This window comes from Carcharodon carcharias, chromosome 7, assembly GCF_017639515.1.
Source record: "Carcharodon carcharias isolate sCarCar2 chromosome 7, sCarCar2.pri, whole genome shotgun sequence".
In the NCBI taxonomy this organism is placed as follows: Eukaryota; Metazoa; Chordata; class Chondrichthyes; order Lamniformes; family Lamnidae; genus Carcharodon; species Carcharodon carcharias.
Window position 1 is genome coordinate 155,260,080 of NC_054473.1, and position 1,153,433 is coordinate 156,413,512.

General features: G+C 42.5%; 1 long non-coding RNA gene across 1 annotated transcript; it reads left to right on the forward strand.

The window, feature by feature from the left end:
- The first annotated feature begins 15,568 nt into the window (after window positions 1-15,568).
- Window positions 15,569-919,017, forward strand: LOC121280191. Its single transcript, XR_005943559.1, has 7 exons — window positions 15,569-15,677; window positions 55,541-55,607; window positions 204,789-204,848; window positions 319,189-319,331; window positions 414,084-414,229; window positions 777,002-777,095; window positions 918,713-919,017. It is a non-coding gene; the product is annotated as an uncharacterized LOC121280191 (long non-coding RNA).
- The last annotated feature ends 234,416 nt before the right edge of the window (window positions 919,018-1,153,433 follow it).

Consider the following 1,153,433-nt stretch of genomic DNA (forward strand, 5'->3'; position numbering starts at 1 on the left):
GCACTGCAGCAACTCATCAAGGCTCCTTTGACAGCACCTTTCAAACCTTCAACCTCTACCACCTGGAAGGACAAGGACAGCAGCTGCATGGCACTACCACCAGCTGCAAGTTCCCCTCCAAACCTCACACCATCCTGACTTGGAACTATATCACCTTTCCTTCATTGTTGCTGGGTCAAAATCCTGGAACTGCCTTCCTAACAGCACTGTGGACGTATCTACACCACATGGACTGCAGCAGTTCAAAAAATTGGTTCATCACCATCTTTTCAAGGGCAATTAGGGATGGGAAATAAATGAATGCCTAGCCAGCACCACCCACATCCCATGAACAAACACATTTTAAAAAGTCATATTATTTCCAGATATATATATTGAGATGTTGCATAGTTTCACGTATTTCAATAGAGTTATATGCTGAGAGTTGGTAGGTTTGTTGTGATTCCTTGATACAAAGACTTAAAGACTGATGAGGGGCAATGGGTCAGTATTCTCACTACCCACTGGTTATGGCTATGAAAAGGAAATATTATTTTTCTTAATATTACTGTGGGATACTGAAGCAGGCTTCTGTGTGTATGTTTGTGTGTGTGAGACTAATTTAATCAAACTAAAAACAGTAAGACTGCAAGGTTTAAATCAGTAAATGGGGTTAAGTGTAAAACAGGCATTTTGAAATGGAGGTGGGTGAGCTAAGATGAAGTCTCAGCAGATACAGCGTGAATGGAATTTGAATTTTGTAGATAAGTTGAGAGGTTGTTTGATTTTTCAAAGGTATTTTAAGAGGTTTTACAACTGGCAAGATAAATAAGTTATTCATTTTTTTCCCCGAAAATGCTGGCCATAAGGATAACATGAAAGATTTTTATATTCTGGGAAAAGTAACTTCCAAAGCAAGGGGCAAAACAATGGGATTTACTGATCAAAAGGAAGAAAATATACTTTCAGAAAGATGGAAAGTTGTGTGGGGGGGTGGCCCTGTGAGGTCTTATATAGTAAAGTTTATTTTTGCTTGTTCAAAACCCATGGAATCTTGTGGTTTATTCTCTTAGCAAGTGTCTTGAATCTCAACTTTGTCTACTTTAAACAAGAAGTTATGGGTCCGTAACCAGATCTTACCAAAAATTTGGGATTCTGGCCCAGGATCATGGGGAGAATTTGCCCCATGTAGGGCTGGCTGTGCGGTAACGGGTGCGGATCCGATTGCCGCCCATGATTGAGTCTGTGCCTCCATTTTACACAGGCAGGCCAATTAAGGCCTACCAGCGTACTTAACAAGTCCCGTGGAAGCGGGAGTGGGGGGTGGCGGCGGGCGTGCTCAGACCACCGGGTCCAATGGCGACCCAGCGGCCTGTTTAAATGAAGGCCTGGCAGCCTTTGTAAGGCTGCTCACAATGGCTGGGAGAAGAGCACATCAGAGGGGCAATGTGCCTGATGCAAGTCCAAGGGTAGGCCAGCGGGGCAGGCCAGGCCGGAGGGTAGACCAGCGGGGCAGGCCAGGCCGGAGGGTAGGCCAGCGGGGCAGGCCAGGCCGGAGGGTAGGCCATCGGGGCAGGCCAGGCTGGAGGGTAGGCCAGCGGGCCAGGCCAGGCCGTCGGGGCAATGTCCCACTCTGGCTGGGTTGGCAGGGATGCGATGGGAATTCAGGTGCAGACTGGACTAATCAATGGTCCTCTCTCCTTTTCACACAATGCCTCTGAACGAATGCACGCTAGCAGAGTATATTTGGCGAGCACACAGGTCACTCTAAGTGCCACAGAAGCCATGGCACTGCTGAATGCTCAGTGATTGAAGTTAGCAACATGGGTTGACCATTGATTATAGAAGGATGAGTGTATAATGATCCAGGGGAGCAGCATGCAAGTTGACATTGTCTGCACTGTAACTAATCAAATGTCCTTTTTCTTCCTTTCAGCATCACCGGAGCAGGACCAGGAGGAGGAGGCAGAGGGTCCACCTCTCACCCCTGAAGCCCCAGAGCAAATCCACTCATCAGCGTCACACTGTCTCAGCCAGGCAGACACCAGCGCAGATACTAGCACCTCAGTGCGAATTAGATATTCGGTTAGTGTCCTGGGGCACGGCAGTAAAGGCACTTCACACTCGCTTGAGGTGCAGGCAGAGACGGAGAGTGCCTAGGGTGCCGGCGTTTGGCAGACTGCTAGGGACCAAGTACTTGCTTGGTCAGTGGCTGATGATGTGCCTCTGGAGTTGTCCATGAGGCAGCGAATGCTAGAAGTGCAGTAGGGTGTGCGGGATGATCTAGCGGAGATACATGAGGCTATGCGTGGCATGGTGCCCATACTTGATGAGTCCACGCGGAGCATCACTGATGCAGTGAGCCTCATGGCTGAGGGCCATGCTTCCTCCATGGAGACAGTGGCGACTCTCGTGGAGAGGTTCCTCCAGGAGAACAATCAGAGTCTCCGGGGGTTGCGCTCCGACCTGCAAGCCCTCGCAGCGGCATTGGCCTCAGCTGGTCAGTGCCAGTGTGGGAGATGGTTTGGGCACCAAGTATCCCAGCTCAGGGCCCATCCATCTACAGTGAGCAGAGAGGTCTGAAGCGACCTCACATTGGCGCAGCAGCTGCTTGTCGTCTCTGCGGGCTCCTCTCAGGGTTCTCCAGATGAGGGCAGCAGCTCGTCCGTTTCTTTGCCAGTGACCATGGCATCCGATGAGGCTGCGGCGACTGGGGAGATGCCAGCTGTGGAACTGGCTGCTCCCTCCCAGGCGGGTCTATCAAATGCTCCACGGGCCAGAGGAAGTCCGCCAAGGTCATCAAGGCCAACAGGACAGCACAATGAGCAGACTATCTCAGATGCCAGTGCCAGCGAGGGGATAGCACCTAGACGTAGCACCTGTAAGTGTAAATTTAAGGCATCTTAGGCACACCATGGGTTTCTCACTGGTGCTTTTATGTTGGCTCATAGTGTTTTCTGGAAGACTTGGTGTGATGTCCAACACCGTTGTTTTTTTGCTTTATTATGTTACATTTGTTCACCCAATAAATTTTGAAATATTGCCATGCCTCAGGGTGATTCCTTACTTCTGCAAGTAGACGGGAAGCCGTAATGTTATGAGTGAGTTGTTTGACATTGAGATTTATTGACAAGGGTCTTAGTTAATATTAGTATCCAGGCAGATTTAGCACTCAGGTATCGAGTGTGGAGCCTGCAACCCTGACGTGTGTTGAAGGTCCATCTGTGGTGGGCTAGCTGAAGGTTCTTTGGATTAAAGCCTCCTGGGTGTCCTTGCCTCCCTGGAGTATGCCCGGGTCAGCATCTACCCCCTCAGCGTTCTCCTGTGCGTCTCATCCTCGGATTCACTGCTGGACTCATCATGTGCATCCGGAGCAACTGCGTCTACATCTTCCTCGTCCACTGCGTCATCCTTTCCAGTGCCAGATTGTGGAGAATGCTGCATGCAACCACTATCAGCGACACACGAACTGGTGGGTACTAGAGTGTACCCCCTGATCGGTCCAGGCATCGGAAGCGCATCTTGAGAAGACCGATGGTTCTCTCCACCACAGGCCTTGTGGAGGCTTGGCTCCTATTGTACTGCTGCTCAGCCTCTGTTCTTGGATGGTGGAGAGGCGTCATGAGCCATGTTTTGAGGGGATAGCCCTTATCACCCAGCGGCCATCCATCCAGCCGAGCCGGAACACTGAAGAGCCCCAGCACCTGGGAGTGTCTGAGGATATAAGCATCATGGGGGCTGCCTGGGTACCTTGCACACACTTGAGAATCAGCATCCCGTGATCACACACTACCTGCACATTCATGGAGTGGAAGCCCTTCCTGTTGACGAAGGCACTGGGCTCACCTGCTGGTGCCTTGATGGCCATATATGTGCAGTCTATTGCACCCTGGATGCGGGGGAAGCCAGCAAGGCTGCGAAGCCTCTGGCTCACTGTGTCCGGCTGGCATCGTCCCAGCGGTAGTGGATGAAAGTTAATGCACACCTGAATAGAGCATCTGTCACCTGCTTGACACAAGTGTCAACAGCTGATTTTGAAGACTCCGCAGAGAATATCCACCGACCCCTGGAAAAAGCCGGAGGCATGGAAGTTGAGAGCAGCTGTGACCTTTAGAGCCAATGGCATGAGGTCCCCACTCACACAGTTTGCGGAGATCTCAGGGCCTATCATCTGACAGATGGAGATGACTGTCTCCCTTGAGAGACAGAGCCTCCTTCGGCATTGGACCTCAGACATATTGAGGTAGCTGCTGCGCCGCCTGTATACCCTGGCAGCAGGATATTGATACCTCTGTGGCCCCTTCCGCCATGGACTTCCTGTTGGCCCTTTGCCTCTCCTCCCAAAGGTGGCTCCCCTAGAGTCTGAATATGGACTCCTGGCCTTCTCCCCCTTCTGGCCCTCCCTTCCTCCTCAGAGGAGGTGCCTCCAGTGGAGAGCACAACTCCTATTCCCAGGCTAAGGGAAGGCTCCCTGAAAGCTGCAGGCCCCAAAAATGATCTTTACTGTAGAGTCCTGACCAAGGCTTTTATTCCTGTCCAAGCAGCTGGTATGAGTTTTGAAGTATTCCTGTTTACTGTCAGTCATAAGTTAACTGGTGCATTCGCCATGGCATGCCTCTACCAATCAGAGTCCACTTGCCAACCAATCAGCACTCTTCTTATGAAGTATAAATTGTTATTCCCTTTACATTTGGTATTCTTGCAAATTGTCCTGATAAGTGCAAGATGAAAAGCTTCGACAACATGTGTCTTTTTTCAGCAATACTCAAGTATCAGTAACTTTCACACTTAAATACCTGAAAGATCACATTCGCGACCCCACTCACCCCCCTTATTCTGCCCGTGGATGAGGTTTATACAAATGTCTCCTATCCACCTGCCCGTTGCGCCCATGTGATGTCCTGAAGATCGCATGGGCTGCGAAAAATCAAATTCAGTTGCTGCCTCAAGGGCCTTAGCTGGTCCGTTAATTGATGGCGGGCACACAACCGAACCTATAGCGTGCCCGCCTTCCCAAATACCACGATGGCACGCGGTGATGTCAGGACGCACGCCTGACGTCACCACGCGTCATTTTACACGTCAGTGTGCGGGGCCGACCCCCGCATGTCCACGGAAAAATTCTGCCCCATATGTTACTATGCCACTATGTTAACTATATGTTACTTGCCACTTATCAGCCCCAGCCTGAATCTTGTCCAGATCGTGCTGCATACAGGCACAGACTGCATCAGTATCTGAAGAGCTGCAAATGATCCTGAACATTGTACAAACATCCCCATTTTTTAACCTTATAATGGCGGGATGGTCATTGATGAAGCAATTGAAAATAGCTGGTCCTTGGACATGACCCTGAGGAACTCCTGCAGCAATGTCCTGGGACTGAGATGATTGACGTCCAACAACTACAACCGTAGTCGTTTGATAGTACAGAACTTGAGTATTGCTGAAAAAAGACACATGTTGTCAAAGATTTTCATCTTGCATTCATCAGGACAATTTGCAAGAATACCAAATGTAAAGGGAATAACAATTTATACTTTATAAGAAGAGTGCTAATTGGTTGGCAAGTGGACTCTGATTGGTAGAGGCATGCCATGGTGAATGCACCAGTTAACTTATGACTGACAGTAAACAGATATTTTGTATTACAAACAGATAGAACTATAGGGTGCTTTAGTATTACAGCTGCTGCCTAGCTGTAATACTAAAGCTAATGAAGTTGACTGCTCTACTATATGGGGCACCAGTGACCTGGCATATACATGCCCTTATTGTCTCCGCTTTTGTTGCAAAGATCTCTCGTGACTGCATCAAAGGAGCCTGATGCATAAAAGTTGAGGACAGTGGTGTGGTGACCATCATCACCAGAGAGAAAGAGCAGTGCTTGCAGATGATCATGGCCTGATTACTTCATGTTGCAGTTCGCAGAAATGCCCAATTGCAACTTTTGAGAAGCAACATCTTCCGATGCAGAGATTCTCAAAGAGGTCCTCTTATAACTGTGCTCCATGATTGCAGGGGGTGGTGGTTATGGTGGACTCCATTCTTATCCCATGCTACCTGATTCTCCAACCTGTACTGTTCTTCCACCTTCATAATAATGGCATAGATTGACTGCCCAAGAAAAACATCATACTTGTTCCTGGATATTTAGTTCCAGTACCCTTCCTGAGGATTGCAGATAGAGATAAAAGCTGATGAAGGGATGGAGCTATGAAACTAATCTTAGCAAGTACATGATCAAACACAAGAAGTGAAAGAGACAACAATGAAGTTAAACTGGGTAAAAGAAACAAATGGATATCATATTGAAGAGAGGAGCAGAACTTTAAGGTTGGCATTCCTAGAAGAGAAGTGATAATTAATTAAAGGAAGGGTCTTGACCTAGAATGTTGACTGATTGATTTGCATTTCTCTATAGACACTGCCTGACTAGTTAAGTATATACAGTCTTTTCTATTTCTTTGTTCAGATTTCAAGCATTTTCAGTCATGTGCTTCCTGCTGCGCATTTGCTCTGGTTATTTGCAGGTGGTGGAGGGAAGGCAGGTGAAGTTGGGTCCAAAAATTACTCTAGGTCGCTTGACCCAGTGATAGGCATTGAAAATCAAATTCAGGTCTCAGTAGATAAAAGCAAAGTTAAGATTGAGGAAAAGTCAGAAGACAAAGTTTTAAGACTACTAAAAGCTCTTCAGTCTACCTTGATCACATAGCACAGTCAGCCACTGTGCCTCACATATATAGGTCTAACTTTACCCAGAGTGTAATAGTGGTAAATCCAGGAAACTTGTGTTTACAGTGCCACTGATTGACATGCTTAAGTCTGCAAATGCAGATTATTTAGGTTTGAATGTATAAAGCCTTGCAGACCTTATCTTCCATGGTTACCAACTATGGTTACTTCCCATTATAACATTAACAAAAGTAGATAGAATCTCGATTTAACATCTTGTTCAAAAAACAACAATTCAGGACACTCTTAGTGCTTCATTGGAGTGTCAGCCCAATTTATATAACTAATGTTTTGGTGTGGGCTTCTGACCTGCAACAACTGCAACACTTTCCTGCTCAACTTTATAATCTACAGTATTTGTTCAAGATGTGAGCCTTCAAAGCAAGAACAGCTAATGCAGAATGAAGTGAGTAAAATTCCTGTGGTCAATATTTTACTTGAAAAAATTGAAAATTCCATTTTGTGCTCACACTGATTTATTTTTCAAAAATTAATCAGCAAGAGAAATTGAAGTCTTTCCAAAAAAAAGTGGCAAAAATGATAATTAGTGCAGTAAAGAAATGTGAGATGTTGAAATTCAGTAATTCTTGGTATTTCAATTCCAAATATTCAAAGTTAAATAAAGCACTGGAAATTATCATTCATGTGTAACCGGACAATGAAAAACTGACACATTGCAGTCAAAATATGTTGTTTTTTTGAGTGTAAGATTAGTATAAGCTTGAAGGAATTTCAATTAAATTGAGGTTGCACAAAAATATGTCTCAGGGTGTGTTTTAAAGTTTTAAGTGAATATTCGTGGTTATTTGAAGATGGGCTAAATTTTGGTGGGTTAAGAAAATGCTTTTCCTACTTTTGAATGTGGATACAAATGGCATACAGTCACAAAATGGTTGGATATGCACAAACTTTGTGAACTGATTGTGGTTTCAAGGAGCTTGTTACTTCTCCAATGGGAAGGAAGGGAAAATTGGCCTTGCTTGGACCTGCCGTTCTTTTACAGAGTGGAGTTTGCACAGAGTGGGGTTGGTTTCCGAGTTTGCAAGAATTTGAATATGTGGAAAATGGAATAAATGAGGACATCAACCTGAAAATTACTGGGTTAGATAATTGTGTAGATCAGCAATTACATCTTGTGGGGTCAGAAATTTCTTTTGAGGCTGATGTACACCTAGATTTGGCTAGAGGTTCATCGTAAGTCCCTTTTAGATTCAGAACTTGCTGATGAAGTATCTGCCTTCTCAGTGATAAATGCAGTTGATAGCCTTAGGTTAGGATGACATCGCTAAATTCCAGAACTTCTGCCTCCCAATGCAAACTTGAAAATATGCTCCATGGAATAAAAGATACACCCAGCAGGATCAATTCATCAAGGTAAAAGTAGTTGATTTATTGGACACTGTTCAATTAGAGACTTTTGACCTCGAGACTCACTGTGGGTATTGCAAGAATGTTTTCACTCATATGGTCAGGGCTTACCCTACATTCTGCATTTCCATTGGAAAACATTCCATTGCAAGACAATTACTGAGCTTGGATCTGAGAGTTTCAAAATGGGAACACCACTTTACAAGACCTCTGTACTGGAGGAAGAGAAACAGCAAAAGGATGTAAAGAAAGCCAGATTAACCAGGTGACACCAGAGGAGAGTGAGATAATCTCAGCCCTATCCATCCACCAGGTCTATAGATGTAAGGTCTTTTTGAAACCTTTGTCTCAGGAAGTTCCAGTACCATCATGAAACAAAAGGTCCTCAGCACATACACTCTAGACAGTGGCAGAGAAAGTAACCACAGCTCTCAAATTTCATTCAGTAAGCTCATTCAGTCAGCCACAGGAGACTTTTGTCTGATCAGTCAGTGTGCTGTTCATTCCTGTACAAAACAAGTCACCAATTTACTCTTTGCCAGAGCTGCTCAATTTATGGATTGAGACAATGCTTCCAGGCAGATGATTGAGAAGACCAACAAACTTCTCAGAATTACCAGATTTCCTGGGGTTTTTAGGGGCCATTGATTGCATCCAATAGTAATTATGTGCCCCAAATATAATAAACCCCTATAATTGAGTGAACTGCTGCTGCTTGTAGCTACTTCTACCAGGAGATCCGGTGTTATGTATGCTAAGCTTGTCTGTCTTGCCTTACACTGTAGTTCATCTGCAATCACTCTATTACACCTGTCATCCAACTACACCTGGGTGGGCCCGTCTTTCTGCTGACCTCCACTTTGCCCTTTAGAATAGATAACTGCAGCTTTTCAGCTCTGATCAAATGGCTGAAGTACTGATTTTGTATTTTCTGGATGTCATTTTATAGAGTTCTTTTTGTGAACAGCAAAGATTGAAGTCCCTAGATGTGCAGCTTACTTTTGATGACAGACACAGCTTTTTGTATCTGAGTTAAAGGAATGCTATCATATTTTTGAGAGCACAGTCTCACAAGTTGGGCCAAGAGCCAAGATTGCCAAGAAGTGACAAACGATACCTGCTACACCCATGATTCATAACATCTTTTTAGGGAAGCATGCAGACCAAGAATAAGAATTGAAAAAAAGCATTGGAATGCTCAAAGAAAGTCATGGCTGGAATTTTATTGCCCCATGCCCACACACACACACACACACACACACACAAACCCCAGGGACAAGGATGGCTGTTGGGGGGAAGGGAGGTCATAGAATTACTGTAGAACAGTGGTGCTGTACCTGGTGCATTCCCGCCCACCCCCGCTGCAACTTTACCAGTGGCAGAGAAGGCATTGGGAGACCTGCTCACCCGTGGGCCAACTGAGGCTCTTAAATGGCCAATTAATGGCCACTTAAGGGCCGCCTTCTGTCTCCACTGGAATTTTACCTGCAATGCCAAGTGTCCAGCCTACTAGGTGAGAGTTGGCAGACTGGTGGCCAGGCAAGGAAGGGGTGCCACCTTTCTGGGTCATCTGTGCCAATGAGGGCACCCCCCAAGGTACACCCCTCTCCTTATGTTTTCCCTCCTTCCCTGAGCTGTCCATCCCAGCCCACCATCCATCTCACCAGCCTGCCTGACCCCGGCAAGATCTCCAATCTACCTTCAAGTCCAGGTTCCATCACAGCATGCTTCCCTTCAGGACTCCCAGCAGTCGCTAAATGGCTGCACAGCAAGCTAGCCAAGCGGGGCCAAAATTGACCCTCCTTCCCTAACGTAAAATTTAGCTCAATGTTTCGATATTCCAAGAATGTGCTGTTGTATATGCCCCTCATTGTTTCACAAATTGAGGTAGCATGTTATGTGCTTCACAACTTTGCAATCAGAAAAGGATGGGTGGTAGACCAAGAGGATGCCAAAGAACCTGATCATAACATTGCAAGTACAGGTGATATATATGATGGCCCCATAGCTGGATTATATAGCAGCACCCCTCTTGAGATGTCTAAACAGCAATCACTATTGTAATATCACAGGATGATAGACTGAATACTAACTGACCCACAACTGACTATCATCTTCCTCCACAAAATTTTCCATTGCTATGGTAGACCTGGACAAAGGAAAGCATAACCTCCTTGAGGTGAAGGAAACTGTGGAATGTGAATTGTGAGACCAGGCTTCCCAGAAACACCCTAACAGGAAACAGCAGCAAGAAGATGAGAGTCACCTCAGTCTTAAGATCCTTCTTTACAGCATGAACATCCAGCCATTTCTCGTATTCCAGGTCCTCAGTTGACATTTAGAAGTACTAGAGTAGGCAATAGAAAGACACGTAGGTACCCAAGGGGAGCATTTTGTTTGCAAAGAGTAGGGGAGTTCTTTGAAACTGTTAAAGTAAACTGTACTGATCTGAAACATTGTTTACTCATGAGGGATCATTATCATACAGGAAAGGGTGCACTCATATGGAAGCCCTCAACATCGACATTGACCCCCATGAAGTCTCATAGCATCAGGTCAAACCTGGGCAAGGAAAACATCCTGCTGATTATCACATACCAACCCCGCCCCTCTCCCCCCACCCGCCCCTCAGCTGATGAATCAGTACTCCTCCATGTTGAACACCACTTAGAGGAAGAACTGAGGGTGCCAAGGATGCAGAATGTACTCTGGGTGGGGGACTTCAATGTCCATCACCAACAGTGACTTATAGCTGCTAGACTGGGTCTGCAGCAGGTGCTGAGGTAACCAGCAAGAGGGAAAAACATGATTTCATCCTCACCAACCTGCCTGCTGCAGATGCATCTGTGCCTGACAGAATTGGTCGGAATGATCACCACAAGGTCCTTGTGGAGATGGAGTCCCATCTTCACACTGAGGAATACTCTCCATCGTGTTGTGTGGCACTATCACTGTGTTAATTGGGGATAGATTTCGACAAACCTAGCAATTCAAGATTGGGCATCCCTGAGGTGCTATGGGCCATCAGCAGCAGCAGAATTGTACTCAAACACAATCTGTAACCTCATGGCCTGGCATATCCCCCCACTCTACCATTACCATCAAGCCAGGGGATCAACCCCGGTTCAATGAAGAGTGCTGGAGGGCATACCAGGAGCAGAACCAGGCATACCTAAAAATGAGGTGTCAACCTGATGAAGCTGCAACACAGGACTACTTGCATGCTAAACAGCATAAGCAGCAAGAGATACACAGAATTAAGCAATTCCACAACCAGTGGATCAGATCTAAGCTCTGCAGTCCTGCCACATCCAGTCATGAATGGTGGTGTTCAATTAAACAACTCACTGGAGGAGGCTCCACAAATATCCCCATCCTTAATGATGGAGGAGCCCAGAACATCATTGCAAAAGATAAGGCTAAAGCATTCATATCAATCTTCAGCCAGAAGGGCCGAGTGGATTATCTATCTTGGCCTCCTCCAGATGCCAGTCTTCAGGCAAATTGATTCAGAAGGCACGAGATAGTGCAAAGGCTATGCTCCCTGGCAATATTCTGGTGATAGGCCTGAAGACTTGTGCTCCACAATTTGAGCCCCCAGCCAAGCTGTTCCAGTACAGCTACAACACTGGCATCTAACCGGCCATGTGGAAAATTGCCCAAGTATGTCCTGCACACAAAAAGCAGGACAAACCCAACCTGGCTAATTACCGCCCCCATCAGTCAACTCTTGACCATCAGTAATGTCATGGAAGGGATCATCAAAAGTGCTATCAAGCATCATTTGCTTAGCAATAAACTGCTCTCTGACGCTCTGCTTCGGTTCCGCCAGGGTCACTCAGCTTCTGACCTCATTACAGCCTTGATTCAAACATGGACAAAAGAGCTGAACTCCAGAGGTGAGGTGAGAGTGACTGCCCTTGACATCAAGGCAGCATTTGACCAAATGTGGCGTCAAGGAGCCCAAGCAAAACTGAAGTCAAAGGGAATCAGGGGGAAAACTCTCCGCTGGTTGGAGTCATACCTAGCACAAAGGAAGTTGGTTGTGGTTGTTGGAGACCAATCATCTCAATTCCAGGACATCACTGCAGGAGTTCCTCAGGGTAGCGTCCTAGGTCCAACCATCTTCAGCGATGATCTTCCTTCCATCATAAGGTCAGAAGTGGTGATGTTTGCTGATAATTGCACAATGTTCAGCGCTATTTGCGACCCTTCAGATGCTGCATTTAGACATGGACTGTTTCAGTAAGACCTAGACAATATCCAAGCTTGGGCTCACAAGTGGCAAGTAATATTTGCACCACACAAGTGCCAGGCAATGCCCATCTCCAACAAGAGAGAATCTAACCATTGCCCTTTGACATTCAATGACATTACCAGCACTGAATCCCTCACTATCAAATTCCTGGGGGGAACTGAACTGGACTAGCCGTATAAATACTGTGGCCACAAGAGCAGGTCAGAGACTAGGGATCCTACAGCAGGTAACTCTCCTCCTGACTCCCCAAACCCTTTCCCCCATCTACAAGGCACAAGACAGGATTGTGATGGAGCCTGGATGAGTACAGTTCCAACAACACTCAAGAAGCTTAACACCATCCAGGACAAAGCAGCCCACTTGTTTGGCACCCCTTCCACAAACATTCACTCTCTCCACCACTGATGAACAGTGGCAGCAGTGTGTACCATCTGCAAGATGCACTGCAGAAACTCACCAAGACTCTATAGGCAGTGCCTTCCAAATTCATGACTGCTACCACCTAGAAGGACAAGGGCAGCAGACACATGGGAAAACCACCACCTGGAAGTTCCCCTCCAAGCCACTCACCGTCCTGACTTGGAAATATATCGCTGCTCCTTCACTGTTGCTGGGTCAAAATTCTGGAACTCCCTCCCTAACAGCACTGTAGGTGTACCTACATGACAGGGACTGCAGTGGTTCAAGAAAGCAGCTTACCATCACCTTCCGAAGGGCAATTAGGGATGGCAATAAATGCTGGCATAGCCAACAATGCCCACATCCCTATAATGAATATTTTAAAAAATTGGCAAGACAAAGAGAGCTGATGAGTTATCATGGGAGACGATGAATAGTGGATTGAGGGAATGTCTCCTTAGTTGCAAGTGGAGGAGGAGCGGTCAAACTGTGTCAAATTCAATCTTTTTACAAAAACAGAAAAGATTGCTTGAGTTCAGTTCAGTCCAGTTACTGCCGCCACTCTTTTCTATTTATGTTCTTTATTCTTTCTTCCATCCTTGAAAAAGAAATGCCACATTAGTGAAGATTTCTCTGAATACATGCCATCCTGATTATCTGCTCCATATTGTTGAAGATCCATTGGACCAGGGATGTATCCTCAGTTACATCAAGATGTAGCCCTATCTGAATGGCAAAGTAGTGAAGGGCACATCATCAGTATTCTGGATATCTAATTTGGAGCATACGGGAAATCCTCACCCAACCTTTCCAAGCAACAAAAGTGCACTTTGAACATAAGAAATAGGACCAGGAGTAGGTCATTTGGTTCTTTGAGCCTACTCCATCATTCAATATGATCATGGTTGGTCTTCTACCTCAATTCTATCTTCCTGCGCTATCCACATATCCCTTAATATTTGCACTTCCAAATTCCCGCTTGATCACTGGCCTGGTCTTGGTAGTATTTGGTCACAGTCTCCATTTTCTGAAGTAGGCTTCCAGAGAACATAGATCTTCAGTGAGTGTTTTCTCAATGTCCTGGAATTCTTTAGCCTAGAAAGCCAGAACCAAGTCATCAGCATATGCCAAGAACTGTCACTTGCTTGTATTTGAAGAGGGCCTGTGTAAGGATTGATCCAGGAAATGTTGTTGTTTTTGCATGGTGGCTGATTTGATCTCCAAGTAGCACAGAGAATTATTGTTTCAGCATCCTACCTGAACAACTTGAAGGGCAGGGAAGAACTTCAAGTCCATAGTGCCAAGCAGAGAATGGCGGTACTGGCACATGCACCAGTAGCAATCCTGGTTAGTGCCAGTGTTGCTCTGTTACTGGTAAATGTGCCAGTGCAGCCATTTCCTGCTTGGCACTCCGCCACCAGTCAGCACTGCCCTTGTCTACTCGAGCTTTGCGAATTCAACAACTAATTACAGTAACACAAAATATTGTGGATGCTGGAAATTTGAAACAAAGGCATCATTATCTGTTTCATCCATGAATCACTCCCACCCTTCACCCTATCATAGACCCTTTCATTCTTTCTGCACTCCATTCCTCTGATCTCCACCCACCCATCTCCACTTCCCCTGACTGTGCACTTGCTTAACAACTGTTCATTCCCTAACATCTTCCAGTTCTGATGAAAAGTCATTGATTGAAACATTACCTCTGATTCTCTCTCCACAGATGCTGCCTGGCTTGCTGAACATTGGCAGCATTTTCTGTTTTTATTTCAGATTTCCACCATCTGCAATATCCTGCTTTTTGATGAAAACAAGGAATCTTTGACTTTTTTTTATTATTTCAAGTGATGTGGGTTTCGCTGGTTAGGCCAGCATTTATTGCCCATCAGGCATATAAATCACCATGTGGTATCATGGACTATTTGGGTATTGAAGGAATTGAACAATTTCCTGTTCATATAACTGGGTGCTCTTTGAGCACCACCAATGCAATGTAGACATTATTGATAGCAGCACAAACCTTAAGGAAATTAACTATTCTATAAAACTGTATGACCCTCCACACGGCACTTAGCAGCCTTTCTATTTCAGCATTTCACCCAGGCGTGATGAATGGTTGTCTCCTTAAAATGTTGTGTTCTTTTTTGCATCTTTCCAATGCTCTATTCCTTTTTCTGGATCCCTCTGCCTGCTTCTCCAATATTCGTTATAAGTGCCATAACATCTCATAAGCTATCAATAACAGTGGCCCCTCTTACGAAAAAGTTCACCACTGTACTAACCCAAAACTTCCATAAACTTCTTGGGAAATTTTCAACCACTTCTTGTCATGGGAAGACTGTAGCAGTAGCTCCCACCTTTGCCACAGCATAACTTTGATGTTACAGGTAATTGCAGGAAAGAAACGCCAAAGGATACAATATTTAAATCAGCAGATTCCCACGTATTCTGGTCATGGATGGTGGAGGATGGGGTCCTCCCGTTTTAGAGTGCAACACCGGGATGAATGGCCCCGTGTACTTTCGGAGCCATAATTATAGCTTAAGCTGAGCACAACCACTTGATATGGTCTGTGGGATGATGGCTGTTTCAACAATCTACCAAGTTGAAACTTGAGAATATGGACGTTTCAATATTTCGGGCAATATTTAAAAAATAATAGCATGCAAGAAACTGCAGGTGAATAAAATGTTCGAATTGACACCAAAACGGAAGAGGACAAAAGCTCTTTGGCACACAGAGAGTTAACAAAGTGTGAGGGCGGAGAGATTTCTCTGAGTTTTAGTGAAGTGCTGCTGCGGAGAACGACAATGCAGGATCTTCTCACATAATTTGCAAAGAAGATAGATACATCCATCCATCCATCCATAGCTCCACATGTTACTTTAACCTCTCGAATCGTTCTTCACTGAGAACCATTCTGGGTTGCGAGAGGGTGAGTGATTGATAACTATTGTAAACATTACTGTATTGTGCAATTTCATAAGAGAATCAGAAATCGAACTAGCTTGGCTTAGAATTTGGAAAAGTTAGGAGTTCATTGCTGACCATAAACTTGAGAAAATTAAATAATGCACAAATTTTATTTTACACACTTTTACACTCTGAAATCTTTAGAATTAGGGATATTACAAAATTAAGACGTTTACTGTTGATCCATCACTATTTTGAGAGCAGTTAACGCTCAGACGAAACACAATTTTCAGTTATTTGGACCAGGCATCTATTTTCAGTTAAACGCGTTCTAGCAGCCCTATTGAACTTGTTAGTTTCAATACATTATTATTGGTGAAACATGCACAACGTTCTGAATCGGCAGCTACATAGAGAATTGTGTTGAAAAATATGAATGAATTGGTGTCAGCACGTCTTTAAACATCAGCAGTCCATTAATGCAACTGGAGAGCTTTGAAATAGTTTTCCCTTTTTCTATGGCTGGAAGCCGTCAGTATCTGTTTCTTATTAGGAGATCTTGGAACTTTGCTGAGCACTCTCCCCATCGCATTTTCTTGGGTCGAAAAAGGATGCATTTCTTTGAAAATTGCAAGATTTATTTTACGATTAAAAAAAAACCCAAGTTCAAGTAACTTTGAAGTGATTGTATTTGTTAACAATAATGCCAAGGTTTTTGGTCTTGGAGGAATTTGTCGGTCGTCTCGTTATGACTGTGGTCTACAAAATTGAGAGGCGACCTCACCTTGACAGCTCGTGCAAATTGACACCTGGTACCGGCAGCCGAGAGACATAGAAGTTTAGAATTTAAGTGATGAGGCATGAACATTAATCTAGCATATTTATCTCGTTGCACACATCTCATAGTTTATTTCGCTCCCATTCTGTGTTGACGAATCAAGGTTTGAGACCGAAAAACTCCTTTTGGGAGCGAGCAGGTCGGTGGCGCGCGCTGCGGTCGCGGGTGTACGCGCACGCCCCCCCCCCCCCCCCGCCCCCTGGTGAGCAAGAAGTCGAAACAAGACCGGTCTTGTGCAGAGCTCCTGCACTTTGTTGTGTTCTGATCGACACAGAACCATTTATTCAGTGACAACAGTGGCAGGGCAGGTAAACATGTTGATGTGTTTTCTAACTGTTCTCCCTATTCCTGGCAACTTAAACGCCTGGTAAAAGTAGTGGAGAAAAGGGTAGTTAGGGAGAGTGGCCGAATGTGGGAAGAGGTGCTCCGCAAGAGTCAGTGCTGGCACTACTGCTGTTCACAATTTATATTAATAATTTGGACTTGGGAATCAAAAGTGTTTTCTAAATTTGCAGATGACAACAAATTGGGGCCGATAGTCATCGCTGAGGAGGACTACAAACAATTAGAATGGGCAAACAGTTGGCAAATAAAATTCACACAAAAATCTGAGGTAGTACATTTAGGTAGAAAGAATAGGGAGGTCACTTTTATTACTTGGAAGATGCAAGTCTGGGGGGGGTGGTGGGTAGAGGAACAAAGGGATCTTGAAGTACAAACACACCAATCATTAAAAGCTGTGCCACTGGTTAGTAAGGCCATTAAAAGAAATAACTAGGAGCTTGGAATGCCTAGAATTGAAAAGTAGGGAAGTTATGTCAAACCCATATTGAACCTTGGTCAGACCACACTTAGAGTGTTGTATGCAGCTCTGGTCACTATATTATAGAAAGCATAGAAAGCATATAGAGGATGCAGAGAATATTTACAAGGATGATATCAGAAATGCATGGGTATATATTTTCGGTAAAGGATTGATAGGCTGGGCCTCTTTTCTCCTAAAAAAAGAAGGCTGAGGGGCAACCTAATAGAGGTTTTTAAAATCGTGAAAGGATTTGATCGAGTGGATACTGAGAGAATGTTTCCACTTGTTGGAAAAGTGTAACTAGAGACCATCAATGTTATGTAGTCACCAAGAAAGGTACTTCTTTATCCAAAGAGTGCTGAGAATGTGGAACTCACTATCGTAGGGAATGGTTGAAGCAAGGCAAGCATATGAGGAAGGAGAGAATACAGTGTTATGATGGTAGATTTAGATCAGGAAAGATGGGAAGAGGCTCGAGTGGAGCATAAACATGGGCATGCACTGGATGGCCTGTTTCAGTGCCATATATCTTTTGCAGGCTGACTGCCCAAAAAGAACCCAGAATATAAGCCTGCAATAGTGAAAATAAGCAATGATATTGAAAGTGTGGAGGGTATTATAACTAAGTTGTAGGTATGCCTAACGTTCCTTTATTCCTTTCCTGAGAAATCAGTGGAAGAGGGAAATATTTATTTTTTAGGGGAACTCTTGAGTATTACCTCTTTCCTATCCTAGAAAACTCCACAACCACCCCCCCCGCCCCCCAGCCCAAATTTTACTCCCAAATTCTTTGCTGCATTTTTGGGCTGTAACTTCTGATAGAGTGGCAATTGATTCGGATTGCCACTCTGCGCAAAATTACTTACCTGGAAATCCAGGCGATCCTAACTTGTGCAACCTTCCAACTCAGGCCAAGCAAGGTCTGGGTAGTGCAGCGCACTCCTGCAGCATATAGATGAGGGCAGCTCAGTTGAAGGTGGGTAAGCCACAACCCCTTTTATATGGCGCAGGTAAGTTTAAAGGTCGAGCCGAGTTTAAAGGCCTTTGACAAGTCAGGGAGAATGTAAATGTATAAGTTAAGTGGATAGGCTTTTGGTGGGGTAGGGGTAGTTGGGAGGTGGGCCTATGGGCAGGTAATCAAGAAGCGGGCCTGGGAGGGTTAGGGGATAGTTGGAAAGTGGGCCTGGAAAGGTGTGGGAGATGGTTGGGAGTCGGGCCGGGGGGTGGGGGAGGTGCATTCGGGCTGGGGGGTTGGGGGGAGCGTAGGGTGGGGTGGGTTGGGGGAGTGGGGTGCGGTGGGCAGTGGATCCTGGGCCCTGGGGTTGGGGTAGTCATGTATCGGCCTTTGGTGGGTGGAGTCGGGAGTCCTGTGGGGGGTCATGGGGTATAGACTCAGGGTGGGGGGTGGGAGTGTGCAGTGGTGGAGGGAGTCCCAGAAGGGTAGTCCAGAGGGGAGAGGGTGTAGTCCCGGGAGGTGGGGTGGGGTCTCAAGGGATTCCTGTGGGGGAGCCGGGTAGGTCAGTGCTATAGTTACCCAGAAGCCAGATGGTTTTAATTCTTTTATCTATTTCTGGATAACTATTGCTGCAATGCAGTCAGAAGCAATCGAAGTTTGTGATTTAAATCGCATTTTCGGATGGTTCCCAGTGCAGGGAAATTGCCCATCAGAAGTTTGAATTTCCCGGACAAATGCTGTACACTCCTTATCTGGGAACTTCTGGGGGGTTTCCCTAGCGCATCTTTGGGGTACACCCAGACACACTGCTATCCGTGTGTTTTTCTCTTTTGAACTGAAATAGTATAGTCTTTGCTCTCTCAGGGGTGTACATTTGCGAGATGTACATCGGTTGCAAGTGTGCAGTATCTGAATGATAAGATTTCTCATGTGATTTATCAGGTGATTCTTTGGTTCTCTCTCTCCCTTCTGAGAGATTTGTTGAGCAGCAAACACTTATAGCTTCTAGAAATTACTCTCTTTACTTCTCATTTTTTATATGTAATAAAATATTGATACTTATGGCTATGCCTACTGTTTAAAGAGGTGTCGACACAATAGTCCTTTCAGTTGAGATGGAGGCTGATGCTATCTTCCAGATCTGCAATTGGTGAATGATTCTTAACTACCAGGTTTTGTAGTTTTTTTTAGAAACTGTAGAAGAGGACCACTGGGGTCCTACCTTTCAAAAGCATCCTTAATCTTAGGAGTTTTGCTTACAGCTGCTTCATCAACATAAGTCAACTGACAGTGATTTTTGCGATCTGCTGAGGTCCTTGCCTTGTACATTATTTAACCTCTAAGACCCCCATATGTGTGCCTGTTCCGGCACACAGACACTCCAGGCACGGAGCTTCATCTGCACACGTCACCAGTATATTTCATGAAATAGCTTAGCGTTTCTGTCATGGTCATACTGCTCACATTGTTTCATACCAGCAAACACATGGATGTCTTCCTCAATTGAATATCTAGGTTGGAGGATGAAAATAAATCACTGCAGATGCTGGAAATCTGAGATAAAAAACAGAAAGTGCTGGAAATACTCAGCAAGTCTGGCAGCATCTGCAGAGAGAGAAGTAAAGTTAATGCATTCGGTTTATATGTAGGCTGTAGGAATGTTCCCACTACAGGAAGAAGTGTCTCACCTATGACCCAAGTCACTGTGCAGCGCTTGTACCTATACCTTCACATGGCTTCTTGCGCCAATCTAACAGATCTAGAAACTTTAACCGAACTCCTTGCGTTTACATAACGTCAATTCACAGTCTTGCCAGCATTCTCAGCTTTGCCATTGGACCTTGAGCAGTGAGCCAGTGAGGCCCAGACCTTGGTAAACTCTGCAAATGGTGAACCATTATCCATACAACTAACCACCCACCTAATTGGGTGCAGTGCTACAGGGATTTTTTTTTTGATCCAAGTGCCATTTATTTTTCAACCTTGACAGCGATAGCCAGTGGCTTATTCAAATGGAGGAGGGAGGGGTGCGTGGGAGGGTTGAGTGTGTCTCAACTGAGCCTTGTCTTTTACTTATCTGGTATTCATATGTGCTCATACAGCAGCCACTGCTTCATAGTGATTATGGGCAGGAACAAGAACCTTACCTAATGCAGGGGCACTGAGGCCAATTGAAGCAACTCTGTTACCAAGCAGCTAATTCACTAAAGATTAGGAAATTTTATTTTACTGAGCTCAGCTGCTTAATAGGTAAATTTACTGACCCATTGGGAGATGGTTCCATCATTTGTCTAAGAAATTAACAGGTGTGAAATCATAAGATATGCTTTGTAGTTTCAACATTTGATGCTAGACTGCATCCTAGGACTTGTTAAGGCTGTTTCCTTAATTACCTGTGGTAATCAAGTTGAAATGTAAAAAAGAGAAAAACAGTCAGTGGAAAAAGAGTGCTCAGATGTGCAACTTCAATTGAAAAGAGGAGAATGCATTCTTATTGCTTCTCTGCTCATCTGCTGTTAGTAAATAGCAGTTTCCTGTATATCTGTCTGCTTCTCTCTGATCACTGTACAATGGACCAATTTGGAGAGGTTTGCCGGAGTCATGGAGTTAAAATACTGGGAGGTGTTTTAAGTATGTTATGACTGACATAAGATGGAAATTTGTGGGTAAAACCGGTGCAGGGGTAGGGGTCTGTGCTTGGCTAATACTGTTGAAAGAGGTAAGCATGGCTGAGTAGCAAAGAAGGGGATGTACGTTAGGATGTTTATGAGCAGGAGTAAGAGGATTGCTAAAGAAGGAGTAGAACCACTTGGAGACAAAGGGGACATCTTCTATTTGTGACAGAATTCTAGAGAGTCTTAAAAATATTTTGCTTTTGAAGATGGTGAAAATGCAACAGGAATACCTGAGAAGAATATATAGAAACAGGTTATTAGCCTTACTGGTCTCTGTCAATTATAATGTTCCACCTGATGCTTCGTCCAAGTCTACATGCACCACCTCCTATTCCTTTCTCCCTTCCTCTTATTTAGCTTCTCCTTAAAGGCATCTATGCTGTTCACCTCAACTGTTCCATGTGGTAGTAAGTTCCACTTTCAAACCACTTCTTGGGTCAAGAATTTTTTCCTGAATCCCCTTTTGGATTATTAGTGACTATTTTCTTTATGGTCCCTAGTTTTGAACTTCCCAACAAGTGAACCATCTTTACTATGTCTATTAAACACTACTATTAAGTCACCCTCATCCCTCTCTTCTGGAAAAAAGAACCCAATCTATTCAGTCTATCCTGAGAGTTACAAACTCCCAGTTCTGGTCTCATTTTTCTAAATCTTTGCACCTTCCCAACTGCCTCTGTATTCTTTTAATAATATAGACCAGAACTGTGCATAGTACTGTAGATCATGGTGCTAACTTTACCCATATAAGACTATCCCTTTTTTTGGTGCCAAAATGCAAATTTAGGTCTATATTCTGCATTTAATTAGGCCTTCCACTTTTCAGCTAATAAATGCATTAGGAGCCGGCCTCAGTTTTTCAGCACCCTTACCTGTTTAGGGTTAGACTTACCTTATAAGTTGGTGCATGGGATCAAGCAGGTGATACGGGCTGCATTGCCAAAAAGATGCGTGGAAGTTGAAGACATGTCCACACATAGCACACTGCATGTTGTGACCGAAATAGATCCTCCTGCCAAAAGAATGAAGTATTGGGCTGTTTTCAAGCTAAAGGTCATAATGTTTGCTAACTCATCAAATAACTGTGCTGCAGCAAGGGAATTCAGTGTTCGTGAAAAACTAGCACGTGAATGGAAGAATAAGGAATCTGCTCTAACGAATATGCCCAAGACGAAATGTGTGATGAGAACAGGAACCAGCCACCGGCCTGATCTTGAGATGCATGTATCAGAATGGGTCCTCGAATAGTTAGGATGGTTACCTTGTCACCAGAAATTCAATGCATATATATGCACTTAAGTGGCCCAAATCAAATCCTGAGTGCAGCAAAGATTTCAGAACAACAGCTAGTTGTCACAGCTGCTTTATGGTACACAAATGTCCAGTATGGCGACAGAATACTGAGATCTCTCAAAGACTACCAGGAGACCTTGATGCGAAAATTACCAGTTTCCAGTGATTCATCATCAGTGGCAAAAACACAAGTACCCATAAGTCACATTGGCAACATGGATGAAAAGCCTGTCAATTTCAATATGCGCAGCAACCAAACTCTGGAGTGGAAAAGTTCAAAAGGAGTTTTAGTGAAAACCATAGGACATGAGAAGACAAGATTCATGATTGTACAAGGCTGCATGACTGACAGAATGAAATTAAAGCTTATGGTAATTTTCACATGTAAAACCATATCATAAATCAGGTTCCCTGCAGGAGTTTTTTTACATGTCCATGACAATGGTTGGATGGACGAGGTTGGTGTAAAGCTTTGGATTAATCACGTGCGGAATAGGTGTCCTTCACAAAGATTGCAGTTTATTAGTGTGGGACATGTGCAGATCCCATATAACCAATGAGATCAAGAGCCATTTGCGACAAAATAACACCCAAGTTGCAGTTATAATGGTGGGGTCTAATGTCTGTCATTCAACCTTTGGGTGTATGCCTCAACAAGACATTTAAGGATCAAGTTTGTGCTGAATTGAATAGGTGAACGGTTGATGGAGAAGGAAACATTCAGAAGGAATGGAAATATGAAAATACCCTGCTTGATGTTTTGTGGTTTTGACATCAATTAATGCATAAACTGTCATCAGATCATTCAAAAAATGCGGCATATCCAAGTCAATGGATGGAGGGGAGATGATTTGTTGTGTAAGGATGATTATGAAATCGAAAGCACCACATCTGATCCAGAATGGAATCCTTATGATGATGCTATAGCCAAAGAGACTCAGGATGAATCCAGTGAACTCTTTGCATCGGATGCTGAAAACTATGAATTTGATGGTTTTTAAAATGTTATGGTTGTGGTTCGAACTATCCTTTGTAGAAATATTTCATTAAATAAAGTATAAAGCGTTGATTTAATTTGAATAATCTTTTTTTTTCACATACCAAAATGGTAATCACCTACACCAACATCAGTGGTTCACGTTTTATATTTAAATTAGTGAACACTTAGGAATCATGGGCCAGTTGAGCTGGCAAATTTGATTAATTGAACTCGATTTCATATAACTAGACCCTGGAGTTTCGTGGAGTAATAGTTTTAATGTGTAAGTTTGCTTTACTTTAACAATTTTTAGTTATAACGCTTAGGAAATTGAACTTTTCAAGTACAGGTTTTTCATGTTTTCCCTTTTGATTTGTGTCTTCTAAAATAGCACCTGTTTCTGATATTAAAAATAAGTATTTTGTCATAGATTGCTGTGAACTTTCAACTCGGATCCCATAATTCATCTTCGACATTTTTTGGATCACTTGGAGAAACAATCTTTTTTTTAAATTCTTTTACGGGATGTGGATGTCGCTGGCTAGGCCAGCACTTATTGCCCATGCCTAATTGCCCTTAAGGTGGTGGTGAGCTTCCTTCTTGAACTGCTGCAGTCCCTCTGGTGAAGGTACACCCACAGTGCTGTTAGGGAGTTCCAGGATTTTCACCCAGAGACAGTGAAGGAACAGCGATATATTTCCAAGTCAGGATGGTGAGTGGCTTGGACGGGAACTTCCAGGTGGTGGTGTTCCCATGTATCTGCTGCCCTTGTCCTTCTAGATGGCAGTGGTCGTGGATTTGAAAAGTGCTGTCTAAGGAGCCTTGGTAAGTTTCTGCAGTGCATTTTGTAGATAGTACACACTGGTACCACTGTTCGTCAGTGGTGGAGGGAGTGAATGTTTGTAGAAGAGGTGCCAATCAAGCAGGCTAGCTTTGCCCTGGATGGTGTCAAACTTTGAGTGTTGTTGGGGCTGCACTCATCCAGGCAAGTGGAGAGTTTTCCATCGCACTCATGACTTGTGCCTTGTAGATCGTGGACAGGATTTGGGGAGTCAGGAAGTGAGATACTTGCTGCAGGGTTCCTAGCCTCTGACCTGCTGTTATATCCGCAGTATTTATATGGCTATGGCTAGTTCAGTTTCTGGTCAGTGGTGTTATAACATGGCAAATGATATGTGCCAGGTGGACCAAATCCACAAAGGAAACTTGGTCGCCCAGTCACAACGGTTTTCAATTTGTATTTATTATGGGAAGATGTGTGCACTGAATTCAGAAGTAATAAGTCCACCAAGACCTTTATAGATTTTAAAAATTAAATTAAAATATTTAATAAAATATAAAATACTTCAAGCACATATATAAGACTACAATTACTTACTACTATGATAACTCCTAAAATTCCTAATTAACCTGACCCCCAGTTACACCCCCTTTAAGGCAATGGTCCAAAATAAAATTTAGATTTAAAACAGGACCAGCAAGTTAACACAATACCCACTTGACAGTGGAATTCCAAATGGCTTTTGCGTAACTTCAGTTTCGTTACATAGCAGACTCAAGCACACATGGCTCAAGGCTTCGTTTAAGGCTTTCTCACACACACCTGTTAGATCTTACTTGGCCTACCTCCCTTATAGGCTTTCATTCTCCTTTATATATGCTTCTCTCTTTATAATATGTAAATTCTATTGTTTCATATGCTGTTGAGACTGTATCTTCCTCATAATATAAAAACTTAAATGTTGGCAATAATATCAGTAACCTTTGGGAGAAATAAACATATTCATTAGCCCTGCTTATCTGGCTAGTTGTAAACAGACTAAGATCCCTTTGAAATCCAAAAATCCCTTCATTTATCTAAAAATGCCAATCCCCTTCACACCTTACATGCTAAGCCACCACCCATGTTTACTCATTAGCATGCCAAGCACCAAGCTTCTTTTGATGACTTCAAATGTAATTAAATCACACAGATCCATCTATACTTACCCCCATAAACCTACTTCACAATAAACCAGAAAAATAGTGTGAAAATTATTGTACTTTAGTCACAATGGTAACCTCCAGGATGCTGGTACTAGGGGATTCAGCGATGGTTATGCCATTGAATGTCAAAGGTTGATGGTTAGATTCTGTCTTGTTGGAGATGGTCATCACCTGGCATTTGTATGGCACTAATGTTACTTGCCACTTGCCAATATCCAAGCCTGGATATTATCCAGGTCTTGCTGCATTTGGGCATGGACAGCTTCAGCCTCTGAGGAATCGTGAATGGTGCAGAAGATTGTGCAATCATCAGCGAACATCCCCACTTCTGACCTTATGATGGAAATAAGATCATTTGATGAAGCAGCTGAAGATGGTTGGGCCTCCTGCAGTGATGACCTGGAACTGAGATGATTTACCTCCAGTAACCACAACCACCTTCCTTTGTGCTAGGTATGACTCCAACCAGCAGAGCATTTACCCCCTGATTCCTAGTGGCTCTAGTTTTGCTAGGGCTTCTTGATGCCAGACTCGGTCAAATGCGGCCTGGATGTCAAGGGAGTCACTGTCACCTCACCTCTGGAGTTCAGCTCTTTTGTACATGTTTGAACCAAGGCTGTGATGAGGTCAGAAATTGAGTGACCCTGGCGGATCCCAAAGTGAGCGTCAGTGAGCAGGTCACTGCTAAGCAAGTGCCGTTTGATAACACTGTTGATGACACCTTCCATCACTTTACTAATGTTTGAGAGTAGATTGATGGGTCAGTAATTGGCTGGGTTGGATTTGTCCTATTTTTTGTGTACAGGACATACCTGGGCAATTTTCCACATTGCTGGGTAAATGCCTGTGTTGTAGCTATGGCAAGTTCTGGAGTACAAGTCTTCAGTACTATTGCCGGAATATTGCCAGGGCCCATGGCCTTTGCAGTATTCAGTACCTTCAGCCGTTTCTTCATCATATATGGAGTGAATTGAATTGGCTGAAGACTGGCATCCATGATGCTGGGGACCTCCTGGAGGAGGCCGAGATGGATCATCCACTCGGCACTTTTGGCTAAAGATTACTGTGAATGCGTCAGCCTTATCTTTGCACTGGTGTGCTGGGCTCACCCATCATTGAGGATGGGGATATTTGTGAATCCTCCTCCTCCAGTGAGTTGTTTAATTGCCCACCACCATTCGCAGCTGGATGTGGCAGGACTGCAGAGCTTAGATCTGATCTTAGTTCTGTCGAAGGGTCATGAGGACTCGAAACGTCAACTCTTTTCTTCTCCGCCGATGCTGCCAGACCTGCTGAGTTTTTCCAGGTAATTCTGTTTTTGTTTTAGATCTGATCTGTTGGTTGTGGAATTGCTTAGCTCTGTCTATCACTTGTTGCTTATGCTGTTTGGTACATAAGTAGTCCTGTCTTGTAGCTTCACCAGGTTGACACCTCATTTTTAAGAATGCCTGGTGTTGCTCCTGGCATGCCCTCCTGTTCTCTTCATTGAACCAGAGTTGATCCCCTGCCTTGGTGTTAATGATAGAGTGGGGAAAATGCTGGGCCATGAGTTTACAGTTTATGTTCGAGTACAATTCTGTTGTTGCTGATGGCTCACAGCACCACATGGGTACCCAATTTTGATTTGCTAGATCTGTTTGAAATCTATCCCATTTAGCCTGCTGGTAGTGCCACACAACATGATGGACGGTATCCTCAATGTGAAAATGGGACTTCGTCTCCACAAGGACTGTGCGGTGGTCACTCCTACCGATACTGTCATGGACAGATGCATCTGCAGCAGGCAGATTAGTGAGGATGAGGCCAAGCATGTTTTTCCCTCCTGTTGGTTCCCTCACCACCTGCCGCAGACCCAGTCTAGCAGCTATGTCCTTTAGGACTATGCCAGCTCTATCTGTAGTGGTGCTACCGAGCCACCCTTCGTGATGGACATTGAAGTCCCTCACCCAGAGTTCATTCTGTGCCCCTGTCACCCTCCATGCTTACTCCAAGTGTTCAACATGGGGGAGTACTTATTCATCAACTGAGCGGGGGAGGGGAATGGGCAGAACGTGGTTATCACTCCGAGGTTACCTTGCCCATGTTTGACCTGATGCCATGAGATTTCATGGAGGTTGGAGTTGATGTTGAGAACCCCCAGGGTAACTCCTCTTGACTATTATTTGAGAAAATGATTTGTCCAGACATGACACAAATTTTAAGATTAGCTTTTCAGGATCACAGAGGGTAATCTCAAGTAACTGTGAAGTTAGTTCACAGTTTATAAACCCAGTTACATCTCATTCAACAAGTGTAACTTTTGCAAGAGTTTTTACAGCAAGGTAAGAGTCATGTTCTTGTCAGTTCATAGATAAACAGTTAGCTATGTGGGTACTTAATGGTTTAAATTACATCACTTATCGATACTGTGATTCTTTCTTCTCTTCTCGTCCGATCGCTGTAGTTCTGACACAGGTTTTTCCGGCTCCTCCTTCCCCAGCTAATGAACTATTGATTGTTGACATGGAGAGAGTTTTTTTAAAATATGGGGGCCGCACCTTTGCCTCCTATGAGAGTTTTCGTGGGCACTGGGATACAGTATGTTGTTCCACACCAAGAAAATTGCTTCCTGCAGTATATTCTGTCCTGAAACATGCCATGTATATTGTAAGTAACGACTCAGTTTGAATATCATACTTGCTCTTTCCTATCTAATATGATCTGACAATGCATAATTTTTGGTATAAGTAGTTTGCTTCATAAGTAAGTATGCCCTGTGATGTTACTTCACAGTAATATTCTTCTTTTCCCTTGACATTTTCACACTCCATTGTTGGACAATGAATTTTTTAACAGTTCCAATGGCTAAGTGACTTGCTAGCTGTTTGGCAAATATAAAATGAAGTCACACAGTTGAAAACCACATGTCCCCGCATTTCATTAGGGCTTAGTCATTATGAAAAATCTAGCTTTCTCTTTTCTTTAGAAAAATAGTAAGGTTGGCTCTGTTGTTACCTAAAAATTCTGTTTCAAAGAATTGTTTTTGATTGAATTTCAGGGAATGGTTAATTGGTCTGTGGTGTAAAAAATCAGTCATTTTTATCTTGAATTGATGGAAATTATCCCAGCAGATGATTCTAGTTATCAGCACTCCACTGTGATTTGAATGTTTGTAGAGCATCGTATTTGAAGCACACAGCTAGAGAAATAAACTCTTTCATTACCAGCTGGCAAGGTGGTAACAGCTGAAATATTTCTGCCTCAATGATGAATTACTGTTCTGATTATAACTTTAAACTCTCCCTGTCTATAAATCAGAGATTTTGAACATTACAACCCTGCAGCTTTGGGGCCCCCATTATCAAAAAATGACCCAGAAACTTTATAATTCAATTTATGTATTTTTTCCCCTTAATTTGGCATGGGGTAAGCATTTGGATCTTATGTAGTTACTGAACTGACAGACACAGACACAGTTTTAGATGTAGCAGAGTAGCTGGCACTAAAGAGGAGTTGTGGCCTGGGGCAGATCAGCCATGATTTTATTGAATGGCGGGGCAGGCTTGAGGGGCTAAATGGCCTACTCCTGCTCCTACTTCTTATGTTCTTAACAATTATTAGGTGTAGAAATAAACCTTCCAAAAGCCAAGAATTTACATACCAAAATAAACTACATTCGGAATCATATCAATTGATGTTATCTTTCACAAATGATGGAAAGCTATCTTTTCAAAGGCTAATATTTTCTACATATCAGAGAATGCATTGCAAAGGGTATCAGTAGGAGGGAAGTGGATGGGAGTGAAATAGAGAATTTAATGGGAATAAATAGCAATAGATAGAAGAAGGAATCAATGATGAATGGAAGGGAGAAAGGGGTAGAAGTTGGAAAGGCACTTTCAGCAACCAAGTGGGGAGACATTGGTACTGCTTTGTAGTGAGGAAGAAGAGTGCAGTATTGCCTGAGGAGGGCGAGAGCATGCCACTGTGAACTGGGATGTGGGGTCATGGCAAAGAATGCCAGGATAAATCCTGGAGGGGAGGAAACAATACTAGTTTTAACAATGGGAGATGATTGGAAGGAGAATGCCAGCTTTACTGAGTTGGAGGGGGAAAGAGGAATGCCAGGCTGAATTGAAGAGGGAAGGAGATAAAAATGTCAGTATGATTAGGAAGAGATGAAAGGAGAGCTGGGACACGAGCTGCTCACTACTTTCCCAGATAGAAATCCTAAGCAACGTGTGCCTGACAGTGCAATAATTATTCCCATTCTTGTACCTTGTTGTTGAAAAGGGTCAAAGTTGAATGAAGTGTAGGTGGTTGGAATAGGTATGAGGGGAGTTGAAAAACTAGAAAACAACAAGGGAAGGAAGATTGTGCATAAAATGTGTTAAAAATCCAAAGTAACTACCTGTCTTGACATGTCATTTGGTTCTTGATAGGTCCACTTGTTAAGAACATTGTCAATTTCTTTTGACATTGGCCATCTTTTGATACTTTTCCATCTTGCCGTTTGTGTCCCCCTTTCAAGTTACTCAACCTTATAAAAAGGACATTTCAATTTCCCACCTTCCAGTTCTGATGAAAAGGTACATCCAAATCATTAACCCATCTTTTCTGTATATAGTGGCGTTGTACACCGTAATTTTCAGTTTTTATTTCAAATTTGCTGCAGTCTTTTTCTTATTGTTAGCCAATGATTAATAGCTGTGATGCAAAGGTTTTTAAAAAATCTAGTCAGTTTCACTTAATTTTGAAGTGCGCAATTTCTCAGCAAGACTCATTCTAATCTGCATCATTACTTACAATCCAATTCAATTGTTTACTGTACGCACATTCAGAGTTGCGGTGAATTAAATACCAATTTGTTTTATTGCTGTTATGCCAGTTGAGTTATGATGTTTCAATTTATTTGGAATACGATCATGATTTTTCCATTTTGAATATAAACGCTTAGTTTTGGAAATACTGTGCTCTGCCTGAAACTCTAACCGTACTTATGTCTTGAATGAATAATTTGCTTGAAGAAAGTATAACAAGTTTAAGTTATAAAGCAAACTGAACATAAGTGAACTCCATTTTCTGCTCAACACGCATCACGGAGCCAAATTCCTTTAATTTACTTGGTAAAATATAGTTGTCTCTCTTGAAGATAACTGATGGAGGAAATAATTGCACGTAGAAACATCTGGGTATCATGGAGAAAAATTTCATCTTACATCACCATTAATTATTACGCTGAACAGAAGAAAAGGTAAATCACTAGAATGAAAATATATCAGTGCAGGTTTAAGTAATAAAAAGTAAAAGTTAAAACTCATGGCTTTGTCTTAAAGCTCCGACCTATGTAAGAGAAAATATCCACAAGTAGCGCGTGGAGCATGTTGTGTTGCCAGCTTTTGACATTTATTGTGTGAGTCGTGTGCATACCCTAATCCTGTGCATTTTTGTCCTGCAACATGTGACATCTATTATGTTTCACAGTTCGCTGTGTGTGCATAACATTATCTGCATTTAAGCTGGCAGAAATAAAATTATTTTTACTAATATACAGTCTAATTAAATGGCAGAATTAGTAGTGGAGCTTTTGGATTGTGAATCCCTAACAAGACATGACAGCTGCAATGGAAATTGGTGAAGATTTAATAGAGATACAAGGCTATTTTTAATTACTTTTAATTAGCATTTATTCTGGTGGAAATTTAACAACAATTAATAATTTTGTCTAGGGGATATGCAGAAAGTGTCTGATTTAAACATTGTTACATTTAAAGAGGCAGTTGTCTGGACCTATTGGTAGGTCGTAGCACTGCATTCATCTATCCAGTTCACTGTCAAGGAGGAGTGGACACTTTTCTTGAATTTGCAAAATGATTAGAAGAAATTTGTGGCTCAATTTTAACTGTTACTTTCAAGGAATTGGTGTTTAAGGTTGCAACAATGGAGACCATAGAATGGACTTTTTCTGGGAATGTATATGTCTGCATTATAGGGAATAGGTGACTCAATGACCATTTTACATAAGGTTCAATGCTTATAAAGGAACAGGTATAGGCCAGTCAGCCCTTTGTAACTGTTCCTGTCATTCAGTTATTTATGGATAATCTATATCTTAACTAAATTGAAGGGCCATGGATCCGGTTACAATTGGGATGTGGTCATTCACTAGATCCTCCTCCTCCTAATGTTCATTGGCTCTTTTTTTTAAGGGTTGTGTGCTTTTTTCAGATATTGGATAATATTGGGTAATGGAGAAATCCTAAATTCACTGTGGTCTCATGACTGTGTATTGCTCCTTATAAGTGACTGGTATATGTAGGGCACCAATGTTATTTCATAATGGTATTCACAATGCTGGTAAATATCATTTCCACCCTAGACACAGTTTAGAGTTCTTAGGTGAAAAATGCTTTGATCTGTCTTCCCTTTTGTCAAAGATTGGAGAACCTCTGTACAGGTTAATCCTGTGATGTTAAGACGTGGCATCTACACTGTTCTCTTCAATGTTATAGAGCACTTTGGGCATGAAACCAAAGGTTGTTCCCTGGAAAATCTGAAAAATTCAGGAGCAAGCAATGAAATTAATTACTCTTTGATAAGGTTTGCTTTGCGAATGAATGCTGTGGCCCGACATTGAGTACCTGAAAGGAGAAAGCAGCTTCATGTGATTAGGTTTTTCTGCTGAAACCCCTTGTGAGAACCTAGATTTATCAGTTAATGAATGAGTCAGGCTATTGTGTGACATTGGACTTAAATGTCTGGAATATCCAGTAGGGTTGCCAACTCTGGCTGTACATAATTCTGGAAGACCTTGGTGAGAGTGATGTCATGGAAAGCTGGTGGCCTGACAAGAACAGATGAATTTCTTCACTGGCCCAATTTCTCATCTACCCCATCATCTCATCCCACTTCCCTCGGCCATTCTCAGTTTCAGCTTTTAGACATTTATTTCTCTTTTTGATTTCTCCTTTCTCTCCCCACAACAATCACCTCAGGGTCTTTTAAATACTTAATTCTGGCTTCCAACACGAGTTGTATTCAATGTCCCAAGATTAGAAAAAAACTAATAAAACAACACGATACTGATCGAGTTAATAGTGCATCAAATATGGCAACAACTGCAACTGATGGGCAGTTAACTTTTTTTAAAAATTCCTCTGACTGCCTTCCCAGTTCAGTGATATGAATAATTAAACCAGCGCCTTTAACTGTCAGACAGACCCTAGCATGGATAGAGAAAACTCCATCCGTCTATCTCAGCTCCAACAAATCTACTTAGAACTGAGATGTGTTTGAAATGTTGATATTTAACTGTTTTAACCTTGGGCATAAACTGCCAGAGCCATGCCCTCCACCCTACACCATTTGCAGAACCTGGAAGTGTTCAGTGCACGAACCAAGTCCACAGTACAACAGCACCTCAGAACTGAGATTTTGCCCTGTCAGCTTGGCCTGGGTCTGCCCCTGTTGGTAAATTTGCTCACTATTGCTGTGGAACCTTGAATCTTGGTCACGTTTACCGATCTAATTACCAAATGAGGTGAATTATATAATTTCAGAAATGTGTTTTTCCCAAGGTAATTTAGGGAAACAATCCTATCAACCTGGATTTCTGTTTATGTGATCAATTTGTTCGTTCTTTTCCCAGTGACAAGTGCAAGGAGGGGTAAAAGTGAACCCTTTGCCTTTTAATATCTCCCAGGTTTCTTTTAAAAGCCATTGGGAGATTGATGCCAATTCCAGGAGACTTCTGGCCTAATATCCAGGTAGTTGGCATAACACGATATGTCCTGTGTAGGGCCTTCCACAAAGCGAAACACGTATTTCTGTTATGTTAATAGTCATTTGGCTGTACAGAATTTGAGTATTGCTGGAAAAAAAGACATGCTATGGAAACTTTTCATCTTGCACTCATCAGGATAGCTTGCAAGATAAACTAACAGTAAAGGGAGCAACAGTTTATACTGCTGGTTATAATCCTGTTTGTGCTAAGAATTACACTGAAAACAATTTAAGATTATTAGTTGGGCTTGCAATGTGGCTCATTTACATGTGCTAGAAGCCACATATATTCACACAAAGGCCCCTGTCCTTAGCAGACAGAAGGAGCATGTCCACACTTTGTGCCTTTTCCAACTAAACAAAAGTTTGGGGCACAGCCATTCCCTGGTTCATTCCCCATGGCAATGCTTTGACCAATCAGAGCCAACTTCCTGGTGTGAATTTGAACAAAAGCTTGGCAGTTAACTGTTCTCTGCTGCATTTTCCATGGCAATGCCTTTACCAATCAGAGTCCACTTGTCAACCAATCGACACTTTCTGCTCATGCAGTATGAATTGTTGTTACCTTTACTGCTGGCTTATTTTGTGCGCTGTCCTGATGAAAAGCTTTGATAGCATGCCCCCTTTTTTCAACAATACTTAAGTCCTGTTATGTAGTTCTGTGATAAAATCTAGAATTAAGACAACAGCTACTGGAGGTCAGATGTAAGAGCAAGCAATTGTATATTGAAGGTTCAGAGCGATGATTGAATTGAGGAAAACTAGACAGCTGCCCTTTTCCATTGCCTGATCACCAATTTATAACTGTTAATGAGATAAATTGAGGTTGAGATGGTTCCAAGGTGAAGCACCCTTGTGGTGGAAACTTGGAACTAAGCAGACGTGGCAATCTTAACCTTGTACTGCCGGTAGTTCCCCAGTAACCAGTTGACAAGCCAGCCTGACTGATTAATGCAACCATGAGGGTGGACCTAGCCAGATGAGCTTCTTGGGATTAAATGTTTGTTTAGACTCCAGCAGCCCTGTGCTGACATGGATCTTCAAGGCTCAGCTTTGTTAATCTTGAACCCAAGGCTCTCAATCTTAGATGGCATATTCTTTATAGGGAATGTACTATGTACTGTACAAACAGGAAACACTGGGTTGATTTTTCAGTAGCTTGATTTGAAGACTCTTAAACTGATAGTGGATTTCTGAAGATGTTGGATACCAAGCTGAAGAAAAGAAAATTGTTTGCAAAAGTGGAAATACTAGTCATGCTATTCCCATCAAGCACACTTTCTAAGAATATAGAGAAAGATATCACAAATTGAGACATGATCTGCAGCACAGCAAATGTAAACAGTTCCTATAAAACAGATCACTCTCAGCTGGAGTACAGTGTCTAGTTCTGGGGACCATAATTTAGAAAGAATGTGAAGCCATTAGTGTGCAGATAAGATGAACGAGATTGGTCCCAGGGATCAGGAACATCAGTTATATGGATAGGTTGGAGAAGCTAGGATTGTTCTCCTTGGAGAAGAGAAAATTAAGAGGGGAATTGATAGAGGTATTCAAAATCATTAGGGATCTGGAGAGAGTACATAGGGAGAAACTGTTGCAATTGGTGCAAGGACCCAGAGCCACAGAACACTGATTTAAGGTGATTGGCAAAAGAATCAACGATGATGAGGAAAACATGGTTACGATCTGGAATGCATTGCTTTAGAATGTGGTGGAGGCAGATTCAATTGAGGCCTTGAAACGAGAATTAGCTAATTACCTGAAAAGAAAAAAATTGCAGGATTAGGGGAAAAAGATGGGTAAGTGGGACTGAGCCAGCATGAACACACATGGGTGGAATGGCCTCGCCAGTCTGTGATTCAACGATTCTATGAAATGTTTTCTAAGATTTCTCTCTTTCCCTGATGTCAAAATTATAAAGAGAAAGAACACTAGCATTTATTTAGTACTTAGTAGGATCGTGGTACAGCTTCCACTGGCTAAAAGCAGAAACGTGAGCCAATTACCTTAATTTCTAACTTGTGAGAAATCCTTTCACAACCAATCCAATTGTTAACATTCAGAATGGCCACAGATTGTTTTATGCAACATTTCTCTTGGTGCATGATCTTGACCAGCAGCCCAAATAAGAGGATTTTGTGTGCTAAATCCTTTTGAGTGCAGTCAAAGGGTGAGTGAAGAATGTTGACTAAAGGAGTGGAATGCGTTAGAAAATATGGAGTAGCACTTGGAGGGGGTGGGGAAAGACTGAAGCATTTGTGAGAAAGAGCTAACAACGTTATAAATGAAGGTCTAGATAGGTTCATTGCCATCCAACATTTTGCAAGCAGTTGCTGGAGCAACCTGATAGTCGCCCAACCTCGGACGGCCCACTTCTATCTCCTACCCAAAATCCACAAACAGAACTGCCCGGGTAGACCGATCGTCTCAGCTTGCTCCTGCCCCACAGAACTCATTTCTCGTTATCTTGACTCCTTTCTCTCTCCCCTTGTCCAGTCCCTTCCCACCTACATCCGTGATTCCTCTGACACCTTACGTCACATCAACAATTTCCAGTTCCCTGGCCCCAACCGTTTCCTCTTCACCATTGACGTCCAATCCCTCTACACCTCCATCCCCCACCAGGATGGTCTGAGGGCCCTTAGCTTCTTCCTTGAACAGAGGCCCGAACAATCCCCATCCACCACTACTCTCCTCCGTCTGGCTGAACTTGTTCTCACGCTGAACAATTTCTCCTTCAACTCCTCTCACTTCCTCCAAATAAAAGGTGTGGCTATGGGTACCCGCATGGGCCCCAGCTATGCCTGTCTCTTTATGGGGTATGTGGAACATTCCTTGTTCCAGTCCTACTCCGGCCCCCTTCCACAACTCTTTCTCCGGTACATCGATGATTACTTCGGTGCCGCTTCATGCTCTCGTCGGGACTTGGAAAAATTTATTAATTTTGCTTCCAATCTCCACCCCTCCATCATTTTCACTTGGTCCATCTCTGACACTTCCCTTCCCTTCCTTGACCTCTCTGTCTCAATCTCTGATGATAGACTGTCCACCAATATCCATTACAAACCCACCGACTCCCACAGCTATCTCGACTACAGCTCCTCACACCCCGCTTCCTGTAAGGACTCCATCCCATTCTCTCAGTTCCTTTGCCTCTGTCGCATCTGTTCCGATGATGCTACCTTCAAAAACAGTTCCTCTGACATGTCCTCCTTCTTCCTTAACCGAGGTTTTCCACCCACGGTCGTTGACAGGGCCCTCAACCGTGTCCGGCCCATCTCCCGCGCATCCGCCCTCACGCCTTCTCCTCCCTCCCAGAAACATGATAGGGTCCCCCTTGTCCTCACTTATCACCCCACCAGCCGCCGCATTCAAAGGATCATCCTCCGCCATTTCCCCCAACTCCAGCATGATGCCACCACCAAACACATCTTCCCTTCACCCCCACTATCGGCATTCCGTAGGGATCGCTCCCACCGAGACACCCTGGTCCAATCCTCCATCAGCCCCTACTCCTCAACCCCCTCCTATGGCACCACCCCATGCCCACGCAACAGATGCAACACCTGCCCCTTCACTTCCCCTCTCCTCACCGTCCAAGGACCCAAACACTCCTTTCAAGTGAAGCAGCATTTCACTTGCATTTCCCCCAACTTAGTCTACTGCATTCGTTGCTCCCAGTGTGGTCTCCTCTACATTGGAGAGACCAAACGTAAACTGAGCGACCGCTTTGCAGAACACCTGCGGTCTGTCCGCAAGAATGACCCAAACCTCCCTGTCGCTTGCCATTTTAACACTCCACCCTGCTCTCTTGCCCACATGTCTGTCCTTGGCTTGCTGCATTGTTCCAGTGAAGCCCAACGCAAACTGGAGGAACAACACCTCATCTTCCGACTAGGCACTTTACAGCCATCCGGACTGAATATTGAATTCAACAACTTTAGGTCGTGAGCTCCCTCCCCCATCCCCACCCCCTTTCTGTTTCCCCCTTCCTTTTCTTTTTTTTCCAATAAATTATATAGATTTTCCTTTTCCCACCTATTTCCATTATGAAAAAAAAAATTTTTTTTACATCTTTTATGCTCTCCCCACCCCCACTAGAGCTATATCTTGAGTGCCCTACCATCCATTCTTAATTAGCACATTCGTTTAGATAATATCACCAACTTTAACTTTAACACCTATGTGTTCTTTTGTTCTATTGTTGTTGACATCTTTTGATGATCTGCTTCTATCACTGCTTGTTTGTCCCTACAACCACACCCCCACTCCACCTCTCTCTCTCTCTCTCTCTCTCTCCGCCCCCCACACACACATCTTAAACCAGCTAATATTTCAACTCTTTCTTGGACTCGAACTCAAGTTCTGTCGAAGGGTCATGAGGACTCGAAATGTCAACTCTTTTCTTCTCCGCCGATGCTGCCAGACCTGCTGAGTTTTTCCAGGTAATTCTGTTTTTGTTTTTGTTTTGGATTTCCAGCATCCGCAGTTTTTTTGTTTTTATCGCTGGAAAAGGGGATGTTGGTGCTCCCATGACTAGTATTTCCAACATTCCAAGTCTCAACAGAGTTATTGCATGGCTGGTGTTCACAGAATTGATGTTTTTACCCTAGCACCATGGTTCAGTTTTATAATCATTCTGGAGACTATTACTGTGGATCATGAGGATATTTCTTTGAGAGCAGAATAGCGATAGAAAGGCAGAGAGAACAAAGGAAATGGGTGGAAGAGAAAAACATCTGCTTTGGGTGACTCTAGGAAAGTTGGGATAATGCTTTCAATTGTAGGGAACAAAAACCAGTTGTAGACATCTCTAAGCTCTTTGCCAGCAGGTCCATGGTAGGTAGGCCTTCTCAAGATGTCTGCAGTACAAAAGCAAGATCATGGGGCAGGACTCTCTTCAAACCTTAATGTCCCAATACTTAGGCTGGACATGGACCTGGCATTTCAGTCTATGCGTACATGCGAGGAGAGATGTACTAACTTCCATATGGTTGCATGTAAACTGCAACGGACAGTTCAGTGCAGTTAACTGACCCAAACCTCCAATAGTGGATCGGCCCACCAGCAAAGGAGACTGAGGAAAAAACATGTGGAGGACATGGGAACCCTTTTTCTCATCCCTCCCTTCGCCAACCACTAATGGTAGGGCAGAGGTGGCATTAGTAGCAGATGTGGTAGGTGGGTTTCAGAGATGCACTTGAAGTGGTAGTATAATGGAATCCAGGGTTTTCAAAATTGTGTTTTTGGAGACAGCCCCTTAATGAAAAGGAGAACCGAGAAAGGAAACTGATCCTTCCAGTTTCTAAGGGAACCAAATCTGAAACTAAAACTTCTGGGCAGACTGAAACTGGTCGAGGCTATACAAAGGGGCCCAAGGCCATCTAAGCTCTTCTAAGTGAATCCAAGTTGATGAGTCCAGTGGTGCAGTACTGGCAAGCTGAAAAAGACAGAAGCCAGATCCAGAAGCTGAGCACAAGTAACTGCATAGTTGATGCAATAAAAGCAAAATACTGCGGATGCTGGAAATCTGAAATAATAACAGAAATTGCTGGGCTAAGATTTTTAGCTTGGCGTGTGGGTGGTACCCGACATGCACGCTTGTGAAATAGCACACGATGACACGGGCAAGCGTCCTGACATCATCGTGCATTCGAGCAATATTTTGGGTGGCAGGCTCATGTGGGAGTCGGCAGCATGACTGTCAACAATTAAGAGGGCCGTTAAGCCCGTAAATTAATTAATTCAAGTGAGATTTTCTCTACCTGTCCAACCTTATGGTTGGCGGGCGGGCAAATAGGCCAAGTGGCCTTTGCATTTTTGCGAAACCTCATTCACGGGCGGAATGAGGTTTCGAACAGTGACGTTTAAAAAAATTAAAATTTTTAAAACTCATTTTTAACATGCCCCTGCTAATGTGATAGAGTTTTTAAAAAAATGTTGGATTATTTAATGTTAGAAATCTTCAGCTCCCTGAGGTAGCTGTGTGCCTTCAGGGAGCTTTCACTGAGTATGTGCAAACTTCAGCGCTTGTGCTCCTCCTGCCCCCACCCCGGCAGCGCTGAGGTTATCAGCATGCGTTTCACACTGGCTGGCTGCTAATTGGGCAGCCAGTGTGAAAATGCAGTCAGGGCCAGATTGCGGGCGGTGGTCTGTTGCGCGGCCACTCCCAGACCCGCTCTCTGCGCCCACTGGACAAGGTAAAAATTCTGCCCCTGGAAAAACTCAGCAGGTCTGGCAGCATCTGTGGAGAGAGAAACAGAGTTAACATTTCGAGTGCATTTGACTCTTCTTCAGATGCTGTGTTCTTCCAGCATTTTCTGTTTTTATTGCATACTTGATGCAGCTGCTTCTATTGCTTGAAGGTAACATTGGTGGATCTATACCATCCAGACCAAGTTGCAGACGTGTGCCATTTTTGGTGAAGACGTGGTGCAAGGAATTTGGATTGGTTGTGCATTGCTGTTGGCTGGGGATTAGTTCCTAGAAGGAGAGGAGCTGAAATTCTTCATCAGGAAGACAAAGTTTTTAAGGACCTTGTAACTGAATTTGATAACCTATATGCTGAGGAGACTACTGAGCCTTAGTTGTTTCTGCCATTTAATGTGTAATTTATGGTTTATATTCACCACAATTTACCTGTTAATTCATGTTTAACTTATGTTGATTCTGGGTGTTGGAGTATATGTGGTTAGCTAAGATAATGTTTAGTGTTTGCATTTCCTGATTGTTGTGTAATAAAAATTATTTTGTCTTAAACCATGGAATCTTGTGGCTTCCTTCTTTCAGTGAATAATGATTATTTCAGATTTCTTGTTTTATAAAAAAAAGTTACTGGTCTCTATCAAGGTCGTGACAGTGATACCTTTCTGGCCCACATAAGTGAGGTACCATCTCACTGATTCCACGAACTCTAGCAGGCTCATCTCTGAAGCACGCTTTTGGGCATGAGCATCAGGATTGCAACTCGTGACTTTTATGACTTTAGTTTTTTTTAGTTCTAATACATAATCAATGGGTGGGGTGGCCAAGTTAAAATAATTTTCCATGACCCTTTTCCTGTGCAGAAGAAAATTACCCAGACTTCTTATTTAAAACCACACAAAGAGTTTTTTAAGTACATTTTAAGTAGTTGATTGGAAGTACACAATAATTTTAAGATCCTTTCATCAAGTGCAAATAATTTTCTCAAACTTTTAATCCAGTACAGTATCCACACTAATCTCTTTTTCCTGTGGAAAATTTATTTTAATTGTTCCCATAGGCTTCAAATTGTCACTAGTACAATTATGTAAGTGAACTAAATAAGACTCAACACATGGTATGCTTTTAGCCCTCCTTTTTAAAAAAATTAGTACTACTGTCACAGCAATAGCTTCCACTATGAATGTATATGTTTCCACTATGTATGTATACACATCCACTATGTACGTACACGTATCACAAAACACTTCAAAACATGGATTGGAGGGGCAGTACTGTTAACCATCTTTAAAGGGTGCAGTGTTTTGGAAAATTACTTAATTGTGTCAGTAATGGAATACAGTTCAAGCCTGTAACTCTTGATGTGCTGAACTATGATTTCAGTCATGTCACAATGAGAAGTTACTGAATTGGGTGGGGGTGTGGAGTGCGGGCAAATGGAAGGGAGTTGAATAACTTCTCCACTGGGATGGAAGGAAAGTATAAGGGAAAAACAAATTGGAGTTCTTGTGCATACTTTTCTGTGGCCAACTTAAGGATAACATTGGCAAAGCCCTGTGAGCTGACCCACATCATTTTCAAATTTAGGTAGTGCGTGTTCTTTTTATGTTCTTGGGATTTGGGCAAAATTGACAAGGCTTTAGTTATTAACTATCCTTGTGGGAGGGGATTAAGGGTCAATTATATAGTCACATATCCGCCACGTCATGTAGCGGGGTAGGAATTTGAACGAGTCCAACAACTAGGCAACCATTCAATTTATTTTGCAAAGTGAGGATTAAACAATATCTTAAAGGAATATATCAACCCAAACTCAATAGTAACCCATTTCTGGATAATAGTATTATCAAGATGGAAACTCATTTCTGAACAACAGTATGATATATTTTGTAATGTTCAGGACGAATATGTAATTACTTAAAATGCCTATTCTTGAGATTGATCTCTGCTGTCAAAACATGAATATCTTCATAGTTGATGACTTTCATGAATATTTACATGATATGTATTATCACATAATGAGAATTATCTATCAAAGCCAATAGCAATTTTGCTGTAATGCCAAGTCTGCATATAGAAGTTTCACAGAACTCAAAGGAATGTGAACCTATCTGGCTTTTGTAAAGATGATTTGTGTCATAATCTTTTAGGCTTTATAAGCTTTCTTTGGTACAGTACTGAAGGGTACAAGTAGAAAAATCTGCCTCAAATTATATTTGTTTACAAGAATCTTTACTCAAGACTTCAACAAAAGCAGTTGAAAAAAGACAGAGAATTAAGTAGTTAAGAATGGAATTAGAGGTTATAAGGACAACATTAGGTATTGATGAAATATTCCATGGGACCAAATGGTTCCTGTGAGAGTGTGACTATCGAAGAGTTCCAGTCTCTTCAAAGGAGCATTATCCAACAAAATTGGACACACAACCACATAAAGAGCTATTGGGACAGATGACCAAATGCTTATTCAAACAGTAGGTTTTATGGAGTGTCTTAAAGAAGGAAAGTTAGGTAGAGAGGTGCATGGGTTTAGGGAAATAATTCCTGATCTGAGGACTTAGGCAACCAAAGGCACAGCTGCCAAGGATAGCATGATTAAAACTGGAGTTACACAAGAGGCCAGAATTCAAGGAACGTGAGATCACAAAGACTTTTAGGGCTGGAGGAAGCTGTGGAGGAGTTTGAAAACATGAATGAGAATTTTAAGATTGAGGTGTTGCCCAATTGGGAGCCAGTGTAGGTCGGCAAGCACAGGGATGGTGGGTGAAGGGGGCTTGGCGTGCATTAGGATAAGCAGATCAGATTATTGTTTGAGTTCAAGTTTATGTAGGGTGGAAGATGGGAGACAGACCAAAAGAGCATTGAAATAACCAAGTCTAGAGACAAAATCCTCATCCATGAGTTTGTTTAATAGCTGATGAGCCGAGGCAGGGCAAGATTTGAGCGATGCTAAAGAGAAAGAAGTAACTCTTTCGAGTACAAACCCGTTTCCATCTGTTTCAGATGAAATTACATTGTTTCATAGTTTGCCATTGTGAGATTTGAACTCTTGATCTTGGGGTTACAAGCCCAGTACCATAACCACTTGGCTATTTAGGCCAAGCCTAAAGAGAAAGAAGTAACTCTTTCCAGTACAAACACGATTCCATCTGTTCCTATTCAGATGAGGTTACGTTGTTTCATAGTTTGCCATTGTGAGATTTGAACTCTTGATACTCTTTTGAGTAAACCTGTTTCCATCTGTTTCAGATGAAGTTACATTGTTTCATAGTTTGCCATTGGGAGATTTGAACTCTTGATCTTGGGGTTACAAACCCAGTACCATAACCACTTGGCCATTTAGGCCAAGCCTAAAGAGAAAGAAGTAACTCTTTCGAGTACAAACCTGTTTCCATCTGTTTCAGATGAAGTTACATTGTTTTCATAGTTTGCCATGGTGAGATTTGAACTCTTGATCTTGGGGTTACAAACCCAGTACCATAACCACTTGGCCATTTAGGCCAAGCCTAAAGAGAAAGAAGTAGGTAGCATCAATGATGGAGCATGTTAATTATATATTAATTATATTTAATTGTATGCAGTTGATGGGTATTAACTGGGGATTCACTTGTGCTTTTATAATAAGGTGCAAAGTGAAGCTGGGTTTTGGGTGTTGGGCCTGGAGGTGCACGTTTGGAGAGTGTGTTGTTTTGATCCCTGTGGAGACCAATAACTTTAAAAAAAGATATTTGAATTCCAATGACCAACAGAAAAGATCACATGATAAGATTTCAAGTTTTAAGACTTTTACTGTGCAAAGTAAAAGCAACATAGTCGAAATAATATTTCAGTAGGCAACTTATACTCAACTGCGGAAAGTTTCCCTGCTTAACTTTTAAAATGACTAAAAATCTCCCTCCATAGTTATAGAATACTCTGTCCCTTAAGTGGACGTTTCATTCTCCAGGAACCAGCCCAAAGTTTTTCTCAGCTTCCGATGGCTTGCTTCCTTTTTCGTTTTCCAGCTGAATAACCTTTCCCCCAACTGACTTTCACGTGTGGGTCACCCTGGAGGTCCCTCCCTCTAGCCAAAGTTCGGTGAATCTTCCCGCCTAATTTAAATCCTCACAAATTTGGACTCTTCAATCTGAGCATGAGTTCCAACCCACGTTCTGTGTGGTGCACAATAGAGACTGGCTGTCTCTATCTCTCTGTTCTTTCTCAGATTCTTGGAGACTAAGTTGTCCACGAGATTCAGGGATATCCTTAAAAAAAAACCCTGTAAGAAGGCGCTACTATCACTTTCTATCGTCTGTTCCCCTCTAAAAGCCCATTTCCATGGTAACGTGAATCACATGGGCCTTGAATGCAGTTAGAAATGCTATTTATCTATCCTTTCGACCCCAACTTCATTCTATCCTGAAATTAAATAGTTTAAAGTATAACCGTTTAGAAAACCTAACATTCCTAACACCTCCTGTGACTTAGAAACTAGCATTCTATCCATTGTCAGCACAGCTGCCGTGGCCATTGTTTGTAGTTTCTACTTCATACTTCTAACTGTATCACTGTAAATTGATGCAAATAAAGTGTGTAAAGATTGGCACCTGTTCTATTCTTCGCCCCCTGGCTTATTGGGGTATCTATGGTTGGAAACTCATTCCAAAATCAGTTATGACATCAAGGTTGTGAATTGCCTAGTTCAGTTTCAGGCAGTTGCCAGGAGAGAGATGGAATTAGTGGCTGGGGAACTGTGTTTGTGGCAGGGATGGAAGGTAATGACTGGTCTTCCCAATGTTTAGTTGGAGAAAATTTTACACTCCTCCATTGCTAGATGTCAAGCAAGTAATGTCACAAATCAAACACCATTGAGGGATCAAGAGGTGATGGTGAAATAGAACTTTTTTTGTCGTAATCATTCATGGGATGTGGGCATCGCTGTCCAGGCCAGCATTTATTGCCCATCCCTAATTGCCCTTGAGAAGGTGGTGGTGAGCTGCCTTCTTGAACCGCTGCAATCTATGTGGTGTAGATACACCCGCAGTACTGTTAGGGAGGGAATTCCAGGATTTTGACCTAGCGACAGTGAAGGAATGGAAATATATTTCCAAGTGGGAATGGTGAGTGGCTTGGAGGAGAACTTGCAGGTGGTGGTGTCCCCATGTGTCTGCTGCCCTTGTCCTTCTTGATGGTAGCAGTCGTGGGTTTGGAAGATGCTGTCTAAGGATCCTTGGTGAGTTCCTGCGTGCATCTTATAGATGCTGCCATTGTTCATCAGTGGTGGAGGGAGTGAATGTTTGTGGAAACGGTGCCAAACAAGTGGGCTGCTTTGTCCTGGTTGATGTCGAGTTTCTTGTGTGTTGTTCGAGCTGCACTCATCCAGGCATGTGGCGATATTCCATCATACTCCTGACTTCTGTCTTGTAGGTGGGGGACAGGATTTGGGGAGACAGGAGGTGAGTTACTTGCCACAGGATTCCTCGCTTCTGACCTGCTCTTGTAGCCATAGTATTTATATGGCTTGTTCAGTTCAGTTTCTGGTCAGTGGTAATCCCAGGATGTTGATAGTGGGGAATTCAGTGAAGGTAATGCCATTAACTATCAAGGGGAGATGGTTAGATTCTCTCTTGTTGGAGATGGTCATTGCCTGGCAATGTGGTAAGTAACATTTGTGTCACACTTGTCAGCACAAGCCTGGATGTTGTCCAGGTCTTACTGCATTTGGAAATGGACTTCTACAGTTTCTGAGGATTCGCAAATGGTGCTGAAGATTGTGAAGTTATCAGCGAACATCTCCATTTCTGACCTTATGATGGAAGGAAGGTCATTGATGAAGTTGCTGAAGTTGTTTCAGTCACTACCAAGGACACTACCCTGAAAAACTCTTGTAGTGATGTCCTGGAACTTAGATGATTGACCCCCAACAATCACAACCATCTTCCTTTGTGCTAGCTGTGACTCCAACCAGTGGAGAGCTTTCACCCTGATTCCCATTGACTCAGTTTTGCTAGCAGTCGTTGATGCCAGACTCAGTCAAACGCTGCCTTGATGTCAAGGGTAGTCACTCTTGCCTCACCTCTGGAGTTCAGCTCTTTTGGCTATGTTTGAACCAAGGCTGTAATGAGGTCAGGAGCTGAGTGGCCCTGGTAGAACCCAAACTGGGCATCAGTGACCAGATTATTGCTAAGCAAGTGCCATTTGATAGCACTGTTGATGACCCCTCCCATGACTTTATTGATGATGGAGAGTAGGCTGTTGGGGCGGGAATTGGCTGGGTTGGATTTGTCCTGCTTTTTGTGTACAGGACATACCTGGGCAATATTCCACGTAGTTGGGTAGATGCCACTGTCATAGCTGTACTGGAACAGCTTGGCTAGGGGTGCAGCACGTTCTGGAGCACAAGTCTTCAGTACTATTGCTGTAAATTGTCAGGGCCCGTAGCCTTTGCAGTATCCAGTGTCTTCAGCAGTTTCTTGATATCACATGGAATTAATTGAATTAGCTGAAGACTGGCACCTATGATGCTGGGGACATCTGGAGGAGGCCGAGATGGATAATCCACTCAGCACTTCTGGCTAAAGATGGCTGCGCATGCTTCAGTCTTATCTTTTGCACTGATATGCTGGGGTCCCCCGTCATTGAGGATGGGGATATTTGTGGAGCCTCGTCCTCCAGTGATTTGTTTAATTTTCCACCACCATTCACAGCTGGATGTGGCAGGACAGAAGAGCTTAAATCTGATCCATTGGTTGTGGGACTACTTAGCTCTATCACTTGCTGCTTATGCTGTTTGGCATGCAAGTAGTCCTGTGTTGTAGCTTCACCAGGTTGACACCTCATTTTTAAGTATGCCTGGTGCTGCTCTGGCATGCCCCCCTGCACTCTTCATTGAACCAGGGTTGTGCCCCAACTTGGTGGTAATGGCAGAGTGGGGTGTACGTTGGGCCTGTGGTTACAGATTGTGGTTGAGTACAATTCTGCTGATGACCCACAGAACCTCATGGATGTCCAGTCTTGAGCTGCTAGATCTGTTCAAAATCCATCGCATTTGGCATGGTGGTAGTGCCACCACTGAACATAGTGAGAACATGTATGGAAGTTGATGCACTTTTAGATGATGTTGCTAAGGGCCAGCATGCAGGTAAAAAATAGGAGGGAACCAAGGCTAGATTCCTGGGGGATTCCAGAGGCCACAGTGTGGGAGTGTGAAGAAAAACCACTGCAAGTGATTCTCTGGCTACAACTGGATGGATAAGAATGGAACCGGGCGAGGTCAGTCCCACACAACTGGACAACAGAGGAAGATGTTGTATCAAAAATGGCAGACAGTTCAAGAAGGGTGAGGAGAGATAGTTTACCTTTGTCACAGTTATATAGGATGTCATTTGAAACTTCAATCATGGTTGTTTCGATACATTAGCAGGGATAGAAATTTAATTAGGCAAGATTCAACCGTACCATTGCAGGAAAGATATTGAGTGAATAGGGAAGTAGCAATGCATTCAACGACGTTAGAGAGGAAGGATCTGTGACAAGCAACTTGTACATTGTCTTTGGATTGATGTGACAATTGGCTATTCTGTTTGTGTGTTTTTTTTTGTCAGTGTATCTCCCTCCACGCTGCAGAGTAGTCTTTGGATGTTGAAAGCTTGCCAACAATGTTAGTCAACCCTTAGCATGCTGTTAATGTTAAAATTCATGTTCTAAAAATGCTTCAACGTTTCACATAGTTGAGTCACTGACAAGCCCAGGTCAGAATTTATTGTTCTGAGCCTCCACTAATTGAAAAATTAGTCTGTTGATTTGGCTTTAATGGAATCAGAAGGCATATTTTCTGATGTGGTTCATCTCCTCCCACACCAAATATGAACAATTGGACTGCAGAAACAGAGGAAAATTTTGAGTGTACTCAAAGTAATTGACAAATATTATAACAGAGCATATTAGTTGAAAATTAAGTTGCATGGTTTTAAAAAGTAAAAGCCAAGTTCAAAAAGAATGGGAGTAGAGTAGAAAACAAATAGATGAAGATTATATTTGAGCAGGATGTTTTGCATAACGAAGTATGCTGACATAATGGATACTATTTCTTGAGGCCTGCGAAGTCTTGTTGTTTGGGCACGGCTTGAAGATCTTTTCTTCAAGTTGTGCAGAACGCTTACTGCAAAGCTGAGCTCCGCACAAGTTCAAGGGGTCACCAATTTCTTGGAGATGGGTGAACTATTATTGCAGGCTTCTGCTGAAACACTTCAGTTAAAATATATATTGATTCCTATGCAGCAAGGTTTAATATTCCAGAGTCTTAAAGGTTCCATTGAGTGAGCTATGATGGTCTGCTGGGGAACTGACAGTCATGCTGCTATTCATAGAGGTTAGGAAAACAGAAAGGTATGCTAGGTTTGGCATGCACAGAGGCTCAAGATATCTTGAGGAAAGGCCTAATAGAAGAAAGCAACTTGTGTCTGATTTACCCAACCGTTTTAACCATGCACAGTATACACCCAAATTTCTGACATCACTATTTGTGGGTAAGTGTCCTTGTTGAGAACACAAAATGAAAAATTGGCCCCATTGGACTGTTTTGCAATAGCATAATGTTTTCTTCAATAATTGGTAATCTTAGGTGAACATTATTGGCTAACTGAGAAAGCATCATGGCCACTGAAATAAAACCAAAATTGTTTGAAAGATTTGGCTGGTTTATTCCGTGCAAGTTATCGAATCTTGATTGGTAACTGGAGGGAATGAAGAGTAGTTTAATAAATTATTTTTTCTCTGTGGCTCTTTACTTCATGGTTAGTGGTTTCTCTTGCTTGTCTAAATATTAGTACAGGTCAACTTGGTGGGTGTAGAAACCCATATTAAGCATGATATATAATTTGCAAGTGACACTTTGAAGTTAAGACAATTTGTTTATGTACTGTGCACACTGAATGTAGGATCTTTTAAGTTAGGATCTGTCAAATCAGTATCATTCAGCAGGAATTGCTGACTACAGATGAGGCTACAGCTGCACTTTTTTATCCACACTCCCTAATTTTAGTAGACAATGGCATGTACAGGCCCCTTTCCTCACAAGTCCTTGTGCCTGTTGTTGCCTCTCAAACCTGTCCACACCTTTCCTGCAAATGCACTTTTTAATCCCTCCAATCAGGTTTCCACACTGTCACAGTAGTGAAACATCTTGTATCAAAATCACAAATGATATCCCATGTGATTGTGACCATGGTGAACTATTCCTCCTCATCCTTCTCGACCTTTCTATAACGTTTCACGTGGTTGACCACAATCTTGACTCCAAAGCCTCTCCTCTGATATCTAGTTGGGTAAGACAGCCCTTTCCTTCTTCCTTAACTATCTATCCGGTCATAGCCAGCGAATCTCATGCAATTTCTTCTCTCCCCATCTCTGTAATGCTAACTCTGGATTCCCTCAAGGATCTATGCTTAGCTTCCCCCTATTCCACAACCATATGTTGCCCCTCAGCGACATCTGAAAACATAATGCCAGATTCTTTGTATGCTGATAACACACAGCCCATCTCACCACCACTGCCTCTCTTGATCTATTCACTGCCTCTGATTTGTGATGTAGCTTGGCTGCCATTCAGTATTGGATGAGTAGAAATTACCCCCAATTTAATACTGGGGAGACTGAAACCATTGCCTTCAATACCAAACTTTTTTTCCCCTAGCCACCTGTTCCATCCTCTTCCCTGGCCACTGTCTTGAGGCTGAACCAGACTGTTCACAACCTTGACTCTGAGATAAGCTTCCAAACTCATATCCTCTCCATTAACAAGACCACCTGCTTCTACCTCCATAGCATTAAATTGCCTGTCTGCACCCATGCTTCAGCTGATCTGCTGCTTAAAATCCTCAAATACGCTTTTGTTACTTTCAGAATCCATTTATACCAACCCAGAAGGAAAAAACGGTTTGGACCAGTATTCTTATTTCCCAGTTTTTACTGTTTTTTCCTCCTGCAGGCCTCTCACCCACCCTGTGTAAACTTGAGCTCATCCAAAACTTTGTTCTCTATATTTTAAATCAAACATGTCTTGCTAACCCATCACCCCTATGCTCCATGACCTACATTGGTTTGCAGTTCAACATCTCAATTTTAAAATTCACATTCTTGTGTTCAGATCCCACCATGGCCTCATTCTCCCTCTTTCTCCATAACTTCCTCAGCTCAATGACTCTTTAAAATCTCTGTGCTCCTCCCATTCTCATTTCTTGTGCATCCCTGATTTCATTCACTGTACCATTGGCGGCCATACGTCCAGCTACCCTAAGTCCTCCTCTTTGGAAACCACTCCCTAAACTACTTTACCTCTCACCATCTTTAAGTTGCACTGTAAATCCTTCCTTTTTAACCAGGCTTTTAATTACCTATCCCAATATTTCTTTTTGTGTGGTTCAAATTTTATTTCATAACCCTCCTGTGAAGTACCTTGGGACATTTTACTGCATTATAGGTGTTGTATTAAATGCAAATTGCAAATATACTCCATGTCTATATATTCCCCAAATTCATTGTGAAGCTTTGTAGTACCTTGTCCAGTAAAGTTTGCAGTCCTGGTCTGAATTTATGAGATGCATCTTAGTATATCTAGGTTTTTGTCTATCCATTGTGAGTGGTCCTTTTTCTTCATCAGACTGTTTGCTGAGAATATTGACTTGCTCAATGAGCTGCGTCAACCTTAGTCTGCTGCTTGTCCTTTGACAAAAGCTGTTGATGTCGCTTATTGTTGGTTGACATTGTATTCCCCTGTTTGCCTGGAGCGATTATATGGAATTGTTGCGCTGGCCACAATTACCACTTACCTCTCCATACAATGTTGCTGGTGTTTTCAGCTATATTGCAGACTATCTCAGTACATAACCAATGGGTAATAACAAAAGAAGGAAAGAACATACAAAGATCATTAAAAAATCTGCATGTAAGGCAGCATATGCCACAATGGTCCTCACCATCATCTTTTTATTAGTTTCTAGTGCAATTGTCTTGTTCTTCTCTGGTGAAGTGTGTTTTTTTAGAATGTACTCTTGCACTGTTGGATATAAAATTGTATGCATAGAATTATGGAATCATTATGGCACAGAGGGAGGCCTTTCAGTACATTTGAGTCTGTACTGGCTCCCTGTAGAGCAATCCTAGTGTTCTCATTCCTCCTCTGTTTCTGAGGCCTGTATGTTTACTTTGCTCAAGTGCCCATCAGACTTCATTTTGAAATCATTAATCATCTTGGCTTCCACCACCCTCATAGACAGTATGTTCTAGATCGTTCCCAGTCACTGCGTAAAAAGAAAAAAGTTCTTCCTCACATCCCTCCTGCATCTCTTGCCAAAAATCATAAATCTGTGTCCACTAATCCTTGTACCCTCAGTTAAGGGAACAGCTTTTCTTTGTCCAGTTTAGATCCTTGAGAGGATACAGAGGGGATTTAACAGAATGTTTACAAGGATGAGGGTACTTAGCTACAAAGTTAGGTTGGAGAAGCTGCGGTTGTTCTCCTTGCAGCAAAGGAAATTGAGGAGAGATTTGATAAAGGTCTACAAGATTATGACAGGATTAGATACATCCTTCCTAAATTGTGGTGATTAGAACTGGATGCAATACTTGAGTTGTGGCCTAACCAGAGTTTATAAAGGTTGATGATAACTTCCCTGCATGTGTACTCAACATCTCTATTTATGATGATGTTTACAGAAATGCCTGTTGGTGTCCCTAACCATGAAATCTCCTGTACTGACTGCATTTCTAATCTGTGCTGTTTCCCCTTGTACCCATTGTGCCATGGTCTGGACTGCGTTCTTTCAAGGTGTCATCATTCCCAGCAGTCCCCAATGCTGAGCTCTGGTTTGAGAGTGGCACACACCCCAAAGACTCCCCAGATTCTTAATTCCCTTACTGCTATACTTACCCCAATTGAAATATTTGATTTTCCACATCCCAGTTTAAACGAATGCCCTAGTTTCAAGAAATACCAACCAAGTATTTGCCTATATTCCTCTGATATCATGCTGATTTTTTTCCTTCCTTTTGAAAGTGCTGGCCCTGTCTCTCATCGACTCCCTGCCACTGCTTTTAACTTTGGATCTCCAACCGTTTTCCCTCAGTCTCGCTCGCGCCCTCAGGCTCGCTCGCGCTTTCAGGCTCGCTCGCGCCCTCAGGCTCGCTCTCTTCAGTGAATTTGTTCAGAAAAACTTGTGGCAAGTCAGTCCTGTTGACTTATGTCCCGTTTAAACAATCATTAGAGGTTATTTACAGAAGGGTTAGTGATAAATTCCTTACCTAGTATGTTGGGAAATGTTATATTCTGTCATTTTTCTGACCTGGAATTTCAGCAGATCTTAAAACAAATATGGTGCTGTAAAGATCTTCTGCAGAGATGTGGCTTCACACTTCCTAAGACAAATAATGCTAGGCTTGAATCTGATAGTAGAAACATGCCTGTGGAGCCAAAAAACTGTGTGGAGGACGGAGGTGCTCCTGGAATTGTATGTGACGGGTGATGAGAGAATCTTTTTATGTTAGGAATTCCTATGGAAATGTGCTTCTTTGCTGACCTATCCTATATACCTTTTGTGAGCTTTATAGATGAAATTACGGCACAATTTTTTTTAACTTAAAACAGAACTTCGATGTTTATCTATTTTGACAGGATATGATGGTCTGATGTTTCATGCATAATATGCTTAACCTGAGCCCAGGTTAAGTTTAGGGGCTGAATTTTGCCATTGGCGAGCAGGGGGCGGGGCCTGCTTGCCGACGTGTAAAATGACGTGGGATGATGTCGGGCGGAACCCCTGATGCCATCCCACCCCATTTAAATATTTAGGAAGGCAGGGGCACAGCAAAATCAGCTGTGTGCCCGCCGACCTGTCAATGACCAATTGAGGCCATTGACAGGATCATTAAAACAATTAAAGGACCTGCCCGTCCAACCTTAAGGCTGGTGGGCAGGCCAGGAGCCCCGGCGGCAACTAGAAAAAACATGAAGCCTCATCCACCAGCAGGATGAGGTTTCATGTTGGGTTTTAAAAAGTTTAAGAAAGTTTTAGTGTAATTTATGAACATGTCCCATCTCATGTGACATTGTCACATGAGGGGGACATGTTAAGGATTTTTTTTTCTATTTTTAATGTTTGTACAGGTGTCAGCGATCTCCCTGAGGCAGCGCTTAGCCCCAGGGAGATGTGCGCTCTTTCGTGCGCATGCGCGAGAGCGCACTCTCGCTTTTGGGGAACCCCCACCCCCACCCCGCCCGCACAGGAAGTGCATAGCGCTTCCCGCCGGACGTCATGCTGGGCGGGCCTTAATTGGCCACCGACGTAAAATGGCGGTGAGGCCCGCTTCTCCGGCGGAGATTGGCTCCCCGCCCACTGGAGATTGTGTTGGGCCCGCCCGCCCGACAGGCAGATAATTCTGCCCTAGATCTTTATATTGATAACTGAGATGTCAGTCAGTTTAGAAGAAGACTTTCTGGCACTCCTGCCATTGAATTGCTCAAACAATGAAACCCTTTATTTTCTTTGCAAGATTCAAATTGAGGACAATTGGTTGTAATGGGCTTTCACTTCGATTTTTAAAAAATTATTTGTTAGATTCATTCTTGTTGGAGATAATGATTTGCCTTGTACTTGTGGTACTTACCGCCCTCAGCCTGAATGTTGTCCAGGCCTTGCTGCAGGCTGGCATGGATTATTTCAGTATCTGAGGAGCGAATGGTACTGAACACTATGATAGAGTGAAGGTCATTGATGAAGCAGCTGAAGATGGCTGGGCCTAGGACACTAGCCTGAGGAACTCCTGTTGTGATGCCTTGTGGCCGAGATGATTGGCCTCCAATAACTACAGCCACCTTCCTTTGTGCTGGGTATGGCTCCAACCCATGGAGGTTTTTCTTCTGATTCCCATTGATTCCAGTTTTGCTAGGGCTGCTTGATGACACACTCTGTCATATGCTGCCTTTATGTCAAGGGCAGTCACTCTTAATTTACCTCTGGAATTAAGCTTTTTCTGTCCACGTTTGGACCAAAACTGTAATGTGGTCAGGAGCCAAGTGTCCTGGCGAATCTAAACTAGCATCTGTGAGCAGGTTGTTACTGAGTAAATGTCGCTTGATAACACTGTCATTGACACCTTCCATAACTTTGCTGTTAAGTGAAAGCAGGCCGATGGGGCAGCATTTAGTCAGATTAGATTTGTCTTCCTTTCTATGAACAGGACATAACTGGGCAATTTTGCACAATGTCAGGCAAGTGTCAGTGTTGTGGTTGTACTGGAACAGCTTCGTTAGGGGCACAGCTAGTTCCAGAGCAGAATCTTCAGCACCACAGCTGGAATGTTGTCAGGGCCCATAGCCTTTGCAGTTTCCAATGTCTTCAGCAGCTTCTTGATATCACATGGAGTGAATCGCATTGGCTGAAGACTGGCATCTGTGATGCTGGGGACCCCAGGAGGAGTCCTGAGATGAATCATTTACTTGGCACTCCTGGTTGAAGATGGTTGCAAATGCTACAGCTGCCTGTTTGCACTGGTATGTTGGGGTCCTCCATCGTTGAGAATGGAATGATGTTGGAGCTTCCTCCTTCGGTTAGTTGTTTAATTGTCTACCACCATTCAAGAGGACCATGCAAAGTTTAAATCTGATCCATTGATTGTGGGATTGCTTAGCACAGTCAACAGCATGCTGTTTGTATTATTTAGCATGTAGCCCTGTATTGTAGCTTCATCATGAGGATTCATCCTCATTTTTAGGTATGCCTGATGCTGCTTCTGGCATGCTCTCCTGCATTCCTTACTGAACCAGGGTTGATCCCCTGGCTTGATGGTAATGGTAGAGTGAGGGATATACTGGGAAATGAAGTTACAGACTATGGTTGAATACAATTCTGCTGCTATTGATGACCCAGTTTTGAGCTGAAAGATCTGTTCTGATTCCATCATATTTAGCTCACTGGCAGTGCCACGCAACATGATGGAGGGTCTCCTCAGTGTGAAGATGGGACTTTGTCTATACAAGGAATGTGTGGTGATCACTTCTACTGTCATAGAATCTTACAGTGCAGAATAAGACCATTCAAATAACCATTTGTGTGCTGGCTCTTTGAAAGAGCTGTCTAGTTTAGTCCCACATGTCAGCCTCTTCCCCATAATTTTGTAAATTAGTCTGCGGCAATTATGTCCAATTGCCTTTTGCAATTTTCTCTGAAATTTGATTCCACCACCCTTTCAGGTAGTGCATTTCAGATCTTAAAACTTTGAAAACATGTTTCCTTCTTTCCCTTCTCATTATTTTGCCAATTATTTTAAACTTATGATCTTTGTTTGTCAATCCACTTGGCAGAGGAAACAGTTTCTCCCTAATACTCCATCAAAAATTGTTCATAATTTTGAATATCTCTATTAGGCTTCTCACTAACCTGAGGTCTGCTCTAGCCTCTCCATGTAACTGAAATCCCTCGTCACTTCTGGCACCTGGGCTTGTATTGCTAATGTGATGAAAGTGCACTTTTTGTGCTGTCCGTAAGAGGTAAATCCAAAACAAAGTAGAATGGTCTCAAGGGTCAGTTTGTAGGGCTCTGTGCTCGGCACAGAACTGCTATAATATTACTAATTGGCAATTACGGTTAGAAGCCATGAAGTTAGAAGCTATTGTGGAAAGCTGAGGGATATGGGGAGTGGACAGTAGAGTTGAAGCCCAGGATCAGCCATGATCATATTGAATGGTCTAGTACGCTCGATGGGTCATATGGTGGTCTTCTGCTCCTATTTATGTTCTTATGTTCCGCATTAGTTCAAAGCAGTGTGACCTGAGGTTGAGAGTAAGTCATATTATAAAAGTCATACCTGAGCTGGATGTTTGCGTGCCCTCTGAACTGTTATTTCTGCAAACACAAAAGAACTACCGATAAACATATGGTACAAGTGATGCTTTTTTTCTGTGTTTCATCTTTCTGTTGTTTGTGTAGTATAAGGGTTTCAGGCATAGCAAGGGTTAATGTGGGACTGGGAAACAGTACCGCCCACGGTGTGATGTAAAGAGACACATGAGCTGAGACTAGGGTCAGTTGCGGGCTGGACAGAGACCTATATAGAAGCAAGCATGGAGTTAACTCATAGCTTGGGCTGTACCTTGTAAATATGTACATAGTTATTTGTTACCAATAAACACTTAATGTTCAGCCATACAAGACTCAGAATTTCTTTGTGAGACCTACTGAACATAGAACAGTTCAGAAGTGACAAAATCCTGCTATTTTTCAACCCCACCTTTTTGAATTGTGATCAATGTTGGATATCACTTTCATTTTTGAGCAATGATTTCAAGTCTTGCTATTAAGTGGAAACATATATTGATTTTATGTGAATAATGGTGGACTGCTTTGTTTTCAGGAAGTAAGATCCCCGAGGTGGGCCAGTTGATGTGACAGGGAAGTGATGGAAAGGAGATATCTGAAAGGTATTTGAATTCTTGCATCCAATTTCAGGTTTACAAATGGTTTCCCTGTGGCTTAAAGCTAAACATATTTAATTTTTTATTTAAATACATGCAAACAGTTAAGTGTGCAGTATATTTATCTCTTATTAATGGTGAACATTTTTTTAATCTTCAGCCTTACAGTTTATATTAAAATTATGTTGCCATAGCACTATTATCAAGACCACTACTAAGGAGGCAGACAGATATGATAGTCTTGTTCCGGGATACATTCCAGTTAGTTAGTTGTATAAAAATCTCCACTTCAGGTTACAGTGCAGCTTGTGAGTACTTTGCATTTTTTAACCTATATTTATACGGCTTTTCGGGCCAAATGCTTTTTTTTAAAAAAATGTGTTTTCCATTAAAGCCTTTATTCATTTTATTTTATACACTCAAATCAGCATGGTGATGCTCATGATGAGTTGGGCCAAAAGCTTTATCCCATGTAAAGCATAATATAAGGCTACTCATTTATGGTGATTCAGAAAGTCAAATTGCATTTTTGTTCAAATATATCACCTCCATTTCTAAACACAAAATTTCTAGGCTTTCTTTGGGTGGAACTGTTCTGGGTTTCGTAATGAATATTGATATGTTGTTTGGAGGGTCTTGATGACTATTAATTTTATCTCTTGATTTGCATGAAAGATTAGGATTTAGAGAAAATGGGAGGAGACATATTTCACATAGCAGCAGGGAGTGCCTATGTACATTGGTGGTGTTCGGACGGTTGTGTGATATGGGAAAGGGTCATGGATCTGGGAGCAATGACATGAGCTTGTGAGGGTCTGGGAGAGCCAGTGGAGAAGTTGGAGGTGTTTCCATTGGAGGGGAGGCAGTGGGATGCTTTTAGGAGTTTTCCCATGATTGGGTTAGTCATTGGAAACAGGCATGGGTGATGGTTGAGTGGGTGGAGAGAATTGTGAAGCAGAAGAAAGGGTGTGCAGTGGGTTCGAATGGATTTCCTACTATAGATAGATGCTGTGTTCTCACTATTCCTGATACCTACCATTCCCCATACTATTACCACGTTCCCCCCCCCCCCCCACCGCCGATACATGAAACATTATGCTGCTTTCTTCATCCCATATTGTGAGGGCCCATACTTCTCTCCCACAGTCAGTTGAATTTTGAGGGAAAACCCCATCACAGCTTTTGTAAGCAGCACTCTCAACCCCCACCCCATTCTGGTGGAGGAAGGTCAAGTCCTGATTGAAGATAGGTCAGGAACTTGCACAATTCCAAAGTAATTTAGGAAGTTGATATTTATTTTGGAGCATTTATTTGAAACATAATATAAGTTTCCCCAGGCCACCCACTGCCTCATCCAGAGATGAGGACCAGTTTAAATTGATGGGGAAAGTAATGCCAGCGGAACTGGGGATAGAGGGGTGCATGTAAATTGTTAGTCGAGAAGAAAAGTCCACTCTGACCTGGGGCCGGAAGGGGAGAGAAAAAATAAATTGATCACCATGAAAGATGAACAATTTTAAAACAATTTGGTGCAGTTGACAACAAAGAATACCAATTAATTTCCACACAGCCCAGCATTTCTTTGCAGGAAAGGAGAGTAAGACCCCACATGCAATGGAAATTTGGCTGGACGCGCTATGTAGTTACATGCGACAGGCATGAGCTTGGCCTACATTTGGGGCTCTTTTAAAATTGTCGGTTATTTTGAATCTGATCCACATTTGTGCATTTTCGCATTGCCATATATAGGGGTGGGCCAGTTGCAGACAGTACAAGATTTCCCTCTCAAAGCCAGCATGTTTGCTAATTCCCTGTTCAATAGTCAGTGATTGTCTCCTGTACTAGGTCTCAAATAAGGTGTACTAAAAGCAGTCCTAATGCCGTACATAGTCAATTTGTTTTGGATTTTAAACTGTTCCTTCTGGGACACAGGTTAAGAAAAAACTGGGCATGTTTAGTCTCTTCAAAAAAATGAAACAGATGAATGTGATTTTGAAGAATTAGTTTAACTGTGATTACCTATCTTAATTATGGAAACGCATTGATATCTAGATTCAACTACATGTGGTCAGAATTGGTCCCTGCACAATATGTTGGGAAACTGGGTTGGACTGGGAGCTGAAGATTCCTTGAACCCTATCCTGGTTCTTTTCTGTAGGGTTAATTTCCTATGTTTGGGAACTTGAATTTTTTTGGAACAAGAGTTTGCTAGAGATGGTTAGCAATAGATTGATTACACTAATTAATCAACAGAGTTAATAAATGTACCTGGCCTTGGAAACAAGCTCTCAGTTTTTTCATTGATAGAGAAATTGGAAATTGTGAAAAGAATTATGTAATTAGCATTTTCTCATTGACTTCTTAGTTTTTACTGTAATTTCCTTACAATAATTGACCTGCTTGAATGACTGATTTTCAACTCTTCTGTGTGGGATTTAGGGCCATATCTGGGAATCTTGATGAATATGAAAGCTAGAAAACATTGGCTTATTCAGCAATTTAGGTTTTATACATTTTAAAATGTGTAATCAATAGAATTTTTACCTTCAAAGAAAAACTGTGGTTACATTAAAACAGTATTTTTGGGGGACTGGGGGAGTAATGCTCACAATTCTAAGGATTATGTAAGAGTTAACAGCAAGATCTTGCATTTTAATCATGAATAGCAAAATTAACTTGGTCCTGTAATTATTCAATAATACACAAGGTAGTAGTGTCTCAGACCAGTTGGGCTAAATTGGCTGTTTCTGTGCTGTATATTCCATGTAATAGCTTTTAAATACTTAGTAAACATATGAATAAACTTTTTATCCTTCCCCGCACCAACCCCACCCCCACCCCCACCCCACCAACTCATCATTATCATGGCTAAGCTGTTATTCAGAAGGATCTTGTACTTGGTCAAATGAAATTATTGTCATAACTATACTGTAATTCAAAACTGGGAAGTTCTGCATCAGCTAATTAAGTTTTCAGATGGTTGACTTGATATGGGTTCCCAGCATTTACAATTTTCCAGGCATTCAATATTTCTGTTTATCTTCCATTGGCAAGAGCAAGACTTTGAATCAGTTTCAACCCTTCCTGGAAGATAGTGGTTTACTGAATTCACGCATTTGAAAAATTGTGCAGGGGCCGGCAATGTGGTTGAAATTTCTCCCCTTTTACATTGTGGGTGGGATTTACCTTTTTGAGCAGAGTGGCAGTGAGGTGGGACTTTCTGCTCTGCTGGCCCTACATTAACCTTCACCCATTTTCATGGAATAGGGCTGCTTGGGTATAAAGGGATTTCCACCAACTGGTGGGCGTCTACCATTGCAAATGAGGAAAATTAGAAAAGCTGCACCACTGGAAGATAATATGTGCATTTCAACATGGGAATATTTACATGGCATCCATTTACATCCCTCTGTAGAGACTGAGGTTTGCCCAGATTTCCACATGTTTTTTAACTTGTCTTGTCTCCTTCAGAGATTTTTGCAAAGATCTGTCCTTGAAATTGTACTATTTAGCTGTATTGTCTCTTCCCATTCTTATTGTTATTCATCTGCCATGAGTCCATCCATTCCACCAACCTGTCTTGGAGTCTATTAAAATCTTCCTCGCTGTTTACCATGCTTCCAAGTTTTATGTCATCTGCAGATTTGGAAATTGTGCTCTCTATTCTAAATCCAAGTAATTAATAAACTCTCAAAATGCTAGAAATACCCAGCCAGTCAGACAGCACCTGTGTAAAAGAAAGCGTCATCATTTCAGGTCGATGAACTTTCATTAGAACTGGAAAAAATTCGAGGTGTAATAGGTTGTAAGCAGGGTTGGGGGAAGGACAGGAAATAACAAAATGCAATGCCTGTGCTAGGATGGAAAGCGGGTGAGATTAAATGGCAAAACAGATGATGCTGCAAGACTAAAATGGGGGTAATGAAACAAGTAAAGAAGCAAATTATTCATCTAGAGGAGCTATAAGTGGCAATGTTGGAATCATTACCAACGACTGCTGACTGAAAAAATAAGAACAATTGTTGCGATCTGAAATTGTTGAACTCATTGTTGAGTTTCAAAGGATGTAAAATGCCTAATCAAAATATGAGTGCTATTCCTTGAACTTAAGTTGAGCTGATGTTGAGATGTTAAGTTGAGATGTTGAATCAGCATAGGTGGCGAAGAATAGAGAGGTCAGAGTGTGAGTGGGGCAAAGAATTAAAATGACAGATGACTGGAAGGATTAATCTTGCAGACCGAATGGAGGTGTTCCTCAATGCTACCACTCAACCCTCTGTTTAGCCTCCTTGATGTAAAGGAGACCTGCACACTGAGCAGTGAATATGGTATACAAAATTGAAGAAGTACAAGTAAATCACCATTTCACCTAGAAGGAGGGTTTGATATCATAAATGTATATGAGTATATTTTTCAATAGTGGAGAGATTTTAGTGGTTAAGTTTATAATTGACCAGGGTAATTAGAATTGTTTTATCTATTGTTAGGAAAAATATGGTAGAGATAACAGAGATAACATTGTGCACATCAAAACAATATTCTCTTTGTGATGATTCAATTACATTCTAGTTTCCATCAAAGATGGACACCAATGTGTGACTTTTGAAAATGAACATCAGTGCAATTAAGATAATTCATTAGAAGGCAGTTGAAACATACAATCTGATAGGAAAATAACGTGATCAGAGTGTAACCAATAACCCTGAAAAAGATAAGGATGTGTCACAGAGGACTGGCAAGATTCAATGTTCGAAAAACCATGTTGACAGTTGTCATGGTTGGTGTCCTGGAGCGGAACAGCTGTTATCAGGATCAGCTGGAAACAAAAGTGAATTCCAGACTGTTCCTAAAATAAAAACAAAAAATGCTGGAAATACTTAGCCGGCGAGGCAGCAACTGTGGAGAAAAACAGAGTTAACATTTCAGGTACTTGTCTTCACCTTCCACCCCACCAACCTCCATATTCAATGGGTTATCCTATGCTATTTCTGCCAGCTCCAGCATAATGCCACCACCAAACCCACCTTCCCCTGCCTTCCCCTTTCAGCATTCCGAAGGGACTGTTCCCTCCACGAAATGCTGGTCCACTTCTCAGTCATCCCTAACAGCCCTCCTTTTGGCATCTTTCCGTGCAAGCGCATGAGATGCAGTACTCATTCATTCATCTCCATCCTTCTCACTGTTCAAGGTCCCACACACTTCTTCCAAGTGAAACAGTGATTTACTTATACTTCTTTCAATTTAATATACTATATTCTCTGTTCACAGTGTGATCTCTACATTGCGGAGACCAAACACAGACTGGGTGATCGCTTTGTGGAACACCTCGATTCAGTCTGCAAGCATGACACCGAGCTTCTGGTTGTTTGTTGTTTTAATTCTCCACCTTCCTCGCACTCTGATCTTTCTGTCCATGTCCTGGTCTGAATTCTTGGGATGGTTAGTGTTGCATTCATTAATAAATTTCAGTGGTTTCAGGGCCCCATTGTTCTCGCAGATGTGTTGTCTCCTTTGGCCAGAGCTCTGCCTTACAAATGTAAAGGGTCTTTGTGCATACATTTATGGCACACTGCTAATATTTCATCGAAGGTGGTTGGGCCTTTTATGGACTGCGTGAGGATTATGTGGGCAGCAGGTTCACCCAAGGAGTGTAAAAAGGTGCTAACCTGGAATTTTTCTGATTTCTCACTAAGACCTAATGTGCTCCAGTAATTTAGAAACTTTCTTCTCCAGGACTCCCAGTCTTGGGCCTGGTTTTGACCTTGCCTTAGCAGAAATGGGTCAGGGAGTTTAAGTTTCCCATCCATGGCTGCATTTCCTTTATTTCCTACAACATGAAGGGTCATTGCCCTTTTAAGAGAATCTACAGGTCGCTGCCCTTTTAAGAGGGAGGAGGATTTCAAAATGGCACATTGGTGTTGCCAAGGAGAAGATTTTCACATGTTTTCGACCTTTTGGTGCTACTTTTAAAATGGCAGTGATGATCTGCGATGAGGAGGGGGCTTCAAAATGGCGGCGGGTCAGGTTGTGACTGCGGGCCGTGCAATGCTGTTGGCTTGTTGTGGATCGGGTCCGGGTCAAGGGAGCAAAGGTCTCCCAGGAGGCCAATTTGTGAGGTACTTGGGCTTTTGATTAAATGGGGTTTCCCTGTGTTCGATGTTTTCTTTTCCTTTTGTTCCTTAGGTGCGCTCTGGACTCAGCAGGGAGGGGGACACATGAAGAGGGTGCTGAGCCACCATTGGACTAGCGATGAACATGCAACTAAATTTTCTGTCTGTCTGGTTTTCAAAGAAACAGTTCACAGGACTGGCTTTCCTGGAACCCTTTTTATGAAAAATTTGATCTCAACAAGCAGGCCCCTGGGTATTAGCTCTGCTGTGTTGAAGCTGCTTCCATAGGGATTCAATGGAGACTTTAGCTTGAGCTCAACTTTAGTTCTGCTGCCAGGATCTTCTTTCTCTGGAGTTTTTCAGCTGAGTCTTTTCAGTTCCTTCATTCTTGGGTGAGGATTTGAGCAGAAATTCATTTATGGCATCCTTTTCCTGAATTCTTTGTCCAGAGGACGTGGATTTTTATCCCTGTTGCTCATCATGGTATACTGGGTTGTCGCTACCCGTGGTGTGTGCTGCTTAGACACCATTAAGCAGTCTTGTAGAAATGACCAAGAGGTCTTTATTAACATTACTGAACTATGTACATATTTACAGTTGAGGCTACAGGTATTGAGAACTCCATGGTATGTCCTTACATGTTGCTGCCGAGCTGTAGACTGCTGACCTAAGCGCTAGGTCAGTTGCCTTCTTACATCACTGGTCATGTACTCAGTCCCAAGTTAACCCTTAATGTACCGGATCCTTCTACAATTGCCATTCTCTTTGACTGCTGCATCATAAAATCTCTTGTTATTTAATCTCTCCTGCTCTCCGCCCTATCCCGGAACTTCCCTTTTGTTGTTCTTGCTACCTCCACCCCCTCCCCCCCTTCCACTGGCTTAAAACTCTTATATTCCTACCTTTCTTCAGTTCTAATGGAAGGTCACCTCGAGGTGAAACAGTAACTCTGTTTCTCCCTGAAGACACTGCCTGACTTGCTGAGTATTTCCAGCATTTTTGTTTTTATTTCAGTTTTCCATTACCTGAGGCATTTTGCTTTCCAGATTGTTCCTGCTTATTTCCCTTTTCCTGCTTATTTCTTTTTTGAAGTAGTAGCTGGTCATCCTTTTGATAGCATTTCGATTCAGATGATTACAATGGGATATGATTGCGTTCAGTTAATTTTATATTTTTTTGCATGGTGTCCTGAATGTCTCAAACATTTGTTGCATTTTCAATGCAAGCTTTGAGGTTAATTTATGGGAATTTGTTTTTTAAAAATGGAAAATCTGGCACTGTTCTCAGGCTCTTTCTCCCCGTCTCCTGCTGTTGTTGTTAAGGAATGAAATAAAGTTCTTGCCTGCTTGTTTTAATGAATTTGAATTTTGATCTTCTTTGTCACAATATTGTATGCCAGAATTGTGAAAGTACTTGTATTAAAAGCATCAGTGGCCCTAGTACTGAGCCTTGGGAAGACTCCATTACATACCTACCTTCAGTCCAAAAAACAGCCATTCACCACAACCCTATTTTCTATCCCTTAGCCAATTTTTTATCAACGCTGCTACTTCCCCTTTTATCCCATGGGCTTCAACTTTTCAAACTATCCTGTGGGTTCAGTTTTGCTAACCTTGCACGCTGAATGTGTGTCTTTGGTTGAATATTAGTTGCTGGTTCTCTCTTTTCCAACTAAAGTCTTTGCCTTACCTGTGTACAATTGTTAAAAATTTGGGGTACATGTACTTCTGGTCAACTTTTTCCCATATAAATTCCAATGTCTTGATAGAGAATGAAAGCTGTTTGTTTACATAATCCTTTGTCTGGCAACTCCCCCTCCGACCGCTGGAGATGATGCAGCATCACCATGAGCAGGACAGTGTAATTCAGGACAAATTTATGTTGACAGTTACATTATAAATGTGCAATTTACAATGGAAATATAAAAATAAGGGAATAATTTTTTAAAATGAAATATGTTTGTGCACCTTGATCCAATTTCTCTCTCACCCAGCAGTCATCACCCCACCGCCTGCAAAACTCCCATTTTATCCGTTGGCTATATTCAGTCTTGACTCCCTGTCTGCAAAATGACGTGATCGAGTTTTGTTTATTGCAAGATATTATAGTACCTATCGTTTTTGTTGAACTAATCATGACATTCCTTGTAGCTGAACACTGCTGAGTTTTTCCAGGTATTTTTGTTTTTGTTCTAGATTTCCAGCATCCGCAGTATTTTGCTTTTATCTTAGTGTTTAATTTGACTGCTACCTCTCCTCTTGAACAAGTATTGCTCTTCTCTCCTACAGGATTTCCGCCTATCTCTTTTGCCCTGTGCACCTTCATTGCTTTCCATTTCTCTCCTGGTGTTTGACAAGGTGTTTACTCTAATATCACCACCGTCAACACCTCTTTGTCCTTTTGTCTATGACATCTTTTGGCAATCTCCGCCTATCACAGGCCCTCTATCCAGCTCTACTGTCCCACCCCCCCCCACCCCCCCCTTAAGCCAGCTTATATTTCACCTCTTTTCTATTTTTTCTTAGTGCTGATGAAGAGTCATTCGGACTCGAAACGTTAACTGTATCCCTCTCCGCAGATGCTGTCAGACCTGCTGAGTTTTTCCAGGTATTTTTGTTTTTGTTCTAGAATTAGATGTTGACTGGTTTAGCATCTTTGAATACAGTTTTGAGAAGGCATGTATCAATTTAGATAATGTTTTGTTTGGTGATTGTAGTATAAGGATATCTGGCATAGCAAGGGCTAATGTGGGCTTGGAAATAGTACCACCCACAGTGTGATATAAAGAGACACATGACCTGAGACTAGAGTCAATTGTGGATTGGACAGAGACCTGTATAGGAGCAAGAATGGAGTTACCTCATAGCTTGGGCTATACCCTGTATATTTGTACATAGTTATGTGTTATCAAAAAGCGCTTAATGTTTAACCATACAAGACTCAGAACCTCTTCATGAGTCCTACTGAACATGCAACATGGTGGCAACGAATGAAAAAACCCAGAAGCTCAGAGAAGCTGGAGCAGAAATTCAAATGCTGGAAAATAAAAGGAGTAGCATTCTGACCTGACTGAAAGCACTTGAAGTAAAGACACAGAGGGAGATCGCCTGAAAGAAACTCCATTGCGGAATTGGAAGCAGAAAGGCAGAAGGAAAAACTCCACTGTGCAGCTGCGGACTCCACAAGATCTTGTAGAGGTCCACTGTGAATGCCCACAGAGTGCCGAGTCAAAGGATTTAGCAGCGGTGAGTAAAAACATTCATTTCTAAGCCAGGACTAGTTTAAAAACCTCAGCACTGTAAAAATGTCAGAGCAGCCCGTTTCTGAAGTAACCGTGACCAGCCTGGGCTCAGGGTCGGTATCATACCATGTGGCGGCTGAGCTCATTGTCAGGGAAAAAAAAGGAAGCCAAAGCTGGGAATTGATTGTAAAATGCCAAAAAATCCTCTGATATCACAGGGAAGGCCCCAAATTGCTGATTTAACAAATCACTGCAAAAACTAAACCCACAACACAGCTGTACAGAGCAGACAGCATCAAGCTCCTAGTTAAAGGCGCATTGCAGGCAACATGTTAATACAGGGATAAATAAACACTGGGGACATTATTTGTAGTCCAGAATAAAGGATTTCCCCTTTCAAGCAAGAAGTTGATCTCAACCTCCTTCAGAAAACTGATGAGGTCAACCAGCAACGGTCTAGTTCCAAATTAAAAAAAGAGTTTTCCAATTCTTCACAGGATTGGGGCGACTGAAGACTGCATTCAGTATTACATTAAGGTTGTAAGCCAAGTTCGTGTGGCTGCTCACACCATGGAAAATACCACACCCACTCATTAAGCAAGTGCAGCAACAACTGGACGAGATGACCAAACTGGGGGTCATCTCCACTGTCACTCAGCCGACCAAATGGTGTTCCGCCACGGTCCCAGTTCTGAAGCCAAATGAGCCTATCCATATCTGTGTGACCTGACACAGTTCAACAAGGCAGTGACGAGAGAGCTGCACCCAACATCCTCGGTGAATGACAGTCTGACCAAGCTTTCCAAAAGCACAGTATTTTTAAAGCTCGATGCTAACAGCTGCTTCTGGCAACTTCAGCTAGACAGGAAATCAAGATTGCTGACTACGTTTATCACCACTTTTGGCAGATCCTGTTTCAACCAATTGCTATTTGGCATTACCTCAACACCAGAGATTTTTCAACACAAAATTTCAGCCATTTTGCAAGGCCCGGAGGGTGTCATTTGCCATATGGATGATGTTTTGGTCCATGGCATAACTGTGGAGGAACACGGCTCGCTAGCTGTCCTAGAATGCTTGCAGGAAGCAGTGTTGACACTAAACGAGAAATGTGAATTCACCGAGACCTATATTCAGTTGTTAGGATACATTGTCAGCAGGAAAGGCATCATGGCAGACCCACAAAAAACAAAAAGCTATCAGCAAGTTCCCAACTCTTTCACCTATTGCAGACCCCCAGACATTCCTAGGCATGGTGAACCAGTTGGCGAATTTCTATCCAATCTGGCGTAGTTCACAAAAGCTCTGCAACACTTTCTCAAAAAAGGACAGATATGGTGCTGGGATGCACACCAGGAGCAGGCATTTGGGCACATCAAAGCTATGCTGCTTTCACCCAATATCCTGGCTCATTGTGACCTATCCCTGCCCACTACTATAACAACAGATGTGGAGCCACAGGCCAAGGGGCTGTTTTATTTCAGGAACAACTGAATGAATGTTGCACTGGTGTATTATGCATCCAGAGAAGTGTCAGACATAGAGAAACATAATGGCATTATTGAAAAAGAAGTTCTCACAGTCACGTGGGTTTACAAGAAGTTCTCTGACTACATTATCGACTTGAAAGCCATAAACTGATCATAAACCACTGGTTTCACTGTTAGACGAGAAAGAACTTGCAAAGATAGCCCCCAAAATTCAGAGATTCCGTTTCCATCTCATGAGATTCACATATGAGATGGTGTATGTCAAGGGAAACATCAAATGACTGCAGACACGCTATCCAGGATCCTGGTTGACTTTACTGTGAAAATGTCAACCTGGCTGAGTAGTTCAAGTCATGCTCCAAATTGGTGAAGAGCCAATTGCTGGCTCCCTCAAGGGAACTTCAGTAAATACGCTAGGAGTAGATGCAGGATGAGTGTGTCCACATCAGCCATTACTGTTGGCAAGGGTGGCCACAGCAGAGGGCTGGTGGCAGCGTCAGGAGAACTTGGTTTGAACAGCAGAAACACTTCAACATGATAGGTGATCTGCTAGTATAGAACAAGTGACTGGTCATTCCAGTCTCCCTTCAGGTGGAGATTCTCCAAAACATTCACCAAGGCCACCTGGGCATTATTAAGTGAAAATTGCATGCCCAATCTACAGTATGGTGGCCAGACATAGCCAGGATCATTTAAGAAATGACCGCCAATGGCCAGGTCTGTGCGCTGCACAGGCCTGACCAAAAAGAGCCCCTCATCCCCACACAGTTCCCTACCAGGTCATGTGAACAGTTGCAAGTCGATTTATTCATCATTAATGACAAGTCCTTCCTCATTGTAATTGACTACTTCTCCTGATAGATTTGAGGTGAAGCAATTACACACGACGACCATTGAGGCGGTTGTGAGATTCTTGAAGGAGATGTTTGCGAGCCATGGCATCCTGGACCAGGTGGTGTCCGATAATTCATAAGTTAATACTTCACCCAATTTGTCATCAGTGAAGGATTTCAACACTGTACCAGCACCCCAAGGTGTCTACAATTGAATGGTGAGGCGGAAAGGGGCGTCCATTAAAGCTGTCTGAGAAAGAACAATGACTTCCCTACAGCGATATTAACTTATAGATCCATCCCGCTGCAATGTGGATTAGCCTCATCAGAGCCCCTGATGGGCAGAGAACTCAGCACCCAGCTCCCAATGCTGCCAAAGAAACTAAACCCAGGGTTGGCAGTAAAGGACTACTGAAACATTCAGAATTGAGAATAGTCCTACAGGCAGCAGCCAGCTTCCTCCTACAAAAGAAGGTATCGTGCTGGAAACCTGCCACAGTTACACAAAGAGGACAGGGTGTTGAGCAGGGACCTTGAAAGAGGCTTGATATTTCTTTTAGTGGAAAGGGCCTGAGGAACAGCCATAGGTAGTTATCCACTTTTGTCAAGAAGCTGTACTGAACATGAAAACATTCCCGTTCAGCTTTGCAAAATCAAAATGTAAGTGGGGGTGTGGAATGCACAAAGAGGCTACAAAGAGAGATAGACGGATTAAGTGAATGGGCAACAAGTTGGCAATTGGAGTATAATATGGGGAAGTGTATGGTTATTCACTTTGGCTGGAAGAATAGAAAAGCAGAATATTTTTTAAAGGCACGGAACTTGTAACTGTTGATGTTCAGAAGGACTTGGGTATACTTGTATAGGGAACACCATGTTAGCATGTAGGCACAGCAAACAATTAGGAAGACAAATGGCAGGTTACCCTTTATCGCAAGGGAATTGGAGTACAAGAATAGAGAAATCTTACTACAATTGTACAGACTTTTGGCGAGAGCACACCTGAAGTAGTGTGTGCAGTTTTGGTTTCTGTATTTAAGGGCAGTACTTGCTTTGGAGCAAGTGTAGTGAAGATTCACTAGATTGCAATGACAGGTTGGTTCCTGGGATGAGAAGGCTGTCCTTTGATGAGAGGCTGTGTAAATTGTCCCTTTGCTAAAGACCTAGGCAAATGTACTGGGACATGGGTTCAAAATCCCACCCACTCAGCTGGTAGAATTTGAATTCAATCGATAAATCTGGATTAAAATGCTAGTCCCATTAATGGCGACCATGAAACTATTGTCGATTGTTGTAAAAACCCATCTGGTTCACTAATGTCCTTTAGGGAAGGAAAGCTGCTGTCCTTACCTTGTGGGTCTGGAGTCACATGTACGCCAGACAACAATGTGGTTTACTCTTAAACTACACCTGAAATGGCCAAACAAGCCATTTAGTTCAAGGGCGATTATGGATGGATGACAAAGGCTGGTATTGCCAGTGATGCTCACATCTCATGAAAGAATAAAGAAAAAATACACTCTCTGGAGTTTAGAAGAATGACTGGTAATCTCACTGAAACATACAGGAAGGGGCTTGACAAAGTAGACACTGAGAGGTTGTTTCCCATGGCTGGGGAATCTAGAACATGGAGCACAGTCTCAAGTAAGAGACTGATCATTCAAGACTGAGATGAGGAGAAATTTCTTCACTCAAGGAGTTGAGAACCTTTGGAATTCTTGACCCCAGAAGATGTGGAATAGACAGACTTTTGGTGTCCCAGAGAACCAAGGGATATGGGAAGTAGGCGGGAAAATGGAGATTAGATAGAAGATCAGCTATGATCGTATTGAGCAGGCTTGAGGGGCCAAATAGTCTATCAGGTTTATTTCTCCTTGGGGAAGCAAACTTAGTAAATTTATTAAAATATTCATTGTGCTATTTTCTGATCAGAGCTGGTGGGTGATCAAGTTACTGTTTTGTAACATGGATAGAAGACTGGATCAACGAAACCATTTACATGGATCAAGGACCTAATTTCCTGCTTATTGAAGGGCTTAAGTATGATAATCACTGGTCTCAACTAATTATGTGACTAGACACTAGAAGCAAGTTAAATCCAGTAAAGCCAAAAGAAAATGTGATTGATTTGGCAACAACCTTGTGTGATTACTGCCACAAAACTGTCCAAAGTTCTTTAATTGATACCAGTCTTAATGTATTATTTGCCCTATCAAGTGTGCTTATTTTGAGTTATAGTTTTAGGTCAAAAAGTATTTTGATAAATCTTACTCTGTAACATAAACACAACTTCATATGTTTAAATGATTTTGCAATCATTTGTTTTTTTTAAATCATTAATCTCCATTGTAACATGTCCCGGCTGTTGATAGTTCTACATTACTTGAAAAAAAAAATCTTTTCTGCACTTGAACTTTGAAAGGAATGACACATAAGGACATAAGAAATAGTAGCAGACCCCTTTGAATGCTCTGCCATTCAGTAAGGTCATTGTTGAACTTCTACATTAACTCTTCTTCCCATCCTATTCCCATATAACATGACTCCTATAGTGCCTCAAAATTTATTGATTTCAGTCTTGAATATACTCACCTACCGAGCATCCACATACACATGTTTATTTTGCTGCTTAGAAAGATTCATTTTCAGAATGGAAAAGATATTATGTATAAAACCATATAGGAGTTTACTAAAAGAATGAATTCTCAGGATGTTGACATCACTGGCAAAGCTGCACTGTCAGAGGAACTGCAAATGGATCTAACACTGTGCTGTCATTAGCCAACCTATTTCTGACCACCTGATGGAAGAAAGATCATTGTGAAACAGCAGAAGATAGATGGGCCTAGGTCATTGCCCTGAGCCTGCAACAATGTTCTGGAGCTGAAATGATTGACTTCCAACAACCACAGCCGTCTTCCTTTGTGCTAGGTATGACTCCGGAGAGTGAAGTGATTTCCCTCAATCCCCAGTGACATCAGTTGCACTAGGACTCCTTTGTGCCACACTCAGTCAAACACTGTCTTAATGTCAAGGGCAAGCGCTCTCCCTTCACCTTCAAGATCAGATAATGTATGCTGGATTAAGGCTATAATGAATCTGGGTGGTGTTGCCCTGGCAGAACACCAACTGAACACCTATGAGCAGCTTTTTGGGAATTAGTGCTGTTTGATAACACTGTTGGTGACTTCTTCCTTCACTTTGCTGAGGTTTGGGGAGGGGGGTTGTGTGGGTAATTAGCAAGGTTGATTTGCTTTGCTTTTTATAGACTGGCAATAACTGGGCAATTTTTCACATTGTCAGATGGATGTGAGCCTGATACCTCTTAGGTGGCTGGTAGATGAGGTAAATTACAGTGGACCAGAATAAGGGGGGATACTCAGGTTGAGTGGGTAGTTTGAAGGCTATGAAATGAGGATAACTTTAGGATAAAATCATCAAGTATGATGAATTGTTTAGAATTCATATCATATTTTGTCACAAATGAGAAATCAGTTCTGATTGTGAAGCAATTCCCTGCTATCCTATAGGATAAAGCCATTGGATTGTGCAGCATTGAGAGATGCATCAAAGTTCTTGGCTTTAATTCCAGTTAAATGACTGTAGCATGCTGAAGTAGCAGTTGAGCCTGCAATTGACCTTTGTGCTGCTGGTTTAGGAAGAGCAGAAACCAAGTCAAGCTACCCACTCCTAATTGCTATGCAGTAACTCCAGTGGCCAAGTAATTCTCACAATAGCACTTAATGCCTAACACCACACACTAGCCACCCATTTGAACCATTGGATGTTGTCTGGTTCGTTAATGTCCTTTAGGGAAGGAAATCTGTTCACCTTACCCAGTCTGGCCTATATGCGACCCCAAACTCACAACAATGTGTTTGATCCTTAACTGCTCTCTGAAATAGCCTAACAAACCATTCTGTTATACCTACCCCTACATAAAATGAAAATAATAAGAGGTTGGACCTTCCGACATTGACTTAGGCACCAGGCATGACAAAGGCTGAGCCAGCCCAATCAAACCTGCAATGCCCTCCTCACTAATGTTTGGGGACTTGTGCCAAAATTGGGAGAGCTGTCCCACTGGTCAAACAGCAGCCTAACATAGGTATAATTCTGATTCATTAGTTGATAGTCATACGAACAGAGTCCCCCATCACCATCCCTGGGCATATCCTGTCCCACCAGCAGGATGGACTCAGCAGAGGCAACGGCACAGTGATTTACAGTCTGAACAAGCTGGCTGAATCTTGAAGGACATGATGGTTCCCTCATCACCTATGAGTGAAAAACCTACTTGGCCTTGCTCTCACCAATCTACTTGTCACAGATACATCTGTTCATGCAGCATTGGTAGGAGTGACTACCACGTAGTCCTGTGGAGGCAAATTTTCACAGAGGATGGATATCTTCCATTGTGTTGTGTAGCACTGCCACCATGCTAAATGGAATTGATTCAGAACAGATTTAGCAGCTCAAAACTAGGCATCCATGAGGCTCTTGTGGGCCATCAGCAGAGCAGAATTCTATTCCACCAAAATCTCTAATCTCATGATCTGGCATATCCCTCGACCGAACCATTACCATCAAGCTAGCTGACCAACTCTGGTTCAGTGAGGATTGGAGAAGAGCATGCCAGAATCAACATCAAGCATAACTAAAAATGAGGCGTCAATCTTGTGAAACTGCAACACAAGACTACATGCATGCTAAGTAGCAGAAGCAGCATGTCATAGACACTTTGGTGTACAGTGCACAATTTCAAAACTTTCGTATGACATGGAACTTAGAAGTATTGTGAGGAGGATAGTGTTAAACGTCAGAAGGACGTAAGCAGGTTGGTGGAATGGGTGAACAAGTAGCAGATGAAATACAGTGCAGAGAAATGCAAAGTGATTCATTTTGTTAGGAAGAACATGGAAAGACAATATAACGTAAAGGGATACAATTGTAAAAGATGGTGCAGAAGCAGATCTGGGGTCTATGTGTACAAATCATTGAATGTGTAGGACTGGCTGAGAGAGTGCTTAATAAAGCATATGGAGTTTGTTTTTATTCTTTCATGGGACATGGGCGTTGCTGGCTAGGCCAGCATTTATATTGCCTATCCTTAATTGCTCTTGAACTATCTCTTCTTGAACTGCTGCATTCCATGTGGTGTTGATACACCCACAGTGCTATTAGGGTGGGAGGTCCAGGATTTTGACCCAGTGACAATGAAGGAACGGCGATATAGTTCAAAGTCAGGATGGTGTGTGGCTTGGAGAGGAACTTGCAGGTAGTGGTATTGCCATGCATCTGCTGCCCTTGTACTTCTAGGTGGTGGAGGTTGTGGGTTAGGAAGATGCTGTCGAAGGAGCCTTGGTGAGTTGTTGCAGTCCATCTTGTAGATAGTATACACTGCTGCCACTGTGCTTTAGTGGTTGAGGGAGTGGATGTTCAAGGTGATGGGTGGTGTGCCCATCTAGTGGGCTGCTTTGTCCTGGATGTTGTCGAGTTTCTTGTGTGTTGTTGGAGCTCCACTTATCCAGCCACAATATTTAAGTGCCTGGTCCAGTTCAGTTCCTGGCCGATGGATGTTGGTAGTGGGGCATTCAGCGATGGTAATGCCATTGAATATCAAGGGGAGATGGTTAGATTCTGTCTTGTTGGAGATGGTTGTTCCCTGGCACTTGTGTAGGGCAAGTGTTACATACACTTATAAACACAAGCTTGGATTTTATCCAGATCTTGCTGCATTTGGACATGGACCACTTCAGTATCTGAGCAGTCGCAAATGGTGCTGAACGTTTTGCAATCATTAGCGAACGTCTGACTTCCCCACTTCTGACCTTACAATGGAGGCTGTTATGAGACAGCCTTTTGGTAAAGCTGAGATATTTAAAAACCCCAGAGGGAAACTTTAAACAACTGTCATAACCTATATTTTTAAGTGGTATGTCTGAGATGCAACTCTAAATTCAGAAATCAGACCACCAGTTCTCGAGAGGTTTTATATTAAACTAAATAAAACATTTTATTAATTTTCACAAATTAAATACATATTCATGGCTATGAATTACTACTATCATAACTTTTAACAAACTCCTAAACTAATCTTCATTAAGACAACAGCAACCCATAGATTTTTAAGCAGACACCGGGCAAAACATTTTCACCTTATGAACTTAAATGAGGTTCCTTTCACTTTGATTCCTGTGGAGACAGTTGTAGGCTTACAGCTACTTTGATCATACATTGCCTCTGCCCCACACACACAAAGCGGCTGAAGTTATACCTAGCACCGATCATTGAATGTAAGTTCTCATTGTATCACCAGCCTTTTTGAATCCACCTGTTCTAACAATAAAACCTCTTTCATAGTACCAATTTTATTAGCAATATAAACATATTGCTTGGTTTCTGCTCGCTAGGTGCCAGATTTCACCCCACTTCTTGAATGTTCTATTCAGAAAATGCCTCTTACATCTCAAAACTAGTACACATCAAAGCACCCGGTCTAGCTAGTTTTAATCCAGTTAGGGCACACCCACAGACTAAGCCTCTATTTTAAAAGAAAAATATTTTCCAATAATATTATATATTACATTAATAGCTTCATGTCAGAGGCAAGGTCATTGATGAAACAGCTGAAGATGGTTGGGCCTAGGGCACTACCCTGAGAAACTCCTGCTGTGATACCCTGGAACTGAGATGATTGACCTCCAACAACCACAACCACCTTCCTTTGTGCTAGGTATGACTCCAACCAGTGGAGAGATTTCCCCCTGATTCCCATTGACTCCAGTTTTGTTAGGGCTCCTTGATGCCAAACTCAATCAAATGCAGCTTTGATGTCAAGGGCAGTCACTCTTACCTCACCTCTGGAGTTCAGCTCTTTTGTCCATATTTGAACCAAGGCTGTAATGAGGTCAGGAGCTGAGTGACCCTGGAGGAACACAGACTGAGTACCAGTGAACAGATTATTGCTGAGTAAGTGCTGCTTGATAGTACTGTCGATGACCCCTTCCATCACTTTGCTGATGATTGAGAATAAACTGCTGGGGCGCTAATTAGCTGGGTTGGATTTGTTCTGCTTTTTGTGGACAGGATATACCTGGGCAGCTTTCCACGTTACCAGGTACTGGTTGTAGCGATATTGGAACAGCTTGGCTAAGGGTGCATCTAGTTCTGGAGCATGAGTCTTCAGTACTATTGCTGGGTCCAGGGCTTTATAAATAGGGGCATAGAGTACAAAAATAAAGAAGTTATGATAAATTTGTATAAATCACTGGTTCATCCTCAACTGCAGCATTGCATCCAGCTCTGGGCATCCCACTTTAAGAAGGATGTGAAGTGATTTGAGAGAGTGCAGAAAAGATTCACGAGAACGGTCACAGGGATGAGGAACTTAAGTTATGTGGGTAGATTGGGACTGCTTTCCTTGGAGAAAAGAAGACTGAGAGGCGATTTGATAGAGATATTCAAAATCATGAGGGATCTGGACAGAGTCGATGGGGAGAAACTGTTCCCATTGGTGGAAGGATCAAGAACCAGAGGGCACAGATTGAAGATAATTGCCAAAAGAAGCAAAGTCGACAATGAGAAAAATCTATTTTAACGCAACGAGTGGTTAGCATCTGTAATGTACTGCCTGAGAGTGTGGTGGAGGCAGATTTGATCATGCATTCAAAAGGGAATTGGGTCATTATCTGAAAAGGAAAAAATTGCAAGGCTATGGGGAAAAGGCAGGGGAGTGAGACTTGGTGAATTGCTCTTGCAGAGAGTCATCACAGACATGACAGCTGAATGGCTTCCTCCTGCACTGTAATTATTCTAATCTTCAGAACTGGTCCTGCAACCAGTGGATCAGACTAAACACTGCAGTCCAGCCCCATTCAGCCTTGAATCGTGGTGGACAATTAAACAAAATGAAAATATGGCTCCATGAGCATCCCCGTCCTCAGTGAATGAGTGCAAAGGACAAGGCTGAAGCATTTACAATCATCTTCAACCAAAAATGCCACTGAATGATCCATCTCGGCAGTCTTCTGATGCTTGGGACAGCATCACAGATGCCAATCTTCAACCAATTCAATTCAATCCATCTGATATCAAGAAATTGGGCGCAACAAAGGCTATATAATCTCTGACAATATTCCAGCTGTTGAGCTGTAGACTTAAACTGCAGATCTAGTTGTGACTGTAGCCAGGTTGTTTAGTACAACCGCAACACAGGCATATACCTAACAAAGTGAAATATTGCCCAGTTATGTCCTGATGACAAATGACAGGATAAATCCACAACGATCAGTACTCTCAAAACATTAGCGAAGTGATGGAAGGTATTATTGATGATGCCATCAAGTGGCACTTACTCACCAATAACCTGCTTTCCAATGTTCAGTTTGGATTCTGCTAGGATGACTCAGTTCCAGACATGATTGCAGCCTTGTTCTGAACATGAGCAAAAGAGCTGCATTCTAGAGTTGAGGTGAAAAGTGACTGCTCTTGACCTTAAGGCATTACTTGACTGAGTGTGGCATCAAGCAGCTCTGGAAAAATTGAAGTCAATGGGAATCAGTGGTGGGAAAGCTCTCCACTGGTTGGAATAATACCGAGCACGAAGGAAGGTGGTCATGGTTGTTGGAAGCCAATCATTTCAGTCCCAGGACATCACTGCAGAAGTTCCTCAGAGCACTGTCCTAGGCCTAACGATCTTGAACTGCTTCATCAATGGCCTTCCCATCATTATTATACCTGCTGCCCAAAAAAATGGGGGCACTTGTTATATCTGAAATTGCTGAACTCAGTGTTGAGTCTGGAAGGCAGTAAACTGCTGCTTAACTGAAAGATGGGGTGCTGTTCCTCAAGCTTACGTTGAGGTTCATTGGAACAGTTCAGGAGACAGAGGTCAGTGATGGGAGTGGTACAGAGAATTCAAGTGGCAAGTGACTGGAAGCTCAGGGTCATGCTTGCAGACAGAGTGGAGGTTTTCTGCAAAGCTGTCACCCAATCTGCATTTAGTCTTTACAGTGTAAAGGAGACAACATTTTGAGTAGGGAATACAGTATACTAAATTGAAATATGTACCAGTAAATTGCTGTTTTGCCTGGAAGTTGTGTTTGGTGCTCTGGACAGTAGAAAGGGGTGTGATGAAAGAGCAGGCTTTGCATCCCCTGCACCTCTATCGGAAGGGGAGCGAGTGGTGAAGGTGATCAAAGAGTGCACCTGGGTTGTAGATGGAATGATCCCTTCAGAATATTGGGAGATGAGAAGAATAACTTGGTGGGAACATTATACAGGTGGTGGCAGAATTGATAGGATAGTTCATTGATTGTGGAGGATGGTGAGATTGAAAGCGAGGACAAGGAGAATCCTCTTTTGGAGTGGAGGGAAGGGTTGAGACCAGATCTTTAGGAAACCACAATTAGAGGGGAAAAATCATTGGTTAAGGTAAAAAGACCCATTGAAGCACTGGAATGGAAGCTTGCATTGTTAGAACAGAAGTGATGGCAATGCAAAAACTTGGTAAACGGAATAGGGGCAGGGAGAAATGCAATCAGGATCGCTGTGGGACTTAGTGGACTTAGAATAGTATAATACTTCCTTGGGGTAATTTGTTGTGTCACCAGCTGAAATTGAGCCTTTCTGATGCGTAAATTTTGGCGATCCTGTGGAACAGTAGGCCAAGAATCTTGGTGCATCTTGAACCATAGTTTCATTGCTGTGAAGCTCTGTGGCAGGCATTCAGTTCTAGTGTCATGACAACTTTGTTTGATGTAGGAAAGCATCAAGTATGCAATGTGATTTAAAATTTAGTTGGTATTTCCATGTCTGTGTATTTCTGTGACATGATGGTTAATTTTTATAAAAGTTTAAAGTATAATCCTAAAATTCTCCTCTAGCAGAGAGCAAAAGCAGAAACTTAAACTTGGGGTCAGGGAGAAATTTTCTAAAGTTTTATTTTCATGGAGGTATTTCCTTTTGGTTCAGCCTTTTTCCCTTAGGAGGTTAAATAGTTGGCGTAGAGTCCATACTATGGTGAACTGCAAGGTTTGTTCAGTGAGGGAGCTTGGAAAACAGAATAGATTATTTTTCTTTCTTATGGGTTTATTGTATAGGAACATGCATATTTTTAAAAAAGCACAGTGAAGTGCTGTGTTTCTGGTAAGATCATAGTTCAGTATAAAGTGTTTTCACAAGACAGTGTGGTACGCTTTGTATCCTGCTGTAGCATATCAACATCCCCTGTTCGTTTTGCTGTCTGTCTACATGATAAGATTATAGTTCCATATAAAGTGTATTCACATGGCACTGGTGTATGCTTTAGCGTTGTGGTAATGGTTTTATGTAACGTGTAGTATACCTTTAAGAAGGATGTTATCAAGGAAGATCACATGATCTTATGTGACTAATAGAGGAGTAATGGGGGCTACCTCTGTAGTGAGTAGTCTGAGTTAGTAGTCAGAAGTATGGAGACAGGTCAAAAACAAAAATACCTGGAAAAACTCAGAAGGTCTGGCAGCATCTGTGGAGAGGAACACAGTTAACGTTTCGAGTCCGAATGACTCTTCAAACAGAACTAAGTAAGAATAGAAAAGAGGTGAAGTATAAGCTGGTTTAAGGGGGGTTGGCGGGGGGGTGGAGGGGGGACAAGTAGAGCTGGATAGAGGGCCAGTGATAGGTGGAGATAACCAAAAGATATCACAGACAAAAGGACAAAGAGGTGTTGAAGATGGTGATATTATCGAAAGGAATGTGCTAATTAAGGGTAGAAAGCAGGATGAGCAATGTACAGATAGCCCTAGTGGGGGTGGGGGAAGGGATCGAAATAGGCTAAAAGCTAGAGATAAAACAATGGATGGAAATACACTTCCGCCAACTCCAGCATGATGCCACCATCAAACACATCTTCCCTTCACCTCCCTGGCGGCATTCCGCAGGGATCGTTCCCTCCAAGACACCCTGGTCCACTCCTCCATCACCCCCTACACCTCAACCCCCTCCCACGGCACTTTCCCGTGCAACCGCAGAAGGTGCAACACCTGCCCCTTTACTTCCCTTCTCCGCACCGTCCAAGGGCCCAAACACTTCTTTCAAGTGAAGCAGCATTTCACTTGCACTTCCCTCAATTTAGTCTACTGCATTCGTTGCTCCCAATGCGGTTTCCTCTACATTGGCGAGACCAAACGTAGACTGGGTGACCACTTTGCAGAACACCTTCGGTCTGTCTGCAAGCATGACCCAGACCTCCCTGTCACTCACCATTTCAACACTCCACCCTGTTTTCATGCCCACATGTCCGTCCTTGTCTTGCTGCATTGTTCCAGTGAAGCTCAACGCAAACTGGAGGAACAGTACCTCATCTTCCGACTAGGCACTTTACAGCCTTCCGGACTGAATATTGAATTCAACAATTTTAGATCGTGAACTCTCTCCTCCATCCCCACCCCCTTTCCGAGTTTCCCCCTCCTTGTTGTTTTTTCCAATAATTTATATAGATTTTTCTTTTCCCACCTACTTCCATTATTTTTAAGTGTATTTCCATCCATTGTTTTATCTCTACCTTTTAGCCTATTTTGATCCCTACCCCCACTAGGGCTATCTGTAACTCTTTTGAGTACAAACCCGTTTCCATCTGTTTCAGTTGAAGTTACATTGTTTCATAATTTGCCATTGTGAGATTTGAACTCTTGATCCTGGGGTTACAAACCCAGTACCATAACCACTTGGCTATTTAGGCCAAGCTAGGGCTATCTGTACCTTGCTTGTCCTGCTTTCTACCCTTAATTAGCACATTCCTTTCAATAATATCACCACCTTTAACACCTCTTTGTCCTTTTGTCTGTTAAATTTTTTGGTTATCTCCATCTATCACTGGCCCTCTATCCAGCTCTACTTGTCCCACACAGCCCCCCCCCCCTTTCACCAACTTATATTTCACCTCTTTTCTATTTTTACTTAGTTCTGTTGAAGGGTCATTCGGACTCGAAATGTTAACTGTGTTCCTCTCCACAGATGCTGCCAGACCTGCTGAGTTTTTCCAGGTATTTTTGTTTTTGTTTTGGATTTCCAGCATCTGCAGTTTTTTGCTTTTATCTTAGTATGGAGACAGGGTTTGATTTGAAAACACAAAAGTGTAGCTGCTGAGTACCTTTGTAAATCAGCAGAACATATTCCATCTAAGAATTGTCTACTGATCAACCCTGTCTATTGTACCAACTCGGCCATCCCAAAACAGACGTGCGACCCAGATCCCTGAATCCCAGTAAACTGGTGATCAGGACGCAGCAAGCGTATTAACCTCGACTTTATCACAAACTATATAGCAGTTGATAATTATTCCAATCTAGTTAACTGGTCTCAGAGTACGGTGTAAATCTAGGTTGTCCTGTACTTAGTGCTTTATTCTTGTAGGTAACTAATTTTGCAGCTGAGTACCACTAAAGTTGTAAAACTAACACCTGTGATTGCATGCTGAGTCTCTGATTGCAAACGGGTTTTGTCCTTTGGTTGAAAATGCCCAACAGTATAAATACTGAGTGAAATTGACCTTTATTCTTTGCTGCTTTGAAATTGGTGTTTCCAAATGTATTATGAATTTGGAAAGTGCTTCATACGGTGTCACAAACAAGTGCATTCTCTTCAACAAGTTGTATTTTAAAACTTATCACAAAATTGGAACCAGCAGATCATGCTATGCTGGGGCAAACAAGAATAGCTTTCCTTCAACAGTATAATGCATGCATGCACCCTTCCTAAAAGGATGTCTAAGACTTAATTTTAAATTTGCATCCTGTTAGGGGAAACAACCTTTAAACTGTTGGTGGCTTCCTAGATTTCTACTGGAGGAGTGCATTTATATTTTACTATAGCTGTGTACATGCATGCGGCTGCCTGATTTTTAATTGTGTGGACAAATTAAACACGTGTTTTAACTGGTGGGAGGAGGGTTGGCATATTTGTTCCCTTCTTAGTAGGAGTGTGGATTCACCAAAGGTAAAACTATTGATTTTTCAGATCATCTGTTTTTAACAATTAACTGTTGATACTTTTAGTGGCATTTCACATTTAGTCTTCCTATTTTACATTGCTGACATTCTAGTTTACATGCAAGTCAAAAGTACTCAATTCCAGCTAAATTGTTTCAAATTCTGAAATGATCACTTTTTTGTCACATGACCATAATGAAAACTGCGCCAAATTAAAATGATTCACTGCCTCGAATTGCTCCATTTGTGTCCTGGGTTTTGTGATTTATTTGTAAATTGCAACTTTGGAGCACAGTCTGTTGGGTTTGTGTTGATGTCAGCTTGGTAGTAACTCAGCAGTTTATGGAATTAAGTCCAACTCCAGAACTTCAGCATATAATCTATCTGACAACATCGAGCACTGAGGGAGTGCTGCATTAATAGTGATCCTGCCCTTTTGGAAACGTAAAGTTCACTTGTCTATTCTAGGAGACTTTAAAGATCACAGGGCAAATTCTCTGTGAGAATGCCATAGAACATCAAGTAATTAATTGTATCTGAAGGTTTTTCTGATGTTTCTTTGAAACTTGATTAGGTAACTATTTATGCAAGTTCTCTCGCTTGCGCGGGTGTGCGCACTTATTAGCGTGGGCACACTTGCTCACACATGGGCTCTCTCACACGTGCTCTCTCTCTACGTTCTCGCTCTCTCCTTGCACACGCTCTCGCTCACTGGCTATCGCTGTCTCTCAGCGTGCTCTCTCTCCCCATGCAAATGTCCTCTCTCTCACTCCATGCGTGCACCCTCTCTCCACGTGCTTCCCCCTCTCTGTCTGTGCCCGCCCCCTCTCTGTCTGTGCCCGCCCCCTCTCTGTCTGAGCCCGCCCCCTCTCTGTCTGTGCCCAACCCCTCTCTGTCCACGCCCACCCCCCTGTCCGCGCCCATCCCCGTCTGCACCCGTCCCCCGTCCGCGCCCGCCCCCGTCCGCGTCCGCCCGCCCTGTCCGCACCCGCTTGCACGCTTGCTCTCTACACATGCACCCGCTCGCACGCTCGCTCTCTACACACGTACCCGCTCGCACACTCGCTCTCTACACGTGCCTGCTCGCACGCTCGCTCTCTACACACGTGCCCACCCGCACGCTCGCTCTCTACACATGTGCCCGCCCGCACGCTCGCTCTCTACACACGTACCCGCCCGCACGTTCGCCCTTCACATGTGCCTGCTCGCGTGCTCGCTCTCTACACATGTGCCCGCTCGCACACTCGCTCTCTACACATGTGCCCGCTCGCACGCTCGCTCTCTACACATGTGCCCGCTCGCACGCTCGCTCTCTACACATGTACCCGCCCGCACGCTCGCTCTCTACACATGTACCCGCCCGCACGCTCGTTCTCTACACATATGCCCGCTCGCACGCTCGCCCTTCACATGTACCCGCCCGCACGCTCGCTCTCTACACATGTGCCCACTCACCGCTCGCTCTCTACACATGTGCCCGCTTGCACGCTCACTCTCTACACATGTGCCCGCTTGCACGCTCGCTCTCTACACATGTGCCCGCCCGCACGCTCGCTCTCTACACATGTACCCGCCCGCACGCTCACTCTCTACACATGTGCCCGCTCGCAAGTTCGTCCTTCACATATGCCCGCCCGCACGCTCGCTCTCTACACATGTGCCCGCTCGCACGCTCGCCCTTCACATGTACCCGCCCGCACGCTCGCTCTCTACACATGTGCCCACCCGCACGCTCGCTCTCTACACATGTGCCTGCCCGCACGCTTGCTCTCTACACATGTGCCCGCCCGCACGCTCGCTCTCTACACATGTACCCACACGCTTGCTCTCTACACATGTGCCCGCTCACTGCTCGCTCTCTACACATGTGCCCGCTCGCACGCTCACTCACTACACGTGCCCGCTTGCACGCTCTCTCCTTGTGCGCTGGCTGGGTCTCTCTCTCTATCCCACTCTCTGCGTGCTCTCTCTGTCTCCCCCTCTTTGCGTGCGCGCTCTCTCTCCCCCTCTCTGCGCGCATGCTCTCTTTCCCTTTCTCTCTGAGCGTGCTCTCTTTCCCTCTCTCTGTGCGTGTGCTCTCTTTCCCTCTCTCTCTGAGCGTGCTCTCTTTCCCTCTCGCTGCACACGCGCTCTCTTTCCCTTTCGCTGCACTCTCTCACCCTCGCTCTGCACGCGCTCTTCCTCTCTCTGTGCGCGCTGTCTCTCCCTCTCTCTGCGGGTGCTCTCTCTCCCTCTCTGCATGTGCTCTCTCTCCCTCTCTGCACGTGCTCTCTCTCCCTCTCCTTGCACGCGCGCCCGCGCTCTCCCTGCACGCGCGCCCTCTTGCTCTGTCCTCGCTTGATCTCTCTCTCTGCGTGCGCTCACTTTCCCTGTGTACACTCTCTCCCTGTGCACGTGCTCTCTGTCTCTCCATGTGCACGTGCTCCCTCCCTCCCTGTGCATGTGCTCTCTCTCTTTCTCCTTGCGCATATGCTTTCTCTCCCTGCGTGCTCTTTCCCCTGCGTGCACACTCTCCCTCTCCCCCTGCATGTGCTCTCCCTCTCCTTGTGCATGCTCTCTATACCTCAACCTGCATGTGCTCTCTCCCTGCACATGCTCTCCGTCTCCCTGTGCACGCTCTCTCCCTCAGCATACGCGCTCTCTGTCTGTGCACACATGCCCTCTCTGCATTCTCCCTCCCTCCGTACACGGGCTTTCTCCCTAACCACACGTGTTCCCTCTCTCTTCACATGCATGCTCCCTCTGCGCTCTCTCTTCCTCTCTCCATGGGTGCGCGCTCTCTTGCTCTCTGTGCGCATGCTCCCCTCTCACTCCATTTGAACTCTCCCTCTCTCTGCACGAGCTCTCACTCTCTCTGCGTGAGCTCCCTCTCTCCATGTGCGTGAGCACTCTCTCCTTCTCTGCACGCTCTCTCCATGTGCTCTCTCTCTGTCTCTCTCCATGTGCTCTCGCTCTCTCTCTTCGTGTGCTCTCTCCCTCTCTCTCCGTGTGTATTCTCTCTCTCCACATGCTCTCTATCCCTGTGCAAGCTCCATTCGCATGTGACTGCTCTCTCCCTGCACTGCTCGCTCTCTCCCTGCGCTGTGCTTTCTCTACCTGTAAGCACTCTCTCTCTCTGTGTGCATGGGCTCTCTCTTTCCCCCTGCATGCGCTCTCTCTCTCTCCCTGCATGTGCTCTCTCTCTCCCTGCATGCGCTCTCTCTCTCCCCCTGCATGCGTTCTCTCTCTCCCCCTGCATGCGTTCTCTCTCTCTCCCCCTGCATGCGCTCTCTCTCTCCCTCAGCAAGCGCACTCTCTCTTCACCTGCACGTGCTCTCTCTCTCTCTCCTTCTCCCTGCACGTGCTCTCTCTCCCTCTCCCTGTGTGCTCTATCTCTCCCTGAGTGAGTGCTTTCTCTTTCCGTGCGCTCTCTACCTCCACGTACCCGCTCTCCCTATGCACATGCGTGCTGTCTCTTCCCCTGAAAGCACACTGTTTCTCCCTGTGCATGCACGCAGTCTCTATGCGTGCGCTCTCTCTCCTTGCTTGCGCACTTTCTCTCTCCTTGTGTGCTCACTCTCTCCACGCGTGCTCTCTCTCTCCGCGCACATGCTCTATCTCCGCACGTGCTCTCTCTCCCTGCGTGTGCTCGCTCTCTCTCCCTGCGTGTGCTCGCTCTCTCTCCCTGCGTGTGCTCGCTCTCTCTCCCTGCGTGGGCTCGCTCTCTCTCCCTGCGTGGGCTCGCTCTCTCTCCCTGCGTGGGCTCGCTCTCTCTCCCTGCGGGCGCTCGCTCTCTCTCCCTGCGGGCGCTCGCTCTCTCTCCCTGCGGGCGCTCACTCTCTCTTCCTGTGTGCGTGTGGGTGCTCTTTCTCCCTGCGCATGTGATCTTTCCCTCTCCCTGCGCGCGCACTCTCACCCTTTGTGCTCGCTTCCTCTCTCTGCATGCTCTCTCTCTCCCTCTGCGTACACGCTCTCCCTGTGGATGGTGTCTCTCCTTTTACGCAAGTGCTATTTGTGCACGCTCTCTCTCCCTGCGCGCGTGCCCTCTCTCTCCTGGCGAGCCCTCTCTCTCCTGGCGCGCCCTCTCTCTCCCTGCGCGCACCCTCGTCCCCTGATTCAGGAATCTAAAACCCTCCCTCCTGAACCAACTCTTAAGCTACGTATTCATCTGTCCTATTCTCCTATTTCTAGCTCGCTAGCACGTGGCACTGGGATTAATCCAGAGATTACAACCTGAGATCTCCTGCTTTTTAGTCTACTGCATAACTCCCTGAATTCTTGATGCAAGGCCTCATCCCTCTTTCTACCTATGTCATTGGTACCAACATGTACCATGACCTCTGCCTTATCACCTGCAGCCGTTCAGTGATATCCCGGACCCTGGCACCAGGGAGGCAACACACCATCCTGGAGTCACGCTGACGGCCTCAGTAGTGCCTATCTGTTCCCCTAACTATAGAATCCCCTATTACTATTGCTCTTCCTCTCTTCCTCCCCTCCTGTACAGACAGGCTGCTTATTGGTGCCAGAAGCTTGGCTCTGCCTGCACTCCCTGGAGGAACTAGCATCCTCATCACCCTCCAAAATGGAATACCGATTTGCGAGCGGGACCCCAGGGGACTCCTGTTTCTCTTGGACTGCCTGGTGGCCACCCATTCCCTTCCTTCCTCAAGTCCCTTCAGCTGCGGTGTGACCACCTCTCCAAATGTGCTATCCGCGATGCTCTCAGACTCATTGTGGCTGCATCTGAACTGTTTTGGCTGCAGAGGAATGGTCACTTTGTACAAGGTTTACCTAATGTGTGGCCGTTTCCCTCCCTCCCCCCCACCCACCCGTTCGTTCGTACATCTGCCACCCTGCACGTGCTTGTGCACTACCATCAACCGCAGTGCAGCCCTTGCACCCCCCTTCAGCTCGCCTGAACCACAGAGCATCCTGTGCCTCGGCACCACACTCAGCCAGCCAGGAAAATATGACTTGCCTGAATGTGTGACACCTCAAACTTTGAAATCCAACAGTCGATCCTGGCGAGTGCTGCAGTTACTGTGCACTCACCCCTGAGTTCCTCTTGAAGTGCAGCACACCAAGTTCACGCCATATAAATGCTGTAGTGAAACGCATACCAGTTTGCTCGGATGATCCAGCGTAGGGGGATGATTCCAGTTGGTTGGACTTATAATGACATGCAGATGTATTACAATGAGGTTCCCAATATCCAATGGTGGGAAATGTGGCCCGCCACTAACAGGCAGAGGTGACGATTACAAACTGGTTTCACGATGTCGTGAAACTGATTTTTTGACCCTCTCATTATATTGTCTGCTCACGCCACCAAACACAGCCAGCATTAGCAGGCTTGGAAAATTCTACCTTCTGTCTGTCTCTCTTTCTCTCTCTTTCTTTCTTTCTCTCTCTCTTTCTCTCTCTCTCTTTCTCTCTTTCTCTTTCTGTCTCTCTCTTTCTGTCTCTCCATCTCCCTCTCTCTCTGTCTTTCTGTCTGCCTGTCTGTCTGTCTGTCTCTCTCTCTTTGCCTCTCTCTCTCTTCCTCTCGCTCTGTGTGTCTCTCTCTCTTTCTGTATCCAGTTTGAGTTTCTGAGTCAGTAAGCAAGGCCAGCTGCTCCTTTCTTCTATGTCCAGTTGTGAAAACTGGCAATTGAGTTTTAATAGGACTTGACCTGGGCCCACAGCCCCCATGGCAACAAGGTCACATAGGCTTATCCTTGGACAGAACTAGTAGGAGATCACATGCACTCCATTTTTCCAAAACATAACCATCCTGTAAAACCTCACACTTGCAACAACAGGAATAGAACTGTTGGACTGAATGGCCTGTTTCTGTGCTGTAAATGCTTTGAAGTGGTTTAAATTAATAATTTTTAAATTGTGTAGATTAATTTGAGTTGTGAGTTCCATCATGCAGGCGTATCAAGCATTTAGGCATGGAAAGCTGTGATTGTGTCTGTTGAATATTTTGAAAGAGAGAGGAAGACTTTTTATGCTGTATTACTCAGCACTTAATCAGCCCCAAGCCCTGGCAATTCAAACCGAGCCACGTAATTTTTACTTGTAGTCGATTTTTCTTTCTTTCTTTCTTCATTTTGAGTTTCGTGTAGTATTTGAAAATAACTGTTCACATTGTGGAAGAATCCTAAATCAGGACCCATGGATCTGGTGCTACCCATAGCATGTTTGCAAACTAATAGGAAGATCAGGATAACCTGATCTTTAACTTATAGGGTTTTGATGGTATGCAAGTGACACATTAAGCCAAATGGCTTCTGAGAAAATTATTTAGAATTTCGGGTAGTTAATATTAGAGGTGTTTTTGCAAGCTTCAGCGTAGCAGTTGATTTTTCTGGCATAAATATAAATATTACCCATTATGGTAATTGTTAACTGGTAGCCTGCTACTTCGGAATATCTGCTGTATATTCAAATGGTTTTTCAGGTTTTCATTAACCTAGATGTTACGATTGACTTAGTTTGGAGATATGTTTTATTTCAGCTAAAAAAGAGAAAGTACAACATCACTGTGTGTTTTAATGAGGAACTCCATGTGCAGTTATTGAATTATTTGGTTCCCTGTATTCACAACATGCCATGAAAGGAAATCAGCTCTGCAGTACATGGCACTTAAGGTTTTACTATGACATGTTGATAAAACTGTACTACATTTAGTATGAATCATTAGATTTGGAGCGTGCCTAACAGTTTGATGACGTTTAAGGGATCCCTTTTGTTTAATAGCTGGGGACTGTAGTTTACTTTAGTTATGAGAGTTGGGAATTAATATGTTTTGAGTATCTGTCTTGTTCCACTGTTATTGAACACTTATTTTAATGTTTAACATTTTAGTACAAGTAAAAATCTTGTTTAGCATCAATTTTTTTTTTGTTACAATGTTCTCATGCCAATAATTAATCAATCAGGAAGCTGACATTTCTGAAAACCACACTTTCCAACTTTATTCCATCTTTTTTCCACTTCACAATTTTTAAATGTGTTCTTTTTTTTGCAACGTGATGTGATAATACGTGCACATAAGATTAGAGTTGCTGAAAATAACCAGAAACCAAAAATATTCACCATATGGTACAGAATTGGGAGAGGGACTAGAAACCTAGGGTGCATTCAGAGTACAAATTTAACATCTGCATAATGCGGTTTTGGCTTCCAATTGATGCTAAACTGTGAAAGAATTGGGAGTTCAGGTCTGACTGAGTTTAAAGTGGAGTGAGACTGCCTAGTCTAGGGAATTTTACTCCACTTTGCTCAGATTCAAGGGGGGAATTTAGTTCTGGTGACACAAGCCCCCCTCCCCACCAGTAGAGGACCAGCTGGAATCAAAAACTCCAACCCTGATGCTGCAGTCCTCATGCTATTTAAGGCACTTAGGCACTTAACTAGTCATTGTTGGGTCTCCGTCACAATTAAAGCCCCGGCGAGCAGAATCCTTACCCTGAGAGCTGCCAGCCGGTCAGTGACCAGCAGCGCTCCATTGCTAGCAGTTCCACCCAGAAGGAAAAACTGTTCGGACTAGTATTCTTATTTCCTAGTTTTTACTGGTGTTCCATTTTAAGGTATGCAAGACCAGTTCAGACCAGTATTCTTATTTTCCAGCTTTTACTGTTTTTTTTGTCCTGGGGTACCCGGAGTGGTGGCTGCTGCTGGTAGCCAGAAGGCCTAGCTAGATCATTGACGTGGATCCCTGGCTATAGGTGAATGTGGGTGCGATAGGGATCATGGGGAGGGGGTCACTGGTGAGGTGGGGTAGCGGGGTTGGATGCATGGGCACAGGTGGCTTTCAACGGTCCCCTCTACCTGATGCTGGGTCCTTTGATCAGGCACTGAATGCCTGTCAATGAGTGACTCCCCTACCAAGTTGCAGACAAACCTGATAGGGTTTACAGGGCAGCTTTTGGGAGCCACAGGAGACCTGTGTGAGCCCCTTTTAAACCCCTAAATTCTGGTGGGCTCAGGGATGATTGGCCTTGAGCAGTCCATTTATGAGCCTAATTGGCATCCTGACACTAGCAGGTGGGATTCCTGCATTGAGCCCTTCCTGTCCCTGACTAAATTGGGGACAGTTTCCTGATGTCAGGAATTGGACAAGGATACCCCCGCCTGATTCTCCTGGCCTCCTTACCTCAATCGTCGTGCCAGCTCTGACGGGCTCCATAAAATTCAGAGTGGGATTTGGATAAATTTACACTCTATAAATGTAGTGATAGTGCAGGTTAAACTGTTTAGCACCCATGCTACAGTTAAAGTGTAAGTGCAGCTTTAGATACCCTGATAGGTAGATTGGAAGCAGAGTGAATGAGAGGAGGTTCTTGCTATAGCCAGCAGTAATTTCAGTTTATACATTTTAATGTAACTATTTTCAATTTGTTTTGCAAATCTCAGAACTTCGATACATAGCAAAATTGTTGTTTTCAAATGAATTTTCTCTTAATGAAGAAGACACGGGCTAGACCTTCCGTTCTGGAGTCTATGTCCAGTGGTGGGCATGGAAGTGGGAGTGATTTTTCATGGGGGGTGGGAGTAGGGTTGCCAGGGCGATGGCTGACCAAATGCAATCCTGCGCTTTTCACCTCATTACATATGCATCCGCATGGAGCTCAACGATTCTATTGGTGGGGGTGAGCAGGAAGTTGCCATCCCTGCTGTTACCTCATAGGGTTAAAAGCCCAGGTGCCATATCTAAAGGGCACCCAGACAGCCTGGATTACTCCTTCCACCTTTGCCTGGCCACCGCTCCACCCTTCCCGCTCTCCCTTCCTCCCTTCTTTGATCACCTTCTACACAACTTGCATTTTCGCCACTTGGTCTCGAGCATAATCTGGCAGTTACAGACGCTCTGCAAAGGGGACAATGCAGCGGTAACACTCAGTTGATAATGGAAGAAGGCAGCCTTGCCAAGTGCACGCCACTTATATGCAGTTGTAAAAATGAACATTCTAGTTTCACACTGGTGGCGAGCTTACTTGGAGGGGGACTTGATACTGATGAGCTGGCCTTTTAATGAGCATGTACCATATGTGAAGGTAGGATAAAATTGTTTCCCTTGGTGGAGAATTCTAGAACCAGGGGATAGATTCAAGATAAGTGGCAGAAGGTGTAGGGGGGACATGAGGAAGAACTTTTTTACACAGAGGGTAGTGGGTGTCTGGAATTCGTTGCCCAATTTGGTGGTAGAGGCAAAAACTCTAAATTCTTTTAAAAATGTACCTGCATCTGCACCTAAAGTGCTGTAAGCTGCAGGGCTATGGGCCGGGTGCAGGAACATGGGATTAGAAATGGCACCTGGGTGCCTGCGGGCTGGCATGGACAAGATGGGCCGAATGGCCTCCTTCTGTGCTGTAACTTTTCTATGGTTCTATATGCAGAATAGCCTCCCGATATTGTTGGTTGGGAAGTTCCATCTGCTTTTAATGTCCCAAGAACTTAATTCCAAAATTTCGTCCTGCTATCGGAAAACTGATTTTTGGCCTCCTGCCAAAATAAGTTCCCCTGCCCGCCAAACCTTCCTCTGCTAGCGGGACCAGAAGATTCTGCCCATGGTATCAGTTATTTGCTAGCTTTATTGAGAGTAAACTGGCTTTGTTCATGAGAGATCCTGCAACCCTAAGAGTCAATTTACAAACTGAAAAGATTCAAAACAAAGGAAAAGTCCTGGTTGCTTCGTGGGCTTGACGAATGTGTTCAGCTGTTTGACTATTTACGTTGTTGGGTTTTGTAGTGAGCCTGGAGAAATCATAACCGATATGGATATTGAAAACTACCTGATGTGGTTTAGCTTTGGCATTATAGTTATGAGAAAAGCATGCAAAACAAGCTATGGAGGAAGTGGCTGCTGAGATAATTGTAACCCCAGATGTTGTACTCCTTAAAAGCTACACAGATCAACAAGTTATCACATTGACCTGACTGTGCAAATTTACAGTAGGGGCATTGGTAGACTGGAGTAGCTGGCATAAATATTAGATCAGAAGCCTTTGTTTGATCAACTTGTTGCATTCAATGATGAGGCCTCATTTTAAGCTCAAAGCCTAGGAAGAAAAAAATGGACACCAAAAAGACAGGTAAATTCAGAGAAAATTGGTTAGAGAAGGGGTTTTTATTTGGAACACCAATACCCATAAAATAATATTTTCCAATGGCCCATCATACATTTTACTCAGCCTGCGTGATGACTTCAAGACTGTGACGCATGGACATTGGGACTGCACTTTTAGCACAATAGTTGAAGTATTGGACACTAAATTAGTGTAAGAATTGCTTTTTACTGAAAAGCCACATTTTCAATTGCAGATATTTTTGAACAAATGTTTTAATATTTATTAATTCCTGTAATTTTAAGTGGGTAGGTAGAACATTTGCCATATTCTTTCTTTAAAACTCCTTGCACAGCATATTTCTGATATTTGAGATATATTCTGCAAGAATAGACATAATAAAAATTAGAAGATTTGGTAAAGAAAATTGTGACTTGTATCCTAGTTTTTCCAAATGGGAAGCCTTTTTGCTGCTAATATCCCAATGTCTAGCTGTTTCACTGCCAGCAATGGCACTTCTTTATCTTCACTGCTGATAGTGTTGGCTCGCCAAGACGGTAATTGTTATTTACTTCCTTGCATTTTTAACAGAAATTGTATCAGTTCAACATCGCTCAGCTGTTGTTTTTAAAAAGGCAAAATGGGTGTGTTTGTGGGAAATTGGACAATTTTATGGTGCTGGTTACATTTCAAAAGCTAAGTCTCCCTGCCTGTTAAGTCTGACCCAGTGAAGGAAAATAGTAATCCGCTCTAAAATTTATTCCTCTTGGTCTAATGGATTCCGGTGTCAGCACATTTTCACATGTGCATCTAGCTTCTTGCTTTAGATTTTTGCAAACCGGCGCAAGGATGTCCAGTAAGTAAGTTCTACCTCTTTTAATTTGGTGGAGCTATATATGGAAGGGAAAAGTTTTTGTCAGGTATTGCTTCATTTGTGCAGTTTTCCATTGTTTTGGATTTCATCCCTGATGAATAAGGTATTTTGTTTCCACCTTTAAGACAATTTCTTGGAAACTGCAAAAATCAAAACCAAATAATGGTTCTAGGGAAAATATGAAAAACTTATCAAAGTCTTTTGTAGTCTTGATTTTACTGCAGGTAACTGGTTTGTGACTGATGCAAGTACACACCACGGAATTGAACTTTTACATGGAATTACATAGAATATACAACATAGAAACTGGCGATTTGGCCCAATACATATCATCGTGGATTAACAATACAGGGAATGTGCCCCCAACATACACATTCCATTGTTGTCTTTCTGGTGGTGAGCTTTGTGGTGTCGGTGGGCTTTGTGACATTGGTGCCCTGTCCCCGGTGTTGGGGCACTTCCTGAAGTCAGGCTCCCATTGTGCATATGGAGCTTGATTTAAGTTTGTCAATAGCTGCATGAGTTTCCTAAGGGTCAGGAAACCAGCCAGTGAATGGGAGGCAGGGGTTGTCATCTGCAAGGTAAACAGCACTCCTTGTACCATGGAGTAACAGGAGTGCTCTCCACCTCGACCCCTTAAGGAAGCCTCTGCCAAACTTTCCTTTTATGTTGATCTCCCCATTTCAACCCCCTCCACACTTTCCCCATCCTGTGACTGCAGCTGACTCTTCACCATGTGTTTAAATTCCTTCACTGCCTAATGCCTCCCTACCTTGGTCGAGCTTTCCAGCCTTCCAACCCCCTCAGAACTGTGCGATGCTTGAATTCAAGTCTATAATGCATACCTAGTTTCCTTCACCCTACCATTAGTAGCCATGCCTACAGCAGTCTTGGGCCTAATACACTCCCTAAACCTCTGTCTCTCTACACCCTTTTCTTCTGTTAAGGCACTGCTTAAAAAGCACCATTGACCAAACTTTTTTAGTTGATCCTCCTAATATTCATTTTTGGCTTGGTGTTATTATTTTGTTCTGTTTATACAGCTGTGAAGTCTTGGTATTTTTTTCTGTGTTAAAGTTGTTATAGAAATACAAGTTATTGTTGCTAGAATTCATTGTTCATTTTTTTTAAAAAAAAGGATGTCTCTTGTGCATATGTCTCTCTGCAGAATCAGATTCTTGACTGTGGAATACTGTCCCAAGATTGTTATACTGCAATAAATAAATAAATATACCACTGTGGTGTTTATTTTTCATGTAAGTCATTATTTGATGAAGATATTTATGCATTATTTCTATCATCATCATTTATTTTCTGACTGCATTTCATCGCTTAATTTTGAAACATTTGTTCCTGTACTATTCCTGTTCTAGCAAGTGAAAAATAAACAGTTGATAGTAATCATGTTTTTTTTTAATTTTTAATGCACAGATAGCTTTCATATGAATTTATGTGAGAGTTCCTTTATTGTCTCGTATGTTTTCATCCCACATTAAACATAATTTAGATTTCTGTGATCTGATATCTTCAGTCCATAAAGATAAAATAAAGCAAACTTTTTGGAAAGGTCAATTTTTTTTGGTTTACCTTCTGAGTGCCAACTGACGGTGTGATTGATGAATTTGCTACTTTTTGGGCACTTTTGTACAGCCTTAGAAGAGGCATTATTGTTAGTTGCTGCCATTAAATTCTGAAGTCACTTGTCATGAAGAGATATTAATGTCTCTTATGTTATTGGAAATTATTGTTTAATTGGAATTGTAGTAGGGCCTGTGTCTATGTGTATGTCTGTGAGTGGCTTAATTGGATTAAAGCCAGCTAGTCTGGGTGCTTTGATATATATTAGTTTGAGATGGTAATTAGGTAAACAGTAAGTGAGGATAGAAGGTAAAGAGTACATTTACATTTGCTGAATAAACCATTCAAAAGAATGGTTAAAATCTTGCTCCTAGCTGACAGACACCAAGCAATGTGCTAATATTATTAATAAAATTGGGGGAATGAAAGGATTATTGTTAGTATAGATAAAATTTAAAAACTTAGTAATACAATGGGAAATTTACATTCAAAGAGGAAGCTAGGTATAAACAGAAAGGGAGTTTGTGTGTGTAAGTTAGAGGCATTTAAGATCTAACCAGCCTGCAAGCCTACAACTGTCTGCAAAATAACCAAATTGCAAGAGATCTCATTTTGAATTTGTAAGGTCGAATCTGCTTTGTCTGGTATTGTTCAAAGTCTTTGGGTTATTGTTACCTTGGTGAAGATTTACCTGGGATTGATTAATTTGGGGATTTGTTTAAAAGATATTATGGTAGTAATTTGTAGACATATATATGTGTTTAATTTGTTAAATTAATAAATGTTTAATTTAGTTTTATATAAAAAACCTCTTGAGGCTCAGTGGTCTTATTCTTGAATTCAGAGCTGCATCTCAAACATACCAATTGAAAATATAGGTTATGACAGTTGTTCAAGTTTCCCCCTGGGATTTAAACAACCCAGCTTTTACCAACTGCTGTGTCATAACACCGCTAGAAATATGCAAAGCACTCTTGTTGTGACAAGTGTAATATTAGGCGTTTAACAACAATAGGCAGTTCTTCATTTTTTTTCCCTTTGTACCTCCACAGCTTCAGTTATTGCATTCTGTCTAGCTGCAGTGGATAGCAGATGAAGATGGCTTTTACTCCATTTTCTGTTCATCCAATTTGTTTCCACCTAATAGATTACCCAAACATAAAATATATCAATAAAGTATCTGGAGTGCTCTTATTAAATAGCATGAATGTTTTAGACTTTGGAGATGAACAGTCTGTGTAATTTTTTAATAATTCATTGGACGTCGCTGGCTAGGCTAGCATTTACTGCCCATCCCTAATTGTCCTTGAGAATGTGGTGGTGAGCTGCCTTTTTGAACTGCTGCAGTTCATGTGGTGTAGGTAACACCTACAGTGCTTTAGGGAGAGAGTTCCAGGATTTTGACCCAGCGACAGTGAAGGAATGGCAATATATTTCCAAATCAGGATGGTAAGTGGCTTGGCGGGGAACTTCCAGGTGGTGGTGTTCCCATGAGTCTGCTACCTTTGTCCTTCTAGATGGTAGTGGTCATGGATTTGGAAGGTGCTGCCTAAGGAGTCTTGGTGAGTTCCTTCAGTGCATCTTGTAGATGGTACACACCGTTGCCACTACTTGTATGGTGGAGGGAGTGAATGTTTGTGATTGGAGGGCCAATCAAGCAGGCTGCTTTATCCTGGACCGTGTCAAGCTTCTTGAGTGTTATTGGAGCTGTACTCATCCAGGCAAGTGGGGAGTATTCCATCACACTCTTGACTTGTGTAGATGGTGGACGGGCTTTGGGAAGTCAGGAGGCGAGTTATTTGCTGCAGGATTCCAAGCCTCTAAGTTGCTCTTGTAGCCACAGTGTTTATACGGCTTGTGCAATTTAATTGATACTGAAATGGTAACTTGAGTAGTGCAGTTTATTGCTGCAGATACTAAACAATTTTTTAAAACTCAAAAACAGCACTTGAGCATATTTTGCTTTGGTGGCTTTTTTGTCAGATATTTATATCTTTTCAGTCCATTCCTAAAAAAATGACAATATCAGAGCACACAGAACCATACATGATTAAACAGGGAAATAAGTTTTTTAGCGGAAATTAACATGTTTTAATAAAATTGTAAAGGCTTTTTTTTAACGTGAACTACAGTCGCCATCACTGGGAACTGGAGAAGGTGAACTAGTATGCTGAAGCAACCAGTAGTTAGCTTAGATGAAAGACAACTAACTGCAGTTGCTGTAAATCTGAAATAAAATGAAAATTCTGAAGACATTCAGTGGAGAACGGAAAGCTAACATTTTTCAGGTAGATGAAACCCTTTATCGGAACAAGAAAAAAAATTACAGATGAGCAGCATTGTGAAAAAAATCGGACGGTAGGAAAAGGCAGGGGAAAATCATATGTTCACACAAGGAAGTCGAATGACCTATAAAGTGCTTATATGGAAAATGGGTGAAATTACTGAAGTAATATTAATATGAGATGATAAGTAGAACCACAATGAATGGAATTAAAATAATTTAAGAAACACAGTATGTGCGAAGCTTAAACAAGAGGATAGGCTTATGGAGATGTGAAATAGAAACAAGCAAAGTAGCTAATGCAAAAGTCTGAAGTTAGTAAGGTCAGTTTCAAGGTCAGAGGGCTGTAAAGCGCAAAACGGAAAGAAAAGATGCTGTTCATCAAACTTGAATCGCACTTCTGGATATAGAATGTTTCTGGAATTGTGGATCATGGAACAACTTTGAGTGGAATAAATGTAGTAAGATGAGGTATTATGTCACCTTGTTACTATAGTAAAGTCTGCTTTATTTCCACATTTTGATCTTTCAAATATCCATTCTGGTATTCAGTTCTAGCATTGAAGATGAGCCTACACATAAAAAAAAATTCAACTCCAAAAACTGTGTAAAGAAAAAATTCTAATTAAGGTGAAATGGTGATTTGGCACATTCCTGGAGAGATGGAGAGGAAATTGAAAGCATAGTTACTCCAACTTTCTGTATATTTCCTAATAACTTGAGTAAGAAGAGCATTCATGGAAGCTTTTTCACCTCACACATGCTAGGATTTAGTTAGCAATTCATGATAGTAAATACTGCAAAAACTGGTTCTTAATCATCTCCAGCACAATTTCTATTCAGTTTCTGTAGCAACTTATATAACACATCTATTATATTGTACTGGAGCTTTCTTCATGCCCGTCCCAAAAGTGCATTTTTACATGTCATAAAAGCCTAAGCTTGTGTGCATGTGTGTGTCTGTATATGTATTTATCTTATAGTTAGAATAGCTCAAGGGAATAATTTTACATTTAGTTTTCTTTGAGTTGGCTAGAGTGCAATTCCAGCTAGCAGAACACTCATGCATTTATTGGTTTTAAAAAATGTTGCCTGTGCTCCTATTTTGGTTTAATTTCTTTTCTTTTTATTCAGAAGATGACGGATTTTCAGCATTATTTTCATGCTAGGTGCAGCCTCCCTATATATAAACCTCTGTAATCACTAAAGCAGCATGAAGAAAGAAGTGCAATGGAGGTAAAATGCTACAGCAAGCATAAGCCCAAATTTTCACAAGATGAAAGTGGATCTATAAAAATTGAAACAGAAAATACTCAACAGATCTGGCAGCGACTGTGGGGAGAAATATAGGCCAGAATTTTCTGTTTGGCAGCCCCGCACGCTGATCAGTAAAATGACACACGGGGACGTTGGCCGTGTGTCCCAACGTCACCGCATGTCCTTCCAATCTACTGTTTGGCGAGCATGCACTGGAGTTGGCTGCATGCCTGCCGAACTGTCAAAGGCCTGTTAAGGCCCTGAATAAACTAATGAAGCAATTGGACAGGGCTGCCCGTCCAGCCTTAAGGTGGCCTTTGCATTTTTCATGAAAACTCATCCGCGGGTGAAATGAGGTTTCATGAAAGGTTTATTAAATTAATAAAATTTTTAAAAATATTTCATAAACGTCCCAGCTCATGTGATGCTGTCACATGATTTTCAGCTTTCTTTATTTTAAAATTTTAAAACTGAACTTAATCTCCCTGAGGCAGCTCCGTGCCTCAGGGAGATTTCTGCGCTTTGCGCGAAAGAGTGCAGGCCTCCTCTCTCCCTCCTCCCTCCGCCCACACAGGTAGTGCTGAGTGTTTCTAGGCATGCGTCATACTGGGCCACCCACATAAAATGGCAGCGATCGGCCTAGCGCCCACTCCCGCTCCCAACCAGCCTGCCTGATGGGGAGAAAATTCTCCCCATAGTGTTTACGCTTCAGATTGATGACCTTTAATCAGGAAAGTATGAGTATTTCCAGTATTTTCTGTTTTTATTTCAAATTTTGCTTTTCTGTCAAAATGAATTCATTCCTGAGGCATGAATAACTTTAAGTAAGGAAACATAGAAATGACTACTGCTTTTGGCATTTCATATCTGAAACAAACTAGTGAATAAAACTTTCTCCAGGTCACCCTTATATTCTCTCATCCTGGATAAAGAAACCTTTTTTAAGATATGACTTTAACTCAAAACTTAAGTAAGATTTGAATAGTTATGTATAGGAATTGTAAATGGAACAAAACCAGAACTGCTTGCAAAAGATCTGAGACAGAAAATTGCCAGAAATCCCAGAGAAATGGCTTAAATAGCTTAAAATGGCTATTTTTATAGACGTTACCGTAAGATTGGAAGAAATCTGATGGAAATTCCAGGGGCACCTGGTTTTATTTCATGTCATTCCACTGCAGTTGGTTTGCTTTTTTGGTTCTGGCGTGTTTAGTATTCAAGTATTAATGCAAGATTTTGATTATGCCAGAGAATATAATGCTTTTAGGCAGATGTTCCTCACAGTAATCAATTTCAAGAAGAATTTTTGTATGAGGATGCTTGGGTAATTTGCCTAATACTGCTGGATTTTTTAAAAATGTATTCACTGGACATGAGTATCACTGGCCAGGCCAGCATTCAGTGGCCATCTGTAATTGCCCTTGATTAAGTGGTGAGTCCGTTGACTTGAACCACGATAGTCTGCGTGGTGAAGGTACTCCCAAGGTGCTATTAGGGAAGAAGTTCCAGGATTTTGATCCAGGGATAATGAAGGAACAGTGATATATTTTCAAGTTAAGATGATGCATGACTTGGATTGGAACTTGCGCTGGGAGTTTTCCCAATGTGCCTGTTGCCCTTATCCTTCTAGAGGTAATGGATTTGGGAAGTGCTACAATAAGAGCCTTAGTGAGTTGCTGCAGTTTTAGATGATGCACACTATAGCCAAGGTGCGCCGCTGGTGGTGGAAATGAATGTTTAAGAAGGTGAATGGGGTGTCAGTCAATGGGCTGCTTTATCCTGGGCAGTGTTAAGCTTCTTGAGTGTTGTGGAGCTGCACTCATCCAGTAAAGTGGCGCGTTTTTCAAAACATTTCTAACTCCTGACTTGTGCATTGTGGATGGTCGAAAGACTTTGGGGTGTCAGGAGGTTAGTCGTTTACTGCGGGAATGCTCAACATATGACCTGCTTTGTAGCAATACTTATGTGGCTGTTCTAGTTAATGGCTGCAAAATTGTACTCGTGTTCCTGAATTTTAATGTGCATTGCTGGTGAGTGGGGCTGCTGTTCAGCTCATAAATTTTCCAATTTTAAAGCTTTGCACCAGCTGTACTTGAACTGCAATTTGTTTGAAGTTGAATTGCTATGAGATTAACTTTCCAGGTGGCCACACACTCACCGCAAAACAGCCATCTGACATTAGTTTAGCTGCGGGTATACCGCACTGATCATCTTGTTTGCATATATTATCATATTAATATTATCATATTGAAATGATGTAACAATATTATTTGATCTGTTGCAGTTGCAATGGTTTCTTATCTTTCCAGCAAGTTGCTTTTCTTATTGAATTTTACTTTTGCAGCAAATACTGTAAATCTGCAATAATTTTGCTGGAAGTCTTAAGTCAGATATGTAGGTGATGTTTTTGGCGTCAATCGTCAGATTTTCTTACAATTTGCTTACAGTTGTTCCTGAATTTATAGAAGCTGCACAGTTCTTTGAGCAGATATATCATTGGATTTTGATGTTCCTGTTCAGTCAGTCCATTACCGACTGGATTGGTTGCAACTTTTCACCAATGATTTGATCCCTAGCTTGAAGTTAAAGAGCCCATGTTAAGTTATCATTTGGTTGCTTAATTTACTTACCAAAGCTACATAACTGCCACATTAGGTAAGATCATAAGTTTTTCAGAATTTTTAGTTAAGTATGAAGGATTGTTCCTAATTTTATTTAGATTTTTTCAAAGTGGGGCTGGGTGATTTTATTTCACATTTTTAATTCAGGCTGGTTTCTTTGTTTCCATCTTTTCAGTCTTCTGAAGTCACGCTGTGAAATAAATATAAGTCAAAACCCAGAAAGAGTGTCCCTCCCTTTTTACACTGGGATTACATACAAATTCTGGAAATACAGGTGTAATTACCTTTTATACATAGTTGCTTATTCCCATCCATCTCCTTCACTAACACATTCCCGAACTCCCAATCCCACCTCCATGACCTTTGCCCTCCATTAACACTTTGTCTCTGTCAATTTACTGAACAGGTCCTCCATCTCTGGCACCATCAACCCTATCCCCATCTTTTCCTTCACACTGTTTCCATTGCTGAACCTTCCAGTCTGAGGGAGGGCTATACCTGATGCATGATTGGTCTGAATGCTGCCAGGTCTTGTTGGGCCACCACAAGCAATGTTCTCCATGGCTAAAGTTTCAGACTATGCCTGGGTCATAAAGGATGTTAAAGGCCTTCCCTTTCCCATTGACCATTCACTTCTGACCCATTTCAAGTGCTATGAGGAGTTTTTAAACATTTTTTTTATCACATGCATCTTTCCCTTTTACTTGTCTTTTATTCTTGGTCATCTCTTTATCTGCTTCTCCTACTTTGTATCACTCTGTATCTCTTTGCCCACTCATTCTTCTCTCTCCTTTTCTGCTCACCCGATTCCCTTGCATTCCTTACCCCCACACTCTCTTGCATCATTCACCCCTTCCCTGTTTTTCATTATTCACCCCTTTCCTCTTTCACATTCCTGACCCCCATTTCTCGCTTTCCTCTCTTTACATCCCTCATTTTAATTTTGTTACTATCCTTCTCCTTCACAATTTTTCCTTATCTTTCAATCATGTCCCATGTAGTATACTCTTTTCCTCTATATCCTCATATCATTGTAACTTCTCTTCCTTCTACATCAATCTGTATAGGCTGTTCTTTTTATCATTCTGTCATTTTCCTCTTTGCCCTCAAGCCCGGTAATTATTCTTCAGTTTCTTTTCTTACTTCATGACCTCACATGGATCTTGCTATCTTTAATCCCTTCAAATTATTATTAAGCTTTTCTCCATCTCCTTACTAACTTGTCTCTATAACTCACTTTTTGCTTCTACCAGTACAGCTCTTGACCACGCACCTATTTTACATCTCATTGTGTATGGGTATAGTTAACAGCCCCACCTTCCACCAGTGTTTTACCCTTATCTTCTAAACTCCTGTCATTATCAAGCTTCAAAGGGCCCACACTAAAGCTCTGCATCATCTTCATTCCTATTGTCCTGTGTATAATGCCCCTTTTTCTCCATAATGACCTTGAATGCATAATTACTGCCTTTACTCATTTATCACGATTATCCATTTAAATTCCTTACATATGTTAGATTTTATTGGTGAATGAAAGAATAGGGATTGCATGGATACGGGAACAGAGTGGGTAAATTGAGATTAAAAGTTTTGGTTTGAATGGAGGCTGGATGACTGTGGGATGGTTGAGTCAAATAGCCTGCCCTCACATTGTAATTTGTATGTATTTCTGTATTTGGCATTTGCCCCATCCACAGCAGCAAGACCACATTTGTTCATAGGTACCACTGATATGATTTGTCCTCCTTTAATTCTCCATTGCATTCCATATGGCTTCACTCAATACTCTTCCTCCACCTGCCCTCCACAATTCACCTCTGCAGGGTTCCTCCCTTTTTGTTCTCCTCCGAGCTGTCTCAGCATACATTTTATCTAGTTCTGTTGAAGGGTTATGAGGACTCGAAACGTCAACTCTTTTCTTCTCTGCCGATGCTGCCAGACCTGCTGAGTTTTTCCAGGTAATTCTGTTTTTGTTTTACATTTTATAGCACTGGCTGTTCCTCAGAGATTGAGGAGGGACATGATTGAGGTGCGTAAAATTCTAAGGGGCATAGATAGGGTAGACAGGAAGGAACTTTTCCCCTTGGTGGAGGGATCAATAACAAGGGGCATAGATTTAAGGTAAAGGGCAGAAGGTTTAGAGGGGATGTGAGGAAGAACTTTTTCACCCAGAGGGTGGTGGGAACCTGGAACTCACTGCCTGAAAGGGTGGTTGAGGCAGAAACCCTCATAACATTTAAGAAGTATTTGGATGTGCACTTGCGATGCCATGGCATACAAGGCTATGGGCCTAGTGCTGGAAAATGGGATTAGAATAGTTAGGTACTTGTTTGATCGGCGCAGACTTGATGGGCCAAAGGGCCTTTTTCTGTGCCGTAGACCTTTACGATTCTAGACAAGTACCCCATTCCAAGGATAGACGACTTATATGCGAAGCTGGCTGGAGGCAAGTCCAATACGAAATTGGGTATGAACCATGCCTACCAGCAATTAGAACTGGATAGCACCTTGAGAGAATGCGTGACTATTAACACACACAAGGGTCTTTATCAGTACACTTGCCTATCCTTTAGAGTATTGTCTGCAAGCGCTATCTTCCAGAGAACAATGGAGAGTCTTTTGCAAAGACTTCCCCGACTAGTAGTATACCTAGATAATGTTCTGATAACAGTGTCAACCAAGACGGAATACTTGGCCCAACCTGGAGGAGGTGCTAAAAAGTTTCATGGAAGCTGGCATATGGTTAAAGAAGGAAAAATGCACATTTCAAGTGCCAGAAGTTACTTACCTGGGTCACAGGGTGGATGCCATGGGTTTGCATTTGGTAGAAGAGAAAGTTCGGGCAATAAAAGATGCACCCTCACTGCCCAATGTAATTGAACCCAAGCCCTTCCTGGGTATGATTAACGACTATGGCCGCTTCTTGCCTAACTTATCAACTGTGTTTGCACCATTACACTTGTTAAAAAAGGATCATTGTTTGTCATGGACTTCACAACAGGAAGAAGCTTCTGCGAAAGTAAAAAAAACTTGCATTTGTCACGTTTATTGGTAAACTACGACCCTTCGAATGAGTTGGTATTAACATGTGATGCCTCTTTTTATGGTATAGGAGCCGGGTTATCACATAAAATGGAAAATGGATCACAAAGGCCCATTAGCTATGCCTTGAGAACTCTCTCCACAGCTAAGAAGGGTTATTTCCAGCTAGAAAAGGAAGGTTTGTCAGTGGTATTCGGAGTGAAAAAACTCCACCTGTGCCTACATGGACAACATTTCACCATTGTGTCAAGCCATAAAGTATTAATAGGTTTATTCAGTGAGGATAAGGCCAGTGTTCGCTGTGGGGGTGGGGACAGGAAGAAGGCAACTGACGATCTCACTGCCGGAGTGGGTGGCCACTTCAAGAGAGCTCCCTGAAGGCAGACAGATGCCTCAGGGAGCTGCAGACCTGCAAATAATAAAGTAGAACATAAAAAAGCTGCAAAAAATGTCCATGCAGCACAATCAAGCAGCTGAAAGCCTACCTAATAAAAATGCTGTCCCCAGGTATTTCCTCTTATTTTATTTCCTTACGGAGATTTCATCCCTCATCCCTGGATGAGGTTTTATGAAAAATGTAAAGGCCGCCTGGCCGATTGGCCCATTTGCCAGCCATAAAGTTGGATGGGCCATGTAAAAATGCATTCAATTGCACCATTGATGGGCTTAATTACTTGCTTAATTGTCAGCAGGTGTGCTTTTGACTGCTGCGCACGCCTGCCAAATGAAATATCGCGCGAGTGTGCACAATTTTGTGCCCGATCTGGTCGGGTGCCGCCTGCCCGTGGAACATAAAATTTTGACCTTGATCTTTAATCACCTGAAGTTGCATATAAGTATATGTTGTTGGATATTCAACTGTTTCACTGTAATTAGAAATTGTAAAACAAACTAAAGGGGGAGGAAATGTAGTAACTGAAGGGATAGACTCTCCTGCTCTCTGTCAGGGATCACGTGATGTTCTTGGAGGCTCCGACCAATGAGCCCTAAGCGCGGGCAATCCGGGGGTGGGGCTTCCTGACGAGTCCTGATCGAGCAGGTAGCACCCGAAAAGCTCTCTGTGATAAAGTTTATCTGTTTCTTGTTGGAGTCTGTCCACTCCGTTGAGTCATTACAATTACCATGTAAAATTCACTTGAACTTCCCTTAACCACCCCCAGCCACATTTGCAGTTCAGCCCCCACCAAACTCTTATGAACTGATATATTTGGTTCCATTGCAAACTTGTTCTTATAATTATTCCACAGCCATGTGGGAAAAGCATGAGCTGGCTTGTGTTTTTCTCTGTTTACAATTCATCACTGCTTGTATTGCAGCCTGCTCACCACTACCTCCTAGTAGTGCTTTCCACATTGCAGCTGTAACATCCACCCACTCCTGCTTGCCTTCCTGTATGCCTCCAGCTGAGGCTACAGGCGTTTTATGTAATTTGAACCTTCTCTCTCTCTCGTCACAGTTGCTTAATTCCACATTTTGCTTTATTGCTGATATTGAAGCTCCTGCACCTTTTCTTACTATTATTTTAGGAATAGATTTTACTAATTCTTGTCATTGCATGTCTGTATAGAGGGGCAGTATGATCTGCATCGCATACCCTGCAGCATTCTCTGCACTGCACTCTGGTGGCTGCACTCCTTCCTGTGTCAAAATTCTTCTGATCTCTCATTTGACTAAATGTATGGGGGCCCTTCTGTGTATGATGAAAATCCTTATTCACTTCGCTGACTCGGTAATGCTCTGCCCTTTGTGCGAGGTCAGTCCAGTTTGTATCTTGGTCTGATGTGTCACTCTCCCCTGTTACACTCATTGTACTGACCTACAATGTGAATCATTCCCCAGTGGGATTTAGTTGTTTAAGCTTTTCCATCTCCTTGTTACAGTTATTGTGATGAGTTCACTTTTCATATGGTTGGCCACTGTAGCAGTGGCAGTCTAGTCCTTGCTCTTAATCTTCATTTATCTAGCTTGTATTTAAGTTCTTCTGACTCTTCCTGTCTTTGAATAGATTCATGGGTTTTGCTTATTACTTGCGTCTGCTGAAACATGCAACACATTTGCATATTATTTATTTTCATTCTTATACTTGATGTGGTCTTCCTCATCCCTTTATGCCTTATTTGATCCTTAGCTTCAGCTATCTCTAACTGGTCTTTTTAATCTTACCACCTCCTGAAGTTGAAACATTAGCACTCCTGCTTTCCAATCATTACCCCGGATTTTCTCTTCCTTAGTTAACTATCTTTTAGATAGCAACCTCATTCAAACTTAGACAATTTTAACTAAAAGACATTGACCCAATTCCTCCGGTCTCCAGATCGCTGTGGAAGTCCTGACACGTGGACATTTGTCAGAATTGCCCAGTATGTTCAAACTTCCAATGGGCAATTCCCCTGCTCCCTGGGACCCTATGCAAATATCTCTGACTCTGAGCTAGAGTAGAAGACTTCAGACAGATCCATGGTAACTTGAACAGTTACCCAGGAAATATTGGACAGATTAAAACCTGGGGCAGGATCTTCCAGTCGGCAAGCGAGTGCAGAGCCCACTCGCCGGCGTGTAAACTGACACAGGGTGAGGTTGGGTGGAACTCCTGACGTCACCCCGTGTCATCTCAATTTTCAGGTCGGCGGGGGCACAGTTGAGTCAGCTGCGCGCCCGCCAACTCATCAATGGCCTCTTGGGGTCATTGAAAAACCAATTAGGACAATTAATGGACCTACCCATCCAACCTTAAGGTTGGCGGGCAGACCGGGAGTCCCGGTGGGCTTCAGAAAAAGCATGAAACCTCATCCACGGGCGGGATGAGGTTTCATGAGTGTATTTAAATTTTTATCAAATCTTTCAATAAAAGTTATGGATGTGTCCCAACTCATGTGACAGTGTCACATGAGGAGACGTGGCAGGGGATTTTTTTAATCATTTCTATTAAAAATTTTAAGTCCAAGCTGATCTCCCTGAGGCAGCACTTAGCCTCAGGGAGATCTGTGTGTACTTTTACGCACATGCGTGCAAGAGTGCACTCCCGGCTGAAGGAATCCTGCCCCGCCCACACAGAGAGTGCATAGCGCTTCCTGGCGGACGTCACGCTGGGTGGGCCTTGGCCCGCCCATGTAAAATGGCGGTTGGGGGCACCAATCAGAGGCATGCCCGCTCCTGTACACTCTCTCTCTCTCTCTCTCCCCCCCCGCAACACTGGGGGGCATATTTTTCTCCTGGTCTAGCATCTGGACAACTCCACAACTGACCACCAAAATCTCCCACCCCCATCAGCCCCTCCCCTACTGCACCCTACTAGCCCTGGAACCAACTATCCGCCCCCCTCCACATCCACATGACTGGACTCTGTTAATGCCCCACCCAACCACCAGACCTACGCCCCCCCACCCCATCCGACCACGAGACTACCCACCCCCACCCCGACCCAACAATTGTCTGACCGTCCGACTAAACCGAACTACCCCTTTCCCTGGCTCACTTCCCTCAATTACTCATCTTGCCCATCTTACCCACTTACCTGTTCACCCATGCTCAAAAGACTGGACCTTTAAACTTTGAAGATAGAATACGCCAGCTGGTGCCATGAAAAAGGGCACATCCACTTTTTCCTCCCAATTCTAGTCCATTCACTGGAGTTAGAGGGGAGACGCTCCGCTGTGTATTTCTGTGAGAGCTGGAATGGGTGATGCTGGAAGAAATGCGCAGCAGCATCAGGTCGGGAGAACCTTCACACGAGGTGGCAATGCGCACAGCATTACTGCTGTTTGAAAGTTTTGGAGGCATAAATTCCTTGCCTCTCCTGGATATATTTCTTTGTTTTATCTACCAGAGTTATTACTATCTCACCCCCCTATCTATACCTGGATTCTGTCACTACTTTTAGTACCGAACAAAGCAAATTGTTGCAGATATGCAGTAAACTATTGAGATCTTGCAGAGTTACTGAGATGATCCATAAACTTGATGCGCTATTCAGAAAGGTAAGGTTAGAACTTTAAATTGTCTCCATCTGCTCAGGAGCAGTGTTGTTTAATAAAAACTCAAAATCATGCAAAGAACTGTTTAAATCTTTTATTAAATACTATTTTCCCTAGGCGCTATGATCGATAAAATGCTATTCACTTTGTGTAAAGGTTTCAAAAGTTTCAAAGGTTTCATGTCTGGTGCAATCTCCACTGTTGTCTTAATATACATCATCTGATACAGTTCAAGAAAAAAAGTGGAAAATCTGATCACTTCTTGCAAATGAAAGGAAAGTTGGGACTAGGTCCACCAAATCATTTATATGTTCTTACTGCCAGGTCGAAAATATTCACTTGTAAATCTGATTGCTTTGGCAAAAAGTTGAGAAACTTTAATTTGATCTATTAAATGCGCAACACTATTTTCCTTTTGTCGCTGAATTCCTAATTGTATGAATGCAGCATTTATTTATTGTTTTAAAAACCGCCTTTGCACTGATGTTTTATATATAAAAAGTCAGTGTGCAACAGTGCAACACTGATTTATATTTTTGTTATGGGTAACCCCATAACTTGGATGTGAAGACCAGTGATTTATGTAGTTCAGCCACAACAGTATTCTTTTGATGCTACATATTTTTTGTTTGTTTAAATAATATTTTACTTGGCATATGTTGGATGCACTGTCTATTTTGAAAGTTGAAGGGACAAAAGGTTTTATATTTTATTTTTTCCATGAGCATAGAATTTTATAACACAGAAGCAGATCATTTGTCCAAACAGATCTTTGCTAGTGTGCTGCAGATGATCCTCCCCCTTCCTTTCTTCATCTTGTTCTTCTAACATATCCTTCTATTCCTTTCTTTCTCATAGATTTGTCTATATTCCTTTAACATGCATCAATGATATTCACCTCAACCACTCCATGAGGTAGCAGGTTTCACTTTCTCACCACTCTGAGTGAAGAGCTTTGTCCTGAATTTGATATTGGATTTATTGAGTACCTTATATTTTTGGTCTTCAGTTTTGACTCTCCGAGGAGTGGAAACGTCTTCTCCATATTTACCATGTCCAATCACTTCAGAATTTTAACGATCTTGATCAGGTCACCACCTTCTCTAGAGAGAACCCCAATCTCTTTAGCCTTTGTGATAGGTACACCCTCTCGGTTCTGGTATCACTCTTGTAAATCTTTTTGCTTTTTCTCCAGTGCTTCCATATCCTTAATGTAAGATGGAGTCCAGAATTGTTCCCAGGACTATTAATTGTGTTCTAATTAAGGTTTTATATAAGTTTAACACAGTCTCTCTGCCGTTCCTCAAAATGAATCTCAGTGCTTTCCTTTTTCTGGCTTTGTTAAATTGTGTTACTTCTTTCAATGCTTTGTGAATCTGTGCCCTATATGCTTTTTCTCCTTTTATCCTATTTAGACTCATAAATAAGTCTCCATATTATTCTTTTTGTAGGGTGTTGTATGCTGTTTGGTAGGTCTTAATAAAGGTTTTGTAACCTTAAGTTGGTTAACCGTATGTATTTATTAACTACAATAACCATGTACATTTACACAGTAAAGGGTTCAAGTTAGGAGCTGTCTCCATGCCTGCTTGTGCACATGACTCTGTCCAAAATTAGATTGACACCTAGGTGTGGGCCATGTGTTCCTTACATCACTGTGTGGGCAGTACAGTATTCAGTTTCACCTTAACCCTAAATGTGCCAGACCCTTATACTACATTTCTTAGCAAAATGACCCATTTAACTACATTAAAATTAGTTTGCCACTTACATGTCTGTTCTGCAAGCTTGTTAATGTTGTCTTGTATCTGTCATAGTCCTCTTGGTATTAATGATACTTCCCAATTTCTGATTTTGTACTCCCTATTCCCAAGACAAGATTACTTATGGACCCAAAATCCTTTTCCTCCTTATAACTTGGATGGTGACTTCTGCTTCTTTCCAATATTTTGCGCCCTCTCTATGATGTCCCTTATTTTGACATCAGGGAGGCAACATACCATATGGGGCTCAGGTCAGCAGTAGCGGAACTGCCTGACCATTGAGTCTCTAATTATTACTGTATTCCTGCACTTTACTGTATATACTTGCACATAGCTGAATTTGGCTCAACTGGAATGTGATTTTAAATGTGGGTACAATGTTAAACATTGTTTTCAGTGTCCTTTTATTTTTCCTTTAACATAGAAAGGGTCAGAATGTTCCATTGTATAGGCAGAGATCAATATTGCATCCTACCTTTTACAATTGCTAATAATGGTGGTGCCAATTTGGACAATGGAAAGGATTCTGGGGAATGGAGAGATTCATATGAAAGATTCATTGAGTTGAACATTTTTTCATCAAAAAAAGGCTGAGAGTGGATATGACCTGGTTCTCTGAAATTTAATAGGTAATACAGATGCAAGCTATTTATCTTTCATTGAGAGACTAAAATATAAAAGGATTATTTTCCTTTGAGCATAAGTGTGGGGACAGACTTTGAACAAAAGCGATTAATGCTTCATTGGTGACTTTGAACCAGAACTGGTTAAATGCCTTGTTGAAATAGTTTGTAGGGTAAAGTGTGGACTGATATGATTTAAAAATATGCCATGTAATATGATTTCTGTACTGCTAGAAAAGCTGTTAGTTGAAAGCAGCTTGTCAGTTTGAGAATGGAAATTTAAGTGTAGACAGATTCTGTGGAGTTTTCCCCAAATTGTTGAGGGTTTGGGGGGCAGGGAGAAATTTTGGAGAATTTACCATCAAGTAATAAAATAAATGGGGTAGAATCAACAGATTGCATGTACATTACTGGCAGGAACAGAGCTAGACGTGTCTCTTTCCTTGTTCCATTTTTAAAATATGTGCATACTTTAACCTACTCAAGGCTATATTCGTACTTGACACAGATTTGTCTCTTTCAAATTTTGGAATTCCTCCTGTGAAGGAAAAAGTTAAATTCCAACAATAGTTGATGATGGTAAATATGACAACAAATACCTCAGGGAAGATCCTTCTCCTATCTCGCTTCTGTAGCTACAACAACAAAATTAGCTATTATTATTTAATGCTGTATTACCAATTTAAATTATCTGGACTACTGTCTTTAGCTTCAGACATTGGAACATCTGAGGCAGAATACAAGTTCCTGTCACATTTTTATTAGACCAGTTTTTTAGGTTCTGTAACTATGATCCTTATAGCACCAAGAGAATAAAGTTAGTATCATCCTCATGTTGAACACTATCACAAGTTTCAGTTTAAAAATAACAATTGCATCTATGCCTTTTACTCGATAACATCAAAATAATTAAAGGTATTGTCAAGTACATGACTGTAGGTTTTGGAAGCATGTTTAATGCATTGTGAAGTGTTATGTTTGAAATCTTGATGGATCCAATTTTTGAGCCATCTAACAAAAACAGAGTAGTTTCAAGTTTTCGAAGGTACTGAACCAGTAAGTTTTCTTTAAATGTAATATTATCAACAGATCAAAAACAATGGGGTGCCACCTAATATTAACTGACAGCCAGAATGCGATCTGAAGCTGGCCAGAAATCATCAAATGATCAACAACCAAAGAAATCAGAAAAGCATGTTAGGACTTAAACATTGATGGTAACTGTACCTTCCCTTGCTGAGACAAAGATTCAATTCTTGCAAACCATACACCCTGCCCCAATCCCAGATAAATAAACATCCACTCCTTAATTCTGCCCCTCTTCTCCCAATCCCTTTCTCTTTCCATTCCTCCACATCAACTCCCATCCTCCATAACTCCACCAATCTCTTTTCAACTCCTTTTCCAACCTGCTTCCTGACGACTCTGTCACAAATGTTTTGTAGTTACTTAAAAACGTAGTTTAATTATTTCCAACCAGGTTACTTGCTACCTAATCAGCTTTCCTCATGAATTCTTCTCCTACGCTTATCACCCTGAAATGTATCAGAGAACATTGCATCCTTTGCTTTATGTTTCCAGAAAATTCTTACATATGTGTCTTCTGAGATTGAATTTCTCACTATGTTTTTTGCTGCTAGTATCACTGGGTCCCTTCAATAACCTATCGTCAATGTGATCATTGGAGCTCTAGAGCTAATCTTTCCTCACTATTCTTTCCACCTTCTTGAGCCAAATCTCCTCCAACTACAAGTCTCATGTGCCTTTCAGTCTTCTTCTTATCCAACTGTCTCTAGTTTTCTGCCTTTTCTGTGAATTCAACAATGAAACACAGGAAGCACCCGGGAAGATGAGGATGTAGTTTTTTTTTGCCCATGAACAGTCCACATAAAATCAACTTGCATCATACTGGGGATAAATCTCCAGTGTTGAATTTTCACAAACTTGCTGGTGAGCTGATTAGCCTCAGATGCAGCACAGCAGGAATAGTGGCGAATTACAAGTGGTACAACCACTATATGACTGTTTGCTGTCAAAGCCATTTTGATGAAAGAACAACTTTGGATGTTTCAATTGCTGTGCAATTGCTTTTTCTTTATTGCATTTAAATTGTCCTCGCTCTTTAGCATGAACCTACAAAGTCTGGCCTAGGAAGGCACAAATTTTACAGGAGGAATTTGATTTCAGTTTTTATCCTTAATGGGCCATTGAAGAAACAAAGCTATTGAGGCCTTACTAAAATAGTGCAAAACCAAGACAAGGGCTGGATTTAATGTACATGGTGGCCGGGCCCACTTAATCATAGGAAAGTCTGCGTGTTAGTCTCCTGGCGGCAGCAAAATCTCTCCCGATTATGTCAGATGGTGGAATGAACTAGCGGGATTTCTGGCCGCCAGCAATGGTCTGTCAAATAGACTCATTGATTAATCAGTTAACACTCATTATCCCTGAGTCCGCTGCATTTTGGTGATGGGTCAGGGGTTGAATGGGGGCCGCGCAATTTTCTCCAACCTTTGGAAGGCCACCCAGCACCAGCAGCTTCCTAGGTGTGGGGACCCCTTGTAGTTAGGCATTCTGTGCCCGATCAAGAGATCCAGCATTTGGAAGTGGAGTGGTGCCAAAGGATGCCCCTGCCCTTGCCTCTGGCTCCTTGGCCACACATCCTGTGACCCCACACCGCCTTCACTCACCTTCGGTCTTAGGGTCCCATGATGATTCTGGACCTCTGGTGGGTGCATTGCCACTATTCCTGCTGGCAACAGTGAAGACCTGCCAGTCTGTGATTGGCTCCCATTGGGTTAGACTTCTGCCACCAGGGTCCTTAGTTGCGGGGAAGGCCGGACGGAATCCTGGCCCTTGTACCTGAAAATTACACCTTGCTTAAATTATCATTAAATCTGTTGCATTCAGCAATGTGTTCTGCAATACACTGGCAGCATTTACTCATTTTACAACGACAGCATTGACGTTTTATCAAGACTCCATCATAAATATTCAAAAATGCAAGGGGATTGCCACCCAATAGTCAATTCTGGTGATAGCATTGGTATCAAAAATTAATTATAATTTGGAATAATATTTGTTGCAATGATCATTGTTTGATTTAAAGTTGTTCTGTTATTACTATTTATGCAGCAAATAAAATCTGCACAGTATTTTGTTCTCTATTAACAGTTACATATTAAAGTGATAAAGTTACCTATAGATTTGAAGTGCCAATTAGTCTATAAAGCTAATTGATGAAATGAATATGCCAGAAAGGTACAGATTACATTAATAATCCAGTATGTTATGGTATTCAACCTTTAAATCATAATAGATTTTGTCGATCATATTTCAAACAGAACAATGGACACCATAAAATATTTTTTGACAGTTAAAATCCCATGCACATTTCTTTCATGTGCCTCTGGTGTTCCTTTGAGAAGTAAATTTGGGTTTTGTAGCAGCTTATGGATGGAGCAGCCAAAAGTCCCAGGAAATTATGGCGTGGAGTAAACAATGGCGTAGGCCATTTATTCAGAGGTTTCCTGGTACTTTTGCACTATAATAATGGCCAATGCCATGGATGCTCCTTTACAGTGGCTCAAGTTTTAGGCAACTATTTATTACTGAATTCTCAAATACTATATAACACACTGCAAAACAGTGTACCCTCTGGCTCACCATGAACTATATCACACTGTTGCACTTATTCAGTTCTTCAGCATATATATGACATTATGAACTCAGAAATGGAAGATGTAGTTCCTTATGGCGATCACCTTATTGGGATTTGAGTAAATCAGCCTCCTGATTGAAACTTGGTCACAGAGAAAAGCACATTATCGCCAGGTTAAAAATGCTGCCTTGTAACATTTAATACTTGTTGAGAATTTACTATTGAAAAGCATGCATGCCGAAATAATTTGAAAGTGACTGTCATTTTAAGTTCATGCCAGTTGCTATATGTTTAAAGCCAATAGCTCTTTACATAAAGGAGCATACCCCAGACAGCAGCTCTGAAGCAATACAAAGTCATCTTCCATCAGTCAGATGATAACCCAACTTAGTCTACTGCATTCGTTGCTCCCAATGTGGTCTCCTCTACATTGGAGAGACCAAACGTAAACTGGGCGACCGCTTTGCAGAACACCTGCGGTCTGTCCGCAAGAATGACCCAAACCTCCCTGTCGCTTGCCATTTTAACACTCCACCCTGCTCTCTTGCCCACATGTCTGTCCTTGGCTTGCTGCATTGTTCCAGTGAAGCCCAACGCAAACTGGAGGAACAACACCTCATCTTCCGACTAGGGACTTTACAGCCTTCCGGACTGAATATTGAATTCAACAACTTGAGGTCGTGAGCTCCCTCCCCCATCCCCACCCCCTTTCTGTTTCCCCCTTCCCTTTTTTTTCCAATAAATTATAAAGATTTTCCTTTTCCCACCTATTTCCATTATAAAAAAAACAAAAAAAACACCCCCACTAGAGCTATACCTTGAGTGCCCTACCATCCATTCTTAATTAGCACATTCGTTTAGATAATATCACCAACTTTAACTTTAACACCTATGTGTTCTATTGTACTATTGTCGTTGACATCTTTTGATGATCTGCTTCTATCACTGCTTGTTTGTCCCTACAACCACAACCCCCCACCTCCACCTCTCTGTCTCTCTATCTCTCCACCCCCCACACACACACCTTAAACCAGCTTATATTTCAACTCTTTCTTGGATTCAAACTCAAGTTCTGTCGAAGGGTCATGAGGACTCGAAACGTCAACTCTTTTCTTCTCCGCCGATGCTGCCAGACCTGCTGAGTTTTTCCAGGTAATTCTGTTTTTGTTGTAGATGATAACTGTGTGTGTTGGCTTTGCGTCAAATAGTGAGGAATTTTTTCCGCTAATTTAATTTCCAAGCCTTGCGAGTTATAAAATCGTTTATAATCAAAGCATGGAGGCATTGGACCCTGTGAAAATACTAGATACTTGGAAGGGATTGCTGGTAGGCTATGGTTATCCATGTTTTTCTTGCTTAGCTTTAGCTCTTCAGTCAGTTGGGGAGCTTCTGCATTTCACATGCAATAATCACTGGAAGTGGAAGAAGATAAGTCGCAGATTAGGAAATGGTGTTGTTAGGAACTAGAGATAGTTTAAGTTATTTGTGTGTGTTAGGAATAAGGTATATCTTTAAGTTTAATTTACATTTCTGTATTTGTGTGTTAAGAAAGGGAGAACATGAGTTTTAGTTTAACTTTAAAAGATGCCTGCATTTTAATGAGATTTACGACTCCTGAAGGGGAATTAAAACAAACAATGTATAAAGACTAAAACAAAAATACCTGGAAAAACTCAGCAGGTCTGGCAGCATTGGCGAAGAAGAACAAAGTTGACGTTTCGAGTCCTCATGACCCTTCAACAGAACTAAGTAAAAATAGGAGAGGGGTGAAATATAAGCTGGTTGGGGGGGGGGGGGGGGGGGGGGGCGTGGTGTAGAAGGTGGGGGGTGGTGGTTATAGGGACAAGCAAGCAGTGATAGGAGCAGATAACCAAAAGATGTCACAGACAAAAGAACAAAGAGGTGTTGAATGTGGTGATATAATCTAAAAGAACGTGCTAATTAAGAATGGATAGGAGGACAAGCAAGGTACAGATAGCTCTAGTGGGAGTGGGGTGAAATAAGACTAAAAGGGCATGAAAGGTATAGATTTAAAAATAATGGAAATAGGTGGGAAAAGAAAAATCTATATAAATTATTGGAAAAACAAAAGGGAGGGGGCAGAAACGGAAAGGGGGTGGGGATAGAGGAGGGAGTTCAAAATCTAAAGTTGTTGAACTCAATATTCAATCCAAAAGGCTGTAAAGTGCCTAGTCAGAAGATGAGGTGCTGTTCCTCCAGTTTGCGTTGAGCTTCACTGGAACAATGCAGCAAGCCAAGGACAGACATGTGGGCAAGAGAGCAAGGTGGAGTGTTAAAATGGCAAGCGACAGGGAGGTCTGGGTCATTCTTACAAATATAGTATAGTATTGATATTATGGAATATTTGGAAAACCTGTATTTTTCTCTATTAAACTGATTGTTCTGAATATTTGTTTTTAAAAATGGGTTTCAATTTATATAACTTTTAGTGATGTGGAATTAAGAATATTCACCAGGACATTAATAGATTCAAAGTTTCAAATTTGTTGTAGCTTGCTATGATAATTAGCGCATTTCACAAGTTTACTCTTTTTGTTAAATATTGTTACGTTTTCCCGCTTCTCTTCCTGAAATGCAATATAATACAGCTGAATGGGAACATAGCCAGTCTTGTCTCTGACACTATAATCAGGCATCAAGGAAGTTAAGTATAAGGTGACTGTGTCTGTGATATAATTTGTGGCGTTTACCTCATTGTCATCCTGTTTAGGGGACGTGCCAAGTTCCACTCATGTTTCTTATCTGACACACATAGTGCAGCTGCTGTGATTGGCATTCCTTATAGATTCTAGAGTTCTGCAAATAAGCAAGCTGAACTTCTGGAAAATTGCATGTTGTCAACCACAAAACTCAGTTTTAATTTTTGTAATTTAAAGTACATGTGTTCCCCTGAAAAGATCCCGAGGCAGGTACACCCTAGGAAGTAATTCTGTAATTTAAGTGTAAAGATGGTTTCTATGAACAAGTTTTCCTTCTTTTTCTAAGGAGTTTGCTGCAATTTCTGGGATGTAGTCATCATTGGCCGGGCCAGCATTTATTGTCCATCCCTAGTTACCATTGAGAAGGCAGTGGTGAGCCGTTGCCTTGAATTGCTGCTGTCCATGTGGTGTAGGTACACCCATGGTGCTGTTAGGGAGGGAGTTCCAGGATATTGACCCAGTGCCAGTGACGAAAAGGTGACATATTTCCAAGTTAGGATGGCACGTGCCTTGGAGGGGAACTTGCAAATGGTGGTGTTCGCGTGTATCTGCTGCCCTTGTCTTTCTAGATGGTAGTGGTTTGTAAGATGCTGCCTAAGGAGCCTTGGTGAATTGCTGCAGTGCACCTTGTAGATGGCATGCACTGCTGCCACTCTGCGTTGATGGTAGAGGGAGTGAATGTTTAAGGTGTGGACAGGGTGCCATTTAAGTGGGTGGCTTTGACCTGGATGGTGTCCAGCTTCTTGATTGTTGTTGGAGCTGCACTCATCCAGGCATATGGAGACATTCCTTCACACTTCTGACTTGTGCCTTATAGATGGTGGACAGGCTTTGGGGAGTTAGGAGATGAATTACTCTCTACAGATTATCCAGCCTCTGACCTGCTCTTGTAGCCACAGTATTTATATGGCTAGTCCAGTTCCATTTCTGGTCAATAATAACTCCCAGGATATTGATAGTGCGGGAAATTCAGCGATGCTAATGCCATTGAATGTCAAGGGAAGATCTTGGTTCTCTCTTGTTGGAGCTCATCGTTACTTGACACTTGTGTGGCGCGAATATTACTTGCCACTTATCAGCCCAAGTTTGAATGTTGTCCAGGTCTTGCTGCATTGGGCATGGACTGCATCAGTATTTGAGGAGTCACGAATGGTGCTGAACATAGTGCAACCATCAGCAAACATCCCCACTTCTGACCTTATGATGGAGGGAAGGTCATTGATAAAGCAGCTGAAGATGTTTGGGCCTAGGACACTACCCTGAGGAGCTCCTGCAGAGATGTCCTGGGACTGAGATGATTGACCTTCAAAAATTGCAGCCTTCCTTTGTGCTAGATATGACTTCAACCAGTGGAGATTTTTCCCCCTTATTCCCATTGACTCCAGTTTTGCTAGGGCTCCTTGATGCCACACTTGGTCAAATGCTGCCTTGGTTTCAAAGGCAGTCATTCTCACCTCACATCTTGAGTTAAGCTCTTTTGACCATGTTTGGATCAAGGCAGTACTGAGGTAAGGAGCTGAGTGGCTCTGATGGAACCAAAACTGAATGCCAGCGAGCAGGTTATTGTTGACTAAGTGCTGCTTGAAAGCATTCTTGACCACATCTTCTATTACTTTGCTGATGATCAAGAGTAAGCTAATAGGGTGATAATTGGCTGTGTTGATTTTGTCCTGCTTTTTGTCGACAAGACATACCTGGGCAATTTTCCACATTGCCGGGTAGATGCCAGTGTTGTAGCTATACTGGAACAGCTTGGCTAAGGCCATGGCAAGTTTTGGGGCAAAAGCCTTAAGTACTATTGCTGGAATATTTTCAGGCCCCGTAGCCTTTGCAGTGTCCACTGCCTTCAGCCATTTCTTGATGTCATGTGAGGCGAATTGAATTGGCTGAAGACTGGGGACGTCGGGAAAGGTCAAGATGGATCACCCACTCAGCACTTCTTGCTGAAGATGTTTCCAACTGCTTCAGCCTTGTCTTTTGCACTGATGTGCTGTGCTCCCCCATCATTGAGGATGGGGGATATTTGTGGAGCCGCCTCCTTCAGAGAATTGTTTAATTGAACACCACCATTCACGACTGGATGTGGCAGGAATGCAGAGCTTAGATCTGATCTGCTGGCTGTGGAATTGCTTAGCTCTGTCTATCTCTTATTGCTTATGCTGTTTAGCATGCAAGTAATCCTCTGTTGCAGCTTCAGCAGGTTGACACCTCATTTTTAGGTATGCCTGGTGCTGCTCCTGATATGCCCTCCAGCACTCTTCATTGAACCAGGGTTGATCCCCTGGCTTGATGGTAATGATAGAGTGGGGGATATGCCAGGCCATGAGGTTACAGATTGTGGTTGAGTACAATTCTGCTGCTGCTGACCCATAGCGCCTCATGGATGCCTAGTTTTAAGTTGCTAGATCTGTTCGAAATTGATCCCATTTAGCACAGTGATGGTGTCACACAACATGATGGAAGATATCCTCAGTGTGAAGGATGGGACTTCATCTCTACAAGGACTGTGCGGTGGTCACTTTTACCAATACTGCCATGGACAGATGCATCTGTGACAGGTAGATTGCTGAGGACAAATTGAGATAGGCTTTTCCCTCTTGTTGGTTCCTTTACCACCTGCTGCAGACCCAATCTGGCAGCTGTGTCCTTTAGGACTTGGCCAGTTCGGTCAGTAGTGGTGCTACTGAGCCACTCTTGGTGATGGACATTGAAGCCCCCCTTGCCACCCTCAGTGCTTCTTCCAAGTGGTGTTCGTTATGGAGGAGCACTGATTTATCAGCTGAAGTGGTGGAGGTGGGGGAGTAGGTGATAACCAGCAAGAGGTTTCCTTGCCCATGTTTGACCTGATGCTATGAGACTTCATGGGGTCCAGAGTTGAGTTGTTGAGGACTCCCAGGGCAACCTCCTCCTGACCATATACCACTGCACCACCATCTCTGGTGGGTCTGCCCTGCTGGTGGGAGAGGACATACCCCGAGATGCTGATGGTGGCATCTGGGACATTATCTCTAAGATATGATTCCATGAGTATGACTATGTCAGGCTGTTGCTTGAGTATTTTGTGAGACAGCTCTCCCAATTTTGGCACAAACCCCCAGATGTTAGTAAGGAGGACTTCGCAGGGTCGGAAGGGTTGAGTGTGCTCTTGTCATTTCCGATGCCTGTGTCAACGTTGGGTGGTCCGTCTGACTTCATTCCTTTCAGACTTTGTAGCAGTTTGATACATGCTGAGCCATTTCAGAGGGGATTTATAGAGTCAACACATTGCTGTGGGTCTGGAGTCACATGTAGGCCAGACGTTCCTTCCCTAAACGACATTAATGAACCAGATGGGTTTTTACGATGATCAGCAAAAGTTTCATGGTCACTGTTACCCAGGCTAGTTTTTAAAATTTATTAAGTGAATTTAAATTCCACCAGCTGCTGTGGTGGGATTTGAACTCATGTCCCCAGACCATTAGCCTGGGTCTCTGGATTGTTTGTTGAATGACATTACCAGTACGTCATTGCCTCCCCAAGCATTGTTTGCAGACCCCTGTCACCTTTCTTCTGAAACTCCTCTGTACCCTAAATACCTTTCATCTCTTTTGAAAAAGGTACTCAGGCCTTGCCCCCAAAATTGTTAAGTTTAATTGTGGCTTATTTGAAGATCACAACTGGCTTTTTGAAGTGAATATCAGCCTACACTGATGCATACTGAAGTAACAGCTGTTACTTACATAGCAGGTTTCCAAAAATGCTTATTTTTGTCAAGGAAAAACCTTATCTAACAAAGAGCTTCAATGGATCTAAAAGTTATTTCATTCTAATTTAAAAAAATGTTACATGATCCCATTGCTTTCTACTGTTTATAGCCATTCTGCAATGCCATGATATGAATGAGGTAAAATCTGCTGTTGCACATGAGAAACAGTGTCATTCTGAATTTCAATCATACAGCAAGATCAACCTTCATACCAGCATAATAAATTGGACTATCATTTCCAGGCATACAGGATGATTGCTGTGCTGTCATTCAGGTTGGCAGCAATTATTAGTAGGATTCAGCGGTCGCGTGATATTCTTAAATTTTAAGAATTCTCCGACTCGTTTGATTGTCAATAATTGTATTTTCAGCATGTCAGAATGGAAGTAATTTGAAAGGAATTGCTGAAAAGCAATGTGGCTTTTGTGGGGAGAGCTAAGGTGAGGTGTAAAGTGCAGTCAAAATCTCCATTTATTGATAACATGCAATGTTATGACAGACAAGGAAATGAGTTGTTCAATTACATTGCTGCAGCAGAGCAGTTGCTTATTACTTGCAGCTGAAATAACTAGTTTAACATGGCAGTTTGCTTTGCAAAACAGTCTTGTTATAATGACATTTTCGACTTGAATCATTTATATGTCTTCAACTTCTAGATAAAAATGGTTTTTCAACATTACTGGATTTCTTTTATCTTGCATATTCTGCCCCCAATTAATTTATAACTACTGCCACCAAGCGTAAATGATCAAAAAATATAAGCGGTTAGATAAACAATAGCTAGTGTTAGATTTATATTAAAAATAATCCATTTCTATCTACTGCATTTATTGGCTCACTGTAATACAACAGCAAATGAGGTCCAAAATGTAATAGAAAAATTGAGGGATATGATTAAAAAGCTACCAATGAGAAACTATCCAGGCCCTATGAAAACTATAGTTCAGGAAAACTGTGAGAAATCCATGAAAATTATTTTTGACAATTTCTCCTTTCTCAATAATTGAAACTTCTGCAGTTCAGTACAAGTTTGCGAACAAAATAAAAAGATCAAAATATGATGAATTTAGCAATAATAATTAAATGTATTTATTGATTGCCTGTGTGCCATTCAGTGCGTTTGTTATCATTTTTCCTTGAAAGACCTCAGGCTAACTCAAAACTATGGTCTTGGCTGCTCAGGAGCAGTTGTCAATAATATCTGTCTGCTTTGAGAATGTGTAGCTTGGAAAATCTCCATGTCCTGTTTTATCCTTGCGATATAGACAGTGTTGGCAACGGTGCATACGATATACATCTGTGGTTACCTGTGAGGCAATGGTTGACTAATTGAACCACTGCAATGCTTATGGCTTTTTTTGTAGGAATTGTTTGCTCTAAATTGCTTTCTAGGCTATTTCAGAGAGCATTAGGAGTCAGACATGTATTGTGCTAGACAGGGTAAGTGTAGCAGTTTCCCTTCCCACAAGTGTGTTAGTGAATCAGTTGGATTTTTGGCAGCTTAAATTGGCATTTTTGTCCCTCGTGCCAGTTTACAAATTATTGGGTTTGTTGAATTCAATTTCATATCTAGCTTTGGTGCTTTTTTTTAAAACTCAGAACCCCTGGGGTTTGTTGGCCCACCTGTGATTAACAGGACACTTATGTCGCTTTTTCAATTTAGAAAGCAAAAACAGGATTGTTTATTGCTCATGTATTTATTTTTCTCGATGGTAAGTCAAACACTCATTCACTTAGTTTTACATCACTTGGAAAAATTACTTGGGAGATGAATTTGAATTGTTAGTGTCCTCCTACTTGACTGTTGTCCACATCAAAGGCCCTCACCACTTCACCTTGGATCTAAATTCAGCTGATGACCTTTCTCTCCACGGAATCTGTTTTGGGGTTTAATGTTAATTTTTTTGTATATGCAAATTTTGAAATTGTGTAGCACATAATGAAAGAGCAATTTATGTTATTTTTGGTTAATAAAAACTTTTGTTAGGTTGACATTTTGTCATTTTAGAAATGCTTTGATTTTTTCCACAGCAAAGTTCTATGTAAGAAAAAGTATTACCTTTCAAAGTTGTTTGTTTGGAAATTTCAGTTAATTTAAATATTCAGAGAGTATATGACATTAGATATGCTTTGCAATGACTCAATTGTAATATAAAATGTACCCATGAACATATAATTTGATTAGCCCTTTGTTCAGTCATTCATGTACCTTGGATCGTATTTTTCCTGGAATTTTCACTTTTCGCCATGGTCTGTCTGCTGGTTTCTCTACTCTTGAGTTGTACAATTGTTTCTCTTCTCAAACATATAGATGCTGCCGCATTAAAGACACCGAATCATATTTTAGAGTTATTGCCAGGGCTCGTTTGCTGCTGTACAATTCTTTTCATTGTTTAATTACTGTTAAAATTAATGAAACACAAGGTAGCAAGTTGAAAATTATGTTTTTAGGACATTTTTAGACCTCTGGTACAAATTGATTATCTCTTGGGTTTCAATCTCGTGGAGAAAATCTACCACTTTTGTGACCTTGAGCTTCATTCCCATTCAAAATATTGATGCTCAAGATCATGTCAGGATTACATCTCACACAAAATTTCATCCTCCTTCCAATTAAAATTTTGTCCTGTTATCTTAGCATAGAAGCAGATCAAATACTGGCATATAAGAATATCAGGACTGGAGGACAAAAAAGAAACAAGGTTTCCTGAAAATAAAATCACTACACTAGTAGTAAAAAAAAATCTGAGTGCCCATCTTTCCCTTGAGGCAAATGCTGTTGTTTATGGGTTATAATGGGCTGGGATATTATTCTGGGTATTCACTCATTCACTTCATGATCCAGCCTCTTGAATTTTTTTCATTGGATCTGTAAATTGGTCTGTTTTTCATTGACCTTTTGTAACTCTTACAGAGTCAAAATAATTAAGCTAAATTAACAAAATTGGGATAAAATTGACCTTTTGTATTCACACATGTTCAGCAAAAGAGTAAATATGCATCCTTCCCTTTATGTATTTGCTTCAACGCAAGTTCTTTCATCTGTAACCCAAGTGACTGGCTTCTACTGCAGTACCTGCTTTCCCATTAGTGGAGATAAGTTCGCTGCTCCCCCGGAATCCCTGGCTGGCATCCCCTTTGCTGTTACCCTCCCAAGTTGACATCCTCACCATTGCCATTTTCCCTGTCTGGTGGCTCACTGATTTCTTGAATAAGGGAAGAAAATGCTCCCTTATAATATGATGAGCAATTTTGATGCTGTTGTCATGCCTAGAACAGGCATGTCATTTTATGAACTTCTAGTTAATACTTTTAAAAATTGGACACAACAAGCTATCAAGATGGCTGCTACAAATCATATGACTTTTGGCATTTGGACTGCAGACTGTACCAGGTCTCCAGCGAATACCTAATTAAAGATGGACAACAGTGAGGGTACCTCACAGCTATTTCTGAAATTCGTCCATCTCCTTATTTAAGGCGGGACCAACACCTGAAAACTATGGAGTTTCCAGAATGTCTGTATCCATGTTTCATGTTGGACAAAAAGGAAAATTGAAACTCAATGGTCAATATTACCTTCCAATTGTATCACAATGTCTCCCTCATGCAAAACTGATTGGGTAGTTCTCAGAAGTGTTAAACCAGCAGTCATGTGATTGCAGCTGGTTTCAGGGACTGCACCCTTATTACCCCAGGACCCAGCAGATCCATCAGAACCATCAGTTGTCAGCCTGTCTGAAACTAGCTGAAAGTCATCAAGAAGCCAAAGTAGTTAACCTGTTCCAGTTTCAAAGCTCACCTGAGAATCAATTTCCTAGATATTCAAATGCAAGAAACCTCCCAACCTGCTGTGTATCCTTTGCTTTACAAGGCCCTCACTTCAACTTTAAAATCATTGAATCCATTCAAGAAACCACAGGCCTGCCACATGAGAGACCAGAAATTATAAGTGAGATACTGAAATATCTGCAATCTATAAAAGTTCACTACCTTTATCAGTATCCAATCTTTCTGTGTGTGTGTCTGTGTGTGCGTGTGTGAGACCGAGTATGTGGCATAGTGTTAATTCGAGGTAATTGTGTGAGAATAAATAACCTTTATTTAAAATTCTAGGAAGCTTGCTGCTGAATTATTTAATTGGAATACAAGAAAGTACACACCTCTTTCCATACAAAACATACTGATTAGAGGCAGCCAGGGAGCACACACATTCTGTCCGTGACAGAATTGGATGTTGCATCTTGGATTCAAACCTATTAGAGCAAACAAGCCAAATCTGACTTCCAAGGAAAATTGGCAGAATGGAAAAGTGACATAGCAGAAATTGTTGAAACAAAAACAAAAGGGATTACTGCAGTAACTTTGTGGATACTAACGATAGAAAGTAAGATGGCTGACTTTGACGTAAAAGCATTTATACAACAGAAGGATTTAACTTGGCCTAATTAGCATTCCTAACCATAGAGCAGCTGAAAACCATAACTAAGCAGGTAGAACTTGACATACTCTTGGCCTAAATAGCCAAGTGGTTATGGTACTGGGTTTGTAACCCCAAGATCAAGAGTTCAAATCTCACAATAGCAAACTATGAAACAATGTAACTTCATCTGAATAGGAACAGATGGAAACGTGTTTGTACTCGAAAGAGTTATGAGCGGAGGCCAGAGTTAGAATTTCAGGCAACAGAGAAAGAGAGGAAGGGGAATTCCAGGAACGAGAGTGGGATCGAGGCTTCCAGCTGGAGAGAGAATTACAAGCACAAAAAGGTAGAGAACTAAGGCCAATTGAATCAGCTATGGAGAACTTGCCTTTACCGAGTGGAAGAGGCTGGTAATTCTACTACCCCTAGGTCAGAAACAAGATTGGCTTCTTGAAGTATTCCCAACTAGTGCCCAAGATTGAAGAAGAGGATGGGGAAACCTTCTCCACAGCCTTTGAGAAGCTAGCAGATCAGTTAAAGTGACCAACAGAGTCTTTGACTTTCTTAATGTAGGGTCAGCTAGTAGGAAAAGGCTGCAATATATACTCTCTATTGCTGAAGACAGCTCTGCAAGTTATGAACAGATAAAGGCTGCTATCCTAAGTGCCTGTGAACTTGTACTGGAGGCATATTGCCAGTAATTCTGGAGCTCTCATAAAAGCCCACTGAATCTTCCCCAAATTTGAACAAGTTAACATTTGACTGGTGAGTGCAAGTGCCCAAGATTGACCACCCATATGAAGGATTAAGGGAAATAATTTTGTTGGAGGAGTTCAAAAACTGCTCTCATACAACCTTGAAACCCATGTGGAGAACCAAGCAGTTTCCAAAGGCAGGGATGCAACTATCCTGGAAAAGACAGTGGGCGGAATCGTTCCAGATTTGCACTAAGTGCAGTAGTGGGCGGAAAAAGCAACGCTTTACCTGCCGGCCGCAATGGCGGCTTTTCACACCGTATCATCCCAAACCTGACACATTAATTATGCATTCTCGGGATACATGCCCTTTTGATGTCGGGTGGGCTCCGATTCACCTGCCAAACCATCACCTCGCTGCTTCATCACACCAGGCACCACGTTTAAAGTACAGCCGCACTCAGTGCTTCCAGCCCAGGACTGCTGCAAAGAAGACTCCGGCCCTCGAGCACCTTTTGGACACCATGGAGGCCCGCTGTGATGTCCTCTACCCCGCTCTACCACTGTGGCTTGGTAGGCTATGGCAGTGGTGATCAGTGCCAATACTGCACAGAAGGGATTGGCCACCCAATGCAGATAGAGGATGAATAATCTCATCCATGCAGCCAGGGTAAGGTAACCATCTCATCACTCTGAACTCACACACTCAAGCCCATCAGACATTCACTGGCATCTCACTCACCATCAGCTCAAGAAACATCACCACCCATTCTCACACACATACCCTCACGTGTCCACCTGGTCTCATCTCACCTGGAGACTGCCTCCTCAGCCCTCACCATCTTGAGGCCACTTGCACAGATCAACATGTGCCCCCATACACACACCCTGGGTTACCCTCCTCCTCCAGTACAGCCCTCATCCTGCAGCCTCTTCCCTTGCCTGAGGCAACTTTTCCCCCTTCCACAAGCAAGACCTTGCCCTGCAGCCATTGAAACGCCACCTACGTGTGGCTAATCTGGTAGGTAGAGACCTGCCTGTGAGCCCCCGTAAAAGTGATGTGGTGCTATCTGTGAAGCCTGGCACTGATGACTGTGAGTGCTGACCGAAGCAAGATAGGCAAACAAACCTTGAAGTCCCGAGTGAAGTGCAGCCCGGCAGGTGCACACCTTATATATGCTGCTGTGAAACATGTCAGCGTGTTTTCCCGCCAATGTGGGTGGACTATCCAGTGGGGCCAGTGGGGTATGATTCCGGCGTGCTGGCCTAATAATGATATATAGTTGTGTTACAATGAGGTTCCCAACGTCCAATGGAGGGACACGCAGCCCACCATTGGCGGGCTGAACGGATGATCGCAAACTGGTTTCATGCCATGGTGAAACTGATTGTGCCATATTGTCCACTCATGCCACCGAACACGCCTGACGCCTGTGGGCACGGAAAATCCCAACCAATGAATTGACTTACACCCCTAACTCAGAAAAAACCTGAGTTTAGTAACTCCTACAAGCTAGGGAGAGATAGGGTGGAGGTACACGCAACAGGAACAAGCTCCAGAGAAAACAAGTGTAGGGAAGGAAAAGCAGATTATTCTTCGACTTTTAAAAGAAAGAACCTGGATGGTAAACCAGCAGGAGGCCACCCTGCATGTTTTCACTGTGGGAAACCTGGGCATGTTAAAGAAAATTGTTGGCATGCCAAGAAACCAACAGGGGTCACTTCAGTCTGGATAGTATCTGTAGCCATGAGGGTAGTGAACCTGAGCTCAGCTGTAGCTGGGGAGGAGCAGGATTACCTACCAGAGAGTTTCAAACATGGGGAAAATGACTCCATTTGTGTCCCAGGCCCAAAAAAGGAGATAACTATCCTCAGGCACATTGGCTATCTTCAAACCCGTGTTGTAGCAAAGATTGCAGAGATACCACCTGAAAACAGAGAATTACCACAGTGTTGGTAAAAGTGCTTAATGACAAATGCCTCAGTTAAAATTTTACCTACAGAGTCAGTTGGCTACTGGCATATTGATGGTTGGGATGATATCGAGCTTACCAGTGCAAGGGGTGGATCTATTGCAAGGCAATGACTCAACTGAAAGTGCAGTCTTGTGTCCAGATGGTCCAGAGCAGTCCATGGAGACTGGTGAAAATGATGGGAATGAGCAAAATGCTGCTCAACTGGAGCAGCTGAGGAAACCCGTAAGATCCTGCTGGGGTACAGTAGAGCCAGGAAGGATGAAAGAGGCTAAAGAAAAGCTAGCAGAATTTACAGGGGCTAGGTTAGAGTCTGGGGAATTTAAAGCAGCCAAATTTACAGGGGCCAGAGTAGGGCCAATGGAATTTAAAAGCTAAAATAGGACCACAGGAGGGCAAAAGTACTAGGATTAAAGCAGCAAGGGTGGGAGGAAATACACTCAAGCTGTGGATAGCAGAAACTTCCTTCTAGGATTTAAGTAAGGACCAAGAGAGTTCCCAAGCATGCAGACAGAAAGTGAGGGAGATGCCTCACCTAGTTAAAGTACCACAGAGGAGTGCAGCAGAAGTTGGATCACAGGTTAAGTATAGAAGCTGGACCTGAGGGCAGTGGTGCCCCAGAGGATATCGGACAGCTTGGGGAAAAAATTCATCCCACGGTAAGTGGAAAGGGGAGAGAAGACACTAGAGCCCTGAATAAAAGCCTTCTTCAAGCCAGACCTCAACACACAAAGAAAATTCAATTATATTTTAGCCTCATCCTGAGGGAGATGACGAGGAACCCAAACTTGAAAAGAATACTGTTGTCGACAATTACAGTACAAGATTAACATGTGGATGGTAGAATGAGTGATCCTATTTCTCTTGCTTTCCTGGGAAAGCAATATAAAAGAAAAATAATCTGAATTCAAATTTTTCCTCATGCAGCGGAGGCGTGTCATGCCCAGTACAGGTATGTCATTTATGAACTTTGAGTCAATACTTTTAAAAATTGGACACAACCAAGCTGTTCAGATGGCTGCTGCAAATCGGGACTTTTGGCACTTGGACTACAGACAGTACCAAGTCTCTGATGAACACCTAATTAAATATGGACACAGATGAGGGCACCTTGCAGCAATTTGTGAAATTCGCACATCGCTTTAAGGATGGGTCAACACCTGAAGACTGTGGAGTTTCCAAACTGCCTATCTCCATGTTTCATACTGGGTGCAAGGGAAGATGAAAACTCGATGGTCACCATCAACTTACCTTATATCATGATGGCCTCCTCCACCCAAACTAGACTGGTCCTCAGAAGTGCTAACCCAGCGGTCACGTGATTGAAGCTGGTTTCAGGAACTGCACCCTTATTAACCCAGGACCCAGCAGATCCAATAGAACCATCAGTTATCAGCCAGTCTGAGAACCAGAATTTGCAACTAGCTGCAAATTATCAAGCAGCCAAAGTTTTTTTATATTCATTTGCTGGGTGTGAGCATCACTGGCTAGATCAGCATTTATTGCCCATCCCTAATTGCCATTGAGAAAGTGGTGGTGAGCTGCCTTCTTGAATGGCTATAGTCCCTATGGTGTAGGTACACCCACAATGCTGTTAAGGAGGGAGTTCCACCATTTTGAATCAGTGACAGTGAAGGAATGGTGATATATTTCCAAGTCAGGATGGTGAGTGGCTTGGAAGGGAACTTCCATATGGTGGTGTTCCCATGTGTCTGCTGCCCTTGTCCTTTTAGATTGTAGCAGTCGTGGGTTTGAAAGGTGCTGTCTAAGGAGCCTTGATGAGTTTCTGCAATGTATCTTGTAGATGGTGCACATTACTGCCACTGTTCGTTGGTGGTGGAGGGAGTGAATGTTTGTGGAAGGGGTGCCAAACATGCAGGCTGCTTTGCCCTAGATGGTGTCAAGTTTCTTGAGTGCTGTTGGAGCTGCACTCGTCCAAGCAAATGGAGAGTATTCCATCATACTCCGAACTTGTGCCTTGTGGATGGTGGACAAGCTTTGGCGACTCAGGTGTTGAGTTACTCGCCACAGGATTCCCAGCCTCTGACCTGCTTTTGTAGCCACAGTTTTTATGTAGCTAACCCAGTTCAGTTTCTGGTCAATGGTAACCCCTAGGATGTTGATACTAGAGGATTCAGCAATGGTAATGCCATTAAATGTCAAGGGGTGATGGTTAGATTCTCTCTTGTTGCCTGGCACTTGAGTGGCATGATTATTACTTGCCACTTGTCAGCCCAAGTCTGGATATTGTCCAAGTCTTGCTGTATTTGGACATGGGCTGCTTCAGTACCTGAGTCATTGCGAATGGTGCCAAATATTGTGTAATTATCAGTGAAAATACCACTTCTGACCTTATGATGGAAGAAAGGTCATTGATGAAGCAGCTGAAGATGGTTGGGCCTAGGACACTACCATGAGGAACTCCTGCAGTGATGTCCTGTAACTGAAATGATTGGTCTGCAACAACCACAGCAGTTTTCCTTTGTGCCATGTATGACTCCAACCAGTGGAGAGTTTTCCCCTGATTGCCATTGACTCCAGTTTTGCTAAGGCTCCCTGATGTCACACTCAGCAAAATGCTGATTTAATGTCAAGGGCAGTTACTATCACCCCACATCTGGAGTTCAGCTCTTTTTTCCTTGTTTGAACCAAGGTTGTAATGTGGTCAGAAGCTGAGCGACCCTGACGGAACCCAAACTGAGTGCCAGTGAGCAGGTTATTGCTAAGCAAGTGCTGCTTGATAGCACTTCCATCACTTCCATCACTTTACTGATGCTCAAGAGTAGACTAACGGGGCTGTAATTGGCCGGGTTGGATTTGTCCTACTTTTTGTGTACAGGACATACAATTTTCCATGTTGCCGGGTAGATGCCAGTGTTGTAGCTGTACTGGAACAACTTGGCTAGGGGGTGCAGCAAGTTCTGGAGCACAAGTCTTCAGTAATATTGCCGGAATATTGTCAGGGCCCGTAGCCTTTGCACTATCCAGTGCCTCCAGCCATTTCTTGATATCATGCGAAGTGAATTGAATTAGCTGAAGGCTGGTATCTGTGACGCTGGGGATCTCCAGAGGAGGCTGAGATGGATTATCTACTTGGCACTTCTGGCTGAAGATTGTTGCAAATGCTTCAGCCTTGTCTTTTGCACTGATGTGCTGGGCCCCTCCATCATTGAGGCTGGGGATATTTGTGGCGCTTTCTCCTCTAATGAGTTGTTTAATTGTCCACCACCATTCACAACTGGATGTGACAGGAGTGCAGAGCTTAAATCTGATCTATTGGTTGTGGAATTGCTCAGCTTTGTTTATCATTTGCTAATTGGCATGCAAATAATCCGGTGTTGCAGCTCATTTATATGTATACTTGATGCTGCTCCGGGCATGCCCTCTGCACTCTTCATTGAATCAGGGTTGATCCCCTGGCTTGATGGTAATGGTAGTGTTGGGCCATGAGGTGACCGATTGTGGTTGAGCACAATTCTGCTGTTGCTGATGGCCCACAGAGCCTCATGGATGCCCAGTCTTGAGTTGATAGACCTGTTCTATCCTATTTAGCACGGTGGTAGTGCCACACAACACGATGGAGGATATCCTCAATGTGAAGACAAGACTTTGTCTCCACAAGTTCTGTGTGGTGGTCACTCCTACCAGTCAGATGTATCTGCGGTAGGCATGTTGGTGACGTTGTGGTCAAGTATGTTTCTCCCTTTTGTTGGTTCCCTCACCATCTGCCGTGGACCCAGTTTAGCAGCCATGGAACTATGCCAGCTTGGACTGTGTTGGTGCTTCCAAGTTACTTTTGTGATGGACACAAGTCCCTCACCCAGAGCAGGTTCTGCATCCTTGCCACCCTCAGTGCTTCCTTCTAAGTGGTGTTCACTATGGATGATTCTGAGGTGGCAGGTGGGGAAGTATGTGGTAATCAGCAGGAAGTATCCTTGCCATGTTTAACCTGATCCAGTGAGACTTCATGGGGGCTGGAGTCGATGTTGAGGACTCCCAGGGCAACTCCCTCCCGACTGTGTACCACTGTGCCGCCACCTCTGCAGGGGCTGTCCTGCTGGTGGGATGGTGATGGTAGTTCTGGGACATGACCTGTAAGGTATGATTCCGTGAGTATGACTATGTTAGTCTGTGAGACATATCTCCCAGTTTTGGCACAAGCTCCCAGTTTTGGCACAAGCTCCCAGTAAGGAGGACTTTACAGGGTCGGCAGGGCTAGGTTTGCCATTGCCATTTTCAGTGCCTAGGTCGATACTGGGTGGTCCGTCCGGTTTCATTCCTTTTTTGAGACTTTGTAGCAGTTTGATACAACTAAATGGCTTGCTAGGCCATTTCAGAGGGCATTTAAGTGTCAACCACATTACTGCGGACCTGGAGTCACCTGTAGGAAGATTTCCTTCCTTAAAGGACATTAGTGAACCAGATTGGTTTTTACAACAATCAACATGATCATCTTTAGACTTTTAATTTCAGATTTTTATTGAATTCAAATTCCACCATCTGCTGTGGCGGGATTTGAGCCCAGGTCGCCAGAGCATTACCCTGGATCTCTGGATTACCAGTCCAGTTACAATACTACCACGCCACCGCCTCCCCTTAACCTGTTCCAGTTTTAAAGTTCACCTGAAAAATCAGTCTCCGAGATATTCAACTACAAGAAACTTTGCAACCTGTTGTGTACTCACGTGGGCCACAACAACTGGATCCTTCTCTTCCCACCCCAAGTTCCTTTCAAGTCCAGAGGAAATGTCTTTAATCCTGGCACCAGGCTCCCTAATTATACTGCCCACCAGTACAAAGCCATTACTTGGATCTACCAGGGTGTAGAAGCGGCTTGGGTAGAGATGGGAAATTATAAGAGCCAGAAGTCATTTGTGTTGGTGGTGTACAGGACCCTAACAGTAACAAGGTAGGATGGAATATGAGGGAAGAAATAATGGGAGCTTGTAAGAAAGGTATGGCAAAAATCATGGGGGATTTTAATCCCCATGTCGGCTGAAAAAAATCAGATGGGCAAAGGTAGCCTAGATGAGGAATTCATAGAATGTTTTCGGGATAGTTTCTTAGAACAGCATGTTTTGGCGCCAACCAGAGAGCAGGCTATACTAGGTGTGGTATTGTGCAACGAGATAGGATTAATAATGACTTCATCGGGAAGGTGTCCCCAAGTAACAGTGATCATAATTTTACATTCAGTTTGCAGGAGAGAAGAGTTGATTTAAGACTCGTATTTTGAACTGAAATAAGGTCAATTATGAGGACATGAAAGGAGAGCTAGCTAAAGTGAACTGCCAAATTAGGTTATGGGATAGGTCAATATTGATTCTGTGGCAGACATTGAAGGGGATATTTCAAAATACACAGAATAGATACATTCCAATCAGTGATTAGTTAAAAAAATTAAAGATAGTATCAAAATTAAAGAAAAAGTATATAATTGCAGACAGATGGATGGCAGGACAGGAGATTGGACAGGATATACAGCAAAGATTGACCAAAAGATTAATACGGAAGGAAAACTTAGAGCACAAGAGAAAACTAGCTAGAAATAGAAAGACAGATAGTAAGAGCTTCTCTTGCTATTTAAAGAAGAATTAACAAAGTGAGCGTTGGTCCTATAAAAAGTTAGTTTGGGGCATTAATAATAGAAACTAAGGAGATAGCAGATGAATTGAACAGGTATTTTGCATCGGTCTTCACTATAGAGGGTAGAAGTAATATCCCAGAAATAGTTGTAAATCAGTAAATGGAAGGGAGGGAGGAACAAGTTGGTTCATCTCAAACAAAGGCAAGCCCTGTTTTATCTTTACACTACCTTCAAATTACGATTTTTTCCAGAAATCTCAACTCAAACCTTATACTCAAAACTTTGGAATCTTTGAATAAACTTTTCCTTTAATCTAATATGGGGCTTTTGACTCTAAAGTGCTCAACTACACACACACAAGACAATTCAGGGAAGAAAACACATTAAAGCTCACATACAAGTGCTTCATTGCACACAAACAAACACATAGATAAACACTGCCAGACCTGCTGAGTTTTTCCAGGTAATTCTGTTTTTGTTTTTGACATAGATAAAGGTATGTATCGATACTCCTATAATATTGAACTTAACTCTAACGAATCTTTGAGTAGCAGTGGGGGAGTAAAGGGATCTTGAAGGCTGTACCTATAGGGACCTTCAAACTGATGAAAGCTCACATTTTCTTTGCTGCTGCTTGTCAATTGCTCATTAACCCCCTAGGGGTACCCTTTCTCTCTCTCTCTTCAGCACAAACAGTTCTTGTAACTTAGATAAATTCATTTTTTTTAAGTTACGGAAAATTCAGTAGCGGACTATCTACCTCCCTTAAAACATGTTATAAGCACTCAATTCTGTCCCGATTAAAAGTTCCAACTGGTGGGAAGCTCTCTCCTTTACTTTGAGTCCATTTAACCCAATCAGAAACATATTGGACAATTTCAGGACCGTAATGGACATACATATAAGCATTTGGGGTTCCCTTCAAAGGGGGAACCTGGGGTTTCTTTGATGTCATGTTTCCCATTTTACTTAATAATATACACAAAATAAAACACAGAAATTACTTACTTTTCACCTCCGGGGACTCGAACCCCTGGGTATACTACTACCACTTTTTATCGTTTTCTTACCCATCTTCAAAGTTCCTGATTTAAGCTCTGGTTTCGCCGGTTTTGGTTTGTTCTTAGAACTTTGAGAAGCGGGGGGAGTGGCAGAGCCCGCTCTGCTGTTGCGACCTCCCATCTTTCTGAAAAGAAAACACAATTAACAGCGCGGCGTGTTTCCTACCCTATGCGCTCACCAGTGTTTAAGAGTTCCTTAACAAATCCTCCAGTTCCTTGGGTGTTTTGAGTCTGGTCGGTAGCTACTCTTTTTCAAGCACTCCCCCTTTCAGCTAGGATGCTTTTCTAGCCGTCCCCCTTTCAATCACCTCTCCAACTTAAGAGGTCATCTCTCCAACTTAAGAGGTAGCTGGGATGCTAATTCACTGCACACCCCCTTTCAGCTAGGATGCAGTTCATACTCTTCCCAACATGGGAGAGTAGTTCCTCCCTGTCTCCGTGAGGTTTCTTTTTCAGAGATCCGACAGCCCAGAATGTCAGTTACCTCTCCAACTTAAGAGGCTACTGGACTTCAGTCGGATCCCATCCTCGTCGCCAATTTGTCGCGGAAAACGGAGTGAACGCTCAGACCCAGGAGGTTTGTCTCGGAAGTCTTTATTAAATCATGATATCATGGAGAGCCCAGCAGCATACAATGGTGCTAGCTGGCACTCTGAGGAAGCACCAGAGTACACGCATAGTTATAGCAAAAGCGTGCGTAACAGAGGTCATGCAAATTACAAAGTTGCTTGACCTTTAGTAATTAATAACATTGAAATTTTATCTTTGGCATGCATACAATTGTTCTATCTTAGCTTATAATTACACAGAACCTTGAGTAGTTTTGCAAAAACCTTGAGTAGCCCATCTGGCGATTAGTCATCTGGACAGACAACAGATAGCACGACTAGGCCTTGTCTCATGTGCTTGTTTTCATTCCTCCACAATAGCTGACAGAGCGGGTTTGTCTATTACTTGGTGTACTGGTGCAAGGACACTTCGTTGTAGTATTCCACTATAGTTTAACCACTTAACCCTTTGTTAATCTGTGTATGTATTTTATTCTCCCACAGGCATTAATAATGGAAAATAAGGAGATAGCAGATGAATTGAACAAGTATTTTGCATTGGTCTTCACTATAGAGGGTAGAAGTAATATCCCAAAAATAGTTGTAAATCAGGAAATGGAAGGCAGGGAGGAACTTAAGAAAATTGCAGTCACCAGGGAATTGGTAATGAGCAAATTTTTGGAGCTGTGGGCTGTCAAGTCCCTGGATCCTGATGGACTTCACCCTAGAGTCTTAAAAGAAGTGGCTAGTGAGATAGTTGATGTGTTGATTTTAATTTTCCAAAATTCCCTAGATTGGAAAATAGCGAACGTATCTCCTTTTTTCAACAAGGGCGGGAGGCAGAAAGCAGGAAACCACAGGCCAGTTAGCTTAACATATATCATAGGGAAAATGTTAGAAGCTATTATTAAAGACATTATTGCAGGGCACTTAGAAAAATTCAAGGTAATCAGCTAGAGTCAACACGGTTTTGTGAAAGGAAAATCATGTTTGACCAATTTATTAGAGTTCTTTGAAGAAGTAACATATGCTGCGGATAAAGGTAGATGTACTGTACTTAGATTTCCAGAAGGAATTTGATATGGTGCCACATCCAAGGTTTATTGCAGAAAATAAAAGCTCATGGTGTTAGATGTAACATATCGGCATGGATAGATTAGCTAGCCAACAGGAAACACAGAGTAGGCATAAATGGGTCATTTTCTGGTGGGTAGGATATAATGAGTGGTGTGCCACAAGGATCAGTGCTGGGGCCTCAGATTTTTTAAATTCAATAAATGAATTGGATGAAGGGACCAAAGATACAATTGCTAAATTTGCAGATGACACAAAAACAGGTAGGAAAGTAAGTTGTACAGTGGACATAAGGAGGCTACAAAGAGATATAGATCAGTTAAGTGAGTGGGCAAAGATCTGGCAAATGGAGTAAAATGTGGGAAAATGTGAAATTGTCTATTTTGGCGGGAAGAATAAAAAAGAAGCATGTTATTTAAACGGTGAGAAATTGTAGAGCTCTGAGAAGGAGAGGGATCTGCGTGTCCTAGTGCATGAATCACAAAAGGTTAATATACAGGTACAGCAATTAATTAGGGAAGCTAATAGAATGTTATTGTTTTAGGCAAAGGGAATTGAATACAAAAATAGCGAGGTTATCCTTCAGTTATACAGGGCTTTGATGAGACCACATCTGGAGTACTGTGTGCAATATTGGTCTCCCCATTTAAGGAATGATGTAAATGCATTGCAAGCAATTCAGATAAGGTTCACGAGTCTAATACCTGGAATGAGAGGGCTGTATTATGAAGAAAGGCTGGACAGGGTTGGCTTGTATCTTCTGGAGTTGGAAGAGTAAGAGGTGACTTGATTGAAACATATAAGATCCTGAGGGGTCTTGACTGTAGGGGGTGGTGGTGTGTGTCAGCTTCACCTCTAACTTCTGAGCGGTCCGAATCGCTCCCATTCCCTGGGTTCTAGACCTTGGACTTATTTGGGGGTTGTGACAAAGTGCAGCAGACAACTGGTTTTGGTGCAAGTAAAAAAAAAAATTGGGTTTATTGAAGTCACAAATGAACTTCGAACATTAGGATTATACTGAGATTATACAGACCTACAAAGTTCACTTAGTTAAGAATGGGGAACACATGGCATAACGAGGGAAAATCACGCTACTAATCCCCTTATCCTTGTCCCTTCTCCAAAACCTAACTAAATTGAACTAGGCAAGGTCAGGAATCATGCTCACCAACCAGGGTTCCTTGACAGTTCAAAATCCAGCCAGGTAAACCAGTTGCAGTTTTGGGGCATGCTCTTTGTGTCCTCTGGGACCCGCCATCCCCACGTGGTCCTGGTCTGTGGACTCTGCGAAGATTCTTCAGTTGGGTGGAGGGCGTGGTTGTGGGTGGTCGATCCTCGTGGAGGGCTGCGGTTGTGGCCTTGTCCTCGGTTGACCCTGCCACCCCGTGCCCCTCGCCATGATGTTGCCTGCGGGCTTACAAGCCTCCAGACCTCCTTTGTCCGCTTGGCTCAGCTCTCTGCTTAAACTCTGCTTCAACCGCTCCAAAATTGCTCCCTCCTCCTTCATAACTGGTGGCCCAGTTATACTGTTTTTCGAATTTCTTATCTGAATCCAAATCAAGGTTAGTTCTTTGTTTCATTTTGGTGGGCTTCTTCAGGTGATTGTGGTCTCGTTGTTTTTAATGGTCTCACATGATGTTTATTGTTGTTTTCCTGCCCCCGTAACTACTCTTGAACTCAAAGTCATTGTATATGTGGAGTATTAAGAGTTCGCATAAGTGCATTGATTGCTGCCTTCCTGCCTTAGTAGTTAGTGATTATTTATGCAAGATTTTGATGGGCTTTGGTTTTGTGTAAGATGAAGACTTTCTCTGGGTCAATTGTTTTAAAGGGAAGGATGTGTATTCTGTCTCCTCTCATTGTCTGGTTCCAGGCAACAATCCACACTGCACTCAACAAGCCTGGGCATGTCCAGTCCCAGGACTTCATGGGCCTAGCCTTCTGTCTGTAGCGTTCCACACTTAACTCAGCAGTTGGGTCCTCTGCCATAAAAGTCCAAAAATCATATCCTTGTTGATGATATGAAAAATGTGGGAATTTTGAGAACCCTTCAGACAAGGTGGATGTGGAAAGATGTTTCCTCTTATGGGAGGATCTAGAACTAGGGGTCACTGTTTAAAAATAAGGGGTCATTCATTTAAGACAGAGATGAGGAGAAATTTTTTTCTCTGAGGGTCATGAGTTTTCCAAACTCTCTTCCTCAAAAGATGGTGGAAGCAGAGTCTTTGAATATTTTTAAGGCAGAGCTAGATAGATTCTTGATAAACAAGGGAGTGAAAAGTGATGGAGGTAGGTGAGAACACGGAGTTGAGGTTACAATCAGATCATCCATGACCTTATTGGATGGTGGAGCAGGCTCGAGGGGCTGAGTGGCCTACTCCTCCTATTTCGTATGTTTGTGTATTGTTACTCCTCCCACTGGAATGTCCCCCTACATCACAATGCTGTGGCTAGTTTGCCCATCCTACCTGCAGCCCCTGCTCTTTCCCCCACAAACTGCAAGAACCTCAAACTTGGACATTTGCAAGAACTGAGGCTCCTCCATTGCCACCTTTTGGATTTCCATACCAGCCTCACTCTACTGTCACACCCTCCTGTCCCTCACCATGGGCTAAACCCATTTTACCGCACCTATGGGGCATGGCTATCTCCTGGAATAAAGTGTTCAGGTAACTTTCCTCCTCCCTGATGCACTGCAGTGTCCAAAGCTCAGACTCCACCTCATCAACTCTGAGCCAAAGTTCCTCATGCTGCAGATGTTAATGTTGATGTGGCTGCTGTGACTCTCACTGGTGTCCACCAGCCCTAAAGTCACAGCTGGAACACATCACCTGCTCTTCCATATTTCTTGTATTTTATTTAGTTAGGGTTTCAAGTTTCAATATAGTATTGAATGATAGTTTGCAGTTATATTTAGTATTTTAACTAGTGTTACAATATCTAATTTTATAATACGTATGCTTTGAGTATAATTTTTAGATCGGGGATTGAAATTTTTAAATGTAAAATAAATGAAAACACCTGGTTTAACAAATTTTTGAACAGTCCTAAAACGATTGCGGATCAAAGTGTGGCCTATGTTTATTTTATAAGGCTACAGTGGGAAATATTGGAAACTAAACAATGGGCTATCACTCTGATATCTTAGTGGAGTCAGCATGTCTACAGATGTCTCAATAAGGCATTTAAATTATGCATAATGTTTCCCAGACAAACGGAAGGCTTGGGAATTGAAAATAATTAGTTTAAATCTCTATCTGGGACGTTGCAGGTGTGCCATGTTGCTATGGGGATAGATTGGCAGTGAGTTTTTTTTTGTTTTGCTTTTTGTCTGCTTGACTTCTCACAGAAACAGGCAGTTGAAGTCTGGATCTGGAGCAGTTTGGAAGAGGCAGAGAAAATCTTCCAGGAGCTGTAAAACATCAATGGACTAGTAGCTAGGGCTATCAGGCACCAAGGACGTCTTCTGATTTGTAATCACTAAACAAGGCTGAAGTGAAGTCCATGCTTGAGCTGGGCAGTCCACAGTTGTGAGGTATTGAAGGAGAGTTGTAGGGTTTGCTTAACCAGATGCCAGTGGAAAAAACCCAAGAAATTTCATACTTCGGAGAATAGCGGGAATACTGAGGAGAATCAATGTTGAAGGTCTAATACAGGCAGGATTTATACAGTTAATGGCAAAGCCCTTAAGTGCATTGATGGACAGAGGGATCTGGGTGTACAGGTCCACAGGTCACTGAAAGTGGCAATGCAGGTGGATAAGGTAGTCAGGAAGGCATATGGCATGCTTGCCTTCATTGGCAGGGGTATTGAGTATAAAAGCTGGGAAGTCATGCTGCAGCTGTATAGAACCTTGGTTAGGCCACACTTGGAATATTGCATGCAATTCTGATCGCCACATTACCAGAAGGATATGGAGGTGTTGGAGAGGGTGCAGAGGAGGTTTACCAGGATGCTGCCTGGTCTGGAGGTTACTAGCTATGAGGAGAAGTTGGAGAAACTCAGCTTGTTCTCACTAGAGCGACGGAGATTGAGGGGCGACTTGATAGAAGTCTACAAAATTATGAGTGGCATGGACAGAGTAGATAGTCAGAAGCTTTTTCCCAAGGTAGAAGAGTCAATTACTAGGGGACATAGATTTAAGGTGAGAGGAAAAAACTATAGATGTGCAGGGCAAGTTTTTTAAGCAGAAGCTAGTGAGTGTCTGGAATTCACTGCCAGAGGAGGTGGTGGAAGCAGGTACGATAGTGGTGTTTAAGAGGCAGCTTGACAAATGCATGAATAGGATTGAATAGACGGATACGGACCCCGGAAGTGCAAAATGTTTTAGGCAAATGATCGGCGCAGGCTTGGAGGGTCGAAGGGCCTGTTCCTGTGCTGTACTTTTCTTTGTTTCTTTGTTTCTTTTCTTTGAATTCTTGAGAGCTTTGGCACACCTTGGTTTGGTCTCAGGAGAAGTGAAGGAACCCTCGAGATCCTGTGAAATACAGGAGAATTCTTGGGGGGTAGAAATAATAATGGAACAGGGAGTTTTCTGTTGAGATTTTTGGTTTAAGATACAAGTTTTTATGAAATATAATGATAAGTTAGTAATACTTGCTTTGTTTAACTCTTGTACAGTAGAAGTTTATTCTTGTTTAAATCATCATACCTTGTGGCATAATTCTTTCAGTTGATAACTGGGAGTTTTAATTTCTTTTAAAAAGTTACTGGTCTGTACCAAGATTGTAATACTAGTTAAGCTATACATTCAATACAGTACTAATATATCCCCAGTGCTATTTCAAACTCCTGTCCTAGTTTAGAGAAAAAAAGAAACCTTAAAACTCATCAACCAACCACTTAGTTGCTTACCTAATTAATGCTTCTAGACTTTAGCTCTAAGGTTTCGTTGTCTCTCATTCCCCCTCTTGGACCACTCCTTGTTCTGTAAAAGACAAGAACAGCACCTCTTCCTTAACACACTTAGAAGTCACTCACTCACAGAATTACCAAGTTGAGTACTTTGAATAGTAACACTCTGTTGAACTGGCCTCCATGCTATTTCTGTTCAAACCATGAAAAAATTAACATTATAATATAAGATTAAATACAAAGGATTTACATTTGATGGTAATGATGGTGGCACAATTATTGCTGGTCAAGCTAATTTATTAAATAATGGAATTTGAGAGCATGAATTTCTGAGATTCCTAGAGAAAGATGCTAAATGATCATGTGTCAGAGAGAAAGTGAGAGGGAAGTTCTGAGATGCATGTTTTTTCCCTATTACTTGCATTTCCACTTCTACCCTACCTTCTGCCAGATTTCATCATACCTTGCTGCTGTCATGCTTGCAATGTCATAATACAGCACCCAGGGCCAAAGTTGATATAAGTATCCGCACCTCATAACAGTGGTGAAAGAAGGAGGAAAAATGAGTTTAAATAATTATTTTATAAAACATAAACAGACATGTTTACTGGAGATGGGGTGCAGTCAAAAGCTAAATACACTTTCTTAAATCCTATTTTAATTACATTCATTGAAACTAGGATCGCCACCAGATATGTTTGATTTACGATTCACAGAAGTATAACCTAGGATTATTAATTGAATCCACACAGGGGTAGCATGTGTGTTGGGCCCCAAGGCCCAACAGACCCCCCACCACCCTTACACCCCCCTCACCACCCCCCAGATCCTACCTACTTAACTTATACACCTACCTTGCCAAAGATCTTTAAAGCTGCCTGGACCTTTAAACTTACCTGGTTTATGGCAGCAAGTGCCCAGATCTCACTGGGCCTGAGTCGGAAGATTTGGCGAGATAGGATCTGCTGGATTTCAAGGTAAGAACTTTTGAGCAGAGTGGCAATCTGACTCAATGGCTACTTCATCAGAAGTTCCGGCCCATTGTCTTCAGTCCCCACTGTTAGCTCTGATCTCATGACTACTGACTCCATCCTTCTTGTTGACACCTCACTGATGCTGAATTAGTCTATTTGCAACCTTATTGTAATATTTGACCATGAGATAAACTTATGACCACGTAGCCATGCCATCGTTATGACTGCCTGTTTCCATCTCTGTACCATTGCTTGACTCTGCCTCTGCCTTAACTCAGCTCCTGTTGAAACCTTCTTCCATGTCTTTGTTACCACTAGACTTGCGTTTTCCAATGCATTCCTGGCTGGCCTCCCACATTCTACCCCCTGTTACAGACAGGGCTGGGAGGGAACTGAAACCCTTGTACCCTTTCCCCTACTGTTCGTAATCAATGTGATTTTCTGGAGAGGAAGATGTGGCTGGCTTTCGTGGGTTTAAATGAAGAGGATTATTTATTCACGTATTTACCCCAAACATCTAAATGCTACATCAATCACTCAGCACTCACACGCTTGAGGAAAAAATAGAATTAAACAGCATAGGGAACTTTTACAAGTTGTAAACAAAAGAATAGTTCGTAGTTCACGTGTCTGGCTCATTGTCAGAGAACAATCATTGTGGGCCTGGTAAAGAAAGGAGTCCTTTCTGTTCTTCAGATGTGGTTTAGCTGAGTATTTGGGGTTACTTGTCTCCATAAGGCCAACTAGAAACTCTGAAGGAAGGGCTTGGCCTGATTTAGCTGAGACCCAACTGGATTTAAGGCTCTTTCGCTCGAGTTCCAGTCAGAGTTCTGGGAGAAGTGTGCTGCAGCAGCTGAAGATTTATGGCATTTTCCTGGAATTCTTTTTTAAGAACGCTTGAATGTAAAAACAAGCAACAAAATTGGTTACAATGAATAATAATTGAAAACAAATTTTCAAGTTTTTGCAAAACTTCCTGAATGCAAAGTAAATAGTATTGCATTTACTTGATAGCCAACATAGACATCCCTTAATGTAAGCATTTTCTCAGCAGTTATTAACCTGCTAGAAACATTAATATTCTGAGAATAAATTCCAATAGATGAGTGATTTATAATATCTATTAAATAGTTACAAAAGGAAATGATTGGATGACTTGGGCATTAAATGAAACAACCATATGTGACTTCTACCTCAAGATTTTGGAATTTTCTGTTTATTTTACTTTCTGTATATGGATTTTGGCACTTTTAAGATGTGGCTAAATGTTACATGCCTGTGGTCAGATTAAAATAATGGCACCAAAAAGAGGGAGTAAAGCAACAGCCTTCAATGTATTCCTCATAGTGAACAAAATAATGAAAACTGCTTAAAATAGTTCATTTATGGGGCAGGGTCAGTTTAATTATTGATCATGATTGGAAAAAGATTTAGACACATTTGACATTCGTAACATTAGTGAGGAAGTAACTTAGTCATCTGGGATAACAATTATTTGCATCTTTAGATCTGTAAGCATTGTAAACTTGTGCGTCCAAAGGGATTCTCAAAAAACACAGAAACTCTTCATAGGTATCACTGACACGCGCATCTGTAGATGGGAGAAGGAAGTCGACTATTCCTGATCCATTTCAGTAGAGTTGAGCATGCGTGGTGTTTCCTGAACTAGGAGATTTTAAGCTCCAATCATTTTGTCCCTGCATTTAGCATTACGAACACCTGAACTTAGACTATCTGAAGCTGAAAGTATATGGATCTTGATTCTTCTGTAGGTCATTTAAATCTTTATAAGTCTTGCTTTTAATGGTAAAATTACTTTCCTGGGTAATATAAGTAAGCAATAAAAAAAATTGTGAGTTCAACTTTCAAGAATGTCTGTGAATTGCTGTGTCTTCCTATTTGAGAGGCAATAAATTGCTACCTCCTTTTCTCTCAGAAATATTTAGATGGCTGCCACCCAAAATTTACTTCCCAAAATAAAACTTCCCTCACCCATATTTGGGAGGAGGCTGTCATCCTCAGAGGCAGTTAGGAAGAAGGAAATGCTATTTTTCTCCCCTAAATGTAGCCTCTGTGGAAAGAAGATTCGGAGAATGGCTTTGTCCAAAAATCACAGTAGCTACCCACCTTTCTGAAATGCTAACTCTGTTTCTCTCACCACAGCTGCTGCCTGATCTGCTGAGGATTTCCAGCATTTAGTGTTTTTATTCCAGATTTCCAGCATCTGCAGCATTTTATTTTTGTGTAAGTACTAGTGCTACTTGCCTGCACCTGTGAGACAGATCCTAATTTCCGTTACCTATGTGAGACCACATGAGTGAGACAGGCAAGCAGGTGTAAACAGAGAGAAAGGCCTGCAGCATGTTTTCTTTGTTCTAATTTGATCCTTGGTCAAAAAAACAGAATTGAATTGAAAAGAGAAATAAAGCCTTTTTGAGCATAACAGATTAGAAAGAAAGGGAGGAGAGATACTAGTCGAAGGGGCAGATTCTCTGCGGCTTTTCCTGTCCTGGGGAAGAGATGCTGTTAAAATAGACTCAGATATGGAGTATTAACAACAGCACCTTATTCTTAAGGGTCTCTGAAATAACAAAAGTTCAGCCTGTTCATTGCAGACTGTCTGCTGCCTGTAATAGTGCCATCTTGTGACCATTCATGTGTATAAGAAAAAAAACCAGATTAAACCAATCTCTTTACCTGACCTCCCTGTTGTGCACACAAGTGATGTTGTCAGGAAAGATGTGACCAAATTTGGTGACGACAGTGGGATCGCAGATTTCCTAGCTGAATTGATTTGGGGTTGGAGGAGTTCCCAGCTAACCAACTAATGGACCTTTGGGCGTTCTGTGTTTGGAAAAAAAGGCTTAAAATCTGGTCTAAAGTTTGGGTTGTGGATGGACTGACCCTCCAGGTTGGTTGTACCAAACAGCAATTATTGGGCAACTGGAGGAGCAACTGAGACCTGTGGAGCAGCTAGAGATGTTTTTCACTGCTAACAACATCCTCAAAGATCCTGATAATCCAGCTGTCAACTAGCTAGCATGGAAAAGGAAAAGGGCAATATTTTTGACCGAAGCAGGCCTGGAAGCGTATGAGAAGCTCAAGAATTTGCTGGCCCCTGCAAAGCTAAAGACATGTTGCTGAAGGACATTTCGATGAAGGTCGAGCAGCACCACAATCCTAAGCCTTTTGAAGATTGCACCAAAGGAACAAGGAGCCAGCCTCTCAGTGAGGACACTGGGGAGTTTATTGTGGCCTTGAAAAATCCATCAATTCGTTGCAATTTTGTAGAACTTCAATATAGAGCGCTGCATTACAGATTTGTTTACAGCTTAAAAAGTGAGTGTATTGGCAACAAGTTGATGACATTACCAAAGTTGACATTTGAAATAGCTAGTCAAACAACATTGTCCATGGACAAAACATGGCTGAACTTGACTTGAGAGAAGTTAGAGTTAACAACCGACAGTCATTTGCTGAAGTAAATAAGCTGCAGATGAGTAGGCAGAAGGCCCCAACAACGGCATCTGGTGGTGGTCACGTGGGTATTATTAGTAAGAGAAAGGGAGGAGGCCAACTGGGTAGTAGCAGTGGTGCAACAAAGTTTTGTTACCAGTGCTTAGGTCAATATTGGGCACAGAATTGTTCATTTGTGAAGGCAGAGTGCTACAGTTGCAAGAAGATAGGTGGTCTTACCAAGGCATGATGCAAGAAGGTCAACTGAGAGAATGCTGGCAGGAGGAAACATCAAGTTGCTGTGTAAAGTTGTCAAAATAAGAGTTAGGAGCAGGAGTAGGCCGAACAGCAGCAGGTTGATGAGTGTTCGTTCGAGATCCATAGAATCAGAAGTATAAGGATGTCCAATGAACATTCGTAGGGCATAGTGGTCCAAGTAGAGTTGAATGGAGCTCTAGTAAACATGGAGGTTGACGCAGGTGCATCAGTTAGCATGATTTCTGAGTTGCTGTATCGTGAAAAGTTGAGTCAACATCAGCTGGAAAAATCACGGGTTGAGTGTTGCAGTTATGGTGGAGAGAGAATTCCCATAATTGGAAGTGTCGGTTCCAGTCACGTACAATAAGTAATGTGCAAAATTGCCCATAATTGTTGTGAAAAGTATAAATCAGCTTTGTTAGAAGAAACTGGTTAGCAGCCCTTAAGCTAGATTGGAGTGAGCCTTTTCATGTTGAAGCAAAATTCACATCACAAGACAATATAGTTGACAAGTGCCCTAAGGTGTTCAGTGAAACCGACAAAACAATTCAAGGGTACAAGGCGAATGTATGGGTTCAGAGGAATGCAAGGCCAGTTTGTTGCAGGTGGCATGCTGTACCCTAAGCTCTAAGAAGGTTGAGCAAGAACTGAAAAGACTTGAGACTGAGAGCTGAGTAATTGGGTTTCTCCCATCATGGTAGTACCTAAGTCAGATGGTAGTGTAAGAGCATGTGGTGACTATAAGGCAAATGAGTTTAACTCATAAATCATACTTGACTAGTAAGGTACACATGGGCCTATTTCAGTTTCATAGGCTGCCATTTGATGTTTTTCCTGTCCCTGGAGTGATGAACCAAACTTTGCAAGGAATTGAGGGAGTAGCGTGCTATTTGGATGACATGCTTAGATCAGCTCTAATCAAGCAGACCTGTGATGATAGACTGAAAGAGGTGCTGTAATGTTTGGAAAAGCATGGAGCTCAGGTGACAGCACACACATGTGAAATGCTTCAAAACTCTGCAGACTACTTAGTTCACAGGGTAGACAAGCTTGGGTAACATATTACCAATAGTAAGGTTAAAGCAATAAGAAATGTGCCACACCCTTAGAACGTCTCTGAACTCAGATCTTTTTTGGGCCTTATCTCATGGTCAAATTTGGCAACATTATTGCATCAGTTGAATTAACTTTTGAGGAATGGTGTTCTGTGAAATTGGACAAAGGGGTGTGACATTTCATTCAAATTGCGTAGAACTCTGCAGGGTACGATACTTGTGCAATATGTACAATTTGTTCAAAAGGATTAAGCTAGCATGTAATGACTCTTTATAAGGAGTAGGTGCTGTGATAGAACCATAGAACACTACAGCACAGAAAAACAGGCCATTCGGCCCTTCTAGTCTGTGCCGAAATATTATTCTGCTAGTCCCATTGACCTGCAGCCAGTCCATAACCCTCCAGACCGCTCCCATCCATGTATCTATCCAATTTATTCTTAAAACTTAAGAGTGAGCCCGCATTTACTATGTCAGATGGCAGCTCGTTCCGCACTCTCATCAATCTCTGAGTGAAGAAGTTCCCCCTAATGTTCCCCCTAAACCTTTCCCCTTTCACCCTAAAGCCATGATCTCTCGTGTTGGAGAATGATGAGGGGAGACTGATTGCATTTGCCCCTCACACCTTCAGTTTGTGTGGGCGAAATTATACTCAGAATGTGCAGCATTGCTTTTTATTTTTGGAGTAAGAAGATTTCATAAGTACTTGAGTAGTCATAGTTTCACGATCGAAACTGATCATGAACTGATGGCTATTGTGAACCTGAAACCTACTGTACCTACTTCAGCTGCAGCCCGAATGCAGAGGTGGGCTTTGTTTGATTTTGCCTGCTAATTAGTACCAAATTAAGTACAGACAATCAGAAGATCATTGTAATGTCAATGCAATGTTAAGATTACTGTCCCCATCAGAGATAGAGCCCTACAGATAAGGTGTATTTTTCTTTTCACACATAGATGAGATTAGTCACAGCAGGTGACATTGGTAGAACAACACAATGGGCCCCTGTATTGGCAAGGGTATATATCTACATCATAAATGGGTGGCCAACATAAATGCTGGACTTAGAAATTAGGGTGTTTTTTTATGTGTAAGAATAAGTTAGCAGTTGATAAAGGTTGCATCATGTGGGAAGCCAGAGTTGTCATTCCTGGAAAGTACAGATCGCATTGCTATGTGATTGTCAAACACATTCTGAAATGTTGATCATGAAGAAGACTCTAGCAAGGAGCTGTCTTTGGTGGACAGGGTTAGACAAGGACGTAGAAAACACAGTAAAACAGTGTAATGCATGTCAAACAGTAAAAAATAAACCACCATTTGCAACCATGGAAATAGCTAGCTAGAGTGTGGCAGAGGCTGCACATGGATTTTGCAGAATTAGGAGAACAACAGCTATTCATTGTGATAGATAGCCATTTGAAGTGGGTTGAGTAGCTTCCGATGAATCAAACAACGAGCAAAACTCTAGATGTTTTGTGTAATTTGTTTGCAGCTCATGGGTTCCCAGAGGAAATTGTGTCCTACAACAGACCTCGGTTCTAAAGAGAAGAATTTGTAACATTTATGAGAATGAACGGTGTAAAACACCCGAGTTCCACCATTTCACCCTGCTTCAAATAAAGCAGAGGAGTGCCCAGTGCAAATCCTACAGTTTGTTACTAGATACAAAGCGGGTGAAACATCAGTTTTCATTGGATCACAGGCTGGCAAACTTTCTATTTACCTAATGTAACACCCCTCACACTACTGCCAGCAGAACACCAGCTGAATTATTTCTTAGGAGACGGCCCAGAAAGAGTTTTTCGTTGCTGAAGCTACGCTTAGTGCTGTCAGTAGAAGACAATCAGGACAGAAAGAGAGTCATGATAGGAGCAGAGTGAGAGAAAAGTCTGAAGTTGAACCAGAAGGTCAGAGTAAAGAATCATCATCACAAGTGGTTGGAGCAGCTACCAGAAAGAGTCATGAAAATATCTGGCCAAGATGTTTGGTGGTGGAAAGGTTGAGAGGTTCACGAGGAAGAAAGAAGTTGGAAAAAATCAAATAAATCTGATGAGTCAGATAGTTTGAGTTGAGTACAATAATTACTCCAACACAACTCATGCCAGAAGCTAGTGCAATAGAAAATCAGAGTTCAGATCCAAGTCAGAGTCAGACAGACATGTCTGATGAAGTGGAAAATTCAATTGTAGGTCAAGGTTAAAATCAGTCTTTGTTGGAGTAAACTTCTACTCAGACTCTGTCAAAATGAGTCAAGGTCTTTCCACAAGTTCTGAAAGTTTGGGTCAGGGAAGGAGGGTATCCTCTTGGGAACAGGAAACCAATGATTACATTTGATTTTTTGTTTTATTCATTCATGGGATATGGGCATAGCTGGCTAGGCCAGCATTTATTGCCCATCCCTAATTGTCCTTGTTCAGAGGGCATTTAAGAGTCAACCACATTGCTGTGGGTGTGGCGTCACATGTAGGCCAGACCAGGTAAGGACAGTAAATTCCCTTCCCTAAAGGACATTGGTGAACCAGATGGGTTTTTACAACAATTGACAAATTGCTTCATGGTCATCATTAGACTTTTAATTCCAGATTTTTATTGATCTCAAATTCCACCATCTGCTGTAGCAGGATTCGAACCTGGGTCCCCAGAGCATTACCCTGGGTCTCTGGACTACTGGTTCAATGACAATACCACCATGCCATTGCCTCCCCCTAAGAGTCCACAACCCAATGCCTCCAATAAAGCCCCATAGAAACCTCTGAAGAAGAATCTGAAAGCACCCTCCCTGAAGTTCTGTCACAGCACTCACCCTAACCCTGCACCAGCACAGAGACACATAACTTGGTGGGACCTAGCTTTAGAGTAGCCCTGGGATCACAATCTGTTGAGCAAATTTCACTGTCTGATCCACAGGAGGCAGAGGCTGGAGGCCAGAACTTTGCTGAGTCCGAGTCAGATGATGAGCCTCTGGACTCGATCATGTAACAGTTGCTGGAGCTGCAAAGGCAGGCTTGGGAACATCAGGAAGGGATGTCCACTGCAGTCCTCAGATTGCAAGGAATCTGTCTGCCTTCATTCTGAGGTGATAGCACTGGAATGCCAAAGCACAGAGGTCAACACTAGTAGGATGGCAGCCACCATGGAGACCTAGGTCCAGGACATCGCTCCTGCACTGCTGTGCAGGCTCAACTCCATTACTGATGCTATCCGTTGGCCTCCAACAGCATGTACGCAAGAGGGGTTTGGGCAGCTCAATCTCATTCCAGCTACCCTTCAAGAAGTCAGCCTGGGACCCCTGGGCACCCATAGGGAGGAGGATCAGCAGATGCACACTCCATCCCATTTATCCAGGTGACTCCGAGAGTGTCCAGCCCACCTGACTCCCCTCTTCCCTTGACGTCTGCAGCTCCAGCTCCACATGCTGAGGAGGGTGCCACTGCCTCGCAGCAGGATCTTGAAAGAAGACTGGGGCCCCCCAGGTCTCGGCCCTCCAGAGCATTCCCGCCAAAGTCATCACAGACAGGGCGTCGCAGTCAGCAGGCTGCCTCTACCTCTGCTGTGGATATCCGGGGAGCACCAAGACAGTAATGGCAGGGTTAGGAAAGTTAAGGAGAATCAGTTGTACAGCCTAGGCATGGGTGTTAACCACTTGTACACAATGTTCACTTTTGTAAATAAACTCCCACATTCAGCGAATGGAATCCCTTGCAGTTGATGTGGTTCACCATGTGTAGCAATGGAGATCTTAGCGCCACATGGTGCAATCAATTGCACCCTGCACCTGTAGGAAACCGAGATCTGGGTGAATCCAATTGCTCTTGCATCCTGGCTGTCCTGGTCCCGGGCAAACTGCACAAAGTTGTGTCCCCTCGCAAAATGGCATCCATGAGCTGATGGATGCATTTGTGGATGGAGGTTTGTGAGACCCCACAGATTCATCTGTGAAGCCCTGAAAGGAGCCACTGGCTTAGAAATTGAGTGTCCTTGTCACTTTCACGGCCACTGGCAGTGGATGACCTCCATGCCCCCGTGACGTCAAGTCCTGCAGTAAGTGGCAGATGTGACCGACCAGTTCCCTGCCACTTAATGCTAGACATGCACAGCCTTCAGTGACACTGATTCTCAGTCATCTGCAGGAATGAAAGTCATTGTCTATCGACCCTGGGTGTCGCTATGCATCAGCCTGCAACATCTCGCTGTCGCTCCTGGGCACTGTGTGCAGGAGCCCCAGCTGCCCCTTCTTCCTGAGGTTGCAGCCCCTCTATCTGCATAGCCAGGAGCCTCAGTTGCTCTCTCCTCCATCATCTTCGCGCTCTGTAGGCCATCAGGCATACAGCTAGTTCACCACGTGCCATGATCCTGATGTTGTACTCCACAGGATGAAAGAAAGACATGTGATTAGGATGGGTGTACTAAGAACCTGCCCTGGATAAGTGTGATGGCCCCTTAACGATTCTCAGAGAGTGCTGGCCACCACATGGATGGCCAGAGATTAGTGCGCTGCATAGCTGCCCTGTTAACTTGAACCATGGGGGAGACTAGTTCAAACCAGGATGCTGACATTGCAAGGGGCTGTGAGCACCTCCAGCAGTGACTGCTCCATGGCCAGCTTTAGCGAGGAGATTGTACAACGTGTGCAGTCATACAGCTGTTCCACAGACCACTAAAGTGTTGATGAATTTGCAGTCTGTGCCAGGGTGGGGGTTGGCAGGAAGCTTTGGAGCACTTGGTGGCAGTTTGATGCCTCTGTGTTGCTTGAGTGGGCAGATAAGCAAGGAGCCCACCCCCAATCGTATCACTGTGGCTGTGCCTGAACTGTCTCTGTTGCACAGGAGTAGTCACTTTATGAAGGTTTCCTGAATGCATGGCCAGTTCTCTCACCCACCCTACCTCCCCACCCCGAATACTCTATATTCAACAGCAGGTCTGCCCTTGCCCATCCCCCCGGCCACCAGTCACCTCAGCGGCAAGGCCACCTTTAACCCCAACCCCCCAATGCCCTGAATCTTGAAGTCCAACAGGCGACCCTGGTAGGCGCTGCACAATGTCACTGTGTACTCATCTCCGAGTTACCCTTGAAGCACAGGCCGCCAGATGCACGTTGCTTATGTGCTGTTGTGAAACACGTTGGCATGCTTTCCCGCCACCTTGGATGGACGATCCACCAGGAAGGGAGGTGGGAGAACGATTCCAACGGGCTGGCCTGATAATGGTATGCTGATGTATTACAATGAGGTTCCCAACATCTGATGGCGGAAAACGTGGCCCGCTGTTGGCGGGCTGAACAGACGATCACTCCATATTGTCCACTCATTCCACCAATTACACCTGACACCAGGAGGCACAGAAAATTCTGTCCAGGGCCTTGAATATTCTTGTCATATAGGGTGAGCTGTGCTTGTGAAAGATGAATGGGTTTATCTTTTGTTTCTTTAGGGGTTAATATAGAGGTGGGATTAGAACAGTCAAGGCAGCTATTTCTTGCACAATTTATTTTGGTAGAATATTTGGTGGAGAATGATTGAGGAGATGGATTTTTCATAACACAATTGGTAAATACCAAAAGGCAAGCACGAGGAATCAAGGGTGTCGTGATAGAAGAGCATACTAAAATGTGGTTGCATAGTTACCCAGACTTGCGCTTGCACGCTTTTTCATTTTCATCTGGGAGCTCATCAGTACAGACCAGGACTTCTCTACACCATGGAGCAGTATGGTTTTATGGTTTTATTTTTTTACTTTTGTTCATGAGCTGTGAGCTTCTATTTGTTTGATCAGATAGTTGAAGGAGCTCACAACATTGTTTCATTCACTGAAAGTGGGACTTTGTGCACAGCAAATACTATTCTCTTGGGCAAGGTGCATGTTTTTGTGACTGCCGTGTTCTTAATGTTTTGGATGAAAATGCGTCAGGGAATATGGCTACCCTTTATAGAAAGTTAGAATTTTCAAGTTTCTTTTGAACCTTGTCTGAACTAATTCTTGCAGCTAATTTTTCTTGGTGGAAAGGACAGACTGGGCACGGGGCTCGCTGATTTGTAGAGCGTGAGCCAGACAAACTGCTAAATTTTTTTAAAAATTGGAAACCTAATCCAATACCTGAAATTTTCTGGCAATGGATAAAGGGCTCTGCAGCCTGTGTGGGCTAAAGGATGTCAATCAAATTAGCGTTTGCTTCGACAAATAAACATACAGTTACAAACAGTGACACAACTGTTTGACTAAAAGCCTACAATAATATGACCAAGCAAACAAAAACTGTACTGACATCTGAATATAATTTCTGACTATGGGCTGAGTTCAATTACGGTAACAATCTTGTAACTGAGTTTGACTTATCCAAGTTCAAAACCAGTTATTGTATCGCAGAAATGTTAATTATTTTCAGCTTTTCTTAAATAGTTGATTCAGATTTTTTTAACTCCACAGTGAATGCTGTGTTGATCTCTGTTCTTATGGACTTCAGTATTCTGAAGCATCCAAGTGAACATTGGCATTTTGAACCTTAGTACATTGCCATAAATTCCATCAGATTCTAATAACTGAATCCGTTTGTAAAGTGTTCATCTAATATAACCAGAGCAGCAGAAGACACTGCTTTTGGAGTATTTGGTTGTGAAGCATGATGAGGTGCCCTGTAAAAGATGCTGGACAATTCCATTCTTCCCCAGTTATCCTGCATGTTTGGTTTTGGTGGGATGCAGTGTTTTGTATCATAATGTTGCTCATTCCTGAGAAATTAATTTAGTATTGGTGGCAAAGTTGGTTTCACACTGCTACTGCTGGTGCAAAGTAAAATTTGAAGTTTAAAACAAATACAGGTAACCTACTTTGGGTAGTTTCTAATTGTAAAAATTTCAGGCAGCACACAGACACGACCATGTTTAAACATACATTTCCAGATTTCTCCTATTTTGTGAGTAATGTGAGCAGTTTGCAAAATAAGTTTGAATAAATAATATCCTTCATCCCATGTGATCTTAGCCTTCCTGAATACTAATCCCACCATCTTCTCATTACAGCTTTCAGCATTAATTTGGAAGGTCTTAGTTTAATGTCTCTTCTTAAGAATGGCTTTTCTGACCATGTAGCACACTCTGAGGTGCTTTGGAGTATCAGCCGAAATTATACGTCGAAGTCCTGGTGTGAGATTAGCAGTTTTGATGGTGAAAGTTCTCCTCTGGCTCTATTACACAAACCTTTTTTTTTAAGAAAAGAGAAGTCTCTGCAATTGTAGACTTATTGTAACCTGGCTCTGCAGGTGAGGATGACTGTTAAAAAAAAACTCCCTCTGTAACCTCTCTGAATAGAAACCATTGATATTCATTGCTAAAAGTGATATCACTATCTTGAACAGGATCAGAAGCAAACATTTACAGAAAATCATTCTTCATACCAAATTCAAAAATGACCCATCAAAGAAAAATGCCTACATTTTGAGCCTTCTCCTCTTTTAAATGTACATCAGTTCTGTGTGCTAATCCTACACTGACCTAAGACTTTGAATGGAAAGCATGCCTAGAATGCACTGAGAAGTTCCTAATCTGCAAACAATCCTTCTCCACAATTCAAGGAAGTACAGCAAATGGTCTCCTCCACTCCCACCTCCACCATGTACTGGGCTCCAAGTATTAGTATAAAATTGCCTCCCCAACTCCACCATGCAGTACAAATGCACCAATAAATAAGAAGTTCTCGATCCTTATGTTCAACACTCCCCCATCTATTTCCAGAAAATGACAGTTGTTGAGTGAAAGGTTCTCCTTTAACCTTCCCTTTCCACCACCCCCACCCCACGCTCCATCATCACCACACATTGAATTGCTGGTGGTCAGACAGAGGATTAATGGTCCTAGAGTCCTACGGCATGTTAGTAAATCACTTAGTCCCGCTGAGCAGAAATCTGGAGCTTGAGAAAACCCTCAACCTTTCCTCCCCCCTTAAAAATAAGGAACAAGTCAAAGTGAAAGAAACATTATTGATTTATCCACCCTGTCCAACTGAGTACATAGCTGACCATGGATAATATCCCTTCCTCCTTCCACCCATGACCCCAACAACAGCAGAACTTTCTGTCCCCTACTGACCAGAAGATCAGGCCTAGATGAATGAAAAGCAGTTTGACCATTGCCTTTTGCAAGTAGAGCTCTTCTTTCCATCTTTTCTTTTCTCTTCTATTTCCCTCCGCACTCTTCTTTTCCCCATAGCCTTTCCATTCCAAATCCACCTTCCCTCCTGTCTGCCTTCACTCTCTCCTCCCCCTCTTGTCTCCTCCTCCTTTACCCCTCTCTAGTCTGATACTTTAACCCTGGTTGCCCTGAGCACTGCACTTGGCCTTAACTCAGTGAGTTATAATAAACTTCAGAATGCTTAGCCGCTTAAACATGTAAGATGAATCAGATATTTAGAATGGCAGTGCCAATGCTGAATTATTGGGCACAATTGTAAGCTAACTTGGATCTAAAACTCAATAGTCTTGGAAACAGCTGATTGCAGCAGTCATATAGCATGATTAAAAAGTTGGATGATATCTTGACAAAACTGTTTCTTTTGATTATAGTAATCTGCCTTGCAGATAAAACATCTGGTGAAAGGTCTTCTGGCTTCTTGAGATGAGGGGGTGGGGGAAGTGCTGGCTTTGGACAAATTTTTATGAGCTGGCAGATAAAATACACAACTGTAAGCAATTCATCAGCTTGTCTGGGAAAATGTAGTGTGCCACTTCAAAGAACATTCAGATCCAAAAACTGGCAACTAAGTGTTGTCATCCTGCTGACTTAACACTGTTTTGTCATGCCAAGTTAGAATCTGTAGTATAACTGTGGTTTATTGCAGCAACTGAGTATGAATTGGGTTTAGAAAGCACACAAGAAGTACTCTGGAATTTCTAATTCCAGTAAGAAACAGGCTGCTAGTTCAGCAACATTTATTAGCCTTCCATATCTGCTCGAAAAACATTGCATTTATATATCACCCTTACACTGTAAACATCTCAAGACACTTCACAGGAATATTATCAAACAAAATTTTAAAAAGCCGGACAGGTGACAAAAAGAATGGTCAAAGAGAAAGGTTTTAGGCATCTTTCAGGAGGAAAGGGAGGGCTGGAGGTTTCCGGAGGGAGTTCTAGGGCCCAGGTGACTGGAGGTTGTCAGTGGTGGAGTGGTGAAAATCAGTAAGGCACAAATATGTAGTGTGCCACTTCAAAGAACATTCAGATCCAAAAACTGGCAACTAAGTGTTGTCATCCTGCTGACTTAACACTGTTTTGTCATACCTGAATTGGAGGTTCTCAAAGGTCTTGAAGGGTGTTAGGAGATTACAGAGATAGGGAGTTGCAAAAACAAGGATGGGAATTTTAAAATTGAGATGCTGGCAGACATCAGTAGGTCAGTGAGCATAGGGGTGAATGGGACTTGTTACAAGTTAGAGCACAAGGGCAGTTAGGGATGGACAATAAATACTGGCCTTGCCAGCAGTGCCCACATCCCTGTAAATGAATAAAAAAACAATTTGAATGAGTTTTGGATGAGTTCAGGTTTGTGGAGGGCCAGCCAGGAGAGCATTAAAATTGTCAAGCCCAGAGGTAATAGAGGTCAAGGTAAAGGTTTTCAGCAGCTGATAGTGCCAGAGATTGACAATGTTACGAAGGTAGAAGTAGGCGGTCTTGGTGATGGAGCAGGTATGGGTTTGAAATTCATCCTAGGGTCATTTAGGGTGCCGAGGTTGTGAATGGCTGGCTTAGCATCACTGACTAGCATGACGGATGAAATTGGTGTTAATTTGTGGTAGGGTCTAAAGAAAGTGGCTTCCATCTTCCTAGTAATGAGATGGAGGAAATTTCTGCTCATCTGGCACTGGATGTTGAACAAAACCAAGACAATGAAGAGGTCAGGCAGCAGACAAATCAGAGACATTGTTGGAGATTGACAGAGATGGTTATGAAGCAGAGCTGGGTGTCCTCAGCAAATCTGTGGAACCTTAAGGCGTGTTTTCAGATGGTGCCCCTGAAGGGCTGCATATAGGTGAAAAATAGGAGGGAATCATGGATAGACCATTGTGGTACTCCAGAGTTAATGGTGCAGGAAGGGAAACCTTTGAAGGTAATTTTCTGGCTATTACTGGATAGAATTGCTATCCTTTGTAATGCCCTATCTCTATCCTTTGTTCCTAGCTTACGTGCCCTGTCCCGATCCTCTTCTTCTTACCCCCTCTCCTTTCCTCTCTTTTTGCTTTCCCACCTGAAGAAATGAGGCCTGGCCTAGTACAATAGATCTTTTCATCGCCTTCCGTTTTTCCCTCTTCCTGTGTTGTCTCACTCCCTAACCACCTCCCCATCCTTCTTAATCCATTTCAGCTTCCTAATCTACTTGGCCTTGATTTCCTCTGTGAAATACCATGGGATGCTGACTGATGTATTATGTAAATAGAGGAAGTACGTATTTTCCCTGAGCAGTTGGAATATGTTTTGCAAATCTGAGTTGTTAGAAAGAAAGAAGATGATGAACATCGCCATAGACAAATGTCGTACATAAACAGATATGTTTCCACTTCGGCTTGTACAGTGAATCCAAAGTTCAGTCGGCTTGTAAGTTAAAACTGTCAAACGTTATTGGTGTGCAAAGGTAGATTGAAATAGTTGGGGATGGAGAAGAAAGAAACAGCTGGATCTGTAACCATATTTAACCTTATTGCTGTGTTCATTTCATTGAAGGTTTCAATTTACTTACAGTGGCATTTGGAAATGCTTAATTTTGTACAACACTAATGGAGAACAGAATAATGCTACGAAAAGATTAAAAACTCCCAAAATCTTTCCTTGTGACTTTAAAAAAAACTTTTCTGTAAATTAAAAGTTAAGAAGCAAAACCATGCCATCCCATTTCATAGTCAGTGTTGCTCCATGGTGTAAATTTTAATTTCATTTACAAAGTTGTCACCAACCTGTTCATGTGTGAATCAGTTTTTGGCTTTCATATGTTCAGATGCGTCAAAGGAAACAACAGTGCTCCCGGGTGTGGAAGTTGTTTAATTTAGTTAAGAAGCTGGAGAAACATGAATGTAGCTGCAAACCAATTCAACAAATTAATCTGTAATTTAAAATCAATATTCTTAAACACTTTTAATTCTACACTTGGCATTTAAAAAAACAAACTCCACACAACAAATTCCCAAGATTCCCATCTTCATTATATATAATTTTATTAGAAACAGAAAATGCTGGAAATGCTCAGCAGGTCTAACATCATCTATGGAGGGAGAAAAAGAGCTAACCTTTCAGGTCTCTGGCCTTTCATCAATATAGCTTTGTTGAATTTCCAGCATTTTCTGTTTTATTTCAGATTTCCAGCATCTGCAGTATTTTTCTTTTTTAAAATCTATCTCTCAACTTTTTTGTTCAATGTTCACTTTAGTGCCACAGCCCATAATTTCCTCTTTTCTACTCAAGACAACAGGCCAATAATGTGTTCACCAGCACAAAATTCTGTGAAACTCCCTATTCCTTTCCTCCTGTAATGTTTGCATCAATTAGGCATTACCCTCCAACCTACCACCCAACCATCAGATCCCAATGAAAACTAGAAAAACGAACACATTAAAATATATATGTTACATGTATAGTATAGATTGTTATGCAAGTTATGTATTTCACATTCGTTTATTTTTACTTTTTAAAAATATTACCTATTCCTGATCACTAACTAGTGACTTCTGCTGAAAAGTGTGTGGATATGAAGATGTTGAGGACAGAATGATGTTTGGCAAACATAACAAAAAAGACAAGGATGCAGGCATTAGGGCATATTGCCACAAGGAAGGCCCGTTCTATTTTTGGAAGTCCACTATCTATAATGTGTTAAAATTCTATAGTTGGGTGCCCATCCCATTGAAACACGTCTTGCACACCTTGCTAGTGAGAATTTCAACATAAATGTCTCAACTTTTAAGCGTTGCCATTAGATGTTGCTTTAATGGGAATTCCAATGTGAAGTGACAGTAGACATTCCAGAACATTATCCGGTGATGCCACTAGGTGGTGGTGCATTATCCTTCTCCTCACACATCACTCAAAATACTTTCAGAAAAAATTTCATTCACAAATTTTTCCTCAGTGAATGAAATTTGTAGGGGGTGAAACTGGTCTACACCAGCAGCATGAAATAGGCTTGTAGTAAATCGGCAATAACCAATTTCTCAAAATGGCAGTTGTTATTTTCCATTGTCTTGGAAAAAAATTGGCAAGGGTTTTAGTTTCAAACCAAGAAAAAGCAACATTGTGAATAGGAAATGAATCTCCAAAAGGAGTTTGGACTATTGTTCTGCGAACTCAGCGGAAGGAGGTTAGGTGCAGTGAAAAATCAACACACTATGAGCCGGTTTTGTGCTGATGACATAGATTAATTTCATTCTTGTCACGCCCAAAATTAGATTTCAAACAAAGAAAAACATATGTTTCACAATAATAGGGTTAAGCTTGCTTACTAAGTTATCTTTTGATTTTGTTTTTATTTTAAGGCATTAGTTGCCTCAAAGGTCCTGAACTTGGACTTGGCTGAGAAATTCCTTGGGATGCAATCCGGATCGTACACACTGATGAGTTCTGTTGCTGACCTTGCTGAAATTCCTGGGTCTATATGCAGATTGGGGTCATATTTGTCAGAGATACTGATCGAAGGCTGCTGGCCTGGCATGAGTAAGAATTTCTGCCCTAACTGGTTGCACCACACATTTGCCTCTTCTACTGGTTCTGCATATGTGTATGTGTGTTGCACCCTTTCCTGCACTATAATATTACAGTGAGAAATTAATAAATGAAAACCCTAAAGGAAACTTAATTTCAGTCAGTAAAAATAAAAAAAAAGACACAAAAAATGCATTTGATACATAGGCAACGGGGTGCTAATTGAAGAACTGTTCCTTATTAGGCAGAGAAATGGTTTTGTGAAATTAGTTGTTTCCTTATTTTTCAACCTATTTTCCAAAACTAATCAAAAAACTTCTACTACCGTGCATCTGAGAATATCTGTTACAAACCTGTTCTCAAACTCTTTGAATGGAGGTGTTCATCCTACTTCATTTCTACTTCCAAGAGTTCCCCTCATCCTCAGAATCACTCGGAATACCACTGCTAGTTTTCTGAAGGAACTTTTTTCTCATGGTATTTTTGGAACTCATTGTACCTGCTAGCATCAATCTTGACTGCAGGAGCAAAGGATCTGTCTGATAAACTTAACTTACCTCTTCAGCCTTCTGCTTCTAGATTTATTGGAGTTTCATTGTTAATTTGACTTCTGGATTTTTTTTTCTTCTTTCTTTTAGCTTTTTGAGAATTCTTTCATTTTTGTTCTTTCCCTCCCTAGATCTGGGAAAAATGAAGAATTCTGCTGGAAAATCTGTGCCTCCTAATGCCTACTGCAGTGATAGCCACTTTCTTACCTTTTGATAGATAACTTTCAACTAGAATACTACTTTATTATGTATTTTAATTTATTTACTCATAAGCAAACTACCTAGTCATATGATAAATCGATTCTTGAAGATTTATCACTCCATGACAGAAATCGGGGTTTCATACTTTTAAGTGCCTCTGAAGGATTCTTTTTATTCATAATTCATTTTTGGAAAGAATTTCAGAAATTTCAAGGTGTAACAAGGAAAGGAGCAAAAACAAACTAGCAATTTTGCTACAGTCGAAAGGTGTATAGTCATAAACTAATTGTATTTCCTTCCTTCATACCCAAGTTTTAATTATGTTAGAAATTTGTAAGAAAATGCATTGATTTCTTCAGAGTACTTTGTGCGTTATAAGTGATGCCAGCCTCCTTACGATCACAACACAGGGAATAGAACTTCTTAATTATTGACAACTTTCCAGCAGAACATTCTATGCTATCATTCTACTGGGGATTCCCAAAACTTGGCATGACAGATTGTTACATCATGCCAATCTCACTGGAGAGAGTACAGAGGAGATTCACTAGAATGATTCCTGGGATGAAGAACTGTAGCTATGTTGGAGAGGCTGGGACTGTTTTCCTTGGAGAAAAGAAGGCTGAAAGGAGACTTGATAGAGGTATTCAAGATCCTGAGGGGTATGGACAGGGTAAATAGTGAGAAACTGTTCCCACTCAAGAGAACATCGAGAATTAGAGGGCACAGATTCAGAATAGTTGGCAAAACGAGTAAATGTGATGTGAGGAAAAATGTTTTTCACCCAGAGGGTGGTTGGAGACTGGAACAAACTTCCTGAAAGTCTGGTGGAGGCAGGTTCGATCGAGGCATTCAAAAGGGAATTGGATTGCTACCTAAAATGAGAGAATGTGCAAGGTTTCGCGGATAAGGCAGGGGATTGGGACCAGGTGGATTGCTCCTTCAGAGAACCAGTGCCAACTCAATGGGATGAATAGCCTCCTTCTGCACTGTAAAGATACTATGATACTTTGTTAAAACTGTTAACTAAAGTTACATCAATTGTCAATTGTATTCTGCCATCAATAGACAGGAACTGACCTTGACCATGCTGTGTTTTAAGTTCTGCTTCACTAAAACACATTGCCACATGTTTTCTATCATTAATTGGATGAGACAACTTGTCATAGAGTCATTTACGGCACAAAAGGAGGCCATTTGACCCATTGAGTCCATGCTGGCGCCCAGCAGAGCAATCCAGTCAGCCCCACTACCCCAGTCTGTACTGCGGCAATCCTGAACTCTGTGGTGTATTTTTAAAAATCTTCTCATATTAGTAGTTTACTAAAAATCCAATTACTGATCAAATAATTGTATTATGGAGAGGTGAGCAGGAAAAAAATGATTACAGCAGCACTGCCTAGTTTAAATGTTTCACATTAATCCCAAACTTATCTTCTGTATTTCATTTCAAATAATTTTGTTACATATAAATTGTATCAGTGAGCATTTTGTCAGTTTGCTGATATCCAAAAATCAGTGAGCTTTTCTAAGGGGGAGTGGATTAAGTGAATTTTCTCTCAGCCATTCTTCAAGTGCCAGCCATGGCTCATTTGGTAACAAATTGTCTTTGCAAGAGCCACTCAACGACTTGAGCACAGAAATCCAGGCTAACGCTCCAGTGCTTTACTGAGGAAATGCTGTGCTGTCAGAGGGTCTGTCTTTTGGATGAGATTTAAACTGCAGCCTTGTCGGCCCTTTCAGGTAGATGTGAAAGGTCCCATAGAACTATTTCGAAGTAGAGCAGGCGAGTTATCTCTGGTGTTCTAGCCAATATTTAATGCCTCAATTAACGTTACTGGAGCAGATTATCTGGCATTATCACAAGGCAGTGGGAGTTTGCGATACACAAATCGGCTGTCACATTTTCTACATTGCAGTAGTGACTACAATTCAAAAGCGTTCATTGGCTGTACAGTGCTTTGGGTTGTCCTATGGTCATGAAAGGTGCTATATGAATGCAGTTTTTTTTTGTTTTTTAAAAAATTACTTTAAATAATGGATGGGATCTTCTGCTCCTGCTGCAAGTCAATGGACTTCTGGCTGGGGCACCACCTCGCCCGCGGTGGGTCATGTCCGCAATGGGGCTGGGAAATCCCGGCCTATGGAGAGTGTTAATGTTATGTTGTGTCCAGTAACTGAATAGCTTATAACAGAGGTGACTTTATTCTCCTCAGGTTCACTACAGAATTAATGCTGACCACATTGAGACTCACAGGGAGATACTACACTTTGGTCACAAGGTAGATTATTTTCAAAAGATGGTTTTAATATGAGTGTTAATGTAGAATTAATTTCTGAGCAGAGTTTGTCAAATATTTTGAATTTGCTGGTACATCTGATAGTTTTGGATTGGAATATTTCTTGAGGCAGATCCAGAGAGTTGAAAATGTGCCATTTTTGCTTCCGTCTTAACAAGCTCACGATGGAAACATTCAAAGCTGTTTTTCAGTTCAACTATAGTTACCTCAGAGAAAGAAGAAACTGCTTTGAGGATGCATCTTTGTTGAAATTAACACAGCACCCCATGTGGAGTACTGAAATTCCATTTGGGCACCAAACCTCTGGAAAAATATATTAAACTTGGACAGAATACAGCGCAGATTCACCAGAATGAGGCTAGAATTTAAAGGGTTAAATCATGACAGGGGGATGTATAAATGACTCCTAGTCTTTGCTGAACCCAAAGGTCAGTTATTGCATGTAGGCTCACTCCTCTAATGTATCTAAATTCACTTTGCAATATGTGTGTTTGCTTCTAAATCCAAAAATCCAGGTGCATGTTTGTATTATTTGCAAACTTGAATAGTTTCATTACTCTTTTCATCTAAGTCATTAGCATTGACACTGAACAGCAGTAGTCCCAACACAAAATCTTGCAGAACTGTGCTTATGACCTGCCCCTTGGAGATCTTTTGATCCCTCTGCCAACAACCATCTCTGCAGCACTTCATTAAAGGCTTCCAGGAAATCAAAGTATACACCATCCAGACCACCATCATTTGGCACTTCCTCAACAAATTCAATTAGGCAGCTAAAACAGGAATTCTGTTTCCAAAATCTATGCTTGGATTCTCTAATAACCGCAAACTTCTCCAGGCGATGACCTAGGATTTTTATTCTTCCTGATGAATAAAAATTGAGACATCCCAGTTGGATCATTTTCTGTCAGCACTGGCTTAACTTGTTAGGCCATGTTAGGCATCCCTTAACAAAGAGGTCAGTCATCATGGAGTATTGATTTAGAGTATTTGGCAGGATTAGTGGAGATTGGAGAAGATTTTTCACCTAGATGGTGGTAGGGATCTGGAACCCCATGCCTGGAAGGGTGGTAGAAGCAGAAGCCCTTATTTCATGTAAACCATACTTGAAATGCCATAGCAATATTATGGACCAAGAGCTGGAAGTTGGGATTAGGCTGGATAGCTCTTTCGGTAGGCAGACATGATGGGCTGAATGATCTCCTTTGTGTTATAAATTTTCTATATTTTTTGTTGATTTCTTGAAACACATTGTGATTACAGAAATAAGGATTGTTTTATGGTCCTCTCTTCTGTTGAAGTCCTCCTCTGTTCAGAGATGTATCCTTCTAGATGAGCGTTTTCTTTCACCAGTGCAGGAAGGGGAAGATTAGCTGAGTAAATGCAACATGAAGTATTTGTGCAGTTCGCTGCAGCAGTTGTTTGTGATAAAAAGTTAATCAAGTTTCAGGAAGCTTTTAACCTGAACACACACCACTTTATGAGGCAATCTTGTTACAATACGGCTAACATTTGATCAAATAACATTTAGATCTTCTGTGGCATTGCTCATGGTGAGTTGTAGAACATGTTTTACGGCAGGAGTGTTCTGTCATGCACACTTTATTTCCTGTGAAATTGCTGTTAAACAAAAACTGCCACTTTTTCCATTCTGTAATTCTGTTCATGTCACTCTGACTTCCAATCATTTTCTTTCTCGTTTTTCTTTGTGCCATTTTATTATTATGTCCATATCTTCTCGCTATTCCTGACTCACTCTTTGAGTACGCCTCAGCTCATCTCTCTTGTATGTGTCCAGCATCTGTGTGTGGGGCTTACACATTCTTGCTTTTCAGTGTGTCAGTAGCTCTGTTGTACTTTGGCCACTGGCAACTTGCACCATGGGGCACTAAGACCTCCAAATTCCATGGGTGTGAAATTGGACATGGATGTGGACTCAAAGTACTCAGTATCATATTGGTTGCTTGTTATATGCTGCAGCACACCCCACACCCAATTCTGTTGACTGCAAGAACATTATATATTGGGTGTGTTGTCTAACAAGAGGCAAAATCAACTCCACCTGTTATGCACCCCCAGCCATGTCCTAGTACATCCTCTTTACTCCTTACTGGCATGAATTTTATCCAAATTTGGGAATCTCTGAAAAAGTAGGGTGCAAAGTTTTAGCTACCGGCTGCTTGAGAGACACATTTAAAGAACTGATGGGCTGAATAATATAAGTGTAGCTTTAAACTGTTAAAGTTTCAACTCAGACAAGTTTAAGAGATTTTTTTTCGTATTTTTCAAAGAACCTTGCTTTGGCAGTTGAGTACAAAATTTAAAGAACAAGTAAGCATTATCAAAGTAGAAGTGCACAATTAAATTTTAACATAGTTCTCAGGGTAGAACCTTAGTTCTATAACCATTTTCTTTCCTCAAAGTTTATTCTAATCTCTATTTTCTCCTGGTCAGAGCCCTAACTCCATGGTTGTGAAGCACAGATCAAAAGATAATTGTGGATGAGGAAGGCCATTTAGCTCGTCCTTGTTGATACAACCATACCATGAAGGGTGGCGATCAGGTGTTTCTTAATTTATTTCTGGGTTTCCTCTACTACTGCTAGATTACATTACGTAGATTGATCATTTTATGATGACGAATTTCCTGATAACCCAAAGTTTACTTTTTATTACTGTGAACCACTATACACATTGTTAAATGTAAGTTTCTAGGTTTTATTTCATCAATTTTTTGCTATTTTACTATCATGCCCATAGAAAATCAATTCAGGTTTGTACAACCAAATTTTATATTGTCTTTCCTCATAACTCAACCTCTAAGGATGTTAGGCTTGCGGCTTTTAGCTTTGCCAACCTCATGTTCGTGCTATCGCTAACACTGCCTATTTCCAACTCTGTAACATCGCTCAATGTTGTACCTGTGTCAGCTCATCTGCTGCTGGAACCCTGATTCATGCCTCCATTATCCCTAGACTCGACTATTTCAACACATTCCTGGCTGATCTCCCAAAATCTACTCTTTGTAAACTTGAGGTCAGTCAAAGCTTGCTTTCTGTGCCTTAACTCATATCAAGTCCCATTCTCCTTTCATTCATGTGCTTGCTAACCTACATTGGCTCCCTGTTAAGCAACATTTTGATTTTAACGTTGTTACCGCTGTTTTCAAACCCTTCTTTGGCCTCACCCTCCTCCATTTCTGTAACCTCCTCCAACCCCACAACCTTCCAGGATACCTGTGCTCCTCTAATTCTGACCTTTTGTGTATTCCTGATTATAATTTCTCCACTGCTGGTGGTCATGCCTTCAGTTGCCACGGCACCAAGCTCTGGAGTTCCCTCCCTACATCTCTCTGCCTCTCTACTTTTCTTTCCTCCTTTAAGATACTCCTTAAAACCTCCCTGATTGACTAAGCTTTTGGTCATCTGACCCAATATCTCCTTATCTGGCCTGGTGTCACACTTGTTTTATAATACTCCTGTGCTGCACCTTGGGATGTCTCATAAAAGTGTTCTGTAAATATAATTTGTTGTTGTTGTTGCCTCCAGTGCTTCAATATATTCCCTGTATATTGGTGAATAATTTGATCATCAATAATTTGCCATTTTAAAGATGATAAAGTTCCAGAATACTAATTTCAAATGAGTCCTAATGTCACCCTGGCCATGGACCAATGCTCACGATTTTTAACACCTACCAACAGCAAAGTCTGCCAGATTATGCTACTGGGGGAGGAGTGGGGCTTGCAGTGTAGAAAAATGGATCTGTACAAATTTCACAATGTAGTGGTAAATGGTTAAAGTAAAATGGTTTGAAAAAATATTTCCATGTAAAATAATCAACCAATCATCGGAAAATACTAGTAAGTTATTGTCACTTTCATTACTTTGTTATATCAGTCACTTTCGAGTCTGTTTTTAATTTTCATATACATAAATACTTTGTTTCATGAAAATAAATTACATCCTTTGATGTATTAAATTTTATGTCCATAAACATTGTGAAACTTGATCCAAATGCCGATTTGATTTTAATTTTAGTACCTCCTTTATTTAGCTGCAATAGCTAATTTACAATGGAGCACTACTGGAAAGATGAGACAAACAGCACTCAAAACACTACAAAAATATGACATTATATCTATGGAAGTTTCTTAAGTTACACTGTTAGGCTCTCAGTGTGTTTAATTTGGCAAGATAAGTTCCAACAAAAATATTTGTGTCTTGGAGGTACAATTAGAAGTCTGTAATTTGATTTTGAATAAAATGAAGTGTACACTTTTCAGAATGAGTTACTTTCAGAAACTTTTCAGACACCCCTGCTGGTGCTTTTATAATTTCAACACATCTTGATGAATAAAACTATGAAAACATATTGATTGATAAAATGAGGATATTTGTTGAAGCCTGCTTATTTACTGAGATTTCAATACAAATGTTTCCACTTTTAGATCTTCCATATAAGGCATGACAGTCTATTTAAAAGAGAAAAATTGTCTTATAAACAATGGCCAAAATTATTTAGTTAAAGAAGTTACTGGAGAGCCTCTTGGCTGATGCTTTGACAATAGTGAGTGTATAAATTCAACTTTTCATTTACAGATGCATGTTGAATATTATATTGTACTTGAGTTTTTAGATTGATAATTCACAAAGAAGAAATGGCTTGTAAAAGTGCTGCAGCAAACAATTCAGTGGTATAATTGATTACTCTCTCTTTAGGCCATTTGAAGTCTGATAACACACCACAGAAACAACTTTGGTGGAATTAAATATACAAATTCCTGGTTCAATTCGATGAAGCGCCTCAGCGTGAAATTTGAATCTGCCCTTGCTTTTTCAAATATGGCGCATTTTCAGCATTTAAGATAATACAATGTTGAAAATGCTACCATTTTCATATTTTACCCACATATATGTAAACTAGTGTCCTGACCTAGTTAGCTCAGTCATGACCTTGACATGAAGCCAAGCACTTGTTGAATATTTTTTCTATATTGTGGTGCAGAATATCACAAAGACTGATGAGCATAAAAGGCAAAATCAGGTGAACTTGAAAATAGTGGTTAGGTGTTATAAACCTATAATTTTAAAAGTATTAAGTGCCAGAGAAGAAAATAACTTAGGGAGTCAGATAGTTCCCAGGAAAGAATGCACTGGAGTAGGAGACTGCATAATGAGTCTCAACACAGTAGGGCTTTAGAGAAAAGGAACAGAAGATATGTTGGAACATAGAACAAGATAAGAAATTTAGAGTAATGCTGACAATAGTAATACTTATAAAATAAAGAAATGAGAAGGGTTGCAGTGATGGAAGAGGGGCAAGAGAAACAGAGCAAGTAATTAAGAAGGCTAATGGAATCTATTCTTTATTAGGAGAGGAATTGAACATAGCTAGGATGAAAAACAGAAAATATTGGAAAAACTCAGCAGATCTAACAGCATCTGTGGAGAAAAAAACAGAGTTAACGTTTCGAGTCCTTATGACTCTTAGGATGTTATGTTTCAAGTCTATAAGGCATTGGTGAGATCACATCTCGAATTCTGTGTGCAGGTTTGGTCTCCTTATTTAAGGAAGGATGTAAATACTTTGGAGGCGGTTCAGAGGAACTTTACTGGATTGATACCTGGAATGAGCGGATTGTTTTATGAGGAAAGGTTGGACAGACTGTGCTTGTTTCTGCTGGAGTTTAGAAGAGTGAGGGGTGACTTGACTGAATGGTATTGACACGGTGGAAGTGGAAAGAATGTTTCCTCTTGTGGACGAGTCCATAACGAGACACATTGTTTTAAAACTAGGGGGTCTGCCTTTTAGGACAGAGATGAGGAGAAATTTTTTCTCTGAGATTTGTGTGACTTTGGAACCCTCTGCTTCAGAAGGAGGTGGAGGTGAGGTCATTGAATATTTTTAAAGTGGAGGTAGATTGATTCACTTGCCTAACAATAATCTAAGGTTATTGGGGGTAGGTGGGAATGTGGAATTCAAAACACAAACAGATCAGTCATGATCTAATTGAATGGTGAAGCAGGCTCAAGAGGCCGAATGGCCTACCTCTGCTCCTATTTTGTGTGTTTATAGATACAATCACAATTCTGTTGCTGGCCAATTGATGAATCATCTATTAAACAAGTCATTTTCTTGTACCTTACTCGGGTATGGAGGAGAGGTGTTAACAAAACCTGTGTAGATCAGGGAGTAGTAGTCGAGCCTTTGACAGATCTGGCTTCCATCTGTTGGTCTATGGTTATGCTTGGCAAGGTTCTGCAGTGGTTTGCCATTGCCTTCTGCAGTTTTTGTTCGACCAGGAGACTCTGCCACTTTTTCCACTGGGCATTGGTGTATTGCAAGGATTTGCAGGTTGATACTCAACCTATTTGGCCACATTATGAACACACCTCCTTTGGCCATCAAGTCCTGGAGTGCGACTTGAACTCGGAGCCTTTGGCTCAGAGATAGGGATGCCCAGACATCCACACTGTAATGATCAAACTTGCATAATTAAAATAATCTTCACGAAGTAATGCAAAATAAAGAGCACATCATACAATCCCATACCAATGGGTCACCTTAATTGACTCAAGCAAGATCTTGGTGAATTTTGATTTTTTGTTCATATGGCAATCATAAATCTCAGCCATGTACTTCAAGCTTCAGCTGATTAATTTGTTAATCAGCCATTCAGTTGGTAGATCTCAGATGTACTACATTTAACATATTTTGTGCATTGGGTAATTCAGACTGTAACCCAAAACATTATATTCTGAAAGAAATCTAATCAATTTACATTTGAATGAATTAATATTTCTTGCTACTATTGCCTGCCACATAGATTCATCAGTTACTCACTGAAATAAGGGCGGAATTTTCCATTTTGGAGACTAAGTGCGGTGGTGGGTGGGTTTCGTGGCACGTTTCCCATTGGGCGGTGTGGCAGGAATTCAAGTCCGATTTCACACCTGGATGCTAATTAGTTATATGCAACGAGTAGCTCTTTGAATCTCATGGCAGGGCAGGAACTGATTCATCCGCCGCGCGGTTACCTAATGGGGGTCGAAGGTCCAGGCACCACATTTAAACGCCACCCGGACACATGCATTCACTCTCTCCAGCTGTGTGGAGGAAACGTTTCGATATGGCTGCGCCCAAGAAAAAACCTTGAGGCCCTCACCTGTGGATTCCACCAGCACTGGGATGTCCTCTACCTGAGGGTTGGCTCCAGTCCCACCAGCCTCACCTCGCCAGTCTGGGAGGTCAGCTCGATGGGCACCCACCTGAGAAATGCCATCCAGTGCAGGAAGAGGATGAATGATCTCATCCGCTCTGCCAGGGTAAGCCAACCTTCAGCTCAGTCCAATATGTCACTCTCATAATGGCATCATGCACTGCTCACAGATCTCACACAATATTAGCGGGGGAGACATCAGCACTGATTGTCTCATGGACACTTCAACATCACCAACATCTCATTCACCAAACTCCATCCTCGGCCCTCACTGCGGAGGGCTCAGCACACACACAGGAGGTATGCACGCTTCCCAGCCTCTGTTCCATCCCTCCTCATCACATTCAATTCATTTTTCTTCATGCAGGCCAAGCTTGCCCACAACAAGAAGGAGAGATCCCAGACTGGAAGAGGGACAGCTGTCATACAGGAGATCTCCAGATTCAAGGAGGATGCTGCCGAGTTGGCAGGGGAGGACAGAGATTGCTCCTGTGTGAAAGGTGAGATTGGCCTCTCCCAGCAAACCAGTACGGATGAGCCCCCCTTGAGTTGATAACATCCTGACATTGTCAATGAGTACCATGCAATGTTGTATTCAGCCTGTTCATGAACCAAATCTCTCTAATTAGCAGCAACAGGTCCAGAGAGAACAGCACAGCCAACATAAGCCCCAGCCCATCTCAGAGGAGGATGCTGAAGATCCATTCAAAGAACACATCACTGCATTCACCTGCACCCCCAACAGTGCAGAGACACACACCCCAGGGGGTCATAGCTCTTGATTAGGCTTGGGGTTACTTTCTGTGTAATACCTAACTGACACGTCTCCACAGCAGTCGGAGGCAGTGACAGCGCAGGTCTCTGGCACTCAGGACTGCTGGAGATCAGGCACCCACTGTATCCAGATCAGGTGATACGCCTTTGGAAACGGCCATCTCACACATGCTGGAGATGCAGACAGGTGGTGAAAAATCAGGTAGAGTTGCGAGAGGCAGTCAACACACTAGAGTGAAAGATTTGGAGTCCAGCTGCGTTCTGCTTAATGTCGTGGCTCTGATATGCAAGCACCTCGAGGTCTCCATGGGGAAGGTGGCAGCTGCCTTGGAGACCTTGCTCCAGCAGATCCTCCTGGAGTCTTCTGGTTATCATTGTGGCATGGGCATGGGCATGTCTTCCATGTCATGCTTCTCCGTTGGCATCCTCATGTGGAAGCTGATCCTCATCTCCCTCTTCAGTTTCTTGTCCTTCCTGTTCTTTGTCTTCTGAGGAGCTCTCAGCCTTCTCCCTGCCTCCCTCTGGAAAGTGATGCCCCCTTTGAAGCACCAGGTTGTGAAGGGCACAACAGACCACGATAATGCAGGACCCCCTCTCTGAATGCAGGACCCCCTTTCAGCCTCCTCCCTGCCTTCTTGATGGCAGTAATCCGACTGAGGTGGAGAAGGGCCCAGTGCTGCCAAGCACAGCTTCAAGAGGAGGCCCAGCCTGAGGTCCATGGTACAGGGGGGCCCCAGCTCTCTGGAGAGTACTGCAGAGTGCCAGCTGAGCAGTCCAAACATCAGAAGCCCATTTTCAGGATGCCAACGGTTTGCTCAATGATTGATTGTGTGGAGATATGTACCGCGTTGTATCTCTCCTCTGAGGCACCCTAAGGATGATGCATGGGTGACATGAGCTGTCATTTGAGTGGGTACCCTTTTTCCCCAAGTAGCCAGCCCTGTAATTGCTCAGGTCCTTCGAATATGTGAGGCACCTGGGAGTGACTCAGGATGTATTAATCATGGGAACCCCAAGGGTACCCGTCACAAATGTGTATTATGTGCTTCTGATTATCCTACACCAGTTGAATGTCAGGGAGTGGAACACTTTCCTGTTTTTAAACATCAGGGGCTGCTGCCATGGAGCCCTCAAGGTGACAAGTGTGCAATCGATTGCGCCCTATACTCTAGGGAAGCCTGAGCTAGCCGAAAACCCCAGAAATCTAGCAGCCTGGCTAGTTTTATCAAGTGTGAACTTCATGTAATGATTAGCCTTATTGTAGAGGGCAGCTGTCACCTCCTTGATACATTTATGCGCTGAGGACTGATGCCACGTCAGCACCCTGTGGATTTCTGGAATGATTCGCAGGCCAAAACAATTGAGCATGGTGGTGACCTTCAAGGTCACTGACAGTGGATGTCTTCCCAATCCACGGGGCGTTTGATACTTCTGCAGAATGTGACAGATATGATCTATCACATCTCTTGACAAGTGCAGATGTGTGTGGCATTGTCTTTCACTCATCTCCAGATAGGAAAGTCTTTCTCGGTAGACCCCGTTGGATGGGTCTAACCTCTTCATCTTCTGGTTATTGTAGGGGGTCCCCTGGACCATGGCCCTCAGGCTGGGCCTCCTCTCAATGCATTAGCTGTCACTGGGCCCTTCTCCTCAGCCGGATCACAGCCATCAGGAAGGCAGCAATGAGCACAGGCTCCATTATTTAATCCTCCTTCTCCCTTTAGACTAATAGATCCAACAGATGAATGAACACTGGGCAAATATAGTAGGCCTCCCATTTGCAAACAGAAAGCCATTGTCATGCGCGTCTTTGCTACTAGCTTGTCGCTGATACAGCCTTGTAGCTGAGGTACAAACTCACAGATCTAGGTGACCAAGATGCCAACCCTGATATTTGACATCTCAATCCCACAAAGGAAGAGGTTTGGATGCATTTATGAAATGTGCTACCTTACCAAAGGCACTCCTGCAATCTCTGATCTAGTACACTGGTCAAGCTCAACTTGCACTTCAGCAGTGACTGGATGCCCTTTGGCCCACTATTCAAGCCAATTGGTGAAAGCACATTGGAATCTTCCATTGATAATCTAACAGGTATGCATCAGCTGTGCTTCCTTAACGGTTGCCTGCATTTCCATTCTCACATACAGCTTTGTTAATGCTCAATGAATAACTGTGTTGTGGAGCCAATGACTCCTTCAGTCTCTTGTTAATGTGCACCAAAAAGCATGGGTTTCAATTGCACCTTCTCATGAAAATCTTCTTCTTTCGCTCAGCTCTGACTTTATTTCGATGTTGTGACTCTAAGGGCAGAAATTTTCACTCGGGCGTGTCCCCGACCTGCTTGAGCGTGAAATGACGCGCGTGATGTTGGCCGTGTGTGCCGACGTCAGCGTGCAGTCGCGTGATAGTTTGGTTGGCGGGCGCGTGCCAGAGCTGGCAGCGTGCCCGCCGACAATCAGAAGGCCTGTTAAGGCCATTATATTATCAATTAACGTGAAATTCTCGCTGTCTGTCCAACCTAATGGTTGGTGGGCAAGTGAAAAGACCAAGCAACCTTGGCATTTTTTTTTGGAAATCTCATCCATGGGCAGGCGGAGGTTTCCAAAAGCAAATAAAAATAAAAGAAAAACTTTAATTTTTCATTAATAACATGTCCCTGCTCATGTGGCAGAATCACATGAGGGGACATGTTTTATTACATTTTTATTCTTTTAATTATTTTTTTATATATCTTTATCCCCCTGAGGCAGATCCATGCCTCAGGGAGGTTATGCAGTGCTCACTGGCTTGCATATGCGAAATTTGCACTCGGCCGGCTCGTCTTTCTCCTCCCGCACAGGCAGCGCTAAGCGCTGCCACTTGCGTTTCACGCTGGGCAGGCCTTAATTGGCCCATCAGCGTGAAATTGCCTTCTGGGCCTGATCATGGGCGGCAGCCGGCTTCCTGACTGCCCTGCCCACGCCCGCCGAGTACCCCTGCCAAAGGCAAAATTCTGCCCTAAGAGTTTGAGGATGCCCCCGAAAGGGCCCCTTAGTCTAGCCATGGGCTCCTCCCACATTGCCTCAGACCTGTCCCATGTATATTCTTTTCCAGTTTCGATTTTAAACTGCGCAATAACTTTGGGGCTTCAGGATGGTGCTGCATTTTTATTTTATTTGGAGTCCAGCTTTGACCCTCCACCTGTTAGTGTTTGGATTCCTCCAATTTTACTGGAACCTCACAATGTGCAAGTAGACATCCCTCCTGTTCTTCTCCCGCCTCCCCAATAACCCTGGATCGTTGTGGTGGGCATTCCAGGTCTCCCCACGAACCCATCACTGTTGATGTTCCCATGCCTCGTGTGCACCTTGCCTCTTCCCATCTCGAGGCTGTATGTGTGCACGGTCACATACAGAGGAGAGCCCCCAGGAGAGCTTCAAGAACATTTATTATGTTTACCCCATTTACAGGCGGCAGATGCCTCCCCTAACCCTGACCATCACATCTGCAGCCCAGTACCGAGCCAGACATCGCCACTGACAGTAAGATGATGAACACCCTCTGCACACCAAGCTGTGCCTTATCTCAATTGAGCATACAGGCCTTGCCCCTCCTTAGAGTGGGACTACGACGTGCGTACCATGCATTGCCCTGTAGCATGGCCCACAAGACCCCAGGACTGCCTTTAATCCCTCACTCTGACTGTGAGGTCCATAAAGCCCCAAGCACTGCCTTTAATCCCTCACCCTGACTGTGAGGTCCATAAAGCCTTTAATCTCTTACTCAGACCTCTTGACCCCAGACCAGGGACTAAGAATGTCTTTCAGTGAGCTCTCCTGTTTCCTCATGACTGAATACAACAGTCTCCCTACCCTCATTCCCTCCCCTCCCATGAGTCTCTGTGCAACCCATCCCACTTGTGCCACACAAACACAACCCTCCCCCACCATGCCTCCATTTTCTAGTCTTCCATGTTGGGCTTCAGTTCCCCACCCTCAGTCTCTCCTCTGCCGGCCACCGTCCCTGCCCCCCTCCAACCCCACCGTACCCCTTTGAGCCCCCATGTCTCCGTCATTCTTGCCCCCGCCCCCTCCCACTGGTTACAATGTTGGTCTCTGTTTCAGAGTGCAGCCCTGCCTGAGAATTGCTGCACGTGCTGAGCGCTGCCCTTCCAGAGGACAGAGGACCCACCATGAGCAGACCGACCCTACACCCCCACCCGTGTAGTGTCACACTGCCATTGCTGAGAAACCAGAGCAGCGCTGCTGCAGGCAGGCTTTGAATGTTGCACTCACCTTGAAGTCACAAGCGAAGTGAGGGCGGACAGCTGCATACCACTCATTTCCAAACCTGATTTAGACCGATCTAATTTCCTAGTAAGATTGGGAGGGGAAGCATGATTACAGCAAGTAGCGCTTTTAATGAGCATTCATGACGTGGCAGTGCATGTAAATGGTGTCCTGACATGGATCAGCGGGAAACCCGAACCGCCATCAGTCCACCGTGAAAGTGGTGAGTGGAAAATTCTGAACTGATTTCCTGCTGGCAGGAATCCAATTTTTGGTTTCTGTTCCAAATTTTCCACTCCTGCCCACCACGAAACCTGCAGACAGTAGGACCAGAAAATTCCACCCAATATTTCTGCAGATTCATTTTGAATTTACTCCCTTTCAGGCCTCTAGTGCTTCAGTTTCAAGATTAAACATGTTGTCATGATCTACATTATCTTGTCCCTTTGGAATTTTGAAAACCTCAATCTAGTGAGAAAATGATCAGTCTACATTAATGCTCCTCATAATCCAGTCCCTCCATCCCCTCAATCATTCTGGCTGCACTATTCTGTATCCTTTTCATTGCCACAATATCCCTCTTTGGTACAGTGATGAACTGCAACAGTATGTGTGGTTGTTGTAGCTATGTATAAAGTGGCAGGGTTGCTTCACAATTATAGCTTCATGTTGACCTTTAATGTACCCCAACCTATTTGCTTTCCTGCCACTTGGTATTCTGTTGACTCCCAGAGGTCTTATATCCTCTGTACGTTTTATTTTCCTTCTATTTAAATAATAAACCCTTCCTGGATTTGTTGTCCCCATGTGAACTACTTTGCATTTCTCTGCTCTGAATCTCATTTGCCATCTGTCTATCCAACTCTCAAGTATGTTCACATACTGTTTTTCAGTCTATTTCCTTCATTTGTTTTAAATTATCTGCAAATTTGGCCATTGCACTTGTGACTCATCCACTGCCTTACTCACATGGTTGCTTCCTGGGACGAACGGGTTGTCTTATCAGGTTGAGAAGGTTGGGCCCATATTCATTGGCGTTTAGAAGAATGAGAAGTGATCTTATTGAAATGTAATGGATTCTGCGGGGGCTTGACAGGGTAGATGCTGAGAGGATGTTTTTCCCCTCTTGGGGGAATCTGGAATTAGGAGGCACAGTTTAAAAGTAAGGGGGTCTCCCATTTAAGGCAGAGATGAGGAATTTCTTTTCTCAAGAGAGTGATTAGTCTTTGGAATTCTCTTCCACAGAGAGCAGTGGAGACTTGGTCATTGAATATCTTCAAGGCTGATTTAGACAGATATTTGATTGACAAAGTAGTTAAAGATTATGGGAGTCAGGTAGGAAAGTGGAGTTAAGGCCACAATCAGATCAGCCATGATCTTATTGGATGGCGGAGCAGACTCGATGGACTGAATAGCCTACTCTTGCTCCTATTTCTTATTGTCTTATCAGGCCCCTTGATCACACCTTCAAAGAAAAACAGTAGACTTAATTGATAAGACCTTTTCATCAACTCACATTAACTACATTTTATAATTTTATTTAGCATTTTATGAGCAGGTGCTAAGTGTTCTTCCCTTTAAATGAGTCTCCATAACTTTATCCACAATAGACATCAAACTAACTGGTTTGTAGTTTCCTTGGTCATTTGTGTTACCCTTTTTAGAAACAATAGCAACATCGGTAATTTCTCCAGTAACCAGTGACGTCAGGAAGAAATGTGCCAGAGTTCCTACAATTTCCTCTCTTAGTTCCTCAAGCTCTTGTAACTCTTTCGAGTACAAACACGTTTCCATCTGTTTCAGATGAAGTTACATTGTTTCATAGTTTGCCATTGTGAGATTTGAACTCTTGATCTGGGGGTTACAAATCCAGTACCATAACCACTTGACCATTTAGGCCAAGCCTTCAAGGCTCCTTGAATGCATCTTATCTGGCTCCTGAGATTTATTTACCTTAACTGTGCACAGCTGTTCAGCAACCATGCTGGTACTAATGTGCATAGCATCACAACTTAACCCCCGTAAATTTCACTCATTCTCTTTCCTGATTAAATAGTTACATGTCGTCTCCTTGTCCTCTCCTTCATAAAAATTAAGGCAAAAAACTTAGTTCATGCTTATGCAATCCATGTAATATTATTTGCCACGCTTTCAACAGATCCCTGTTTCAGAGGTCCCACTCCATCCCTTGTTTTTCTGTCTGTTAATGTAACAAAAATGCTTTTTATCCAATAATTCCCTTGCCATGCTCACTTTAAAAATGTTCTTTGCCATTTAATGCCTTTTTAACAATTCTGATACGCATTTTGGTATGAAATTTATCTTAAATTTTATACCATGTTTCCTTCATGGCCTTAAATGCTGTTTTTCCTCTTTATAAGTTGCTCTGTTTGACCAGGTAGCAGGGTTGATACTTGATTTGTATCGGTACATGTTGATCCATTGTATTTAGATTCACCTCCCTGAAGGGACTTCATAGTTCTTCCACAATGCCTCTTCCAGTCACGCTCTGACAAGACTTCTCCATTGAATTCAACGTTTTCTTTTAAGTGGTGAAGAGCAATTAACTAAGAAATTTGTTTCGTTTCTCCTCTTTTCCTTTTGCCCTGGAGATGCAACAAGTAACTATTACAGTTTTTTGCATGGCTTCTTTTTGACTAATGGGATTGCTATGGCCCCTGAAATCTGGGCTAGTGGGGTAATGTCATGCATGACTGCCAAACAATAGAGGTTTAAGTGCAACGTTTGACCCCAAGGATACCTTGGTACTTTTTTGCTCCATTGTAAATTGGATTACAAACAATTTTTAAAAACTTATTTCCAGCACATGACTGGCAGTTTAAAAGTAAAACACTGTTGAAGTGGCATTTGGAAATGTTTGGGGCCCATATGTGTTTAATTGTCAGAAATGTTTCAAAGGAGCTCCCACCAAAATTATTGCAACATTACGTTAAATTATATTTAACCCATTTACATTAAAATATTACATGCACTGAATTTCGGTAAGCATTATTTTAAAATAAATTAGTAACACCTGCCTTAAAAATAAAACTAAAGAAATTTGGTATCAGATCTTAAGCTGAATAGTATTTCAAGAAACTAAGTTGTTGAGGTCCCCGTGTTCTTCTGCATTCCCTAATGACTTCCATACAAAAGCGCTAATCAAAGCCTGCAAGCATTTTACATATTTGGTGCAAAATTGGATAGCCCCCGAAAACAAGCGTAGGGATCACAACCCACACCCATTGTTTCCGGTGCAGACGTTATGCCAACTTTGTGCTGCCTGCTAATTTACATGATTCCAGCATGCAGTCCAGTTTTTGAGTGGCTGAATGCCTCAGCAGGGGGGGGGTCCAAGTTTGGCTGAGGCATGTACCACTTAAAGATAGCCCATTCTGCTTAAAGTTAGCCTGCACTCTTAAAGGAAGCAAGCATTCTGGCTGGAGCAGGTGCTGGAAGTGGATTGCCTGACCTGTAAGTGGAGTGACAGTGGTGCAAACAGTGAGAGAGAGCGTACTTCATAACATAAGAACCAGGAGCAGGAGTAGGCAATTCAGCCCCTTGAGCCTGCCCTGCCATTCAGTACAATCATGGCAGATCTCATTTCGGCCTCAACTCCAATTTCCAGCCCTCTCCCCGTAACCTTTCAGCCTGTTACTAATTAAAAATCTGTTTATCTCCTCCTTAAATTTATTCAGCGTCCTGGCATCCACTGCACTCTGAGGTAGTGAATTCCAAAGGTTCACGATCCTTTGAGAAAAATAATTCCTCCTCATTTCTGATTTAAATCTACCACCCCTAAGCCTAAAGCAATAGCCTCTCGTTCTAGAATGCCTCACAAGGGGAAACATCCGCTCCACATCTATTTTGTCTATCCCCTTTAGCATCTTATATACCTCAATTAGATCTCCTCTCATCCTTCTAAACTCCAGCGAATATAGGCCTAAACTGCTCAAGCTCTCCTCATAAGACAAGCCCTGCTTCTCTGGAATCAATCTAGTGAACCTCCTCTGAACCGCCTCCAGTGCAACTACATCCTTCCTCAAGTAAGGGGACCAAAACTGTGCACAGTACGCCAGGTGTGGTCTCACCAATGCCTTGTACAGTTACAACAACACTTCCCTATTTTTATACTCTATTCCTTTAGCAATATATGCCAACATTCCATTTGCCTTCCTTATTACCTGCTGTACCTGTGTACTAGCTTTCAGCGATTCATGCACGAGGACACCCATTTAAATAATAAGTCGCCATTTTATTCTTCTGACCAAAGTGGATAACCTCACACTTATCCATGCTAAACTCCATCTGCAAAGGTTCTCAGACACTGCACCGGGAGGTCTTGGTGCAGGAGGTAGAGTGAAGAAGCGATGTCCTCTATCCACGGGGGAGTGGAGAGGGGGGTGGGCGGCAGGCAGCCCTTTGGAAAGACATTGCAATAACAGTGGGACTAGATAGCCGTTGTGATTAATGCAAGCAGTCTGACCCGAGGACCTGGATGCAATGCCACAAGACCTTCAGTGACCTCTTATGAACGTTCACGGTCAGTGAATACATCTTCAAATGGCATTGTCTATCAACTGAAGCATAGTTTAACAAAATGGCTTTGTTAGGAAACAATGTTGAAATTGGTATAGTTATTAATCTTATAACCATGCTTTTGAAATTTGAGTAATAAAAATGTGCTCTCCCCTTTGAACTTTCTACTATTAATATCTTTGATAATGATGCTACCACAAATCATTAAAAGTTAGGCACAATCTTGAAGTAACTTTATTTTACTTTTTTGTAGTTCATATCTGTAGTTCTAATAGCTCACTGTAGCCCAATCCTTTTATGTCTACTGCTTTGTAATCTGTTGAGTTTCATTAATTATCTAGCCAATTATCTCAACAACTTTCAGCTTGCTTTTGCATATGATTTACCAGATTAAATCCAAAGAGTTCATAATAAATTTTAACCTGCTTTTTAAAAATATCAATTAACCATGTTTGATTTTTAAATGATATAAAGTAAGTGCACTTGCTAATCTGCTTATAAGGACGTTCTTCAAAATTTCCCATAGGAGTATTTTATGAAGGTCACTATACGCTGTATACCAGGAATCACAACAAGAAGAGAATGATCAAACAAATTGCTAAATCAACAAAATATGTCACTGGATGTTATGTTGAAACTTTATGGTACCTTTCAAAACTGTTTCCAAGAGATGCAAGGGAAATATTCAAGCCTTGCTGGGAATGTAAAGAACCCCAAAGCTGACCCCCAGTGGCAGGAACTGGGGTCCTTACCCATGTGAGAAGGGGACTAAACAGGGATACTAAAGAAGTGCAAGCAGTTAGGGGCTAAATTACAAAGCAGAACCTCAAGGTAATGATCTCTTGATTATTACCTGAGCCACAAGCAAATTGGAGTAGAGTAGATAAGATTAGAGTGTTAAATGCATGGCTCAAAGATTGGTGTGGGAGAAATGGGTTTTGATTCATGGGGTGCTAGCACCAGCACTGGTGGAAGTGGGAGCTGTACTGTTGGGATGGTCTTCACTTGAACCATGTTGGAACCGGTGCTGTGGCAAGTTGTATAACTCGGGTGGTAGAGAGGGCTTTAAAATAAATAATGGGGGTGAGGCATTAGGTGAGGAAAGATATTGCAAATTGGAGAGAGGACAAGGCAAGAGATCAAGGTGGCAAGAAGGGAATTGATAGTTTGAATGTAGCAGAAAGAGACAGAGTGTAGAAACTTAAGAGCGCACCAGTAGACAAGACTAGAGGTTGCAAAAAATGATAATATAGAATTAAAGGCACTCTATCTGAATGCACACAGCATTCACAACAAGGTAGATGAATTGATGGCATAAATGAAAGTAAACAGGTACAATCTAATTGCCGTTACAGAGGCTACAGGTTGACCAAGGCTGGGAACTGAATGTTCAAAGATATTTGAGATTTAGGAAGGATAGAGAGAAAGGAAAGGGGGGGGCGGGGCGCATAAGCCTACCAATAAAAGGTGAGATCAGTAAATTAGTGAGAGAGGATCTTAGATTGGAAGATCAAGGTGTAGAATCAGTTTGGGTGGAGCTAAGAGACAGCAAACATTGATAGGATAAAAGCAAAAAACTGCGGATGCTGGAAATCCAAAACAAAAACAAAAATACCTGGAAAAACCCAGCAGGTCTGGCAGCATCTGCGGAGAGGAACACAGTTAATATTTCGAGTCTGAATGACCCTTCAACAGAACTTAGTAAAAATAGAGAAGACCAATACTTCTTCAAGATAGGCATTCCTTGAAGAGAAGTGGCAGTCAATTAAACACTAAGATAAAAGCAAAAAACTGCGGATGCTGGAAACCCAAAACAAAAACAAAAATACCTGGAAAAACTCAGCAGGTCTGGCAGCATCTGCAAGTTGTTTATAGGCCGCCAAACAGTAGTGTTAATGTAGGGCACAGTATAAATTAGAGGTGCGTGTAACAAAGGGAATACAATAATCATGGGGGACTTGGATCGGGTGAACCTAATTAGCACTAATGCTATACAGTATGAATTCCAGGAATGTATACGAGATGGTTTTCTAGAACAGTATATTGAGGAACCAACTAGAGAACAGGCTACTTTATATCTAGTATTGTGCAATGAGAAAGGGCTCATTGGGGCACAATAATCTCATTGTAATGGAGCCTGTAGGGAAGAGTGACCGTAATATGATGGAATTTTATGTTAAGTTTGAAAGTGATGTAGTTGAATTTGAAACTAGGATCTTAAATCTAAACAAAGGAAACTACGAAGCTATGAGGGGGAAATTGGCTGTAGTAATTTGGGAAACTACAATGATGGTGGAAATGCAATGACTAGCAGAAAGAATTAATACATGGTTTACAACAAATATACATTCCTCTGAGGCACAAAAACCCAGCTGGTAATATGATACAACTATGGCTTAAAAGAGAAGTAAAGATTGTATTAGATCAAAGGAAGAGACTTATAAAACTTCCAAAAAAATAAGTAAGCCTGAGGATTGGCAGCATTTTAGAATTCAGCAAAGGAGGACCAAGAAACTGATAAAGGAAAAATAGAATATGAAAGTAAACTAGCGAGAAATATAAAAAAAAGGGCTGTAAAAGCTTCTCTTGGTATGTAAAAAATAAATCAGATTAGCATAGACAAATGTGGGCCCATAGGAGAACTTATAATGGGGAATAAGGAAATGGCAGAGAAACTAAACAAATACTTCATGACTGCCTTCATGAAGGAAGACACAAAAAAATCTCTCATTAACACTAGAGAACTGAGGGACAAGCAAGAGTTAAGAAATTAGTATTAGTAAAATAGTAGTACTGGAGAAATAATGGGACTGAAGGTTGATAAATCTCTTGGACTGGATGATCCTCATCCCAGAGTGTTGAAAGAGGCAGCTGTAGAGATAGTGGATGCATTAGTGGTAATTTTCCAAAATTCTATCAATTCAGGAACGGGTCCTGCAGATTGTAAGGTAGAAAATGTAGCCCACTACTTTAAAAAAAAGAGAGAAAAGAGGGAACTACAGACCTGTTACCCTGACATCCGTAGTAGGGAAAATACTAGGATCTTTTATAAAGGCTAGAAAATAAAGGTAGGATTGGGCAGAGTCAACATGGATTTATGAAAGGAAAATTATGTTGCCAAAACTGCTAGAGTTTTTTTAGGATGTATCTAGTGGAATGGGGAGTGGTAGTGCTCCTACCTCTGAGCTAGGAGCTCTGCGTTCAAGTCCCACTTCAGGGCCTGATGGCCACAGAAGGTGCATTCATAGCAAGGCTGAACAGATTGATTATCAGCCTGTAAATCCTTCCAATATGCCTGATGGCAGGTGGTAAGAGCGGGAGAGTTTCCTGGTCAGCCACTCTGCAGGAGACCACAGCAAACCACTGCAGTACTTTGCAAGCATAATCATGGACCAATCCAATGGATGTCCATGGTTGCCAACACCCTCTTAGGGTATGGTACCTAAAGGAGGAGGAGAAACTAGCAGAATTGATAAGGGGGAACCAGTGGATGTTATGTATTTGGATCTTCAGAAGACTTTCAGTAAGATGCCACACAGAAGGTTAGTAAGCAAAATTAGAGCACATGGGATTGGGGGTAATATACTGGCATGGTTTGAGAATTGGTTAATGGAAAGAAAACAGAAAGTAGGAATAAACAGGTCATTCAAATGTTGTCGGGCTGTGACTAGTGGGGTACTGCAAAGATCAGTGCTTGGCCCCCAGATAGTAACAATCTATCAATGATTTTGATGTTAGGACCAAATGTAATATTTCCAAGTTTGCTGATGACACAAAATTAGGTGGGAATGTGAGTTGTGAGGAGAATGCAAAGAGGCTTCAAGGAAATTTAGATAGACTAAGTGACTGGGCAAGAACATGACAGGATGGAATACAATGTGGAAAAAAGTGTAGTTATCCACTTTAGTGGGAAAAACAGAAAGGCTATGTATTTCTAAATTGGTGAGAGATTGGGAAGTGTTGATGTCCAAAGGGACCTGGATGTTCGGCTCATAAGTGACTGAAAGCTAACATGGAAGTGCAACAAGCAATTGGGAAGACAAATGGTAGGTTGTCCTTTATTGCAAGATGATCTGAGTACAAGAGTAAAGACATCTTGCTGCACTTGGTGAGACACACCAGGAGTGTTATGTATGGTTTTGGTCTCCTTACCTAAGGAAGGATATACTTGCCATCGAGGAAGTGCAACAAAGGTTCACAGAGATCTTTTGTGGCGGATTGTCTCGGAGGAGAGATTGAGGCGACTAGTCCTATACTCTCCAAAGTTTAGAAGAATGTGAGGTGATCTCATTGAAAGGTATGTAATTCTTACAGGGCTCAGTCGGATAGATGCAGGAAGGATGTTTCCCATGGCAATGGGGTCTAGAACCAGGGGACACAATCTCGGAATAAGAGGTAGGCCATTTAGGACTGAGATGTGGTATAATTTCTTCAATCAGAGGATGGTGAACCTTTAGAATACTCTAGCCCAGAGGGCTGTGAAGGCTTAGTCATTGAGTATGTCAAGACAGAGATTGATAGAATCTTAGGTATTAAGGATATCAAGGGATATGGGGATAGCATTGGAAAATGCAGTTGAGGTAGATCATTAGCTGTGATCTAGTTGAATGGTGGAGTAGGCTGAAGGGGCTGAATGGCTTACTCCTCCTATTTCCAATGTTCCTATAAGAAAGAAAGAGCTTCAAAAAATATTGACAAAGGCTAGGATCTTTAGGTTGGTGAGCAGGGGGTGGAGCCAACACGTAAAATGACGTTGGGTGGAACTCCCAACGTCACCCCGCATCATTTCAGGTCGGCGGGGGCACTGCCGAATCAGCTGTGCACCCACCGACCTGTCAATGGTCTATTGAGGACATTTAAAAAGTAATTGAGATACTTAATGGACCTGCCCGTCCAACCTTAAGCTCTGTAAGGGCTTCAGAAAAAGCATGAAACCTCATCCACGGGTGGGATGAGGTTTCATGAGGGTTTTTAAAATTTTAATAAATGTATGCTTTAAAGTGATGGACACGTCCCAACTCATCTGACAGTGTCAGGGAAATTTTATTTTTGCCCCTTCATTTTTAAATTTGGCGTTGATCTCCCTGAGGCAGCACTTAGTGCACGAAAGAGCGCACTGTCAGCTGAGGGAATACCCCCCCACCCGCAGAGGGAGTGCATAGCGCTCCCTGGCGGATATTACGCTGGGTGGGTCTTAATTGGCCTGCCCACGTAAAATGGCGGGATGCCCCCAATTGGGGGTGTCGATCGGAGGCGTGCCCACCGGCGCCTGCTCTTGCAGTTCCCCCCCGACGGGGGAAGAATTCTTCCCAAGGTTAATCTGGTACACAGTTTCAGGAAATGCTAAATTGTATGAATAGGCAAAAGTTCAATTTGGTGAAAGCCAAGTTAGGACAGATGCCAAGAATAATTGCCTTGCACAAAGAGTAATGAACACTTGGGTAGACTTCAGAATTGTGTACTGGAAGCAAAATCTTAAAGCATTCAAAGGCCACCTAGATGCTTGAATGAGGGGATGACTTTTTTTTGGATGTGGAGTTGAATACCTTTGCTCATCCTGTGAAGCTTATGATGCAATTGCACATTTATTTGGCTGTGTGCAAAATAACTTTAATTTGACAATTGTGCCATAAGGTACTGGTTTTTAATTTATAGTTTCTTAACTTTATTATCTGCTTTCACTAAAGTGAAAGGTATATGTTTCTTAAATGTTTACACGTCTCTATAATACTACTTGTGGAAAGTTTATTCCTTATTTGCTGCAAATCTCATCCCAAAAGATGAAGTACAGACTTGATATTTTTGTTTATGTGACAAATATTAGAAAATTGTTTTAACAAGTTGAAATTTCAAATTCTTTCATGAAGATTGAGTTGTATTACTAGTTTTATTTTCAATATTTATTTGGGCAAATTTTATGCTGAACTAGGGACATATCAGTAACATCAGCATTTAGCGCTTTCAGTGCTGATATAGGGGGTGGCACAGTGGTAATCGCTGCTGCCTCAGCTCCAGGGACCCGGGTTCAATTGTGACCCCAGGTGTCTGCCTTTGTGGAGTTTGTATGTTCTCCCCATCTCCATGTGGGTTTCTGCTGGGCGCTCTGGTCCAAAGATGTGCTGGTTAGGTGGATTGGTTGTGGTTAAATTGCCCCTTAGTGTGTGTGTGTGTGTGCCCTGTGATGGAGTGGCATCCTGTCCTGGGTGTGCCCTGCCTAGCGCCCATTGCCTGTTGGGATAAGCTCTGACTTCCCGCGACCCTGAATCGGAAAAAGTGGGTCTGGAAAAGTGAGTGCTGATATAGTACGGGTTAAATATTTCTAATGCACCCGAACCCATTTTTTCTTCGCTCCACACCAGCATAATTATTGCATTTCGTACAATTGTCATTCTCTGGCTTCGGGAGAAAGTAGCAGCTAATATTGATTAATGCACAGTTATGTGCTGTGGGTTCCTCCTGCTCACCAGGAACTGGCTCAAAACCACCAAAGCTTTTTAGTTAGGCCACATGGAACCAGCTAAGAGGGAACATTTATTCCATCAGCACAGGCTCAAAGCAAACTGATTTTCCAGAAACAAGATTTTTTTAACTTAACGCATTTGCCTTGCATTCCTTAAATTTATCCGTCTCAAATTTATCGGTCTCAAGTTAAGTATAATTTAAAGAAAAACATATTTTTATTGGGTTTCCCCATAAAATATACATTTTTGTTCAACATTTTAATGGCTCAACTTACTAAATCATCTCAACATGTAGACTTTTCCTCTCCCTCCTCTAGTTTTCAGGATCCAAAATTACCAAAGTTTCCTGGTTTTGTTTTTCTCTACCTTCTCCTTAGCTGTTCTTCCCTGCTGTCTTCAACATGTTCTGCTTGTAATGTAGAACAGTGGAGAAATTGATGACTAGCAACAAAGCCAACTAATTGTCAAAAATATCAGCAAAAATAACAGTTATCCGTTCTTTGTGAATTTATGTGTTGTACTTCACATAGGGGTGTGTAGTGAAAAGACAAGCAGTTGCACAACGTTTTGATGGCAGACTTTTCTCAAGGGGAGCCGATAGGGAAAGAAAAGTTAGCTACAGCATGTTATTTAACAATAACCTTTGATCACTTGATATTTAACCCTCGTTATCAGATTGTCCATTTTGACTTGCAGTAATTGTTTTTCCCATGCATTAGTCTATGAAATGTTACATGCTGCAGAATGTTCCATAAAGGGAGAGCGTTAGCTAGTATTACACATGAACAGTTTACGGCATGAACACAGGCCATTCACCCCAAAAAATCAATGCTGGTATTTCTGCTCCACATCAGCCTCCTCCCACCCTTCTTCATGTACTCTATCAACATATCATTATATCCCTTTCTTCCTCAAATGTTCATCTAGCTTTCCCTTAAATGTATTTAGGCTAGCCACATTTACTACTCTGTGGTAGTGGGTTCCACATTCTAACCATTCTTGGGGGTAAAGAAATAAGCCTATCTTGTACTTTTGTCCCTACTTGTGGTCTCTTCTGCAAGTCGAAACATCTACTCTGTGTACTTTCCCTACCAGAAAGTTTTAACATCATATCTGCATCCAAATGCACTCAAAAATGATCAGTGATTATTTCACAATATCACAGTACCTTTACAGTGCAGTAGGAGGCCATTCAGCCCATCGAATCTGCACTGGCTGTCTGAAAGAGCATTCCAACTGGTACCACTCCCCTGCCTTATCCCAATAACCTTGCACATTCTCTCTTTTCAGGTAGCAATGCCATTCCCTTTTAAATAACTTGATCTTGCCTGCCTCCACCCTTTTAGGAAGTTTGTTCCAGAATCCAACCACCCCCGGGTAAAAAATTTTTCCTCACATAACATTCACTCCTTTTGCCAATTATTTTGAATCTGTGCCCTCCAGTTCTTGATGTGCTCTTGAGTGGCAATAGTTTCTCACTATTTACTATGTCCATATCCCTCAGGATCTTGAATACCTCTATCAAGTCTCCTCTCAGCCTTCTTTTCTCCAAGGAAAACAGTTCCAACCTCTCCAATCTATCCTCATAGCTAGTTCTTCATCTTGGGGATCATTATTGTGAATCAGATATTCTAATTTGGAATGAGGTTTTCATGTAATCAGCAGGATTTTGCCATCTTTGATATCAAATGTGCTCAAAGGCAGAAGGCGGTTGAAAGCATAGAGTTAAATATGATGTTTGAAGATGAACACATCAGGATTTAATGGGCTGGAGCAGGCCAGCATGTGATGCTAGCAAAGGGACTTGTCTGAAATTTTAGATCTAGCCTCTTGACAGATTGTTAGGCCTCCAATTTTTCACAGAAGTTGGGCAATTTATGAATACATCTTTTTTTGCAAAATTTTAATGTTGTAATTTGTTAGTTATGATATTAATTGTGTGTTTTTAGTCACATTGTTTGAGGCAAGTGAGTCATGGTTTAACATCTGATCCAAATAAACAGAATTTCCATTAAGTACTCCCTCCACACTGCATCAAAACCTCGGCCTAGGTTATGTTAATTCCTCAAGTGGAATTTAACCCCGAAATTTTCTGATTGAGATATGAGAATGCTAACCTGTCATTTGAGCAAAAAATGGTGAAAGGCATTTTCAGAAAATATCTTGAATAGCTTGATTCAGTTTCTGTTCCATTGGTAAATTATGCCTAATGTTGCCAGTAAATTTCTGATTGGTTATTGCCAAAGGGATTTGGTTAATTCATGCTCAGTTTTGCTTTAGTGATATATTTTTGTTTCATTTCTTATCTATTGAGCTGTGATATGTTGAAAATTGATGGATTAGTTGAAAATCAAAACTCTGATGCCATCAAAACAAGAAATATGATGAGGCAAAAAAGCAGGATACACCTGGGGGAGGTGATGGCATAGTGGTAATGTTGCTGGACTAGTAATCCAGAGACCTAAGCTAATACTGTGGGGGCATGGATTCAAATCCCGCCATGACATCTGGTGACATTTAAATTAAGCTAATAAATCTGGAATTGAAAGCTAGTCTCAGTTGTTATAGCCACCATTCCTGTCACAAAAATCCATCTCGTCCACTATCCTCCTTTAGGAGAGGCAATTTGCCATTCTTACCTGGTCTGATCTACTGCTCTCTGAAATGCTCAGTTCAAGGGCAATCAGGAACAGCAATAAATTCTGGTCTTTCCTGTGACACCTGCATCCCATGAAAGAAAAAAAATGCCATTATACCATTTTTAACAATGTCACATTATGTGAGAATCATTTTGCAAATTTGATGAAGCAATAAACTGTTTAATAAATGATTGTGCTTAATACATTTCAGCTCCAACTGTCTGTGATGTTGAACACCTTCCAGATCCGGTAATCTCTGATAAATAACCTTTACCTAGATGAGTTATGATCATGACTATTTATTAACTTAAAGTGACTCAGATCTCTGCATCTTTATTGGCTATAAGTGGGTCTGTCACCTCAAAACAACAGATGAAATATTTTCCTTAAATAAAATAAGAACAAAGAAAAGTACAGCACAGGAACAGGCCCTTCGGCCCTCCAAGCCTGCGCCAATCATATTGCCCGTCAACTAAAACATTTTGCACTTCCGGGGTCCGTATCACTCTATTCCCATCCTATTCATGTTGTCAAATATTGTAAACATGTTGGAATGTTGCTTTTGTTGGTATTGTTTCCGTACAGTTGCACACTCAGATTTCAGGCCAGTTCAATTGAATTCTGACTGTTTTTGGGAACTTGGCAAGATTTCAGAGTTTCAATTCGTTGCAGTATCAAATTGAAGGATATTTAAAAAAAACATCAAGTCAGTAAAATTATAGTTCTAACCTCCAGGAGGGTGCTAGAGACAATTTACAGATGTGTTTTTTTACCATGACTGTAAAATCTAATGAAGCTAAACAACTGGCCCCTTGGTTCCCATACTGATGAATAAATCACTCCATTCCTGGGTCACCATTGGGCCATAACCCCTGATGGAGTGACAATTGAGTCAGATTGCCACTCTGCTCAAAAGTACTTAAGTGGAAGTCGGGCATTTAAATTTCGCCTGACCACCTGACTCAGACCGGGCAAGATCTGTGCAGTGCAGCTTGCTCCCAGGGCCTGCCGTTGAGTCACAGGTAAGTAACCCATGCCCCCTTTTTATGGCAATGGCTGCTGTAAACCAGGTAAGTATAAAGGTCCAACCAGGTTTAAAGGTCTTTGACAAGCCAGGGAGAAGCTAAGTGGGTAGGATTTGGGAGAGAGGGTTTGGGTCGATGGGGGTGGGGAGATCGGCAGTCAGGCCGGGTGTGGAGGGGGAGGGGAGTTGGGTTCGGCCAGTGGTGGAGTGGAGTTGGGCTTGGTTGGGTTCTGGGGGGGTGGTGCAGTAGAGTCGGGAGTCAGGCCTTGGGGGTTCAGGGTAATGTCCAGAGCCAGACGTTGTGGGGGAGGGGGGACAGTAATCAAAACGTTGGGGAGTCCTGTGGAGGCAGGAGGAATGTCATGGTGGATTGTCCCACGGGGATGGGGAGTCCCGTGGTGTGGTGGAGGGGAGATGTCGATGTGGATCTGTACAATAGTTGCCCAGAAACTAGAACTTTTTAAAATTCTTCTAACTTTTTTGGGTAATGTTAATGTAACACAATCAGAACCATACGAAATTTGAGATTTAAATCGCATTTTTGGATGGTTCCCAGTGCAGGGCAATTGCCCATCTGAAGTTTGTACTTACCTGGGAACTTCCAGGGGTGTTTCCCCAGTGCATCTTTCAGGTGCCCCCCCCGCCCAGTTACACTGCCTTGGAGCTTGGAAGTTAAAGCCCGTTATTTCTGAGACTTAAGTTGAATTGGTGAGAAATCAAAGTTACTTGCATCATCATTTTCTGCTGGCAAAAAAGTAGGCGTGGTGGGCTAAATAGCATACTCTTGTTCCAACATGCTGACATATCAATCTGATTGAGAGATAACAAAAGAACCCTTTGGATTTTAATCCTGTTCTGAGCATATTTATAGCAGAACTATTGGAGCCACGTGTTCATTTAATCTCTAAATTGTTGCATCTAAATGAAGAAGTGACAGTAGGGCCTGACCTTTCAACCATAATCATGCCAGGTTCCAAAGTATCTAATTGAAACTGGTTTGTCATTGGCAATGACAGAGGTTTGACAGGGCATCATTCACCTATCGCTTGACTGGAGATAATGCAGGTTGACACAAGAAACAGCAATGAGAGCAGATATCTTTGAATTGAAATCTATTCAAAAGTGAAGAATGGATTTTTTTTAAGGTAAAATGACATAAGAATAAATTCCTCAGAGTAATACTCACCTGCAAATTAAATCCATTACTGTGTGGGCTGTAAAGAAATTGTAAATTCTGTAGTTTTTTGAAAATGTTTTTATTCTTTCACTGGATATGGGCGATCCTGGCAGGCCATCCAACCCTAATTGCCAGTGAGAAGGTGATGGTGAGCTGCCTTCTTGAACCGCTGCAGTCTGTGTGCTGATGGCCCTCCCACAGTGCTGTTAGGTAAGGAGTCCCAGGGTTTTGCACCAGTGAAGGAATAGCAATGTATTTCCAAGTCAGGATGGTGTGATTTTTGACTAAAGTGTTTGAGGGAATGAATTATTTTATCAAAAAATGTCATTCTTTGTAATGCTGCAAAGATCTTGGTAATTATTTCATTGCTTTGAAAGAAAGCAATATCATTGAGCTATCAGTAAATGACATTGCATTGTTCGTAGCTTGATCACTTCATACCGTTTATCAAAATTGGTTTTGCATAGTGAGCACGTTGGCCGGAATCTCCCAAGGAGTGGCAGTCACTGATGGATTGCCATGCTGCTTCTACTTTTCTGTGCCACATTGGAGCTCTGCATTTCTGGCCAGGACTTCAGATCCCGGCTTCTCCAGAAACATGGAGCGTACCTGAAACGGAACTGCTTCTTCGTCGTGCTGGATTTTCAGGAGAAGACAAGCAGGTCTGGCAGATCTGTGGAGAAAGAAAGAGAGTTAACGTTTCGTCCCGTATAACTCTTCTTCAGAGTGGAGGCGAGCCATGCCCTCTTTTTCCAGTACTAGCTGCCGTATTCTGGTAGCTGTTCAATAACACACTGAAAGGCTGGGACATTTAAACAGTTTTTCAGTGTGTTTGCGTACGAGTGTCTGAGTGATTGGGTGAATGTGTAGTTGGGTAAGGGGGTGGGGGGGGGGAGTAGGATGGTCAAGGTAAGTGGGTAGGGTGGCAAGTGGACAACTGGGTTGAGTGGCAGGTGGGAAGTGTGTTAGAGTGGAAAGTCAGTGGTGTGGCAGTTAGGTAGGGTGGTGACAAAAACAGAAACAGAAATACCTGGAAAAACTCAGCAGGTCTGGCAGCATCGGCGAAGAGCACAGTTGATATTTCGAGTCCTCGTGACCCTTCAACAGGTGGTGAGATCAGGTAAGGGGAGTTGTGGGGTTGGGAGGGGGAGTCGGATAGTGAGGTTGGGTCAGGTCGGGCAGGGGGGTAGTCAGGAGGTCAAGGGGGGAATCAGGAGTGTCAGTTGTATAGTTACCCAGGAGTTAGACTAGGATTTTTCTGTTTATCCTGGATAACTATCCAGATAAGTAAGTCGGAGCAGTCCAAAGTCTCTGACTCTTAACTCAGAATTGGAGACTTTTTCAGAGGGCCCCATGGAGCAGAGGAATTGTTCATTGGAAGTTCAAACTTCCCAGGAAATCCCATGCGTTAGGACTTCCCTGGGGTTCCAACGCATACCTTGGGGGGTACATCTGGTCCCTGATCATCCGGAGGCCGGAAGATCTGGGCCATTGTGTACGTCATTTTCTTATGGTTTACTTTACAATATATTCTCCAAACGTGAATCACCACTGAAAAGATTCAACAGCTGTTACCTGGGCTGCCCTGTGTCCATGGGCAGCTGAAGAAATCTGAGCCAGTTTGGCTGTTTTTCAGACAATGTTTTATATTTTCCTGTAGGGTAAAATGTCAAAGTGAGGATCATATACTTATATACTTAACTACTTAGTTGGAAAATATACCCACAGTGTTTTTGAGATTCTTGTTTCTATTTTATCAACCAAAAGAAATGTTTTTAAAAAAATTATTTTGAAGAGGATTTCTTTGATCAAATTTCCTTCAGAGGTCAATAACTGCATATTCTTACCTAACCCGGTTATATTGATTTCTAAGATGATTCTGTGCAGCTGGCTCTACTGCTTATCTTCAGAGGGTTATAGTATTTTGCATCTGACTAGTTATATACACTCTTCTCAGGCAGTCCCTTGGGATTGAGGATGACTTACTTCCACTCAGGTTTGACGAGTCCTTAGATGGCTGATAAGTCCAATGTGTAATCTGCGGACATGCACAACATGCAAATTGAATGCCAAGAAATATCTAGTTGTGAATTTAAGTGCTGTACTTACAATATGAATGGTCTAATAGTGTGCACAAAAAACATAAATATACTGAACAATTTTAAGCTTGAGATGCATTAATAAGCAAGAATCTGTTTACTGATCTGTACAAATATATTTTGCATGTTCAGGTTGCCATCTGGTGGCAGAATTTGCAAACAATTGATTCCACTATTTACCAGCCCACAACAAGGCTAAATAATCACAAAACAGACAACAATGCAAATAAAAGAAGAAAGCCTCTTAGCGTGAAAACAAGCCTGTGGCTCCTTGAAGAGCTCAGCAAGTAGGTCAGCCTTTTACCCAACCTGGCGCCATAAGGAACTTCCTAGAGGACTAACCCTAACTAAACTCAAAGCCTGACACAAAAAAAATCAAACAGATTAAGTCGGCTCTTCTGAGAATTTGAGTATGTCCAGTGCAAGCTCAGTCATGCCCTGAATGTGTTGGTGTATTTCTTCCACAAGCACCGTGCAATCATACCATACACTATTTCAAAATTATGTAGAAATTACTTGGACAAGTATGGAGTAATGAAGGAGAGGCAGCATGGATTTCTTAAGGGTAGTGTTTGACTAAATTGAGTTTTTTGATTAAATAACAAAGGAGTGGATGAAGGCAGTTGAGTTGATATTGTGAATGTGGACTTTCAAAAGACTTTTGATAAAATACTACATATTAGACTTGTTGGCAAAATTGAAGCCCATGAAATAAAAGGGGCGGTAGCAGCATGGATAAAAAATTGGCTTTGGACAGGGAAGAGTACAGTGATGTCAATATATTGTACCAGCACCACTGCTATTTTTGATATACATTAATGTTTTGGTCTTGAGGGTAGGGCAGTATTTCAAAATTTGCAGATGACACAAACTTGGCAGTGTATTAAACAATAAGGAAGAAAGTAATAGACTTGAAGTAGGCATAGACAGGCTGGTGGAATGGGAAAACACATGGCAGATAAAATTCAGTGCAGAAAAGTGTGAGGTGATGCATTTTGGTAGAAGGAACAAGGCAAGTACAATTTTAATGTGGGGGTTGGTAAGAGGAAAAAGGCTTGGAGTGTTATGTGCGCAAATCTTTGAAGATGGTAACAATGTGAAACAAAAGTCCAAAAACCAGAAAGTAATGAGAAATTTCTTATAAAATACTATTTCTGCCCCAGCTGGAATATTGCACCCAATTTTGGGAACCACACATTGGGAAGGTCAAAAAGACTTTGGAGAGAGCGTGGAAAGACTTACCACAATGGTTCCATGTGGATAGGTGGGAGAAGCTGAGGTTGTCCTCCTAAGAGCAGAGGAGGTTAAGAAGAGATTTGGTAGAGGCGTTTAAAATCATAATGGGTTTACACAGAGTAAATAAATCCAATTGCTGAAATATTGATAATCAGAGGCCACATCTTTAAAGTGATCAGCAAAAGAACCAGAGGTAACACATCGATTGGTTACGATTTGGAATGCGCTACCTAATAGGCTGGTAGATACAGAATCAAAAGTAGCTTTCAAAATGAAATTGGGTAAATACTTGAAAGAGAACAAATTATAGGGCTATAGGAAAAGAGCCAGGGAGTGGGACTAACTGAATTGCTCTTCAAAAGAGCGGTACAGGTTGTATGGACCAAGTGGCCTCCTGTGCTGTATGTATATCTAAATGTACAATATCCTTAAAGAACACAGGTGAAATGCACATTTGAATTTAAAATGGCTTTGTCAATTAAGTGTGAATATACACCTACATGCACAAGAACTTCATAATATGCAACATTACATTCATGAGTGTGCAACTGAAGCAAAAAAGAAACACACTTGTACATGTACTTCATTTTTTCTCAGAAATGAGCCGAAGTGCTTCGCACACCATGACCATATAAGTTTACAGTATGGAAGGAGGCCGCTTGACTTAGTGTCTGTAGTGGTTCTTTACTTGTGGTAATAATGGTTTTATGTAATGTGTAGTATACTTTTAAGAAGGATGTTATATAGGAAGATCACATGATCTAATGTAACCAATAGAGGAGTAGCGTGGACTACCTCTGTAGTCAGTAGTATGGAGACAGAGTTTGAGTTGAAAGCACACAAGTGTAGCTGCTGAGTACCTTTGTAAATAAACAGAATGTGTTCCACTTAAGAAGTGTCTGCTGATCAACTCTACCTACTGTACCAACTCGGCCATCCGACAAGTGTGCAACCAGGATCCATAAGTCCCAACAAACTGGTGACTAGCATCCAGCATTACTAGGTTTAAATTATTTCAAACAACATTCAGCATTGTTAATTAGGCAAACATAGCAACCATTTTGTACAGGGGAAAATCCCACAAATAACAATGAGATGAATGATCAATTAATTTTTTTAATGGTATTGATTGAGGAAAGACTGACAGTCAGGATTCTGTGAGAGCTCCCTGCTCTTCGAAATTGTGCCATGGATCTTGAACATCCATCTGAACCATTGATGCAGGCAGACATGACCTTAGCTTGAATACCTGTCCGAAAGATAACATCTTCAACAGAACACCGTACTCTCAGTGCAATGTAACCCTATACTGATGTGCTTCAGTTGTAGAGCTCAGGCATTGTTATGTCAACTGGTTAAAATAGCAAAATTTACTTTTCTTTATTATTAGTAATGTGCAAAAATCTTTTTGGCACCTCATTTTAACTAAAATAAAGTTTCTAAATATGTGCTTAAATTTGATCTCCCTGACAATTAATGTGGTATTATTTGAAGTTCTGATGCCACTGATGTCTTTTGATGCAACTGTTTATGCCTCAACTGTATTCCAATGACATTAGGCGAGTATCAGTATTACAAGCCTTTGCATTGATATTGTTAGACTTGCATTTTAATGTAGTCTTTATGGCTGTGTCTTTTATTTATATGTTATGTGAAATGACAAAAATGAGGATAGGTGAGAAGACTGTAATGCAGTGGGTTACACTCTGCTACCAAGAAATTCAGTAGCATCCAATATTGGGCAGCTTATTAGCAGAGTACTGACAGCCGAACTCAAATAGGGAAGTCCAAGGAGCCCTGAATTTTGTGCATTGGACCTAGGATGGCCAACACTTGAGGCTACCAAAGGTAGACACCTCGTGAGGCGCATTGGGTGAGGTTAGCCCATACGATGTGATGTCATCACATTTAGAGATTCTGTGCTGTTGGAGAGACAGGGTGCGGGATTAAAAAAAGTATGAAAACAAATCTGACTTTTGAATCCTTTTGCATCAGGGTTGCTGCAGTTGGGGAAAGAAGCAGGCACAGGCCCCTGCCAGTGCTTTACTAAAATAAGTGGATGAAGGGTCAAAACACCGGACAAATAGCCGTCTGGTACTGGACAGTGGCCAGACTGTCCAAAAACCAGACTGTCTGGTCAAAATCAGATGTCTGAGTGTGATGTCAGGAATGTGATGGAATACTCCCCACTAGCCTGGATGAGTGCAGCTCCCACAACACTCAAGAAGCTTGACAAAGTCCAGGATAAAGCAGCCCATTTGATTGGCACCACATCCACAAACATTCACTCCCTCCACCACCAACATACAGCAGCAGCAGTGTGTACCATCTACAAGATGCACTGCAGGAATTCACCAAAGCTTCTTCAACAGCACCTTCCAAACCCACGACCATTACCATCTAGGAGGACAAGGGCAGCAGATAGATGGGAACATCACCACCTGGAAGTTCCCCTCCAAATTACCCACCATCCTGACTTGGAAGTGTATTGCCGACCCTTTGCTGGGTCAAAATCCTGGAACTCCCTTCCTAACAGTGCTGTGGGTGTACCTACACCACATGGACTGCAGTGGTTCAAGAAGGCAGCTCACCATCACCTTCTCAAGGGCAACTAGGGATGGGCAATAAATGCTGGCCCTGCCAGCGAAGCCCACATGCTGTGAATGAATTTTTAAAAATTGGACCTCATTATCATGTGGATTGGGAGGCAGTACCTTCATGCATCAATGTTTGTATAAGTGATTGGATAACAGATGGGGCTCTCACTGTGGAACAGTGAGGTCTCAAAGTATGTTCAGAGGGCTGGTGAGAAAGAAGATGGCAGAGGTCTGAAGTAATGTTGGAGGGTTGCGGGCTGAGGGAGATCAATGAGGGGAATGTGTGTGGTTTTGGGGGCGTGAAGGTTGTAATCACAAGTGAGGCTGGGGATCTTAGGACGGGAGTGATTGTGGTACTGCTTACCTCTTTTTATTTCGTGCTGCTTGGCGTTAGTTCTTCCAGTGGCAATCAGCATGTGTGCTTGCTGCCTTAGGCACAAGCCCAAGTTGCAAGAGGGAGTAGAAGCAGGCATTAGTCCCCTGTTTTTCACATGTTAATGCCAGCCTCTGACATGGATAAAGGATCCCTCTTGTTTGGCCTTTAGCATAATGGCATATCCTGTATCAATACATTTGATCACAAAATGGTGCCTATAGTACTGAAACCCAGGCACTTATGGAGCTAAATTTCTCGTCCTGCACCTCTGAGCTGAAACTGAAAAACAAAAGACTTGAAAACATGCAGAGCTATAACTGAAACAGTTTTCAAAATGATGGGTAGTATTTAATCCATGGAATGGGGTCTTGCCCACTGGCTGAAGAGCCAGCAAGAGCTCTGCATTCCTCATTTGGGGAAGGTCCATCCTATCATGTGCCAATAAGGCACTTAAGTGGTCAACAGGAGTTCTCCCCCAGGATCAAAGACGTTGGGGGTAGAAATTCCACTCCCTGAGAGCTGCTGGCAAATCAGAGTAAAGCTTCAACTTGCATCACTGAACATTGTCTCATGTTTAAGACGCACTGTAGAGTGCTTGCAGTATGGGGCCTGTCTATCGAGATAGTACATTGGAAAAGCAGTGCTGCATGTGTAAACATGGGAGCATGTTTGCAGAATGTGTCTGTTAAAGAAGTCTTTGTAGTCTTCTGAATGTTAACAGCAAGTCTTTATTAAGTACTTGTAACTATATATGAACATACAGTAAAGGGTACAGGCATGGAGCTATCTCCATCCTAGTCTTAACACATCTTTGGCCAACACCACACTGACCCTAGGTCTGGGTCATATCCCTTTTTAGATCACTGTGTGGGTGGTACTGTACTCAGTCCCACATTAACTCCACGTACCAGACCCTTCTACTACTTAAGTTTCAGGCAAATATATCCTTGTATTTCATAGAAATCTCACAAGGATTCTGAGGATGAATTTTTCAAAACTGAGGTTCAAATATTCCTTTGATCTCTGGCCCAGACAGGCTGACTCAAAAGCAAAGTATAACTTTAAAATTTTTAGAATAGATGAAATGCTTGCTTTATATGGTCAAGTTGTGGATGGTGAAGATCTGGATAGCGCTTTCTGATGCATACTGATTTGACATTTCAAATATTTTCCTTAAGATAACAACAGCATTTATGTTTTTCTTTAATGTCAGATGAAAGCACACAAGTACTTTGTTATAGAGTTGATTGTCCAGGCAACTTTTCTTGGTGGAAAATTTAAACTTTATTTACAAGACAGCAGCAACAGCTACATGTGTGCATCTAACTCTATAACTAAAGAAGAACTCCCTCCTAGAGCACTGCAAACTGATTGGTTTACACAGATCATGTGATCTTACAACACAAGGTTATTCTTAAAGCTCCAGTCCTATGTTTATCAAAACTATAATTACTACATTCCACCCTCTTTAACTTTTCTGTACATTTTGTATTTACAAGGATATTTATCTCATGACATTACAGGTCATGAAGTTATAAGTTCAGTCTTTCAGGTGGTTTCCTGATCCGTGTGGAAAATTGTAGCTCCACGACTTCCTATTCTTTGGCAGGAACCACAGTTTCTGAAACCACAATAACATCACGTACCTCATTAGGCACAGACAGTTCAGTGTCGACTCTGCCAGATATCGGGCATGTCTGTCCTTGGTTGAACAACTTCGAACCACAGGTTCAGCAATGGTTACAGATGGAACATCATTTTGTTGGGTTATCTCCCTTCTTCTTAAATGATCCCCGTGCTTACGGGTGATCCAGGCCCTCCACTTCTACATGGTACGACAATGGTCCAGTCACAGAACTTACTTTACCAGGCAACCTATCAGTCCCCCGCCGAAATTCCTTACATATACTGCTTCACCAACAGTAAATTTGTCGCCCATGACTATGCAAAACATGAGTCGCTGTTTGATTCCCTTGACTTTTCTCCACCTTACTGTCCAAAGTGGGAAGTATCATGCTTAGCCTTGTCCAAAGACTTCACCTTATCAGTAATTCTGCAAATGTTGCACCTGTAGTAGTGTGTGGGGGAGGGGGAGGGGTGTGGGGGGGGTGGTCAATCTGTAGTGAAACAGGAAACAAGCAAGTTTAGTTTCCAACTATTCACCTGTTAACTTTTTTATTCCCACCTTAAAAGTTTGTACTGCTCTTTCCGCCAGTCCGTTTGATGATGGATGGTACGGTGCAGTCTTCACATGGTTGATACTATTTTGGCTGACAAAGCTTTGTAATTCAGAGCCAGTAAATGCAATACCATTATCTGAGACAATTACTTCTGGCAATCCATGGATAGAAAAGCTTTGGTATAATTTTTCTATAGCAGCGCCTGATGTTGGTGACTTAACCTCATAAACATCTAATCACTTGAAGTGAGCACCTATAATTAGTAGAAACATGATTCCAAGAAAAGGACCAATGTAATCTATGTGCAGTCTCACCCAGGGCTTAACAGGCCACTCCCATGGGTGTAATGAGGCTGCTACCGGCTGTTGGCTTGCACACTGTGTTTAACCACCTTCTCAATATCGCCGTCCATTCCCAGCCACCAAAGATAACTTTGAGCAATCATCTTCATTCTTGAGATTCCCAGATGGGCACTGTGTAATTCTACCACCTGCGCACCCCATAATAGAATATCATCTTGACTGCTCATTTCATGTCTTTGGTTGAAAAATGGCTTCAATTCATCAGGGCCTAGTTCCTGGGTCCAACCATTTAACACTTGGTCTCTCACTCGAGACTGGACTGGATTATGATAAATCCAGTTTCATATCTGCCTAGCACAGACTGGAAATTCATCGCTGAAATGATCTCTTGGGGAATTGGAACATGTTCATTATTCTCTTGCGAAGGAAAGCAATTTAGGACATCAGCATTGGCTATATGAATCCTGGTCTGTGCACAAAAGTGTATTCATATGTCGCTAAAATTAGGGCCCATCTTTGAATTCATGCAGAAGCTATGGGAGGGATAGCCTTTTCTTTGCTAAATCGACCCAAGAGTGGTTTGTGGTCTGATACTATTGTGAAGTGTCACCCATGCATGTATTGCTGGAATTTGTTTGCACCAAAAATAATTGGCAGACCTTCCTTTTCGATGTGAGAATATCCTATTTCAGCTGTGGTAAGTGTGGACATATAGCCTATTGGCCTCTCTGTACCGTGGTCCCTCTGGTGAGATAGTACTGCTCCCACTCTATAGGGGAATGCATCGCAGGCTAACACCAATTCCTTTGTTGGACCGTTGATGCTAACAAATTTGAAAAATGCAAGAGCTGTTTGACTTTCATGAAGTCTTCTTTTTGGGGTGACTTCCAAACCCAATGCTGGTTTTCCTTTAGCAGTGTATGTCGAGGGGCTAGAATCGTTGATAAATTTGGTAGAAATCGGCCATAATAATTTACCATCCCTAAAAATGATTTAAATTCAGAGACGTTCTTAGGTCTAGGTGCCTCTCTGATTGTTTTAACCTTCTCTTCAACAGGGTGTAACCCTTGGGCATCTATCCGGTGGCCCAAATAAATGACCTCATTTGCCTGAAAAGTACATTTTTCCTTCTTTAGGTGCACTCCTGCTTCTAAAAATCATTTAAGGATTTCCTCCAGATTAGCCAAGTGTTCCGTTTCCGTGAATCCAGTTATTAATACATCATCCAGGTAGACCACAACTTGAGGTAGTCCATAAGGCCATAAGACATAGGAGCATAAGTGGTTCATTCGGCCCATTGAATCTGCTCCGCTATTCAATGAGATCATGGCTGATCTGATAATCCTCAAATCCATCTTCCCACCCCTTCCCCATAACCCCTGACTCCCCTGCTGATCAAAAATCCATCTACCTCAGCCTTGAATATACCCAACAACCCAGCCTCCACAGCCCTCTGTGGTAGTCCTTATAGCGAGCTCTCCATTGTCCTCTGGAAAATGGCTCAGATCGAAGGAATACCAAGGGACAGGCATGTGTATTGCTATAATCCTTTGTGGGCATTTATGGTCACAAATTCTATGGAGGCATCGCCCAGCCAGTTGCTGATATGAGTGAGTATATGTTGTCCCTCCTGCTAGTTTAGCATAGTGGTCTCCAATTTTGGGAATTGGGTACCTGTCCAGTTTACTGTTTTGTTGACCGTTAGTTTATAGTCCCCACAGATCCGGACGGTCTGAACCGGTTTTAGGGCAGGGACTATGGATGGTGCCCACTCTTGAGAACTAAACCGCCCTTATGACACTCAGCCTCTTTAGCTAGTTCAACAGCGTCAACCTTCTCTCTCAGAGCATATGGCACCAGCCTTGCTTTTCAGAAGTGAGGAGTTGCTTCTGAGCCCATGTAAATCTTGGCCTGTAGGTCTTTGATTTTCCCCAGTTCATCCTGGAAGATGACGTCTTTTATTTTTTAGCAGCTCTGGCAGTTCACCGACTTTCAACTGGAAGATTTTGGACCAGAGTAACTTGATGTCTTTCAACCAATCACAACCTAGAAGGCTTGGCCCTTCATCTTCTACCACCATCACTGGCATGGGTATACATGATGAATGTAGGACCCTTGGAAGTACCTAGGATCAGAGAGGCCTTGGTGTACATGTCCACTGGTCCATTAAGATAGTGGGACAGGTAGATAAGGTGGTTAAGAAGTCATATGGGATACTTGCCTATATTAGCCGAGGCATAGAATATAAGAGCAGGGAGGTTATGCTGGAACTGTATAAAACACTGGTTAGGCCACAGCTAGAGTATTGCAAGCAGTTCTGGAATCCGCATTATAGGAAGGATGTGATTGCACAGTGAGAGAATGCAGAGGAGATTTACCAGGATGTTGCCTGGGTTGGAGAATTTTGGTTATGAGGAGAGATTGGATAGACTGGGGTTATTTTCTCTGAAGCAGAGGAGATTGAGGGGGGATGAGATTGAGATATACAAAATGATGACGGGCATAGAAATGGGAGACTGGAAGGAACTTTTCCCCTTGTTGGAGGGATCAATAACCAGTGGGCATAGATTTAGTGGGCATAGAGGGGCAGGAGGTTTAGTGGGGATATGAGGAAGAATTTTTTCACCCAGAGGGTGGTGGGAATCTGGAACTCACAGCCTGAAAGGGTGGTTGAGGCAGAAACCCATACCATTTAAGAAGTATTTGGATGTGCACTTGCGATGCCACAGCATACAAGGCTATGGGCCTAGTGCTGGAAAATGGGATTAGAATAGTTAGGTACTTCTTTGACTGGTGCAGACTTGATGGGCTGAAGGGCCTTTTTCTGTGCTGTAGACCTTTTTTGATAGTTGTGCTGTTTGGTGCCTATAATAGACAGGTACACAGGTAATACCCTTTACTTGGATTTCTTTGCCTGTATACATTTTCAACTTGGCAGAAGTCTGTTCCAAATTTAATTGTTGAGTACCTTTATTTAAATATCTGAAAGTGTGCTTTCCTACTACAGTGGAAGAAGCACCAGAGTCTGCGTCCATTTTTAAGGGTTTTCCATTCACCGGTAAGGTGACAGTGATTGGCTCTGTTCCTGCTTTCATGTTGAATAAGAAAAAAATGTCAGAATTGGTTGTTTCTGGTTCTTCCACATTATATATTTCATTTGACGTTGTTTGTTAGCTGGAAGCCTGTTTTAATCTCACTTTGCAGTGTTTTAATATGCGCCCTCTTGTGTGACAAAAATAGCACTCCACCACTTTTAGTTGGCAATTGTTGGGAGTACGATTGTTTCCACGTCGATAACAATTAGTTTTTGAATTTGCAGCTGAGCTGTTTTCTCTAAATTTTCGGGTAGCGGGGGTTGCTTCCTGCTTTGTGGCGGAGTCCCAGCTTTTCGCACCACTTTTGGTTGACCATTCCCACCCAACTAGGATAACTAGGAATCGCTTGTGAATCCTTTACAGTGCTTTCCATCGTAAGCATTATTTCGAACACTGCCTTAAAATCAAGATCCACTTCAGCCAGCAATCTTCGCTGAATAGCATCATTATGCACACCACAGACCAAACGATCCTGGAACATATCATTCAGGGTTTCACCAAAATTACAATATTCTGTTAGTTGTTTTAATTTCATCACGTAGGTAGCAATTGTCTCCCCCGGGGCTCTATTCTGTGAATTGAACCTAAACCCCTGCATTGTGACTGAGGGCTTGGAATGAAAATGTCTCTTAATGAGGTCTACTAATTCACTGAAAGTCTTTGAATCAGGGGCACTGGGGGCTGTCAAGCTTCGAATTAAACTGTAGTTCTTGCTCCCACAAATACTTAGGAGAATCACTCTCCTCTTTTCCTCTCCCGTAATTTCATTGGCTTGAAAATAGAACCTAAGACATTCTATATATTGAGACCAGTCGTCTGTTGCTAGCCTGAAGGGATCGATTCTGCCAAACTGTGACATGTCGGATGAGTATATCTTCCTTTCTTTTTAATTATCATCAAGCCACAAAGTATCATTACACACCTTGGAGGCCATTTCACTCCAATGTAGGGAGTTCATCGTTGCATTCAAACATTACTCCAGGTTTAGTCAGTCCAGGTGACTGGGATAAAATCAGTAAATAGAAGTTTGGAAATTACTGCAGTCCACTTGTTTGAGGCCCCAAAAGTTAATTAATAATCCTGTATTGTCACTACAATGTAATGCAGTACCATACTAGCAGATTTTACATTGGTTGTTGAAAAAGATAAAAATTGCTTTTTGTAATATATGCCTGATATGCATTTCAAAAATTAATTGAAGACATATTTTCTGACTGTGGACATAATTTCCTTCCTCATGCCATTTTTATTGTTAGAATTTTGGTTGTACCTCATTGTGTTAACTGTGCAATCTTAATCACCTTCAAAAGATCTTTTTGATGCATTATTCACTCAGTTCTTTTGAAGCAAAAGTGTAACAAAGGTATTTTGCATAACAGTTTCAATTAGAGATGGTTAAGCCTTAACTGATAAATAGTAATGTGTAATGTTTCAGTGTGGGCTCTTTAATGGTGATACCACATCTGAAAGTAGTCACCTACTGGCCTTCTCAGTGTGTGACATTTCACGAAGTGCACAGTTTAAATCCTTAGTTGTGATGCTATTTTGATGTAGCACCCTTTACTGGCTAACTGGATTCATGTGGAAAAAAGCTGAATTGCCTAATTGCAAAGTGTCCAAGTGCCTGATGCACAAAAAAGTTAATAGCATTTGCACTTTACTTGGCATTTGTACTTTGGCATAATTAATATGTCTCACCTGGAATCAGTATATTAATACATAATTACAAGTGCAAATATTCCCTTTAATACTACCTAGCCAATTGGAGAAAGGTTTGGTAAATTAGAAAAATAATGTTGTGGGAATGGAGCCAGAAACATGCATTTCGACAAATGTGGAAGGGAAAAAAATATGTCAGAAACTACACAGAAAAAGGAAGCAAAACTACCCAACTTCATTCATGTAGAGCAAAGTACGTTTTACCAGCTTTGGTAATTGCCATTTATTTTAGTTTGAATCATTTACACAAAAAAATGTTTGAACAATATTGTTGTTCATAGTATTGCCATTTTGCCCAGATTGTATTTCAAGGTGAAGAAAAATTGAAGTGCAGTATTCTTAGTTGGATTTCAGCATAATGTTGCACCAGCTTGAAAGAAGATGATATTATGAGTAAACTTGACACTTTTAAAAAAATTCATTCAGGGGATGTGGGCTTCGCTGGCTGGGCCAGCATTTATTGTCCATCCCTAATTTCCCTTGAGAAGGTGGTGGTGAGCAGCCTTCTTGAACTGCTGCAATCCATGTGGTTTAGGTACACCCACAGTGCTGTTAGAAAGGGAGTTCCAGGATTTCAACCCAGCGACAGTGAAGGAATGGCAATATATTTTCAAGTCAGGATGGTGAGTGACTTGGAGAGGTACCTTCAGGTGGTGGTGTTCCCATCTATCTGCTGCCCTTGTCCTTCTAGGTGGTAGTGGTCGTGGGTTTGGAAGGTGCTGTCTAAGGAGCCTCGGTGAATTCACTTTCAAATGAACTTTCAAATGGGAAAAAGTACAGACAGAAATGTGAAAAAAAATTCCGAAGGCTTAGACAGTAAAGGAGCACCAAGGTAACATGGAGTTAAAATTAAATGGGGACTTTATTGGAAAGATTAAGGCATGAGAAAATTCTCAGTCCAGCTGAAGTAGTCTGTACCTGCGTGTTTGTGAATTGTTTTGTACAAGTCAATCACTGCAATTCTACACACTAATTTTAAGGTGGGGCAGACTGCTTCAGGAGCTTGGATAATTTGCAGATTTGTACAATTTTACTGGAATTTCACAAAATTGTTGCCTGAAAATTTTGTAAACAGGAAAGAATGGAATAATAAGGTGTTGGCTGATCTGGCTGCAAAATCTGACAACCCATTAGTTGGCTGGCTGGGCCCCTCCTGAAACATAGCATAGGATTTTCTTGTTGCAAATCCACTCAAAATTAAAGGATAATTTGAATTAAGTGACAGTGACATACCAAATATATGCTTACTCAGTGGGCTAAAGGGAAGGGACATTTGCAAGTTCTCTTAGATAGTAGTCAAAACAGAAATTCTGTCTTGAAACTCGGATTGATGCAGACTACAAGTGCAAAAGGTTTGGTTGCAGAAAACAACTAAATTTGATACACTGAAGTTTCAAGTGTTTGAAATTGTTAAGAAGAGTTCTTGTTCTGTGAATCAGCAGTTGACGTTTGAGGCTGTAACTGAAGTTAAAATGCAAAGATTAAGGTACATGCCAGAGGTGGAGCAGTTATAGGGGAACAGTAGCAGGTTTAATTTGTGTCAGTTGAATCCTGGAATCACTTAATGCTTTGTACTTCGTATTAATGGAAGGTCTGAGTCGTTTCCCTTGCATTTCCTGATCTAAACTCATAATTTCTTCCTGGACTGTTTCAACATGTTCAGTGGTGGTGCTGGCTGATGATGCAGGTGGCCATTTCCTCCTTTACCTTGGGGCTGACGACAACACTAAAGATGTCTACTCCTGATCCCAACCCACCCCCCCGCCCCCCACCATCTCAGTCAGACTTCTAGAGGAACTTCTACAGTCCTATCATAAAATCTGAATAGTAGTAATGGTAATGGAAATGGTACTCTGCATTAAAAATTCTGACTTGGAATGCAGGTGCTATTCTCCAAGAGCTACAATGGGAACAAATCCAAACCTGCTGTATTCTCTACAACAGATCTCCCATACAAAATTGCACAATAGAGGAGAGAGTGCTGCTTCTATCCATCCCTGTCATATTCAAGGGCAACATTATTGGTGTTCCTAGGTTATTTTGGGATTTTTGCCTGCCTTGCTCCTGCTAGGCCCGATGGGACTTGCACTTCCTGAGAGCAGAAATAGGTCCTATCCTGAGCCTGGGAAGGGAAACACAAAATAGTAAGAAAATAGCAATTGTTCCTTACAGATCGTTTTCCTTCAACAAATGGGCTGCTCGATGGGGCAAGATTTTATTTCTTTCTCTTTAATCTTTTAGGGTGGTATGATGATTTAACTTCTGCTTCCTCTTTGAGGTGGGTGCTTCTGATGTGCCATTACAGGTGCTGGTTCCCGTCCAGAATATGTAAATAACCCCATTGCCACTATCACTTTCAGAACAAAATGCTGGGCAGAGACCCACAAAAACACCCTTCTACTTCTTCAGTGGGCTCTGCAGACATCTGTTTTTTTTTGTCTGAAAAGCAATGAGCTTTGTTCAAATGCTGATCCACAGTCATTGTCAGTATGACTACCTGTGTAACAGTAGAAAAGTTACAGAACCATACAGACACACGGGAGCACCACCATCTGGAAGTTCCCCTCCAAGTCACTCACCATCCTGACTTGGAAATATATTGCCATTCCTTCACTGACGCTGGGTCAAAATCCTGGAACTCCCTCCCTAACAGCAAAGTGGATGTACCTACACCACATAGACTGCAGCGGTTCAAGAGGGCTTACCATCACCGTCTTAAGGGCAATTAGGGATGGGCAATAAATGTTGGCCTAGCCAGCAAAGCCCACATCCTGCGAGTGAATTAAAAAAAAATTCACATCTAAATCAAATGTACGTCCTGTTTCAAAAATCAAGAGTCATTAAAACCTTCTTCATAGGATTGTAGCAGTTGCCCCTGTATAAATGATTGTTCTCTTTTGGCTTCTTTTTAAAGGCCTCGATGATTTTCTTAAAACAAATGTTGCTTCACTTTCTCATTACAGCTGGTAGGGATAAGTCGAAGTAGCAGCATCTGATTGCAGCGATGGCGTGCTGTTATTGGGGTAAGCCTATGTTTGCATTGGCAAAAGCATTTCCTCAACCAAAGCCTCAAGGCTATTGAAGTCTATAACTTTCTTTGAACCTTTTTTTTAATGGGAAGGTGTACCATAACCCTCTAATGGATTGGACTATGATGAAATAGTGTGTATTTCTGTATTTAAGTGACATTCCAGATTTAGGCTGATGTGAAAAAGAACTATTGAGACTAAGTCTGCATTGAGTTGACAGGAAATGAGGGACAAGGAGCTCCTTTTTAGTTGCAAGAATTCTTTCATTCCAGTGAAGAAATGTGAAGATTCATAAGTTCAGGTTTCAAATAACTAGAAAATGAACTTTTAATGTCAAGAGCAGTTTGTCTTTTTCAAAGGAACTTTGCATGAACCAGTATTTAATCAAAGCTTTTGACTGTCAAAGGACTTGAAATGTTGTTGCAACTACAATACTGAATTTCAAATACTTCAATGGATTTTGCTTAGAACCACTTTTTCTCTCCTTTTTGTAATGAATGGGAAATACGGTTTACTCCAAACAGTGACAACTTGCCATTTATATAGTGTTTCTAATGTAGAACATGACCAAAAGCGCTTCACAGAGGTGTCATCAGACAAATATGACATGGAACCTAAGAAGGAAATATTAGAAGAGGTAATCAAAAGCTGAACAAAGAGGTTGGTGTTTCATGGAATGTCTTAAATCAGGATGGAGAGATTTAGGAAAGAATTTATGGAGCATAACGCCTAAGTGGATGAAGATACAGCTGCCAAAGAAAGGATGAAAGCATAGTGAAATGCACAAAAGGCCAGAGTTGGAGGAATACAGAATTTTTACGTTTTTGTAGAGTTAGGGCTGGATTTTTGTGGACTCAGAAACACTGTGTACCTTTAAAAATTGTGGGTGGGTTCTGGGTGCAGAGGCCCTGTTCCCGTCTCTGACACATCCAATTTTTGTTGGCATGGGGAAGGGGGTGGGGTGTTATTCAGCAGCTGGGAAACCTGAATTCAGCAGGGCCATTTGAACTTAGTGCTGACTTTAAGCTGACCCCATTTTGATGGTACTAAGTGCTTTAAACTGCAATGCAGGAGCCACAAATTGATGGAGTAGATGTAAACCCTCTTGAAGGGTGGCAATGGATGTTTAAGTGTCATGACCTAAGTTTTTTTAAATTCCCCTGCTCTATAAATTTGAAAAAAGCAACAAGCTTAAGCTGTCAGTGAGAGTTAAAACAATCTACTCTACTGCTTTGATTGACAGGCCATCTGGTGTTGGTTTGAAAAAACATGACACCTGTTCCAAAGTTGACATTTTCCAAGGGCTGTTATTATGCAGTTATGAATGTTTGGCTGAGTTTCAAAATCTACAATTACCTCAGCAAGGTGTCTGAGTTCACAGTTTGATTGACAGCTTAAAAAGGATTAGCTGTTTTTGATATTTGAGTAAAATTGTGATTTTAACCAATTAAGATTTAAAAAGTTTGAATGGGCTTTATGAACACGAGTTTTTTTTCACTATCGTGTGTGTATGAGTGAGAGCTGTATTACATTTTTAGAAGTTTATTTTTACATCTCTATGTGGCTCCTCAGGTCTGCCCATAGTAGATACTGGCTGAATGGCTATGAGGTACCATGGGGGTGGGCAGGGGGCAATATTGGCATTGATGTGGAATGGAGCTATGACAGGTATATGGGATGTGACGGATGATGGCTAGATGGCCTAACAGCTTCTAAAACAATTGGGGCCAAGTCCCAATTAACCAAGGCTGGCCTTCTATCCAGCCTGCCTCAGCACTTGTCCACCTCCGTGGCTGCCTACAATCTGCTTCTGGAGTTGGCAGGCTGATTCTATTCTGCCCCTGCCTCCCTGGAATGAAACTTGAAAGTAATGGGGCCTTTCAAACCGAGGTGGGTCTGCCAAGTTGGGGTATTTCCTGACTCGAGCTACCCACCTTGGTAGTGAAAATCTAGCCACTAGTTAGTTCCGAGATCAAGATGCTGAAGGGATTGAAACATGATGAGAATTTTAAACCTTGATGTTTTGTAAACTGAGAGTCAATGTAATCGTGTAGCAAGGATGGGATTGAGGAATAAACAGGACTGGATGTGGAATAGCAAATGAGCAGCAGATGTTTGGATGATTTGAAATTTAAGGAAGGGGGTGAAGGATGGATTTGGCAGGAAAGTATTGGAATGGTCAACTCTAAAGGTGACAAAAGCATTGAAGAAGGTTTCAGCACAGATGAGCTAAGGCAAGAATGCAAGTGCGTAATGTTATGGCTGTGTAAGTCTTTATGATTGCGAAGATATAGGTCAGTAGATCAACTTGATATTGAATAGCTTGCAAAAAGTTCAACTTGAGACAATGCCTAAGAGGAATGGAATCAGAGGCAAGGGTATTTTTTTTGTTTATGTTTTCATTAGTTGTTAGTTGTCCATCCCTAAATTCCCTTGAAAAGGTGGTAGTGTGTCACTTTCTTGAACTGCTGCAGTCCATGAATTGTATGTACACCCACAGTGCTGTACTGGAGGGTGTTCCAGGATTTTGAGAAAGAGCTGTGGCATAGTTACAAAAGATACTCTTTAAAACCTACCTTTTTGACCAAGCTTTCAGTCATCTGACAATGTTTTCTTATGTAGCTTGGTGTTATGTTTTGTTTTATGAGGTTCCATTGAAGTGCATTGGGCTGTTTTATTATGTTAAAGGTGATATGTAAATATAAGTTGTTGTTGTGAGACTTGGAGGGTAACTTGCAGGTGATTGTGATCCCATGTGTCTGTTGCCCTTATTCTTCTAGGCATTAGAGATCGTAGGCTTCGAAGGTGCTGTCAAAGGAAGCTTGGCAAGCTCCTGCGGTGCGTTTTGTAGACAGTAAACTCTGCTGCCACTGTGCATTGGTGGTGGAAGGAGTGGAAAGGGTGTCGATCAAATGAACTGCTTTGTCCTGGATAGTGTCGAGCTTTTTGAGTGATGTTAGAGCCACATTAACCCAGGCAAGTGGAGAGTATTCCATCACACTCCTGATTTGTGCCATGTAGATGATGAACAAGATTGGGAATCAGGAGGTGAGTTACTCACCAGGATTTCTACCTGCTGACCTGCTCTTGTAGCCACAGTATTTATATGGCTAGTCCAGTTCAGTTTCTGGCCCAGGTGTTGATGGTAATGTCATTGAACATTAAGAGAAAATGGCAAGACTCGTTGGTGATGGTCATTGCCTGGCACTTGCCTGGCACAAATGTTACTGGCCACTTACCAGCTGAAGCCTGAATATTGTAGGTCTTCCTGCAAGCAAGCATGGATGGCTTTAGTATCTGAGGAGTTGCAAACAGGACAGACCACTATGCAATTGAGTGAACCTCTCCACTTTTGACCTTATGATGGAGTGGTGACCATTGATGAAGCAGCTGAAGATGATTATGTCTAGGACAATACCCTGAGGAACTCCTATAGCGATGTTTTGTGGCTATGTTGGTTGGCCTCCAACAATCACAACCACCTTCACTTGTGCAAGGTATGACTCCAACCAGTGGAGAGTTTTCCCCGATTCCCTTTGACTTCAGTTTTAGCAGGATACTTTGATGCCACACTTGGTCAAATGCTGCCTTGATGTCAAGTAGGTTTTCCCCTCTTGTTGGTTCTTTCACCACCTGCCACAGGCCCAGCCTGACAAATATATCCTTCATGTCAACTCAATCTCTAACAGTGCTACCGAGCCACTCTGGCAATGGATATTGAAATTCCCCACCAAGAATACATTCACATATGTGATTTGTGGTGGGGCTGAAGATAGTGGCTTTGTTTTCCCCAATTTTACTGGAGGAAATTCTTCTCCATCCCAGACTGTCAGAGACGCAGTCTGACAACACAGAGGCACTGGAGGGGTTGAGAGAGATAGTGGACGGATGGAGTTGTATGTTGTCAGTATATATTGTGTGGCAGTTGACTCCTCGCCTTTGGACAATGTCGACGAAAAGAATCATATAAATGAGCTGGAGGTGGGATGGGTGGTGAAGGTAGATCCTTGAGAGACTTCAGATAATGGTTTGGGGTAGGAGCTAAGGGAAAGGATTGCTGGAGATACTCTGGCTATGATTGAATGGATAAAAGTGGAAAATAAACGAGGGCACTCGTTGGTCAATGAGTTGGACAATGGGGGAGAAGCATTGAAGGAGGATAGTTTGTTCCTTCTTGTCTAAGGTTGAGAGAGGTAAAGTTGAATAATGCATCATAGTCATTGTGACAGACAATGTCATTTGTGATTTTGAATAGGTTTGTGGCCTGCGGTTAATATTTACTGTGTATCAAAGTTCTGTCAACATCAGTTTTGTTCAAACTTGATTGTTGCACAATTTTATCCCTGTTGTTTTGGATCTAAATCACTTGCTGCAGAATTTAAAAATGGTATTTGGGGGCGTGTTTTCCATTGTGTATTACTGATATGAAAGATGAAGGTTCTTAATTAAGTTTTTCTATGGGGCATAATGATTCCTTTCCACAGCTTTGATTGGGATTTATGTTTTCCCTTCTCCTGGTGAACCTGGTGTCAAGCCAAGGGGATTGCCAGGTAATGAGCAACAGTGAAGTCAGCAAGCAGGGTAAACCAATCGCATTGAAGTATTTTCACAAACCAGGGAGTAAAGTTCAGCGATCACCCTTCACTTTTAGTTGCACTGTACAGAGAGCTAAGTGAATGATATGAACATGCACAGGACGTTAGAGTAAAAGCCGAAATATTCTGATCATTTTTTATTTATGTTTTTAAAAAAAATGTCTTTTTTAATCGCAATGGAGAAATGTTAAGTTCCACAAATAAAAATTAGTTTTTCAAGGCATCAAAAACTGGGCCAGTTTTTTTAAAAAAACCCTGTTCAGGCTACGATACATAAAACAATTGTCTATTCTCAATTCATGGAAATCTATACATTATCCATTGTTGCATGAGGTTTACCAAAATGAATTTACACATCTGGACAACATGTTATTTGTGGTCACAATACTCAACATCTAGGTCCAATACATAACCTTCATATATTTATTTTATTATTGTTTTAAGTCTTGGCAACTTCACATGTTTGACTTGGGTTTAGCAACTTGCTGTGTTTCAATAACTTTCCCTAAAATAGATTTTCCTTGTAGAGTAATCTCAAAATTGCAAACAGATACAAATAAGCACTATTATTTTCTTTTGATGTATTGCCAAAGAAGTTAAGTGCATTTTCTTTTCACTTGACCTCCATGACTAGTAATACAACAAAAAACTTTTATTTGGCAATTTGAACATTGCATTGAGGTGAAATATGTTTAAAATGGATATGTTGTGAGAAGTTATTGAGGCGTTAGTGATCATTGATCAATGCATGCAAAGTTGTAATTATTCCACTGTTGTGCAAGGCTGGTTGGTTACAACAATGGATAGTATTTGGCTCAGACTTAGGGGGTAGTCTGTGATGGTTAGATTCTTAATTTGTCATTACACTCCTTCTTTAGTTTAAAAAAAAACAGGCTTTGGGAAGTTGAGCCCCATGGATTGGTGAAAAGTGGCTTTTATCCTTTTTTCATTTGAAATCAACTTTTTCATCTGAACTGTAATATCATAGGAGGCAGCTGCTTCCCTGACGGGGAAAGGAAGTTGGAGGTTGCACACCTTAGAACTGCAGACTAAGTTGCATCAGAAGCGATCTGAAAACTTGTGTTGGAATTTGGCACAAGGAGCCGAAACAATGTAACGTCTGAACCAGTTAGAAAATAGCATTGGCTATTTTCCCTTTTTGAGTTTGATGAAAACAAATGTTCTATTCTCCCTCAAATATCTATGATTCAAATGCTTTGTGAATTGAGCATTTGGTAATTGTCCCAGTGTGAGGTATTATAAGGTGATTATGTTCTGAACTATCCCTTCAATTCAAGGTAAAATAATGAATAGAGTCATGTGATCTGCTGCGAGATCTGTCCCACAAGGAGCCTATTTGGCTTAGTTACCATGGAGACCAGGGACCCAGGATGTGTGTTTTGAAATGCATGTGCGAGGTTTAACACTTAAAAATAAAGACAGAAGCAGATGTTCTTACTTTCTGTCTCAGAGACTTTGGACGGGGCCAGAGAGAGACAGAGCAGCAGTTACTGAGAAAGGAGGCTGTTTTTGTGTAGACAAAATGCAGGGGTACACTTCAAGGTGAAGGAACCCATAGCGATTTAAGAATACCGGAGGATTTGCCCTGGCTGGGAGAAGAAATCACTGGACTGGACCTTAGTGCTGAAAGCCAGTTTGGGAATTCTCAGAGGAATGAGGGAGAGAGGATCTTTGATGGTTGCTGGATGTTGTGACTCAGTGAAACAGGGAAGTGTGAACCCATTGGAAGCTGGGAGCGATTCTGGGCTGTTTCCTGAAAAGACTGCAATTTTGTGGAAAACCTACCATAATCTATGGTAGTATTTGTGGAAAACCTACCATATCTGTCTATGTGTATAAGATGCCCGAAAACCATCCTCCGACAGGTCCTGTTTTCTTAACTCTCAAAATGGCTAATGTTTCGGGGGAAGACAAAGAAAATGCTTTGATACTCTGACGTGCTCCTTGATGTACAGCAGCATTCTATTAATGACTGGGAGAAGGTTGCTACCAATGGTTCAGAATGGTGACAACTTGTCCATCAAACTTTGAGTCAGAATGCCTTAATAATGAGGTAGAGCAGCAGCAGAGAAGGGAAGAAAAGGAAGTAAATCCTGCATTTCAGATCCCACTACCTCATAGGACATCCTGCTCCATGTTCCCAAAGATATGTGAGTTGAAAATTAACCCGTTCAGTCACATGAAGACCCATGGCAGAAATTCATGACCCTGAGTAGACGCCATCCTCAAATTGAGGGACAGCAGACGATATGCGGCTTGGGGTTATTGGTCTTGTTAAGACATTAATAGGGATTATCTTTTCTGTAGTTTAGTGTTAGTTGATGACTAAGTAGTATTAATCGATGTTGATTTTAATTTGTTTCTTACAGTAAAAAGTCTTGAAACCTGAAATCTTGTGGTGCAAATGGCAATTCCATTAAGTTGCTCACTGGGAATTCAAATATCTTTTTAAAAATTATCAGTCTCTATAGGGATCGTGTCAAAATTGCAAAGGTCATTCTTTGCTTTGTTACAAATTTAAAGTCCTATTACTCCTTCACCCATCACTTTTACATACGAAATAGGAGCAGAAGTAAGGCCCCCTCAAGCATGCTCTGCCATTCAGTAAGATCATAGCTGATCTTTCTTGAGTTCCTCATTCTCATCTACCCCCAATAACCTTTGATCCCTTGCCTAACAAAAATCTGTCACCCTCTGCCTTAAAAAAATATTCATTGACCCCGCCTCCACCGCCTCCTGAGGCAAAGTGTTCCAAAGTCACACAATCCTCTGGGAGAAAAAATTTCTCCACATCTCTGTCCTTTAAGGGTGACTCCTAATTTTAAATCAGTGCACCTAGTTCTCAACTCACCCACAAGAGGAAATATCCTTTCCATGTCCACCTTGTCAAAACCATTCAGGATCTTGTATACTTCAACCAAATCACTCCTCACTCTTCTAAACTCCAGTGGAAACAAGCTCAGCCTGTCCAACCTATCCTTATATGACAACCCGCTCATTCCAGGTATCAATCTAATAAACTTCCTCTGAACTGCCTCCAACGCATTTGCATCCTTCCTTAAATAAGGAGACCAAAACTGCATACAGTATTCAAAATGCAATCTCACCAATGCCCTATATAACTGAAGCATAGTATTCTTACTTTTATGTTCAATTCCTCTAGTAATAAAGGATAGCATTCCATTAGCCATCTCGATTACATGCTGTATCTGCACACTAACTTTTTGCGACTCATGCACCAGAACACCTAGATCTCTCTGCACCTTGGAATTCTGCCGTTGTTCTCTGTTTAAGTAATATCTGCTTTTTTATTCTTCCTGCCAAAGAGAACAACTTTACATTTTCCCACATTATACTCCATCTGCCAGATTTTTGTCCACTCATTCAACTTATCTATATCTGTCTGCAAACCCCTTATGTCTTCACAACATACTGTCCAACCTATCTTTGTGTCATCTGCAAATTTAGCTACCATGCCTTTGCTCCACTCATCTAAGTCAGTGATATAAATTGTAAAAAGTTGGGGCCCCAGCACAGATCCCTGTGAGACTCTACTCATCACATCCTGCCAATCAGACAAAGGCCCATTTATGCAAACTCTATGGTCAGTTAGCCAACCTACTATCCAGGCTAATATTCTAACCCCTACATTATAAGCTTTTATTTTCTGCAGTAAACTTTGATGTGGCGCTTAAATGCTTTCTGGAAATTCAAGTACAGTAATCCTACAGGCTCCCTTCTATGCACCGTACATGTCACTCCTTCAAAGAACTCTAATAATTGGTTAACCATGATTTCCCTTTCACAAAGCCATGCTGGCTCTTCCTGATTACCTTGAGCTTTCTAAGTACCCAGCTATAAACTCTTTAAGGATCGACTCTAACACATTCCCCATGACAAACGTCAAGCTAACTGGCCTATAATTTCCTGTTTACTGCCTCCCTCCCTTCTTGAATAGAGGGGTTATATTTGCTACTTTCCTGTCAGATGGAACCTTTCCAGAATGTAGGGAATTTTGGAAAATTAACACCAATGCATCTACTACCTCATTAGTCACCGCTTTTAAAACCCTTGGATAAAGTCCATCCAGACCCGGAGACTTGTCAGCCTGCAGTTCCATCAGTTTGCTCAGTACTGCTTCCCTAGTGATTGTAATTTCACCAAATTCCCTCTCCCTTCCACCTCCAGATTTACAGTTATTACTGGAATGTTTTTGTATCTCTATAGTGAAGACAGAAGCAAAATATTTGTTAATTTCATCTGCCGTTTCCTTATTATCTCCTAATAACTCCCCATTGTCACTCTCTAGAGGACCAACACTTTACCTACCCTTTTCCTGTTTAAGTACCTGTAGGAACTCTTGCCATCTATTTTTACATTTGTAGCTAACCTCCTGTCATACCCCAATTTCTTTCTCCCAATTAACCTTTTAGTCATTCTGACGTTCTTTATGTTCTGACCAATCATCTGACCTGCCACTCATCTTTGCAAAATGATATGCTTTTTCCTTAAGTTTGATGCTTTCCCTAACTTCTTTAGTTAATTATGGATGGTGGGCCCTCCTTTAGAATTTTTATTTATAGCAGGAATATACTTTTTCCGAGTATTCTGAAATATCTCTTCAAATGTCTGCCGCTGCTTCTCTATTGATTTACCCCCTAGTCTAGTATCCCAATTCACTTCAGCTAGCTCAGCTTTCATGCCCATGTAGTTGTCCTTACTTAAGTTGAAAATACTAGTCTTAAACCCACTCTTCTCCCTTTCAAACTGGATGTAAAATTAAATCATATTGTGGTCGCTGCTACCCAAGGATGCCTCCACTCTGAGGTCATTAATTAATCCTGTCACATTACACAATACTAAGTCTAATATAATCTGCTCTCTGGTTGGTTCCAGAACATGCTGCTCTAAGAAACCATCTTGAAAGCATTCTATGAACTGCTCGTCCAGGCTACTACTGCCAATCTGATTTTTCCAGTTTATATGTAGATTGAAGTCACCCATGATTATTGCCGTCTCTTTATCACAAGCACCCAACATTTCTACCATACAGTGGCCACAAAACTAAGGATAATGTATTACCACGAAAATATGAAATTGTGCAATGGCATTTCCAATATTGTGCTCACCCTGTCAATAGCAGACCGATGAGATCTAGCCTTATCTCTTAGTGTTAAATTTTATTAGTACTATGCCTCATCAGAAATAAATTTAGTCCAATATTATTTTGAGCAACTATAAAATTAAACTCAGATTTCAACCCATTTTTAAATTTAAATTTTTGTTTTTAATAAAGAAAAAACACCAATTCTGGGCAGAAAGAAATCCAGAAGTAACTGCATACTCAGCTCTATGTGGGGTGCAGATTGCAATCCAATTGAAGTTAGTTCCAGCTGTGAGATTATTTTATGGGTTAGGTTTTTGGCTATGAATCATGTTTCTAAACAATTGGACCCAGTACTGCCCTTCTTCCCATTGCTCTACATTCCAAGTTGGAGTACCATTCCCTCATCAAAGCTGATGGACAAGTGAAATACCTGTGGGGAATTATTGCTGTATATGCTAACTTTAGCATTAGAAATACAAGCAATATGAGCATGAACACAATATGACAATGGCGCCTTTGCACATTAATTTTTGCAGAAGAACTTGTTTATCACTTTTGATTAATTCATGGGATGTGGACATCACTGTCTAGGCTAGCATTTATTGCCCATTACTAATTGTCCTTGAGAAGGTGATGGTGAGCTGCCTTCTTGAACTGCTGCAGCTCACATGGTGTAGGTACACCCACAGTACTGTTAGGGAGGGAGTTCCAGGATCTTGACCCAGCAACAGTGAAGGAATGGAGATATATTTCCAGGTCAGGATGATGTGTGGCTTGGAGGGGACCTTCCAGGTGGTGGTATTTCTATGCATCTGCTGCCCTTGTCCTTCTAGGTGGTAGTGGTCATGGGTTTGGAAGTGCTTCTAAGGAACCTTGGTGAGTTCCTGCAGTAGATGGTAAGACTGCTGCCACTGTGCGGAGGTGGAGGGAGTGAATGTTTGTGGATGGGGTGCCAATCAAGCAGACTGCTTTGTCCTGAATGGTGTTGAGCTTCTTGAGTGTTGTTTGAGCTGCACTTATCTAGTCAAGTGGGGAGTATTCCATTACACTCCTGACTTGTATCTTGTAGATGGTGGACAGGCTTTGAGGAATTGGGAGGTGAATTACTCTCTGCAGGATTACTAACCTCTGACCTGCTCTTGTAGCCACAGTATTTATATGGCAAGTCCAGTTCAGTCTCTGGTCGATGATAACCCGCAAGGTGTTGATAGTCGGAGATTCAGTGATGGTAATGCCATTGAACATCAAGGGGCGATGGTTAGATTCTCTCTTGTAGGAGGTGATCATTGCCTGACACTTGTGTGGCATGCATGTTACTTGTCAGCCCAAGCCTGGATATTGTCCAGGTCTTGATACATTTGGACATGGACTGCATCAGTATCTGAGGAATCGCGAATGGTGCTGAACATTGTGCAATCATCAGTGAACATCCCCACTTCTGAACTTATGGTGGAAGGAATGTCATTGATGAAGCAGCTGAAGATGGTTAGGTCAAGGACACTACCGTGAGGAACTCCTGCAGTGATGTCCTGGAACTGAGATGATTGACCTCCAACAACCACAACCGTCTCCCTTTCTGCTTGGTATGATTCCAACCAGTGAAGAGTTTTCCCCCTGATTCCCATTGACTCCAGTTTTGCAAGGGCCCCTTGATGCCACACTTGGTCAAATGTTACCTTGATGTCAAGGCCACTCTCGCCTCGCCTCTGGAGTTCAGGTCTTTAGGCGATGTTTGAATCAAGGCTATAATGAGGTTAGGAGCAGAGTGGCCCTAACGGACGCCAATATGAGCGTCGGTGAGCATTTTATTGCCAAGGAGGGGCCGCTTGATGGCACTGTTGATGACCCCTTCCATTAATAATTGAGAGTAGACTGATGGGGCAGCACTTGGTCAAGTTGGATTTGTCCTGCTTTTTGTACACAAGACATACCTGGGCAATTTCCCACATTGCTGGGTAGATGCCAGTGTTGTAGCTGTACTAGAACAGCTTGGCTAGGAGCGTCCCAAGTTCTGGAGTATAAGCCTTCAGTACTATTGCTGAAATATTGTCAAGGCCTAACATAACTAAATCTGACATAATGGTTATACTTATTTGGTGGAAGTAAGTTATTAGACCAATGGTTTGAAATGGTGTAGGTAGTTTACTTAAAAATCCTTTTGAAATTATTTTAACTTTTTTTTCCCATTTAAAAAAAATCCCCCTGGCTGCTGTTCACAATTTCCCCAATTTTTGTTTGGGCCATATTAGGCAAATTAGTAGCATAAGACGACATAATGAGTGTTCGGAAGATAATGTGTTAGGTTTCATTTGTTGAAAAAGTGCATAACTTTAAGAAATCCTGGTGCAAGTAAATCAACAGGATATTACAGCTGGCTCCAGCCTGAGGTCATTGAACACATTTGGCTGGAATACATGAACATCAAAAGCACAAAGGAAAGGTTTTTATGTTGAAGAGAATGGATACATTATGCTTTTAAATACAAATGTTTTTGATGGTTTGTTTTCCTATCGGCCTCAACAAAGAGTATATTTAATATATTCTATGGCATTCGCTACTACTGTGTTGAATTATCTATGATTGCATTTATTGCAATAAGTGGCCATGAACTGTGCACAGGATGTTTGAGTTTTTGAACAAACTTTTGCCTTGGACCTCAAGTTCTAAGGTTCTTCTGTTACCTGATGGTTGTACATCAAGCAATGTAATTCGGTATTCAATGACAATATTCTAATGGCCCATTTTATTTTTTCATATGCAATCTGGGGGAAGGATTTCCTCTCCTCTACTACCTGTAGCACATTACTTACACGTTTGCCCTGACAAAGGACCATCAGTCAGGAACAGTCAATGGCTTTTTTTGGCAGTCAAATAATTTGAAATTATATGGAGCATTTAATGAATGAGGGGAAAAAATTGAGATTATTTTTGATGTCTGCGTTTTTAAATGTAGCTTGTTTTTCTCTTAATTCTTTCCTCCCCCCACCCCCACTTTCCCACCATTTTAGCTGACCTGGGAGTTGCAACTATTTCAATTAAATGCTTTCTTTACTACGCAAATTTAATCTATGCCATCCCCATCCATCAAAAATGAACAGAAGAACTGGAGCATGGTATAACTTTTGAGTGTGAAAGAACATTGATTCTGCAAGGTTTCAGACTTCAAAATTCCTAGGGCAGAATTTTTCAGTCGGCATGCTGGGATGGGTGCGACATGCCGACGCGCAAAATGATGTGTGATGACATCGGACATGTGTCCTGACGCCATCGCGCAATCCTGCGATATTTCGTTTGGCAGGCACATGCCGGAGTCAGCTACATGCCCGCTGATATGTAAACGGCCCTTTAAGGCCATTAAGAAATTAATTAAAATACTTGTTAATGCTGCCCATCCAACCTTACGGTTGGCAGGCAGGCGAAAAGGCCAAGCGGCCATCGCGTTTTTAGGATACTTCATCCACAAGCGGGATGGGGTTTCCTAAAGCTTTTATTCAATAAATAAATTATTTTTCATAAATATAAAAAAATATGTCCCATCTCATCTGTCACATGAGGGGACATGTTTAAATAAATTTATAAACATTTTATTTAATTAGTTCAGAAGCCCTTCAATGTCCCTGAGGCAGCCCTGTGCCTCAGGGAGATTTTAGCGCTCTTTTGTGCGCATGCGCAAAAGAGCACTGGCCACGACTCTCCCTCCTCCCGTATAGGTAGCGCCGTTACCGGTCATGTCTCACGCTGGGAAGGCCCACTCACGTAAAATGGCAGTGCGGAACTGATTGCAGGCGGTGATCGGCCTGCCGAGCCCACCCACCGCCGACAAATTCCTGCTCTAGAGATACTAACATTGGTGATTTTTGTCCAGTGCATCGTGCACCAATTCTGAGAAAACCTTACCTTTTCAGTGAACTCACAACCTACTTATCTATTTTTTTCTGCTTTCATATCATGGTCAGTCTACATTATAAGATGAAGGCAGGTTCTCCATGCAGGGGTGTGGGGCATGCTTACACAAAACCTTGAAGAAAACTTAGCAAGCTGCTTCAAGTTGAGTGCACAACTAAATTTTTCCATCTGGCTACCCTGTCCCCAAACTGCACACCGGACCCACGCATAACACAATCTTGGGTCAACTATTTAAAGGGCTTTTTCAAAGATGGAGTTGAGAGGAACTAGGTAATTTGGAAAAGTGACGGTATGAAGCACTTAACATAAATTCAGGACAAGCAAGGTCAGCAGCATAACTTTCCCGATGGTGGGAGGAAGAAACCTGCTACTCTCATCAAAAAGGTATGGTTGGAGCTGGCTGGTGGTGAGCAGCAGAAGCATTGTGCCCAGTCTTGATGCAGTACGCCAAGTGGTTTAATGACCTGACCAGGTCATGAAAGCTGAGTATAATCACTGATTCACCTACATCCTGTATTGTACAACCCCTGCGGCACCCCATCCCCACTCTTGGCAAAGTGTATTCCATCAGTCCACTCCTCATATTGACTTAATTATACCCATCATTCACTTTCTTTGCAATTTCTCAGCTCCCCATCCACTGCTGCCACTCACCCCAATCCTTATGTAATGTGATGCATCTGTCTGAGAGTCATTTTCAGTAAATGTATTGCACCCATCGAGTGGACACCTGATCTTCAGACACTCGCAGTTCTGTTCTTTCACACCCCTTGTTTGAGAAGAGAATGAAAAATGCAAGAGAAAGGACAGGAGGTGGCCTGCCCACAAATTTTGCAGCTTACAGAGGCAGAAGAAACATGCACGGAGATGCGCATCTGCATGCAACTCAACTGCCTGCTCATGTTGTCAAAGGGGAAAGTGTCATAATTGATCCCTTGACATACAGCCCATTCATCATCTACCTCATACATTTATGTGTAAGTGACTGAGATGCCTCCCCGGCACAAGGAAGAAGCCAGAGTTAAAGAAATTGAGCACAATGGTGACGTTGACAGTGATGGGCAACATGTGGCCAACAGGGAGCAACACTTTAAGGAGGCTGCAAATGTCCACGACTTCCTACCGTATCAGCCCATGGTGTTCCCCCAATCCTGAAGTCGTCCATTTGAAAGCACCCAGTTTTTTCAGAAATGCCTTTGTCAATGAGAAAGTTCTGAAAATGTTTGTCAGAGGAATTAGGAATGCAGCTGTAAGCATATTGGGACTTCAATTAGACTGATAAATATCCCATTTAAGTGTCACTGAGTCTTGCCTCTGTTTCACTGCCAGTTTCCCACGCCCCGGGAGCCCCATGCTGAAGGTGTTAATTTCAAATCCCTGTTGAAATCTTCAGCAAATAGGCAACTCTCACGTGGCCAAATACACAACTTTTAAACTCAAGTGGGCGTGTTGGAGGTGAGTGGGATCAGTTTTGAGAATTTTCGAATTTTCACCTCCCTCTGCCCACAACCCACCTGTCCTGGGGGTTAAAATTTCTCCTGGTGTCTCCTATTCTGTGGAGATGTGAGTTGTTCTTGACCCCTGGCAGTCTAGTTGCTGTATTTATATATTTCTTCCTTGGAAGGTATACATGTTGTCTACCTGTCTAAAATATGTTTGCACTGGTTTCAGATATTTTGGCAGGTCTGTCTATGAAGGAAACTGAATTATGGGTTGAAAAACCTGAATGTTCATCCCCAGCTGTTATGCAAAAGTCACTGTGTTGGAGAAGGGGGTAAATGCAGAGGGCAGAAATGGTCAACGTAAGATGGTAGAGATTCCACTTTTGGTGCAGTTGATAATCGGGCCGAGAGCTATGTGGATTGCACATTCAGAGAGGTGGTCACACTGCAGCTTAAGGGCCTGGAGACAGAGAGGGAATGGGTGACCACCAGACAGTGCAAGAGAAGCAGGCAGGTAGTGCAGGAGCACCCTGGGGTTCCGCTCATGAATCGGTTTTCCATTTTGGAATCTGGTGAGGGTGTTGGTTCGTTAGAGGAGTGCAGTCAAAGCTAAGTTTGTGGCACCACGAGCAGCTCGGCTGTACAGAGGGGAGGAAGAGGAAAGGAAAAGCAATAGTGATAGGTGATTCATTGTTTATGGGAACAGGCAGGTGTTTCAGTGGTTGCAGACGTGACTCCAGGATGGTATGTTGCTTCCCTGGTGCCAGGGTCAAGGATGTCACAGGACATTCTTCAGGGGGAGGATGATCAGCCAGAGATCGTGGTCCACATTGGTTCCAATGACTTAGGTAGGAAGGGGATGTAGTCTTGCAATCAGAATTTAGGGAGCTAGTAGAAAACTAGCAAGCAGGATCTCAAATGTAACAATCCCTCGATTATCCCAGTGCCACATGACAGTGAATACAGCAATAGGAGGATAAGGCAGATGAATGCGTGGCTGGAAAGATGGTGCAGGAGGGAGGGCTTTAGATTCCTGGGACACTGGGATTAGCTCTGGGGGAGATGACACCTGTACAAACCGGACCGGTTGCACCTGAACAGAGCGGGACTGAGGTCCCTGTGGGGCGTATTGCTAGTGCTGTTGGGAGGGCTTTAAACTAACTCAGCAGTGGTGTAGGAACCAAGAGAAAATAATAGAGAGGAATACCAGGATTCACCAAATACAGAAAGGGACAGATAGCATTAGTATAGAGAATAGTAGCCAATTGGTAAAGCTGGGGCAAGGGAGAAAGTAACAAAATCTAAATCTGGGTTATTATGCATGTATCTGAATGCACGGAGTATAGTAAATAAGATTGGGGAGTTACAGGTGCAGATTGCCATGTGGAAATATGATGTTGTGGCGATAATAGAGACATGGCTCAAGGAAGGGCGGAACTGGGTGTTAAATATTCCTGGGTACAAGGTGTTCAGAAGAGATAGGAAAGGAGGAGGGGTGGCAGTATTGGTTAAGGAGGGCATTGCAGTGCTAGAGAAAGAGGATGTCCCAGAGAGTTCAAGGACAGAATCAATTTGGCTAGAGCTAAGGACAAAAACAGTGCAGTTACATTGCTCGGTGTAGTCTATAGACCGCCACATAGTGAGAAGGACGTAGAAGAACAAATCTGCAGGGAAATTACAGAGAGACGCAAGCATTAGTTATAATGGGGGACTTTAATTGCCCAAATGTAGACTGGGACAGTGGTAGTGTAAAGAGTGGAGAGAGGCAAAAGTTCCTAGATTGTGTTCAGGAAACTTTTCTACAGCAGTATGTGTCCAGTACAACAAGAAAAGATGTACTGTTGTACCTGGTTCTTGGAAATGAGGTGGGCCAAGTAGACCAAGTATCAATGGGAGAACATTTAGGAGTCAGTGATCACTAAGTGTACGTTTTAGGATGATGATAGAAAAGGATGATAGGCAATCCAGAGTAAGAATAATTAACTGGGCAAGAGCTGACTTTGATGGGGCAAGAACGGAACTGAGCCAGATAGACAAAAGATTCGCAGGAAAAGCTGGAGCTGAACAATGGGCTACCTTCAAAAAAAAAATTGGTTTGGGCACAGTCAAGGTATATTCCATCGAAAGGGAAAGGTAGGGCAAAGAAATCCAGAGCTCCTTGGATGAAAAAGGAAATAGAAATTAAGATAAAGAAGAAAAAGTGTGCTTATGACAGGTGTCAGATAGAAAATACAATTGAGAATCTAGAAGAATACAGAAGGTTCAGAGGGGAGGTGAAAAAACATATTAGAGAAGTGGAGAGAGATTATGAGAAAAGACTGGCAGAGTGTCTTTCACCGAGTGGATGATCCTGCAGCTGCAGTTGATGTTTGTCTCGATGTGTGTCCCTGGGAAGAGATCGTAGAGCACAGAGTCCTGTGTCACAGAACTGCTCAGGATGAATCTCAACAAAAGCCATTGTATCTCTCTCAAGAACTTCTTTGCAAAGGTACATTCCACAAGGAGGTGCCCAAAACCTCTTGGTCTTCCAGTGCAAAGTGTTGTCCCTAACTGAGTGTTGCAGACTGGCAATTTCCAAGGTCCAGGACTATGTGCTAAGGGATGCACTAAAGCTTGGGGCAGCTGCCGCAGAGGTGCAATAGGGAAAGTTCACTGTCTAAGACCTTTCAGCATAGTGTACGGAGAGGCTGAGAATGGTATAGGCCACTCGAGCTGTATGATTCACATTGAATGTATACAGTGAATATTACATGTATCACAATTGTTTTGAAGTGCCAAAGAGTGCAACATGACCTATGGAGACAACTTAAATACCATTGCACGGTCTGTTATGACCATTTTGAACTGTCAGTAATGTTCCTTTGATTGTATAGAAGCACCTCAGGGTGCAACATGATTCTACGTAAAAATCTTGAATATTGTTGCGTTTTCTGTGATGGCCAGTTTGAATTGTTTTGTAATGTTCTTTCAGATGTTTTATGAATGAAGTATATTTTGGCAAAAAAAAATGTGGCCAGGGGACATGCTCGTCTCCAAATAAGGATGATGGGCAGGCTTTCGAAGCTGAAGAGCCAAAAGGTAAACTGCAGGCTCTCCTGTTTGCTGCCGGGAGGCCACCATCAAGCATTTGCTGGACTCTAGGTGCTGTGGTGATCTGTAGCCCAACTAGAAAATTCCAGCCGGTCCACCCGCCAATGGCCTTAAGTGGCCTCTTAATAGGGCTAACAAGCTACCTGTCGCTTGCAGGCAGGGTAGCCACTCAGCACCTGAACTGGCTTCTAGAAAAATGGCCGTGAGTCAGGACAGTGGCAGGTAATCAACATACCAACCAATGTCGGAAACTTCCATGTTTGCCTGCCTCTGTTCCTGCTGCCATATCGGAACTGAAATTCTGCCTAAAGTTTCATGGTTTCGTCAGACTTTCCCCTGCCTCTCACTCTCACCTGTTCTCTCTTCTCTTTTCGCCGTCGCTGTCTGCTCACCTCAGCCTATCTCCAAGTTTATTGATCAATACTTCATTATAAAATGTAGGGATGACTTCTGGAGATCTCTGACCCAAGACATAGATTTGGCTAACACTGAGTGAAATTCCCCTGTGTTCATAATCAGTTGTAATTCTGGGAAAAAACAATTCCTATACGATAATATTTTATGCTGGGAGATCTGTTTTGCTTTAGAGTTACCTCAGTCATTTTTTTCAGCTTTGTGGATTCACTTTACTCCAGCACTGCATATCGTTCATCAAGGTTGTTGCTGTGACCATATTTCAAAGACCATTTTGCTGCATTTTATGTAATAAAGCATTGGAATAAATAAAACCTTATAAACATATAATAAAACACTGGCATTAAATTCTTTAAATTGCATTTTTATGTCTCAAGATCATTTCTCATTCCATTTGTTTGACTTAAACCCATTTTGTAGGTATCACTTTGAACCTATTTTATATTTGTTGAGTTTGCTAAATATTCTCAAGCAAAATAGAAACTGTGCTATCCTTTGTAATTAAATAAATGTTGCATCTTACAATATATTTGAATCTTGTAAACTATTCATGTTAGATTCCTTGCCCTACGAAAAAATAATTTGCTTTTACATGCTCTGTCGAGAAGGATACTGTGAACTGAGGCACATTACTCATTCAGTAAATCTTCCAAATTTTGTAAGCTAACCTGGTGAATCAATGTGGTATAATATAGGTTTTGGGCAAAGATTTCCCATGTTGTGCGCTTTCGGTCTTGGCTGTGTTGTCATTGAGAGTGTTTCCCTATGATGGCAAAAGAAAGAGGAAGAGGTTACTGGTGGGTGTGTCATCCTCTGCTGAATGGCATTAGCAGAAGTAGGCAAATTGGTTAGTTAGCAGGTATCTTTTTGCCTAAGGAATAGTGCATGATAAAACAAGTCTCTGAAGGAGGAAAGAGCAATCCATTATTAAAAAAAGGAGAAAACAATAATTGGAAGATAAATCCTCTGAAAAATGTGAGTATGTTTTATTCATGTTATTCTAATTAATTAGGAAAGGTTTGTTTGAGGGTCTGATATTTTGATAGCTGCACCAACAGTCAAAGTTAGATTTAAAATGGTCATTAACAATGTCCAAATGAATACAGGTAATCGGAGTTGTTGTTTTGAGTTGGTGAAAGTTAAACAGATGTGCTTCAAAGATCTAGGATATGAGATTGTGTTTTTTAATGCAAATGATGAACCCATCATGATTTTTACATTTTTATTTTTGTTTTTGTAAAGCAAGGGTTATCATCAAATAAGACTTGGTTGTGAAAACATTCACCTAGACAAGAAAGAAATACAATCTTAAAACATGACTAAGCAAAAATAGCCCAAGTTTACATCAATGTGCATTGTTAGAATTTTGTCTAAGACTTATAAGAGGCATTAGCAGAACACTTTTTTGTTTCAAATTCTAATGGCAGAGGTTGCATTAAGTACAAATGGCTTCTGAATTTGCTTTTTCCAAAGCTTGAAAACAAAAATACCTCCTTTCTCCAAACTTGAAATGGAGTAAGTAATGTACTTTTCAGTTTCTCAACACAATGTTCATCAGCATTGGAAAAGTCAGTCCTGAACAGATGTTAACTGTGGGAGGGCCATGCTGAAGCTCAAACTGAGGTACTGCAAATTACCCAGAGCTAGAGGCATTCGTCCAGGACTGACTTACTTGAAGTATTAGTAGATGAATGCTTAACGCACCCCCCTCCCCTCCCCCCAAAACAACCCTTTGCTTGAAATTTATTGGAGCCCTTATACACATTTAAAGCATTCATGTGCTAATATTAGCAGTGGTTATTTCCAGGCTGAAGCAAGTTTCATTGTCAAATTTGTGGCATGAACTGCAAATATTTCTTGTAAGAGGCAATTAGGTCGCAATTTACTCGGGAACATGTCAGATTACAACTATGTTCACAGTTGAGTATAATTCGTCCAGTCACAAGCATTAGCAAATCAAAAGATATGTATAAAGTAGGTTTCCCAATGTCTCTTAAGCTGTTTAATTGCTGTGTAAATCATATGATTAAAGTGGAACGGAAATTAAGAGGGAGTAAGTCGTGCTCAGAATTTATCTGAAAATGTTTTGGTAATGTATGCATTTGTTAGCTCTGACAATCTTCACTTTTTACCCTCAGAATTTTCTGAATCCCTCCTTAGCTAGTCCAGTGACATTAGGTGTGAACATGCTCCAGAGCAGCTCCATTCTTTGTATGGCATTTGAAACTTTGGACAAGTCTAAGAGTTGTCACAGAAATGTGCTTTTATGTCAAATACTGATTTTTAATCCACTGGCTAGAAACCCAAATTGAACTTTCTAAAAACAGAGGCTAAAGGTGACGAGCTTGCAGCCACATATGGCTATCCAATTTGCATTGCTATACCTTACACACTCCAATCCATTGAGATGAAAATACAATGTTTGTAAAGACACATAAAGGGCAATAACCAAGGGATTATGATATCCTGTCCCTATTAACAAGGCATCAGGGCAATCACCTGAGATATTCAACTGGTGGAGATGAACCATTAAACATAATTGCTATGACAGTGGGATTCCAGCAGATAGGGGCTTCCCAGACAGGAACTCACCAAGCTACAATAGGAATGTCTTAAATCCAGTCACTTGAACAATGGTTCCCTGGCTGGTGGATACCCCCATATGAACATGTTATAAGGGGGAATACGCTAGTAATGACCATGATTGAATCACTGGGTGACGGTCTTGTGACAGGCCCACCCTTTGTGTGTTTAAGCTTCTGCTTTCTCTGCAGTAAGAGGGCAAGCAGCTGAGACACTGGCAAGAGAAGACCCAAATTGGGTCCCTCCTTCCTCCTTCCCTCTCTAACCTACTTTTGCAAGCTTTCAAGCTCTGTGATTACACAGGGAAACCCCTGCAGCAGACATAGACTTCTTGAAGGAAATCAACCCTGCACTACTGTCTCTAGAAGGACAGCCAAATCAGCTGACTACATCTTTAAATCGCATCCATGAGAGAAAAAGCAGGACCACCAAATTCATCCTGAAGCCAGCCAAGGCACCAAGCTAACTGTTAACCCCTTCTATTTCTCTGAACTCTAATTCAGTTAATCGATCTGCCCGCACTCTCTAATCTATTTGTGTTTGTGTATAAACTTTGTGCATGTGTGCGCAAGTCAGAATGTATTTTATTATTTTTACTTACAATGAAGCTAACCTCTTAAACTCAAGAAAACCTGTCCAATTGGTTCTTTTATGATCACAGGGCATGAACAGTTAAAGATTCACTCAATTAGAGCCTTTTTACAAAAACCCTGTTATGATCAAATAAGGAATGGCAAAAAAGGGGAGCCATTCACGTTTCCTTACCTGATCATATCAAAGTTAATCCAGAGTCACCCCTTTCCTTATAGTTCAAAACATTGGTCCTAATGGCACTAACCCATTCCGATATTGGTCAGTGCTAGTAACTTTCATGTTACTGAAGAGTAGGAAATAACCAAGTCACCTAAGACAAGTAGCTATAAAACTTAAAACAAACTTTCCCCAACTTTGGCAAGATGAGCAATAGAGGCACATAAATGGGAAATAGATTTCATTTTTGGAAGTTCCCTTGAGTTATGCCGGAAGGGGACATGCTGAATGTGGTCTCTCAGTTTGCATCTCTTTTTTTGATGAGGCTAATGTAAAGGTTGCCTCTCCCAGTATCCACTGGACCAAGTAAGCAAGTTGTATTGTAAACAGAAAATGCTGGAAATGCTCAACAGATCAAGCAGCATCTGTGGTGAGAGAAACAGAGTTAACAATTCAGGTCTCAGAGCCTTGATTAAAACTGGATAATGTTCATTCATAAAACCAGCCAAAAAAATTAAATCCCCTCAGGTGGTCAATCGTTATAAAAACAAACATCTATTTCACTAACCATGTCAAAGACAGGTGATCCTTTAATAACCTCTTAAAACTGTCAATCAAATGTAAACACAGGCCCTTGCTGAGATAAGGTTCTGAGATTCTGGACCTTTTGAAACTCAACAAAACTGGCATATTAGACTCAGTTGAAGAAACTAAAAAATCAGTTTCAATGAAGTCCGTTGAAACTGAAAGCCAGATTTCTTTCCCCTAAACTACACAAGATATCCTGACAATCACAGCAGTCCAGGAGCAGGTGTCTTTTCTTTTTTCTCTAAGTGAAAGTTGCTGAAAGCTTTTTTTTCTCAATTTAAAAAGTACTTTGGGCATTTAAATTAGCCCAGATTCTTATACTAGAGATTTAGTTTTGAATGCATTAGAGCACATTTTCCAATGGGGAAAGAACTCTACTGCAACTCAACACTTACACAATACTCAACTCACCTTGGCAGGGCAGAGCCCAATAGTCAGTCACTGGATTAAAAACGCATACAACTTACAACATAGCACTTAACTATTGAAGCTCAAAAAAGATTTTTTCTTTGTATTTCCCCACTTGGCACTGGGATCCCCGTGGCTTTGAGAGGCTGTGAACCATATCTATTTGCAGAAGGGGCACATCTCCACTAAAATTGCTGGGGGTGGTTTAAAATGCCCAATCCCACATGACGCCGGCAAAGGTGGTTGCCCACACCCTTATCCTGTGCTAGGATTAATTAATGGAAAGAGAAATGGAGATGGGAGTCCATTCTTAAAGGGCTGCTGAGTCAGCCCGCCCCAGCGAATATCTGGGACAATGTCGGGAAGAGTGTAATGCGAGGCCACTAATATAAGCTAGTCACCAAAAAATCCAATAGGGAATTCAGAATTAACTTTTTCAGCCAAAGAATGGTGAGAATGTAGAACTCAATACTACAGGGAATAGTTGAAGTGAATAGTATAGATGCATTTAAGGGAAATCTAGACAGGCATCTGAGGGAGAAGGGAATAGAGTGTTATGGTGCTGAATTTAGATGGGGAAAGATGGGAGGAGGCTCAAATGGAGCATAAGTGCCGACATGGACTGGCTGTTTTTTGTGGCGCATATCCTATGTAATTTCTAGAATAGATTTTGCCAGCCTTTCAAGATAGATCTTGAATATCATTTATGCTTTATTTGTAAAAGTTCTGCTTAAATTCCTTTGTTTAATTTCTAAATTTTAAATCTATTCCCCGAGTTTTTAGTAACATAATTAATCTCCTGCATAATCTTTAAAACATTAAATAAGTCACTTTGATGTTTCCTCCATTCTGCGTTATAGCTATTTAACTTTATAACATGACAATACACTTTGTCAGAGGCCATAATTTCTTCTATAAAGTATGCTAACCTGTGTTACATTCAGTGTCCCAAACTCAGTCTAACCTTTGTCTTGCACAATGACAGCACTTGTTTGCCAACCGAGATTTATCATTTGCTTTGTGGAATGGACATTCTATTTTATTTCAGTTCTGCTATAACATTGCAGGCCTCGTAGTAGCATATCCCATGGTGTTACCTGCAGAATTGGGTTGTAGGGTCAGATTTGTACAAATGTTGTGGCGTGTTACTAGGCCTCAAGCTTTATTTAGAATTGTAGAAATTTACAGCATGGAAAAAGGCCCTTCAGTCCATCTTGTCTGCTCCAACAAATAACCATCCAGCCTAATTCCACTTTCTGCTTTTGGTCTTTAGCCTGCCAGTTGATGGCATTTCAAGTGCATATTCAAGTGCTTTTTAAATGTTAAGAGAGTTTCTGCCTCTACCATCCTTTCTGGCCATGAGTTCCGGAACCCCACAGCCTTTGGATAAAAACCCTTATAAATCCCCTCTCAACCTCCTACCTCTTACTCAGATACCTAAAGGTATTCTGCAAGATTTTCAACAGGATTATTTTTCTATTAAACTATGCTTTTTTTTTTGGTTAGGAGTTATTATTCTTTATGGAATGTGGGTGTTGCTGGTAGGGCCAGCATTTGTTCCCCATCCCTAATTGCCCTGGAGAAGGTTGTAGTGAGATGCATCCTTGAACCGCTGCAGTCCATGTGGCATAGGTACACCCACAGTGCTGTTGGGAAGGGATTTTGACCCAGCAACAATAATGGAATGGTGATATAGTTCCAAGTCAGGATGATGTGTGGCTTGGAGGGGAACTTGCAGATTGTGGTGTTCTTATGTACCTGTTGCCCTTGTCCTTATAGGCAGTCGAGGTTGTGAGTTTGGAAGTTGCTGTCGAAGGAGGCTTGGTGAGCTCCTGCAGTGCACCTTGTAGATGGTATACACTGCTGCTACTGTGTGTCAGTTGTGGAGGGAGTGAATGTTTGCGGTGGCTGATGGGGTATTGATCAAGCGGGCTGCTTTATTTTGGATGTTGTCGTGTTCCTAGAACCATACTCAATCAGTGGAGTGTTTTCTATCACACTTCTGACTTGTGCCTTGTAGATGCTGGAAAGGTTTTGTGGAGTCAGGAGGCGAATTACTTGCCACAGACTTGCAAGCTTCTGATTTGCTCTTGTAGCTACGGTATTTAAATGGCAGGTCCAGTTCAGTTTCTGGTCAATGGTAACCCCTAAAATATTGATAATGGGAGATTCAGCAATTGTAATGCCATTGAATATCAAGGGAAGATGCTTAAATCCTCTCTCACTAGTCCTGGCACTTTAATGGCATGAATATTACTTGGTATTTATCAGCCAAAGCCTGAATATTGTCCAGGTGTTGCTGCCAATGGACACACTGGGGTACTGAGTACTGCTCAGTTTCTGAAGTCATCAGCAAACATCCCCACTTCTGACCTTATGTTACAGGGAAGGTTATTAATAAAGCAGCTGAAGGTGGGTAGGCCGAGGACACTAATCCTGAAGAACTCCTGTAGTGATGTGCTGGGACTGTAATGATTGGCCTTCACCAACCACAGCCATCTTCTTTTGTGTTCGGTATGATTCCAACCAGTGGAGAGTTTTCTCCCTGATAGCAATTGACTTCAATTTTCCATTTGGTCAAGTGCCACCTTGATTGCAAGGGCAGTCGCTCTCACCTCACCTCTTGAGTTCAGCTCCTTTGTCCATGTTTGGACCAAAGCCGCAAAGCGGTTAGGGGCTAAGTGGCCCTGATGGAACCCAAATTCAGGCCTTGAGAGGATGGCAGATTGTCTTCTCTAAACGATATTAGTGAACCAGATAGGTTTTTACATTAGTCCGCTAGTTTCACATCCACCATGATGGAGACTTTTTAATTCCAGGTTTATCAATTCATGAATTTAAATTCCACCAGTTCTTGTGGTGGCATTTGAATTCCTGTCTCCAGGGCATGAGCCTGGGCCTCTGGATTACTAGTCCTGCAAAATTACCACTACGCCACCCTCCCAGAGAAGATTTGAAGAGCACAGATGATTTTGATAGCTTTGATGACTTGCCCCTTTTTTATTCCTAAGCTCTACCCACAAAGCTTCATTCGATGCCCCCTCCAAGATATCATCTCTCCTTCCTGCAGTAACTGACTCCTTAATTAATAATGCAATGCCTCCTCCTCTTTTACCCCCTGAGGGGACATAGAATGTTAGCAGAATAGGGATGCATCATAATACGGTTCCCATTTCAACAATGGTATCTTCATTCCCATTTGTTTAACAACTTTAGCGAAATTTTTAATTACTTCTTTTCATTCAACTCAGCAACAACTCTGGTAAATTGAGTTGTTTTTTGTTTCAGAGTTAGCTGTGGGACTCGTATAAATTTAACAACTTTGCCTGGGCCTTCAGTTCTTTTCAGAATCTTTCTTGCATGGTCACTGACTGCTCCTTGTACTCTTTCAATTCATGAACTAGATCTTCAATCTGTTCCATAGAATTCACATTTTTGCTTTTGAAGCCTGGATTTGTTCTTCCACAATGCATGCCTCATCCTTTATGTTGTTCAGATTGGACCAAAGTTCATAAGTTTTGGTTGTTAATTCTGCTTTCAAGCAACTGTTCTGATTCATCAGCAATTCCTCTTGTTCCCGGCATCTTGTATGATGCTGACTAGAGATTTCTGATGCTTGAAGTTCTTCAGGTTTTAATTGAAGATCCATTTTTGTTGAATTTGTTTCTGCAGGTTCACTTAGGAGTTTTAAGCCCTTTTTCATGAGTTCTATTTCCTGCAAGTGACATTTCAATGTTCTCATTAGTTCTCATTTTTGCTTATCAAATGCATCTTTTGTTCTTGAAAGTTGATTCTCTACACTAATCAGCTTTTCCTCAGCAGATTATAATTCCTCTGTGTTATTGTGCAAGCTCGCGTTCTGTAATTGTTGTTGAGACTCCTTACGCTCTTTTGTGAGAACTTCTACTTCCTCTTGCCATTCTAGGTTCTTGATTTTCATCTCCTCATACATCTGCTTGGAAATGTAATGTTTTTCTAAATTCCCTTCCAAATGTCGAGCTTGATGACTTCAACTCTGTAGTATCTTTTTTGTACTTTTATGACACCTCAAAATTTTGTTTGTTCGGATCTTGAACAGTTTGGCTCATTGATAACTTTAGTGTCTCGTTTTCAAGAGTATATACTCAGCTTGAATTTTGAGTTTCAAATCTTCCAATTCATTCTGATACTGATGTTTTCCAATCTTATTTATTTTCATTTTTCAATGTTTGTTTATTTTGCATTTCATCAGTTGGCTTCCCTTCATTCACAGCCAACTGCTCACTCCACCCTGTCACCTGCTGTCGCACTTCAGGTAATGTGTTGGGGTTTCTGTAAAGGTACATTTTTGAGACTTTCGGAAGCTCCCTGTTTCTCTGGTGCCCTCATGTGGTTTACTTAAGCACTGTACTTTTTTGGCACTTTAATGGAGGTTTTCTGTGCCTCTTTTTAAGCTCCTTCTGCTCCAAAACTTGAAGATTAAAATATTTGTCAAAGGCTTTTAATATTTCATAAAAGCTGATTGTGGATTCATCAATGACCTCATCAGCAAGTTCACCATACCAGTATAAAATGTTTTAATCTGGACCTTTTCCGGCTTTCTACTTAGATCTAATATACTCAGTATTTTAAACATTCTACAGAATTACCTGGAAAAACTCAGAAGGTCTGGCAGCATCGGCGGAGAAGAAAAGAGTTGACGTTTTGAGTCCTCATGACCCTTCAACAGAACTAGGTGAATCCAAGGAAGGGGTGAAATCCCGCTGACAAGGGTAGTGCTGTTGTTGTCTGGCGCACTGACCTCTACCTCGCGGAGGCTGAGCGTCAACTCGCAGACACTTCCTCCTACCTCTCCCTGGACCATGACCCCACCATTGAACATAAAGCCATTGTTTCTAGGACTGTCACTGACCTCATTTCCTCTGGGGATCTTCCTCCCACAGCTTCCAACCTGATAGTCGCCCAACCTCGGTCAGCCTGCTTCGACCTCCTACCCAAAATCCACAAACAAAACTGACCTGGTAGACCGATTGTGTCAGCTTGCTCCTGCCCCACAGAACTCATTTCTCGTTATCTTGACTCCCTTCTCTGTCCCCTTGTCCAGTCCCTTCCCACCAACATCTGTGATTCCTCTGACACCTTACGTCACATTAACAATTTCCAGTTCCCTGGCCCCAACCGCTTCCTCTTCACCATGGACATCCAATCCCTCTACACCTCCATTCCCCACCAGCAAGGTCTGAGGGCCCTTAGCTTCTTCCTCGAACAAAGGCCCGAACAATCCCCATCCACCACTACTCTTCACCGTCTGGCTGAACTTGTTCTCACACTGAACAATTTCTCCTTCAACTCCTCTCACTTCCTCCAAATAAAAGGTGTGGCTATGGGTACCCGCTTGGGCCCCAGCTATGCCTGTCTCTTTATGGGTTATGTGGAACATTCCTTGTTCCAGTCCTACTCTGGCCCCCTTCCACAACTCTTTCTCCGATACATCGATGATTACTTCGGTGCTGCTTCATGCTCTCGTCGGGACTTGGAAAAATTTATTAATTTTGCTTCTAATCTCCACCCCTCCATCATTTTCATGTGGTCCATCTCTGACACTTCCCTTCCCTTCCTTGACCTCTCTGTCTCAATCTCTGGTGATAGACTGTCCACCAATATCCATTACAAGCCTACCGACTCCCACAGCTACCTCGACTACAGCTCCTCACACCCCGCTTCCTGTAAGGACTCCATCCCATTCTCTCAGTCCCTTCGCCTCCGTCGCATCTGTTCCGATGATGCTACCTTCAAAAACAGTTCCTCTGACATGTCCTCCTTCTTCCTTAACCGAGGTTTTCCACCCACGGTCGTTGACAGGGCCCTCAACTGTGTCTGGCCCATCTCCCTCGCATCCGCCCTCACTCCTTCTCCTCCCTGCCAGAAACATGATAGGGTCCCCCTTGTCCTCACTTATCACCCCACCAGCCTCCGCATTCAAAGGATCATCCTCTGCCATTTCCGCCAACTCCAGCATGATGCCACCACACATCTTCCCTTCACCACCCCCCTATCGGCATTCCGTAGGGATCGTTCCCTCCGGGACACCCTGGTCCACTCCTCCATCACCCCCTACTCCTCAACCCCCACCTATGGTACCTCCCCATGCCCACGCAAAAGATGTAACACCTGCCCCTTCACTTCCTCTCTCCTCACCGTCCAACGGCCCAAACACTCCTTTCAAGTGAAGCAGCATTTCACTTGCATTTCCCCCAACTTAGTCTACTGTATTTGTTGCTCTCACTGGGGTCTCCTCTACATTGGAGAGACCAAACGTAAACTGGGCGACCACTTTGCAGAACACCTGCGGTCTGACAACAAGAATGACCCAAACCTCCCTGTCGCTTGCCATTTCAACACTCCACCCTGCTCTCTTGCCCACATGTTTGTCCTTGGCTTGCTGCATTGTTCCAGTGAAGCCCAATGCAAAGTGGAGGAACAGCACCTCATCTTCCGACTAGGCACTTTACAGCCTTCCGGACTGAATATTGAATTCAACAACTTTAGGTCTTGACCTCCCTCCTCCATCCCCACCCCCTTTCTGTTTCTTCCCCATTCCTTTTGTTTTTTTCCAATAAATTATATAGATTTTTCTTTTCCCACCTATTTCCATTATTTTTAAATATTTTAAACTCTTTTATGCGCCCCCCCCCACCACCACTAGAGATATACCTTGAGTGCCCTACCATCCATTCTTAATTAGCACATTCGTTTAGATAATATCACCAACTTCAACACCTATGTGTTCTTTTGTTCTTTTGTCTGTGACATCTTTTGATGATCTGCTTTTATCACTGCTTGCTTGTCCCTACAACCACACCACCCCCCTCCACTTCTCTCCCCCAACCCAACGCCCCCCCCCCCCCCCCCCCCCCCCACACACACACACACACACACACACACACACACACACACACACACACACCTTAAGCCAGCTTATATTTCACCCCTTCCTCGGATTCACCTAGTTCTGTTGAAGGATCATGAGGACTCGAAACGTCAACTCTTTTCTTCTCCGCCGATGCTGCCAGACCTGCTGAGTTTTTCTAGGTAATTCTGTTTTTGTTTTGGATTTCCAGCATCCGCAGTTTTTTGTTTTTATCTCTGTTTTAAATGTTCTGTTCTCCATGCGACCCAATTTTCCATTAGGTTTGGCTGTTAAAAAATGTTAAGTGCAGTTTCAGCTTTAAGAAGTTGCTGAAATTCAGATGACACTGTTGTTCATTTGAAGACTAACGGTTTACCTGTGCTTGCTGGTTTTGGTGAGCTCCCACTGCAATGGTGCTCGTGTTCAGCCTTAAAAATTTCTAAACACTGCTGCTTGGATCAACGAACTGCAGACACCTCCACTTTAGTGCTGTGCTTTAGGTTCACAGAAGTGGGGAACCCTGGCTTTTGCTGATCATTAAAGCTGATTCTTTAGTCGTGATTCTGCCAAATCAATTTATATATTTGCTTCTTGGAGTGAGTTCAAATGCCACGTGTTCAGGTGCCAACTCGTTAATTAGGTTTCTTCAATTGAGTTTTTAAACAGCAATTTCAGACCATTTAACTATTCAAAAGTTTCTCAGGATTTTCTTTGTTCTGGAATTTAAATGCTTTAGCTCACCCCTGCTAGGTCTGCTGACTCTGCAGTCTGGAATTGAAGCTGGACTTCCTGGAGATCTGCTGCAGTGAGGAATTTTAAACTTCTGTCTCCAGCTTCCAGGCCTTTCTTTGGAGCTTTTCCATGGCAATTTTCCTCTGTGTGTCTGCTTCTCAAGCTCACCACCACCTTCTCAAGGGCAATTAGGGATGGGCAATAAATGCTGGCCTCGCCAGCAATGTCCGCATCCTGTAAATTAATTTTTAAAAAATGCTTCTTCAAATTTTTCTTTTGCGTTGCAGGATCTTATTTTTTCTCTGCATTTTTTGCAAGGTTTATAGTTTATCCATTCACTGCCACATGTTGTAGGGTGCTAGATATCATTCGGTAGGTGTTACTGAAGTTGTCTTAGTCTTAAATAGGCTAGCTGTATATATTTATTACCTACAAGAACTATACATAGATACAGTAAAGAGTTCAAGCTAGCTGTCTCCATGCTTGCTTGTACACACTGCTTTGTCCAACACTAGACTGACCCTTTGGTATGAGTCATGTGTTCTCTTACATCACTGTGTGGACAGTACTGTACACAGTCCCATGTTAGTTCTATACGTGCCAAGAGTGAGACACCTGGGGCACAGACCTCCCAGATCGCCTCTCCTGTGGTTGCTGCAACTAACAGAATCCATGTCCTGTTAATTAGGAATCCTTCTTTTGACAGATTTGGTCATCCTGCTTTGATCACTTGAGGAACCTGGAAACGGGATGCTAACACTATTTTTAGTTGAAGAGTCACAACAGAGGCCATGTAAGCAGCAATCAGATTTCCAACCTGCTACAGCTCTCACTGTTTCGCCAGGGACTGAGTTGAAAATTCCACCCTGTCTGCAAACATTGCTTGAAAAATACTTCATCAGTACCACATAAGTTCATTATTAATTTCTCTATGTGGTGCAGCAGCAGTTGGGCCTTTGTAGTAATCGTTCGCATTAGACTTTTCACTGGTGATGATGGGGGTTGCTCTTTTTCTTCTTGTGCATTGCCTAAAGATGTGCGTGGAAGTCTTTGGTAAAACTGCGTATCATTATTATTATTTCTTTTGGCATAATTAGCATAAGGTGAGCAGATTTTTTTCAAAAGTATTATGAAATTCTTTCTGATTGCTATTTATCAAATAAAACGGTTAGAGCCTTTTAACAACCTTCTAAATATCTTTTGCCATACATATTTTACCATGTTCAGTTTACATTTGACAGCCTTTGAACCTGGATTAGCCGTCACAGCTGTGAATAGTTTTGTAAATGCACTAGCTGCACCTCTGCTTCTTTCTTTGTCTCTTTGACTTCCACCTGGAATCTGCACCAGCTTTGTTCAGCAACAAAGTCACACAGTAGCAATCGTGTATTGCAAAAGAAAGTTTGATCATGTCTGAAGTGCTGTTGCCTTTGATATTAGTATCACGTCACTTTTGTAGTCCCAAAATCTGTGGGTTTGAGGGCTGATAAATTGACTGCGATGCCTAAGATTTGGGATTGTACAAATGTTGCAGAGCACCTTTTACCAGATAGAGCAGTATTGGCGGCGTGTTGGGAACAGATTAACTGATGCTAGAGTTCAAAGGATTAAATTAGAAGGACAAGTTGCATAAACTTTTATGCCCTTAAGAATAGGTTGTGGAGTCACCTAATTAAGGTGTTTAAAGTGGTGAAGGGATTGATAGGATTAATGCAGATAAATTATTTCTCTGGTTTGGGGATCTAGAACAAGAGGGTATAATCTTAAAAATTAGAGCTAGACCATTTAGGAGTAAAATGGGGAAACAATTTTTCATATAAAGCGGCCATGAAAATCTGGTACTCATATTCCCCCCACCCCCACCCAAGAAAGATTGTGAATGTTGGGCCATTTGAAACTTTCAAGACAGATCAATAGATTTTTTGGAGGTATGTGTATCAAGGGATATGGAACGAAGATGGGTGAGAGGTACAGATCAGCTGCGGTGTAACAGAACAATTGAACAGGCATGAGGGATTGAATTCCTATTCATTGGCCTAACTTCAGTATACATAACCTAAAACTGAAGTTCATAGTATTGCAGACATCGTCCTACAAGATTGCCAATGCTCACTATGCTATAAGGGAAATTTGTCCGAACTTCAAAAATTCTGCAGCATTGCTATAGATGTAAACATTATGGTGACGCACACGTCAAAAAATTAAATTTTTTTCAAATTTTGCAGTGGGATTCATTATTGACAATATTTGCTTTTTCATTTTGCTAGGCCACAATGCTGTATGGAACCTAGATTTTATTTTTATTACATCCTAAGTGTGTTGGAAATTTCTCTTATGAGCAATTTTTCAGTTGATTTTAACTTGTTAAATTGTGTGATGATTGAGATTACAGATATTAATAAGAAACTTCTAAAATATTTTCCAGAAACAAATACTTAAAACGTGAAATAAAACTTTGGTATGATTTAATACTGGAAATTTATGATATCATATCCCAAGCCAACAAAGAACTTAAACTGGTATTGGAATATTCATTCCTTGAAGAATTAAACCACTTTCCATGATGTGTTGGGGAAATTCTTATTCCCAAAAGGAGGTTCCCAGTGTTACTACTATGATTTAATGATAGTAAGTAAATGTGAACCATGGAAGAAAAGGCATTTCCTGAAGTTAAAATGCACACAACACGTGTATTAAAAAAAAACCTGGCAGCTAAATTAGAAATGAAATGAAAATCATTTTAGGTAAGAGCAGAAGAAAAAGTCTTGCATTTATATAGTGTCTTTCACAACCACTGGATGCCCCCAAAGCATTTTGCAGCCAATGACATACTTTTGAAGTGTGGCCACTGTTGTAATGCAGGAAACACAGCAGCCATTATGTGCACAGTAGGCACTCAAAAACAGCAATGTGACTTTGATCAGATTACCTGTTTTTGTGATGTCGATCAAGGGATAAATATTGAGCAGAACACCAGGATAACTCCCCTGCTGTTCTTCAAAACAATGCTATGGGAATGTTTACCTCCATCTGAGAAGGCAGACAGAGCCTTGATTTATTATCTCATCTGAAAAATGGCACCTCCAACACTGCAGCACACGTTCAGTACTATATTAGATTGTCAGCCTTTGTTTCTGTGCACAAGTTCTCGAATTCAGACTTGAGTGCTACTGACTGAGCTATTTAAGCTGACACTCAAAAAGGAAAGTGAGTTAGCAAAGAGGAGCTAAATTTTGTTCAACATATTTTTAAACTGTTGAAACTTTTACAAATGTGGCTGCACCCCTTTTTTAGAACAGGATTCTGCTATCTTGCAATACTTGAATTTGCTTCTTTTGTCTGATTGGAAAGATATAAATTGCAGGCCATGGGTGTGCAGAGTCATAAAATGTATATATTCCATGGAACTCTTCATGGTATAAGTCAAGGATGGGGAACCCCTGGCCCGGGGGCTGGACCCGGCCTGTTGCACTTTTTCATCCTGCCCGTGGAGAGATTTTGAAATCTGGCCCCACCCACTGCGTGTTGCACTCTGGCCCAGCCGCTGCCATGTTCTGATACCGGACCCTCGGCCACAGCCACCAGAGGCCCACGCTCTGGGGAGAGAGTGAGGCCCGAGATCCAGGAGCAGGAGGGCAGGGATGCGAAGCTGCCGATTGAGCGGTAAAGTGTGAGTAACCTGGGGCGGGGAAAATATGGAGCAAGACACCCGTCTCCATCGGTGGCTGACCAACACCCTATTCCCCCTCCCACTTCCATTACTGTCCCAGCACAGGGGCTCAGCCCCTGCAGACTAAGGAAGAAGCACATGCTCCAGGCCCAGGTGCAGCCTCAGACCGGGAGTTGGCCAGAGCCTGGGTTGTTGAGTCACTGCCCTGAGCTGGTTTCGGGGTGAGACAGAGTGGGAAATGAGAGGGAGACAGACAAAATGGGAAAGGGGAGAGAGGGACAGAGAGAATAGGAAAGCAAGTAAGAAGTTGAGCTGAATTTCAGGGGTATCAAAGGACAAAGAACAAAGAAAAGTACAGCACAGGAACAGGCCCTTTGGCCCTCCAAGCCTGCGCCGATCATATTGCACGTGAACTAAACATTTTGCACTTCCAGGGTCCGTATCCCTCTATTCCCATCCTATTCATGTATTTGTCAAGCTGCCTCTTAAACACCACTATCGTACCTGCTTCCACCACCTCCTCTGGCAGCGAATTCCAGACACTCACTACCCTCTGTGTAAAAAACTTGCCCCGTATATCATCTCTATAGTTTTCTTCTCTCACCTTAAATCTATGTCCCCTAGTAATTGACTCTTCCACCCTGGGAAAAAGCTTCTGACTATCTACTCTGTCCATGCCACTCATAATTTTGTAAACTTCTATCAAGTTGCCCCTCAATCTCCGTCGTTCTAGTGAGAACAATCTGAGTTTCTCCAACCTCTTCTCATAGCTAATAACCTCCAGACCAGGCAGCATCCTGGTAAACCTCCTCTGCACCCTCTCCAACGCCTCCATATCCTTCTGGTAATGTGGTGACCAGAATTGCACGCAATATTCCAAGTGTGGCCTAACCAAGGTTCTATACAGCTGCAGCATGACTTCCCAGCTTTTATACTTAATACCCCTGCCAATGAAGGCAAGCATGCCATATGCCTTCCTGACTACCTTATCCGCCTGCGTTGCCACTTTCAGTGACCTGTAGACCTGTACACCCAGATCCCTCTGCCCGTCAATGCACTTAAGGGTTCTGCCATTTACTGTATAATTCCTGCCTGTATTAGACCTTCCAAAATGCATTACCTCGCATTTGTCCGGATTAAACTCCATCTGCCATTTCTCCGCCCAAATCTCCAACCGATCTATATCCCGTTGTATCCTTTGACAGTCCTTTTCACTATCTGCCACTCCTCCAACCTTAGTGTCGTCTGCAAACTTACTAATTAGCCCAGTTACATTTTCCTCCAAATTATTTATGTATACTACAAACAGCGAAGGTCCCAGCATTGATCCATGTGGAACTCCACTAGTCACAGCTCTCCATTCAGAAAAGCACCCTTCCTCTGCTACCCTCTGTCTTCTATGACCATGCCAATTCTGTATCCATCTTACCAGCTTACCTCTGATCCCGTGCGACTTTACCTTCTGTACCAGTCTGCCATGAGGGACCTTGTCAAAGGCCTTACTGAAATCCATGTATATAACATCTACTGCCCTTCCATTGTCAATCATCTTTGTCATTTCCTCGAAAAACTCGATCAAGTTAGTGGGACATGACCTCCCTTCACAAAATCATGCTGCCTCTCACTAATACACCCATTTGCTTCCAAATGGTAGTAAATCCTGCCATGAAGAATCTTCTCCAATAATTTCCCTACCCACTGACGTAAGGTTCACCGGCCAGTAATTTCCTGGATTATCCCTGCTACCTTTCTTAAACAATGGAACAACATTGGCCATTCTCCAGTCCTCTGGGACCTCACCCATAGCCAGTGAGGATACAAAGATTTCTGTCAAGGCCCCAGCAATCTCCTCCCTTGTCTCCCTCAGTACTCTGGTGTAGATCCCATCTGGCCCTGGGGACTTATCCACCTTAATATTCTTCAAGATGCCTAACACCTCTTTTTTGATCTCAACATGATCCAGGCTATCTACACACACTTCCCTAGACAAATCGACCGCTAAGTCATTCTCTTTGGTGAATACTGGTGAGAAGTATCCAGTTAGTATCTCTGCCATTTCTTCTGGCTCCACACACAGATTCCCATCTCTGTCCCTGAGCGGGCCTACCCGTTCCCTGGCTACCCTCTTGCTTTTTACATATGTATAAAAGGCCTTGGGATTTTCCTTAATCCTAGTTGCCAGTGACTTTTCATGACCCCTTTTAGCCCTCCTGACTTCTTGTTTAAGTTTCTTCCTACTTTATATTCTCCACGGGCTTCATTGTTCCCAGCCTTCTAGCCCTTATGAATGCTTCCCTTTTTTTGACTCATCTCACAATATCCTTTGTTATCCAAGGTTCCTGAAACTTGCCATGCTTATCCTTCATCCTAACAGGAACATGCCGGTCCTGAATTTTTATCAACTGACGTTTGAAATTCCTCCACGTCAGTTGTTGATTTGCCCTCAAGCATCCGCCTCCAGTCTAGATTCCTCAGTTCCTGCCTAATGTTGTTATAATTAGCCTTCCCTCAATTAAGCACCTTAACTCGAGGACTCCTGTTATCTTTATCCACCAGTACCTTGAAACTTACTGAATTATGGTCACTTTTCCCGAAATGCTCCCCTATTGAAACTTCTACCACTTGTCACGGAAGGAAATCACGGAACGGTACAGGGCATCCTGTAGCGGGAGGGTGAATAGCCAGAGGTCATGGTCCATGTTCAGACCAATTACTCAGGAAGAAAGAGAAATGAGGTCCTGTAAGCAGACTTTAGGAAGTTAGGTAGGAAATTAAAAAGCAGGACTTCAAAGGTAGTAATTTCTGGATTACTCCCAGTACCACGCAGTGATGAGTATAGGAACAGAAGGTTAAAGCAGATGACTCCATGGCTGGAGAGATGGTGCAGGAGGGAGGGCTTTAAATTCTTGGGGCATTGGGACTGTTTCTGGGAGAGATGGGACCTGTACAAGTTGGACGGGTTACATCTGAACAGGAACGGGACCAACATCCTTGCGGGGAGGTTTGCTAATGCTCTTGGGGAGGATTTAAACTAAATTGGCAGGGGGGTGGGGTCCTGAAACATAGTTCAGAAGGGAGAGAAGCTGAGATGGAATTAGAAGTTAAAACGCTAGTAAGTGAGTCTGGAAGGCAGAGGAAACATAGGCTAGATAAGAAAGAAGTGAGTTTAGCAAGGCTAAATGGAATATATTTTAATGCAAGTAGCTTGAGGAATAAGACAGATGAGCTAAGGGCACAGATAAGAACGTGGGAGTATGATATCATAGTTATGACCGAGACTTCGCTAAAAGAAGGGCATGATTGGCAGCTCAACATTCCTGGTTATGGGGTATTCAGACAAGATGGAGAAGGGGATAGAAGAGGAGGGTGGGGGCTCGCAATATTGATCAAGGATTCAATTATAGCAGTGAGGAGGCTTGATATCTTGGAAGGATCATCAAATGAGTCTCTGTGGGTAGAAGTCAAAAACACAAAAGGGGCAAACTCACTTGTTATAGATCCCCAAATAATCAGGGAGAGATAGAGGATCAAATATGTAATCAAATTTCAGAGAAGTGTAAGAGTAATGCAGTAACAGTAGGGGATTTTAACTACCCAAAATATTAACTGGGATAGTTTTAGTGTGCAAGGTAGGGAGGGAGCAAAATTCTCAAGTTGCATTCAGAGAACTTTTTTAGCCAGTATGTAGAAAGCCCCACAAGGGAGGGGGCAGTTCTGGACCTAATATTTGGAAATGAGCCCAGGCAGCTGGAAGGCAAATCAGTAGGGGAGCATTTTGGAGATGGTGACCATAACTCAGTTAGATTTAGGATAGTTATGGAAAAGGATAAGGGTGGGCTGGGAATAAAAGTTCTAAACTGGGGAAAGGCTACATTTACTAAGATGAGATATGATTTGGCCCAAGTGGACTGGGAGCAGTTACTTGCAGATAAAACTGTGTCAGAGCAGTGGGAGGCATTCATGGAGGAAATAGCGAGAGTACAGGGCAAATATGTTCTTGTAAAGACAAAATTGGGAACCAAGTCTGGAGAACCCTTGATGTCAAGGGACTATAGAGGCAACCTGTGTGTGGACCCGGAAGACGTGGTAAAGTCCCCAAAGAATACTTTGCGTCAGTCTTCACAATGGAAAAGGATGACGTAGGTATTGATATCAGGGTGGAGGATTGTGAAATATTACAGGAAATTAATATAGAAAGAGAGGAGGTACTAGTGGGTTTAGTAGCCTTAAAGGTGGATAGGTCTGCAGGCCCAGATGAAATGTTTCCCAGGCTGTTGAAGGAGGCAAGGGAAGAGGTATCAGGGGCCCTGGCAATAATTTTCAAAACCTCTCTGGCCACAGGTAAGGTGCCAGAGGACTGGCAGACTGCTAATGTTGTCCCATTATTAAAAAAGGGAGAAAGGGATAGACCAGGAAGTTATAGGCCAGTCAGTCTAATCTAGGTGGTGGGGAAGTTACAAGAAATAATTCTGAGGGACAGGGTATATCTGCACATGGAGAGACACGGATTAATCCGGAATAGTCAACATGGATTTGTTAATGGAAGGTCGTGTTTGACAAATTTGATCGATTTTTTTGAGGAGGTAACCAAGAGTATTGATAAGGGCAATGCTTTTGATGTGGTTTACATGGACTTTAGCAAGGCTTTTGATGAGGTCCCTCATGGCAGGCTGGTCAAGAAAATAAGAGCCTATGGGATCCAAGGCAAAGCGGCACTTTGGATCCAAAATCGCTGAGAGGCAGGAAGCAGAGAGTTAAGGTAGAGGGATGTTTCTGTGACTGGAAGTCTGTTTCCAGTGAGATTCCACAGGACTCAGTGCTGAGGCCTTTGCTGTTTGTGGTGTACATAAATGATTTGGACTTAAATGTAGAGGGTATGATCAAAAAGTTCGTGGATGACATGAAAATTGGTGGGGTGGTAAATAGTGAGGAGGATAACCAGAAACTGTAGGAGGATATCAATAGACTGGTCAGGGTGGGCAGAGCAGTGGACAATGGAATTCAACCTGGAAAGGTGTGAGGTAATGCACTTGGGGAGGGCTAGCAAGACAAGGGATTACACTATGAATGATAGGACCCTGGAAAGTACTGAAGATCAGAGGGACCTTGGTGAGCATATCCCTGATCTCTGAAGGTAGCAGGGCAGGTAGTTAAGGTGGTTAAAAAGGCATATGGGATACTTGCCTTTATTAGCCGAGGCATAGAATACAAAAGCAGGGAGGTTATGCTGGAATTGTACAAAATGCTGGTGAGGCCACAGCTGGAGTACTGCGTGCCATTCTGGTCACCACATTATAGGAAGGATGTGATTGTACTGGAGAGGGTGCAGAGGAGATTTACCAGGATGCTGCCTGAGCTGGAGGGTCTGAGCTATGAAGAAAGATTGGATAGGCTGGGTTGTTTTCCTTGGAGCAGTGAAGGTTGGGAGGGAACCTGACAGAGGTGTATACGATTATGAGGGGCATGGATAGGGTGGATAGAAAGGCACCTTTTCCATTATTAGAGGGGTCAATAACCAGGGGGCATAGATTTAAGGTAAGTGGTAGAAGGCTATGAGGAGATTTGAGGAGAAATTTTTTCCCCCAGAGGGCGGTAGGAGTCTGGAACTCGCTGCCTGAAGGGGTGGTTAAGTCAGAAACACTTGTAACGTTTAAGAAGTATTTAGATATTCACTTGCGTTGCCCTAGCCTCCAAGGCTATGGGCCAAGCGCTGGAAAATGGGATTAGTGTAGTCAGACCTTTGTTGGCCGGCACAAACATGATGGGCTGAATGGCCTCCTTCTGTGCTGTGATTGAGACACAGAAGCTGTGCTACTCATTAAGGAAAAGCAAACTTAGCCATCGTGTTAAAGTAGTGGATGAGTTGAACATTTCTGTATTCTCTCTAAAAATATAAATTAAATTGGTTTTTATGCGTTTGTGTGGCCTGTGACTGATTTTGTCTGTATGAGTAGCCCTTGATAAGAAAAGGGTTCCCTCCCCCTGTCATAAGTACAAGATGCTAAATTGAAGTTGGGCCAAGAGTTTCACTTTTCCCTACTAATCAATCCAGGTCAACCCAATTCAGATTGATTCGAAAACAAGACAGAAAATGCTGGAAATACACTGCTGGCCAGTTGACCGTGAAAAAGAAAGGCCAATATTTATGTTTGGCTTTCAAAGTTCTGATCAAAGACTGCACCTGAATGTTTTTATTTCAGATTTGCAATATTGATATTTCTTCTTATGATTAGACTTTTTTTTAGCTTTTCTCCCAGCATATCTCTTGTTTATCCTTCAAGGCAAAGATGACAATGTTCATCATCTGGGGCTATTGGTAGGGTTCCAATGGATACATACTTGACTACAAAGGCCAATCTGCGCTAGAAGAGCCTGCTGCAAATAGGATCGGATGCCACAGACAAATGAGTTTTTGACGAGTTATTGGTTTGGGGTTTCCTCTCCTTGCATTTTTTTCTGTGCCCCTGACACGCGCTTGCTTTCTGAGAAGGTTGCATCGTTTTTATTTGGTTGCACCAAGTGCAGCAATCCTTAGCGAACTTCTTACAGAACTTAGTCAATATCAAAGCTCCTAAGTGAAGCCTTCAAAGTGTCCTTGTAGAGTTTTATTTCATTGCTGTGAGAGCACATCCTAGAATCAAGCTCTCCATAGAAGATTCATTTTGGTAAGCAAGTATCAGGCATTCTGGCTACATGACTCAGCCCAACTCAGCAGCCTTTAGAATCCCCTTCACGATATTCTAATATGTCTAAAAAAGAGAAAAGTTAACACTCTTAAACCTCTAATATGCATTTCTGCCAGCAAGAGCTATGGGGAGCTTCATCCTCCACTACCACCCCCCACCCCTCCTTTACCGGTTGCTTATAGGAATGAATCTCAGCCAAGATTAGAAATCCTTGCATGGTGAATATTGGGCACAGTGTTATGAACTGTCATTTTGCATGCTATGCAATTGGATAAGATTGCAAGAATTGATTCTTGTTTTATATTTGATTTATCGTTTTTCCCAATGGTTGCCATTGCAATACTTTTCTGTTTTGCTAAGCATCATGTGCCCTATATATAACAACATAACTTGTCTTTTCTGCTATGACTGCCTCTGATGATGAAAACATTTTCAGCTTCCAAATTGCAAATAAGTTTGCACATGATCATAAAACAGCTGAGAATTTTGACAGTCGGGTACAATTCGAACTTCGTATTTTTTGGACCAACCCTGACTGGAATGCACAATTGCATAGGTATGAAATGTGTTTTAATCTCTGGTTGGTAGAATCTGGGCAATGAGTTTGAAAAAACAAATCTTCTGAATGAGCATTAAACATCTTATGCAAGCGTAAAAGAAACTTCCGTGCGGGAATCCCATGTGAATAGACAGCATTCGAGCCTGGGAATTGAGTTGTAAGATATGGCAGAGTTTAACTTTTGGGTCCCACTTTAATACGACTGGTTAGTTCCATGCCCTTATGGACAGAAAGCAGCTAGTGAGCAAGGGATGAAGATTGCTCAGCCTAGAAGCTGCCCAATAGCACTAAGAGAAAGCTGCTGGCAGCCGGTTGAGTTGCTGGGAGGTGGGGCAGATGGGTGGAAGGGGGCACAAATGGGGTAAGGGAGAGAGACCTGGAACTTGAGGCAGCAGAGTTTTAGAATTTGCTTGTGCAGCCCAGTGTAGCATACCTGCTCCTCCTGGCCCCAGTGAGAAAAATACTTTTTTCTTAGTAGCAGTGGCCTTGTTGGCGTCCCAACAGCTTTACCTGGGAAAGATCTGGAAAACCCTGCTCAGCACTGAGTTAAAACAAAAACAGAATTACCCTTTGAAGGGTCATGAGGACTTGAAACGTCAAGTCTTTTCTTCTCCGCCAATGCTGCCAGACCTGCTGAGTTTTTCCAGGTAATTCTGTTTTTGTTTTGGATTTCCAGCATCCGCAGTTTTTTTGTTTTTATCACTGAGTTAAAATGTCAATGGATTCCTATGTACAAAATGTGACTGCGATTATCAGTTATTAATGAGCCAATTAATTTTAATGATTTCAACAATTTTTCTTTTAAATCGAAGTAGACATTTGGAGTATTGCTGTAAAAAGAAACATATCGAAGCTTTTTGTCTTGTACTCATCAGGACACCTCGCAAGAATGCCAATATAAGGGGAAAACAACAATTTATACTGTATATGAAGACAGTGCTGATTGGTTGGCAAGTAGACTCTGATTGATAGTCATTTCCATGGAGAATGCACCAGTGATGCTGACTGACCGTTAACTACCAAGCATTGTTTAAAATTTAAACCAGGCAGCTTGACCCTGTTTGGTCAAGGCATTGCCGTGAGGAATGAGTCAGCAAATGGCTGTTACTTATTTTGTTTAGCTGAAGCAGGCACAATGTGTGTGCATGTTCTTTATGTCTGCAAAGAGCAGGACCCTGTGTATCAATATATATAGCTTCCAGTGCACACAAATGTGCCTTAAACTGGTTGTCAGTGTAATTGTTAGCGCACTGAGGATTATTTAGCAAATGTTGTCCAATTACGGAATCACATCAAATATTGGACACTGTGTTTTGAGTTTTGCAAGCATGGGTTGTTTGGGTATGGTGTCTTGATGCATGCAAGACAAAAAGCTTTGATATGTCTCTTTCAGCAATATTCAAGTTCTGTACAACCAAATGACCATAGATACTTAGAATCTGTACCATAAAACAGCATAGTACGAGCTTCCAATACGTCTTGCTCGCATTCGCAGCACCATACCCTAAGAGTGTGCTGGTGACCATGGACCTTCATGTTTTCTTGCTCTTGGAACGTGCACCATTTTTGATGGTGGTACACTCATCCAGTTTGAAAGGCACATTTGAAAGATAATTCTTTGCCTCAATCTCTTTTACCATCGACCATTCCTATCAGCATCAGGCTTTCTAAATCATGATTTCTTATTACATGCCCAAGAAATTCCAACCGTCTCTTCCTGACCTTGGTCAGCAGAGCTCTTTTGGTTTCAGATTTTACTAATTTTCATTGGTAGTGTGACTTTTCCAAGATATCTTCATGATTTGGCTCAAAAACCACAACTCTGCAGCATCAATTCTTCTCTGCATTGCTTCATTGATCGTCCAACGCTCACTTCTGGATGTCAAAATTCATGTAGTGTAGCATTCCAGGATTGTCAGCTTTGTTTTCATGACTCATTTTGAGTTGATCAGAGTCTTTTTCATTTTTAGAGATGCATCTTTGGCTATTCCAATCCTTCATCTTGTTTCTTGGCTGCATTTTCTGTCCAATGTTCATCCTTCACTGCGATCTTACACTCTGGTCTGATTTTCTTTTTGGACACCACTAAACCATTTTATTTTCTTACAACTAATGCTCAGCCCTTTCTTTTTGCTACTCTATCCAAAATCTTTTGCAGTTTGTCATCAAATCATTTTTCTTTTGTCCCTGTGTGCTTTGTAAGCTAGCACCTATGAAGACTGTAACATTCAGGGCACAGGATGTTCCAATACTTGTTACATTTGACCCTGCCTAGTAACAAGGGTGAGACCCTCTTGGAGGGTTTTGATAGATCCCCTGAATCAGTTCAAGGGTCAGTGAAGAACAGTCAATTTTTTGATCAGTCAGAAAGCCAGGAGCAGGGGGAGAAGCTCCATGAAGCGGAAGTGCTGCTCTTAGCTCTGAGGAGCTGGGCTGGGGGCTCAGTAAAGCCCTGGGAGCCATTTGGTAGCTCTGTGCAGTTGGGGCTCAGAAGAAGCTGATTCCATGCTGCTGAGAGAGTTCGGGCTTAGAAGAAGCCTTGGGTGCCATTGATAGCTTGGTTCAGGCGAGAGGTGGGACTGAAGAAATCCCAGGTGACTGGGTGTGTTCAGAAGCAGGGAGAGGAGACTTCAAGCAGCAGAGGTGCTGTGATTAGCTGTCTTCAGGCAGTCAGGATGCAGGAGAAGCCCTGAGGATCTGAGAAGGTGGCAGAAGGTTGCTGGTTCCATGCTAGAAAGGGTTAAGGCTTAGAAGCAACCTTGGGAGCCTTTTATTGCTTAGTGTAGCTGTGAGACTGGAATTTGGAGAAACCCAGGGAGAAAGATCATGGGTAGGAACCACTGGGGAGAAGAGCAAAGAAAGAGGCTTCAAGTAGCCAAATTGCTGTGGTTGGCAGGCTTCAAGTAGTGAGGGCTCAGGAGAAGCCGTGGAGAGATGATAAGGCAGTGGAAGGTTGATGGCTCTGTGTTGTGGGCCATTGGAGCAGTGGTGTTCTGCTCAGCATTGGTGAAGAGCTGGCATTATGCGAGTGAGTTGTTGCTGGAGTGCTGCTTTGGGAAACCAGTGGAACTAATCTCAGGAGAAGAGATTAAACCATCAGGATGTGTACAGTCATTGAGGCAGCCTGAGTTGGAGTGACTTTTGGAGAGAATCCAGCGGCTAGATCTTTGAAGGTGAAGACTAGAAATCCCTCGTGAGGGAGACAGAGTTTTAACGAGATTGTGTAACTCTCAGTGGACACTGATGCAGGAAAATCTGTGGGATCTATCTTGGTTGTATCTGCTATTTAATGTGCAGTGTAGTGTGCTCAACCATAGTTTGCCTATTAATTCACATGTATGTCATGTTAATTCTGAGTATATGATAGATATTGTAAATTGTTTTACTTTTCTGACTTTGTATAGTAAAGTTTTTTTGTTCAAAAGCCATGGAATCTTGTGGCTTTATTTTCTCAGTAAGTACCTGGGATCACAAACTTTGTCTACATTAAACAAAAAGTTACTATTCCCTAACCGGATTGTACCAAAAATTTGGGCGTCTGGTCCAGGATCATAAGTTTCTCCTCAGAGTTGGCAATAAGAATGGTGTCATCAGCATATCTTATTATGGTTGTAGCTTAATCCAGGAAGGCCTTCAATCTTTCTGAGAATATTTTCACTATACAAGCTGAATAAATATGGGGAGAAAACACACCCACAGAATCACAGAATTGTCACTGTGCAGAAGGAGGCAATTTGGCCCATCACATCTACACTGGCAGAATGAGCAACTCACCCAGTCTTATTCTCTCACTTTCTCCCTGTAACCCTGCACATTCTTGCTTTACAAATAACAAGTCTAATTCCCTTTTGAATGCTTCAATTGAACCTACCTCCACCACACACTTGGGCAAAGCATTCTAGACCCTAACCCCTCCCTGTATGAAAAAGTTTTTCCTCATATCATTATTGCTTCTTTTACTAATTACTTTAAATCTGTGCCATCCTGTTCTCGATCCTTTCACGAGTGGGAATAGTTTCTCCCTATCTACTCTGTCCAGATCCCTCATAATTTTGAATACCTGTATCAAACTTCCTCTCAGCCTTATGTTTTCCAAGGAAAACTGTCCTAATTTCACCAATCTGTCTTCATAGCTAAAGTTCCTCACCTTGGAATGGCTGGGTTGTCTTATGAAGAAAGTTAGACAGGCAAGGCTTGTATCTGCTGGAGTTTAGAAGAGTAAGAGGTGACTTGATTGAAAGATATAAGATCCTGAGGGGTCTTTGACAGAGTCGATATGGAGAGGATGTTTCCTCCTTGTAGGAAAATGTAGAACTAGGGGCCACTAAAAATAAAGGATTACCTATTTAAGACAGTGATGAGGAGAATTTTTTTCTGTCAGTAGGTCGTGAGTCTTTGGAACTCTTCCTCAAAAGGCAGTGGAAGCAGTCTTTGAATATTTTTAAGTCAGAGGTAGATAGATTCTTGATAAGCAAGGGGATGAAAGGTTATTGGGGGTAGGCGGAAATGTGAAGTTGAGATTCCAATCAGATCAGCCATAATCTTATTGATTGGCGGAGCAGGCTTATGGGGCCGAGTGGCCTACTCCTCCCAATTCATTTGGTCATATCCTTGAAACCATTCTCGTGAATCTTTTCTACACTTTCTCCAATGCCTCACATCCTTCCTAAAGTGTGGCGCCCAGAGCTGGATGCAATACTCCAGCTGAGGCTGAACTAATGACTTATACAAGTTCAACATAATCTCCTTGCTCTTGTACTCTGTGCCCCTATTAATAAATCCTAGAATGCTGTGTGCTTTATTTATCGCACACTCAACCTGTCTGCCACCTTCAATGACTTAGGCACATATACATCCAGGTCCCACCTAAAATAGGATGTACTCCCTTTAGAGTTGAGCACCCTATTTTATATTGTCTCCCCATGTCCTTTCTACCAAAGTGAATCACTTCACATTCCTCTGCATTAAACTTCATCTGCTACCTGTCCACCCATGCCATCAAATTCTCTAAATTCACAATGCTTCCGAATTTTGTATCATCTGCAATCTTTGCAATTGTGGCTTGTAAGCCAAGGTCAAGGTCATTAATATATAATCAGTAAAGCAAGGGTCCCAACACTGACCCCTGGGAAACTCCACGACAAACCTCCCTCCGGCCCGAAAAACACCACTCTCTGTTTCCTGAAACTCAGCCAATTCCGTATCCATGTTGCCACTGTCCCTTTTATTTCATGAGCAATAACTTTGCTCACAAATTTGTTGTGTGGCATTGTATCAAATGCCTTTTGGAAGTCCATCACAACCCTCTCTTGTTACCTTTTGAAAATAAATTGTCCCAGTTTCTCCATATCTTTTTTCACCTCTATAGCTCTTTCTGATAGCATGCGTACCATAAAGATAGCATTTCTCAATCCTCGATCTTCTACAAAACCATACAGAGGAGCTGAAATTCCTGTCTTTATCTTGCTCCTGGCCCTATTCATCAGTAGTGGAAGAAGGATCTTGTAATGTGACTCATCAGACTGATAGTGGGATGGGGTTCACACTGTATTGCTCAGGACCTTTTAGGGAACGCAACAAATAAATACATTTTTAAAAACCCCACAGACCCCTAGACACCCCAGCTAAACCATCTACATGGCACAGGAAATCAATTGCCTTTGCTACACAGTCCATCCTCTGCTTGTAGCCACTTACAAAATTAATTTTGTTCTTGAAGCTGAAGTTTCTAAAAGAAGACAGAAAAGGACGAAACTAAGTAATGTACTTAAAATGTAGTGAGAAAATAAACTTTTACCTAATTTCGTACTTGAAGCAAATCTACTTTCAGTTTTGCAATCAAATGTTTAACTAAGGATCAGCCTGATTAATCATCAGCAAAGCATTAAAAATACATTTGCGCAAACATGGCGATAATTTGCTTTCTTAGTCACCCAACTTTCATTTTCCAGCTGTTAGTTCTGCAAAAACTGCGTTTTTAACTTCCTTGACTTAGAGTTTGTAATAAAGGTTTGCACTTAATATTGGAAAGTTGGTAACATTCCAACCTTGGCCGATTGCTTAAAATTAAAGAGGAAATCATCAGCTTTTGAATTTGCATCAAACAGAAAAAATTTAGTAGAAACATGTGCTCTTTGCATCATTTAAATATAATAGTTGAGCTATTGTTGCTGACTGAAAGTGAAATTGATTCCAGATACATAACTTGGCGACTTATTTTGGAAGAGAGTTTATCAATAAGGATGTAGTTAAAGTTTGGCAATCTTGATGTATTTGGCTAAAATTGCACTGCATGCAAAGCAGAAAGTCTGTGGTCAAATCCCTCAATGCTTAGAATCACTGCAACTTCAGATTGCATGGTTTATTGTCGAGATGCCATTGTACAGTAGCTGCTCTAAAATGGCAGAACACTTTGTTAAGCTTTTGCCAACCACAAGTCCCCTGATGCTTTCTTGGAGTGTGGGACTCGTATATGGTAATGTATTGATGCCAGAATAAACACATTCTGTTGTTTCACCCTCATGTAATCTGTTAAGGAGTCAAAAATATTTTATGTATTGCTGGCCCTGAAGCATGTTGATAACAAACTCTTAGTCCTAATGTCAAATTCAGTAGCCCAGTAACGGTAATTGAATATTGCTGGATTACTATCGACAATGTTCCCCGTTTTCCACTCCTGTTCCTTGGAACATTTCTAAATTTCATTCTTTTAACTTTTTTTCTTTATTTCATTGCGAGGATGTGTACTTCCGCCTCTTCACAGAACTACGGAATCTTTACAGTGCTGAAGGAGGCCATTCAGCCCATTGAGTCTGCACTGGCTCTCCGAAAGAGCATTCTACCTAGTCCCACTCCTCTGCCTTATCCCCATAACCTTGTACATTTATTCTTTTCAGATAGCAATCCAATTCCCTTTTGAATACATCGATCAAACCTGCCTCCACCACTCTTTAAAACAATTTTTCTCATTCTCTGGGAAAGTCTTGCACCCCATAATGCCTCCTCTCCATGGCAAAGCATTGATCAGAAATTTAACATAAGGAACTTTTACATGAACACTTGTTTCATAATTTCCTTTTACAGACTGTCGAATTAATGATATATTGCTATTTATTCCATATATGGAAGAAATGGGATAGTTTATTGTTTTTAATCTGGTAGAACAGATCCAGAGCCCCTATGGATCCTCCCTGATCTTCAGCACAAATCACTGCCCAATAGGTTAAGATAAAAATTCAGCCCACCATTTGTTTCGGCTAGAAAGGAAAAGAGTTTTTATTTTTAACTTTTAGAATAAAACATTTTGTCAAACTTCTATCACTACAGATAATTCTTTTAACAAGAAAAAGGAATGCAAGTTACTTAAGATTAAGTGCCAGCTTTAGTCTTTGTTATCTTCCTAATAAGCCTATCTGCCCCATCTATAGATAGCCAATCAATTCAAGTCTGAATTCCGAGTGACTCAAGTTTGTTATATAAAAGTGCACTGCTGGTTCCTACATTACAATAGGGGAAAAGTGTTCAAGATACTTATTACATCCATTACTAATTGCCATACGTTACATAACTGCCCTTTTCCGTACTTCACTCAGCACTTCTATGTAATCCATTATCAGTTTGTTTTGATCTTTGATGTTCGCTTCTATTGTTTGAAACAAAGATTTTGCTTCAGTTTTCCTTTGTTAGATTTATTTTATTTTACCTCTTCCATATGTATTGGAACAGAAAAATAATTCTTCTCAATAAACAGCAACCCAAAGAGCATGGCAATAATAAGGTTTGTATGGGGAAAATGTGTTTTTATGTTCCTTTATATATGAATAATTTGCTCCTCTACCTTTATTGTCCATGATAATAACCATGGTTAATTCTGTAAAAGTAGTATCTCTTGGGAAGAATCTCTTGAGGGAAGATCTATACACTTTAGCTAATATTGCCTCACTAAAATCGATGCCCTCACTTTTAACGATCTCTTCAAAGCATGAAATAGTCAATATAGATGTTTTATCGTCCTCTACCTGCCATAAGATTTTAGAAGTGGTAAAGCTGTATTGATAACAAGAATTGATACATTCATAACTGTCTCTGCAGCTGTTATGTTTAGTGGCCCAGCCTAATCTTGGTGGGACACTCTATCCCTGAAAGAGTCAGTGAAAGTTAAATCCATGCTGCTCCACATTATATTTTAATTCACTTCTCATTCACATGCAAGACTACGTGAATTGTACTTCAATTTTTGGATAGGACATATTTTAGAAAATGTTTCCTTCCTTAAGGTAAATGATTGGCATGATTTTAAGGTTAGTGATGAAGCAACAGTGCTTGCCATGGACCTTGAAGAAAGCTGCCCACAAATATCTAGCAATCTTTGTGGCACGGACTTTCCTTTTCTTGATGAAAGTTTAAGTCTGGAACCGAGTCAAGGGGATCTCCAGGTATGTAGCAGCAGTGACGTCTGTAAACAGGGTAAGCCGTCACTCACATTGAAATATTCTCATCGGCCACAAACCAGGAAGTTAAGAGCACTTCATCCTTCACTTGAAATTTAAATTTTCAGATAAATTATTATGATTAGACTAAGGTAGAAACTAAAATAAAGACGTTTAAACAAACCTTACATCATTTTTTTTATCTCTTGGGGAAATTTAACACTCCCCAAATTTAAATTTGTGTTCAGGTCCAGAGGATGTTTAGCAGTAATTATGAAGTTACTTCACCATTTAAAAACTCAGTTACATCTCATTCAACACGATACGTCCTTTTCAAGGGGGTTTTTACAGCGAGACCAAAAATGTAAGAGTTCCTGTCAGTTCGTAGATTTCCTGTTGATTGCACTCTGCGGGGACTGCAACAGCACACCCTCTGGAGAAGCATAGAATCACTGACAGCAACTTCAGAACTTCCGCGTTATTGTACTTCCTGTGCAGATTCCCAAAGTTGCTGCCAGTTTCACTGGTGTAATGATGGCGAACGCTGACAATTTCACCATTATCGCCATTCTAAAATTTGGACAATTATAGTGGGACATGATCAAGCACCATTCATTAGCTACATGTAAAATTAACAAAGCTTTAAAGTCCTTCTAAATGGTGTTATACTACTGTTACAGGTCAAGTTTGTCAGCTATAAGGAACATAGATAATCAATACTGACTCTTGTGTATTGAATGCTTACTAAATAGATTAAAGGGGAAGATAAAGTTTTGCACGGTCACAACAGTGACTTGTTTAAGTACTGTATAATTTGAGATACTTCCAAAAAAAATTATTTTGGGAAATATTTCTGCATCAAAGCTCTCAAGCAGAGAAAAGATAAAATATTGTTATTCCGGGAGGAATGACAGGTTGGATTGGCACAGATTCTAACTGAGGGAAGGATTCTTGTACAGAGCAAGCTATAATTTGAAAATAAACAGAAAAAATACTTGAACAAGTGATTTCTTGATTTTTTTTAATTATAGAATTGCATGGTAGAAGATATTTTGGTGCATTTGCCTGTGCCAAATATCTGAAAGAATTATCCACCGTCACATTCCCTGCCCTTTAGCCAAGCCTTCTGATTTTTTTCTACAAATTTATCCATGTCCTTTTTAAAAACTATTATGGATTTGGTTTTCACTTATGTTTCTGGTGGTGTTTCCATGTACTAGCAACCCTCTTTATACATATGAATTGTTTCTTTATCTCTCCCTTTGTGTTTTTGGCATACTCTTAAATTTAAGCCCTGTGGTTAACAATTTTCAGTTTTCTGTCCTTTGACCGACCTCCTATTCTACGCTGCCATTCTGCCTTTAATACTGTGGCCAGATTTTGTAGTCCGTGGCGAAGCAACAGGATTTGCTGCTGACTGCACAAAGGATTATGACCTTACCTAGTTCGCAGGCTGCATTGAGAACTTGAACTTCTTGCTGCAGCATGATTCAACATGGGGCGTCAGTGAGACCTCGTAGTGAAGCATATTGCTGGTGAAGACACGCACCCCCTGGTGATGTTAGGAGTTGAAGATTTGCCCCATGTGGTCAGTCTTCAGCTCATTGGCAGGTTATACAGATATCTGGTCAGAACACAACTTGCCAAGTGAAAGGGACACCTGAACTACTGCTTTTTGAAGAATGAAATTACATTGTTCACAATTGTGAAAGCGCAAGTGAAAAGTCTGGAAAAACATGAAAGAGCCTCAGAGACGTTTTGCAAGTGTAAGACACAAAAGAAATGTGTGTTGTGAGTGATTAAAGGGAAGCAGATTTGTAGAGTACCCCCTGGCCTGAGTTCTCCCAGCATGGGCAAAGAGGCAAAATGAGGTTAATAGATAAGAACCATTGCTTACAGTCTGTGAAACGGAGCACTTTCCTGACAGGAGGCATCATTACAATAGGGCTTCCAGAGGGGGAAAAACTTCTATTGCTAGTCTCAGCAACAGCTGTACAATGCAAACCTACCCTGGCAATAAAGTTTTATATTTTAGACAAACATTTCCCAAAATGTTCTTCATGTGAACTGCTTTTGGCCTAAGTCACTCTATGGCTTAGTTAGATACATATGAGTTTGGAAATTTGTTTCTGTACTATGCAAATTTGATGGCATTAACTAACCTAAAGCACTAATACACGACATGTGGATTCCCGATTCTTGGTATATTTCTCAAAGCGAATATTGTATCAGTTATTTATTTAAAACTTAATTGAAGCACAAACTAATTTGAAATACTATTTATCCAATTCAATGTATGTTTATTTTGTGATTAATAATTATGAAGGTATGGCTTTATTTAATAAATCTATCTTCGAGTTGTTACAATGTAACATTTTGCCTGATATTGTTCCCAGATTCCTGAAAATATTTCAGTTAGCATGTTACCTCATGTTAACTGTTATAGAGTTGATCTTCAGACAACTTTTCTTAATGGAAATGTTTAACTTTATTTACAAGGCAGCAACAGCAACTACATGTGTGCATCAAACTCCATAACTAAAGAAGAACTCCCCCTGTAGAGGTTACTCGCACTATTAACCATTGGTTTACATGGATCATGTGACCTTACAACACGGGATTATTCTTAAAGCTACAGTCCTATGTTTCCCAAAACTATAATTACTACATTCCTTCCCCTTTAACTTTTCTGTATGTTTTGTATTTCAAAGATATTTATCTCATGACACTATAATACTTACACAGGTCATGAAATTACAAGTTCCGTCTTTCAGGTGGTTTCTTGATCTGTGTGGAACATCACAGCTCCATGACTTCAGATTCTTTTGTAGGAAACACATTCTCTGGAATAGCATTAACATCAGGTACCTCATTAGGCACATGCAGTTCAGTGTCTTCCACTCCGACAGAGATATCGGGCATGTCTGTCCTTGGTTGATTAACTTCAACTGGAACCACTAGTTCAGGAATGATTACAGGTGGAACTTCAATTTGTTGGGGTATTTTCTTTTTCTTAAATGATTCGCATGCTTACGGATGATCCGGTCCTCCACTTCCATGTGGTACGACAATGGTCCAGCCACAGAACTCACTTAAACCAGGTAACCACTTCAATCCTCCACTGAAATTCTTTACATATACTGCTCCTCCAATAGTAAATTGGTGCTCATGGCTATGCAAATCATGACTCCTGTTTTCTTAACCTTCCCCTTCAAATTGGGAAGTATTAGGCTTAGTCTTGTTCGAAGATGGCGCCTTATCAGTAATACTGCAGGTGTTGCTCCTGTCGTAGTGAGGGGGGTTGCTCTGTAGTGAAATAGAAAACGAGCAAGTTTGCTCTCCAATAAATCACCTGTTAACTTTTTCATTCCAGCCTAAAAAGTTTGTACTGTCCTTTCCGCCAGTCTGTTTGATAATGGATGGTACGGTGCAGTCTTCACGTGGCTGATACCTTTGAGGCTGATAAATTGTTGGAACTCAGCGCTCGTAAATGCAGCACCATTATCTGAGACGATTACCTCTGGCAATCCGTGGGCTGTGAAGCTCTGGTGTAGTTTTTCTATGGTAGCACTGGACGTTGGCGACTTTACCTCATAAATGTCTAACCACTTGGAATGAGCATCTATAATCAGTAGAAACATGGTTACAAGGAAAGGACTGACATAGTCAATGTGCAATCGCACCCACGGTCTACCAGGCTATTCCCATGGGTGTAATACGGCTGCCTCTGGCAATTTTTGTAGGTGTTGACATTGTGCAGTTTTTTACCACATTTTCAATATTGCTGTCTATTCACTGCCGCTAAAGATTGTCTTCATTTAGGAGATCCCTGGATGGGTACTGTGTAGCTCTACTAAAAGTGGTTCCCTTCCTTGTGCAGGAACTACTACCCGTGTGCCCCATAATAGAATACCATCTTGACTGCTCATCTCATGTCCTCAGTTGAAAAACTGCTTCAATTCATCAGAGACTGGTTCCTGGGATCAATCATGTAACACTTGGTCTCTCACTAGAGACAGGACTGGATCACGATTTGTCCAGTTTCTTATCTGCCTGGCACAAACTGGTGAGGAATCTAGAAAATTCATCACTAATATAAGTTCCTATGGGACTGGGACATGTTCATCATCCTCTTGCAAAGGAAGGTGACTTAGGGCATCAGCATTTGTTAAATGAATCCCTGGGCTATGTACAAAGATGTATTCATATGCTGCCAAAATTGGGGCCCATCTTTGTTAACTTGCAGGGGCTATGGGACGTATAGCCTTTTCCTCACTAAACAGACCCAAAAGTGGTTTGTGGTGTGATACCATTGTGAAATGTCACCTGTCCACGTATTGGTGGAATTCTTTTACACCAAAAATAATCAACAGACATTCCTTTTTGATCTGAGTATATATTTTTTTAGCTGTGCTACGTGTCTTGGATACGTAGCCTATCGGCCTCTCTATGTCATCGTCCATTTTGTGAGATAGTATCGCTCCCACTCCATAGGGTGACGCATCACAGATTAGCACCAGTTCCTTTGGCTGGTCATAATGCACTAACAAATTTGAAGAGTGTAAGAGCTGTTTTACTTTCATGAAAGCTTCTTTTTGGGGTGCCTCCCAAAACTAGTGCTGGGTTTTTCTTAGCAGTGAATGTAGAGGGGCTAGAACTGTGGATAAATTTGGTAGAAATTGCCCATGATAATTTATCATCCCTAAAAATTTAAATTTAGAGGTGTTCTTGGGTGCAGGTGCTTCTCTTATTGCTTTAACTTTCTCTTTAACCAAATGTAACCCTCAGACATCTACCCGGTCGCCTAAATAAATGATTTCATTTGCTTGAAAAGTGCAGTTTTCCTTCTTCAGGTGCACTTCTGCTTCTAAGAATTGTTTCAAGACTTCCTCTAGCTGAGTCAAGTGTTCCTTTTCTGTGAATCCAGTTATCAGTACATCGTCCAGATAGACCACAACCTGAGGTAGTCCTCATTGTCCTCTGAAAAATGGCACAGGCTGAGGAAACACTGAAGGGCAGGTGTGTATATTGGTATAACCCTTTGTGGGTATTTATGGTTACGAATTCCCGGGAAGTGTCATCCAACTCCAGCTGCTGATATGCATGACGCATGTCAAGCTTTGTATGCGTTGTCCCGCTTGCTACTTTGGCATATAGGTCTTCAATCATGGGAATAGGGTACCTGTTCAGTTTGGCTGGTCTGTTGACCGTTAGTTTATAGTCCCCACAGATCTGGTTGGTTTAGTCTGGTCTGGTTTATGAACAGGTGCTACCCACTCTGAGAGCTGAACCACTTTTATGACACCCAGCCTCTCTAGCCGGTTCAGCTCAGCGTCATCCTCTCTTGGTGTATGGCACCAGTCTTGCTTTCAAGAAGCGAGGGGGTCCACGTAAATCTTGGCCTATAGGCCTTGGATTTTTCCCAGTTCATCCTTGAAGATGGTTTTTTTTGGCAGCCCTGGTAATCCACCTGCTCGCAGCTGGAAGATTTCGGGCCAGTTTAATTTAATCTCCTTCAATCAATCACCCCTAGAAGGCTTGGCCCTTCACCTCTACCACCATCACTGGTAGCTGTGCCAATTAGTATCTATAATGAACTGTCTCTCTGGTGACACATTTTACTAGGATTTCTTCACCTGTGTACGTTTTCAACCTGGCAGATCTTTGTTCCAAATGTAATTGTTGATCACCTTTATTTAAATATCAAAGTATTAAAGTGGTAGGAACACCAGTGTCTACTCCATTTTTAATGTTTTATCATTCACTTGCACTGTAACAAATATTGGCTCTGTCTTCCCAACTTTCAGGTTGAATAATGAATAAATGTCAGAATTTGTTGTTTCTGGCTCTTCTACACTATAGACTTCATTGGACTTTGTTTGTTATTTGGAGGCCTGTTTAAATCTCGCTTTGCACTGTCTCATTATGTGTCCACTTCTGTGACAAAAATAACATTCTACTTTTTTAAATTGCCAATTGCTGGAAGACTGATTGTTTCCACGTTGATGAAAATGATTTTTGATTTAGTTGCTAAACTGTTTCCTCTCATTTTTCGGTTAGCGGGGGCTGTTTCTGGCTTCGCAGCAGAGTGCCGGCTTTTTGCACTACTTTTGCCTAACTTTCGCCGACCAGGAGAATGGTGCCATTCTGCGTCCCTTGAATTGCTTGTGAATCCCATACAGTGCTTTCCATCGCTAAGGCTATTTCTAATGCTTTCTTAAAATCAAGATTCACTTCAGCCAGCAATCTTCGCTGAATAGTGTCTTCCTGCAGGCTACATACTAAACGACCTCTGAGCATGTCAATCAGGCTTTCACTGAAATCACAATATTTCTGTAGTTGTTTTAATGTCATCACATAGGTAGCAATTGTCTCCCCTGGGGCTCTAATCCGTGAATTGAACCTGGACCTCTGCATTGTGACTGAGGGTTTGGGTTGAAAATGTCCCATAATGAGGTCTACAAATTCACTGAAAGTCATCGAATCTGGGGCACTGTGGACTGTCAAGCTTCAAATTAAACTGTAGGTCCTGCTCCCACAAATACTCAGGAGAATCACTCTCTTCTTCTGCTGTGATTTAGCTTGAAAGAAGAACGCAAGACGTTCTATATATTGAGACCAATCATCTGTGGTTGGCTCAAAAGGATCAATTCTGCCAAACTATGGCATTTTGAACGAGTATATCTTCTTTTATTTTTAACAAACTTAGATACTCACAATCGCTGGGCGAGGTAAAGCACTGAACCTGATCCCATCCTCATTGCCAGTTTGTTATAGAGTTGATCTTCAGTCAACTTTTCTTAGTGGAAACATTTAACTTTATTTACAAGATAGCAGCAGCAGCTGATACACGTGTGCATCAAACTCCATAACTAAAGAAGAACTCCTCCTGTCGAGGTTCCTCGCGCTGTTAACCATTGGTTTACACAGATCATGTGCTCTTACAACACATGAATATTCTTAAGTTACAGTCCTACCTTACCCAAAACTATAATTACTACATCAACAAAGAATGACCTGGTACTACCTTAGTTTGAAAGTAACATAATGTAGTGCAGGAACACAGAATAATTCATCTGTTTAGAGTTTTGTCCTCGAAGAATTATATTGCTTTCACATTTATAAGCTTATGGTGAATCAGAGACTATATTTGTAACATCTAAATTATTTACATTTTAAAATGAAACATTGTCAGTATACCCCAGCTTATTGCTTTGATTGAAAATAAAATGGAACAAAAATCCTGTTGATCTCAATGGTCCCATGTAATAAATGTTTTATTTATTAAAAGCTCTTGAGAATTTTAACATTTCAATATATGTGGCTTGAAGACATATTTATGATCGAGAGAAGGCAACAAAAAACTGCAACAAATTTATGTTTATGTAAAGTATCGTTTTGCAGATTTGTTTATTGTACAAATTTGTATAAAATCCAAGAATAAGGCATGGTTTCCAGTATACTTTTACAGGACCTCAAGCGAACTGCAAGTATACGGTTTGTCTTACCATTGGTCTGGATTACAGTTGTGGAAGCGATCCTGAGATCTAAATAAATCTGTGTGAGAATCAGTGTATCTGATGGGCAATCAGCCCAAATTGTTAAATTACCAGTCCCTGCAGCTTTACAAAGCAGCGTAGTAGGACCATCACCATTCACTTCGCTGGAGTCCATTGAGGTGAAGCGCTACTTCGGGTTTTCACTGCAAATGCAATTGCCAGAAGTGATGGTGCCATCTGGCTTGCAATTGTGGCAATATCTCAGCATTCACCGCTATTGGAACCGCAAAATCAGGGCCTTTGTACATTTATCAAAAACCCATTGAAAATTCTGGTGCACAATATCTCCTTTATTAATTCCTCAAATAGCTTCTATCAGTTTGTCAACTATTGTATCTGTTCAGTTATATTTCATAAATTTTTACTCCTTGGAAAACAGAAGTTTTGTATCTGTGATGGGGGTGGTGTGTTGTGTAATAGTTATTTTAACTGGCTAACAATCCTGGGGATGCAAATTCAAATCCCTTCATCACAGCTGTATCATTTGAATTCACTTTAAACATTTTTTTAAAAATTCATTCATGGAATGTGGGCTTTGCTGGCTGGGCCAGCATTTATTGCCCATCCCTAATTGCCCTTGAGAAGGTGCTGATGAGCTCCCTTCTTGAACCGCTGCAGTCCATGTGGTGTAGGTACACCCACAGTGCTGTGAGGGAGGGAGTTCTAGGATTTTGATCCAACGACAGTGAAGGAATGGTGATATGTTTCCAAGTCAGGGTGGTGAGTGACTTGGAGGGGAATTTGTAGGTGGTGGCATTCCCACCTATCTGCTGTCCTTGTCCTTCTAGACGGTTGTGGGTTTGGAAGGTGCTGTTGAAGGAGCCTTGGTGAACTCCTGCAGTGCATCTTGTAGATGGTACGCACTGCTGCTACTGTGCGTCGGTGGTGGAGGAGTGAATGTTTGTGGATGTGGTGCCAATCAAGCAGGCTGTTTTAACTTGGATGGTGTCAAGCTTCTTGAGTGTTGTAGGAGCTGCACTCATCCAGGCAAGTAGGGAGTATTCCATCACACTCCTCTCTTGTGTATTGTAGATGCTGGACAGGCTTTGGAGAGTCAGGAGGTGAGTTACTTATTGTAGGATTCCTAGTCTCTGTCCTGCTCTTGTAGCTACAGTATTTATATGGCTAGTCCAATTCAGTTTCTGGTCAATGGTAACCCCAGGATGTTCATTTTGGGTATTCAGTGATGGTAATGCCATTGAACATCAAGGGGCGATAGTTAGATAATCTCTTGTTGGAGATGGTCATTGCCTGACACTAGTGTGGTGTGAATGTTACTTGCCACTTGTCAGCCCAATCCTGGATATTGTCCAGGTCTTGCTGCATTTGGACATGGGCTGCTTCAGTATCTGAGGAGTCGCGAATGGTGCTGAACATTGTGCAATCGTCAGCGAACATCCCCACTTCTAACCTTATGATGGAAGGAATGATGAAGCAACTTAAGATGGTGGAGCTGAGGACACTACCCTGAGGAACTCCTTCTGTGATGTCCTGTGACTGAGATGGTTGACCTCCAACAACTACAACCATCTTCCTTTGTGCTAGATATGACTATTTAACTCTGGAAATAAAAAACTGGCAAAAGTAAAAGTGATCACAAAGCTGTCGGATTGTAATTAAACACTCAAGTCACACAGATTTGCATTTAAACAGCGTGTTTCACAACCACAGGCCATCTTAGGTGCTTTATAGCCAATCAACTACTTTTGAAAAGTAATCAGGAAATGTGGCAGCCAATTTGTGCAAAGCAGGTTCCCACAAACAGCAGTGTGATGATAATTAGATAATCTGTTTTTGTTCTGTTTATTGAAGGATTAATATTGGCCAGAACACCAGCATAACTCCCCTGCTGTTCTTCAAAATAGTGCCTTGAGGTCTTTTACATCCCCCTGAATAATGGGGCTCAGTTTAATATCTTCCTAATGTCCTTTAGCAAAGAAAATTGCTATCTTAAAGTAGTTTAGGAAGCCACTCAGTTACACCCAATTGTCCCAAAAATTGTAGTGGTTCAAGTTCTGAGGGTAACTTAGGCTTGGGCACTAAATGTCAGCCTTGCCTGTGACACCCATATCTCATTAGTGAATACTTTCTTAAACAATGATTGAACAAGTCAATTTCATGTATTGGCAAATGAGTTTGAACGGTCCAATTTGTCATTTCTAGTTAGCAGTATCATTTAGTCATATTCTTGTATCTGTCATTATGTAGCTTCTGTGCTGTAAAAAGGGACATGTCAAAGCTTTTTGTCATGCACTCATTGGGACACTTCGCAAAAATACCAATATAAGGGGAAAACAACAATTTATTCTGTATGAGAAGAGAGTGCTGATTGGTTGGCAAGTGGACTCTGATGGAGACATAGCCATGGAGAATGCACCAATTGATGGTGACTGACAGTTAACTGCTGAGAATTGTTTGAAATTGAAACCTGGCAGCTTGACCCGGATTGGTCAAGGCATTGCCCTGAGGAATGAATCAGCAAATGGCTGTCACTTAATCTGTTTAGCTGAAACAGGCACAATGTGTGTACACCCTGTGTATGTCGTTTCCAGTACACGCAAATATACCACACTGCAAGCCTGAATGAGGATCTTAAATTGGTTGTCAGCATAATTCTTAGCACTCTGAGGAACATTTAACAAATGTTGTCCCATCACAGAATCACATCAAATGTTGGATACTGTGTTTTGAGTTTTGCAAACATGGGCTAATTGGGTACAGTCTGTACCTTGCCCGTTGCGAACAGTGGTTGGGACATGCTGTTTGATATGATCTGCCAGTCTTTTGGATATACAGCCTCCATAACTAGCATCACACAGGCAGTGAAATTCATTTACCACATTATTTATTTGTATGATAGGCAGAACATCTTTTTGGCTTGACAGCAACATCCTGTTCTTGGTGAATACCACTCGCATTGCTACTGCGTAGTAGCAGCGTGAAACAGCTAGCTTCACCTGTTGCTCAAATTTTTGAGATACCTTGCCCTTGCAGGGTAATCGGACATAGACTGGGCACCTCTCAGGGCCAAAAGTGATTACCTTAGGCCCATTCGTGAGTTTGCGTGATACACAGCGCAAAATTATCTGATCAGGTAGCCATTATCCTGCAGGATGCCTTTTGATGCACCCTATTTCAGCATCAAGCTTGCATGGTGAACAAATTACTTGGGCCCTACTTACAAGGCTGTCGATAAGACCAAATTCACCTTATATGTCTTAATGGGCTCCATCCTGCTCTCAAATTCACCTTTGAAATGGATCAATCAAATGAACTTCCCTTCCTGGATGTAGTAGTTGAGAACTCTGCCGAAGGCTCTCTACCATGGTTTACCACAAGCCTCCCTTCACCGGTCAGTATACATGTTGGGATTCTTACAGTTTCACGTGCTATATGATTGGTCTTATTGGCAACCTGGCTAGCTAGCTGTTCCACACTATTACTACGCAGTAGCAACACAAGTGGTATTCACTATTAACAGGATGCTGCTGTCAAGGCAAAAAGACATTCTGCCTATCATAAAAATGAGTAATGTGGTAAATAAATTTCACTGCCATTGTGATGCTAGATATGTAGGCCGTATGTTCCAAAGACTGGTGGATCGTTTCAAACTGCATGTCCTAGCCGCTGTTCACAACAGACAGGGTACAGACCGTACCTAATCAGCCCGTGCTTGCAAAACTCAAAACGCAGTGTCCAACATTAGTCGTGATTCAGTGATGGGACAATATTTGCTGAATAATCCTCAGTGTGCTAAGAATTACGCTGACAACCAATTAAAGATTGTCATTCGGGCTTGCAGTTTGGCGCGTTTGTGTGTATTGGAAGCTACATATATTTATACACGGGGTCCTGTTCTTTGCAGACAGAAAGAACATGCACACACATTGTGCCTGCTTCAGCTAAACAAAATTAGTAACGGCCATCCGCTGACCCATTCCTCAGGGCAATGCCTTGACCAATCAGGGTCAAGCTGCCTGGTTTAAATTTCAAACAATGCTTAGCAGTTAACTGTCAGTCACCATCACTGGTGCGTTCTCCATGGCAATGTCTCTACCAATCAGAGTCTACGTGCCAACCAATCAACACTGTCTTCTCCTACGGTATAAATGTTGTTTTCCCCTTATAATGGTATTCTTGCGAAGTGCCCTGATGAGTGCAAGACAAAAAGCTTTGACACTTCTTTTTTCAGCAATAGTCAAGTTCTATACTACCAAACGACTATATGTAGCTTCATGAAACCCAAAAATATTTTTGTTAGTACTCCTATATGTTTTGCAGATTACTTTTTTAACAAAAGAATACATTTTAAAGAGAAAATTTAAATTCTTCCAATAAATCTATTAATGAAAAGAATGTGAATTTTCTTAATGTTGATGAATATCTTCAGCTGTTTTCAATTCAGTGTAGTGTTTTGATTCTGTGGCTGGCGCAACAATGAATACAATATGTTTTCTATTAAAGACTGATTCTTGAAGATTGTGGAGAATGTAGACAGAATCTGTAGGAAGGTACAGATGCTGATATGAAAAATAAGCTGTCCAAATACTGTAATGTCATTTTCTTCCAGCTAATAGTTTTTGACTGAAATGTACCTGTTGAGATGGTTAGCGGAGCTAATTTTAATTTTCATATATGCAACTGATAAATTGCCCATTTCATTTATATTGTTTACAGTTAAGGGCAAAGAAAATTCAACATTTAGGGAACACAGTCTCCTTCTGTATTTTAAGTAAAGTATAAAATGTTCATTAATACGGAGACCCTCATGAATCATGTGTTAGATTCTTATAGTGGAACACTGGGTGCAGTAGATTCTAATTAACTACAACACAGATAGAGGTGGCGATACCTGCAGTTGTAATCACAGCTCAAAGAAACTATTTAAGCAAGCTTAATGTATACTTTATGTAGCTTATATATACATATATATATATATATATATTTATAGTTTACGATATACTTATTGTTTATTCAGTCTGTACGAATTATCAAGATCATGTAAGCCAACCTTGATCACCTGATGCATGTTTACTCAAGGGTCAATAATTCAGTGCTAGGCTTTTGCAGTGTATTGCTTTGGGATTCTCTGTGACTCGTGGCCCTATTGAAAGAGCAGTATTGCCGCTGTACAAGAAATTTGTCTGACCCTATTTGAAGCTCTAGGTGCTTTTCTTGCCACCTAATAAATAATAAGATGGATATCACTGCCTTTGAGAGTATACAGGACTAAACAGTGAATATGATTCTGGCAATTAGACATGAAAGATATGAAAAATAGTTTGGGAACTTGGACTAATTTTCTTTCAAATAGACTTAGGATCATGAAGGCTATTAAAGCTGATTGAAACAAGCACTGGTGCAGGACTCAAATACTAGTGAACACCAATTAGAAACAGGAGTGTAAAATAATTTTGGAGGGAACTTTTTCACCAACTTTTGGAGAAACAGAATTATGAAACAAATTATCAGGAGAGGTTGTTGAACAGGGTAAGTGGATCCTAGATACGATTAAATTACTGTTACACTCACTTGTGTAACAGCACCTATGGGGAGAACCGCCTCAATCAGCCACTCTCCCGCATTCATTTTAGTCAAAGCCCGTCTCATGAATCCATTTTGCAATGGAGACCAGATTACTGATAAAGTTCTTTCTGTTTAATGCACATCCTCAAATAATAAATAAGCACCTGAATCTACAGAGTCAAACTGTGGGCCTATTGCGGCACCCATGAATCTTCTACTTTTTGCCTTATGCCAACTATAATGATTTGTGAGCAGAATGTTTGGAATTAGGTCAATAACAGGTTTGCTCTTTTTACTATCCATCTGTGTAAATCTTTTTGAGAAAACAACTTTCTATTTACTTTGATTCTTTAGTGGGCTTGCTACTTGCACAGTCTCGCTCCTCGTATTTACTGAAACGGGTATCTGAACTTGACAGCATATTTGTAGACCTACATTTTTGTTGGTGCTGTCAGACGAGGCATATATATCGTGGTGAAGTTAACAAAGAGATTCTTAAACTTGCCCTGACTGTTGTCTTGTGCTACAAAACAGGAGCATTTCTGGAGAGAGAAGGTGTTAATTGAAAGGGCTGAAGTGAGAACAGAAGCAGATGAGGCTGACCTGAAGAAACATGATGGATTTGCAATGCTTGGTGGCCTTTTCCTGTTCTTAAGAGTTCTTGATGTCTGATCCTCCTCAGGCTTTAAGTCTCCTCTTTCCTCCTTCCATTCACCACCACTATCATATGCTGCTTTTATATTAGTATCATTTAATTTGTCAACAAACAAGGAGTTTATTATGCTAAATCTGGTTCCCTAACCTAGAAACAGCCTCATAAACCCAAGGAAATCTATTGTGAATAAAAGCAGTTTTATAGAATATTGATAGCTGTGGTTATATGTAAGAGAGAATTGAATGGAGAAAGGGTGCAGGATCACTTCTTGTATTGCTTCTTCTCCCTTCTGTGACTGAGGTCTGCTCTTACAGTGATCTTTACAGGGTCTGGAGGTACAAAACATTTCAGGCTTCAAGAAGTCATTTTATATTGGGACGTGGGAGATTCCCCGTGCTTTCTGGTGGTCACATTTTGAACTCAATTTGTAAGGTGACACACTCAATGTAATTATTATGGCTTTATTAAACACTAAATTACATATTATTTTCCAAGGAAAATGTTATTTTTGGCCTTTTTGCTCCTTTACAGACCTCTACATCAAATCATAATGGAGCCACATGAATTTTTGGCACTACTTCGTTGCACTCCTGAGATGTAATTGAGATGAATGAATGAGAAATAAAAACAAAAAAAGTAAATTAGCATTTGCCTACCTTTGGTACGGTCTCTGAATTTGAATGTAGATTCTTGGTTTCCGTCCACCTTCCATACTATTTTTCTAACCCTGACTTTGGTGTGTTTGGCCTTCAATTTTGACATTTTTTCCTTTGCTGTGTAACTCTAGGCTGTCTCTGGAGTGTGTCTGTGAGTGAGTCTTTTCTGAACTATGAGTTGAGGAAGATCATGTTTCAAGAATTTTCAAAGCATAAAAACACTGAAGCAGACATTTGCTCAATGATTTGTTTTACTCAGTTTGATTGTTTGACATGTGACTCATAGACTACTTTTAAAAGAACAATACTGTGGATAAGCAATTTTGCTGTTTTATTAACCCAAGTGGCCTCCTTTTGTGCCATAAACCTTCCTGTTGTTCTGTGCAATCCATGATAAAATAGGGAGGCCATTTGCCTCACTGTCTTCCAAGTGGTTTCCTGAAAATAATAGTTCTATTAAGTAAAAAATAGTGAACATGTGAATCTATTCTTAAATTGAATAATTACATCAAAGACACCATATTTTTGAAGTATTGATACTGGCAACAGAGAATTTTTAGAAGCGTTCAACAAAAGTTAAGTTGATTAGAGAGGTTGTGCCATCCAAGGACAATGGAAGAAGATGTAAACATTTAGTGGTGTAATCTTCAACTCCAATTTTCCTTTGCGGTATAGAGGAACTTCTGATTATCTGAGTACACAGGTGCTAACTGCTGATTTTGCTGAGATTAGTGAGCTAACCTTAGCAACATGTTTTTGATCTAGAACATGCTTGTTTGGGCTAGTAAATGGCATCCTGCTGTTGGACTCAAAATACCTGCAGTGCTTTAAAGGATGAGGCAATGTCTCAAGATGTTTTGGTTGCAAGCAGGAGTTAAATTCGACTCACAGTGTCACACAGTTCTCCTGAATGTTGCAGAGCACCAGATTTCGGCAGGCAGCAGCAGAAATGCTGCTGATCCAACTATGAAAGAGGAGGGAGGTCATGTTTGGGACCAAATGAAACTGGCTCTGGTCCAGTGGAAGAAGTTAGCCAGAGCATTGTGCATTTAAAAAAGGTGTTTTGATCAAATTAGACTTGATTTGATTTAGCTGTGCATGGCCTAATGACTGGATCTCAAATTAACCCTCTAAACTGTTTTAGTTTGGGAGAGATACAACCATCATGCAAAGACTCAGACACTGAATTAGCAAATAATATAAAATTTTATTGAACAAAGGATAAAATGAAACAACAATGCACTTAGAAAGTAACTAAAGGAACAAAAGAACAGAAAGTTATACTTATCAACAATACAGTACTGACTTCTCGACTTCAAATGGATATAATCAAAAAGAAGCAGAAAATAACCTCAACCCATCTTGCCAAAGGAATTCTGCCACTGTCTTGGAAGAAAACTGCACTATCCAGGGTCCATGCCAACAGTAATTCTGCCTCTGAACCTGGGTCCAGTGCTACACCCCCTCCCTTTCTCGCGCTAGCAGGAATTCTGCCTCTGTTCCTAAGAAAACACAACACAGGGTCCCTTTACTTTGTGTACACAAACAAAATGGTTCCTGAAGTCCTCTTTTATACCTAATTCTGGTTTCATCCAACGTTGATGTTAATAGCCAGTTGGTCAATAATACTTTAAGGGTTAATTTTATTGGATTTGTCCATTTGTGCACATTGTCTTAGACATAAGACAATGGATTATTTCAAATAGTAATGCCTTATTCATTAGGCCCAGTACTAAACCTGTCAAGGACAGTATGTTCTGATAGGGTCTTCCACCGGACAGTGTAGGTTCCTTTCTCACAACGTGGTGTCACTGCATGTTTAAGTCTCAGAGTTCAATTCTAACATAGGAATGTTAGTAGAAAAATACAGAAATGGATATAATCCAACTTTCATTAACTATTTGATTAATTACTTCTTTTACTTCAAATAATCGTCTTTTGCTGATCAGATGCTACTTTACAATACTAGTGATCAGTGGTACTAAAATATTGCATGGTTTGGAAGTAGGTGTTCAAATCACAAAATGGCCTATTACTGCTTGCTTGTCCCTACAACCACACCCCCCCTTCCACTTCTCTCCCCCCCCTCCACCCCCCCAACACACACACCTTAAACCAGCTTATATTTCACCCCTTCCTTGGATTCACCTAGTTCTGTTGAAGGGTCATGAGGACTCGAAATGTCAACTCTTTTTTTCTCCGCCGATGCTGCCAGACCTGCTGAGTTTTTCCAAGTAATTCTGTTTTTGTCTTTTATATAAGGTGTTAGTACAAAATGGCAGTTTGACCTTGTTAGCCTGTTGCAGAATAAAGCCTCTCAAAATGGTCATGTTAAGCAAACAAACTAAATCCTACTAAAATAAAATCTAAAACTTCAGGCCTGCTTACGGAACTCAGTGTCAACTTGACAGCTACATGCAATGTCTACATTACAACAGTGACTACACTTCAAAAGCACTTTATTGGTTGTAAAGTGCTTAGAGAAATCCTGAATATGCAAGTCTTTCTTTATTCTTTCTCAAGAAAAGCAATGACCATGTCAGGAATGACAAGGAGACAGGCACAACTTTCAAGAATGCACTGAACTAAAGATGTCTGACACCAACAACAACCCTCCCTGTCCCCCTGCTCATTGCATTAAAGTGCTCATCATTACTATCATGGAGGCAGACAAGGTCCCTTGCTTTGAAACCCTTCACTGGGAAGTGCTTTTCCTTACAACTTTGTATAGGTGCAAAAACAGAATTACCTGGATGGTTGTAGGGACAAACAAGCAGCGTTAGAAGCAGATCATCAAAAGATGTCTGCTTGTTTGTCCCTGCAACCACACCAACCCCCTCCACTTCTCTCCCACCATCCAAACCACCCCCCCTCCCTCCCTCCCCCCCACACACCTTAAACCAGCTTATATTTCACCCCTTCCTTGGATTCATTCAGTTCTGTTGAAGGGTCATGAGGACTCGAAACGTCAACTCTTTTCTTCTCCGCCGATGCTGCCAGACCTGCTGAGTTTTTCCAGGTAATTCTGTTTTTGTCTTGGATTTCCAGCATCCGCAGTTTTTTTGTTTTTATCTTTGTATAGGTGCAGCTCACTGAAGATCTGACACCTGCCACACCCCCATATTTGGTTTAGTTTCAAGTAGAAGCTATCTTCACTGATCATGCTGGGAGTGGTTTCAGACAATGGTGATCAATTAACTAATCCATTACATGCATCTGCAATATCCTTCTGGAATGTTCTGTAGCACTATAGTCAACCTTAATTGAGATAGGTGATAGCTGCAGGATGAACTGCAATGCAGGCCGTCTCAGTAGAGATTCTGAGGATGGCCTGTGCTTCTGCTATGATTCTCACATACTTGCCATAGAGGCCTGAGTGCCAGATTGGAAGGCACTGTTCCTTCCAGTCTCAGAGACATTAGGGTTGAAATCCAGACAAGTATCTCTCGAGGCTTTGTTGATCTAATTGATACCATGGTCAATGCAGAGCCTGTGCCCAGTATTGGTGAAATGACAGAAATATGCTTAGATGCTGGTCCTGTCTCTCAGATTAGCCACACGTGTGCCCACATGCCAGTTTCTCTTGTGTATATAGCAGCTGGGTTTCAGGGTAGACTTGTTTCAGGTTGCACCTTTCACACTGCAACATGGGCCACATTCCACATAATTCCACCAAGGGGGGAGGTATAGTGGAAGTGCTCTCTTGTCACACACACTGTGACTTTTAATTAGAACTGTGGTTGTATTAAAGTTGTCCTGCATGCAGAGATTGTTTTTGACAAGATTTGGTAATGACATCAATGAGATAGCATGAGTTTGTGAGTTGATATGCACTGAAATGTCTGGATGTGTCCATCTTTGTGGTGGGATGGGGTTAGATGTAACAGGACTATTATGTAATCATCAAATGTAGTAATCAAGATAAGAGCTCCCACATTAAATTTATGTAAACATTTTGTACATGTATTGTCTTCTGCATCTTCTTCAGGCCGTTGCTACTCCCCTGGCAAGACTCTTTTGCTCCTCTGAGTATTTGCCTCCTCCAGAGCCTCCATGTTGCACAGTTGTGTTACAGGAATCACACCATTGTGCTTGAGATGCTAAGTGGACTATATTATAGAGCACCTCACACTGACCCAGGTAGTTAATATGTGCCTTCAGGTTTCCAGTTCTATGCTTTATGATGACTTTTTTTAGATGATTAGAACTTGTTACAGTGCTGTTCAGCTTGTATCCTGTGGTGTTTTAGTTTCGTTCACTGATGGACTGTACATGGCATCTTTTATCTCCCAAAAACCACTGGCGTGTGTTGGGTTTTATTTAAAAAGAAGACATCATGGCTGTTACTAGGGAATCAAGCATTTGCTTGCATAATACAGTGCACCTGGTCATGAACAATTTGTTTTTTTTAAGCAAGCAGAATCCTTTTACATTGAAGTTGGTCATGACACTAATGAAGGAAGCATTGATGGGCAAGTGGTACAATCTATGACTCATTGGACCTTAAAAAATGCATCGCAATTTTTGTCGTCTTTCATCCATCCTCGTTCTGAGGGTTGGTCACACAATGAACAATCTTTCTCCACTGATTTCTGTTTTCCACTGCCCTCACTTCCTGTCTCAGTGAGGGCCAACCCTCAGAATGGATGGATGAAAGACAAGACAAAAATTGCATTGCACTGTCTGTTTTGGAATGTGGGCATCACTGGCCAGTGTGGCATTTATTGCCCATCGTTAGCAATTTGATACATCTGAGTGGCCTGCCATCTCAAAAGACAATTAAGCGTCCACTACCTTGGTGTGATACTGGAGTCACATATAAGCCATAGCAGGAGTCCTTCCCTAAAGGTCATTGATGAACCAGTCAAGTTGTTTTGACAATTGTACAACTCAATGGTCAGTTTTACCAATACCAGCTTTTTATTTCCACAGTTTCTTTAACTGAACTCAAGTTTACTAAATGCCATGGCTGTTGTTTTTCCATGGTGACAGGGATGCATTGGATTGCGGAAGCTAACAATGCATCTGTGTCTTGCTTTAAGTAGTTGTATAGTTCATTGTTACCATATCACCAATGTTCCCAGTGACATCCTGCAGTGTCAGGGTTCAGGGTGGCTGTGATCTTCATAGCCATTGGCAATACGATCCTGGAGGTGGGGATGGACTGAAGCTCAAATAGTGGTATGTGGCATAACTTATTTTCTTGTGTGAAGTGCAGCCTTTCCAAGCACTGCTCTTGGTTCTCCTGGAGGTATGAAGACCTTGGACTGTTTATTTTTGAAGAAGGGGTACTGGTGGGTGATCTGTCCCTCCTGTGCTATCTAACTGCCTATCTTTCCTTCCATTGCTCACTCTGCTTTCATCCAAAGAACAAATAGCAGGAATATTCTCCATGGACAGCCATTTTAACCCTTCAAAATAAGATTGAGAAATGGGAACCCCAAGGCAAAAGGACAGTTGTCAACAACCAAATCTTTATGATTCCTTTTGTAATAGTTGCCAGGCCCTTCTTTCACCAGTTGCCTTGGAATACTAGGTATTATCTGGGTATTAATGTGACAGCAATGGGCATGTGGAACTTAGAACTATTGTCAGAATTGCATTGTTGCATCATTTAAATGCACCCAATCAAATAATGCCAGAAAATTGAATGGGCCATGGATGGGAATATAAAATGGATGAGAAACTGACATAACAGATCCTTATCCCATTTCACAGTCCCTTCATCACCAGTTAGAAAATTGCTTTGTTTCTGTTAACAATGGTAAAGAATTAAAAAATGTCTGTGGGTCACTTCTAAATGTAGGACTCAAATGTAGTTTTCAATATTGATTCAATAACATTGATTACATTTATATGTTTTCTTGGGGTTAGAATTTGGGAGAGATAGTAAAGTCTGGAATCCAGTCGGTCATCTTGGGTCACATCTCAAAATTTTAGCACAATTATCTACATTATGCCTATTATCTTCATTTGGACATTGAAAGATCCATCCAGTAGGCTTAATGGTGATGTCCAATATCAAGGATCTTTCCTAGTTATTTAGTGAATAAATGAAGCACATAATAAATATTGAGCCACTTAGACTCAAAATAATCTTTTTATCCTTTGCAGAGTCATAGATTATACATCTCAGAAATAAGTGATTTGGCCTGAGGTATTTGTGCCAGCTCTTGGAGCTATCCAGTTAGTTACACTCATTCACTCTTTCCCCACAGTTCTGCAGATGTTTTCCTTTTCCAGTATATGTTCAATTCCCTTTTGAAAGTTTTTATTGAATCTGCTTTCACAACCCTTTCAGGTAGTGGAATTCCAGATCACCATAGCTTGCAGCATAAAAAAGCATTCTTCTACCCTTGGCTATGTTGAATTAGTTGACATGCATTAAGGTAGCAGCAGGATGCTCCAATTGAGTTCAGTATGCCTGGGAAGTAAAAAAGTTGGCTAAGATTATTAATATCTCTGGTGAATCCTAATGATCTTGTGTGTGGACATTGGCTCGCAGGAACAGAATTAAGCTCAACTATGATACCCCACGGTATCATAACTCATCAAAAGTTAATTTCCAAACTCTCATATGAAAAGCAGCCAATACAGGTGGCTGAAGAAATTATGCACCAGCATTGTTCACCTTCAAGAGGAAAAGACATTGGAAAGAAAATTCCTCTCGGGTGTAGGAATATTTCCTTTTAACATTCATCATGAGTTTGTAGCCAACTTTCCAATATGAACTTGTGGTGCAACTGCAAACTTTTGCCAAGCTACTGGTAGAGGTACATTTGGTCCAAATGATATTACAGTCTCAATGCAAAATTCTTCAAAACATCTCTCATGACATTGCTTTGTTTTTTTATAATATTCTTATCAAGCAGCTTTCAATTTCTAAAACTGCATCATTTTCAAGCAGTCTCTTAAACCAATCCTTTTTCAAGTTGCAATGGAATTAAAAGTCGTAGATGTCATATAAGGTCATGCAACTGTTTAGAGGTAGATTCCTTATAAGTATCCATTTATACAGTGTCTAATGATTGGATGCTTTTGTGGTGAGTTGCATAAAATATAAGATAAAAATAAACATTTATAGTCATAAAAATATGATGTATGTAACTGCAAAGATAGTTAAAACTGCTTTTCTTGGAAGGTATGAAATCTTTGCAATTCCTCTTTGGATCACTTAGATGTCCCAGACTTTTACTGATAGCAGTTGATGGAGCAAACACATTTGCTGTGAGATCTCTGTTTATGATATTTTGAGCTAAGGTTTGGAGATAGAACAAGGTAGCTGTATATTTGAGACTGGTACATTAACTGGAGAAGGGAAATTATATCTGCTTTCAACATTCTATGTCTCCATATATTGGTGCTCCAGTGGAAATTGTCACCATGTTTCTTTATTAAAGAATTTTAGGCACTTCAGGGAATGATTCTGTTGCCCCATTCCCTTCATACTGCAAGGACTGAAGAAATTTGATAATGCTCAATAGGGTCAGCAACAGCTGTAACAAATAGCTCTTACGTAAACATAGGTTGAGATTTTGCGGTAAAACTAACCATGAGGCTAATAGTGCATGCTGTTATTAAAGTGTAAATCAGTCAGCAACTTACAGCAACCACACGTGCAAATCAGACAGTTGCTCTGCTCTTCTTGAATCTTTGCCACACTGTATCTCAACTGCCATTGAAACACATGGAATGTATGAAGTTGCGGTACTTAACTGCTAAACTGGGCAGTAAAAGTTAAAGCTTGTCCATTCCAGTGTAAGTGGAATTCTAAGAGCATATTAAGTTTTAATTTCTGTCAAAACTTCTCTCCACCACTAAAAGTTTATTTTTGTGGAGTCTCATTTCTTTAGATTCTAGTTATCACAGTACCTTTACAATGCAGAAGGAGGCCATTCAGCCCATCGAGTCTGCACTGGCTCTCTGAAAGAACATTCCACCTGGTCCCACTCCCTTGCCTTATCCTCGTAACCTTGCACATTCTCTCTTTTCAGGTAGCAATTCCATTCCTTTTTAGGTACCTCAGTCGAACCTGCCTCCAACACCCTTTCAGGAAGTTTGTTCCAGACTCCAACCACCCTCTGGGTGAAATTTTTTTCCTAGTTTTAGAGTTATTAAAAATAAATACTTTTTTCTGTCCCTGTTCTCTCTTCCTTTTAATCCTATCTTTCTTTCCCTCTCTTTAGTTCACATTACTCCTCTTTTCTACTTCTATATGCTTGTGCCCATCCCCCAGCCGGTTTAGTTTAAACTCTCCCTAGCCACACTTGTCAACTTCCCTGTGAGGTCATTTGTCCCTGCCCTGTTGAGGTGTACTCTGTCCTTTTGAATAGATGCCTCCTGCCCAATTGTTCCCAATGACCCAAGAATCTGACTCCATCCTTCCTGGACCGTGCTTCAAGTGTTGCATTGATCAACCTACCGTCTTATTTCTACTGACTTCGAGGGCCCACTTTTCAGCTTCCTCCCTAGGCCCTGGAAGTTTCACCGTTAGGACCTCAATGCCTGCCCTCTCCAAGTCATTTGTACCAATGTGTACCACAACTTGTGGTTCACTTCCTCTACCGCAGAATATATACCTTACCCCGCGATGTCCTTTACCCTTGCACCAGGAAAACAACACACCATGCAGGGCTGAGGATAACAGTTAGTCAAGGGGACAGGCAAGTATTTCTTGATGGAATCTCCTTAAAGAATGTATTTCTACGCTGTTCCCTCTTGAGCAGTCCCTTGCTCATTGGCACCATGGTCTGGACTGAATTGTTTCAAGGGCCATCACTTTCAGCTGTCTCCAATACTGAGCTCCCGATTGACAGTTGGACATATCCCAAAGGCTGTTGCACTTCCTATCCCCTCCTACTTTTCTGGATAGCCACCCAGCTACTATCCTGAACTCTCACTGCCAGTGGGTTGTCCACTCCTTGGAACTTCCAGGAAACTCTGTCTCCCTGATGCTCTGCAGTGTCTCCAGTTCTTGCTGTCTCCCTCTCACTCTGCAGTGTCTCCAGCTCTTGCTGTCTCCCGCTCCCTCTGTAGTGTCTCCAGCTCTGCTGTCTCCCGCTCCCTCTGTAGTGTCTCCAGCTCTTGCTGTCTCCCGCTCCCTCTGTAGTGTCTCCAGTTCTTGCTGTCTCCCGCTCCCTCTGTAGTGTCTCCAGCTCTTGCTGTCTCCCGCTCCCTCTGTAGTGTCTCCAGCTCTGCTGTCTCCCGCTCCCTCTGCAGTGCCTCCAGCTCTTGCTGTCTCCCTCTCACTCTGCAGTGTCTCCAGCTCTTGCTGTCTCCCACTCCCTCTGTTTGGATTACTCCTTTGTTTGTACTTTAAAATACCAGAAAAGTACCTCTTCCCTCACTGCACAAAAATTCCCCCACTCACCAAATTCTCTGAGTTAAGTACTCCATAGAAATGGATTGTATGCCATGTTAACAAAAACCTCCTGCATTTATACTGGCAAAAATACTTTGGGCAATATTTACTGGAGGTGACGGGGTCTTGCCTGCTGGCGAGGGCCCCACGTAATTTCCTTTGGGGGAGGTGCACACATTAAAATGAGTAGGTGGTGGAAGTCCCACCTGCTGAGAGCCGCTGGCCAATCAGAGACAGGCAGCTCTTCATTGATTAGCAGTGCCTCTGGGAGGCTGTGGCTGCTGCTGGTGGGGGATTCCAGAGCAAGGACAGGGGGTGTCGCTCAGCATCCTTCCCCCTTCCTGTTGCCGAGTCCCTCCATCAGGCACTGAGTGCCTTTGAACAGAGACCTCCACCTGGGAGCCCACAACATTAACTGTCTACTTTAGGGCCTCAATTGCCAGCGGGCCAGGAAGACTGTCCATGAGCCTTCCTGCCACAGACTGAAGCAGGCCAGTGGTGGGGAAGTGGCCGGGTCCCTATCTTGTCACCAAACTCACCTTGAGTGCATTTAATTCACCCTTTGTGTTCATATTTTACATTAAAAGTCATGTGTTTCCCCAGGGGATGGCACTCGGACCACTGCTTTCCTTGATATATATTAATGGCTTACACTTGATTGTTCAGGGCACAATTTCAGACGGCACAAAAGCTGGGACTACGGTAAACTTTGAGACGATAGTGAAAGACTTCAAGAGAACATAAGAAATGCTGGTGGAATAGACAGTGGCAGATGAAATTAAAGACAGAGCTGTGTGGCTGGTGCATTTGTGGTAGGAAGGACAAGGAGAAGCAGTATAAAGGGTACAATTCCAAAGGTGGTGCAGGAACAGAGAAATATGTGCACATCATTGAAGTTGGCAGGGCATCTTGAGAAAGGAGTTTAAATGGCATGCGGGATCCTGAGCTTTATAAATTGCAGCATTGAGTACAAAAGCAAGCAAGTTATGATGTGTCTTTATAAAAGATTGGTTTGACCTCAACTGGAGTATTGTGTCCAATTCTGGTTACTGCATTTTAGGAAGGATGTCAAAGCTTCAGAGAGGCTGTAAAAGAGTATGTCTCCAGGGATGAGGGACTTCAGCTACATGGATAAATTGAATAAGTGAGGGCTGTTCTCCTTAGAAGATGAAGTTGAGGGGAAATATGAGAGAGGTGTTCAAAATGAGAGCCCTAGACAGAATAGATAGAGAGAAACTGTTCTTGTTGGCAGAAGGGTTGAGAACCAGAGGACTCAAGTTGAAAGTGATTGGCCAAAGAACCAAAGGTGACGTGAGGAAAAAGTTTATGCAACAAGCGGTTAGGATCTGGAATGCACTGCTTTGGAGGTGGAGGTGGATTCAATTTTGGCTTTCGAAAGGGAATTGGATAAGCACCTGATGGGGAAAAAAATTGCAGGGCTATGGGAAAAGAATGGGGTGTTGGGACTAGCTGAGTTGCTCTTGTAAAGAGCCAGCATGGGCCGAATGAGCTGCCTTCTTTGATTCTATGATTCATATGTCAATGTTTATAATGGGAAACCCTATCTAAACACTTAAATTGTTCTTCTGTAAAAATTTTACTATCACTCTTGATAAACCAATTCAATCCTTTTGACAAAATAAGCCATCTGATATTTTCAGCCTCACCATTAAGGGTATACTTTCATTTCTTGTTTGTTATCCATTCTCACCTATCAGGCATATCCACATTAAATTGCATATGTCACCTTTCTGCTCATTTTGCTAATTCTACACTCCAGTTTTCTGAAATTTAGTGTTAAGTGTGCTGCCCTCGGATGCACTGAATATCTGTGACAGCATTCCACATGCATCAAGAGGGTTCCTTGACCACCATCCCTTTAGTGTCAAATTTAAAAAGGCACTTAGGTTTGACCCAACCCATGCAAGGATCAAGCTCTTCTTCACACAAGTGTAAATTTTTGAAAGCGATTCCTGTCAAATTGCACCATGGGCTGAGCACCTTCTAAGGCTTTTGTGTCCTGCTGAGGCTAAACTTCATACTTTTCTGGCTTTTCACAGTCCACAGGTCTCTCAAACCCTTGAGTTGGTAACGTTGAAACACTCCCGAGTGATTGGAAATCAGTGGGCAATGGTATTGCTAATACATGCTATTCTTACTGTTTCCAGAGGATGGCACTCTTTCCTCAGTTTAAAAAACATCAAGGCACCTGTCGTTTCTCGTGCTTCATGTGGCACTATAACATCTTTTAGCCTGTTATTACAAACATAAGTGAAGGACATGACACTTCCAACTAACTGTGAGCAAGACCATAAAAAAAGACTAATTTCAAGTATTAATCAAATTACTTTTTGTTTCTTCCAAATAGCATTTGACACAGTTGACAGAAGTTCTGAGTCAAATATTGAAATGGAAAATTCAGGACAATTCTGAGTACTCCTGATGAATTTCTCCTCAATGTTAATGACAATTTCAGGTTTCCTTAAACAGCTGGGCCACATTATGACACTACAAAAATGACACACATTTCAGTTGGCATAAAGAAAGTAGACACAGCTAAATAAATGCACTAATCATTTTTCCTGGAATACTACCAGTGTTCACCGGAAGGCTGGTGCCAATTTTATTGAAGCAGAAGAATTGAAGAATGACTTCTAAATTTATTTACACCTTCAGGCAGTTTGTTGATCAAGATGCAGAGTTACCTCTTAACCAGAAATTTGAGGGCTCAGATCTCACTTAAGGTGTTTGTCACCTTAACTTACTTAACTCAAAAAATAGTCAGCACTCAAATTTTATGCGTATAAAAATCTGTGCACCAGCTTGCAAGACAATTTAATAAAGGTTTATTTTTTGCCATGTGATGCTGTTATTTTTCACAATAAAATCCTGTGAAATATAAAAGAGACTGACACATTTGACCTGATGTAGTAATTGAAGATAGGCCTTTCCTACTGCCTATCAGGGGGTCACGTGATTGTTCTTGGAGGCTTCAATGAGCCCGAAGCGTGGATAGTCTGGGCGGGGCAGGGCTTCTTGTTGTGGACCTGGTTCAAACATGTAGCATCTGAAAAGCTCTCTGCAATAAATTTTATCTGTTTCTTGTTGAAACCTGTCCACCCCGTCAAGTCATTACATTTGGCGACGAGGGTAAAAATAGCTCCGATGCTGCACCTCACCTTGTGAACGTGAGTACATCAAATCTTAAAAAAAATGATAAGTATACTGACCAGTCATGCCACCCTTTGGCAGAATCAACCCTTATGACACATCTATGGAAGGCTGGAGCCAGCATGTAGAGCGCCTTGGTTTTTATTTTGCAGCAAACAAAATTACCACAGAGAAGCAGAAAGCAATCTTTTTTGAGTGTATGTGGTAGCAAGACATACAATCTCATCTGCAGTCCAACAGCCTTGAATGCACCCAATTCTAAGTCCTTTAATGAGTTAGTAGTCCTCTCAAAAACGCATTATCGGCTGAAGCTACCCGTAATAATGCAGAGGTTCAGGTTTAATTCTAGAGTAAGGGCCCCGGGAGAATCCATCGCAACATATATAGCGAAGTTGAAGCAGTCGGCTGAGCACTGCGACTTCGGAGACACACTCAGTGATATGCTGCGGCACCGATTAATTTGTGGAGTTCAGGACGATGCCATTTAGCGCTGTTTACTCACAGAAGTCAACATCAATTGAAGTGCGATGGAAATAGCAGTAGCCATGGAAAGTGCAATGAGAGACTCACAGGCTTTAAAACACGTACTACATGGTGCTGTTATTCACGTGGGGTGGAACCTACTGCCATGCTTGGTGCAAAATACATTGACAAAGCAGGGAAGCACGAGGCAATGCCCGCTGTTAGAAAAACAAAAAGAACAAGTAGAAACATTTCAGCAGCGACTCCAAGGTTAACCTGTTATAGATGCGGGGGTGACCATGTACCTGCAGATTGAAGGAGGCAGAATTCCATTACTGCCATAAGAAAGGTCATGTAATAAAGCAATGCAGGGCGAAATCAAAACAGCCCATAAGGCAGCAAACCAATATGATGGAATTGAATAATACAACAGAACCTGAAGCTGCCAATACTGACATCAATTCCCTGTATAACGTCACCACGGTAAAAATCAAACATATTACTGTCACAATCCAAATTAATGGGAAGCCACTAATAATAGAGGTAGATACGGGAGCCTCAACTAGTGGCGGGACAGTACACATTTAAATACGTAAATGAAGGTACCCAACCACTGAATCTGGAGCAGACAATGTCTCAATTGAAGACATACACGAAGAATGCATACAAGTAAAGGGCATCGCCGCAGTACCTGTGTCCTATAGGCAACAGACAGCTCAGCTTCCAGTGATCATAGTGACATATGAAGGACCTAGTCTTCTGGACTGAGACTGGTTACAAAAAATCAAGCTCAACTGGTCTGAAATATTTTGCCTGAGAACAGGAAGATTTCCTGTGTTGGTAAGGGAATATGACAGTGTATTTTGAAATGAGTTAGGAGAATTGAAGGACCTTCACATGCTGCAAGGATCCCTAAGGTCAGAGTTGGTTCCTCTGGAAAATCATAAAGAGAAACAAAATGAATTTAGTGTCACTCTGAACAAACTGAAGAAATAGCTCGCAGGGAAGACTCAACAATGTTCCAGGAGGAAGCCAAGAGATACAAGAAAGAGCCTGAAGAGCTGAAGAATCAGCTGAATGAAACAGAAGAGGCATTAGAAGGAAAAGTCGTAGAACTTTCCAAGATGCGTGTGGATAGTGAAACTAATGGTAGCTCAACTACTGAACTGAACCAAGTTAAGATTTCACCAGAGAGAAATTTGGCCCACTGTGAAATCAAAATGGCGGATGAGACAGAACTCTGCAGCAAACAGAAAAGGAAAAGTCAGAAATCGGATCAGAAAGGCCCCTTGGCCATGTGTCCAGAACCCTCTCAATGGCCGAGAAGAGTTATTCCCAACTAGAAAAGAGAGGCTTATTGGTGGCACTCGGATTGAAGAAATTCCACCAGTACTCAACATGGATGACATTTGACCATTGTGTCAGACCGTAAACCATTAATGTGTTTATTCAGTGACGATAAAGCCATTCTGCCAAAAGCACCATCAAGAACATAACGTAGGGCTTTGATATTATCTGTGTAAGCATATACCTTCATGCATCGTCCTCGCTTCCATATTGCAAATGCGGATCCACTCAGTCGTCTCCCATTACCAGATAGCATTGTACATGCTCCAGTGCCACAAGAAGTTGTACTGGTGCTGAATTTCTTGGATCTCGCCTGTGTGTGCAAAGCAAATAAAAAATTAGTCAAACAGTGATCCAATTTTGTCGCAAGTCAGAGACCTTGTATTGCAAGGGTGGTCAAATTCACCAGTGTCTGAAGAGATAAGACCATTTCATGCCTGAAAAACAGAGATAAGTTGTCAAGATGGAATCTTGTTGTGGAGATTAATAGTTGTTGTCCCCTTGCAAGGAAGAGAACCACTCTTGGCAGTGTGCATCCAGGCATTTTGAAGATGAAGATGCTTGTGCGGAGCTGTATCTGTTGGCCCGGCGTTGACAGTGACTTTGAAAGCATGGTCAAGCATTGTCTCCATTGTAGCAACAACAGAAGTTGCCTGTTTCAGCTCCACGGCATCCGTGGGAGTGGCCTGGTTGACCCTAGGTTAGACTACATAATGCTTATGCAGGACTGTTCTTGGGCATCATGTTTTTATTGATCGTAGATGTGCATTTTAGATGGATGGATGTGTTTGAAGTCAGATCACCAGCATCGAGTGCAACCATCAAAAAGCTGCGTCAATCTTTTAGTATACATGGCCCACCGGAAGCCATCATTTCGGATAATGGTACAGTCTTTACCACAACAAAGTTTCAGAGATTCATGAGTTCAAATGGAATCAGACATATTAAAACAGCACCATATCATCCCTCGTGAAAAGGTTAGCTGAAAAAGCTGTGAAAACTTTCATATCAGGAATGAAGAGGTTATCAGACGATACTCTAGAAACACGATTTTTCCACTTTCTTCTCAATTATTGTACGTCGCCTCATTCAACTACAGGTTCAATGTCGTCTGAGTTATTGATGAAACACTGCCTATGTACAAGGTTAAGTCTGGTGTTTCCAAACTTAGAGGGGAAGGTAGAGAAGAATCAGAGTAATCAAAAATTGAATCGCAATAATCATAGCAAAGCTTGAAGATTTACTGTAGGAGATGCAGTTTTCGTGCAGAATTTTGGAAGTGGAGCTTGTGGGTTTCTGGTACAATTGTCTCAAAAACTGGTCCCTTGTCCTTTCAGGTGGAATTGGAAGACCGAATTGTTCGAAAACATGTGGATCATTTTTGGAATAGAGAAACATTCCAAGAACCAGCTATTCTGCCTGTGATTAACGTTGAACCATTAACCCCTGAAGTGACAGATTGACCTAGAATAGACATGCCTGATGTCTCTGTAGAGTTGCCAAAACCTGAACTGCCACTTTCTAATGATGTATCTGGTGCTACAGTTCCTGATCCTGTCAATCCATTGGAAGAACCTCAAGTGGTAGAGCTACACTGCTCTGACCAAATAAGGAAATCACCTCAGAGACTTGATCTTTAATCACCTGAGTTGTATATATGTATATGTTTTGGGATATTCAAATGTTCTCTGAAAATAGAAACTGTAGAAAAAAACTAAAGGGGGAGGAAATGTAGAAATTGAAGGTATAACCTTTCCGACTGCCTATCAGGAATCATGTGATTTTTCTTGGAGGCTCTGACCAATGAGCCCTAAGCGTTGGGGGGGGGGAGGTGGTGGGGGTGCTTCTTGTTCTGATTCAAGCATGTAGCATCTGAAAAGCTCTTTGTAATAAAGTTATCTGTTTCTAGTTGAAACTTGTCCAGTGCTTCAAGTCATTGCACCTAGAGTTCATCATATAGGTTTCAATGATATACTCACAAATGCAACTCACTGTTAAGTATACTAAACCATGTGCAGTGTACTAAAGTAAAATAAGATTTGGGTTGGAAACTACAAACTGCCTTTGCCTGTCCCAGTCCTCTCCATAAACTGAAATTATGCATGTATTGCATTTTAATGGTCTTCCTCTTGAAGTCCAAAACCATATAATTGTTTATTGTCACATGATCAACCATGTTTTCGATGAATGCTGTCTTTGCTTTTTATCACAGAATTTAAACAGCTCTTGGGGGGCATAAAATGAAGCCAGTTCATGGTATGTTATATAATTCTCTTTTTGTGTCGCCTTAAATTGTTTTTGTTATGCATTAATGATACACAGATGTAAACAGTGCAAGAAAGTATGTCATACAGTTTACATACAAACAAAAGTATGGCTATTATGTAACAATGGAATGGCATGTGGAGAGGAATTCTAACTGAGAATATGTTATAATAAAATGAGAGGGACAGAAGGCTTTATCCTGTTAAGCCGAAAACATCATCAGTTCTATCCTATTGCTTGAATGTTACGTACATGACCTGTTCCTAAAATACATCACTGGCGAGAAGCTGTAATGGAACGTGATGGATGGAATCATTCACCTCACGCTAAAGTGATTTTACTTATGTCTTTCCTTGAGCATGCTACCTCGAAAGCCAGGCAAAAGCTCTGGAAAAAGTGTGGAAATAGACTTTGTCGCAAAGGGACTACCCAAAGGGACTACCTATCAGGAGGTGTCTAGTCAGGGTATGTGGAGGATGGTGAAATCAGGGCAGAAATAATGTATTCTTCATCTTTTAGAGGAATCTAAAATGTGTGCAGTTGCATATGGTATTTCGTGCTTTTTCAACTGACTTCTAATGTCTTTCACTAATGCTATACTGAGTCCAAAACATTAAATGTGGTTTGAAAGGTGGCCTGCGGTTTAGTTATTTATTAAGGGGGTCACTTTTGTTGTAGCATTAGATTGTGAAATGCCTAACATTTCAGATAGCACTTGTGGTTATGAAGGGTGGAAGACATGAATAAAAATATATCTTATTAAGACTAATTTAGGATAACGCACTCAAACAAATATTTAATCCTTACTCTTTTGCATTTTCTTTTAAATGTACCAAGAACAAAGAACAAAGAAAAGTACAGCACAGGAACAGGCCTTTCGGCCCTCCAAGCCTGCGCCGATCATATTGCCCGTCAATAAAACATTTTGCACTTCCGGGGTCCGTATCCCTCTATTCCCATCCTATTCATGTATTTGTCAAGCTGCTTCTTAAACACCACTATCGTACCTGCTTCCACTACCTCCTCTGGCAGCGAATTCCAGACACTCAGTACCCTCTGTGTAAAAAACTTGCCCCGCACATCTCCTCTATAGTTTTCTTCTCTCACCTCAAATCTATGTCCCCTAGTAATTGACTCTTCCACCCTGGGAAAAAGCTTCTGACTATCTACTCTGTCCATGCCACTCATAATTTTGTAAACTTCTATCAAGTTGCCCCTCAATCTCCGTCACTGTAGTGAGAACAATCCGAGTTTCTCCAACATCTTCTCATAGCTAATAACCTCCAGACCAGGCAGAATCCTGGTAAACCTCCTCTGCACCCTCTCCAATGCCTCCATATCCTTCTGGTAATATGGCGACCAGAATTGCACGCAATATTCCAAGTGTGGCCTAACCAAGGTTCTATACAGCTGCAGCATGACTTCCCAGCTTTTATACTCAATACCCCTGTCAATGAAGGCAAGCATGCCATTTGCCTTTCTGACTACCTTATCCACCTGCGTTGCCACTTTCAGTGACCTGTGGACTTGTACACCCAGATTCCTCTGCCCGTCGATGCACTTAAGGGTTCTGCCATTTACTGTATAATTCTTGCCTGTTTTAGACCTTCCAAAATGCATTACCTCGCATTTGTCCGGATTAAACTCCATCTGCCATTTCTCCGCCCAAGTCTCCAACCGATCTATATCCCGTTGTATCCTTTGACAATCCTTTTCACCACCTGCAGCTCCTCCAACCTTAGTGTCATCTGCAAACTTACTAATTAGCCCAGTTACATTTTCCTCCAAATCATTTATGTATACTACAAACAGCAAAGGTCCCAGCACTGATCCCTGCGGATCAGTTCTCCATTCAGAAAAGCACCCTTCCACTGCTACCCTCTGTCTTCTATGACCAAGCCAATTCTGTATCCATCTTGCCAGCTCACCTCTGATCCCATGCGACTTTATCTTCTGTACCAGTCTGCCATGAGGGACCTTGTCAAAGGCCTTACTGAAATCCATGTATATAACATCCACTGCCCTTCCATCGTCGATCATCTTTGTCACTTCCTTGAAAAACTCGATCAAGTTAGTGAGACACGACCTCCCCTTCACAAAACCATGCTGCCTCTCACTAATACACCCGTTTGCTTCCAAATGGTAGTAAATCCTGTCACGAAGAATTTTCTCCAGTAATTTCCCTACCACTGACGTAAGACCGGCCAGTAATTTCCTGGATTATCCCTGCTACCTTTCTTAAACATTGGAACAACATTGGCCATTCTCCAGTCCTCTGGGACCTCACCCATAGCCAGTGAGGATAAAAAGATTTCTGTCAAGGCCCCAGCAATCTCCTCCCTTGTCTCCCTCATTACTCTGGGGTAGATCCTATCTGGCCCTGGGGACTTATCCACCTTAATATTCTTCAAGACACCTAACACCTCTTTTTTTGATCTCAACATGATCTAGGCTATCTATACACACTTCCCTAGACAAATTGACCACTAAGTCGTTCTCTTTGGTGAATACTGATGAGAAGTATTCATTTAGTATCTCTCCCATTTCTTCTGGCTCCACACACAGATTCCCACCTCTGTCCCTGAGTGGGCCTACCCTTTCCCTGGCTACCCTCTTGCTTTTTACATATGTATAAAAGGCCTTGGGATTTTCCTTAATCCTGGTTGCCAGTGACTTTTCATGACCCCTTTTAGCCCTCCTGACTCCTTGCTTAAATTTCTTCCTACTTACTTTATAATCTCCACGAGCTTGATCTGTTCCCAGCCTTCTAGCCCTTATTAATGCTTCCCTTTTCTTTTTGACTAATCTCACAATATCCTTCGTTATCCAAGGTTCCTGAAACTTGCCATACTTATCCTTCATCCTAGCAGGAACATGCCAGTCCTGAATTCTTATCAACTGACCCTTGAAATTCCCCCAAATGTCAGTTGTTGATTTGCCCTCAAACATCTGCCTCCAGTCTAGATTCCTCAGTTCCTGCCTAATATTATAATTAGCCTTCCCTCAATTAAGCACCTTAACTCGAGGACTCCTGTTATCTTTATCCACCAGTACCTTGAAACTTACTGAATTATGGTCACTTTTCCCGAAATGCTCCCCTACTGAAACTTCTACCATCTGGCCAGGTTCATTCCCTAATACCAGGTCCAGTATTGCCCCTTCCCTAGTTGGACTATCTACATATTGTCTCAGGAAGCCCTCCTGGATGCACCTTACAAATTCTGCACCATCCAAACCCCTAGCACTAAGTGATTCCCAGTCAATATAGGGAAAGTTAAAATTACCCACCACAACAACCCTATTGCTTTTACATCTTTCCAAAATCTGCCTACATAACTGTTCCTCAATCTCCCCCCGGCAATTAAGAGGCCTATAGTAAATCCCCAACATTGTGACTGCATCCTTCCTATTCCGGAGCTCTACCCATATTGCCTTGCTGCATGAGCCCACCGACGTGTCCTCCTGTTGTACAGCTGTGATATTCCCCTTAACCAGCAGTGCAACTCCCTTACCTCTTCTACATCCATCTCTATCCTGCCTGAAACATCTAAATCCTGGAACGTTTATCTGCCAATCCTGTCCATTCTTCAACCAAGTCTCTGTAATAGCAATAACATCATAGTCCCAAGTACTAATCCAAGCTCTAAGCTCATGTGCCTTGCCTGTTATACTTCTCTCATTGAAACAAATGCATTTCAGACCCCCAGTCCCACTGTGTTCAGTAATTTCTCCCTGCCTGCCCTTCCTCTTAGTCCTACTGGCCATATTCACTGGTTCCCGGTCATTTATTTCACCTGCTGACCTATTGCTCTGGTTCCCACCCCCCTGCCATACTAGTTTAAACCCTCCCGAGTGACACTAGCAAACCTTGCAGCCAGGATATTGGTGCCCCTCCAGTTTAGATGCAACACTTCCTTCTTGTACAGGTCCCACCTGCCCCGGAAGAGATCCCACTGATCCAGATATCGGAAACCCTCCCTTCTGCACCATCTGTTCAGTCACGTGTTTAGCTGCACTATCTTCCTATTTCTAGCCTCACTGGCAGGTGGCACAGGGATTAATCCTGAGATTACAACCCTACAGGTCCTGTTTTTTTAACTTTCTGCTTAACTCCCTGAACTCCCACTGCAGGACCTCGTCACTCTTCCTGCCTATGTCGTTAATATCAATATGTACCACGACCTCTGGCTGTTCTCCCTCCCCCTTCAGAATGTCCTGTACCTGATCAGAGACATCCTGGACCGTGGCACCAGGGAGGCAACATACCATCCTGGTGTCTCTTTCATGACCACAGAAGCGCCTATCTGAGCCCTTGACTATAGAGTTCCCTATGACAATTGCTTTGACTCCCCCTGCTGAACAGCAGAGACAGCCGTGGTGCCACTGCTCTGGCTACTGCTGTTGTTTTCCCCTGATAGGCCATCCCTCCCACCAACATTATCTAAAATGGCATACCTGTTAGAGAGGGGGACAGCCACGGGGGATTCCTGCACTGACTGCCTGCCCCTTCTAGTGGTCACCCATTTATCTGTCTGTACCTTGGGTGTGGCCACGTCTGCAAAACTCCTGTCTATGACGTTTTCTGCCACCTGAATGCTCCTAAGTGCGTCCAACTGCTGCTCCAACCGATCCAAGCGGTCTCTGAGGAGCTGCAATTGGGTACACTTCCTGCAGATGAAGTTGTCCAGGACACTTGAAGCATCACAGATTTCCCACATCCCACACGTGAAGCACTTCACCCCAGCAACTGCCATTTCTAGAACAATTTAATAAATTAATTTAAATCTAATAACTGCTTATTGACTCCTTATTAACTATACGTTCCCTAGGGCTAGATTTCTACTATAAATGCTAAATTCTAAGAACAGTAATCCCCTAAGGACATATTTTAAATTTTACTTTTTTCATCATTTTCTTTTGGTTTTGAATTTAACTCCCCTCGATAAAGTGAGTGGAAACTGCCAATGATTACTCAATGGAGCTAAGCAATTCCACAACCAATGGATCAGCTCTAAGCTCTGCAGTCCTGCCACATCCAGTCATGAATGGTGGTGGACAATTAAACAGCTCACTGGAGGAGGAGGCTCCACAAATATCCCCATCCTCCATGATGGGGGAGCCCAGCACATCAGTGCAAAAGATAAGGCTGAAGTATTCGCAACAATCTTCAGCCAGAAGTGCCAAGTGGAGATCCATCTCAGACACCTCTGGAAGTCCCCAACATCACAGATGCCAGTCTTCAGTCAATCCGATTCATTACATGTGATATCAAGAAATGGCCGAAGGCACTGGATACTGCAAAGGCCATGAACCCTGACAACATTCTGGCAATAGTACTGAAGGCCTGTGCTCCAGAACTTGTCGCGCCCCTAGCCAAGCTGTTCCAGTACAGTTGCAACATTGGCATCTACCCGGCTATGTGGAAAATTGCCCACATATGTCCCATCCACAAAAAGCAGGACAAATCCAACAGATCCAAATACCGCCCCATCAGTCATGAAGCAGTTCATGTCCAACTGTGGCAAGACCTGAACGATATCCAGGCTTGGACTGAGAAGTGGCAAGTAACATTCACACCACATAACTGCCAGGCAATGACCATCTCCAACAATAGAGAATCTGACCATCACCCCTTGACATTCAATGGCATTACCATTGCTGAATCCCTTAATATCAACATCTTGGGGGTTACCATTGACCAGAAACTGAACTGGGCCAGCCATATAAATACTGTGGCTCCAAGAGCAGGTCAGAATCCAGTGGCAAGTAACTCTCCTCCTGACTCCCAAAAGCCTGTTCATAGTCTACAAGGCACAGGTCAGGAGTGTGATGGAATACTCTCCACTTGCCTGAATGAGTGCAGTTCTAACAACACTCGAGAAGCTTGACACCATCCAAGACAAAGCAGCCCACTTGATTGGCACCTCATCCACAAATATTCACTCTCTCAGATACTAACGCACAGTAGCAGCAGTGTGTACCATCTACAAGATGCTCTGCAGGAGCTCACCATGGCTCCTCCGGCAGCACCTTCCAAACCCACCACTGCTACCGTTTAAAAGGACAAGGGCAGCAGACACATGGGAACACCACCACCTTTAAGTTCCCCTCCAAGCCACTCACCATCCTGACTTGGAACTTTTTCGCCATTCCTTCACTGTCACTGCGTCAAAATCCTGGAACTCCCCTGCCGTAACAGCACTATGATTGCAGTGGTTCAAGAAGTCAGCTCACCACCATCTTCTCAAGGGCAACTAGGAAGGGCAATAAATGCTGGCCTAGCCAGTGAAGCCCACATCCCATGAATGATTAAAAAAAAAGTTGTGTATCAGCAAAACTCAGTGCATTGAATAGTCAAACAACTCAATTGTTTTGTACTAGTGTTGAGTCAATACTCATGGTTTATAATGAATTGTTACTTTCACAAAAATAGATAAAAATTAAAGGATCCTCAGTCTGGTGTTGGCTTTAAGTCGCTCATTTTTTAAAATAAATTTTGATATTTTGATGAACAATTTAAGATTTTAATACTTGGGTTTGTGAAGTGTGCAGACATTTCAGGCTTGCATTCATGTAACTCTAAATTGAAGTCTAAGGAAAACATTTTAAAATTTGGAAATGCTTCTCCACAGTGATTTGGGAGGGGTGTAGACAGAAGAACTAACAAATTTTGAATGCTGTATTTTGTTACTAGTTATGTTACTTGGCTAACTGCCCCCAAACTGTTCTGTATACTGTCTGCAAGTGCAACAAAGGTTACATTGGCACAATCTTAGTCATCCAGTCAAGAAGCTATGAATAAATGAAACTCTCTAATGTATGAGGGATTGGCAATAAGTGTTGCCCTTGCCAAATAAACCCACATCTCACGAATGAATAAGACAAAGGACAAGGTGCCAAAAGATAGAAATTAAATATTTAAATAGCCAAAAAGATGACTTTGGGGTGAAAAGTAAACCTAAGCTTTGGATATGGTGAAATTTAGACTGGTAGGAAATCCCAGCCTGACATCAACTTGCTTAGCTGCAGTGTTATTTTACATTTACACTACAAGCTTACCATTGATGTAAAGCAGCTTTGGCCTCCTTCACAGGATGTTACTCCGCCTGGAATTTTACTCTGGTAGGTTTGAAGCAGGGGCGCTCATAAAATGCAACATGCGGCTGGCACGCTGCCTACCTACCTGCCAGACCTGTTTCTGTTTTACGAGGAGGGGCAGGCGGGCAGCCCCCATCCCTGGGCATATGAGGTCCAAGTGCCTCATCCCATCCCACAACTATTTTACCCACGTCAGCAGGAGGCCCGTGCCAGCTGGGTAGCCTGGCAACCTTTACTGGGTAAGCTGGTGTTGGGCAAGAGTAGAGCAACCTCCTTTGGAGGTTCCCAGTGTCCACTGGAGGTACACCCCTCCCCACAAGGTCATCTTTAACCCTGCCTGCTGGCCTCTCAAACCTGGCCCCCAACCTCCTCCCTTCCTGGCGCCTGCTAGCCAGGCCCTGCCAATACCCCTGACTTGTCTTCAGTCTCAACTCCATTAGCATCATCTCTTCAAGAACTGCCTGTAGTCCCAGCTGTGGCCACCACTCAAACCTGGTGTTGCTAGGACTACAGAGCTGCCAACCAATCAAGAGGTGGGATTTCCTCCTGAGTGAGGGGCAGAAGGCCTGTCTCCATGGAGCATTAAATAGCTGCAAGGCATCCAATATCTGTAGAGTAAAGGGTTTAACATCAGAAACACATGATGCTGATGATATGATGATGTAACTTCGCATGATTGAGTAACAGGGATCTGGAGGGAGCAGAAGCTCCAACCTCTTCTCAAAGTCCGAATATCTATATAATAACTGTAAATAAATATTTTAACAAACTACAGTCTCGAGCAGCTTACTTTGGGAGAATAGGCAGGCTCCAAAGAACCCAACCTAGACCCCGAACATACGAAGAAACATGGTGGTAGCGGACAGCACGTAAAAGACCCAGAAAACTTTAAGAAGCAGCTGCAGACCTGGCAAGTCAAGAGATCCTTGAAAGGAGGAGGGAAGGAACAGATTCAAAACTCACCAAAAAGTCAGAGGTTGTGGGTACAGCAGATACAAGAGACTCAGAGTGCGGACAGCAGTGAGCACAGACCCGAAGAAACAAGCAGCACCAGTGAAGCAGCAACAATTCCAGGGCTCAGAAGGAGCAAGGAATCCACACTATCACTCCCGAAACCATTTTGCAGTGATGAAGGCTCGCAATAGCCCCAGAACTGGAACAACTGAAGAAAGAGGTTTACAAGTTGTAGAACTGTTTCTAGTTTGCACAAAAAAGATCAAAAGGATCAGTACATTACTTAATGCTGTTGGGTCTATTGCTGATGATATGATAGCAAAGCAGGGAGTTAATGAGACTTCAACTTCTTATGAAGAAATCCTGCAAGCATTTGATTCATATTTCAGCATTTGCAGAAATTTAAATATAGGGCAAAATTTAACAAGAGAAAACAAAGATCAGGCAAAAGCATGGATTCGTTCATCACAGATCTAAACAGACTGGCAGGGAACTATGATTATGGAATCTTGAGAGGAACTGATTCATGATTGAATAGGAGTTGGGGTCCTAGATGAAGCATAATGCCATCTCTCACACACAAGTGAGGAGTTTACATTAACAAAAGCAGTACAAAGAGTGAGGCAAACAGCTTAGAAAACAAAATTAGGTGCCTGTTCATTGAGAAGGTGAGTTCATGTGGAGAATATTGAGTTAGACCACTCAGTATGTAGGCCATAAGAAAGGAAGTGCGCCAAAGTTTAAGACATCATAAAGGGTGAAAGTGTGCCAGCCACCATCTTGAAATGTCATCGATGTGGGGGGAACAAGCTGCACAAGTGGGAAGAATGGAGGAGGTGGAGCAGAGTGCCTCAACTGTGGAAACGTAGGCCACTTCAAAACTGTCTGTCTTTCAAAACTGCTATCAACTTGTAAAAAGGAGAAAATTTTACATCAAAGCCACTTATAAGTGGAAGAACTAGAAACAAAGGAAATAATCTTCCCAGGAGAGAGAAATGATTCTGCAAATACTGGCGTGTCAAACTCAAGTGATGGACACCCCATAAGAGTTTAAACTAGACACAAGCAGGTGTTTCTGTTTTATCAAATGAAGTAAAATGGCTGAAGCAGTTTGCATCTATCAAATTACATCATTCTGGTGGGACTACATTGAAAGTCTAAGTCCAACCCATGGCAAAGTTGATGTATAAAGATAGAGATGTCTTAGAACTTCTCTATATCATACAAAATCAAGAATGCTCTTTGCTAAGCAGAAAGGCATGCTTAAAATTGAAGTTAATCTATAAAGTGGATGAAGTTGCTGATGAGCATTACAGCAGTACATTCAGGAATGAATTTCCAAAATTATTTACAGGCCTAGGGAAACAAAAGATTGAGCACCATATCACCCTACAAGCTCATGCTACACCGATCTGCCTCTATACACTGAGGAACGTCCTCACCCACTCTTGGACAAAATCCAGGGTGAAATTGAGAAGAAGAGAAAAGGCAACAGCAACAAGTTATATCATTGATCACTATGCCAACAAAATGGTGTTCAGGAATGGATGTATAGAATCTGCATGGATTTAACGCAACTAAACAAATCAGTGGAACATGGGGAGAATTTTCCCACTGTCGGGGGGTTGTGTGGGGGTGGGCATGAACACGGTCGGCGCCCCCAATTAGCAGTGCACTGCCATTTTATGTAGGCGGGGCAATTAAGGCCTTCCCAGCGTGACGTGCGCCCGGAAGCGCTGTGTGCTCCCTGTGTGAGCAGGGGGGGATTCTGCGAAAGAGCGCATAAATTTCCCTATGGCACAGAGGTGCTGCATGGAGTTTAGTTTCAGTTTTAAAAAGCTGAATAAAGAAAAGAAAACATTTGAAGACATGTTCCCTCATGTGACAGTGTCAATGAATTTTTAAAAAATTTTTTATTCAATTTATAAACACTTCATGAAACCTCATTCCGCCCGCAGATGAACTTTCATGAAAAATGTGAAGGCCACCTGGGCTCTTCGCCTGCCTGCCAACCTTAAGGTTGGACAGGCAGCTCAGTTTATTGGTTTAATTAGTTGTTAAATGGCCTTAATAGGCTGTTGACAGGTCAGCAGGCACATAGCCAACTCGGCTGTGCGCCCGCTGAACTGAAAATCTAAATGACGCATGGTGACATTGGGATGCGCGCCCGACATCACTGCAAGTCATTTTACGCGTCAGTGAGTGGGCCCCGCCCCTGCTCACCGACCCGAAAATTCTGCCCATGAGATCCACCTGATGGTGTCAGTGAATGAGAATCTCGCCAAGCTAGCCAAGAGTACTCTATTCACCAAATTAGATTGTCATGAAACTATAATAATTTTCATAATATTATTGGGATTTATTGTAAAAGTGGGTTAATAGTGGGATTTGGATTAATTTCACTGTATGTATGTGTGGGGGAGGGATTTAACTGAATTTGAGACAGCTGACCCGGAGATTTTCAGTTACCAACAAGCTGAAGTTTTAGGGTGTGAGGAAAATTTGCATTTATAGATAAATTAGGGTAGTTTGAATTTCAGAGAGATGTTACACCTTACCAGAAGAAGCTAAGCCAAACAGTGTGTTTATTTTTCCCAAAGGTTACTGATAAAATTAGTACTATCAAAGATTTATATTATGAGAAAAACGAAGATGCAAAGACCATATTAGAACAATGGAATTTGCATTAAAAAGGGAGAAGCATGTATAAAGGAGATGAGGCTGTGTATAAGAAGAGAGGGCCTTCTAAGATCTAACACAAGTGTGAAAAGCCTCCAGACTCTGCACATCAAGTTGCTGTCTATGGGAACTGAAGCTGAGAAAACTCATTTTGAAAGCGACTGTCCAGGGTATTGTGCTGCTTTGCCTGGGTCTGTTTAAATCTATTTGTTTGTACTGTTGCCTTAATGGAGGTGTAACTGGGAGCCAGATTAATTAGGGGTTTTGGGAGTGATTATATTAGTAATTTGTAGACCTATGTATACAGCCAAGATTATAACAGGATTGAGACAGACCAGGGCACCATAAGGAAAAACCATAGCACCTTAAGATCCTTGGAAAGAAAGCCAATAGAAACTTGGGCTTACTACTCAGATCCTGAAGGTAAAAAAGAAGTAAGACAAAACTCTATAGCCATCCAGGAGAAGAACACTCACACTAAAAGAAGGGACAGTAAGAATAATCGTGACCTCAGAAGGAGGTTAGAACAAGATCAGGGAGATTGATCAAGGCACCTCAGAGACTAAGCCAGTGAAGTCTGAGTCTTTGAGGGGGAGGTGCAGGAGGATGTAAATATTATAGGGATAAATAAAGACTTGGGGGGAGATGTAAAGAGTTAACATCAGAAGCACGTGATGCTGATGTAATAATGGTGTAACATCACATGACTGAGTAACAGAAATCTGGAGGGAGCAAAAGTTCCAACCTCATGCAGAGGTCCCAATATGCATGTAGTAGCTGTAAAGAGTAATGGTTTTAACAAACTGCAGTCTCGAGCAGCTTATTTTGGGAGAATAGACAAGCCCCAAAGAACCTGTTTACACCCTGAATATGCAACAGAACAGTATTGGCCAGGATATGTTTCCCGCTGACTCTTCGGGTGGCAGGGCGGGAAACATCTCAAAAACCCTGCCCTGTTTCATACCCATTGTCAATTTGAGCCATGACTCCAAATTCAGGCTTCAACTGTGAATTTGGTGCAAGAAAAACTGATTCTATGTCAGTTCCACTTTAAACCACAGGAGTAGAGATTTTCCACAGCAGTTTTCACAGTGCCATGATATTTGAGTTGTAAGAGTTACCCTTAACAGGGGTTGTGGGGGAATGGACATTAGTTCAGATTATTAAAATGAACTCTCCAAATTGGCAATAGCTTTAAATTTGAAAATTTTGCAAGACTGCCGGATTCATTTCAGAGTTAGTTACCTTTTTGATACCTTTACAGAATATTGTGGATGATGGAAATTTGAAATAAAAACAGATAATTCTGGAAATACTCAGCGGGTCTGGCAGCATCTATGGAGTTAGAAACAGAGTTAACATCTCAGGCCGATGACCTGGCATCAAATATCAATCTGAAGCATCAACCTCTCAATGGGAAAACAAAAACAGAATTACCTGGAAAAACTCAGCAGGTCTGGCAGCATCGGCGGAGAAGAAAAGAGTTGACGTTTCGAGTCCTCATGACCCTTCGACAGAACTTGCGTAACGCAAGTTCTGTCGAAGGGTCATGAGGACTCGAAACGTCAACTCTTTTCTTCTCCGCCGATGCTGCCAGACCTGCTGAGTTTTTCCAGGTAATTCTGTTTTTGTTTTGGATTTCCAGCATCCGCAGTTTTTTTGTTTTTAACCTCTCAATGGGACCCAGTGTAGGAAGATCAAGAATAATGACCTCTGTGTCTAAAAACAGGAGCGGACAAATGTTTAGCTCCTGGTGTCAACCAGGACTAGGCAGCTCCCAATACAATGAATGTGACGTATGATGTGTTTCTCAATGATTGAACCAAACTGGTGAATTGCTTATTATTTCCAGTTTTGTGGATAACAGCTTCAATGTCTAGCCCATCAGCATGTTCAACTACTTTTTGTCTCAATGCCTTAACTTGAGTGAATACAGTTTGTGAATAAAAACCCAGTGTGAAAGGATGTCATCTCTTTGTTTGTTGGGAGCACTAATGGCAGTGGGAATTTAGCAGTGTCAGAGTATAAACACAGCATTCTCTGATTTGACCGTGTGATAAATTGACCATTTATCTTTCTGATCTGTTGCTGGACGATTGTGCATTGAGACACCAGTTTTTCTGTAATCTTCATTGGTACCAGTATCAAGAGAAGGGCACCCTGCCCATTACACTATTGTAATAATGTACCTGTGTGCCAGTTTTAGAAAATCTGATTCCATTCTGACCAATCCATACAATCACCTATTTACATGAAAAACTGCAAAGATCCCTTTATATACAAAGAATGTTAGACTTGCTATCATGTTAATTTAAATAATTAACCTGAGGCTCTGTACAGGTGATATCACACTCTAAATGATGAATGCGCTATGTAAAGCAGCAAACTGTGAATCTTCAACTTGAAGGACCCAAGGCCAGATTATTCTCCTGAGGGAATTTGGTTGCCATTTTTAAAATCCTCAATAATTAACTAGAGCATGTACAAGTGCCCTCACCAAATGTTTCCATCAACAGGCTGCAGATGGAGAGAGGTGAGGAATTTTGCTTTGCTGTATACTTGAGATTAGTTAATTGTTTTAAAATATTTATTTAATATATTTATTTATCTTTTCAAGGTTTTTAGAAGTAAAGCAACACAGATAGCATCGCTGCATTTAATTGGTGTACCAGTTTTAAAATATTTGTTTATTGCAATGAAGAAAAATATGCTTGGTTAGTTAGATACTATTTCAGGTTTGCTGGACCTTGGGTCATAAGAACCTGACACGTGTTCATGGTCATTAAGTCTGTAATAAATGGTAATCAGTTCCAGTGTGCTTCCATCATGCCTACAAGTTGACAGGGTGGAGATTTTCTTGATTTTAAATGTTATCTTGACTCAATTCTTCTGCTTGCTATCCGGAGCAAAATGTAGCAACTACCACACCAAGCAGACCTTCCCTTCTCTTTCCACTCCTCACCACAACTGCAGATGCTTCTTGAAGTCCAAAGTTAATACTGGGATTTCTTTATATCTGTAAATAAATGTGTTTTGAAAATAATTTTAGCGATTACAAGAAACCGATTTGCTCCACAGAAATGTGAGGCTTTCTGATAAACATCAGAAATTATTAAAGTAGAATTATGGAGAGAATTTGATGAAAACAGACCCACTCGCAATGGGCTAGATGGAGTGGAGGGATGTAGCAGTGGGTTGGGAACCTGTTTGGCAGAGAAGCAGACTTTTCCATGCCCATTTAACTCTGCTTTCAGGTTTTCTGATCAGTCACAGATTGTGGGTGTGATGATGACTCATAGATAAAAACAAAAAAACTGCGGATGCTGGAAATCCAAAACAAAAACAGAATTACCTGGAAAAACTCAGCAGGTCTGGCAGCATCGGCGGAGAAGAAAAGAGTTGACGTTTCGAGTCCTCATGACCCTTCGACAGAACTTGAGTTCGAGTCCAGGAAAGAGCTGAAATATAAGCTGGTTTAAGGTGTGTGTGTGGGGGGCGGAGAGATAGAGAGACAGAGAGGTGGAGGGGGTTGGTGTGGTTGTAGCGACAAACAAGCAGTGATAGAAGCAGATCATCAAAAGATGTCAACAACAATAGTACAATAGAACACATAGGTGTTAAAGTTAAAGTTGGTGATATTATCTAAACGAATGTGCTAATTAAGAATGGATGGTAGGGCACTCAAGGTATAGCTCTAGTGGGTTTTTTTTTATATTTTATATAATGGAAATAGGTGGGAAAAGGAAAATCTTTATAATTTATTGGGAAAAAAAAAAAGAAGGGGGTAACAGAAAGGGGGTGGGGATGGGGGAGGGGACTCACGACCTAAAGTTGTTGAATTCAATATTCAGTCCGGAAGGCTGTAAAGTCCCTAGTCGGAAGATGAGGTGTTGTTCCTCCAGTTTGCGTTGGGCTTCACTGGAACAATGCAGCAAGCCAAGGACAGACATGTGGGCAAGAGAGCAGGGTGGAGTGTTAAAATGGCAAGCGACAGGGAGGTTTGGGTCATTCTTGCGGACAGACCGCAGGTGTTCTGCAAAGCGGTCGCCCAGTTTACGTTTGGTCTCTCCAATGTAGAGGAGACCACATTGGGAGCAACGAATGCAGTAGACTAAGTTGGGGGAAATGCAAGTGAAATGCTGCTTCACTTGAAAGGAGTGTTTGGGTCCTTGGACGGTGAGGAGAGAGGAAGTGAAGGGGCAGGTGTTGCATCTTTTGCGTGGGCAAGGGGTTGTGCCATAGGAGGGGGTTGAGGAGTAGGGGGTGGTGGAGGAGTGGACCAGGGTGTCCCGGAGGGAGCGATCCCTACGGAATGCCGATAAGGGGGGTGAAGGGAAGATGTGTTTGGTAGTGGCATCATGCTGGAGTTGGCGGAAATGGCGGAGGATGATCCTTTGAATGCGGAGGCTGGTGGGGTGATAAGTGAGGACAAGGGGGACCCTATCATGTTTCTGGGAGGGAGGAGAAGGAGTGAGGGCGGATGCGTGGGAGATGGGCCGGACACGGTTGAGGGCCCTGTCAACGACCGTGGGTGGAAAACCTCGGTTAAGGAAGAAGGAGGACATGTCAGAGGAACTGTTTTTGAATGTAGCATCATCGGAACAGATGCGACGGAGGCGAAGGAACTGAGAGAATGGGATGGAGTCCTTACAGGAAGTGGGGTGTGAGGAGCTGTAGTCGAGATAGCTGTGGGTGTCGGTGGGTTTGTAATGGATATTGGTGGACAGTCTATCACCAGAGATTGAGACAGAGAGGTCAAGGAAGGGAAGGGAAGTGTCAGAGATGGACCACGTGAAAATGATGGAGGGGTGGAGATTGGAAGCAAAATTAATAAATTAATAAACCCCTCTCCGATGCTGAACGTTCAGTGCTCAGCAAAGGACTTAGTTTCATACCCTTACGCCCTCACCTCAATGAATTTCGGGCTCGGCATGATACTGAACTCTTCTTCCGCCGTCTTCGTCTCCGGGCTCACTTCTTTGGGCAGGAGTCCTCTCCCAGTTCAACGGATCCTTTTACCCATCTTCAATATTCTCCCTCCACCTGGACCCCTCCCTCTGGATTCTTACCTTCTCTCGATCTTTTCATTGAGAACTGTCGGCGCGACATTAGTCGTCTCAATTTCTCTGCTCCTCTCACCCATTCTAACCTGTCTCTCTCTGAACTTACTGCACTCCATTCTCTCAGGTCCAACCCTGACATTGTCATCAAACCCGCTGACAAGGGTGGTGCTGTTGTTGTCTGGCGCACTGACCTCTACCACGCGGAGGCTGAGCGTCAACTCGCAGACACTTCCTCCTACCTCTCCCTGGACCATGACCCCACCACTGAACATCAAGCCATTGTTTCCAGGACTGTCACTGACCTCATCTCCTCTGGGGATCTCCCTCCCACAGCTTCCAACCTGATAGTTGCCCAACCTCGGACGGCCCGCTTCTATCTCCTACCCAAAATCCACAAACAGAACTGCCCCGGTAGACCGATCGTCTCAGCTTGCTCCTGCCCCACAGAACTCATTTCTCGTTATCTTGACTCCCTTCTCTCTCCCCTTGTCCAGTCCCTTCCCACCTACATCCGTGATTCCTCTGACACCTTACGTCACATCAACAATTTCCAGTTCCCTGGCCCCTACCGCTTCCTCTTCACCATGGACGTCCAATCCCTCTACACCTCCATCCCCCACCAGGATGGTCTGAGGGCCCTTAGCTTCTTCCTCGAACAGAGGCCCGAACAATCCCCATCCACCACTACTCTCCTCCGTCTGGCTGAACTTGTTCTCACGCTGAACAATTTCTCCTTCAACTCCTCTCACTTCCTCCAAATAAAAGGTGTGGCTATGGGTACCCGCATGGGCCCCAGCTATGCCTGTCTCTTTATGGGGTATGTGGAACATTCCTTGTTGCAGTCCTACTCCGGCCCCCTTCCACAACTCTTTCTCCGGTACATCGATGATTATTTCGGTGCTGCTTCATGCTCTCGTCAGTACTTGGAAAAATTTATTAATTTTGCTTCCAATCTCCACCCCTCCATCATTTTCACGTGGTCCATCTCTGACACTTCCCTTCCCTTCCTTGACCTCTCTGTCTCAATCTCTGGTGATAGACTGTCCACCAATATCCATTACAAACCCACCGACACCCACAGCTATCTCGACTACAGCTCCTCACACCCCACTTCCTGTAAGGACTCCATCCCATTCTCTCAGTTCCTTCGCCTCCGTCGCATCTGTTCCGATGATGCTACATTCAAAAACAGTTCCTCTGACATGTCCTCCTTCTTCCTTAACCGAGGTTTTCCACCCACGGTCGTTGACAGGGCCCTCAACCGTGTCCGGCCCATCTCCCGCGCATCCGCCCTCACTCCTTCTCCTCCCTCCCAGAAACATGATAGGGTCCCCCTTGTCCTCACTTATCACCCCACCAGCCTCCGCATTCAAAGGATCATCCTCCGCCATTTCCGCCAACTCCAGCATGATGCCACTACCAAACACATCTTCCCTTCACCCCCCTTATCGGCATTCCGTAGGGATCGCTCCCTCCGGGACACCCTGGTCCACTCCTCCACCACCCCCTACTCCTCAACCCCCTCCTATGGCACAACCCCTTGCCCACGCAAAAGATGCAACACCTGCCCCTTCACTTCCTCTCTCCTCACCGTCCAAGGACCCAAACACTCCTTTCAAGTGAAGCAGCATTTCACTTGCATTTCCCCCAACTTAGTCTACTGCATTCGTTGCTCCCAATGTGGTCTCCTCTACATTGGAGAGACCAAACGTAAACTGGGCGACCGCTTTGCAGAACACCTGCGGTCTGTCCGCAAGAATGACCCAAACCTCCCTGTCGCTTGCCATTTTAACACTCCACCCTGCTCTCTTGCCCACATGTCTGTCCTTGGCTTGCTGCATTGTTCCAGTGAAGCCCAACGCAAACTGGAGGAACAACACCTCATCTTCCGACTAGGGACTTTACAGCCTTCCGGACTGAATATTGAATTCAACAACTTTAGGTCGTGAGTCCCCTCCCCCATCCCCACCCCCTTTCTGTTACCCCCTTCTTTTTGTTTTTCCCAATAAATTATAAAGATTTTCCTTTTCCCACCTATTTCCATTATATAAAATATAAAAAAAAACCCACTAGAGCTATACCTTGAGTGCCCTACCATCCATTCTTAATTAGCACATTCGTTTAGATAATATCACCAACTTTAACTTTAACACCTATGTGTTCTATTGTACTATTGTTGTTGACATCTTTTGATGATCTGCTTCTATCACTGCTTGTTTGTCGCTACAACCACACCAACCCCCTCCACCTCTCTGTCTCTCTATCTCTCCGCCCCCCACACACACACCTTAAACCAGCTTATATTTCAGCTCTTTCCTGGACTCGAACTCAAGTTCTGTCGAAGGGTCATGAGGACTCGAAACGTCAACTCTTTTCTTCTCCGCCGATGCTGCCAGACCTGCTGAGTTTTTCCAGGTAATTCTGTTTTTGTTTTATGATGACTCATACTCTGTCAAAAAAACGGTTCCTACTTAAAGGGACATAAACAGGGGTCAGAGTGGCTGAATTCCACATTATTTCCTGAGGATTCATCAACCACAGGAATGGGCTGATCCTTGGGTCTCCTGCCTCTATCCTGGAGGTCCTGCTGTGGAACCTGAGGAACTGAGTGAAGTGCTGCTTCCTACAGTTGGCTAGAAGAAGCCAGCCTCTTAAAACAAACAATATGGAAGTGGCCGAGGAAGTGGCCAGCAGGAATATGGTCCTGTGAAGCTGGGTTCAGTGACCTCATGAGTGCAGGAAAGGTGATTGGCATAATGACAGCCAACCCCCACATTTTGACTTCTCCAGCATTTTCCTAAACGATTACTCTGACCAACACATCTTGCAGCTCCACAACACCTTATATCCCCATTTGAACAGCTAACACTCACCCTCATCTTATTGACACCTCGTACATATGCCTCACTGTCATCTTCCACAATTGGTTTCATTTCCTCCTTTCCACACAACCTATTTCTCAGACATACTTCCAAGCACTCTCTCATTGCAGGAGACAACAGTGCACAAGAGGCAGAGACCCAGGGGCCCCTCAAATGATAGCCACCTTGACTGCCACCGGCAATGCATGCTCCCTTGGTCCACTGTAAAGGAGGTCTTGTTCCATGAGACTGCAGGTATCAACAACAACCTGCTGTGCAAAGCAGAGCCTCCTGAGGCACTGGTGCTCAGGCATGTTGAGAAAGCCTATCCTCTGCCTGTGGACCTAGTATTGGAAGTCTTGCCTCCTTCCAGCTGGACCTCTATGCCCATTCTCTCTGTCCTGTGGAGTAGCATGTGGCTTAGGGAGAAACAGCTGTTGCCCATGATGCCCTTGGTGCTGTTGGTGTTGCTGGTCCTGCTCATCTTGTTCCTCATCAGAGGTCCAAGGTAGAGCTAAATAAGCTGCTGCTTCCATACTGCAATGAAGGTTGACAGCAGGGAAGTGAAGATCCAGGTGAGTAAAGTCCAAGGTAGGTGAAATGACTTCCAAAGATTGTAAGCCACCTATGAAGCAGTGGAAGCACATTCTCAGAATAAGTGCTGTGAGTAGAAACCTTTCACATTGGCCAGCTAGTTGCTTTTTGTTTCACTCTTTAAAGGCTTTCAAGCCTGTCAGTTCCTTGCTGTGCTCTCACCTTGTTGACCCTAGTAAGTTCCACACAGCTCGGCGAACCCATTTACTGGCTGTTAAAACCAGAATTAAGGTTAAATATTTAAATGACTGTCCTGACTGTTTCTCAGGGGATTCCCACTCGCCTCCAAACGTGGCCCAGGGATTTAGCTTCCCACCCGCACCTAACCTACCCACCTTGACAGATAAAATTCTGGCCTATATTTCTGTGGCTTGCTTATAATTAAATCTGGAATAAATTGTAACAACTTCCAGTATGACAACATCAGGTTGGAAAGATGCAATTTTTCCAGACTTTTTGGATGTCACTTTGACTCAGTTGGTTGTCAAAAGGTTGCAGTGTTCAATTCTCACTTCAGAGTTTGATCACAAAATATAGCACTGCATTATTAGAGAGAGCCAAGGTTTAGTTTGCCTGTTCCTGTGGATGATAAAGAAGTGCAAATTAGCCCCCCACCCACCCAAGTCATGACTAATATCTCTTCCTCAATCAAGTCCGTCAAACCAGTCATTCATTTCACTGCTATTTGTGGAAGCCTTTGTATGTTGCAATATTCTGCTACATTCACACTGCAAAATCATTCATTGTATGCAAAACATTTCGGGAAGATTGGGGGATGTGATTGGCCACTAGAAAAACATGAGTCTTTTTTTAGCTTGTATCTGGACCTGTAGCAGAGCTGAAGTTGACAGGAGTATAATTTTCAGGAGCAAACTGTAATTTTTTTACACATAAGAAATAAGATGCTGGATTTTTTTTATTAATAAACTCGTAATTTGGATGTAAACTTACATCCAGGTGACGGAATTGTGTGATAGGTTGTTATGTTCCATCAGTTTAAAAATATATTTGGAAATTCATTTAAACTTAAAATTCTCAAGCTTGGTTTTCTTTAAATGTATTATGAAAATACTAACAACAATCAGTGACTCTGAGATGGAAGATGTTTAGTTACCAGAATAGACAAAAGTTTCAGTGACCTGCTCATCGTTTTCATGGCCAGAAAGTATATTGTTTACTGCACAAAAAAGCCAAAATCTCCAAAACATGTCTTGTTAATTTAACACTTACTTATAAATGTTAGGACCGTCACATTGCCCAGGAGCAACCTTAAGAGCCAAGACTACTTTTAAAAAAAAATTGGTGTTGAGCCACATAGTGAGTCTTACAGGTTATTATGAGTCAAGGAGTTGGCAACATCGAGAGGAGAGATTTTCGATGCCAAAAGCTTTCTTTAAAAAAGTGAGCTCCCTGGTGGCTCAGTATGTTCACCCATACATAGCTGAGCCATGCAAACCAAGAAGATTTCGTGTTTGATTCATGCACTGTGCTGAACTAGCTGATCTCGGGTAGGGTGAAGAAAATTAATGAGGAAGAAAAGAATGAGTCACGAGGGAAAAAAAGACTCATATTTTGTGATCTCAGGATGTCCCAAAGCATTTTACAGCCAGGGATTAACTTTTAAAGTGTAATGAAATGCAATTACTGTTGTAATGTAGGGAAAACAACAGCCAATTTGCATACAGCAAGATCCCACAAACAGCAGTGAATAACCAGAAAATCTTTTTAAATTATGTTGTTTAAGGGATGAATATTGGCTAATACTGTAGGGAGAACTTATCTGAGGTTTTGGGAGGGTCTCTCAACTGGGAAGAACAGGATTCTAGGGCAGGAGAGGCCTACATTTTCCTTGTTGGTTGTGGAGGAGCACTCTTGCTCTTCTCATTTGTACAAGGAATATACAAAATAGTTAAACCTATCTCTTTGGGCCTCATCGAGCCCTGACTCCTCTTTCTGCTAATTTCCCCATGAGAATACCATACCAGCATCTAGTTCAGGCTATTGGTTAAAACAGCATTTGGCCCATGATGTCAGAAAGAAGGTTTCAGTCATTATCCTTTCCTCCTGCTTAGAAGAGTAGATTAAAATACCAGACGAGGAACAGAGCCGGACAGCGGCCACCAGACCGATTTTGACTGGCCACCTGTCTGGCTTCTACCTCCAGGTTCAACAATTTCCATTATAGATAATATTCAGAACGTTAAGCCGGACTTGTGTTACTAGGTTATGCACTGATGGTTAGGAGGCTAAATTCCTGTTACTGATAGAGATGTGGAGAATGGTAGCTGTTTAGAGGAATCTACATATAGAGAGAGCTGTTCCTGGATCTGACTTTTAGAAAACTCTATATGGCACAGGGATTTTATTTCTCCCATCAGAAGATTGAAAAGTAAATTCTTTTACGATTACTGTAAAACTGTCCACTCACAGAATCTATCAAAGCTTCTTGTTTGGAGTCAATCCTCAGTTTAACTGAATATAGCAATTTAAAGCTGCTACATTAGAGCAATCATTCTGCACTGTGGTGACAGTTAATTCCAACGTTGTAGTCTGCTACCAGGCTGAGCCCCCATATTAACAAGTTCTAAGCATTGTGGAATTTGAATTTCAGTCCCTAGAGAAGGCACTGGCCTATAATGGGAAACATTGCAATGTTTAAAACATTGTATAATTTTAAAGGCAATTCTGAGGGTAAGTTCAATGCTTCTGTTACTTTATTTTTAATGTATTATATTTAGAATTTTCTTCAATGCTGTTTCCTCAGGTTACTTTGAAGAAACATTTTAAAGTGATTTTATCCACTTTATTCTCCTTCATGCAGTTTTTTCCAATTTTTTTTAATTGCTGGTGCTTATTCCTCATCAGCCATTTTTCTACCTCTTACAGTAATATTGAGGCAGTTAGTATCATTTAATTGATATTGATTTTTTTTACTTTTATGTGCATGATATTTGAAGGAATCAAGTGAGTGGTAGCTTTTCATTTGCATGTGGGATATGTTGAAACATGATGGATATGTGCCAGACTTAAGACTTTTAACATTCTACTTAAGACACCACGTAGTTGTGTGCCTTGTCCAGAATGCACTGACTGTGTATATGCAATGTATTGCTGTTATTTGTTCAATGAATTGCATTTTGGAAGAAGATGTCTCTTGAATCTGGTGAGGAAAAATTGGTTTTGAGAAAACCTGATTTATTTATTTTAAGATAGGCAGTTCAAAGTTCACTGCAGTTTATTATTGCTTTATACCATTGGCATTGCTTTTGGAAAAATTGAACTTGCAAGAGTTTGAACAAGAATTGAATAAAACGTGTTACTGATCTGTCTAGCTATGTATCACAAAGGAAGTAAGAAGATTAAAGGAATGACAAAAATGTAACAACACAAATGTTGCAATAGAAGCGTAAGACAGAAGGGTTAGAAGTTGGTCAAGATAAATTGGTCGAACAGACTCAGCGGAGACTGACCAGGGAGGGAAAATAGCGTGATGTTTGTAAAGGAAAAAGATCTCTGGAAAGAGAAACCCACCTATTCTTGGAAAACATTACACATAGGCAAGAAATTTTGCATTATACAGTATGCAGTTTAAACTTTTAAAAAATATTTTAATCCATTGCACTTTACAAACTTTTGACTTTTTCACCAAATTCTGTTTTATGTGAAATTAATTTGCACTCATTCACAGTGGTATCTCAGGTTAGTAACATTGTATTAGGTTAAATGTATAATCTGCTTGTACTATTTGCTGCCCTCATACAGGAAAGAAGGTACGAAGTTGGCCATCACCTTCCCACTTCATTAGTAATGATAATTCCTGGGAGGAGAAAATAACCTGTGGCTAATGTCTGGAAAAACTCTGGGAATTTATTTTCCAAATCACTAATGAAAGCAACCTGCTGAAAACCACATTTCCCTTGCTGCATCACTAGACATCCATCTTCTCTTAGAAATGTGGACCAATAAAGTGAATTGTTTTCCATATCATTCAATCACTTCTTGAATAGCTAACATTCTCAGCTTTCACATTCTCACAGATAGGTCATTCACTACATACTTTGGGGACAAAAGTTATATTTTCACTGTATATTCACTTTTCTAAGTTTGTATCCATTTATTTTTATCCTGGAACCTGTATTATTATATATCACTGCTATACTGCAAGCCAGCCCTGTGAAGTATGGGTTTGATCAAATAGAAATGATCATTAACAGCAGCATGATTCACTGTGTTATAATGTGATGTACATAAATACAGAAAACCAGTTTGCTTCAGCCACAAAACAGCTTTTTATCATTCCTTGACTTATGTGAACAAGATTTACATATTTTTTCCCTAGATTAACCTTGCAGATGACCTGGTAAGAGTTGACAATATCTCAAGAATCGAAAATAAAGAAAAAGAGCTTGGGATCTATCAGAAATATCACCATTACCTTCACTGACTAAATCTGATCACAATTTATGGAACTCATTCCTGTTCTACTCTTGGTGGTGGTTCCACATGTATGCTGAGAATCATTTTGATCAAAGTTGTATGTTTCATGATAAGTGTACATAATTCCTTTGCGCATATTGGACTGAGTCATTGAAGTTATTTTTATCTTTGTGTCAGTACTGCTCTGGAAACAATTGCTGGAGCAACATTAAAAAAGTTATTACCCAGACTCTTCTGTTTGGCTGGAAATCTTGATTTGAAGCCTTTAAACTAATTGTGCACTTCATCATGTAATGACAGTTGATGATGAATAAATTTATCTACTTGTTTCTCTTCTCTGCCACCTACTTTACCTAAAGTTGATAACTCATTCTGGTATAAAGTCCTGTTGACTGTAATTGTCATGTCTTTCCTCACAGTCACAAACACTGCACCCCAGCCACCAACTCCATTCTCCTCCCTGGCAACTGTCTGTGGCTGGACCAGAATGGATGCAACTTTGGTGTCATATATGACCCTTAAATAAGACCATAAGAGCAGAAGTAGTCCATTCGCTCCATCAAGTCTGCTCTGCCATTCAATGCGATCATGGCTGATCTGATAATCTTCAACTCTACCTTCTTGCCTTTTCCCCATTACCCCTGATTCCCTTGCTGATTAAAAATCTGTCCAACTCTTCCTTGAATATACCTAATGACCCAGCTTCTACAGCCCTCTGCGCTAAGGAATTCCATAGTTTAACAACCTCTGAGAGAAGAAATTCCTCCTCATCTCTGTCTTAAATGGGCGTCCCCTTACTCTCAGATTATGCCCTCTGGTCCTAGACTTTCCCACAAGGGTAAACAATCTCTCAGCATCTACCCTGTCAAGCCCCCTGAGAATCTTATATGTTTCAATAAGATCGCCTCTCATTTTTCTAAACTCCAATGAGTACAGGCCCAACCTACTCAACCTCTCTTCATAAAATCCGTCCATACCCGGAATCAACCCTAGTGAACCTTCTCTGAACTGGCTCCAATGCCGTCATATCTTTCTTTGATAAGGGGACCAAAACTGTTCATAGTATTTTTGGTGTTGGTCTAACTACTGCCTTGTATAGTTTTAGAAGACTTCCTATTTTGATACTCCATTCCCTTTTAAATAAAGGCCAACACTCCATGTGCCTTTCCTATTACCTGTTGAACTCTTATGTTAGCTTTTTGGGATTCATGCACAAGAACTCCCAAATCTCTCTGTGCTGCAGCCTTCTACAGTCTTTCTCCATTTAAGTAATATTCAGCTCCTCTATTCTTCCTGCCAAAGTGCATAGCCTCACATTTTCCCACATTATATTCCACCTGCCACTTTTTTGCTCACTCACTGAACCTGTCTGCATCCCTCTGTAAACTCCTTGTGTCATCCTCACCACTTACCTTCCCACCTATTTTTGTATCATCCACAAACTTGGCGATAGTACATCCAATTCCCTCATCTAAGTTATTAATATATATTGTAAATAATTGAGGCCCAAGCACTGATCCCCGTGGCACTCTACTAATTGCAGGTTGCCATCCTGAAAATGCCCCCTTTATCCCAGCTCTCTATCTTCTATTAGTTAGCCAATCCTCCATCCATGCTAATATGCTACCCCCAAAACCATGGGCTCTCATCTTATTAAGCAGTCTTACGTGCGGTACCTTATCGAACACCTTTTGGATATCTAAACATGTTACAACTACTGGTCCCCTTTTATCTATCCCGCTAATTACCTCTTCAAAAAATTCTAATAAATCTGTCAGGCATGATTTCCCCTTCTTGACGCCATGCTGATTCTGCTTGATTAGATTATGTATTTCTAAATTCTCTGCTGTTACATCCTTTATAATAGACTCTAATATTTTCACAATGACAGATGTTAAGCTAACTGGCCTATAGTTACCTGTTTTTTGTCTTCCTCCCTTTTTGAATAAGGGTGTTACATTGACAGTTTTCCAAATCTCTGGGACTTTTCCAGAATCTAAAGATTCTTGGAAGATTACTACCAGTGCATCCACCATCTCTGTAGCTACTTCCTTTAATATCCGAGGATGCAACCCATCAGGTCCAGGGGATTTATTGGCCTTTAGCCTCATTTAGTTTCCCTAGTACTTTTTCTCTAGTGATAGTTATTGTATTTATTTCTTCCCCCTCTTTTGCCCCTTGATTATTCAGTATTGGAATGCTATTAGTGTCTTCTATCATGAAGACTGAAGGAAAGTATTTATTCAACTCCTCTGCCATTTCCTGGTTCCCCATTAGTTTTCCCCCAGCCTTATTCTGTAAGGGGCCTATGTTCACTTTGGTTTCTCTCTTCCTTCTTATATATTTAAATAAGTTCTTATTTTCCATTTTTATATTACTTGCTAGTATACCCTCAGTTTATTTTCTCCCTCTTTTTTTTGGTCACCTTTTGTTGGTTTTTAAAACTTTCCTAATCCTCTGGCTTACCACTAATCTTTGCTACATCATACGTCTTTTCTTTCAATTTGATACTATCCTTAACTTCCTTGGTTAACCATGGTTGGTTTATCCCCTTCCTTGAATCCTTCTTCCTCACTGGGATGTATCTTTGTTGTGAATCATAAACTATTTTCTTAAATGTCTTCCATTGTTCATCAACCATTTTTTCTGCTAAAATCCTATCCCAATGCATTCCAGCCAACTCTGCTCTCATTCCTTTGTAATTACCCTTATTTAAGTTTAGCATAGTTGTTTCCGACCCAAGTTTCTCACTCTCAAACTGAATACTAAATTCTACCATGTTACGGTCACTGTTTCCTAGGGGATCTTTTACTCTGAGATAATTTATTAAACCTGCCTCATTACACATTACCAGATCCAAAATAACCTGATCCCTGGTTGGATCCATAACATTTTGTTCTTGGAAACAGTCCTGAATACACTCCATGACTTCTTGCTCGTGGCTATCTCTGCCAATTTGATTTTCCCAACCTACACGAAGATTAAAGTCATGATTAATGTACTGCCTTTTTTACATGGCCTCATTATCTCCTGATTTATTCTCTGTCCAACAATATAGTTACTGTTCGGGGGCCTATAGATTACTCCCACCAGTGTCGTCTTCCCCTTGTTATTTCTTACTCCATCCATATGGATTCTACATCTTCCGATCCAACATCCTTTCTTGATATCGTACTTATTCCATCTCATACTGACAAAGTTACTGCACCACCCTTTCCTTCCTGCCTGTCCTTTTGAAAACTCACATACCCCTGAATATTTAGTTCCTAGCTTTGATCTCCTTGTAACCACATCTCCATAATGGCTATGAGATCATACCCATTAACCTCTATTTGTGCTATTAATTCATTTATTTTGCTTCAAATACTACATGCAATTAAATAAAGAGCCATTAATTTTGCCTTTTGACCATTTTTTACCCCTGTGATCCTATTTGCTGCTGTTTTTTTTTAATGTTTTTATACTCTGTCCCTTCCTGTCACACTCTGGGTATCATTACCTAAATAGCTGCTTGAAAGGCTGACATATCTTTTTGCTTTATCAGCCTACGTATCCCCTTTCCAGAACTCTCCCCCCACTCTATTTAGTTTAAAGCCCTCTCTTTGTATATATAAGCTCAAGAAATGAGCTTCCAACCACATATGCACATGATCCCAAGACTGCTTATTTCCATCTCCGTAGTATTACCTAATTCTGTCCCTGTCTCAGTTTATCTGTTGTTGAAATCCTCATTTATGCCTTTGTCACCTCTAGACACGACTATTCCAGTGCATACCTGGCAGGCCTCCCATCTTTCACTCTGTATAAACTTGAGCTCATTCAAAACTCTGCTTCCTACATCCTACCTTGCACGTAGTCCTGTTCACCATTGTATTCACTGACCTTCATTGGCTGACAACACCTCAATTTTAAAGTTCTCAGCCTTGTTTTCAAGTTCTTCCACGATCTCGCCTCTTCCTATCTCTGTAGCCTCCTCTAGCTCTTCACCCCTTCAACCCTCCAAGATCTCCACATTGCTCCAATTCTAACCTCTTGAGCATCTCTGATTTTAATCGCTCCACCATTGCTGTTCGTGCCTTCAACATAGGCCCTAAGCTCTGGAATTCCCTCCTTAAATTTGCTCTCCTTTCTACCCTTCTCTTCTCCTTTAAGATGCTCATTAAAACCTATCTCTTTTCATCTGTCCTGTTTTCTCTTCCTGTGACTTTCTGTCAAATTCTGTTTGATGACGCTCCTGTAAAGGAAATTTGGGACATTAATACTACATTACTAGTGCTATGGAAATGAAAGTTGGTGACTTTCATTTAAAGAACCATAGAATTGACAGTCCAGAAGGAGACTAATCTGGCCATTGTACTCATGCCATTTCTAGCTCTTCAACTAGACTTCAACTTCAACAATATTTAAAACAAAAACAGAATTACCTGGAAAAACTCAGCAGGTCTGGCAGCATTAGCGGAGAAGAAAAGAGTTGACGTTTCGAGTCCTCATGACCCTTCGACAGAACTTGAGTTTGAGTCCAGGAAAGAGCTGAAATATAAGCTGGTTTAAGGTGTGTGTGTGGGGGGCAGAGAGATAGAGAGACAGAGAGGTGGAGGGGGGGGTGTGGTTGTAGGGACAAACAAGCAGTGATGTTTGTCCCTACAACCACACCCCCCCCTCCACCTCTCTGTCTCTCTATCTCTCCGCCCCCCACACACACACCTTAAACCAGCTTGTATTTCAGCTCTTTCCTGGACTCGAACTCAAGTTCTGTCGAAGGGTCATGAGGACTCGAAACGTCAACTCTTTTCCTCTCCGCCGATGCTGCCAGACCTGCTGAGTTTTTCCAGGTAATTCTGTTTATGTTTTGGATTTCCAGCATCCGCAGTTTTTTTGTTTTTTTCAACAATATTTCTCTGCCCTTTCTTATATATTCTTTTATATTTTTTGATACCCTTATCTAATTCCAATTTAAATGATGTTCTAGGATCTGCCTCAACTGCCACTTGTAGCAAAGTACTCCATGTTCTCAGCTTTCTGTATGAAAAACTATCTTGCGATTTCATTCATCTATTGATAATCCTGAGTTTATGTTCCTTGTTATTCATCTAGCAACAATGTTTTGCTATTATCCTTCAAAACAATCTTCTAACCTTGCATGTCTTTGGTTGATATCTTGTCTGTTTCAATGGTGGGGGTGGGTGGGAGAGGTGGGGTGAAGAGCGGGGAAGTGCTAAAGTGCTAAGAACCCATTTCTGTTTTGAAGGCAGTCATTCATTTTATCGCAACTACTTCCATTCAAGTCCCTCTGTAGTAATTATAGTTTTATTTAGTGTGTGATGTATCTTTAAGAATAATACTTGTTAGGTAAGATCACATGATCTGTAGTAACCAATAGGAGAGTAGCACATGCTGCCTCTGCAGTCAGTGTAGAGAGTTGGAGTTGAAAACAGACATGTAGTTGCTGCTGAGTATATTGTACATAAACTTAATGTTTCCACCAAACAAGTGTCTGCAGATCAACTCTATCATTAATAGTACAACCCTGCCCCCGCAACTCCCTTATTTGTCATTAAGTTTTAAAGCTAGGAATGCTTAATTACAAGTTCCATTCCAGTTGAAAATAAGTTTCCATCAAGCCTATGTTTTATCTCTCTAATCAAGTTAGTACCTCTAGTTGTTTGATTTTATTTTTAATAGTGGGTGTGGTGGTTATGTTTCGCATAGCCCTGACCCATTTTCCCTATTGTCCTCCGCAGCATATTTTTCCTTTTTTATTTAACACCCTTTCCTTCTCTATCCTACTATTTTGTCTGTAATAAGGTATCTGTCTTCATACTCCACTTTGAGCTGAATGTCTTAAGCTGCTTGTCCTCATCTGTGAAGCTTCCGCTGACACTATTACTTGTCTAATTCCCTGCACATTTTAAGTCTGCTTTTTGACACGAACTTTCAAACTGAGCAATGATATGACATATTTTGTAATGCTTTATTAAATAAAGCACCCCAGAATGCTTCATGTGATCATTTGAAATGTTTACACTGTAATTTCACCATAGTTATATTTTATAGTGACATTTTATGTACTATTTGACATACTCACATGGACAAAAATGATTTTAAACCATCTCGATTTGGTTTTCTGGGATTTCCTACCTCCCAATATGTCTCCTGGGTACATCATAATTTGAAGTGATCACATATATATAGTCCAGTGGTCAGCTGTAGATGCTCTAAATGACTGACTGGCTAGGTTCTTAGCAAGGGTTTGGATTTTGCTCCTCTTAATAAGTGCTAACAGTTGGCTCTGTTGTTGTTGAAAATTTCTATTTGACTTGAATTTTTTCTTGAATGCTAGCCATGTGGCCTGGAGTAAGAGAGTTTGGAGTTTAGTGGCGTAGCAAAGCCTTGCTTCAATTGTATAGAACCTTGTTTAGACTGCACCTGGAGTACTTTGTGCAGTTTTGGTCTCCTTACCTTAGGAAGGGTATTATTGCCATAGAGGGAGTGCAACAAATGTTCATCAGACTTGTTCCCAGGATGGCGAGGCTGCCCTATGAAGAGAGATTAGGGAAGCTGGGTCTGCATTCTCTAAGGTTTTGAAGAGCGAGAGGTGATCTAATTGAAGCTGACAAAATACTTAAAGGGATAGACAGGGTAGATGCAGGTAAGATGTTTCCCCTAGCTAGGGAGTCTAAAACCAGCTCTCACAATTTCTAAATAAAGGGAAAGTCACTTAGGACCGAGATGCAGAGAAAATATTTACTCAAAAGGGTTGTGAATCTTTAGAATTCTCTACAGCAGGGGGCTGTGGAAGCTCAGTCATTGAGTATGTTTAAAGCAGAGATTGACAGGTTTCTAAATAGCAATGACATAAAGGGATGTGGGGATAGTGTGGGAAAAAGGCATTGAAGTGAATTATCAGCCATGATCGTATTGAATGGCAGAGCAGGCTCGATAGGCTGAATGGCCTACTCCTGTCCCTAAGTTCTGGAATACAGTGGATGACTTTGTACAAATATAAGTTATATCTATTTAGGTTCAACATGGGAACATGGATCATTTATTTGCAAAAGTATATCAATGTAAAAGCCGACGAGTAATATAAATGTAACTACTTGTTTTTATTTTAATCACACAGTGAAGTCTGCATTTTGATGTATTTTTCATCATTGCATATAATTCTGCCTTGATCCGCTTCATTTTAAAAGATATTCAAAATCTCTTTATAAAACACGCATCACAGAATTGATAATACTTCCTGAAAAGCTAGCTTGAGCCCAGAAATGATAATTATTTAACTACATTACTTCCTTTTGTCAATTTAAAAAAAAATTTTGCTTGTTGCTTTCCCCCCATTTTATAAGCTTACGACCCTCTTCCAAAACAGAGAGTGGGATAGTATAGATGGTTAACTTCTTCATGGGCAAAATTTTTACCTTGGCGGCCTGACATGTGCGCAACCCACTCGAGCATAAAATGACGCTGACGTGCATCCTGACATCAGCGTACAATCGCGTGATATTTCAGTCGACAGAGCGCATGCCAAAAGTCAAAAGGCCTATTAAGGGCACTTAAAAGTTTCAATTAACTTACATTTTTTGCTGCCTGTCCGACTTTATGGTTGGCGAGAAGGCAAAAAGGCCAAGCCACCTTTGCACTTTTGAGGAAACCTCATCCATGGGCAGAATGAGGTTTCCAAAAGCAAATAAAAATGAAATTAAAATTTTAAAATGTAATTAATAAGATGTCCCTGCTCATATGACAGAATCACATGAGGGGACATGTTTTATTACATTTTTCAATTCTTTATTATTTTTCTTGAAAACTCTTCATCTCTCTGAGTCAGCTCTATGCCTCAGGGAGATTCTCAAGTGCGTCTAGTTTGCGCCTGTCCCGCTTGGCCTCCTCCTCCCGCCCGCACAGGCAGTGCTGAGCACTGCTGCTTGCATTTCACAGTGGGTGGGCCTTAATTGGCCCACCAGCGTAAAATCGTCTTCCAGCCTTGATCGCGGGCGGCGGTCGGCTTCCCAACCTCCCTTGCTGAGCCCGCCTGACAGGGCTTAATTCTGCCCCATATCTCTACTCAGTAATAATCTGTGGCTATCTAGTAAGAAGTGCAGTCGAAGCAGGTTATCCTAACCTTTGTCTTTTTCAAATGAATGTCTTCGTCCTCCTTCTGTTTGGAATATCATGTGTGTCATTGCAGGGAAGTAACAAAATTCTTAAAATGGAGGTGATTAAGGTAGACTGACCCAGAATCTGAAACTTAAATTTACCAAATCACTAATCTTTCTTACTTGAATTATCATTCTATGCCTGAACTGGAGTCTAATCCAAATTGTTGATGAAATTAAATTCAAAATAAGTAACCTATTAATTTTTCATTTTCTCTGTTGTCTTAAAATTGCAGTAGGTTGAGGAATGTTTTAAATTGTTTTATGGGATTATCTATCCTGTACGGTAAAAATAAGTTTACAATTTCTGAGTGACTATTTTCAGAAATAGTAGTGGTCTGTTCTTGTATGATGTTCTGCCTGAAAAATAGAACCTCTGTGAAACAACCTTGGAAAAGACTGGAGTTTTGTCTTTAAGTCTAAGAGAGGAGGGAATAAGGGGAGAAAATCACACGGAAAAATGAAAAAAATTATTATTCGTAAAATCACTATTGCAAGCAACAAGGTTTTAAGACATGCTGCACTTGTAGTTTGGAAAAGTAACTGTACAAATTAAGTAGCTTTGATAAATTACCCCTTTTACCTAGTTTAGATGAGTCATTTGGGACCAATAAACGTTTCCTGCTCAGTGAAACCTAAGTTCATTTTTGCCTCATAATAGAATCAAGAATAGAGATGACAGCAATGTTGCCCAGATTTCGCTGGAGTGGCATGTCACAGCCTACCCTGTTAATTAGATTTTCCCTTAAGCCCTTGGTGGATTTGCTCAGTATATGAGAGCAGTAAGACATCCAGACCTTTGGTGAACACAGATCAGACGGTCTATCTCCTTAAGAAATGAGATTTAAAAGATGGGAAAGAAACAGAGGATTGATGGAGATGTGAGAAGGGTAAATTAGAGTCAAATCAGATACAAAAAGAAGAATAAAGTGAGGGAAGGAAAATTTGGATTAAGGGGGAAAGAAAAAAGGAAGGAAAAGTAGGGGAAAAAAAATCAAAATCTTAAATTTAAACTACAATGCACAGGAATGAGACGTCATAATTTCAGTTGTCCTTTTTGAGCTGGAGGTGTTAAGTGGTATTGCAGAAATATAAACCTCATCTTTAAAAAGGTACTTATGTGGTTATGTGCTAGCCCTACTTTTCTGTGAAGAGTTTCATTGGCAATGTGCAAATGCAACAATTTCTTGAAATTCATAGGAAGGTTGAAGCTAAGCTACTACTTACGAGAGGTCAATAGAGGAACAATACAAATCGACTAGCATCTGGAGCGATTCATAAGGCATGGGATATCTCTTCCTCACCACAAGCTGCTGGGTATTTTGCACATTAATAACAGTTTGTGCCATAACTCACCGTTATTTTGACAGCAAAATCTAGGCTGTAGTGTTACCGGTCCAAAGATTAGGTTAAGGCTTTATTGTTGTGCTGACTGTGTTATTGCTACATGCACTAACTCAGATGAGAGGAGAAACGTTCTCTGCGCTGTTATAAGTTTCACAACCAAAATAAAAAGATAAAGACATGTTTTCTTTGTTTTACTTTCCTCAAATGATTTTTACTATTAGTGTCCATTTTATTACTGCTGGGGTGTCATTCAACTTTTTTGACTTTGCAGAATTGTGAATTCCATGGACCCTTGTATCTTCAGAAATAAATCAAAAACATCCCAATCAAACCAAAGATCTATTGTTTAGCTGAAGCCCAGATCAAAGTGGGACTGTGGATCCTGATATTGGCTAAAGAAGACATCTACAACAGGTGAGTGAATGGATTTGCATGTATCATGGGATTTGCTGGAACACTGTTCCAATGTGAGCTTTAATGCTCAGCAGCATCACTGTATTCCAGATTAGCGCTTAGCACTATTGAGAATGATGAAAGAAATGAATCTCAACAATAAAATATCCAAAGAGTTTCATAGAATGAATTACTTTTGGACTGCAGTGACCATTGTTATGTCGGCAAGCTCAACACCGATTCTGCATTATAAAAGTCCCACAAATTGGATTAATACCAGGGAATACACACTTGAATACTATTAACTGAGAGGGGCATAGTGGTCAGAAAATGGAAACTTCCTTGGCTCCTCTAAATAATTCAATGGTACCTTTAACACACACTTGATGAGATTGTGGGACCTCAGTTTAATGTCACGTCCAAAAGAATTTTCTGGTGGCGCCACATGTTACTATTGTGAGCAGTGGCAGGAGCCACTCCTATTTTAAATTAGTGCACTCTGTGATCTTACTTGTGACCTTATATGCACAATATCTGGCAACATAGCAGTGTCCAAGGCTGGACAGAGAACCCATGCTACATACTGTTTTCTGCTTACTGGAGATGCTACTAGCCCTCTTGCGTCCTTCCAGTTTTTGGATGGTGGAGGAATATACAACCCGTGAAATCATGAAACTTCGGCTATCATCCACGAATTGGGTTCCTTTAATAGTGAAAAATTAAAGAGCAGCAAAAGATCAATACTGCAGAGTCTATTGACAATTTAAGTTACAACTCTGGATCTTGTATTGAATTAGTTTGCCAAATAACTCAGTGTGGAATCATCCCAGATTTGCACTAATTGCAGCAGCAGGCGGGAAAAAAATAATTTTACCCGCTGACTGCAATGGTGGGTTTTTACACTGTATTGTCCCATTCCCAGTGCGTCCTGTCCCATTAATAATGCAATCCCGGAAAACACACCAGATCGCTGGCAGGGTGGCCTCTGATTCGCCCACCTCAACGTCACCGCAGGCCTTCAGTAATCCAGGTGCCATATTTAAAGGGCGCTCCTGCACAGAGCTAGCATTCTGTAAGGCATTGGAAGCTGCTGGAGAGTCACGGCTCTCAAAGGAAGGAAACATGCTGATCCCAAATTTAGCGATGCCTCCCTTGGCCACCTACTGGAGACAGTGGAGACCCGCTATGAATTCCTCTACCCCACTCTGGGCAAAGGCCAGCAAGCAATGTCACCAGTCCAGCATGGGAGGTGGTGGCAGCGGTGGTCAGTGCCAACGCCCTGCAAAAGAGGGCAGCCACCCAGTGCAGAAAGAGGATGAATGATCTCTGTTCCACCAGGGTAAGTCACCCTTCCCATCACTCGAAACTCACAAACCCATCATACATTGATAGGGATATCACTCACTGCCAGTTCCAGGGACATCGCCATTCACTCTCTCACACACACCTTCATCTGCCCTACGGATGACGTCCTCATCCCATCTATGGCACCACTCACCACCCACACATCCTTCTTTTCTGGCCTGGCAGGCGTCCTACTTACACTCCCTCTATCTGTATTCATGCAGGTCAAGCTGGCACACAACAAAAGGGAGAGGTTGCATGACATGAGCCTTATCACTGAGGTATGTGCACTGCCATCACCCACACAGGAATCAAACTTTCACAGATGCAAGGTTAGAATGTCGAGACTGAAGTCATTGCATCTCATCATCATCCTCCATGAACCTTGCGGCCATGAGTGCCTCCATAGTGCGTGTGCCTCATCTGGCCATTATGATGGTCTCATCACTGGCATCCTCACCTTTGAAGACCTCATCATTGTCATTCCCTTCAACGTCCTCCTTGTCGGAGGAGACGTGCCGTTCCTCCATCTCCTCCTCAGCCAGGTCCTCACACCATTGCAGTGCCAGGTTGTGGAGTGCGCAGTAAGTGACGATGATGCATAACATTCTCTGGGGACTGCATTGCAATGCTCCACCGGACCTGTCGAAGCACCGGAACCTAATTTTCAAAATGCCTTATCATTTGCTCCACCAAGTCTGGGTTGCAGCATGAGCCTTGTTATACTGTCACTCGGCTGCAGCCTGAGGCTGCTGCACCAGCATCATCAGCCATGTCCTGTGTAGGTAGTCCTTGTCCACCAGGAGCCAACCCTGCAGCCTCTTTGGACCCTGGAATGGGATTGAAAACTGCTAAGGATGTAGGAGTCATGGACACTGCCTGAGAATCATGCGCAGACCTGTGGGATGTGTTTGAGGTGGTTGCAGACCAGTTGAACATTCAGTGAGTGGAAGCTCTTACGGTTAATGTAGTTGATTGCTTGTTGCCACAGAGACCTAAGCACCAGTTTTTGGATGGTGGAGGAATACACATCCCATGTGCAGCTGATAGTACTCTGCACCTGTGGAAAACCTGAGATCTACGCAAATCCCAGCATTCTTGCTTCCTGGCTTTCCTGATCCCGGGCAAAATGCACAATATTCTCTCTCTTTGCAATGATGGTGTCCATGACCTCCTGGGTACACTTTGCTGCAGCCTTGCGAGATCGCGCACAGGTCACCTGTGGAGCCCTGGAATGAGCCACTAGCGTAAAAATTGAGCATCGTGGTCACTTTGATGGCCACTGGCAGTGGATGCCCTCCATGTCCCTGTGGTGCTAAATCCTGCAGCAGGTGGCATATGTTCCCTAGACATGTGCAGTCTTTGGTGACAGTGGTTCTCGGTCATCTGCAGGAATGATAAGTGCTATCTATAGACCCTGAATCAAGTGAGGTGCCTACGAGTGACAGCTCACTGTGGGATTTCAGCTGCATGAACAGCAGGCCTGCCCCCCCCTTAATCTTGAGGGAGGTGCTCCCCTCGAAGTTCAGGTCACCAGGTGCACACCTTTTAAAGGCAGTCGTGAAGCATGCCATTCGGAAGTCACGCTGATGTGGGCTGTAAATTTCACGTGGGGGATGATTCCGGCAAGCAGGGCTTATAATGAGATGCTAGAATATTGAAATTAGATTCCCGACGTGCAGCGATGGGAAACACGGCCCCCAATTGACGGGTGGAGCGGACGATCGCAAACTGGTTTTACAATGGTGTGTAAACGAGTTTTGGCTTACTCATCACATTGTCCCCTCTCACCCTTCATGATGCCTGGTGCCAACAGGGCCGGAAAATTCTGTACAGAATTTGGACTATATATTGTATGAATATATCGGTTAAATTGAACCTCTCATGAAGCCTTTGCAGTGCCATGTCTGCACAGGGTGGCAGAACAGCAAGTACTGCTGAACCGACAGAAAGTTGCTGAATACATTTTTAAGCCCTGAAAAGGAGCTGTCACAATTGCTTCCCACAGAGGCAAGGGATATCAAAAATCAACTTTTGCAATTAAACCAATGGCCAATCACCGATAGAACTTAAAACATAGATTGCCTTTTACAACAGCCTCAGCCCTTGGTCTCCACCTGGGATCTCATCCGCTCCTTTCATGACAACAGGCACTGCACTGTACAGTTTGATGGCTCCACTTCCAATAGTTTCAGAGTGAAGAATGGAGTGAAACAGGGCCGTGTCCTCGTTCCCGCTCTGTTGGTATCATCTTCCCCAAGCTCCTGACCTTTGCCTTCTCTCCAGATATGAAAAGAGTCTACTAGGTCAAACAGCAAGCTCTACAATCTATCAAGGCTGAAAGCCAAGTCAAAAGCACATTGCGTCCTGATCAGAAAATTTGTCTTTGCTGATGATGCTGCATTAGTCACGCACATGGAAACTCAGCGACAAAGGATGGAAGATGGTCACATACTCAAGGACATTCTGTATGATGAGATCACCAGAGCCAGATGACCAGTTGGCCCTCTTCAGCAGAGAAGGTGGTCATAAATGTAGGACGTCCAAAGCTAAGCTTCAAGGATGCTTGCAAGCATGACATGAAGGCCCTAAACATTGACTATCACACCTGGGAGTCACTAGAGGAAAATGGCAACAGCTCCTGTGAATCGGCGTTCACCCCACTATGATGACCTGTGACTACAGCTGCTTGTTAACAGATGTCAATGCTGAAAATAACAATCCACAATGACACTTGGTAACTTTATGTGTGACACTTGTGGCAGAATCTGCATCTCAAAGATTGGCCTCTTCAGCCATCAGCAGAGGTGCACCATGTGAAGAGCCTCGATCTGAAAAGGATTCTTTGCTGCATGTCCATCATCTTCCATAGATAGAAGGAGCTGACGATGGGCTACCTCCCCTAAATAGATATTTTAAAACAATACTTATGATTTAAAAAATGTTGTGAAACTCCTTATTCATTACCATATTGCCATTGCAGAAAACATTCTTAACTAGCTTACAGCAACAGAAATAATGTCCTAATAACTTATCAAATTCTTGTGTTTTCTTTATTTGCTAAGTTTGCAGACCTTTCAGGTTTCATTGTTACAGCCTGCAAATCTAAGGTTTTCATCAAGCTCTTTCTTCCCTTCATGGGCTCTACAGATGCATACCATAGTCTTGAGGAGCCACGTAAAATTTAATCCATATTCCCATTAATTTGCATCTTGAGTTGCTGACGCTAACAGGTCTAGACAATCTGATTTGGGATTTATCTGCCAATGGAGCTACAACCTTTTCCAACATTTAAGTCCACAAAATTCAAACAGGATGAGCTATCACATAAAAGAAAAATGTGCAAAAAGAGCTAAATTGCCCAGACCTAAATGGTTAATTGTCTGGGTTAGACATCTATGTGTGGCCTTAGGGCCACTGGTTAGACGTTTCTAGCCTAGATCAAGGGTTCTTACTTTTTTTTGTTACTGAGGCCCCTCTCTGGTGTTTTAAAAATCAGTGGAACCCCAGTAACACAAGTATTTTTTCCTGTATAAATATCAGTTATGCCAATAAATATATATTATTATTTTTGCTTTACTTAATGTGACGAGAAATTGATTGCGTAGCCTGCAGTACAGTATTGAACAAGTGCTGCATTGACAGAAGTTGAAACTAGAGAAAAGAAATGAATTATGAGTTTTTGCCTCCTGTCAGCAGGGTGAACAAAGTCTTAAAAAAACCTTCCTCATTGTGCGCCATTTGACACACTGGTGTTTGAGAATAAAGGGGTATTCCTCTTTACAGATTCTCAATTTGGTGGGTTTCAATACTGTTTAGGGTCTGATTAACTTTAGGTAGCAGGAATTCTGAGATAAAGCATCAGTGTTGGGGCATTCAGCAAGTTCTTCCATGAGTGTGAAAAACCTCACAATGCTTACGACATTTAGAATTATATTTTCGAATAAGCACAATTACCTCTAAGATATACATAGTCATTAAGTCAATTTATTACACAGATGAGTTAAAATTCAATCATATATTTAACCCCTTTAATCAACAGCTGGAAATTAGATACAATTTTAGTTTCCTATGACCATCAAGTCAGTAATACTGGATATGACATGAATCAAACCCTAAATCTTGGCACCCACCAGAGTCATTGTGTGTAAAGAGGAAATTTTCCTTTGGTTACTCTCTTGCTTGTTATTTATTATTCATTGGCTAATTCTCTTTACCAAATGAATTGAGGAAATCCACAATCTTTTTGATGTTTCTGTGATAACCCCAGTGCACTAAATATTGAAACTATCCAAATCCAACAATACAATAATATAGTTTTTGCACAATTTATAAATTTCCATTTGTTCCACCTATGAACAAATAACACGGTTAAATATTACTGTTTTGGGAAATGTGCCTTTTTTCCAATAGAGGTTCTTGAATATTCAGCACAAGTTATTTGAATTATGATGGAGACGCGTGGAGAAGAAAAATATAGCAAACAAAGGTAGAAAATGTATTCGGGTTTACTACTGCAGCAGTCCTTGATTTGTGCAGTTGCATGATATGGAGAAAGGTGGTTACTGCGAGGTACTGTGAAGCACAGCCAGGAGGCAGACATATTAATTGATCCGTATATGTTCTGAACAAATGGGAATCAGATATGTTGCACCAGAATTGTGTTTTGAAAATGCATTGCCATTATACTTGGTGGTTGTTTTCTCATTAAATTTGTGTGCCTCCAAAATTTGTTCCTATATTATCAAGCTTTAAAGTTTGAAAAGGATGATAAATAAAGCTGATAAATCAGGGATCAACACCGCACCTGACCAGACCAAATATATGTCTAAAGAATACTAGCCTCTGTGAGTGAACTTCTATCTCTTAACTCAATGATTCATGCTGATATTTTGATGATGTGTTGTCATTTTTACCATTGTCGAGAAGAGACGGTTTGTCCAAATGCAATGATATAGATTAGAATCTTAGCTAGGGCTCAGGTAAATGGCTTGGGCTGAACATTTCTGGTCCCTTCAATGCACGTGGAAGGTTGTACATATTAGGCAGGATCTTTGTTGTGTTGACTCTCAACCTTCCCTGGGAGTTGCCTGTTGGGGGTAGAGCTTCCACCTGCTCCAAAGATCATCAATACAGGAGGGGTCCAGAAGACTTGCTCCTCTCCCTAGCTCGGAGGGAACTGTTATTTCATTGGTGTGGTGCATCAGTGAGATGAGGCATACCGGCCCAGCAGAAGATGCAAAATGGGCCCCATCCTTTTGGGTTCTGCTGGATTCCCGATGGAAGCACACTAGAAACCAATGGAACACCTTCAGAATTACAGTGCTCTTCCCTGTTAGACTGAGCAAACCAATCTAAATGAAAAGCTAATGTTCATCACTACGATGGTGGGAATTTTTTTTAGGAAAAGTTCCAACTGAAATTATAAATCCTTGCCATGTTATTTTTGGTTATACGATAACTTGCTGAACGTACCTCATTATTAAGAAGACCACATATGTAGTACAAATTAGCGTCAGTGAAGTTATTCAAAAAACATTAATTAATAAAGAAATTGATTTTTTTTGTCTTTCATCTTGAACATTGCTGTCATGAATGGCAATTGTTTTAATAGAAGACATTTGTAAACTGCTTTCTAATTACAACAGGAAAAGAAGGAGCAAAGCATGTGTTTGAAGTTGATAGTTCTGGAATTATACTGTAATTATTCTGAAATGCAATCAAGTTGTCAGTGATATGTGCTTTGGCAGGATATTCTCAGGTATTCAATTCAAGCATAAATACTGACGACATGATAAATGTAGTTTGGGATTTTCCATGTTAATTCTGTGAGTCATCTTGTTGGCACCTTCTAAGTAGATGAAAGGAATTTTGCCAAGAGCAAGAATAGTGCTTGTGCGTGAACTGTGCCGTGGTGTTTTTATTTTGACTTGAAATGTTATATATGTAGAAACAATTATTATCGTATCTATTTTGTGTATCACTTTGTAAAGTTACTACTGGATATTGGCAGTATAAATAAATGACATTAGACATCTGCAATGCACTAAACTTTCCACAATTCTGACCTATTGTGTACACAAGATACATTTACTGCAGACATTATAGCAAAATTACAGTGCTGCATCCTTCTACAAAATTTTAATTTAGCATGAACTACTTGGTGATATGGGGTGCAAGTTAAACAGCTTTATTTATTTGTGCATACTGCATAACAATGTATTTTAGCTTCTTTCTACACTGAGACTGCAAGCTGCCCATTGGGGCTGGGATGAGTGGCCAGGGTCACAAAAGTACTACTGTGCTTTAAATGATCTGTCTAATTATTTATGAAGAATGTAAAGTCAACAGACTCTCAAAAAAAGCAAATTGCCACCAACGGTTCTAAACCAGTTCAGTATAACCCTCCTATAATTAGATTTTGAAATGCAATGGGATTTGCTCCAAAAGATTTAAATAAATATAATTTTGGAAAGCATTATGCAATCTTGAGTAATTTGGAATATATTAAAATGACCTGGACTGGAAATGAGAATGTAATTGAATATTTCAATATGAATAACAGCAGCTCCATCATATTTTAATAAGAAGTATAAACACAAAGATTAATGTCTATTGAAACAGCTAAGCTGGCTCTGCTTTTCCTCTTGAGCCACACCTAGCCATTATTGCAAAAGTACTTAGGAATAAAATGTTAAATTCATGAGATCACCTTGGCCTCTATATTACTACTCAGGAGTGAGTCAAGGAGCTAATGCAAATATTTAGTTCCATGGTTATGTACAAAAATAAGGTCTAGAATAGCTGGTCAATGAACATGTCTGCAGTTGTGTGGCATAAAACTGAATTTTTGCCACTTCGATGGCAGCTCAGTACTACTTGTGCAAAACATTTCAAGATGATAAACATTGTGCTGATGTAAAATTGCTCCAGTTACAGATATTGGTATCAGACTGCAGTGTAATAATAGCAGTTTATTTTATCATCCAATGTGAAAATATAAATATTCAAATTAGCTAAGTTTTCGCATTTGCAATACAGTCTCTGTAAAACTTGAATTTTAATTCAATCTGATATAGGAAATAGGCAAACCTGAAGAGTAGCCAAGATTTTTGATGGTTATAAAAGGGCCTAATGAACTCCAAGGGAGCTGGAGTCATTAGAATATATGTTTATTACTAAAATTTATAAATGAAAAATTTTAAAGAATGCAACATCCAGTCAAAATTCCAACTCTTTTTCAGTTACCTCGTCTTTTGTAGAATCTGTTAGTAAATATGCAGGGGAAATGTCATGTTGTTTAGTTTATAGTGTAACCTAGAAAATTCCAAAAAGTTGTACTTTCCTTTGTAAGCCAAATGTGAATATAGCACATAATGGCTAACACATTCCGTGGACAGGATCCTGCAGATAGGCAGTTACATTGAATTGATGATTGGTTTGGAGTATGCCGTTACAACAGGCTGTATTGGACATTACATAAGTTTTTGCAGTTCAACTGCTGGTCACACCAAACAGATGTTTTTCCTAACAGGTGGATTTGATTTGCAGTAGGTCACATCAGCGAGCTGGCATTGATACCTTCAATGCTATATGGTATTAGTAACAAAAAAATTAGAACATAAATTTGATTACTATTGCATTCCAATATATTTATTTATAAAATTAATAATACTTCAGTCTGCTCTTTGACCAAACATTTGGTCACGCCTCCTAATGCCTCTTTTTGGCTCCATCTATGTTTTCCTCATACCTCTGTGAAACGTTTTGGGATGTTTTTGTATGTTAAGGGCACTGTATAAATGCAAGTTGTTGGTTTGCATGAAGGCCTCGAACTCCCTTAAAAGCATTGAACTGAGTAACCTCAAGGCTTCTCCAGCTCTTTGTAACTTTGGCAGAAATTCAGCACAAGCACTACTTTCCAGAAATTTCACCCACTGGTCTTGAAGTAGATATTTTCACATCTATAGAGGTACAGTGTCTCAAAACGGCAACTTCAGGAGTGAGACTGTGCCGATTTTCGAATCTTGCCGGATTTTGAGTTGGGTGGTTCAGGCCATGGGTGGTGTTACAACCAGGTGAGAAGGACTGAACTGGCTCCCATTTATTCAACGTACTTGGGTTGGTCACAACACAGGTTTAAGTTTCTTTTTTACAAGGATGTGCCTTTTCCAAATCAGAATGTATTTAACTATTTAAGCTGTGAGCAGCAAGGAGCCAATCAAACAAGGTTTTCTTTAGTCAAAGAGCAACTTTATTAACCACTAAAACCATGAAAAATAATGAAAATGTGACGTCAAACATTTGGCCCTCAGTCATTTGGGTGTATAGACACACACACAGACCCACAGGCATATCAGAAATAAGGGGAATTAGAATCCAATAAAAAAGGTAAAAGAATATACAGTTAATTGCCCTTGAGGCGTACATTTTAAACATTGCGATTGATTTATTAGGATAGCTAGTTTCTTGGATATGGTCAGATGTAGAAGGTGTTGCAATTATCATGAGATCTCGGTCGCTGGTAGGTTTCTGGTAGAATTGGCTTCTCGAACCGTGTGACACACTTATTCCAAAAGAGAGAGGGGGAGAGATTGAGCAGACCTCAGCTTGTTTCTCCTGATGAAGGCTTTCTGGACACCACCTATGTCACTTGCAATCTCTCCCTATTGGCTGGCAGCCTTGCTTTGAAATACTTCGCTCATTGTGCACTTCCAAGAGGTTTTGGGTGTCTGTGGTAGACTTTGTTTCAATATCCATTATCTTGCATTTTTAATGTCTCTTCCTTAAACAGTTATGAGTTTCGATGGGTGTCTGATTTATAGGAAATGCCTCTCTCTTCACACTCCCCTGAGGGTGATTTGTTGGTTTCTCACCTTCACCTTAGAATGTGGCCTTGCATTTCTAAGCAGTTTTGCTCTGTATCAGTTCAAATTGCAGAAGTTCCAGTCAGTTGAAAGTTGAAAATTAATAGGTCATAACTTCCTAGCTCCAGGGCAGTGTAACTGGGGGGATCTCTAAAGATGTCCTGGGGAGATTCCACCCTCTGCCTAAGTTCCCAGGTAAGGCTTGCACGGCAATTGCCCAGGAAGTGCAAACTTCCGATGGACAATTGCCCTGCACTGGGAACCATCTGAAAATGTGACATAAATCGTAAACTTCAGATGGTTCTGACTGTGTTACATCAATAGTTGTCAGAAAATGTTAGAATAATTGAAACCATTTCTAGCTTCTGAGTAACTATTGTACAGAACCTACACCGACCCCCCACAGGACTCCCCCAAATCACCCCCTCCCCCTGATCCTTCAGGGGAGTGTCCCCAGACCCCATATTGCTCCTAATTGTCCTCCCCTTTCCCTGACTGTCTAAGACCCCCCCCTTAGACTGTCCTACCCCTCCGCCGAATGCCCTACCCCCACTCCTGCATGACCCGTGAGTGCCTGGCCGACTGCCTGACCCTCCCCCCACCCACTCTGACTGCCTGACCCCCCACCAACCGCTGTAGTAAAGGGGTTGCGGCCTCCTTATGCCCGACTTTCAAGCCCTCAACAGAAGGTCCCAGGAATGTGCTGCCCTGCACAGTTCTCACTCAGCCAAAGTCAGATGGTCGGGCAAGAAAGGATCAGAAAGATTTCGAGGTAAAGTAGAAGTGGAGTGTTAATCCGACACTGATTGTCACTGCAGAAGCTCAGGCCCAGTTTTTAAAAAAATAAAGAGGCACAGCCTCGTAACAGTTATTTGGGCCAAGCCGTGTTGGGTGGGGTCAAGAATCGCCTGGAGTGTGGGAATAGGCTGGCACATAAGTGGCGAAGCGGATCACTAGTCCGGTGCCACACATGCCAATGCAATGCCTACCCAAATTGCCCACATAAGTATTTTTTGTTACTCAATTAAAATTGATGCATGGCACGTTATAAAAATGTTCGGTGTCAGCCAACTCCAGTTTTTGGACATCTGGATTTGCCTGTAGTTGGAAAAAACTTTCAACCGTTCCTGTGCAACCTAAGTTGGGTTATTTCACAAGTTGAATATTTAAGTGCTATATACCTCTAATTTGAAAACTTGGAATCTGAATAAGTAATAAATTATTCTCTATTTCATGAAATAATTTATGTTAATGTAGATTTGTTAACTAAGGCCTGTATAAGTTGACAATCTCGCTGACACTGCGCTAAATAACCTCAGACAAATATGCAGGTTTATGAACAAGGATGAGAAAGAACCAAGTTCCCAATTCCCTTACTGTCCATAATCAATGTGTTATTTGGAAAGGAAGGTGTGAGTGTTTCTCAACCCCTGAGTGTGTTGTCAATTTTTGAATAATTAGAAACAGTGGGTTTAAATAAAGAGAATCACTTAATCTTGCATTCATCCCGAAAGTCTAACACTATGTCAATCACTCAGCACTCACGTATACAAATACTCACGACAAAGGTAAATAAGATAGTGCACTTCTACAAGTTGTAGGCAAAAGAATAGTTTATAGTTCATGTGTTTGGCTTGCTATAGGAGAAGCAATTGCTGCAGGCCCATTGAAGAAGGCATTTTCACTCCTGAAGATAGTCTGGGTGGTTTCAATAGCTGGAGTGGTACATCAGGATTATTGCAGGATTCCCTCGAAGAGACAGATGTTCAGCAGTTCACAAAGTAAGTCAATGGTAGTTTCCTTACCAGGAGTTCAAGTTTCTGTATTGGTGGACTTTGAAAAGGAACGGCTGGGAGACTTCAAGATGTAGCCTTTAAAAGGCGTGGATGTTACTGCCTTTTTCTGTAGTTGCTGTTTCTTGCTGTGTTCTCTGCAGACTGAACAGTTTGTGTCTGTTTCTTGGGATAATTGATTGTTTTTTAATCGGAAGACAGATTTGATCAGACGATCAACCGATCAAATAATTCTATTGTCCACCCAGAATGGTTTAAAGCTAGAAGACATTGTTATACAATGACAATGGATGGGCTGGGAGGTGGGGTGGGGGGAGGGCTTGTTGCACACCTACTTGTAATGAACTGGCTTCTTGGCAGCTCCCTTTGTTGAGTTTGAAACTTGGAGCCAGGGAATCTTGGGGTCTATAGATTTTAAACTTTGGGTTAGGCCTCAAACAGTAGCAGGTGTAAACTCCGCCGATGGGTTTTTTTTGGGTATATACACTCAAAGGGGACCACTGCGCATGGTATTTCAATGAGGAATTTTCTAGAGACTTGAGGTAGTCTATGTGGAAATTGCAAAAGTCATGACCATTTTAGCAAACTTGTTAGTGTCCATTTTTAAATAAAAGGCAGTTCCAGAAAATTATATACTGAGTGCAGTCTATGTTTAAAATTATGAATAGGGTATGCCTTCACTAGGCATGACGCAGGTAATCAGAAAAATGGTGAGGGTGACTGCTGCAAACGGAGCTGCAGACAGAACAGGAGATAGGCCATTAGATTGGACTGTGGTGCGTGTGATACCATTCTCCCGGGCAGTTGTCCCTCACAATGTTATCATATTCTACCATATCCCATCTCATCAGTGCCAGCTACTGGACTCCATTTCCAGTGTATCCAGAATGCAGTGCCTAATTATTATCTGCCTGATATAACATTAGTGCCATCAGTCATGTTGATAGCTTGGAGAAACAATAAAGAATAGATGTTCAGCATTAAAATGTACAGGCTGTCTCTTTTTGTGTGGTCTAAATGGACCTGGACAACTTTCCACATAGTCAATAGATATTGATGTCCTAGATGTACTGCAAAAGCTTTATCATATGGACAGCCAGACCTGGTGCACAGGCCTTCAGCACTACCATTGGAACGTTGCCAGGGCCCATAGGCCACAAAAATTGGCTTCACGCTGCCAAAGTTTTCAGTGCCATGGATGCCATTTTGGGTGCAATATGGAGTCAGTGCCCCATGCACACACTTCCGGTACTGCACCGGACACTATTTTGGTGAAGGCGTTACCCATGGGTATAAGCATGTGCTACGTATACAAAGAATGAGCAGATTTTAACCTTAGTCAGTGCATAACACTGATTTGATGCCCAGCAATGCCATTTTCAACCTCAATGTTCCCACTAACATCCTCAAAAATGCTTTTCTGAACATGCATTCAGCAGTAGACAAGGCCACCAATCCAGTGCTATTTCCAGGTTAGCCGCTAATCGATCACCTACTTTAAGATTAGTCACTATTAGACCTTTTTGCTGGTTCTTGCTCAGTTTGTAAAGGTGCTATGAGTTTTATACTACTGTTTAAAATGGGTGATGTCTGCAGGGAGTGGTGCATGTAATGAAACCCTTGGTTCTTGACTTTAAGGGTTCAGCTTTGACTACTTGCTCCCAGTCATTAGTGCTGTTGTTACTGTTTCCCATGGCCTGCAGCATGTTGGGTAGATTGAGCAAAGGTGACGCAGGGGACGACAAGCTGTTAACAGAGGGAAGAGGAGTGGGAGAAGGGTGCTCAGCAGGAGGCTTTGTCCACCCAGGGTTTTCAGCGAGAATGTCCCTTACCTGAACCTCACCGAGGAATATGTGACATCTCAGTTTACGAAGGAACTGCTTACTGAAATTCGTCATCTATAGCAGGCAGATCTACAGCCTCAGAGCAGGGCAAGTATGGTACTGTGAAGGTGACCGTGGCCATGAATGTTTTTGCTTTGGGAGTCCTTCATGATGCTGAACACATGTTCACCTCTTCATCTCAGGTGTTAAGTGGAGCAGGAAACTTCCAGTTTGTTATTTACTGCTGTATAAAGGAGGTGACAGACACTGTCTGCTGAAAGAGGGGAATACATTGTGTCCACTCTGACCAGAGCGAAACAGGCAGAGCGTTTGTGTGGCTTTGCCAGGATAGTGGGCTTCTCCATGGTGCAAGTTGCCATTGAGTGCATATTTGTGTTTTTGCCGCATCGTTAAGGTGGATACATGGTATCCTTGCAGCAGTCATGGTGCATTTATTATGTGCCTGTCTGCTGCCCCCTTTGTATTTGGGGCACCACACCAAACCAAAAGCTGGCTGTGGGCAACAAGGGCTATTTACTAACTACCTTGTTTGTGATTCTGGTGCTCTACCCAAACACACATGGGCAGCATGTGTCTGACGAAAGCTATTCTGTCATGCATATTGTGATTAAGCAGACCATTAGGGTGCTTCAGCAATGATTCTGCTGCCTGGGCCACATTGAAAGAGCCCTGCAGTACTCTACAGAGTATGTGGCATATTTCATCATGGTCTGCTGCATTTTGCACAACCTCATTATCATGAAGGCACAGCCCTTACCGCAGCATGAGGAGCAACTGAGGTGAAGGAGCAAGAGGAGGAAGGGAGGCAACAACCAATACATCCCTTTTCCAGCTGGGCTATCTGTGATCAGCTCATCTGACTGTGATACCAGTGAACACAACTCCAATTTCTCATTCACCAACACCTTTGTTACTTTTCCTCTGTAACTGGCCATCATGGCATTCTTTTGGTCACAATGCTGAAATAAGGCCACCTCAAAACAATAATTCGAAAGCAACTTTCTCAAACAAATGATCCAATATTTCATTCAAAAGTCAACAAATCGCCCTTGTGCATTACCTTACGCCTGTATTCTGGATACCTTTGCCTGTCCTAATACTCTGGAATGACAGACAGAAGTCTGCTGACTTTCAGTGAGGGAGACTGCAGATGGCCTCATAGGAAGACCCCAAGCTGCCCTGGGCCTTGAAGGCCTGGTTTTGGACTGCACCACCTTGGCAAGCATAGCAGCAGCCTGAGTTGGCTGGCAGGCATCAGCAAGGGCATTGAGGGAGTGGGAATTGTGGGAGCATAAATGCTGTCCTTCTGAGGGAGGACAGCAGGTTTATGATCCACTGCTGCTCCCTTGGCGCCTCAGCAGTCCTAGCAGTCCGTTTGAGGACAGATTGCTGGACTGCTCTGAGATCCTGCAAGCCTTTTGAAACTGGCATCTGCAGCCATGATAGCAGAAGTCTGAGCATCCAGTGCAGCACTCTGATGTTGGGTAACTTCTGCTTGTGCTGCAATGAAAGCTGAAATGTTAGCTATCAGATACTGCATCCTAGATGGGTCCTCAGGTGTGGTCATTGCATTGGCCACCACTTCCATGCTGGAAAGGATGGGCTCCAAGCTCTGTACAAAGCTCTATGCCAAGTTGGTGCCAGTCTCCTGCATGCTCCTCGACTGTGTCATTAGGATTTGCTGGCAGGCTTGCCAATGCACCAAGCATTTCATTGTGCCTGCCCATCAACCTTTCTCTGTATGTTGTCCCATCAAAGTCCTCATCTGAGTCCTCTGCAGCAGAACCTTTACAGTCTTCCACTCTGGGGCACTGCACCTGTGCAATGCTCTTCCCTCTGCCCTGGCTGCAGGTCATTCGTACCCAATGTCTCACCACATTGCAGATCCCACCTCTATGCCACTCTTTAAATTATGCGCACTGCCAGTATCTGAGCTGGTAGCTGCAAGTGTGAGATAGCATAAATGTTTCACCATCCTTAGTTTCCTCCTCCCTCTTGCCCTTCACACTCCTGCGCTACTGCTTGACCACATGAATTTTATTTGCTTATCCGAAGGGAAAAAGGCACAAGAGTAAGGTTGTAGTAATGTAAGGGGTAGGGGGAAGCAAGAGGTGCATTCTAAGGCACATACAGCTTGGGAATCAAATTAGATTGTGGAATGAAAGAGAAATAGGATGTGAAAAGAAAGAAAAGACATGTACATATAACACTTTTCATGACCACTAGACCTCTCAAAGTGCTTTACAGTCAACAAAGTGTAGTTGTTGTTGTAATGTAGGAAATGGCAAATGGCTGTTTCAGCTCTGCTGCTGGCCATGGCCTTAGTCATGGCCACTTCAATGATGCGAGGACCCTGTGAATAGAGCATCTGTCTCCCACTGTCCACTTACTGTACCAAGGCATGCAGTGCTCCATCAGAGAACATTGGAGCCTGCTCTTTGCCATGTGTGCCATCCCTTTGTCCTTCCCAGGTCCTTCTCCAGCCATTTCCAGCACCTGGTAAAGCCAAAATGCACCTGCCCACATTGTAAATAGTACAAACTAGCTGGAACTCATACTAGCCTCTCAAGATTTTGCACTTTCTTACTCAAGGGTATAGCCACTCGACAGTACACTTAGCTGGCCCACTGCAATTATTTTAATGAACAGGTACTACAAAGTTTGCGTGGTGCCTGCGTCGCACTGAATGGACATGAGTTAGTTACGCATCATGATTGCTGTGCCTATTGTCAGCCCTTTTCTAATTTCTTCCTCATAGTTTTTCTGTTCAACACGTTTAGACATTCCTTAATGTCATATTGAGTGAACAAAATTTGCTGGATACTGTATATGATGAAGACAGTGGGAGGAAGTAAAATAGTATCATCCACCTGGCACTTTTGGCTGGAGGCAGTTGCGAACAATTCAGCCTTTTCTTACTTATGCTGGGCTCCTCCATTCTTGAAAATGGGAATGTTCCTGGAGCCTCTTAGTTGTCCACCATGATTGCGCTACAGAGCAGAGCCGAGACTTTGGTTTTTCCAAGGCCTATGAGGTGGTAAGTTCTACCTGAGCAATAATGGATAGACAAATCGGCTGATGATGATGAGGTCAAGACTACTTCCTCATGTTGCCTGCGCCAAGCCATGTGGGCTCAGTCTCACAGCTGTGTCCTTCAGGACTTGACCAGTTTGATCAGTGTGTGTGCTGCTGAGTCATATCTGGTTGTGGGTATTTGAAGTCCCTACCCAGAGTGCTTTCTGTGCCATGGTTATTTTCAGAACTTCTTTCAAGTGATGTTCAACATGGAAGAATACTGATTTGTTTGTTCATGGAATAATAAGTGGCATTGTGGTTTCATTGACCTTGTTTGATCTGAAACCTTTGAGTATGGCATCCATATTAAAGACTTCCATGACTATTCCAATATGACCGTATAATACTTTGCGACCACCTTAATTGAGACAGGATGCATCCACAGATGGTGATGGAGCCTGTGAAATTGGCTGATAGATATGATATTTTAAGGTTAAGCTTGTCAGGCTGTTGCATGACTGGCCTATGGAACAACTATTTCAACTTGGAATATGAGATATTAGTGAGAAAAGATTTATAGGATCAACTGGCCTAAGGTTGCTGTAGTCTTATCCTGATAGAATGGGCTGGATTTAATGCAACACTTGGCAGTGGGAGCCATGTTGGCTGGGCCCACATAATCATGGGATAAGTTCAGCGTCAGTCTCCCGGCAGTGACAAGACCTCCCTGTATTGTGATGACTCTTGCGCTTTGGGGAAAGCCTGTATTTCCTTTTGTAAAGGTCTCTTTAAGACTAAAATGAAACTAGGATAATTCCAAAAAGTGTGATAATTGGTTTTTGTGGCTGAGGTCATTAGACTAATGAGAAGTGCCCATGTGACCTGAGGTTGTGATGGGGATGAAAGTTAAAAAGCAGTGAGTGAATAGACAGTTAATTGAATAGTGAATTACAGCTGGTCTTAGAATCTGCAGTTTAGAAGAGTTTTTAGTGAAAAGCAGGGAGAAGACTCTGAGAGTAGAGCAGTGACTGTGCATATTTTGAAAGGATAGAGAGTTGAAGACAGGGAGAGCAAGATTGTGAATTGGGCAAGACCCCCATTACTGCTGTTTCACTTTTGCTATACTGTTTAAAGAGATCCGAGAAGAGAGTCTTTGGGGATGCTGTTGTGAGTCAAGAGGGCGAGGTTCTGCAGGGGTGTGTTGTTTGGGTGCTGACTGTATCTGGAAACTTCAGATGGAATTCAGCTGCTTGGTGAAAGCAGCTTGAAGGCCAAATATATTGATGGAAAGTGAGAAGTCCTATGTACCAGAGGCTAAGTTGGAAAGGCTGAGACCTCCCATAGTGCCACATTTGGGTGGGAAGTGATCAAAGCTTATAATTATGAGAGACTTATCTTTGTTGTGTCAACTATTTAATGTGAAATTTATTTTTTTATTTGAACTATCATTCACCTGCTAATGTTTGAAATATGGTTTTAGTTGGTTTGTTAGAGTGAAAGTTTTAATAAGTGAAATTTTGCCCATTAATTTTCTTTCCATTGGTGTTGTGGGGATTTCTTTATTTTTAAAAGCTGTGGGCTATTAATGAGCCAGTTGACTCCCATTATCCCTAAGCCCACTGCAGTTCAGTGGTGGCTCAGGCATTAAATGGGAGCCATACAGCTTTCCCATCCTTGTCAGATTTGCCAGCGGCTACTAGGGGTTCCCTCGTTATCAGGCAATGATTGAGGGACCAGGCATTGGGAAGTGGCAGGGGTGGAAGGTGGGGACGGTGGGGTGTTGCCATGGATGGGATGCTGAAAGCCACCCTTCAGCCCTTGCATCCGACCCTCTGACATTGTCTCTCCCCAAACTACCATCCCACGATCCCCATCCTGCCTTTGCTCACATTTGGCCTAGGTCCTTTGGTGATACTGGGCCATAGCTGGCAACTGGGACTTTCATTGCTGGGGTCCTGAATCCTTGGCAAGGGCTGACCTTGGCCACCCAAGTGCCTAAAGGGCACTTAATACTGTCAGACCTCTCCCATGAAACTGACAGGAGTTCTCTACTGCTTCTCTGACTGGTGAGGAAGATTCCATTTGAGCCAATTATATCCAGCCAATCTGTGGGTCTTTGCCAATAAGTCTGAATAATATTATTATTGAACTTTGTGGCTGGAGGGTGCTTGGTGCTTCATATTCAAAATTCAACCCCATGGTAAGTGACATGTAGATCAGCTGGGAGTGTCATTCATTCTTCCCTGAAGGATATAGGTGAGCTAGTTGGGTGTCATGGTTATTATTATGATGTTAGGCCACAAATTATCAGATTTATTGAATTCAATTTAACTGACATGCTGTGGTGGTATGTAAACTGATTACTTATGTGTTATCAATTGTGTAACATAATGTAGTAATTATGGTTTTGTTTAATGGTAATGTACCTTTAAGATAATACTGGTTAAGGACAATCACATGATCTGTAGTAACCAATAAAGCGTGGGCTACCTCAGCAAGCAGTGTAGGGTTAGAGTTGGAGTTGAAAGCACACATGTAGTTGCTGCTGAGTATATTGTAAATAAACTTAATGTTTCCACCCAAGATGTGTCTGCAGATCGACTCTATCATTAATAGTACAACTCAGCTAACCTAGAACACATAACACTTGGCTACCGGATAAACCATCAGACTGCAGAAAACTGACTTGCACCTATTTAAAATGTGCATATGGTTTCTTTTGAAAGTGCTGAAAACCGTAAGTATGTAAATAATACTCTTTCCAAGAATAACAATTGACATGAGCAAGCATCATTTTCCATTGTTTTACAATTCAGTAAGGTTGAGTTGGAAACTTTTGAAGAAAAATGTGAAGAGATGAACATTTGTTGAAAAATAGTTTAAATACTGTTATTTGAAATTATTTAGATCAGACCACACGAGTGTCACTTTTTGCATAAAAATGTTGGCAGCAGTACATGCTTGTAAACACAAATTTGGCACAGTAGAAGATATTTTGAATCTTGCAAATGAAAACAAACCACAAGTGGCTATCTTAGAATCATGCAGCACAAAAGGAGGCCTACCAGTTCTTCCAACCTGTGCCAGCTCTTTGAAAGAGTGATCCAACTCTGACACAAACCCTATTTTATTTTTCTCCGAAACTATATAAATTAATCCTGTTCAGCTATATGTCAGATTTCCTTTTGGAAGTTACTATGGAATCTGATTTCACCACCTTTCCAGGATGTTAATGACCCCATTTCTCCTCTAGTTCTTTTCCAATTATTTTAAATCTATCACTCCTGGTTGCTGACCCATTTGCCAGAGTAGACAGAGTAACTAGAAAGAAATTATCAAAATTTTTCATAATTTTGAATACCTTTATTAACTCTCCCCATAGCTTTGCCTGCTGTAAGGAGAACAGTCCCGGGTTCTCTAACCTCTCTACATAATTGAACTCTCTTATCCCTGATATCATCATGGTAAGCCTTCTCTGCACCCTTTTCAGGGCTTTGAAATCCTTCCTAAACTGTGGTGCTCAGAGTAGTACACAATACAGCAAGTAAGATGTAACTTGTTAATTGTAAAGGTTTGGCATTGTTTGTATTTAATGCCTCTATTTACAAAGCCAAGTATCCCATATGGTTTCTTAGCTACCTTACCGTTTGTCCCAGCCTCTTCAGGGTTTTGTGAATATAGTACTATTTAGGTTATACTTCCTCCCCAAGTGTTTTTCCTAAAGTGCACCAATTCACACTTAGTACAACAAATTGAATCTCTCTCGTTTCCTACCCTCCGTTCTCTATTTCTGTGAATTATATACATTCCTCCATTACAGCAGTGAATACAATTCAGAAGTACTTCACTAGTCGTAAGATACTTTGAGATGTCTGGTGGTCATGAAAAATGTTATATAAATACAAGTCTTTATTTAATGCAATGGTGTAAAATCAACAGAATGTTGACATTACCGTATTCGTTCCAATTTATTTCCTAGTTGACTTTGGCTAATGCTATACTTGAGTGTTCCACTGGGATGTATACAAGAGAGTAACCTGGGGTGACTTGCTTGCCAGTTTTCCAGTACCTGTATCAGTAACGACTAATGACAGAGTATATAGACATATACTTGCTTGGCAATAGGTGTAACCCAATGATCAATTCAAGAATTTCCTAAAATTGCAGCTTGTTGCCTGTAACTTATGGCACTAAAGTCTGGAAATGGTATAATTTAGGATTCTGTAGTAACTGAACAAATAATGTAGCTCCTAATTATGAATGATTCCTTTTACACAGTTGAAAGTTCAGTCTCGAATTGTTCAATTATTTTCATTTTAAGGTTTCTTGTGTTTTTGTTAAATAGATATTTTCTTTAAGTTCTAATCCAGTACATTGTTTTTAACCAAAGGAAAATGATAGTACATCAATTCAGCTATCAGTGATAAAAATGCATTTTAAACCGAATTGAGATTTTTTTTTCTGAGGAGTAAGACTGACTAGAACTTACTGCAGAATAGTTTCTATAAGAACGTTCTAACTGGAAAGTGCAGGTAGATAAAAGCTATAAAATGCAAGTCGTACTTTGAGTTTTATTAATAAGGACATAGATGATGAGATCGAAGAGGCTTTTGATTAATTTGTACAATATAATTATGAGAGTACTGTGTGTAGTTTTGTGGCCCATGGTAGAAAATAAATTTTAGCCATAGAAATAGAAAATGTAGATTCATCAGCATGATTTTAGAGCAGCTATAGTTATCAGGAGCAACATGTGATATTGAGAATGTTTAAAAGTGATCTGAAAACACTAAAGGGATAATAATTAAACAGCTAAAAGCAGTCTTAATTTTTTGAAAGGCTGAATAGGGAGAACTATTTAGCTGTCAGTTATTAAGAGCTATCAATTTAAAATAGTCACCAAGGAGATACATTTCTCTTCATGAATGGAGTTTTTCAAGAATGCTTTGTCATACAGAGCAGTTGTGGTAGAAACGATGGCATATTTTATGGAAAGATTAGTTATATAAGTGAAACAGAGGAAGAGAAGGGGTGACGGAGAGGGAGTGGAATCATAGGCTGGGATTTTCTGGTGATGGTAGGGGTCAGGGCAACCTCACTTCAGCAGGTAGTGGAACACAAGTTGCAATTTATGGCCGGGGGATTGGGTGGACACTTGAGTGGTTGATGACCCACCCTCCCAAGAGTTGCCAACTAGGTGTGAGACTTTGGGCGCTGGAGCCAGTTAGATGAGTGGGGGTGTTTTGGTTGTTGCTATGGGCATGGTCATTGCCACTGGTGTTGGGGGTGGGGGGTGGAGAGCCGGGGTGGGGAGGGGGTGTCCATGCTCCAAAGAAGAGGCCCCCCAGCCCCTTGGCAGGAGCCAGCTAGGAGGACCTGGCAGTTTCATTGTGTGACAAAGGGCCTTAGCCCCTGCTCCTGGCCACTGGTGAAAATGCCAGCAGTGGTGGGAAGAAGCTCTTAATTGGCCACATAAGTGACACACTTTGGCTCTGGGTATTATTAAGGTTCTATGTGTAGTTTTATGGCCCCATGATAGAAAATACACTTGAGCAATAGAAAATGTGGATTCATCAGCAGGCAGGCTGCCTGTCATCTTTCCTGCTGCTGGCATGATGGTGGGAAGATGATGGACACGACACCAACCCCTCCCCAGCCTTCTCGCACCCTTTTAGCCTCCAACTCCACCACAGACTTCCAACCTTGCTCTGAATGGCACAGTAAAATCAAGGTAATTACGTTGCAATGAAACCAATCAAGTTTATTTTGTAAACCAAAATATAAATGGATCGTTGCAAGTCAATTGTCAGATTATTTCACAAAAGAAACTTGTTGGATATCCTCAAAGGGAGAATGCCTTGTGTTATAATTGATTATAAGAACACGGAAATTTTCATATTGTAACTTTATCAATATTTTTTTGCTTTCAAGACGAGAATATGGAGTATGTTAAAGGTTGATTGTATAATAACAATGTGTTATCATTTTGTATTTTTTCTTATGATTAGTATTTGTTTGCACATCAGTTTAATTTAAAAAAGAGGGGAATCTGTTGGTATCTAATAGGTTCTGTTGATGGATTTTAAATACCTAGTATTTTAAGGTAATAAGGTGGAACAGGTGTTGAGTATTGATTAGTTAATCATACTTAGATGTATATATAAAGAGTCATCCAGCACTGGGCGCTGGCTTTACAGTGTAAATGTAAGCTCTGTGGCAAGCAATAAACAGTCTTCACCAAAGCACCCGATTCTGTATTTCTTCACAACCAGGCTTAGGAATTCCACTGACAAACAGCAGGCACATATATTAAAATTGCATGGTAGTGAGAGAGGAAGGTTCTCATGTTACCTCCTAACCTATATTTCTGTGGGTTAGATGTCCATTTAGACGAGGACCCAAAGAAGTTGCCCCTCAGAATTAATAGCCTCAGAGTGGCAGCTGCAAGGTCAAGGAGGTCTAAAAAGTAAGTAGCCTTATTTCATACAAGTACCAATCAGACAATTACCAGAAAGATTTTTCAGCTGGTGACCTGCACTAGGCTTAACTTCCCACCTGTGTGCGCTGGGGCACACTGAGGCTAATAATCTAAACTTGTAAGGCCCAAGTATCATCAGGAGAGAAACTTTGGCCATATCATCAGAGAATGAAGAGGCAGAGAGCCAAAGGTCATCAAAGGTCGATGGAGACGAGTGGGTGGGGATAGTGTGGTCAACAGAGTTCAGAACAATTTGGAATGAATAGAGGCAGGGGATTTCTGATGAGGATGAAGCTAGAGAAATTGAATTTAGCAGTGACAAAGGCATGGATAAGGCATTGACAGTAGGAGAGTAAGATATGGGCAGAGATTAGGAAATCTCAAGCACTGGTTTTCTATGCTATTCTGCTGTGAGATATTTTGGACAGGCTGTTAAATGCTTTCCGTTCCCTGTGGGGAGGAACTTGACCTCCACTCAAGATGCTCAAAACGTGCCATGTGAAGGATTGCTTGTAAACCTGTATCTCAACATTTCATGTGAATTGTATTCAAACCTTGTGCACTGCCAATCATTGAGCCATGACTTTTTTGAAACTCATATCTATTTTTTCCTGTTGACATTGATGCTTTTCTTGGGTAATAGTTCTTCAGGTAACTGTTGCTGCCTGCTACCTTATAAGGATGATCATTCTACCTTATCAGTGTGATCATTCGTAACAAATGAAGCTATGTAGTTGAATGTTATTATGCTATTTAATATAAGGAGCACCAAACTGACCAGAATCTGTTCTCAAGACCAATACAAGTTCACAAAATATAACAGCTTTGAATCCTTTTAGATATGAGCAACATTTCTATTCCCTTTATACACCCATTAAATAGCAAGAGTGTTTAACCTCTAGGAGAATCAAGAGGAAATTTTATGATGTAGTATTCTAGGGCACAGCTTTGCGAAGGGAAGTACATGCAAAAAAAAAAAAAAAATTGGGGTTGGATTCAGCATGTCTAAATCATAATCTGCTCAATTTTCCATTCATTATAAGGATGGAAAATTACATAACCTATAAAGATGGATCTCCTTGTCCAAATACGCAAAATACATTCCTGTCTCATGAAGCTCTCCATCATGAGTACTGGATTTTTCATCCAGTTTGAAAGGGAGAAGAATGGGCCCAAGACTAGTATTTTAAAGATAAAGTTAAATAAGGGCAGCGATTTGGGTATAAAAACTGAGCTAGCTGAAGTGAACTGGAATAGGAGGCTAGAGGATGGAATCAGTAGAGAAGCAGTGCAGACATTTAAGGGGATATTTCAGAATACACAGAATAAGTATATTCCTACTGTAAAGAAACATTCTAAGGGGAGGACTCACCATCCTTGGTTAATTAAAGGAGTTAAGGAAAGCATTAAACTTAAGGAAAAAGCTGATAACTACGCAAAAATGAGTGACAGGTCAGATAGTTGGTCAGAATATAAATTATATCAGAGAATGACTAAAAGGTTAATCAGGAGAAAGAAATTAGAGAGGAAGCTGGCTAGAAATGTAAAAATTGATAGCAAGAGTTTCTACAGGTATTTAAAAAGGAAAGGAGTAAGTAAAGTGAATGTTGGTCCTCTAGAGAGTGACAACGGAGGGGTAATTGTAGATAATAAGGAAATAGTGGATGGAACTGCCAAATATTTTGCTTCTGTCTTCAATATAGAGGATATAAAAAACATTCCAGCAATAACTGTAAATCAGGAGGTGGAAGGGAGAGAGGAACTTGGTGAAATTACAATCACTAAGGAAGCAGTACTGAGCAAACTGATGGAGCTGCAGGCTGACACGTCTTTAGGTCCCGATGGACTTCATCCTAGGGTCTTATAAGAAGTGCTTAATGAGGTAGTAGATGCATTGGTGTTAGTTTTCCAAAATTTGCTAGTTTCTGGAAAGGCTCCATAAGACTGGAAAGTAGCAAATATAACCTCACTATTCAAGAAGGGAGGGAGGCAGAAAATAGGAAACTATAGGCCAGTTAGCTTGACGTCTGTCATAGGGAAGGTTTATTTTCGTTCATGGGTGCGGGCATCACTGGCTAGCCCAGCATTTATTGCCTATCCCTAATTGTCCTTGTCCAGAGGGCATTTTTTTTTTTGTCGACCACATTACTGTGGGCCTGGATTTGATCATTAAAGAGCTTATAACTGGGCACTTAGAAAAGCTCAAGTTAATCGGGAAGAGTCAGCATGGTTTTGTCAAAGGGAAGTGAATTTTAACCAATTTATTAGAGTTCTTTGAAGGAATAACATGCATTGAGGATAAAGGGGGAGCTGTATGCATACTGTACTTGGATTTCCAGAAAGCATTTGATAAGGTGCCACATCAAGGGTTATTGTGGAAAATAAAAGCTCATGGTGTAGGGATAATATTTAGCATGGACAGAAGATTGGCAGGCTGGCAGAAAACAGAGTATGCATAAATAGGTTTTTTTCTGATTGGCAGGATGCAACGAGTGGAGTCCCACAGGGGTCTGTGCTGGGGCCTCAACTTCTTGCAATTTATATCAATGATTTAGATGAACGGAATTAAGGCATGGTAGCTAAAATTGCAGATGACACAAAGATAGAAAGTAGGTTGTGAAGAAGACATAAGGAGGTTACAGATGGATATAGGTAGGTTGAGTGAGTGGGCAAAAATCTAGTTGATGGAATATAATGTGGCAAAATGTGAAGTTGTTCACTTTGGTAAGAAGAATAAAAAAGCAGAATATTATTTAAATGGAGAACAACTGCAGAATTCTGAGGTGCAGAGGTGTTCTAGTGCATGAGCCACAATAAATTAATATGCAGGCACAGCAAGTAATTAAGAAGGTCAATGGAATGCTATCCTTTATTATGAGAGGAATTGAACATAAAAGTAAGGATGTTATGCTTCAGTTATGCAGGGCAACGGTGAGACCACATCTTGAATACCATGTGCAATTTTGACCTCCTTATTTAAGTGCATTGGAGATGGTTCAGAGGTGGTTTACTTGGACTGAGTGGGTTGCAGATGAGGAAAGGTCGGACAGACTGAGCTTGTTTCCATTGGAATTTAGAAGAGTGAGGGGCGACTTGATTGAAGTATTTAAGATCATGAACGGTCTTGACAAGGTGGACATGGAAAGGGTGTTTCCTGTTCGTGGCACTGTTTTCAAATTAGGGGTCACCCTTTTAGGACAGAGATGAGAATTTTTTTCTGAGGGTTGTGTAACCTTGGAACTCTTTGCCTCAGAAGGCAGTGGAGGTGGGGTCATTGAATATTTTTAAGTCAGAGGTAGATAGATTCTTGTTAGACAAGGGAATCAAAGGTTATCGGGGATAGATGGGAAACACAAATAGATCAGCCATGGCCTTATTGAATGGTGGGGCAGGCTCGATGGGCTGAATGGCCTACTTCTTCTGTTTCATATGATCATTATTTTGCAACCTCTTTACCAGTTTTCCCTTTCTCCTCTTAAGTACTAAAAGTAAAACATTGACAGACTAAAGTAATGTATTTATTCATTCTGAGAAATGCCCTAATGTTTGAATACTCATGGCAAAATTCTGGCAAATGTGTCATTCTTGGTGACATTTGTGATAAATACATTATCACATTTGTGATAAATTACATGCATGGATCTGCTGTAGATAGCCACTTGAGTTAGGTGGTCAGTTAGTTCCTTATGTGGCCTGGTTGCTAGCATCTAATGGAGGGACAGACTAATGTTCACGTCCCACCCAGATATGGGCCTCTGAACAAATTTGTTTCATTTCCTTAATTATTAATGTAGCATGTAAACATTCTATGCATCTATTTCTTTATGATTTTATTACATTTGTCTTTTAATGGATTCGAAGGGAGTTGTGTGTGAAGTATGTGAATGGTCCCTGAACGTCCTTGGAGCCTAGGCCTCAAATTTTGAGTGTAGCAGTATCAAGACTCAGGACCATAACAATTAAACTCCCTTGTGTTCTGGACTAGAACTCCAGCTCTTAGTCATCTGCTTTCTAATTTCGTCAAAGTTAACACTAGACCAGATGATGATTGGTTTTGATTTGTGAACTGTTTTATTGCATAATAGGCAAAACATAGAGAACACTGAATATGGGAGAAACATTGCTTATTTTTGTAATTGTAGTATAGCAATGTGAGCACATGCCCATCTACCTTAACAACACGATCTCTCTGAAACCAAGATGGTGGTTCATTCCTTTTGCAGATTTTTGCTACTTAATTGATTCTTGGTTTCTATTTTCTGATTTTTGAAAGCCTCCTTCACAGCCTCTAGAGAGATCAGAAAAGTTCATTGTTTGGTCCTCTGATAGAAAATTTACCGTCATAATTTAAAATTCTAACGTACGTACATTCAATTCACTCTAAAATGTTTAGAAACTTGTGCCAGGCTCAACAGAAGTTTGCTGATTGCATGCAATTTTCTATGGTCAGCTTATTATCATAATTATCCATAGTTGCATTGGTGTAGATTTGAACGTGTGGGAGGAAGTGACTGAGTAGTGGGACCAGACAATTGCAGGGTGGGTGAAAGTTTAATTAATGTGGACATTTAGAGGAAGTGAGAAAACTGAAACCAAGGGCTGGATTTTCGTCATGGAGGTGGGAAATAGGAGCCGGGTCTGTTTCTGTGTCAGAAACTAGCCTCCTGTGGAAAACTGACTTAAATTTGAGATTTTCGCAGGGCTGAGCCCCTATTTCATATACAATTAGAGCCAGTGGGGGCAAGAATGGAGGTGGGTCAGATGAAGAGAGGGAGGACTCATTTAGATACCCATGGCAGACCCAAATTGCCTCTGAAAAGGTAGTAGTGAAATGCCTTCTTGGCTGCAGTTCATGTGGTGTAGGTACACCTACATTGCTGTTAGGAAGGGAGTTCCAGATTCTTGACCCATTGACAATGAAGGAAAAGTGATAAAGCTCCAAGTCTGGATGGAAATGGTTTAGAGGGGAATTTGCAGGTGGTGGCATTTCTATGCATCTGTAGCCTTTGACCTTCCAGATAGTATAGGTTTGGAAGGTGCTGTCAAAGGAGGCTTGGAGAGTTGCTGCAGTGCATTTTGTAGATAGTATATACTGCTGCCACTATGTGTGGTGATGGAGAAAATGAATGGTTAAGGTGAAAGGTGGGATGCCATCAAAGCAGGCTACTTTGTCCTGGACGGTATCAATCTTCTTGAGTGTTATTGGAGCTGCACTCATCCAGGTAAATGGAGACTGTTCCATCACATCCCAACTGGATTGATGACTAAGAAGTGACAAGGAAAGATGAAGTGAAAAGTAACCCACACTTTGAGTCTAGTGACAAAGCATACCGGCACCTAATTTTCTGTTGGTGAATGGTGAGGCATAGATGACGCTGTGAGATAGTTGGGGGGAGGATAGCTACGGTTTCTACTTCAGGACATCGTCCCCACAGTTCAAACATACAGAATGCCTGGAAGGAGGGGCATACAGGATTGAGTCGCAGCTAACTGTTACTATCACTGCAGTGTGTTCATGCAATGGATGGGACATCCCTCTCTGTGGCTGCTTCCTGACCTGGAGTCTATGCAGGCAGTTCTCCACAGTCATTGCTAGGAAGCATGCGAGAGCCTGTAGGTATAGTTGGTGACATTTGGCAATCGGATTTTGTTGCTCTTGAAAACCTGGAATTCACTATTTCATACTGTGCATCTTAAAGTGTAGTATACTCCTAATTTAAGGTACTTCTGAGGAACCATTATTGTTAGGCAGTTTATCTGCAGCAAGTAAGTTCAGATAGAGGGTGATTCCCAAGGATGGTACACCAAAGAGCTGTTGTGGGTGAGGAAAGGAAGCAGCAAATACTCACTGCAGAAAGAGAAAACCATGAAGGATCTTAAAACTGCTCACTGATCCCCTAACATGCCAGATTTCATTAGATGTGAACATCACTCCATGTGCTGCATTCTGGAACTTGGAGAAATACCATTCTGGAGCAAATTATGGCATTCCCCCAATTTCTGTACTAAAATGAGTCATTTGTTCCAAGTGGGAAACTCCTTTCCTGTTTTTTTGGCCTCCAGAAATTAATGGAAAACACACAGGGCGGAATCATCCCAGATTTGCACTAAGTGTGGTAGTGGGTGGTAGAACAACATTTTACTCGCTTGCTGCAATAATGGCTTTTCATGCCGTCTTGTCCCAAATCTGCAGCATTAATTATGCATTCCGAAGAAACATGCTGTTTCAATGGCAGATGGGCTCTCATTCACCCACCAGCTATCACCTTGCTGCTTCATCACACTGGGCGCCATATTTAAAGTCCAGTCACGCGTGCACCTCTGTGCTTCCAGCCCATGACTAGTGCACGGAAGACATGGCTCCGAAAGGCAAAAAGATTGCAGCTCCCAGGTTTAGTGACGTGTCTCTCGAGCGTCTTTTGGACACCATGGAGGCCTGCTGGAATGTCCTCTACCCCTGCTCTGGCTGCAGGATGGGCAGCAAAATCACCAATCCATCTTGGGAGGCTGTGGCAGTGGTGGTCAGCGCCAAGCCCTGCAAAGGAGGACAGCCACTCAGTGCCACAAGAGGATGAATGAACTCTCCCGTTCCGCCAAGGTAAGTCACTCTTCTCATCACTCATCCACAGGGCCCTCATTCATTACCAGTTCAAGGGACATCACTGTTCACTTTCTTGCACACATCTTCATTGTCCTCATCTCATCCATGGGACCACTCACCAGCTACACATGCCAGGCATAATTATCATCTGACCTGGCAGGCAATCTGCTTACACTCTCTCCATATCTGACACACAACAAAAGATAGAGGTTGCAGACTGGTGGAGGAAGCCTGAAATCAAGGTCCTCATGGACTTTGAAACAGAACCATTCAGCTGGCCAGTGAGGGTCTGGACCATTCCTGTGCTGCCAGCGAGGTCAGCAAGTGAGGATCCAGCAGTGCAGCATCATCAGACAAGCATGGTATCAGTAATGTGTCCTCTTTCACAGGCCACTGCACTAATTATCTCTCCTTGCTTTTGCAAAGAAAAACAGCCGACTGAGTCTACGACCTGGGGCCTCCAATCAAGCCCCGAAGAAGCCTCCGAAGAGGAATCTGAAGGTACCCTCTTTGAAGTCCTGTCACAACGCTCACCCACACCCTCCACCAGCGCAGAGACGCACACCTTGGTGGGACCTAGCTTTAGAGTAGCCTCGGGATCACAATCTGATGAGCAGATTGGACTTTCTGATCCACTGCAGACGGCGACAGGGACTTCCAGGTGTCTGGCATTCAGAGGTTTGCTGGAGACCAGAACATTGCTGAGTCCAAGTCCGATGTTGAGGCTCTGGACTCGGTCATGTTACAGTTGCTAGAGCTATAAAAGTAGGGAACATCAGAAAGGGATTTTCACTGCACTCCTCAGATTAGAAGGCATGATGGAGGAGTCCATCCGCCTTCAGGCTGAGGTGATAATGCTGGAATGCCAATGCACAGAGATCAACACTCATAGGACCTAGGTCCAGACTGTTGCTCTTGCACTGCTACACGGGTTTAACTCCATCGCTGGCGCCAGAGTTGGCCTCCAATAGTGTGTACATGAGAGGGGTGTGAGGCAGCTCGATCTCACTGCAGCTGTCCCTTCTCATCAAGGAGTAGGCCAGGGGCCCCTGGGCACCCATAGGGAGGAGAATCAGCAGGTGCACACTCTAGGGCCATCCACCCACGTGACACAAGGAGTGTCCGGCCCATCCGACTCCCCTCTTCCTGTGACCCCAGCAGCTATAGCTCCACAGGCCAAGGAGGGTGCCAGTGCCACACAGCAGGACTCTGAAAGCAGACCGGGGTCCTCCAGGTCTTGGCCCTCCAGAGGATACCCGCCAAGGTCATCACAGACAGCAGGCTGCCTCCACCTCCGCTGTGGATATCAGGGGAGCTCCAAGACATAGTGGCAGGGTTAGGAAAGTTAAGAAGATGTAGTTGCACAGCCTGGCACAGGTGTTAATCACTTGTACATAATGTTCATTATTGTCAATAAACCTTCAAGAATGTCTCCCTGCCTATGGCTCCTTGTTCTGATGAGCAGTGTTCATGTCACTAAGATGTGAAACCTTTCTGCACAAGATAAAAGCAGGTGTCTTAGTCCAGGCCCTCTTCCCTGTGCCTTGCGCAGCCTTCAGACTAAAGTGATGATCTGGCTTCACACTCATTGGACAAATTACTGATGCCTGCACCTCGATGGTGCTTGTCATTGCTGCCAGAAAGCCGTGGGCAAGTGTCACAGAGTTCGGTCATTCTCTCTGTTTGCTCTCAGCACCTTTAAGGCGGGGCTGGCCCCCATCTCTTCAGCATCTCAAGACAGTAGCATAGTGGCATTGTCACTGGACTAGTATTCCAGAGACCCAGGGTAATGCTCTGGGGACCTGGGTTCAAATCCCACCATGGTAGATGGTGGAATTAAGTCCAAGTCTGGAATTAAGTTCGTAAAAACCCATCTGGTTCATTAGTGTCCTTTAGGGAAGGAAATCTGCTGTCCTTACCTGGTCTGGCCTACAAACAACTTCAGATCCGCAATAATGTGGTTGACTCTTAAATTAGGGATGGGTAATAAATGCTGGCCGAGCCAACGACGCCCACACGCAGGGCTTGTCATTGCTGCTAGAATGTTGTGACAGAATGGCATTATAGAGTACTATCATTCTCTCTGTGCGGGTCTGGCCTCCATCTCTTCAGCATCTGTGACCAGTGATGCTGTGCCCTTGAAGGGATCGGGTGTTGAAGGCAGACAAAGGATCAGATGCTCTTAAAGCTTCATGGCAACGTCTCTATGATATGACCCTGATCACAGAGCTCAAGTGAGCTGCCCTCAGCAGTCTGTGTGAAGATCTAAGGCGTGTCCTCACAGCATGTTGTCATCATTCTTCTGCAATCGAGCAACAATTAGGGCCTCCACTGTGGGACAGGAGCATTATCACAGAGGGTATGTGCGCTGCCATAAGCCAGACTGGACTGAAAAGTTCATAGGTGCAATGTGAGGATCTTATGGCGTTGCCTCACTGCATGTCGTCATCGTCATCCTCCACAAATCTAGCAGCGATGAGAGCCTCCCGACCGTGCCTGCCTTGCCTGGCCAGTGTAAGGGCTTCTTCATCCTCGCCTTTGAGGACCTCAACACCGTCAACATTGCCCTCATTGGAGGAGACCTCCAGCTCCTGCATCGCCTCCTCAGCCAGCGCCTCTCCCCATTTCAGCACTAGGTTGTAGAGTGTGCAGCAGGCAACAACGATGTGTGACACCCTCTATGGACTATATTGCAGGGTTCCACCAGGCCGGTCCAGACACCAGAACCTCATTTTCAGCATCTCGATGATTTTGCTCCACTAAGTTTCAAGTTGGAGTATGAGTCTCTTTATACCCTCGCTCTGCTGCAGTCTGAGGCCACCGCATGGGTGTGTTAGGAAATACAGACAGTTTAAGTAAGTAATATATTTTTTTGTGGGTATTAGGAATGAGTTTTAGCTTTAATGTTTAAGGTTGATTTGTATTTCTGCATTTGTGTGTTAAGAAAGTTAATAGAGTTTTAGTTTCACTTTAAAAGGTGCTTGCATTTCTAATGAGAGTTTCATGACTGTTGCAGCTAAGGCAAACAACTAAGAGTAGAAGAACCTAGCAACAGGGGTCCAGAGAGGCAGGTCCCTCCCACAGACGCACACAGAAAAACTAAAGAAACTGTAGTGTAGCAGTTTTAAGTTCAGTTTGAAGCCAGGACTCCAGGGAGATTGGAGACTGGGAGAGGGAGCTGCAGATTTCTGAAAAGAACCAAAAGGTCCCAAGGCCAAAAGAGTGAGACAGAAACAGGGGAACATCCCAAGCAGACCTTCTAGCCAAAGGAAGGGCAAGAATCTGGAAAAAGATCCTGTTAATTAAGTTAAGAGTGAGGGGCAGAGAGAAAGGCTCCAAGCTTCAGATTTAAAGAGACAAAAGGTGCAGAAAGCATATTTTAAAGCAAGCACAGCTTTCAAGAGGCAAGAGGGTCCAAAGAGAGGGCTGAAAGTCTGTAACTCTTTGCTATGGGCACGTGAAGCAGTGGTACTGTTGACAGCTGAGCCGGTGAGAGAGAGTGTATGGAAAACAGCTTGAATGTATGTGATGACCCGAGGAAAGAACATTGGAAGGAGATTTTGAAACACTGAAGGTGAACCCTTGTGGAAGGCGTCAGAGAGAAAGCGTTGTTTGGGAGAAGATTCCAAGATGAGTTTTTGGAAAGTGGAGATTGGAAGCCCTCGTGTGAAAGACTGAGTGCAGTGAGACTGGTTGGCTCATGGTGTGACAAGCATCTGGATGGAGTTGAGGAGAGATCCATAGCATCTGGTTGAGGTGGCGTCTGTCGCTTGGTTTCAGAGTGTGGTGTGTCTGACCACAGAGTGCCTATTGGTTTACATGGACTGTGTACTTACTGTGAATATGAGAGTATAAGATAGCTTTTGTAACTTGTGCTATCCTTACAAATCTGTATATATCTGTAAAGGAATAGTTGTGGGTGAAGGAGTATTGTAATATAGTTAATCTTTTCTTGTTTAATACATGTTTTATTCTTTTGTTGAAAATTCAGCAGCTGACTGTGGTGACTCTGTTCAATAGCCAATCTCCACATACCTAAACAAACAAAAAAATTGGGATCTATCGAACTGGGTCCGCTCTGGCAACAGGCTTGTCCAGGGGTAACCTCAGCTTGGATCATAACAGGGTGTCATCAGCCAAATCCTCTGTGGGTAGCCCTCCCCGAGGAGCCATCCCTGCAGCCTCTGTGGACCCTGGAAGACTTCAGAGATCTGTGACTGACTGAGAATGTAGGAGTCCTGCACACTCCCTGGAAACCGTGCACACGCCTGCAGGATGTGCTTGTGGTGGTTGCACACCAGCTGCACATTTAGTGAATGGAAGCCCTTGCGGTTGACATTGTTGACCACATATTGCAACGGACCGCCATGTGAGTGCATCGATGGCACCCTGCACCTGTGGGAAACCTGAGATCTGGGCAAATCCAATTGCTCTTGCATCCTGCTCTCCTGGTCCTGGGCGAAATGCATAAAGTTGTGTGCCCTTGTGAAAATAGCATCTGAGACCTCATGGATGCATTTGTGGCTGGAGGCTTGTGATATCCCACAGAGATCACCTGTCGAGTCCTGAAAGGATCCACTGGCCTAGAAGTTGAAACTGTCACATTCACGGCCACTGGCAGTGGATGCCCTCCATGTTCCCGTGGCGTCAAATCCTGCAGCAGGGAGCAGGTGTGACCGACCAGTTCCCTAGACATGCACAAGCTTCAGTGATACTGGTTCTCAGTCATCTGCAGGAACTAAAGGCGGCTTCTATAGACCCTGCATCTAGCTACGCACCAACCAGCGACAGCTCACTGTGATTCTTCAGCAGATTGTGCAGGTTCCCCAGCTACCCTTTCTTCCTGAGGGTGCTGCTCCTCCCTCTGTGCAGCCAGGCGCCTCAGTCGCTCTCTTCTCCTTTGTCTTCGCTGTCTGTATGCCATGAGCATACAGCTAGTTCACCAGGCTCCATGATCCTGACGTTGTCTCCCTCTTTCATCCTGCAGGAGTACACATGGCTTAGCATGGATGCTAAGAACCCTTCTTGGTTAAGTGTGAAGGCCCCTTAACGCATCCCGGAGAACGCTGGCCACCACTTGGATGGCCAGACATTAGTGCGCTGCATGGCTTCCCGAAACCCCACCTTCCTCTGCCCCACTCCACCTGACCAATTGGCGGCAGCTTTGCCCATCGGACTGCATGCTGTACTCTCAGTTCAGGTGCAGGCATTCCCCTAACCCATGTTACAAGGCTGCACTATTAACTTAAACCGTAGGGGAGGCTGGTCCAAACCGGGATGTCGACATTAAAAGGGACTGTGAAGTATTTTTTTCTTAAATATATTGTAAATCAGCTTTTCACAAATTCAAATCCATGTCTTGCATTGTATCAGTTAGAATTTTGCTTTAAGATTAATCAATGTTCACCTTATCCATGCTTTTAATATTTAATATTCTTCTGCCCTTTACCCTCCCTGATATGAAGTTGATGGATTCTGCAATTGTGTATTGATTAGATAAGGAAATCTCTGAAACTTGAGGTTAACAAATGTTTTTAATTATTACAACAGTAGCTTCTTCTTTCTTGCATAGATATACAGGTCGGTCTTAAGTTTCTGACCTTGCAAGAAAAAGAGTAATTAAGGCCTCTAACTTAATGGCTGAAACCAATTAAATGTAGCCACATTGCAGTTTACATATACTTAAATCGACTACACATATAGCAGTTAAAATTTGAGCTGAGAGCTGTTTATTATTCAACAATTAACTGTACCAAATTGAAGAAAGGTCAATGGCATGGATTTAGTTCTATTGCATCAGCTTTCATCGTTTCTCCTGAGGTGAACATCCTGTGCAATAATGAGAACTTCATAGATCAGTCTACTTATGCCAAATCACAACTGTTGACCATGTGAATTGTTGCAAATTGTTGTACATAATAGTTTGAGGATAAATAAAACGTCTGCCATGTGGCTTGCATTTCACTTTTGTTGCAGTTATTTGTATTAACTAAAATTAGTGTTGTCTTATTGTTTAGTCAGATGTAATAAACCACTGATGGTGATTTAGAGAAACCATGTTTATGAATGCTTTTTGGTCTATCAGCTGTGTCATTCTCACCCTATAGCCAGGGATATGTGGAGGGCATTATGTGCTTCTGGCAGCAGCACAACTGAGCAAAAACAAAAACAGAATTACCTGGAAAAACTCAGCAGGTCTGGCAGCATCGGCGGAGAAGAAAAGAGTTGACGTTTCGAGTCCTCATGACCCTTCGACAGAACTTGAGTTCGAGTCCAAGAAAGAGTTGAAATATAAGCTGGTTTAAGGTGTGTGTGTGTGGGGGACGGAGAGATAGAGAGAGAGAGGTGGGGGGGGTGTGGTTGTAGGGACAAACAAGCAGTGATAGAAGCAGATCATCAAAAGATGTCAACAACAATAGAACAAAAAAACACATAGGTGTTAAAGTTGGTGATATTATCTAAACGAATGTGCTAATTAAGAATGGATGGCAGGGCACTCAAGGTATAGCTCTAGTGGGGGTGGGGAGAGCATAAAAGATTAAAAAAAAATAATTGTTAAAAAAAATAATGGAAATAGGTGGGAAAAGGAAAATCTATATAATTTATTGGAAAAAAAAAAGGAAGGGGGAAACAGAAAGGGGGTGGGGATGGGGGAGGGAGCTCACGACCTAAAGTTGTTGAATTCAATATTCAGTCCGGAAGGCTGTCAAGTGCCTAGTCGGAAGATGAGGTGTTGTTCCTCCAGTTTGCGTTGGGCTTCACTGGAACAATGCAGCAAGCCAAGGACAGACATGTGGGCAAGAGAGCAGGGTGGAGTGTTAAAATGGCAAGCGACAGGGAGGTTTGGGTCATTCTTGCAGACAGACCGCAGGTGTTCTGCAAAGCGGTCGCCCAGTTTACGTTTGGTCTCTCCAATGTAGAGGAGACCACATTGAGAGTAAAAAAAAAACCCCCCCCACTAGAGCTATACCTTGAGTGCCCTACCATCCATTCTTAATTAGCACATTCGTTTAGATAATATCACCAACTTTAACTTTAACACCTATGTGTACTATTGTCGTTGACATCTTTTGATGATCTGCTTCTATCACTGCTTGTTTGTCCCTACAACCACACCCCCCCCCCCTCCACCCCTCTCTCTCTCTCTCTCTCTCTCTCTCTATCTCTCTCTCTCTCTCCGACCCCCCCACACACACACCTTAAACCAGCTTATATTTCAACTCTTTCTTGGACTCGAACTCAAGTTCTGTCGAAGGGTCATGAGGACTCGAAACGTCAACTCTTTTCTTTTCCGCTGATGCTGCCAGACCTGCTGAGTTTTTCCAGGTAATTCTGTTCTTGTTTTTGTTTTGGATTTCCAGCATCCACAGTTTTTTTTGTTTTTATCTCTGTACAACTGAGCATTTGTTTCTCTAGGCATGATTACTTTTTTCTAAAGGAACAATCGAGATGGTATCTTTACCTTGGTGATTATCTTAGTAGATGCTTGCTTTCTGGCAGGTAGATTGTGGGGGGTGGGGGGGATAGCTTCAAGTCACTTATAGTGTTGTTTGTGTACATAGCCATAAGAATTGATCCCTGGTGTTGAAGGCCTGAGTTATGATAAAAGAATGGAGAGGCTTGAGCTTTGGGCCTTGAAAGGAAATGTCTGATAAATAAATTTCATTTATTTATGATAGTCTATGGCAAAGGTAAAGCTGGAAACACATTTCATATTATATTGCAAGAGTAGGGCATAGAGCCAAAGGTTCAAACCTGTAAAAGGCAAAAGTAATTTATGCATGGAATGATCTTTCAAATGAAATTGTGGAGATGAAAACTCATTTTAAGAACCAAATGGATGCTGCAATGTTGGAACTTATCCTGAATGTATGAACTAAAATGTGCTGAATGACCTGCCTCATTGATCTTCTGAACGTTATCCTTTTGTCTCGTACACTTGGTTAACTTCTAGTGCACTTTTGTGAGATGAAGCTATTACACTTCCAATCAACTGTCAGCATTACTGGATAGTTCATTCCTTTTAGGGCCAATAAATTGATTTCCTATTGGTTAAAGTACTGTTAGGGCTGAAGTTTTGGGTGGTTTAAGTTGGCAAACAGTGGGTATCAAGTGCAACTGACAGGAAATATACATCCAAATGTTTAATAAGTGAGATGCTTTAAAAAAAAATAGACTGCGGTGTTAAAGGTTCAAACATCAAGCAACTTGCATCTGAAATGTCCTTTGCATTTTTGCACGATTTCTGGAAAATTGTTCCCAGCTGCTTCTCAATTTCTCTGTGCATCTTAAGCAGCAACTCTCAACTGTCCACTGTTTCAGCAGATGCTGCCAGCAGCTACTCCTTCTTCCCAACTCATCTCCACTGTATTATGAGCATAAAATCAAGAAATTCAGAGCTGCAGCATTATTAGGTGAACAGAGACTTGAGTAGCAGTAGTGGGACCAAAAATTGTGTTTGGAAATGAATTGAATTTGAGGCAGAAAACTAGTAGCTGCTCCACTTTATTGTCCAATCAGAAACTATGTTACAATTTTACAAGGGAATTGGATTTTGGGGTGCTATATTATTTAGATCAGGACATCATTGTTTAATTCATCAGATTTGGACTTTTAATTATTTGTACTTTGATATTTTGCTGCACTTAGGTGAAGGCTTGGAAGAAGTAATGGTATATAGTTTACTGTTATATTTCAAAATTCTAATGATTTCATTGGGTGTTCTAAGTTTATAGTCTTACTCAATTCCTTCCTTCAAAACTGTGCAGTAGAACCACACTCAATTGATTTCATTAGTTTTTTTTTAACTTCAGGGTCTCCACACATTATGTGCCTGTTTCTGTCCCCTAAACCCATAAAGATAATTGATTGTCCGACTCTTTGCATATTTATTTAGGTGCAGAATTGCTATCTCACTGGATTTGTGTAACTTACAGAAAACTAGAGGCTGGGTGGGAACAGAAAACTGTGTACATTTCAAGGGATGGGGACAATTGAAGGGGGACAACAGTTTGAACATTTTTAGAAAAGCTTAAAGGGCATTCCAACCATGAACAGTTTTTCTTAAGGTTAAAGGGACAGGGGGTTAAGAAGTACCAGACAAAAATGAACAAAAAGGAAACCCTATGTGCAGATTTGAGAACATGGCTGTCAATAACTATGCTAGCTCCTGGTGCATCTGAGCAATAAGTCCAAGAGTAGATGGTGCAACCTGCATCTCCTTTAACTCTGACCTATACTTCCCTACAAATGTTGGCTGATAGGTACAAGTATGACAGGTGGTATCTTGGTGCTGTGTTGAATCAGAATTTGCTGGCTGATTTCTGGTCTCTAAAGGTGTCAAGGGGTATGGGGAGAGTGCGGGCATGCAGTGTTGAGATAGAGGATCAGTCATGATCATATTGATCATTAACAGGCTCTAAGGGCCAAATGACCTATTCCTACTCCTTTTTTCTATGTTTCCATGTTTCTGCCTTCATTCTCACAGTTTCTAGTATTACAGACTTCTGCTCCTAATCTATTTCCTGCCTATAAAATGTTGCGGGCAGAAAAATCTGTCCCTTTTTTTTTTAAGCTAAGTCAGTTCTAATTTATTACTGACTCAACTAAATTCCATATGGTGTCAGAATTGGAAGAAACTCACTCTGAGTCTACTATAATGTTGTAATGAGATATGGGAAAAAAACTACAGTTTCTTTTAAACTAGAAAAGCCAACTTCCTAAAGCTCCATTCTACTTTCCAGCTAAGTTTCTTAAACAGACCAAACACTCTTTTCGCTCAACTGCATCATGCTGTGGGTGAAAAGCCCATTTAAAACACAAAACGTTACACACAGTAGACACAGCCATCGTTTAGTTCTGTGAATCTATTATTCAAAGCATATTCTCAGCAAAACTATGGATGTCATTAAATGTAGCCAACAATTGGAAGAACTTCAAGGGAACATCAGACAATTGAGGTTGTCTCACATTTCATTAAGAAACCAGTGGATGTCAGAACTGATGCAGCAATCATCTCTAGAGTAGTGAGGCACCTAAAATATTTGGCAGTCTTCAATTTGAAGTAGATGAAAACAAGAGAGGAACAAAATCCTTAGCAAGTTAGAAGCAACTTAGTAATGAATAAAAGACTAATAAAATCTATATGAAATTTATGAAATCTCAAGAAATAGATGGTACACATTATGGAAAGTGTCATGTGAGAAAGAAAGAACCACAACCTCTTTGGTGTCAAGTGTCCAAAGTCCAAAAATTGGAACATAAACAAAAATAGCTACAGCCTGTAGGTGAAGCTAATTGTGATTCATATGAACCTTCTCTTACTAAAATACTCTTATTAAATTCAAGACTCTTATAATTTCATCTGGTTCACTAATGTCCATTAGGGAAGGAAATCTATTGTCCTTGCCTGGTCTAGCCTACATGTGATCCCAGATCCACAGCAATGTGGTTGACTCTTAAATGCCCTCTGAACAAGGGCACTTAAGGATGGGCAATAAGTGCTGGCCTAGCCAGTGATGCGCACATCCTGTGAACTAATATTAAAAAAACTTGATCCACTAACCCCTCATTGACCAAGTGACTCCTCTGACAGACCCTCCTCTCCCCTCAGCTGACCACCTTGGCAACCCCCAACTGACCTCTCCCAAATGACCCACCCCTGACTACCTGACCCCACCTCCCACTCCTACCCACATACCTTACAAACTTACCTTTTCTCTGGCTTCTGAAAGCTTTAAACTTACCTGCTTTATGTGCTGTAAAAAGTGGGGTGTAGCTTCGTAACCTTTGACTCTCCAGCCCTCAACTGAACGCCTCAGGAGAGTGCTTGTACTAGGCAGTTCTCGCCCAAGCCTGAGTCGGAAGATCGGGTGTGAAAAGAGCGGCTGGATTTACAGATAAGAACTGGGTGAGGAGTGGCAATTCGATTCTGATTGCCACTCTGCGAAAGTTTAGGCCCATTGTAACTTGCATCTGAAATGTCTCTTCTCGCCAACCAACTCTCTTCTCATACAGCATAAATTGTTTTCCCCTTATATTGGTATTCTTGTGAAGTGTCCTGATGAGTGCAAGACGAAAAGACATGTCTCTTCTTCTCAGCAATACTCAGACTCTGTATTACTAAACGACTAAATGTCCCTTCAGAAAAAGTTTGCACTATTTCCTAAAAATCATTTCCAGCTGCTCCTCAAACATTCCTAAACATGTGTTGAATCTTGGTTAGATTACCCTTCTAGTACCCCATGCAGTTCTGGTCGTCATAATATAAAAAGGATATTGAGGCATTGGAGAGGTTACAGAGAAGATTTACAAGGGTGATACCAGAAGTACATGGGTATACATATCAGGAAAAGATGAACTGGCTCGGGGTCTCTTTTTTCTTGAAAATAAAAAGCTCAGTGGAGACCTAATAGAGTTCTTTAAATTTATTAAAGGAGTGTCCCTTCTTGTGGGAAAGAACGTAACTAAAGAAGAATGTATTTGGGATAGTTTCTTAGAACAGCATGTTCTGGACCCAACCAGACAGCAGGCTAGACTAGACCTGGTATTGAGCAATGAGATAGGATTAATTAATGACCTCTTAGTGAAGGCACCCATAGGTAGTGCTGATCATAATATGATTTAATTTTACATTCAGTTTGAGGGAGAGAAGAATGGGTCCAAGGCAAGTAATTTAAACCTAAATAAGGGCAATTATGGGGGCATGAATGCAGAGCTAGCTAAAGTGAACTGGCAAATTAGTTTAAGAGCTAGACATTTAAAGGGATATTTGAGAATGCACAGAATAGATACATTCCAAAGAAAAGGAAAAATTCCAAGGGGAGGACCCACCATTTTTAGTAAACTAAAAAAAGTTAAAGACATATCAAACTTAAAGAAAAAGCATATAATTGCGCAAGGATGGGTGGCAGGTCAGAAGTTTGGATAGAATATAAAAACAGTAAAGAATGACTAAACCATTAATAAGGGAAAAATTAGAGAATGAGAGGAAGCTAGCTAGAAAGCAGAGTCTTTAAATATTTTAAGGTAGAGATGGAGAAATTTTTAATAAGCAAAGGGGTGAAAGGTTATTGGGGGTAGGTGGGAATGTGGAGTTGAAGTGATTATCTGATCAGCCATGATCTTATTGAATGGGGGAGCAGGTTTGAGGGGCCAGTGGCCTACTGCTACTAATTCGTATGCAAGATAGTCACTAAGAAAATCAATAGGGAACTCAGAAGAAACTTCATTACTCAAAGAATGGTGAGAATTGGGAACTTGCTACCATGAGAAGTGGTTGAAACAAATAGTATAGATGCATTTAAGCAGAAGCAAGGCAAGTATGTAAGAGAGAAAGGATTTGAAGTTACAATCATAGCCTTAGATGAGAAAAGCTGGGAAGAGGTTCAAGTAGAGCATCAAATCCACATGGACTGGTTGGGCCAAATAACCCGTTTCTGTGCCCAAATTCTATGTAATGCCATGTAATTTACCTTTTTCTTAACTAAGCTGCAACAATTGTGAAGCAAAACAAAGAATCAGCAACACAGAGATGATTCTTTAGTACTGTCATATCAGAAGAATTTTTCTCTTTTATTGTTCTTTGAAGAGATTGTATTTAGCAACCTAGTGGTGCAGGGCATTGTTGCGGTTCTGTACAAAATCCTGAAGGAGGTGAGTAATTTTTACCAAACTCCAGCTGGTTAGTCTTAGGAACCCACTGAATGGAGGGGACTAGATGGTGAGTCACCCTGCAACACTCTTGTTCAAGAGGTGGTTCAAAAGCAAAGGCCTGCTTTTTTTTAGATGGTGTTTGTATAGTGAAGCGCTCGAAAGACAGAAGAAAGTAAATTCTTAAATGTGGGAATAATCTTTCGTATCTAGTCATTCTCTTTTCTAATATGGATAGCATATTTTTGAATGAAGACGCCAAGAATGAATAAATTTCTGTTAAAATAAAAGATAAATGAAAATTCATGCAATTGAAATAGCTAATACGCACCAGCCTCTTGAAGTTGTGTTTAATTTTTCAGACCTTTAGTTAATGGAAGAAAATTATTAAAAAAAAATAAACACAATAAAAAACACTTTGAAAATGAGTGATGAATGCAGTGAACATTGTTGCATTTGACATTGTATTTACCAAAATTAAACTACTGTGGAATGATATGTAGACAAAGATGTTTGTTATTCCCTGGGAAATCTACGTTGAAAAATATATATAAAGGTCTTCCACAAAGAACTTGTTGTAATTCTTTGAACTCTGTAAAGATCTTTGAGTTTATTGTTTTTTCAGGGCAAAGTTGAATCTCATATATTGTTTTCTGCAGCTGAGTTCTGTCCTGCAGAGATTCTTTGGCGATTGCCAAATACTGTCATTTTTTTTAGGGATCGTGAATTACAGACTAGAACTTACAGTTACATTGGTCTTCCAATCGACAAAATACCTTTGGTTCATTGCACTGAATGAACATAAAATGTTTCAACCCCTCATCAGGTGGTTATATAATTTTATTTAGTTCACATAAGTTGGACACCCCAAATATAATAGTTACCATAAAAACATTCATAATCTTTTTCTATTTAAATTTATTAATGCATTTTCTCCCTAGATCTTTTTGCAAATACTACCTGACATTAAGGGGGAATTTTAACTTGCAGAAGGGTACTGGGGTGGGGGTGGGCGGGGTGGTGTTGGTTAAAGAGGGCTGTCGGAAGCTCACAAGGATCAACAAGGCAAGAACACTGTAGGAATTGATGGAGCAGTGAAATTGACAGTTGGAAAACCTTTAAATATTGATCCAGGACAGCTGCGTCTTTGTTCACAGGGCTTTTGCTCACAGGACTTATTCTAAGAATGTTTTTTTTACTGCTTAGGAAGTTATTTCCAAGAATTTGGAGGTCATTTCTGCTATGTTGCACTTTTTTGACTTTGACCTAACTTCCCAGCTGCCAGTCTTCACAGCAGCATGGGAGCTACTTATTGAGTTCAACTTGGATCTCTGATGAGGCGCAAGAGGAGCAACAGCAGCAGGAGCAGCATCTGCCTTCTCTTCGGCCACCTGCTGTGCCATAAAGCAGAGGGGATGAACACAGAGCTCCAGCTCACTGGAGGCAATACCCTTAACACAGGGTTTACCAACATCAGAATAGTTTTTTTGACATGAGCGAGCAACAGTGTGTTGCTGACATCTGCTACCTCCTGGAAGAAGACCTCCTGCACCAGGAACCAGGGTGGGCACACATTGCCACTGACAGTCAAAGTCACCACAGCCTTGAATGTCTTCGTCTTCAGCTCCTTCTAGGAGACAGCTGTGGGATTTCACAATCTGCTGTGCAAAGGTGTATCTCCCAGGTGACGGATTTCATGTTTTCCAGAGCTGCCACTTAAGTCCACTTTGCAAGTGATGAGGCCAGTCAGAACAAGAGAGCCCGTGGACTTACTGCAGTGGCTGGATTGCAATTCCTAAAAATTAAGATAGTTAAGATGATTAATTGACCAGTTTAAATTTGATGTCAGTGGTTATGTTGTACAGAATTGTAGTTTGGTGGCATTGCATTGGTGCCATAGTTTGCTGCATCATGAAGGGGTAAGTTCTCACACCTGTAGTTCTTATAAACAGAGACATCCTCGTTACAGCCAGGCTGATTAAAAAGTCAGAGTTCAAAAGAGACCCATCCCTAGATAGTGAGGCCCGGTTAATGTGAGCCAGTTTTTCCACACTTCCTAGGTAAATGTTACATAGATCTAGATCAGAGAGGAACCTTCCAATCTCTATGCTCACTGATTCCCTATGAGGAAAGCATCCTCCAGATTTTGGAGCAGGAAGCATTGAAGAGTAGATCAGAAGCTTTTTTTTTTTGATGTAGTACCATCTTTTTCTCATTACTCCTTCTTCCCCATTCACTGTTTTATGAATAGACAACCAAGCATGCACTGCATTGCAGCAACATTAGATATTAGAGCCCTGATATTGCCCTGAAGCCTCCTTGCATCCTCCTCACAGCCCTGCCCAGTTTTGTGTCATCAGCAAACTTGGAAATATTGCATTTGGTTTCTTCATCCAAGTCATTTATATATATCATGCATAGCTGGGGCCCAAGCACTGATCGCTGTGGTACACCACTAGTCACCACCTGCCACCCAGAAAAAGACCCATTTATTCCCACTCTCCGTTTCCAGTCTGTCAACCAATTCTCAATCCATGCCAGCGTATTACCCCTAATTCTTGGGGTTTAATTTTACCCACTAGCCTCTTATGTGGACCTTATCAAAAGCCTTCTTGAAATCCAAATACACCACAGCCACTGGTTCTCCCTTATCTATTCTACTAGTTACATCTACTTGTTAAAACTCCAATAGATTGGTTAAGCATGATTTCCCTTTCATAAATCCATGCTGACTTTGTCTCATCCTGTTAATGCTTTCCAAGTGTTTTGTTACCATGTCTTTTATAATAGACTCTTGCATTTTCCCCACTGCTGATGTTAGGCTAAGCGGTCTGTAATTCTCTGTTTTTCCTTTGCATCATTTTTTAAATAGTGGGGTTACATTTGCCACCCCCCAATCTGTAGGAACTGCTCCAGAGTTTTTACATTCCCTGCAAGTTTACTCTCATACTCCATTTTCCCCTTCTTGATCAATCTCTTTGTCCACTTTTGCTGATCAGCACTGGTTTAATCAAGAGTGCAGGAGGGCATGATAGGAGCAGGCATACCTAAAAGTGAGGTGTCAACCTTGTGAAGCTATAACACAGGATTACTTGCATGCCATACAGCATAAGCAGCAAGTGATAGACAGAGCTAAGCGATCCCTCAACCAACGGATCAGATCTAAGCTCTGCAGTCCTGCCACATCCAGCCATGAATGGTGATGGGCAATTAAACAACTCACTGGGGGAGGAGGCTCCACAAATATCACCAGCTTCAATGATGGGGGAGCCCAGCACATCAGTGCAAAAGATAAGGCTGAAGCATTTGCTACAATCTTCAGCCAGAAGTGCCGAGTGGATGATCCATCTCGGCCTCCTCCAGAGGTCTCCAGCATCACAGATGCCAGTCTTCAGGTAATTCAATTCACTCCACATGATATCAAGAAATGGCTGAAGGCACTGGATACTGCAAAGGCTCTGGGCCCTGATAATAGACCATAAGACATAGGAGCAGAAATTAGGCCATTTGGCCCATCGAGTCTGCTCCACCATTCAATCATGGCTGATAAGTTTCTCAGCCCCATTCTCCCGCCTTCTCCCGGAAACCTTTGTTCCCCTTACCAATCAAGAGCCTATCTATCTCGCTCTTAAATACACTCAATGATCTGGCCTCCACAGCCTTCTGTGGCAATGAACTCCATAGATTCACCACTCTCTGCTAAAGAAGCTTCTCCTCATCTCTGTTTTAAAAGGTCTTCCCTTTACTCCGAGGCTGTGTCCTTGGGCCCTAGTCTGTCCTACTAATGGAAACATCTTCCCCAGGTCCACTCTATCCAGGCCTTTCAGTATTCTGTAAGTTTCAATCAGATCCCCCCTCTTCCTTCTAAACTCCATCGAGTATAGACCCAGAGTCCTCAAATGTTCCTCATATGTTAAGCAATAAGCAATATTCCAGCAATAGTACTGCAGACTTGTGCTCCAGAACTTGCCATGCTCCTAGCTAAGCTATTCCAGTACAGCTACAACACTGGCATCTACCTGGCTATGTGGAAAATTGCCCAGGTATGTCCTCTACACAAAAAGCAGGATAAATTCAACCTGGCCAATCACCACCCCACCAGCCTACTTTCGATCATCAGTAAAGTAATGGAAGGGGTCATCAACAGTGCTATCAAGCAGCACTTGCTTAGCAATAACCTGCTCACTGGCACTCAGTTTGGGTTCAGTCAGGGCACTCAGCTTCTGAATTAATTGCAGCTTTGGTTCAAACATAGACAAAAGAGCTGAGCTCCCGAAGTGAGGTGAGAGTGACTGTCCTTGGCATCAAGGCTGCATTTGACCGAGTGTGGCATCAAGGAGCCCTAGCAAAACTGGAGTCAATGGGAATCGGGGGAAAACTGGCCACTTGTTGGAATCATACCTAGCACAAAGGATGATGGTGGTGGTGGTTGTTGGAGGTCAGTCATCTCAGCTCCAGGACATCACTGCAAGAGTTCCTCAGGGTAATGTTCTTGGCCCAACCATTTTCAGTTGCTTCATCAATTACATTCCTTCACTATAAGGTCAGAAGTGGGGATGTTCGCTGATGATTGCACAATGTTCAGCACCATTCGCGACTCCTCAATACTGAAGCAGTCCATGTCCAAATGTAGCAAGACATGGATAATATCCAGGCTTGGACTGACAAGTGGCAAGCAACAATTGCAGCATGCAGTGCCAAGCTATGACCATCCCCAACAAGAGATAATCTAACCATCCCCCACTTTCAACATCCTGGGGGTTACTATTGACCAGAAACTGAACAGGACTAGCCATATAAATACTGTGGCTACAAGAGCAGGTTGGAGGTTAGGAATCCTGCGACGAGTAAGTCACCTCCTGACTCCCCAAAGCCTGTTCACCTGACTGGGCACAAGTCAGGAGTGTGATGGAATATACTTGCCTGGATGAGTGCAGCCCCTACAACACTCAAGAAGATTGACACCATTCAGGACAAAACAGCCCACTTGATCGGCACTACATCCACAAACATTCACACCCTCCACTACCGATGCACAGTAGCAGCAGTTTGTGCCATCGATAAGGTGCACTGCAGAAACTCACCAAGGCTCCTTAGGCAGCACTTTCCAAACCCATGACTGCTACCCTCTAGAAGAAGGGCAGCAGATAGATGGGAACACCACCTGGAAGTTCCCCTCCAAGTCTCTCACCATCCCGACTTGGATATATATCGCAGTTCCTTCCCTGTCGCTGGGTCAAAACCCTGGAACTCCCACCCTGTCAGCACTGTGGGTGTACCTATAGCACATGGACTGCAGCGGTTCAAGAAGGCAGTCACCACCACCTTCTCAAGGGCAACTAGGAATGGGCAATATATGCTGTCCCAGCCAGCAAAGCCCACATCCCGTGAATTAAATTATGAAAGAGAAATCGTGTTTGGCAAACATGTTGGAGCTTTTTGAGGCTGTAATTAACAGAGTAGATAAAGAGGTGTATTTGAATTTTCAGAAGGTTTTCGATAAGGTCCTACACAGGAGGTTAGTAAGCAAATTTAGAGCACATGGAATTGGAGATAATATACTGGCATGGATTGGGGATTGGTTAACAGACAGAAAACAGAATCGGAATATGCAGGTCATTCTCAGATTGGCAAGCTGTGACTAACGGGGTACTGCAAGGATCAGTGCTTGGGCCCAGCTATTCACAACCTATATCAACGATTTGATGTGGGAACCAAATGTAATGTTTCTCTGGTAATCTGATGTGTAATATACCTTTAAGAAGAATGCTATAATGGAAGATCACATGATCTTAGTACCCAATAGATGAGTAGCATGGGCTACCTCTTTAGTTAGTAGCCCAAAGTTAGAGTCTGTTACGTAGACAAAGGGTTTGAGTTGAAAGCCACACAAGCGTAGATGCTAAGTACCTTTGTAAATAAACAGAATGTGTTCCACCCAAGAATTGTCTACTGACCAATCTGTCCATTGTACCAACTCGGCTATCCCAAATCAAGTGTGCAACCCGGATCCGTAAGTCCCAACAAACTGGTGACCAGGATCTAACAGTTTCCAAGTTTGCTGATGACACAAAACTATGTGGGAATGTAATTTGTGAGGAGGACGCAAAGAAGCTTCAAGGAGATTTAGACAGGCTAAGTGAGTGGACAAGAACATGGCAGATGGAATATAATGTGGAAAAATGTGAAGTTATCCACTTTATAAAACAGACCACTAAACAGAAATGCAGAGTACTTCTTAAATGGTGAGAGATTGGGAAGTGTTGACATCCATAGGGACCTGGGTGTCCTTGTTCATAAGTGACTGAAAGCTAACATGCAGTTGCAGCAAGCAATTAGGAAGGCAAATGGTATGTTGATCTTGATTGCAAGAGGATTTGAGTAAGAGTAAAGAAGCTTTTCTGCTATTATACAGAGCCTTGGTGAGATCGCACCTGGAGTATTGTGTGCAGTTTTGGTCCCCTTATCTAAGGAAGGATATACTGGCTTTAGAGTGATCCCTGGGATGGAGGGATTGAGGAGATTGGGCTTATATTCTCTAGAGTTTAGGGGATTGAGAGGTGATTTCATTGAAGTGTATGAAATCTTTACAGGCTCGATAGGGTTGATGCGGGAAGAATTTTTCTCCTGGTTGCGGAGTCTAGAACCAGGGGATACGGTCTCAGAATAAAAGGTTGGCCTTTTAGGACTGAGATGAGGAGGGATTTCTTCAATCAGAATCTTTGGAATACCTTAACTCAGAGGGCTTGGAGGCTCAGTCATTGAATCTATTCAGGACAGAGATCGATAGATTTCTAGATATTAAAGATATCAAGGGCCAGATGGATTGTTTCCGAGGCTGCTGAAGGAAGATGGAGGAAATAGCAGATGCTCTGAGGATGATTTTCCAATCTTCACTAGATACATGGGAGGCATCAGAGGACTGGAGAAATGCAAAAGTAGTTCCATTGTTTAAAAAGGGAGCAAAGGAAATGCCAAACAATTATTGGCCAGTTAGTCTTTCATCAGTGGTGAGCAAATTAGTAGAATCAATCCTGAGAGATAGGATTAACTGTCATGTGGAAAGGCATGGACTAGTCAGGGATGGTCAGCATGGATTTGTTATAGGAAGGTCTTGCCTCACAAATTTGATTGAATTCTTTGAGGAAGTGACAAGAAGGGTTGATGAAGGTAGTGCAGTGGATGTTGTGTACATGGATTTTAGCAAGGCATTTGACAAGGTTCCACATGGCAGATTGGTCAGGCAAGTAAAAGCCCAAGGGATTCAGGGTAATGTGGCAAACTGGATAAAAGATTGGCTTTGTAACAGGAAACAAAGGGTAATGGTCAATGGATGCCCTTGCGAATGGAAAATTATCTTAAGTGGTGTTCCACAGGGCTCGGTATTGGGACCCTTGCTGTTTGTGTTATATATTAACGATTTGGATGTGAATGTGAGGGGCACGATTGGGAAATTTGCAGATGACACAAAGACTGGCTGAGTAGTGGATAGTGTAGAGGATAGCCATAATCTCCAAAATGATATAGATGGGTTGGTGGAGTGGGTGGTAAAGTGGCTGATGGATTTTAACATAGAGAAGTGTGAGGTCATACATTTAGGGAGGTCAAACAGTTACAGGGATTACACAATAAATGGGAATATACTAAGAGGGGTAGATGAAGTGAGAGATCTTGGCAAACAAGTACACAGGTCCCTGAAGGCAGCTGTTCAAGTAGACAAGGTTGTAAAGAAGGCATATGGAATGCTCTCCTTCATTGGCAGAGATATAGAATATAAAAGTCAGGATATAATGTTGGAATTGTATAAAATACTGGTGAGGCCACAACTGGAGTATTGTGTGCAGTTCTGGTCACCACATTTCAGGAAGGATGTAATAGCTCTGGAGAGAGTGCAGAGGAGGCTTACAAGAATGTTGCCAGGGGTAGAAAAGTGTAGCTACGAGGAGAGATTGGATAGGTTGGGGTTATTTTCCTTAGAACAAAGAAGGCTGAGAGGTGACTTGACTGAGGTGTACAAAATTACGAGGGGAATAGATAAGGTGGACAGATTAAAATTGTTTCCCTTGGTGGAGAATTCTAGAACCAAGGGACATAGATTTAAGCTAAGTGGCAGAAGGTGTAGGGGGGACATGAGGAAGAACTTTTTTATGCAGAGGGTAGTGGGTGTCTGGAATTCGCTGCCCAAGTTGGTGGTAGAAGCAGAAACTCTAAACTCTTTTAAAAAGTACCTGGATCTGCACCTTAATTGCTGTAAGTTGCAGGGCTATGGGCCGGGTGCAGGAAGGTGGGATTAGAAAGAGCACCTGGATGTCCTTGGGCAGGCATGGACAAGATGGGCCGAATGGCCTCCTTCTGTTTTGTAACTTTTTTTATGGTTTTCTATAAGGTAGTGCAGGATAATGGCATTGAGATAGAAGATCAGCCTTGATAGAGTTGAAAGACTTACTTTTGCTCCAATTTCCTACGGTCCAATGTTCTTTTGGGCCCATCAAACATGGGACAAATCTAAGTTTGGAACTGTTCACTCTCTGGAAGGTAGCATCTGAAGCATTGTACATAAACATTACAGTTTGGTGCACACTGTTCCATTGCATCCAATTTGCATGACACGCTCTTCTCGAAGGTGGAGTAGCCCATCAAAGTACTCTGCTTGTGGATGCAGAGGGATATTCTCAGCAGGATCAAGAACAAATTGCGCATGAAAATGTGAAATAAAAACAAAGTAAGATTAACTTCATGGAAATTCATAAAAATTGCTGGCATCAGCAACCAGGTCCTATGACCCCTTGCAACCAGTTTTATAGGCAAGGTCAAATGAGACACCTCTCAGTGTTATTAAAAGAAAAAGAAAAGAAGATTGATGTGTTGGCAATCCAGTCAAAGTATTTACTCTCCAAATCCCCTGTTGGAAAATCAGATTGCCCGTCATTTAGGGTGGAATCGTCCCAGATTTGCACCAAGTGTGGTAGCAGGTATGTAAAACGATGTTTTACCCGTCGGCCGCAATGGCAGCCTCTCACGCCATATCATTTCAAACCCGCTGTATTAATTATGCACTCCCATAAAATGCACCGTTTTGATGGCAGGCAGGCTGCAATTTGCCTGTCACGCCATCACCTTGCCATATCATCATGCCGGGTGCCACATTTAAAGTATAGGCATGCGCGCACTTCTTAGTGCTTCCAGCCCAGGGCAGCTGCAAATAAGACATGGCCCTGAAAGGCAAGAAAACTGCAGCCCCCAGGCTTAATGGCGCACCCTCAAGCACCTTTCAGACTCTGTGGAGGCCCGCTGTGATGTCCTCTACTACTGCTCTGGCCACAGGAGGGGCAGCAGCATTACCACTCCGGCTTGGTAGGCGATGGCAGTAATGTTCAGTGTCAATGCTGCACAGAAGAGATTGGTTATCCAGTGCAGATAGAGGATAAATGATCTCATTCATGCCCGCCAGGGTAAGGCAACCATCTCATCACTCTAAACTCACACACTCAACCCATCACACATTCGCTGGCATCTCACTCACTGCCAGCTCAAGGAACATCACCACTCACTCCTTCACACACACCCTCACATCTCCCATCTGGCCTCACCTGCTCTGGATACCAGCTCCTCAGTCCTCATCATCTTGAGGCCACTTGCACAGATCAACTTGTGCCCCCACACAAACCCTGGGATACCCCCTTCCCCAGTATATCCTCACCCTGCAGCCTCTTCCATTGCCTGAGGCCACTTCTCCCCCTTCCCCAAGCTAGCCCTAACCCTGCAGCCATACAAAACCACCCCCACCTTATGGCTGGCCTGGTAGGTAGAGACCTGCCCGTGAGGCCCGCTAAAAGTGATAAGGTGCTGTCTGCGAAGCCTGGCTCTGATGACTGCGAGTGCTGCCCGAAGCAAGATAGGCAAACAAATCTCGAAATCCCGAGCGAAGTGCAGCTCGTCACATGCGTGTCGCTTATGTGCAGTTGCACGCTGAAGTGGGCGGACGATCTATCGTGTGGGGGATGAGTCCAGCAGTTTAGCCTTATAACGATATGCAAATGTATTACAATGAGGTTCCCAATGTCCGATGGTGGGAAACGCAGCCTGCCCTCGATGGGCCAAGTGGACGATGGCAAACTGGTTTCGTGATGTTGTGAAACCAATTTTTGACCTTCTCACCGTATTGTCTGCTCATGCCGCTAAGCACACCCAATGCCAGCAGGCATGGAAAATTCCGCCCTTAGTCTCCCAATTTCCCCATCCATGTTCACTGCCTCAAAGTTCCCCTCCACTGATGAAATCATGCAAAATCAGGGCTAATAGCTTGGCAATTAAACTGTGCCTGAAAAATGTCTTCTAGCAGCATTGTAAAATCTGTTTCTCTGTTGATCCTTTAAGCGCCGACTAAAGCCATTGTTTTCCCTCCCTCAAGCACCTCACACAAGCTGACATCAGCCAAACACTGGAAAGTACAAGCATGGTTGCAACCGTTCCAGGAGTTTGGTTGGTGAGCTCCTAGAGGAGAACTGGCTGAACCAAAGAACTCGAGTGCAAATGAGTGAGAAAAAGTGGCATTGGAGGAATATAATCCTGCTGGCTGGTGCTCAGCTTGAATGATCTCTCAGATTCTGAGCCCAGTGATTCAGATCTGGAAGGTCTTGGATACGACAATTCTCCGAGCCATTTCAGGACGTGACAAGCAGCCTGCAAAGTTTGGGGGCGATTATGGAGGAGCCCAATACTCACACCTGTGTATTGCGGCATGACTGTCTGCAAGCTTGACAATTCAACTGTTAAAAATCCAGGGACTCATTTTCATGTGGGCTTCTAAGTTTTATTTTTTGACCTATCCTGTTTGAATTTGTGGATGCTGTTGCACTGTGGATGGATAAATCCTGTCAGATGCCAAAAATCTGTTATCCATAGCTTCAGATGTATGAAATTTATGAAAAAAAGGAATGTGGAAATCATTTTGTGTGGTCCCTTGAGGCTTCCATCTGGCCCACAAAGGTAAAAGCCTGTGAATCCTTGCCCTAAGTTGTAAATATCCTCTCCTTCCCTACCTCTTCTAATGCTGCTCTCCCCCTTCTAGACCTAACAAATGCATCTCGTAGATCATGCAGCTGGGAAATGGGGCTTGGATGGAAATTGACCAGCAAAGCAGGCAAAAGGTGAAGAAGTGAACTAATGCAGGCTGCAACAAAATTTATCAGGCATGCCTTTGAGACACCGAGCCGCTGTTTTGTATTTCCGATAAATGATGGAAAACATTCCACTGTTGAAGCTGCATTATGATGAGACTACCTCACCCTGTAGATGTTTCGACAGTCCTTATTGAGGGAAGTGCAAGTGTGAATGTTCTGGCATCCTGTGACCGCCATTATAACTTAGGCGAGCCGCAGGTCAAAATTCTGTGTGATCAGGGAGACCCCCAAGCGTACAATGAGCACCAGTGCAATGGATTGCAGCATCGGGCTGTACTGCTAGTCTCACTTTTACTTATCGAGTGAAAACAAGCTAAGCTATGTGAGTGCCTGTTTACAACCTACTCCTGTACATTTATAACAGTCTCCCGCTTTTTTGTGCTACTCACACAGTTGCCTGTCAGAAAAATGGCGTATTGCTTTTGAATATTAAGAGTTACAGCTCATAAAAACCTGGTTTTAACTTGATAAAACTTCACATAAATGCAAACGGGCATTTTGATATTCTTTGACCTAGTGATAACACTGGTTTTCTGTATGTGACTGCTCCAGCAACTGCTATCAGGCTCTACAGAAATATGGGGGATTTACTTAGCGGAAGTAGCCTGCAGCTGGATGCAGGATCATAAATTTGAACAATATTCTCATGCAGCTGCTGAAATATTTTATAGATGAGATGGTACATTAGATGTGGCCACGGGCTATAAAACACATCGATCTGAGGGGAAAGCTGCACTGAAGAGCTTTTCTAAAAACTACTGAGATGCAGATGGAAGATAAAGCGCATTGATATGCAGAGCCATGCGTTTATTTATGTCTGCTTTATATCTAATCAGGGATGTTATAACAACTGCAGATGTAAAAAAATTACTGGCAGTGAATTTTGGTTGGTCTATCATAGTATTCATCAATTAATGCATCTATTACATTGGAACATAGAAAATGTCATTGTTGCGATTTTTAAATTTTATTAACTGCCTTCTGGCTGAAATGAACAATAGTCACTTTCGTGTTTTCTTTGTTGTTTGATTTGTTTGTAAACAGATAATATTGAGGATTATTTGTCCCTCTGACGGTACTCAAATTGAATAGTTCCTCAATTATCAGATTTTGCTTGTATCCCTATTACTCAGAGCAGAATATTATGGCACATTTCGGTGGGTAGGACTGGCACCCAGAAGTGGGTGGATTGCTGATTCCCGCCCCTGCGGTGGTAACACGCTGCGTAACACAGCAACCATCCGGCTGATGGCAGCATGGTGGGTTTTCAGCCCGCGACGTCACTGGACTCTCGTGCCCCCCCGCCCGATCGGAGATGGAGAGCAGGATGTCCGGTGGTGGAATTCGCAGGCTTTGACAGGGAAGGAGGTTACGGCCTCTGATTTGAAGGAGCACCTGGCATGGGACAGCGTCAAGTTCCCCTGCAATTTACTGCAGTCCAAAGCCAGAAGGAAGTTTTTGATTTCTGCAAGATTCTCAGGCATTGCCTGAAGTAAGTATTATTAATTTGAATAATGTTAGAAATTCTTCAGTCTTAGAACGACTTTTTATTCTTTCACGGGATGTGGGCATTGCTGGTTAGGCCTGCATTTTTATTGCCTATCCCTAATTGCCCATGAGAAGATGGTGGTGAGCTGCCTTTTTGAACTGCTGCAGCCTATGTGTTTTTGGCAGGTGGCACATATGACATGCATTCTGGTCACCTACGTAATGTTAAGATCTGAATATTGAACAAGTGATTTGTACTAACATGTTTTCCTCCATGCCTGACCGAGAGATGGGAGCAGTGGGGGAGGGGGGTACAAGGTCCAGAATCGCCCCACGTTTCAATGATGACTCACTTTCTCTGAGCCCTCCTCCAGGTTGTGTTCACTGGGCGTGAGGTCCTGATGCCAGCGAATGAGAAGAGGAGACTTCCTTCAATCACCTGGATGGAGGTGGCCACAGAGGACAGCAGCGTTGGTGTGATGCCTCGAAATGGGAGGCAACGTAGGAAGAGGCTAAGTGACCTTTTGAGATCCTTAGCTTGCATAGAAGATACAAGAAAGGCTTGATAATGCTCCAGTGTTGTGAGTACATCTGATGTTCGAGGTAGCATTTTACACCAATGACACTGATCGTGGCCCCGATGCCTCTGTGGTGGTGTCGTTGTGGTTCCAGGGCATGAGGTTGGCCTTAGACTTGAGGAAGGTACACAGCATATCGGCTGCCAATCATTGTACAGACTATACATTCTTCACAGAGCTTGGACATGTGTTGAAATTAAGGTACCTGAGAGTAAACATCATAGCAATGCCACATCTTATTTTCGGAAAAGCGGGCCCACAATGCCCTGGAGAGAAACAGGACTGGAGGTGGGTGTCCGAAAGGCAATCCTCATGCTGCTGGAAGAGGAGGTTCTGTTGTTGTCCTCCTCGGAATGGAGCCACCCGATTGGTAGAGGTGAAATTGGAGGAAGACCTTGGGCTGGTGAGTTTGCAAAAGGCTTAATCCAGATGTGGGGCACAGATGGGGAGAAGGCTACGGGAAGGGTGACTGAGGCCTGGCACTGTGTCATGAATTTTGTTTGTGTCGTTAATGCGTTTAAATGCTGGGAAGCTTCCTGGTAGAGTCCTTGTGAGTTTGTTATAAGTGGTTTAATGTTTGCAAGATGTCATATCTCATAATCCATATGGTGCTAATGGTGTTAAACCTGTGTCCTTGCACACCCCATGTCGGCTTTGAAACACCAGTTAATGCTCTTCTTCTTTGTGCCTTGCGCAGGCGAACCATCATCTGCTGACCCTGCCAGCCCTGAGGGACTGACACTGGTCTCCAAGGAGGAAGAGGAAGCCTGGGAGGGTGCAGCATTACATCTTGTCCCTGCACCAAGCACCAGCACAAATACTGGCACCTCAGCAGGGATTAATGCAGTGGGACGAGGGCAAGCGCAGTCTGGTGAAGGCACTTCACATTCGCACGTGCAGCTGCCGGAAAGTGTGGTGGAGCTGGACTCGGACAGTCGGAAGAGTGCTCAAGGTGATCCAGAGACTGAGTCTGCGTTGGATGATGAGCCCCTGGAGTCATCCATAAGGGGGCAGATGCTGCATGTTCAGCATGAGGTGCATGGAGATTTGGCAGATATACCACAGGGGTTATGTGTTCTGACCTGGACTGTGGAGATCATGTTGCACCATGATCATTCAATCCTCAGAGCACCAAGCTTCCTCCATGGACAGACTGTCCTGGAGGGGCAAATCCATCCGATTGCAAAAGCAATCATTGGTATATGCGCTGATCAGTACACCATCTCCCTGGCTCTGAGCTCGCACCCGTAGCCAGGGGGACTGGGAGTATGAGCACTGAGCCAGCTCCTAGGACCTCATGGGAAGGTAGGGAAGACAATCAGCAGCAGCTGCCACCATCTGGAAGCACCTCTCAGGGCACTTTTGATAAGGGTAGCCTCGCCTCTGCCCATCCCAATTGTCGTGGCGACAGAAGGTCCTCCTGCCAATCAGTAGGAGCCTTCTAACGTGGCAGGGCCCTGAAGGCCTCAATCGCACAAAGGGCACCCACCAAAGTCATCCAGGGCAAAGGGGACAAGCAAATCAGCAGCTCTGTCCAGTGCAGCAGCAAGTGAATGGGGAGCACTATGCTGCAACACACAGAAAAGAATTAAGAAAACTCCACAAAAGTAAAAAAAGGGTCACATAGGTGTGTTTTGTAGATGTTATCATTAGATGGCCATTTCTCATTTGTTAATAAATCTTCTGTATATTATCCATCATGCAGAGATTGATTTTATCTGTAAGTGATTTATCAAATGTCTGGGAAAAGATTCATGCATTTTCAGTGTTGAACGTTGGTTAAGATTCAATAATGCCTAAGGTATAGAGCAGTTGTGTGCTGACAGGACTTTCTCAGTGAGCTCACAGTGCAGATGGAATGACGTTGAGACACAGGCAGTGCATGCATCTCAGAGGCCAATAATGCTTCAAGTACTGGAACTCTGCCTTTTTAAAGCCTTCTGTGTGTCACAGCCATACATGCGCTCCTATGCAGGCCTTGCACTTCTCTGGTGGGATGTCCTCTCACCTCATCAACTTCATCATCAGAGGAGTCCTCTATCTGGCCTCTCCTCTTCCTCCAGGGCACCCCCTCTCTGAATGGTGATGTTATGGAGCGCGCAGTGCACAATGACCATCAGTGACACCCTGGATGGTACGTAATGCAATGGTGCTCCTGATCTATCCAGGTATCAGAACTCCATCTGCAGCAGCCCAATTGCTCGGTGATGGCTGAAGGTTCTGTGGCTGTCGTTATAGCTCCTATCTGCATTTGTTCTAGGGCCCCCACTCAGAAGCCAACCATCCAGGGCATCAGGTCCATTAAACATGTCTGGCACCTGGGAGCTCCAGAGAATGTAGGAGTCGTGCTGCTGCCCAGATACCTAGCGCAGACCTGCATAATTCTTCGATTGTGGTCACAGGCCAACTGGATATTTCAGGAGTGCTAGCCCTTCCTGTTAATGAATGTACAGGGCTGGCCTGCTGGAGCGTTTATGGGGTTGTGAGTGCAGTCTATACTCCTGGAATCCTGCGATTGTGCAAAGCCCCTGGCTCGTTCAAGTTGACTGTGGCAGTCCATGTAAAATGCAATGTACTGACCTGCCATTTGGAACATTGCTTCAGTAAAGGCATTTATGCAGTGGTGTGCAGCAGGCTGCGCAATGCCACTGAGGTCTCCACAGGCAGCCTGGAAGGATCCAGTGGCAAAGAAATTCAGTGCAACAGTCACCTTGACGGCCATTGGCATTGGGTGACCACCAATGCAGTTGGAAGCTCTCTCCTCTGCCAGAATCTCACAGAGTGTGGTCATGTAGCTCTAAAGAGCCTGAGTCTCCTCTGGTGCTGTGTCTCAGACTTCTGAAGGTAAATCATTTCTACCTATATACTCAATTGGCAGCATAAGCCTTTCTGTGCCTCCTTGGTTGTAGCACCCTGCCTCCGTCAGCCACTTGCTCTGGTGCAGGTCTGCCGTCCTCATGTATTACCAGTGCTTCCTGCCCCCAATCATCTGGCCTTCTCCCTCTCCCTCTCAGTCTCCTCCCCCTCCTTACTGGAGGACGTATCTCCCACAGAGACCACCATCCCCAATTTCTTAAAACCAAGCAGGCTGTGGTGCAGAAGTGGCATTCACTGCACTTTTTGCAGGCTCATTGAAGCCTTAAAACAGCAAAGGGGTCCTCTTGAAACACAGCTTCCAATAGCAAATGATAGTAGCACTCACAGCAGCCTGAAATGCTGAGGTCAAACAAACCTAGCCTTACAATCATTCAGTGCAAAAAACGAGACCCCCACCCGGTGTACTTCACACTCTAAACATTTTATTGCTCCCAGCACATATTATTCCAGCCACTTTAACAAACTTAAACCACTTTGAATAAGGTGGGCGGTCTCTCAATTTTTGGGCACGCTCGCCTACCATATTATTGTGTTCTGGCAAGATGATGTTGGGAACATGACTGAATGTCATTATGCCTAATAATTACTTTGGCATGTGCGCTGTACAGGCCCATTTTTGCTGTGTACTATTCAGCCCTTAGATCATATCATTTTTCTGAAACATTCTATGTGTAAAGAAGCCCAAAAGCTGTGAAGGAAGAAAACAAAAACTAAAAAAATCTAAGAGAGTGGTGCTGACAAACATCAAAACTGCTGATACTTTGATCCAATGTTATACTACAAAAGTTATAACTTACTGTTCCTTGTGAAAGATGAGAAATAAATGAATAACATTACGACGGATTATGACCTCACACTGTATTTTTTATAAAATATATGCTCATTGCTACTTCTAAATTTTAAAACTGGACCTTGGCTGAACGTGATCCTTAAAATGGCTGAACCTTTGTCTATCTGTGACCCCAAAACAAAAGAAGCCACTTTGAAGTTTCAGGAAAACTCACACCTCATTATCTCTGATCACCAGGGACTGCACAGCCCAACTTCAAAGAGAACTTTGCAAAGGCCATTTGCATTTGATTCCCAGGCTTGCTAGCAGGAAACAGAGGGCCTGCTAAGACCAACAGTCCCCTCAAGCATTCCTTTCAACTCATAATGACCGGGACATTCAGCAGTCTTTGAGGCCCAGCTGAATTCCAGATGATGGATACATCCTTTGTTGAAGACCTGGTGGAGAGGTGGGGGTCATATGACCTAGGCCTCTGGCTTGAGGGACAAGTATTATTGCCAGGCTGAACTGTGTAGCTCAGTCTGCTGCTTGAACATCTGACTGGCAAGTCACACAGAGGGAGCTCTGCCCAGGTTGGGCACCTGGACCCATCTACCCTGCTTCTGCTGGAAGTGCTGTACCATCACCTACAAAACTGATTCATCTCTGAGTGCCTATCTCATCTTGTGAAATCAACATCACTGGAAAAGTGAATTCTGCAACAATGGTTTTCAGCTGGTCGAGCTCTGTGAAGGAGTACCTCACTGGACTTTGATCCTGGACTCTGGAACTCCTGTATTTATTTTTCTCTGTGGTGTCTGTTCTGTAAAATCTTTATTTTTTCTCTATTCCTCCTTTTACTCTATGAGTGTGGAAGGGAATGTGAACCCTTCTTTTCGCATTTTGTAAGTGTGTAACCCCTTTAAGTTCATCCTGCCTTGAGTTGTGGGATTATTAGTAGAAAGTGGATCGAAGAAAAAACTGAGGGGTTGGGAAATACGCCACTGCTTATTAAAAAGAGGCAACTCAAACACCTTTCTGTCCATAAACAGGTGGCGAGAGGAACAATTTGTGCTGTTTGAATGGAACCCCCCTCCACCTCTTATCCATAACAATATGCTACACATAACACAATACCACAGGTAATCATAGAGACAAGGCAGAAATATTAAATAATTATTTTCCCTCCATATTTACCAGGGAGATAGAACAGGTAAACATGACATTGAATAATGAGATGGGCAATGAGATAAGTACAGTCGAATTAAAAAGGGGGATGTATTGAATAAACAAAACAAACTCATAGGCCTGAACTTTCCCCTCGTTGGGCACATGCGATCGGCGGGCCCAGGAGCAGCTGGGAAATGGGCCCCTGACCATGATCGGCCCCCGACTGCGATTTCATGCTGGCTGGGCCAATTAACGGGCAGCCAGCGTGAAACGTGCGCTGAAGAGCTCAGCGCTGCCGGGGTGGGGGTGGGAAGAGGCCGGACGATGACGACATTGCAGGTGAGCTCTGCGAGAGAGCTCCTTGAAAGCAGGCAGCTGCCTCAAGGGAGCTGCAGACCTGCAAATAATGAAATAAAGCACTGAAAAGCTACAAAAACAATTGCCCATGCATCACAATCAAGCACCTGACAGCATACCTCATCAAAATGCTGTCCCGAGATATTTCTTTTTATTTTATTTCCTAATGGAGATTTAATCCCATCCTTGGATGAGGTTTCCTGAAAAACGTAAAGGCCGCCGGGCCAGTTCGCTCGTCCGCCAACCCTAAGGTTGGACGGAGCACACAAAATTGCTGACAACTGCACCATTAATGCTTAACTGCCTGCTTAATTTTGGTGGGCCCGCTTCTGGCTGTTGCGCGCACCTGACGAGCGAAGTATCGCAAGAGTGCACGATGATGTCGGGATGCTCGCCCAGCGTCAACTCACGCAATTCGGTCGGGCACGTGCCCACCCCCGGGACATAAAATTCTGCCCATAGGGAATAAGTCCCTGGTCCAGATGAATTGCATCCATGAATTTTAGAAGAACCTAGGGAAGGGATAGCAGAGGTATTGCTGCTCATAATTAATAATTTGTTAGAAAAGATCTAGTGCCAAAGGAGTGGTGGATAGCTAATATAATTTTCATATTTACAAAGGGGTCAGAACATGTCCAGGGAATTATAAACAATGTTAAGAAAAATTATGAAATTCCCACTAAAGGAGAGAATAGAAGAACATCTAGAAATGAGAATATAATAATGAATCGTCAGCTGGGATTTCAAAAGGGAAATTCTTGCCTGATCAACATTATTGAATTTTTTGAGGAAGTAATAGAGTAGATATGGCAATGCGGTAGATGTGGGGCAATATTTTCCCCCCATTGGAGGGAAGTACAGGAGCTGGCGGGGGTGGGTGGGTTTCCGATCACTGCCATTTTACGTTGGCCCGCCCAGCGTGATGTCCGCCAGAAAGCGCTATGCGCCCCCTGTGCGGGCAGGGGGGGGATTCCCTCAGCCGGGAGTGTGCTCTTTTGCGCGAAAATGCTGCCGCAGGGAGATTGGCTCCGATTTAAAACTTTCAAAACAAAAAATTTTCCTGCCATGTCCCCTCATGTGACACTGTCACATGAGTTGGGACATGTCCATAACTTTTATTTAAACATTTAATTAAAAATTTAAACACCCTCATGAAACCTCATCCCACCCGTGGATGAGGTTTGATGCTTTTTCCAAAGCCTGCCAGGGCTCCCGGCCTGCCCGCCAACCTTAAGGTTGGACGGGCAGATCCATCAATCATGTTAATTAGTTTTTTAATGGCCTTGATAGGCCGTTGACAGTTCTCCAGCAAACTGAAAATCTGAATGATGCGGGGTGACGTTGGGAAGGACACCCGATGTATCCCCGCATCATTTTACGTGTCGGAGAGCGGGCCCTGCAAGAAAACCCTGCCCGTGGTTTACCTGGAACAAAGGGACCGCGGAGGACAAATCAGCTAAAAGTTGCGCCACGGGTTAGAAAAGCCTTAAAAAGTCATACCCCACGCTCTAGGCTTTGTTTCTAAAGGGATAGAAATTAAAAACAGGGAAGCTATACTAAATCTGTATTGAACCTTGATTAGACCACACTTAGAGTACTGCACACAGCCTCGTTTCCATATTATAGGAAAGGGCAATGAGGGAGTGAAGAGAGTGCAAAGAATATTTACAATGATGATACAATAAATAAATGGATATACACATCAGGAAAGGATTGACAGGCTGGTTCTCTATTCTTTATAAAAGAAGCCTGAGGGGTGACTTACTAAAGGTCTTTAAAATTATTAAATGTTTTGATAGCGTGGATATTGTGAGAATATTTCCTCTTTTGGGGAAAAGCGTAACTAGAGGCTATCAATATAAGGTAGTCACCAAGAAATCAAATATGGAATTCAAAATAAACTTCTTTAGCCAAAGAGTTGTAAGACTATGGAACTCACTACCACATGAGTGGTTGAAACGAATAGTAAAAATGCATTTAAGGAGAAGCTAGACAAGCATTTGAGAAAGAAGGGAATAGATGGTTATGATGGTAGATTTAGATGAGAAAAGATGGGAGGGAGCACAAGTGGAGCATAACACAAGCATAGGCTGGTTGGGCTAAATGGCTTGTTTCAGTGCCATATATCTTGTGTAATCCCATGTTATACACAAAGTGTTCCATTTCAGTCACATTTGAACTATGACCCATGAGTAATATTTGATGCCATCATGACAGTAAACATTTCTGCTTTTCGGCTTTTCTGATCACCAGGTGAGATGTTATGGATATCAGAAGATATATCATAGGGTTAGGCATTTACAGTGCTTTCTGCAGCAATAGAAAGATTCCATTCATAAGCCATCCAATTCCACTGTGTCAGGAAACAGGTGCTCTATTTCTTGCACATCTGCATACACAAATTCAGCACTGGGATACTATAATACCTAGAGTATCAGATCCATTTCTTTCAAAATATTTCACATTGGCATGGTACAATGTGTCATTGATTGCACTTCTTTTGTCATTTGTAGAAAGATTTATTGGATATTTTGCCAAGAAATGTGTATTTTGCAGCAGCGTGCATATTATTAGGGACAGTAGAGTGACATTTCAATAATTTTATAAGCTGGCCAAATTATTTCTTCAATATTGTTCATTACTATAATCTACAACGTTACATATTTCCCTTTCTGGCCTATCCTTTAATATTTTCAAATGTTCTGATTATCTCTTATTTCCATTTTCACTGCATTACTGGATAAATTAAAGCTAATGTACACGCAGTGACAATCTCTGCTATTGTGTTGCCTTGTTTTATATTTGTATCTTGTCAAACGTCTTCTGAAAGTAAATTTAAGTTATTAGATATGAGATATAAAATAAACCCTATATTGTCCTCCATTCTGTTAGATCTTTTAAGAATTGCAATGGTTGTGAGATATGACTGGCATAAGTACATACTGGCTTCTAATAATTCCCTAATTAATTGCACTTGGTACAGGTGTCAAGCTAATGAACATTTAATTCCAAAGACCATGTTTTTAACTCTCTTCCTGCTTTAAATTGGAACAGCATTAGTATCTGATATCACTGCTTCTGTATGTAACTTACTTAAAAAAAAAAATCAGAGTGCCCCCCTGCTTCTGTCTCCATTTCTCTAAGGACCCTTGGATGCATACCATCTAATCCTGTTTCCTTCAAAATATTCAAGGCCCCATTATTTTTTAGTTTTCTTCAAGTTAACCTCATATTTATTTTCTCCATGATTTCAAATGTAATTCAGCATTGAAAAAAATACTGTTACTGGCTAACAGAATAAAATTTTATTACTACAGTAGCCTTTAGATCTTAGAATATTGAATTATCTTTTTAGTCATTGTATTCCTTTTTATTTTCTCATCAATTGTCACCTAGGCCGGGATTATCCGTGCCTGCTGGCATCGGGTGTGTTTGGTGGTGTGAGCGGACAATATGGTGCAATCGGTTTCATGATGGCGTGAAGCCAGTTCACGATCGTCGGCTCAGCCTGCCAATGGCGGGCCACGATCTCCGCCATCAAATGTTGGGAACTTCGTTGTAATACTGCAGCATATCATTATAAAGCCAGCCCACCGGACTCATCTCCCCGCACCCCCCCCCCCCTCCGGATCGTCCACCCACTTCAGCGGGAAAACACGCCGACGTGTTTCACAATAGCACATAGGTGATGTGCACCTGGCCGGCTGCACTTCACTCAGGACTTTAAGGTTTGTTTGCCTACCTTACTTCGGTCAGCTCTTGCAGTCATCAGTGCTTCACAGACAGCACATTGTCACTTTTAGGGGGGGCTCCATGGGTAGGTCTCTACCTACCAGATCAGCCATATGTGGGTGGCTTTTCAATGGCTGCAGGGCGAGGGCTTGCTTGGGGAAGGGGAAAAGTGGCCTCAGGCGAGGGAAGAGGCTGCAGAACAAGAACTGTACTGGGGAAGGAGAGTAACCCAGGGTGTGTGTGGGGGCACATGTTGATCTGCGCAAGTGGCCTCAAGATGGTGAGGGCTGAGGAGGCAGTCTCCAGAGGAAATGAGGCCAGATGGACATGTGAGAGTACGTGCGAGAGAATGGGTGGTGTTGTCCCTTGAGCTGGCAGTGAGTGAGATGCCAGTGAATGTTTGATGGGCTTGTGAGTGTGTGAGTTTAGAGTGATGAGATCAGTGCCTTACCCTGGTTGCATGGATGAGATCATTCATCCTCTATCTGCATTGGATAGCCAGCCTCTTTTTGCAGCATTGGCATTGATCACCAATGCCATCGCCTATCAAGCCGGAGTGGTAATGCTGTTGCCCCTCCTGCGGCCTGAGCGGGAGTAGAGGACGTCACAGTGGGTCTCAAAGGTGTCCAAAGGGCACTCGAGCCTGCTTGCCTTTTGCGACCATGCCTTCTTTGCAGCAGCCCTGGGCTGGAAGCACTGAGCAGGACTGCCTGGTGCCTGGCGTGATGGAGCGGTGAGGTGACGGCATGGCAGGCGAATCGGAGCCTGCCCGCCATGGAAATGGCATGATTCCTGGGAATGCATTATTAATGCAGTGGGTTTGGGATGATACAGTGTGAAAAGCCGCCATTGCGACTGGCGGGTAAAACGTCATTTTACCCGTCCGCTACCGAATTTAGTGCAAAACTGGGATGCTTCTGCCCCTAGTCTCTATGGCTCAGCAAGTCAATGAACCATGATGGAACTGGGTTTTAATTAGTTTTGCATGTTTTACAGTTCCCTGTTCTCTTACGACTTTTTCACGTTGCTTGGATTTTCCTTGTCCTACTTTTAACTTTTGTATTATAGTCATTTAGACCCAAATGTTTACAGTAATTTTATATTCCTTTATGACGTATACTTAATTAGTCCTCTCTTAAATGACACTGATAAAGGCCATCAAGCCCTCCTGTTTGAAGGAGTTATTTGAGTATAGGATTTACAGTTGGATGGATAATATAAAATGAGAATCAAAGAAGACTACAAAGATAGTTCAGTAATGCAGCATATTTGTGCTTCATCTAAGCTGTAATCTCAGAAGGATGCCGTTTTGGGAACACTATAGATTAAGCTACTTCAGGTTCACCATGAGTCTTGATTCACCTTTTATAATTTGGGCAAGATCTGGTGGTTTGGAACTAGAATCTAAGCTTTATGATCCCAGTGAAGTTCAAGACAGATACATTCCAGATGCATTTGACCAAAAGTGGAGTGTGATGATTGGATGTAAATTCATGTGGTCATATCATTAGATTTATTATTTACAGCTTCCTGTGCAGCTTTGGACTTGTGCAAGGTGATTGCCTAATTAGGCATGTGGGGAACTGGAAAATTGTGGCTCAGGTAAAATTCAAAGGGTGCAGGAACTTTAAGGTAACCGGCATGAATCAGAGTGAACATGTAAGTAATGTGTACTATACGCCAGTTTGATAACTGATGAACTGAAGATGTAGATGAATGGCTCTCCACTGGCTTGGCATCCATGAAGCTTGTTTCTCAAGATTGATGGCAGGTAAGGTGCCAGGGCCACAAAATATCATTGATGGCTTCTTGGGAACTGCAGAAGATCAGGTCCTTTGAGCTGTTGATGACCCTGGCATTCCTTCTTTCATACCATAGCATTGTAAAGCATGAAATCCTGTCACTTATATTCTCTGACACAACATCCGGCATTACTGTTAGTCAGGCCTTTGCAGATTACTTTCACACCATCAGGCCTACTGTGGCTTTCCTTGCAAACTGGAGTCTTCCTGTGTACCAATTCTCTGACAAAACAAGGCATGTTTTCCTCTGATGACAGCTATATGTTTGTCTGCACCGGTGACTGAGTGAAGAACATTTCCTGTGCAGTCTGACTGTCTGACAACTAACTTTTGCCATCCTCTTCTTCCTCCAAAAACATTAAGTAAAGGGAGATTTCCATTGGGAAGTCTACTATGTTGCAACTGGGATGGGTGGAGTGTGCAGTTTACCTAGCCCGACTACTCCAAAGGTCATACCATTAGTGTAAATGTTTAATCACTTACCAAAATGGCCAATCTTTGCTACTGTTAGACCCAGAATAAAAGAGTCTTAAACCAGGCTCCTTTCAATAAACTCAGAATGATTGATTTATTATAAAATGAAACTTTTTTTAACAAGTTGCAAGAACTGGTTAACACAATTTGTAATGTTGAAGTATAACTATCTATCCTTTTTAAAGTTCTCCAACACACACATACAAATACACACACACACAAACAAAAAAGGACAAACGGATAGTGTCTCTGCAGGGTGGTTGAAGAAAAGATTTAGTAAAACAAAGGATTAAGTTCACAGGGTTTCAACGCTGTTGATCTGGAGCTCCTTCGTGTGGAGACAGATTGCTAATCCCAGTAGATGCTTGGAGGTTCTCATCAATGAAGCTTCGGCATGGAGGAAAATAGAGCTGGGATCAATCCTTCTCATCTCAGCCTTTCGGGTTTCCAAAGACAGAACAATTCCACTGAGATGAGGATTCCTAGCTGGATACTGATAACCACTCTATTTCAGACAAGGCAAGGAGAGTGCAAGCTGGGCAGCTTCACTTTCTCAGTTGATTCTTAACTGAGTTTTTAAAAAAAAGTTCAAAACTTAAAGCTCCTCTGTCAGGTGATTTCCAGTAAATCACCAGGCCTTTGCCTTTAAAACAGTTTTTTTCCCATCAATTAAAGTGATTGCAGTTCAAATAGGCAAACAGCTCTCCTTCTCAGGTACCATGCTGGTCAGGTGATTTCTTGGAAAAAGCATGCTTTCTCCCAGTCCAAAGGTGAGCTTATGACCTTTTATTAAAAAAACCCAAGTGTCCAAATAATTCAATGTCTTCCAAATTTTAAAAGAAAATATTGTCCTGGAAGATATGGCTCGAACAACTTGACAAATTGGCAAATAATTGCCACATTGTCTTTTGACCACCTCAGTCAGAACTGCAGGAAGAGAAAGTTGAAAAATATAGTAATCACAAGGAAGGACTTTTGAAATTCATGTTCTGCTCTATCTGCGACTAGCAACCTGAGGCGACCACTTTAAATTGGCAGGAACATGATAAAACTATGAATGTGAATACTGGAAAATCCTATTTCTATGAAAATGACATTTCATTTCAATATTACGATTAAACTCTAGGACCACCATCTACATTGGGTTCAGTGGAAGCTTAATTTTGAATCTGTTTTTTTGTTGGGAGTCTGTTTCAGTGGGAAAGCTGATGAATCTGCCACACTTTGAACATAACACAACTCAAATTTCAGTGAGCAACAGTGATGTGGGCGCCCATGCTGTGCAGGGAAATCACCAGGGCCGCCTCATGAGTTGAAGCACTGATCAGGATGACACAGACACTGTAGCTAATCTGATCCAGGTGTGTTTCATCTGTATGCTAATGATCCACCAGGACTACACGCTCTGGTATTCACTTTGATCTGAATATGAGAATGTATCCGCCATGCACACACCTTTGAATGGTTCCATTCTTATCACAAATGTTCATGATTGTATCTGCTGGCATTGCATTGCACTCGACAGCCACTAGTTTGATCTAACCTGCCATTAACTCACTGTGCAAACTTGACTTTCTTTATATGAGTTTTATAGTTCAATAAACAGAGTGTTTTAGCATTGGTCTGTTTAATCTACATTAGCTAATGACTAGCACATTAATTTGCAGAATGTCGACATTTCAATTGGCCTAATCATTTTGGCTTAGCAATGCATGAAATTTAAACTTCATAAATGCAGTGGTACTTCAAGTTATCATATTTTGACAGATCCTTGAATGAGCTGATCATACATACACAGAAGTAAAACTACTGTACTTTTCAGTATACTTGCCAGGAAAAAGCTTTAATATCAAAATCTCCATTGCCTCGAGCATTGGCAACCATCAAATTAATTAGCAAACACTTGGCAGTGCTGTAATGCATCATCATTTTACATTGAGCTGTCACATTCTGACATATGCAAAATAGATAATTACTTGTTCCAATGGGCACTGTATCAAATATTATTCACAAAACTGTCAAAGGTGTTCCAGTACAAAGTTGATGTTATTGTTCATAGCGTCAAAGCATTAAGTCACTAATAGTCAAAATGTTTTTCAGAACACTATCAAAAGCTGATTGGAAGTTGGAAGACATATGTATCTGCACAGCCAAACCTTACATTTGATAGTTACAACCCAAGCCGTCATAAGTAATTTAGTCAGGAGACTGGTGCTGAGATTACAAATTGAATCTTTGCCGATTTAAGTTTTTAGCAACAGAGGCAAATAAGCCAAAATCATTTTCCTTCCCCAAAATGATTTGTAGGTGATGGGATGGGAAGTATGGAAGCTATTGAAGGACAAGTAATGTTTTTTATTCTAACCAGAGAACCACTATGAGTTACCTTGGTATTAGGGATGTGTGACTATTAAAATACTACTGTCATAGAAGCATTATTCAGAGCAGAAAATAAACAAAAAAGTAGTGTAGAATAGTTCATAGACATAAAGTTGTGATGCTAGATGGATTAGTTGTATTGGTAGGGGAAAATATATAACGGAAGAGAACAATATGAGTAGAAACTAATAATAGCAAGAGCAATAACTGAAAAATTATCAGCAACTATCAACCATTAATTAAAAGTGAACATGCAGATAGAAAATGTACAAAAAATTAACATAGGTGAGTTGTAGCAATAATAGGTAATTAAATGTAAATTTTAACAATCACAGTTATGGTAATAGAAAAGAAAGACAAACTTGTAGTGAATTCAGCTAATCATGGACTCCTCCATTCCACTCCCTTGCAGACAGGAGCTGGCAAACTAAAAGTGGACAGTTTGGAAATCCATCCTTCCAAGATCCATCTCCAATCTAAAAGTTTGTTTGCTTTTGATAATTTTCTTTAGAATTTTCTGACAAGATTTAAAACTTTCATGCATTTATTGCAAATGAGTCGGCCAAGGAGACAAGCTGCCAGTTTACCAGATTACATGGGTAGAATTTTCCCTCTGAGGCCAGGAACCCGATGTGGGGAGAATTTCAGGGTTCGATCCACACCATGTCGCAAATTGATGCCTGACGTGATTATTGTGAGTTTTCCCATTAAATTGGCTTGAGGCCCTGTTTACTGTCAAATAAGAGGTGGCAGACACAAGTTGAGACAAGACTGTCGTTGTGCAGGCAGGATTTAAAGAGACAATGGCAGTCATTTTGTTGGTGTCAGTTCAGCCAGCAATAGGAGAGAAAAGAGAGGAGCTGGAACGCAACAGGTCACCTGTGTCAGAGCAGCCCCAGGGTTTAATGGAGCCTCCCTTGTGATGCTTTTGGAAGCAGTGGGAGGTGGGAAAAAGTGCTGCTCCCAGAAAGTGGAAGGGGAAGGCCATACAGCTAGACCAAGCAGACCTGGCTGGAAGTGATAAACCAAGACAGCACTGTGGTAAGAAGAACCTAAGGTCAGTGCCCTAAGTGGTTCAATGACCGTCATTCTGGCATGGTGGTTGTGGTATGACACCCATATGAAAGGCCTTCCGGTCTGTAGTCAGCAGCTGACAAGCAAACTGAATGATCTGAGGGCATTTAATGGCACATATATAAGGCACATAGGAGAGATGTGTGCCCAGGAACATTACTGACCCATTGGCAAGGTTTGAAATTTAAACACTCTTGAGCAGCATCCAGTTACTGAAGAATGCAGCCTCTCATACATTGTATATGAGGCACTGGAATAGCTGAGGAGGGCCAGCATTGTCTTGTCTCTTGTTTTTTCTTGCAGGAGAAGATTGCTGTCTGAGCCCTCTCTTGGGCTTTGTGTGGTGTAGAGGGTAGTGGTGTGTGTGTCAGCTCTACCTCTGACTTCTGAGTGGTTCGAATTGCTCCCACTCCCTGGGTTCTAGACCTTGGACTTATTTGGGGATTGTGACAAAGTGCAGCAGACAACTGGTTTTGGTGGAAGAAAAAAAAAAACTGGGTTTATTGAAGTCACAAATGAACTTATAACATTAGGATTACACTGATATTATATAGACTTACAAAGTACACTTAATTAAGAATGGGGAACACACGGCATAATGAGGGAAAATCATGCTACTAGTCCCCTTACCCTTGAGCCACCCCCAAAACCTAACTAAATTGAACTAGGAGAGGTCAGGGATCATGCTCACCAACCCAGGGTTCCTTGACAGTTTGAAATCCAGCTAGGTAAGCAGGCTGCAGTTTTGGGGTACCCTCTTTGTGTCCTCTGGGGCCTGCCATCCCCACGTTGTCCTGATCTGTGGAATCTGCAAAGGTTCTTCAGTTGAGTGGAGGACGCGGTTGTGGGTGGTCGATCTTCGTGGAGGGCTGCGGTTGCGGCCTTGATTTCGGTTGAGCCTGCCACCCCGTGCCCCTCACCGTGATGTTGCCTGTGGGCCTGCAAACCTCCAGATCTTCCTGCTTAACCTCTGTTTCAATCATTTCAAAACTGCCCACCCTCCTGCTAGCTGGTTTCTCTCTCTCTCTCCTTTGTAATTGACTGGGCCAGTTATACTGTCTTTCGAATTTCTTCTTGCAATCCAAGTCAAGGTTAGTTCTTTGTTTGATTTTGGTGGGCTTCCCCCAGTAGTTGTTGTCTCGTTGTTCTTAATGGGCTCACATGATGTTTATCATTGTCTTCCTGCCCCCGCAACTAGGTTTGAACTGAAAGCCATTGTATATGTGGAGTATTGATGGGTTCACATAATTGCATTGATTGTGCCTTCCTGCCTTAGTAGTTAGTAGCGATTATTTTTGCAAGATTTTGATGGGCTTTAGTTTTGTGTAACATGAAGTCTTTCTCTGGTTTAATTGTTTCAAAGGGAAGAATGCGTATTCTGTCTCCTCTCGTTGTCTGGTCTCAGGCAAAAAAAACCCACACTGCACTCAACAAGCCCGGGCATGTCCAGTTCCAGGCCTTCATGGGCCTAGCCTCCTGTCTGCAGGGTTTTACACTTAACTCAGCAGTCTAATAGTCCAAAAGTCATATCCTTGTTGATGATATGAAAAATGTGGGAATTTTGAGAACCCTTCAGTGGTAGTAGGAGCCTCAGCTCACTATCCTGAGAAGAATGGAGGCAGGCCTGCAAACCTCCAGATCTTCCTGCTTAACCTCTGTTTCAACCATTTCAAATCTGCCCTTGAGATGGCCAGGGTCGCAATGCATGAGGAAGTGAACAATGGAGCGATGGGAATCAATGCTGAACAGGGTGAAAAGATCTAAAAAATCTCCAGGGGAAGGATATTGGATGTACTTAGAGCTGATCTGCAGTATTGTGTCTCAGCCCTGCAGAGGTGAATTCTCATGACTACCTTCTTAAGTCGCTCACATGGTAACTTTTGGAAGGGAGGCTGCCAGTGACACATTGATGTTACTGGAGTCCTTGGGCTAAGAATGCAAAGGAGGCTACACAATCACAGCATGTAAACGCACCCTCCACCAGGACAGATACGCTCACAGCTTTGGATCTTCAAATACAATTAGAAAAGGCGAATCGCATGATAAAAGTGAGTAGGAGGAGGTGAGGGAGGTAGTGGCAGCTGTAGGCTGCCCCATGGAGGACTGGCACAGCCATTTTCATATAAAAGTGGATCCTGGAAATCTGAGATAAAAACAGAAAATGCTGGAAATACTCAGCAGCTTTGGCAACACATGTGGAGAGAGAAACAGGAATAATGTTTTGAATTGAATATGGCTTCTTCAGATTTATGCCGTTCATGCTGGGGGGGGTGGGGAAGAACAAAAGTGAAGCTCTGGAATAGGGCAGAAGGCGGGAAAGATTAAATGACAAAGGTGTCATGGAACAAAGGCAAAGTGAGTGGTAATTGTTGTAATAAAGAAACAAAGCATTTGGCTAGAGAGAGTGTGATACTGAACAGCTCTGTCCAAAAGGAAAGGAAAAACATGAAAGACAAGATTCAGACTTGCTCACGGCAAAAATACAGGAAGGAAAATGGGGGACAGAGTTAATAGTCTGAAATTGTTGAACTCACAGTTGAGTCCAGAAGCTGTTAACTGGCTCATCGGAAGGTGAAGTGTTGTTCCTCAAGCTTGTATGAACTTCCCTGGAAACAGTGCAGCAGGCCAAGGGCAAAAATTAGTTCTGCCTCAGCTGTTAGTTTCCTCTAGCGATCAAGCACTCGATGGAAAGACTGAGGCAGTCACAGCTGGTGAGGAAGGGACTACACCTCACAGGGTGCTGCCATCATCATCTACCTTCAGTCTGCCCCCTGTCAGTGCAACAGCTTTCATGATGAGGACAAGCATCACGGGCGTAACAAATGCATGTCAGCAGGATGCCTGCACCTCATCTGAGGCCATGAGGGGAGCACCCCATAGGAGTGGCCGAGATTGAAGACCACCATGTCATTAATAGCACTGAGTGGGTCACTTAGCTGTCTTTTATTTGAGGAATTGCCATATTGTTGCGTGAACCCAGACTTGTTGCTTCCATTTTTTGATGAAAGAAGAGGGAAAAATTGGACAAGCAATGGGCTGTGAATGTGGACACTGTGACCATTGGAGGCATGTTTTCCATAACATTTGTGGTAAGAATGGAACCATTCAAAGGTGTGTGCATGGCGGATATGTTCTCATATTCAGAACAAAATGAATACCAGAGTGTGTAGTCCTGGTGGATCATTAGCATACAGATGAAACACACCTGGATCAGATTAGCTACAGTGTCTGTGTCATCCTGATCAGTGTTTCAACTCATGAGGCGGCCCTGGTGATTTCCCTGCACAGCATGGGCGCTGCTCTGCTCTGCATCTTCCTCTTTCTCCTCTGATGAACTGTGCTGCTCCAAAATTTCACCTACTTCAGGTACATGTCTCTCCCTGGGGCTGTATTATGGAGATCACTGCAGACCAGCACAATGCATGAGACCTTTGAGGGAGTGTACTGGAGGACTCTAACCAGCCGGTCAAGACTGGCACCACATCTTCAGAAGCCCCATTGGCCTGCTCGATGGTGGTCCCTGTAAGCAGATGGCTTCGGTTGAATGGCATTGAGATGTGGCTAACATCCATGGTAAAAAAAAACTTGCAGACCAGCCCTTAATGAGCAGTAAACTAGTTCATTAAAATCTGCAATTGATTGTATGCGATATTCGGGGGAGCTTTTGCTGGGTCCCGCTTCCCGACCTTGGTTCCAAAATCTGAGAGTTGGAACTGCATCGGGAACCTGCTGGCTGGTGCAAAATTGTGATGTCGTCTGCCTCTGTTCCCATCCCCATTTCACAATGAAAATCCTGCCCATCACTGATTGGTATTAATGCAACTACATACAGGAAGTGCCCTGATGGACATCAACACAATGAATTTTGTAATTAAAATATTAGTATATTGAGACCACTTTAGGATAAATGTCTTCATTTGGTATTATAACAAAAACTACTTATATTTATAGAGTGCCTTTAACATAATGACATGTCCCAAGGTGCTTCACAGGAGCATTATAAAACAAAGTATAACTCCAAGCCACATAAGTAAATATTAGGTCAAATAACCAAACCCTTGGTCAAAAAGGTGGGTTTTAAGAAGTGTCTTACAGGAGGAAAGCGAAGCAGAGAGGTGTAGGTAAGGAAAGTATTGGTATAGTTGGATGTTGCCTATTCATGAACTGACACTGTCTGATCTTGGTGGGTTAGGTTCACATGCATAATGTGGCTGAACTTCCTGGGCTATTGGCATTAATAGTGTGCCAGAGGGTATGAAGAATGTCATGTAAGCAAAGTTAAATGGCTGCTCTCAGGAGGTGATAGATAAATTTAAAGTAACACAGCACTTAGAGGTAAGTGGCCAGATATGGGTTAAACATATTAGTAGCCTTCGCAAAGCTTCTAATATTTTTAATGCATATACATTTTAATATTTTCAAAGGCTGATTGGTTGACAGAAATGGCTAACTCACATTATTGAGGCAGAAAACCTAAGGCAGGATTTCTGTTTGGGCTTCAGGATCCCACCAGCTCAAATGTGGATCAGAAGTTCACACTGTGTGGAAAACAGACACTCACCTGTGATTTTCCCCAAATTGACCAATTATTGACCAGAGGGAAGGTTTGTCGTCCATGGCAGGTGGGCTTTCAAAGCTGGAGGGCCAATAGGAGATGCTCCTGTTTGAAAGCAGCGGCAGGATGTCGTGGCAAGTAGGAGAGGGAGGGGAGGCCCCAAAATGGAGGTATATATTTTCTCCAATGCTTAGAAATAAAAAAAGGTCCTTGCAGCCAGGCCACTACATACTGTAGTGGAGGAAGCTGCTGTACAGGGTGGCCTGCGGCTGCTGCTGAATCCAGGCAGGCAAAAAGGGCCTCTGTCTACCTTGAGCACAAGAACCCTCGTTCCCTGCTGGCTGGCTGCCTCCAGACAGCTAAACTGTACCCTGCTGTCTGTAACGAGCTGGAGGATGACTGGAAAATCCCTGTTGACCTCCTACACTTAGGCCTTAATAGGCTTTCAATTAGATCAAAGCTAAAAGCAAAATACTGCTGGAAATTTGAAATAATAACAGAAAATGCAGGAAAAACTCAGCAGGTCTGGCAGCATCTGTGGAGAGAGAAACAGCATTAATGTTTCAAGTCCGTATGATTCTTCTTAAGAGCTAAAGAGAAATAGAAATATGATGGATTTTACACTGTTTAAAAGGAGATGGAGCAAAATAGAAGGTCAGGGATAGGTGGGAGCTAAGGAGAAATTTGACAAAGATATCATCGACACAGGACAAAGGGAGTGTTAATGGTAATGTTAAAGACTAAAAAAGGTGTTGATAGCGGCATAAAGGTAAGATTGCAAAATGTGTTAACAGCAGAACAAGGGTCAGCACCCTGTGAAAGCAAAGCATAAAAACAAGTGACAGATGTCCTGTTTGGGGGGAGGGGGATAAAAATTAATAAATCTATAAATGAAATAAATAGATAAATAAATAATTGGATTTAAAAAGGGGTAAATATGGAGGAAGGAGTTCATGGTCTGAAGTTATTGAACTCAATGTTAAGTCTGGAAGGCTGTAAAGTGCCTAATCAGAAGATGAGGTGCTGTTCCTCCATTTTGTGTTGGGCTCCACTGGAAAATTGCAGCAGGCCAAGGACGGACATGTGAACATAAGAGCAGGATGGTGTGTTGAAATGGCAAGCAACAGGAAGGTCTGGGTCATGCATGTGAACAGACTGAAGGTGTTCTGCAAAGCAGCCTCTCCAGTGTAGAGGAAATCACATTGAGAGCAGCAAATACAATAAACCGAAATGAAGGAGGTACAAGTGAAGCACTGCTTCACCTGAAAGGAGTGTTTGGGGTTTTGACGGTGAGGGGTGTTGCACCTTCTTTGATTACATGGGAATGTGCCATGGGAAGGGGGTGAGGAATTTGAGTCGATGGAGGAATGGACCAGTGTGTCACGGAGGGAACCGTCCCTTTGGAATGCTGACAGGGGGTGAGGGGAAGATGTGTTTGGTGATGGCATCATGCTGGAGTTGGTGGAAGACGATCCTTTGATGTGGAGGCTGGTGGGGTGAAAAGTGAGGACGGGGCACCCTATCATGGTTTTGGGAGGGAGGGGAATGGGTGAGGACAGAGAGGCAGGAGATCAGTTGGCCTCACCCCCATCCTGTCTCCAGGAAAATAGCTTGTGGCGGGATGAAGCCAGCAAACCAGCACTCAGGCTGGTGGGGCGAAATTTCGCTCTTGCCTGCCTCTGTTCTCACCCTTGGTGGGAGCTAAAAATCTAGCCCCAAGTCGTTTATCAGGACTTGGATTGATGTAATACACAAATCCAATGTTTGATGGCTGTGAAAATGGTAATAAATGAGCTGATGATCAGGAGGGTGGGCCTATGCTGTTCTCTGCAATGGACAACATTGCAGCGTGTATAGAAGGAGATGAAAGTAGAAAACCTGAAAGTAAAACTGATTGTTACAGGCATTGGTAGGTGTAAAATACATGTTACAAGTTTCCTTGTAGCAGTACAAAGCTCTGCCAATATCTTCTTTTTGATGCTGAACATCCTTTGGCAAAACTCTTGACATGCCTTTGCTTGTAAATATATTACCTATAAATGAACATGCCAGTGTGGTGGTACAGCTCACCTTGACACATGCCGTCTTGTTCGACATTACTGTTACTGCCTTCTTTCTAAGAAAAATATCAGGATTTATGGTGCTTATAAATAAAATATATTTACAATGATTCAAACAGGCATCATTGCTGACTGTTACATATCTTAGGTAGGCAGCATTAGGGGCAATTGACTTCAGTTCTCTTGATCTAGGGAGCAGAAAAATCAGCTCGGGTTTGTGCTGAAGTTTGCTATCCAACAACAGCTGGAAAGCTTACATGTGAGCGTAAATAGAAACATATTTGGATATGCCTGTGGTGTCCCTGCACAATCAAATATTCCGAATCACTGTCTGGGATCACTCATGAATCCTTGCTATTTTGTTGGGAGTATTGAATGTCTATGGTTACTCATAAAACTAGTCCTTAGTCAGAGATTGTGCTTTCAGAGAAAGGAGAAAATTGGCAGAAATTTTGTTGCCTGTTCCCAAATATAATTAACTGATTCAAGTCATAGATATACATTGGCTGTAATGCAACAAGATCATCATTTGGTCAATGATTAACTTGAATGACATTTACTGTGCAACCACAGAGTATAGAGAAATATCTTTTCACTCACTCGTCTCGTGTTATAATATGGGGTAAACATTTGTTACAAGGTGGCACAAAATGGGTGACATCTGATCAGCTGCTCGTTATATTGCAGCACCTGAAATTCAGTTCCATTGACTGCAATGAATTTCCACCCCAGTGTGTCTAAAATCAATGCTTTATGCAGGTTGTTTTCTGTGTAGCTATAGTTAAGCACCATATGTTTCACAAGAGCACAGCTGTGAAAACAGAAGTTTTCCCAATTGCAGTTGCATTGGGAAAAAATGCCTGCTGTTTGATGGTGTCAGTTGTCACCTGTCTTCTAATCTCCACCGATTTGCAGCTCTACAATGCTCATGTCATTGCACTTCCATAACAGGAGAAGTATACAAGGTAAAAACTACATGACGATTTTGTAATCTCACTGATCCTAGTGCTGGCTTGGCTGAAGCTTAGGACTGAATTTTATCATGGGCCTCTTGATCCTGACATCGCGACTAAACAGAAGTCCCAAGCACACACTTGCCTGCAGCAGGACGAGCTAGGTGTTTATACAGGAGGCAGTCTCCTAAATGACTGTCTCTGGGCCCATTGCCCAGGTAAGGATGGTAGGCGAGCACCTGATAATACTGGCCCAATCAGCGGGCCAGCTGCTCTGAAACCTCAGCAGTGCCACCCAGAGAGGTGGGCACTGCTCAGGCATGTAGGTACATCGAGAAAACCTCAAAATGGATGCACATTCAGACAGGTCAGTAGAAATAATTTATTCAGGATGGCAGTGGACAATAGGCCCCACTGATCGGAAGGGAAAACCTGCTATTTTACAGGCCCCCCCTGCCCACATGTCTGCCGCCAAAGTGTGTAAAATTCTGACCTTTGAGTCTATTGTGAAAAGTGTGGGGACTAATAAACTGTCAATCACCTGACACCATTCAGATTCAGAGCACCACGTATTGGTACAACAGCTATTACCAGTATTGCTTGCTACATGAGGCTGAATTTTACACTGGCGGTGCATCCCCAGCCTAAAAGTTGGCCAACTCACCTGTGGCCATTGGGCCATTAATTCACCTGAGGCTAGACTTTCATCCCCATCGGGGAGAAAGTCCCACCTTAGAGAGCTCCCGGCCAATTAAATGACATTTGCTTCTCTGACTGCAGCGAGTCCGAGAGGGAAGTGTGCTGTGATGGAGCCGGACTTGAAGGTGAGTCCAGGGCCTCACCAGGACCAAACTGGCAGGCCCCAGCAAGAGGGGTGGTGGGCCAAGGTGAGCAGGACAGGGTTGGGGTGGTGGTAGGGAGGAATATCTTGAAGGACAGGCCTTTGATCAACATAGGGAGCCCTAAATGGGGGTATGCACCCCTCCTTGATTGGCCACCTGCCTGCCAGATTTCATTGGGTGGACACTTGGCACTGGCCTCCTCCCACCATGGGTAAAATCCCAGCAGTGGCAGGAGGATGCCCTTAAGTGGCCATTATTTGGTCATTTAAGAGCCTCAATTGGCTGATGGGTGGGTGGGCCTCCTGATGCCTCCTCCGCTGCTGGTATAATTACAACTAGAATAGGGAATGGTTAGATAGGCACTGGAAATTTCGCCAGTGCCATGGTGCCCACATTTACTGTTCTCCCCTTCGTCTGACATTCTGCATATGGGAATTGGGATAAATTCAGCCCGTGTTGTCTGACTAAACGAAGAGATGGGCCAACTAACAGTTAAATGACAGCTGCTCTATAAATAAGATAGCACATGCATAGGAACAAAGACCAAGCAATGTCTACATTGGAGCATATTATATCCAGACAAAACATTAGTGCTATTTTATAGTATTTAAAAACCATTATGGTGAAATTCTCAAACCCTGTGTAGAATTTCTATTCTCAGTCCTCAGAATTTGATTGGGCGCCATGCAGAAACTGACCCAAGATGCTACAGAATTCTAAGGACCCTGATTTGAGTTGTATAGTTGTGCAAATTCAACAGACTCTTAGGCCAAGATTTTTCCCTTGTCGGGTGGGCTTGGGAGGGTGGGGGGGCCGGCAGGAGCGGTCAGGAAGCTGACCGCTGGCCACGATTGTGGCTGGACTTTGGCTTCATGCTGGCAGGCCAATTAAGGCCCGCCCAGCATGAAACACGCACGGTAGCGCTCAGCACTGCCTGTGTGGGGCAAGCGGGAAACTTTGCACGTGCGCACGGGTGCACGCTGGAAAAGCTCCCTGAGGCACAAAGCTGCCTTAGAGAGATGAAGAGTTTTGAACATTAAAAATAAAGACTTTTAAAATGTCCCCTCACGTGACTCTGTCACGTGAGCAGAGACATGTTATTAATGAAATGTTAGAATTTTTATTTTATTTTTATTTGCTTTAGGAAACCTCATCCCGCCCGTGGATGAGGTTTCCTAAAAAATGCAAAGGCAGCTTGGCCTTTTAGTCTGCCCGCCAACCATAGAGTTGGACGGGCAGCAATAAATTTCTTTCAATTATGACTTTAATGGCCTTAATAGGTCTTTTAATTGTTGGTGGGGGCGCTGCTGACTCTGGCGTGCGCCCGCCAGCTGAAATATCGCATGAGTGCTTGATGACGTCGGGATATCGCCTGATGTCATCGCGTGTCATATTACGCTCGGTCAGTCAAGCGCACGCCCAGTCAACGAGCATTATATTCTGGCCTTAGAGTATGACTGATTCTTTCATCCTTCCTAATTCTTTTTGTACAGTTGGTGCTATTTTTACACTCTGCTTTGGCCTCAATCCATTTGGCTGTTCCTGTTATTCCCTAAAATGAATTGGATGTACACCCATTGTACATGTCTGCCTCACTTTAGAAATTCATAAATTTGGAATTGAGGCACTCAATTATTGTTCTAAGTCTTTTTAATACCTGTAATAAATGTGCTTTCTGACATGTCTGATTTTAAAGTGGATATTTCTTGTATTTTGGGAAGCAGCTTTGTTGGTAATTTAATTCTTAAAAATCTTTTAGAAATGTCCCATCGGTCAGAATTTTCCACACTACTTCTTCCAGGCTGAGGAAGAGGAGAGGGCCAAGAATGGATCATTCTGGAGTTGGGCTAGTAGGGTGATGGTGTAATGGTACACGATGGGAAGAGAGACAATTCCTATAGGTACAGAGATACTCTAACAAATGGGTAGTTATGAGTGGAACCAAGTGAGGTAAACCTCGCTAAGTTGGGCAAGAGAAGAAAGGCGTTGGAGGAGAATAGTGTGATCGACTAGGCTGCAAACTGCAGTGAGGATAGGGAGAGTTAATGCAATTTTGTCAAAGTTAGAGGCATTTTTTGGCATTTTGAGTATAGTCTACAGGTGTAGTTGAGTTAGTGGATGTGCAAATGTATTCAGTCCCCATTTCAAAAAAATGTGTTTTGTGCTTATTTTATACAATACTTAGATTTTGTATTGTTGTGGAGAGTTAGATTGCAAAACTGAAGTCAATTTCAGAAGAGGGAATTGGAGTTGGTTAGAGCTTAAAGAGTTTAGCATTGTTACTAAAGGGAAGGTATGAGAGGTTTAGGTAGGCCTTTTCCATGGGAAATATGTGCACTGAAATTTATAATGTAGTTATAATGTAGGGACTGCGACAGGGACTGTGTGCAAATCATACAATTTGAATTAATTTTGGATAGTAACCTCTTAACCTCACAGATAAGGAATATGCCCTGATGGATTAAGAAATAGCAATGTCTCAACTCATCACATAATATGGAATGTTGAGAGTATTATGATCTCCTTAGGACCGTTAACATTAAAACAGGAATCCGAACACCTAGTAATTAACTGACACAACAATGCCACCAAGTTTCACATTTTAAAACAAAAGCAAACTTTTGTCTATAGAGATAATTAAACAGAATCAGAATCACAGAATTGTTATGGTGTAGAAGGAAGCCATTCGGCCCATCCTGTTTGTACTGGCTCTCTGAGCATTTTAACTTGGTGCCAATCTCCTGCCTGTTCCCTGTAACCCTGCACATTGTTTCTATTTAAATAATCATCCAATGTCCTCTTGAATGCCTAAAAAGAAAATTTAAAAAAACACTACAGTTTATAAAGACTTAGGCTATTAATCAGCTCTACTTCTTACTTTCCCCCAAGAGTTCCCTTATCTTATGAAATCTTTAAGGTTCATTCACTTTTCCTGGGACCAATCCAAAGGCATGCCACAGCCATCCAGATGTCACTTTGATTTCTCCTCAGTGTTCCAGCTATTCTCCAAGGTATGAAATTTCATGAGGATCCTTTCATTAGCTTTTGGCTAAGCAATCCTCCAATTTTCTTTAAAGACCTCATGACTATAGACTCCTCAGTCCAAGTGTGGGCTTCACTGCCTTCTTGATTAGGAATTTAAACAACAGGAACACCCCCTGTTTCCTAATGGCCCTCTCGGCTCCCACAGCTTCTGGTCCCACAGCTGATCCCCAGCTCCTGGCAGATGGTTTCTGTCTGCCTGTTCCAAGCTGACTGCCGGCTGATGTAAGGCTAACTGTCTTTCACTGTGAAGACCACTGTAGATTTGTTCTCTAGCTTCAAGCTAGGCAAGCTTTGTTTCCTCTCACATGAACTGCAAGTCTCCGAACTGAGCTAAAGCCCCAATGTGCATTCTGCGCAGAGAATGATAAATTAATATTTTCTCTGCTTAAGCTGCAGGCCTGAATAACATTTATCTCCTTTTGCTCCTTTGACTCAGTGAGCCGCAACCTACCAAATCAACCTTTCAAGACCAAATCCACAACAGCCTTCTGTGAGAAGCACCCAGATAAATTAATCAAATAACCTTCTGCCCGACAGCCCATCTCCATGAAAATATGGCATGCTTTGGGACGTCCCAAACAGAAATTTAAATGAACAAATTTACCTTCAACACAATCTTTGATTCTGTAACTCATGTGAATAATTGATGTCGCTAATGGATATGATTGCCCTCTCTCCAGACTTGCTGGGTCCTTTTAAGGAGCCCCCATGTTTATAAACTGTTCCCAGCTTCTTTTCACCTGGGGCCTACATGAATAATTTAAATATTTTATTGAGACAAGGGTAGATCTTCTGGCTCCATTTCAAACCCAAAAATGGGCCATGCATTGTTTATGTTTTACACTTCTTCTCTGACCTAGTGAGATAAATAAAAGTTATATTTTAAATGTAATTAACTCAAGCTTGTTTGATTTCCGTCTACATCAATGTATACCAGTTTCTTCACCAAGTGTTTCCATTTATTTTGCATTGAATGCTTTATTTCCTAAAACTAAAAGTTATATTCCATAAGACCATAAGATGTAGGAGCAGAAGTAGGCCATTCGGCCCATCAAGTCTGGTCCACCATTCAATGAGGTCATGACTGATCTGATAATCCTCAACTCCACTTTCCTGCCTTTTACCCATAACCCCTGATTCCCTTACTGATTAAAAATCTGTCTATCTCAGCCTTGAATGTACTTAATGACCCAGCCTCTACAGCCCTCTGCGGTAAATAATTCCACAGATTGACTACCCTCTGAGAGAAGAAATTCCTCCTCACCTCTGTCTTAAATGGGTGACCCCTTACTCTGAGATTATGCCCTTTGGACCTGGACTCTCCCACAAGGGGAAGCAACCTCTCAGCATCTACCCTGTCAAGTCCCCTAAGAATTTTATATGTTTCAATATGGTCACCTTTCATTCTTCTAAACTCCAATGAGTACAAGCCCAACCTACTCAACCTCTCCTCATATGAAAATCCCTCTATAGCCAGGATCAACCTAGTGAAGCTTCCCTGAACTGCCTGCAATGCAAGTATATCTTTCCTTAGATAAGGGGACCAAAATTATTCACAGTATTCTAGGTGTGGTCTAACTAGTGCCTTTTATAGTTTTAGCAAGACTTTCATATTTTTATACTCCATTCCATTTGCCTTCCCTATTACCTGTTGAACTTGCATGTTAGCTTTTTGGGATTCATGTACAAGGACTCTCACATCCCTCTGTGCTGCAGCCTTCTGCAGTTTTTCTCCATTTAATTAATATTCAGTTCCTCTATTCTTCCTGCCAAAGTGCATAGCCTCACATTTTCCCACATTATATTTCGTCTGCCAAGTTTTTGCCCACTCACTTAACCTGCCTGTACTTCTCTGCAGACTCCTTGTGTCTTCCTCACCACTTGCCTTCCCACCTATTTTTGTGTCATCCACAAATTTGGCAATAGTACATTCACTTCCCTCATCTAAATCCTTAATATATATTGTAAATAATTGAGGCCCCAGCGCTGATCCCTATGGCACTCCACCAGTTACAGGTTGCCATCCCAAAAATGACCTTTATCCCAATTCTCGGTCTTCTATTAGTTAGTCAATCCGCTATCCATGCTAATACACTACCCCCAACACCATGGACCCTTATCTTATTAAGTAGCCTTATGTGTGGTAACTTATCAAACACCTTTTGGAAATCCAAATATATTACATCTACTGGCTCCCCTTTTTCTATCCTGTCTGTTACCTCCTCAAAGAATTCCAATAAATTTGTTAGGCATGACTTCCCCTTCATAAAGCCATGCTGACTGTGCTTGATTATATTATATATTTCTAAATGCTCTGCTATTGCATCCTTTATAATTGACTCCAACATTTTCTCAATGACAGACATTAAGCTAACTGGCCTATTGTTACCTGTTTTCTGTCTCCCTCCCTTTTTGAATAAAGGTGTTACATTTGCAGTTCTCCAATCCTCTGGGAAGTTTCCAGAATCTAAGGATTCTTGGAAGATTACTACCAGTGCATCCACTATCTCTGTTCCTTTAATATCCGAGGATGCAACCCATCAGGTCCAGGGGACTTATTGGCATTTAGCCTCATTAGTTTCCCAAGTACATTTTCTTTGGTGATAGTTATTATATTTATTTCCTCACCCACTTTTGCCCCTTGATTATTTAATATTTTTGGAATGCTAGTTGTATCTTCTATCATGAAGACTGATACAAAGTATTTATTCAACTACTCTGCCATTTCCTGGTTCCCCATTATTATTTCCCCAGCTTCATTCTCTAAGGGGCCTATGTTCACTTTGGCCTCTCTCTTTCTTTTTATATATTTAAAGAAGCTCTTACTGACCATTTTTATATTAATTGCTAGTTTACCTTCAAAGTTTATTTTCTCCCTCTTTATTTTTTTTGGTCATCTTTTGTTGGTCTTTAAAAATTTCTCAATCCTCTGGCTTATTACTAATCTTTGCCACATTGAATGTTTTTTTCTTTCAATTTGATACTGTCCTTAACTTCCTTGGTTAACCATGGTTAGTTTATTCCCTTCCTTGAATCCTCCTTCCTCGCTGGGATGTATCTTTGTCGAGAGTCATGAACTATTTTCTTAAACGTTTGCCATTGTTCATCAATTGTTTCTGCTAAGCTGCTTTTCCAGTCTACTCCGGCCAACTGTGCCCTCATTCCATTGTAATTCTAAAACAATTATTGTAGTAATCTAAGATGTAATATACCTTTAAGACAAGTATTGTAATGTAAGGTCATATGATCTTAATGCCCAACAGCTGAGTAGCGCGGTCTACCTCTATGTGAGAGAACCTTGAGTTAGTCACTGATGAATAAAAACTGAGTTTTATGTTATGAATACACAGGTATAGTTGCAGAGTTTAGTTTGTAAATAAACAGCATGTGTTTATTCTAACAATGATCTCCTGATGTTCTCTGTCTCTGTACTGACTTGGTCACTCCAAACAAAATGTGCAACCCGGATCCTTTAGCCCCAGCAAACCAAGAGCACTGGGTTCAACAATTATGAACTAGATACTCACAAGTGGCAACCCAAAACCTAAATTAAAATATTGAAAAATATATATTGATCTATGGAACTTAGCACAACAACAGATAAAACTAGCCTGCTTTGGTTATATGGGTGGTTGACAAACAAGAAACTTGGAAACTACCCACCAATCATAACTGGGATAGATTTTCAATGGAGAGCAAGAGGGAATTCAGATGTGAAGGATTGCACACCCCAAAGTTATTTAAATTAATGGAAGAGGAAACAAAATTGAGCAATACATTAAGAACATGCAATTCTCTCTATTCAGTTTACCTATCTGTGTTGTAGGGCTTATATTTTTCTACTATGGAATACACCTTCCCTCAAGTCTAGTGACTTGCATGTAATTTGGATAGAAACCTCATATGTAGACATATCTGCTTGAATGTAACTAATATAAACCATGAAGGTTACTGGCAACTTTCCCATAGTACCCTGCTACCCATTAGATATTTGGCCTCCATTTTAGCTGGAGTTCAGTGAGAAGAATCCCAGCATTGGTAGGTCTGTTCCTGCTACTCCAATGAGTGAGCCAAGTTCTTTTATATAGTACGTTTAACTTAATGAAAGGCCCCAAGATGCTTCACAGAAGCATTATTAAACAAAGTAGGACATCGAGCCACATAAAGAGGTATTAGTTCAGATGACCAAAAGCTTGGCCAAAGAATTTGAAGGAGTGTCTTAAGGAGGGAAGTGAGAGAGAGGTATAGGGAGGAAATTCCAGAGCTTGGGCCTATGAAACTGAAGGCACGGCCACCAATGTTGCAGCAGTTATAATTTGGAATGCAAAAGAGGCCAGAATTAGAGGAGCATAGATATCTTGGAGGTTTGTGGAGCTGGAGGAATTCATAGAGAGGGATTCAGAAAAAAGGATGTGTATTTTAAAGTCTAGAAGTTGCTTGACTGGAAGTGTAAATCAGCAAGAACGGGGATGATAGGGGAAACAGGACTTGCTGCAAGTTAAGACACGGGCAGCAGAGTTTTGGTTGACCTCAAATTCACGGAGGATAGAATGTGGGAGGCCAACCAGAAATGCATTGGAATAGTCGAGTCTAGAGGCAATGAAGCATAGATGAGGGTTTCACCAGTAGATGATCTGAGACAGGAGTGAGGTTGGTTGATGTTATGGAGGTGGAAGTAGGTGGTCTTAATGATGGCATGAGTATGAAGAATCAAAGTGGCATCAAGATTGTGAACAGACTTGGGTAATCTCAGACTGTTACCAGGGAGAGAGATGGTAGCCAGGGAACAGAGTTTGGTGCGGGGATTGAAAATACTGGCTTCAGTCTTGGCAATATTTAATTAACTTATCTAGTATTAGATGTCGGACAAACAATCTGATAATTTAGCAACAGTGGAGGAATCAAGAGAGGTGATGGTGAGCTAAAGCTGGGTGCCTTCAGCGAACTGTGAATGCTAACACTGTGCCTTCAGGTGATGTCGCCTGGGGAGAAGCATGTAGATGAGAAGTGGTCGGGGTGGGGGGGGTGGGGGTGGTGGTGTGGGTAGGAGCAAGGATAGATGAGAAATAGGAGGAGCCAAGGATAGATCCTTAGAGAATGCTAGGAGTAAAGGTGTAGGTGCAAGAAGGGAAGCCTCTGGGATTCTCTGGCTAAGGTTCAATAGATAAGAATGGAACCACATGAGAGCAGTCCCACCCAGCGGGACGACAGTGGAGAGGCATTGGTCAAGGTTGATATGGTCAATCATGTCAAAAGCTACAGACAGGACGAGGAGGGAAAGTTTACCTTTGTCATAGTCACATAGGATGCATTTTGTGACTTTGCCAAGAGTTGTATTTGTACTGTTACAGGGGCAGCAAAACAATGACAGGGATTCAAACATGGAGTTCCAGGAAAAATGGGAATAGACTTAGAGGTGACAGCATGTTCAGGGACTTGGGAGAGGAAAGGGAGTTTGAAGATGAGACTTTAGTTTGCAAGGATTGCAGAGTCAAGGGTTTTCTTTGAGGAGAGGAGTGATAACAAAAGATTTAATGAAGAGAGGGTCAACACCTGAAGAGAGAGAACCATTTACAATATCGGCTGACATGGAGGCCAGGTGTTCAGATTAATGGGAAAAGGTTTGAGGGAACAGGAAATGGGTCTCATGGGCAAGATGAACTCAGAGACGGTATGAAGGGAGATAGGAGAAAAACTAGAGAAGTATGTGAGTTCAGGGCTAGGGCAGGGAAGCTTAAATTAAAGGAAGCTTAAAGCAAATATTAAAGGAAGCTTAGCCGGAGTATTGAAAGGGTGGGACATGGCGGAGGCAGATGATTGAATTTCCTCAATCTTAGTGATGAAGAAGTCCATGAGCTCTTCACACTTGTTGGAGGTGAGGGTGAAGGAGACATGGGAGAAGGGTTACCCTAGCTTGCTGTCGAACCACCTGGCTTAAAGTGGAAACCTGTATCAAATACAATCAGTAGCTTTTGGGATTAACTAATCTTGCCTTTGTCTTATTGTTTCAGATCCAATCTGAAATCCTTGCAATCCAAGCAATTGATTTTTTTCTATTTATACATACTGTAACAGATGTTGATATAAGAATTTGATTCTGACCATGTTAGCACTTATGATTATCAGTGTGCGATTTGCTATAACTGAAAGTTGGTAGTTTGCAGAGTTTCTTTTCTTTCTGATGTGTGATGGTGCAATTACAGTGCTAAAGCGCCATAGCTCATAACTGAAATTGATGATCTCAAAAGCACCAAGGCCAGGATTTTTCGCTGAGCGAGCATGCACGTGCCCGATCCGCTCAAGCATAAAATGCGTAAAATGATGCACAATGACATCGGGTGAGTGTCCCGATGTCATTGCGCACTCGCGGGATATTTCGGTTGCGTGTGCAGGAGCTGGCAGCATGCCTGCCGACAATTAAAAGGCCTCATTAAGGCCATTAACAATCCGGTTCATTTAAATTTTTCACTGCCCGTCCAACCTTATGGCTGGCGGGCAGGCGAAAAGGCCAGGCAGCCTTTGCATTTTTGCAAAATCTCATCCACAGGCGGGATGAGGTTTCGATCCGTCATTAAAAAAAAATCATCCTAATTTCTAACATTTCCCTGCTCATGTGACAACACGTGAGGGGACATGTTTTTTTACACCATAAAGCACTTTTATTTTTTATTTTGAAAACTGTTCATCTCTCTGAGGCAGCCCTGTGCCTCAGGAAACTTTTACAGCATGCACCCACGCACATGTGCGAAGCTCGCACTTGCCCCCCCTCCCCCCCCACAACAGGGTCAGCGCTAAGTGCTGCAGCATGTGGTTCACAATGGGCGGGCCTTAATTAGCCCGCCAGCGTGAAATCGCGGTCTGGTTCCGATCACGGGCAGCAGTCGGCTTCCCGCCCGCCCCCACCGATGAGGGCAAGGTGCTGCCCCAATTTTACAAATGGACACTGAAAGAAGTACCAACAATGGTAGATGTTTGTCACTCAGTGGATGGCAATATTCCTTCCCTGGTACTATTTCTTTGCAACAAATTTAAAAGATTACCATCAATATTGAAATGAATCTTCGGATTGCACCATTTTCTTCATGATAGGTCTCTTGTGTTATTGAAGTTGCATTTGAAGGTTGTGTTACAGTGGAGCTGAGGGTTGTCTGTGAGGGTATTCAAATGGACTGGCATGTGTGGAAAAGTGGGATAGCAGCGTGCTGGGAGCTTGGCATGAGCAACTTTACTGGCATTGTAGCTGTGAATGATACTTTGAGTATATGCAGTGTTTGCTGGGTATAAGGCTTTATTTTTAATATCATGGAATGATTCACACTGAAGGAATTGATTTTGCATGATGAGAGTAGAAAAACGGTCAGAATTGGAAATAAATTAAGTATACACATCTGCAATGAAAGATTTTGGAAAGAAGTTGTCGGGGATCATCACAGATACAGTGAAGTAAATATTTTTGAATAATCCCTAGAAAGTAAATGAATCTGTTTCTTCTTCATCTACTGTGGTCCCAGCTGCATAAATAAACCTATTTACATGAACTGACATTGATCCGCTACCCTTGTAAACCACTGAGAAATTTTTAAGTGTACTGAGTGCTATGTGAACATGAGTTATTTGACTCTACCTGCTTATTTTATTGATGGATTATAGATGTGTGGTGGCTCTCCCATGGCATGAATTAGGGTAGACCAAGATTTTGAGTTTATTTCCTGATGGCTGCAGCAATGTGTCCTGGGCTGCAGATACCCAGATTTTCTTAATAAATGACTGTCATGTGATACAAATATTGTACACTTCAGGGATTCTGAAATTTACAGCTATAAATGGTAGGTCAATAATATTACAAATCTGAGAGTATTACAGCACTTGCTTAAAAGGCAACTAATTTGATATTGTCCCTAACCCAATTTTCTGCTGTTATATCATGAAGCAATTGCAGGATTGCGATGAAGCTTCTTGAACATCCAAATCTTTGGAGCGCAATCCACAGAGCCTCATGATTTACTGAGTCAGATGCTTTGGTCAGGTCGATGAATGCAATGAAGACTCCCTTGTGATGTTCTTGAGATTTTTATTGGATTTGTCTGGCAAAAAAGACCATGCCTGAGATTCCTCTGGAAGGACAAAAGCAACACTGTATCTCTGGGAGGGTTTCCTAAACCATAGGAAGTAGGCGATTCAGAATGCTTATCAGGACTTTGTCAGCTATAGACAAGAGGGAAATACTTTAAGATAAAAGTAAAAAAATGCGGATGCTGGAAATCCAAAACAAAAACAAAAATACCTGGAAAAATTCACTAGGTCTGGCAGCATCTGCGGAGAGGAACCCAGTTAACGTTTCAAGTCCGAATGACCCTTCAACTGAACTAAGTAAAAATAGAAGAGAAATGAAATATAAGCTAGTTTAGGGGGGAGGGGTGGGTGGACAAGAGAGCTGGATAGAGGGCCAGTGATAGGTGGAGATAACCAAAAGATGTCACAGACAAAAGGACAAAGAGGTGTTGAACGTGGTGATATTATCTAAGGAATGTGCAAATTAAGTGTACAAAGCAGGACAAGCAAGGTACGGAGAGCCCTAGTGGGGGTGGGGTGGGGTGAAGGAATCAAAAAAGGTTAAATGTAGAGATAAAACAATGGATGGAAATACATTTAAAAATAATGGAAGTAGGTGGGAAAAGAAAAATCTATATAAATTATTGGAAAAAAAAGGGGGGGAATCGGAAAGGGGGTGGGGATGGAGGAGAGAGTTCATGATCTAAAATTGTTGAACTCAATATTCAATCCGGAAGGCTGTGAAGTGCCTAGTCAGAATATGAGGTGCTGCTCCTCCAGTTTGCGTTGAGCTTCACTGGCGTTGAGCTTCACTGGAACAATATAGCAAGTCAAGGACGGACATGTGGGCACGAGAGCAGGGTGGAGTGTTGAAGTGGCAAGCGACAGGGAGGTCTGGGTAATGCTTGCGGACAGACTGAAGGTGTTCTGCAAAGCGGTCACCCAGTCTGCGTTTGGTCTCTCCAATGTAGAGGAAACTGCATTGGGAGCAATGAATGCAGTAGACTAAATTGAGGGAAGTGCAAGTGAAATGCTGCTTCACTTGAAAGGAGTGTTTGAGCCCTTGGATGGTGAACAGAGGGGAAGTAAAGGGGCAGGTATTGCACCTTCTGCGGTTGCATGGGAAGGTGCCCTGGGAGGGGTTGAGGTGTAGGGGGTGATAGAGGAGTGGACCAGCGTGTCCCAGAGGGAACGATCCCTGCGGAATGCCGCCAGGAGGGGTGAAGGGGGTGTGTGTGTGTGTGTGTGTGTCTGGAGTAGGACTGAAACAAGGAATGTTCCACATACCCCAGAAAGAGACAGGCATAGCTGGGGCCCATGCAGGTACCCATAACCACATCATCAAACCTGTTGACAAGGGTGGTGCTGTTGTCTGGCGCACTCACCTCTACCTCGCAGAGGCTGAGCGTCAACTCGCAGACACTTCCCCCTACTTCCCCCTGGACCATGACCCCACCACTGAACATCAAGCCATTGTTTCCAGGACTGTTACTGACCTCATCTCCTCTGGAGATCTTCCTTCCACAGTTTCCAACCTGATAGTCTCCCAAGCTTGGACGGCCCGCTTCTACCTCCTACCCAAAATCCACAAGCAGGACTGTCCCGGCAGACCGATCATGTCAGCCTGTTCCTGCCCCACGGAACTCATTTCTTGCTATCTTGACTCCATTCTCTCTCCCCTTGTCCAGTCCCTTCCCACCGATATCCATGATTCCTTTGACACCTTACGTCACATCAACAATTTCCAGTTCCCTGGCCCAACCGCCTCCTCTTCACCATGGACGTCCAATCCCTCTACACCTCTATCCCCCACCGGGATGGTCTGATGGCTCTCCGCTTCTTCCTCGAACAGAGGCCCAGACAAACCCCATCCAGCACTACTCTCCTTCGTCTGGCTGAACTTGTTCTCACACTGAACAATTTCTCCTTAAACTCCTCTCACTTCCTCCGATTAAAAGTGTGGCTATGGGTACCCGCATGGGCCCCAGCTATGCCTGTCTCTTTATGGGGTATGTGGAACATTCCTTGTTCCAGTCCTACTCCAGCCCCCTCCCACAACTCCTTCTCCAGTACATCGATGATTACTTCGGTGCTGCTTCATGCTCTCGTCTAGACCTGGAAAAATTTATTAATTTTTCTTCCAATTTCCACCCCTCCATCATTTTCACATGGTCCATCTCTGACACTTCCCTTCCCTTCCTTGACCTCTCTGTCTCAATTTCTGGTGATAGACTGTCCACCAATATCCATTACAAGCCTACCGACTCCCACAGCTACCTCCACCACAGCTCCTCACACCCCGCTTTCTGTAAGGACTCCATCCCATTCTCTCAGTCCCTTCGCCTCCGTCGCATCTGTTCTGATGATGCTACTTTCAAAAACAGTTCCTCTGACATGGTCTCCTTCCTTAACCGAGGTTTTCCACCAACGGTGGTCGACAGGGCCCTCAACTGTGTCCGGCCCATCTCCCGTGCATCGGCCCTCACACCTTCTCTTCCTTCCCAGAAACATAATAGGGTCCCCCTTGTCCTCACTTATCACCCCACCAGCCTCCACATTGAAAGGATTATCCTTCATCATTTCCGCCAACTCCAGCATGATGCCACCACCAAACACATCTTCCCTTCACCCCCCCCCCCGGTGGCATTCCGCAGGGATCATTCCCTCCGGGTCACCCTGGTCCACTCCTCCATCATTCCCTACACCTCAACCCCTCCCAGGGCACCTTCCCATGCAACCGCAGAAGGTGCAACACCTGCCCCTTTACTTCCCCTCTGCTCACCGTCCAAGGGCCCAAACACTCCTTTCAAGTGAAGCAGCATTTCATTTGCACTTCCCTCAATTTAGACTACTGCATTCGTTGCTCCCAATGCAGTTTCCTCTACATTGGAGAGACCAAACGCAGACTGGGTGACCGCTTTGCAGAACACCTTCGGTCTGTCCGCAAGCGTTACCCAGACCTCCCTGTCGCTTGCCATTTCAACACTCCACCCTGCTCTCACGCCCACATGTCCGTCCCTGGCTTGCTGCATTGTTCCTGTGAAGCTCAACGCATACTGGAGGAACAGCACCTCATCTTCCGACTAGGCACTTTACAGCCTTCCGGACTGAATATTGAGTTCAACAATTTTAGATAATGAACTCTCTCCTCCATCCCCACCCCCTTTCCGATTCCCCCCCTTTTTTTTCCAATGATTTATATAGATTTTTCTTTTCCAACCTACTTCCATTATTTTTAAATGTATTTCCATCCATTGTTTTATCTCTACCTTTTAGCCTTTTTTGATTCCTTCACCCCACCCCACCCCTACTAGGGCTTTCTGTACCTTGCTTGTCCTTTTCTACCCTTATTTAGCTCATTCCTTAGATAATATCGCCACCTTCAACACCTCATTTTCCTTTTGTCTGTGACATCTTTTGGTTATCTCCACCTATCACTTGCCCTCTATCCAGCTGTACCTGTCCCACCCCCCTTAAACCAGCTTATATTTCACCTCTCTTCTATTTTTACTTAGTTCTGTTGAAGGGTCATTCAGACTCGAAATGTTAACTGTGCTCCTCTCCGCAGATGCTGCCAGACCTGCTGAGTTTTTCCAGGGATATATCTTGATACTCTTCACAGCATCATTTATCTCCCTCCTTGAAGATAATTACAATTGTTCCATTCCTGAAGTGGGCGGGGGAGGGGGGTGAGGTTTTCTTATCTCTCGGAGAATGAGTACATAGATATAAGCAGCAGTTCACCAGCTATAAAGACTTCCATTAAAATGTCATCAGCACTACAGGCTTTGTTTTTTTCATGCATTTGATTGCTTGCTACAGCTCTCCCATCATTGGTGGTTCACCCGTAGATTCTACAGGGTACTGAGGGATAGCCTGGAGAGCATGAGGTGCCACTGTGGATTCACAGTTGAGTTGTTCAAATATTCTTTCCAGCTTTGATGGGTGGAAATGTCATTCTTAAGAACACAGGAAGGTTTGCCCTCGAGAGGCCAGAAAAGAAATCACCGGAGTGGGCCTTACTGCTGGAAGTGGTTCGGGAATTCTCAGAGGACTGAGGGAAAGGACCTTCGACGGTTGCTGGACATTACGACTTGACAAAATGGGAAGAGATTGAAAGCTACGAGTGACTTCAGACTGTTTCCTGAAAAAGGCTGCAATTCTGTGGAAAACACGCTGTTATGTATATATATGCCACATCTGGATGGCTGAAAACCGTCCTCCACCAGGTCCTGTTTTCTTAACTCTCAAATGGCCAAGATTCCAGGGGAGGACAAAGAAAACGCTTTGACACTTTGGAACTCTTCTCGAAGCATAGGGTTCCCCATTATTTCTGGAAATTTCTTGTGTCTGCTCCTGAGGAGATGGACACAAAATATTTGTTAACAAGAATGCCATTTCCTTATTCCCTATTATAATTTTTGCTTTCTCTGCCTCTAAGGGCACATTTAGCCATGTTTACTTCATAATTATTCCACAATTTATAAGAACAGTGTAAAAATGTCTCCACATTGCAAATTCAGTAACATAAACACCATATCCCAAGTAAAAGGAATGAATTTATATGTAATGACTTAAACTGTGTAGAAGGGCGAGAAATAAATATTTTAATGTTGCTATCATTTGTAGCTTACAAGTGCCTGTAGATTTTTTGCCTGGTTATTGCAGTGCACTCTTGAGTATTGTAACTCCACATGAGCAATTTGAAAACTGCAATCTGGATATTACAGTTCCACAGAAAAGAGGATAAAAATTTCAATTTTTGTGATGCATTTATTTCTCTCATACAGATTGAGTTCATCTACATCATTCACAAATCACCAGCATCTAAGACCCCAATGAATATTCTAACTCAAGATCCAACCCACAAACTGAAAGCCAAACCAACTTAAGGGAAACGGACAGAGATTTCTGAAATTAAGCAACAATCTTTTTGGTAAGTTGAGTGCTTTTCTTCTTCAGAATTGTGTAATTATTTGGCGTTATTTAGATGGTATTTTTTGCTGTGCAGTTACCTGCGTAAGAAAGAGAGTGATGATTGAAAATAGTGTGCAGCAAAAAGTCTGAACAAATGAACAATTTGGTTATTGTTTTTGTATTTACTGGCCTGTGAATAATCACTTTTAAAAAGAAAATGAGGGATTTAATCCCTCAATCTTCAGTCCTATTTCATTGATATTTGTTCTTTTTGATTTATTTGGTCCATTTGGTTATTTGATTGTTAACATAACAAGTGTGAGCTGGTCACATTTATTTTGCCTTATGGGTATGTAGGGGTGAAATTGGTCTTCACCAACACCACAAAGTGGGTGAGTGAATTGACAGCCTTCTTTACACCCCACCAGAAATGCTTTTCCACTATAAGTAAAAATGTAGAGTTTGGTGTTAAAATAGATTGCTGGATTATTATTTCCCATTTTACACTAAGACACATCTCACCCCATGCTGTTTTGTAGGCATGGCACCTCTTAGGCTACACACTTTGAAAGATGTGGCATGATGGACATACACTAGATATAATAAGCTTGAATATTGAAATTGTGGTGAAATTTGTAAGTTATTCTTACAACTAAAATTCCTTACAGTACAAAAGATGGTTGGTGCCAAATTGGCAATCTCACCAGATGTTAACCCACAATGCTGACGGTTAATTTGACAGACTTTATTCTGAAGATGTTAGAGCAGCAAAGAGGGAGAATGCTTTGTTTTTTAATTTGTTCTTGTCATGTGAGTGACGCTGGTGTTTGTTATCCATCAGTGCAGTACTGAGGGAATACTGTTGTCAGAGCTACTGTCTTTTGGATGACACATTAAAGCAAAGTCTTGACTGACCTGTCATGTGGACATTAATAATCCCATGCCATTACTCGAAGAAGAGAGGCGGAGTTCTTCCCATATCCTAGTCAATATTTATCTCTAAATTAATATTTATAAATACAAGTTGCTGTTTGTGAGACCTGAGCCCAGATTGACTACCAAATTGCCCTAAATTACAACAGTGGCTACACTTCAAAAGTATTTCATGGGTTAGCACTGTGAGATAACCTAGTATGGTGACAGACACTACATGCATGAAAAAGTCTTTTTTATTCATCGTTATGACATGAAAACGTGGTATGAGTTTTCTTTTTGAACTGTTGCTGCCCTTCTGATGATGGCTTCTCCAAATAGTGTTATAATTCTATGATATTAAGAGCAACATTTTCCCCCTGTCGGGGTTGGTGGGGGGGGAAATGTGGGGGTGGGCGCAGGCGGGCTTCTGATCGGTGCCCCCAGTTTATGTGGGTGGACCAATTAAGGCCTGTCCAGCATGATGTCTGCCAGGAAGCGCTATGCGCTCCATATGCGGGCGGGGGGGGTGGATTCCCTCAGCCAGGAGTGCACTCTTTCGCGCATGCGTGCGGAAGAGTGCACAGATCTGCCTGAGGCAAAGTGCTGCCTCAGGGAGATCGGCTCACATTTTAAACTTTAAATAAAGCTGAGAAAAAAATTTCCCTGCCATGTCCCCTCATGTGACACTGTCATATGTATTGGGACATGTCCATAACTTTTATTTTAAAATATTGTGAGATTTTTAAATCCGCATGAAACCTCATGGATGGACTTTTTCTGAAGCCTGCCAGGGCTCCCGGCCTGCCAGCCAACCTTAAGGTTGGACGGGCAGGTCCATTAATTAGTTACTTTGTTATAATAGGCTGTTGACAGGTCGGCGGGCAGGCAGCCGACTCAGGTGCGTGCCCGCCAAACTGAAAGTTTGAATGACGCGCCGTGATGTCAGGACGCATGCCCGATGTCACTGCGCGATATTTTACACGTTGCCATGCGACTCGCAGACAGAAAATTTCTGCCCTAACTCAGTAGTGCTTAAGGATGCATGACATATAGTTCAGTTAAAATGGCAGAGTGGTATGTGACTTGGAGAGGGACTTGGTTGGGATAGTTTTCTTGTGATATTGCTGCCGCAGTGGAGGGAATTGCTGTTGAAGTAATCTTGTTGAGTTGATGCAATGAACCTTGTAGATTTTGCATACTGGTGTAGTTATTGAGGTCAGTAATGGTGGCATTGATTAGGCAAACTGCTCTCACCTGCATGATTTCTTGAGTGTTGTGGCTGCACCCGTTCAGGTGAGTGAGGATTCCATCATATTCCTGAGTTGAGACAGTGAGAGGGGCATGATATGTGAACTGCAAGTTTTTCCAAGGTCTGTATCAACTATAGGGGTACAGCTTTAAGAATTTTATGAAATGTCAGAATGACCAAGTCAAGGCTGTATAATCTTAAGAAATCTTTAAAGGCAATTAAGGTCAATCAGGAACAACTCCCAGCCTAAAACGATAAAAAGAAGGGAAATAGTTCATTTGGAAGAGACTGGAGCAGAAAGAACTAAAGGCAGTATCTTCCATTCTGGAGTATAAGTTAGGTGGAGGGAGCGGAAATGAGAGCGACTTTTGCTTGGCGGGGTTGTGATGGTTGACCACTCGCAATCTCGTGCTGTTCAGCTTATTACATATTCATGCACAAGGAGCTTGGCGAATCCTGGGTCAGGCAGGAAGTAGCTATCCCCACCCTTACCTCATGGGGGTCAAAGGTCCTGGCACCATATTTAAGGAACATCCGGACAGCCATCCACTCACTGCAAGCCTGGGACTCTAGGTTATTCATCCAGAATGTCCCAGAGCAGATAAAGTGCGGACTCATGGTTCAATGATGCCTCCCTGCAGGTTCTCCTCCAAGCCGTCCAGGAAAGATGGAGATGGCAGCAGGAGGCCCTCCCATCTGACCACAGCGGCATGGACGGAGGTCGCAACAGAGACTACTAGTGAACACTTGCCAAAGTCCACACAGTCAACAGCGCAGTCAGCAGGCTGCCTCCAACTCAACTGGTGGATGCTGGGGCTGCACCTAGACATAGTGTTCGAAACAGAAAGATAAAGAAACATTAAGGGCACAAAGGTGGCACAGGTGTAGAATCATTGTAAATATCAATCACAGTTATAAATATATGCACTATGATTACGCTTGTTGTATTTTCATTGTGCTGCAAACGATTGCATGCATTTAATGGCATTGCACTTTACTCCCGAGCATCCAAGGATGATGTGAGCCTATGCATTTTTGTTCCATATATTGTATAAGGAACCTGAACTGAGTAGGACACACCCTAAGGCATCACTGTTGAAGTTGAGGCCTTGGTACGAATTTGGCTGCCCAGCAGGTACTAGTAACCCTATCTGGATCACTCTAAGAATGCTCTTTGAGCAGCCACTGCCTCTTGCTGCTGTGGCTGTTGCTGTTCCTGTTCCTGGCACTCCGCTAATTCCTTCTCAGTTGCACCTTGGCTAGCAAAATGGCAAGGTTGCCTTCAGCCATCATCCAGGATGCCTGAGGCACTCTGCGAATACATTGCAGTGACCAATGTAGTCATCACATTGTTTGAAACTTTCCCAGCATCCCTGAACAATTCAGCCAATGAGAAAGCGTGTACTTATAATCAGCCTAGCCCTACAAACCCTCCCACCCCCACACCACAGGATAACTACAGCTGAGTGCTCCTCTCGTTCAGACACCCATGTGCATGGATACATGCTGTCTGGACTGGGGTCATGAAAGCCATGTCTGCGCACCCTCCCTCAGATTATTGAGCTTCCCTTAAAACCCCTTGAGAACCATTTTGGTTGGCCCTATCCTACTGGTAACACCTACCCCCTTATCTGCCATTATTATTCTATCCAATACCATGTGGTTCCAACCCAGGACATTGGGGTGATTCCCCCACCAGGGCCCCATGGAACTCCACTTCCCTTGCCCACCCTGGCTGTCTCTCCCTTGGTCATGAAGAGATGGCCTTCAGCTCAAGCTTTACTGTTGCTCCAGACCTTGCCAGAATGATGCTGCAATGAGGCCCACGAGTTATGGAGGAATGCAGCTGTCCTGGGAATTTGACCATAGAGATGAGAATGAACTTGGTTATCCAACCAATTTACATATGATTATTAGGGCGCCCCTTTAGTTGGCCCACAAAGCACACCAGTAAATGCACCCAGTGCCTTCCTCCCACTTCAAATCCAGGCTCTCACCGCAAGACTGTATTGGACATTGCAAGTAAAACAATGGTGTGCATTTGTATCAACAAAGGTCCAGCAAATTCTACCCTCCCCCTGAGACCCGCCAAGTTCCCGCCCGTTTTCCTTCATTGACACCATATTAATCTTTATCTCCACGCCCCCCTCCCCTCGTTCGCCATGGACCGCTCCCGTTACTCTTGACCCTATAATACTTTATGCCTTTATCTCTGCTCTCCCCACTGAATCATTACTGTCCAAACACACATGCCCATGCTGAGCCTGACCCTTCCTGTCCTTGAGGCCATCATTAACCTGACTTTCCAGGACCATCCCATGAAACTCTAAAGTACCCAACCGTGACTCCCACCCTATCAGATAGAACTCTCCGCTGCCACTGTCACTGTACCCTCTGTTCCCAGTACCCTAATCCTAACCCTCAGTACCCAAACCACGATATTCACAGCCCCACCCTTTAAACACTTTTCTCTGCCACCATTACCACCCAGACAACCCTTCCTTCAACAAAAACCATGATCAATGAGCATATTAGCCTGCAGTCCAAGCCATGGACAGCCTGCACCATCCTTCCCCGGACAGCCCGCACTCTCCCTCCCCGGACAGCCGGCACTCTCCCTCCCCGGACAGCCCGCACTCTCCCTCCCCGGACAGCCGGCACTCTTCCTCCCCGGACAGCCCGCACCCTCCCTCCCCGGACAGCCCGCATTCTCCCTCCCCGGACATCCCGCACCCTCCCTCCCCGGACATCCCGCACCCTCCCTCCCCGGACAGCCGGCACTCTCCCTCCCCGGACAGCCGGCACTCTTCCTCCCCGGACAGCCCGCATTCTCCCTCCCCGGACATCCCGCACCCTCCCTCCCCGGACAGCCGGCACTCTCCCTCCCCGGACAGCCGGCACTCTTCCTCCCCGGACAGCCCGCACCCTCCCTCCCCGGACAGCCCGCACCCTCCCTCCCCGGACAGCCGGCACTCTCCCTCCCCGGACAGCCGGCACTCTCCCTCCCCGGACAGCCCGCACCCTCCCTCCCCGCGCAGCCCGCACTCTCCCTCCCCGGGCAACCCGCACTCTCCCTCTCCCAACAGCTCGCACTCTCTCTCCCTAGACAGCCTGCGCTCTCCCTCCCTGGACGGCTCGCACCACCCTTCCCCGGACTGCCTGCACTCTCCCTTCCCGAGCAGATTGCACCATCCCTCTCCGGACAGACTGCACCATCCCTCTCCAGACAGCCTGCATTCTCCCTCCCCGGACAGTATGCTCTCTCCCTCCCCGGACAGCCTGCACTAATCCTCCTGGGCAGCCTGCACTATGCCTACCCAGGCAGCCTACAACAACCCTCCCCGGGCAGCCTGCACGAACCCTGCCTCCCTTGCCCATCCACTGCTCTGTCCTTCCCCACTGACCCTTCCACCTTTGCCCGTCCACTGCTCCAACCTTCTCTGCTAAGGCTGCCTCCCTTCCTCCTTCCCTTGGTCATCTTTCACGCAACCTGAACTGCCAGCACCTGGTCTCAAGCATAGGCTGGCATTTACAGATACTCCCCGAAGAGGATAATGCAGGACTCAGTGGTAATCATGGAAGAAGTCTACCTCACCAGGTGCATACCACTTGTATACTGTCGTAAAAGTGAAAGAAAAAATTTCTTGGTAGAAAACTTAATTTGGAGCCGGCACTTAATTCTAGCGAGCTGGCCTTTTAATGAGCATGCATGACATGCAAATACATGCAAAAGAACTTCTCGACCTTGTTCATCAGGAAGCTCGACCCGCCATCAGGAAACTGATTTTTGGTCTCCTGCTAAATGAAGTTCCTCTGCTCGTCATGCTTCCTGCTCAAGCCTAGCCCAGGAGATTATGCTCTAAGAGTGAGAATGTGCATGATTAAATGTAGACCCTGCTTCTGCTTTGTTCATCTCTGAACTTAAAGACCCAACCTTTTCTGAACAAACCTCATTTGTTTTTAACATTGAGATGTCATCTATATGCCTGTTCACAACTGGATCCTTGGCCTACTTCAATGTGCTAAACATAAATCATTGAGAGGCTTTGAGAGGTCATGAGATGAGCCACAGAGAACCCAGCCTTGACCCTGTTCTTATACATGTGGCCTTGATAGGGTGATTCAGTTAAGCTTCTTGTCAATGGTAACGTTCGTTATGTTGATGGTGGGGAAATTGGTAACGGTTATGAGGAGATTGTTGGTCTTTATCTTGTTGGAATTGATTGTAACTGAGCACTTATATGCCAGGAATGTTATTTGCCACTTGTCAGATTTAGCTAGGATGCTATTAAGGGCTTGCTGTATGTTGACATGGGCTACTTTGTTATTGAAGGAGCTATGAATGGAGCTATACACTGAAGTCTTCAGCAAAAGCCCCCATTCCTGGCCTTCTGTTGAAAGGAAAGTTATTACATAAGCTACTGAAGATGGTTAGTACAAGAACAGTTTTCTGAGGACCTCCTAGAGTGATGCCCTGAGACTATAATGATTGTCCTCTGACAACCACCAATTATCTTCCTTTGTGTCTGATATAACTCCAGCTGCTAGGAGGGATTTTCCTATTAAGCCTCATTGACATTAATTTTTGTTGGAGCTCATGGTACTATACTTGGTCAAATGTTGCCTTGACATCTATTAAGATAGGAACAGGAGTAGGAGTAATCCATTTAGACCCTCAAGCTGGTTCTGCCATTCAATGAGATCATGGCTGATCTGCAGCCTAGCTCCATATGCTCTCCTTTGCCACAGACCCTTGTCATCTGCGACTAACAAATCTATCAATATTAGTTTTAAAATTAACAATTGATCTAGCATCAGGAAGCTTAACTGAATCACCCTATCAAGGCCACATGTATAAGAACAGGGTCAAGGCTGGGTCCTCTGTGGCTCATCTCATGACCTCTCAAAGCCTCCCCATGATTTATGTTTAGCACATTGAAGTAGGCCAAGGATCCAGTTGTCAACAAGCATATAGAGTTTCAAACTCCTATCACACTTTGTGTGAAGAAGTGTTTTCTAATTTCACTGCTGAAAGGTCTGGTTCTAATTTTTAACTGTGCTCCTAGTCCTAGACTCCCCAACTAGCAAAAATAGTTTCTCTTTCTCTCCATTCTATCAGTGCACCTTAATATCTGAAAACCTTGTTCAAATCGCCCTGTTAGCTTCTAAATTCCAGGAATACAACCTAAGTTTTTGTAACTCCCTCCTAATTCAAACATTGGAGTCCAGGGTCTGGATTTTCGCAAAGTTGGAAGGACTCTGGAGCCACTTTAAAATGGAACAAATTCCAGGATTCCCACCACCATTCCTGGTGTCCCCAATTTCTGCTGGTAAGGAATAAGGGTGCGGGTAATGTCCTGGCTGGCTCTATTGTGGGAGTTGGCTTGAGTGACTTGCTTCATGTACTTGGATGCTATAACAAAGTCATGACTAAGCAACCGATTTATGCAGTGTCCAGGCCACAGAATGCAGAAGTGAAAATATTGATCCCAAACATGTTGGAATTTTTGAGCAGTGATAAGGAAGAGCTGTGTTTAGGAAATCTAGAAGTTGAGGTTTTCCCTACATGTTTTGGAGTTTCAGCTCCACAGCATGCATCACTTTTTTTTCCGAGCATGTTTCCTGTCCGGTAGCTAGTGGAATGAGAGGAAGCGTGCCTGCTCCTCCTGGCCCACCAGCAATGTTGTAAAGGCACTCCCCTCTTATACGCAGCAGCTTACCCCTTAGCTGCTGGGTTTCCTGACATCCATGTTAAACTTGAAAAACAGATAAAATCTGAGGCATGCAGCCTCATTATAATGTTTAAATGATCAATCCACCTCCTAGGAGCAGCGTGGTTGCCCACACTCACTTATCACCTCTGTTAAAACTGAAAACAGGCAGAATCAAGGCGGTTGAACTTGATACATATTTTTTTAATTTTCACAGTTCACCAGACCTAAATACACCTGTTTTGGAGGGTAAAAATTCCTTCTTTGTCTTGCCACTCACTATTGCCAATTAATAGATGGCACTGTAAAAATTGTGGACACACATTAATAATGTAACTTTTCTTAGCAACTAAAATCATCCAGAGTAGACTTCTCTGAATCACACAACTACACAACACTCTCATATTTTTGTAGGATTATTTTGATTATTTATAAAGTGCAATGAATCTCATCATTTGAAATTGAACCTCAAGGTTTTTTCCAGTCAATCACAATTGGCATACCCCATCTCCCTGTCACTTGAGTCCAACAAAATTCAAGAAAAAGCTTTGGGGTTCGAAAATTTGCAGAAACCAAAATAAATTATTTCTTCCTGGCAGCTGAGCAAGTCTTCTTTCCTTTTGCCTCACACTTCCTCCCTCCCCACACTTTTTTGTTTTGCAACACACATCTGTTCTTTAGCCAGACAACCTTACAAATGCCAACATTTTTATGGTCACATGAGGTTTTACTTGGACTCAGCCAATGAAGAACGACTATGGACTTCATGTATCACAGTCTCAGACTCCCACACGATTAAATCCAGCCACCCACGTGATCTATTTGTTTGATAATTTTTTAATAAAATCCTGCCAAGGAGCCAAGAGTTTCCGTTGGAAAAGCAGTAAAATGAGAATTCAAAATCATCCAATATCACCGAACAGATTTTTTTGGATTTATTTATTTGAAAGTAGGGAACTGTGTTTTATCCAGTAACCTCATTTTCAATTTTTTGGCAAGTAGTGAAATATAAAGTATAAGTATATTTAAGAAAATGCCGATACTTAATTTGGCAGGTTCCTTTTCCCAATCATCAATTGCTTCAGCAAGAGAAATCTTAAAGGGTTGTTGACATATTTGACATAATTTTCCGATATTATTTCCTTTGTCTCGGTTGGTGAATGTTTCAGAAGAACACCTTTTTATTTCAGTCCATATCTTAAACTTTCTCATTTAGAAAATCTGGGAATTTACATTGTTTTCAGTGGGTATTGTTGAACTGTCGAACCGTTTGCATGAGAATGAATGTTTATTATTGCTTATATCCATTTTCCTGATCTGTGTGTAAGAATAGAATGACAATGTAAAAACATCACACAATTCAATTTGTGTGCATATAGCAAGTATAAAAAAGTTAACATTTAAGACTTGCATATATTGGAGAAAAAAATATCTCCACTGTTCCTGCCTTCATGCAAACTTTTGATATGACTGCCAAGCTTGAGTTAACAAAATCTTACCAACATCATCTTTTCACTTCATTTTCAAGCTGAGAATCTCTAATTAAATGTTAAGTAGATCACAGCAATTCTTGCACTGATGGAACACCCAAAGTGTCAAATTGTGGAAATCAGTCAGACCATGTTGACCAATGAAAATTGTGGAGTTCTGCTCAATTAACTGGGAATTAGGTACAGGGTTTTGCAGAATTTTCCAACAATAGATTAAATAAGTGGGGCAGAGGCTACAAAGTCTTACAGATTTTACACAGACCATTGCTGTGTTCCTCTCATGTAATAGTAACAATCAAGTTTCAAGAAAAGTGAGCTGCAACATCTTAAAAGTTAACAATAGCCAAAGGTACTTGCTGCTGAGAACTAAGAATGTAGCTGACATGTCTCCCTGAGCCTTTGATAGTGTACCAAAAAGATCTGCAACAATGTCCATCAAAAACTTTCTCTTGGTTCTTCGGCAATAGTAGATTGGTATTTGTCAAAATAGCAGCCATTCTTAGAACTATCTGTAACATGGATGGCGCAGCATTGTATCACAGAATGGTGGGCTATGGGAGTTTATCTCCATTAGCTTTGAACTGCTGAACCCAGTACTGTACTGCTACTGAATTGCGTAAATGTGCCAAGTGGAGTTCAGATGCTTTCTTACAAAGAAGTATGGTAAATAGGAAAGCCAGTCATCTGGCTCATTCCTCTCCTAGTGGCTAATTTCATATTAGCAAATACAGAAATCTGAGAACAGGTCAGCAGCCCTGCTTCTCAGAGGGAAACAGTGCATGTCACAGAGAAAACACATGCCATACCGACGGACTTAACAACAGCAATTTAACCAGCTCAAGTATTAAAAACTAAATGCTTCAGTGGTGCTGTCATGACCAGTTGCAGGTTGGCTAAATAACAACTGTTGCTCACATACAGGTAGGAAAATGGGCAGATAAAGAATGCAGAAACAGTTAAAAGAATTATCAGGCTAATTAATGAAACTGTTTGATTGAGCTGCAGCACAGAATGTGATCACAGGCTGCAACGTTAACTGAGTGTGTGGTGAAGAGAGTGGAAAATTTAGAATTTGGTGAGAGTAGGAACTTGATGCAGAGGAAGAAGGAGGAACTTCTTGCCTTCAACACTTGTAGTGGTTTGTGTAAGCTCTGAAGCATTAAGTAGAGTGGCAGATTTAAACAATGTGCAAGACCAGCAGCAGCAGAGCCTATCAGGGGAAGCAGAGTGACAGACACCAGATAAACCATGTAAAAGGGGTGTCATAGTCACCACAGGGTGCAGAGGAGTGTGAATAAGTTACAGGTAAGTATTTAATTTATTGGTTAGTGCTTTTAGTTGTTAGTGTTTGTGTGTTAGTTTTGGTTGCACACTTAAATAGCCTTAAAGATAAAAATAATCCATAAATAAATTTAATCTATAAATATAGACTTGGATATGGCACAGCAGGCTTGACTCCAGTACGTGGGAATCTGTGGTCAGAGAAACTGTTTTGAATGAACGTGTCTATAGCAGATATTTCTGCTTTGAATCTCTCTGGCTTAGGGTTATTGAGCTGAAGTGCAAGTTGGAAACATATGACATGTAAGGGCCGGGGAGGAGTATCTGGACTGTTTGCTTCAAACTTTAGTCACACCTTATAGAATGGCTCAGGATCACACCAAGGCTGGAGTGACCGATAGTGTACAGAGTAAGGGGAACCCAGATGAGATAGAGGATGAGGATCTGCAGAAACTGACACTATCCAACAGAGATCGTATAACAAGAGATAAGCAAGCATTGGGAGTTTAACAGGTAAAATTAAGAAATAGAAAAGGATTTAAAACATGATTGAGAGTTGTGTATAGCCCTTGGTAACAGCTATGAAGTGGTAGAATGTATTAATGCAGAGATTAGACAAGCATGCAATAAAGGCGGAGTGGTTTTATTAGGGATTTTTTAACACTTCTATATAGATTAGGAAAAGCAGCCACTTTGTGTTAGAAAGGCAGCAATTTTCTTGAATTTATTCAGGGTACTTTTCTGCAACAATGGCCTGGGTTTTGTAGTTATAATGACTGCAAATCTGTCAGCATTCACCAATACTACACTGTGAAGCTAACAGTAACTTCTGGCATCCACATGTGGAGTTGAATACTGAAATCCAGAAGATCCTGTCAGTGATTCCCTGGCTCCTCCACAAGGAATTCTTGTCGCAGGCCTCACAGGTAGAGATCAATTAGAAATCATTGAATTAACATGAATTTCCACTTCTATGCTATTATTCTCGCTGTAAAAACAAAGGTATAAGTGAAGCTTTGTTGAAGGAGGTTTTTTAAATAGCATTCTAAGCTATAATTACTGTTGAACAATCTTGCTGGCCCTGAACAACAAATTTATATTTGTGAAGTCTCAAATTTCTCCATTCTATGAAAAATATCCCTAATTATTTAAAGTAATAAAAAATATTTGTGGTTAAAACAATATTTCAGCTTCTAATTTAATCCCAAGTGTATTTTTGAATCTTTATTTCATTTTCTGTAAAATGTGAATGATAAGACTTGTTACTTACTTCTTCAATCTGATTGGCTGCTTAAAAACAAAAAACTGCGGATACTGGAAATCCAAAATGAAAACAGAATTACCTGGAAAAACTCAGCAGGTCTGGCAGCATCGGCGGAGAAGAAAAGAGTTGACGTTTTGAGTCCTCATGATCCATCAACAGAACTGAAGGGTCATGAGGACTCGAAACGTCAACTCTTTTCTTCTCCGCCGATGCTGCCAGACCTGCTGAGTTTGATTGGCTGCTTAGCCTGGTTGATGATATCACTGTTGCTGGATGCCAGCGATCCTATATATGTTGTACCAGAATAAAATTGACATCAGGAAAGATGAAAGGTTTTTGTGCACAACTTTATCTGAGGTCACAAGTGACCACTGTCACCTCACTGCTGACCACACAATCAGACCATTATGTCTAGAAGCAATATTGGGCAGGCCATATTAGATTTAATAGTGAGTAATAAACCTCACTTGGTTAGCAGTTCAATAGTCTGTGAGCATTTATCTAACAGCGATCACAATATGATCAAGTACAACAAGGGAGAAATGCACAAAAGGTACTAAGATTCTAGACTGGGGTAAGGCTAACTTCAGTGGGATGAGGCAGAGATTTTCATTGTATACTGGGAAATCTGTTAATGGTAAATAAGATCAGTAGAAGGTGTTTAATGAAGCAGTTAATATGATACAGAGCCAAGATACACCCTGAAAGGGCAAGAGCTCAAAAAAACTATAAATGACTATGGAAGCAAAGGACACATTATGTTAAAAGAAAAAAAAAAATACAAGGTTGTAAAAAAAAAAGCACAGATCCTGATGAATGGCAGAAATACAAAGAACAGCAAAAGGGTGAGAAAACAGATAATAAGTGCTACAATTGGGAATATGAAAAGAAACTTGAAAGGGAAATCAAAATCAAAACAAAAATTTGCAATTATATTAGAGTAAATCACGTAGAGCCATATGGGTCCCTTGGAAATTCATAATATTGACATAAATTAAAATAAGGAGATGATGGACATTTTAAATAATTACTTAGTGCCACTTTTTACAATAGAGGAATAAGCATGCGGGCCTCCCCAAGGAAACTTATATTGATTCAGAGACTGTGGCCTCATCCAAAGGTAACATAAGCAACTTAACATTAATGTAGAAAGTAATGGCACTGCAGAGTGACAAATCTCCAGGATCATATGGTTTTCATTGCAAGGTTTTAAAGGCAGCAGGTGGGAACATTACAGTTGCCCTAACTATGACCTTCTAAAATTCTCTTGATTTAGGACCTGTTTCTTTAAATTTCTAAGAAAGGTGAGAAAGGGAAATCAGAGAAGTAATTATAGGCCAGTTAACCTAACATCTGTGGTCTGGGAAATTATTATAATATAATTGTGGGAAGTGACTGAACATCTTAAAAATATTCAGCTGATCAGAGAAAGTCAAATTGGACATGTAAAGAGTAGGTCCTGCCTGACGAAACTGATTGAATTTCTTGAGGAGATGACTGAAATAATGGATTGGGGAATGTCTATGGATATTATTTATAATTTATATAGAACTTCAGAAGACATTTGATAAAATCCCTTATAAGAGATGGTTTGCCACAGTTGAAGCTCATGGAATTGAAGTCAAAGTATTGACCTGGTTAAAAAATTGGTTGAGAAATTGGCAGGAGACAGAGAGCAAGGATAATGGCTGGGTATTCTGATTAGCAAGATATGACTAGTGGTGTGTCTCCATGAACCTGTGTTAGACCCTCAACAATTTGTCATATTTATCAACAACTTATATCAGGAGCTAGAGAACCACATATTCAAATTTGCTGATGAGACAAAGAGAGGACGCATTGTAAACAGTGCAGATCAATGCATAAAATTACAAAAAGAAATTAATATATTTCAGTGAACAGGCAAAACTGTGGCAAATGGATTTTAATGTAGGTACATGTGAAGTCATCTACTTTGAACCTAAAAAGGATAGATCAGAGTACTTTCTAAAGGGTGAAAAACTAAAAACAGTAGAGGTCCAAAGAAATTTAGGGAGTCTATGTACATAGATGATTAAAATCTCATGGCAGGGGCAAAATATTGCTAATGGAATGCAGGAATGCCTTTACATCTAGAGGACTAGAACACAACGGGTTAAAAGTCATGCTACAGCTATAGTTAGACTGCATCTGGAGTAATGTGAGCAGTTCTAGCTTAGAAAAGATAAATTAGTCTTGGAGGAAGTGCAGTATAGATTTACAAGAATGATACCTGGACTCCGTGGTGCACATACAAATAAGAGATTACCCAAAATAGAAATAAAAACAGAAGAAAATGCTGGAAAAACTCAGTAGGTCTGGCAGCATCTGTGGAGAGAGAAGTTACAGCTAAGGAGAGATTGACAAAGATGTCATGGACACAAGACAAAGGGAGTGTTAATGGTAGTGGTAAAGAGTAATGAAGGTGCTGATAGTGGCATAAAGATGAGATAGCAGAATGTGTTAATAGCAGAACAAGGGTCTGTGCTCTGAAAGTAAAACATAAAAACAAGTGACATATGGGCCTGTGGCAGGGGTGGGGTGGGGGGGCGGGGGTGGTGGTGTTGTGGGGAGGGAGGTCTGGTTTGGGGTTGAAGAATTTTAAAAATGAACAAATAAATAAAAGAATAAAATAGAATTTTAAAAAATAATTATTAATAAATAAATAAAAATTAGATTCAAAAAGGGGTCAAGATGGAGGAGAGAGTTCAAGTTCTGAAGTTAAAACAAAAATAGCTAGAAAAACTCAGCAGGTCTGACAGCATCTGCGGAGAGGAATACAGTTAACGTTTCGAGTTCGTATAATTCTTCATCAGAACTAAAATATAGAAATGAGGTGAAATATAAGCTGGTTGAGGGGGGTGGGACAGGTAGAGCTGGATAGAGGGCCAGTGACAGGTGGAAGCAAAGAAGCGATTGCCAAAGATTTCATAGACAAAAGGACAAAGGGGTGTTGACAGTGGTGATATTAGCCTAATAATTTATAATTTTTTAAATATATTTTTCTTTTCCCACCTATTTCCATTATCTTTAAATGTATTTCCATCCATTGTTTTATCTCCACCTTTTAGCCTATTTCGATCCCTTCCCCCCACACCACCTCGACTAGGGCTATCTCTCACTTGCTCATCCTGCTTTCTACCCTTAATGTCACCATTAGCACATTCCTTAGCTTATATCACTACCATCAACACCCCTTTGTCCTTTTGTCTATGAAATCTTTGGCAATCTCTTCTTTGCTTCCACCTATCACTGGCCCTCTATTCAGCTCTACCTGTCCCAACCCCCTCAACCAGTTTACGTTTCACCTCATTTCTATATTTCCTTAGTTCTGATGAAGAGTCATAAAGACTCGAAACATTAACTGTATTCCTCTCCGCAGATACTGTCAGACCTGCTGAGTTTTTCCAGCTACTTTTGTTTTTGTTTCAGATTTCCAGCATCCGCAGTATTTTACTTTTATCAAGGTCTGAAGTTGTTGAACTCAATGTTAAGTCTGGAAGGCTATAAAGTGCCTAATCGGAAGATGAGGCGCTGTTCCTCCAGTTTGCGTTGGGCTTCACTGGAACATTACAGCAGGCCAAGGATGGACATGTAAGCATGAGAGCAGGATGGTGTGTTGAAATGGCAAGTGACAGGAAGGTTTGGGTAATGCTTCCAGACTAAGCGATGGTGTTCCACAAAACACCTAGTCTGTGTTTAGTCTCCCCAATGTGGAGGAGACCGCATTGGGAGCAGCGAATACAGTAGACAAAATTGAAGGAGATGCAAAAGGAGTGTTTGGGGCCTTGGATGGTGAGGAGGGAGGAGGCAAAGGGGCAGGTGTTGTACCTTCTGTGATTGCATAGGAAGGTGCAGTGGGAAGGGGATGAGGAATTGGGGGTGATGGAGGAGTGGACCAGTACACAAAATAGAGTTGTATTCTCTGGAATTTAGAAGATTAAGGGGCAATTCACCAAAGTTTTGGTAAATGGGGAGAAAATATTTCTGTTAGTTGGAGAGTATAGCCTAAAAATTAGAGGAGTAAACTTTGAATAGGCAAAGAGCTGGTAGAAATTTTAACCTTTCTTCTGCAAATGGCAATTGCATCAATTGTTAATAGATTCAAAAATATAAAGGGATATGGGGCAAAGGAGGATATGTGGAGTCAGGTCTCAGAACAGCCAAGATCTAATTAAATGGCGGAACAGGCTGGAGGTGCTCAACTTTTGTTCAATTACAAGAAAACGGGGCATGGCAACATTTATTGACAGACTCAACCTTCCAGTGCAGTGACAAATCAAACCGTACTCACAGCAATAAATCCATTCTGTTGCTGTGTTTTGAACTCATCCTTCATAAGATTCTCCTTTTCAATCCTCCCACAAAACACCTCACTTCCACCTTCACCAGCCTAAGTAATCAACTCTGCATTTTTCAAGTTTTCTTTCATGTATCCTTGCTTAATTATGTCTGTGGCTAAACTGTCAGCTTTCCATGTATATACCCCAAATTGGTGTAAAAAACAGACTATAAAACAATTACAACTACAACTTGCATTTATATATAGTGCCTTTAGTGTAATAAAATGTCCCATTATTAAAATGTGTCACTGAGCCATATAAAGAATTATTATGACAGGAAAGAGCAAGGTTGTAAGCAGCATTTTTTAAAAAAGAGAGAACAGAGTGGTGGAGAGGCCTAGGAAGGGATTCCAAAGTTTAGAGTAAAAGCAGCGGATGATCTGGCTACCATAATAGAGCAACTAAACCCAGAGATGCTCTCAAATAATTTTTTATGATGAGGAACTAAAGTTTTGATATTATGGCATAAAAGTAATTGCCTCGTTGCCAAACCACATTATTACAGTAGTAATATTTATTCTTGCCTAGTAGGAATCATTCAAGAGAGAGGTCAAATTATGGCAGTATGCATATAACTAATGTATTACAATTGTATTGCAGTTACCATGGTCTTGCCAAGTTTATTGATCAGCTCTAGGTTTACTTGTGTGAATTCCTCAAAAACAATTCTGATTTCATTTATTAACCTGGAATGATATCTGATATTGCTGATAGAATTAAAAAATGTCACTCACGAGTTACTTTCTATAATTTGTAGTTTATACTTCATTCATTTATTGCATTGTGATAATTGTTGCTAACAGTAAGTTGGTGTAGAATGCAATGAAATGGCCTTTATTTGTGTATTTTTAGCTTCCAGTTAATGAATATATACTTACTTTATTTCAAGTTAGTCCAAACTTAAATACGTCAGTTTCATTTCTCCTTTAAAGTTTTCTAGACTATAAGTACACTAAGTCTGTGGTATTTCCTTCAGCCTTAAGGTAATATATTATTCCACATCTGAAACATTTAAGACTGTGACTATTTTCAAAGACTGTAGAGTGCCACAATTTCCTTTGCAGTTTTTTTTTGTGTGAGTATAAGTTATTCTGTGAAGTATTTGCAATGTGCAACAGTTTTGAAATTCCAGCTATAAGTGAACTATAGTTGAACAAAGAACTTCCTGCAAAGATTGCCCATAGTGGAGACATTCTTCTGTTGCCCTTGTTCAGAGATCAGCGGTCAAGATTATAAATTGCTCTAGAAATTGTCAATGTATGTGAGAATAATTTATGATAAATACAATTGCATTTGTCATCCATACCAAGTGGCACATGAGGCAACACACTTCTTCCTCAGATGTTTGCATTCAGCAGATTGTGCTCTGGATTGTTTCATAACAAACCTTTTTTGTCAATAGGTCACTGGTGTGACTCAGCTTCCTACCAGGAGGACCAGCCATCTAGCTGCAATGCTGTGGTCACCATTACACTTCCATCAGACTTGAGTACCCAGTGGATGTCAGTATTCAGTGGCCAGTACCCTCCTCTCTGCTTGCCGGGCCAGTTCTGGAGCAGGGTGCAATTACATTAGTGTTTCTTGACAATAATCTAGTTTATCAAGTTTAAAGAATCAAGGGTGATATTCAACTGCCAAGCATCTGTTTCTGATCTGAAAAACAAGCGGTGTTTTGGGGGTGGGAGAGCACCTCTACCACCCCATGGACCTGCGCAAATTCTGTCTGATGCAGTTTTCAAATGGACCTGTAAATGGGTGAGTATCATGTCCACCTATTTGCAGCAGACTGCTTACATTTGTGATTTTTAAAAAAATCATTGTCCCTGGTAGACCTCTGGTATTAAGGATAGCTCATGTTAACCTGTGCTTGAGTAACAGGTCTGTTGTGGTGATGCACAGTGCTGTCCTCCTTACATTTGGTATCATGTTTGGGATACGTCTGAGCAATTTGGTGTGTTCTTAGTTCGCGTAAACTGTTTGTTATGTACTTTAACTTTGTTTACTATACTCTCGGTGCTTGGAAACTTTGTGTTCTTTAAATTTGCTCAGTTTCTGTAAATCCTTATTTAAACTTCCATAAACCTCTTTCTCCAATTAAAAGGGTTCCAGAGAACTTCTCTTACCAGCTGAATGAATTGTAGCCTTAAATAACATAATCTAGCAAGAAGAGTATCTCACTTCATGTGACTTAACAATTAGCTGGCCAATTCTTCGTCAAACTGCTTTCTAAAGTCACTCAAGTACATTGAATATGATAGCTATTAGTCTTTAGGAAGATAATATAAGCAAGATGATATTATACTGATAGCATAGTCATGAAGGTTCATTAAAAAATGGCTGCAGACTGGTTGCTAGCTCCTATTCAAGACTCAAAGCTACTTAATGAAGAAGAGCCTTTTGTTTGGTTGACACCACCTATTCCCATTATGTAGTAAATTTCTATTTTGTTTGACATGAGAATCACACGAGGAAAGGCATTAACCCTTCTATTTGGACAACAGCTACCTTGCAGCTTAGGTTAGTGACAGGGAAGCAAGGATTCTGACAACCTAATGTCTTGTATTTCTAGGGGAGAATTTTCTCCCCGTCAAGCAGACTGGTCAGGAGTGGGCATGGGTGGGCATTGAGCCGATCACTGCCTGCGATTGGCTGCACACTGCCATTTTACGTGGGTGGGCCAATTAAGGCCCCTCCAGCCTGGCACGCGCCCAGTAGCGCTCAGCGCTACCTATGCAGGCGGGAGGAGGAGGGAGAGTGGGGGCCTGCGCTTTTTCGCACACATGCACAGAAGAACACAGAAATATCCTTGAGGCACAGAGCTGCCTCAGGGAGATTAAGTTCAGGTTTAAAGTTGGAAAAAAATTCAAATAAAATGATTCAGACATGTCCCCTCAGTGTCACATGAGCTGGGACATGTTTATGAATTTTCATAAAATTTTTTATTTAATTAAAAAAACCTTCATGAAACCTGATCCCACCCGTGGATGAGGTTTCATGAAAAATGCAAAGGCCGCCTGGGCTCTTCGCCTGCCTGCCAACCTTACGTTTGGATCGGCAGCTTTCTCAATTGGGTTAATTGTTTTATTAATAGCCTGAACAGGCCTTTGACAGTCCGGTGGCCATGCAGCCGACTCCGATGCGCACCCACCAAAAGAAAGATCAGCATGACGTGCACGCCCGACGTCACCGCGCCTCATTTTACGTGCTGGTGTGCGGGTCCCCTGCACGCCGAACAGGAGATTCTGCCCCAAGAACTAAGGAAAAAAACAATGCATATTGAAATTAATGTTTTACATCATTCTCCCAACTCTCTGCCTGGTTTTGCACTTTTCAGTATCAATTTTGATACAGGAATTTATGACTGTTAGATGGTGGAGTGATGCAAGTAGACACTTGTGATTCGCTAGAAGAGGCCTACTTAGGTTTGGTGAAAAGTGGAAACTTTTTTCTGATTATTTGCAACAAAATTTAACATCTTTAGGAAATTTCAAGACAATTAAAAGTTAGGATCTATAATTCTTGTCCTTTGGCTTTGCATATGTTTAACTTATGGACATAAGTTTGTCAATGCAACCACGTTCCTTAGGGTACTCTTCTGTGTTTTCTAAATGCATTTTCTTTGACATTCAATGTGTGCTGTCTTTTTCTCTTCACAATAAAGAAAGGTCAGATGTTTTGCATGGAACATTCGACAATAATAAATTAGCTGCTAATATTTTGCTTTGTCACTCAGGTATTCAGACAGCCAACATATGAGCTTGATTAATTGCAACACCATTGTGTCAGATGGGAAAGGAGCCAATGATCATATAAATGGAAAATGTACTGAAGCCTGGGGTTGATAAATTGATGTGACAGAACAAAGTCTTCTGATCCTTTATCATGGCTCATCTTAATACCTGTACTAGAGTTAACACTTAGAATGCTGGCACCTGCAGGGAAATAACATTTTCTTAAGATTGTAGCTAACACATTGATATTGAAACAATTGCTAATTTAAATTAATACACGTACTGAAATGTCAAAGTAGCTTTATTCCTAATTAATTCCTAATTTATTAACTAAAAAATAAGTACTAAAAAAACTTAGATTTTCCTCATCCTATCATTTCATTTTCCTTTCTTCTGATAATCAGTCCGTTCATTATGGCCAACATTTCCCCCCCCAGTTAGGGACGTTGGTGGGTTCCCGATCAGTGGCGCTGGTCAGGGATGCGCCGCCATTTTATGTGGGCGGGCCAATTAAGGCCCGCCCACTGTGACGTCCACCAGGAAGCGCTATGCGCTCCCTGTGCGGGTGGGGGGATTCCCTGAGCCAGGAGTGCGCTCTCGCACAGATCTCCCTGAGGCAAAGAGATCAGCTCAGATTTGAAACTTCAAATAAAAATGAAAGAAAAATTTTGCTGTCATGTCCCTTCATGTGACAGTATCATATGAATTGGGACATGTTCATAACTTTTATTTTGAAATATTCTGAGATTTTTAAATCACTCATGAAACCTCATCCCACCCGTGGATGAGCGTTCATGCTTTTTCAGAAGCCCACCAGGGCTACCGGCCTGCCCACCAATCTTAAGGTTGGACGTGCTGATCCATTAATGGTTTCAATAAGATTTTTAATGGCCTTAGTAGGCCGACCTGAAAGCCTAAATGACGTGGGGTGACATCGGGACACACACCCGACATCACCCTGCGTCATTTTACACGTTGGCAAGCGGGTCCCGCCCCCGCTCGCTGAACAGAAGATTCTGCCCAATATATTTTACATTTTTAGTTTTCTAACCAATCCATGTATTATAACTCATAGTAAATTAAAAGGTAACTTTAAAACCTTTCGTTTACATTTTTATCAATTTCTTCACTCCCACTGTCTAGTTGAAAGATAGGAGTGAGCTCTAAAACTCCAGATATTTCCCTCGTATATCAATTTTAATAGAAAAATAAATGTTAATAGATAAGGTATTTAATAGACAAGAAGTTAATAGAAAAGAGTTTTCATCCATTATTGACTCTTGCTGTCATCTTAAAATGTCAATCAAGAAAAAATTGAATTGACTAGACAAAGATGTAAACAAAATATGAATTCTAGAATCCTGTAAACAGTTTTGGTCCCCTTATCTAAGGAAGGATATACTAACATTGGAGGCAGTCCAGAGAAGGTTCACTAGGTTGATCACAGGTATGGAGGGATTTTCTTATGAGTTGCAGTTGAGTAGGTTGGGCCTGTAATCATTGGAATTTAGAAAAATAAGAGGCGACCTTATTGAAACAGATAAGAATTTAGGGGGCTTGACAGAGTAAATGCTGAGAGGTTGTTTCCTCTTGTGAGAGAATCTAGGACCAGAGGGCATAATCTCAGTGAGGGGTTGCCCATTTAAGACAGAGATGAGGAGGAATTTCTTCTTTCAGAGGGTGGTGAACCTGTGGAATTCTTTACTGTAGAGGGCTGTAGAAGTTGTTCATTAAGTATGTCCAAGGCTGAGATAGGTTTTTAATCAGTAGGGGAATCAGGGGTTATGGGGTCAAGGCAGGAAAGTGAAGTTAAGGATTATCAGATCAGCCATGGTCTCATTGAATGGCAGAGCAGACTTGATGGGCCGAATGGCCTACTTCTGCTTCTACATCTTATGGTCTTATTGAATTAGTGCTGTTAATAAAGGGCAAGAATTTAATGCATCACTGATGCACTGACTGGAGTGTATAGTATAGAGAAGTTTAGCATAGCGTGGATGAAAGAAAAGAAACACTTGCATTTGTATAGTGCCTTTCATGACTTTAAGATGTCCCAAAAAGCTTTACAGTCAATTAAGTACTTTTGAAGTTTAGCCATTGTTGTAATGCAGAAAACATGGCAGCCATTTTGCTTTCAGAATATCCTAGATGATACAGTGACTATTGTTATTTACCTGTTAGTTCAGTAGTAAGGAAGGGAAGTCTGGAGCAGAAATTACTTAGGAGGCACACAAATAGGCAGTGAACCAAGAGCACTTGATTCAACTACCTGGCCATGAGGAAGAAGCAATGCACTTCTACATACTGTTTCTGAGTGATGATGTCCATAACCATTCGGTAGGCTTCCATGAGTATGTTAACAACACGTTATTTCCCCCTACTTTGCTTGACCACACAACTGTTTTTATGCTATTGGTCTTCCTGTCTCTCGTTATGTTGTTGATGAACCAGAATTTACTCCAATCAAATGTTGGGAAAACCAAACCCAATATTTTCAGTTCCAGATCAGAACTGACTCTTTTCCCCTCTGCTGCTCACTCGGGCTAAATCAGAACATATACAACCTGTTCAACCTGAATGTATACCGAACTGAGTATCGCAGCTCATGTTATACATGTCACTAAGACATTGTAGTTCTGCCTTCACAACCTGCCCATACCATTAAACTGCATTTTTCCAATTCGCTCCTTGATGTCTTCCATAAACTCCAACTTGTTCCATTTTCCGCTGTCCATGAGCTTCTTCCACTAACTCCATCCGGGTGCGATATAGACTAATTTCTGGGCCCTTCTGCCTCCAACCCAACGAAACCCCAGGGGCCATAACTGATCAAATCGTTTGAACACTTGATAGGATACAATTCCAGCCTTGGTACAGATTTGCCAGTATACCCATTATACTTTGTGTATTTACCCACAGGCACTGTTTAGTAAAAATCTACAGTAATTCATTGAGCATGTTTATTTGTGTCAAATTGTGCAGTTTGTTTTTTGATTACACACATAATGAAACAGTAAAAACATTTTCACTGGTTGCTGAACAACAGACTCTTGGAATGATTTGTCAAATATAAAATGTTGACAGTTTTAACTTTGCCAATAGACTTGCCAAAGGAACAGCTTGTTCCTTTTTTATAAGTATGATTTCAGAGGGAAAAAAAATCATAGATCCTTATGTGTTGAAGTAGTTCCATTACATGACCATGTGCATGAGAATAACTCAAATAACTTCAGCTGTGAATTGAAGCTGCAAGTGCTATGTCTCACGGAGCATGATGGCTGTTCCAATTGAAAATCATGGTCCATTTTTCTAAGTAGTTGAAAGGCTATTAGAATTGCAAGAAAAATTGGCCAGGAACAATTTATGAAACCTCAAATTTATAGGACAGTGTTACCAACAACAAGGCTAAAATGACAAGATTCTTAATTGGAATGTCAAAAAATTATTCAAATATTTGTTTATAAACTAGCATACTACACAGTTTGTATTTTTGTATAGTACCTTTGGTTTCACATCAGTGCAAACTGTAATGCAGTTTTGGAGAAAAGCTGCCTAATTAAACATCCCAAGACTTTTCACAGGAGCATTAGAAAACAAAATATGACTCCGAGCCACAAAAGGAAATAATAGATCAGATGACCAAAAACTTGCTCAAAGAGGGCCAAGGGTTGATCCTTGGGGCACACCAGAGATAACAGTGCTGGAACAGGAAGGGAAGCCAATACAAGTGATTCTCTGGCTATGATTGTAAGGATGGAACAAAGCAAGATCAATCCCACCCAGCCGGATGACAGTGGAGAGGTATGGGATCAGGATAGAGCGGCCAATTGTGTCAAAGACTTCAGAAAGGACGAGGAGGTTTAGTTTACCTATATCACAGTCACATAAGATGTCACTTCTGGTTTTGGTAAGAGTTTTTTTGGTACAGTGCTAGGGGTGAAAACCTGAGAGGAAGGAATCAAACTTCCAGAAGCTCGGGAAAGGTTAGCCATGGATTTAGGAGGTGACATTCTCAAGGACTTTGGAGAGGAAAAGGGAGGTCGGATACGGGAGAATCGTTTACAAGGACAAAGGGGTCAGGTGTTAGTTTTTTTGAAGAATGGATGATGAGGCAGATTTAAAGGAAAGAGGACCACACTTAAATATTGGCTAACGTGGGAACCAGGAGGTAAAGCTGGATGGTCAACAGTTTAGTGGGAATAGGATCAAGGGAGCGGTCGGTGGGGGGGGTAACATGGATAAGATGAGCTCAGAGAGGATATGAAGGGGGAATAGGAGAGAAATCATAGAAAGCTACGAGTTCAAGGTTAGGACAGGGTGGATCTTTAGAAAAAGTTTGGTCCACTGGGTTAGTGGAAATGAAGAATGCAGCAGAAGCTGCTGATTGGATGGTCCTTGAAAGCAGAGATAAGGGCCATTTCAGGGGGAATGTCCAGGGTAAGAGAGAGTATTGATTTTATTGGAGACTAGAACATTAAAGGTGAAAGTGAGGGTGTAGTTGAGCAATCAGTAGCTGCAGGACTGCTGTGGTGAATGGAGAGAGCCAAAGGTTAAACCGTTGGGATTATGAAAGTGCTGTTGTAAATTAATTTGGGGATAGTTTTTTTCCAGGGGCAGAGACAGTAGAAGGTATGTTTGTGAAATGGAAGGGGGGAATGTGCCTGGAGAATGATACAAGAAAGTGATCAGACATGGCCTTATCTGTAATTGTTATGATGGGAGTAGCAAGACCACGTGAGATATCAAGGTCTGGTGGATGGTTGTGAATATGGGTTGGGCAGTCTACATGCAGGGAGAGATTTAAGTGTGATAAGAGGGCAGTGAACTCAGAGGAGACATAGCATGAGTTGAGATTGAGGTCGAAGTCAAGGATGAAAATCATTTAGTGCAGAGGCTGATGGAAGAAAGCAGTGAAAATATGTCAGTGAACAAAATTTTTATCATACTTGGGAGGATGACGATTTTGAATGAGAGGTGAGAGGAGTGAACCAAGGTGAGATGCTCAAAGGAAGAGAAAGTGCCAAAGGGGTACGAAGTTAGGCCATGATGTGATCTGGCGATGGAGTTGGCTGAGTTTAAACAGTTGTTAGGAAGCCCAAGAGCTTTTCAAGCAAGGTTTTTAATGTTAGAGGCAAGCTTACAGGAATGAGCATCTTGATTATGGTGTCTTCAGCTCATGAAGCCTTCGTAAAGTAAGATAAATTAACACAAATGTCAAACATCTATTCCACTTTTTCCATGAGGAATTCAGAAATGCACAAAGAGAAAAACCTTTTCCTTGGTTCATTGCTGTCAGATGCCTGAGTGAACCAACTATTTTCGCCATATTTGATAGTGTTTGTTTTAATTTGGATTTCTTAAGACTAGTACCTGGGAGTTCATACTAAATATTAATGCTGCCTCTCAGCTTTTCATAGATGCATGAATATGCCACCAGATAAGAAAATAGGGTTTAGTTACAGGAGTTGAGGTAGAGCAACTACAATCTTGTTCAATGGTGGAGCATGCTTAAAGGGCCAAATGTCCTACTCCAGCTCTCAGTTTTTTTATGTTTTTCAGTTCTGCAAAACCAAGAAGAATGCAGAATGCAATAGCATGTGCACCATGTTGGGAAGCTGGTTTCTAAGGCCATCATTAAACTCCAGGTGTCAGAATGTAACTGGTACCTAAGAATGCTGCTCTGACTTAGAACCAACAAGCAGAGCTCTGTGCATTCAAACAAGTGCTCACTCACAAGCTTCCAAATGCTGTCTACAATTTAATATTAGGAGCTGGGCCAATGTCCTGTAAGCTTGCCACTAACATTAAAAACCTTGCTTGAAAAGTTCTTGGGCTTCCTAACAACTGTTGAAACTCAGCCAACACCATCGCCAGATCACCTCATGGCCTGACTCCGTACCCCTTTGGCACTTTCTCTTCCTTTGAGCATCTTATCTTGTTGCACTCTTCTCACTTCTCATTCAAAATGCTTATCCCTTTGCAGAGGATGTTGATATGATCCAGAATGGAAATGGTTCAGGACATTGGAAGCTGTTAATTGTCAGTTGTAACTGAAGGCATTGCCAAGTACATTATGCAGGTATGTTGTGACTTATGGTCAGAAATTATACAGGTACTATTTTTCGAAAGCAATCATGGGATTGGCATACTCTGTGTGCGTCTGAACCGGATAGTGAGTTAGATCGGGTAAAATACCTCTACACGTAGGGTCTGATTTTCAGGCCAATTAAGGCCTGCCGAGCGTGAAACGCAAGTGGCAGCGCTGAGCACCGCCTGTCCGGGAGTGGGGGGAGTGTGAGCTGGCCGAGCACGAACTTTGCACATGCGCACGAGTGAGCACTGCATAATGCCCCTGAGGCATGGAGATGCGTCAGGGAGATGAAGAATTTTTTTTTTAATTAAAAAATTAAAATGTAATGAAACCTGTCTCCTCATGTCACATGAGCAAGGGACATGTTATTAATGAAAAATTAAGGTTTTTATTTTATTTTTATTTGCATTTGGAAACCTCACCCCACCTGTGGATAAGGTTTCCAAAAACATGCACAGGCCGCTTGGCTTTTTCGCCTGCCCACCAACTGTTAGGTTGGATGGACAGCAAAAAATTAAGGTTAATTGATAACTTATTGGCCTTAACAGGTATTTTAATTGTCGGCGGGCACGCTTGGCCGATGTCACCGCGTGTCATTTCATGCTGGAGCGGGTTGGGCACACACCCACCTGCTGAGCGAAAATTTCTGCCCTAAAGAAACCCCCCATCTAGACTCAACTCAAGACAAAACATGAAGTGCAAAAGGTATTTAACATTTATCTGCAAGCATTAATATTTTGAAAAAAAATTCAAGGAAGCATGCTTGCAAACCTTTGGAAATGTGCCATCGGTTGGGTTGGTTCTGACATTGTTTGTAAGGTCTGTACAATTCTAAATTTGATGTAAATAGCCTTGAGTGGAATGATCCTGTGATCAGCAAGACTGTTCAAATCTCCTATTTATTAGGCAGTTTTCCCCCACAGTAATAACTTCTACTGGAAGAAAGAAGTTTTGAAATATAATATATATAATATAATATAAATATAATCCAAAAGAAAATTCATTCCCAAAATTAGATAAAAATGGAATACACGTGTTCATTGTAGATTGCAAAATGCAGCAAATAAAGTATCAATGTCAGAAGTATTTTTGGGGAGGCATATGCTCCAGGAGAATAAATGTCCTGCCTCAAACCCTTGTACCCTCCAACCAATTTTCACCTGCTTGGGTTTATTTTCCTCCAGTACAAGCAAAGGCATGCTTAGGTAAGCTTAAGTTACATACCTCATGTCCTACTGCAAATGAAATTAATCATTTCACTTATTAGCTTAAGGTTCATAGACATTTTGCATTGTCAGTTTTTCTAAACAATGTTGACCAGCTTTTGATGATTTTCTGGAATGGTACTTCTTTCTTAGAATTAATCAGTTCTTCAAGTAATGCATTTTTTAAACACAACCTATGAAACAGGCTCTTGTAGAGAGAAATTTTGATTGTCAAAAAATCATAAATTCAAATGTGTATTCAAAGTACAAAGACCTGATCTGTTAGAATGTGAGTTCTAATAAATCTAAGTAACATTTTAAAGTTTTTCCAATTTTAATCTATTATAGTCTGTGGTTAAGTACATCACACCATACAATGTCTTTCATGGAAGCTCAGCAGTTGTCTCTCTGAGCTTTGCTGTTCTGGAGACAAGAAGTAAAACATTGAGTGGTCAAGATTCATAGGGATAAATATTCTCAGGATTTCTCTGGCTCCACCAGCAGAACTTAGGTGAAAATTTTGTTAAGGATATCAATGGGTTTTACAACTGAAATTAACCAAACCAGCATAAAAGACTGCAAAATTTTAAACACAAGTTACATTAAGCGTAAATTGAATGTCATGGTTTTCAACACTGGTTTAAAAATGATTGAGCTGAGGATTGGACTCACCACCAGACTGGCCATGCCCCTAGATTGAAATAATAAATATAAAAAATAGGAGCAAGAGTAGTCCCTAGGGTCCCACAAGTCTCCTTGACATTCAATAAGATCATGGCTGATCTTCTACCTCAACTCCACCTTTCTGACTTATTCCCCATATCCCTGGATTCCCTTAGTGCCCAAAATCTATCGATCCCAGTCTTGAATATACCCAAAGATTGACTGATTACTCACAAACTCTCTGGTAGAGAATTCCAGAGATTCACAATCTTTGAGTGAAGAAATTTTTTCTCATCTCAGTCCTATGTGTTTGACTCCTTATCCTGACGCTATGACCTCTAGTTCTGGACTCTCCAGTCACGGGAGTCAGCCTTTGAGCATCTACCCTGTTCACGACCTCTTAAAATCTTATATGTTTCAAGGAGATCACCTCTCATTATTCTAAACACCAGAGAATATAGACCTTTTATGCTCAATCTCTCCTCTTAGGTCAACCTTCTTATCTCAAAAATCAATCTAATGAACTTTTCTACTCTTTCTAATGCAGGTGTGCCCTTCCTTAAGAAAGGAAGCCAAAACTGTACACAGTACTCCAAGCTTGGTCTCACCAAACCTTTAAACAATTGTAGCAAGACTTCCTAATTTTTATCCTCCAACTTCCTTACAATAAAGGCTCACATGCCTTTTGTCTTATTGTAACTATACATTAACTATCTATGATTCCTTTCCAGAATGATGAGTTCCCACCAATTGTACCTGTTTGCAACCATTTGAGAAGGGCCTTCAAATTAAGTTTTCTGGGCACACAGGCAGTAGTAGGCACTTTTTAAATACTAAAACTATTTAGTTTACTTCAGTTTACTAGAAACTGACCAGCATATACCAAAGAAGCTAGTAAAGGTTTAGAATAATTTTTAAAGCCATTTTCAGTTATTTAAAAGCAGGTTACTCACAGTTGATGGACTAGACATTCTTATTAAAAATGCTTATTTTTATGATGAACTAATTTTCAGCTGTATTAATGAAATTGCACCAGGTTACACCAGTAAATATATCGAGGATTTTGTTTTAGTGGAAAAGAAAATAAAATAAACAATTACATAGATGTCATAGAGTTTACCGTACAGAAAGAGGCCCTTTGGCTCATCGTGTCCACACTGGTCATCAAGCCCCTATCTACTCTAATCCCATTTTCCAGCACTTGGCCCATAGCCTTGTAAGCTATGGCATTTCTAATTTTCATCTGAATGCTTCTTAAATGTTGTGAGGGTTACCGCCTTTACCATCCTTTCAGGCAACGAGTTCAAGATACCCCCACCCTCTGGGTGAAAAAAACTGTCCTCAAATCCTTTCTAAACTTCCTGCCCTTGCCTTAAATCTATGCCCCCTGGTTATTGACCCGTTCACTAAAGAGAAAAGTTTCTTCCTATCTACCCTATCTATGCTCCTCATAATTTGTACACCTCAATCAGATTTCCCCTCACCCTTCTCTGCTCTAAGGAAAACAACCCCAGTCTATCTAGTCGCTCTTCATAGCTGAAATGCTCCAGCCCATGCAACATCCTGGTGAATCTCTTCTGCACATTACATTTTATGATGTTACCCAATTGCACTGAATTATGGAAAATTTTACATTATGATATGCAAATGAATTTGAGCAAGAAATTGAACCATAACTTCACTTTTGGAAATCTGTGCAATTTCAAGTACTACTTGCACCAAAATTGCCAACTGTGCCTAAATTGGAACTCTTCCACTGAGATTTTGATAATGAAACAGGAATTGGCATGAAAAAGTTCACCCACATGATAGTATTATGGATTAGGACCATTACTCTTTCACCTTTTGGGATCTGGATTTGAACCCAAACTAATTGAATGAATAACTCCTGTAAATAAAGACTGCAGCATTAGGAATCTAATAATGGAAGCAGGCCATTCAGTTTTTTGACTCTGCCTTCTGAAGTTCAATTAGTTAATGCCTCAATTTCACCATCTCTGTTCCATATCTCTTGAAACCCTTACCCAATAACAATCTCTCATTCTCAATCTTGAAAATTTCCATTAATCCAGCATCCACAGCCTTTTTGGAAGAGTTCCAGATTATCATTACCGTATAAGTGAAAAAGTGTCTTATGATTTCACTGCAAAATGACCTTAGTTTGAACTTTCAGATTGTGCCTCCTTGTGTGGATCCCTCCTCCAAAGGAGAAATAGTTTCTCTATGTCTACCATTTTGAATGCCTTTGGTATTTCATACACCTCAATTAGATCAGCTCTCAATCTTCTACACTCGAGGGAACACAAGCCACATTTGTGTAATCTGTCCTCATAATTTAACCCTACAAGCTCAGGTATCATTCGAGTGGATCTGCACTCTACCCCGTCCAAGGGGTATCATTCCTGAAGTTTAGTGTCCAAATCTGAATACTGTACTTCAGATAGCTTTAATCAGGATTTTGTATAATCATAGCAGCATTTCCTCACACTTGAGATAAAGGCCAACATCCCAGTAGCCTTTTTGATTACTTAATGTACGTGTGCACTAGTTTTTAGTGATCTGTCTACATGGATACCTACATCATTTTGCTCCTCCACAGTTTCTTAACTCTCACCATTAAAAAAAAAATTCCGATTGTCTTTCTAAGATCTAATACAGGCATCCTCATTCTTCCACACATTGAACTTCATCTGCATAGTTTTACCCTTTCACTTGGTCTATCTTTGTCTGTTTGTAACTCCAAAGTTAAACTGCTTCAATCCACACAACTTCTGCAAACTTGGATAGGCAACTCTATATTTCTTTATCTAAGTCGTTAATATATAGGGTAAAAAGCTCAGAACACAGTACAGATTCCTGGGAACACCACTCGTTGCATTGTACAACCAAAGGACAAACTCTTTATCCCTTTCTGATTCATACTTATAATTACCCATGTCCATGTCTACAATGATTTGCGCTCTCATTTTTGCTAATAATCTCTTGTGTGGAACCTTGTCAAACGCCTCTTGCACCCACCATGTTAGTGACCTTCTCAAAAAATTTAGTTACTCAGATATATTCTACCCTTTTCAAATCGATGCTGAAACTCTTGGATCAGCTGATACTAGTCTGAGGGTTCAGTTGCTGTGTCTCCATCATAGATTCCAATAACTTCTCCACAATTGATGTTAAACTGACAGGTCTGTAGTTATTTGGTTTCTCCCTCCCTTCTTAAATAATAGTAACATTTGCAGCTTTCCAATTCAGAGGCATAACTCCTGAATAAGGAGAGCTTTGAAAATTCTGATTAATGCACCAGTACTATCTTCACATATTTCTTTTAACAACCTAGAGTAAAAATCACCAAGATCTGGAGGTATATTTAACTAAGTTCCTCCCTTGACTTATTTTTAGGTTCCCTTGTACCACTGGTATGTTGCCCTCTTCCTCCACTGTAAAAACAAACACAAAGTACTCATTTAGCAAGTCTGCCATTTCCTTGTTAGCCATTATAGTCTCGCCAGCATCCGTTTTTAATGAGCCTACATTCCCCTATACCACTTTTTCTCTCAATTTATGTATAAAAAAACATTTGCTATTAGCTTTGATATCCCTTAGAACTTTGTTTTTTATATTACATTTTGCACCTTGCTATTTCTTTACATCCATTTAGTGCTTTTTATAGCTCTCCAGTCTGCTTATATTTCCACTTTTCGTTGCATTTTTGTAAGTCCTCTCTTTTAGCTTGATGCTCTCTCTCACTCCATCTGTTGACCAGAGTGGCTGAACTATGCAACTGAGGCAACCAAGACTTCGAAAAGTCTCAATCTCCTGCCTGGTGCAGTGGTTCTCAAACTTCTTTTGCTGAAAGACTCGTATTCAGATGTATTGGTCATCACTGAAACCTCCCATCTAAATTATATTACGTAATCCTCAAAGGTATGAAACCATTCTCAGTGATATGGCTGTCTTGGGGAAATTTGCACCCTGGGCAAACTTGTATCTTGGTACCCTTTCTTTGAATTTAAATATGTAGCACTTCAATACTTACAAAAAAATCCTCTCTCTTGAACAAGGCTGTACTCACCTGGCACCCACTGCCAGCGTTGGTAACTATGGGTCTGCCTGGTGTTCTTTGTGCCACTCACAGCACCCTTCTATGCCCACTCTCCAGCCCATTCTGTGCTGCATGTATGGCAGCTGCACTCCAGTCCCACATCTCGGTTTTCACCAAGCTCGCTGATTGGTTGTTTGTTTACTCTTGACCCTGGCAAAACCACCACCACCACCACCACCCCCCCACCGCCCCCAACCCAAATCCCTCATGGCCTCTCCGCACCCCACCAGGTGTCCTAGCACCCTAATTTGAGAGCCTTTGGCCAGGATTTTCCATGCCTTCCGGCATTGGGCGTGTTCAATGGCCTGAGCGGACAGTATGGTATGATTGATTTCACAACGGCGTGAAACCAGTTTGCAATCGTCCACATTTCCCGCCATTGGACATCAGGAACCTCATTGTAATACATTAGCCTGTCATTATAAGGCCAGCCCTCCGAACTCATCCCATCTCCCTTCCCTGATGCATCGTCTACCCACGCTGACGTATTTCATAACCGCACATAAGTGACGTGCACCTGGTAGGCTGCACTTCACCTGGGACATCAAGGTTCGCTTGCCTACCTAGCTCCAGTCAGTGCTCGGTCATCAGCACCAGGCTTCACAGACAGCACCACATCACTTTTAGGGGGGCTCATGGGTAGGTCGCTACGTACCAGATCAGCCATATGTGGGTGGCTTTTCAATGGTTGCAGAGCTACGGCTTGCTTGGAGAAAGGGGAGAAGTGGTCTCAGGACAAGAGCTGTACTAGGGAAGGAGGGTATCCGAGGGTGTGTGTGGGGGCACATGTTAATCTATGCAAATGGCCTCAAGATGGAGAGGGCAGAGGAGGCTGTCTTGAGAGGAAATGAGGCCAGATGTACATGTGAGGTATGTGTGTGAGAATGGGTGGTGATATCCTTTGAGCTGGCAGTGAGTGAGATGCCAGTGAATGTGTGATGGGCTTGAGTGTGTGAGTTTAGAGTGATGAGACGGTTGCCATACCCTGGTGTCATGGATGAGATCATTCATCCTTTATCTGTATTGGATGGCCAACCTCTTCTATGCAGCATTGGCATTGACCACTGCTGCCACCGCCTGCCATGTTGGATTGGTGATGCCGCTGCCCATCCTGCAACCAGAGCGGGGCTCCATGGTGTCCAAATGGCATTCCAGTGATGTGTCATTAAATCTGGAAGCTGCAGTCTTTATGCCTTTCATGGACATCTTCTCTGCAGCAGTTGTGTGCTGGAAGCACTGAGATGTGTGCACATGGCTGGACTTTAAATATGGTGCCCGGTGTGATGAAGTGGCGAGATGATGGCATGGCGGACAAATGAGAGCGTGCCCACCATGGAAATGGCGTGTTTCCTGGGAATGCATAAGTAATGCGGTGTGTTTGGGATGATATGGTGTGAAAACCTTCCATCGCAGCTGGCAGGTAAAACATCGATTTACTTGCCCGCTACTGCACTTAGTGCAAATCTGGGACGATTCCACCCATTGTCTTATTGTGCTGAACACACAACTGCTCATAATTCAAACTGAAATTTGGAAGTCTGATATAGTGAGACATCAATGGGTGTTGTGATAAATTTAAGTAACAAAATTAATGCAGCTGAGTTTAGTTCCGAAGCTAATATCAAGTAGCATTGGCAGGGCAGAGAAAATGCGATTTATCCTGCTCCATGCCAGATTTGACATGCTGAGAATGGGTTCAGAGGGAAATATGTTTCATTCCCAATAATAAACACCTCACAATTTAATTGGAACTAAATTCATAAAGCATATTTAAAAAGTCAAAACGTTCTGGTTTCTGTTCAACATGAAGGGTATGTTTAATTTTATGAGATTCTTCATAAAATCATGATGTATTTTTCTTGCATACAAATGAGCTGCAGTCAAGTAAGCCGCCTCTCCGCACTACACATCAAGTCACAAAAACTGTATTTAATCTTTTGTTCAGATCTGTTTTCTAAAATCCCTGTTTTTAAGTGAATTTGATTTCATGTTCATTAGTTGATGCACGCTGATAATAATGCTCATTCTTTGTCTTCATTGCAGTTGCATAAGTAGCAGTAATAGCAGCACAGTTGATGCATGTACAGTGGTAAAGTGTGAAAGACTAAAAGGATCAGAAAAATGGAGCAGAAATAAGAATGGGGTATTAAAAAGAGCAGGTAGATGTGAAGGAACAGTGGGAGAGAAAATTTTGCACAGAACTTCATTGTGGTCATGAATTCTCCTTGGCTTTTGATAAAAATTGAAAGAAGAGAATCAAAGGAGACAGGATGCAGCAGCAGGAGAGAAATCACAGAATCTCACAGTGCAGAAGAGGCTCTTCAGCCCATTGAGTCTGCACCGACACGTGCATAGCCTTGAATGTTATGATGTGGCAAGTGCTCATCCAGGTACTTTTTAAAGGATGTGAGGCAACCCACCTCCACCACCCTCCCAGGCAGCGCATTCCAGACCATCACCACCCTCTGGGTAAAAAAGTTTTTCCTCACATCCCCCCTAAACCTCCTGCCCCTCACCTTGAACTTGTGTCCCCTCGTGACTGAACCTTCAACTAAGGGGAGCAGATGCTCCCTATCCACCCTGTCCATGCCCCTCAAAATCTTGTACAGCTCGATCAGGTCGCCCCTCAGTCTTCTCTGCTCCAACGAAAACAACCCAAGTCTATCCAACCTCTCTCTATAACTTAAACGTTTCAACCCAGGCAACATCCTGGTGAATCTCCTCTGCATCCCCTCCAGGTCAATCACATCCTTCCTATAATGTGGCAACCAGAACTGCACACAGTACTCCAGCTGTGGCCTCACCAAGGTTCTATACAACTCCAGCATGACCTCCCTACTTTTGTAATCTATGCCTCGATTGATAAAAGCAAGTGTCCCATATGCCTTTTTCACCACCCCACTAACATGCCCCTCTGCCTTCAGAGATCTATGGACACACACGCCAAGGTTCCTTTGTTCCTCAGAACTTCCTAGTTTCATGCCATTCATTGAATACTTCCTTGTCAAATTACTCTTTCCAAAGTGTATCACCTCACACTTTTCAGGGTTAAATTCCATCTACCACTTATCTGCCCATTTGACCATCCCATATATATATCTTCCTGTAGCCCAAGACACTCTACCTCACTGTTAACCACCCGACCAATCTTTGTGTCATCCGCAAACTTACTAATCCTACCCCCCACATAGTCATCTATATTGTTTATATAAATGACAAATAATAGGGGACCGAGCACAGATCCCTGTGGTACGCCATTGGACAATGGCTTCCAGTCACTAAAGCATTCTTCTGTCATCACCCTCTGCCTCCTACAATTAAGCCAATTTTGAATCCACCTTATCAAATTACCCGTATCCCATGTGCATTTGCCTTCTTTATAAGTCTCCCATGTGGGACCTTATCAAAGGCTTTGCTGAAATCCATATAAATGACATTAACTGCACTACCTTCATCTACACACCTGGTCACCTCCTCAAAAAATTCAATCAAATTTGTTAGGCATGACCTCCCTCTGACAAAGCCATGCTGACTATTCCTGATCAAACCTTGCCTCTCCAAGTGGAGATAGATTCTCTCCTTTAGAATTTTCTCCAATAGTTTCCCTCCCACTGATGTAAGACTCACTGGCCTGTAGTTCCCTGGCTTATCTCTACAACCCTTCTTAAATAGCAGAACCACATTAGCTGTTCTCCAGTCCTCTGGCACCTCCCCCGTGGCCAGAGAGGGATTAAAAATTTGGGTCAGAGCCCCTGCGATCTCCTCCCTTGCCTCCCTCAGCAGTCTGGGACACAAATAAGCCAGACCTGGAGATTTGTCCACTTTTAAGCCTGCCAACACCTCCAATACCTTGTCACTTCCCAGATCAATTTGCTCAAGAACCTCACAGTCTCTCTCCCTGAGTTCCATACCTTCATCCTCATTCTCTTGGGTGAAGACGGATGAGAAGTGTTCATTCAACACTACTGATGTCCTTTGGCTCCACCCATAGATTGCCCTCTTGGTCCCTAATGGGCCCTACTCTTTCCCTGGATATCCTCTTCCCATTGATATACTTATAGAATATCTTGGGATTTTCCCCACTTTTACCAGCCAGAGCTTTCTCATATCCCCTCTTTTCTCTTCTAATTGCTTTCTTAAGCTCCACCCTGCACTTTCTGTACGCCACTAACGCCTCTGCTGATTTGCTCCCCTTGTACCTGCTAAAGGCCTCTCTTTTCTTTCCCATCCTATCCTGAATATCCTTGGTCATCCATGGTTCTCCTGGCTTGTTACTCCTTCCTATCACCCTAGAGGGAACATGTTGAGCCTGTACCCTCCCCATTTCCTTTTTGAACGCCCCCCCCGCCACTGCTCCTCTGTAGATTTCCCCACAAATAGCTTTTCCCAGTCTACCTTAGCCAGATCCTGCCATATTTTACTAAAATCCACTCTCCCCCAATCTTAAACATTTTTTTGCAACTTGTCGATTTCTTTGTCCATAACAAACTTAAATTGTACCTTGTTGTGGTCGCTATCACTAAAATGCTCCCCCACCACCACCTCAGCCACCTGTCCGGCTTCATTCCCCAGAATTAGGTCCAGCACTGCGCCGTCCCTTGTTGGACCCTCTACATATTGACCTAAAAAGTTCTCCTGTACACATTTCAAGAAATTCACTCCATCCAAGCCCTTAACCCTATGTTTATCCCAATTAATGTTGGGAAAGCTGAAATCATCTAGTATAATTACCCTATTATTTTTTTACACACCTCCGCAAATTGTGCACATATTTGCTCCTCAATTTCCTACTGACTATCTGGGGGTCTACAATAAACACCTAACAATGTGGATGCCCCCTTTTTTTCATCCTAAGCTCTATCCACAAAGCTTCATTCGATGCCTCCTCCACGATATCATCTCTCCTACTACAGTAACTGACTCCTTAACTAATAATGCAATGGCTCCTCCTCTTTTACCCCATCCCCTGTCTCGCCTGAAGATTCTCTATCCCAGAATGTCGAGCTGCCAATCCTGCCCCTCTCTCAACCAGGTCTCAGTGATGGCTACTATATCACAATTCCACGTGTCGATCCTCACCATTAACTCATCCATTTTGCCTGTAATACTCCTGAAATTAAAGCAGAGACCATCCAGACTTGCCTTCCTCCCTTGAAACTTAATGCAGCTGTACTCCCTCTGACTTGATTGTTTTACTGTATTATTATGTGTCCCTATTCTGCTAACATTCTGTGTCCCCTCCCCCTGCCGAATTAATTTAAACTCCTCCCACCAGCACTAGCAAACCCACCTGCAAGGACGTTAGTCCCGCTCTGGTTCAGATGTAGACTGTCCCGCTTGTACTGGTCCCACCTTCCCCAGAAACAGTCCCAGTGATCCAGGAATGTAAAACCCTTCTTCTTACACCAACTCTTAAGCCATGTATTCATCTGCACTATTCTCCTATTTCTGAGTTCGCTAGCACGTGGCACTGGGAGTAATCCAGAGATTACAACCCGAGAGGTCTTGCTTTTTAGTCTACTGCCTAACTCCCTGAATTCTTGATGCAAGAAGCTATCCCTCTTTCTATCTATGTCATTGCTACCAACATGTACCATGACCTCTGCCTTATCACCCGCCCCCTTTAAATCTAGTAATGCGATTGTTTTATATTTTCAGTTGGGAATAACCTGGAGCATAGTGAGTACAGAAGAATATTTCATTTTCTGTAATTCACCGTACGCACTGTCACACTGAAAGTGTGATCCTGGGTCCTTCTGCTTCAGAACATAAGTTTTAAAAGCAATATTCTTGTTTTAAAAGCAATATTCTTGATAAATAAATCTCATCTAACTGAAGATTAGTGCCAGTAGGGAATGAGCCACTAATAAAAAAAATGTATAACTGAATTATTTAAGAAAATGAAAGGAGGCAATTTAAAACTTATACTTTCTCATGGGGTTTGGAACAAGATATTTGGAATACTGCAGGACAAATAATTCTGAATTATTTTCATTACATGTTGTAAAATTTAATAAGGTTCCATAAATCAGATTTCATAATGTGTTGCAGGACAATTTCTAAACATTTCAGGTTTTTCTTGAACAGATTTTGCATTGGATGGATTCAATTATTCTGAAAATCGGCCCTGTTTTTTAAACTCCTTTGTTTCTGTATCATGCCTGTTATAGACTTTAAGGAAATTCAGTATCAATCTATTCAAATGCAAATGTCAGTAACCTTGAAGTTAATAATACTGATGAATTTATTGAATTGTTGAACATTGAACATTTAGAATCCTTCAGGTTGCATTATTTGTTACTGCTATTTAGAATTGAAATGTTGGGCTGAATTTTCTTGTCCCATGAAGCACCTCTTTGATTAACATAAGCCTTCTGGTTGCTAGCATTGCCATTTCTTCCAGTTTGTTTTAAAGCTCCCATGTGAATGACTTTAAGAGCAAAATTTAATCCAGGTTATGGAGGTCTTGCCTACTGGCTGGAAAACTGGCAAGAGCCCTGCATCGCCTCCTCTGGGAAAGGCCTACAATATTAAGCGACTCTCAGGCACTTAAGTGGCCAGTGGTGGGCCTTCTTGTTGCCTCCCCAACAAGAGCTGCTGACATGTCAGAGGCCACCAACTCTGCATTGCAGGCAGCACCAGTTGGAGCAGTGGTAGCTGCTGGCAGTGCACCCACCGAAGACCCAGAATCAGCCAGGCCATAGGTGAATCTGGGTGGGATGGGGGCAAAGGAGAGGGGATCACTGGCTGGAGGGAAAGAGGGTGGCTGGAAGAACAGGCAGAGGGATGGCTCCGCCCAGAAGGGCAGAGGCTCGGTGCCTAGATCATGCACCAAATGCCTGACAACGAGGAACCCCCGGGAGCCTACAAGCAAATCTGACAGGGTTTGCTTATCAGGCTCCCCACGTGATAACTGCCCCACCCACTGCTAGTTCAGGGCCAGCGGTGGCAGGATGAGGGCCCTGTGCATTGGGGCGGGAATGGCAGGGTCCCCACCCCACATTCTTAGTCTGATTAAATGTACCCCCCCTCACCTCCTAACTTGCTTCGGGGAGATAGCATTAAATCCTGCCCTATGTGTGAAGCCTATTCTTATCATATATATGAGTCCATTGCCTAACTGTAAGGTTTTTATTTATTTGTTCATGGGCATTGCTGGCTGGGTCAGCATTTATTGCCCATCCCTAATTTCCCTTGTTCAGAGGGCATTTAAGGATCAACACATTGCTGTGGGTCTGGAATCACAAGTAGGCCAGACCAGGTAAGGACGGCAGATTTCCTTCCCTAAACCAGATGAGTTTTTACGACAATGGTTTTGTGGTCATCATCAACTTTTAATTCCAGATTTTTATTGAGTTCAAATTTCACCATCTCCTCTGGTGGCACTTGGACCTGGGGCCCTAGAGCATCACCCTGGGTCTCTGGAATACTTGTCCAGTGACAATACCACTATGTCACTCTCCTTCATTGATTAGGTATTAAAATCTTTGTGGTTTTACTACTTTTGTCACTTTCCTACTTAAGCGACCCTTGATATCCAATATCATTCTCCCTAAAAGCATTCTATCCAATTAGCAAAAAGTCCAGCTGTAATTCCAGCAAAAACTAATTCACCAAAATGAAACTGCTATAATAATTCCCCAGTCAAGTTACTAGAAGATCCTGAAAAAACATTTAAAATAAAGCAAGCAAAATAAAAAAGGAAGAAGGTTGCAAATATCTGAAAAAAACCCACTTCACCGCTGGGCAGAAAACTGACATTACAACTCACAGCAATGTGCCCATAGCATCAGTAATGATTGAGAGAATTTACCCTTGGATCTAAACCTGGGACTTTTTACATTGATTATCTTAGCTAAATAATCATTTGACCTTTCCATGATTTCCCCCCTGCAAGTTAACCTTTCCTCTGATGTTCTTATTTTGATGATCTTCCTCAGGTGTACAAAGATGGACAAGAATGAGAGATGTGACTGTTCCAGCCACTACAAATTGTGAACAATCTTAAATTTAAGATGCAAAGTCCCTTTGTAATAGAAGGACACCATTTATACATACATACATACATGCATCCCATTTAAAAATACATACAGGTTTATGTATACATAAACATAGCTTGAATCTCAAAAGGAAGAAAGTTACTTTGAATAAAAATTAAATTGACCATAAGTTATATATTGGTAGGAAGGAAAAACATTGTTTGTTCTTATAAATTTGTTTTTAAAATAATTATTGTCAGTTGTTAATCTATTTAATATTTCAAAATGATTCTTAATTTGTTCAAGAGAAAAGCTGTAGGAAGTACAAGAATATTATAAAGTATTTTTGTTTCAATGCATATTTGGATTTTTTTAAGAGCTGTTAGTTCTAATTACAAATATGGTCCGTGTCTTATAAGTTTATCCTATTTCTATTACTTTTTCTCCTGTCTTTTGTTCACTCGATGACATCCACCATTAATCGTCCAAGGTGGCAGGCAGCTAATCACCTACCAGGCTCTGTAATTGTTGCCAGGTTGCCCACAAAGGAATGTAGACTATTTTGGAGTAATTCACCTTGTAACTTATCTGCTTTTCCTGTGGAGAAGTGGAAACATCAGGAAATTTCCAGTATGATTTTATTTTCCTTTCTTATTTAAATGCTTTGTTCTAATTTTTTTTTACAACTTCATCGAAAGACATATTATGGCCCATATTTTGAAGCCCATCCATTGTTTGCAAACAATTTGTGCCTTCCCAAAATTAATAATTTTCAGCTAGCTCCATTCCTTATTTCACCATTTGTAATGGTTTACCTGTGCTGTTGGTCTCCTTCTACTCTTTCATTGCTGAGCCTTCAAGGACTTTGTATGTGTCACAATATCTTTGGCTGTTTCGAACAAGCCCAAAGAACTGTGATTTATATTAATATCTCTTTTGAAAGTATGGGAGAGCAAGGAAGAAGAAAAAGCCATCCTGTTTAAACTATCAAGCCCTTTCCATCCAAAGACCATATTCAACGCATTCCTATTGTGTTGACTTTATAACTACCCGAGGGAAATTTCTGCAGTTTTTACCTGACTCTCACAGGTAATTGAGCAAAACCCAGACTATTGCTTTGGCTTCAATAATCCACCTTGATTGGATGCTTAATCAACTTTGGTTGGATGCTTCCCACAAATTACATTTCCTTGGTTCTGACAGCACAGAAGCCATTGTGTTCTGTATATACGATCATAAACTTTACAGTGAAGCTGCAATGAGTCAGACTTGGATGACACAAAATTCTGGTTATGTCATCCCTACCAGCAGAATAGTAAATTCCATAGATGATTTAGGATGCTCGTTAAAAGCTGAAATTCCACACTGATGACTCTGGATTAGCTGAAATTGTCTAAACTTGTCATGTGACCACGCTGACCAATCAGGGCAGAATTAGACCACAGAATAGCGCAAAATCATCAAGCGCTGGGCAAGCCATCATTTGACATCGAGATCTTCCTGTGAAAGGATGGGTAAAATCTGAAATTATGGCTCAACTTGTGAGAAAGTTAGAAGTGTTGTCGATTGGAGAGAAGGTGAAGCTGATGCAGCAAGTAGAAAACTGTGGCGTGAAACGGGAAGCAGAAATCACAAAGGAGTGGGAGATTCCATCATTATGAAACACAAGGCAAATATCTTGGAACAGTTTGAGAAACATACATTCTCTCCAGCAAGGAAGAGGATGAGAACAGCTGCCTACCCCAACGTTGAAGCTCTGCTAATGTGGTTCAAGGCAGCCTGAGCAGAGAATATCCCTATCTGTGGTCCAATCCTGCAGGAAAGGGGAGTGGCCCTGGCAAAGAAGCTGAGACATATGGATTTCACCTGCAGTGACACGTGGTTGGACACGGCATTGTATTCCACACGGTAAGTGGTGAGGGTGCAGCGGTTACCGTAGCAATGACAGATGATTGGCTCCAAAATGATCTCACCCATGTCTTGAAGGTGTATGCACTACAAGATGTTTTTAACATAGATCAAACTAGACTGTTTTACTGTCTTTTGCCAGACCATTCTTTGACATTTAAAGGTGAAGGCGGAGCAAGGAACATGCCACTGCTAAGATCTGCACCAACATGGATGGCACCAAAATGCTGCTGCTGCTTGTGATAGGAAAGTCTAAGAAAGCACATTGCTATGCGAATGTTGAGACACTATCCACACAGTGGATTATATTAATATCTCTTTTGAAAGTATGGGAGAGCAAGGAAGAAGAAAAAGCCATCCTGTTTAAACTATCAAGCCCTTTCCATCCAAAGACCATATTCAACGCATTCCTATTGTGTTGACTTTATAACTACCCGAGGGAAATTTCTGCAGTTTTTACCTGACTCTCACAGGTAATTGAGCAAAACCCAGACTATTGCTTTGGCTTCAATAATCCACCTTGATTGGATGCTTAATCAACTTTGGTTGGATGCTTCCCACAAATTACATTTCCTTGGTTCTGACAGCATTTTTGAGGTGTCGATCAGGTAAATGAACAAAACAAATCAACAAAAGAAGAGGAAGGTTGCTATCATTACAGACAGCTGTCCTGCGCATCCCAACATCGCTGGCCAGAAAAGCATGAAACTGTTGTCCTTGCTCCCCAATAGCATAGCAAAGCTCCAGCCAATGGATCAGGGGATAATTAGGAACCTGAAAAGCCACTATCGGTGGCAGCCGATCAAGGCCATCGATAAGAACAAGAGTACTAGAGGACATGTTCATGATGAAAAAGGTGTGGAAGATGGTGACGGAAGCCAAAATTGACAACTGCTTCCACCATGCTGGGTTCAAACAGGTTACAACTGCATAAAATAAGGAGAAAAAAGAGGAGCATGGTGAGACCAACCAACCTAATGCTGAGGCACCTTTTGCTCGACTACAGGAGGCCAGCATGGAAATTCCAGCAGAGACAACCATGGAAACTTAGGCGGAGGTAGACAATGCTGTCGGAACTGACAGATGACGCAGAGCCCGATGAATGCCTGCCTGCCCACTCACCTGCCTGTTTCCCTAGCCGATGTGGCAAGGGCCATAGGGCTGCTTCAGGATTTTGAACTGCAGCACAAAAACACTGAAAATACATTTGACTGCAAGACGACATGGAAGACTGTATCACACATGTTTGAAAGCAGCACATTAAGCAGAAAACGATATCAGAGTTTTACCAGAGCTAAGAACTTAGTCACATCCAAATAAATTTTCCACTTCATCTATCCTCAGGGACAATTTGTCTTTATGCAGACAACCTTGATGTTCTCTGTCCCAATAGGCACTTGCTTCATTTAGATATACATTTTCTATTTTGTAATCCACCTACTGTATTGGTCCAGGTCCCTTTTGAAATCTCATTTCTCCTTGGAGTCGGCCATGGCTCAATGATAGCATGCTTGCTGCTGAGTTGGCAAGGTGTGGGTTCAAGCCCTATTCCAGGGACTTGAATGCATAATCAAGCTGATGCTCCAGTGCATTAATGTAGGAATATTGTGCTGCCTGAGATGCACTTTTTTTGATGAGATGTTAAAGAAACACCCTGCCTTCCCTTTCAGGTGGAGAGGAGAGACCCCTTGGCATTATTTAGAAGAAGAGCAGGGTGGTTCTACTTGGTGTCCTGGCCAATATTTATTCCTCGACCACACTCAAAAATAAACAGCTCATCTGCTCATGATCGTGCTGATGTTTGTGGGATCCTGCTACAAGCAAATTAACTGCTGCAATTTCTACATTAAAGCAGTGACAACACTTTGAAACAAAATGCTCAGTTGGCTGTAAAGCTCTTTAGAATATCCAAGAGTCGTGAAATGTGCTATATAAATGCAAATATTTCTTTTCTTTATTCCCTTCATAGATGTCAGCATTTACCAGACATATCCCCTTCCAAATGATTGATGAATAATGTAACCAGCTGTGTTCTTGGATAGAATCCTGTAGGACTCCACTAATCACTGCTCACAACTAGACACTTTCCAATTATCATCTGTTTCTGCTTTATTTTATGCTGTTTTTCAATCTATTTAGCTGATTTACTATTTGCTCCAAAAAGATTTGAATTCTTGAAAGCAATGATGGTTTTGGATAACTGTGAAGCAGTAAATGTTATTCTACTCCACAAAAACATGTAGAAATGATCCAAGAAATTGCAGGCTTTATAGCTTGTAATCTGTACTTGTCGGACTATTGCACTCTTTCTAAAAGATACAATTAAGAACATCTTGTTAGCAGTGAATCAAGGCAATAAAAGGCTGAAAAAAGTCATGATGAAAAAATTAATGGAATTTTTTGAAGATTCAAAAATTAGTGGATGGAAGTTAATACAATAATGCTACACATCTTCAATTTCAAACAAGTATTTTATGAAGTTGCTTATAAAAGATTTGTAGCTGAGCTAAAAGCTAATGGAACCAAGAAAGATGCTGGATCATAAATTGCCAAGATAAGGGGAAACAAAGGATGGTCTTCAATTGTAAGTTCTAGCTGTTCAGCTGTGACTTATGGAGGCCCATAAGCATCGGTCCCTGTTGTACATAATATCTTTTAAACTACAGAATTGAGCAGTTTGAAAATTACATTTTACAATTAAATATAAACTAATAACATGCATAATTATACATTGTTAAACTGGGCCAAAAAATGCTTTACATGTCTTTGAAAACATTGACTGTATTATCATATATTATAACTTTTGCCAAGGGAAGTGAGTTGTCATGGTGCATAATAAGAAAATCCCTTTATAAAAGCACATTGTGTTGGCCACTGCACATCCACATACAGGCAACTTTGTCAAATAGGATTAAGCATGCATCCAGATGCACAATAATATCTTGCACTGATTTTGAATTTCTTGCCGCATAGACATTTAACTATTTGTCACTCAAAGTTATATTAGGAACTATTGAATTCTTTCTTTTTCTATTATATGACAAGTTTTTAAAATCAAAATAAATTTCTAAAGAGTTTAATTTGTTTTGCATAGTAGACGTAGCCAAGGACCTACTGGGCTGGATCTACTTCTGATTGACAGGCTTGTGACAGAGTTGGATCTTCCACCTAACCTCATAATTCTCCTGCTAACCCATCATTTTTTTAATCAAGGATTCCTGTACTAATGTGAGCTGGATTACGAATAATCATATCACTCATTAGTTTATTGTCACTGAGGAAGAGAGGAAAATTGTGCTGTTGCTCCTGTTTGGAGAATTTTTTGGGAGCAGGATCTATGGATCAGTGGAATCAGCAGCAGAAATTCTCTGACATTCTCTCATAGATCAGTGTTTTCTTTTTCTGGATGACATACGGGAAAGATTCCGAGGGATTGAGGGTGTCATGAAGATATATTAATGCCTATAATGTTATTGGAAATTGCCGCCTCAAAATAGAGTTCTAGTGGTGTCTCTGTCTATGTGTGTGTCTGTGTGTGTCTTAATTGGATTAAAGCCAGCTAGTCTGGGTGCTTTGATGTATAGTAGTTTTGACATGTTAATTAGGTAAATGTAGGGAGGATAGAAGATAAAGTGTAAATTTGCATTTGTTAAAAGAAACCATTCAAGACTGTGGGTGTAATATTGCACCTAGCTTGAAGACATCAAACAATGTTTTTATATTTTTTCAGTTTACCAATAAATTTAGTGGGATGAAAGGATGTTATTGTTAGAAGAGGTAAAGTTAAAAGCCTTGTGATATAATGGAAAGTTTACATTCAAAAAGAAAGATATGTATAAAGGAGAAAGGAGATTGTGTGTAAGGTAGAGATGTTTTAAGATCCAAGAAGTGTGAGAAGCTTCCAGCCTCAAGCTGCTGTCTGCATGGACCCTGAACTGAAAGAAACTCATTTTGAATGTGACTGTCCGGGGCGTGCTTTGCCAGGTGTCTGTTTAAATCTATGAGTTTTACTGTTGCCTTAATGGGGGTGTAACTGGGAGTCAGATTAATTAGGGGATTTTTGTCATTTTTATAGTAGTAATTTTGTAGATGTATGTATATATTTACAATCTTTCTTGTATTAATAAATGTTTAATTTAGTCTTATAAAAAATACCTCAAGACTCAGTGGTCTTATTACTGCTGAATTCAAAGCCTGCAACTCAAAACAGACAAATTGCAAAAATAGGTAATGACAGTTATTTCAAGTTTCCCTCTGGGATTTGAACAACTCAGCCTTTACCATCGGCTATGTCATAATAAGGGCAGAAAATCCAAAGAGAGGGTGACTCCAGTGTTACATGTTGAAGCAGGCAAGGAAACCTCCACTTCCAAAAGAAGTACCACACAGTGCATGAAGATGTTTCATGACCTCACAGGGATGGCCAGGGTAGGTGAGGATGTTGTTCCCAATGCACATCCTATACAAATAAGAAGATTCACTCATATCCAAACCTTTCCATGGTCCTTCTGTGTTATCACCTAGGCGGCATGGAAATTGGGGAGCCGCTGGCTAGATGGCCAGTGTGGATAAGATTTGTGCTAACAACAGGGAATTTTGATTGCTGTTCCAGCTGGGGTGGATTTGGGACCTGCCTCCTTGTCTAACCTGTGGTGGAGATTGCAGTGCTGTGAGTTGGTCTTGCCTTCAGGCAGAGAACTCAGGAAGAATGATGGTTCAAGCTTGCCATTCTCATTCATTTTAAACTTATGTTCAGTCCCATGGAAAGGAACAGTGCTTGCATATCCAGCAGCAGAGAATTACAACTGGAGGACCATTACTAAAGCCCTCAGTTGATATGAAAAATAATCCCTGCATATAATAGGCAGATAAATAGAACAGGGTATGAGAGATGGTAAGATTGAAATGGAGTAAGAAGATTGCTAAAGGCTGACCAAGGTTCATTATAGGCAGTGAAGTTTTGCAATTTAGTTGTGCTCAGCTACTCATTTTCTCCTTCACATTTGGCATCTTGACCCCTCTCAGAAACCAACCCACAAACTACCAGCCCATCTCCATTCTCCATGTCCTCTCCAAAATCCTTGAACGCACTGTCACCTCCCAAATCAAAATCCATTTTCCCATGAACTCCATGTCTAAATTCCTCTGATTTGATTTCTGCCCTTGCCACAGTAGCTAACACGGCTCCAAACAACATCACTTGATATCCTATGCTACTGTGGCAAAAATATCCTCCCTTGTCCTTCTCAACCTGTCTGTAGCTTTTGACCCAGTTGACCACACAATCCTCTGACACCTGTCCACCATTGTCCAACAGGGTGGAACTTCACTCGCCTGTTTCCTTTTTTATCTAATCATAGCCAATATATTACCTGCAATGACTTGTCTTTCTGCTCCCACACCATCATCATTGGAATCCTCTAGTGATCTATCATTGGTTCTCTCCTATTTTTCATCTACCTGATGCCCCTTCGCAATATCATCCAAAAACACTGTGCCAGTTTCACTACCACCTCTCAACTCCTCCACTGCTGCTAAATCATCAGACTGCTCACTTGACATCCAGGACTGGATGAGTAGACATTTCTTCAGTTAAATTTTGGGAAAACCAAAGACATTACCTTTGGCCCCCACTATAAACTCTCTTCCCTAGCCACCGACTCCATTCCTGCCCCGAGAAACTGACTGAAGCTGAACCAGACTGTTTGCAACCTTGATGCCACATTTGATCCTAAAATGAATTTCTGACCTCATACTCGTGCCATCACTAAGACCACCTATTTCCGCCTTTGTAACATTACCTGGCTTTGCCCGGCCTCACAATGGTCATGATGAGATCTGTAGTGGAAGATGTAGCCAGGCAGGGAGGCTTAATTCACTGAGAAGGTGTCATCATCCCTCAGCCAGGTTTCCATTGACACCATGATGCTGATGCCAAGATCCAAAATAAGTTCTTGAATGGCAGGAGCCTTGTCCAAAATGTATTCTTTCATGGGATGTGGGTGTCATTGCTTACCCCTAATTGCCCTTGAATTGAGTAGCTTGCTGAGCCATTTCAGAGGACAGTTTTGAGTCAACCACATTGATGTGGGTCTGGAGTCACACGAGCCCAGACCAGGTAAGGACTGCAGATTTCCTTCCCTAAAGGACATCAGTGAAGTGTATAGGTTTTTGTGACAATCAATGAGAGTTTCACCTCGACCATTTCTGATACTAGTTTTTCAATTCCAGGTTTATTTATTAAATTTAACTTCCACCAAACCCGTGTTCCCAGAGCACTAATTTGGGCCTCTGGATTGCTATTCCAGTGACATTACCACTATACCACTATCTCCCCAGAATGAATGGATATTCATATGGAGTTGCATAGATGGGTGGTGAGAGCTAATCCGCTGGTAGAGCCAGAGGGTCAGTAGTAGGAGGGTTGAGTTAGACACGAAGAAGATTTACAAAGTTAATCCACAGCGGGAGCAATTTGCAGGCAAGTCAATGGGAGAGTGGGATGGGACAATTAGGATTGCTGCTCGCAATGAGACAGTACCGAGTTCCTCTGAGCCTGTCAAATGATGCTTAGAAAGGCACAGTGGGAAGCTGAAGGCTTATCTAACAGGGAGTCAAAGGTGGACAGTGGCAAGAGAGTCATAAGTTTGAGGAGTGCTGAAGAGTTGGGTTATGGAATTGGAAGGGTAGAGTACCTGAGAGTGGACAAGCGAAAGCAGGCATGACAAGAGAAGAGAGTCTAAGAGTGATAAAGAGAAAATAAATTAAAAGAAAGAGCAAATGTGGAAATAGGTTGATGGGCTTGGGTCTGCAGCAGCAGCCAAAATGCACAGGGAAATAGATGCAGGTTGAGTACAAGTTAGATAGGCCTATTTACATAAAAAGTAGGATACATAGCCACATGATAGTAAATGGGTAATGGGAAATAGATGGTGATAATAAGAAATAGTCCAGATTTTAAGTCTGAGGTCCCGTAGCGAAATAATTGACATAGGAAGGGTGGACTCAGCATGAAGCATCAGAAGTATCAACGAGCTGTTGTCTGAGTTGGAGACAGGTGAAGTGAGCGAAGTCCAGAAGCTGTTTGAGGATAGAGTATTGGAGGATGCACTGATGGAGATAGTTTCAATGCATATTACACCATTAATAAAGAAAAACGTTCCACAGTATTTCAAAGTCTGTGGGTGGATTTCAATGGCAGGAACCATGGCGGCTGGGCCCACTTAATTGCATGAAAGGCCCTGCGTCAGTCTCCCGGCGATAGGAAAACCTCCCCTGATTAAGTTGGAGGGCAGATGGGGCTAACAGAGGATTCCTGCAAATGAGCCAATGGACATCCATTTTCACTGAGGCTACTGCAATTTAGTGGTGCCTCAGGGATTTAACGAGAGCCATAGAACTTTCTCACACCCTTAGAAGGCTGCCCAGTAAACTCTGTCAGGTTAGCCAGCAGCTTAATCCTGGGCGTTCTCTTGTAATCAGGCACTCTGTGTCCAATGAGGGATCTGGCACCAGGAAGGTGAGGGGCCACTGAAAGCCATCCCTCTGCCCTTGCCTCCAACCCCCAAGCTCCCTCTCGGCCGTGAACCCAATCCCACCTTCACTCACCTTTGTTCTGGAGTTCCACAATGTCCCTGGACCTCTGGTGGATACATTGCCGCCAGTTGCCACTGCTCCCGCTGGCACTTGCAGTGTCGAGTAGCTGCCAGCTTCTGATTGTCCAGCAGCTCTCGGCAGGCAGGACTTCCACTGATGGGGACCTCAGATGCGATGGTGGCCTGACATTTGATTCCGTTGGGCCTTCCCTATAGAACTAACGGGCTTCTCCAGTCGACTGCACAAAATCCAGACCTGTGTTTCTAAGCAGATAGAAAGTTAGATAAGTTAAAATAGATGCTGCCTTTTGAAGATTCTTTTATTTTTAATCTGTCTGCTCTTTTTAAGTAGTTGGAAGTGTGAGGGATATACATATACACACACCATTGCAGTTGAATATGCCTGAATTGTGACCATATCTTATTTTCCCTTTATTGCAATCGGCCTCACAACTTTAAGTCAATATGCATTGAAGTTATCAGCATTTATTAAAAAAAATTTAAAAAACTACAACCATTAAGTAGTTTTAATATAGTTATAATACTTTGACATGTTTTAAGAGGCCAGCGGCTACAATTTCCTTTAGTCATTTCTTTATTTTCTTAACAACACATTCAAGTGATGTAATACAAAAACAAAATACTATGGAAGTTGGAGATCTGATATAAAAACAAAGTGCTATAAAGTTTCAGCATGTCGGATAAAGTTTGAATTAAAGAAAATCGATGCCTGTAGTAATTGTAAGTTAAACCTTTCATACTGTTGTAGGGATCTTGTGACTGTATAGATGAATCAGCCCTAAGCGCTGGTAATCTGCGGGGGCAGAGCTTTCTAGCCTTGGTCATGGAACAAGCATGTAGCTTCATCAAGAGCTCTGTAAATAAAGTTACTGTTTCTTACAAGAAATCTGTCCTGCACTCCAAGTTTATTACAATTGGCGATGAAGTTAAATAGCTTCAGCACTGCACCTCGCCTCTTGACTGTGAGTATTTCAATTTTTAAGCGAAGTATACTCACCAGCAATGCCACCCTTCAGCAGAATTGACCCCTGCGACTCATCCATCAAGGACTGGAGTCAATACATAGAGCGCCTAGGTTTCTACTTTATGGCAAATGAAATAATGGCGGAGGAGAAACAAAAGGCAATTCTCCTAAGTACCTGTGGGAGCAAAACGTATAACCTAATCTGAGTCTGACAGCTCCGACCGCGCCAAATTCTAGATCCTTCACCAGGCTAGTAGACCTCGTGAAGGGTCATTTTCAGCCTAAACTTTCATTGATAATGCAAATATTGAAGTTTAGCTCTCGAGTAAAGGCCCCTGGTGAGTCGATCACAACATTGCAAACAGTTAACAGAGCTATTTAACTTCATCGCCAATTGTAATAAACTTGGAGTGCAGGACAGATTTCTTGTAAGAAACAGTAACTTTATTTACAGAGCTCTTGATGAAGCTACATGCTTGTTCCATGACCAAGGCTAGAAAGCTCTGCCCCCTAAGATTACCCGCGCTTAGGGCTAATTCATCTATACAGTCACATGTAACTTCGGTGATACGTATTGCAGATCGTTTGGTTTGCGGTATTTGCGATGACAAAATTTAGCGCCATTTACTTGCAGAAGTTGGTATAGACCTGAAGCGCACCATGGAGATAGAGCTAGCAATGGGAGAGGGATTCGCAGGCTTTGCAGAGTGTGCAACATGGCGTCATTCTGCAATTAGGGTGGGAACCTGCCACTGGATGTGGCATGAAAGCCGGGGAGGCTACTATGAAGCGGGACACAGTCCCTACTGCTAGAAAAACAAAAAGAAATGCTGGAAGCAGCTCACTAGTAACTCAGAAATTAAAGTGTTACTGATGTGAGGGTAGTCACATACCCAAAACCTTCAGATTTAAAGATGCAAAATGCTTCTACAGTCACAAAAAAGGGCATGTTGTAAAACAATGCAGGGCGAGATCAAAACAGCCAGTCAGACAGCAGGTCAAGTTAAATGAAGTACACAGTATAGATGAACCAGAAGTTGTTGATACTGACGTCTATTCCCTGCACAATCTGAAGGCCAGGAAAACTGAACCGATCACTGTTGCCCTTCAAGTAAATGGAAGACCTCTGGTCATGGAGGATGACACAGGAGCATTGACCACAGTGGTGGGAGAACACATCTTTAAATACCTCAGAGAAGGTACCCAGCCATTGAGTTTGGAGCAAACCAAACATATACTGGACAGGCAATACAGGTGAAAGGCATCACCTCTGTACCTGTATCCTATAGGCAACAGACAGCCCAGTTGCCAGTAGTTGTTGTAACAGTTGAAGGACCTAGCCTTTTGGACCATGATTGGTTGAAAAAAATTAAACTCAACGGGTCAGAAATTTTCAAGTCAGAACAGGAGTTCCTGAATTGTAAAAAAAATATGACGGAGTATTCAAGATGAGTTGGGGAAAAAAATCAAAGGTCTACAAGCTAAAATATAACTGGACTCTGAAGTATCACCCTGGTTTTCTAAGGCAAGACCTGTGCCTTAGTCCCTAAAGGAGAAGGTAGATGTGGAATTATGTCATTTGGAGAAGTTAAGAATAATCCAGTCAGTCCAATTTTCAGAACGGGCAGCACCCATAGTGCCTGTGATGAAACCAAATCAAACCATTCACATCTGCGGAGATTATAAATTAACTGTAAACAAGGCTATGAAATTAGACAAATACCCAATCCCAAGGATTGAAGATCTGTACGTTAAACTTGCAGGAGGAAGATTCTACACTAAACTGGACATGAACCATGCATACCAACAGCCAGAACTGGACAGCACAAGAGGGTATGTCACTGTAAACATGCACAAGGGCCTGTAACAATATACACGCCTATCCTTTGATGTGTCATCTGCCTGTGTGATTTTCCAAAGAACCATGGAAAGCCTACTACAAGGACTTCCCCAAGTTATAGTGCACCTGGATGTCCTGATCACAGGATCAACAGAAGTAAAACATTTGGCCAATCTAGAAGAGGTTCTGAAGGAATTTTTGAAAGCTGGCGTACGGTTGAAAAAAGAGAAGTGCACTTTCCAAGCAAATTATGTCATGTATTTGGGTCATCGATTGGATATCCAAGGGTTGCATTCATTAGAGGAGAAAGTCAGGGCAATCAAGGAAGTGTCCTCTCCTACTAACGTCACAGAGCTCCAGTCTTTTTTGGGCATGTTAAATTATTACTGTTGATTCTTGCCTAATCTAATCTTTACACTTAGAAACATACAAAATAGGAGCAGGAGCAGGAGTAGGTCATTTGGTCCTTCGAGCCTGCTTCGCTATTCAATATGATCATGGCTGATCCTCTATTTCAATGATGCACCCCTGTGCTCTCCCCATACCCCTTGATGCCTTTAGAGTCCAGAAATCCAGCTATTTAAGAATATATTCTTAAATATATTCAGTGACTTGGTCTCCACAGCCTTCTGTGGTAGAGAATTCCATAGGTTCACCACCCTCTGAATGAAGAAGTTTCTCCTCATCTCAATCCTAAATGACCTACCCCATATCCTGAGACTTTGACCCCTTGTTTTAGATCCCCTAGGTAGAAGAAATATCCTCTGCATCCAGTTTGTCTGTCCCTGTCGGAATTTTATATGTTTCAATGAGGTCCCCTCTCATCCTTCTAAACTCTAGTGAATACAAGCCTAATCGGCCAAGTCTCTCCTCATACGACAATCCTGCCATCCCAGGAATCAGTCTGGTGAACCTTCGCTGCACTCCCTCTATGGCAAGTGTATCCTTTCTTTGGTAAGGAGACCAAAACTGCACATAATACTCCAGGTGTGGTCTCACCAAGGCCCTGTACAGCTGCAGTAAGACATCCATGCTCCTGTACTCAAGTCCTCTTGCAATGAAGGCCAACATACTGTTTGCCTTCTTAACTGCTTGCTGCACCTGCATGCTTGCTTTCAGTGATTGGCGTACAAGGACACCCAGGACACTTTGTACATCCACATTTCCCAATCTATTACCATTTAAATAATACTCTGCCATTCTGTTTTTCTTACCAAAGTGGATAACGTCACACTTATCCACATTATACTGCATCTGCCATGTATTTTCCCACTGTCTCAACCTGTCTAAATCACCTTGAAGACTCTAAATACCCTATTCATCGCCCACATTCCCACCAAGCTTTGTGTCATCAGCATTATTGAAGAGGAACTACAGATGGTCCTGGAAAGTACTGCAAGAGGAAGCCTTCATAGAAGTCAAGAAGCTTTTACACTCATCGTGTCTGCTGGTGCGCTATGACCCATCTAAGGAATTAATATTCACTTGTGATGCATCTCCCTATGAAGTGGGAATAGTATTGTCACAGAAGATGGGGGATGGATATGAAAAACCGATAGGGTATGTATCCAGAATCCTTTCTACAGCCAAGAAAGGTTACTCACAAATTGAGAAAGAAGGCTTATCTATCGCATTTGGAGCAAAGAAGTTCCAGCAATATTTGTATGGTCGACACTTCACCATAATGTCAGATCACAAACCACTGTTGGGTATGTTTAGTGAAGATAAGGCAATCCCACTGATAGACTCTGCTAGGATTCAAAGATGGGCTTTAGTTTTGTTGGCATATGAGTACACTTTTATGCACTGTCTGGGTTTGCATATAGCAAATGCAGATGCCCTAAGTCATCTCCTTTTGCCTGATAGCATTACACATGTTCCAGTACCCCAAGAGGTAGTACTCGTGTTAAATTTCCTGGACTCCTCACTGGTCTGTGCGAATCAGATAAAGGATTGGACAAATCGAGATCCAATTTTATCAAGAGGCCATGAACAAGTCTTGTAAGGATGGTCAAATGCACAAGTCTCTGAAGAATTAAAACCATTCTATGCTCGTAAATCTGAACTGAGATGTCAAGATGGTATCTTGTCATGGGGAACAAGAATCGTCATTCATTTGCAAGGAAGAGAATCACTATCAACAGAGTTTCATTGTGAGTATCCTGGTATTTTGAAACTGTATCAAAGACAAGGTAATACTTATTAATGTACTATACATTATTTACCTTGTGTACAAAACCATTATGAGTTTTAAAAATAAAAGGAGCAACGTTTAACAAAGTGGATCATATATATTATAATTATACACATTTAGACTTTAATTTGTGGTAATGTCCCACATATTAAATAAGGATTTTATCTTGTTTCAGCTAAACAAGCTAATTAGTGCATTTGGGCAATTTTTTTCATCATAACTTTATTTGCCAATTCTGGATTTATAACACCAATCTTTATCGTTACACACCTTGGAATATGAGTTAATCTCTCAGACTCAAAGAGGACACTGACATGAAGCACTGCTGGAATGCGGGATAATGACCCCAGAAGCAGGAGAAGAAGCTGAGCCTGAGATTTCTCTTGGCCCTGGTGTAGGTACATCCTAAGTGCTGTTAGGAAGGGAGTTCCAGGATTTTGACCTGGCGAAATGAAGGAATGGTGATATAGTTCCAATTCAGGATAGTGAGTGGCTTGGAGGGGAACTTGCAAGTGGTGGTGCTCCCATATACCTCCTTCCTTTGTGGAGGTCACGGATTTGGCAAGTGCTGTTGAAGAGCTTTGGTGACTTGCTGCGGTGTATCTTGTGTATAGTACACATTACTGCTACTGTGTCGGTGGTGGAGGGAGTAAATGTTTAAGAGGGTGAACCAATCCAATCAAGTTGGTTGCTTTTTCCTGGATGGCGTCGAGTTTCTTGAATGTTGTTTGCGCTGCACTCATCCAGTCAAGTGGAGAATATTCCATCACGCTCCTGACTTGTGCCTTGTGGAAAGGCACTGGGGAGTCAGGATTGAGTTACATATTCCTGAATACCCAACATCTGACCTTTTGTCATGAAGCTACTAATGTGCATAATGTTATTGAAAATTATTTTTTAAACAGAGGTTTAGTTTGTGTGTGTTAATTGGATTAAAGCCAGCTAGTCTGGGCGCTTTGATGTATAGTAGTTTTAAGGTGTAAACAGAGAGGTAGAGGTACATTTGCATCTTGTTCAATAGAGCATTCAAGAGTGGGAGTAAAATCTTGCACCTAGCTAGGAGAGACTAAGCAACGTTTATATTATTAATAAAATTGGTACTATGAAAGGAGTTCAAAGGGCCTGGTGATACAATAAAAATTTACATTCAAAGAGAAGTGCTGGGTATAACCTGAGGGGAGTTTGTGTGTGCAGAGTGGAGGCACATAATATCAAAGCAGCTGTAAGCCTACAACTGTCTGTAAAGGAACCAAAGTGAAAGGAGCCTCGTTTTGAATTTGTACGGTAAAATGCTTTGCCTGGTGTCTGCGTAAATTCTATGGGTTGTTGTTGCCTTAGTGGAGATTAGTTTGGGAATTTGGTAAGAAGTTCTGATTGTAGTAGTTTGTAGCCATGTGTGTATGTTTAACTTGTGTAAATTAATATATGTATCATGTAGTTCAATATAAAAACCTCTCAAGAACTAATTGTATTATTCCTGAATTTAGAGCTGCAACTCAAAACATATTACTTGAAAATATAGGTTATGACAATTGTTTAAAGTTTCCCTCCGGGATTTTAAATAACAGCCTTTACCAACTGCTGTGTCATAACAAAAACAAAAATACCCCGGAAAAACTCAGCAGGCCTGACAGCATCTGCGGAAAGGAACACAGTTAACGTTTTGAGTCCATATGACTCTTCATCAGAATTTTCCAGGTGTTTTTGTTTTTGTTTTGGATTTCCAGCATCCACAGTTTTTTGCTTTTATCGCTGTTTCATAACAGTTGAGGGCTCTTGGGGGATAAAATTGCTGATTCCTTGATTGATTTGGAATTGGTGAATCTTAAGGTTATGAGTGTGAGAAGCACTTTGAATTCAGGGTCAGAATTTTTCCGTCAGCGTGCAGGGGCTATCCCCCACACACCGACACATAAAATGACGCGCGGTGATGTTGGGCGTGTGTCCCGACGTCACTGCGTGCCATAGTGATATTTTGGTGGGAGAGTGCGCGATGATGTCTGTTGCATGATTGCCAGTAATTAACGGGCTGCTTAAGGCCTTTGTGGCTCCAATTGACCTGGATTTTAAGGCACCCGTGTGATCTTCAACTCGTTCGACGGGCGCAGCAGACAGGCGGGTATCAGAAATTTGCATGAAGCTCATCCACGGGCGAGAGAAGAGGGCTCAGTGGGTTCGCAAATCCAGACATTTAAACGTTACTGCTCAGAAGTTAGTGAAACTTGCCTTGTGAGGTGGAAAAGTTGCAACCGCATAGCAGCTGCTTGGACTGCACTCATAACCTCCAGGTCAGTGCTTTTCAGTGAGGATTTGTTTTGGGGCCTGTCAGTTTCAGGAAGCCTCCCTGAGCCTGGGAATGGGAGGTAATCTCTCCAGTAGAGGCACCTCATCTGAGGAGGAAGGGAGGGCAAGAAGGGGGAGGAGGCCAGGAGTGTACACTCAGTCTGCAGGGGAGCCACCTTTGGCAGGACAGGTGCAGGCACAAGCAGGGCCCAGAGGTAGTCCAAGGCGCAAGGGGCCGCAGAAGATGTCACTATCCTGTTGTCAGGGTATATAGAACGCAAACCACCTACCTCAATATGTCTGAGGTGCAATGCTGAAGGAGGCTCTGTCTGTCAAGGGAGACAGTCAACAGTATCTGTCAGACGATTGGCCCAGAGATCTCAGCTAACCATGTGGGTGGACACCCCATGCCAGTGGCTCCAAAGGTCACAGCTTCCCTCAACTTCTATGCCTCTGACTCTTTCCAGGTGTCGGTGGGTGATCTTTGTGGTGTCTCGAAATCAGCTGTCCACACTTGTGTCAAGCAGGTCACAGATGCTCTGTTCAGGCGTGCATTGACCTTCATCCACTATCACTGGGACGAGGCCAGCCAGACACAGCGAGCCAGTGGCTTCTCGGCCATTGCTGGCTTCCCCTGCATCCTGGGTGCAATAGTCTGCACACATGTGGCCATCAAGGCGCCAGCAGGTGAGCCCAGTCAACATGAAGGGCTTCCACTCCATGAATGTGCAGATAGTGTATGATCACAGGATGCAGATCCTGCAAGTCTGTGCAAGGTACCCAGGCAGCTCCCACGATGCCTACATCCTCAGACACTTCCAGGTGCCGGGGCTCTTCAGTGCTCCAGCCCGGCTGGATGGATGGCTGCTGGGTGACAAGGGCTATCCCCTCAGAAGGTGACTCCAAGAACAGAAGCTGAGCAGCGGTATAATAGAGGTCACGCCTCCACAAGGGCTGTGGTGGAGAGAGCCATCGGTCTTCTTAAAATGCGCTTCCAATGCCTGGACCGTTATGGGGGCACGCTCCAATACCCCCCAGATCGAGTGTCGCTGAGAGTGGTTGCATGTTGTGCTCTCCACAATTTTGCGCTGCAAAGGGGGGATGCTGTGGATGAAGATGTAGACGGAGTGGCTGCAGCTGAACACGATGAGTCCAGCAGTGAGTCCGAGGATGAGAACGCACAGGGAAATGATGAGGGAGCACAGGCTGACCCGGGCATGCTCCAGGGAGGCAGGGACACCCAGGATGCTCTAATCCAAGGTACCCTTAGCTAGGACAGCACTTATGGATCTTCAACACAAGCCTGGCCTGTAGCCTCCATCCTGGAGACTTTAGTGCAAAATTTGTCTGGATAGGAGCATTGACGCTGGACCCAGTCAATCTCAGGAATCCATGCACCTGCCCAAGAAAAGAGGCACCCCCAGCCATGTTAGACGATATAAATTTAATGCTATAACAAAAGTCTTTTGACAGAACTGAAATAAAATGGTGTTGCACTTCACAGACAATCAGAAGGAACTCATATGGAGGCTAACAAAAAACCGCCAGTGATGAACCCAGGGTGTGCCTAAGGTGCCTTCATTTTACATTTGTGGGTGCTACGTCTGTGTGGTGACCACTCGCTGGCACTGGCATCTGAGACAGCCTGCTCTCTCATGTCCTGTTGGCCTCAATGACATTGGTGGACGTCCTCTGAGCCGTCGAGCCTGTGCTAGCCCCGCCTGGGAGGGAGCTTCTGGCTCCGCAGCTGGCATCTCCCCAGACGTCACCGCCACATTGGGTGCTGCGGTCACTGGCAGAGGGGCGGAGGAGCTGCCGGCCTCACCTGGAACACCCTGAGAGGTGCTTGCAGAGACATCAGGCAGCTGCTCTGATGGTGAGGTCCATTCGGCCCTCCTTGCTCACCGTAGATGGCTGGGCATTGAGGTGAGATACCTGGTGCCCAAACCATCGCCCACATGGGCATTGACCATATGAGGTTAATGCCCCTGTGAGGGATTGCAGGTCCAAGCGCAACCCCAGGAACCCCTGATCCTGTCCCTGGAGCCTCTCCCTGAGAGTCACCAATCTCTCCATGGAGGAAGCTTGGTTCTCAGCCATGAGGCTCAATGCATTGGCTACGGTCCGCGTAGACTCTTCCACCACTGACATCAAGCCAAACACAGCCTCATGGATCTCCAACAGATGGTCCTGCACACCAGGCCGCATCTCATCAGTTGGCTACATCGCCGAGAACTCCAGAAGTTCATCTTCAGCGACAGATTGAGCGTATGTCTGGGCCCCTGCAGTCCTCCAACTGCTGGCACCATTGGCACTCTTTGTCTCCACCAGCTGCTCCGGCAATTGTGAAGTGCCCCCACCGCTGTGACCCTGGACACTAGCTGAAGATATGATGCCCACAAAGGTGTCAGTATCTGCGCTGGTGCCTGCCTGGCAGAGATGATGTGACACTTCTGATGGTGCAACTTCGTGCCCTTCAGGTCTCAGAAGGGGCCCTTACTGTTCTGTGTCCCAGCCCTGTGTCGCTGATGCTGTAAGGAAGAGTATGGACATTCAATCAGTTAGCCTGTGGGCAATGTCAATGTACATGCCTGTCCCCAGGATCATCATGTGCTCGTCATTCCACACGCAATGGGCAATTCATGTTGGTTACATCACTCACTCAACAATCAGCCTTGCCATGGATGTTGGGAGACTACTGGTGACACGAGTGCTGGCCATACATACCTGCCTGTGGAGCCCCAGCCTCTCCGGCTCCAGTGGACCTGGGCGCATGCTGCCTCTCCAGGTTGAGGGTCTCCTGCTCAAAATGGCTAAGCAGCAAAATCTGGCCTGCCCCACCGCATCCTAAGCTGTTTGGCTGGTTTCTTATGGAAATGAAAAAATAGCATTGATAAGTGATACTTGTACCGTCAATCTCCTGGCGGCCGGCCCACCCCAAGCCCAGTTGCCCATTGCAGGGGTGCAGTGCATCCTTCCCCCACTGCTGGCCAAGACTCTCACAAATATGCCAGGTGTATCCTTCTCTCCCCTGCCCCCTTGGCCACGTGCTGCCTTCATCACCATTGGGAGCACACAGTTGTACCTGCCGTTGCAAGGAGGCACAATGACGTGCAGCACAGAGGGCAGCAGATCCATCTGTGCCATGCCACCTTGAATATCCTCTCCCACCATGTCATCACCCTGACTTCGACGTCCTGGAGTTCGAGCAGTGCACCCTGCCACAGTCATGTGGATGTCAGTCCACCACGTGCTGCGGGTGCAGAACCCATCTCATCACAACCCTTTTAGGCTGACGAATGCATAGGGAATATCTGCTGGGCCGCCCAGCTAAGGACAGATGCCATCGATGACTCATTACACTCAGGCCACTCAGACATGGGTGGGGCACCAGCGGGGGAGAAGCTTATATGATGGGTGAAGTCAACGATGCCAACATGCTACTCACCCTTCCCATGCGCAGCAGCTTGTTGAAGCACTTGTGGCACTAGGTCCATGAGCGCAACACCACGTCATGGAAGCTCACAACCTCCGCTCCCAGCTCCCATGCACGCTTCGTCAAATGGGGTGTCCTCCTCCTCCCGTCCTCAGGGACGCGCACCTCCCGCCATGCTGTCACCTCCTCGAGGAGGGCAGCAAGGCACTCGTCTGAAAACCTAGGCGCACAGTGACCACCTGCCCTACCGTCCTGCATGGCTAGCCTCGATGTGCCTTGGCCCCGACCTCTGGCCATGTACAGCAGCTTTGCAGCGGCTGCTGCTTCGCCATTCGACCTGGCAGCGAATGCCAATCCATCTCTGCCTGCCCATTCCCGCCATCCCCAGGAGTCGTCAAACACGCTGGGTGGGCTTTAATTGGCTCGCCCGTGTAAAATGGCGGCGTGGTCGGGTCCGCGACCGTTTGCACCCGCGCACGCCCTGCCCGCCATGGGGAAAATTCTCCCCCAGGAGTTGGTGAGCTATTTAAGAAGTGGTGAGACTGCAAGATGGCTTTGGCAATTGCTAAGACTTGTCTGGGAGTAGGAGATAAAACTCAAATTGGGTTGGAAAAAATAACCAAAAATAAGTTAACAGAGTTGGCAGTAAGTTAAATTTGTGGTTGTCTGAGGGTGCTAGCAAATCATATATAATTAAAAGTATAGCATAGCATTTACAGTTGGAAGTGAAACCTGACACTAGTGAGTGACAGCTGGAGATAGTGAGACTTCATTTACAAATGAAGACGCTTGAATTTAAACAAGCAAAGGAACTGAAAACGCTTGAATTGGAACCAAAGGACAGAGAAATGGCTTTTAAAAGGGAACAGGTAGAAAGGTAGGAGAGAGAAAAAAAAACAGGAAAGGGAATTAGAAATTGTAAAGATAGAGAAGGAGGAAAAAGAAAAATAGAGAGAGAGAATTCTAACTGAAAATGTTGGCTGTTAAAAAAGACATGCAGAAGGTGAGGAAGGACTTATCTCCAGAGTAGAACCCAGTGGGGAGATGTTTAAATTTGTACAAACTCTTCCAAAGTTTGAGGAAAAAGATTTTGAAGCGTTCTTTATTTCATTCAAGAAGATAGCTAAACAGATGAAACGGCCACAGGAAAACTGGACGTTATTATTACGGTCTCAGTTAGTGGGTAGGGCACATGAGGTATGTGCTTCGCTATTAGAAGAAATGTCAGTGAATTATGATGTGGTGAAAAAGGCTATTTTGAGTGCATATATGTTGGTTCCTGAAGCATACAGGCAGAAATTTAGGAATATGAGAAAACAGCCTGGGCAAACTTATATTGAGTTTGAAAGAGTAAGACAAAGTAATTTTGACTGGTGGATATGGGCGTTAAAAATAGAGGCAACCTATGCAGCTCTTAGGGAAGTAATTCTTTTGGAAGAATTTAAAGGTTCAATCCCTTCGGTAGTAAGAACTCATGTGGAGGAACAGAAGGTTGATTCTGTAAGACAAGCAGCAGAGATGGCTGAAGATTATGAGTTAGTTCATAGACTAAACCTTTTCTTTGTCACCCTTTCAAATTGGAAAAGGATAAAAAGTGGAAGGTGAAAGGAAGGTAGGTAGCTAGGGAAGAGAAGGAGTAGCTGAAAGTTCCCAGGAAGTTTTTTTCTCAGAATGAAAAGGGAAGTGCTGAAGGTCGAAGTGACATTTGAAAATTGAGATGTTTTCATTGTCATAAGGTGGGGCACACTTTAGTCAGTGTGTTCAAAATTGCAGGAAAAATTTGTTGAAATTATTGGGGTACAGAAAAGCTCTGAAAGTATAAGTACTGTGGGTTCTGAGGTTCAGACACAGAAGAAACAAGTGGTTTGTGTACAGGTAAAACAGGGAGAATCAGTGATAGGTGAAGAAGTGGGAATTTGTTCATAGTTTACTCAAGAGAATTCTGAGGAGAAGGTTGCAGAAATGTTTAAAGACTTTGTGAAGGGAAAGTCTTTCCATGTGTACAGGGTTGAGTGGGTAAAGATATTAAAATTTAAGAGACACAGGGGGTAGTCAATCCTTAATGTTGTGGTATAGTGATATTTGTTGTTCAAAGGGAGTATTGCAGGAACAGGTAATAATAAGTGGGTCTCATGGAGATGCTAAATCTATTCCATTGTGGAAGGTAAATTTAAAGAGTAAATGGAAGTCAGGTGAAGTTATAGATGGAGTGGTGGAAAAATTGCCCATTGTAGGGGTTCAGTTTATTCTGGGTAATGATATAGCTGGATCGCAAATGTGGATGACGCCTTTGGTAGTTGATCAGCCTGTAAAAGTGTTATCAACAGAGTTGTTACAGGAGGAACATCCTGGATCGTTTCCTGATTGTGTTGTAATGAGATCAAATGCTCATAGGGAAGAACAAGAAAAACGAGAAAGGGTAGGCATTTCAAAGGCAAGAAGAAGGTATTGAAACCCAATTAGCTGGCACTGTGTTTGATAACATTGTTCAGGAGGAAAGACTACAGGACAATGCAGCTGAAGTGTTTAACTCAAGGAGGTTATTGGAGTTACAGAAAAATGATTTGCAATTAAAGCAGTTATATCAGAAAGCTTATTCAGAAACGGAAGCAAAATGTATTCCAGTATGTTATTACCTTCGGGGAGATATTTTAATGAGAAAATGGAGATCGGATCATATTTCAGCAAATGAAAGCCGGAGAGAGGTGCATCAGGTTGTTATCCCATTAGGGTATAGAAATGAGATTCTAAGGATTGCTTATGAAATTCCAATGGGGGGACATTTAGGAATTAGGAAAACACAGGAAAAGATACAGAGGTTTTTTTTGGCCAGGATTGCATAGGAATGTAGTCAAATTCTGTAGAACCTGTCATACATGTCGAGTAACAGGAAAATCACAAGCAGAGATTAAGCTGGCACCTTTAATCTCAATACCAATGTTTGAAGAACCTTTTACCAGGGTTATGATCGATTGTGTAGGGCCCCTCCCTAAGACTAAAAATGGAATTCAGTATTTACTGACAATAATGGATGTCTACCAGGTTTCCTGAAGCGATACCTTTAAGAAATACTACAACTAAGAAGATTGTGGAGGAGTTAATTAAAGTTTTTACAAGATATGGTTTACCTAAGAAAATACAATCAGATTGGTGGTCAAATTTCATGTCACAGCTGTTTAAGGAAGTAATGGACAGTTTGGGGATAAAACAGCTTAAGTCAATAGCTTAACACCTGGAGTCACAAGTAGTTTTGGAAAGATGGGATCAAACTTTAAAAAGCTATGATGAGATCATACTGTCAGGATTATGTACAGGATTGGGATACTGGAATTCCATTTTTATTATTTGCTATTAGAGATGCTCCTAATGCATCGATTGGTTTTAGCCCTTTTGAACTAGTTTATGGTCATGAGGTAAAGAGACCACTGAAATTGATTCATGAGAAATTGTTGGGTCAAAATTTAGAAACTGTTTTTTTGAATTACGTATCAAGTTTCAGGGAAAGATTGAACAGAACGTGTGAGTTGACTAGGGAACATTTAAAGACGTAACAGCAAGTTATGAAAGTGAAGGCAGATAAGAAAGTTAAAACTCACAGATTTGTTTCTGGAGAGAAAGTACTAGTTTATGTAGAACATAGAAACAGGGAGCAGGAGTAGGTCATTCGGCCCTTCGAGCCTGCTCCGCCATTCATTATAATCATGGCTGATCATCCAACTCAATAGCCAGCTCCCACTTTCTCCCCATATCCTTTGATCCCTTTCGCCCCAAGAACTATATCTAACTCCTTCTTGAAAACGTACAATGTTCTGGCCTCAACTACTGTCTTTGGCAACAAATTCCTCGGGCTCACTACTCTCTGGGTGAAGAAATCTCTCCTAATCTCTGTCCTAAATGGTCTACCCCGTATCCTCAGACTGTGACCCCTGTTTCAGGACTCCCCCACCATTGGGAACATCCTTCCGGCATCTACCCTGTCTAGTCCTGTTAGAATTTTATAGGTTTCTATGAGACCCCGCTCATTCTTCTGAACTCCAGCAAATATAATCCTAACCAACTCAACCTCTCCTCATATGTCAGTTCCGCTATCTCAGGAATCAGTTGGGTAAACCTTCGCTGCACTCCCTCTATAGCAAGTACATCCTTCCTCAGTTAAGGAGACCAAAACTGCACACAATATTCCAGGTGTGGTCTCACCAAGGCCCTGTACAATTGCAGCAAGACATCCTTGTTCCTGTACTCAAATCCGCTGGCTATGAAGGCCAACATACCATTTGCCTTCTTTACCTCCTGCTGCATCTGCATGCTTACCTTCAGCGATTGGTGTACGAGGACAACCAGGTCTCATTGCGCATTCGCCTCTCTCAATTTATAGCCATTCAGATAATAATCTGCTCTCCTGTTTTTGCTACCAAAGTGGTAACCTCACATTTATCCACATTATACTGCATCTGCCATGCATTTGCCCACTCACTCAACTTGTCCAAATCACACTGAAGCATCTCTGCATCCTGCCCCCCAGCTTTGTGTCATCAGCAAATTTGGAGATATTACATTTAGTTCCCTCATCTAAATCATTAACATATATAGTGAATAACTGGAGTCCCAGCACCGATCCCTGCAGTACCCCACTAGTCACTGCCTGCCATTCGGAAAAAGACCCATTTATTCCTACTCTTGGTTTCCTGTCTGCCAGCCAGTTTTCTATCCATCTCAATACACTGCCCCCAATCCCATGCGCTTTAATTTTACACGCCAATGTCTTATGTGTTACTTCGTCGAAAACCTTCTGAAAGTCCAAATAAACCACATCCAGTGGCTCCCCCTCATCAACTCTACTGGTTACATCCTCGAAAAATTCCAGTAGATTTGTCAAGCATAATCTCCCTTTCATAAATCCATGCTGACTCTGTCCGATTCTGCCACTGTTTGTTACCAGTACTTAGTGATTCATTAAATGTAAAGTTTAGTGGATCTTACAGGATTGAAAAGAAATTGAGTGAAATAACTTATTTAATAAATACTCCAGATAGAAGAAGCAGAGGGTGTGTCATGTAAATATGCTTAAAAAGTACTTTGACAGGGAAGAGGAACAAAAAGAGATATTAGTGATGGTCGATGATGAGAAAGAGGTGTAAGTGCAGGACTCTGAAATTGATTATTCCGCTAATCAAATTGGATAAAGAGAGGGTGCTTGGAAATTTAAATGAAATATTGAGTTACCTTCAAAGCAAGTGTCAAAGTGCTTTGTAAAAGCTGTTGCAGTCACACAAACCTATTTGTGGAAATAAGTTGGGCTAGACAAATTTTGCTATACATGATGTATATATAGAAATTTCATCTTCAATAAGGCAACATCCATATAGATTAAATCCAGCAAAGATATCACGAGTACAAAAATAAATTGATTCCATGCTTCAAAATGGTATCATTGAGTCTAGTTGCAGTAACTGGAGTTCGCCTATTATACTGGTACTGAAACTGGATGGAACACAAAGACTGTGTGTGGACTTTCAAAAAATGAATGCGGTGACAGAAGCGGATTCATCTCCTATACCATGGTTGGAAGATTGCATTGAGAAAGTGGGACAATCGAAATTTATCAAGACTTGTCAGGTACTGTTGTCGGAGAGAGCAAAGGAGATATCAGCTTTTGTAACTCCAAGTGGACGATATCAGTTTAAAGTCATGCCATTTGGTATGAAAAATGCACCTGAGACATTTCAAAAACTGACAAAGTAATTGCTGGTCTAAGCAATTGTGCTGTTTATATTGATGATTTAATTGTTTTCAGTCAGATGTGGGAGGAACATTTACAGCATCCGGAAGAATTATTTACTTGACTACAAGAAGCTAATTTGATGATGAACTTGGCTAAAAGTGGATTTGCAAAATGCTGTAAATGTTCCTCCCACATCTGACTGAAAACAATTAAATCATCAATATAAACAGCACAATTGCTTAGACCAGCAATTGCTTTGTCAGTTTTTGAAATGTCTCAGGTGCATTTTTCATACCAAATGGCATGGAATCAATTTATCTATATCTAGGCCACACCATTGGACATGATAAGCTGGCTCCGAGAGATGCGAAAGTCAAGGCTAACCTGGATTTCCCAGTCCCTACAACAAAACAAGAAGTTCTGAGGTTTCTGGACATGAGTGGGTTTTACCAAAAATTTGTCCCAAATTTTAGCCAAGTGGTTGCTCCACTGACTGAACTATTTAAAAAGAACAAGAAGTTTCAGTGGGCACTGGAATGTCAGAAGTCATTCAATAGTTTGAAAACTGTATTAACTATGACACCAGTTTTGGCTGTTTCCAATTATGCCAAGCAATTTAAGTCGGCCATTGATGCAAGCGGTGTAGGCATTGGGGCTGTACTGTTACAAGAAAATGACGTTGGAATTGAAAACCAATAGGGTATTTTTCACAGAAGCTGAATGTACAACAGAGAAGATATTCAACGATGGAAAAAGAGAATTTGGGTTTGGTGTTAGCATTTCAGCATTTTGAAATTTATGTTGCAAACAATTCATCAGAAGCAACTGTTTATATAGACCATAATGCTTTAAAGTTTCTGGACAAATTTCGAGACAAAAGTGAAAGACTTTTCAGATGGAGTCTATTATTACAACCATTTAGTTTACGGATTATACATATTGCTGGAAGAAAAAATTTGTTTGCAGATGTGTTATCAAGAGTTTAAAGCTTAAAGGAAAATTGGACATTTTCGAAAACCTGGACACTGAATGGAGTGATTTCTGTTGATACCAAGGACTTGTGTATATATATTGTTGTACTAATGCATGCATCTGGTAATGTAATAGTGTCGTGAGTATAGGAGATAGTGTGAGATGGGTTTAAAAAAAATAAAGCCGTCTTTAAGAATTATGACGGTTCATTTTTTGATAGGAAGGGTGATGTCATGAAGCTATTAATGTATATAATGTTATTGGAATTTTTTTTAAAAAGAGGTTTAGTCTGTGGCTATGTCTGTGTGTGTGTTAATTGGATTAAAGCCAGCTCATCTGGGTGCTTTGATGTATAATAGTTTTGAGGTGTAAGCAGAGAGGTAGAGGTACATTTGCATCTTGTTGAAAAGAGCTTTCAAGCATGGGAGTAAAATCTTGCACCTAGCTAGGTGAGCCCAAGCAATGTTTATATTACCAATAAAATTGGTACTATGGAAGGAGCTCAAAGGGCCTGGTGATACAATAAAAAATTACATTAAAAGAGAATTGCTGGGTATAACATGAGGGGAGTTTGTGTGTGCAGGGCGGAGGTATGTAACATCAAAGCAGCTGTAAGCCTACAACAGTCTGCAAAGGAACCAAAGTGAAAGGAACCTCATTTTGAATTTGTACAGTAAAATGCTTTGCTTGGTGTCTGCGTAAATTCTATGGGTTGTTGTTGCCTTAGTGGAGATTAGTTTGGGAATTTGGTAAGAAGTTCTGATTGTAGTAGTTTGTAGCCATGTGTGTATGTTTAACTTGTGTAAATTAATATATGTATCATGTAGTTCAATATAAAAACCTCTCAAGAACTAATGGTCTTATTCCTGAATTTAGAGCTGCAACTCAAAACATATAGATACAAACAAAAATATAAAAACAAAAAACTGCGGATGCTGGAAATCCAAAACAAAAACAGAATTACCTGGAAAAACTCAACAGGTCTGGCAGCATCAGCGGAGAAGAAAAGAGTTGACGTTTCGAGTCCTCATGACCCTTCAACAGAACTGAGTGAATATTAGGAGAGGGGTGAAATATAAGCTGGTTTAAGGTGGGTGGGGGGGGTGGGGTGGGGGGGGCAGGGGGGGTGGGGGGGTGGGGGGAGAGAAGGGGGGGGTGGTTTGTAAGGACAAGCAAGCAGTGATAGGAGCAGATAATCAAAAGATGTCACAGACAAAAGAACAAAGAGGTGTTGAAGGTGGTGATATTATCTAAACGAATGTGCTAATTAAGAATGGATGGCAGGATACTCGAAGTACAGCTCTAGTGAGGGTGGGGTGGGAAGACTAACAGGGCATAAAAGATATAGATTTAAAAATAATGGAAATAGGTGGGAAAAGAAAAATCTATATAAATTATTGGAAAAAACAAGGAAGAAATGGAAAGGGGGTGGGGATGGAGGAGGGAGTTCAAGATCTGAAATTGTTGAATTCAATATTCAGTCCGGAAGGCTGTAAAGTGCCTAGTGAGAAGATGAGGTGCTGTTCCTCCAGTTTGCATTGGGCTTCGCTGGAACAATGCAGCAAGCCAAGGACAGACATGTGGGCAAGAGAGCAGGGTGGAGTGTTAAAATGGCAAGCGACAGGGAGGTTTGGGTCTTTCTTGCGGACAGACCGCAGGTGTTCTGCAAAGCGGTCGCCCAGTTTACGTTTGGTCTCTCCAATGTAGAGGAGACCGCATTGGGAGCAATGACTGCAGTAGACTAAGTTGGGGGAATGCAAGTGAAATACTGCTTCACTTGAAAGGAGTGTTTGGGCCCTTGGACGGTGAGGAGAGAGGAAGTGAAGGGGCAGGTGTTGCATCTTTTGCGTGGGCATGGGGAGGTACCATAGGTGGGGGTTGAGGAGTAGGGGTGATGGAGGAGTGGACCAGGGTGTCCCGGAGGGAACGATCCCTATGGAATACCGTCGGGGGGAGTGAAGGGAAGATGTGTTTGGTAGTAGCATCATGCTGGAGTTGGCAGAAACGGCAGAGGACTATCCTTTGAATGTGGAGGCTGGTGGGATGATAAGTGAGGACAAGGGGGTCCCTATCATGTTTCTGGGAGGGAGGAGAGGGCGTGAGGGCGGATGCGCGGGAGATGGGCTGGACACGGTTGAGGGCCCTGTCAATGACCGTGGGTGGAAAACCTCAGTTAAGGAAGAAGGAGGACATGTCAGAGGAACTGTTTTTGAAGGTAGCATCATCAGAACAGATGCGACGGAGGCGAAAGAACTGAGAGAATGGGATGGAATCCTTACAGGAAGCAGGGTGTGAGGAGCTGTAGTCGAGGTAGCTGTGGGAGTCGGTAGGCTTGTAATGGATATTGGTGGACAGTCTATCACCAGAGATTGAGACAGAGAGGTCAAGGAAGGGAAGGGAAGTGTCAGAGATGGACCATGTGAAAATGATGGAGGATGTGGAGATTGGAAGCAAAATTAATAAATCTTTCCAGGTCCAGACGAGAGCATGAAGCAGCACCGAAGTAATCATCGATGTACTGGAGAAAGAGTTGTGGAAGGGGGCCGAAGTAGGACTGGAACAAGGAATGTTCCACATACCCCATAAAGAGACAGGCATAACTGGGACCCATGCGGGTACCCATAGCCACACCTTTTATTTGGAGGAAGTGAGAGGAGTTAAAGGAGAAATTGTTCAGTGTGAGAACAAGTTCAGCCAGATGGAGGAGAGTAGTGGTGGATGGGGATTGTTCGGGCCTCTGTTCGAGGAAGAAGCTAAGGGCCCTCAGCCCATCCCGGTGGGGGATGGAAGTGTAGGGGGATTGGACGTCCATGGTGAAGAGGAAGCGGTTGGGGCCAGGGAACTGGAAATTGTTGATGTGACGTAAGGTGTCAGAGGAATCACGGATGTAGGTGGGAAGGGACTGGACAAGGGGAGAGAGAAGGGAGTCAAGATGATGAGAAATGAGTTCCGTGGGGCAGGAACAGACTGACACGATCAGTCTGCCAGGACAGTTCTGTTTGTGGATTTTGGGTAAGAGGTAGAAACGGGCTGTCCGAGGTTGGGAGACTATCAGGTTAGAAGGTGTGGGAGGAAGATCTCCAGAGGAGATGAGGTGAGTGACAGTCCTGGAAACAATGGCTTGATGTTCAGTGGTGGGGTCATGGTCCAGGGAAAGGGAGGAAGTGTCTGCGAGTTGACGCTCAGCCTCTGCGAGGTAGAGGTCAGTGCGCCAGACAACAAAAGATATTACATGAAAATATAGGTTATGACAATTGTTTAAAGTTTCCCTCTGTGATTTTAAATAACAGCCTTTACCAACTGCTGTGCCATAAAGCCTTCTTTTGTAGCCACAGTAAATGTGGTTGGTCAAGTTAAGTTTCTGGTCAATGGCGATCCCCAGGATGTTGCTAGAGGCGGATTCGGTGTTGGTAATGTCATTCAATGTCAAGGGGCAATGTTTAGATTCTCTCTTGTTTGAGATGGTTATTGCCTGGCACTTGTGTGGCGTGAATGTTATTTGCCACTTGTCAGCCCAAGCCTGAATATTGTCTAGGTCTTGCTGCATTTGGACATGCACTGCTTCAGTATCTGAGGAGTCACAAATGGTGCTGAACATTGTGCAATCATCAGTGAACATCCCCACTTCTAACCTTACGATGGAAGCTGAAGGTGGTTGGGCCTAGGATGTTGGGCCTAGGACGCTACCCTGAGGACCTCCTGCAGTTATGTCCTGGAGCTGAGATGACTGACCTCCAACAACAACAAACATCTTCCTTTGTGCTAGGTATAACTCCAACCAGCGGAGAGTTTTCCCCTGATTCCCATTGACTCCAGTTTTGCTTGAGCTCCTTGATGCCACACTTGGTCAAATATTGCCTTAATGTTAAGGACAGTCACTCTCACCTCACCTCTGGAATTCAGGTCTTTTGCCCGTGTTTGAACCAAGGCTATAATGAGGTCAGGAGCTGAGTGACCCTGGTGGAACCTAAACTGAGCATCAGTAAGAAGGCTATGGCTAAGCAAATGCCACATGATAGCACTGTTGAGAACCCCTTCCATTACTTTACTGATGATTGAGAGTAGACTGATGGGGCAGTAATTGGCCTGGTTGGATTTGTCCTGCTTGTTGTGTACAGGACATACCTGGGCAATTTTCTACATAGCCAGGTAGATGCCAGTGTAGTAGCTGTACTGGAATAGGTTGGCTAAGGATGTGGCAAGATCTGGAGCGCAAGTCTTCAGTACTATTGCTGGAATATTGTCAGGGCCCATAGCCTTTGCAGTATCCAATGCCTTCAGCTGCTTCTTGATATCATGAATCTGTAATTTCTCAAAACAATTACTCATTATTCACTGCAAGTATTTACACATTTGGACATCTACACGAGGTTGGAGCTTCTCCTTCCAGATCTCCCTTGCTTTTCAGTCATGTGATCTATCCCTATCATATTTATATCCTTCTATCCCAGCCACTTTTGTGGCATGATTGTTACTTGCCACTTATCAGAGCAAGCCTGAATGTTGTCCAGGTCTTGTTGCATGTGGGAAAGGAGTGCTGAAGAGTTGTGAATGGAACTAAACATTGCGATCATCAACGAATATCCCTACTTCTGACCTAATGATGGAGGGAAGGTTATTGATGAAAGAGCAGAAGATGGTTAGACATTGGACACTGCCCTGAGGAACCCTCACAATGATCCCCAGAGATGATTAGCAACCAAAGCCATCTTACATATAACTCCAGCCAGTTGAGATTTTTCCCTCTGATTCCCACTGGCTGTAATTTTGCTAGGGCTCCTTGATGCCACATGCATGTCAAATTGTGCATTGATATGAAGGGCAATGATTCTCACTTCACCTCTGGAATTCATCTCTTTTGCCCATGTTTGGACCACGGCTGTAATGAGGTCTGAAGCTGAGTGGTCCTGGCAGAACCCAAATTGACCATCAGTGAGTAAATGTAATTTGATAGCACAGATGTTGACATCTTCCACCATTTTGCTGGTGATTGAGAATAGACTGATGGGGTGGAAAGATGCCAGATTGGATTTGTCCTGCTATTTGTGCACAGGACATAACCTAAGCAATGTTCAACTTTGTCAGTTAGATGCCAGTGTTTGTAGCCGCACTGAATCAGCTTGGCTAGTGATGTGGCTAGTTCTGGGTCACAAGTCTTCAGCACTGCAACTAGGATATTTTTGGGCATCATAGCCTTTTCTGTATTCAGTGCCCTCAGCTGTTTCTTGATATTAGGTAGAGTGAATTGAATTGGCTGAAGACTGGCATCTGTGATTGTAAGGGCCTCAGGAGGAGACAGAGATGGATCATCTCACTCAGCACTTCTTGCTGAATTTGGTTGTAAGCACTTCAGCCTTATCTTTTGCATCACTTTATGTGCTCTGCTATCATTGAGGATGGGGATGTTCATGGAGTTCCTCCTTTGGTAAGTTGTTTAATTGTCCATCACCATTCAGGACTGGATGAGGCAGGATTGCAAAGCTTTGATGTGATATGTTGTTTGTTTGATCATTTAACTCTGTCTAGATCATGCTGCTTCTACTTTTTAGCATGCATATAGTCCTGTATTGTAGTTTCACCAGGTTGGCACCTCATTTTTAGGTATGCCTGTTGCTGCTCCTGGCATACTGTCCCACACTCCGCTTTGAACCAGGATCGATCTGTCCAGTATGATGGTACTGATAGAATGAGAGACATGTTGGGCCATTGGGTTACAGATTGTGGTTGAATACAATCCTGCTGCTACTGCTGATGGCCCACAATGCTTCATGGATGCCCAACTTTTGAGCTTCTAGATCTGTTCTGAGTCTATCTCATTTAGCACAATTGTAGTGTCGCATAACCCATTTCCTCAGCGTGAAGAAAACACTTTGTCTCCATAAGGATTGTGCAATGGTCTCTCCTACCAATACTGTCCTGGACAGATGCATTGATGACAGGTAGATTGGTGATGATGAGGTCAGGAAAGTAAAAGCCCATGGGATTCAGGGTAATGTGGCAAACTGGATAAAAGGTTGGCTTTGTAACAGGAAACAAAGGGTAATGGTCGATGGATGCCCTTGTGAATGGAAAGTTGTCTCAAGTGGTGTTCCACAGGGCTCGGTGTTGGGACCCTTGCTGTTTGTTTTATATATTAATGGTTTGGACGTGAACGTGGGGGGCACGATTGGGAAATTTGCAGATGACACAAAGATTGGCCGAGTAATGGATAGCGTAGAAGATAGCTATAATCTCCAAAACAATATAGATGGGTTGGTAGAGTGGGTAGTAAAGCGGCAGATGGATTTTAACATAGAGAAGTGTGAAGTCATACATTTAGGGAGGTCAAACAGTTACAGGGATTACAAAATAAATGGGAATATACTAAGAGGGGTAGATGAAGTGAGAGATCTTGGCGTACAAGGACACACGTCCCTGAAGGCAGCAGTTCAAGTAGACAAGGTTGTAAAGAAGGCATATTGGATGCTCTCCTTCATTGGCAGAGGTATAGAATATAAAAGTAAGGATATAATGTTGGAATTCTGTAAAACGCTGGTGAGGCCACAACTGGAGTATTGTGTGCAGTTCTGGTCATCACATTACAGGAAGGACGTAATAGCTCTGGAGAGAGTGCAGAGGAGGTTTACAAGAATGTTGTCAGTGTTAGAAAAGTGTAGCTACGAGGAGACATTGGATAGGTTGGGGTTATTTACCTTGGAACAAAGAAGGCTGAGAGGTGACTTGATTGAGGTGTACAAAATTATGAGGGGAATAGATAAAGTGGACAGGATAAAATTGTTTCCCTTGGTGGAGAATTCTAGAACCAGGAGACATAGATTCAAGCTAAGTGGCAGAAAGTGTAGGGGGGACATGAGGAAGAACTTTTTAATGCAGAGGGTAGTAGGTGTCTGGAATTCGCTGCCCAAGTTGGTGGTAGAGGCAGAAACTTTAAACTCTTTTAAAAAGTACCTGGATCTGCACCTTAAGTGCTGTAAGCTGCAGGGCTATGGGCCGGGTGCAGGAAGGTGGGATTAGAAAGGTCACCTGGGTGTCCTCGGGCTGGCATGGACGAGATAGGCTGTGGCCTCCTTCTGTGCTGTAACTTTTCTATGGTTCTAAGTTGATTTTTTCCTTGTGCTGGTTCCCTCACCATCTGGTGCAGGCCTAGTCTGGCAGCTATCTCCTTCGCCAGCTCAGTCAGTAAGGGTGTTACCGAACCACTCACAGTGATGGACATTGAATTCCCCCATCCAGAATACATTCTGTGCACTTGCTACCCCTTAGTGCTTCCTCCAAGTGGTGTGCAGTATGGAGGAATACTGATGTATCAGCTGAGGGAGAGTGCTGGGTGGTAATCAGGAGGCTTAGTGCCCATTTTTGACTTGATGCCGTGAGTCTTCATAAGGCCTGGAGTCAATGTTGAGGATTCCCAGAGCTACTTCATGCCTACTACTGTACTACTACCGCCTCTCGGGTGGGTCTGTTCTGCTGGTGGAACAGGACATATCCGAGAATGATGATGGAGAAGCCTGGGACATAGACTGGAAAGTATGATTCTGTGAATATGGCTATGTCAGGCTGTTGCTTGGCTAGTCTGTGGGACAGATTCCTGATTTTGGCACAAATCTCCAGATGTTAATGGGGATGACTAGGTAGGCTGGGTCTTTGATGTGTCCAGTGCCTAGGTTGATATCAGATGGTCATTCCTGTTTTAATCTTACTAGACTTTTTCCTAGTGGTTCAATACAACTGAATAGCTCGCTGGGACCAGGGTGGCATAGAGGGAACAGTCTCTTCAGAATCTGAAAGAGGAGAGAAAGAGCAGATGATTTTAGTGGTGGCATCATATTGGAGGTAGCGGAAATTATACTTTGAATATGGGGACTGGTTGGGTGGAAGGTGAGGACAGGATGATCTTATTGTGGATGAAGGGAAGTGATGAGAGCAGAAGTATGGGAAGAGAATTCAAAGTGGAACAAATCCTAAGTTTAGGAAAAAGAATTCCTATTGGAAGAACTGTTACTGAAGATAGAATCGTCAGAACAAGTACGACAGAGAGATTGGGAGAATGGAATGCAGTCCTTACAGGAAGCGAGATGGGAGGAAATGTAGTCATCCTAGCTTTGGAAATCAGTAGATTTACAATGGATATTGGTTGACAGATATTGGTTAGCTCAGTTGGCTAGATGGCTAGCATGCAATTCTGAAAAATGTCAACAGCACAGATTTGATTCTTGTTCCATATAAGGTAGACTAGGGACCTGCCTCCTTACCCTACCCCTGAGAGTGGAAGTTAATGGCAAACCACAACTGATAAAAACCGTCAAGAAAAACAGCTCATCAGCAAACAGTGAGCCAAGGATCTGCCTTTGGGCACAGCACACACTTTAATGAATGAATTGGTTGACAACTTAGTCCCAGAAATGGGTCTAGAGAAGTAGAGAACAGAAAAGAAAGAGTTGGTGATGGACCATGTGAAATGCAAGCATGAAAATTGGAAGAAAAATTAATAGAAGTGATGTAATAGATGAATTTGGCAAGTTTTCTAAGAAAAGGCCTTTTGTTCACACTGAAGACTAATGAAGCAAATAATTAAAAACTGAAGAGTTTCTGATTGCTAAATGTAACCAGAAAATGACAACACATATACATATGGGATCAGTTTCTGTTACAGATTTGGAAGAAATAAAATCAAGTATTTTATTTACACCAAGATAGTTTGAAATGCTGAATTTACCTCAGAAGGACACAGCAATGCAAACAATGAGTGGAACTTTTCAATTATAATGGAGAATGTTTGCACTTTAAGGACCTTTTACTTCCTTCTTAATTCAGATTTGTGTCATATTTGTTTTTTGTCAAGCAAACTGTTTAACTATTCTTTCTTCCTGCTGATTGATAACAGCTTTGGAGTTATTTTAGTCATTGCACACACACTTGAGCTCAGGTCATACATAACAGCTGTGACCCACAGATGCAAAGTAAGGGTATATTCTTATATAAATGAATGGATTCTCATTCTTTTGAACCAGGTCCAAAATTATTACCAGCCATTCTCCTTTGATGTATGGCTGCAATGCAAAAAGTTTTGTCTTGGCATACCACATTTTTATGCTCAACACATTTGGCTCATTGTTTGAAGTATTTTGGTGATGTTAGTTTTGATGTGGTTGGGCTATTGTCTTTCAGTACATCTGATTCAGATAAAAATTGCATATGGCTGTAAACAGGTTTATACCATGACAACTTCTGCTAAAATATATGTAATAACAATGTAATGCATCAATAAATGTGGTGTAGTATTTTATAACTGATTAAAATCAATTTATCTGCTTAGAACTAGCAGATGACAGTTTTGTTTTTAGTATTGATTAATGTTAAAATCAAATATTGCAATGTATAATAGGCATTTAGTATATAGCATGATTTAATGGTTTAGGCTCTTCTCGTGTCCTCTTATAAATAAAGGACTCAAATCGTTTAGCCTTAAAATTGTATGAAAAGAACTTTGTGCCAAATATAATTTATTGTTGAATATATACAACATATTGCAGTGCTGCTGAATATGACCCACTGAAATATTAAGATGGCTGCATGCTTTATAACACTCCTGCAGTCCGAGAGTAACTATTATCAAAAGGCAAATGTCTTGGTGATTAATGTACACATCAAAGCAATCAACAAGAAAACTATAGTAAACCTTTATTGTACTACATAGCCTTGAGAAGGATATTAATTTAAATGCACATTGAGAAATGTTGGTATAGGCTTATTTAATAAGTACCCTCTCTTTTCATTTATTAAGTTGATATGTTCTCAATTAAGGAAAACTACTAGTTTCTGGTGGGACTTTAAACAATCAATTCGTCCATTGCTGGCACATATACATCCTAAATAATTCCTATCAACTCTGCTACCACCAATAGATTTTCTAAGGTCATAAATGTTACTTTCTTTGTTTGCTTCCCAAACCCATCTGCATCTTTTGGCAGGATCATCTTCAACTCAGCAAAGCCAATATTTTTAACACCCCTACCCTCTCAATATTATCAATACTAAAAACCAGCTAATCCATTGGTAGTTGATATTTTATCAACTTAGGGCGTCTGCATTTGCGATATGCAAATGCATAAAAGTGTACTCATATGCCAACAAAACTAAAGCCCATCTTTGAATTCTAGCAGAGTCTATCGGTAGGATTGCCTTGTGGGGTCACCCTGATGCATAATATTTCAGAATGACCAAAATGTTTGAAACCAGAAAGGTCGTGGAAGCTTCTCTTTCCTATTTAAACTGTAATCTTCTTAGTCTTGTGCATTAGCAAAAAAAAAACAGTTGTCAACTTGCTCGAAATATTGGGGGAGCAGGACTGAGGTGCACAACCCAATGACATCAACAGGCAGACTTGATTCTGAACACATGTAAAAATCAGCAGATTCAAATCTCCCCTGCTGCAAGAAGCCCCTGGATCAGTTAATGTATTTCACTGTATTGCAGGAAATATTCATCTGCTGAGTTCACTGCAAACGGAGACAAATGGAAAATTCCAGCAATGAGTTTGTCAGAGTGGTGTAACTCCATCCATTAATAGTTTTTTCCAAAAGAAGAAAGAGGAAAACTCCACTTATGCTGCAATAGCATGCAACTTTTACACTTTGAAAACTGCAGATAAAAATCAAAGAATAAATATCAATGACAAAGGAATGTCAACATTCTTATGTGAAGAGTTATTTTTCTTTATTTTTTCATGGGATGTGGGCATCTCTGGCAAGGCCAGCACTTGTTGCCCATCCCTACTTGCCCTTGAACTGAGTGGCTATTTTAGAGGGCAGTTAAGAGTCAATCCCATTGCTGCAGGTCTGGAGTTACATTTAGGCTAGACCAGGTAAGGATAGCAGATTTCCTTCCCTAAAGGGCATTAGTGAATCAGATGGGGTTTTTTTTAAACAATTGATGACAGTTTCATGTTCACCAATGCTGTGACCAGTTTTGAATTCCAGGTTTCTTATTTGAATTTGAATTTCACCAGCTGTTGTGGTGGGACTTGAACCCAGTGCGTTAGCCTGGGCTTCTGGATTATTGGTCTAGTGACATTAACATTATGCCACCATCTCCCCTACAAGAGCATAGGAGACTGACTGCAAACTCTCTGCCGTAAGCAAGAGGTGAAATGCTTGTGACGCCAACCATTGATTGAATAGGGAATAGGTTGTGGTATCAGTTCAGTCAGTGAATGCAAAGAAAGTTTGTAGCAATTCCTCTGCAAACAGCAAAAATAATTGATGTAACAACAACAACTTAGTAAAATGTTCCATTGATACAGGAACAGTATCAACAAAATTTGAAACCAAGCCACCTGGGGCAATAAAGGGACAGGTGAGGTAGATTTTAAGGGGCATAATAAAGGAGGAGAGAGAGGCTTAGGAAGGGAATTTCAGGGCTTAGAATCCAGGCAATTGAAGGCAAGAATGCTAATGGTAGAACTATTAAAATCCAGGGTGTACAATAGGCCAGAATTGAAGCAGCACAGATATCTCGGAGGGTTGTAGGACTGGAAGAGGTTATAGAACTAGAGAGGGACAAGGTTATGAAAGAATTTGAAAACAAGGATGAGTATTTTAAAAAGAGATGTTGTTGGACTGAACTGTATAACTCCTCCTTCTCCTTCAGGTACCATGCCCTAAGAAGGCATTTGTGACCATGGACTTCCATTGGATTAGTCCATGATTATGTTTGGCAAAGTACTGCAATGATCTGCCATTGCCTTCTACAGTATGGCCGACCAGGAAACTCTCCCACTCTTACCACCTGCCATCAGGCCTATTGGAAAGATTTGAAGGCTGATAATCAACCTGTTTGGCCACGTTATGAACATGCCTTCCATAGCCATCAAGTCCCGGTGTGGGTATTGAACCCAGAACAGGCCTTAAACCTGGAGCTACTGGCCCAGAGGTAACACGCCAAGACTTCTAACTGCACAACTATGCACGTAAAAATATAGTTTTCCAATCTATTTAGCTACAAGAAATTTGTTTTCTTTTGTGTAATTTCTGGATTTGTTGCTTGGAGATCCACTTGTTTGCTTTCAAGAAACAGTTGAGCTCAAGGCAAAGGCTCGAGGTCCTGAAAACATCCCCAATGTAGTGCTGATGACTTGTGCTACAGAAATGACTATGCCCCTTGCCAAGCTGTTCATAACAGCTATAACACTAGCATCTGCCTGACACTATGGAAAATTGCCCAGATATGTCCTGTCCACAAAAAGTATTACAAATCCAATCCAACCAATTATTCATCAGTTGACACTGAATCATTAGCAAAGTGGTGGAAGATGATATGGATAGTGTTATGAAGTGGCTCTTACTCACCACTTAGTTTTTGTTTTGCCAGGGCCAGTTGGCCCAAGGCCGCATTGTAGCCTTGGTTGACATATGGAAACAGGAGCTGATTTCTAGAGGTGAGGTGAGATTGACTGCCCTAGATATCAAGAGAGTCTAATCACCTCTCCTGAACAATCAATGGCATTGCCATTGCCAAATTCCCCATCAACAACATCTTGGGGACACCATTGACCAGAAACTTAACTGGACCAGCCACTTAAATACTGTGGCTACAAGGGCAGGTCAGCATTAGGAATTCTGCAGCAAGTAACTCTCCTCCTGTCTTCCCAAAGCCTTTCCAGCATTTATAAGGCACATGCCAGAAATATGACGGAATACTGTCCACTTGACTGGATAAGTGCAGCTCAAACAACACTTGAAGCTTGACACCATCCAGGGTAAAGCAACCCGCTTAATTAGCACCCTATCCCACCACATTAAATGGTGAATCTTGGTTGCAATGTATTCCTTCTGCAGCAACTCACCTAGGCTTTTTCAACAGCACTTCCCAAACCCACGATGTGTACTGCCTAGAAGGACAAGGGCAACAGCCGTATGAGAACACTATGATCTGCAAGTTGCCCGACAAGTCATGCATCATTCTGACTTAGAAATATAATAAGAACCATAGTCATAATGGCATAGAAGGAGGCCATTCAGCCATCATGGCCATGCCAGCACATCTCACCATTACTTCACCGCCTTTGGGTCAAATTCCTGGAACTCACTCCCTAAGTGCACTGTGTGGGAGTACCTAAACCAGACAGACTGCAGTGGTTCAGCATGGTGGCTCAACATCATCATCTTGAGCAATTAGGGATGGACAATAATGCAAGCTTTGCTAGGGAACCTATATTCCATGAACAATTAAAAGATTTTCTGTTAAGTGAGCAGATTCAAATTTCTTTAACTCTGACGAGTTGAGAGTGACTGTTGGGACTGATCTCTGCAGCAAGTGATATTTAAATTCATTGATTTCACTGGAGGCAGGTTGCATAGACAAACGGGATACTAGCTGCTGATGTCCATGTCGGACAATGATCTGTTCCTAAGCAAAGCAAAAACAGTTATCTCAGATTGGGAATGCTTTGCAAAATGGCATTTTATCATAACAGATGATAATTATTCATCAGACCATGAATCCTGAATGTGATAGATTAATTGCATTCACTTGACATTAGGTTGTTCACACTTTTGTCTGGAGTGCTGTTGGGAAGTGCACTCCGAGAAAGATTGCAAACTTCAATATGAATGTAATGAACTTGATGTTCCGGACAAGTTTCTTGCTTGAAACAGAGAACTTTATTTTAGAGCTCTTTTAGAAGCTTCGTGCTTGAACCAAAGCCATGACTAGAAAGCTCCTCCCCTAAGATTATCCATGCTTAGGGCTCATTTATCAGTATAATCATGTGACCCCTAAAGGCAGTAGGAAAGGTTATACCTACAATCACTACATTTCCTCCTCCTTTAGTTTTTTCACATTTCCTACTTACAAAGAATATTTTAATTCACAAAATATACATACATACACAGGTCATATGATTAAAGATGAAGTCTCTGAGGTGGTTTTCTAATTCGGTTAAAGTGGCGTAGCTCTGACATTTGAGATTCTCCCACTGGATCGACATGATCAGGAACTACGGCATCAGGGACATCCTTAGTCAGTGGCAGTTCAGGATTAGGTAATTCAATAGACATCAGGTATGTCTATTCTAGGTCAATCTGTCACCTCAGGAATTAAAGGTTTGATATCAATTATAGGTGGAATAGCTGGTTGTTGAAGTGTCTCTCTACTCCTTAGATGATCACATGTTTTCGAACAATCCAGTCTTCCATTTCCATTTGGAATGACAAAGGTCCAGTTTCAGAGACAATTAGACCAGGGACCCAACTAGGTCTATTTCCAAAATTCCGCATGAAAACTGTATCTCCCACAGTAAATCTTTGAGCTTTGCTATGAATATAATGAATCAATTTCTGACTACTCTGATTTTTCTCTACCTTCCCCTCCAAATTTCCCCTCATTTTTCTCTTCTTCATTCTTGATTTGAAAGTTTGCACTGCTGTTTCAGCTAACCCATTTGATGAGGCATGAATTGGTGCTGCTAAATTCTGTTTAAACTCAGAAATCTCTCAAATTCCATACTAGTGAAGACAGTACCATTATCCGAAACAATGACTTCCGGTAAGCCATGTATACTAAAACATTGGTGCAGCTTTTCGATAGTTGCACACGATGTCAATGATCTAACTTCATACACATCTATCCACTTAGAGTGCGCATTGATGATCAATAAAAACATGGTACCTAAGAATGGACTTACATATGTAGTCGAACCCAGGGTCGACCAGGCTACTCCCACGGATGCAGTGGAGCTGAAACAGGCAACTCCTGTTGTTGTTGACACTGGAGACAGTGCTTAACCATGCATTCAATGTCACTGTCAATGCCTGGCCACCAGACATAGCTTCACGCAAACATCTTCATCTTCGATATGCCTGGATGCGCACTGTGGAGCTCTGTCAAGAGTGGTTCTCTTCCTTGTGAAGGGACCATTACTCTTGATCCCCACAACAAGATTCCATCTTGACAACTTCACTCTGTTTTACCGGCATGGAATGGTCTTATCTCTTCAGACACTGATGAATTCGACCATCCTGGCAATACCTAGTCTCGGACTTTTGACAAAATTGGATCCCTGTTTATCCAATTCCTTATTTGCTTTGCACAGACTGGCGAAGAGTCCAAGAAGTTCAACACAAATTCAACTTCTTGTGGCACTGGAGCACATACAATGGTATCTGGTAACAGAAGACGACTTAGTGCGTCGGCATTTGCAATATGCACACCAAGATGGTGCGCAAAGGTGTACGCATACGCTGATAAAATCAAAGCCCAATGTTGAATTCTCGCTGAGGCTATTGGCAGAATAGCTTTATCCTTACTAAATAAACCCATTAGTGGTTTATTGTCTGACACTATGGTGAAATAATGTTTAATTTGTGAATAACCCTTCTCAGCTTCAGGGTTCTGGAGGCATAGCCTATTGGTCTTTCAGAACCACCTTCCATCCTATGTGATAACACAGTTCCCACACCATAAGGAGATATGTCACAGATTAATATTAATTCTTTTGATGGGTCATAATATACTAGTAGACATAATGAGTGTAATATTTTCTTGACTTTTATGCAGGCGTCTTCTTGTTGTGCATTCCATAACCAATGATGGTTCTTTTTCAATAATAAGTGTAAAGGTGCTAACACTGTTGACAAGTTTGGCAAGAAGTGATTATATAATTTATCATGCCCAAAAAAGACTTGAGTTCAGTGATACTGGTAGGAGAGGGTGTCTCTTTAATTACCCCAACTTCCTCCTCTACTGGTTGCAATCCTTTGGCATCCACTCGGTGACCCAAGTAAGTGATTTCTGTCGCTTGGAATGTACATGTCTCTTTCTTCAATCGTACACCAGCTTCCAAAGGTCTTTTTAAAACATCTTCTAGGTTAGCCAATGTTCTGCTTCCATTGATTCTGTGATCAGGACATCATTCAGGTACACTACTACTTGGGGAAGTCTTTGCAATAGGCTTTCCTTGGTCCTTTGGAAGATTGCACATGCAGATGATACACCAAAGGGTAGGCATGTATATTGGTGCAGGCCCTTGTGCATGTTGATGGTTACATGCTCTCTAGATGTGCTGTACAGCTCTAGCTGTTGGTGTGCATGGCTCATGTCCAGTTTGGTGTAGGATTTTCCTCCAGCTAGCTTAGCGTACAAATCTATCCTTGGAATAGAATATTTATCTAGTTTAGCAACCTTGCTCACAGTTAATTTGTAGTCTCTGCAAATGCGAATAGTTTGATCTGGTTTCAGCCTATGGGGGTGCTACCCATTCTGAAAATTGGACTGGCTGGATTATGCCTAGCTTCTCTAAGTGGCACAATTCTGTATCTACCTTCTCCTTTAGGGCATAAGACACAGGTCCGGCTTTGAAGAACTGGGTGACACCTCCAAATCTACATATATCTTTGCTTGCAAGCCTATTATCTTTCCCAATTCGTCATGAAATATGCTGTTGTACTTCCTTAACAGCTCAGGAATTCCTCCGGTTCTCGCTTGAATTATTTCCGACCAGATGAGCTTAATTTTTTGTAACCAATCGCTGCCCAGAAGACTAGGGCCTTCACCTTCCACAATGATCACTGGAAGCTGGACTGTCTGTTCCCTATAAGTCACAGGTACTGCGGCAATGTCGTTTACCTGTATTGATTCTCCAGTATATGTCTTCAGTTGAGCCGCGGTTTGCGCCAGATTCAGTGGTACTTAAATGGTATTTAAATGTATGTACTGCCCCCAGTGTGGTTGAGACTCCCATGTCTGCCTCCATGACTAGAGGCTTCCCATTCACTTGAAGGGTGATGGTTATTGGTTCAGATTTTACTGCTTTGACATTGTATAGGGAATAGATATCAGTTTTAGCAGCTTCTGGTTCTGTTATATTGTACACTTCAATCATCTTGTCTGCCATCCCCGATTGGCTGTCTCGATTTCGCCTTGCGTTGCCCTTTTTTGTGGCAGTAATGGCATCCTGCTGCCTTAAATCTGTGGGCTTCCGGTACATGGTTACTCCCACATTGGTAACAGATTAATTTCTGAATCACTGCTGAGGTGTTTCCACTATGCCTTTTCGTTTTTCAAGTAGCAGAGGCTGTCTCCCGATTCGCTGCTATCTCTCTGGTTTTCATGCCATGCCCAATGGTAGGTTCCCGGCACAACTGAAGAATGGCGCCATGTTGCACACGCTATAAGCCTGCGAGTCCCCCTCAGCAATTTCCATTGCCACTGCATAATTCCATGGCGCGCTTCAAATCAGTGTTAACTTCTACAAGTAAACAGCGTTAAATGGCATCGCCGTGAATGCCACCAACCAACTTGTCCCGCAACATGTCATTGAGTACATCTCCAAAGTCACAGTGCTCAGCCAACTGCTTCAAATTTGTTATATAAGTTACGACGGACTCTCCCAGGGCCCTTATTCTGGAGTTGAACTTAAACCTCTGCATAATTACCGATGGCTTCAACTGGAAATGTGTCTTCATGAGGTCTACCAATTCGTTAAAAGATTTAGAATTGGGCGTGGTCGGGGCGGTCGGACTGCGGGTGAGGTTATATGTCTTGCTACCACAGACACTTAAAAGAATTGCTTTTCCTCTGCTGTTATTTCATTCACCACAAAATAAAAACCTAGGCGTTCTATGTACTGGCTCCAGTCTTCCATGGATGAGTCATAAGGGTCGATGCTGCCGAAAAGTAGCATGACTGGTGAGTATACTTTTCTTTCTTTCATTAGGAACTGATGTATTCACATTTACAAGGTGAGGTGCAGTTTTGGAGCTATCTCATCCTTGTCATCAAATGCAATGAACTTGAGGTATTGGACAGGTTTCTTACTTGAAACAGATAACTTTAGTACAGAGCTCTTTTCGCAGCTACATACTTGAACCACGACTAGAAAGCTCCACCCCCAAGATTACCCATGCTTAGGGCTCATTCATCAGTACAATCATGTGACCCCTCAAGGCAGTGGGAAAGTTTATACCTACAATCTTGACAATGGGATACATGGGCCATTCAGTTCTTAAAATAAAACTTATTGTTAACCTAAATCCCTTACTTATATTGTAACAATGTAAAGTTATTTTGCCACCTTTTAAAGCTGTAGGTAAGTAACACAAGATTATGATAAAACCAAGAAACTCAAACTTTAGAAAGTTCTCCAGGGTACACTGCTAGTTTAGATAGATTTTCTGGGACATAAAAATTAAGTGCAGGCTGGAAATGGTTTGTGATGCAGAACCAAAAATATTTAAAGTTAAAAACTTAAAGCAGAGCAAGTTCAGAAGCTGGGTATGGCATTATGGTCCTGAAACTTCCTAGTCTTCCATCTCTTCACAGAAAAGATGATGGAAGACACTAAGGAAGACAATGTCATGATGCCTTCTTGTTTTTGGATTTGACAATGTATTTGTAACATTTGCAGAGCTTGCAAGCTCAGGTTACAGCCAAACTCAAGGGAAAATAGGGCAGATTCTGGAAATGTGAAAAAGAAAACAGTAAATGCTAGAAGCACTCAGCAGATCAGGGAGCATCTGTGGGAAAATCTGAAAAGGTAGGTTAATGTTTCAAGCTCATAAGCCTGCATCAACATTAAAAGATATTACAGTTGAACAGCTTATTGGGGGTAAGAAAAAAATACAACTACAGAAGGAAAAGACCCATAAAGTGATTAGGTCAGGGAGATCACTTTATAGATCATCCTTTTTCTATGAGCTAGTTAAGCAAACAGTGCCTAAGTTTCTTGGCTTTATGTGCTATTTAGGTTATTACCATGAATATACAGGAAGCATATATAAAGCTTAAATTATCAATCATTTGCAAATATTCCAAGTTGCTGGTACAACTGGGTCGCGGAGATCTATTGTTGGATTTATCCATCGATGAAGCAACAGCAAGTTCAATAGTTCTTTGCAAACCTCTAGGCCCACATAAACTAGCAAATAATCTAAGTACCAAAAAATTGAGTTGCCTGAACTTAAAAAATTGGATTCACCAGTGACTATTCCGTTGGCTGCAGTTTTGGATGCCATTGCATTAGGCCATTGACATAATTACTAATACTTGGCAACTTATTCCTAAAGCATGCCAAACTCTTGCTTTAGAATTAATTCTATATTGTTGCCCTTGAAATGACCCATTGTTGCATTGGCTCCACCCTAATAAAAAAAATCATATTTCAGCCTCTGTTATGTAATTTATATCTAAACTCAGTGCAAAGTTGAGAGAATATCTGTTGTAAAGATTCCAAGATATTGGAACCAATAACTAATCTGATAAAATTATAAATATGTTTTTTTGGCATTTGTATACATTTTTGTAATTATATAAAATAATTAAAAATCCCAACTTTAATCATCAGATCGCTGTCTGCACGGTTTTCTATTGAAAATTTAGGCAAAGGATGAGAGTCAAATTTTAAAATTAAATGAGCTAATTTGTTCCTCTGGCTGATGTAACTCAGAACATAGTCACAGTCTATTATATTTGGAGTAGCTTGGAAGCAGTATAAAATTACAATTGATTTTTATTTTATATGAATGACATCTAATTATTTCCTATAGTTAACACAGTAATCAATGTGTTAAATGAAGAATTTTGCAATGCAAATAAATAATTAAATCACATCTCTGATTGCTCAATCATTCCATTCAGTTACAGGGATGATCAAAGAATATTAACTGGGCAGAATGATCCAGACCAATCAACAGCCTGACATAGTTCAATAAAGATCTAAACCGTACAATTTTTCCTTCTCCGCATCCCAATTTCTTAATACCTGAGTCAGGAAGTGTCCATTTCAACAGTAAAACTCCTGAAATGTTCATTCAGACCTCAAATCCACTCAGTCACTGGATATAGTTAGGTTGTTGCAAATAAACTGGCTTCACGTAAGAACATAAAGTTCTTTTTGACAACTAATGTTAATTGGAATTCTGAACTTTTGCAGTAGGGAGGATGAGCAAAAATAAGCAAAATACAAACAGTTTTGTCCCACTTATTACTCATTTTTGCTTCGGATTTAACTTTGATTTTGTGTATGTATATCCATTTAATTAGATTAATAGCCTTGCTGGAAACTATGGCCGGAGTTTTCCATGCCTGCTGGCGTTGGGCATGCTCGGCAGCGTGAGCGGACAATATGGTGCGATTGGTTTCACAATGGCGTGAAACCAGTTTGCAATCATCCGCTCAGGCTGCCGATGGCAGGCGGTGTATCCTGCCATCGGACATTGGGAACCTCATTGTAATACATCTGCATATCATCATTAGGCCAGTCTGCCCGGATCGTCCATCCACCTTGGCCGGAAAGCACAATGATCTGTTTCACAACAGCACATAAAAGGCGTGCACCTGGCGGGCTGCACTTTGAGGGGAACTCGGAGGTGAGTGCACAGCAACTATGTGCAGCACTCGCCAGGGTCACCTGTTAGACTTCAAGCTTCATGCACGTTGTGGGGGTGATGCGGGCAAGGGCTGCCTTGTGGTTGAATATAGCACACAAGCATTTGGGGTTGGAGGGGAGGGTGGGCGAGGGAAGCAGCCATGCATTACAGGCACCTTATATAAAGTGACAATTCCCCTGCAACTGAGACAGTTCAAATGCAGCCATTGATGATTGGAGTCAGGCCTCTAGCTTATCTGCCCACTTGAACAACGCAGAGGCATCAAAGTGCTCCAGAGCTTTTCACCCACCCAACCCTTGGCACAGACTGTAAAGCCTTGAGTGTTTTAGTGTACTGCAGAACAGTTGTACAACTGCACATGTTGTACAGTCTCCTTGCTAAAGCTGGCCGTGGAGGTGCTCACAGCTCCTTGCAATGTCAGCATTCCGGTTTGGACCTGTCTCCCCCAGTGCAGCCTTGCAGTGTGGGTTAGGAGAATGCCTGCGCCTGAGCTGTGAACACAGCATGCAGTCCAGTGGGCAATGCTGCAGCCAATCAGTCAGATGGAGTGGGGCAGAGGCGGGTGGGGCATTAGGCAGCCATGTAGCTCACTAAACTCTGGCCATCCAACTGGTGGTCAACACTCTCCGGGAAGCATTAACGTATCTTCAGACTTAACCAGGACGTGTTCTAAGTACACCCATGCTAACACACGTGCCTCTCGCTTTCATCCTGCAGGAGGAGTACATCAGGAGCATGGATCCTGCCTTTCATTCCTGCAGATGACCGAGAACCAATGTGGCTGAAGACTGCGCATGTCTAGGGAACTAGTCGGTCACATCTGCCACCTGCTGCTGGATTTGGAGCCAAGGGGACATGGAGGGCATCCACTGCCTGTGGCTATGAAAGTAACAGCTGCGCTCAATTTCTATGTCATTGGCTCCTTTGCTCAGGTGACCTCTGTGGAATCTCACAAGCCACTACCCATAAATGCATCCGTGAGATCATGGATCTTTGCGAGGGCACACAACTTTTGCATTTCGCCCAGGACCAGGAAAGCCAGGATGCAAGAGCAATTGGATTTGCCCAGAACTGGGTTTCCCACAGGTGCAGGGTGGCACTAACTGCACTCACATGGTTCTTAGGTCTCCATCGCAATACATGGTGAACTACAACCGCAAGGGATTCCATTCGCTGAATGTATAGTTGGTGTGCGACCACTACAAACGTATTCTACAGGTGTACGCATGGTTTCCAGGGAGTGTGCACGACTCCTACATGCTCAGTCGGTCACAGATCCCTGGTGTCTTCCAGGGTCCACAGGGGCTGCAGTGATGGCTCCTTGCGGACAAGCGCTGCCCGCAGAGGATGTGGCTGATGACACCAGTGCAGCGGCCTCAGACTGCAACAGAACAAAGTTATAATGAGGCTTATGCTGCAACCTGCAACTTAGTGGAGCAAACCATCGGGGTGCTGATAATGAGGTTCCAGTGCCTAGACCAGTCTGGTGGAGCCCTGCAATATAGTCCGCAGAGGGTGTCATGCATCATCATTGTCTGCTGTGCCCTTTATAACCTGGCACTTCAGTGGGGAGACGAGCTGGTTGAGGAGGAGATGGAGGAGCTGCACATCTCCTCCAATGAGGATGCCGACAAGGATGATGGTGAAGAGGTCCCCAAAGGCGATAATGACAGGCATGAAGTCCTTGGCTAGATGAGGTACGCATGCTCAGGAGACCTTCATAGCTGCTAGATTGTGGAGGATGATGGCGACATGCAGTGAGGAGACCCCATGGTTCCTCACATTGCATCTTTGAACATTTGACTCCAGTCTGGCTTATGGCAGCATGCATAACACCTGTGAAAATGCTCCTGTCATGGAGATGCAGTGGAGGCCCTAATAGTCACTCGACGGCAGGGGGATGATGACGACATGCAGTGAGGACACTCCATAGATGTTCACATAGTCTCTGAGAATGTCTGACTCCTGTCTGGTTGAGGGCAGCTTGCTTGCGCTGTGTGATCAAGGTCATATCATAGAGACGCAGCCATGAAACTTTAGAAGCATCTGATCCTTTGTCCACTTTCACCACCTGAGCCCTACTTGGCACAGCATCACTGGTCACAGGTGTTGAAGAGATGGGGGCCAGCCCACCTTAAAGGTGCTGAGAACACACAGAGAGAATGATGGAACTCTATGATGCCTGCCCTCTACATTCTGGCAGCAATGAAAAGCACCGTCAAGGTGCAGGCATCAGTAATGTGTCCAGGGAGTATGAGGCTGGACCATCACTTTGTTCTGAAGGTTGCACACTGCACAGGGAAGAGGCCCTGGACTGAGACACCTGCCTTTATCTTGTGCAGAAAGATTTCACATCTGAGTGACACAAACACTGCTCATCAGAACAAGGAGCCATAGGCAGGGAGACATTCATGGGGGTTTATTGACAATAGTGAGCAGTATGTACAAGTGATTAGTACCTATGCCCAGGCTCTGCAACTAATTCTTCTTAACCTTCCTAACCCTGCCGCTACGTTTTAGTGCTCCCCAGACATCCACAGCGGAGGTGGAGGCAGCCTGCTGACTGTGACGCCCTGTCTCTGATGACATTGGTGGGCGTCCTCTCGAGGGTCAAGACCTGGAGGGCCCCGGCCTGCTTTTGGCATCCTGATGTGTGGCAGTGGCACCCTCCTTGCCTGTGGAGCTGCTGAAGTCACAGGAAGAGGAGATTCGGGTGGGCCAGACACTCCCGGAGTCACCTAGGTGGATGGCCTGGGGTGTGCACCTGCTGATCCTCCTCCCTATGAGTGCCTGAGAGCCCCAGGCTGACTCCTTGAGGCAAAGGAGCAGCTGGAGTGAGATCAAGCTGCCCAGCACCCCTCTCACGTTCATACTGTTGGAGGCCAACTATGGCATCAGCAATGGAGTTCATCCATGCAGCAGTGCAGGAGTGAAGTCCTGGACCAAGATCTCCATGGCAGCTGCCATCCTACCAGCGTTGACCTCAATGCATTGGCATGCCGGCGCTAATACCTCAGAGTGAAGGCAGGCATCCTCCATTGTGCCTTGCATTCGGAGGGGTGAAGCGGACATCCCTTCCTGATGTTCCCGAGCTTGCCTTTGCAGCTCCAGCAACTGTAACAGGACTGAGTCCAGAGGTTTGTCATCTGACTCAGACTCAGCAAATTTCTGGCCTCCAGCAGTCCTCCTAGTACCGGACACCAGGGAAGCTCCTGCCACTGTCTGCTGTGGATCAGATAGTGCAATGTGCGCACCAGATTGTGATCCCGAGGCTGTTCTAAAGCTAGGTCCCACCGAGGTGTGTGTCTCTGTACTGGTGGAGGGTGTGGGTGAGCGCTGTGACGGAACTTCAAGAAGGGCACCTTCAGATTCCTCTTCGGGGCTGGATTGGAGGCCCTGGGTCATGGACTCCATTGGCTGTTTGCCAGATGTGCCTGTGGAAGGAAGGGGAGATAATTAGTGCATAGCAGTGGCCTGTGAAAGAGGGAACATCACTCACAGCTGGTTGTATGATGATTGTTGCACTGCTGGACCCTCACTTGGTACAGAATCACCAACCTCACTGTCAGCACAGGACCAGTCCAGATCCTCAACGGCCAGCTGGATGGCTCTGTTTTCAAAGTCCATGAGGACCACAATTTCAGGCATTCCTCCCTCGGTCTGCGACCTCTCCCTCTTGTGCCAGCTTGTCCTGCATGAATAGAGATGGAGATTGTGTAAGCAGGACAACTGCCAGGCCAGATGATAAGTATAAAAACAAAAAAACTGCGGATGCTGGAAATCCAAAACAAAAACAGAATTACCTGGAAAAACTCAGCAGGTCTGGCAGCATCGGCAGAGAAGAAAAGAGTTGACGTTTCGAGTCCTCATGACCCTTCGACAGAACTTGAGTTCGAGTCCAGGAAAAAAAAGATGATAAGTATGCCTGGCATGTGTGGGCATCCATGGACAGGATGAGGACAATGATGGTGAGTGTGAGAAAGTGATTGGTGATGCCCTTGAACTGGCAGTGAATGACATCCTTGTGGATGTCTGATGGGTTTGTGAGTGTGTGAATTGAGAGTCATGAGAACAGTGACTTACTCTAGCAGAACGAAGGAGAACATTCATCTTCTTGCGGCATTGGGTGGCTGTCCTCCTTTGAAGGACATTAGCGCTGACCACTGCCTCCCAAGCCTGGTTAATCATACCATTGTCCATCCTGTGATGTCCAAAGTAGGGATAGAGGACATCCAGGTGGGCCTCCATGGCATGCAAAGGTGTTCCAGTGATGTAGTCTTTTTGCCTTTTGTGGACATCTTCCCTGCAGCAGTCGTGGGCTGGAAGCACTGAGATGTGGTGCGTGCAGCTGGACTTTAAGTATGGCACCCAACGGGATGAAGCAGCAAAGTGATGGTGGGCGAGCGAATAAGAGCCCACCTGCCATTGAAATGGCCTATTTCCTGTGAATGCATGAATAATGTGGCAGGTTTGGGATGATACGGCGTAAAAGCCCGCGTAGCAGCTGTTGGGTAACAGGTCTTTTTACCCACCCACTCCCACACTTAGTGCAAATCTGGGATGATTCTGCTCTATGTTTACTTCAATGTTAGCATAATAGACAGCAATAGAAAATTCTAACAATTAATTGTATCCTCAGGCTCAGCTGAACCATCAGTGTTATACTGTAGGCTCCTGGGAACGCGGTATAGTTCCCTCTGCATGCTTGGAGGGTCTTGCAAAGTTAGGCTACTGAAAGGAGTTAGCAGCAGTTTAATCAGCACTTCATACATCCCCAGTCATCAACAGAATCTTCCAGGTGGTTGCTGAAAGCCTAAAATTAAAAAAAGCAATTGCCAACTGCATTTGTTCTGAAGGAGATGCATTTTGTAGTGTATTTTGTGGGTTGAAGTTTACAAAGCAAAAGCAGGATTGCTGTAGCCCCGTCCATGCATTAAATCTGGCATGATGTCTTCGGGTCACAAACCCGACATCATCACCCTGGTCTGTCATAATGTAGTAGGCAGGTGAGCTCCAAAATCTGGAGCCTGACTGCCATCTGTAAAAATCTCATTAACCATCAATTAAGGTACTTAACAGTTCAATTGACTGGGACAAAACCTGTCCCATGCCATAATACCATGGGTGCACAAGAAAATCTTCTGGTGGGAATCACTTTTTCTCACGAACTGCTGAAAAGGTAGAGATGAAGTCTGTAAGTGTGACTATGTTTGCCTTTAACAGAAGAGTCAGCTGAGAACTAGGTAGTGTTGAAGACTGTGCATTTCATATAATTTCATGTGATTTGGGGCAAGTGGCTGCACATCTGAGCAGGGAGTACAAAATTGTGAGAACCTAACGCCACATAAAGCTAGGAAGTGCTGGAAAATCTCAGCAGTTATGCCAGCATCTGTGGAGAGAGAAACAGTGATGTTTTGAGTCCAATATGACTTTTCTTTGGAACTGAAAAGAAGTAGGGATGTGATGGGTTTTATGCTGTTGAAAAAGGGCAGAGGGGCAAGTGGAGTAAAAGAGAAGATCAGGGATAGGTTAGAGTGCAGGGGAGATAAAATGACAATGTCATGGGCCACAGGCAAAGGGGATGGTGATGATCGTATTAAAGACACGAAGCTTGGGTCAGAGTAGGTGCTAATAACAGAATAATATTAAGTGCTGTCTGAAAGCAAAATAGAAGAATGTGTTGATAGCAGAATAAATGTCAGCACTGTCTGAAAGCAAAAACATGAGAACAAGATGCAGACTGGTACTGGGGAGAAAATAATCAAAATGGAGGAGCGAGTTCATGGTCTGAAGTTGTTGAACTCAATGTTAAGTCCAGAAGGCTGTAAAGTGCCTAAATGGAAGATGAGGTTCTGTTCCTCCAGCTTACTTTGGGCTTCGTTGGAACATTGCAGCAAGCCAAGGACTGAAATGGGAGCACGAGAGCAAGATAGTGAATTGAAATGCAACTGGAAGGAAGCCATAAATGCAAGGTAGGAGTTGTGGTTGGTATAAATTGTTAGCAAGTGGGTGATGAACCCCACTTCCCACCAACTCACATAACTACCTTGACTACACCTCCTTGCACCCTGCTTCCTGTAAGGACTCCATTCCATTCTCCCAGTTTCTCTGTCTCAGTCACAACTGTTATGATGATATTAACTGCGCTTTTGACATGTCTTCCTCTTTCCTCAGCTGAAGATACACCCCCTCCGCCCCAGTGGTTGCTGGGGCCTTCAACCATGTCTGACCCATTTCCCATACTTCTGTCCTCACCCCTTCCCTCCCACAACAGGTTTCCCCTAGTGCTCACTTTCCATATTCAAAGGATTATCCTCCGCCATTTCTGCCAACTCCAGCATGATGCCACCACAAAACACATAAGAACATAAGAACTAGGAGCAGGAGTAGGCAATCAGCCCCTTGAGCCTGCTCCGCCATTCAATACGATTATAGCTGAACTAATTTCGGCTCAACTCCAATTTCCCGCCCTCTCCCCATAACCTTTCAAACAGGTACTAATTAAAAATCTGTCTATCTCCTCCTTAAATTTATTCAACATCTTGAACTGCCTCCAATGCAACTACATCCTTCCTCAAGTAAGGGGACCAAAACTGTGCACACTACTCCAGGTGCAGTCTCACCAATGCCTTGTACAGTTGCAATAACACTTCCCTATTTTTATATTCTATTCCTTTAGCAATAAATGCCAAAATTCCATTTGCCTTCCATATTATCTGCTGTACCTGCATACTAGCTTTCAACGATTCATGCATGAGGACACCCAGATCCCTTTGCACTGAAGCATTCTGAAGTTTCTCTCCATTTAAATAATAAATCACCTTTTTATTCTTCCGACCTCACACTTATCCACGTTAAACTCCATCTGCCAAATTTTGGCTCATTCATCTAACCTGTCCATATCCATTTGTAATTTTATTTCTTCATTGAAACTTACATTCCCATCTATTTTGGTGTCATCTGCAAATTTAGCTATAGTACCTTCTATCCCTGAATCCAAGTCATCAATATAGATTGTAAATACTTGGGGTCCAAGGACCGAACCCTGTGGCACCCCACTAGTTGCAGCTTGCCATCCAGAAAAAGACCCATTTATCCTGATTCTCTGCTTTCTGTTGGTTAGCCAATCCTCTATCCAAGCTAATATATTACCCCTAACTCCATGTGATCTTATCTTGTGGATTAATCTTTTGTGCGGCACCTTATCAAGGACCTCCTGGAAGTCCAGATACACTACATCTACAGGATCCCCTTTATCCACTTTGCTGTCACATCTTCAAAGAACTCCAGCAAATTAGTCAAACACGATTTACTCTTCATAAAACCATGCTGACTTGGATAGACTGCATTTTGACTTTCCAAATGCCCCATTACTACTTCCTTAATAATGGATTTTAACAATTTCCCAACGACAGGCATTACACTAACTGGTCAATAGTTTCCTCCTTTCTGCTTCCCCGCGCCCCCCCCCCACCTTTTTGAATAAGGGCAGTATATTTGCATTTTTCCAATCCACTGGAACCTTTTCAGAATCCAGGGAATTTTGGAATATTATAGCCAATACGTCCACTATCTCCGTTGCCACTTCCTTGAAGACCCTGGGATGTAGGCCATCAGGTCCTGGGGACTTGTCACCCTTTAATCCCAATAGTTTGCTCAGTACTTTTTCTCTGTTGATGGTGATTGTTCTAAGTTCCTCCTTCTCTATACCCTCTGCACTACCTGTTACTATTGGGGTGGTACTAGTGTCTTACACCATGAAAACTGAGGCAAAATATTGATTAAGTGTCTCTGCCATTTCTGCGTTCCCCACCATTAACTCCCCGGTTAATCCTCCAAGGGACCCACATTCACTTTAGCTACTCTATTTCCTTTTATATACTTGTAGAAGCTTTTGCTATCAGTTTTTACATTTTGCGCTAGTTTTTTTTCATAATTTATCTTTGCTCTTTTTATTTTTTTAGTAACCCTTTGTCGATCTTTAAAAGTTTCCCAATCTTCCAGCCTGCCACTGATCTTTGCAATTTGGTGTGCCTTAGCTTTTGCCTTTATGTTATCTTTTACTTCCTTGCTTAGCCATGGATGTTTTTTCCCCCACTTCCAATCTTTCTTCCTCTTTGGAATATATTTTACTTGGGAGGAATTGAATATCTCCTTAAATATCTGCCACTGTTCATCAACTGTCCTACCTTGTAGTCTTCCCGCCCAGTCCACTAGGGCCAAATCTGCCCTCATGCCTAGGTAGTTACCTTTGTTTAACTCCAGAACACTAGTGTGGGACTCAGGTTTCTCACTCTCAAACTGAACTTGAAATTCTAGCATGCTATGATCACTCTTCCCTAGAGGATCCTTTACTATGAGATCATTAATTAATTCCATCTCATTACACAAAACCAAATCCAGAATAGCCTGCTCCCTGGTTGGTTCCACAACACATTGTTCCAAGAAATAGTCTCTAATACACTCTATGAACTCTCCCTCAAGGCTACCCTTGCCAATTTGATTAGTCCAGTCTATATGCAAATTAAAATTACCCATGATTATTGCCATGCCTTTCTTACATGCTCCTAGTATATCCTGGTTTATACTGTGTTCTACTGCTGAACTACTGTTTGGGGACCTATAGACTACTCCCACCAGGGACTTCTTTCCCTTGCTATTTCTTATTTCTACCCAGACTGACTTTACGTCTTGCTCTCCAGTGCCTATATCATTCCTCACTATGGCTTTGATCTCTTCGTTTACTAACAAAGAGACATCACCTCCTTTTCCTTCCTGCCTATCCTTCCGAAACACTGAGTATCCTTGGATATTCAACTCCTAAACCTGTTCTCCCTGTAACCACATCTCAGTAATTGCCACCAAATCATACCTATTTATCTCTATTTGCGCTGTTAACTCATTAGTTTTATTCCAAATGATACGCGCATTAAGATGCAAAGCCTTTAAGTTTACCCTATTGTCAATTTTCCCAACTCTTATATGATTCTTTGGTGCAATATGATGTTCACACACTCTGTTCCTTCCTTTCACTTTTTGGTAACAACCAGCCTCGTCACTAACCTGCACTCTTACCCTCTCCTTAAACTTTGATTTTTTATATTTCCATACAACTGAACTCTCCCCCCCACTATTTAGTTTAAGGCCTTATCTACAACCCTAGTTATGCGATTCGCCAGAACACTGGTCCCAGCATGATTCAAGTGGAGTCTGTCTGAACGGAATAGCTCCCTCTTTTCCCAGTACTGGTGTTAATGTCCCATGAATTCAAACCCATTTCTCCCACACCAATCTTTGAGCCATGCATTTACCTCTTTAATCTTATTGACCCTCTGCTAATTAGCTCGTGGCTCAGCTAGTAATCTGGAGATTATTACCTTTTGGTTCTGCTTTTTAATTTAGGCCCTAGCTGCTCGTGTTCCCTCAGCAGAACCTCTTTCCTTGTTCTACCTATATCATTGGTACCTATGTGGACCACGACAACTGGATCTTTCCCCTCCCACTCCAAGTTCCTCTGCAGCCCAGATGAGATATCCTTAACCCTAGCACCAGGTAGGCAACACAGCCTTCGGGACTCTTGATCCTGGCTACAGAGAACAGTATCTATTCCCCTAACTATATTATCACCGATTACAACTACATTTCTCTTTTGTCCCCCCACTTGAATGCCTCCCTGTACCATGTCAGTTTACTCACCCTCCCTACCGTCTCCACTCTCGTCCACACAGGGAGCAAGTATCTCGAACCTGTTAGATAAGGGCAAGGGCTGAGGCCCTTCTCCTGCACTCTCCTGTTAGCATTCTGAAGTGACCTTTCTCTCCACAACACCTTGGCCCACTTTCCTATCACCCCCCTCCCACAGCACCTTGCCATGCAATCACAGAAGGTGTAACACCTGCCCCTTTACCCCCTCCCTTTTAAATGGAAATAATCTAAAGATGGGTCTTTAAGATTTCCAGTGATGGGGCTGCGACTATTTCCGTTGGCAGCTTGTTCCATTGTGGGATTTTCCTTGGGAAGAAAGGCCCCAAACACTCTTTCCAGGTGAAACAGTGAATTACTTGTACTTCTTTCAATTTAATCTACTGTATTCAGTGCTGACAATACAATCTCCTCTACACTGGGGAGACAAAGTGCAGATTGGGTGACTACTTTGCGGAACATCTCAGCTCAGTCCACAAGCATGACCCCACCCTCCTGGTCACCACCTTCAATTCACCACCTTGCTCTCATGCTCACATTTCTGTCCTCTAAAAACGGTGATCCTAACCTGACTACTTCTCATCCAGTGGATTGGATTAAAATTGCTTCCAAAGCTCCATTAAGTTTTTGTTTTGATCATAGGATTTCTTGTTGGTCCATGTGTGTTGTACTGTAGGAAAAGAAAGTGGAGTAAATTTACTCTGAGAAACTGAGGTTGTTTTCCTTTGAGGATAAAAACTGCTCCCATTGCAGAAGAGTCAAGAGCCAGAGAACACTAATGAAAGGTAATTGGCAAAAGAACCAACAGTTACATGAGAAAAACTTTTTTATGCAGCGAGTGCCTGAGAGTTAGTGGAGGCAAATTCAATCATGGTTTTCAAAATGGAATCGGATAAGCACCTGAAGACAAAAAAATAAGCTGGGGTAAGGGGAGAGAGAAAGTGCTGGAGGGAGATTAGTTGAGTTACTCTGACAGAGAGCGGGCATGAACAAGATGCAATCAATCTACGGTGGTGTGATTGTATAGAACACAATCTTGATAAAAAATAGGGAGCTATATGCTGAGGCATCTGCTCCAATTTATGTAATATAGGACGGTTTAAAAAATTTATTTGTGATTCATACTGCTTGAGTAAATTCCTATTTTATGAACTGCCTGCAGATTTGATCGTATAGCTTGCAATGTTTAACGAAACTAAGTGTTCTTGAAAGAAACTAGTTGTTAGAACAATGCTTGCTTGACTGTTGTGGCTTACTGCAAGTGGTACACATCTGTGTGACAAGAAAGGAAAGGGAATAAAATATATGCAGAAACACAACACAGAACATCCAAGTCAAAATATCCAATTCCATAGTGGAAAATGAAAGTTTTGGTCCTGTGATACTATATTAGAAAATAAAAGGTTTCAAATTGCACTTTTTGAGTGTCCTTTTATTTCTTTCCATTTCTTTTCTATTTGGCTTTCCTGTTTTTCCTTCTCAACTTTGTACTATTCTCTGCCAAACATAATAACTTGCTTTTTTTTGATTTTGGGAAAGTCTTCAAGACTGGAAAACATACATTGTTTTGAGGTAGCTACTTTAAAAGCAGGCAATGGAAAGATTAGGTAGATTGAAGCGATTTACTCATAAGCAAAATCATTATTGGTCGGTCAGCAGTGAATTCAGATATTAGCCAGGAGGATAACTTTATAATTGTCCTTGTTAATTGGAGCTAAGTGACTTGATAGAAAATTTCCAATTCAAATGCTTTTTTTTAACTGTTTGCACAATTCAGCAATTAAACCAGGCTTTCTCAAAATACTTATTAGATATTTTCAAACCTTGTATAATGGAGCTGTAAAAGGGCATATTGATTTTGAAAGTAGCCTCTTCCTTTCCATCTGCCAAAGACGTCTTAATGTTTTTCTTGAACGAAACACTATCTAAGATCTAACATTTTGTCATGTACAATTGTGATATAAGCATTTTGTGAAAATGTCTTAATCCACGCCACATTTATTAACTCTTGAATCTTGCTTTTGTGTTTACATTTTCTGAATCTGCTTTTGAAACATCAGATAAACATGGCTAAAAATAATATACAGACTGTCACATTGTCAGCAATAAACAATATTCTGTAACAGATCATTCTTACGAGTGCATCAGCACCCACATAATACAACTGATGTGCAATACATTCCTTTGACCAACTTACCTTTTTTTAATAAATAAAATCTCAGTGAACACTTTTCTAATGATAGGAGGTTAGCTAATGGTTAGGCATTATTTTCCTATCTGCCAGTGTTTCCGTAGAAGTATGTTTCATCATAAAATGGTCAGCTTCCATTTAACTCTTGTTAACACCAATGAATTTGTTCTGCATATCCAACCACATATTAATACATTTGAACTAGGTTCTGATTAAATAAATCTGAATTATTAAGTTATCATTGTACTTACAAAATTTGTTTTGAAATTGTTAGTATGAAATAAAATATTTTGTAACGCTGTATACATAAAGTTGTAAAATGATTTTTATAAGACGTGGCTATATTAAGGGACAATGCAAACTTTTTTTCTAATTCTTTATTCAGCAACAACAACTTGTATTTACATAATGTTTCCAAGATAATAAAACATCTCAAGGCACTTGGCAGGAGTGTTTTAAAGCCAATTTTGACCCTGAGCCACATAACGTGGTGTTAAAGGCAAGGGAGGGCTCCTAAATGTGCTGGCACGAATCAAACAGAGGTGACTTCAGTTGGATTGGGCATGTCCACAGAATGGAAGACAGTCCCATGTCCAAGGACCTTCATTCTGCTGAGGTAGCTGGAGCCAGACAACTAGTGGGGCCCCCAAGGCTCAGCTTCGAGGATGCTTGCAATCATGACATGAAGACCCCCAAAGAGTATGGTTTTAAGGAGCACGTTAAATGAGGAAAGAGTGGTAGCGAGGCAGAGAAGCTTAGGAAGGGAATTCCAGAGCTGAGGGCCTAGGCAGCTGAAAGCACGACCAGCAATTGTGGACCAATTAAAATCTGGGAAGCACCTGAGGCCACAATTAAATGAGTACAGATATCTCGGAAGGTAATGGAGCTGGAAGAGGTTGCAGAGATAGGGAAAGGTGAGGCCATAGAAGGATTTGAAATTAAGGATGAGAATTTTAAAATTGAAGCGTTGGGAGCCAATGTAGGTCAGTGACTACAGGGATGATGGATGACCAAGAGTTGGTGTGTTTGATGGATTCTAGTGAACTTCAAGGCATATGGTAAATTCCCATTCTCATCCAGAACCACACTTGGCACTATTTCTGAAGTGCAAAATTAGGTAACTTTTGAGTTCTTCCTTCCTACCCTTTGGGAAGGCTCGCAATCTCCATCTATGAGATGATGGACGCACAGCAAACAGTTCATTTAATTGGGTGTCTTCATTTGGTGCACTTTTACTAATGGCTGTGAAGGCCGATCCTTTGAGGAGGCAAATTCTGCCACAAGTGCTGCACGTGAACCTGCCAAGTGAGGTTGTGGTTTGTTGTTTTTGACATTGGCGCCTATTGCCAAGCTGCTGTAGCCACTGGTTGTCATGGTAGTGCATGACAGCCCACAGGACATGGCATCATTTAACTTTTTCACCAGCCAATGTCTCCCAGGTGTGATAGTCGATGTTTAGGGCCTTCATGTCATGTTTGCAAACATCCTCGAAGCTGAGCCTTGGGGGCCCCACTAGTTGTCTGGCTGCAGCTACCTCAGCAGAATGAAGGTCCTTGGACATGCGACTGTCTTCCATTCTGTGGACATGCCCAATCCAACTGAAGTCACCTCTGTTTGATTCGTGCCAGCACATTTAGGAGCCCTTCCTTTGAGAGGACGGTACATTTGTGAATTTTTTTCCTGCCAGGATATACCCAGAATGCGCCACAGACACCAATGATGGAAACTATTGAGCTTCTTATCCTGGTAGCTGTAAGTTGCCCATCTTTTGCAGCCATACAACAAGGTACTGAGAACACACAGGCCTTATAAACCATCAGCTCGCTCCTAAGGATCAGCGTGGTGTTATGCCTTATGTACTTTGTAAGTCGGTCAAAACTGGTATCTGCTTTACCTATTTGTGTATGAAGCTCAGTATCAAGGGACAGATTGTCTGTCGCTGTGGACCCAAGGTAGCAGAATTTGCTAACCACTTCCAGCGGGGTGTTGTTTAATGTGATCAGGGTGAAGGGTGAAGATGCAACACCTTGTCCAATGGTCACAGGTTTCTTGACGCACATTGTCAGAGAGAAAAAGTTACAGGCATGAGAGAGACAGTCCATGAGTCTTTGTAGCTGTTTCCACGTGGGCAACTAGCACAGCATTATGAATATGAAGGAGTTCCCTGATCAGGACACGATGTGTTTTTATCATTCAGTCTTGATAGATTATAGAGTTTCCTGTCTGACCTAGTGTTCATGCAGACTCCTTCCATATCTGCAGGGAAGGCAAAGGTCAGGAGCATGGAGAATAAAATACTAAACAGAGTGGGGTCAAGGTCACCACCTAGCTTTACTTCTTCTTCACGCCAAAATTTTTGGAAGGGATCATAACGTTCACTAATGGGGTTACACAAGTGGGGAATGCACCACACGTGGAATCACAGGTAGAAGCCGAAATACAAGCGTTCTGTGGCAGTGTGTACCAAAGCACTTGAAATTAACTTTAGAAACCATGGGCAGAATTTTGACCTCGTTGGGTGGGCGGGCCCAGGAGCAGTCACGAAGCCAACCACCACCCGCGATCGGGCCCCGACATGCATTTCATGCTGGCTGGCCAATTTAACAGCCAGCCAGCGTGAATTAAGCGCTGCAGCTCTGCCAAGCTGAAGATTTTTATCAATATAAATAAAGAATTTTAAAATAATGAAAATGTCCTCTCATGTGACTCTGTCATATGAGCAGAGACATGTAAAATATGAATGCAAAAAGATTTTATTTTTTAAAATCACTGGGCAATACTTCATCCTGCCCATGGATGAGGTTTTGTCAAAAATGCAAAGGCTGCTTGGCTTTTTCGCCCATCTGCCAAATTAAAGGTTGAACGGGCAGCGAAACATTCAAATCAATTAGTTCCTTAAGGGCCTTACTAGGCCGCTTAATTGTCGGCGGGCGCACTACCAACACCTGCATGCGCCCGCCCACCGAAATATCATGCAAGTGCCGATGACATCAAGATACTCGCCCAATGTAATCGCGTGTCATTTTACACTTGTTCAGGTTGGGCGTGCGCCTGCCCAATGAGCGTAATATTCTGCCCCATACACCAAATTGTGCTTTTCTATTAAGACTTTCCATTGAACCTTGTTGCAACTAAGCAATTCAATCCCCAATGTTTCCCACCCACAGGAGCTATCCTGACTCGTCCCTTCACTATTTTAAATACTTGGGTAAAACTCTCCAGATCAAGGTCTCTGATATACTGTGTTTCAAGTCCTTTTAAATTAGATATTAATCTAGCGGCCCTGATCAGAACCTTTTCCACACAGTCTGCCAGAGGGGACCAGAATCAAGCACAATATTCTAGATTTTTTTATTCACTTACAGCATGTAAGCATCAGTGACAATGCCAGCATTCATTGCCTACACTGCCTTTAACTGAACGGCTTGCTCGGCCACTTCAGAGGGCAGTTAAGAGTCAACATCATTGTTGTGGGTATGGAGTCATGTATAAGTCAGACTGGGAAAGGATGGCAGATTTCCTTCCTTAAAGGATTTTAGTGAACCAGATGTGTTTTTATAACAATCCTTAGTTCAATGGTTACCATTACTGACAACTAGCTTTTCTAATTCTGGATTTATTTATTAATTGAATTTAAATTCCCCAGCTGCATTAGTGAGATTGGAACACATGAAGGTGAATCATTAGTCGGGCCTCTGGACTAATAATCCAGTAACATAACAACTTTGCTAGATGGCATGGACAGCTATTTGATTTCACTCAATACTTTTGACTGATTTTAATTCGTGTTCTCATATGTTTAGATGAAGCATGGGTTTGTTATGTCCAAAAGGTTAGATTCACAGCAATAACTGTATTTTATTCAATGAATTTTAGCTGTCTCTATTTTATGGTTACATTAAGGATAGCACAAGGGTCAAAAATCCCTGGCAGTTCTTTATGTGTTTCGTCATAACTCCGGTGGGAGCAGAATTTCCAGAAAATTGATAGAGATACAATTGCATCCACGTCCACCACTTACTTGGACATGCGGATGCGGTGTGTTGTTTTTGAGGTGTATATGCCAAGGTCAAAGAGGCGTATCAGCTTCCAGTCCGGCAGAAGAAATGCTTCAGTGCAGAATCGGAACCTCGGCCTGTATGACTGAAGCAGGGTCTGTGGCAGTGCTTCCCCTCCTTTGCAACTTGAAGCTTTTGGTTTTGGATTCCATAAGCCCAGCTTTAGTGGCGTAACTTCCTTTTCAGTGTCCACCCCACTGAAAAACCTAACTAGTCCACTAATTTTTATCCATTGTGTTAAAATAATTGAATATTTGATAAGAGTACTCTAATTAATTGAGATGTACTTAATGACTCATGACACCTGCTGGGAGACATCACTTTTTGTGGCTTGTACTCATTGATGCTATTTGCTGGTAGGAGAAACGTATAGCTAATAGCCATATAAATAACCTTGTTCAGACCATGATACAAAAGCACATCATGTTTGAGCAGTTTCCAGCAGCCTGAGGCAGCTAATATCTTGAATTAAAATCGTGCTACTTGTGGCTCAAAGCAACTCCCTACAGCAACGCTACATTATATTAACAAGCTTAAATCATAATTCGTAATTTGTGAATAAGAGTTAAATGTGCAACATTTATATTTTCTAAATGCTATAAAGTGTTTGTTCAAATTCTGAAAAAAAAGATTTTTGAATCAGGAATGGTATTAGTTTAAAGATTCAACTGAAATGGTGCCAGGTATTTTCCGGTTTAGTGCATTATACTAATTGATGGTCTCTAATTGTTTCTAGTCCTCTGAACCATCATCTTATAATGGTAACTAAGAATGGCAGCCTCTCTGGTTATTAAACTGCTTTTATGATTATACTTCTGATAACATCTTAATGCAGATTAGAATTCAGTAAACCAATGCCTGGTGTCTTTTTTCAGTGTAAATATTTGTAATAATTTTTCAGTTAGTTATGTAAGGAGCCAGTTTCAATGTTTAGAGTTCTTTTTAATATAAAGCATGGTTGAGTTCTGTCCTGAAAATAGAAGTTTTATAACTGCACAAGGACTTCTGTTGAAATAGAGAGAACAAAGCAATTTGAACCAGTGCCTCAGATAATCACACTACAATCCAGGAAATAAATGGAGCAGCAGCTTGCTAGAGGCGTCCTCATTTTTTGGTTGCTAATTGTCTGCGGTGGCAAAAATTGTGTTATGTGAACTTTTGCTACCTATATGGAAAGCTGCTGCTTGTGACTTCAAAACAATGATTCAAAGTAGATCTGTTTGTGTAGAAACTGTTTCACATTAGAAACAGGTTGTCGGTCTGTACAGTTAAAATGGGCACTTAGCGTCACAGTCACATATGACACGGGGCGGCCATTCGGCCTATCGAGTGCCACTTCTACACTTGATCCTCATAACCCTTCAGATTTATTTACTTCAAGTACCAATTCAATTTCCTTTTGAAATCATTGATTGTTTCCAGCTCTACCATCCTCATGGGTAGTGAGTTCCAGGTTACTATCACTCACTGGAAATATTCCTCGTCACATTCCCCCCGAACCTCTTGCACAAAACCTTAAATTTGTCCTTGTCCTTGCACTATTAGCTAATGGGAACAGTTTTTCCTTTTCTGCCTTATCAAAACCTGTCAAAATCTTGTACATTTTTGTCAAATCTCTCCTCAACCTCCTTTGCTCCAAGGAGGACAACCCCAGCGTTTCCAAACTAACCCTATAGCTAAAATCTCCCACCCTGGAACCATTCTGCTAAATCTCTTCTGCCCCTCTCGAGGGCCCTCATATCCTTCCTAAAGTGTGGTGACCAGAAACTGACACAGTAATCTAGTTGGGACATAAACAGAGCTTTATAAAGGTTCAGGATAATATTCCTGCTTTTGTAATCAATGCCTATGCTTATGATATCCAAGATTCCATATGCTTTTCTAACCACATTCTCAATTCGTCCTGCCACCTTCAAAGATCTGTGCATGTGACCCCCAGGTCCCTCTGTCTCTGCACACTCTTTGGAACAGCGCCAGTTAGTCTATACTGTCTTCCTTTCCCTTCTGCTAAAATGCATCACTTCACACTTCTCTGTATTAATTTGCATCTGCCACCTACTTGTCTGCCCATTCTGCTAGCCTATCTATGACCTGTTGCGTCAATTCTTATCATCCTGTTTGCCACTTCTCCAAGTTTCGAATCCTTGGCAGATTTTGAAATTCTATTCTGTATTTCAAGATCGGGAGTTCTCCGATATACTGCAAATTTGGAGGTGGTGTTGGGGAGAGAAGTGCCGCCCTCCTTTCCCAACATGAATTTCCAAAAAAAGCAGTGTATTTTCCAATGATATTTAGTGGGGTTGCTCAAAAAACTAGATATGTTAGCTTAGCAATCTATTTAATAGAGTAAATATGGTGGCTTAGAATATTTTGCATGATTATTCTAGTAGTATCATCATTGTCAAGGTGGTTTAGGCTGGATCAGCATAAGATAACTAGCATGTAAGATCAGGGAATATTAAAGTAAATGCGCAAAACACGCTGGTTCTAGATTCAATTCTCCCAATTCAAACCCTGCCCACAAATTGGCCATTCTTCCAGATCAGAACTTTTAGATTTCACTGACTTGGGAAGGCTCTTCAAACTGCACTCATTCTCTCAGGCGAACAAGCACTAGTGGGCATATCTTAAAAGTCTTTTTCATATCAAACAATACTTAATTTATGAAGAAACTGACTAGTGTACAGCAAGAAACTAGCCAATCTTTTTTTTTTAAAGTCGTTGTTGTGATCCCTCTAGAGATCAATAACCTTTAAAAAGAGGTTTGAATTCCTCATGACTGACCCAAGGGATCACACAAGATTTCATGCTTTAAGACTTTTCTTGTAACAAGCAAACTAAAATCAAACCCAAGTAAACATTACCTAGTAGGCAACTAATATACTAAATTACAGAAAAGTATCCGCCCTTAATTTCCTAACATGACCGAAGACCCCATGCCACGTTCACATTACATAGCACTCTTTGTAGAACTGCAGCCTTTAAAAGAACTACTCAAAAATTACTACCATCTTCCAACAGGCTTGCTTCTCCTCATTTCGCTGAGTCCTAATGTCAACTGTCTGTCAAAAGTCACTTCCCTCAGTCTTCTGAGAATCTCCTAACTGGCTTCTAGCAGCAAAGCCCACTCCAGGGCGAATCTCCCAGTGTCCTTAAATCCTGAGGTGCGGTCTCTTCAACCAGAGAATGAGCTCCCGCCCATATTTTGCTCAATGCCTAACAGAGAACAGTCTTTTCCCCTTCTGTTCAGAGCAGCAGCTGTTTTCCTGTCTCTCTTTCCAAGACTCTTTCTTTCTGTATAAGATCTCTGAACCAGTAGGTCTGAGATTCTGTAAGTCTGCCCCTAGAAAAGCCAATTACTCCTTTCATTGTGTCCAGGTGTGCGAGCTGGCACTTAGGTTTCAATTCACCTGGGCCCCTGATCCCCATAGCAACTGGGTCACACAGGCTTATTGTCAGGCAGTACTAGTTAGGAGATCACATGGCCGGCTCCACTAGCTCCATTTTACCATGAATTAAAAGAGACAGTTTAAAACATCACCACCTTATATTCGCACTCCTATTGACTTTTTCAGTGATTTTGTCATAAACGTTGATGCTGAACTTTATAAGATGGTTATGTTTTGAGATTTACTTTTAACTCAAAGTAAAACAAAGAATCACAGATAAACACCTCAGCATGGAGACATGCCCATGTGATCAGTTTGCCATGGGGCGAGAAACTCAAATAAAAACCCATTGAGGTGGGTGGCAGTTTTAACACCATTTCACAGTATCTCACGGAAAAAGGATAGCTGCTGTTTGAGTCAGAGAAGTGAAGGAACTACTGCTGTGAGAAAGCAGCGTAAGCTGTGTTGTGTTAACTAAGAAGGATGCTTTTAAAAGTTCAATTTCTGTTCAAAAGAAAGGGAAGAAAACAGATAGGACTCTTGAATATTTAAGGAACGGGGACCCTTTGAGGTGTGCCTTGTTTGGTGATAATTGGATCCAGGAAAACTTGGGCTGAGTGAAATGATTGTTGAAAGACGCTGGAAGTTTTGGCATGGTGGGGATGGCATCACAATCATTCACACTGCTTCAGCTGAAGCTGTTCAATAGATTGTTAACATCAATATCAGAGTATAACTGCTTTCAGAGCGACACAAATAAAACAAAATTCTTAAAGCCTGTTTGATCAAACTTTTAGTCGTCTTTCATAATAGTTTGTTCTTTGACTCTTGTGCCAATTTTCTGTCCTCCCCACTCCGTCCGACGATTGGCGGCAGTTTTGCCCACTGGACTGCATGCTGTGTTCTTAGCTCCGGTGCAGGCATTCTCCTAACCTGCACTGCAAGGCTGCACTGTTAACTTGAACCATGGGGAAGGCTGGTTCAAACCAGGATGATGACATTGCAAGGGACTGTGAGCGCCTTCACCAGTGACTGCTCCACGGCCAGCTTTAGCGAGGAGATTGTACAATGTGCCCAGTTGTCCAACTGTCCTGCAGTCCACTAAAATGCTCATTAGTTTGTAGTCTGTGCTGGGGGATGGTGAAAAGCTTTGGTGCGCTTGGTGGTAGTTTTATGCCTCTGCATTGTTTGAGAGGGCAAAGAAACTAGAGGCCGGACTCCAGTCATATCAATGTGGCTGTGCCTGAACTCTCTCAGCTGCGGAGGAATGTCACTTTATACCTTCAACCGCAGGGCAGCCCTTGATGCCACAAACCACCCCCCCCCCCCCCCCCCCCCCCCCCCCAGTCACCTGAATTGCTGGGAAGCCCTTGCCACCCCATGCCACCAGCACACCTCAACCTTAAAGTCAAACAGGCAACCCGGGTGAGCTCCCTGCAACATTACTGTGTACTCAATTCCGAGTTCCCCTCAAAGTGCAGCCCGTCAAGTGCACGCCTTTTATATGCTGTTGTGAAACATGTCAGCATGGGCGGACAATCCTGCAGGGTGGGGACAATTCCAGGGGGCTGGGTTTATAATGATATGCATATGTGTTACAATAAGGTTCCCGACACATTTGATGGAGGGAGATGCGGCCTGCCATCAGTAGGCAGAGCAGACGATCGTAAACTGGTTTCACGATGTCATGAAACTGATTTTTGGCCTTCTCGCTATATTGTCTGCTCATGCCAGTGGGCATGGATGATTCTGCCCATAGCCTCTTTTATTTAGTGTGTGATTCCTTTCAATTTTTTTGCACAACTGTGCACACCTGTTATTTGTGACAGAACAAGGCCTGTGTGTTACCTTTCATGTGTTGCCTGGCTGTGCAGCTGAGTGGGAACATTGAACTGCAGTGAATAAATTTTGACATGGCTTCAGAAATCTGAAAATAGATTCATTTTTTTTCATTATCACCTTGTAATGATTTAAGAGAAATGAATGGAGGAGTCATTTTGATTTTGTCTATAAATAAATCCCACACAGTGTCATTGAAGTCACCTAAATTTCAGATCTCAAGAAGGAAACTATTGTTTTCAGCCCAGTATTTCTTTCACCATTAACAGGAGAGTCTTTGCTGTGATCAAAACAAGGAAGACTTCACAAAGAAATAGATTATGATTGGAATCCCAATATCACTGCGGAATTAGCAGAGTCTTGCTTTTTTTTCATTGGTCACTGGATAGGATCTGGGCAATAACACTTGCACAATCATGAACTTCAGATATCTACATTGACCTGTGTGACATAGTTTTGACTTTTGTAATATTTTACAAGCATTGCTGCATTAATTTGTGTTCCTTAGTTTTGTCAAGTTGAAAAGTTTCTTCTAGTATTTATGTGATGCTTATTGTGTAAATATTAGAGCCGATGAGAATTGCTGAGGTATTACATTCCATAGTGGAAAATCATCATCTGCAACTTGGCTCGTTAGGACATTGGCCACTCAGTGGCGTACCTTTCAACAAGGGGCTAATAAATCTAAATACCTTCAACAGAAACTTTAAAAGTTAACTAAACCCACACAATGTTTTGAAAGGTATGCACTTGATATATCTTTCCAGACTTCCCTATTTAACAATGATTCAAAGAGAGGTTTTGGGATCCAAGCAAAATCTGAAGCCTTCCTAAATGCTCATTAATAAAGATTTATGGCAACATTTTAAATGATGAAATGCAGCTATTTCCCACAGATTGCATAATGAGCATTTAAATTCTCTATGCACACATATATAGGTGTAAGACAAAGCATGTAAAACTCTTACCAATAATTTTAAAGTAATGTATTTGATGCATGTTGACTAAGAATAACTGGTATATCCAGACAGTCTTGCTATCCTTTGCGTTGTTGGAATGAAGAACAGTAGTAAAAGCAGTCACAAATTACAGTGCCCTTTAGTTTCTCATGTTTTTTTGTTCGCATTTTTATTATGTTCTCTGAGAACTGATTTGTAACTATAAAGCCCTTATTATCCATGAAGCTGTTAACACATGATACTTTTTTAAATAAATTGATGAAATACTCCGTCTGCCTAAATCCTTACAAACAAATTAATATTTGGTTTGCATCATTATAATCATGTTAAAAAACAATCTATCAATTACCTTGCACTGCTTCATTTGATGGCCCATATCTATAATAAAACATTATCCGTGATAGATTATGCTTGGGTGAATATGTTAACAGCGTTGGTCAAAAGGTCATTTGCAAATTTGCTATTAATAACAAAAGTTGCAGGAAACACTATCATTTGTAGCCATTGCTTTGAGGGAAAACAAGGACAAGTTCAAATCTTAAATGAGCAGACCTAAATAATATGTGATGAATACAGAATTATGAAAAAAGTGTATTTTCTGTGTTTGTGTACATTGTGTTGATTTTTTGGATTCTCTGATGAAGAGCAAAAATTTCTTCTCTTCACCATGTGTTATAAATTCTAAAACCTGCAACAAGCACAAGAAATTTTCCCCTAAGATGTTAGATGTAACATTCTTTTGGCTTCACTGTGTAGCCTATAAGATGTCCTTTCATATCCAACTTCATAAATACTGTGAAAATGATCTGCAGCAATCAACTGTGTTTTGCTGCAAGGTGTTGTCATAAAATGCTGGACTGAGGCAATCTGCTTTGGGAAAACTGACATGACGTTCAGAGCTTTCAGTGCTCTGAAACACTTTTCCACTTTTGCCATCCAGTGAACACAATTATGACAAATATATTACAGGCCACATATAAGCAATATGCTAACTGAGGCCTGAGCTACTTGTACTACACGTGAAAATTTTTCCACTTTCCGCATTATCCACTTTTGTGTTCCATCGGATTGAGATTGCCGATTTAATACTGAATAATGCGAAATTACAGGCTGTGGGCCACGGACATTAGGAACTGGGCAGAGACTATGCAATTGATTCTGGCCAGCAGAGAGAAAAGACTTCATCCCATGACTCTGGGCTTAATTTAAACGGTAAGTGGGCTCCCAGAGGTATAAGGAAACATCCATTTCTGGGAAGTTGTCGAGAGCTTTTTCTAGTAAATTATTATCGCTCATTTTTTGAGAAGCATGCCAACAAGTAATTGGAAGTAATCTTGGTAAGTTGCCTCAGGTACGTTTTTTAAAACAGTATATCCTGTCTCTTGGACTGAAGAACTATTTCCAGCAGGATAGTCAAATGTTCCCTTAGTACCTGTTCTTTCTCGTTTTTTGGGTGACTACTCGAAGAAAGAAAATATAATTGTTCCTTAACTGTTTATAGAATGGAATCTGTAACTTTGCTTTGTAAAAAATGAGTTGTGCACTCAGTTGAAATGATCTCCTGGAGTTCTGTATGATGAAGTTCTAACATGAACTAAACATTTAAAGTGTTTCACATTAAGTACTATGAAACTCATTAAAAGTCTGAGATTTGATAGATGGTGCTAAATAGATAACACTCAAAACAGACTTCTTTCTGTTAAAAGGAGACATGCTAAGGTGGCCCAAGAGTGGGGAATGGAGGAGGGGGTGGGATTTTTACCAGACCATTGTGGGAGGGATTGAAGGTGGGGAGGCAGGAAAATCGGGGGGCAAGTGCATCAGGCTAGTTTTGATCGCGCTTCCAGCCCTTTTCCCAGGGGTAAGTTAAGTGTGATGCTGGGCAGCAGCAGTATGAGGGCAACTGAGGTTGCTCATGAAGCAAATATCAGGTATTTTCACCAGACGCTTGCCTTTTTTTAAAAAATACACATAATTGGACAAGATCGCCCGCACTGTCTGTAACTTTGAGTTCAACAATTTTAGATCATGAACTCTCTCCTCCATCTCCACCCCCTTTCTGATCTCCCCCATTTTTCCCAAAAATTTAGATAGATTTCCTCAGATAATATCACCACCTTCAACACCTCTTTGTCCTTTTGTCTGTGACATCTTTTGGTTATCTCCACCTATCACTGGCTCTCTATCCAGCTCTACCCCCACCCCCCCTTAAACCAGCTTATATTTTACCTCTTTTCTATTTTTGCTTAGTTCTGTTGAAGGGTCATTTGGACTTGAAACGTTAACTGTGTTCCTCTCCGCAGATGCTGCCAGACCTGCTGAGTTTTTCCAGGTATTTTTGGTTTTGTTTTGGATTTCCAGCATCCGCAGTTTTTTGCTTTTATCTTAGTGTTTAATTGACTGCCACTTCTCTTCAAGAAATGCCTACCTTGAAGAAGTATTGCTCTTCTCTTCGTCAGGATTTTTGTATCTCTCTCTTGCCTTGTTCACCTTCATTGCTTTCCATTTCTCTCCTGGTGTTTGACAAGGTGTTTACTAAAACCCGCTTTCACAGCCATATTTCCTTCCTCAGTGACTGTCTCCGTCTCCGTGTTACCCCATGTGGATTTCAACTGAAGTTCCATCCCTCATGTTTCGAACCCACCCAGGATTACAGTAATCTCCGGGACATACAACGCTCCTCGGACTATTGTTCTCGTCGTATTCTGAGATCCACACTCAGTACCATGCGCCGCTATATGAACACACTCGACCTCTCCCTCCAGCAGCACTGCCGTACCCTTTTTCAAAGCTGCGCGTGCCCCCAGTTTCATTTTATTCTTCGTCTCATCCAACACCTCAACAAGAAACTTTGTCTCTTTCTTTCAGGTGCAAAGGAACGCAAACTCCAACAACTCATCGACACCAACACCCATCCAGGACCCTCCACCCCTGCCTGTCCCTCTGACCCCATCCTGTCTTCCAATCCCAGCCCCGGCCGTGTATTCACCATACCCCCTGACCTTCCCCTCTCCGATGCTGAACGTTCAGTGCCCAGCAAAGGACTTAGTTTCATACCCTTACACCCTCATCTCAATGAATTTCGGGCTCGGCACGATGCTGAACTCTTCTTCCGCCGCCTTCATCTCCTTGCTCACTTCTTTGGGCAGGAGTCCTCTGCCCGTTCAATGGATCCTTTTACCCACCTCCATTTTCTCCCTCCACCTGGACCCCTCCCTCTGGATTCTTACCTTCTCTTGATCTTTTCATTGAGAACTGTCGGCGTGACATTAGTCGTCTCAATTTCTCTGCTCTTCTCACCCACTCTAACCTGTCTCTCTCTGAACTTGCTGCACTCCATTCTCTCAGGGCCAACCCTGACATTGTCATCAAACCCGCTGACAAGGGTGGTGCTGTTGCTGTCTGGCGCACTGACCTCGACCTCGCAGAGGCTGAGCGTCAACTCACAGACACTTCCTCCTACCTCCCCCTGGACCATGACCCCACCACTGAACATCAAGCCATTGTTTTCAGGACTGTTACTGACCTCATCTCCTCTGGAGATCTTCCTTCCACAGCTTCCAATCTGATAGTCGCTCAACCTTGGACGTCCCGCTTTTCCCTCATACCCAAAATCCACAAGCAGGACTGTCCCTGCAGACCGATCGTGTCAGCCTGTTCCTACCCCACGGAACTCATTTCTTGCTGTCTTGACTCCATTCTCTTTCCCCTTGTCCAGTCCCTTCCCACCTATATCCGTGATTCCTCTGACACCCCACATCATATCAACAATTTCCATTTCCCTGGCCCCAACTGCCTCCTCTTCACCATGGACGTCCAATCCCTCTACACCTCCATCCCCCACCGGGTTGGTCTGATGGCTCTCCACTTCTTCCTCGAACAGAGGCCCGAACAATCCCCATCCAGCAGTACTCTCCTCCGTCTGGCTGAACTTGTTCTCACACTGAACAATTTCTCCTTAAACTCCTCTCACTTCCTCCAAATAAAAGGTGTGGCTATGGGTGCCCCAGCTATGCCTGTCTCTTTATGGGGTATGTGGAACATTCCTTGTTCCAGTCCTACTCCAGCCCCCTCCCACAACTCTTTCTCCGGTACAGCGATGATTACTTCGGTGCTGCTTCATGCTCTCGTCAGGACCTGAAAAAATGTATTAATTTTGCTTCCAATTTCCCCCCTCCATCATTTTCAGATGGTCCATCTCTGACACTTCCCTTTCCTTCCTTGACCTCTCTGTCTCAATTTCTGGTGATAGACTGTCCACCAATATCCATTACAAGCCTACCGACTCCCACAGCTACCTCGACTAAGCTCCTCACACCCCGCCTTCTGTAAGGACTCCATCCCATTCTCTCAGTTCCTTCGCCTCTGTCACATCTGTTCTGATGATGCCACTTTCAAAAACAGTTCCTCTGACATGTCCTCCTTCTTCCTTAACCGAGGTTTTCCACCCGTGGTGGTTGACAGGGCCCTCAACCGTGTCCAGCCCATCTCCCGTGCATCTGCCCTCACATCTTCTTCTCCCTCCCAGAAACATGATAGGATCCCCCTTGTCCTCACTTATCACCCCACCAGCCTCCACATTCAAAGGATTATCCTCTGCCATTTCCACTTACTCCAGCATGATGCCACCACCAAACACATCTTCCCTTCAACCCTCCTGGCGGCATTTCACAGGGATCGTTCCCTCCAGGACACCCTGGTCCACTCCTCCATCACCCCCTCCACCTCAACACTCTCCCAGGGTACCTTCCCATGCAACCACAGAAAGTGCAACACCTGTCCCTTTACTTCCCCTCTCCTCACCGTCCAAGGGCTCAAACACTTCTTTCAAGTGAAGCAGCATTTCACTTGCACTTCCCTCAACATAGTCTACTGCATTTGTTGCTCCCAATGTAGTGTCCTCTACATTGGAGAAACCAAATGTAGACTGGGTGACCGCTTTGCAGAACACCTTTGGTCTGTCCGCAAGCATTACCCAGACCTCCCTGTCACTTGTCATTTCAACACACCACCCTGCTCTCATGCCCACATGTCCATCCTTGGCTTGCTGCATTGTTCCATTGAAGCTTAATGCAAACTGGAGGAACAGCACCTCATCTTCTGACTGGGCATTTTACAGCCTTCCGGACTGAATATTGAGTTCAACAATTTTATATCATGAACTCTCTTCTTCATTCCCACCCCTTTTCCGATTTCAACCCTTTTTTTTCCAATAATTTATATAGATTTTTCTTTTCCCACCTATTTCCATTATTTTTAAATGTATTTCCATCCGTTGTTTTATCTCTACCTTTTAGCCTTTTTTGATTCCTTCACCCCACCCCACCCCAACTAGAGCTATGTGTACCTTGCTCGTCCTGCTTTCTACCCTTAATTAGCACATTCCTTAGATAATATCACCACCTTCAACACCTCTTTGTCCTTTTGTCTGTGACATCTTTTGGTTATCTCCACCTATCACTGGCTCTCTATCCAGCTGTCCCCCCCCCCCCCCCCCCCCCCCCCCCTTAAACCAGCTTATATTTCACCCCTTTTCTGTTTTTGCTTAGTTCTGTTGAAGGGTCATTTGGACTCGAAACATTAACTGTGTTCCTCTCCGCAGATGCTGCCAGACCTGCTGAGTTTTTCCAGGTATTTTTGTTTCTGTCTGTAACTCGTCAGCTCAAGGAGGCTCGTGCAAGTTGGGAGGTCCGAGCTTCTTAACATTTACAACTAATCTGACCTTGACATGGCGAAAATGGTAAACCTGGGCGCATCCTTTGGCATGGGCGCGCCATTACAACAGTCCCTTACAGAGACTGCTGTTAAAGAGAGTGCTCGGCTTAAAGAAAAGCTTTCCGTTCCCCCCCACCCGGTGACTGTTGCGCTGACTCCGTCTCATGTCCCAGACGCCGCAGCAGCACTTCCACGGCCCATTACACCATGCGTGCTGATTGGCTTTCCTGCCTCCTCAGCCCACTCGCTGTCCCTAATTGGACAGAAATCCAAGATGTGCCCAATCAGAAGGTCGTACTGGCTGTCCCGTGGCTGCAGCCATCGGCTGATCACTGGAGGTCCGGAAAAATCCCCAAGTGGGAAAATTCAGCCCATACTAGAAACCCAGTGGTCCAAAAAAAACCCCCAAAACTAGCCTATGTTGCCCCTACATCTGCATTTTTATATTCTGGAAGCTATTGTTAACTCTCAAATCATCCAGTGCTTTGAATGTTCTGGCACAATCCAAGATTGCCACAATGGTTACCTTCATAGCCATTTCACTCATGAATGGTTCGCATACACATGGAACGCTGTTCTTGAACATGTTGATGGTTTTATTTTTCTTCTTAAGTTAGAGACTGCAATAAGGTTTAATAGATTGCACTTAAATAAAAAGTTATCTTATTATTTTCTTTCCTCAAAGTCATTTTATATGTGTTCTTGTCAATGGCAAAACTTCTGGCGTGATTTTCCATGCCCGCTGGCGCTGGATGTGTTCGGTAGCATGAACGGACAACATGGCAAGAAGGCCAAAAGTCGGTTTCATGACAACGTGAAACCAGTTTGTGATCATCCGCACCGCCCACCAGTGGCGGGCTGCGTACCCAACCATTGGACATCGGGAACCTCATTGTAATACATCAGCATATCATTCTAGGGCCAGCCTGCCAGATTCAACCCCCCTGTCCCCTGACCCCCGCTGGATCGTCCACTCATGTTGGTGGGAAAACAGACTGGTGCAGAACAAATTTTGACAACTGACTTGCAAAGGTCAGGGCTTGATGCCAGGACATTGCTCACATTGCAGAGATCTGAGGAGCAGGAAATGCTGGAGCCCGACAGCAACAGCACCCTGGAGGAATGTCCATAGCATGCTGGGTGGACTCTCATGGAAAAGGCTCTGCTGCAAAGCAGTGCATGGAAGTCAGCAAGTCACCGTTGAGGGGAAAGGGGTTTCCGGGGGTGGGGGGATGTCCAGGTGAATGTGCAAGGAAGGGGTCTGATGGGTCCATGACTGCCTCCTGGGGAGCAAACTGAGAGTGGGCGTGGTATGAGGAAATGCTGAGAATGACTGAGGGCAGAGTGAGGTGGTAGGGTTCGAGAGTGAGGGATCGACAGCAATGTTAGAAGGGACGGCGAGGGTAGTTGGTGGGGGCTCAGAGGCAGACACGGACCCTTGGGTGGCGGTTGGGGGGTGCGGGGGGGGGTGAAGGAGGAGGTCGGGAGGGTGAATATGGTTGGGGGTGGATTTTCGGAAAGGAACGGAAAAGGGATGTGGCTGGTAGGTCATGGAAGCAAGTTGAAAGATGATGCCAGGAGGGTCAACCATTATGGGGGAAAGGAAATCAGTGACTGGGGGAGGGGAAAAGACAGGGGAGCTTACGAAAAAGCAAATCCTGACCATGATGTCCAAATTGAAAGTGAAATGACACTCGTGGTGAGCGAAATCAGGTGCTGCATGGAACTGTGATCAGTGGGTGGGTGGAGATGCACATCAGCTCAGATGGACAACTGAAAATGAACTCCAGCAGGCAGCATTCAAAATGCTCAGGACTTTGAGATGAGTAGGATATGTGAAAGACCCATGTGCATGGGAGAGTGCTTGCACAAAGCTCTAAAACACCCACACTTCTCCCTCCAGGATCACTTGTTGACCAGCTGCTCCCTCTGCGGTGACAGAGGATGAGGTGAGGGGCTCACAGGGAAAGGGGAATTGGAGGAAGAGGACAGCCTCTGAGATTTCTGAGTGGATAACCCAGGGGCGTCAAGCTGCCACTCCTCCTCCATTTGGATGCCTGGGGGCCCCAGCCTGACTCCTTGAGGGAAAGGAGCACCAGGAGGGATGCCGAGGTGCTCCATTTCCCCTTCGTGTTGCCACTGCAGGAACTCACCCATGCCTCCCGCGATGGAGTGCAGGTCTGCACACATCTCTCCGTTTTGCTGGACCAGAGTCTCTATGATGTCTGCCAGCCTCCCCATGGAGACCTCCATACACGCACATTTGGGCACCACTTCATCAGAGAGCAGGCAGACGCACGCCTCCAACTCGTGTGCCACTCTGTTGCGGGCTTCCAATAGCCCTGCGTGATGTTTCCATGTCTTCTCTTGACTGTCCAGGATGAGTTGGAAGGCCAAATCTAGAGGCTCGTTATCTGACTCAGACCTCATAGATGCCTGATTCCCCAGCAGTTCCCTGAGTACCGGGGAGCTTGCATGAACCTGCCTCCTGCTGCTGCGGACAAGAGTCCATGCGGAGACCACCAGATTGTGATCCTGAGCTTGCTCTAGATTTAGGTTCCACCAAGGTGTGTGTCTCTGCGCTGGGGGAGAGTGTGGGTAAGTGCTGTGATGGATCTTCCAGGCTGCTTATTTCCAGCTCTTCAATGGAGGAGGTGTTCTCTTGGCTGGAGATGAGGACCTGGATGGAGCTGAGGGAATGGCTGGCTGAGGGTGTCGGTCACTTGGCAGGGCTCCCTGTGAAACAAAGTAGAGATAAGTAGTGCATAGCAGCAGAGTCAAAAGCAGGAGAGAGCACTCACAGTTGCGCCGAGAGAGGGATGAAGTGGTGCAAGATCTTTACGAGGGTGTTCGCCGCTGACCTCACTGCCACCACAGGCATGCTCGACATCCTCACCAGCCATTGCGATGGCACATTCCTCAAAGTGCACTCCACCCCTGGTCTGGGACTTCTCCCTGCTGATGTGAGCAGGCTTCTCCTACTTGAAAACAGATGGAGAGACTGTGAGCAGGACACATGGCCTTGTGTGGAATATTTGTGTGGTGAGCGGAGCCACGGTCAGGATGAGGACCCGAGCTTGAAAGGGTATAGCCTGATGAAGATGTGAGGGTGTGTATGAGAGTTAGTGGTGTTGTCCCTTGAAATGTGAGATCCCTGTGGATGTGTGATGGGTTTAAGAGTGTGAGAGTTGAGAGTGATGAGAAGAGTGAGTTATCTTGGCGGAACAGATGAGACCATTCATCCTCTTTCAGCACTGGGTGGTGATCCTCTTTTGCGTTGGTGCTGACCACCGCTTCCACTGCCTCCCAAGCTGGATTAGTGAGGTTTCTGCCCATCCTGCGGCAAGAGCGGAGGTAGGGGATATCACAGCAGGCCTCCACTGTGTCCAAAAGGCGCTAAAGGGATGCTTCATTGAACCTTGGGGCTGTAGTCTTTTTGCCTTTTGGGGCCATCCTGTCTTCTGTTCAACTGTCGTGGGCTGGAAGCACTGAAAGGTGCATGCATGGCTGGACTTCAACTATGGTGTCTGGTATGATGAAATGGCGAGATGATGGCTGGTGAATGAGAGCCCATCCGTCATGGAAATGGCGTGTTTCCTGTGAATGCATAATTAATGCAGCGGGTTTGGGACAATAAGGCGTGAAAAGCCGCTATTGTGGCTGTTGGGTAAAACATTGTTTTACCCGCCAGTCACTGCACTTAGTGCAAATCTGGGATGCTTCCACCCTCTGTCTCTTTTCCCTTCAATTCATGAATTTCAAGGATCTGTTTTTTCTTGTACTGTGTTTTTTTGCCATGTTTTGGCCTCCTCTATTCCACACCTAACCCTGCCAACCCATTTGCTAACAATTTCTGTCAACTTTTTTCAGATTGCAAACTCATGTGAACAACATTGATGCAATAGTTGAAACACCACATTTTGATCTCTTCCATTTTGAATCACTACATTTTGATCTCTTCCATTTTCTTTGTTAGTGAAGTTCATTGAATACATTTTTACAAGTTCTTCATAAACTGAATTAGCAGATAAAATTTCTAGCCTTTAATAGTTTAACTCTTAGTGGTTCTTTCTCTATTAAAAGTCTTAGCTTTTACTCTGATCTCAAATAGAATTTCTGAATTCTTTGATTGCGAAGTTATGCCTAAGCACCTCTATTACCTAGTTGCTCTACAAGTTGCAACACTTCACAAATAATGCATGAATAAGACTTGAATGATGCTTCACTATCTGGAGAAGCAGTTCCAGCTCCTCTCTCATATTCCTGGAGAAAATACAGTTGAACCATTGTAATATCACAAGCAAATAGTTTCTCACCTCTGCCCTACACCTCCTTCCTTTGTTGTGACATTTCTTTCCTTTCTCTCCTTCCCTCACTCTCTCACTCCCTCTCCCCAAAATTATGGTAATTGTTCTTCTGAACATTTCTTTCTTGTTCCTACTAACTAACTCCCTTCATGCACAACTTTCTTCCTCTATGCAGCATGGCACAATTGAAATGAAAATCCATATCCTACTTTTCTAGGACCTCAAAACCACTCATCTATTTGGGTATTTCTTTTGTCCCACAACCTATAGAATTTTATGAGCCAATATGAGAATAATTTATTCATTACCTCTAGACTGACTCTCTTACTCTTCTGCTGTGTTTTAACGTTTGTGTTCTGTATTAACTACATAGTCCATTAGAACACAATGCACTATAAAATACAATGGGCCAAAGGGCCTGTTTCTGTGCTGTATAACTCTACGACTCTAGGACAATATCAGATCAATTGAAACAAGTAGTTTTGTAAGGGGAATGCATCTTAATATGAATTATTGAAAACCAGAAGTAACACTGGAATGAAGGTGCCTTCAATGTCATTTCAAAACAGCAGTGGATCATGTAGCAGCAAGCCCTTTCAAAAAATGTTTGAATTTTACATACATAAGTTGCCAAATAAATGTTACATTTTATAATCAAAGGGAGAAAATAGGAGGGAGACATTTGATCTTGAAATAGTCAAGGTGAAAGAAAGATGAAGTAACTAGCAGCTGGCGGAAAAAGGATGAGCTTGAAAGGGATGGTATCATAGTGGTAATGTTACTGGACTAGTAATCCAGAGGCCTGGGCTAATGCTCTGGATTCATGATTTTAAATCTCACCATGGCAGCTGGAGGAATTTGAATTCAATTAATTAATAAACTGGGAGAAAATGCTGGTCTAATTATGATCATGAATCTACTGTTTGTCGTTTTAAAAAAAATACTTGGTTCACTTATGCTGTCCAGGGGAAGAAACCTGCCATTTTTACCCGGTCTGGCCTATATGTGACTCCAGACCCAAACCAAAGTGGTTGACTCTTAAGTACATTTTGAAATAGCCTAGCAAGCCTTTAGTTGTAGGTGGCTCACCACAACCTGTTCAAGGGCAATTAGGGATGGGCAGCATACCTGTTTTGGAGGGATTTTTCAAGGCTTCAGAGGTCAACAACATGCCGACATCCAGGGTATATTTAAAGTAATTAGTAGAAGGATTAGAGAGGAATTGAGGATATTTTTTTTTCACTCAGAGGGTGGTGAGGATCTGGAACTTATTGCCTGATAGGCGGTAGAGACAAAAACTCTCATTGCATTTAGAAAACAGCTTGGACATACACGTAGGTGTCATAACCTTCAGAGTTATGGACCAGGAGCTGGATTAGGCTGGATAATTCTTCTTTGGCTGAATGGCATCCTTCTGTGCTGCAAAATTCTGTTTCTGTGTTTTCTTCTCTGTCAGGGTGGTCATATAGAGCATTTCTAATGATCCCTTCCAGCAATTGTGACCACAGCTGAAGTTAAATTCACTGGCCTGTAATTTTTCAGTTCTGAACCATTGCCCTTTCTAAATATTGGCCTCTCTCCAGTGTATGGGAACAATCAAAGATCCCAGTGAGCTATTAAATATGTCAGCAAGGGCTCACAGAGCACAGTCTCCATTCCTTTAAGCACCTATGGGTGAATGCAGTCAGGTTCATCAGCCTGATCTGTTTCCAGATTCTTTACGTTAGCCAGGATTATATCTGGCTTTGAACTTTACCTTTGGGAGTACCCAGCTTCTCCAGAAATATGATTATTTTTGTTCTGGAACGATGTGTTGTTTTCGGTATTTCTACTGTTTCACCATTGTTTTACTCTATAATGAGGATTCTGAGATTCTTTTACCTAGCCAATTATGCAGTGGATATCTTTCTTTTTTCAGTCCTTAGAATCCATAATAATGTTGATTACAATGGCTTTAGATTTTGTATTGCATTCTTCCTTCATTTCCACTCTTATTGCTCTGGAACATTTCAGATTGAAAGAAACATATTATGCAGTTACATTGAGTTGGCGAAAGAACTCCAATTTGATTATAATGCCTTTGATTCTGTGCCTGATTAAGAAATACTTGTCAATTGGAAAGAAAGGAACATTTGTTTTATTTGTTTAATTTTATTTCACTTTTTTGGCTTGATCAATCCTTTGAAGTCCAGCTTTTTCAGCTTTACAAGTTCCATTTGTCTCTGTTGCCGTAGTTTAATGGTGGTGAGATATGCTCACTTCCTCAGTCTAGAACTTTAAGGCGTGCTTGATGATTACTAGTCAGTAATGAAATCATATAATTTATCCAGAAAAATACTTTCATAACATGAAGACCAATTATTGCATATGTTGGTATTTTTTGGGAATGGACAGTTATTTGCAAGCAGGGAACCACAGTATCATTGTATGTTGTTAGAATACATAATATAAGTAAATTATGTTTGAGAAGCCACCTAAAGTTTGTTACCATATGATAGTAGGATCAAATTTTCCTTGATAAATGACATGTTACAAAAATATGTCTGGATGTTGCTATGATGCTAGGGGAAAATGCATTTACCCTCATATGTCTTACTTTTCTTACATTCTATTATTAAGTCCTGATTTTAATTAACTATCTTCTTTTTTCACATTTTCTCCTCTTTGTATCCTCCCAACACAGGCAAAAAGCCAGGGACATTTCAATGAGCTTTACTAATGCTGTTATGTATCAGCTGTAGAGGATGCTGCAAAAGAAACTTGCCAATTTTTTTTCTACATCCCATCAGCTATTTTTCTGTGGGATGTTAAGGAACATGTCAGTTGATTTACATAGCTGTATTTCAAACTACAAATGGATTCAAAAACACAGTTGTTTTCAACATTCTTATTGAATTTACTTTGTTGTGAATAACCATGGCCAAGGATCCTCTTAATGAACATAAGGATAACACATTCCCCATGTAGACTTCAAATATGGCCCCTTTGAGAATTTAGTGACAGTTTTATAATATGCACAGCGGCCGATTTGTATTGTTAAAAAATGTATTTTTTCCCTGCTTTTCCCGAGCATATCTTGTTTTATATTGAAATTGTTACACTACCAAGTTCTCCTGCCAGTTACTTGCTTACAGGGTTCTCAGGGACACAAGAGAAACCTGCTATTTATTTAAGCGTTCATTAAATTTGATCTATGTATGTAATTTGGCCTGAAAGATATTAAAGAAACACGGATGAATTATATATATTTGGCTTGTGCTACAGATTATGTAGTGCACGATGTGGATTTTTATGCAGTTATGTGTTTGTGCAAAACTAGAGTTGGACAGTAGTTAACAAATATGCATGGTGATCAGAAGTAATGTTGGATGGATTCATTTTAGGCAAAATATCTAGATATGGGATAAAATATACATGGATGAGGTGAGTGCGTACCTGGTAAAATATAAGACAATGAAAATATGTTAGGAGGTTACAATCCTGGAGTTCACTACATTAGATCAGTTCGCTGGGTTTGTATTCTATATTGATGTTATCAACAACTCCCTCGGACTGATAATGTGGTCCATGGTTTCTGAAGCATTGTACCAGCTGTATGCAAGAGTAAAAATTATCCCATAATGTGATTGATGTAGCAGAAAAGTGCATCAGTTGTTAAATACTTTGTTGCAAAGCAGGCTACAAAAGAGGGCCACAGTGATTTTGTTCCTTGGTGGCCTTGGTTTACTCCGCTTACCTCAGCAAGACTGTTGTATCTCGCAAGATTGATTTTGTTCAGGCACTGTCCTCCTGCACCTGGCTCCAGCAGGATAAAGGTCATTTTGCCTTATAGACACCAACAGCCATTTTGCCTAGAAATTTTGATCCTGTTATCGCTCATGTCCAATTAGAGGTTCTAATAAGATGGAGCAGGTAACTAGGATTAATTTTTCCTTTCATCCAAATGAGACATCAGGATAGGCTATTCAAGGTTCTTGATCCTTTCTTAGGTTGATTCTTTGTTAGTTGAGATATTTTGTGGCCTTCTGTAGACCCACTTCTCATTGTGGGATTTTACTATGTGTAACATGGTTGCTGCATTTGCCCATGTAACATCATCTATACCTAAAAGTAATTTGTCATATGCCAAGCCCCTTATATATGTTCAGGATTAAGAAACCTACGCTAAGTATACAGGATAGAATTTCCCAAGAACTTCCCTAGACATGCCTCCTGTTTTATGAATTGCACATGGAAGGTCCTCTCTCTTCCCACCCCAAATAGAATTTCCGAAACCCTTTCTCACAAGCAGAAATCACAGCAGTACTGGTTCCATCCTCACCCCTTCTCCTGACATTTATTTTGGAGATACATCATCACGTAGCCTGCTATCAGACTGAAGGTCTTTTTGCTGTTTGGTTGCTGATTCGGGGAACAAGTTGTATCACAGTATTTTTACAGTGCATAAGGAGGCTATTTGACCCATCAAGCCTGCACTGGCTCTCTGAAAAATGATTCCATCTCGTCCCATTCCCCTACCTTATCCCTGTAACCTTGCACATTCTCTCTCTTCAGGTAGCAATCCAATTCCCTTTTGAATCCCTCGACTAAACCTGCCTCCACCACCTTTTCAGAAAGTTTGTTCCAGACTCCAACCATCCTTTGAGTGAAAAAGATTTTCCTCACATCGCATTTACTCTTTTTGTTCTCTTGAGTGGAAACAGTTTCCCATTATTTACCTTGTCCATACCCCTCAGGATCTTTAATACTTGCATCAAGTCTCCTCTCAGCCTTCTTTTCTCCAAGGAAAACAATCCCAACCTCTCCAATCTATCCTCAAAGCTACAGTTTTTCATCTCAGGAATCATTCTTATGAATCTGCTGTGTACTCTCTCCAATGCCTTCACATCCTTCCTCAAGTATGGTGCCAGAACTGGATGCAGTACTCCAGATGAGGCTTAACTAGTGTGTTACACAAGTTCAACCTGACCTCATTACTCTTGTTGTTATGACCCAGCAGTTGGCGAAGTTGAATTATTTAAAAATCCCAGAGGGAAACTTTAAACTGTCATAGCCTATATTTTTAAGTAGTATGTTTGAGTAGCAACTCTAAATTCAGGAACCAGGTCACCAGTTCTCAAGAGGTTTTACATTAAACTAAATGAAACGTTTTATTAATTTACACAAGTTAAATATACACACATGGCTACAAATTTCTACTATCATAACTTTTAACAAATTCCCAAAGTAATCTCCATTAAAGCAACAACAACCCATAGATTTAACCAGACACCAGGCAAAGCATTTTCACCTTACAAATTCAAAATGAGGTTATTTTCACTTTAGTTCTTGTGGAGACAGTTGGGGGCTTACAGCTGCCTGGATCTTATATTGCCTCTGCACTGTATACATGAAAACTGCTGTCGGTTATACCCAGCACATCCCATTGAATGTAAATTCTCGTTGTATCACCAGCCTCTTTGAACTCCACCTCTTCTAACAATAAAATCCCTTTCATAGTACCAATTTTATTAGTAATATAAACATATTGCTTGGTTTCTGCTAGTTAGGTGCCAGATTTCATCCCACTTCTTGAATGCTCCATTCAAAAAATACAAATGCACTCTACCTCTCTTACATCTCAAAACTAGTACACATCAAAGCACCCAGACTAGCTAACTTTAATCCAGTTAAGACACACCCACAGACTAAACCTCTCTTTTAAAAGAAAAATATTTTCCATTAAGTATTATATACATTAATAGCTGCATGATATCCCCCTCCCTTCATTTTAGTAACCCATTTCACACTATCTCCAATACTTATTATAAATTTGGGACAAATTTCCAGGAAAACCCACTCAGGCCCAGAAATTTCAAAACTTCTCATTGAGTTGTAGGCACTGGGAAATCCATGATAGCTTTGACTCATACATCTCTCAGAGCCACATTACTATGTCCAATGGTATGACCTAGAAACGTAACTTGTGCTTTTGCAAATTCACTTTTTGTCAAGTTCATCACCAAATTAGCTTCTTGTAGTGGAGTAAATAATTATTCCAGATGCTGTAAATGCTCCTCCCACGTCTGACTGAAAATAATTAGATCATCGCTATAAACTGCACATTTGCTTAGATTGACAATTACTTTGTCAGTCTTTGAAATGTCACAGATGCATTCTTCATACCAAATGGCATGACTTTAAACTGATATAGTCCACTTGGCGTTACAGAAGCTGATATCTCCTTTGCTCTTTCCGACAACGGTACCTGCCAATATCCTTTTAGCAAGTCAACCTTTGTGATAAATTTCGATTCTCCCACTTTCTCAATGCAATCTTACAACCATGGTATGGGATATGAATCCACTTTTGTCACCGCATTCACCTTTCGATAGTCCACGTTCACCTGACTGGTTTGTCTTTGTGTTTCATCCGGTTTCAGTACTCATACAATAGGCAAACTCCAATTACTGCAATGATATAATTTTGAAGCATGAAATCACTTTCTTTTTGTATTTGTGATAACTTTGCCTGATTTAACCTATAAGGTTATTGCCTTATTGAAGATGATATTTCTATACATACATCATGTATAGCTAAATTGCCCTGCCATCTTCAATGATCTATGGATGTATACATCAAGGTCCCTCTGTCCCTGCACCTCCTTTAGAGGCTCTCCCTTTATTTCATACTGTCTCGCCATATCTTTCCTGTCAAAACAAATCACCTCACACTTCTCTGCATTGAACTTCATCTTCCCTTTTTCTACCCAATCCATCAACATATCAGTGTCACTATGAAGTTCAAAACTATCCCCATCACAGTTGATAACATTCCAATCTTCGTATCATCTGCAAATTGTGAAACCATGCCCTGTACACCAGAGTCTAGGGCATTAATATATATCAGGAAGAGTAGGGGTCCCGACACTGACCCCTGGAGAACTTCACTACAAACTTCCTCCAATCTGAAAAACAACCATTTATCACTATTCTCTATTTCCTGTCACTCAGCCAATTTTTTATCCAAGTGCCTACTTTCCGTTTTATTCCATAACCTAGAATTTTGCTCACAGGCCTGTTGTGTGGCACTGTATCAAATGCCTTTCCTCTATCAACCTGCTCTATTACCTCCTCAAAACACTCCAGCAAATTAGTTAAACATGGTTTTCCTTGATCAGCTCATGCTGGATTTCCTTAATTATCCTGCACTTGTCTAAGTGATTATTAATTTTATCCCATACTATAGTTTCCAGAAGTTTCCCTACCACTGAGGTCAAACTGACTGGCTTGCAGTTGCTGGCTTTATCCCTGCACTCCTTTTTGAACAAGGGTGTAACATTCGCAGTTCTCCAGCCCTCTTGGCACCTCCCCTGTGTCTAAAGGAAACTGGAAGATTATCACTAGTGCTTCTGCAACTTCCACTCTCACTTCCCTCAGTGCCCATGGATGCATCTCATCCAGTTCTGGCACCTTGTCTATTTTAAGTAAAGGTAGCCTTTCCTACACCTCCTTCTTCTCGATTGTAAGGTCTTCTAGTGTACTAATTACCTCCCCTCTCACCTCAGCCTGGGTAGCAGTTCTTCCTTTGTAAAGACTGATGCAAAGTACTTGTTCAACACCTCCGCTATTTCTTCAGCCTCCACATGCAAGTCCCCTGTTTGTCCCTAATCGGCCCTACTCTTTCTTTTACCACCCTTTTATTATTTTACATGCTTATAGAAGACCTTGGGATTTCCTTTTGTGTTCGCTGCCAGCCACTTTTCGTGCTCTCTCCTTGCTTTTCTTATTAGTTTCTTCACTTCCCCTCTGGTCCTTCTATATTCAGCCTGATTCTCCATTGTATTTTCTTCCTGACATTTGTTATACATGCACTTCTTGCTTTACATCTTCACCTCTTTCTCTGAATTTATTTGTCCTACCTTTCTCCTTCATACAAACATACGAACAAGGAGCAGGAGTAGGCCATTCAGCCCCTTGAAACTGTTCCGCTATTTAATAAGATCATGGCTGATCTGATGGTAACCTTAAATTTGCATCCCACCTACCTCCAATAACCTATCACCCCCACTTTCAAGGGAACTTACCTTGACATTGCCTGCCCATTGTTTAGCTATTGTCCTTTCTGACAACATTTGATTCCAACTCACTGGACTCAGATGCATTCTCATCCCATTGAAGTTGGCTTTCCCCCCAATTAATTATCCCTACTCTTAATTGTTCTCTGTCCTCTTCCATGACTGACCTTACGATACAAAAGTCACTGTCCCCTAGAGGCTCTCCCACTGATATCTGACCCACTTGGGTCAACTCATTCCCCAGAACCAGGTCCAAAAGTGCACGTCCTCTCATTGGACTGGAAACATGCTGCTGCAGAAAATGATCTTGAACACATTCCGGGAATTCTCACCCCTTTTGTGCTATTCCCATCCCAGTCTGTATCTGGATAAATGAAGTCCCCATTATGATAATTCTATAGCTCTTGCACCTCTCTGTAATTCCTTTGCAAATTTGTTTCTCCACATCCCTTCCACTAGTTGGTGGTCTTTATACTACACCAATCAATGTTATGGCACCTTTCCAATTCCTTACTTCTAGCCAGATATTCTGTCATGAACCCCTCTGGAACATCCCCTCTCAAAGTATTGTAATACCATCTTTAATTAATTTTGCCACTCCCCCACCCCCCCCCACCCCCTTTTCTTCCTTTCATGTCTCTCCTGAACACCTTGTACCCAGGAATATTTAATGCCCAGTCCTGCCCTTCTTTGAGCCAGGTATCTTTATAGCAGTAATATCATAATTCCATTTGTCAACCTATACCTGCAGTTTACCAACCTTACTAATCACACTCCATGCATTCACATACGTGCACATTAGCTCTGATTTAGGCTCTTTCACTTTTCCGCCTATTCTGACCCCATCTAATGATTTACTGTTGCCAACTCAAAATCTTTCAATCTCTCCAAGCATTCTATCTACCTCTGATATAATTTCGTTATCAGTTGATACTTCACTACTTCCCACTGCCAGTTTTTCTCTTCTGCACTCTGAATTTCCCCCCAGGATCCCATTCCCCTGTCAATCTAGTTTAAACCTTCCTCAACAACACTAGAAACCTGCCCGCGAGGACATTAGTTCCAGTCCTGATAAGGTATAATCCGTCCTTGTACAGATCCCACCTGCCCCAGAACCAGCCCCAATGCCTCAGAAATCGAAAGCCCTCCCTCCTATTCATTTTCTCCAGCCATGTGTTGAACTATTCAATCTTCCCATTCTTCTCCTCACTAGCACGTGGCACTGGGAGTAATCCTGAGATTACTGCTCTTGAAGTACTGCTTTTCAATTCCCTTCCTAACTCCCTAAATTCCGCTTTCAGGACCTCATGCCTTTTCTACCTGCCATTGGTCCCAATGTGTTCACTCTCCCCCAAATGATTTGCCACTATCTTATATTGTCAAGGGCTTTTAGTGCCTGTAGTGAGGACTTTACAGAGAGCTTTCTGAATTTCCCATTGGTGAATGGGTAATAAACGTTAGGCCAAATCCTCATTATCCCGTAGTTACGTAACCCTGGACAAATGCAGCAACCATGTTATGCACAGGAAAATCCGACAATAAAATGAAGGACCGGTTAGTCTAATTTTGGTTGAGCGAAAGTTTTGGCCGGCATACTCAGAGTTTTTCACATGGCCATGGGAATGTGGACTAACTGTTATGTGGACGATTACATTCATCTGTAGCATTTGAGATATGCCATTGTTAGCAGGAGTGACCAATTTGAACTAGAGCTCAGATGAAATTGGTACGTGTTGTTTTATTTGGTCCCTGAGAAGCCCTTAATATATTTAAGCAGTCTTATTTTGATTTTTTAATTCTAATACTACCAGAATGCAACGTAGAAGGAAAATAAGGAAAATAACAGTGCTAAAAATGATTACCCTCCCTACAAGAAAATTTAGACAAAAGCAAAACCCTTGGATGCTGGAAATCCAAAATAAAAACAAAAATAAAAATACCTAGAAAAACTCAGCAGCTCTGACAGCATCTGTGGAGAGGAATACTGTTAACGTTTCAAGTCCTTATGACTCTTCAACAGAACTAAGGAAAAATAGAAGAGAGGTGAAATGTAAGCTGGTTTAAGGAGGGGTGGGACAAGTAGAGCTGGATAGAGGGCCAGTGATAGGTAGAGGCAAAGAAGAGATTGCCAAAGATGTCATAGACAAAAGGACAAAGAGGTGTTGAGCTTAGTATTAGCTTAGTATTAGCTAAGATATGTGCTAATAGGTGATATTAAGGGTAGAAAGGACGAGCAAGGTACAGATAGCCCTAGTGGGGGAAGGGTGGGGTGGGGGGAAGGGATCAAAATAGGCTAAAAGGTAGAGATAAAACAATGGATGGAAATACATTTAAAATAATGGAAATAGGTGGGAAAAGAAAAATCTATATAACTTATTGGAAAAATAAAATAAAAATTATTTTTCCCAATAATTTATATAGCTTTTTCTTTTCCCACCTATTCCCATTATTTTTAAATGTATTTCCATCCATTGTTTTATCTCTACCTTTTAGCCTATTTTGATCCCTTCCCCCCACCCCACCCCCACTAGGGCTATGTGTACCTTGCTCATCCTGCTTTCTACCCTTAATATCATCTATTAGCACATTTCTTAGTTAATGTCATGATCGTCAACACCTCTTTGTCCTTTTGTCTATGACATCTTTGGCAATCTCTTCTTTGCCTTTACCTATCACTGGCCCTCTATCCAGCTCTACTTGTCCCACCCCACCGAAACCAGATTATATTTCACCTCTTTTCTATTTTTCCTTAGTTCTGTTGAAGAGTCATACCGACTCAAAACGTTAACTGTATTCCTCTCCACAGATGCTGTCAGACCTGCTGAGTTTTTCCAGGTATTTTTAAGAAAATTTAGACATTGTTTTTGAGTGTATTTGCATGCTAAATAATCAGTAATCATTTGACATCAAAAGATGTAATTTGGGACGAGCTTTTCATCAGTCATCAGCATTCATTACCATCTTTTGAAATTAAAGGGGATTATTAGATATCAAAAGCGATCACTAGACATCAAAAGTGATCATTGGGCATCAAAATGATCATTGGGTCTCCTCGCCCCGTCCCCATGCCCCCCCCCCCAACCTATTCCCATTCACCCACTCATGCCCTCCCTCTCATTCTTACATAGCCTCCACTCACTCACTGACTCATGCCCCCCATTCCCATTCACTCACTCATGTCCTCTAATCATCATTCAGCCCCTACCCACTCAACCTCTCCTTCTTCTCCACCTTCCCTCCTAACAGGATTTCATTACCTTGCTTGGAAGTGGGAGAGTTCCCACCTTGCCCCCAGCCGCTCCACTCATGCCGCCTATTCAGGTCTACCACCTGCCGGGATCCTGACTGTAAGTTCCCCTCTGGTCCACCGCTGACTCAGGCCTACAGCATGGACCACACCCTCCCACCCAAACTCCTACCCTAATCCTGTATCCCTACGTGCTTTGTTCTCCTGACTTGGCAGCTCTTTGGGATGGGACTTGTGCCCCAGTGTTTGTGTAACCCTTTCCCCTGTGAGAGTCAGTATATGTGGAACTGGTAAAGCAGCGAGAGTCAGTATGTGTGGAAATCAGACCTCAGTGAGAGTGAGCTTGTGTGTTGCACATACCCTAGTGGAAGTCAGTGTGTGTGGAAACCATATCTCAATGACAGTCAGCACATATGAAACCTGTACCCCAGTGAAAGTCAGTATCCATGGAAGCTGTACCTCAGTGAGAGTCAGTTTGTGTGGCTCACATACCTCAGTGAAAGTCAGTGCCTATGGAATGCATATCCCAAAGAGAGTCAGTGTGTGTGGAGCCCCTATCCCAGTGAGATTGTGTTTTGAACATGTACCCCAGTTAGAGTCAGTGACCTGTACCCCAGTGAGAGTAGGTGCCTGTGGAACCCCTACAACAGTGAGAGTCAGTGTGAATGGAGCTTGTATCCTAGTGAGAGTCGTTGTCTGTGGACTCTGTACTCCAATGAGAATCAGTGCTTTGGGGAGCCAGCCCTGAGAAAAAGTCAGTGCGTGGGGGAGCTGGATCCCAATGAGAGCCAGTGTGTGTGGAAACTATACCCCACTGAGAGTCAGTGTACGTGGAACTCGTACCCCAGTGAAAGTCAGTAGGCGGAATTTTCCGTGCCCACTGGCGTCAGGCACCATAGCTGGCGTGAGCAAACAATATAGCAGGAAGGGCAAAATTTGGTTTCATGACATTGTGAAACTAATTTGCAATTGTCCACTTTGCTGGTCAATGACGGGCCGTATGTCGGGAACTTCATTGTAATACATCTGCATGTTATTATAAGCCTAGCTCACCAGAATCGCTGGATCATCCGAGCACCACGCCAACGTGTTTCACAACTGAACACAAGCGAGGTGTGCTTGGCGAGCTGCACTTCACTCGGGACTTTGAGGTTGGTTTGCCTACCTTGCTTTGGGCAGCACTTGCAGTCATCAGCGCCAGGCTTCACAGGCCGCTCAGCATCACCTTTAAGGGGTTCACAGGCAGGTCTCTACCTATGAGACCAGTCGTAAGGCAGGGTTCACTTTTCAACAGCTGAATGGCTATGGCTTGCTTGAGGAAGGGGGAGATGTGATCTCAGGCAAGGGAAGAGGCTGCAGAGCTCGGGCATCACTGGGAAAGGGGGATATCCCAGGGTCTGTGTGAAGACACATATTGATTTGTGAAAGTGACCTCAAGTGGGTGAGGGCTGAGGAGGCAATCTCCAGAGGACATGAGGCCAGATGGAAATTGAGGGCATGTGTGAGAGAGTGAGTGGTGATGTCCCTTGAACTGGCAGTGAGTGAGATGAATGTGTGATGGCCTTGTGAGTGTGTGAGTTTAAAGTGATGAGATGGTTTCCTTACCCTGGCGGCACAGTAGAGCTCATTCATCCTCTTTCTGCACTGGATGGTGAACATCTTTTGTGCACCATTGGCACTGACTACTTCTACCACCGCTTCCCAAGCCAGAGTGGTGATGTTGCTGACCGTCCTGCAGTCAGAGCAGGAATAGATCACAGCAGGCCTCCACAGTGTCAAAAAGGTGCTCCAGGGACACATCACTAAATCAGCAGGCTGCAATCTTCTTGCCTTTCGGGGTCATGTCTTCTGTACAGCAGTACTGAGCTGCAAACACCGAGAGGTGTGTGTGGCTGGACTTTAAATATGGCGCCTGGCATGAGGAGGCAGCAAGGTAATGGAGTGGCGGGTGAATGATAGCCCGCCCACCAATGAAACAGCTTGTTTCCCAGGAATGCATGATTAATGAAGTGGGATTGGGAAGATACAGCATGAGAAGCCATCGTTGCGGCCGGCAGGTAAAACGAGCTTTTTCCCACCTACTACCGCACTTAGTGCAAATCTGCCCAGTGTGTGTAGGACCCATGCCCAGTGACTGTCAGGGTATGTGGAAGTCATACTCCAGTGAGAGTCAGTGTTGGTCAAATTTGTACTCCATTGTCAGTATTTTTGAGAGCCAGACCTTTTCATTCCCCCTGTCAGAGTCAGCGTGTGTAGAATCCATACAGCTAAGAAAGTCAGTATGTGTGGAAACCCATACCCCAGTAAGTCAATGCCTGTGAAACCCATAGCTCTTTGAGAGATAGTATCTGTAGAACCTGTACCCCTTTGAGAGCCAGTGTGAGCAGAACCCATACCCCAGTGCATGTGGAGCCTCTATTCCAGTGAAAGTCAGCGTATGTAGGACTTGTACCCCAGTGAGAGTCATTGTCTGCGGAACCTGTAATCCAGTGAGAGTCAGTGTTTGTAGGACTCATACCCAGTGAGCATCAGTGTGTGTGGAACCCATACCCCTTTGAGAGACAGTTCAGTAAAGTGAGTGATTTATTTTAAATCCATTCCAAGAGAGTGTATGGAAGTGTGTTCAAACTGATCACAGCCATGATTATCTCTGATATGTGGAAAAGCTCATAGGAATTAGAAGAATGACTTTACACAATGCCATATTTTTTACTTCTTAACAGTGGATGTGTTAACTGGCTTGATGTCCACCCCATCATAATTTTTAAACAAAAATACAAATGTGTCCCCTCCACATGCATTAATTATGCCTCTAAAGTTTATGCTTAAATGTACATTGGACTCAATTGAATCAGTAGTATTCTGAAAAAAAGGGATGTTAAGTGGCTTTGTCAGGACTCCAGTGCTACTGCCTTGAAGACGTGATTGATCAAGGCTTCTTAGCGGGTATGGAGGGGTCTGATTGGCATGAACTAGATGAGAATATGGCAATATATCAGAAGATATTTAATAAACTTGTAAAATGGGCTAGTAAATGGCAAAGGAATTTCAGTGTAGAAAAGTGCGAGGTGGTGCATTTTGGTGGAAAGAATAAAGAGGCCACGTACTGCTAGGACAATAGTCTAAATGGAGATACGCATCTAAAAGGGTGCAGTTACAGAAATCACTAACAGTCAAGAGGCAAGTTAATAAAGCCATTGCAAAAGACAAACAAAGCACTGGGATTTGTCTCTAGAGGGATGGAACATAAAAACAGACAAGTTGTGTTAATCTTGTGTAGAAACTTGGTTAGATCACACTTAGATTTGGTCTCCATGTTATTGAAAAGGAATTGGAGCTACTGAATAGCAAAAAAGATTCACAGGGGTGATGCCATAACTGAGAGAATTCGCTTATTGGGAAAGGCTAGAAAAGAGAAAGTTGAGAGGTGACCTGACTAGGGTCTTTAATATTATGGAAGAGTTTGATAGTGTAGATGTAGGGAAAATATTTCCAATTGTAAGGAGTTCAAAACCAGAGGTCATAAATATAAGATTATTACTAATAAATCCAATAGGGAATTCAGGAGAAAAGTTTTTACCCAAAGAGTGGTAAGAATATAGAACATCCTTCTACAAGGAGTAGATAAGGCATGAGGGAGAAAAGAACAGAAGGATATTGATTGGATTAGATGAAGTAGGGTGAGAAGAGGTTCGTGTGAAGCATACACCAGTTGGCCCAAATGACTTGTTTCTGTGCTGTAGACTCAATGTAACTATAACCCTGAAATTAATGTAGGGACAGATAGGAGAAGAACAAAATAAATGGGAGCTTAAATCAGCCATACAATTCCTTGAATCTACCCCGCCATTCAGTATGATGATCTTTGACTTCAACTCCACTTTCCCACCTGATCCCCATATCCCCTGATTCCCCTGGAGTTCAAAGATCTCTCTCAGACTTGAATTTACTCAATGACTGAGCATTCATATCTCTTAAAGAATTTCCTCCTCATCTCAGTCTTAAATGATCGTCACTTTATCCTGACACTGTGACGCCTAGTTCTCAAATTCTCCAGCTAACCTCTCTCCATCTAATGTGTCAAGCCACATCAGAACCTTTTAAGTTATTTATAAACATATGAATTAGGAGCAGGAGTAGGCCAGTCGCCTCCTCGAGCCAGCTCTGCCATTCAATAAGATCATGGCTGTAACCATGTAACCTCAACCCTACATTCCTGCCTACCCCCGGTAACCTTTCACCCCCTTGTTAATCAAGAATTTATCTAGCACTTCCTCAAAAATATTCAAAGACTCTGCTTCCACCGCATTTTGAGGAAGAGAGATCCAAAGGCTCACAATGCTCTGAGAGAAAAAAATTCTCCTCATCTCTGTCCTAAATGAGTGACCCTTTATTTTTAAACAATGACCCCTAGTTCTCGATTCTCTCACAAGAGGAAACATCCTCTCCACATCCACCCTGTCAAGACCCCTCAGGATGTTAAATGTTTCAATTAAGTCACCTCTTACTCATGTAAATTCCAGTGGATACAAGTCTAACCTGTCCAGCCTTTCCAAGTAGGACAACCTTGCCATTCCTGGTATTAGACATATACATCTTTCTTTAAATAAGGAGACTATTACTGTACACAATACTCCAGAAGTGGTCTCACCAATCGCCTGTACAGCTGAAGCATAACCTCCCTACTTTTGTAATCAATTCCCCTCACAGTAAATTATAATATTCTATTAGATTTCCTAATTCCGCTGTACCTGCATACTAACCTATTTTTGATTCACGCACTAGGGCACCCAGATTCCTCTGAACTTCAGAACTCTGCAATCTCTCACCATTTAGAAAATAAGCTTTTTTATTCATCCTGCCAAAATGAATGATTTCACATTTGCCCACATTATACTCCATTTGTCAGGTCTTTGCCTGCTCACTTAATCTATCTATATTTCAATGAGATCATCTCTCAAACTTCTAAATTCCAGAGAATATAGGCAAATCTACTCAACTTCTTCATAGGACAATCTTCTCAACTCAGGAATCAATCCAGTGAGATTCATTGCACCACCTCCAAGGCAAGTATACTCTTCTTCAGATAAGGATAACTGTGCTCAGTCCAGGTGTAGTCTCACCAAAGCCCTGTAAAATTGTAGGAAGACTTCCTTACTCTTATACACCAGCCCTATCGCAATAAATGCCAACATGCCATTTATCTTCCTAATTGCATGCTGTCTCTACATCCTAACTTCCTGTATTTCTTGTGGCATCTCACTAATTACAGCCAATTTGAAACTGATCTGTTTATCACTACTCTTTGATTTCTGTCCGTTAACCAATCCTCTGTCCGTGCTCACATATTACTCCCCAATCCCTTACGTCGTGCAGCCTTTATGTGGCACCTTGTCAAATGCATTTTGGAAATGCTGGCCTACTGCATCCACTGGTTTTTCTTTAGCTGTCTAAAAAAAACCTCTAAATTTAATCTGGCACAATTTCCCTTTCATGAAACCAAGTTGACTCTGTCTAATGGTATTCAGATTTTCTAATTTTCTCTCTCCCATTGTTGAATAGCAGTGTTATATTTGCTAACTTCTAATCCACTGGGTTAACTATGTTTCTCTGTCCACAGATGCTACCAGACCTGAGTTTCTCCAGCATTTTCTGTTTTTATTCCAATCTATTGGGACTGTTCTAGATTCAGAGGATGGTCCCAGTTGTCAGTTAACTGGAAGCTTAGTATCACTTTGTGTTAGTAAGCTGCATAGTTTTAGCTGATTAAAGTCCAGTAGCATTGCTGCACAAGCTATGGGTTCCTAAGGCTGGGCTCTGCCAATCTTTGCTCAAGTTCATTTGATTTGGACAAGTGAAATGTGTCCCTGTGGAGGAAGAGTGTATAGTTTGACTTGTCTACATATGGAGATTTCACAGTAGCTTGGTGCAGATATAATTAAACATAGTTTATTTGCCAGTAAGTTGTCACTCAAATCTGACAAAAGGTCAAATTCTTCAAAGTGAAAAACTTTGAAGACTAATTACCAATAGATGAAAAATGATACAGAATAAAGTGTGCTGACAACTTAACACCATTTCTGATTGCAGAAACTTTTATAGATTCCAGCAAAGTGTTAATTTTAGAAAAGTATAAGTATTTGGTCTAATGTGATCAGACTGAGTTTCATTCAGTGTGCTTATTTTACAAATTAATACCAAGAAAATTTATGCCACTGTTAACGGAAAACTGTTCTTACCGCAATGTAGAGAGATTGTGACCCATAAGTCTGGCCCATCACAGAGCACAGTTGTGTCCCACCGGGAAACAAATGCAAACACTCCTGTTGTTGGACCCACCTGGACTGATCAGACCAACAAAAATGCCAGGAACACAGACCTGTAAGCCTAGAAATTTCCTTAGGCTATTTATAAACGGATGCAAGGAATGTCCAAAGGTGAAGGTCCCAGGATTGTTGGAAATTGATCCTTGGCCTCATCTACATATTCAGAGCAAGCTACCGGCACCTGTGACACCTCCAAAGGCAGCTCACCCTATCAATGAGTTCAAGTTTACCAGCAGTGGTCCTAAGATATATTCTGCGAGGGAGGTTGAGGACAGCTGGTGGTGAGGATGGCTACGGCCAGGGTAATTACGATGGTAGTGGCTGTTAGGGCCTCTACGGGGCTGGACTGTATCTGGCTCCACGTTAAAATATTTTTAAAAATGAACTTGTCTTTTCATTTTGGGCCATTTGCTGAGCCACATGCATACCAGGAAAACCTGGGACCATCCTCTCATAATGCTCAATTTGACACTGGGGTCTTTTCATAGGCATTAAACTTGTAATGAACATAGGCAAGAGGCCTAACACCTATTTTAGGTGCTGCCTAACACATGGACATGATGGGCCGAAGGGCCTGTTTCTGAGCTGTATAATTCTATGACTTAAAAAAAATGGGCCCAGCAAATTTGGCAGTTGACCAAATGCTTGTTGGGAGCAGGCTAAATTGGTCAAGGCTGCACTTATTTTACACCAAAAAAATGTACACAACACATACTAAATTCTCCCCAAGTTGTAAAACACTGAAGTACTGGATATCTGTAATATAAACAGGAAATGTTGGAAATCCACAATAGGTCTATCAGTATGCAAAAGAGAAAAGATAAGTTAACATTTTGAATTGAATCCATTTATCAGATTGAAAGTACAAGGAAGTGGTTTATATCTGAAATGTTAGCTTGTCATTAGCCTGTCATGTTGATTTTCACTGTACCCACTATGTATTCTAACATTTTCTGTTTTGTTTAAGTGATGCAAGTGCTCAATTTGTTTGTTTTGTATCTTCACACACTTATTCCCTCTTTGGTGAATAGCAGGGAAGTGTTGGAAGGATCAGCAAGCTGATTATCAATGTTATGACGTGGCAGATGATGTGTGCCAGGTGGACCAAATCCACGAGGGAAATTTGGTCATGCTACCATAATGGTTTTGCAATTTGTATTCATTTCAAAATGCGTGCATTGAATTCAGAAGTAATAAGCCCACTAAGACTTTTAGAAATTTTAAAAAAAATTTATTAACAAAATAAGAGATATCAAGCACATGCATCAGACTACAATTACTGCTATAATAATTCCTAAAATTCCAGGTAACCGGACTCCCAGTTACAGCCTCTTTTAAGACAGTAGTCCAAAAATAGATTTTAGATTCTAAACAGATCCAACAAATTAACACAACAGTTTTGGTAGACAGCATGTTTATGCACAAATGCTAGAGGCTTCATTAAGACTATTTCATATACTTCTGTTAGATCTCACAGGGCCTTCTCCTGACACACAGCCTCATTCTCCTTTTTATATGTTGCTCTCTTTTAATATGTAAATTCTATTGTTTCATATGTCTTTGAAACCATATCTTCCTCACAACATAAAAGCTTTCATGTTGCTACTATTTATTGTCAGTAACCTTTGGGAAGAATAAACACATTCCTTAGCCTTGCTTATCTGGCTAGTTGTAAACAGTCTAAAATCTCTTTGAAATCCAAATCTCCCCTCATCTATCTAAAAATGCAAATTCCCTTTGCACCTTACATGCTAAGCCAGCATCCATGTTTACTCATTAGCATGTCAAGCACCTAGCTTCTTTTGATGATTTCAACCTCGTAGTCTACTTGATTCCAAATGTAATTAAATCACAGACAGACCCAACTGTACTTACCCCCATAAACCTACTTCATAATAAACCAGAAAAATATCATGAAAGTTATTATACTTTCATGACAAACAACCTGTTGAACCCCATCATGGCCAACAAGTCATGGAGATGGACCTGAACCCCGTGTTTCAGGCTCAGTGGCAGGGGTGCTACCTACTGAACTGCAAGTGCTCAATAAAGTACAAAGATAGCCTATTCACATATCTTTAAACCTATTAATTGTCTTCTCAAAAATTGAAATGAGTTTTTCTGTAATCTTTTCCTTAGCTATTGCTATTTCTGCCCAAATTCCACATTTTTAAACCAATGGTTGTACTGAATCAATAACACAAGTGATGAAGTATTTAGACCATGTTATTGTAGAGTTCACAGTTGTATAAATATCGAAATAAAAGAAAACATGAAACAAATGGTTCTCTCTTTTTCGGTCTGTTGAGTGATATTTCATTTATTTTTCCATTTTGAATGATTTTTACTTAAAATATAAATTCAATGTAGCAGAAGGAGGACTTGGAAGTAATCCTGTTTTTAAAAAAATATTAAATTGTATCTATCATATAATAACATAATGATAGATCTGTAAACATAAGTCTAGCAAGAACTTGCGTTTACCTTGTGTCTTTCACAATTTAGGATGTCCCAAAATGTAGAACTTAGGATATCCCAAATGTAGGAAACCCAGAAACCAATTTGTGCATGGTAAGCTCCTACCAACGTCAATGTGATAACAACCAGGTAATCTGTTCTTGTGATATTGGTGGAGAGATAAATATTGACTATGAGGCTGGGAATAGGTCCCCTGCGTTTCTTCAAAGTAGTACCATGGGATGTTTTGCCTTCCCCTGAGAGAGTAGATGAAGCCTCAGTTTAGTGTCTTATCCATATGATGGTGCCTCCAACTCTGAAGTGTCAGCCAGGACTTTTGCACTCATGTCTCTGGAGTGGGACTTGAATCCACAACCTTCTGTGGCAGGAGTCTACTTGTGTGCTGACATATCTTGCCATGAGTGATGGCGCTGATCCATTTTCACAATTCGCTATGCAGCAGTACAAATGTTAGACAGACTCTTTGACAAAGTGCTTTTCTAAAGAAGGGGTAGGAGATCAATGAGATTTATCCTTCATGTTTCATGCAAACTTTGTACAGAGTAATGGCAAAGCAGTGGCATTGGACAGGGGTCTGGTCATTGCCCACTTACCTGATTTGAGAATGGTGCATAACACAAGAATTCTAGAGAGGAGTGAGAACGCTTCCACATTTTTAAACCAATGGTTGTACTGAATCAATAACACAAGTGATGAAGTAGTTAGACCATGTTATTGTAGAGTTCACAGTTGTATAAATATCGAAATAAAAGAAAACATGAAACAAATGGTTCTCTCTTTTTCGGTCTGTTGAGTGATATTTCATTTATTTTTCCATTTTGAATGATTTTTACTTTAAATATAAATTCAATGTAGCAGATGGAGGACTTGGAAGTACTCCTGTTTTTTAAAAAATATTAAATGATATCCAACAGGTCTAGAGACAAGAACTACAGAATAAAGATTCCATTGTAATCTTTTTCTTATGAGCTCTGCAGCTTTTCACATCTGTTGGAAAATGATTTAATGACGATCTTGGATTAACTTGGCCTATGGGACTGTTTTGTTATTAAGTAACAGCTTATTTGCACTGATTCACATGGGGTGTGTTTCAAAATTTGACAAAAACGCAATTTTAGCAATGTCCTGGTGTCCAGCATGGAATTGATCAGCCAGACAAAATATCATTTGCATTGAAATCTTTTGGCAGAAATGTACAGTATGGAAATGGAGCATGGATCAGACTTGTGGGTGAGCAGCACAGATGTGTCTCAACTCCAATGGTCCAGTACTTGTGGTTAAATTTGATGGCAATATTTTCAGTGTTTACCATTATCATTGTGCAAAATTGACAGTAATTCACCGTCCCCACATGCACATTTAAACACAGAAGTCTGGAAGTTGATGCTGGTATCCTTTTCTTTTGCAGAGTGCATTGTTGTGGTCTTTTCAGCTGCAGTTGGCACAAAATTAGTGATTTGACATGAACTTCAATTTTTTTCATGCTATTCTCACATTAAACACATTCACATTTTTCCACATTACACTCCATCTGTCAAATTTTTGCCCACTTATTCAACCTTTCTATATCCCTTTGCAGACTCCTTATGTCCTCTTCACAACTTACTCTCCTACCTATCTTTGTGCCACCAGCAAATTTAGCAACCATACATTCGGTTGCTTCAACCAAGTCCTTGGTATAGATGGTACATAGTTGAGACCCCAGTACTGATCCCTCTATTAGTTACAGCTTGACAATCTGAAAATGACCCATTTATTCCCACTCTCTGCTTCCTGTTAGCTAACATCAGAACAACCCCTCTGGCCCTGAAAACTACTTTCATAAGTCTGTAGTATTTTACTCCCAATTTCATGATAATACCACAGATTTTTAAAATAATAAAAAAGCTTAAAGTTTCTTTTGATATTTCAGTTTCTGCCTTAATCCTACCTGTATGTCCCAATCCTTCTTTCACTGTAAAGTGATAAATATGAATGATAATCAGTGCTTTTTAATGTCTGTGATAATTCTCCAATCTAATTGTCTGCTCAGCCACTTTGAGGACTTCACTGTTAGTTGATACCAGTGTTTCTCTATAGATGGTCCCAAAGTGAAATCGAAATATTAATAGGGGAATTCAACACCTCCAAATCCCACTAAATCTTTTGGGTACCTTTCTTTCAGATCAGTGGTAAACGTCATCCTTCACTGCTCATTACAAAATCTGAGCCAGTAATTACACAGGGTTGGTTTTTTTTTAATTCATTCACAGCATGTAAGCATCTCTATGAAGGCCAGCATTTATTGCCCATCACTAATTGTGGTCGAGGAAGTGGTGGTGTGCTGCTATTTCGAGTTGTTGCAATGCGTATGGTACAGTACTATTAAGGAGGAAATTCTAGGACTTTGACCCCATGCCTGTGAAGAAACGCTGATATAGTTCAAATATTTTTTTTAATTCATTCACGGGATGTGGGCTTCGCTGGCTGGGCCAGCATTTATTGCCCATCCCTAATTGCCCTTGAGAAGGTGGTAGTGAGCTTGCCTTCTTGAACTGCTGCAGTCCATGTGGTGTAGGCATAATGTTGTTAGGAAGGGAGTTCCAGGATTTTGACCCAGCGACAGTGAGTGACTTGTTGGGGAACTTCCAGGTGGTGGCATTTCCATCTATCTGCTGCCCTTGTCCTTATAGGTGGTAGAGGTTGTGAGTCTGGAAGGTGCTGTTGAAGAAGCCTTGGTGAGTAGCTTCAGTACATCATGTAGGTGGAACACAATGCAGCTATGGTATGCTAGTGGCAGAGGGAGCGAATGTTTAATGTGGATGGAGTGCCAAACAAGCATGCTGTTTGTCTTGAATAATGTTGAGCTTCTTGAGTGCTGTTGGAGCTGCACTTATGTGGTGCAAGTATTACTTGCAACTTCTTGGCCCAACCATGAATGATGTTTAGGCTTTGTTGCATGCAGGCGTAAACTGTTTCATTGTCTGAGGAGTTGTGAATGAAACTGGACACTGTGCAATCATCAGCAAACATCCCCGCTTCTGGCCTTATGATGGAGGGAAGGTCATTGATGAAGCAGCTGAAGATTGAGCCGAGGATGCTGCCCTGAGGAAATTCTGCAGCATGGTTCTGGGGCTGAGGTGATTGGCCTCCATCAACTACAGTCATCTTCCTTTGTGCTAGGTATGACTCAAATCAAAGGAGAGTTTTTGTCATTATTTCCATTGACTTCAGTTTTACTAGGTTTTCTTGATGCCACACTCAGTCAAATGCTGCCTTGATGTCAAGGGCTGTCACCCTTAACTAACCTGTGGAGTCCATGTTTGACCAAGGCTGTCATGAAGTCTGGAGCTGACTGGTGCTGGCAGAACCCAAACTGAACATTGGCGAGCAGGCTACTGGTGGATAAATTCTTCTTGATAGTATTGACAGCAATTCCTTCCATCACTGTTGATGATCATGAGAAGGCTGGGAGGGTGGTAATTAATCAGATAGAATTTGTCCTGCTCTTTGTGTACAGGACTAAGCTGGGAAAGTTTTTGCATTGTCAGAAAGATGCTTGTGTTGTAGCTGCACTGAAACAGCCTGGCAAGGGGTGTGGCTGGTTCTGATCAGTGCTACTGCTGGGGTGTTATTGGACCCAAAATCTGTGCTCTATCTAGTGTCTTCAGCTGTTTCTTTATATCACTGAATCCAAATTGGCTGAAGACTGGCTTCTGTGATGATGGGAACTTCAAGAGAAGACCAAGATGGATCATCGACCTCACAATCCAACCTTGTTTTTCGCACTCACATGCTGAGCACAGGCATCATTGAGGATGGGGGTGTTCAAGGAATCTTTTCCTCCTCCTGTTAATTGTTTAATTATCCACCACATTCACGCCTGAATGTTGCAGGATGGCAGAGCCTTGATCTAAACTGTTGATTGTGGGATCACTTAGCTCTTTCTATCACATGCTGCTTCTGCTACAGAGCTTGCATGTAGTCTTCTTTTGGTATGTTTAGCTATATTCCTGACATGCTCTTCTACATTCCTCATTGAACCTGGATTGGTCTCCTGGCTTGATGATAATGGCAAAGTGAAAACTATGCTGGACCATGTGGATACAGATTGTGGTTGGATACAATTCTGCTGCCAGTGCACTGCTAGATCTGTTGTGAATCTATTCCACATAGTGGTGGTGTTGCATAACAAAATGGGGGGTGCCATCAGTATGAAGACAGACCTTAGTCTCCAGAAGGACTTTGCATTGGTCACTGCAGCCAATGCTGTCATGTATAAATGCATCTGTGACAGCTAGATTGGTGAGGTTAGGGAGGTTTTCTCGCCACCTGCTGATAGGCTAGTCTAGCAGTTATGTTCTTGAAGTCTCAGCAAACTCAGTAGTGGTACATCTGAGCCACCCTTGGTGATGGACATTAAAATCCCTGACCCAGTGTACATTCTGTGACCTTGTTGCCATCAATACTTCTTCCAAACAGTGTTCAATATAGAGGAGTCCTGATTCATCAACTGACTGAGCGTAGGAGGTTTCCTTGCCCATGTTTGACCTCATTCCATGAAATGTCATGGGGTCCAGAATCAATGTTGAGGACTCCCAGGTATTACCAACCAAGTGTGTATCACTGTACCGCCACCTCCGTGGGTATGCCTTGCTGATGGGATAGGATATACCCAGGGATAATGATGGATGAGTCTGGGACGTTGACGGAAAGGTATTATTTTGTGAATATGACTGTATGCCTTACGGCTCTTGCTTGACTAGTCTCCTACATTTTGCATAAACCCCCAGATGCTGGTGAACAGGACTTGGTCGGGTTGATTGGGTTGGATGTGCTTTTCGCATTTCCATAGTCATATTTCACATAGTCAGTACTACCGCATCAGGGCTGCAGTGATTTGAAAAGAAATGCATTGAAACATTTGTATAAATGTCATTCATTTATACCATAATCTTTAAATCAGTGCGTCAAAATATTTGAGATTGTTGCCATGTGATGTATTATGTGTGTAAGCTTCAACAAATCCTCTCAGCTTTTCCATCTCCCATCACTGGAAACATTGGCCTTTAAGTGACCAGCTTCAAACATACACCTTCAAGTTTCATCATTATCATTAGATCACACCTATCCTCTAAGAGCTGAGAAGTTGGAAAATTTTAAACAAGCCTAAATTAGTTTCCTATGTTTTACTCTTTTAACCCAACAAGATTGACTTTGTAGAATTCCTGTGCCATTTCTTGGAGCTAGTCAATTAAATTTTGAAACAGAATAATACAGCGTATCCTGAGAATAGTTCAGCACTTATGCTAAGTAAATAACGGAGACATCAGTACAAACAACACACAATTGAAATGCAAAGATTTGAAAGAGGATGCAAGACTATGATTTGCAGCTTTATTTTGTGCAGTGTTTGCAACTGTAAATTCCTATTTTAAGTTCTAAATTGGACAACCTAAAACAGAAAATTGGAAATTCACCAAATTGCATTCATAATGTTCAACTTAAAATTTAACTCCTTTTAATCCAGCAAAACAAAATGATCTTGGCTCAAAAGAAGTTCATCAGAGTTCGACTGACTTATGTGCAGGAACTTAACAGGAGGGGTATAGATACTAATTAAAATGAATTTTGGTTACCTTTTTGTTGGATCCTGTGGATCCTCGTCGCCAGTTTGTAGTGAGAGATGGCTGAGTTAGTACTATTGATAGAATTGATCAGCAGATACTTCTTAGGTGGAAAATTTCTAGTTTAATTACAAAGGTACTCAGCAGCAACTACACGTGTGCTTTCACTTCAAACTCTATCTCTATACTACTAACAATTAACTCCTGAGGTAGTCCATGCTATTCTCCTATTGGGTATTGAAGATCATGTGATCTTCCTTAACAAGCATTTTTCTTAAAGTTATATTACACATTAGATAAAACCATAATTACCACATTCCCTCCCCCTTTCCTCGAATATCCATTTTATATTTATAAGTACAATTTTCTCAAGACAGCAAAATATTTACACCAGTAAGTAATTTACAAATTCAGTCTTCCTGGGGTTTCCCTTATGTGTGTAGAGCATCTCAGCTCTACAGCTTCAGATGCCTTGCAGGAACCTCCTTTTCTGGAGTTGCCTAAATATCAGATGCTTTGGTGGGCATCCTTGGTTCTGAATCCTCAACTCTTACAGGAACACAGACATGTCTGTATTGGGTTGAGTACTCACAACAGGAAATACTGACTCAGTTGTGAACACTGGTAGAATCAATTCTTGGTGAATTGTTTCTCTCTTCCTTAGCTGATCCATATGTCTCCATATGACTTGGCCTTCCACCTCCACGTGGTAAGATGGAGGTCCAGTCACTGTACTTATTTCATCCGGTAACTATTTTGGTCCTCCTCCAAAGCTCTTCACATATACCATCTCTCCCACAGTAAATATCCTCTCATGACTATGCCAGTGAAGCCTGGTTTTCTGGCTTCCCTGACTCCTTTCCACCTTCCCCTCTAAATTCAGCATTATTAAGCTCAATCTTGTCCTGAGACAACATTTCATCAATAACTTCGTAGGTGTGACACCTGTTGTTGTGTGAGGGGTGGTCCTACAATGAAAAAGAAAGTGTGCTAGCTTGGTTGCTAAGGAATCTCCAGTTAGCTTCTTCATGCCTGCCTTGAATGTTTGAACCGCCTTTCGCCAGTCCATTTGAGGAAGGATGATACGGTGAAGTTTTTACCAGTGACACCATTGAGGCTGATAAACCATTGAAACTCTGCACTCGTAAATGCCATAGGTTGAGTTAGTGGGCAAAAACTTGGCAGATGGAGATTAATGTAGGGAAATGTGAGATCATGCACTTTGGCAGGAAGAATCAAAAGGCAGACTATTATTTAAATGGAGGGGGACTCCAAAAACACTGCAGCACAGAGAGATCTGGATGTTCTTGTGCATGAAACACAAAAAGTTAGCATGCAGGTGCAGCAAGTAATTAAGAAGGCAAATGGAATTTTGGCCTATATTGCTAGGGGGTTGGAGTTTAAAAGTAGGGAAGTCTTGTTACAACTGTACAGGGTGTTGGTGAGGCTGCATCTGGAGTACTGTGTACAGTTTTGGTCCCCATATTTAAGAAAGGATATACTGGCATTGGAGGCAGTTCAAAAGAGATTCACTAGATTGATTCCTGGGATGAAGGGGTTGACTTATCAAGAAGGCTAAGCAGGTTAGGCCTTTATTCATTAGAGTTTAGAAGAATGAGTGATGATCTTATTGAAATGTACAAGATTCTGAGGGGGCTTGACAGGATAGATGTTGAGAAGATGTTTCCACTAGTGGGGGAATCTCGAACTAGGGGACACAGTTACAGAATAAGGGGCACTCATTTAAAACTGAGATGCAAAGGGATTTCTTTTCTCAGAAGGTAATGAATGTCTGGAATTCTCTACCCCAGAGAGTTGTGGAGGCTAGATCACGGAAAGTATTTAAAGAGGAGGTAGAAAGATTTTTGAAATATTGGGGAGATGAGAGCGATGAGGAGCTGGCATGAAAGAAGAGTTGAGGCCTGGGGCAGATCAGCCATGATCTTATTTAATGGCTGGGCAGGCTTGAGGGGCTGAATGGCCTACTCATGCTCCTATTTCTTAGGTTATCAGAAATGACTATTTCTGGTAGCCCGTTAATGACAAAACTTGCTGTCTTCACCTCATATATGTCCATCCATTTGAATGGGCATCAACAAATAACAGAAACGTTGTTCCCATGAAAGGTCCCACATAGTCAATGTGTAACTGCACACATGGCCTTTCTGGCCACTCCCAAGGGTGTAGCAGAGCTGTTGAAGGCAACTTTTGCAGTTGCTGACATTGTACACAATCCTTCACTAAAATCTCTATTCACCATCCATCTCAGGCCACCATAGGTAGCTGCGCATTATGGTCTTCACTCGGGATATTCCTGGATGTGCACTGTGTAGCTCATTTAGAACTGGCTCCCTTCCTTTTGGAGGAACTATCACTCGTGCTCTCCACAATAAGATACCATCCTGGCTGGTTATTTCATGTATCCTGTTGAGGCACGGTTTCATTTCATCAGATACAGGCCCCTGTAACCAACCATGAAGCACTTGTTCTTGTACTTGAGATAGGGCTGGGTCCCGACCTGTCCAGTCTCTGATTTGTCGAGCGCATACTGGTGAGGAATCTAAGAAATTTAACGATAAAACAAGTTCCTGTGGAACTGGGACGTCCTCATCATTTTCTTGTAAAGGCAAATGACTAGGTGCATTGGTGTTTGTGATTTAACTGCCAGGCTGATGTATGAAAGTATTCGTATACTGCCAGAATTAAAGCCCATCGTTGTATTCTTGCTGAGGCTATGGGTGGTATAGTCTTGTCCTCACTGAACAATTCTAGCAATGGCTTGTGGTCTAAAACTATAGTGGTGGCCATGTATGTATTGGTGAAATTTCTTGACACCAAAGATGATGGATAGGCCTTTTTCCATCCGCGAGCATCCCTTTCCCGCTGTGGTGAGCATTCCTGATACATAACCTATAGGCCGTTCCATGCAATCGTACATCCGAAGGGAGAGCACTGCTCCCACTCCGTAGGGGGATGCGTCACATGTCAACACCAATTCTTTCTTCTGGTCATAATGAACTTATAAGTTGGGTGAGTGCAACAATTGTTTCACCTTTATGAAAGCTTCTTTCTGGGGCACCTCCCAAGACCAACATTGGTTCTTTTTGAGTAGATAATGTTGGGGGGCGGGGGGGGGGGGTGGAGTGGGGGGGCAGTTCTGTAAATACATTGGGTAAGAACCGCCCATAATAGTTGATCATTCCCAGGAACGATTTGAGCTCTGAGGCGTTCTTTGGTGCAGGTGCCTCTCTTATGGCTCTCACTTTCTCCTCGAACGGGGGAAGGCCCTGTGAATCTACTCGGTGACACAAATAGATTACCTCCCTCACTTGGAACGGCACTTTTCTTTTTTTAAACATGCTCCAGCCTGCAAGAAATGGTTTAAGAGCTCTTCTAAGCTTGCCAAATGCTCTTTTTTACTGAATCCTGTCACCAAAGCATTGTCTGAATGAATTACAACCTGCGGCAGTCCCTGTAGTAAACTTTCTATGGTTCTCTGGATGATGGTGTAAGCTGAGGAGACACTGAAAGGCAGTTGAGCATATTGGTACAACCTTTTGTGGGTATTAATTGTGACAAGTTCCCGGGAGGCATTATCTAACTCTAGTTGTTGATCAGCGTGACACATATCAAGATTCATGTAGGTGGTTCCACCTGCCAGTTTGGCATACAGGTCTTCGATTTTTGGCATGGGGTGTCTGTCTAGCTTAGCCACTTTATTATCCGTCAATTTGTAGTCTCCACAAATTCAGATGCTTTGTTTAAGGACAGGGACAATGGGCACTGCCCATTCTGAGAACTGCATAGGTTGTAGAACACCCAGTTTTTCTAGTCTGTCCAGTTCAGTGTTGACCTTTTCTTGCAATGTGTAAGGTACTGGTCTCGCCTTCATGAATCGGGGGGGTTGCCTCTGGATCCACATCTATTTTTCCCTGCAGCCTCTGGACCTTCCCAGGTTCATCCTTGAAGCCTGTGGCGTACTTTCAAATTACTTTACAAAGTACTTGCTGTCAACTGAAAAAGTTCAGCCTTTTTAACTTAACCTCCTTTAGCCATTTTTGCCCCAGGAGGCTTGGCCCCTCGCCTACTACCACCATCAAGGGTAGCTTTGCCAATTGACTTCCATAATGGACAGTTAATCTACTTGCGCCTCTGACTTAAATGTCTTCACCCGTGTTAAGTTTTTAATTGGGCAGTTTTTTCTTCTAAATTTAATTGATGTCCCCCATTATTCAGATACCTGAAGGCATGATTGCCAATTACTGTGGTGGAAGCTCCTGTGTCCACTTTCATTTTAACAGGTCTACTATTCATTTTCACTGTTACATATAATGGTTCTGTCTTTCCAACCTTCAAATTAAATAATGAGTAAATATCTGAATTTGTTGTTTCAGGCTCTTCTACATTGTAGATCTCATTGGGATTTTTCTTTTGTTTAAAAGTTTGCTTGACTCTTTCCTTGCACTGTCTCATTATATTTCCATTTCTGTGACAATAAACACATTCAGTTTTTTTCAACTACCAATCATCAAAAGACTGCTTGTTTCCACCTCTATTAAAATTATTCTTTGTTTTTGCTGCTAAGTCATTTTTTCTTATTTTTCGGCTTATGTTTCCCACTTCTTGGCAGAGTCTTGCATTTCTGTGTCCTTTTTGGCTGGGGCTTCCTGTCCAATGTGGAGGACAGCACCATTTTACGCACCCTGTATGGCTTTTAAATCTCTTACTGCGTTCTCCATGGCCAGTGCTATCTCTAGCTCCTTCTTGAAATCCAGATTTGCCTTGGATAACAATCTCTTCTGAATCGTGTCCTCATTCACACCATACACTAAATGATCTTAGAGCATGTGCCAAACTAACAATGTTGTGTTAACTGCTTCAGACTTGCCACATAGCATGCAACTGTCTCCCCAGGGCTCTATTTCTTGAGTTAAACTTGAACCTTTGCATCGTGACTGAGGGCTTTGGTTGATACTGACCCTTCACAAGGTCCACCAATTCATCAACATTTTTTGAATCTGTGGCACTGGGTGCCATCAAATTTCGAATAAAGCCATAGGTTTTATTCCCACATGTACTTAAGAGGATTGCTTGCCTCTTCTCTTCCCCCATAATCTCATTCACTTGGAAAAAGAAGGTGAGACATTCAATGTAATGAGACCAATTGTCCATTTTGGATCGAAAGGGTCAATTCATTCTATTTGCAGCATTTCGAAAGGGAATTACTTCTTCAATTTGAATGGAACTACTACTTACAATTAATGGGCGAGGTACAGTGCCAATTTCATTTCACTTGATTTCTTCTGTTAAAATTGTTTTATCCTCATCACCAGTTTGTTGAATCCTATGAATCTTCGTTGCCAGTTTGTTGTGAGAGGTGGCCGAGTTGGTACTATTGATAGTGTTGATCAGCAGACACTTGTTAGGTGGGTAACTTCTAGTTTATTTACAAAGATACTCAGCAGCAACTACACGTGTGCTTTCGCTTCGAAAATTTATCTCTACACTACTAACAACCAACTACTAACTACTGAGGTAGCCCACGCTACTCTCCTATTGTGTTTTGAAGATCATGTGATCTTCTTTAACAAGCATTCTTCTTAAAGGTATATTACACATTAGGTAAAACCATAATTACCAGACTTCTGAACTTATCCACCATCAAAAGCTGCTCCAAATTCTGCGTCTTACCTGAAGCTTTCCCAAACCTATTTGTTCCAAGGATGAATGTTTCAAACTACAGTTAAAATTATAAGGTAGAATAAATATACCAAGGCAGAAAGGAAAGCAAGCTAATTTGCCTTAAGAAAAGTTGGCAACACCTATGGGTATATCTCCACACTAAGAGGGACATTTGGCAATTTTTGCATTTGGAATCAGTTTCTTCCTATCAAGTTTCATTAACTTTAATAGAAGTCTGTTCTGTTAAGTGAAAAATTAAAGATAACTTTACCTGTTGGACCAAGCTGTCAGAACTTTTAAAGTATCCACTGATTACATATGCCAGGGAATATTTCTTTAATTTGTAGTAGCTTTTTTTGATGTTTTGAGTGCTTCTTGGCTGTGAATGCTTGTGCAAAGTTTGAATGTGGGACTTAGCAACATGATCCAGTAGAACATTGATGATTCATCATCAGGAAGATTGGAGGAGGAATGAGGTGGTTGTACTTAATCCTACACAACTCTTTTTAATCTGAGAAAATAGGATTCAGTGCATGGTAATTATTATGATTTTCAGATGGGAAGAGAGCCAAGGCTTATATTTCTGGGTAGTGAGTAATTGAGTTGAGCGACAGCAGGTTTAGAAGGTGGAAGAGCCAAGAAAAATTGTTGCTTTTAGATTTTCAGATTAAATTGTGGTTGCCTGTTTCGTAATTATAATGGAACTGTTTTATGAACATAAGTATAACTTTTGGATCAATTTTTCATTAGGTTTTCTTACTAATTGCAATTTTAATTCCAAATTAGGTCAGATGCTTAGCTGCATTATCATCGCTTTCAAGTATGCCAGAATAATATTCCAGTAAATACTGGAAAATAATTAGGATCTAACTTGTATACTTTTGCAGTCATATATGAGAAGCAACTTGAGAACTCCTCTACAAATCGATTGGTGATCTACATCATAGTTATAAATTTTACAAATTGGAACACGCAAAGAAATTTTGAATGTTCTCATAAAAATTATATGGACAATATTCCAAGGAAGGACGTAATAGCTCTGGAGAGAGTGCAGAGGAGGTTTACAAGAATGTTGCCAGGGTTAGAAAAGTGTAGCTACGAGGAGTGATTAGATAGGTTGGGGTTATTTTCCTTAGAACAAAGAAGGCTGAGGTGACTTGATTAAGGTGTACAAAATTATGAGAGGAATAGATAGAGTGGACAGGATAAAATTGTTTCCCTTGATGGAGAATTCTAGAACCAGGGGACATAGATTCAAGATAAGAGGCAGAAGGTGTAGGGGGACATGAGGAAGAACTTTTTTATGCAGAGGGGAGTGGGAGTCTGGAATTCGCTGCTCAAGTTGGTGGTAGAGGCAGAAACTTTAAACTCTTTTTAAAAAGTACCTGGATCTGCACTTGAAGTGCTGTAAGCTGCAGGGCTATGGGCTGGGTGCAGGAAGGTGGGATTAAAAATGGCACCTGGGTGTCCTCAGGCTGGCATGGACAAGATGGGCCACTTGGCCTCCTTCTGTGCTGTAACTTTTCAATGCTGCTATGATGGTCTTATTCTGGAGTTGCAGAATGCAATTGTAACTGTCGGTTGCTGCACTGCTCCTGAAAATGTTGTTATATTTAAGCACCAATTTCCTCTTCTGTCCCAATTCCCCTTGCTGATTTAAAATTTTCTGTGCTCTTACGCAGCTGATCTTCCTTTAATTTTTAAATCAGCAACAATGACCAGGATTGAAATTTGCAATTTAAGTACGACTGAGTTGGAGAAGCAGAGACATGACAAAAAACTGGACTGATCAATTAGCTTCTATCACTCTTGGCATGGTAGAAAATGTGGCATTACAGTAAGGGTTTACCATTTTTACTTCATTCACATTCATTTTCCCTCATCAGGATATTTGTCAGCAAACGCTCCTGAATTCTGATGGCAGTGAATACTCCAACTCATGATTTAAACTTAAGAACCGACCAGCCAAATAGATTGATAGGGTAGAATTTCCTGTGTTTTTGTGTCCAGTGTTGTGTGCAATCAAAGCATAAAGGAAACAGCCATGTAAAAGATCAAGGATGCCCTGGTTCAAGTCTGTTACCCATAAGGTTACCCAGGGTTACCCAAATCATGTCCTGGTACAGAACATAATGTCATCCTAATTTTTAAATTAGCCTAAAAGATATGATGATAGGTAAACAAACATTTAAAGAATTCATTCAGAAAAATTCCACTAGAAAAGCAGTACAACTATTGCTAGCAAGCAAAGTTAAAAATCATATTAGATTAAAAGAAGAGGCTTATAATGCTACCAAAAAGAGCAGTAAACTTGAGGCTTGAGAGTATTTTAGAATTTACTGAAAGGTGACCAAGAAATTGATAAACAGAAAAGTGAATATGAGTCTAAACTAGCAAAAAAAACAGATTGTGAAAGCTTCGATAAGTATGTATAAAGGAAAATATTAGCAATAAATTTAAATTTAAAAATTAAATTTTAAAAATTAAATTAATTTTTAAAAAACTTAATTTTTTTTTCATTAAATTAAATTTAAATTAACACCAGCAAACCCACTGGACCTGAATGGCTATATCCTGTGGTTTTCAAAGGAATGGCTGCAGGGATAGTGGATGCATTGGATTTGATCTTCCAGAATTCCCTAGATTCTGAAACAGTTTCCAGAGATCGGAAGTTGGAAAATGTAACCCACTATTGAAGGAAGGTGAGAAAAAATAGGAACTTTAGGCTAATTAGCCTAACATGTTAATGAAGCATTCAGAGAATCATGATATGATTAGGAAGCCAACATAGATTTATAAAGAGGAAGTCATGTTTGTCAAATCTGTTTTTTGACCTTGTGACTTGCAGGGTAGATAAGGGGGAATGAGTGAGTGTAGTGCTTTTGGCTTTTCAAAATAACATCTGGTAAGGTGCCATACAAGTGGCTTTTTGCTCAGAATTTGGCCTCGTATGATTGGAGTAATACATCAGGCTGGATTGAGAACTGGTTAATGGACAGAAAGCAGACAGACAAATGGATCAATTTTGAGTTGGCAGGCTCTAAATAGCTGGGTACCATGTGGAATGCTGCTCGGTGAAGATTGACACTGTTTCATCATGTGCCCTTTCACCTTTGGTACTGGATAGTGTAATCCACACGAGCATCTCCCCCACCCCCAGCCATCTCCTCAATAAATTGCCCCTTTCAAGAGCTCATGGATATGAATGATACTTCTTATCACTGAACACAACTACTTGATGAGGTGACATGAAAAAAAAAAGCAAATACGGGAATTCAGCAGTACAATGGTGAGTGCTAAATAAGACTTAAGGTCCTTAAATTTCCCTAAAGGGAAAAGACAGCTTAACATTCTAGCTACAAATCCGATCAGCTCTAACAGTGACAAAAGCTTCCATTTATATAACACCTTTAACATAGAGAGACCTCATAACCAGAGGGGTGAGGAGAATTAAGCACTAAACAAAGAAGGAAAAATAAGAAAGGATGGTCATAAAAAGAGTCTGCACTTTAAATGTTAATCTGGCCTTTCTTTTTTCATATACTGATAGACTTGCCAGCCTTGTACCAGAATTTTGTGCTTTTATTTTGGTCTGCACTGAGTCCTCTCTCTCCACTGTTCTTTATTTACTGCTGCTGAGATCTCTATCCTTTTTGCTGACAGCGTCGTGAGGGCCATTTCACAATCTTCCATTAACATTACAGCCACTTGCCTTGGGCTCGATATATTTGATTGCTCCTCACTATGTCATTGCCTACTCCTTTATGTCATGGTTCTGACACTGCAAAGTTGAACAAGGTTCAAATCTGCCTCTTGAGCGAACTGTTGACAAGCTCGTTAATGGCCTTTATGTGGCCATTTGACAAGGCTGGCGGACTGCATCTTTCGCCTCCCATCAGAGTGAACAAGTCTCAATATGCTGGTCTTGCATTGTGAAACTGGCATACCAACCATGTGTTTCAGTAACTGCTCACCCCAAATCTGCACTCTCCAATGATCCAAGATCCTGCCCAACGTATCAGGTTGTTGACCTTTCATCATGATCTGCGTGACCTGCTGAATGTTTCCAGCATTTTCTGTTTTCATTCCTAAGTGGGAGGTGCATTGTGACTGGAGCAGGTACTGGAAATCATTCTACAACTAATTCTGACCTAGGAAACAATGATGGCACAACACGGGAGAGAGCAGTTTCCAAATTTCCAAAGCAGCACTGGAGGCCTTGCTGAAAGAGGTACTAGGAGGAGAGGTGTGCTCTATCCACAGGGTGATAGGTGGCTCTCAAGACAAACTCTCAGAAGACTGTGGGACCAAATAGCCATACTCATCAATGTCAGGAATCAAGCCCCGAGGGCCTGGATGCAGTACCGTAATAAGTTCAATGACCTCACTCGAAGTCAAGGTCAGTGAATGCATTTTAAAATGCCATGTCTTACCAGCTGCACCACAAGTCCCACACACTGGACAATGTGCCACACTCTCTATCAACAACCCATTGTTGCAGATTCATATCCATGAGCTCTTGAAAGGTGCAATTTTTTGAGGAGATAGTTGGGGGTGGGGGGGGATGCTCGTGTAGACTACACAGTCCAGTACCAAAGGTGAAACACTGTCAAACTTCACCAACTTATCAACAATCTCTATCAATCACAATTCATACCAAAAATTCCTAGTTTCACTTGGTCCTCACACACTGATCACTTTTGCAAGCCTCAGACACACATCTTGCAGCTTGCACACACTCCCAGCTATTCAACCTTGATAGCTATATCACCCAAACTGCCCCACACTCACTGACACACTTCCTTCTTGCAGGAGAAGGTGGTGCATGCACCTGAGACAGCAGTGGGTCAGGTGTGGCTACATATTCTTATCCTCATGGATGAGACAGTAATTGTCATCACCGGAGTACATGTTTCTCAAGCTGTGGTCAGCAGCAGGGCTAAGAACATAGATGATGATGTCCTCATAGCTACTCCTCTTTCTCATATCCCACTTCCTTCTCATCCCACATTCTCTTCTGATTTAGAAACTAAATATGGTGTAAGCGTGCCCCTCTTTCATTCCCCACCCACCCCTTCCCCCTCACCCTAACCTTTTTATAAATTTTGCTCTTTTATGGGATGTGGGCCTCCCTGGCTAGGTCAGCATTTGTTGCCCATCCTTAATTGCCCTTGAGAAGCTGGTGATGAGCCAACTTCTTCAACTGTTGCAGTCCATGTGGTGTTAGGAAGGGAATTCCAGGGTTTTGACCCAGAGACAGTGAGGGAATGGCAAGAGAGTTCCAAGCTGGGATGGTGCACAGCTTGGATGAAACATACCACCCATGTCTGAGAGCAACTGGTTTGTGTAGAAGGCAGAAGCCTTGCCACCTGCCACACTATTCCCTCTGAGCTTCAAAAACTTTAAAGAAATCCAGAAGGCACCAAACATTTGTACAATCTAGCAACAGCCAGTAGAATCAATCAGTAACTAATTGGTATGTAGTTGATGGCATCTTTAAAAAGCAATGATGTGGGGATCCTTCCTGTGTTAAACAGGGGTTCAATTGTGTGTGATTAAGAGAGACCTTTAGCTTGAACTTTGAGTTCAAAATGACAGGGCTAATATCCATTACATGTTGACTGATGCCATGATCTGTGTACTCTACATACTTCCAGCAAGTATTCACTCTACATGCACTAACACTCTCACAAAAATGGCATCCAGAGAATTCACACTAGAAATGTGCGTGTGTGCTGCAGATGCCATTGTAGGCCTCCAAGGCCACTTGTAGCACCCAAAAAAATGCACAATACTCATTTGACTTTTGCCAGAAGGATTTCTTTGTTTTGAAAACAAGATTGGGCTATTTTCTCTGGTGTATCATTTCTTTTGAGATACTTCTTTGCTGCACTCTCACAACGAGCTATAAATATGAACTTATTTCCTGAAATGGAAACTTCCCTGTAAAACAAAATTGAGTTGAGAGGTCATTTTTCTTTTCTGCCAATACTGCAGCAACAAAGAGCTAATCTTCATTTGTCTGGATGAGTCTTGACGAAGTCATTAAAATGCAAAAGACATTTCTGGACATATTTTTTGAGAAATCATGAAAATGCAAACGACCCTTCCGGTGGTTAATTGTTGCACTTCTTAAACTAGCTACAAAGGCAGGTTTCACAAAGCTGTTGCAGACCCTTCAGCCAGAATTTTTTGGCACCGGGCGCTATGGCAGGCAGCCAGGGTGGGGGGGGGGCAATATTTCTAGAAGCCAGAAACCGGTTTTACACCGTTGTGAAACAAGTTTGCCATCGTCCGCTCCACCCATTGATGGCGGGCCGCGTTTCCCAACGCCACATGTTGGGAGTCTAATATCAATACTTTAGCATCTCATTATAAGCTCTGCTCGCCGGAATCATGCCCCAACGTCAAATTTACAGCCCACATCGGTGTGACTTCAGAACAGTGTGCTTCACGACCACTGCCTTTAAAAGGTGTGCACCTGGTGATCTGAACTTCGAGGGGGACTCGGAGGTGAGTGCACACAACCTTGTGCAGCACTTGCAAGCATCGCCCGTAGGACATCAAGGAAGAGGCACCGCACATTCTCAGGGGGGCACAGGCAAGCTGCTTTTTCCCTGCTGGCTTTCAGTGTTGTGCCGGGACAAGGGCTCCAGTGTAGGTCAGGCTTGGGGTTGGGGGTGGGGGGCAAGACAGCACTAAGTGAAGAAAGTACACAAGCACGTGCTGGGGATGTTGGGGAAAGAGGGGTGAGGGAAGCGGCCATGCACTTTGAAAAGCTTGTCAAAAGTGAGCAGCGTTCTTCAGCAGCTGAGACCGTTCAGCTGCAATTCCATTGACACGCTTGGAATCGTGCCTCTGCAGCTTTTCTGTTCACTTAAGCAACAAAAAAATCATGAAAGTATCACCTAATGCTCCAGTCTACACCCTTCGGGCATAGACTACAACTTAATGGGCATTTTGGGGGGGGCAGCAGAACAATTGGCCGACTGGGCAAGTTGTACAATCGCCTTGCAAAAGGTGGCCATGGCATCATCACTGGTGGAGATGCTCAGAGCCCCTTGCAATGTCTTTATTAAGGTTTGGACCAGTATCCATCATGGTTCAAGTTAATATCGCAGCCTTGCGGTGCGGGTTAGGAGAATGGCTGCGCCTGAATTGAAAGCACAGCATGCAGTCCAGTGGCTGAGTTGTGGAGTAGGGTGGAGGTGGGTGGGGTTTCGGACAGCCAATGAGTGCACTATACACTGGCCATCCAAGTTGTGGCCAGCACTGTCCTGCATGAATGAATGGGCCTTCAGACTTAAACCAAGAGAGGTCCTTACTACACCCATGCTAACCCATGCATTTCTCTTTTTGATCCTGCAGGAGGAGAACATCAGGATCATGGAGCTTGGTGATTTACTGGTATACCTCATGGCTTGCAGGGAGCAGAGGAGAAGAAGAGGAGAGCGGTGAAGATGCCTGACTCGGCAAAGGGAGGAGCACCTCCCTCAAGGTGAAGGGCCAGCAGGATCTGCTGCGCATAGAGCTGAAAACCCAAAAGAAACCATCGCTCATTGGCACCTCGCTAGTCCTAGGGTCTATACAGCCTTTATCATTTCTGCAGATGACTGAGAACCAGTGTCACCCAAGATTGTGCATGTATAGGAAATCATGGTCGGTCATATATGCCACCTGCTGCAGGATTTGGCACCACAGGGACATGGAGGGCATCTACTGCCAGTGGTCATGAAAGTGACCGCAGTGCTCAATTTTTATTCCAGTGGTTCCTTCCAGAGCTCCACAGGTGACCTCTCTGGGATCTCAAAAGCTTCCACGCATAAGGAAGCAGTCTTTGCAAAGGCACAGAAATTTGTGCAGGGGATCAGGAAAGGCAGGAAACAAGAGCACTGGCGTGTGTGCAGATCTTGTGTTTTCCACAGGTGCAGAGTGCTATCGACTGCATTCACATTGCACCTAGATCCCCATGGTAACAAGCAGTCAAGTATATAAACTGTGAGGGTTTCCACTCACTGAATGTTCAGCTGGTCTGTGACCAGCACAAATGCATCCTGCATGTCTGCGCATGATTCCTGAGGCACGTTCACGACTCCTACATACTTAGCAGGTTTCAGATCCCTGTCATATTCCAGGGTCCAGACAGGCTGCAGGGTTGGCTCCTCAGGGACAAGGGCTGCCCGCAGAGGACGTGGCTGATGATACCATGTGGCAGCCTCAGACTGCAACAGAGTGATGGTATAAATGAGATTCATGCCATTACCTGGACTTTGGTGGAGCAAATGATAGGCATTTGAAAATGAAGTTCTGGTGCCTCAACAGGTCTGGTGAGCACTGCAATGCAAGTCAACCTATGGTGTTGCGCATCATTGTCGCTTGCTGCATGCTCCAATCTAGCACTGCAACAAGGGGAGGACCTTGGTAAGGAGGAAATGGAAGAGCTGCTCGTCTCCTCCAATGAGATGGATGTCAAAGGGGATGATGGTGATGAGGTCCTCGAAGGTGAGGATGCTGAAGATGAGGCCATCACACTGGCCAGACAAGGCAGGTGCGCTCGGGAGGCCCTTATAGCCGCAAGATTCGCGGAGGATGATGACAAGATACCGTGAGGACAGACCTGACATCCTTACCTTGCATCTGTGAACTTTTGAGTCCAGTGTGGCTGAAAGCAGTGCACATACCCTCGGTGCTCAGGCTCATGTCATGGAGAAGCAGCAGAGGCCCTAATAGTCACTTGTTATGACACGGCAGATGATGTGTCAGGCAGACCAAATCCAGAAGGGAAACTTGTCCATACTATCACAACGGTTTTGCAATTTGTATTTATGACGAGAAAATGTGTGCACTGAATCCAGAAGTAATGAGTCCACAAACACCTTTTAAAGGTTTTAATAAAAATTTTAATGTAATTTTTAACAAAATAAAAGATTTCAAGCACATACATTAGACTACAATTACTTAATACTATAACAAATCCTAAAATTCCTAATTAACCTGACTCCCAGTTACACACCCCTTTAAGGCAACAGTGCAAAATAGATTTTAGATTTAAAAAGAAAACAGCAAGTTAACACAGTACCCACTTGACAGTGGAATTCCAAATGGTTTTCTCCAACTTCAGCTACTAGACATAGCAGACTTAAGCCCAAATGGCTGGAAGCTTCTTCCAGGCTGTCTCACACACTTCTGTTAGATCTTACAAGGCCCTAAATATAACCTTTCATTCTCCTTTTATATATGTTTCTCTCTTTTTAACATGTAAATTCAATTGTTCCATATATCTTTGGAAATGTACCTTTCCCATAATATAAAAACTTTCATGTTGCCAATATTCCTTACCCATACTTATCTGGGTAGTTGGAAACAGACTAACATCTCCTTGAAATCCAAACAATTCCTTCACTTATCTAAAAATGCACATTTCCTTCACACCTTATCTGCTAAGACAACATTCATGTTTATTCATTAGCATTTCAAATACATTTCTACACCTAGCTTCTTTTGATAATTTCAAGCTTGCAGTCTACCTGACTCCAAATGTAACTAAATCACACAGACAGAACCATCTACACTCACACCCATGAACCTACTTTACCATAAACTGGAAAAATATTATGAAAATTATTATGCTTTATTAACAAGCTAGATTCCAGGAGGATGATGATGACATGCAGTGAGGAAGACACTCCATAGATCTTCACGTTGCCCCAGTGAATGTCTGACTCCTGTCTGGCTAAGGACAGCTCTATTATGCTTTGTGATCAGGGTCATATCATGGAGATGCAGCCGTGAAACTTTAAATGCGCCTGATCCTTTGTCAGCCTTCAGCACCTGACCCTATCAGGACCACACTGTCACCAGACACAGGTGCTGAAGAGATGGGGGCCAGCCCCACCTCAAAGGTGCTGAGAGCACAGAGAGAATGATGGAACTCTGTGACGCCTGCCCACAACATTCTGGCAGCAATGACAAGCTCCATCGAGGTGCAATCATCAGTAATGTGTCCAGTGAGTGTGAAGCCGGATCATCACTTTGGTCTGAAGGTTGCACACTGCACAGGGAAGAGGCCCTGGACTGAGATACCTGCCTTTATCTTGTGCAGGAACCAAGGTTTCACATCTGAGTGACACGAACACTGCTCATCAGAACAAGGAGCTATGGGCAATGAGACATTCTTGGGAGTTTATTTACAATAGTGAACATTATGTACAAGTGATTAACACCTGTGCCCAGGCTGCTCAACTACATCTTCTTAACCTTCCTAACCCAGCTGCCACATCTTGGTGCTCCCCCAATGTCTACAGTGGACTGCTACACCTTGTCTGTGATGAGCTTGGTGGGCGCCCTCTGGAGGGCCGAGACCTGGAGGGCCCCGGTCTGCGTTCGGGATCCTGCTGAGTGGCAGTGGCACTTTCCCTGGCCTGTGGAGCTGCTGGGGTCACAGAAAGAGTGGATTTGGATGGGCCAGAGACTCCCGGAGTCACCTAGGTGGACCTGTTGAAACTCCTGCCTATGGGTGCCTGAGGGCCTCTGGCTGACTCCTTGAGGAGAAGGGGTAGCTGGAGTGAGATCGAGCTGCCCCGCACCTCTCTCATGTTGACACTGCTGGAGGCCAACTATCGTGTTGGCACTGACCACTGCTGCCACTGCCGCCCGTGGTGGATTGGTGACCTTGCTTGCTGGTCTTCATCAAGAGTGAGTGTAGAGGACTCCACTCTGTCCAGTAGGCACCCAAGGGAGGTGTTGCTAAATTTGGGGACAGCATGTTTCCTCCCTTTGGCAACCATGAATCTCCAGTAGCTTTCAACCCCTTAGAGAGTGCACGCTCTGTGCAGGTGCCCCTTTAAATATGGCACCTGGATTGCTGAAGGCCTGAGGTGATGATGGGGCAGGTGAATCAGAAGCCGTCCCGCCAGCAATCTGGCATGTTTCCCAGGAATGCATTATTAATGAGATGGGATGCACTGGAAATGGGACAATGCCGCATGAAAACCCCCCATTGCAGCTAGTGGGTAAAACAACTTTTTCCCCACCGGCTACTGCACTTAATGCAAATCTGGGATGATCCCACCCTTTAATTCCAAGCTCGAAACCCAGAAAATGGTTGTGAAAAACTCTTTACGGGATTTTCTAGCCCCGTCTTGGTGGGACCTGCTGCGGAAGATGCTGCAGGTCAGCCAAAAGCCCATCGACTTTCAGCGGGATCTGATGATCCCAGTGGCAGGCAGGGCTGGAAAATCCTGCCCCCTAGTTTATCACGATGGCATGTGGATGACGGATACCCAGACTCCATTGTCTGACAGTGGTCTAACATCAGAAACTATTTACGAAGACAATGGAAAGAGATGCTCTGGCCACATGACAGAAACTAGGTTTCTGATAAGGGGGCTTAATAAAGCATATCCTGAGGAGGCAGAGGCAGAAACATCTCTTCCAGTGAAGAGAAAAGATCTTACCTAAGAAACAGCAAATTTAAGTCACATGTAGGCAGTGACTCGAGTTGACCTTGAACTCTCTACCTGAAGAACTGTACCAGAGCTTTGCTACAGCATTTGCCATAACACCTTGGCTGGAGTGGAATAAGAGAAATTTGCCATTGCTGGCATAAAACAACAGCAGATCCATCCTTCTAAAACTACCAGAGCATTTTTGGACCAAGAAAAAAATTACATGCCTGCAAAAATTTAAGCCTTCACACCAGGGAAAAGCAAGGGTACCAGAAAACTTTTGAAATCCTAAGACCTAAATGCACGCTATTTTTGTAATCTCAATCTTTTCCTGATCGCTGTGTGAGTGTGAGAGTGGGTGCAGTTGCATATATTCAGGTGTCGAGCAATAAATATTTTAGCTTTCTTTTAAAACTTTTGAGGAAATCTGTCACTTGCCTGTTTCTGACAGTCGCAGCACTCGGGAGGGCTAAAATATAAACAAGTTGTATTCAGTCGAGAGATTTTAAAGAAAGGGGCAGCCATCCCTATCACCTCTCTCCTGTCTCTAACGTTCTTTAGAAAATCACAACAAAGAATGCTGGGTGATTTTGAAAACCAATGATTAAAATATACATTTGTTTAAACACTTCAGGTTGTTTTATTAATAACTGCTGAATTTGATTGTGGCTGTAATCTTAAAATTTCTATTGCTCCTGCATCTGCTGGGAATATGCAAAGTTAATGGGAAAAATGTATGTGTTTGTGTAACTTTTTAGTATTTTTAATGCCACTAAATTAACATCAAACATAGAAAATTAACAGTTAAATTCAATCAATTGAATGGCTGGTAGGCAAATTGTTAAAGTTTGCAGATGAAACCTATTACCTATCTACGAATATTCTATTTATTTTTTTATTATCCATGCATTTATCTGAATTTCTCAGTGTGGAAGGTTTGACCAGTTTAGTGGTGGAGTACTGGAGATCACAATAACAGTTCCAGATTAGATTCAAACTCCTAAGTATGAATGATATATGTTACCCATCCCAATTATGCATGAAATAGACATTTTGTTTTTGAATACTTGGAAATATATCGCTGCTTCTTCACTGTCACTGGGTCAAAATCCTGGAGTCACACGTTAATCCCTAACAGCACTGTGGGTGTATCTACACCACATGAACTACAGCGGTTCAAGAAGGCCACTCACCATCACCTTCTCAAGGGCAAATAGCTGTGGGCAATAAATGCTGGCCTCGCCACTGACGCCCATATCCCATGAATGAATTTAAAAAAATATGGGTTATTTAATCATTCAAAACTGAAAATATAAATTTGACAAATAACTAACTATGTATTATTAGATATTAAGCTTTATATCTCCTTTTTTCAGCTTTTTCATTGTCATCCAAACCACTTTACTTGCTTGAATATCCAGGAGGGTTTACTAATCTGAGTATGAAATAGCTGGCTGCCTGATTTCCAGATTGCACCATATGCATTCACTACGTGGGTAAGAAGTGCTACATTTCTTAGTTGTATCCTGAAGAATTATTTATTGCATGCTCCATATCTAGTGATGATGATTGCGTACACTAAAGTCCCAAGTATGTGTACCATTCGTATATAGCGGTTACAAAGTATTGGGAACAGATTTCTAAACTTATCCTTCAAATTTATTTGAAAATTGCATTGTTAAGTACTGTGTCCCCTTTCTAAAATTTTTTCTTAGTTTTCTTATACCGAAGTTGTGATATTCCCCTCTGTCATCAGGTTAAATACATGCCACAGTTGCTTCTTGTCAAATTGTTTGATACAGTGTCATTTCTAATCAAATCTTATAATTTGATCATAAGGGTTGTTGGGAGGGTGTTGGTTACAGATCAGTATGTTCTTAAGAAAATCTTTGTAAACTTCAGTAGATTACCTGTAAGACTTTATTAACTACTAGAGCTATTTACACATGTACAGTTAAGGGTACAGGCTAGAAGCTATCTCCATGCTTGGGTCTTTGTACACCTCTGCTCAGCACCACACTGATCCTGTGCCTTCTGGGTGTGGGTCATGTGCCTTCTTACCTGACTCTATGGGTGGTACTGTACTGAGTCCCACATTAACCCTGTGTGTGCCAGACCCTTATACTATACCTCCCCCCAAGTCTTTATCCAATGTATGTGGAGTTATACTAGCTTACTTCATGTCTTAAATTGTTATCAGTCCGATACATTTACATTGTTGATACTACGTTATTGCTGTTACTGCGTTAGTACTATTACAACATTATCACTTCATATCTCCCTCCTTCAAGTCCTTGAATCTATAGGTTCAGGCGGCCTGAAGGTCTTATAACCCTTCCAGATCTTGTTTGCGGTTCTGTCAGAGGAGTGGTAGGTTCTGTTATTGCTGGTTCTTCCTGTTGACTTTGAGGTTTGGCTGGCATCTGGGTATACTTTCATTCTTTTCTTCCATTCCTTCAAGTTGAACTGTGCTTGGTGGGTTCAGCTGTTATGTTAAATGACGATTACTGCTATTCTAACTCGTTTCCTGCGGTGTGGATGGATGTTATATTCATCTCCTTGGCGCTTCTTTCTTTTCTTTTGTCATGTGGACCATCTTGATGCATATGGACATTCATGTTTCAACAATGGAACCTTCATTTTCACCAGTTTCACAATTTTAGCCAGATTTTTGATCACTTCCTTCTTTTCTAGTTGTTTTTCAAGCTTACATGTCTTTTCATTCAGCTTAGGAACTACTCCAGTAAGTTGAATTGTCTTTGTTTCAGAGTTATCTACAGAACTCTTATAAAAGCTTGACAACTTCACCTGGGCATTCAGTTCTGTTTGGAATGTTTCTTACCTGGTCACTGACCGCTGTTTCGACTCTTTAGATCCTCATTGCATTTCTTAGAACTCTCCTTCTCTGCTTTCAAAGTCTGGATTTGTTCCTCCATACTACACATTTCGTTCATGATATTGTTCAGGTTGGGGCGGAGTTCAACAATTTTGTCAGTTTTTGTTATTAATTCTACATTCAAGCAACTGTTCTGTGTCTTCAGCAATTGCTACTCCTGTTCCAGACATTTCTCATGATGTTTCCTAGAGATGTCTGATGCTTGAAGTTCATCATGTTTTAATTGAAGATCTATCTTTCTTGAATTTGATTGTACAAGTTCATCATTTAAGCGTTTCAAGCCCTCTTCTAGTGAGCAATACCCCAGTGTTCTCATCCGCTCTCATTTTCCTTAACAAACTCAGCATTCATATGTAAAAGTTGATTCTCTAGAATTATCAGATTTCCCTTGGCAGTGCACAATTCCTCCATGCTAACCTTCAAACTCACATTCTGTTATTGCACTTCTGCCAATTGTTTTTGAGACACCTCACGTTCATTTGTGAGAACTTCTACTTTCGCTTGCCGCTCTATGTTCTTGATTTTCATCTCTTCGTGTATCTCTTTGGGAACGTAATGTTTTAGCAAGGTTCCTGCCAAATGTCCACCTATTTTCTTCAGCGATCTTTCTTGTACCTATTGGTTTCCTCCTGTAATGTAGAATATTTCTGAGTCTTCTCTGCCAACCTTTCTTCAATTCTTTCAGAGCGGCATTAAATTTAATTTGTTTCATTTTGTAATGCAAACTCTGACCTGAGGGATCCTTGCAGCATGTGAAGGTCCTTCAACAAGTTTTCCCTTTCATTACAAAACTCAATTACTTCATCTTGATTTTTCTTGTAATTTACCAGTCTTATTGAGCTTGTTCTGCTGTTCTGCTCCTCAAGATAGTTTTTATTCCGTCACGTTGCTGAAGGGTTATGTACTGTTTTTGAATTTGATCCTGAAGGGCAACTCAACTGTTTATTTTCTTGTTCAGTTCTTGTTTTTTTCACGCAGCGCTTCAGTGTATTGCTTTGTCACTACTGGTAGCTCCAACGCAGCTTTTCCTGAAGTTGCATCCAACATGTTTATTAATACCTCGAGTTTCTCCAGGGACATGCATTGGTTCTTCAAAGAGTATTTCAAGGTTGCAACTTCTTTTGAGCATCTTTTCTGTCTGCTGCTGTGCTCGGCTGTATAGTTGGTTGAATTTTCACAACTCCTGAGGCATGGAATACAAGACAGGGAGGTTATGCTGGAACTGTATAAAACACTGGTTAGGCCACAACTGGAATACTGCATGGAAGTTCTGGTGACCACATTATAGGAAGGATGTGATTGTGCTGGAGAGGGTGCAGAGGAGATTTACCAGGATGCTGCCTGGGCTGGAGAGTCTGAGCTTTGAGGAAAGATTGGATAGGCTGGGGTTGTTTTCCTTGGAGCAGCAAAGGTTGAGAGGGGACACGATAGAGATGTATAAGATAATGAGGGCCATAGATAGGGTGGATGGGGTCAATAACCAGGGGCCATAGATTTAAGGTGAGAAGTAGAAGGCTAAGAGGGGGGTTGAGGAGAATATTTTTCACTCAGAGGGTGGTGAGAGTCTGGAACTCACTGCCTGAAAGGATTGTTAAGTCAAAAACTCTCTTAACATTTAGAAAGTATTTAGATATTCACTTGCATTATCATAGCCTTCAGAGCTATGGGTCAAGTGCTGGAAAATGGGATTAGTATAGTCAGATCTTTGTTGACTGACGTGGACACGATGGGCTGAAAGGCGGCCTCCTGTGCTGTAAATGTCTGTGAGTCCGTGGCCAGAATGTTTGGGTCAGCGAGTGGAGGTGGGGCCCGTTTGTTGACACATAAAATGACGCGCAGTGACATCCCGACGTCACCACGCATCGTTCAGATTTTCAGTTCAGCGGGTGCGTACCGGTGTCAACTGCATGCCCGCCAAACTATCAAAGGCCTATTAAGGCCATTTAAATATCAATTAAAGGAATTAACAGAGCTGCTTGTCCAACCTTAAGGTTGGCGGGCAGGTGAAGAGCCCAAGTGGCCTTTGCGTTTATCATGAAACCTCATCCATGGGCAGGATGAGGTTTCATGAAGCGTTTATAAGTTGAATGAAAGTTTTAATTAAAGTCCATTGACATATCCCAACTCATGTGACTGCCACATGAGGGGACATGTCTTAAATATGTTTTTTGTTCTTTATTAAAATTTTTGAAAATCAAACTAATCTCCCTGAGGCAGTTCTGTGCCTCAGAGATTTCTGTGCTCTTTTGCACGCATGCACGAAAGAGCGCAGGTCCCAACTCAGCCTACTCCCCCCGCCCACACAGGGAGTGCTGAGCGCTTCTTGGTGTGTATCATGCTGGGCGGGCCATAATTGTCCGCCCATGTAAAATGGCAGCGCCCAGGTGATCGCAGGTGGCGATCAGCTGTGCTTCCGACCGTGCCTGCTCCCGTGCAACCCTCCCAACAGGGAATAAATTCTCCCCTATGAGTCCTGCTTCGACTTTCCAACCATGGAATTGAGGGTTGATGTTTCCTCCTGGTACCTTTGTGACATCTCCAAAATTTGTTTGTTTACATCTTGATTGAACATTTCCGTATTTTCAGAGGTACATACTCAGTTTGAATCTTGCACTTTAAATCTTCCAGTTCAGCTTTGGTACATACATTTTTGACCCTGATCTCATTTTCCTTCTGCGGGGGTTATTTTGGATTTCATCAGATAGCCTTCCATCATTCACAGTTAGCTGCTCACTCTGCACTGTCACCTGCTGTTGCAGTTCGGATAACGTCTCAAGCTTCCCCAAAAGATATATTCCTGGGACTTCTGCATAGCTCTCAACCTCTCTGATGCCCTTGAGTGGTTTGCTCGGTGATGTCTTTTTCTCTTTCGTAGATTTACTGGGAGTTTTCTATTCCTTCTTAGAATTTAAAGATTAACATATTCGTCAAAAGCATTTAATATTTCATTGAAGCTGGTTGAGGTGACATCAGCGCACTGCGTAAGTTTGATTTTGTCAGCACATTCACCAAGCGTTTTGCAGGTCAGAAAGCTTTGTTGAAGTCTTCCTTAGTCTTCCAGCATTTTGGTTTGTTTCAGCATTTTAGTGAGATTGAAGGTTTTTGATCTCCTGCTGCCATCATGTTGGGAGGGTGTTGGTTAAATAAGTCTTTGTCGTCTTCTGTAAGTCTTTGTTAACTAGTAGAACTATTGACAAGTACAGTAAAGGGTACAGGCTAGGAGTTAACTCCGTGCTTGGGTCTTTACATGTCTCTGCTCAACACCGCACTGACTCTGGGTTTGGGTCATGTGCATTCTTACATCAATGTGTGGGTAGTACTGTACTCAGTTTCACATTATCCCTGTATGTGCCAGACCCTTATATAACTGGCCTGAGGGGTGCTGCCATTTTGTTGCTGCCCATAACATTCCCCCTCCTCAGGCAAAAACATTACAGTGTGGTAAGCACTGTGTAGTAAGTAAAATTTTAGTTTCACTCTTGCAGTTTGACATTTCTACCCCTTTATTACTGCATTGTAACACATAGAGACTATTGCCCTGAACTTCCGTGAAACTGCAGCCAGAGTCGGATTGCCACTTTGTTCCTAGTTTCTTACATTAAAATCCAGCCACTCCTTTCTCGCCTGACCTTCCTACGGGTGGCTGGGCTAGAACTGTCTAATGCAGTGGATTCCCAAGGCCTTATGTTGAGGGCAGCAGAAGGAAGCCATGCGCCCCTTTTTTATGGCACTAGCTGCTTTAAAGCAGGTAAGTTTAAAGGCCTAGCCACTTTGAGAAGCCAGGGAGAAGGTATGTTTGTAAGGTAAGTGGGTAGGATTGGGGGGGTGGTGGGGTGGCTAGGGAGTTGGTTGGTCAGTGAGGATGTGAGAGCGGAGTGGTCAGTGAGGGGTAGGAGGGGTCAAGTGGTCAGTGGCAGGGACTGAATTCAGTGGGGGACTGTTGGGAGTGGCAACGGGGAATCAGTACTTTAGTTACTACACTATAGGAGCCAGAAGTGGTTTTAATTCTTCTAACTTTTCCTGGGTTACTCTTCTGGTAAGACAGTCAGAACCGTCTGAAGTTTGTGATTCAAATTGTACTTTCGGATGGTTCTGATTGCAGGGCAATTGCCCAAAAGAAGTTTGCATTTCCCGGGCAATTGGCATGCAGTGCTTATCTGGGGACTTACGGGGTTGGGAGAGGGGATGTTCCCTAGCGCATCTTTGGGGTACCCTCAGTTACAACACTTGGAGTTACGGGATTATGTGTTTTATATAGCCATGGAGAAAAAGCAGTTCTATATTTTCTCTTACACTTTAACAATCATTTTGCAAGCCATGAATTTGAATGTAAAGCATTAATTATATCACTATGAGAAGCATGTTGATATTTTTGAGTTAGTCCTTAATTCCTGCATGATTATGGTAACAGAAATTAATTCCTATATGAAAACCTGTTTAAAAGGAATTATAATTAAAGGAAAAGGGATTTAAAGGCGCTCATAACACAATCTAAAAGTTGTTTTTGCCTCAGCATTGACACATCCATGTGCTGCTCTTTTCCTTCTATACATTCTGTGGAGAGGAGATCTCAGTACTGCTGATGGGCTTAAATGTTTTATATGGAAATCCAATTGCTTCATTGAGTGAAAATGTGGTGTGGCTGTGAGGTGAGGGGTACTTAATTTACAGGGGCTGGTAGCCTTCAGGTAATGGCAGACTCAGAACTATACAGATATTAAGGAGATAAAAGCAAAGCAATGTCACTATTAGCACCTCCTTTAGCCAGTCTCACCACCATCAACACCCCTTCAACCTTTTGTTGCCATCTCTCCTTTGCCTCTACCTATCACTGACCTTCTATCCATCTTCATCTATCCCACCCCCCTTATACAGTATATATTTCACCACATTTCTACTTCTCTTTAGTTCTGAAGAAGAATCATCTGGACTCAAAACATTAACTCTTACTCTCCATAGATGCTGTCAGACCTGCTGAGTTTTTCCAGCAATTTTTGGTTTTGTTTCAGATATTAAGGAGGGTAGGACTAATTATCTACTGCCAGCTACACCCCAGTAGGTAAACAAGTCTTAATAGTCTATAAGGAAACCTAGAGATCTAGCTTGGACCCTAAAGCTTCAGAGGAATTGGAGGGAAAGTAATAACTTTGCTTCTGATTTAGATATAATTGATTATTTTGATTAAATAAAGTAACAGATAGGTGAAGGTGCATATTTGTAATGTGTACCAGTAAGGACTGCCAAGGCAGCTAGCAACTGGTTTAAATGACCTGTGGCAGTGCTGAGTCTGGAACATAATATTGCTTTTATTTATTTACATGGGAGAGGCCTGTAGCCTTTTCAGACCTGTTTAAGGCATCACAGGTGTGGTGTGGAATTTTGGGTTTTCTTGCAGTATGTGTATTTAAGGTGAACTTTTCTAAATGGCTGTCAAATCATGACAGATTAACTAAGATGCAAAATCAAGTTTTGATGTGAAAACCATTTAATCACTGTATTACTGAGATTAAATACCGCAGAGACAGTAGCCTCCTTGGTGGCGACCGAGCAAAACCCATTACGAAGGACAAATGACATGGATGTAAAGAACTGTGAGGTGTAAAGTACTGTGAGATTATTTAGAATTTAATGAAAAGAGAAGCCGATGGAATTGTAATCATGGACTATTAAGAAATGTTAATTTTTGCCTTTGGCATAAATTTTCCCATAGCTCAGGACCAAAACCTTAATAACTGCAATAACCTATTCATAACACAGTGTAATAGAAATGCTAACTATATTGACAAATGAGATATGATTACAATAGATATGATTCTTTACTTTAGTAGCTGTATTACATTTTCAATGTAACGAGCCTGCATTAAAAAATTCTTTGTGCAGTCTGAATCCACTTTCTAGCGAGTTTAGGCGCACAGAGCAAAATTTCCCCCTAACTGGCACTAAATTGGCTATCTTATTTGAAAAGCCAGGGCACATTTGATTTTTGACAAGGAAATTGGCACACTAGTTCAATATAGCAAACATTCTGAGGTTGGGACAGAGGAATACTGTTGGGCTGGAGTACCTTTCCTCTGTACCTAATCAATACTGATAAAAAGGTGTGAAATTAAGTTTTCAAAGAAAGAGAATAGAACTGGGGTTGGGGAGGGGGGAGAATGAGGTGGGGGGAGGGGGGGGGGGGGGGGGGGGTGGGGGGGGGGGGGAGCATAGTGCCAGGATAAGGGGTCGACCATTTAGGACAGTGATGAGGAGATATTTCTTCACTCAGAAGACAGTTGTAAATCTTTGCCCCAGAGGGCTGAGGGTGCTCAGTCACTAAGCACAATGAAAGTTGAGATCAATAGATTTTTGAACTGTAACAGAATGAAGGGATGTGAAGATCAGGTGGAGCAAATTCATGTGTGTGGGCATCACATTAAATTCATGTGTGTGGGCATCACATTAAGAGCAGTAAGTTGCTCAATTTTAAATTGAAATGATAAAGTAGCACATTTGTCAGACCAAATGAATCGTAAGTATTATTTCACAAAATCTAATGATATACAGTGGACATCAGGAGAGAATTTCAAGGCACCTCCTATTTCTTTCTTTCTTATGTCGTCTATCAGAACTGCTTTTAACTAAGGTTCAATCCACTCCCATTGGGAAGATTGAGTGAAAATTCCCCCTTTTTTTAAAGGTAACAAAGGATTTCTGAAATTGAAATTAGTTTGGGCAGTCTCATATTGATCCCAACTCCGAGCAACAATTTGATTTTGGATCATGAAAAGCACTTACATGTGTTTCTGCCTTGAAATTCTCTCCTGATGCCCACTGAACATCATTAGCTTTTGTGGAATAATACTTACAATTCATTTGGTGTGACAAATGTGCTACTTTATCATTTCAATTTAAATTTGAGCAACTTACTGCTCTTAATGTGATGCCCACACATACATTTTACATGGGAATCCATTTCTTATGTATCATTATACTTGGTCAACAATTAGATAAAGCTCCTTGAATCCATGTTTACCTCTGAGTTAACCACAGCATGAGAGTAATTGGGTTGACACTCTCTATTGCATTACGCTACCTCTTTATGCAAAAACAGTAAGAAAGAAAGAACTAACTTGCAAGTTTGTAGTACCTTTTATGCCATAGGAGCCTTTCTACCCCCTGGTGATTTCATCCTAAAAAATAGCGACAGTTTTTAAATGTACCGGACACCTCACCACCACCTCTTTTCACCTTCAGCTGTCTCCAAACTGTTATATTGCTTGCCCAACATTCAGTGCTGGAGAAGTTGAAATTTCCTCCAAATAAATATGGGCAAGACCTAAGCCATTGTCTTTGTTCCCTTGCTACTGACTTCATCCCTCTACCAGCCAAGGCTGAACCAGACTGTTCTCAACATTAGAGGCATATTTGACCCCAAGATGAGCTACAGATCCATATCATCACTAAGACCATCTACATCCATCTCTGTAAAATCGCCCATCTCTGCCCCTGCCTCAGTTCATCTCTATTCTATCTCTGGAATTGACTATTCCAATGCAATCCTAGCCAGCCTCCCACATGCTATCCTCCATAAAGCTGAGATTATCCAAAACTTTGCTTGTGTCTTAACTTTGCTCCAAGTCTCATCCACCAAACACTCCTGTGCTCGCTGGCCTACCTTGGCTCCTGGTTAGGTAACGTCTCAATTTTAAATTCACATTTTTGTTTTCAAATCTTTCCATGACCTTGACATTCCTGTACTCTTCTTCAGCCCCACATCCTTCAGAGATATCTGGGCACTTTAAATTCTGACTTCTCGGGCATCCCTGATTTTGATCATTCCAGCATTGGTGGCCATGTCTTCAGATACCTAGGCTGTAAGGTCTTATATTTGTTTCCTAAAACTCTCTGTCTCTCTTTCCTCTTTTAAGATGCTCCTTAAAACCTACCTGTTTGAACAGATTTTTTAATCAGCTACTCCAAAGGGTGGAATCGTCCCAGATTTGCATTAAGTGTAGCAGTGGCCTGAAATAAATGTTTTTCCCGCTGGCTGCAATGGCAGGTTTTCGCACCATATCATCCCAATCCCGCCTCATTAATCATGCATTCCTGGGAAACACGCTGTTTCAATGGTGGGCGGGGTCTCATTTGCTGGTCAGGCTGTCACCTCACTGCTTCCTTATGCAGGGCGCCATATTTAAAGTGCAGCCACGCTCACACCTCTCAGTGCTTCTAGCCCAAGACTGCTGCACAGAAGACATGGCCCTGAAAGGCAGGAAGACTGCAGCCCACCCCTCCCTCGCAGGTTTAATGACACATCCTTTGAGTGCCTTTTGGATGGCATGGAGGCCCGCCATAATGTCCTCTACCCATGCCCTGGCCACAGGAGGGCCATCAACATCACCAATCTGGCTTGGGTGGTGGTGGCAGTGGTGGTCAGTGTCCTGCAAAAGCAGACAGCCACCCGGTGCCAAAAGAGGATGAATGATCTCTTCCATTCTGCCAGAGTAAGTGACTCTTCTCATCACTTCCAACTTGCACAGTCACAAACCCATCACACATCTACAGCAATCTCCCTCACTCCCAGTTCAAGGGACATCACCATTCACTCTCTCACACACAACTTCATTGTCCTCATCCCGTCCATGGGACCACTCACCGCCCACAGATGCCAGGCATATTTATAATCTGGCCTAGCAGGTGTCTAGCTTACACTCCTTCCATATCTATTCATGCAGGGCAAGCTGGCACACAACAAAGTGACTGGTGGAGGAATGCTTGAAATCAAGGTACTCACGAACTTTGAAAATTGAATCATTCAGCTGGTTGACTAAGATCTGGATTGTTCCTGTGCTGTTGGTGAGGTTGGCGATGCTCTACCAAGTGAGGATCCAGCATTACAACATCCATTAGACAACCATGCTGTGAGCCACTTCTTCTGTTCTGCAGTCCCCTGCCATGCACTAATTATCTCCCCTTGCTTTCGCAGGCACATCTGGAAGACAGCTGACGGCATCCATGATCCAGGGCCTCCAATTAAGCCCCGAAGAAACTTCTGAAGCGGAATCTGAAGGAACCTTCATTGAAGACCCATCACAATGCTCACCCACACCCTCCACCAATGCAGAGAGACACACTTTGGTGGGACCAAGCTTTAGAGTAGCCTCAGGATTGCAATCTGGTGAGCATATCGTTTTTTTCTGATTCAGTGGAGACCAGAAATCTACCAAGTCCGAGTCAGATAACAAGTCTCTGGACTCGCTCATATCTCAGTTGCTGGATCTGCAAAGGCAAGCTCAGGAATATCAGGAAGGGATGTCCGCTGCATTCTTCAGATTGCAAGGCATGATGGAGGAGTCTGTCTCCTTCAGGCTGAGGTGATATCACCGGCATGCCAACACACCATAGTCAACACTGGTAGGATGGCAGCCACCATGGGAAACCTTGGTCCAGGACATCGGTGCTGCACTGCTGGGTGGGCTGAACTCCATCACTGATGCCGTAGTTGGCCTCCAACAGAGTGTACGCAAGAGGGGTGCGGGGCAGCTCGATCTCACTCCAGCTTCCCTTTCTCCTCAAGAAGTTAGCCAGGGGCTGTCGGGCACCCAAAGGGAGGAGGGCCAGCAGCTCAACACCCCGGGGCCATCCATTCAGGTGAATCAGGGAGTGAGCGGCCTCCAGTTCTTGGCCCTCCAGAGGACGCCAGTCAAGGTCATCACAGACAGGGAGCAGCTGTCAGCAGGGTGCCTCCACCTCTGCCGTGAATGTCGGGGGAGCACCAAGATGCAGCGGCAGGGTTAGGAAAATTAAGAAGATGCAGTTGCACAGTTTGGGCACGGGTGTTCATCACTATTGTCAATAAATTCCCAAGAATGTCATCCTGCCTATGGCTCCTTGTTCTGATGAGCAGCGTTCATGTCACTCAGGTGTGAAACCTTTCTGTACATAAGATAAAGGCAGATGTCTCAATCCAGGGCCTCTTCTCTGTGTTCTGTGATGGTTCAGCCTCACACTCCCTCGACACATTACTGATGCCTTCACCTCGATGGTGCTTGTCATTGCTGCCAGAATGTCATTGGCAGGCATCACAGAGTTCCGTCATTCTCTCTGTGTGCTCTCAGCACCTTTAAGGTGGGGCTGGCCCCCATCTCTTCAGCATCTGTGACCAGTGATGCTGTGCTCCTGAAGGGGTCAGGTGCTGAAGGCTGACAAAGGATCAGATTTAAAGTTTCACAGCTGTATTTCCATTATATGACCCTGATCATAAAGTGCAAGCAAGACATGAGTCAGACATTCTCAGAGGCTATGTGAAGATCTATGGTGTGTCCTCAGTGCATGTTGTCATCATCCTCCTGGAATCGAGCAACTATTAGGGCCTCCACTGCGTCTCCATGACAGGAGCCTTATGACAGAGGGTATGTGCACTGCTGTCAGCCAGACTGGAATCAAACATTCATCGATGCAATGTCAGGATCCATGGTATCTCCTCCCTGCATGTCGTCATCATCCTTCACAAATCTAGCAGCTATGAGGCTCTCCTAAGTGCGCCTGCCTTGTCTGGCCAGTGTGAGGGCCTCATCGCCTTCATCATCACCTTCAAGGGCCTCCACACCCTCATCTCATCGACGTCCTTCTCACCAGGGGAGACCTCCAGCTCCTGCATCTCCTCCTCAGCCAGCTGCTCTCCCCGTTGCAGCGCCAGGTTGTAAAGGGCACAGTAGACGATGATGATGCGTGACACCCTCTGTGGTCTATATTGCAGGGCTCCACCAGACCGGTCCAGGAACTGGAGCCTCATTTTCAGCATCCTGATGGCTTGCTCCAACAAGTTGCAAGTTGCAGCATGAGCCTCATTATAAATTCTCTCTGCTGCAGCCTGAGGCCGCCTCACAGGTGTCATCAGCCACGTCCTCTGCGGGTAGCCGTTGTCCCCAAGGAGTCAACCCTGCAGCCTCTGTGGACCCTGGAAGACATCAGGGATCTGACACTGACTGAGGATGTAAGAGTCATGGATATTCCCTGGGAACCATGCGGGCACCTACATTATGCGTTTGTGGTAATTGCATACCAGCTGAACATTCAGCGAGTGGAAGCCGTTGCTGTTGACGTAGTTGACTGCTTGTTGCCAAGGAGATCTGGGCACCACCTGAGTGCAATCGCTGGCACCTTGCACCTATGAGAAACCTGAGATCTGGACAAATCCCAATGCTTTTGCATCCTGGCTTTCCTGGTCCCAGGTATAATGCACATAGTTGTGTGCCCTCTCGAAGATGGCATCTGTGACCTCATGGATGCATTTGTGGGTAGTGGCTTGTGGAACCCTGAAAGGAGCCACTGGCGTAAAAATTAGGCACTGCGGTCACTTTCACGGCCACTGGCAGTGGATGCCTTCCATGTCCTCATGGCACCAAATCCTGCAGTAGCTGACAGATGTGACCGACAAGTTTCCTAGACGTACACAGTCTTCAGCGACACTGTTTCTCAGTCATCTGCAGGAAAGAAAGGCGGGTTCTATAGACCCTGGGTCTAACTAGGTGCCAACCAGTGACGGCTCACTGTGTGGGAGCCCCAGCCACCCCTTCTTCCTGAGGGTGCTGCTCCTCCCTCTGCTCAGCTAGGCACCTCTGTTACTCTCTTCTCCTTCATCTCCGATCTCTGTAGCTATGAGGCATGCAGCTAGGTCACCAGTCTCCATGCTCCTGATGTATTCCTCCTGCAGGATGAAAGAGAGGTGCGTGGGTTAGCTTGGGTGTACTAAGAATCTCTCTTGGTTAAGTCTGAAAGGCCCCTTAACGCATCCCGGAGAGTGCTGGTTACCACATGGATGGCCAGAGTTTAGTGCACTGCATGGCTGCCTGAGACCCCACCCACCTCTGCCCCACTTCATCTGACCGATTCGCCTTGCTCATTAGACTGCATGCTGTGCTCTCAGCTCAGGCGCAGTCATTCTCCTAACCCACACTGCAAGGCTGCCCTGTTAGCTGGAACCATGGGAGAGACTGGTCCAAACCTGAATGATGACATTGCAAGGAGCTGTGAGTACCTCCACTGCTCCATGGCCAGCTCTAGCAAAGAGATTGTACAACGTGCCCAGTCATCCAATTGTTCTGCAGTCCACTAAAATCCTCATTAGTTTGCAGTCTGTGCCCGAGGGGTGAGAAGCTGTGGAGCACTTGGTGGCACTTTCAGGTCACTGCATTGTTTGAATGGGCAGATAATCTAGAGGCCTGACTCCAAGCATATCAATGTAGCTGCATCTGAACTGTCTCAGCTGCAGAGGAATGGTCACTCTACACAAGGTTTCCCTAATGTGTGGCTGCTTCCCTACCACCTACCCTGCACATGCTTGTGCACTGTCTTCAACCGCAGCGCAGTCCTTGCCCCCTCCCCCAAGTCACCTCGACCACAGTGCAACCCTTGTCTCCCCAAGTCGCTCCAACCTTGAAATCTTATAGCTGACCCTGGCGAGCGCTGCTCAACCTTACTGTGCACTCACCTCCAAGTTCCCCTTATAGTGCAGCCTACCAATTGCACACCTTATATATGCTGTTGGGCATGCTGTTGTGAAACATGTTGGTGTGATTGCACGCCCACGTGCTCGAATGATCCAGTGTGGGGGGATGATTCCAGTGGGCTGGGCTTATAATGAGATGCAGATGTATAACAATGAGGTTCCTGACGTCTGACAGCGGGAAACGCGGCCTAACATTGTCAGGTGGACCAGACGATTGCAAACTGGTTTCATGACGTCATGAATCCGATTTTTGGCCTTTTCGCCATATTGTCTGCTCACGCTGCTGAACATGCCTGCGCTAGCGGGCACAGAAAATTCCACCCAATATCTCCTTATGTGGTACAGTTTCAAATTCCACTTAATAATGCTCTTGTGAATCACCTTAAGGTGTTTTATAACTTCGAAGTTGCGCTATAAATAAAAAATGTTGTTTGATCCAAAGCAATTTTTATAACATGGTTGCCAGATTGGGTATATATTTGCAAACAGCGAAGTCCCACAAACAACGATGAGATAAATGATTCTGTTGAGTGAAGAATAATGTTGATTGCAACAAGCTGCCTTTTTAAATTGTGTTATTGGTTATTTTATGTCCTAGAACTGCTCTCTCTTTCATCCAGACCTCTTTACTAAGTGTTAGCTCTTACTCTCTTGTTTGTTGTTCCATAGCCCTTCCTCACAGATCAAATATTCTTCACCCCTCTCAAGATCGATATTCCTCAGGCATCATAATTGATAAGAGTCAGCAGTTTCTACCCTTAACTACATCTGCAGATTCTTGGACCTTTTCTATCCCACATCTAGCACAAGCACAGTATGTGTAGTTCCCTGGTAGACATCGCCACTCTCGACCCTCCCATGCCATTTCAATCCTCACCCCCTACCTCACCAAAATCACATCCCTGTTCTATTCTACAAAGAGATGATGACAGAAAGTCTAATGGAAGAATCCCGAACTGGGGTGTTGGGTCTCGAAGAAACCTGAGGCTGCATCGAGGCTTCTCTATGTGAATGAGATCACTTCAAATGTTCAAAGAAAATAATTCTTCTTCTTCTAAGAGAGGTTCTGCTCTCCCTATCCAGAAACATTAGTGTAGCATTTTACGATATGACCAAATCCCAAGGGAAACTTGGCCACGCTATCACAATAATTTTGCAATTTGCATCTATTATGAGAAAGTTTGTGCACTGAAGTCAGGGGTAATGAGCCACTACCACCTTTTGAGATTTTAAAGATTACATTAAAATGTTAAAAGAAAAGGAAACTTAAACACACAAAACTACAGTCACACTTAGACCAGGATTTTACATTGGTCGGGCGGGCTCGGTGGGAGAGTGCGGGGGCGGGCGGGAAGCCAACCACTGCCCGTGACTGGTTCGGCACTGTGATTTCACATGGGCATGCGTGTTAAAAAGCAGAATTTTACATTCAGTGTGCGGACACGCGCCCGACACGCTGGAACATAAAATGACGGGCGTGCGTCCCGACATCATCACGCTGTCTCGCAATATTTCGTTTGGTGGGTGCACGCCAGAGCCGGCTGCGACCACCCGCTGGTAATTGAAAGGCCATTAACACACTAATTAACTCCAAATTTATGCCTTTTTTAGGAAACCTCATCTATGAGCAGGATGAGGTTTCCTAAAGCTAAGGGCCTCAGGGGGATTGAAGCGCTCTTTCGCCCTCGCCCCCCACCCCCTCCCACTGAGCCCGCCCGACCAATGTAAAATCCTGGCCTAGGAAACCTCATCCTGCTCGTGGATGAGGCTTCCTAAAAAACACAAAGGCTGCTTGGCCTTTTCGCCTGCCCGCCAACCGTAAGGTTGGATGGGCAGCGTAAATTTGGAGTTAATTAGTACATTGATGGCCTTAATAGGCCTTTTAATTATCAATGGGCATGCAGCCGACCTTGGCGCGCGCCCGTCGAACGAAATATCACGAGACACTGTATCTGCCTAGCTTACCCATCTCCATTTCAAATGCCTGTTTTACACCCAACCCCTTTTGATGATTCTAACCTTGCAGCCTGACTGTCTGCAGTTTAATTAAACTACACACACACACACACACACACACACACACACACACACACACACACACACACACACACACACACACATGCTGGCCAGGGAATGGACCACTAACTGCAATCGGCCCTCTGCCGATATTTCATATTGGCTAGCCAATTAACAGCCAGGGGCGTGGGCAGGAAGAGGGCAAGCGCTGAAGTCAGGGCTGGCGCGGGGGATTGGGCGTAGGGGAAGCAAAGTAGGAAAGCTCCCTGAAGGCAGGAGGCCTGACGACTTTAAAATCAATAAAGACAGAATTTAAAATCTGGAAAAAATGTCCTCACGTTAGAATGAGTCACCTGTGTGTGGATGGTATAAAAATTCTGCGCATAGGTTTTTAAAAATTTAATTACAGAAACCTCATCCCGCCCTTGGATGAGGTTTCCTGAAAAATGCAAAGGCCACCTGGCTGATCTGGCTGCCCGCCAACCATAAGGTTGGATGGGCAGCGAAAAATCCCTGTTAATTGATACTTTAATGGCCTTAATAAGCTTAATTGCCAGTGGGCATGCTGCCGACTCTCGTGTGTGCCAGCTGACCAAAATATCGCGCGAGTGGTCGATGACACTGGGACGCTCGCCCGATGTCATCGCACGCTATTTCATGCTTGAGTGTGTCGCGTGTCGCCTGCACGCTGACTGGAAAATTCAGCCCCAAGTGTGCGAGGTAGACCTAATCTAAGGTGTTTATTGTTTCTTTCAATTTTCTTTATAATTTTCTATTCTAAATGACAAAATCTGTCCATAACTCAAAGATGAAAATATGCGTATGTTTCATATAGAATTGGAATTTTGACTGAAGATCTTGTTTACAAAAAACTCCACTTGGTAATTTTCAGTTGGCAGAGTTAGGACCACACCAAATTAGTTATAATTTTAGAGTTGGAATTCAGGAATGGTCTGAAATAGAAAGTGTTTGTTTGAGAAATAGCTTGAAATAGGATTTGATTGCTACTTCCAGTCTAGGAGTGGCTCTTGATTTACTCACAGACTACATACAGGTCAACACATTGAAGGTCTCAGAATCTTAAAACCTTGAAAATAGAAACTAGTGCTAGTTGCTTGGGATGTATAATTTTTGTATAGATACCTATCATTTGGACCTTTAATACCTATTCAGTCAAATATCCACATCAACTCACCTTCATGCCCTTGCTATGCATTAATCCTGGACCCTTACCACCAATCCACCTCACCCATGCCCCCCCACCACTCTACCTCCCTCTTCTTGAGGTGAAATTTCACAACTGAGCCTGACAGAGAGACGTTGCCAGTTTCTATCGACCAGTTTGCCCCACACTCCAACTGTCCTCCTCCTATCCCTCTCCCTCCCTCCCCAATTTGTTTTCATCTATTTCTTTCCTCCTCCCCCTTTTGCCAGCACCTCCATTCTCCTCCTCCTCTCTCCCCTACCTCCCTACTCCTTACTTTACCATCCACTTTTCTCTCTATTCTCTCCTCCCACTTCTCTCCTTCCACTCCACTTGTTTCCCTTTCCCTCCTCTCCCCCACCTTCCTCTCTCCCCTTCCCTTTCCCTTTTCCCTTCATTGTCTCCTTCTCCCCATTTTGCCTTTCCTTCCACCATTAGATGTTTCACCTGCCCCTCCAGTATTCTCTCCTGCACCTCTCTTCTTTGCTCCCGCCTCTATCTTTAATTCTCCTGCCATTCTCCCCCTTCCTGGGTCGAATTATCTACAGCTCTGCTTGACCCAAATATTACACTTCATCTTGACCTCACAGGAGTAATACAGTGGGTGATTAACCAAATTATTTTCATTATAAATGGGGCCTATTTCAATATCACACATGTTAACTGTAAGTATGGAAAATCTGGCTAGACTAGGATGCTTGAAACTGTGAAGAAACTGCCAAGTTTAAGACTTAAATAACATTTTGTACATTGTCCTCTGCTGTCACAATATTTGTTACATAAAATATCACTGCAGTGTTTTATTTAGGCCAATCTTTTATTAGACATTTGAAAAGCTAAATGCTTTGTATGCATGTTAGTTCAACTTCAGTACATGAATGAGAGGGGGTCTTAGGTCGGAAGATCAAGATGTAGAATCAGTTTAGGTAGGACTAAGAAACAGCAAGGGGCAATAAACTTTGGTCAGGAAATTAGAGGTGCATGTGACAAGGGTAATATAGTAATCATGGGGAACTTCAATCTACATAGGGGGCAGAATTTTCTGCCTGTCGGGTGGGCTGGGCGGGAGCGGGTTCAAGCAGGCATGGACCTGATCAGCGCCCCGATCAGGTCCCCGCCACCATTTTACGTGGGCAGGCCAATTAAGGCCCGCCCAGCATGACGCGCGTTCGAAAGCGCTATGCGCTCCCTGTGCGGATGGGCGGAGATAGGCTGAGTCAGAGTCTGTGCTCTTTCGCACATGCATGTGAAAGAACACAGAAATCTCCCGAAGGCACAGAAGTGCCTCAGGGAGATTAGTTTTAAGTCCAAAAAGTTTAATAAAGCGGCGAGAAAATATTTATGACATGTCCCCTCATGTGAAACTATCACATGAGCTGAGACATGTGCATTGACTTCAATAAAAGTTTTTGTCAAAATTTAAAATCATTCATGAAACCTCATCTCGTCCGTGGATGAGGTTCCATGAAAAGTTTCGAAGGTCGCCTGGGCTCTTCACCTGCCCACCAACCTTAAGATTAGACGGGCAGCTCCATTAATTACTTTAATTGAGAGTTAAATGGCCTTAATAGGCCTTTGACAGTTCGGTGGGTGCGCAGCCGACTCGGGTGAGTGCTTGCCGAACTGAAAGTCTGAATAACAGGCCGTGACGTCGGAACACATGTCTGACATCACCATGCTTCATTTTACACCTCGGTGAGTGGGCCCCGACCCTGCTCGCCGAGCCGAAGATTCAGTCCATAGGCTGGGTAAACCTAATTAGCACCAATGCTGTGGAGGACAAATTCCTGCAATATAAACAAGATGGTTTTCTAGAACAGTATGTCGAAGAACCAACTTGGGAATGGGTCATTTTAGATCTAGTATTGTGCAATGAGGAAGGGCCATTTAATAATCTTGTCATAAAGGAACCTTTACGGAAGACTGACCGTAATATGAGGAATTTTAGATTAATCTTAAAAGTGATGTAGTTCCATCCGAAACTAGGGTCTTAAATATAAACAAAGAAAACTACAAATGTTTGCGGGGAAAATTGACTGTGGTAGTTTGTTTGTTTGAGTTTGTTTAAATTTGTTGAAACAGCTGAAACAGACAGACAGCCCAGGAATGGAGTCGAGAATCCCAGATGAAACATTGTTTAATGGCCAGCTCAGGCTCTCTGATCTCTGCTGTCAATTTCACAATGTTTGTTTACACATGTTAAGTGATGTCAAGGTTTTTTGACTTTTGTCATTGATACTTTAAAGAGTCTAGATGAATCATACTTCTATTAGCTTATTGTGCAGACTTTGTTTTCAACATAGGAGAAGCTATGAAAGGATTATATTTTGCAAAGTTTTTTTTACATATACAACAATAGACTATTGGGTTAAATGGCTCTAGAAAGTGGACAGTGGGTGAATAGGCGTGGGAGTGCCATACTTGGTATGGGGGCATGAAGGGCCATAGGAGGGTGGGTGGAAGTGCAGAGCTTGGCATAGGGAGCATTATGGGACATAGGGCATGGGTGGAAGGGAGGAACTTGGCATAGGGAGCGTTGGAGGACATAGGGAGTGGGTGGAAGGACAAAGATTGGCATGGGGGCATGAGGGGGCATGACCTTTTGAACTTAACTTTTAAATGGTCCCCTCTTTCAGACTAAGGTTCACAACCCCTCTGAGTGGCTGTGAACCACAAGTCTTTAAAAACCTGGTCCAGCTCCATGAAAATTGTGGAGGAGTAAGACATGCCTAAGTCCGCAAAGTTGCTGGCCAGGTTAGGAATGCTGGGTTTGGGCTTTTGACAGGACACAGCCCACACCCTTAAAATACACCCCTGAAAACCAGACAGACCAGGAATGGGGTCGGGAAGCCCAGAATCGGGACCCATTCGCCATTTTTAAAGGGCTCTGGAGTCAACCCAGCTTGGTGGAAATCCAGGCCTTTTTGTTTGTCTTCATGAGGGAAGATACAAAAAACCTCCCGAAAACACCAAGGGACGAGTGGGAATGAGGAACTGAAAGAAATTAGTATGTCAATAAGTAGTGCTGGAGAAACTAATGGGACTGAAAGTTGATAAACCCCTGGGGACCTGATGATCTTCATTCCAGTGTGTTGAAAGAGGTTGCTGTGGAGATAATGGATCCATTGATGGTCATCTTCCAAAATTCTAAATATTCTGGAATGGTTCTTGCAGATTGGAAGGTAGCAAATGTAACCCAAATATTTAAGAAAGGAAGGAGAGAGAAAGCAGGGAACTACAGACCTGTTAGCCTAACATTAGTAATATCTATTGTACAGGGTGTGATAACTGAATACTTGGAAAATAATGGTAGAATTGGGCAGAGTCAGCATGGATTTATGAAAGGGAAATCATGTTTGACAAATCTGTTGCAATTTTTTGAGTATGTAACTAGCTTAATAGATAAGGAGGAAGCAGTGGGTGTGGTGTATTTGGATTTTCAGAAAGCTTTCAATCAGGTCCCACACAAGAAGTTAGTAAACAAAATTAGATCACAGGGATTGGGGATAATATATTGGCATGGATTGAGAATTAGTTAATGAACAGAAAACAGAGAATAGGAATAAATAGGTCCTTCTCAGGTTGGCAGGCTATGACTAGTTGAGGTACTGCAAGGATCGGTGCTTGGGCCCCAGTTATTCACAATCTATATCAATGATTTGGATGTGGGGACCAAATGCAATATTTCCAAATTTGCTAATCCCAGAAAAGTGGAAGAGAATGTGAGTTGTGAGGAAGCTGCAAAGAACCTTCAAGGGGATTTAGACAGGCTAAGTGAGTGGGCAAGAACTTGACAGATGGAATATAATGTGAAAAAATGTGAGATTACCCATTTTGGTAGGAAAAAACAGAAATGCAGAGTATTTTTTAAATGGTGAGGGATTGGGAAGTGTTGATGTCCAAAGGGACCTGGCTGTCCTTGTTCATGAGTCCCTGAAGCTAACACACAAATGCAGTAAACAATTAGGCAGGCAAGTAGTATGTTGGTCTTTAGTACAAGAGAATTTAATCACAGGATTAAAGATGCTTTGCTGCAACTGTACAGGACCTTGGTGTGACCACACCTGGAGTATTGTTTACAATTTTGGTCTCTTTACCTACAGAAGAATATAGTTGCCATAGAGGGAGTGTAATGAACGTTAACCAGACTGATCCCTGGAATGGCAGGATTGTCCTATGAGGAGAGAATGAGGAGACTGGGCCTGTGTCCTCTAGAGTTTAGAAGAATGAGAGGTCATATAATTGATTCTAACAAAATTCTTACAGGGCTCTGCAAGTTAGATACAGGAAAGGTATTTCGCCTGGCTGGAGGTGTCTAGAACCAATGGACACAGTTTCACATTAAGGGATAGGCCATTTAGGACTGAGGTGAGGAAGGATTTCTTCACTGAGGATGGTAAATTTTTGGAATTCTCTACCCTAGAAGGCTGTGGAGGCTCACCTATATGTTCAAGGCAGAGAACAATAAATTTCTAAATAGTAAAAACATCAAGAGATATGGGCGGAATGTGGAAAAATGGTGTTGATGTGGAAGATCAGCCACGATTTAATTGAATGGCGGAGCAGGTCCGTGGGGCAAGTGCCTTTCTGCTCCTATTTCCTATGTTCTATCTTTCACTGCCTATCTTAACCTGTGTGGTATGTCATTTGTTAATTAAAACTTGTGGTGTTTGAAATAGTCATGGATAGAAACAATTAAGAAGTCAGGTATCAAATTCATATGCTTTCAAAATGATGCGATGTAACCTGGTATTTAGAACATTTTGAAATGAAGCCTTGCATAGGCTTCATATGGTTTTTAATACTTTAAAATTACAAGGTACATGAGCTAACCAAAGAGTTATTTTCCTCTAATCTCTGTCATTGATTTTGTTGCAAAACAAAATTGAACTAGTGTCTTCTGATATTGAATACATCTGGAAGCAGTGATCCACAACTCATAATAAAACCTACACCAGTCCAGCTGCTCAGGCAATATACAAAGCTATAAACAAGGCATTATGATATGTACAAATTCAAACACAGACACATGGGCATCCTTATACCCACAAGTTATTTGATATAGCCCCAAGTAACCATTGAACTGGTGAATTATCAGAATTTGTAACCACTGTTCAGAGCTTACATTCACCCTAGCTGTAAACACAAGGTTGTGCTCTTTATTCTCTAAGCTAATACAATTGAGAATTGATTAAATAGATGTTGGCTCTACTACCCTAAATAAAAATTGAAGTTTTGGAATCTTGCTATAGAGAATTCTAATCATTTTGAGAAGGAGCATTTCCTGCTCCCTTTTAAAATGAACCCTCCACAGATATTGGCAAGGCTCAGTATTCTGTAAAATATTCCAAATTATATTTTTTTTCTGATTCCAAATGGGTTCACCAAAACAAACATAATTGGGGGTAAAGATTTCCATATAAGCTCTTTACTTTGATGCATATTAATTTTAAGGTTCTATCATGTTTTGCATTCAGTGTGCAAGTTAAAATGATTTCCTCTCAGTACTATCCATTTCACAATTACTGAGATATTCCTTATTAGTTATTTTGCACACTGTTGATTATTTGAATGCTTACTTTCCTTACATTGTTAATGAAACTAATAACTAAAAGGAATAAAAATATTGGTATTTTAGTAGGAGGCAGGCATAAGGCTGGGGTTGAGAAACTTATCAGCCACGATTGAATGGCGGAGCAGACTCGATGGGCCAAATGGCCTAATTTCTGCTCCTATGTCTTATGGTCTTATTGTCTATAACCTCACACACACCTTAGCAGTTTATACCCTATAAAGACGTTACAGCCACTGTTAGACCACCAAAGCAATGATGTTTTGGAAATAATTCTTTGCAGATCAAGTCAAGGAGAATAAAACTTGCAGTGAATAAAAAAAATAAGCCAATTGAGAGCTGTCCTCTGAATAACACAAAGCACTTGCCCTAGTTGGTTTGTTCCAAAGTAACTGAAAATAACTTGGATTTTCATTGCAATGCAACTTCACTGCCAATGCTGTGCAGATTGCTGTTAAAGAAAGCCAATAAAAGTATTCTTGATTCATTTTCACCGGAACTGGTTGTAGTGTGGCTGCAGTTGGAGCAGAGCTTATTTTTAAATGTAACTTTTTCTGAAACTCTGCAAATACAGTAAATTTACTTCAAATTTTGCTGATTGAATTGTCATGTCAGTCCAATCAATTCATCTCAATTGGAAAGAAACTGAATTGAGTCCAAACCAGAAGCGATGCACCAGCTACATATTTGGAAAGTTCCGGAAGTGTCTACACTCCATCTTCGTGGCCTGTGCAACTCACTAAAATATGGTCAGTATTAAATCACAAGCTGTACTTTTAAGATAGCTTGTAAAGTATCTGCTTTGAGGAGTTATATGGACAACAGATGGTTGAAGCTTGTACATTATATCAGCAGAGTAGCTTAGCCTATTAGTCTTTGTTCAACAGTTAATATTACAGTATAGTTTTTCTCTTCCTTCTGATATGGACATGGAAAGGATACAGTAAACTGTTTCAAAACTTTTCAGTTCATTTTGTTGGATTAAGATATGGAAAAAGGAGAGAATTCACCTCACAGCTGCCCGATTTGTATCTGAGAAACAGACCAGCATTTGAAAATCTGATGGGCCATCTCGGCGATCCATTGGTCACTCAGGGTCCCTCTGATGCAATAATCAGGTGGGCCTATAAATACATAAGCAACCTGAAATACACATAAATCTATCAGAATGCAAATTAGGGTCCCAAGCCAGTTGAAGTCCATCAAGTATAAATGGATGGAACATGTACGATACTGGCTTTGCACAGTTGTATCTGAAATTGAGCAGCCAACCCGGCAGTTGTTAAACAGACTGTTAATTAATGTTTGAATTTTGTTGACTTTAAGTGGTTTGTTACAGTAAAAGTTTTAGAAAGTGAAATCTTGTCCAGTGGCTTCTTTTCCGTTGGCATCATGGAGATACCTTTCTTTTTAAAAGAAGGTCTCTACAGGATTTGTAAAAAAATCTGTGCCCCCTCCTCTTATGCTCCCACAATGCCAGGAGGGTGACAACTCCCTGCATTTCTTGGAACCTGATGATGTCCTAATCAGGAAGCCAATTCACCGTCTTTTCAGGCTATCCCCAGTTCACCCTGGTCTTAAAGGGACATTGCACAAAAGAAAATATGGGCTTTTCCCAGCACATAGATCATCACAGCTTCCAGACATTATTGGGAATCCTGCTGAGCCCAAGGAAGGCAGCAGTTGGCAATGGGAGCACGATTCTCAGGTACTGGGTCAGTGGTGATGAGGAGCAACATCCTCAGCAACAGAGACAAAGCCCAGGCATGAGGAGGGCATAGGAGAGGGATAAGGGGCAGGAAGGCAATGGAGGCATGCCATCAGCATAGGGTCTATTGCTGAAGGTGTAGCTACCTGGACATGTCAGAGAACCAGTCCTGCAGGAGATTACACTTACCCAGGCAGATAAACACAGAGCCCTTGTCACGCTACACCTCACACCTTGAAGCACTGCTCATGCCCTGCCAGTAGATATCAAAGTCACTGTGGCCCTGAACTTCTTCACCACTGGCACTTTCCAAGGATCAAATGCGCTCTCCATGGTAGGCCTTCCAAAGGGGTGTGAACCTTGAAGAAGGTGAGACAATGGAGTGATATAGCTCATCGGAGGAAGAGGAGGAATAGTTGGTGGAAAAGGAGGAAGATGCAGAACACATCTTTTCTCACCAAGAATGCCCATCGCTCCTTCCTTGACTTGCTTCTGCATGTTGCCCCTGTGATCTCCATGGCCCCCTCATTCATGGCAGTGACAATATGGAGACAGAGCACTCCTCCTCCTGTCAGAGCCCTTTCTCTGGCACTGTGCATCCCTTTTCTCCTGCAAGGTCAAAGGAGAGAGAGAGATAAAGCATTGCTGGCCCCTGTGACCAATGCTAGTTGGCTCATTGATGGAGGAAACTACATGACTCATAGCTGGCAAGTCCCCAACAGCAATATAGCTCTGAACCTTGCCAAGGGGTTAGTAAGTACCCTGGGCACACATTCCTTCCATGTTCAGGAGCAACATGGGCCCTTAGGTTCCTCAGCTGGAGCATCTGCTAGAGGTTGAATACCCAGAGGCCTATCATAAGGGTCTAGCGCTTCAATCACCTTCCCAGAGTGAAGAAGATCATTGAGCTTTTTCCAGCACTGGACCCAGTTGCTCCAGAGCACACCTGCTGCTGACAGTCTCAGCTGCCTGCAATCAGGCCAACTTTGTTTGGGAGGCTGGCCTGCTCCTTCCACCTTCTGGAAAGAAAACCTTCACCCCTCCCACCCCCTCCAGAAGAACTTTGAGATTTGGGTTGGGGAATCAAAGGGGCATCTCTGACCTGGATGCCAGGCCTCTCCTCTCTCTTGCTCGGTCTTTAGTGCTTCCATTTTCCCTTACAAATAGCAGACACTGCAATGGCTTCTGTGATGTGTTTAAATGGGGCCTGGACTTTTTCCATTCCTGCCTTCATTCCTGCACTGACAGCTGCTGACTGGCTGTCCAACCAACCCTCCAGCTAATTTGCAGTCTACCTCCAAATAAATCACGGACTGTAACTATTCCCCCCACGTGACAGCGCCAGAACACAGAAATGGTCCCAACATGAGTTTCCCAACCCTGGAGCCTTCATGTAACTTGCTAATGCGGCGTGCCTGTCACCTTCACCAAGCCAAGGCATTTTGCCAGTGACGGGGACAATGGAGGTCTGCCCATCCACCCAGAAGCTAAATGTACCACTTAAGTGGCCAATTAAGGTCCTCTTCCTGCTGCAGCCGGCATTGTACCAGAGGCATGTGGGCCTTTCTGATGAACCCTGGCAGCCTCCCTGTGTGTTTGTGATGAGGGGGTTGAATGCATGCCATTAGGCACCACTGGCTCACTGAGGGACCCCCAGCGACAATGACTGTTCCACCCCATCATCATCAACCACACCCACACCCCCGCCCAACCGCCACCTCACTGGGACCTGTGAGCCCTGACTTCACTTACCTTGTTGTGGGCCAGCGTCCAGTGTCCATTGCTATATTTCTCAGTTGGGTGCAATTCCAGCAAGGCTGCTGGTCTGACTGCTGGGCCGGCAGCTTTTAGAAATGGGTTCTTGTCTCTTAAAGGGATGGGAGCCCCAGCAGCAGTTCATTAGCTGTTTGACTAGCTTAGGATTTGGCTGTTGCTCCACCAAATTCCTGAGGTGGAGTAATTACCCAGCTTTCCAACTCATTATTGCGCCACCGCCACCTCAACAAAATCCAGCCATTGCAACCCAAATCTAGAGGCAGAGCTTCAGATAACACCAATGTAATATTTTAGAATATAAAATAAAACCAGCTCACTGTGCCTGTCACCTTCACCAAGCGATAGCATTTTGCCAGCGATGGGGAAGATGGAGGTCTGCCCACCCACCCAGAGGCTCAACTTAAGTGGCCAGTTAAGGTCCTCTTCCTGCCGCAGCCGGCATTTTATCAGTGGCGTGTGGGCCCTCCGCCATGTGGGGGACCACCCACCATCCCTGACCTGTTCCCTATATTATGGGGGCAGGTAAGCCCGCCTGCCCTTAGGTCTATTGAGGCCACTGTAATACTTGCGGCTGGGGAAGGTGGAGGAAAGCCGAGTAGCCTGGCAGATTTCACTGCATGGGCTAAAGGCGGGTAGGAAGAGGCAATACCTCCTTTGGGGCGGTCCCCTGTGCCTAGTGTTCTGGCCCTACTGGGACTACAGAGTTGATTGGCTGGCAGCTCTTGAGGTCAGGACTTCCTGTCCCAGAAGGGTGAAATTCCCACTCCTAACTCATTAAGGCCATCCCTATGTATTATTGCTGTGGTTGGGCCAGATTTAAAGTCGGCATGGTGCCTACTAACTTTTCAATTTATGGCTGCAGGCCAGACTGCCCAGAGCTCAAGAAACCTGGCAGGTGACAGGGGTTTGGAAAGACTGGATCCAGCAGTTATGTGTTTTGCCAGTACTGTTTGTGGGGGCTTTTCCCCAGCCTCACAATCAAGCCCTGCTACCTTTCCTATGATCTAAATGGCCCCACCCGTAGATTGGAAGACTCTCTGGACCTGCAATCTCTTCAGCACCCTGTTCCAATCTCCCTAATCCTTGATTACCCCCTGACCTGTGATTTCTTCACTTTCCCTGATGTCCCCTGAACCCTAAACTCATCATTATCTTTTCCCACCCCCACCCACACCCCCGTGATCTCTTCAATCTCCTCCCAGCCTGCCATCTCTTCAACTCCCCCCCAAACCCTATGATCTTTTCTTCCTTCCCTCCTCGTCGTTTCTGGTTTGCAGCTTCACAATCTGACTGTTAGTCAGCCTGTCAGTCTGACTAACTGCCCGACCTGAAGAAAACATTTAAATGGGATCCTGCCATTAAATATGGACATCACATTACCCATATTTCCAGATTTCTTGGCTGCAAGTGCTCCCTCCCTGTAAATATCAGGGCTATGGTTCCCACAGATTTAAGGAAGTGATGTTTCAGGTACAGACATTACACCAAGAGGGAAAGGCAGGGGAACCAAAACCTTATATGACAAGGGAATTAGAGAATATGATCAAACAAAAAGAGAGAGTGTGTGATGTATATCAGGTGAATTGTTCAAGCAAGAACCAGGCCAAATTCATAAAATTGAGAGGGGAAGTACTGGCAAAGAAAAAAATATGAGGATAGAATGACACTTAATATAAAAGAAAACCCAAAAATCGTCTACCACCATGTTAATAATAAGCAGGTAGTAAGAGGCAGAGTGGGACCTATTAGGGGTAAAGAAGGTGATATCTGCTTAGAGGCACAGGGCAAGGCTGGAACATATTACTTAATGTGTAACAAAAACAGAATTACCTGGAAAAACCCAGCAGGTCTGGCAGCATCGGCGGAGAAGAAAAGAGTTGACGTTTCGAGTCCTCATGACCCTTCGACAGAACTTGAGTTCGAGTCCAGGAAAGAGCGGAAATATAAGCTGGTTTAAGGTGTGTGTGTGGGGGGCGGAGAGATAGAGAGACAGAGAGGTGGAGGGGGTTGGTGTGGTTGTAGGGACAAACAAGCAGTGATAGAAGCAGATCATCAAAAGATGTCAACGACAATAGTACAATAGAACACATAGGTGTTAAAGTTAAAGTTGGTGATATTATCTAAGCGAATGTGCTAATTAAGAATGGATGGTAGGGCACTCAAGGTATAGCTCTAGTGGGTTTTTTTTTAATAATGGAAATAGGTGGGAAAAGGAAAATCTTTATAATTTATTGGAAAAAAAAAAGAAGGGGGAAACAGAAAGGGGGTGGGGATGGGGGAGGGAGCTCATGACCTAAAGTTGTTGAATTCAATATTCAGTCCGGAAGGCTGTAAAGTCCCTAGTCGGAAGATGAGGTGTTGTTCCTCCAGTTTGCGTTGGGCTTCACTGGAACAATGCAGCAAGCCAAGGACAGACATGTGGGCAAGAGAGCAGGGTGGAGTGTTAAAATGGCAAGCGACAGGGAGGTTTGGGTCATTCTTGCGGACAGACCGCAGGTGTTCTGCAAAGCGGTCGCCCAGCTTACGTTTGGTCTCTCCAATGTAGAGGAGACCACATTGGGAGCAACGAATGCAGTAGACTAAGTTGGGGGAAATGCAAGTGAAATGCTGCTTCACTTGAAAGGAGTGTTTGGGTCCTTGGACGGTGAGGAGAGAGGAAGTGAAGGGGCAGGTGTTGCATCTTTTGCGTGGGCATGGGGTTGTGCCATAGGAGGGGGTTGAGGAGTAGGGGGTGATGGAGGAGTGGACCAGGGTGTCCCGGAGGGAGCGATCCCTACGGAATGCCGATAAGGGGGGTGAAGGGAAGATGTGTTTGGTGGTGGCATCATGCTGGAGTTGGCGGAAATGGCGGAGGATGATCCTTTGAATGTGGAGGCTGGTGGGGTGATAAGTGAGGACAAGGGGGACCCTATCATGTTTCTGGGAGGGAGGAGAAGGAGTGAGGGCGGATGCGCGGGAGATGGGCCGGACACGGTTGAGGGCCCTGTCAACGACCGTGGGTGGAAAACCTCGGTTAAGGAAGAAGGAGGACATGTCAGAGGAACTGTTTTTGAATGTAGCATCATCGGAACAGATGCGACGGAGGCGAAGGAACTGAGAGAATGGGATGGAGTCCTTACAGGAAGTGGGGTGTGAGGAGCTGTAGTCGAGATAGCTGTGGGAGTCGGTGGGTTTGTAATGGATATTGGTGGACAGTCTATCACCAGAGATTGAGACAGAGAGGTCAAGGAAGGGAAGGGAAGTGTCAGAGATGGACCACGTGAAAATGATGGAGGGGTGGAGATTGGAAGCAAAATTTATAAATTTTTCCAAGTCCTGACGAGAGCATGAAACGGCACCGAAATAATCATCGATGTACCGGAGAAAGAGTTGTGGAAGGGGGCCGGAGTAGGACTGGAACAAGGAATGTTCCACATACCCCATAAAGAGACAGGCATAGCTGGGGCCCATGCGGGTACCCATAGCCACACCTTTTATTTGGAGGAAGTGAGAGGAGTTGAAGGAGAAATTGTTCAGCGTGAGAACAAGTTCAGCCAGACGGAGGAGAGTAGTGGTGGATGGGGATTGTTCGGGCCTCTGTTCGAGGAAGAAGCTAAGGGCCCTCAGACCATCCTGGTGGGGGATGGAGGTGTAGAGGGATTGGACATCCATGGTGAAGAGGAAGCGGTAGGGGCCAGGGAACTGGAAATTGTTGATGTGACGTAAGGTGTCAGAGGAATCACGGATGTAGGTGGGAAGGGACTGGACAAGGGGAGAGAGAAGGGAGTCAAGATAACGAGAAATGAGTTCTGTGGGGCAGGAGCAAGCTGAGACGATCGGTCTACCGGGGCAGTTCTGTTTGTGGATTTTGGGTAGGAGATAGAAGCGGGCCGTCCGAGGTTGGGCGACTATCAGGTTGGAAGCTGTGGGAGGGAGATCCCCAGAGGAGATGAGGTCAGTGACAGTCCTGGAAACAGTGGCTTGATGTTCAGTGGTGGGGTCATGGTCCAGGGAGAGGTAGGAGGAAGTGTCTGCGAGTTGACGCTCAGCCTCCGCGAGGTCGAGGTCAGTGCGCCAGACAACAACAGCACCACCCTTGTCAGCGGGTTTGATGACAATGTCAGGGTTGGACCTGAGAGAATGGAGTGCAGTAAGTTCAGAGAGAGACAGGTTAGAATGGGTGAGAGGAGCAGAGAAATTGAGACGACTAATGTCGCGCCGACAGTTCTCAATGAAAAGATCGAGAGAAGGTAAGAATCCAGAGGGAGGGGTCCAGGTGGAGCCAGAATATTGGAGATGGGTAAAAGGATCCAAGATTTTCCTTTTCCCACCTATTTCCATTATTAAAAAAAAAACCCACTAGAGCTATACCTTGAGTGCCCTACCATCCATTCTTAGTTAGCACATTCGCTTAGATAATATCACCAACTTTAACTTTAACACCTATGTGTTCTATTGTACTATTGTCGTTGACATCTTTTGATGATCTGCTTCTATCACTGCTTGTTTGTCCCTACAACCACACCAACCCCCTCCACCTCTCTGTCTCTCTATCTTTCCGCCCCCCACACACACACCTTAAACCAGCTTATATTTCAGCTCTTTCCTGGACTCGAACTCAAGTTCTGTCGAAGGGTCATGAGGACTCGAAACGTCAACTCTTTTCTTCTCCGCCGATGCTGCCAGACCTGCTGAGTTTTTCCAGGTAATTCTGTTTTTGTTTTGGATTTCCAGCATCCGCAGTTTTTTTGTTTTTATCTCTGTTTTTTACTTAATGTGTACTTCGTTTACTGAGGAAGAGGGTGCTGATAAAGCATCAGTAGTAGCAGAGTTGGTGGACGTAATGGATGGAGTAAAAATGAATGAGCAGGATGTGCTGGAAAAGTTGGCTATGCTTAGAGTGCAAAAATTGTCCGGTCCAGGTGGCCTACATCCCAACTGCTAAGGGAAGTGGGAGAGGAGATATTGGAAGGGCTTGTTGTAATCTTCCAAACTTCCAATGGGGAAAAATACCAGAGTATTAGGAGGTGGCAAATGCTACACCCTTGTTCAAGGATGGGTATAAGGACATTCCTAGTAACAATAGGCCAGTCATTTTAACATCAGTGGTGTGTGAGGTTTTAGAAAAAATAAGCATGGAAAACATGAACATGCATTCAAAGAGGTTTGATTTAATTAAGTAGATCCAGCACAGCTTTGTAAAAGACAAATCATGTTTGATTAATTTAATCAAATTTTTTGATGAAGTAACAGAGAAGGTTGATGAAGGGAATTCAGTGGATGTTGCTTTTATGAATTTTAGAAAGTGCTGACCAAGTGCCAGATAAAAGGTTGGTTAACAAGCGTGAGGCTCATGACCCTTCGACAGAACTTGCGTGAGGCAGGTCAATGTTAACTTGGATAAAAAGTTGGCTTAAGGACAGAAAACAGTGGGTCATTGTAAATGATTCTTTTTTTAGAGGATGGTAGACAGTGGTATTTCCAAGGGTCATTGCTGCGACTATTGCTATTTTTGATATATATAAATGATTTGGATATTGGAAAGCAGAGTAAAATTTCAAGATTTCAAAATTTGCCAATGAGGGTGTGGCAACCACTGAGGATGATACCAATCAACTGATAGATATTCTAGCAAAATGGGAAGACTAGTGGCAGATCGAATTTAATACAGAGAAGCATTAGGTGATGTATTTTGGTAGAAGTGATAGGGAGAGGCAGAATACACTTAATGGCATAGTTTTGAAGAATGTGCATGAACAGAAGGACCTGGGGATCCGTATGCATGGATTTTTGGTGGCAATATATATTAGGAGAGTAGTTAGCAAAGCAGATGGGATCTTGCGCATGATAAATAAAGGTATTGAGTACAAAAAGCAGGGAGTCACAGATAGTACTGAACACTGTGCAATCATCAATAAACATCCCCACTTCTGACCTTATGATGGAGGGGTGTTATTGATGAAGCAGCTGAAGATGGTTGTGCTTAGGACACTACCCTAAGGAAGCAGTGATGTCTTGGGGCTTAAATCATTGGCGTCCAACAAGAACAACCATCATCTTTTGTGCAAGATAGGACTCCAACTACTGGTGAGTTTCCCCTTCATTTCCATTGACTTCAATTTTGCTAGCCCTCGTTGATACCACACTCGATCAAATGATGCCTTGATGTCAAGGGTAGCTATTCTGACCTCACCTTTGAAATTCAGCTCTTTTGTGCACTTTTGGATCAAGGCTGTAATGAAGCCTGGAGTCGAGTGACCCTTGTGGAACCCAAACAGAGCATCAATGAGCAGACTATTACTGAGTAAGTATTGTTTGAAAGCACTGTCAACAATGCCTTCAATCGTTTTGTTGATGACTGAGAATGGACTGATGGTGTAGTAATTAGCCAGATTGGATTTTTCTTGCTTTTTGTGGACAGACATATCTGGGCAATTTTTCACATTGTTTGGTAGATGCCATCCTGACTTGGAATTATATTGCCTTTCCTTCACTGCTGTTGGGTCAAAGACCTGGAACTCCCATCTGAACAGCTCTGTGGGTTTGTGTACATGGACTACAGTGGTTCAAGAAGGTGGCTCAGCACTGCTTTCTCAAGGATATTTGGGGATGGACAAGAGATTCTGGTCTTGCTAGCGATGCTCGCATCTCATGACTGAATAAAAAATAGCTGAAGATTCTTGAACTAATGCAGCATCATTTAAGGTTCAGTACAGTTTTAACATCACTTCTCTCTTCAATTTTATCCCTTTAGAAATGAACTCCAGCACTTTGCTTGCTTTTAATAATCATATTAACATGTATTGCTGCTTTAAGTGATTTGTGTTATCTGCACCCACTAATCCTTCTGCTCCTCAACCCCACTTAGGCATTTATTTTCCAGGAAGTATGCAGCTTCCTTATTCTTCCTACTAAAATGTGCCACCTCACAATTATCTATATTGGAGTTACTTTGTCAATCACATGCTCATTCTGAAAATTTATTAATGTCTTCCTGCATTTTGTCATAGTCCTCCTCTGTATTAATTATCCTCCCAATTTGGTGTCATCTGCAAAATTTGAAATTGTTCTTCTGATTTTTGAGTCCAAATCGTTTATATAAATGGTAATTTAAAAAAAAAATAATTCATTGGATGTCAGCCTGAGTTACTACCCTTAACCCTACTCTTTGGGGAGAATTTTCTCCCTGTCGGGGGGGTTGGACAGGAGCGGGCGCGCAGCCACCCGTGATCGGCTGCATGCCGCCATTTTACGTGGGAGGACCAATTAAGGCCCAACTAGCATGATGTGCATCTGGAAGCACTGTGCGCTCCCTGTGTAGGCAGGGGGGATTAGGCTGAGTCGGCGCCTGTGCTCTTTCATGTATGTGTGCATGCACACGAAAGTGTGCAGAAATCTCCCTGAGGCAAAGAGCTGCCTCAGGGAGATTAGCTTGATCTTTAAAAATGTTAATAAAGACAGAAAAAAAATTTAAGACATGTCCACTCATGTGACAGTGTCACATGAGCTGGGACATGTCAATGAATTTTATTGAAAAATTTTACTTAACTTTAAAAACCTTCTTGGAACTTCATTCAGCCCGTGGATGAGGTTTCATGATAAATGCTAAGGCCGCCTGGGCTCTTTGCCTGCCCACCAATCTTAAGGTTGGACAGGCAGCTCAGTTCAGTATTTTAATTGTTATTTAAATGGCCTAAGTAGGCCTTTGACAGTTCAGTGGGCGTGCAACATACTCCGGTGCGCACCCGCGGAACTGAATATCTGAATGACTCATGGTGACCTTATGCTGGAAGGAAGGAAGCAGCTGAAGATGGTTGGGCCTAGGACTCCTGCAATGATATTCCTAGAGCTGAGATGACTGACCTCCAACAACCACAACCATCTTCCTTTCTGCTAGGTATGACTCCAACCAGTGGAGAGTTTTCCCCCTGATTCCCATTGACTCCAGTTTTACTAGAGCTCCTTGACGCCACACTCGGTTAAATGCTGCCTTGATGTCAAGGGCAGTCACTCTCACCTCACCTCGGGAGTTCAGCTCTTTTGTCCTTGTTTGAGGCCAGGAGCTGGGTGGCCCTGGTGGAACCAAAAATGGGCATCAGTGAGCAGGTTATTGCTAAGCAAGTGCCGTTTGACAGCACTGTTGATGATCCCTTCCATTACTTTCCTGATGATGGAGAGTAGACTGATGGAGCGGTAATTGGCCAGGTTGGATTTGTCCTACTTTTTGTGTAAAGGATATACCTGAGCAATTTTCCACATAGCCGTGTAGATGCCCGTGTTGTAGCTGTACTGGAACAGCTTGGCTAGGGGTGTGGCAAATTCTGGAGCACAAGTCTTCAGTACTATTGCTGGAATATTGTCAGTGCCCATAGCCTTTGCAGTATCCAGTGCCTTCAGCCGTTTGTTGGTATCACGTAGAGTGAATCGAATTGACTGAAAACCGGCATCTGTGATGCTGGGGACCTCTGGAGGTGGCCGAGATGGATCATCCACTTGGCACTTCTGGCTGAAGATTGTTGCGAATGCTTCAGCCTTATCTTTTCCACTGATGTGCTGGGCTCCCTCATCATTGAGGATGGGGATATTTGTGGAGCCTCCTCCTCCAGTCAGTTGTTTAATTGCCCACCACCATTCATGACTGGATGTGGCAGGACTGCAGAGCTTAGATCTGATCAGTTGGTTGTGGGATCACTTAGCTCTGTATATCACTTGCTGCTTATGCTGTTTGGCATGCAAGTAATCCTGTGTTATAGCTTCACCAGGTTGACACTTCATTTTTAGGTATTCCTGGTGCTGCTCCTGGCATGGCCTCCTGCACTCTTCATTGAACCAGGGTTGACCCCCTGGCTTGATGGTATTGGTAGGGAGGGGGATATGCTGGGCCATAAGGTTATAGATTGTGTTTGAGTACAGTTCTGCTGCTACTGATGGCCCACAGCGCCTCGTGGATGCCCAGTCTTGAGCTGCTAGATCTGTTCGAAATCGATGTCATTTAGCACGGTAGTAGTGCCACACATGATGGAGAGCATCCTCAATGTGAAGGCGGGACTTCGACTCCATAATGACTCTGCGGTGGTCACTCCCACCGATACTGTCATGGACAGATACATCTGCTGCAGCAGGTTGGTGAGGATGAGGTCAAGTATGTTTTTCCCTCCTGTTGATTCCTTCACCACCTGCTGTAGACCCAGTCTAGCAGATAGGTCCTTTAGGACTCGGCCAGCTTAGTCAGTAGTGGTGCTACCGAGCCATTCTTGGTGATGGACATTGAAGTACCCCACCCAGAGTACATTCTGCGCCTTTGCCACCCTCAGTGCTTTCTCCAAGTGATGCCTAAGGCGGAGGAGCACTGATTCATCAGCTGAGGGAGGGTGGTGGGTGGTAATCAGCAGGAGGTTTCCTTGCCCATGTTTGACCTGATTCCATGAGACTTCATGGGGTGCGGGGTCGAAGTTAAAGACTCCCAGGGCAACTCCCTCCCAACTGTATACCACTGTGCCGCCACCTCTGTTGGGACAGGACATATCCAGGGATGGTGATGGTGATGTCTGGCCCATGATCTGTAAGATATGATTCCATGAGGATGACTACATTAGGCTGTTGCTTGACTATTCTGTGAGACGACTCTCCTAATTTTGGTATTAGCCCCCAGATATTAGAAAGGAGGACTTTGCAGGGTCGACAGGGCTGCGATTGCCGTTGTCGTTTCCGGTGCCTAGGTCGATTCCGGGTGGTCGGTCTGGTTTCATTCCTTTTTTGTGTCTTTGTAGTGGTTTGTTACATCTGAGTGGCTTGCTAGGCCATTTCAGAGGGCATTTAAGAGTCAACCACATTGCTGTGGGTCTGGAGTCACATGTAGGCCAGACCAGGTAAGGACGACAGATTTCCTTCCCTAAAGGACATTAGTGAACCAGATGGATTTTTACAACAATCGACATTGGTTTGATGGGGGAGGATCTTTGGCTCGACAAGTGGGGGCGGGGCCTGCTCGTCAAGGTGTAAACTGACACGGGGTAACGTTGGGTATGTGTCCCGACGTCACCGCGCGTCATTTAGATTTTCAATTCGGCAGGCACGCAGCTGAGTCCACTGCATGCGCACCGAACTGTCAAAGGCCTATTAAGGTCAGTCTATTAAGGCCATTTAACTAACAATTAAAATAATTAACAGAGCTGCCTGTCCAACCTTAAGGTTGGCGGACAGGTGAAGAGCCCCAGGCAGCCTTGGCATTTTTCATGGAACCTCATCCACGGGTGGGATGAGGTTTCATGAATGATGGTAAAATGACGGTGTGGACTTGATTGGGTCCATAATGCAGGACCTTATCAAAGGCCTTTACGAAACCTAAATATATTACATCTGCTCCATTACATGTATCTACTGTTTCTGCTCTTTCTTCATAGAATTCAAAGAAGGTGGTCAAGCATGGCCTTCTTTTTGAAATATGTGCTGACACAATTTCAGTTTTTTTGTTACATACGTAAGAATTACAATATCAGATTTTAGGCTGATTGTTCTATAGTTCCCTGGATATGTTGTAGCTCCATTTTTTAAATATAGGAATCCCACATTACCATTGATTTTAGCATACAATTTGATCCTTGAATGATGGAGCTCAAAAATACAGGGTTTACAATAGGTGATAGTTACTAAAAAGGAAGAAAGAATGATTTGTGTTTATATAGCACTTTCCATGACCACAGGATGTCTCAATGTGCTTTACAGCTCGTGAAATACTATTGAAGTGAATTCACTGTTGTAATTTAGGAAACACATCAGCCAAGTTGCTCACCGCAAACTCCCACAAACTGTAATATGATAACGACTAGGTAATCTTTTCTTTGTGATGTTGATTGAGGGATAAATATTGGCCAGGACACTGGGGATAACTTCCCTGCTCTTCTTTGACATAGTGCCAGGAGTGGCCTCAGTTTAACATGTCATCCAAAAGATGGTACCTCCAACAGTACTCAGCACTGCATTGGAGTATCAGCCATAATTTTTGTGCTCAAGGCCTGGAGTGGGACTTGAACTTCGAATTTTATGGTTCACAGGTGAGAGTGCTACTAACTGAGCCATAGCTGATAAAATGATGGACCAAAAATCCCATATTAAAGCTGTTTAGAACAGAAAGTGAAAAAGATTTAGGGAGGAGAATTTTACCAGTCCCTTGAAGATGGGTTTGCGGGCGTGGGGTGGGGCAAGCGAAGAAAATGTTCCTGCCTTCCCACTTTTGCCAAAGGTGGCTTGTATGTGCTGACAGCAACCTGCAGGAAGCCAATTGAGGTTGCTAATGAAGTAATTAGAAGGCATTTCCCTGGGGCAATGGGCAAATCTGCAAGCCTGAGATCATCCGCAGACAGGGGCTGTTGTTGCATGATTGGAGGCTGATGTCACAGATTATGCTGGTTGTGAAGAAGTGACTGTTGTTTCGTCCAGCTGTATCGCACCTCCATTTTGTCCCACCGCTCTCATTCCCTTCATCTCAGCAACCAGGCTGCTGGTTGCCTTTGTAATCACGTGCACTGAATCACCTTCCTGCCTCCTCAATCCACCCGACTTCCCTAGTTAGACAGCGACTATGGAGCTGCCCTCTTAACTGGTCACCTCCCAGAAAATTGTTCCAACACTCCAGCTGCTGCAACAATTGATTATGTGACCTGAACATAATCCCATCATCCAGCAAAAGCCTGAGGGGGGGAAATTCAGCCCTCATATTCTGATATAAACTAATAAAGAGAAAAAGAACTCTCATTTGTATACTGTATTTCATGATCTCAAAACTAACATTGGAAAAGTGGCAGCTAATTTTCACATAACAAAGCCTCACAAATATAATGATGATCAGATAATCCATTTTGTTGATAATTAAGGGATAAATATTGCCAAGGGCGCCAGGGAAAATTCATCTGCAAATCTTCAGATAGTGCAATGGGATCTTTTATGTCCCACTGAGATGGAAGAAAGTTTAACATCTCATCCAAAACGTGGAGATGTATATTTTTTACTATTTAATATTATATTAGATTAGGTTACTAGCCAAGTGTGAGCATGACTTAATCAGATAAACTTGTGGTATTGTAGTTCAAAGTATCATGTTTAATGATAATGACCTGGAAAATCCTTATATGGTTACAGCCTTCCAGTGTACAAATCCAGGATTGTACTGAATGCTTTATATGTTTAAGTCAATAGAAAATCATGATTTGAAAATATTTTAATTTGGCAAACACTGACAATTGAGTATGAATATAAAACTGAAGCATCTATCAAATATAATTGTCCCAATATGGTGTTTGCTGAGTATGTTTATTGTAATTAATGGGCTGTCCAATAAAACACAAAATTTACAAAGCAAAAATTCCTCAAGTTGTTTTCTTTCAGATTAGCTGATCAGACCTAAATTAGTTTTAATATATGCCCTGGATTGGCACTAATTCATCAGAAATGATCCAGCTTTGAGTAAAATAGATAGTACAATGGCCACTATTATATATTAGCTCATTGCATTGGTTTACCAAGGCTGCAGTTATACTGACACTAGTATACAAATGGCTGGATAACTTAAAAGTAACATCCAAAACTGCTCTGTGTTGGTTCAAATTGGCAACACAACTTGAGATTAAGGTCCCAATTTAATTCCCAAGCACACTAAAACCAATGGTATTAGACTCACTGAAAGAGCTTGGAATGTGTACCAGTAACAGTATAACCCTGAGATAAAAACAAAAAACTGGGGATGCTGAAAATCCAAAACAAAAACAGAATTACCTGGAAAAACTCAGCAGGTCTGGCAGCATCGGCGGAGAAGAAAAGAGTTGACGTTTCGAGTCCTCATGACCCTCAGAACTGAGTTCTGTTTTTGTACAGTATAACCCTGGCCTGCTTCAAAGCCATCTTGGACATTTTACATAGTTACTCATTAATATCAGGGATAAGTGGATGCTCTGCTCCTAAATTTAAAAATTCATAATTGGGCATGGATGGGTCAGAGCTCTGTGCATCTATTGAAACACCCAAGGACAGAGCTCATTTTTCATTCTACTCCGAGTGACAGCTCAACGGTAACTAATCAGAGGCAGAATCCAAGTCATTTTTATGAAAAGTACAGTACTTAAACAATAACCATATAAAGTAAAATTGATAGTAACATGTTTAAAATGTATTTTAACTATTTGGTCAAAATCTGAATGTTAGGACATTTACTTAATTGTTTTAGAAGCGTCGTGAAATAATGGTCGAAATATGTAAGTGTCCTTTCTTTCAGAAGATATGATTCCTCCATAAAACTAAACAGAACATTATTATTAATTTCTTTCCTCCTGGCTGAAAGGAGTTTCAATTTGAACATCCAGCCAAATCAGCTGTCATATTTGGGGTTCAGCCAGAGGGCACAGCAAACAAAATAATATCTCCAGGTGCATTTGCCTCCTATTCAATTTACATGTCGGCATAAGCCTGTTCTTATAAACATACCTTGTTCAAAAAAAATGTCTCTTTTACTACTTGTAAAGCTTTGCAATACAGCCTGAAGCAATTTTTAAAAGGGGTTGTATCTACTTATAGTTTAAAAACCAAACCAAATAGTTGTGGGAGAGGGACCTCAGGTCTATTTGCAATACATATTTCCTATATTGTTAATTAATTGCAGGAGAAAATTGGCTACTTTTCTGAATGCTCATTAAACAACTTTGCATGTGTTAATTGGAGGGTTTTTATGAACAGCTTTATATGCCTAACTGGCATCTGGTAAATTTCCATGGGCAGAATTTTTCAGTCGGTGTGTAGGGGCGGATCCGACACGCCAACGCATAAAATGACATGTGTCACTGCATCACTTTGTGCCATTGAGATATTTCGTTTGGCGGGCACGCACCAGAGTTGGCTGCGGGCCTGCCGAAATATAAATGGCCTATTAAGGCCATTAAGAAATTAATTGAAGCACTTGTGAACGCTGCCCATCCAACCTTAAGGTTGGCAGGCAGGCGAAAAGCCCGTGCGGCCTTCATGCTTTTTAGGAAACCTCATCCACGAGCGGGATGAGGTTTCCTAAAGCTTTCATTAAATAAATAAATACATTTTCATAAATATAAAAACATATCCCATGACACAGTCACGTGAGGTGGGGCATGTTTAAATAATTTTTTACACCTTTTATTTAATAATTTTAATATCGATTCAGTCTCCCTGAGGCAGCTCTGTCCCTCAGGGAAATTGAAGCGGTCTTTCACATGAAGAGCGCTGGCCCTCGCTCTCCCTTGTCCCCCCCACCCGCACAGGTAGTGCTGAGCACTACTGTTCACGCCTTACGCTGGGTGGGCAGCCCGTATAAAATGGCGGCACTGAGCCGATCGTTCCGTGATCGGTTCCGCGCCTGCCCCAGCCCGCTTCTGCCAAGCCCGCCAGCCATATGAGAAACTCTGTCCCATATTACTATGTAGCACTGTAACAGTGTTAGAATAAAATGTATTAAATTTGAAGCAAATTATCTGCTTGATCTGTCTATTTCAGTGTGTATTTGATTTTTTAAGAATATGCACAAATTAGAAAATTTAAATTGGAAAGATTTGTCTGTGAACACATTAGGCAATCGCAATTTGAAAAGTGGGTGGAAATCCATTACATTGGATTGCTGTCCATTTTTGTGTTACAAGGCAGGGAACACCAGTGTAACAAACTCTTGCCAAACAGTGAGATTTTATTTAATATTAACTTGGGAGTTGGGGTATCCTCTCTACCATTTACCAGCTTCCTGGCATGCAGGCTGCTATTTCTAAATTGCGTCCACTAGAAATGGGAGTTTCGGTTTTGTTAGGTAATTGTACATGTGCAAAATGTCTTGGAAAAAATACAATAATGTGTATTTCTGCTGGTTTTAAAAATATTTTCTTTTTTTAATCTACTGCCACTTAAATTTCATGTCCCTTACTACAATTATTTTAATTTTTTGAGCCATCACCATTGTGGTACCAATGGCTTTTCCAATGGAATTTTGCCCCATTTGGGGTGTTTGGAGGAGGAAGAGGACCAATGGAGGAATGACAAGCAGGCAAGTTTGTATGAGCCATTCTCAATGTGTACTGGTGCCTACAGATCCATTTATACAAATAGGAATGAACCTTGCTTTGGCTGACAGCTATTTCCTTGAAAATATCCCGCTTTGTCATATTTTGTCCTATTTTCAGGGGCAAAGCATTGAAGAAATCATGTCTGGATGATTGACAGCCAACTGTTATCATGCATCCACTGGGATGCCACCAACAATATCAATAGACTTTGGAATATTCATTTAGCAATGCTTTAGTAGTGTCAGTCTTGGTTTAGTTGGTAATTGGACAAAAATGGAGAAGGTTCATTTGGGAAGGCACCAAACACATCAAGATACTTGGTTGGGAGCACGCAGAGAGTGCACAAACCTCCAACCAACTCATCTACCCAACCCTCCAAGCACTGCTTGCCTTGCATGTAGCAGAATCTGCAGATCATGCACTGGACTTATCAGTCATCACAGAACCCATTGAACTGGATTGGAAGCAAGGCATCCTTGATCCTGAGTCAGAGGTGAGGCTGCTACCTTCTTCTTCTGTCTAAGAAGAAGAAGGTAGCAGCCTCACCTCTGACTCAGAAATTTATAGATTCAAGTTCCTCTCCAAAGATTTGGGCACAAAAATCATAGGTGACACTCCAGTGCAGTGACACTTAGTTACACGGCTTTGTCCTGGATGGCGTCCAGATTCTTGCGTGTTGTTAAAGCTGTAGTCATCCAGGCAAGTAGAGAGTATTTCCTCACACTCCTGACTTGTGCCTAGTAGATGCTGGACAGGCACTGGGGAATCAGGAGGTGAGTCACTCACCACAGGATTCCTAACCTCTGACCTGCTCTTGTAGCCACAGTATGTATATGGCTAGTCCAGTTCCGTTTCTGGTCAATGGTAACCCCCAGGATGTTGATAGTAACAGATTCAATGATGGTAATTTCATTGATTGTCAAGGGGAGATGGTTGGATTCTCCCTTGTTGGAGATGATGATTACCTTGCACTTATGTGGTACGAATGTTACATGCCACTTGTCAGCCCAAGCCTGGATATTGTCCAGGACTTGCTGCATTTGGACATGGACTGCTTCAGCATCTGAGAGATCGCAAATGTTGCTGAACATTGTACAATCACCTGCAAACCATCCCACTTCTGACCTTATGGTGGAAGGAAGGCCATTGACAAAGCAGCTGAAGATGGTTGGGTCTAGGACACTACCCTGAGGAACTCCTGCAGTGATGTCCCAGATCTGAGATGATTGACCTCCAACAGGCACAACCATCTTCCTTTGTGCTAGGTATGACTCCAACCAGAGGAGAGTTTTCTCCCTGATTTCCATTGACTTCACTTTTCCTAGGACTCCTTGATACCACTCTTGGTCAAATGCTGCCTTGATGTTAAGGGCAGTTACTCTTACCTCACCTTTTGAGGTCACCCTTATAATCTCTTTTTCTTTGGCTCAGCATTTTCTTTGCTGAAGCTGTTATATAAATGAATGCACGTTCGTTTTGTTGCATATAGGATGATCAAATTCTTACTTTTCATTTACTGTTCACTTGATGAAAGCATATTAATTACAACAATTGGCATGACAATAGTTTTTTTGACATATGTCAATTGAGTATCCCTGCAAGTTGTTGCACCTGCAAGTCCTTTTTAGTTACACGGCTTTTTTGTATTACAAAAGGCACATTGGACACAAATATTATGGTAAAATCCCTGTTCTGTTTATCAATATTCAACTTAAACTTTGAAAAAAATAATGTTTAAAACTCAGTCTTAGATGCCAAGAAACAAAGCCTAATTAATTTATTCTAACTGAATAAACTTATGTTTATAAATTGCTTTATTACATTGTTATCTGCACAGAAGCACTAGACCTTGATCAATAATAATGATATAGTGTATAATCTGAGTCTCAAAATAACATTGTATTTATTGTATGACAGCCCTAAATAAAAATTGTACCCTATTTTGAAATTATAGTTCTGGTAATTGAGTTTTATCATGTTTATAGAATGTTGGTGAGCTTCATACCAATATAACACTCTTCTCCAAAAGTAATGCATCGATGTTAATAAAAATATGATACCAGAAATGATTGCCTTTCAGATTGTAATAGTTAGCAGATTAAAGGCATAATGATGCAGAGATCCTCAATCGTATGTTACCTTTTTTTTAATATTACCAACTTGGGACCCTTGGGAAATGTGTTTTGACTGCACTCGTCATGTTGTTTTGGAGCTGATGCAATGTTAATTAACTCAGGTCATTCTAATTACTGTAGTGAACTTGGCAACCTTCGGGCAATTCAGCTCACATAGATGATGAGTTTTGAGTAGGTTGCCAGCTATCTCTAAATCTGTTAAGATAGTAGGATATTACTGCACTAATATTAATACATCATAGACAGCTACCTTTAAAAGGTTTAGGAAAAGGAATCTGAAAACAGAGGCAGAAACATAAGGGTGGAGTCTTAAGCTTCCCAGACGGATAAATATGTGAAATCAGACTCAACCTGGTGTGAACGTGTCTATTTCTGGTTTAACCATGGTGGGTTAAGGTGTATCAAACTAACTTGCTCCGGTGAGACAAGCCGGTGTTAATAATTATCTTCAAATTTTGACAGCCATTTAACTTTAACACTGGTTGGCTGGGAAACCTGGCAAATAAAGGGAGTTCAGGGAGGAGGAAGAGATTGAGGAGGAGGAAGAGATTGAGCAGGAGGAGGAGCAAGAGCTTGCGAGGAGGAGGAGTTTGAGAGTAGGAGGAGGAAATGTTCGTCAGGAAAGAGAAAAAGATGGCAGGCAGGAGGAGGACGTGGAGAAAGATTCCAGGGAGAAGGAGGAAGAGATTACAAGATGGGATAGAGAGAAATTGTGGTGGAGTGGGGGGAGAGAAAGAGATCATGGCAATGGATGGAGGAAGAGATAGCAGGGGGTGGAGAGGGATGGGGAGAATTAGATTGCTGTGATTGAGGGGAGAAGTGAGATTAGAGATGGGGCTGTAAGATTGCTGGGCTCATTGTAGGGGAAGGGGATGGCAGAAAAAAGGATCATGAGTAGTGGAGCGGAAGAGAGGCCTGGTGGGGAGCAGGGAATCCTGGCCAGATAGAGATCTTGAGATGGAAGAGAAAAGAGATTGTTGGTGGATGGGGCAGAAAAAAAGGGACAGGAAGAGATTGCAGGGGGAGATGGCTGGGAGGGAGTGAGTCTGGGATTGAGGGTGGAAAGGAAATTGTGAGAAGGAGGCAGAGTGCAACAGATTAGCTTGTTAGTGAGGGGGCGGGAGGGAAGCATTCCTTCTTCTCCTATCCCACAAAACATGTTGGAAAAGCACATGGCTACCGGATACAGCCCTTCTCATCTCCCTTTAATTGCTGGGATGCCTGAGCCCTGGAAAACCTGGCCATCAGAGAGGTTGGTTCCCCGAGCTGCAGATTTCAAAACTTAGGATAAGGAGTCAGCCATGGATAACTGAGGTGTGGAGAAATTCTTCTCGCTGAGGTTTGTAAATCTTTGGAAATTTTCTATCCTAGAGAGCTGTGGATACTCAGTCAATCAGTATATTCTGAATGAACATTGATACATTTTTGTGCACTAAGGGGATCAAGTGATATTGGATTTGTAACAGAAGGGGTTAACATGGGATGAGTACAGTACATGTCAGAAGGCACATGACCTAGACCTAGGGTCCGTGTGGTGTTGGCCAGCGACATGTTAAGACCTAGGATTGGGATAGCTCCATGCCTGTACCCTTTACTGTATATTTGTGTGTAGTTACAAGTAGTTAACAAAGACTTGCTGTTCACATGCAGATGACAAAGAGTTCTTTAACAGACACATTCTGTAACCAACTCCGTCCCAATAGGATTCAGCAGGATTAGTGGGGTTGATGTAAAAGTTCAACCATGATCTTATTGAATGATGGAGCAGGTTCAAGGGGCCATATGGCCTACCTCCGCTCCCACTTCTCATGCGCTTCTATGCAGTCATTAAATTCACATGATTCAAATCAGCTAGTGGTCAGATTTCTGATTTTTATGAATTTCAAGACCACCCATCCTGGGCGAGGTTAAAATCCAACCCCACTCCCTCCCTCCCTCCCCACTCCCCCACCCCAATGGAGTCTAGTTAGTACTTCCAGGTGTAATAGCACTGGATTCCCCACTAATGATGTTAGTGGCATTTATACTGACAATGGAAGACTGTGAAAACAACCATTATTTTTTTGATAACTTTTTAATGTGGCTGCGCCCTTTCTCTTTCAGGTTACTTCTTTCCTTGGCATTGCCCTCAAGAGGTTACAGCCTGCCTGGGGAATGAGTTGATAGTAGCTGCTGCTGCATTCAGTTAAATTTGTGGTTTAAGTGGAGGGAAGAGGGCTGAGGTTTGGTTCTGGTCCCACTGGGCAAGAAGTTGAAATATGGCTGAAGTAAAGGTGTTCTAGGAATTCTCAATCCAGCACATTTAAAAGGCAGCTAAATTCATGGGAAATCAGCATCCATAGAGATTACATACTTTGAAAAGACTAGTTTATTGCCACATGCAAAGCTTAATCCTGTTGAATGGGTTGTAAAATGCTTAGTGAGAATGTAAAGTATGTTAGTAGCACTGAAAGAGTATTTTAATTTCTTGAAGTTGTAGTTTTAGTCTGTTCAAATTGGCCTTTCATTGAAGCTTTGAACCACAATCTTTAGATATCAAGTATCTTAAACATTCAGTTTTATGTGCCTCAGTGAGTGTACAGTAACTTTTTAAGGCTGTTCTGTCTTAATAAAACAATACTGAGACATTTAATTTCATTTGTAATCAAACAGCGTACTGTTGTAAATTGGTTTAAGAATATATCACTTACATATAATGTGATTAATAGTCGTGACACAGTTCTCGTACTGGATTTGCAATATTAAGACTGCCACTTCAACATAAAACTGAATTATGGTTCAGATATCTTCCCTGCTGCAGTAAATATGTAACTGATTTGTTCAAAGTACAAACATATATTGAGCATTTTTTGTTCTGGTTGTTAGAACCACATGCTTAAAAACAATAAAAATATCTGGGTCATGAAATTTTAATAATAAGTAGTAAGCCAGCAATAGTTCTCATTATTTTTAATGAAATTATGCTTCTTGGAAGAACTTTAACCCCTAAGAATGGGTTGATTTGGATTGACTGACATGTTAAAAATCCCAAAACCCAGACTCAATCCACTTAGAACTCATGGACCAGGATATTTAGGTCAGCGAGTGGGGGGCAGGGCCCACTCGCTGACATGTAAAATGATGCAGGATGATGTTGGGTGGAACTCCCGACCTCACCCCCGCGTCATTTCAATTTTCAGCTGTGCGCCCGCTGACCTGTCAATGGCCAATTGAGGCCATTTAAAAAGTAATTCAAGTAATTAATGGAACTGCCTGTCCAACCTTAAGGTTGGTGGGCAGGCCAGGAACCCTGGTGGGCTTCAGAAAAAACATGAAACCACATCCACAGGTGGGATGAGGTTTCATGAGGGTTTCTAAAAATTAAATAAAAGTTTGCTTAAAAGTGATGGACATTTGCCAACTCATGTAACTGCGTCACATGAGGGGACATGTCAAGGAAATTTTATTTTTGTACATTTACCATTTTTGAATTTGGTGCCGATCTCCCTGAGGCAGCACTTAGCCTCAGGGAGATGAGTGCGCTCTTAAGCGTGCATGTGCGAAAGAGCACACTCCCGGCTGAGGGAATCCCCCTCCCGTCTGCACAGGGACCTCATAGCGCTTCCTGGCAGATGTCACGCTGGGCGGGCCTTAATCGGCCTGTCCACATAAAATGGTGACGCGCCCCCAATTGGAGGTGTGCCTGCACTTCCCTCCCGACAGGGGGAAAATTCTTCAAAGATAAAAAGCAAAATACTGCGGATGCTGGAAGTCAAAAACAAAAACAGAAAATGCTGGAAAAACTCACCAGGCAGAATTTTGCCCTTGATGGGCGGGCGGGCCCCACTGGCTTGGCGGTGGGCAGGTAGCCAATTGCCGCCGCTGAAACAGGCCCTGCCACCATTTTAAGTGGGCGAGCCAATTAAGGCCCACCTAACGGGCGGGGGGGGGGGGGGGATTCCCCAACTGCCAGAGTGTGCTCTTTCACACATGCGCACGAAAGAGCACACATCTCCTTGAGACTAAGTGCTGCCTCAGGGAGATCGCTGACAGCGTTTGAAAGTTTAAAAATAAAAAAATAAAAATATTATTAACATGTCCCCCTCATGTGACAATGTCACGCGATGTTAGAATATGTTAATAAATATCACAGAAACTTTATTAAAGTTTTTAAAAACCAACATGAAACCTCATCCCGCCGGTGGATGAGGTTTCATGTTTTTTCAGAAGCCCACTGGGGCTCCTGGCCTGCCCGCCAGCCTTAAGGTTGGACGGGCAGGTCCTTTAATTGTTTTAATGATCCAGTCAATGGCCTCAATTGGTCATTGACAGGTTGGTGGGCGGACAGCTGATCGCGCTGTGCCCCCGCCTTCCTGAAGATTTAAATGGGGCGGGATGATATCAGGGGTTTCCCCCCGATGTCATCCCACGTCATTTTTGCTTTGGCGAGCGGGCCCCACCCCCAGCTCACCGACAGATAAATTTTGCCCAATGTTTTGAGTCCATATGAAGGAGAGTCATACGGACTTGAAACGTTAACTCTGTCTTTCTCTCAACAGATGCTGTTAGACCTGCTGAGTTTTTCCAGCATTTTCTGTTTTTGCTCTACCTAGAACCCACCCAGTTTAATTTTAATAGATGAGGGCAGGTAGTCAATCCATTCTCAAGAGGAATATGGCTAATTTAAATAATATGCAATTAATGAGGTTCTGTACACATTTTTTTCTTCATTTTAGGTTTACCCCTGGCTGGCTGAGCTTCCCAGGTCTCGGGAAACCCAGCAGCTAAAATAAATTGAGGACTGCTGGATCCAACAAGTATGTGTCTTTCCGCGTTGGTTTCACACTGACATGGTTTCCAGGACCGCCCCCCCTCATAAAATTCAGCCCAGTGTATTATTGCCAAAACTGCAGTATCATATTCCCACCCACATCTTCCGACCAATTCCACTGTGAAATACATGAACCATCTTAATTACAATAGTTCAGTTATTTTTGTATCTTCGGTCAACGTACTTGAATAGAACTGTGCAATTAGGAGTTTTAAATTCAACAGATTGCTTAGTTTCTGTGGTAAAGAAAGAAGAAACTTACATTTATATAGCATCTTTCATAATGTCAGGATATCCCAAAATTGTTTCACAGCAAATGAAGTGGATTTGAACCAAAGCCATTGTTGTAATGAAGGAAATGCAACAGCCACTTTGCACAGAACAAGGACCCGTAAACAATTGTTTTTAGTGATGTTGTTTCAGGAATTAATATTGGTCAGAACACCAGGAGAATTCCTCTGTTCTTGTTTGAACAGTGCTGCAGAATCTACTACATTCACTTGAGAGGGCAGATAGGGCCTTGGTTTAATATCTGTTGAAAGGCATCACTTTGGACAGTATAGCATTCGTTCTACTGCACTGAAGTTTCAGCTGAGTTTGTGTGTTCAAGGTTTTGGAGTAGGACTTGAATTCACAACTTTTGGACACAGGAGAGAGTTCTACCACTGAGCCAAGGCAATAGATGTACTAAGTTCTCATAATATAATTGTAAAACGTGAGTTTATGGAATTTGATAGCCAAACACACTAAGGCTATTCTGATCTGGCAGATGCTTTGGAATGAAATTTTAAAGCAAAGTTTTATTGAACAATAAATACAATATAAAATTGTCTTCAGAGATTTAAATTTCTTTATCAAAGTAAATAATTTCAAATAACCATTTTCTTCGCAAGACTGCTAATTTCACCCACTTTCTTTCACTTTTACTGTTGATTCTTTATCACTGGCATGAGTTTGTCTGTAAAGCTTCTGTTTTAACACTCTGCGTCTCATGAACAACCGGCCTACAGATGCGTGCAGTAAACATTCATTTAGACAGGACAGAATAAGTTCAATTGCCATTATTGTATTCTGGAGTAATCAGAAATCTTTTGTGTGTGCATTCCAAGAGCTGCTGCTGAAGTGATATCCACAAATTGTTGATCTTGAATTTACCTTTACTGCTATGCCTTTAAGATAATTACTGTTAAAGGACTCAATGGTGTTCTTAACTCACTCCTCTAATAACACCCAGATGATACTAAACAATGGGTTATGAAGCCTCAGAGAAGAGTGGGAGACTTGGCCAGGCAGGGTGCAGGAGGGTGGGGTTGGTGGGGGTGGGGAATTGGTCATGAGAAAATAATTGGTGTTTTATGTTGAAATCGATTCCATTTGTACTTTTATAAGATAATTTGATTGCTGCTTGAGAAAGAAGAACAATAAAGGCTACTTTGAGCGAGCAGAAGAAGATTTTGACTTGAGAAAAACACTGTGTAGACTTGAAGGGTCAAATGGGCTGTTTTAGTGCTGTAACGTTCTAGGATTCATTCTATGATTCTAAGTGTTTTTACTTTTGAATTTACCAAACCCAAATCAACTTTCATTTCAGCACAGCTGTGCTAATGATTGTAACCGTGTTTGTTTTGTGATATTTCCTTTCAACTTTTTCTGTTGAATACTGAGCTTTTACAATTTTCTTTAAAGTCCACCCCTGTAATCTGTTCTTTCAAATGAACCTCTTGAATATTTGGGCACCGCTACAGATAGACAAACACAAGCACAGGCATGTGGTGAAAGTAAAGTTTTAAAAATAATTTAGCTTGTGCCAATTTACACATTGGAGTTATTCATGCACATTTTAATTATGGTAGTAATACAGTTTGACTTGATTGATAACGCTATTGACTCTGAGCCAGAACATTGAGCTTGAGTCCAATACTAGAATTTGAGGGCACTAGAATTTATCCTGACACTTGTGTGTTGCTGAAGGAGTGTCATACTTGGCTATGAGTCAGAAGGTCATAGAATCATGTTCCACTGATATACGTCAGCATATGATCTAGATTATTGACACTTGAGTACCATATTTGGGTAGTGTTGCATTGAGTTGTCATCTTACAGATGAGATGTTAAACTGAAGCCTTACCTGCTGCTTTGGTCAATGTACAAGATGGTATACCACTACTTAAAGAAAAGCAGAACAGTTTGCTTAGCTACCTAGCCAGCATTGGTGTACTTTCTTTTATTATCAATGAAGCTGTTTGTTTGTATAGAAATAAGATGATCTGCATTAGAGTGGAAGAATGCAGATTCTCCTTAGGGATTGCCCCACAACCTGAGTTCTGTATACCAGTCAAAATTCTTAGTGAAAATGCTCAGTGGAAAAAAGGTTCTTCCCCAAAGGCACAGATGAGTGCAAACCTATTGGAGTGAGAAAAAAAATGAAGAGCAAGGCAACTTGTGTTCATTCTATTGGTGATTAATTGTGGAAGAGACAGACTCCTGCCAACTCTCTTATGGAAGGTGTGTACGGCTTGGAGGGAATCCAAAGTGATAGAAAAAAAATTATTTTGTCTACTGAAATTAGTTTCAAAGTTAGTTTGAAGTACTATGAAATACTATGAAGTACTTAGTATAGTACGATGTACTATAGTACATAGAGGAGAATTATGCAGTAGCTTATACATACATAAAAATAATGACTTATTTTTAAAAAAAGCTATCTTTAATTTAATCTGGGAACATCATCATTGATTATACCGATTACCATTAGCAATACTTTGGTACATGTGGTGAGGTGTTCTCCCTAATTACAAAGAAGCCATTTGCTCAGGACATAGCATTAATAAGTGAAAGAGAATGTTGTGGTTTAACAACTGCTGCTCACAGATTCTCAAGCTCATGTTTTTATTTTTTTTAAAACATTTTTTGTGTGTTTCCCTTTTATTCATATGCTTCAGCTTATGTTTCTGGGTGAAGAATTGTTATAATATCTCTCTCTCTCTCAAAAATGGTACTAGTGATCACTCATCATTTAAGATGACTGTCCAGTTCCTGAAGGTTTTTTTAAAGGCCTTTGGCATGTCTCTGCCTTTTGCTAAGGGAACAGAACATAAGGAATAGTTAACATATGTGTTCAAATTCTTAGTAGAACTAGCTTTTGTGGTGGACAGAATATTTCTTCATGCCTTTACTTTCACTGGATGCTGGAATGTTTTCTTTTGACAAACTGTAAGGGAATGGGCTCAATAAATTAAATCTGAAGTTTTTTGCCTGAAGAAATATCCTTCACCAGCTTTACTTTTCCAAAACAAATTTTTTCCTGTTCCATTTGAAGTATACATTGGAAGTAACTGAACTGCATTTGTTGGCGACTCTGCTGAAAGAAAATTATTTGAGTTTTTTCAGTTTTGAAGCAACTTTAAGGAAAACAAATTTCCTTTTTAAAATGTTACTTTGGCTTGTCTGATCTTCTGAAGTACTTTCTCTGCACATTAGGGCAGAATTTTCAGAGCCCCATTTGGTGGCGAGAATGCATCCAGGTGATGCATCATTTTGCATCACTGGCTGCTGTGCTGATATGCAGGCACCATCTTGCCCCGTAGCATTTTCCCAGAGGCAGGATTGGGGGCTGAATGGCTACCCACCTACAAGTAGCGTGTAGCTAATTAAGGTAGATGAATGGCCAATAAGGCCAATTATCACAAGTTGACTAGGATTTTCCAGGCAAGCTTTGGGGCTCTCCCCATCTATTTGGTCACAACTTTGGCCAGCAGCTGCCCTGTTGAGGGGTGATCCGGTAGCTGTGTCAGTTTTTATTGCAAAAGTTTTAAAAGTGCTGAGAAGGTGCCTCAAGGTGGAGCTGCCCTCTTTCTTTCTTACCTGGAAGCTATAGCTGCCTCCTTGCTGGAGTGCCTCCTATTGGTGAGCACATCCTCTGGTCACTAATTGGCCAATTCAGGGAAAATAACTGCCAGGTCACTGTTTCTGACACAGAGTGGGGTGGGGAATGCCATTTGACCTTGGCACCAGGATCCGGACCCACAATCATCCCATAGCCTTCTGAAGTGAGAGTATAACCTTGCCCTATCAACAGTAAGATTTCTCAACCTACTTCCTTTCAAACATGCAATGGTGTCTATTTTAAGGAAGAAAATCTTGATACGTAGATCTTCTCAATGTGATGAAAGGCTAACCATGACAAGAGTCTTACAACATTAGCAAAATACTTCATTTAGTATATTTGTTTTTTTATTAACTGAGTGTCCATACCAATAATGCAAAAATGACATGATTTAACCACTTTATTAAACGACCATGAAGGTGAAGGTGCTGACATTCTGTGAAGTGCACACAGCTTTGGAAGGCGACCCTTTTGCACTGAAATACAAATATGTTACCTTTTTCCAAACCACCAGCTTTCTGTTCTTTGGTTAGTAAACCACCATGAGGATGGTCTTACTCCTGCAGGCAATGCCTAGTCTTCACTTTGCATCTCGCTTAGCGACATGGCTTAGATCAGGACTTGAACAAGATGCAGTATCGAACCCTGCACCAATATAGCACAACTGTGACCTCCTAACACACAGTAGGAGCTGGCTGCCAGATCCAGCATTAAATGTGCCACTCTGTAGAACTGTGCAATGGATTCTTTTAGAATGTAACACAAATGTACAGTCTTTACCAACTACAAGTCTCCTCTTCCAAGCCAAGGGAGGAGAAAATTGGACTACAGACATGCTTGTGTCATTGTCATGACATTGAAGTGGCTGAATGCATCTGTTTACTCCACTGAAGTAAAACTGACTGACAGTGTGATGCATGCTGTATTAGGGCTGGCAAGCTATAGTAGGAATCATGAGTTTCTCTAATGGCCTTTGTGAGCTACATTTTTCAAATTTATGACCATGGGGTGAGTGGGGCCACTGAAATTCACTGACACCCTTTCTCCCAATATCTTTCCAGTACAGTGCAGCCAGAATGTTGGATTGTCAAGCACTCTGTGCTTGCAATGCAACACTAATCCAAGGGCCAGACAGATTTTAAATATTGCAAGGCATTATTTGAAGATAAGCAGTCTGTTATCATTGTTGGGGGTCTTAGAGGGGGTTGTTCATGATCTGAATATGCAGATAATGCTTGAGGCAAGGCTGTTGGTAACCTTTGATGTTTCATGTATTGTATCATGTGATCTTATGTCACTGATGATGCAGATTATATATTTACATATTTAACAATAACTCTTTATACTGCATTTCCTTGGAAGTCTCTGTCTTCTTGTCTTCTGGGTAGTAGAGGCATAGTAAACAATCGGCCATTTCAGTGAGAAAATTAAACATTTAAATTAATGGTACGGACTGCAGAATAGTGGGGCTGGATAATTCACGCACTTCTCCCACCCTGGCTTTAATACTGGAACGAATTTTGTAATCAATGAAGTATGTGACTCTATATCCTCAGCAAGATTTATATCCTCCTATTTAGCCTTTTCAGCAGGAATGCATGACAATGCATCTGTGTTTGTAGTTTGCCTTGGTCATGTTTGCTCGGTTCCTTCACCTGCCGTCCCAGGGAAACTTTCTGTCTGGTTTTCTCAAGGTCTTCCAATTTATCAGCTTTATAGCTGAGTTGTAGATCTGTGCAAACTTTTCGACTTAACAGTGAACATTCTTGGTTGTTGATCACATACAAAGTTTGTGTGATTTCTCTTCCTTTGTACTGTAGCTTAGCTGTCAACTGTTCCTTGAATTTCAGATGAATGTCTCCTGGATCATGGAGCCTAGTGGTCAATGTTTGAAGGAGGTTTTGTTTTAACCACTGTCCTATGCCTGAAAGAATTGAAATTCCTGCTCCAGTGTCTAATTTAAAGTTTGTTTTATGTCCATTGACCATAATGCCTGTGCTCCAATAGTTCCCATTTGACCCTGTAATTTCTCCCAAGAATAGCAATCCATTATCTTTTTCTTCTTTAACTTCTTGAATGGTATATGGTCTTAGTTGTTTCTCTTTTACCTCTTGTCTGGGAGCTTGTTCCTGCAGCATACCAATTCAACTTGGTCTCTCTTCTTGCAGGAGTTGGTCTCCACATTTTTGATGAACCATTCTTCATGCCAGTGCAGCCCTTTCCCGCCACAATGAGAATACTGAATAATAGTGGATACCATGCCCTCTTCACTCTTTCTCCAGTTTATGTACAATGCAGGCTTAGCACGAGGTTCTACGTAGAACTATTTCTCTCCATGCTTTGTTGTCATTTGATCTTACATCACTAATGATGTAGACTATATATTTACATAATTAACAATAATCTTTATAATACAAGCAAAAAGTCCTGCTAATATCTTAAGCAAATACCCCTCTCACAAACAACATCAGTATAAACAGATAATTTCATTATTGTTTGTGGGTACTGAATTGAATGCTTTGGTACAGAAGGATCCTGGTATTGTTGTACATCAATCCCAAAAGTTAGCATGCAGTTACAGCATGTAATTGGGAAGGCACATGGAATGTTGGCCTTTATTGCAAGTTTCTTCCTATATACTCTCTCCAGATCCCACATGATTTTGAATACTTCTATCAAATCTCTGTTTAACCTTCTCTTTTCCAAGGAAAACAGTCCTAACTTCTCCAATCTATCTTCATAACCGAAGTTCTTCATGGGCAGGATTTTTCAGTCGGCGTGCGGGGGCAGGCCTGACACGCTGATGCATAAAGTGACACATGATGACGTCGGGCATGATTCCCAACATCATTGCGCAGTCCCACAATATTTTGTTCAATGGGCACGTGCCAGAGTTGGCTGCATGCCCACCGATATGTTAATGGCCTATTAAGGCTATTTAGAAATTAATTGAAGCTCTTGATAATGTTGCCCATCCAACCTTAAGATTGGCGGGCAGGTGAAAAAGCCAAGCGGCCATCGCATTTTTTAGGAAACCTCATCCACGAGTGGGATGAAGTTTCCTAAAGCTTTTATTCAATAAATAAATTTTTTTCATAAATTTAAAGACATGTCCCATCTCATGTGACACAGTCACATGAGGGGACATGTTTAAATAAATTTAGAAACCTTTTATTCAATAATTTCAGAAGCCCTTCAATCTCCCTGAGGCAGTTCTGTGCCTTGGAGATTGAAGTGCTGTTTCGCACACATATGCAAAAGAGCACTGGCCCCGACTCTCTCTCTTTCCCCCGCCTGCACAGGTAGCACTGAGTGCTACTGGTTGCGTCTTACACTGGGCGGGCTTTAATTGGCCCGCCCAACGTAAAATGATGGTGCGGAGCCAATCGCGGGCAGCGAATGACTCCGCAACCACCCACACCAGCTCCTGCCCAGCCCGCCTACCATATGAAAAATTCTGGCCCCATGGGTACAAAATTAGGGAAGTTTTGATACAACTGTACAGGGCATTGGTGAGGCCACACCTAGGGCACTGTTTATAGTTTTGGTTTCCTTACTTAAGGAGAGTAAGTGCCACACAACAGACTTGTGAGCAAAGGTATAGCTCATGGAATAAAAGGGACAGTAGCATCATGGATGAATTTAGTTGAGTGTCAGGAAATAGTGAGTAGTGGTTAATGGATTTTTTCTGGTTGGAGGAACGTTTGTAACGGAGTTCCCCAGGAGTCAGTGTTGGGTCCCTTGCTTTTCCTGAAATATATTAATGACCTAGACCTTGGTGCACAAGGCACAATTTCAACATTTGTGGATGAAATGAAATTTAGAAACACTGTGAACTGTGAGGAGGATAGTGTAGAACTTCAAAAAGACATAGACAAATTGGTGGAATGGGCACTCAAGTGGCAGATCAAAAACAAAAATAAAAATACCTGGAAAAACTCAGCAGGTCTGGCAGCATCTGTAGAGAGGAACACAGTTAACGTTTCGAGTCCATATGACTCTTCAACAGAACACAAGGTGGCAGATCAAGTTCAGTGCAGAGAAGTGTGAAGTGATTCATTTTGGTAGGAAGAACATGGAGAGAAAATATAAGGGTACAACTCTAAAGGGGTTGCAGGAGAAGAGGGACTTGGGTGTACATGTGCATAAGTCATTGAAGGTGGCAGGACAGGTTGAGAGTGTGGTTAATAAAGCCTACAGTATCCTAAACTTTATTAATAGCGGCATAGAGTACAAGAGCAAAGAGGTTGTTTTGAACTTGTATAAGACACTAGTTTGGCTTCAGCTGGAGTATTGCATCCAGTTCTGGACTCTGCACATTAGGAAGGATGTGAAGGCATTGCAGAGAGTTCAGAAAAAAATCATGAGAATAGTTCCAGGGATGAAGAACTTCAGTTATGAAAATAGATTGGAGAAGTTAGGACTGTTTTCCTTGGAGAAGAGAAGGCTGAGAGGAGATTCGATATAAATATTCAAAATCATTTGGGATCTGGATAGAGTAGATAGGGAGAAACTGTCCCCGCTTGTGAAAAGATCAAGGGCGAGAGAGCACAGATGTAAATAATTTGCAAAAGAAGCAAAAGCGATATGAGAAAAATCTTCATGCAGCAAGTGATTAAGGTTTGGATGTGGTGGTCTAGCCTGAGAGTATGGTGGAGGCAGGTTCAATTGAAGCATTCAAAAGGCAATTAAATTGTTATTTGAAGAGAAATAATGTGCAGGGTTATGGGGAGAAGGCAGGAGAATGACACTAAATGAATTGCTCATTTGGAGAGCCAGTACAGACATGATGGGCCAAATGGCCGCCTCCTACACTGGAACAATTCTGTGATTCCGTGATTATACTGGCATTGGAAGCAGTTCAGAGAAAGTCCACTAGGGCTGATTCCTGGGATGAAGGGGTTGGCTTATGAGGAAACATTGAGCAAGCTGGACCTGTACTCATTGGAGTTTAAAAGATTGAGAGATGATCTTACTGAAACATATAAGTTTATGAGGGGGTTTGAAAGATGAATGCTCAGAGGATGTTTCCTCTCAAGGGGAAAACTAGAACTAGGGGCCACCATTTAAAATTAAGAAGTCTCCCATTTAACATGGAGCTGAGGAGGAATTTCCTCTCTCAGAGGGTCAACAGTCTTTGGAATTTTCCACAGAGAGCAATGGAGGCTGGTTCATTGAATATATTCAAGGCTGAGTCTGACAGATAGTTGATCTTCAAGGGAGTTGGAGGTTTATGGGGGGCAGGCAGAAAAACGGAGTCGAGACCAGAATCAAATCCAGGCATGATCTTATTGAATGGCAGAGCAGGCTTGAGGGGCCAAATGGTCTACTCATGCTCCTATTTCTTATGATCATGCTATGCATAAAATAACCGCTGTGCTTGTCTCTATAGCAACTGTCATATCAGTTTAAAGGTTTTTATTGTACATGAAGAACTCAGGATGTTTCTGACAGATGTGATATGTTGCTATGTAAATTACAAGGATTGCTTCCTGTTATAGATTTTAAGTTATGGTGACACATTTAATGGTGGACCTGGAAGGCAGTCTCCTAGTATGCAGTAAGCATCAGTGTTGCGTTATGTTTGTGATAGTGAACTTCACTCTAACCATAAATTTGAAAGGATCTAATGATGCTAATATTCTGTGACACTGTGCCTTATCTTCCCTGACCCACAGCCCCACTCCCATTGCCTTCAACACTCTTGATCACTCCATTCCCCTCTGCCTTCTCTCATCTGCAGTCCATTTTCTACCACAGCATTGTTACAGTTCCACTCATATCTCCCCCAACGCAGTGACTACATCCCCCCCAATAGGATTTACTCTCAAGCCCACATGGTAACCTCTGCATGCCCTCAGGCTCCATTCTTGTTACCCTCTGTTTTATCATTTACTTAACAAAAACAAAAATACCTGGAAAAACTCAGCAGGTCTGACAGCATCTGCAGAGAGGAACACAGTTAACGTTTTGAGTCCGTATGACTCTATCATTTACTTGTTGCCTTTAGGCTTTATCAACTCCATGGCTGCTACGTCATTCTCAGACTGTGTGTTCAGCATCAAGTCCTTGGTGCTTTTCCTTCAATAATATTTACTGCCTAAAACAAATTGGCCCAAGGGCATTAAAGTCAACGCAAAGTTTACCAACCACATAAAAGAGACTGGACCCTCCCTAATGGACGTTATGAAATCACTTGGGTGTTCACAAATACCAACAGTTTTCAAAGTGATTTTCCTGTCGTCAGACCACAAATTACCGGATTGTTTGCATTCAGTCCATAACCTTTGAACTGAAAGCCTCGAGGTTGCTAATCTGCTACCTAGGCTGTTCTTTATATTACAGATTTCCACCATTCCCTTTTTTTTAATTTAAAGGCATGAGGGCAACCATTAGTGAGTGTAGTGGTAGCCATCTTGAATATTATGAAAAATGAAAGTCAGCAGGAGGGAGAGGCAAACGCCTGTCACCTGTCGTTGGGCTGCCCAACAGTTTAGCAATGCAGCCTGTGAGGTGATGTTGGATGCAGGAACAGTGCACTGACATGCATAGAATACATGCAATGTTCTGTAGCATTGACCCCGTCAGTGGCACCAAAGATATGGAGAGGATGTCACTTGCACCCCAGATTGTGGTCCCCTCCAGCAATCCAATATGCCAACAAAGGTCTGAGGCAGTCACCAAAGAGGATGAGGGTGCCACCCCCATGGGGTGCCATCATAATCACTACTGGCTTCCTTGTACCCTCTGTCTGAGGGACCTTCTAAGTAGCAGGGCCTTGTGACAGTGGCTGCCTCTGCATTATGCTGGTGCCACAGCACCTTCACTGGCACCTCTACACTGAAGATAACCGCCACATACATCTCAGCTGCAAGCAGAGAAATGTGAGTTGGCTGCCACCACCTCACCAAGGCCACAAGGGGAGCATTGCATAGAAATGCCCATGAGCAAATGCCACCCTGTTGGTCATTGCAAGAGGGGCTCACTTTGGTTAATTCTATTTGTGACTGTGTACACTGTAACTTATTGATAATATTGGGAATGCTGAGCCATGATCCTAGACATGTTAATGAAAAGAGGGAAAAAGTGGTGAAGGGAAGCAGGGGTCTTTGAACTGGGACACTGAGACCACTGAAGAGATGTAGACTATGTATTGTCAGTTAGACTGTCTGACATGAATGTTAGTGTCTGACAGACAGAGCAAAGTGGTGCCAGAGCATATAGTCCTGCTGGCTGAGTAGCACACAGATGAAACGTGCTTTGATCAGATGTTCCCTGATGTTCAGGATAATCTAATGAGAGAGTTGGCTCCTACCACCACTCTGCATACATTGGCACTGTTCTGCTCTGCATCTTCCTCCTCTGTCCTCTCTCTCCCCACTACCCCCCTCCTCACTGTATCAAACTAGCGCCTCATTCCCCCCGGGATCCACACCTTTCTGGAGGACTATGTTATTGGAGGGTGCACAATGTGTGAGACCCTTTCAGGAGTATCCTGCAGGGTGTCGCTCAACCAGTCGAGGCACTGGAACCGTATCCTCAGAAACCTGATGGCCTGCTCAATGATGGTCCATGTAAGCTGATGGCTTCCACTATAATGCCTCTGAGTCTCCATCTTGGGGTCATGTAAAGGGATTAGTGGTCACTCTTCAAGGGATATATCCCTCGTCCCTAGAAAATATCCATGGTGACATGAAGAGCTGCACCACCCTGGACTGCTGAAGGATGAAGGTATCATGTCAGCTGGTGGATAGCAAATGCACACATGCATAAAGTTCTTGCTGTGGTCAAAGACCAGCTGAATATTCAGAGAGTGGAAGGCCTTCTACCCACTCCCTAAATTTTTAGCTGGTATATCTCACTGGCCACTCAATCAGAGCCTTTGTGCCACATGGAAGTAATTGATAATGCCTTACACCTGATAGAATCCAGCGATAGAGACAAATACAACTGCCTCTGTGCCTGCGAGGCCCCAACTGTTAGAAATTGTTTGTACTGCCTAGGGCATCAGTGACCCACGAGATGCTGTGCTGTTGCTTGCAAGGTGCCAACCAAGGTCTGCAGCTTATCCTTGGAATGAGCCACAGTGACTTCAACAACTGTTGGGAGCACATGTCAGTAGTACTGCAAGATCTGAGGTCTTCCTGCAATGAAGGAACAAATCTCAGTTATCATCTGCCTAGGTAGGCTCAGTCCTGCAGCCCTGATTCTTTGACATGTCCAAGTAGCAGCTTCTTCAATGGTGCACTCGAATGCTGAGGGTATGACCATCATTGCATTGCTGCCCTTCTTTCCCCTCCTCTGCCCTCCTATTGCACAGGGCTCTGCAGCTGTTCCTTGGGATGTTGGACCCTCATTGCTCCTCATCCCTATCTCTGAGTACCTTAACCCCATGTCCAGCTGTTGCCTTGCCCCTATTAGCTACACTCTCAATGCTTACTGTACCCCCTTATGGTTCCATGATCCATGGAGGGTCAGAGGCCTCTCCACTGACAGAGCATGCATAGACCACTTACTTCACTAACTCTGCTCACCCGGTGGCAACAGTCTGTCAATTGATGAGAACCTGTGTCAGCTGTGCACCCTTTTTTGAGTCCACCTAATTAAATGGCACTGTCATGACTGGCTCCCACTGTTTTCTCATCTCCTTCTACTTGGCCCGCTCCAGATCCAAAATGAAATCCATACCTCCCCACAAAAATAGCAAACTGGCACTTAATGAGGAGAAAAGCTCATTGACATGTTTAGTTGGCCTTTGTCCCAAATTGGATTGCTATGTTTTGCCTTTTCCACTTCTGAACACAAGTTCTGATTGTCAGAATTGTGTCGTCTACCTGCTTCCATTCCTACCATCAAAGCAGGCCAAATATTCTGCCCAATGTATACAGTTCTGAATATCATGTTGAAAGCTAGCAAGGAGAGCAAAGCCATTAAAGGAACTCGCATAATGTTGGGACACATTGGATTAGAACCATATAATCATAGTAGAGATTGGGCATAGAGGAGAAGCTGTGGAAGATAGTGATATGCTTGATGATGTCAAAAGCATAGGCAGGACAGGAAATCACATTATGCTCACAGACTGTGAAGGTACTCAGAGGGAGTGCAGTGTGGAATGATATTTGGACATCAAGGGATGTATTCCCTTGAATTTAGAAGATTATGGGATGATTTGATCAAAGTTTTCAAGATATAGAGAACAGACAGGGTAGATTGGGAGAAACTATTTCTGCAAGTGGGGCAGAGGGGTGGTGGGGGGTTGGGGGAGGGGGTGTGTGGTTGGGGTTGGTGGTGGTGGTTGTCCAGGACTAGGGCACAGTAATGAAATTAGGAAACATTATTTCACGCAAAGGATGTGATAGGAGTTTGGAACGCCCTTCCGCAAAAGGCAATGGATGCTAGGTTAATTGCTAATTTTAGAACTGTGAATGATAAATTCTTATTATCTAAAGTTATTAAGGATATGGGCCAATGGTTGGGTACAGGGAATTCAGTTATATATCAATCATGTTGACCTCACTGAATATTGGAACAGACTTGAGGGATTAGGTAACTAACTTCTGTTTCAGTGTTTCCTGTGACTGTCAATACCTTTTGACCATAGTAGTCTCAATGCAGTGGGTAGAATGGAAGACAGACTGAAGAGATTCAAACAGGACAAGATGGAAGAGGTGGAAAACAGGTTGGATGTGAGTTACATGCTTAAATATTAATCAGGATTGGGAATGTGAAGATGTGGCAGTAGCTGGAGAAGACAGGGCACAAAACTTGGAATTTTAAGGAATGTGGCCATTATGGTAATTTTAAAAGGAGCAGAACACTGCAGAAGTAGAGGACCTGCAGACAATGTCTGTAAATATTAGACCAGAGAGGAGCAGGTAAATGGTCAGTTAGGGAGGGTTGAAGGGGTTAGGTATGGGTTGCATGGAACATATAAATTTTCTGAGGGATGCAGTGGAGAAATTGAGTTGCTGTAGAGAATTGTAAGTTAGAATTGGGTTGGGGGAATGAAGTTGGAGTATTTAAAAAAAAAAGAGGCTGAGGAAGATAATTGGGCAGCTTAAGGGCAAAGTAAATCCATTAATTACTTGCAACCAGAATTGATGTGAGGATGTTGGAGGGAAAGGATGGGGCCAAAGGAGGTGGCTTTTATTTGAGAATAGAGTTTGGGATTTCCTTTATTCTGCAGGATGATCCTAGAAGAATAATATGATTTCACTTTAGAAAGGGAGTGGTAATATTTTTTCTAGTGGCCAAGCCAAATTTTTTTGGTAGATAGCCAACATCCTATGTAAACCAAGAGTATCTTTTTATCAGTATGGGATTAGTGGTACTGAAGATACACTGCCAAGAAAATGACCTAATTAAAAAGTTTAAATATATATAATTAAATTAGCTTTGGTTTAAATTATGTTAAAATACATTGGCCTTGAAATTCCTGAATGCGTGCAAGTTAGATGTAAATGGTACATTGCAAGTGCTTCTATAGCCTGTATTACATTGCAATTTGCTCGTTTTATATATATATATATATATGGAATTTGAATACAGCACATATTCTGTGTGACGTCTGAACTGCACAGAGGCTGCCTGAAAGAGTGTTGCACAGTTGAAAGTAATTTAAAGGGCTCCAGCGATCACTTAAATTGTTATATTCTTGCCTGCAAAGCAAATGAAGAGGTTTTGAGTTGTCAAATATCTTCACAATGGAAGGCTGTAGCCTACTCATACCCAAATCACTGGTTGTTCTTAGATCTCATGCTGGATAAGTGAGGGAAAGAAAGTCTTGGGACTAAAAAGCACTTGATGTGGCAAGCCTGGTATCAGGAAGCTGCCTTCTTAGATGAGTACTCGATGTACTAACGTTACAGCAGCAATGTTATATTGCTATGTTACTTGTGAAGAAATGGGAAGTAATTGTATATGTTATTGTGTATGTAACTGTGAATGTACATCCTTGATGCCACATTTATTGCTACAAGTCAGGTGCTGGGCAACAATATATCGGTCCATCAGCCACATTTAGGGTTGCAAGAAATACGCTTGATGAAGCTCCAGCATTTCACTAAAAAGTGTGATTGTAAGTAAGACTCAAACATATAGATGGATTTAATGTTAAATTCAATTGAGGAAAATCAACCCTAGTTAGGGCCAGAGAGAGAGAAAAGCTGTGAATCATGCAAAAATGAAATAGCCACCGCTACAACAATGAGCGCACAGCTAGAGCCCATAATCAATTGGGACACATTCAATAGCTTTCTAAAAGGTGCTAGTGAAGAGGAAAGGGTCAGCTATATCCTTATGTAGGCAGGAAGAGAAAGGGTTAAAATTTTTTAGCAGCTACTGAGGACAAAAGTAAAACCCCAGACAAAATTTTTTCAGAAACTTCAGCACACATCTCCAGCCAAAGTCAGATCATCAGATCCACTGATGTGAGTTTCAAAATCTGAGGCAGGAACAAGTTGAGCCTATTGACAATTTCTTAAGATTGAAAAATGCAGCCAGAACATGTAAATCCAAGGAAACAGAAGAAAGGCTGATAGATCAGCTTATTTGGGGCTCTGCACACACTGAAAGGCAAGCTCACATTATTACATGATGTAAACACTGCTGACATGAAGCCAGGAATAAACAGATAAAGATGTTGGCTACCCAAATGGTCAGCCTTCAGTTAAGAGAAATGTAGCAGGACTGATGCTGTCAAACAGCAACAAAAAATGCACACCAGACAGAGAGAAAGATGTGCAGGAACTGTGGATGACCACATGAGTTCACAGACAGAAGGAAATGCTTCACATATGGATCAAACTATAGAGCTTGTGGAAAGCCCAATCACTGGAAAAGATTTGCAGAACAAACAACGAAGATGGTAAACTAGTTGTTAGAGCAACAGGACTCTGTCTTTGGTTCTGTCTCTCCCAGGCATGAGAAGGAAAATAAACTAAAACATGCATACCCTGGAAGATGACGATGAGTTTGAAAACACAATAGACATAAGAATCATACAACTGCATAAAATAGCTAGATGTGACAATTCCCAGCAAAAAGGCATTCACACAACCATTCCGATCAGTAGAGGGTGAGAAATAAGCCCAAAACCATAAATCTGAAATTAAAGCTTAATACCGGAGCACAGAGGTAACATAAGATAAAAGCAAAATATAGCGGATGCTGGAAATCTGAAACAAAAACAGAAAATGCTAGAAAAACTCAGCGGGTCTAACAGAGTTAATGTTTCGAGTCCGTATGACTCTTCAGAGCAAACAGAGTAACATAACCCTGCTCGGACTATACCATAAGACCTTCCCTGAAAATTTGAAAGAAAATGGTTACCCAAGGGAAGACGCTCTTAAACCAAGTAACATCAGACTAACAGCATGTGGGGGAACTGAGATTCGACAGCTAGGAACAACCCCAATCAGAGGGACCACACACAAAAAAAAAGATATCAACTGTATACTCTACATCATTGAAACAGATGATCCTACTATCCTGGAGTTGAGCAGTGTAAACCATGAGATGAAGGGGGCAGCACAGAGGATTGAAGGTAGTAAGCCCAATGAAGAATACTCTCTGCTGAGAAGCAAGAAAGTGATTGCCAGACCCTACAGATTTGGTAAATCCCACTGTTACAAGCGATAACATGCAAAGCCAAATGCAGTTGTATTTGGATATGGTTGCAGTTAGATATTGAAATTCTCAAGGCCAATATTAGACATGAAGAGTTCTTGACAGAATAGTTATGAGAGCCAATTCGAAAACTTCAGGAAGCTGAAGAATATTTCTAGAAATTTACAGCACTTCAAGATAAAAATTGAGAACTAAAGAATAGTCACTGACCTGGAAAGACTGAAGACTGAGCAGGACATAACGTAACAAGCTGAAAAGGAGCATATGGAAGAGAAACTGCAATCTGTAGAGTTAGCGGAGGGAGGCATCCAAGAGGGAGATCCTGGATTTCAGGTCGAAACTTCAACAGCACATGCTTCAAACAGAAGAACTTGTAAAAAGAAAAGAATGATGGTATTGAGTTCAGACAGCAAATTAGTGAACTCCAGATGCAGAATAACAGTACATCACAGTTGGAGAGTGATTTACTGGAGACCAATAAGAAACTGAGAAAATTGCTGGAGAGTTTAAAAGAAGAAATATGAAATGCAAGAAGCCAAGCAGAGTGGGCACAGCAGGAAGCTGAAAAACTGGTGGTAGACAGGCACATAGAGGTTTGGAAGAGAAACATATGCTGCAGAATCATAATGCAGAGCCTGAGAAGTACTGCCAAAGACCGACTGCAGCATCCTGCTTTAGCTCAGAAGAAGAGGCACATTTTACCACCTGAGCAATACTGTGAATAATGTTATTTAGAAAAGAAAACAAGCTATAAAAGCTCTTAAAGTGCTCTGTTTATTTAAAAAAGTTGTTGTTAATCATCTTTACTTTAGGAAAAAACAGTTAATGATTGGAACAGTGATATTGATAGAGGCATTTTTTATATTATTTGCAAAGAAAGAGAAAGTAATTTTTTATTCATTCATGAGTTGTGGGTGTTGCTGGCTAGGCCAGCATTTATTGCCCATCCCTAATTGCCCTTGAAAAGGTGGTGACGAGCTGCCTTCTTGAACCACTACAGTCCATGTGGTGTAGGTACACCCACAATGCTTTGAGGGAGGGAGTTCCAGGATTTTGACCCAGCAACAGTGAAGGAACGGCAATATATTTCCAATGCAGGATGATGAGTGGCTTAGAGGGGAACTTCCAGGTGGTGATGCTCCCATGTATCTGCTGCCCTTGTCCTTCAAGTTGGTAGCAATCATGGTTTTGGAAGGTACTGTCTAAGGAGCCTTGGTGAGTTCTTGAGCGCATCTTGTAGATGGTGCACACTGCTGCCACGGTGCGTCGGTAGTGGAGAGAGTGAATGTTTCTGGATGTGGTACCAATTGAGCAGGCTGCTTTGTCTTGGGTGGTGTCAAGCTTCTTGAGTGTTGTTGGAGCTGCACACATCCAGGCAAGTGGGGAGTATTCCATCACACTGCTGATCTGTGCCTTGTAGATCGTAGACAGGCTTTGGGGAGTCAGGAGGCAAGTTACCCACCGCAGGATTCCTAGCCTTTGACCTGCTCTTGTAGTCACAGTATTTATATGGCTAGTCAAGTTCAGTTACTGGTCAATGGTAACCCCCAGGATGTTGATAGTCAGGGATTCTGTGATGGTAATGCCATAGAATGTCAAGAGGTTATGGCTAGATTCTCTCTTGTTGTAGATGGTAATTGTCTGGCACGAATGTTACTTGCCACTTGTCAGTCCAAGCCTGGATATTATCCAGGTCTTTCTGCATTTGGACATGGACTGTTTCAGAATCTGAGGAGTCGTGAATGGTGCTGAACATTGTGCAATCATCAGCGAACATTCCCACTTCTGACCTTATGCTGGAAGGAAGGTCATTGATGAAGCAGCTAAGCTCCTGCAGTGATGTTCTGGAACTGAGATGATTGATCTCCAACAACCACGACCATCTTCCTTTGTGCTAGCTGTGACTCCAACCAGCAGTGAGTTTTCCCCCCGATTTCCATTCACTCCAGTTTTACTAGGGCTCCCTGATGCCACACTCAGTCAAATGCTACCTTGATATCAGGGCAGTCACTTTCACCTTACCTTGGGTGTTCAGTTGTTTTGTCCATGTTTGAACCAAGGCTGTAATGAAGTCAGGGGCTGAGTGGCCCTGGTGGAACCCAAACTGAGTGTCAGTGAGCAGGTTATTGCTAAGCAAGTGCCGCTTGATAGCACTGTTGATGGCCCTTTCCATCAATTGTCATGAGAATGAACATCTGGGGTGGTACATTTATTTCTGCATTGCAATCAGGTAATGAACAACAATGTATCAGTTCACCAGCCATGTAGAGGGTTGCAAATTATACACAATGAAGCTCCAGCATTTCAGTCTAACATATGATTATTTTCGAACTTTTGAGAACCAGAAGGCATAACATTCAGTGCCAGGTTTTGCAGTTGGCAGTGCTGCAAAGATGTTTGCTATTGATAGTGGATAAATCTCCACACAAACCTACCCCAATCCCAGTGGAGAGAATTTCAGCTGCTTTGAGGGAAGATTCCCTTTTGATATGGGCTGTACTGAGGCCCAGCAGCACAGGCTAGTGTGGATGAAAGGCAGTTGGGCATGGCTTAAAGTCATTGTACCACAAAAGATGAATAAAAAGGCTGCTGCAGTAAAAGGCATTGGAAAAGCACATTAAAAAGGCAATGGAAAAGCACACTTTAGTAGACACAATTAATTTTACAAAATGACAAAACTGTAAACGTTTTTCAGAATTGACAATTTAAAGATTTTTTATAACTACAATCATTTTGATCAAATATATCACTTTAAAAGTGTTATTTAAAAAATCTAATAAATCATGTTAATAAGTCATTGATTTTACATTTTAAGTAAGTTATCTGACTTTAGAAAGTTTCATGTTGAAAAAAAACCATTTTAACTTTTGAAAATGTGTAGGCCTTCTCATTAACTACTTTGAAATGAGAGGCGGCCCCTTATGCCTAAAAATACTAGTATAAAGTTTAGAAGTATAGGTAATTTGGAATCAGTGGGCAATTATTTTTTTATTCATTCATGGGGTGTGGGCTTTGCTGGCTGGGCCAGCATTTATTGCCCATCCCTAAATGCCCTTGAGAAGGTGATGGTGAGCTGCCTTCTTGAACCGTTGCAGTCTCTGTGGTGTAGGTACACCCAAGGTGCTGTTAGGAAGAGAGTTCTAGGATTTTGACTCAGCGACAGTGAAGGAGTGGCGATATATTTCCAAATCAGGATGGTGAGTGACTTGGAGGGGAACTTCCAGGTGGTGGTGTTCCCATGTGTCTGCTGCCCTTGTCCTTCTAGATGGCAGTAGTTGTGAGTTAGGAAGGTGTTGTCTAAGGAGCCATGAAAAATTCCTGCAGTGCATCTTATAGATGGTACACATTGCTGCTACTGTGTGTTGGTGGTGGAGGGAGTGAATGTTTGTGTATGTGGTGCCAATCAATTGGGCTGCTTTGTCCTGGTTGATTCAAGCTTCTTGAGTGTTGCGGGAGCTGCACTCATCCAGGCAAGTGGGGAGTATTCCACCACACCCCTGACTTGTGCCTTGTAGATGGTGGACATGATTTGGGGAGTCAGGAGGTGAGTTACTCATCCCAACTTTCCTATTCTCTGACCTGCTCTTGTAGCCACAATATTAATATGGCAAGTCCAGTTCAGTTTCTGGTCAATGGTAACCCTCAGGATGTTGATAGTGGGGGATTCAGTGATGGTAATATCATTGAACGTCAAGCGGAGATGGTTAGATTCTCTCTTGTTGGAGATAGTCATTGCCTGGCACTTGTGCTCCAACCATCTTTCTTCATGCTAAGTATGAATCCAACCATCAGAGAGTTTTCCCCCTGATTCCCATTGACTCCAGTTTTGCTAGGGCTCCTTGATGCCCATGTGGTCAAATGCTGCCTTGATGTCAAGGGCAGTCGCTCTCACCTCACCTCGGAAGTCCAGCTCTCTTGTCCATGTTTGAACCAAAGCTGTAATGAAGTCATGAGCTGAGTGGACCTGGCGGAACCCAAACTGCATGTCAGTAAGCAGGTTATTGCTAATCAAGTGCTGCTTGATAGCATTGTTGATGAACCCTTCCATTACTTTACTGATGATCGAGAGTAGACTAATGGGGCAGTAATTGGCTGGGTGGATTTGTCCTGCTTTTTGTGTACAGGGCATATCTGGGCTATTTTCCACATAGCCGGGTAGATGCCAGTGTTGTAGCTGCACTGGAACAGCTTGGCTAGGGGTGCGGCAAGTTCTGAAGCCCAAGTATTACTGCCAGAATATTGTCAGTGCCCATAGCCTTTGCAGTATCCAGTGCCTTCAACTGTTTCTTGATATCACATGGAATGAATCAAATTGACTAAAGACTGGCATCTGTGATGCTGGGGAGGAGGCAGTGATGGATCATCCACTTGGCACCTCTGGCTGAAGATTGTTGTGAATGATTCAGCCTTATCTTTTGCACTGCTGTGCTGGGCTCCTCCATCATTGAGGATGGGGATATTTGTGGAGCCTCCTCCTCCAGTGAGTTGTTTAGTTGTCCACCACCATTCAGGACTGCAGAGTTTAGGTCTGATCTGGTTGTGGGATCACTTAACCCTGTCTATCACTTGCTGCTTATGCTGTTTGGCACGCAAGTAGTCCTGTGTTACAGCTTCACCAGCTTGACACCTCATCTTTAGGTATGCCTAGTGCTGCTCCTGGCATGATCTCCTGCAATCCTCATTGAACCGGGATTGACCCCCTGGCTTGATGGTAATGATAGAGTGGGGGATGTGCCAGGCCATGAGGTTACAGATTGCGTTCGAGTACAGTTCTGCTGCTGATGAAGACCCACAGTGCCTCATGGATGCCCAGTCTTGAGTTGCTAGATCTGTTTGAAATCTAACCCATTTAGCACAGTGGTAGTGCCACAGAACATGATGGAGGGTATCCTCAATGTGAAGACGGGACTTTGTCTCCACAATGACTTTGCATTGGTCACTCCTGCCAATACTGTCATGGTCAGATGCATCTGTGGCAGGCAGGTTGGTGAGGATGAGGTCAAGTATGTTTTTCCCTCATGTTGGTTCCCTCACCACCTGCTGCAGCCTCAGTCTTGACAGCTATGTCCTTTAGGACTCGGCCAGCTCGGTCAGTAGTGGTGCTACGGAGCCACTCTTGGTGATGGGCATTGAAATTCCCCACCCAAAGTACATTCTGCACCCTTGCCACCCTCAGTGCTTCCTCCAAGTGATGTTCAACATGGGGGAGCACTGGATCATCAGCTGAGGTGGCTGGCACGTGGTAATCAGGAGGTGTCCTTGCCCACGTTTGACCTGATACCATGAGACTTCATGGAGTCCTGAATCAACGTTGAGGACTCCCAAAGCAACTCCCTCCTGACTGCATACCACTGTGCCACCACCTCTGCTGGGTCTGTCCTGCCAGTGGTACAGGACATATCCAGGGATGGTGATGGTGGTGTCTGGGACATTATCTGTAAGATATGTTACGTGAGGATGACTATGTCAGGCTGTTGCTTAACTAGTCTGTGAGACAGCTCTCCCAATTTTGGCACTAGCCCCCATAAGTAAGGAGGACTTTGCAGGGTCGACAGGGCTGAGTTTGCTGTTATCGATACTGGATAGTCTGTCTAATTTCCTTCCTTTTTTGTGAATTTGTAGCAGTTTGATATGAGTGAGTGGTTTGCGAGGCCATTTCAGAGGGTATGTAAGAGTCGACCACATTGCTGCGGATTTGAGTCAAATGTCAGCCAGACCAGGTGAGGATGGCAGATTTCCTTCCCTAAAGGACGTTAGTGAACCAGATGGGTTTTTACAACAATCAACAATGGTTTCGCAGTCATCATTAGACTTTTAATTAAAGATTTTTATTGAATTCAAATTCCACCGTCTGCCGTGATTTGAACCCGGGTCCACAGAGCATTGCCCTGGGTCTCTGCATTACTAGTCCAGTGACAATACCACTACGCCATCGCCTCTCCAATTAGCTTAAATCCACACTGCATGGTTCCTTACTTGGCATTTGTAAGACTGAATCCTCAGGCGAAGCATTGGTAGCCCCACCACAACTTTCAAATTAACACACTGCAGTCTGTGTGTACTCAGCAATTTACGGGGCCTTTGCAACATCCAATTGTGGCAATTGTTGAATGCATCCCCTCTACTAGTACCACAAAATCCAGCCCTTAGTGTCTACATGTGGTTCTGGCTTTCATTGTGGCTTGGCGTCCTCCTCTATAATTAGGCTTCTTTGTATTGCAAAGTTGTGAAACTGAGTAAAGGTGATCTCTGAGACCCTAGCAGAGTTGTACTGTGAGGTACCTCCTGATCTGTTGAGATATCTTGCTACTTCAAGATGCCATTGGTACGCTCTGTAATGGCCCTGTGTCTCCATGGGCCTCATTGAACCTGCCTATTCTATTCATTCTTGCTGCAATTATGTTGTTAGCCATAAAATGGAGGAAAAAAATGGAGGTAGCCTTGGACTCCATGGAAACATCTTTCTGTTTGCTTTCAGCATCAACTAAGCTCTATTATTTTAATTACGTTATCCAGGAAATGAAAATTGACTTGTGTGAAATGGTGATTATTCACTAGCTGTACATTGGTAGAATTTTTGTTTATGTAGCACATTGAATTTTGTCGGGGCGAATCTATAGCTTCATGGATGCCACCAGTGGCTCCCTATTATTCGGAAAATGCAGTAGTACAATGATATTGGACATGCCTAATTATGCTGCTATTTCTGTTCTGTAGGATAAGAAACAAAGGTTTTGGCCTTTAACATTCAATCAGTTAGATTTTTGATGTACTGTTTATACTCATAAAAGTTGAGTTATTGAGACCAAATTTTTAGGTAAAAAGTAAAGGATTGACTTATGTACGAGTAATATTTTCAAGGGCTGAAATCGTTTTATGCTAGGGCCAACGGGGAGTGTGTGACCCGATCAGCGTTGTTTTGAAGTGGCCTCTCTTACTCACCGGGCAAAATTTTTAGCTCAGTGTGTGGGTGCGTGCCCAAACCACTCGAGCGTAAAGTGACATATGTTGATGTTAGGCAAGTGTCCTGATGCCAATGCAGTCGCGTGAGATTTTGGTCGATGAGCATGCGCCAGAGTCAGCAGCACGCCCGCCAACAATTAAAAGGCCTATTAAGGCCATTAACATGGTTATTAAAAGAAATTTTTCGCTGCCCATCCAACATTACAGCGAAAAGGCCAAGCAACATTTACACTTTTTAGGAAACCTCATCCAAGGGCGGGGTGAGGTTTCATAAATCGAATAAAAATAAAACATAAGTTTTAGAATTTAATAAATAACATATCCCTGTTCATATGACAGGGTCACATGAGGGGACATGTTTTATTACATTTTTCAATTCTTTATTTTATTTAAGCAACTCTTCATCTCCCAGAGGCAGCTCTGTGTCTCGGAAATTCTGAAGCGCACACATGTATGTAAACATGAAGTTTGCGCTCTGCCTGCTCACCCTCCTACCCCCACCCACCGTTGAGCGCTGTCGTTTGCATTTCATGCAGGAGAGGCCTTATTTGGCCCATCAGTATGAAATCACCTTTCAGCCTCAATTGCCGGTGGCACTCAGTTTCCCAACCACCCCTGCCCGCCTCTGCTGAGCCCACCCAACAAGGGCTAAATTCTGCCTGCAAAAACTCTCTCCGACTCACTTCCCAGCCCAACTCTCCCACTCACCACTTCCCTCCCCGACTCTCCCACTGGCCGCTTCCCTCCTGACTCTCCCACTCGCCGCTTCCCTCCCCGACTCTCCCACTCGCCACTTCCCTCCTCGACTCTCCACTCGCCGCTTCCACCCCTGATTCTCTCTCTCACCGCTTCCGTCCCTGATTCTCTTTATCGCCGCTTCCCTCCCCGACTCTCTTTCCCGCCGCTTCACTCCCCGACTCTCTCTCGCCGCTTCACTCCCCGACTCTCTCTCTCGCCGCTTCACTCCCCTGACACACTCTCTCGCCGCTTCACTCCCTGACTCTCTCTCTCGCTGCTTCACTCACCGACTCTCTTTCTCGCTGCTTCACTCCCCGATTCTCTCGCTGCTTCCGTCCCAACTCTCTCGCTGCTTCCCTCCCTGACTGTCTCTTGCCGCTCCCCTCCCTGACTCTCTCTTGACACTTCCCTGCCCAGTGTCCGGCTTGCAGCTCCTTTCGCTCACTTCCTCTCGCTGCCCCCTTCCTGAGTCCTCACTCACAGCAAAGATTCAGGAGAGAAAGAGATGAGTGGGAGGGTTGGGAACAGAAGCAGCGAGAGAGAGAGTCGGAGAGGGAAGTGGCGAGAGTCGGAGAGGGAAGTGGCGAGAGTCGGAGAGGGAAGTGGCGAGAGTCGGAGAGGAAAGTGGCAAGAGTCGGAGAGGGAAGTGGCGAGAGTCGGAGAGGGAAGTGGCAGGTGGGAGAGTTGGGCTGGGAAGCTGCAGACCGGATAGTCAGGAAGGAAAGCAGCACAGAGAAGGGCCCTTCAGCTCATTGAGTCTGCACCGGTCAAACATGCACCTAACTATTCTCATCCTATTTTCCAGCACGAGGCCCATAGCCTCATATGCCATGGCATTGCAAGTGCACATCCAAATACTTCTTAAATGTTATGAGGGTTTCTGCCTATACCACCCTTTCAGGCAGTGAGTTCCAGATTCCCACCACCCACTGGGTGAAAAAATTCTTCTCACATCCCTTCCTGCCCCTTACCTTAAATTTATGCCCACTGGTTATTGATCCCTCCACCAAGGGGAAAAGTTTCTTCCTGTCTACCCTATCTATGCCCCTCATAATTTTATGCGCCTCAATTATGTCCCCCCCTCAATCTTCTCTGCTCCAGCGAAAATAACCCCAGTCTATCCAATCTCTTCTCATAACTAAAACTCTCCAGCCCAGGCAACATCCTGGTAAATCTCCTCTGCACTCTCTCTTTTGTGCAATCACATCCTTCCTACAATGAGGATTCCATAACTGCACGCAATACACTAGCCAGCATTTTATACAGTTCCAGCATAACTTCCCTGCTCTTATATTCTATGCCTTGGCTAATAAAGGCTAGTATCCCATATGCCTTCTTAACCACCTTATCTACCTTAAGGGACCGGTGGACATGTACACCAAGGTCCCTCTGATCCTCGGTACTTCCCAGGGTCCTCCCATTCATTGTGTATTCCCGTGCCTTGTTTGTCCTGCCCAAGTGCATCACCTCATACTTATCCAGATTAAATTCCATTTGCCACTGATCAGCCCATCTGACCAGCCTGGATATATCCTCCTGTAATCTATGGCTATCCTCCCCACTATTTACCACCCCGCCAATTTTCACGTCATCCATGAACTTACTGATCAACCCTCTAACATTCAAGTCTAAATCGTTTATATATGCCACAAACGGCAAGGAACCCAACACCGATCCCTGTGGAACCCCACTGGACACAGGCATCCTGTCACAAAAACACCCCTCGACCATCACCCTCTGCTTCCTGCCACTTAGCCAATTCTGGATCCAATTTGCCAAATTGCCTTGGATCCCATGGGCTCTTATCTTCGTTATCAGTCTCCCATGTGGGGCTTTATCAAAAGCCCTGCTGAAGTCCAAGTAGACCACATCAAATGCATTGCCCTCATCTACACACCTGGTCATCTCTTTGAAAAATTCAATCAAATTGGAGATACATAACCTCCCCTTCATAGAACCATGCTAATTATCCTTGATTAATCCCTGCCTCTCCAAGTGTAGATTAATTCTGTCCCACAGAATCGTTTCCAATAGTTTCCCCACCACTGAGGTTAGATTGACTGGCCTGTAATTACCTGGTTTATCCCTTCCTCCCTTCTTGAATAACGGTCCCACATTGGCTGTCCTCCAGTCCTCTGACACCTCTCCAGTGGCCAGAGAAGTATTGAAAATTATTGCCAGCGCGCCTGCTATCTCCTCCCTGACCTCACTCAACAGCCTTGGATACATTTCATATGAGTCTGGAGATTCATCTACTTTGAGGCCTGCCAGAACCACTTAGACTGTCCTCCCTTTCTATGCTAATTTCTTTAATTATATCACAGTCCTTCTGCCTGATTTCCATACCCACATCGTCTCCCTCACTTGTGAACATTGACACAAAGTATTCATTTAGAACCCTACCTATGCCTTCTGGCACCATACACAAATTACCACTGTGGTCCTTAATGGCCACTACTCTTTCCCTAGTTATCCTCTTACTCTTATTCTTAGGGCAGAATTTTCTGCATGGCGGGCGGGCCCAACCCAATCTCCAGCAGGTGGGGAGCTGACCCCCGCTGGAGAAGCAGGCCGCACCGCCATTTTACGTGGGCTGTGCTGTCGGGAGGGACCCCCCAAAAGCGAGAGTGCACTCTTTCATGCATGCGCACGAAAGAGTGCACATCTCCCTGAGGCTAAGTGATCACTTCCACTTTGAAAAAGTTTAAAAATAGAAAGAAAAAAATTCCCTAAGATGTCCCCCTCATGTGACAAGATGGGACATGTTCATAATTTACACTATAACTTTGTTAAACTTTTTAAAACCCTGCGTGAAACCTTATCCCGCCGATGGATGAGGTTTCATGTTTTTTCTACTTGCCACTGGGGCTCCTGGCCTGCTCACCAACCTTAACGTTGGTTGGGCAGGTCCTTTAATTGTTTAAATGATCCTGTCAATGGCCTCAGTTGGCCATTGACAAGTCGGCAGGCCTGCAGCTGATTTTGCTGCACCCCCGCCTTCCTGAAAATTTAAATGGGGTGGGATGGTATCAGGCGTTCCGCCTGACATCATCCCCGTGTCATTTTACGTGTCGAGCGAGCCCCTGCTCGCCGACGGCAAAATTCTGCCAATGTTTTTTCATGCCCCCTTTTTGCTCTCCTAATTTCCTTTTTACGTTCCCCCTACACATTCTATACTCCTCTAGGGCTTCCACTGTTTTGAGCCCTCGGTATCTGCCGTACGCCTCCCTTTTTCTCTTTATCCAATCCTGTATATCCCTCGACATCCAGGGTACCCTGGATTTGTTGGCCCCACCCTTTGTCTCTACTGGAATATGTTGTACTCTCCTTATTTCCTTCTTGAATGAATTCCACAGCTCTGGTACAGATTTACCTAAAAGTAGTTGCTCCCAGTCCACTCTAGCCAAATCATATCTGATCTTATTAAAATCGGCCTTCCCCCAATTTAGAACTCCGATTTCTAGCCCATCCTTATCCTTTTCCATAACAACCTTGAATCTAACAGAGTTATGATCACTATCTGCAAATACTCCCCCACTGATACCTCTACCACTTGCCCTAAAATTCCCTAAATTTCAGTCCAGGACTGGCCTCTCTCTTGTAGGACCTTCTACATACTGGCTTAAAAAGCTCGCCTGGGTGCATTTTAAGAATTCTGCTCCCTCTAAACCTATCACACTATGACTAACCCAGTTAATGTTGGGGAAGTTGAAATACCCCACTATTACTAGCCTATTGTTTTTACACTTCTCTGAAATTTGCCTACATATCTGATCTCCTTTTTCTCTCTGACTGAGGGCCTATAGTACACTCCCAGCAATGTGATTGCTCCTTTTTTGTTTTTCAGTTCTACCCATATGGCTTCATTTGAGGAGCCTTCTAAGATGTTATCCCTCCTTACTGCTGTAGTTGATTCCTTGATCAATATTGCAATACCCTTCCTCTTTCACCTTCTTCCCTGTCTCGTCTGAAGATCCTATATCCTGGAATATTGAGCTGCCAATCCTGCTCCTCTCTCAACCATGTCTCTGTAACAGCAATGACACCATACTTCCATGTGTTAATTTGTGCCCTCAACTCATCTGCTTTATTCGTCAGACTCCTTGCATTAAAATAAACACCATCCAACCTTGCCAAACTCCCTTGTGCCTTAAGTGGCCTACAATTACTATGCCTACCAGGCTCACTTGCTCTCTCTTCTAATTTTGGCTGTGCATCTCCCCCTGCTGAACCTCCTATCAGGATCCCATCCCCCTGCCAAGCTAGTTTAAACCCTCCCCAACAGCACCAGCAAACCTCCCTGCAAGGATGATGGTCCCATACCGATTCAGGTGCAACCAGTCCACCTTTTACAGGTCACACTGCCCCCAGGAACAGTCCCAATGCCTCAGAAATCTAAAGCCCTCCCTCCTGCACCATCTCTCCAGCCACGCATTCATCTGGATTAACCTCCTATTTCTATAGTCAGTAGCGCGTGGCACTGGAAGTAATACAGAGATTATTACCTTTAAGGTCCTGTTTTTTAATATGTTTCCTAGTTCCCTAAATTCTGCTTGCAGGACCTCATCCCTCATTCTACCAATGTCGTTGGTACCAATATGTACCACAATCTCTGTCTATTTTCCCTCCTCCTTTAGAACGTCCTGCAGCCATTCAGTGACATCCTTGACCAGGGAGGCAACTTACCATCCTGGAGTCACATCTACTGCCGCAGAAATGCCTGTCTGTTCCCTTCTATCGAGTCTCCTACCACTATTCTCCTCACCCTGTGCAGCTGAGCCACTCACAGTGCCACGAGTGTGGCCGCACTCCCCAGAGGAACCGTCACTCTCACCGTTTTCCAACACAGAGAAACGGTTCTCAAGCGAGATGCACCCTGGGGATTTCCTGACTACCTGCCTGATGGTCACCCATTCCCTCTCTGTTTGCACTTCCGCAAGTTGTGGGGTGGCCACATCGAAAAATGTGCAACCCACAAAACTCTCAGCCTCGAAGATGCACCTCAGCGCCTCCAGCTGCCGCTCAAGCTCCGAAACTCGGAGCTCAAGTAGCTGCAGCTGGTGGCACTTCCTGCACACGTGGTCGGTCAGAGCGCAAGGAGCATCTAAGACACCCCAATTGTCGCAGGCAGTACATAACACAGGGCTGAGCTGCCCTGCCATGCTTCTAGTTGAAAAATACCCTTTAAGTTAAATACAATAAAAAAAAGTTAAATTATTGATGTACTTTGAATAAAAACTAGAAGCCTTACCTTTCCTTGGCTTAATCTATTTAAAACTGGGGGAAAACACTTACCCACTCCTCAACAATCAGCTCTCACCTTTGTGCTGATGTCACATTTTGAAGCTGCTCCGCACTGGCACTGGTTCTGATCTCTCCGCTGCTCGCTCGTGCTGTCTTGTGATGTCACTTTTGTTATTTCAACAAGAGCTGACTGCAGGACACTCTTCCCAGCCTGCTTCACCGCAATGCTGACTGCAGGACGCTCTTCCCAGACTGCTTCACCGCGATGCTGACTGCAGGACGCTCTTCCCAGACTGCTTCACCATGATGCTGACTGCTCTTCCCAGAGAGTCGGGAAGAGAAGCAGCAGGCTGGATAGTCGGGAAGGGAAGCGATGAGAGAGAAAGAGAGTCAGACGGGGAAGTGATGAAAGGGAGAGTCAGTGAGAGGGAGAGGGACAGCCTGCAGGAGAGGCAGTGAGCGGATGGTAAGTAGAAAGACATAGGATTTTTTGGCTAAAAGTTGGAGGCTGACTTTTACACGAGTTGACTATTATTTGAGTATTTTTGGTAGCTTTGGGCACCAGGTTGGCTGATTTTGTAGGTTTTTATACCCAATTATAACACCAAAAGAGCTAAAGGCATAAACATTGAGGGTCATGCTTACCTTAACTTCCACTGGGAATACTGCTGTATGGTGTTTCCTTCTGAAACTGCCTGGAGTGTAAAGTCTCAGTAACTGACAGAAAACTGTGCGTGAATCTACAAGATACAGTTGCTGGCATAAAGGTGAGTAGCAGTTCATTGCTGATGTCTTTGGCATCTACATGACAGCATGCAAGAACTTGGTTCATTGTCTTCATTTGTTGATTGTGGGAGTTGCTAGCAGGGCCAGCATTTATTACCCATCATGAACTGCCTTTGAGAAGGTGCTGGTGAACTGCCTTTTTGAACTGCTACAGTCCACGTTGGGAGGTACTCCCGTAATATTGTTAGTTAGGACATTCCAGGATTTTGATCCGTGACGATAATGGAAGAGTGATATATTTCCAAGCCAGAATGCCACGTGACTTGGAGGGAATCCTGCAGGTAGTGCAGTTAGCTCAGGCATTCCAGGATTTTAGCCTGTCCAACCTTTCCTCATAAGACAACACCCATTCCAGGTATTAGTCTGGTAAACCTTCTCTGAACTGCTTCCAATGCATCTACATCCTTCCTTAAATAAGATGACCAGTACTGTACACAGTACTCCAAATGTGGTCTCACCAATGCCCTGCAGAACTGGAACATAACCTCCCTACTTTTGTATTCAATTCCTCTTGTAATATATTATAACATTCTGTTAGCTTTCCTAATTACTTGCTGTACTTGCATACTAGCCTTTTGTGATTCATGCACTGGGACACGCAGATCCCTTTGTACCTCAGAGCTCTGCAATCTCTCACCATTTAGATAATGTGCCTTTTTATTCTTCCTGCCAAAATGGACAATTTTACATTTTCCCACATTAAACTCCATCTGTCAGAACTTTGCCCACTCACTTAACCTATATATATCTCTTTGTAGCCTCCTTGTAGCTCTCTTCACAACTTACTTTCCTACTTACTTCTGTGTCATCAGCAAATTTGGCAATCATCCTATCCATCCCTTCATCCAAGTCATTTATATAAATTGTAAACAGTTGAGGTCCCAACAATGATTCCTGCGTCATGCTACTCGTTACATCTTGCCAACCTGAAAAAGACCCATTCATGCCTACTCTCTGCTTCCTGTTGGCGAGCCAATCTTCTATCCATGCTAACTGTTAGCCCCTATATCATGAGCTTTTATTTTCCGCAGTAACCTTTGATGTGGCACTTTATCAAATGCCTTCCGGAAATCTAAGTACAGTTCATCCACCAGTTCCCCTTTATCCACAGCACATCTTACTTCCTCAAAGTATGTTTATAGTGAGATAAGGATATGCACCAATCCAGGGGGCTGCTTTGTTATGGATGCTGTTGAGTTTCTTGTGTATTGCCTGGATAAGTCTAGCTCCAACAAATGGAGAATAATACATCACATTCCTGACTTGAGCCTTGTAAATTCTGGACAGGCTTTTGAAGTCCAGAGGTGAGTTACTCACTACAGAATTCTCAGCCTCCAACCTGCTTCTGTAGCCACAGTATTTATATGGCTGGTCCAGTTAAGTTTCTGATCAATGGAAACCCACAGGATTGGGAGGGTTAGACTTTATCGTTGTGTGGATCAAATGTTACTTGGCACTTATCAGTCCAAGCCTGAATGTTTTCCATGTCTCACTGTATGTGAGCATGGACTGCTTCATTATCTGAGGAGGTGCAAATAGAACTGAGCACTGTGTAATCCACAATTCTGGCCTTCTGATGGAGTGAAGGTGAAGCAGTTGAAGATCATTGGGCCTGGGAGACTAGCCTGATGAGCTCTAGCAACAATGTCCTGGGACTGAAATTATTGGCCTTCAACAACAACAGCCTTTGTGCTCGGTATAATTCCTATCAGTGGGGAGTTTCCCCCATTTATACTAATGACTTCAGTTTTAGTAGAGCTACTTGATGCCACAGATAGCCAAATACTTGGTTGATGTCAAGGATAGTCAATTTCGCTTCACCTCTGGGAGTTTAGCTCTTGTCCATGTTTAGATCAAGGCTGTAAGGAGATGTGGAACCGTGTATTCCAAGTAGAAAACAAAGTGAGTATTGGTGATTAAGTGCAGCAGATAATTGAGAGTAGGCTGATATGGCAGTAATTGGCTGGGTTGGATTTGTCCTGTTTTTTGTAGACTGCTGTTCCTTCATTTGAAATTAGCACATTGCACGGGCTATACATGAAAGCAAGAAACTCACAATTTGGAAACAGTTTTATATGTGTAATGAAGTCCTTTCACATTCTGGGCTGGATTTCTATGCCTCCGACTGTATCAGAACGGAGGTGGCCAGACTTTAAAAATGGCGGGTGGGATCCTACTCTGGCATTCTCACCTAGTACAGAATATGGGTACCGAACTGGCACTGCTGACCTTGCCGACTCCATTGCAGGGTTTGGCATTTTAGACTCCCCACTATATTCATGGAGTCAGGCCTGTTTTGGCAGATGAGGTGGTTCATGGCACCCTCAGAAGAGTCATAAATGATAGATAAACCCTAATCTAGAGTCAGGACCCTTTTGAATTCAGTTCAAAAGGTGTTGCCAACTTCACATGATAATGTACTGGTGTATGATAAGTTAAATATGTTTTTAATACAGTGATTTATAATATGGTTTCATTTAGAAAAGGTAAGTGACCATTAAACTGACCAGCACCGTGAAAGTGCAAAAGTCTTCGGATACATTAGAGTTCATTATCCATTGGAGGAAGTGCTCTTCTGCATTGAACAGTGTTGTTATTCAGATTTTACAGTATCATTTACACCCTCTGCTTTAAATTGATTGACAGGTCAACTATCTGTTCAGCTTTTGAAGCTGTACAACAGATGGCCATCTGTTCCACTATGTCAAAGGCTTTAATATATTCAGCTCTGGAGGATTGGTTATGCAATGGGATCGCATTAAGAATGCTTGGTGAGCTCCAAACCTCACTAATGGATACAGCTCAGCAGGGGTTGTTTATATTGCTGACTGTGGGCTTTGTCTTAATTGAAGCTCCTCAGAGGATTATGTTTTAGAAGAGATATTTTAAATGATTGTTTGTTTATTTTGACAGTTTTATGACCACTTATGATTTTTTTTCAAGTGGAATTTAAATGGCTGTATGTTTGATTGACCATTTTAGAAGCTCCTAAAAGGATTAAGGTTTTTTTTCTCAAAGTGGAGTTTAAATGAGTGTTTTGACAGTTTCATGAACATCTCAAAGACCTCCCAATGTTATTATAGGGCTCATGAGTTTTGTCCATAGTGGATTCTGGGTGAGTGGGCATGGGAGGACATGGGGAATGGAGGAAGCAGGGGGATATAGAGGGGGCAGGGGGTATGGAGAGGGTATGAAGGGAGCAAGGGGGTTATGGAGGCGACATAGTGGGTGAGGGATTGAAGGCTCGGATGCCCAATATTTGTGTACACAATTGGGTCTATGTCCAAGTGAAGATAGGGGGCCTTCTAACACGTGCACATCAGCATTCACCCACCTTCTTTTTGGCTTCCACCCTAATTCAGGAAGTAGCAGACCCAATTCCAGCCCATCCCCGCCAACCTGCGACAAAAATACTGTGGGCAGGCATTCCCAGGCAGGAAAAGGGATTACGATGTTGGGAATGGCTTGACCTGTGATTCCTGCCTCGCAGATGAAAATCCGGGCCTCTATGATTGAGGATGTAAGACTGGCAGGCAATCAGGTCATGAAAGTTACATGAAGCACAGGGTGAATGAATTGATAACCCTGGATTTTCCAGACCCAACTCAGAGAGTTCATGCTGACTCAGGGGCTTTCACTGGCAGGAATTTCCAGGCTATATAAAGTTTTATTTTTAAACGACTGTTCCATTTTAGCTATAGATTGTGTTACAATTCCATCTGCATTGCCACATAGGCATAAAATTTAATTCATCTCAGAAAGCAGGATAACGATATACATGTTGAATTGGCATTGAATTCTGGACAGAAATTTTTTTTGCAAACCATATATGAACCTAATAATTTAAAGACAACATTTTTCTAGTTGAGCAATAATGATCAAAAATTGAAGAAATACAATACAGGTAATAGATTTTTATATTAAATGCTTTGAGCACCAATGTGAACTCCAGGCAGATTTGGGGCGGATGGGCATTAGGGTGAGTCAGAAAATCGTCTGCTGCACCGTTCAAGAGGGCCCGGGTATTTTAAATCCTGGATTTCATTAAAATTTCATGGGTGGGTTTTCCACCTGACTGGCCAACTCTGTGGATCCCACCCACTTGCAGGACGCAACCTCAGGCAGGTAAACTAGAGGCCTACCAAAAGCATGAATGTAGCTTTTTAAGGGAGGCTGTATTCTCTTATGCAAGATTTCACTTTGGAATGGTGGAGGAAGGCAGTGCCTCTGTGTAAGTCGCAGACAAACCACCAGTATTTCCGAAGCCAGCCTGCAGGTTTTGCCGGAAGAGGTCAGGGAGAGGAGGGAAGTCATCTTCCCAGCCAATGAAGCGAGGATCCAATTGCACCAGGAGTGGAGAGAGATTTCTGAGATCATCAGCTCCAGAAGCATTGTTCTCAGGAGCTGGATGCAGTGAAGGTGACATTTCAATAATTTGACAGGAGTAGCAACGTTTTGCGCAGCTCTTCATTTCTCCATCTCACTCCACAATCTATGGCAACAGTGTTTTCACATCACCCCCTCTTCACCACTCTCATCAGCTTCCTCCCCTTCAACACATCCAGACTGCCCCTGCAGCAGCTGAAGTGCTGAGGTCCACAGAGGCTGCAGCTCCCAGGAGTTACTGATCATGAGCACGATGAGCAACAGAAGCCTTCCATCAGCTCTGCTGAAAGCCACTAGAGGAGATTCTCATATGAATAGCAGTTAGTAAACCTTTAATGAAAAATGGATTGATCACTTGGGTGTTAAAAATATTCACCACAGTATTGTGTTTAGAATTATTGTAAATATTTTTGTTACTGTTGACACTTGTGCCTATAACTAATATGGAGATTGGATGAATGGTTTCAATGCTCTTTAATGTGGTATGAAGGAGGTAGTGAAGGTGTAACAAGAACCATTAAATCCAAGCATTTTTCTTTTGGTCACTTTTCAGTTGAGGAGATTGAGTGAGTCGCTAAAAGTGTTCCTTTACCATCTGCTCTCTGGAGCCACTCACTACAAAACATTGCATTGTGTTCTCCTCTCATGTTCATCCCATTCTTCCCTGATTGAAAATTCCTCCTCTTCTGGTGTGTGCAGAATGCAACAAGCTGCAATGATACAATCCATTTTGCCTGGGCATTTTGTGAGCCCTCAGAGTGACCAAAGCATCTGAAACTTTGCTTCAAGACCTTAGAAGTCTGCACTATGCTATGCCAGGTGGCCCCATTGTTCTGATTATAACTCTGTTATTCAGACATACATACAGGCATACAAAATAGGAGCTGAAGTAGGCCATTCGGCCGCTCGAGCCAGCTCCACCATTCAATAAGTTCATGGCTTATCTGTTTGTGTTTTGAATTCCATAATCCCATCTAGCCCTGATAACTTTTGATTCACTTGCCTAACAAGAATCTATCTACCTCTGCCTTAAATATATTCAATGACACTGCCTCCACAATCTTCGGAGGCAGAGAGTTCCAAAGTCGCACAACCCTCTGAGAAAAAATTTCTCTTCATCTCTGTCCTAAAAGGATAACCCCTAATATTAAAACAGTGCCCCTTAGTTCTGGACTCACCCACCAGAGGAAACATCCTTTCCACATCCATCTTGTCAATACCGTTCAGGAGCTTTTATACTTTACTCAAGTCACCCCTCACTCTTTTAAACTCCAGTAGAAACAAGTCCAGACTGTCTCACGTTTCCTCATAAAACAATCTGCTCATTCCAGGTATCAATCTAGTAAACCTCCTCTGAATTGCCTCCAACACATTTACATCCTTCCTTAAATAAGTAGACCAAAACTGTGCACAATATCTGAGATGTGGTCTCAACAATGCCCTGTAGCACTGAAGCATAACATCCTTACTTTTATGTTCAATTCCTCTCATAATGAAGGATAGCAGTCAATTAGCCTTCTTAATTACTTGCTGTACCTGCGTACTACCCTTTTGTGACTCATGCACTAGAACACCTAGATCCCTCTGCAACTCGGAATTCCACAGCCGTTCTCCGTTTAGGTAATACTCTGCTTTTTAATTCTTCCTGCCAAAGTGAACAACTTCACATTTTCCTACATTATATCCCATCTGCCAGATCTTTGCCCACTCACTCAACCTATATCTGCCTGCAATCTCCTTATGTCCTCTTCACAACATATTTTCCTAGCTATCTTTGTGCCATCTGCACATTTAGCTACCATGCCTTCACTTCCCCTCATGTAAATCATTGATATAAATTGTCAAAATTTGAGGCCCCAGCAGAGACCCCTGCCAGACTCCGCTCATCACATCCTGCCAATCAGAAAAAGATCCATTTATGCATACTCTCTATTTCCTGCCAGCCAGCCAATCTTCTATCCATGTTAATACATTCCCCTCTACATCATGAGTTTTTTCTCGCAATAACCTTTGATATGGCACCTTATTAAATGCTTTCTGGAAATCAAAGGTTTGCACTGTAGTGCTGCTTTGGGCTGCATTAGAGCGTTACAGTTGGAGTTTGGTAAGAGAGGTGCTTTTAAGAGTTAATTTCTATCTAAAGTCTAATCTTTCTTTAATTTAGCAACTAACTATAAGTTGCTCTTTGGGTTGGGAGAAGGTCAGTTTTAGTACAGCTGTAAAAGAGGGGCTATACAGGCTCTGTTTGCAGCTGCTGCTAGTAAATTAGTTAACTGGCTTAAACAGGTTTTCAGAAGCTAGATTCAGACAGCTAAAAGCAAGCCATCTACAGTGCTGCTTTGGGCTGCATTAGAGTGCTTCAGTTGGAGTTTGGTGAGTGAGAGAGATTGCAGAAAAGGGAAGGAGGTGATCCTTTCATTTCCTACCTTTCCTCAGTAAGAAGAGTGGCGACCTTGGTAAGTAGGACCTGGTGAGTATTTCTTCTGTCCTTAATATTCTCTAAACCACAGGAAATAAAAGTAAAGGAAGTAATTTAAGGGTAATTCATGGCAAGGCAGCTCAGCCAAGTGGAATGCTTCTCCTGTGTAATCTGGGAAGTCAGGGACACTTACCGTGTCCAGGGCGACCATGTGTGCAGGAAGTATCTCCAGCTGCAGCTACTCGAATTCCGTGCTTTGGAGCTGCGCCTGGCGTCACTGTGGAACATCTGCAAGGATGAGACCTTTGTGGATAGCACGTACAGTGAGGTGGTCACACCACAGGTAAAGAGTGCACAGGTAGAAAGGGAATAGGGGACTGCCAGGCAGAGTAAAAGCGCTAGGCAGGTAGTGCAGGAGTCCCCTGGGCCCATCTCCCTTTTGGATACTGCTGGCAGAAGTTGTTTCTCAGGGGAATGCAGCAAGAGCTAAGTCCGTGGCATCATGAATAGCCTAGCTGCACAGAAGTGGTGGGAAGAGTGGGAGAGCTATAGTGATAGAAGATTCTATTGTAGGGGAACAGATACAAATGTGACACCAGGATGGTATGTTGCCTCCCGGGTGCCAGGATCAAGGATGTTACTGAGGGGCTAGGGGCATTCTGAAGGGCTAGGGTGAACAGCCAGAGGTACCAACAACATAGGTAAAATGAGAAATGAGGTCCTGAAAGCAGAATATAGGGAGCTAGGAAATAAATTAAAAAGCAGGACCTCAAAGATAGTAATCTCAGGGTCACTCCCAGTGCCACGTGCTAGCAAAATCAGGATTTGGAGAATAAACAGGATGAATGCGTAGCTGGAGAAATGGTGTAGGAGGGAGGGATTTAGATTCCCCAGCTGATCCCAGGCCCGCCGATTGCGCCTGCCCACCGACCTAAAAATTCAGGCTAATATTTCTTCTGAAGAAGTCATATGGAGCTGAAACATTAACTGTTTTTTTCTCCACAGATGTCGTTCGACCTGTTGAGTTTTTCCAGCATTTTCTGTTTTTGTTTCTTCTTGTATACTTTGCCCTACATTGTGGTTGCTGTTAGGAGGCCTGCAGAACACTCCCACTAGTGACTTCTTTCCCCTACCATTCCTCATCTCCACCCAAAATGATCCTACATCCTGATCTCCTGAATCAGGGTCATCTCAAACTATTGCACCAATGCTATCCTTGATCAACAGTGCTACCCCTCCACCTTTACCTAGCTTCCTATTCTTCTTGAATCTTATATACCCCTCAATATTCAGGACCCAATCCTTGTCATCCTGCAGCCATGTCAATTTGCGCCATCAATTCATTTACTTTGTTATGAATGCAACGTGCATTCCGATGCAGAGCCTTTAGTTTTGTCTTTTTGCTATCTTTGTAACACCTAGCCATTACTATTGGTATATCCTTAGGTTTTATCTCTCTGTCCCTTCCTGCTATTCTGTAATTCTCATTTCCCATATTATTATAATGGTCTCCTGCTTTGAATCTACCCCTTGATTTGCCACATCTACCCAAGCTCGATCCCGCATCACCCAAATTTATTTTAAAATCCTTTCTACTTCCAATTGGAAGTCTTGCAATTCACAAGAACACATGTCCCAGCACAGTTAAGGTGTAGACCATCCCAACGGTACAGCCCCCACTTTCCCCAGTACTGGTGCCAGTGCCCTATGAACTGGAACCCACTTCTCCCACACCAGTCTTTGAGCCATGCATTCATCCCTCTAATCTTAATTGCCCTATGCCAATTTGCACGTGGTTTAGGTAATATTTCAGAGATTATTACTTTTGACGTTCTGCTTCTTAATTTGGTACCTAGCTTCTTATATTGACTATGCAGAAGCTCCTTCCTTGTCCTGCCTATGTTGTTGGCACCTACATGGACCATGACAACTGGATCCTCCCCCTCCCACTGCAAGTTCCTCTCCAGCCCTGAGCAGATGTCCCAAACTCTGGCCTGGGCAGGCAACACAGCCTCGTGGACTCTTGCTCTTTGCTGCTACCACTACATTCCTGTTTGCTCCCCTAGCTTGAACGACTTCCTGTACCATGGTGCATTGGCCAGCCTGCTCATCCACCTTGCAGGCCTCCCTTTTGTCCACACAGGTTGTGAATATCTCATCTGTTTGACAATTGCAAAGTCTGAGGTTCCTCCACTATTGTCTGCTCGGTCCCTTTACCGACCTCACTGATGGTCACATCCTCCTGTCCCTCACTGCTAAACAAATCAAATTCTAAGAGGCATGACTGTCTTCTGGATCAAAGTGTCCAAGCATTTCTCCACCTCCCTTATGTTGCACATGTCTGCAGTTCAGCTTCCAGATCAATAACCCTGATCTGGAATTCCTCTAGCTTCTTGGACTTATGCAGACATGTTTGTCATGGATCACCTTGGTGTCTAAAAGCTGCTAAATTCCACAGCTGCAATATAACATCTGTCCTTCCATTGTTACTTCTGCTATTTAGTTAACTTTGTAATTACTCACTTAATTAACTTAGAATAATTCATATCTATACCGCACCTCTTTACCCCTTGTACTGAACTCCCATGTGACCTAATTCGCTACTCACTCCATCTCACTCTGGTGTAGTCACCTTTCTCTTCGTCTGCCCCTTACTGACCGTGCAATTTGAAAAGCCTGTCTCTTTTATAGAACCTGATGAGTCACTAGCTAGTTTAGCTTCCTGCTGCAATAATTAACATGACTTGAAAAAATTGCTTTCAGATGATTTACAGATAACTGCCACTCCAGGTAGTTCTCTGTTTAACAAGATAACCGAACTTACTTGTAGGTTAGTACTATATCTGAGCTTGATTCTTAATCTATGGTTAAAACCCAAAAAGGGCTTGCCAGAACTTACCATGTGAACCTAGCTCACAGTTCACTCAGTCTCCGTCTCAGTCTGGCATAGTTGTCTGTATCCTCGCATGCCCTTCACTGAACAGGGTGGCAGGGTGGGAGCTCCTCTTATTGACAAAAGTTGATGGTTTGATTTCTGGTGCTGAGGTACATGAGTGCAGTCTATTATGCCCTAAAATCAAGGGAAGCCAACCACTGCTGCAAATCCCAGGACTCATGGCCTATGGAGCTTATGTACTGTGTTCTAACAGGACCCCAGCTGCTATGAGTGCTTAATCAGAGTAAGGGGGAAGAAAATACAAAAAGGGAAAATTGCAAACACAAATCTTTCTTGGAAGTTCACTATTCACAGTAGAACACAGATCCTGATGATCTGAGTGCCTGCACCTGAGTACCCCTTCCAATCACGTCAGTCAGTTTCAAAAGTGAAGCCCAGTCAGACTGGGCTTCAGACCACATTAGGCTCCCAATGATGTCATAGCACTGCAACTTGAATTTATTAATGAGACATCTGCTTGTTTCTGACAGGTGTTTTTGCCACCTCTGGAGTTAAAATGGCACTCAGCAGGTTGCTGATGGGAATAGCGCCGCAAGCCGATTTTCTCAATTTTAACCAGTTGGCCACCCAGATCCCACTCAGCATTTCTAATTAAAATCAAGATCATGTGTGTCACATTACTATCAATGAAGATGAAATGCATGAACTTAACCTTTTCCCTAAACATGTGCCCTGTTGCTTGGTGTGCTTCGAATAGCTGTATTGCAATTGTAGTACTCTGTTCATCCTGCACAGATGTAAGCACCTGTTTGCATGTAAAAGCTCATTCATAATGAACCAATACAGTCACGTACAAATAGTTTCCACTATACTCCATGCAGAATGAATTCACTAATTGCTGTATGAAAATAGCATCTGGTCAACCATCTGCAAAAAAGGTGCACGTGTGAGCCATCTCTAAAAATAGCTCATTTCCTGCCCAGAAGGAAATTATGTGCTTTTTCATGAACATACATTTTTTTTTACTGAAACAGTCCCTCAGAATGTCCACTTAACTACCTGGGAGAGGACCTCTGGTCAGCTATGAAAGCATTGAAACCCAGTGTAAAGTTCTATCTATCTAATCTCCCACAACGTTGAAGCAAGATTGGAGCCCAAGGTTTATTTAGCAGCAGTCTGAGCATTCACACCATTTATTTCATTCAGTTACGGGCAAGCAGTGGAGTGTTGAAATTTTGTACACGCCCATCCTACAGCCCATCATGAGTGTAAATAATTGTACAAGCATCATGGAGCTACATTGCATTGGGTGTATTTTGGCTGAAGCCTTGTTAAGATGTTGGTGACATTAAGCTGCACTTCTGCCTTATTGCCGAATGAGCGTACATGATTCTGCAATGTAGTCTGACTGGAGGAAAATGGCATTTATAATTCATCCACCTGGTATAAGATCATAAGAGGGACAGGGGAGCACATCTGTAGCTAGTCATTTCTGCTTTCCTCTTGGCCTTATTAATAATGAGGAAAAATCTCCAGCATTTGTATTTTTGAACCTCAACAAGTGTTCAGCAATTTTTGATGTCTGTAAAGGAAAGAGCAGAATATGCTCTATTGGAAAATTGCTGCATCTGCCATTTCAATGTGAAAGAAGTAACTGACAGATTCCATAGATTTTTTTTTAATTCCTGGATCTGCTGCTGCTTGTTAATATGTCATTTTTCTTGGAAAATGATTGGTGCTCATAATTCTCTCCACGTCAAAAAAGGTATTTCGGACACCTAAAATGAAGTTGCACAAGAGCCGCTTGTCACAATGATTATTCCACTGGCCAGGAGAAACTTGCACAGTATTGTGATGTTTCTTCACCTGATGAAGGGTATGTTACCCTCCTGTAAAGACATGTACCCTTTCTTCTACATTTTTTCCCCTCACACACACCTGCATCTGAAATATGGGCCTCTTGCTCTCAAACTTCTACAAAGCTGTTGTTAACTAGCTGCCAAGAGGCACAGAAGAATAACCTGGGGGGATTTCTGTTTTATTTTCCTTTGTGTCCCCTGCTGCAAAAAGAAGTATAAACCGCAACTTACTGTTTTCCTAGAACAATGTGGTTGAAGTTGGAAAAGCTATATCCAAATACTTAGTGGTCTGAAACGTTAGTACATGCATGCCTGGTGCTACTGTGCTTGACCATACCTAAAAGAAAAAAAATAACACGCAGGCATTGTGTGAGCGGAGCAGTCTGAAACCTATGAAAATGTGTAACAATGGTTTAAAATATCTAGAGCAGACACAGACAAATTTAAGATTCAATACAATAAATTAAATTATTCACATCCGTTGATTATACAAGTACGCAAATAACTAGCACAGATAACAGAACCCAAATAAAGAGAAAAATCCTATTGTTTTATCTTTTATTTATCAAGTAAGTAGCTTGCAGCTTTGTACCACTTGCCCAGGTTTGATTAATTACAGGTCCAAGTAAAGTACTTTGATATTTATAAAGAAAGATGTATAGATCCCTTCAGTCCAGTGTTGTTTTTGTTGATATTATTAAAATGCATCCTATGTTCTGCAGCTACGTTTGTATATAATTTGAAAGTGTAACAACGGGTGGATTTTAATGGGCATGAATAGTATAAAAGATTTCAAAAAGAAAGTTATTTTCACAACAATTATATGCATTTATATAGTGTACATAATGTAGAAATATCTTCCAAGGTATTTGACAGGCGCATATCCAGTCAAAAATGTATTCTTAGCCAAACAACGAGATATTAGAAGCGACAACCGAAAAGCTTGGTCAAAGAGGTGTATTTTAAAGGAGGTTCCTAAAGCAGGAGTGGGAGATGAATATACAGGGTAGATCAGAGAGGTAATTCCAAATTCTGTGACTGAGATAGCTGAAGGAACAGCTGGTAATGGTGGGGCATTAGTTTGAAGGAGTGCACAAAGCTGGAGTCAGAGGAACACTGAGATTGAGGGGAGGAAGGTTATAGGGCAGGAATAGTCTAAGAAATGGGGATGGACAAGACAGTGAAGAGATATGAATTTTAGATAGTAGGCATTGGAGAACCAGAGAAAGTGTGGTGCAGCAAGAACAGAAGTGATGGGCGAGGAGGATTTGGTTCAGGATAAAAAGGGGGTACTGGAGTTTTAGATGAACTGAAGTTGAGAGAGCATGGAGGATGGGATGCCAGCAAACAGAGCATTGGTATACTTCAGTCTGCAGATGACAAAGGCATGGTAAGAGTTTCAACAGCCAATGGGCTGAGGTAGGGGCCTGCATAGGCTTTATTAGAAATGGAAGCAGATGATCTTAATGTTGAGAAGAATGTGGAGTCAGAAGCTACTCTGGGTTGAATTGGATATCAGGACTGAAAACATGCTGATTCAACCTGAGACAATGGCCAGAGAGAGGGATTGAGTTATAACTTGGGTACAGAATTTGTGGCAGAGGCCAAACTCAATGACTTTGGGCTTCCTAATATTTCTTATTCTTCTTGAGTTTTCTGCCTGGAGGCAGATCATTGGCCATTATTCACCAAACCACAGCTTTTTACCATGGGTAGAGGAATGAGGTAGGCCCCAAATCTACCTCATTTGGGACAGGGATCGAACCCCGTGTTGTTGGTGTTAGTCTGAGTCACACACTAGCCGTCTAGCCAACTGAGTTAACCAGCTCCCCCATTCCTAATCTTTAATGGGGGAAAATTATGGCTTATGCAAGACTTTATATTGGACCAGCACTCCAACCTTGCAGAAGCAAGGAAAACATTAAAATGGAGATTGAGCCAGATGTTTTTGATGGAAGCTGCCTCCATATGCTTGCACACGAACAGGAGAGAGAACACATCCTGAGTGGGGCACAGCCAGAGTGGGTATTGGCAATTTGGTGCAAAGCGGGAATTCGGTGCATAGGGGATGAGGTGCTCTTCGCATTTTTTCCTTACTATCTAACTTCTTAAATCTTCAGAGTGTGCTGCAGCAGTAGCTACAAGGGAAAGGAATCACTGGTAAGTAGTGGGTAAAGTATTTACTACTTTAATCGCTTATAGTTTAAGGTCTTTTTTTGGTTTACAGTTTGTATATTTTACAGTAACAAAGATTAGGAAAGAAGGGCCCTAGGATAATTGACTTAAAAGGTTTAATTTAAAGGGATAAGTCATGGCAGGAGCACTCAAAGCTGTGGTGTGCGCCTCGTGCTCCATGTGGGAAGCCAGGGGCATTTCCAGTGCCCGGGACCAGCATGTGGGCAGGAAGTGTGTCCAGCTGCAGCTCCTGGAAGTTTGGGTTTCAGAGCTGGAATGGTGGCTGGGGATACTGGAGCATCTGCGAGTCTGAGAGCATCGTGGATAGCAGGTTTAGAGAGGTCACACCGAAGATGAAAGGACTTGAGGAAGGAAGGGAATGGGTGACCACCAGGTAGTCCAAGAGAAATAGGCAGGTAGTTCAGGAGTCCCCTGGGGTCCTGATTGCAAATCAGTATTCCATTTTGGAGGCTGAGGAGGGTGCTGGTTCCTCCGGGGAGTACAGACGGAGCCATGCTTCTGGCACCACAGCAGCTTGTCTGTACAGGAGGGGAGGAAGAGCAATAGTAATAGGGGATTCTATAGTCAGGGGAACAGATAGGCGCTACTGTGGCCGTCAACGTGGCTCCAGGATGGTATGTTGCCTCCCTGGTACCAGGGTCCGGGATGTCACTGAACGGCTGCAGGTGATAAGGCAGAGGTCATGGTACATGTTGGTACTAAAGACATAGGTAGAAAGAGGGATAAGTTCTTGCATCAAGAATTCAGGGACTTAGGAGGTAAACTAAAAAGCAAGACCTCTCGGGTTGTTATCTCTGGATTACTCTCAGTGCCATGTGCTAGCAAGCTCAGAAATAGGAGAATAGCGCAGATGAATACGTGGCTTAAGAGTTGGTGCAGGAGGGAGGGTTTTAGATTCCTGGATCACTGGGACCGTTTCTGGGGAAGGTGGGACCTGTACAAGCGGGACGGTTTACATCTGATCCAGAGCGGGACTAACATCCTTGCGGGCGGGTTTGCTAGTGCTGTTGGGAGGAGTTTAAACTAATTTGGCAGGGGGAGGGGACACAGAATGTTAGCAGAATAGAGACACATCATAATACAGTAAAATAATCATGTCAGAGGGAGTACAGCTGCATTAAGCTTCAAGGGAGTAAGGCAAGTCTGGTTGGCCTTTACTTTAATGCCAGGAGTATTACAGGTAAAACGGATGAGTTAAGGGTGAGGATTGACACATGGAATTGTGATATAGTAGCCATCACTGAGACATGGTTGAGGGAAGAGCGGGATTAGCAGCTCAACATTCCGGGTTATAGAATCTTCAGGCGGGACAGGGGAGGGGGTAAAAGAAGAGGTGGCATTGCATTATTAGTTAAGCAGTTAGTTGCTGCAGTAAGGAGAGATGATATCTTGGAGGGGGCATCGAATGAAGCTTTGTGGGTAGAGCTTAGGAATAAAAAAAGGGGCAGCCACATTGTTAGGTGTTTATTATAGACCGCCAGATAGTCAGCGGGAAATTGAGGAGCAAATATGTGCACAATTTGTGGAGGTGTGTAAAAACAATAACAATAGGGTAATTATATTAGGTGATTTCAACTTTCCCAACATTAATTGGGATAGACATAGTGTTAAGGGCTTGGATGGAGTGGATTTCTTGAAATGTGTACAGGAGAACTTTCTAGGTCAATATGTAGAGGGTCCAACAAGGGATGGCGCAGCACTGGACTTGAATCTGGGGAATGAAGCCAGGCAGGTGGCTGAGGTGGTGGTGGGTGAGCATTTTAGCAATAGCACCCACAACATGGTACAGTTTAAGTTTGTGAAGGACAAAGAAATTGACAAGTTGCAAAAAAAATGCTTTGGATTGGGAGAGAGTGAATTTTAGTAAAATAAGGCAGGATCTGGCCAAGGTAGACTGGGAGCAGTTACTTGTGGGGAAATCTACAGAGGAACAGTGGAGGGTGTTCAAAAAGGAAATGGGGAGGGTACAGGCTCAACATATTCCGCCTAGGGTGATAGGAAGGAGTAACAATCCCAGAGAACCATGGATGACCAGAGATATTCAGGTTATGATGAGAAGGAAAAGAGAGGCTTTAAGCAAGTACAAGGGAAGCAAATCAGCAGAGGCATTAGTGGAGTACAGAAAGTGCAGGGTGGAGCTTAAGAGAGCAATTAGAAGAGCAAAGAGGGGATATGAGAAAGCTCTGGCTGATAAAAGTAGGGAAAATCCCAAGATATTTTATGTTTATCAATGGGAAGAGAATAACCAGGGAAAGAGCAGGGCCCATTAGAGACCAAAGGGGCAATCTATGGGTGGAGCCAGAGGACATCGCTAGAGTGTTAAATGAATACTTCACATCCATCTTCACCCAAGAAAATGAGGATGAAGGTATCAAACTTGGGGAGAGAGACTGCAAATTGATATAGGGAGAGACAAGGTATTGGAGGTGTTGGCAGGCTTAAAAGTGGACAAATCTCCAGGTCCAGATGATTTGTGTTCCAGACTGCTGAGGGAGCCAAGGGAGGAAATCGCAGGGGCTCTGACCCAAATTTTTAATTCCTCTCTGGCCATGGGGGAGGTGCCAGAGGACTGGAGAACAGCTAATGTGGTTCCGCTATTTAAGAATGGTTGTAGAGATAAGCCAGGGAACTACAGGCCAGTGAGTCTCACGTCAGTGGTAGGGAAACTATTGGAGAAAGTTCTGCGGGAGAGTATCTATCTCCACTTGGAGAGGCAAGGTTTGATCAGGAATAGTCAGCATGGCTTTGTCAGAGGGAGGTCATGCCTAACAAATTTGATTGAATTTTTTGAGGAGGTGACCAGGTGTGTGGATGAGGATAGTGCAGTTAATGTCATTTATATGGATTTCAGCAAAGCCTTTGACAAGGTCCCACATAGGAGACTTATAAGGAAGGCAAATACACATGGGATACAGGGTAATTTGATAAGGTGGATTCAAAATTGGCTTAGTTGTCGGAGACAGAGGGTGATGATAGAAGGATGTTTTAGTGACTGGAAGCCAGTGTCCAGGGGCATACCACAGGGATCTGTGCTGGGTCTCCTATTATTTGTCATTAATATAAACAACATAGATGACTATGTGGGGGGTAGGATTAGTAAATTTGTGGGTGACACAAAGATTGGCCGGGTGATTAACAGTGAGGTTAAGTGTCCTGGACTACAGGAGGATAGGATGGTCAAATGGGCAGATAAGTGGTAGATGGAATTAAACCCAGAAAAGTGTGAGGTGATACACTTTGGAAGGAGTAATTTGACAAGGAAGTATTCAATGAATGGCATGACACTAGGAAGTTCTGAGGAACAAAGGAACCTTGGCATGTGTGTCCATAGATCTCTGAAGGCAGAGGGGCATGTTAGTGGGGTGGTGAAAAAGGCATATGGGACACTTGCCTTTATTAATCGAGGCATAGATTACAAAAGTAGGGAGGTCATGCTGGAGTTGTATAGAACCATGGTGAGGCCACAGCTGGAGTACTGTGTGCAGTTCTGGTTGCCACATTATAGGAAGGATGTGATTGCACTGGAGGGGGTGCAGAGGAGATTCACCAGGATGTTGCCTGGGATGAAACATTTAAGTTATGAAGAGAGGTTGGATAGATTTGGGTTGTTTTTGTTGGAGCAGAGAAGACTGAGGAGCGACCTGATTGAGTTGTACAAGATTATGAGGGGCATAGACAGGGTGGATAGGGAGCAGCTGTTCCCCTTAGTTGAAGGGTCAGTCACAAGGGGGCATATGTTCAAGGTGAGGGGCAGGAGGTTTAGGGGGGATGTGAGGAAAAACCTTTTTACCCAGAGGGTGGTGACGGTCTGGAATGCACTGTCTGGGAGGGTGATGGAGGTGGGTTGCCTCACATCCTTTAAAAAGTACCTGGATGAGCACTTGGCACATCATATAACATTCAAGGCTATGGGCCAAGTGCTGGTAAATGGGGTTAGGTAGGTAGGTCAGGTGTTTCTCACATGTCGGTGCAGACTCGATAGGCCGAAGGGCCTCTTCTGCACTGTGTGATTCTGTGATGTCTTCAGATGATGCTGTCAAAGGGTTAGCATATAGAGCAGCAAGAAGAAGGAGCCAAGGATGGATCCTTAGGAACTCCCAAAGTAACAGTGCAGAGGTTCATAACAGCAATATACAACATATGATCACCTGCTTTTCATCAGAATATGGTTTGTTGAGTCAATCCTCAGTAGAAAATTTGCTAATCTCAGGCATTAAATTCAGTGAAGTTAGTATCAAGTTTTGAGATTCTTTTTCTACTGAATGGCAGACGTTGTTTTGCACATCTATGAGGGTTAAAATTAATTTGTTGATCAACCTATTGTGGCAAAATAGATTTTTCTTTGATTGCCTGTGTTGAACTTTTACCTTAGAATGGGGGGAGTTTTAATGCCCCCAAAATAGGTGTGTTGTATCAAGTTTGAAACAAAAATGCAAAAAATCTTAAACACATACCCATTCCACCACAAACCCAGGCATTTCCAGTTTTGAGAGAGGCAGGGCAGGGGCGGGTGATCAACTTACTAACGCTAATGTAAACATTTTAGAGTCATTTGGTAGTACAGGATGTGAGTATTGCTGAAAAAAGAGACATACCTAAGTTTTTCAGCTTGCACTCACCAGGATACTTCACAAGGCTACCAATATAAGGGGGAAAAGAACAATTTGTACTCTATATGAAGAGTGCTGATTGATTGTCAAATAGTGTTGCCATGGAGAATGCACCAGTGATGGTGACTGACAGTTAACTGCCAAGCATTGTCTGAAATTTAAACTAGACAGCTTGACTCTGATTGATCAAGGCATTGCCCTGGGGATGTTCTCATCCCATGAACAAATAAAAAAAATCAGTACTCCTTCCCTAATGATAGAATTCATAGTGCAGCTTTTGATGTGTCCAGGTAGTTGGTGTACAGAGAAGGCTTCTCTGTTACTATCCTTGAGAAATGCTGTTGTTTACTTAGATATTGGGCAGAAAAAGCTAAACTTCAGATGGTAAGCATCATGAGATTTTCTCATGAGAATGACCAGTGACACTGAGATTATTTAGCACAGAGCCTTAAAAATTGTGACACTTTGGGCTGAATTTTTAGGCCCTGATGGGGTCGGGCTCAGAGTTGGGTGGGTGTGGAATTTCATGTTCCTGGTCAACAGGCCGGTCCCCTGATTCCATCCCGCCCCCTGGGCCATTTTTCCAGAGGCAGGATTGGTGAGGGGGAGTGGTGGGGTGCACAGCCGGGCTACCTGCCCACAAGCAGCGGGTAGCCAATTCAGTTTGTTAAAGGCTGATTAAGGCCTATTGTCAGAAGCTAACTGGAAATCCCCCAACCACAATAGTGACCCACTACTGAGGCCATTTTCTAAGTTAAAGTTAAAACAAGTTGGAAAGAGGGCCCGTCTACCTTGGAGCACCTTCTCTCTCTGAAAAGGCTACCTGCTGCTTCTTCAGTGCTGGAGGGTCTCCATAATTGGACAGCAAGTCCACCCTCTAGCCATTAATTGGCCAATTTGAAGAAAATCACAGCCCACTGTTATTCACAGAAGGCTGGATTTAATGGAGGCGATGGCGCCACTTCTTTCAGGGAAGGCCCGGTGTATTAAATGCGACTGACGCTCTTGACAGGTCAGTAGCAGGCCTTACCCAGGTTGAAGGACACCAGGGGCGGAAGTCCCGCCTGCTGAGAGTTGCCGGCTAATCAGAGGCTTACAGCTCTACCAAATGGCAGTGCCTCCAGGCAAGTGGTGACTGCTTCCTGTATGACACCCACCTGAGGCCCAGGATCGTCACTAGATCCCAGGCCAGTTGTGGGTGATGGCAGGAAGTGGGGTGATTGGTTGGCTTTTGTGGAGGAGGGGATGAGGCCACTGGGTAGAGGGGTCAGCAACAAGGACAGGATTTTGGCTCTCAGTGGGCCTCCCCACCCCCATCACTCCAGCAAGCAAACCAGCATTGGTCTGCATGTCGTGCTCCTTGGCTGGCGAGTCACCCAGCCACTATTGGATTAATACCAGGATGAGGCCCTTATGTATGCATTAATCGCCTATTTAAGGGCCTCAGTCGGTAGTGAGTGGAGAAGGCCATTCACGGGTCTTCACACCATGGACTTAATTGGGGTGGAGGGAGGAAGATGACAGGATCACCTACCCGTCACCTTCCAACCTGATTAAAGTCCCCCATCACAATCAAACTCGTCACAGAGGAGAGCACAAGATTCTGCCCACAGTATGTGTTCTTCTGATCCTGATTTGACAGTGACAGCAGGATTCTGAAGCTGGCAGGGAAAGTCCTCTCCTTACGTTACCACTGATTTTATATATATATTATATATTATGTTCCCATGTAATCAAATACATTGCACATAGTTGTTTTTGTGCTGCATGAATGCACCAAATTGCAAATCTGTTTCATAGAATTTTGCAGGTGCAATTCATATCTTACTGTGGAAAATATGAGCTAGATTTTCCTCTCTTTTACCGTCCATTTTCAGGGATACTAGGCAAAATAGGAGAGAGACTCGGCTGGAGCGCAGTTCTGCCAGTCAGTGCCCCTTCCGGAGATTTTCCTCTGGAACTGATGGCAGGCATTGAAATGCTTACCTATATTTGGGCAGATGCATTTAAATGGCATGTTAACCATAATACACCAAACAATAATTGCAGCTTTGTTCCAAAAGTCAGCATTGCTAAGGTAGGGTGGTGGTGCTGGCATAAGTGGGGGTGTGGTGATTATGATGGTGGGGTTAAAATCATAAATTACCCTAAAATTGATTCCATTGACTTTAAAACAATTATTTACACTTGGTCAGCGCATCAAGATTGTTTGCAAATTTGATATCATATTTGACCCTGATATGAGCTTCTGACCACATATCCGTATCATCACTAAGACTGCCTATTCCACCTCTGTTACATCACTCAACTCTGCCCCTTTCTCAGCTGATCCGCTGCTGAAATCCTCATCCGTGCTTTTCTTACCACTAGACATAACTATTCCAATGCTCTCCTGACCGGCTTCCCACATTCTATCTTCGGTAAACTTGAGGTCATCCAAAACTCTGCTGCCTATGTCCTTACTCATGTCAACCCCTGTGATCACTGACCTACAGATCTTTCTATGGCCTCACCCCCTCCCTATCTCTGTAATCTCCTCCAACCACATAATCATCCGAGGTATCTGTGCTCCTCTAATTCTTGCCTTTTGAGTGTCCTCGATTTTAATTGCTCCTCAATTGGTGACCATGCCTTCAACTGACTAAGCCCTGAGCTCCGTAATTTCCTGTATGTACCTCTCCGCCTCTCTAGCTTTCTTTCCTTTGTTCACACGCTAGTTAAAACTTACCTCTTTGACCAAACTTTTGGCCATTTGCCCTAATTTTGCTATAATTTATAAGTGCCTTTGGATATTTTATCCTATTAAAGATGCTATATAAATACAATTTGCTGTTGTTCTATATTTATTCTCAGTCTGAAAGGCCTCAGGATATGGGCTTGTCAATCAAAACTACTATAAGAGACTTGTTGATGCACATGGACATGTACATGGCATTACTTTGTTTGAATACCAGGTGCTGCCTTGTTCAGGCCTTATGTACTCATCAATGCTTTGACCAGGCATAGCTTAGCCTGACTTGTAGATCAAAGCAGCCGGTTTATGTTGTGAAGACCGTTATGGTTCCGGCATCATGTTGTTAAAACAGGGCAAGAAAAGGTCGAAGTCATTCCCATTACCTTACATGTAATAAAAGATATTAGAGAAAAAAAGAATTGACCTTTGGAAAGATTCACCGGTTGATTAGTTACAGTTCAAGGATTATTAGATTTTTAAATCAAACACGTATTTATATTTGCTCAACTCACCCCCAAGGCAACAGAATTCTTTTCCAGAAAGCAGTTAACAGAATCTATTTTACATTATTACAATACTCCACATAACTACAAATTAAATGGAAAGAATTTATATAGAATTTCTTATGAATTAAAATGGTAGGTCCAAGATCTGACTGAACATTTAAAGACATGTGCTCTAGCACGGAATTCTGAGACATAGCAGGGTTTTTTTTTTCCTTCACTGTAATGCAGGTGCCCATCAGGAATTGTGCTTGTGCATGGGGTGCATTTTTTGAGACTACACTCACAGTGGGTTCTCACATGCAGTCAGAGTCAATTAGAAAATGTTGTCCATGATATCAATTAATGGAAAATCACCGTTAATGTACCTACAATTTTCCAATGTGTACTAGCTGCATAAGGCTTGTTAAAATGTACCTTACTAGCAAATGGTCATGGTGAGTATTACATTACAGGTCTATTCTGTTATGTATATATTACATATGTATCTTCATGTCAATGTTTCTGGCTGTGTGTTTTATCTGATTGTCTCTTTTGCTTTTTTCCCTTGTATTGTCTTCTTTTGTGGATGACATTTTTTGGTTTTACATTTGCTAAGTTTTGGTTGTTTTGCTTTTTCCTTTGTGTAATTTGGGAACTGAGGATTTTGGATTTTGCACCTATGAATAAAATCGTGGGGGAACAGTTGTGAATATGTGCTGGTCGCTGGAACAGCAGTGAAGTCTAAATACCTCCTGTTAAAAATACGGTGCAGGCAGAAGTGTTCACTTTTTGTTATGTTTGCAGGTATTAACAATGTGGCAGATTCGCAATCCTGCTTTTTTGAGTGCAATGTGAGTGAGTGGAATGCCAATGTAGATCTTTTTTGTTTGAGCCTGCATTGCAGAAGGTGAGTTCAGAACCATGTCTGATACAATAAATTGTCATGAATTACATTTTTGCCATAAGTTTATATGAGTGGTTACATTTCTTTAGTGGTAAGATGTTCTAACTATTAATGGAATCAATAATGCTTTTGAAACACTAAGGCTAAGTTGACAGATGTATTATGTATGTAATATTGCAATGATAATTAGGTATTCACTTAATTATATAGTGCTCACAGTGATATCTGGTGATAGGTGTATTCAAATGCATTTCAGTTCTGAGTATTCAGGTTGGTCAGATCCTTCAAATCTAAATTTTCATTACAGTCCACTGCTTTCCATACCTTACCCCTCCTATATAACCATCAGCATCTTTCCACAGTATACAATCATATCAAAAGAAAGGAGGAATTGCATGCCAGTTATCAATACCTATACATTACCAATAATTAACTAATTAACTGAATTCCTCACTCATAAAGTCCTTCCCTGTTGTGATAATGAGATTGGTAAAACACCCGGTTTTGTTCTGTTATTGCATGCTTCTTGATTTAATTGTGAATGCACAGAGTGTGGTTAATAAGGTTGGTGAGTTACAGGCGCAGATTGATGTGTGGAAATATGATTTTGTGATTGTAACAGAGACCTGGTTCAAATAAAGCAACTGGGTGTTAAACTGGATACAAGGTGTTTAGGAAAGATAGGAAAGGAGGAAAAGGGGGAGGAGTGGTTGTATTGATTAAGGAGAACATTGCAGTGCTGGAGAGAGAGGATATCCCAGAAGGGTCGAGAACAAAATCTATTTGGCTAGAGGTGAGGAACAAAAAAGGTGCAATTATATTGCTTGTGGCCTATTGGCCACCAACTAGTGGAAAGGATGTAGAGGGACAAAGTTGCAAGGAAATTAAAAAGAGGTAAGATAATTATAGTATAGTTAGAATGGGAGAGTTTAATTATCCAAATATAGACCGGGATAGCGTAGTGTAAAGGGCAAAGAGGGGCAAGAGTTCCTAAAGTGTGTTCAGGAAAATTTTCTACGGCAGTATGTTTCGAGTCCAATGAGAGGGGAGGTACAGCTGGACCTGGTTCTTGGGAACGAGGCTGGCCAATTGGATCAGATATCAATTGGAGAACATTTAGGGGACAGTGATCCTTGTATCGTAAGGTTTGGGTTGGCTATGGAAAAGGGCAAAGAACCATCTGGAGTAACAATTATAACTGGGGAAAACCAACCGCAATGGATCTGGGCCCAATAAATTAGAATCAAAGGTTGGCCAGAAAAACAATAGGTGAGCAAGAAGAGAGAGTTCAGGCACAGTCAAGGCATATTTCCTCAAAAGGGAAAGGCAGGGAAAACAATCCAGAGCTCCCTGGATGTCAAAAGAGATAGAAATTAAGATGAAGAAGAAAAAGATTAGAGACCAAAGAGAGGATTTACACGTGGAGGCAGGGGAATAGCTGAGGCATTAACTGGATATTATGCATCTGCCATTACCAAGGAAAAAGATGCTCTGCAGGCTGCATGAAAGAGGAGGTAATTCATATACCGGAAGGATTTGAAATTGACCAGGAGGAGGCATTGGCTAGGCTGTCTACACTTAAAGCTGATAAAGCATCTTGACTGGATGAGATTCATCCAAGGATACTGAAGGAAGTAAGAGTGGAAATTGCAGTGGCTTTGGCCATAATTTTCCAATCCCCCCCTAGTGGAGTTCCTCAGGAATCAGAGTTGGGGCCGTTGCTTTTCCTGATGTTAATGATCTAGATCTTGGTATGCAGGACACAATTTCAAAGTTTGCGAATGACACAAAACTTGAAAGCATTGTGAACTGTGAGGAGGGTAGTGTAGAACTTCAAAAGGACATAGGCAAATTTATTTTTTGTTATTCATTCAGGGAATGTGGGCTTAGGGGGCTAGGCCAGCATTTGTTGCCCATCCCTAGTTGCCCTTGAGAAGGTGGTGGTGAGCTGCCTTCTTGAACTATAACAGTCCATGTGGTGTAGGTACACCCACAGTGCTGTTAGGAAGGGAATTCAGGATTTTGACCCAGTGACAGTGAAGGAACAGTGACATGTTTCCAAGTCAGGATGGTGGGTGATTTGGAGGGGAAATTCCAGAATGGGGTGTTCCCATGTATCTGCTGCCCTTATCCTTCTAGATGGTTGTGGGTTTGGAAGGTGCTGTCTAAGGAGCCTTGGTGAATTCCTGCAGTGCATCTTGTAGATGGTACATGCTGCTGCTACTGTGCGTCGGTGGTGGAGGGAATGAATGTTTGTGAATGTGGTGCCAATCAAGCGGGCTGCTTTGTCCTGGATGGTATCAAGCTTCTTGAGTGTTTTGGGAGCTGCACTCACCCAGGCAAGTGGGGAGTATTCCATCACACTCCTGACTTGTGCCTTGTAGATGGTGAACAGGCTTTGAGGAGTCAGGAGGTGAGTTACTCATCACATGATACCTAGCCTCTGACTTGCTCTTGTAGTTTTGTATTTATATGGTTAGTCCAGTTGAGTTTCTGATCAATGGTAACCCCCAGGATGTCCTGGAGCACAAGTCTTCAGTACTGTTGCTGGAATATTGTCAGAGCCCATAACTTTTGCAGTATCCAGCTGGTGGAATGGGTGGGCAGGTGGCAGATGAAGTTCAATGCGGAGAAATATGAAGTGATTCATTTTGCTAGGAAGAACATAGAGGGACAATATAAAATAAAGGGTACAACTCTAAAGGGGATGCAGGAGCAGAGGGACCTGGGTGTATATGTGCATAAGTTATTGAAGGTGGCAGGACAAGTTGAGTAAGTGGCTAATAATACAGTATTCATTAATAGGCTTTATAAATAGGGACATGAAGTACAAGAGCAAAGAGGTTATGCTGAACTTGTTTAAGACACTAGTTCAGACTCAGCTGGAATATTGCATCTGGGTGCCACACTTTAGGAAAGATGTGAAGGCATTGGAGAGAGTGCAGAAAATATTCACAAGAATAATTCCAGGGATGGGAAACTTTAGTTATGAAGATAGATTAGAAATGTTGGAACTATTTTCCTTGCAGATGAGAAGACAGAGGAGATTTGACAGAGGTATTCAAAATCATGAGGGGTCTGGACAGGATAGTTAGGGAGAAACTTTTCCCACTCATGAAAATCTCAAGAAAGAGAGGGCACAGATTTAAAGTAAATGGTGAAAGAAGCAAAAGTGACATGAGGAAAAACATTTGTCAAGCAATGAGTGGTTAAGGTTAAGTGGTTAATGCACTGTCTGAGAGTGTGGTGGAGTCAGGTTCAGTTGAGGCTTTCAAAAGGGAATTTGATGTTATCTGAAAGGAAGAATGTGCAGGGTCACAGGATGAAGGAGGGAGAATGGCACCAGGTGAATTGCTCATTTCGAGACCCTATGCAGACATGATGGGCTGAATGGCCTCCTTCTGCACTGTAATAATTCTGTGATTTTGTGAATTGCTGCCCCACTAATTGAAATAGCTAACTCTAAGTCTATCCTTGACTCTTTACCCTCCAGCAGGGTCTAGTTTCATTGCAGGGAGTTTAACTAAAAAGATTAGCTTTTCCACAGATGTTTTGGCCTTGCAATGATATAAAGGCTTACAATTCTCTCAAGCTTGAGACCAACACACACTGGCTCATTCCCAATGAACATATCCCATTGGCAAGTGATTACTTCACATTAACAACGAGCCAGTGCTGTGAGCGACAACCTCAGTTTATCTGTCCAGTGGTCATCATTCTTGAATTGCTGTGTAGTTGTGCAATTGTAAGATGTTCTGATTTAAGTATCATGCTTCCCTACTGAAGAAACAACTGCCATAAGTTAAAATTACTGCAATATTAAATCACTGCAAATTCATTTCCGAGTTCTAATTCTGTTGTCACACAGATTAATCTGTTCCTTACACTGATTAGTGTTTGTTTTATTTTCTGGCAGTACTGACCCATGGACTTGCGACCGCAAGTTTGTGATGTTAATGGCTCTGCTCAAGAACATTGGTATTTTCTTAAAATAACAAATATGAATTGACAAAGTTCTGCATCATTATGTGTAATCAAACCTATTTAAGGTCACATACTCATTCCAAAAGCTGCCTAGCCTTTGTTAGCTGAGCAGAGGAAGTTTAGGCTGGTGAGGAACTAAAATGCCTACCATTAGTATATGGTATACTCGACCTTCCACAGTGCCATCACTTAGCTTGGAAATATGTTTTTCCCTTGTCAGGATGATGATAATGCTTTTATGCATGAAGAAAGAAAGTAAGCTGTTGCTGCTCCCATTCTTTCCTAAGCAAAAATGTCAGGGATTATTTAATTATGAAATATTTTTCCATTACTTTTTTATAAGTTTGGACTTTTTCTGTTTCAAGAAAGTGATGAGCACTCATTTTAAAGGCATTCACAGATGTTTCACAGGGGTAATTTCTATTGACCGTGCACCATGTAGACTTTGTTTAATTTTTTTCTTTACACATTTGCGTCATTCCTCAAACACCTTTTGGACAGATGAGGCATAATTGGCATATGTTGGAATACGTGTACTTATGTCAGTAAATGCTTGAATTACATTGCAAGTATTTAGCTATCTATCAACTTAAACCATATGACAAAAACATTCAATGCAAAGTTGTCATTATTTTGAAATTGCAGAGAAAAAGAAAACTATAGACATTGGACGGAATTGTCCGTGCCCGCGTGTCAGACGTGCTCAGCAATGTGAGCGGACAATATGGCGAGGAGGCCAAAAATCGGTTTCATGACATTGTGAAACCAGTTTGCAATCATCCGCTCAGCCCGTCAATGGCAGGCTGTGTCCTCTGCCATTGGATGTCGGGAACTTTATTGTAATACACCTGCATACTATTATAAGGCCAGCCCGCCAGAATCACCACCACACCATTGTCTGTTCATGTCGGCGTTATTGCGTGCCAATGCAGAACAGGTCTTGACATGTGTGACGTGCAGAAGTCAGGGCTTACCTCCAGGGTCTTGCTCACATCACAGACATCCGAGGAGCAGAAGATGCTGGAGCCTGACAGCAATGACACACTAAAGGAACATCCATGGCATGCTGGGTAGATTCTCAAGGACATGGCTCTACTGTGAAGCAGCTCACAGAAGTTGCAAAGTCACCGTTGAGGGTCTGCTCACAATGGATGATGGTCAAGGGGGTGGGAGGACGATGTAGCTGTGTTTGGGAGAGGAAGATGTATAGGGGGGTGGGAGAGGAAGGTTTGGGAGAGGAAGTGGTGTCAGCATGGGATGAGGTGGGGGGCTGGGAATGAAGGTTTCAGGGGAGGGAGTATGGGTGGGGGGAGGAGGGGGTAAGAAGGGAGAAGACAGCAACTGGAGAGGTAGGTGTAAGGGGGTGAAGAAAAAAAACTGTTTTATAAGCAAAGGCCTGATGATTCACTGGTAATCACTTGATCGAGGAGCTTTATGTTTTGAACTTGTTGTTTTGAACTCATTTGGAAATGAACTGAGAAGAGGAAAAGCTGCCCAGCTCACACTCACCTCATCTTGCTTGAAATACAGTGTGGTTATCAGTATCCAGCTAGGAATCCTCATCTCAGGGAACTTGTCTGCATTTGGAAACTTGAGAGGCTAAGACGAGAAGGATTACTCCGGGTCTATTTTTCTCTGCACTGAAGTTCTATTGGCGAGAGCCTCCAGGCGACCACTGGGTCTAGCGACCTGTCCCCGCAAGAGGCAGCACCCAAATTCTACTCCTGGTCCCCATGTTAGCCGATATTGTAAGTGGTTCTCTCTCTTCAGATGTTGTCCTTCTCTCCTTCAAATTTGCCATCATTAGCCTTCTTATCGAAAAACCAATTGTTCAACGCACATTCGTTGCAAACTACTGGCCCATCTCCAACCTCCTTTTCCCTATCCAAAGCCCTTGAATATGTGGTCATTTCCTCAGTCTGTTCCTGTCTTTCTCAGAACTCTTTGTTTGAATCCCTCCAATCAGGTTTTCACCCCTGCCACAGTAATGCAATAATGAAACTGCTCTAATCAAATTCATAAATGACAATCTGAGTGTAATTTAATGCCCTCCCCCGTGGCAAATTTGGTGACAAGAACATTTAATCAGGCAGGAGGGGGGGGCAGGTGGGGACCTCATCCCCTTCTCACCACCACCCTGATTTAGTCCACGGCCTTCCCACCCCGCCACCAATTGGGGTTCTTACATGAGCAATTAATGTCCAATTAAAGGCCTCATCCCTTTGCCACTGTTATTAACTCAATAGCAGGCAGGGGGATCACCATGCAGGGAGTATGATGAGCAAACCCATCGTTCAAAGGTGCTTCGGTGCCTGATTGTGGGACCCAGCACTGGACTTGCTTTTGCTGCTGATCTACTTCCCCCATGACTTTCTCCCTGTTCCCCCTTTCCTGCCATCAAATGCTGAGTTCAAACAGACTCATTTTCATTGGATCAAGGTCCTTATCCCACAGCATGGGAGTTATGAATCCTTAGAGAGGGCAGAAATGATCTTAAAGGGCAGATAGCATTGTCAAGCTGTCAATTTATTTAATGGCTGGCCCTTTAAGAATTTAAAAAACTGCCTTCCTGTGTTTATGACAGTTGAAAAAACTCTAGCAGTTAGGGTTATGTCAACATTATATCATTATCAATGCTTGACTGCTTTCTTCAACCAATCATTATCACAGAGATGGGGGGGTGGGGTGGTGGGGGTTATAAGTTCACAGTTTGATTGACAGCTCAAATAGGTTATTAAAGGATTGGCTGTCTTTGATGTGGGATTATGTATACAAATGTTTTTATAAGGAATTAAATATCTGAGGGGATTTAAATTTATTGAATGAGCTTTCATGAATGGGAGTGTTTTTATATAGTGAAGTCTGCAATGGATATTTAGAACATTATTTTATTTCATCTCAGAATGGCTCCTGAGATCTGCCTATGATGGATGCTGGCTGGGTTAACATGGAGGGCGTAAGGGAAAAGAATGATGGGTAGGGGCATGGGTTGGCATGTGTTGATACTAAGTTGGCAGAGGGGCTATAAAGGGCAATGTGGGGTGGGTGAGGCATGGGTTGACAAAAGTTGGCCTGTTTGGGCATGGGAGTGGCTAGGGTTTGAGGGGGTGCGAGGGTTGAGAACTGGAGGGCCTAATGTTTAACAAAACAACTGGGATGAAGTTGCAGAGAACCAAGGTGGGCCTTTTGAATTGCTGCCTTGGCACTTGGCAGCCCCTTTGGCCAGCTCAAATCTGCGTCTAGGAGCAGCGAGCCCTTCTGCATCCCACACCTGCCCCCTCCAGGAGCGGACTGAAGTGTAGCCTGCCGCCCCTGGACACAGGTCGGAGGCAGCCAAGGGAGCTGCTGAGTGCTGAGGCAGGCTATTTAAAAGGCCAATCTCAGTTCTCTGGGACTTCATGCCAGTTATTTTGTTAAATATTAGGCCCTCTAGTCCTCACCCCTCATATCCCACACCTTCCCATCCATTCCATACCAACTCATACCAGCCCATGTCCGCCACCCATCACCAAAAGCCCCACTTAACCTCCTTGCAAAACCCCGCTCCCACCCACTCTCAAAGCCCCTTATTGTCCCAGGCCAAATTAATGCCAACTTGTGCTAACCCATCTACCACCCTTTGCCCTTACAGCCTCAATGCCAACTCACCCAGTGTCCACCATGGGCAGACCTTGGAAGCCATGTTAAGATTAAATAAAATAAAGTTCTAAGCATCTACTAAAGCCTTTATTATAGTAAAAACATATTCATGAAAGCCCATTCAAAACATTTAAATCCCCTCAGCTATTTAACACCTTATAAAAACGAACAGTCTTGTATTCATAACTCCACATCAAAGACAGCTAATCTTTGAGCTGCCAATCAAACTGTGGACTTGGGATCTTCCACTGAAATCATGATAGGATGTGGAACACAGCCAAGCATTATTAATGAAATAATGATAGTGCTTGAGGTAATGTCCACAAACAGCTAATGTAATTGCTAGATCAGATTTTTTTCCAAATCTTGCTGACACAAGCAATCTTTTTTTTTACTTTTGAGGGTCTGGTCATTTAAAAACTTCACATCATGACAGTTCTGCAGACCTTATTGGCCCATCAAGAGCATTTATGACTACTCTAAAAATTTGTAACTCCCACACCCTGGGTAAGGCCCTTCTTACAGTGAAAATGGGGTATGTTTCAAATGGCTGTGCTGAGTTCGGGTTTCCTGCCTGTATGAGCCAACCCCACAGTCCCGTCCTCTTTCCCCCATTGTCAAAAATTGGATCTGTTGGAAATGGGGGGTGGGACTTTCGGATCTGGGTCCCACGCATCAGTTTTGAAGTTCCGTGGAGTCTCTACAACTCAGTGCAACCCTGCATCCATGTCTGTGACAAATTTCTCCAGCTTACATTTCTCAAGCTCAAAATCTCAGAAATTGCAAAAGGGATGGAGACAATTGAATACTTGGGAAGGAGGGCAATTTGGAGCAAAAGTTTGAAAAGATTGTCACACTATCAGGGAGAAGACAATGGAGAAGGAAAGATGGATGACTATATGAGGGAAAAGGAAAGGCAGAAGAGAACTTTTAGAGCAGGAGTCCCCAGATTAACTTACGCTCTCAAACAGATTTGAAGCCCTGACTTCCTGATCAGAGAAAGACGACATTGGCAGAATCATCAAATCAGTATCACTGGTATCAATGAATGACAGATGACTCTAGTGGTGGAGATTGGCAACGCAACTGGAAATGCAGTAGTGATGGGCAATTCACTAATTAGAAGAGGTGATTTGAATTTTGGCAGTCCAAACTGGCGGTTCCGGCTTTGTTGCCAGCTAGGTGTTCGGTCAGGAACAATTTGAATAGACTTAAGGATTGTGCAAGGGGAGAATTAGAAATAAGTTACTGTGGTGTATCTGGGAGCCAATAACATAGGTAAAAACCAGCTTGAAGTACTGTAAGATGAGTTTTGGAGTTTAGAATTTCTGTTGGAATGCTCCGCCAGATCATTGGCTTTCGCAACTGCATAGCAAAATCACCTACAGTTTATATGTAATGCTCATTTATTTCATCGCACGGTATCCTATTGCACATAGATTTCTAAATTAAACACCAGAGCATAAGTAACAAAAAAACCAAAGCAGCATTCTGTACACAGCAGATAAAGGCTGCCTACATCCCTATTGCCAAGATCAAAATCTCCATTGGTAACGTTTTTGCCCCTATCAGTAAGATGACCATCTTCTTCTTAGCCATTGCTGCTCATGCCTGTACAGCTTTAATTTCAGTATTCATACCTGGCCTTTGTAGTAAATGTCACTTATGCTTTGAACACCACTCCCTATCACTGCAAATATGCTTTTAGGAATGTCAGTCACTGCATTGACATAATTGTCAAAGGCCCTATTTTGACTTCCCAGCTGTATGCACCAGCATACCTGGAATACCCAGGCACTTACCTTTAACGTTGTTTTCAAACATTAGTTATTCTCTTGAAAGCTACAATTCAAACAATTCAGCTCATTTCACCTTTTGCAGCCAGTAATGACTTTTTTTCTGATTTAATAGGAATTCACACTTTTTTCTGACTACTCTATTAGGGAAAGAGTTAAACTGGGAGCAGCTGAGGGCTGACAGCTGAACATAAGCAAGTAGAAAAAGTGTGTCATGCACAAGCAGATGCATGATTTTTTTGGATTAGTGGTGCAGGATCATTTCAGACAGTCAATAGGATATTCTTTATAAAAAAATTAGGGTAAATAGGTGATTTTTTGGAACTTCAGTTTGACAAGCAGTACATCATATTAGATTTTGTTATGTACATATTAGTAATCTATTGGATAATACCTGTAAGCTTTTCTCAAGAGTTGCTTTAAGGTTAACCAAGAATCAAACTATTGCAGTATAACTGATGAATATCAACATAGTGCTCCCAAAGTGCAAAAGCAACAGATTAGAGTGTTTAAGCCCCAAAATGTAATTCCTTAGGGAAAGTAATAAATAATGAACAACTAGATCTTCACCTTGTCCATTCCTTTATGTGCCTCTTTGCACTTTTCCCTCTTTTTCTTTGTACAGAAAGAGATGTTGAGGAAATGATGTTCAGAATTGGGCCTATTCCAGCTTTCCCCTTGCCCTAAACGCAGTTATTTCCCTTTGCAAAGAAAAGATCAAAAGAAAAGAAGAGCAAAGTTGTTTCAGAAAGCAGTAGTGTTCTTTGAGTCTCTAACACTGTGACAGCAGGAGCAAAAAGCACAAATAGATATTGTGAGAACATGTTGAAATGTGGACTTGGAAGCACATGAGAATAGGAAAGATGGTTCAGAAGCAAATTGGGAAAAGAATTTTTTTTCAAATTACTGCTAATGCTTTTGTTGTTTGGGATCTGTTGGCACTCTCTAATATCAAGCCTCAAGCAGTGTTTCAGTGTAATTCCTGATTTATGTATAATATTAACTTGCAAAATGTTTAACGGTTAGTACCCAACCAGATTTACTGTGATGTGAAACTATTTCCAGGTGATTCCAAAGTATTAGCAGCTTTCTTTTTATGTGTCGTTGTAAGAAAATGTGAGAGAAAGTGCAGAAAATGTACATGAACTAGAAGCACCAAGTAGGAGATCCAAAGTTAGCTCTGTATTTATATATTATCCTGAATTGAATTTCCACCATTATATGAATGCATTACTGGTGCAATCATCCTTGGAGTGAAGGCAGAAATAGGAGATGCTATAGACTCAAAGTGTGAGGGAAAATACAGGCACAGACTGTCTAAGCAATTTGCAATTTCAGCCAAGGAGTGTTAATCAGAGCCAAATGAGGAAGGAAGGGAGGAATTGACTGTGTAGAGCAGACAAGAGGAGAAAATAACAATCAATCAATTCTGTCACTTGTCATTATTTCAGTTGAATGTTGCAATCACAATTATGCATACACTGCAATGTTAAAACTAACAGCAGTCTGTCTTTGTAATTTGTCCTCCAGCCAATTGCTATTTGTATACTGCTAATAGATTTCCCCTGGCATTGCTCATGGCATGTCAGAGGACAGAGTTTCATAATAACAGGAGCATTTCACCATTTAACACAAAATATAGCATATGCTTTATGCACAAGTATAAAGAGACTGACTTAAGGAAACCTCCCTGCTGCTTAAGTGGACCCATGTTTAACTCAACACCTCACAAAATCTGAATTCAATAAGAGGTTAATTGCTATTGGTGAGGTCGGCAGCTGTTGGTAAATTTTTATCTCTTGGGACAAGGCCAAGTTACTGATGTTAGGAGAAATCACTAAGAGATGACTGGATGCCTTTTTTTGGGATGTTATATTTTCATTGGTGGAATTCCTATCTTTTGGTTATTACTTGTTGCTGTTTTATAACTATGAAATTTGAGTAAATCATCGACAGGTATGATACTTTGCCTTGTGATATTTTGAGGTGTCAGTTTCAATAGATGCACAAGTGATCTGTTTCATAATGAAAAGAGTGTTACAACATACAATTTAATATTCTGCTGCTAGGTTTCAGCTGTATTCAACTTAATCCGTCCATCAGTTTTAGAAAGTCTAATTTTACTTAGACATAGCCTTTGGTTAAGTACAGGTTGGTGAGGCGCCTGTAAGTTTCCAGGTCCAGGTCAGAAAACACAGGTAAGGAATTACTATTTCTCTTTTTTTTAAAACAGTTTCAATTTTGGAGCATGATGGAGACACAATACATGCTAATTATTTCCATTTTTCTGTGCAGATCTCCTCTGACATTGCACGTGATGAGTTACAATAGCTTTTTGTTTACCTCAAGGGTTATCATTACGACCCTCTTTGAAACCTCCCTCTTTAACCAAGCTTTGTTCATATGACCTAGTATCTCCAGTTGTGGCTCGGTGTTATACTTGGTCTTGTAATATTCTTATGAGGCCTTGGACGTTTCATTATGTTAAAGGCTTTATATAAATATAAGGTGTAGTTGCTCTCGTGGTGAGCCACCTTCTTAAAATGCTGCAGTCGATGTGGTGTAAGTACACACACAGTGCTGTTAAGGGGGGAGTTTGACCCAGTGACAGTAAAAGAATGGCAATACAGTTCCAAGTCAGGATGGTGTGTGACTTGGAGGGGAACTTGCTGGTGGTGGTGTTCCCATGTGTCTGTTATCCTTGATTTTCCAGGTGGTAGAGTCATGTGGTTGGAAGGTACTAATGAAGCAGCCTTGGGGAGCGTTGGGGAGTTGCTGCAGTACACCTTGTAGATGATACACACTGCTGCCAGTGTACACTAGTAGTAGATGAAGTGAATGTCTAAAGACGGTGATGGGATGCCAACCAAGTGGGCTGCTTTGTCCTGGATGGTATCAAGCTTCAAGTGTTGTTGGAACTGCACTCACACAGGCAAGTGAAACATATTTCATCACACTCTGGACTTGAGCCTTGTCGATGGTGGACAGGCTTTGGGGAGTCAGGAGATGAGTTACTCATTGCGGACTTCCCAGCCTCTAACCTGTCTCTTGTAACCACAGTATTTATGGCTGGTCCATTTAAGTTTTTGTTCAATGATGAGCTCCTGGTCATTAATGGTGGGAGATTCAGCAATGATAATGACATTGAACGTCATGGGAAAATGATTAGATTCCCCCTTGTTGGAGTTGGCCATTGCCTGGCACTTCTGTGGTGCAGTTATTACTTGCAACTTATTTGCCTAAGCCTGAATATTGTTCATGTCTTGCTGCATATGGACATAGACTACTTCAGTATCTGAGGAGTTACAAATAATGCTGAACACTGTGCAATCATCAATGAACACCTAGAAATGGTTTGGGCGGAGTTAAGAAACAATAAGGGGTAAAAACAACAGTGATAGTAGTTTATAGGCCCCCCCAACAGAAGTTGTAGGGTTGGGCTGAGTATAAATAAAGAAGTTAGAGTTGATGCATGTAAGAAGTGTAACACAGTATTAATGGGCTCTTTAATCTTCATGTAGACTGGGAAAATCTAATTTGTAGTAATCTTTATGTAGACTGGGCAAACCTAATTTGCAGCAACAGTGTGGGGGCAAGTCCATGGACTGAATTCAAGATAGTTTTCTAGATCAGTATGTCAAGGAAGCAACTAGGAAACAGGATAATTTAGATCTAGTTTTGTGCAATAAGACAGAATTAATTAATTACATTGTTGTAAATGAGTCTTCGGGGAAGGGCGATCATAATATGTAAGAATTTTATATTGAGTTTAAGAGTGATTTAGTTAAGTTGGAAATGGGTTTTAAATCTAAACAAAGCAGACTAAGTAGATATGAGGGGTGATTTGGCAAAGATAGAGTATGAAACTAAATTTAAAAATATGACAGCAGATAGGCATTGATAAGCATTTGAAAATGAATTCAAAATTTGTATTATTCATCTCCTCAAGGAGTAAAAACCCCATAGGGAAAGTATCCCAACCATGGCTATTAAGAGATGTTAAAGATAGTATAAGATTAAAGGAATAGGCTTATAATGTTGTCAAAATGATTAGTGAATCTGAGGATTTTAAAATTCAGCAATGGTGAAAAATAAACTGACAAGGAAAGAGAAAATAGGATGTGAGAGTAAATTGGCTAGGTCTTAAATACCGAATGTTAAAGTTTCTATAAGTGTGTAAAAAGGAAGAGATTAGGGAGAGCAAATAAATAGGTTGGAGTATAGGAGTGAAGACTTACTACAATTATAGAGAGCCTTGATGAGACCACAGTTGGAGTACTGTGTACAGCTTTGACCTCCTTACAAAGGAAGGATATACTGGTCTTAAAGGGAGTGCACCAAGGGTTCACTAGACTGATTCCTGGGATGAGTGGATTGTCCTATGAGGGCTTTATTCCTAAAGTTTAGAAGAATAAGAGATGATCGAATTGGAACATATAAAATTGTTAAGGGGCTTGACAAGGTAGATGCTGAGAGGATGTTTTCCTTGGCTAGGGTTCACAGTCTCAGAGTATGAGGTCAGCCATTTAGGTCCAAGATGAGGAAACATTTCTTCACTTGGATGGGTTGTGAACCTTTAGAATTCTCTACTGTAGAGAAGGGAGTCTTATGATAGTATCCTTACCCTGGGCCAGAAGCTGTGGGTTCAAGTCCTACTTCAGGACTTGATAGCCACAGAAGGTGCACACATAACATGGCCAAACAGCTCGCTTATTGGCCTGTAAATCCTGCAAATATGCCAGATGGCAGGTGATATGAGTGGGAGTTTCCTGGTCACCCATACTGCAGAAGGCAATGGCAAACCACTGCAATGCTTTGCCAAGCATAATCATGGACTAATCCAATGGAAGTCCATGGTCGCCAATGCCCTCTTAGGACATGGTTCCTGAAGGAGGACTGCAGAGAATGCGGATGCCCAGTTAGTGAGTTAGAGATCAACAGATTTTTTGGGTACTAAAGGAATCAAGGGATATGGGGATAATGTGGGAAGGTGTCACTGAAGTAGAAGATCAGCCACATACTTATTGAATGACAGAACAGACTTGAAGGGCTGAATAGCCGACTTCTGCTTCTATTTCTTCTGGTCTTATAGTTAGAATACTGTTTGAAGTGATATGATATAAGGAGTTTCAGACTCTCCATCAGCAATATATTGAAATGTATTTCATATTTTATTTTTTTAATAATTAGAAATACTGTTTCACTTAGTACTTGATCTGCTAATCACATCCTGATGTATGTTAATATTGGAATGTGGTCTATTCTTTAGGGATAGAAGTGAATTTTCTCCACCAAAAGTGTACCAATGACTTTTAAAAATGTTATTTCAAGAGTATATTGAATTAAAGGACTGTATATTTCTGAAATATTCATACTTTGAAGCTCAGCGAGTTACGTAATTCAAAAACTGAGAAGACTGTTTTAATTCCAAAGGAGTTCATCGGCATGTTTGCTTGCCTGTACATCATTTGCAGGCTGCAATACCTGCACTCATTGTTCTTAGTGATTTTTCAAGTCATGCCAACAAATATTTAAAATAATCAGCCACCTTTGTCTTTCTTCCCACTATGAGGTTAGTCCTGAGGGCTTGTGCCCTCAGGAAGAAGATGAAAGGATTAAGAGGGAGGCAGGGAGAATAACAAAGTGTGTCAGATGGACTTAAATACAAAAAAGGATAAAAAGGCGACAAGAAAGAAATGGGGAAAAGTGAGATGGGACAAAAAACTGAAGAATGCAGAAAAATATAAATACAATAAATATATAAACATAACTAAAGTATACAATGAAAAGTGGTAATTGAATTAATTAGAACAAGAGAATAACAATATCATGAAAGATCATTAAGGAAATAAGAAATGGGAGATGAAACTAATGCAACAAATTGAAACCACTAACAAAACAAAATCCTCCTTTAGGTTGGTATCCATCTGATTTCCTACTTGATTATTTTCCATTTCTTTCTCTTGTTCTTTTTAGGTATTTATAGTAGCCAGTATTATTGTTGTCTTACATGTGCACTATCTTTTTTTAAGGTTAGCAGTAAAGTTTTCTCACAACAGCCTATCGATAGACTAAACCTGTGCTAGCATTTACTGTGCGAGTGAGCCATTGAACCCCATCATAAGTTAGAAAAACGTACTGTTAACTTGTGAAGGATATAATGATGTAGAGCAGGATTCTAACTGTCCTACCTGCTGGCAGCAGGGACACTCAGGAGCATGTGGGGAACCTGGAAATTTCAGAAGCACATTTGTCTATGCTTCTTTAAACCCAGCCACTGCATTTGCATCTAGCTTGGAGTTTCCTGACCAATTAGTGCAAGTGAACGAGATTATGATCCTCATCAGTCTTTTTCATCTCAGCTATTTAAAAGAACCTTGCTAGGATAAAACTTGAAGGATTTGTACAAATGTTTAATCAGAGTCAGAACCTGCAGCAATGGACTCAACATTGCAAGGCAGCATCATGCTTCACTAATCCCTCCCTAGAAATGCTGATATGGCCTATAAGTGCCCTCAGGAAGATCCTGAACTGTGTTGAAGGGAGGAAGAAGCCTGCCACAGAGATCAAGGATACATAGTTGGAAATTGCCGAGGAGGTGAACAGCAGGTGTGGTGCCACGCTCTTAGATAAATGTCAGAAGAAGTTTAATGACATATTGGGTCAGGAAAGGTGAGAGGCAATGCACATTTAAGTATATTCTGATCCAGATTGCTTCTAGCTTTCCCAAGCTAGCTCCTGCAAATCACTCTTCGCCTTACTTTATAGGTGCAGCCAACCCTCTCACAGCTCCCTCATTCTAATGCAATGTCTCCCAGTGAAGCTCTACAAATGTTGTCCACTCAACAAATTCCATTAATCTCACTCATAGGTGCGTTTTCCCTTCCTTGCAAAAGTGAGCACAGAGTACTAGAGAGAGGCAGAGAATCACAGGTGACCCCCCCTCCCTCCACCCCCCAGCCATCTCCATAATGACAGCTGCAGAGGAGGAGATAAGCTGAGTCTCAATGTGCCTGACCATCGCAGATAGAGATGGGAGTCTCTCAGCTACCTGGTGACAGAATTAAATAACACACAGCCACTTCACATACAACACTCACTCATGTTGTCGACTTGATGAGAGAAGATGGTGAAAAGGGCACATGGAAATGGGGCTCTGCGCAAAGCATGTAACTTATCAACTGTTACCCCTCTCAGCCAGAGCATGCTGCCTCCCTTCCCAGTGGCCGAGTCTGCCCCTGCACAGGTGCTGGTAGGCCAACACATATTCCAAAAATTAAAAGATGTTGGTCAAGAGCAGATGGAGCAGGAGTCTAAGCAAGCTGCCTCCACCTCTGCTAAAGCCAAAGGGATTGCACTACATAGAGATAGTAGAAAAAGGGAGAATAAGGAATTGTAACTGCACAAGGAGTATGCACATGGGTGTTTGGCATAATGTGAAATTGTTAATTTGCTGCTTATTTTTCTGCATGATTACTATTATTGCCTACAGTATTTGTGCCTGTTGCCTGACAAGTGGTCTTCTCCCTGAGAGAAGGCTTGCTGCTGTTCCTGCTGGTACTACTCCTGATGCTGATGTTGTTGCTGCTACTGCTGCTCATTTTGTTCCTCATTTGAGGTCCAAGCAAAAGTTCCATAAGGAGCACCCATGATGAACTGAGTGTTGACAGATTGGAAGTATCCATCAAGCATGCTAAATAGCAAATCAGTGGAAATGCAGCAGTGAAAGCACACTCAAACCAAGGCTTTGAGCAAAAGCCTTTTGCCTAGACAAGGTGTGATGTCTCAGTGTTTAATGGATTTTTTTGCCCGTCACTTGCCCGTCACCAAATACAGTTGTCCTCGTGCCTTGATCTCCATGGCCCATTCCACAAAACCCAGAAACCAGTGCACACAGTTAAATCTGAAATCCACAATTAAAGTGACAGGCAAAAAAATCCATTAAACACTGAGACATCACACCTTGTCTAGGCAAAAGGCTTTTGCTCAAAGCCTTGGTTTGAGTGTGCTTTCACTGCTGCATTTCCACTGATTTGCTATTTAGCATGCTTGATGGACACTTCCAATCTGTCAACACTCAGTTCATCATGGGTGCTCCATATGGAACTTTTGCTTGGACCTCAGATGAGGAACAAAATGAGCAGCAGTAGCAGCAACAACACCAGCATCAGGAGTAGTACCAGCAGGAACAGCAGCAAGCCTTCTCTCAGGGAGAAGACCACTTGTCAGGCAACAGGCACAAATACTGTTTAAAAACTCTTTGCATATCATAATTGCCAGCCTGCCTCTTCCACAGGGTTTCCTATGTGCAGCCAATCACAATACAGTTGGAGCCGAAGCCAGCAGCTGGTGCCGTGTTTCCGATGCACCACCAATTTCAACCCTTTTAGGCAACCATCCATGCGCAGACCCACTCACCTTTTCAGTTTAAACCCCTCACTCCACCCCTGTCCCCAAAAATGTCAGAAATAAAACAGGAGAGACATGAGTCTAAGTTCCCCTATGTGTGTTGCCATGCAATAAAAACGAATGTTAGCCGTTCTTGGACTTGCTCTTTGGGGAAAGGCAAATCTCTATAAGAGTCAAGGCTTTGATCATTATAATTCTTTTCATACTTGTCTTCCCTGTATCCATCTACACTTTCTGTTCTGAATATCATCCTATTGGAAGTGCAGGTGATTTTAAAATTTTTTTTGAAAAGAGTGCCGCTCTGGACTTGTTAAGTATGGACGAGATCTGGGAATATTACAAGGGCGGAAATATTTCAATCAGATTTACCTTTCAGGAAATAGAAATATTAGCTGGCATAAAATATTGACCCATCACAAAAAACATTATTCACAAGTTACATGAATAATTATAGCTGAAAAATACATAATGAGCTGAAAAAGCCCCTACAGCCCAATAACAGTTTAGAGTTCCAGTGCATAACACCATAATGTTGTGGGAAGCAGATTTGAGCTTTATTCCAGTAAACTCACCAGCTGAGAGAGTGTTGTAGCCTGGGGCTGAGTTGAGGTGGAGTGATTGAAATGAAATACAGTTAGTGCAGTTATATTATCACAGGTAACCCCCGTGAGTTTAATATCTTACCATAGGGAAAGAAAAACAAAATTGAAGGAAGAGTTGTGTGCTAACCTCACCAGCCCTATCACCACCAATTCTGAAGGGCACTGGCTCTGGCCTGGAGAAGGCTGCCCCACCAAGTAGCAGGTTGCACTCAGGGCAGCTTCTTGGCAGACTAGAGGACTGGAGGGAAAATAGAACAATTCTATGCAATAAAATATAAATTGGCTGGAATATTCACTGAGTTCCCTGTTTTACACCATTTCCCTGAGGTCCCTGTTTGAAGTCTGGTAGGAGATCAGGGAACTCCTGTAGAAATTCTGTCCTATTTTCAGCTGCCTTGAAGAAATTTACAGTTTTTAATTTTATTGCAGTTGTTGTACTGAGTTTGACTTTTACTCTTCTGCAATGCTTATGGTCTCTTAATTGTGAACTTACACTTATATAGTCCTTGCAACCATGACTCACCCTGCCACTACCCTTAACTGCATTCCAAATAAACTTATGTAATTTTTTTGTTAGAACTTTTCTGGAAGTGTAGCATCTTAGTTTCCAAATTCTTTCAGTATATTTTGATTACACCGAGCTTGTGAGAAGAGTACATTGATATGTTCAGGTTGTGCTTGCACAGCTAGTAACGTGGGTTTAGGGGTTATAGCACTCTATTTGTTCTTGACCACACGGCCAATTTAGTTCAACAGAGTTAAAACGGGAGTTAGGTTCGAACATGATGGGAAGAGACTCCATTTATTGTTAGTAATGATCAGTGGGCCACTGAGCTTCACTATCAATGAGTGAGCCACTGTAAGGAGAGGGCTGTTGGGGTTGCATGGAATGAGTCACCAAGAATGGGTCCCAGATTACCTGATATTTCTGCAGTTGCAGGCAGAGACCAAACATCAGTCTTTCTGATTGGGGTAGAATTGCGCTTCAGCTGCAATTGTTGTGGGGCGAATTCTGCCAAAGTGGGGCATGCACCTTCTTACAGAAGTAGAGAGTGCTCTGCTTGTCTCCTTGTTGCAGGGTGCCCTTGCTCTCTGTGAGTATGTGCAACAAACAGAAGAAATAGGCACAGGATGGACCATATGCTCCAACAAATCTGCTCTATTATTCAGCAAGATCATAGCTGAACTTTTACATCAACTCCACTTTCCTGTCATATCCCTTTCTTACTTGATTCCCTTAGTGTCCAAAGATCTGTCGATCTCAAGTCTTGAAAATACTCATCCACTGAGACTTCTGGTGCAGGGAATTCCAAAGGTTCACATCTCCCTAATGAAAACATTTTTCCTCATTTCAGTCCTAAATGACAGACTCTCTTATTGTGAGACTGACTCTGAGGGGAGAATTTTCTCCCCGTCGGGGGGTGGGGGGCTTAGCTGGAGCTGGATCGGCTGCATGCTGCTATTTTACATTGGCCCGCCTACTGTGACGTGCACCTGGAAGCACTGAGCACAGAACTGCCTCAGGGAGATTAGTTTGATTATTATTATTTGAAATAAAGAGAAAAAAAGTATTCAGACATGTCCCCTCATGTGACAGTGTCACATGAGCTGGAACATGTCACTGATTTTTAATAATAATTTTCATTTGATTTATAAGGCCTTCATGAAACCTCATCCCGCCTGTGGATGAGGTTTCATGATAAATGCGAAGACCGCCTGGGCTCTTCGCTTGCCCGCCAACCTTAAGGTTGGATAGGCAGCTCTGTTAATCCTTTTAATTGGCATTTAAATGGCCTTAATGGACCTTTGACAGTTCGGCAGACGCGCAGCCGACTCCGGTGCACACCCGCTGAACTGAAGATCTGAATGACGCGCAGTGACGTCAGCATGCATGCCTGACGTCACCCTGCGTCATTTTTCGTGTCAGCGAGCGGGGCCCATCCCTTCACACTGATCAGGAGGTTCCGGCCCTAGTTCTAGACTCTCCAACCAGGAGGACAGCCTCGCAGCCTGTACCTTGTAAAGCCCTTTAAGAACATTATGCATTTCAATGAGATCACCTGTCATTCTGTTAAACTCTTTGAAACAGATGTAGCTTATTCTAAAAGCAAAATACTGCGGATGCTGGAAATCAGAAGCAAAAACAAAAATTGATGGAAAAACTCAGCAGGTCTGACAGCATCTACAGAGAGGAATACTGTTAATGTTTCGAGTCCGTATGACTCTTCATTAGAACTAAAGAGAAATAGAAATGTGGTGAAGTATAAGCTGTTTAAGGAGGTTGAACAGGTGAAACTGGATAGAGGGTCAGTGATAGATGGAAGCAAAGGAAAGATTGCCAAAGATGTCATAGACAAAATGTCAAAGGGGTGTTGGTGGTGGTCATATTAGCTAAAGGATGTGCTAATGGTGACATTAAGGGGAGAAAGCAGGATGAGCAGGTGACAGATAGCCCCAGTGAGGGTGGGGTGGGGGGAAGGGATTGAAATAGGCTAAAAGGTGGAGATAAAGCAACGGATGGAAATAAATTTTAAAAATAATAATAGAAATAGATGGGAAAGGAATAGGTGGAGGAGAGAGTTCACGATCTGAAGTTGCTGAACTCAATGTTGAGTCCAGAAAGCTGTAAAGTACCTAATTGGAAGATGAGATGCTGTTCCTCCAGTTTGCGTTGAGCTTCACAGGAACAATGCAGCAAGCCAGGGACAGACATGTGGGCATGAGAGCAGGATGGTGTGTTGAAATGGCAAGCGAAGGTCTGGGTCATGCTTGCGGACAGACCGAAGGTGCTCCGCAAAGCAGTCACCCAGTCTGCGTTTAGTCTCTCCACTGTAGAGGAGACCACATTGGGAGCGGCGAATGCAGTAGACTAAATTGAGGGAAGTGCAAGTGAAATGCTGCTTCACTTGAAAGGAGTGATGGGCCCTTGGACAGTGAGGAGGGGGAAAGTAAAGGGCAAGTGTTGCACCTTCTGCGACTGCGTGGGAAGGTGCCGTGGGAGGGGGTTGAGGTGTAGGGGTGATGGAGGAGTGGACCAGGATGTCCCAGAGCGTTTGGTCTCTATGGAATGCCAACAGGGGGTGCGAAGGGAAGATGTGTTTGGTGCTGGCATCATGCTGGAGTTGGCGGAAATGGTGGAGGATGATCCTTTGAATGCGGAGGCTGGTGGGGTGATAAGTGAGGACAAGGGGGACCCTATCATGGTTCTTGGAGGGAGAGGAAGATGTGAGGGCGGATGTGCGGGAGATGGGGGCCAGACACGGTTAAGGGCCCTGTCAACCATTGTGGGTGGAAAACCTCAGTTAAGGAAGAAAGGAGACATGTCAGAAGAACTGTTTTGGAAAGTGGCATCATCGGAATAGATGTGACGGAGGTGAAGGAACTGAGAGAATGGGATGGAGTCCTTACAGGAAGAAGGGTGTGAGGAGCTGTAGTCGAGGTAGCTGTGGGAGTCGGTGGACTTGCAATGAATGTTGGTGGATAGTCTATCACCAGAAATTGAGACAGAGAGGTCAAGGAAGGGAAGGGAAGCGTCAGTGATGGACCATGTGAAAATGATGGAGGAGTGGAAATTGGAAGCAAAATTAATACATTTTTCCAGGTCTAGACGAGAGCATGAAGCGGCACCAAAGCAGTCACCGATGTACTGGAGAAAGAGTTGTGGGAGCTTATATTTCACCTCATTTCTATTCCATTTTAGTTCTGATGAAAAGTCATACGGACTCGAAACGTTAACTGTATTCCTCTCCGCAGATGCTGTCAGACGTGCTGAGTTTTTCCAGGAATTTTTGTTTTTGTTCTGGCTTGTTCTGTTCACTCTCTCTGATAGGAAAGCCCTGTGTTCCCTGGAATGAAAGCTGGAAAGCTAGAACTGAAGCTCTTAACACTTCTCAGAAAAGAAACTGAATGGTGTCTTTCTCAACCATTCAGAGAAGTGTACACTTACACATTTCAAAATAAAAAGCTCCAACGCAATTGGGTTTGGAGAAGCCAAGTGTAATCATATTGGTTTCATTTTACAAAGCAAAATACTTTAGAAATCTGAAATATAAACAGAAAAGGCTGGATCTACTCAGCATCAGTGGTGATTTTTTGTCAGAACTGGAAAATGTTACAGATGTAATAGTTTTTAAGCAAGTACAGAGGCCTAGAAAAGGGACAGGGAGGGGAGGAAGGAACAAGAGAGAAGGTCTGTAAGAGGGTGGAAAGCTGAAGAGGGACTAAATGATCAAAGTTGGGCTGGTAATGGAGCAAATAAAGAAATAAAAGATAGATCCAGAGGAGGTGTAAATGGCAACGGCAGAATCATCATCAACAACTGCTGTCCACACCAAAATTGGAGTATTGGTGATCTTAAATTGTTAAACACGATGTTGAGTCCAGAAGGTTGTCAAATGCTTAACCAAAGGATTTGCTGCTCCTTGGATTTTCATTGGCCAGGATTTTCCGGTGGTCGAACTCCGGACTGATCGGGAAGCTGCCCGCTGCCGGCAATTGAGCCCCAACCGCGATTTCACACCGGCTGGCCAATTAACAGCCAGTCAGTATGAATTGCGTGCTACAGCGCAAAGTGCCACTGGGGTGGGTGGGGGCTGGGAGGGCCAAAGGAGCATAAGCGTGGAAGTACGCGGGTGTGCACAGTGAAAGCTCCCTGAGGTACACAGCTGCCTCAGGAAGCTGAAGGTTTTCCAAATAAAAAATAAAGTTATTAAAAATATTTAAAAAACATGACTCTGTCAGATGAGCAGTGACATGCTAGAGATGAGTGTAAAATCACTGGTTGAAACCTCATCCCGCCTGTGGATGAAGTTTTGCCAAAAACGTAAAGCCACCTGGCCTTTGTGCCCGCTCACCAGCCGAGCGGATGGACAGGCAGCAAAATTTTTTTACCAATTACGTCATTAAGGGCCTTAATAGACCGTTTAACTATCGGCAGGCGCGCTGCGGACTCCTGCGCGCACCCACCAATTGAAATATCACACGAGTTTATGACAACGTCGGGACGCACGCTCGCCAGATGCCATCGCAGGTTATTTTACACTTGTTTAAGTTGGGCATGCGCCCGCCCAACAAGCACAATATTCTGCCCATTGAGTTTCATTGGAACAGTGTAGGAGGTCGAGAACTGAGGCCAGAGTGGGAGTGAGGTAGAGAATTAACAAGCAGGTCATGCTTGCAGACTGAATGGAGGAGGCGTTCATTAAAGCAATTGTCTAATCTCACCTTGGTTTTCCCACTGTCCAGGAGACTACAAATACAGTAAATTAAATTTTTTTTTAATGCATTTACAGGACGTCGGCTTTGCTGGCTGGGCCAACCTTTATTGCCCATCCCTAATTGCCCTTGAGAAGGTAGTGGCGAGCTCCCTTCTTGAACCACTGCAGTCCACGAGGTGTAGGTACACCCACAGTGCTGTTAGGGAAGGTGTTCTCGGACTTTGGGGCGAAAGGGATCAAAGGATATGGGGAGAAAGCGGGGGCAGGCTATTGAGTTGGGTGATCAGCCATGATCATTATGAATGGCAGAGCAGGCTCGAAGGGCCAAATCGCCTACTCCTGCTCCTATTTTCTATGTTTCTATGTATGTTTGACCCAGCGACAGTGAAGGAATGGCAATATATTTCCAAGTCAGGATGGTGATTGACTTGGAGGGGAACTTCCAGGTGATGGTGTTCCCATGTATCTGCTGCCCTTGTCCTTCTACATGGTAGTGGTTATGAATTTGGAAGGTACTGCCTAAGGAGCCTTGGAGAGTTTCTGTAGTGCATCTTGTAGATGGTACACACTGCTCTCTCTTAGCCCAATCATATTTTTCCCTTCCTTTATTTCTGTTTCTGTATCTGATTTGATTCTAATTTATCCTATTTCTTTCTCCATCTTTCGCACTGTATCTTTTGCTACCCTTCGATTTAATTGGTTAACAAGAAAGACCAGTGGTCCTATCATTTGCCATGGTCCCAGATGCCAATTAATCTCACATTATAAATTTACACCACCAGCATAAACCAATAATTTATATTACATGTCACATGCTCTGTTCCAACAAATTCTGCGCCATCGAATGAGGCTAATTCCTTACACAAATGAACAGTTTGAATTTAACTCTTGCATAACTGTTCTCTCAAGTAAAATCAAATTTCCTGTTTGGAATCTATTGTACAGGACACAGATTGAAAACTTATTTACTCCAAATCATTGAACGTAGTCAGGTATAGATGCAAATTGGCTTCCCTGAATTATTGTTTGCTCTGATACAGATTGATGTTTAGCCATAAAAATGGAAAAACCATGAGAAGATTATAGTATAAGGGTATCTTGCATAGCAAGGGTTAATGTGGGACTGGGAAACAGTACCGCCCAAAGTATGATGTAAAGACACACATGACCTGAGATTACAGTCAGCTGTGGACTGGACAGAGACCTGTGTAGAAGCAAGCATGGAGTTAGCTCATAGTTTGAGTTATATCCTGTGCATTTGCGTGTAGCTATGTGTGACCAAGAAATACTTAGTGTTCAACCATACAAGACTCAGAACCTCTTCATGAGACCTACTGAACATACAATGTACAACAAAGAAGTGAAAGACTACTGGAGTTATGTTGTCTAAGGCTGATTAGCTAAGTGCATGTACAAGAGAAAATGTATAGCAAGTTTGTTCTAACCACACAAATGGTGGTTGCTTGGGATCACATAGCTAATACTCTAGGTGACCGCTGTCAGCACAGATGTTATTGATAAAGTAGTTTTCAGGTATTTCAAAATATAACATTCAGTATCCAGACCAAGGGCAGGACTTTCATGTGGCCTTCAGGATCATGATGTCAGGACCAAATAGAGGTCCCGAGGCCACACTTGCCTGCAGTGAAAGCTGACAACATAGTCCTCTGAGAGGAGACTTCTTAATTGACTGTCTCCTCATTTGCTGCCCTGTTAAGGCCCACTGGCTTGCTGGAGAGATGCCACCTTCATTGAGCTGGCAGCCTTTGTATGCAGTGGGGATCGCTCTGCTGCTGGTAAAATGCCAGTAAAGCTGCAAAACCATCCCTAATTATTGCCTTAACATAGTTTAATTGGCTGCCTACCTCCGTGGTGTCGGCAGCTAATCTGCTTTCCAGCCTGCTGCTGGGAAAGCCCCTCAGTGATAAGGATGTGTCAAGGAACCATTGGAAATGCGGTCCCCACCACCAACCCACTTTCCCCCAATGTCTCTAAGCCTAGCAATGCACAGCCTGCAAAATATTGCCGCAAATGACCAGAATGGCTTAAAACATAATAACTTTTTTGGGGAGGGGGGATGGGGGGGTGGGCTGGGTTTCATTTATTTTTATTCATTCATGGGATGTGACCATCCCTGACAAGGTCAGCATTTATTGCCCATCCCTAATTGCTATTTCATATTTGTTTCACACATCAAATGGGGATATAATTCTCAACAGGAAAATGTACATTTGAACACAACCAGATACAATTTAATTGGTGTATCTATTACACAGTTTCTGAACAGAAAACTATGATCTGACACCCTGGGGGTGAATATACTACCAAAAAATATTTGCAGTAAAAAGAATGTAAAAATATGAACACACCTATTGATAACAAGTCTAGAACTGTGACCACTATCTGTATCTAATTGGTGTCACTGACCTCCATTTCACCCCAACCTTCCTTGCTGCATTACTTGCTTTCTAACCGAAACATGAATGGTCATGCGTAGTGCTAACGGTCCTTACACTGTTATTATCTGTAAGCATTTGGACCTCATAACTCACTGTGCCCTCCTTCTGCATATTTCTGTTGTATTGCGTCTGTTCACAGTTAAGTTCGGCACGCTACACTATACTTGCTGCAATTGTGAAATATTTTTGAGAATAAGGTATTTCTAGAAATAACCTGGATAAAGGCCTGTTAATGGTAAGGCCTGTCTCTACAGGTTTCATTTATTCTTTAATGTTCTTCCTTTTGTCTTTCCTTGTATTTCTCTCTGTAATGGGAACTGTGTTAATATAAATCCTTTGCATTCTGATTTGTTGCTTTCTCTCTCATTTTTCTTCATCTGTTCTAACTCACTACATTTTTCTTGATTTTTTGTTTGCTGATACATCTCTCTTTCATTTTCTTTACAATCAGAGTTTCGTTTTTCTGGATTCACAGCTCTGCATAGTTTTGTGGCAGTGATACTGCATAGTTATTAACTAAGGAAAAACTTCACATAGATTGTAAACTTAACTCATTATTTTAATTATGTTTGAAATGATTGAGAGTTTCTAAAATCAATATCAATATTTAATATTAGATTGAATTTTTCAAGCTAAATCGAGCAAAGATGTTGAAAGAACTGCAGAGACAGAGAGATGTTAGCTACCAGTACATTCAATTTGATCTAAAAATGTAAAATTGTAAATTTTTGTGGGTTATTGGAAATTTCCAGGTATTAAAAAGACTTACTTAAATCTTTCACGAAACCAACATTGTAGCAAAGAGCTCAAAATGTGGCATATAATCTTTTAATCTGAGTTACTTGTAATTTCCCCTGCAGAAAGCAGTTACGTTTTTACACAGTTGACAAAGACTCAGAATTAAGCTCAAGAATTGAAAAAAAAACAGTGCATTGATACATATTGATGTAAAAGTTAAACTGGCATGACAAGGAATTTGTCCTGAAACCTATGAATAAAAGTTCTACAATTAACTCCTGGAGTTTATTTAGGACTGCATCCACCATTTGCTTCTAGTTAAGATATAATTAGACTTTAATTATGTGTAATTCTCAATGTCCTTTCAGAAAACTTAGTATCCTGTTAGACAAATGGATATAGGACATTTCATAATTGATTTAGACCCATTTTATACATCTTCTAGCAAATCTGTCAAATAATGAATATGGAAATTGCCCTGTGGGCAGTAAATGGGGTAAGATTTCTGACTTAACTGAGTTGCCTGTTTTTATTCCCTTGAGATTGCATGTCTCAAGTTGCTTGTGAATACATGCTGTAGCAAATGCCCAAAGAAGCCTGAAGGATAAGTAACTAAGCAGGTGTGAGTGGAAAAAGTGACCTTGCGGAGATTTTTTGGTGAGCTTTTTGTCTTCCTTCTAGTGTAGATGTTGCTGTCTGCCTTGCAGTAATAATTCTGTTGGTTTGTAGCTTGGTGTGGTTCGTAGTAAAACAATATCATCAACTGTCAGCCCCTTGGCATTGATGAGTAATTTTTTTTAACAAAATTGAAATCAGCTACATAATTTATGTAGTGCTTTTTTGAACAGAGCAATGTACTCATTGTTGACAAAAATATTGATTTTGAATGTACTAATGACTTTAACAGGTTGAGTCTGGTATTTTAAATGCAGTATCTGGGGAAGTTGTAGTAACTGTGGCAATGGCAGCGTTCATGACCATTTGAAATGACATCATTAAAGCAAAAAGACTGGCTTTTTGTGAGTTTTGTGTTCATCAAGGTGAGGAATAGATTTTCATTTTAAAACTGTATCCGTAAGAATGTGAAATAACATAAATTTAATGGCTGCTCAAAAATGTAATGTCCCCATAATATCACTCAAATTTTATGAGCTGTGTAACCATACTATGAATAACAAATGATTCTATGATGCTTAGGCATATTAAATCTAACAAGGACAACTTTGCGGTAGGAAAATGATAGAAAAATAGAAATATTATTTCTCACCATAGTTACACAAATCTGTTTTTAAGCATTTTTAAAACAAACCTCCATTGATATTGCTTTACCCTTTTGTAAATTCTCAGTCTCACGTGACCACATACAGTATGAGTAATGATGAATTGAGCTGAATCCAGTCCCACTGAGCTCAATTCAATGACTGCCCTCCAGTCAGTTCATGCGCCTGGAGATGTTAAATCACTTCTTTAACACAGTGACAATTTTCCTGATCTTAAGGATTGAGAGAGCTTTATGAAGTTGTTTATGCTGACAGTAGATGAGGTTACGACTCATTCTGAATGTAAGACAGTATTCATAATAATTGTAGAAATAGGAATGTGCATCTACGACAGACTCATACATTTTCATAGCTACAGCACAAAACAAACAAAATGATGATACTCTATCGCAGTTATCTCCACAAAATCCTATGTTTTCTTTGCATACATTTATTTAGCTTATTATCTGCAATGTATCTATGCTTTAGAAGAGACTGTACTATCATTGTACAAAGAGTTTTTTTTTAATTGTCCTGGCTTCATCAATTTTCAAATTGAATTATGTTTTCTAAAACTATTCTTTACATCTATATTTTCCACTAGCTGTGACCTTTGAATGGAGAATGCAACCAAATTTCTTGCATCAACTGTCTCCTCAACTCCTTGGTTTCCCAGACTACCATCACCCTATTCCACCACCCCCCCTCCCCCACCCCCACCACCACCACTGCCACATGCCCATGCATGAGTGCAAATATGCCATGTTTTCTTTGCAGTTCACAGGACTTACTAAACATTAAAATTTCATTGATACAAATGGACAAGATAAAATCATGTGCACAGGTGATGCTTGTCTTTGTGAGGGTCACGAAGGTGCTGTCATTACTTCTGTTCTAGAATCATAGAACCATAGTAAAGCCATTCAGCCCACTGTGCCTGCTCTGGCTGAACTAGTGCAAAGAAAAAGTGTGATAAGGCTTGTTCAACACAGTAGTAAGAAACAATTACGCAATTGTGAAATCCAGCAAAGAACAGCTGGTTGCACCTAACACTGGCTCCTTGATTTCCAGGAAAGATGGGTTATTATTTTATTTAACTGAAAATATTGAGAGGTTTTAAGCTTATTCAGCTAGTGTTGTGCAGAAGCTTGATGGCATGTCAAGCAGCACTTCTAAGAAATAACAGGTTTCTTATGCTGTTGGTTTATGAGCTGAGTAAATTTAGATCTTTCTTTTGAATGTATTGTAAACAAAAGCCAGTACCACACCATCCATAGTTTATTTATCACTCTTTTTTGTTTAAAGTTATGCTTTAGGACGTAAGAGGTGAGGTATGTTACTCCAAAGTAGCTATTTTTTCCCATGTGGTGCATGTTAGATGTTTTACTGGAAATGGTGCAACATTTGAAAATCAGGAGTTGGGCCAGTGATGACATGCTCCCAGCCTCTGCTTTGCTCTTGTAGCCATGCTGTCGATGTGGCTTGTCAGTTAACTTATTAATCAATGGTGGTCCCCGTCGTCCAGGTATTAATGATGGGGGACTTGGCAAAGGGACTGTTGCTAAAGCTTAAGGGGGGTAATTAGGCTTTTTGTTGTTGGGGATGGTCATTAAGTGACCTGTGTGTCATTTGTCAACCTAAGCTCAATTGCTGTCCAAGATCTGTTTGAAACCTGGCATTGGGCTATCAAGCTTCATTATAGGAGGAATTGTAAACAGAACCAACACCGTAAAGTCATTTACAAACAAGTCTATTCTTTCCCTTACGTTAAAGCATTGAAAAATAAGTGGACAAAGAACCCTTCCCAGGAAACTCCTGCAGTTACTGCATTTGTTTTGTTGTCAATTCTGGAAGTAACAGGTAACAAATTTAGAGGTAGAGGTGGTTAAATATCAGCAACCTAAAATGCAACGGTCCTTTAGTCTCCAAAGCGTAACCTGTCTATTTATGTATTCATTTACACGGTTCTCAAGCAGCATTGCCCACAAGGAGTTGGGGCAAGCTTTGTCATGTAATGTACATTGTATTATCAGGGCCACTAACTTACAGTATCTGATTATGTCAAATTCTTAAAGCAGCATATGGACAGATTGGATTTAAAGAGATAGCCAAAAACTAGTTGTCACATTCCCTAAGCACAATATCTCATCCTGCACCTTCATTTTTCTTTCCCATTCCTCATAAATACTAGGAACCATTCCCAGTGCTTTGACAACTCAACTTTCCCACTTCTCCTTATATCCTGAGGTTCCCTCTGTCTAATGTTCCACAATCCAGACCCTCTGCACTACCACTTTCCACAAAGTCCCCCTCAGTATGTCACTTCACAAAATCAACCCCACTACTCCAAACTCCCACAGCTCATCCTTGAACTACCCTCTAATCACTGTCACACCCTATAATCACTCTCCAGCCCTACCAAATCTTTGCATACCTTTCTCATTATTCCCAGAGCAAGGAAACCTTCCCAATTCTATCCTACAACTGCCCCCACATTCAATTATCGGCTACCACAGAAACAATTTCTCTATGAATGTCGCAGTGATGTGTTCCTTGACAAAATCTTTATGCTTATTTTGAGCCGAACATTAGCTTATTCAGTCACTGGAAACTCACTTAAATTCCATTCACTTACACGGAGTTAAAATCAAGCCCAAGTATTCCCAAGCATTACAGAGGTGAATACTGGGGACAACATGAACAAAGCATTGAGTAATTTTTGTCAGTTATATGATTAATGTTACGGACAGGAGGGGGATTCATTTAAACAGTTCTGATTTCTCTTCTCACTACCCATCCGCAAACAGAAAGGTGTTTCTGTTTTCTGATTTCCCCCTTTTATAAGTGGTGGTGTATTTTCCCTAACTCTTCAGTTTGGAGTGATCCAATCCTCTATTAATAACCCCACAGAAAACTCGAAATAAGGTAAAACAAGAGGGTTGGTTTATTTTTGCACACACAAAAAACATGGATAGAGGTTTTGCAACATCTGCCCCTCTTTGCACTCATACAATAAAAGAGGGGTAAGGGAAAGAAGGGAGTACGGGGCAAGACCACAATAAAAATAAGAGTTATGGTTTCATATGAGTCCAGAGTCCAGAATCAAATGTCCAGTGGCATATTCCTTCAGAGGTTGGCAGGCTGACTGTTTTAGGGTGATCTGCCTTTCCAGAAGTGAGGACTTCCAAGATGGAAGAAGGTGCATAGAGATGAATGAGTCTTATAGGCACCGATGTAGGAGGTCCGATATTCCAGTAGTACACGGTGTAGATGAGGGCCAAGTAGTTTACCTGGACAGAGCTCTTTCTGCTGCGACCTGTTAGATGGTAAGATGGTGGACTACCTGTGTTCAGTTCCACACAGCAATGTTACAGGTTCTAGCAGCTTCGGAATGGTCTGGTGACATACCTCCCACTTCTTCTCCTGGGTGTTGGACGAAGGATGTATTTCCCAGGTCTAGAATCTTGGGGTGTTTAATACAGGAGTCAGGGTCCCTTTTGTCTTTTGCAGACATACCGTCTCCATTGGTCGGAGCTCTACTTTAGAAATGTAAAGAGGGTTGGTTTCTGGAGGTTAGAAATTCCTCTGGTATGAATCATGCTTAGTCAGGGTAAAGTCTTGTCTATTTCTAAGATAAAAATAATAATTTCATAAAGCAGCAGGTTGACGTAGATATTACATATGTATATTTTTTTTCCTTCTTGTCTTCTGGCCGGGACATTAGTGACATAACAGCCAGCCTTTTCCTTTCTCTCAATCTCCAAATGCATGTCACACTGTCAGTCAAACATAAGTAAAATTCTATGAATGGTGGTAATCTGAACTAAAGCACAATGTGTTGGAAACACTCAGCAGGTCAGGCAGCATTGGAGGAGCAAGCAAGAAGTAGAGTTGATAGTTGGTATTTTAACCACTCCCAACTCAGTGTGGGTGTTGGAGAGGATTAAAAATTTAAAAAAAGAGAAATCCAACCTCATACTGCCACCAACTCACCGGCTTCTGGTTTTAGCGGAAGCAAATCAGGGTACAGATGATTAACCAACTTTCGAGAGGGGGCGGGGTGCAGTCATTAAAATTTTTTAATTGAGGCTTTATGCCCAAGATTCTGAGTAGGATTTTTGCAGGGTCAGAATGAATCCTGGAGCATTTAAACATGGCAACTGGGACCCGATTCCTGAATTCCAGCTCCCATTCAGCTTCCAGATAGTCTGGATTGAGGAACCAATTGAAAGGTATGTTCACAAGGTCTTACCCATGCCCTCCAGCCACTCCCCATGGCCCCTCACACTTTCCAGGCCAACTCAATGCCAACTCATGCCCCATAGCCAATCCCCATGGCCCTCATACGGTCCGTGCTCACTCAGTTCTAATGCATGCCCATTCACCCAGTGTGCACAACCTACATAACCAATGAGCCCTGTAATAATGATTCACTTCGCTTGTTAAAACAGAATCCTTGCTGAACTCATAGGAAATAGCAGCAGGAGTAGGCCATTCGAGCCTGCTCTGCCATTACCTGAACACCATTTTCTGCACTATCCTTATATCCCTTGACGTCTTTAATACCTAAGGGCAGAATCTTCTGCCTGTCAGGCGGGCTGGTCAGGAGCGGGCACAGGCAAGCGTGGAGCAGATCGCCGCCTGCAATTGGCTGCACGCCGCCATTTTATGTGGGCGGGCCAATTAAGGCTCACCCAGCATGACGCACGCCCGGGTACCTGTGCGGGTTGGGGGAGAAGGAAGAGTCGGGCCCTGCGCTCTTTTGTGCGCAATGCAGGAATCTCCCTGAGGTATGGAGCTGCCTCAGGGAGATTAAGTTCAAATTGAAAGTTTAAAATAAAGACTGATTTAAATTATTTAGACATGTTGTCTCATGTGACAGTGTCACATGAGCTGGAACTCATTTATCAAATGTGTGAAAAATATTTATTAATTTAATAAAACCTTCCTGAAACCTCAACCCGCCTGTGGATGAGGCCTCATGAAAAACGCGAAGGCCGCTTGGCTCTTCGCCTGCCTACCAAACTCGAGGTTGGATAAGCAACCCTGCCAATTATTCAAGTTACTCTCCTAACTGGCCTTTGACAGGTCAGCGGGCACGCAGCCGACTCCAGTGCGTGCCCACCGAATGGAAGGTTGGAATGACGTGTGGTGATGTTGGGATGCACTCCCGACGCCACCGTGCGTCATTTTACATGTCGGTGTGTGGGGCCCTTCCCCGCACAGCAAGGAGAAAATTCTGCCCTAGAAATCTAGCAATCGCTGCCATAAGCGTGCTCAATGGCTGGGCGTCCACAGCCCTCCAGGGTGGAGAATTCAAAAAATTCACCACCCTCTTAGTGAAGAAATTCCTTCTCATTTCAATTCTAAATGGCCTACCCCTTATTCTGATACTGTGTTCCCTGGTTCTAGACACCCCCCCACCCCCAGAAAAGTGATACATCCCTCTTGCATCTATTCTGTCGAGTCCTGTAAGAATTTTGTATATTTTAATGAGATCACCTCTCATTCTTCTGAACTCAAGAGAATACAGGCCCAGTCTCCTCAATCTCTCTCTCCTCAAAGGACAATCCCACCATCCCAGAAATCAGTCTGGTGAACTTTCATTGCACTCCCTCTATGGCAAGTATATCCTTCCTTAGGTAAGGAGACCAGAACTGTACACAGTATTCCAGGTGCAGTCTGATCAATTGCAGCAAGTCTTCTTTGCTCCTGTACTCAAATCCTCTTGCAATCAAGGCCAACATATCATTTGCCTTCCTAATTGCTTGTTGCACCTGCATGTCAGCTTTCAATGACACAAGAACCTCCATCCCCCACCATTTCATCAGAGAGCAGGTGGACACACTCGTCTGACTCGCATGCCACTCTGTTGAGGGTTTCCAACGGCTCTGCGTAACGTTCCCACACCTTCTGCTGACTCTCCTGGATAAGTTGGAAGGCCAAATCTAGAGGCTCATCATATGACTCGGACCTCATAGATGCCTCTTCCCCCAACAGTCCTCCAAGTGCTGGGAGCTCAGCTGAACCTGCTTCCTTCTTTTGCAGATATGTGTCCATGCGGTGACCACCAGATTGTGAACCCAAGCCTTCTCTAGATCTAGGTCCCACAGAGGCATGTGTCTCTGTGCTGGTGGAGGGTGTGGGTAAGCACGGTGGGGGGGGGGGTGGGGTTTGTGTAGATAGGCATTGTGTCGGATCTTCCAGGCTGCTTATTTCCAGCTCTTCAATGGAGGAGAGGACCTGGATGGAGCTGAGGGATTGGCTGGCTGAGGGCATGGTCGCTTGGCAGAGCTCCCTGTGAACCAAAGTAGAGATAGTTAATACATAGCAGCAGCGTCAAAAACAGGAGAAAGAGCACTCACAGTTGTGTTGAGAGAGGGATGATGTGGTGCAGGAACCTCATGTGGGTGTTCGCTGCTGACCCCAACATCACCGTAGGCACAGTCCGCATCCTCACCAGTCAGCGTGATGGCACACTCCTCAAAGTGAGTGAGGGGCCTAATGTGGACCACTCCACCCCCCATCTGGGACATCTCCCTGCTGATGTGAGCCAGCTTCTCCTGTATGAATACAGATGGAGAGTGTAAGCAGGACACATGGTACTGCGTGGATTATTTGTGTGGTGAGCAGAGCCATGGATGGGATGAGAATGCAAGCTCCAGAGGATATGAGCCTGATGGAGATGTGAGGGGGTATATGAGAGTTGGTGCTGTTGTCCCTTGGGGTGTAAGATCCCTGTGGATGTGTGATGAGTTTGTGGGTGTGTGGGTTGAGTGCGATGAGAAGAGTAACTTACTCTGGCGGAACAAATGAAACTATTCATCATCCTTCAGCGCTGGGTAGTTGTCCTCTTTTGCAAGGCGTTGACACTGACCACTGCTGCCACCACCTCCCGTGCTGGATTGGTGACCTTGCTTGCTGGCCTACACCCAGAGCGGGGGTAGAGAACATCATGCCAGGCCTCCATGGTGTCCAAAAGATGCATGGGGGAACATTAGGGGGAACTTCTTCACTCAGAGAGTGGTGAGAGTGTGGAACGAGCTGCCATCTGACGTGGTAAATGCGGGCTCACTCTTAAGTTTTAAGAATAAATTGGATAGATACAGGGATGGGAGAGGTCTGGAGGGTTACGGACCTGGTGCAGGTCAATGGGATTAGCGGAATAATATTTTGGCACAGACTAGAAGGGCCAAATGGCCTGTTTTCTGTGCTGTAGTGTTCTATGGTTCTATGGTTCTATGACTGAATCAGGGGCAGCTGCAGTCTTCTTGCCTTTCAGGGCCATGTCTTCATTGCAGCAGCCCTGGGCTAGAAGCACTGAGAGGTATGCGCGCGGCTCCATTTTAAAGATGGTGCTCAGCATGAGGAAGCAGTGAGGTGACGGCGTTGCCATCGAAATGGCATGTTTCCCGGGAATACGTGATTAATGAGGCGGGTTTGTGATGATATGGTGTGAAAAGCCACCATTGCGGCCAGCAGGTAAAACATTCTTTTTCCCGCCGGCTACCACACTTAGTGCACATCTGGGAGAATTCCACCCAATGTTTTGAGTCCGTATGACTCTTCTTGAAGTGTTGGTCAGCAGTTGCTGGTATACCTACATGTCTGTTCATTGGTGTCACTTTTCTGTTTGCCACAATATATTCTCATGATATCTGACTGTTCAAATTATTAGCACTAACAACAAGAATAATTCTGTATTTGCAAGCTCAACTCTGTCGACGACTGAATCAAGATTGATTGAGAGAAACTTATATAGGGTTAGAGAATTCTCTGTGTATATGTACTGGCATTATTTCAAAACCAAGTGTGTATATATACAGGTAAAATTGCATATAAGAAGAAAGATAATTCTTTTGAAATGCTTTAGAATGGTGGTTTGCAGTTTCATTTAGCAAGTCCACGGGTGAAAATGATAGACATTTTGAACATATTTAGGTACTGGTAGTGTGCTGTTTGATTGCAGAATCACAGTGCTCACCCACTAACACTTTATAATATAAGCAAGATAATTCCATCCCTTTGATGACTTCAGAGAGTGGAGGCATGAAATACAATCAGCTCCTTCTATTGGTCATTCAGTAGCTTACAGAAAACATAGATGCAGTAAAAGGCAGAGATGTGCTCAAATGGCCATCAATCTCTATTCAACAATGACAGCTTGTATTTATACAGCAACTTTATCATAGGAAAAAGTACAATGGCATTATCAGAAAATAATTGACACTGAGCCACTTGAGATGTTAGGACAATTGACCAAACACTTGCATTTCCCCCAACTTAGTCTACTGCATTCGTTGCTCCCAATGTGGTCTCCTCTACATTGGAGAGACCAAACGTAAACTGGGTGACCGCTTTGCAGAACACCTGCGGTCTGTCCGCAAGAATGACCCAAACCTCCCTGTCGCTTGCCATTTTAACACTCCACCCTGCTCTCTTGCCCACATGTCTGTCCTTGGCTTGCTGCATTGTTCCAGTGAAGCCCAACGCAAACTGGAGGAACAACACCTCATCTTCCGACTAGGCACCTTACAGCCTTCCGGACTGAATATCGAATTCAACAACTTTAGGTCGTGAGCTCCCTCCCCCATCCCCACCCCCTTTCTGTTTCCCCCTTCCTTTTTATTCCAATAAATTATATAGATTTTTCTTTTCCCACCTATTTCCATTATTTTTAAATATCTTAAAATCTTTTATGCTCTCCCCACCTCCACTAGAGCTATACCTTGAGTGCCCTACCATCCATTCTTAATTAGCACATTCGTTTAGATAATATCACCAACTTTAACACCTATGTGTTCTTTTGTTCTATTGTTGTTGACATCTTTTGATGATCTGCTTCTATCACTGCTTGTTTGTCCCGACAACCACACCCCCCTCCACTTCTCTTTCTCTCTCTCTCTCTCTCCGCCCCCCCCCCCCCCCCCCCCCCCCCCCCACACACACACACACCTTAAACCAGCTTATATTTCAACTCTTTCTTGGACTCGAACTCAAGTTCTGTCGAAGGGTCATGAGGACTCGAAACGTCAACTCTTTTCTTCTCCGCCGATGATGCCAGACCTGCTGAGTTTTTCCAGGTAATTCTGTTTTTGTACTTGGCCAGGTGGTCAGTTTTGAAGAGTGTTTTTAAGGAGGAGAGTGAAATAGAGAGGCAGAAAGGTTCACGAAGAAATTCAAGAGGCTAGGGCCTAGACAGCCAAGCACCACTTGCCCAAAACCACAGCAACAAATGAAAAGTGCATTATGCAAAGTCTACAACCATCTCACACGGTATACCATCTACTAATAAGTTCCATAAACACAATATTTCAGTCAGTTCAGCAAAGAAAGTATTTTTAGAATAGTTCAAGATGTTCCTTAGGGTGTGTAAAATAAACAAAACATGCAAGTAAAATGGAAAATATAAAATTAAAACCATCAGAAGTTTCTATGTATCCAACCCTCAATTTTTATTATGTTTTTATTTTAAATATAAGTAGTCTTGTATTGAATCCACGACTGGATCTAGTTTTGTGTATCTTTGCACTAGAGTGTTGTGTGCATTGTGCAATTAAAGTCAAAGCATTATTTTTTACTTTTATTCTTGATCAGAACCAAAATTAAACAAAGACCTAATTTATAGCAGAATTTTGCCTGCCTGAGTGGGATCTGAGAATTTGGGTACATAATCCAGTCACCTTTTCATGTTTACTAAAGAGCAGATCCACAAAAAATGATAACTTGAGTTTTCAAATAATTTTAGCTCTTACCATTGTGGATCTGTTCATCAGCATCAAGGGATAAACATGTGCCTGAGCACTTTGGCCCCAAATATAATGGATTGCAGTTCTGCCAAAATTTAGACTGCTTTCTCTGTGGACAGGAACTTGAGCCAAATTTTCCTGCAGAGCTAATTTACTTTTGCCAGAACATCAAACTGGCGTAAAGCAAAGACAAGTAAACCATCACTAATGTGGCTAATAGCAATTACATTGCTACCTTCATCCATGGTGCTTCACTATTAGGCATTTAGCTTTTGGAACAACAATTTACTATTTAAAGCCAGAACATAAACTCAAGTTATTATTGTAGTGAGGCTGAAGCTTCCCAGGAATTTCTGGGCCTTGAGTTGAGCTTGAATATTTTGCTAGTTACCTGCTTCTCTTGGCCATGGACTTGCAAGAAAGACTCCCTCTGAAACCTTGACAACCGATGGAGAGAAGTCACAAATGAAAGGAATGATGCCCACCCATAGAAGTCACTGCTGTGCTTGTCTGGTTTATACGCTGATAAGAGAATCTGCAGCGATAATGTACTGAACATGCTATCGTAATTTACTTTGGGATCTAAGCATTTCAAATTTAATAATGGAATATCATAGTTGTAAGAAATAAAAATAAAATCAACCTTTGTTACTGTAGCAGTAGGGTCTGGTACCTGGTTAATGTGTGACTGAGTATAATACCGCCCACATAGTGATGTAAGAAAGCACATGACCCAGAGCCAGGGTCAGTCTAGAAATGGACAAAGCTGTGTATGACGTAGGATGGAGTCAGCTCCACACCTATACCCTCTACTGTATATATATCTAGTTATGAGTTGTTAATAAAGACTTGCTGTTAATATATTCAAGACTATGAAGCCTACTTCATAGTGTCCGAAACAGGATTCTTCAGTTACATTTACCTATTTTCTTCTTCTGATGCACAAAGAGTAAAGAGTGACAAAATATAAAGCAGATAAACGGTTAAAACAGTTGTATCAGTCAAGAAATAACTGGAGAAGGAAGTGCAATATTATGATCATTAGAAATTATGTTGTAGCAGTCAAAGTATCCCAGTGACTGAATCCTGACCTACATTCTGTTATGTTCTGTACGTCTATTTCATTTGATATATGGTCAGAGGTTAAGTAATAATGTATGAATTTGCCAGCAGTTTTTAACCAGCACTGGGTCACTATGTCATGTCTGCAACTGATCCAGGTTAATCTGATTGTTTCTTTAACAGTTTGAACTTCAATGAGGAAGAAAATGTTTGCCAGATTTCCTTTACGTTCATCTGGATCAGTGCTTGAAGGACTTAACTTCTAGAGCAGGATTTTAGCTACTAAGACAGGTAACTCAAGTTAGGAAATTTCCCGACTTGCTGGACCTGCCTTGGTAATAAGAACCATAAAACACGTGCTTTTGCTCTGAGTGGCCAGGTATGGGGCAGAGTAGGGTGCGCCGAGCCCAGAAGTAGAGCATAGGCAGCCACAGGGTTGGACAAATGCCGAGGCAAACTGGTTAGAAGACCTGCCATGGATCTCTGGGACTTCATCCCAGTTGTTTTGTAAGTTGTTAGTCCCTCTAGACCTCACACCACACCCCCTCACCCCCACACCCCCCATGGCCCCTCATGACTTCCATGCCAACTCAATGTCAACCCCCATTGCCACTTACCAAGTATCCACTATAAGAAGATCTCAGAAGCCATGTGGATAAAAAGAAAATAAACTTTTAACAATCTCAGGACTTGAACCCAAAACCTTCAGACTCAGAGGCATGAACGCTGCACACAGGCACAATGGCCCCCTTCTGTGCTGTAAAATTCTTTGATTCTACACTAAATATTGTAAATACAGTAGCAAAAGCATACAAAATGTGTTCCTCTTTTAGAGCTTTATGGATCCTCCCCAGGGCTCTGCTGGACAAAAAGTGCAATACCAGGTCAAAACCTGGGAAATTGAATGAGATCTCCATTTAAGTAATTTTACATGTATCCCTGGCTTTTACTGAGGGGACAGCTACAAATGTCCATTGGCCCATAAAAGAAGCCTGCTGGAAAATCAGTGACAGGCAGAACCAGAAACAAAATATGCCTGAACTCCCCTTACTCTATTTTCCAACATCCGCTCTAGCCACTCAAATGGTGCAGCTGATCGTATAATCTGCCGTGTAGTGAGAAGGCACATGGTTTCGTGTCATTTTCAAATTTTTTAGTGTTAGTGGCCCTTACTAGTGAAATCATGTTTTTAAATAAAAGATTGCGTCCCAACTCCAGTGACCCAAATTGTTTATAAAGTGCTGTCCATAAAGACTAGCAATCAAACCAAATAAAATCAGCGTGTGTAAACAATGTTTTCCTCACTAAAATATCTGTGATACAGCCTGTTCAAGGGCTGTACAGAATTTCAAAAGATCTTTGTAAGTTTTGAAACAAATTGTATAAAGCTGTAAAGAATAAACAATTGTAAATCACATTTTTTTCTGCTGGACCATGTCAGCAGTTAGTCAGTAATTGAACTGCTGGCTTCAGCAGCTGATGATTCATCAGCCATAGCTTTCCCTTTGTGCAAGCTGAAGGGGTCGATTTACTTTGTATAGAGTTTTTCTTAAAATTAATTGATATCCATTTGATTTTGTTTTACTTTCTTGTTCAAAGTGGAAGCTGGTTGAAGTCGGTCTGAATCATCTATATTTAAACTCCAGTGTTTCTCTGCGCAGATCCACAGCATCAGTAAGAGGCATTTAATGTTGTCAGTCAGATGTTAATGAGATGATGTCATCAGCAGACGCGATCCATGGTCTTAATGCCTCTTTGACACATTACCCGACCTCGGTAACATCTTCACAGGTGTGCCTGCAGTCAATCCTGGTTCAAGTCAATGGGAAACTCGGCTGAAGCTGACCAGTCTTATTAAATGAAAGACAAAATCCCTGACAGGAATGTCTGAGCTGCATTTCCACGGCATTGTTTCTTTCTGGTGCATGACTGGATTCTAATTTACCTAACAGGACTGAGAAGCTGTGTAAAGATTTGCAAATAGGATGAGGCTAGTAGGACAGCATTATGATTAAAGTGACAGAAACACAAGGTGAGGGAATCTTTAATATAATAAATACCTTTTTGATTTGTTGTGGAATGTTGGAAATGTGTCAGCTGTTATTGGACATTTCAGTATGATTTAAGTTGTTTTACCAACCCCTCATAAATTTAAAGCTGTTTTCTTTTCTACTTTCACTGCTTTTAAATCTGTAGGTGCGGCAGGGCTATAATCCCGTGCTCAGAGATAATATAAGTGTGGAATAAAACAGCACATGCTGTCCAATACTGTCCTCCTAAGTATAGGAATGCACAGCATGGTAAGCATATTGCATATGAGTAATCTTTGAGGAAACAATCATAGTGATTGAGATCTAGTGAATAGGGAGGTCAGATGTACTCAGCTCAGTATGGAAGAGATCAGTCTGTGGGGAACATTTCTCATGATGCTAGCTAAGGCTGGAATGCTTATTTGAAGCGAAGCCCTGTCTTGATCTGGCATAAAATAAATCAAAATTAACAATTAACACGATTAATCGCAGGTGATTTAGGGTGGTGTATTTGCCAGGTGCCAAATTCCTTTTTATCTATACAGTCTGCTATAATTTTTCCATATATTGCTGTGCCAAAAGATTTCCTTTATATGTGCTCATAATGTCTTAAAATAAAGCAGAACATTGTGCATGATTGTTTGTTGTGTGTGAAATTATACTTGCTGGTGTGCTGCTTCATATTCTGACATGTATCATTAATGATACTGTTGTGTATTCTGCATGTTGGCCCGGAATGACATTATGCTTGTATAACAGTGAATGCTCACTTGCTTGAAATAAGTTAACAAATAAGGACAAAACATTGTTATGGCTGTATTTTGGGTAGACTCTGTGTGAAAATGGATAAGGGATTATCAGGTGATGGTTGAGTATTTTTTAATCATTTCAGGATCCACATTCAAGAGCTGAGACTATATTATAGCCTCTAATAAATTGATTGGTGATGGAACTGGACATACTACTACCAGATTTAAATAATGTTGTTCAGAAGCCACAACTAGCCAGTGAATTAGAATGTGTAAATTACTAAATCTAATGTCGTAACTTCACTCTGATTTGCATGAACCTCCTTTACTGTAAATGAATTGGAACATTGTTATACATACTTTAGCCATTAAGAAGGCACACATTGGCAACCACATTCTGATCTCTGCATCCAAAACTCCATTCATCATGGATGCTCCACCATTTTTCTGGGATACAGTTTTATTATTTCACTTGTACTGAGAAGCCTATTCAGGCACTCTTACCTAAGTTAATTCTAGCCAAGTATTCAACCTGTTTACCGGTGCCTCAAAGAAAAGGCATCAGATAGAAAAATACATCCAGCCCTAGATTATTTTGAATAAGCTCATTCTTTTAATTATTGGTATAAATATCTGTGTAATCTTCTCCTGTAGAATAGCATTACACTGGCCCAGTTGTGGAGGAATATAATTGTTGTTTGGTCACTAAAATGTTCAACTGTAAAAAAAAAAGATTGTGGAGGAGATTTTAACAGGTTGGCCAATTAAATTACTCTGGTTACTTATCCAAAAAGCCACCCATAACACAATTTACAATTTTGATACATGACTATGAACAGGCAGATAAGCCAGTTGCACAAAGCTGATGGGATCCTGATTCAGAAATGTTACTCAGAGACCAATACCAGCATCGAGCTCTGGCAGCAATTTTAACTTTGACCTGAGTGGCTTTGCTATGAAAGTTTAGGCCTCCCCAGTTCCAGATTCCCCTGCTTCTCTATCATGAGACCCTCACAGAGCCCCCTTCCCCACACTTTCCTGGCAGGCAGTTGATGATCACTTGATCTTGCAGAGATTGGCAGCCACGTTCCGCTCACTTGGAGCAGCAGCATGTTAATGAAGCTTGACAGTTAAAATCACCATGGCCTAATACTGCCACAGGTGGGTGGGAAGCTAAAATCAGGCATTTCCTACTGGAAACCCACTGGGAATTATAATTCCACCCCCCTTCCTTCTTTTTGATAACGTAGACCGAGAAGTACCGATTAGGGTCGGGGAAATGGCTGGTTTGTATAGTGCGTGCCTATTTCTCCCTGATGCTGTTGTTGAAATGATCACTTTGGTGCCCAAAGGCAGCAGTAGTTATATTTCAGCCAATTTTTCAAGAGGTGCGGTAAGTCAAGATAACAGTTTAGCACAATAGTATAAATTGACCTTTCTATTGCTGTTGCAAATAATAGTTCTGAATGGAACACAGGATGTAATTAGAAATATCTCTTATCCACATTGGTAGAGCAGTTTGACTCACTATGGAAAATGGTTGGTTTTTTGGATTCAGATAATGAGTTTCAAACTATTCAGTAAGAGAATGGATTTGTTGCTAAATATCCAGAATCACACAAAAACCAGAACAGTTCCAGGTTCAATAATGTTTCTGAACTGAGTTTGTTGATTTCAGATAGACAGCAGTGAGGCTGTTATGTATTATCATTCCCCCCAACCACCTCCCCAACCCCCGCAAAGGCGGGAAATGTCATTCAAACTTTTTATTGGTACCCAGTGGCTCCTGCTGGGCAGTGCATGTTTGTCATGTCTTTGAGCAGGATCAGGCTTGCACTGATGCCTCCCTCATCCAAATGCCAACATTTACTGATTGTGCTCATACTTGAGGAATGTCCATTTGCATAACGTACTGAAGAACTGAGCAGCCTGTTGAATGAGCAATGCAAGTAAGGGCTTTCAGAAATAGAAAAAATTGTTAAAATACAAATGATAATTTATTCTTTTAGTGGAAACATCATTATAAGTAATCTGTGACAAAATAGAAGACAAACAATGAGTTTCATAGATTGTTTAATAATAGAGCTTTCACTGTCTACACCAACACATTTGACAGGATGTTAAATACAGTTTGATGATGCAATAGGTTACTTGTTCCACCCACCTCTTTATAGTCATGCATTGAATTCCAGGTTTAACCATAGCCAACCTACAGTGCAATGTTTTTTCTTGGTAGTATAGTATTGTGTGGAATCATATTAATATATATACCTTTTGAATACAAAAGTCCCTCTTTAAAAAATGCACTTTTTCCCCCGTACCCCAATTCTGCATGTTATTGCACCAAACAACATCATTCATAGGGCAGACAGCTAACCTGCTCCCTGAATATTACCTCTCCCTCTCTAGGGTCAAACACCCACCTTTGCTGCTACTTGCCTACAATAGACTGACTAGGCCTTGAACTGAAAATATTGGATTTCACAAAATTAATGCTCTCATCTCATGGTGCTGCCACAAACTAATATTAAAATGACAACATATTATTCATGTATGGTTTGAATACCTATACAGCAAGTAGCAAGTGTCTTCCAGTGAAATTAAGGTGACCATGTATTCATTTGAACGTATGAATGTGTGGAAATCAATGGCAATATTAGTGAGGGTTAAAAGTCTAATTTGTCCAGGAAGATCTTTCAAGCACTCTTAATTTAGCTGACATAAGTTTATTTCACTGTTGCGACTGGACATGTCACCTGCAAGAATAATGCCCAGAATGAGCATTATTGTAAAATTAACTGTCTGTCCTCTTGGATGTTTTTTTCCCCCCCACATAAAATCCTTAACTATAATAAGTATTTCTCTTGGTAAAGGTGAAACCCTTCCATTACAATTCTTTGCAAAATGCAAAACATTGTGAGACAGAACATCATTAAAGTTAATTCTGATAAAGAACACAAAATCCTGTTTAATTAAAATTAATTTCCAGGGTATTGGTGGTTACAGCTCAATTGCAGATTATCCTCATATTACTAGTTTGTTGTGGTTCCAGCAGCAAATAAAGTTGCAAGAGGCTTCTAATGCTCAATTTGGACCAGTGCTACACTAAATCCTTTTTAACATCTTTGATATTGGGGGATTGTCCCTGACAAATTTATGAATTGTTATTACCCAAGAGTCCAGTGGGTTTAAGTAGTGCATTTTTGAAAATGACTTTTCCCAGTTGACTGTCACAATTTGCTGATGTATTTGCTGCAATTCTGTCTGCTTTGTAACAATGATAGTCACCTCATTAACATCCACAGCGCGTATTACTTACTGAGATGTAGATGGCTGAATGTCATCACAATTTTGTCGAAAATAATGGTCTTGTAGAAAGTTACAACAATTAAGCGGCTCAATTTTGAAAATGCTGTCTTTGTTCAGTGGGTTTCACTATGATAATCTGTAAATTCCTTTGATGGGAGTAAATTTAATCCTTAGAGCTTTACTATAGTACTTGGACAGCCAAATGGAAGCTGTGATGTGACTTTACAATGTTTGTTTCAAGAATATTTTGATTTTGAAACTATACTTTAGTGCTTCAGGATAATTTTCTGTTTTCCAAAAATGTTGTCTTGCTTCAGTTTTATAAGCCATATATGCAAAATAAAGTTGTTTCATGAAAATTTTGAATCAAGCTAAAACTATTTTGAGTAGTCAATGATTAATATAATTAGACTAATCCAAGATATGTACAGGGGCTAATATTTCATGTACAAGTAGAAGGGCTGAAATCAACGTTCCATTTTGTCAGTATATATCCCCTTTAGGCTGATCACTACTGCAATTTAAATGTTACTTACTTCCAGTTAACAACCTACTTTTGTCAATAGTCACTGTAATTGGTATTAAAATCGTACTTGGTACTGGAAAGCTGATGTGAGGCTAGTGAATGTAGCTGAGCACTATATAATGAAAGAGCAGAACATTGTAACAATGTGTATAGAATCTTAATAATGTTACAAACCCCATGGAGACTGACAACTTTTAAAAAGAAATTTGAACTTCCAGTTAAAAGCTGAATGGATGTCACAACAAGATTTCACGTTTCAAGACATTTAGTATAACCAACAGATTAAAAACACTATTGACTAAACACTACTTTTGTTGGCAACATATACTTTTAAACTACAGAACAGAGCTTTTAACATAACCGAAAATCCCACTATCAGGTATACATTACTCCACTCTTTAAGTAGATATTCAAATCTACCAGAACCAGTCCAAAATGATTCTTAGTTCCCAAAGGTTTACTTCTGACCTGTGCCTTTCTCAGCCTGGAAACTGTTAACTCTAGAGCTATCTGTCATGTGTGAGTTTTCCTGGAGACTTCTCCCTCTAGCTAAAACTAGGCAAATCTTCTAGCCTCATTTTAACTCCTCACAAATTTGTTCCTTCTGATCCAAATGCTAGCTCCCATCTGCATTGAGACTTTTGGTCTCTAGTTACTATCTCTCACACGGACCCTTGCAGAAGAACCTATCTGTGATATTCCATGACATTTTAGGAAAGCCTGTAACCTTATATCACAATGGCTTCCTCTATAGCCTTCCCATCTCATAGCCCATCACTATGGTTATGTGAATCACATGGGCCTTGTATCTAGGTAGATATGCTGATTAGCTATCCTTTAGACCCCCAACTCTATCCTATCCTGGAATCAATGGACAATTCAAAGTATACCCTTTTACAACCTGACATTTTTAACATTTACCTGGGACTTTGAGACCCACAATCTGTCCACCAGCATCATAGCTACCTTCACCACTGTTTGCAAGTGTGAATACCATGTATCTTCTTCACAGTAAAATAATCTAGGTCTTGCTGTAGTTTTTAACAGCCAAATTACCCAGACTTGCTGTTAGGCAGATTTCAGAACAGGTCACATGCCCCTCCTTCCTTTTACCTTAAATCAAAGACACAGTCTCAAAACATAACAATCTTATAAACCTCATAATTTTAACAAAAAAGTGATTTAATTATGGGGACATATCGCAGAGAGGAACTAACTCACCTTACCTTGCTGTCCAGATGTGAATACTTACATTATAATTGCTGCAATTTCTCTGGGACGCACCTGAGTATGCAGAAAGCATAGAATGGTTACGGTCATGTCATGTCTGTACTAGCTTTCTACAAGAACAACTCGACTAGTCCCTACCTTTTTTCGCTTTTTCCCTGAAAATATTTTCTCTTCAGATAATTATCCAAACCTGTTTTGAAAGCCACAATTGAATCTACCTCCACCACACTCTCAAGCAGTGTATTCCATATACTAACCACTCACTGTGTAAAAAAAAAAAAAATTTTTTTAAGTTTTTCCTCTGATTCTTTTGCAATTGAACTTAAGTGAGTGCCTTCTGGTTGTCGACTGTTCTGCCAATGGAAACAGCTTTCTCCCTATCCACTCTGTCCAGATCCCTCATGATTTTGAACACCTCTATCAAATCTCCTCTCAACTTTTGCTTCTCTAAGGAGGACAGCCCCAGCTGTTCCAATCTATCCATGCAACTGAAGTCCCTCATCCCTGAAACCATTCTTGTAAATCTTTCCTGCACCCTTTCTAAAGCGTTCAAATCCTTCCTAAAGTGAGGTGCCCAGGACTGGACACAATACTCCAGCTGAAGCTATACCAGTCCTTTATTAATGTCCAGCATAACTTCCTTGCTTTTGGACTCTTTTTCTCTATTCATAAAACATAGGATCCTGTATATTTTACTAACTGCTATCTCAACAGCCCTGTCACATGCAACAATTTGTGCATATGTACACCAGGTACCTCTACTCCTGTAGCCCTTTAAAATTGTATTCTTTATTTTATATTGTCTCTCTGCGTTCTTCCAGTCACAGTGAATCACTTCACACTTCTCTGCATAAAATTTCATCTGCCACATGTTTACTCATTCCACCAGCCAGTTAACCTCTTCTTGAATTCTCCTCTTCATATTTCACAATACTTTCAAGCTTTGCATCATCTGCAATTTGTGAAATTGGCCCAAGTCTAGGTCATCAATGTAGATCAAGAAAGGCAGTGGTCCTAATACCAACCCTGAGGAACCCCACAATAAAGCTTTCGCCAGTCCAAAAAAAGCAGTTCACCACTACCCTCTATTCCATGTCACTCAGCCAACTTCGTATCTGTGTTGCAATGGTCCCTTTGCTTTAATTTTGCTGATTATCCTGTTGTGTGGCATTTTATCAAATGCCTTTTGGAATTCCATGTACCCAACATCAACTGCATTGGTCTCATCAACTCTCTGTTACCTCATCAAAAAAGCATTAGAGCAATAGAACTAATATGAAAAGTCTCAACAAAGGATATGGCAATACATTAAAAAAAATCATGGTACTGGACAATGTAACTATTTGGTTAAGCCGAGTTTGGAAACCATTTGAGCTTCATTCATATAGTGTTCCCTGATTATGTCACAGCCTTGTGCCATGCTCCAAAGCTAATGCTGGCAGTATTTCTAGCAAGCTTTACAACTTTCATTACATTCCTTTTATTTGTTAGCGAAATACTGCATTTATTGATAGTATATGAACAGCATTTGAGAAAAATGCCCACAATATCTAGAGGTACTCTCCTACTAACTGAGCAGTTTTGTCCTTCTTGTCCTGTACAGTGTCCCATCACCAGTGTTTGTACAATGCTTCCAAGGTGTCCTGTGCAGTTTTTCCAATATCTCCTGTACCTGTTTATCCTCTCCAGTGTGTCCTCTGATTGTATCTCCTCCAGGTATGTGCTGTGCAATCCATCTTGCACAATGTTTCCCCTCCAACATATCCCATGTACTGTATAAATATGCTGCATTTTTGAATAGTGGGACAGAAATTGACTGTACGATCCTGCATAATGAGTTTCTGTTTTCTCTATCTAACATAGCGAGTGGAGGTGTGTACTTCACCACAGGGAAGGAGGGCTATCCAAAAATACTTACGACATACCTTTTCCTATGAAGGTACAGCACAGTTTGAAGTGTCTTTGCAATTGTGTCATTAAAGCAGCTTGGACTGCAGTCAGTGGAGATGGTCTTTCAAAATCAATATTTTTGTCAACAAAAACAGTTAACCTTTAACAGAAAATTCCCAAAGGCATCTTAATGAGATTGCGAACAACAGAATTTTGAAAGTTACGGCTTGTTTTTTTTTAAGTATTTGCTTCACGAATTTGCTTGTCATCCTTGCACAGGGACCATTATAATTTTCTCTGTATCATGATGTACAATAGCTATCCATAGTTCTATGAGCATGTATTGCACAAAATTCCTGCCCCTCAGGTGCTGCATTCTGTTATAGCCTACATAGCTGAAGAGATTTCAAGAGCGCTCCCAACAAGCAATGCATGATGGGCTGTCACAGGAGCCATGAATGGGTTACTGAGTGGAGCAGCTGGCCTGCCCTTGAAAAAGTGCCTAATTCCTTTTGTTACAAAAGTAGCCTAAACAAAATAAGGCCCAATTTGCTGATCAGGTATCAGAGACAGGCCATGGTGGAGCAGATCATGCAATGAGATGCGGCTCTTTGTGAAGAAGGCAACAGTTCAGTTTCAAGAAGTTAGATTCATCACAAATGTACGTGGAATACTGAATTATGGGGCTTTTCATAATTTCCATGTATATCAGGTCTAACCTTGTGAAGCACTGTATCAGTGTAAACATTTGGATTATGGTATATGGACAATGGGCTCAAGTTTGACTCCTGGTAAGTGCAAGGAATAGGCCTTTGACATGCTATAGTGCTACAGGCACCATGCACATACTATTGACTCCATAATGTAGTTAAAAGAAATGCCTTTATAATTAAATTTGGGATCTCCCTAAAACAATGTTATTTTTCAACTACTGCAAGTAACGGTCACTGCGAAGAATACTTTGAAAATTTACACAGTCCAGTAATAAAAACAGCACAGCTCACATTTGGGATAGTTTGGTGTGTAATGCCCCCATCTGTTTGCCACATGCAATTCCATAGAATAGCATAAATCACACATTTATTCAACCATTAAGTCCTGATTTCAAGAAAAGAAGTAAAACCAGATGTTTGGTTTCTTATTAATAATACTGTAGTCTCGAGCACAGACGTACTAATTGTTGTGCAGACAAAAGAAAGAAATTGCCTGCTGCTAGAGACAGTTCACCATTAAAACTTGAACAGGAACATCTGCACAGTTTGCAAATTTACCATGTTGTGCATTGACAGGTAATAATACAGCTTATATATGTTCATCCTAATATTTGTCATCACTGAATCAAGGTCAATAAAAACCAGTAAAATACTACGAATACTTAAAGAGTGCCTGTATCTACGATATGATCTATTGATTTTTAAATTTCCTGCATTGTTAGCATCAAAGGTTGATATTACAGTGCTGTCTAAATTTTTTATTTCTAAAAATCTGCACTGCTTGAAGTAAGGAGGGAAAATATTTTAAAGTTTGATCTGTTTTTATACACTTCCTGTGATAGAACTGAGAGGGGTGCTTGTTGGAGGTGGGGTTGGATGGGGGCTATGTCACCCTGCTGTCTGGTCTGTTTTACACCTCTGATGTGTTGGAACTTGGGGATTATATTATAATGCTGTCTGATCTATTCAGTCTAAATCCCTGCTGTTCTGGAACTGTACCGGGGCTCCATTACAATATTGTCTGATTTGCTTTAAATCTCTGCTGCACTGGAACTTGGGGAAGTTATACAACTTGGCGATATTACATAGCTGTCCAATCAGCTTTAATATGCTAGAGGTAAGTAGTAATAAAACTGGGGAATTATAAAATAGTACTTGTTTGTAAGTTATTGTCTGTTTATAAATACAATGTCAGCATGCCAATAACTCAAAGATGGTTTATTATACTTTCATGATGAGGAACCATCTCCCTTTATTCTGTTGGGGCTGGATTTCCCTTTTTCTGCATTTTCTGTCAGCCTTAGCAAGTCCAAGGATTACAAAAATAAGTTATCCCATTGGAATGGAGAATGGTATTACGACCAATCCCCAGGCGAGGTTCCCCAATTTGTTAACTTCCCGAATGGGACCCCAGTTTTGTTATGCTCCCGGTTGAGGAGGAATGAGCTGGCTCCCCTTCTTTATTCAACCCTTTTCAGTTGGTCACAACAGGGTCAATTTAAAATGGATCCCTTCTTCCCCCCCCATGGACACCTTTTCCTAGTCCAAATGTATTTATTTTTTGGAAGAAACCAATTTATCCAGGCTTTCTTAGGTCAAAGAAAGAGTAGGGTTATTAGTTACTAAAACCTGAGAAAAATAATAAAAATGCAACATACACACGGATCAGAAATGAGAAATCACGAGTCCAAATAATACTTTTTAAAAAATATACAAATCAATCTTTGGCTTGTCCTTGAGACATAGAAAGCAGTACATTGTGGCCATTAAGTTGAGTGATTCCAGTAGAGCTAACTTTGGCAGTTTTGCAGTTGGTTTGAAGACACTTGGTTCTGCAGTGTAGCTAAAGAGGCTGTCCTGTTTTCTTTTTGATTGTGGCTTCTGCTGAATCTTGCCCCCAGCAACAGAGCGAGAGACTTCACCAGTATCTGTCACTGGATCAATATCCTGGAACTCCCTCCCTAACAGCACTATGGGTGTACCCGCACCACATGGACTGCAGCGGTTCAAGAAAGCAACTTACCACGACCTTCTCAAGGGCAACCAGAGATGGGCAATAAATGCTGGTCCAGCCAGCAAAGCCCGCATCCCATGAATGAATTTTTAAAAACTGCAGGAGTGACTAGTTGGTCATCATCATCTTGTCTCACACGTTGCACTGCTCTGCAGCTAACTTTTTAACTGTGGATTCCATGATGGAAAATAGTCATCTTGCATTCATCTCAGAACTATTTACACATTCTTTGATATAAATCAACAGGAGATGGATATTTTGGGTGACTGCTGAGATATGCAAATTAAGCTTTTGTCTCCACAACCACCGGAGATTAAAGTTCAGTCTTTTGCATCTTTCCTATTGCATCTTTCCTATCTCCCTTTCAATTGCCTCTGCTTGAAGATCATGACACCTTGCGACATTCCATGTTATCTCAGGACAGGTCTGTCGGTATAATCCACATAGGAATTTTCCAAAGTGGTCACTTTACATTATCAGCCATCTTTTGCTCAGTGCCCTTGCTTGTATTTCTTTAAAAACACACAAGTCTTCCTTAAAAAGTTCAATATACCCGTAAGTAATTCATGGCTTGTTGGCTTTTCATGGCTAGCGGCATCTATGCTGTGCTGCCTCTCTCAATCAGGAGACATTAAAGCCATTACCGATGCTCTCTTAGACCTACAGTCATCATTCACATAGTGGTAAAAGGAACCTGTGGGTGGGAAATCTGCTGGGAACCTGGGTCTGTTGTCTCATTGGGATTTAGAAGAACCTGAGGTGGGGAGCAGCAAATTCAAATAGGATATGGGGGAAATCATAGGCCCTGCTGCCCATTTTTCTGCCACTCCCCCACTCAATGTGCAGCAGGAGGCTATAGGGAAATACAACCCCAGCTCTTTTAATAGCAGCAAGCTAATATTCATCTTTCTGTCCTAAATGTTGTAGAGTCATGGGCTGTAATTTAACACTGAGGCAGTTGCCCCACCTACTGGTGGAAAGTTAGGGGCATGCCTGTTTCTGCCGACCCTGAAGCCACAACCAGATTTTACAGTCGTTAGGCAATTAGTTACCTGAGGTTGCAGCTTCTGCTAGCCACCCCCCCCCCCACCGCCCCCCCCAATCACCCCGCCACCCTGACCCCCAGCCAACCTGAGACAGGCCGTCCTGTCTCTGACAGCTGCCAGCTAATCAGAGGTTTGGCAGCTCTTCACTCGCAGCAGTCCCAGAAGTGGTGGCTACTGCTGGGCTGCAGTAGGCCCCAGATTAGGAGCATTGCTGGAGGTCTGGAGATAAGGTGAGTCTGACAGCTAATTCCCTTGTCTAACATGAAAGTTCTTTAAATAAAATATATCTTATGTTCTTGTGTTGTGAATGGCATGGGCGTCTTGAGGCCTGTCAGGCTCGCCCTTCCAAGGCAGAGTTAGGGGAGCAATTACAAGGCCAGAGGGGGTCGTCCTTGTAGGTGGAGGGAGCCATCCAGCCATCCATGGAACGCAGGGGGTCCAAACAAGAGGGACCTACCTGCCCCCACACACTCCCCTTCCCCCCCCCAACACCTCCAACCAAAACCTGCACTCAGGCCACTGGGGTAAATGTTGTGTTCTCACCATGTGGCGTGGGCCCTGCCCCACTACTCGTAAAATACCAGCTGTGGCAGGAAGAGGTTAAGAACCTCAATTAGCCCACAGGGGGTTGCCTACCACCTCCCCTGCAATGGTAAAATAGCAATGAAGGGGGAAGGCAACTGCCATCTTACACCATTTTAACCACCTCGAGTCTGTTCTGGGCTGAGGGGGTGCGCAAGTCATTATGTCACAGATCAAGGCCATTCAGTACATCAGCCCATGCTGCAAAAGTGTAGAGAAATCCAGTCAGTCCTATCCTCCCACTCTATCCCCATAACTCTGCAAGTTTATTTCCCTCAAGTGCCATCAGTTACCTTTTGGAAATCATTAACTTTGTCCCCTTCCTGGGCAGCATGTTCCAGGTCATAAGAAAGTTCTTCCTTACATTGCTTCTGCATCTTTTGCTGAAACGTTAAATCTGAGTCACTGCAGTCTTTTGTACCATCAGCTAAGAGGAACAACTTTTCTCTGTCAACCTTACAAACTCTGTCACAATCTTGTGCACCTCGATCAAATCTCCCCTCGATCTCTTTTGCTCCAAAGAGAACAGCTCCAACACCAGCAGCTAACCTTGAGTTAAAATCCCTCATCCCTGGAGCCGTTCTGGTAAATCTCCTCTGCATCTTCTCAAGGACCCTCACTTCCTTCCTGAACTGTGGTGACCAGCACTAGATGCAATAGTCTAGTTGTGAACTAACCAGAGCTTTATAAAAGTTCAGCATAATTCCTTTGCTTCTATATTAAATACTTCTATTTATCAAACCCAAGATCCCATATGTTTTGTTAACTAATCTCTTAATATGTCCTGCCACCTTAAAGGAATTGTGCATACTTTTTAGAACTATGCCTTTAAGCCTCTCCCTGTCTCTCATACCAAAGGGCTATCCCTGCATCATGTCACTCTTCTCTGTTTTAAATTCCATCTGTGATTTGTCTGCCCTCCTGCTAGCCTATTTATGTCTTGTTGCAGGCAATTTGTATCATCCTCCACTTATCATCAATGCTATACTTGACAAATTTTGAAATTTTATTCTGTATTCCAATAGTCAAGTCATTTTATGCATTTTGTCAAATGCTTTCTTACAATCTATATAGACAACATCCACTGCATTCCCTTCATCAACCTTCTTTGTTACTTAATCAAAAATTCAATTTATGTGATGTAATCATGATAACATCCAGTTTGAAAATGATTAAGTCCTGTGAATATAATATTAGTGACAATGGAAAATTAATAGATAATCAATATGTTTAAGGCAGCACTTGTATAACCATACAAAAGTTTGTTAATATTGCTGTGAAGTATACAGCGTTGATGTAAATATCTGAATGCCAAGAGACAGACAGCCAATTCAGTAATGAAAACCTTCAAATGCTGGAAGACAAGTTGATGTGAGCATATTGTTTTATTGTGAGCATATGTTTTGTAGGAAAACAGTTGCTTAGCATGCAGAGTGTCAGGAAGCATAGCAATAAGTAACAGAGAGGGCAAACATGCTCTGGCTGGAATGAGATGCATTCCTTTTCTCTCTAATATACGCACCTAGGTCCATTTCCCCAATGTTTCTGATAGATAACTCCTTTGTTTTACTCACTGCTCTGATTGCAGTGGTGAAATTTTGAAAGCTTTTCCCTTAAGTCCTAACTTAGAGTGACATATACACTTAATGATATGGAATATCACCTCTGTTTATCGTTAAGGGCATTTAGTTCCAAACAAGCTAATTTTACCCTTTTTCAACCTTCTTCAGTCTTTGTCATGCCATTTTTAAGGTTTTTATGTTTTAATGTTCACCATGGATAAATTGTTCATTGGCACCTTATCTCAAAATTCACCACTCCTCACATTTCTAATGTTTTGCTAAGATTAATGAATAAAGAAGGGTCAATCTTTGGATGAGCTGCAAGCAACGTACATAAATATTTACTTGTGACTTTTATTAAGTATTAAGAATGAATGGTGCTTTCAGGTTTGGCTTGTGGGTGCTAAAAAGAACTTATTTATATAGCTGAAAATTGATTAAGTTTCTAGTGACTTGTGTTCAGACTTTCCTGCATCATCAGGAAATCATTCCCCCTCTCAGTAGACAGATAACAATGAAACAGCTATCCAATGTTTTAAGCACTCAACATGTGTCATTGTTACAACAGCTCTGTTATAGGCACAATCCGCTCATTGGCAATCAAGGCAGGAAACTAACAGCAGGTTACAAAATGGCACCACAGAGGCATACACACATGCATTTTGCAACCCAGATCTAAAATTGCCCAAATTGGCAGCTGCACATTGACCTGAAATGACATCTGCTCCAGTCTTTTTGGGCTCCAAACAAAGTATCAGTACTCACCCATATTTTTTTGCTCAGGAAAATAAAGACCAAATTTGAGCTAAACTTGGTAGTTTTCTTGAGTATGATGCCCAATTAGTTTAAAATTGAGCCTGGCGCAAACTTTTTTCTGCACATTTTGTTCTAATTATATTCTGTGGTTAGATCTAAGCTTCTAAAATTAGAAGTTAGAGGCCAGTATTGCAACTCTCCAATGACTCAGCCACACAAAACAGCAAGGTTCCATTCTGTGCAATTTGCCTGATGTCATCTGGGTGGCAGTTACAGTTGACCTCAGTTTTTCTCATGTAAGGAGGGGAAAAGAATGCCAGAGTTGATTTTTCCCTGCTTACTATTTAGCAATTCCTACTGGAGCTCTATATATGTGGATAGGTTAAACAAATGATTTATCCCAGCTATGATCTTGCTCAGAATGATGTCCATTGAGTGATGGAGGTCTGTTGAACTATGCTTCTTTGCAACTTCTTTGCTTCAGAAGAGACAGGAAGATATCAGAAATAGAACTGAGTGAGTGGAGAGGCACAATGATGTATTGGAGTTGCGGGGCACAGAACAGATTTTGTCTTGCCGTGAAATAACTTCAGCATACTTCGTAAATAGTATCTGCTTGTCACATCTGGTGCCAGATCATCAGAGTACTGTGCTAACTCAGTAAAAGCATTATTGCACAAACGAACTAGCTGCTTTGAATGACGTGAATTCATTCTATTTCACCTCCAAGCACACTACTCCTACCACCAAGAAGGACAAGGGCAGCAGGCACACGGGAACAACACAAACTGAAAGTTTCACTCCAAGTCACATACCATACTGACTTGGAAATATATCACTGTTCCTTCATCATCACTGAGTCAAAATCATGGCATTCTCTATCTAATAGCACTGTGGGAGCCCCTCCAATACACAGACTGCATTGACTCAGGAAGGTCACCATCACCTTCACGTGGACTGCCTGCCACAACCAGAGTGGTGGATAATTAAATAACTAACAGGAAGAAGAGGCTCGACAAACATCCCCATCTTCAATAATAGTGGAGTCGTGCACATGAATACAAAATACAAGGCTGAAGCATTCGTGACAATCTTCAGCCAGAAATGTTGAGTGGATGGTCTTTCTGGACCCCACCCCCCACACCCCTCCTGAGGTCCTCACATATGCCAATCTTCAACAAACTTGAGTCAATCCACAAGATATCAAAAAATAGCTGAAGGCACTAGATACAGCAAAGGCTATGGGCTCTGACAACATCTGGCTGTAGGACTGAAGACTTGCACAACCAGCCAGGTGGTTAGTTGCAGGACAGTTTTTCATCATTGCTTTCCCCTCGTTATCGAAGATGGCCATTTCTTACGCATGTAGAGTCATCATCTGTCCAATCTAACGTGGCTGTGTAGCCCAGTTGCAGACCTGCATGGCTTTCCACCGTTGGGCATGGATGAACTGCCTATATTCTTTGTTGCTCAATGGAAACAATGTCACTACTTAAGATTGCTCCCTGGGTAGTTCCTTCTTGTGCACTTTTCTCCCTGTCCATTGTGGACATGCCACATTTCCTGAGCTTCCTCTTCAAGGGGTCCTTTAATCTTAATCTTGGCCTACTTCGCAGGCGCTGTCCAAATTTGAGCTGCAAATACACAATCATCTTGGGAATTCTATTGTTAATCAAGGGTACTTGAGCAGGGATCTGATGATGAGAGATTCAATTTCATGTATCTCTGCTCTTTGAAGTTCCTCAGTGTTGGGTACATTGTCCTCCCATTTAATGCCCATTATGTTCCAAATGCATCACACGTGGTCTCTGTTCAACTATTTAAATGTCTGGAGTAGATAGTCCATGTCTCACAGGAATGTAAGAGGGTAGGCTTTACTACAGCTTTGTGCACAGCAAGCTTTGTTGTAAGTTTGATACTTAATTTCCTCCACAGTCTCCTGCATGAATGGGCAAATGCTGAGCTTGCTCTGGTAATTCTATTTGCCACCTCGCTGTCAATGCAGACATTTCTGGCGATTGCACTTCCGAGATAGGTTAAGCTATCTGCAGCCTTCAGGGTAGTGTCATTAATAGTTATAGAAAGTGGGATAGAGTCAAAATTTGGTGGTGTTTAGTAGAGTCTCTCTGTCTTCTTTGAGCTGATGCTTACTCATACTTATCAGAAGCTTTTAAACAAACAGTCAATGATCCATTGAAGGCCATGCTCACAGTGTGACATGAGGGCAGAGTCATCAGCAAGCAGCAATTCCTGTGTTATCATCTCTGATACCTTAGTTGAGGATTTCAATTGTCTCAGGCTAAAGAGTTGCTATTACTATTTAGCAATTCCTACTGGAGCTCATGCTGAAGCAGTCCATGTCCAAATGCAGCAAGACCTGGACAATATCCAGGCTTGGTTTGACAAGTGGCAAGTAACATTTGCACTACACAAGTGCCATGCTATGACCACCTCCAACAACAGAGAATCTAACCATCGCCCCTTGACGTTCAGTGACATTAGCATCACTGAATCCCCCACTGTCAATATCCTGGGGTTACTATTGACCAGAAACCGAACTGGACTAGCCATATAAATACTGTGGCTACAAGAGTAGGTCAGAGGCTAGGAATCCTGTGATGAGTAACTCACCTTCTGACTTCCCAAAGCCTGTCCACCATCTACAAGGCACAAGTCAGGAGTGTGATGGAATACTCTTCACTTGCCTGGATGAGTGCAGCTCCCATAACACTCAAGAAGCTTGACACCATCTGGGACAAAGCAGCCCATTTGATTGGCACCACATCCACAAATATTGACTCCCTCCACCACCGACGCACTGTAGCAGCAGTGTGTACCATCTGTAAGATGCACTGCAGGAATTCACCAAGGCTCCTTAGACAGCATCTTCCAAACCCACGACCACTACCATCTAGAAGGACAAGGGCAGCAGATAGATGGGAACATCACCACCTGGAAATTCCCCTCCAAATCACTCACCATCCTGACTTGGAAATATATCGCTGTTCTTTCACTGTCGCTGGGTCGAAATCCTGGAACTCCCTTCCTAACAACACTGTGGGTGTACCTACAGCACATGGACTGCAGCGGTTCAAGAAGGCAGCTCACCACCATCTTCTCAAGGGCAACTAGGGATGCCAGCCAGCAAAGCCCACACCCCGTGAATGAATAAAAAAATAAGTTTGCCATCTGTTCTGAATTGGATGTGTATTCCATCAACATTTCCATCAAATGCCCGAGAAATCATGGCAGCAAAGAAAACACTGAAGAGCACAGGGGCCATGATGCACCTCTGATTCACATCAGTTATTATGTCAAAGGGATTAGTGAATTCACCACATTCAGTGATTCTGGCCGTCATTCCATCATAGAGCCGTAAATCTGATACAGCAGCTTTATCAGGACATCCAAGTTTGGCTAAGACTTTTCACAAGGCCCCTCTGTTTACTGTGTCAAAGGTCTTCATCAGGTCAGCAAAGGCACAGTAGAGTCCCTGTTGTTCGCAGCATTTCTCTTGTATTTGCCAAAGGGTGAAAATCATGTCGCAAGTGCCTCTGCCTTTCCCGAACCCACATTGACTTTCTAACAGTCGACGTGTTCTGCTATTTGCCTTACCAGTCTGTAGAATAGAACATTTGCTAGAATCTTACCAGCTGTCATAAGCAGTGAGATTCCTCTGTGATCTTCACACAGTCCTTTTCCTTTGTAAACGTGAACAATCATGGCATCCCTGAACTCCTGAGCAATGGTTTGTTGATCCCACATTCTGTGATATAATTGTGTGAGTTTGATGACTAGCTGTGGTCCCCCAGATTTATAAATTTCTCCTGGGATTCCGTCTGAGCCTGGAGCTTTCCTTGAGGATAGGGATCTGATAGCTTTGTCAACTTCCACAACAGAGAGATTTCTGTCCAAGTTTTCACAGTTAGGCCAGTCTGAAAGTTTGTCTATAGCTGTCCTGTTTACAGATTGGTGGTTGAGCACACCCTTAAAGTGCTCAGCCCAGCACTTTTTGATAACTGTCCTGTCCATCAGGAGTGATTCCCTGTCTGCACTGAGAACAGGTGAGTAGCCATGTATGGGAAGACCATACACAGTCTTCAGGGCTTTACAGAAATTCCTCAAGTCATGCTGATCACCATAGACTTGAAGCTGCCTGGCTTGTTTGGCCCATCATGCATCTTGTATCCAATGCAGCTTCTGCTGCAGGTTAATTTTGCTATTCTGGAGTGATTTGTTAGCAACGAGTGTATCTTTGTTTCCCAGCCATGCTGCTTATGTTACATTTTTCTCCTGTAGCAATTTCTTAAATTGATCATTATTTTCATCGAACCAATCTCAGTAGTTTCTTTTGTGCTCCCAGGTCATCATTGGCAGCTTCTAGAACTGTTGATTTAAAGGTTGACCATGTCACTTGAACATCATTAGTTGAGGTTTCTTTGGAGGATACCTGTTCCTCAAGTCTGAGCCTGAATTGTTTGTAGGACTCTGGATGCCAGTTTCTGCACCGGTTTTAACTTCTTGGGGTCTAGTGCATGTTGTTGTTCTTTATGGTGAGACAATAAATTTAATTTTGAAGCATAGGATCCTATGGTCAATAAAGCACTCTGCTCCTCCCTTAATCCTGATGATCATAACATCTTTTATGCTGCTGAAAAAAAGAGATATGCTATCAAAACTTTTCATCTTGCACTCAACAGGATAGCTCAAAAGAAATTACCAACAGTAACGGGGGAACAGTGATTTATACTGCATGAGAAGAGAGTGCTGAATGGTTGGCAAGTGGACTCTGATTGTTGGAGATGTTGTCATAGAGAATGCAGCATGGAACAGTTAACTGCCCAGCTTTGTTCAAATTCAAAACACGCAATTTGGCCCTGGTCAAGGCATTGCACTGGGGAATGAACCAGGGAATGACTGTTCCTTAAGCTTTTGTTTAGATGAAAAAGATGCAAAGTGCGCATATGTTCCTTACATCTGCAAAGGACAGGGCCCTGTGTATGAATATATGTGGCTTCCAGTATGCGTAAGTGAGCCATACTGCAAGCTTGACTGACAATCTTAAATTGGTTTTCAGTGTAATTCTTAGCACAATCAGGAGTGGTTAGCAGGTGTTGTCCAATTGCGGAAACACATCTAATGATGGACATTGTTTTAAGTTTTGCAAACATGGGCTGGTTGGCTATGGTCAGTACGAATAGCGGAAGGGATGTGCTGTTTGATACGATCCACCAGCCTTTGGAACATATAACCTATATACCTGGCATCACACCGGCATGAAAATTCATATACCACATTGCTCATTTTTGTGATAGGCAGAACATCTTTTTGGCTTGATGGCAGCATCCTGTTATTGAAGAATACTCATGTTGCTATTGCACAATAACAGCCTGATCAGGCTTCACCTGTTGTTCAAATTTTTGAGCCATCTTACCCTTTCAGTGTAATCTGAGGTAGACTGGACTCTTCTCAGGACCAAAAGTGGCAGCCATTGTCCCATTCATGAGTTTACATGATATACAGTGAGCGATGATCCGATCAGGGTAGCCATTATCCCGCAGGATGGCTTTGATGCGCCATCGAATCTGCACAGTGAGCAAATGGCTTGGGCTCTATTTATGACGTGGCTGATAAGGCCAATCTTATAGCATGTGAAACTGTAGAAATCCTAATGTGTATATTGACCAGTGAAGATTGGCTTGCGGTAGACAGTAATAGAGAACCCATTGGCAAATTTCTCAACGAGCACATCAAGGAAGGGGAGCATATTTGACTGCTCCATTTCAAAGGTGAATTTGAGTGCAGGATGAAGCCCATTAAGGTGTGTAAGGAAGTTTTTACATGCAGCTGCGGATTCAAATATAGTAAACGTATCATTAGCCTTTGGAAATATGCAAGGGGTAGGAGGCTGGGTGTCATTCCATCAAAGATGCAGTTCTCATGGAACCCAACAAAGGTATTTGCAAGAGCTGGGCCTAGAGGGGATCCCATGGCAACACCATCTATTTGGGTATACATGGGTGTTATTAAAACTGAACTCAGCTTCACGAGTTCCTGAATTCATAAGTTCAATGAATGCAGATTCTGACATTAGTGGTGCATCTAGATCACCATGATGTGACACAGTGCAAATGTCTATGGCTTCCTTGTGGTACATTTGTGAATAGGCTAGCGATGTCGAATGAGCAACTGGACATGGTATTGCTATCGAAATGAAAGTCCTGTATGGCCTTCGCAAAGTTGAAGGAATCCTTCACCATGTATGTGGAAATCTTGCTTAGAACTGGTTGTTGCAACTCACCCAACTATTTGGCCAATTCATGTTGTGCAGAACTCATCATAGATAAGTTAGGGCATAAAAGGACATCGCTTTTGTGTGTCTTGGGCAGCACATACATATGCGGATGCAGTGAGCCGTGAGGCCGAATCCTATCATATATACCACCTGGCATCTCGTTACTCTTACACAAGTCCAACGAGCATTTTTGTAACAAAAACAGAAAGTGCTGAAAAAACTCAGCAGGTCTGACAGCATCTGTGGAGCGAGAAACAGAGTTAACATTTCGAGTCCGCTTTACCCAGGTCCCATGGATGCAAATTGGACCCGTCAGTAAGAATGGCGTGCGTTTTGTTGATATAGTCACACTTGTTGAGGATGACTATTCCCATCGCTTTGTTGGGTTTGGAGATATATATGTCCCGGTGGACCTTGAGACCTCGCAATGCTACCAGAAATTCACGTTGCATGTGAAAATCAGCCAATTCACAGAATCACACAGTGCAAAAGAGTCTGCACCAACATATGAGAAACACCTGGCCTACCTACCTAATCCCATTTATCAGCACCTGGCCCATAGCCTTGAATGTTATGATGTGCCAAGTGCTCATCCAGGTAATTTTTAAAGGGTGTGAGGCAACTCGCCTCCACCACCCTCCCAGACAGCGCATTCCAGACCACCAACAACCTCTGGGTAAAAAGGTTTTTCCTCACATCCCCCCTAAACCTCCTGCCCCTCACCTTGAACTTATGTCCCCTCGTGACTGACCCTTCAACTAAGGGGAACACCTGCTCCCTTTCCACCCTGTCCATGCCCCTCAGTCTTCTCTGCTGCAATGAAAACAACCCAAATCTATCCAACCTCTCTTCATAACTTAAATGTTTCATCCTAGGGAACATCCTGGTGAATCTCCTCTCCACCCCATCCAGTGCAAACATATCCTTCCTATAATGTGGTGACCAGAACTGCACACAGTACTCCAGCTGTGACCTCACTAAGGTTCTATACAACTCCAACATGACCTCCCTACTTTTGTAATCTATGCCTCGATTGATAAAGGCAAGTATTCCATATGCCTTTTTGACCACTCCACTAACATGCCCCTCTGCCTTCAGAGATCTATGGACACACACGCCAAGGTCCTTTTGTTCCTCAGAACTTCTTTGCGTCATGGGGCACAATTTTGCCCTTGGTGGGTGGGCAGGCCCACCAGCTCAACGGTGGGCAGACAGCCGACCCCCCGTCGAAACGGGACCCGCCGCCATTTTGAGTGGGCAGGCCAATTAAGGCCCGCCCAGCGGCCTGCCCGTGCTTCCTGTGCGGGGGGCGGGGGGGTGGGGGAGGGAAGCCCCAACTGTCAAAGTGTGCTCTTTTGCGCATGTGCGTGAAAGAACACACCGCTCCCTGAGACTAAGTTATGTCTCAGGGAGATTAGTGACAGGTTAAAAAACTCTAAAAATAGAAAAATAAAAACATTATTAACTTGTCCCCCTCATGTGACAATGTCACACGAGATGGGACGTGTTAATAAGAAGCACTGAAACTTTACTAAAGTTTTTAAATACCAACATGAAACCTCATCCCGCCAGTGAATGAGGTTCCATGTTTTTTCAGAAGCCCACTGGGACTCCTGGGCTGCTCACAAACCTTAAGGTTGGACAGGCAGGGTCTTTAATGATCTTAATTATCCTGTCAATGGCCTCAATTGGCCATTGACAGGTCGGCGGATGGACACCTGATTTCCCTGTCCGCCTGCCTACCTAAAAATTTAAATGGACCGGGATGACGTCAGGGGTTCCTCCCGATGTCATTCCGCATCACTTTCCCATCAGCGAGCGGGCCCCGCCCCCAAATTACCAACGAGAAAATTCTGGCCATGCTGTTCATTGAATACTTCCTTGCCAAATTACTCCTTCCAAAGTGTATCACCTCACAATTTTCTGGGTTAAATTCTATCTGCCACTTATCTGCCCATTTGACAATCCCATCTATATCTTCCTGTAACCTGAGACACTCAACCTCACTGTTAACCACCAGCCAATCTTAGTGTCATCTGCAAACTTACTAATCCTACTCCCCACATATCAACTATGTCGTTTATATAAATGACGAATAATGGGGAACCCAGCACTGATCCTTGTGGTGCACCAGTGGACACTGGCTTCCAGTCAATAAAGCCTCCTTCTGTCATAACCCTCTGTCTCCTACAACTAAGCCAACTTTGAATCCACCTTATCAATTTACCCTGTATCCCTGTGCATTTGCCTTCTTCAAAAATCCCCCATTTGCTGAAATCCATATAAACTACATCAATTGCACTATCCTCATCTCCACACCTGGTCACCTCCTCAAAAAAATCAATCAAATTTGTTAGGTATGACTTCCCTCTTACTAAGCCATGCTGACTATCCCTGATCAACCCTTGCCTCCCCAAGTGGAGATGGATTCTCTCCTTCAGAATTCATTCGGAATTCTGCAGTATGCGTGTACTAGATCAGCTTGGCGCGCTTTCAAGGGTTCAGCACCTTTAATGGATGCTGGTTTGTGGCAGGTTAGCTGGGAGTAGAGCAGTTTTAACTCAGCAAATACCTTTTCCAGTTTGATGTGGGGTGAAGGCACGCCAAAATTGAAGCCATGCGCAAAAACAAGCTCCTTGCTTTGAGAGTTCATGGTCAGAGAAATTTACTAGAGTAAATGTAAAACTGCTTGTTTGGCAGAGTCATTAATTGCGTTGCCAAACCATTTCCACAGAAGGACAAGCTCTGGTCACACATCCCACACCTCCAGTACAGCTATACCAGTGGCATCTACCTTACAATGTGGAAATTTGCCCAGGTATGTCCTGTCCACAAAAAGCAGGACAAATTCAATGCAGCTAATTTTTTTCTATTCTTTCATGGGATGTGGAAGTCACTGGCAATGCCAGAATTTGTTGCCCAACCCTAATTGTCCTTGAGAAGATGGTGGTGAGCCATCTTCTTGAATTGCTGCAGTCCATAACAGTGCTGTTAAGAAGGGGGTTCCTGGATTTTGATCCAGCAACAGAGAAGGAACGGCAATATAGTTCCAGATCAGAATGCTGTGTGGCTTGGAGGGAAACTTGGTGGTGGTGTTCCCCTGCATTAGCTGCCCTTGTCCTCCCAGCGGTAGAGGTTGTAGGTTTGGAAGGTGTTGTCGAGGGAGCCTGGGTGAGTTGCTGTAGTGCATCTGTGTATAGTACACACTGCTGCCACTGTGCATCGATGGTGGAAGGAGTGGATGTTCAAGCTGGTGAACGGGGTGCCGAACAAGTGGAATGCTTTGTCCTGGTATTGATCTTCTTTGTTGTTGGAGCTGCACTCATCCAGGCAAGTGGAGAGTATTCCATCACACTCATGATTTCTGCCTTGTAGATGGTGACAGGCTTTAGGAGTCAGGAGGTGAGCTACTCACCACAGAATTTCTCGTCTCTGACCAGCTCCTGTAGCCACAGTATTTATATGGCAAGTCCAGTTCAGTTTCTGGTCAGTGGTAGGATGTTGATAGTGGAGGATTCAGTGATGGGAATGCCATTGAACATCAAGGGCCGATGGTTAGATTCTCTCTTGTTGGAAATGGTCATAGCTTGCCATTTGTGTGGCGCGAATGTTACTTGCCACTTAATCAGCCCAAGCTTGAATGTTGTCTCGGTCTTGCTTCAAATGGACACAGACTACTTCAGTATCTGGGGAGCTCTGAATGGTACTGAACACTGTGCGTCTTGCACTCAGGAGTTCAGTTCTTTTGTCCATGTTTGAACCAAGGCTGTAATGAGTTCAGGAGCTGAGTGATCCTGGCGGAAACCAAACTGAGCGTCAGTGAGCAGGATATTTCTCTGTATGTGCCGCTTGATAGCACTATCAATGACACCTTCCATTGCTTTGCTGATGATCAAGAGAATACTGATCAGGCCCTAATTCATCATTAACAAAGTGATGGAAGGTGTCATTGACAGTGCTTTCAAACAGCACTTAATCAACAACAGATGGTTTACCAATGCTCAATTTGTATTCTGCCAGGACCGCTCGGCTGCAGGCCTCATTACAGCCTTGGTCCAAACATGGACAAAAGAGCTGAAATCCGGAGGTGAGGTAAGAGTGACTGCTTTGATATAAAGGTAGCATTTGAACGAGTGTGTCATCAAGATGACCTAGCAAAATTGAAGTTAATGGGAATCAGAGAGATTATTCCCCACTGGCTGGATTCATACTTAGCACAAAGGATGATGCTTGTCGTTTCTGGAGGCCAGTCAGCTTAGCCCTAGCGTGTCACTGCAGGAGTTTATATTGGCAGCAACATAGGCTCAACCATCGGCTGTTTCATCAATGACCTTCCATATTGTCAAAAGTGGTGATGTTTGCTGATAACTGCACAATGCAGTTCCATTCACAACCCATCAGGGAACGAAGTCCTTGCCTGCATGCAGCAAGACCTGTACAGCATACAAATGGCCAGATCATCTGTATGCATATGAGAACCCATCACTGATAACGCAGTCTCAGGAACAAACACAGGCGCACAGCAAGGGTGGAGCACACATCAGATTGTACAGACAGTGAACATGCAATCTAGTCTAGGAGCTCAAGTGGGATTACCAGTGGTTATTATCTCAAGCGTCAGACCACTGCGGAAGGCGTCGTTGCTGAAAGGAAGCAAAGGACTTACAGAATCCTTGCTCCAGGTCCCTGCCAATCAGAAAAACTATCAGCAAGTAACATTTGTGCCACACAGTGCAAGGCAATGACCATCTGGATCAATTGGGAATCTGGCCATGTGCCCGGATGTTAAACAGTATTGTACCATAACTGAATTCCCACCATGAATACCCTGGGGTTCACAGTTGGACATAAATGCTGTGACTATAAGAGCAGGTCAGAAATTGGGAATTCTGTGACGAGTAACTCCTCCTGACTCCCCAAAGCATGTCCACCATACACAAGGCACAAGTTATGAATATGAGGGAATAATCTCCGCTTTCCTTTGTAAATGCAGGTCCAACAACATTCAAGAAGCTCAACACGATCCAGGACTAAACAGCCCACTTGATTGACACCCCATGCACTACCTTAAACATTCATCGTCTTCACCACCAATGCACAATGGCAGCCGTATGTACTGTACATAAGATGCAGCAATTAGCTAAGACTCTTTCAACAGCATCTTCCAAAGCTATGACCTCAATCACCTAAAAGGTCAAGAGCACAGGAACAGGCACTGCCTGCAAGTTCCTCTCCAAGTCCCTTACTATCCTGACTGGAACTATATCATGTTCCTTCATCATTACTGAGTCAAAATGCTGGAACTCCCTCCCTAACACCACCACCACCTTCTCAAGTGAAACCAGGGATAAGCAATAAATGCTGGACTTGCCAACAATACTCACATCATAGATGAATTTTTAAAAAATAATTTAATTGGACCAGAGAACATGGTTAGATTCAACGCTGATCTACACCTTGCCAAAAATATCCAAACATTTAATGCCGATGTAAACCACACTTCAAAATTATACCTGCTAACTTAGCAAAAATGTATTTCAAGTTACAATGTGCTTACATTGACACAAATATTTTGCAAATCAGTGTCCCTTTACAATGATCTTGTGTATGTTTTTTAAATTACTTCTGCAATTTATGAAGACTTGTGGATGGGAGGCAGCAGCAGAAAATATTTTGATCATATCTTATTATGACTAAGGTGAAATCCTGTTGAATAAAGCTGTTACTATCCAGTGCAAGATATCCACTAAGTAAGGTGAAAGCCTTGAACAGCACTGGTGAATTTTATTTATTTCCCTGCCTCCCGCTCAAACAAAACCAAACAAAATTTCAGACTCATCCATTTATCGTCCGCTTGCTAAATTTAAGATACAATAATGTATAGTTTTACTGAAGGAAAATGAAGGTTGTCTGAAATATTGAAAAACTGTTACCGGTATGAAAGAGATTTTAGGGACAATAATAGTAAATATGTTTAAGTTAATTATTATGCTGCTGCTTGATGAAGAAGAAATAGTGAATATTTGTTGAGACCAAGAAAATATGATCAAAGCTAAGTTGTCACATTAACTTGAAGCACAACAAAGCTATGCCTTTGGAAGCAGAGCTGACTAGTGAGAAAAATGTGAAAACTTAGAGTGGCAAAGCCACACACCCTTTTAACCAGGAGCAAGAACTACTTGAACGAATGAAGTATTAGGTTTTCTGTGGGAATGCAGAGCGTCCTTCCATAACGCTGTGTTTTCTGCTGCACAAAAAGTAAAGACGAATAGAATTTTTTTGGTTTTACCAGCTGGTTTAAATGTCAACACAGCTGGAAAACACATGCAGTCTCAGTTGTTTTACAACTGATTTGACTTCTTAATTATGATTGGTTTGTATGATCCAGTAGCTGAAGTAGTCGAATCCACCTTGTAGTGAGCTGAAAAGACAATAATGCCATGGAAGTCATCGGTCTGATTATTTCCTTTCACCAACTCTTTATTGATGAATCTGCAGCATTCCACCAAGGAATTATTTGAAGTTGAAAAAGGCATTCTGTCAAGGACATTGCAAAATAAGTGTAAAATGCTTATTGTGCCATAATGGAATCAACCTCAGCTTTTCATTTAAGAAATATTCATTATTAATACAATCTTCAGCTTTATAGTTTACCAGGAGTTCCCTTGCAGCCTGTAATTAATTGACATACATTACTGTGTAAAAGTTTTATGTAGAATCTTAACCTAACAGATCTGCATGCAGAGGAGGCCAGCTGCATAAGAAGTCAGGAGCCTGTTTGTGGTTGATACAGGCTTTACCATGGCTGTTTAACTCAGCCATGGTGTTAGCATCATGCTTCCGTGTTCCCCCACCAATCATAGAGGATGCTGCAGCAACCGAAAGAAAGATTTCTAGTTAAAGGAACCCTGGCAGAAATCAAAATGGCTGAACCATACATTGATTTTTGAGACTTCAGCAACCATAGGAATGGAAAGGTGACCTGGGGGTCTCTGAAACATACCTGGAGGTCTTGCTGCGGGATCTGAGGGACTGAAGTGGTGATGTTTGCCAAGGACAGGAGGAAGAGAAGCCTCTCCAGTCAAGCAAGTGTGGATGAAAGTGGCTGAGGAAGTGAACAGCAGCATGGCGGTCCCTAGAACTTGGATACAATGCCTGAGAGTTTCAAGGACCTCAGGAGGGTAGGAGGGATGAGAGGCACAACACTTTCAGGTGCCAAGCTGCACAATTCGACCTTCCCAGCATTTTCCTGCACAAGACTCCTCAGAACATCACATCTGCAGCTCCAGTCACTCCCCTCTCTCAAGGCACCAACTTACATCTGCATCTGAAATGCCAAGTCTCAGGTTCACCTTTATTTTTTGTCATCTTACACCTATGCCTCACAGTCACCCTCCACAAATGTGACTTTCCTTCCTCTCCACACAATCCATTTCTCACACGTAACACTCCTCTTTCTTTCATTGTAAGAGAAGAGAGCAAAACACCATGGTGAGGCAAGGGTCTAGGGAGGGACCCTCCAGCGTTATCCACCTTGACTGCCACTGGCAATGCGTGCCCACCGGATCCATTGGGAAGGAGATCTTTTCTAGGAGGTTGCAGGTATCCTTCTTGGAGAATTGTTGCTTGGTGCCCACGAGACCCACAATATTATGGGTCATATGGTCAGTGTGGACTTTTCACATTCTGTCCTGCCTCAAGCCCACCAGCCAAGATTATCTGCTATGAAAACCCAAGCCTCCTGAGGCACTGGTGCTCAGACATGTTGAGAGACCTGATCCTCTGCCTGCAGAGCCTGTGTTTGGGATCGCTCTTCCTTTGAGCTGGATCTCTGTGTCCACCCACTCTGTCCTGTGGAGACGCATGTGGCTGAGATGAAGACGTATGCAGCAGACATATGCACCAATTGGTATTTGTGTCTCGTGTTCCTCATCAGAGTTCCATTGTGGAGCTATATAGCCTGTTTCCATGCTGCAGGGAAGATCAGATCCGAGGTAAGTGAACCCCAGGACAAGTGAAATGACTTCCAAAAAATTGGAAATCGCCTGTCAAACAGTAAGAGCAATTCCCGGAAAAATTGCTGTGAATACCGGCCTCTCACCTAGGCTTGGCTAGAGCTATTCATTTTCACTCTTTGATGGCTTCCCATCCTGTCAGATACACTGAACAATCACTCCCCACTGTGTTCTCACCTGGTTGATCCTGGCAAGTTCCACACAGCTCAGGAAACCAGTGTGCTGGCTGTTAAAGCCCGAATTCTGAGTTAAATCCTGTGTTAATTGGGGATTTGAATACTTTGCTTAATTACCCGCAGACCCAGAGGGATTCCTTGCTTGCCTACAAACTGACCCGTTGACCTGGAAGAGTATGGGACCATGTCAGGTTTTTGACCTGACACCACTTTCTTGGGCTTTTACTTCCCTGCCTGCACCCCAGCTCGATGCCCATCTTGCTCAAACTAAACTGCCCTTTATGTCTTTAGGAATGTGATTATGAGGTTCAAATGTTAAACATCTTGAAGGATTGGTGTTTGGTACCCATGAAACCCACAATATTATGGATTATTTGGTCAGTGTGGACTCTTCACACCCTGTCCTGCCTCAAGCCCATCAGCTTTCACACCTCAGCGTGTGAGTGTGACTGTGGGAACTATATTATTAGTATCAAAAAATGATATAACTATACTGTCAATTCATCCTACTTCCCTGAAATAAAATTACAAAATATAATTTGTGTTCTCCCATCATTACAAATGCAGATTTAATGTCAACAACCAAGATGATATTTTGTTTTAATTTGCTAATAAGCTGTGTTATTATCGAGATTCTAGCCTCCAATTTATTACTTTTTGTACCTTTTAAAAATAAGTATTTTTAATTAGAAACTAAAACAGGCATCAAGTTTTAAAATATTTTAAAACAAATTTATAACACTGAAAGTGAAAATGCATGTAACAGCTGAAAATGACATCAACAGTGAATAAACAGTGAAGAAGGGAGAGTAAATAACAACCAAGGAAGAGTTAAATAAAGACAGTGTGTTGTCCTGTCTCCATGGTGACACAGGCCCAATTATAGTTGACTAATTCACTCTTTCCTACCTAAAGCAGCCAAAAATGTCTCTGCATTCCTGTAAAGGAAGATTGAAAAAGGTTTACACCCTGCATTAAGTGACTGAAACAGCGATTTATGTTAATACACAAAATGTATAACGTACAGACATTGCTCATATCTTCACCTTGAGGCTAGTATTGTCTGTTTTGGAGTGTCTTTTTTCCATTGTGAGAGGTACAATATTTTGGTGATATATTTGTTAATAGTCTGCCATCAGACCTTTATGTTGAATACTCTGACAGCTTTTAAAAGCATATACAAACTTGAGACAAAAGTTAACTTTTGACCTACTCCTGAAATTTAAACAAATTGTTTTCAACCATTATCTTAAAATTTCCAGTTTACAAGTATTATTTCACATTCTGATTGAGTGATAAGGATTCTGGCTATTTAAAGAATATTGCAGGGTAAAATGGAACCAGTGACTGACAGGAAAAACTGCAACGGAATAAATAGGGATGTTATGATCCTTGACCAGACTCCCAAGATTCAGTTAGGGACCAATAACATTTTGTTTGAAGTCGACAAAATTTGAGATTCAAAGCACTTGTTAATAAAATAAACCCGCAAGATTCCATGGCTTTTGAACAAGCAAAAATAAACTTTACTATAAAAGGTCAGAAGGACAAAGCAATTTACAATATCTATCTTGTATTAACCCTGCATGTGCATTAACAAGCAAACTGTGGTTGAACACACCACGTTGCGCAATAAATGACAGGTACGACCAAGACAGAATCGATGGATTTCTCAACAACGCACTGCTAGTCAGCCAATCTCACTGAAGCTTTTCTCTCTTTGAAGAGGGATTCTAGTCATCACCTTTGAAGATCAAGCCTTGGAATTCTTTCCAAAAGTTGCTCTAATTCCGATGGTGTCAATGACAACCCACCTCGTAGATTTTAATCTCATCTCCCGAGATTCCTGAGTATGCACTCAAACACTAAATCACAAGCACAACTTCAGCTTTTTGGCTGCATCGAGCAGAACACTACTGCTCCAAAGGGCTACCTCCAACCCAACCAACCTCCTGCTGCCTTTTAGGATCTTCGTGGATTCTCCTGAGCCCTCTTCAATTACTCTCTTTGATTACTGGAATTTCTCCTCAGCTCTGTTTGATTACCGGGACTTCCCCTCAGCCCTCTTTGATTACCAGGGCTTCCCTCAGCACTCTTAGGTTACCAGGGATTCTCCTAAGCCATCTTCACCTGAAGTCTGCTACCTGCAGCCCTTTTCCTGTTTAGAGACAGTTTCGTGGTTTCTCACTTTTTCCTTTAACTGGGATCTCTTCCTGTTCCTGTCCCCTGTCTGGGGCTCTTTTTTTGGGACCTCTCCCTGTCCCCTCTCTGTCCCCTGCCTGAGGTACTTGATCCAATGGTGCTCTGCTCCCAGTCACATGACCTGGGTTTACTCGCCATTTTCCTCCAATGCACAGGTGCGCTGGGCCAGTCCTCAGCTCAAAGAACTTAAAAAAATTTTTTTTTAAAACTCTGATAACTGTCGGCACTTGAAGTTCCTGACCTCTGCTTTCAACATTAAGGTAAGTCTGGCATTTGTAACAGTGATCTTTAAGGAAGGGATGCTTCAGGTACAGGCTAGGTACATTCCAACAAGGCAAAAAGGTAAAGGAGTCAAAAACAGAGCACCTTGGATGATGAGAAAGATAATGATTATGATGAAACGAGAAAGAAGGGTGTATGATGCATGTCAGGTGAATTATTCGGGTGAGAACCAGGCCAAATACATAGGTTTAAAGGGGAGGTGAAGTGGAAAATAAGACTGGCAAAGAGAGAAAATGAGATGAGATGGGACAACATAAAGGGAAACCCAAAAGTCTTCTAAAAGTATGTGGGTAGTAAAAAGTGTCATGGATCCTGACAGACAAAGAGGGTGATGGATGTTTAGAAGCCCAGGGCAAGGGTAGAATACTTAATGAGTTCTTTGTATCAGTGTTCACTAAGGAAGAGGAATTTGACAGTCTCGATATACGCAGAGATAGTGGAGGCAATGGTTAGTGTGAAAGTTGAAAGAGATTAGGTACTGGAAAGGCTGGCTATGCTTAGGGTAGATTAGTCACCTGGTCCAGATGGCTTGCTATCTGGGTTGCTAAAGGAAGGAGGGATGGTGATAGCGGAAGGACTTGCCCTAATCTTTCAATTTTCCCTAGACACGGAGGAAGTGCCAACGGTTTGGAGAGTGTCAAATGTAACACTCTTATTCAAGAAAGGGTGTAAGGATAATCCTAGCAACCACAGGCCAGTTAGTTTAACATCAGTGGTGGATAAGGTTTTGAAATCCATAATCAGGAAAAAAAAATCAGCAGTTACTTAAGAGAGGATTGAACTAATTAAGGAGAGCCAACATGAATTTGTAAAACTAATGAATTTTTTGATGAAGTAACAGAGCAGGTTGATGAAGGGAATGAATGCTTTTGTCTATATGGATTTTAAGAACGTGTTTGACAAGGTACCACATAAAAGGCTGGTTAATAAAATTGAGGCTGATGACATAGAAGGGTCAGTGTCCAGTTGGATTAAAAAATTATCTCAAGCACAGAAAGAGTGAGTTGTGGTAGATGGTTATTTTTTAGCTTGCAGGGTGGTAAACAATGGTTTTCCCCAACAGTCAGCACTAGGAACACTGCTTCTTTTGCTACATATAAATGACTTGGATCTTAGAATACGGAGTAAATTTAAAAATTTGCTGATGATACCAAACTTGGAGAGGTGGCATACAGCAGGACATAGATAGGCTAGCAGAATGAGCAGAAGTGGCAGTTGGAATTTAATACAGAGAAGTGTGAGGTGATGCATTTTGGCAGAAGGAATAAGGAGTAGCAATATAGACTTAATGGCACAGTTCTAAAAAGTGTGCAAGAACATAGGGACCTGGGGTTGCTAGTGTGTATCGATCTTTGAAGATGGCAGCACTTATTGAGGGAGTGGTTAGCAAAGCAAATGAGAACTTGGGCTTCATAAATAGAGGCATTGAGTGCAAAAGCAGCAAAGTTATGATTAACCTTTATAAAATTTTGGTTAGGCCCCAACTGGAGTACTGCATTCAATTCTAGTCACCACACTTTAGGAAAGATGTGACATTCTTGAAAGGTGCAGAGGAGATTAGCCAGCATGATTTCAGAGATGGGGCGGTTTTAGGTACAATGTTAGATTGCAATGACTGGGGTTGTTCTCCTTGGAGCAAAGGAGATTGAGGGGAGATTTAATAGGTGTACAAGATCATGACTGGCTTAGATGAGATAAACAAGTAAAAGCTTTTCCAATTAGCTGATGGTACCAGGACCAGGGGATGCAGATTTAAGATTTTTGGCAGGGGAAATTTGTGGAAGAACTTCTTTAAGCGGCGAGTGGTAATGACCTGCAACTTGGTGCCCATGAGTGTTGTGGAAGTGGAAACAATTAATACTTTCAAAAGGAAATTGGATGGGCACTTGAAGGAAATAAACTTGCAGGGCTAAGGGGATCAAGCAGGGGAGTGGGACTGATTAAATTGCTCTTCTGGGAGCTGGTTTGACATGATAGGCTGAATGGCTTCCTCCTGTGCTGTAAATTACTCTGACTCTATCAAAGATGTGATTGATTTGTTCTAAGTCGCCAACTTAAAGAGAAAAAGGTGTGATTCTTCAACATTTCCTTGAATGCCTCTTTGACTGAAATTGTGACAGAATTGGAAGCACCTTTAGAGCAGTCACAAACCTTTTTGCGAAGCATTTATCTTTTACGTTTTTTTAACTCTCATTCATTCCTGAAGTGCTGACTCCTGCTATGAAAAATATGTCATGTACATCAGTGACCCTCCATTACCGTGCCCTGGTGCCATTGTCCATGCACAAGCTTATACAGTGAATATCTGCAAGGTGTTTATCACTTGGATTAAGGAAATATGAAAGCCATCTTGGAGTATGAGTGAATGGACTGTATTTGTCTAAGATTGACAGTTGAATAGTAGGGTGGGATTTTTGCCCACCTATGTGATCCTGCTGTCACTTGACATTTTCCTTATGGAGGGAGGACTTCATTTATTATACAGGATTAGGTCTCATCTGCTGGTAGGGAGGAAAATCAGGCTTACTGAGGTAGTTAAAAAGCTGCTGCAGCTGAAAAGGCCAGAAACACAGCAGGTGACTCAGAAATGGGGGAGAGAAAACTTCTGGAACTGATGTTTGAAGGTGGAACACTATCTTCACCCTGAATTTGCAATGAGCAAGGTCCCAAGCTTCTCGGGAGCAGCTGCAAAATAATGCTGTAGTGATAAGAGTAAGAAGAGGAATTCGGGCTGAATTTTACCGGCCCTCTGGAGATGGACCGGGAGGCCTCATAAATAGCCCCGGAAAATGTCAGGAGGTGAGCCAAATGCCTTCCTGGTGCCATAGGATGGGCTTCATAAGACCATAAGACATAGGAGCAGAAATTAGGCCCATCGAGTCGGCTCCACCATTCAATCATGGCTGATAAGTTTCTAAACCCCATTCTCCCGCCTTCTTCCCGTAACCTTTGCTCCCCGCTAACCTAAATGCTAACCTTTCCCTCGATAAGTCCTGCCAACTTCCATAGGATATTGACAGCATTGATGACAGCGACCATGGTTACAGCTCTGAGGCAGGCCACATCTCTAACTGGACAGCAGTCCTCTTAGTTGGCTGCAGCCGGTAAAATCCCACTCGGGATCCAGGCATCCACTGGCCGGAGACTCTTGGACGCCAAAGTGACAGACCCTGGAAAAAGGATGTGTAGGTGACCTGTAGGGAGGTGACACTGATGGTCAGTGCCAACTCTGCAATTCCACAAATATCCCATCTGGCATTGGAAATATTTAAATCTCACCATGTGACCAAGGTAAATGGAGGCGCTGAGACGTAACTGGAAATGGGACTCACTCCACACCATCAAGAGCCACATCATGTAAAAAGAGACCAATAGCAGTTACGAGACCTACACCATCCCCCACTATTGGTACATGTCTCTTCTACCATTTCACCACCCCATATTACATTTTCTGCAATGCGTGAGAGGTGAAGAGATTGCTGCAGTGCTTGCACCTAATAGCATAATTGGGAGGAAATACCTGGTAAAAAGATATTGGGGTTGATTTTTGGATTGCAAGCCCCAAACCGGCGATTTCACACTGGCTGGCCTATTAATGGCCAGCTAGCGTAAAAGGCACACGGAAATGCTCAGCACTGCCGGGGTGGGAGGAGACTGGGCGGGCACTGAAGTCAGTGCGGGCTCTGAGGAGCACTCTCAGAAAGCTCCCGGAAGGCAGAGAGCTGGGTGAATGTAGAGGGAAGGTAGAAGAATCCAAAAGCCATAAGCCGAAAAAAGTGTCCACGCATCAGAATGAGTCACCTAAACATATCGATGCTGAAAAGCCTGTCCAAACATTTTCATCCTTTGTTGTAGTTAATCTTGGAAACCTTGTCCCGCCCTTGGATGAGGCTTCCTCAAAAGGCAAAGGCCGCCTGGGCCGCAACATTGGACCGTCAGCGAAAAATCCCCGGTAATTGTAACGTTAATGGCCTTCATAGGCCTCTTAACTGTCAGTGGGCATGCTGTTGATTCACGCATGTGCCCACTGACCTTAGTTTCGTGTGAGTTGGGACGCTCGCCTGATATCATCGTGCACTATTTCACACTCAGGCATGTCAGACGCATGCCCGCACGCCAAGCGAAAACTTCTGCCCCATGTTTGGACCTCGTTAAAATAGAATTGATGCATTGCCAGCACTCAACTAACAACTGACTGCCTACCAATCTAAGGGGGTATCCACTGGCTTCTCTGTGGAGTTAAGCTTCAAGTAGCCTCTGAGGGCTGACATGGAGGAACGAGCAGCACGTGGGAAGATTTTCATGCATCTAGGTGGAGAAATTTTGGCCCCACAAAAATCAATGGCATAGATTTTTCTTAGTGTTTCCAAAATGTTACATTGCAGCTCCTTTAATGACCGCATGGCTCAACTGTCCCACACTCATGACCACTGGGAACATGGAAGAGCAAAGTTGCATTTGGGTCCGAGCAATGCTGTAACACCACAATTTAAATATCTTAATAATTTTATAATGCTTGTTTTGGGCAGGAGTGCAAGATACTTCCCTTGAGGTCTGTTTGAAAATCAAGTTGGGCAGTGGGTCTTGGGTAGGCAGTGAGGATTAGGTTCCTTTAGTTAATTTTCCATCTATCGATTGCTCTGTTTTTTCAGTGCATGTAGCAAGGTAAGCAAAATAAAATAAACCCCTTTATAAATTAGCTTGTAGCATGTCTAAATTTTTTTGTTCTTTGTTATGGAGGAAGAGGCAAAAAACTGTCACAGGTAGAGAAATGGCAAATGTAAGGCTCTCAGTGGGCATGAGAAATAAGCTGTGCAACTTAAAAAGGAGGCTGTGGGAACTCAGGAAGTTAGAGGAGAGCTTTCAGGTTCAGCTTGATAATGAGATGCAGAGTTTACGGAACTGAATGTCTTTGTCTTTGTTGCCTACAAACGTTCTGAAGAATTAAAAGGCTTCCTGCTATTGCTACGTCACACTTTCTGATTTACTAGGTAGGGAAGACTCTTCTAAGATCCAGGTTCCTTGTACCCCTCACAAGTACTGAATGTTTTCAGAAAGAAGCATCTGTTGAGCAACTTAGCAACTTCAGCGGGATCAGTCTTCCCCTGATTTACCCACTCCAATAAAATGCCTCATTTATTCAAATAGCAGCCCAGAGGCACCCAGTTATAAAAACAACACAACTGAGACAGATGAATCACAGAGCACCATCTAACAGGGGAAGCCAGGAGAGATTGTGGAGGAAATTGTTGCCTCTTCATGGCAGGGACAGAAGAGGAGAGGAGCCCAAGGGCAAAGATTACTGTAGTTCGGACTCTAAAAGACCTATGGATAGAAATTATGTGCAGGCAGTGGAAACAGTTGACTCTTGTGGTGATGATACTGGAATAGTTGGAGGAACCCACTTGTGCGCCAAAAGATGTGGTCATGGTAATAGCATTAGTAACCTCAGTTCTGGTGTACTGAAGAAGAGTCAGATTTGACTCAAAACATTAACACTGTTTCTCTCTCCACAAATGCTGCCAGACCTGCTGAGTATTTCCAGCATTTTATTTTTATTTTAGATTTCTAGCATCCGCAGTATTTTACTTTCATTTGAGAATTTTAATGGCCTGTTCTACCGTGTTCCAAATATGCTCAAGATTTCATTGAATTTGTTTTAAACTCCTGTCCTCGGATGTCAAAAAGGAATTCCCTTGGTCTTCTGTAAACGACAATGCACTAGTTGAGCAGTGCAGTTATCCTCGATTGCCTTAGAATAAAGAGCCATAACTACTTCCAGCATAAAATGCATAACTACCTGTAGATGATCATACTTTCACTGTAACAACCTATCTGGGATTTGATTAACTCAATTTTCCTCATTTTCAGTTTTTGCATAAAATGAGCCATTAGCAGCTCTCGTTATCTCAATATTAGAGGAACATGTTCACTTTCTGTTAATAGGTCTTTAAAATGGGACCTTCATGACATCAATTGCATCCTGCTCTTAGAGTCTGCAGCCACTTAGGAGAAGTTGGTGGCTCACCCTTTCTGTATTCCTGGCTCTTGGCAGAGAATCTATGACTTGTTAAATACATTGATGATTTGCTGAATTTCTCATGTGATTCCTGTTACCAGAGACCACCTGGTTTCCTTTGTTAAGTCCAAAAATAAATATGCATGCTCTAGAAAGAACAGACAGCAAATTGGAGAGATTTTGAATTTAAAGAGCTGTATTTGTGCCTTGATGTTCATACAATACCTGCAAAGTTTTACATCTTTCTTACATGGGTATGACTGAATGGAGTCAGTAGCCCTTAAATAGGCGGGCATTTAGGACTGTATACCTGGTTGGTTAAATGCACAAGTTGCATTTATCTGAGACCAAGGGCAGAATTTTATGAGTCAGCAAGCGGGGGCGGGGCCCGCTTGCCGAAGCATAAAATGATGTGCAGTGACATCGGGGCGGGGGGGAACTCCCGACATCACCGCGCCCCATTTAAATTTTCGGGAAGGGGGGAACGCAGCAAAATCAGCTTTCCCCTATTTCTATGTCACTGTTTCCTAAAGCAAACCTTCTATATTTTCATCTTCAAAAGTTTTGCTTGTACTCAGTCCAGCTGAATTAACTCAACTTGGATTTGCCTCATTCTTGGTCCTCATCTATTTACGTTCCTGAAGAAACTCCCCCTGTAGTTGTGTCTGCAGTCCATCACAAAGCTGTTCTCACTCCTCAGATAACAGTACTTTTAAAAAATATAATACTGGTTATCAGCCAAAAGAAAGCCATAGATTTTGCGCATCTAGTACTGGGAGTTGATCCCAATGGCACTTTTCTTGTACGGATGTCACAAACATGGTGCTTAGTCAGCCTGGTGACATTAATGTTTATTTAAACACATGTTCAGAACACACACGTTGAAACAACCATTTTGTGACCTGAACAAGGAAACAAACATAGTTTTGATTTAGTAGACTGAACAAAATGAAATAAACCTCATTGAGGTCTAACGAAGGAAACAGGCTAGTACATTTATTTGGAGCAGTCAAAGTATGTGGAAAATGTTGCCTGGTCAGTACTGAGCAACTAATACAGCTTATGAAGACTGGAAAAAAGTCTAAGGCTCTGGAACTGAACAACGTACTTATTTCAGAGCTGGACCTGAAAATTCTTGAAACAAAAGTACAGTTTCTCTGGTTTGATTTTGATGATCTAAAATTTTAATAAAATCACACAAGGCCCATTTTAATTTTGACATTAACAACTCTGTCCAAAAGCAAGAAAGCCTAGCCTGACATTAGTACCTAGATGATGAGCAAGTACAAGACAAACAACCAATTAAGAAGAGGCAGTATTATGCTGGTGGATAATTCTTCAACAACAAGACATTTCTTCTGTGAAGACATTAGCTCTGATTATGAATATGATGTCCACAATCTGAAAATGAAGCTCTTCATCCTTTAGCATATCTTTATATGATAGCATTTCAGATTATGTAATTGTATAACTTTTCCAGTTACATTGCACCCACCCGCACTTGGCAGTTAAAATTCTGTCAGACTGTGGTGAAGGGGCGGTTAGAGCCCTGAAAAGTGCTGGGGGTTTGGAAACATGACATGATTCTGCCGACCTCTGGCTTTCAACTTCGTGGATTTGCAAGTGATCGGGAAAACCCCTTGCGGCTGTTGAGTAAATAATCAAAATAGACAACTAATTGTGGAATTAACCCAGAATTCTGGCTTTAGCAGCCAGTGCACTGGTTTCCTGAACTGTGTGGAATTTGTCGAGGTCAAAAGGCAAGAGCACTGTGAGCCATTGATCAACGAAACTGACAGGCTAGAAAGTCTTTAAACAATTAAACTGCATAGCTGCTTTCTTGCCGATGTGAAAGATTGTTGATCACAGCATTTGTTCTAAGACAAAAACAAAAATTGCTGGAAAAACTCAGCAGGCCTGACAGCATGTGTGGAGAGAAAGACAGAGTTAACATTTCGAGTCAGTATGACTCTTCCACAGATGCTGTCAGACCTGCTGAGTTTTTCCAGCAATTTTTTCTGAGAGCCTGATTTCTCAACTTGACAGGTGACTTCCAACTTTCTGGGAGTCATGTCACTTATTTTGGACTTTTTTCACTCACCTTGATCTAATCTTCCATGCTGTTAACCTTCACTGCATTACATGAACAGCTTTGCAGCTCTACCTTGGATCTCTGAAGAGGACCAAGAGGAGAAGCACCAGGTGCAATACCAGCAGCAGCATCAGCTGCCTTCTCCTCAGCCACATGATGCTTCACAGGACAGGGGGGAATGAACACAGACATCCAGCTCCATGGAGGCGAGGCCCCAAACACAGGGTCTACAGCTCTCTTTGACATTGTAGAGCCCTAGTGCCTCAATGAGCTCAGGCTTTCATGGCAGATTGCTGCTGACATTTACCACTCCTGGGGCAAGATATCATATGAACATTCAAATTAGGAGCCGGAGTAGGATTAGGCCACTCACCCCCTCGAGCCTGCTCTGCCATTCAATAAGATCATGGCTGATCTGAATGTAACCTCAACCCCATGTTCCTACATACCCCCAATAACCTTTCACCCCCTTGTTAATCAAGAATCTATCTGGCTCTGTCTTAAAAATATTCAAAGACTTTGCTTCAACTGCATTTTGAGGAAGAGAGTTTCAAAGACTCTCAACCCTCTGAGGGTTCTCCTCATCTCTGTCTCAAATGAGCAATCCCTTATTTGCACTTGGACACACAGATCCCTCTGAATCTCAGAGCTGCTCAATCTCTCACCATTTAGATAAAAAGCTCATTTTTTATTCTTCCTGCCAAAATGAACAATTTCACATTTGCCCACATTATACTCCATTTGCCAGATCTTTGCCCACTCACTTAACTTGTCTATGACCTATCTATTTCCTTCACTGTGGGCCAGATGGGGGCATACATTGCAAGTGGCCATTAAGATGACTATCACTGGAGCACCACCCCACATTCTCTGCCTCTCCATGGAGCTGTGTGCTACCTTCTCTTGTACGGAGAGAAAGCAGAGTGTTAGGAGTGTGAAAAATAGACTGTGCTGAGAGAAAACACTGACAGCATTTATGGAGGGTGGCTGTGAGGCCGTGGGTGTGAGACATCAATAAGATGAAGGTGTGTGTGAGCGTTGACTGTTCAAATGGAAATATGAGGAAGTGCCTTGGGAGAGAGGAATGATTGGAACTGCAGGTATGTTGTTCTGAGGAATCTTGTGCACGAAAATGCTGGGAAAGTCAGAGTGTTGGGCTTGGTACCTGGAAGTGTTATTTCACCCCCCTTCCTGCCCTCATGGCATCATTGAATCTCTTGGGGCAGTGACTCCAGGTTTGCATGAACACACCCCTGCTGCTCACTTCCTCAGCCATTTCCATCCACACCTTTATTTTACTTATTTGCTCACGGGATGTGGACCTTACTGGATAGACTAGCATTTATTACCCATCCCTGATTGCCCTTGAAAATGTGGTGGTGAGCTGCTGTTAGGAATGGAGTTCCAGGATTTTGACCCAGCGACAGTGAAGGAACGACGATATATTTCCAAGTCAGGATGGTGAGTGACTTGGAGGGGAACTTCCAGGTGGTGTTCCCATCTATTTGCTACCCTTATCCTTCTGGGTAATAAAGATCATGGGTTTGGAAGGCCTGTTCTGTTTGAGAGGCTGGCCTCTTCCCCCTGTGTGCGGGAAATACTACTTCACTTCAGTCTCTCAGATCCCATTGCAGGACTTGCAGGAGAGAGTTGGCGACCTGGGGTTGGGTGGGGGGGGCGATGTGGAGGCAGCCTTCCTATGTCTCCTTCAATTCTTGTTGTTGCTGAAGCTCAGGAAACAATGTAGAATTCAGCCACTCTGACCCTGTCAGGGACTCTTAAGTAGAAATCCTTACTTTGGCAGAGTGCAGGTCAATATCATGCACGCAGTCTGTGATCAAGAAAACTGGAAGCAGGATGCTAATGCTATACCTGAGTTAATGAGTCATGATAAAGCCCCCTCCTATGACAAACTGGTCCCTAACCCATTGCCAGCAGCCCCACCCCCCACCCCACTCCACATCAACAAAATGCCGCCCACTGTGTCATAATATGGTTCTTGTAAATGTGCATGGGATTTGCTGAAATACTTCAGCTGCGAAGATCTTTTCCTGTGACAGATTTATTGATGGTGTGCAGCTCTTTGTACCATTTTGTGACATTCAACTGACCTAATTCCATAGACATAACAGTGCAACAAAAATGTTTCTGACATAAATATTGCAGCTGATCCTGGTAGGAGTGGGCAATGATGCACATGATTGTCAGCATTCTCCTGAAGCTGGTGAGCAGCCTACAAACCTTCAACCTCCATCCACCCCTACTAGTCAGTGGCAACTCTCTATCGGAAACAGCTACGTAGGTGGGATTTAACTGAAGTTCAGCAGCTGAAAGCTGCTGGTCTTCCCAATAACCACACTGAGCGTGATTGCCATCTACATAAGTTAAGTCAAAAATGAAGATTAGTTTTTGAAGATAAAGCAAACTGTGATTTAACATGCTGGAAAAGATTTCCAACATTTTTAAATAATTGTAATTAAATACATTTTTTAAAAGATTTTTGAAAAAAAGTTTGACTGCTTGAATTTGTTGTGTCTTCACGATTCGAATTTCAGCAATTCATATTTTTGTTTGTTTACGTACGCCTTGGTGACATAAGTCATGCTGAACCATATTGTGACATTTTATGACTCTTGTGCATGACACTCTCAGGGCAGAGGTGATGTCCTACAGACAAGATAGCCTTTCTGATTTATTCTCTCTCTCAAAACAAAGGGAAAAGTTTGCCAAACGCTTTTTTTGATGACAGTGCCCTTAAGTATTTTTTTGTGGGCCGTTATACCCTTTATAACCTTTGTATGAATAATGATCGTATATCAAAACTGGGTTACAAGGAAATTACGATTTTGAAGAAAGAGCGTCATCGTTGTGTCATTGATTCCTGTAAGTATAGTTCCCTTGAAAATTAACAAAAAATTTGTTTTGCAGATGCTAAATATATTTTCTTAACTAACCTTTGAAAACTTTAAGAGATTCAAAGGCGCAGAGATCATGTACCATATGTTAGGGTATTTTTTAGGGAAGGAAATCTGCTGTCCTTACCTGGTCTGGCCTACATGTGACTCCAGACCCACAGCAATGTGGTTGACTCTTAAATGCCCTCTAAACAAGGGCAATTAGGGATGGGCAATAAATGCTGGCCTAGCCAGCGACACCCACATCCCATGAACAAATAAAACAAAATTACAAGGAGTTACAGGTTAATATATTTTTAGCCTGATATTCTATATCTACATGTGAAATACAAAGATGGTGTTTGACGAGCATGAGGCGCTCAATGAGAAATTAAGAACAGTGAATGTGACTTAAGTAATTTTTGACCAACAAATTCTTTGCTTACTGACCTGTATTAAGGACTCTTTGTACTGAAAGGCTTTATGCTTCCTGTAGGAACTGTGCCAAAGGAAAATGCCCTGTGTCAACTGTTTGAGAAATACTGTGTGTACAAAAAGCTGGCACTGTTACTGAAATGGCACGTGTAATTAATGAGTACTGTTTATTCAGAGTAGTGGCTGCACTTTAATTATGATCTGTCAGTCTGGGTTTTCTTTGACTGAAGCTTATCCAGTTTTTAGCAGTCTCATACAGAGCTGATTCATGCACAATGGCATGTTTTCAAGCAGGAGTCAACCATATTTGACTGTCACCACAATGTTAACATATTCTTAGAGCAAAATAGATGTATGATCATAACAGAAATCCATTTCTGAATATGTTGGCTGTCATTTCGCAATTAGTTTGTAAACTTTAAGTAGTAATGTAAACATCCTGAAAATATTGAGGAGAAAGTATTTATTGTTAAAATATGAACTGCTAAACTGTCAGCTATAAGCTCGAGGTTTCCTTTTACCTTTAAGACCCAAAGTCAAAAAAAAGGGTCTTTGAAATTCCAAGTGATATTTCATGAGTTCTTCAGCTGGACAGTTTGTTATCTGCCCAGCAAATAGAGGAGGAAACTAGTTCCACCAGTTCTCCATACCAGAATCAATCTGCCTAATTTCTAATTGTGATTTGGCTGGTTATTTAAATAAGGGTTAGTGAGGATGCAAGCCCCAAATGTATTGTATTTACACTTGCAATGGAGTACAGATAAATTGGAATGAGGCGCGTAAGGTGTAGCTATTGTCAGGATTAGCAGAGACTGGTGTAACTGAGGAGCTTTTTCATCTGGAGGTGCTGAAAGTTTGAGTAGCAATTACTGCAACTGGAAATGACTTGTTTTGGAACAATTAATTCTTTGCATTAAATATAGAAAGTCTTGTATTTGCTTCTGATAGCTTGTGGGATTTTTAACTCATCTCTTTCCCACTGCTCAATATTTAGCTTTTCGGGAACAGGAATGGGCATGCTTTCTGTGTTTTGGAGGGAGAAGATGAGAGGGTGGAGGAAAGTAAAGTGAGGCAGCATTTAAAGACCCAAGCCCCTGCCCTGCCCCACCACACAGTTCAAAAGAGATCTAGGTCAAGACATGCATATTGGAAGAGTTCACCAGCAAAGAAGCAAGTTCTGGTCACCTACTGGAGGAGGACCTACAGCCAAGCTTATTAGCCTACATTGTAGCTGTGATGGTAATGACTACACTCAACCCTTGTGGTAAGGATAATTTGAGTGTACCATTGTAGATCTGTGACATATCAGCCACAGTGACCTACAGGCAAGCATTCATTAGTTGTCTGGCACTGTTTTTAGGACAACTGGAAAATTCATCCAGTTTGGCGTCAGGGCAAGACAGCTTTCAGCTTTACAGGGTTTCTGGCCTACCCAATGTCCTGGGTGCAAGAGGTTCTTATAATTAACACTTCACTTTTCCTCAACACAAATGCCTTCCACTCCCCGAAGGTACAGATTGTTGAGTGTGACAACACGCAAAAGATCCGGCATGTCAATGTGAGATTAGCTGCAGGTTGTATTGATGCATTCTGTGGAATTTTGCACCCCTTGAACTGTTTGAGAGAAAATAAATCACTAGATGATGGGTGATGAGGCGTAACACCATGTCAAACCTCCTGCAACCAGCATGCATAATAACCCCACTAAAGGATGCCAAAACACCAGATCAGTGTGACACTGAAAGATATTACCATTCCATTGGCCCTGGATCTGTGCCCATTTTAACTAATGAGATAGCTGTGACATGCTACGAGTATCTTTCTTTTGAGGGGCATACACATAAGTTCTCCATTGCACATCTCCAGAATGATAAGCAACCTTCTGTTTGACTGCTCCTTCTCCAAATCCCATATCCTTTGCTGACACTAGTTCCTCCCTGGTTGAAGCTAGTGTGTGGGAATCACACAGTGGGTGAAATGTGGATTTGTGGATGAACTTGAGTTCTGCAACCTCTCTCTGCATTATCATCATCTCCTTAATCATGGAGGAATAATTTCCTTCTCTGTTGCTTCCCTTCTTCATTAGGATTAATGAGACCAGGAGGGATGTGGAAGGTTATGGTTGGAATGCCAAATTGACTGTGGACATGCATCCTTTAACATGATAATGGTGCTGCACCACCAACATTTCCAAATCCCAGAGCTAGAGTAGGATGCTTTCCCATAAGCTCTAGAATCTACTCTTCATAGGGATGTGAATTTCTTGATGTCTCAGGGACATTGTTTCTCCTGTAACAAGATTGAGTGTGTTGGTTAAAGGCTAGCAATTTACTGATATCAACCAGGTGACATTCAACAGTTGGTGTAAGAGATCTGATGATATCAGCCAGTCAGAAGAGTTAAGGTTAAAATATGTTCTGTTCAACTCTGCAGAGCATCAGAGAACATAGCTCCAAGTGCGGTGGGGAATGTTCAGAGGGAGCGGTGAATGGTATCAATGCTGGAATCTTGTGGGGGGGAGTGCGAATTGAGGGTACTGGCGGTGGGAAGGCACTGTGACTGTGAGAGGGGGCTGTGGGATGCAGAAGGGTGGAGAGTGAGAGTCCAAGTGTGGTGGAAATAGGTCTCATCTGGGGCATTGATGGAGGAGATGAGTTTAACACAGATATTGGGAGTGGGCAGTGTCAAGGGAAGGGGTACTGTGACAGGTGTGGGCTCATCGAGGAGGGAAGGCATTTGAAGGGTGAGGCTGATGTGCTGTAGAGTGATGGGAGGAGTTTCAAGGGTGGCCAATGGGAGGGTCAAGGTAACACTGCGGGAAGGGGTTGCTTACAGGAGGAGCGTAGAAGGTGTCAGAGATGGTTTAGAAGGTAATGCACACCATCCTGAGGCAAAGGCAAATCAGGGTGTCGACGCCTTTGATGTCCAACAGAAAAATTGCCATTGGAGGGCCATTGAGTGGGTGGAGATGAAGGCCAGCTCAACTAGCCAGCTGAAGGAGAACCTTGATAATATATCATGACAAGACATAGGTCTCTATAGGATCCAAAGGGCAGTGGAGGGAAGGGGAATAGTGTGAGTGGGAGGCTTCTGGCACTTGGCTCACAAGAGCCTTGGCAAAGAATGATGCCATTATGCACAGGCATGATTAAAGTGGAACATAGACTTGGTCCCCCATGGAGTGTATGGAGGGGTGGGGGGAATGGGAGTGTGCACAGCCAATAACACAAGCAGCAGAAAGAAAAACCCATGAGACCTCCATGAAGTGCAATGATTAAAATATTAACAAAGGTGCAATAACTATATACAATGATTGTGCACTCATGCCACCAGTGTGAACTTAATGCTTCTTAATTTTTCTTACCCAACCACTACATCCAGATGCTTCCCTGAGACAGCATGCTGATTGCTGTGCCCTGTTGTCTTTGATTACTTTGATGAGCATTCTCTGGAGATCCGAGGACTGGAGGGCCCCAGCCTTCTTTGGGTGACCTGCTCAGGTGCAGGCGCACCCTCAGCGGTCTCAGAGGCTGGAGATGAATGGGTCACAGGCAGAAGGGACTCAGAACGCATGGAGACCCTTGAAGATCCCTGGGAGGAAGCCCCAGGGGTGTGTGCCTGATGCTCCTCCTCCCTTTGGGTGCTTGAGGGCCTCTCCTGACTCTTTGAGGAGACAGGGCACCTGGAGGGAGATTGAGGTATCCCATTTCCCCTCTCGCGTAGCCTCTGGCAAAAGCTCACTCATGACTACAGTGATGGAGTGCATGCCTGAGCACATCTCTGGCAGAAACTGGGCATATTGGACCAGGTTCTCCATCATGTCTGTCATCCTCCCTACCAGCAGATCATGTGGACTGCGGTGGGGCAATGAGGAAGCACCTTCTCAAGAGCTTTTAGGGATCAGCAGTACAGATGCTAGCCTAGCCATTGATGCCCACGTCCCATGACAGATTTGGAAAATGGGGAGGTGAATATAGAGAGTAGAGGGTTCACACCCTGACGGCACAGATTAAATGGTTTATGCATTTTCTGCATTATTTCCTGTGCTGCTGACCACCCTGATGACCTCCTCCCAGGCTGCTGTGGTAAGCTAGGTGGGCCTCCTGCTCCCATCCCTTGTAAGAGGACATCCTTCCTGTCCTCCATGGCTTGCAGGAGAGTCTCCGGGGAGGCATCACTGAACCGTGAGGCTGGCGCATGCTGCTTTCTGGAGCCCATCTCGGTGTCCTGAAGTCCTAGCAGACTGATTCACTGGCTGTCCAGGCACCATTTAAATATAGAGACTGGATATGACGGCAGGGCACGCAATTTCCTGCCCGCCCCACAATGTGTTGTGATGTAAACCTCCCAGCTGTATAATTAATCAGGTGAGAAGCGCACAATCCGACATGCTCACATGCCCTGTTCTCCAGCGGAACTCACTCTTGATTCCCACTCCTGCCAATGGACTTAGACCCAGAGTGGAAAATTACACCTTGTGTGTCACCTGCAAGACAGGGTTAATTCCCAGTCCCTAATCGCCCTTTAGCAGATTGTGGTGAGCCACCTTCTTAAAACATTGCAGTCCATGTGGTGAAGGTAGATCCACAGTGCTGTTAGCGGGGTTTTCCAGCATTTTGAACAATGACAGTGAATATAGCTCCAAGTCAGAATGGTGTGTGACCTGGAGGGAAACTTGCAGGTGGCTGTTTTCCCATGTGATTGCTGGTCCAGTTAAGTTGCTGGCAATGGTAACCCAAAGATGTCAAGGGGAGAGAATTAGATCCTCGCTTGTGGGAGATGGTCATTGCCTAGCGTTTTTGTGGTGTGAATGTTACTTGACATTTATCAGCCCACGCCTGGATATTGCCCAGGTCTTGCTGCATGTGGACATGGGCTGCTTCAGTGTCTGAGGAGTTGTGAAAGGGGCTGAACATTGTGCAATTAACAGTAAACTTCCTTACTTTGTACCTAATGATGGAAGATAGGTCATTGCTTAGGTAGCTGAAGATTGTTGGGCTCAGGAAACTACCCTGAGCAATATTTGCAGCAATGTCCTGGGCTGATATGATTGCCCTCCAACAATCAGCAATAACCAGCTTTCTTTGCATTAGGTATGGCTCCAGTCAGTGGAGAGTTTTCCTTCTGATTCCCATTGACTTCAATTTTATGAGGGCTTCAGGATGCCACACTCTGTCAAATGCTGCCTTAATATCAAGAGCAATCATTCTCACCTCACCTTTGGAATTCAGCTCTTTTGTCCATGTTTGGAACATGTATGTAATGTGGCCTGGAGCCAACTGGCTCTGGGGGAACCCAAACTGAGCATCGATGAGCAGATTGTTGTTGAGGATGTGCTGCTTGATGGCAGTGTCGATGACTCCTTCCATTACTTTGCTGATGACTGAGAGTTGACTGGTGAGCAGTAATTGACCAGATTGAATGTGTCCTGCTTTTTGTGGACAGGGCACATCTGGGCAATTTTCCATGTTGTTGGGTAAATGGCGGTCTTGTAGCTGTACTGGAACAGCCTGGCAAAGGGTGGGCTGGTTCTGGAGCACAAGTCTTCAGCACTATAGTAAGAATGTTGTCAAAGCCTTTGCTAAAGATATCCTGTAGAATTTAATTTCTTAAGTCCAGTCTGAGTACTTCCACCAGATATTTCCTAGGGGCTTCTCTCTTTCCACCACAGTAACTTTGATGAAAGTTTGGGAGAAGTCTCATTTTCACTTGTAAATAATATTATGGCTGCAGAGCAGGAGAAGCCTCAAGGAAATTCCTAGCATTTATACGCAAGTTCTTCCAGGATTTTTCAATTCAGTGCCTCATTTTTATTTCAACTGGCTTTCATTAATTCTCTAGATTCATTCATTTAATATTCTGCCAGTTTATATCAGTATTCATTTTTGATGAGTGACCTAAATAACTGATTTTGCTATTGATATTTGGTAATTAATTACTGGTTCTTGATAAGGTAATGTGATTAATTGGCAACGCTAATGTAAGCGTGAAGAATTATTATGGCAATAATTTGAAATTGTTATTTATATAGTTGCATTGCTTCCTGTAATTGTTCTACAAGAAAGCGGTTAATGTTAAAGTAATGGGCTGTTTAAGCAGTTGTTAGGCTGTAAGGTGTCTGCACTACTCTGTGATTAACCTTATAAATATTAACAACAGCAATGTTTTCTGATTTCAAAGAATCCCAAATAGGAAGTAACAAAACCTCCTGGCTTTTGTGAAAAGATTATGAATGTATGAACAGATGAAAAGAAGAAACATTTTGAATCCATAAGAAAGACTGTGAAGTCTGTCAAGAATGCTTCATCCAGCCAACAGTTCATTCTTGCATACCAAGTACCCAAACTAGCTAACTAAATTTCTGAGAAGCAAAAGTCAGAGAAAATAAAACAGCAACCAGCTTGAGAAGAACTGTGGGGTATTGTGGGGTCTAAATCCCTAAGGAAAACAACAAGATCCAGGAGACTCTGAATACCCATAATTTATTTACTATCCCAATTAGCTAAGAACTTGGTCTGCATTATTGGAAATGCCTTCCTTTCTCTAGAACTTGCTCGGTTCTCTCGTAAATGGCTATACTCAGCTGTCTTGGCTGTTAGTGTTAGAAGACGATTCTCTGCAAATAGAAGTCCTTCCTGGCATGTAACCGTACTCTTTGTCATGTCTTATAAGCACCATTTCTAATAATTTTCCTATTTATTCAAACAGCCTATCTGATTGAATGTACCCAATTCCTTCATTGTAAAAGCTTGAATTGTATTCCTCCATGGCAAATTTACCTTCTAGTTATGTCGTGAGTCAACTGGCCCATTCATTTTTGTGCCACAAGTGGAAACCAGTTAACAATTCAAAGTTATTAATATCATCTCCATCTTTAAAACTTGGAATAAGATTTGATTTAATAAATGAGGAGCCCTTAGTTTTCAATTGAACATGTCCAATGACAAATGATCTTTTGCTGTGAGCAATGAATTGTGAATTTTCCAAAGTTTTTCTTATGCGCTGAAATCATTGCGCAGATTAACATTTTGCGTGATTTGGTACATTCCAGTAGTTTCAACAAGTTTATGGCACCATGATGTAGACAGCAATGGTAAGTGCTTGGATGAGTGATACAATAATGTAGGCTACAGTTATAGGACTGTTTATTCAATGTTGGACACAGATAAAGTAGGAGAGTGGCACAATGTCCCGATAACAATTGTGCAGTTTGCTGAAAAAAGAGACATGCTGTCTAAGCTTTTTGTCTTGCACTCACATCAGGACATATCAAAAAATTACCAACAGTATAGGGAAGAACAATTTATACTGTATGAAAAAAGAGTGCTGATTGGTTAGCAGGTGAACTCTGATTGGTAGAGGCATTGCCGTGGAGAATGCAACACGGAACAGTTAACTGCCAAGTTATTGTTCAAATTCAAACCAGGCAGTCAGATCAATCAGAGTCGACTTGCCTGGTTTGAATTTGAACAATAGCTTGACAGTTAACTGTCCCGCTGCATTCACCATGGCAACGTCTCTACCAATCCGAGTCCACTTGCCAACCAATCAGCAGTCTCTTCTCATGCAGTGTAAATTGTTGTTCCCTTTACTGTTGGTAATCTTGAGATTTGTCTTGATGAGTGCAAGATGAAAAGCTTAGGCAACATGTCTCTTTTTTCAGCAACACTCAAGTTCCGTACTACCAAACAACTAATTGTGCAGTTGGGAGTTTAAAACTACTATGAAGTTTCAGAAAGAATGTAGAGGGCTAATTTTATTGGATTGATGACCAGTTGGATTTACTTACAGTTTTGTATTTTGACAGATTATTATTAAGTATTTACTGTAAATCAACTTCTAGTGTACTTTGTGTTGGTATACCAGCATTTCAAAGGCATAACAGTAAATAAATAGGTTTAAGCACTACAATTAATGTAATATCAGTTCCATGTGGCTGCAAATCCTGAAAACAACAATCAATCATTTCATCAGAAACCCCTGAAATAATGAAAATTGAATTTTGGTCTTTAATTTTTATGATCCTAGATAAATTTATTCTGAATCTAAAATGACACCTGTGTTCTGAGATGTCTATACAGAGATATCCTCCAGATTGTGGCAAAGCCAACTGGCTGGATTTTCAAATCTGAGTAAGGAACCTGAAGCCTGGATAATTTCCAGGTCCTGATTCACCGCTGTGTCAGTATCAATTCCCGGCGCTATTTTCAAATGTGAAATGCTTAATTTACCTTGCCGAGTTTGGTACCCAGTCAGTGGCACCGGTAGTAGCCTGGTGGAGAGTCCTTTGAAAAGATGAGCAGCAGCCGTGACTTGGACATGTCACAGGAGCGTGCTGATTGGGCTGGCCCTGGCATGGGCAGCAACAAGGTTTTCAAATGCCTCTCTTCAGCCATTGACAGAGACAATTGTGAGAGGTGTCAAATTCCTTTCCTGCATCCAGCAGAAGAAAACCATCTCATGAGTCCGAAGGGGCCTAGTTGGAGGTCGTTACTGAGGTCAGCAGTAGAGGTGTCACAAGTAGGGCGTGGATCCAGTGTCACAAATGGTTCAATGATTTGTTAAGATCTGGGAGGTGAGAGGCAGATGGCACCTGGGTGACGGCCTCTTACTTTATGCAGCAGATTGAATGCCCATACTTCCTCCTAACATTTTCAGCACAAGTGCCTGGTTGCATCATTGAGATGTCAGCTACCACCACATAAGGGATGTGACTGAGAAGGAGGCATCTCTTCTCTTCCATCTCAGGAGGCACCAGACTGCTCTGCAGTATCACCTTCGTTCTCCTCTTCCTCTTCTTCTTCACTCTCACTGTCTTCCTGCTAGAAAGAGTGGCATACCATGCCCTCCTTTTCATCCAACTCCAGCCCTCTTTATGTTGTTAAGTTGTGCAGCATGCAGCAATGGTCACAATGTGAGATACCTTGGCTGATTTATACTGGAGGGCACCACTTGACCAATGAAGACAACGGAAGCGCACATTCAAGATGCCAATGGCCTGTTCAGTGCAGGTACATATTAATGGATGTCTGGTTGTAGTGCCTGTCTCCATGCATGTCTAAGTGGCAGCTGAGAGTCAGGAGCCACCCCTTCTTGGGATAATCCTTATCCCCCAGCAGCGATGCACCAAGCCTGGATGCTGGCCTGAAGAGGTAAGGCTCCTGGGACTTTCACAGGATGAAGAAGTCATGACAATTGCCTGGTAATCGAGTGCAGACCCGCGAGATGAGCTTCCCATGGTCACAGGCCAGTTGGACATTCTGTTCAAGAATCTGGCAGGCCAATCTGTTGGTGCCTTGATGACTACATGGATGTAATTGTTGATCTCCTGGATCTCAGAGGACATTGGGATTTTCTACCATTAATGAATTTCCTGTGTCTGCGCTGGCTCATCTGTCTCGTCATGGATGTATAACCCCCCCGCCCTCTGGAATAAGGCAGGAGGGACCTGCCTGATGGTGTGATGAGCTGGTGATGTGAGATGCCCTCCAAATCCACAGCTGATTCCTGGAACAACCTCAACATGGTTGACGGTTGCGGGTAGGGGAGGGCCCTGGGATTCACGAAACATCAGGTCATTGTAGACCAGAGCCCAAAACCATCTGCCTGGATAGGTGCAGTTTCCTGTGACACTGGCACTCTGTCAGTTGCAGGTAACTGACTCGTGGGTGGTACACTTAATGTCTTGCGTAGCACCTTCTTCCCTTTGCAGCCCCTCTCTGTGCTCTTCTGGCTCCTGTCTGACTAGAAGGATGCCTCTGCCGAAGCTGCTTCTTGCTGCCCTATCAACTGTCAGTAGCCTGTTCCCACTTCCACTCCCTCAGCTGGTGCTCATCTGTTCACTAGGTTTTCCCTGCCAGCCTCTGCTGCCCAAGTGATGCCAGTAGCCTGACACCACTCTTGGGACAGTCTCTCTCACTGTCACTAAGTACAATCCTCACAATACCAGCGATGACAACTCTGTGGCACTGGTTGTGCAGCAGAGCTTCATTCTCTCTCTTTTAAATGAGTTGACCAGTGTATCCACTGGCCTTGGTGGCACCCCACTGTGTTCACACCAGCTGCACCCTGGTCTGTGCCAAGACATGTGTGCTCCCGTGCCTGTTGATTGAAATTTCAAGAATGCTATTCTGTGGCCTGTTACAAGCTCACTAATGAGCTCAACAAGCACTTAATTGGAGGTATGTGGGTTTTGGAATACTGCCCCCCACCTCCCCCCACCCCGCCCCCAACAACTTCCACCCTCCCTTTGCAAATTGCGTCATTATCTGGATCAGCAGGATTTAGTGCTGCCCTCTGGGAGCACAGTTTTCAAATTGCTCCTGCACCTATTCCTGCCCCCACTAGCATTTGAAAATCCAGCCCCTAATGTAGATGGTCAGCAAATACCCCAAAGGGCCTGGATGCTTAGCTGGTGAATATATTGAAGACCATAGATTTTCCTGCACTAAGAAATATGGGAAAAGGACTGGACAGTAGAATTGATAAACAAGTTTAACCATGACCTATTGAATGGTGGTGCAGACTTGAGCAGCTGAACAGCCTACTCCTGCTCATATTTCTTATACACTTACGTATTTTTGTTCCAATGTGACTGGCTCTATATAAATAGCTTACATCAACATTCTAATGTGAATTTCTGCTTTCAGTGTACTTTTGGTTGGATGGTGTTTCTTTTGAGCTACCAAAAAAGTTTGTTTCCATCAGGTTCCTGTCAGGGTCATTTCATATTGATTCATCTTTGTGATGGCTTCCAAAACTGTAATTCTTCAGCAAGTGATTTGTCCAAATTCAGGGTGATTTATTAGACTTGGGCTACACTTTGCCTGTTAGCAGAACAGGATAAAATCCAATTTCAGCTGCTCTGCGTATTTTTCTCCTCTTCCCATCCATTTCCAAATGATTGTTTTTACTTTGGACTCTTTGCATCATTGATGACCTGACCAACATCAGAAACTCACCGTGTGGGAAATTGGCATAAAGCCATATCCTGCTGCCATGTAGTGCGCCAGTGTGCCAATTTATATACTAGCTGGTCCAGCTGTCTAGCATTAACAGAACTTTTAAGCATTATACATCATTGCATTGGTTTTAGTCCATTAGTTACAGTGGGGCACTCTGTCTGTGTGCAATTATGTAAATAAAATCGAACTGTGGCGTAATGGGCTGGAATAGGAATGTATAGCATCAGTACCGTTGTGTTGCTGAGATTCAAAAGGGTGGACCGAATGAAATACATTTTATTTCTACTATTTTCAACCTCGGTTTTTCAATTTGTATGCTTAATCGCTTAATTAGCCTTATGCATGTTTCAGGCCAGGGGAAGGTAGGGGAGGTGGTGGGCAGGGCAGGCTGCTTGAACATGTATTTGCCAGTTGCCTATGTATGGATCTGTGTGAGTATTGCATGATGGGCCTTGTGGGTAAAGGAAACTTCTGAGATGCGTGGCACCCCCACCCCCATCTTTTTCAACAACAGTTTATATTTATATAGAACATAACGCAATAAAATGTCCTAAGGCGCTTCACAGGAGCTTTATCAAACAAAATTTGGCATCAAGCCATATTAGGAGGTTAGGACAGATGACCAAAAGCTTGGTCAGAGTGGTATGTTTAAGGAGTTTCCTTAAGAAGGACAGAGAGGTGGAACTGAAAACACATCTTGCTATTCACACATTCTTCTTGTCTCTTAAATGTTTAATTTTTCTCATTATGCTTCCTATTTCCTCTTGTTAATAGCTCTTTGACCATCTTCTGTCTTACCCATTTATGCGCTTTACAGACCAGCAGGGTACAGCAGGTAGAAATGGAAAAGCTGGAAAATGGAACCAGATCTCATCGCCTAGATACCTCGGAGATAGACAAAGCGGGTTAACCCCAGGAATACAGAGTGATCTCCAAGCACTGTGTCTGATGGAGAGTCACCACCTCAAACACAAAGCTATCTCTTTTGTTTCTCCCCTGCAGTGGGGGGGACACACACCCACCTCGCCAACATCTCCTGCCATAGAGAAAATAAGAGCTAACTTTAATATATGAAGATATTAAAATTAATATTAAGGCTAGTGGCCTGCAAAGTGCATGATAGAATGCACTGCTTCTCAAGTATTGCTGAATTTTTCCAGCACTTACTTTTGTTTTTAAACTTCCAGTATCTTCAGTTATCTTTTAAGCTGTTTTGAAGCTTGTATTTTTGTATAGATTTTCTTCAAATGGGTGATATAAAAAGTGTACTCAGTTCACGGTAGTAACATATGTGGATTCTGTTTAACGTACTCTACCTGTAAATTAAGGGAAGTTGGCCTTCAGTTCTCTCTTCATCAATCCAATGCTTGCCCCAGAGGGTAGACCTGGAATTCTTGTGTGCTACTGCCATTACTGGGCTGTACTGAAAGACTTTATTCATTGCCCAAAGCTTTGACTTCTTGAATTACCACACCCCAGACTTATACTTGCAAGCTCTTCTGTTTTTCTTTCATTACCAGGATTCCCTGAGTGAGCAGCTCAGTAATTCAAAGGCCATTTTGGCTGTTGAAGCCCACAGCAGTCTGCAGACAGTGTTTCCAGAGGGACACACGTGCTGCTCGCAGGCTACTTTCACTAATGGACAATTATGTCTCAAGTATTTGACTGAGCAGAGGGCAGGACATATTTCGACACAACTTATTATAAGAAAGTATGTTTTCTTGAGCTTTCTTACAATTCTGTTTTCAGAAGGTATTAAATATTTGTTTATACATCACAATTTGTTTGGAATCCTTTCTGTTTGTTACAATAGGATTCACACTGGTTACCTGAAGGTTTTAAAATACATCTGTTCATTCAGTTTTTTTTTGAATGTATGAGATTTCAGGAATGAGACAGTCATTGTATACCAGACTTGAGCACCTCTGAGACATTACAGTAAATGACCTGTGTATTAACCTCCATTTGGAAATTGGTAAGACATTGATCTGTTCCTTCACCACTGATTGGCCATGTCCTTCTTGACAATTGCCTCTCTCTTAATCTCACACAAAGTGAAGAGTAAACATTAAAAGGCTGCTCAATCAATGCTGGCTCAGGAGCCTATATTTACGCTTTATTTGGGCATCTGTTTACATTGATTATCCAAGAAGTACACGACAGAAGTCACGAGCAAATTAATATATCTGCCTGAATATATGAAAACATACTGGGAACTAGGACATATCAGTTACATAATATTGCATTTTGAACAATCCTCCTGTTTCAAGATACTTAATGACATTTCCCTGCGACTAGAATATGCTGAATTTCATTTATGTTGAGTGTAAGTTGAAACTCAAATAGTTTTACTATGAATTTGGAAAGTGCATTGTGAAAAACTTGAAGTAAGTGATTAATTGGCTCTGGATCTGAACAGCTTTGAACAAAACATGCCTAATTCGATGGCTAAATAAATGAGATTCGATATTTGAATTAGTATTCTGGCAGGCTGTACTGTAAACACGTGTAATATGTAAAGGTGCAAGTTTATTAATCAATTAACAAAAGCGCTGGTACGCTTTTAAACTTAAGTAATTTTGGCACCTGCTGCAAATGGTCCAAATGTCTTTACATTTTGTTGCTGTTACTCCATTCAGACATTTGGAAAAATTATTCTAAAAAATATAATTATCGTTCGAAGTCTATTAAATGAGCTGAAGTCAGTTTGTTGCACTTGCCAGCAAATCTGGAATAATGAATAACTGAGATGATCTAGAATGACTCTCAACCTTTTTACTGTATGACAATTTACATTTAATTTTTCTTCCTCTTGTCATTTTAAGTGACAATGCTTTTACATTGAAACAACATTGACAGAACGCTACTACTGCATGGATGGTATTGTCATTTTAGAGGTTCATGTTGTTCTTACACTAGCAACGGGTAGGAGTAAAATAAATGTAAACAATTTGTTTAATACTGAAATAAACATGGTGCTGAGATATCCTCAAACCTGATGTTTCCTCTTTCAGTCATGTAACGAAGACATTGTAATTTCATATCTCCCTTTAATCATGCGTTATTTGACTTTTTTGTAACACTTTTTAAAATTTAAAACCTTCCCCAGAGAGTTAATTAAAGCAGCACTGTCGGTACTTGGCAAGACTGTCCATTTAACATAGGCAGCAAGTCTTTTGTCAGTTTGTTGCCAAGATTTGGGCTGGATTTCAGGCAGATAAATCAAGTTGTCTTTGCTTGGCTTCCACTTCCATGCAAAATCCTGTGCTACTGGCTGCAGAGGCTGGGGGGCGTGAGCTTCATTCTTGTGGTTGTGGTCACTAATGTAGACTTCTTTTTCACAGACTGCTGAAAGGCTGTGGAGGGCAGGAGTCCTGCTAGTTCATTACATTCCCAACATAGAAATGCATCTCTCACATCCAGCCGGCTAACAGTGAGGTAAGTGCATTGCTTTTTTAAGTTTTTAACTACCGATTGCACTGAACAGGAAATATTTTAAAAAGTGCTACAGCATGGTCTATAAATCCTGAGAGTTTGTTCGGCTGAAAACAGTTCAGTTAAGCTTGGCAGTTCTTTCTGCTTTTGGGAAAAAATGAAAATTACTTAATGGAAAAGATTTGAAATATTTCTGGTTTTTACATTTGTGATGTCATGCCACATTATGGTGTCCTTGTGATAATGTTTAGATAGTAGTATCAGCTTCATCCTTCCTGCAGGTTTATACTAGCAGAGTTGTTAATACTTTCCTGTTAAAGCGTGAGCCACAGAAAGTTTTATTCAGCTGCTGCATAGTTAGTCTTTGATATGACTGCTGTCATTTTTATTCAGCTCCGTGGGTGCTTTCTAGCATTGCAACAGAGAGCTTTCGATGTATTCCTTTCCATGTGCTGGCCAAAATAGACTTCAGTTCAAATATTAAACTCCTGATTGGCAAGGCTCTTCCAGCGCACTGGTGTGCACTAAGTACATCAAGGTGGCATGATCATGGCATTTCACATTGTAAATATCTACAGTGCTCCAGTTTTGTTGGTCTAGTCAGTAGAATGATGATTGTGCAGAGCTTTGTCTGTTCCTGGGCTTTTATTTCTCCTGGTGCTCTGGCTATGCAAGAGCAGGTAATAAAGATCTAAATCCAAAAGTTATTACTGCTCCATTAATAATGATCAGAAATTATTATGCAGAATAATTAGTTCTTAATCCACATTTAAAATACACATATTGTTCATCCACTATGGCTTTTGTTGGATTCCAAATCTATTCTTTGTGTTTCTTGCTGACATTTCTTATTGTTTGGTAAATATCTCTTGTTTATTTTGCTGGGCCAGCACAAGCGTGTGCTTAATTTCTCTTTGCCTTTTTAAGTGTGAGTTTAAATTCCCAGCCCTTATTACAGGACTGGATGATGACAGCTCTGGTTTGATTGAATGATCATGTCTTGCCTGCTTTTCATAGGTAATATTGGTTTTGTAAAAATGTACAGCACTAGAAATGCCAGGTCGGATTTAGGATTTTGTGCCAGTGTGTTTAATAATTAAAAATTTAAAAATCTTGCTCTAGACTAAAAACTTGGAATGCAGACTACACCTAGAGCTATCCTTGCATCTCTTCCAGAGTCAAAATGTTTAATTAGCTGAACTGAGAGTCTGTCATATCTAATTATTGCCTCTTCAGCAGCCTTCAAGATTCACTGTGCGCTACGACAATGTACTCTTCACATTTTATAACACTGATTTTTTTTAACTGCAGGCCCATGAAATGTAGTTTTTTTTCTCTAAATGGCAAACTGAATTGGGGCAAATAAATCAGTATCTAATATGTACCTTTTATCATCACATGCCTTTTTATAGGGTGTCAAGTGGGTGTGGAGGTGCATGACATTCAGATTATGCAAATATACCAATCTCTTGGCACTTCTCCAGTACTTCATTATTATGACTGCTGTAAATCCATGTATTTGCTGAACTTGCAGCTCAAGATTGAAACGCATCATGTCAATACTACAAATGTGTTGCTGCTGATGAATAGTTGCAAATTATTGTCTGCTCAGAATCAACTTCGTGAAATGAGTGAGTCATACTAGTGCAAAGAGACCACATTTTCCCTCATGTACTGGATAGTTCATTTACTGTGCTATGCTTTACTACAGGCGAAGTAGGCCTTGGTTTGTAGAGAAGTGGTGAGAAATTGGGATGGTTAGCGCCTGTTGTATGGTCACTATGAGCAAAATTTTACAGCAGCAGGATTTTGCGTTCCCGCCGAAGCCGATGAGGTTTAGAATGTCTCGCCGCATTTTACGGCCCCGTCCCCGCCGAAACGAGGCCGTAAAATTCTGCCCTATGACTGCGTTAGAGCTCATGGGTGAATGGAGGCGGATGCCATATTGGTGCAGGCATAGCCAGTGAATGGCTGGCAAATGTATACAGAGGAGGCACATCATGATGTAAATCAGCATGCAATGTTGGCTTGATGCCACTGTTATCATTTTGGAACTCAACCCTCCAAAAAACAGCCTCTTTCAACCTCACGTAGCTGAACATAGGCTTAGCAACTGGAAGGTACCCCCATCCAGCTCACCCTCCACAGGCACTATTTAAAGAGATCAGCAACTATGTATATATTAATCGCTGCTTGATTTATTCTCATTGTTGTTATGGTTCTTCCTATAAAGTAGCATCTTGGTCCCAAGAGTCAGCTCTATATTATTTCATGTATGTTTTGTGAACCAGTTAAAGGTGGTAGCTGCTTTCCCTATGGGTGTATCAAATTCTGCATCAAGAGTCAGATTGTCTGTCACTGTGGACCCAAGGTAACAGAATTTACTCACCACTTCCAGCGGGGTGTTAGTTAAGTGTGATCAGGGGTGGAGATGGGATGCCCTGTCCCATGACCATGGTTTTCTTCTCACTTATAGTGAGGGAGAATAAGTTGCAGGCATGGGAGAAACAATCCGTGAGTTTTTGTAGCTGAGTCGGCATATGTGCGACTAGCACTGTGTTCTCAGCATCTCACTGTATGGCTATGAAACATGGATGACTTACAGTTATCAAGAAAGGAAGCTTAAAACTTTCATCTTGTCTGTTTGCGGTGCATTCTAGGCATATCATGAAAGGACAAAATCACAAATCTGGTAGTTCTCTCAAAAGCAAACCCCTCAAGATATGTTAGCACTTATCACGTAGAGGTGAATTCACTTGCTCAGACATGTTCGCAGGTTGGAAGATGGTCGCATACCCAAGAATTTCCTGCTTGATGAGATAGCCGAAACCAGATGACCAGTAGGTCGCCCAAAGCTCAGATTGCTTGCAAATGTGACGTGAAGACTCCAAACATCGGTTTTTCAGCTGGGAGACACTAGCTGATGACGGAAGGAAACGATGACATCACCTGTGGATTGGAGTGTGTCACCATGACAATCAGTGGCTGCAGTGACTTTACAAAAGGCACCAACACCGAAGACAACTGCCCGCCAACTACTTCACATGTGGCACTTGTGACAGAACCTGCTTCTCATGGATTGGTCCTTTCAGCCATTAGCAAAATTGCACCACATTAAGCTATCCCATCCCCACCGGATTTGACTTGCTACATGTCTGTCACCTTTCACTGATGGAAGGATGCCGATGGATGGTTGTTCCTATAGGCCAAAATTTTATGTTCGGCCTGCGGGCGTGCTCCCGACATGCTCGAGTGAAATATGACGCACGGTGACATCAGGCGTGTGTCCCGAAGTCATCGCATACTCGCGCGATATTTCATTCGGCGGGCGCGAGTCGGAGTCGGCTGCGCACCTGCCGATACTTGAAAGGCTTATTAAGGCCATTAACAAGCTAATTAAAATCAAATTAACGCCACCCTTCCAACCTTACGGTTGGCAGGCAGGCGAAAAGGCCAAATGGCCTTTACATTTTTTAGGAAACCTCATCCATGAGCGGGATGAGGTTTCCTAAAGCAAATAAACATTAACTGAAAAGGGAGGTTGAAGTGCTCTTACACGCGCATGAGCAAATTGTGTGTTAGGCCCGCTCTCCCTCCTCCCCCCACCCCCACGGGCAGTGCTCAGCCCTGTCATTTGGGATCCATGTGGGGTGGGCCTTAATTGGCCCACCTGTGTGTAATCGCGGAGCGGAGCTGATTACGAGTGGCAGTCGGCTTACCAACCACTCCCGCTGAGCCTGCCCAATGAGGGAAAAATTCTGGCTATGGTTAATTTAAAGCCCAGAAGTCTACAGGGAGCGGTGTGGCAAGTGCTAAGGACATTATGCTGACTTCAAGGCTTCAGCACAAATCAATTGCTACCAGAAATGCGTGTAGTAGTAGGAATTGCCCTTGCAATACAGCACAACTTGGAGGATAAACAAAGGTTACATAGTGCAGGATGAGCTGCTGGAAGAAGGTGGAAGGGTCTTAACAAGAAGCTATATCTGTCCAGAGTGTTCAGGGAATAATTTTGCTACCTGAACAAGGAACAATGTGTGAGATATCTGCACTTCAGTAAAGATGCCCTCGCTGAAATCTGCCACTTGTTGCAGCCACAACCGCAACCTCAGAGCAGGGTAAGGAGTGCCGTGAATGTGACCTTGACAATGATCTTTTATGCACCTGGATCCTTCCAAGCTGGATCTGGAGCTAATTACAGCATCTCGCAGTTTGATGTCCATTGTTGCGCAAGGGAGGTCAGTGCGATTCTCTAATGAAAGAGAGACAATTACATTTCATTCTCTCTCCCCAGAGACTAGCAGGTGTATCTGGCTTCAGTAGAATTGCAGGCTTTCCAATGGTACCATAATTTGCAGACACACTTTGCGAGCACTGTATGCCAATTTTGCCCTAAATCAGAACCAAAAGAGTTTCCACTCCCTCAATGACTAGTTGACGTGTGGGCACGGAATCAAGCAGGTTGATATCCTGACAGTGGTCATGATGCCTTTTTTCTGTGGCAGTCGGCTGTGCCAGCTGCTTTTGAGCCACCATGGCAAACCAAAGGGTGGTTGCTGGGAGATGAGGATGATCCACTGACCACATGGCTGATGATTTCAGTGCACAACTTACACAAACATGTGCAGCATGCATAAAGCGAAAGCCTACACAAAATGTGATACATTTTGCATAGTGAGACGATACTTCTGCAGACTGGACGACTCTGGAGGAGCCCAGTGGAACTTGGAAGAGGTGTCATACCAGTAAAACACAACTCCAGCTCCCCATTCACTAGCAGTCCCACACTTTACCTTCCCTCTGTCTCTGCCCATCACAGCATCCACTTGGCCGCAATAGAAAAACAAAGCCACCAGAAAATAAACATTCAAAACCAAATTTATATAATCGAATCATGCCTATTGCTACAAAAGTCTCCTTTGTGTAAATCACAGGGTTACATAGGATATAAGGCACACAACAGGCCATTCGGCCCAACCAGTGTTTATGCTCTACTCAAACCTCCACCCATCTTTCCTCATCTAATCTCAGTGTAACTGATATTCCCTTCTCCTTCAAATGCTAGTATATCTTCCCCTTAAGTATATATTTTCTATTCACTTCAGCCACTCCCTCTGGCAGTGAGTTCCGCATTCTTACCACTCTTCGGGTAAAGAAGTTCCTTCTAAACTCCCTATTGGATTTCTTGGTGGCTGCCTTATTGTGATGGCCTCTGGTTATGCTCTCTCCCACTAGAGGAAACATTCTCTGTATTGACTCTATCAAAGCCTTTCAAAATCTTAAAGACCCCTATTAGGTCACCCCGCAGCTTTTTTTTTTGAAGACAGGAGACCCAATCTGTAATCGTCTCCCTGAGATTTTATACCCATGTACTTCATCCTTGTAAATCTTCTCTGCGCCCTCTCCAATGCCTCTATATCTTTTTTATATTCTGATGACCAGAACTGCATGTAGAACTCTAAATGTGGTCTAACCAAGGTTTGATTCAGCTTTAGCATAATTTCTCTAAATTTCAGTTCTATCCCTCTGAAAATAGAACCTAGTACTTGGCTTTATTTTAATTTATGACCTTGTAACCTGTCACACAACTTTTAGTGATTGGTGTTTTCTGAACCCTGTTCCATTGTCCTCTACCCCAAATAGGTTCACACCTTCCAAGTGTTAAATGACCTCCCTATTCTTCCTAACAAAAATGTGCCACTTCACATTTAACTATGTTATGTCATTTGCCAATTATTTGCCCATTCTGCAAGTTTATTAATGTCCTCCTGTAATACGTTGCAGTCCTGCTCAGTATTAACTATTTCCACCCCTGCCAACCCCCTGCTTTGGTGTCATTCACAAATTTAGAAATTGTGTTTTTGATCTCAAAGTCCAAATCATTAATGTAAATTGTGAGCAGCAGTGGTCCCAGCACTGATCATTGTGAAAAACCTCTTCCCTCCTGCCACTCTGAATAACTATTCTTTACTCCGACTCTGCCTTGAAGGCAGTAGCAATTCATTTTGCCATTTGTCCCTGACTCCACATTCTCTGATCTTATTCATTAGGCAATTATGGGGCACCTAAACAAAGGCCTTTCGAAAAGCTACTCTCTGTTACCTCCTCAAAATACTCAATAAATTTATTTCAAACAAGATTTTCCCTTTTGAAATCCATGTTGATTATTCAGTATTATATTTTTATTTTCTAAATATCCTTCTGTTCTTCCCTTTGGTCGGAATTCTATTATTTTACCTACCACTGATGTTAAGCTGACTGGTCTATAATTCCTTGGGTATTTTTTGTTCCCTTAAATATAGGAATTACACTAGCTGTCAGCCTCTGGTACTACACCTTTTTCTATCAAATTATTAAATATGTGTAATAATACCGCATTCATTTCTTCCCTAGATTCTTTCAAAATGTATGAATGCAATCCATCCAGACCAGCAACTTTGTCTTGTTTGAGTTTGATCAGTTTATTCAATACATTCCTCTTTTATTTTAAATGTACTTATTTCATTATTCATCTCATCATACAATGTCAGGTCCATCCGCTCTATCTCCCTGGTAAATACTGAAACAATAATTATTTAATATTTCTGCCATGCCTCTGTTGGTACCTGTGGGGTTATCCTGTCTATCACTTAATTGTCCCATTCCCATTCCAGCTTTCCTTTTTTTTATTGATTTGACTTTACTATTTTGTTTGATGTTACTTGACAATTTAATTTCATAGATCCTCTTTGCCTACCTAATTGTTTTTTGACTTCTCTCTAACCTTTTCATATTCTCTCTTATCATGTACTTCTCTGTTGTAGATGTACTTGATGTATGCCTCTTTCCTCACCCTCAGTTGTTCCCTTATGTCATTTTTCATCCATGGAGTCTTACTGATGTTTAGTTTGTCCTTTCTTTTCAGTAGAATGTAGTTTTTCCAGCAGTCTGTTGAATAACATTTCAAATGTTTTATATTTTTGTCCTACATCATTGTTTGCCAATATTGTTACTATTCTGTTTTCCCAAGTTCTACTGTCAGCCCCTCAAAATCAGCTTTTCTCCATCTATTAACCTGGTTTTCATCTATTATCATCTCAAAATGCATTATATTATGGTCACTATTGCCTAGCTGTTCCCATAATTTTTACTTTTCTTATCTGCTGTGGTTCATTCCATATTCCAATAGCAACCCCTTGTTGGACTTCTTACATACTGGGTTAGAAAGGAGTCCTGTACACATTGTAGGAACTCCATTTCCTTGTCCTCTCTACTTACCTCTTTTGTCCAATTAATATCAGGGTAGTTGAAATTTCCCATGATTATTCTATGCTTTTTATTCTGTTTTTTACTCAATTCCCTAATTTGTCTGCATATTCCTGCATCTCCTTTCACTATTATGTCTATAGACTCCACCTATTAATGGGATTGATCCTTTATTATTTCCACTCATATAGATTCTAATTTTGTCTTACTACTGCATCGCCTTTTTCTACTGCCATTATGATATCCATGTCAATGTATTGGCAATTACATTGTCAAGGTCCAATAACAATCATCTTGTTGACTGGCAATTATATTGTATAGCAATTACATTGTTAAGACAATTGCATTGTTAAAACAGGTAATGAGCATTGTCTCACGCATAAATGGGTAAATCAATGACACTTCAGGGGAGAATGCAACTGGGAGTCTGTCACTCTATTGAACTGGCTGAAGAATAAACAAAAACAGAAACAGAAATACCTGGAAAAACTCAGCAGGTCTGGCAGCATCGGTGGAGAAGAGTACAGTTGATGTTTTGAGTCCTCATGACCCTTCAACAGAAGGTTCTGTTAAAGGGTCATGAGGACTCGAAACGTCAACTGTACTCTTTTCCGCCGATGCTGCCAGACCTGCTGAGTTTTTCCAGGTATTTCTGTTTCTGTTTTTGTTTTGGATTTCCAGCATCCGCAGTTTTTTGTTTTTATGGCTGAAGAATAAACCTGCTTCAGGTAAAAGACCAGCTTCAGACTCATTCTTCCTTTATATACAATTATTGGAGTTAACAATCCCTAATAAGTAGAGCTCCCTTTTCGCTCTTTATATAGGAGGTCTGGGCCTAGAAGGCCTGGCCGCGGACTGCATCAACTCAGCACGGCAACAACAGTAGGGGTGGGTTGGTTGACAGGCACTGGCTGCGTGGCAGTGGTGGAAGAAGGAATGCTGTCATTCTGAGAGAGGATAGCAAGATTGTGCTCCATGGAATCGCTGGCACTCCCCTGGAAAAGCACTTTAGCAATCCATGTAATCTGTTGGGAAAACAGATTCCTGGATTGCTGTGATACCCTGCAATTAGTCCCAAAACACGATGTAACCAACGGCTGTGATGTCAGCAGTCTGAGTTTCCACTGCAGAACACAGGCATTGGTGGCAGGCTTTTGTGCTACAATGGAAGATTGGCCTTCAAATACTGCATCATAGCCCTGTGCCAAATTGACACTGGATCCCTCCATGCTCCCTGACATTGAACGTAGGCTTTCTGACAGTCTTCGCAGTGCAACAAAGATTTTGTTGTGCATACTCATCAGTATTCTTCTGTAGGCCACCCCCTGTGTTAAACCCATCACCAATCACAGCCCTCATCTGAGTCCTCTTTGGTTGAATTCATATGTGACCTCACCCTCCGAGGAGCAACGCCTGTGCTATCCCTGCCCCATGCTGGTCGCAGCCTACTCATCATTGTTGTCCATCACCTGCAAATTGCACCAATAATCTGTCTTCTCTGGCACATAGTCAGCGTCTGAGCTGGAGGCTGTGAGTATGAAATCAAATGATGGTGCTGTGTGCTCATTATCACTCTCTTCATGCTCTTCCTCCATTGCCTGCCCAGGTGACATCTCTTGAGTGTTTTAAAGGAAAAAGGCACAATGGGAGTTTGTGGTGCATGGGGGAGTGAAAGAAAGATGCATGTTGACAGCATGTGCAGCTTTTAAATCAGAAGGAAGTGTGAAGGGAGGGAAATGTGAAGAGGAGAATTAGTTATGAGAATACCAGCATCATCATCTGTTTCACCTTTGCCACAAGCCACCACTTCAGCAATGGACATCCCAATAATGGCCAATACCATCTCCTCCACGGATGTTAGGACATGCAGGCATACCTTTCCACCTCTAGTTGGTTCCTAACAACTCTGGTTGTGGGCCACCTTGTCCTGCAAGAATTAAGGAAGTGTGTCAGTGAGTATCATTGCTATCAATCTGACTGCTGTGGCTGACAGTGTGTGCCGATTGAGACCTGAGAGTGAGACTTAGAACAATACTAAATGTGTGAGGAAGAGGTGAAGCATATGAATGGCAAGAATGATGCCTGCTTAATAGACATTGCTGGCAGTGAAAAGGGAACTGTGGTAATTTGAGCAGCAGAGTATCTAAGGCTTTCTAAAAAAATTATTTAATTGGATGGGGGTGTCACTGGCAAGGCCTGCATTTATTACCCATCCCTAATTGCCCTTGAGAAGATGGTGGTGAACCGCACCATGTGGTGTTAGGTACATTCACACTGCTTTTAGGAATGGAGTTCCAGGGTTTTGACCCAGCAATAGTGAAGGAACAGCAATATAGTTCTGAGGGAGGATGGTCTGTGGAGGGCCATCACTTTGGAGCTGGTGGTTTTTCTATGCGTCAGCTGCCCTTGTCCTTCTAAGCAGTACAGGTCGTCTGTTTGGAAGGTGTTATCAAAGGAGCCTTGATGAGTTGTTGCAGTGCATCTTAAACGGCTGCCACAGTGCACCAGTGGTGGAGGGAATGAATTTTTAGGTTAGTGTATGGAGTGCTGATCAAGTTGGCTGCTTTGTCCTGAATGGTGTCAAACTGGAGCATTATTGGAGCTGCACTCATTCAGGCAAGTGGGGAGTATTCCATAACACTCCTGACGCGAACCTTGTGGATGGTGAACAGGCTTTGGGGAGTCAGGTGGTGGGTTACTCACCTCAGAATTTCCAGCCTCTGGCCTGCTTTTGTAGGCACAGTATTCATATGGCTGGTCCAGTTTAGTTTCTGGTCAATGATAAGCCCCAGGATGTTGATATTGGGAGATTCACTGATGGTAATGCCATTGTATGTCAGGGGGGTTGGTTAGATTCTCACTTGTTCAAGATGGTCATTGTCTGGCATTTGTGTGGCGTGAATGTCATTTGCCACTTATCAGCCCAAGCCTGAATGTTGTCCGGGTCTTGCTGCATATAGACACAGACTGCTTCAGTATCTGAGGAGTTGTGAATGGTGCTGAACATTGTGCAATGATCAGCAAACATCTCCGCTTCTGACCTTATGATGGAGGGAAGGTCATGAAGCAGCTGAAAATGGTTGGCCCGAGGACACGACCCTGAGGAACTCCTGCAGCAATGTCCTGGGACTGAAATGATTGAGCCCCAATGATCACTACCATCTTCCTTTGTGCCCATTATGTCTCCAACCAATGGAGAGTTTTTCCCATGATTCCCATTGACTTCAATTTTGCCTGAGCTCCTTGATGCCACACTCAGTCAAATGCAGCTGTGATGTCAAGAGCAGTCACTCTCACCTCACCTCGGGAGTTCAGCTCTTCTGTCCATGTTTGGACCAAGGCTGTAATGAGGTCAGGAGTCAAGTGGCCCTGGCAGAACCCAAACTGAGCATCATTGAGCAGGTTATTGCTGTGTAAGTGCGACTTGATAGCACTGTGACCGACAACTTCCATCACTTTACTGATGATTGAGAGAAGGCTGTAATTGGCCGGATTGCATTTGTCCTGCTTTTTATGAACTGAACATACCTGGGCAATTTTTCACGTTGTCAGGTAGTAGTTCATTTGGTAGTATATGGCACTTAAAAATGAATTTACTGACCTTGATCACTCTGGTGAGATTATTGAACTTCTTATGGCACTGCAATTGAGCATTGACTCCTGGCATTGCCCTCCAGGACTGTCTGCTCCCACCATCTTTTGATAGCGTGTCCGGAGGATCTCCTGCAAATACAGGTCATCTCCCTTCCTTTCCAACTTCTCCATGTAAGGAAACTCTTAAACTCAATTAAGTGATTCCTTGTGGTTCAGGCTTGAAATTGCTGTCCAAATTCATGTTTATTACAGGTGTCCACCGCTTAAATTGTGTTCTAAAAGCATGGTTGTCGCCATTTTCACTTTTGCACAATTACTGAGCATGCTCAGTCATGTTGGAACAAACTACCACTTCCCAACCCTCCTGCTCACTGCCTCTTCCAACTTGCTGCACCTTGATCCTCCCACTCGTGTTTCCCTCCTTAATCCTCCCACTCATCACCTGTCCTGACTTGTCACCTTTCCCCCTCCCCTCACTGCTTCCCACCTGAACCTCCAACTCTCTACCTCTCCTGCTTGCTGCCTTTCCCACTCGCTGCTTCCCTCCTTAGACTTTCCCACTCGCAACCTCTCCTTCTCGCCAAGCCTCCCACTCACCACATTGCTCTCCCTCCCTCCTCATTGCCACTTTCCCAACGCCCACACCCTGCTCCTTCCCTCCCTCTTGCCCTTCTCTTGAGCCCCCACTCACAGCAAGGGTTTGGGAAAGGGAAGCAGTGAACAAGAGGGAGCAGAAGAGGGAAGTGTTGAGCAGGAGGGTTGGCAAGGGAATGGGGGGAGTTATGGGGAAAAGGCTGGAAAGTGAAGTTGAGGATTATCAGATCAGCCATGATTTCATTGAATGGCGGAGTAGAGTCAATGGGCCGAATGGCCTATTCTGCTCCTTTGTCTTGTGGTCTTATGGCCTAAGTGGGAGGGTTGGCGGGTGGGAGGGTGAGAGAGAAGTGGCGAATGGGAGGGTTGTCCAGCAGGAGAGGCAACAAGCCAGGAAGGTCAGGGAAGGAAACAGGAAGTCGGGAGAGAGGGTGAACAGGAGGGTCGGAAATGAATGTGGTGAATGGAAGAGGTGGCAAGCTGGAGGCGGAATTGGTGAGCAGAAGTTAAGTTGATTGTACCGTAAGTTATTAAGAGTTAGTAAGTCATTAACAGTCAATAAGAGGATTTTTGGGCCAGTTAGATTCAAGGGAACCAATAGCTTTTAAGGTAAAAATTACAAATCAGGAATCTAAACTACACACCTTGAGCAGAATCTTCTACCTGTTGGGATTGGGTGTGGGCGGGCGCGGATCCGATCGCCGCCCATGATCGGCTGTGCGCCGCCATTTTACGTGGGAAGGCCAATTAAGGCCCCCCCAGCATGACACACGCCTGGTAGTGCTCAGCGCTATCTGAGCGGGCAGGGGGGAGGAGAGAGAGTTGGGGCCTCTGCTGTTTCGTGCATACGGACCTTTGTGGGAATTGCCTGGGAAGTTTCAATTTCCAATGGGCAATTTCCCTGCTGCCTGGGGCCCTCTGTGAGTGTCACCAACTCTGAACAACAGATGGAGACTTCGGACAGATTCAGTGTACTTACCTATATTATCCAAGAAATGTAAGAGAGATTAAAACCTAGTTTAACTCCTGGGTAACTACACAACTAACCCCCCAATCACCCCCCGCACCCCCCCCCCAACCCCCCTGGCTACTCACCCGACCACCTGACTAACCTTTCTACCCCCGAATACTGCCTCCTCCGATCACTCATACAACTAGCCTCCCAACCTGACCTGACTATCCCCCTGACCTGACTACCTACTTCACCCATCTACATCTCTGCACACTTAGCCCCATACCCACCTCACCCACCTACCCACATATCCAACTCACCCACCTACCCACATCCCCACTTCAGCCAGCTACTCACTTACCCACCTCACGCATCTACTCACCTAACCCCTACCCACATACCCACCTCACCAACCTACCCACTTCCCTCATCCAAGTACCCACCTTCCCCTGATCCACTTACTCTCCTTACCAACCTGACCATTCACCCACTCATCCATTCACTTACTCATCCAATCACTCATCCATTCACTAACATTCAGGCTGGACATTTAACCTTACCATGGCAGTTTGTGCCGTAAAAAGGGGGGCGTGTCTTGTCTTCCCCATCACTCTCTGACATTACTACGATCCAATGGCGTTCCATATTTCTGAGACAACTGAGTTCAGAAGACCCCGGTAAAAATACAGAGCAGCATCGGGCTGGGTTAATTTCTGGACGCAGTGACAATACGATGATGATTACTGCTCTTTGGGGATCCAGGCCATCATTGCTTCACCTAACCACCGATGTTAACACAACGTCAATATCATTATCATATAAGAATTTAACTTTGATGGGCTCCAACGCAAATCCTAACACTCCTTCAAGGCCTCCAGCACAGCCTCCAAAAACCTGAGAGCCTGTACTCTCCCCTGTTGTGCCATTCCTCACTCTTTCCCTGGTCAAATTATCTTCAACTATGATTTCCAGCCACAATGCACCTCCCTTTTAAGATGTACAGGCTAGCTTAAGCAGTGCAGACTCGTCTTAAGTAGTGCTTACAAGTCATGATATTTGCCCCTTGCTGATGTGCTCAGCCAATCAAAAGGGCAGTTAGTGCTAGTTGGATACAGAAATAATGGAAATGGGGAGGCAGCATGAAGTTGATGTACTCTCCCTGTGTGATCAACAGGTGCAGACAAATCATGCATAATAATCCCCTGTTGCACCCTATTTTTGGACACTATCCTCTTTAGCCCCAAAGTGTCATGTAAGCATTTAACATGTTTTTTTTACCTTGGGTAATGCAATCCAGACGGTTCAGTGTCCACAGAAAATGACAAAACTGAATGTATTCACTTGAAGAAATTACTGTGAAGGTTGTTATTATACAAATGCTAAATGTTCTACTTCACAGTGGTAATATCACAGTTTTAGACAATATACAACTGCATGGAAACTTGTGTCATAAATGGAACAGTAAATTACCAAGACTACAACATTTTTATACTCCACAATTGAAAGTGGCTAATATGATTCACTTTTCAAGTAAAACATGACTGCAACCTGATCACATCTACATCATGAATCTCTACACACTTTTGTAACATTTATTTTAAGCCTGCCTGGCCTAATACAGCTCCAGCTGAGAACAAATCCATTAAGCTAAAGTAGCATGACTGTTTTGTCCTAGCTTTAATCTGGATTAGGAGCAACAAAAAATTGTCAACTTTTATTTAAAATAGGCTAAAAATGCATTTGCCATTGTTAAATTAATCTCCAGTGCTTAAATTTGTTGCGACAATCTCTTGTTCCCAGAATGAAATAATGAATGCAATATTAACAGCAAGTGTGCTCTCTCTATTCTGAGTTTATTTCTGTAGTGTTTTATTTCTCCTTTATCTGTCTTGGACTGTTTCTATAAGGCTAAATTGCACCTCAGAGTATACCTACAGTGTTTACTTGCTCCTCCAGATGTCTGGTTCCTGCAATGCATCTTTGTCCCCTTTGCTCTATCACACCCATTTCTATAACATTCCCATTCCACTATTCAACATTGGGCAAATTTGAGATGTGAGAATTTTCAGTGATTCATGAACAACATACCTTGGACATTACCTCAGGCCAAAATGAAACAAATGGTTAAAGGAAAATGCAGTAACGCCCAAACATTGGGCAAGATGCGTTGTCTGTGCTTCAGTGAAAATCATTTAACCTATTCCTGCTGACTTAACTGATGCAAAGTGTTTTACTTCAGTTATTGTTGGAGCAAAAGTCTTGTCTCCTGGTGACTACTGGAGACATTCTCAGTCAATCACCTATCAGAAATATCCTTCACAAGAAGCTCCCATGTCAAACAGGAAGAGGGACGTTGGCTGCAGTACAAAAGCAACTATTAAAAAAAACCCATCAGTTACGTTTTAAATTTAAAACAAATTCTGGTGCACCCTTGTAATACAATCACATTACCAGCCATTTGTAATCGTCCAAAATCTGATGGATGATGTTGATTGGCAAACTGTGCTCCATACATACGTTGGAGGATCATGCATGGATACTTCCTCAAAAAATATCTCAAGTTCACTTGAGGATGCACCCAATTGTTTGCTTGAACTTCAGTGAGCAATTTGCATAAATCTTGGGTAGATATTTTAAAGGGTTTTCCCAGTCAGTTTCCCCATCTGAAAATGGCCAGAAGTGATGAGTGGGAGCGCAATGGGCACCAAGAGATTGCTAGCCAGGACCGAGGAACAGATCTCACCAATCAGGTAAATGGCTGGTGGTGTGTGTGGTAAGTGTCTGGAGGACTCTGTGGGCATTGGAGGTCTTGCATTCCCTTGTGGAGGCCAGAGGAACACTCCTGCCCTGGCCACTAATTAAAACAGTAGTTGTGCTCCAATAATGTCACAAGAGCCTGATGTGCATATGGAAAGATGATACTACTGTCAGTTTTCACCGGGAGTCCTTGCTGCCTAATGGGAAGAACAGGATAAAATTGAAGACCAAGGTGAGGGAACAGAGGGTCAATAGGTAAATGTCCGAGCTGATTTTGACTGCCTGCCTGCCGATTTCAGCTGAATGGACAGGGTTAAAATCAATCCTACTGTTTCTGGGAGCCCCTGTGAAAATCACTTTGGCATCATTACACTGTATTTGGGCTCCCTATTTGCCATGTGACAGCAATTTTTATAACAACAAGTGAAACCTGTAGTTTTAAAAGGAAAGGACAGAAGAAATTGGCTGCACACCTCTCTTGCAGTATCCATACTGTCTGTATTGAATCTTGGCCCATTCTTGAACTGTTTTCCAGACTTCAGCTCAGCACTGCGATTGATGGACACTGTTTTAGAAAGTTCGATGATCATGCCAGATTTCTCTCTCATTCTCTGTGGTTTTCAAAACCAGCTTGGCAGATAGCAACAATCTGCCTGCAGTCATTGGTTCACTTAGCAACTTTACTGGTACAGTTGACTTCCAGAGTGCTGAGTGGATGATGGAATGAGCTCTCCCATATTGGCGTGCATTTGTGGTGCTGAGCAGTATCATCAAGAAAGATCTTGGCTGAAGCAGGATTGGAGGTACTCCAGTTGGCCTGCATGTACTGCAGTTGGCTATGGCAAGCTCTGAGCGGAGGAAGAGAGTTCCTACTCTTGCTGGCTATCAATTAACCCCTGTTGGAAGGTGTAGGGTGGGGTGGTGTGACAGCAATTGATGTACCTTTTGGAGGAGTCAAATGTTGTTATATTATTGATGCATGAGAGCAGGAGTAGGCCATTCAGCCCCTGACTCTGTTCAACCTAGAAAACAGTGGGAAATACATGTAGTATTTTACTTCACATGTAAAGCAGTTACATTTTTCTACTGATGCAGCATTTGACATTTATATATTTTTCCAAACATATACTTTATTCATAAAATTTATAAAAGCACTTTACATGACTGTTCAAAGTTGACATTACATAAGGTGAACATCCAATTAGTTTCTTCCTATACTGTGTGTTAATCACTACATTTAGCATTACAATTAACACTTAGCAGATTCTTTACATGCCAGAAATACAGCCCAAGGGTTTCCAACCCCTCAGTGTACTATGGCTGAAAGACCTCAGACAGCTTCAGTGCATCCCTCAACATGTTGTCCTGCACTTTGGTATCTGCCAGCCTGCACTCGGCCATGGACAACTCTTTGCCCTTGAAAACCAGCAGGCTTCGAGCAGACTAACCTAGTTAAAAGCAAAAAACTGCGCATGCTGGAAATCCAAAACAAAAATAAAAATACCTGGAAAAACTCAGCAGGTCTGACAGCATCTGTGGAGAGGAATACAGTTAACGTTTCAAGCTTATATTTCACCTCTTTTCTATTTTTCCTTAGTTCTTTTGAAGAGTCATATGGACTTGAAACGTTAACTGTGCTCCTCTCCGCAGACGCTGTCAGACCTGCTGAGTTTTTCCAGGTATTTTTATTTTTATTTCACCTAGTTGAAGGCCCTCCTGTTGCAGTTAATGTTTATCTCTGTGCATTCCTGGGAACAGCTCAAAGAGCATAGAGCCCTGCGCCACGGAGGATGAACCATGACGAAATCCACTGCATCTCTTTCCAGCCCTCTTTTGCAAAGGCACCTTTCAGAAGGAGGTGAGGAATGGTCTCTTCCCCAACACAGCCCCCTTCTCACTATGCACCAGTCAAGCTGTGTCTTGGTGCTTGTTTGAATTTTCTGGTGATGAGGCACTATGCCAAATGACTTTGACAGTCTGCTAAGGGAACCATTTGACAGGATCCATGATCTCCATTTCCTGCAGGGCCTCGCCCATGTTACGTGTAGATCATTGCCTGATGGACTTGTGGTCAAAAATGTTTTTACATATGATCATACAAATTAGAAACAGGAGTAGGCCACTCAGCCCCTTGCAATCTGCTCTGCCATTCAATAAGATGATGGCTGATTGTAACCCCACATCCCTACCTAGCCCCGATAACCTTTCATTCCTTTGTTAATCAAGAATCTATCTAGTTCTGCCTTAAAAATATTCAAAGACTCTGCTTCCACCGCATTTTGAGGAAGAGAGTTCCAAAGACTCACAACCCTCTGAGAGAAAAAAATGTCTCCTCATCTCTGGCTTAAATGGGCAGCCCCATATTTTTAAGCAGTGATCCCTCGTTCTAGATTCTCCCACAAGAGGAAACATCCTCGCCACATCCACCCTGTCAAAAGCTTTCAGGATCTTAAAGGTTTTGATCAATCATCTCTTCTAAATTCCACTGGATACAAGCCTAATCTGTCCAACCTCTCCTCGTAAGACAACCCACCCATTCCTGGTATTAGTCTAGTAAACCTTCTCTGAACTGCTTCTAATGCATTTACATCTTTCCTTAAATAAGGAGACCAGTATGGTACACAATACTCCAGAAGCAGTCTCACCTGTACCCTTCACAACTGAAGCATAACCTCCCTGCTTTTCTAATCAATTCCCCTCACAATAAATGATAACATTCTATTAGCTTTCCTAATTATCTGCTGTACCTGCATACTAACCTTTTGTGATTCGTGCACTAGGGCACACAGATCCCTCTGAACCTCAGAGCTCTGCAATCTCTCACCATTTAGATAATAAGTTTTTTTTATTCTTTCTGCCAAAATGAACAATTACACATTTGCCCACATTATACTCCATTTGCTAGATCTTTGCCCACTCACCTAACCTATCTATGTTACTTTGTAGCTTCCTTATGTCCTCCTCGCAATTTACTTTCCTACCTATCTTTGTGTCGTCAGCAAATTTAGCAACCATTCCTTTGGTCGCTTCACCCGTGTCATTTATATAAATTGAAAGAAGTTGAGGCCCCAGCACTGATCCCTCTAGCACACCACTCATTACGTCCAGCCAACCAGAAAAAGACCCATTTATGCCAACTCTCTGCTTCCTGTCAGCTAGCCAATTTTCTATCCATGCCAACATGTTACCCCCTACACCATGAGCTTTTATTTTCTGCAATAACCTTTGATGTGGCACTTTATCAAATGCCTTCTGGAAATCCAAGTACAATACATCCACCAGTTCCCCTTTATCCACAGCACACGTGACTCCTTCAAAGAACTCCAATAAATTGGTTAAACATGATTTCCCTTTCACAAAACCATGTTGACTCTGCCTGATTGCCTCGAATTTTTCTAAGTGCCCTATTATAATATCTTTAATAATAGCATCTAATATTTTCCCCATGACAGATGTTAGGCTAACTGGCTCCTAGTCTCCTGTTTTTTGTCTCCCTTTTTGAATAAAAGAGTTACATTTGCTATTTTCTAATTTAATGAAACCCTCCCCAAATTGAGGGAATTTTGGGTAATTCAAACCAATGTATCAACTATCCCACTAGCCATTTTATTCGAGTCCTTAGGGTGAAGTCCAGACCTGGGGATTTGTCAGCCCACAGCCCCAACAATTTGCTCAATACCACTTCCCTGGTGATTGTAATTTTCCCGAGTTCCTCCCTTCCTTCCATTTTATAGCTATTTCTGGGATGTTACTTGTGTCCTCTAGTGAAGACAAGCAAAATACCTGTTTAATTCATCTGCCATCTCCCTGCTTTGCTTTATCAATTCTCCAGACGCACTTTCTATAGGAACAACGCTCACTTTGTTCACTCTTTTCTTATTTAAACATCTATAGAAACTCTTACTATCTGTATTTATATTACTAGCTAGCTTTCTCTTGTACTCTAATTTTTCCCTCTTTGTTAATCCTTTTGTCATTCTTTGCTGTTCTTTACACTCTGTCCAATCTTCTGACCTGCCCACCCATCATTGCCAAATTATATACTTTTTCTTTAAATTTGATATTGTCTCTAACATTTTTGATTAACCATGGATGGTGGGCCCTCCCTTTGGATTTTTTCTTTCTCATTGGAATGTATATATTCTGTGTATTCTAAAGTATCCCTTTAAATGCCTGCCACTGAATTCTATTGACATACCCTTAATCTCATTTGCTGGTTCATTTTAGCTAGATCAGCTTTCATGCCCTCATAATTGCCCTTATTTAAGTTTAAAATACTACTTTTGGATGCACTCGTCTCTCCCTCAAAATGAATGTAAAATTCAATCATATTCTGATTACTGCTACCTAGGGGTACCTTCACTAGGAGGTTATTAATTAATTCTATCTTGTTGCTCAATACAGGTCGAGTATAACCTGCTCTCAGGTTGGATCCAGAATGTACTGTTCTAAGAAACTATCCTGAAAACATTCTATGAACTCCTCTGCCTTTGCCCATGATTTTTCCATTCTGTAATGTAGATTAAAATCCCCCATGATTATTGCTGTACCTTTCTAACAAGCTCCCACTATCTCTTCCTTTATACTCTGCCCCACCATGTAGTTGCAATTAACTGGCCTGTACACCGCTCCCACAAGTGACTTTTTCTGCATAAACGTTTCCACGAGGGATAGGTGATACAGCATGGTCCAACTGAATGGAATATTCCATGTCAATGTGCAACACAGGGGACAGGCAGAACCTCAGCCCTTAGTGATGCTTGGTGTTTGTGTACCGAGGGTCTACATACAGCTTGATGTAGCCGCACACAAAGGTGGCCATCACGATGAGGGCGATGTTGGATATGCTTTTCCCTCTTTTATCTGGTTTTCACAATGTGTCCCTGTGGGCACAGTCCATTTTTGGCCTCCAGATAAAGTGGAAGATGGCTTGGAGAACTGCCACAATGCAGGAGTGTGTACAGGGCAGACCGCCACATACAACAACACCGAGAGCACTTTGCACTTGATGAGCAGGTTCTTACCCAAAATGGAGAAAGAACATTGCTCCTACATGCCTAGTTTTTGTTGTACGCTCCTTCCAGGTTTTAGAGCATGCCCCTGCTTCTAACCATATCCCCAACATCTTCATAGACTGATCTGATCTGATGGGGAAGATGGTGATGTACAGGGATGATCCATATACAGGGAGGCTTTGACCTGAGTACCTTCACTGCATGGGATTGTCATCCCTCTTACACCCACATCCTTCCTGATGGACTGAGCAAAAGAGTCGATACAACATACAAGCAAGACAAAGAAGAGAGGACAGCCCTGCCTGACTGCAGATTTGATTAGAAAGTTTTCCAATTCCCATCCATTGATTGGAACTGCACTACTGATGTTTGTGTATAGCAGTTAGATCCAATTGCAGGTTCCCTCCCCGAACCCCATTTTCGAGAACACATCCATCATGTAGATGTGGCATATTCTGTCAAAGGTCTCCTAGTCCAAGCTTTTGAGGGAGGTGTCTACCTCCTTGTCCTTTACATAGGCGATCATACCCCTGAGTAGCACAGGGCTATCAGAGATCTTCCTGCTGAGCACAGGGTATGTCTGGTCAGGGTGGATTTCCAACTCTAGAGCAGGCTTGACTTGATTGTACATAACCTTGGGCAGAATTTTTTAGTCCACATTAAGCAGTGAAATGGGTCACCAATTTTGGTTTCCTCTCTCTCTTTCCGCTTGTAGGCGAGGGTGGTAATGCCTTTCCTCATGGATTCTGACATGCTCCCAACCAGAAGCATATTCTTGTACACTTCCAACCGGTTCAGGCCAATCCAGTCCCACAGAGTTGAATAAACTCTGTCAGTAAGCTGTGCTTCCAGGAATCTTAATCCTCTTGAAGGACCTGATGGCCTTTGTCAGCTCACCCCGAGTTAGTGGTTTGTTCAGACTCTCCCACGTACTGTCATCTAAGACCTCCGTGATAGAGAACAGGAAGGACTGTGAGGCTGTGCTGTCAGTGGACTTCACATCATACAGCCCAGCATAAAAGAATTTGCTGGTCTTAGTATGGCAGACTGCAATGGCGTTACCGCACCCCATCTTCTTCCTTCTGTGTACTTTTTGAAAGAAGAAATACGAGCACATCTCATCCTGCTCTACTACATGGATTCTGGACAACCTTGGAGGCCTCTGCAGCAAAGTGTGAGGCCTGCTGGCTCTTGACATTGACCCCCATCAACTGCATTAGGAGCACATTCTGCATGCTTTTCTGGATTTGGGACATTTCCTCCCACCATCTCTCCCTCACCTTCTGAACACCTTTGAGGATGAAGCACCTCTTCAAGTTCACCTTGATCATTTCCCACCAGCACGTTGGGGCCTCAGAGGGGTTTCACAGTTCTCCAACCTTTGTGATCCCCTTTGAGTTCCTCAATTTTTTCTGCAGTCAACAATTTCAAGTTCAGCTTCTATGTCCTCCTGTCAACCGTCTCGTCTTGCTATAGGTGTCATTTGACCAGCAGGTGGCATGCTCAGAGAAAGACACTGGCTTGACATCGGTGGATCGGATGGTGACTATCCTGAAATAGACGGACCCATCTGGCCTTGACCTGGTGTACCTGTGCCATGCTCCGTCTGCAAGGTTGCTGAAGATGTCGTGCTGCTTGGCATCTTTTACTGTTTCCATCAGGAATCAGAAACTAGACATAGGGTCTAGTTAGCTGTCGGCCCTGCCAGATCGTCCAGCCGCATTGCTGATGCATTTGAAGTCACTGGCTAGAATGACTGTCCAGACATCGGCAGAAGCGGTGGGAGCTGCTGAAGGACAGTCAGCCACTTGCTGTATTGAGCTGGGGAGTACACGTTAATTAATTGGAGTAGAGCATTTTTGTATATCAAGTCTGCTACAAGGAGGCATCTGCACGCCACCTCCTTAACTTCGGAGATGTTGATGTTGCCTCCGCAGCAGAATACCAAGGCTGAAGGAACAGTAATCACTTCCTCCTGACCAGATCGATGACCCATGGGACAACCATCGAAACCATTGCCTGTCAGAGCTGAGGTGTAGGGGGTATTCCACACTTCTGCAGAAACAGCAGGTCAGCTTTGACCTTGGCAAGGTAATCCAACGTTGAAATGCATTGCAAAGTAGGTAATGCTGTGCACATTAATGGAAACAATCTTTGGATCCATTTTGAAGCTATTTAAAGTTATTTATCAGACCCATTATCTTTGATAATTCCAGCTCTTGAGTATGCTCCTAGATATCGATTGTGTTCACAAACAGTCTCACTTTTGTTGGTCTGAGAAAGCTTTCCTGGTCGGCATTCTAGTATTGTTCTGCCTGGATGACATTGTGGGTGGTCATGCAAACAGCAAGGTTTGAGCTGGCTTCTGCTGGAGCAGTCTTTCCAATCTGTTCCTTCTCCTCCAAGTCCTTACTCTTTGCTGCTTCTTCTGCAGGTGCTGTCTATAGCTCCCTCATCCAAAGAGTGGTAGTCCCGGTTGGCCCTGTCAGATGGGACTTGCCTCTTGCCACTGGTTTGTGAAGTGGCTTGGTTCCTTCTTCGCCCCTTCTTTTTTTTGACCTTCTTTACTAGCTGCCACTCTCCTGGTTGTCCCTCCGTTGGCTCCCTTTTCATTGATTCAGTCTGCTGAGTAATAAGCTCGGAGGACAGTGCTGGTGTCTGGCAGCCTGTTGCTGCACCCTTTTCCCCCTCCTTGTCCCCTCATGTCCTTCTTTGTCCCATCCTGCTGTGGAGGATCTGGTGGGTGGAGGGTTGCAGCTCTCCTTCATGGTTGCCATACTCGTCGTTTCCCTCTGCATGCCCCTCATTGTTTCTTGCCGTCAGTGTGTAACTGAGGTAGCATTTGGAGCAAGTCTTGTAGAGGTGGCCTGACCTACCACACAGGTTGCAACGCCCAGCCTGCTTACAGTCCTTTGTACGATGGCCTTCCTGCTTGTAGTTCTTACAGATGGTGGTGTTGCCATTAGCTATAATGTGGCCAGATTTGCCACAGGTGTGACAAACTCTGGGCTGCCAAGATAGACAAGGTAGCCCTAGCTTCCCCTAGGAGCAAAGCTGTAGGGAGGGTGGAAGATTGCTCCCTTGCCGCCTACCTTCAAAGTCACTTTGACCTGCTGTTTGCTGGTCCAAATCCCAAAGGAGTCCTTGACCTCCATGCTGTTCCCCACTGTGTGGACGTACGTCCATGACAGGAACACAGGGGTTGTAAAGATGCATGATCCCTACACTGTTCTATTGTGATGGCAAGGTAAACAGTGGCTCTGCCATGAAGATTCTTAGCTGTACCAAGTTTCCTTTCTCCTTGAACACTTGAGGAATTTCATAAATGCAGCAACATTCCTGAAGGTTTTTGTCGAAGTATCCAGCACTGGAGAAATCCTGCAGACAGTAGATGTCCTCAGCTTCAAATCCTCGGCGTTCCAAAAGAACACTCTTAATAAAGAAGGAATGGTCGATTGGTGTACCTCGTCACAATCTTTCACTGCCACCCTAATGATATTACGCACCTGGTTTGGGGCATGGTTGCTGGTGACAGCATCATCTCTTTAAGTTTTCCTAGTTAGGCAGTAATGTCTCACCAGAAGCAAAACAAACAATGGCGGTTGAACTTGAAATACTAAAGAGCTAAAGGCCGAACCCTCTGCTACACCCTCAAAAATAAATCAAACCCAAAAAACCACAAACTTACATTCGTGCTGGGAGAACCACCTTCTTGATCCTGATCTCTCCCTTGCTATGTGGTTTAATATTTATTTAGATGTTTAGCAGGGAGGCTGAGTGCACTGTGGTTGGAGACTGAGCTGGGAATAACCTGTTTTGGTCATACATTCTGCACCCAATATCATAAGTCCCGTTACACTCACATCATGTATTTACCACTGACAACAGGGGAAACTCCTTGAATACAAATGAATGAATAAGTAATTGGCAGGATAAATCAGCAGTTGAGCCCCTTTACATGGCATTGAATTGTACCTTGACTTTTTTCTTCCAAAATTTATGCAACATTTGCTAACAAGTCTGGAAATAATGACCATTTTTGGAATCTTGTGACATTTGGGAATATTATGGTGCTTTTTAAAGAGGACTGCATAATAGCATACTTTGGGAACACGGAAGTTTTGGATATTTCATGTTTAAGTTCTCATGGACCAAGTGCCCTGATATAGAAGCCATCAAGTTGGTCAAATTGTTATATAGCATGCAGTGCTGTGTCCTGCAGGACTGTCCCGATTGTTAGCCCAGTCATCAATCGCCATTGCTATTTGCTGAGGAAGTCACAGTCATGTAAGTGGCAAGCTTATCAATCCACCAGCGGAAGGAAAGATGCTTAGAGATGAACAACTGTGGAAGGAAATGAAAGAAAACTGGATGGAATTATGCCATTGAGAAATGACTTAATCCACAATCTATTTATATGCTACACAATTGTGCTTGAAGCTGTCGCTGACAACTTGTTTCCAGTGGTGTGTGTGATGGATTTTAATGAAATTCTGTCACATTGTTGGAGTTCTAAAGTACAAAGGAAAACCATTTTCTAGAAACTGCTAATGATGAACATATTTTGTAACGAGATTTTCACAAATCTGATTTTCTGATCCAAAGAGCTGCTAGACATGATTTTATAAAAACATATGGAATTGAGTGCTTTTTTGGTGTGGTTCTTTGCAAATAATGCCTATCCCCTGTGTGGTATTTTAAGTTCATTGTATTTGCTAGGCTGTTGTGCTGTTTCAAAGCCAAATGGCAAGAAACCACAAGAATAAAATGTGTAGGGTATTTTAAATTGATTTCTTTGGGCCTGTGGTGAGGCTTGGTTTTTATTACATGATAGTGTTCCATAAAAAAGTAGTCTTCTGTTTTTCCTTACTAAAATCCTTTGGATAAAGTAAATCTTATTTGAATATGAATAAATTTGTAACAGTTGCTTTTTCCAGATTTCCACAAAAATGGTAGTTAACACTTTACACACAATGTGAAACTTAGATATACAACAGAGATGCAGACCATTTACACACAAAAGCATACAATGTTTTGCTGAATGCTTGTGAGCAGTAGGAGTGCAAAGCTTGTGTATTCTGCAAACCTGTGAACAGTCTTCATTTTTGGTTGATTCTTGCACTGTAAGAGCATAGATAAGATTTCAAATCTGTCACAAATCAGATTGTTTAACCTGCTGCCCTAAGAATGATTTGAAAACATGATTGAAGTCTTCAAAAAAATTGACCCAGGTTGTCTGTACATCAGGCCTGCCACTCTCTGTTTCAGCCTTACTTACAATAAAGTCCTTATGTTCAACTCAAATGTGTTCAAGGAACTTTTGACTAATAGTGTCAAATATTGACTTATTTCTGTGAATGACCCCAGCTGTTCATTTAGTTGGCTATTTTGCTGTCTGAAGTGATTGATGTTAATCATTTCCCAAAGTGACAAAATACAGAATGGAAATCCTCCTTGTAACCCAATAAGCAAAAACAAGTATGTTGTTTGCTGAGGACATTCCACATTACTGTAAACAGTGTCTTGCTTCAGTCAATAGAGGGCTGGGACTTGTCTGTTAAAGCTGCCTTTTGTGTTGGTGCAAGAAAAAATGCCTAGAGAAACCCAAGTTGTTACAAAGAGCTTATGACCTTAAAAGGAATGGATTGTGGATGGCTTCTTCTTAACAGAACAATAACATATTGTCATATTTTTCTACTGTTCCAATATTTTTTCAACTTCATTTTCATTTTTTGGTGAATTCCTATTGTGATCATTTGAAGTGGACACAGGCACTCATACCATACATACACATGATACTTAAATAAACACACACACACACACATGTACACACGATTTTACTTTGCTAAATAGCTGAGCTAATTATTGGTGATCCAAACTTTGAATTAATTCAAATGCTATTGTGGTGTCACATTGTATGCTGATTAATATGTTTGTTTTGCTATTTTATTGGCTTTGAGATTGTTTAACAGTGGCTGGCTCGTGTTGATGTAATTTGCTGCTCTGTACAGTGAATGGAAATAAAATAGAAATTGCATTGATTTGGATTTGATGAGGAGATCATCTCACATGATTTACTATACTGTTTTCTTTTTCTAAAGCAACAACATTGAATTTTCCTGAATATGATCTGTGCCATATCTGCACTTTTTGCGAGTTATTTCTTCTCTGTCTCCCAGTCCAGACGTAGAGAGTAGATGAGCAACTAACCTGCTACCAGCCCTGCACTATTGCCAATCTGAGCTTGCTTCTGGACTGTGTCCTGGCAAAGCACATGTGCTGATTTTTCCAACACCCACGGGACATTGCTAAACCTTTAGTCAATGTATCACAGAATTGTGTAATAGAACAGGAGTTTCCCATCTTGTGATCCTGTCTGTTGGTGGTGTAGCTTCTTACAGTGGTCTCAAAATAAAATATATTTAAAAGAATCATTGAAATGTGACACGGTCAGTTTCTGAGTAGAGGCTAGGTGTTTGCCAACAAAGAGTTAAATTGGAGAGCAGGTGAAATTATATAAGCTAGATTTTCCAATCAGCATTTCACTGCTAGTGTTAAAATGACATCAATTGAATGATCTAGGCTTGTGTGTTTTCATGTTGGATCGGGAATGGCATCAGTTAGTTTAGCAGCTGGTTGCTAAATCTGCTGTTCAACCAAATGTGGTGCGGGATAAAGGAAATGTAAAGGAGGAGCATTAAAACTAAGTTTACCAAAAATCTTTGAAATTGGAAAACTGACAGATTTTTGTAATGGTTATGTACAGAGGATAGAGGCTTCCAGAGGTTAAAGCACAAAATAATTGCTGCATTCAAACTTTACAACCTTAGGCATTTACTCATTACAGCAGCAGCATTTCACCAATTTGGGAACTTTTTTTGCTTTTTAGCCTTTCACAGGTCAAGACACCTGAAATTCTGTGTACATTTAACAAATTGAGTGTTGTACTAATTATGAAAACATATTGAAAATCTGTTCTGCAGACATGATACAAAAGAAAAGCTGAGGAGATATCTTAGACTATGAAAGGTTAAGCACTTTGGCGTTGAGAGGAACACAATCAGACACAATTGTTTACAATAAAAACAGTAACAGTAACAGTTGAAGTATTAAGTGACAGCTGATCTGGAAACTATTTGCAACGATTTTTTTATAAAGCCATCTGGTTAAAATGTTTTACCACAAACATTCTTAAAAGTCTGTGGGAAAATCTATTCATTTATCCCTTGGAAAAATCCAGCAATAGGTACACTGTACTGAATGAAAACTGGCTACCCCACAGGAGGATATAAAGCCCTGAGGACCAATGCAACCATATTTTTTCAGTGGAGTAAGCACATTTTGTACTTTGACCATTTTATGTTTTGAAAGGAGAATGTTCATTATTGATGAGCATTGGGCTGGCAGTGGGCAGTGCATTTATGCTGCCAGCTTGATGTTTCAGCGAGAGTCCCAAATCATTGTGACACTCAGGCCTCATTTCCATCTGATGGACAAGTAGCCAAAATTTAAATAACACTCGCAGTCGCTCATCAGTCGTAAGGAGCCACAGGAAATAAAGTGGTTCCTCTGCAAAACCAAACCAGAAGTTGGAACTTAAAGAAGGCAGGAGGCAATTGTAGGATAGGGTAACAGAGAGACTAGCAGTGGGTGAGAAGATTTATATGGACCAGAGTGGGGGCCATCATGCTTCTCTTGCCCCAACAAATACAATTTTTAACAACAGAAGTGTAACATTTTTGCAGGCAGCCTGAAACAGTCCTTTAACCGCAAGTTAGGTCGCTCTATGCCTACTGCCAGACCATTTGCAGTACACATTTTGACCATTAGTATATTTTGAAAATTGCATCGAGGCACCAGGTACATTGTAGGGCCCCAATTTGCACATCTTAATGGAGTGTTCTGCTGAAACAAGCTGATGCGCTAGCCACCTATTTCTACGACTAGTTAGAAATGATGGCGGGTGGAGCGGGAATGGGCCAATATGACAAGCAACACAATTTTTGTTGCACTTCCATTTCTTTCCCATGCAGCAGAGGCAATGAAGGTCAGCCCCATACTCTTTTACTGTGTGTACCTGCAGCTGTTTTTGTTCCATATTGATGTGTTTTGCATGTTTTTACACATTTTTCTACTAAACTGCAATGAAAGATTTCAATTGAATGGAGTACTGTCTTTTTTAATTGCTGTCCTTGAGTATAAAGTAAAATACCATTTTAGTCAGAAATTGCTTTTACATTATTTTCTTTCAATGCATAAAACCTTCATTTCTATCCCGCGAACTGATTTAAGAGGCTGGATTTAATGCAACCCTCTGAAGTGGGTACCTTGGCAGCTGGGCCAACTTACTCACTGGAGAGGCAATTCAGATATGTTAATTACATTATTAGGATACATAGGTGAAGGGCATCATTTAATTAGGTACTTGGAGCACATATAAATAAGGGCTGAAACATAGGGTGTGTGTGAGTAGAGCTGTGAGATGAAACAAAGCCAATAAACTCTCTCCATAAAGACAAGCTCAGTGTCTTGGTTCCAATTTCACCAACCAGCTTGGATTCTAATAGCATTGGTAGCAGAGAATGGTTGGCCTAAAGGTGAAAATTGTAAACTAAAATTTCTTTTCAGGCAGAAGGTTGTAATTAGAGTTGCTTTGGAAAGGAATGGCTGAACCAAGTGTAGAGTATCAGGGTATGGTTTCCCATCATTGTTCTGTGAAGCTGAATCTTATGACCAATGGAAGAATGAAGTGACTATGTGGACATGGGTTACGTCCTTATCAAAGAAAAATCAAGGTATGGCCTAGCACTTTTGCTTCCCACCAAAAGCAGGTTAAGTCACAGGGTATTTTTGTAGCTCGAGGCTCATCATTTGGACACTGAGAAAGGTTTGGATGATCTCTTAAATTTTATAGATAACATTTGTAAGAAAGATGATCTATTAAATGCACATGAGGTATGGTGAGACTTTGATAAACTTAGAAGGATGACAGTTATTCCATAGAAGATTATATCATGGAATTTAACTGGTTATAATCAAGATTGCAGAAATTCTCTTTGGGGATTAGCTGGGAAGAGTGTCCTCTGCAGTCACCGTCATCGGGAAGCAGTCTGGGAAGAGTGTCCTCTGCAATCACCGTTGCTGTGAAGCAGTCTGGGAAGAGTGTCCTCTGCAGTCACTATCACTAAGTAAAAAAAAACAGAGTGACATCACAGGAAAACCATAAGTTCATTGGTTGGTAAGTAACTGCTAGTTTGAACTATCTATTCTAAATTGATTTCAGATTAAAGGTGACTACTGGGGCCCAGGATTGGAGGGCTAACAATTCAGCTTCAACTCAGCAGAGAGAGTGAGTTCTAGATGATTTTAAAAAGCGTATTTTGAACCTCTATTCTAACTTGCTTTCAGATGGAAGGTAAATAGGAGAAATATTTTACAGGTTGATAAACTAAAGACCAGTAGAAAATTTAAAAACAAATTGAAAAACTAATTGAATAAGATAGAGCTGCAGGACCAGCGATGTGTTGTAGCTGCATGATGTGGGAGCTGGTGGGTCCCATTGTGGTTCCTAGTGACCACATCAGTAGCAAATGCTGGTTGCTCGTGGAACTCCGGCTCAGAGTTGATGAGCTGGAGTCTGAGCTTCGGACACTGCGACACATCAGGGAGGGGGAGAGTGTTTCAGGAGACAGTCACTCCCCTTAGATTAACTAGTTTAAATTCGGCCAGTGGTCAGGGACAGGAGGGTGTGACAATGCGTGAGACAGATAGAGCGACCCAGGAAGTAGCACTGCAGGAGCCTTAACCTTTGCCCTTATCCAACAGGTTTGAGATTCTTGCTCCCTGTGTGGACGAGAGCGGGGACTGTAGGGAGGATGAGCAAACTGACCATAGCACCGTGGTACAGGGAGCCATTCAAGTGGGGGAAGAAAAGAGAAATGTAGTTGGAATCAGGGATAGTATAGTTAGGGGAATAGAAACTGTTCTCTGTAACCAGGATCAAGAGTCCCGAAGGCTGTGTTGCCTACCTGGTGCCAGGGTTACAGATATCTCATCTGGGCTGCAGAGGAACTTGGAGTGGGAGGGGAAAGATCCAGTTGTCATGGCCCACATAGGTACCAATGATATAGGTAGAATGAGGAAAGAGGTTCTGCTGAGGGAATACGAGCAGCTAGGGCCTAAATTAAAAAGCAGAACCAAAAGGTAATAATCTCCAGATTACTAGCTGAGCCACGAGCTAATTGGCACAGGGTCAATAAGATTAAAGAGGTAAATGCATGGCTCAAAGATTGGAGTGGGAGAAATGGGTCCGAATTCATGGGACATTGGCACCAGTACTGGGAAAAGAGGGAGCTATTCCATTCGGACAGGCTCCACTTGAATCATGCTGGGACCAGTGTCCTGGCGAATCGCATAACTAGGGTTGTGGATGGGGCTTTAAACTAAATAGTTGGGGGGGAGAGTTCAGTTGTATGGAAATATAAAAAATCAAAGTTTAAGGAGAGGATAAGAGTGCAGGTTAGTGACGAGGCTGGTTGTTACCAAAAAGTGAAAGGAAGGGACAGAGTGTAGATGCCATATTGCACCAAAGAATCATATAAGTGTAGGGAAAATTGACAATAGGGCAAACTTAAAGGCTTTGTATCTTAAAGTGGGTATCATTTGGAATAAAACCAATGAGTTAACAGTGCAAATAGAGATAAATAGGTATGATTTGGTGGCGATTACTGAGACATGTTTACAGGGACAATATGTTTGGGAGTTGAATATCCAAGGGTACTCAGTGTTTTGGAAGGATAGGCAGGAAGGAAAAGGAGGTGATGCAACTTTGTTAGTAAAGGAAGAGATCAGTGCTATAGTGAGGAATGATATAGGCACTGGAGAGCAAGACGTAGAGTCAGTCTGGGTAGAAATAAGAAATAGCAAGGGAAAGAGGTCCCTGGTGGGAGTAATCTATAGGTCCCCAAACAGTAGTTCAGCAGTAGAACACAGTATAAACCAGGAAATACTGGGAGCATCGAAGAAAGGCATGGCAATAATCATGGGTGATTTTAATATGCATATAGACTGGACCAATCAAATTGGCAAGGGTAGCCTTGAGGGAGAGTTCATAGAGTGTATTAGAGATTTTCTTTGGAGCAATATGTTGTGGAACCAACCAGGGAGCGGGCTATTCTGGATTTGGTTTTGTATAATGAGATGGGATTAATTAAATATCTCACAGTAAAGGATCCTCTAGGGAAGAGTGATCATAGCATGCTAGAATTTCAAGTTCAGTTTGAGAATGAGAAACTTGAGTCCCACACTAGTCTTCTGGAGTTAAACAATGGTAACTACATAAGCATGAGGGCAGAATTGGCCCTAGTGGACTGGACAGGAAGACTACAAGGTAGGACAGTTGATGAATAATGGCAGATATTTAAGGAGATATTCAATTCCTCCCAAGTAAAATATATTCCAAAGAGGAAGAAAGATGGTAAAGGGGGCAAAAGCATCCATGGTCAAGCAAGGAAGTTAAAGATAACATAAAGGCAAAATCTAAGGCATATCAAATTGCAAAGGTCAGTGCCAGGCTGGGAGATGGGGAAATTTTTAAAGATCAACAAAGGGTTACTAAAAAAATAATAAGTGCAAAGGTAAATTATGAAAGAAAACTAGCGCAAAATGTAAAAACTGAAAGCAAAAGCTTTTACAAGTATATAAAAGGAAAGAGAGTAGCTAAAGTGAATGTTGGTCCCTTGGAGGATGAGACTGGGGAGTTAATAGTGGGGAACGCAGAAATGGCAGAGACGCTTAATCAATATTTTGCCTCAGTTTTCACGGTGGAGGACACTAGTACCACCCCAATAGTAACAGGTGGTGCAGAGGGTATGGAGAAGGAGGAACTTAGAACAATCACCATCACTAGGGAAAAAGTCCTGAGCAAACTATTGGGATTAAAGGTGACAAGTCCCCAGGACCTGATGGCCTACATCCCAGGGTCTTAAATGAAGTGGCAGTGGAGATAGTGGATGCATTGGCTATAATATTCCAAAATTCCCTCAATTCTGGAAATGTTCCAATGGATTGGAAAAATGCTAATATAACATCCTTATTCAAAAAGTGGGGGAGGCAGAACGTAGGAAACTATAGACCAGTTAGTTTAACATCTGTCATTGGGAAATTGTTGGAATCCATTATTAAGGAAGTAGTAATGGGGCATTTGGAAAGTCAAAATGCAATCCATCAGAGTCAGCATGGTTTTATGAAGAGTAAATCATGTTTGACTAATTTGCTGGAGTTCTTTGAAGATGTGACAAACAAAGTGGATAATGGGGATCCTGTAGATGTAGTGTATCTAGATTTCCAGAAGGCCTTTGATAAGGTGCCTCACAAAAGATTAATCCACAAGATAAGATCACACGGAGCTAGGGGTAATATATTAGCTGGGATAGAGGATTGGCTAACCAACAGAAAGCAGAGAGTTGAGATAAATAGGTCTTTTTCTGGATGGCAAGCTGTAACTAATGGGGTGCCACAGGGTTCGGTCCTTGCGCCCCAACTATTTACAATCTATATTGATGACTTGGATTCGGGGATAGAAGGTACTATAGCTAAATTTGCAGATGACACCAAAATAGGTGGGAAAGTAAGTTGCAATGAAGAAATAAGAAATTTACAAATGGATATGGACAGGTTAGGTGAATGGGCCAAAATTTGGCAGATGGAGTTTAACGTGGATAAGTGTGAGGTTATCCATTTTGTTCAGAAGAATAAAAAGGCGACTTATTATTTAAATGAAGAGAAACTTCAGAATGCTGCAGTGCAAAGGGAACTGGGTGTCCTCCAGCATGAATCGCTGAAAGCTAGTATGCAGGTACAGCAGGTAATAATGAAGGCAAGTGGAATTTTGACATTTATTGCTAAAGGAATAGAGTATTCAAATAGGGAGGTGCTGTTGAACTGTACAAGGCATTGATGAGACTGCACCTGGAGTACTGGGCACAATTTTGGTCCCTTTACTTGAGGAAGGATGGAGTTGCATTGGAGGTAGTTCAGAGGAGGTTCACTAGATTGATTCCAGAGATGCAGGGCTTGTCTTATGAGGAGAGATTGAGCAGTTTAAGGCCTATACTCGCTGGAGTTTAGAAGGATGAGAAGAGATTTAATTGAGGTATACAGGATGCTAAAGGGGATAGACAAAATAGATGTGGAGCGGATGTTTCCCCTTGTGGGGCATTCTAGAACGAGAGGCCATAGTTATAGGCTAAGGGGTAGTAGATTTAAATCAGAGATGAGAAGGAATTACTTTTCTCAAAGGGTGGTGAATCTGTGGAATTCACTACCTCGGAGTGCAGTGGATGCCAGGACACTGAATACATTTAAGGAGGAGGTAGACAGATTTTTAATTAGTAATGGGTTGAAAGGTTATGGGGAGAGGGCAGGAAATTGGAGTTGAGGCCGAAATGAGATCGTATTGAATGGTGGGGCAGGCTTGAGGGGCTGAATTGCATACTCCTAGTTCTTATGTTCTTATGAGATTCCTAATTCAGTGCTTGCTTTGAAATTGTTGGCTTCTGGTCTTGACTGGAGCTAGATTCTCAGAAAGAGATATGCTTTTGGAACAGATGCCTGAAGCTTTAAAAAGCATTTCTGGGTAACATTCATTTCTAGCTGCTTTCATGGCACAGATGGGACCTTCATCAGTAACACAAAAGATGGAGGATTCAATTCTAGCAGCATTTTGAAAAAAAAAACCACAAACAAAAGGAATGATTTCAGAGATCCCTTTCGCAGCTGTAATGGATGACAGGAATTGGGTCGCTGCAGCAGGAGAATAACCAAGAATAACCAAAGAATGGTCAACAGATGTTTCAGATGTGAGTCAAAATATCATTGTGTAATAAATTGTCTGAAATGCAATAACAGGGTCTTTGAAATACACATGACATGGAAGGTTCAGAAGGGGAAGGTGATGATACTGATCAGTCAAAAGGGATTGAACTGGCCACCAGAAGTTTTAATCCGGTGATGGTATTCTAGTTGCAGACTCTTTCAATTATGCTGTGTTAGACAGTGGATGCACGTCCACAGTATGTGGAGTTGGTTGGTTAAAGTGTTACCTGGATTCCCTAAATAGTAAAGACTGAATTAAGGTTAAGGAATATGAAAGTTCTACTTACTTCAGGTTTGAGGACAATAAAATGTTAAAGTCACTAAAAAGATTGGTGATTCTTGTAAAATAGCTGGGAGCTGCAGGAGGGTAAACCGTTTTATAAGCATAGTTGTAGTATCCTGTAAAATACCCTTACTGTTGAGTAAACTATTTATGAAAAAGACTCAGATGAAATTAGATATGGTGCACGATAAGGAAGTTGTTTTTGGGAAATCTGTTGATTTACAGTTTACACAATTGGAACATTATTGTTTCCCTTAACAAGAACTAACATTTCTAATCACAATGTTAAAGAAGCGTTGATGACATCAAGAGGTAGGAGCTTAAAGGAAAAACGGCAAATTGTTTTAAAACTACATCAGCAGTTTGCCCATCCATCTTGTCAGAGATCAAAAATTCTACTAAAGGATTTAGGGGTAATGGATGATGAATATACTAAACTTATAGAAGAGATCAGTGAGAAATGTGATATATGTATGTGTGTGTTTAAATATATATATATATATATATATATAGGAGGACACGTCCTGTAGTGAGTTTCTCATTAGTAAGAAACTTTTTAGTGAAATTATAGTAATGGACTTGAAGGTATGGGATAAGGCCAAAAGCATTTTTCTGTTACACTTCATAGATATGGCAACTAGATTCAGTCTGCCAACAGTAATATATAGTGAAGGCAAAAAGGTAATTGTGAACAAGATAATGGAAAAATGAATAGAACTGGACTGGGAGCAGTGGCTAAGTTCCAAACTGACAATGTTGGGGGGGCGGGGGTTGGCGAGGAGTTTGCCAACAATGAATTTAGAAGTATGTGTGAAAATATGAACATAATAGTCATGAACACAGCAGTGGAAAGCTCCTTTAGTAATGGGGTTTGTGAAAGAAGTCACGTAATTGATGAGATGCTTCACAAAATCTTAGCTGACCAACTGAGCTATAAACGGACATATGTCCTGGCATGGCCAGTCTGTGTGAAGAATTTACTTCAAATACTTGGGGGCTACAGTCAATATCAATTAGTTTATGGGAGAAATCCAAAAATACCTTCAGTGATGTGGGATCAATCCCCGGCTTTCGAAGGGATTACGATTAGTTCATTTATTTTCTGAGCACTTGAATGCCCTGCATGCAGGCAGAAGGGCATTTATCAAGGCTGAAGTTTCTGAGAAAATTCAGAGAAACGTACAGCAACGCATAAGACCATTAGAAATAAATTTTAATCCAGGAGACATGGTATATTACAAAGAGAAAAGCAGAGGGAGTGGAAAGGCCTGGGTAAGGCTATAGGCAGTGATGTAAAAGCAGCACTTTTATAACATGGCAATCAAACTGTTAGGGCACATTTCTCAAGGTTAATTGCCGCTGATTATACATTTACAGAATCTGAACAGGTAATAGAAAATGGAATAGCACCATGCACTTCACATACACATATGTTGGACAATTACGAGGAGCAGACGATGGCAGATAAAGGGCTGACTGAAAATAGACAAAGTGATACTGAAGCACATAATAAGGCTATTTATCTGAAAGGACAACTCACAAGTTCGCACTGGAGTAACATATATGTCGGGAGGGACCAGTGAATGGGAGGATGGCGTAATGGTATTGTCACTGGACTGGTAATCTAGAGACCCAGGATGATAATCTGGGGTTTGAATCCTGCCATGGGCAGATGGGAGAATTTGAATTCAACAAAAAATCTGGAATTAAAAGTCATGAAACCATTGTTGATTGTCGTCATCTGGTTCATGAATGTTCATGAACACATCTGGTTCACTAATCTGCTGTCCTTACCTGGTCTGGCCTGGCCTACATGGTCCAGACCACAGCAGTAAGGCATTTAAGATTTAAATGCTCTTAACTCTGAACAAGGGCAATTATGAGCAATAAATGCTGGCCTAGCCAGCAATGTCCACATCCCATGGACAAAAAAATTATAGGGAGAGCAAGAAAATCAGCCAGCAAATGCGAACATTGACTAAATGTGCAAGATGAGGGACAGAAAATGAGTGAAGACATGGAAGGCCAGAAAAAGCAGTATGAGCTCTGGAAGTGAAATGATGTTTTCTTTTCTGGAATGCTTTGATTGACTGAGGAGGTTAGAAAAAACAGTCGCATCTGGTTGTGCATTTTCAATAGACTTCTTTGTTGACATTTCCACATGGACAATTATTATGTAATTATAAAAGTTTGGTTGAGTTTCAAAACCACAGTTACCTTAGCAGGGGGTGTGAGTTCACAATTTGATAGACGGTTTAGAGAGATGATTAAAAGGATTAGCTGTCTTTGATATAGGGCCTGAATAGAAGCTTTTTTTAAATAAATTAAACACTTGACCCTGAAAAGCTTTGAATGGGTTCCATGAATAAGAGTTTTGTTTTTGCAATAGCAGGTGTATTTGAGTGAGAGCTGTTTTAGATTGTTAAAAGTTTATATTTTTCATCTCCACATGGCTCCTGAGATCTGCCCATGGTGGATACTGGAGAGAGGCTATGGAGGTATGAGGGGCCATGGCGGGTGTGTGGGGGGCATTGAGTTGGCATGAAGAGTACGAGTGGCCATGGGGGGATGGGGATTGGGGTGGGGGTGGGGGTGGGGGGTGCTGGTGGTAAGGGCTAGAGGACTTAACAGCTTTTGAAACAATTGGGACAAGGTCTCAGAACCAACTGGACCTTCTTATCAGCCGGCCTTGGCACTTGTCCATCCCTATGGCCACCTATGCTCTGCTTCCGGGGTCAGCGGTCCTGACTCTATCCCTCTCCGGTATCCCTGGAGTGAAAAATCGTGCAATTTGTGGTACTTTTTACCAAGGCGGGTTTGGTGAGTCTGGAAATTTCCTGACCCACCTCAGTAGCAAAATCCGTCCTGCCCTATGTTTCCATGGGTATGTTAAATAGCAGAGATGAGTGGATGTTCAAGTCTGGTGAATCACGAGAAGAGTGAAGGCTATTCTGGAGCATGAAAAATCTTTGGGGATACCGCTTTGAACTTTGGATATCGGAAAGCGATATTCCAAACCCAATGTTAGATATTGGATTCTGAGGGTCTAATGAAGAAATACTTGCATTTGTATAACATCTAATCTTATCTCTGAGAAACTTTTCAAAGTACTTTATAAAAGTTAGTCCATGTAAGTTACAAATGATGCAGCTTTCAATGTTTTCTATAGTGTGGTCATCCTTTTTTATAGTGCAGATTTTGTCTAAAGTCTTCATTGCTATGACCTGGACTAATTCAGAAAAATCAATTTCGAATGTATGTGGATTGCCCCAGTCCATGACAAATTGCGTGCTGAAAGGACTTAACAAACCCCCTCTATCATTTAGATTTTTTTGTTTTGTTTTTCCAAGGATGCCAATATTAGAAAAAAAATCTTGATTTCACCAACGGCATGATGCACAGAACAGTTCAAATTAAGAAAGAAATCAAACTTTATGTGAAAAGTTTTCCAGCAGGAATGTATATCTACATTTGTAAATTGAAATACACTTCTACAGCAGCTATCCTTATTTAAAATGTTCAATTATTTATGGAAGCCCTGCTGAGCCCCACAGCCAAAGTAAATCATGCAGACTCAGGGGAGAGGGTGGAGAGAGGACAGGAGGTGTAGTTCTTCTTAATGAGATTCATCTTCTGAAGAACTCAGCTGCTCTTGTGATTTGAACTGCATAAAAAGAAGCTCATACAATGTGAGCTCTACAGTTGGTTTCCCTTAATGGGTCTGAATATGTGTATTAGTAAAACCTCAATTGTTAGCTTTTAGTCAGGTTCAATTGTGCCAGAGTGACTCAATCCTAGAGTGAGGACGTCAATTTTTTAGTTTGCATTCTTTAAAGATGCTGCCATGAATGGACTTCAGGAAGCCTTAGAAGAAAATTCCTATAGTTTAAAATAAGAATTATTAGAGCAAATGTTTTGCTTGTATAGTAGCTCTATTGAATTTCTTAAACACAGTGTGTTAAGCTTAATAACAAACTACTTAATAATATGACAAATTACTGAGCTCACGTTCATAAAACCTATTGAAGAAAGTCTCTGAAATTACATGTCAGGCTAAATTAGAGGTTTTCAAAATGCCAGTGATGGCAGGGAGGCTCTTGTGGTGCAGTGGTAGTGTCCCTCCCTCTGGGCCAGAACCTCTGAGTTCAAATCCCACTTCAGAACTTGATGGCCATAGAAGGTGTATTCGTAATGTGACCTTCAGGGGAGGAACTCTGCCATCCTTATCTGGTGGAGGCTTAAATATCCTCTGAAATGGCTTAGCAAGCAAATCAGTTGTATCAAACAGCTGTAAAGACTAAAAGGAATGAAACGGGATGGACAGCCCAGCATTAACCTAGGCACCAGAAATGACAATGGCAAACCGAGCCCCTTTGACCTTGCAAAGTTCTCCTTACTAACATTTGGGAGCTTGTGCCAAAATTAGGAGAGCTGTCTCACAGAATAATTGCGCACAGCCTCCAAATCATACCTTAAAGACAATGTTCCACCACCATTACTATTCCTGGGTATGCCCTTTCCACCAATAGGACAGGCACACCAGAGGGGGCAGCACAATAGTATATAGTCAGGATGGAGTTGCCCGGGGTGTCCTCGACATTGACTCTGGAGCCCATGAAATCTCATGGCATCAAGTCAAACGTGGATAAGGAAACCTCCTGCTGGCTACCACCTACCACAGCTCTGCACCCCCGCCCTCCTCTCCCCTCCATCATCCAGATGATGCATCAGTACTCCACCATGTTGAACATCAATTGAAAGAAGCACAGAGGGTGGCAAGAGTACAGAATATACTCTGGGTGAGAGACTTCAATGTTTATTGACAAGGGTAGCTCGGTAGAACCACTGCTGACTGAGCTGGCTATGTCCTAAAGGACATCACTGCTGGACTGGGCCTGCAGCAAGTGGTGAAAGAACCAACAAGAGGGAAAAACCTACCTGACCACATCCTCACCAATCTACCTGTCACATGCATCTGTGACCACCGCACGGTCCTTGTGGAGATGAAGTTCCATCTTTTCATTGAGGATGCCTTCCATCGTGTTGCGTGGCACTACCACCTTGCTAAATGGGATAGATTTTGAACAGATATAATAACTCAAAGCTGAGCATCCATGAGGCGCTGTGGGCCACTAGCAGCAGCAGAATTGTACTCGAACACAATCCGTAACCTTGTGGCCTGGTATCCCCCACTCTACCATTACCGGCAAGCCAGGGGATCAACCCTGGTTCAATGAAGAGTGCAGGCGGGCATACCAGGAGCAGCACCAGGTATACCTAAAAGTGAGGTGTCAAACTGGTGAAGCTACAACATAGGACTACTTGCTTGCTAAACATCGGAAGCTGTATGCAACAGACAGAGCTAAGCAATCCCACAACCAACGGATCAGATCTAAGCTCTGCAGTCCTGCCACATCCAATTGTGAATGGTATTGGATAATTAAAGAACAATAGGAGGAGGAGGATCCACAGATATCCCCATCCTCAATGGGGGAGCCCAGCACAACAAGGCTGAAGCATTTGCAACCACCTTTAGCCAGAGGTACCAAGTGGATGACCCATCTCGGTCTCCTCCTGAGGTCCCTAGCATCACAGATGTCAGTCTTCAGCCAATTAGATTTGCTCAACGTGATATCAAGAAACAGCTGAAGGCACTGGATACTGCAAAGGCTATGGCCCCTGACAACATCCCAGCAATAATATTGAAGACTTGTGCTCAAGAACTAGCCACAACCCGAACCAAGCTGTTCCAGTACAACTATAACACTGCCATCTACCCAGCAATGTGGAAAATTGCCCAGTTGCACCCTGTTCACAAAAAGCAGGACAAATTCAATCAGGCAAATTAACACACCATCAATTTACTCTTGATCATCAGCAAAGTAATGGAAGGGATCATCAACAATAATATCAAGCAGCAGTTGCTCAGCAACACCTGCTCATTGACACTCCGTTTAGGTTATGCCAGGCCCACTCAGCTCCTGACCTGATTAAAGCCTTGGTCCAAACATGGACAAAATTGAACTCAAGAGGTAAGGTGAGAGTGATTGCCCTCGACATTAAGGCAGCATTTGACCTAGTGTGGCATCAAAGAGCCCTAGCAAATCTGGAGTCAATGGGAATCAGGAGGAAAACTTTCCGCTGGTTGGAGTCATACCTAGTACAAAGGAAGATGGTTGTGGTTGTTGGAGGTCAATCATCTTGGTCCCAGGACATCACTGCAGGAGTTCCTCAGGGTAGTGTCCTAGGCCCAAACATCTTCAACTGCTTCATCAATGACCTTCCCTCCATTATAAGGTCAGAAGTAGGAATGTTCACTGATTGTTGCACAATGTTCAGCACCATTCTTGACTCCTCAGATACTGAAGCAGTCCCATGTCCAAATGCAGCAAGACCTGGACAATATCCAGGCTTGGGCTGATAAGTGGCAAGTAACATTTGCACCACACAAGTGCCAGGCAATGACCATCTCCAACAAGAATAATCTAACCATCTCCCCTTGATATTCAATGGCATTACCATCACTGAATCCCCCATGATCAACATCCTGGGGGTTACAAATCGACCAAGAAACTGAACTGGACTAGCCATTTAAACACAGACTACAAGAGCATGTCTGAGGCTAGGAATTCTGCAGTGTGTAACTCGCCTCCTGACTCCTCAAAGTCTGTCCACCATCTACAAGGTGCAAGTCAAGAGTGTGATGGAATAAACTTCACTTGCCTGGATGAGTTCAGCACCAAGAAGCTCGACACCATCCAGGACAAAACAACCCACTTGATTGGCATCCTATCTACTACCTTAAACATTCATTCTGTGCACCCCCAACGCATAGTGGCGGCAGTGTGTTCCATCTAAAAGATGCACTGAAGCAATTCACCAAGGCTCCTTTGACCGCGCCATTCAAACCAGCAGCCTCTACTACCTAGATAGACAAGGGCAGCAGATGTATGGAAAGTGCCACCTGCAAGTTCCCATCCAAGCCACACACCATCCTGCCTTAGAATTGTATTACTGTGCCTTCACTGTCACTGTGTCAAAATCCTGGAACTCCCTTCCTAACAGCACAGTGGGTGTACCTACACCGCATGGACAGCAACAGTTCAAGAGGGCAGCTCACCACCACCTTCTTAGGGGCATTTAAGTATGGGAAATAAGTGTTGGCATTGCTATCAATGCCCACATCCTGTGAATGAATAAATAAAGACCAAAAATGTGTTTATCTCAACCTCAAATAGATTCAACAATGGAGCATCTGCAACCCTAAGGCATGGAGAATTCCATACATTCACAACCCTGAGTGAAGAAAGTCCCCCTCATCTCAGTCCTAAATGATCAACCCCTTATCCTGATACTGCCCCCCCCTGTTTTCTAGATTCCCGAGCCAGGGGAAACAACCTCTGTGTCTCCCCTGTCAGCCCCTTCAGAATCTTGTACGCTTCAGTGAGTTTATCTCTTATTTTTCTAAATTCCAGAGAGTATAAGCCCAATTTACTCAGTCTCTTATCATGGGATAACCCTCTCTGCCCAGGAACTAATCTTATCGACCTTTGCTGTATCACCTTCACCTTAGTGTACAAGTGTATCCTTCCTTAGACATGGAGATCAAAAACTGCTCACAGTGGGGAGATGCTGGCATTGTGGTAACGTCACTGGTCAAGTAATCCAGATGCCAAGGCTATGCTCTGGGGACACAGGTTCAAATCCCACCATGGCAGCTGATTGAATTTAAATTCCATCATAAATCTGGAATTGAAAGTTATTCTCAGTAATGGTGACCACGAAACTATCAGTGATTGCTGTAGAAACCCATCTTATATCCTTTAGCGAAGGAAGTCTGCCATCCTTACCCCATCTGGCCTTCATGTGACTCAAGACCCACAGCAATGTGATTGGCTCTTGACTGCCCCATGAAATGACCTAGAAAGCCACTCAGTTCAAGGGTAGTTAGGGATGGGCAACAAATGCTGGCCATGCCAATGATTCCCACACCCCAAGAACGAACAAAAAAAAAAATTCCAGGCATCTTCTCATGAAAGCCCTATACAATTGTAGCAAAACTTCTTTATTCTTGCACCCTAAACACCTCACAATAAAGGCCAAAATTCCTTTTGCCTTCCTAATTGCTAACTGTTCCGCATGCTAACTTTCTGTGTTCCTTTTATGGGTGTACCCAAGGGTCTTTGAATACTAATATTTAGAAATTTCATGCATTTCAAAAAATATTCTGCTTTTCTATTCTTACCATCAAAGCAAAGAACCTCTGCTTGCCCACATTATGCCCCATTTGCTACTTCGTTGCCTATTCACTTAAACTGTGTATATCTCCATGCAGCCTCCCTGTGTCCTCCACACAGTTTATATTTTCACCTAGTTTTTTAGTATCAGAAAACTTGAATACGTTACTGTTTTTTCGTCTAAGCCATCAATATAGATTGTAAGTAGCTGAGGCCTCAGTGGTCCTTGCGCTACAGCCTGTCAATTTGAAAATTGCCCATTTTTCTCTACTGTCTGCTTCTTGTCTTTTAACCAATGCTCCATATGCTAATATATTACTCCCAACTCTCTGAGCTCTTACCCTGATATTAGCCCACAGCACTTCATAGATGCTCAGTTCTGAAGTGCTAGATCTGTTCTTAAACTATTCCACTGAGCACGGTAGTGTCATATATCAACAAGGATGTCAGGGACAGACAAATCTACCACAGATAGACTGTTGAGAATGAAGTCAAGTAGATTATTGCTTTGTGTTAGTTTTCTCACCACATGCTGTAATCCCGGTCTAGCAGCTTCGTCTTTCAGGACTCAACCAACTCAATAGTGGTGCAATGGAGTCATTCATCATGAAGGATATTTCATTCTCCACCCAGAGTACTTTCTGTGCAATTGTTACCCTCACTGTTTAATCCAAATGGTTCGACATGGAGGAGTAGTGATTCATCAACTGAGAGACAGTGGTAAGTGGTAACCAGCAGGAGATTAACTTGCTCACATTTTACCTGAGGTCATGAGACTTTGTAGGTTCGAAGTCAGCATTGAGGATCCCCAGGGCCACTGCCCCTCAACTTATGCCACTATGCACAGTGGGACAGGACATGCCCAGGGATGGTGATAGAAAAGTCTGGGGCATTGCCTGAAAGGTATCATTCTGTGAGTATAACTATGTCAAGCTGTTAAAGTTGTTGTTGTTTTTGTTTTTGTTTCAGATTTCCAGCATCCACAGTATTTTGCTTTTATGTCAAGCTGTTGCTTGATTAGTCTATACTGCTCTCTCACTTTGGCACCAGTTCTCAAATGCTGGTGTGGGGAGGACTGGGCTGACTGTTTGTTGTGTCCTGATTCAATGTCTAGGTTTCAGTCATGTGGGACTTTCTAATGGTCTGACATGACTGAGTCTTTTGTCAGTGATGCCTAAATGTAATGAGCTGCCCTTGTCTGCAGTGGTTTCAGTAAAGAAAAGAATGAGCTTGAAAACTGCATCTCATTCAGGTGATAGAAAAATATCTTGGGTTTTGTTGGTTCTCAACCATGTTTTGTTATATAAATGTCCACATAAAGTAACCCAGTGGCAACAGTGTAAAGATTGGTCATTGTGGTGGGGTAACATATGTGTTGATAAGCCAACCCAAAGTTTGTGAATTGTGGAGACTTGTGGAGGGATCATAGCAGATAGTAAAGCTTATGGGAACAGTGAGATCAATGCTTGGATAACAAAGGCTTATTTAGCACCATTGAAAATAAAACAAGATATAAAAATAAGCAATAACTACTTTGTAGAATAAACCAAGAAGAATCATTATAAGTAAAATATTATAGAGTGTAAATGGGACCCATGGAGATTGGACTCACCACAGATTGACATTAGTTCAGCTGCTTTCAATTTATTTTTAGGGCTTCATGTGGGATTGCGAGAATCAAAACGACCAAAGATTTACAGTTAGCAAGTTTACAGCAAGCGAAACAATTGCCTAGTAATTATCAGGAAAATTCTGCAGCCCTGAATTTTTGAGGCCCTGTGAACAGCTCAGGGCCTTGCATGCAGTGGACAAAGCTCATAAAATCAGATGTGTGACAAATATTTCTGGCTTGAAAGTGAGCCTGTGTGGACCTCATATAAATGTTTAAATTATGGAAATCATCTCTCATGTTGAACTTCATGCACTTGGGCGAAGTTCCACCTTCAGCCACAGTTAAAATATCTGAGTGCACCAGTGTTGAGCAGCCAAGGGCAATTTAATGGCATCTCTTAAATTTTGGGGGCAGCTTTCTCTGTGGGGTCAGGGAAATCTGACCTGTGCATTTTTGCGTCTTCCAAAATGCGCACAAGATCCAAGTGTGCCTTTGCCCTGGATTTTTAACTTTTCACACAGATTGGGTTTTTAGTGCATCTTGCGAGCCATGATGAAGTGCATAAGGAGTGTGGGTGTGGAGGTAGGCTGATTAGAAGGCTCAGCTCAGTTCTCCAACACAGAATCCCAGCTCCCAATATTGTTTAAATGTCCCTTAAAAGCACTCCACACCCACCTCCCTTGCCCCCTCAGATTGCTAATGTCAGCTCCATGCCCTCCATGTACCATCCATAGTCACTCACCCAGTATCCACTAGGTACAGTCCTGTGGAGTCATACAATAGCAATGGGAATTATTTAAAATCATTGTAAAGAAATTAAACCTCTAACAATCTTATAAAACCCTGAATTCAAATCCATGATCATTGACATGGATAAAAAATACTCCAGTGTATTTTTTAAAATTATAATCCTTGAAGTGATTCTTAAGTTTGTAAAGAAACAATAAACCACATCAAAGGCAAACTTTGTTCTTATAGCATCTTAAAAGTGTCAATCATTCTTGGATTAACAGACCAGCTGCTGAGCTGAAGGTCCTATCGATGTTTGAAACCTAGTCAAGCATTCATAATAGCTATAGCTGTCGTGACAAAAGTTTCCAGCTACAATGCCTGAAACTGATGGAACAGAACAGAATGGTGCCCCATATCCATTTCAAGTCAGAATGCCTGTCAATCAACAGAGAGCATCAGTTGCAGAGACTTTGTCTACTTTCAAAAGCACTTTTTTTTAACAGCCAGAGCTGTAAGTTGATTTAAATCACAGTACAAACATGATAGCAGAAACTGACAACATTTTTTTTACATTTTAATGCATTATGGCACTTTCTTTCATGAAACTATTACTGTAATGCATGATAACACACAGTGTACGGGTCAACTTACCTTTGCAGGACAGATCCCTATGATGAATCACTGCATTAAAAATTCATTTGCATTATAAGACAGCTTCTAATCATGTCATTTAAAGGTTTCAAAACATCTTACACTTACATTTCAGAATGTTCCCAACTCCTCAGAAGGCTTCCCCAGCGGTAACAAACTCTCCAAATAGATGTATTATTTTAGGGCTTCCAAAGCCCACACCAGCACATGAAAATTGTGTGTAGGAAGAAATGCAATTTTCCTGTGGTCCTCAAAACTGACCTTGGAGGAAGTGCATGTACATTTTTTCACACGACGCCTTCCTGACTTGCACAAGGGCTGCATGAATATGGTGTTGGTTGGGTAGGCAGAGGGAAATTGTTTTTCAATTTAAAAAAAGTTCAGCATTTTGTGACCCGACTCGCACTAGCATTGGGAAAACCCAGCCCCAGGTGTTTTGGGCTTTATTGTCAATACATCAATTTTTGTAGTGGAGCATTTTCAAATTAGTATACAAATGATTTTGTGAAGATATTTTGAGTTTCCTTTTTTCCCACACAATTTTTTTATTATTTTTGTCATGCTATTCCTGCACTGAAAGTGCCACATATCCTGGAGCTTGTATTTCTGCTGCTATCAAGATGGGAGTCCCTGTATCAAGTTATCCTTGGCTCAGTTGTAATATGCTGGCCTCTGAGTCAGAGTGTTGCGGTTTTAAACAACACTCAAAAGACTGGAGCCCATAACTTAGCCTAATACTTTAGTCTAGCATTGAGGGAGTGTGTGCTATCGGAGATGCCACCCTTTGGATGAGACATTAAAACAAAGTCCTTTCTGCTCTCTCTAATGAATGTAAAATATCTCACAGCACAAAGGGTGAATGAGTTTGCCTGATTTCCTGACCAACATTTAACCCTCAATCAGTATCACTAAAATAGATTATTTGGTCATTTTTCTTATTGCTGTTTGGAGAGCCTAATTACTTGCAAATTGTTTACTGCAATTCCTGCATTACAGCAGTGACTATCAGAAGTGTTTCATTGACAGTGATGCACTTTGGGACTCTTGAGGTTGTGAAAGGCACTATATAAATGCAAATTATTTTTCTTTCTATTGCGTTGCCTGATCTAGGCCATGTCAAGGAAGGATATCATTAGTAGGAGCAAACACTTCAGGTATCATGTGCCATTACCACAGAAATTTTGTAGATGCAGTAATTGGGATTTGTTAACTGTTACAACCTGATTTACGGGTTGGAAATTCGCTCTGGCTTATTTTCTGAAATAGGCAATGTGCTGGGACCATTGCCAGAAGCTCACCCAAAATTAGGCTGTGTTCCTCATCAGCATGTTGCAGCGAGCTGCAATACCAATTGGATTCCTGTCGGGTTTTCCTCTAAGGTGAGCAGATTTGCTAATTAGCTGTACCTTCTTATGTGATCACACATATGTAAACAGTACGGAATTTAAGTGGATCTTGGTAACAATTCTGAATTTCTCATGCTCAGCTTAGTGTCTTAAACATTCTTCCTATACATGTGACTTTTCAAAATATTGAATCGCCAATGTTCCATAACTGTTGGACAAAAATTTGGCCCGGATTTTTCAGTAAGAATAATGGTGAGGCTATCATGTGACATAATAAGGACATTAACGATTTTCTTGTGCATTTTGTAATGTTTAAAGTTGCCTATGCAGTAATATTTCAGTGTTTTAAATGTATACATTGATGCTTTCTGATGGCGACTTGCCTCCTTGAGAAATCTGACGCTTGACGTAGAATAAGTCTGGATGGGGTTAAGAAACAACAAGGGGCAGGAAATACTGTTTTGAGTAATTGTAGGCCACCAATAGTAGCGTCAAGCAGAGTATAAAGCAAAAAATTAGAAGTGCATGTGGCAAGCGTAATACATTAATAATGGGGGATTTTAATCTTTACATGTGCTGGGCAAACCAAATTTGCATTGAGAAAATGGAGGATGAATTCATGGAATGTATGCAAGATCATTTTCTAGATCGATATGTCGAGGAACCAATTTGGGAACAGACTAATTTAAATCTGGTATTGTGTAATGAAAAATTAATAACCTTGTAGTAAGGAACCCTAGGGAAGCATGATCATAATATGTTAGAATTTTATATTCTGTTTGAGAGTGATTTAACCAAGATCAAACTAGGGTTTTAAATTTGAACAAAAACAACTGTACAATAAGAGGGGTGAGTTGGCTAAGCTAAATTGGGAAATTCGATTAAAAGGTATGAAGGTAGATAAGAAAATGGCAAGTATTTAAAGAATTAATTCACAGCCTGCAACAAATTTATATTCCATTAAGGAAATAAAACCTTACAGGAACAGTGGAGGGAGGGTGGGTGGGTTGGGTGTGGGGGGAGGAGGGTGAAGGAAATGGTCATACACTTGGAAAAGCTTGTCAAAAGTGAGCATTCTCCTGCAGCTGAGACTGTTCAGCAGCAGCTCCATTGACAGGCTTGGAGTCGGGCCTCTGAAGCATTTCTGCCCACTCGAGCAACACAAAAACATGAAAGTGCCGGTGGAACACTGCAATACAGTCGCCAGAGGGTGTCGCGCATCATCGTCACTTACTGACGCTACAACAGGGGGAGGGCCTAGTTGAGGAAGAAATGGAGGAGCTGCATGGATCCTCTGATGAGGAAGACGTCAAAGGGGAAGATGGTGATGAGGTCCTTGTTCTGGCCAGATGAGGGAGGCACGCTTGGGAGACCCTCATAGCTGAAAGATTCGTGGAGGATGATGACGGAATGCAGTGAGTCCTGACAGCCTCACCTTGCATCTGTGAATGTTTGACTCCTGTGTGGCTGAAGGCAGCGCACATACCCTCAGTGCTCAGGCTCATGTCATCGAGAGGCAGCGGAGGCCCTAGTGTCACTAGATTCCAGGAAGATGGTGACAACATGTAGTGAGGACAGTCCATAGATGTTTAGATTGCCTCTATGAATGTCCCTGCCACTATATCTTGGTGCTCCCTCAACATTACCAGCAGAGGTGGAGACAGCCTGCTGACTGTTATGTCCTGTCTGTGATGACCTTGGTGGGCATCCTCTGGAGGGCCGAGACCTGGAGGGTCCTGGCTTACTTTCTGGGTCTGCTGTGTGACAGTGGCACCCTCCTCAGCCTATAGAGCTGGAGCTGCTATTATTCACAGGAAGAGGGGATTTGGTTGGGATGGACACTCCCGGAGTCATCTGGATGGATGGCCCAGGGGTGTGTGCCTACTGATCCTCCTCCCTATTGGTGCCCAATGGCCCCTGGCTGACTCCTTGAGGAGAAGGGGTAGCTGGAGTGAGATTGAGCTGCCCAGCACCACTCTCGTGTTGACACTGTTGGAGGCCAACTATGGTGTCAGCGATGAAGTTCAGCCCGCGCAACAGTGCAGGACCAATGCTCTGGACCAGGGTCTCCATGGCAGCCACCATCCTACCAGTGTTGACCTTGGTGCATTAGCATGCTGGCGCTATCACCTCAGAATGAAAGCGGACAAACTCCTCCATTGTGCCTTGCAATCTGAGGGATGCAGCAGACATCCCTTCCTGAAGTTCCTGAGCTTGCCTTTGCAACTGAGATGTGACTGCGTCCAGAGGCTCGTCATCTGGCTTGGACTCAGCAGATTTCTGGGCACCAGCAGTCCTCTGAGGACCAGAAACCTGGGAAGTCCCTGCTGCCGTTTGCTGTGGATCAGACAGTACGATCTGCTGACCAGATTGTGACACTGAGGCTACTCTAGAACTAGGTCCCACTGAGATGTGTGTCTCTGCACTGGAGAAGCGTGTGGGTGAGTGCTGTATCAGGTCTTTAATTATGGTGTCATCAGGTGTTTCCGGTGCTTTGGTTGAGGACCTGGCTCGTGAAACCCCTCTGCTGCTTCCCAGATGTGCCTGTGAAAGCAAGGAGAGATAATTAGTGCGTGGCAGTGGTCTGTTAAAGAGGACACATCACTCACAGCATTGTTGTCTGATGGATGTTGCACTGCTGGATTCTCACTTGGTTGAGCACTGCCAACCTCACTGTCAGCACAGGACTGGTCCAGATTGTCATCGGCCAGCTGGGTGGCTGTATTTTAAAAGTCTGAAAGGATCTTGATGTTGGGCATTCCTCCACCAGCCTGTGACCTCTTCCTTTTGTTGTGTGCCAGCTTGTCCTGCAGGAAGACAGATGGAGGAAGTGTAAGCAGGACACCTGGCAGGCCAGATAAGAAGAATGCCTGGCATGTGTGGGTGGTGAGCGGTGCCATGGACGGGATGAAGACTCCATCCACAGGGCAGATGAAGGTGTGTGTGTGAGAGTGACTGGTGATGTCCCTTGAACTGGCAGTGAGTGAGATCCCTGTGGATGTGTGATGGGTTTGTGAGTGTGCGAGTTGAGAGTGATGAGAAGAGTGACTTACCCTGGCAGAATGGAGGGGATCATTCGTCCTCTTTCAACACTTGGTGGCTGTCCTCTTTTGCAGGGTGTTGACGCTGACCACCACTGCCTCTGCCTCCCATGCTGGATTGGTGATCTTGCTTGTGGGTCTTCGCCCAAAGCAGGGGTAGAGGACTTCACGGCGGGCCTCCACTGCGTCCAGTAGGGAGGTGTCACTAAATTTGGAGGCAGAATGTTTCCTCCCTAAGGCACCCATGACCTTGCAGCAGCTTTTGATCCCTTAGAGAGTGCTAGCTCTGTGCAGAAGCACCCTTTGAATATGGTTCCTGCGGTGATGGCGGGGCAGGCGAATCAGAGGCCACCCTGCGAACGATCCGGTGTATTTCCCAGGAATGCATTATTAATGAGGCAGGATGCACCAGGAATGGGACAATATGGCATGAAAACCCGCCATTGCAGCCAGCAGGTAAAACGGCCTTTTTGCCACCCGTTACCACACTTAGTGCAAATCTGGGATGATTATGTCCCTAAGGAAAAAATAAATTATAATTGAAAGTGAGGAAATGGCTGAGGCATTAAGCAAATACTTTACATCTGTCTCCATGAAATAGTGGGGAACTAAGGATCTTGCAAGAATGAAGAGCTTAAACAAATTAGTAGTAATTAACAGTACTAATGATTGGAGTGCAAGTTTGAAGGCAAAAGGCCTCATATTCCTACATCTCTTGAGTTGATCATCTTGTTGAGGGGCGGGGTCATTCCACAGATGAGAATAGTTAATTCATCGCTTTGATATTGCTGTCTAGCAAATGTGCTTTCAATTAGGAAGAAAATAACTTACATTTTATATTGTGCCTTTCATGACCTCAGGCTGTCTCAAAGTGCTTTATAGCCACTTGAGTAAGATAGGGGTGTAGTCATTGTTGTAATGCAGAAAAAGTGGCAGCCAATTTAAGCACAGCAAGGTCCCACCATCAGCAATGTGATAATAAGCTGATTGAAGGATAAATTAGTTTTGGTGACTGAAAGATAAATATTGACCATAACACCAAGGAGATCTCCTCTGCTCTTTTAGGAATGGTGCCATAGAATCAGCTTTTATGTCCATTTGAGAGGGCAGACAAGACTTTGGTTTAATGTATCATAAAAGATGGCACCTCCAACAGGACAGCTTCACTACAGTACTACATTGGAATGTTAGCCTAGAATTTGTGTTTAAGACTCTGGAGAGGTAATGAACCCACAACCTTCTGACTCAGAGATGCGAATGGTACCAGCTGAATCACAGCTGACTGACTCAGTAATAGTGGTTTCAGTTTGCATGCTGTCTGCCAATGATGGCAAATGGACACAAACGTAAACCACTGATTGATGGTGAGATTGTGTGGGAACTGAAAAAAAGAAAAAAAAATTGCATTTTTGTCATAGTCACAGAGGTCTACAGCACAGAAAAAGGCCTTTGGCCCAATGAGTCTGTGCCAGTCAAACAAGTGCCTAACTGTTCTAATCCCATTTTCCAGTTCTAGGCCCATAGCCTTGTATGCCATGGCATCTCAAGTGCACATCCAAATATTTAAATATTATGAGGGTTTCTGCCTCTGTCACCCTTTCAGGCAGTGAGTTCTAGATTCCCACCACCCTCTGGGTGAAAAAAATCTTCCTCACATCCCCTCTAAACCTCCTGTCCCTTACCTTAAATCTATGCCCCCTGGTTATTGATCCCTCCACCTTAATCACTTAACCACCTTATCGACCTGTCCCACTACCTTAAGGGACAGCCTCAAGATCATATTAAAGCACTTCACAGACAGTGTGGTACTTTTAGCAGAATAAATAACTTTAATGTGTTGGATTTAATCTAATATTTGATGGCATTGAACATTGGGATGATTTGACATAAATTCTTTGAATGTTTCTTAAAGATGTCTTCTTTGTTTAAGTTTGTTACATAAATCTGTGTTGTGAAATCATTGCCTATGCAAGTAAGGTAAAACAGCTGTAGGAGGAATGAAGTAGAAATTCTTAAGCATTCAACATAATCCTACTAGAGCGCTCATTAAATAGACCCATTCTAATTGCTGCTGTATGCTAACCTCATGCCAAAACAATTGAAGGAACCTTTGGATGAACTCAGCTCTCTGATGAGGCATTGTCATTATTAATTATTCCCAATAAGCTGTGGTGTTGACTTTATTGAAGAACCAGGATTACATTTGTATTCAAGTATTGAGTGTACTCGGCAGCTGGAGGTTTCTTTACTCTTGATCATGTGATGTTTGGTCATGTGGTATTCAATCATGTGACCATTGATCATGGACATTTAGCCACTATTTGTAAATGTTATTTCATTTACCTTAGTTGTGTCTCAGTATCACCAAGAGCCAAATAAAATATTTCATTCTTTTTGTTTGTAGAGTTCGGTCAATTATAAACTAATTTATAAATCAAAGCAAGTGTTGGTTCTTGAAATGTTTTTGGATAATTGCCAAACTTTTTCTTTCTCCAGCAAAAGAGACCCTGCCTCAAATTTCATGTGTTTCTCTTGTTTTCCCTTTGTATTACCTGTTTTTTCCATTAGACTCACTACTGCCACCCTTTACTTTGGCAAGTATTCTAGGGCCCCTCCCCACACTTCTGTCAATCAATTGCTGGCAATCAATCTGGGCAGTTGCATTTTCAGGACTTCACGTGGGTAACAAACTGAGGGAAAAATTGGATAGAAGGTTAATTTATTAGCTTCAAATCTATACTTCCCCACCTGTGCAGGGTCTTTCCTGTTCTCCATGCTCCCTCCACCCCCACCCCCGCATTAGGAATCAGATGGATATTAAAAACAAAAAAACTGCGGATGCTGGAAATCCAAAACAAAAACAGAATTACCTGGAAAAACTCAGCAGGTCTGGCAGCATCGGCGGAGAAGAAAAGAGTTGACGTTTCGAGTCCTCATGACCCTTCGACATTCTGTCAAAGGGTCATGAGGACTCGTAACGTCAACTCTTTTCTTCTCCGCCGATGCTGCCAGACCTGCTGAGTTTTTCCAGGTAATTCTGTTTTTGTATCAGATGGATATTGCCATTTTTGCAGTGATATTACCCAGGTTTTCTCCTGTCTTGAATCTATAACCATTTCTGAGAGACTCCTCTGGGAATCCAGGAGGATAAGCAACCCTATTGAGGACCAAGAGAGGGTACAGAGAATGACAATAAGAATGACACTGCAACTTAATTATCTTGGTTGAATTCACAGTATGACTACAGGATTGGTCCATAGTGGTTTAGGTTTGGATACAGTGTGAATGCTACCTGAATAGGGAGCTGTGGCCTGACCTGACTGTAAAGGAGTGAGATTTCCTGAATGAAATAAGTCTCTCTCTGTTTTACTTAGTAATCGGGCTGAGACTTGACATTTGATTTAACTCCCTAAATTTAGTGAAGCTGAAAACACTTCAAGCAGATATTACATTTGTAGTGTGAATAGTAAGTGACGAGATAGTGATGATAGATAGTGAGTCATGATAGATAGTGAGTCATGAGACTGGTCTTACAGGGTTGAGGTTATCCACATTAAGGAAATATCAGCTACATTGAATCTACAGCATAGAACAAAGCCATTTAACCTCACATTGCCTACTTTCAGGAAGGGCCCCCCAAATTAAGTACCAATCAGGCACTTAACAGGGCAGGTTGTGGCCTTCCTCGGGATCGAGGACCCCAGAGGTGGAAATTGCTCCCCCGCACCCCACCGCCTATCCCTGAGAGCTGCCTGCCTATCAAAGTTAACAGAATGGGCAGGGGTGTTGGCTGTGAGCGCTCCCTCTCCAAAGCTGGGTCCCTCATTTAGGCACCTCTGACAACAAGGGACCATTCCCAACACCCCCACCACCCCCCACCCCACTCCCAGTAAGCCTGCAAGCAACTCCGACTGGGTTTGCTTTTTGGGCTTCCCTTATGGCAAATCCCCTGCCCGTTCCTCCGAGAATACTAGTGGTGGCAGGCTGAGACTTTTAAGTGAGCACTAATATTCCAACTAAGGGAAAATGGAAGGCCATCTATGAGCCTTCCTGGCCTGGACAGAATTTGGTCAGAAGCAGGAAGGTGGCATGGTCATTACCTGCCACCCTCCTGCCCAATTAAATGATGGCCCGGCCACCAAACCTGCCTCTGGAGAGGGCATTAAATTTTGCCCAAAGCGTGGAATTATATGCCCTTTGAAAAATTTCAAGGGTTGGAACCATTGCCTGATCTTGACCTCACATAGTATGCTGACTGTTGGAGTCTTCCAGGAGGTGGCCAATTAACAGGTTGCCTTTGCATTCGCTGCCCAGTTAAGGACATGGAAGAGGTTCCAAGGCATGAGGTCCAATCAGAGGGTCTGGCAGCCTCACTGGGATATGGGTGCTACTGAGGTAGGCAGGAGACCATAAGGGTGCCTCAATGAAACTTGATGGAAGGTTAAAAATAAATAATGCCCACAGCTGTCAGGGCTATTGTCACTGGAATGCTTCTTTGGGTCGCAGTAGAGTACTTTAGTTGAAATTCGGTGAGAGAGAGAGTTCACTGAAGACGAAAGGTGGGATCCTTTCATTTTCTACCTTTCCTCAGTAAGAAGACCAGCAGCCTTGGTAAGTAGGACCTGGTAAATATTTCTCCTGTCCTTAATATCCTCTAAATTAGAGGAATTGAAAGTAAAGGGATTAATTTAAGGGTAAATCAGGGCAGGGTAGCTCAGCCAAGTGAAATGCTCCTCCTGTGCAATGTGGGAAGCCAGGGACACTTCCATTGTCCAGGATGACCATGTGTGCAGAAAGTGTCTCAGCTGCAGCAATTTGAAAGCTGCGTTTTGGAGCTGGAGGTGTGGTTACAGTCACCGTGGAGGAGGATCTGCAAGAATGAGATCCTCGTGGATAACACTTATCTGTGGTGTGACCACCTCACTGTAAAGAGTGCACAGGCAGAAAGGGAATGGGTGACTGCTATACAGAGTAAAGGCACTAGGCAGCTAGTACAGGAGTCCCCTGGGTCCATCTCCCTCTCCAACAGATTTTCCATTTTGGATACTGCTGAGAAAGATGGTTTCACAGGGGAATGCAGCAAGAGCCAAGTTCGTGGCACTCTGAGTTGCTCAGCTGCACAGAGGGAGAGGAAAAAGAGTTGGAGAGCAATAGTGTTAGGGGATTCTATCATCAGGAGAACCGGTAGACGTTTCTGCGGCCACAGACATATCACCAGAATGGTATGTTGCCTCCCTGGTGCTAAAGTCAAGGATGTCACTGAGTGGCTGCAAGACATTCTGAAGGGGGAGGGTAAACAGCCAAAGGTCGTGGTCCATATCGATACCATTGACATAGATAAAAAGAAGGAGGAGGTCCTGAAAGCAGAATATAGGGAGCTAGGAAATAAAATAAAAAGCAGGACCTCAAAGGTAGTAATCTCAGGATTACTCCCAGTGCCACATGCTAGCGATCAGGAATAGGAGAATAGACCAGATGAATGTGTGGCTGGAGAGATGGTGTAGGAGGGAGGGATTTAGATTCTTGAGGCATTGGGACCGATTCTGGGAAGATGGGACCTGTACAAGCTGGATGGGCTACACCCCAGCAGGACTGGGACCAATGTCCTCACAGAAGTATTCACTAGTATTGTGGGGGAGGATTTAAACTAGATTGACAGAGAAGTGGGAACCTGGATGGTGAGACACGAGAGGGAATTAAAGATAAGAATGAAAAACAGAAAAGTATAAAGCAAAAGTGGAAGGCAGAGGAAATAAGGGTTAGCAGCAAATAGGGCCATAGTACAAAAAAGGATGTGTAAAATTGTTAAAAAGACAAGTCTAAAGGCACTGTATCTGAATACATGGAGCATTCGCAATAAGGTAGACAAATTAACAGCGCAAATAGATGTCAATGGTTACAATATTACTGTAATTACAGAATCATGGTTGCAGGGTGATCAAGACTGGGAACTGAATATCCAAGGGTACCCGATGCTCAGGACAGACAGGCAAAAAGGAAAAGGAGATGGCATAGCGTTGTTAGTTAAGGATGAAATCAGTGTGATAGTGAGGGAGGATGTTGGCTCAGAAAATCTAGATGTAGAATCAGTCTGGGTGGACCTAAGGAGCAACAAGGGGCAGAATACCTTAGTGGGAGTTGTCTATAGGTCTATAAGGTAATGGACAGAATTAAACATGAAATTAGAGATGGATGTAACAAGGGTGCTACAGTAATCATGGGTGACTTTAATCTACGTATAGACTGGGCAAACCAAATTAGCAACAATACTGTGGCAAATGAGTTCCTGGAGAGTGTACGAGATGGTTTTTTTTTAGATCTGTATGTTGAGGAACCGACTAGGGAACAGGCTGTCTCAGATTTGGTATTGTGTAATGAGGAGGAGCTAATTAATAATCTTGTTGTGCAGCTTCTTTTAGGGAATAGTGAACATAACATGATAGAATTCGTCATTAGGATGGAAAGTGAAGTAACCCGATCTGAAACTAGGGTCCTAAATCTTAACAAAGGAAATTGCGAAGGTATGTGGTGTGAGTTGGCTAAAATGGACTGGGGAACTTCATTAAAAGGCATGATGGTGGAAAGGTAATGGCTAATATTTAAGGAACAAATGTATACATTGCAACAGTTATACATTCCTTTCTGGTGTAAAAACACAATAGGAAAAGTGGCTAACAAATGAAATTAAGGATAGTATTACATCCAAAGAGGAGTCATATAAAGTTGCTAGAAAAAGTAGCAAGCCTGAGGATTAGGAGCAGTTTAGAATTCAGCAAAGGAGGACCAAGAGATTGATTAGGAGGAGGAAAATAGAGTATGAGTAAACTAACAAGGAACATAAAAGCAGACTATAAAAGCTTCTATTAGTATGTAAAAAGAAAAAGATTAGTGAAGACAAATGTAGGTCCCTTACAGTCTGAAGCAGGAGAATTTATAATAGAGAACAAGGAAATGGCAGAGCAATTAAACAACTACTTTAGTTCTGTCTTCATAGAGGAAGACACAAATAACTTCCCAGAAATACTAGGGAACAAAGGGTCTAGCGAGAAAGAGGAATTGAAGGAAATTAGTATTACTAAAACAATAGTGCTGGAGAAGTTAATGGAACTGAAAGCTGATAAACCCCCAGGGCCCAATAATCTACATCCCAGGGTAATAAAGGGGGTGGCCATGGAAATAGTGGATGCGTTGTTTGTCATCTCCCAAAATTCTATATATTCTGGAACAGTCCCGGCAGATTGGAGCGTGGCAAATGTAACCCCACTATTTAAAAAAGGAAAGAGGGAGAAAACAGGAAATTACAGACTTGTTAGCTTAACATCAGTAGTAAGGAAAGTGCTAGACTCTATTATAAAGGATGTGATAACAGGACAGTGGTGTAGTGGTATAGTCGCTAGACTAGTAATCCAGAGGACTAGGCTATCCTCTGGGGACATGGGCTGAAATCCCACCATGGCAGCTGGTGAAATTTGAATTCAGAGGACATGGTACTGTCGTGGTAATGCCACTGGGCTAGTAGCCCAGGGGCCCAGGCTAATGCTCTGGGGATATGGGTTCAAATCCCACCATGGCAGCTGGTGAAATTTAAATTCAATTAATAAATCTTTGAATACAAAAGTAGGGAGGTTATGCTTCAGTTGTACAGGGCATTGGTGAGACCACATTTGGAGTATTGTATACAGTATTGGTCACCTTGTTTAAGGAAGGATGTAAATGCGTTGGAATCAGTTTAGAGAAGGTTTACCAGACTAATACTTGGAATGGGTGGTTTGTCTTATGAGGAAAGGTTGGATCTTTATAAAGCTTGTATCCGCTGGAGTTTAGAAGAGTAAAAGGTGACTTGATTGAAACATATAAGATCCTAAGGGGTCTTGACAGGGTAGATGTGGAGAGGATGTTTCCACTTGTGGGAGAACTAGAATTGGGGGTCACTGTTTAAAAGTAAAGGGTTGCCCATTTAAAACAGAGATGAGGTGAATTTTTTTCACTCAGAGGGTTGTGAGTCTTTGGAAATCTCTTCTTGAAAAGTTGGTGGAAGCAGAGTCTTTGAATATTTTTTAAGACAGAGATGGATAGATTCTTGGTAAGCAAGGGGGGTGATAGGTTATCTGGCGTATATGAGATACAGATGTGAGGCTACTATCAGATCAGCCATGCCTTATTAAATGGTGGAGCAGGCTCGAGGGACTGAATGCTCCTTGTTCATATGTTCATATGACACTTAGAAAATATCAACAGGCTTAGACAAAGTCAATATGTATTTATGAAAGGGAAATCATGTTTGACAAACCAAGTGGAATTTTTTGAGGATGTAACTAGCAGAATAGGTAAGGGAGAACCAGTGGATGTGGTGTATTTGGATTTGCAGAAAGCGTTTGATAAAGTCCCACATAAGAGGTTAGTGTGTAAAATTAAAGCACATGGGATTGGGGTAATATATTGGGAATTGGTTAGCATACAGGAAACAAAGGAGTAATAAACGGGTCTTTTTCAGAGTGGCAGGCGGTGACTAGTGGGGTACTGCAGGAATCAGTGCTTGGGCCCCAACTATTCACAATATATATCAATGATTTGGATGAAGGAACCAAATGTAATATTTCCAAGTTTGTTGATGACACAAAACTTAGTGGAAATGTCAGCGATGAGGAGGATGTTAAGAGGCTTCAAGGTGAGTTGGGTTGAGTGAATGGGCAAATACATCGTAGATACAGTATAATGGGGAAACGTGTGAAGTTATTCACTTTGGTTGGAAAAACAGAATGGCAGAGTATTAATTAAATGGTGATAGATTGGGAAATGTTGATGTACAAAGGGACCTGGGTATCCTTTTACACCAATCACTGAAAGCAAGCATGCAGGTGCAGCAAGCAGTTAAGCTGACAAATGGTATGTTGGTCTTCATTGCGAGGTGACTTGAGTACAGGAGCAAGGATATCTTACTGCAGCTGTACAGGGCCTTGGTGAGACCACACCTGGAGTATTGTGTGCAGTTTTGGTCTCCTTACCTAAGAAAGGATATGCTTGCCATGGAGAAAGTGCAGCAAAGGTTCACCAGATTGATTCTTGGGGTGGTAGGATTGTCGTATGAGGAGAGATTGGGCTGACTAGGACTATATTCACTGGAGTTTGGAAGAATGAGGGGGGATCTCATTGAAGCGTATAAAATTCTGACAGGGCCGGATGCAGGGATGATGTTTCCTCTGACTGGGGTGGTCCAGAACAAGGGGTCCAGAACACAGTGTCAGGATACGAGGTAGACCATTTAGGACAGAGATGAGGAGAAACTTCTTCGCTCAGAGAGTGACAAACCTATGGAATTCTCCACCACAGAAGATTGTGGAGGCCAATTCACTGAATATATTTAAGAAGGAAATGGATTTCTGGACTCTAAAGGTGTCATGGGGTATGGGGAGAAAGTGGGAGTGTGGTGTTGAGATAGAGGATCAGCCATGATGATATTGAATGCCGGAGCAGCTCAAAGGGCTGAATGGCCTATTCCTATTTTCTCTGTTTCTATGCTTCTATTAGTATGGAGGAGGAACCCCTCCACAGGATTGCCTGTGCCAATGGTTCTAGCCTTCTTATCCCAGTGGCTCAATGATTGGACAGTTGCGAGGAGGGTCTGATGGCCCCTTGGCCTGCTGTCAGGAGGTCGCCTTCAGGTAGCTTCTGGGCTCTGGCCTCAGTGGGGGGCCCATCAAAGTTCAAGATGATGCCAACGGGTTCTGGAAATGGTATCTAAGTGGGGCTTGAATGGCCCTAATTGGCAGCCCATCTCTTTGGCGTGGATTGCCATTTCTCATGGAAGCCTGATACCAGTAAGGTTGGACCAAGGCAGGAACGCGTTTTGGAGCAAACCTAATGCACAACTTTAAAAAACTCCCCCACGCCTCCAAAACTGCTTTTGCTGGCCTGATAAGGTTTTACCCAAGATGTGCTAAAAACTGGCATCAGTTTGACATGTCAGTATATTTCGAGGAGATACTTGGACACGACTTCAAGGCACTTGCAGCAGTATATCTGGAGTAAAATGCAAGTTTTATAATGAAAGTTTGTAAACGATCATGGGCTGAAAGTAAAAAAGACTAATTAGGAGAGATCATATATAGACAGAAGTACTGTTGTATTCCCTCCTCCGGCTCAGATATCTCGCACTGAGCTTATGATTTTTCCAATGTCAAAATGCAAGGGCATCAAATATTTTACATATTGCTCTGTTCATTCTGTTTAAATTCTAGTGGTCCTTTATCCTTCAATGGCTCAGAATTCTATGCAGAAAAACCGTTGTAACCTCTGCCATCTCATCACTTCAACAAGAAGAAGAAATTAATCTTGTGGTCTATCATATTACACTGATGGTTTTTACATAACTGTCAATTGAGTAGACTGCACCAAAAATTACACTGTTCCACTCATACACTCTAACCACAGTGTGGCTGGGGTCGGGGGGAGAGGGTGGAAAGCACTGGTACCTAAATACAGAATTGGAGATCTGTTCGTGGATAGTTAGGACTTTGATTTTGCTGGCTTTTTTAAACCATCAGTGTTTCAATTTCAGAAGTTTAAAAAAATAGATTTGCACTTGGCTGCAGCTATACTGCAGCTGCTCTGAAGCTGAAGTGATTTGGGACTACTTCTTTGAGTTGCACTCAGCTTTGAAGAAAAGCTCTGAATAGCAATTTGCTGTTGCTCCACTGAAGATTTTGAGTCCAGCTGTGGTCCCTGGCTATTGAGCAAGAGCAGGGGCCACGTTTGATCTCCCCCACTCCCTCCTTATATGGAACCGGTGAGGCCAATAGTCAAGCCCGCACTGCTTAGATAAAGTAACTTGAGTACAGACAGGGATTGAGTTTATTGTATGTTCTTGCTGTCTATGACTCAGCCTTCTGCTGCCTTTATACATTGAACAGTCAGGCCAAGCATCTCAAAACTGTCTATGCAATGACAAATTTAGAAATGCATATAGATTAATACATATGCGTTAATTGAATTGTGCTCTTGTCTCCCCAAGTTTGATCAATGGAAGTACAGAACTTGAGTATTGCTGAAAAAAGAGACATGTCAAAGCTTTTCTTCTTGCATTCATCAGGGTACTTCAAGAATACCAATATAAGGGGAAAACAATAATATATACTATATGAAAAGAGAGTGCTGATTAGTTGGCAAGTTGGTAGAGGAGATGCCATGGAGAAAGCACCAGTGATAGTGACTGACAGTCAACTGCCAAGCGTTGTTTGAAATTTAGCTTGACCTTGATTGGTCAAAGCATTGCCCTGAGGAATGGGTCAGCGAATGGCTGTCACTTATTTTGTTTAGCTGAAACTGGCGCAATGTATGTATATGTTCTTTCTGTCTGCAAAGAACAGGGCCCTGTGTATTAATATATGTAGCTTCCAGTACACGCAAATGTGCCACACAGCGAGCCCGAATGACAATCTTAAATTGGTTGACAGCATAATCCTTAGCACACTGAGGATTATTGAGCAAATGTTGTCCAATCAGGGAATCACATCTAATGTTGGACACTGTTTTGAGTTTTCCGAGTACAGGCTGGTTGGGTACAGCCTGTACCTTGCTCATTGCGATCAGTGATTATGACATGTTTTTTGATATGATTCACAGACTTTGGGACATATGACCTACATATCTAGCATCATACTGGCACCAAAATTCATATACCACATTACTCATTTGTGTGATAGGCAGAACATCTTTTTGGCTTGATGACAGCATCCTGTTAATGGCGAATACCACCTGTTGCTACCTCATCGTAACAGTGTGAAACAGCCAGCCTGATCAGATCATTTCACGCTATATATAACATAAACTCATGAATGGGTTCAAGGCCATCACTTTCGGCCCTGAAAAGTGCCCAGTCTACTTCAGATTACCCTAGAAAGGTGAGGTATCTCAAAAATTTGAGCAACAGATGAAGCTCGTTGTTCCACGCTGCTACTATGCAGTAGCAACACAAGTGGCATTTCAAGCACACTGGAGATATACAAAAGATAAAAGTAAGTTAACATCATGGATCGTTTATTATCTGCATAATGAATAATGCTGTGGGGATCTGATACCATTTTCTGAGGCAGTGTTCCCAAAGGGAGCCTCTGACCTCTGGCAGCGAATATTGGAAATTCAGATGCATGGTTTGTATGATAGCCATTTGCACTTGCACTATCCCAGGTGCGCTGGCAGCACAAATATGAAAGTTATCCATAACTTATCTGCTTTTCTTTGTTTATTCTTTCATGGGATGTGTGCATCACTAGCAAGGCCAACATTTGTTGCCCATCCCTAATTGCCCTTGTTAAATTTAAAAAAATGCTGGCCTGGAAGCATCTATGGACAGAGAAACAGAGTTAATGTTTCGAGTCCGTATGATGCTTCTTCTTGGCGAAGGAGAGACTGAAATGTGATGGGTTTTATATTGTTGAAGTGGAGTAGGTGGAGCAAAGTAGAAGGTCAAGAATAGGTGGGAGCTCAGGAGAGATTTGACAAAGATGTCACGCACACAAGGCAAAGGAAGTGGTGGTGATAGTGTTTAAGACTGAGGCAGGTGCTAATAGTGGCATAAAGGTCAAATAGCAGAATGTGTTAATAGCAGAACAGTGGCTAGCACTCTCTGAAAGCAAAACACAACAAGTTACAGACTGACCCTGTGGGGGAAGGAATTGGGAAAAAAATCAAAATGGAGGACAGAGTTTATGGTCTGAAGTTCTTGAATTCAATGTTGAGTGCAGAAGGCTATAAAGTGCCTAATCAGAAGATCAGGTGCTGTTCCTCCAGTTTGCATTGAACTTCACTAGAACATCGCGGCAGGCCAAGGATGGACATGTGGGCATGAGAGCAAGATGGTGAATTGAAAAGGCAAGCGACAGGAAGGTTGGGTTCATGCTGGTGGGCCGAGTGAAAGTGTTCCACAAAGTGGAAAGTTTAGTCGCCCCAATATAGAGGAGATCGCATTCTGAGGCATTTGTGAGCCTAATTGAACTGAGTGGCTTGTTAGGCCATTTCAGAGGGCAGTTAAGAGTCAACCACATTATTTTGGATCTGGAGTCACATGTAGACCAGACCAGGTAAGGACAGCAGATTTCCTTCCCTAAAGGGTATAAGCAAACCAAATGGGCTTTTACAACAATCAATGATAGTTTCATGGTCACCATTTCTGAGACTAGTTTTCCATTCTAGATTTTATTAATTGAGTTTAAATCCCACCAGCTGTCATGGTGGGATTTGAACCCATGTCCATAAAGCATTAGCTTGGGTTTCTGGATTACTAGTCCATTGACATTACCACCATGCTATCATCGCCCCAACTCTGTTCTTGGAGGAACATTGTGGACTGAATAGTTGTGGATGTACTGCCGATGTCAGTCAGTAACCAGGATGGCACTGCGAGCATTTATTTGAATATACACTTCCAAACCTGGAAATGTAAATAGTTGCATGAAAAATTAGTGAATATAATGATGTGCTCCAACTTTCTAAATTCAATTTGCACTTGGAGAGAGATGAAAGACCTTTATTTAAGGAAATTAGCAGTATTAATTACCCTCATCACTTAATCCTCATTTTAATTATTGACTTTACATTTGTTAAATTATATTTTAGATCTTTTTATGTAATTGGACTGCTCATAATTTGGATGGTGATATAGAATATGAGGAGAGCTCCAATATCATTTTTTTATTGCCTTGATCTTGAGGAATTGAGCTTGCCACTTACTGCTTCCCGCAGTCTTTTCATGGGCTTGTGGATGGCAAATTACAGTATTTCGAGACCCTTTTAAGCATGGTGCCCTTTACAGGGGACCTGTGAGCGGTGTGTCTCCTCAAACAATCAGATTGAAGAATCATCACTGAGACATGCAGAGTCTAAACCAGGAATTATAAATTAGAATATTTAATGAAATGTAATGTACATGAAGGAAAGTGAGGGAAAGAAAGATGAGGGTAGAGAGAGGTAAAAGACAGAAAGAAAAGTTAAAGATAACATTTTATTTTAATTTTTAATTGTTTTTATATATCCAACAATAATTAAATTTTGAAGCAATGTGTAAAGTTAGATTTTCAGGGCCAGAGATGCTGTTTGATGATAATTAAGACTTATGATGCTGTTAAAAATTCATTTACACCTGAATGCACTTGTCCTAAAATTTTCTGGCATGTTCAGTGAGTAACTTGTGAGTGAGTACAGCAACCTCATGTAATTCACATAATTTGATGCTGAATCTATTGCCATGATACCAATGTAGCGAAGAAGGGGCAGGGCAACTCAGATAGCAGCTTTCAGATTTCCACGTTTTGCTGCACACGTGCAGAAGGCAGATGTTGCTGTCCAATTTACTCCTTAATAATGATAAGCTCTGAAAACTGCTTCATTATTATTACTGCAAAACCCAAGCTATAGTGTCCTGGTGTTGTACAGCAACCACCTTATACCTATATCAGAGAGCTTTATTTTGTTCAGATAACAAAATTGTACACTGTAAGGTTTGTTTATTTTCACAGATTATCTGAGTTATTTGTTTTAGAAATATGAAATGGAAATCAAAATGTTCTAAATACAATCAAGTTGATTTTAGCTGGTTAAATGCCACTTGAATTATGATTGAGCTAAATCTTAATAAATGCGTAAATAGTTTGCTGAGAAGCTTCATTTGCTTTCAGATTATGGTTGCATAATGACTCAAATAAACAGATAAAAATAAACAATTCTTGTACCATATATGATTTATGTGAGTCAAGTTAAGCAGAAAAATAAAGCCAATAATGAACAAAAAGTAAAAAGTAACTTTTAAAAAACCCCAGAGACTTGCAGAGTAAACTATAATCTCCAGGTAAAAGTTGACAGGCTTGATCTCTTTTGAATAACTCAGAGTTGGTTATTTATCCAGAAATCCTCCAATTTTATGGCTTCAGCTTGGGATCTCCCAACATTACATCACTTCAGTTTTCTTATTATAACTTGTTCTTCTCAGTGATCTGAAAGAATAGTGGCTGGAGCTAGGTTAAAGTTGAAACAGGTCACTTGAGATGCCTACTGTAATTCGAGGCAAATAACGGCTGGCAGAACAAAGGTGTGATCATTGGAAAGGTAATATGGGGACCCAGTTAAGACAGCTACCATCTTAATTAGACACCCAGTGATGGTAATGTATTGCACGGCACAAAATAAATAACTGAAGAACATCTATGCTTGGATCCTTGAGTATTTTTCAATGTTATGCTTGGATTCTAAATTTTTATATAAATATCCTGATTGGATCCGAAATCTAAACAATGGGATTGAATGGGATATGAAATGGCATTCTTTGCTCAGATCAGAATTCTGCCTTTCAAACAATGCCAGAATACTGTTTTTGCACTTTTTTGTAACTACTTATTAGCTATTTCACTAATACCTTAATCACTACTTCCAAATACCTGTGGCTCACAAAAAAACATTTGATTTCAAGCCAGTGAAATTATTATTATTAATTATTACTAATTATTTTCTAAAACTCCAGCCAGCCGAATGCAAAATGACTTCAGTTCAGAAATATAAATATTTTAATGGAGCATATGAGTCAAGGTTTTTAAAACTGTGCCATCAGAAAATTTGTTCAATTGACATCAATGTAATTTTTATATCGAATTTCTTAGATACAGCCTGTCAACACTAGAGACACTAATATTTAATTTTAAACAGGTTTTAATTAAAGTTAACACTGCTGAGTCTGCCAGATTGACATCCGGGGCCTGCATATACCAGGACTTATGCCTGAGATTCTGGTGGCCTGCTGTTGAGCCTCTGACTACTCTAACAAGACCACTAATGTAGCGAGGGTGTGGACAGCTGCACCATTTTTTTCAGGCTTTCAGAGGCCTGGTGCATCTTTGGAAGCCATGAAGGAAGAGGTGTAACGGGCTCAAAATAGGCCTACCTTGTGAATCTAGGTCAGAAAGGAAGGTGATTGATTTTAAAATTTTAATTCGCTTTTATTTGCCTCCTTCCAAAAAGGCCCATGCAGTATGTTCATTTCCGGGAACGCCAGTGCATGTAAGATGCTGGTGGGTGCAAGAAAGTATTGGGCTGCACTGTCTGCTAATAGGCAGTATCTCAAATGCTGTTGCATGATGGGAGGAATAGTCTTGATTCAGGGACAATTAGAGCTTCTATTTAATTAATAATGTATTCAAAAAGATTCAGCAGCACTCCCATCTCTACAGGGCTCCTAATATATAGGATTTTCACCACTTATTAAAACTTAAACTTCTAATTCCTTGATTCTGCTCAGCAAGGAATTATGGACTTTCCTGAAGTGCTTTGGGTATAGTTCTCTGTTGGACTTTTTCTTTCCAAGTGATATTTTCTTCTTGGTCAATTTATGAATTCTTCTTAATCCCATGTGAGATGGACTTCAATTTAATCTCCAATAAACCGTAAATTGAACTAGAAATAGAAATAGACTGTTACTTCTCAGCTTGATCCGGCATTGAATAATTCATGTTACAGTGCTTAGCAGTTTAAAGCCACTGTACATGGTTGTTAAATACAATAAAAACTAATTGTTTGCTGATCCCCAGACTTGACAAAACTCCATCTGATGATTTGCATAAAAACAAGGCAACTTGATTCAGATGTCAAACATGGTTTAATCTTTAAAGAAGAAAAATAAGTTAGAAGATCAATTATATGATTTGGTTCTGCCTCATGTATCTCATTTGCAATGAAGCGAATTTCACACCATGATTATTTGGGCAGAAAAAAATTGTGTAACTGGCTATTTTGAGCCAGCATTAATGAACACCACTATGTTAAATTCTTCTTGGCTGGCAAGCTATAGATACTGGCTGTTGAATAGTTTGAACTGGAGTATTGGATTCTGATGTAGATGTGTGTGTGGAGCCAGAAGATGTAGGTAGGGTTCTAAATGAATACTTTGTGTCGGTGTTCACAAGTAAGAGGGACGACGTGGGTATGGAAATCAGGCAGAAGGACTGTGATATAATTAAAGAAATTAACATAGAAAGAGATGGGGTTCTAAGTGGTCTGGCAGGCTTAAAAGTATATAAATCTCCAGGCCTGGATGAAATGTATCCAAGGCTGTTGAGTGAGGCAAGGAAGGAGATAGTAGGGGCACTGGCAATAATTTTCAATACCTCTCTGGCCACAGGAGAGGTGCCAGAGGACTGGAGGACAGCCAACGTTATTCAAGAAAGGAGGAAGGGATAAACCAGGGAACTACAGGCCAGTCAATCTAACCTCAGTGGTGGGGAAACTATTGGAAGCAATTCTGAGGGACAGAATTGATCTACAATTGGAGCGGCAGAGATTAATCAAGGACAGTCAGCATGGTTTTATTAAGGGGAGGTCAAGTCTGACCAACTTGATTGAATTTTTCGAAGAGGTGATCAGGTGTGTAGATGAGGGCAATGCATTTGACGTGGTCTACTTGGACTTCAGCAAGGCTTTTGATAAGGTCCCACATGGGAGACTGATAATGAAGGTAAGAGCCCATGGGATCCAAGGCAATTTGGTAAATTGGATCCAGAATTGGCTGAGTGGCAGGAAGCAAAGGGTGATGGTCGAGGGGTGTTTCTGTGACTGGATGCCTGTGTCCAGTGGGGCTCTACAGGGATCGATGTTGGGTCCCTTGCTGCTTGTGGTATTTATAAACGATTTAGACTTGAATGTAGAAGGGTTGATCAGTAAGTTTGCGGATGACACAAAAATTGGTGGGGTGGTAAATAGTGAGGAGGATAGCCTTAGATTACAGGAGGATGTAGACAGGCTGGTCAGTTGGGCTGATCAGTGGCAAATGGAATTTAATCCAGCTAAGTGTGAGGTGATGCACTTGGGCAGGACAAACAAGGCACGGGAATACACGATGAATCGTAGGATTCTGGGAAGTACCGAGGATCAGAGGAATCTTGATGTGCATGACCACCGGTCCCTTAAGGTAGCGGGACAGGAAGATAAGGTGGATAAGAAGGCATGTGGAACACTTGCCTGTATTAGCCGAGGCATAGAATATAAGAGTAGGGAGGTCATGCTGGAACTGAATAAAACGCTGGTTAGGCCACATTTAGAGTATTGAGTGCAGTTCTAGAATCCGCGTTATGGGAAGGATATGATTGCACTAGAGAGAGTGCAGAGGAGATTTACCAGGATGTTGCCTGGGCTGGAGACTTTTAGTTATGAGGAGAGATTGGATAGACTAGGGTTATTTTCCCTGGAACAGAGGAGATTGAGGGAGGACATGATTGAGGTGTATAAAATTCTGAGGGGCATAGATAGGATAGACAGGAAAGAACTTTTCCCATGGTGGAGGGGGTCAATAACCAGGGGGCATAGATTTAAGGTAAGGGGCAGGAGGCTTAGAAGGGATGTGAGGAAGAATTTTTCCATCTAGAGGGTGGTGGGAATCTGGAACTCACAGCCTGAAAGGGTGGTAGAGGCAGAAACCCTCATAACATTTAAGAAGTACTTGAATATGCACTTGCAATGCCATGGCATACAAGGCTATGGGCCTAGTGTTGGAAAATGGGATTAGAATAGTTAGGTACTTGTATTACCGGCGCAGACTCGATGAGCCAAAGGGCCTTTTTCTGTGCAGTAGACCTCTATGACTCTCTCTACTTAATCCTGTTACCCTGGTTATGGTAATCGGAGGTGTAATACATATTTTGACACTGAGCAGAATGACCACGTGACTGTGAGACCCAATAGCTGTGTAGCATGGGCTATTGTGTAAATGTTAGTCTAGTTAGTCTAGAGTAGGGCCTGGTTGGAGAAGCACACATTATGTTAATGCTCTGTTGTTTGTGTAAATAAATAGTCTGTGCTTCATTTCTTATTGGTCTCTGTGTCTGATATATATATTAATCAACTTGCCTGTCGACAGATAAGCGTGCAACCAGTTCGCGAGCAAAGCGACCCATAGTTAAAACATAACAATTGGCGACGAGGCAAAACACCACCAGTGGATAACACCAAGGAAAGCCGCGAAAACTCAACTGTACTGAAGTAGCCGTGCCTGCAAGCTGATTTTAAGTACATTACAATTGTAAACCCTCACCGTTGTCGTCGAAGCTATCGCCCTCCAATGTGCCACAATTTGGCTGCATCGTACTGTTTGATCAGACCACTGATGACTGGTCACATTATGTTGAATGCCTCGCCTTTTTCTTTTTGGCTAATGAAATAGCGGGAGAGGAGAAGAGGTTGGCGATCCTCTTGTCGACATGTGGCAGTAAAATGTACGGCCTAATTTGTAGTCTATCGGCACCCAACATGCCAGATTCCAAGAGCTTTGATGATTTGGCGAATCTAGTAAAAGGCCATTTCCAACCGAAACCCTCAGTAACAATGCAGCATTTTAAATTCAATTTGAGGTGTTGCACTCCTGGAGAGACAGTCACTTGCTATGTAGCAGCCTTATAAGAATTGACAGAGCATTGAGAGTTTGGGACATTGATTAATGACATGTTAAGAGACCGATTCGTGTATGGGATTAATGGAGACGCCATTCAGAAAAAGTTGCAGTCTGAGACAAATTTGAGTTTTAGTAAAGCCCTGGAGTTGGCTCATGCAAAGGAAAGCACAGTCAGGGACTCAGAGGAAATCAAGGGTGCACAAAATGGCGCCGTTCTTCACATCGGGTGGGAGGCACTGGTTAGAAATGGTGCAGAAGCGCAGGGCTTTGCGAAAAGACGGGAAATAGCTGCCGTTAACAGACCAGCAAAAAGCAATGGTAAAAACCACATTTATAATAGTGAAATTGGATCCAGGCAGCCTATAAACAAACAGTAACTTAAAAGAACCGGGTGCTTCGACTGCCATCTCGATGGGCACGTTTTGCAATATTGTAAAGAAAGATTGAGGCCAAAGTTCAAATAAAAAGGCAGAAGTTGTGAAATTTATATAATGGAGGAGCCAGAAGAAACAGAGTCAGATATTTACTCCCTGCACAACTTAAAAATGGGTACAACAGAGCCAATCTACGTGACAGTAGAAATCAACTGAAAGCCCCTTTGAATGGAGGTGGATACAGGCGCATCCACGACAGTCATAGGAGAACACACATTTAAGCATCTGAACGGAGGAGGCCATTCACTAAAGCTGGGTAACTCAGATGCCAGACTAAAGACATATACTGGCGAAAACATGTGAGTCAAAGGTATATGCAAGGTTCCAGTACAATATGGGGGCTAGTTTACTAACCTACCCCTGATAGTGGTAGTAGGGGAGGGTCCAACTCTATTTGGTCGGAACTGGCTTAAGGAAATACAATTGGAGTGGACTGAGATTTTCCAACTCAGAATGAATGATCTACAAGAATTATTACAGAACTATGCCCCTGTATTCAGGAAGATTCAGGGACTGCAAGCTGCTCGGGATCCCAGAGCAACCCCCAGATATTTGAAGGCGAGGCCAGTCCCCTACGCTTTACGAGAAAAAGTGGATATTGAATTGGACAGGCTGGAAAGGTTGGGAGTCTTACAACCTGTACAATTTTTCGAATGGGCAGCACCCATAGTTCCAGTTCTAAAGCCTGACCAGAGTGTGTGAATATGCAGGGGACTACAAATTGACCGTTAACAAAGTAGCCAGTCTTAATAGGCACCCTATACCAAAAATTGATGAATTGTACTCCAAACTGGCAGGGGAACAGCATATATGAAACTCGACATGAGCTACGCTTATCAGCAAGTTGAGCTAGAAAAGGCCTCTCGGGATTTTGTGACTTATCAACACACATAGGGGGTTATACCAGTACACCAGGTTACCCTTCGGAGTCTCTTCGGCTTGTGCCATTTTCCAACAGATTACGTAAAACATGCTCCAAGATCCACTCCATGTGGTGGTTTATCTTGATGATGTCCTAGTAACAGGACTAACTGATGAAGAACACCTAGCTAACTTGGAAGAGGTATTGAAGATTTCTCACAAGCCGGAGTATGCTTGAAAAGGAAGAAATGTATCTTCCAAGCAAAAGCAGTGATTTACCTGGGTCATAGGGTCAACTCGCAGAGCCTCACCCAGTAGAAGACATGGTGAGAGCTATTCGTGAGGCACCAACCCCAAAATATTCCACAAAAGTCAAGTGCTTCTTGGGGATGGTTAACTACTACAGTCATTTTCTCCCAAATTTGTCAACAGTACTGGCTCCATTTTATGGGTTACTCAAGAAAAACCACAGGTAGACTTGGCAAGCCCCACCATAACAGACTTTTATGGCAGCATAGCAGTTACTATGTTCACCAGCTCTATTGGCACATTTCGACCCAAAGAAACAATTGATTTTAACATGTGATGTTAAAATCAGAGTAAGGGCAGTACTCTCCCACCGGATGACAGATGTCCCCGAATGGCATATTGGCTATGTTTCAAGGACAATCAAAGAGGCAGAAAGAAGATACTCACAAATAGAAAAAGATGAATTTCCATCGTATTTGGCATTAAGAAATTCCACCAATACACCCATGGTCACCACTTCACCGTGGTATCTGACCACAAGCCACTACTAGACTTGTTTGGGGAAGATAAGGCAATATCCCCTATCGCCTTGGCATGCATCTAAAGGTGGGCACTAATTCTAGCTGCTTTCGAATATACTTTTATCCAAGGCCGGGAAGCCAAATTTGCCAATACTGACGCGCTGAGCAGATTACCCCTAAAGGACAGCAATGTGAATGTCCCCATCCCTCAAGAACTTGTCTTATTATTGCATTTTCTGGATTCATCACCAGGAAGGCCAAATAGATCAGAGAATCGACCAATCGTGAATCAGTTCTGTGTCACGTCAAGGAACAAGCCTTGCAGGGATGGTCTAACGAGCCAATGTCAGATGAAATGAAGCCATACTTTAACAGGAGATATGAGCTCACCTGCCAGGATGGCAACTTACTATTGTGTCTCCCAGAGGAAGACAACCATTATTGATATTTTTGCATAGCGCTCACCCCAGCATTTCCAGAATGAAAATGTTGGCACGCAGCTTCTTATGGTGGCCAGGGATGGACACTGAAATCAAAAATATGGTCAAGAGCTACATGCTGTGCCAAAAGGTGCAGAAATTGCCTCCTTCTACTCCACTGCATCCTTGGGAATGGCCAGGAAAGCCATGGGTCTACATCCACGTTAACTACATGGGACCTTTTTTGGGCATGATGTTCCTCTTACTTATTGACTGCCACTCCAAATGGATGGATGTATATGAGGTGTGATCACCCACATCTACCGCCACCTTAGACAGATTGTGTCAGAGTTTCGCAATACACGGTAATAGTGTCTGAGAATGGAACGGCATTCACTAGTGGGGAGTTCCAAAGATTTACAACTCTCACTAGCATAACACATGTCAAGACCTCGCCTTACCACCCTGCATCCAATGGGTTGGCCAAGAGGGCAATCCAGACCTTCAAGGCCAGAATAAAAAAAACTAGAGGGAGGACACTATAGCAAAGAAGTTATCACACTTCCTGATCAGCTACAGAACTACGCCACATACGACCAACGTATTGCCCCCGCAGAGTTATTAATGGAGAGACATCTCAGGACATGGTTAAGTCTTATAAGGCCAAAGGTCGGGGAAATGTAGAAAGAAGTCAGGAGGCCCAGAAAAATTAACACGATTACCATAGTCATGAAAGCATCTTCACTGTAGGGGAAGCTGTCTTCACAAAGGAGATGGGCCCAAATTGCTATCAGGTGAAGTCAGTGCAGTGACAGGACCCATGTTCTATCATATATTGGTTGAAGGTCGGATAATCAGGAGACATATAGATCACCTCAGGAAAGGGGAAACAGGTCCACAGGAAAAAGTGTGCCAAGCATTCTCATTGGAGTCTACACCACAGGTAGAAGGAACTCCTCTTGCTTTGGAAGTACCTGCAGAACCCATTGAGCCTGAGAGAGTTGAAGAGGCAAAACTTGCAGGTTCCTACTGGGGAGCCTAGTGGACAGATAACTCCTGAGAGGGAGGTCTCAGATAAACCATCTGAAGTCGTAGAACTACGATGGTCGACACGTTTGAGGAAGCCTCCTGAGAGACTGCATTTGTAAATAGTTCATTTTTGTAAACAGTTAATATAATGTAAAATGTATTTTCAAGTAAAGGGGGAGAGATGTGGTAAGCTGAGGTGTAATACACCTTTAAGAGACTGTGAGCAGATTGACCATGTGACTGTAAGACCCAATAGCTGTGTAGCATGGGCTGCCATGTAAATGTTAGTCTAGAGTAGGTTCTGGTTGTAGAAGCACACATCACATTAATGCTCTGTTGTTGTGTAAATAAATAGGCTGTGCTTCATTTCATATTGGTATCTGTGTCTGCCATATATTGTAATCGACTCGCCTGTTGACAGATAAGCGTGCAACCAGTTCACAAGCAAAGCGACCCATAGTTAAAACATAATACTGCCCTTTCATTTTTTTCAGATGTTTATTCATTTTTGTGGATTCTGCTTCCGCCCTTGTTTCTAGTAGGGCATTCCATGTCCTAACATCCCTGTATGCTAAATAAATTAAAAAGGGATAAATAAAAGATAAGAGAGGTTAAGAGATTTATTTTTGACTTCTGATAATTACTTTAATGAGAGATATGTATGAAGATAATAGCTTTATTTCTTTCTTCTAGAAAGCCCTTGTTGCTAAGATTTGGCACTTTCTGAACAAATAAAGTCATTAATATCTGACATCGAGTCTCTCAGGACCATCACAGCCATCTCAAATTTTAGACATATAAGCTTGTTGTCTGTTTGTGGCTGCCCTTAAAGAGGCACAATGTGATGTAGATTAACGGGCTATTTATTTCAAATCTACTTGGATTACAAAACAGTCTGTTGGTTTTCTTGGCTTGTATGTTTTGTGACTGATATCAGGCCTTCATTCATGATTATATTTTGCACAGCTGTGTAAATAAAAAAAAATGGAAGGAAAGTATGATTCACTCAAACTAAGACAGAAGTATGGCTGAAGAGTGCTGCTGAATCTGGAATATCATGAAGACATTAATGGCAGCGTTACTACTAGCTGAGGTCTGACTCAGCTGTGTGATGCTAGGAGAGTTTAAATGCAGTAATTCTAGCACTAGGTCAGGATATGGCACGTGGGATGAGCAATGAATGGTTGCTAATAAAAGAACATTGGAAGATCCCTATTTACGCACATTCACGTTCATTCAATAAGACACTGCTGTCATCTGCTGGAGCAAGATCTCTACTGCTGCTGCGTGAGTTGTATTACCTTCTTATTTATGGATCAGTTCTTATTAACTTGCTAATCATTTATTTATCAGTTGGTCAATCCGGTTCTCTTGAACACTATTTTCATTTCACCCAAGGATGGATTTTGTATCAACAGTACTTGAAATTGCCATGAGGAAAATTTAATAAAATTATACATTTTTTGGCAATCTAATACTTGATAATTATCAATATCCTTATCATTTTAAGAATGATACGTAAACTTGGATGGAAGTACTGGTAAGGGTATAACCTAGTCCATAGATTTTGACATAAACATGAACAAATGCTTTTAGCTTTCAGTGGGAAGATGCCCTTGGCGAGAGGTCTGAGGCTTTTGTTTGATTGGGCCTCATTTACATGGGAATGCTGGGTGGAAAACATTTAGCTAGCATTTAGAAGAAGCTCACCAGTCAGGTCAAGGGGGAATTGGGCAGCTGCTCCACACCAAACCAGAGGTTAGTGGTTAAAAGGGGTAGAAGCAATCACAAAGCAGAACAAAAGGACTGAAAGCGAGCTGGAAGATTTCAGAGGCACAATTTATTTTCTGAGTATCTGTGAGTGGCCTGCAGTGATCCCCACAAAGCTGCATACCATGGACCAATGGGCAGTGTCCCGAGAATTGTGCCAGGGCCCTAAGTGTGACATTTCATTCCAATTTACAACCTTTAACTAAGTGTTCACCTGAAACAAATGGACACTGTGGTCTCCTTCTTCATTGCTGAAAAATGGTGATAGGCAGATCAGGAGATGGAACAGGGCAGTAAAATCTCTAGCAACAATTAACTGCATGTAGGAAGGAGATTGAATGCTTTAAATTGGTCCTGTTCTTGTCCAGAGAGGTTGATTGGCACTGCATTGACAATTATCTCGTTGTTAAGCTCTTAGCTACCAGATGTAACTTCCTATGGCATGTTTATTGGACAATTAATGAGCAAATCCAGAGTGATATAAAAATAATGGGAGGCTTAAGATGCAATGCTGTTTGTACAAAGCAATTGGAGTGGCGAAAATCAACCACCATATTTTGGAGATTTGCTGGATGATTTACATATTAATTGTGTTGTTTACACACCATTACTTTCCCAGCAAAATCTAGCCCAATATTAATACTGATAAACAAACTGGAAATTTTCACCCCCAACCATACCTTCCAATGATATGTTGATGACAAGCACCAGAGCAGTGTACATTGTGTATCATTTCTCTGATGGCTGAACTTATTTTCACAGAACAAGACTGATTTTCATGGAGAGGTGATTGTACCAGAAGAAGGTGAAAAAAAAGAACTGCGATAAATTCTTGTAAGAAATGTATCCCTCACGTCAATAGAACTTCTAAAAAGAATAGATTTTACTGCAATTTCCTGTCATGAGTTTTGTGTGAAATACTATAAGTAGCTGAAGAATCAGATCACCTGCATTTTGAGACTTGCACTGTGGAACAATTGCTGGACACTGATTTGGATTTATCGACTGGTGAAAAGGAATCCATTCACCACAACTTTGAGCCTTTATTGTGCCAATATAGAAAATGAAAGCACTCTGAAGAACGTGCAGGATCCTGAACATTTGCTTCTCAAGGGATTAACCAGCATACGGAAGTAATTAAGCTTCTTTCTATTGTCTGTGGTTGAATTCCCAACTAAGTACCGAGTGAGCATCCAGACCCATGAGATTCTGTAGGAACAGACAGAACTCGAAACAAGTTTGTTGGTAGTAAAACTTGCAGCCAAAATATTTTTCAAACACGTTTCTAAGCTGAGGAGCAATGAGTGATTATCTGTACATTACTAAATGTATCATAACTGCATTATAAATCTGCCTTGAGTTCTCAACCACGATATCAAGTACATTATTTTTCTTGTAATAGTAACACAAAATACAGAGCTTGAGCTATATATGCCAACGTACAAAACTTGGAAAACCTAATTGCTTCAAAAATCAATACACAACCATAAAACAGTCCTGAATACACACCAATCACTAAAGCAACTTCTTCAAGGAAATTGAATAAGTTAAATTCCTTTTTATCACATTAAATTTCAGGAATTTGATTAGTATTTTGGAATCACTTACTGTAATTCAGTTATTTTCTGTGTAACTTGAGAATCTGTGGGCTGGAGTTTCCTCTTTGGGCACAACCCAAAAGGTAGACTCGAGAGTGCGCCCAAAGCTTGCCGATTGTCAGGTTATGCTCAAGCATGCAGCCAATTTCACCAGTGTGCACTTGAACATAAAATGGCTGTGAGTCAGCATTAGTAATCGGAGTACAAGGAAATCGCTGAAACCACACCATGGGCAGAAATTTAACGTTTGGACCCACTTGCAGCAGGAGAGGCTGGCAGCGGGTCAGCAACTTGAAACCCGAAAGGGAGTGGAGCATGCTTTGCCGTGGCTTTCAAACTTAGCCATGGCATGAGCATCTTTCTTCTGGGACCAATAAGAACAGGCAAGTGCGATCACGACACATACATGACTACTAAAACTTCAATATTTAAAGGGACCCTGGCAGAGGTCAGAATGGATCCATTCTACACTTGTCAGGACAGATATAGCAACTGTGTTGATGGTGTCTCATAGTGAGAAGGCTGCCCCCCTCAAGTTCTCTGACAGTCCTGTGATCTGTAAGGACCTGCAGAGTAACATTATTCCAGGTGGACAGGAAGAAGAGGCCAGCCTCTAAGAGAAAGCAGGCTAGCTAGAAAATTATGAGGGAGTTGAGCAGCAGGTGTATGGTCCTAATGGTTCAGTGACCTCCTGAGGGCAGGAAAAGTGAGTGTCATGCCACATTCAAGTGCCAACAGCCCACACTCTGACTTCCCCTGTCTTCTCTTGAACAGCACTCCTTAGAACAATGCAACTTGCTGCTCCACCCATTCCCTTCTCTGGAGGCACCTCCTCATCCCCATCTGACCAGCCAGCACTGGCAATCACTCTCATCAATTGCCATTGCACACCCATCCCTCACAGTCATCCTCTACAAATGTGCCATTCCATCCTATTAAACATTCCATTTCTCACAGTCAAGCCCCTTGTCTTTCTTCCCTTGCAGGAGAAGAGAGTTCAGAACAGCAGTGAGAGGAGGAGAATTGGCAGTGGCCCCTACAGTCATAGTCACCCTGACCACTGCTAAAGAGGAGGCAATGGGGATTAACAAAGTGAAGTGCATGGCCATTGCAGATGGAGAGTTGGGGGTGACAGAATTAGCACACAGTCACTTGGCACACAAATCATTCAAGTTGACTTGGCAGGGGTCATAATGGATCCTTTAACTGACCAGTAACTGAAGTATGATTGTATGTTCAATGATGAACACTTTTCCTTGTCAGATTTAACTCATGGTTTTCATCTCTTATGGGTCTATCAAGTGCCATGCTGGGGAATGGTGTAGAAGCAGGTCAAGGAGTCCTCAGAGGAGGGCATACACTCTAAGGAAGCACTGGCACATGACTCATTTGCATCCAACACCAGCTCAAATAAGCATACCTCTGTGGGGCTTCAAAGGCTGGGAGTGGGGTTCTCACATGGTGTCTTGCACATCACAAATAAGTAGGAGAAGGTGCTGGAGGTGAGGGCAGCAGTGCAGAGTCCTGGTTGGGCAGTGCAGGATACTCCAAACTCTGTTCAGCTGGATGTCAGTGCTCAGCCTCAGGATTTACTAATGATGAGGATGATGTGAGGAGTTTGCCTCTAGCCATGGTTTCTCAGCCATTGTGCTGATCTGGAACTCCAAGGAAAAAGTGAACAGCTGCATGCAGCATCAGATATGGCAGGCATCTGAGTGCATGCTAGCCTGCACAGTCAGTTCAGCACCTCACTGAAATGCAGCAAAGTGCTGTCCACCTCTTGACTAGTAAGGAAATGCAGGTGGGCCATGAGATAAAAGATGGAGAGAAAAGTGGGAACTCTGCTTAAGGCACACCTATTCCTCCCACCTTGGTCCCTCAATCAGAGCCCTACACCCTGATGCCTGTCTCGATGGCAGAGTCTTGGATCTGCAGTTGGGAACCTCATGGGACATCAAAACCCAGAGACCTCCACCACAGGCACCTCAGCTGTCAGTTCAGGGGAGTGAGCAGCCTTCCTCTGGTTCTACAGAAGCCACCTAGGTAGCACCACATGGAGTCCATCACCAGCATCTCTACAAGTGAGGTGAGCAGCTGCAGGGACCCTCGCCACATCAGGCTGCTCATGTTGTTGGTCATTTTCCTTTCTCTCCTCCTCCTCCTCTGAAGATGCAGAGCAGTCCTCATCTTCAACCATCCTCTGCTCCAGTGCTCTCTGCACCACAAAATTGTGTAAGGCACAGCACACACTGTCAGTCTGGGTGCTCTTGCTGGTGCATCTGTCCAGGAACTTGATTGGTATCTTTAGCATCCCAATAGTTTTCCAGTGGCCACTCCTGTGCCAATGGAACTTCAGTTGTACCTTTCCTATATATATGTTGTAGGGCTCTTAATAGATGTCATCCACCATGACCTTTGTCTCTAAGGAGCTGTCTGCTAACTGCTTGTAGATGCAACTATCTGTTGGAGGTTTGACTGGTGCAGAATGATGGCATCATATCTTGCACAGACATTGGTGATAGTCTTTTGGTAGCCACATACCAGCTGAACATTGAGAGAATGGAATTCTTTTCAGTTGGATGAATACTGCTGGTTGATTTGACGGTGCCTTGATTGTGATCCCTGGACCTGTGGGAATCCAGCCATTGCAGCAAATCTGTGCTCCCTCACATTCTGACTGGCTCTGGCAAACATGATATCGGTCACCTGGGAGATTGTGAAATTGTGCAAATGTCACCAGCCGATCCCTGGAAGGAGCCAGAGGCAAAGCAATTCAGGCCTGCTGTTATGACCGATGCAGTTGGTAAAGCAGTTATTTAAAATTCCCAGATGGAAACTTTAAATAACTGTCATAACCTATACTTTTAAGTGTTATGTTTGAGATGCAACCTTAAATTCAGAAATCAGACCAACAGTTCTTGAGGTTTTACCTTAAACTAATTGAAACATTTTATTAACTTATACAGGTTAAAAATATATATACGCATGGCTACAAATGACTACTATCATAACTTTTAACAAATTTCCAAACTAATCTCCATTAAGGCGACAGCAACTTATGGTGTTAACCAAACACCAGGCAAAGCATTTTCACCTCACAAATTCAAAATGAGGTTCTTTTCACTGTGGAGCCAGTTGGAGGCTTGCAGCTGCCTTTTGATCTCACATTGCCACTTTGAACTTTACCTTTTAACAATGAAACCCCATTCATTGTACCAATTGTATTAGTAATATAAATATATTGCTTGGTAGCTGCTAGATAGGCATCAAGTTTTCACCCCACTTTTTAAATGCTCTATTCAAAAAATGCAAACGCACACTATCGCTCTTACAAATCTAAACTAGTACATATCAGAGCACCCAGACTAGCTGACTTTAATCCGATTAAGTCAGATCCGCAGACTAAACCTCTATTTTAAAAGAAAAAATGTTTTCCAAAATATTATATACATCAATAGCTTCATGACAGCTGCGCTAAGCTTGACTGCCACCGGCAATGGAAGGAGGTCTTGTTCCAGGACTGTTTAGATGTTAGCAGCAATCTGACGTGAAGGTCTGAGCCTTCTGAGGCACTAGTGCTCAGTCATGTCCAGAAAGCTAACTCTTTGCCTGTATAATCTGTGTTGGGGTTATTGCCTCCTGTGAGCTAGAGTTCTGTGTTTATCCCTCTGTCCTGTGGAGTAGCAAGTAGCTGAGGAAAAGATAGAGGCTGCTGCTGCTGCTATTCGTGCTGCTGTTGGTGTTTCTGAAACCATTCCTCATCAGAGGTCAAAGATAGAGCTGGGTAAGCTCACCCTTGCTGCCAAGAAGGCTGACAGGTGGAAAGTGCAGATTCAAGTCATAAAAGTTCAAGGTAGCAGAAATGATCTCCAAAATCTTGCAAACACAGTGAAAACACATTCTCGGCAAAAGCAAGACAAAATCTCGAGCAAAAGCCTTTCACTTAGACAAAGAAGCAGCTGTCCTGGTTGAGTATTTAAAGGCTTTCCCAACCTGTCAGTTTCACAGCCCCATCAATTCCCCCTGTGTTCTTGCCTTGTTGACCATGGTGAGTTTCATACAGCTTGCAAAACTTGTCCACTGACAGTAAAAGCAGAATCCTGGGTTAAATCAGTTAAGTGAATTGTCTTTTTGCATAATTAAATTGCAGTCTTGCTGGTTCCATGGGGTTTCTTGTGTGTCTTGTAAAATACTTGTTAAATGTGGAGGTCAGTGGGTTTCTGCTGACTTCCAGGCACCTTGCCACTTTTGATGCTTTAACTTTTGGCACACGCCAACACCGATGCCTCCTTACAGGTTTAATCACACACACACACCCCATATATTTTTTCTCTAAGTACAGTAAGTCCTCGCTTAAAGTTGTTGTTGCATTCCTGAAAATCGTGAGTTCAAGTGAAACGACTTTAAGTGAATCGTGAGTTCCCATAGGAACATAGGAATCAATGTTAAAGCCGGAGTTAGGTTCCTTTGGAGATTTCTTGCCCAGAAAAACCAATGTACAAATTTAAATACTGTACCGGACATGTGCAGCACTGTGCATCCCTAGCTGGAATAATTTTCAAAATAAAATAAATCACAGAACATAACAGAAATACTATATAAATTCAAATTAGATAACACTAAATGACCCAAACAAGTCCTGAGTAGCACAGCTTCTGTGCCTCATCCACAGCACTCCTAACTTTTTCCTTTTTTCTCCTTTCCCACTGTCTCTCTCTTTCTGTTTCCCACTCTCTCTATCTGTCTTCTTTCCCAATCTATCTCTCTCTCTCTCTCTCTCCCCCATTCTATCTCTCTTCTTCCTCATTATCTCTGTCTTGCTCTCTCCCCTTTCCCACTCCATCTTTGTCTCTTTCTCTCCAGAGCCTGGACCCCTTCCTGACAGTTTGCAGGGGTTGAGCCCCTTCCCAGGGGATGCCTTTGTTGGAGCTGGGGGTGCAGCAGAAAGAGCCGCAAGCCACGCTCCCTCCACCACCCGCCCTGGGTTACTCACACTTCATTATTTGATCAATGGTTGGTAACTTCCCATCCCTGCCCTGCACTCTTGCTCCTGGATCTCAGGCCTCACTCTCTCCCCGCAACCTGGGCCTGTGGTGACTGTGGTAGTTGCTCCAGCATCAGAACATGGTGGCCCAGTGTTCAGAGCGGGGAGGCAGGGCCAGAGTGCTGATGCTGTATATCTAAAAATGGCGATGTAAATTACAAAAAAAGACCCAAAAGAATAAATGGCGTTAAAGTGAAACGACTTTAAGTGGGGCGACTTAAAGTGAGGAATTATTGTTTGAGAATATAAGTTTCAATACATTTGAGGCACAGTATGTAAAGGAACCTGCATGATGGAAGCTTTTCAGTTTTTAACGTGACTTGTTCTTACCCTATAAAATTCCATTCAAAGAAACAGAAAATACAGAGCTGAGGTCAGTACAAATGGGTTTTTAAAATGTCTAAAAAAGGCAGTTAAACATCAGAAGAATTGTTTTCTTTCCTGTTGCTCATGAAAATCTGGTTGCAATGTGAAAAGACACCCCCTCACTCCCACATATGGAACAAATGGCTTTGGAGGATACTCACATGTGAGAGTTTTGCGGACAGAGATAATGGTTTGGATGAAGAGCTTGATGCATGGACATAAAAGATCAAGGAGACTTAGACAAGTTGCAGCTACATGCATAACTCAATATTTGACCCTCTCTTAAGCCATGCAATTGGTTTGAACCCAGGGGTGCAGATGACGTAAAATACATCTCTCTTGACACAAATGAGGAATGAAACTCCAGACCAATGACTTAGGTATGCATAGCCATCTGGTTTTTGTGCAGACAATCAACTGATGGGATGGAAGCTAATTGTTGCACACACCTCCTCCCCCACCTCAAGTAATCACGCACAGATCAACCCTGAGATTTCCCGATCCATATGGCTCTTCCCTTACTGAAGGCGAGCCTGCTGTTCATAAATGCAAAAACAGAGCTGTACTCTGCTATTAATAAATATAAAATATGTTTCTGCATATTTGTTGGCCTCTGGAGTTTATTTATTCCTTGGAAAGGCTGTTATGAGTCGAGATCTGTTCTCAATATTGTGCCTGAAAAGTAGACCCATAATTCAATACAAGTCGAAGGACACCATGCTGCCCTTTTGCAGGTCCTTGTTGGACTGCAGCTGGAGCACTGCACTTTAGTTTTGTCATCTCATACAGTATGGGATATGCTGGCCTTGGAAAAGATTCAGAGAATAGCTGCAAGAATGATTCCCAACATAAAGAACTATAGTTACTCGGATAGGTGTAAAGAGTGTGGTCTGTTTACTTTACAACAACTCACATTTATATTGTGCTTTTAACATGGCAAAACATCAAAGGCATTTAACAAGAGCATTATCATTTTTGACACCAAATCACAGGAGGAGATAGCGGAGACATGACAAAAGGTTTGGTCAAAGATTTAGGTTTTAAAGAGCATCTTAAAGGAGGTGGAGGGGTTCAGAGAATTCCAAAACTTCGTGTCAAGGCAGCCGGAATTGATTAAAATTAGGTATGCTCCAGAGGCCAGAATTGGAGGTGCATAGCGATCTCAAAGGCTTCTAGGGTTGGGGTAGGTTACAATGACAAGAAGGGGTGAAGCTATGGAGGAGTTTGAAAACAAGGATGAGAATTTAAAATTGAGGTCGGACTACGTGCCAATGTAGGTCAGGAAGCACAAAATTATAGTTGAGCAAGATATAGTGCCAGTTAAGATATAAGCAGCAGCATTTCAGATGAACACAAGTTTATGTGGGGTGGAATATGGGAGGCTGACCCAGAAAGCGTTGGAATGGTCAAATCTGGAGGTAACAAAGATGTGGACAAGGATTTTGACAATAGATCAGTTGAGACAAGCACAGATTTTGTCGACGTTATGGAGGTAGAAATGGGTGGTATTAGTGAAGGAACAGATATGTGGTTGGAAACTCACCTCCAGACCAATGCAACACCAAGTTGTGAACTGGCTGACTCAACTCCAGACAATTGCCAGAGATGAAGATAGTGGCCAGGGATTGGATTTAATGACTGGTCCAAAGACAATGGCTTGGATATTTACTGGGATGGGTTACATATGTGGGGAAGGTGTAATTGTGGATGGGAAGCCCGGAGGTCTGGGTTTCCTTGCAAACTCTGAAGTTTTAAATTTTGGGGGCTTACTGTGCACAAATTGGCTACTGTGTTTCCAATATTAAAACAGTGACTAGACTTCAGAAGTGCTTAATTGACTGCAAAGCTCTTTGGGATCTGCTGAGGTTGAGAAAGGCGCCAAGTAAATGCAAGCATTTTTAAATATCTTCAATAAAATTTTATAAAATTTCTAATTGCAATCAAATGCTTTAATGCAAAATATGCTTTTAGAAAGTGAATGAATAATTCTGCAGTGTTGTACGCTCAATGATGTGATCATACACTTAACGGATCCACAAAGCGCGGAGTCATATATTTGGTACCAGGAAATACTTTCTGCACGTGTTAAGTTCAATTCTGTACCTTTGGTGGCATTAAACTAACATTCTATCACTTAAATAAAAGATTACCATACCGCATAAAAACTGCTTTGAACCCGTGACAGAAGTGTGGGAACATGCTGTCACTGTTAGCTTTATTTTTCAACTGCAACTTTAATAAAAGATAGAGCAGAAAATTGTTAAAATATTTTAAATGTACTATATATTTAGCAATTGGAATTGTGAAAAATGCTAACATAATTCTTAAGGATTTCTATGCAGTTGCTGCATGCTGTGAGCATGGGGATGCAAGAATACTTCTGATTATTCTGCAAGTGAAAGCATTACATTTAATTTGTGATGGTGCGACCATAAGACGTAGGAACAGAAGTAGGCCATTCAGCCCATTGAGCCTGCTCCGCCATTCATTGAGATCATGGCTGATCTGATAATCCTCAACTCCACTTTTCTGTCTTTTCCTCATCACCCTTGATTCCCTTACTGATTAAAAATCTGTCTAGCTCTACCCTTAATATACTTAACGACCCAGCTTCTACAGCCCTCTGCAGTAAAGAATTCCACAGATTAACTACCCTCTGAAAAAAGAAATTGGTTTCACTTTTACTGAATAGACACCTTTTTAAACCCTTTATGGTACCCTCACGGGTGCTGAGGCAGTTTTTCTTATTGTTTAGTTTTGTACCAAGCAAATTTCAGTTAATCTGTGTTCTAGTGTTAACAATGAATGCATGGGAGGAATGGCAACTTCTGACTTGGGGCACATATTACTGTACAGAGTTCACTGCAGTGATGTACCAGTTATCAGCAAGGCATGGAGTTTGTCTTAAAACAAAGACCAAAATCTACCAGGCAGTGGTTCTTATAGCACTTCTCCATGGCTGTGAGGCATGGACAATCAGTGGGGTCACATAAAGCAACTATATGTTTTCTACCTTTGCTGCTTAAGATCTATCTGCAATATCAAGTGGCAGGACAAAATTCCTAACACAGATGTTTTTGCAAGGCGCTGCATACTTGGTATTGAGAGCATGCTCATCAGAGTTCGGCTTCACTGAGTCGGTCATGTGGTTTGTGTGGAGGATTTATGCGTGTCAAAAGCAGTATTCTACAGCCAGCTGAGCACAGAAACCCGCACCATAAGGTGTCTCAAACGTCGTTGCAAAGACATTTTGAAAGCCAGCCTCAGAGCCTGTAATGAAAACAGGAAGTATTGGAAATACTCAGCAACTCTAGCAGCTACTATGGAGAGAGAAGCAGAGATACCATTTCATGTCAAATATGATTCAAGTTTGATTTGAGTCAAAACGTTAACTCTGTTTCTCACTCCACAGGTGCTGCCAGACCTGTTGAGTATTTCCAATTTCAGGTTTCCAGCATTTGCAGTATTTTGCTTTTATCTCTGAGCCTGTTGAGTCAGATCCCACTACATGGGGAAAAACACTTCTCCATTTGGATCTGTCCAGGGCTGTATCTGTCACCAAGCAATCTCAACATTTGAGGAGAACAGAGTCAGGTCCCTACAGCTCAAGTGAGTAATTTGAAAAACCAGTGCCTTCATCCACCCCTCCAATGGTGGCTTCATATGTAATATTTGCAATCAGATCTGCAAATCATGATTTAACTTAACATCGCATATGAGATGACACCAACCTAGACAGTGAACAATTTGTCTCCTTGCCAGCAACTGATCCATCAAAGCAACAGGAGAATCCATTGACAATACTGCATGATCCTACCACGCATATCAATGTTACGACTTTAGTGCTATTAAAAATGTTTCTACAAGGCACATGTGCACAAAATAGCAACTGCTGCATAATAAAAATTGAAAAAGTAGTTGACTGTTGTGATATTCTACAAGATTTCTTGAGAATTTGATCAATTGCTCTATAAATTTGTTTGCTCTTTTTAATTCGCTGGAATAACTGTTCTTAGTGTCAGTTTACTGCTTGAAGAAAGCTAAATACAAACTTTTTTTTATTCTTTCATGTAGACATCACTGGCAAGACCCATCCATAATTGCCCTTGCAAACAAATGGCTTGCTATGCTATTTCAGAGAGCAGTTAAGAGTCAACTACATTGCAGTGAGTCAGGGGTCACATGTTGGCCAAACCATGGACAGCAGATTTTCTTTGCTAAAGGACATTACTGAACCAGATGGGTTTTTATGATGATTGGTGATAGCTTCATGGTCACCATTGCTGTTAGCTTTTAATTCCAAATTAATTGAATTAAATTCAACCAGCTGCTATGGTGGAGTTTGAACTTGTGCCCCCAGAACCGTAGCCCAGTGGGCCTCTGGATTACTAGTCCAGTGACATAACCACTGCACCACCATCCTGCTCCCGCTATTTGTGAACAGTTAAATTAGCCACAGTGTTTTTGTCTGTATTTCATTAAACTCCTAAAATTTTGTGATTTGTCTTTTATGTTGAACAGACATTTTGTTAATTTACTGAATGACTCAATTGTGTATCTATATAAAGTTGGTTGCTATAATTATTCTTGATTAGTACCCAAGTGTTTAAGTCTTTGTAGTTGAAATATTTACTTTTATTAGATCCTTGGAATTCACATTTTAACATCTGAAAATACTAAAGCTGGAATAATTGTGCTCCGTTCAACTTTCAACTTGATACCACCTTTAACTTCCTTATGCACAGATGGTGCATCCTTCTGGTAGAGTTTTTCTTCCTCAATGGAATATATCTTTGTTGAGAGTTTTCTTGGGTGTTGTTGAAGTTATGAAATATATCCTTAAATGTCTGCCACTGCACTGTAATGGATATTTTGTCATTCTCATTTATTTATATTTGTGCTATCAATTGTTATGAATGCTGTGAACATTCAGACAAAGAGCTTTTAATTCTGTATTTTTACTGTTTTTGCTCACTCTGACCTTATTTGCTGGTGCACACTTATGTTTGTATACACTGTCCCCTCCTATCACACTATGGTTACCATTACCTGTATCATTGAAAAAACAGAACCTCAGCAAAGAAGAGTTTGTCAGATGCCTTTACCACGATTGCACCAAGCAAGTCCTCTCTGAAGTCTGCCACCTGCAGCGGGCAGAAGGGTAGCCTCAGAGCAGGACAGGGACAGTTGACTGTGGGATCTGAACTTATGGAAGCCTGGTACTTTCTGGCTTGAAGCAGAACAACAAATCAACCCTAATTGAAACCAATCCTAAAGTAACTACAGTACTGGAACATCACAATTATCTCATCTCAGCAGATGGATTATATAAGCATCATTAATATACTGAATTGCTTTGGCCTTGGTGGAGATGCCCTGATAAAATACAAATGTGTGCTGTGTATCAAAGTAATTAAAGCGGAATGAGATGCAGAAACAAGAAAACGAGTTTACTTTTTATTTGGACCATGTTTATCTCCTAAAAATCTGCAACAATGAAACATGTTTTCAGACAGCCTCCGCTTTCTAACCAGACAAGTGATTCTGTTCAATTATTTCTTCCTCAGTTTTGCTGCACAAACTGTGTGTATTTGCCTCTGGCATCAAAACGGAGCACAATTATTCCAGCTTTATTATCTTCACATGTTAAAATGTGAATTCCAAGGATCTAATAAAAATAAATATTTCAACTACAAAGACTTAAACACTTGGGTATTAATCAAGAATAATTATAGCAACCAACTTTATATAGATACTTAATTGAGTCATTCAGTAAATTAATAAAATGTCTGTTCAACATAAAAGACAAATCACAAAATTTTAGGAGTTTAATGAAATACAGACAAACCACTGTGGCTAATTTAACTGTTCACAAATAGCGGGAGCAGGATGGTGGTGCAGTGGTTATGTCACTGGACTAGTAATCCAGAGGCCCACTGGGCTACGGTTCTGGGGGCACAAGTTCAAACACCACCATAGCAGCTGGTTGAATTTGATTTAATTAATCTGGAATTAAAAGCTAACAACAATGGTGACCATGAAACATGAAAGAAAAGATGTACAATGCTGCAAATATTAGTAGCAGTGCTACAATAGACACAAAAAGCATCTCAAGAGCAGTTGAAAATGAAGAGGCGAAAGGAACTTAGAACAATCATTATCATGAGAGAAAAAGCAATGTGAATACTAATGGGGCTTAATGCAGACAAGTCCCCTGGAGCTGATGGACTGCATCCTAGGGTCTTAAAAGAAGTGGCTGCAGAAGTAATGTATGCATTGATTGTAATCTTCCAAAATTCCTGAGATCCTGGAAAGGTCCCAGCAGATTGGAACAACTACAAATACAACACCTCTGTTCAAGAAAAGAGGAAGACAGAAAGCAGGGAACTATAGACCAGTTAGCCTAACATCTGTCATTGGGAAAATGCTAGAATCCATTATTAAGGAGGTAGTAGCAGGACATTTAGAAAATCATAACACAATCAGGCGGAGTCAACATGGTTTTGTGGAAGGAAAATCGTGTTTGACAAATTTATTAGAATGCTTTGAAGATGTAACATGCAGGGTGGATAAAGGAGAACCAGTAAATGTAGTTTATCTGAATTTTCAAAAGGCATTTTATAAGGTGCCACATAAAAGATTACTATGCAACAGAATAGCATATGATGTTGGGATTGATATATTATCATTGATAGAGGACTGGCTAACTGAAAGCAGAGAATCAGGATAAATAGATCATTTTCAGATTGGCAAACTGACTAGTGGAGTGTCACAGGCGTCAGTGCTGGGGCCTCAACTATTTTCAATCCATACTAATGACTTGGATGAAAGGGCCGACTGCTTGTAGCCAAATTTGCTGACAATACAAAGGTAGGTAGGAAAGCAAGCTATGAAGAGGATACAAAGAGTCTGCAAAGGGATATAAATAGGTTAAATGAGTGGGCAAAAATTTGGTAGATGGAGTATAATGTGGGAAATGTGAGTTTGTCCACTTTGGCAGGAAGAATTGAAAATCGGAATATTATTTAAATGAAGAGAGACTGCAGAACGCTGCAGTACAAATGGACCTGTGTATCCTTGGACAAGAATCACAAAAAGTCAGCACGCAGTTACAGCAAGCAATTAAGAAGGCAAATGGAATGTTGGTCTTTGTTGCAAGGGGGATGGAGTATAAAAATAGGGAAGCCTTGCTACAACTGTACAGGTAATTGGTGAGACCGCACCTAAAGTACTGTGTACAGTTTTGGTCACCTTAATGGGATACTTCCATTGAAAGCAGTTCAGAGAAGATTCACTGGGCTGATTCCTGGGATGAAAATGTTATCTTATAAGAAAAGGTTGAGCAGATTTGGCCTAGAATTTAGAAGAATGAGAGGTGATTTTATTGAAACATATAAGGTTCTGAGGGGGCTTGACAGGGTAGATGCTGAGAGTATGTTTCCCTTTGTGGGGGAACCTAGAATTAGGGGGGCAGAGTTTCAAAATAAGGGTTATCCTATTTGAGTGGGAAATGAGGAGGAATTTCTTCTCTGAGGTCCTTAGTGTTTGGAATTCTCTCCCCCAGCGACTAGTGGAGGCTGGGATATTGAATGTGTTCGAGGTTGAGTTAGATAGATTTTTGATTGACAAGGGAGTCAAGGGTTATGGGGGACAGGTAGGAACATGGAGCTAAAGCCACATCAGATCAGCCATGATCTTATTGAATGATGGAGCAGACTCAAGGAGCCAAATGGCCTACTCCTGCTTCTATTTATTATGTTTTTATGTTCTTAATGCACTCATGTCTGGAAGCAACTGGCAACTGTGCAGAATCCTTGAAGTCAAATCAGAAGTCCTTCAGCACATTCCACTCCCTGTAGACTTCAACAACTTAAACAACTCTGGACACCACCAAACCACAGCAAAACCCAACTGATATCAATCGGCAACTAACCTGATGGTAGTTGTTAATTCTTTAAATAGCATTGGAGCATTAAATAAGTGGAAGAGTCCTTCCTGCTGCTGAACAAAATGCAAAGATAAGAGAGGACATTAGCGGAACGTTAAGCTCCCGAACGGCAGTGCTGGTGCCAAACCATTGTTACACACTTTGCCTGTTCTGCATGCTTCTTATGGATACTTGCTGCATGTAGGCTAATGCCCTCACCAAAATGGCACCAGGTATGGCTGGCTTCAGAAGTTCTGTAGGTGCTGTTTTGGATGCAAAATAATACTCGCAATAGTGAAAAAAGGATGCCATGGAGTTGAGTTTTGCAGCAAATGAGTTCTTAGTGTTGGAGTGTAGAGTAGTCCTAAGCTGATCCCAATGGACATGGTGCTGGGATCTTTACTATTTCTAATTTACATATATGACCTCAGTGCAGAAAATCAATGCACAGCGATTAAATCTGAAGGAATTGGAATTAGGGGAAGCGGTTTAGAAATTACTAAATGTGTTGGAGGAAGTATCTGAGTGCATGCAAAATTTATATGCAGAACTTACAGGGAAAATTACAGGGTAAAGTGATGCATGCAGGTAGGAATAATGGACAATATGTCATCATTTTATAAATGGTGTTGAAGTATCTAAGGAAGAAGTGGAAAGAAACTTGGAGATCGATGCTAAACATATCCAACCAACACAGAACAACAAAGCCAATATGATGATGAGTTGCACAGCCAAAGTGATAGACTATAAGCCAGAGAAGGAAATGATCAAACTGAATGGGTCTCTAGTCTGACTGTACCTGGAATAAAGCATCAGTTCTAGCCACCAAAATATAAAATAGACATTCACACTCTGGAGGCAGTAAAGAGAAGAGCTACGAGGCCAATTTCCAGTGATGGTGGCATGAGGAATGACTAAAGAAATATGGGCTTTTCAACCTAGAAATGAGACATCCAAGAGATGAGCCATATAAAATTGTTACACACTTAGATGAAATTGTGGAATATTACTTAAGATTAACATGTGGGCCAGGATTTTATGGCCCCTCCCACCCAGCAGGATATTATAGTCCCGCTGAACTGAATGGAGATTTAAATGGCTCGCCGCATACGCCGGGGGGAGATAAGCTGCGGCGGGGTCATAAAATCCTGGCCATGGAAATAGACTAGGAGAGACATTCAAACTGGTAAAAGATAACTTTGGGACGAACATCAAAGAATTATTCTTCACATAAAGAGTGATCAACATGTGGATTAAACTGCCAAATAGAGTACTAGAAGCATAAACTCTGGTATTATTTACAAATTAGGTGCCATAATGCAGGCACTAGGATCTTTCTGGATCAATTAAAATGGGCAAAATAGCATTCCTTATCTGTGATTATCTTGCGATCTTGTGTCAGTTGAAAATTATATTACTATCGAAAGCCTCATTGCCCTAAATATATTTGACCTAAGATGTCCAAATGAGTCTGGCCTAGTTAGGTTCTGTATGGAAGACCATTTTGACATATCAAATGCTATTGGAGAGCTCCTGAATAGTTCAGTGTCTGAATACATCACCTAATGAGTACAGAAACAGGAGGGTAGTGCAGCTGAATGAGGTGTTGGAGAGGAGGTGCAGGAGGGAGTTCTGTAGATTCCTGGGACATTGGGACCTGTTTTGGGGGAGATGGGAATTGTACAAGTCGAATGAGTTGCACCTCACTAGGCCCGGGAACAATATGAATCTTGGCGGGGAGGTTTGCTAGTGCTGTTACGGAGCATTTAACATAACTTGGCAAGGGGGATGGGAACCTGAGCATAGACTCAGAAAGAAGTCAAGCTGGAAATATAAGGAAGGAAATTAATAATTGAGTATGGAAGGTTGAGAAAAAAGGCTAGAAAATAGACAATGGGCAGAATTTGCCAGAGCAGGCCCGGAGAATTATCTTGGAGGCCGCAAATCTGACTCCCAGTGGCAGGAAAATTGTTCCACATTTCGTGAGAGGCAGGAAAGGGCTGATGTGAGAAATCCGTATACTGGCAGCAAAAAGGCAAATAGGCTTCTTAAAGACTTAAAACCAATTATCCCGGAGTCCACCAGGATTCAATGGTGGCTTAGGGATTTACCAGGATTCTCACGGGTCTCCTGTGCCTCCAGAAAGCTGTCTGTCGGGTTTGTTGAAGGCCTACCTGTGGGTGGGGGTTCGTTCTTTCTTTCTGTGGCGGATTGAGGGACCTGGCATTGGGATGGGGGGGGGGTAGGTGGGAGGGCGCTGAGAGCCACTCCTGCATTTGCATCTCCAAACCGCATTCACCACTCCTCACTGGCAACCCCCTCCCTGCAATCCCCATCCTGCTTCACTTGGCTCTCTCCAGGGATCCACTCACGTCATCCCTAGAGAAGGCCAAAGTGCCCCCTGCTGGTACTGAAGGGCAGCTCTCAGGGGCGGGATTTCTGCCCAACCTGGGTCCTGATTGAGGAGGCCAGACGCTGTCTAGGTAAGTGCCTGCTCATCTTGTAATTCTGTCGGTCCTCCCATGGAAACGTGACATGGGTCTCCCAATAGTGCTGAGGCACTTAAGGACCTCAGTAGGCCCAAGGGCAGGCAGGCTGCCCATGCCTCCACTGCCCCTATAAAATGGGAGAAAGGCCAAAGGTGGACTCTGCATTTTACGAGCCCTTTCCTGCCTTCAAACGTACCAGCAGGGGAGAATAAAATCCAACCCATTTCTATGTATTGAGGCATGATAACCCAAAGAAATAATGGATTGAAATTTAGGTTTCTCCTTGCAACAGTTCAATTGCTTTCTCAAAACAGCTCTTTTGCAATGTGCAGGTCTGGCCTGCGATGTAATTTGACCATTATTCTTTTTCCTTCTTGGTTTATCTTCAGTTACCACTTGAACACATTTATACTCTACTTACTTTAACTGCCACAGTTACTTTCAGAGACCTTTACAAACTGAGTGTCTCAGTAATTTAACATTTTTAATTTATAAGCACCTTTCTCTTTCAATTTCCTGTGGATTTCTGAATTAAAATGTCTAAGAGGCAAAATCTACATTCTAAGTGAGAACCTCATTTAATATATTTACGAAGAGTAAGACATTACTTGAACACTACTTCTAACCCACCAAATCCAGCAGGTAGGAGTTGTTTTTCCTAGAGTAAATACAGGAGGAATGGACATTAAAGAGACAGGGAAAAGTGTCAGCAGGACAGGGGAGCACGGTCAGGAGTGGAGGAACAGGAGCTAATGGCAGAGATAGCTGCGTGGATGTTTTCAATCTTAGAGAAGAAGTCCAGAAGATTCTCGCCTTCAGCATTGGAGGTCATAGCGCCATAAAGTCATTACAGCACGGAAGGAAGCTGTTCACCCCATTGGGTACATGCCAGCTCACTGAGCAATACAGCCAGTCTCACTTCCCCACGCCTTCCCTGGAGCCATGCAAATTTATTTCCCTCAAGTGCTTATCCATATTTCTTTTGAAATCATTGTCTCTGCTTCCACTGCCCTCATGGGCAGTGAGTTCTAGGTCATTACCATTTGCTGCATAAAAAAAGCTCTTCCTTCCACCTTCCCTGTATCTCTTGCCCAAAATGTGTGTCCCATAGTCCTTGTGCCATCAGCTAATGGGAACAGCTTTTCTTTGTCTACCTTATCTAAACCTGTCATAATATTTCCCCGAGGAGAACAACCCTAGCTTCTCCAGCCTAACTTTATAGCTAAATTCCCTCATCCCTGAAACCATTCTCTCAAGGATTTTCACATCCTTCCTAAAATGTGATGACCATAACTGGATGCAATAAAGGTTCAGCATTAATTCCCAGCTTTTGTAGTCAACACCTCTATTTATGATGCCCAAGATCCAAAATGCTTTGCCAATTATTCTCTCAACATGTTCTGCCACCTTCAAAGATCTATGCATATGAATCCTCAGGTCCCTTGGTCCTTGCACGCTCTTCCAGAATAAATTCAGTTTAAAGCTTCGGTCCTTATATTTCAGGCATTTCATAAATGCATATCTAGGAACTAAAGGTCACTGACGATTATTCAAAATTTTAAATGTTGAGTGAAATGAATTGGGAACTTTCGACATTGGCAGTGCAGAAAATGTTGAAAATCATTTTATACATTACTGCCAAAGTTTATTTTCATAAAAAGCTATTAATTTGAATTAAGAATGGCCATCATGCATGTAAGAAGAATGGCCATACCTCAAATATTTGTGTATTCTTTGGTGAGATAGCTCAGTTGATTGAAGAGGACAATTTGGTGTACATAATTTATTTAGATTTTCATATTTTTGATAAAATTACACACAAGTCTATCAACAAGACTAGGGCTCATGAAATTGATGGTAAATTAGTGAATTGTATTTAAACCTCTTATAGTAATAGAAAGTAGAAGGTGGTGATAAATGGGTAAAGCTCTATCCAGAAGGCAGTGATGAATGAAGCTTCACAGGAATTCATTATAATTTCCCTGCTGCTCATATTATGTATTATAAAGCTATCAGGTGAAAACCAATTATATCACTAGGCGACAAGTATGAGATCTATTTTTAGTGTGTGCTCAGGATGTGGGTGACTCTGGCAAGGGCACATTTATTGCCCATCCCTTAAGAAGGTGGAGGTGGGCCTTTTCTGTGAAATGCTGTGGTGATGGTACTTCCAAGATGGCAGTGGTGGAATTCCAGATCGGGAGTTCCAGGATAATACAAGAGTGATGACAATGCAATGGCAATGTTTGACCCAAGTCAGCATGTATGACCTGCAGGGGAACTTGAAGAGGATGGTGTTCCCACAACATTACTGCTCTTGTCCTGCTTGACGTTAGAGGTCTCGCGAGAGGGAGATTCTGTAACCTTCGTAGGTTACTACAGCAGAGCCTGTAAATTGTACATTTGTATTCAAAGTCCATTAGTAATGCAGGGATTGAGTCCAGTGGCTGGAGTGCCAATCAAGTGAAGAGTCCTATCCTGGGAGTGTTGGGTTTCTTGAGTGTTGTTGCAACTGTACCAATAAAGGTGAGTGGTGACTATTCCATCTTTCCTCACTTGAGCTTTGTTGATGATGGAGGGATGACCAGGTTTACAAAATACCCAACTAATACCATGGCCCGGATTTTCACCAGGACAGAGAGCCTCTCCATCATGGCAAAAAGTGGCTGAAAATCGTAAGTCCTGCCCCTGAACACAGCCATTCCTATTTTTGCGGGGGCGGGAATGGGGGGGGTTTGGTGCATTCCGTGCATGCGTGTTTTACAGAGGCAGCTGCCCATTTAAATTGTCAGCCGCCTCCACTCAAGTCAGATTTTGGTAGCCTGGGACCCCAAGTCTGCTGAGTAGATCTGGTAAGACCAGGTATGTACTAAGTGTATTTAATGGGACAGCCAGGGTCCCCTTTTGGAGAAGTGGGTTACCCTTCTGGAATTTGCTTTAAGCTTTTAATCCCTGCCCCAGAAGTGGCACAAAATCAATTCCAACTGTCTTCCCTTAACACAAGGGTGGGGCTGCTGGTCTCGCAGAGCAATTTCTTTTGTTCCTACTGATGCATGCACCAGGTGCCATGAGTCATCCATACCCAGGAGTTCCCAACTTCCTCCTCAGCAATTTCATCCACTAATACAGATCTGTGATTGGCTTCTAGGGTACAAGGGCTACCCCTTAAGAATTTGGATAATGACTCCTGTTAGGAACCCACAAACAGAGGCAGAGCACAACTACAACAGCAGCCATGTCGTCACCGGGAGTACCGTCAATCAGGCCATTGGCCTTTTAAATATGCACTTCAGGTGTCTCAATCCCTCAGGTGGAGCTCTGCCCCAGCAAGGGTACCAAGAATTGTCGTGTGTTCTACATACAGCATAACATTGTGCAGTGGAGGGGCCTATAAATCAATGATTTTGTGGTATACATAAACGATTTGGAGGAAAATGTAACTGGGCTAATTAGTAAGTTTGCAGACAACACTAAGGTTGGAGGAGTTGCAGATAGTGAAGAGGATTGTCAAAGGGTACAACGGGATATAGATCAGTTGGAGACTTGGGCGGAGAAATGGCAGATGGAGTTTAATCCGTCAAATGCGAGGTAATGCATTTTGGAAGGTCTAATACAGGCAGGAATTATACACTAAATGGCAGAACCCTTAAGTGCATCAACGGGCAGAGGGATCTGGGTGTACAGGTCCACAGGTCACTGAAAGTGGCAACGCAGGTGGATAAGGTAATCAGGAAGGCATATGGCATGCTTGCCTTCATTGGCAGGGGTATTGAGTATAAAAGCTGGGAATTCATGCTGCAGCTGTATAGAACCTTGGTTAGGCCACACTTGGAATATTGCGTGCAATTCTGGTCACCAAATTACCAGAAGGATATGAAGGTGTTGGAGAAGGTCCAGAGGAGGTTTACCAGGATGCTGCCTGGTCTGGAGGTTATTAGCTATGAGGAGAGGTTGGAGAAACTAGGATTGTTCTCACTAGAGCGACGGAGATTGAGGGGCAACTTGATAGAAGTTTACAAAATTATGAGTGGCATGGAGAGATTAGATAGTCAAGAGCTTTTTCCCAGGATGGAAGAGTCAATTACTAGGGGACATAGATTTAAGGTGAGAGAAGAAAACTACAAAGGAGATGTGGGGGCAAGTTTTATACGCAGAGGGTAGTGAGTGTCTGGAATTCGCTGCCAGAGGAGGTGGTGGAGACGGGTACGATAGTAGATAGCTTGACAAGTACATGAATAGGATGGGAATAGAGGGACACGGACCCTGGAAGTGCAAAATGTTTTAGTTGACGGGCAATATGATCAGCGCAGGCTTGGAGGGCTGAAGGGCCTGTTCCTGTGCTGTACTTTTATTTGTTCTTCTTGATGATGAGGCCACGTGCAGGGCTCAACCTCTGAGGAAGTCTTGCGTCATGTCAGGAGGAGAAAACCCTTGTACATTCCGAAGATGAAGGGGCTGCCAATGGCAGAGCAACTGGGAGGCAAGGAATGTAGCGAAGGCTGACTCTGTGCATAAGAGGATCATCAAGAGACGGACCCTAGTGCAAAATAGATTCTCATAAGGTTCTCTGATATCACAGTTGCCATTAGCCAGTCCCTGGGTGACATAATTCTGCCTAAAGAACCCTGTACATTGACTCCACAATTACTCAAGGCAATGTCCATCCCCCACAAGAGAGAGAATCAACATCAAGGAGTTGGACTCAGTCACAGTTCATATGGCTGAAGCCCTCACCATCATCACTACAGGCCTCATCATATTGCAAACACACAGGGTGATAAATCATTCACAACCTGGCCCCCTCTCATGAATGCCCAGGGGCTCATGCCAATAACTTGTCTGTAATCAAACCATGCCCACAATGCTGAGAATGACATGACTTAAGACTTAAAATCCTACAGGATTGTGTGTTCTGGCATACATGCAGATAAGGCATCTCGCGCACGATTAGCCCATAACTGTCTGATAACAGCTCTTAGAAAGAACTCATTCACCATCCATTTTAGCTAATGGTTTTGTTTCTGATGTGGACGCCACAAGCAAAATTCCTGGCTTCCATATACCACTGCTTACTGCACAAAGCACATCCTGTGACACCTGAAATGCAAATGCAGCCAAATAGTGGGCATAGCTGAGAGCCAATATTATCTCTCTTCCTTACGGCCTCTTCCGCACTGAAGCCTCTCTCCTCCATTTCACGGTCTCTCCCTCTCCCCCCCACCCTTTGCGCCTTCACTGCCCCACCCCATTTCCATAGCCCCTCAAGCCGCAATGTGTAACACTGCAGTGCGGATGAATGCCTTGAACCGAGCACTCGTTCTTGAGATGGACCTGCTTGCTCAGCACCCCCTTGTGGGGCCTGATAATTGATCCTCCCTTAAAGTCAAGCTTGGGTGGACAATGAATGATACAAGGAACAGTTCAGATGCTCAAAAGCTTGAGCTTTTGACCCCTGGACTCTTATATGATGCAGCAGAGAAGGAAGAAGCCCTGCAAAACATCACAAATCAGTGGACAACTTGGCTGCTGTTGACGATACATCAAGATGGACCTCAGCATGTCACCCTCATAATTACTGGTAAGAACTGCCCTCATAACATGTCCTTTTTTTTAGCTCTCCAGTGTCCAAACACAGAGTCATGTACAAGTGTGAGTATATATATTCAAGAAGTACTCAAGTATAATATATACAATGTGAAAAGTGTAACCATGGTGCACCCATTAGTGCTGTAGGCGAGATGGCACCCTGTGCTCTTACATGAAGTGCCTTCCGTATTGCCTCGGAGGAGGTCGAAGCCGTCTGCTCACTTCTCAGTCAAAATGGCAATGAGGAGCGCGGCGGCCTTCCTTGTCATGCAGGCACCCGTTGGGGACCTCCTTCAGACTGCAGCCTCTGCATCTCTGCATGGGCTGCCATAGTCCCTGGTTATATGCGGAGCAGATGAGGGCTCTGGCGGAGGGGCTGGCTGCTGGTGCACAGCAATCATCCATTCCAGCAACCACTGTTTCGACAATGCGACAATCCTGTTATTGGTCTGCACTGTATTCCATAGATGTCAGTGCTCATATTCTGAGTGGAATGATCCAGGCTAGCGAGGGAAGCTTGCATGCTTTCTTGGCCAGGACACTGCTCTTGTACCCACTCCGAGTGTTGATGCATATGTCTCTCCAGAAGATTGGCCAATCTCTCATGGTCAGAGCTCATGTGGTAATGTGGAGTTCATGATGCTGATGTACTCCTCCATTCGCAATCTAAGAGCTCCCAATACCTCAGGGAACTTCACCAGACATCCATACATCTGTTGCTGATTATCCAGATATTGTACCTCAAAGCTGACTCAAGGGCACACGTTCTGCCCACTGGAGCCTCATTGTGACTTTCCTCGCTTCTCCTAGGGAGACAGTCCAATGCAGTCTTTGAATTGGACACCTCATCGTGCACTTTGCTGCATTGACTTTCACCCTGTGCCACCGCTTCTACATGCACGCTCGTTCCTACGATGTGCTGGTGGGAGTTGGCGAAATATGATGTGAAGCTGTGTCCTCAGATATCTCTTCCTCCTCTTTATGTCGGAGGGATGATGTGGCCTGGGCCTGGGTGGTGGGGGCGGGGGTGTGGTGGGGCAAGGTGAGGGAGCAGAACTGGGATATGTTTGAGACACAAAAGGAATTATTTAGGTATAGACCTTCTCATGGCAAAAGTACACTCTGATGCACGACATTGCATTTAACCATGCTGGCGCTTCCAGTATGACATAATCCTATCCTTGCACTCCCTCTCATGCTAACGTCCCCTTGTGCTCAGTGAAATGACAGCATCACCTCCATCATTACCACCGTGTGCCAAGGTGATTTCAACACTGCCTTTATCATCTGCTAATGGTGATTCACCATCACCAATAGACAGTTGTTCAGGCACCCTGGCAATCTCCATGACCATCTGTTCAATGGATCATATGCATTTCAGGAAGGCTGACCGATCCACAGTCTGGGCAACCTCCATAGGGTTCTTCACTCTTTTGGTCTGCAGTGACAACATGAATTTCTGTTAGCCTGATACATAGTGTGTGGAGGGATATTGCTCTTCACTGTGTCTGTGCATCACAGCGCTGATTCGCATGTGTTCTGTGCATACCTACTTGAGCAGCTTACACATTCAAGCTTCAATGCTGAAGCAGAGGTTTGTGCCATATCTTGCACCTTAGCTGCAGCATGCAGATATGACTCTTCCCTTGGACTTCTGTGTGGATGAGCCAAGATACCCACCTTGCTAGAACGCAGCAACCTTTGAATTTTTTCCAGCACTGAATCCTTGAACATTGTTGGTCTACTGCTCTGCTGATTGCAGCTGCAATTTGAGTTCAGGTCTTCTTGATTGTTGCAGTTGGATTAGGGCGGCCGGAAGGGTACAGCTCTGGTCTCCCCTCATAGATAAGTGGGAAAGTAAGCTGTGAAGAGGACATAAGGAGGATTCAAAGTGACATAGATAGGTTAAGCAAGTATGCAAAGATCTGGCAAATGTAGTATAATGTGGGAAAATGTGAAATTGGCCAGTTTGGCAGCAAGAATAAAAAAGCATATTATCTAAATGGTGAGAGATTGCAGAGCTCTGAGATGCAGAGAGATTTGGGTGCCCTAATGCTTGAATCGCAAAAGGTTAGTATGCAGGTACAGCAAGGAATTAGGCAAGCTAATAGAATGTTATCATTTATTACGAGGGAATTGAATACAAAAGTAGGGAAGTTATGCTTCAGTTGTACAGGGCATTGGTGAGACCACATCTGGAATACTGTGTACAGTAATGGTTTCCTTATTTAAGGAAGGATGTAAATACATTGGAAGCAATTCAGAGAAGGTTTACTCGACTAATATGTGGAATGGGTGGGTTGTCTTATGAGGAAAGATTGGACAGACTAGGCTTGTATCCACTGGAGTTTAGAAGAGTAAGAGGCAACTTGATTGAAACCTTTAAGGTCCTGAGGGGTCTTGAGAGGGTGGATATGGAAAGGATGTTTCCTCTTGTGGGAGAATCCAGAACTAAGGGTCACTGTTTAAAAGTAAGGGGCTGCCTATTTCAGACAGAGATTAGGAGAAATTTTTTCTCTCAGAGGGCAGTGAGTCCTTGGAACTCTCTTCCACAAGAGGCGGTGGAAGCAGAGTCTTTGATAATTTTTAAGGCAGAGGTAGATAGATTCTTGATAAGTAAGTGGGTGAAAGGTTACTGGGGTAGGCGGGAATGTGGAGTTTAGTTTAAAATCAGATCAGCCATGATCTTATTGAGTGGTGAACAGGCTCGAGGGGCCGGGTGGGCTACTCCTGCTCCTATTTCAAACATTTATATGGACTTCTTCCACCAAAACTTGAAAGTCCTGATCAGTAAAGCATGGGGCAGTTGGACTCATCCCTTACTCTGTGTCTTCTCTGTGTGACATTCTATCAATAAAAATCTAAGGCAAAAAGGGGCGTGAGCGATTCAGATTACAATGCTCTCATTCACTTCTATGTGCTTACATGCAGTAACCATTTTTGCTATATCATCAGTGATTACTGTTAAGGTGTGGTGGAGAAACTGGCTCTGCACAAATGCTTGATGCCATTTATGCTGCTGCTGTGACTCCAAGGTAGCATGCTATGCTCCACGATCACTGACGCCCTGAGTAGTTTCCTTTCTCTTAGTCACACTGTTATGGCAAAACAGTGTGACTAAGGACAGTGTGATCTTGGAATTCACCAAGGCTCCTTAGACAGCACCTTCCAAACCCATGACCACTACCACCTAGAAGGACAAGGGCAGCAGATAGATGGGAACACCACCACCTGGAAGTTCCCCTCCAAGTCACTCACCATCCTGACTTGGAAATATATCACCGTTCCTTCACTGTTGCTGGATCAAAATCCTGGAACTCCCTTCCTAACAGCACTGTGTGTGTACCTACACCACATGGACTGCAGTGGTTCAAGAAGGCATCTCAGCACCACCTTCTCAAGGGCAACTAGAGATGGGCAATAAATGCTGGCCCAGCCAGCGAAGTCCACATCCCATGAATGAATTTTTAAAGAAGTGTGCATCTGTGAGGGACCTGATTAAAGGTCAACAGTGTTGACACATGCTAATAGACAGGTGGCAAATGGGCAAGTGAATGGAATAATAAGCATGGCATTTTCATCATTCATCCACCCACTGAGTCTTGGCAGCTAATTACATGACTGCATAATATCTGTATGAGGTACCGGTGGCAAGATGATGCCATCTCCATGGCTGTGTCTTGACAATCTACTCCATGCTTCTGTGGTTCAGTAGGGAGCATTCCTAATAGCCAGCTACAATGACAATTCTTTCCATGATGGGCCATATTCCAGGGTCAGCTAACATTTAGACAACATTTACAGCTTTGACACTCACCTGACAAGGCACAAATCTCCTCCAGGCTCAGAACCTCTCACTGGACCTCTCTGGGGCCTGACTTTTACCTGTGCCCAACTCCAAATCCTCACTCTTTCCAGGGTCGCCTGTCCTGATTTCTAATCTAGCCCGACCCTGCAGTCCAAAAATCAGTAGTTGGGGCAGCCATTTTTTGAAGTCAGGTTTGTGAAGCCGGGAACTTTCCCAACACTGCACACCTGAATCGCAGAAGAAAATCCGGGCCCATGTGTTGATATGGCTGGTGTAACTAAGCTTCTGATCATGAATGACAACCAAGGTTTGATGGTACTCAGTGATAGTAGTGAATTAAATGTCAAGGGCAAGATAACTACCTTTGATTTAACTTTGCAGTGAAGCAAGGAGAAATATTACAGAAGTGTGGAATTAAATAGGGCCTAGCATATATAGTGTGGTTAGTACATGATCAGTGGAAGGAAAAGATTTTGAGTTAAATATTCTTTTCTTATTCCACGCATTCATATCTTCTCATAACACATTAAATGAACAGACTTACACAATTGTCCATTTGGCATTGTTATATGACCCAGTCAAATGGATAATCTTAAATAATCTCCTCAAATGAAAGTTTCAGGCATCCACTGTAAAATATAATGGCTCAGATAATCCCCAATCAAATGGGCAAATATAGATAGCCTAGTTAAATGGGAAAAATCAGATAACCCGCATCAAATGGGAACGTCATTCAATTAAATAGGGCCGTGCAGAAAGGAAACCCTGCCAAAAGGCCAAACCGCTGGCCTTTTCATTATTCACGGCCAGATAACCCTTCAAGTAGCGTAATCGAGCATGATCTTCTCTAATAAACACTTACAATTGGATCTTGTCTCAAATTAATCAATATATTCATTGCTTTCCAAGCATCTACTTATTTAGAGGAATTCGCCACAGAGGAAATATTGGTAAGACGGTCATTAATTTAGACCCTTCTCCTTTCCAATCCTCAATTTGGTGAGGAACTGATTAGAATATGCTGTGACGAGCATAATGGTGAGTCTGAAGTGATGCCACCAACGTATTGATCCTGTCTCCAAAATGAATACACTAGAGGATGAAGGAGCAGAAAATGATTACCTTTACTGTTTTGTTTAACAACAACCAGAATTATATGAGATGGTTATACTTCTAGTTTATGCTGCCATGTTGGAATATGAAGATTTTTACTGTATTCACTGTTTCAGGTTTTTTTCCATTTTAATAATTGCAAAGTGTCTAATGTTTTAATAAAAACTTTTATTTAATATAATGCCTTTAGCATAATAAAAAGTCCCAAGGCTATTCACTGAAATGTTAGAGAGCGAAGAATGGCACCAATAAACATAAGGCAATATTGGGGAAAGTGGCCAAAAGCCGGGTCAAAGATGTAGGTTTTAAGGTGCGTCTTAAAGGAGGAAAGCTAGGTAGAGAGATGGAGAGATTTAGGAGGGAATTCCAATGCTTAAGGCCTGGGAACTGAAGGCACAGCCATCAATAGTGGAGCAATTAAAATCAGGGATGCTGAAGATGCCAGAATTAGTTGAGCGCAGATAAATCAGAGGGTTGTAAGGCTGGAGAAGATTACAGAGTTAGGGAGGGCTGTGACCATGGGCTGAATCTTATTTGCCCCCCGCGGGCGTGTTTTCCATGGCGGGGGGCAAGTAGATTGGGATGGGTGCGCACCCCGCCACTTTCCCATGCACCCCCAAGCTCACCTCCATAATACAAGGAGAGGGTGGGCACCCAAATTGGCAGCCCACCCACCATATTTAAATCAACTATTAAGGCTCAATTAGGCTTGTCAACAAGCCTGATAATATGCTGCCTGCACCATAATATGTTTCGTGTGGACAACAGGGCAGAAGCGGGATTTTTAACCGGAAATGGTTAAAGGGCAGGAAGGAGGGTTGGGGGGTTACTTTTCAGGGGCTGCCATTTGCCGATCGTGGGGCAGCCCCCCTTAGATTGAACATCCCCTTCCTTCTTACCTGCTCCCTCCCTTAAACTCACCCCCATCAGCCCACTGCCCTCTTCCGCCCCACCTCTCCACTGCCCCTCTCCCTAACCTCCCCTAACCCTCCTGGGCTAACAGCCCAGTCTTACCTGCTCCGGGGATCCTATGCCCTGGGCTCTGCCCCTCATCTGCAGTCCCAGTAGCTGCCACTGACGGCTTCCTGGCACAGCTGGGATTGAGGAAGCTGCCAGCCAACCTGATTGGCTGTCAGCTCCAGAGAGCGGGACTCCTGCCAAGGGGCACACTCAGCCCTCATTAATGAGCCCTGCAGCACTTTATTGCTGCGATGCACCAACATGGTTTCCAGAAGGGGCATGCTGTCTGCCCCCATGTTGCCCTATGGCAAGAGTTGAAAATAAGGATAAGAATTTTAAAATCGAAGCATTGCTTGACCAGAAACCAGTGTAGGTCAGCAAGCAAAGGGATGATGGATGATCAGGACTTGGGGTGAGTTAGGACACGGGCAGTAGAGTTTTGGATGTTTAAAATGTGGGAGACCAGCCAGGAGTGCATTGGAATAGTCAAGTCTAAATGTAACAAAGACATGGATGAGGGTTTCAGCCATAGATTGACTGAGGCAGGGGTGACATTATGTCGGTGGATTAGTGGTCTTAAGGTGGTCTTAGAAATAGTGCAAAAATGTGGTCGAAAGATCATCTCAAGGTCAAATATGGCAGCAAACCTGTGTACAGACATGTTCAGACAGATTGCAGACCACACTGTGTTACGACCAGGTGAGGAGGAGTGAACTGGCTCGCCTCTATTCAGCCTCCTCGGTTGGTCACAATGAAAGTTTTTTTAAATCTCTCTTCCCCGTGGACGCCTTTTCCAAATCCGAATGTATGTTTTACTATGTATACAGTGCAAAATAAGGAGCCAATCATGAGGTTTTCCTGAGTCAAAGAAAGAGCATGTTTATTAACTATTAAACCCAGAGGGAAAAATAATAAAAAACACCGTACACGCACACGTATCAAGGGCAGAATTTTGTGTCCCAGGGGCAGGCACATGCCCGACCTGATCAGGTGTAAAATAGTGCACAATGATGTCGGGTGAGAGTCGGCAGTGTGCCTACCGATAAATAAGGCCATTAATGTATTAATTAAGTGCGATTTTTCACTGCCCGTCTAACATTACGGTTGGCAGGTGGCCTTTGGATTTTTGAGGAAACCTCACCCACGAGCGGGTTGAGGGTTCTGATATTAATTTTTTAAAAAAATGTTTTGACATAATTTTTGTAATCTTAACGTTCATGTGAGGGGGCCTGACGTGTGGACATTTTTTCCTGTATTTCCAAATCTTTATTTCATAGTTTAAAATTCTTCAGCTTCCTGAGACAGCTCTCTGCCTTCAGGGAGCTTATATTGCGTGCTCCCCATGCCCGCGCAGACTTCAACACTCGCTCTCCTCCCACCCCCACACAGGCAGAGCTGAGCCTTTCAGCACGCGTTTCATGCTGGCTGGCCGTTAATTGACCAGCTAGAGCGAAACCATAGTCGGGCCAATTGCAGGCAGCGGCCCGTTCCCTGGCTGCTCCGGGGCTCGCCCATCATGCCTGATGACCCAAAAATCCTGCCCCGGAAGTAAAGAAAGTTAGAGACCAGATAAAAGTTGATAGAATATACGGTTAGAAGTCCTGTTTGTCTTTGAAGTGTAGATTGTTAAATGGTACGGCTGGTTTAAGTTAGCTAGGTCCTTTAAAATCCCAAAGTCCATGTAGCTGCATTTGTTGGAGACAATTTCTTTGTTTTTAATCTGTAGTCCGTCTTCCAAAAATTGATGAGTTTCTCCTGAGGCTCTTTCCGAGGGACATTCATTATCTCTTGTGTGGATTTTTAGACTGTGGAGATCTGGCTTTATTTAACTTAAGAGAGAGAGAGAGAGGTTCCTTACTGCTCCATTAGCAGCTTCTCCTGATTCCTATTTCTGCTTGGAAAACTCTGTTCTTAAATTCCTGCTCACTGTATATATCAAAGAAATTTGATTACCATGTCTGCTGTAGTCATTGTTGTAGAACAAGTAATCACATTTTGATATTACATCTCAGAAACTTTTGACACATTTCAAGATGCTAGAATCCAACAGGAGATGTGGTTCTTTCATTCTCCACATTCTTGAGTGTCTGTTGGTTGTATATCCTGGCAGGCTAGCAATTCCTCATTGTCTTGATGGACTCTTAGTCTCCGTTGGAGAGAGAAGCTCATTAAGATGTAAATGACATATCCATTCCTTTCAGTATTCCTTTTTGAAGCAGTCCTTAACATCCCCAGGTGTGAAATTCCATGAGCAACATGTCAAGGCATGTCTGCAGTGCAATCCAAAAAGTAACTATCCAGAAGTGGTCTGCTTACAATTCCAGACATCAGGTGACTTGTGGCAGCCATCTTTGGTCAGTGTATTTCTTTTTTATTAAAAAAAAGTTCCTGTTTAAACAGTTCAGGTGTTTTTGGTTCGCTGGTGAAGTTATAGGTAGATATCACTTAGTCACAATTTTCTGTTGTTGTGACAGCCGCCTGAAAGTCACTGACTTTTTTGGGCAGAATTTTCTGCCTGTTGGGTGGGCGGGCCCGACCCAATCTCCAGCGGGCAGCGAGCCGATCCCTGCTGAGAATTTTACGTGGGTGGGCCAATTAAGGCCCGCCCAGCGTGATGTCCAGCCGGAAGCGCTATGCGCTTCCTGTGTGGGCGGGGTGGGGATTCCCCAAAAGCGAGAGTGCGCTCCTTCACACATGCGCACGAAAGAGCGCACATCTCCCTGAGGCTAACATGGCTGTCGCTTTTAAAAATATTAAAAATAAAAGAAAAAAAATTTCCCTGACATGTACCTCTCATGTGACAATGTCAATGAGATGGGACATGTTTATAATTAACATATTAACTTTATTAAAAATTTTAAAACCCTGCATGAAAGCTCATCTCGCCGGTGGATGAGGTTTCATGTTTTATCTATTGCCCGCCAGGGCTCCTGGCCTGCCCGCCAACCTTAAGGTTGGACGGGCAGGTCTTTTAATTGTTTTAATGATCCTGTCAATGGCCTCAATTGGCCATTGACAGGTCGGTGGGCACATAGCTGATTTTGCTGTGCCCCCGCCTTCCTGAAAATTTAAATGGGGCTGGATGACGTCGGGGGTTCCGCCCAATGTCATCCCGAGCCATTTTACGTATCGGCGAGCGGGCCCCACCCACTGCTCACCGTTGGCAAAATTCTGCCCTTTGAATATTTAAAGCACAGAGAGATACTGATTTTTGATATATGCAGGTGCAAGGTATTGTGATTTTAAGCAGGCAGCTCATGGATTACATTTTTCTTCAGACCCTGTGGTGAACTGAAATTGTCACCTATATATAGTAAATGTATTTGCTGTCAAGATAACTAACAAATACAATTGAAAGTGAGATTAGTAAACACTCCATCCATTGCCCTGGAAATGACAGCAGCTGCGTGCCTTGGAATTCACCTCTTCTCACATTAAATCACATTAGTTCACACTCTTGTCATTTTCATATTGTTAAAATTAGATCAGTTTTGTAACTGGTGCATCTTTTTTTTTTCTTTTTGATTATGACCACGAAACAATTTGCTTTCTCAATAAATGTCCATGAATCATGCTGCTGTCAGGTCTCCAATGCAATTACTTTTCAGTCTGAGTGACAGCCACATGAAGAATAGCTTAAATTCAGCAAATTCGTGTTAACCATTGATTTTAATGGGTGTAGAGCTATTATAATGACCTTACAATTCCAAGGGGTAATGATTGAATGATGCAAAAGTCCCAGTGAACTATAGCACAATTTAAGTAATGCCATAAGTCACACACACCCATAATTTCCTGGAATGTCTGCACCATTATAATGGCATACACTGGAAATTTTTACCAAATTCAGTTCCATGGGCCAGAATTTTTACATCGGTGTGCAGGGATGGGCCCAGCATGCCGACGTGTAAAATGGTTTGCGGTGATGTCGGGTATGTGTCCTGACGTCACGTGCGTCATTCAGATCTTTTGTTCAGTGGATGCGTGCCGGAGGTGGCTGTGCACCTGCCGAACTGTCAAAGGCCTGTTAAGGCCATTAAAAAACCAAGTAAGCTAATTACCAATGTTGCCTGTCCAACCTTAAGGTTGACCTGACAACAGGTGAAGAGCCCAAGCGGCCTTTGCGTTTTTCAGGAAACCTCATCCACAGGCGGGATGAGGTTTCCTGAAGGTTTTATTAAATGAATAAATATTTTTTTCACAATTCATAAGCATGTCCCAGCTCATGTGCCTCAGGGAGATTTCCGCGCTCTTTCGTACCCATGCGTGAAAGAGCACAGGACCCCCCCTACCCCCGCTCGCACAGGTAGCGCTCAGCGCCACCGACCATGCATCACGCTGGACGGGCCTTAATTGGCTCGCCCACGTAAAATGGCAGCGTGCAGCCAATCGCAGGCGGCAATTGGCTCCACGCCCGCTCCCGATTGGCCCGCCCGACAGGCAGAAAATTCTGCCCATGATTTATCTATTATGCTTTCATACAACCATAGCTGCTAGAATTCATCATACAAGCTACTGCACAAGATGTAACTCTTTTTGAGTCAACCAAATAAACTAAATCACCAAAATTGGGGAGAAATTAAAAAGCAGCCACTTAAAGGGAAATTGCAAAAACAAAGAAAATTTAAAGGAAACTTAAAAACATTAAAGTGTGTTTAAGAGGGGCAATAAAACACCCCAGTCCCCACAGTGCCCACTGAGCACGAATGATCTCGACAGTGCTGGCAGACACCACGTGCTCCCTGTCCAGGGACACCCGGCCACGAACGTAGCAGAAAAGGGGCAGACAGTTGGTCAGATGACCCACTCCCTCAATCGCCCGCTGCCAGGACCTGTTAATGACCAACTTGGCCAGGTCCAGGAGCAGGTTCACGAGGAGGTCCTTCTCCCTCCCAGCCCCACTCCGCACTGGGTGCTCAGGAACGTGGGACTGAAGTGCAAACAAAACAAAAGCAAAAGGTTCTTCGAGTAACTGAAAAGGGGGTGCAGCCTCCAACAACTTACATAGGCGTGGTCCACGGACCCCACAAGGCTGCAAAAAACGCAGGCATCTTGGGAGTCCATGAGCTGACACAACCTACGGTTGTATGGGACTGCTGCGTGCAACACCCTCCACCCCAGGTCCCCGATGGAAATTGGGAGCCCTGTAGAGGGCCCCTCACTGGGGACCTCCGCCGCCAAACGGCAACAAGGCACGCCAAGGCATTTCCGGGCGGCAGGTGAGGGCAAGGAAGTGAAGGGTGTGCAGCAGCTGCCCATACAAGAAACTCCTCCGTGTCCTGCCAAAATGCACGGAGCGCATTTCTGTGAGACGACTCAGATTGCGGGGCACCGGCTCCCGAGGGAGGTTTCGGGGCTTGAGGCCAATGTGGAATTCTGTCCGAACAGGAGTAGGCTCGGACGGAAGGCCACCGCACACCTGCGCCACCTTGAGTCCCAGTATGATGGCAGGGCTGAGCACGACCGCCCTAAGGTCTTAAATGGCATTGGCCACAAGGCAGATATCCACTGAAGCACGTTGCACCAACTCCTAGGGAATTATCCAGCCCACTCCTCCGCCACCCAGCATGTCCCCGATCCTGGTCACCCTGGTAGTCACAGCCCTCCTTTTCGCCAGCCACTGAAAAAGCCAGAGGTGTGAATTCCTGAACAGCAGCTCTCTGTCAATAGCCGCTACTCTTGACAGTGAAGAGCTGCGTTGCAAGGCGACCATGTTCCAGACTATTATTGAGTCCTGGTAAAAGTCGGGCAACACCTGCAAGGAGCCACGAAGGCCCCTCAAGTCTATAGACAGGAGCTGCACGTCATAATTCAGGCCGTGCACCTGGCGGAAGAAATACGTTTCCGGGGCACACCATCTCGGAGGAGGCTCAACGTAAAGGTATCACTGCAGGGTCTGAAGGCGGAAAGTCGCCACCTGGGTGCGGAGGAACACCAGCGCCTGACCACCCTCCCTCAGCAGGAGACTCAGAACCTCGGCAGCGACCCAGTGCAGCCTTTTGTCCCAGAAGAAGTTGACAAGCATTTTTTGTGACAAAATCCAGGGGAGGGGTCAAAGTGACCAGCCGGTACCACAGCATGGCGGCAATCAGCTGGTTTATGACCAGCACTGGACCCCGATAAGACAGCACTCGGAGCAGTCCTGTCCAGCACCACAGGCGAGTGGTGAATTTGGCCTCCAGCTCCTGCCAGTTTGCCAGCCAGGGTTCCTCAACAGGCCAGAGCTGGAACCCCAGGTAGAGGAAGCTGGTCCTGCTCCAGCTGAAAGGCCTGAGCTCCTCGGGTAGGGGATCCATTTGCCACTGACCAACCAGGAGTCCAGAACGCTTGCCCCATTTGATCCTGGCAGAGGACGCGGTACTCCTGGCACTCGCGCATCCTCTGCAGGTCAGCCGGCTCAGATGATGTGACATCTGAGCCAGACAGACTCCACGCAGATAGAATACAATTGGCCAGAAAGGGGGCAGCCCTGAAGCATAAACACTGATGTCAGGTCCACATACACATATGACTGCTGATGTCCTAACGAACATTTTCGACAATTATAGCTTTTCAGGATACTTTCATTCTGTATTTCATACTGTAAGACAAAGCTACCCATTATAGTTTTAATGCACCTCAAGCAGCATTACAAAAATTGTGTCCAAACATCGGAAAATATCCGTTCAGCGATTCTCATCGATGCATGATAGTTCTGTACTCCATCACCCCATTCTCCTTCCCCCACTCTCCGGCTCTGTGCAAGTGAGTAACCTCCTGCAAGAGGTGGAAAAACCTTCGAGCCACTTGAGTTGAATTGAACATCAGCCCGTTACAAATACTCTGGTATTCCTCAAATGCACCCAATATTGCATACTTATTGAATGGCTGATACTTCAACCAAAGATGTGGCTTCTCAAATATCAGATAAATCGTTTAGTGATCTTTGTGTGACATTGTTATGCTTGAAAAAGTTGATTCTAATCCTGTTCTCTGTAGTTGCTTTTCCTCCTCTGCTACATTGGGATTTTCAGATTATTAGATTTCACTGAAATACAGGCAAAATGCTGTTACTTCAAAGCATTGTTCAGCAGCATTGGCTCCAAAATGTTTTTTTTCACCTTTGATCCTTGGTGATAATCTTACTTGAAACTGACATCTGCCTAATTATAGACAGATCATGCATTAGTTCAATCCCAGTTCTACGTTCATCTGGATACCCTATTTGCAGCAAAAGGGATGGCATTTCCAGGCTTTCCTTGATGAAAAAAAAATGTGCTCTTGAGGTAGATATAACATAAAGGCATTTAACAGTTTACCTCTGTAGGTCTCTCTACTGGCTTCATGCCAGGTTAAAAACCTTCAAAAAGATTTTTTTTATTTGCAAAATATGACTCACACTGTTTTTTAAAATTTAATATACTGAAGCCCAATACTAACTTTGTAAAGCTATTTCATGGAATTCAAGAAAAATGAATGGTGTTCTGTCCTGCGATTAAATTTTCCATTTTGATTTCCAGTTTTTCACACATAGCTAACACACAGAGCTGTCTGTTTGAGCTTCCATACCCTGAGGAAGTACTGTGGTAACATGATATATGGAACAGCACAGTGATTCTTTTCAAGGAGCTGGTAGGCAATGGTTAATGTTATGAATGTAAAATTCATCTCCTCATCTAATGCTGCCAGCCACTTATGGCGGTGTGACAAAAAATGACAGGTATGGCAGCAACTTGAAATGCTGAAGATTAAAGAAACAGTATCCTTTTTGTTACTTGTCACAGACCTTACTTTAAAATTCTAAAAATTAAGTTTTGCGCATACTTTATCAGCGAACCCCATTTGTCTTTATTTACATATTCTGTGCATTGAGATGTAACATTTCTGTAGTACGTCATGACTGATTACTGTCAGCAGTAATGTTAGCTGCCCAAATTTCCAGGTGTATCATATAAATAGGCCATGTTGCCCAGAGCTGCATTCCACATCATTTTCGGCATGACTAATGCAAGCATTGTCTGGATTTCTACCAAAACACAACAACCAACAATTGTAGCAGCAGTTTAAAAGGAAATGTAGTGTCTGTGCCATTGGGGCCATTTTATTTCATTTTTAGAAATTCTGCCTCCCAGTTTCACTTCACAGCAGTAAAACAAGTAATCGCCTACATTTTAATGATAGATCAGTGCAATAAACTGAAATAGACTGTTCAAGAAGGGGTGAAATGATTACAGAATTTCAAACCCATGGCAACATATCATTACTTGTTTTTAAAAAAAAGTAATAGAATTCAATATTAGCTCATGAAGGCCAAAAAAAAAGACATCTCAAATAATCAAACATCTTGCATCCGAGTGGTTATACGGTCAATAATCTATAATGTGTGAAGATGATGTTAAGGAAACCATACCATGCATAAAATTAAAACTGAGGAGCATTTGCGAAGAAATTAGAAGATTAAAATGGTAATAAATGTGGCACAGTTTAAATACAATAATCCAAGTGTTAAAATATTTGACATTGGACAGAATTCAAGCAGCTTGACAGAGCGTCTTTGAATTTCTATTCCAAGAGTTTTAAGTCGGAACACTTCGCTACATTCAAAGAATTAGGAAACAGTTCTTTGACTTACTACGTACATTAAATAACAAATTTTGTAAAATATTATTTGCAGCAAATATATTTCTTTTAAAACCTGAATCTTGTAAGGTAACATGGAAAAACTTCATATCTCAGTACATTTTAAGTGACTTATATAGTGCGCTTATTAATGTGGAAATTGAGCACTAATTTGGGTGCCAGGGTTTTACATTGATTTTTGTTAATTATGATACAATAAATGAAAAAGAAAGCTTCCGATCATTTTTTTTTTCATATTTTTAAACAAGATCAACTCTACTGATGAGATGCTGCTGTAAGTTTCATTATGTGGATAGAATCTGAGTCCTGGCCCTGGATATGCTTCTATTCAAATCTTTAGCTATTTGTACCACATGCATTGCTAATGCAATCAATAGCGCAATAAAGTTATCCTTTGAACTAAGCAATAACTATAGTTAATATTTCAAGCAGTCCTAATGTCATCTGTCACTTCCCTTCAGTCCAGTTTTGCAGGACTTTAAATGGTAAAGAAAGTTCCCTCCCCCAACAGTGTGCAGCTTCATTTTAAACAAAGCAAGCCTTTATTTCAAAGTTTAGTTTTCAGAATAAAAAGTCAGGAACATTTAGTTAAAACAAACATCAGCCTCTGATCCAGAAAGGGAGAGTCTTCTCATACCTTTTCATTTCAAGTTGGTTGCTACAGTAAGTTTACTTGAATATCTGACTTTTTATTATATCAATTAATGATTCTGATGTCACTTTTATTAATAAAATAGTGGAAGCTGTAACACTCCATCTTCTATTTAGTGTTTCGTAAAAGTATACTATACTAAAACTATAAAAAATCTCAAATATAGCAACAAAGCTTTACTTGATGTGGGGAAACTGAATGATGAGCAGTTTCAAGTGAATGAAGAAATGTTCAAGACAGGATTCTGGATACTTTGTGCATATACATAGCACCATCATAAAATACCAAATGAAATTAATGAAACAGTCACAATTTCAGTGACTCTCCTGCAATGATATGGATCAAGAGATTGGTGGGGTTTTGGGGGGGATGGTGTGCGGATGGTGGGGGTTGGGAAGCAGAGGAAAGAGATTTGGTCAAAATTAAACAGAAACTATTTATAAGTTTAAAGATAAAGTTACCTGACTATGATTCCCCACAAAGAAATTTCCTGTTTGGGGCTGTATTTTCAGGAGAAGTATTGAATGGAATGTAGATGGGCAGGAAAAATCAGAGACCAGTCATTCTGGTCTGGTGGAAACATGTCCTGGTGGAAAGTCCAAGGGTAGTACTGGCACTGGTCTGGTTAAAACGGTGTTTGCCTGCTCTCTTGGTTGCAGATTAGTGTATGATGAAGAGAAATTAAAAAGTGAACTAATGATTGTGGGAAATGATACCTCTTTATATAACACAAAGTTAAAGACACTTCTAAAATGTGAAATTTACAACACATAAAAAAGAATTAAAATACAATTACTTTGTAATTCCTAGCCACAGTTTACAGAAAAGTAATAAGGCTATCAATATTAAAATTATCTTATGAACATAAATTGCCAGCATATGGTACCTCATCTGTTGGGAGCAGGAATCAGGATATCAGCACTCTGCTGCAGCTGAGCTGACCAGCAGAACAAACGCCTGGCGTGGATAGAGGAAGCCCATAGATAATCTATGGCATGGATATAGGAGTCACAGTTTGAAGACAGGTACCATCCCCAAAAGAGGAACTTGATGGCACCAAGGTAGGTTAAGGAAACCAGCCTTTGAGAGGAATCTGCCTCTAGTTGTGCACTTCCTCAGTAACACACTGAATCAGCTTTGGGTTATATGCTTAGACCGTGCAGTGGGACTTGAACCCACAGCCTTCTGCATAGTGCTAACAAATATACCAAGCTAACATTAGTAGGTGTTATGTCGACACATTGCTTTCTGTGGATAAATATTGCTGGCATATATATAAAAAGCTAACCCTGTGCATAAGGATATTGTGGTTTCTACAGAATCTTTTAAGATTGTTTCAAGATGGTTTAAAGTAAGGGTGTTTTTGATCCTGCACTTCCACCATGGAAGCCTCATTCTAAGGGAGTATGAGACAGAATTATGGCTATATCTTACTCATGTTGAGTGAGGCTACACACTGGGAGTGTGGGATGATTTTCAGTGGTTAAAGGCAAGGTCAGGCAACTGTTTGATGCTGTTTACACAGATGCAGAGCAGTTAGGACCTCAATCTGGAGTTATGTGTTCTGTATCATTGAGAGACAACCTCTTTGCAGTGACATGAAAATGGCAGTATAACTCTACTCAGAGAGCTACATGTCAAAGTTCAATGCAACCACCAATACTGGCAGATACTGAATAGACGTAAAAAAGACTTGCATTTATACAGCACTTTTCATGACCACTGGATGTTTCAAAATGCTTTATACCAATGAGGTCATTTTGAAGTGTAGTCACTGTTATAATGTAGGAAGTGTGGTAGCTAATTTGCAGACAGCAAACTCCCACCAAACTGCATTGTGATAATGACCAGATAACCTATTTTTGTGATGTTGATAGAGAGATAAATATTGGCCAGGACAATGGAGATAGTTCCCCAGCTCCTCTTCTGTACCATAGGAATCTCTTACATCAACCCGAGCAGATGGGGCCTCCGTTTAACATTTCCTCTGGAAGCAGCACCTCCAACAGTACAGCACTCCCTCCGTATTGCACTGGAGTGTCAGCCTTAATTTTTGTGCTCAAGCCATGGAGTGGGACTTGAACCAGGAATCTTGTGAGTCGGAGGCTAGAATGCTACCAACTGAGCCACAGCTGATAGAGGAGATCAAGGCTTATAGTCAATTGAATAATGCAAGGTTCTACATTTACAAATGGCTTTTGGCGCAAAGCTGCCTGAATTTACCTTGGAAATGATCCCCATCCTGAAGATGGGGTTGAAAAAGGTGGTCGCAAAAACTGCAAATAATTTAAAATAACAAACATTGCAGAATGAGTTTGTCATATTGGACTGGATGGCATGCTTTGTTTTGAAGCACAGCTTTATGCAAGGGGAGTCATTGACAGAAAAATTCAACTCATGGTAGACTGTTTTGGGCTTGCAAAACAGGCAATCTGTTGGAAATTGGAGTCGGCGTACATCAGTATCTCCATTGCTGCCCAAAGCCCACCTGATTTTCAGGCAGTGCTGTTAAATGGCATGAGGCTGTCTAAATATAAATTAAGTTTGCAGCAGTGGACTGAATGTGCACCATGCCTGTTCTATCTAGTTGTACCAGGAATTGGGTGGCCTCGGCAATGGTCTTTGGGATCACCTATGGTCCTCAGGCTCCACAATTACCCCACCTCCTACCCCCCTGGATGGGAAAACTATAACAGGATGCCTTCTTGCCACCTATAGTTCATTATTGGCATTTAAATGAGGCCCAGTAAGCTGGGATGGATTGGCGTGCAAAACAATCACTGCCAACTTTGTGCTCATTTTGGATATAAGTTGAATTTCTGCCCTGTTTTACTTTCTCCTAATTTTCTTTAATGTTAGAACAAAATGGTCTGAAGCCTAACAACTTGAATCATCTTCTTATCGTGTCCTCGGACAGTCTATACATGCTCCAGCCAGAACTGTCTGCAACTTGAATGAATCCAGTTCTAGGTTTTAGTATGATGTGCAGAATTAAGATACCTTAGGAGTGTAATGCATAAGTTAAGTTGCACTGTTTTTGCTAATGATAGCCTATGTTATGTGAAGATATTTTCATTAGAGTTTAAATTAAAGTTGTGGATATAAGCGGGTGTTAAGATAAGTAATAAGATAATTAGTCATGTTCCATAAAGGACCATAGGCATTTCTCTCTGTTAGAGGGAGACAATTGGTTATACATAGCTGAAACAATAACATCTGCAATCATGAGGTAAGGTGAGGAGGTGGCCTTCATGAACCAGCACAGCCAGTATGGGTTGGTGCCACTGTTGGTGTCATTCTGCATCACACACTAACCATCTAGCCAACTGAGCTAACCCAGCCCCAGGGGTATAAAGATAAGTCACATCTGTAAATGGGCTCAATTAAAAATTTGCAGCTACAATCTTTACTGTTGCTAGAATATAATGGCCATTAATTGGCCAAATCTTCCAGTCTCCAGATCGTTGGAGACTAGATGTACAACTGAAGCTGGGCGTCAGGCCCATCTGGAGGTTCTGACAGATGGACCTACATGGGTATTGCCTGGAAAGTTTCAACTTCCATTGGACAATTCCCCTGGTGCTTGGGACCCTCCGCGAATGCCTCCAACTCTGAGCTAAAGTCGGAGACTTTGGACAGTTCCACGGTACTTACTTGGGTAATTACCCAGGAAATGTTAGACAATTAATTACCTAACTGACCGCCCAACCCCCATCACCCTTCCCTGACCTCCCAACTACTCCCCAAACCACCAACTACCCTATTTACTACTGGATTATACCCCCCAACCTGGCTACGCTTCCAACTGCCCGACTAATCCCCTGACCCAATTACCCACTCACTCACCTACCACCCCACCCATCAACCCACCCTGCCAACATACCCTTTCACTCACTCACTTGCTCAACCATTCACCCATTCACTCATCCCTTGACTATCATTAAGATTAGACCTTTAAACTTACCATACAGCAGCTAATGCCTTAAAAAAGGGGGCATGTCCTGTCTTCCACTGACTCTACCCCACTCCAATGGAGTGCCCCGAGAGACACTGTGTTGCGCATTTCTGTGAAAGCCGGGATCAGAAGATCCCAGAAGAAATGCACAGTGGCATCGAGTTAGGGGAATTTTCGAGCGCAGTGGCAATCCAACCACCATTGCTGCTGCTCAGAAGATCCAGGCCGAAATGCCTACTCATATCTTAAGCAACGTTAAGCAAAATGGAACCAGGTCTGGGAGTACATATTGTTAAGTTAATGCTCACCATAGTATATTTGGATAGCTAATAGCGTCAACCTGAAGTTCTACAATCTAATGTGAATAACCTGCAAACACTGCTTATGTTTGTATTACAGTGCCCTGAATTACATCCTAAATAGAGGACAGGAATTACTGAAAGCACAAAGTTGAACCATTTCTCTGTCACCTGCAGTAGAGTAGGGATGTGAAAGAAATTCTCATTTTACATAATAAAAAACCCATAACTTTTATTTGGCATGTTAATGCCACATATCATCTCTCATTATGGTGGTTTATTTGGTGCCAGTGCTTCATGTCACTATACACCCATGTCCAGTGCGCTGCTACAGTAACAAATTGGAATTTTGTCAGAATTAAAGTGAAGAACATATTGCTTTCAGGCAACACCTGTTGAAAGGTCATTGTCCTAAAAAGTTTATTTAACTCTGTTTCTCTCCACAGATGCTGCCTGACCTGCTGAGTATTTCCAGCATTTTGCTCTTATATTGTTCCCAAGATTGGAGGTGCATGTCATTTTCAAAATCTGGGAATGTTTGATCAAAGACTATTCATAAGATTGTGAGGGGAGTGGGTCCTACATCCAACCTCCTAGTGACACATTAGAAACTTAAGTCCTGCAGCAAATTGGGGTGGTAGAAAGTACTGTAGAAGATGAGGTTGTTCCAAAATTGTGCAAGTAATGCAGCTGAAGTGAAGAGAATCAAAGTCAGTTTAGTTGATGAAGATTTCTATACCGCTTAGCTCTCGTGTCATTGAAGCTCTTTTCACTGTCTTGCAATCTTGCATAACATTAGTAACTTATGTTCTCTTTGCTTGGGTTCTATTTGCACCAGATGTTATTAAAACACTCTTCTAGTTAACAATCTTATATTGATGCAATGGATCCATTTTTGTACACTGCAAAATATCCACAGGAGCTAAATCTTTGTGCATATTTTCATTATATTACCATTTGAGTATATTCACTCTCCCTTTCAGTGCTCTCTCCTTTCCTTCATTACTGCAATGAAGATGGTGATTTATACTGGGCACACATCCACACCGAGTAACTGATTGCAATGCCTTTATTGACATCTCATCAAAGATCAGACCTTCAGTTCTTAAATTATCTTTTAACTATCTATTTGCTCATGATAATTTTTTGGTTCAATAAAAACAATGCCTGAGGTTTGAATTGTTTTATATCCATTTTTCCTTCATATATGCCACATAAATAGAGAGGGACTGAACAAGAATGCTGGGTGGGGAACTTCCATGTTGCTATCAACCAAAGTGAACATTATTGGTGGCTAAACAACTTTGTTGTTAAATCATTACTATTATGATAGTCATAAATGCCTCAGGAAGGATATATTGGCTTTGGAGAGGTGCATTGCTGATTCACCAGAATAAAGTCCGTCTTAGAGGGTTAAATTATGAGGGCATGTTGCATAAGCTTGGCAAAATTTTCTTAATATAGAAGATGGAGAGATGATCTGTTTGAGATATTTAAAATGTTAAAAGAATTTGATAGGGCAGGTATAGATAAACTATTTTCTCTGGTATGTTCTCTGTCCCAGCTTTCAAGACTGAGGTTTTTGGTAGATAAGGTTATCAAGGGATGTAGAGCAAAGGCAGGTAAATGGAGCAGGGGTGCATATCATCCTGATCTAATTGAATGGTGGAACAAGCATGAAGTACTGGGTAGTCTACTCCTATACCTAATGTTTCTATATCCCATATAAAAGTCATCATATAGTTGTTGTTGCCAGCCCTCTGAATTGACCAGAGATATATTTTAACAGCATTCTATGACACCAGAAGCCTGACGTCATATATTTCATTAAAGTCGGAAGTAAATGCACTGTTGTCTTAGAGGTATAGCCATCTGCTGATGTGTGGTCCTCCCTCAGTCAGTCACAACTTCACGTATTAACAACCCAACATTCCAGGCACCCATGGCACCATAAACTCACAAAAAGATTAATCATGTTGAGGCTGTATCTTGGAGTAAACATTGGGAACAAGTCCCATGCATTTCCCTCTAAGTCTCTGAATCATACTGCAAAGCCCAGGGTGCCCAAAAGATCCCATCCTTGTCCAGAGTGTAAGAGGGGCAGAACAGTGCACAGAATTGCTGTTGCAAACCAGGAGCATAAGGCCTGTTATGATCTTCTGTAGAAAGATCTACGTATTCTTCAGTTCCAGTCCATTTTTCCAAAAGTATCATCATTGATCCTGTCAACATGGAATATAGAAATTGAAATTACATTATCGGTACAATTGAGACTCCCAAGGTGAGAAAGGCCCCAGCTTGCCACATCAACCTCAGGAGAAAGTGCCCCCAATAACAGGATCTTCATTGCCAGGATAGCATTGTTCCATTTGTGTGATTGAATATTAGGCCCGCTAAACCTCACACAACCTCACATGCCACCCCATGCCCCTACCCCAAATAGCCCCTCACACCCTCTATGACAACCTGTGCCCCCCCCCCCCACATATCCCCATGGCCCCTTATAGCCCCTATGTGAATTTAGTGCCAACTCATGCCAACACGCAAGTCCTCATTTTTCCCCCATGGCCCTTTATAGCCCCTATGCCAACTTATTGTCAACTTGCCAATAAGGCCCTATGCCCTTACACCATCCATGTCAACTCACCCAGTATCCACCATGGGCAGACCTTAGCAGCCATGCAGAAGTAAAATAAAATAAAGTTCTAAGGCCAGAATTTTCCAGTCCTGTTGGTGTTGGGGGTCATGGCAGGCTGGGTGAGGTCAATATGGTGTGAAGGCCAAAAATCAGTTTTACACCGTTGTGAAACCAGTTTGCATTCGTCCACTCCACCTGTCAATGGCGGGCCACGTTTCTTGCCGCTGCATGTCAGGATCCTAATTTCAATACTTTAGCATCTCATTATAAGCCCTGCTTGCCGGAATCACCCCCCCATCCTGGATCATCCGGACACCACGCTGATGTGTTTCACAACTGTATATAAGCGACGTGCACTTGGCAGTCTGCACTTCGCTCAGGGCTTCGAAGTTTGTTTGCCTACCTTTCATCATCAGCACTCACAGTCATCAATGCCAGGCTTCACAGACAGCACCACATCACTTTCAGGGGAACTCATGGGCAGGTCTCTACCTACCAAACCAGCCATAAGGCAAGGATGGCTTGCTTGGGGAAAGGGGAGAAGTGGCCTCAGGCAAGGGAAGAGGCTTCAGGGCGAGAGTGGAACTGGGGAAGAGGTTGTATCCCAGGGTGTGTGTTGGGGCACATGTTGATCTGTGCAAGTAGCCGCAAGATGGTGATGGCTGAAGCTGCAGTCTCCAGAGAAGATGAAGTCAGATGGAGATGTGAGGGAGCGTGAGAGAGTGAGTGGTGATGTCCCTTGAGCTGGCAGTGAGTGAGATGCCAATGAATATGTGATGGCCTTGTGAGTGTGTGAGTTTAGAGCGATGAGATGGTTGCCTTACCCTGGCGGCATGGATAAGATCATTCATCTGTTTTCTGCCCTGAATGGCTGACCTCTTGTGTGCAGCATTGGCACTGACCACCTCTGCCACCGCCTCCCAAGCCGGAGTGGTGAGACTGATGGGCCTCCTGCAGTCAGAGCTGGGGTAGAGGATATCACGGCGGGCCTCTGTGGTGTCCAGAAGGCCACCCAGGAATGCGTCACTGAATCGGGTCTGCACTTTTCTTGGCTTTTGGAGCTGCTTCTTCACTGAAGCAATCCTCGGCTGCAAGCATTGAGAAGCGTGCGTATGGCTGCAGTTTAAATATGGCGCCCTACTTGAGGAAGTGGCGAGGCAATGCTGTGGCAGGCAAATCAGAGTCCGCCTACCAGTGAGATGGCATGTTTCCTATGGTTGGATAATTAATGAGGTGGAAATGGGACAGCACAGCCATTGCGGCCAACGGGTAAAACCCGGCTGCTACTGCACTTTGTGCAAATCTGGGAAGATTCCACCTATGTATCTATTACAGATTTCCCTGTACAAATGAAAAAGAACTCTCATTGATAAAACCCATTCAATACATTTAAATCCCCCGCTGTACTTAATCCCTTACAAAAACAAACATTTATATTCATAGTCCGCATCAAAGACAGCTAACCCTTTAATTATATCTTGGAGCTGTCATAATGACAAGTTGTGGAAGCAGTAATATTAATATAATGTTAACCCTTAGAGTTATGTCAACAAACAGCTATTGAAATTGTGAGCACTGATATTGTTCACCTCAGGTCACAGCAGACTGATTTGTTTTTTAATCTAAAGGGCAGGGAACTTAAATGACTTGACAGCTTGACAGTTTCAAAGACTTTATCCGCCTTTTATGAGCATTCATGTCTAAAATCATAAGTCACACACTGTTTGAAACAGACCTAACTCCAGTGAAAATGAGTTATTTTTGAATCCAACACTGAGTTTAAATGTCTCTGCTGGGTTCAGGTGTCCTCCATGTGTGAATCACATCCCACCCCCTTTCCCCTAATGTCAGAAATAGGAGTGGAATTTCAGGATTCAGGGTCCCGGCGCCATTTTGCATAAGACGCAGGGACTCCAAATCTCTGCGAAAATCCAGGTTTTTGTGTCACGTTGCTGGTGCAAAGCATGTCGGTGGAGCTGTGCCATAATACCACAAATTGTCCTTTTCACTATGTGAGTAATTATAAAAGGCTGCCACTGCAGGTTTCAATCTTGTGCAGGAGAGCAGTCTGTGCCCATATGCACTAAGGACTGGATAATATCCAGCTTGGGCTGACAAGTGGCAAGTAACAGTCGTGTCACCCAAGTGCCAGGCAATCACCATCTCCAACCATTGCCCTATAACGTTCAATGGCATTATCTTCGATGAATTTCCCCACCATCAACATCCTGGGGGGGTTACCATTGACCTGAAACAGAACTGTACCAGCTATATAACTGATCCCTGCAACTTCCACTTGTTTTTATTCTTTCATGGGACATGGGCTTCGTTGGCTAGGCCAGTCTTTTTGTTGCCTATCCCTAATTGTCCTTGAGAAGGTAGTGGTGAGCTTTCTCCTTGAACCGCTGCAGTCCATGTGGTAAAGGTACATCCACAGTGCTGTTAGGGAGAAAGTTCCAGGAGTTTGACCCAGCAACCTTGAAGGAACAGCGATATAATCCAAGTCAGGATGGCATGTGGCTTGGAGGGGAAGGATCAGGTCAGAGGCTGGGAATTCTGTGCAGAGTTACTCACCTCCTGACTCCCCAAAGCATATCCACCATCTACAAGGCATAAGTCAGGAGTGTGATGGAATACTTTCCATTTGCCTGGATGAGTGCAGCTCCAACAATACTCAAGAAGCCATCCAGGACAAAGCAGCCTGCTTGATTGGCACCCCATCCACCACCTTCAACATCCACTCCCTCCACCACTAATACACAGTGGTAGCAGAGTGCACCATCTACAAGATGCACTGCAGCAACTAACAAGGCTCCTTTGACAGCACTTTTTAAAACTGCGACCTCTACCACCTAGAAGGATAAGGGCAGTCAACACATGGGAACATTACCACCTGCAACTTCCCCTCCAAGCCACATGCCATCCTGACTTGGATTATATCGCTGTTCCTTCAAGGTTGCTGGGTCAAACTCCTGGAACTTTCTCCCTAACAGCACTGTGGATGTACCTTTACCACATGGACTGCAGCGGTTCAAGGAGAAAGCTCACCACTACCTTCTCAAGGACAATTAGGGATAGGCAACAAAAAGACTGGCCTAGCCAACGAAGCCCATGTCCCATGAAAGAATAAAAACAAGTGGAAGTTGCAGGGATCAAATCCTAATTAAAAGGGGCATGTACTCTTAGAGGTAATTATTTTTGTATGGAGATAAATATTTATTCCTATCTTTATTCAGCATCAAAACCAATTTCAAATATTTTTCAGTCTTGCCCAAGGCTGGGGGAGTTGGGGGAATACAGACAGAGAAGAAGCATAAGTTGAGTGTAGTGAACCCCACTGTGAAGACACAAAAGAGATTTTGCCAGCAACTAACAAAGTTGTGCTTTGCCCAAATCCTATTTGCTAGATGCTAAATGGGTATACAGCTGCATGAGGTGGTTGAAAGGAAGCTGACTCAATCTGGCCTTGTTATGATTCCCATAGAGACCGATAACTTTTAAAAAGATAGTTGAATTTTCAATTACTGACTGGAAAGGTCAGACAACAAGATTTCAAGTTTTATGACTTTTACTGTAACAAACTAAAATCAACATTGACTAAACAATATTTCAGTGGGCAACTTATATTCTAAAGTACAGAAAAGCTTCCTCATTTAATTTTTAAAGTAACTAACATTTCATTTATAACCTTCCATGGTTATACTTAACTCTGTCCCTTGAGTGGACACTTCATTCTCCCAGAACCGGCCCAAAGCTATCCTCAGCTCCCGATCGCTTACTTCCTTTTAGCTTTTCATTCAGATAACTTCTAATCCCTAAATTGACTTTCATGGTGAGGGTTACCCTGGAAATTCCTCCCTTTAGCCAAAGCTAGGAGAATCTTCCAGCCTCATTTAAATCCTCACAAACTCTACTCTGCCTCGTGAATAATAGAAACTGGCTGCCTCTATCTCTTTGGTCTCTCTCTCTCCTCTTTTCTCACTCCTCTTTTCTCCCTCTCTATCTCACTCTCTCTTAGTTTCTTCAGACTGACCTGTTCCTGTCAGGTTCAGTGATATCTTAGAAAATCCTGTAAGCCAGTACTACATCAGTTTGCTATGAACTCCTCTCCCCTCAATGTGCATCTCCATGGCAGTGTGAGCCACATGGGCCTTGTATCCAGATAAAAATGCAGATTAATTACCTTCTAAACCCCCAACTCCCCAAACTCCTCTATCTTGGAATTAAATAGACAATTTAAAGTATAACCATTATAAAACGTGACATTCCTAACACCTCCCTGTGAGACTTGGAGGCAAATATTCTATCCACCAACAGCACAGCTGCTCTGGTCATTGTTTACTGGTATGAACATCTTGCATCTCCTCCCCAGTAAATCAGTCTGGGTCTCACTGTCCCTATAGCAACCAAGCCACCCAGGCTTGTTGTCCCGCAGGATTTAGAGCAGGTGCTATGACCCCATTCACTACTCCATTTTACCTTAAACAGACAGTTCCAAAACATAACAAACTGATAAACTTCGTATTTGTAACAATCTATTACGAGCACCCTCACCAAAGGAGAGCTTAGTGCCATTCCTAGTAGGAGGTGGTAAACAAGTTAAAGATGGTGTTCATTGCGTGCTGGATGGGGAGACAGATGGAAAAGAAGACAACACACAAAGGAATCAGCAAACAAACAGTATCCAATAGTCCCTTGTATCACATGGATGGTAAGGATAGCTTATTAAAAAGTACAGTCAGCACCACATATACTATTCATTAACACCAGGTGCTCAAACAAACAACTCATTTATTGCAGCTCATGCATACTGTTACAATCCCCATGGGAGAGCCTTTAAGCAAAATAACCTAATTTACCAAATGACCCCCAAAGAAGAAATGACCAACAAGATTCTACTTTTTGTAACTTTTACTTTAATGCAAATCACAACCAATGCAAATTAAACATGAATTAGTGGAAAAATGATAAAGGTAAATTTCACTTTAAGTAGTTGATGCAACAAAGATACGTCCTATGCAACCACAAACATTCACATCACACCTTGCACAAATGTAGCGCTATGTAGCTACACAGCTCCGTAATATGCTGCTCTTTACTCACTCAGGGTAGGTTAGGAGTGTTATCCAAAAGCAGGTTTCACCTTCGAGTTTCATGGGTGTACTTATCATCATCTCTCCCTTGGGGCATAACAGTCCTGATAGTGTAGGTTTCCAGAGTTCCTTTTCAAACGACCAACCATGGATCATGGCTTGGCTACTTCTGAGAAAACACCCAGCCCCTAAGTTTCTCCAAACTATTTGCACAGCTTTCCGGGTTTTAGATCTTTTTAGTCAGTTTGCAAAGTTCCTCCAAGGACTCCTGTCTCCTTTTCTGCAAAACAGAAAACCGACCGCTTCCTAAGAGAAATTTACTACTCCTCTTCGCAAGAATTCTCTGCTTTCATCTTTCTATCTGTCTGCTTTCTCTTTGTGTCCGCATCTGTGTTCTGATCACCTTCACCCACCTTCAGCGCCTGTGCTTGTAGCTCTCCCTTGTGTCTGCAGTCACATGGCTTCTTTTTTAATTTCCTTCCTGTTTGTATTGTTTCCAAGTCAAGGATCATCAGGTCATATGGACCAGTATTTCTTATTCTCCAAGTTAGTTACAATTTATCCCTTTACAATTGATGCAAACCCTTAAAAGTCCTTTTCAAATATCCTTGAAAATAATCACAAATTCCACAGATTTTTAAAAGAAATTACAAATTCTCCTCACTGTACTACTTACGAGTCAAAGGTTGTAACAATTCCTATTCCTCATTTAGACAAACTTCAAGAAGCAAACAGGAATTAAAATACTCCCACACTCTCACATAGAACCATAGAAAAGTTATGGTGCAGAAAGAGGCCATTCAGCCCATCATGTCTGTGCTGACCAAAAAGAGAAAAAAATAGACTAGCCGCTCATTTTAATCCCACATTCCAGCACCTGGTCTGTATCCTTACAGGTTACAGCACTTCAAATGCAGATCCAGGTAACTTTTAAATGAGTTGAGCGTTTCAGCCTCAACCACCAACTTAGGCAGTGAATTCCAGATGCCCGACACCCTACGGTTTTCCCTCATGTCCCCTCTAACCCTTCTATCAATCACCTTAAATCTATGCCCCCTGGCAATTGACCTCTCTGCTAGGGGAAACACATCTTTCCTGTCTACCCTATCCAGGGCCCTCTTAATTTTGTACACCTCAATTAGGCCACCCCTCATTCTCCTCTGTTCTAAAGAAAACAATCCTAGCCTCTCCAATCTGTCCTCATAGCTGCAATTTTTAAGTCCTGGCAACATTCTTGTAAATATCTTCTGCACTCTCTCCAGATCAATACTGTCCTTTCTGTAATGTGGTGGCCAGAACTGTACACAAAATTCCAGCTGTGGCTTAACCACATTTTATACAGTTCCAGCATTACATCCCTGCTCTTGTATTCAATACCTCACCCAATAAAGGAAAGCATTCTATATGCTTTCTTGACCACCTTGTCTGCCTGTCCTGCCACCTTCAAGGACCAGTGGACATGCACTCCAAGGTCTCTCATTTCCTCAAACCCTCTCAATAACTTCCCGTTTGTTGAATATTTCCTTGCTTTGTTTGCCCTCACCATTTGTTTCATCTCTCACATTTCCAGGTTGAATCCCATTTGCCAGTTCTCCACCCACTCAACCAAACCATTTATATCATTCTGGAGTCGACAGCTATCCTCTTCGCTATCAGCTACACAGCCAATTTTTGTGTCATCTGTAAACTTCCCAATCATGCATCCCAAATTTAAGTCTAAATGATTAATATGCACAATAAACAACAAAGGGCCCCAACACTGAACCCTGTGGAACACCACTGGAAACTGTTTTCCATTCGCAAAACAGTCAGTCAATCATTATCCTTTGTTTCCTGTCACCGAGCCAATTTTGGATTCATTCTGCCACCTTCCCCTTTATCCTATGAGATCTCAATTTCTTGACCAGTCTGCCATGTGGGGCTTTGTCAAATGCCTTACTGAAAGCCATGTAGACAACATTCACTGCACTACCCTCATCAATCCTCCTTGTTACTTCCTCAAAAAATTCTATTAAGTTAGTAAGACACGAACTTCCCCCAACAAAATCATTCTGACTATCCCTGATCAATCCCTGCCTTTCGAAGTGACAGTTTATCCTGTGTCTCAGAATTGTTTCCAATAATTTACCCGCCACCATAGTCAGACTGACCAGCCGATGTTTTTCAGGCCTTTTTAAATAATGGTACAACATTTGAAGTTCAAGGCATACCAAATCATTTAGGACAACCTAGTTACATGATGCTCAAGCACTTATTCACACCAGAACTGACATGCAAATTGTGCAAGTCTGTCACTGCGCTTGACTCCTTCAACTTACAACTTCTCTAGATTACTTAACTACTTGTAGGGTGCAATTCTAACCTAGGCCGAGACTTTTGTCCCCAGGTTGGGTTTGCAGAGTCAGGCAATTTTCCAACTCAGCAAACCCAACCTTTAAAAATGGCCATCTGGAGGTTGGATTTTCGGTTGGGGTTGCGGGAGTAGTGGGGGGGGAACTGAAATAGGGGTCGGGGAGGGCGACCCCAGAACAAATGCAGAGGCTGCTGTATTTGGAGACGAGCTGGGTGCAAGGTCTTCCCCTGTGCTTCAGTACTATGTTTAAATAAATAACAAGTAATAATAAAACAAAAAGCATCACTCACCCCATCTCACACTCCCTATGCCTCATTCATGCCCCCCACTCACACCTCTATGGCCCCTCACACACTAATGCCAACTTAGTGTCAACCCAAGCCTCCAGCCCACCACCTTTTGCCCTTATGCCCTTTATGCCAACTCACCGAGTGTCCTTGGACAGTTCCTTGGCAGCTTTGACACTTCCTGAACAGCTTTGAAACTTGCTGGATAGGTTTGACAACTTTGACAGCTGAACAGCTCTTTAACAGTTCATTGACAGCTGGGCAGTTTCTTAACATTTGGACAGTTCTTTGACAGCTTGACAGTTCCAGTGAGTTTGTACATAATCATATTTACTTTGGATAATCCCAAAGGGTGCCTCACCTTTCCAAAATGTGTCCCAGAACCCTATCCAAAGGGGTACCTTACCTCTCCAAGGGCTGCACTGGCTACCAAAATGAATCCGCCAAGTTTAGCCCTCCTCTTACCTGTTCTAACCTGCAAACTCTGGATTCCACACTCCTGGACTTACAAAATCCAAAAAAAGTGTCCAGCCGCCTCCGTGAATTGCACATGTGCAAACCCCAACCCAACTCCGGTCCTGACTCTGGGAAGATGGGGGATGCCGGGCTCGGTGTGGGACTTAGAAATTTCAGTCATTTCCGGGATTTTCGCCATGTTGGTTTCCCTTGTCACGGGTCCTGTGACATGTCCAGTGAGTTTTGCGGGATCTGTACACCTGCCTCCTCTCTCAGGTAAAGACTTACATACCTCTAATCCTCATAAAAACTTCCATTCCTCCAACGCACAGTGGGCAAGAGAATTTCCAAAATGAATGGCCATCTGATGAACAGAGGCTGTTGCACTTTACAGTGAAATACGCCTGACAGGTGGTAACAGGGGAAAAAGAAAAAAATAGTGAATGAAATTCAAACACAAAAAAACCTCAAATAAATCAATGAAAGAAAATGAAAGAAAATTACCATTCATAGCACGTAGAGCTTTATTTGAAAGGGGCAGGGGGTCTCTTCTCGTGACCATGTGCCTAGTTGAGTGCAAAGCACAGAGTGTCTAAATACATCAATTTTAAATGTTTAATGAGGAGCAGTGTGAGTCTCCTGCCCTTCCAGTATTCCCCAAATGGAAAACCAGCATGCATCTGTGCCACTGACACGGAGGAGCAGAATGCCAGCTGCAGAGTTTCCTCAGGATAGAGTTGGCTCGGGTTTCTACCTGTAGTTAAAGTGAAATTTGTTAAGGATGGATATTTTCAGCTCTCTTCCCCACCCCCCCCCCAGCCACTTCCACCATCCCTTTCCTGCATCCAGCCGACCCACACAATTTTGGTCAAAGTGCTCAGTTCAGGGAAGACGGTGGCTTTGTGGTAATTTTACTGAATTAATTATTCAGAGGCCAAGGCTAATATTGAGGGGACGTGGATTCAGCAGCAGCTAATGGAATTTAAACTGACATAAATCTGGAATATAAAGCTAGTCTCGGTAACAGGCACCATCCACTGTTCTAAAGCCTCATCTGGTTCACTAACATCCTTCAGGGAAGGAAATCCATCCTTACCTGGTCTGGCCTAATTGTGACTTCAGACCCACAACAATGTGGTTGACTCCTTTCTGTTCTCTGAAATGGCCTAGCAAGCCATTCTGTTCAGGATGGGCAACAAAAGCTGGCCTTGCCAGTGAAACCCACATCCCATCAATGAATATAACAAGTTGACATTTGTACTTGTAAGCAATTTGCACTCCTGTGGAGTATTATTTTATTCCTCTATTGGCATTGGCTGCCTGGTAGTGTGTGCCCATACTTGGCATAAGCAGGAAGTGTCTCAAAATCCGAAAACATGGTTTCATTCTAGCAAATGGACGATTAAGATTAAATAAATTTTGAAACTGAAAAAATTGTATTCACAGAGCAAATTTTAAGACAGAGGGTCAGGAAGATATGAAGAATTTAACTGGAAAGCTACAAAAGGGAGATTAAAAAGGCTAAGAGGGTGCGTAGCAGAAAATTAGCTAAGGCTAATAAAAAGGAATTCTATAAGCACGTGAGTAATAAGAGGATAGCTAAAGTAGAACTACAAAAAGGTGAAGGAGGCTTGTAGTAATGAGTGAAGGAATGACAGAAATACAGAATGAGAATTTTGCCTGTTTTCTCAGAGAAGGTGGATGTTGGAAGGGTAGAAATAGTAGCGGTTTGTATGAAAAGAGTTGTTCAAACTTAGGTCCTAGTGAATTGTCCACCTACGACTAACCACTTACATCTGAGGATTTTGTGGAAAATGAGGGAAAGAAATGGTGCAGGCTATAGCTAATTTTCCAAATTATGTAGAAAGGAAAATTTTACAAGAAGACTAGGGAATGGCAAATGTAACTCTCTTCTTCAAACAAGGAGATCAGGATAAGCCACAAAATTATAAACCAATTGTCTTGCTTCAGTTGTTGGTAAACTGCAGGATCCAAATTATGAATTTGCTCAATGGTTGGGACTAATCAAGGCCAGCAAGCATAGAATTCTAAAAGACAGATTGTGCTAGACCAATCTTGAATAATTATTTGAAGAAATAAAAGAGGGTAGATCAAACCAATAACAAAGATCTGGTTTATATGAATTTTAAAAATTTATTTGAGAAGATACCACATAAGAGACTGACAATGATAATAGCACATGGAATCAAGGGAGCCATGGATAGAGAAATGTTTGAAAGGCAGAAAGCAAAGATAAGGTATAAATAGTCACTTGGTGTTATAGAACTGGAATATTGCTGGAAAGAGAGACATGTTGCCAAAGTTTTTTGTGTTGTTCTCATCAGGACAAACACAAGAATGCCAAGTTTCACATGATCACAACATTTCATTCCGCAGAAGAAAAGGGGCTAATTTGTTTGCAAGATGACTCTGATTGGCCAAGGCATTGCCATGGAAAAAGCAACGGGCAACTATAGGCTCCCCAAACTCCTTGGTAATTCAAAAAAGATGCAAAGGCTTGAACATTTATTTGCAGAGAACAGGTCCCTGCATTTGAATGTATGCCACTTCTTGTAAGCATAATTGAGCTGCATTATGAACTCAATTGATTATCTTAAATTGGTTGTTCATATAGCTATTAGCACACTCAGGATTGTTCAGCATTTGCTGCCCAATCGGGGAATCACATCTAACAGCAGACATTTTGTTTTGGGTTTTACAAGCATGGGCTAGTCGAGTACAGTATATTCTGCCTGTTAACAACTGAAGGAACATGCTGATAAAAACAAAAAACAAAAAACTGCGGATGCTGGAAATCCAAAACAAAAACAGGATTACCTGGAAAAACTCAGCAGGTCTGGCAGCATCAGCGGAGAAGAAAAGAGTTGACGTTTCGAGTCCTCATGACCCTTCGACAGGAACATGCTGTTTGATTCAATCAGCCAATCACTGGGATGCATGGCCTACGAACTTAGCATCGCACCGGCACTGAAATTCATTAATACACCAGCAAACAATTTAAAATAATCAGTTGAGCTCGTATCATGGCTCATTATCATGAGGGGAGGCGTAGTGATATTGTCACTGGACTGGTAATCCAGAGACCCTGGGTAATGCTCTGGGGACTGGGGTTTGAATCCAACCATGGCGGATGGTGGAATTTGAATCCAATAAATATCTGGAATTAAAAGTCTAATATTAAACATTTGATGTAAAAGCTCATCAAACTAATGCCCTTTATGGAAGGAAATCTGCTGCACTCACTTGGTCTGGGCTACATGTGACTCCAGACCCACAGCAATATGGTTGACTCTTAATAATGCCCTCTGAACAAGGGCAATTAGGGATGGGCACTAAATGCTGACCTTTCCAGCATACATCCCACAAAGAATATTTTTAAAAAATTATTACTTGCTAGAAGTGATATACATTCAGGGAAAAAGAAATATGTTCAACTCATCTAGGAGCTTGGGGAGCCTATGCTTTCTCCCTGGCAAAGCCTCAACCAATCAAAGTCGACTTGCCAACCCATCACTGGCCTTTTCTCCTGCAGCATAAATTGTTGTGATTATTTGACCGACCAATCCAAACCCCTCTTCCTGTGACCCCAGCAGCTCCAGCTCCATAGGCCGAGGAAGGTGCCACTGTCACAGAGCAGGACTTTGAAAGCAGACCGGGAGCCTCCAAGTCTCGGCCTTCCAGAGGATGCCCACCAAGGTCATCGCAGACAGGGCGTAGCAGTCAGCAGTCTGCCTCCACCTCCGCTGTGCATGTCGCAGGAGCACCACGACATAACGGCAGGTTTAGGAAGGTTAAGAAGATGTAACTCTTTCGAGACAAACCAAATAAACTAAGCTAAGAAGTCAGGGGACAAATTAAAAGGCAGCCCCTTAAAGGGAAACTTCAAAAACAAAAGGCAAAAAAAAAAGCCTACTGCACCTGATTGTCCCAGGCAGTTTCCATCCAAGTACTAACTAGGCCTGAGTCTGCTTAGCTTCTGAGAGCAGACAAGATTGGGCGATTTCAGACTAATATGCCTGTAGGCTCAAATTTTACCATCTGCCATGTTGGGATTTGAACTCTGGGTCTCTGGAATACTAGTCCAGTGACAATACCACTTTGCGACCATCTTATTGCACAGCCTGAGCATGGGTATTAATCACTTGTACGTAGTTTTTACAATTGTAAATAAACTCCCAACAATGATCCCCTGCCTATGGCTTCTCATTCTGACAAGCCGTGTTCGTGTCACTCAGATGTGAAAGCTTGGTTCCTGCACAAGATAAAGGCAGGTATCTCGGTCCAAGGCCTCTTCCCTGTGCTTTGTGCAGCCTTCAGACCAAAGTGATGGTCCAGCCTCACATTCATTGGACACATTACTGATGCCTGCACCTCATTGGAGCATGTCATTGCTACCAGAATGTCGTGGGCAGGTGTCACAGAGTTCCGTCATTCTCTCCTTGTGTTCTCAGCACCTTTAAGGTGGGGCTGGCCCCCATCTCGTCAGCATCTAGTGACCAGTGATGCTGTGCTCCTGAAGGGATCAGGTGCTGAAGGCTGACAAAGGATCAGGTGCATTTAAAGTTTCATGGCTGTGTCTCCATGATATGACCCTGATCACAGAGTGCAAGCGAGCTGCCCTCAAAAAGACAGGAGTCAGACATTCTCAGAGACTATGTGAAGATCTATGGAGTCTCCTCACTGCATGTCCTCATCATCCTCCTGGAATCGAGTGACTATTGGGGCCTCCACTGCATCTCCACGACAGGAGCCTTATCACAGAGCATATGTGCGCTGCCATCAGCCAGACTGGAGTCAAATGTTCACAGGTGCAATATGAGGATCTATGGTGTCTCCACCCTGCATATCATCATCATCCTCCACAAATCTAACAGCTATGAGGGCCTCCCGAGTGTCCCTGCCTCGTGTGGTCAGTATGATGGCCTCATTACCATCATTTTAATGATTCAACAGAGTAGATAGGTTTCAACAGGAAACAGATAAACTTATTACAGAGCGCTTTTCAGGTGCTACACGCTCAATCAGGACTCTCGTCAGGAAGCCACACACCCCCGGATTGACTGCGCTTAGGGCTCATTGGTCGGAGCCTCCCAGAACATCACATGACCCCTGATAGACAGCAGGGTATACCTTCAGTTACTACATTTCCTCCCCCTTTAGTTTTTTTTACAATTTCTATTTACAAAGAAACAATTGACTATCCACAGAGATATTGGGCATGTCTATTCTAGGTTGATCTTTCACCTCCGGAATTGACAGTTTGACGTTAATCAGACAAAATAGTTGGTTGTGGAATGTCTCTCTAGTATGAATGTGATCTATGTGCTTATGGACGATTCTATCTTCCACTTGTACTTGGAAAGCTAATGGACCAGTCTCTGAGACAATGGTTCCAGGAACCCAACAGGGTCCACTGCCAAAATTTTGCACGAACACCGTATCACCTACACTGTGCGAGCTTTGCTGTGTATAAAGTGGTTCAATTTTTGGTAACTCTGATTCTGCTCAACCTTCCCCTCTAAATTTGGAAACACCAGGCTTAACCATGTATGTAGACGGTATTTCATCAATAATTCAGAGGGTGTTGAACTCGTAGTTGAATTTGGCGTAGTATGATAACTGAAAAGAAAGTGGAAAAGTGGAGATTCTAGAGCAGGAAGTATTAATCAAGTATTATTATAAGTACCTTCTGATAACCTCTTCATACCAGACTTGAAAGTTTCTACAGCTCTCTCAGCTAAACCATTCGATTAAGGATGGTAAGGGGCTTTTTTAATATGTCTGAGTCTATTCAGATTCAAGAATTTATGAAACTCTGTGCTGGTAAGGGCTGTCCCGTTATCAGAAATGATGATTTAAGGAATGCCATGTATACTAAAACAGTGACGCATCTTCTTGATAGTTGGGCTCGATTCTGGCGCTTTGACTTCATATACATCCATCCATTTAGAATGTGCGTCTACAATCAACAAAAAGGGTACCCAAGAATGGTCCTACATGATCGATATGTAGTCTAACCCAGGGTTGACCAGGCCACTCCCATGGATGCAATGGAGCTGAAACAGGCAGTTTCTGTTGTTGTTGACAATGGAGACAGTGCTTGACCATGGTTTCAATATCAATGTCATGCCTGGCCACCAGACATAGCTTTGCGTAGCATTTTCATCTTCAAGATGCCTGGATGTACACTGTGAACTCTGTCAAGAGTAGTTCTCTACCTTGTGATGGGGTGACAACTATTGACCCCCACAACAAAATTCCATCTTGACAGCTTAACTCTATATTTCCGGCATGGAATGGTCTCAAATCTTCAGATACAGGCTAATTTGACCATCCCTGCAAAACAAGGTCTCTGACTTTTGACAATGTTGGATCTCTTTTCGTCCAACTTCTAATCTGCTTCTCTCTCACAGCCAAAGAATCCAAGAAATTCAGTAATAGCACAACTTCTTGTGGAATAGGAGCATGTACAATGCTATCGGGTAACAGGAGATGACTGAGTGTGTCCATATTTGCATCGTGTAAGCCAGGACGGTAAATAAAAGTATACTCATATGTAGATAATATTAGAGCCCAACTGTATTCTTGCTAATGCTATTGGCAGAATGACCTTATCCTCACTGAATAAACCCATTAACAGGTTATGGTCTGACATAATGGTGAAATGTCATTCATGTAGGTACTGGTGGAATTTTTTCACTCCGAATAACAGCGATAAACCTTCCTGTTTTAATTAAGAATGACCCTTCTTGGCTGTGGAGAGGGTTCTCGAGACATAGCCAATGGGCCTTTCTGATTCGTTTTTCATTCTATGTGATAACATAGCTCCTACACCATAAGGAGAGGCATTGCATGTTAATACCAACTCATTCGATGGGTTGAAGTTTACCAATAAACACAATAAATACAACAGTTTCTTTACTTCCACAAGGGCTTCTTCCTGTTGTGATTCTTTTTTAACAATAAGTATAATGGTGGCAACACAGTTGATAAACTAGGCAAGAAGCAGCTATAGTAATTGATCATACCCTGGAAGGACCTGAGTTTGATTACATTGGGCAATGAGGTGCATCTTTTATTGCCCGAACTTTCTCGTCTACTGAAGCAAACCCATGGCATCCACCCTGTGACCCAGGTAAGTAACTTCTGGCACTTGAAATGTGCATTTTTCCTTCTTTAACCATTCGCCAGCTTCCATGAGCCTTCTTAGCGCCTCCTCCAGGTTGGTCAAGTGTTGGGTCACAGTTGACCCTGTGATCAGAATGTTATCTAGGCATAATACCACTTGGGAAAATCCTTGTAAAAGACCCTCCATTGTTCCCTGGAAGATAGCACATGCAAACGATACTCCAAAGGATAGGCAAGTGTGTTGATAAAGACCCTTGTGCATGTTAATAGTCACGTATTCTCTCGACATGCTATCCAGTTCTAATTGTTGGTGGGCATGGCTCATATCCAATTTTGTGTAGGACTTGCCTCCAGCCAGCTTTGTATACAAGTTGTCTATCCTTGGAATGGGGTACTTGTCTAGTTTTTCTGCCTTATTTACAGTCAATTTATAGTCCCCACAAATGCGTATGGTTTGGTCAGGTTTAACCACTGTAACTATGGGTGCTGCCAGTTCTGAGAATTGGACAGGTTGGATGATGCCCAGCTTTTCTAACCAGCACAGTTCTGCGTCCACCTTCTCCTTTAATGCATAAGGCACAGGTCTGGCCTTAAAGAAACATGGTGTTGCCTGAAAATCCACATATATCTTGGCCTGCACATCTTTTAGCTTCCCTAATTCACCCCGAAAAACCATGTCATATTTCATTAGCAGTTCAGGAACTCCTCCTGTTTTCAGGTGAAATATCACAGATCAGAAAAGCTTGATCTTCTGTAACCAGTCTCGGCCTAAAAGACTGGGTCCTTCTCCATTCACTATTATCACAGGCAGCTGGGCTGTCTGCTGCCTATAAAACACTGTGCTGTTACGATGCCCTTGACCTGAATAGATTCTCCAGTGTATATCTTTAATTTAGCAGTTGTCCGTTCCAGGTTTATTGGCTGTCTATCTTCATTAAAGTATTTGAAAGTGTGCTCTCCCACTACAGTATCGAGGCACCTCTATCCATCTCCATTATTAGTGGCTTCTCATTAATTTGGATTGTGACAGTGATAGGTTCTGTTTTTACAGTGATTACGTTATATAGGGAATAAATACTGGTGTCGGCAGCTTCAGGTTCTGCTGTATTTTTTAATTCTGTCATGTTGGTTTGCCGCTTTATGGGCTGTTTCGATTTTGCACTGCATTGCCTTATTACGTGATCTTTCTTATGGCAGCAATGGCATCTGCCTCCTAAATTTACAGGTATCCAGTCCGTGGTCACCTCCACATCTATAACAACTTATGCTGAAGTTGCTGCTAAAGTGTTTCTACTGGGCTTTTTCAGCAGACATTGCATCTAGCTTCGATGTTGCGGGTCTGGTTTTCATGCCACCCTCGGCAGTAGGTTCCCACCCCACATGAAGAACGGCGCCATGTTGTATGCATTGCAAAGCCTGCGAGTCTCTCAGAGCATCTTCCATGACGAGAGAGATTACTAGGGCGCGTTTCAAGTCGATGTTGACCTCGGTGAGTAAATGGAGCTGCATGGCATTGTCCTGAACTCTACAAACTAATCGGACCTGGTGCATAACATTTCATGTGTCCCTGAAGTCGCAGTGTTCTGTCAACTGCTTCAGGTTCACTAAATAGATTGCGATGGATTCTCTCGGGGCCAAACTCGAGAATTAAATTTAAAACACTGCTTTATTTCGGTTAGAAATGCGTTTTCACAAGGTCTACTGCTTCATTATAGCATTCAGAATTGGGCATCCTTGGGACCGTCAAATTGCGAATGAGATTGTATGTTTACTGCTACATACACTCAAAAGGATGGCGTTCTACTTTTCCTCCACAATAATTTAATTCACCACGAAATAAAATCTGAGTGTCTCTACACAGTGGTTCCAGTCTTCCATAGTCGCATCATAAGGATCGATTGTGCTGAAGAGTGGCATGACTGGTGAGTAGCCCTTTCTTTAAGATTCGATGTACTCACCACGGTAACAAGGTGAGCTGCAGCGTCGGAGCAATTTTACCCTCGTCACCAAATGTAATGACTCAACAGAGAGGACAGGTTTCAACAAGAAACAGATAAACTTTATTATAGAGAACTTTTCAGGTGCTACATGCTCGATCAGGACTCTCATCAGGAAGCCCCACCCCCAGGATTGCCTGTGTTTAGGGCTCATTGGTCGGAGCCTCCCAGAACATCACATGACCCCTGATAGACAACAGGAGAGGTTACACCTTCAGTTACTACAGTCATCGTCGCCTTCGAGGACCTCCTTCATCAGAGGAGACATCCAGTTCCTCCATCTCTCCTCCTCAGCCATCTCCTCTTTCCATTGCAGTGCCAGGTTGTGAACGGTGCAGCAGGTGACGATGCTGTGTGACACCCTCTATGGACCATATTGCAGGGCTCCACCAGACCAGTCCAGGTACCGGAACCTCATTTTCGGCATCCCGATGGTTTTCTCCACCAAGGTGCAAGTTGCAGCATGAGCCTCATTATACCTTCACTCTGCTGCAGTCTGAGGCCGTCACACGAGTGTCATCAGCCACATTCTCTGCAGGTAGCCCTTGTCCCCAAGGAGCCAACCCTGCAACCTCTGTGGACCCTGGAAGACATCAGGGATATGAGACCAACTGAGAATGTAGGAGTCGTGGACACTCCCTGGGAACCGTGCGCAGACCTGCAGGATGCGTTTGTGGTGGGTGCACACCAGCTGAACGTTCAGCAAATGGAAGCCCTTGTGGTTCACATAGTTGGCCACTTGTTACAATGAAGATCTGAGCACCACAGGAATGCAGTCAATGGCACCCTGCACCTGTGGGAAACCTGAGATCTGGGCAAATCCAATCGTTCTTTCATCCTGGCTGTCCTGGTCCTGGGCGAAATGAACGAAGTTGTGTGCCCTCACGGAGATGGCGTCTGTGATCTCATGGATGCATTTGTGGTTGGAGGCTTATGATATCCCACACAGATCACCTGTGGAACTCTAAAAGGAGTCATGGGCCTAAAATTGAGCAGCGTGATCACTTTCACAGCCGCTGGCAGTGGATGCCCTCCATGTCCATGACCAACCAGTTCCCCACACATGCGCAGTCTTTGGCGACACTGGTTCTTGGTCATCTGCAGGAATGAAAGGCGGCATCTATAGACCCTGGGTCTAGCTAGGCACCAAACAGCGACAGCTTGCTGAGGCTCTTCAGCAGCCTGTGCGGGAGCCCTAGCTGCACCTTCTTCCTGAGGGTGCTGCTCCTCCCTCTGCCCAGCCAGGCACCTCCGTCACTCTCTTCTCCTTCGTCTCCACTTTCTGCTGTCTCCGCTTTCTGTAAGCCCTAAGGCATACAGCCAGATCATCAGGCTCCTAATGTACTCCTCCTACAGGATGAAAGAGAGACGCGTGGCTTAGCTTGGGTGTTCTGAGAACCTCTCTTGTTTAAGTCTGAAAGCAGCTTAATGCATCCTGGAGAGTGCTGGCCACCACTTGGCTGGTCAGAGTTTAGTGCGCTGCATGGCTGCCTGAGACCCCACCCACCTCCGCCCCATTCCACCTGACCACTTGACAACAGCTTTGCCCATTGGACTGCATGCTGTGCTCTCAACTCAGGCACAGGTATTCTCCTAACCCGCGCTGCAAGCTTGAACCATGGGGGAGATCGTTACTGTGCACGTACCTCTGGGTGCCCCTCGATGTTCACCAAGTGCACGCCTTATATATGCTGTTGTGAAACACGTCGATGTGCTCGAAGATCCAGCGTGGGGGATGATTTTTTAAAATTCTTGGAATGTGGACGCCGCTAGCTGGGCCAACATATATTGCCCATCCCTTGCCCTTGGGGGCATTTAAGAGTCAACCACATGTGGAGTTACATGTAGGCCAGACCAGACTAGGTAAGGACAGCAGATTTCCTTCCCGAAAGGACATTAATGAACCAAATGGGTTTTTACAATAATCAACAATGGCTTTGTTGTCACTACTAGACTTTGAATTCAAATTCTACCATCTGCTGTGGTGGGATTCAAACCCAGGTCCCCAGAGCATTGCCTTGAACCTCTGGATTACCAATCTACTGACAATATCACTACACCACCACCCCCCCCTATGATTCCAGCAAGCCAGGCTTATAATGATATTTGAGATGTATTACAATGAGGTTCCTGACGTCTGATGGCAGGAAACACAGCCTGCCATTCATAGGAACAGGGAACTTTTGCAAACTGATTTCACAATGTTGTGAAACCGATTTTTGGCCTTCTTTTGGTCATATTGTCTGCTCACGTCACCAAACACGCCCAACATCAGCGGGCATGGAACATTCCACCCATTATCAAAACTTAACGATGACATCCCATTAGGAGTGAGAAAATTGTGACAACGCTTGTGAAAAACAGCTTAAAGACAAAGATGAGCTTGCAGGGTGGACAAATAGTGCAATATTGGAAAATGTGAAGTCACACATTTGAAAGGTAATAGAAATACACCTTACCTAATAAGATGTGAATTGAAATAGACTTGTGTTCAGATTACAAATCATTAAAGATGGCAGCAGATGTAGATGAAGATCATAAAAAAACAAACTGATGGTTGGTTTTGTATGTGTAAACATAGATATACGGAGGTACTGTTGAACTGATATATGATGTTAGGCCATAGTTGGAGCATTGTGTGCTGTTTGGGAAACCCATTATAGGAATGATATTAAGCAATCAAAAAGATACAGCAATAGATTGTTTTTACTGGACAGCAAGACAGTAGTGAAAAGGCGCAAATTTACAATCATCACAAAATAAATTAATGATGACCAAAAATAAACAGATATTAAAATAGGGGGATAGCTTTTTTGGGTGTAATCTTTCTCCCCCCATACCTATATATGGCTAAAATAAAATATAAGATCCGTGGAATGGGAAATCACACTTCTGGCAATTCACTACTGCTCCTTGTATGCACATGCTGGAGTTGAAAAAAATCTGGCACAAAATCTTGATCCACATGGCTGGATTTAGTGAGATGCTGGGGTCCCTGCTCACCAAAAAAGTTGGAGGGCACCCCAGGCCCCACTTTGCCAGCTTCCTGCAGCCCTGTCTGGCTGTTTAAGACAAGAGGTCAGTCCCCATCCGTCCAATCAAATGACTGGTAGTTCACTAGTCTTGGCAGTGCCTCTGGGAGCGGTGGCCACTCGTGGGACTGCATCCAGTCCCCATAGGTGAGGAGCCACGGAGCCATTAAAGGTAGGTTGTGGGTTTGAGGAGGGGTGCGTCTTTGTTAGGCCAGGCTAGCAGGCCCCTGGCGTGGAGGTTATGTGGTGGGCAATTGGTGTAGACAGGCCAGGGTGATAGGGGAACTAGGATGGGCGAGGGAGGGGGCCCTCGATGGGCTCAGGAGGCCTGACCCCCTCTTGCTTGCCGCCAGCCCATGCAGTAGAAGGGGTGAGCACATGGGCAGTGTGGCTCTCAATTTTGCAGGTTCCCAACACCTGCCAACCCATTTCCAGGGGTCCATGGTGCCAAGTTAATCAATAACTGAGATCAGCTTTATATTCCAGGCTTTATTAATTGAATTCCAATTCTACCAGCTTCCATGGTGGGATTTGAACCCATGCCCCAGAACATCAATGCCTGGGTCTCTGGATTACTGGTCCAGTTACATTACAACTATGCCACTGTACATAAGCAGGAAATTGGAAAGGGGAGTTGTGGTGAGGCACGTTGATGGTCCACGTTCATACTATCTGCAGCTTGCTTATCATGGCAGATAGTAAGCTCAAAGTGAGCTGGGAAATTTCTTTATACAGATTCTGAATTAAAAGGTCAGGATCTAGAAATTTGTTCACACTGCTTTTTGAATGCAGGGGTTGAGATTTGTGATGCCTGTTGCCATGGAGATAGGCAGCTCACAAATTTGGTACTGCCTTCTGATTTACCTGATAGTAGCGTTGGTCTGAGCAGAGCCCACACTGTCAGCTGCCTGTGCACTCAGCAAGGGGCTGAGCAGCGTATGCTAATAGCACCCGGTGCACTCAGCCAACTCCTCTTAAAGGTAGTCTGTTCCTCTTAAAGGGGAGCTGTACTGAATTATAGGAGGCTGCTGTTGCATGCTATTGCTGCAATTCTGAAGGAGGAATATCAAACACCAAGGAAGGGACAGGGCTGCCAGGTCCACAGAAGTGGTGCTGGAGACCTTAGACATGGAAGTGGACAGGGGGAGAGATGCCATGATATTGATGTGAGTCAGGACACATTTAAGATTACCCTCAGCAGGGATTGGGAACAAGTGGCCAGAGAGGCCAAGTCCCAGTGCCTAGCCCCAAGGATCTGGCAGGAGTGCCACAAGAACTCAAATTACCTCATATGTGTGGTCAAGGTCAATGAATGCATCTTGATATGATATCTCCTATCCATCACACCCCCATCACTTATCCATTAGCAGACCTTGACACTCAGAGCTCATACGTAACATCCAAATACCCTACCTTACCCTCACACGCATTCCTATGATGCCAGTCACACACTCAACTTCCATTGCTTCACCATACCTCCAAGTATTCAGCTGTGACAGGCACATCATCCAAGCGCAGAGCATCACAGTAACTGACATTCTGTGTCCTTTCCCTTGCAGGCCTAGGTCGTACACAATAGAAGGGTGAAGAACAAAACTGGTGTGGGACAAGAATGCCTGCATCCCCTGAGCCCTACAGAGGAGAGAGCTCTCTGCCCTATGCAACTGACTGTGGCAGAGTTTCTGCCATCCAATAACATTGAGAGCATTGAGGATGATGGTACAATGCTGACTTATGCCCCTCCTCAACTCCCAGCTCACCCTAATCTTACTATCTGCCATGATAAGCAAGCTGCAGATAATATGAACATGGACCATCAACCTCCCTCACTGCAACCTCCCCTTTCCAATTTCCTGCTTATGTACAGTGGTGTAGTCATAATGTCGCTGGACTAGTAATCCAGAGTCCCAGGGGCTGATGTTCCCACCATGGCAGTTGGTGGAATTTGAATTCAATTAATAAAATCTGGAATTTAAAGCTTGTCTCAGTTGTTGATTACCATGACACCATGGGCCCTTAGGAATGGGTTGGCAGCTGGGGTGAACCTGTAAAATTGAGAGCCACGCTGCCTACATGCCTGCCCCTTTCACTGCCTAAGGCTGTTGGCAAGCAACAGTGCGTCAGGCCTCCCGAGTCCATCGAAGGCCCCCCCCCCACCAAACCTTACCTAATCATGGTTCCCCTGTCCCCCTGGCCTGTCCACACGAGTCGCCTAACTTCTTCATCGGATGCCTGCTAACCTGGCCTTGCAAAAATCCATCCCCCCTCCCTGACCCCATAACTTACCTTTAATGGCTCCATGGCTCCTCACCTGTGGGGACTGGATGCAGCCCCACGAGTGGCCACATTCCCAGTGGCCGAGACCTGCAAGCTACCGGTCGTTTGATTGGACAGATGGGAACTGAGCTCTTGCCTTAAGCCAATTAATAGCCTGACAGTGCTGCAGGAAGCTGGTGAATTGGGGGCTGGCTTGCCCCCTAACTTTTTTGGGGAGTAGGGACCCCAGCATCTCACTAAATCCAGCCACGTGGATCAGGATTTTGTGCCCAGGTTTTTTCCAACTTTATGTGCATAAAAGGAGTAGTAGTGAATTGCCAGTAGGGTGATTTCCCATTCCACTGATGTCTTATATTTTCTTTTAACCATATAGAGATATGGGGGGAAAAAAACTTACACCCAAAAAAGTTATCCCCCTATTTTAGTACTTGTTTATTTTTGTATTCATTACTGTTTTTGAACACCCTCCATCTGTTTTTAACCAACTGTTTACTGTATGTATCACAAGGTCTATTTGGTGGTGGGACTAATAGAAGAACATTGAACTCTAAGCCTGTGGTTTCTCAGATTGAATCCCAACCTTACTATGAATTATAAGTTCCAATTTCACTTCAGGTTCAGTCCCACTGCCCTTATTCCCATTTCTCAATAGAACTATTAAAAAGATAGAATAAATTGGAGTCCTGCACAGAGAGTCTGTTTTCTCTGAGACTTGAAGTCAAAAAATACAAGATTATTCCTGCTGTGTTACCAGGCCTTACACAGCAGTTGTATAGAAATCTTTGATTTAGGCAGTCCTATCTTTACGGCTGCAGAAGGAAGTGTAGCAGTGGGAGGCAGTAGGCAACATAAAGGGGGAAAAAAAAGCAAAGAACAGTATGTAACCATTGGCCTTAGTACACAGATATTGCTGGAACCAAAACGAAAAGAAAAACAGTTACTCACAGTGGGAGAACTCATACTAACACAAAATACGGGGAACTGCTGCTTTTCAAAATACCTGCTGAGTTACTTTTTTTATCTGCTCAAGTTGACAATAAAGGTTTCAGTTTGCTAGTAATTATTCTCAAATGAAAATATTTCAAGGTGACAGGAAATTAAGAGATGGAACGTGATCATTTAGCTTTCTCTATCCTTATTTTTGGCTTCAGAGGCCAGAAATGTTGGAGAGTCCAAAGTCAATGCCACAACGCCCCTGGACCACCAGGAAACAGACATTTGCTTATTACTGAACAGGGAATAAGAGCATCAGCGTGGATCAGAAATGTTTTATAAATGAATCCTATTACACATATTTCTCTATGTCACATAAGTGACAGCAAGAAACTAAAGGCAGGACACACAAAACACATTTAAGTTGCTATCCCTCCGTGAATTCATGCCACTGTGACAGAGAGTAAAATGTTTGTATGAGTGTATAGACTGATATTTGTGCTTTCTGTGCATTTCTGCCACTGTGTTTACTTAAAGGGACAGGCGCATTTAACCATGCATGTAATTTGAAATAAGCCAAACCCACATGTTTGCAAACAAATTGGAAATGGCTAAATTTGTAACATTCTGAACGATGTATTAGTTGAGTGCTTATCTCTCGTTATTAGGCAATGAAAACATTGTGAGTTATGACGAGACCAATTAACTTCCAGTTACAAGGTCAGCCACATCATTTGGATTTGTGTTATGTACATATATTCTTTCAAAAGAGTAGGTAATCAAACAATGAACTTGTAGTAGTTTGCCTTTTGTCTAAGCTCTGTGTTAGGCTTCTGTTCTGATGGCTGAAGTAATCTGTTCAGTCTGTAAATTCTAAGTGCTGCAGTAAAATTGCACCATGAGCAATGCAGAGCAAAATGTTTTGAAGACATGTACATCTTGGACTTATAGCAATTTCTCAAAATTCAAAATGAAACCTATCCAATGAGCTCCAGGCAGGGACTGCCAATTTCATCATCTGTAAGGCTGTACCATGTCAAAAGATCTTATTAATTGGAAGGTTCGGGCTTTACTATAAATTGACTTCAAGGAATGTATTGATAAGACATACGTAATTTCAGCGATTCATTCTCTCACTAACTTTGTGCCAGATTCTGACCCCAAACAGTGATCCAATTGGACAGTGGAGTCATTCGGCTTCGGTTTGTTACTATCAGGTTCAGCTTGGCTTGCACCTTTCATGAAGCATTCGTGATTTTGCCATCAGAATAGTTTTGGTGTTTCACTCTTTCTTTAAGTCTTTGGAAATAGTATTTCAACGTTTTTTGAGCTTGTAATTGGAGGAAGGGACCTGAAGCCGGTACAGAAGTTACCCATTTGCTTTGCCATTAAGTTACACGGTTATACTAAGAGTTTCTGTGTCTGTTCCTCACCCATATTAGTTTAAAAAATATTTCCTTCATTCCATCTAAATTGCTTCCCTGACCTCCGTTTTTACCTTTTGAGCTACAACTTTTGGCTGGGGTCAAAGTAAGTCATATTTTCATTGTCTAATTTACAGACTCGGCATGAAGGAACAGTGCCTCTCTATTGTATCCAAGTATATTTCCAAATCTGAACACGTCAGGAAAGGAAAATATTTATGTAAAAAATTCAGACTTAAGATATTCCATTTTCATATTTTTCTCACTGATGAAAGAAAAATACACAAACGAGATTTATCCTGGCATTTGATTGTAATGCACCTTCCCAACTAAACAGAATGTGCTTTGTCTTATTAATGTATATTGACTTTACTTAATCATGTTCACTCCCTGATAGGGATGTTTGAAGTGGCCTTTCATTTAGGCACACTCTTATGGTCCTTAGAAATGCACAACCAGTAGCTTCCATTGTTGTAAGATAGCTCTCTTATGAAAAGAACTGCCTGTCCTCTCTGGACTGACCTGGCAGCCATTGCTTTTAATGACGTGTGGTTTCATGCTGTGGTTACAGTTACTGCAGGAATGTTTTGCTAGACATAATTGTGGCTCTTTCTTCTCTCTTTCTTGACTGAGTAGGAAAGAATGAAAGCTTCCTGGAGGAACCAGAAAATCCATAAACGCCATTGCTGTTCTCATAAAACTGTTAGTGTTTCCAGTTCTCTCAAACCATTGGTGAGAATTTGATGAAAAGAATGCAAACCTGATTCCAAATAAAAATGCTTCTGACTTTGCTGCACTGTTCAAAAGTATATAACTACATTCCACATTTCACAATTTAACAAAGACAATTCCAGAGGAATTTTCCAGAGTCACTAAACTGTGACAAGCAGTCGTTCTTAGCATCTGCATTGGGTATTGTTTTTGGTCAGCTAATTGATACACATGAAACACGTCACTATGTTTAAGAATTTCCGGGTCAGATGATCAAGGAATTCACATAATAGGGTTTGCCTGATATGGAGTGAAATCCCTCCCCATAGTAACACACGCACTTGCTGAAGCCTAAAGAATCTAAGCACAGGCTGCCAACAGGAAAAATTTAGAAATCCGTAAGTGTTTGCAAGGGTTATAGTGGAATTTTCCCAAGTAAAATTGCACAACTTACCTACCAAGTATATCTGCGCTTCCCAGCGCTTGTTAACCTGGATCACCCTACCAGTTAAAGCATTACCTTATAGAGTTATCCGGTGCCAGCTGGGACAAATCACAAATTCCAGTGATAGTTTCACCCTATTAATGAGTTATCCTGGCTCGTCAACAGAGTATGTGGTGTAAATAAATGAAAGTTTTAAAAATTTAATGCAGCATTTCTGGCGCTTGTTCTCTTCTGTGTATTTTTCAATACTTGATTTGATTACCATAAGCAAAATACATTCACATAGTTTACCTCATATAGAAATTACTTAGCTGATTTTCTTTTGATCTGTCAACCATTTTAACCATTAGATCTCAGTGGTCAACAAAGCTCCGAACCTGAAGTGACTTGGATTAGGTCAGTTCAGGTTAATTTGCTCAATTCATGAGTTAGAGCCAATTTGGGTACCTCATTGCTTATACCATTTCCTGTTTAAAAAAAAAAGTCTGCCACATTTACACAGAGAAAAGTAACACTTTGTAGAAGTAAGACATGTCCTGTATTCTGCAGTTAGTTTATTTCCATAACAGCTGGTAGACAATGTCATCTGTATTGGAAATCACAACAACAAAGGTAAACATTTAGTATCCCTATTGCCAATGTACAATCCTGAATAATTCAGTGGCTGTCTTTTTCTCTAGTGATGAATATATAACTGGTTGTGAGAGGAAAAAATGCATCTATATTCCTTGGAATTCCAGGGATATGCTCATGCTGGCACTCAGTTGGTGGAAATAGAATTTAACATTGGGAAACCAGGGCTCTAAAGTGAAACCTCAAAGCCAACCCTTACAGTTTGATATATGCATCTCCAAAACTGGCAAAGTTTGCCCATCTGAAATCCTTGTGTGACAACTAGGGAAATTTCTGACTTCATTTAGTATAATGTTCATCCCTTCACGCTGTTTTTCTGGGGGCAGGACACCTGACAAACTCTATCAGAATTTCAGGATTGACACATCTATGACAAAGAATTTTGAATACAGAAACCAATTAATTTAGAGTCACTTTAGTGACAGTAATAGCTCATTTCAAATTTTAATATATGCAGATTGATAATCTGAGTTAAATGGTTTAATTAAGATAATTCATTGTAAAAGGTAAAACTGCACTGAGCAATAAACAAAGGAACCGGGCAATCTCTAGAAACTGAAACCACACTGCACAAGGTGTAAAACTGGTTAAACACCACTTGGAAAGAAATGGCTTTCATATGAAATGACCCATAGCAAAAATTGGAATTTGGACCATCTGTTGCAGTTCTGACTAAAGAATCTGAACTTTGTAGGTAAACCCTTATATTGTTCATGTTCAATCTTGAAGGGCAACCAGGAGACACATCTGATTTTCCCCTCATGAACCCATTGTTCATCAAAATTTGTCAGGGCATTTCATAAACAAGTATATTAACCCCTTGTGGATTGATTCCATCTTTTTAATTTAAGTTTAATGTTGTTTTAATATTTTTAGCCTGTTATTATTGTTCTGCTTGGGTTGTGTTATTTTCCTTCCTGAGTGGAGAGGATGGTGGGTAACCATATGTTCGCCAGTGAACAATATACCATGATTATGGTTTAATTTCTAAATCTCATCATGCTATCCTACTTGACCATGAATAATAACATTATAGGTTCAATTCCTGGTCTGTGCAATTCTTGGCTGATCTCAGGAAGGAGTGTAGTGAGGAGAGGGAGATGAGGGAGGATGGTGGTGACTGAGTGGCGCTATAATTAACTTCATCATTGCCAGGCTAGGGACAAGAAATATTGGCCAGGTTTCCTCCAATTGTTCAACCTCTCATTGCACCTGCTACAAAATATGTATATGTGGATTGGACATATACATGGATAGATATAGTACAAATTGGCTCTGGCATCATCAAAGAGCATAAAAAGACCAGTACAGTTTGTATCTGGGTGATTAGAGTCAACTCATGCTTGAACAGCTTGGTTTTCCTTTTAATATTTTCATAAATGATATACATTCAGTGGTAATTGACAGATATCAGTTCTGAGAATGAAGAACTGAATTTTTAGGCCCCAATGGGGACGGGCAGAATTTCACACTGCCGGCCCCCTGGGCCATTTTCCCGGAGGTGAGATGGGCAGGGATTGGGCAGGGCTACCTGCCCACCAGGAGCAGAAAGCCAGTTCTGCTAGTTAAAGACGTTTTAAGGCCTATTGCCTGCAGCTGACTGGAATTTTCCAGTAGGCCTACAGGTCCCCAAAGGCATTGGGGAAGAGTGTAGCTCCTGGAAAGCTTTGAGGCCCTTTGATATTCACTCTCCACAATAGTGGCCCGGCTGCTAAGGCCATTTATTAATTTATTGTTTAAAAATGTTGGAGAAAGTGCACCTCTATCTTGGGGTGCCCTCTCTTTCACATACCTGAAAAGGCAGCCTGCTGCTTCTTCAGTGCCGGAGGGGCTCCAGTTGGCCCTCCAGCTTTGAGAGCCTGTCCCTGTCCTTAATTAGACCATGATCCCACCTGCTGGCCAATAATTGGCCAATTTGGGAAAACCACAGCCAGTGTTCCCCACACTATCTGGGCTTCTGACCCCTATTTGACCATGACAGCAGTGCTCTGAAGCCCCGTAGAAAATTCTGCCCTGAAGTGTTTCCATGTGGCATCTGGTGAAAATACTAAATGTCATTAGATGCAAAGTCCATTCTAGCTCAAATTAGGTGAATGCAATTAACATGAATTTATTCATTTATTGCACCATTCATGCCCATGGCTTCCATCAATGCCATTGCCAATTCAGTCACAATTTGTATGTGATCTTACAGCGGACAGTCCAAATGCCTGATTATGATTCCCTCATTCTTGCTTTCCTCCTCTTGAGTAGTGTTGGCTTTTGCAATTCTGAAGAAGTGGAAGAATTGTCTATGAAGATATTAAGGATTTTTTTTCCCTTCATAAATCCCAGATGTTTTTAAGAAATGACTGATGTTCTGCTTCCTAGAACAGTCATTCATTTACTTGCTTAAAGCACAGTAAGTGAAGTTGATGTACATTCTTTATATCCTATCTTACAATTAGTAAGGCGCTACTGCATTTTGTTGACAAAAACATAAGTGCTTATGACTGTAGCATGCATATGCACACAGTCATAATCACAGTCGTGCATTAACAAATCCAGTCGTAATTAGCCTAAGGCAATCGGCAGGTGATGCTTTGGGTTATAAAGATTCATGACAGATGCTGGATTAGGGGTGCACTATTTTGGGAACAATTGCTTTCCAGCTTTCCCTGAGTTGGCAGTTATGGTTTCCATCCTTTATTGCCAGCTTTAAACGCTGTATTTAAAGTCACTTGGCTTATTTATAAATATTACAGGAACAAGGCTCAATTAATAGCAGAAAGATCTTTCCAGTTCTTGTGCCTGGTACGATTGCACCATCTGTGTGCAGAAAATACAGGAAAGCTGGATGACAGGAGCACAAGCCCATGAGGGAGCCTGCTAATGTTGCATTTATTTAAATTAATGGGCAGAAATCGAGATAGGTTACCATGCAGAGCATTGAAACAACGCAGTCAACCATGGAGGCTGTGGTTGCCTTCATGAATCCTGCAGCAAGACAGAAGGTTTTTGTTTTAGATTTGGTGGAAGCTCAGTCTTTTTTATACTTACATGGGATGTGGGCGTCACTGGCAAAGTCAGCATTTGTTGCCCATCTCTAATTACCCTTGAAGAGGTGATGATGAGCCGCCTTCTTGAACCAGGTGGCAGTCCACCTGGTGCGGGTACAGCCATAGTGATGTTAGAGAGAGTGTTCCAGGAATTTGATCCAGCGACAGTGAAGGAACAGCGATAAAGTTGCAAGTGAGTATGGTGTGTGGCTTGGAGGGGAACTTCAGGTGGTGGTGTTCCCATCTGTCTTCTGCCTTTGTCCTTCTAAGTGTCAGAGGTCACGAGTTTGGAAGGTGCTGTTGAAGGAGGCTTGGCAAGTTGCTGCCGTGCATCTTGTATATGGTATACACAGCTGCCACCATATGTCGGTGGGGCAGAGAGTGAATGTTTAAGGTGGTGGATGGGGTGCTGATCAAGAGGGCTGCTTTGTCCTAGGTAGTGTCAACTGTCTTGAGTGTTGTTGGAGCCATACTCATCCAAGCAAGTGGGAAGCATTCCATCACATTCCTGACTTGCACTTGTAGATGGTGGACAGACTTTGGGGAGATAGGAGGTGAGTTACTTGCTGCAGAATTCGCAGCCTCTAACCTGCTCTTGTAGCCACAGTACTTATATAGCTGGTCCTGTTCAGTTTCTGCTCACCAGGAAGATGATGGCCTGTTGCAATGCAGACTCTAGGTTCCAATGTCTTGTAGATTTCTAACCATGAAGGAGTGCATGAGTAGGGGATTTGAGATCATAAGACTACCAGGGTACAATAGACCAGAATAGAGCAATGAAGTGAAAACCCTGGAACCATTCAAGAAAACGGATACTGCAATGAAGGGACTTTAAAAGGCTTCTGGGCCAATAATAAGAGATGAACTAAATCACCTCTGCCATCCATATTTATATTGCAATTTGGTAAATAATTGGACAGTTGGATGTGGTGATGGGACGGTCATTAGTTTCTATGGAAGAATGAACTAGATGAGCCATGTGGTCTCCTGCATTTGTTCTCCTTTTTATAAATTTCACAACATTAACCTCAAGCTGATGGGCCTGGGCTTCCTTGGACTGGCAATCAGCCTTGGATTGCCACTCCATTCCTAGTTTCTTAACTGAAATGTTTTTCCATCCTGTCTCGCCCAACTTTCTGACTCAGGTCGGATGAGATCCGGGCAGTGCAGAGTGTCACTGGGGCCTAACACTGAGTGCAGCTCTGTGGGATGCAAAGAGACCACATCCCCTTTTCACGACACTAGCTGCTGTAAATCAGGAAAGTTAAAGGTCCAGTGAAGTTTAAAGGTCTTTGACAGGCCAGGCACAAGCCAGGCTGAAGGTAAGTGTAATCGATAAATGGGTAGGGTTTGGGGCTGGGGGAAGGTGAAGTAGGATTTGGGGGAGGGGGTGTCGGGTCGGGCCTCAGGTGGGTAGTTGGGATGATTGGGGTGGGGGGTGTTGGGCCTGTGGTGCTCCGGTGAGGATGAAGGGTTGGGTCAGACCTCCCGGAGTGGCCGGTGTCAGGTTGGGCCTCCAGGGGAGTGGGTGGGTTCAGGTTGGGACTCTGGTGAGGGCCGGACCTCCGGGCCTCATTGTGGGGAGATGTCAGGTTGGGCGTTGGGAGAAGGGTGGGGCGTTGGACCTCCAGGGAGTGTGTCAGAATGGGCTGGGCCTCAGGATGCTGTGGGGGACGAGGGGTGCAAGGTTGGGTCGAGCCTCGGGGGGACAGGGGGTGTTGGGCCGGGTCAGGCTTGGTGGTGGGAGGGAGATGAGAGCCGGGCCTGGTCAGTTGGGGGGCGTAAGGGGTGAGAGTTAGGTCTGGCGGGGTAGGGTGAAGAGTCCCCATGGGGCTGGACGTTCCTGTTGGAGGGTGTGGGGGGTGTGGTAGTTGGGGGGTGCAGTTGGGGAGAGGCGATTGGTTGGTTGAATCCAAAATGGGAGAGCAATCAGGTGGGTGGGGGGTTTCCCTTGCATGGTGGGGAGTCCTGTGAGGATTGGTATGGACCTGTGCAATAGTTACCCAGAAGCTAGAAGTGGTTTTAGTTCTAACTTTTTCTGGGTACCTATTAATGTAACCCAGACGGAACTACCCAAAGTTTATGGTTTAAATCGCATTTTCAGATGGTTCCCAGTGCAGGGTAATTGCCCAGGGGAAGCTTGCACTTCCAGGCAATTGCTCTGCAATCCTTACCTGTGAACTTAGGAGTACGGGTGCGGGGGATTCCCCTGCACATCTTTGGGGTACCCCCCAAAAATGATGTCTGGAACTCGTAAGTTACGGCCCGATATGATGGATGAACACTGCCTGGCCAATTTTAACATATCCTTCCAAAATTTTAAAATCTTATGCTCCTGCCACCTGTTTCTTGGATAACTCTAACAATTTTGCTTTCATTACCTTACATAGAAGACAATTTAAGGTGAAAATATTGTTCCTTAGATAGATATCCTTTCTTTGTTCTTTTATGGGATGTAGGCATCATTGCCAAGGCCAGCATTTATTGCCCACCCCTAATTGCCCATGAACTGAGTAACTTGCTAAGTTATTTCAGAGGGCACTTAGGAGTCAACCACGTTGCTCTGGGACTGGAGTCGCACGTAGGCCAGAACAGGTAAGGATGGCAGATTTCCTTCCCTAAAGGACATAGTGAACCGGATCAGCTTTTGCAGCAATCAACAATGGTTACTGAGACGAGCTTTTAATCCCAGTTTTTATTAATTGAGTTTAAATTCCACCAGCTGCCATGGTGGGATTTGAGCCCATGTCCCCAGAGCACTAACCTGGACCTCTGGATTACTAGTCCAGCTACATTACTACCATGTCACCGTCTCCCCAAAATGCTGTCTATTCAAGCTTTAATCTATGCCACTAGCTCGAGTATTCTGGCATTTTTAAAAATAGCAGGTGATACTAATCTTAGTAATGCATCATAATATCTTGCATACTTATATAAGATTTCTCCAGGCTTGCCTCTGCTTTGGCTCAGTGGGTGTACGATCACCTCTTGGATGAAAGGTCATGGTTCAAGCTCCACTTCGGAGACTTGAAGGGAAATTTATCTCACTCCACCCAGCCAAATACCAGATGGCATAAGAGTTAAAACTGAGCGATATTTTTTGCCTCTTGGATATCTTCAGGTTGACGTGTCTATAAATATATGCAAATCTGCGTCCTACTGCTCAGATAGGATCCTGTTGCAGTTTTTACGACCTACTGCCAGATTGGCACAGACACTTGACCTTTAGAAGCAGGGGCTGGAAAAAGTAGGTAAACTTATCCCTTTGGAGTCAGGAGTGGCTGTCTGCCCTGTGCAAAATTTGGGTCACTATCATAACGGCACGACCCTGAAACCCTCTGTGACTTACCTGAGCTGTTGTCCCTGGATTGCCTGACTTTGAAAGGATAGCAACCACCTTGCTTGTCTGTTTTTGCCTGTTTCTGGTGGGAAGCTGATGGGGGAATGTTAATGAGACTTGGTCATTAAAACTGGCTAGGTACCTTGGGGTGTCTCACCCGCTTTTTGTTTGGGAGTAAAATCTCCTCTTTGAGCTCATAATCTAGGCTGATGTTTCTTTGCAGTGCTAAGAAACTGTTGCATTGTTGGAAATGCCATCTATCAGATGAAATGTTAAAACATTGCTCCATTTACCCTCTCACATGGGCGTAAATGATCCCTTGGCACTAGTTGAAGAAAGGCAGGGGAGTTTTCCCCAGTGTCCTGGCCAATATTTATCTATCAACCAGTATCACTAAAAGAGATTATCTGGTAATTTATCTCTTTGAAGTTTGTGCGACTGTACTATGTGCAAATTGTCTCCCATGGCAGTGACTATTCTGCAAAAGTACTTCATTGGTTGGAAAATACTTTGTGAAGTCCTAAGAGACACGTTTTAAATGCAAGCTCTTTGTATTCTCTTTCTTTTAAAGTGACAAGCAGTTGCCTGAAGCATTTGCCAGGTTTGATTTTTATTCCTCTTTGCATGGCTTCAGAGGTGGAAGTCTCACCACAGCACAAGGTTCCTCCATTTACACAGAAAAACTTAACACATGCCACAGGTACAAAGCAGTGGTTAGAAAATGGCTAATGGAAATTTTTGCTTGTTGAATATGGTGCACTTGTCTTCAAAAATGAAGATCTGCTTGGCCAAAAGAAAGCCGGGGAAATAATTTTGCTTTCAGTGTGCTACGGTATAGATGGCATGAGTAAATGCAATCTGTGAGTAGTTGGCAAGTTGTAGAATCCTCGCTGTTTCAGAGGAGTTCACCACCTTGCAGTGGTTTATTGTGTGAATAAACTATCAAAATGAACAGCAGACATTTTCTTTGAGTAAGTATAGTGAGAGAAATCAATGTTTTTTTGTCCCTGTGTTTTTGTAATTTTTCACCTGTGAGCTGTTACCCTTGCTTGATGGAGATTAGGGTACAGACTGTACTGAAGATTGAAGTCTTCGACCCTGCTTCAGAACAGTGGGCGAAACCCCGTATTAACAGGACAGATCAATTCGGGAGTCTGTTGGTCGGGAGCAGACAAAGAGGAAGGTCGGCTCCACACAGCTGAAATGTTTTCTTGAGCTCCATGCTGCTGAGGGGGCTGGGATTCAGAGAAGCCCTGGGAGCCAGCAGTAGCTCCATGCTGCTGAGAGTTGGGGCTCGGGGAGCCTAGGGAGCAATGGCATTCTGCTCATAGCAGTTGGAATGCTGGCATTATGTTGGTGATTCATTGATAGCTCTGTGAAGTTGGTGGTTTGCGCATGAAAAGGCAGGAGATTGGCACTAAGTTAAAATGCTCAGAGAACCGATGCAGACATGATGGGCTGAATGGCCTCCTTCTACGCCATAACAATTCTATGATTCTGTGATAAATAATTGAGGCCCCAGCACTGGTCCTTGCAACACACCACTAGCTATAGTTTGCCAATGTGAAAATGATCCATCTTGACTCTGTTTCCCGTTAGCCAGTCCTCCATCCAGAATAATGTGTCATCTTGAACACCATATGCTATTATGTTGCATAGTAATCTTTTATGTGGCATCTTATAAAATGTCTTTTGAAAATTTAAATACACTTCATCTACTGGTTCCCCATTATCCAACCTGCATCTTACATCCTCGAACAACTCTAATAATAAATTTGTCAAACACGATTTCTCTTTCACTAAATCATGTTGACTCTGCCTGATTGTATTATAATTTTCTAAATGTCCTGCTACTACCCCCCTTAATAACGGATTCTAGCTTTTCTCAATGATAGATGTTAGACTAATTGGATCATTGTTTCCTGCTTTCTATTTTCCTCCTTTCCAATCCACTGGGTCCTTTCCAGAATCTAGGAATTTTTGGAAGGTTACAACCACTCTCTGCATCCAGTCTCTGCACTTCCTTTAAGACCCTAGGATACATGCCATGAGGCCCAGGGGACTTAAGAGCCTTTAGTCACTTAGTTTTCCTAGTACTTTTTCTTTAGTGATCATGATTGTTTTAAGTTCCTCCCTCACTTTTGCTTCTTGATTTTCTGCTATTCTTAGGACACTTCCTGTGCCTTCTACTGTGAAAACAGACCCTCTAGGGGACCAATGCTCACTTTAACTACTCTTTTCCTTTTTATATACTTGTAGAAGCTTTTAGTATCTGTTTTTATATTGTTTGCTAGTTTTCCCTCATACTCCAATTTCTCCCTTTTTTTTAGTCATCCTTTGCTAGTTTCTAAAATTTTACCAATCATCTGGGCTATTACTAATCTTTGCAGCATTGTACATCTTTTCTTTCAATTTGATACCATCTTTAAATTTCGTAGTTAGCCACAGATAGTAGTACATCCTTCTTGTAGCATCTTTCTTTATCAATAGAATATATACCCTTGAGAACTATGAATCATCTCCTTAAGTATCTTCCACTGCTTCTGTATCATCCTACCTTTTAGCCTATTTTCCCATTCCACTTTAGCCAACTCTATCTTCATACCCTTGTAATTGCCTTTACTTAAATTTAAGGCTCAAGTTTCAGTTCTACATTCCTCACCTTCAAACCAAATGTGAAATTCTATCACATTATGATCACTTTTACCTTGGATCCTTTACTATTAATTTAATAATTTTACTCCTGTCCCATTAAATATTACCAGGTCTAAAATAGCCCGTTCTCTGGTAACTTCCATAATGTATTGTTTTAAGAAACGGTCCCAAACATGTTCTTTCAACTCATCCTCCAGGCTACTTTTGCCAATTTGATTAATCCACAATTATTCTTACAAATCCCCATTATTTCTTCATTTATACTCAGTCCTATGATGCAGCTGTCAGGGTCCGTATAAACCACTCCCACCAGTGACTTATTTCCTTTGCTATTTCTTATTTCCACCCAAACTGATTCTTCCTTTTGATCCTCCAAACCAAGATTATTTCTCACCTACTGTACTGATCCCATCCTTTATTAACAGAGCCGTCCACCTCCTTTTCCTTTCTTCCTATCCTCCCGAAACATCAGATACCCTTGAATATTCAGGTCCCAACCGTGCTTACTTTGCAACCATCTGTCTGTCATGGCTATCATATCATACTCATTTATTTCTATTTGTGCTATCCATTTTGTTATTCATGTTGCATTGCTGCACAATGAAATCAATCAACTCTAATTTCAAATTACATATTTATCCATTTATGAAATCTTATCTATTAACAAACAAAGAAAACATCATAGTTTGGATCAAGAGGCCAATAATTCACAGGCTGTTGTTCTAGAATATGCATTATTGACAACAATTTGTTTTTATAGGATCATGCCCTCCTCGGCTGATCCCACTGTCATTTGCAGGGTAAGTGGAAGGACTTCATTTGTATTGGACCAGTGGTTGCACTTTGAGCTTCTGCATGCACCATGCTGCTAGAAACCCTGGTACTTGTCAATTGTTTGGGTGGGGTTTTGTCCTCTTTCAGCCAAATATGCGAGGGGCTCAATCTGGAATTTTAAAACTTTATCCGCCTTCAGGGCTCAAGGCCTTTGCCCTGGCCTTGAAATCTCAATGGTGCCCATTTCTGTCTGAAGTTGGCACATCTCATCAAACAATTTTAACCTGGGAGGAAATTTTGCACAAAATTATAAGAAATCAAAAGCATATTTCTCCCTGTCCCAGCCTCTAAATTAAAAAAAAACATTTAGGTTTGTTTCTCTTCATGACTGAACCGTTTTTATTGTCCTTAGACCTGGTATATCTTTACTATACCGATCTGGTTCACCAATGTCCTTTAGGGAAGGAAATCTGCCACCCTTACCTGGTCTGGCCTACATGTGACTCCAGACCCACAGCAATGCGGTTGATTCTTAAATGCCCTCTGAGGAAGGGCAGTTAGGAATAGGCAATAAATGCTGGCCTAGCCAGTGATGCCCGCAGCCCAGGAACAAATTTTAAAAATTACTTGCCATGAGAGTCCCATTTTTGTACATACAGCTCTACTCTCACTAATATCTATCAGTATGCTTTTCCAATTTCAAAAGTTCTAGGTTTTCTACACTTGGATCAAAATGTTGTTCCTCAGTGAAATTTCATAGAGATTGTTTGAACTGGCTGAAGATTTTTTTGCCTCTCCCAGGAGAATGTACGCCTAAGAAATAGGTCAGTGATGTGTATCATTGTACCACAAAGCTTGATGGGGTGAGCTTTATTGACATTATGGTCCTTTTCCACTCTTCTTTCCTTATATGTGTAGAATACTAGAACATTGTGATAATCAGACAGTAGGGTGGGTATTCTGGAAGAACAAACTCAAATTAATTAAAGGGCTCCTTTCACTGTAACCTCAATCTCATCTTCTGATGTTCTCTTCCTCCACTTCTGCAATCACAAGAATAACCTACTTATATCTACATTCTCTAACTTTTTCACAATTTTAACAACTTTGGTCATGCCAAGAGCAGAAGTTTAAGGAGGGAGTGATTGGGCACAGGGTAAGATGGGTATCAGCTGGCAACACAGAAGTATGACATAGGGACTGGAAGTAGTCAACCTATTGATTGATGGGGATGGGAAAAGACTATAGGACAGCTTGTAGTATATTAAAGATCAGGAACTGGACAGAGAGCCAGTCAGGGGTTATGAATGTGGTGGCCAATTGGTGGGGTAGGCAGTTTTTAAAAATTTGTTCATGGGATGTGAGCGTCACTAGCTAGACCAGCATTTATTGCCGATCCCTAATTGCCTTTGAGAAGGTGGTGGTGAAATGCCTTCTTGAACCGCTACAGTCTGTGTGGTGTAGGTACACCCATAGTGCTGTTACGGAGTAAGTTCCAGGATTTTGACCCAGCAACAGTGAAAGAATGATGATATATTTTGCAAATCAAGATGGTGAGTAGCTTGGAGGGGAACTTCCAGGCAGTGGTGTTCCCATTTATCTGCTGCCCTTGTCCTTCTAGATGGTAGTGGTCATGGGTTTGGAAGGTGCTGTCTAAGAAGCCTTGGTGAGTTCCTACAGTGCATCTTGTAGATGATACACGCTACTGCCACTGTGCGTCAGTGATGGAGGGAGTGAATGTTTGTGGATGGGGTGTCAATCAAGCGGCTGCTTTGCCCAGGATGGTGTCAAGCTTCTTCAGTATTGTTGGATCTGCACTCATCCAGGCAAGTGGAGAGTATTCCTTGTAGATGGTGGAAAGGCTTTGGGGAGTCAGGAGGTGAGCTACTTGCCACAGGATTCCTGTCCTCGGACCTGCTCCTGTAGCCACAGTATTTATATGGCTAGACCAGTTCAGTTTCTGGTCAGTGATAACTTCCCCACCGCCCCGCCCCACTCAGGATGTTGATAGCGGGCGATTCAGCAATGGTTAATTCAACAGCATTGAATGATTGAATGTCAAGAGGAATGATTACCTTCTCTCTTGTTGGAGTTGCTCATTGCCTGACACTTGTGTGGTGTGAATGCTGCTTGCCACTTTTCAGCCTAAGCCTGGATATTGTCCAGGTTTTGCTGCATTTGGACACGGACTGCTTCAGTATCTGGGGAGTCGCGAATGGTGCTGCACATTGTGCAATCATTAGGGAACATCCCCACTTCTGACCTTATGATGGAAGGAAGGTCATTGATGAAGCAGATGAAGATGACACCATCCTGAGGAACTCCTGCAGTGAAGTCCTGAAACTGAGATGATTGACCTCCAAAAACCACAATCATCTTCCTTTGTGCTAGGTATGACTCCAACCAGTGGAGAGTTTTCCCTGTGGTTCCCGTTGACTCCAGTTTTGCTAGGGCTCCTTGATGCCACAATTGGTCAAATGCAGCCTTGATGTCAAGGGCAGTCACTTTTGTTCAGCTCTTTTGTCCATGTTTGAACCAAGGCTGTAATGAGGTAAGGAGCTAAGTGACCCTGGCAGAACCGAAACTGAGTGACAGAGAGCAGGTTATTGCTAAGCAAGTGCCATTTGATAGCACTGTTGATGACCCCTTCCAAATACTTACTGATGATTGAGAATAGACTGATGGGGTGGTAATTGGCTAGGTTGGATTTGTCCTGCTTTTTGTGTACGGGACATACCTGGGCAATTTTCCACATAGCCAGGTAAATGGCAGTGTTGTAGCTGTACTGGAACAGCTTGGCAAGGGGCACGGCAAGTTCTGGAGCACAAGTCTTCAGTACTATTGCCAGAATATTGTCAGGGCCCATAGCCTTTACAGTATCCATTGCCTTCAGCCATTCCTTGATATCATGTGGAATGCATCAAATTGGCTGAAGTCTGGCAAATATGATGCTGGGGACCTCTGGAGGAGGCCAAGATGGATCATCCACTCAGGACTCTGAGCTGAAGATTGTTGTAAATGCTTCAGCCTTATCTTTTGCATGGGCTTCCCCATCATTGAGGATGGGAATATTTAAGGAAACTCCTCCTCCAGTGAATTGTTTAATCAGCCGCCACCATTCATGACTGGATGTGGCAGGAATGCAGAGCATTCATCTGATTCATTGGTTGTGGAATTGCTTAACTCTATCACTTGCTGCTTATGTTGTTTAGCATGCAAGTAGTTCTGTGTTATAGCTTCACCAGGTTGACACCTCATTTTTAGGTGCTGCTCCTAGCATGCCGTCCTGCACTCTTCATTGAATCAGGGTTGATCTCCTTGCTTGATGGTAATGGTATAGTGGGGGATATGCTGGGCCATGAGGTTACAGATTGTGTTTGAGTGCAATTCTGCTGGTGCTAATGGCCCACAGCATCTCACAGTTTCCCAGTCTTGAGTTGCTAGATTTGTTCAAAACGTATCCTGTTTAGCATGGTGGTACTGCCACACAGCACACTGGAGGGTATCCTCAATGTGAAAGTGGGACTTCGTCTTCACAAGAACTGTGCCGTGGTCACTCCTACTGATACTGGCATGGACAGATGCATCTGCGGCAGGCAGGTTGGTGAGGATGAGGTCAAATATGTTTTTCCCTCTTGTTGGTTCCCTCACCACCTGCCGCAGACCCAGTCTAGCAGCTATGTCCTTTACGACTCAGCCAGCTCAATCTGAAGTGGTGCTACCGAGATACTCTTGGTGATGGACATTGAAGTCCCCCACCCAGAGTACATTCTGCACCCTTGCCACCCTCAGTGCTTCCTCCAAGTGGTGTTCATCATAGAGGAGCACTGATTAATCAACTGGTGAGGGGAGCAGGTTGGGGTACGTGGTAATCAGCAAGAGGTTTCCTTACCTGTGTTTGGCTGATGCCATGAGACTTCATGGGGTTCGAATGTTGAGGACACCCAGGGTAACTCCCTCCCAACTACATACCATTGCACTGCCACCTCAGCTCCTACTGAGCGGGACAGCACATACCCAGGGGTGGTGATGGTAGTTCTGGGACATGATCTGTAAGGTATGATTCCGTGAGTATGACTATGTCAGGCTATTGCTTGACTAGCCTGTGAGACAGCTCTCCCAATTTTGGCACAATCCCCTGGATGTCAGTAAGGAGGACTTTGCAGGGTTGACAGGGCTGTTGCCGTTTACAGTGCCTAGGTCAATGCCAGGTGGTCCGTCCGATTTCATTTCTTATAGGCTTCGTAGCAGTTTGATACAACTGAGTGACTTGCTAAGCCATTTCAGAGAGCCACAAATAGACGATAGTGTTGCAAAGATGGGACTGAGTGGCTTGCTTAGCAATTTTGGAGTCTCTGGAGATTTCCCTAAAGGGCATTAGTGAACCAGATAGGTTTTTACGTCAAATGTTTCATAGTCATCATCAGACTTTTAATTTCAGATTTTTATTGAATTTAAATTTCACCATCTGCCAAGGTGGGATTTAAACCCAGGCCCCAGAGCATTACCCTGGGTCTCTGCATTACTACTCCAGTGACAATACCACTATACCACCACTGCAGATGTACAGTAGGTTTGAATCTGTTTTACGACTAAGGAGGGAGGAGGAGGCAAACCAGGCTATCAGTAGGAGCTGTGGCAGTTGGCACAATTGCATAAGGGGCAGCAACAGAGCGGAGTTCTGTCCTTGTGATACAAAGCAGGACAGGAAGAGGGAAACAGCCACAAAGTTGGAAAGCTTACATTTTCACGTAAATAAAATTAAAAGTAAATTTTAAACTTTAAGACTTCAGCATGAACTTGCCTGTGGAGAAAATGGATTGTGAGATGATCTAAACTGGATTGAAAAGCCTTGAGAAAGACCACAAAATCTGCTCCACACCACTACTCAGTGGCTAGAGCCTGTAACTTCATGCAAACTCAAAGTGCTTAAGTATTGCAATGTCATACAATTCATGGCAAAAGCTTGTAAAGTATGTCACAGTATTACCAGAAAAGCCTAACAGATAGGTATAACAAGATTTCAATGAAAGACATAATTGATGAACCAGTTTTAATTTAATATATATTATTTATAAATTCCCAATGAGAAAGCAGAACTTGTAGCAATTTGTGAAGCAGAGCAATAAAGGTGATTGGAGGTTTTCTACAATACATGCTGAGGAGCAGGGCAACACAAACCTAAGGTGTTTCAGCACCATCGCTGCTGAAGGAGCATAATTATGTAATGGCACCTTTACACAAGCAGTTTCTATCATAGGTACAGCTAGACAAAGGCAGGCGTAGATGACAAAATTCATCATCGACTCCCATGTGTCAGCTCAGCCTTTGGCCAACTGAGGAAAAGAGTATTTGAGGACCAGGACCTCAAACCTGTGATGAAAGTCATGATTTACTGAGCAGCAGTGATCCTTGCACTCCCACAATCTTTGGAAACTTGGACAACCTGCAGCATGCACTTCAAAGCACTGGAAAAGTACCATCAGCCTTCACAAGATCCTCCAAATCTGGTGACAAGAAAGGCGGTCCAACAGCAGCATGTTCTTCCAAGCCAACATGTGCAGCATTTAGGCACTAATCACTCAAAACCAGCTCCGCTGGGTGGGAGATGTTGCTTGTATGCCTGACACCAGACTCCCAAAGCAACTGTTTTACTCGGCACTCAGTTGCAACAGGAGACTCCCAGGAATACAGCAGAAATGCTTCCGGAATGTCCCCAAAGAATCCCTGAAGGAATCAAACATCCCTGCTGACTCCTCAGAGCCCGTGGCTTGTGACTGACCAAAATTGAGAAGGCTTATTCGGAAAGGCACTGAGCACATTGAGCCACTTCACGGGAGCACGCAGAAGTGAAGACTAGGCATCAGAGAGAACGCACAAATCACTAAACGCCTCATCTGCCCTAACCTTCAAGCACCACCTGCCCTGCATGTGCCAGAGTCTGCAGATCACGCACTGGACTTATCAGTCATCTCAGAACGCACTGAACCGGAGTGGAAGCATGTCATCCCCAATCCGAAGGGATTGCCTAAGAAGAAGACAACTTCTACATGTCCCATGTCATTTTATGCCCCGCCCTTGCTTGCCGACAGCAAAACTCTGCCCAGAGAGTTGGGATAATTGTGTCACTTTCAGGTTGACAAACAGTAACTAATGGGGTACCACAGAGATTGTTGCTGTGGCGTCAATTATTTTCAATCTATATTAATAACTTTTCTGATAGGAAAGCAAGTTGTGAGAAGGACTCAAAGGGATATAGAAAGGTGAAGTGAGTGGGCAAAAAGTTGGCAGATGGAATGTAATGTGGGAAAATGTGAGATTGTCCATTTTGGTAGCAAGAATAGAAAAGCAGAATAATATTTAAATGGAGAGAGACTGCAGAATTCTGTGTTACAGAGGGATCTGGATATCCTCATTCATGAATCGCAAAACGTTAGCATGAAGATACAGCAAGTAAGGTAACTTGAATGTTGGTCTTTATTGCAAGGGGTATGGAACATTAAAAGTAGGAACATCTTGTTACAACTGTACAGGGCCTTCGTGAGACCACAGCCTAGAGTACTTGGTACAGTTTTGGTTTCTTATTTAAGGAGGGATATATTTGCATTGGAGGCTATTCAGAGAAGGCTCGTTAGGTTGATTCCTGGGAGGAAGGGGTTGACTTATGAGGAGAGGTTGAGCATGTTGGGTCAATATTCATTGTAGTTTAGAAAAAGAAGAGGTAATCTTATTTAAAAAATAAGATTCTGAGGGGCCTTGACAGGGTAGATATTGAGAGAATGTTTCCCTCTTTGGGAGAATCTAGAATTAGGGAGCACAGTTTCAGAACAAGGTGTCTCCCATTTAAGATGGAGATGAGGACAAAGTTCTAGTGTTGCTAATCTTTGGAATTCTCTACCTCAGAGAGCAATGGAGACAGGGTCATTGAATATACTCAAGGCTGAGTTAGACAGATTTTTGATCTACAGGGAGTCAAGGATTATGGGGGCAGGCAGGAAAGTGGTGGCGAGGCCATGATCAGATCAGCTATAATCTTATAGGATGGTAGAGCAGGCTTGAGGGGCCGAATGGCCTACTCCTGCTCCTTTCTTATACTCTTATGAAATGTGTTCAGCCAAAAGTGAATAATCCCATGCAGCTCTGTCCCAAGGCCCTAAACATCACAGATACAATGGCCTGTTAATTCAGTTCATTTCTCATGGCAGTAAGACATGGCTGAGTGAACTGGAGACTCCCATGGTAGTGCTGAAGACTTGTGCATTAGAACTAGCCATTCCATTTATCAAGGTCTTCTAGTGTAATTATCATCGGCATTTACATAACCATTTGAAAAGTTATCCAGGTACTTCTACCCACAATGAAACCTTACGATTGGAAAACTAGAACTTTTGTGGGTTAACTGTAAATTTGCAGCTGAAGTATTGCATAAAATGTATTCATCGTCTGCAATTTAAATTAGATATTTGTTTTGACTTATCAGAGAATGCACTTAACCATATGAAAATCTAACTTTCACAGGCTAACAAAATTGTCAAGGTCAATTTTTTTCTGTTTGTTTCCACCAAACCAGGTGACTTTGTATATATTTGTTCAGCGGCTGACTGCCATTTTCATACAGGATGTGTGGGTTAATGTTACGTTTATTAATCTGATACAATGCATTAATCTGAGGAAAGATTTACCTGCAGCTGTATTTAATAGTAATACTTCACATGTTCAAATATACAATTGCCAACTCAAGCAACTTCAAGCAACATTGGCAATATGACAAGACATGTAATTATGTTTCATTTCCTGATTAATAAACAACACTTCAGGAAGAAATCAGAATGGATTGGTTAAATAAAACCATAACTACTGCTAGCTTATCAAAGAGCAACAGTTGCAAATTGGAACTTGGCAAATTCAAGTTCACTGTATGAAGGAATTACTTCAGTAAAGGATAGATGCGTTCCATGGGGATGCTCAGTATACTTACAGCCAAGGTAGCTTATAAATGCAAGTAGTTGTGCCGGCATGCTGGATTCGCAGTTGGCCTATGTCTGTGCATTCTGATGGTTTGTATGTTTGCTAACCACAACGTGACTATAACCACAAACGTGCTGGCTGTCAACCCCTCACTGATCAAAACCCTTATTCACAAGAACTATAAGGTTGGCATTGCTGCCTGAGATGCTTGAAATTCATATTTTGTCTGCACAGAGTCAAATTTCACCTCATTTCTGCTTTATAATTTTATTGAAATTATAAAACTAATGTTAGATTCTCAGTTCTAATAGCACTGTTTGCCTTTATAATCTGGTTTTAGGGTGCAGCATCACCACCTTTGTAAAAGGTGTGTCAGTTTCTTCTCAAATTAAACCTTGACTTTACACTTTTTGCTTAAGTATATGTTCTAATTAGATACCAGTGTTGAGGCATATCCATAAGAACTTTCATGTGATTATGATTAAATTTCCCTCAAGGAACACCTACCTGCCCTGAGGGTAAGGATCACAGTCTGCCTCAATTAAAATTAAAACATAGTTTTTGCTTGATTACAATCTGCACCCCCTTACCCATGAAACATATGATGTGTACATTAGCAACAGCCTTTTTTTTAAAAAAAAGTCCAGCTATGGAGCTGCTTCACACTAAAAAAATTCCACAGAATCCAGCCACCTTCTAATCTGAGCACTGATAATTTTGAAAAATAAACTGGTTTCAGAAACCAATTGTTCTATGTAGCCCTGGCAATTGAGTCTTATACATTTGGGGCAATAAGGCATTAACTTAATGTTTCAATATTCCGTAAATAATCACTCCCTGTCTTGCCCATTGGGCACTCCATCAATCTTCCAGTGTTGAGGCTATTTATTGAACATTATATTTTAAATAAAGCTCTTGCTTGCTAACCTCCTCTCATTAATTTTTTTGTATAATTTGAGACCTTTTATATAGTAAAAACGTGTTCTCAGGCAAGATCTTATATGCATATATCTAGTCAGTAGTCACTGGGATGATTGGGAAGGGTTGGCGGGCGGCAGGGGAGGGGATATTGAAATGCCCTCTACTGCTAACCGTTCAAGGTGGCCACACAATATGAGGAAATGCCTAGGCAGACACTACCCTTTGAAGGTGAGGTGTGAGCTTGCTACGTTTATGTTTAACTTCTTGCTTGCAAGAAAATAATAGGCAATCTTTTAGAGCTCCATTTAAATGTTTGAAATCAAGTTATCAGCGGTATGACTGTTGCAGAGCTACTAATATTGTGTCAAAATGAAGCAGGTATAAACTCTCAATTATTGTAATTTATTAAAAGTTATAGAAAACAGAAAGGTTTTGTTTAGTGGTAATGCTGCTGTGTTGACCTCAGTTCAGCCTCATGTTTTGTTTCTTTTGTTCGTTGCTTCATTATAATGGATTTCAAACTTGATTCCTTCACCAAATATGATACCAGTAATACATGAACAAGGGACAAAATTTACAATTTGAATGAATTTAATTGAGGAGATTGACTGTCTATAACAACTGTCTATGAAATCAGTTTGTTGGGTGGAAGGCAAGTTTCATTATCTCATGAAAATATCTATTTAATCTCTTAGTATTTTCTAAACAATTTATGGGACATTTTTTAGGGAAAAATGGCAACAATGGAGGGGGAAAAACATTTTTAAATTTGTGGTAATCCTGCTGTGTTGATAAAGAGGAAGAGCGATAAAGTCATGCTTCTGAAAAAGTGCAGTTTATTTTATTTATCCAGGAGAATTTGGTTTTACTTGAACAATTAATTGATTCATCTGCTATGTGATCACTCTATCAAATTATGCATTTCAATCAAATATGCCTATGTTTCCTTGTTTGTACACACCTGTTTACATTTGGGTTGATTAAAATGTGTGTTGCAGAGAAATATAGTATCACCAAATATTTGCACACGGCTGCAAAGCTATCAATATTGCACGTGAGATGTTCAGTCAAGAGTTAGTCTCATACGTGAGGGAATGCCCTTTCCTGAAATGTAAGCATAAAAGCTACAAACTTTACCTTAAACACCCAATAGACTAGACTGTAAAAGCAACTGGTGTGAAGTTAAAGAGTGAGCTGTTACAATGGTAAAATAAAATTTTACCAAACTGCTGTGCCAATTTGTTTTTGAATGGTTCTAAATCACCGTCAAGTATATTCACCCATTAAAAACCAAAAATGGGAGCCCACTGAACAGCACTTTCTATGTATTTGAGCAAATGCATGGAACCCTACTTTGTCAAGCACAGTGTTGCTGATGGGCAATGTAAATCTTGTTCTTGCTTACATTTCTATTAAAATCAAACAAATAGTGCAGCTTTTAGTGCAGTGTGAACAGTCCAAATTATTTGTTATATGTCTCAATGTCTCATCACTCACTTCTCCTGTTCATTTTTTCCTTTCCATTTTTTATTTCTGCTTGCATTGCCTGCTTGGCTACATGTACTACTACCAAAGTTTCTTTTGCATTGCTTTTGACTACCGCTGAGAGAAAGAAATAGAAAGGTTCACTATCCCAGCATCCATAATGATAGTGCAAGTCCTCTATTAAAACTACGGCCTCTATAGTTTTAGGTTTGTCATCATTTCTATGGATACTGCTTAAATGTCAACCATCTGCATTCTGTGCCCACAGCTTGTGTTTCATGCAGTATGTCGACTCATCCACTTTTCCAGTAATCAATCATGGGTTACACAGATTTGGAGGCAGATCAACAAGAATCATAAGAATTATTGTTGTACAAATTAGCGTCAAAGGAGTAAAATACATTTTGACATTGGTGGCAGAAATGGCAAGGGTGAGAAAAACTTTGAATAAAGTGGCTTTTGGGCACATCATTGTACAAGTTTTGGTATAAGTCTACATTGTGAATCTGCGGTTAATTCCCAGTGGAAGGAATTGGACCCAGTAAAGCTGTCTTGAAGTCTTAGAACTAAATTTTCATAATTGGAAATATCTGTCACCCTACCACAGACTTGGCTAGAAATGAAGAATTACGGGATGCTCCAGTGTTCTGGAAAAGTAATTAAATAAAGCGTCAAAAATCAAATTGTTTTTGCTGGAGGATGCTCCAGATCCCATTAGAAATAAATTCCACACTTCAGCATTGAAACCCCTCTTTGGAAGTGCCTACATTAACCACTGCAGGAAACCATGCTTATTTTTTACTTTTGCTTTCCTGTTCTAATAGAAGGGATGAAATGTTGGACCATAAGTCATGTTTTAATAAGCCTCTGCCCCACTGCAATGTAACTATTTGTTTTGACATATCGAAGGCTTATATTTGGAGCTATTTTTGAGTTGTGTTAGAGCCAGTTTTGAAGGTGTTCTTGACATTTGCTGGTTTTCTGTGTTAGCATATGTAATGCTGGAATATCCATCTCCATAGAATTTACCGTAGCAATAAAACTGTAATGGTAGGATTTATTGACCACAGGGAGGCTGTGAGGTTGTAACATGTTTAAAAAAAAAGTACCAGCCATTGCTCAGTTGGTAACACACTTGCCTCTGAGTCAGGAGGATGTGGGTTCAAGGCACATAATCTAGGCTGCCACTTCAGTATTGAAGGAGTGCTCCACTGTCAGAGATGCCAGCTTTCAGATGAGACATTTAAACGGAGGCTTCGCTTGCTATTCAGATGGTTGTAAAAGATCCCATGGCACTATTCAAAAAGGGCAGGAGAGTTCTCCCTGGTGTCCTGGTTAATATTTATCTCTCAACAATCATTACTAAAACAGATTATCTGGTCATTATAACATTGCTATTTGTGGGATCTTGCGCACAAATTGGCTGGTGCATTTCCTACATTACATTAGTAACTACATTCTGTAGGCTGTAAAATGCTTTGGGCTGTCATGACATTCTGAAAAGCACTATATTAGTGCAAGTTTATTCTTCTTTCTTTGGTGGGGAAGAGATCACAATCCCACACTTGTGAATTCTGCTGATTATGGGAAAGTGGTTGACCTGATTGAAGTTAATAAATGACAACATTGCAGCAAAGTGACTTTTATGTTGTCATAATTTCTGAGAGTAAGGTATAATTGAGGTTACAGATGCAATTGTTCATATTAATTTGACCTGTAATTGAACACGCATATCAGTACCTAACATTGTTTTTTAAACATTGGCTGAGCCAGTCAGCAAGGGCAGTGGTTCTGGCCCAAAGTGATGTGTCACTGTGCAATCATGCCATGTAAGATGGTCACTCTCTCAGCCTAAATAATTCTTCAGGCGTAAATTACAAGATAACTTGCTGCTTAAGTAGGTTAAGGCAATCAGATCAATTATGGACAATGAGAATAAAGAATCAGGGTTTTGTTTTTCTGTGTCTTGGTAAGTATACTTAAGTTGACTATCAGCCAAAAAAGAGACATGAATTGTCTTCTGTGAGCAAAAAGCACCTGATAAAGTTATCAGCCACAGATTTAGTTCAACTTAAAGAAAACATCATAATCATTGAAATATAGTAATATCATTTTTACTTCTAATGTTTGGAGCAATGAGTAAGCTTCTGTACTTTATCTATGCCTTAGGCTACGTCTACATATTTAGTTAGCCGAGGTTTCTAATTATTGGATAATTATAAATTATTCCAAAGTGACTCAAGGTTATCTGAACAAAAATGTGACCAACATTCATTTTATTCAGTATTTTTGAGTCAGTTTTTTCTCTCCTTAAGAGAGACTCAATTGCCTAACTCTGCAAGTTCCGTCCTGAATTGCCACAGTTAACTGTTGCAAATTTCCCAGGAAAATATATGCTTTATTATAACAATTCAAATAAATTTTGGGAATACTCAAATTTAACAATTAATTCCAATAAAATTGTAGAATTTTAGACCCCAGCAAATACATGCCCTCAATGCTCAGAAATGGCTGAGTAATTTCCTATGGTAAATTGATGCTTAATAAGTGTTTATGCCTGCCACACTTCATTCACATTATCAAAATCACTAATGAGTTAAATAGATTAAAATAGCTGAAAAGCTCTCAACTGGAATTAATTAAGGTTTGGCAGTTACAAATCTCACAGTGCTGATAGTTTACATTATAAACCTACCACTTAACAGTTTTGGCTTTTATGACTGTAAAGTGTACATCATTCTGCTTTTAAAGGAGTGACTGAATTAATAGGAACAATATTATTTTTTCCTGCAATATAAAATAAAAATTTGTTGCACCTTTAGAGACACATTGATGATATTGTACAAAGTTAACTTAATTATCCTGCTTCTTTGACACTATCCATGGCTCAGGAAATCCTACAAGTCTGTCAAAGGTTTCAGGCCTGGATTTTCATGGAGCGGTGGATGTTCTGTGCCTTAGTCAAAATGGCACCAGGCCCCAGATCTGGAAGTCATGCCCCCATTTCCAACACATATTATTTTTGTCAGTAGGGGAAAGGGCTCAGGATGTGATTCATATACAAGGGAAATCCAGCAGTGTCATTTCAGCTCAGTGCTAAGTCCCAACAGACCTCATTTTCGCTGGAGCAAGGTCTGTTTCCTGCAGTGTGTGACTTACGATTTTTAAGAGTAGACATGAATGCTGGTAAAACATGGATAAAGTCTGCTGAGTTGTCAAGTTCTTTAAATCCCCTGCCCTTTAAAGTTTGAGAAAAAAAATAGCCTATTGCCTCTACAAGTTGCAAAAAATTGGTGCTTGCAATTTCAACAGCTGTTTATTATCATAACCCTAAAGGCTATCATTTTATTGTTACTACTGCTTGACTGCTTCCGCAACCTATCATTCATAGTTCATCAGTTTATAGTTTGATTGACAGGTCAAAGAGGTTATTAAAGGATTGGTTATTGTTAGAATCATAGCTCAGGACTGAAGTTTTATTTTATAAAATGGAAGGATTTGGCATGATCTAGACATATGGATGCTATTCTGGAATTTTTTTTTAAAGAAGGCAATAAATTCACCTTGCATTGTCAACAGAGGAGGAGGTGGCGTAGTGGTATTGTCACTGGCCTCGTATTACAGAGACCCAGGGTAAAATTCCAGGGACCTGGGTTCGAATCCCACCTTGGATTCAAACTTAAAATTTCGTTCCATCCTTATCTGTTGACTCTTAAATGCCCTCTGAATGAAAATAACAAGCAGACCTCTTCTAAATCACCTTGAGAAGGAGTTGTTTGCTTGTATTGAACTTCAAAGCACTTTAATTAATAAAGCGCTGGGAGACAAAAAGAGAGAGTTGTGACCCAGCTTGATTTGAAGACTATCTTGACTGGCTCCCTCTGTCCCTAAAATTGTGTATGGCTATCAACCTGTAGCCAGAGAACCCTCTGAGTGTAACTAGTCTGCATTTGGATCTGCAAAACTGAGACCAGTGTGAGAACTTCCAGGCATCTACTGGGACCAGTGGCCTGTCTTCAAGCGAGAGAACTCCAGGTCGACAGCGTCGAGACCTTGTGGATTTCGTCCTTTATTTTATAATGCCCATCCTCCAAAGCCCATCTCTGCAGATAGTTTCTATCTGTTTGTCCTTTGTTTGCCTGTATGTGTGTCTGTGTGTGCACTGGGGGAATTCTTTAGGAAGATATAGATAGTTATACTTCCCGATTACAAATGTGTGTCAACCAGTACTTGCAACTTGTTGAAAGAAGCCTGGTCAGAGTCTCTTTTCTTCTGGGTACTAGAGGTACAGGTAAATAATTGGCCATTTTGGTGAGAAAAGTAAACATTTAAATTAATGGTACGGCCTGCGGAGTAGTGGGGCTAGATAATTCATGCACTCCTCCTGTTCCATTCATAACACTGTATTTGATGTGAGGCTATGAATACAAATGTTTGTTTTTATAATGGATGAAGAGGGGATTTAAATGTATTGAATGGGCATTTTATCAAAGGGAGATTTTTTCATATATAGTGAACTCTGTAGTAGATACTTAGAACATTATTTTATTTCATCTCAGCATGGCTCCTGAGGTCTGACCATGGTGGATACTGGATGCATTGGCATGGAGCATGTGAGGGCAAAGGTGATGGGTGGGTGGTCACATGTTGGACTGAGTTGGCACTGTTAATGGCTATAAAGGGCCATGGGGTTGAGTTGGGGGCCATGTGTTGACACAAGTTGGGATAAGTTGGCATAGGGGCTGTAAGGGGCCATGAGGATGAGTGAGTGGGCATAGGTTGGCGTGGAGTTTATGAGGGATCATGGGGGTGGGTAAAGGGGCATGGGTGGCATGTAGGATATGAGGGCCAATAGGGGTGAATGGAGGAATGGTTGGCATGAGTTGGCATAGATGGGGCATGGAGAGTAGGTGGGAGTTGTGGCGGTATGAGGGGTGAGGGCTACAGGGACTAACAAAAAATAAAACAACTGGGACAAAGTCCTAGAGCACCATGGTGGGCCGGCAGGCTCAACTCCACAAAACCCAGGCCTCAATATTGTAAATATTACTTTACAATAATTCTGGCTTTTTCTCTCTTTTCTTTTTTAATCTCTTTCTATGGCAAGATTCTTCTACAAATATCAGTGGCAGGAAAGCTTATTAGCAGGGCTCGAGGGTCAAATACCTTGGAGTGATTTCAACTATCGGCTGTCTGGACAGTTTTATGGGCAGGTCGGACACCCAGTTTAAGGGATGAGCATTCTGTTGCATCATGTGGTTCCAGAATGGCACAATATCAGACGATGCATAAGCCAAACCAGCCAGTTAGAAGGTAGATCTGGAGAGGAGAGGGTCTGACCATGACTGGAGGGGTAGCCTGGGGCTGCAGCAGCACAAATTATTCTTGTGGAGTTTGGAGAAGCTCTACAGCCAATACAAAAAAAAAAATTTAATCTTATCCTTTTAGGGCCTCTTTCCTCTTGACCGCCAGGTTTTATAAAGCAGAACATCTGTGGTGCATTTCCCCACCCTGTAGTGTCTCAAAACTACAGAAGGGCAAGTGGGGAGAGGCGGTTCAGTACTTTATAAAAGTCAGAGAGTAGCGCTAAACGATAACTGCAGAAATAGCATATATTAAAGGTGGGACCTGTAGTTTGTGGGTATCTGGCATAGCAGGGGTTAATGTGTGACTGGGAAACAGTACGTGAGATGTAAAGAGACACATGATTTGAGACTAGAGAGTTGTGGACTGGACAGGGACCTTTATAGAAGCAAGCATGGAGTTAGCTCATGGTTTGGGCTGTATACATGCACATAGTTATGTGGTTATCAATAAACACTTAATGTTCAACCATACAAGACCCAGAACCTCTTCATAAGACCTACTGAACATGCAACATGGTGGCAGCAGATGGAAAAACCCAGAACCCAAGAAGCTGGAGCAGAAATTCAAATGCTGGAAAATGAAAGGAGCAGCATTCTGACCTGACTGAAAGCAGCTGAAGTAAAAACACAGAGGGAGATCGCCTGAAAGAAGCTCCATTGCAGAATTGGAAGCAGAAAAGAAAGGCAGAAGAAAAAACTCCATGTGCAGCTGTGGACTCCACAAGATCCTGTGGAGGCCCACTGTGAATGCTCATAGAGTGCCGAGTCAAAGGATCTAGCAGCGGTGAGTAAAAAAGCTCAGTTCTAAGCCAGGACCAGTTTAAAAAGCTTCAGTGCTTTAAAAGATGTCAGAGCAGCCTGTTTCTAAAAGCACCACAACCAACCGGGTTCAGAGCTGGTGCCTAAGCTCATTGTAAGAAAAGAAAGAAGCTGAAGGTTCAAAAACCTCAGCAAAGCTGAGAATTGATTGGAAAATGCCAGAAAATCCTCTGATACTGCAGGGAAGGCCCCAAATCATTGACTTAATAAATTGCTGTAAAAAAAATAACCCAAAGAGGTTGGGACCACCATCGCTGCAGGACCCCACCAAAATGCATCAAGCACGGTCAGACCTTTTGAAAAAAACGGTTATTGCAGCGCTATCTTTAAAACCTGCAGAGCATTTAAAGCTGTACTCCTCTGAACTTTAAAGCAACCATGGACATCAAATCAACATTACCAGACCAATTTGGACTGATCCCAGGGCCGGAACAAACACAACATTGGGGACATTGATGGAAAAGATTCTTAAGATACATGATAGCTTCAGGATTAAATAAAAAGACAGAAGCTGAACAACTGAACACACTACTTTATTCACTAGGCCTGATAGCTGATGATATTATTGCAAGCCAAGGATTAAACAAATCTTCAGATAAATCTGAAGAAGTCCTAAAATCCTTCAATACACGTTTAATCTAAGAAGCAATAAAATTTAAGAGAGCGTGAAATTCAACAATTGTGCCCATCAGCCTGGAGAATCGCTTAACTCTTTTCTTAATGGACTGTACAGATTGGCTGAAGGCTGTGACTACGGTAACCTTAAGTCAGAACTCAAAGGGACAGAATTGTTGTTGGAATGATTGATGATGTCCCTTCAGAAACATTACAGCAAAGGAAGAGCTGACTCTATAAAAGGCCATCCAAATAGACAGCCAGAAATCCACTGACAGCACTGATCTGTTTTACGGGGTGAAAGGTAGCCATGGTACAGAGCAACCCCAACTATCCAGCTACTGAAACAGTAACGAAGGGGCAGAGAGACTCCAGTCCAAGGAAGGCAGTACCCAAATAGACCATAAGAGCGTGGGCGACCATGTCAATGTTATGAATCCAAATGACCTCAGACAAGAGCAATGTCCAGCAATCTCAGTGCAGTGTTGCAACCACAACCGCCTGGAACACTTCAGAAAACTATACAAAGTTAGAACACCCAGAAGGGTGGAGGATCTCAAGACAATCCATGAAATTGAGGGACCACACCAGGAAGTGACCCAGCTGTGCATCTTGGGTGAGGTCAAAGAACCTGGATTCTGTTTTGGACTATGGACATCTCAGTAAACAGTCATCTCACCAACTTCAAATTGGACACGGGAACCAGTATTAAGGTCATCTTGGATAAGGAATCGTGGCTGAAACACATTACCTATAAACACCACAGCACAAACATTACAACTACAGCCAATGCGCAAAACTGCAAGATGATGCTGAAGCAAGGAACTGGCAATCATCAACACACCAGAGCACATCTCAGTGAGGCACAGAGACACACGGAAGAACACAGTGTTGTGATAAAAGCCAAACTGCAAGGTGAGCCCACTGATGTACAACATCCAAACGACAGGGAGAAACACCTTCACCTCTCACAAAGATCATGGTGGGCACACGGAAAAAGAAAAACCGGGTCCGTGCCACAAATGAACGGAGTGAACACTCTCTCTGGAAAGAACAGGACAAGTCGATGGTCCCTGAGCAGATCAGATAAGGAGTTGATAAAGAGAAGTTCAACTCTAAGGAGCAGAAAAAGCATATCAGAAGAAGATAACCAAAGGCCAGGAACACAGACCACAACTCAAACTCTGAATCAACAATGGTTGCCCAAATTAACAGAGCCTACCACTCCTCTGAATATGACCAGAACAAGATCTGGAAGGATTGTCAAGCCTCCAGCCGATCTGAATTTATAAAGTCAGAGACTTGAGGGGTTGGGGGGCAGAAGGGCTAGCACGATTGTAATGTAAATATATTGGATAAAGACCGGGGGGAGGTGCTGTAAAAGGGTATCTGGCATAGCAAGGGTTAAGGTAGGATTGGGAAACAGTATCGCCCATGGAATGGTGGAGAGAGACACTTGGCCTCAGGCTAGGGTCAGTTGTAGATTGGGCTGAGACCTGTGTAGAAGCAAGCATGGAGTTAGCTCATAGCTTGGGCTATACTCTGTATATATGTACATAATTATGTGTTACCAATAAACACTTAATGTTCAACCATACAAGACTCAGAACCTCTTCATGAGACCGACTGAACATACAACAGGATCTTTTCTGTGTTGTTCTGCATAGTAATCCTTAGACAGAAACCCCAAAAATTGGAGCCTTGTGTGAAATTTCTGTTGAATGTAGTAGGATTCGTTGGTTCTCTGGATTTGTATTTCTAAAGCATACACATTTTAAATTAACACTTACTTAACGATAATGTGTAAACGATAATGTGTTTATTGTCTCTAAAGACAGAAAAGCCGGAAAATTTGATGTTGCATTTTCAAACACTTTGTTATTTACTGTCACTTAACAAGTGGAAATAGATTTTTCAAGCATATATTCAAGAGAGCGGTACCTCAAACAAAGATGTTTGTCTGTGAATTGAATTGCGGGTAATTGACAATCCTATTGAGATCCCAATCATATTTACAAGGCTGGCAAAATGAGTTGCTTCAGGTAACAGTGGGCCTTTAAATCTATGGAACTTAATCCATAGTGACTCCAGTTTACACAATGAACAAGTAAGCACTGCAGATCAGGAAGGCCCCACATCTGATAAACAGTTTGATTTAGTTAGCTGATCTGAATTGAATAGTAGTAAGGGTGCCTGTGTTTCTAGTAGTGAGGAACAAAAGAAAAATCAACCAGGTTTTCTAGTTCTAATCACTATTCAATGCTGGAAATGAGTGAAGTTGAGCAACATGACTGTGGTTTCCAGCCATTTTGCATTTGCCTTCCCTCCCCACCCCCAACACTGTATTGAATTGCCTACTCAGATTCATTGACTAGATGTGAATTAATAGCCACTTGCCAGGCATACTTGAGATTTACCAGTGGAACAGTTCCCTAAAACTATCAGAAGAACAATGAGCAGAAAAATAGAAAGAAGACTATGAAAGCTCACTTTATGGCATGTAATTTTCTAGCTTTGGACTCTTTCAACCAGCCAGATCACTGTTGTGTGAGGATTTAGGAAGTTAACTTGTACTGAAGAGGTGGGGTTTCATTTTTAAATTTGGAAGCAATTTGGGAAACATGTAACCAAACACTAAAACTTGTTGACCAGAGTATTATATGCTATGAAATAATCCAGGAAACTCAGTCAAGAAATTATTAGTAATAATAAATAAAAACAAAAACTGCTGGAAAAACTCGGCACTGGCAACATCTGTGGAGAGAGAAACAGAGTTAACGTCAAGTCCGTATGACTCTTCTACTTTTCTTTAGTTCTGAAGAAGAGTCATACGAACTCAAAACGTTAACTCTGTTTCTCTCTCCACAGATGCTGTCTGACCTGCTGAGTTTTTCCAGCATTTTTTGTTTTTATTTCATATTTCCAGCATCTGTTGTATTTTGCTTTATCCAAGGAATTCTTAATTTTTTCACTGGGAAAGAAATGAAATTTCCCTGAAGAATTAATTATTTAATTCTTACTAATATCATAAAATGGCACTGAGTAGATTTTGGAACCAATTTGTCCCTCTTAAAATAAAACCATGTCACAAGGATATCTTAAAAAGTCCATACTGAGCAGAAGTCTTGAAACTTTATAAACCATTGGTGTGATCATGTTAGAATATGGATTAGTTCTAGTCTTCTTTGTACAGCAGGGATATTGTTGAAAGGACACAATCAGAATGATTGAAGGGATAAAGGGACTGGATTTTGGAAGCAACGATACGCATTAGACATGTTCTTACTGGAAATGAGAAAGTTGACATAAAATGTGATTGCTACATTTAGGGTTCTAAAGGAAGTAGATAAAATGGATCATGATGAACTCTCATTTTGTCAAAGCTAGCCTACAAAAATATTGGCCAGGATTCTGTCAAGCTCACCAGGGTCTCACCCACTGACTGGAGAACCAGCAGGGAACGCCCGTTCCATGTGCAATCAAGAGCCCTTCAGGCACTTAAGAGGCCACTGTCAGGCCTTTCCCGCAATTGAGGTTTCCGGAGGTTCAAGTCCCACCTCTCCGAGAGCTGCCAGCAGCTCCTTTTCACCAGTGCTGGTGGGTGAGGGGTTGGAGGCAAGGGTAGCAGGCTGACTTTCAGCTGCCCCCTCCACCCTCTTTGATGCTGTGTCCCTCGATCAGACACAGAATGCCTAGTACGAGGGGAGGACCCTGGAAAACCCAACAGGATTTGCTGGGCAGATATCGGGAGGCACAGTAAAGCCACATGATAGGCAGCTGAGCTCAGTTTGAGAAGGTAAAGACCATTTGCAGTAGGTAACAATGGACGGAATTGTCCCACATTTGTGCTAAGTGCCTGCAAACAAACATGCCAGGGACTGCTTGTCATGCTCTCCACATGGTGAGCCCCTCACCCACCGCAGGCCTAACACGAATGGTGGCAGGATGAGGCCCTTAAGTGGGCATTGACTGGCTATTTAAGAGCCTCAATTGGTGGCAAAGCAGGAAGGCAATCCCTCGGATTTAATTGAGGTAGAGGTAGGTAGCCTGCGAGGTCCCCACTCACCACCCTCACTCCTGATTAAATGTCCCCTCACGCCCCCCTCCCCCGTCCCCACCACCAAACTCACTAGGGGCGAAGGCATAAGCTTCTGCCCATAGACACACAAAATCCCAATCTCATTTCATATCAAATGTTTAATGAATGCTGTTTTAGCAGCTTTTACTCTGCCTTTTAAGATTTGGGCAGATTTGGGGATAGAATTTCCTGTTGGTATAGACATCGTTTTTTTTACTGTAAACGATCTTTTCCTTCTCAAACTGAGGTCAGCTGCTTATCATGTGGCTAGTTCAATGGCTCCGTGCCACTGAAGACCCATTTTCATTGAGCTTGTTTAAAACTGGGAAAACTAATTTTACAAACATTTTGTGCAATGGTCTGTGATGCAATAGCCTTATTAATTTATCCGTGATCCATGCAAAGGACTGTTTTCCCCATGATCAATTCTGTGTTGTTTCCCTTGTTGGGGGATTTCTCAATTATACTTCTTGGAGTCTATTAATTTGTGGATAGCTTCCTGTCAAATTTATGTGGTCTAGAGAAAACAAGAGAAAGCCACGAGACCCCGGCTGGAGGTGAAGTCACAGTTAATTTTATTATCGTTGCAACAAGAGATGTGGACTACACCAGAGTCAGACCTAACGAATACAAGCATGTATCCAGTTTTTATAGTAAGACAGTTTCATTCATTGCAATGGCTAACAATACAGCGGAGATTGCTTCCCATTTCATATTAAGGATTGTGCACCGTCAAGTTCATGTTACAATGCAGCCGGAGGTAAACTCTGATAAGTATTGATAGCCTGTTAGTGATCGGAGGTGCACTCCAATGAATATTGATTAGTCTACTATTATCTACTTTTGTCTATCTCTCTTTAACTGCCCTCCCATAACAAGGTTATGGGTGTTCACAACGCCCAGACAATTCCGATTATTTTAAACATACAAAATACACATACAGCCCGTCTGTCCCTATCTTATACAGATTTACATTATTAACTAACTCCGCCTATTACTTTTGTTCTCAACTGACCCAGGATGGCTCACAAGCAGCAGGGGTCCGAGCACCAGCACCAAGGGGTTGCCCCTACATACCTTTTTGTCTAGCTAGTATCGCGGGGGACCACCATACAACCAAGGAACCATGTTCCCTGACTGAAAATTCCCCACAACACCCTGATCAGTTAAACAGTTCTCTAGCCCAGCCTTCAAACTTTGTCAACAGCACCATTGATTGTTTCTGTTTGTTATCAACTGCCTGTGCTTAGAGCTGCTCATATGCCAGTCATCCAATGTGTCTGTTCTGCTCCCTTATTAAATAGTTTTACAGTACAAGGATTGTCATGTTTACAAAAACAGCTATTTTTTTTCACGCTGTGGTTAACTTATATGGTTTAGCAAACAATTTTGTTAAACAGGTTTAAAAGACAATCCGTCATATCGGTACAATACAGCTGTTTAGTTAGACACGCACTCAGTTACTCTTCCACTACTGCAGGAGAATCATCTGACCATGCCCTATATCCTGGGTTATTGGTTCCTGTACCTGGTGAAATTGTCATGTAACAAAATACTCATTCCACTTGTTTCCAGTGAAACAAAGCTTACAGCATTATTCTAATCCTTTACTTTATTCCAAGTTAAATATCATCTATGTATATTCTATGCATATTCTTAATTTCTAACATATCTTTATTCATGCTTAAAATTATCACATTAAAACCTTACAGACTTCTTCACAAAACAAATTACTTTTGAAGTTCAATGACTGTTATTGCTGCTTATTATTTTGTTCATTAAATGTATTTTTAATTTATTACATACTCTTTGCTGATCCTGTCAGTTTTCATTAGCTTTTGTACAAATGTGTGGTCTGACCACCTTGTAAGACATTTCCTCTGATTTGTATTCTACTGTCTTGGCCATGCACCATATTCTCTAGGGCCAGGACTTTATGTCCCATTCCGTGGCATCTCTTCCCCCAGCAATTGTGGTGAGCCATTTAAATCTCCATTTGGTTCAGCAAGACCGTAATATCCCACTGGGCAGGAGGGGCTGTAAAATCCTGGCCTAGGTGCTTTTCATTACTGCTCTGTATTGATTTGACATATTGGGCATCAAGTCTATTAGGGTGCCTAGCACTCTTTCAACTTTATCCTTAGCTAATTCAACATCATTCAAAGAATTTGTGTATCACCCATCTCCCTTCCAATTTGTCAGTTGTGGCTCAATTGGTAGCACCCTTGCCTCTTTATGGATTCAAGTCCTTCTCAGGGTCTTGAGCATAAAAGTTAAACTTAACACTCCAATGCAGTGCTGAGGTAATGCTGTACTGCTGGAGGTGCTGTCTTTGTCATGAATTGTAATAATTATCATAGTATTATTGTGATTTATTGTAAAGGTAGGTTAATAGTAGGGTTTGGATAGTTTCTCTGTGTGTGGGATTTAATTGAATTGGAAACAGCTGGTCTGGAGGTTTTGAGTCATCAACAAGAAGCTAGGTTTGAAATGCTAAATACATAAACATGGCTGAAGTTTTAGAATGTGAGGTGTAAGGAAAACTTGCATTTTTAGATAAATTAAACTAGTTTGCATTTCAAAGAGATTGTAAGATGTTACACGTGGTCAGAGGAAGCTAAGCCAAACAGTGTGTTTATTTTTCCCAAAGGTTACTGATAAAATTAGAACAATGAAAAGATTTATATTATGAGAAAGGTAAAGTTCCAAAGACATACTGGAACAATGCAATTTGCATTAAAAAGGGAGAAACATGATGAGGCTGTGTGTCAGAAGAGAAGGAATTCTAAGATCTAAAACAAGTGTGAAAAGCTTCCAACCTCTATGCATCAAGTTGCTGTCTAAAGGAACTGAAGCTGAGAAAACTCACTTTGAATATCACTGTCCAGGATATTGTGTTGCTTTGCCTGGGTCTGTGTAAATCTATTTGTTTTTCCACTGTTGCTTTAATGGAGGTGTAACAGGGAGCCAGATTAATTAGGGATTTTGGGAGTTATTATAGTAGTGATTTGTAGACCTATGTATATGCTTGAAATCTCTTCTTTTGTTAATGTTTAATTCAGTTTTCTAAATACCTTTGGGACAGGGTATTCGGGTCATTGGGTGAGTGTGGCAGGCGGGCCCAAGAATGGCCAGGAAAGGATCCACCATTTGTGATCAGCCCCTGATCACGGTTTCACAATGGCTGGTCAATTAATGGCCAGCCAGCATGAAACATGAGCTGAAAGGCTCAGCGCTGCCAGAGTGGGGGCAGGAGGAGTGCGAACGCTGAAGTCTGAGCAGGTGCAAGGGAGCATACAATGAAAGCTCCCTGAAGGCAGGGAGCTGCCTCAGGGGGCTGAATAATTTTAAAATCAAAAATAAGGATTTGGAAATTCTGAAAAAAATATCCCCACATAGGACACACTCACATGAACATATACATAATAAAAATTACGTCAAAACACTTTTTTTAAATTAATGTTGGAATGGTTGAGGTTTCCTTAAAAATGCAAAGGCTGCTTGGCTGATTCGCCACCCGTCAATGATAAGGTTGGACAGGCAGTGTAAAATCTCTCTTAATTAATACTTTAATGGCCACAATTTTGGCCTCTTAGTTGTCAGCAGGCACACTGCCAACTCTTGCGCGTGCCCACCGCCTGAAATATTGCAGGAGTGAGCAATGACTTCGGGCGCTCACCTAAAGTCATCACGTGCTATATTACGCCCAATCAGATCAGGCACGCGCCCACCCACTTATTACTTATGAATTCAGGGGACACATCTCAAAATAAAATACAAATTGCAAAACAGTTGTGACTGCATGATTATGCTTCCCTCATGGATTTAATCCACCTGGCATACATCAACTGCCATGTCATAACAAAATTAGGGGCTCATCCAAGATATTTGAAATTCCTTGATTGGTTTGGAATTGGTGAGACTTAAGGTTACGAGTATGAAAGGCACTTTGAATTCAGGAGTTGCTGTGAGGTATTTTTAAAGTGGTGAGACTACAAAAGACTGTATCCAGGTCTAACATTTTTTTGGAAGTAGAAGATATAACTCTGATTGAGCTACAAAAAGTATCTAAGGGTAAGTTAACAGAGTTGTCAGATAAGTTGCAGTTGAGGTTACCTGTAAGGGCAAAGAAAGCAGCCATAGCACAGCATTTGAAGTTGGGAATGATACCTGTCACAAGCGAGTCACAGCTGGAGGTAGAGAGACTTCAGTTAGAAATGAAGAAGCTTGAATTTGAACAAGCAAAGGAACTGAGAAAACTTGAATTGGAGGCAAAAGAAAAGGAAACAGAATTAGAAATGAAAAAACTTGAACTAGAGGCAGCAGAAAAAGAAAGGACATTTCAAAGGGCGGGAAGGTAGGAGAAAGGAAAAAGGCATGGAAAGGAATTTGAGATGGTAAAGTTAGAAAAGGAAGAGAGAATGAAAGAAAGAGACAGAGGGCACTGGCTTAAAAAGCTGGATTTTAAAAAGGAGACATCAGATGCTGAGGAAAGTTGTGATGATAAGAAAAACCTTTAACCTAAAACCTGGTAGGGAGATGTTAAAATTTGTGCAAGCTCTTCCGAAGTTTGAAGAAAGATATGTGGAGGTGTTCTTTATTTCGTTTGAGAAGATAGCTAAACAGATGAAATGGCCACAAGAAAACTGGACATTGTTGTTACAATCTAGGTTGGTGAGTAGAGCACATAAAGTTTATGCTTCATTGTCAGAAGAAATGTTGGTGGACAATGATGTGGTAAAAAAAATGCTATTTTGAGTGCATATGAGTTGGTTCCTGAGACATACAGACAGAAATTTAGGGATACAAGAAAACAGCCAGGGCAAACTTACATCGAGTTTGAAAGCGTAAAAGTAAATAATTTTGACCAGTGAATATGGGCATTAATGATAGAGGCAACATATGCAGCTCTTAGAGAAATAGTTCTAATGGAAGAATTTAAAGATTCCATTCCTTCGGTAGTGAGAGCTCATGTGGAAGAACAGAGTTAAAATGGTAAGACAAGCAGCAGAGCTAGCTGATGATTATGAGTCAGTTCATGGATCTAAACCTTTCTTTCATCACCCTTTTAAATCAGAGAAGGATAGAAAGTGGGAAGGCGAAAGCAAGGTGAGTAGCCAAAGAAGGGAATGAGTAGGTGGAAATTCCCAGTAAGTTTTTTCTCAGAATAAAAAGGAAGGTGCTGAGGATAGAAGTTACCCTTGAAAATTGAGGTGGTTTCATTGTAATAAAGTTGGGCACATTAAGTCAGTGTGTTGGAAATTACAGGGAAAATCTGTTGGAATTATTGGGATGCAGAAAAGTTAAAGAAGTAAAAGTATTGTGGCTGCTGAGGTTCAGGTACAGAATAAACCAGTGGTTTGTGTACAGGTAAAACAGGAAGAGTCAATGGTAGGTATAGAAGTGGGAATGTGTTCACAGTTTACCAAAGGGAGTTTGGAGGAGCAAGTTGCAGAAATGATTAAAGATTTAATATGTGAAGGGGAAGTCTTTCCATGTGTACAGGGAGGAGTAGGTAAAGATATTAAAATTTTAAGAGACACAGGGGCTAGTTAATCATTAATGTTGTGGGATAGTGATATCTGTTGTTCAGAGGGAGTATTGCAAGAACAGGTGATATAATATGTGGTGTTCATGGAGATGCTAAACCTATTCCATTGTGGAAGGTAAATTTAAAGAGTAAGTGGAAAACAGGTGAATGATTGTTGGAGTAGTGGAAAACTTGCCCATTGCAGGGGTTCAGTTTACTTTAGGTAATGATATAGCTGGGTCACAGATATTGATGATGCCTATGGTAGTTGAGCAGCTGTAGAAGTTTTTTCAACAAAAGTGTTGCAGAGAGAGCATCCTGGATTGTTTCCAGATTGTGTGATAGCAAGATCACAGGCTCACAGATTCGAACAGGAAGTTAAAAGGCAGGGAGAAGGTGTTGAGGTCCAATTAACTGAAAATGTTTTTGATAACATTGTTCAGGAAGAAAGAATGAAGATAATGCAGCTGAGGCATTTAGCTCAAGGCAATTGGTAGATTACAGAAAAGGGATACGCAAATAAGACAGGTATATCTAACAGCTTCAGAATTACCTGGAAAAACTCAGCAGGTCTGGCAGCATCGGCGGAGAAGAAAAGAGTTGACGTTTCGAGTCCTCATGACCCTTCGACAGGGTCATGAGGACTCGAAACGTCAACTCTTTTCTTCTCCGCCGATGCTGCCAGACCTGCTGAGTTTTTCCAGGTAATTCTGTTTTTGTTTTGGATTTCCAGCATCCGCAGTTTTTTTGTTTTTATATCTAACAGCTTGTTCAGAAGCAAAAGCAGAATATATTCCAGAACGTTATTACCTTAAAGATAATGCTTTATTGAGAAAGTGGTGGCCGTATTATGTTTCAACAGATGAAAGCTGGAGGGAAGTGCACCAGATTGTTATACCATTTGGATATAGAAATGAGATCCTGAAAATAGCTCATGAAATTCAATGGGGGACATTTAGGAATTAGAAAGACACAAGCAAAAATACAAAAACATTTTTTATTGGCCTGGATTGCATAGAAATGTAGTCAAGTTCTGTAGACACATGTCAAGTGTTAGGGAAACCACAAGCAGTAAGTAAGCCAGCACTTTTAATTCTAATTCCAGCATTTCAAGAACCTTTCACTAGGGTCATGACTGGTTTTGTAGTATCCCTCCCTAAGACTAAAAGTGGAAATTAGTACTTACTGACAATAATATATGTATCTGCAACGTTTCCTGAAGAGAAATATTTGAGAACCTTTGAGAAATATTGCAACAAAGAAAATTGTGGAAGAGTTAACGAAATTTTTTACATGATATGGTTTACCAAAAGAAATACAATCAGATCAGGGTTCAAATTTCATAGGCTGGATTTTCAGCTCCATGTGCGGGCGCACGTCCGACATGCATGAGTGTGAAATAACACCAGGCGCGCAGGAGTCGTCAGCACGCTCGCTGACAATTAAGAGGGCTGTTAAGCCCATTAATAAATTAATTAAATAGAACTTTCCTGTGCCCGTCCAACCTTACGGTTGGCAGGTAGGCGTACAGGCCAAGCAGCTTTTGGAATTTTGAGGAAACCTCATCCACGGGTGGGTTGAGGTCTCCGACGTTAATTAAAGATAAAATAAAAGCTTTTAGAACTCATTTTCAATATGCTCCTGCTCATGTGACAGAGTCACATAAGGGGACATGTTTTCCTTTTTTTTGATAACTTCATTTTTAATGTGAAAGATCTTCAGCTTCCTGAGGCAGCTTTGTGCCTTCAGGGAGCTTTCTGTGAGCGCACCCACACATATGCACTGACTTCTGCGCTTGACCTCCACCCCCCCCCCCCCACCAAACCAGCGCATGTTTCACGCTGTCTGGCTGTTAATTGGCAAGCTAGTGTGAAATCATGGTCGGCGTCCGATCGCTGGTGGTGGACCGTTGTGCGGCCGCTCCCGGGCCCGTCTGCCACGCCGGCCCGATGAGGGGAAAATCCTCCCCCATGTCACAGCTGTTTAAGGAAGTAATGAACAGTTTGGGGATAAAATAATTTAAGTCAACAACTTATCATCCTGAGTCACAAGGGGCTTTGGAAAGATGACATCAAACTTTAAAAATTATGATGAGGGCGTATAGTCAGGACTATCCACAGGATTAGGATAGGGGAATTCCATTCTTGTTATTTGCTTTTAGGGATGCTCCTAATGCATCGACTGGTTTTAGTCCTTTTGAACCAGTTTTTGGTCATGAGGTAAGGGGACCACTGAAATTGATTCATGAGAAATTGGTGGGTCAAAATTCAGAAACTAGTCTCCTAGATTATGTTTCAAACTTCAGAGAAAGATTGGACAGAGCATATGAGTTAGCTAGGGAACATTTAAAGATATTGCAACAAGTGATGAAAGTGAAGACAGATAGGAAAGCTACAGCTCATAGTTTTGTTGCTGGAGAAAAGGTGCTACTTTTGTTACCTGTACTGTGTGACTTATTAAAGGCAAGGTTTAGTGGGCCTCACAGGATTGAAAAGAAACTGAATGAATTAAATTACTTAATTATGAATTAAATTATTTAACTCCAGATAGAAGAAAGAAGCAGAGGGTGTGTCATGTAAATATGCTTAAAAAGTACTTTGATAGGGAAGAGGACCAAAACAAAATATTAGTGGTAGTAGATAAAGCAAAAGAGGTAGAAGTTAAGGATTCTGAAATTGATTTTCCTCTCACCAAATTTGATAATAAGGGGATACTTGAAAATTTAAATGTGATATTGAGTTACCTTCCAGACAAGTGTCAAAGTGACCTGAAGAAGCTGTTGCAGTCATGCAAAGCTATTTGTGGGAATAAACTGGGGAGGACAAATTTAGCTATACATGATGTGTGTGTAGAAGTTTTATCTTCAATAAGGCAACATCCTTATAGATTAAATACAGAGCAAAGTTATCACAAGTACATAAAGAAATTGAATTCATGCTTCAAAATGACATTATTGAGTCTAGTTGCAGTAACTGGAGTTCACCTATTGTGCTGGTACTGAAATCAGATGGAACAGAAAAGTTGTGTATGGACTATCGAAAGGTGAATGCAGTGACAAAAGCGGATAAATATCTTATACCATGGTTGGAAGATTGCGTTGAGAAAGTGGGACAATCAAAATTTATTGGCAAGTACCGTTATTGGAGAGAGCAAAGGAGATATTGGCTTTTGTGATGACAAGTGGACTATGGCAGTTTAAAGTCATGCCGTTTGGTATGAAAAATGCACCTGCAACATTTCAAAGACTGACAAACAAAGTAATTGCAGGACTGAGCAATTGTGCTGTTTATATTGATGACTTGATAGTTTTCAGTCAAACGTAGGAGGAGCATTTACAACATCTGGAAGAATTATTTTGTCGACTGCAAGGAGCTAATTTGGTGATGAACTTGGCTAACAGTGAATTTGGAAAAATCCAAATTATATACCTAGGCCATACGATTGGACATGTGTAAGGTAGCACTGAGAGATGTGAAAGTCAAGGCTACTGTGGATTTCCCAGTGCCTACAATAAAACAAGAAGTTTTGAGATTTCTGGGCATGAGTGGGTATTATCAGAAATTTGTACCACATTTTAGCAGTGTGGTTGCTCCATTGACTGAGCTATTAAAAAAGAACAAGACATTTCAATGGACACAGAAGTGTCAGAAGGCATTTGACAGTTTGAAAACTGTATTGACTACGATACTAGTTTTGGCAGTACTCAATTATGCCAAGCAATTTAAGTTGGCCGTTGACACAAGTGATATAGGTATTAGGGCCGTACTGTTACAAGAAAATGACACTGGAATTGAGAAACGATAGGGTATTTTTCATAGAAGTTGAATGTACAACAGAGAAGATACTCAACGATCGAAAAGGAGACTCTGGGTCTAGTGTTAGCATTGCAGCATTTTGATATTTACGTTGCAAACAATTAATCAGAAACAATTGTTTATACCTACCACAATCCTTTAAAGTCTCTGGACAAATTTCAGGACAGAAGTGCAAAACTGTTCAGATGGAGTTTATTACTGCAACAATTTAATCTACAGATTATACATGTGGCTGGACGAGAACATCTAATTGCAGATGCGTTGTCAACAGTTTAAAGCACAAAGGGAAAATTGGACATTCAAAAACCTGGACACTGGACTGAATGATTCCTGTTGATACCATGAATTTGTATATGTATTGTTATGTTAATGCATGCATCTGGTAATGTAATGCTTTGGGTATATAGCTAAGTATAGGAGGTAATGTAAGATGGGTTAAGGAAATGAAGCCATCTTTTTAAATTATGACGGTTCATTTTCCAGTAAGGAGGGGGGGTGTCATGAAAATATAAAAATTCTCATATTATTGTAAAAGTGGGTTGATAGTGGAGTTTGGATAGTTTGGGTGTGCATGGGGGATTTAATTGAATTGGAGACAGCTGGTCTGGAGGTTTTAAGTCATCAACAAGAAGCTAGGTTTGAAATACTAAATACATAAACAATGCTGAAGTTTTAGAATACGGGATATAAGGAAAGGTGCATTTTTAGATAAATTAGAGTAATTTGAATTTCAAAGAATTAGTAAAATGTTACACTTAGCCAAAAGAAGCTGAGCCAAACAGTTGGTTATTTTTTGCAAAGGTTACTGATAAAATGAGTACTATGAGAAGATTTATATTATGAGAAAGGTAAAGCTCCAAAGGCATATTATAACAATGGAATTTGCATTAAAAAGGGAGAAACATGTACAAAGGAGATGAGGCTATGTTCAGAGGAGAACAGATCTTAAGATCTAACACAAGTGTGAAAAGCCTCCAGCCTCCATGCATCAAGTTGCTGTCTACAGGAACTGAAGCTGAGAAATCTCACTTTGAGTATCACTGTCCAGGGTATCGTGTTGCTTTGCCTGGGTCTGTTTAAATCTATTTGTTTTTTCTACTGTTTCTTTAATGGAGGTATATCTGGGAGACAGATTAATTAAGGGTTTTAAGAGTTATTATAGTAGTAATTTGTAGACCTATGTATATGCTTGAAATCTTTTCTTTTGTTGATAAATTTTTAATTTATTTTTCTTAAAAACCTCCTGAAGTCATGGTACTGTTATTACTTCTGAATTCAGGGCGTGCTTATCGAAATAAAATACAAATTGCAAAGCAGCTGTGACTGTGTGGTCAAGTTTCCCTCGTGGATTTGATCGGCCTGGCACACATCATCTGCCACGTCATAACAGTCTTTCAGGTGAGATGTTAAAACGAAGCTCCATCTCCACTCCCAGGTGTAAAAGATCCCATGGCATTATTTTGAAGAAGAACAGGAAATTTATTTCTGGTGTCATAGCCAATATTTATCCCTCAATCTACATCACAAAGATAATTATCTGCTCATTATCACATTGCTGTGCGTGGGAGCTTGTTATGCTCAAATTGGCTGCCAAATTTCCTACATTACAACAGGGACTGCACTTCAAAAATACTTAATTAGCTGTAAAGCAGTTTGGGATGTTCTGTGGTGGTGAAAAGTGCTGTATAAATGCAAACCTTTCTTTCTATAATGTACAGAACTTTCCATTTGTTGTTTTGATTTTCATTTATCATTGTTCAGCCCACTAACATATATTTTGTTTAACTCACTCTGTAATTTCTGGACTTCCCCGTCAATGCCACTGGCACCTCCTAGTTTGGTATTGTCTATAAATTTAATCAATTTACATTGCAATTCTGAATCCAAATTGTTAAAGTAAATTAGATACAGTAATAGTCTAATCATTGTCCCCAGGGCACCTGATGGTATGCTCATCCTGACATTTCTCTACCAACATGTACTGATTGGCCAGAATTTTCCCATCGGCAATTTGGGGGCGGGGCCCGCTTGCCGATGGGAAAATGATACGGGATAATGTCAGGAGGAACCCCCGATATTATCCCAGTCCACTTAAATTTTTAGGAAGGCAGGTGGACAGCAAAATCAGCTGTCTGTCCGCCGACCTGTCAATGGCCAATTGAGGCCATTGACAGGATAATTAAGATCATTATAGACCCTGGCGGGATGAGGTTTCATGTTCTTGTTTAAAAACTTTAATAAAGTTTCAGTGCTTCTTATTAACATGTCCCATCTCGTGTGACATTGTCACATGAGGGGGACATGTTAATAATGTTTTTATTTTTCTATTTTTAGTGTTTTTTAACCTGTCACTAATCTCCCTGAGATATAACTTAGTCTCAGGGAGCAGTGTGCTCTTTTGTGCACATGCGCGAAAGAGCGCACTTTGACGGTAGGAGGACCCCCCCCCCCCACCCCAAACAGGAAGCACATAGCGATTCCCGTCGGGCAGCCCACTGGGCGGGCCTTAATTGGCCCGCCCACTCTAAATGGCAGCGGGCCCCATTTCAGCAGCGGGGGTCGGTGGCCCACCCGCCGGTGGGACCCGCACGCTCACCAAGGGCAAAATTCTGCCCATTGTTTGTCATTCAGCAACTTTTACCCTCAATCTCTGCAGCCTTTCACAAACAGCTCTCTCAAACAATTTTTGTAACTCTTAAGCATGTAACGTCACAGGGTTTACCGTGGTCAACTTGGCTTGTCATCCAATAAACATCTATCCGTGCAGCAGTGGTCATTTTTTCCCTTATATTTCACTTTTAATTTGGTTATAAAGATGTTAACTTGTCAGCTGTTTGAGAAATTACTTGAAAGCAATCTCACCAATTTGTAATCATAGGCACTGGTCACTGCTACAGGTAATACTCAGCGTGCATGAGAGACTTGATACACTGAAAAATCTGAGTAACTTTTAATACTCAATTTGTCAAGTAACTCTGCCCATTAATGATTTGCTACTCAAATGCAAATCTGATTATATTTATGCATACCTATTAAATGTTTGTGTGTTTGACTTAAGTTTCAATTCATTATTTGTAAGCAACCAGTCATGCTCAGTGCATGAATTGTGGCCTAGTTTATTCCTTGATGATTTGACAAGAAAGAGATAATTCGTTGACCCATTAACTTGAGGTAACCTAATCGACGGTTAGTGACAAATTCATTTTAATCCAAACTTGTTAGTGCAAGATGGCTTGATGTGCTGGGAGAGAAAACTCTAGAGGATTCCTTAGTCAGGAGTTAAAGGAGAGAAGTAAGGACTTGTCTGCTTCCTCTTTGTGTAGTTGTCAAGATATAAAACCCAGCTTTCATAGAGATCAAGTAGCACCTGTAGAATGGTATAACAGTAAAGAGTGAGCTCCGTTAGGGTTGGTGAGAACATGGAAGAAAGAAATATCTCTGCTAGGTCCTGATGGACTAGTTGAGAAAATGATGCTGTGCTTCTCTAGATCCAAGCAATTTTGTTCCCTGCTTAAAGATAAAAAAATCTCTACTCAAAATTCAATGTTAATTATAATTATGAAGGAATTTAAAGATTAATCCTCATTATGATTATGTTTTGTCCAAAGCCATCTTTGCAACATGCTTCTGTCATGAGAAATGTGCATGGAGTTTAAAGGGTTTGACAACCTTGTTGATTTCTGTTGGAAGAATTCAATTTTAGACTAAGGTTTCATTTGCAAACGCTGTATTGAAAGCTGTGTTTGGCTCTCCAAGTTATATGAAGTGCTCACACAAGAATATTCCTGTTCAAAAAATTACTGGATTCTAAATGAGTAATAATGCAATTTGAATGAACCTGTGACAGACCTTTATGGGAGTTCTGCTGATTATTAATTTTGGCTGAGTTACTTCTTAAATAGGATAATTTTATAAATTTTATGAAACTGGCTCAAATGAGATATTTTGGTGACATGAACATTTCTTCAATAATCAACTTAACAGAGACTAGCTTTTTATTGTTTTTAAAAGTGAGATTGGAATATGATGGAACATCCTGGTGACTACCATTGACCAGAAACTGAACTGGACTAGCCATATAAATACTGTGGCTACAAGAACAGATCAGAGGCTAGGAATCCTATGGCGTGTAACTCACCTCCTGACTCCCCAAAGCCTGTCCACCATCTCTAAGGCACAAGTCAGGGGTCTGATGGAATACTTCCAACTTGCCTGAATGAGTGCATTTCCAACAGCACTCAAGGAGCTTGACACAATCCAGGACAAAGCAGCCCACTTGATTGGCACCACATCCACAAACATTCACTCCCTCCACCACTGACATACAGCAGCAGCAATGTGTATCACCTACAAGATGCACTGCAGAAATTCACCATGGCTCCTTAGGCAGCATCTTCCAAACCCATGACCACTACCACCTAGAAGGACAAAGGCAGCAGATAGATGGGAACGCCACCACCTGGGAGTTCCCCTCCAAGCCACTCACCATCCTGACTTGGAAATATATCGCCGTTCCTTCACTTGCCTGGGTCAAAATCCTGGAACTCCCTTCCTAATGTGGGTGTACTACACCACATGGAGTGTAGTCGCTCAAGAAGGCAGCTCACCACCACTTTTCAAGGGCACTTCGGGATGGGCAATAAACTCTGGCCTATCCAGCGATGCCAACGTACCATAAATGAATTTCTAAAAACCCAGGAATACATCTTAAAAAAGAGATTCATTCAAGCATAAACCTAAGGTTTTTAGCTACCTCATTAATACATTTTGCACATCAAATTATAAAATTGCTGGCACATCTATTGTATTTGTCCTAAACATTGATGGGATGATGAGAAGAGTTTGAATAGTTGAGAACTGATTTATTCTAATAATCCATAGAAGTACTTCATACACATATTTACTAATGGTGAAGATGTGGTGTAGTGGTAATGTCGCTGGACTAGTAATCCAGAGACCCAGGTTAATCATCTGGGGACATAGGTTCAAATCCCATGACAGCTAGTGGGAATTGAATTCAATTCATAAATCTGAAATTGAAAGCTAGCCTCAGTAATGGTGACCATAAAACTATCATCAATTGTCAGAGATATTTATCTGGTTCACTAATGTCCTTTAAGGAATGAAATCTGCCATCCTTACCTGGTCTGCATGTGATTCCATTTCCCACAGCAATGTGGTTGACTCTTAACTGCCCTCTGAAATGACCTAGCAAGGTCACAAATACTGGCCTTGCCAATGATGCCCACATCCCATGAAACAATAAAAAAAAAACTGTTGTTTAGTAACTTGATGAAAGCGGGATAATATATTTCAGATTTTTTTTGTTTCTTGATGCTACTACCAAGGCAGTATTTTTTAAGCAGTATAAGTCCAAAAAGCTGGCTTTTACAATGAAAGAAAAATCATAAACTTATTTATAGCACCCAGTATTTAAATGCTTTTGAATATAGCGAATAAAACCTAACAAATTCAGTTTTAATAGCTAAAATCCTGAAGCAGGCATGGCCAGAATTTGAACCAGGTTAAACGAAAGTATTGTTTATTTTTACTTGGCTAGGAGGCATGTGGTTGTTACTATTCACAGTGCCTCTGAAATTGTGATGTCCAGATAGCTAGATGTTATTGGAAGAATGTGCTTGTTTTTACAGTTCGCAGGCCTGAGTTTTACTGCACTCTCATTCTAAATGATTTTATTGTCTTTGCACAAACAATACAGCCTGTGGATAAGCAATGAAAGCTTTGAGTGTAATATGAGAAGGAATTTCCAAGAAGTTCTTGCTACAGGATAAATTCAACACTCTCGTCTTTGAACTACTCTTGCAGGGAGTAGGAATCTGACAATTGGCACAACTGTACTGCAGCTGTATCACCAACCCACATTACCTCTGAACACGACACCTCACTGGAAACAGAATTTTCTGCATGTTTGAAGCATTTCCTAAATAGTAATTAGGGGCTTTTCTGATGGTCCCACTTTTTGAACTGTGCATAACTATTATTACATTAGGCAGGAATAATGTAGTCTGCAGAACTAATTAAAAATCTCTGCTTATCTTGACATGTATGAATAGTCCAACACATGAGAGATGATACTTGTCTGGTCCAAGAAGGATAAAATATTTTGTCCTAGTTTTGCTTAATTTTCAAAATGTAATTCTGTGCTAGGATGCACTTCAGAAGGATTGTGAGTCTCTATTAAATATCAAGCAAAGTACTAGGCCTGATTATGAATTTGGCCTACTTTATCCAACTGAAAATCTTGGATAACATTCTAGCCTCGAGCAAAGGGGAAGCAGTAGTATAGTGGCATTGCCACTGGGCTGGGATTCCAGGGACCCAGGTTCAAATCCCACCATGGCAGATGGAGAATTCCATAAAAACCTGGACTGATAAGTCCGGTGATGACCATGTAACCATTGTCAATTGCTGTAAAAACCCATCTGGTTCACTAATGCCCTTTAGGGAAGGAAATCTGCTATCCTTACCTGGTCAAGCCTCCATGTGACCCCAGACCCACGGCAATGTGGTTGACTCTTAAAATGCCCTTTGAACAAGGGCAATTAGGGATGGGCAATGCCCATGAACAAACAGATTTTTAAAAAATTCCACCTTTTGTTTGGAACAGATTTTAAAAGGAATCTTTTTTCTGTTTCAAAACCTTTATGTATCAAAACTCCTTACTGCAGTAAGGAGAGATGATATTTTGGAGGGGGCGTCGAATGAAGCTTTGTGGGTAGAGCTTAGGAATAAAAAAGGGGCAGCCACATTGTTAGGTGTTTATTATAGACCCCCAGATAGTCAGCAGGAAATTGAGGAGCAATTATGTGCACAATTTGTGGAGGTGTGTAAAAACAATAACAATAGAGTATCAATCAATATTAGGTGATTTCAACTTTCCCAACATTAATTGGGATAGACATAATGTTAAGGGCTTGGATGGAGTGGATTTCTTGAAATGTGTACAGGAGAACTTTTTAGGTCAATATGTAGAGGGTCCAACAAGGGACGCGCAGTGCTGCGTCTAATTCTGGGGAATGAAGCAGGACAGGTGGCTGAGGTGGCGGTGGGGGAGCATTTTAATGATAGCGACCACAACGTGGTACAATTTAAGCTTGCTATGGTCAAAGAAATAGACAAGTTGTAAAAAAACGTTTTGGATTGGAGGAGAGAGGATTTGAGTAAAATAAGGCAGGATCTGGCCAAGGTAGACTGGGAACAGCTACTTGTGGGGAAGTCGACAGAAGACCTGTGGGGGGGCGTTCAAAAAGGAAATAGGGAGGGTACAGGCTCAACATGTTCCCTCTAGGGTGATAGGAAGGAGTAACAAGCCCAGAGAACCATGGATGACCAGAGATATTCAGGATACGATGAGAAAGAAAAGAGAGGCTTTTAGCAGGTACAAGGGGAGCAAATCAGCAGAGGCATTAGTGGAGTACAGAAAGTGCAGGGTGGAGCTTAAGAAAGCAATTAGGAGAGCAAAGAGGGGATATGAGAAAGCTCTGGCTGTTAAAAGTAGGGAAAATCCCAAGATATTCTATAAGTATATCAATGAGAAGAGGATAACCAGGGAAAGAGTAGGGCCCATTAGGGACCAATGGGGCAATCTATGGGTGGAGCCAGAGGACATCGCTAGAGTGTTGAATGAATACTTCACATCCGTCTTCACCCAAGAGAATGAGGATGAAGGTATGGAACTCAGGGAGAGAGACTGTGAGGTTCTTGAGCAAATTGATTAGGGTGTGACAAGGTATTGGAGGTGTTGGCAGGCTTAAAAGTGGACAAACCTCCAGGTCCAGTTTATTTGTGTCCCAGACTGCTGAGGGAGGCAAGGGAGGAGATCGTAAGGGCTCTGACCCAAATTTTTAATTCCTCTTTGGCCACGGGGGAGGTGCCAGAGGACTGGAGAACAGCTAATATGGTTCCACTATTTAGGAAGGATTGTCGAGATAAGCCAGGGAACTACAGACCAGTGAGTCTCACGTCAGTGGTAGGGAAACTATTGGAGAAAATTCTGAAGGAGAATATCTATCTCCACTTGGAGAGGCAAAGTTTGATCAGGGATAGTCAGCATGGCTTTGTCAGAGGGAGGTCATGCCTAACAAATTTGATTGAATTTTTTGAGGAGGTGACCAGGTGTGTAGATGAGGGTAGTGCAGTTAATGTCATTTATATGGATTTCAGCAAAGCCTTTGACAAGATCCCACATAGGAGACTTATAAAGAAGACAAACGCACATGGGATACAGGGTAATTTGATAAAGTGGATTCAAAATTGGCTTAGTTGTAGGAGGCAGAGGGTGACGGCAGAAGGCTGCTTTAGTGACTGGAAGCCAGTATCCAGTGGCGTACCACAGGGATCTGTGCTGGGTCCCCTATTATTTGTCATTTATATAAATAACATAGATGACTATGTGGGGGGTAGGATTAGTAAGTTTGCGGATGACACAAAGATTGGCCTGGTGGTTAACAGTGAGGTTGAGTGTCTTGGACTACAGGAAGATATAGATGGGATGGTCAAATGGGCAGATAAGTGACAGATGGAATTTAACCCTGAAAAGTATGAGGTGATATACTTTGGAAGGAATAATTTGACAAGGAAGTATTCAATGAACGGCATGACACTAGGAAGTTCTGAGGAACAAAGGGATCTTAGCACATGTGTCCATAGATCTCTGAAGGCAGAGGGGCATGTTAGTGGGGTGGTGAAAAAGGCACATGGTACACTTGCCTTTGTCAATCGAGGCAGAGATTACAAAAGTAGGGAGGTCATGTTGGAGTTGTATAGAACCTTGGTGAGGCCACAGCAAGAGTACTGTGTGCAGTTCTGATCGCCACATTATAGGAAGGATGTGATTGCACTGGAGGGGACGCAGAGGAGATTCACCAGAATGTTGCCTGGGATAAAACATTTAAATTGTGAAGAGAGGTTGGATAGACTTGGGTCGTTTTCGTTGGAGCAGAGAAGTCTGAGGGGTGACCTGATCAAGGTGTACAAGATTATGAAGGCATGGACAGGGTGGATAGGGAGCAGCTGTTCCGCTTAGTTGAAAGGTCAGTCACAAGGGGACATAAGTTCAAGGTGAGGGGTAGGAGGTTAAGGGGGGATGTGAAGAAAAACTTTTTTACCCAGAAGGTGGTGACGGTCTGGAATGCGCTGCCTGGGCTGGTGGTGGAAGCAAGTTGCCTCAAATCCTTTAAAAAGTACGTGGATGAGCACTTGGCACATCTTAGCATTCAAGGCTATGGGCCAAGTGCTGGTAAATGGGATTAGGTAGGTAGACCAGGTGTTTCTCATGTGTTGGTGCAGAATTGATGGGCCGAAGGGCCTCTTCTGCACTGTGAGATTCTGTGAAAACCAAAACTTAAGTCCTGTGGTGTAGAAGTTCTCAGGTAGATTTAATAATACTCAAATAAAGACACAATCAACAACAGAAAACTGTTGTTGCCAACATAATGATGAATAGACTGAAGATATAACTATTTCTCAGATCTGCGTTGCGCTTGTACAAACAACTGTTCGATGGCACAATCAAAGGAACAATGGTACTCATTAAATCAAAGAAATGTTCATTAAATCAAAGTTCTTGTGTAAATTGAACCAAATATAAGTCTTGCTGCAGCAACATACAACTTAGTTCATAATTTTCTCGCACATTCTGAGAAATTTCCTGCCTATATCTTGTTGGTTTGTTCTGACATGAACAGTGCCTTGCTGGTTTTGTTTGCCTCTTACTCACTAAATACTTAGCAACTGATATGGTCATTGCAATTGCAATTGATTGCAGTTGGAAGCAAATTATTGATTTGTCTGAATGAGTACTAAACTTGGTTTGAAGTTTATTTTCACAAGTATTTTCGGCAGACAGCAAAGTTAAGAGCCTTTATCCTTAACTTTTAATTTTAAATTTTCAAGTAATGGAATATGGGTACAGTGTCTCAAAACTGAAAACCTCGGGACCGGGTTTGTGCCAGATTTCAGAACTTGCTGGTTTTCGTGGCTGGTGGTTCAGGCCTGGTCGGGCATTTGGCATGCTGAGGGTATGTTTTTAAGTTTGTATTGTAAAGGGCAGTTCTGAGAGAAATAGAGACAATGCTGAAAAATAAGCCAGGAAATTCTGCTCCAGATCCGTCAGTGTTACATTCTGGGGAGGCGGTGGCGTAGTGGTATTGTCACTGGTAACCCAGAGACCAAGGGTAATGCTCTGGGGACCCGGGTTTGAATCCCACCATGGCAGATGGTGGAATTTGAACTCAGTAAATATCTGTAATTAAAAGTCTAATGATGAAACCATTGCCGATTGTCATAAAAACCCAACTGGTTTACTAATGTCCCTTAGTGAAGGAAATCTGCCACCCCTTACTGACATGCGACTCCAGACCCACAGCAATGGTTGACTCTTAAAAAGGCAATTAGGGATGGGCAATAAATGCTAAATGCACATCCCATGAATGAAAAAAAAATTGCTGGAAGCGTGGCAGAAGCTCTGTTTATGCATGTAAATGGGGTTCCTGCTGCACTTCAGTGAAATGTTGTTGGTGGAGCGGGAGCAGCTCCAAGGAATTTCCCAGCCAGACCAAAGATGTTGGTGAGGAAGCAAAGTCAGATGATGGCAGCTTAAAAAAAAATCCAGTTTTCTGACATTACTGGTTTTTGGATAGCTGGATTGGAGACACTGTACCTGTAAATGATTCTGATTGAATTTAGATGGACGATAAAATATTATATATATGAACTTGTAAAATATATATGGGGTGGTTTTTTTTATCATGAAGGAGACATTTGACATTTCACTAATATAAGATTAGTTTCTCAGGGCCAGTGAGGGTGTTTCACAGGAATTATGAGGAGAATTCTCTCCCCATCTGGTGGGGGGAGGGGGGGTTGCTGAGCGGGAGCGATCGGCTGATTGCCGCCATTTTACGTGGGCAAGCCAGTTAAGGCCTGCCCAGCGTGACGCGCATCCAGAAGCGCTGAGCACTGCCTGTGGGGGCAGGGGGAGGAGGCTGAGTCGGGGCCTTCGCTGTTCCGCGAACACGCACGAAAGAGCGCAGAAATCTCCCTGAGGCACGGAGCTGCCTCAGGGAGTTTAATTTAATTATTAAAAACTTAAATCAAGAAAAAAACATTTTCGGAGGACACTGTCAATGAATTTTAATTAAAAAATTTATTTGCATTATGAATCCTTCATGAAACCTCATCCCGCCCGTGGATGAGGTTTCTTGATAAATGCGAAGGCCGCCTGGACTCTTCGCCTGCCCCCCCTCCCCCCACCCTGCCAACCTTAAGGTTGGATAGGCAGCTCTGTTCATCCTTTTAATTAGTTTTTAAATGGCCTTAATAGGCCTTTGAGAGTTCGGTGGGCGCGTAGCCGACTCCAGTGCGCGCCTGCTGAACTGAAGATCTGAATGACGCGCGGTGACGCCGGGACGCACGCCCGATGCCACCGTGTGTCTTTTAAGGCATCAGCGAGTGTGGCCCGCCCCCACACGCCAACCCAATGATTCTGGCCTATGAAGTCAGCCAGCCAGTATAAACTCAGTTACATCTCATTCAACAAGTAGTAGCTTTTTCAAGGACGTTTACAGCAATACATAGCTGTCAGCCAATTCATAGATTTCGCATTGATTGCAGTCTGGGGCTGATCTTCGACAGCGCATCCTCTAGAGAAGCTTGGAATCACGGGCAACTACTAGATTTCCAAGGTATTTTGTCCACTTTGCAGACTCCCAACGTTGCTGCCAGTTTTGGTGAAGTAATGACAGTGAATGCTGACAGTTTTGCTGTCATCGACATCGCAACATCTGGGCCGTTATATTGAGCACAATTACATTCCTTAATTGTTTTGTTCTGCTTTATTTAGAATTCTCAGTTGTTATTTAAAAGACTTACTGCAAAATGGTGCATTTTATGGAAGCTGTTTTTTGTGAAATAATGGTCATGTGACTGAGTGCTCCACCAAGCACCATCTAGTGACAGACTTATATGCTACATATAATATCGATGCTTTCTGTTCTGCCTTTTGTAAGGTTTTATTATTTATAGATCCAAAAAAATGGCTGGAAAATTAGATGAACAAAACATTTATTTATATATATATTTACTTGTAAATGAAACTTCTGAATTTTCACATTTTCAAAGAAAATAGTTTTTAATCTCGGTGTTCTTCAGAAGTCAAGAACCTTTGAGAATGAAATTCTGGGGCAGAACGTTTTGTCCGGCAGGCGGGCACCCGCCCGACCCGATCGGGAGTGATCGGGATCGGGATGCTTGCCTGACGTCATTGCGCACTGTTTGGCTCGCGCACCGTGAAATCGTGGTCGGAGCCTGATTGCGGGCCACTTCGCGGCCATTCCCGGGCCCGCCCGATGGAGGGAAAACCCTGCCCCTGGCCTGATGAATACAGGATCAGTGGGGACAATGTTGGGTGCAATGTTGTGGAGGTAGTGGGGATGTGGGCTGCTGGCTGGAGAGCCAGCGATAACCCATGTCGCCTCTTTTTGGGAAGGCCCGCTGCACTTTGTTCCACTCAGGCGCTTGAGAGGCCAGCGGCAGGCCTTCTGCCAGGATCAAGGATCCAGAGGGGGTGGGGGGGGTGGGGGGGGGGGGGGGGGGGGGGGGGGGGGGGGGGGGGGGGTCCTGCCCATCAAGAGCAGCTTGCCAATCAGAGGCTGATGGCTCAATTGAATGGCAGCGCCAGCAATGATGTGGTGGCTGCTGTTGCTACGACATCCACCCAAGGGTCATTGCCAGATCCCAGGCTAGAGGTGAGTGATGGCAGGAGGAGTGTCGCGGGGTGAGAGTTGCAGGGGAGGGGATGGGAGCCGAAAGCAAGAGAAGGCAGGTAGTTCTTAGTGGCCAGCCCCTTCCTGATGCTGGGCCCCTAGTTCAGGCGCCTTTGAACCAGGGCCCCCAGGGCGCCCACAAGCAACCTCATATGGGTTTGCTTTTGTGCTCCACGCATGACAAGTCCCCCTGCCTGCCACTGGGTTAATACCAGCGGCAGTGGGAAGAGGCCCTTAATTGCCCACTTAAGGGCCTCAATTGGCAGCGGGGCAGGGGCCATCCGCAGGCTTTCCCATGACAGACCTAATCAGAGTGGTGATGGGAAGGAGGCAGTGTCCCCACTGGCCACTATCCCGCCTTATTTAATGCACCCCCATCCCCAATCTCACCATGGGGGAGGGCACAAGATTCAGCCCATTATTATTAGAACACAGTGTTGCAGATGCAGCAACTTCTATTTATATACACCTTTAGTGCTGAAATTCATTCCAAGGTGCTTCACAGGAGTGTTATCAAACAAAACTTGACACCAAGTCACATAGGATGATGTTAGGTCAGACAAGCAAAGCCCTAATCAAAAAGATAGTTTTTAAGGAGGATCTTAAAGGAGTAGAGAGACGTAGAGAGGCGGAGAGGTTGGGGAAGGAAATGCCAGAGTTTTGGATCTAAGCAGTTGAATTTATGGCCGCCAGTGGTGAAGTGATTAAAGTTGGCTCAGAAGACAAGATGTAAAGAAGCACTTCTTTCCTTTTGCACTTCCTGTTTCACATTTTGTGGGCTGGCAGCCTGAAAAAAATCACTACTGAACCAAATCTCAATGTCCCTAAAATAAAAGCAAAATAGTACAGATGCTGGAAATCTGAAATAAAAACAGGAAGTGCTGGAAATACTCAGAATGTCTGGCAGCCCCTGTGGAGATAGACACAGAGTTAACATTTTTAGTGGAATATGACTCTTCTTCGATACTGGAGCTCGGAAGAAGAGTCACATTCGACTTGAAATGTTTCTCTCTCCCTAAATGCTTCCAGACCTGCTGAGTATTCCAGCATTTTCTGTTTTTATCTCAATATACCGAAGTCCTGTAACTGAACCTTGACCTGTTGGGATAAGAATTTTAAATTTGATGTTCACTACTCAGAACTCTAATTAAAACAATTAGTGATCACTGAAATCTTTGTAACTCATTGCTAAACTATTTGCTTCAGGTTGGCATTGAATGTCCTTATCACTCAGAGATGGTTTGAGAGTGGTTCATGTGAAAAAAGGAACAATTCACACTAGTGCAGTCGAATGTGCTGTTCTGAAACTGAGATTGAGAGACACTAGTCTGGGGCTGTAACTGTTATGGTACTGGACCAGCATCCCAGAGACAGTGGTGTCAAACTTATTCCCTTTATAATTAAAAACTTGGCAATTGTGGGTCTAATATTGCATCTGAAACAAAATGCTGACGTAATGCTGGCTGACTGCCTTGTTCCAATTTTTGAGTAGACAGAGTTATGCAGCCAGAGCTCTGAATAGGAATAGTGGGAAAAGAAAGAAAGATTTGCATTTGTATAGCACTTTTCACAACCTCATGCCATCCAAAAGTATTCTACAGCCAATGGAGTATTTTGTAAGTGTTGTTATTGATGTGATTGTTCATTCATGCATGGCAAGCTTCCACAAACAGCAATGAAAAAATTACCAGATCATCTAGTGAATGCAAATCAAGTCAAACAAATCTGTTAAGATGCTCAATGCCATGTTTCTCCCTGGCTGCGTTACTCCAGCTAGCTTCTGATTCTGGTGGATCTAGAGATGGGGATGCAGTGGAGGGTGAGTTGCAGCACAATACTGAGTGTGAGTGAAAGTTAATTAGAAGGAGAAAATAAAGGCAAATTATTGAAATATGCTGATATGCGTGGACCCCAACCCTGGCGGTTTTCAATGTTGTGTACTACTCTCTGCTAATGATATTGAAGGCAGCCTCTTCCACTGGTGTCAATGTCTGTACAAAGGCAGAATCTCGACCTGTCCTTCTGGTGTGTGCCCTGTTCACTTGTAAGAAGAGTAAAGGTAGGTTAGTATGTGGCCTGTATGAGGGTTTATAAGCTGTCTGAGGCAGCTGAACATAGTCTGCATGATGAGAGGAAGAAGTAGCCATAATGGTCAACAGGGGAAGTAATTGTGAGGGCAGCAGGTCTAAAGGGTGGGGATGCAAGCAGAGGGAGGTGTAAAAAAATTATTTGTTAAAGTAGAGGCATGAGAATCAGGGGAGGTAAGGATTGAGAGTGCTGGAGCTAACGTAGGATGTTGCATCATTGTACAGAGAGCAAGAGAGGTGTGAAGGGGTTCCGTGCCTTGGCAGACTGGTGAGGTAATTAAATTTTTTCCTACACTGAAGAAAGAACATTTGAAGCCAGAAAAAACAGCTTCCAACAGCTCCATGTGCTTTTCAGCTAAGTGGTCTTAACTCATTCCAAACTAATAAACTAGCTGTTTTGATTCAACTTTGTGACTGTATCAGCCAAGAAGTCATTTAAACCAGAAAAAAAACAAAATGTTAACTGCCAAGAATGTGACCAGAGATAGTAAGTAATCTAGCCAGCAATTGGAAGAGCCTCAAGTGAACTTGAAGAAATTATGTTATTGTATCATGTCTCATTTAAACAACCAGAAGATGAAAGAACTGTTACATTCATTCCCAATTTGGTTAGAGAAGCGCTGAAAATACTTGTGCTGGGAATTTCCTCAAGGGTTCTGTTGATTGTCTAACTAGCTTTCTCACAATCAGTCTATCTTTAAATATTATCTTGCCAATAGCTTTTCAATTTTGTATTTCAACCATGTTTTAGTGAACTAATGCCAATCTTGATGTAATAATTCCCTGGTCCCTGGGGCAGTATATTTCAACAGTAGTCTCATGCCAATGAAATTAAAGATGGCTGTTCCCACCATTTTAATTTCAGTTTTCCTTTAACGCCTCAAGACATCCCCTGTGGGATAGCATTAAATGTAATTATTCTTAAGTTATTGTTGTTAGTTGCTTTATGAAAAGGGGCGTGCTTAGGTTGAGGCACTGTGTCCTAGGTAGTGAACTCTAAACTGATTCGAATATGTCAGCATTTCAACAGGAGGAAATGCTGATGTCTGCATTTAGTGGAGGAGTTTGTTTTTCCATGTATGTGCTGGTCCATTTGTTTTACTTTGAGGTTGGCTGAAAGAGAATGGTGGGTAATTTAAATAAATGCAAGTCTGTTTCATTTGGTTCATCCTATTTCCATGTTGATCTCAACAACCTTTGGAAACTTTACCTAGCAGTAGCATCAGAGGCATTTATTTTTTAACCTTACTGGTGGGATGGATTACATATTTTGAAATTTTCATTTCCAGAGCAACATAGGGAACTTGTACACTGGCATTTTGTAAAAGATTTGAACAGCCTGGGGTGTTTGGGTGAGATTAGAGATGGTAATATCCACTGCAAAGGTCTGCATTCACCTATGTTCTTGCTCCTAATTGTTTCTACTATATTAGCTTGAATGGCACCTTACATCGTAACTTGGTAACAACTGATATAGATTAGTGAAAACTTGAAATTATATTGGCACATCTCCTTGATGAGCTGGATTAACCATGAAAATTAGATCACATCCCTCACCCCATCATGAAATTGAAGATGGGTCCTCTTCCTTACTGTTTTTGGTATTTCATTCATAAGTTGAGGATCAATAACAGACTTGCATCAAATGACAGGGTACTTGTTTATATTTGAGATTGAGATCTTGGAAGTAGAAGGTGGAAGAGAATTTTGTGATCAGCTGGACCTATCCCATTCATTATATTATGGATGCTGCTTCCTTCATTCCAATCATCATTTTTCGAGAAGAAGAGCCTTTAACATGTGTTATGCTGGCTCTGTTAGCCAGTGGGAGTGCTCCTCTACAATATTCCACCTACAATGATAATTTGCAGTAATAGCTCAGCATAACAGTAAATTGATTGAGTCTTTTGATTCAATACTTTCGGTATACCTTTATTGTTTATCCAGAACCAGAAATTAAATTGAATTAACTTTTGATGTTACCATTTAAGACAAATTGTGATTTATATTTTCCTAACTCTTACCAAACATTGTTCATGTACAAGATTTCTAGCTACTTCAGTCTGAGTAAAATGCTGACAAAATTCAAACCTAGTGGACTATTAACAATTTCTTGTTCCACTAATAATGTGCTGTAAAGTAAATTGTGTAATTAAAAGAAAACTCACTGTCTTCCAGTGCAATCAATTTTTATGTCAGTTGCAGAAAAACCACAAAAATAGAGTAAATCAGACACTAACCCTGGCCCATACAATTGCTGGATCTTTGCTTATTATAATCCCTGCTCCGTTAGCTTTGCTTTTAAATGTTGCCATTCAGATGAAGCCAGGTGCTATGATAAAATAGGCAGGAGAGTTGGCAAATACTATTTTACAGTTGAATGAGCCGGGTGCAGAGCTATAAAGCTGTGCTCAGGAGTTGGATCTTCGTGATATTTATAATAGCTGTTTGGCGTCAATCTTCTAACTGCTGTGATGAACAGTCTGTATTCTGCAGTAACTTTTGGTGCTAAAATTAATGATGTCACTGAGTGCAGTTAGACTTCTCAATGTACATTAAAAAGCAGTAACAATGATTTACACAGATGAACGGACCTACCCTCTTGACCCATGGAAAATATAGCTGTTTACATTTCTAACAGAGAGAGAAAAGATGGAATAACTACAGTGGGAAGTAAAATAGGGCAGGGTGAATAATTCACAACCAGATTTTCAGCAGAATTTCAACCATACCCAAACTGAAAATGACCACCTCTGAGCATAGCTTGATATTAGTGACCAAAAATACACCCTCCCTCCTCTACTCCCCCCATCTCAACAAAACTCCACAATTAACAGTAGCATTAACTGGAAAAACTTATGGAAAAGGAATGTAGGAAATTGGTTGATGGTTCTGATTTTTTGCTTGCTGTCAGCTGCAGTTGCATGTGTGGCTGCTCACAAGTTAAAATCAGGAGTGTCCTTTCACCATTATAAAACAGAGAGTATTGCCTCAATGATCACGTATTTGGTTGACTGACAGGTAATTGTGGAATCTGATGTCTGGAGTTTGGTCAGTTAAAACATACTTTTTTATACGAACATTTTAGTCCCTGTGTAAATTTTTACTTTATGTGAAGCAGAGGGCCACAAAAGCCGATTGTGTCTGTGCTGACTTTAACAGATCAGTCCAAAACTGCCCTGCTATCCCTGTAACTTGCTGCTTTCCCTGCTTCACAATTTGACCATTTTTCCTTAGAAGAAGTAATTACCCCACCTCAACAATTTCACGTGGCAAATCATCCTATACTTCAAAAACCCTCATTGTAAATAAATTGTTTTTGACCTTTCTCATCATTCTCTGACTGATGGTTTTAAATTGACCTGCTTGTCACCAACTCCCCAACCAGAGGAAATCCTCTTCCCTATCAATCCTGTTCGACTAGTCATGTTTCAAAATTCCTCTAGTAAATGACCTTCTCTGCTTCAATGGAAATAGTCCTAAAATCTCAAGACTCTCTCCCATCCATGGCATTATCCTGGTGTATCTATGCTGAACACCTCTCATTAGCTTTAATGTCTTTCCTGTTAAAGGTACCCAAAAATGCAACTGTACATTAATGATTGCCTATCCAATATTTTGTATAAATACATTATTGCTTTATTCTTCCACTATATGACCTATTTATGTAAAAAAAAATGCTGTTGGCCTTTTTTATGATTTATCTTCCTGCAATTCCGCACAAGTGCAGGTAGATAAAGTTATAAATAAAGCTTAAGAGAGCTAAGTTACACATGATGAATATCTTTATTGTTGTGAACATTTAGAAACTCTTGAGATCAACATTGATGGGACTTATGTGTTTTAGGTGACAGAGGTGATTTAAGCAAAAAGGATATCACCAGGACCTGCAGATATGCCAAGGTCAGAAAACACTGAAAATCACTTTTTTATTGTGAAATGTATGGCACTGCTTGCTATCAGAAAGAAGATGTTTTTAGTACAAAAAACTCAGGCAAATATATTTAATCAGAATTCTTTTGTGTTAGTTCTAACATTCAGTCATATAGATGTGATTCCCATCAGACTCTATTTCTTTACTGATATTTTAAAATACTTCTATAAATATGAAATGCATACTGTTGAACAATTTCCAGTGGGAAGGTAGTTGGTGCTTCTGTTGTTAAATTGTGCTCAATTTGTATTTACATTTAGATAGCATCACACATACTTGGGTAGATGGACAACAGTGGCACATTTGTTTGAGCAAACTTTGTGTCATCTCTTCTTGTTACCAGAAACAATAGACTCAGTCTTGTGGAATCCAGTGGGCCAATTCTAAGTTCAAAAGTCACTTTTAGAGCCTTTCATCACCTAATGCTACAAATGAGGAAAGAATTTATTAATATGTTGATTAATTGGAACATTGACAGTGTTTATTTGTTGGTAACCGTATCAAGTGAGTGTTTTGATCACTGCAAGAGTATTATTATAGTAAATGATTTCAATTTAACTTTTCTTTTGGTTAGCTTAGATACAACTAACCATATGACATTAATAATATCAATTGGTACAGCATGAACTATGGCTAAATCATTGTAGATATTTTATAATCTCAGCACATATATGTTTATATGTATACGTTTGATAAGTAGTGCTATGATTACTTGAGTGCAAACTGATGAGATTAACAACTGGAACATGGTGATGCATGTGCAATGAATTAATAAACATTACAGTTTGGTTGGGCTCTTTATGCAAACAATATGTATGAAAGACCAATGGCATTTTTTAATAACTATTCCTTTTAACCAATAAATGCTTAGTTTTATTTAAACCACATTGAACCTGAGCTGAGCATTCCTGTTAATGACGACAATATTTCCCTTTTTTTCGTCTCTCTCCCCTGCAAAATACTCACACCAAGAATCCTCTCCTGGGAGTTCTGCTGCTCTGTCACTGTAATTTGAGCAGAAACCCCACTTACATGTATAAGCAGGGTTTCTCCCAGACTTCCCTTGAAGTTACAGTGACAAAATGGGAGAAATCCCAAGGAAATTGACGGTGCAAGTATCTCCGAGGAATTAGAAATCTCACTGCCTACAACCCAGGGACAAGTAAACAATAAACTTACTTTGCTATAAAAGGTTGCTAAGGTAAATACACCCACACTTCGCAAAATTTAGAAATGTTACTTAGAAATGTTACTTAATAACATTCAGTGTAAATCTGGTTGAGTTTTTACAACTCCCTAGCAAACGTATGTTCACTTTACAAATGCACAGGCATGCTCATGTTTTATTAGTGCACTCTGCATTGCTTCCTTCCATCTGCCCCTCCCTCCATTGCTCCATCCCTCCTTCCTTTCCTTGTGTCACAGATGATCCTTTCTTGCAGATGACTGGGAGGAACTGTGATGCCAGCATTGGGTGTGGGTTTGCAGGTGTCTTATGAGCCTTATTTTAGCCTTGCAGGTTCTCTCACAGTGAAGACATGGGTTGTCAGCAGAGGGAGGTGGTGGCGGATTGTTGGCTCGAGCGGCTGCCCTCTCATTCCATCTCTCTTGCCACTCTCTTTCAGTAGCCTCTCTTGTTCATTGAAAGTCTTGACCGTTTTTGATGATGAATTGCTACCATCACAACATACTTGTTCTATGGCCCATGAAATTTGGGAAGGAGCAAGCACCAAGCCCATTGTCCATATAAGAAAGAGACTGCACATAACTGTCACAGCACATAAAGACTGAAGGGGATGTCAGCCAAGGTGTTACCCATGACTTTAAAGATTCTGGGCATGGTAGTAGTAAAAAGAATGTAGTGAAGTAAGAAAGAGTCACTGCCAAGCTCATGACTAGCATCTTGATTTGTTTTTGATTCTTTACCTTCTGCATTCATTTGCTCATTTATTCTTTATGCACAAGAGTACTCTGCAGCTTAACGTGTGACAATGTCCTGTAAAATGCTGCTTCAAAAGGGCATTTCACTGCTCGCATTCGACATTATGTTGTTCCTGTGTTAGCCTAAGATTCAGAACATGGCAGAGCCCAGTGACCAGTTTCAACCAAGAACCTCACATCACCCTGCATTCCCCACTCAAGCAGCCTTTTTCTTGGCTGACCACACAGAACTGCTGTCTGTCTGAGATCCATTGATTTGTAGGGAAATCTTGACCTCAGCTCTCATCTTAGAAGAGTTTACATCATAACTATTTACAACCCAATACCTTCAACATCTTTTTGGTACTTTGGAAGACTGGGGGTATACTCATGGTAAACTCAGAGATTGCTGCCAATGGCTCCAAGCTTACATACCTGGCACAATTTCCTGTTAAAACAATCTAAGCCTTCCTTCGATCTCTAACAATCAAACTACTCAGGATTCACGTTAGGCTGACTTCAGAACTGGTCAAATGACCCTTAAATTTAAGTACACAGCTCCAAAAGATAATCTTATAAACCTCACAAGACAATGAGCACTTCAAAACAGTTATGGAATGATTAATGCCATGTTTTTTCTGGGAGCAGATTGCCCTGAACTGCAACTGGTGTTACAGGAAAAAATTTGAGGGCAGAAGTCACACTGGTCTCTCTGGTCAGCCGAGAGAAAGGCTGCTTGGCTGTGTGAGCCAGGTATAGGAGGGATGCTGTCTCTTGTCCAAGAGATGCACCCTGCAACCTAAGGATTCCAGGAAATTTGTCCTTGCATGACCAGGGAGAAGTAGAATCATCAGAACAGGCTTTACTGCTGGGGGTGAATTTAAGAAACTCTCCGAAAACTAAGGAAAGCGCATGGAGGCAGTCACTTGGAGTTACTACTTGGCAAAATGGGGAGATGTGACCTCACTGGAAGCTAGGAGCAACTGTGAACTGTTTTCCATAAGGATTGTAGTTCTGCAGATACCAGAAAATCCATTAAGGATGCTTGTATTCAGTGCTAATCAGGAGCAAATGGGGGCAAAGAAATATCAGCCATTTTTCAGGCACTATTTTTATTGGCTCCATGTTTTCATTAGCATTATGTGGCTCTCGTTTCATAGAACTATTCATCCAAATAGTCTAATAACTAACAGACACTCTCAGGAGATGGTTGGGATTTATTCTGTGACTTCATGTGGAAAAGTACACTGAAGAAAATAAAAACACAAATTTGAAAACGTTGAAAGTTTATACCACCAATATTTATAACCTCTGAATATCGTTACTTTACTTTTGTTTAATTTATTAAAGAATTTCCCATTTGTATTTCAGACATTTACTGTGACACATTGGGTTGATGCTGGAAATGTTCTTACAGTCAGCATTTGTGCAGTGTTGAGTGCCCCTCTGTGTGCTGAAAGACAACCTTTCTATTTATCCATTCAGCTTAATAGCACAGTACCAAACTATGAAAATGCAGTTGTGACAGCTACAAAGCTCTAAAGTATGTTTATATTAAATAAAGTCCTTTATAGAACCTCTCCACCCAACCTATAGCAAATGCGCACACTTACAGTTGCATTGCCTAATGCATCGCACATACAGCCAAAATTGATCAATGACTGTAATTTATCTTATTGGCTATACTTAACACCAAATGCAGGACCACATAACATAACTGGGCTGCTGGTTCACTCAGTTGGTTAGATGGCTAGCATGTGGATCAGGTTAACCTTACAAGCAAGAGATTCGCTCCCTGTTTCGACTGAGGTCGACTCAGGGCTTGCTTCCTTATCCTACATGTAGTAAAAAAAAATCACAGCACTTAGCCATGGTTCAGCGACTAATTGCCAAGTACCTGCCTTCAGCCAAAGAACTGAAGAAGACGATAGCATAAATAAGTTTAATGCCATCACATCGAATATAAAATCTGGCTTACTTTGTTTTCCCCTCCCCCAGCGCCAAATGAGAAAGAATAACAATGATTTGTAATAAGAGGGCAAGATTTAATGATCACTGACAAAAGAACCAAAAAGGTATAAGCAAAGGCAAAAAAAAAGCAATAACTTAAATCAGTTGAGTAAAATGTTCAGGTATACAAGGCCTGAAATGTCTTGGATTGGCATTTAGCCAAAAGATACATCTAAATTTCCGCTAGTTTCTATGTTACTCATTCTAACTGACGTTTTTCCCACAATTTCCTGCAAATCTCATTAGCATACACCACAATATCAAAACCAGTGTAACAAGCATAATAAGCAACTAGAACCTGAGGAAAGTGTCAAACTTACTCTGTATTCTTTCTTTAAGTTGGCCTTTAAGTTTGAACCTTCATTTAGAACACTTTCTGATGCCACAAAAATTGAAAGATATATAAGATATAGTATAGATAAGAAGAATTACGAAAAAGGCCAAACAAATCGTCAACAAAACTTCATAAATAATGGGGACAATTTTCTCCTCGTTGGACGAAAGAGGGCAGAAATCCACCTGAAGCACGGAGCTGCCTCAGGGAGATTAAGTTCAGTTTTAAAGTTTAGAATAAAGATATCATTTACACATGTCCCCTCATGTGACAGCATCACATGAGCTGGGACATGTTTATGAAATGTTAAAAAAAAAATTATTAATTTAATAAACCCTTCATGAAACCTCATCCTGCCCGTAGATGAGGTTTCATGAAAAATGCGGAGGCCACCTGGGTTCTTCGCCTGCCCGCCAATCTAAGGTTGGACAGGCAATTGGTTAAGTGGTTTATTAATGGCCTTAACAGGCCTTTGACAGTTCGGCAGGCGCGCAGCTGACTCCGGTGTGCATCTGCCTAACGAAAGATCAGGATGATGCGCACGCTCAACATCACCATGCGAAATTCTGCCCGATGACTTTCAACCCTTTAACACCTAAATTTTTTGGGTTAAATCTAGACCTGCAGAAAATTAACATAAATGCAGGAAATTCACATGAACTGCTCATGTATTAGGGTGGAGCTATATTAATGATGGCAGAGAGTTAAGCAGAGGTCTTGTGGAATCAGCACAAAAGATCAAGGAAAACTGAGCATTGTGTAAAAATGCATGTATTTCGTAAAACTTGTTTCAGCACACGTTTCCAGGGAATTCCAAGCCAAACTCTCAGGATGTGATTTGTTTCCAGTACACATGTGACATAATGGCCAAGATTTTGCAGTCAGCGACGAAGCAAGGGCAGCCACTGCTGCCCTTGAAGAAGGCCTCACTGAGTGATCTAACAATCTCTGTCGTGAGAATGTTAACTCTCTCGATTGTGGCATTCTTTAATGGGGATTCCCAGTGTCAAGCTGCAGTATTATCAAGCTGTGCATGCAGCCAATCACATTAAAGAATTCTCACAAATGGCCAACCAGGGAATGGAAAGTACTAATTGTTGCATTACTTGCTTACTTCACGCAAACTCACCAATCAAACACAGTGGACTGGTGAACAATAACATAGGCTATTTTATTTGAAGACTAATACTAATATATACAAGTTACAGGAGAGCTCAACAAACACATGTAACCTAAGGATTCAACAATTCACAGACAGGCAATAGGCAGCTGGTCACATGCTGTTATCTCCTGCTTCAATGATCATAAATGTACACAATTTGTTTAATCTCTTCAAGTGATATTGCAACACTAATAGTAAAATACATTTTTTAAACTTTTTATATAGAATAAAATAATGATTGGTATATAACAGAGGAAGAGGTGGAAGCCAAAATCTCATGAAAAATTTATAAACTGGGGTGGTGGGGAGGAGATCCACCACACAGCCTTTGATGGATCAGTAAATGACAGGCTGCTATTCAGGATGTCTGCATTAACCTGCGCTTGCACAAAATCCTGAAGCTGCAATCAGATTTCTTCATCAAAAACCCTGCAAATTCTGGGCCAACAACTGAATGCCAGAACAAAAACAGAATTACCTGGAAAAACTCAGCAGGTCTGGCAGCATCGGCGGAGAAGAAAAGATTTGACGTTTCGAGTCCTCATGACCCTTCGACAGAACTAGACTGAATGCCAGAGCTGTTCCACAAATATATCCAATCACCTCATTGCAGTAAATCCCACTGTACTGGTGTAATGCCCAACATGTGGATTTTAAGGCTTTGACAGCAGAATAGAGAACAATTTCAAAACTGATGTTTCTTACCTTCCATATTCATTTATGAGCTGTATCTGGTAGTTTAACTGCATTGTATTTACAGTTAGCTTAGAATTTCAGCAAAACACAAACTACATAGTGTTATGTAACTGCCACTCTCTACAGAGAATAATTCCTTTGCTACCCATGTCAGGAAACACACTGGCATTCATCTTTTAAAGCTACATAACAAATTGACTAATTACATGTCTGTTGACATGCTCTTGATCTTCAAATATCAGAAAGTTTTTATTTGAAAGCACTATTTCACTATTCAGAGTAAAAAAAACTTACCTGTTGGATATTAAGTGCACTGTTCGCAATCCAGATATAACAAGTTCATATCACAGCATTTGTTAACATTGTACACCTGTTGTGTTATTGGCAGGATATTCATATTCTCACCAGTACAAAGATACTATGAGAACTTCCAGTTACAGATTCAATACTTCTCCAAGTTTTGCAGAATTCAGTGGTTCCAGATGATCACATACCATGTAAGTGAAAGTGAGGTGCAGGCATGCTCAGGATAATATTAGAAATGCATGTTTGTTTTATACATTAGGAAATAAGGTATTTATTTTAGTTTATCATGGAGATACATATTATTTTAGTTTATCATGAACATACGTATTATATAATATTGAGTGAACCAATATTAGTTCCAGAAATCTCAGGAACTTAGTTTTTCTTCATGTCTGGGCATTGACTCTAAACAGGCTAACAAGTTGACTAACTCAGCAGGTCTGACAGCATCTGCGGACAGGAATAAAGTTAACATTTCGAGTCCATATGACTCTTCATCAGAACTAAGGAAATATAGAAATGAGGTGAAATATAAGCTGGTTGAGGGGGATGGGACAGATACAGCTGGATAGAGGACCAGTGATAGGTGGAGGCAAAGAAGAGATCGCCAAAGATGTCATAGACAAAAGGACAAAGGGGTGTTGATGATGGTGATATTAGCTAAGGAATGTGCTAATGGGGACATTAAGGGATAAGGGTGGAAAGCAGGACGAGCAAGTGAGGGATAACCCTAGTGGGGGTGGGGTGGGAGGAAGGGATCAAAATAGGCTAAAAGGTGGAGATAAAACAAAGGATGGAAATAAATTTAAAAATAACGAAATGGGTGGGTAAAGAAAAATATATATTAAAAAATAAATAAATTATTGGAAAAAGGGGGATCAGAAAGGGGGTGGGGATGGAGGAGAGAGTTCATGATCTAAAATTGTTGAACTCAATTTTCAGTCCAGAAGGCTGTAAAGTGCCTAGTCGGAAGATGAGACGCTGTTCCTCCCGTTTGCATTGAGCTTCACTGGAACATTGCAGCAGGCCAAGGATGGACATCTGGGCATGAGAGCAGGGTGGTGTGTTGAAATGGCAAGCGAGAGGGAGGTCTGGTTCATGCTTTTGTACAGACGGAAGGTCCTTATTATTAATTAATTTGAAACTTTTTTTTACACTAGATACATTTTAGATGACAGAAACAATTTTTTTAACCTGTGTATGTATCCTGAGATTTCATAATAAAAAGTATGAAGAGAAACTAAAAGAGAAATGTGAACAATGCTTTAATTCACCTATTTGCTTTACTGGCTGAAGAATTAGAGTGCATAAAGATAGTTATTTCCTTTCTCTGAGATAGTATACAGTGAGGGATTCTAAACAGAAGAGGGCACAAAAGACCAGCTTTCATTTATGTAGCACCTCATTACAATCAGCAATATCTAAAAGTGCTTCATATGCAATGAAGTTGGGTAGGCATCTGTGTACAGAACAAGTCTCTACAATAGCAGTAACTGGAATGGTTGCCTGGCTAATCTGTCTTTAGTTGAAGGGACTTTGGCCAGGGTACTGTGTCTGCTTTACTTTAAATAATGCCAACTGCACCCGGCAGACAGTCTTAGCTTAACGTCTCATCCAAATTTTGGCATTTCTCGCAATGCAGCCAGCGCATGTTAACTATGCATTCAAGTGTCATCCTGGATTATGAAGTCAAGTACTGGTGTGAGGCTTTAACCCATAAACCTTTAATCACTCCTCAATGTATCCACCTACAGAAATTGATTGGGGCTGTGTATTTTAAATTGCAGACGGTGAGGACACCCACCCAAAACAACAGGGTCCTTCTTAAAATATGCAGATTGGGCCTGAATGCTATAGTCGGGAATTTACCCTGAGACCCTAACAGGGAGCAGTGGTAACTTCCTTGGCAGGGCCAAAGCTATGGGAAAGTGGATACCAGGCCAGCAGAAGCCAGAAAGGTAAGCTTAAAAAACATTTTTGAGATTTCCTTGTAAGCCAAGAAGATAGGAGTGCTCCTTTGTGCCCCATGGGGAATCCTTGTGCCTCCCTGGCCCAAGGATCCTTTCTTCTCCTCTAACTCCTGACAGACCTCATCCTGACGATTTACCTTCATTTCCACTGGTTACCGGTGGCAGAGTCTTATTATTCAGTATGTCCTAACCTCAGTAGAGCACCCCCTATTTTTCTTCCCACACCAGCCATACCATGGTCTCTTTGAGTTAAATTGTTCAATAGTGCTGAACCAACTTATGCCTGAATTGAGATTGTCCCAAACTCATTCCACAAAACACCTTTACAGCCAATAGGCCAAGGACACTTTCACCCTGCCAGTCTGGTCTAAGTTTGAATGTAGAGTTCAAAATTGTAAGGGTCAGTATCTAACATAATGTACAATTAAGTTTCCAATTCTGAAATTCTGAATTGAGGTGAGAATACTGCTCACTGATTCAAAGTAACACTGAATGCAACCTTTTGCAGTTTATATTTTGCATTCCTTCCCTGTGCTTTTCTTATTGCCGCTGTAAGTATTGTATTTTACACTATATTGCTTATTCCAGATTAGTGGCTTTATCAGTGAATCATTCCGGAGGGTTATTGTCTATGGTGGTTTATAACTAATGTGACCACAAACAGTCCCTCCATGACCAGACACTCTAATGTATGGATCAATGTCGTCTTCTTAGATGATATATAGTGCTGCTGAGCCATGGGTGTCGTTCTATTGATCGTTGATCAACACGGTAGGTTCATAAATACAGAGGAAAGAATATTTGTGGTAAAGTCCAAAATATAGGGAAGAGAGAAAATCAATACATTGTGCAAAAATGTATGCATTAGAAATGAAGAACAATCATTCCTACAAACATACAAAATTGACAAGCTGGAAATACCCAGTTAGTCTGGTCAAACCTACTCCAGACATCAGGCAGAATTTCTTGCCCTCCCCCGTTGGTGGTTTGGTGGCGGGAGCAGCGCACCCCAGCTCTGGGAAACCGGGAGCAGCAATGGCCTTGATGAGGAACAGAGTAGACAACAGCACAATCTGAGGACAAACCAATCCTTCCCAGCCACGAACACGTACGCTCCCCCCCTGCCTCAACCCACCCCAACAACCCACCCCAACAACCCTGATATCACCCACATGGAACAACACTCCCACAGCAGAGCAGGTCTGGTATCTCAGCCCTCTGAGAGTGCAACAATTTGCAAATACCATGGGTGTGCAGGAACACACCCAGGAGCTTGGACATGTAGAGAATTTTGGACTGGTAACTGACAATATTTAAATGGGATTAAAAATTGCCTCTGTTAACGTGTGTAACATTAAAGGATGTGCTTCACTAAAGTTGTGTTTCGACCTTGGGTTAACTGGCCAACATCAAGGCTCCAGCCGTTCCTGCAGGAGTATGGGATACTGCACCTCAGCAACTACAGATGATTGTCGAGCTGCTGTTCCCACAATCCATCGATCTGATCAGGAGAAAACGATTGCTGTTCCTCTGGCCTAGGTATTCTGCTGCAGGAGGCAACTTCACCATTATCTAAGTTAAGGAGTTGGTGGGCTGTTGCCCCCTCATAGCAAACATAATGTACAAAAACGCTACCCTTCAGTTAATTAATTTGTCTGCCCTGGCTCCAATGAGTAAGCAGTTGGCATCCTTCAGCAGCTCCCACTGCTGCTGGTGATTTCCAGGCCAGTTGTTCTAGGTGGTGACTTCAACTACATCATCGATGTGGCTGGACAATCTGACAGTGCTGGTAGCAAATTGAACACCATGTCCAGACTCCTGATGGAAATGGTAAAAGACAGCAAGCTGCGTGACGTCTTCAGCAGCCCTATGGACAGACTGTTGTGTTCATACACCTTGTCAGGGCCAGGCAGGTCCGTCCATTCCATGATAGACTTCCTGTTTGTGTCCCGAGCATTCACAATCACTTACACCACCATCAAGCCAGTGTTATTCTCTGACTACTGCCTCCTACTGGCTGACTCACTTACAGGAAGACCAGCTGGGTGGCACGGTGAGATGGAAACTGAACGTGAAACTGTTGACCCCAGAAAACATTGAGGAACTTAAAAGGGATAACAAAGGTTGGAGAACTGTGAAACCCCTATTAGAGACCTCAACACAAGGCGAGCATCAAATGCTTCTTCATCCTCAAAGGTATTCAGAAGGCAAGGGAGAGACACAAGGGTTGGGGGTGGGGATGGTCATTATCCTGACTCCAGGATAGCATGCAGAATCTGCTACTGCTGCAGTCGATGGAGTTCAATGTCAAGGAGCGTGTCCAAGAGGTGAGGAGCCAGCAGGCCTCACCCTTTGCCTCAGAGCCTCCAAAGTAATTTTCTGGTCCAGAGTCAGCTTGGTGGAGCAGGGTGAGACGTGCTCACATTTCTTCTTCTAAAAAGTATACAGAGAGAGCTGTGATCAGCAGCCTGCAGAAGATGGCTCAGAAACATCATCGCAGACTGACGTATTGAGGTTCAGCATATCCCTTTTATGCTGGATTGTACGATGTGAAGTATGACTTTAAGTAGTGAATCTCATTAAATGAACTTTGTTTTAAAAGCTAAATGTTATCACTGATAGCGTCTGGAGCACAGTATAGTGGGACAAAGAGGGAATTACAACCTCTTGACACCTTTTAGTTGGGAAAGGATTGCTAATATAAAAATGTAGAGTTAGCTTTGAAGTCAATTATTTAAGACACTAAGTTATTTGCTTTTGTGGTAACAAATTATATTTTTCTGTACTTATGATTTTGAAATAATAATTTACAAGTATTTAAGCTCTTTTGACCAGAATTCTTTCTATTTATGAGATTTCATGCTTTTATTTGAGAGAAGATCACATTCTTGCAATTATATTCAAATCAGAAGCTTTTGAGAACTTGGCTGGAAATAAGAGGACAATATTGACCAAGTAGAAGCCTTAAAAATAGTGTCACATCCTTGCTAACTGAGATATCTTGTTGAGTAGCATTAAGTAATTTTAGAAGTAATTTTAGGCAGGAATATCAATGAGGATTGTCAGAATATCTGAAGCAAATAGAAAGAGAAAGGAAGAGTTGGGTATTTTGGGCTTAGTTAGACTCAAGTGTTACAACTATGCCATCAGGGGTGCAAGCAGTAGTGACAGATTTGAGAGATTTATGAATTAAGAATCCTACATGTTGAATAAATGTGTGGAGATGAAGCAAACTGTCTTGCGACCTCTGGGTGCAGACTGCCAGAGGCAGTCAGTTGTGAGTGTCGAAGCTCACTGCAGTTTTGTTAGCCTTCAGTCTACTGTGGTTAGAGGTAAGGGAAATTTCTGCGGTAGTGGTTTTGGATAATCTGTAGGAATGTGACTGTACAGTAGCTGTCGTCTGGGATATTGTGGTTTCGTTTTACAATAAAAAAGGGTAATTGTTTTATCTCTTTGCTCTGAATATTTGGAATCCAGTGTCTTATCTGTGCCAATGGATACTTAGCATTCATTCTAAATCACTTTTAAAAATATGCAAATAAAACTATGGGTGAAAAGAATTTATCCAATAAATCCTTCTCTAATTTAGATCTTGAATTTGGTTCATATTTTGTCAATATTTCTATAAAAATAATCTGATCCTTTTAGTAATCTGTGGCAAGTCCCAATATAACAATTAGAATATCCAAATCCAAAAATGTTTAGATACTGAAGCTTTTGAATAGATTATTAAAAGAACCAAAAATGAATGCATTAAAATGCAAGTCAACAATAAAATGAAACCTGGTGGGTGGCATATTGACATCTCAAAACAGCTAATCAAAAAGTACACACAGCAAATTTTACTCATAAATGCAACTGGAATAGAATTCCATTTTTATTTATAGTTTAAAATTAGAAAGAACATCAATATTGCAAATTTAAAAATTGAATTGATTTTGCTAGTGTTGTAAATACAACCCAGTCCAATCCTGTAATTGCAGAGAGAAGAATGATGTTGTGACCACTGCCATTTATTGTTAAATACTGTGGCCTATCATTCTAATCACCTCAATGTAAAGTGCAAGCTGATGATGGATAAAGGGATGTATCATTCCAATGGTTATTACAGATTAGACTTGTGACATTCCTAATTGCCAATCAGGCGACTATCTGAAAAAAATCCACTTCTTGGATACATTTCAGACATCAATTTGTTTCTGAGCAGATGCACTAAATAATCTGAGGTAAAACCAAATGGGATGCAGTCAATAACCTGACACAAATTAACTTAAAATGAGAGCTATGTATTTGTATTTCAGTGTTAATCTGTTTATTCAGTTGGAAAATTTCTGTTGTGCTTTTAATTACAATGTTTATAAAGTTTACGGAATTCAAGGGTTTTTTCTGTGCTAGAAAATAATTTAATAAATGTATATTAAGGTGTGATGATTCCAACATTTTTTAGTCTCCACATAGGAGTTTTTGTCTTAGACACAGGCAAAGCCTTAATGAGCCCGTAGCTCCAGATGAAGTGTTTCAGAAATGTGCCATCTGTTCTTGGTGGTATGGAAAGCAGCTTTCATCTGGACTTGGAATATTTGCTGTGCCAACATTGATACTGGCTTTATGAAAAAAAAACTCCTACTCGATAATGTAAAGCTCTATTTTATTTGCATTTCATTACTGTTGAGCGAACAGTGAAAGGGTGTGTGGGCTACCTCCTGTGAAAGAAGTACACAGAAAATTGGTGTCGTTCATCAAAGATTTCTTTATATATAGTGTTCAGTATTTACACACAATGTTCAACCAGACGTTAGTGCTTGTACTGAGTGCCTCATAGGGAATACAAGAGCCCATGATAGCAGTTTTAGGTTAATATTGCTTTAAATACCAGCTATAAAAATAGCAATGAATGGACTCAAAGCTATGAAAATGCCAACTGAAGAAAAACTTGTCTTATGAAAACAAGTTTTATTAAGGCTCTTTCAATGACATCAGAGAAAGGAACTCAAGTTTTAAAATCCTAAGCCAATTTACTTTGTATAGCAATTACTACTCTCAGATTTGCCACAAGATTGACTTTGAGATATGTAATTACAGTTACTGTTTCATAACAGCAAATTTGAGGTTGCAGGTTACTGGCAACACTTCAGGGTTTGTGGATAGAGATAGGCCAGAAATACTGCACATTTTGTGTCGTCGTGAAGCAGTTTAACTTGAAGTCACCCAGACTGAATTTAAGCAAGTGGTGTAAAAGCACCTCAAGGAGGCAACAGTGTAAATGCGACTGCTGCAAAATAAGCTTGAGAATTCGAGAGGTGGTTTGAAATGTCATTTTTAACTGGTTTAAAGGGAACTTACTACTGACTGTCCTGTCAGCCCTCTATTAAACCTTTAACATTTAAGTTACTTTTGAACTTCAGTACAACATTTTCTTGACAAATTCTCCATGCCACAATAATGTTGTTGTCTATACATACTAATGTTCCAGGAGTGGGCAGGGAGAGATTCTGAGCACATTTTTAAAATTTCAGCACCCTTATGCTTGTTGTTAGTAATGGCTGTACTGCATTTCCGTAGCATTTTCAGTGTGAATGTTCATTGTGTGTGATAATTATACAGACAAGCAAAGTAATATTCTTTGCAGAATCATTGAAACTAACAAATTTGTGAAAAAGTCACAAGTAATTTTTTTACGTCAAGAACTAGAAACATTTCAATTTTTCTGAACCAAAATTGATCTAGATTTTAAAAAGCAAAATACCACAGATGCTGGAAGCCTGTAATAAAAACAGAAAATGCTAGAAATTTTCAGCCAGTCTGGCAGCATCTATGGAGGGAGAAACAGAAAGGTCATCAGCCTGAAAAGCTAACTGTTAACCTAGACAAGGTACTTTCAGAACTAATTTTAAGATGGCACCATTATACCTCACAGAATGTCATGATAAAAGATTTGCTCTAGGAGGAAACCGTTTGTCTAATTTGAAATGTTCATAATTATTGGAATCAGTTTTCTGTAACTTTGTGTGTCTTAACATGAAACTTTTATCTTTGATTGTATGAGACAATTACTAGGGAAAACAAGGCCATATCATGCAGTTGATTGTTCTTTCATATGTGACATAACCACTTTCTGAATTTGAAAATCTAAAGTAAAGAATGCCTTATAAAGAAATTACTGATGAAGCCAGGAAAAAACATCTAATTTGAGATTCTTAAAGATTGTTAGCAAACAATATTGAGAGGAACAGGTGTCATTTTTATGCATACTATCTTACTGTTCAAGTAATTAACAAACTCACTGTCAGTACCAGCGGATCTGATTACTTTTGCTTTGCAAAGTGATGACTATGGAATTTCTAGAATGAATGGAACCTTACAGCAGTCAGATGAATCAATAAACAATCATTCATATTTTTCCTTCCTTTTAACACTGGAACCTTTATTTCACATGGACTCTGTCCGAGTACACTGGAACCCAAAGGTAGAAATGAGGAATGCACTGCAGGGCTTAAATATTTCTAATTGCTGAAGGTTTGACAGGTTGGGATTTGGTGCTATTTCTGCAGCGAATCTGTGAGTCTGCACTAACTTCTTTGTTCTGGGTTCTGTATCAATGATTTCCTATTATAATTTTAGTTCCTTGTAAAGCCTTATATTTATTTCAACTCGATGCATATTTCTGGTTGTTGACCTTAATTGCCGCATCAAGCAGAACTGGTAGCTGTGGTGTGTACTGAATGGTTTCACAGTTAACTGAATGCCAATATGATTAACGGAAGTTTTAACAGTTGGCTTTGAAATGACACTCGCGGTACTGTGCTATTTTTCACAGCAGAGCCAAAGTTTGGCTGGCGGAAGTGTCTGCTGGCAATTTAACTCTGCATTTAACCAGCCTCGCAATGCCACAACTACTTTAAGCATTCAGTAAATACTTTTGTTACATTTCTTCAATTTGGATGTTAATAGAAATATATTCTGCTACTCCAATCCTTTCAGTGCATTAGTTTATACCACAGATAAATTGTTGGTTAAAACACAAGTTTTACAACCTTGTTGAAGTATTCGTTTAATTTTCAGCTGCTGTTGTTTAAAATCTTCACAAATGTATCATTTTCATTAGTTGACTCTAAACAGAAAGATTTCAAACATATTTGTGATATAGGTGGGTTGATCAGCTAAGGACTAAATACTGTGGAGATTTTCATATTCTATTCATTTAAGTCAATATTCAAAATCACATTTTGGGACATTCTGAGATAATTAGGCAATTATGATCAGAGAGTTCAATGACTAAACAACATTTCAGAGATGGCCTTTTAAATAGGGACCAGTGAATAACTAGCTGAGCAATTTTAAACTTGTAATAAATGACTCAGTTACAGGGTTTACCATATGTGTTGTAAAAATGTAAAAATACTTTTCATGGATGTTTAAGTTTCCTGAGCTCTTTGATAAATTCAAGGGCCTGTAAAATAGGTTATCCAATAATCTAGAATAAGAAAACTCTTACCTGCCCCATCTAAGAGGTTGTTAAAACTTGGTGATGTCAATCCAAGATCTCACCTGATCATTAAATTTGTATTGCTCTGCACACAGCATTCATTAGCAGTGTCTTTAAGGTTCAGTAGGTTTATTCCTGGATGAAGGGGTTGTGAGGAAAGGTTGAGCAGGTTGGACCTATACTCATTGGCGCTTAGAACAAGGAGAGATAATCTTATTGAAACAGATAAGTTTCTGAAGAGAAACAAAAATACCTGGAAAAACTCAGCAGGTCTGACAGCATCTGCGGAGAGAGATACAGTTAACATTTCGAGTCTGCATGACTCTTCATCAGAACTAAGGAAAAATAGAAAAGAGGTGAAAAACCTCAAAACGTTAACTGTATCCCTCTCTGCAGGTGCTGTCAGACCTGCTGAGTTTTTCCAGGTATTTTTGTTCTAGATTTCCAGCATCCACAGTATTTTGCTTTTAAGATTCTGAAGAGGTTTGACAGAGTAGAGAGTGGGAGAGTTGGGGAGGCACTGGCATAGGGGTACTAGCGGGGCTAGTAATCCAGAGGGCCCGGGCTATTGCTCTGGGGACACAGGTTCAAATCCCACCATGGCAGCTGCTGGAATTTAAATTCACTTGATAAATCTGGAATGAAAGCTAGCCTCAGTAATGGTGACTATGTATCCATTGTTGATTGTTGTAAAAACCCATCTGATTCACAAATGACTTTGAGGGAAGGAAATCTGCCATCCTTCCTGGTCGGACCAACAGGTGACTCCAAACCCAGAGCAATGTAGTTGATCCTTAAATGGTCTAGTAAGCCATTCAGTTGTATCAAACTACTACAGAAAAGTCAATAAGGAATCAAATTGGACAGACCACCCGGCATCGACCTAGGCACCAGAAACGAAACTAGCAAACCCAACATTGTTGACTCTGCAAAGTCCTCCTCACTATCACCTGGGGAATTGTGCAAAAATCAGAAGAACTGTCCCACAGACTAGTCAAGCAACAGCCTGACTTAGTCATACTTACAGAATCGGTACTTATAAGTAATTACAGACAATGTCCAGACACCACCATCACCATCCCTGGGTATGTCCTGTCCCACCGGCAGGACAGACCCACCAGAGGTGGCGGCACAGTGGTATACAGTCGGAAGGGAGTTGCCCTGGGAGTCCTTAACATCCACTCCAGCTTCCATGAAGTCTCATGGCATTAGGTCAAACATGGGCAAGGAAACCTCCTGCTGATTTCCATGTACCTCCCTCAGCTGATGAATCAGTGCTCCTCCGTGTTGAACACCACTTGGAGGAAGCACTGAGGGTGGCAAGGGCGCAGAATGTACTCTAGGTGGGGGAATTCAATGTCCATCACCAAGAGTGGCTCAGTACCACCACTACTGACTGAGTTGGCTAGGTCCTAAAGGACTTAACTGCTAGACTGGGTCTGTGGCAGGTGGTGAGAGAACCAACAAGAGGGAATAGACTACTTGACCTCATCCTCACCAGTGTACCTGTTTCAAATGCACATGTCCACAGTAGTAATGGTAAGAGTGACCACTGCACAGTCCTTGTGTAGATGAAGTCCCGTCTTCACATTGAGGACACCCTCCATCATATTGTGTGACACTACCACTGTGCTAAATACGATAGATTTTGAACAAATCTAACAACTCAAGACAGTGCATCCATGAGGCACTGTGAGCCATCAGCAGCAGCAGAATTGTATTCAACCACAATCTGTAACCTCATGGTCTGGCATATCCCCCACTCTACCATCGATATCAAGCCCGCGATCCACCCTGGTTCATGAAGAGTGAAGGAGGGCATGTCAGGAGCAGCAGGACTACCTGCGTGCCAAACTGCAGAGGCAGCATGTGATAGACAGAGCTAAGTGAGCCCACAACCAATTGATCAGATCTAAGCTCTGCAACCCTGCCATGCCAAATTGTGAATAGTGGTGGACAATTAAACAACTAACTGGAGGAGGAGGCTCCACAAACATGCACAGGACAAGGCTGAAGCGTTTGCAACCAGCTCCAGCCAGAAATGCGAAGTGGATGATCCATCTTGGCCTCTTCCTAAGGTCCCCAACATCACAGAGGCGAGTCTTCAGCCACTTTGATTCACTCCATGTAATATCAAGAAACAGCTGAAGGCACTGGATACTGCAAAGGCTATGGGCACTGATAACATTCTAGCAATGGTACTGAAGTCTTGTGCTCCAGAACTTGCTGCATGCCTAGCCAAGCTGTTCCAGTACAGCTAGAACACTGGCATCCACCCAGCAATGTGGAAAATTACCCAGGTATGTCCTATCCACAAAAAGCAGGACAAATCCAACCCGGTCAATTATTGCCCCATCAGTTTACGCTTGATCATCAGCAAAATGATGGAAATGCTATCAAACAGCACTTACTCAGCAATAACCTGCTCACTGACACTCAGTTTGAGTTCCGCCATGAGCACTCAGCTTCTAACCTCATTACAGCCTTGGTCCAAATGTGGACAAAAGAGCTGAACTCAAGTAGTGAGGTGAGAGTGACTGCCCTTGACATCAGGGCAACATTTGACCAAGTGTGGCATCAAGGAGCCCGAGCGAAACTGGACTCAATGGAAGTTGGGGGAAAACTCTCCACTGGATGGAGTCATACCTAGCACAAAGGAAGATGGTTGTGGTTGTTGGAGGTTACTCATCTCAGCCCCAGGACATTGTTGCAGGTGTTCCTCAGGTAGTGTCCTGGGTTTAACCATCTTCAGCTGCTTCATCAATGTCCTTCCTTCCATCATAAACTCAGAAGTGGGGATGTTCACTGATGATTGCACAATGTTCAGCACCATTCGCCACTCGTCAGATACTGAAGCAGTCCATGTCCAAATGCAGCAAGACCTGGACAATATCCAGGCTTCAGCTGATAAGTGGCAAGTAACATTCGCACCACACAAGTACCAGACAATGACCATCTCCAACAAGAGAGAATCTAACCATCTCCCTTTTGACAGTGAATGGCATTACCATTGCTGAATCCCCATTATCAACATCCTGGGAGTTACCGTTAACCAGAAACTGAACTGGACCAACCATATAAATACTGTGGCTACAACAGCAGGTCAGAGACTGGGAATGCTGTGGTGACTTCCAAAGTCTGTCCACCATCTACAAGATACAGGTCAAAAGTGTGATGGAATACTCTCCACTAGCCTGGATGAGTGCAGCTCCACCAACACTCAAGCTTGACACAGTCCAACAAAAAGCATCCCGCTTGATTAGCACCCCATCCTCTAACTTAAATATTCATTCCCTCCACCAGCAATGCACAGTAGCAGCATGTGATCTACAAGACGTACTCCAGGAACTCACCAGCGCTCCTTTGACAGCACCTACCAAACCTGCAACCCCTACTATCTAGGACAAGGGCAGCAGATGCATGGAAAGACCACTACCTGCAAATTCCCCTCCAAGCCACTCACCATCCTGACTTGGAACTATATCACACTTCCTACACTGTCGCTGGGTCAAAACCTTGGAACTCTCGAATAGCATTGTAGCTGTATCTACACCACATGGGCTGCAGCGGTTCAAGAAGACGGCTCACCGTCATCTTCTCAAGGGGAATTAGGGATGGCAGTAAAGGCTGGCCCAGCCAGCGATGTCCACATCCCATGAAAGAATAAATAAAATTTTTAACCTCATAGGGAAATCTGGAAATAAGGGGCACAGTTTGAAAATAAGGGGCAGAATGTTTAGCTTGATGGGTGGGTGCGTGCCTGACCTGCTCGAGCATAAAATGACACGCATTGATGTCGGGCAAGCATCCTGACTTCAACACGCAACTGTGTGATCTTTCATTTGGCAGGCACACACCGGAGTCGGCAGCATGCATGCCGACAATTAAAAGGCCCGTTAAGGCCATTAAATTATCAGTTAAATAGAACTTTTCACTGCCCATCCAACCTTACGCTTGGCGGGCAGGTGAAAAGACCAAGTGTCCTTTGCACTTTTTAGGAAACCTCATCCACAGGCAGGATGATGTTTCCTAAAGCAAATAAAAATAAAAGAAAAATTTTAAAACTTAATTAATAACATGTGACTCTGTCACATGAGCAGGGACATGAGGGGACATGTTTCATTACATGTTTGATTTCTTTATTTTTGTATATAGCTCTTCATCTCGCTGAGGCAGCTCTGTGTCTCAGGGAGATTATCAAGCGTGCACTCGCACGCATGCGTGAAGTTCACGTTTGCCTCGCTCACCCTCCCCCCCCACCCCCAAGCCCGCACAGGCAGTGCTGAGAGCTGCTGCTCATGTTGCCCGCTGGGCGGGCCTTCACTGACCCACCAGCGTGAAATCGCCTTCCAGCCTCGATCGCAAGCGGCGGTCGGCTTCCTGACCACCCCCGCTGAGCGCACCCAACAAGAGCAGGATTCTGCTCAAGGTGTCTCCCATTCAAGACTGAGGTGAGGAGGAGTGCCTTCTGTCAGAGGGTCTTTAATCTTTGGAATTCTGTAACCCAGAGAGCAGTGGAGGCTGGGTCATTGAATATATTCAAGACTGAGTTAGATAAGTGTTTGATCTTCAAGGGCATCAAAGGCCATGGAGGACAGACAGGAAAGTGGAGTTAAAGCCACAGTCAGATCAACTACGATCTTACTGAATGTCAGAGCAGGCTCAGGGGGCCAAATGGCTCTTATTTCTTATGTCATTAAACTGCCATTTGATTTCGATGTTCTTGAATTTAGGTGAGTATTACTGTGGAATATCTTTTGATTTTTTTTTTCCCCCATAATGTTCCAGGGACATGAAATCTCTTACAGGAATTCGCAGGTTCAGTAAACTTTGGAAGCAAGCACAATTGTATTATATGAGCTTCACCTTTTTTTCTTCTTTAATTATGATAAAATAAACAAAAAAGTTTGTTGCAGTTATGAAATAACAATCCCTTACTTGTAAAATGGATATTTCTTTACAAAAGGATCTTGAATATTAGTAATTATCAGTATCAAATATTTTAATAAATATTAATATATAATAAATTATTAACATTTTTTCTTGTGAACTATTCAAGATAAGCACAAAAGGAACGAAAAAAAAGACTTGTGTTTATTTTCCACGACCACCGGACATCTCAAAGCGTTTTACAGCCAATGAAGTACTTCTTGCAGTGTAGCCACTGTTGCAATGTAGGAAACATGGCAGCTAATTTGTGGTCAACAAACTCCCATAAGCAGGCAAATGGGTCCCTGGTTTCACATCTCATTGACACGCAGCATCTCTGGCAGTGGAATGCCCCCTCGGTACTGCACTGAAGTGTCAGCCTTGATTTTTGCACTTAAGCTGTGGAGTGGACTAGATTTTCACTCCAGAAATGGGTAGCTCGGAATTTCCCAGCTCAGCGCACCCACGTTGGGAAAAAGTGCCTGAATGTCGCATTTTTTGCTCCAGGGTGAGGGGTGGAGTGGGGTGGGAGCTTGGAGGGTGCAGATGCAGGCACAAGTGCAGGTTGGAGTTGAGCCCAAGGCCCCTAGACACAGATCGGAGGTGGCCATGGGTGCTGCCACCTCGGGCTGTTTAAAAGGCCTGACTTGGTTCTCTGGGACTTTGTCCCAGTTGTTTTGTTAAATATTAGACCCTGTGGCCCTCACCCCTCACTGCCACCCCCTCATTCCCATGCCCCATCCACGCCAATTCATGTTCACTATCCATGGCCCCTTATAGCCTCCTTACCAACACATGTTCCTCATCCGTCCCTCCAGAGCTCCATACAATCTCTTGTGCCGACAATGCCAACTCATGCCCCTCATCATCCCCATGGCCCTTTATAGCCCCCATGCCCACCACCCTTTACCTTTACAATGTCCATGCCAACTCACCCAGTATCCAGCAGGGGCAGGAGCCATGTCAAAATTTAAAAAAAAAATCTAAGTATTACAGTTTTCACCATAATCAGCAGCCCTATCGATGAAAGCCCATTCAAAACAAACAGACTTGTATTCATAACACCTCATCAAATATAAGTAATCCTTTCACCTCTTTAAGCTTCCAATCAAACTGTTAACTTGCAACCCCCACTGCGATAATTGTAGGGTGTGGAAAACAGCCAACCATTAATAATGATTTAATGATAGCCCTTGGGGTGATGTCAATAAACAGCTATTGTCATTGCTAGAACATTTTTTTTTTAATTCTCACTGACACAGGAGGCCTTTTTTCCCCAAACTTTTAAAGGGCTGGGGATTTGAACAACTTGGCAGCTTGGCAGAGTTCTACATGCCTTATCCACCCTTAACAAACATTTATGTCTCCTTCATAAATTCATGACTCCCACATTTTGGACTAAGGTCCTTGTGACAGCGAAAATTGGGTCTGTTCGAAATCAGCACTCAGCCCTGCTCAGTTCAGTTTTCTGTGAGTCACACCCACCCCCTTTCCCCTACCAGCAAAAATGGGATTTGTCAGAAGTGGGGGCAGGACTTCTGGACCTGGGTCCTGTCCTCCATTTTTGAAGATACGTGGAGTCTCCACAACATCATGAAAACCCAGCTGTATTAATCTATTATAATTACACAGTTTATATGCATACAGGAAATTCACAAAAAAAAATGGTTTAGAAGCAAAATATTATAACATTATAATCAATTTTCCACATATTTTTCCTGTATTTAGCCCACTTTATTTTTTGTTTGCTTATCAGTCTCTTTGATTTTCTTTATGCAATAAGTCCAGTGCCTTTTAGCAAACTTGGACATGTCTCTCTGCTTCTAGAGTTTGGGGAGGCAGAGAATGATATGCTCTCAAACTGCTGTCAGTTCTCTCTTTAGCTGCCTGATAGGATACAAAAAAGGTCCACCTCCTGCTTGCATGGCATCACTTTGCATGGCATCATCGTCCTGAAGTCTACTTTGGGGCATGTGAGTGGGGGAGAGATGGTGGAGAGAGGGGAGTGGAGAGAAAGAGAGAGAGGGCAGAGGGAGAGAGAGTGGGGTGGGGAGAGAGAGGGGGTGCAGGGGGAGAGAGGGCATGGGGAGAGAGAAGGGGGCAGGGTGTGCAAGTGGGGTGGGGAGAAAGAGGGGGAGTGGATGGAAAGGGTGGAGGGAAGGGGATGGAGAGAGGAGGGGGCGTTGAGGGGGGAGCAAGGGTGGGTTGGAGAGGGGAGGAGGTGGAAGGAGGAGAGGCTGGTGGACAGGGGGCAGGGGGTGGAGGAGGGGAGAGTGAGGGGGGTGGAGGAAGTGAGGAGGAGAGGGGTGGGGTAGGGAGAGGTGGAAGGGAAGAGAAGGGTGGGGGAGAGAGAGATGGAGAGTGAGAGGAGGGTGGGGGTGAGAGAGGGTGGGGGAGAGAGAGGGAGAGGGGTGTGGGAGAGAGAGGTGGAGGGGGAGTGTGGGAGAGGGGGTGGGGAGAGAGGCGGAAGGGTAGATAGAGGTGAAGAGGCTTACCATTTTGGGGGAATGGTGGGGGGATCAGATGGAAGAAAATTGCTTGGGGGTTGGGGGAGAAAATTTCTCTTGGGGGGAAGAATGGATGGTAGGGGGTAAAGTTGTTCCAGTGGATTGTAGTGGTGATGGTGGGGGAGAAAGTTGCTGCAATCTTTGGGGGGAGAGGTGTTGTGGGGGTGCTGGCTGGGTTGTGCTGTACTATAGGTTACAAAGAAATACATAAAACTAGCTTATTAAAACTTGTTAAAACTGAATCTGCTTTTCTAAAGTTAGCTCAGTTTTAGGATTTTTGAAACTATGGAAATTCAGAAATATGGAAAATAAGCTGATCATTTCTGGTGTCCAAATGCTTAAGTGATGTTACTAATCGCAAATGTTTAAACGCTATGGTTTGGGCAATTGATAACATTGATGTCAGTTACATTACTTGCAATGTTAAATTATAGCTGAATGATTACTTTTGAGCATAACTGATGTCAAATGATAGCTAAATGATTGCTTTTGAGTGCAACTGATATCAAATGACTGCAAATGAATCCTGTTGAATGTCAAAATCTGTGGGTAGGGGCAGGGGAACAAGTAATTCTTGTGACTCAGTCTACCATATCAAAACAATTATGAATGTTACTGGATAGTGGAGAATATTCTATTCCTGAGGGATCAGCTCACATATTTTTGATCAACTGAAATAGTTATAGTTATAACTGTTATCGTTTAAAGCCACCTTAATATAAAGTTATTAAGTGAGATATACAGCAGGGAAAGATGGTAATGCCTAATTCCAAAGCAATCATACTGGAAAAAGTGTTTTATAAATGATACCTTTGCTCCCAACCATCCATTTAGATCCCCCCATGGAAACAGAAAGAAATGTGATAAGGCGTGATTTTGATTTTAGTCTTTGTTCTGTTTACTAACAGTGATGAGTCTGTACTGTGAGTAATACTTCATGGCTGCATGTTGTTATTTTTCTAGAGTAGTTCATGAAGAATTTGTAAATATTCAGTGGCTTCTGTATGCAGTTTGAAATTTTTAGCTCTGATAAACTAGTTAAATATAGCAATGATCCAATGCAAATATAATAACCAATATAAATGCTTTTACATTGTGGACTTCTTATAGGCAGTGTGTTATAAATCAAAATTCATAGACTGCCAGAGCCTTTGAGTTTGATCATGACAGCTTCAGAGTGGCCATGATAAAATCCATGCATGAAGATAACTTCAAATAGGGGTTTATTTTAATCAGTACAGAATATTACTGGTCTACATTAGCTGAAAAACTTTAGTATTCTAATGTAGCTTGCCCAGACACCATGGCACTATCTTTCAAGACCAAATATCACTGAATATTCTCTTCAGATTTTCCTAATATAGTGACAAAGTCTATTGAAATATGTTGTCATTGAATAGGTCATGGATTTTCACTGCATAACTAAATATTGGGAAAGCAAAGGCCATTGTCTTCAGTGTTCACCACAAACTATATACCCTAGCCACTAACTCCATCCTTCTCTCTGGAAACTGTCTGAGACTATACCAGACTGTTCTCAACCTTGGTGATATACTTGACGCCAAGGTGAGCTTCTGACCACACATTTGTGCTAACACTAAGAACACATATCCGTAACATCGCCTGACTCTGCCCCAGCTCAGCACATCTGGTACTGAAACCCTTATCCATGCATTTGTTACCTCTCAACTTGACTATTCCAATGCGCTCCTGGTGGGCCTCCCACATTCAAACCTCTGTAAACTTAAGATCATCCAAAATTCTGCCGCCTGTGCATTCCGTTCACCCATTACCCCTGTGCTGACTGATCATTCCACCATTGGTGGTTGTTTCTTCAGCTGACAAGGCCCTGAGCTCTGGAATGCCCTCCCTAAACCTCTCCGCCTCTCTATTTGTCTTTCCTCCTTTAAGATGCTCCTTAAAATTGGTCTCTTTAAGCAAGCTTTTGGCCATTTACCCTAATGTCTCCCCATGTGATTCAGTGTCAATTGTTGTTTTATAATGCTCTTGTAAAGTGCCTTGCAATGTTTTACTATGTTAAAGACACTATATCAATACAAATTATTTTTGTTGCATGATCTGAACATTGCAATGTATGTAAGACATTTTTTTCACATTATTTCAGCTTTTATCTTCACCACATGTGTACATCCCGATATTTATTTTGTTCTGTATATTTATTTAAATGATTTGATTATGAGTGCTTTTCATTTCCTGATTGTCTGGCTGTGAGAATTCTTTAGTGTGACTGGTTGTTCACATGCTGCTTAACTTTGGGAATTCCCATGTTCTACAATCAATTGCAGGTTGAAAAAGCTAAAGTCCTTGCTACAGAAACCACTAGATCTCTCAGCAAGGTTTTCTTTGAGGTCAATGGGAAGTGCCCTTGCTTCATAAGAACATAAGAATGTAAGCAATATGAACAGGAGTAACCCACTTGGCCTCTCGAGCTTGCTCTGCCATCCAATATGATCATGGCTATCATCAGCCTTAACTCCAATTTCCCACCTACTCCCCATATTCCTTGATTCCCTGAAAGGCCAAAAATCTATCTATCTCAGCCTGAAACATATTCAATGATAGAGCATTCACAACCTTACAGGTAAAGAATTACAAATATTCACAAACCTTTGAGTGAAGAATGTTCTCCTCATATCAGTCCTAAATGATTACCCACTTAACCTAAGACTATGCTCCAGTGTTCCAGATTCCCCCAGCCATGGGACAAAACCTCTCAATGCCTTCCCTGTCAAGTCCATTCAGCATCTTGTGCATTTCAATGAGATCACCTCTCATTCTTCTAAACTCCAGAGAGTATACGCCCAATTTACTCAGCCTCTCCTCGTAGGACAATCCTCTCATCCCAGAAGCCAACTTAGTGAACCTTTGCTGCACTGCCTCCAATGCAAATATATCCTCCCTTAAATATAAAGGCCAAAACTTCACAACATACTGCAGGTGTGGTCTCATCAAAGCCCCAAGACTTGCTTATGTTTGCACTCGATCCTCTTGCAATAAAGGCCATGATGCCATTTGCCTTCCTAATTGCTTGCTGTACTTGCATGCTAATGTCCTGTGTTCCTTTTATGAGTGCACCTAAGTTCCTCTGAACATCAACAGTTACAAGTTTCACATCTTCTAAAAAATATTCTGCTTTTTCATTCACACTACCAAACCTCGCACATCCTCACATTATACTCCTTGTTGCCCATTCACTTAACCTATTTCTATCTCTTTGCAGCCTCTTTGTGTTCTCCCTACAGCTTAAATTCCCACCTAACTTTATATCAGCAGCAAACTTAGATACAATCCTCTCAGTCTCTTTGTCTAAGTCATGGTAAATAGCTGTGGCCTGAGCACTGATCCTTGTGGCATTTCACTAGTTACAGCCTGCCAACTTGAAAATGCCCATTTATCCCTACTCTCTGCTTCCTGTCCATTAACCAGTCCTGTAACCATGCTAATATATTACCCCCAAACTCCATGAAACCTTATTTTTTGTAGTAACCTTTAATGTGGCACCCTATCAAATATTTTTTGGAAATCCAAGTACACTAAATATACTCTCTCCCCTTTATCTACCCTATTAGTTACATCTTCAAAAAGCTCTAATAAATTTGTTAAACACCTTTTCCCTTTTGTAAAGCCATGTTGACTTTGTCTGATCATGCCATTATTTTCTAAATGCATTCTTAAGACTTCTTTCCTGAGAGATTCCTGCATTTTTCCAGTAAATGATGTCAGGCTAACTGGCTGTAGTTCCCTGTTTTCTATCCCTCCATTCTTGAATAGCAGTGTCACATTTGCTAACTTTCAATCCGCTGGGGCCATTCTGGAATCTAGGGAATTTTAGTAAATCATAACCAGCTCATCTACTATCCATGCAGCTATCTCTTTTAGAATCCTAGGATGTAGGCCACCAGGTCCTGGGGATTTGTCTGACTTAACTTCCTTAAGTTTCTCCAATACTTTTTCTTTTCTGATATTAATTATCCTAGGTCCCACACTCTTTTTATCTCCTTGGTTATCTTCTATTTCTGGCATGTAATTTGTGCCTTCTACTGTCAAGATGGGTACAAAATATTTGTTCAATGTCTGCGCCATTTCCAAACTTACTATGATAATTTCTCCTGTCTCTGTCTCTAAGAGACCAGCATTTACTTTAGCTACTCTCCTCCTTTTTATATTCTTGCAAAAGTTCTTACAGTTTGCGTTTTATATTCCTGGCTAGTTTAATCCCATTCTACTTTTCCCCTGTTATCAACTTTTTGGGAGCCCTTTGTTGGTTTCTAAAACACTCCCAATTCTCGGGCATACTACTATTCTTTGCTACATTATAAGCCTGCTGTTTTAATCTAATGCTATCTTTAACTTCCTTAGTAGGATGGATCTTTCTTGCTGAGTTTTTGTTTTTCAATGGAATGTATTTTTTTGACCATTTTGTATTGTTTCTTGAAATGTTTCCCACTGCTTATTTATTGCCATACCTTTGTGCTGACCACAAAATCCAGGATGTTATGTTACTGTAATTGGAATTTGCTTTCCTAAGTTAAAGTGAGGGAAAAATCTTGAGGAAGTGTAAAAAAAAACTTCAATTGCATCAGAACATGAGATATCCATATTGGATGTGCTTGATTGGAAAATGGGAAACTGTTCTATTTCCCACAGCATGAGTCAGATTGATGGTCACAAAAAATCATCCTCTTCCAAATAAACTTACAAGTAAATGTTTGATGATTATTTTGGGGGTACAAAGGGAGTGTTTCATTTCAATTCTCTACTCACGAGGGAAACAATCAGAATGTGCATAAATTCTGTTTGCAGCATGTTGGAAATTATATGAAGGAGTTTACTGTTTTCATAAATAGAGACTTCTAGTCTCTTATATTCCAGTCCTCTAGATATAAAGATCACCACCTCCATCAATCCCTCCACTGTCTCTAAATCCTTAGGCTGATTGTCTGGCATCCTGCAATTTCCTTGAACTAAATATTGGGAAAACTAAAACCATTGACCAGAATTTTCCCGTCAGCAATTTGGGGGCGGGGCCTGCTCGATGACAGGAAAATGATGTGGGATGACATCAGGAGGAATACTGAATATTTGCTTAAATTGAAAAGTATTTATCTTTTAATGAGTATTTCTCAGTGTAAGTGATTTGTAGTCACAAGTTATTCTTAAATCCTACTTCAGTGTATTAAGAGATGAATTCCAATGCCATAGATATGACTTTAGCAGAAAGAAGAAAAACACACACGTTCTGGTTTTATAGAATCTTGTCAAAAAATAATTTACTTATAAAGGTAATTGAATTCTGCATTACTCAGTTCCATTTGATCTCCGATAAAACAATCTTTAGAAGCCATGCAAAAGGTTTGCTATGACCTCCTCCCTGTACAAAGGGAGTGTTTCATTTCAATTCTCTATTCATGAGGGAAACAATCAGAATGTGTATAAATTCTGTTTGTAGCATGTTAGAAATTATTATGAAGGAGTTTACTGTTTTCATAAATGTATGTTGAGGCTAATTTATTTTTGTACCTAAAAGCATGGTGACCAATAGGTACTCTGCTAGGTCACAAAGAATGCAAAGTTTAATTTCTTGACATCCAGCTGGGTGGGACTGCACTCATCTGGTTCTATTCTTATCTATCCAGTCTTAGCTAGAGAATTACCTATAATGGCTTCTCTTCCCACAACAGAACTGTTATCTTTGTAGTTTCCCAAGGATTTAGCCTTGGCACCCTATGATTTCCCATCTACATGCCAACCCTCAGTGACATCATCAGGTTTCAGGTGTATGCTGATGACATTCCGTTCTACCTCACCACATGTGAACAGGGGTTGACTACTTAGTCCCTTGAGCTTGTTCCATGCCATTCCTTGATCTGTGATTGAGCTTCATATACTCGTCTTTGCTCCATATTCCACATACAATTGGTTAGCAAATAACAATCAATTATAGATCTAAAATTAAAAATTAATTTAGCATCAACTTCCTCTTAACATCTTGAAAACTTTGTTCAAATCATCCTTTAACCATTGAAATTTCATGGGATACAACCCTCATTTGTATAATCCCAAACTGGAATTTAACCCGTGGAGTTCAGGTATTATTCTAGTAAATCTCGCTGGACCCCTTCCGAGGTCATTGTATCCTACCTAAGGATTGATGCCCAGAACTGAAGATAATGCTCCAAATGTAGTCTAACTAGACTTTTGTATAGCTATTGCATGACTTCTAGTCTCTTGTATTCCAGTCCTCTAGATATAAAGATCACCACCTCCGTCAATCCCTCCACTGTCTCTAGATCCTTAGGCTGATGGTCTGGCATCCTGCAATTTCCTTGAACTAAATATTGGGAAAACCAAAACCATTGACCAGAATTTTCCCATCGGCAATTTGGGGGCGGGGCCTGCTCGCCGACAGGAAAATGACACGGGATGACGTCAGGAGGAACCCCCGACGTCATCCTGGTCCAGTTAAATTTTTAGGAAGGTGGGCGGACAGCGAAATCAGCTGTTCACCCGCTGACCTGTCAATGGCCAATTGAGGCCTTGACAGAATCACTAAGCTCATTGAAAGACCTGCCCATCCAACCTTAAGGCTGGCGGGCAGGCCAGGAGCCCTAGTGGGCTTCTTAAAAAAGATAAATCCTCATCCACTGGTGGGATGAGGTTTCATTTCAGTTCTTAAAAAGTTTATTAAAGTTTCACTCATTTATTAACATGTCCCATCTCGGGTGACAGTGTCACACGAGGGGGACATGTTAATAATGTTTTTCTTTCTCTATTTTTAAAGTTTTTTAAACATTCAACACTCTCCCTGAGACAGCACTTAGTCTCGGGCAGCAGCGCGCTCTTTTGCGCACATGTGTGAAAGAGCGCACTTTGACAGAAGGGGAATCCCTCCAACCCCTGCACAGGAAGCGCATAGCGTTTCCTGTCAGGCAGGCCGCTGGGTGGACCTTAATTAGCCCGCCCACTTAAAATTACGGCGGGGCCCACTTTGGTGGCGGAGTTTGGCTGCCTGCCCGCCACCGAGTCAGTGGGGCCTGCCTGTCTATCAAGGTCAAAATTCTGGCCATTGTCTTTGGTTCCCACTGCAAACTCTGTTCCTTAACAACTGACTCCATCCCTCTCCCTGGTAACTGGCTGAGCCTGAACCAGGCTTCTGTGCTTGACCCCAAACAGAAGTTCCAGCCACATATCCCCATTATCATCAACGCTTCCTACTTCCACCTCTGTAACATTGCCTGACTGAACTCTACCTCAGCTCATCTGCTGCTGAAACCCTCATTCATTGCTTTGTTACCTCTAAACTTGACTATTACAAGGCTCTCCTAGCCAGTCACCATAGACTTGAGCTCATCCAAAACTCTGCTCCCTTATCCTAACTTGTACCAAGTCCCATTAACCAATACCCCTGACTTCCATTGTCTCCCAGCCTTATAACACTTCAATTTTAACATTTTTTATCCAGTTTTTCAAAATCCCCATGGCCTAGTCCCTCCCTATCTCTGTAACTTGCTCCAGTCCCACATCTTCCAAGATTTTTGCGCTGCTCCAATTCTGGCCTTTTGAGCACCCCCACTTTTAAATGCTGCATCATTGACAGATGTGCCTTCAGCTAATTCAGCTCTGAACTTTGGAATTCCCCCCTAAACCTCTCTGCCTCCACACTTTTCTTTTTTCATTTAAGATGCTCCTTAAAACCTACATTTTCGGCCAAGTGCCCTAATATCTCCTTATGTGCCTCATTGTCAAATTCTGCTTGATAATACTCCTGTATAGCACCTTGAGACTTTTTGCTACATTAAAGATACTGTATAAATGCAAGTTGTATGGTTTTATGTTATGAAATAAAGGATCTAACCTCTAAGAAGGAACTGTGGCACTCTCCAACCACTATGGAACCAAGTTGTACCACTTTGTACTGCAGTGATGCATTATATTTTAACGGTAAGGTTATTTTCTTGACTTCAGTTTGATAGTCTTCCAAAATTCATGTATATCATAAGTTTGCTAATTTAAGGACTGTTTTGATCACAAATTTGTTGATATTTGAGCTCATAAGGTATTGGTAGTTTGAGATTAACATCAAATGGTTCAGCTGCTGCACAGTTCTGTCCCTAATTTCACACAGTTAAATTGCCTTGAATTATTGGTGCAATACAAAAACTGTTAATTCATTCACTAAACTCTCTTTAGTGTTGACTGATAGAACCAACATCGCTTTAACCTTTGGGTTGCTTTAAATGAAGCATTTTCTTCTGTGGTATTTTCATTTCTGCTAGTCCTGCTCCAGACATCCTTCTGAACTGTTTGCATTATAATTTGTCATTATTGATACAGCTACAGAAAATATTCAGAAGTAAAGCTGGTGCAGTGTTGGTAAATATGCATTATTTGAGCAAATATTTACTCAAACAACAGAAATGAGCACTACAATGATTTTTATAATCCTATTTATGTGTATTTTATTATATAGCACATCTGTGTTGAAATCATGTGTGTTCCTTTTGTTGAATTACTTCAAAAAATATAAACCGATTATATTTTCTGATTCTGAGTGTTCTGATCAAGAGTATCAGGAACTGTTGCTACCTTGGCAAGAACATGTGGGTAAGTTTGTCACTCTAAAGATCATTTACTGCTGGATTTTAGCTGAATATTTTAGAATTATTTTCTGTGGACAGTCCTTCCTGAAATTTTAGGAACTTTACACTTGGGGCAATGATGTGATCCTGGCACATAGAACATGCTGAATTGTGACTGCCATAAAGTTAAGAGCTAGATTATCGAAAAATCTTAAAGATCACCCTTAAAGCTGTCTTGCCACTGCAGCTTGGGTGGGGCTAGGGGCAGGGATAATGGTTGAATGCAGACAAGGTAGGAGAATTACACCATTCTTTGACATTGCTGTTGAGGTCCAACTTTAGATGTTCTGAGGTGAAGGATGACTCTATTTGGAGGTGTTGGCTAGCCTCCAATATGAAGCAGCTAGAGCGCAGTCAAAGAGAGTGAGTACTGTCTCACCTGTGCCTCAAACTTGGCAGCAGGTGTGCAAGAAATTTGCTAGGCAATGCATGGTAGATAAGGTAATGTGCTAACATGTGGCTTGATTTTATGATCTTAACTGCACTCCGTAACAGCACTTCACTCCAAATTTGGTGTTCCAGATGGAGGATGCACTACAGTCCATGGTACAACCTGTTTTCTCAATGCACTGTCATCCTGTGCCCAAATAAATATTGTATGCAACAAGCACCATGTTTTACAATTTATTTTCAACGGGATTGCAGCATCAGAGAATAATGAAATCGCAGTGTGTAGTGACTGCACAGAAAAGCCTTGAAGACACTGGCCAAAGTTAAACTGAGACTGAATCACATGACACATTTCCCTTCTAGTGATGTCTGCTGCTATCCCTTACAGGCATATTACAACACTCCTTTCTCCCGCTCTTTTCTTCTCTCATATTCCACTTTTCAACCAATATCTGTCAAGTACTAGCACAGATGAATGCACTCCACTGATTATGGAGAAATCAGTTAATCAATATCAATGGGGAGCAGTTAAAGTAGAGGCATGACTGAGGAGGAATGTTTGCAGATGAATTGAAGGAAACACAACCTACTGACTGGAGAGTCACCTGTAGGCCACCTGCAGCTGTTAAACCCAATGATTACAATCCCACAAAGCCTGCCCAAAACACTGTTTGTTATTCAGCATCAGCACTCTATGTGATAGTCCAGTTTGGGGAGACTGTGAAAAAGCCATAATTGCATCTGTATATTGCTGCATGACCATGATGGAAAACTGGCCTGTCCAGGCTCCTTTGCAGAAGGGCAACCACCCAGCTTGGCTGAGACATACAACAGCTTTGATGGCAGGCAGGAGGTTGTGGGGGGCGGGGGGGAGGGTTGCTGGGGTGAGTTTTTTTGAAAATGGAGCATTGGGTCAACCATTTGACGTGTTTCTGCCTCTGGCCAGTCTCAGTGAAGGCCAGTGACCAACGGAAGTGGCTACCCCACAGACAGCTGTGGGAAACAAATTAGTGCCAGTTAACTGGCCATTTGGGGCCCGTTGGGGAGGCCATTGGAATATTACCAGCAGCGGACAGGCCTTTGCCTGGAGGTGGCAGGCCAGTAGAGGAACAGCAAATTCCCACCTTTACCTATCACCTCCCACACCGTCGTCAACACCAATTCCACCCTCCCCACCCCCTATCAGACATTTATCTGCCATGGCCATAGCTGTGATCACAGGCCACCCTATGGAGTGGGTTCCTGTTGAAGACCTGGCACCTATGACCACAAATAATTTTGAAATTTTCCTACATCTTCAGAGGAAGCCTCCATCTTGAGGCACCCTCACGTTCTGCTGCCTGCTGTAGCAGTGCCCACTTCTTCCAGTGGGGCTGCTGGCAGGACAGTTCTACAGGCCCTCTCGTTAGCACAGCGAAGCACATATCCCACTGGTCCTTAATTAGATGGCGCTTCCAGAGCCAGCCTCTTAATTAGCCTCCTCTTGTAAGATCATGCGGGACAGCCAGGCAACACCAACAGGGTCAGGGCATGCTTTTGGTCCCAATCTCTGAAAATGTTGAAATACAGTAAGGTTCCACTTCTAAGTTCAAAGATAGCTTTCACCACTTTGACATGGCACTGTCCAGATTTTGGATTTCAATCTACAGCAGCAAACCTTGTCCGGATTCACCATATTGATGAGTAAGAGTCAAACAGCTTGTATAGCAGGAAATCAACAACCTCAGAGCTGCCTGAAAGTCAGCCCACACACAAATCACCAGGCTTTCTAAGAGATTTCCACAGAGCGGGAAATTACAGGAGCTGGCACGGATGTTGAAGATGTCTCTAAGGGTGACCAAAAACCCAAAACTTCCTCCTCCCACTGGGGAACCACTTGGAAGAAGTAACTATTTAGGAAATAGAAGATCTACTTTCAAGGAAGAAAAACATTGGGGCAAAACATTGCACCACACATTGTTACAATAACTAAATTCTGTTCAATTATGAACGTCAAATGTCAGACAATTACATTAAGACGATGCAAAATATGATAGTGTGCACAAATGCTACTACATTCTTGAGTGCTAGTAGTAGGCGGTGGATAATGGCAGAATGATTCGGGTAAGCAGGACGGTGAGCATGATGACGCCTATAGTCACACCATCTTCACATTCATAAAGCAACGACGGGGGGTGATGGGGGGCAATACCTGTACAAGGGATTGAGGCCAATTTGGCGTGAGTGCTACCAATAGTGCCACACACTTTAGGGAATTCAGAAAGGTAGCTTTCCCATTTCTGCATATTTCTAATTGGGAAATAAATGAAGTGACTAGCTCTGGCAAACAAGACACCTACAACCAAATAGACTGTGCAGTAAAAGTGAAGAGATTTGCCAGGATGGTGTTTAAATGGCTGTATTGACGCATAAGTTCAAGGTTAGCTGTCACGTTTGATTCCTGTCATGGAATTGCTTTTTGGATCTGCTTTCTGGAATGTGTATAGCTTTGGAGTAGTCTCCTTCAGGATTGATAGGGATGATTTTCCTCCCTGTTTTCAGATGGGAACAGAATGGCAGTGGGCCTAAAATGACTATTCACCACTTATTGCCCCATTCCCAAGTGCACCCTGATCACTGTGATCTTGGACTGAGCCCTACTTGGTGACATACTTGGAAGTCCCTCGCCCAAAATATATTTTTCACTCTTGCTATCCTCACTGCTTCTTCCAAGTGCTGCTCAACATTGAGGAGTACTAAATCATCAACTGAGGGAAGGGCGGTAGATGATGATCAGCAGGAGGTTGCTTAGCCTATGTTTGGCCTGAGACTTCATGGGGTCAAGAGTCAACATTGAGTACTCCCAGTGCGACTCCCTCCTGACTATGTTGCCATTCTAGTGGGCGTAAACATTATGTGGTTTATAACATTGTAATGTTTAGGGACTATGTCTTTAATTAAAGGTTAAATGAAAGGGGTCATGTAACTTGTTCAGAAGTCTGCCTGACGGCAAGTCTGGATGTTTTGATTGTTAGCGATTAAAGGTGGCCCAGATTGTTTTGCTGGGAAGAAGGTGCAAGGTGTTTACACTTGGAGACAAAGGCAGCAGCCCTGTATGTTGACAATGGATAGACTGTCAGTCTCCAAAGTGTTGGGAATGTCAGGTTGTAACCAGTTGTACTTTAAATGGTCCATTCAGTTCCAAGATGAAAGAGAGTTGGGCTCGCAAGGATAGCTAAGCAGCATTTCTACTTAGATACATGGCCCATATGTTTCACATTCCAATTGGGAAGGATGCAAAGGAAACCAGTGTAAATATCAGGATCCAGGCTTTCCTAAAGTATCACTGAATATCACAGAAAGGTTGGATAGTCTGCCAGGTTCCAGGGGAGAAAGAGAGAGAAAGCTGGAGGTAGAAAATCTGTATGGTTCACTGTGCAAGAATGTAGGTGGGAGCTTGCACTCAGATTGGAAAGACCAAATTCATGAGGAATTAAAATGAGGCTGGCAGATTCACTAAGCTTGCATCGGAGGAAGAACCTCTGAATGTACCTTACTGTGAAAGACAGTTCTGAGATTACAAGCTGCCAGGCAAAGGAGGAGAACAAAAGTAAACTCTCGGGAGTTAAGAATCACTTTGGACCAATTCTGGGAGAATTGTGTGTCTACTTAAGGGACAGTGTACAGTATACCTGTAAAGTGTGTTTTCTCAATTGTACTGAAAGAAAAGAGGGAAAAGTTCTGTTCTGTTGTTTAAATTATAAGTTGCCTTCAAAAAATGGTGTTTAGTCCCACTGGGGTAGGACACACCTAGGGATGGTGGTAAAGGTGTCTGGGACATTGGCTGAAAGGTGTGATTCAGTGACTGTAATAACTGTGTCCGGCTGTTGCTTGACTAGTTTGTGGGACAACTCTTCCAATTTTGGCACAAGTCCCCAGATGTTAGTGAGTACAAACAGTTGAAAGATGGCCAATTATGCTGGTTGTCCCAGGCTTCCAATTTCTCTCATCAAAGTTTCAGTAGGAAACTGAGAAAACCCCATGAAATTTCTGGGACAATTGTTCACAAAACCCTCAGGGCAAATAGCAGCAATACACCTTTGATTTTAGACTGGAAGCCTATTTCTATGAAATTCCATAATTAAGCTTTTGACAAGAAGTTTCAGAAATTCTCTGGAGGCCCAGTTTGGGAGTTCGGGCGCAAAATGTAGAGTTCCAGTGCAAGATAGGTGAATAGGAGCAGAGTGGCAATCTTGTCACTCCTCGGAAGATTCAGCCCTTTATTTCCATAAAGTGAACCAAACAAAATCTGGCTGAAAAAACCATTATTGGGAGGTCTTCCTTAACGATTCTCATTCCACATTGTGATATCACAAGGTGCAGAACTAGAAGACATTTATCCTTTGTGCAATGCAAGACACACGAAAAAGCATATACAAGCTTGACACTGAAAGGATTACAGGTCTCTTAACTAAATATGCCATTCATACTATTAATATTCAGTGGTATACTGAAGTGGTATACATTTATGGAGATTCGTCCATAACCTAAGAAATTTGGAAGTGTGCCATATATGGAACAGTGACAAAGCTTATTTTCCTCAGTTATTCTGGATACATGGCATAATATCTTCTGTAACTAAAAACCTGATTGTATTTACTTTTTTAAATTTACCATTTTCCAAGTATCCTACATTAACGGTCATTCACTTATGTGCTATCTCTATTTTTTTTTGGTTATAAGGGCAGTTGAGGCTTAGCTGGCTTCTGTCTCCATGTCTGGTATTGAGACAGGCAATGTGTCACTTATTCCATACCGGGATTCTTACTCCGCAAAACCAGAAGCATGATACACAGCAGGCTACAAATGAACTCCTGAACACTTAGACTGGTAAACCTAAATCTTTTCCTAAGATCATGAATATATTCATTGTAGAACCAATCAGAAGACGTTATCACCACCTCAAAAATGAATGAGTGAAAATGTCAATGTTTGCAGATCATGTAAGGGATTAAAGCCCAAACAAACAATGGGCCTCACTAACCATTTCTGGAACTAGGATTGAATTTTACTGGAAAATAACATTTAATTTTTTATTAATGTTCGGTAGTTTAGTTATATTTTTGAAACTGATCTTCTGTTGGCTGTGTTGGGACTAGAAGGCAAAATGCATCCTTAATGCACAAATAAAACACAAACCTGATAGGCTCCAGGATTGTACATCATGAAATGAACACTCCAGTCATTGAATGTACAGGATTGTACATCATGAAATGTGTATCCCAGTCATTGAATGTACAGGATTGTACATCATGAAATGAACATTCCAGTCATTGAATGTGCAATCCGGAATTTGCTTGTTGGGAAATAAAAAGGCATGCTGCTGTTTAGTTATTGGATACAGCTGTTTTTGATATTCACTCTGTGCTCTTATCATATTCACACCAAGAGTCTGAACAATGAAAGCACGTATACTCTGCTACTCTAGGATAAGCTAATATTCAGTCAGTGGGCATAAGAGTCATCCAGCTGAACATTGTAAAAACAAAGTCAATGCACAGAGAGAAGAATGAGAGGAGTTCTGGATTTTTGATACTGGCATTAAATGCTGGTTGACTGAAAGTAGTTTTTTTTTAAGCACGGGACTAAAACCCAAGGAAAATATCTGAACAAAGCTCTTTGTTTGAGGATGTTTTCATACTCCATGTAACTTCTGAAAAAAAATCAGGGAAGTGTGGAAACCTGTTTATAATGATGTAATAAATGCTGGACTATTTTAGTGCATCTTTGAGTTAAATTCTCAAAAGGAAAGGAACTAATGAGTTTGCCATGTGTCGTTGAATTTATTTCCATGCAATGTTATTGTTAGGTTCAAGTGAGGATTATTTTCACTGAAATGGTGAGGAATTTTTTTTGAGTGAAAATACTTTCTGTTGTGATACCTAACTGATTAATTCCTTCAGGAAAGGATTGTGTTCGACCATAGGAAAAAAAGGAGAGATGAACAGCACTAAGTCAAAACCAGTTGATTTTTATGAAAGTAATTTATTTCTAAATAAATTTACTTTTCAAAATATCCATAATTATTCTGTTTCCTTTTTGTGCAATTTTGCACTGGCCCGTGAGATGATTGTGAACATGTATAGTGATAATCACAGTTCTTTCGTTGAAATATTTGAAAACTATGATGAGGCCCAGATGCATATAGTTCAAAAGTCCTGTTAAAACTGGATGGCAGATTTGATGGGTACAGTAAAACAAATATTGTTGGTTAAAAGCAAAATACTGCGGATGCTGGAAATCTGAAACAAAAACAAAAATTGCTGGAAAAACTCAGCAAGTCTGACAGCATCTGTGGAAAGGAAGACAGAGTTAACATTTCGAGTCCGTATGACTCTTCATCAGAGCTAAAGAGGAATAAGAAATATGGTGAAGTATAAGCTGTTTAAGGGGCGTGGGACAGGTGCAGCTGGATGGAGGGCCACAGATAGGTGGAGGCAAAGGAGAGATTGCCAAAGATGTCATAAACAAAAGGATAAAGGGGTGTTGACGGTAGTGATATTAGCTAATCGATGTGCTATTGGTGACATTAAGGGTAGAAAGCAGGACAAGCAAGTGAGAGATAGCCCTAGTGCGGGTGGGTTGGGGGGAAGGGATCGAAATAGGCTAAAAGATGGAGATAAAACAATGGATGGAAATAAATGTTTTAAATAATAATAGAAATAAAGAAGAAAATATATATAAAAAGTATATATAATAATTATTAGAAAAAAGGGGATCAAAAAGGAGGTGAGGATGGAAGAGAGAGTTCATGATCTAAAATTATTGAACTCAATGTTGAGTCCGGAAGGCTGTAAACTGCCTAGTCGGAAGATGAGGTGCTGTTCCTCCAGTTTGTGCTGAGCTTCACTGGAACAATGCAGTAGGCCAAGGACGGACATGTGAGCATGAGAGCAGGGTGGAGTGTTGAAATGGCAAGCGACAAGGAGGTCTGGGTCATGCTTACAGACAGACCAAAGGTGTTCTGCAAAGCGGTCACCCAGTCTGCGTTTGGCCTCTCCAAGTAGAGGAGACCACATTGGGAGCAGCGAATGCAGTAGACCAAATCGAGAAAAGTGCAAGTGAAGTTCTGCTTCACTTGAAAGGAGTGTTTGGGCCCTTGAGCGGTGAGGAGAGGGAAGTAAAGGGGCAGGTGTTGCACCTTCTGCGGTTGCATGGGAAGGTGCCCTGGGAGGGGGTTGAGGAGTAGGGGGTGACGGAGGAGTGGGCCAGGGTGTCCCGGAGCGAACGGTCTCTACGGAATGCTGACAGGGGAGTTGAAGGGAAGACGTGTTTGGTGGTGGCATCATGCTGGAGTTGGTGGAAATGGCGAAGGATGATCCTTTGAATGCGGAGGCTGGTGGGGTGATAAGTGAGGACAAGGGGGGCCCTATCATGGTTCTGGGAGGGAGAGGAAGGTGTGAGGGCGGATGCGCGGGAGATGGGCCGGACACGGTTGAGGGCCCAGTCAAGCACTGTGGGTGGAAAACCTCGGTTAAGGAAGAAGGGAGACATGTCAGAAGAACTGTTTTGGAAAGTGGCATCATCGGGACAGATGCGACGCAGGAGAAGGAACTGACAGAATGGGATGGAGTCCTTACAGGAAGCAGGGTCGAGGTAGCTGTGGGAATCAGTGGGCTTGCAATGAATGTTGGTGGATAGTCTATCAACAGAAATTGAGACAGAGAGGTCAAGGAAGGGAAGGGAAGTGTCAGTGATGGACCATGTGAAAATGATGGAGGGGTGGAAATTGAAAGCAAAGTTAATAAGTTTTTCCAGGTCCAGACGAGAGCATGGAACATGAATGTTGTTGGTTCATTGTTTGTTTAAATGACAGCAACTGCTCTAACATATTGTTTGCCACAGTAATTTATGTGAATTTTATTTGACACAGTAGGAGTGCAGAGTGTGAATAACCAGGCATAGGGCTCTGCCTCAGACTGGTACATTTTGAATCTATTGAGAGCATTGGTGAGAGTGCCTGCAGTCTCAAAATGATTCAGCAAATTCTGCTTCTATTTAGAAAGTTTTCAAAAGGTCCCAAGGCCCCGAGCTAGTAAGTTGTGCTTGGCATCACATTAGGTTTGTACTCTATTTAGTGTTGAGCAGAAATGATGTGGGGCAGCCTCCTCCAGGCAGTCTCTCATGGCAGTACCTAGGTGCCAGTGTTGTAAGGCTAGGAGTGAATGTTTAAGATAGTGGATGGGATGCTGATCAGGTGAGCTACTTTGCCCTAAATGATGTTGAGCTTCTTGAATGTGGTTGGAATGCCACTCTTCAGGCAAATGGAGAACATTCCATCAAACTCCTGGCTTGTGTTTTGTAGGTGGTGAACCGGCTTTGGGCAGTCAGGAGCAAATTGCCACATGATACCCAGCTCTAACCTGCTCTTCTGGCCACTGTATTTATGTGGTTGGTCTAGTTAAGTTTCTGGTCAGTGGTGATCTCAGGATGTTGATAGTGGGGGATTTTGATTATGGTAATGCCGTTGAATGTCAAGGGGTGATGGATTCTCTCTTGCCAGGGATATTCATTGCCTGGCACTTTGTGGCATGAATACTACTTATCAGCCCAAGCCTGAATGTTGTCCAAGTCTCACTGCATGCAGGAATGTTTTGTTTTATTATCTGAGAAGTTATGAACATCCTCCTGACTTTATGATGTAGAGAAGGTAATTGATGAAGCAGCTGAAGAAGGTTGGGCCTAGGATGTCCTGGAGCTAATATGATTGGCCTCCAACAACCACAACCATTTTCCTTTGTTTTCAGCACATCCCAGTCAGTGGAGAGTTTTACCCCTGATTTCCATTGACTTTAATTTTACTGCAGCTCCTTGATGCCACATTCAGTCATATGTTGTTTTGATGTCAAGGGCAGTCACTTGCAGCACACGTCTGGGATTCAGCTTTCATCCATATTAGGACCAAGGTTGCAATGAGGTCTGGAGTCAAGTAATCCCTGCTGAACCCAAACTGAGCATTGGTGAGAGGGTTTTTGGTGAGTAAAGTGCCATTTGATAGCACTGTTGATGATCCATTCCACTACTTTGCTCATGATTGACAGTAAGTTGATGGAGCAGTAATTGGATTGCATTTGTCCTGTTTATTTTGAACAGGACATGCTTGGGCAATTTTCCGTTTGTCAATTAGGTCTCAGTGTTGTATCTTTACTGGAAGAGCTTGGCTGGAGACACAACTATTTCTGGAGCATGTTTCTTCAGCACTGTAGCTGGCATGTTGTTGGAGCTCATTGCCTTTGCTGTATGCAGTGCCCTAAGCCATTTCTTAATATCACATGGAGTGAACTGAATTGTCTGAAGACCGGCTTCTGCAACGGTATAGAACTCGAGAGCATCTGAAATTAAAGTCACATTTGCTCATGAGCTGTCTAGAGATGTTAGTCTAATAAAGTCATATCTAATCCTTCTCTCTGATACAGGCGTTAATCCATATATTTTAACAAGTTGATAATTTGCTCAAAATAACCAAAGAGAGGACTTTGATCCAAATTAGCATTTGGAGTTGAGCAAGATAACATTATTCACATATTTACGCTTATCCACTTTCTAGCTTCTGCATGATCATTTTGATTAACTAGATTGTCTTTCACTCAGATTGGATTTGTGGCATTTGCCTGAAGTGTTTCCATTACAGCCTTGTTTTCAGCCAAATCTGGTGCACATCAACATCCCTAGACAGCTAAGAAGCATTAGCAGTGAATGATGTCTAGAAATACGTGTCACTTTTCCCACAACTCCATCTCACCAACTCTGATTAGAGCAAATTTTTGCTCAAAATAGAAAAGCTGATGACTTTTAAAACCCACAGTCAAGAAACGCACAAGCTTAAAACATAAAAATCATGAAATTATTATATAAGTCAAGATCAATAATTAAAAACAATGAACTATCTTCTATTTTCAAATTATTTAATAAAATTCATTAGTTTTGTGATGTATTTGGTTTAAAAAAGTAAGAAAAATCACAACTGGGTATATTCAATTGGACTCCAACTAGTAGGAAAGATATAGAAGCAGATTCAATCATACGTTTCAAAGGGAATTGGATAATTATCTGAAGAGAAAACATTTGCAGAGCTATGGGGAAAAAGCAGGTAGTGGGACTAGCGGAGTAGCTCAGTGTCGGCATGGATACAATGGGCCAAATAGCCTCCTCCTGGAACCGTTCTATAGCTCTATGGAAAACAAATGATCTGCCTGTTCCATTATTCCAGAGTTAATGTGTGTCATCTCTACAGTGTCCTGTAGATGTCCCCATTTGTACTTGGAAATGGCATAGTGTACTATTATGCAGAGAGTCGCTTCAGAAAGTTCAATTAAGTTGCATGTGTATGTAAATACATTAATTTTTGTTCCCCTATTTTTTGCTGAACTTCTTACTCGCACCTTTCCTTAACCAAAAAGATATAAAGGCATTCCTTTCTTGTCCCTTTAGCAATTCTGTTCTATAATCAGTCATCCCAGAGAGTTCTTCCTTGAACTGCAGCTTTAACTATTTATTTCTCTCTCATGGTTTGTTTAATATTTTCCCAGATGAACCAGCTGAGATCAAGAACTGACTAGTTGGTGATCACTGTGACAATTTCGCCACTTATCAGTACATACTGACCTGTACTACACTGTTCATTGCCAGAATACTGGGAAGAAAAATAAAACACTGCACAAAATCAATTATCTTCAAACAGATGAAATACCATTACAATGCAGCCAGTCAGTTTTATTTATAACCAAACATCCTGAGGTTATCTTTTAGTTACTGATACACAATACTTATGTTCGTCCAAAATTCTCATCACTTCAGCAAACCTGTTTTGTTTAAAGAGACCGTTTTCATGAAAAATCTATTCAGAAAACTTTTTTTTTGGAGAAAGAAATGACCCAACAGAGCCATGCATCATTTGACATGGTTTACCTCATTGCACGTGTGTTTGCAAACAAATAGGGAAAAATATTCCCAATTACTTTTCTTGATGAAAATAAGGCCAAACTACACCAAAACTTGCACCAGCTTTTGCACAGACCTTGTCAATGGGAACTTATGTCCAAATTTCCCACGGAACTTATTTGCATAACTAATGGCAATAAACAAGCTCGGTCAGGGAAATATATTGGGCTGCTATCTTCTGCATGAGGGGCTGTTACTGCTCCTCTTCCATTATTATGCAGAACAGGGTATATCCATTCAGTGGGTCATTCCTGCTACTGCGTCCTTTGAATACATGGGGCAGTGGCAGTGGTTGGGGCACAGGGGCCTGGGAAACTTCAGGTGCACTAAGATGTACAACAGTTTTGTTAAGGTTTTAGTAAGGATTTTTTTAAATGTGAAGAAAATTGCTATCAAACTCCAGAAATCTCAGCATCATGTGGCCATAGGCCATGCTGTCCCTAAACTTGTTTTATTCATTGATAGGTTATGAGTGTTACTGGCAAGGCCAGCATTTATTACCCACCCCTAATTGCCCTTGGGAAGATGGCGGTGAGCTGTCTTCTTGAACTGCTGGAGTGCTGTTAGGGAGGAGGTTCCAGGATTTTGATCCAGCGACAATTAAGTAGTGGCAATATAGTTCCAAGTCAGGATTGTGTATGACTTGGAGCAGAACTTGCAGGTGGTGTTGTGACAGATGCTCTTGTCCTTTCTAGGTGGTAGTAGTTGTGGGCTTAGAATATGCTGTTGAAGGAACCTTGATGAATTGCTGATCTGCATCTTGTAGATGGGTGTAAATCTAGACCAGCACACAACTTCAGGAAACACATTCAAGCTAAGATTTTTTTAATGGGAGTGGGGCTATGTTTCAGGCAAATGCATTTCAAAGTGGCATAAGTGATTGTTACGTGCAAATTTCCCCAATGTTTCGGCATAAAAATTTTGTACAACATTTACCTGCAAATTTTGCTTGGAAAAAACAGCACAACTCTGCTCTTACGGCCAAATTATGCTGCAACCCTGCACGAATTCCTGCACTGATATTCCTTTAAAATGAAATAGCAGCGTTTCTGCTTTTCTGCTAAAATGTATTTCTTAGATTCCTCATTATCATGTCATTTCAATGTTATGATCATTTGTGACTTAATGGAACCCAATGATAAAAAATGACAAATTTTGCTATGGTGAGATTTACTGTCTTATCAGTGTGTATGAGAGCAGTTGTAGTGCTGAGAATTCACAGTTTTACGGATGCGATATTGTTAACCATGTGAGCTTTAATCATGCATTACATGTTTCATGTCTGAAATACAACATTTTTTCTTCTCTTTCAGATACATGTGACAGCAATGATGGAAGAGATGGAGTTTGTCCCTGAAAGATATCCGTTTCTTTTTACAATGAGCTTTAAAGTGCTTCAGTCATATTTGGCTTGCAGAATGTTGTTACCATTCATCAAGAATAACTGACCATGCCTCTGAAGGAAGCTAGAATCAATTAGTGCAGAGGTGCTGAGACAATAATAAACTCCTGTTTGTGGTGTTGATATCATGACGGGAGACGCACAGCATGTTTATGCAATTAAAGATTCGGACACTGACCACAAGCAGCAGCAAAAGGAAGATGTTTTCGAACATGCTAGTGAAAAAGATCCTGGAAAATTAAACAGCAGTAACAACAGCATATCTGAAAGCTGCAACACTGTGCTGAATAATAGTTGTTTGAACAATTCTCATCTCCATAAAAAGAACAAGGAAAGCTATAACCAGAGAGAGGCTGTAATTAGGCCACAGCAAGCTGGAAGAATTGACTTTAAGTCTCTTCAGAACAGACCAAAGTTTTCAGGTGAAAGAACATGGTCTTCATCCAGCAGTTCATGTGGCAAAAGCAGTCCGCAGTCACCTACTGGGAAAAACAAAGGAAGAGACAAAAACAAAAGGTATGGGAAAGGGCCTCCTCATCTTTATAAACTTAGTATTGTTAACTCACGATCCAACCCCACGATTGGAATAGCATATCCACAACAAAAGGTTACATCAACAAAGAAACTAGAAGGAAACAGAGAACTCGTAACAGGAAGCTATCGCTTTAATGTGCCCAGCATACCAGAAAGAGAGGCAGAGCTCCAACAAGAGGATCTTAATTACAACAGACGCTTTCTGGAGGATTCTGCAAACCATACCTCCACAAGTTATACCTCACACACTACAGTGGTCACATGTCAACACCAAACATTAAAAGCACAATCGCAAGCAAATATTAATGTTTCCAGAGACAATTCGAACTCCAATGGCCAATTACAATGTCCAGAATTTCATGGAAACAGGAATAACTCTAACATTTCACCATTTTCAGTGGATTGGCATTCGCCAACAGACAAGACATTTCCAGGTACTAACTATGGCATGCCCTCTTATAAACAGAGCACTTTTCCTGTAGCAGCAGAAAACAATAAACCTAATGCACGGGGCTTTAGGTCAATACCATTTCAGTATCCACACCCACAATTGCAGGAGGCAGCTACTGATCCATTCAACATCGAACACAATAGCCAATGCCATTTTCAACAAGATTACTTAGATGTTCCACTGCCAAACAGCCAGGTAGCACATAGTGGTTTTGTCTTTCAGCTTTCAACTGATGGACAAGATGAATCTTTAAGGAATGGTCGGTATCGTACTTCGTCGGATGGGAGAAGCTACACACAGCCTTCCCACCAAACTAAGTTTGTGCATCCATCCAATCAAGGTACTCAACTTCAGTCACCTTTAACTCATTACAAAGGAAGAGCAGATCATCCAAATGACACAAATGGCATTACATCTGCTACTGGTTCTATATCATCATCTTCTGGTGCTATAACGTCTTCTGTTGGTGCTATATCATCCTCTTCTGGTGCTATACCATCTTCTCCTGGTGCAAAATCAACTTCCACTGGTGCTATATCAACCTCTGCTGGTGCTATTGAGCAAAATCAGAACACTTTCCAAGAAAACCAAACAGTTTGTTCATCAGACACGTTCAATTTGCACAATAATGCTGTCGGGTTTGTACCTATGAACAAAAGGTGCTCATCTTTAAAAGATAACCGAAGCACTGAAAGAATGGTCACTCAGGGAAAACCCCTGAGAAGAAATATAACTCTCAATCCTTTACCCCAAATGCACTTTCAGGACAAAGTTTACGGTGGTTCTTCCAACTGCAGTGTTCCTGATGGTTTAGTGCCTTTTGACAAGAACATTGCAAACAAAATCCACAGTCACCCCAGGGCGCCACAAGCTTGGGAAGGAAGCAGCAAGATGTTTCCTATGAAGGACCAAAATTCTGCACCTTACTCTTCATCAGTTGCAAACCAATTTTCATATCCATGTCAATCTGTTACTAATTTGTCACTTGCTGACCACAGGCAACATGTCCCAAGAAATGGTGTTTTCAGGTTGCCATGGCAGCAAATTCACCTTACATCTGTGATGCCAAACCAAAATAGAATAGAACTTTCTAGACAGCTCAGTAGCCAGCAACTTGCTTTTCCACTAGACAGCTCAGAGTGGCAAGAATGTAAAAAAACACAGAAAAGTGCACCTGTTTGTAATCCAGCAACTTTTCATAACAAGAACCATGGCCACAGTGAAGAACTTCAAAATGCTAGAAATGATGGGAGCAGACAAAACCTCAGCACAGCTACTGCTTTTCCATTTCAGAATGGTCTAGACAATACTAATCCTTCACTTTGTGAGTCAGGAAATGCAAACACATTCTGTGGCTTGAACCAACCGGTCGTACCAGTTTCTACAAGAACTGGTGGTCACACAGCATTATCAATGCCAAACGTTAGCTTAGTGTCGGCCTCTCCATATCAGTCGCCACCATCTTCACCAGCTTTCAATCCTGGATCCACTAGCACATGCTCATCTCTCTCCCCAGTGTCTACTGTGTACAGTGCTAACAGTCCTCTTAACCTCAATTCAGAAGAAAGTCAACTACCCATTGTAGCCACACCATCCAATTTCTATCATCAGCACTGCCACACTAAGGATGGGAAAAACCTGGGTTCATCTGAACAGATTAATGCTGACCTTCTGCACCATGATCCCATCAGAGCGTTCACATTTTCCTCAGCTGATCATTCCAGGGGAACCAAAGAAAATCATCTGTTATATATCCAGGATAACTCATTTTCGCAACAGAATGTTGAAAGCAATGGATGCACTAGTGCCTTTGATACTGAATCACAATCCTTCTCAGAACAGCAGCTTTTTGCTAATTCCCTCAGCAGTGCAAACCTTGACCAACTTGATGTGCTCCTTACATGCAAGCAATGTGACCAAAATTTTAGCAATGTTGCTTCATTTCTTGATCACCGTCAGTATTGTGGACTCCATTCATCATGTCACACGGAGCTGCATGAAGCACCCAGAATGGTGGAGAGTAGAAGGTTCCAAGCAGAATCAGCAAAAGCAGCAGTTCTTCATTCAACTCGAGGTGGAGTTGATCAACATCCACCTTTACTTTGCTTAAACAAGCCTTGTGATTTGTTATTAGACAGTGAAGCAGTGAGTGATCCAAAGGATGACCCATTTAAACTTAATATTTTTAGCGGAGCAGGATCCAGCTCGATATCACTAACAGCTTCTGATTTAGAGATTGATGATGCAAAACTCGATAGTTTAATCAATGAGACTCTGAATGGTCTTGACTATCAATCCGATAATGCTGAAATTGACAGCAGCTTCATAGAAGCTTTTGCAGATGATGAGCTTTCGATAACAAAAAGCACAGGGAATGGGCCATCTTTCAAGACCAAAGACTGTATACCACTAGAAAGCAAAATTATTACCAAGCTTACCGAAACAGAAGATAAGCAGGCTGTACAAATGAAGATTATACATAATAATGGAATAGCTGATAGAAACATACAGAGAAAGGAGAGAAACAAGCATCCTAACAGAAAAAGTGTGACAAAAGACTCAGTGACAGCTCCTTCACCGCGGTCATATTCCAAAAGGGTGGATAAATTCAGTATTAAAAATTTCTCTCATGAGACTTCTTTTGAGCCCTCAAAGTACAGCAAACCTAGTGAACAAATTGGAAAGCTAAGAGGAAGAAGACTTAGTACCGATGCAACACTTCAACGCAGAATAAGAGAGGTTTTATCTCAGCCAGCACGAAGTGTGAGAAAGAATGCTGAAAGAGACAAGCACAAAAGTAATTCTGCTATATCGGGTGGAGTTTGTCCAACTCCTTTAGAGGTTGTTACTGTGAACAGCAGCTCCAGGTTATGCAGACCAGCTATAAAGGATATTAATAAAAGAAAGCCAGGTAGCAGAACTTGGAGCAAGGAATTAATTCAAAAGATTGTACAGCAGAAGAACAAACTGCACAAGCTACATGTGAAAGGTAACAAGAATTTGCAGCTTCCGCTGGTAACTGAGCGGTTGATTTCACCTCAACATAACAGTAAGTTGGGAGAATATGACTATATTTCAGATTCAGATCAAGAAACAGAACCGCTGAGCAGAAAATATCGAACCCCGTGCCTAAATCGATTAGCTAAATATAGCATTGCAAAGGAGTGCAAAACCAAGTGTGGAAGGGTTAAGGCTGAAGAATCCTGGAGATTTATTAAAATCAGAAAAACTTCAGAATGTAGCATAGAAACACAGAGTCACAATCAAACAAAAGGACACAATGGCAGTAGGTTCAGAAGGAGAAGCAGCAGATCTTACACCAGCAGTGACTGCAGCAACATTACTAGTAGTTCAAGTGAAAATACCAACAGCCCTAATAGCTTTGAAAGGACAGACTCAGATAGTGAGAAAGACAAAAATACTGCTGAAAGCAAGCCTTCTACTTTTACTTCCAAAACTGATCAGACCATGCATTCAACTTTAAATGTAACATCCACTTGTACAGGTAAACCAGCAGGAACTGCAAAAGGAAGTCTCGTTAATGACTCAATCCATTCAAGAAGTACAAAAAACTTCGGTTCAGCAAAATTTTTACTTTCAGGAAGAAGATCCCAAAGAACCAGCCATAACATGATGCATTTGGGTTATTACAATGAGTCAGACATAGCACACAAAAGGGAGGTGGAGGACCAGTACATTGCAGGTTCTAACACTAGTCATATGGAGCTTGGTTATGTTGAAAGCAGACCACAGACCAGCAAGTCCTTTGAAAAAAATGATGGAATGACAAGTACTGCCACTATAACACCAAATACTGAATTAACTTTTGATCAAAGAGTTATGGAAAATTTCTCTTCTTGTGAAGACAGCATTGTTGAATATCCTAAAACCAGTGTAAGTCAAAACAGTTCAACACACATCACTGAACTGACTGCTGACATGAAGGATGAATTAACAGATATCAGCAAAAAAATGAAAGGCACTCTGGGTGGATCCCTAGTTGTCTATGAGCCAAATGCTGGATGCTTCTGTGATAATTCATCTGGGTTTAATATTGAAGCTCATGATGATACTGCTCAGAACAGCATGAATACAATTTTCTGTGGACACAAAGATTTAGAAAATCAGCACCATTCAGATATTTTTTCAGAATCCCTGCCTGATGGTTCTACACATCTGGAAGATATTCTTTTCTATCAAAGTGAAAGCAGTGACAATTACTTACAGAAGAATCATGTCAAAAAGTACATTAATGCATATTCAAGAGAAAAATATCATGCCAAAGTTAAGTCTCCTGTTTCTTTTAATACAGCAGGAATATTTGGAGACATCCCAATATCAGGCTTTGACAGTCAGCTATACACAGATACATTAGTCAATAAAGAAAACTATTATGCATTTTCTTGTAATACAGAAGAAGACAACAGAGCAGACTATAATCTGCAATATCCACCATTGCTAGAGCACAAGGACTGGAATTTGTTGCAAGACGTGACCACAATTTTGCCAGAGGAGATTTCACATTTTGAGGATCTCTCCATGCAGCCAGCACTGAATAAAAAAAATTCCCATACTGCAGGAACTTCTCCTATTGATACTCTTCCCCTTTTACCTGAGAAGGTTAATAATCAAAATAGTTCCTTCACAGCCACTCTATCAGATGATGATCTAGAAATAAAAAGGTTAGTGACAGAGTTGGAAAATCACCTTCAGACACCTAGTAGGAGTGATGAAACTACTGTTGCCCAAGTAAGCACTGAACAATACATGAATGTAAATTTAAAAGATCAAAATGCTCCGCCAACATCTGTGCAGCTAGAGCAAGATAATGGCAGTAGAAAGAATATATATATTCCAAATAATCACTTTAGTAATGGAAGTACTGATGTGCACACAAAAGAATATTGTACTGATCAAGTATCCAATACCCCTCAAGCTGCTGACCACGGTACTGTTGGGAGCATTGAAGATAATGAAGACATTTGGGCCTGCTCTTTTCAGATTGTGTCATTGGATGCTGAGCCAGATTTCCAAACACCTGATAAAGTTTGTGAAAATCCACCTTCTCCTCCTAAGGACAATCAACCCCCCTATCAGATAGGTCTTACAGACTCAGATAATGCAAAAGGAAATGAGCCTCGGCACAGTCATCAAGAAGAAAGTAGTGCATCTCCTGGGAGTTACTCAGAAAAAGCAGAGGAAAAATTAGAAAATCAGCATTACACAGAAAATCTAATTGCAAGTCTTGCAATAATGTCAGATACTGTATTAGGCAATAGTTCATTGGAACAAAGTCCAGATGGGGATGGAGAATCTCACACTCCAAGCAAAAATGAAAACTGCTCCAATTATAGCAGCGCAGACCATGACAAGTCATTTAAACCCTCTCCTCAGTATGGATTTTCTGAACATGATGTTGCAGAGAAACAACTGAAGCATGAGCATGATGAAGGTGTGCTCACATTTAGAAACAACGTGCCTTCACCTTGTGCGAAAGCAATTGTCTGTAGAACAGAAAATGATTTCAATTCTGTTCAGGCTGATGATTCACAAGAGAAGTTATTTTTAAACCATAATCAACAAAGTACAACCAGCAACCAGTTAAATAGCAAAACTGAAATATCTGCCTTGCTCTCGGAATCTGAAGAAGCTGAACCGTCACTGAACATTACAAGTCCGATTATTTCTTCTGAAAGCTCACCACTGACAAAATATAAAGGAAGGACAAACGATAATGTCAATCCATCATTTGTTGTAACAAGCTCTCCTGAACAATTTAGTAATGCAAGGAGAACTGTACCTGTTTCCCAAGATTCAAATGAAAACCCCTTGCAGCAACTTCAACTCTTTGTTGCCCGAACAGTCCCATGCAATGAAGAATTGATGATGATGCCTTGTTACCCATTACCGCATGTTCTAACAAACCAGACTTCAAACAGTAACAGCAGTCCTGAGCAAAATGAAGAAGTCTTCAGCAGCACTCATATTACAGAAAATGCCATTAATGCTGAAGAGCAAACTATGTATTTACAAGGCATAAGCAAAAATGAATGTCAGACCTTGGATATTGAGACAGGTACCAAAAAGCAAGACTGTTTACCAAGTGTAACGCGTGTGTCTGAAAACATTGCTGAATCAGTGATTGAAAAGGTCAAAGAAGATTCTAATTCACGGGAATGTGCTCATAGTGAAGTACACTCTATGGTTACAAGTCAGCCATTAACATTACAGATGCCTGGTTCCCAGCATTTAAAGAAAATTTCAGAATCCAAAGAGGGTGTTATTAGCAAACCTGACCATGCAGAGGACCAGGGTGGCTTGTTATCACTGAATGTGATGAATGAAAACCCAGCAACAATGCCAGGAAAACATTTAATTGAAAATACAGAGAATTCACAAAATTCTGATCAAAGCTCGGTGTTACTGGTTTTTAAAGGACAGACAAAAACAGAAAAAGTAACTTCTGCTATTTTAACTAGTGACACTGTAGGGCAATCAGCAGATGACGGCAAACATTCTTTGGATGCTTTAGAGAAAGACGTGCAGCCTGATCAGCCAAATTGTCCTCTGCCTCAGTCATATGCTGATGAAAATAACTGTGATGAAGAAAAACTGGTCAAACATTTAACCATGGATGACATTCCTCAATGCATACCTATATTAGGTATTACTGACCCAATGAAAAACCCAAAATTTCAGTTCTGTACAAATGAAATATTGCCATCTGTTGATGGGCATTTAGCAAACTCTAGCAGAAATAACAATTTGCCTAAGGTTTGTAATTTGATGCAACCTTCTGAATCAGAGACAGTTTGTTCCAGCAGGAAAAGCATTTCAGAACAGCCAACTCTGAATTTGCCAGGAAATTATTCTGATGTTGCACTTATGCAAAATGATAAATGCGAGCATCAAAAACTATCGAACAATTTTCTTCCTAAGGACGATAGATGTAAAGAATCATTGTCATTTCTGCATCTGCCATGCAATTCTGGAGATACAAAGAAGAAATCTATTGGTTGTACAACCGAATCTCAGGAAAATGTAATTAAACATGACTTTGAATTTAAACTAGCAGAGAAACAAGGTCAGGATGGTCACCCTGCTTTAAAAACTGTCTCAATAGAAGAAAATATTTCTGATGAAATAATCCTATTGTCTAAAAGAGGTGAAGAATTGCCTACCATTGTAACATCCAGTAATTATGCAGCAAAGGGTTCAGATAAAAATGTTGCTGACAATGACAATCGATCATTTTCTGGGAAAGATATTACAAGTGATAATAGATTTTCTGAACAAGCTGCATCAATGCTTACCAATCTGCCCATTTATGTGCAAAGCAAATCTAATGATTGTACTATGTTAACCAAATCTCCCACATCAGATCTAGCCTGCAGTGTAAATTTGGAAATCAATAATTTTTGTACGCCTTCAAATGATTCAAGTGCTTTGGTAGAAAGTGAACAGCATTCCAAGTGTCCCTGTAATGTGATTTTGTGCCCACATTATAATGAAAGTGTTCTCTCTTCTTTTCATGGCCAATTGCTTCAGCTACCATCACCTCCCGAGAATGTTCCAGATTTAAGTATGAATTGTTCACCCCTTGTTGATTCTTTTTCCATGGAAACCTTAAGTAATCACTCAAACAGTAATAATAGTGACAACTCTGACAAAAGAAAATCAGGTAATGATTCAAATGCCAAAATAGACTGTCATACAGAGAAATCCCCTTTAAAGCTTGAAGAAAACATACAAACACACAAAGATGAATTATTTACCAATAGAATTAAGCAGAAAGATGGTCATTTATTCACTGACCATAGGGTCATGCTCATCAATTCAGAATCTTTGACTGAAGACGATAAACTTGATTGTACAGACCAACAGAAGCATGAAGCACCCGAGATTACAAATAATGCTAACCAATTGAAAGAGCGCTCAGATGGCAAGACTGCTAACCGGTTAGCAGAGATTTCTGAAGAGTTTCAAGATGAAGTTATTAAAGAAATTGATGTCAGTGGGAACCCAGGTTTATTTCACTTGAGTGAAGAAAGATCACAGCCGGTAATGAACATATTAGGAAGGGATGAGAATAGTGAAAAAGATGGTTTGAGCGGGGATGATGCACTGAGCTGTTTAGTATTGTCCAAGGTACTGAGTGATTTGCCCAGCAGTAAGCATTTAGATTTGGTGACCAACCATTTATTTTCAGAAAATGCTTCAAGTAATGATTTAAAGAAATTAGGCGAGCTTTCGACATCTGCAGTAGAACATAATCCACAAACTGTCTTAATGTGCAATGTATGTTCAGCATCATTCAGATCTAAACAAGGCTTAGTGAGACATAAAGCCATCAAACATCACTTAAAAGATAATGCATTAAGTCAAAACAAAATGAACACAATTAAAGCAAATTGTATTCTTACAGAAGAAGCAAATTTACTATGGAAACAAGACAAAAAAAATGTCTCATGTTGTACATCAGAAAAGAAAATCCACACAGAGGACAAAGGAGCACCATGTACTTTGGATAATTCTGTAAATAAGGAAATTGTTCAATTGGACCAGCAACACTTCTTAAAAAGAGATAAACATATCAAAGGAAATAGTCCTACATTCACATCAAATGAAATTGGGTTAAATTGCAAAGAAAGTCAACATCTTAGAAAAGCAGCTGTTAATATGGATGAAATCCACAACAGCAACATAAAGGAAGAAGTTAAACCTTGTGTCCTACTGTCTGGTGAGGATACTGGTGGAATTGCATACCAAGAACATTCTGAAGTAAAGCAAATTGATAAATTTACCTCAAAATCTAAAAAAAACATTGGATATTCTGCAAAGCCATATTCAATTGGCACAAAAAGCAATGCACGACAAAGCAAGAAACAAGACAACAGCATACCCAATCTCAAAAAGGAAAAGAGCAAGAACATTGAAAAAGATGGTCCAGAACGATTTTTCAATGATATTACTGGTCTAGATTTTTTGCAGTCAGTTGCACAATCTGGACAGCAGGATGGCAGCCATGGAGAAGAGGATAGTGAGGCCTGTCCTCTGCTACAGCTTCAGGTAATGGCAAAATCATGTGATGGTTCTGTAAGTCAAGGACAAACAGAAGATGCATTATTGTCAAGCAAAACAATCAAAATGTGTATTACATCAAAAGAATGGGTGTCACGAGAAAAGTTTTCAAATAATGAAACAATAATTGTGGAAGAGAAAGAATGTAACCTAATCAGTGTTTTATTGAAAGAAAAAGAATATAAGAAAGAGTGGAATGGTGGGTTTGAACCCCAGATTGATGTTACTGGAAAGTGTTCCTTGAATAAAAGCACTCAGAATGACAGTATAAAAATAGAGCAAGAAACAAATGAAAAAGAAGTGAAACTACTGCAAAAGAACATTGAATGCCAACATTCCGAACAAGTTATTCCATCAGTATTTAACAATTCAGTGCCCAAACAAGTTAATAGCTCTCCATTAAAAATTACAGAGATGGGCCCAGAAGCAGTGGACCATGATGCTATAACAGGTAGAAGCAACAATGAAAGCTCTTTTGATGAAATGCAGGACATTACGCTATCAAAACCCTGGGATGAACCATATTCTACTGATCTGGAGCTACCTGTTTTAGAGGTAATTCATCCAAATTCAGAATCACAATGTCTATCAAATATGACTAACGCAATATCACAAATATTTCCAGAAGAAAACACAATTGTCAGAAAAAAATGTCAACGGGTTTATGGAAAAAGAAGCAAAAAATGTAAAGTGGATATGGAACCAAATACATTTGGAATGTTTACCACAGATTTTATGATGGAAGGGACTGAGCATGTTCCTATGCCCTATAGAGATGATCTTCACAATATCAAAAGAGCAGATCACTATGAGGCCATTTCAATGGATGATACCATCATGTTGCATACAAGCCATAACAACAAAATGGTAACCAATAAAAGTATTTCTGTCTGTGATGAACTTGAAAGACTTAAAGGTGACACACATGAATGCAGAAATCAAGATGATCTAGAAAGTACAGAAATATCTGAAAATGATAACAGTAATATAATGGGTTTACTGTATCAAAGCAGAATAGAAACTGTGTCCGATGCTGTTCTAAATTCTACAATATGGGGCAACCCTCAACAAGTAGTAGGCCTCTCAACACATGGTGACATTACCTCATTTGATGTGTCTTCAGAAAATGTGCCAGAAACATGTAAGCAGATTTCAATCATTCATAGTCAACAGGAATTATCAGAATCGTTATCCTCCCAACTGTTAGAACCTTATGATAGTTTGACCTCTGATCAGTGCATTCTGTCAAGTTTAGATGCTAGTGATATCCAAGTCTTAAACCGAGGTTATGAACTTCCTGATAGGCATCCATTTCATTCCACTGAAAATAAGTCTTCTGTTTCAAATGTTGTAGACAGTATGAGTGAGGAAACAGGCCAGGATGTAAAATTATCCAAGGTTAGGTCAGAGGAGGGGAAAATGACGAAGAACCGCAGTGACATCAGTATCAAATCCAAAGATAAGCAGTACAAGTGTAAAGTTTGCTTTCAGTGGTTCCTCACTCTTGGCGAACTCGACTTCCACAAACTCTCACATAATCCTACCCCTCCGCCAACATGTTATATGTGTGTTCAACGTAAGTTTAGTTCCAGAGAACAGCTGAGGGATCATCTGAAGGAAAAACACGCGAAAAATAAAGCAGGAATATGGACCTGTGGCATGTGCCTGAAAGAAATCTCTGATGTGTGGATGTACAATGAGCATTTACGTGAGCATGCCACACAGTTTGCCCGGAAAGGACAAGCTCAGAAATCAGTGATTGGATTGTCCAGCTGTTTTAGTGAAGATAGTGCTATGAAAAGTTTTCTGAACACACTCCTAAATAAAAAGCATGGGAAGCCAACAAAAACAGTTGATTCTGTGACAAGATCACTTATTAAAGAGACCAAGGTCCTAAAAGAAAATCAAGAACAAACTTGGAGAGCCAAAGATCAAAGTGAAACAAGTGTTAAAAATAAACTGAATTTTACAAGTGCACTTAAACTGTCAACTGCCTCAAATCCAGAGCTTATGCAGAAGACTGAACCAATACAGAAGAATATTTCCATACATCCCGATTGCAAGGATCCTTCAAGAGATTGTCATCATTGTGGGAAACAATTTCCTAAACCATTTAAACTTCAGCGGCATTTAGTAGTTCACAGTTTGCAGAAAATTTATCTATGTTATAAGTGTCCCATTTTCTATTTGGAAAATAAGGAGCTGAGAGCCCACCTTAAAAGTGAACACAGAGTAGTAGAAGAACCTGAAGTTAAACCTACAACGTTATATACATGTGAGCTGTGTGCTGATGTTATGCATGTCATAAAAAAGTCTTTTATCTGCAGTACTTGTAACTATACTTTTTCAAAAAAAGAACAGTATGATAGGCATATGGAAAAGCATCTGGCAGGAGGAAGTAAGACCCATAAATTCAGAGGAGTGATGAGACCACATCTTCCTATGCAGGATGAAAATCCTGATCCACAGGGCAGTCTAGCCCAGTCTTACTCAAGTCCTTCTTTGTCTCCTAATAAAAAACAGAAGATCAACCACAATGATCTGATTGAAATTAGTACAGAAAGTAATATCCCAACTATTCCTTCCATTCATTTTGAGCACAATATTTGTGAAGGATCAGTGCATGGGCCTCCAGATTTTTTACCAGACATAGTAAATGATACAGCAACAAAACTAAATGATTTGACACCAAAACGCACAGATATTGTTGGCGACTTTTCTGAGCTTCTAGTGGAATTAGATCAATCGCAACCAAATATTGCTAATTCTCCACCATGTCTCTCCCCAGCTATTAGTCATCCATTATCTAATGACCTGCATTTAGTTGATTTAGACATTCCACCCGTGCCAGATGTGCACAATCAGCTCTACAATATGAATTCAGTGAACGCGTGTGCCTTTAAACCGAATGTCGATGTTGTTCAAAGTGATCATGCAGCGCACGAAAAGACAAAACAAGTTGAATCATACGATAGTTCTAAACAAACAAATGACCTCCAGAAAATACCTTACAGTAGTCATATCAAAATAGCTGATACTGAAAAGGCAAAGCAAAATTCCAGTGACCATAAGCTTTCAGAAAAACAGGACATAGATTTAGAGGCAAAACTTGGTCAAAAAAAGCGAAAAGAACACAAGCTTTCTAATATCAAAAACTGCAGTAACTACAGGATAACTGTAGAGGAGGGGAGCAAAAAGAGAAAACAGATGAGAACTGACAGCATGAGGAAATCTGACATTCCACAAGACAATCAGGGTATTACTGCTTCCAGAGATGAGACAACAGGCAGCCATCTGACCTCCAGAGCAAAACCATGGACAAACAATTCTCAGTCTAAAAGAAATGGAATGAACTTCTGTCCACTTAAGCAACTAGAAATGCGATCATTCAATGGGGAATTCAGGCACAAGAAAGAGTTAATCTCAAAACCTCTCCCTTATTCAAAAGGAGGAGCTCAGTCTGTAAGCAGTTCAATTAGAAAACATAGATTGATGCAAGGTATAAAGCCTATTGAATCACATAATTATCGGACAGCAGAATCACAGAGTAATCTTCTCAGCCAATTATTCGGACAAAAAATAACCAGCTTCAAGATTCCTTTAAGAAAAGACACCTCAGAGTGAATTTACATAGCTGACTTATGGGGCTATTGATAATTGAATCTGATTCCCGAGAATTGTGGAAAAGATCATCAAAGCCTTAAGTTTCTTCAGCTTTAATTTTGCATCAAGCTGGAATAGTCTTGCACAGATGTCTCTGTAAAATACTTTACTTTGTGTCCATAATATCATACTTTGATTCAACTGCTTTGCCATGTACCTGTTATGTCTTTGATGATGAGAAAATTTAATCGCTTTGGACAGATTGAGTTCTGATGGGTAATTGCCTTAAACATTAGAGTATCACAAGAGTACTGAAGATGTGTTACTTCAAAATGCCAAATCATAAGACTCTGTCCATTTTCATTGTAGGTGTCGTAAAGGAGTAGTGTCATTTTCAGTTATTCTGCATCATGTGAAACACTTACATTCTATTGGACTGTTTTTTCCAACTCAAGGCTTATTTTGTTAAAATAGCTACCTAATTTGTATTGGTTGTTTGATTGAAATTGATACAGTTCAAAAGAACAATGGAAATCCCCAGATATAAAAATGGTTGACAACATTTACAGTATGCTAAAAATATGGTGACTTTGAGTACAAGGTCTTTGGAAGTCTATGTAATTTTGTAAGAAACTAAAGTAAGGCATCATTCAGCATTTCTTACGCAGAATTGTTAAACTTTTCTCTTTTCCCCTTGTTTTCCTTCCCCATTCATCCAGTCGAAGTAACCAGACTAATCATCACACCATCATGCTGTCATGATTGTCAGCTACTGTGGCTGTCTGACCATTGTCAATCTTTCATTCAGGCCTTCCTGCACTTCCCACTATTACCATGTCAACTTTGACCTTTTTCCATCCATCACTTGCTGAAAATATCTATTATCTGCACGCATACCCTCCATAATTTCACTGTGCCATGCACTACAACTCCATACAGGCTATTCTCTCTTTTAACTCCAGTGTTGGTCACATTCTCCTCCAAGTTGAATCCCCCAATTTTCCTCAAACAAAATATTCCAAAAATATCCAACCTCTTCATTGTGTTCGACGGTGATCAGCTCTCAGTACTGTACAGAAGTGTTGTAACGTTTCTTTTCTCCTCCAAAGTATTTCCTTCAGTCCATCAAGCATGCCTCCAGCCTTCACAAAATGAAAAGTCTGAAATACTTAGCAAATCAGACAGCATCTGTGAAAAACAACACCAGAGAAAAGATTTGTAATATATGTGGAACTTTGGGTGAGGACGAACGTGTAGAAGTAAATACCACTTTGAAGTAATTCTTAATAGTGCAATGTATTAAACCAGCATCAATCAGTTAACTAAAGGTTGAAGAGACAGATAACTGTTACGACACTTTTTGTATGTACAGGTTTGAACATAATTTTCACTTCTGTAATACAATGTTTTGTAAAACAGTTGATAATGAGTTTGGTAGTCCTCATGCATATGATTGAATAATAGTACTAAAGCTTTAAATTCACTGCAGCCCCAAATTCCAGTTTAGTACATTATAGACACACAAACACTGTTGTTGCAAATATGTTCCATATATTTGCTTCTCCTTTATGAGAGGAGTGGACTTTACATCAGCTCTGAACAACATAAGCGGTAATTGGTGCTATTTTTGTAATGTGAATGCCGCCTTCCTCAAGCAAAACAATTGGAAAGTCGCTTTACCTGTTGGAAACAAATATGCTGTTATGTTGGATAGAAATTTTGTATACTGGTTTTATCTCGTGTAAATCTTAAAATTGTATGCTTATTCATTTGGAATACAAACTCAGGTGCAAGAAAAGATATTTGATGTTATTGACGAACTCCTTGATCAAGGAGATATAATGTATGCACTGAAGTTATGATGCAGACATTTGGAGTATGTTATGGCTGTTCTGCAAATTTTAGATCAAAGGTGCTTTATTCTGTTTGATGTGTATCTTTATATCATATTGTAAAATATTTAGGTAAATTACTTTTGGGTGCAATGCATATTTCAGAAATTTATTTTAGTATTGTTCAAAAATGTTTGCAGTCTTAATTCATAAGTGTATTGCAAAAGTGCCTTTCAGTATCATATAAATGTTGGTTATTGTAAACCAAAGATGCGTTTTACAATATTGTATACATATATGTATTGACTGAGTTTTTAAAATCTTTATATGGAAAGTTAAACAATTCACAGTACGCTTAAAAGCAATACATTGTGTATATATTGCAACAGTAGTTTGCTGACTTGACACAAAGCAGACATGCTTAAAAACTACTTATATTGGACTTATTGACCAATTTGCCTTTGCAGCTTTCTGTAAATTTGCAGATGATATTTGCACGTGCACTTAAATAAATATTTTCAGCATGTTTAATTCTAGCAGGTAGCAAGTGTGAATTAATGTACTTTGTTGTTTTATATATTTTATTGCTTGGAAAATGTTAAATTATTGATATTTTACAAATGCTTTAAAAGTGGGCTAAGATGATAATCCACAGAAGTTACTTTACAACCTTGTACTCCTAGTCTTTGTCCTTGCACATCGGGGGTTTATTTTGGAAATTTGGGTACGTGCTGCACATGGCTTTCAAACCACTTAAATTAACAGTTAGACAATCACGCACAACAGCATTCAAATTTCCAACATATACTGCTTGGCGTAGGCTTCTGACCAAAAGGGAGTAGTCAGAAAATTACCATTTGCATGTTTGTCTGGAACAATTAACTTTGTTCCAAAAGTCTTTACGTTGATGGCTTTAACGTGTGTAGTTTACAAAGGTTAGTGAGCAGTTCATGGTGAGGCCTGTTTTTGTGAGTGCCATTTGTTCGCTATCTGCTTGTGTATCTATATCTCTCCAGTGATAAAATTATTTAATATGATAGCCTATAACGTTTGTCTGCGTGTGTGTGTGTGTGTTAGAGAGAGGGGCCAGGATTTTATGGCCCCTCCCACCCAGCAGGATATACAGTCCCGCTGAACTGAATGGAGATTTAAATGGCTCGCCACATCTGCCGGGGTGGGGGGAGACACTGTGGCGGGGCCATATAATCCTGGCCAGAGGATCTGAGTACGGAGCGCTCTCTTATTTCTCTTTATCAGATTCCTCTCCTTGGGCCGTAGTCCCTGACAAGCATCAGAAAGTGCTGGCCCGCAGAAATTAGAAGAGATAAATGCACACTTACTTGGTCTCAAAAATTGCTTTCCCACTTCCTTTCACCAGAGCTGCTTGGGGCCTGTGTCAAAAGTATCCTTGCAGGCCCCAGCGAAGTCAAGGAGGCCACATCCCCATTTTACAGCAATAGTTGCTGTAAAGCAGTTAGGTTTAAAGAGCTAGGGAAATGGACTGGCCAGGGGAAGGTAAGTGTCTAAGGTAAGTAGATAGGATTTGGTGGTTGGGGGTGTCCGGAGATCGGGGGGTCTGAGGTCTGGAGTGGGGGTGTCTGGAAGTCGGGGGAGGGGAATATGTCTTTGCAGCTTTCTGTAAATTTGCAGATGATATTTGCGCGTGCACTTAAATAAATATTTTCAGCATGTTTAATTCTAGCAGGTAGCAAGTGTGAATTAATGTACTTTATTGTTTTATATATTTTATTGCTTGGAAAATGTTAAATTATTGATATTTTACAAATGCTTTAAAAGTGGGCTAAGATGATAATCCACAGAAGTTACTTTACAACCTTGTACTCCTAGTCTTTGACCTTGCACATCGGGAGCTTATTTTGGAAATTTGCGTATGTGCTGCACATGGTTTTCAAACCACTTAAATTAGCAGTTAGACAATCGCGCACAACAGCATTCAAATTTCCAACATATACTGTTTGGCGGTCGGGGGGTCCGAGGTCGGTGCTGGGGGGAGGAGGGGGGGTCCAGAGGTCAGGGGAGGGGTGGGCTGGAGGTCAGGGGACTGGAGGTCGGGCGGGATTCTGGCGATAAGGGATGGGGGTCCGAGGTCAGAGGGGGTTCCAAAGACAGGGAGGGTCCAAGGTTGGGAGAGCTCAGGGTCTGATGTCGGGAGGGGAGGGTATGTCCGAAGGTTGGGGGAGAGAGATATGTTCAGAGGTCGGGTGGTCCAGAGCACGGTGATTCAGAGATCTGGGGGGTTGGGGAGGGTGTTTCCAGAGGTCAGGGGGATGCCGAGGTCAGGTGAGGGAGGAGAGGTCCGGAGCTCGGGGAAGATGAGAGGTCTGGAGGTCATGCGGGGTTCTGGAGGTCGAGGGGGTGGGCTGGAGGTCAGGGGGCCAGAGGTCGGGGTGGTTCCGTAGTTCAAGGGGCGGGTTCATTTACAGGGGGATCTGGAGGTCGGTGGTGGGAGGGGTCTGGGGTCGGGTGGGGAGTTCCGAGGTCAGTGGTGGAGGCAGGACTGTTGATGGGGGTGGCTGAGATCGGTGGAGGGGGGCAATGGGGTTGTCAGAGGTCCGGGGAAGATGGGGTTGGTCTGGGTCTTTACAATGGTTACCCAGAAGTTAGAAGAGGTTTTAATTCTTCTAACTTTTTCTGGGTAACTATTGGTATAACCCTGGTGGAACCATCGAAGTTTGTGATTTAAATCACATTTTCAGATGGTTCCCTGTGCAGCGCAATTGTCCAGGGGAAGTTAGCTCTTCTGGGAAATTGCTGTGTAAACCCTTGACTGAGAACTTGCCAGAGGGATTCCGCAGCACATTTTTGGAGTACCCCCCAAATCCGACACTGGGCAGGGTGAAAGTTACGGGCTATAGTCTTTCACTGAATGGCTTCCTGATCCTATTATTATTTCTTTTTTTTATTCTCTTCTACTTGTCTTGCTGCTCTCTTTCTATTTCTGTTTTCCTACATTTTTTTCATTTTATAGTTTCACTTAATATTTCCTTTCTCTCTATGTTTCTAGGTTTTTCCTTTTCACAATTTTCCTTCATATTTTTGTCTTGTTTATTTTCTTTCTTTATGTTCTCATAAATGTCTTTTTTCTACTCTTCAACTCTTAAAATGCAGTCATGTTGGTTTTGAGTTAACTTATCAACACTAATACATGTTCTAGAATACAGTTATGACTACTGCTGTTCCCACCAAACCACACTGCTTTTTAATCTTGGGTTTAGATTTCATTTTATACATGTTTGAATATCATCACAGCTTAATATCAAGTTTTATATTACAGACACTGGCATAAGATTTTAAATTGATTATTTAGTTTATATGTGCATGTTATTTGAAACTGTTATCTTAACAGGAGCACACAGGTAAATATGCAAAAGCAATTTTCATGCCACACCAAGTATGATCAACAGCATCGCGAAAGATGTAATAATTGAGATTACAATTATGAGATTTATAAGAGTATGCTTTGGGACTGTGTCTTTAAATGTAGGGTAAAATGAAGGGGGATCATGTGACATGTTCTGAAGTCTGCCTGACAGTAAGCCTGGGTAGCTTGATTGCTAGAGATCAAAGGAAGGCTTAGATTGTTTAACTGGGAAGAAGGTGCAAGGTATTTACATTTGGAGTCAATGGCAGTAGCCTATGTGTTAACAGTGAGTCTCCAAAGTCCTAGAAAAGTGTTGAAAATTGTCAGGTTGTAAGCACTTATGCTTTAAACTCTCCATTTAGTTCTAAAATGAAAGCAAATTGGACTCTCAAGGATAACTAATTAGCATTTCTACCTAGATACAAGGCCCATGTAATTCAGATTGCCATGGGGAATGATGCAGAGGAAACCACTGTAAAGATCAAGTTACAGGTTTTCCTAGAATATCACTAAATATCACAGACAGTGTTTGGATGTCTGCCTAGATCTGGGAGAGAGAGGGAGCCGCTAGAGGCCAAAAAAACTCTATGGTTCGCTGTGTGGAAAGCAGATGGAATCTTCATATTGGGTTCATGGGGAGTTAAGATAAGGCTGAAAGAGTCATCCAGCTTGGGCTAGAGGGAGAGAGATTCCAGGAAAAGAAAACCTCACTGTGAAAGACAGTTCCAAGATTGCAAGTTGCCAGGCTGAGAAAAGAGAAGAACAGGAATAAATCCTCAGGAGCTAAGAATCACTTTGGGTTGATAGTGGAAAAATTGAAAGTCTGCATAAAGGATAATGTAAAGTATACCTGTGGAATATGTTTTTTCAGTTGGGCTAAGAATAAGAATGGGGGTATTCCATCCAGTGGTTTAAAGTATGAGTTATTAACTGGAAGTTTGAATCTTTTGTTTTAAGTTATCGGTCTCTATGGAGATCATAACATTCATATATCCAGCTGTTTGTCACATGAGCCACTGAGATTAGTAGTGTGTGCCATAATTCTGCTGGCCTGTAAAGGTCACAGCTGTAGAATGCAGGATATCAATAGACTGGTCAAATGGGCAGAAAAGTCGAAAATGGAATTCGCTCTGGAGAAGTGTAGCTAATGCGTTTGGGGAGGACAAACAAGGCAAGGGAATACACAATGGTAGGATACTGAACACTATAGAAGAGCAGTGGAACTTTGGAGTGCACGTCCACAGATCCCTGAAGGTAGCAGGGCGGGTAGTAAGGTGGTTAAGAAGTCAAATGGAATACTTTATTAACCGAGGCATAGAATACAAGAGCGGTGAGGTAATGCTAGAGCTGTATGCAACACCAGCCAAGTTACAACTAGAGTACTGTATACAGTTCTGGTCACCAGTCTAGAAGAAGGATATGATCACACTAGAGAGGGCACAGAGGAGATTTGCAAGGACTTTGCTGGGACTGGAGAATTTTAACTATGATACAAAGTTGGGTAAGCTAGTGTTATTCTCCTTGGAACAGAGAAGGCTCCAAATCTGAAACAATGGGGAGAAATCTTTAAAGATAAGCCAATCAGGACTGAAATCAGGGAGCACTTTTTCCACATTAAGAGTAGTGGAAATATGGAATTCTGTCCCCAAAAGGCTGTGGTTGCTGCGTCAGTTGAAATTTTCAAGAATAAGTTTGAGAGATTTCTGGTAGGCAAGAGGTTTAACTGCAGAATGGTCCTCAAGTGGATATGGATCAAAGGCGGGAAATGGAATTGAGATACAGATCAGGCACCATCTACTTCAATGCCGAAATAAGCTTGATGGGCTGAATGACTCATTTGCGTCAAGTATGTTTTTTTCAATCTTTTATAAGATTAATGTCACAAAGCTAAAGAACATCTTTCATTGTCATAGTTACATTTGTCTTTTCCTCCTTAAATTCAAGCAGAATGACAGAATATCAAAAGTGGAGAGATTCTTCTAATGTGAAGTGGGAGAATATCTGTTTTGTCAATATTTGATAACTCGCAAATGAAATCGAGAGAATGCTGTGATATCTGAAAACGCAAAAGAAGTTGCTTTCATGTTTTGGATTCTAGTGGATCAGCACCCTTCCACGGCTGTCAGCATTTACACTCCAAAAGCTGACTCCCTTATCCCTGCAAAACAAAAAGGATAAGAAAGTCAGTTAGTGGATGCTGAAGCACAATCATTCTTCAGTATTTTATTAAAAGAGGAATTTCACTGCAATGATTCTAGGAATAAGCTCAATGAAAGTTGGATTTCACAACGCTCGAAATGACATTGATAGCATTCTGTGGCTGAAAACATAACATTTTCATTCATCTTGTTGTCTTCATTTAAGTAAAAAATGTTCTGAGGAAAAGCTGAATGTACCAGAATGATAAATAACAGGAGCCGCAGTTGACTTCGTGGTGTACTAATGTGCTGCAACCGCACACACGGTTCTAATCTCTGCCTCTCATCTGGGTAGGACAGAAAGTTAAAGGACGACTCAACCTCTATATTTATGTGCTGCCAAACCACTGGATCAAAAGCAGAACAGCCCTGGGAATAGGCTGCCTATCAAATGCGAGGATTTATTATAAACTTCAGCCAAAAAAATAGCAGTGAAACATAACATGCTGCAATTCTAGGCTCACCAACTGCAGATGCAACAGAGAGGGGATGATTTTCATTTCCCATCCATCCCATTTGCACCTGAAAAGAGGGGGAGTGGGACCAAAGTCATAATGAGAGTTGAAGGAGCGACTTACCATTTGTCGTCCGCCTGTTCTGAATATTTTGGGCAGACAAGGTGTTACAACTCCCACTGGAAAGAAGTGCTGTCTGCATTAATAAATGCAATTTGGGGCTAGGTGATGTAGTTATGAACCAAAGTGCCATTTTTGTATCTACTTGTTTCACTACTTGCATTTCCTTATACCACTCAAGCCTCAGTTGGGAGGCAACTATTTCCAGTGATGGTTAAAGGCATCCTCAGCTGCTTTCAGCTGAAATGGTGGAAAGTGCAAGGTGATTGTTTACCTGTTACTTGCAGTTCTGTTGAAGGGTCATTCGGACTCGAAACGTTAACTGTGCTCCTATCGCAGATGCTGCCAGAACTGCTGAGTTTTTCAAGGTATTTTTGTTTTTGTTTTGGATTTCCAGCATCCGCAGTTTTTTGCTTTTATCTTAGTGATTGTTTACTTGTATTACATATATATTTTGCATTTAGATAATTTCAAAGTGCTTGTCATTGCTATAGATTGTTCTGAGCCCGTAATGATCCTTCTGGCAAAAGGAAGAGGAGCAACAGCAGGAATGAACAGAGCTGCAGGTGCAGAGAGAGCTGATAGAAGGGCACATGCTCACAGGAACCCTTAGCCACCCTACAATTTAAAGACTTAGGGCAATGTGGAAGGGTCCCAGCAGATTGGAAAGTAAAAAAATGTTGCATCTTAATTTACGAAAGGAGGGAGACTAAAAGCAGGAAACTATAGGCCATCTAGCCTAACATCTGTTGTAGGGAAAATACTAGAATCCATTATTAAGGAGGTTAGAGTAGGATGCTTAGAACTTCATAATAGGATCAAGCAGAGTTAACATTTTTATGAAAGGAAAATTATGTTTAACTAATTAATTAGCGTTCTCGAGGAAGTTAACAAACAAGGTGGACAAAGGGGAACCTGTAGATGTGGTCTACTTGGATTTCTAAAAGGCATTTGATAAGGTGTCACATCAAAGGTTACATGGTGTAGGGTGTAACATATTAGCATGGGTAAAGGTTTTGTTACCAACAGGAAGCAGAGATTAGGGAATAAATGGGTCTTTTTCAAGTTGGCCACTGTAAATAGTAGAGTGCCACAGGGATCAGTGCTGGGGCCTCAAATATTTACAATCTATATCAGTGACACAGATGAAGGGGCCAAATCTATGGCAGCCAATAGGTAGGAAAGTAAGTTATCAAGAGGAAATAAAGAGTCTGCAAAGGGATACAGATAGGTTAAGCCAGTGGGAAAAATTTGACAGACGTAGGAAAATGTGAACTTGTCCTCTTTTGTAAAAGAATAAAAAAGCAGTATATTATTTAAATGGAGGAAGGTTGCAGAACTCGGCAGTACAGAGGGAACTGGGGTTCCTGGTATATGAATCATAAGTTAGAATGCAGGTACAGCAACTGATTAAGGAGGTAAATGGCATCTTGGTGTTTATTGCAGATCAGAACCTGATCTGATGAAGAGTCATTTGGACTCGAAACGTTAACTGTATTCCTCTCTGCAGATTCTGTCAGACCTGCTGAGTTTTTCCAGGTATTTTTGTTTTTGTTCTAGATTTCCAGCATCCGCAGTATTTTGCTTTTATTTTTATGGAAGTAGAGAAGGTTTACTGCAGCTCTATAGGGCCTTGGTGAGACCACATCTGGAGTACTGTGTACAGTTTTGGTGTCCTTATTTGAAAAAGGATATGATTGAGTTAGAAGCATTTCAGAGAAGCTTCACTCAACTCATTCTTGAGACGGAGGGCTTTTCCTATGAAGATAGGTTGAACAGGCTGGGGCTATACCCATTGGAGCTTAGACAAGTGAGAGGTGATCTTACTGAAACAAATAAGATCTTGAGGGGACTAGATAGGTTGCATTCCAGGAGGGGTTTCCTCCTCTAGGGGAGACTAGAACTAGGCAACATGATTTAAAAATAAGAGGTTTCCCTTTTAAAAGAGAGATGATGAGAATTTTTTTCTCTTGAAGGCCATTGTGGAATTCTTTTTCCCAGAAAGCAGTAGTGGCTGGGCTGTTGAACTTATTCAAGGTTGAGCTAGGTAGGTTTATGATAGACCAAGGAGTCGAGGGTTATGGGGGGAAGACAGGAAAGTGGTGTTCAGACCACAATGCAGAGTTTTTAGAATGTTTTTAAGGCAGAGGTAGGAAGATAGGCTCTTGTTAAACAAGGGGGTGAAGGATTATTGGGGGTAGGTGGGAGGTTACAGCCAGATCAGCCATGATCTTATTGAATGGTGGAGCAGGCTCGAAGGGCCGAGTGGCCTACTCCTGCCCCTATGCCTGATGTTCCTATGTAACATATTTGCAGTCCTCTGAGAAGCAGTGCACAAAAAAACTTTGTTTCTCTGAGGGGACTGTGATTACCACAACTAGTACAGCATTTCATGTTTGTTAAGCTTACATAATCATAATTTTCTGTTTGAACAACCAGAGGCAGCAGGATAAAACATTGGGATTTTCAGATTGAATTCTCCTTATTTCCAATTCCTCATTGACTGCACCTGCACCATCTTGCAGATGCTTTCGCACCACCTCACCACCTACATGAATCTGGAAAGTTTTTACTCTGCTAATGTGCAGCTGGTGTTTGATGATCAGCACTGTATCGTGCCACTATGTGCCTGGCAGTTCCCATGATGCTTTAATATTGCAAGATCCCTCCATCCTCTTCCGTTCCCCCACTCTTCGTCCTTGCACAGCAATTGAGAGGCTGGTAGCTTACAAGGGCTATCTCCTGCATATTTCACTTATTACTCAGGAAGCATGCTTAGTCATCGAATTGAGCTGTAAGCAACTCGGTGACTGGATCACAACCCTCGTCAAGCAGAACATTAGATTCTTTGAGTAATGATTCTGATCTGGTGGCACTCAGAGTGTTTCAGCATTGTCACATCAAAGGGCACTTTGGCTGAACAATTCTTTCTCCCTGCATTAATCAGCAAATCCAACATCTTTCCCAGTTCTTCCACCTGCAAATAAATTGCATCTGCCAGGTGGTCAACCTTGATATTCCTGTTGGCTGTCATTGCAGGATCCCCAAGTTCTTTAGGAACACACTCCAAATACACATTTTTAAAACAAATTCAAATTTTACAGCCTTATACAAACGCCTAACACTAATCACCCTGGGGTAAGCCTGCAATGTCTGTTTGAAGTGCTCTCTTGCCTACTCAAATGCTTGGGCAAGGTTCAATGCATTGAACAATAGCTAGTGCACAGGAATCACCTCTATATTAGAAGCAGAAAATGCTGGAAATACTCAGCAGGTCAGGCAGCATCTATGGAGAGAGAAACAAAGTTAACATTTCAGGTCTGTGACCCTTGATCAGTTCTGATGAAGGGTCATAGACCTGAAACGTTAACTCCGTTTCTCACTCCATAGATGCTGCCTGACCTACTGAGCATTTCCAGCATTTTCTGGTTTTGATTTCAGATTGCCAGGACATGCGGTATTTTGCTGTTTTATTTTAAAAGCTGGGTCACTGAAGTCTGCATTTGTGTCCTCGTCTGCAAAGCTAGGACATAAGTAGACCCTCTTGTGATCTGATTCCTGGACCGTCCCTTCCACTGTAACTGCTCACTTGTGTTCAGTGAATCTCTCTGTTCAGGTCCCTCTAATGCATTGCCTACACTGCAAACGGTGCAATTTGTGTGCATTTGTACTGGTGCTTAGACGGAGCAATGCAACTGTGGAAAGGTTTTCCATAGTCTGTGTGTCTAAGTTGTCTGGACTATGTAAGCAGGATACGGACAAGATTTAGCACAGAGCATTACGAATAAGCAGTAGCAGATGAGTGACAATGCAATGCACCCCCAAGTTATTGTGATGACTGTGTGTATAAGAACTTTAAGTAGGAGAAGCAAAATACCCAAATACTGACCTCTAGCCTGATTATTTTCAATGCTGTGAGTCCATTCTCTGCCAATGGTGGCCTCTTCCATTAGTTTTGGTGTCTGCAGTGTAGCAAGAATTCCTCCTGTTCTCTTACTTTCCTTTCTGTTGTATATGAGATTCATTTGTGAAAGAAAGAGTGGAAATGGATTAGTAGGTGTTGCTAAAAGACTTTCAAAATGTCTGAAAGGTTCTTTTGGCTGGATTTTGCCATTAATGGTGAAGTTCTGTTCCCAGGGCTGAAAGATGGATTTAGCCCCACTTTGCCCTGTGGCGGGACCAGAGGGTGACATATTGCTGGTGGCGGCCAATTACGACGCTGCTATCCAAGAGCTGTTGGTCCAATCAGAGGGCCAGCAGCTCAGTAGCTTTAGCGGTGGCCATTGTTGAGGCAGCAGCTGCAAGGAGAGGAATAGCCAGCCACCCTCAAAGAGTGGTAAGTTGAGTTGGGAGATTCCAAGGCCAGTTAGACCTCTACCACCGATGCACAGTAGCAGCAGTGTGTACCATCTACAAGATGCACTGCAGGAATTCATCAAGGCTCCTTAGACAGTACCTTCCAAACCCACAACCACTACTATCTAGAAGGACAAGGGCAGCAGACACATGGGAACACCACCACCTGGAAGTTCCCCTCCAAGTCGCTCACCATCCTGACTTGGAAATTTTTCGCCATTCCTTCATTGTCACTGGGTCAAAATCCTGGAACTCCCTCCCTAACTCACTGTGGGTGTACCTACACCATATGGACTGCAGCGGTTCAAGAAGGCAACTCACCACCATCTTCTCAAGGGCAACTAGGGATGTGTAATAAATGCTGGCCCAGCCAGCAAAGCCCACATCGTGTGAATGAATAAAACAAAAAGGCCCCTGCGATCGGATGTGGTGGGTGGGGCGGGGGGCACTGAGCGACAGCAGTAAATTTGGCCATTGCAGCTGGGGTGCTTCTCCATGAGCATGGAGTACTCACTGAGAGGCCACAAGGTTTCACCGAACAGTCTCCCCATATTGCAGCAAGGTCTGCTGATGTGGGCAAAATACCTATAAAGGTGGGAAATGGCCCTTAATGGAAGCTTGGCAGTAGGAAGATTTTGGACTCCCTTCCCAACACCTGCCCCTGCCATTTTATCAGCCCTCCCACCTCCCAGCCCATCACCAAAGGGCCCAGGAAGTTCCAAGCTTTGAGTTTAAATCAAAATGGTGGGCCATAAAACTATATCTAGAGCACTGTGGATTCCATTGCTTATATTGCTGGTAGAATGTAGAGAGGGGTGCAGTAATTGTGTTCTTATACCACCTTAATTCCCAATTCCCATCACTAACAACACCAGATTAAAAGGCTTTACTGCCCACTGCGCCACAGCCTCCACCACGGGTAGGCCAAGGAGGCAAGTCCCTAATCCACCCCAGCCAAAACAGGGATCGAGCCCCATCCTGTTGGCACCAACATGATCCACACTGGCCAACTGAGCCCCCCCCCCCCCAGAGTCCTAGTTGCTGTGGCGACATATGCTTTTGTGTGTTGGAGCGTGGGGGCTATGAATAGTGATGGTAGAGGTGCCAATTTCTTTCCATCACATGGCTGACCAAGACTCTCTCCCGCTCTTACTGCCTGCCATTGGCTTATGTTTGAAGGATTTACAAGTTGATACTCAACTTGTTTAGCTACATTATGAACACACTTTCCTTGGCCATCAAGTCCTGAGACTTCAAACCGGAGCTTCTGGCTCAGAGGCTACCCCCTGCACCACAAAACTTCTTTAATGCTTAGTCAGCTGTATTATTTGATTGACAATGCTCCTGATCTTTGAATAATAAAACAAAATAGTGAGAGTTGTAACTTCTTAAATCTCTATATAGTTTGTGCGCCTGTGTACGTTTTCACTGATATGTTTCAGAATGAAAACCCAGAGACTAAACATAATCAGAATACAAAATATTTAGAGATTTTAGAAACTGGATATTACCAGAAGCTTGAAGCCACTTTAGTAGAAGACAGTATGGATAATGGTTGCAAGTCTCTATCTAACCTGTTCTCAGCTGTGCCACTAGGGGAAGGTGCTGAGCAGGGTCTTCACTGGAGAGTCTGAACAAGATGATGAGTCACCCATGCAGCTCTCATGCACCTCCTAGTGGCTGATCATGGAATATCCGTTGCAGAACAGTCTGGGCTTATGTTCCCACCTAGACGTGTAGGGACAGAAAATAACCCAAAAAAAGTAAAAAACTAACACATCTTAAAATAAAGTTATACGTACATGTTTGGAACTCAGGTTTATAAAATTCTCAGAATTAACTCCCAAAAACTAAGTACGAATAATTCTAATGAAAATTAAATTCATTCAGGTTGGCATTGCATTCAAAGTAACTGTTATTGAATCAATCCTTTTTGCAGATTAATGTTTATTAGTTTTTCTTCATACAAAGTTCAAACTTTGTTCAACTGAGACACATGTACAGTCTGTCAAGGCTGCCTATACCATAACAAAAACAGAAATACCTGGAAAAACTCAGCAGGTCTGGCAGCATCGGCGGAGAAGAACAAAGTTGACGTTTCGAGTCCTCATGACCCTTCAACAGAACACGTCTAGGTATTTCTGTTTTTGTTTTGGATTTCCAGCATTCGCAGTTTTTTGTTTTTATATCTGCTTATACCATAAAGAGGCCCGAATCTTACATTCAGGGTCAGAATCCCTATTTCTGACCCTGAACAGACAAAAAATACCCACTTACCTTTCCAATTTTTTTTTAGCCAATCTTCCAATGGGGAATCCTGGAGAGCTCAGTCAGTACAGGAAACCTTGGAAAGAATTTGCTCAGAAATCACTACCCTCCCCCACTTTTTACGCCACTGGCTGCCGTATTCTGGTAAATAAAGAGTTTAAATGCCCCAAAGCTTCTTTGGAAAGCTGTGAAAAGAAGGTGAGGGGTAGGGTGAGTAGGGTAAATAGGTAGGGGGCGTAGAGTGGTAACGTCGAATCAGTCGGAGGGTCGGAAGGAGCTGGGTGGTGAGGTCAGGTCGGGGGTAGGGAGCCAATGTGTCAGAGGGAAGTCGGGTGGTGGAGAGGTAGTCCTATTGGCTCGAGGGTCAGGGGAAGTCAGGTGGTGGGGGTGTAATTGGGTTAGGTTGGGGGGGGGTTTTAGGGAAGTCGGGTGGTGGGAGTTTTCAGGTTGGGTTGGAGGGAGTTGGGGAAGTCGGGTGATGGGGATAGTTGCATTGGGGGGAGTCAGGTGATGGTGGGGTAGTTAACTCAAGTCGGGGGATGGACAGGGGCAGGGGTTGTTGGGTGGTGCTGTGGCATTCGGGTGGGAGTCAGAGTCAAGGGGGATCAGTATGAGTGATCTCAGGAGTGAGATATCAGTTGCATAGTTACTTAGGTGTTACAGTAGGTTTTAATCTGTCTAACTACCTGGGTAACTATCCAGGTAAGTAAGTCTGAACAATAGAGTTGGAGACTTTTTCAGAGGGTCCCGGGAAGCAAGGAAAAATGCCCATCAGAAGTTCAAACCTCCCGGGAAATTTGCAGAGTTATCACGTCGGGACTTCCTAGGGATCACCTTGCATACCTTGGGCTGGAGGACAATGTCCAGCTTCCAACTATTTGGAGACTGGAAGACCTGGGCCATGTGATCCTACAGCCTTAAAAATAATGGGCTTGAACATACAAACATAAATTGTACTGATTAGGTTAAAGTTCAAGTTTCTTGTAAAAAATTCATATGCAAAATCACAAAGGCGATATCTTCAAAGGAGCCGCAAAATAGAACATAATCGCTTTTTCTTTCTCCCATTAAAAGGTATTCCTCGATATATTTAAGACAGGTGATCTGGTGCAGTTTTATAATACAGCTGAAAATGGATTTATCAAAAAAAAGTAAGCTTTCTAAGGAAAGTATCTAGTCCCCAGCTGCAAATAACCTGATTTAAAATCACTGAAAGTGACTAACGATTATACTGAACCATTTACTAGCTTCATTGGTGTACATCAATCAATTTCTTAGTAAACTACTTTGCCTGAAAGCACATTGACCTGAAACATTAGCTCTGTTTCTCTCTCCATAGATGCTGCTAGACCTGCTGAACATTTCCAGTATTTTCTGCTTTTATTTCAGATTTCCAGGATCTACAGTACTTTATTTTGTACCAAGGACTCATGAAATGGGTCTCATGGATAAGATTAAATCGGTGAGCCCATGATATTTGAACAATGACCAATGTTGGTTCCTGTTATACAAATAGCTCAAATTTAAGAATCTGTTCCTTCAAGGGCCTGGATCTTAGTCCAGAGGTGCATTCCATGCAGGGTGCCGGGGGCTTGGTGGGCATGGGTAGGTGGTGCTGGTTACTGATTTGAGATCAGGAAACACAGAAAAACAGGTTTTGAACTGCAAACGTGCTTCAAGTATTTTCTACCCTGATTGGCAGGCTAAGGCCAGTCGGGTGGAGAAGCATAGAGCTCAAGGCCGCAGCTGAGATCAGGTAGGTCTAGTGAGGGGGCTTTGCGGGGTGATTGGTTGGGATGGTGAAAGAGATCGATGGCCTAGAAGGAGCATTCTTGCTCCTTCTGACCCACAAGCAGTTCTGGTAAAGGCACTTACCTCATGCGTTCAGGTCTTCTCACCTTTTACCTGCCAGGTTTCCTGAGGCCTGGGAAACCCAGCCGACATGAGTGAAAAATTGAATGACTGTTGAAATGAAGGCACACAATATATACATTACATGACCAACCCGCCTCCCACAAGCAAATTGGTCACCCATTAAAACTTGTAGTCAGACGGGTTTGAGGCTGGTTGAGTTTCAGACATTTAAAATTTTAACCTTTGGCCTGACCACAACCCACCCATTTTTGAAAGATAAGATTTAGCCCAAGATCTTACCTCTCCCTTTGTCTGTAACTTGCTCCAGCCCTATTTGCCCTCACCTCCACCCCCCCCCCCCCCCCCCCCCCCCCCACCACCCCCCCCCCCCCCCCCCCCCCCCGCCCCGCATCCTGAATGCTCCATTCATCTGACTTTGGTCTCGTGCTTCCCCCTGCGGCATTCACCACACCATTGATGGCCATGCTGTCAGCCATCTAGGCCCGAAACTCTGGAATTCTTTCCCAACACCCTCCAACTTTGCATTGTCTTCTCCTCCTTTAAGACCCTTCTTAAAACCCACTTGGTTTTTAGGTACGCCTCCTTATATTCCCATCATTGACTCAGCATTTGTTTTCCTCTTACGCTTCTATAAAGAAGCTTGAGATGATCTTTCTAGATTAAAGGTGCTATATAAATGCAGGGTCTTGTTCTGAAAATATAAAATAAAAGGGGATCCCAATGTCTTCCATTGGCACATAAATAATAAAAGGATGGTAAAAGGAGGAGTAGGGGTGATGAGGGACAAAGGGGATTTACACATGGAGACAGGGGGCATGGCTGAGCTGTTAAATGAATATTTTGCATCTCCCTTTCCCAAGGAAGAAGGTTCTACTCAGACCATAGTGAAAGAGGATGAAACTTAAGTCACTACCAGGGTTTAAAATTGATAAGGAGGTGGTATTAGGTAGGCTATTTGTACTTAAAGTTGACAAGACACCGGGACTGGATAAGATGCATCCAAGGCTACTGAGGCAAGTGAGAGTAGAAATTGCAGAGGCAATAACTTTTCAGTCTTCCTTTGAATCAGGGCTGGTGCCAGAGGACTGGGGAATTGCAGACATTATGCCCCTGTTCAAAAAGGCTGCAAGGATAAGTCCAGCAACTACAGAACAGTCAATTTAATTTCGGTGCTAGGGAAACTTCTAGAAACAATAATTCAGGACAGAATTAATAGTCATTAACAGTCTCAAACCCATCTGACTACAAGTTTTAACAGGCGACCAATTTGCTCATGGGAGGTGGATTAGTCATGTAATGTATATATTGAGGCTGAGGGTTAATTAAGGACAGCCAGCATGGATTTCTTAAGGGACAATCATGTTTAACTAACTTGCTGGAGCTTTTCGAAGAGGTAACAGAGAGGGTTGATGAGAACAATGGTTGATGCAGTGTACATTGACTTCCTAAAGATGTTTGATTCGGTGCTGCACAGCAGACTTGTGAGCAAAGTTATAGCTCATGGAATAAAAGGGACAGGAGTAACATGGATGCAAAATTGTCTGAGTGACAGGAAACAGAGAGTAATGGTTAATGGATGTTTTTTGACCTGGAGGAAGGTTTGTACCGGAGTTTCCCAGGGGTTGGTATTGGGGCCCTTGCTTTTCCTGAGATATATTAATGATTTAGATCTCAGTGTACAGAGAACAATTTCAAAATTTGTGGATGATACAAAATTTGGATGCATTGTGAACTGTGAGGAGAACAGAGTAGAACTTCAAAGTGACGTGAACAAGTTGGTGGAATGGGTGGACAGGTGGTAGGTGAAGTTCAATGCGGAGAAATGTGAGGTGGTATATTTTGGTAGGAAGAACGTGGAGAGATGGTATAAAATAAAGGGTACTAATCTAAAGGGGGTGCAGGAGCAGAGGAATCTGGGTGTATATGTGCATAAGCCATTAAAGGTGGCAGGACAGGTTGAGAGAGCAGTTAGTAAAACATACAGTATCCTAGGCTTTATTAACAGAGGCAAAGAGTACGAGAGCAAAGGACATTATGTTGAACTTGTATAAGACACTAATTAGACCTCATTTGGAGTATTGTGTACAATTCTGGGCACTGCATTTCAGGAAGGATGTGAAGGCATTGGAGAGAGTGTAGAAGAGGTTTATAAGAATGGTTCCAGGGATGAGAAACTTCAGTTATGAAGATTGATGGCAGAAGTTAGGACTATTTTCCTTGGAGAAAAGAAGGCTGAGAGGAGATTTGATAGAGGTAGTCAAAATCATGAAGGGCCTGGGCAGAGTAGTTGGGAGAAACCACTCCATTTGTGAAAGGATCAAGAACAAGAGGGCACAGATTTAAAGTAATTGGCAAAAGAAGCAAAAGTGATATGAGAAAAAGATTTTTCACACAGTGAGTGGTTCAGGTCTGGAATGCACTGCCTGAGAGTGTGGTGGAGACAGATTCAGTCAAGGCATTCAAGAGGGAATTAGATTAATTGAAAAGAAACATTGTTCAGGGTTATGGAGAGAAGGCAGTAGAATGGCGCCAGGTGAAATGCTTATTCAGAGAGCAGGTGCAGACATGATGGGCCCAATGGTCTCCTTCTGCACTGTAACAGTTCTGTGTTTCTGAGATTTTTTTTGGAAAAATATACTTCATTCATAAAATATCTGAAAGAACATTACAAAACATTTCTAAATGATGCAATTCTGTGTTTCTGTGATTCTAAGGTGGCCTTATTCACCATTAGCTTCCAAATTCCTGGACTTCTAGAATATGCTGCACTGGACTACACTCAGCAACACCTTAAGGCTCAGCTATTTTGTCACTGATCTGTTGCTTAAATTTTAAATTAACATTAATTAGTTTATAGCCCTTCCCTCTTTGTGACTGTGACCTATTGAGCCTGTGACTGGCAATTGTTGCTACTGGTTTTTCAGCTTTGGCTACAGTTTTTTCCATGATACCCCTCCTGGTTTGACTCACTCTAAGAAAAGCTTACAGCTTCCCTCTGAGCCTCTCCAATGGACTCATCAGGACACTCAGTGCTGCCTTCCTAGCAACTCCAACTACCCTCCACTGCTCCCTTAATCTGTCCTTCCATATAAACTCCCCACCCCATATTCATATCCACCCCATGCCATCTCACATGAAATCACAACTCCTGTTGTACCAATCATAGATAAGTCCATCTCTGATCACTTCCTTGTATCACTCTCCACCCACATCTCCCTACCGCCTAGCCCAACCCAACTTCCTTCCAACACATGTACATCTGCACTTTCAAAATCTCAATTGTCTAGCCTTTGGTCGCCCATTTACCAGAATATTTTCAGTTACCAATCTGCTCAACTACACCTTCAGCATGACCTTTCATGCCCTAGTCCCCATTAAAACCATTATCCTCTCTCACCCTGGCTATTCCCCTGGTACAGTCCTCATTTCCACTCCCTTAAGTCCAAGGAACATGCATTCGAATAAATGTGGTGGACAACTGGTTTAGCCATTCATCCCCAGGCCTGGCTGAACTGCATAAAGCACTTTCAGGTCCTTCTCTCATCTTCCAAAACAGGTCACTATTCTAGGATCCTGGAAAGCAAAGATAACCTCCTTCTTCCTAACTTCCTAAACCCCTCTTCCAACATCACCTCCAACAACCGCACTGAGCTCACAGACTTCTTTGTCACTAAGAGCAAGACCGACAGATCAATTGCTTTTGCTGCTTCCCTCCCTCTCACTAGCCCGCTGAGTCAAACTCTTTCTGAAGCTGCTCCCCCCCCATCCTCTGCCCCAGCCCTGAACTTACATCTTTCTCTAGTTTTTATCCTATCTTTCCTCATACCCTTTCCAAGCGCACCCTATCCATGAGACCCACCTCCTGCTCCCACCCAACTTCTCTTCCTGACTCCCATATTAACTGACGTTCCTTTCTCCTCAGGTATTGTCCGCCTCTCCTTCAAATCTGCCACCATCACCCCTTTCCTCAAAAAAAAACCTTGACTCATCTGTCCTTACAAACTGTTGCCCTATCTCCAAAATCTTCCCTCTCACAGTTCTTGAACATGCTGTTCCCTCCCAAATGTATGCCCTTCTTTTTCTAGAACTCCATGTCTGAATCCCTCTGATCAAGTTTCCACTCTGCCACAGCACTAAATGTTTCTCATCAAAGTTGCAAATTACATCCTGTGTGACTGCGGCAACAGTAAACTATCCCTCCATGTCCTTCTTGACCTGTCTGCAGAATTTTGGATGACTCCTTTGATACGGTTGACCAGACCACTCTCTCCCAATGCCTCTCCATCATTGTCAAACTGGGTTGGACTGCACTCACCTGGTTTCATTTTTATGTCACCTATCGTAAGCAGAGAATCATTTGCAGTGACTTCTCTTGCTGCTCCTGCACTATTACCACAAGTGTCTCCCTAGGATCAATCCTCGGCCCTCTCCTAGTTTTAATTTACATGCTGCCCCTCAATGACATCATCCCAAAACACAGCATCCTCTCCAAGAATGACACCCAGCTCTCCATCACCACCACCTCTCTCAATTCCTCCAATGGCTCTAAATTGTCACACTGCTTGTCTGACAGCCTGTGTTGAATTGGGAAAGCTGAAGCTGTTGTCTTTTAACCCTAACACAATGTCCATTCCCTCATCACTGACTCTAACCCTCTCCCTGGCAACTATCTGATGATGAACCAGACTGTTCACAATCTTGGTGTCATATAAGACTCTGAGGTGAGCTTCTGAGTGCATACCTGCACTGTCACGAAGCCAGCCTATTTCCACCTCTGTAACATTGCCTGGCTCTGCCCTGCCTCAGCTCATCCACTGCTGAAACTCTCATCCATACCTTTGTTGCCTCCAGACTATTCCAACATCATTGCTAGCTGACATCCCAGATTCTGCCCTCCATAAACTTTAGGTCATCCAAAATTCTGCTGCCCCATCCTAACCTACACTAAGGGCGGGATTTTCCCTTTTGCGCATTAAGGCCAGGATTTTCTGGCCCAGCCAGCAGCAGGCTTCATTGTGGACAGGAGGGGAAAATTTGGAGAGCAGCCAAAAGTCAATGGCCATCACTGTGTTCACCTGTCCTCCATCAGGGCAGAGACACACACCTCGGCGGGTCCTAGATCTGCATTAGGCTTGGGTTCACTATCCGTAGAACACTTCATGGATGTGTCAGGCAACAGTCGGAAGCAGTGACATCCCAGGTCTCTGGCACTCGGAGGGCTGCTATGAATCAGGCTGCTGCTGAGTCTGAGTCAGATGATGAGCCTCTGCAGTTGGCCATTCCACACATGCTGGAGATGCAAAGACAGGCAGGGGAACCTCAGGCAAATGAAAGCAAAAAACATTAACTCTGTTTCTCTTTCCACAGATGCTGCTAGATCTGCTGAGTTTTTCCTGCAACTTTTGTTTTTATTATTAAACATCAGTTGTCCAAGGCAGTCATCAGACTAGAACAAAGGATGGAGGAGTCCATCTGCTTTCTCTCTGATAGCATGGCTCGAGCACGTGAGCACATCGAGGTCTTCATGGCAAGGGTGACGGCTGTCTTGGAGACAACAGTCCCGCAGTTTCTGTCAGATTTGTGTGCAGACCCGCACTCCAACACTCCTGTGTCTTACAACGTGACATCTAATGTGGCATCAGCATTGAGCTGTGTTTCTAGTGAACATGAAAGCACATTTCCTGGATGCATTGTTCACTGCAACCAAGTCAAAATGTAAATGGCCGCTGAAAGTGTCACATGCTGGTGGCAAAGACTGCACAATGTGCAGCTAACTCAGGCTGCATGCTAGCGTCCTGCCTGCCACATTGCACAGGTGCCACATGCTGCATTTAATGCAGACCTTTCCAATGCTGATACCTTCGTGATCCCAGAGGGTTATTGCTCCCAGGCTGAAAGGTGAACTTCTTTCAGATCTGTACATTTGGAAAGGACTTCCTGATCACTTCAATGGCTGTAAGGGACAGGCAAGATGTGCAGTTTTCACTATGCATGGACCTTACTCCTGGACCTAGTGGCAATCAGTGTATCATAGGCATGTCTTCCACATCGTGCCACTGTGATGGCACCTCATGTGGAATGTCTCCATCCTGGCCCTCCTTAGGTTCTGGCCCTCCGAACTGCTCCTCGTCCAAGGAAATCCCTGCTTCCTCTATGTCTCCCCTGGGCAAGTGATCTCCCCTTTGAAGCGCCAGGTTGTACGGTGCACAACAGACCACGATGATGCGGGGCACCCTTTGTGGAGGGTACATACGAACAAGGAGCAGGAGTAGGCCATTCAGCCCCTCGAGCCTGCTCTGCCATTTAATAAGGTCATAGCTGATCTGATAGTAACCTGAAATCCGATAACCTAGAACCCCCTTGCTTACCAAGCATTATAGAGCCCAAATGGAAACACTGGAAGCGCATCTTCAGGATGCCAATGATTTGCACTATGATAAACCTTGTCACAGAACGCATCACGTTGTATCTTTCCTCCGAGGCACTTTGAGGATGATTCACAAGTGTCATAAGTCAAGTCTTCTGCAGGTACCCCTTATCACCCAGCAACCAACCCTGCAGATGCCGTGGGCTCTTAAAGATCTGTGGCACCTGGGAGTGACACAAGATATAGGAGTTGTGAGAACTTTTATGGAACCTGGCACACACATGCATGATCTTCTGATGATCACACACCAGCTGCACGTTGAGGGAGTGGAACTCTTTCCTGTTGATAGAAACATAGAAAATAGGAGTAGGAGTAGTCATTCAGCTCTTTGAGCCCGCTCTGCCATTCAACATGATCATGGCTAATCCTCTATCACAACGCCATACTGCTGCGCTCTCCCCATATCTCTTGATGCCTTTAGAGTCCAGAAATCTATCTATTTCCTTCTTCAATATATTCAGTGATGGCCTCCACAGCCTTCTGTGGTAGAGAATTCCACAGGTTCATCACTCTCTGAGTGAAGACGTTTCTCCTCATCTCATTCCTAAATGGTCTACCCTGTATCCTGAGACGGTGACCCCTTCTTCTAAATCCCCCACCCAGAGGAAATATCCTCCCTGCATCCAGTCTGTCCACCCCTATCCGAATTTTATACGTTCCAATGTGATCCCCTCTCATTCTTCTAAACTCCAGGGAATACAGGCCTAGAAGGCCCAATCTCTCCTCATACGACAATCCTGCCATCCCAGGAATCAGTCTGGTGAACCTTTGCTGTGCTCCCTCTATGGCAAGTATATCCTTTCTTAGGTAAGGAGACCAAAACTGTGCACAATACTCCAGGTGTGGTCTCACCAAGGCCCTATACAGCTGCAGTAACACGCCCTTGTTCCTGTACTCAAGTCCTCTCACAATGAAGGCCAACATATCATTTGCTGCCTTAACTACTTGCTGGACCTGCATGCTTGCTTTCAGTGATTGGTGTACAAGGACACCCAGGTCCCTTTGCACATCAACATTTCCCCATATATCACCATTTAAATAATACTCCGCCATTCTGTTTTTCCTCCCAAAGTGGATAACTTCAAACTTATCCATGTTATACTGCATCTGCTATGTAATTGCCCACTCACTCAACCTGTCTAAATCACCTTGAAGCCTCTTAACACCTCCTCATAGATCATATTCCCACCAAGTTTCATGTCATTAGCAATCTTCGAAATGTTATATTTGGTTCCCTCATCCAAATCATTGATATATATTATGAATAGCTGGGGCTCAAGCACTGATCCCTTCAGTTCCCCACTAGTCACTGCCTGCCACTCCGAAAAAGACCCATTTAGTCCTATTCTCTGTTTCCTGTCTGCTAACCAATTCTCAAACCATGCCAATATATTATCCCCAATCCCATTTGCTTTAATTTTACACACTAACCTCGTATGCAGGACTTTATCAAAAGCTTTCTGAAAATCCAAATACACCACATCCACTGGTTCTTCCGTATCTATTCTGCTAGTTATGTCCTCAAAAGACTCCAGTAGGCTTGTCAAACATGATTTCTCTTTCACAAATCCATGTTGACTTTGTCTAATCCCGTTGATATTTTCTAAGTGTCCTGTTATCACATCCTTCATAATAGACTCTAGCACTTTCTCTGCTACTGATGTGTGATTCCCTGTTTTCTCCCTCTCTCCTTTCTTAAATAGTGGGGTTACATTTGCCATCCTCCAATCTGCCAGGATTCAGAATCTATAGATGTTCCAGAATCTATAGAATTTTGGAAGATGACAAACAACGCATCCACTATTTCCATGGCCACCTCTTTTAGTACCCTGGGATGTAGATTATCGGGCCCTGGGGATTTAACGGCTTTTAGTCCCATTCATTTCTCTAGCACTATTGTTTTAGTAATAGTAATTTTCTTCAATTCCTCTTTCTCATTACACCCTTGGTTCCCTAGTATTTCTGGCAAGTTACTTGTGTCTTCCTCCATGAAGACAAAACTGAGGAAGTTGTTTAATTGCTCTGCCATTTCCTTGTTCTCTATCATAAATTCTACCATTTCAGACTATAAGAGACCTACATTTGTTTTCACTAACCTTTTTCTTTTTACATACTTTTAGAAGCTTTTAGAGTCCGCTTTTATGTTCCTTGCAAGTTTACTATCATACTCTATTTTTACCCTCTCAATCAATCTCTTGATCCTCCTTTGCTAAATTCTAAACTGTTTCCAATGCTCAGGCTTGCTACTTTTTCGAGCAACTTTATGACTCCTCTTTGGATCTAATACTATCCTTAATTTCTTTTTTTACCCATGGTTGGGCTGCTTTTCCTGTTGGGTTTTTGAACCAGAAAGGAATATTTAACTGTTGCATTGCATACATTTGTTCCTTAAATATTAGCTATTGCCTTTCCACCATCATGCCTTTTAATGAAGTTCCCTAATTTATCTTATCCAACTCACACCTCATACCTTTGCAGTTTCCTTGAAGATTTAGGACCCTAGTTTAAGATCGGATTACTTCACTTTGCAACGTAATGAAGAATTCGATCATGCTATGGTCACAGTTCCCTAAGATTATTAATTAACCCTTAATCCCTTCTCATTGCACAATACCAAATCTAGATTAGCCTGTTCCCTAGTCAGTTCCTCAACATACTGGTCTAAAAAAACCATCTCGTACTCACTCCAGGAATTCATCGGTCACAGTATTATTGCTAATTTGGTTTTCCCAATCTATATATGGATTAAAATCACCATGATTACTGTAGCATTCTTGTTACATCCATCTCTGATTTCTGTTTAATCCCATCCCCTACCTTATCACTACTGTTTGGAGGCCTATAGACAGCTCCCAATAATGTTTCCCATCCCTTGTTGCTTCTTAGTTCCACCCAGACTGATTCTACATCTAGATTTTCAGAGCCAATATCCTCTCTCACTATCACACTGATTTCATCCTTAACTAACAATGCCATGCCACCTCCTTTTCCTATTTGCCAGTCTGCCCTAAACATCAAATACCCTTAGGTATTCAGTTCCCAGCCTTGGTCACCCTGCAGCCATGTCTCTGTAATCGCAATCATATTGTAACCATTTACAACTATTTGCACTGTTACTTCATCTACCTTATTGCAAATTCTCCGTGCATTCGGATACAGTGCCTTTAGACTTGTCTTTTTAACATTCTTACACATTTTTTGTACGATGACCCTATTTGCTGCTAACCCTTGTTTCCTTTGTTTTCCACTTTTGCTTTATACTTTTCTTTCTTTCATTTCTATCTTTGTTTCTCTTTCTTGTGTCTCCCCACTCAGGTTCCCTTCCCTCTGCCAATCTAGTTTAAACCCTCCCCCACAGTACCAGCGAATATCCCTGTGAGGATATTGGTTCCGGTCCTCCTGGGGTGCAACCTGTCCAGCTTGTACAGGTCCCATCTTCCCCAGAATCGGTCCCAATTCCTCAGGAATCTAAATCCCTCCCTCCTACACCATCTCTCCAGCCACACATTCATCTGATCTATTCGCCTATTCCTGATCTCACAAGCATGTGGCACTGGGAGTGATCCTGAGGCTACTACCTTTGAGGTCCTGCTTTTAAATTTATTTCCTAGCTCCCTATATTCTGCTTTCAGGATCTCATCCCCCTCTTTACCTATGTCGTTGGGAGTGATGTGGACGATGACCTCTGGTTGTTTACCCTCTCCCTTCAGAAAGTCCTGCAGCTGCTAGTGATATCCTTGACCCTGGCACCAGCGATGCAAGATACCCATCCTGCTGTCACATCTATGGCCACAGAAACACCCATCAGTCCTCTTTACAACAGAGTCCCCCAACACTATTGCTCTCCTACTCTTTTTACTCCCCCTCTGTGCAGCTGAGGCACTCGTGCTGCCACGGACTTGGCTCTTGCTGCATTTCCCTGAGAAACCATCTCCCCCAGCAGTATCCAAAATGGGAAAATGTTGGAGAGGGAGATTGATTCAGGGGACTCCTACACTAGTTGCCTAGTGCTTTTAATGTGTCTGGCGGTCACCCATTCCCTTTCTGTGTGTGCACTCTTTACCTGTAGTATGACCACCCTCGCTGTGCATGTTATCCATGAAGATTTCATCCTTGTAGATGCTGTACAGTGATTCCAGCCACAGCTCCAGCTCTGAAACTGGAAGTGTCCATGATCTCAAACATCGTTCAGGAGGAGCATTCCACTTGTCCAAGCTGCCTTGCCATGATTTACCCATAAATTACTCCCTTTACTTTTAACTTGCTCTAGTTTGGAGAATATTAAGGACAGAAGAAATACTTACCAGGTCCTACTTACCAAGGCCGCCACTCTTCTTACTGAGGTAAGGTAGAAAATGGAAGGATTCCTCCTTCCCTCTTCACTGAACTCCCTTTCTCACCAAACTCCAACTGAAGCACTCTAATGCAGCCCAAAGCAGCACTCCAGTGCAAATGAAGATCAGAGGCTGCTGCCACAGAGCTCTTAAAGTTACATGTGTGCAATTTATTTCAGCCTGCACCCGTGGGAAGCCATAGATCACTGCATATCCCAGAAATCTAGCAGCCTGGTTGGTTTCATCCAGTGTGAACTGGCTGCAATGATGTGCCTTACCTTAAAGGACATCTGTATCTGCCCTTATACATTTATGCATGGAGGACTGAGATATACTGCCCTGTGGCACCCTGGAACAAGCCCATCACAAAAAAACAATGTGGCAAAGGATGGCCCCTCAGCCCATACAGCATTAGATCCTCCCTAAGAATGTGGCAAATGAGAACCACCACTTCCCTTGACAACCAGATGCATCTATGGCAGTCTCTCTCGGTTATCTCCAAGTATGAGCGTCTTCCTTGGTACACCCTGAGTTGTGCCAGTGGCCTCCATGTGATGGGTCTCACCACCTCAGCCTTTGCCTCTGGGTCTTCCTGGGCACCCCTGGACAATGTACCTCAGGCCGAGGCTCTTCTCTAAGCCCTGGCACACAGTGATGGGCTCCTCTTCTCCTTATCCGGAACACAGCCATCAAGAAGGCAGCATTCTTCACTCCTTCTCCTTCCTTGGGACACATAGATCACTCCTATGAATGCAGCTTACCCTTCAATGATCAACCTCCCATTTCAAGACAGAAAACCAGTGTGAAGCCCTTGGGCTGCGCTCATTAGATATGTGCCATTCCCAGTTCCACCCTTGGCGCTAACTCAAGGATCATAAGTGCCTATTAATCCCCCCAGCAACTTGATAGGACAATTGCAAATGGGATTGGAGAGGGTTGAGCACAGCTGTGTGATTTCAGAATCCAAGGCTCTGTCAGGCTGCCTCATTCGGATTTGAAGACTCCCCAGCCTTGTATTTTGGAATTTTTAGAAATTTTGTGCCCTGGAAATCATGTCTATTCCCCAGGGCTATGTGCAGGGTCTCATGGACCATCTTGTATATGGCATATGTCCTGCCACCATACTCCCCTAATGGTGTGGTCCCTCTTCCCTTCTCACTTTCCTCTGACTGCAACAGGCTTAATGAGACCAACTTAAATGTGACTGCAAGGCCTTAATTGCATCAAAGTATTCCTGATTCAAAAACTCAACAGGTCTGACAGCATCTGTGGAGAGAAAGACAGAGTTAACGTTTTGAGTCCAGATGACTCTTCTTCAGAACTAAAGAGAAGTAGAAATGTGAAATATATACTGTGTAAGGGGGTTGGGACAGATGAAACTGGATAGAAGGCCAGTGATAGGTGGAGGCAAAGGAGAGATTTCAAAAGATGTTAGGGTGTTGATGGTGGTGATACTGGCTAAAGGAGGTGCTAATGGTGACATTAAGAGTAGAAAGCAGGATAAGCAAGTGGCAGATGGCCCTAGTGGGGGTGGGGTGAGGGGAGGGATTGGTGTGGGGGGAAAAGATCAAAATAGGCTAAAAGGTGGGGGATAAAACAATGAATGGAAATAAATTTTAAAAATAATAGAAATAGGTGGGAAAAATGTATATATATAAATTTAAAAATAAATATTTGGAAAAAGGGGATCAAAATGGGTTGAGGATGAAGGAGAGAGTTCATGATCTGAAATTGCTGAACTCAATGCTAAGTCCGGAAGACTGTAAAGTGCCTAATCAGAAGATGTTTAAAACACCAGGAGGGAAATGGATAGCAATGAAGATGAACAGGGCAAAAGAGACAAGCAGAAATCTTGTCGGAGAGAAGAGAAGTACTTCTTCAAGCTAGGCATTCCTGGAAGAGAAGTGGCAGTGAATTAAATACTAAGATAAAAGCAAAATACTGCAGATGCTGGAAATCTGAAACAATAGCAAAAATTGCTGGAAAAACTCAGCAGGTCTAACAGCATCTGGGGCAAGAAAGACAGAGTTAACGTTTCGAGTCCAGATGACTCTTCTTCAGAACTAAAGCGAAGTAGAAATGTGATGAAATATATACTGTTATGGGGTGGGGGGAAACAGATGAAAAGCCTTCCGGACTTAACATTGAGTTCAACAACTTCAGATCATGAAGTCTCTCCTCCATCCTCACCCCTTTTGATCCCCTTTTTACAAATATTTATTTTTAAATTTTTATATATACATTTCCCCACCTATTTCTATTATTATTTTTAAAATTTATTTCCATTCATTGTTTTATCCCCACCTTTTAGCCTAATTTGTTCTTTTCTCCCCACACCATCCCCTCCCCCACCCAACCCATTCCACTGGGGCCATCTGTCACTCACTCATCCTGCTCTCTACTCTTAATGTCAGCATTAGCTCCTCCTTTAGCCAGTTTCACCACCATCAACACCCCTTTGATCTTTTGTTTATGACATCTTTCACAATCTCTCCTTTGCCTCTACCTATTACTGGCCTTCTATCCAGCTTCATCTGTCCCACCCCCCTTAAGCAGTATATATTTCACCACATTTCTACTTCTCTGTGGTTCTGAAGAAGAGGCATACGGACTCGAAACGTTAACTCTGTCTTTCTCTGCACAGATGCTGTTAGACCTGAGTTGTTCCAGCAATTTTTGTTTGTTTCAGAGTTCCAGCATCTGCAGTGTTTTGCTTTTATTCCCATTTCAATAACTTTTCAATAAGTCTTCATCACTGTTTTCAGCTGAACCTTGATCTCAGTTCTCTTGTGCAAAAAATTAAGCCAGTACCCAGCCACATACCCCGAGGACCACCCCACCCCGTGTGTAAGGCACTGATCATGCCCTGCACACCTTTTCTGTGCACCACCCCCACACAGTGTCTGCTTCCACCCCCTCCATGCCAGGCTCCAGTTACCCCAATCCCAGTCATTCCTCTGCCTGCTATCCCATCACTCCCTCCCTTGGTCAAATGAAACCCATAACCCCTTCTCCCATTCCACCATGACTCTGCCTATTTCCCCCTTCCTTCCCCAGTCTGATCTCTCTAGGTAGAGTGCAGCCCAGCCTGTGCCCCACAACAGTGCCTCTGGGCACAGTGCAGCCCTGCCTGTGCCTCACAAGTCTTGCTTGCTACAGTGCTGCCCTGTCAGCCCACCCACCGTGGTCTCACCTGAGAGAGCAGCTTTGCCTTTGGTCAGGAGTCAGAGCAGCAGCAAGAGATGGCAGCAGCGCAGTGCAAGGTAGGCAAACGCTGTGATTACGCACCTCGAAGTCGCGAGTGAAGAGAAGGTAAGCGCCACCTTTATCCGACCATAAATCAGACCTGCTAAAGTGGCATGAAATTAGGAGGGATAATATGATTCCAGTGAGTTATAATTTTAATAAGCATTCATAACATGCTTATGGATACAGATGGGGTTCTGGGCATAAAACAGCAGCACCTGCTATTAAGTCATCATGGAAGTCCTGAGGAAAAGATTCCAACCTATTTTGCTACCAGCGGATATGTGGCTTTTGGCCTTATGCCCAATTTTGCATTCCTATCCGCCATGATTCCCGCCACTGGCAGGGGCAGAAAATTCCGCCCAGAGTATTATCCATCTGTCACTCCTGTACCTCACTGACCTACATTGGCTCCTGGTTATGCAATGTCTCAATTTAAAACTCTCATCCTTGTTTACGAATACCTCCATGTCCTCGCCATTCTGTATTTCTGTGATCTTCTCCAGATGTTCTCCAATTTCTGGTCTCTTGAACATGCCAATTTTCTTCGCTCCATTGTTAGTGACTATGGGCAGGATTTTCCTGTCGGTGAGCGGGGGCGGGGGGGGGGCAGGGCCCGCTCGCCGACGCATAAAATGACGCTCAGTGACGTCGGGCGGAACCCCTGATATCACCGCACCTCATTTAAATTCTCAGGTAGGTAGGGGTGCAGCAAAATCAGCTGTGCACCCGCCGACCTGTCAATGGCCAATTGAGATCCTGGACAGAGTCATTGAAGTAATTAATGGACCTAAATAAAAACAAAAAAACTGCGGATGCTGGAAATCCAAAACAAAAACAGAATTACCTGGAAAAACTCAGCAGGTCTTGCAGCATCGGCGGAGAAGAAAAGAGTTGACGTTTCAAGTCCTCATGACCCTTCGACAGAACTTGAGTTCGAGTCCAAGAAAGAGTTGAAATATAAGCTGGTTTAAGGTGTGTGTGTGGGGTGCGGAGAGATAGAGAGAGAGAGAGGTGGGGGGGGGGGGGGTGTGGTTGTAGAGACAAACAAGCAGTGATAGAAACAGATCATCAAAAGATGTCAACGACAATAGTACAATAGAACACATAGGTGTTAAAGTTAAAGTTGGTGATATTATCTAAACGAATGTGCTAATTAAGAATGGATGGTAGGGCACTCAAGGTATAGCTCTAGTGGGGGTGTTTTTTTTTGTTTTTTTTTATAATGGAAATAGGTGGGAAAAGGAAAATCTTTATAATTTATTGGAAAAAAAAGGAAGGGGGAAACAGAAAGGGGGTGGGGATGGGGGAGGGAGCTCACGACCTAAAGTTGTTGAATTCAATATTCAGTCCGGAAGGCTGTAAAGTGCCTAGTCGGAAGATGAGGTGTTGTTCCTCCAGTTTGCGTTGGGCTTCACTGGAACAATGCAGCAAGCCAAGGACAGACATGTGGGCAAGAGAGCAGGGTGGAGTGTTAAAATGGCAAGCGACAGGGAGGTTTGGGTCATTCTTGCGGACAGACCGCAGGTGTTCTGCAAAGCGGTCGCCCAGTTTACGTTTGGTCTCTCCAATGTAGAGGAGACCACATTGGGAGCAACGAATGCAGTAGACTAAGTTGGGGGAAATGCAAGTGAAATGCTGCTTCACTTGAAAGGAATGTTTGGGTCCTTGGACGGTGAGGAGAGAGGAAGTGAAGGGGCAGGTGTTGCATCTTTTGCGTGGGCATGGGGTGGTGCCATAGGAGGGGGTTGAGGAGTAGGGGGTGATGGAGGAGTGGACCAGGGTGTCCCGGAGGGAGCGATCCCTACGGAATGCCGATAAGGGGGGTGAAGGGAAGATGTGTTTGGTGGTGGCATCATGCTGGAGTTGGCGGAAATGGCGGAGGATGATCCTTTGAATGCGGAGGCTGGTGGGGTGATAAGTGAGGACAAGGGGGACCCTATCATGTTTCTGGGAGGGAGGAGAAGGCGTGAGGGCGGATGCGCGGGAGATGGGCCAGACACGGTTGAGGGCCCTGTCAACGACCGTGGGTGGAAAACCTCGGTTAAGGAAGAAGGAGGACATGTCAGAGGAACTGTTTTTGAAGGTAGCATCATCGGAACAGATGCGACGGAGGCGAAGGAACTGAGAGAATGGGATGGAGTCCTTACAGGAAGTGGGGTGTGAGGAGCTGTAGTCAAGATAGCTGTGGGAGTCGGTGGGTTTGTAATGGATATTGGTGGACAGTCTATCACCAGAGATTGAGACAGAGAGGTCAAGGAAGGGAAGGGAAGTGTCAGAGATGGACCACGTGAAAATGATGGAGGGGTGGAGATTGGAAGCAAAATTAATAAATTTTTCCAAGTCCCGACGAGAGCATGAAGTGGCACCAAAGTAATCATCGATGTACCGGAGAAAGAGTTGTGGAAGGGGGCCGGAGTAGGACTGCAACAAGGAATGTTCCACATACCCCATAAAGAGACAGGCATAGCTGGGGCCCATGCGGGTACCCATAGCCACACCTTTTATTTGGAGGAAGTGAGAGGAGTTGAAGGAGAAATTGTTCAGCGTGAGAACAAGTTCAGCCAGACGGAGGAGAGTAGTGGTGGATGGGGATTGTTCGGGCCTCTGTTCGAGGAAGAAGCTAAGGGCCCTCAGACCATCCTGGTGGGGGATGGAGGTGTAGAGGAATTGGACGTTCATGGTGAAGAGGAAGCGGTTGGGGCCAGGGAACCGGAAATTGTTGATGTGACATAAGGTGTCAGAGGAATCACGGATGTAGGTGGGAAGGGACTGGACAAGGGGAGAGAGAAGGGCGTCAAGATAACGAGAAATGAGTTCTGTGGGGCAGGACCAAGCTGAGACGATCGGTCTACCGGGGCAGTTCTGTTTGTGGTTTTTGGGTAGGAGATAGAAGCGGGCCGTCCGAGGTTGGGCGACTATCAGGTTGGAAGCTGTGGGAGGGAGATCCCCAGAGGAGATGAGGTCAGTGACAGTCCTGGAAACAATGGCTTGATGTTCAGTGGTGGGGTCATGGTCCAGGGAGAGGTAGGAGGAAGTGTCTGCGAGTTGATGCTCAGCCTCCGCAAGGTAGAGGCCAGTGCGCCAGACAACAACAGCACCACCCTCGTCAGCGGGTTTGATGACAATGTCAGGGTTGGACCTGAGAGAATGGAGTGCAGTAAGTTCAGAGACAGACCTCATCTCCTCTGGGGATCTCCCTCCCACAGCTTCCAACCTGATAGTCGCCCAACCTCGGACAGCCCGCTTCTATCTCCTACCCAAAATCCACAAACAGAACTGCCCCGGTAGACCGATCGTCTCAGCTTGGTCCTGCCCCACAGAACTCATTTCTCGTTATCTTGACGCCCTTCTCTCTCCCCTTGTCCAGTCCCTTCCCACCTACATCCGTGATTCCTCTGACACCTTATGTCACATCAACAATTTCCAGTTCCCTGGCCCCAACCGCTTCCTCTTCACCATGGACGTCCAATCCCTCTACACCTCCATCCCCCACCAGGATGGTCTGAGGGCCCTTAGCTTCTTCCTCGAACAGAGGCCCGAACAATCCCCATCCACCACTACTCTCCTCCGTCTGGCTGAACTTGTTCTCACGCTGAACAATTTCTCCTTCAGCTCCTCTCACTTCCTCCAAATAAAAGATGTGGCTATGGGTACCCACATGGGCCCCAGCTATGCCTGTCTCTTTATGGGGTATGTGGAACATTCCTTGTTGCAGTCCTACTCCGGCCCCCTTCCACAACTCTTTCTCCGGTACATCGATGATTACTTCGGTGCCGCTTCATGCTCTCGTCGGGACTTGGAAAAATTTATTAATTTTGCTTCCAATCTCCACCCCTCCATCATTTTCACGTGGTCCATCTCTGACACTTCCCTTCCCTTCCTTGACCTCTCTGTCTCAATCTCTGGTGATAGACTGTCCACCAATATCCATTACAAACCCACCGACTCCCACAGCTATCTTGACTACAGCTCCTCACACCCCACTTCCTGTAAGGACTCCATCCCATTCTCTCAGTTCCTTCGCCTCTGTCGCATCTGTTCCGATGATGCTACCTTCAAAAACAGTTCCTCTGACATGTCCTCCTTCTTCCTTAACCGAGGTTTTCCACCCACGGTCGTTGACAGGGCCCTCAACCGTGTCCGGCCCATCTCCCGCGCATCCGCCCTCACGCCTTCTCCTCCCTCCCAGAAACATGATAGGGTCCCCCTTGTCCTCACTTATCACCCCACCAGCCTCCGCATTCAAAGGATCATCCTCCGCCATTTCCGCCAACTCCAGCATGATGCCACCACCAAACACATCTTCCCTTCACCCCCCTTATCGGCATTCCGTAGGGATCGCTCCCTCCGGGACACCCTGGTCCACTCCTCCATCACCCCCTACTCCTCAACCCCCTCCTATGGCACCACCCCATGCCCACGCAAAAGATGCAACACCTGCCCCTTCACTTCCTCTCTCCTCACCGTCCAAGGACCCAAACATTCCTTTCAAGTGAAGCAGCATTTCACTTGCATTTCCCCCAACTTAGTCTACTGCATTCGTTGCTCCCAATGTGGTCTCCTCTACATTGGAGAGACCAAACGTAAACTGGGCGACCGCTTTGCAGAACACCTGCGGTCTGTCCGCAAGAATGACCCAAACCTCCCTGTCGCTTGCCATTTTAACACTCCACCCTGCTCTCTTGCCCACATGTCTGTCCTTGGCTTGCTGCATTGTTCCAGTGAAGCCCAACGCAAACTGGAGGAACAACACCTCATCTTCCGACTAGGCACTTTACAGCCTTCTGGACTGAATATTGAATTCAACAACTTTAGGTCGTGAGCTCCCTCCCCCATCCCCACCCCCTTTCTGTTTCCCCCTTCCTTTTTTTTCCAATAAATTATAAAGATTTTCCTTTTCCCACCTATTTCCATTATAAAAAAAACAAAAAAAACACCCCCACTAGAGCTATACCTTGAGTGCCCTACCATCCATTCTTAATTAGCACATTCGTTTAGATAATATCACCAACTTTAACTTTAACACCTATGTGTTCTATTGTACTATTGTCGTTGACATCTTTTGATGATCTGTTTCTATCACTGCTTGTTTGTCCCTACAACCACAGCACCCCCTCCACCTCTCTCTCTCTCTATCTCTCCGCCCCCGACACACACACCTTAAACCAGCTTATATTTCAACTCTTTCTTGGACTCGAACTCAAGTTCTGTCGAAGGATCATGAGGACTCGAAACGTCAACTCTAATTAATGGACCTGCCCATCCAACCTTAAGATTGGTGGGCAGCCCAGGAGCCCTGGCGGGAATTAGAAAAAGCCTGAAACCTCATCCACGGGTGGGATGGGGTTTCGTGTAGGTTTTAAAAAATTTAATTAAAGTTTTTTAAAAAGTTATGGACCTGTCCCAACTCATGTGACAGTGTCACATGAGGGGACATATCAGGGATTTTTTTTTCTATTTTTAATATTTTTTATTGTAGAGCCAAGCTCCCTGAGGCAGCACTTAGCCCGCACAGGGACTGCTCAGCGCTTCTGTGCGGACGTCACACTGTGGCCCACCCGTGTAAAATCGCAGCGCGCCCCCAATTGGGGGTGCTGATCAGAGGCGCGCCTCTTGCGTGCCCGCACTTCAACTCCCCCCCCGCAACAATGGGGGGGCGAAAATCCTGCCCTATATCTTGTGCTGCTAAGGCCTTAACCCTTTGGAATCTCCTCCCTGAGCCTCTCCAACTTCTTGTTTCTCTTTCAACCTTTAAGATGCTCCTTAAAACCTACTTCTTTGACCAAGTGTTTAATCATCCGCCCTAATATCTCCTTATGTGGCTCAGTGTCAAATTCTGCTTGATAACGCTCCTGTGAAGTATTTTGGGATGTTTTACTATGTTAGAGTTGCTACATAAAATACAAGTTGTTGTTCCCCCAGTTCAACATGCAGCATTCCCAGATTGAGCTGGAGAAAAATTTGAGATTGTAATAATCTTAATGAGCTTAATAATGTCACTGACTGGGCCATCCTAATGGTACATGTTAGTTGCAGGGTCCCTTGCAGAAGTAGTACAGTTCTGCATCTGCTGGTATAGCGCCTGTGAAGTCAAGTATGTTTTCTAGGCCTGTGGGTGTGGTGAGCAACATTATGGCGTATGTGACCAATCGAGCATTGCTGCATATTAATAATGCTGGTATTCCTTCATTTATCCAGTACCACTTAAAGCATCAATGGAATTCTGCACATTGTGCTCCCCAAAAATAATAAAATTTGGACCACTTCTTGAGTGGCAATTCAGTGGTCCTCTTTAAGGAGTACATATGAACGTACGTATGAACATAAAAGCTAAGAGCAGGAGTAGGCCACTTGGCCCTTCAAGCCTGCTCTGCCATTCAATAAGATCATGGCTAATCTGATTGTAACCACCCAGCTACCCCCGATGACCTTTCACTCCCTTGTTAATCAAGAATCTACCTAGCTCTACCTTAAAAATATTCAAAGACCCTGTTTCCAATGCCTTGTGAGGAAGAGAGTTCCAAAGACTCACAGCCCTCTGAGAGAAAAAAATATGCCTCATCTCCACTCATCTCTGTCTTAAATGAGTGACCCCTTACTTTTAAACAGAGATCCCTAGTTCTAGATTCTCCCAATAGAAGAAGCATCCTCTCCACATCCACTCAGTCATGACTCCTCAGGATCTTAAATGTTTTGATCAAGTCACCTCATAATCTTTTAAATTCCAGTGAATACAAACCTAAGCTGTCCAACGAATCCTCATAAGACAACCCACCCATTCCTGTTATTAGCCTAGTAAGCCTTCTCTGAACTGCTTCTAATGCATTTACATTTTTCCTTAAATAAGGAGACTGATACTGTACACAGTACTTCAGATGTGTCTCACCAGTGCTCTGTATAACTGAAGCATAACCATCCCACTTTAGTATCAAATTCCCCTCGCAATAAATGATAACATTCTATTAGGCTTCCTAATTATTTGCTGTACCTGCATACTAGCCTTTTGTGATTTGTGCACTAGGACACCCAGATCCCTCTGAATCTCAGAGCTCTGCAATCTCTCATCATTTAGATGATAAGCTTCTTTTTATTCTTCCTGCCAAAATTGACAATTTCACATTTGCCCACATTATAATCCATTTGCCATGTCTTTGCCTATTCACTTAACCTATCCATGTCACTTTGTAGCCTCCTTATGTCCCCTTCACAACTTACTTTGTGTCATCAGCAAATTTAGCAGCCATACCATCTGTCCTTTCATCCAAGCCATTTATATAAGTTGAGGCCCAGCACTGATCCCTGTGGCACACCACTCATTACATCCTGCCAACCAGAAAAAGACCCATCTATGGCTACCCTCTGTTTCCTGTTAGCTAACCAATCTTCTATCCATGCCAATATGTTACCCCCTACACCATAAGCTTTTATTTTCTGCAATAACCTTTGATGTGGCACCTTATCAAATGCCTTCTGGAAATTTATGTCCAGTACATCTGCCAGTTCCCTTTTATCCACAGCACCTGTGACTCCTTCAAAGAGCACCTATAAATTGGTTAAACATCATGTCCCTTTCTCAAAACCATGTTGACTCAGCCTGATTGTCTTAAGCTTTTCAAGTGCCCTGCTATAACATCTTTAATAATAGCTTCTATCATTTTGCAAATGACAGATGTTAAGCTAACTGGCCTGTAGTTTACTGCTTTTTGTCTCTCTCCCTTTTTGAATAAATGAGTTACATTTGCAATTTTCCAATCTAACGGAGTCTTCCCCGAATCTTGGGAATTTGTCAGCCCGCAGCTCCAACAATTTGCTCAATACCACTTCCATTGGTTGGGCTGCACAGCATCTCATACATGTATGTGAAAAGTATGTAGCACAATTGTAAATGAGGTCCAACAACTGGTGTTGACCCCTAGTTTATAGATATAATTAGCTTCCTGCCCAAGATAAATGGACATTCTGCTCAATCATTTACAGGTCTGCCTTGGATATTAATGAATTAACCAAGGTGCCCCTCCTTCACACAATTTTAATTGCTGGCCGTCTGTTTATCAGGCATGAAACTGGAGGCCGCCAATTGACAATCACCCATTCTCTTCTGATCATATCAAAAGAACAGCGGAAATTGGAAAAAAGAGCATGAAAGAAAAGTTGAAAATGGCAATCTTTAGATAAGGCACTTAAAATCCTCAGTCACTTGTATTTGTAGACAGCAATCCTAGACAACCATGTTCAATAGTTGGGAATGTGAATCAGCGTTAGGTGAATAGGAATGCCAGAAATTTATGTTCCTGACTAAATTATTCCTGGTGGTCGATGTCAGGAATCTAGCCTGAGCATCTTATTTTTCCAATTGGTCATGTTTACTTTGGACCAGGAAATTTGGCATTACCAATTGGAAAATCTACACTTTTCAGACTAGTATCAAATATTCCCCTGATGCACACATGCAACAAAGTTTTGTTGATTTGGATTAATCTGTATAATTTTCTTCCTAAAGCCCTGTTCAAATTGCTTATTTCAGTAAAATGTGCTCACCACGATGCTGTTTTTACCAAGGCTTTGAGTCAGGATGACGGAATCCGTTGATCTCATAAGGTTCTGAAACAGAAACCTCATATAAGTGATCTATTACACTCCATTAGTAAAAGCATAAATTCTATTAAAAGCAAAATAAATAATATATTGAACCTTGAACTGAGAAAAGCTCAATTTTATCTCAACTGAACCAAATATACCAAATCCAGATTTATGGCTTAGATCCATGTTCATATTTTCAAAATTGCATTAATCTTGGAACAAATATCACCGTTATAGTTCAATATCCCCCTAGGAAATGCAAATCAGCCAAAACAGATCTGGGCACAAAGCTTACTTCTGTTAAAGGAAACATTTAAAAGATTTGACAGATCTGATGTAGACTTAAGGAAGCCATAACATTTTGTTTTTCACCATAGGATATGTCTTGGTCATTATACAGAAAGCTGATTAAAGTGTAATTTTATTTTATACCTAAAGTTATTTGGAGGCCTGTATGTGGGGGACAGTAACCAAGAGTGGCATTGAAGAATAATCAGAATGTTTCAAACCTAGAAAAAAGTGATTCATAATATTGATACAATATAATGGTAGCTCTTGAAAGAACTGTGCTGATTATTGAACTAAAAGTTGATGGCCGCAAAATTTGATAAGACTCAGAAATGGGCATGGGGGTCACGATGCAGGATTAATCTGCACTCATTTCTTCCCGTGCAGGCAGAACACAAGCTTCGAGCTGCCTGCTAATTTAAATGTTGTGGCATAAAGCAATCACTAAGCGCACTGTTGACTGGCTGTATGCCTGAGCAGGGGGCACAAAATATTCAGAAGTAAGCAGAAGTTAAATCCAGCCTAAACTTCTTAAAGCCAGCCTGTACCTCTTAAAGGTGAGGTGCATTGTGGCTGTACCGGAACCTGGAAGTCATTCTAGGTTAGATTATGAAATGGGAAAGACAGAAAAATGGCATAGCATGGCAAAGAGCGGGCCCCAGGATTTTCTGCTGCTGCTCCGGGGGCCTTGGTGCAGGAGGTGGAAATGAGGGCAGATGTCATCTATCTATAGGGTTTCAGAAAACCCTCCGGACAAACCTAGTGAGGTCATTGAGATCAGATAGCTGTGGCAGTCCATGCCATAAGTCTAGCCTGAGCACCTAGATGCAGTGCCACAGAAGTTCAATGATCTCACTCGAGTGGTCAAGGTCAGTGAACACATCTTCAAATACCATATAAATATAAAAACAAAAAAACTGCAGATGCTGGAAATCCAAAACAAAAACAGAATTACCTGGAAAAACTCAGCAGGTCTGGCAGCATCGGCAGAGAAGAAAAGAGCTGACGTTTTGAGTCCTCATGACCCTTCAACAGAACTTGAGTTCGAATCCAAGAAAGAGTTGAAATATAAGCTGGTTTAAGGTGTGTGTGGGGGGGGGCGGGTGGAGAGAGAGAGAGAGAGAGAGAGAAGTGGAGGGGGTTGGTGTGGTTGTAGGGACAAACAAGCAGTGATAGAAGCAGATCATCAAAAGATGTCACCAACAATAACACCTATGTGTTCTTTTGTTCTATTGTTGGTGACATCTTTTGATGATCTGCTTCTATCACTGCTTGTTTGTCCCTACAACCACACCAACCCCCTCCACTTCTCTCTCTCTCTCTCCGCTCCCCCCCACCCCCCACCCCCCCCACCCCCCCCACCCCCACACACACACCTTAAACAAGCTTATACTTCAACTCTTTCTTGGACTCGAACTCAAGTTCTGTCGAAGGGTCATGAGGACTCGAAACGTCAACTCTTTTCTTCTCCGCCGATGCTGCCAGACCTGCTGAGTTTTTCCAGGTAATTCTGTTTTTGTTTCAAATACCATATGCCTCACACACACTGCTCAATGCACCACACCGTCCTCAAACACCTGCTAAAAATCCCTATCAATCGTGATTCATGCCTACAATTTTTAGCTTGACCTCACACAATTTTTTCTTTTCATTGATAGGATTTGAACATCATTGGTGGAGCCAGCATTCATTGCTCATGCTTAATTGTACTTGTGGTGGCTTTGTTTTTGCATTTTGGCCAAGAGAATGCTGTGATGAACTGTAACAAAGGGAAGGGAAGGTTTAGGACTGTTGGTGATTGGGGAATGAGGTTGTGGTTACTGGTACCGCAGTCAGCTGAGTCGATCTGGAACCACCTGGCCAGAAAGGGGCTGTGTTGGTTTCTTCCTCTCTCCCTCCTCCTCTTCAGCTGGTTGCGGTTCTAGCTGGTGGCAAGGGCTGTATCCTCACAATGACGAGGTTGTGCAGCATAGAGCAGACCATCACAAATCTTGAATCGCATTCTGCAGGGCTTATCCAAAACGGTGTAGGCAGTGGAATCATTGTTTGAAACCCCCAGTGGTCTGTTCTATCACGTTTCATGTGGCAGCATGGTTTTTCTTATAAGAATGCTACCCGAATATGCATAGTTTACACACCAGAGTCATGAGACATATTGGAAAAGGTCAGCCTTGTTAATCAGTAGCCACGCTCTGGGCAGAATTTTCCTGAACAGGGGCCCGTTTGCTGACGTGTAAAATGACGCCCGACATCACCATGCCTCATTTAAATTTTCCGGTTGGTGGGAGCACAGCAAAATCAGCTGTGTGCCCGCCGACCTGTCAATGGCCAATTGAAGCCATTGACAGAGTCATTAAACTAATTAATGGACCTGCCCGACCAACCTTAATGTTGGCGGATAGGCCAGGAGCCCCGGTGGGAATTAGTAAAAGCATGAAACCTCATCCACGGGCGGGATGAGGTTTCATGTAGGTTTTTTAAAACTTAATTAAAGTTTTTTTAAAAAATTATGGACATGTCCCAACTCATGTGACAGTGTCACATGAAGGGACATGTCACAAATTTTATTTTCTCTATTTTTAATATTTGTAACAGAACAGCTGATCTCCCTGAGGCAGCCGTAGCCTCAGGGAGATGAGTGTGCTCTTTCGTGCGCATGCGTGAAAGGGCGCACTCTCGAATTCAGGGATTCTGCAACCCCCCCACCACCGCCTGCAGAGGGGGCGCATAGCACTTCATGCGGACGTCGTGCTGGGCAGGCCTTAATTAGCCACCCACGTAAAATGGCACCACACCCCTGATTGGGGGCACCGATCAGAGGTGTGCCAATGTGTGCCTGCAATTCAACTTCGCCCCTGACATGGGGGAAATCCTGCCCTCTGGCTTGTCCTGAGGCTCAACAGCAGATGACACAATGGACTGATGCAGAATGAAAGCATCATGACTGCGGACAGGATACTGCATAATTGATCTGCATAATAAACTGCATATGGTCGCACATCAGCTGCACGTTGAGTTGAGTTCAGTACATCTCAGAATTGGCATGCAACACCCACAAAGTAACATGTGTACAGTCAATGGTAACCTGCACCATGGGGAAGCCTGCAATGGTCTCCCGCCTACTTTCAGCAAGAGGGACTGAAATATGTTCTGCTCTCAGTGACAAACTGGGGAATGGTGCAAATATCACCTGCTCCAGCCTAGAAGGAGTCAGACACGAAAAACATCATGGCCATGTTCAACTTCACATCCACTGGCAATGCTGTCCTCACCCTGCTCAAGGCTGCAGTTGTGGCTGCAGCAAGCAGCAGGTTCCAATAAGGATATCCTTGATGAAGCAGAGACACCTGGCACACCATTCCTTGCTGAGGTTCAGCTTGGAGATTTGCTCCATGAGCTATTGTGCAAAAACGGCCTCCTGCTGAGATTTCTTCTCCCCTCTCCTCCCTCTTCCAGTAGCATGTCCTGCCTGTATCTCCTCAGTTTATCTCCCTGTCATACTGTAGGCCAAGGAAATGCAAATTATTGCATGCATGTCTGGGAGCTCCAAAATGACAGCACTGGGGTCAAATCAGCATATTGCCATCACAATCTGCCCACTCTTCATGCTTGCAGGGGACACTCCCATACATGCGCTAACACCCTCAACAAAACGGTATCTGCCATGGCTAGTACCAGAAATGTGTGTGTGCACCATGAACAGCATTTCTGGGGCTAAATGGCATCAGGAGCACCAAAAGATTGGACACCATGATGCCGAATTTCATGGCGGATATATTAACTGAAAATATGATGCATTAAGCTAGCAAAACTCACATTTAGCTTTACATATCATAAAATCATAAGATTTAGGAGCATGAAGGAGGCCATTTGGCTCCTTGAGCCTGCTCTGCCATTCAATAAGATCATGGCTGATCTGATTGTGTCCTTCACTGCACTTTCCTGTCTGTTCCCCAATAACCCTTGATTCCCTTGTTGATTAAAACTCTAACTCTTATATCAAGAATATTTTTGCCCACTTGCAAGTGTTCAATGCAATTTCTAAACTGAAAATGCTGAAATCATCATCCTTTTACTTTTTTGTGTCAAGTGAAAGGAATATAGCTTAATACTTCGACTGATATTAGTAAGTCAGAAAATAATAAAAAAATCTTTTGATTTACAGAGCACCAAAGAATTTTATCATTCCTTGCTCAAACTTTGATTTAGATAATTCTTTCATGAAATGTTTTGGAAACTGGTATCACTAGCAAAGATTCCTACAAGGCAGACTTAATTGTGTGCACTGGAACTGCAGGCTCAGTTTGTAAATAACAGTGAATGTTTAATTTGATTAATTGATATGATCATTTGGCCTGCAAAGGCTTTTGTTTCTGCAGCCTCAAATGATTCACAGGTTTTTGCCATCAGCAATGAACTGCAGAGGAAAGATAAAGCACCATGTTCTGGGAAAATGAATAATATGACAAAACGAGGCTTAAATCGCTGTCCAACTCCTCCTCCCTTTGCAAAGATTATGCTGCTCTGCTGTTGAGCAAGCTGGTGTCCTCCATGCTTTGAGTATTGTGCAAATATATCTAATGCATCTTTGGTTCAGCCCCATATTTATGAATATTTATTAGACCAAGGTTCCAATAAACAGTATTTTCCTGCCCTTAGTCTGTTCGGTTATCAGGCTCTTTCATCGTAACTTGCCTATCCATGGAAATGATTCAACAAAAATATCTCAACTATTTTAGTTTCAAATAATACAAATTGAATATTTTTAAACTAGTTCATTTTGAGCATCTGCAATATTAGTTGTTTCGTACCTCTCGAACTTGCATGGTTCCTGGATATGCTAGATATCTATGGCAAAGGGACTCAGCTCCTATGAAGCACACGTTTATTTATAGTAAGTACATAATGACATGTCTAAAAACAATAAGAGGAAAGCTAAATCTCCACATGTTGTTCCTTATCTCCTGCTCCTAATTTTAAAACACCTGTACCTGCTCTTGTTTTCAAGGTCGGTCCCAACCCCATTAGCTTTTCCAATTAAAATTGCTTTCTGCCATTTTATTATTGCATTCTTTTGTGCCTTCTGTGCACTCCTGCATTTTATAAGATTGGCTGAAGGCCCCCAACTTTCTGTCCAACTTTTTAAAGGAAAATGGAATTATCTCTGAACTCACTGAATCCATTGCCTCCCATCTGATAGTAAAATAGAAACCCTCTTCTTTTCTGGCTTCTCCACCCATCTATCAACTCTATTATGATTTGGCATTTACCCAACAGTTGTGTTAATGGTGAAAATGCAATTTCCATAAGCAGACTAAGCTTTTTGTGATTCAAAACCTGTACTATTATACATGTCATGTTGAGACTAATATGCCCAGATTTAACAATTGATCCCTAATTCTAGTATATCATTCATTGCACTTCATGGCGATCCCATTCTCCAGTATAATACCATGCTATCAGACCAATGCATACAAGTCAAACCCAATAGTCAAATCTATTTACAAAATACAGAAGCCAAATTACACAGTACGTCACTAAATCAGCACTTAAGCAAGAAATAAAAGAAACAATAAAAATATATTGAGCAAAAGCAGATGGACCCCACTAAAGAGCTTCAAGCTAGGAAACTAAGCTCCAGGAGAAAAGGGAACATTTCAAATATATATATATTTTGATTGGCTGTGAAGGTGTGGATGGGATCTTGGCAGCCTATCTGTACCTAACAGTGGGCAGAAGCTGGATTTTCCAGCTGTGTGAGACAGGCAGGCACCAGAGGTGTTCCTCTAGCAGCAATTGCACCTATCTATCCAAATAAAATTACATTTCCCAGCCGACCCTGGAAACACTGACGTTGCAGCATTTCACATTTAATGAAACTTTTAGTTCTTTTACAAATACGGATTTTCTCTGTGTACTTCTTTATTTAGTTATAAACCATTGATTAGATCATTGTGAAGCAGGAAAGTGTTCTTGGTGGCAGCCTTCTGACTTGTAAATGATAGTTTACACTGTGGTCAGCTCTGTATTAAGCAGTTCTGTTGAAGGATCATGAGGACTTGAAACGTCAACTCTTTTCTTCTCCGCCAAAGCTGCCAGACCTGCTGAGTTTTTCCAGGTAATTCTATTTTTGTTTTGGATTTCCAGCATCCGCAGTTTTTTGTTTTTATCTCTGTATTAAGCATCACCTGGTGTGGCTCAGGAATCCTGTTCTGGCATGGCATTCTCTGCCACACTTGATGCAGATGAAGGCAGTAGACTGAGTAGGTGTAGGATTCACTGGCCTCTGTTTTCTCTGGGCCCTCGTCTCAGCCAGCTGAGCTTTTTGGTTCCGCTCGCTCTTCCAATGCCCTTCCAAACAGTCAGCCTGCAGATGTCAAAGCTGCCAGCGGTTGTCTCCCAGTTGTCAGTGGCAATGTCTCCCATCTTCATGTCTCATTTGCAGGCGTTGTTGAAGCAGAGGTATGGATGCCCAGGAGGTTGTCACCCAGTGGCCAGTTCACCTACAGAAGGTCTTTGGGTATATAGGTCATCCACCCGATGAACTTGGCCAAGCCAGCACCGATGTCATTGGCTTAGCAATGAGATTATGCTGATGAAATTGGCATACTCCAGGACCTCCAAGTTGGTGACCTTGTTCTGCCAAGATATGTCAAGGATATATTTGAGACAGCGAAGGTGGAAACTGTTCAGCCTTTTCTCCTGCCTGGCATATGTTGTCCAGATCTCACCACAATAGAGGAGTGCACTAAGGATGCTGTCTGAAGTTCTCACTCTCTTACTCAGCGTGGACATTACAACTGCAACTTTTACGATGTGTGTGCTGATTTCAGCATCAAGTGACAGATTGCTGGTGATTATAGAACCTAGATGTATGAAGCTATCAACAACCTCCAGTGTCACATTGTCAATGCGGATAAATGGCAACACCCTGGACCATGACATTTGTCTTCTTGATGCTGATGGTCAGACCCAATTCTTTACAGGTGTGAGAGAGTCTGTCCACTTGCCACTGAAGGTGTTCCTCAGCATGGAATACTAGTGTGGCAGTCAGCATAGAGCAACTCTCTAATGAGGGCTTTGTGTACCTTTGACTTGTATCTCAGGTGAGCAAGGCAGAACAGCTTTCTATAAATTCTGTTGTATAAGTAGACACCCTCTGTAGATCTGAAGGCATATTACAGCAGCAAAGAAAAGAACATACCAAAGAGTGTGTCCAAACATGCTGGTTTATCACAGGCTGCTACTTCATGTATTCCATGTTACTTTTTTAAAAACATGGTGCCATCGAATTGCTCTTTGACAGGAAATAAAAAGAAAGAAAAATAATCTGAGATTTGACAAGACAAAACAAAATAATTAGCTGTAATGTAGAGGGGAAGAGTGAGCCTGATAAGAACTGATATAGCAAACAACAGGAGCAAAGACCAACACATACACTGAGATACAAATGAAAAGGGTAAGAGAGAGAGATATTGATGCAAACAGACTCTAGGTTAGTGCATACCACTTCCTTTCAGACAGCCTAAACACATGCAAGGCTTCCTCTTTTGGGGAAAGGCCTCTGCTTCAAGCTCCCTCAGCTTGAACAATGAAATAGTATAGAGAAATGTACTAAATCATTATTTGAATTGCAGAGTACAATGATGCATTGAATTCTACAGAACTGCTAAATAGTAGCCCCCATCCAATGGAATCATCCCACTGAAGCTAAATACAAATTACAGTCTGCAATACATTTGTGCATTGTTAAAATCACCATGCCATTTAATTTCAAATCATGGAATAATGTAGTTGTAGAAGCATGAATCGCAAAAGGTTAGCATGCAAGTACAGCAAGTAATTAGAAAAGTTAATAGAATGTTATCATTTATTGCAAGGGAAATTGAATACCAAAGTAGGGAGTTTATGCTTCAGTTATACAGAGCATCGGTGAGACCACATCTGGAGTGCTGTGTACAGTATTGGTCTCTTTATTTAATGGAGTATGTAAATACATTGGAAGCGATTCAGAGAAGGTTTACTAGACTAATACCTGGAATGAGCAGGTTGTCTTATGAAGAAAGGTTGGATAGGCTAGACTTGTATCCACTGGAGTTTAGAAGAGTAAGAGGCGACTTGATTGAAACATAGACCCTTATGGGTCTTGACAGGGTGGATGTGGAAAGGATGTTTCCTCATGTGGGGGAATCTAGAACTAGGGGTAATAAAAACAAAAAAAAAATGCTGACAAAACTCAGCAGGTCTGGCAGCATCTGTGGAGAAAGAAACAGAGTTAACGTTTTGAGTCCGTACGACTCTGTTTCTCTCTCCACAGATGCTGCCAGACCTGCTGGATTTATCCAGCATTTTTTGTTTTTATTTCAGATTTCCAACATATGCAATATTTTGCTTTTATCTAGAACTAGGGGTCACTGTTTAAAAATAAGTGGCCACCCATTTAACACAGAGACGAGGAGAAATTTTTTCTCACAGAGTGGGTGTGAGTCTTTGGAACTCTCTTCCTCAAAAGGCAGTGGAAGCAGAGTCTTTGAGCATTTCTAAGGCAGAGGTAAATAGACTCTTGAAAAGCAAGGGGATGAAAGGTTATCAGGGGTAGGCAGGAATGTGGAGCTGAGGTTGCAATTAGACCAGCCATGATCTTATTGAATGGTGGAGCAGGGCCAACTGGCTTATTCCTGCTGCTAATTCATATGTTTGTATTTTCTTAAGACACTTTATTGTTGTAGTAGCAGAATGATTATTAAAAGAATGACTGTGTAAAGCCAGTCTTTGTGACCATCACCTCTCTACATGATTTTATATAGGTTCTTTACTACTTACATAAGTATAAGTGCCCAGATAAGTTTGATACATTAGAAGGGATTCTGGGATCCCAATGCTTCCAGTGGAAAGCCACACACTCAGGCATCTGAGAATTATGAACATGGCTCCTGCTTGCAAGTGCAGGGTCTTGGTCATTCATATAATCATTACTGAAAATTAAACTTGTCTTCACAGTGATTATGCACTGTGGACAATATAATTTGTATGGCTCTGTTGTTAATTCTGATACTTAGGTTGCCTCAGTTTGTATGATCAGATTAGGAGTTTCAGAGAAGATCAGCATGAAGCAGTTTGAGTGAAGTTAACTGGAATAGAGTGAGGCAAGAACAGAGTGAAAGCAATACTTCCATAAAGGGAATTTTCCTAAAATGGAAAGTCGGAGAAGAGAAAGGAGGAGGAGCAGAGTAGTTTGATTGAAAGTTAATGAGATAAGCATATAAGCAAAGCTAACATTTATAGTAAGAATGGCAGCACAGGAAGGGACAGTGATGTGTGGTTGCTGCAGGATGTGGAGTTTCAAATAGCAGACGTTAACCTAGATAAACGCACCTGTGGGAACTGTCTCCCAATGTGATTAACTGAGCTCAAAATGTCAGAATTTAAGGCAGAGCTGGAGATAATCTGACACATCAGGCTGGGAGCTAGTGTTTCAAAGGGTAGCCACTCCCACTTTGAGAAAGGGAATGGGCAATATAGAGGAATGAATGGTGGCTATCTATGGGGCAGGAAAAGTGTGAGGAGATAAGCTAGACTAAGGAACGCCAGAGCAAATTATTTTTGTTAATAAATTTGAAGCACTGGCTTCTTGTGGAGAGAATGACTACTCTGGGAGTTATACCAAATGGATGGCAATAGTACCAAAAATTAAGAGGTGGCTCTAGGGATGGGGGTGAAGTGATCAACCTCAGGCCTTAGTGGAGAACTGTGTCCAATCCTGCCCTTTAGGAAGGATATCTGAGACATGGAGAGGGTGGAGATAAGATTAACTGGAATGCTACTAGGGACAAGGGACTTCAGTTATGTCGCGAGGCTAGAGAAGCTAGAACTGTTCTCCTTAGAGCAGAGAAGGTTAAGGGAAGATTGAAGTATTCAAAATTTTGAAAAACTCAAGAATTGAAGCAGGTGTAGGCCATGTGGCACCTTGAGTCTATTCTGCTATTTAATAAGATCATGGCTGATCAGCGACCACAACTCCACTTTCCTGCCCAATTCCATATCCCTAATTCCCTTAGATTTCAAAAAGCTATTAGTCAGCCTTGGATATACTCAGTGACTAAGCATCCAAAATTCTGTCTCTAACAGCCAGCACATGGTTTCCTGAGCTGTGTGGAACTTGCCAGGGTCAATTAGGTGAGAACACAGTGAGGGCTGTTTGTTGTGAGGACAGTCTGGGAAGCCTTCAATGTTAATGTACTGCAATAGAGTACATGTTTTAAGTTGGTAATCAAGAGCAGCTGTCCCCAGCTGGGGAATTATTAGGGCTTCGTTACAAGAGTATAAAAAGATGTTCACAATGGGTGTTGAAGGGAATTGGGAGTGCCTGTGTTTTTACTCTGCAGGCTTGGAAATAAACCTGTCTTAAGGTACAGGCTGGTTTCACACTCATTCTTTCCTCAACATACGATTATTCGAATTAACACGGTAGCAGAGGATGACTATTAAGCTCTGGTGATTGGTTGTTGGAAAAGAAGTTTTTAGTCTCTATCATCTGAGAGAAAAAGAAGCAGACCACTCCTGACAAGCTCAGTTACAGAATGACAGAAGGACGAAGCAAAATCTCAGGCTTTGACTATCCTCTGGGTTTTTTGGAGGTGGAACCATATTAGCAATGGAAAAATGAAGTTGAAATGTGGACATGGGTGAGTTGTTACCTGGAGGAAGCAAGGTTTGACCTTGGCTTTGTCATTACCAGCAAAAAGTCAAATATTTTTAGAAGTCAATGTGGATGACTTGGACACCAAAGAGGGATTAACCCTTCTATTACAGTTTTTTGTTAAGTATTACAAAAGGGATGATTTGTTGGAAGGATATGAAGTATGGTCAACTTTTGATAGATTTAAGAAAACAGACGACCAATTCATGGGGGAGTACATTATAGACTTTGATAAGTGGTAAAAGAGCCTGAAAAAGTATAACCTTGAAATCCTAGAGTTTGATTTCATTTTCAAATTACTGAACCATGCACGCATTTCTCATGTCGATAGACTTTCGATTTTGACGGGGGTTCAATTTCAGGGAAAAGACTCTTTCCTAGACCAAATGGCTGCTGTCCTAGAAAATTTTGGGGAAAACGGCCACTTCCAGCTATTTTCCTATCAAATTCAGACAACTCTGCTGTAAAATGAAGGATGGAAGACTCCATGGTTATAGAAGTTTGAGATCACAAACTTATTAGATGCAGATTTCAGTACAAAGGTGGGGTTGTTAATAAGCAGTCTGAAGATGGTTGCACTTTTAGCCAAATTTGAGAATCGAGACAAAAAGTGGGCCTGGAATGGAGACCATTGATGCTTGAGCCGACAAATCCATGGGCAATGATTAATCAGTATTATTGATGTGACTTTTAATGTCACTATGCAATGAACTGCCCTTAGCAAAAGAATCGTGTTTTCCGACACAGAATGTCAATAGTAACTGCCATGAAGGAACTGTGTTGATAACTGGGAGTTTGAATCCAGTGGTGAGTATTTTGGTTGCTGATTCATTCAACTGCACAGTGCTGGTTAGTGGTTGTACTTCCCTAGTATGTTGGGTGGATTGGCTTAATTGCTACCTGAAGTCTCTCAATGAGGCAGATTCACAGAAGGTTAAAGAGTATGGAAGCTCCACCATCTTTAGGTTTGGGGATGACAACATGCCACCATCTTCAGGAAAGTAGTCCTCTCATATAAGATAGCTAGGATCTCTTCCTCAATACTGATGTGCCTCTAGTGAGATACCTTTATGTTGAACAAATCTCCGATGAAAAAAGCGCAGACGAAATTCAACATGGAGCATGACAAAGCAATTGTGTTTGGGACGAGCATAGATCTGCATTTTATACGATCAGGTCATTACTGCCTACCATTGAGAAAGCCAGATATTTCTCATCAGAGAGTCCAGTACAGTTCCCAGAGGGTGTCATGCATCATCATAACATGCAGTGTGCTACACAACCTGGCGCTACAACGGAGGGGAGGACCTGGCTGAGGAGGCGAAGAAAGAACTGCATGTCTCCTCTGATGAGGAGGGCATTGAAGGGGAAGAGGATGATGAGGTCCTGGAAGGCGAGGATGCCGGCGATGAGGTCATCGCACTGGCAGGTGTGCTCCTGAGACCCTCATAGCCGCGAGATTTGTGGAGGATGATGACGAGATGCAGTGAGGACACGTGTGACATCTTCACATTGTATTTGTGAACGTTTGACACCTGCCTGGCTGATGGCAGTGCACATACCCTCTGTGAACAGACTCATTTTCAAGGTGCCTATCGTTTGCTCCACCAAAGCTCTGCTGCAGTCTGAGGCTGCTGCACAGGTGTCATCAACGTTATCCTCTGTAGGTAGCCTTTGTCCCCCAGAAGCCAATCCTGCAGACTCTGTGGACCCTGGAAGATGTCAGGGATCTGAGACCTGCTAAGGATATAGGATTGTAGATGCTCCCTGGGAATTGTGCTCAGACATGTAGGATGTGTTTGTGGTGGTCGCACACCAGCTGAACATTCAGTGAGTGGAAGCCCTTGCAGTTGATGTAGTTGATTGCTTGTTGCCATGGAGATCTTGGCGCCACAGTCGATGGCACCCTGCATCTGTGGAAAACCTAAGATCGCCGCAAATCCCAGCGCATTTGCTTTCTGGCTTTCCTGATCCTGGGCGAAATGCACAAAGTTCTGTGCCTTCTTGAAGATGGTGTCTGTGACCTCCTGGCCGCAGTTGTGCGTGAAGGCTTACGGGATCCCATACAGGTCACCTGTGCAGCCCTGGAATGAGCCACTAGCGTAAAAATTAAGCGCCATGGTCACTTTCATTGCCACTGGCAGTAGATGCCCTCCATGTCCGTGTGGCATCAGATCCTCCAGCAAGTGCCATATGTGATCAACCAGTTCCTTAAGACATGCACAGTCATCGGCGACACTGGTTCTCAGTCCTCTGCAGGAATGACAGGTGCCTTTTAAAGACATTGGGTCTAGCAACACACTTACAAATGACATGGTTCTTCATCCATGTGTGCAGCAGGCCCTGCCACCCCTTCATCTTGAGGGAGGAGCACCTCCACCCTCTCTTCTTCTCCTTCTTTGCTTGCTGTAAACAATGAGGCATACCGCTGAATCACCTGGCTCCATGATCCTGATGTTTTCCTCTGCAGGATCAAAGACAGAGAAGCATCGTTTAGACAAATGTGTTCTAAGAACCTCTCTTGGTTAAGTCTGAAGACCCCTTCATGCATGCCAGACAGTGCTGACCACCACTTGGATGGCCAGCGTGTATTGCACTTCATGGCTGTCCGAAACCCCACCCACCTCTGCCCACTCCACTTGACCGATTGCTGGCAGCTTCAGCCACTGGACTGCATGCAGTGCTCTCAGCTCAGGCGCAGGCATTCTCCTAACCCACACTGCAAGGCTATGCTGTTAGCTTGAACCATAAGGGATACTGGTCCAAACTTGACTAAATACATTGCAAGGGGTTCTGAGCGCCTCCAGCAGTGACTGTTCCATACCTACCTTTCACAAAGAGATTCAACAACTTGTCCAGTCGGCCAGTTGCTCTCCTGCCGCCTAAAACGCATGTTAATTTGCAGTCTGCGCCTGAAGGGGCGGGGTGGGGGGTGAAAAGTTCTGGAGCATTTGGTGGCACTTTCATGCTTTTCCATAGCCTGAGTGATCAGAAAAGCATGTCAATGGAGCTGCTGGTGATCGGTCTCAGCTGTGGAAGAATGTTCACTTTTGACGAGCTTTTCCGGGTGCGTGGCTGCTTCCCAGCATGATGCACACCCAATGGGACCAGATGATTCCGCCCAATTATTTTGTGTGTAAAAAGTGCATAATTGTGTTAACATTTACAATCCCAAAGCATGCCTTACTTTTCCCAAAGGGTGACTTACCTTTCCGAAAGTGTCCCAGAACCCTATCCAAAGGGGTACCTTACTTCTCCAAACACAAGGATATTAGGACATAAGGGCATATTAGGATAGATAAACAAAATCTTGGTCAAATAGGTAGGTTTAAGAAGTGTCTTAAAGGAGGAGGGAGGTGGAGATGTGGCAAGGTGTAGGGAGGTAATTATAGAGCTTCAGGCCCAAGCAACTGAAAGCACAGCTGCCAGTTGTGGAGCAATAAAAATTGGGGACATGCAAGAGGCCAACACTGGACAGTTGCAGATATTTTGGAGGGTTGTGGGGCTGAAGGAAGTTACAGAAATAGGGAGGGGCTGGATGACCTACTCCTATTCCTATGTTCTAACTGCTTCCATTGGCAGCTGGATCAGTAACCAAAGGACATAGACTTAAGAAAATTGGCAAAAGAACCAGAGGGGAATCGAAGCAAAATCTTTTTATGTAGGAGTTGCTAAGATCTGGAATGCTGTGCCTGAAAGGGTTAAAACAGATTCAGTAGTAACTTTTAAAAGGAAATTGATAGAAACTCGAAATGATATAACTTTCAGTATTATGGGAAAGTGGGAAATAACTGGATTATCTTTCAAAGAGCCAATACAGGCATGATGGGCCAGATAGGCTCCTTTTATGCCGTATGATTCTAAATTGGATTAAAATTTGCTTAGACGGGAAAGAACAAAGAGTAAGAGTTAAGAGCAGTCACTCGGTGTATTTGGAATTGGATAGCAGGGTCTGCTTTGTTCATTGAACAGGAGTGAACTGTTCATTTCTGTTCACTGTATGTATCTATGATTTAGATATAGATCTAGAGGGAATGATGTTTAAATTTGCCACCTAGTCCATTTTGAGGGCCACACTTCATTAACATACACCCAGGGAACAACACATTAAAACCTGCTTCAGTTCACTGGCAAAAATACAGGTACATTGTCTCAAAACTGGCAACCTCGGGACTGAGGCCCATGCCAGATTTCAAATCTCGCCAGGTTTTGGGTCAGGCGCTTCAGGCCATAGGCGGTTCAGTTCAAGCCAGTTCAGTGGGATCAAGGGTTGCACGGAGCACAGGAATAGACCGGTGTGCAAGCGGTGCAGAGGATAACTAGTCAAGCACCACAACGCACCAATGCAGCACCTAGCCAAATTGTCCAAGTAAGTTTTTTTTAACTCAATTAAAATTGATGCATGTCACACTCTAAAAGGGCATTTTGGGCAACTCTGGTTTTTGGACAACCGGATTTGAGATGTACATGCATAAGAACCAACAGTAAGGTAGGTATACTGATGTTTATACTGTACATGAGCTTCCTGCCATTTGAATTCCCTTCTTCCTCAGCTTTGCAGCGAGCCTCCTCTTAAATACACCAAAGCTATATGCTTCAGCCACTTCATGTAGCAAAGAGTTCCACATTCTCACCATTCTCCAAATAAAGGAATTCTTCTTAAGTTATTTATCTGATCTATTACTGGCCATCTTATGTTTATATCCCCTGTTCTGGACTCACCCACAAGTGGAAATGGTGTGGGGAATTTTCCCTGACCATTGGAGGCAGAATCAGAAATAGCGGGCTGGGAAAGTTTGATAAAAATGCCGATGACCAGGTATCTTGAGGTGTTCCCGCTTGCTTCCACCTTTCCTAGGCACGGGATGTGTTGTATGAATAGCCAGACATCCATCAGGGGCAGGAAGCCAACTAAGGTAATTATGGAGGTAATTAATAGGCATTTTTGAAAGGCTATGGAATTTTGTCAGTGGTGCGTGGTTTGGCTGCAACTTGTCTACTCACAAGATGCGAGAGCAGAGCGTCATGACATTAATACGCAGTGGTCACCTTAAGGACAAAGTTGGCAATTCTCAGGGCATCTGTAGGTAAATCATTGCAACTTTTTTTACTTGGCATCTGCAGATGGATCCACCAGAGAGTGCTGGGTTTGAAGAATTGGCTGCCATTAGCAGTTTGGTGCCTGTATTTTATGCCATCTTCTCTTTCTTCATTTACCTCAGCAGCACACAGCATTCCCAGAGGGTCTGCTTCAGGCATTCAGATTTACCCTCCTGGGTCTTTAGACTGCCCGCCATCCCTAACTGAATGGTGCTCCCGGGGATGGCTCCTTAATTGGCGTCCTCCAGGAAGATCCTGTCGATCTCCCCCACACGTAGGTCCAGATTTGTGACCTGGGAATCAACCCGATGTTGGGCTTTCAACTCGAATGGGAAAATTCAGCCCAGTTTCAATATATTCACCCTACAGAATTTATACATAATTTTAAAGGCCTCTATCTGTTTTCCACAATGTTGCTTCGTATTTTTGCCAACAACCAAGCGCCTCCTCTTTAAGTTGCTGTAAATCCTCAGGAACCTGTAAGAGGGCCCAGTTTCCTGCCTACTAATTACTGAGCTGCTTAAAGGGAGTGTTTTCCACACTGGCAGTTTTCCTCCTCCATGCTAAGGAGGAGCAAGCCTGAAACTATGATAGGACCCCCCTTCCCCACCCGCCACATTGGGTCCTCCAGCCAGCTGTTTCTCTTACCCTGCCCACCCTTTTCTTGCTGTGACTGCTGGTTTAAGTACCATGGAATATTTCATATGAAATATTCAGAAACAAAGGGCAGGGCGGGCGCGCGCCCGATCCGGTCGGTCGTAAAATAGCGCGCGATGATGTCAGACCAGTGTCCCGACGTCTTCGCGCACTTGCGCGGCATTCCAGTCGGCGGGCGCGCGTGTGCACCTATTAAGGCCCTGAATCAATTGATTAAAAGCCGTTTTTCACTTACAGTTGGCGGGCAGGCAAATTGGCCAGGCGGCCTTTGGGTTTTTTTATGAAACCTCATCCACGGGCGGGATGAGGTTGGCAACAGTAGTTTATTTTTAAATTAAAAATTTTTAGGCCTCATTTTTTAATATGTCCCCGTTCACTCAATTGATTCGTATGGTGGGGACATGTTTCTCTCATTTTTAAAATCTTCATTTCTGTTTCTACAAATCTTCAGCTCCCTGCCTCCTGGGAGCTTTCAGTGCGCGCTTCCCCCCCCCGAAGCTCCCCCTGCCCCCCACCCCCCTCCAGCAGTGCTAAGGTTCTCAGTGCACCTTTCTCACTGGCTGCCCGTTAATTGGCCAGCCAGCCTGAAACCGTGATCATCAGCAACCCCCCCCACCCCACCACCACTGACCACGGGTGAAGGACCATTTCCTGGCTCCCCAGGCCCACCCTCTGCAGCCGCTCAAGGACCGGAAAATCCTGCCCAAACTTTTGCTGCAACGCCTTAAAAAGATTAAAAAGCAAAATTCCATGCTTGGTTTAACATTTTCTTTTCCTGCTGAATTGAAAAATTTATGGCCAGTAAAATGCCGGAGCTCTCACCCTAAGCAGATGTGCGTCATAAAACAAATTTATATTCCATTCGTAGTCCACGTTCTTGTCTGATATTAGCAATTTGGCTCTGGATTTCAAGTCTCAAAATCTAACCAACGGTACATATAATTGAATTAATTGCCAATTTGGAGTCAGACTTCATTAATGTGCCATGAGCCCAGAGGCTCAATGGTTTCATTCTTACTATTCACTATCGTGATATTTATTTCAGTAAAAATATCCACATTCAAGCCAAGATTCCAGATTAGGGCATCACCTGCACTTACTGCAAAAATAAAAACAAACTAAGCAGTGTTTTCATTAGCAATCCAGTACAGACAGTCGCAGCAGGTGGTTTCAATTTTAGCTGAGCACAAATATTCATTGTTGCTCCACATTGAGAAGTGGTAGAAAGTAAAGATGCAGAGAGCACCGCACTCAGGATTATGTTAAAGGCCATCTAAGTGTAATTAAAATAACTGTGGACCTTGACATTGCTACTTGCAGTTAGTGCTATGTAATTGCATTCCAGTTCATTGCGCTTGATTTTGCCCAGAATATGCTTTAAGTGATAATTTTGTAACATTGTACAATAATCACAGTTAAAACTGTTGCAGTGGGTATTGATTCACAGGTTTATAACTTCAACTAATCAGAGTTTGAACTAAAATTAGCTAAATTTCAACCAAATTTTGAAACATTCTTCCATAAAATGAGATCTTTGGAACAATTGTATTTCCAGTTAATAAGTAAATCAATGTTATGCCAATAGACCATGGGCTCAGTGTTTCTAATAAGCCACATATATTTTGAAACAAAGACAGAAAATGCTGGAAAATCTCAGCAGGCCTGACAGCATCTGTAGAGAGAGAAACAGAGTTGATATTTTGAGTCCGTATGACTCCTCATCAGGGTCATGTTTCAGATTTCCAGCATCCACAGTATTTTGCTTTTATCCACATTATTTTGATTTGAATGCAATCACTTAGATTTTTAATCCATGAAAACAAATCAAACTTTTCCTTATAGATTACCTTTGTTTTTTCTAATAGAAAAGGTCCAGCCAATCGACAGGAATGACCAACAAGCAGGATTGAGGAAAAGCTCACCTTGGCCACACAACACTTCACTGAAGTTCAGCAAAATCTTTCCCTTCAGCTCTTGGTTAGTATCTTGAGAGGGAAGGTTGAGAAAGAGGACATGGAAGCACAGACACTGCTCCAAGTCCTTCTACTTCTGATCCCTTTCCCCCTCCCCCTCAGTCAGAGCCCAGGTGCAGGTGGGAAGTTTTTAACCATGCCTTCCAGGGCTCTAAAAGACCCAGAGGACAATGGGCAAGAGCATCTGAGCAGTTGGAGCGGAGATATGAGCTGTCTATCTCTCACTCTGCTGAAATCACATGGGTAGCCTCATGCAGAAGTTGTAGAAAAAGGAAAATAAAGGATTTATAGTTGCACAAGGGTGTTCCACAAAATGTTGTAGTGTTACTTTTATGTTTCATTTTATGCACCATAAATTTATTTCAATGCTCCGTTTTTCCCTTGCCCATTTTTGCATCCTGCAATCCGACTGGCATTCTGCCTTGTCAGGAATGGTAAGATAAGAGTTAAAGATGAGTAAGGGGTTTGTAAAAGGGATGGATTTCAGATTTTAGGACTGCTTTGTGCTGGGTATTCAGTGGGTTCAGAAATCATGTATCAGATAGTTACACAGCCTCAGTTTAACTGATTGGCTGAACCAGCCTTTCCCAGGCAGCCCCAGTGGTTATCTGTGTGGCTGAAGGCACCCTCAGCTCATCACACTCCTCCTCCGAAGATGCATTTTTGCACTCAGCATCCCCCTCTTCCTGGAGCTCCAGTCCACGCTGTCCAATGTCCTGCAAGGTGCAGCAGTCCATTATTATTCTGAATCCCCTGGCTGGTGCAGACTGAAGGGAGCCCCAAATCTGTCCGGGCACCCAAAGCTCATCTTTAGCATCCCAATTGCTTCCTCTATAACAGCTCTGATGGCCAGGTAGCTTCTGAAGCACCCTTCGTGGGCATCATTGTCTGGGATGCTCATAGGTGTCATCAACCATGTCTATAAAAGGGTAGGCTGTGTTTCCAAGGAGCCACTCACTTCAAGGTATGAATATTTTAGAGAGGCTTGACTGATGCAAGATGAAAACATCCTGGCAGTTCTCTGGGAATCTTGGAAAGACATGCCTGATAATCTTATGGTAGTTGCAGGTAAGATAAACATTGATGGCCTGGTAGCCGTTTCGATTGATGAAGACTCCAAAGTGAAATGGCAGCGCCTTGATTGCCACATGTGTGCAATCGATGACTCATTGGATCTGGGGGAAAGTGGCGAAGCCAAGCGGCCACTCATTCTGACTGGCCTCATCGATTGAGAAGTGCACTTAAGTCCTGACCCTGGTAAACATGATGCCGGTCACCTGTGAGGTGCACTTGTGGGCAGGAGATTGAGAGATTCTACAAATATCACCTACCAATCCCTTGAAGGAACCAGAGGCAAAGAAGTTAAGGGCTGTGATGAGTCTGACAGATGGTGGTAATTCCTGCCAGTTTGGTCCAGTTGGCAGGAGGTCTGCCTCTAGGAGGCTGCAATGTCAGTGACCAGGGAAACTCTCAGCTGCCTGAGGCACTGCTGTTTAGTCATGTCCAGGAAGCTTATCCTCTGTCAGTATAGTCTGTGCTGGAGGTATCGCCTTCTGCAAGCTGGAGCTCTGTGCTCATCCCCGGTATCCTTTGGAGCAGGAGATGGATAAGGAGAGGCCAATGCTGCTATTGCTGTTGCTGTTGATGCTGCTGCTGCTCCTCTTGTTCTTCGCCAGAGGTCCAAGGTAAAGCTTCATCAGTGGTTCCCATGCTGATCTGAAGGTTGACAACTGGGAAATGAAGATCAATGGATATAAGCCCCAAAGTAGTGGAAGTGACCTCCAAAGTATTGGAAATTACCTTCAAGCAGTGAAAATTCATTCTTCTGTGATCCCATGAGCAAAAGCCTTTCACCTAGGCAAGGAAGCATGAAAGAGATCTCAGTATTTAAAGCATTTCTTGCTGTCAATTTCTCAGCACCATCAGCTCCCACTGTCTTCTTGCCTTGTTTTCTATAGTGAGTTCCAGGAAGATTGGAAAACTGTGCGCACACAGGCCAGGATTGAATGGAGTTTGCCAGAGCGGGCTAGGAAGCAGGCAGGCCTGTATAATCTTTGGAAAGCTACACATCTCTGGTGCAGCCCTCATTATATTACCAGCAGCAGCCACTACGTCTGGTGGTACTGCTAGTAATGGAGAATTGTCGGCCTCAGATTGGCTGGCTGCTTGAAGTGGGAGGGAATTCCGACGCCGGGTTCTTAAATCCCAGGAGGGAGGCCTGAGGCTGGCCAATTTAGTGCCTGACAAGCAATTCATTCACTTGTGATCCCATGAGCAAAAGCTTTTCACCTAGGCAACGAAACAGGAATGAGGTTTCAGTATTTAAATCATTTCTTGTCATCAATTTCTCAGCATTATCAACTCCCACTGTCTTTCCCCCAGTTCTCCAACTGTTCTCCAACATTCAGTCCAGCCCAAGGTTGTAGTAAAGAATCAGGGTTAGATAAGCATAAAATGAACCGTTTACATTTTGAATTGCCGAACCCACTGTATCACAAAGAATTTCCAAATGCTTCTCAACATGATGGCAATTTCTGCTCTGTCATCTGCTCAGAACGGCCCCCCCCAACCCCCACACCTTCCTCCCCTCCTCCCCCCCTGCCCCACCACCCTCACCTTTCCCCAACATTAGCTTGTTTTCTCTCCATGTTGCTTGGCTTGCTGAGCATTTTCTATTTTAATTCAGATTGCCAGATCCTGCAGTATTTTGCTTTTGTCAAACATGATGGTGTTAGGTACATATGAACGTATGAATTGGGAGCGGGAATAAGTCGCTCGGCCCCTCAAGCCTGCTCCGTTATTCAATAAGACCATGGCTGATCTGACTGTAAACTCAATTCCACATTTTCGCCTACCCTGATAGCCTTTTACCTCCTTGCTTATCAAGAATCTATCTAGCTCTGCCTGAAAAATATTCAAAGACTCTGCTTCCACCACCTTTCGAGGCAGAGTTCCTCTGAGAGAAAAAATTATCCTCGTCTCTGTCTTAAATGGGCGACCACTTATTTTTAAACAGTGACCCCTAGTTCTAAATTCTCGTACAAGAGGAAATATCCTCTCCACATCCACCCTGTCAAGTCTCCTCAGGATTTTATATTAAGGAATTGTAAGGTAATGAATTGTTAAGATTGGACTAAGGCTCATTTATTGCTTACTTTAGTCCGTGGCAGTACTGAATTATAGGGCTCATCGTGGTCATCAACTTTACTCTCATCAACTTGTTCTGATTTAGAGGCAGTTGGCTGTTCATTTTCTGGTGCTTTCAGCACATGTTTTTGTTCTGCTGGTTGTGGCACTGATCCTCTTGCATTTTATCTGCCAGTATTACTAATGCATCTTTAGAGAGCTATTTCAAATGTCGTACTACACGACTCCCACGCTTTGCAGGCACAGATCAATGAAAGTTTCAATCAATAGTGTACCCCTGCTATTATCATATCTATGAAATATATCACATCTGATCTTGAACTTGATTTACCGGACCCGTATATTCTCAGTTATCACCAAATTGATAGGACCAGTACCATATATAATGTAAAATTGCAAAATAACCAACTGTATATGTTTTAATTGGGAGGGAAAAGATCCTATTATAGCAAATTTACTGCCTTTAATGGTTGCAGAGCATGAGTGAAAGCTTGAACACCAAATAGCTGACTGTCACAGTAAAAAAAAGTATTAATTTCCTTGTGATCTCAAATGAAGTATTGCATACATTGCTGATTGGTGCTACAAAATATTGTATAGTGGGCATCATCAGAATAGTAGTTGCTTGTGTCAAGTCCTGAATGAGCCATTGAGGGTAAATGCTAAACTTATTAAGTATATGGCTGTGGATGGATTGTAAGAGATTTTCATTCCATGCTGTGTTGTTTTCTCTCCATCTTAGATACGGGTTAGGGAAATTTAGTGACAACATCACTCTTTCTTAGTTATGCAGTCAATCTTGTGCAGAATCAAACTCTATGGGTGATCTGCAGGCCCGGGAGTGGCTGGGGAATGGACCGCCGACTGTAATCAGCCCCTGACTGCGATTTCATGCTGGCTGGCTGATTAATGGCCAGCCAGCGTGAAACACCCACTGAAGGGCTCAACACTGCTGGGGTGAGGGCAGGGGAAAGGCAAGCACTGACGTCAGCACGGGTGTGGTTGAGCGCTCACAGAAAACTCCCTGAAGGAAGAGAGCTGCCTCTGGGAGCTGAAGACTTGAGCAGCCTAAAATAAAGGTCACAGAAACCAAAAAAAATGTCCGAGCTTCATAATCAGTCATCTGAAAATGTAGGTAATTAAAATGCTGTCCACAGAAATTTATTTTTATTTTAATTTATCACGGAAACCTCATCCCGCCCTTGGATGAGGTTTCCTGAGAAATGCTAAGGCCTCCTGGCCAATTCGTCCGCCTGCCAACCTTAACGTTGGACGGGCAACGAAAAATCTCTGTTAATTGCACCATTAATGGGCTTAATTGCCCTATTAACTGTCGGCAGGTGCGCTTCAGAGTTTAGCGCGCACCTGCCAACTGAAATATCGTGCGATTGCGCGATGACATTGGGCCACTCGCCTGCCACCATCAGGCGCTATTTTGTGCTCAAGCAGGTTGGGCACGTGCCCGCCCACTCTGCGAAAAATTCTGCCCTATAAAATGTCTCGCCACTCAGTGTGTTCTGTTTGTTTTGCAATGAAGGAAAATTTATCATTTATTCATCCTTTGAAAAAATGGTAGAAATAGCTAGAGAGGTGCATAAGGTTAAAGGTCATATCAAAATGGACCTTTTCACTAGTATATGCCTCTATGTTTGAATAAAATCTCTCAAAGTTAGTTTCGGACTTACCTTTAGATTTTCATTGTTACTGTTCTGATTTGTTTGTACAAGTATATTTCATTGTCTGTCAGCAATCCTACACGAAATATATGAAAGGTAATTGGGAATTGACGCTTTACCCTCTAAAGGGGTTTTAAACATTCATAAAATGTTTAATAATCACCAATTTCTGTCTTTCCCCATTCCCGCTGTTAACGTTTACACTCACAGCTTGATCAGATGAGCAGACAGTATGTTCTTCCATGACTTCCAAAGCCTGCTGATGTTATCTCATGGGATCCAACTATGTTTTTATATTTAAAACCAGCTAAATGTCAAAAGATTTTGCCTTAAAGGCCAAGGCCATTGCTTTTAAAGAAACCTAACATTAGCCCAGTCTCTCCTGATTTCTGGAAAAACTCAGCAGGTCTGACAGCAACTGCGGAGAGGAACACAGCTAACGTTTCGATTCTGAATGACCCTTCAACAGAACTAAGTAAAAATAGAAGAGAGGTGAAATATAAGCTGGTTTAAGGTGGGGGGGACAAGTAGAGCTCGATAGAGGGCCAGTGATAGGTGGAGATTGCCAAAATACATCACAGACAAAAGGACAAAGGTGTTGAAGGTGGTGATATTATCTAAAGAATGTGCTAATTAAGGGTAGAAAGCAGGACAATCAAGGTACAGATAGTCTTAGTGGGGGTGGGGTGAGGTGAAGGAATCAAAAAAGGCTAAAAGGTAGAGATAAAACAATGGATGGAAATACATTTAAAAATAATGGAAATAGGTGGGAAAAGAAAAATCTATATAAATTATTGGGAAAAAAGGGGGGGATCGAAAAGGGGGTGGGGATGGAGGAGAGAGTTCATGATTTAAAATGATTGAACTCAATATTCAGTCCGGTAGGCTGTAAAGTGCCTAGTCGGAAGATGAGGTGCTGTTCCTCCAGTTTGCGTTGAGCTTCACAGGAACAATGCAGCAAGCCAAGGACTGACATATGGGCATGAGAGCAGGGTGGAGTGTTGAAATGGCAAGCGACAGGGAGGTCTGGGTAATGCTTGCAGACAGACTGAAGGTGTTCTGCAAAGCGGTCACCCAGTCTGCATTTGGTCCATCCATTGTTTTATCTCTACCTTTTAGTCTTTTTCAATTCCTTCACCCCACCCCACCCCCACTAGGGTTATCTGTACCTTGCTTGTCCTGCTTTCTACCCTTAATTAGCACATACCTTAGATAATATCACCACCTTCAACACCTCTTTGTCTTTTTGTCTGTGACATATTTCGGCTATCTCCACCTATCACTGGCCCTCTATCCAGCTCCACTTGTCCCACCCCCCCTTAAACCAGCTTATATTTCACCTCTCTTCTATTTTTACTTAGTTCTATTGAAGGGTCATTCGGACTCGAAACATTAGCTGTGTTCGTCTCCGCAGATGCTGTCAGACCTGCTGAGTTTTTCCAGATATTTTTGTTTTTGTTTTGGATTTCCAACATCCTAAGTTTTTAGCTTTTATCTCCTGATTTCTTATAGTTTAGTCAGCTTCATTTTCAGTTTTTTAGGGAGAAAACACTTGAAATTTTACTTACAAAATAAGTCATCTGGCAATTTTCCTTCCTTGTTAAAGGCATATTCACAGGCCTACTAGAAGCAGAAGGAGTGGTAATGTGATTGAAGAGCAATGAACAATGGGAGAATAATAAATAACAAGGTACAGAAAGTTTTGCATGCTGTAGTAACCGAAGGTATAACCTCTCCTGCTGTCTATTAGGGGTCATGTGATGTTCTGGGAGGCTCTGACCAATGAGCCCTAGGTGCGGGCAATCCGGGGGGTGGGGCTTCCTGATGAGAGTCCTGATTGAGCCGGTAGCACCTGAAAAGTTCTCTGTAATAAAGTTTATCTGTTTCTTGTTGAAACCTGTCTACTCCGTCGAGTCATTACATTTGGTGACGAGGGTAAAATAGCTCCAGCGCTGCAGCTCACCTTGTTACCGTGGTGAGTACAAGGAATCTTAAGGAAAAAAAAACTACCCACCAGTCATGCCACTCTTCAGCACAATCGATCCTTATGATGTGACTATGGAAGACTGGAACCAGTATGTAGAGTGCCTTGGATTTTATTTTGTAGCGAACAAAATTACTGCGGAGAAAAAGCAGAAAGCCATCCTTTTGAGTGTATGTTGCTGTAAGACATACAATCTCATTCGCAACCTGACAGCCCTGAGCGCTCTCAATTCTAAGTCCTATAATTAATTAGTGGACCTCGTGAAAATGCACTTCCAGCCGAAGCCATCCATAACAACGCAGCATTTAAATTTAATTCCATTGTTAAGGCCCCGGGAGAGTCCATCACAGCCGATGTAGCGAACCTTAAGCATTTGACAGAACACTGCGACTTCGGGTCAATGTTACATGAGATGCTGCGGGACTGACTAGTTTGTGGAATTTAGGACGATGTCATTCAGCACCATTTACTCACCGAGGCCAACATCGACTTTAAGCGCACCCTAGAAGTCTCCCACGCCATGGAAAGTTCTGCGAGAGACTAGCAGACTTTGGAACACATACAACATGGTGCTGTTCTTATGTGTGGCAGGAACCTACTGCCGGGCATGGCGTGAAAACCAGGCCCGCAGCATCGAAGCGAAATGCATTGTCCACTGTTATGCCCAGTAGAAACAGTTCAGAAGCAACTCCAAGATTAAGTTGGTTATAGATGGGGGGGGTGACCACGGACCGGACACCTGTAAATTCAAGAAGGCAGAATGCCATTCCTGCCATAAGAAAGGTCACATAGTAAGGCAATGCAGGGTAAAGCTGCAAACCAACATGACTGAATTAAAAAATACAGCAGAACCTGAAGCTGCCGACACCGATATTTATTCCCTGTATAACATAATCGCTGTAAAAACAGAACCTATCACTGTCACAATCCAAGTCAATAGGAAGCCACTAATAATGGAAGTGGATAGGGGTTCCTCGATACAGTAGTGGGAGAGCACACTTTCAAACACCATAATGAAGGTAAACAGCCAATAAACCTGCAGCAGACAACTGCTAAATTAAAGACATACACTGGAGAATCTAAACAGGTAAAGGGCATCGCCACAGCACCACGGTCTTATCAGCAACAGGCAGCTTAGCTGCCTGTGACAATAGTGAAAGGAGAAGGACTCAGTCTTTTAGGCCGAGACTGGTTGCAGAAGATCAAGCTTGTCTGGTCTGAAATATTTCACCTGAAAACAGGACGATTTCCTGAACTGCTTTGGAAATATGACATGGATTTTGGGGTGAATTAGGAAAGCTAAAAGGTGTGCAGGCCAAGATATATGTGGGTCTTCAGGCTACACCATGTTTCTTTAAGGCCAGACCTGTGCCTTATGCATTGAAGGAGAAGGTGGATGCAGAACTGTACTGGTTAGAAAAGCTGGGCATCATCCAACCTGTCCAATTCTCAGAACTGGCAGCACCCATAGTTCCAGTGGTTAAACCTGACCAAACCATATGCATTAGTGGGGACTATAAATTGACTGTAAATAAGGCAGAAAAACTAGACAAGTACCCTATTCCAAGGATAGACAATTTGTATGCAAAGCTGGCTGGAGGCAAATTCTAAACAAAATTGCATAAAAGCCATGCCAACTAATAATTAGAACTGGATAGCACGTCGAGAGAATACATGACAATTTACACACACAAAGTTCTTTATCAGTACAGTCGCCTACCCCTTGGAGTATCATCTGCATGCGCTATCTTCCAGAGAACAATGGAGAGCATTTTGCAAACACTTCTTCAAGTGGTAGTATGCCTAGATAATGTTCTGATCACTGGGCCAACCAAGACGGAATACTTGGCAAACTTGGAGGAAGTGCTAAGAAGTTTCATGGAAGTGTATGGTTAAAGAAGGAAAAATACACATTTCAAGTGCCAGAAGTTGCTTACCTGGGTCACAGGGTGAATGCCATGGGTTTGTATTTGGGAAAAGAGAAAGTTCGGGCAATAAAAGACGCACCCTCACTGTCCAATGTAATTGAACTCAAGTCCTTCCTGGATATGATCAACTACTATAGCCACTTCTTGCCTATCTTATCAACTGTGTTGGCACCATCACACTTGTTAAAAAATAATCACCGTTTGTTATGGAATTCACAACAGGAAGGAGCCTCTGCAAAAGTAAAGAAACTATTGTACTTGTCATGTTTATTGGTAAACTACGACCCATTGAACGAGTTGGTTTAAACATGTGATGCCTCTCCTTATGGTGTAGGAGCCATGTTATCACATAGAATAGGAAATGGATCAGAAAGGCCCATTGGCTATGTCTCGAGAACCCTCTCCACAGCCGAGAAGTGTTATTTCCAGCTAGAAAAGGAGGGTTTGTCAGTGTTGTTCGGAGTGAAGGAATTCTACCAGTACATGCATACATAACAAAGTGAGGGGAAGAAAAATGGGCTTAAACTAGATTAGAGACGGAAAAACAAAGTTAAAAAAACTTACAGTACTTTTTTAATCACTCCAACAATAATAAAAATCTGAAACACTCTTGTAAAAGTTAATTTTCGGTGTTTGGTAATAATTAAGACTAATCACGCTATTAAAAAATTACTTATGCTGGAATGGACAAGCTTTAACCTTTTCTGGTGAGTTTAATGTCTATCTATCACATAACAACAGCCACTCCCACAATGTGGGAGTCTCTGAGTGAGACAAGTTTCAGGAACAGCAGGACAACTTGGACAACACCTTCCTAATTTCCATATTTAACTCATATGGTTCTGAATCTTTGAAATCTTCTACCACAGAGAGCTGTGGAGATTCAGTCGTTGGGCACATTTAAGACAAAGATCAAAAATCAAGACAAGAGAAAGAACAAAGTTTCGGATACGAAGAGAATTAAAAGATAGTGCAGGAAGATGGAGTTAAGGTAGAAAATCAACTATGATCTTACTGAATAGTGGAGAAGGCTTAAAAGGCTGAATGGCTGCTCCTGCTACTATTTCTTATGTTCTTATTGCAGCAAATCTGAAGTTACAAATAATTGAGGAAGTGGTGGAGTGTGAATGTTGCAATGTTGCAGCAGAGGGTGCTCTGCTGAGCTTACTGTTGAGCCAAATTTGTTCAAACAGTACAAATGAACCGTCTGTTGATTTTAGCTTAGCAGTGTTTGATGTGGCAGGCAATGCAAATAAAGGGAAATGGTCCCTTTCCTCCACATTAGCACATTATAATGGCAAACAGTAATATTAAAAAAATTGGTTCAAGTAAACATCTGCAAAGCATGGTACAGATTCTTCAATATTGATCAATATAAAAAATGATTTAAAAATCTATTTATGCAAGGATTTTTTTCCTTAGCTCAGTTCAATATGTTACCTTTAGTAGAAAAATTCATAATGGTTTAATTTATGCAGCACTTATAGTTCATTTAAATATACTTACACAGAAATCATTCATTGGAATTTCACTTTGCTACCTCTTCAGTCCATCGCTGTTAGCGTAGCTCTGGGAACCAACAGGAAGTTCCGATACAAAAACAGAATTACCTGGAAAAACTCAGCAGGTCTGGCAGCATCGGCGGAGAAGAAAAGAGTTGACGTTTCGAGTCCTCATGACCCTGTCGAAAGGTCATGAGGACTCGAAACGTGAACTCTTTTCTTCTCCGCTGATGCTGCCTGACCTGCTGAGTTTTTCCAGGTAATTCTGTTTTTGTTTTGGATTTCCAGCATCCGCAGTTTTTTTTGTTTTTATAAGGAAGTTCCGATGCCAGTGTCTTCCAGCTGGGCCTTTACTCATAGTAAAGAAGTATACTGCAGCGAGAAATCAGTTCTAATGAGAAAAATCAGCAGTGAAAATCCTGAAGATAGAGATGCTGTAGGAGATCAGGTTGTAGGAAGCACTTAAATAAGATTTCCAAATATTTTTGGAGTAAAGGGGAACATGTCATTGTGAAAGCAAACCCACTTAAGATAAAAATACAGTTTCTCTTTGGGCAAAAGAACAGAAGCAAACTTGAATGACTTGATTACTAATGGAATAAAACAAACTGTCTGGATTCAATCTTTGTTTTTAATGCATATGGACCCACATGGACCATTACCACATGGACTGCAGTGGTACAAGAAGGCAGCTCAATGCCACCTTCTCAAGGACAACTAGGGATGGGCAATAAGTGCTGGCCCAGACAGCAAAGCCCACATCCCATGAGTGAATAAAATATATATATTTTTACAATAGAACCACTTTTTCTCTGTCACTCTTTAGGCTTACCCTTTATGCAGCTTATTCCTTCTGAGAAGATAAGGCTGAAGCATTCGCAACAATCTTCAGTCAGAAGTGCCAAATGGATGATCCATCTCGGCCTCCTCTGGAGGTCCCCAGCATCACAGATGCCAGCCTTCAGCCAATTGGATTCACTCCACGTGATGTTAAGAAATGGCTGAAGGCACTGGATACTGTAGAGGCTATGGGCCCTGACAATATTCCGGCAATAATACTGAAGACTTGAGCTCCAGAACTTGCCACACCACTGGCATCTACCTGGCAATGTGGAAAATTGCCCAAGCATGTCCCAGACACAAAAAGCAGGACAAATCCAATCCGGCCAATTACTGCCCCATCAATCTACTCTCAATCATCGGTAAAGTAATGGAAGGGGTCTTCAACAATATTATCAAGCGGCACTTGCTTAGCAATAACCTGCTCACTGACATTCAGTTCAGGTTCCGCCAGGGTTGTTCCTGTCCTCATTACCGCCTTCGTTCAACCATGGACAAAAGAGCTGAACTCCAGAGATGAGGTGAGAGTGACTGCCCTTGACATCAAGGCAGCATTTGACCGAGTGTGGCATCAATAAGCCCTAACAAAACTGCAGTCAATAGGCATCAGGAGGAAAAGTCTCCACTGGTTGGAGTCATACCTATCACAAAGGAAGATGGTTGTGATTGTTGGAGGCCAGTCATCTAAGCTCCAGGACATCACTTCAGTAGTTCCTCAGGGTAGTGTCCTAGGCCCAGCCATCTTCAGCAGCTTCATCAATGATCTTACTTCCATCATAATGTCAGAAGTTGGGATGTTCAGTGATGATTGCACAATGTTCAGCACCATTCACGACTCCTCAGATACTGAAGTAGTCCATGCCCAAATGCAACAAAACCTGAACAATATCCAGGATTGGACTGACAAGTGGCAAGTAACATTCGTGCCACACAAGTGCCAGGCAAAGACCATCTCCAATGAGAGAGAATCTAGCCATCACCCCTTGACATTCAATGGCATTACCATCATTGAACCCCCTACTATCAACATCCTGGGGGTTACCGTTGACCAGAAACTGAACTGGACTAGCCACATAAATACTGTGGCTACAAAAACAGGTCAGAGGCTGGGAATCCTGCAGCAAGTAACTCACTTCCTGACTCCTCAAAGCCTGTCCACCATCTACAAGGCACATGTCAATAGTGTGATAGAATACTCTCCACTTGCCTGGGTGAGTGCAGCTCTAGCAAGCTCAAGAAGCTTGACACTGTCCAGGACAAAACAGCCCGCTTGATTGGCACCTCATCCACAAATATTCACTCCCTCTACCACCAACGCACAGTCGTAGCAGTGCGTACCATCTACAAGATGCACATCAGGAATTCACCAAGGCTCCTAAGGCAGCACCTTCCAAACCCATGACCATCTAGAAAAACAAGGGCAGCAGACACAGGAACACCACAACTGGCACATATCCTACATTACAACTGAAACTACACTTTGAAAGCACTTCCGTGGCTGTAAAATGCTTTGGCACTTCCTGAGCGTGTGAAAGATTGCTATAGAAATGCGAGTCTTTCATTTTTCTTTTGTTTGTCTTGTGTTTCTACCTCTTCCCCTTGTAAAGAACCATTCTGCATACTTTCCCATGGATATGCCCAATATCATCACTGTGGGAAGCCTATAGCTGGTTCTGGCATTCTCCGTTGTTGTAAGTTCCTCACTAGTTTTACCCGCTGTTAAATCACATAGCATAATTCATTACAAAAGCAAAGTTCCACATTAGGTTTGCAGACAGGAAAAGGAGTGTCTGATTTCATTTTGGGTAGTGATCATTTTACAACACAGGGTGGTGCTGTTTGTATTTTACGCTGTTGATTGTCCGAGCTGACCATGGTTAAGTTCTGTACTGGTCCAAGAATATAATTAATATCATTACTTCATTTGAATGAATGGAATTCAAACACACTGGAGCACTAAAAAAGATGGGAGGGTTGGTTGCCTGTCTCAAAACAACACCCCTGTGATAAATCTTCTTCTATTCTTTGCCCACAGGACCACAACCTCCACCACAGGTAGGGTAAGGTGGGAGGTCCCGTGCCCACCCAGAACAGGGGTCAAACTCTGTGCTGTTGGCATCAATCTGATCCACATCAGCCATCCAGCCAGGGATGTGAGGCTGTGGAATACACCTCAGGAGTTAGTAAATGAAGCAGAGACTGTTAATATTTAAAATTAGATTAGATAGGTGGTTGAAGGAAAGGGAAATAAATTGATTTTGGAAGAGTGATGTGGAATTAAGACTACAGCTTGTGTGGAAGGTAAAAATTAACATGAATTGGTTGGGAAAATTCGTTTCCATGTTGTAATTTCTATGTAGTCCTATGTCCAAGGATCACAGATAAATAATGACCATTTAGCTGAAGTATTGGAAGATATCCAACACCAATGGAATGGTATCCCAGCAATATCACCTTCAGGACAAGTAAGTATTTGTCAGAAGGAGATAAATCAGACAAAACAGAATACATTTTTGAGTAAGGTAAATTTTTCATGAATGTTTTGCCATGTCTGTTCAAAAAGGGCTTAGCAGGGTTTATTTTGAGTCATGTAGCTGTCTCAAGTAGGTCTAAAATTCTGTTTACTGTCATGAGCTGTAGTTGCTGAGGTAAGGAATTTCTTTGTTAATGGGCCAAGCATTGAAGATATTTCATAAAGCTAAACAAACCACTTGTGAAATATTCCAGTTCACAATTTACTTCAAACTTAGACAATGAGACACAATTGACTCATCCCAAACACATTAAGTCAGAAAGTTCCCATTCATTTTGAGAATATTAGGAAATGGATTCTTGAGGGACACATACACCATCAGGACAGTGGGCGGGACAGAAAATGGTTTTATTGACAGGCCTACTGATGACTCACTGAACAAGGAAGAAAGCATAGCCACTTCCTTTTCACTTTAGGAACATAAGGACAGAAGTAGGCCATTTAGCCCCTTGAACTGTTTGTGTCATCCAATGAGATTAAGGCTGATCTACATCTAATTACAAATGCCCACCTTTGTCCCATATTCCTTAATACCTTTGGATAACAAAGATCTTCGATCACAATTTGAAATTATCAAGTGATTTTGCATCAATTGTTGCTTGTGAAAGAGTTTCAAACTTCAGCCACTCTTCTGGCTCTAATTATTAGAATATGGCCCCAGTCCTAGACTCCACAGACAGCGGAAATAATTTCTCTCTATCTACCTTACCTGTTCCCCATAATATCTTTTGGAAAAATACTAGTGTTACACCCCCAGGTTATACTATTGTATTATTAGATATTGGGTTTTATGTACACTCTTGAACATAAGATACACAAACTACTTACAAGAGTGACTGAGTATATGATCAAAAATTATGAATCCAGGAAGCAATGCTTATGGACGTATGTGATGCCAGTCAGCCAGCTAAATCTGAGAAGGAAGCTTAGTTTATAGATGGGAGCCAGTAAAAATTAAAGATTGACAAGGATAAATTAAAGAAGTCTACTAACAAGTATGATATGGTGTAAGTTTATTACTTTAGTGTACTTTTTTCTTGAGGAGGGATATGACCTTAGGTGGCTCAAGATGAGAATTGATTAAAACTATTACTCTGGACTTTACTTATCTTTGTGGAGTAGCTTCATGATTTATATGTGGTCTCGTCTCACTGAAGTGTTTTAGTCTGTTTATTGAAAGATTGGAGAAGTGTACATAAGGACATTTGTGAAAGACACAATATCCATTTCAGATTACATGGGGTACTGTTGTTACATTCCCAGGTTAAGCTATTGTATGATTAGATACTGGGGCATTTGGTACACTCTTGAACATATGTTCAGACCATTTACAGGCGTGAGTCAAGAGCATATCTAAAATGTGTAATAATTGACAGTAGCTATCTGGGATAATAATTTATATTTGTGAAAAAGATGACAACATAATTCATGTTTAAAATGAATAAATAGGAACAAACATCTAAAATTAAAAAAGGCAGAAATTGAAATGACATGTTTAGTGGTAGTTGAGAAAATGGGAGAATACTTCAAATGAAGGAGGATAATTTTAGCCTAGAAAACAAGATCTTTAGCTGAAGAAAGTGAGATTAATAAAGCAGGAAGAAGAGCAAAAAGCAATACAAATGGAGAGGAGAGCAAGACAAGAACAATGCAGACTCATGAAGAAAAGGAACAATGCAAATTCAGATCAAAGGGAAGGAGAAAGAGTTTTGCTTCACGTTTTAAGTAGCAGAGAAATACCTATCAGCAGTAAGTCTGGTAAGTAGAGTCACAAACTTGTGTGTCATTGTTTTATTAAATCAAATCTTATTCCAACTTTTAAACAGGAAGACAATATTGATAGTATTATCTGTGTGTTTGAACAATTAGCTGGACAAAAAATGAATGCTCATAACTTGCAATTTCATTAATCAGAAAGTGTAGTGATCTTGGTAGAGACAAGTAAGTTTTTTTTATTAGTTTTTGTTTGGAAATCTGAAAACCCAGGTAGTTACTAAAAGAATGAAGCCACAATGTTCACATTTAAACAAGAGTTTTACTACACAAAAATCAAGGAACATAAATACTAATAACTACACTCTATCTTAACTAGTCAGTTACACTAAAAATATTAAAAGTACATTGAACACAGTCACTTATATTAAAACATTCAATGGCATTACCATTGCTGAATCCCCCACTATCAACATCCTGGGGACTACCAATGGCCAGAAACTGAACCGGACTAGCCATATAAATACTGTGGCTACAAGAGCAGGTCAGAGGCTAACAATCCTGCAATGAGCAACTCACCTCCTGACTCCCCAAAGCCTGTCCACCATCTGCAAGGCATGGGTCAGGAGTGTGATAGAATACTCCCCATTTGCCTGGAAGAGTGCAGCTCCCACACTCAAGAAGCTTGACACCACCCAGGACAAAGCAGTCCATTCGATTGGCACCACATCCACAAGCATTCACTCCCTCCACTACAGACGAACAGTGGCAGCAGTGTGTACCATCTGCAAGAGGCACTACACAAACTCATCAAGCCTCCTTAGGCAGCACCTTCCAAACCCATGACCGCTAGAAGGACAAGGGCAGCAGGTACATGGGAACACGACCACCTGGAAGTCTCCCCCCGCCCCCCTCGCCCCCCCACAATCTACTCACTATCCTGACTTGGAAATATATCACCATTCCTTCACTGTCACTGGGTAAAAATCCTGGAACTCCCTTCCTAACAGCACTATGAGTGTACCTACACCACATGGTCTGCAGCGTTCAAGAAAGCAGCTCACTACCACCTTCTCAAGGGCAATTAGGAATAGGCAATAAGTGCTGGCCTAGTCAGCGATGCCCGCTTCCCATAAATGAATAAAAATAAAACTCCTTAGCTCAAATTTCCTTCTACACCCATTTGACTTACACCTCCAAAAACTGAAATCAGATACTGACCAGAAATTGGAAGATGAACTGTTTGATCTGACTACTGTTTCAAAGATTTGTACAAGGATTGATATTATTTGGACATTCTGCTTACTACCAGTAAGGTTCTTCTTTCAAATCTTCTCCAATCACCTCATGATTGTCGACTCCCCATTCAACACAGGCATCGTTATTGTCTTAAGCAAAGCCAACTTGGGTCAGAGCTCTCCTGGTTCTAATATTATTTAAACACTGGAATTTGGCATCCATGACTCTCTCTCTCTCTCTTTTTTCAGCTTGGCCACCCCAAAGGTCCAAATTACTGTTAGTACAACCTTCCAGTTAACCAGATTTTAAAAACCTTTTAGCCAACGCACAGAATTTCAGCTGAATCCTGCTTGAAAGAAATGTTCTCTCAGCTTGTTCTAAACTAAATACAAACTGCTTGAACATAGAACCATACCCAGGAACATATTCAACCCGATAATTAACTTCTGGTTGACCCTTTTTTCCTACTGCTTATCTCTCAGGCAGTTTGGTCACATGCTCAGTTACTGGATACAAGCTGCTTTCTTACAAAAATCTTGCAGAGAAATCTAGTTCCTAAAGGGACCATTACCCCAACATAAAAGGTAGTTTATTTTCCCTCCTAAAGCACATGCGCCATCACAAAAGTTGCTGATTGCATCTTTTGTGTCAATCCTTCTCTTTACTTTTTGCCTTCATCCTGTCAGAATGAATGCTACCCATGCAACAGTATGGATCAATATTTATATCATTATGAAAGTCCTAGATGGCCACCTTTTGGGAGAAAGCACATTTAAACAGTGGGACTTATCTTGTATTATTTTTGTAATTGTTGATGAAAGATTTTGGAGGATCTTGGATATAAATTGAAAGCTCTTTCTAATTGCTTTTGAGTGTTTATTTAGACATAACACGGACCATAAAAGTATCAGGTGTTCTATACTCAGTGCTTTTGATATAATCTCTGGAGTGCATATGCAAAAATTTTAAGAAACTGAGGAAAAATCAGTTAAGAACCCAGTTATCTAGCTTGAAGATACAAGGTAGATGTGACTAGAGAGTGAAATCATAACAAACTATGAAAGTTTTTTGCCACTTAGGTCAAAGGGACAGATTTCTGGAAATAGTTCCAGATGATCTGATAACTTGGCAGATTGTAAAACTGCCGAGCAGCTAGTCATACACACTGTTTATCTTATTACCCTTAAGAACAGGTGAGCCGTTGCACAGATGGAGTATCAGATGTCTCGCACTGTTCCATAGAAGAACTGCTGAGTATTCTGGTGGCACATTAAGCCTGGACAAGGCTAGAGACAACCATAGATCTAAGGACTGAAACCTGGGGCAGAATTTTGCATATGAAGGGTGGGTGGGCCCGACCGACTTGACGGCGGGCGGGCAGCTGATCCCCGCCGCCGAAACAGACCGCGCCGCCATTTTGTGCGGGCAGGCCAATTGAGGCCCGCAGAACGGGGTTCCGACTCCCGTGTTCATCGGGAAAATTAAATCGGCAGTGGGCGTGTTCAGACCGCCGGTTCCAATGGGAAACCAGCAGTCTGTATAAAGATCGGCCAGGCAGCCTCCTTTAGGCTGTTGACCATGACCAGTCACCAGGCACCACAAGAGGTGAGGACAAAGGACGAGGAGGGAGGGCAGGCTGCAGGGTAGGCCAGTGGGGGGCCATTGTGCCCCTCGGTTCTCCGATGCCTGCCTTGCTGTCCTACTTGAAGAGCTGTCCAACCACCTGGAGGTCTTGTTTCCAGTGGCTGGGAGGAGGAGGGTCCCCCCACGTGATGAGGCAGGTGTGGCAGGAGGTGACGGAAGCTGTTAGCTCTCATGATGCTGTGCGTTGCACAGGCACGCAGTGCCGCAAGTGCTTCAATGATTTGCTGTGCTCTGGAAGGGTGAGTACCATGTCAGCCTTGGCCATTTTACCCAGCAGGTAGTCTCAGCCTTTGAGCACCCCCCACCCCCCCATGTCTTAGTGTCATTACTGCATTGGGCATTTGGCACACGCTGGGTGGGCAAACAGATAGTGACCATGCTTACATCAGCCTTGGTGGTTGAGGAGAAGATGGGTTCTCCCTGCAGCATATGTTGGTGTTTATCACATTTGAGTAGTCTGGGGGCAACCTGCAGGGGAGGCAGCTAGACACATACTCAGAACTCCAACACATGTCACATTGATGGTGATGAGATGGTGGAAGGGTACCCTCAAGGTGTTGGGGCCAAGAGCCATCTGCTGGCCTCGGTGCCGCATCTAGTTGCGCCTCCTTGCCTTGGGCACTAAGACCCGTGTGTTATTCAAAGTGATGGACGCCGAATGTGTCCAAGGTGCCGGTTCTGGGAGGGGGTTGGGAGCAGTCGTACTATCTTCTGGGGACTGATCACCAGTAGTGTGGACAGGAGCAGCTGGAGGCCTCAGATGGGTCACTGTGGTTAGGGTGAGGTGTGCGCGTGCAGAGTACATGAGCGATCAGCCCCAATAAATGCTCTTATATGTTCTGCAGGCAAAAACTGAGAGCAATATCCGGGAGCATCAGCGGACTGGTGGTGGGCACGCCGTGCTGCAGCACCTCACCACATATGAGGAGCAGGCCATGGAGCTGGGGAGGAGGCAGGCAGCCAGGTCGGCAGGTGGCGGTGAGGCTGGGGAGCAGCGGCCAGGTATTTGAGGGCCACAGTCCCATCCACTCTGTCTCCCCACCATCCAAAGCACTGATGATTGCTGCAATCGTTAATGCAACAACACTGCTCATTCACAGACTGATACAGTCAGACCTGTAGGTCATACACAAAGGCCCCTCGGCCCCTTGAGGAAGCGCGTCTCTAGCACCTTCCAAAGTCACCTTATCCCATTTGTGACCACTATCCCCATGGCCTAACATGTCATGGCATTGCTGCTGCACATCCAAAGACTTATTGCATCTTAGGAGGGTTTGTACCTCTACCACCCTTTCAGCCAGTGCTCCCCACATTACTCTGTCCAAAAAGTCCTCAGCACCTCACCTGTCAACCTCATGGCACTCAACTTAAATAAATGCCACCCCTTAGTCATCCCTATGCCAAGGGGAAATGTTGCCTTCTATCCACCCATTCTATGCCCCTCAAAATGGTATGAAGGTCAATAATGTGACCTGTCAATCTCCTGTGCTTCACGGCAAATGTCGCAAGTGTTTGCAATGTTTCCTCATAACTTCAACTCTCCAGGCCAGCATGCATCCAGGTTAGGAACCCCTGCACTCTCCCCACTCCAATGCCATCCCTCCCATGAAACGCAGGTCACAACTGAACACAGAAGTGTAGATGTGGCCTCGACAGCGTTTTCTGCACTTGCAACATGACCTCCCTTTTCCTACATTCTATTCTTCGGCTAATAAAGGCAAGTCTGGCTTCGACTTTGTTAAACACCTTATCTTCCTGTTCTGCTATCTTAATGGGTCTGTCCAGCAAGGTCCCTGTAATGAATTCCCACAGCCCTACCATTACTCATGTACCTTGCTTGTCTTGCCCAAGTGCTCAACCAAACACTTATCCACATAACATTCCATGTGGCTTTCCTTAGGTCATCTGACCAGCCTGTCTGTATGCGCATGTAATGTTTGGGCCTCCTCTTGACTGTTTACCACCCACCAATGTTTGTCTCCTTAGGTTTTTGAAGAGTGAGTGACTTATGAGGCTGGGGGTAAAGGGATGAAAGGTGTTACTGACTGAATGCAAACTGATGCACTGTCCTTGCTGTTAATTTTAGAACCACCACTGCATGGTCGCCACCAACACATCCAGAGCCCCCCCTCCACACCTGAGGGCCAAGACTTGCAATTTGTGTCACATCCTTTCAGCGAGCCAGGCACCAGCGCAGCGACAAACACTTCGGTGGGGATTATGATGTTGGCTAGTGTCCCAGGGCACAGTGGAGAGGGCACTTCACAATCGCTGGAGGAGATGGCACGGACAGAGAGTACCAATGGCGCCAGCAGCCGGAGGACTGCAGGGGACCAGGCACATGCTGAGCCGGGCCGTGATGATGTGCCTCTGGAGATGTCAGCCATGCAGCAGCTGCAGGACAAGCGGCAGGGTGCGTGGGAGCAACTGGCAAGGTTGCATGAGGGTGTGCTTCAGTTGGTCTCTGTGGTGGAGGAATCCAGGTAGAGTGTCAGTGATGGCATGGACATCAGGACAGAGCTTCAGGCTTCCTCCACTGAGAGATTGGCTACTCTCATGGAGAGGGGCTTCAATCGGATTGAGAATCTTCTGATTGGGTTACGCTTTGTCCTGCAAGCCCTCACAGCGCTAAAGGCCACAGGTGGTCATTCACAATGTGGGAGATGTTCTGGGCACCAAGTGTCGCCGCTTAGTGCCCATCCATCTGCAGTGAGCAGGGAGGTCCAATGTGACCTCATGTAGGAGCAGCAGCTGCCTGTTGTCACTGCGAGCTCCTCTCAGGGCGCTCCGGATGAGGGCAGCAGCTCCTCCGCCCCTCTGCCAGTGACCGTTGCATCCGTTGAGGCTGCGACAACTGGGGAGGTGCCAGTTCCGGAACTGGTCACTCCCTCCCAGGCGGGGCCATCACAGGCTCCACGGGCCAGAGGACAGCCACCAAGGTCATCGAGGCCAACAGGACAGCAGAGTCAGCAGGCTGTCTCACAAGCCACTCCGAGTGATGGGGCAGCACCTAGACGTAGCACCCGCAAACGTAAGCATAAGGCACGTTAGGCACTCAACGGGTATGTCACTGGTGATTTTGTGTTGGCCCTAGATTAGGGAATATATTATTATTTACGGCAGAGTAACATTTATGCTTTATTTTGATGGGAATAAAGTCCACTTTTCTGATCATGGCTGAGGGTGTTTCCTTTGTGCTGCATTTGTAGGTTTCACAGACATATCATGAGTGTTTAAGTGGACATTGATGTTTCTGTACTAAGCCCTTAGCTGCAGCTGATAAGGTGGAAGATGTAGCATCTAAGTGCCACGTGTGGAAGTGCCAGACAATGCTGGTCCTGCTGATCCATGTGTGTGGAGCTAGCTGAAGGTTCGTTGGATTAAAGTGTCCCGGATGTCCCTGCCTCCTTGGTGTAGTACTGGGTTGGTGTGCTGCCCCTCATCATTGCCCTATGCTTCCTCATCCTCTGAGCCACTGCTGGATTCATCAGGTGCAGTCTCATCCAGGGCGTCAAGGTCTTCATCGTCAACTGCATCCCCCCTTTCCAGTGCAAGACTGTGCAGAGCGCAGCATGCTACCACGATCAGAGAGACGCGATCTTGGGGGTACTGGATTGTGCCCCCGAGCGGTCCAAGCAACAGAAACGCATCTTGAGAAGACTGATGGCTCTCTCCATCACAGCCCCTGTGGTGCCCTGGCTCCTATTGTAGCGCTGCTCAGCTTCTGTGCTTGGATGGGTGAGAGGCGTCATGAGCCACCTTCACAGGGGGTAGCCCTTGTCACCCACCAGCCAACCATCCAGCCGAGCCGGAGCACTGAAGAGCCCCGGCACCTGGGAGTGCCTGAGGATGTAGGCGTCGTGGGAGTTGCCTGGGTACCTTGCACAGACTTGTAGAATCTGTATCCTGTAATCACACACTATCTGCATGTTCATGGAGTGGAAACCCTTCCTGTTGACGAAGGCACTGGTCTCACCTGCTGGTGCCTTGATGGCTACATGTGTGCAGTCTATTGCAACCTGGACGCAGGGGAAGCCAGCAATGGCCGCGAAGCCTCTGGCTCGCTGTGCCTGACTTGCCTGGTCGCAGCGGAAGTGGTTGAAGGTCAATACCCATCTGAACAGAGCGTCTGTAACCTGCTTGACACAAGTGTGGACAGCTGATTGGGAGACACCGCAAAGATCACCCACCGAGACCTGGAAGGAGCCAGATGCATAGAAGTGGAGGGCAGCTGTGACCTTCAGAGCCACTGGCATGGGCTGTCCACCCACACAGTTAGGGGAGATCTCCGAGCCAATCATCCAAGAGATATAGTCGTCTGTCTCCCTTGACAGTCGGACCCTCCTTCGGCACTGCACCTCAGTCATATTGAGGTAGCTGCTTCACCATCTGTATACCCTGGCAGCAGGATAGTGGCATCTTCTGCAGCCCCTTCCACCTTGGACAACCTCTTGGCCCTGCGCCCCTTATGCCTGCACCTAGTCTCCCAAAGGTGGCTCCCCTGGAGGCTGATTGTCCACTCCTGACCTCCTCTTTATTCTATCCCTCCCTTCCTCCTCAGAGGAGCTGCCTCCAGTGGAGATGTCAGAACCCATGCCCAGGCTAAATGGAGGCCTCTGGAAAGCTGCAGGCCCGATAAAGATTACTGTCTGCAGAGTGCTGAGCTGAAGCTTCAAAGTACAGAGAAAGCTATTGGAAATTGATCTGAACTGCTAACAATCACTCAGGTAAGTTTAAAACACTTTCTGCATTAAATACTTCAGAAAAAATATTAACAACCCCTCTGAGCTCACATATCCCACCCGTGGATGAGGTTTGTTAAAAAATCAGTTACCCGCCTGCCCTTTGTGCCCGTGCGCCGAGGCGAAGATTTCACGGGCTCCTCAAAATCTGCTTCAATTGCCGAGTTAAGGGCCTTAATTAATGGTGGGCGCACGTCGCACGTCACCTAAATATCGTGATGACGCCGCGCGCTGACTTCGGGACACTCGCGCGACATTTTAAGCGCTGACATACGGGCTCCGCCACCCACACATCAGCCATATAATTCTGCCCCTGGTGTTTTAAATGTGGTGAGCTATGCTATAAGGTGAGCCTCTGCTGATCTCTGAAAAATCCTGCAATGCAATCCAGGAGGTTACATGAGATTGTGAAGTATGAGATGGCCAGTTATAGAGTCACTGTTGTGCTTTTATAGTGATATGGGTCCTTGAGCTTATTTGCTCTATAAGACACAAGGCATCAATCACTCATAAGGGTAGAAAGCTTGAAGACATCAAAGTTGTGTTTGTGCACTCTGCTCAAAGCAAAATTGAAAATAAGCCTGGATCGCATGACACATTTCCCTTCTATGACATCATGCTGATATACCTTAAAGAAATGTTATAACATCCCCCTTTCTTTTTAAAGATCCTTGCCCTTTCCAAAGACGTATAACTATTTACAATACATGTTTATGTTTAATTACCATTACATAAGTACAAAGAACTCATGAATCTATGAATCTCTAAAGAATAAAGGTAATCTGCTGGTACACCCAGAACTTGGATGTCTCTTTAATTGCTCACAGTGATCTGTGGGATTGTCATTCTTGGATGTTGTTCCTGGTTGCATTTGGGATCTTGGCCTAGATGCAAAAGGACTGTACAATGGTTGATGAGCTGGAATGGATTTGATTTGTCCTTGGTTATGCCTCACAGTTGCACCTTTGTGTGCAAAGGCTTCATAGGACCTTGGTTCTGAACAAATCCTTGTCACCTTGGCTGGTTGCCAAGTACCTTCTATGGGATCCTAGATGCAAACCTGTTGTCCCAACTGTAAATTTAGTAATTCTGTATCTGCATTTTTACCGTGCATGGTGGTTATCTTCTCTTGTAGTTTTACAAGTTGCTCTCTAGTTTCTGACAGAGTAGAATGGGCGAGAGTAGGTAAATTGGTATGCACTAGTCTGCCAAACATGAGCTTTGCCAGTGAAGAAATAGTTGCACTTAAAGGTATTGCTTTGAGATGTAACTTTGCAATGTATGGATCTTGCTTGGTCTGTCTACATTTGAGAATCAGGGATTTCACCACGCAATCATTTGTTCAGCTAGGCTATTAGATCTAGGGTAATGAGGAAAAGAAATAGTGTGATCAATATTCCACTTCTCACACATTTCCTAAAATGGCTTACCAATAAATTGCGGTTATCCATAATTATCTCTCTAGGCACACAAAATAAACTGGAAATAGCACTTAGAGTGTGTGCAACAGTCGTGCTTGACACATTGTGCAATTGTCAAACAATGGGGTACTTAGTAATGTAGTCAGCGATGATGATGAAGTCAGTGCCGTGGACATGAAAGAGGTCAGATGCAATTTTGGACCAAGGCTGGTAGGAACTTCACGTGGAATCAATGGTGTTTTGTGCTAACTTGGTATATGCTCTTGGCATTTCTTGATGACGACTTCAACGTCATTAACCATACCCAACCAACAGACTGTCTCTCTTGCATGTCTTGTCATCCAATCTACGCCCTTGTGTTAGAGATGAAATTGGTGAAAAATATCATGTTGCAAAGATTTAGGTATGATGACTTACCTGCCTTCAAAAATTACTCGTTGGAAGATGCATTGCTTGTCCCAGTAAGGCCAAAATGGTCTTACGTGTTTGTAGACACGCTGAATTGAATCAGGCCATCCTTCAATGATGGCTTTCCACAGTTTCTGTAAGGCAGAATCTTTCGCCATTTATTCTTTTAGCTGCTAGCATTTGTTTTGTGCAAAATGTACCAGATCAATTTGGAGAACATCTTCAAGTTAGATGTCAATGAAGTCAACTTGTAGATCTGAGGATATGTCTGTTTTCACTGGGTTAAGTGATCTGCTAAATTTATCCGATGTGATCATCAGGTTACCTGGCTTTTCAATCACTTCATGTTTCTGGCGGGATATCGGATGGTTATTCTTATTGCTTGAAGGTACCCACTTTGTTTGCTCTGTTTGGACCAGTGCACAGCTCTTTGTAGCTGCACCAGCCTTTGCTGTAGTGCACTCCTGCTGCAAAAGCCCTTTCTGCCACCTGCCTTGCAGAATTGTTGGAAAGGTGGACTTTTCCTTGGTGCATGCAGAAGTCCACATCTTCCACATATCTTGCTAGGTGTGGATGTTTCAGTGAGTGCATCAACAATTGGGGTTGTATTTAGGACCTATAAGCTTTCTGATCTGCGAGGATTGTTTCGAACTTACGTCCATCCTTAAATAGCTCTTCAATGCTATACATTTTGGTCTTGTCTAGCAGATCATTCTGGAATTCTTCTATGGGAGTGGATGCAATCACCAATTTAACAATTCTGCCTGCTAGCTCTGCGTTTGAAAAATCACAGTATGTACCCTTTACTCTGCATCTGCTGACGAAGTGGTCTATGGATTCTGTGGGCTGATGTCGAAATAACATGAACTCTAGTCGATGAATAACGAAGTCTAACCTGACTCTGAACCAGTCTTCCAATGTAGTCATATCTTGTGGGGATCCTTTAGCTCTCCTTCTGTTAATCCTGACATATTCAGCCTGTGTATATCTTCATTTCCAATTGATAGGCAAATTTTTATGGCTTCCTTGTCTGGTTCAGACACACCTGAATCAAAAACCATAGCTATGAATGCTGTTTAAACATTTTGAAAGGATAATAGGTCAGCTGCACCCCAATTCAACCTGAGAAATTTTGAGGACATTCTGACAATATCCTTTTAACCCTCCTTCCTCTGTAGTAACTGGGTGTCTTTGTAGCCGCTTTTGTGTGCTTTTCCGAAGCTCCACCCACAAAGACAAGTTTTGGCAGGAACACACCATGGAGTCATGGCACCTTTGCTTATTATTCAATTTATTATTCAGCAACTCCCAAAGCCATTTGTTCTTATCACAACCTTCACTGGCCCAATTTTTATTACTTTTTATTGTTTGACTCTCCCCTGCTTGCTATCAATGCAGCCCATGCCCTGGTCACTCACCTTTCCTGACTGAGCTAACCCGGTGCTGGTCCTCTCGACTCGCTGTCCCACTCACAAAACTGCCAGCACTGATGCGCTGCAATCTCACCATGAGTGATCCATCTGTTTACCAGCTCTTTATTTGAGCACTATCTTGGCACTGAGTCTTCAAGGCTTTTTTTTGCAGTCATGGCACTGCATCTTTGTTGCAGTCAGACCAAAACATCAAAATCTCCTCATGCCATGTAGCACAATGTAAGGCTGTTCACCATGTTGAACCTGTCCCTCATCTTGTTGCCACCTGATTTATCACCACTGATCACCATGTCATGTTATTACAATGATATAAGTCCTTGGGCTTATTTGCTGTTGCAGACATAAGGCATCAATTGCTCATAAGGGATTGGGTGAACACACTGTGGGTTCATTTATTAAGACTAGGCACATGAGAACCATTATACATAGGTAAAGAGCTAGAAGACATCAAAGTTGTGCATGTGTGCTCTGCTCAAGCAAAATTGAAACTAAGCCTGGATCACATGATACATTTCCCTTCTAGTGATGTCAGCTAAAATCCATCAAAGGCATATTACAACAATCAACACCTAAGCTAATAGGTCGCCTCTTTTCCTGAGACTCTTTACCATTCGTAATGAATTGTACCCATCCAACAGAGTTGTGAGACAATAATTGCTTGTTCACAATAGGATTTGACTGGCTAGTGAAGGGGTTATCATTAAAATGCAAAGTTGTTCATATTCAGGAACTGTGAATGACCACCAAAGAACCTGTGGTCAGAGTTTGGCTGGAATATTTTTGCAATGCACTCAGGTTCTCAACCCTTCTGGAATAACTAGGCATTTCCTGGAATCGGGGTTCCTCCTACAAGCGCTGCCTGGTAGGTCAGTGATTTAAACTTCTTGGTGAAAAGTTCCTCCCACCATTTGTAAAGGGCCAGGACTGTGTGTAATGCAGTTTGGGGCTGGAGAGTCAGTAATCTGGGAGACTTGGCATTTGAGGGATTTGTGAAAAAATGAACAGGTTTGAGAAAAAAGTGTTGGGCCTCTGAAATAATGGAGTGTCTCTGAAATACAACAGAGGGTTCATTGGTTTCTCTTTTCTCCGCCCTCAGGTTCTCCTCTTCGCCTGCTCACAGGTGGCCTCCTGGTTCTAAGAACTTGTCACGGAACAGCAGCTGGCATGGAACCACAGTCAAAGTTGGTCAACTACAGCAGTCCCGACCATGATCAGATGTCATGTGACCAGGCATCACATGGTCAGATGTCACGGTGCCAGAATGTCACAAGATCAAACCTCTAGGAATACCTGCAACCTGGTGTGCAGGTGTCACAGGAGTGGAATTTATTTATGCTGTCCATTGTTTTGATAGAGAATGGTGTGGATACTGAGGATGATACAGACAGTTCAGTGAAGAGGAGATTAGAATGGCACAGTACAGGCCAGCCTTGTTGGACTAATGCAGGCAGCTGCAGAAGTCACTGGCTGGACTGCACAAGGTCAAGGAATCAGCTCACCTGCAGAAACACAGAGAACAATGGAGGCATCAGATTTGCTTGTTCCACTACATTGGTGATAATGGCAAGCTGTGTACAGAATGATTTTAGGGGTTTCATGGTCCAGGGAGGCCTTGAAGGCACAAGTTGAGTGGGGAACGAAATGTTGCAGATGGCCAACTATGACTAAGGACCCAAGCAAAGGCAGAGAGAGACAGTTCACATTACAGACTGAATTTAATGAGGTAACATACTGTTTGTAGGGAACAGCGAGTGTTTAGGAAGCACCAGACATTTTTTTTATTCGTTTATGGGATCTGGCAACGCTGGCTGGGCCAGTATTTATTAACCATTCCGAACTCCCCTTGAGAAGGTGGTGGTGAGCTGCCTTCTTGAACCATTGCAGTCCATGTGGTGTAGGTACACCCACATTGCTGTTAGGCAGGGAGTTCCAGGATTTTGACCCCCAGCGACAGTGAAAGAATAGCAATATAGTTCCAGGTCAGGATGGTGAATGGCTTGGAGGGGAACTTCCATGTGTCTGCTGCCCTTGTCCTTCTAGATGGTAGGAGTTGTGGGTTTGGAAGGTGCTGTCTAATGAGTCTTGGTGAGTTGCTGCGGTGCATCTTGTAGATGGTACATACTGCTGCTATCTTATGTCAGTGGTGGTGACAGTGAATGTTTGTGAATGGGATGCCAAACAAGTGGGCTATTATGTCCTTGATGGTGTCGAGCTTCTTGAGCATTGTTGGAGCTGCACTCATCCAGGTAAGTGGAGAGCATTCCATCACACTCCTGATTTGTGCCTTGTAGATGATGGAAAGGCTTTGGGGAGTCGGCAGGTGAATTACTTGCCGCAGGATTCCTAGCCTCTAACTAGTCTTGTAGCCACAGTATTTGTATAGCTAGTCCAGTTCAGGATATTGATAGTGAGGGATTCAGCGATGGTAATGCCACTGAATGTCAAGAGGTGATGATTAGATTCTCTCTTGTTGGAGATGGTCATTGCCAAACACTTGTGTGGCACGAATGTTACTTGCCACTTGTCAGCACAAACCTGGATATTGTCCAGTTCTTGCTATATTTGGGCATGGACAGCTTCAGTCTCTGAGGAGACAGTCAGGCAGGAAGAGATGATGCATGAACAGGGTAGGCTGTTTATCTGGAGCAACCAGATATCAGATAAATTACTGGTGGCAATCTGACAGAATCCAGGGGCCATACCCAGCTTCTACCCCGAGGTGAAGAAGCGGTGCCTAGTGCACCAGTCACAGGGGTTACACAAGCAACTAGGACCCAGAAGATGGATTGGACATACTCTACCATATAATATTTGCACAATAGGTTAGAGGGGCCTGGCACAAGAGTGGCACATCTCTCAGTAAGACTTACATGAAACTTGTGAACTCCTAGTGTCTTTGAGAATTTATAATTGAGTTGATCTGCCTAATTTAGGAACATGTGCCTGGATATTTACTGGGGTGTTAGGCAGGTGGGAGGTGGAATTTTGGAGGGAAAAGCCTAAGTCTGGAATTCCCCTAAAGCTGTAGAGTTTTGTGCACATCTTTTGGACCTGACAGACTCCCCACCTTGATGTCAACTCAATTGACAGCGTTGGCTTCAATTCAGGCAAGGGAGATGTTGGGGAGCACACCGGGACATGCCACAGGACCACGTTAATCTGATCCAAGACCTTGGTCATGTGGGTCCAATCACTGACTACATGGTTGGGGGAATGCAGTGCAATCCCTGGTTCTTGAAGGAGGGGTTCCAATCCTAGACCCCAGTGGGAGGTTGGATCCCTAGCCACAGGTTGGAGATTCCAGTCCCAGAGGTCTTTGCATAGGGCGGGACCTGATGGGTGACCAAGGTGTCGGGTGCGGGGTGGGGTTGGTGGGGGTGCACTGCTTGAACTGCTAGTTTTCCTGACACCTGGGAAACACATTCACCTAGAGTAAAGCATGCAAAGCAGATTAAATCAGAGGCTTCCAATCTCACCCTCGCTAGGTGTAACATCCTACCATCTCTTTGAAATTCAAACAACCCTGATTTATTCAAAAATGCAAATTCTCCTCACCTCACATTCTAAAACTTCAGCCATGTTTACGTATTTAGCATTTCAAACCTGGCTTCTTTTGATGAGCCAAAGCTTCCAGACCAGCTGTCTCCAATTCAATTAAATCCCACGTACACACACACAAAGAAACTATCCAAATCCCACTATTAACCTACTTTTACAATAAATCACAATAATACTGCGAGAATTATTATACTTTCATGACAATTCAAAAACCCAATATCACATCTATACATTACAGCATGCTGTCCACAGAATTGCTTTTACAGGTCTTTACAAGAAGCAGCCCAAAGTTAATCCCAGCCTCCAACGGGCTCGCTTCTCCCTGTTTCACTAAGTCATAACATCCAATGACAGTCAAAGGTCTTTTTCCCCAGTCTTCCAAGAAATCTCAAACCGACTTCCAGCAGCAAGGCCCACTTTGCAGAATCTTCCAGTGTCCTTAAATTTCCACGGGTTCCATCTCTTCGACCAGAGAATGTCTTCCCCATTTATATTCTGTCCAGCAGCTAACAGAGAAACATGCTTCAATAATTTTTTTCTCTGCTGACCACAGCAGCTGTTGTTTCTCTCTGTCTCTCTCATTCTCTCTCTCTCTCTCTTTTGCTTGTTCTCTCTCTCTCTCTCTGATCACTTGTTCCCAGCAGAACTTTTACTGAGATTACTAAGTAACCATGCCTCATTACATAATACTAGATCTAAAATAGCTTTATCCCTTGTTGGTTCCACAACATATTGCTCCAGGAAACTATCACAGAAACATTCACAAACTCATCTTCAGGACCACCCTTGCCAATTTGATTGATCCAGTCTATAGGAAGATTAGTGTCCCCCATAATTATTATATTGCCTTTATTACAAGCTTCAATTATCTTATGAGTCTCTGGAGCTGTGTTTTTGAGACTCACACTCCAAAGGAAGGGATGAGACATTGCCAGTTTTGTTTACCAGTTATATGGGGAAGATGCCAGAGGGAAAGTGCTCCAAATCCTGGAAACACAGGAAGAAGGGTAAAAAGACACAAAAGAAAGTAAATCACCACAGGAAGGAAAGGAGCCAACTGCAATGATGGAAAATTGCTCATCTTAAGCTCAGAACTGGTCAGAACCAGAAAGCTGACGAAGATAAGTTAAGTTTGGCAACCAACAATGTAAATATTGTGTTTTAAAATTATTGTTCTTGTTCTTCAGGACAAGAATTAAGTTAAGACTCAGATGACATTTGATTAAAGTTATTACTCTACACAATCACTTGTCTGTAAAACAAACATCTTAACTTTTCAATGAGGTCAGATACAAATTGTTTTCAGCCCATCTACTGAAAGATTGGAGAACTGCACGTCAGAACATGTGTGAAGGATTCTGGTGTGAATTTTACACTTTTCTGAGGATGCTGCAGCATTTGCCTTGAAGTTAGAGCAAATGAGTGGGAGCATCCCTGTGGAAATTCAACCCACAATATTCTGTTCAGATTACAAGGGGACATTATTGTTACTATTGTTATGAGTTTAGCTGTTGTACGATTAGATATTATTGGGCAATGAAGGTGCACACATGAACGTAAGACATTCAGATTGTTTACAAGAGTGACAAGTAGTGCTCTATCTAAGAAAATTATGAGGAAGACTGAAAATTCAAACAAGCATGTTGCCTACCGTGGCAAGAAGGGCTAAGAGTAAGGTATTTGCTATGGTACAAACATTTACAATGTAGCTTCGCGTTTCATTTTAGCCTTAGTGATCACAATCTAAAATAAAATATGATAAATACATAGCAACAAATGGAATTAGTAATGCAATGATGTTATCACAAGGATCATTGCATCATTGTTAACCACCTCTGTATAAACACTGAAGTGTTTTGTAAACCAGGCAAACATTATCCTTTTGAGTTACACTCTTCCACAAAAAAACATGTAATGTGGTTCTTTAACCAGCATTTTACCCAAAAATATACATTATTTTGTCCAATATCGGAACTGATAATCATTTTAATTTTTTAGTTTACAAATTTTAATGAGCATTTTTCCCTCATTCTTCCTTTTAACCCATTGTCTGAACTGAACTAGCTACATTAAGTCATTGCATGAGAATGCTATCTTTGTCGCAAGAGAAAGCTGTCATGGTTCACCAATTCTGTGAGCTATTAATTATAGAATTAATTCAATTAATTGAAGTTTAAATGGAATAAATTACAATCTTGGCCTCATTAACCAGCTTTAAGCTACACCTCCTGTTGGGACTATGTGGGGGTTTATATAGCTTCAGAACTCCTAATGTTCAAAAAGACAAATCTCATTATTGCAGATGACCTGAGTGTGGTGCAAAATGGCACCAACGGCATGTTTTAAATTTCTGTACCGACTGGTAGCTCATGGAGGCCTGCCTCCTTGCCTTGCCCCATGCTTGATGTGCAGTGGTGCCTCTCAAGCTATATAACCAATTGTCTCTCTCTAGTGAAGGTTGATGCCTATGGTTCTTGGTGGACCATGGCTAATTACCATTACAACTGCTGCAAACTGCTACAGAATACAGACACCGTTAACAAGTAATTATGCATATCTATTGACCAATGCAGTGGGAGGTCAGATACAGACTTTGCATTTCTCTCTGTCCCAACAATCCTGGAAAATATGCACTCAAATCTACTATATAATCATCACTTGGTCCACTTACACAATTAGTTGGGATTTTACCTGGTAGTCCATGCCTCACAAGTGAGCACAAACAATCACTGATAGCTGGAACACCAGTGAAGGGCCCACATCAGTGGGGTGGGGGAAGGTGCTGGTGGTGTGGTGGAATCTTCTCCAAACTCGGCTCAACAGACATAGATGCTGAATCCTGGGGCTATTATTGAGAGAGAAAATGCTAGAGGTTCATCAGATGGCTGATATGCCACATACATTCTCCTCAACAGCAGTGAAGATTGTGGAGTCCAACTCAACCGCTAGTGGATTGATGGTGCAGGGAATTGCCATGGAGAGAATCTGCCTCCATTAAGCTACAAGCAAGGCTCTCAAATGAGTGCATGCAAGCCATCCATGGCTATGCAGACTTTGAATGCCAACTCGTTTGCCAAATAAATGTAATTGTTTCTGCACATTTATAGTTTAAATTACTAAATAAAATTTGTAAGCTAAAATGTTTTTCTGGATTTAAAAGTCTTTTGTGTTGCTGAGAGATAGTAACATTTACACTAAGACAGGAGAGGATTTTTATGAGGTCCTTTGATATCAAGCTCAGACACAAAAGCCAAATTCAATCCATCAGTCAGTCAGGTCTGGAGCATATTGAGCCTTCTGTTCACGGTACTAGGTACTGAGAATTTGATGATGCCAAAATGATCTGTTGGCAGGGCTACACCAGTGACTACTTTAGTAAGAACTACAAATCCACTGTGGAAAATTAGTGAGAGAAATATATATTCTAATTATCATGTTGCTTCTTTTCCTCTGTGATTTACAAGGTTAGAGATGGAGAAGAGGAAAATAAACATATAGAGCTGAATTTTAAGTCTCTTGACCAACTTGCAGTGGTGATGGTCAGCAACGTGTCAGAAATTATAATTGTGTTTATTCATGGCTTTTTAACCCAGCCACTGCGTTTGTATCTGACTTCCAAGTTTCCTGACCAATTAGAGCGGACAGGCATGATGATAGCCTACAGCAATCTGTTTCAGCTCCATTATCTGAAAGAGCCCTGCAAGGGTCAGAATGGAAGCATTGTCAAGTGTCAAAACAGAACTAGCAACCTGAGAGACTGAGTGTCAATGTGCAAAGGCAGTTCCATGCTTTTCAAGCATGTCCCTGGACATCATGTTGCAGGTTGTAAGGGCCTTAAGGGGGTCCGTGGATGGAAGAAGCCTACCGTAGAGAATTAGCAGGCAAGGAGGTCAGCAGTAGCAGTGTGGTATCTTGCTCTTGGTTACAGTGCCACAAGAGATTTAATGACCTCATCAGGGCAGGAAAGGTATGTGGTGTGGCACATTCAAGTACAAACTCCTTCCTCTGTCTTCCCTAGTCTTCAGTCGTCATCTTCCCTAGTTACACATTCCTCAGACCAACAGCCCTTGCAGGTGCACCATCCCTCTCTCTCAAAGCACCTCCTCACATATCCATCTGACCAGCCAACACCAACACCCACCGTGTCTTAAAACAATGTCATCCCAATCCATCAAGTAACTCTACACAAATGTTGCCTTCTATTCTCTCAAAACATTCCACTGCTCAAATCTCCTGTGAGGGGAAGAATGCACAGAGCACCAGGGAAAGGCAGAGAATCTCAGGTGGCTCTCCAATTATCTCCACTTTGATTTCTGCAGACGAGAGGATGATGAACATAAGCCAGGTTCCCGCATGCCTGGACATTGGTGGTGGAAATCTGGGGTCTCCTAGCTACCTAGTGACAGAATTAAATATAACACAGCCATATGGTGGAGCTGCTGATACGGCTCCTCTTGTTTCTCATCAGAGGTCCAATTAAGATAGAGCTGCAAAAGCAGCTCCCATGCTGCTGAGAAGGCTGGCAGCTGGGAAGCACAGATCAAAGGCAAAAAAAAAAACCCTAGGTAGCTGAAATGACCTCCAAAATATTGGCAATCACTTCCAAAGTAAAGAAAGCACCCTCTCAGAACAAGTTCTGTGAGCAAATGCTTTTGACTTAGGAAAGGAAGCAGCTGTCCTACCTTAATATTTAAAGCCTTTCTTCTTGTCAATTGCTCAGCCCCTTCAACTCCTGCAGTCCTCTCACCTCTATTTACACGGCGAGTTCCAATAAGGGAAAAAAACCCGTGTGCTCAGAATCCTGGGTTAAAACTGCCATTAATTGTCATTTCACATATTTAGTCTCAGACCTGTCTGCCCGGAGTGTTTCCATGAGCTAGTGAATGCACTCCGGCTAAATGCAGAAGTCAGTGAATTCCTGCTGACTTCCCAACATGCTGGCAGTTTATGCTCTTTAAACCTGCCACGCAAACAGAAACCCACCCAACCAGGCAGGTTAAAACTCTCCCCGTAGGCTGTGAAATTCCACGGAATCTCCTGAGGTGCTGCTGTTACCTTAGCAGAAAATCATTGGAATCCACAGAGAATTGATGGTTCTTAAATATTTGCCCTTTTTCTCCAAGGGCTCTGCTAAAGTTACAGCAGTAGATCAGGAGAATCCCACAATTACATTTCAGTAGCAGAGCAAATTCACAGCAGGAAGCAGGCCAAATAAAACGGTTTTCTAAAAATTGGCAGAGAATAAGAGGGTTTTGTAAACTTTTGGGGCTCTGTATCTTTCAGTGTCAATATATCCTTCCATTATGTCAGCCAGGTGATTAATGGTTCAGAAATCTGGGCCATCACATTTGTTTCAGGGGTACCTTGTAAACCCCACAAAACTCACTCCAGCTCCTTGGCCATCTGGAGGCCTCACAATTGTAGTGAAAAAGTCAATATGGCTCAGGCTACCTGTCCCCCACAGTGTGTCAGATCTTAAATCCTCATCCTTATCTTTCAATCCTTATATTGTCCACTCTATGTCCAGAACTTGCTCCAGTTGTATATTTCTTTCCAAATGCTGTATTAGTGTGACTTCAACCTCTTGTGCACTCCCCCTCCCTGTTCTTCACCACTGGTTCCCTCCATCTCTCCAACTCTTCCCCTGTTTCTTTAAAAACCTTCTCAAAAGCTATCGCTTCAAACAAACATTTTGGTCTGCTCTTCCTAATCCCTCCTTCTCTAGTTCAGCATCCATTTTCTTTATGTCTATCAGTGAAGCACCTTGGGATGTTCTTTAAAGGCACCGTATGCCTTTACATTAAATGGGAGTTGCTGTTGGATATAAAACAGGAGACCCAACTTTAACTGGGGTTTAGCCGACGGGTAGCAAAGTGAAGAAACTGTGCAGTAAAACATCCCATTGTCCAATATCCTACCTGCTCTAAGTGGGAAGAAAGTGAAAAGAAACAGAAAATTGCATGGCCTAGAGGCCAATAGCTGACACAAGATAAGCAGTGGAATTGATTTCTGGGGCTTCCTTGTGAAAGTCTCGCATTCGGGAAGGGGGAGATTCTAGGCCAAAACTTCACTCCCAGTCCCAGAAAAATAATAATAAAAAGCCTACCTGTTTTGTCCTATTCTGCCCCTGGATATTCATCCAGCTATCGTCACCTAGCAGGAAAGCCACAATGGCAACCCAGCTCAGAATACCTGTTAGAAATTGCATTTGGGTCCTAATTGGGTTTTCATACCATCAGGACACAACATGAATATACAAACAAGGACCCTGCTGGCTTTGGCTTGGTGTCTTTGCCACCTGCTCAGTAGAGTAGATTAATATCTTTGCAGCTTTCCACTGATTAAGAAACCTGGTCAATTTTAACTGCCCACCCATCATTTTCTGTCGGAAGCATAGGGTTAAAATTCCACTTTATCCTCATTATTAAAATTAAGAGGAATTTCTTCAAAGCTGAAATGATCAGTAAAATGGCACTGAAACATGACTTGGATTTGTTTGTTATCCTTCCTAACCTCACTCCTACTGCACACACCGACCACAGTATTAAAGCTGAAATCAGCTCCATAGGATTCTTTTACCCTTCTCCAGGTAATTTCCAGAAATGCATTTTTCTGTTTCTTTGGGTGAATTTTTATGCTGCATCAGGGTCCCTGCCCCAGCATGAATGTCAGGAGCGAACCTGCCCTGTGCTGGCATTCATTTAAGGGCTGGTGGACCATTAATTGGCTCAAGCTGAGCCTTCCACCCCCATCTGGGGAGGAAGTCCCCCTCTGAGAGCTGCCGGACAATCAAATGGCTGGCAACTCTCTGGTCCCAGCAGCGCCACTGGGAGTGGTGGTCACTGCTGGGACTTCATCCAGTTCCCAACAGACACTGAGGTAAGTGGGGGGTGGTGGGGAGGGCGCGAAGGCGGGGTGCGGTGCTGGGGGTGGGGATGGGGTTATTGCCAGAGCCAGGCTGGCAGGCCCCAGTGAAAGGGGTGTATGTGGGCGGGGAGCAGGAGGGTAGGGAAAACATGGGGGATTAGACCTGAGGGGGTGCGGGTGGTCAAGGGACTTGTTAAAGAGGTATAACCTCCCTCTCTTGCCTGCCACCAGCCAGCACTGTGAAAGCTGCCAGGCTTCCCACTTGGCAAGGCCTCTGCTCAACACAGGAAAAATTTCAGTGGGGGCAGGAAGAGGCCTTCAAGTGGCCATTGATTGGCCACTCAAAGACCTCAGTTGGCCCATGGACAGACCTGACACCTCCCCACTGTGTGTAAAATTGCGGTGGGGTCAAGCCGGGCGGATGGTACCAGGAACAATGCCCATGGCTTTACACACAATTTTACGTCCTCAGCCTAGTAACATTGCAAGCATGGTACTTTGGACCAAATTTGAATTTTTTTCATGTCTTTTTTGCGGGCTTTCTTGTATCCTAACACTTAAATAAAAAAAGTTGGGTGCTGCTTATTCATTGTTTTTATTTGATTTTCTTGAAGTTATTTACATTCTGTTCCAAAAGTATTGGAAGTATTATTTTGTTCTATATTCTGGCAATTTTCTAATTAAAAGAAGTATCTAGAGATTTTAAAAATGTTAATAATTGATTTATCTGACAGTAAGCTATTAGATGGGAAATATTTACAGTGCTCATGATCAATGTTGAAATCCGAGTTATTTTTTTCGAATTAGAAATTAAAATGTTGTATTCCATAGAACTGATGTTGGATAAATTGGCATCAGGAGGCAAAGTGTCACCAGATCCTGAGGTGAGTTTGTTACAACATTTTTGGATATTACAAATCACGTTCTTTATTGTTATTTTTTCATAAGAGGCAGTAATGTCTGTCTCGTATGGTAGTGAGTATATTTCCTGTCAGCTGTACGATAAGTCATTGATGTCATTGCTGTGCTTCTCCCTTCTAACAGCAAGACAAAAGTATATGGTGATGAATGACCTTGATGGGAAACCAACTAAAAAGAAAAAGATAAATAGGAAATTTACATCATTTAACACATTCACCCACCACTTCCCATTTGCAGATAGTCTCTGGATTGCCTATTCAAGAAAGTATCACTGTGCATTATTTTCCTCATTGTATGTTTTACTATATTTAAAAAAAACTACGGGTAATTTATTTGTTTGAAGTCAACAGTGATTTGACAGCTCAATTGCTAATTATTCACAGAAGTGTAAATTAAAAGCAATAAACATTTGCAAAATACTATTTCATTTTTCCTACCCCCGCGGCAATTTTGCATGTATCAGGTGGAGGCCAGTGCCAACTGGGAAGCCTGGCAACCTTCACTGCACATAAGGGTGGCAGGCAAGGTGGGTGGGGATGGGTAGGGCTTGGAGAGAACATCTATTACATGCTCCCTAACAGCATGTGGAGATCAAATTTAAATGCCAAAACCTCTCTCGCTCTGATGGGGTGTGCAATTCTTTCAGTACATTCACCATCTCCTGATATTTTAGTTCTATGTGTTTTGTGTTCATTAAACATCAGCCGTAAGTCACTGTCTTAAGTGAGATACCTCTTACTTATTCTGTGACTGTCTGTATTTTCAAAGCCACTGAAAGTGTCTGAAATGGTATTCACAGACACCATTTTTAAATTTTCACCAAAATATGCTAGAATAAACAGTTTATTTCCATCTTATTTATTCAGAAAAATAACTTAGCATTCATGAGTGACTATGAAAGAACAATAGAAAAATATACTTATACAAAAAATGCCTTAATTCCTAGGCTCCCAGATGCTGTGCTCTCCTTTCATTGCTACCTTTAGGCCCAACATGCTCCAAACTGCCAGATCCCTAGTCTCCGTTAAGATTATTGACAGATCCCCGCTTCAAGACCTTTGAACATTTTCCCCACTGCCCTACACAGTGCTGCCATACACCAGAACATCTCCAGCATTGCTGCCAGACCCTAGCACATGTTTCCAATACTACTAGAGCATAAGACAGTGTACCATATAACTATACCTCCCAATATTACCCACTTTCATCCCATTGTTGTCACACTCCAGAACTCTCCTCTTCGCTCTACCCATTGACATGCTCCTCATTGCTGCCACCTCCTGTGACTGCCACTTTACCATCAGTACTAACAAACCCAGGGAACTCTCCCAGACTGACCCCCCACCCCCCCCCCATCCCCTCCATCTTGCCAACAATGCTGACATGCCACAAGACAACCCACTATTGCCAAGCTGTAATCTACACTTCCCACCACTGCTAGACATTACGAATTACACTGCAAATCAAATCCCACATTACATTTTCCAGTGTTACTGATTTTCCACAGCATTCTCAGCTCCAGAATTTGGCAGCCACTGCACTTCCAAGGAGATCATGCGCAGGAGGCTGAGGACACAAAATTTGTTGCTCAATAAAATGGCCCAACAATGCCCAATTTTTTTCCCCTGTGTGCCAGAGAAAGCCACGTCATTAAAGTGTTAGTTTCCTTTCTCGCCCAGTAGAACTACAAATCCAAGTACATACCAGAGAATCATATGCCATAAATGACATGTAGAAATTATTCTTTGATCCAGGAATTTTGGCAACTGCCATGAATGAGAGAGAGTGATATTTCAAGAAATTTGTGGTTTTCAGTCTTTTTGGAGAAATACAGTACCCAAAAGGGCTGATAATGCAATGGTTGGCATTTGTTTGATTGATGGACTGATTGCTTGTTCTCTGTATTATCAGCAACAGAGTCCTGAGGCCTACTCCAAACCTATGCTCAGCATTGCCAACTCTGGTTAGAGGCATATCTGGAAGTTTGATCATGTGACATCTGGCCACATGACATCTGTAAATGTTACTGCATTTACCCTGTAAAAGTTGAATCCTTGTGGTTGAGTCTTTACCTGTGGTTTTGTGCCAGACGTTATAGTGCGAGAACCCAGGAAACCATCCACAATCAGGTGAAGAAAGAAAACCAAGGATGTGGAAAAGGAGAAACTGAGGGAGAGGGAGAGATTTGCAGGGGGACCCAGAGGTTGCAAGGAATTTTCATTTCACCAATAACTAATAGGAACTCACTGAAAATATACTGATAACTAATATTAATACTTGCAGTATACAGGTTTTCTTCATAACCAACAGTAATATAATAACTCACTGAAAGTCTATATGTGACTGATAGTAAAAAGATGTGGCAACTCAATACCCAGTAAATGCAGCAACTTGCCAAGGCATCCTTGACAGCATCTCCCACATGCTCAACTTCTACCACCTAAGAAGACAAGGGCAGTAGACGCATGGGATCGCCACCACCTCCAAGCTCCCTTTCAAGCAACACACCATCCTGGCATCAGTCATTGTTCCTTCGTATTTGCTGGGTCAAAATTCTGGAACCTCCATACCTAACACCACTATGGGAGAAACCTCACCACATGGATTGTGGCAGCTTAAGAAGGCAGCTCATGACTGCCTTCCCAAAGGAATTGTAGGCAGTACAGCAATGCCCACATCTCATGAATGAATAAATAAAACACCCTAGCTGCAACTAATAGTAATAACAAAGCCCACTGATTCTGACCCTGAAACTACTACCTAAATTCCCTGCACTGCACAAGATCTGGTCAGTCCCCAGGTTTTACTCACCCCTTAATTAGCTCTTATGGTGCTGTTCCCACTCGCCACACTGCTGTTGCTCTTGGCTCTGCAGGAAATACTGATCCTGTCCAGTCCATTCCCCAGTCTCTTCCTCTCTCTCTCTCTCTCGGCCCCACCCTGCTCAAGCCCCAGTCAGAACACCCGTGGTCTCCCTCTCTTCCCCCATACCCCTAACCCACAATCCAATATCCTGGAATATAGCACTGGGAGCTATATTTGAAAATGGGGATGGGATTTTCAACAAGGAAGAAGCTCTTTAAAAAGATACTGCCTGTCCACACTGGGAGTTCTTTTCTCTCTGCCATTTTTTGAAGTTTCATTGGAGAGGGGGAACAAAGTAAGTACAATTTCTGAGCAAGATGTATTGGAGGCCCTTATATGAGAAGGAGGTACTGTTTAGAACTAAAGGCTACCTTCTTCTGAATTTGGAGGTGAGAACTGCATGGATGGAACTGTTGAATAGGGTCAGTGAGATATTGCAAAGGACCTGGCTACAAATAAGGAAATGATTTAATTGAATCAGGATGTGTACACAAATTTGTATATTTTATTATTATTGGGCCATATTACACATGGCACAAACTAAAATTGAGAATTACAGGGAGGTACCACGTGAATCATCCAAACATACTTTCCTCTTATCTATATAATTGCAATAAAGCTGCAGGACACAATTTTTGGATGGCATACAAATAGCTTATACTGTGATCTTTAAATGCTCAGTTTTAATCTGAACCAGCATTGCAATACAGCAGCAGTACATGTAAAGTGCATTGGATAACATCCACAAAAAGAGGGATATGCACTTGCCACAGGCCTTGATGTCTGGATGTTCTGCCATCTTCTAACATCTGGATGTCTTGTGTGTACTTCTAAGTAAAGATGGTTCACAATCCACATGTACGTACATATGCGTAACACACCAAAGCAATGAAGGAGACAGGGTTTGCAGGCATGCTGCTACATATCCTTATTTTTGCTCTCAAATAATTATGAAAACATTGGCGATGGTTTATTACAAGGGAATATGTAAAGGTTCCTTACCAGTAATGTAATAGGTATGTAATAAATAGTAAATATTTTGCACACTTTGGGGCATTACTGAGCGAGTTCTGCACTTCTGAAGGTACCATCTTTCAAATTAAATGTTAAACTGAGGCCCTGTCTGAGTGATCTGGTGGACAAAGAAGAAATCAAGGTGGTTTTTCAAAGAAGAGCGGGAAATTCAATTAGTATCTAGGCCAACATTCTTCCCTCAAACAAAACTACCAAAGCAGACTAACCAGTCATTTATTTCAGTTTCAGCTTTAAGTCAAAAGATCATGGGCTCAACACTTAGGTTGCATCAACACAGATGCAAAACCTGCCCTTTTTTCTTCTCCCTTCTCACCATCCAATGTCCCAAACAAATTATTCTGGGTGACACAGTGATCACTTGCAATTCTTTCAATTTTGTATACCACATTTGCTGCTCACATTGTGATCTTTTCTACATTGGCAAGGCCAAACGCAGACTAGGAGCTGTATTTTCCCAAGGGCTTCAGGGCCCTGATGTCAGGATTAAATGGAAGTCAGAATCCCGCACTGTAGGGGACAAAGTAACCCAGCAGTGATTTTCCCTGAGTTGGCCAATTAATGCCAGAGCACAGACTTGCCATTCAATTAAGGACAATGGGTGGGCTCTCGAAGCTGGAGGGCCAATAGGAGGTTCTCCGGCTCGGAATTAAGCAGCAGGCTGCCTTTTCAGGTAAGGAAGAGAGCTGATTTAAAATAAACAATTGCCCACAGCTGCTGGGCCCCCATTGCAGAGGGTGAATTCCTCCATAGAGCAGGCTGCGGCTGCAGCTAAAGCCAAACAAGGAGGTAGGGCCGCGAAGCCTGCCCGAATACTGGCCCTCCGACACTGATTTACTGCAAGGAGGCTGCCTCTAGGCAGTTGGCCTAGTTCCCAATGCCCCTAGTCAGCTTCTTGACAATAAGCTTTTCAAAGAACCTTAATTTGAAACCTGCTGCTTACAGCCATGCAGCTTTGCTCCCCACTCCGGCCCCCCCCACTAAACAGCCCCCAACCGCCATACTGCCTCCAGGAAAATGACCCAGGAGAGGGATGCTGCTGGCAAACCAGCATACTGGCTGGAGGTGTGGAATTCCTCACCCACTGGTCTCCATTCCCTCTCCCATCAGGGCCTAATAATCCAGTCTTTGGTGACCGCTTTGAGGAGCAGCTCTGTTCAATCCACAAGCTTGGCCCCAAGCTTCCGGTTGCCTGTAATTTTAACTCTCTATCTTGCTCCCAATTTGACCTTTCTGTCCAAAACTCCCTGCAGTGTCCCAGTGAAGCTTAATGCAAGTTTGAAGTATTTCACCTCAGGTGGAATTTTTCCAGATTTGCACCAAGTGCTGTAGCGGGCAGATAAAACAATGTTTCACCAATCGGCCGCGATGGCGGCTTCTCACGCTGTATTGTCCAAACCCGCCTCATTATTTATGCACCCCTGAGAAACATGGCGTTTCCATGGTGGGCGGGGTCTCATTCACCCACCGGCCATCACCCCACCGCTGCATTACGCCAGGCGCCATGTTTAAAGTCCAGCCACAAGCACTTGTCCATTGCTTCTGGCTCACCGTTATTGCTCTGAAGACATTGCCAGTAAAGGAAAAAAGACCGCAGCCCCCCTGCTTCAACAATGGGTCCCTCGAACGACTGCTGAATGCCATGGAGGCCCACTGGGATGTCCTGCACCCCCGCTCTGGCTGCAGGATGGGCAGTAACATGACCAATCCAGCTTGGGAGGCGTTGGCAGTGGTGGTCAGCGCCAATGTCCTTCAGAAAAGGACAGCCATCCAGTGCCGCAAAAGGATGAATGATCTCCTCCATTCTATTCTCTTCTCATCACTCTCAACTCAAACACTCATAAATTCATCAAACATCCACAGGGCCCTCAGTCACTGCCAGTTCAAGGGACATCATCATTCACTCTTTCACACACACCTTCATTGTCCTCAGCATGGGACCCTGACCACCCACGCAGGCCAGGCATACTTATCATCTGGTCTGGCAGACTCTTTCTGCATCTCTGCTCATGCAAGACAAGCTGGCACACAAGACAGAGAGGTCACAGACCGGTGGCAGAATGCCTGAAATTGAGATCCTCATGGACTTTGAAAACAGATTCATCCGGCTAGCTAGCCACAACATGGACCAGTCCTGTGCTGATGGTGAGATTGGTGCTACTCTACCAAGTGAGGATCCAACAGTTCAACATCCATCAGATAACAATGCCATGAGTGATGTGTCCTGTTTCACACGCCACTGCCAGGCACTAATTATCCCCCCTTGCTTTCACAGGAACATCTACCAAACAGCTGACTGAGTCCATGACCCAGGGCCTCCAATCAAGCCCTGAAGAAACCTCTGGAGAGGAATCTGAAGGCACACTCCTTGAAGTCCCATCACACGCTCACCCACACCCTCCACCAGTGCAGAGACACACACCTCGCTGGGACCTAGCTTTAGAATAGCCCCGGGATCACAATCTGGTGAGCACGTCGCACTTCCTGATCCACGACAAGTGAAGGCAGGGACTTCCCAGATCTCCGGCACTTGGAGGACTGCTGGAATCCAGAATGTTGCAGAGCCTGAGTCAGATGATGAGCCTCTGGACTTGGTCATGTCACAGTCACTGGAACTGCAAAGACAAGCTCGGGAACATCAGGAAGGGATGTCCTCAGATTGCAAGGCATGATGGAGGATTCTGTCCGCCTTCAGGCTGAGGTGATAGTATCAGCATGCCAACGCACCGAAGTCAACACTGGTAGGATGGGAAACAAAAACAGAATTACCTGGAAAAACTCAGCAGGTCTGGCAGCATCGGCGGAGAAGAAAAGAGTTGACGTTTCGAGTCCTCATGACCCTTCGACAGAACTTGAGTTCTGTCGAAGGGTCATGAGGACTCGAAACGTCAACTCTTTTCTTCTCCGCCGATGCTGCCAGACCTGCTGAGTTTTTCCAGGTAATTCTGTTTTTGTTTTGGATTTCCAGCATCCGCAGTTTTTTTGTTTTTATCACTGGTAGGATGGGGGCCGCCAATGGAGACCTTGGTCCAGGATGTCGCTCTTGCACTGCTGTGCGGATCAACTCCATTGCTGATGCCATAGTTGGCCTCCAATATTGTGTACGCAAGTGGGATGCTGAGAAGATCGATCTCACTCCAGCTACCCCTGCTCCCCAAGGAGTCAGCCAGGCACCCATAGGGAGGAGGATCAGCAGGTGCACACTCTGGGCTTATCCGTCCAGGTGGCTCCAAGAGTGTCCAACTAATCCGACACCCCTCTTCCTGTGACCTCAGCAGCTCCAGTTCCACAGGCCAAGGAGGGTGCCACTGCCACACAGCAGGACCCCGAAAGCAGGCCAGGGCCCTCCAAGTCTCAGCCCTCCAGAGGACGCCCGCCAAAGTCATCACAGACAGAGTGTTGCAGTCAGCAGGCTGCCTCCACCTCCGCTGTGGACGTCCGGGGAGCAACAAGATGTAGTGGCGGGGTTAGCAAATTTAAGGAGAATGCACAGCCTGGGCATGGGTGTTAATCACTTGTACATAATGTTCACTATTATTAATAAACTCCCAAGAATGTCTCTCTGCCTATGGATCCCTGATGAGCAGTGTTCTTGTCATTCAAATGTGAAACCTTTCTGCACAAGATAAAGGCAGGTGTCTCAGTCCAGGGCCTCTTCCCTGTGCTCTGTGCAGCCTTCAGGCCAAAGTGATTGTCTGGCCTCACGCACGCCGTCAAAACATTACTGATGCCTGCACATCGGCAGTGCTTGTCATTGCTGCTAGCATGTAGTGGGTAGGCATCACAGAGTTCTCTCATTCTATCTCAGCACCTTTAAGGAGGAGCTGTTCCCCCATCTCTTCAGCATCTATGACCACTGATGATGTGCTCCAGCTCCTGCAGGGCTTTGGCTGCAGCTCTATGATATGACCCTGATCATGGAGATCAAGCAAGCTGCCCTCGGCCAGACAGGAGTCAGACATTTTCAGAAGCTATGTGAAGATTTATGGAGTGTCCTCGCTGCATATCATCATTATCCTCCTGCAATCAAGTGGCTATTAGGGCCTCCACTGCATCTCCATGACAGGAACATTCTCAGAGGGTATTCGTGCTGCCATAAGCCAGACTGGAGTCAAATGTTCATAGATGCAATGTGAGTATCTATGGTATCTCGTCACTGCATGTCATCATCATCCTCCACAAATTTAGCAGTTATGAGAGCCTCCTGAGTGCACCTGCCTCATCTAGCCAGTGCGAGGGCTGTCATCGTCGCCTCCGAGGATCTCCTCACCCTCATTCCCATCAGCGTCCTCCCTATCAGAGGAGACGTGTAGCTCCTCCATCTTCTCCTCAGCCAGCTTCTCTCCCCATTGGAGCGCCAGGTTGTAAAGGGCACAGAAGACGATGATGATGCATGACACCCTCTGCAGACTGTATTGCAGGGCTCCACCAATCCAGTCCAGGCACCGGAACCTCATCTTCAACACTTGGCCTGCTCCATCAAATTGCGAGCTGCAGCATGAACCTCATTATAGTGTCGCTCTGCTGTAGCCTGAGGCCACCGCATGGATGTCATCAGCCATGGCCTCTGCAAGTCGCCCTTGCCCCCAAAGAGCCATCCCTGCAGCTTCTGTGGGCCCTGAAAGACTCCAGGGATCTGTGACTGACTAAGGATGTAGGTGTCATGCACACTCCCTAGAAACTGCAGGATGTGTTTCTGGTGGTCGCATTCTAGCTGCACGTTCAGTGAGTGGAAACCCTTGCGGTTGATGAAGTCCACTGAGTGTAGCGACAGAGACCTGAGCATCACATGGGTGCAGTCAATCGCACCCTGCATCTGTGGGAATCCTGAGATCCGGGAGAATCCACTGGCCCTTGCATCCTGGCTGCCACAGTCCCAGGCAAAACGAACAAAGTTGTGTGCCCTCGAGAAGATGGTATCCATGACCTTATGGATGCATTTGTGGGTGATGGCCTGTGATACCCCATAAAGGTCACCTATAAATCCCTGAAAGGAGCCACTGGCATAAAAATTGAGCACCGTGGTCACTTTCACAGCCAGTGGCAGTGGATGCCCTCCATGTCCTCTTGGCATCAAGTCCTGCAATAAGTGGCAGATGTGACTGACCAGGTCCCTAGACATGCACAGTCGTCGGTGACGCTTGTTCTTGGTCATCTGCAGGAATGACAGGCAGCGTCTATAGAGCCTGGATGTCGTTAGTTGCCGACCAGCCAAGGTTTTCTGTCGCTCCTGGGCAGCATATGTGGGATCTTCTGCAGCTCCTTCTTCCTAAGGTTGCTGCTCCTGCCTTTACACAGCCAGGAGCCTCAGTCACTCTCTCCTCTGTATTCTCTGCTCTCTGGCATACAGCTAGGTCACCAGATTCCATGCTCCTGATGTGGTCCTCCTGCAATATGAAAGAGAGAGAGAGAGACGTGGTTTCCATGGCTGTACTTAGCACCTTTCCTGGCCCTGTGTGACCACCCCTTAACACTTACAAGAGAGCGCTGACCACTCCTTGGATGGCCACAGATGAATGCGCTGCATGGCTACCCTATCAGCTTGCCACATGGGGGAGACTGCTCCTAACCAGGATGCTAAGGTTGCAAGGGGCTGTGAGTGCCTCCAGCAGTGACTGCTACATGGCCAGCATTGGCCAGGAGATTGTACAACATGTGCAGTTCAACTGCTCCATGGTCCAGTAAAATGGTCATGGACTCGCAGTCTGTGCCTCTGTGCCACTTTGGTGCCTCTGCATTGCTTGCATCATATCATTGTGGCTGTGCCTGAACTGTCTCAGTTGCAGAGCAATAGTCAGTTTGTACAGGCGTCCCTACTGCCTGGTCACTTCCCTCGCCTACCCTGCCTCCCACCTTGATTTCTTGTGCACAGGATCCAATCCAGGGCAGCAGTTGCACCACCCCCCATCCTCCCAAAAACAGTCGCCTCTGTGGCTGGGCAGCAGCTGCCCCAAGACACCCCACCCCTGACAACAGTTATCTCCGAGGCTGGGCAACAGTTGCCCCTGGACACCCCCCCCCAACAATGGTCACCTCCGTGGCAGGGCTGCACTTCACTCAGGCCCCCCCCCCGGTGCCCCTGAAGCCTGCAAAGCAACAGGCGACCCTAGAGAGCTCTGCAGAACGATGCTGTTCACTCACCTCCAGTTCCCCCAAAGTGAAGGCCGCCAAGAACATGTTGCCTGTGTGCTGTTGTGAAACACGTCGATGTGCTTTCCCGGCGACATGGATGGATGATCCAAGTGGCAGGAGTCCAAGGGCCTGGTGGGATGGCCTCTTAATGATATGCTGATGTATTACAATGAGCTCCCTGACGACTGTTGGCGGGAAACATAGGCCGCCATCGGCCGGCTGAGCAGATGATCGTGATCTGTCTTCCCACCATCGGGAAACCAGCTGCGCCATATTGTCCGCCAATGCCACCTATCATGTCCGCTGCCAGCGGGCATGGAAAATTCTGCCCTTCATCTTTTGACTGGGCACTTTATAGCTTTCCAGGCTCAACATTGGTTTCAAAAATTTTAGATCATATCATCTATTCTGTTTTCTTTTCTTTTTGTTTGCTGGTTTGGTTTTCTATCTCCCTTTTCTTTGCTTTTGGGTGGCAACTGTCCATGATCTATCCATGATCTTGCCATAACACCTTTGAATTGCAATGAACCATGACTCATTGAAAACCTGCCATTCGTCTTGCCATTCACACCTCCTCTTGTTTCTTTATTTGTCCCACTCTTTTTGACCTTGCACCTACATCCTTTTGTCACTTAATTGATCCTGCCCTCTAGCCTATCAAAGACCTTCCCAATACACAGCCCCCACCACCCCCCACCACCACTGTACTTGCTAAAAAATATTACATTTCTAACTCCTCCCAGTTCCGAAGAAAGATCATAGATCTGAGACATTGAGCTGGATTTTCATCAAGTTGGGATGACTTGTGGGGCCTTTAACAATGATGGCCGGGACCCAATTCTGGGATTCCTGACCCCATTCTCAGAGTTTCCAATTTTCAGGAGTGCCTTTTAAGGCTGCGGGCTGTTTCGGGTCAAAAGCCCACACCCTGCACTCTTAACTTGATTGGCTCTAATGCAGGGATAGCCATGTCCTAGTCCTCCACAATTTTCATGGAGTCAGGTCAGGTTTTCAATGAGTCATGGTTCATTGCAATTCAAAGGTGTTATGAACCATATGTATGGGGGGACCTTTTAAAAGGTAAGTTCAAAAGACCCTCCTTATGCACCCCTCCGCCCCCCCCCGACGCCAAGCTACACCCACCCACCATCCCACATGGCTTTTCATGCCCCCATGTCAGGCTATGCCCCTCGACCCACCCCATAATCCCTCATGCTCCTATGCCAAGCTATGCCACCAACCCAACCCTGTCCCTCCCATGGCCCTCATGCTTATGCCAAGCTGAGGCACTTCCATGCCCATTGACCAATTATGTACTGTATAGAACCACTGAATCCTATCGTGAAAATAGGATGTGTAAAAATAGCTTCAAAAACAGTCATTCATTCATAACTTTCCATTATCTTTAAAAATAATCATTTTACTACAGGGTACTAAAAGTGTTAATTAACCAGAGACTTTAAAGTTTCAATAGATGAAACTGCAAGTATTTGAAACCTCTTAACCTTGTGTAAATAAACATTGTGCAATTTACAGCAGAGATCAGAAAGACAGAGCTGTCAATCATGTAATTTTTTTCTCTGGGGCTCAGGTATTTAGGACTCTACTTTAGTCTGGGCTCTTGGCCAAGAATACATAATGAGGCTGACCTGTTTTTATTTCAGATTTCCAGAATCCACAGTATTTTGCTTTTGGATCACGTGTTCAAGATCCACTTCAGGATTTGAGCACAGAATTCGGCTGGCACCTATACAGTTGGCATAGTATGAGGGAGTGTTATATTGTTGGAGGTGGATTTTTCAGATGCAATTTTAAATTAAGGTTTTTTTCTACCTGGTCAGGTTCACATAAAGATGCCATGTTATGACTTGAGGAAGAGCAGGAATTTCTTTGTGTTATGACCAACATTTATCTCTTACTCATGTCACTGTTGACAACTTAACTGTTGACAACTTAACTGTTGATTGCATTGTTGTGTGCAGGGTCTCGCTGTTGAGAAATGGGGTACTGTGTATACCTACGTAATAGTGACTGCACTTGCAAAGTAATTCATTCATTGTAAAGCACTTTAGGATATGCTGAAATTGCTAAAACGCTGGCCTTCATGCCAATCTCACTGGAACCCCCGATCCCCTTTCTCTTGCAAAGCTTCCCTCCACTGACTGTTGAGGAGCATCCCCCATGAGTCCTAGGCTGTGGCCTAAGTTTCTATTCCCGCCCACTGGCCAGGCAGTCAATTTGGCCAGGTGTCAGGCAGAAATCAGCAAAGAGTTATTTAAACGATGCCAGAGCCTCCACATTCCCTAGCCTTGCCAGGATCACTATCTGCTTTCAGGTTCTGCTGCAGCCTTCCTGCCCTTCCTTTACTGTTGGATCCAGTTTCTCTCATTAACACTGCAGGCACCTTGAATTCCAACTTACATGAGATTGTGCTGTTAGATTTGACGTGGAGCTGCGGGGGGGTGGGGGGGGGGTGGTGTGGTTTGGCTCAACTGGTCCATGATGGCAGGCTTTGCACATTTTTTATCTATTTGTTCAAGTGATGTGGCAAGGCCAGCATTTATTGCTCATCCCTAATTGCCCTTGAGAAGAGGATGGTGAGGTACCTTCTTGAAGCATTGAATCAATGAGGTATGGATACAGCCACAGTGCTTGAGGGAGGGAGTTTCTGGATTTTGACCCAGTGACAGTGAAGGAACAGCAATACTTCAAAATGATATGGCCTGCTGTAATGTAGATTGCAAGTCATCCTGCAAGGGTATTGCACATGGGGCATGGAGGAGAGCAGATACATGAAATAGTTTTCTCTCAGGGTGAGTACAAATTTCTCCAATCTAGTCCACTCCCCGAAAAAATTAACAAAGTGCCTAATGAGCAGGCATTGCTAGCCCTGCCTTCTTGAACCCAGACCCAGCCATTGCATGGCCAGTGCATGGCCCTACTCCCACACTTGCAATGCCACCTGTGTGCCTTGAGGCCTGCCACATTCGTTCCTCCCACTCAGGGAGCATTCATATATGATCGTAACTTAGGAGGTACTAGCAGTGCCTTGTGCTAGTCAGTAGAAGCACACCACTAGTCAAATATCACCAAAAAAAAACACTTTTTATTCTTCAGTGCAGACTGTTTTTGTTGGTCCAAGGTCTGTTTACAACAACAATAGCTTGTATTTATATAGCGTCTTTAACGTAATAAAACATCCCAAGGCATTTCACAGGATCGTTAAAAAGCTAAAGTTGACACCATGCCAGATGTATAGGGCAGGTAGCCAAAAACTTGGTCAAAGGGATCGGTTTTAAGGAATGTCTTTAAGGAAGAAAGAAAGGTAGAGAAGTGGGGAGATTTAGGGAAAGTTTTACCCGAGCTTAGGGTTGAGGCAACTGAAAGCACGGCCACTAATGGTGGAGCAGTTAAGACATATAAAACTGTTCTATTATAAGATCATAGAATGTCACAGCACAGAAACAAACCAGTTGGCCCTTCAGGACTGTGCTGCTGTTTTCTTTCATGTGAGCCACCTAATCTAATCCTACCCTACTATTTGGTGTTCATTTCCTTTAATATTCTTTCTCAAGCAACAATTGAACTCTCACTTTAAAATGGTTACATTTTCTGCTTCAAAATGCTCTGTGGCAAAACATTTCACATTCTAAACTCTGTGTAAAGACATTTTTTACAACTTCCCCTTTATTTTTTGTGCTCTCTTGTTACTGCCTTGCTGACCAATAAAAACAATCTACGGCTATTTAAGCTCCCATTACAGTTCATAATTATGGAAACCTATGTCGTCACTATCCTGAGCTGCAGTTAAGAAAGCTCTAATTTCTCTAGTCTCTCTTCAGGATTAACTTCTCATCTGTGGTAACCATATTGCCTTTTAAATTATTTTGGGGTTTCCCAAACAGCAAAATGTAATGCAACTATGGTTTAACTAAGCTCTTTCATAAGTGCAACATTACCTCCCTGCTTTTGTTCTCCAGATCTCTGGATACAGAATCCTTTTGAAACACCACATTTTTGCAATCTTAGAAACTTCCTTTTGACCTCACCCCCACTCTTTGCTTTCTGCCCTCCAACCATCTTTCTTTCTATTTGACAATATTCTCTTACTTTTGTACACCATTATCGTTTCATAAGTTTTTTTGTGTGTTACCTTATCAAATGCTCTTTTAAAAATCTGTGTAAACATGTCACTCAGCTTCAATGCTGGGGATAGGGCAATTAAAAAAGGATGGTGAAAGATGACAGTTAAACTACCGTAATCAGAAATGGACAGTATATTGTTTCTTGATACATTGTGTGGCATTTCATTCACCTACAATATTTGTAATTAGGCCAGATTAGGAAATTACCGGAGGCAGTTAACAATTTCCGACATGGCCAGTTCGCCCCTGAAGCCAGTGTTCGAAATCTAGCCTTGAATCTTCCTTCTAAAATTCAACATTTGAGCTCTATGTTTTGGTTTTGTGATTTGGATCTGAGTGAGCTTTTGAAACAACATTGAATTTAGGCCTGAGGCCTCATTTCACTAATCCGCTGAATTGTCAGCAGCTCTTGTGCTCCCTGAGGCAGCTCACCCATTTGACACTGGTATGAAGTCCAAAGCCTACATAAACCACTCTTTCTCTCTTGCTGGTAAAGGGTAAATTGTTTAGAAAGTTTTTGGGTGGAAAATGGGTGCAAAAAATAATAATTTTTGGGGCAATGCCCCGAAGGATATCCAGTCCCATATTTGGTCAGCAGGTTTTTCAGTTGCCTCTCTTGGGTGCCTAAAGCAGTTGTTCAATCCCTTACATGCTTCCAATTCCCTGTTTTAGGGCATCTTCACTAAATTGACTTGCGCTCATTGGGAGCAGGCATTAACTGGGCCCGCTCTGCTCAGGAACATTCAGTGGGCACTGGGGCTGAGCAGCAGCAGTCAACAAAATAGCAGTTATGTGGTTTTATAAAGGCTGATGCTCTTTCCAACTCCATAGAAAGCCCAAGGATTGCTGCTGCTCGCAATCGGTACCATCCCATTGTCTGCACCCCATTTTGCCCAGGACTTACGTATGGCCGCTGCTGGTGTGACATGCAACCTGACGGTCATCTTCTCAAAAATGGCTGAGATGCCTCAGGGAGCACAAGAGGTGCTGGCAGCTCAGCAAATTATTGAAATGATACCTCAGGCCTAAATTCGGGTCAAAAACAGAATTACCTGGAAAAACTCAGCAGGTCTGGCAGCATCGGCGGAGAAGAAAAGAGTTGACGTTTCGAGTCCTCATGACCCTTCAACAGAACGTTCTGGTATTACCAGCAGTGCTACTGGCAGCAGGGCCAGTACTGGGTCTACAAGCTGTCCCCAAACTGTAATCCTCAGAATCTAGGATAAGTGTGGGGGTTCTCTGAGGGGAGGTGAGGCCTGGGGGCGTGGGAGAGGGGTTGAGGGTCTTGATGGAGCGGCCGATGTTTGGAGGTGGATGAGAAGGTGGTGGGAGAACCACCTGGGGAATTTTATGGGCACCCCCCACCTGTAAACCTGCCCATGAGGACCTAAAATTTCTGCCCTATGTATATAATTATGAATTGTAGGATATGCTTTATTAACTACTTTGTTAACTTGATCTGCAAACTTCAAATATTTATGCACAAACATCTCCTCCATCTTTGGACCCATTTTAAAATTGTCCAATTTAGCTTGTATAGGGCCAGAACTTCTGTGGAGAGGCAATCACAGTCAGATTACCGCTCTGCTCTTTTTTACTTGCACAGGTCGGGAGCTGCACATTTCTCACACGCTTTTCTGACTCGAGCATGGTAAGAAATGTGCAGCATATCTGGTTCCTGAGGCCTTCCAGAGCAGGGCAGCACAATCAGGAGAAGTGAAGCCACACCTCATTTTTATGGCACTAGTTGTTGTAAACCAAGTAAGTTTAAAGGTCCCTGTGATAAAAAGTACTTTGAGAAGGTAAGTGTATAAGGTAAATGGGGTAGGATGGAGGGGGATGTGGGAGAAGTGGGGGGTGGGATGGTGGGGGTGGTGGGGCGTTGGGGGGAGGTATGTTGGAACAGGTGGGTAGGGTGGGTAAAGGAGTTGTCAAGTGGTCAATCAGGGGGTGGAGGGTTGTCTTGGGGGCGTGTTGAGTGGTCAGTTGGGTGGGGGAATAATCTGGGGAAGTGGGAAGGTAGTCAGGGGGTTAGGGGCTAGTCGCAGAGTCAGAAGGGTTGTCAGAGGTGGCAATGGGGTGGCAATCAGTGGGTTCCAGGGTATGGGGGGGTAGTCGGGGGGTTTGGGATGGGGGGTCAAGGGAGTAATCAGAGGATGTCAGGTAGCAGTTGGGGTGTGTGGGGCGCAGTCAGAGGGTGGTCAGAGAGGATAGTCAAGGCATCCAGTGGGGAGTCAGGAGTTAGAAGTGGTTTTAATCTTTCTAACTTTACCTGCTAAGAGAGTCGGAACCATCTGAAGTCTCCAAGTAAAATTCAAGTATTGGATGGGTCCCAGTGCAGGGTAATTGCCCATCAGAAGTTTAACTTCCCAGGCAATTCCTGGGCAGACCCTGCATGAGGATTTCCAGGAGATCCCCAAGTGCATCTTCTGGGGTATCTCCTGGGTATGAGCCTCTGGGGAGCGGTAGTTCTGAGTCATTGTGCCTCCTCAATCTTCCTATCAAAGTACACCACCTCACACTTTGTGGTGTTGAATTTCATTTGCCATGTGTCCACCCATTCCATTAGCCTTGCTGTGTCTTCCTGAAGTCCATTACTATTTTCCTCACTGTCTACTGTATTTCCAAGTTTTGTGTCGCCTGCAAATTTTAAAATTGTGCCCTGTCCTTCTATGTCAAGACATTAATGTATATCAAAAACAG